We start from the raw sequence: 1,121,498 nt of genomic DNA on the forward strand, positions 1-1,121,498 counted from the left end.
CGATACTAAAATGGCTATGCCTGCTTGCTTCTTGTGACCATTTGCTTGGAATATTTTTTCCAACCTTTTACCTTGAGGTAATGCCTATCATTATGGGTAAGATGTGTTTCTTGAATGCAGAAGAATGTTGGCTCTTGTTTATACACCCATTCGGTTAGTCTGTGTCTTTGTATTGGAGAATTGAGACCATTGATGTTGAGAAATATTAATGACCAGTGACTGTTAAGAGTCTTAATTTTGATGTTATTTCCAGTCAAGCGTTTGTATAGTTGTGTTTTTGCCATGGGATAGTTATCTATTTCCTGAGTAGTTTTGGTTGTAGCTTGACCCTTTGGGATGGAGTTTTCCTTCTAGTACCCTCTGTAAAGCTGGATTTGTGGATAGGTACTGTTTGAATTTGTTTTTGTTGTGGAATATTTTGTTTTCTCCATCAATGATTATTGATAGTTTTGCTGGGTAAAGTAGTCTGGCCAGGCATCTGTGGTCTCTTAGGGTTTGCAGGATCTCTGTCCAGGCCCTTCTGGCTTTTATGGTCTCTGCTGAGAAGTCAGGTGTAATTCTGATAGGTTTGCCATTAAATGTTATTTGGCCCTTTTCCCTTGCAGCTTTTAATATTTTTTCTTTGTTCTGTATGTTTTGTGTTTTGATTATTATGTGACAGGCAGTTTTTCTTTTCTGGTCAATTCTATTTGGTGTTCTGTAGGCCTCTTGTATGTTTATAGGCATCTCTTTCTTTAGATCGGGGAAATTTTATTCTATGATTTTGTTGAGAATAGTTTCTGGGCCTTCGAGTCTGATATCTTCTCTTTCTTCAAAGCCTATTATCCTCAGATTTCTTCTTTTTATGGTGTCCTTAATTTCTTGGATGTTTTGTGTCAGGATTTTTCCAGATTTGGCATTTTCTTTAATGGTTGCTTCAAGATCTGTGATCGTATCTTCTAGACCTGAGATTCGTTCTTCCATCTCTTGGATTCTGTTAGAAAAGCTCACCTCTGTGTTGCTTGCCTTCTTCTCTGAGGTCTCACGTTCTCGTTTTTCTTCTGTCTGTGTGTTTATCATTGACTCCATTTTCATTTTCAGATCTTGAATTGATTTTTTGATTTCTTTCATCTGATTGTTTTTATATTCCTGAGTTTCTTTGATTGCCTCTTTATAGGTCTTCAGAGTTTGAACTGTTTTATTTATTTCTTTCATCTGGTTGTTTACATTTTCCTGCAATTTTTCCAGTTCCACTCTATGTGCTTCTTTTATGTCTCTCACCTGTTTGTCTGCGTCTTCCTGCATTTGATTATGAATTTTATTTGTTTCTTCCATTACCATCCTCATTACTAAGGATTTGAGGTCATTTTTTCTTGTATTTCCATTGTATTTGAGTCTCTGGGTTGTTTTCTTTGGGATAGCTGGAAACTGGAGACGCCATGTTGTTTTGGTTTTTTTTTGCGTATGCTTTTTCGCTGTCCTTTAGACATCTTGCCGTCTTTGTTTTTGTTGGGTAGCTTCCAGAGTTGGATGGAGGGAGTCTGATGATAGATTCACTTGTTTTCTCATGATTTCCCTAGGCTGGGTGCTCTAATGCTTCACTGGTGTGGATGTTAGGAGGTTAGCCCTGTTGTTTTGGACTCTCACAGCCAGTGATCCTCAGCTCTCCTGTGCTGTGGGTCCTGCAATTGTTCTGGGTCTCTGAATGAGCGTTGGGTCAGGCCAAGGTATCCACAGCCTTCTGTGTCCCCTGCCAAGTCCAGCCAGGAACACTGGGCCCGAACCATGGGCCGAACTCAGCTAGATTCTCAGGGCCTGAACCATCTGCCAAGCTCAGCTAGGGATTCTGGGCCCAGAATGCACACAGGGTCCAGCCAGAATTTTTGGGCTGGGACTGCGCACCAAGCTTAGCTAGAGACTTTTGGCCCAAAGTGCATGCTGTGGTCAGTTATTGACTCAGGGCCTGAACTGTCCATCAAGCTCAGCCTGGAATTCTGGATTCAAACTGCACACTGTGTCCAACCAGAGTCTTAGAGCCAGTGGAACTGAGTTCTCCGCCCAGCCTGCGTCACAGCAGGAGAACTGCGGCTGCGCTGAGCCAGTGCCGCTGGTGGAACCGAGCACTCCACCCAGCCTGCGTCACAGCAGAAGAACTGCAGCTGTGCTGAGCCAGTGCCACTAGTGGAACCAAGCGCTCCGCCCAGACTGCATCACCACAGGGGAGCTGCTGCTGAGCTGAGGTGGTTCCTAGGGTAGAACTGAGTGCTCCGCCCAGCCTGGGCCACAGCAGGGGAGCTGTGGGTGTGCTGAGTCAGTGCCCTGGGCAGAATTGCTTGCTGAACTGAGCCAGCGTGTCCACGGCACTGCGCACTGAGCTGTACCCAGGACTCTGGGGCCTAACTGTCTGCCGAGTCCAGTCTGAGTCCCAAGGCACCACGCGACCCACATCCTGCCCAGAGTCCCCTCTCCCGCAGCAACTCCCTCTGGCCACCACACCAATCACCTCCACCGGAAGGCTCTGAGCTGCAAACCTCAGCCACCGCTGCTGGTGCCGCTGGTGCCTCTGCTGCCTCTGCCACTGCTGCTCCGATCCGAGAAAATCCCAACTCCTCCCGTGTGCAGGTGCACGCAGGTCCTCCGCACTCTGGTCCCTCCGAACCGTGGAGCACTCCTGCTGCCGTGGTGTGGGGACCCCGGTGTTCCTGGCTCAGAAATCTGTGCAATTCCCTGAATTGTTCACTGGAGCCTCCAAACACAGTCCACACTGCTTGTCGCCATCTTGGATCCCCGCCAGTTTATATTCTTAATAACAAGGTTTGAACACTTCAATTTCCTATACCCTCTCCTACACTTGGAATGGTTAGTCTGGTTAACTTTATATATCCTAACTGATATGACATTGTCTCATATTATGGTTTTGATTTATATTTCCCTAATGACTTACAGTATTGAAAATCTTTTTATGTTTTTTAAAAATATTTTTTTATTATGTTTCTTTTTAACATATATATTTATATTATTACACATGAGTAAAATAAACTGCATACAGGAAGAACCATGAGACAATCAGGAATTATATAAATGTTGCATTCATAGTGATTTGGACATTTGTATTTGGCAAACTTGAAGTAAACTTCTTTCCTATCTTGTTGGGTCTAAATTTCTGAATGGAGATTACTATCTATCCTATCTCAACTCTATTAACTTAAAACATCTATCTTGATCTAAAAACATCTTAACTCCTAACCTACTAAGCTTAATTGAAAGACTAAAGTATCTGGTCTTCAAACACATCAGAGATTTGAGAAGGGATAAAACTTAAACACCTGAGTGAGCCTGGAGTGTGGGTTAGCAGCTTCCAAAACGAAAAAATGACCGAGACAGTTTACTGCCTGAACAGTCACCCGTTGGTGGTTCAGTGGTAGAATTCTTTTTATGTTTTTTATGTCCTATGTGCTTCCCCCCATGTGTGGGTGTGTTTGTGTGGTATGTATTGTACAAAATCTAGGTCCACATGTGAGGGAAAACAGGCAATGTTTTTGTCCGAGGGTTGATATTACTGTGATAAAACACCATGACCAAAAGCAGTTTGAAGAAAAAGGGTTTTATTTGGCTTACATACCTTGGAACATGGCCCATTAAGGAAAATCAGGACAGGAACTCAAACAGGGAGAGAACTTGGAGGCAGAAGTTGAGGAGCACCCCCCTATTGGCTTCTTTAGCTTGCTTTTTTTTTTAAACCCAGAGCAACATTCCTAGCTGTGACTCCACCCACAATGAGAAAGGGCTGGGCTTTCCCACATCAATCACAAGCAAGTAGGGGAGGAGGGCTTCCCATTTCTAAGGACTAGGGGAGGGGGATGGAGGTAAGAGGGATGAAGTGTAGGACTGGGAAGAGACAGAGACCAGGGAGAGGTCTACTATCAGGATGTAAAGTGAATACATCTTAAAAAATAAATTTAATTAAAAAATTACAAAAAAAAAAAAAAGAAAAGAAAAAGAAAACACCATATAGACCTGCCTACAGCCCATCTTCTGTAAGCATTTCTTTTGTTAAAAATTAATTTATTCACTTTATATCTTGATTGTAGCCTCCCTCCTTCCTGTCCTTCTGGTCCCACTCTTCCTACCTCTTAACCCATTCCTCCTCCCTTATTCCTCAGAAAAAGGAGCCTCACCCACAACCCACCTGAGCTCACCAAGTCACATCAGGACTTATCACATCCTCTTCCCCTGTGGCCTGGCAAGGCAACTCCACCAGGGGGAAGGGATGAAAAAACAGGCAACAAAGTCCATGTCAGAGACAGCCCCCACTCTCCTTACTAGGGGACTCACATGAAGCCTGAAAGATGCTCTACCATACAACAAGAACACTTGATCAACTATATTCATAGCGGCTTTATTTTTGATAGCCAGAATCTGGAAGCAACCTAGATATCCCTCAACCAAAGAATGAATAAAGAAACTGTGGTACATTTACGCAATGGAATACTACACAGCTTTTAAAAAGAAAGAAATCATGAAATTTGCAGGCAAATGGATGGAACTAGAAAAGATCATCTTGAGTGAGGTAACACAGATCCAGTTTTGAGAGTGATGTATTTTTACTGTTTCTTATGGCTGAGTATATTACTTACTTTTCTTTTTCTTTTTTTTAATTGTTTTTTTATTAATTTATTCATATTACATCTCGATTGTTAGCCCTTCCCCTGTTTCCTCCCATTCTTCCCTCCCTCCCATTTCTCCCCTTCTCCCCTCCCCTATGTCCATGACCGAGGGAGACCTCCTCCCCCTATACATGCTCTCAGAATATCAAGTCTCTTCTTGGTAACTAGCTATCCTTCCTCTGAGTGCCACCAGGTCTCCCCATCCGGGGGACATGGTCAGAAAAGGGGCACCAGAGTTCGTGTGAGAGTCAGATCTCACTCTCCACTCAATGGTGGAGAGTATCATGTTCGTCGGCTAGGTCTTGGTAGGGGTTCGAAGCTTACTGCCTATATTCTCCTTGGCTGGTACCTTAGTTTGAGGAGGACCCCAGGATCCAGATCTGCCTGTCATAAAGTTCTTCTTGTAGGTTTCCAGGACCCTGTGGGTCCTACTATTTCCTCTTTCTTCCATGCTACTCTTGCCTAAAGTCTCAATCGGATATCCTCTCCTCTGACCCACTTTCTTGGTAAATTACTTACTTTTCTATTGCTTCAATAGAACACATGACCAAAGGAACTTATAAAGTATACAATTAGGCTTATGGTTTTAGAGGTAGATTCTATGATGGCAGAGCAAAGGCTGAGAGCTCACAGTTTGATCTGACAGTAGGGAAAAGAGAAAGAGCAGCTAGAATAGTGTGATTATTCCAATAAGGCCACACGGCATAATCCTTCATAAACAGTTCCACCAACTAGGGACTAATTATCCAAACATATGAGCCTATGGAGCTCATTCTCATTTAAACATATAATAACCATGTGGATGACACTGCCAAGTTCACCTGACAACTTAGGGTGACCTCTGCCCTTTGGAATCATGTTTGCAGCAGCTTTGTTTTTTTTTTTTTTTTTTCCCATTATAGGAACATAAAATTCCTTAGGCCTTTTCCTTTCACAAATTGGAATCCCAGCTGAGTAGGGTTTTGCTTTTTGTCTCCTCAATTGTTCTTTTTGTTCTTTTCCCTGCATAGGAAGGATCACTAACAACAACGTAACAAAGTCACCATTAGCTTGTCTTGAAGTCTCTTCCACCAAAGAGATTACTTCCATTCTTTATTTGATTCATTACTTCATAAAGAGAGTCCATCACTTCTCAATGTAGCAGAAGACAGCCACATTCTTTGCCAAGATATCACAAGAATGGCCTCTAGCCTGGCTGCTGATATTAATCCACCCTAAAACCTTATGATTTGGGCCTCGATAGTCCACATAGCTTTTATCATTACTATCTTCTAAGCTTGTGCTAGGATGCTCAGAAAGCCCCACTTATAGCACTCAACTGTTTATCTAGTCCAAAGTACTAATACTTTTACAGTCCCCCCCCCACCAAAGCCAAAAAATCATCACTATCAGGTCTGTCACAGCAAGAGCCCACTTCCTGATGCCAACTTCTGCCTTAGTTACTATTCTACTGATATAACAAAACATATGACCAAAGCAACTTATAAAAGAAAGTGTGTAATTGAGATTACAGTTTCAGAGGGTTAGTCCACAGTGGCAGAACAAAGGCATGGTGTCAGGAAGGGTTGAAAGCTTATATCTTGTTCTAAGAGCAGGAGGCAGAGAACACTGGCAATGGTGTAACTCTTTTGAAGCCTCAAAACCCACCCATACTGAGACATCCCCAGTAAAGTCACACCTCTTAGTCCTCCCCAACTAGCTCCATGAGCTGGGGTTGAATTATTCACACGTATGAGTCTATGCAAGACATTTTCATCTATCCCAGAATGCTGAGTAAAACTCTTCTGTGTGTTTGTAGTGCATTTCTTTTATTCGTCACCTTCCCACAGATACCTAGGCTTGTTCCATAACAGAGCAGCATCTTTTCATGTTCTCACCTTAACCAGGATATATACAATTAATAACATTTACCCTTTCAAATGCAGAGATGAGCTTGAAAAAAATGGACACCTTCAAGATTGCTAATGGAATTGTAAACTGGCACAGCCACTTTAGAATTCCCTTCAGTGCCTCAAACAGTAAACACAGAGTCACCATAGACTGATCAACTCCACTCCTACATAAGCTTTGGAGGCATGGGAACTGAGATCCTTATCCATTTTTAATTGTGCTGTCTTTTCATTAGTGATTTTAAAGGGGCTTTAAAAAATATTCTAGATGAGTTCCTTATTACTATTTGCTTTGTAAGTATTTTCTTTTAAAAATTATTATTATTTTTTCAAATTATTTATTTATGTATTTTACATACATGAGTACTTTGTCTTCATGAATACCATTACAGATGCTTGGGAGCCATCATGTGGTTGCTGGGAACTGAACTCAGGACCTCTGGGAAAGCAGCTAGTGCTCTTAACCACTGAGCCATCTCTCCAGGCCTAAAATTTATTATTTTAGTATTTTCTGTATGAGTGTCTTACCTGTATGAATGTTTGTGTACTACATGCATGCAGGGCCAGAGAAGACCAGAAGAAGCCGTCTGATCCCCTGGAACTTTAGTTACAGATGATTGTGAGCTGCCATGTCAATGCTGGGAATCAAACTTGCCTCCTCCTGAAGAGCAGCCAGTGCTTTTTACCACTGACCATCCACCCAGGCCCTCATTCATTTTCTTAGTGACACTACTTGAAGTATGAAAGTTATTAATTTGATGAAAGAACAGTTTTTTTTGTTGTTGCTAATGTGTTGTGTCAGGTGTAACAGCCACAAAGGTTTGCATGTATTTTCTTCTAAAAGTTTAATAGTTCATCTTAGTTCTGAATTAATTTCTATGTGGTGTGAGGGAAGATTTAATTCTGTTAATTTGGGCATTGAGTTCCAATTGACACAGAACCATTTGGCTGAAATATAGTCCTTCCCCATCTCAATGTCCTTGCCAGCTCTCACTGGCCTATGGATGTTTTACTGTAGTGGTTCTTAATTCAAAATGCCCCTTAAACAGCCCTGATAGAATCTTTGCTTCCTTCTGAGACTTCCATGGCTAGGCATGCATGATCTGCATGTCTCTTAATGTTCTTATTTTACAAGCTCTCACAGAACATGCCACGACGCCCTGAACACTCAATGGCTTTTCAGCCTGAAGCTCCAGAGTTCTTTCACATCCTCCCTCAAGCAGGTCAAGCCTCTCACAGTAATACCCTATGACCTGAGACCAGTAAATCAAACACCATGACCAAAAGCAACTTGGGGAAGAAAGGGTTTATTTCAGCTTACAACTCTCAGGTCACATACCCCGTCACTGAGGAAAATCAGGATCGGTGCTCAAATAGGAAGGGGACGTGGAGGCAGGAGCTGATGTTGAGTTATGGAGGAGTGTTGCTTATTGGCTTGCTCAGCTTTATTTCTTGTTGCATCTAGGACCAAGAGCCCAGGGTGGCACCACACACAATGGGCTGGGCTACAGCACATCAGTCACTGAATAAGAAAATGCTTATGCAATCACCTGCAGAGGAATATCCCACTTCTAAGGCTGAACTAAAGCTGTTATTAATTTTGCAGCCTAGAATATCTGGTGAAAATGGGTGTAAAAGTATAAAGGCTTTATAGAAAATGGTAGGAGTAATTTTTTTCCCTGACTGAAATTGTGAAGTGAATGACCAGCGCTATTGAGAGATGCAAGGCTAAGATATGAGCTTAGCAAAGGAGGTACAGGATGTCCAGTGGACATTTCTAACAGGGAGGATTCAGAGCATCATCCATGAAGAACAGTCATCCCCTACAGTCTGTTCTCCTCACTGTGCTTAGCATTTCCTAGCTTGACACTTGTTTCCATCTAGTTTTGGCTTCTCTGGTTGACGAAGGCTGTATCACTCGATGAGCCATGACAAATTCATTCAGATCAAAGACATTCCATTCTTTCCAGCATTTGAGTTTCAAACACCTGCGGGGACATTTCAGGATACATCTTGATGTATTTGCCTAAATCATGGTGGTGGGACCACGATGGACTGTTGATTTGTTTGTTAGGATGTGGAGTTGTGTTAGACTGACTTTGGGAGTGGACAGGCAGAATGTCAGAAGGATAGAAGGAACGAGGCAACTGAAATAAAAACAAAATGAAAGTTAAAATGGGAGGTGTCTGTCTCACGTACTTTCTTCTGGGGGAGATGATCACTCTGCTTTGAGGATCAGAGGATTCCTGATGAGGCTACTGTCTGCCCCACACAGAAAGCCTTAAAACTGCACATTTTAAACACAAACCACAAATTTCTAAGCATTAATACCACATATGGAACTAGATGCATCCAACATCATGTACTGAAGGGCATCTATATTGTCCATTGCCATTACTAGAACAAAATATTAGAGGCAGAGTTTCCTTATAAATAAAAAGGGTTTGTTTTGGCTCCCTGTTCTGGAGATGCAAGAGAGGAGTCAAATCTGTGATACTCTTCTCTCTGCCAGACCTCGCAGGTGACAGAGAGTGTGATAGGCTCTTACGTAGCAAAGGGCAGGGAGTGTAGGAATCTTCTGTTCTCATCTCTTTCTATTACAAAGCTACTAGAATTTAAACACAAGGATGCCACCCCAATGACTTTATTTAATCCTCACCGGTCCTCAGGTTTTACCTCTAAATAGTGTCACCCAACCACATTTTCTTCTTTTTAACACCTCAAAGGGGAACTAAAATTTAACTCCTGGAGCTTTGGAGATCCATTCACTAGCATTTAGACTACAGAAACATATGCTTTTCCATCTAGGCAGGATCAAAAGTTCAAGACCATTGGCCACCTGCATCAATCCTATACAGCGTGAGGTAGGGGTACTCTGGCAGGTGCTGGTTCCTGTGAGCTACACATTGTGGCATGGAAGTGATGTGATCACCAGATGGCGCTGTTGATACAGAAAAGCTAGTATCTGGTTTCAAATGGACTAGGTTCTGGCTAGTTTAGGAGCTTCGTCCTAAGCGAGGATCCCAGTGAACCCCATTGCTTCTATTTGTATATCCTCTTGAAGCCTTCCCCGACAATTTAACCCCATGAGAGTGAATTTTCCCTTAAAACATTTCCATTCTGAAGGCAGACCCTAGAACAAACAGCACAAAACATAATTTACACATACAGGTCAAGTTTAAGTCCCAACATGTTATATTTGACATTTACTCTAAATTGTTTACTGTTGTGCAACATCAAGGCACCTAAGTTTTTTAATACACAAATTATTTGCCCACCGTGAAGACAGAATTTTCCCAGATTATGACAGATGTGCCGTGTGCAGATCTAGACCAAAGATCTAGACATCCCTCTCGCACATGTCCTCTTGGGCAGAACTCAGCATCCTGTGAGCGTCTGCCGAGTAAATAACAAGGAAATTTATTTGAAAATAATTCTCTTGTATAATACAATTTTACCATTTCTTCAAGACAGGAGCAAAGTTGCAGATGGAGCTGGACGTGGAGCATCTTTAACATTTCTCAGAACTGAATGTTATTTTGGTTTTATAATGGTTGCTGCTGATTTTGACCCTCAAACACAGCTCTCACCTCAAAGTGAATAAGAGATAGTTTATTCTGGAGCCAAATTTGAATGACTATGACTTGGAAATGTAAAGCCAGATTACTGCAGGTCTTATGTCCCCCCATTTCCTGAAGCTATATAGTGGCAGAATAATGGAAGCCAGAAATCAAGCACTTACAAATTAAACTGATGGGAAGGAACATCAGAGAGGTGGGTTACAGCCAGGCATGTGAGCCCCAGATGCTATCTGGTGGCAATCTCAGTCCTTTGATTAGCAGACAACAGGATTTTATCAAGTTAGTACACGCCAGAGGTTTTAATTTATTTATCAGATGTTAGTTCAGACATAGACGTGGGCAAGGGATGACTTCTTAGGGGGCTAAAGATAGCCTGAGGGAAATTGTAATTTGGCTCCAGACCTCATACATTCCAAACTCTCCAGTCACTGACATTTTAATTAGTCCTTGTTAACACTGCTTCATTTTGGGGGTTTTCCTTCACGCCAAGCACAGCAATTGTCATAATATATTGTATGAAATTGCAAGTTTGTTAGGATCAGTTTAGAAATTGTTTGAAATCCCATCCTAATCCCAAGTCAAAATTCATTTAATATTTTTTCATATGAAATTTAAGCCAGCAACTCAAATAGCATTCTTAAAAAAGATTCCAAACTTTCTAACACCGTGTAACCTAAAGTTTACCAATAAGCTATGTGCTAAGGAATGACAGGAGGAAAAAGTGATTAAAGTCTTTGTTTTCTGCAGTTAAGCCATTGGGTTCCTGTAAGAACAGAAGGGTTTATATGCACAGTGAGAACACTGAGCTGAAGTGCTGAAGGTAGCATTGTTGGTGCTGTGTGGCGCATGGTGTGTGTGTGTGTGTGTGTGTGTGTGTGTGTGTGTAGAACCAAGGATGTAGTGAATGATGATACAACATGGGCAAGCACTGTCAGAAATACCCAGGATTCATTGTAAGTTTGATTTTGAGTTAGTGTTTGGTTGATGGGCAATAACCAATTTTTTCTCAATTCTACATTCAGTTACACAACCCATATGAAGCCCTGGCTCACAGCATTTGCTGTCCATATGATCATAAGCAAGCACACCCAGCAGATGAGGAAAGCTAGGAGATGGGCACCTCCTAAATCTTACAACATAGGGAGAAGTTGATTGGACTGGTGGAGTGGGAGTGGAGGAGAAGTTTTGGAAAGCTATGATGCTTTGAGGAGTGAGTGCCAGGCCATTTGGCCGCAGTCAAAGTCCTCTTTGTAGTAGTGAAGTGCTACAGGACATACACAGACCATGGACTACCCATCCCTTGCACATGGCTTCTGTTCACTTGCAGTCTGTGGTGAGGTTGAGGGGGACTTAGCTGCCTCAGGACGAAGGTGGTCTCTGAAGAGCCCCCCCTTACTAACGGCAGGCACGGTGCTCATGCGTGTAGACTTGACGTTCACGCTCAGGACTCCCTATACTCAATTGGGCTAGCTCTACCTTGTGGTGGAGGTGATGTGGTGAGACATATGGGCATCATTCAAGCTTTAGGAAGGGAAAAGTTGGGGAAAGTGAGCAGTAGTTTATGTTGGTGAGCAAATACTGAAGTTCTGAGGCAAGAGGAAGGCCCTGAGTACAGAAATGCTCTCCAAAACCAGACTCTAGTTTGTCAAGAAAGCTTGGAGTTCAAAAACATCTTAAGGAGGTGTGGGGCCCTGTATACTCATAGAGATCTTCTAGCTAGAGACAGCAGCTTTCCGTCTTGCATGCTGGCGGGTAGACTACTGAAAGGCTGCACTAAAGAAGCCTCTGCATTAATGGAACAGTCTTGTGTGAGGCCTGTGATGAATGAGTGTAGAGGATGGAGTAAGGATCTACATTTTCCAATTCCCAGGCAGGACTTTGGGACAGGTTATGTGTCCACCCCAAACCCATGAGTATGAGCTTCTCCCCTAGAGGAGTTTATACTCTTCAAAGTTCTGGAGCATGCAGGGATCTCTGAGGTAGTTAGGCCACAGCATCTGAGCATCTGTAATTGGTGAAGGAAGGAGGGGTTTCCCAAGTTGATTGTACCTGGCCAGGTGTTTGCATGGATCCAAGCTCAAGGTGTGTGGCCTGAGATCCAGTGCACTCTGCCTTTTCTTTTTTTTAATATAGTTTATTAATTTATTCATATTACATCTTAATTGTTATCCCATCCCTTGTATCCTCCCATTCCTCCCTGCCTTCCATTTCCCTTTACTCCCCTCCCCTATGACTATGACTGAGGGGAACCTCCTCCCCCTGTATATGCTCATAGGGTATCAAGTCTCTTCGTGGTGGCCTGCTATCCTTCCTCTAAGTGCCACCAGGCCTCCTCATCCAGGGAACATGGTCAAATATGGGGCACCAGAGTATATGTGAAAGTCAGACCCCACTCTCCACTCAACTGTGGGGAATGTCCTGTCCATTGGCTAGATCTGGGTAGGGGTTTGAAGTTTACTGCACGTATTGTCCTTTGCTGGTGCCATAGTTTGAGCAGGACCCCTGGGCTCAGATCTGCCCATCATAATGTTCTTCTTGTAGGTTTCTAGGACCCTCTGGATCCTTCTATTTCCCCATTCTCCCATGCTCTCTCACCTAGAGTCCCAATAGGATGTCCTCCCCTCTGTCCCACTTTCTTGGTAAGTGAAGACTTTCATGGGACATGCCCCTTGGGCTAGTGTCCAGATATAAATGAGTATATACCATTTGAGTCTTTCTGCTTCTGGGTTAACTCACTCATTATGGTCATTTCTAGCTCAATCCATTTGTCCACAAATTTCGGGAATTCCTTGTTTTTAATAGCTGAGTAGTATTCCATAGTGTAAATGTACCACAGTTTCTTTATCCATTCTTCTACTGATGGACACTTAGGCTGTTTCCATGTTCTGGCTATTATGAATAAGGCAGCTATGAATATGGCTGAGCAAATGTTCTTGTGATCACCATCTTGAATGCCTTAATAAGTGTAACCTTGAACTTGTGTCCAATAACTAAGCATCAGATCTAGATTTTTAGCATACCTCATCATAGATGATCTATTTTTTGGAAGTGTTACCCATAACAGGTTGAGAAAATAGGCTTAAATAAACAGAAAAGCCCTGATTTGATTATCTTTGCCCCAATTGAAACATAGCATGTTGATCCAGTCATAGGCCATGCACATTTGGTGAATTCTGGAGCCCCGTGCCTGTGGTGAGTGTACACACCTCACAAGTGTCACCATGCCTTAAAGTAAGACAATATTAAATATCAACAAACACAATGAAAGATTGAGAAATAGACTACAGAAGATGGTGGGGTAGGGAAGATTAACCTCAGTCATTGAGAAAATGCCTCCATCAGATTGCCTGTCAGCATGTCTACAGGGCATTTTTTTTTTTTTTTTTACTGATGATTGATCTTGGAGGGTACACCCAGGGGGCAGTGTCACCCCTGGGTTGATGGTCCTGAGTGTTTTGAGAAAGCAAGAGGAAAAAGCGATGCAGAGAAAGCCAGTAAGCAGAGTTCCTTGGCTGGCCTCGACCTCACTTCCTACCTCCAGGTTCCTGAGTCACTAAGTCATGTAGTGTGACCTAACAGTTGCAAATTGAAATAAATCCCTTTCCCCCCAAGTTGCTTTGGGTCATGGTGTGGGCCATGCACAGCAATGGAAACTTTGAGACAGGTTCCTAGGATCTATGTCAGGCAGAATACAGCTGCTTGTAACTCCAATTCCAGAAAACCCAAAGTCTCTAGCCTCTGTGGACACCTGCACTCATATGCATGCATGCGTGCGCGCGCGCACACACACACACACACACACACACACACACACACATACACACACATACACACACACACACCTACCTTGGAATAAATCTTAAAACTAAAGAAAAGGAAAGTAATTGGAAGTCCTCATCCCTGTTCTCAATACTCCACCCACACATTTAGCTTGGTCAGGCTACAGAAGCATGAAAGAACAGCTCAGGAAGCCAAGCACACGCAGGCTGAGACGGCGCAGCAAAGAACTGGTACAAACATTAACACTGGCTTCTCCTGAGAAACTAAGAAAAGGTAGAAGCCTAGTGATCAGTCTCTGTTATGGATCCTGCAGTTTCTGTATTGCTAGAATAAAACATGGTCCAGCTTGTACTTCTGCCTTGTTAAGGTTTCTATTGCTGCGAAGAGACACTAGGACCACAGCAACTCTTAATAAAATAAAAAATTTAAATAATTGGGGTGCCACACAAAGAATACTACTTTGTGTACCCTAAGTCAGATTCCTACAGCCAATAAAGACTGCTGAACTTGTGTGGGAAGAGATAAAGCTTGGAGTTTATGAAAATGAGACTATCGAAGATGATTTTTTTTTTTTCTTTCTCACACCCATCACATTTTAGCAAGGTGCCTTTTAGAGCCGAGTTAGGGATCTTCAGACCTCCACTCCATGAATGCTTGACATCAACACAACCTCCTTGGACCCTCCTGGTTGGACCCTGAAGAAGGAAACCAAAGGGAGAGTGTTTGGTTCAGGCATCAGTAGTAGGCACATACTGTTCACACCCTCCTGTCTTCTCCTCCTTGGCTGTTGGGGTATGTGTCATAGTTCTGGTTCAAGAGATTGAAGAGAGACTCTCAGGAATAGAAAACATCATAGAAGAAATTGATATATCAGGCAAAGAAAAAATACATAACACATAGAAGTAACAGGGGGACTATTTGTGGTGAGGAAGAGAACTAAAGAGAGGAGATATTGAGAGAGGATCATTGGGGAAATAATGTAAAAAATCCAGTTTTAAAAAAAGACTTAGTCTATCTATCTATCTATCTATCTATCTATCTATCTATCTATCATCTATCATTTATCAGTAATTAATTAACCATCTACCCAACAGGGCCGGTATTGTTGCTCACATCTGCAAAGCCAGTACTCAGGATTTCAGTGGGAGGATCAAGAATTTAAGACTGGCTTGGATAATATAGTAAATATGAAGCCAATTTGACTGACATAATGACTTTGATGCCAGCCTGGAATACAGAGACTCTTTGGTGGTTTGAATGAGAATGGCCCCTATAGGGTGACAAATTTAAATATTTGATTCTTAGTTACTGGAATTGTTTAGGAAGGATTAGAAGGTGAAGTTTTGTTGGAGAAGGTGTGGCCTTGACAGAGGAGGTGTGGCCTTGTTTGAGGCAGTGTGTGACTGGGGGTGCGCTTTGAGGTTTCAAAGTCCTACTACAGAGCAGAGCCAGCAGAGGTGAGCTGCACACTGGTCTTGATCCCCGTCATCCTGCATCTTGAGAAGGCCTTGGGGGGGCATAGAGCCTTCTTTGCCTATTCCCTACCTGCCTGATCCACCTGGAACACAGAGGTCTGCAGGACCGCCAGGAACATTCAGGTACACCTGAGGCACAGCTACCAGAGGTGAGCAGTGGGCTGTTCCCCTGACCTCCATTGTTAGGGCCAAGGCTTTGCCTGCATTCCTGAGTCCTGCATCAGGAACATTTAGCCAATACCAAGGACAGCCAGATGGCTGAAGCCAGTGTAAGAACAGAAGCAAGAAGATCCAGGGCAGTAAGGCACCATTAGAGCTCAAACTATCCTACTACAACAAGCCCTGGATATCCTAACGCAGCCAAAGCACAAGATGATGACCTTAACTGTAACCTTAGAAAGATGATAGAAGCCTTTAAAGAGGAAATGACTAAAACCCCTTAAAGAAATACAGGAAAATATATTCAAACAGGTAGAGGTCTTTAAAGAGGAAATGAATAAATTCCTTAAAGAAATACAGGAAAACACAGGTGATATGGATGCACTTTTAAGTGGATATTAGCCATATATTACAGGATAACTATACTACAAGTCCAAATGGCTCAAAGACCTCAACATAAAAACAGAAACGCTAAATCTATTATAAGGGAAAGTGAGAAACAGCCTTGAATTCATTGGCATAGGAGACCACTTCCTGAACAGAACACCAATAGTGCATGTTCTAAGACTAACAATAAATAGGACCTCATGAAACTGAACTGCTTCTGTAAGGCAAAGGACACTATTAACAGAACAAAACAACAGGCTACAGATTGGGAAAAGATATTCACCATCCCTACATCTGACAAAAGGCTAATATCCAAAATATATAAAGAACTCAAGAAATTAAATACCAGCAAACCAAATAATCCAACTTAAAAAATGGTGTACAGTCTGGTGCCTCACATTTGACCATGTCCCCTGGAGGGGGAGAGCTGGTGGCACTCAGAGGAAGGACAGCAAGTAGCCAAGAAGAGACTTGATACCCTATGAGAATATATAGGGGGACGTAATCCCCCTCAGGAACAGTCATAGGGGAGGGGAATAATGGGAAAATGGGGGGGGGGAGGAATGGAAGGATACAAGGGATGGGATAAACATTGAGATGTAACAAGAATAAATTAATAAAAAAAATGGTGTACAGGGCTAAACAAAAATTTATCAACAGAGGAATCCCAAATGGTTGAGAAACACTTAAAGAAATACTCAATGTTAGAATGGCTAAGATCAAAAATGCAAGTGACAGCACATGCTGGGGAGGATGTGGAGAAAGAGGGACATTCCTCTATTGCTGGTTGGAGTTCAAACTTTTACCACCACTTTGGAAATCAATCTGGAAGTTTCTTAGAAAACTGGGAATGTATTTTTCTCAAGAACCAAGTATACCACTTCTGGACATATACTCAAAAATTGTTCCACCATACCACAAAGACAATTGCTCAATTATGTTCATATCAGCTTTATTTGTAATACTCAGAAACTGGAAATAACCTAGATGTCCCTCAACTGAAGAGTGGACAAAGAAAATGTGGTACATTTACATAATGGAATACTACTCAGCTACAAAGTCACCATGCAATTTGTGGGCAAATGGGTGGAATTAGAAAAGATCATCCTGAGTGAAGTAATCCAGACCCAGAAAGACACACATGGTATGTTCTCACTTATAAGTGAGTATTATCCATAAAGTACAGGATAGCCATGATACAATCCACAGACTTAAAGAAGCCAAGGAGGACCAAGGGAGGATGCCTGAATCTCACTCAGAAGAGGAAATAAAATAGACATCCCAAGTAGATGCAGGGAGGGAACTGGGTGGGATAGGGGTTTGGAAGGGTATTGGGGGGGGTGGTGAAAGAGGAATGGGAGAGAGAATAGAAATTGGTAGGAGGACATTTTCTGGGATAGGGGTGGCTCCTTGGAGTCTATGGGGAAGACCCTATCTGGGATTCCTAGCACCTGGGGATGTGGAGTCTGAAGTAGTCATCTCTTGTAGCATGATGGGAGTTCCAATAGATGGGGGACATCAATCCACCCATAAAACCTCAACCAAATTTTTTAATTTTTACTTTTGCCTATAAGAAGTGTATGGATTAAGATGGAGCAGAGATTGAGGGAATGGCAAATCAATGACTGGTCCAAGTTGAGACTCATTCCATGGGAGAGAGTCGATCCCTGTCACTATTAGTGATACTCTGCCAAGCTTGCAGACTGGAGCCTAGCACAACTGTATTCTGGGAGGTGTTATCCAGCAGTGGATAGAAACAGATACAGAAACCCATGCCAAACCATAGGCTGAGTTCTGGGAGTTTTGTGGAAGAGTGGGGGTAAAGAGAGGGAGGCAGAGGGATCAAGGACTCAACAAGAAAACCTACAGAGTAAACTAACCTAGGCGCATGGGGGCTCACAGAAACTGGATCACCAACCAAAGCGCATGTATAGACTGGACCTGGACCTCCTATACATATGTAGCAGATGTGCAGCATGGTCACCATATTGTTCCCCTAACAGTAGAAGTAGGGCCTGTCTCTGACTCTGCTGCCTGCCTCTGGATCTCCTTCTCCTAGCTTGGCTGCCTTGTCAGGCCTCAGTGGGAGAGGATGTATTTACTCTGGCAGAGACTTGAAGTGCCAGTGTGGGTTGGTACCTCTTGGGGGCATGAGGGTAGGACTGGGAGGAGAGGGGGAGGTAGCTGGGATTAGGCTGTAAAGTGCTTAAATAAATAAATAAAACAAATAAATATATTCCTGCTATTCCAAGTTAGCTCTCTCTGTCTCTGTCTCTGTCTCTGTCTCTCTGTCTCTCTGTCTCTCTGTCTCTGTCTCTCTCTGTCTCTGTCTCTCTCATTCAGTGTTGTGGATGAAGAAAATAAAACAGCAACACAAGCTGGATCGGATGCTTTGACATGCTGGTGTGTTTAACAAGCTCAAGGATTTGCATGATGCCAAAGCAAGATGAACAAGGATACATGACCCAGGGCATGACATCAGAAGGGAAACAGCATTGACAAGCTCTAGGTCTTGAACAGAGTAGACAAGAACAAATTAAAAACAAATGTTTTTAATTGAAATGAAATTACACCACTTTTCCCCAGTCTCTCCCAGTTTGCTCCTTCAGCCCCTACTCCTTTCAAATTGATAGCCTATTTTCTTGAGTATTGTTCTACACACACACACACACACACACACACACACACACACACACACACACACACACTCACACAGAACACACACACTCACACAGAACACACATATACACACTCATACACACACAGAACACATACACACTCACACAGAACACACACACACTCATACACACTCACACACACAGAACAGAGTTTGCTGAGTGTATTTTTGTTGTTTGTGTATGTGTGGTTTCAGGGCATCTTCATACATGTGTGTCATTATACTTTGTTCCCTCAAAAATTTCCCCTCTCCAATGCTTCGTCCTCTCTGTAGCTGACTTCTCATCTCCCTCTTCTTACTCCCCACTTCTGCTTTTTTATCCCATGTATTCTGTTACACTCTGATTTGTGTTTTGTATTTTAAAGATAAAAATTTTAAAAATCTCCTAGGAGTCTACCATTCAAAATAACTATTATGAACATTTTTTTTCTCATTGCTGGCCTTCTGACATTTTGTTTCATATATAAGTGAACATAAACACTGTGATTTACACATTTTAACACATAGGATGGGGCACTTAACTCGGTGGTAGAGGATTTGCCTAGTGAACAAAAGGACCTGGCTTTGGTCCTCAGCTCCCGGAATCCCTGGAAAAGCATTACCCAAAATCCAAGGTATCAAGTTCTAATTTTATATTATAAAGTTGACATTACATCATCCATGAGTTTCTTCATAGAATATGTCATTTTAAAGCAATATCATTAAAAAAAAACATTAACTTTCTTAGAAGTCACAATTTTCATGGTTATACTTTAATGGTCTCTATATGACCATGACATATTTTATTTAATAAGTGTCCTGTCCTAACAGTCAGGTAAAAAAAAAAGTTCATTTTCTTGCCAGCCATCTCTGAAATACTAGTAGAATAAAGTTGAAAACATTTTCAAGGTAAATATGATATATTCAGCTATCAAAAATTTGCTGATTACAATTGAATTTATTTTTTCTTAGTGATTATGTGGTGCCACTGGAAGTGGGTTAGCTTTACTGAAAAAGATTTGATTAAAGCATGAAATTAAATACAATTGACTCTTGTTGTTCCTTGTTGGGAACTTTCTTTTTATACAAACATTACTTAAAGGCAAGGAACTTTTTTTATACAGACATTACTAAAAGGCTATTTGTATTTTTACGTATAGTGTGTGCATGCAAATGGTATTTGTCTATAATCAAAATGTAAGATTCCCATATTTTAGTTCCCCCCCCAAATATTTTCTAAAAATCCAGCCTATGAGACAAATTCTAAAGAACTGCCCCTTTCTCCTGATTAAGCTGTGGAGCAAACAGAATATGTTAACATGTTCACAGTGGCTAAAACTGTAGGACCCAGAGGCTTGCACACTGCCACAGCTCTCTAGTACTTGTTAAGAGCTCACTGAAGGCCAGGCTCTTCTTTATAAAGTTGTTTTAATTCTCACTGTAGTTCCCCAATTTAGGTGCTATTTCTTTCATTTCCCATCAGCCAAAGATGCTGAATCAATTCTCCAGGGCACATGGAGCATAAGTGCACCTGCAGAGTGTGTGGGGTTTTTTATTATACAATACTGATTTCTGATGACCAAGACTGCTACTCAAGTGCCTTTGGGGACTTTATAAATGGGTATTCAATGGCAAAGAACACGTACACATAGATCAGGTGTGACAACCGTGTGTCCAGCCTTATTCTGTGGTGGCTGTGGGCTATGCCATGTTTTGTGGTTGCACACTTAAAGTTCTGAACAGCACGTTTCCCCAGACACACAGAACATGTACAAAAGACTCCCCAAAAAGTGCTACAATATAGCATATATAAACTTTCAGATATGGCCATGTTCTACAGACAAAACTAAACTTTGGAGCTGAGAACTATGATAATAGTCTATTGAGGTAAAAAATGTAAAAGAATTAATAATTGGAAAGAATTAATAGGGAGGGAGGGAGGAATGGGAGGATACAAGGGATGGGATAACAATTGAGATGTATGAATAAATTAATAAAAAATATATATAAAAGAAAAGAATTAATAATTAATCAAGAATTAATAATTGAAAATAATGATTTTGTTATTATTTTTCATCCTTACTGCTTTAACTTGATTCTTGACTCAATTTAAATGTCTGTGTGATCACTCATATGTGTTTGTGTCTGTGATATATTTGTGCATACATATGGACACTGGAGGACACCTTGGATACTTAGTATTTCTCAATCATGTCACCATTTCCTTTTCTTTTTTGGGCAGGGTGCCTCATTAGCCTGGAGCTGATCAATTAGGTTAGGTTGGCTGGCTAGCTACAAGCCCTAGAGATCTGTCTATCTCATGTCCGAGTGATGGGATCACAGGTGCACACAGCTTTTAGAATGTGGGTTTGGGGGATCAGGCCGCTCTTGGCATTTGTTCTTTATTTTTATTTTTAAATTTTTAAATTTAATTTTATTAATTTATTCTTATTACATCTCAATGGTTATCCCATCCCTTGTATCCTCCCATTCCTCCCTCCCTCCCTCCCATTTTCCCCTTACTCCCCTCCCCTATGACTGTGACTGAGGGGACTTCCTCCTCCTTTATATGCTCATAGGGTATCAAGTCTCTTCTTGGTAGCCTGCTATCCTTCCTCTGAGTGCCCAAGGGGCATGTCCCATGAAAACTTCACTTACCAGGAAACTGGGACAGAAGGGAAGACATCCTGTTGGGACTTTAGATGAGAGAAGCATGGGAAAATAGCAAAGTAGAAGGATCCAGAGGTCCTAGAAACCTACAAGTAGAACATTATAATAGGCAGATTTGGGCCCAGGGGTCAAACTAAGGCACCAGCCAAGGACAATACAGGTGGTAAACTTTAAACCCCTACCCAGATCTAGCCAATGGACAGGACATTCTCCACAGTTGAGTGGAGAGTGGAGTATGACTTTCACATGTACTCTGGTGCCTCATATTTGACCACGTTCCCTGGATGGGGAGACCTGGTGGCATTTGTTCTTTAGACATGACCTTAACTTACTCTCAGCTATGGAGGAGCATGAGAACTTTGGGTGCTGCGGTACAGAGCAGGAAAGTCGGTATGAGAGTAAAGCTTGTTTTTGTTTCCTTTCAGCCCTGATGTTTAGGTGGCACTACCTTGTGGTGTTGTAGCCATTTTGGGCTAATATCCATGTATAAGTACATATACACCATGTATGTCTTTCTGGGCCTGGGTTACCTCACTCAGGATGATCTTTTCTAATTCCACCCATTTGCCTGCAAACTTCATGCTTTCTTTGTTTTCAATAGCTGAGTAGTGTTCCATTGTGTAAAAGTACCACAATTTCTGTATCTGTTCTTCAGCTGAGGGACATCTAGATTGCTTCCAGATTCTGACTATTATGAAAAGTCTGCTATGAACGTAGTTGAGCAAATATCCTTTTTGTATGGTGGAACATCTTTCAGATATATGCCCAGGAGAGGTAAAGCTATTCCCAATTTTCTGAGAAAGCACCAGATTGATTTCCAAAGTGGTTCCAGCAATGGAGGAGTGTTCACTTTTCTTCAATTCCTCACCAGCATGTGCTGTCACTTGAGGGTTTTTATATTTTTTTATTATGTTTCTTTTTAACATACACATTTATATTATTACACATGAGTAAAATAAACTACATACAACAGGAAGAACCACAAGACAATCAGGAGTTATATAAATGTTACATTCATAGTGATTTGGCAAACTTGAAGTAAACATCTTTCCTATCTTGTTGGGTCTAAATTTCTGAATGGAGATTAACATCTATCATATCTCATCTCTATTAACTTAAAACATCTATCTTGATCTAAAAACATCTTAACCCCTAACCTACTAAGCTTAACTGAAAGACTAATGGGTTTATCTAATATCTTCAAACCCATTAGATATCTTCAAACCCATTAGATATTTGAGAAGGGATAAACTTAAATACCGGAGTGGACCCAGAGTGCAGGTTAGCAGCTGCCAAAATGAAAAAATGACCGAGACAGTTTACTGCCTGAACAGTCACCCAACACTCTCTATAAGGTTGGAGCATCACCTTCAGCCTTCTGGCCCAATATATCTGATGGGCATATTTTCAAGGCAGGAGCTATTGAGGACTTACTTGCCCTGTCTTGGCAGAGTTTGGCTATCGACACTGCTTGCATCCAAGCTTGCCCCCTTTTTAGGCAGAATTCTGTCTGTTGCAGAAATGAGGACATTTTGCCCAATGGCTAGTTTGCCACATTTGCAGCCAACTCCATAAGGAGATTCTTTGATGCTCATCATCTTCTTCTTTGAGGCAGGATGGGTACTGCCAGGAGTTTATTGTATTGTTGTTAAAGAGTCCTTAGAATAATAAAACATCTTTAAATGCCATATTCTGTGGGTCTCTGGGTTTTTGAAGACCTTACTTAACTATTTTACCTCACATACCTACAGAATAATATCTATCTATTAGACCTAGACTATATATTCTTGTGATAAAATTAGACTAGTTTTTGACATGAGCATGATTTGCATCAACATACAAAATTCAATATCATTGAGATAAAAATAGCCTTATTTGTGAGTAACAATTAGGGAGTTGAGGTGAGGAGTAAATTCAATAAACTTTTTGTTCTATCCTCTCTCTATATTTCTATATTTCCCTTTCTTTCTTTTCAGCTCTTATCTTCTTACCTTCAAAAGAAAGATAAAAGCTGTACTATAGAGCAACAGTAATAAAAAATAGCATGGTACTGGCATGGAAATAGGCTGGCTGACCATGGAATCAAATAGAAGACCCAGAAGTAAAAGCACACGTCTGTGGGCATTTGATTTTTGACAAAGAAGCCAAATCCATACAATGGAAAAAAGATAGCATCTTCAACAAATGGTGCTGGTCTAACTGGATGTCTAAATGTAGAAAAACGCAAATAGACCCATATTTATCACCATGCACAAAAATAAAGTCCAAATGGATTAAAGACCTCAACTTAAAACAGGACACCCTAAATATGTTAGAAGAAAAGGTGGGGAAGAGCTTTGAACTCATTGGCACAGGAGACAACTTCCTGAACAGAACATCAACAGCCCAGGCTCTAAAGTCAACAATTAATAAATGAGATTTCATGCAACTGAAAAGCTTCTGTAAGCCAAAGTAAACAGTCAACAGAACAAATCGGCATTCTACAGACTGGGAAAAGGTCTTCATCAACTCTACTTCTGACGAAGGGCTAATATCTAAAATATATAAAGAAATCAAGAAATTAAACACCACAAAGTCACTTGAGTTTTTTATCTTAGCCATTCTGGTAGGTGTAAGATGGAATCTCAGAGTCGTTTTGATTTGCATTTCCTTGATGACTAAGAACATTAAGCATTTCTCTACATGTTTCTCAGCCATCAGTATTCTTCTGTTGAGACCTCTCTGTACCTCATTTTTAAACTGCATTATTTGGTTTGGTGGAGTTTCCATGTCATATAGATTTTCAAAATTTGTGGCATATAGTCTTTTGAAGTAAGTCCTAATGATTATTTGGATTTCCTCTGTATTTGTCATTATGTCTCTTTTTTCACTTCTGATTTTGTTGATTTGGATACACTCCCTTTGCTTTTTAGGTAATTTGGATAAGCATTTGTCTATCTGGTGGACTTTCTCAAAGAACCAGCTATTGGTTTCATTGATTCTTTGAATTGTTTTCTTTCTTCCTAATTTATTGATTTCAGCCCTGAGTTTGTCTATTCCCAGTTGTCTTCTCGTCTTTGTTGTGTCTGCTTCTTTTTTTCCCAGGGCTTTCTGTTGTTCCATTAAGTTGCTTGTATGAGGTGTCTCCAATTTCTTTATGAAGGCACTTAGTGTTATGAATTTTCCTCTTATCATTGCTTTCATTGTGTCTCAAAGGTTTACAGATGTGTGCCTTCATTTTCACTGAATTCTAGGAAATCTTTAATTTCTTTCTTTATTCCATACCTGACTCGGTTGTCACTGAGTAGAACCTGTTCAGTTTCCATGTGGGCGTAGGCTTTTTGTTATTTTTATTTTTGTTGAAGTTCAGCTTTAGTCCATGGTGGTCAGATAAGATGTAGGGGATTATTTCAATTTTCATATATCTGTTTCGGCTTGCTTTGTGACCAATTATATGGTTAATTTTGGAGAAGGTTCTGTGAGGTGCTGAGAAGAAGGTATATTCTTTTGTGTTTGGGTAAAAAGTTCTGTGGATGTTTGTTAGATCCACTTTATTCATGACCTCTATTCGCTTCATTATTTCTCTATCTAGTTTCTGCCTCAATGATCTGTCCATTGGTGACAGTGGAGTATTGAAGTCTCCCACCAGTAATGTCTTGTGATTTAAGCTTTAAAAATGTTTCTTTAATGAATGCGTGTGCCCTTGTATTTGGGGCATAGATATTCAGGATTGTGATGTCCTCTTGCTGGATATTTCCTTTGATGAGAACGAAGTGGCCTTCTCCATCTTTCTTGATTAATTCTAGTTGAAAGTCTATTTTATTGGATATTAGAATGGCTACTCCAGCTTGCTTCTTGCATTTGTTTGCTTGGAAACTCTTTTTCTAGCCCTTTACTATCAGGCTAATGTCTATCTTTGTTGCTGAGGTGTGATTCTTGAATGCAGCAGAATGTTGGATCTTGTTTCTGTTGTCATTCTGTTAGTCTGTGTCTTTTTATTGGGGAGTTGAGGGCATTGATGCTGAGAGATATTAGTGACCAATGATTGTTAGTTCTTTTTATTGTGGAGTTGGTTGTGGCAGTGTATGACTGTGGCTATTTTCTTTTGGTTTTGCTCTTGTGAAATTATCCATATCCTGTATTTTCTTGGTGTGGTTGATCTCATTGGGTTGGATTTTTCCTCCTAGTATTTTCTGTGGGGGCTGAGTTGGTGCATAGATATTGTTTGAATTTGGTTTTGTTATGGAATATCTTGTTTTCTTCATCTATGGTGATTGAAAGTTTTGTTGCATATAATAGTCCTGGTTGGCATCTGTGGTCTCTTGGTGTCCGCATGACATCTGCCCTAGCCCTTCTGGCTTTTATTGTCTCTGTTGAGAAGTCAGGTGTGATTCTGATGGAACTGCCTATTTTTGTTACTTAGCTTTTTTTCCCTTGCTGCTTTTAATATTGTTTCTTTGTTCTGTCGATTTAGTGTTTGGTTATTATGTGGTGGGAGAAATTTATTTTCTGGTCTAGTTTTGGCCTCTTGTCTGTTCAAAGGCATCTATTTCTTTAGGTTGGGGAAAGTTTCTTCTATGATTTTCTTGAAAACGTTTTCTGGTCCTTGGAACCTGGCATCTTCTTTTTCATGTATTCCTATAATTCTGAGGTTATGCCTTTTCATGGGGTTCTTTATTTCTTGGATGTTTTGTGTCATGGATTTTTCTGTTTTAATATTTTCTTTGAGAGATGTATTGATTTCTTTTGTATCTTTAGCACCTGGGATTCTCTCCTCCATTTCTTGAATCCTGTTGGTGATACTTACCTCTATCTTTCCTGATCTCTTCTCTAAGTTGTCCATTTTCAGGCTTTTCTTGGCTTGTGCTTTCTTAATTAATTCTAATTCCATTTTCATATCTTGAAGAGCTTTAATCATTTCATTTGTCTGTTTGATTGTGGTTTTCTGCTTGTCCTCAGTGGCCTTTATTTGTTCGTTTGTATTTTGCTGTATTTCTTGAAAGAATCTATTCATTTCCTCTTTATATTTCTCAAAAAACTGCACAATCATAACTTTAAGGTCATTTCCCTGAGATTCAGGTGCATTAGAGTTTCATTGTTTAGGATTTTTAGTGGAGTCATGCTGTTCTGGTTTTTGTGGATTGTGCTCTTACCCTTTCCTTTAGCCATCTGCTGAGGGGGCTCAGGTTTTCTAAGCTGGCAGTTGAGGAGTCAACCCCTTCAGAAGACAGCTCCTTGTTTTGTTTGGTTAGAAGATACTGTCCTCCTGGGACTTAGACTCATCTGAGCTCTGCCACCTAGCATCTGGGGTTCAGCAGGATTCCTCTGAGTACTTGGTCTTCTCAGAGGGATCAACAGCAAAGTAGAACAGTGGCCTAGAGGCCCGAACACTGTATCTGGGATCCAGATGCTATTCTAGAGGGTCCCAGGTTTCACTTGCCTCTACTTACTCCAGTGTTAGGAAGAGTGCAGGGTACTTGGAGCTTGTGACTCCTGAACACAGGGTATATCCAGCTACAATGTGGGTGGGGGTCTGGTACTCCTGGGTTGTTCCCTTCAGACTGTTTTGCAGCCTCTGATTCTCTGCTCCATAGCTCCGTAGACACTGGGCACCGCCATCTTGGAATCACCCATTACTTTCCTTTTAAATGGCAACTGGTGAGTTCATGATTTTCTTTTGTTTGAGGGACACTTGGCTTAGAGTATATGGCTGTGGTCTTGCCTCTGTTAGAGGAATGCAGAACAGTGAGGTGAAGAGCACCTCAACTGTGGAATGGAAGTTCCCCCAATGAGGAGGCAGGGTAGAAAGGAGGACACAAGCTTGTAGCACAGGACACTGCTGTCCTTGTTTGGGTACTTTAGTTGTAAAACTCTTCACATTTAACAGATGTGAGCTCTGGTTCACTGGCCTCAGTTTCCTTCTCATTTCAAGGGAATCTCATGCAATTCTATTGTGGATACAGACCAAGCCTGGAGATCCAACCTGTACCCATGCCCTGCTTCAGATCTTGTTTCTAGATCTGAAGTTTAGAGCAGTATGTGACTCTTGACCCAGCATATCTTCTCACCCAAGTGTAGATCATTTAACCCAGTTTATCAAAGGTAGTGCCAGGGAGTTAGATATCCAAATACATCTGAAAAGGGAACCCAACAATTGCATTGAGGCCACATCCGCAGGGCTTTGCTCATCTATTAAATAGTAATCTAACCCTGTGATGATCTCAATTAATTGGATGTTTTCCCCAGTTCCCTTTAATTCCCTTTAATCTGAGCTCAGCACTATGAGCCCATGAGCAATTTTAAAACTAGCACAACCTCTGTTCTTCCTCCTTTGAGTCTTGTAGTTCACAGCCAAGGCTTATAGTAGAGCAAGGCTGTAGAACCAGAGTGACCTGGGGGACAATCTTGAATCAGCCACTCATTAGGTGCAACCTTGGACAGTTTACTTGTTCTTCGAGCTACAAGTCATAGACAACTCATTAGGGTGTCAATGTAGGAGAGAGAGAGAGAGAGAGAGAGAGAGAGAGAGAGAGAGAGAGAGAGAGAGAGAGAGAGAGAGAGAGAGAGAGGTGGAGGGGGGAATTTAATGAAGTCAGTAAGTCATGAAAGGTCAGGGCCTAGCAGAGAAAGGATGACCACACGATGACTTTCCAAGTAGATTTTTATTTGAAGGAAAGGAGGTCAAGCCCAGTTTCTGAATTTCTATGGTTGTTCCTAGAGATTTATTACCGTCTTTATTTAGAGGCAATTTTGTGCAGTCCTAATACTGTTAGCCTTTCCCATGTCCCCAATGGGATGACAAAGGCCAGTTATGGAAATAGTTTGAGCTAATGAGCTAGAGCAAGGCTCTAAACTGAGGATTTCCTAATCTATTCCCAATTCATCTTTACCAGTTTTGGGCTAAGAGGATGAGATGAGTTTGAGTAATTAGACTCTCTAGAGCATCCTGCTTTCCCTAGCAGGTTAAATAAAGTCATCCTCTGAGCCTTTTAACAACAAAGGAGAGAGAAAAAAGAAAGCCTGGAAGGAGATAACCTCATTTTTCCTGGGTTAAAAAGTAAGAAAAATTGTTTTCTTTCTCTTATTCCTTTTCCAGTTTTTTTTAAAGTTCTTTAATATTCATACATGTGTATTCTGTGTTTGAATCAAATCCATCTCTATTGCATCCAATTCCTCGTGTGTCCCTTACTATGTCTCCCTCCAAACTTCATGTGTGTTCCCTCTTACTCAGGTATGCATTCTTTCTTTCTCTCTTTAGATATCTATTGAGTTCATTTAGTGCGGCCTTTATGTGCATGGGTATAGACCACCTACTGGAGTATGGGTAGCCTCTCACAGCCTGAATCTTTGAAGAATGTTGCCTCTCCCAGGAGCTATAAGTTCCCATTAGCTTATCAGACAGAGATGGCACTTCATGGACACATCCTGTTGGGATTTTAGCTGGAGTGATCTTGTGTTGGACTCATGAATGCAGTCCCAGTCACTAGAGAGTTCATGTGTGCCAGTGCACTTTCAAGTCTGGCAAATAATGTTTTGCTATAGATATATACCCCTTTTGGTTCTTATAACCTTTCTGATTACTCCTTCATATTGATTTCTGAGTCTTTTTTATTTTTTATTAATTTATTCTTGTTACATCTCAATGGTTATTCCATCCCTTGTATCCTTCCATTCTTCCCTCTCTCCCATTTTCCCCTTATTCCCCTCCCCTATGACTGTTCCTGAGGGGTATTTCCTCCCCCTGTATATGCTCATAGGGTATCAAGTCTCTTCTTGGTAACCTGCTATCCTTCCTCTGAGTGCCACCAGGTCTCCCCCTCTAGGGGACATTGTCAAATATGAGGCACCAGAGTATGTGTGAAAGTCATACCCCACTCTCCACTCAACTGTGGAGAATGTTCTGTCCACTGGCTAGATCTAGGTAGGGGTTTAAAGTTTACCACCTGTATTGTCCTTGGCTGGTGCCTTAGTTTGAGCGGGAACCCTGGGCCCAAATCTGCCTATCATAATGTTCTACTTGTAGGTTTCTAGGACCCTCTGGATCCTTCTACTTTACTATTTTCCCATGCTTCTCCATCTAGAGTCCCAATAGGATGTCCTCCCCCCTGTCCCACTTTCTTGGTAAGTGAAGGCTTTCGTGGGACATGCCCCTTGGGCTAGTATGCAGATATAAGTGAGTATATACCATTTGATTCTTTCTGCTTCTGGGTTAACTCACTAATTATGATCATTTCTATTTCAATCCATTTGTCCACAGATTTCGGGAATTCCTTGTTTTTAATAGCTGAGTAGTATTCCATAGTGTATATGTACCACAGTTTCTTTTTTTTTTCCCGTTGCTTTTCTTTCTTTCTTTTTTTTTTTTTATTAATTTATTCTTGTTACATCTCAATGTTTATCCCATCCCTTGTATCCTCCCATTCCTCCCCCCCATTTTCCCATTATTCCCCTCCCCTATGACTGTTCCTGAGGGGGATTATGTCCCCCTATATATTCTCATAGGGTATCAAGTCTCTTCTTGGCTACTTGCTGTCCTTCCTCTGAGTGCCACCAGGTCTCCCCCTCCAGGGGACATGGTCAAATGTGAGGCACCAGAGTACGTGAGACAGTCGTATCACACTCTCCACTCAACTGTGGAGAATATTCTGACCATTGGCTAGATCTGGGAAGGGGTTTAAAGTTTACCTCCTGTATTGTCCTTGGCTGGTGCCTTAGTTTGAGCGGGACCCCTGGGCCCAAATCTGCCTATCATATTGTTCTACTTGTAGATTTCTAGGACCCTCTGTATCCTTTTATTTTGCTGTTCTCCCATGCGTCTCTCATTTAGAGTCCCAATAGGATGCCTTCCCCTCTGTCCCAGTTTCCTGGTAAGTGAAGGCTTTTGTGGGACATGCCCCTTGGCCTAGTATGCAGATATAAGTGAGTATATACCATTTGATTCTTTCTGCTTCTGGGTTAACTCACTCATTATGATCATTTCTAGCTCAATCTATTTATCCACAAATTTCGGGAATTCCTTGTTTTTAATAGCTGAGTAGTATTCCATAGTGTATATGTACCACAGTTTCTTTATCCACTCTTCTACTGAGGGACACTTAGGCTGTTTCCATGTTCTGGCTATTATGAATAAGGCTGCTATGAACATGGTTGAGCAAATTTTCTTGTTGGTACCACAGTTTCTTTATCCATTCTTCTACTGAGGGACACTTAGGCCGTTTCCATGTTCTGGCTATTATGAATAAGGCTGCTATGAACATGGTTGAGCAAATTTTTTTTTTAATTTATTCTTGTTACATCTCAATGTTTATCCCATCCCTTGTATCCTCCCATTCCCCCCCCCCCCATTTTCCCATTATTCCCCTCCCCTATGACTGTTCCTGAGGGGGATTACGTCCCCCTATATATTCTCATAGGGTATCAAGTCTCTTCTTGGCTACTTGCTGTCCTTCCTCTGAGTGAGACCAGGTCTCCCCCTCCAAGGGACATGGTCAAATGTGAGGCACCAGAGTACGTGAGACAGTCGTATCACACTCTCCACTCAACTGTGGAGAATATTCTGACCATTGGCTAGATCTGGGAAGGGGCTTAAAGTTTACCTCCTGTATTGTCCTTGGCTGGTGCCTTAGTTTGAGCGGGACCCCTGGGCCCAAATCTGCCTATCATATTGTTCTACTTGTAGATTTCTAGGACCCTCTGTATCCTTTTATTTTGCTGTTCTCCCATGCGTCTCTCATTTAGAGTCCCAATAGGATGCCTTCCCCTCTGTCCCAGTTTCCTGGTAAGTGAAGGCTTTTGTGGGACATGCCCCTTGGGCTAGTATGCAGATATAAGTGAGTATATACCATTTGATTCTTTGTGCTTCTGGGTTAACTCACTCATTATGATTATTTCTAGCTCAATCCATTTATCCACAAATTTCGGGAATTCCTTGTTTTTAATAGCTGAGTAGTATTCCATAGTGTATATGTACCACAGTTTCTTTATCCACTCTTCTACTGATGGACACTTAGGCTGTTTCCATGTTCTGGCTATTATGAATAAGGCTGCTATGAACATGGTTGAGCAAATTTTCTTGTTGGTACCACAGTTTCTTTATCCATTCTTCTACTGAGGGACATTTAGGCCGTTTCCATTTTCTGGCTATTATGAATAAGGCTGCTATGAACATGGTTGAGCAAATTTTCTTGTTGTGTGCTGGAGCATCTTCTGGGTATATTCCAAGGAGTGGAATAGCTGGGTCTTGAGGAAGCCCTATTCCCAGTTTTCTGAGATAGCACCAGATAGATTTCCAAAGTGGTTGTAATAGTTTGCATTCCCACCAGCAATGAAGGAGTGTTCCTCTCTCCCTGCATTTTCGCCAGCATGTGGTGTCGCTTGAATTTTTGATCTTAGCCATTCTGATGGGTGTAAGATGGAATCTCAGAGTTGTTTTGATTTGCATTTCCCTGATGACTAAGGAGGTTGAGCATTTCTTTAAGTGTTTTTCAGCCATTTGATATTCCTCTGTTGAGAATTCTCTGTTTAGTTCCAAGCCCCATTTCTCAATTGGTTTGTTTGGTTTGGTGGTGTTTAATTTCTTGAGTTCTTTATATATTTTGGATATTAGACCTTTGTCAGATGTGGGGTTGGTGAAGATCTTTTCCCAGTCTGTAGGCTGTTGCTTTGTTCTCTTGACAGTGTCTCCTGCCTTACAGAAGCTTCTCAGCCTCATGAAGTCCCATTTATTAATTGTTGACCTTAAGGCCTGGGCTGTTGGTGTTCTGTTCAGGAAGTTGTCTCCTGTGCCAATATGTTCCAGGCTCTTCCCCACTTTTTCTTCGAAGTGACTTAGTGTCTCTGGTTTTATGTTGAGGTCTTTGATCCACTTGGATTCGAGTTTTGTGCAAGGTGACAAATATGGGTCCAGTTGCATTTTTTTTTTTTACACAAAGACCTCCAGTTAGACCCAGCACCACTTGTTGAAGATGCTATTCTTTTTCCATTGAATGTATTTGGCTTCTTTGTAAAAAATCAAGTGACCATATGTGTGTGGATTGATATCTGGGTCTTCGATTCGATTCCACTGATCAACCAGCCTGTTGCTGTGCCAGTACCATGCTGTCTTAATTACTATTGCTTTATAGTACAGTTTGAGATCAGGTATGGAGATTCCTCCGGAGCACCTTTTATTGTACAAGATTGTTTTAGCTATTCTGGGTTTTTTGTTTTTCCATATGAAATTCATAATTGAACTTTCAATGTCTTTAAAAAATTGTGTATGTATTTTGATAAGGATTGCATTGAATCTGTAGATTGCTTTTGGTAGGATGGCTATTTTTACTATGTTCATTCTCCTGATCAATGAGCAAGGAAGATCATTCCATCTTCTCATGTCATCTTCAATCTCTTTCTTCAGATGATCTGAGTCTTGATTGTGTAACATAGATGTCTCATTTATTGCTGAGAATTCTACAGTCTCTTATTCCTACATGCTGTCTACTTGTGTATCTCTGTGTTAATTACCATCTATAGCAAAAAGAAACTTCTATGATGAGGGCTGAAAGATACTCTAATCTATGGGTATATTGATACGACTTGCTTGGTGTAGTGGCACACATCTTTAATCTCCCAGCATGTGGGAGGCAGAAGTGGGAAGAACTCTGAGAGTTCAAGGTCAGACTGGTCTACATAGTGAGCTCCAGTCCAGAGCTACACAGTGAGCCCCCTCCTAATTTCACAGAATATAAGAACTTATGGCACAGTTTTATTACTATGTCCATTTTGCAGAATAATAAGAGTAGTTTCTATCTTAGGGCCTATGACCTAGCCAGTCATAAGGCTTTTGGCTCACTTAATGGTACTGGGCCGAGGTTCTATCTCATGGAGCTGGGTTTAAATACAACCAGAAAGTGATTGGTTACTCCTTTAATATTCATGACACTACTACCCTAGTGAGCACATCTTGCCAGTCCAGTCTTCACTGTGTTTTGCATCTGGAAAGACGGGTGTTTTTTTTCCCCCAGTAGTGTGCTGGCACCATTGTTATCAGTAGATAAAAGGCATCATAAACTTTCTGAAGTAATAAATTAGAAAATTAAGTTAAATGCTGTAATATCTCTAAATAACGAGAGTACTGATACAAAGAAATACAAGCAAAGAGTACAGTTCTCAAGGTTTTTCCAAGGTTGAACATACTTGATAACAACTTATGCACAATTGAAAGCAAGCACTGAGGTGTTTTGTTGTAGAGCACATGGCATAACCATATAGCGGGTGCTTTGTGGAAAATGGCTAATGTATATATTATGTATTGTCTCAGAAGATCTCAGAATTTTTTGCTTCATTAATTTTCCTCAGTATGAAAGGGCATAACTATTTTCACAGCTTAGATTCTTCTAGACTATGACACTATTCAATCTGTTAGCTTCCAAAATTTATTGTGATCCTGTTATGTGCTAGGTATGTAATAGTGACCACGAGAGCCATGGCTTTACCCTCATGGATCTCACAATGTAGTGGAGGAAAGAAAAGGTTTTAACAAATGAATTAAGAAAGGAATGTATGCATGTATTGTGTGTGCAAACGAAGTGAAGTCATGAGACAGCAACAATCCTCACATGTGATTTGAGGGGAAGAATTAATAGTAACTGGGCAGGTGGGGGTAAAGATGGAGCTAGGAGATGGAGGATGGGTGCGGTCCATCAGAAAGAATAATATACATAAAGAACCCAAAAGAGGCAGAGAACTTGGCTTGTTTGGGGGAGAGGGAGGAGGTTAGTCTGGGCATAACATAATGAATGGAGTGGGGGTAGTAGGATGAAATCATACAGGAGGTAGCGGGCAGGAACTGTGGAGACCTGGAGGTGGAGGCTGCAATCGTGAGTTTGAATTTAGTCTGAGAACAGTTGGGAGACATTGGAATATTTGAAGAGAGGTAAGTACACAGATTTGTGTTCAGAGATATATCTGGCTTTATATAGAGAGTGGATTAGATGGAGGATACAACTGGAAGCAAAAGATTAAAGGCTATTGAACTAGAACCCCCTAAAACAGCAAGGCTTGCCATCAGAGTGGTTACAAGGTGGTACAAGGTGGGGAGAACACAAAATCTCAGCACTAAGTGAGCATCCTGTGTGTAGAAATTGAATAGTTCCAATCCTACAAATGTGCCTAAGACACACGGCTGCACATGTGCACCAATACATGGGCCAGAGACTGTTCATAACAGTCTTTCTTCATAGGAACTCTGCCATAGTTAGAGTTTCAGTTGGTGTGATAAACGCCATGGCCAAAAGCAAATTGGGGAGGAAAGGGTTTGTTTATTTCAGCCTAGAACTTTGAGGTCACATTCCGTCATTCACGGAAGTCGGGACAGAAACTCAAAAAAGGCAGGAACCTGGAGGCAGGAGATGATGCAGGGGCCATAGAGAAATACTGCATACTGGTTTGCTCTTTATGGCTTACTCAGCCTGGTTTGTTTCTAAGAGGACCCAAGATCCTTTGCTGATCAACAATGAGCTGGGGCCTCTGACATTAATCACTAACTACGAAAATGCCTATAGCCTTATCTTTGTTTGGGGTGTGGGCATGCAATGTTTATTCCTTTTTTTGTTTTTTGTTTTGTTTTGTTTTTCGTACAGCCTGATATTATGGAGGCATTTTCTCAATTGAGAGTCCCTCTTCCAAAACTTGTGCCATTCCAGTGTGGGTCAAGTTGACATAAAACTAGTGAACCCAAGCTCCAATCTGAAACAAGCAAAATAACAATTGAGTGAAGAAATCAATGGTGGTATATTCATTCACTCAAGGGAGAGCAATCCCAGACAGGAATGAACTATTTCTAAAACATGATTGTGTCTCACAGACATAGTTTTGAGTGACAGAGGTAGGCTCAAAAGAAGAAACATTGCATGATTCCACTTAGATTATTTCAAAACAGAGAAAATGAATGCATGGTGGTAGAAAGCCAACTAGTGTTAGCCTTGGAGTGATGTTGAGGCAGGGGCCATGAGGGCCTCCTGACCTGGGTGGTGGTTAAACCGGAGCTGAGTGTGGTTTGCAGTGTGAAAATTAATTGATTTGTGTACTTAGGATTTGGAGACTTCTACATATATCTGTTATGCTTCAACAAGCAGTTTCTTTGAAAAAGACAAAACAAAACAAAGAGGAAGAGACTGGCAGTAGCCCATAGAGAAATACATTTGTCTTGGGCAAAGATGATAGTAGTGGGAGCAGCCAGAACTTGCCAGCAGCCATATCTGTGAGCTCTCTATATAAGACTCAGTCAGCCATGCATGGAAAATATCTTTTAAAAAATTGCATTACTTATTATTGAATGTGTGCGGACTTTTTCCTCATTATTCTCCACATAATATATTATTTGCATGGTATTTACATTGCCTTAGCTTTTTTTTTCCCAGCACCTGGTCTTTAACTCCGAACTTCACACCCTCAAGGAAGCTGCTCTTTCAGCAAGGTATATTCCAGCCTCTTTTTCACATACTATGTAACCCAGGCATATCTTAATCTTGTGGTTCTTCTGGCTCACTTTCTCCAGGAGCTGGGATAGGAGGCCTGTGTCACCAGGTGCTACAAGTAATCTAGAGCTGATTTAAAGCACCGAGTGGATAGGCATATGTAGGTTATATGTAAATGCCTATATGGCATGCTATTCAAGGGGCTTGGATAGCTATAGGTTTTCTTTTCCTGGTACCAATCTTCCTCCAGAGGGAAGGCTGACTGAGGTATGTGCGTGTATGTCTTGTGAGTGGGTGAGGTTAGGTAAGTGGGAATGAAGATGACTCCTAGGTACTTTCCCCATAGCATTAGTGTACATTCGTGAGGTATGTAAGTTTCTAAGAGACCTTCCTAGTGTATGGGGCATCGTCTATGTTTGTACTAGATCTTTGTCGCCCAATTGACACCATCACTTGAGTAAGGGTCTCTTTCTTTTCTCTGTATCCTAAACTTCATAGCAGCAGGGCACATCAGCTATTGCATCTGTCTTAGGTGAACTCTTCAGTGCCTTTTACCTATGCCTGCGCATCCCATGGTTTTGTGCCAGTGTGCAGCAACATTCACCCAGTCACTCTCTGTGTTCCACTTCAGTGTCTCTTCGCTCTCCACTTCCTCTTAAATGCACTCTGCTCAAGGTTTCAAGGTTTTGTCTATTGTTTCTTTCAGCAACTATACTTGTTATAGTACCAAATGACCTGACCATTGCTAAATGCAGTAGGCAATTATTAGTTTCCTTGCTAGTTGACCTGCCATATGTGTTCAGTATGATTGACCCTCTTCCCTTCCCCCTTCCTCATTTGGCCTCTTGGTTCCTCACTGACTGCTTACAGTCTTTTTTTTTTCTTCTTATCACATCATTTTTCTTCTCCAGATCTAGTAGTCATGAGCATATGTCTTAGAGCCACAGGTTCTCAAGCTGTGGGTTGTGACCCCATTTGGGATCACATATTAGCTATCTTGCATATCAAACGTTTACATCATGATTCATAACAGTAGCAAAATTACGGTTATGAAAAAGCAACAAATAATTTTATGGTTGTGTGTGTGGGGGGGTGTCACCCCAACATGAGAAACTATTAATGGGTTGTTGTATTAGGAAGGTTGGGAACCACTGCTGTGGAGTTTAGTCTGGCTTTGTTTGCTTGTTTGGGGATATGCATGTGTGCAGCTATGTGCATACATGGGGGGCGAGTGCACATGTACCTTTGTGCACATATATGTGAGGGCAAAAAGTTGATATCAGGAGTCTCCTCCTAGTACTCTCCACTTAAACACTGTTTTGGTGACAGAGGGACCATGCAGTCCCTCTGACTGATTGATTGGCCAGCAAGCTCCAGGGGACCCATTAGCCTTTGTTCCCACAGTGTTAGGGCTACAAATGTTTGCCATCATGTTCAGCTTTGTATAGGGGTACTGAGGGTTGGACTCAGGCTCTCACACTTGCGCAGCAGGTTCTTTAGCAGTGAAGCCATCACCCTAGTCCCTAGACCTTGGTCCTTTGTTCTGTCTCTGCATAGTTCCATTGGTCATTTCACTTTGTATCATGACTTAAAAAAAATCTATGCTCAGGTGCCAGTGACTCCACACTTATACCTCTAGCCCAGAGTTCTCTTCTTTAGCACAGTTTCAGACTTGTATATGAAGCTCCTTTTTAAACATTGGATGATGTCTGGTTATGAATGTCTAAAAGACAGTTTCCCTTGACCCTGTAACAGGCAGAACATTTGTTTCTCGTTCCCAGAGCCTGGTTACTCTGGTTTTCTTCAGCTCAGTTTTGGTAACTCCATTCTTCTACTTTCTCAGGCCAAAAATGTTGAAGTCATCCTTGATTTCTCTTTTCTCTCTTAACCATTGCTGACTTATCAGTGCTGCCTCTTCCCTTCAGTTACAATTGAAGGGCCATAGCACCCCAAATGTGCCTGATATCATCAATTACAATGACAGTGTAACTACCTCCCTTTACCGTCACTCTTCTCTGATCTCATATGACTTAAGGTAGTCATTTTCAAAATTATCAAATCTTAGCCAAGCAACCTAGGTCACATCTGCTCCCTGGGCTCCGAATCCTTCATTGTTTCCCCTTTCCACCTGGAATGAAGACAAAGTTTGCACAGTTGTATACTCTGTCTCCTCCCGGGTTGCCTCCAGCTAGAGCATCTGGGTTGTCAACTTGGATTGAATGCACCCAGGAAACTGGTAGTCATACTACTGGGTATTTCTGGAGATAACTGGCATGAGTGGGAAATGGGGGAACACATGACTTGTATGTGGGCAGCCCAAATACAGCAGAAAGCAGGAGGGGGGGGGCGAGCTTGCTTGCCTCTTCTTGGACAACTATGATTTTATTTTCTTTTTTATATTATCACCATTGGCCATGAAGATCATACTCCAGATTCTTCAGGTTTTATTTTATTTTATTTTTAAATATATTTTATTAATTCATTCATATTACATCTCAATTGCTATCCCATCCTTTGTATCCTCCCATTCCTCCCTCCCTCCCATTCTCCCCTTACTCCCCTCCCCTATGACTGTGACTGAGGGGGACCTCCTTCTTCAGGTTTTAAGTGTGGACTTGAATAGCCTGCTCTCTAGGAGTCTTCTGGATTACCAGTCTTGGAGTGGAGATAGATCATTTATTTTCATTCTGAAGCTTCCAGATTCTTGCACTGAGCAGTCACTCACTTCCCTGAATGTCCAGTTCTATTGTGGAATATCAGCCTCTACTAATGGAAGCCAAAATAGTACATTTCCTTTCTACAAATTTATATGTGGGTATATAAATGTATTCTGTTGGTTCTATTTGTCTGGGGAACCCTAATATAATTTTTTAGGTCTTGAATTAAAACCAGTGGGTTAAACACTACAAGGTAGGTCAGTGGCTACTTCTACAGATATTTACTGAGGCCTATGATATGTGACAAATTAGACTAAGAGTGCCTGTCTAACATAAAAAAGTAAAGAAACTATATGGTTGGTAGAATAAAACAAATGTGGAAGATGCTTGGGGGGGGTGCATTGGTGGTTTTCAATAGGGTGACCTTGTTAGAAGGTGACACTTGAGTGAAGGCTTGGGGGAGAGGAAGTCAGCACTGCAGGAAGTGATGGAAATTGGCTTTGCAGGCACAGGCCATGCTGGGAAGTGAGCAATGTCAGTGGTGTGCAGATGACACAGGAAGAAGTTTAAGAGTAGATGGTGTCCCCATAGCCAGGCATGGTGGTGTGGTCACAGTAAGTGAAAGAAAGACCAAGACAGCATACTCTCTGGGCAGCCATGAAAAGCTGTGCTTCCTTGTTCTTGACAAGAAGGCATCGTGGCTACTTGCGTTGAGGGCATGCTCCTGTCTTAGAGCTCAGAGAACTCCTGTGTCTCAGCGCTCTGCACAGTTCCCTGGTAAGAAACTGCACGTATTGATTTAGTTCAACATTTATTAAGCTGACTGAGTCGTAGAATCCTATCCTGTTGTTTGTTTTCAGTAGAATGTCTAGTCAACTCCCCAAGAGCCATAAACTTATAAATGCTTCTGCAGACAGCCTAGAAGTAACCAACTTGGGAAGAATTAATGGGGTTCTTACTGGGAACAAAGTGCTACAAGGAACCGGAAACCTTGTTGGGAGGGGACCGGAAGTCCGGATTCTGGATACTGATAGAGGGAAGAGGAGCTGGATCTAGGCTCAAGTATCTGTTAAGGTGTTTCTTCTGTGTTCCTCATGTGTGTCAGGTCACGTGGCAAGCTCTTTCTGTGAAAGAGCAGAGTGAGCAGTGTTGGCTTTGCTGCTCTAGGCTACTGAGTGGGAGAAGCTGTGCTTCAACACAGCTTTATAGACACTGAAATGTGAATGTTGTTAATTTTCACAATGTTACCCTTTTTTCAATTTGTTTTCTGACCATTAGAAATGTTAAAAAAATTTTTTTAAGCTTTCCTACTACACACAAGCTGGTGGCGAGGCAAATTGGCTCACTGGACAGGGATATGTGCTAATTCTTATGTTACGCTCAGCTCCCAGTGGAGCTCACAGCCTGCTCTAGGGCAGGTGCCTGGAGTGCTGCAGTGTGTTCAGCCAGAACTCACTCTGGGTGCTTTGGGAGCCATGGGACATTGTGCTGAGACAAGGATGTGGGTAGGCTATGAGGGAGAGGTGACATAAAGGCCCCTTGCTCAAACTTTCTTTGTCTTCAGGGTCTGCTTAGGTGCTGTGTCTCCTGATGTGGCATCTCTTTACAAGGGTCTGAATTCTGACCCCCAGCATCTCCTTCCAAGGATTTGAACTCTGACCCCCAGCATCTCTTTCCAAGGGTCTGAACTCTGACCCCAATGCTTACCTCAATCTCTTGTACTGTTCTTCTATCTCCCTATTTGGTCTTGTGGTTGTTGTTTGTTTGTTTACTTTGGTTTTTTTCTTTTTCTTTTTTTATATTAATTTATTCATATTACATCTCAATTGTTATCCCATCCCTTGTATCCTCCTTTTCCTCCCTCCCTCCCTCTTTCACTCTATTCCTCTCCCCTATAGAGAGGACCTCCTCCCCCTCTATATGATCATAGGGTATCAAGTCCCTTCTTGATAGCCTGCTATCCTTCCTTGTTTTTAATCACCATTGTCCTGTGTTTACTTTGGGGCTTTTTTTTTTTTTTTTTTTTTTGATTGGCAGCCTGTTACTGAGGCCTTCCAGAGGCAGAGCATGTGCTGGTCTGGTCTTTCCTTCCCGAATGCTCCAAACCCCTCTCACCTGATGTGGGTGGTAAGTGAGTGTTTTTCTAATTCTGACACTTACTATGAGAGCTTCTTGTACTAGTGTCTTGGAACTAGTTCAACCAGGCTGGGGTAGCTATATCTCTACCCAGCTGTGAGGTTAGTGATGGTTTGGATGGTAGCTTGAAAGTCTCTTTATTAGAGAACACTCACCTTAGAACTTCTTTCTTACCCTTTTGGAGTCCGTACCTAGAACAGTCTTTGTGAGAAGCAAGAGAGTGCACTAGCCAGTCAGCAGCACTCCTCCATGGTCCCTGCATCCGGTTCTGCCTTAAGTTCCTGCCCTGACTTCCCTTAGTGATGGAGTGTGACTGAGAGTTGTAAGCTAAAACACTTTCCTCCTCAAGTTGCTTTAGTCACAGTGTTTATCACAGCAACGGAAAGAAGACTAAGACAGTAGACAATTCAGTTTACCCCTTCTGAGGCATGGGGCCGATAATAAGGCATTCCACTATAGAAAGTAAGGATTAAGTTAGTAAATGCACAGGAAAGCATCTGCCTTTAATGAGCATTCAGTGAATTTGGCTATTATCACTAATATGTCTTTCTTCCTTTCCTTCATATTTTCAGGCGCATGTCATACAATACACAATACATTTTTCACAATATGTTTAATATAGACACAAAAATATAAATGGAGGCCAAGTAGGGAGCAGCCCTTGTGGGCTACCGTGAAGGTATTTTAACAGCTGTTGGGATTTTAAATGGGCCTTGTAGAGTTAGTAGCATATGGGTAGATGGGGCGGTACTTCAGCAAGCATTCATAGAAAGAACTTTGTTCTCTGAAAGTTAGACCATTTGCTAAATATGGAAACTGAATGCTAAACGTAATTAGTGTTAAGCTGATCCCCTCTCGAGTTAGTAACAGGCTTGCTATCAAAATTCCATTTCTCTCCTTCCTAGTACCTGCTGAAGTGTTACTAAGTGTTTTTGCTTTAGGGCTTTAATAGATTTTAATTATTGAAAGGAGCACTTGAAGAGAAAGCAGGGAGAAGTAAAAAAATACCCTGTAACTCTCAGGTGTCTGCTTTATGCTTCCTGGAGAGATCAACACCTTCTGACGACATTCTGACAGCAATGAGGGATGGTTTAGTACTGTGACCTCTTGGTTCTCATCCCCACCCAGTGTCACTTTTTAAAAAAAATCTGTGAGTCATTGGAAAGTCCCTGTATTGTATCTTATCAAATCAAGGAAAACGCTGCATGACTCTGCCCTGTAATTTTGTTAAAACAATGTATGAGTATTTGTTTTATCCATCTATTTTTTAAAATAAGGATCTGCATAGTGATTGAAATTGACATAATTTTCTTTGAACTTTTTATTCTTCTGTCACTGATAATCATTCCTTGGCTGACAGGAGCTGGGAGTTCCTAGAGAAGAGGAATCAAAATTGGTCTGGGAGATGTATGTAACCACTTCTTGTCTCCTCACTCTAAAACATGACCCTCTGGGGCAAGGCATGGTTGATTTTCCTTTATCCATATTTAGGGTGACATAAAATCTCTACAAAATGATGAGAAAGTAGTTTTGTCTTAGTTACTTTTCTAATGCTATAAAGTGGCCCCGTGACCAAAATCTCTACAAAATGGTAAGAAAATAGTTTTGTCTTAGTTACTTTTCTAGTCCTGTAAAGTGACACCAACTTATGAAGAAAGGCATTTAATTGGGGCCTTGCTTGCTGTTTCAGAGGGTGAGTCCATGATGGTGGGGAACAAGGCAACAGGCAGACAGACAGGACACTGGAACAGTAGCTCAGAGATTACAGTTGATTCACAGTCAGGAAGGAGGGAGGGAGAGAGGGAGAGAGGGAGAGAAGGAGGGAGGGAGAGAGGGAGAGAGGGAGGAAGGAGAGAAGCCCTAAGCAAGTACTCACTGGCTCTTTTGCTGTCCACTATTTTACTATCTTAGGCTTCCAGGACCAGGTCTTTATTTTAAAGTCCTTTCCTGTGGGCTTTCCTAAGGAATTGAAGTCTTTTTTGTTTAATAAAGAAAGTGCTGACAGTTATTTAAGTTTACTTGCCAATATGAAACTTTTTTTTTTTTTTTTTTTTGAGATAGGGTTGCTCTGTGTAGCCTTGGCTGTCCTGGATTTGTTCTGTAGACCAGGCTGGCCTCAAACTCACAGCAATCTGCCTGCCTCTGCCTCCTGAATGCTGGGATTAAAGGTGTGTGTCACCTTGCCTGGCTTAATATGAAACTTTTATCTTTGATGAAATTTAAAATCTAACACTTCACCAGTAAATTAGTTATCTTAATTAGCCACAGAATAATTTTCAGCTTACATTGTTTATGTTTAAAATGTTGATGAAGTTCGGATTTAAAAAAAAAAGAGACTAGGGCCTTATACCTCTAATCCACTCTCAACTCTTGGACTCCAGTGAGCCCCCTTACCCAGCTTCCAGAATAGGTGGGACAAGACAACAGACACCCACTATCACATGCAGTTTAGATTTTTTTTTTTAAATTTATGAGTCTCAAGCCAAGGCTGCTCTTCAATGGCTCATGTAGCTGAGGGCTGGGATTACAGGTGTGTGCCATTACGTGCAGCAGTTTATGCAATGGTGCATGTTGAACTCAGAGTCTCTCATTAACTCCCCAAGTGCTGGATTATAGGCACCTGGCCACACATTTAGTTTGATAGAAGCCTCTAGGCTCCTTTGAGCTTGCCTATTTGGTATTCCACATAACTGGGAGACCCTACATGGAGAGTTTAAGGCACATTTCTCCACTGAGACCACCTCTTCAAACAAGGCTATACCTTATTATCTTTCCTTATAACTCTCCAACTGGGAACCAAACATTCAAATATATAAACCTTTAGGGTCCACTGTCATTTTACACCAGCACACTTTTTTTTGTTTGTTTTTGTTGTTGTTTTTTTCAAGATGGGGTTTCTCTGGGTAGCCATGGCTGTCCTGGACTCACATTGTAGACCAGACTGGACTCGAACTCATGAAGACCCTCCTGCTTCTGCCTCTCCGAGTGCTGGGATTAAAGGCGTATGCCCGGCTAACCCCCACACGTTTTGATTCATGTAAAATTGGTGTATTATATACTAACACCAGAAATGCGTCTATAGTCACTTCGGAATTCCTATCTTAACTTTTTTGACTGCACACCTAGAGAGGCCATTGTGGGGAAGAAGAGCATGAGCTCAGTCTGCTGAAGGCCATGTTCAGTTCCTGCTGCTGCTGACATCATGGCCTTGGTCAGAAGCTTGGCCATGTTACTTATCCTCTTTAAGATAGTTTGTCCACTTAAAAAACAGCAATCCTTATGTCCACTCACCAAGTTGTGGCAAACAAAGGAGTTTCTACGACAGAGCTTATGAAGAGTACATTTCTCTTGTCCTCTAGTCCGGTGCCCTTGGCATGTAGGGATCCTTCACATGGGCCTATTTCAGAACTCTGGAGGGTTCCCTTGACTTTCCCAGCCTGTTCCCTTTTCAGGGATGGCTTGTCCACCACCCACTTGGCAACAGTCTTCTTACATATTATGCAGGCAGACAAAAGTCTGTAGCACCAAGGGGACAGATGCTACTGTTTTGGGCACACTGGGTGTAAAGGCAAAGGAAGTATAGAAGGGCAGCTATGAGGGAGCCAGGAAAGCCCAGGAAGAAAGAAAGTCTGGCAGAGAGACGAGTCAGCTCTGCTAGCCACCCACTAAGGACCACCGTGGGTAGTGCTCTGACCCTCCCCTGTTTCTTTTCTTTGCCACAGAGACTGGCACTGGGAAGGCAGAGGAGCGGAACATCCAGATAGAAACTACCGAGGAACAGGTGGCTGCAGGAGAGCACGGTAAGTAAACCATGTTTCCAAATTCTCTAGCTGGTCCTCCTAACTCTGGACTTGCTCCAGCCCTATAAAGCGAGGAAAACTAGAGACACGGTGTGCTGGTGCCAACTTCAGGCACTGCAGAGCAAAGACTGGAGTCCTTGTTACAGAACCTTAGTCTCCAGTCCTTGGTGCCGGCCAAGCAGGGCCCTAGGATGTTCCTGCCATTGAATAATTCCTATGATCTTGGGCGCGGGCAGTGTTGCTCTCCTTGCAGGCTTTTGGGCCACACAGGTTACCTCACCAAGGGGCTCTTTGAGGTCTCTTTTTGTGGGACGATATCTATACATAGTGGGACATGCCAATGCCCTTATGGCCATTTGCATCCTGATTTCTTGGCTGTATTCATTTTGAACTTCCTTTATCTTCTGCCAGATGAAGGAGAGACGTTTCTCTTCTGCTGAGAAGTGACAATCAGGCCTCCTGTTGTGTGTCACTTTCCACTTGCTCTCTGTCCGTGATGTGACCTTCTGTGTGTTTCTGCTGCTTTTCTGGGAAGTCACTGTTGTGGGTTGTGCATTCTGGTATCTTGCTATGATGTGCCTGCCACTTACCACCCACCTCAGTGGTACCGATGTAAGCTCAGCTGTGTGTACTCTGGTCAGTGAGCTACAAGTGGGTGGGAGATTAGAGGGAAGAGCCTGTGTTTTCCAGAGTGAAGTTCTTGATGCTGTAGGCAGATATGACTCAAGAAATGTTTCTAGGAGTAAGCTTGTCAGTCCATCTAGAGCAACAGATAGAAAGGACTTGGTTCCCTGATAAGCACACTATGCACAAAACAGTCATAGCGGTGACACCTCAATTCTGTTGAATGCTGTTATTGACTATGTTAAGTGGTTGTAATCATTAGGGTTATCTATTTCTCCTTCTGACCCTATTTTTTTCCCTGTAAAACTTTCTACCCTTATAAGCCCCTCTGTCAAATGAGTTACATAAAAGTTTACTGCAATGGACGTTATGTGAAAGCAGCATAGCTGTGTTTGGCATAGTTAGAGCTGATTTTTATTGAGTGGTTACTAGATACCAAACATCCTAAACACCGTTCACATTGAATTCATTTAGTGCTCACAACAACCACATGATGGGTTCCCATGAGGAAACAAGCAGAGCCAAATGTCATGATTTAGCAGGATGCTTGAAGAGCGTTTGCTATCTTTTGATGGCATTCATGTATGAATGGGATGAAAATGACATGAGCTTGGAAAGTGGGGATATGAAAAAAAGAACAACAGCTTTCTCTTGCTTCTTAGCACTTTTATCTGCATTGGAGAAAAATGTAAATGTTATCTCTGTGTCCGGAAACAGCCTGCAGGATGGACTGGCAGCAGGCCTGGCTCCAGCCACATGCTGTGCTCCCCTTTGTCTTATCAGAACCCTATTATCTCTTTGGTTGTAGGCTAGCCCATCAAGATTGTGAGCTGCTATCAAAACCAAGGAAGAGTGCCTCCCTGTGGTTCTAAATCTGCCTGAGTCAGGAGGTTGACTTAAGGCTTTCACTCTCGTACTCTGGGTACCCTTGCTCTTTTCTCTCTTTCTTCCATAGTAGTTCTTCTAGCCAGCTATATTTCTATCCCATTTCCTTAGAAGAAACCCTTTTGAGAGGCCTGGGAGCTCCAGATGGTTCCCAGGGAAGGCTTTTGGGTGAGGCATCTCCCAAAGCTTTAGATCTTCTCATTTCTGTTTGATGCTGATAGTGGCCATTGCCAGGGTTCTATATCAGGCTGGAGATGTGCCCAAGTCCATCTGATGTGTTTTTTTTTTTTTTTCCTTTTAGGTGTTTTTTCATATACCTTTATATTATTACACACACATATATAATAAACTACATACAACAAGAAGAACCACAAGACAATCAGGAATTACATAAACATTACATTCATAGTGTTTTAGGTATTTGAATTTGGCAACCTTGAAGAAAACATCTTTCTTATCTTGGTGAGTCTAAACTTCTGAGCATAAATCAATATCTATCATATCTCATCTTTATTAACTTAAAACATTTATCTACACCTAAAAAAATCTTAACCCCTAAACAACTAAACTTAATTGTAAGACTAAATTATCTGGTCTTCCACCCCATCTGAGACTTGAGAAGGAATAAAATTAATTACCTGAGGAAACAGGAAGTGCAGCTTAACAGCTTCCAAAGTGAAAAAAAAAAATGACAGAGACAGTTTGCTGCCTGAACAGTCACCCCAAACTCTGTAAACCCTGGAACATCATCTTCAGCCTTCTGGCCCAGTATGTCTGAGAGACATAGTTGTTGATGTGCTTGAGAAGACGAGTAGCTGAGAGGCTTGGGGATGCCTCAGGCCTCCTTCCTCCAGGGGAATAAAGGCAGCAACTTTCAGAGACATAGTTCTATCTTTTAGGTAGGAGTGGATGGGAAAGGAATGAGAGGTAGCTTCTGCTCTCTAACTGAAACCCATCTCGTCCTGCCATCCTCTTGTCTTATCTCTCTTGCCTTTATTTAAAAAAAGAGGAGGTTGAAAAAAGTAAGAGTGTGTGGAAGGGCTTTTGGATGAGGGTGTTTGAAACCTTAGCTCTCTCAGAAGGCAGAAACTGAGAACACAGCGATGGAGACAGGAAGGATGTGGCCCTGGCTGCATGTAGGACTTACTGACACTTTTGAGAAGCTGGCCTGGGGTTCCTTGTGTGTGATGTGGGAATGTTGTGAGGACAAAATGAGCTTCCATAGGGAGAGGGGTCTGGCAGAGCGGCCATTGAAGAGAGTTCAGGCTTTACTTCTGAAACAGTCATATTTGAGCCTGCTGAAATAAAATGGGAACAGACCAACCGGGAAAACCACAATGGGTGTGTTTGACTGTGGTTTACATAAAAAAAGAGGCTTTAACTCAAAGATGCAGGATTAGTTATCCACTTATTTATTTATTTATTTATTTATCTATTTATTTTTTATGCATAGGTTGGATGAAGCAAAGGAAATCACATAGAAATATGACTGGGCCTATAATTTAACAGTAGACTGAGGGAATAGACTCTGCTTAAACTTTATTTAGATGCTTTGAGGTCTTTCTGTGTAGGGAGCCTCCCTCTTTCCTTCCTCCCCTCCTTCCCTCCCTCCCACATTCATCCCTTCCCTCCCACCTTCCTTCTTTCCTTCCTTCCTTCCTTCCTTCCTGGTACAGGCAGGATTGCTCTGTATTCAGGGTCATATAGCACTATCAGATAAGGAAGTCAGAATTGTTGGTCAACTCCTGGACAGAAAACCCAGAGAAAGTTAAGGGACCGATTCTTAGGTTGTAGTAGTGGGCCTGGGGAAATGGGCTCCTGGCTTGTAAGGTCAATTCTGAGGAAGAGGAATCCTAGTTCCTGTGACTTGATCAAAGGACAATGCACAGTGAGAGTTATGGGACCGGGAGGCATGGAACTGCCTTTTGTACCTTTACTCAAAAAGAACACATGGAGAAAGAAACCAGGAAGAAGATGGAAACTGCTTCAGTCAAGGGCACCAATTTCTAAGTGCCAAACGGGAACCATAGTACAGACCTCAACAGGCTGCAGTTGACGCTGAAGAAAACCTCAGAAAGAACTTATTCTTCTTACTCCACTTCATTCGCTCATTGAGTTAATGCCCTTTGACCCTTTTCTGCTTTGCATTCTTTCCAAAATGCGTCTTACATTTCTGTACGCAGCACAACTCTATTTATGTGGGATTTGCTCGAGTGGCTGAGTGTTTGAATCAGCCCTGTAAGCACATGCAAATTGAGTGTTTTGAGTCAGTTCTACAAGTGTGTGCCCAGTGCTGCCTGTATGTGAAGGATGCTCTGGAGGATGGCCCTGAAACCACAAGGAAGACAAAGGGAACCAACTCACTTTCCACAGTCACAAGTTGTTTCTCCCGGCTTGAGAGGCATCCTGAGAGAAAGTTGGTTCCCGAGTGTGCGCGGAGGCACTTACTGCTGTGGGAGAAGTACATTCTGGTAACTTACATACCTGACAAATGCATCTCAGCACTAAACTGTTGAGACTCCCACCTGCTGCCAATTGTAACTACCTTCTTCTTCTTCTTCTTCTTTTTTTTTTCTCATGATAATACACTCTCAAATTCCTGGCAAAGCTTTTGGGCAGAAGTGTAATCAACATCTGGAGAAATTTGCTTGTGATCCTGAGACTTCAGTCATCGTGTCAGCTGAGAGACTGCAATTTCCCCACACAGTAAGGATTTGTAATTCATGATCATAATGTAGAGCTTCAATCACACAAGTCTGTAATCTGTTTCTTTTAGTGCCAGCTTACCTTGTATGGTGAATATGCACACCTAATACTTAGTAATTACTGACACGCTGTGTCACGTGGTGTTGATGTGGCAGCACAACATTGTCATTAGGTAGTGATATAATGCAGAAGAATCAAGTCCCCCCCCCGGCCCCCGCCTGAAAACAGGAGCCTGAAGTGTCTAGATGACAAATGTGCTAATCATGGACAGCTGTATCCTGAGGCACAGGGCATCGTTAGAGCACATGGCAGACTCGGGACACTGACATGCTCATTTCTGTATGTCTTCCTTGGTTTCTTTTTCATGATGCTGGGGACTCAACCTGAGGTCTTGTAAATGTTAGGCAAGCATTTCACCACGGAGTTACATTTGTAACCCTTAAATACCTCTCTAAGGCAAATGAAAGTAGAGTCAGGGAAATTCTCTGGTGCTAAAGTTTAAATGGAGAAGGGGATGGGAAGACAAAAGGAAGAAGGAGGTTTGGGGTGGGTAACCAAAATTAAGAACATAAAAAGAAGACATATAATGCTAATGCCCTATAAGCTAATTAAAAATAATATTTATGGCCAGGGAGATTGTTTAGCAGATAACACTTGCCACACAGATATGTGCAGGCAGGCCTGACAACCTGAGTTCAGTTCCAAGATCCCATGGTGGAGGAGAGAACTGAGTCCTTACAGCTTTCCTCTCAGCTGTGACTCTGACCTTCTATTTATTTATATATAAATAATCATACACTTTATTTACCTATAAATAAAATAAAGTATTGAAAAGAATGTGATATAAAATAGTGTACATGGTCAAATGAAAATGTTGGTATCAGAGATGAGATACCTCCCTCCCTATGACTTATTGGCTAGAAAGACCATTGCTATTGGTTTTGGCTGCCCACTATGACTAGATGGTAAGACCCTATTGTAGAAGACACTATATAAATTGGTTGCAGGACCTAGAGAAATCAAGCCAGAGATGAACCATAAGCTCCCTCCCTCCTGGCTACCATACACAGTGGCAGAGCATCTATGCAGACTGTAGGGATAGAAATGCCATCAATAAACTTATGTATCGGTGAGTCCTGAATGCCAAGCAAGATGGTGCAACAGTGGCATAAATGTTATGGGTCCCATAACACTCTCCAACTGAATTTGAGGCCTGCTTCAGAGGAAAGTATTCATGCCTAGCACTTCAAAGAAACCTGCCCAGAAGTTCATGCTGGGGAGGTTGGAGATTCTAGGATGAAGCTTCCCACTTAATTTTCTGTTTTGACATTGTTTCAAAAATGCCTTCTAAACATTTATGTTTATACCCGTAGACAAATGCTTCCCCCAGCGCTGATCAGAGAAGGCTCTTTTTTCAATGAATAAAAGTGAATGCAGAGAACGCAAGCTCAAGGGGCTGACATAGTGATGTGGTGTGCTCAGCCCTTCTAAGGCTTAGGGAACATTGTGGAAGAGAGGATGGAGATGATAAAAAAAGGCGCATGGAAGTGTGAAGGGCTGAGAAGTCCTGTGTTCTAGACCTCAGACACTTACAGCAAACGCAGTTGCTTTTACTGGGAGTGCACATGACTGAGCCTGTGAAAAGTCAATCATGGCGCAGGAGGAAGGGCTAAGTGATGGATGCCAGACAGGTATAGTTATGGTCATTAATTGTATACCCACTGGTAAGCCCACCATGTAAATAGCCCTAGATTAACTCATAATGCAAGGCAAAAAGGTGTGGTCATGGGAAAGGGACTTGTAGAGAGGAGTGAGAATTGATAGGGGAGGAAGGGAGAAAGGAGAAGGTATAGAGTAAGAGTGATCAGAATATATCAGATAATACATTGTAGATCAATGTATACAATTGTGAAAGCATAAACTTCGTTTAAAGAAAAGCAGCAGAGGTAATTTGGGTCTCTGTGACTGAGTTGATAGCCAGCTTTCAAGATGTTCCCTTGAGCATGGGAGAGCACATGTGCTAGTTATTTTCTTGTCACTGTGACCAAGTACTCCACTGGAGCAACTTCAGGGAGGAAGGGCTTATTTTGACTCAGGGTTTTAGGGGCATTTCATTCATCACTGTAGCAGGAGTGTGTGGTTGAGGCTCATCATGACAAGTGCAGAAGCAGAGAAAGCAGGCTGGAATCAGAGGTGAGTCTACCCTTCAAAGGCTCCCAGTGGAACCAGGGGGGCTGGTTAGGTGTCACCTCCAAAACAGAGCCAGACGCTGGGAACCAGTTGATCAAAGAACAGAACAGGAACCTGTGAGGACATTTGAGACTCAAGCCAAAAGAACACATCAAAGAAATCAAACTGTAGCTAATGTTTCTGTATTGGAAGCCACAAGAGCACAGCCTGTTTATGTTTATAGGAATTAGGACAAGCTTGACCTCTCTAGCTCTCAGGATCCAAGTTAGCTACAGTTCCAGCACCAGACTGTAGCTACTAAGGCCACCTTGATTTCATTGCTTCCCCCTTCCCTCAAGCCCCCTTTCCTTTTTAAAGTTTGCAATTTAAATACTTTTAAAGCACTAAGCAGGTAAACAACACACACACACACACACACACACACACACACACACACACACACACACACACACACCCTGCTGCCCATCTGCCACATTTGATCCAGGGGAGACTGGACTTTAGCCACTGACAAAGTTTCTTTCCTTGGCTTACTTTTCCACTTACCAGGTGACTTTGTCTCACCTTCCTATTTTCCTTAAATGCATTTTTAAAATAGTTGAAATTACTGTAACTTATTTCATAGTTTGTTCTTTTTTCTTCACATTTTGTTCTGACATTTTCTTGCAAATACCAGCATTCCTATTATTGCCATCATCATCAGAAACCACACCCAATGTAGCAAAGTGTGCTGGTAATTAAGGAACACATTTGCTATCTGGATTGAGATGAATCACTAACTTGGAAGAAAGTTCTAGATCAATTTAGATGCCTGTGAGCAGCCTATACAGGAAAATGTATCTATTAGAAGATGTTCTGGTAAACACCAGGGTCTGGTGTCAGCAATCCCCCTTTGGGCTGCCTGTTCACCTTTACCCTTTGGTTTCCAGACTCCCTGATGCCCTTGATAATTCTGTTGCCAAGGTTGCCACTGAAGTGAGTTCCTTTCTCTAGAGATTTCAGCACCACACTGGGAAAATCTCACTGCAAAATCATCTTTCTTTGTAAGTGGAGGCTTGAAATGAGATCCAGGTGTTGTTAAGCCCAGAGCCTGGAACAAGTGGCCTGACAAAGGCTGGACATCTGAGAAACTGAGCTCCCTCCCCTGGGTCCAAATGCAAATATTTACAGCTTTATTGACTCTGTCTTCCACCTGGGACCATGCCGGTTGCAACCTTGGATGCTCTGTGCTCCTGTCCCTTGATCTCCAGATTTTTGACAAGCATCTTTGGAGAATTTTCCTGGCATACTAAAGGTTAAATACTGGACCTCTCTCTGCCATTTTCTTTGCCTTTTCACATCCTGGCACTTTTGTACTTCTCTCTCTATATATATATGTTTTCTAGTTACAAAAAGGAAAACTGCATGTCATAAGATGATGCAATATACAGTCACATAATCAATTACATTTTTGGCTTTTCTTCTAAGGTCAAGGCTAGAATGCAGCATTAAAGTTCTGTATGTGATTCACCAATAATAGGACATATATAAAAGATTTCTCCTTTTTTTTTTTAACAAGAAAAAGCTGGTCTCAATTTATATTAAGGTATGGGGTCAGGTGCTTTGGTTCTGGAAGCCTGGACCTAAAACTCAAAGTTTAAACTCTGGTTAGATTATTATCTTAGCCCTTAGATGAAGAGCCGCCTCTCCACCTGGTAAGTTAAAAGTCAAATTCAGTCAACAGGGAGGGAGGGATAGGGTTTCAAAGGATGTGTTTACAAAACCTTTTCCCCCAACCTTAATTTCCCAGAATAGCTTGTGGTTTCATGGGGGTGGTCTGACTAATTTCTGGTTATGGGAATGTGGCGGTAGGAGGCATGATTCTAAAATCCTTCCACATGTGCCTCACTTCTTTTGGCTTCCTTCTTCTACCTATCTAGCTGTGGTGATCCAGGGAGGCATTCCCAGGCTCTCTTAAACACCTACTATAGAGGTTAACTGAGTACACTAACAAATGGGTTGAAACGGGAGGTCCTCAATAGATGCTAGGACTTTTTCTTCTGATTCCCAGTAAGCACACAGTGTCTGACTCCCCTCCAGGAGGTTGACAATGGGAAGAGTTCACAGGGTTTGCCTAAGCTAAGGCCTTCAATATGCCAGGAATCAGGTGGGGGAAGCCCAGTGCATTAGACATTAGATGGGGTGGAAGTGTCATGTACTCATAGCAGTAGTTGTGCCTTCCCTGGCTTCCAACTACTTTCATGATATCTTCTATTTGCTACTTAAAGCATCTTCTGTCCCTCACTCCTCAGAGAAAGCCTGTGTTGCAAATGTTCCCTGGTTTTCCCTAAGAAAAGGGGCATTTTCTGTGTCCTAAAATTTTTCTCTGAATGATGAAGTCATTCATGTATTTTAGCGAGAGAAGGGGCATTACCAAATTTTCCCATTTAAAAGATCTCCCTGGCTTTTGGGGTGGTTAATGACTTGGAGTAGGAAGGGCAACTAGCTGGGTAGATGGAAGGTATTGTCACACTTTCTGTAGGAGACAGTAGTATCCTGGACCTAGGAAAGATGACAGGGAGGGCACAGAGTGATGCCAGGTCAGGTGCCCTGAGTCTGAGGTTCTGACTGGATTTCCTGGATGTTCTGTGAGAATGATGTCCGATGTGGACAGCAGGGTGGATGGGAGTGGCACTGTCAGAGCTCACAATGTGGCTTTGATGCTGTTCTGAGAGTGTTATGGACAGGACCCCAGAGCTGGATTATTAGTAAGAGCCACTGTGTGCAACCCTTACTTGGGAGTCCAGTCACCACCAAGCTAGAGTTTGTGCCAAAGTGGGGATGCTTCCCCAACCAAGAAGGGCCCCTTTTCTATCTGTCACAGAGGTGCCAGGCTGGCTTAGCAGAGACATTTGCTGTGCTGAGTTTGGCTCAAAGAATGCCCTGGAACTTCAGTCAGGTAGGTGAGAGATTCTCTTTCTTTGGGGACAGCTTGAAAAAGGGAGGTAAAGGCAGGGCTGGCGTGAGAACGTATATGAAAGCTTTCTCCTCTATTCTGTATTCCAAACGAATGGGAAGATAGAGGGTTCTAGCTGCAGGAGTGGGCTCAAGGTATCTGCTGCTCAGGAAGGTGGTCTAGGCTGAAGAAAGGTGTGTGGAAGTCTGCAGAGGGCACTGATCGGCCTGAACAGAATGGAAGATATTGGTTCCATGCTGAACACCAATAAAAAGGGAATTGGCTGTGCAGTAGAAGGAAAGCCAGGAACAAGCTGAGCTCTGGACATCCAGGGCACATGTTCCAAATGCGGTGTAGTGCTTAGTCTTTTTCTAGATATATGAAAATTCAAAGCTAGTGAGCACCCCAGACACAGCAGTGCATATATGTGAAGCCCAGCAATTAGGAAGGTAGGGCAGGATTGTCATGAGTTCAAAATGAGCTTGGTCTTTCTTTTCTTTTTTTTAACTGTTAGTCTTAAGCTTGCAATCTTTTTCTTTTTGCCCAAGCTTCTGAAGGCTGGGATTACAGGTATACACTGCTACTTCCAGCTTTTGGATTTTAGCCGTATAGTACAGGATAACCACACTACAACCCAAAGAAGATAAGTAACAAGGGGAGGAGGCTTAAATCTCACTCAGAAGGGGAAACAGAATAGGCAGAGGTAGTGGTTTGAAGAGAGGCAACAGGGTTGGTAGGAGAGGAAACACAGGGAGGAATAAGGATGGAGATCAAACCTGGGCGTGGGAGGACAGAAGGAAGAAACTGTGGGAGGGGGCATCTCTGTGACAAGCTGGAGACCTAAGTCAGAATAGGCTTCTGGAAGAATGGATATGAGGGGGTGACCTTAGCTGAGACTCCTAGTAGCAGAGGCCACGGAGTTCTTGATATATTTTAAGGTGCCAAACCCTTAAAAATTATAATAGCCACCTTTAGTGTGCAGCCTTTGGCTTTTAGATGTTTACCTGATGTTTATCTACGTATAGCTCTAGCTCTAGGGAGAGAAGAGCACTGCATTTGCTTGGTTACCCTGGCGTGGTTTTGTTGCTGTAAAGCATTTATTTCTTGAGGAAGCATTTACGAGAGAGCAAGCACAAGCTATGCTTCTTCTGTTTTCAGACCTGAACTCATTCTTTCCTGGTTTATGTAACACTAGCATTGAGCTCCGTCTGGTTAAGTTGGTGTGAGAGCCTTGCACAGAGAAGGCTGCTTTAGGATTGAGACAATGAATTTAGTAATTCTGTAGGTGTGTTATCTCTAAAACCAGGGAAAGAGAGAGAGAGAGGGAACAATTCTGGGGAGAAAGAGTTTTTAAACAGTTCTATTTGTTCGGGTAAGTTATTTTTTACCACACTTAGGGGATAGATAAATGATCACATTGTTATTATTTTTGATAGATTATATTTCAAGGAGATTTTCTGTTAAATGTGACTAAATATAATTTTAATTTCACTCACTCAGGGAAAATTTTCCATCACATTAGGCTCTTTTGTTTCTAGATAATTTACTATGGGAGATGTTAACTCGAGCATCCAGGCTCCTCACTTCAGGAATTTCCCTGGCACAAAAGTAGACAAATGTTCCACTTAAAAGTTCTGCGTGTGGAAAATGAGAATGATTAGAAACTTTAAGTGGTTTCTATGTAAAATGCACACACATAAACATATACAATATAAAATGTTACGTATAAAATCCTCTTATAAAATTAGTGGCTGCAGTAATAAGCATACATGTTGTTGCCACGCAGAAGAATGTTTGTCAGTGTTTTCATGGCCTTGGCTGTGTGCCCATGATGCCCTAGGTCTGAAGGGCTTCCTCATTTGGTCCTGACTGCAAGATCTGGGAGTTCTGAACATCTTAGAGTCATTTTGCTTGTGGTGGAGCTAGATCCTACCCTCAGGTCACTCTGTGAGGTTCCCCCCCCAACCAATTTATGTCTTCCAGACTTAAGTGTTACACAGGAAGGAGTGTAGCTTGAATGCTCGAATGAACCAGCATGGCTTGGATACGTGCCTGGGTCTGGTGAAGTGATGGGCAATTCTATGAAAAACGAAGTTTGTGTTGCCCCCAGACTATCCTAGTGAGTGCAGAGCCTCTAGGACTTCACTAAGAGAACTTGCCACTCAAGTCCCAGCTATGCTGAGAAATAACAAACTGATTTCTTTAAAAGTACATGGTGAATCAAGAAAGACTAAATTTCTGAGGAGTAATTAACCTGGGCTCAAGGGATTTATTGGGTCCCCAATCTACAGTCTTCTGAAGTCAACTGAAACTACCTAGCAACACTATTGCTGGACTCTTAATGTTGGTGAGAATTTTTTAATTGTGATAAAATTCCTGCTCAGCAAATGAAGCTGACTTAATCTTACTTTTGTGACAGTTTGAGTGTGAGAGAGGGTCCCTCTGTGGCATTCAGCTCTGGTATCTGCGCCATCTCCAGCATGTGTTTGGCTAAGCGTGATCACTTTAGACATTTGGAAAAGCCAAGGACACATAGTGTGTAGTCATAAAGTGAACCTTCTGGGTCCCAAGTCTGCACACTTCTCAAGCCCTCTTGTACGCGGATTTCCTCATCTGTCAGTAGAGCCTTAGCTATAGGATCCCTGAGATCTCCTCACCTTCACACGTCCCTGGAGTCCAACACACGTCCCTGGACACTTGACAAACTCAAATCTGAAGGAGCCAGGACAGCGGCTGGCTGGGGGTTGTTTAAATTAGGTTGCAAATTGCTTTGTCTTAGGGCTTTCCTGTAGAAATGCTCACCCACAAATGAGTTGCTTTGGTAATTATCTTCTGCCCAGGGACTGCTGAGAAGTACTAGGATTAGGGCTTGGGACTAGTTCTGGGATCCGCGGTGGGAGGAAGTGGGCGTGGCAATTGCGCTACTTCCTTGTTTGGAGTAAACTTGGGCGTCTGAAGGCTGAGGTGTTGGCTTGTCCATCTCTTGATGTGATTTGGGGGAGCTATCCACATTGTCAGAGAAAACACACTGAGAAGAAGCACGACTCCAATCCCCGTCATTCCCTCGGGGTCCCCCAACCTCCCCCAGCCTCCAGAGAGCAGAGCGCGAAGGGGCGCGGCAGCCCGGACCAGCCCACAGCTACACGCAGACTCGCCAGTGCCCTGCCGTCGCAGCTGCAGCCTGCTTGAGATGGGGCAGTGGCGGAGGCACAGGGACTCCACTAGGAACCTGGCTTACTAGTTCCCAGGTCTGGGTGCCTGCAACTGCGGTGAGCAGCTCATAACCAGCGCGGGTCTACGGTGACAGTGCAGCGGAGGGAGGCTGGGTGCAGGCTCAAGCCGGGACCCGGGACACACGAGCCATGACGGACGCCAGCCACAAGAAGGAGGGCTTCAAGAAATGTAGAAGCGCCACTTTCAGCATCGATGGGTACAGCTTCACCATCGGTGAGAACTTTGCTCCCGGGGCCATTTCTGGAGTCCTAGCACACCCTCCGGTGGTGGCGGACTCTAAGCGCGGAGGGGGAGGACGAGAGAATCTGGGTTGGAGGGTGCTGGCTGGAGGAAACCCCTGGGAACCGTGAGCTGCAAGGGAAGCCCAGATCAGGGTATCCTTGCTACTCTATCGTCCTAGCTGGCATCTCGCTGGAGCTGGTTTTCAATTGCGCTGATTTCCTCCCTGATTTTGTTATCAAGGTCTAGAAGAGGATGGATAGAGACGGATGGAGACAGATAGAGACGGATAAGAACAGGGAGGAAGAGGCGTTAGAAAGGACTGAAGGAAGTGGACAGACACAGAGATTCAGGCACATACTACAAGTCAGAAGTTCAGAGACGGAGATAGAAGACAAAAGCTGAGAGGAGAGGAGAGAACGTTAGGGTAGGGCCAGGTCTATTTAGAGTCCTGAGGCTGGTTTGCAGGCTGCCAGGCAGGGAGGGATGCTATATCTTGTGGACTGGAATGTTTCAGAAAAAAACTTGGAGTGTCCCAGAGCTGTGTGTTGGGGACTCCCTGTGATTTCTGTTTTTCTCCACCTCTAAACTGTTCACCAAGAGAGAAGGAACAGAAGGGCCTGTTACTGACCACAGAGTTCACTCATTAGAGGCCAGCATTTGAAGAGATCGGTCCTCCGTCATTTTACTATGAGTTTCTGCTGTTTGGAAACGACTTGTCAAAGCCTGGCATCTTCGTCCTCTTGGGAGCTGGGCCCAGCCGGGAGATGAAGATAGACATGGGGCAGCTTTGTTTAGGAATGCCAGCTTTGGCTAGCAGCAGGCCTGAAGCAGGTACACAGGTTCTCTTCCCAAGTTTTATTTGAGGAGCCCTCGTGAACATAGCCCCCCACAGTGTCCTTGAAAATGGGGCGGGGGGTGGGGGGGAGTCTATGCTATTTTGCTTTTGGCTCCGCCTGTTTGTAGGTATAGCAGGAAAGTGCTGAGACTCTAGTCTCTGGATTACTTGTGCTCCCAATGAAGTGGTCCAGGGTTTGTGGAAGAGCGAAAATATGTACTCTTTCCTGGATACACTGTATCACACCTGTCAGCCACTTTCCCCAGGTTGTTCTTGCAGCTGAGAATGGCATTTCCTCAAGTGGGCATGGGGAAATCATGCCTGACCTCCATTAGTTTGCTTCTCTTGTTGCCTCTTCTACTCTCCGTCCTGACAGAAAGACAGCCTTACTACAGCCCCAAGAGCTCTCCCCCAGAGTTGGCCAGCCCAGAGTCAGCGGGTGGGGAGACCTCCCTGCACTGTAAATTCTGAGGACACTACTTATTTACTCTTCACTCTCTTGAGGCGATAGTCTGTGCTCAGGGACGGTTCTTAGAAATGAACTAAAAGCTCTCAAGGTCAAAATTGTCTCATTTAAAGGTCATGTAAATTTCACTTGTCTTGACTCTCGTAGCAAAACTTTCAAAAGTAAGCTTTGAATTTTCCCAGCAGCCCTTATCTTCCAAAAAAGTGTGCCTTCCTAAGATGTAGGATCTTGGTATAATCCTCTACCTTTCCTTCCCAGTACTAGAGATGGCCTGCAGAGCCCTGTAGTCTAGTGGTCAGGAGGTCCCCAAAATGAACTGGCCTCTGAGATGAGAGCTGCAGGCTTTGTTCATATTGCTGGACTTTCCAACCTTCTCATCTTTTCCTCTGTCATCCTCCCCTATCCACAAATGTTTATTGAATTTTACTGTATTAAATGATATGATTTAGCACAGTGTCTGCCACATGACAAAAATTCAATAAATGGTAATTGTTGCACTCATTCAAGACATTAAACTAATTTATGAGGGGTTTACGAAGACATATCAGCTTAGGACCTAGATTCAGGGATCTTGCGTACTTGGACTTATATGGTATGTACACAAAGCATGTTATAAAGTAAAAACTAGTAAGTGTGATAAAAAACCTTTTAGATTTTAGGCTAATATGGACATTTTAGAAAGTAAAGATATTCAGAAAGGATAAAAGAAATTCTATTTTATCATTTGCTACAAATGTTAATATTCCTTGTTTATATTTTCCAATATTTTTTACATAGATAATACATTTTAACATTTGGATTTTCATATTTAATAATGTCTCATTAGTTTTGCTACCTGCTCTATGGCAAGTATTCCCTTAACCAATCTCCTATTGTGGTCTACTTAAGCTCTCACTTTTCACCATTATGAGCAATGACAAAAGCAAAACCGTTGAGGATATCTAGGAATACTCTCCCCTATTACAAGGTGAGTATGCAAAATACTGAAGGAATAAATAGATAATCTCATCTGCCATGTGAATGCTAATGATTGCACGTCCATTTTGGCTTAGGAGTACTTTTTAACGTTAAGCTTCTAGAAGCGCAATTGCTTGGTTCAAACGTATGCATATTTTTAGGGACTTTAAAATGTTTTGCTCAACCCCTGTCTGGAAAGAGTCACCATGTATGCTCCCACCATTAGTGTACGGAAGTCCTCACATGCTGTCATGAATGCTGGACACCATAGCTTAAAGAAGGTTTTAAGTCTAAGAGGTGGAACGTGGCATGTCAATTCAACAAGTTTTTCTATTTTGTAAAATTGCTTTCTCATTTTCCTCTCCTGTTTTCCCTTGAGGAAGCCATCACTTATTATTTCTCAAAAATCATTACTTTATGTAGAATATGTTAATTATATATACTCTATTATGTGTTAATAATGTTGATACACCACATGCTAATCACATAACTGTATAATTGATATGAGCTAATATATATTATAGCCACACACACATATATACATATGTTTGTATATATTATGTATGTGTGCATTTTTACATATGTTTGAAAGCCTTTCAAGTACATTTTGTCAGATATGTTACATGTATTTTTTTTTTCCAAGCAAGACTCTTTTCCTTGCAGCTTCAGTGTACAGCAGTCAGGCCCAATGCTGAAGATGCTGCTGATTCAGTCTGTACGTCAGCAGGACAGACCAGGGCACACCCTGTCCCCTTACCATGTAGGAGAGAATCCTGGGGCCGTCCCGATGGACTCAGATCGCTGCTTTTCTTAGGCATCTGACCTTCTGACATGAGAACCACTGATTCCTCTAGTCTATTAATTTGTAAAAAAAAAAAAAAAAAAACCAAACTAAATGGTTCAAAAGGGTTTTGCTAAAGTAGTTCATAAGACCCCCAAAGAATTTAGAGGTTATTCTAGGGAAATCTATGGTGATAAGGGAATTTTGGGGCCATTGTAGATGAGAGACATGAGCCGCCCCCCCCCCCCCGTGACAATGTTGGGAACACCCTCTGCTCCCGGAAGATCCCTGCCCTCTCTTTGGGGAAGACATTCTTCCCTTCTGGTTCTCACTGGGCCTATGACTCTCTCAAGACAGAAATACGCCAGGGGAACCTGGACAGACATAGTGCTTTTAAAAGCGGGACTGGCTGGGGACAGAATCAATGGATAGTCTCCTGGTTAGATTTTTGTCAACTGGATACAAGCTAGAGTTATCTGAGAAGAGGTAATCCACTATTGAGAAACTGTAGGCCAATTTGTAAGGGGCATTTTCTTATTGGTTATTTATGTGGGAGGTCTAGCCTGGTAGGGGTGCTGCTACCCCTGGGCAGACAGTGCTGAGTGGTATAAAGAAGCCAGTAATCAATGTCCCTCCATGGTTTCTGCTTTGGTTCCTGTCTCTTGGTTCCTGCTGCATTTCAATTCATAGTCCTGAGTGATGGACTGTTACTTGGAAGTCTAAGATGAAGCACCCACTCTCAGTTGCTTTTGGTTATGGTGTTTCATCCCAGCAATAGGAACCCTAAGATCATGAAGAGAGGCCAAAGGAGGTGAATATTCAGTGGTAATGGGTAGTCAAGCACAGTAAAAACTGGTCTTAAACACCGATAGTATCCCATGGAGCAAGCTCTGGAGGGCTGGATTGCTAGAGCCCCCGAGCTACCCTCTGCTCAGGCTGCAGATGCACTTGGGAACTGATTTCAAGCCTGACTGGAGTCACAACAGCTGTGGGTGTGGTCAGGGCTCTCCCAGTGCTACTTCATTTGACACATCTCTCATTTTCTCACAACTTTGAAGGGTAGACATTCTGAGATGAGGTGGCTTTCTAGAAGTCACGTTGGAAGGAACAAGGTTGAGTTGAAGCTACTCCTTCTCCCACGAGGCTCTCCTCCACACACCACACTGCCTCCCACAGTGGATATGATTTCTGCTTGGCCTTGAGGCTCGCCTATCATTGTAATGAAGAGAGAGCTGGAGGGTGTTGTTAGGTCTGCTGAGCCAACTCAGGCTCCAGTAAAACTTGAACAAGCCAGGGGCTTAGGTAGTATAATCCTTTATTCTCTAGAAGAAGATCTTATAAAACAACCTGCTTGCCATTTGGTTTCTAGTCTGTTCCTTCCCCCTGTCTGCCCTCTCCCCCACCCCCCACCGTCAGAGAAAATGCCTCTGTGTTCTCTTCTATGATGTGCTCTGTCATGGCATGGGTGTGTGGTCCAGAGGTCTGGACAAGTCAGCAAGTGGCTTCTGTGGAAACCACCACCAACCCTCCTTCCACCTGAGGGCCCCAATTGGGCCTGTGACTGAAGCCAGTGGTGGACATGATTAGCTTTAATTGGGGGCCATGTGCAGAAGTCACTCGTGGTTGGCTCTGGTGCGGCACTCAGGAATGAGCGTGTGAATGTGAAAAGAACGGGAACGTGTGCCGTGGAGCAGGATCTTATTATTTGGGCAGGTTTTTCTCATCTTCTGTTGTGCAGGTCTCTTTTGTTGCTGGTGTTAAGTGGGTTTATCATTACTCTCTCCAGCAATGCAAACAGACCCTTCCTCCTGGGAAAGAGCGTAGTCTACAAAAACACAGAGGCAGCTTTCGTTGTTGTTAAGCCATCCTGTGTGGCCCACTTGGTCCCTACCCACAGCTCACTCTTCACCTGAGAAAGGGGTGGCTTCTCCTAGAGTGTCAGAAGAAACTGGCTGAAGAGTAGGTAGCAAGCTGTGACGTTGGACGATAGGCAGAAAAAAAAAAACTGCTTCCATCAAAGATAGTGGTGTGAAAATTATAGCTATATATTGAGGGGTGTTTCCTATAGCAACTGCTGCTGGATGCCCGCCCCTTTGTTTCCTTTCCGTGAATCATTCCTCAGGAAAAGCAGAGTCCTTAGATAGCAATCCGTGGCCCAAGAAGCAGGACATGAGGGACCCTGTCCCGCCTTCATATTGTGGGGCCTGTGAGGCAGAGCTGAGTGGGAGAAGTCTGCTGGTAGATTCCCCTTCCAAGAGGGATGAAGTGCAGAAGGATATCGGGGTGATGGGATGTGTCTGTAAACACTGCGAGTGGGGATTGCATGCCCGCCCGCATAGGTGGAGAAGCCCCTCAGCCTTGTAGAGTGCATGCGGCTCAGGTCTCTCTCAGCCCAGATTGATCTCTGTGCTCTCTCTGCCTTGTCTGCTTTCTAACTGCTTGTGTGTATGTCTCTGTTTACACCATCCCGGGACTTTTGGTCTGGCCTTATAAGCATGGCTTGGGGAAAGGCCCTAGGAAAGATATAATGCAAAGTACAGAATCTTTTTTTTTTTTTTTTTTTTTTTGTCCACAGGATATATATTTTACGTTCCCTAAGGGAAGCCTGAACTTGGGGCTACTCCCAGATCTTATGTATACCATTTTCCTTAAACATTTTTGCTTTGGTCTGTTGATGTCTAGTTCCTTGAGTTCTTTATATATTTTGGATATTAGACCTCTGTCAGATATGGAGTTGGTAAAAGTCTTTTCCCATTCTGTGGGCTGCCATTTTGTCCTATTGACAGTGTTCTCTGTTTTACAGAAGCTTTTCAGTTTCACGCACTGCCTTGTCCAGCCTTGATGTAATGGTATGTGCCTACTCTTACTGTAGCTTGTTATGTCGTGTTTGGTTGATGTCCCTGGGACGCCTGCTCTTTTCTGAGGGTCGGTCTTGGGGAGAGTGGAGTTGGGCGGGAGAAGCTGGAGGAAGGGAGGGGAAATTTCATTTAGAATGTGATACATGAGAGAAGAATATTTTAAAAAACTACAAAAAATTCTTTTAGATTTTGCGATTATAATTTAAATTTCCCCTTCCCTATCCTCCCTCTAAACCCTCCCATATACCTCTCCTTGGTCTTTTTCAAATTCATGTTTTCCTTTTCTCATTAATTGTGTGTGTGTGTGTGTGTTTGTGTGTGTGCATACATGCGTTCTGAAATGAATAAATACAGTCTGCTCAGTCTGTGTAATGTCACTTGTTTGTATGCTTTCAGGGCTGACCATTTGGTACTGGGTAAGCAGTTGGTGTGCTCTTCCCCAGGGAAGACTATTTCTCCTGCTCTCAGCATTCCTCAGGTGCCTGTAGCTCTTTGTGTAGGGTTGAGGCCTCCTCAGCTTTCTCCCATCCACTTCTGTATGTCTATTGGTGTCCTTTGTCAGATAGGGTGCCATCAATGTTTCTTCTAGCAGTTTCAGTGTTTCATGTTTAGGTCTTTGGTCCATTTGAGGTTAGTTTTTGTACAAGATGTGTCACAGACCACTAGTTCAGTCGACGACAGGCCCTTGGGATCGGGAATTTTTGGAGCGTCGGTGAACAGAAATAAGGTGAAGGGACACACAAACAAGTTTTTATCTGAGTGTCACTTCGCCTTATTTCTGTTCACCGACGCTCCAAGAGTCCCCGACTCCAAGGACCTATCCCCAACTGAGCTAGTGGTCCATGACAAAGATAATAGATACAGGTCTAAATATATTCTTCTACATGTCAGATATCCATTTTCCCCCAGCACCATTTGTTGAAGATGCTGCCTTTTCCTCAGTGTATGCTTTTTTTGGCATCGTTGTCAAACATTAAATGACTAAAGTTACATGTTTAGATCTTCAATTTTGTTCCATTGGTCTGCATGTCTGTTTTGTGTTTGTAACATTCTGTTTTTATTACTAGGGCTCTGTGGTATATCTAGAAAACTGGATGGTATTTCCCTCCAACGGTTCTGTTTTTGCTTTGGCTATCTGGGGTCTTTTGTGCTTCCAAATAAATTTTAGGATAGGTTTTCCCCCCTATTTCCATGAGGGAGAGGGATTTTGGTTGACATTATACTTAATCTTTTAAGAACTTTTTGTAGGATGGCCATTTTCATAACATTAATTCTACCAATCCATGGGCATGAGATGGCTTTCCATTTTTTGGTATATTTATCTCTTTCTTTGGAGGGTCAGCATTTTCACTGTAGTGGCCTTTTGCTTCCTTCATTTTTTTTTGTCTTGTCTTTTTTTTAATTTTTAAAAAATATATTTTACTAATTTATTCATATTACATCCCATCCCTCGTATCCTCCCATTCCTCCCTCCTTCCCATTTTCCCCTTACTCTCTTCCCCTATGACTGTGACTGAGGGAGACCTCTTCCCCCTGTATATGCTCATATGGTTCATTCTTAGATATTTTATTTTCACTGTGACCACTGTGAAGGGGATTGCATCCCATCCTCCTTCTCTGTGTGTTTGTTGTTAGCATATAAAAGAGGAACTCATATTTGCAACTTGATTCTGTATGTTTCTAGAAGTTTTCTTTTTTCGAGGGTGCCGATCTCTAATGTATAGTGTCATGTCATCTACAAAAAGGGACAGTTTGATTCCCTCTTTCTTCATCTGTATTCCTTTTATTTTCCCTCTCTTGCCTCATTGCTCTAGCTAGTACTCTGAGCACAGTATTGAAAAGGAGTTGGATAGTGGACATCTCTGTCTCATGCCTGACTTCATTAGAATGGATTTAATCTTTTTTCCATTTACGATGATGTTTAGTGCAGGCTTATCATGTATAGCTCCCTATTTGACACAGGAGGAAACCAAAGCTCAGAAAGGCGAAGAGACATGCCTAGAGCTTTACTTCTTAGCTGAAGGTTTTGCCTCCTCTGAGGCTCCGAATCAGACAGAAGCCAGCCTGTCCACTCCCTCTCACCTCACAGACAGAGGTGATCCTGCGAGGAAGCAAACAGTTTCTTGCTGGCCCAGGGTGATTCATGGGTCATCTTGGAGTAAGCTACCACCATGAGGCCAGAGGGACAGACAGGCCCACATGGAGGAAGAAAAGTTCTCTTAAAAATAGAAAAATGTCCAAGAAGTGTTATTGTTCATACTGACGGCCAGGACGGACAGTCACATCTGGTCCTGGCTCTGAGGGATCATCTAGATTGGCTTAATTGAGGTGGGAAGACCCACGCTGAATGTGGCCAGTGCCAAATCCTGGGCTGGGCTCTCACAGTGAATAAAACAGAGAATGCAAGTAGAGCAGAGAATTCACCCCTCTCTGCTTCCTGCCTGCACCAGCCGCCATTTTTTCTGCCATGATAGAGTGCATCCTGAAACTATGAACCAAAGCAAGCCTTTCTTCCCCTTAGAGCCCTGTGTCAGGCATTTTGTTATAGCAATGAGGAAAAGTAACTAAAACACTGAGAGAGGAAATTAGAGCTGGAGAGGCATCGGAGGAGGGTGGGACTACTTTATTTATTTATTTTTTTAAGATGGAAGGCCTTTTATTATTATTTTAATCTGTGCACCACATTTATATAGTGCCTGTGGAAGCCAGAAGAGGGCGTTAGATCCCTTGAAATTGGAGTTACAGACTGTTTTTGAGCCTCCATGTGAGTGCTGGGAATCCAACTTGGGTCCTCCTGAAGAGTAGTTGGTGCCCTTAACTGATGAACCATCTTTCCAGTCCCAGAAAAAACAGCCTCTTAAGTTAAATAAAACATCTTAATTTCTTTCATTCAAGCTTATTCAGACAGAATAAGCTCTGGAGGCCTCAATATTATACACATTGTAAGTCAGCAGAATTTTCCATTGTTGAGGATTAAACACAGGGTCTTGTATAAGACACGTGGATATGATGCCATTAAGATATATCCTCAGCCCCCAACTACTTCTTAATCATAATAACAAAATGATTACAGTCAGTTCTGAGTCCTCTTTGATAAGAAACTCATATAAACTGTGTCTTGAAAAGGCGCCTTGGTACTGATATTGACATTTTCCCCCAAAGGCATTCATCTTGGTGCCCAGGGGTGTTGATGCTCTCTCCCCCTGTTCTCAGCATACTGGTTTTCTGAAGGGCCTCCAAGAACTCCCATCGCCTCAACCAGTTAACCACTTGGAAGACATGTCACTGTGATAGTTTTGCAAAGTGAGACCTTAATTGCCAGGCCAGAAGTGGTGAGCTTGCCTATGCTGGGATGCCAGGTGGAGAAGGAAGTGACTTTGAAGACTTGAGCTCTAGATGTAGTCCTGGCACCTTTTGCTCTGTGGCCTCAGGGCCATCATTAGTAATGGGAATAACGGCCACTTTCCTCTTTTGTGGTTGGGAGAATACTGCAAGGCTAGCAATGAGGGAACCATGCATAGTACGAACGCCTGGCTATGGAAGCAGTTGGTTCCGATGACGGACAAACTCTGAAATCAGGAAGCAGGAAAGATTCTGAGACCCACGAGTGTTTCCTTCCCCAGATGGAGCTTCCCCCAGTTGCCTTGCAAGCCCCCAAAGTAGCCACTTATGTCAAGTGCTGGTAAGACTTTAAGGCAGATTTCCACCCAGGCCAGGGAGCAGGAGGCCTGGCTCTCCCCAGGCAAATGCTTCCAGCTGGTTCTGGGTAATTGGTGCCAGCTGCTTTGGGGAGAACTCCTTGGCACTTCCTGGGCTTTTGGCAGGTGGGCTCTGGATTGGAGCCTGAGCTTGGCTGGAGAGCCAGTGCTTCCCCGAGGGGGCCCAGGTGGCTTGGAGGCAGAACTGCTGGGAGATGGGTTTCACTTGGTGAAGGGCAGTAGCTGTTGGATGAAGGCCCGGACCACTCAAGGCTCTGTACAATAGAATCGGGCCACACATGCTGTTGCTGAGGCTGCCGGAGAGCCAATTATGTTGCGTCTCCGACTCCTGTTTTTGCCTCTCTCACTGGAGGTGCTTGACACATGGCAGAGTGACTCAGGAAGGATTCCAGAGATGTATTCAAGAAAGAGACAGAGTGATTTTTTATTCTGGACTAGTGACCACAGCACAGGAGAGGGCTGTTTAGAGGTGCTGCAATTTAGTTCCTCAAGCTGAAAGTAGACAGCTGGAGGGCTGACCCCTGCAAGGTGACACTAGGAAGTAGGGGCTCAGTGCAGCTCAGCTCCTCCTTCCCACCTTATATTCTCACTTGGTAGGCTGCATCAGCCTGCTGAGTTGTGTCTCTTGCTATTCAGATGTCTTGGCCATTAGAGATCATTTGAAAAATTACCGTATCACAGATGGCAGAAAAATATTATTCCTTCTACATTTTTAGACAAACTCAAAGTTGAATTGCTCAGCTTTTACAGTCAACACTTAATGAAAGTCAGGGTTTTTGTTTGTTTGTTTTAAATTTCTGGGTCTTGTTTCCTAATCTTGTCAAGACGGAACGATACTGTCTACACACGCTATGATATACCCCCCAGTAAGGGGACCACTGCAAGTGCTGATGAGAGCCTGGTTCCTTTCTTTCCCCTCTTCTCTCTTTATTTCATTGCAGATCTGGAGGCATTTCTGTGGGCTTAGGTGTTTGCCCTGCCATCGCCGAATGCAGGACCCTCTAGCCCTTTGAAGCTTTTGCTCTCTGTGTTGCCCCTGGAGAAATCTAGCATTATCTTGCTTGCACTTTGACCCAGACAACCCAAATTAAAGTGCAGGTTTTTGGCAGTGGTGGGAGAGGGAATGGATTTCTATTTTAAAGTCATTAGGTTAGAATTGCCCAGAGAGCCCCACTGTGTCTAATGACTCATGATTTTTTAACAGCTGGAAACTACTTTATATTTAAAACTTTTTATCAAGCCAGTCAGTATCGAAGGGATTCCAGAAGCCGGTGGGATACAGAGCCTGTGGTGTTCTGAGCTGACGCATGTGCTCCTAGTTATCTGCAGGGCCCTAGAGAAACCCAACTTTCTAACATGGCCATTTTCTTCCTTTCTCATTTATGAGGCCAACTGTTTGAGACCGTGAAAAAATTTGAAAGATACACCTTTTTGTCCAGCAGTGTAAGACCATAAGCTTGGACTTGGCGACTATTCTGAGAAGCCCATTTTGGGGTGACTGTGCAGTTTTTATACAAGATTCCATCCCATGAGGGCCTGCAAAAATCACAGTTAGTTCCATTTTAAAGGTGCATGTGTGCTGGCTGTGTAAGGAAACCTATGTCGTTGTTGCCTCCTGAAGTAGGTGGCTCAGATTCCTCCCCGGGAGGAGAATGCTTAGGGAGATGCCAAATGAATCTTGTCCTCACAGTTCTGAAAGTTAGGCCATTTGAACCAGAGACCCTGTAGCCACCCTAGCTTTCTTTTTCTGTGTCTTCGCCTCCACCTCATCGAGTTACACTCAAGTGCTGTAGAGTTTCTGATCTGTCAGTCTCAAAAATTCTAGTGGCTTTCCCCTTTTTTTTGCCAAAGGAATCAAGACTACTTTCCCAGGTAGAGTTTCCAAGATCCTTCCATGTGCCTGGGTGTACACTTTTAACTGCCCCTCCCTGGCCATGGTAATCACTCACTGAGCCAGTCTTTATGGAGTGCCTCCCATATTCTAGCTACCCTGGTGGGTGTCAGGGATATAATGTGATTTAAAAAGGCCAAGGTAGGTGCCATGGATACAGCGTGATAAAAGGCAACCCCACCTTGGCATCTACTGTCCAGTGTGGTCCATAGGTGTTAGTGTTTCAACTGCAGCTGTTGCATGATGGAGAGGTCTGGGTCTATGTGGGGTATAGCAGTGTGTGATGAACACATCTGTGGGTCTCAGTGGAATAACAGCCTGTGCAGAGACCCTGGAGCTGGAGGGTGGGGACCATCTGTTGGGTTGGAAGCAGACACAGGAATCAGGAAGAGGTTGGAGAGGTGAGCGAGGTCTAACTAAAGGCTTCATTGGCAAATACCTTTTCAAGAGCAGTGAAGGTCAATAAATCGTTTTAAGGGGAAGTGATGTGTTGTGTTTATAAACATGTACTTTCTCCATGCTCCGTAGAGTACCAGTGGGTGTTTGATTCTGTTGAATGGTCTTTCTATTACCTAACAGCCAGCTCCTTCCATGTATTAAGCCTTCCTCCTTCATACCTGGGCTTTCCTGTATGCCTCTGAAAATTAATTCCCTCCTTGGAACAATGATGAAGTCTTCTAGGTTCCCAGCTCAGTAGGTTGTCCATTTTACTAACTACTTAATTCATATATTAAAGAAACAAAATAAAGATAGCATTATTAATTTGATTTGCTGTAAAATGATCCATATTAATTTTAGGAGCTCAGGAAAAAAATCCCAATTATCCAGAGATAACCTTTACTAATATCCTATCCTAGATCCCATGATCATGGGACTGATCCAGTGGGCACAGTTATTTCCAGTTTGGGACTATTATGAACAATATTGATATACACATTTATGTATAAGACCTTGTGTGGACACCTGTGTCTAGTTCTTGGGTGAGTCTCTAGAATTTCTGGTTTGTACAGTAAATTCATATGTAACATTTGGGCAGCTGCCAAAGTGACTGTATCATTGTGCAACCCTGCCAGCAATACCAGGGTTCTTTCACTGAGTTTTATAGAACTGTGAACCAGCTACATCTCAAGAGCTGACAGGGTCGGGGATGCGGGGTAGCAGCTCTTAGCTCCATGTTATGGTTGGACAACAGGGCACATTGTTCTTTCAGGAAGATCTTGGGGAGCGATTTTGATGTAGAGTCTTGTTTAGGAATCACTGAGCTAAGGAGGGTGGGAATAGGTTGGACAAGAAGAAAATTCGGGAACACTCTGGGCTTGGAAGGAATACACTATGAACAGTATAGTATGTTCGCATCATAATAGCAGTGTGGAGAGAGGAGACACATACACATGGGGATGAGAGAAAGGAAGAGAGAGTGTGTCAGAGAGAGAATGAACATACGAAATATAAAAAAATATTAGTTCTACAAGAGTTTCAAGTTTTTTATGTGCTTGGATTATATTTACCCCAGTTTCTCCAACTCTCCCTCAATCCACCTCCCCTTCTATAATTATCCAACTTGGTGTCCTTTAAAAAATTTTAATGCCCTTCAAGTCTCATTTATGTTACCTGAATATTCTTGGATGGATGCCCTTCCACTGCAACATGGTTAGCATACCAGGGGCGACACTCTTAGAGGAAGCCACCTCCCCCTCTTCTAGCAATTAACATTGCCTTTTGCTCCAGTGCTAGTCTGAGACTGTGTGCCCAAATCCCCTTTTCTTGTTGGGATTTGGTTTATCCTAGACTTGTATATGTTTTGTCACATGAAGTCACATGTACAGCTGCCCTCTTGTGTTCAGATATTGGTTCTTTCTCTTTCTGCTTCCTGTCTGCAATGATCCCTGAGCCCTGAGAGGGGGACTGTGGTATATATGTTTACTTTAAGGATGAGCATTGTACAGTCTCTTATCTTCTGCACTTTGGCTAGTTTTGGGTCTCTGTGTTAGTCACTGTCTATGCAAATACATAAGGGCTGAGAACTGCATCAATTTATGGGTCTAATGATAAGTGATTAGGATTTGGTTTAATGTTATGTCCATTTAGCAGCACAATAGTAATAGTTTCTCTTGTAGGGCCTATGTCCCTTTTAGGCACAGGTTCTTGGCCTAATAATTGGTGACAGAGATTCATCTTGTGGAGCAGGCTGTAAGTCCAATCAGAAAATGGTTGGTTATCCCTGATGTTTGCGTCACTATTCCAGTAGTGCCCATGGCTTGCCACATCAGTTGTTGTAGCTTGAAGGGCTCACAGGTGAGCTAGACTATCGATTGTTTTTCTCCCCTGGTAGCTTCATAGCACCTTCCAGTACTGTGAAAGCTACCCAGTGGGGATGAAGCCTCCAGGTCAGCATCACTTTGATTTCTCTATGTTCTTTGGCTTGAGTATGCAATATCTTCAGAAATAGGGTCTTAGCATTATGTTCTGAGGACAAGCAGTGCAGTGGCAATAGCCTGCAATATTTAGGGAGTCTGTGGGACCTTACTGATGACAATGAGGTCACCCATTCCTGGCACTGGGGTTTTTATTTGCAGGAACATTTTGAGAGTTAAAATTTCAAAAAGGACCAAATAATTCACTGTCATATCCACTTAATTCTTCCATAAAGGGTTTTACTGAGAGCTTTTTGTTTGAGTCCTAGGCACAGGTTTTCCACAAACCCTTGGCTCATTATTATTTTTAGTTTTCAGGCATGGGAGCTGAGGCTCATGAGATTCAGTAATAGGGCTGGGACTTGAAACCCTTTCTGTCTCTTCACCTCCCCCGTAACAGTTTGCCCGTCTCTATGCAGGGCTCTCTGCTGGAGCTTTGTGACTAGGGTCTTGGGATTTTGCACTCCTTGTAGGAGAATTCATTATAAATTCCGATATTGCAGCCGACTCTGTTGTGTTGTACAGTCATTGTCATTTGTCCCTCTCTCCAGTATGTTAGAGGCATATTCATTTTTCTTTAATGGAAACACTATCTAAATGTGCTGTTGACACGCAATGTAAGATGTCTATTTAAGTACCTTGAGGCTTTAGTGTATTGTGGCTTCAGTAAGTATCTGCTGCCTCTTGCCTCCTGGTCTCTGTTGACTAAGGATGTATTTACTGATGGCTAGAACTTGACCTCTCTTCCTGTCAGTCTGAGCTTTAGAGAGTGCAAGGTTGGGGGCTCCTTTGAATTGGGCCTGGGATTTCCATACAGTGCTGTTTTCAGGGCTGGATGTGTGATGAGGGGAAACTTGTGGTAATTACTGAGCAGATGCCCTTAATGAGGTCTCTGCTGGATTTCCAGCTGGCATCAAGAGCTCTGCATTGGGACAGGAATACCGAAGTCACTGGATGATTCTGTGACGTCACATCCTTCCCTGTTGTCATAGCAGCTATAATCATTCTACTGAAAGAGTCCCACAGGGTTCTGGCAAGCCACATCTTTTTTCCACTAATGGGAACCACGGTGCTTCCTCCCACAGTGAGGAGAGAGTTAGCATGCCAGAGCTCTTTAAAAGAAGGAGAAGCTTAATTTCAGTGTATCATTACGTCTACTCTCATTGTTTTAACAATGATTATGCTGCTGTTCTTGATTACAGAAAAAAAAATTATAAAGATTGGCAGGCAAGATGAACAATCCTACAACATCAAAATGTGAACATTTTGTTAAACATCTTGAGCAAAAACGTTTTTAATGAACATGTACATTTATCATTATTTTTTCAAATGTGCTATCATTACTGTGTTATTGTTTACTTTTCTCCTCACAAACAATGTGTAATCAGTATTTTTTAAAATATCAATGTCCTGAGAGTTGCTAAGGCATGATGGTTCACTTAGATTCTGTACCTGGGTGTTTAAATCTTTTTGGCTTTCCAAGAGTCACCAACAGTGTCATTGAACATACCACAGTCTCATGGTTTCCACATCTTTATAACATCTTTTTTCCTCCAGATAAATTCCCAGAAATAATGCTGTTGGGTGGTAGGAGTTGAATCCATGCTATTGAGTTATATTATAAGGGTATATTTTCTTTGAATTACCCATTTTATGCTATTTTCCTCTCCAGTGTTGTACCAGTTTGTAATTCCCTACAGAAGTCATGTTTTTCTATTTATGTTATGAATGCTGGCTTTTAACATTTTTCTAAAAAAAGATCTATCTATCTGTCTGTCTGTCTATTTATCTTTCTATTTTATGTGGATAGGTGTTTTACCTGTCTCTATGTCTCTGTGAGGCTATCAGATCCCCTGGAACTGGAACAGAGAGTTGTGAGCTGTCATGTGGGTGATGAGAATTGAACCCCAGTCCTCCGGGAGAGCAGCAGCCACTGCTCCTAACTGCTGAGCCATCTCTCTAGCCTGGCTTTCAATTTTTCTTTAATTTATTTTAAATTTATTATTCACTTTACACTTCAATTGTAGCCCCCTCCCTCCTCTCCTCCTGGTTCCTTCCCCCCATCCTCTCCCTCTTCCCCCGTCCCTTGTCCTTAGAAAAGGGGAGCCCTCCCCACCAGCCCACTCTACCACATCAAGTCGCATCAGGAATGAGCTCATCCTCATCTGCTGAGGCCAGGCAAGGCAGCCCAGTTAGGGTGAAGTGATTGAAAGCAGGCAACAGAGTCCATGCTGTAGACAGCATCCACTCAACTTACTAGGGGACCCACATGAACATCAAACTGCCTATCAGTTACATATATGTAGGAGGCCTAGGTCCAGTCCATGCATACACTTTGGTTGGTGCTTCTGTCTTGGTAAGCCCCCATGTGTCTAGGTTAGTTGACTCCGTTGGTCTTCTTGCAGCATTCTTGTCCCCTCTGGGTCCATCTATCCTTCCCCTCAACTCTTCCACAGGCCTCCTTGAGCTCCTTCTAATGCTTGACTATGAGTCTCAGCATCTGACTCAATCAGCTGCTGGGTGGGGCCTCTCAGAGGACTGTTAAGTTAGTCTCCTGTCTGTAAACATAGCAGAATATCCATTAATGGTGTCAGGGATTGGCTCTGTTCCATTGGGTGGGTCACAGGTTGGGCCAGGCATTTACTGGACATTCCCTTGGCCTTTATCTTTATATCTGCACATCTTTGTTTTTTAACTTGAATTTTATTTTATTTATTATTCATTTTAAAACCCAGCCATCCTCTCTCCTGCCAGCCCCCACCATCCCTCCATGTTTCCCCTATTCACCCTCCCCTACTCTTCAGAGAAGGAGAGTCCCCCTAACACATATCAAGTCTCATCAATGCTAAGTGTATCCTCTTCCCTTGTGGCCTTGTGAGGTAGCCGCATCAGGGAAAGTGATTGAAAAGCAGGCAGCAGAGTCCATGTCATAGTCAGCCCCTGTTCCCCTTACTAGGGGGACCCATATGAGGGCTGAGCTGCCCATCAGTTACGTCTGTGTCGGGAGTGGAGGTCCTTGGTTGGAGCTTTAGTCTCTACAGGCCCCGCTGGGCCCTCGTTAGTTGGCTCTGTTGGTCTTTTTGTGGAGCTCCTGTCCCTTTTGAGTCTTTCTATCCTTCACTCCAACTCTCCCACAAGACTCCCTGCTGTCCACTCAATATTGGCTGTGGGTCTCTGCATGTGTTTCCATCAGCTGCTGGGTGGAGTCTCTCAGAGAACAGCTATGCTAGTCTCCCATCTGCAAATATAGCAGAGTATCATCATTAGTAGTGTCAGCGGTTGGCTGTCTCTCATGGGGTGGGTCTCAGGTTGGGCCCGGCATTGATTGGATGTTTTCTCAATCTCTACTCTAACTCAAGACCCAGCTGTACCACTCCGGTCATATACACATAAGATGCTCCATCATACAACAAAGACATTTGTTCAATGTTCATAGCAGCTTTAACTGTAATACCCAGAAACTGGAAACAACCCAGATGCCCCTTAATCAAAAAATGGACAAAGAAATTGTGGTACATTTACACAATGGTGTACTGCTCTGCTATTTAAGACAAGGAAGTTATGAAGTTTGCAGGCAAACGGACAGAACTAGAAAATATCATCCTGAGTGAAGTAACCCAGACCCAGAAAGATCTCATGTATAAGAGGATTTAAACATATAATACAGGATAACTATACTACAATTTACAGACCCAAAGAAGATAAGTAACAAGGAGGACCAAAGAGAGGATGCTTAAGTCTCACTCAGAAGGAGAAATAGAATAGACAGCACATGTGGTTAAAGAGAGGGAACAGGGTAAGAGCAGGAGCACCCCAAGAAACAAGGGTCAATATCAGCTCTGGGAAGAGCATGGGGCGGGAGGACAAAGGGCTTGCAGAGAGAAAGGAAACTTTAGGTAGGGCTTCTTGGTGACAAGCTGGAGACCTAAGACAGGGTAGGCTCCTGGAAAGATATGAAGGTGACTTTAACTGAGACTCCTACTAGCAGAGGTCATGGAGACTGAAGGAGCCACTCTGTAACTAGACAGGACTCCTAATGGAAAAAGGGGAATACCAATCCCCAGCCCACCCACAAAACTTCAACCCAAAACTTACCCTGCTTACAAGATGTGCAGGGATAAAAATTTCTGCACTTCTCGTAGGTACGGTAGAGTTTGGTTTGAAGCTTTTGTAGGTGCATTGGTGTTCCTCTCCCACCACTGTAGGTCCTGCCTGGCTAGAGTGTGACCTCTTCAGCCGTGATGCTCTCCACTGCCAGGAGCCTCAGCTAGAGAGATCCCCTTATCCTCCCTGTTGTGAGGTTTCAGCTTATGTCAGAGATGCCCCTGCCTTTGGTTTCTCTTTTCTTTCCAGGCACTCAAATCTCCCCTTCCCACTCTCTCTACATCTGATCCTAACCCTGGTCAGGTCATTTCCTTCCCCTCATCCTCTGCTATCCAGTTCCTTCTCTACTTCCTCTTCCACTGTCTGTTCTATTTCCCTATCTGAGTGAGATTCAAGAAAGTCCTGCCTTGGGCCCTCCTTGTTATGTAGCTTCTTTGGGTCTATGATTTGTAGTACTGTTATCCTGTAATATATGGATAATATCTGCTTATAAGTCAACACATATCATGTGTGTCTTTCTGGGTCTGGGTTATCTCACTCACGATTCTTTCTAGTTCCACCATTTGCCTGCCAATGGCATGATTTCCTTGTTTTTAATAGCTGAGTAATATTCCATTGTGTAAATGTACCACAGTTTCTTTATCCATTCTTCAGTAGAGGGGCATATAGGTTGTTTATAGATTCTGGTTATTATTGATAAGGCCACTACGAACATACTTGAGTGAATATCCTTGTTGTATGGTGGAGCATCTTTCAGGTATATGCGCAGGAATAGAATAGCTGGGTCTTGAGGTAGCAATATTCTCAATTTTCTGAGAAAGTTTCAGATTGATTTCCCAAGTGGTTGTACATATTTGCATTCCCACCAGCAATGGAGGAGTGTTTCCCTTTCTCCACATCCTCTCCAGGATGTGCTGTTACTTGGGATTTTGATTTTAGCCATTGTGACAGGTGAAAGATGCAATCTCAGAGTTCTTTTGATTTGCATTTCCCTGATGACTAATGACATTGTTTCTTTAAGTGCTTCTCAGTCATTTGAGATTCCTCAATTGAGAATTCTCTGTTTAGCTCTGTACCCCATTTTAAGATTTGATTATTTGGTTTGTTAGTGTTTAATTTCTTGAGTAATATATATATTAGCCCTTTGTTGGATGTTGAGTTGGTGAAGATCTTTTCCTAACCTGTATACTGTCGTTTTCTTCTATTGACAGTGTCCTTTGCCTTATAGAAGCTTTTCAGTTTCATGAGGTCCCATTTATTAATTGTTCATCTTAGAGCCTGAGGCTGTTGGTATTTTGTTCTGGAAGTTGTCTCCTATGACAGTGAGTTCAAGGTTGGTTCCTACTTTCCTTTCTAATAGATTTAGTGTATCTGGTTTTATGTTGAGGCTGTTGATCTACTTCAACTTGTTTCATTCAGCATGGTTAATATGGATCTATTTGCATTTTTAGACATTTAGCCATTAAGTTAGACCAGCACCATTTGTTGAAGAGGCTCTGGAAGAGCAGGCACTGCTCCTAACTGCTGAGCCATCTCTCTAGTCTGGATTTCAACTTTTTAAAAGTTAACAGCTAAGTAGTTAATCCTGTGACTTCAACCCATCTCTCCAATGTTTCAATTGATATTTGTACTTCTTTTATAAATAGTACATTTCTGTTTATTTAGCTTTTCATTTTATTAATGTTTTTATTTACTAACTGAGAATTTTATACAATGTATTTTGATCATTTTCATCCCCTTCCCTCAACTCTTCCCAGATCTTCTCCCATCTTTCTACTTACTCAACTTAATATTCTCTCTTTAAAAGCAAATGCAACAACCAAACACACACACACACACACACACACACACACACACAAAAAAAAAAAAAAACAAAAAAACAAAACCAAACCCATCCCCAAAACACAGAGTCCAATTTGTGTAGTCCACCTACTCCTGGGCATAAGGGAGGCCTGCCCTGGAGTGTGTTGATATACACAATGACATTTTATTGAAGAAAACTGATTTCCCTTTTCCAGCAGGTATCTGTTGTGACTCCTTCTTGGCCTGGAGTGAACTCTGTGTTTTGTCCTCCATCCTGAGATTTTTTTTTCTGGCTTGATCTTGTGCAGGTTTGTGCATGCTGTCACAGGCTCTGTGAGTCAATTTGTGTGTCTGTCCTCTTGTATATGGCAAATGCTGTTTCTTTGAAGTTACAATCTTTTCTCTTCCTCCTCTGCATCAATCCCTGAGCCTAGAAGGGATAAATTAGTTTCTTTAATGTATATTTTTAATAGTTCTTTGAAAAATTTCTACATGTTTTGGTCATTTTTACCCCTCCCTGACTTCCTCCCAGACCTCTCTCTCTTCCCTGCTCACCCTGCTTTGTGTCATTTAAATTTTTATTTTAAAATGTCATCAAGTATAATTGTGCTTGGTTGTGTGGCTTCCCACTGGGGAGTGGCTGACTTTTACCAGGGACTATACTCTCAGAGCAACGCCCCCCCCCCCTTCTCTCTCCCCCAGTGCTATCACTTACAAATAGCCCTGTGGCTAGAAGATGAGATTTCATGCCCATTTCCCCTCTCCATGCTGGGATAGGACTGGCTTGGACTTGCACAGGTGTTGTGCATGCTGTCACAAGCACTGTGAGCTCACCACATGCAGTGGTCCTGGTCTCTCCAGAAGGCACTGTTTCCTTGGAGTAACCTACCACCTCTGGCTCTTAGCATCTTTCTACACCATCTTCTCCAGTGATCTCTGAGCTTTAGGAGGAGTTGGTGTGGTGGATATATTCCTCATATGCTGAGCTTTCTGTAGCCTTTTGTTCTCTGCGTGTTGGCCAGATGTAGGTCTCTCTGTAGAAGCCTCTCTGATGAGCCTTGAGATCCACTAATTTATGGGTAAAATGATGAATCATTAGGAGTTGGTTACTTGATAGTAAGCAAATAGTGCTCTGTTAATTTTGTGAAGTTGAACCTGTTTCCCCACGTGTCAGTTTATCTTTTGGGTTTCTTTTAGAAATGGTACATGTCTTTCCTTTTTACTTTAGTTCTTTGCTTCTATTAAGACAGGATTTTACTGTTAGCCCCAGGTGTCCTCAGCCTCATAAAGTCATGCCTTAGTGTCCTGAATGCCAGGACTGTAGGCGCGGACTACCGTAACTAACATAAACAGTATGATTTTGCTTGTAGCAGTTTTTCAATTTAGGGTGTCTTTTTCCTATTTACATAAACATCTTCGTGTGTGTGTGTGTGTGTGTGTGTGTGTGTGTGTGTGAGAGAGAGGGGGGGGTGGATAGGGTCTGATTCTAGAGCCCAGGTTGGCATTGAATTTTAGCTGAGTATCACCATGCCAGGTTATAGTATGACTTTTATGTATTAGGAATATTAAACTTTAGTGATAGTTACTGCAGATAATTGTTATAATCTGTTTCTTTTCTTTTTTTCTTTTTAAAATATATTAATTTATTTATATTACATTTCAATTGTTATCCCATCCCTTGTATCCTCCCTTGTTATAGTTTGTAAGAGTGCCATTTAGCTTTGTTTTACATTCAGATGTTCAGGTTTAGTTATTTTTAAAATTTATGATATTTGCTTAGATACCTACATTGACAAGATGATGAAAGGATGCATCATTGGGTGGGGAGATGGCTAAGTTAAAAAAAAAGGTAATTCATGCAAGCATGAGAACTTGACCTTGTATCCCCAGTGTCCACATAAAAGCTGGACATCTAGAGTGAGTATAAATCAAGTGCTGAGATGAGGTCAGAAACAAGCAAGTCCCTGGAGCGTGTTAGTCTATTCCTATGTGCTGGGGTCAGTGGAAGACCATGTCTCACAAATTAACGTCACAATGATATAGGATGATGCCTGGTGTTAGTGTGTGGCTTCCACATACATGTGCACATGCGTGCACACTTACAAACACATGTACACACATTTTATACACACAAAAATAAATATAAAAATACACATTAGCATTTTTCGAGTGCTTGAATTTTTATGTTTTAATCTTTGAGATAAATTTAGCTTGTAATGAGTTAGAGATTTAATTTGTTCACCCCAATTGTTTTTGTGTGTGCACTGCTTTGAAGCACTGACATAATAATAAATTTGCACTCATACACACAGACTCAGAATGCCTGTCCTATTCATGGGTATGTAGGTCTTTTCTTATGCTATTGTGTATGATGCTACAGGAGGAAGAACAAGAAAGGGGAGGGATGAGAGGACTGGTAGAAGCAATCACATATATGACATAGTTGACAGACATTAACTTAGTGAAACTCAGCACTGTGTATGATGTATATATGCCAATAAAAATTCATCTAACCCCAAAGAGCAAGAGTTTGCATCTTTCTAGTTTCTTTAATTCTTTTTTTTTTTTGTAAATAACCTAGGGGTAGTAAAAAAAATTCTATTTCAAACCTTTTAAACTTAAATCATAATGATTTAGATTCTAATTTAAACATATTCTAATTTAGACCAATTACACAGAGTGGTAGGTCATATAGCGCTGCTATTCACGTCTCTCTCTGCTGTGCTGACTGTTTGAGCTGGTGGAAATGACTTGCTCATTAGAGATTTCTGTTGTAGTTTTTCTAAAAATTTCTCCTTGTATTTCAGTATTAGCTTTATGTATAGTTGGGGACACTGTAAGTTACTTTGTTAGAATTCACAGAAACTATATATTTATTATTAATTTTACTTTTTCACTATAAAGTGATTCGCTGGGTAGCTACCACTAAATTGTATTTACTATTTATTTCTAAAATAGACCCATTATTAAACAAAACTAAATAGACTCATTACCAAAACATTAAAATCTCCACAGTTTTGGCAAGCACTCCTTTTCTTTTGGACACCCAGTTCCAGTAGGTGTGTACATATGAATACACACACTCTCTGTGTGGGAGGCAGTATCTGTGCAACCTGCTGTGTAAGCAACATTTGTTTCCCACTAAAATGTGATAGTCACTTTCTTTTTTTTTCTTTTTGTCACAAGACATCAGCAGCCATTTTAAACGAACTTCTTGGATGGAAATATTTAGTTTCTTTATCAGACTAAGAACTTATGTTTCTTCTTTTATTGTTCTAGTCCTGTTTGTTTTAGAAACACTTAATTTTTAAAAATTAATTTAAAATGTTAATTAAAGTATAATGAGATCACTTTACTCTTTCCGTTTCCTTCCCCCAGTTTTCCCCATGTTCTTTGACTCTAACCCTATATTCCTTCTACTTCCTCTAGAATTGATTGTCCCTTTTCTTTATTATTGTTACATATGTATATATTTATACTTACAAATATACTGATACAACCTACTAAGTCTGTTCAGCATTGTTTGTGTATATCATTTCTCGGCTGACCACTTTGTATTTGATAATAATTAGGGGGCTCATCTTTGAGAGAGACTAATTCTCCCTAAGCCATCATTAGTTGCCTGTAGTTCTTTGTCTAGGGGAGGAACTACATGAGATTTCCGTGTTTCTCATTAGTGTGTCCATTGAATGTCATTGTTCAGGGCTTGTTTAGACAGCTGTGTTGTTGAACTATCATGGATGAAGTTTTCCTGCAGAGAAAACCCCCACAGCAGACTTGCTGAGCCAATGGCGTTTACAGTTTTTTCCTCCCTCTCTCTTATGATGTTTCCTGAGCCTTAGGGAGGGAGTTGTATTTCAGATGTATCCACTGAGGCTGGGCTCCCTAAGATCATTGGACTTCTGCATCATTGCCAGTTGTGTTTTTCTGTAATGAGCTCCATTTGTTGCAAAGAGAAGCATCTTTGAACTGGGATAGAGCTATATTTTATCTATGGGTATAATGCTGTTTCATCCACCATAGTCGAGTTGGCCTTACCTGGAGAAGCAGGACTGATTCAACATATTAAATCATTAGGTATAATAAATTATACAAATGCATGTAAAGACAAAAAATCACATGACCATTTCTAAAGATGTGGGGAAAACCGTTGACAAATTCAGTATGCCTTTTAGAGAGGGTAGATGTGGAGCAAACATTCCTCAATGTATAATAAAGACTACATACAACAAACACACAGTCCACATAGCTTTAATGGAGAAAAACCTGAAGCAATCTCATTAAAATCAGGAATGAGACAGGGCTGTCTACTAAACTAACTCCCCTTTGTTATAGTGCTGGAAACAATAGCCAGAGAAATAAGGCAAGATATGAAAACTAAAGGGGATACAAACAGGAAAAAGAAGACGTCATTTGTGGATGATTTGACAGTATACACAAGAAAACCCCCCAATTTTAATGGAAAACTTCTAGAAGCAATCAACAGTTTCAGCAAAGTTGCAGGATATAGAATCATCTTACAAAAGTCAATAGCTTTCCGTACCCTGTCTTAGTCAGTGTTCTACGGCTGGGAAGAGACATCATGACCACTGCAACTATTATGAAAGAAAATATTTAACTGAGAGCTGCCTTACCGTTTCAGAGATTTAGTTTATTATCATCAGGCGGGAAGCATGGCAACATGCAGGCAGATAGAGAATCGGAGAAGTAGCCGCAAGCTTTAGCTCCAGATCTGCAGGCAACAGAAAGAGATAACCACTAGGCCTGGCTTGGGCTTTTGAAAAAAGTCTGTCCCAGGATGTGAGGAACACACTCCAGGGGCCTTTTATAAATTTACAGAGTTGTACAGTGTTAACACTCCCCAATTTTAGATAATCCCAACACTCCAGAAGAACCTTCATGTTTGTTGCCATTGAATTTAATTTTAAACCTTTCTGCTAATTGTCCATCTAAATGACATTAACAACAATTAACAGTAAACTACAGTGACACCACCAAGACAGCCACACCTATTCCAACAAGGCACACCTCCAAATCTTTCTCAAGTAGTGCTACTCTCTGATGATGTAAGTGTTCAAATACATGAACCAGGGCGGGGGGCATTCTTATTCAAACCACCGCAGACACCAAGAGCAAACATTTTATAAAGAGATCACAGACACAGTCCCATTTACAATAATATCAAAGAAAATAAAATATCTAGAAATAAACTTAACCAAGTAGGTAAAATACCTCTACAATGGAAACTTGAAATCTCTGAAGAAAAGGATTGAGGGAGACATTAGAAAAAACAAAACAAAACAAAACAAAAAACCTCCCATGTTCATGGTTTTGAAAGAATAAATATTGTGGAAGTGATTATTTTACCAAAAGTAATTTATAGATTTAGTACAATCCCCCCAAACCCCAAAACATAATTCATAGAAATTTAAAAAAATTCTTACCCTATAAGATACAGGTATATGAAAGGACTTCTGAATAGGACTACATTTGCCCAGAAATTGAAAGCAACAATGGGCAAATGGGACCTCATGACACTAAACATCATCCATACAGCTAAGGTAACAAAAAATGAAGAAGGAACCCACAGAGTGGCAGAGAGTCTTTTCCAACTGTACATCTGACAGGATTGATAGCAAGAAGATACAAAAAATCTCAAAACAGTTAAGAAAGCAAATGACCAAGTTAAAAAAAAATGGCCTATAAAGAGGGTTCACAAAAGATGAAATACAAATGTTAAACAATATCTCAGAAAGTATCATCTTTAGTAAATTAGGGTGGAGCTTTTGATAGTTGGACTGTATTTGGTTACCTCTTATCTTTTTTAGTGCTTGCAAGACGTTTATTCTCTGATTGTCACTTTTCATTAAAATGTTCCTTAATTAGCTTTTCCAGTTGTCATTGTCAGAATCAGGTGTGAAAACCATTCTGCTCACTCCTACTTGTTATCTTTAGTATTAAGCTGTTTAAAGTGGCTACTCTACCATTCTACAGCCATGCTAGCATGTTTGACTTTGTTGTTTTTTTATATGGTTTTGTTATTTATGAACACTTTGTCTGAGGGATAGTTTATCACAAAACTAAGCCATGTGAAGAACCTACTCCATTGCCTTTGAATAAATTTACAGGGTGGAATAGTGTTAACACTCCCCAATTTTAGATGTTCCCAACACTCCAGAAGAACCTTCATGTTTGTTGCCATTAAATCTAATTTTAAATCTAACTTTCTGTTAAATTGTCCACTTAAACTACATTGACAATAATTACATTTATTATTTAAACTACACTTACTTATGAATATTATTTGTTTTGGTTTGAAACAGGGTCTCGCTCTATAGCCCTCTGGCCTGGAACTCACGATGTATTGACTTGTAGCCATCCTCCTGCTGCAGCCTTCTGAGCACTGAGATTACAGATGTAAGCCACTATGCCCAGCACATTAATTTTATTTATTACTGATAATTACTTTTATGCCTCTCTGGTACTCTTTTCTCATTCCCTATGCCCGTGGTTCTGGGTAAAACTGAGCCCAGGGTTAGGCAAGCATTGGTATTGTACCCGATAGGGAATTACCCTGCCAATGAGCTGTATCCATAGCCCTCCTTCTTTTAGATTTTATTTTGCGATAGAGTCTTAGTAAGTTGTCCAGGCTGATCTTTCTTTTACCTCCCTGGTTCTGAAAGCCTGTTGAATTTGAGGAAAGGGTTTTAGAACCCCAATCTATAGCCAGTCATCACAACAGATAAAAATAATGTGGGACTTGTAATTTTCAGTGTTGGAGACTGAGTCCTTAACCCATGGCATAGGAAGATAGTGTCAGAACTAACCTGCATTAGAGGTCAACCAGTTGATGTCCACTTCTGTGAATTGCTGATTTGCTGCCTGGTAGGGAAGTCTCATAGTTTTTTTTTTTTTTTTTTTTTTTTTTTTTTTTTTTTAAGTCTCATACTTTATAAAGTTACATAAATCTTTTGTGTTTGTGTGGTGAAAGCAGAGGAAAAAATGGCTCATTTTCCCCCCAACACAATTGGCTTCAAACTTTGGTAAGATTTATTGAGGAAGTACAAAGTATGAGCTATGGAGAGAAAGGCTCTGGCTATGACAGTGATGTGTGACAAAAAAAATCCTTGGGAGATGTTACACCCATCTAATCACTCTAGATGGGGAACACATGACAGATTAAAGTATGGATACTACCAAAGTCCAACTTGGGAAACCAATGAATGTTCCTTGGGTTACTTACAGGAGTCAAAATGACTCAAAGACAGTGGCATCACCAGAGACCACCTCAGCATGAGTGACAGTTCACTAATGCTGGGAAGCTGGCACATACTGGGCAGTCTGCAGGCAGCCCAAAGGATTGGAGAGTGTCTTTTCCAAATGACTTTGGTTCAAATCTCTTCCAAGTAGCACCGCTGGTTTCTGCTTCTTTCGGGCAGAGTCTCAGAGTCTTCTTTGCAGCTTGGCCTTTGAGTCATTTTTGTAGCTTCTCTTGTCTGAGTCCTCTTTGTGGCTTGGCTTGTCCAAGAGGGACTCCCAACCTTTAGTTCTTACTCTGACAGGGAGGCACCTAGTGAATCTGGTTAATTTTAGGAACTTTCTGAAGCTATTTTGAGTTGTTTCCTTTCCCAATTAAGGAGCTTCCTACAGGATGGAACTTGGCCTATGTGGAAGGGAATATTTCATTTGCTACTGTAGTGTGCTTAAGTGGAAGCACCTTTGAACTTGGAGACAAGGTTCTGTTTTTTATTTCTGTATGTGCACCTCCAAATGCATGACACAAACAACAGTCTCCCACTTGGGAGCTGAATTCTTTATCCATAAAAGGAAGGAATGTGACTTGAGTATTAATTTGTAAATGGTTCCATAGAACATTAGGGCCTCATCAAGATGACGTAAAGAATTACGAAAATGTGCGGCCATGAGATGGCTCAGAGGGTAAGGACACTTGCTGCCTAGGCTGATGATCTGTTGATCAATCCCTAGGACTCATGGTGGAAGAAAGGAAGCGACTTCTGCAAATTGCTCTTTGACTTTCACACATGCACCATGGCACGTGCCCCCTTAAATAAAAGTAACTAAAACATTAAAAGCCATTGAGATGTAAACATAAGATATAAAATATATTGTAAATTTTAAAACACTATGATATGTGTATATTTGCTCGTGTCTAGACCTTTTTTTTTTTTTTAACATTGGCAATTGCAAACACCAATTTATATTTCAAGATAAGTTGTAGTTGATGTTGGAATAATCCTGCTATTATTTCAATTTGTTGCTTTTGCTTCTTGAGGCGTGGTTTTGCTGTGTAGCTCAGGCTGGCCTCAGCTTTGTGATTCTCATGCTTCGGCTTCCTTTGTCCTGAGCTGATAGATATGAGCCACTGTGCCCTGCTATTATTTCCATTTTTGAAAAGTATTCTGAGATCACAGAGGGAGCAGCAATGCTGATTTTCTATTTATAAATTCCCTCTTCTTAGAATCACTAATTAGCACTTTCTCAATCATGTATAACCAGCACAGGACCAGGATACAGTGGCCACATTTTTCTTGTAAGATACACTATTATCTTTACCCATAACTGAAAATTTTATGCTCAGTAGCGGAGTTTCTAACTCACTTTACTTTATAATAAATATGAAAGATTTCACTTTAAAAATAAACTATGCTAATATATTCATTTTAGGGTTCTGTGTAAAATTTCACTTGGATAAAATGTTCCATAGCTGAAAACGTGTGTAGCATTGTAGGTGTTGCTGAGGCGGCTAGTCCTTGAAGTCCCCTGAGACTTCACTTACAGCAGCATGCCTTCCTGCTGCTCTGAGCTGTGCATCCAGTTCTGTTCAGTGACTCAACTGTCTTCTGTAATGAGAGTGGCACTCGCACTGTGGAAATAAGGCAGAAACAGGCATGAGATGGGGACACTGGGCATTGGTGACTTTAGACTTGAGACATTTTACTTTTGACTTCTCTGAACTAGGCTGACACCACAGATATAGTATCAATGCAATTGATCTTGTTAATGAATCGGTTGGCTTCTTGCTTACTGTAGATGCAGTTCTAGTAGCCCCTAAGTATCCATGGGAACCATGTTCCTAGTGTACGCCTGGAACTGAAGATGGTTCCCGCATATCCACTTTGACAGTTTCCATGCTCAGCTGTACTAATGGTTGAGCCCTGAAGTGGCTGTCATCATACTAACAAAGCGATGCATGTGTGCTGGGTAGGTTTATGTCAACTTGACATGAGCTGAGGTCATCTAAGAGGACGAAATGTCAATTAAGACTATTCGTCCGTAAGATTGGACTGTAGGCCAGCCTGTAGGGCGTTTTCTTAATTAGTGATTGTTGTGGGAGGGACAGCCCATTGTGGGTGGTGCATGAACTCACATGCCCAGTGTATCTTTTTCACAGAGCCATGTTTAATGTTATCTGACAGTAGCCTTCAGTTCTCAGCTTTTGTTCTATAGTTCCCCCACTTAATGTTGGCAAAATGGTTACCTCAGTGGTTACTCTTATGAATTTCATTGTCTAAAGCTGAATCACATGTATACTTCTAGGCCAATTAGTAGAAAGGGATATCTTTTTTTATTGGTTGATACATTTGTGTGCGTGCCTGTATGTACATGTATATGCATGTACACATACATGTATGTAGAATAGAGGCCAGAGGCTGATGCCAGGTGTTTTCCTTTCTCATTTGCACCTTGTGTTTTGAGCCAAGATCTCTCCATCTCTCATTGAGTCTGGAGCTCACCAGTTGATTGGCTGTGGAAGTCTGGGATTCACCTGTCTCCTTCCCAGCATGCTAGGGTTAGAGGTCAGGCTTCTACATGGGTACTGTGGATTCAGACTCAGGACTTCATGTTTGCATGGTATGTACTTTATCAACTGACTTGGTTTTTCTGCCCCAGCTGGCATACCTGTATTGCTTGGTTGATTGAGTTTAGTCAACATACAAAGTAATAGGTTTTATTATCACAGTTTCATATGCATATACCATTGTAATTTGCTCATATTTACCATTCTCTGAAACCATTTCTTATCTGTACTGTTACACAGGACTCTCCCTTTCCTAAAGAGTGCCTGCTGTCCTTTCATATCACATCTATGTGTGCATTGGATGATATCTTCATTTCCTCATGTAATCCTCTTCTGCTCCCCCTTTCCCCCATAGTCCCTATTCTACTTTGTTAGAGTGTGCAGTATCACACCATATTATATAGGACCACACTGTATACAAATATGAATAATTTGATTTCCTTCTTTCCTACTTGCATGCCCTTCATTTCTTCCTCCTGCCTTATGGCCAAGGCTAAGACTTTAAACACTATACAAAGAAGAGGAGACATTTTTGATTCAAAATAAATGCCTCCAACTTGGTATAATGTTAGTTAGCGTTTATTGTGTTAATGTATATTTCTTCTGCTCCTAGTATTGTCAAGACCATAAAGAGATACTAATTTTGTCAGAGGGCTTTCTTCATCTATTAAGCTGATCATGTAATTCTGTCCCTGAATCTATTTCTGTCATGTGGTGTTTCATTAATTGATTTATGTTGACCTGTCTCGACGTCTCTGGAGTAAAAACAGTCCTAAAACAAAAGTTTTTAAAAAATTCTGTTGTGTATATACCATGTGTATCTTTCTGGGTCTGGGTTAACGTACTCAGGATTATCATTTCTAGTCCCATCCATTTGCCTGCAAATTTCAAGATTTCTTTGTTTTTATTAGCTGAGTAGTATTCCATAGTGTAAATGTACCGTAGTTTCTTTATCCATTCTTCAACTGAGGGACATCACTTATAATTGGATACTAGGCCAACATAGATGTCCTCTGAGAGTCTTCATTCAGTGGGGGATAGGGACAGATGCTGTGACTTGCTATTGGTACTCCAGGTGAGAGAGGTATGGGAGAATGGGGAGATAGAAGGACACAGAAGGTCCTGGAACCCTACAAGAAGACCATCAAGACTGGCAGATCTGTACCCAAAGGGGCCTGCACAAACTGCTGTACCAACCAAGGACAATGCGTGCAGTAAGCCTAGACCCCTAATCAGATCCCTTCGCTTCTATCTTCTCATTCCCACCTTCCCTCCCTCTTCTACCTGATTCCCCTCCCCTAGACCTCTGATGGGGGGAGACCTTCTCCCCCACCATCTGACCACAGCCTATCAGGTCTCATAAGGATAGCCTGCATCCCCTTCCTCTGTGTGCCTACAGGGCTTCCCCACCAAGGGGTAAGTGATCAAATAATGGGCAGTTCCTGCTCTCCCACCCAATAGTGGAGAATGAGCTGTCAATTGGTTACATCTGAACAAGAGGTTCAGATGCTTTGTCCTTGGTTGGTGCATCAGTTTGTGAAGGTCCCCCTGGATTCAGATCTTCCATTAGCCTGCTTTTTTATACCACTTAGGACCACTTGCCCAGGCGTGGCACACCCACTATGGGCTGAGCTCTCTCACATCAATTATTAGTCAAGAAAATGCCCTACAGGCTTGCACACAGGCCGATCTGGTGGCAGGCATCTTCTCTATGAAGTTCCCTCTTCCCCAGTGACCGGGCATTGTATCATGCTGACAAAACCCTAGCCAGCAGTTAACCTTAGGTGTTCTAGCTGTTCCTGAATGTTTATTACCCCACCTCCAGCCAGCACTTAGGACTGTCTCATGCATGAGATTGTGAGAGGCAGGGGAGAAGAGAGGGGATAACAATGACTAGTTCAGTGCTGTTCATTAAGGAGAAACATCCATTATTCTAACAGATTTCAAACTTCTCCTTCCAAGGAAAGGCTGAAATTCCAACTCTAAGAATTTATTTTAAAAACAACCTAATGAATTTCACTATGAGCAGTTTCTCCTCATTTCTTTTTTGATCTTCTCTGTGGGAGCTCAATACCTGATTTCTGCGTTTTGATGATCCAGTCAAAATATTTACTGTGCTGCCTCAAATCATTTCTCTGGAACAAAGCAAAGAAGAAATAAATATAAAAGCTCAACTTTTTCATTTTGTTTTTGTTTTGAGACAGTTTTACCGTATAGCCAATGCTCTGCTGGAATTTGGTAACTAGGCCAGGCAGTCCTCAAACTTAGTGTCTGTCTGTCTTAGTACCTGGAGTGCTGGGATTATAGGCGTGCATTGTGTCCGATAAGACACAATTTTTTTTCTGCACTGCAACATTATTCATGTCTCCTACATACTTTGCATGTGCTTTTGTTTTTTTCTGTCACCACAGCGAAAGGCATACAATGTCTCCATTTCTAGGAAAGTTACTGAGGCTATGCCCAATGTTCTCAGTGAATGGCAGAGCCAGCATTTAAAAGCAGGGTTGTTTCCAAACCAACTCCAGCCCTGTCCTTGCAATTGCAGGCCTAGGTAAGAAAGACATATTCCCAGTTTCTCCTCCTCCTCCTCCTCTTCCTCTTCCTCCTCCTTCTTTTTTCTTTTTTAACAGTGGGTTAGGAAGACTAAACTGAGTTAAATAGCTGACTCAGGCCTAGCACAAAGAAGGGACCTTCACAGTTTTAAATGTGGGCCTGGTGAGCCTTACATGGTTAGGAGACAAGCCGCTGAGGGGCCTGTCATCTTATTGGCCAGTTTAGAAGCACTTCCAGTCTGACATCTCCTTTCCTGAAGGTCATATGCCACTATCTTCATGCCACCGGCAAGCCATCCTGGGCCTCAGTTTGCAGTTGTCTAGAAGAGGAAAAAAAATTTCAATGCCTAAAAGTGATCAAAAGAACTGGGCAGTGGTGGCGCATGCCTTTAATCCCAGCACTTGGGAGGCAGAGGCAGGCCGATCTCTGTGAGTTCGAGGCCAGTCTGGTCTACAAAGAGAGTCCAGGACAGTCAATGCTACACAGAGAAACCCTGTCTTGAAAAAACAAAAAACAAACAAACAAAAAGCGTGATCAAAAGAAAGAATGTGCAAGAAGTGCCACGGGCTTGGTGTCTTGCCACTCGTGAGAGCCCATGCCCACCTCTCATAGCACGGATTTTAATCTCTTCACAGCCAAGATGGATTCTTTTCACTTGCTAAGCTTGTGCTTTGTTGCTTATTCTCAATACCCATCACTTTGCCAGGGCTTTTGCTCTGTTGCTCACAGCTGCTTTTCCAGGCAGGGGACTGCGCCTGGCTTGTGGCAGGCTCTCAGACATTCTTTGCAAAGTGTTTAATTTGTTTTCCTCTAGTCCTCTTTTCTTGTCTCCCTTAGTATTTGTACATGAGTATTATGTGTGTGCATGCTGCATGAGTGTGTACAGTCTGTGTGTAGGGTGTGTGTGTAATCTGTGAGTATACCCGTGCCATAGCATACACGTGGAGGGCATGGGACAACCTCAGGTATTGGTGATGGAGTCTCTTAATTGCTGCTGGATGCTGTGTACTCCAACCTAGCTGGTGCGCAAGCTTCTGAGGATACTCCTGCCCATCTCCCTGTAAGAGCACTGGACATGTATCACGTACAGGTTTATATGGGCTCTAGGGATTCAAATTCAGGTCTTTGTGATTATGTGGCAAATACTTTACTCACTAAGCCATCTCTCCAGCCCTAAAGTCTCTCTTTTGTTTCTATTAATGGTATCTCTTGCTCAGTCTTTCTTCACCCGAGGCAGACACTTGGTTCTCCCCTTGGACTGTTATCTCCTTCATACTTTCAAACCCATACCTCTCTCCCTCTGTCTCCATAGCTGCTCTCTACTTGTTTATTAGCAAGGTACAGCTCTTTCCTCTCTGTTTGTTTGTCTCCCACTAACTTGACTATTCATTTTCCCCAGTGCTGGATTGAGCTTAATTTTTCTGAAGCAAACATGAAAAGACACTTTGGGTAATATTGGTTAATGGAAAAAGACGTGGGGGTTAGATTTTTATTGAGGTATGATTTGGGGGGCTGTAATAAGAGTCTTATGGTTATGTCTTTAACTATTGGAGGTAAGTACTGCAGCTCTATTAGCAAAACACTGCCAGTAATTTGAATTGAAATACTATGTACCTATGCTCCATTTTATTGCTTTGTGTGCCTTCTCTTCCAACACCATCCACCCCATGTTGGAAGAGAGGTCTCCTAGAGGTTCCTACAAACTTACTAGGAATTTGTGACACTGCCTTCTCTAATTGCCCTATTGGAAGTGATGTCTTTCTCCTGTGAATACTTTTTATGCCATTTGCTCTTCATTTCTGACAGCTACCAGTCTGAATTCATTTCAGGTATTTTTCCCCCTCCCCTCTTTTATGCTTAGGATTTGTTAAGTTGCATGTGACAAAGAAGCAATTCAGCTGATGCAGCATAAAATCTAATGTTGAGAGTCACAAAACAGAAAACCCAAAGGGTAGCCTTGATGTGGCCACAGCTGGACTCAGTGATCCAGATATATCCTCAGGTTGCCGAGTCCTCCCTACAGCCCCTGTCTCTTGGCTCTATTTCACTTGTCTTGGTTGTACTCTTAGGTAAATCCTGTCTATGTGTTGGCTTCTGCTACACTGTCCTTAAGAGAAATAAAAAGAGCTCACTTATTCCTGCATAAAGTCCTGGACCAAGTCTTGTTGGCCTGGCCTGGATTGATTATGTGCTTGATGTCGAGTCACACACCCTGGTTGGGGGCCGTTGGATGCATTGACGAGCCAAGTTGAAGGTAGATGTCTACACCCGGAGCTGAAGGACGGAGCCAGCTTCACTCAGACCTCAGCAGCTATAGCATTAGATGAATTCATTTATTTTTATTTTTATTTTTTGCCGGCAAGCCTTGTTTCATGAATGGTTTACTCTTTTTTTCTTTGCCAACAGTCTTAAGCCCACAGCTAGTGTTAATTTTACATATCTGAGTGGGATCCACTCTACACAGGACCACTGCCCTTGCTTCTCTGCACAACCACTCCTGATTCCAAGGGAACTGTAAATTGGTTTAAAGAATAATGGAAACATTGTAGTGTGAAACTGTGGGAACACGAGCATCTGTTGGGCACTTTGGAAAAGCAAGGCGGGGAGGGGGCGGGGAGGGGGCGGGGAGTGTGGAAGGAGCCGAAGGAGAACATTTGCTGTTGCCACAACTTGGCTGCTTGATGGCCCTGGAATGTGGGTGTCAGAACACGGAGACTCAACTTCAAGATGGTGGCCACTCTAACCACTGAATCTATTTGGGTAGTTGCCAGGCCTTCCCCTGCCATTCTTTGAGCACTGCTCACAGGCTGTACTGCACCAAAGTTCTGTGAGCAGATACTTGCATGAAGTATCTGAGCTCAGTGGGCATTCAGGGTGCTCAGTGCACTTAACAAGTTGAATGCACATTGGGGAGAATCACAAACTCCCCAACTGGAGTAAAGGGTTTTTGAGTCAGGTGGAACTAGGTTCAAATCTCAGTGTAGTGAGACTCGGTGTAGTGAGTGTGACTGGATTTCCATTTAGGGAATCGCTCTGAGCCTCAGAGTATTAATCTGTTGAAGTCAATGAAAACTCTTACCTTATGGATGCTAATTGGGGCACTATATGTAAAGGGTATGCATATAGTAAAACATGATAAAGTATGGCATTTTCTACCTTTTGATAAGCACTGATCATGTCTCCTTGCATGGCTGCTGTACAGAAACTAAGGGCTGTTTATCTAACAATTCTCAATTTTGGGATATAGATGTGCTGTAGGAGGGCAACCATCATGGTAAGCATGGGATCAGGCAAGAATCACCTGTGGCTACAAAGACTAGCCTGTGTGGGATTTCGATCAAGAGTGGAATATTTGTGTGGTCCTACTGTGTCAGGCATCTTGCAGAGGAAGAAACGAAGTGACAGGGATATCGAAGAATGGTTCAGCAGCCTCGTGATCACAAGATAAAATGGTAATAATATACAGTAGACATATGGGCATTGTGTGTGTGTGTGTAGATGGGAGACTTTGAGAAGGAAACAACAGTGTCCATCCAGGCCACTGGCCGAGGACACAAAGCCCTAGCCTAGCCACAAGGATGTACCAGACACCCACATAATGAGGAATGTCCATATTTATAGGTATTTGCATTTACATGTATGTGAAATGTGTTGGGGGCTGAATATAGAACAGAAAAAACATCATAAAGAGATGAGGGAAGGTTTTGAAAATGTTCCAGTTCTATACCTGCCTGACCCTTAAATGCAATGCCACAGCTCAGACTGGCCAAGTGTGAATGTGGATGGTAGGTTAGATATAGACACCTTTTCAGTGTGGATAGCTAGCTGTTCTGTGATTGACTCATTTCTTAGGAAGTAGACCCATAGGCATCTAGGGTTATGTGAATAACTAAGTATAAAAAAGTTAATGAGTAATAAATATAATTGAAAATTTGTTATATGCAAAAAGCTGTAATATGCATAATTTACTTTAAAATGGTTCAGTAAAATTTATACAGAAATATATATCTAAATATAAATATATATAGATACACACATGTGTGCACATGTACAAACACACACACATACACACACACACACACAGTAGGGTAGGAAGAGAGGTGGAAAGAGGATGGATGGGGGATGGAGGTAGAGAGGTGGAAGAGAAAGGGATGCAGGAGAAGAGTGAAACAAAGTGTTAAATGAATCTGGGTAATATAAATATGAATTTCTCTATATTATTTTTATGGCTTTAAAAATAAATTTGAAAATCTTTGCAAAAAGTTAAATACCATATCAATTCTGGGGACCTCTTGTTACCAGAGTGTTAAGGTGGTGATAAACAGGTGTGTGGTAACAAAGTTTCGGGGAGAGTCTCCAGCCTCAGGTGTATTATCTTTAACAGGTCTTGTGAGGTAGCCAAGGCTGGTGTGATTTCATGAATGCAGCAGTCTTGTCCTCAAGTTTCTAAAAATCAATTTAAGCCTTATTCTAAATTCCTGTCCTGATGATTGGCAGCAAATTCAAAGAGGTGCCTCTTTTCCCATGCTATCAACCACTGCAGTACAAGGTGGGTGAAAGAGGCAAGGTGTGTGGCACACAGAACCTGGAGTTGCTTGCTCCCTGGGGCTCTAGTTAAAGTCTCTGTTTCTTTCCCATATTAAGTACTCAGGGACTCTGTGTGCCATACAGTCTGATACCAGGGACTTCTTGAAGCCACCTGTGAATACATAGCTATCTAACATCGTATGCTCATGAGCTATTTAAGGTACCTCATGCCCACCTCTCCTTCGCCAACCCAACCTTCATCAGCATAGTTTTTCAGAGTATAAGATATTTCAAATGATCAGAGGGGACACAGACTCTTTTCATCTGGTTTCTTGTTTAGAACTGAGTAAAATGGGGAAGTAGGAGCCAAATAAAACAAAATACAAATTAATGTCAAGAATTAATCTGACACTTTTCATGTTCCATTTATAGTTCAATTTAGAATGTAAAATCTCATTTGCATCCAGAGTGGGTGTCCCTGTTAGCTATTTCCTCACTAAACAGTAGTTGTCATATCTAGAAATCCCCAAACAGCCCCAGGTGAGTCATGCATCTCAGGGTTGGCACAAAACATTTGTGACTATCTTGCTTTCTCCAGTGGAAGGCTCAAGATAACATTAAGACAGCAGTGCTTCTAAATTGTTCCACTTAAAAGACAATACTTTAAACCTGTTGGCGTGGTAAAAGGAAACCTACACAGATATATAACACTGAGTTGACTCTGTCCAGGGAATCAATACTCTCTCAAAGTTTCTTGTCAGGGGGATGTCAGTCTAGTTGTTTTGACTGCCATCACTCCAACTGGAATGCTGACAGACATGTGGGAGAAGTGAGTGGAAAATCTGAGTTAATGCTATCCCTTACCTCTTACCCCTCACCAAAGAGGCCAACAGTGAGTGACTTTGAGCATCTTGAAGTCTCTGAGGTGTGAGGAAGATGTCGAGAGAGAGCTCACCTAAGGCTGCTGTTTATGACCTGGCCATTGTCATAGGAAACAAAGACCTGAGTGAATCCTGTGGAAGGAGAAAAAGTCATGATTCTGAGCTCTGCATACTGCATATGGCATGTGCATTGTCTGCCTCTTTGCCACAGTGCAGAAAATAGATGATTATATGGGGAAACTGAGATCCTCAGAGGTCTCCCAAGACCACAGGGCAGTGAGCAGCGGAGTCAGGTTTCCTCATTCACGGTGTTGTTTCTCTGCTTCCAGCTGGTTTCGGCTCTGCTGCTATTCTTTTCTTCCCTGCCACCCTCCGCAAGTTTGGCCTCTTATTTTCACAGAATTGGAACTTGAATCCTAAATACCCAACTCCTCTTTGGTGAGACAATTGGTCAGTCTCAGACACAGGCACATCGTGATTCTGCTAATTGGTTTTGATACAGTCCTCAAAGCTTGGCAGCACTTCTTGGGAGAATAGCCCGGTAGCCAGGTGGAAAGGAGAATGCCTGGGCACCTATCCATGGCTGGGCAGAGGAAAACACACTACAGATTTGTTGTGTGCTGATCTAATGACACACCAGAGGCGTGATCATACACAACTGGGAGCTGGGGGCTTTGATGCAGAAGAAGCTGGCCAGGACGGTGCTCTCTTCCTAGGGCTCAACTGGGTCTATTTTGGTGGTTGTATGACATCATTGTGTAATGCTGTGATGCTGTTTGTTCAAGTGCTTTCCACGGGACTGGGAGCTGAGGACAAATAAAGGCTTCCCTAAGAAGCCTTCCCTTTAGCTTTTTAAACTGAGGCAATGAACACACCATGAGATCTTCTATGAGACCAGCCATGAGTCTGGTAAACCTCTTTATCCTGGAGCTTAGAGGCCTCAAAGGTTTGGGCATTTGCTTGGGGATCCCAGCTGGCAGGAGATGGAGCTGACATTGAAATTGGTCGGACAATGACATCAAGTTAGTGTCTTTCCTAAGACTTGCACCACAAGCCCTGCGTCTCAGTGCTGCCAGCACATGGGTAAGATTTAACAAAGTATTGACAAGGGAGAGACAGAAAGATAGGGAGGGCAGAGAGGATCCTGAGATTGGGTGGCAGTATGGTCCCCATCGAGCTCCAATTGACCCCCTCTTTCTCCCTGGCCAGAGTACTGGAAAAGAGTGTCAAAACTTGGCTTTTGAGGCTGGGGCTATGGTTCAGTTGGTAGAGCGTTTGCCTCACACAGCTGTGGGTTTGATTCCCATTATAACGTAGCAGGTAATGTGGTGTATAATGTAATTCTAATAATTGGGAGGTGCAGGTAGGAGGATCAGGAGTTCAAGGCTACCCTCCACTTTCTACCATGTGCATTACTTACTGAAGTCCAGACCATGAAGGGAGACAGTGGAGGTGTAGTGGGGCATCGACTAAGGGCGCCTCTCCTGCCTGGTGCAGGGCAGATAAAAGACACTTTCCTCAGTGCTCCTCACTCCGTGGAGATGTGAGTCAAATTTTAAGACTAAGTCTTGAGAGGGTAAATGATTGGGGTCTAGCAGGACTGGAAGAGCTTTGACTTGTAAAAGATTCTTCGATGGAATGCTACTCTTGAGTGAAGCATACTTGCTTGAGTGAAAAAAAAAATCATAGAAGGCTGTAAACTTGTTCAAAATAGTTTCAGGAAATTGGTGGCTGTCGGATTTCCTGAGCTCCCACATATAAGCTGGTTCTCGAATCAAACCAGGTTCATGCACTGCCCTGGCTTAGGAAAAAAAACCAAACAAACCATATGATTCCTTAGGGATCTGACAGTCTTGAACTTTCCTGGCTGGCACAGGCTTTGCTGGGCATGCATTCAGCTTGTTAATTGAGAATTCACCAGGGGTGTACCCTTTCCCTTGTCCCTCTGCACACCAGCCGGCCCCAGGCTATGCTGCGTGCAGAGGCCCCCGCCCCCCACCCCCGCTCTCATGGGCAAGGAAAGAAACATATGGAAAATACTCTGGTGTGTGAATCATTATAAGACTCCATGGTTCTGATGGTGCAGCTTAATGGGAGACAACATTATCAGGTCCAGGCGGGTCTGTTTCATCTCAGCTCCGAGTGCCTAGGATAGCCTTGGCCTTGTGTTAGGATATGGCTTAATCTTGAGAAGTGGGTTTTGTCTTCATTAAATACACACATGGGCTCTAAGAGATTAGGAGACTTGTCCACGTTCCCCCAACTGATGGGAGGCAGAACCCGAATTCGAATCCAGTTATCTGAAATGGAAGCCATTGTTCTTTCTAGAGACTTGCTTGGCCGACACACCGAGGCACGGGGACATTTTGTCCTCATCTTTGGGCTATTGCTTCATTCATGTGCTACCCCTGAAACTCCACACAGGGCTCAATAGTTCTGAGCTTGCGGGTTTTTTTTTTTTTTTTGACTCACTGGAGATTATCCAGCTTTCCCAAGCACGTGGATGGGATGGACAGTGTGTAGCCTGCTGGACCCATGTCCTTGGCTGCAGCGAGAGCTTCCTGGAAGGCTGCTCTCTGCCTCTCTTTTGTAGTCATTGTCAAGTAATAATGAGGATATTTGTGTCTGCTTCCAGAGATCTAACTGTGGGTGCATAGAGTCAGAGAACAGCAGGCAGAGCCTGGCTGAAGTCTGGTGGGCTCGGAACAGCCCCTTCAGTTGGGCTTCCAGCATCACCCAGAACCTGTGCTGGGTTTCAGCCTCCTAGCAGGGTATGATCTTGGATAACTCTGCCTTCCTGCTGCCTAACCACAGCAGTCACCACTCTTTAACTGTTTGACACTAAAAGCAGTAAGAATTACAATAATAGTAAGTACCCATGGCAGGATCACAGGTACCCCGTTAAGCCTTTTACAAATATTCATTTTCATTTTCACAACACTTTACAGACAAAGAAGCCACATGGTTTTCCCCTTGTCACACAGGAAGTGGAGAGCTGGGACTTGAACTTATGGAGTTAGTATCTGGGAAAAGTCAGTCCTCCCTGAGTCCTCACACTCCTCTGTGCATATGTCTAGTCCTGGCATTGATTTGACCAGACTCAACCAGCCACAGTAGTTTTGGGGCAATATCCAAAAGGTTATCTTTTCTTATTCGTATTCACTCTTCCTTTTCTGTCATTCTGTAACTTATCCAAAACCTTTTATTTACTTTTTCATCTCCCTTTATCTTTGCTTATTTCTTATGTTGGCATATAGTAGCTGGTTGGCACATAGTGGGCGCTTGTCTGTGAGCTCATGAGGTCGGGGACTGTGTGTGTCTCTCAAGCACAGCATCCAGGCAATGCTGATGCACACACTACACTGTACACATTTGTGGGGTCAAAACACGAGTGCAGAGATGGACCCATGCATTTCATCCCTGTGTCTTAGCAATCAACCTCTAAACGACTTTTCCGAAGGGAGCTCAGGGCTGGCTGCCTTAAGAACACAGGACAGCAAGAAGTTGAAGACGCAAGTGGCATTATATGTTGATTTACAGTTAACAGAACATTTTTAACTTTTAATTTTGTCTCTGCCTGTGAGAACTGTATGGGTGTGTGCACATGTGAGTGCAGGTACCCACAGAGAGTAGAGCAGCTACCCACAGAGGCATTGGATCTCCTGGACCTGGAGTTACAGGTGGTTTTAAGTAGCCTGGCATGGGTTCTGCCACCTAAACTCAGGTCTTCTCTAAGAACAGCATGTGCTTTAATCTGCTGAGTGCCTCTCCAGCCCTGTTACAGAACATGTTTATATACTTTGCTGTAGCTGATCCTCATGATGGCGTGCTATAGGCATGCAGATGAATGCTCCATTTTATAGAAGAGGAGAAAACTGATGTGAAGAGGGGAAATAATTTGCCCAAGATCACTTTTCTCTGCACCTGATAGTCTTCTCATTGCCCTACAGGACTTGGGGGCTCATCAGGGTGAGGGGTAAGATGAACCACAGAGTAGGCTGTAGCTAGGAGTGCTTAGGTGAGCAAGAGAGGCCCTGGGTGGGCCTGGCAGAGAAAAGCAGCTGCTGGTAGCAGGGAATCAGGCTTCTTGGTGAATTGTTGATATCAATCCCCAAGATTGTGCATTGGCAGAGGAACAGTGGGTGTGGATGCTCAAGATTTTGCTGCTGGACAGAAGGCACAGGTGGCTCTTCTGGGCTTCCACCGCCAGCACCTGATAGGACAGCCAGACTTGAGATGCTGCAGGGATGCCCATTATCTCAGTGCAAAGGAAATGGACTATTGTCAGCTTTTGGAGGACCTCATCAAACGACCTGCCCGTTTCTTACACTCACATCAGCAGAATCTTCTGGGGAACATCTGCTTGTGATAGTCCGTGTGTGCAGGCCCTGCAAACCCTGCCTTGTGAGGTGGTAAAACACTATGAAACCAGTGGAGGGGATTCTTATGACATGCCTTTTGATTTCCATCTCATCCCTTTTCCTGTGGCTTCACTCTGGGTCAGGCTTTTCCCACCTCCTGTGCCCTGCAGGGTTTCTCTAACCTTGGCTCTCTGACCCACCCACACAGTCACCACAGCGCCCAACCCACAACAGAAGTGGTTATGTGTAAACAGGCTGTGCCTCCCTTTTTCACCCGTGAGGAATTTGTCACCCAGCCCCTCCCATCTCTGAACCAGCCTTACCCAGTCCTGAGCATGCATGCCTAATTCTGCACAGGACAGGAGGGGCTCACCGCCTCTTCTCCTGCTTCCCTGCTTTTGTTCTGTTTATGGTCCTTTCTCCTCTTCCTCTTCAAGGCCCTTCTCCAACAAACAGTTGTCAGTGAGTGTTTCTAAGCCCAGTGCTTCCTTGCAAACAGCACTGATGTCTTTTTCTGTTCTGTGTTTGATGCTGTTGCCAGTGCGGTGCTTGGAACAGTCGATGTCAACTACCAGCTAGTGTCTGACTCCCAGGCTGTTCTCAGGGACTGGCGTGGAGTCTTTTCAGCTCAGTTCCTGGTGCACAGGACAAAGTTGTGTCTCTGTCTTATAAAAGTTTTGTGACTAAATGATAGTGGCACTGGAGACCAGCAGGACAGAGGCGCAGATCCCCTCAGGCACAGCTTCTCTTTTGTTCCTCAGAACAAGTAGCTTCAACAAGTGCAGAGGTTAGAATTCTGATCTGTTTTTAAATAAACTAATGGTGTGTGTGTTGGAGGGGGGCTTTGGGTGTGGGTGGTGTAATCCTTTCTGCAGGGCCCCTGGTTTCTACTGTGTTACTGTTCCCCAGTAACAGTTGTAGATTCTGTTGATCAAATGCCTCTTTTAAAAAAGATATTTTTTACTTATTATAATTTATTCACATTACATCCTGGTTGTTATTCCCTTGCTCTTATCTTCCATGTACCACCCCTCTCTCTTCTGCTCTATTCCCCTCCCCTGGACCTCTGATGGCCCCTCCCCCACTATCTGGCCACAGCCTATTAGGTTTCATCAGGATAGCCTACATCCCTTTCCTCTGTGTGCCCAGAAGGCCATCTTACCAAGGGGCAGTGACCAAATCGTGGGCACCAGAGGGCATACCAGAGGTTCAGCAGCAGTGCTCCCCACCCCCTACCCACGTAGAGAACCAGCTGTCCATTGCCTACATCTGAACAGGACATCTTGGGTCTCTGCATCCATTGTCCTTGGCTGGTGCGTCAGCTTTTGCAGCCCCTGCCTTTGTCCAGATCCACAGGCCTTGATGATCTCCCTGTGCAGCTCCTGCTCCCTCCTAGACCTTCCATCCCCCCACTTTTCCCTACAACTCTAAGTGCTCTGCCCAGAATCCAGCTTTAAATCCCAGTATCTGTACGGGTCCCCTGCTGGGTGGAGTCTCTCAGGGGACATCTATTTGGGCTGAGGATATACCATGCATGTCTTTCTGGGTCTGGGTTACCTTACTTCAGAGTGCGGCGGGGGGGGGGGGGGGGGGGTATGGTAGTGGCTACAGGGAGGGAAGAAAGTGACATGACTCTTTTTCAGTTAGAAACATATTAAAAATAAAAGTGAAATTTACTTTTAGAAGACAAGGAAGCCAGGCCAAGGGCCTTCCAGGAACCCAGCAGAGGGCTTAGCAGTAGCAAGTGGTAGCCCAAGGCTACTCCATGGGCTGGCTGCTTCAGCCTCACCTGAAGCTTAGAGAAAATGCAAATTCTCAGGGCCAGTCACATCAAATGAAGAAGTGAAAAATAGACTCCCCGGGAGGACTCAGGAAAGACCCTGAGTCTAGCCCAATTGTATTCAGCCTGCGGTCGTTGTGCCTCTTGATGCACTGCTGTCTCACTGAAGCCAAGGAGGGAAGTGGGGCAGGACGTCTCTGGCTCAGGTGGTTTATCCTAGTGTCTCCCATCCCAGTGGCCTTGACCCTGTGCACTCATTAATGCTCTTAACAGCTTGCAAGGTGACATCAGCCACTATACTCTGGTGTTTGAGCTAACCTCTGGGATTTTTTTTATCAATGGGTTTCAGAGCCCTTTGGGAAATATTTGGCAGTGGGGAGGGATAGATGCTTTAGGTGGCTGCTTTTGGAAGATTCTTAAGAACAACAATAACAAAAGCAATGTTTCTGAGGTCATTTCCTAAATCAGACACAATAGTGTCCGTTTTAATTTCTGGGGATACACTAGCTCTCTGTGGTGAGCGAGCTTGTGGCAAGCCTGGGGCTTTGTTGGAAAGGACAGCTCTTCTGCAGAGGCCTTTCCTTCTCTTACCTGCATACTGAGTGTGCGCGTGAGTCTGTGCTTTCACACAGTCATGCACCACACACCCATACCCTCCACACTCGCTCTAGATAGACTCCAAATGGGATATTTTCTAATAAGTAGAGAAAATATTTTTCTGCGCTATCTGCCTAGAAAACAATACTGGTTTGTTTGTTTCTGTTTCCAATGAAGGACGCTGTTGAGTTTTCTGGCTACATTTTAAAGTTGGAATGAATGGAGGATGGTCCCCCCCCTTTTCTTTCAGGAAGTGTGGAAGAGTGTGCTGTCCCCTGTCCCTGTCCCTGTCCCTGCTTGCTCCTTTCCTTCCTCTGCAGTCTGTAGTATCTACACATCGCATTGCTCCTTCTCCCTAGCATGGAGTTCTTAGGCTGCTCTGCTTGGCACATGTTTCCCTCTGATGCTCATACCAAGACACCTTCTCTGACCTCTGTCCCCATCACCCAGGGTGGACCCTGCTGGGCTGTCCTCTGTGAGTCCATGCACTACCACAGGAGGCTGCCTATGCCTCCCATGCCTGGGACTCCTGTGCTTGCCTGATGCTCGACACATTGCCTGTGTCTCAGAAATGTTTGTGTGATCTAAACTGAAACTATTTTTTAAAAATACTTCAGTACTCATGTAACCAAGAGCAGATATTATTGGCTCCATCCTGTAGATGAGGATATAGGGCTCAGAGTCAATGTGGCAGGCACACGAGTGAGTGAGACTGGCTACGGGATTTGTTTTTCCGTCTGGAGAAGCATAAGCCACTGTTCCTTCTCCTCAGCTAGGTTGTCTTCATCCTTTCCAGAACTGTTGTCTTCTCCTCAGCCACATAAACTTGATTGTCTGTCTTCAGGGCTCCTTAGAAAGGCATCAGTTTAAGAGAAACAAGGAAATGGCACAGAGAGCAACCATTAAGTAGACTCACTTTCTGACTCAGGTTTTATTTGCTGTAAGGCATCTGCATCGAGTAGGACAGCTGGTTCTCTGGAAGGCATCTGCACCGAGTAGGACAGTTAGTTCTCTGGAAGGCCTACAAAACTGATGGGTCTTCCTCAGGGGTTTCAATGAAGGCCACTCTGGCTGTAAATAGCATAGAAAGGCTGTTTATAAAAGCAGAAAAAAAGCATCTTAGTACAGAGACCAAGAGGGAGACCTTTAGTGCTATGTTTAAGTAAGGTCTCAAAATACTTAGATTTTTCTAGTCTTCTGGAAATACAAATTTCTTCTGGAGCTTGTCTTAATATCTCCCTGAGTAAATGAGTGCTGGTGCCCAGCCCATAGGCTGTTGCATATATTAATTTCACTCTCTCCAAGATACATCATCTCTCACCAATATACCTGTGATAGTCCCAACTTCTCCCACCTCCCCAGAGCCATTTTCCATGCAAAATTTGTTCCTGAAATGCTGAATGACCATCGATAGCTTGGACTCCACTGTGCTATGGAAGGCGTAATGCGAAGAGCTGGAGGAGACACAGAGTGGAGCCAGCTATTCAGAAATGTAACTAGCAGACTGATACTCTGTTAACATACATAAAGTTTATTTATCCGCTTATCTGTTTAGATTCATATACATATTCTCCTATTTTTAGTAACTTGGCAGTTGTGGGTCTTTATATTAATTATGGTCTAGTTCTTATCCAGTGTTGTATCATACTGCCCCAAACACTGCAGGCTGTTGCCACTACTCTACCACCCTATTGTCGAAGACACTATATTTTTGAGTCATAGAACGTGGTGAAATCAAGCTGTTATCCACCTGGCACTATCATTGTCCCAAGAACGTATGGATAGGAAGGTTATAGGCCTTAGGGGAGAGCCTGCTATTGTATGCTGTTAAATGAACACAGTACTAAACCAAATCCTAATGACATCCTGTTGTATCCACAGATCAGTGCATCTCTCAGCCCCCATCTGAGAAGCTTCTGTCTGTTAAAATTAATGGTAAAAAGCATAACCTGCACTTAATATGATGTTTAATTTAAATCTCCTCATAAGTTCTTCTATTATACTTTATAAGTGCTTTATTTATATTCTTACTCTGTTTATAATTTTAAAACCAGACAATAGTTGGTCCCTGGGTTCAATCAATAACACTGAAAAAAAAAAAAAAAAAAAAACCAACCTGTTGAGCTGCTGTATGTACAATACCAAATGGCAGATCTCTAGAACTTATTTTTCTTGCTGGAATGAAATTCAGAAATTAAGATACCTTGTATTCGAAAAGCATATTTTTCTGGTGCTAGAGAGAGATGCCAGCAGTTAAGAGCACCGTTGCTGTTCCAGAGAACTTAGGTTTGATTCCTAGCACTCACATGGCAGCTCACAACAGTATATACCTCCAATTCTAGGGGATCTGATGTCTTCTTTGGGTTTATGTGTATAGCAGATACAGAGGTGGTACACAAATATACGTGTAGGCAAAACACCCATACATATAAAACAAACAATCAAACAAAGAAACATACAAGAAACAACAGGACAAGAGTTGACTAAGAGAAGGCAAGTCACGAAAGAGGGGATATAAGTGACCTGCGCAATATACAATTAGATCATCACTCCCTGAAAACCCAGGGTCGTCCCAAACTCAGCTTCATAGGGACTTTCAAGCCAGTGTGGGCTACAGGAAACGCTGTCTAAAAAACACAAATAAAACCCCACACCCAAATGAACCGTACAACCAACAACAATCAACCAAACACCCTAGACTTTGCCTGAAACATTCATAACCATTATGCGTCCTGACTCCAAAGGGACGGGAACAGTGGTATTCTCTCTGGTGGCACCTCATCAGTTGTTCTGCCTTTACATCATGGTGTAGTCAGCCAACACAATCTCTACTACAAGGGCTGCACATCGGCTGAGTTGGAGTGAAGGTCATGATGAAGGATATAGCTGGTGACATGCCTAGCTCAGTGCCAAGAACAACCTTTGTAAGCAGTCATAAGGAATTTGGGCTTTGTTTTACTAATAAGGAATATCCACCGAGGTAGCAGGCAGTCAGGGTGAAAACAGTGGGAAAAAAAGGAGTTTTCATAGACTGGTGGTCAGTGTGCTTTTAACTTTCCACTGAGATAGGCATTGTGTGGGTGCAAGGGTGCAGGGGTAGAGATGGTAGCTGAGCAGACATGGAATCTTGGGGCAGGGTTCAGTTAGGAGAGTGCTCCAGGCATTTGGAAGAGATACACAGTAGCCAGGATGGACACTAGAATTTCCCTTATAGTGGATGGAGTCAAAAGGGTCGCGGGTGGCCTAGATGTCAAATCGGCAGGGCTTCATGATGGGTTAGGTAAGGGAGGTGAGACAAAGGAGTGAAGGATGGTGGGTGCCCAGGTGTCTGGCTAAGGAAATGGAGTAGATTAATGGTGTCTCTTATTTTGATCTAAAATTATAGCCTGTTTATTCCATATTGAAAAAGGTCAGTCCAGCCTTTTCAGGGGGCTTCTTGTTTCTAGAAACAAATGCCTATAATACAGCAAAGTTTTCTGGCAAAATGTCACAACAAATTCTTGAGCTGAGTAAGAAACACCTGAGACAATGTAACAAATGCGAGAGGTGGCATGACGACAAACTTTTGAGGAAATTGGGAGATTCCTGAGGAGGTGTAACTGAACAGCAGAGACAGCAACGTGTAGAGAGACAAGGTGTGTTTTGACTCAGCCTTAGAGTCTTCGGTTCATACCTGGTGGCCCCTCAGCTTTAGGCCTGTGGTGTTATTTAATTTTAGGAGTGCATGAGGGAAGGAAGTGGCTCATTTCATGGTTGGGAAACAAAGAAAGAGTGAAATGCTAGGGTCTCACTGTCTTCTTCAAGATCGTCTCTGTTGGGGCTGATCCACTATGTATTCATATGTTAATTGCTTGACCCCCAAGATCTTTACAGATTACTAGTAAATTCTCATGTATCCAAAACCATGTGTGTAAACTTTGCCTCCCAAATTATCCCTGATTGGCTAAATAGTGTTGCCTGAAGCCTGGAATGAGCAGAAGATAGGTAGGTGGAGCCAAGGATTCACGAGTCTGGGAGGCGAGGAGGAAAGAGGAAGAAGGAAGCATGTCACCATGGGTTAGTGTGAACTAGAAACATGTGGTCAGGAGGAGCTTTCTCTGCAGACTGCCATGGTGGAGAGGAGGAGCACAAATGGAAAACATATGCAAGTGTTTATGGGGGTTTTGGCTGGGAAGTAGACACAATAGCTTAGACAGTTAATATCTGCCCAGCCCAGTGATTTAAAGCTTATCAAAAATCTAACAGATTTCTGTGTTGCCACTCCACAAGACCAGCTCCAAGTAAAGGAAGAGGAGAGAAGAGAGGTGGATCTGCAGTAGGGAGAATCGAGCAGCAGGCGAACGTTGGTTGAACAACTAGCTAGAGGAACCAGTTGTTGAGGAGAGGTTGAGGAATGGAGGAAAAAGAAATACTCAAAGACTCAGGCATATGCGGTGCAAGCTGAAGATCTTAAAGTCCAGGAGAACTTTTCTTCTGGCTTTCTGTTTGTGTGTGTCTCACTTACTGTCTGTCTCGTTGCTCGGTGTCACCTATCTTCTGTCTCTCTTCTTGCTTGCTGTTCCCCATGTCACTCTAGCTTACTCTCTCATGTCTGTTACTTGTATGCCTGCTCTCCTTGGGCCTAACCCCAGTATTTTATTGAAATGAAGTTCAATTTTTTTCATTACAGATTACATCATGATTTTTTCATCTTTTATAATCACTAGGGAAATAAAAAAATCAACAGAGTAACAGGGAAATACAAAAATTTCTGTAACCTACAACAAAACAATCAACAAAAATCAATCAATTTTCAAGCAATAGTCAGCATAACCTGATCATTTTTTTAAAAACAATACATGGCAAAGTTTAATCATGAGTTTCCCTGGGATAAAGCCAATGTGTTTACAAGATTGTCATAGCAACGTAGCCTGAACTAAATGTTCTCTAATAAAGAAAAAATTGGACTTACTCTCAGTCCCAAACCAATAGGTGTGCTAACCAGGTGTAGGCTAACAGCCAAGGGATCCTCTATTGTAAAGTATCTGTAAATCATGACATTCCAAGCCCACTTTCTATTGCTCTCAAAGCATATTCTAAAAAAAAAAAAAAAAAAAAAAAACAAAAACAAAAAACCATTTCTACAGATAACAGTATTTACCCAGGTACTGCTATGTCCAGCTCCTAACTTTTTTTTTTTTTTACGAAGTTTCTGCTTGGGTGCTCACAGTCAGAGCCAAAAACTCTATCATTGTCTTAAGCCTTTGGCCAGATGCTCTCTTTCAACATTCTCTGTGGAAAAAAAGATTTCCCTGTATGATTTTCCTTAGGGCTGAAAAATAAAGAGAAAAAACAGTTTTAGGAGAAATAGCATTTTTCTAAACATTACACCTGAACCATACATAACATTTTGGGGCAGTGGTGATCAGCTGGAGATCTTTGGAACTTTGTCAAGTAAAGCCTCTGCAACTTATACTCATGTCTGTGACACTGTGTCCTTTATTTATATAATAGCAGGATAAGGAATAAGTTCTACCTCAATAATTATATGAGTCAATATTTAATATTAATAATTATACAACACATCTCTTTGAATACCTTCCTCTGTGCTCTGCCATCTCCCAGTAGCACTTTCCTGAAGTTCAAATATTTACCATATGGACCTTTGAGAGATGTTTAAGATCTGAGCCATAACACCAGCTTCAATGGTACAAAGTAGAAAGTAGGGTGAGAAAAGGAATAAGGGGCTTAGTCCTAGGCTGCCCAATTTAGGCCTAGATATGGTCAGCTATATGTGGGGAAGGTTGGAAGCCTACCCAGGTGTGAGAGGCGGGGTTCAGAGGCTGGAGAACAAACAGGCTGAGAATTCACTGCCATGGTTTAAAGAACTCTCTCTCTCTCTCCCTCCCTCTCTCTCTCTCTCTCTCTCTCCCTCTCCCTCTCCCTCTCCCTCTCCCTCTCCCTGTAATCTGTTATCTTCATCTTCTTTATCTGCATCATGCTTCACTAAAGCTCTTGACTTAATCCAGCTTGATTTGTACTCACGTCGCCATCTGGCACTGGGTCATGTGCTTTTCAGTCAATGAGTGGGGGTGGGGGAGGGGAATGAGTCTATTCAGAAACGTGAACCTGTGACTGGATGCCTTCATGGCATGCTATAGCGAGAGCTGCACGTTTGCCCAGCCTTTGGGTTCGTTTAGGTAAAAGGCTTTGGGGGATTAAATAGAAAACAGGAGAGTATCCCACAATTTCAGGGGCTTTGCTCTGTCCCTAATCATTAAAATCAACCCAAAGCATCTGAGCATGCTTATAGAGGACCCGTGGGCATGCTTCTTAGCTGTCGGTAAGAGGATGTGGCTATGGCATTATCAGTGACCAACACTGGGTGTATTTATAGCCTCACAGCACTGGGCTGACAGCAGGATGGTTAGGAGAATGTGTACTACACTAGACATTAGAGTAGACCCTAGGCTTTCTCAAAGTGTGGTCTGAGGACTCTCAGTTGTATCAGACTCACCTGGGAAGGGAGGGTGATTTTGATTTACTATCAGCTCAGGAGATTCCACTTTTAACAGCATCTCTTCATGTCATTCTGGCACATATCTCATTGTTCCCCAAAGGCCATCAATTTAATTAAGACTGATCTCTGGCTTCAGCTCAGACAGTTGGCCTACTGGTCCTGGGTGGCTAAGTCTTCATTAGAGTGCGGGGCTGAACTTATTGGGCTGCGCTGGGACAATACTATATGTCTGTTTGACTCACAGACCTTTACCATATTTTCCCGTTTTCTTTGTTTTGTTGAGACAAAGTTTCTCCATGTGTAGCTTTGGCTGTCCTAGAACTCATTCTGTAGACCAGGCTGGCCTTGAACTCACAGAGATCTACCTACCTCTGCCTCCTGAGTGCTGGGATGAAAGGCATGAGCTCTCACTGCTCCTTTTTACTTAAAAAAAAAATCCCCCATTTCCTATCTTGTGCATAATTTAGATGTCTGAAGATTTATATCAAGCATTTAAATCCTTTATTAAATGCTCTGCTATAAGCATTATCTTTCATATACCTTAAGATTGTATAAGTGATGCCAAGGTACCCTTTTCTTACACTTGAGTTAAAGGATTTTCAAAGACAACTCTGAAACACATGCCTTTAAAGCTATCTTTAGAAGCTCATCCTCACCCCCACAGAAGGTGTGACTCCACTATACTTAAGACATGATGATTGACTTATTTTTGTGCCTTGGGTTTTTTTTTAATCTTCAAAATCGAAGTAATGACAATTTATGGGCTGTTGGGTAGATACATGAGCTCACAGTTGTAAAAAGAAGTTTAAATGGAAAGAGTTTGAGGTTAGGCTAAAGTAGAAGCGGCAACGATAGTGATTTCTGTGGTAGGATGTGCCTTCTGGGTCAATATCCAGAAACTGGTCACGGATGTCTCGTGTCCTCCTGCCATAGCCACAGACAACCAACATCTTTAGCCAGTCTGGTGTTTAAGAAGGTGTCTCTTTTCCTCATTGTCATATCCCACCATTGAGGAGATGCCCCTAGTTTTAGTACAGAAACTCTCCATATGCCTTTGCTGTCCATTTCTCTCTTCTTGAGTTTCTAGAATTTTGTCTGCAGTTCTTTCATGCTGTGACCATCTTTTAAAATCTGCATTCTCCTTAGATTTAAAGGATGCCAATCTCCTTATGTTCTCTGAGCCCAGGGCATTAATTCAGGATCTCCTGTGTGAGTGGCCAGGCATACATGCCCGCTCCAGACACATACTGAACCCTATTATTAAGGATTATATTCATGTCCATGACAGTGATTGCCAGAGTGTCCCTTCCAGCACAGTGCTTCTTAGTTGAGTGAGAAGGCATCTCTTGTCACACATGCTCTCAAATCCTGCACTATCAGATTTGTTTATACCTGAGTACCATGAGTTTTAGTCAGATATGGCACCTTTTCCCGTGGACTACCTTGTGTTGCTGTCCCACAGGACACTTGTTGAGCAGTGGTGTCTCGGTAGAAGAATTCATAGGTTAGGGGGAAAGAATACATACTCGCAGACATGGTGAGCAAAATGCTTTCTATTTGCACACCTACCATTGGGACAAAATGTTGCTTCAGTGCAGGACCAGCCAGGACAAAATGGCTGGTTCTGGAATCCATGTTTTCATGTGTGATTCCTGCTGCAAGATTCTTTGTTCTGCAGAAAGTTTTGGGGCCTAGTCAAGATTTTGCCCTTTGTCGTCTTGTCATCTTGTACCTTCTGTTGTCTCAGGCTCAACAGTGTATTCCCAGTGGCTTGTATGCTCCTGGCTGGAGCCTCATGGGGCCATTTCCCATGGCTCCCTATCTCTTTGAGTACAACACTTGCTTGTTCATACAGTCATTCATTGCACATGCTGTGTGTGAGGGTACTGCCTTCGTACCTGAGTTTTTGGGCCGTTCTCTCCTACATTTTCATCACCTGTCAGAATTTAGAAGGAGCTTGCTGACAGCAGAGGCAGGTTTGACTTTCTTTGTGTCTCATAGTAGCTTCTGTAAAAATGGTCTCCTTGGAAACCCCCTTACACATAAATCTTCTTAAAAAGCTTTTGAGACTGAGACGAGCTTCATTCTTCCTACAGCCAGTTCAGAAACTGTCGTGCGTATGAGTCCTTCCTGAGCAGGAATGCTAATAGTCTCCTCTTTCTCTCTGGTCTGTATGACCCAGATTTCACTTATCATTTGTAGAAGACAAGTTGTGTTAGTCAGCTTTCTATTACTGCAGTCAGTAACTGAGATAACTATAAGGAGAAAGGGTTTTCTTTTGGAGGGGAGGGGGAGTCCTATTGTTAGAGGGTCTACTCCACAATCAAGTAAACAAGTTGCTTTTGGGATTCTGCTTTGGGATGTGTGGGGAAGCAAATCCACTGTTTTCATGGTTCACTCCAAAAGTGAGAACTGGTCACAAGGGCCCTGGAGATAAATCTACTACATCTGTGTAACTCCTGCATATATGGCTCAGGGAACATGACATAAGAGTGTCTGAACAACTGTAAAAGAAAGCATACCAGGAAGTCTGCCTTAAAACAATCTCTCCTATCAATGGACATACCAGTGTGGAAAGGGAAAATTGTCATGAGATACCATTCCTAGACACTAAACTACCAGCAAGTAATGATTGCTGGGAAAAGAGAATCAGCTTCTTCCAGGGATGAGCTTCCTGACTGGTTGTCCACTGCAGAACGGTCAACCTTGAAACCTTATACACAAATGACAAAAATGAACTCAGCAGTTTGTATTCATGTATGTTTGTGTGTTCATGCATACATGTACAGATATAAATAAGTAACAATAATAATTCAAGGAAAAGAGGCTATCAGTTTGAGAGTTAATTGGGGCCTGTGAAGAGTTGGAAGAAGGGGAGCTGGGAAGGACTGGAAGGAGAAAAGGGAAGAGGAAAATGATATAATTCTACTTTAGTTAAAATGCATAAAATTAAAGTGAATTAAAAAGTGAAATCAAAGACTGTATCAGGGCCCCACAGTCTTCTTAAGGCATACCTCCACTGACTTAAAGATATCCCCTGGGTCTCATCCCTCACTGGGAATCAAACCTTCACCAGGTGGACCATTAAAGGTCTAAACTCAAGCTACAATTAAAGATGATAAAGCTAGCACCAATTGCATACTAAGAGCTCAATGGGCTGCTTTGCACAGTGACTCAAATTTAGATATTTTCGTATTTTCCCATTTACAGGTAGTGAAAATGGGGAAAGGATTTTTCCTAGGGAGAAGCAGATTTAAACGTAGGCTTTATCTGATTTACCTGTGTCAAACAGATTCTTCTAGGGTCCTGCCTAGCCATGTTACAGAAGATGTTCTCTGTGATGGAGAGAGAGAGCCTTACACTCACATGACTGATATGCAGTGTGAACCATTCTTAGTCCAGCCAGGTGCAGTCCCCTGGGTTGAGGAATTTGTGATTCACTGGAAACTATAGGTGATTTTTAGCTATTGTCATTGATTTCCCCTTCTGATCTTGAATGAATCAAAGGATGAATTTGAGTATTTTCCTTTCTCTCTGCCTTACAAACTGTATGTGCCAAAGCAGGAAGATGGTCGTTATTTGTGTGTGGAACTACCTCACAGGTATTTATTTGTGAAAATCTCTTTGTTTCAGAAGCATTTTCTGAAAAAAATAAACTACTTATCTGTTCCTAGTGAAAGATGGTGCAATGCCTGTGTGGTTCAAGCAAGCCACACCCTCCTGCCTCCTAACTGTTGGGGTTCCCTGTCTTAATATGCCTATGAGAACATCTCTGCCTGTAGTCTACTAGAAGTAACACCTTTTCAGATATCCAAGTGTCTAAGTTTTCTAGTCCCATGACAGGACATTATGACTAATACAACTTATGAAAGAAAGCATTTAACTTATATATATATATTAATATATTTTATTAATTTATTCATATTACATCTCAGTTGTTATCCCATCCCTTGTATCCTCCCATTCCTCCCGCCCTCCCATTTTCCCCTTACTCCCTTCCCCTGTGACTGTGACTGAGGGGCACCTCTTCCCCCTGTATATGCTCATTGGGGATCAAGTCTCTTCTTGGTAGCCTGCTATCCTTCCTCTGAGTGCCACCAGGCCTCCCCATCCAGGGGACGTGGTCAAATATGGGGCACCAAGTGTGCAATTTTAGTTTGGGCCTTAGTTTGTCCACAGCTGACAACTGTCTCGTGTGGGGTATAGTCTTTGCCAGCTGGAGTTAGTCAAATTCTGAGGAGTCTGACTGTTATAAGAAAAGAGAGTCTAGAGAGAGAGAGAAGGTGGTGGTTTGGAGGATACTGACTGAGGACTTGCTGCTGTGTTTGCTGTTGGTAGCTGAAATTGGCATCACCCCCCCAAAAGAACCTGACAACTCTACCCAGCCTGAAGAAGTAAAGAGGTCTATGTCCCCTGTTTTCCTCATTCTAACCTTTCTCTCCTACCAAGAGTTGGGGGTTTGGAAGGGATATAAAGGTGTTTAAGAACCCTAAACAAAGTAGGGTTGAGAAAAATCTAAGCCTACAGTGAGGAAAGAAGAAGAAGGAGAAGGAGGGAGGGAGGAAGTGAGGGAGGGAGGGAGAGAGAGAAAACTGAACTAACATGGAATTTTGAAATTTCAAAGCTTACTTCTAGTGACATATCTCCTCCAACAATGCCACACCTTCTAATCCTTCCCAAATAGTTCCATCAACTGAGAACCAAGTTTTCAAACATATAAGCCTATGGGGGAATCATTCTCATTCAAACAATCAAACGTTAAAGGGCAAAATCTATCAATCTCCATCTTTTGGACACTCATGTGTATATAGCATTTGTATCTTTGACTCTGTCTTGCTCAACCTTTCTCTTCTGCTACAAACCTTCTTCTGGCCTCATTAGGCAAACATCTCTGGTCCTCAGTTCTTTCTCTGAATGACCATCTTTTTGCTCCAATTAAACTTGGCTATCTCCCTCAACATTGTTTTAAATCCCAAGTTTCTTCTGAGACTCAAAGAAATCTGTGTGAAATAAAAAAGCAAATTATCTACTTTTAACATATAGTGGTATATGCCTTAGGGTTACTATTGCTATGATGAAACACCATGACCAAAAGCAAGTTGGAGGGGAAAGCATTTGTTTAGCTTACTCTTCCACACTGTAGTCAATCACATGAAGAAGTCAGGACTGGAACTCAAGCAGGGCAGGAACCTGGAGGCAAGAGCTGATGCAAAGCTTATAGATGGGTGCTGCTCACTGACTTTATCCCCATGGCTTGTTCTGCCTGCTTTCTTATAGAATCTAGGCCCAGAGATGGTACCGCCCACTATGGACTGGGCTCTTCTCTATCAATCACTAATTAAGAAAATGCCTTACAGCCAGACCTTATAGAGGCATTTTCTCAATTGAGGTTTCCTCCTTTCAGATAACTTTTGCTTATGTCAAGTTAACATAAGACCAGCCAGTACACTGTAGAATATGTTTCACCATCTCCAAAGGGAGGAATTGGGGGGCACAGTGAAGAAACACTGGACCAAAGAAAGGCCAAAATCCAGCAGGGGAAACTCCACATCCTGTATGTTTATGTCCAATCTCAAAGGACCTAGTTGGCTCTTCAGATCTCCCACTTGTTCCACCGTTGTTGACTGCAACGCAGTTCTCTGTAAGGTTCCACTCCATGTGTGGAGCTCTCATTAGCAGACATCCCATGGCTCTGGCATCTCTGAAATTTTGGGGTCTCCAGTGCAATCCAGGCTTCGCTTTCACAGCACTATGCCATGGTTTCCCCTGGCCTCCCTGCAGGAACTCCCCTGCCTTACTCCTGGGCTCAGCAGTTTTCCATGTCTACAGAGGAAGATCCTTTACTCTTGTGTCCACCTTGACCCTAAAGCCAGAACCACATGGCCAAAGTACCAAGGTCAGCCTGCTGGTCTGACACCTGGTTCCCTCCTTGAATTACATTGCACATGATTTCCTATGTTGTTGTCCTTAGGAACAGCCAATTCCTTAGGCCTTTTCACAAGTTACAGGACTGCATGGGTGAGGTCTGGCTCTAAGGGCACCATCTCCTTTATTGCATTTTGTATCAGGCCTTTTCTTTCTTCCTTCCTTCCTTCCTTCCTTCCTTCCTTCCTTCCATTTCTTGTTTTCTTTCTTCTTTCTTTCTTTTTTTTCTTTTTCTTTTTTTTTTTTTGAGACAGAGTTTCCCTGCGTAGCCTTGGCTGTCCTCGAACTCACTCTGTAGACCATGCTGGCCTTGAACTCAGAGACCCGCCAGCCTCTGCCTCTTGAGTTCTAGGACTAAAGACGTGCAACCACTGCCCACGAAAGATAGGGAGCCATGTATTTATTGCTTTCTCTTTCTTTCTCTTTTTTATATTTAAGAGTCTTTTGTTAGTTGTTTGTGTTTGTTTGTTTGTTTGAGACAGGGTTTCCCTGTGTAACCCTGGTTGTCATGGGAACTTACTCTGTGGACCAAGCTGGCCTCAAACTCAGAGATTCACCTGCTTCGGCCTCCCGAGGGCTGGGATCAAAGGTGTGTGCCACCTTGCCTGGCGGCATCAGGCCTTTCTTTAAATTTCTCATCTCATTGAGCACAGGACTTGGCTTCACTACCACATTACCTGGTGCTCTTTTTCTCCTCAAGTTGTACGTTTTGTATTTCTTTTTGCCCTGTTTTCTCAGTTTCACTGTAGAGCTGCATAAACAGTTACTAATAACCACATTACACAGTTAATATGCAGCTGTCTTGAAATCACCTCTGCCAGTGAGACTAGTTAAAAAACTCTTTAATTTAACTTCTGGCAGACTTTAGGACAATGGCAGAAGGCAGCTACCTTATTTGCAAAAATATTACAAGAATGGCCCCTAGGCCAGTTGCTAATATTCTTCCCCTCTGAAACCTCTTGACCTGGGCCTCCATAGTCCATGTTTCTCACAGCATGGCTGTCTTCCAAGTTCCTGCTAAAATGGCCTGTTAAGCCCTGTTTATAGCATTCAACTGCTTTCATAATCCAAAGTTTCAAAGTCCACATTCCTCCCGTAAGCAACATGGTCAGGCTTGTCACAGAAATACCCCAGTCCCTGGTACCAACTTCTGTCTTAGTTACTGTTCTATTGCTGTGAAGGGACACCATGACCAAGGCAACTTCTAAAAGACAGCATTTAATTGGGGGTTTGCTTACTGTTTCAGAGGGCGAGTCCATGGCCAGCATGGCGACAGTAAGCAGGCATCACCTCAAGCAGTAGATGAGAGCCGACATCTAATTCGTAGGCAGCAGGAGGAGAGAAAGAGAGACTGGTCCTTGTGTGGGGTTTTGGGACCTCCAAGCCTATCCTCAGTGACGTACCTCCTCCAACAAGGCCACATCTCCTAATCCTCCCCCAAACAGCTATATCGACTGGGGACCAAGCATCCAAACATATGAGCCCATGGGTGCCATGCTTATTCAAACTACCATAGCCATCCAGAAAGATCCTTTTGTAATATGTCAGATCTCTGCTCGGTCTCCTCTGCAGGCTTCTATGGTCACCTACTCATGTAATGGGGTGCATTAAACGTGTTTGTTTTCTGTCACACAGCTCTTGCTTTTACTTTTGTCTTGCAGTCCTAGAGATTGACGCTATTAGCTAAGCACTTGGCCCCTGAACTACATTCTCAGCCTGTGAATTGTCTATGAATTTGCTGCCCGAAACACAGGAAGCTGTTGGTATTAAAAGAATGAAGTCATGTACACTCTATACCTAACCTGCCTAGCCACTAATTTTTCATATTCCAGTTTTAAAAACCGATGTAACACCTTTCAGACTCACAAAGAACCACCAGTGATAAAATGAACATTCACATGCCCACCATCCAGTTATTGGGATAAAAATGTAGCTTTATCTGGAGGGGCCAGTTTATACAGCTAGAAGAAAAATTATCAACACAAAATAAATTTAAAAAGACTTTCAAATTAGGCGGCTACACAAGCAAACAAATAAGAGAATTTAACCCCTCTCACTCACACGACATGCTGACCTATGATCCTCTTCCACACGGTGGTGTTTGAGGAAGCCTGGAGACTCTAAGCATCACTGTCAGATGCTGACAGAGTGATTCCAGTTTCTCAAGCTCGGTACCTACAAAGGACACTTCTGCATGGCTTTTCTTGGCAGAAGCAAACCACACGTACTGACCTAGCTTCAAGGGGTAGGGAAATACAATTCTCCCATTTCCTGGGGCGGGGTGAGTGGCACAAGCCTGTGTGACTGCTATGTACCCTCACAGCTGTGAATGCAGGCAAGTGCTCAGTGGTCCCTGCCCAGCCCAGTTCTTTTTACTGTCATCATGACAATTCCACTATACTTAATTTGCTGGTGTTTTCCTGTAGTTCTCCTTTGCCATTTCTCTGATTATTAGTGACGCCAAACATCTTATTACTAATTTCGCGGGCTGTGTTATCTGAGGTTTACATTAGGATTTACAGTGGGTTTCTTTGCACTGAGTCCTTTTTGCACTTTGGGCATTGCCTGCTCTGTGCTTCATGTGGTGCTTTGTTATGTTTCAAAAGATTTTTAACTACTTTGTTGCCTTCCAGTGGTTTTGTTGGTGGCTTTTCTTGTTTCTTGCTTAAGAAGTCCTGTCCTATCCTGAGGAAACAGCAATTTTGACTTCCAGGACTTACTTTCTCACCGTTTGTCTTTATTCCTCCTTAAATCGCAAGCTGTGAATTAGTCTTATTTCCCCTAAATGCAGATAATGAACAGTTTCAGCACCCAGTGATTTTTTCATGTCTTTTCTGTTGTGTATCACACATTCCAGGGTGCCTTATTCCTTTAGCCCGCATGTCTATTCCTGGGCCAGCAAAAACATCATCTTAATGGTTTTATAATTAAATACTAGTATCAGATGGAATCAGTGTGCTTCATCCTACCGCTGTTCTTCAAGATGGCTTTGTCTATTTTGGGACCATTGTTCTAACTCTCAGATTCTTTCAAAACAGGCTCATCAAGTGCTATGAAAACTTTCATTGGAATTTTGATTTGTTTTTTCAACAACATTTGTATGTCACTTATGATGTTCCAGACACTGTTTTGAGCCTTTAAGAACTCTTATTTGGTTGCAAGCTACCATTGTTTATTGAGGACTGCTATCTGTAGGCTCTTGTCTTCCAGGGTAGGAACATGGTCCACAGTAAGTCCTATTCCGTATCTCTAAAGAAGATCCTACAATTTTTTTTCATGCTTGCCTTGATGATGCCTTAACTAGGTTTATTCCTTGGAACCCTGAGGCTTTCTTATTGGTTGGGAAATGTACACATTCTAATTGAATATTGCAAGCAGGCATGGGTATTTCCTTTCTTGAACTTTGTATTAACTCCAATGACTTTATTGTGGATTATTTTGGGTTTCTTAGGGGAAGAGCCCTCACCTCCCCCCCTCCTCCCCCAGTCAGGGATGCTGTTTCACTATAAGTGATGCTGGCAAGCTTCTTGTTTTGTTCTGCTTTGACTTGAAGGGCGTTTTTTTTTTTTTCCAGGTTTGCTCCAGGTGTCCAGTAGAATTTTTCTTATCAGGCTGAGGAAAGAGCCATCTGTCCCGAGTCTCTTAAGACATCTTCATGTTTCCTTTCAGCTTTATTTCCTAAGTTAGCATAGAGTATGTGCCTCATAGTTCTGTGTGTCTCTGTTCGTGTTGAGATGCATTTATGTTCCATGCCAGGCTTGGGTACAGAGTGTGTCCCTCCGAGACGCCTTTGCAGTGTCCACAATCAGCCCCTCTGTACCTAACCTTGGACGGCATTAATTTGTTTTCTGACAGTGTTAACTTTGTTTTTAATTTTCTAAGGAATGCTGTGTGAATGCTCTCATGTAGTTTTTGAAGCCTTTTGAAACCAGCTTAGAAACCAGCAAAACAAAAACAAACAAAAAACCCCTTCTGTGTAATACCTGTGAATTCAGTCCCATTGTATGCCTCAGCTTGCTGTTTTGTAGCTTTGAGTCGTATTCCATTGTACAGATACAGGGGCTGTTCTTGTTTTGTTTTGTCTTTCATTCACCCACTGAAGGGAATTTAGATTTTCCCCAGTTTTTGGTTATTGTGAATAGAGGTGCTGTAAACATTTTGCACACTCCTGTGTGAACAAACATTCCATTTCCTTCAGAAAGATTTTTGTGGTGCAGGAGTGTTTTACTGCATAAGAAATGGCTAAACTTTTACAGAGTGGCTGTCCCCTTTTCTATTCTTAGTAGTGGACTGCGAAGTGCGGGTGTTCCCATTTGCACCAGTGTTTGGCGGTTCCCATTTTTAAACCTCTTTATGTCCCTGGGGAGGCACACAGTAGATTCATCTCACAGCAGTGTTTACCTGCAGTTCCTTAGTGGCTAACGATGCATATAGCTTTGATGTTCTCATTTTCACTATTGTACTATCTCCTAGCAAAGTGTGTAAGTCTTTTGCTGCTCTTTAAATTGTGTTGTTTTCTTGTTTCTGAGTTTTGAGAAGTAAAGATGACTGTGCTCCGAATACTACTACTTTGTAAGATGTGCCATTAGCAAAGCTTTCCTTTCCAGCCTTTAACATGTCTTTTCTTTCTCTGAACCAGTGTCTCCCACAGAGAGGTATCCAGGACTTAGAGAAAGTCCAATGGTAATATGTCTACAGATACCAAAGAATTGAGCCTTTTAATACTTGAACATATTTAAGCAGTCTTTAACATTTACATAGATTTTATAAATCTATAGATGTTTAGATCTATGATATATTTTAAATTTACTTGTTTTAAAAATATCTGATGTATAAATCTATAATATTTTTTCTGTATATGGCTGTTCTACAGTTCTCATACTTTTTATTGAGTATCTTTTTCCTCATTGAATGCCGTTTTCTGTTTTCTCTTTTATTGTTTTTGTGGTAGTATGGCAGTAGTGTGTGGGATGTGGGGTGTGTGTGTGTGTGTGTGTGTGTGTGTGTGTGTGTGTTGAGGAGAACATCCAACATTGTAGATCAGGTAGACGTTGAACTCTTGCTCTTCTCTGTACTTTCCAGCCTCCAGAGTATCTGGGATTACAGGCATACTCTGTTGAAATGAGTTTTAACTTGTTAAGGATCAATTGGGCCATATTTGTGTGGTTCTTTTTCTAGCCCCTGTGATCAGATCTCTGGTTTTTCTTTTTTAAAGATTTTATTTATTTATTATTATGTATACAGTGCTCTGCCTGCATGTACATCTACAGGCCAGATGAGGGCATCAGATTACATTATAGATGGTTGTGAGCTGCCATGTGGTTGCTGGGAATTGAACTCAGGACCTCCAGAAGAGCAGCCAGTGCACTTAACCTCTGAGCCATCTCTCCAGCTCCTCTGTTTTTGCTTTTGTTTTTTATGATAGCACACTGTTGATTATGGTGTCTTAACTCTAAAACACAGCCATATAATTCCTTCTGCTGCCACCTTCTTCTATGTGGCTTTGGGTGTTCTGGTTTGTTCATTTCTCTATGGATTTTTAAATTGGCTTGCATCTGTTTACTGACACTGGTCTTGGGATTCAGCTTGATTTGTGTTACATCTGTAGGTCAGTCTGCAGAGGCTAGGTGTCTTTATGGAGTTTGGCAACTCTTTTGTTGATTGTGTGTTCTTATGTCAGTGTTTTCTTTTCAGCACTCAAACTTCACATGCTTTGGTGGGTGTGTAACAGTATTTAATTTAGAAAAGGACTGTTATGAGCACCATTGGTTTGGTAATTTGTGTTCCAGTGATTCATTGTTAGTATTTAGAAAATGATTGATTTTGTGTTTTTAGGTTCTATACTTTTGCTAACCTTGCTTATTATTTCCAGGAAGATTAAAATAAATTTTTGAGATTTTCTGCCTCAACCATTGTGTTGTCTATGAATAGGGACAATTTTAGTGTATTCTTTCTAAGACAGCCACTATCTTCCTTTCCTCTTCCCTCCCACCTCTCTTTTCCCCCCTCCTCCCTACTTTTTTCCTGCCTTATTATATTGACTAAAACTTTTTTAAAAGTATCAATTCTGCTTTTAAAGATATATATATATATATATATATATGCATATGTGTGTACTAGTTCTATGGAACCTAGAAAAGGGTTTCAGATCCCCTGGAATGGATGTTAGGTGGTTGTGAGCTTTCTAACTTTGTTGCTGGCTTTCACTTTGGGTCTTTTATGAGAGGGTAAGCACCTTTAACCATTGAGACATTTCTACTGCCCAGGATGAGACTTTTACCATGATGTGTATAGGAATGAGTGGGAATTTTTTATTTTATTTCCAGTTTTAGGGATAAAGGTTCAGTGTCAGGCTTGTTAAGGTTTCTTTTAGTTGTGGACATTTGTTGATGCCTTGGGTTAGTTAGAGGATGTATCTTTTCATTTCCAGTTTGGAAATGTTGGAGACCAGAGCATTGGATCTTCTCAAGCTGGGGATTGAATCCTGGTGTCTGGAGTGTCCTTAATCACTGAGTCATCTTTCTGGTGCCCCGCCCCCATGCCTTTAAATTATCTTTAAGTGTGTGTGTGTGTGTGTGTGTGTGTGTGTGTGTGTGTGTGTGTGAGAGAGAGAGAGAGAGAGAGAGAGAGAGAGAGAGAGAGAGAGAGAGAGAGTATTCTGTTGTGTTCACATGTTGACACAGTTGCTGTATTTATTTATTTATTTAAATAGTGTGATATTTTGCCTAGTCCCATCTTGTTATGAGGGTTTGTTGTAACTTTTTATGTCATGTTCAGTTGATATCCCTGGGAGACCTGGTCTTTTCTGAAGGGAAATAGAGGAGCAGTGGATCCAAGGGAGAGGGGGAGGTGAAGGGGACAGAGTCTGAAGGAGTGGAGTGAGGGGAAACTGTGGTCTGAATGTATTGAAAACAAAACAAAATATTGAAAAAAGAATATAACTTTTCACCCAAATGTAATAAATGTCTTTGTATCTGTGTTTATGAGGAATATTGGTACATAGTTTCTCTTTCTCACTCTGATTTCGTGACTTGTGAGTATCACTGGGAAATTTGTTTTTTCCTTCTGTGTTTTACAGAGGTGTATGTGCAATTGATATTTGTTTTTCATTATGACTGATTTCTAGAATTCTCCAGTGAGGCCTTTTTGGTCTTGAAGTGTTCATTTTATAAGTTTTTATCCAAAAATTCAACTTCCTTAATAGCCATGGGACAATTTAGGTTATATATTGCACTGTGGGTTAGTTGTGGTGATTCAAAGTTTGTGAGTCAGTCCATTTTATCAAGATGTCAAGATTGATTTGTGTAAAACTGTTCACAGTAGTAGCTTATTATCTTGAATGTGTGCAGGGTCTGTGTTGATAGCCCCTTGTTTTATTCCTGGTATTGGGAGTTATGTCGCCTACCTTATTTGTCCCATCACCACAAGCTTTTAGTGTACATTTATTAGCTTTGTTGATCTTTTTAATAATCCAATTTTAGTTTAATTGATTTTCTCTTATATTTCTGTCTGTGATTCTATTGGCTTTTTGCTCTCTATCTCTCCTTTTTTCTCCACATTTGGCTTTAATTTGTTTCTCACTTTCCTAGCTTATTAAGCTTATATTGATAATTGGAGGGCCTCTTGATTCCTTACCTCACATTGCCAGTCCCTGTCCTTTTCCCAAATATTCCTGCATATATTCCATTACTTTCCCCATAAATTTCCCCTCCCATTAGGCCTTTCCCTTCGCTTTCATTGTACCCTTTCTGCTTTCTTCTTTCAGGTCACAGCCCACCCCTATACACACACATTCTAAATTCCATATATGATAGAAACATAATATTTGTCCCTTTGTGTCTGGTTTATTTAGCATAACATACCAATCTCCAGGTCCCTCCGTTTCCCTTCAAAAGTCATAATCTCATTCTTCTTTGCAGCTGACTACAAGTCTATTTGATGTTTTTTCTTATCTCTTTGTCATGTGTGTATTGACAACCATCTGTGCATATTCCATAGTTTGGCTATTGTAGACAGAGCTGCAGTGAACCTAGTATGCAGGCATCTCTGATCTGGCTTAGAATCCTTTGGCTGGAGACCAGGAGAAGTTTCCCTGGATGGTACAGCATCCTGCTTCTGTTATTCTGAGGCCCCTCCATGATGATCTCCATAGTAGCTGCATCAGGTTGCCCTCCCACCATCAGTGAATAAAGGCTCTTCCTTCTCTCATGCTAGAAAATGTTGCCATTTGAAAAACAACTTTTATTTACTTTTATAATATTTTAATCAATATTATTTTTTTTTATAGTTAAGATTTAATGTGTCATTTTTCATTCTTGTGTTGTCCTTTCCAGTTTTGTGGAATGGTTCTGTTATAGTCTGGTTTGTATGTATTGATTGATTTGTTCCTTGAATGCCTGACGGAAGTTAGGTATAATACTATAGCATTACATGCTTTCCTCTGTTTTTTGTGTGCTTGTCTGTATCATTGTTTTGCTATAAGGTCCATTAGATATTGTTTCTATTATCTTTTTTGTGGTTTTGCTTATTTTAAAAATTTATTTATTTATGTATTTATTTATTGAATTTACATCCCAACTGTAGTCTTTTCTTCTCCTCCTAGTCCCACCCTCCCTCCTCTTGCCCCATACCCTCTCTCCTCCCCCTCATAAAAAGGGATGCCCACCACAACCTATCCCTTCCAGCACATCAAGTCGTATCAGGATTGAGTGCATCCTTCTCCATGGTGACCTGGCGAGTTAGCACTGCCAGGGAGAAGTGATCAAAAAGCAGGCAACAGAGTCCATGACATAGCTAGCTATAGCTCTCCTAACTAGGGCATGCATATGAAAATCAAGCTGCCCATTGGGTATATATGTGTAGGGGGCCTAGGTCCAGTTTGTGCATGGTCATTGGTTGTTGCTTCAGTATCTGCAAGTTCCCATGGACCCAGGTTAGTTGGCTCTGTTGGTCTTCTTGTAGATCATATGTCACCTCTGTGTCCTTTTTTATTGTTTCCCCTAACTCTTCCACAAGGTTCCCTGTGCTCTGCCCAGGGTTTGGCTATGAGTCTATTTTGATCCCTCGTTGAGTGGAGCCTCTCAGAGGATAGATATGTTAGGCTCCCATCTGCAAATATAGCAGAGCATTGTTAACAGTGTCAGGGATTGGCTCTCCCTCATGGTGTGACCAGGGATCCTTTGGACCTTCCCTTAATCTCTGTTGTATCTTTATCCCTGCACATCTTGCAGGCAGTCTAAGTTTTGGGTTAACGTTTTTGAGGGTGGGTTGGTACTCCTTTCCCTCCACTAGGCGTCCTGTCTAGTTAGAGGGTGGACCCTTCAGTCTCCATGTTCCCCTCTACTAAGGGTCTCGGCTAGAGTCACCTTCATATCCTCCCAGGAGCCTATCCTGTCAGAGTCTCCAGCTTGTCTCAGAGATGCACCCACCCATGGTTTCTCTTCTCTCTGCAAGCCTTTTGTCCTCTTACTCACCCCTCTCTTCACTTCTGGTCCACACCCTCATTCCCCTCAGCATTCACTCCCTTTCCTAGTCTGTTCCCTTTCTTCAAACGCTTCCTTTGTCTATTCTGTTTAACCTTCTCAGTCAGACTCAAACATCTTCACTTGAGCCCTCCTTGTCACTTAGCTTCTTTGGTTCTGTGAATTGTAGTATGGTTATCATGTGCTATATGGCTAATATCTGCTTATAACTGAGTACATACCATGTGTGTCTTTCTGGGTTTGGGTTACCTTACTTAGGATGATCTTTTCTAGTTCCATCCATTTGCCTGCAACTTTAATGGTTTCCTTTTTAATAGCTGGGTAACATCTCATTGTGTATATGTACCACAGTTTCTTTATCTGTTCTTTTGTTGAGGGACTTCTAGTTTTTTTCCCAGTTTCCAGCTGTTATGAATAAAGCTGCTATGAACATAGTTGAACAAATGTCCTGGTTGTGTGGTAGAACACTTTCAGGAATATGCCATGAATGGTATAGCTGTGTCCTGAGATAGAGAAAGCACTAGATTGATTTCAAAAGTGGTTGCACAAGATTGCATTCCCATCAGCAATGGAGGAGTGTTCCCCTTTCTCCACATCCTTGCCAACATGTGCTGTCACTTGAGTTTTTAATCTTAGCATTCTGACCGAGGTAAGATGGAATCTCAGAGTTGGTTCTATTTGCATTTCCCTGATGACTAAGAACATGGAGCTTTTCTTTAAGTACTTCTCAGCCACTAGATATTCCTATGTTGAGAATTCTCTGTTTAGTTCTGTACCCTATTCTTAAACTGGATTATTTGATTTGTTGGTGTTTAATTTCTTGAATGCTTTATATATTTTGGACATTAACCCTTTGTGAGATGTAGGGCCGGTGATAATCTTTTCCTAATTTGTAGGCTGCCACTTTGTTCTGTTGATAATGTCCATTGATCAACCAGCTTATTGCTGTACCAGTACCATGCTGTTTTAATCACTGTTGCTCTGTAGTACAGCTTGAGATCAGGTATGACAATTCCTCCAGAGGATCTTTTATTGTACAAAATTGTTTTAGATATTCTGAGCTTTTTTGTTTTTCCAAATGAAGTTGAGAATTGATCTTTTGATGTCTTTTAAAAATTATGTAGGCATTTTGATGGGGATTGCATTGAATCTGTAAATTGCTTTTGGTAAGATGGCCATTTTTACTATGTTAATTCTTCCGATCCATGAACAAGGGAGATCATTCCATCTTCTGATGTCATCTTCAATCTCCTTCTTTAGAGATTTGAAGTTTTTTTTTTCAAGCAAGTCCTCCACTTGCTTGGTTAGAGTTACTCCTAGATATTTTATATTGTTTGTGGCTATCGAGAAGGGCGTAGTTTCCCTAATTTCTTCCTCTGTATGGTTGTCATTTGTATATAAGAAGGCTACTGATTTTTTGAGTTAATTTTGTATTCAGCCATTTTGCTGAAGGTGTTTATCAGGTGTAGGAGTTCTCTGGTGGAACTTTTGGGGTCACTTATATACACTATCATATCATCTGCAAATAGGGATAATGTGACTTCTTCCTTTCCCATTTGGATCCCCTTGATCTCCTTTTGTTGTCTTATTGCTCTGGCTAGAATTTCAAGAACTATATTGAAGAGATATGGAGAAAGTGGGCAGCCTTGCCTGGTCTCTGATTTTAAAGGAATTTCCTTGAGTATTTCTCCATTTAATTTGATGTTGGCTATTGGTTTGCTGTATATAGCCTTTACTATGTTTAGGTATGTGCCTTGTATCCCTCCCTGATCTCTCCAAAACATTAAACATGAATGGATGTAAGATCTTGTCAAATGCTTTTTCTACATCTAAGGAGATGATCATGTGGTTTTTTATTTTTAGTTTGTTTATATATTGGATTATATGGGTGGATTTCTGTATATTAAACCATCCCTGTATGCCTGGAATGAAGCCTACCTGGTCATGATGAATGATATCTTTGATATGTTCTTGTATTTGATTTGTGAGTATTTTATTGAGTATTTTTGTGTCAATGTTCATCAGAGAAATTGGTCTGAAATTCTCTTTCTTCGTTGTGTTTTGTGAGGTTTAGGCATCAACGTGACTGTGGCCTCATAGAATGAATTTTGGTAATGTTCTATCCATTTCTATCTTTTGCAGTAGCTTGAAGAGTATCAGTATTACCTCCTCTTTGAGGGTCTGGTAGAATTCTGCACTGAAACCATCTGGCCCTGGGCTTTTCTTTTCATTGGGAGACTATTAATGACTGCTTGTATTTTTGTAGGAGAAATAGGACTATTTAATTTGTTTATCTGATCTTGATTCAATTTTGGCAAGTAGAATCAATCAAGAAAATTATCCATTTCCCTTAGATTTTCAAATTTGTAGCATATATGCCTTTGAAGTAGTATCTTATGATTCTTTGTATTTCTTCAGTATCTGTTGTAATGTCTCCCTTTTCCTTTCCGATTTTGTTAATTTGGATAGTGTCTCTCTGCTTTTTAGTTAATTTGGCTAATGGTTTATCTATCTTATTGATTTTCTCAAAGAACCAGATCCTGATTTTGTTGATTCTTTGACTTGTTCTCTTTGTTTCTAATTTATTGATTTTTAGCCCTGAGTTTGATTTTTTCCAGACGTCTACTCCTCTTGGGTGTTTCTGCTTCTTTTTTTCCTAGGGCTTCCAGATGTGTCATTAAGTTGCTTATGTGGGGTGTTTCCAATTTCTTTATAAAGTCACTTAGTGCTATGAATTTTCCTCTTAGCACTACTTTCAATGTGTCCCACAAATTTCAGTATGTTGTTCTTTCATTTTCATTGAATTTCAGGAAGTCCTTAGTTTCGTTCTTTATTTCTTCCCTGACTCAGTTTCTGTGTTTAGTTTCTGTGTATGTGTAGGCTTTTTGTTATTTCTGTTGTTGCTGAAGTCCAGCTTTAGACCATGGTGATCTGATAGGATACAAAATATTATACCAATCTTCTTGAATCTGTTGAGGCTTGCTTTGTCACCTACTATGTGATCAATTTTGGAGAAGGTTCCATAGGGTACTAAGAAGAAGGTATAATCCTTTGTATTTGGTGAAACATTCTGTAGATATCTGTTTGATCCATTTGATTCATGACATTGGTCAGTGTCATTATCTCTCAGTTTAGTTTCTGTTTCAATGACCTATCCTTTGGTGAAAGTGAAGTGTTGAAGTCTCCTACTATTAATGTGTGGGGATCGATGTGTTGTTTAAGCTTTGTTAAAAGTTCTTTTAAAAAAATTTAAAAATTAATTTATTCAGATTACATCTCAATTTTTATCCCCTTGCTTGTCTCTTCCCGTTCCTCCCTCCCTCCCTCCCTCTTTCACTTTATTCCCATGCCCTAGTTCTGTGACAGAATGGGACCTCCTCCCCCATCATAAGGTCACAGCCTATCAAGTCTCATCTTGGTAGCCTTCCTATTCTTTCTCTCAGTGTTACCAGGCCACTCCACCAAGGGGAACCCAAATGGGAAAGGAGGAAGTCACATTATCCCTATTTGCAGATGATATGATAGTGTACATAAGTGACCCCAAAAGTTCCACCAGAGAACTCCTAAAGCTGATAAACACCTTCAGCAACATGGCTGAATACAAAATTAACTCAAAAAATCAGTAGCCTTTCTATATACAAATGACAATCATGCAGAGGAAGAAATTAGGGAAACTACACCCTTCTTGATAGCCACAAACAATATAAAATATCTAGGAGTAACTCTAACCAGACATGAATTCTAACCAAGCAAGTGGTCTTTGAGAGTGGACAGTTGGTGAGTGATTATTGGTTAAGTGCCCTTTCTTGTGGGGAACAGGGAATTCTTCCCTGGAACAGGCAGGTGACCTGGTTTCCACTACAGGAGACTTTGCCCTACTCTGTAGGCTACCCACTGGGTCAGCAGAGGTAGGTTTCTGTCTGGTTCCCTTGAAATCGCACTACTGAGGCAGTTCAGTCCCACTGAGTAGTGGCTGCTGTTTAGTTTTCTGTCTTGACGCCTCAGGGTTGTCCAGCCTCTCCCAAGAGCGTGGGAGACCCTGCTGGGCTGTGGAGCCTCTCTAGGCCCTGTTTTATCTGCCCAATTGTGCAGGCATGGACTGCTGTGGCCGGTAGTTAGGCTCCTGCCCCGACCCATTTAGATAGGGCAACTTTGGCAGTTCAGTTCTGTTGCGTTGGGGTTGCTGTTTAGGTTTAGGTAGTGACCCCTCAGGGTTGTCCAGCCTGTCCCAAGAGCATGGGAGACCCTGCCAGGCCATGTAGGCTAGCTAGGCCAGGTTTTATCTGCTCAATTGTGCAGGCACGGACCACTATGGCCGCTAGTTTGGTTCCTGCCCGGAGCCATTTAGATAGCACAACTTTGGCGGTTCAGTCTTATTGCGTTGGGGCCACTGTTTAGCTTACTGTCCTGACACCTCAGGGTTGCCCAGCCTCTCCCAAAAGTGTGGGAGACCCTGCTGGGTCATGTAGCCTGCCTAGGCTGGGTTTTATCTGTCCAGTTGTGCAGGCACGGACCGCTGTGGCCGGTGGCTAGGTTCCTGTCTGGTCGTGTTCAGACCACGCCGCTATGGATGGGTAACGTGTTCACAGCTGCCTGGGTTTTCTGTGGACTGGTTGCTCTTGGTGTTGGCTCTCGTAGCTGTGCCTCGAGTGAAACTAAATGTTCCTGCGGTCTGGAAGGCCTCTGCTGGCTCTGCTGGGTATGCCCCTCTGGTGGCTCTGGTGGCTTTAGTGCCTCTGGGGGCTGTACCCCAGGTAGACCGGGAGATCAGGAATGGACAGAGTGGGATCTATGCTGAAGTTTACTCAGTCCCCCCACAGGCCTCCTCAGAGTAGTGGACTATGGGGGTTAGAGTCCATGTAGAGCTTGCCTCTGCTGCCTCTATTTATCTTTTTTTTTTTTTTTTAGTGTTTTTTAAAATTAAAAAAATTATTGGGGTGTGTGTGTGTTTCTGTGTGGGTGGTGGTAGTGGCGTGTGTCATGGCATAAGTATGTAACTTGGAGGACCACTTTGTAAGTTGATCCTTTTCTTCAACTGCTACCTAAGTTTTGGGATCAAACTCAGCTCACCTGGTTTTTATAGCAAATGCCTTTACCAACTGACCCTAGCTGGCCCTACTAGAATTGTATTGATGTTACATTCTCCCCCCACATTTTTGACTTGAGTGATATTACCTATAGATTACTATAATCACATTGTTACTATATGCAAAGATTCTTGTATGTGTGTGTGTATGTTTGTGTGTGTTTACATATTCCATTTTAAGTTCTTTGTCACCTTGCATTGGTGAACTCTTGCAGATGTTCTGATCACCTTTCCTGCTAGTTCCCCCTGACCTTAAAAAAGCTTGGGCTTCAGAAAACTGTCAGCCGAGGGACATTATTCATGGGGACCTTTTATTTCTGCTTCTACACACGGTTGAAAATGGTGCTATCTATTGTGTGATTCTGGATCCAGTAGAACATCTGCGATGTCTTTTCTGTTCTGGAGACTATTTTGAGTGATAATGGCTTCTATGTTAGGACCAAAATGTTGCAAGCCCATCTTACTCACTTGCAAAATGAGGTAAAAGTTATTATAAAATCATGAAAAGATTAAGTTTAGTGAGCTTCTCTTTTAAGTAATCTCCCTTACATTCCTCCACATGCTGGCTTTAAGGGTTGTTACTTCGTGCCTGTGCAGTGTAAGCTGATCTCCTCATTTCATGAGATGATGTTGACTCCTAGTGTGAAGGAGCACTGGCTCGGAAGACAGCCCCACAGTGATCTCTGAGCCTTAGATGGCTTTTCCAAGAGTTCCCAGAAAGATCTTTCCGTCATTAATTCCCAGCTGAGCTGTGTGCTGTGGAGCTGTGAGAGCTTGGTCTTCGGGGTTTGTTTCTTGCCTGATTCCTCACGAACTGTGTGCATGGTCCCAGTCAAGCCCTTGGGCAGGAAGTAGTTGGATGGAATTCTTGCATGGCTGGTGATGTCTCAAATGTCTACTCACACATACTGTCAGACTAAGAAAGACCACCTGAGGGATTCAGAGGAAGTCACTGACTTCTTGAGACTAAGGGGTCTCTGTGACTTTAAAGTCTTAAGGGTCTCACTTGGGCATGCTTAAGTCTCACTATCTAGAAAGGAAGTTGGACCTTGCAAGGCCCAGAAGGGGTGGTCCAACGAACATCAGGTCAGGAGCACGGCTGATGGACAGCCTCAGAAAATCAACACATTTTAGTTGGCATCTTCCATGAAATAGTGAATGAAGTGTTTAGATTTCCTCCCTGTATTCTCTCCCTTGGCTCCTGTAACCTGCCTTGAGCCTAGACAGAGCTGAGGTACCTCTGGCAGGCAGTTGCCATTCCCAGGGAGGCTTGTGCAGTCTGAATCTTCTCAAAGGTGGGCACTGATTGTCTTGAGCAACCAGGGGAGAGTTTGAAGCTCCCTTGTAGCAACGGGTTTCCTCCTAGGACCTGAGTAGCTGACTAAGTAATGCTTCTCACTATGGGAAATTCTTCTGGGTATTTCTAACTCTCTTTTCCTGCAAGCTTCCCTCACCTTCATAAAAGCTTGGGCTTCAAGAAGTTGTCAGTTGAGGGACATTGTTTCTAGGGACTCTTCTTTCACTACCCCCACTCACAACTCAAAAGGGGCTGTCCTGGAGAATAAGCTCAGATAATCTTCAATAGCTCTGTGTGTCTTTTACTGTGTTTTGGACAAACTAGCCTGCAATCACACAGGAAGCAAGCCTCTACTGCTCCATGAGGGCTGTTTTCTGAAATACTCCTGGTTTCTTGGCCTTGTAGTCTTCCAGTGTAAAGAGGAGGTTGGAAGGGGTGAGTGCCAACACTCATTCCAGTAGGAATAGCCCTTAGTTCTGTGCTTCTGTCTTTCTTGACTGAACTGTGAAGAATTTGATCTGGAAAGGCTTGGAGTTTGTCTAGGAGCTAAGATCTGCTTGAAGGAGTAAGGACTTTAGAGTCGGACTTGATGGGGTCAAATCAATCTGCTTAAGAAGGTTCTCTATGGCCTATGTAAAAGTAGAGGCTCTTCTGAATCCCCTTTCTACTGGTAAGTTTTAATAACTAGTACATAACCTTTGGCTAGTATGATGTTGCCTTTGCTGGGAACAGCCTGCTTAGTTGTACATGATAGTAGCCTGCAACCCTCAGGAAGTTGCTTGACCTCTTTATATTTTAGTTCCATGTACTTATCTGCAAAATGGATAACAATGCCTGTCTCATTGGGTGGTGCAGGGTGTGGATGAGAGTGAAGATTTGAGGATGGCATAGGGCTCAGAAAGTTGTAACCCTAAAAATGGGCACTTCTATTCTTAATTTTTTTCCTACAAGTTCTCTATTTGGGATGTAGGCTCAGGGCAAGCCCCAGATCATGGCTGAGTGTTTCTGTGGTGGGCTTGTAGCTTGGCAGCCCATCCTACAACTTTCCTCCTCATCTTCTGCTAACCTGGGGGTTCATTCCAAGCTGCCATGGAATGTGGCCTCCGCTTGTCCTTCAAAGTTTAAGGGAGAGCTTTAGGGACATAGACAATCATTTGTGGCTCAGAGGCATCATAGTTGCTAGGCAGTAGGAAGGCCCAGGAGTGTCGGAACCAGAAAGGAAGATTGGCACAGTGGAGTGAAAATCTTCTTTGAAACAGTTGACCTGAGTAACCTTCCACATGGGTCCCTGGGGTGTCCATTCTTAACCCTGTTACACCCAGAGTCAGAACCAAAGTACTTAGTCATTCTCAGGCCTGGATTTGAGGAGGATGTGGAGGTTATTTTCGTCCCTGGTGAGGGTCCATAGACTTTCTAGACATCAGTACTGGGTGAACCTGACTCCTCTGGAAGAACAGCTAGTTCTCTTCACCACTGAGCCATCTCTCCAGACTATAGAACAAAGTTTTGTGTAGTCACGCTGGGGAAGAGATTTGAGAGCTGCTTATCTATAAGGTTTTGTCTTAGTGTCCATCTGAAGCTGCTTTGAGCACATCACAAGGGCTGCATTCAACTGGGTATAAGAGGCTGGACAGGGCAGGAGGACCTGGTTCCTAAGTGGCTCACTCTCATAGATGGCCACCTTTTGGTAGGAGGTCTCAGTTCCTTACCCAGCAGAGAGTTCACAGGGCTGTCCTAGCAGTTGCTATGGTGATTTTTGGCATTGCTTCCTGGAGTTTGAGAGCAAGTGATCAGAAAGAGTGGGGTGGGGGCTGGGGGGAAAGGGGCGAGGTGGGACCAGTAATGGTTCATAATGAGCTTTGGGAGTTGTGCATCAGTTGTTTCCCATTGTTTGGTTAGTCATGCAGCACCACAGGTTTTGGGAAAGGGATTTTCCAAACTGTGAGTACCACTGGGTCATGCTTATTGGGGCCGATCTTGGAGGTGAATGTCTCATGTTTTTAGCAGCGTATAGTCTTGCTTAAAGTATCTGTTCAGTAACAAATACAGTTATTTATAGTGTCTTTGTATGGTTTTCTTATATGCTAGTTTTGTGCTAGGAGCTAGAAATGTGGGTATTATGAAGACAGACACATTCCTGTTTTTGCAGAGTCTATAGTCCATTAGGCAGCTATGCATTAAACAGCCTACCCCACATGTCGTTATCTTTACAGTTTTTATGGGCACCATTAAAGGGATGGAAGAAGAAGTGGGAACAATGAGAACATGTAAGGAGGGACAAGGCATAGTTTGGGTGTAGCTTCCATCAGATGTTCGTTCATCTGGCCACCCTACCACTTCTCCAATCTGATGAGCACAATTTTGACCATTGTGTTGGTTAGTTTTAAATGTCAACTTGTCGTAACCTAGAATCAGTGGAAGTAAGAAGAGAGTCTTAGTTGAGGAATTGCCTAGATCAGCCTGGCCTCTGGGCATATCTGTGGGGGATTATCCTATTTGTTAATTAATAGGGAAGACCCAGCCTATCATGGGCTGCACCATTCTGTAGGTAGAAGGTGTTGAACTATGTAGGACAGGAGAAAGCTAGAAGCAGGAAGCCATTAGGTGTCATGGGTGCGTTTGTTTTTTTCTGCTCCCTACTGTATATTTGATGCTTAAGTTCCTCACTTGGCTTCCCTGCCATATTGAATTACAACTGGGCACTGTAAACCAATAAACCTTTCTTCCCTAAGTTGCTCCTGGTCAGGATATTTTATTGAAGCAACAGAGCTGAAATTAGAATGGCCATCTTATCCTTCACTCATATGCTCTCCTCAGACTGTGAACTCCTCTGGAGAGAGGCCTCGGAGTGAGTTGAATGGCTGTGCGATCTGCCGCTGGTGGAGGCCTGCTTTCCTCAGGAATGCTTGGGAAGAGAGAGGGGGCACACATAGAGGAGGCCTAGTGTAATGGGCAGTGGGGCAGAGGGGTTTCAATGTCTGCCTGAGCCTGTTCCTAGTGCCCTTGGCCCACTGTGGATGGGTTTGCAAAGCAGCACTGGAAGAAACCCCACCCCCAACCCTTGGTCAAAAGCCATGGTCTGGAATAGCCTCAGCCATAACTCTGTGTGAGAGACTGGAGGTCCTTGGCCTGGGCTCGGCCATGGTTGTAACAGTGAAGATGATAGTATTTGTCACCTTGGCTTCTACTGGCTGTCATTCATCCTTCATGTGTGTTATCTTCCCTCCCTCCATGGCATTCTCCTCAGACCTTTCATACTGGCCATTCCCTCAGCTTTTTTTCCTTTCACAAAGGCATACTAATGATAGAATTTGAAAAAGAATGAAGTTGGGGCCAGGGAGATGGATTCCTCATTGGCTAAGGCACATGCCCTGAAAGTGTTAGGACTGGATTTTGGATGTCCAGAAGCTGTGTGAATGCCAGGTGGCTGTGACAGCCTACCTGTAGTTTCAGGCTGGGAAGGAGGACGTGAAAGACACCCAGACGAAGCTGGTGAACCAGAGTAGACACATCAGCAACCTCTGGTTTGATTGAGAGACCCTGACTTGATGCCTACAGTGGAAGAGTGGTAGAGGAGGATTCCTATCATCAACGGTGGGTCTCCATGATCACTCATATGCCCACACCACACATACACATATGAAAATGAAAGGAAAATGTCATAAAGAGCAAAGTTAATCTCAATGTTTTGATTAGAGCAGCAGTTCTCAACCTCTGTGCTGCCATCCCTTTGCGGGGTCAAATGACGCCTTCACAGGGGACTGCCTAAAAGCATCACAAGACATAGATATGTGCATTACAGTTGACAACAGTAGCAAAATTGTAGTTATGAAGAAGCAATACAATAATTTTATGGTAGGGGGCTCACTGTGACATGCGTCACAGCATTAGGACCTTGAGAGTCTCTGGAAGGCTCTGGTAATCCCTGTGTCCATGCTGCCTTCCATGTTTCCTTAGCCTTTTTTGTTGTTGTTGTTGTTCTAAGTTGATCCTTCTAACATAAAATTAAAGGTGCTGGCCATGCACATCGTCTTTGTCTTATTACACAGACCAGCCTATGTGTGGATCACAAAGCTCTCCGGCTTAGTTAGGGTTTTTAATGCTGTAATAAAACACAAGCAAAAGTAACCTGGGGAGGAAAGCATTTCTTTCACCTTACAATTCTTTATCACAGTCTGCCACTGATCAAAGTTAGGGTAGAAACTCAAACATGGCATGAACCTGGAGGCAGGAGAAGATGCAGAGGCCACAGAAGAGTCCTACTTACTGGTTTGTTCTTTGTGGTTTTCCTCAGCCCGCTTTCTCATACCATCCAGGACCACCAGCGCAGGAGTGATACTACCATCTGTGGGATGAAACTATCTATATTAACCATCAATTAAAAACTATACCATTGGCATGTCCACAAACCAGTCTGGTGCACATTTTCTCAACTGGGCTTCCTTCTTCCAAAGTGATACTAGTCTGTGTCAAATTGACATGTAAATTATCCAGCCAACCTTCCATTTTCCCTTTTGTGAATAATAGCACAAAAGGAACAGGATTTGACTTCCTGGGTCCTGGATGCACCTGGAACTAGAATTGAGGCTACCTGGTACCCACTGCAGTGCGTGATCACTGAGGTTTTCATGTCATATGTGCCATATGAGAGTGCTATGAATGGGTTCTTACTTTCATGAAATATATCTAACACCCATCTTTCCCCAAATGTCTCATCAAAATGAATGTTGTAGTAATGCCAAGAGTTCCCATGGTTTTTCCACATGTGTTGCACCTCCTTGATAGGAAAGGATTATGATTTAATTTTATATGCAAAGCAGGAGACCCATAGAGGCCTAGCAATTCAGTAGAGGAATCAGGACTCTAGTTGGGCTATCCGACTCTGAAGTTTATAGTCTTTCCACTCCTGTGATGGAAAACGGCTTCAGAAGATAGGAGTACAATAAACAAGGGATTCTTTCTTCTGGTGCAACCACACTTGTTAGCTGGAGAAGTGGAAGATGGCAGGAAGGTGAAAGGAAGGGAATGAACAAGGCAAGGTGGCTGCTCTGCATGTTTCAGGGAAGAACAGCTCAGGACCACAGGCATGTGGTAAGGAGGTCAAAGACTCAGGGACAAGGCTGGGAGGCGGGGTGAGGTCTCCTTAAGCAGGGATTTGGCTTGCCCATAAAATAGGCTATGGGGAGCCTACAGCCCAAGGATAGGACGTGATGGAGGACTGCAAACTCAGATGCAGCTCTCAGGCAGTAGCACAATTTAGGCAGCAGGTGGCGTAAAGGTTGTTGGGTGGACAGGGCTTTGTGCCAAGCACTACTGCTAATGCTTGCAATGTAGAGAGTAAGCCTGCAGGAAGCTGCCTCCTGGGAGCATATGTGCTCAGGCTGCATGGTTGGGATAGAAATATACAAATGTAGATAAACAAAGAGGCTAGTTCTAGACACCGGTGGTGGCTGAGAGAGAGGGTGGGCAGAGAAGTCCCTCCGGATGGAGGCTGTTTGAGTTGAGTCCCAGAAAGTGAGAGGGAGGCATTTGTTCAAGACACAAGCCGGATGAAACAGCATGGCGGAGACATAGAGCCAGACTTTGTATTAAACTGTCTCCATTGCAATCCAGCTCAGCTACTTGTCAGTTCTGTGGCTATGAGCAGGTCATTTGTCACTCTGTTCCTCAGTTATCTCATGTGAAATCTTGCAGTGTTAACAGCCATACTCTCAGGGTTGTTGGTAAGAGTTTTGGACTTAGCATATGCTTAGACTGATGCCTGGCACAGGGAAGGGCGGATATGAGAGGCCAGTGCTCCTGAAACACTTTACACCAGTGATGTAGGAAATAATGGGGCTGCATTTGGCAAATGTGGGAGATGGAATGTTGACCAGTAGTATGTCTAGGACCAAGAAAAGTAATGAATGGATGGATGGAGGAGTGTTACTGAGCAGAAAGGGGTCCAGAGACAGTGCCCACCTAGAGAGAAGAGTTAGAGACCTGCACCAGGGGGACATGTGTTCCATGTAACCTCTTAGCTGGAACTCTTGCAGTTGGGCCAGGAGACAAGCCAGGAAAACAGCTGGGAGTTAGAGTCTACTTAACAAATGAAGCCAGTAGGATTTATGGTAGAGCATAGGTGTGAGGAAAGAAAGGAAGAGAGAATAACATCCTCATGGATCCAATCAGCTCTTCTAAGCAGGAATGGGAGGAGAAGATGGGGCTATTTATTAAGATTGAAAACCTGGGGGATAGCAGGTTTGTTGGAGAAGTGGCCTGCTTCTTTTCAGAACCCTAATGCCTGTTCCTGGGATCTTTAGAGGGAGGTGGAATGGAGCAGGGGTGAATAGGGATTCATGACACTCTGGGGAAGAATTTCCAAGCAAATTCATATCCTTTATTTCTAAATGATCCACCTACCAAACCAAATACCTGCTTCTAGTTTGTGACCCCTGGATGCTCCCTTATCTTCTATCTGCCCTGAAGATAAAGTACCAAGCTGAGAGTCAGCCTTAAACTGTCCCCCAGGATAGCTGTGACTTGTGGACAGAGAAGGAAAGCCCCAGCAGAGTGGAACATCTCTGTCCAGGGTTCAGAGTCTTTATGTCTGGGCCTGGCTTTCTTTTCCTGTTCAGCAGCCCTTTGCCTGGTGACTCATGTATGTCAGTCATGCACTAGACTGGAGGGAGAGTCTGAAAAGATGGCTCTGCCAAAGAAGACTCTGTCTAGTGGGCATCTGAGTTCCTGCCCAAGGGCGTGATGATCTGTGCCCAGCTTAATTTGTTTAATGCAGTTTGACCTGTTCATCCCACAGCCACTTGCTGTGGTGATTTATGACTCTGGACATAACAGTGCTGGCAGTGCATGCCTGGGCTGATGTCTGGGAGATGTGTGTGTGTGTGTATGTGTGTGTGTGTGTGTGTGTGTGTGTGTGTGTGTGTGTGTGTGTGTGTGTGCTCACATGTACTAGCTCTCACAAATTAAGATTCAGCAAGGAGCTGGGATCAAAATGGAGCCACATATGCATAGTCCTGGCTTATGAAATTGAGTTCTAGTCTCAGACTTGAAGGTCTCTTCAGATGCACATGAAACTTTGCATCTTGCAGGTCACCTACTTCGGCAGGCAGTGATCTTGCAGCCTAGCTCTTTTCTTTCATATGTGTGGAGTGGGAGAATCGCACTGTCCAGCTCATCCTCTACTTCAGGGGATTTTTTTCCCTGCTCACACACAGCAGTATCTATGCTTAAGTGGGTCTGATTGTGCTGATCAGGGTTCTTTTCTCATGAAATTGCTGGGATGGACAGCTGTTTACAGAGCAGCAGCCACACAGATTAAGTATCGCTTTTCTCAATTAATCAGAAAAGCATGCCCTTTCTTCCTTCTATGACTTTTTAAGACATGCTTCCCTTAGGATTTTGGGCTTTGCTCTCTCTAAAGCTCCCTCCCCATCATGTGGCTGCTTGTCCATCTTGCAGCTGCCCTCCATGCTGCCTTAGCTCAAACGGCCTGCTTTTCTCTTTCTTTTCTCCATCTTCCTCCTCTGCACAGATGCTGAAATTTTTTTTTTTTTTTTTTTTTTGCCTTGCCACTCTAGGACTTTTCTTTTTAAACTCTAATAAAATTGCTCCATTACCTTCAAAAATTGCTGAAGTAAACCAACAGGGTTGAATATTGAATTCTACAGCATGCATTTCCAAAGTCATCCAGGGCTTTCCAGTGAGCTCTTTGGATGTGCACTTGGTTTTTCCTTTTCAAAGTTGGTTATGTCCTTCAGCTCCTTAGGACTCAGTGTGAGTCCTAGGGCATGACACAGGAGGAGGTCATTAGAAGTGAAGACTCTCACACCCAGACCCAGGTAGACTGAACATGACCTGCATCTTAAAAAGTTCCACAGGTGGTCCTTTGTTCGGCCAAGCCTGCCTGTTTTAGTGGCTTATTGACATACGATGTAGAAGACGCTCCCATAGAGTGCATTGTTCCTAAGAAGCCTACAGAAAAAGACTGACTGGTTACTGTGGAACTTGGTGTAGCCTAATATAAAGATCCTGGTGGAGAAATCAGTGGCATTTAGCAATACATTGCATGGGCTTATTAAAAACAAAACATTCTGTTACCAGTGACTTGGGGGACTTGACTTTCATTGGGAAAGAAGTGGCATATTTTTGTCTTTATGAGAGATAGCCGAGTTTGCCTGTTGGAAATGAAACAGCTCAGGGCCTTGAGTCTATGACAGTTTTCCTCCAGTCTGGGAAGGGCTGTCAGAAGGAAAGAGGGTCAGAGACTGGCTGAAGGACAGAACGAAGCCTCCGTGAACGTGCCATCACAGAGGAGATGGGCTTCCTGAGGTGAGGATGGCTATTTTATGGGATAGGGGGGCAACGGTGGGGAGGGGCTTAAAGGCAGCTCAGGAGAAGCTGCAGGCCCAGTTGTCTGAGATCTTACAGGGAATCCAAGCGTGTGATTCTTAGGCGAGCCAACCCGCTGGTCATGTGGTTTGTAATGAAGCCCACGGCAGACAGAGGAGAGGACAGGTATTTGTAGAGCCAGACTCCAGTCGCATCCTGCCGGTTCACTAGTCCTGTCAGGCCAAACCATCTAGCTCTTCCTCAACTGAAAACAGGAATACTCAAAAAATACTGTGAAAATTAAGTAGAAATTATGGGGGGGTGGGTAAAGCTGCTGCCAGTGCTTTGGCATAGAATATCAAATTAACAAATGTCAGTGTCTCTCCTTGTCTTCTTTAGATTTTGTTTGTTTGTTTGTTTTTTCTTTCTTTTTTTGTCTAGGTGGAGTATAGTGAGCTATCAATTTGAATAGCCAGATTGGAATGTGCCTTTCGCTGGTGCTACAGACAATAGAGGAGAGGGTCAGTCTGCAGCCTGTTTCTCTTCTGCGTGCAGCCTTCCCTAGGGCTCTTGTTTATCTTGCTTTCTTTATGTTGTTAGTCCCAGACAGTGAACCTAAGACTTCGTGCATGTTAGGCAAGCACTCCACCACTGAGTTATACTTTCAAGATCTTGTCCCCTCAATCAAACAAATTATTTTGAGAACAAGGACAGAGTGTCATCAAGTTATCCCCTCTGACCTAGAACTTACTTTGTAGCCCTGGCTGACCTTGAACTTGTGATCCTCTTAACTCAGCTTCCCAAGCTACTGGGATTACAGGTCTGTGCTACCAGAACAGGGTCCTATCTTTCCTTCTTGAAGGCAGAGAGGTTATGTGGAAAGACATGACATGAAATATGACTCCAGACTATTTCGGATGGAGGTTGTGTTGCACAGCTGTATGGTCTTGGAAAAACTACCCACCCCTCTGAGGAATGGTAGTCCTATTTAATGTGGGGTCAGGGACCCTGGACAGGGGTGTACACATTTATCTGGAGTTTGCCAGTCATTCAATGCTTGATAAATATTTTTGAAGTGATGTGTGGATCCTTTGGGCACTTATGGATATTCAAGGATGTTTATGTCTTTGTATCTTTCTGTGTTCTTAGGCTTTTCCAAGTACTCTTGGCTTCAGACACACTCTGCATGGTGCACTGTGGGAGTCTGACCACTGATCATTAAATAAATATTGTTCACAGGCCTTAGGCACTGAGTAGAATAGCATATTTTTTGTTTGATTTTTAAAAATCGTTTATTTTTCTTATTAAGCAGAGAACCCATGCTTATGTGGGTCCTGGGTTAAAATGGAAGGAGAAAGACAACAAGACACAATACACAACACATTCTGAAGGTAACCAGTGCTTTGGGAAGGAATAAAGCTAGGAAGGTGGGAGGGGCAAGCAAAGGGAGCTGTTCTGGAAGTGTCTCCTGGGAGAGCACCATCTAAGCCAGGCAGTGAGCAGTGATTCTGAAGGAATCTCTCCCAGCATTGCCATCCTGTTTCCTGATGCTGTTTGGGTCTTTGCAAGTTTAAGGTAGGCGAAATCAAGCTCCTGTAGGCAGTTCTGAGCTTCCTCTTAGTTGGTACATAGGGACGGTGCCTGGACTTTCATTCTATACTCTCTTCGCAAGAGAGGATGCCTGATATTTCACCAAGAGTCTTCCCAAGGGAGTTCACCTGGAGAGGATCCCCCTGATCCAGAGCTTGGGGCAAACAGCAGGCCTAGGTAGATTCCCCATACAGGAAGCCAGGCTCTACCTTAGGCTGCCCTTGCTGCCAGCATGCCAGCTGCGTTTACACTTACTCAGGTGTCAGGGCTTTCAAAACAAGGCTTTCAATGTTTTGGGTTCTAGTTTTGGTTACAAAGCAGCATGCACCTGCCTGGTTTACAGCCACAATGGTTAGATCTTCCCGAGCTTTCCTTCTACTCCCTGCTGCCCTGCTGAATGGCCTGGATTGTTTGTGGCTTGGCTGAGACATCGAAATTCCTTTCGGTGTTTGGAGTCAGGATGCTTTTTGCTCTGAGTTAATTTTCCCATCGTCTCACTAACCTTGGTCTCCATGGGAAGTCCTTACTTTGAAATATGTTTATAGGCAATTTTACTGATTTATTTGGTTTAGGGGAAACACGCTGCAAACACACCAAAGATGAAGGTGACCATAACTTTAGAATGCTGCCTTTGAGATATTAGTATGTCCAATTGCTGTCTAATGTAATTGTTTAAAACCTGGAGTCCTAGCCCCATTTCATGGGACTCTCAGTGGATCTGGGATGCAACCAAGATCGGTGTGACTATAACTGTACCGACACAGATGGAGAGACCTACCCGATTGGCCCGCCTGTCAAGGGTGTTGCTTTTCTCTAAGATCCAAGTTCTGTGGCCAGCTCCCAGGCAAGGCCCAGGACCCATGATGTGCTCAGTGACTGCGCAGCATTGTGAGACAAATCCTCTCTTCACTAGTCCTACAATGTGAGACGGTTCTCCTATGAGGAGATGCTAGCTGACTCTCACGGTCAAGTCTGCAGCCACAGAGGCTGAATTTTACCTAAGTAGAGGCATGTCCGCCTGATGATGTAATGTCAGAGCAGTACCATTTTAGAAGAGCAGAGTGCGGCACTAGAGTTCTGAAGACGCTGACACATGCTTTGTAAATTTTACCTTAATAAGGATGTAGAAGTGATGAGTCCTCTCCCTACAAAGCACTGTTTCATTGGCCTAAGATGTTGTCTGGACACAAGGAATTTGCCAAGTTCCCCAAGTGATTCTAATAGTCTCCCAGGGAGCAGTTCACTAATGTTGAGTGAGGAGAAGTGAGCCACATTTCTTGAGTCTTACAGGGAGTGCTCTTAGATTACAGGAGGCAAGTATAATATATGATCAGAGGGTGGTCACAGATTCAGATCTAAAATACATTATATGTATATATACTATACATATGTATATATGCATATGTACATATATGTCTGTCCACAATCATAATATGCAAAAACAACAGCCAACTCTTCTGTATCCCTTTGATAAAATATTTTTACTGATAATATACATGACACATGCTTACCTAAATTATTGCCCTAATGCAGAAATATTGAAAAAAGTAACAAATCTGAATTATTGCCCTTATTCAGAAACATAAAAAGGTAACAAATTTTCTCAAATGTGCTATAAAGAATTCCTATACCTGGAAATATGTATTTTGTATTTGTCTCTCTGTGCTTATATACACATGTGTATTAGGCAGTTCAACATTGACAGAAACCATCACATATATACATAACTAGAATCTGTGTGTTTTGTGTTAACAGTTTAGCATGGATCTGTTCCACACATCTGCATTCATCTGTACATACTTTGCCAAATTCAAGCTCTAGTTAACTTGATAAGTGGAATAATATTAAATCTTGGTGTGTATGCACATGCGTGTGTGTAGTGTTTATATATGTGTGTGTATTCATGTGGGATGTATATTTGTGTCATGTGTGTACATATGTGTACGTATTTGTGTGGTATGTTGTGGTTTGTGTGTGTGTAGTGTGTGTATAGGTGTATATATGTGTGTGATATGTTTAGTATGTATGATTTGTGTGTGTCAGTGTATTGTGTGTGTGGTATGTGTATATGTGTGTATGTATGTGTATGTGGTATGCATGTGTAAGTGGTGTGTGTGTGTGTGTGTGTGGATTAGTTGTCTATATGTGTGTGATTTATATGTGGTTTGTGTATGGTGTGTGTATGCCTGTGGTTTGTGTATGTAGTTTGTGTGTATGTGTGGTGTGTGCATATGCATGTGGTGTGTGTATATGTTTGATGTGTGTGTGTGTATGTGTTTGGTTTATTTTTGCATGTGTGTAGTGTGTATGTATATGTGATATGTGTGGGGTATGTTTGTGGTTTGTGTGTGTATGTGTGTATATTGTGTGTGGTTTGTGTATATGTGGTAAGTGTGTGGTTTGTGTGTGTGATATGTGTGTATTGTGTGTGGTGTGTGTATGTATTATGTGCCTGTACTGAATATATGTGTTTGGTGTGGTGTGGTGTAGTGTATTTATTGTGTATGTGTGCTTGTGTATATGTGATGTATGTTAATGTATTATGTGTGCATTTATTGTGTGTGTGGTATATGTGTACGTGGTGTGTGTATATATGGTATGTGTGTGAATATGTTTGTGTATGTGTGTGTGGTGTGTGTGGTGTGTGTATGTTGTATATGTGTGCGACATGTGTGTGGTCTTGAAATAGAAGGGCTTAGTTAAGCTGGTATGATCACCCTTTATAGTACTTCTCTCTGTTGCACTATTCCACTCTTTACGCCCTTGACGAGGTCCTGTTGACACTAATCTCTGCACCATAAAGGCAGCAAGTAAAGTGCAGTAACAGCAAGAGAAGAGCCGTGTCTCAGCCAGGAAGCAGAGCCGTCCATTGTTGGGGCTGTGGGCGCATTTCTGTTGGGGGGTTTGGAATCTTGTATCCTCCAAGAAGCTAGTAGCATGTTTTTATATTCGAAATCTCATACATTTTTATCAGTGCTGGCAACTACTTATTTACAACAAGCATGTGGGCCCAAAGGAATCAGACTTTCTTATAGACTGTCTGGAACTCAGGCCGAGATGACTGGTCTAGATGCCATCTGTGGCATTTTGCATTATCTCGTCTACTTTAGTTATGGAAACATCAGCTGAAAATATTATTCAGAGGGTCAGCCATTGGCCCAAAATATGGAAATATGAAAGTTAAAAGTTAATCTTCTTGCATTTGGTGGGGGCAGGTTACAACTTGTGGCAGCTGTTCTGGCCACCTGGGAATTTCTCAAGAATATGGTTTCTTGGATACACACCATACCCACTGTACTTAAACTCTGCATTTGCAATCTGCATTTCAGCAAACCTTCCAGGCAGTTCTCATGTGTGCTGAAGTTGGAGAGCTGGCCCTGGAAGGAGAATGAGAGGAAACACAGGCAGACAATTATGGGATGAAAATGAAGTGCAGAGCTACACCTCAGTCTGAAGGACAAACAGGAGTCAGAGTCGATGTGGGGAAGACCTAGGCAGGGTGTCAGAGAGAGAGCGTGTGAAAGGTGTGATACGGAAAGATGCTGCAGGAACTGCGAACACTGTAGTTTGGAAATATACTGCAATAACCACCATGGCTAAGGCTTTGCGGCACTACTGGGGAGGGTGAGACCTTCCAGGTGGACCCTACCGGCCAGCCTTTGTCTTTGAGGCATGATCTTCAAGGGATTGTAGGTTCTGGGCCCCTTTCACATCCTCCCTTGTTTCTTGGTAATGAGGTGACTTATCTGAGCTTTACCAAGACCTCCGACCAATACCGTGTGCTACTATAGGCCTAAAAGCAACCGGTCCACTGGCTGGCTGTCTGGCATCTCAAGAATGGACAAAGCAGACCTTTACTCTTTGTAAATGAATCACCGCAGGCAGTTTTTATAGTGATAGCAAGCTGACTAACCCTGCAGTGGAAGATTATGTGCCATGGTTCTGATTCCAGGCTGGGTGAGTTGGATCGTATGTTGTAAAGCCATCACTGGAAACTGTTCACCAGGGGAGCATGGTGTCTGCATAGCATGGAGGACAGTCACTCTGGGCTGCCGCACTATTTCTGGGTAGAAGCTACTCTCCTGGTACCTGGATGGCCTAGATTTTGATGCCCGCCTCACCTGGTATAACTTGATTCTGGGTCAACAATCCCCATCCTTGGCTAGGGTAGCTAGGAGGGGAGTCCCAAGGCTTGGTCTAAAATAGCAACCCTGGGAAAATGCCCTCCCAAGGCTGAGCAGTTAGGTGGCTGCTTCTGTTCAAGGCTGTTGCAGCGGTCTTTGTAATCCTGCTTTAAATGTGGCCCATCAGTTTCTGCAGTAAAGATTTGGCGGGTCGGGCTGGGGGTGGAAAAACCTCATTCTATTTTTCCAGTGTCTAAAGAGGAAACAATTTCACCTTGAGAGCTGCAGAAGCACAGGACACTAGCTAACCCGTCCTTCCTTCTGCCTCCAGCCTTTCTTCTTTTTGATACAACATAAATTTTCTCCTAGAAAGCTCTACAGAATTGGCTACATTTCCCAAGGGCTCACAAAACCAATGCTCTTACTGTCCATCTCCAATTGGGATCAAGTAAAGGGGCTGAAATGCGGCAGGAGGCCTTGAGCCAATGAGCTGTAGCTCTGCCCTGCTGCAGGCCAGCTCTGCTTGGAGGAGTGAATGGGAGTACAAACTATTTATGTTCAGTAGTGGTTTTACCAGAAGCTTTAGGTGACAAAAGAACTATAGCGTGCTAAGAGAGCCCCTGGGCCCTTTTCTGAGGTGAGAATATTTTCCCTTTACAACGTCCTTTGTAAGAATGTAGTGATTCAGTTTCTATTTTTGAAATGCTGTGATATGTGTGCAATAGCACCGCCCCCTGCTGGACATTTTGTATAATGTTGCAAAAGTGGAGACACCATGGGATAACCCCAAAGACAGGAACAGAGAGACTAAGATTGAATGTGTGAATCCTGTGAACTTTAAATTGTTTACTTTCGTACGAGTCCTAGGTGTAACTCCTTTCACCATTTGCAAAATAACGCTCTAAGCTAAGGAAGCTGATATTCCGATGTCCTGCTATGTCAGCTTCATATGCAGCAATGATTACAACAGTAATCTTCCAGGCTGCCTGCTGTTGGTGTTTTCTCATTCGCTGGACCAGGTGTGCCATTCAAACAGATCACAAATATTTATGTCTGTCACTTATGGATATACAAAACAACACATACCAATCTTAATGGGAATAAAAAGGATATTTAGGTTCAGCAATGGTTGGAAGATGGTTCAGTGTGTAAAAGTATCTGTAGTGCAACCAAGTATGAGGACCTGAGATCGAATCCCCAGAACCGACACAAAAGCTAGATGCATAGCAGGAGGCGCCATAATCCCAGTGTGTCTATGAGGAGCTGGAAAACAGACCAAGGAGAGTCCCAGGAACACGGGGCCAGCTATCTTGGAATACATAGTGGGAAAACTACAGAGACCCTGTCTCAAACATGGTGGAAGGCGAGGAATGCTACCTGAGGTTGTCCTCTGACCCCCACATGTGTGCTGTGGCATGTGTGCAACCACATTCACACACACAAACTCTATGTGTGTACACACTTAGGCACACACTGTAACATGTGCACACACACATTTTTTAAAGGCAAAAAGGCAAGCAAAACTTGTGTTTCTACAGGATAATATGACCTTAATTTGGTCTGGAGTGATAGGGATAGAAATTGTAGACTTAGGGACTGTGTACTTCCATGTACTGGATTATAAACTTTGAAGAGGAGGTGGAGGAAATATACCCTCTGGGGCTCTCTGTCCCAGGTTTTCTAGAGACATTTTCTGGACAGCTTCTCCAAGCCTCCCTTTGTGGACTCTCCTAATTGTTAACATCTGAATTTAATGTTGGCTTAACAATGCCCAATTTTGCCATCATCTTCTGAGGGGCCCACCTTGGCTCTGCTCCTTCACATCTGAGAACACACTCTGTCTTAGCAGCTTGGTGTGGGTCAATGTGCTGGAGGACAGCTCTTTAAAGGAAACATGGACACAAGGATGGCCGGTGTCGTGGGAATCTGTGAGGTGTAACCTGGTTAGCCTCCCTAACCTGCTAGGTTGAGATTGTACTAGCTCTTGGCAGCTTTCTTCAGATATGTTAATGAAGGTGACTGAGGCATCAGCCTCACATAAGTGTTGGTAAAACCTGGGAAACCTAGAAAAGGAAGGCTGCTTTTTCCCATGCAAGACTCAAATACAGCTGATTGTTAGTGTTCAGAAGGTCAGTGGTAACATGGACATATTCTACTCTGCAGCATGTGTTGTGCCTTATTCTTTTTAAAAATTACATCTTAAAAAATAAATTTGCATACAATATATTTTGATCATATTTTGCCCTCTACCATGTCTTCCCAACCATCTACACTCACTTTCATATTCTCTCTCTCTCTCTCTCTCTCTCTGTCTCTCTGTCTCTTTCTCTGTCTCTGTATTTCTCTGTCTCTGTATTTCTCTGTCTGTCTGTCTGTCTGTCTGTCTGTCTGTCTGTCTCTCTCTCTCTCACACACACACACACACACACAGAGAGACAGACATACACACACACCCTAAACCTAAAGGACAAAAAAATCAAATCAAACCAAACCAAACAAACAAACCAAACACAAAAGCCAGAGTCTGTTTTGTTTCACTTACCTATTGAGCACGAGGCCTACCATGCCTGGAGTAGGATTTATACGGCCAGTGCTCTTCATTATGGAATGCTTCCTGTCCTGACAGTACCACTTGTAAATAGCTTCTTGGTTAGGGGTGGGCCTTTGTTTCTACTTTCCTTTCTCTGGGCTGGGTTTTTGTCTGGAATCGTGCAGCCCAACTGCACTGTCACAGTCTCTGTGTGTTCATATGTGCAGTAGCACTGTAATGTCTAAAAGATGATGTTTCCTTGGTGTCATCTGCCACGTCTGGCTCTTACAATCTTTCTGTCTTTGCTTTTGTGGGTCTCCTCTTTCCTGGGGGGCTGTTGGTTACCAGCTCACGAAGGCAGGAAGAGCAGAAGGTGAAAGTCATGAGCACGATAGAGAATGACCACTCTGGATACCACTTCAGGGAGCTAGTTCAATTTTATTCAGGTAGAACAAAGGCTTTAAAGTCCTTGGGGGAGTACGTAGGGGCCTTCCAGGATAGGTGTACATAATTAGTTGAGACTAGGCACTTCAAAGATGCTTGATTTGCGTTAGGCAGCATGCTTCTATCATATGAATGGAAACTGTACCAAATTATCCTATAGGCTCAGAGAGGGGAGAGGTAGCAGGGAGCAGCGTCAAAGGCCACATATCAAATGTGGTTAGGGGCATCTATGTCTAAAGACACTCTCCAGATGAGGTCAGGTGAGAGTAGGAGGCCCTGCTGGGGAAAGAGGGTCCTCTATCTAATACTGAGCTCAGAATGGCTATCCGGACTGGGAGGACTGCAACCTCAAACATCATGGTCCTTCCAACAGCTTCCACATAAATCCTTTGAGGGAGAGGTTCAATGAAGACATCTCATTTAGGGCTGAGTGCTCCAGGTCTCTCACCCTCTGCACATTGTCCTGTCCTGGGTTTCTTTGTTCGTGACCACTACTGCAAGCTTCTCTGATGAAGGTTGAGTGGTGCACTGATCTATGTTTATAACATATGCCATTAAGAGTAATTTTATTGTGTTCATTTAGTAGAATACTGTAGTAGTTTTTCCTCTAGGGCCCATGACCTATCTAGTCTCCATCTCTTGGCTTTGTGTGTCATATGTGGATGATATTTCATGGAGTAGGCCTTAAGACATCTTTGTTATTCCACTAACGTTTCTACCCCTATCGTATCAAGGTATTTTTCAGGCAGGTTGCTGTTGTAGGTTATGGGGTTTGTATCTAGGTAATATTAAAGATTACTTTTCTCTCCCAGTAGTGTGCAGAGTGCCTTCAAGCACCAGGATTGCTAGTCAGTACAGGGACAGCTTCTACTTGGGCACCAGCTAGATTTCTCCATGTTGAATGACATAGGAGAGTGGTGTCTTCAGAGCTTTGCCTTCAGGTTGTGGAGGGTAACCAATGAACAGCGCTGGCAATAAGCTTGTGATTTTTTTCCTGAGGGGGAGGGATACGTATGTGTCCCCACTGATAGGTCTTGTTCTTAACTGTGTTCTCTATTTTTCCCCCGCAGTTGCAAATGAAGCAGGAGATAAGAACGCCAGACCACTTGCCCGCTTCTCTCGTGAGTAAATCTTGTTTCACTCCCCCTGGGCCCCCTTAGAAAATGCTCATTAGAGGCCTTTGCTCATGTGTTTCAGCACTATGACCCCGTTAGGCGTTATTCAAACAGTGATGTAGAATGTCTCCTGCTGGTTAATACTGTACTGCAGCCCCATCTCATGGAAGCTTCTTGGGCCATGGGCTTTTCCCCCCTGGGAACCGTGGCCTGCAGTCTGTGCTCTGTGGATTTGTTTTTGAAGCTTCCAGAATAGGACAATGAGTAGAGTAAGTGTCACTTTTGCTTTTGAGAAGTGGAGAGCCTCTAGGCTCCCACTCCAAACCTCCTGAACCAAGGCCTATATTTTAAAAAAAAACAACAAAACTCCCAGTTGATTCTTGTTCACAGTACACTTTGAGAGGCATTCTGAGAGGAGTATCCTTAGAGTACACTGCAGGGAGGGAGGGGTTTAGTGGTGCTGAGGAGAGGAAGCTTGTAGTTACTAGGCCTGTTCACGTATAAAGCATCTGTGCAACCTGCTGTGGATTTGTGCACTTACACCACTGTCTTTGTGACACTTTGCAGCTCAGATGGTTTGATGGCTTTCCTTGGGCTCAGGAATATTCCCAAGGCTGTAGTCAGGCTGTTATTTCCCACCAAATTTGTCCAGATCGTGATCTTTGTAAGAAAGTAGCCATCAAAACAGGCTTCAGTGCCATGTTATCAGTAAATCTCATAGCAGGTGTGTGAATGGGTACCAGTGAAGGCAGTGGGGATGCTGGAGCCAGAACATGGGTGCGTAGAGATGCTCTGCAAACCTGCATTGCTTCAAGCTGAGAAATGGTTGCCTCTTAAATAAAATTAGGTGGGGCTCCCTTTTCTCCAACACTATTATCTCCTTACTTGCTTTTTCTTAATTTTATTTATGCTTTTCTGGGATCTGGATTTCCAATCTGAAAAAAGGAAAGTGATAACTTTTACCAAAATGTTGGCATCACATTCCATCATTGCTTTACCCTATGTGGGGTTGACAAGATCTGAATGTGACATGACCAGCGTAATCATAACACACTAAGTTAAAAATACGATTTTTCTATTTATAGGGATTCCTCTAAACTCTGCCTTCTCACTTTTTTTTTAGAACGTTTCAAATTTTAGGGTTGATTTCCCAGAGATGTTTTTTATAGAACTGTAATGATGCCTGCTAATGACAGAGCACTAAGTGCTCGCATTGCAGACGCTGCAATGAACACTCACTTCTCACAGGCCCTATTTTTCACTGTCCTCCTACCTGGAATCATTATTTCCAAAATAAGCATTTCAGTGAGGATGATGGATATGCCTTTATTTTTATTTTATTTTTCATCCCTTGAACAATGGTCAGGAAGATGGATAATCTGAATTGGTAACTTGACTATGCCACATGCAGGATTGATTCATGGGAGTTTCTGACACTTGTCACTGGTGTGGAAAGAATAGGGATTCCTTGAAGCATGTGGCCAGGAGACCTGGAGCAGTATGTCCCTTTATGTATAGAAAGGGTGATTTCTCTCATGGATAACTTCTACAACTTCTAAGTTATGTGACTGGCTTGAAAGGATGACATGTCACATGACAGCTTATTAGCTGGAGATAAATTAGGACACCAGGGGGAAAATCTATACAGGAAAAATGGTTTGCAGCAATCTTGTGAGTTGAGGCCAACTCGGAGAAGAAAAGGAAAGTGTCTTGACAGAGTACAGTATCCTGGGAGAAAGTCAGAGGGCACATTAGGTGCTGCCTCTTTTTTGTAACAAGTACTAGAGAGAGGAAAAATCAGGTGGCATTTAGGAATGGAAGAATATGCTTATGGAGACACTGTTGAATTGCCACTCTTCCTGTGCCACCCTGGAAGAGCGGTAGGATGAAGCCATCAGTGTGGGAGGCTGGGGAGAAGCCTGGATGGAATTCCGGGGATGGGAAGATAAAGGGCTGCACTTCTCTCCAACGTTTCTCTAACCAGACAGAGCTAGATGGAAAGCTCAGGTAGGGTATTTTAGCCAATGGAATGGCCAATGGAAGCTTTTGCTATGAGGCCTGGACATAGCTAGAAGGGCAGAGAAGGACCAGGGCAAGGAATGGGTCCTGGGAGACCTAAGATCCTATCTGCCCCTTCATTTTCAGCCCTAGCTTTGGCTTTTGATCAACCTGACCTCAATCAGAGTGTCTACCTAGTGACTGTGGTTTATTATAAAGAGTAGGGCTGAGGTCATAGTTTGAGAATTGCACCTGCCATGAGAGTAGCCATGCTGAAGATGGAGCCCTAGTGCCATTATCCTGGCCCTTCTCTCTTGAGTATGTGGGAACAGAAGCATTATATATAGGGAAAAGTGGTTTCTTTTTTTTTTTTCTTCTTTTTATTAATTTATTTTTGTTACATCTCAATGGTTATCCCATCCCTTGTATCCTCCCATTCTTCCCTCCCTGCCATTTTCCCCTTATTCCCCTCCCCTATGACTGTTCCTGAGGGGGATTACCTCCCCCTGAATATGCTCATCGGGTATCAAGTCTCTTCTTGGCAACCTGCTGTCCTTCCTCTGAGTGCCACCAGGTCTCCCCCTCCAGGGTACATGGTCAAATGTGAGGCACACGAGTATGTGAGAAAGTCATATCCCACTCTCCACTCAACTGTGGAGAATGTTCTGACCATTGGCTAGATCTGGGTAGGGGCTTAAAGTTTACCGCCTGTATTGTCCTTGGCTGGTGCCTTAGTTTGAGTGGGACCCCTGGGCCCAAATCTGCCTATTATAATGTTCTACTTGTAGGTTTCTAGGACCCTCTGGATCCTTCTACTTTGCTATTCTCCCATGCTTCTCTCATTTAGAGTCCCAGTAGGAGGTCCTCCCCTCTGTCCCAGTTTCCTGGTAAGTGAAGGCTTTCATGGGACATGCCCCTTGGGCTAGTATGCAGATATAAGTGAGTATATACCATTTGAGTCTTTCTGCTTCTGGGTTAACTCACTCATTATGGTCATTTCTAGCTCAATCCATTTATCCACAAATTTCGGAAATTCCTTGTTTTTAATAGCTGAGTAGTAGTCCATAGTGTATATGTACCACAGTTTCTTTATCCACTCTTCTACTGATGGACACTGAGGCTGTTTCCATGTTCTGGCTATTATGAATAAGGCTGCTATGAACATGGTTGAGCAAATTTTCTTGTTGTATGCTGGAACATCTTCTGGGTATATTCCAAGGAGTGGAATAGCTGGGTCTTGAGGAAGCCCTATTCCCATTTTTCTGAGATAGCACCAGATAGATTTCCAAAGTGGCTGTACTAGTTTGCATTCCCACCAGCAATGAAGGAGTGTTCCTCTCTCCCCACATCCTCACCAGCATGTGGTGTCACTTGAATTTTTGATCTTAGCCATTCTGATGGGTGTAAGATGGAATCTCAGAGTTGTTTTGATTTGCATTTCCCTGATGACTAAGGAGATTGAGCATTTCTTTAAGTGTTTCTCAGCCATTTGATATTCCTCTGTTGAGAATTCTCTGTTTAGTTCCAAGCCCCATTTCTCAATTGGGGTATTTTTGGTTTGGTGATGTTTAATTTCTTGAGTTCTTTATATATTTTGGATATTGGACCTTTGTCAGATATAGGGTTGGTGAAATCTAGAAAAGTGGTTTCTAATCCTAAAAAATAAACGCTTCCTGTGTCAGGGAATAATGGCCACATGTAATGTTCAGGCACAGCCACAGAGTGGCAGACCATGCTCAGACTGCAATATGCTCCAGCACTCCATGAGCCCCAAGAGGCTGCAAGCTGCCTTGGACTAGTACTGTGAAGGAGATTCGGGAAAACTCAAGAGACATGCAGAGGGCACAGTGGTCCCAAAGTTTACACAGCCAGACAATGTTATTCTGAAGTTTTTGTTGCTTCCCTAGAGGATGGAAGAATGGTTTCCCCCTGAAATGAACAATCATTGGAAGAAAACAGTGACTTTTTTAGACCTGAGAGACGGCTTGGTTAAGAAAGCTCTGGTTGCCCTTTCAGAGGACCTGTGTTCATTCCTAGAACCCACATAGTGACTCAGAGCTGTTTTTAACTCCAGTTCCAGGGGACCCTATGCCATCTTCTGGCTACACACAGGCATACATGTAGGCGAAACACTTTTACACATAAAATAAAAATTAAAGAAAATAGTGGTTTCAGAAGCAGTGGGAGAAATTAACGTTAATTAGTAATCCCTTTAGATTTAGTGCATCTTATTTGGGAGAGAAAAACATAAAGGCTGATAGAGATAGATCTTCTGTTGATGAGCTAGCGTAATTAGGAGAGATGGCTGAGACATTAGAGGCAGCACTGAGGCTCTTTGCCCTGAAGGAACATCTTCTTCCCTGGCTGCAGTGTTCACTGGGAGTGAGCATGGGGGCAGGGTTGAGACAGAGACCACGTTGGTGCCTTCTATATGCTGATGCTCCAATTGTGACAGAGAATGCTTGGGTACAGAGAAGTTTTCTAGATTGTCACTATTATGAAGGGCTGTCACAAAACCGGGAGCTTGGGTTTGGAAGGGATAGATTCCTGAGCCAGGATGATGAGAACATGATACTGAGAAGGAAGGACTGAGACCTGGGCTGCAGCTAGAGGCCAGGCTGTCAGAATTCTGAGGGCTGTGAGTTCTGGAAGAGACTAACCCAAGGAAAGTGGCATCATCTGCATGCAAGGCTTTATGCAGGCTGAAGTAACAGACTCATAGAAACAGAGAGAAGGTGGCTGCTAGGAAATAGGGTGAGGAGGCAATGGGAAGTATAAAGTTCCAATTATGAAAGGTGAGCAAAGCTTTGGGATACCGTGTTCACAACATAGTAGCAGTGTGCACTTAAAGCATACTAAAGAATAGCGTATGCTACATTTTCAAGCCACAAATCCCAAGAAATCAACAAAGCCAAAAAATAAAAAACAAACAAAAGCCCAGATGGACATGAGACCACAAGAACATGCTTATGCCCCAAATGCCAAAATTTACAGTTTAGACCAATGCATTCTCTTATATTGATTATTCCCTAATAAAGCTCAAAAACAGGTATGGTGGATTGGGGCGGGGGGAGAGCTGGATTTGATATATTTTGATTTCTTATATACATTCTAAGGTATTTTTAAACACTTCTGCTTCTGTGTTGCACTCTAGGCTCCCCCTCCTCAACACTCTTCAGGATCTGAACTTCTGCTTCCCACCACCCAATGGTGGCTCTAGAATGTCTACAGGGGTGGGACATGGAAGCTCCATGGTTCTGATATGGAATCTCAGGAACTTTCTAGAAATGCAGCTTCTGGGACTTCATTCTACATTTGCTGACTCAGAGACCCCTGGGGTGGGTTCTGATAATCTGTGGTTTAGCAAATTTTACCACAGCAGAGCTCAGCAGCCAGTGCTGTCACTGCTAGGACTACGTACTGGTAGAGTTGGAGACACACCCAGGATGCCAAGCAGAGTAGGCTATTTATGTAGTTTACATATTACAGCTCATCACAGAGTACAGGAACCCACATAGGAATCTGCCTACATGTAATACAGAACAAGTCAGTTGTCTTCACCAAGAGCAGGATGCTCCTATCCCCACTACTTTAGTGGTACCGGAGTGCTTCAAGGCTCACAGAGACTACATGAAGGTTTAAAGGTCTCCATTTGCCAACGCTTGGAGCTGGTGGTGCTCCTAGCTGCTCCTGGCCCTTTCCTCAACAACATGGCTGCTATCAGAGCTGCTGGCTGCCCCTGTTATCTCACCAAAAGCCCTAGCTTCTCTTCTTCTACAGCAGTGGAACGGTATTAGTCAAAGCAGCATTTCGTACAAGATTATTAAAGATTAAAGGATGATTGAGACAGAGCAGCAATACACACTAATGTTTGTATGTAGGCAATTTAGAACCGTAGAACCACAGAGCTATTTTTAAAAGTTCATTTGGCTGCTCTACTATCTGGCACACTTTAAAGTGCCACTTTACCTAGGCACCTCCTGGGCCCACCAGCTATTGATTTCTTCTTATTCTCTTCTGTGTTTTGCCATTTATTTCCACTTCTTGTTAGTAAGCCCCGCCCCACCCCAGCCTCCATGCAGGGCACCTTTCTCCGCTTCTGTGTCGCCTTGGTGTCTGCAGACCCCCTTGCCTTTTTCATCTCAACTTTTGCTTTTTCCAACTTCCATTCCGCCTAAATGCAGCCCCGTTTCTGCCCCCACACCACGGTATATAGGAGCAGTGTTTGCTACTAGATACACATGTGAAACTTGTGTAATTAAAAAAAAAAAAAAGTAAGTCAGGCTAGGTCATGATGACTCATGCCTTTAATCTCAGCACTTTGGAGACGGAGGAAGACAGGTTTCTCAGTTCGAGGCCAGCCTGCTTTGTAGAGCTAGTACCAGGACAGCCAGGACTACACAAAGAAATCCTGTCTCAAAAAAAAAAAAAAAAAAAAAAAAAAAAAATTAGGTTAGAACTTTCGAGTGTGCCTTGTGACTTCAGAGAGGGCAAGAAAGACATGATGTGACTATTTCACTCCTAGTTTGTCTTCTTCTACCCTCTTAGTGTGTAAAAAACTTAGGATAATGTTTTAAGTTCCAGCAAAAGATAGAAATTGAAAAGTCCTACATTTTTCACATGCATGAAGAAATACTGAATAAAATATTAAAAAGTACTTTATACTGAACAGAAAGAGCTTCATGAGTTCTAGGAACAAATGAAGAATTTAATATCAGTATAGATTACTGAGTCCACATCTTTCCCATAGCCGCTGGCATCATGGTTTATAATGCCCATGTTTTGAGAAACTTTGGATTACTGTTCTGAAACCTCCTAGATTGACTTTTAAAACATGGCAGGTTTTGTTTTCCGGAAGTGTTTGCATCTTTCTTATCCTAAATATTCTTGTTAGAGTGTGCGACAACAAACCCCACACTGAGATGTAAGCCTGCATCTTCACCCTTTAAATCTGGTGACCTGTAAATACAGCAGAAACAATATGATGCGCCTTGGAAAGCCATGTCAGCAAAGACAATGTGGCTTCTCCCTGCTATAGGCTGGAATGTGCTTATGGCACCATCACCATGCTGTCAGGAGTGGGAAAGGGAAAGCCTAGTGAGATAGAAAATGTTTGAGAAAATAACCAGTCTATTCTAGTCAAATCACACACACACACACACACACACACACACACACACACACACACACACACACATTTCTCATCCCAACTCATGCCAAAAACTGCTGAATGGAAAGCTTAGGTGCTCAGCCTCTTGTAGCGGTGGGTAGTAACATCCTTGCAAGGGTGGCCTCAGAATAAATCAAGTGGAAAGCTATGCTTTTCTTTGCATTCCAGTTTTATTGGACAGGAGCCAAGCATTCCTCTGCCTTTCTGTTAGGTGCCACCAGATGGTCCTGGTGAAGAGCTATCACAACATTGCCCGGCAGCCATGGTGTCATTTCTTTTCAATGTGTCAGTAGAGAACACAAATGGAATAAGGAATCTTACTTTTCCTTTTCTTTTTTGGCTGTCAATGGAACAGTGGCATCCCAGTGGGTACCTTGAACTTTGCAGTGATGAAGCACTATCCCGTCTTTCTCTACTTGTGTGTCAGAGAGTAAGGCCAATGAAATCCATGCCAGGACACATTTAATCAATCTTTAAAATTCAAGAAGAATCTTGAAAGTGGCCAGAGAAAACAGACAACTAACTGGTAGAAGGAAGCAGCTTGAATTATGGCAGATTTCTTACCAGAAACACAATATTTTCAAGTGTGAAAAAAGCTGCTAATGTAGAAATCTGCAACCAGCAGGATGTTCCCCAGGAAAGAAGGAACAACCTACATATTTTAAGATAAAGAAAAAAAAAATAGGATGAAGGAAGGCTAAAGGTAGTTCCTAAACAAAAGAAAAGTTAAATAAAGAGCCATGCAACATCAGGAGGGGAAGAGAAGCAAATGCCAAGTAAAAGGAAATAAAGGTTCATCTCAGAGTTTTCTAAATTTCTTGTGGCATTTGAAGAAAAATCACAAATTGCCTGATGTGTCTCTAAGTATATGTAAAGCAAATATAATAATCATTATGGATATTATTATATATACAATTATATTTTAAATTGAGAAAATAAAGGCATGTAAGTGGATATAAAGGTTCTATACTTGAATTAGCAAAACAGTCACTCTAGAAGTGTGTTTATTATTACATTATATATCCAATGTATAATGCAATATCCAGTGCATCTACTTAGAAAACTATACACAAAGATACCCTTTTTATAAAATGGAATTGTAAAAATATTCAAAGTCACAGAAGGACTATAAGGATGAAAAACCCCAAATGAAACAAATGTAAATCCCTGGTAATAAATAACTACCTTACATGCAGACTGATCTAAGTTTAGCAATTAATGGACAAATTTTCATAATAGATTACAAAACATGACCAACTATGTATTGCCTATAAGAAACAAGTATAGCCATTTAAGCAAGTTGAAAGTCAAAGAATGATCTCCATACTCGATCTCAAGCTGCACTATAGAGCAACAGTAATTAAAACAGCATGATACTGGCACAGCAATAGGCTGGTGGATCAATGGAATTGAACTGAAGACCCAGAGATGAATCCACACACATTTGGTCACTTGATTTTTGACAAAGAAGCCAAATCTATTCAATGGAAAAAGAATAGCATCTTCAACAAATGGTGTTGGTCTAATTGGATGTCTACATGTAGAAAAATGCATCTAGACCCCTATTTGTCACCATGTACAAAACTCAAGTCCAAGTGGATTAAAGACCTCAACATAAAACCAGAGACATTAAATTGGTTAGAGGAAAAAGTGGGGAAGATCCTGGCACACATTGGCACAGGAGACAACTTCCTGAACAGAACACCAACATCCCAGGCCTTAATGTCAACAATTAATAAATGGGACCTCATGAGGCTGAGAAGCTTCTGTAAGGCAGGAGACACTGTCAGTAGAACAAAGATCTTCACCAACCCTTCATCTGACAAAGGTCTAATATCCAAAATATATAAAGAACTCAAGAAATTAAACACCACCAAACCAAATAACCCAATTGAGAAATGGGGCTCAGAATTAAACAGACAGTTCTCAACAGAGAAATATCATATGGCTGAGAAACACTTAAAGAAATGCTCGTCTTCGTTAGTCATCAGAGAAATGCAAATCAAAACGACATTGAGAGTCCATCTTACACCCATCAGAATGGCTAAGATAAAGAACTCAAGTGATACCACATGTTGGCGAGGATGTGGAGAGAGAGGAACACTCCTTCATTGCTGGTGGGAATGCAAACTAGTACAACCACTTTGGAAATCTATCTGGCACTTTCTCAGAGAAATGGGAATAGGGCTTCCTCAAGACTCAGCTATTCCACTCCTTGGAATATACCCAGAAAATACTCTACCACACAACAGGGACATATGCTCAACCATATTCATAGCTGCCTTATTCATAATAACCAGAACATGAAAACAGCCTAAGTGTCCCTCAGTAGTGTGGTACATTTACACTATGGAATACTATTCAGCTATTAAAAACAAGGAATTCCCAAAATTTGTGGACAAATGGATTGAACTAGAAATTATCATAATGAGTGAGTTCACCCAGAAGCAAAAATAGACAAATGGTATATACTCACTTATATTGAGACACTAGCCCAAAGGGTATGTCCCATGAAAGACTTTACTTACCAGGAAAGTGGGTCAGAGGGGAGGACATCCTATTGGGATTCTAGGTGAGAGAAGCATGGGAGAATAGGGAAATAGAAGGATCCAGAGGGTCCTCGAAACCTACAAGAAGAACATTATGACGGGCGGATCTGGGTCCTGCGGTCCTTCCTGCTCAAACTATGGCACCAGCCAAGAAAAATATAGGCAGTAAACTTTGAACCCCTACCCAGACCTAGCCAATGGACAGGACATTCTCCACAGTTGAGTGGTGAGTGAGGTCTGACTTTCATACAAGCTCTGGGGTCTCATTTCTGACCATGTCCCCTTGATGGGGAGGCCTGGTGGCTCTCAGAGGAAGGATAACAGGTCACCAAGAAGAGACTCGATACCCTATGAGCATATATAGGGGGAGGAGGTCCCCGTCAGTCACAGACATAGGGGAGGGGAGTAGGAGGAAGCGGGAGGGAGGGAGAAATGGGAGGATACAAGGGATGGGATAACAATTTAGATGTAATATGAAAAAATTAATTAAAAAAAAAGGGTGTCAAAGAATGGAAAAAAAGAGACCCATATTAGCATTAATTACAGGAAATTCTAACATTTCATCAAATCAAGGAGAGATTAGAAAACATGCAAGCAAGAGTCAGAGAGGACCATCGTGTCATGGTAGTGGTCATTCTACCAAGAAGACACCAATCTCATTTGCCTATGAACCAGTGAGTAAGAGGTAAAATATGTGAAACAGAACCTGGCACAGCTAAAATGAGAAACAGATAGCTAGCTATGCAATTATAGTTGGAGACTTTAACACACCAACTTCAACTGTACATAGAACATACAGAAGGATGGTAATAGAACTCAGTACCACCAACAGTCAGCAAGATTTAATTGTTATATTAATAGTTCATTCAGTAACTGCAAAACACATATTTCCTCCCAAAGTATACAGAGAATACCTCCCAGGATAGTTTCACCCTAGGTCATGAAACAATCATAAGAAATTTAAAAGGATAGAAATTATTCAGGATGTGATCTCTAACTGTAATGGAACTGGTAGGAGACATCTAAGAGGCCAACCTGTAGTACCATACTTCCATTACAAAGATTAAGTCTCAAGAGGAATAAAATTATGCTGTATTGAGTTGGGATAAAAATGCAGTTTATTAAAGTTTGTGGTACTCAAAAGTAACACTTTGGTCAAACAAAGTTAAGAGGGAAGCTTGTTGAACCTGAATGTATGCATTTATTTATTTATTTTTTTAAAGCCCAAAGTCAATCTTAAGAACTTTGAAAATTAATCTTATTCCTTCTCAAGTCTCTAATGGGATTGAATACCAGATAGTTTAGTTTTACAATTAAGCTTAGTTGTTTTGGGGTTAAGATGTTTTTAGGTCTAGGTAGATGGTTTAAATTGATAATGATGAGAAATGATAGATGTTGATCTACATTCAGAATTTTAGACTCACCAAGATAGAAAAATGGTTTCTACAAGGTTGCCAAATACAAATAGCCAAAATGCTATGAATGTAACATTAATATAATTCCAGATTGTTTCATGGTTCTTCTTGCTTTATGTAGTTTATGTTATATATGTGTAATAATATAAATGTATATGTGAAAAATAAAAATATTATTTAAAAAATGTTCAGAAGAAGCGATAGGAGATCTGCACTGATTTCAAACGAAGGAAGAGATCCATTCACTCCCACCCTCAATAGTTTTTCAAAGTTTACACTTGACTCTTTTAGAAGAATGAACTTTTTGATTTAGGGGATATATATGACTTGTCCATTATAGATTCTTGTGTCGTGTCTTTTTTTTTTTTTTTAAATGAAATTTCTATGGAGTATCTACTGTGTGCCAAAGATTTTGACTGGCTCCTTCACGTGGCAAAAGGAAGACAGAGGTGCTAATCCTGGTTCCTGACATGACACACATTAAGTCTTGGTCAAGCTTGAGTTGAAACCCAATTGTCAGAGGTACACCACCCAGTATTGGCTCAGTTGTGAACAGCTTCCCGGCTATCTCATGGAACTGAGGGCTCTGTTGGAATTTTTATATTTGCAGGCATAGTTCTTGGTGTCCTTGAAGGAAGAACAATCTGTCTTCCAAGTCAACAAATCTTGTGAAATTCACTTTTCTAATCTGATAGAGCAGGTAGGAAGGAAGACCAAGGGGTGAGCTGATTGCGTCAGAAACTGGAGGCACAGCCAGTATAATGGAAGCTGCTGGGCAGTAAGACAAGTCTGATGAGATGCTCAGACAAGGTTTTCATGTGGCACCTGCAGTCTGAGATACAGGAAGTTTGGAAACAGATAAAAACGTAACCTTGGGCACAGATGTGTAAAGATGAGTAAGTCACAGTTTTTCCTTAAGTAGCTTATTTTCAGCATATGGCCTACTCTATTATCTGCTATCAGCAATGTATAATTTGGGCCAAAGGGGGCGGGGAAAGTTGTTCTCTGTTTTATTGTGTTCCCAAGTAATGAGTTTCTAACACTTTTGCTTTTGAGATAAAAACATATGCCATTTAAAGTCTAGGGTTAGCATGTCATATTCTTCCAAATACTCATAGCACTGTTGTATGTACCATATCTCTGAATTCATTCCCACTAAGTTTTAAAAATGAACTTAAAAATTAGCCCTGAAACTCCCCAAAGGAATAGTAGAAAAATTTACAAATGAGTCATCCAGCAGATGGTGAGACTTAGATATTTGCATGCGTTGCAGACATTAACATGTTTCAAGGTAGTTATGCATTAAATTTTTTTCCCAGTAAATGTTGGGGGTGGGGTGTCAGTGTCTGAATTAATGAAAATACATGTGAAAATATAAATTGTGGAAAACTTTTAAAAGTGCTGACAAGTAACTCTCAACTATTCATCTAATCAATACACTCAAATAATACTCTACTAGTAACAGATGTCTGAGAAGTAGACTTTTGGAATGCTATTGGAAACAATGGCCCTTTAGTCTTGTCTGTGTCACTACTGTGTTGAACTCATTCTTTTTATATGGATAAAGAACAATCAGGAATTTTCCTCCTAGAATTGATGATCTCATTGGATAATGACCTGCTGGATCACACTAGTTTTCGAATAGATTTTGAAGACAGTGTGGGAGCTCTGCATGTTAGGAACGGCCACGAAGCTGTGCTTTGAACCTCTTCATCTGTGCTCTGCCTGCTCACTCTTTCACTCTTACTCATGGCTCTTTCTGTTGATTTTCTCCAGCAGCTTAAGAAGCGATTAGAACCCAGAACAGTTTTGTCTTGTGGAAAATAACTTCTGTAGTACGAAAGGGTGTAGGATGATTGTGATAAATTCAAAATGAAACAAAAAATATAAAGAAATATGGGAGTTAGATGGCATCCTAAAGACCATGAGGGAAAAGATAGACATGAATAAATGGTTTTTATAGAAGTTCCAAAGGAAATATGTAGATATTATTTGTTCTGTTTGTTAGAAGCAGGAAGACCTGGCTAGGAGCAAAAGTCTTTAAAGAAGATAAGCAGATGTATTTTAAACATGATACAAACAAAACAATACGGGGAAAACAAATGCCCAGTGTAGGGATTGAAGTCCACATTGACTACGGAATGACTCTAAGAAGATGAACTGGAAGGCAGAGTCTCAGTTTGAGGAAAAAACAATGGATCAAAAATGTCATGAAAAGAAAGATGGAGACCATTGAAAAAGAACTAATGCAAATAAATGAATCATAGGTAAAGAAATTGACTACAAAGGAAAACCCCACAAGAGCCAGCTCCTGTCTTCTCTCTTCAGTAAACAGTACACAAATATAAGAACTTAATTAAAATTTAATAAATTTGTGGTTAAGTTATTATTTACGTATATTTCATTAGCTACGTCATTCTTGGAAGGAATTACTCAAGGATATGCTTAGCAAATCAAAACATATATCAAAATAAGTTCTAAAGGCTGTAATTTTCTGTAAATTATGGCTATTTAGAGTATGAAATTTGGCTAGTTTAAGAAATATTTTGTAGATTTAAAATAATATAAAATATTAATATTTAAAAATTTATGAGTATATGTTAGCATGATAAATTATAGATTATTGTCTTTAAGAATGTGTACCATTAAAATTAGTTTCATTTGCCTTTAATAGATGTAGCTTCTAGAAAATTTCAAACTGCACATGTAGTTTTCCTCTGTTCTATTGTACAGTATTGCTCTAGAGCATGAACCATGATGCTAAAGAGTCACTGAGCACCAAAACCAGATAGACTGGCATAATGGAAGATGTAGTTCTTAGCAGCAAAACATCTCAGTGTTCAGATGACTCAGCAATGAAAATCTAGAAGTTCATACAATAACAGTGAACACAGAAGGGAGAGACAGGAGGTAATTCCAGTATTTCGTGTCAAGAGGTATCCGTGGGTATTAGTAAGTTACTGGTGCTGATGTAGAGATGAAAAAAATAGAATATCTGGGTAGGGGTGATCTAGCCAATGGACAGGACTTTCCCCACAGTTGAGTGGAGAGTGGGGTCTGACTTTCACACGAACTCTGGTGCCTCACATTTGACCATGTTCCCTGGAGGGGGAGGCCTGGTGGCACTCAGAGGAAGGATAGCAGACTACCAAGAAGAGACTTGATACCCTATGAGCATAAAAGAAAAGAAAAGAAACATTTGACATTTTTTTTTTTCAAACTGAAACAATTTCTAAGGGCTGGGAAAATGGTTTAGTGGGTAAAGGAGCTTGCCACCAAGCCTGAGTATTTGAGTTCAAGCCCCAGGACCCACCTAGTGGAAGAAAGGAATGAATTTCCACAAGCTGTCTTCTGATTCCACACATACATCCCTCCAGTCTAATATATATATATAATATAAAAACAGGCAGCTTTTGAATAGATAGGAAAAAGAAATTCCCATTAATGTCTTCTTAGACAGTAGACTCAGTGTGAAATTAACATGCCTACGTGGTGGCATACAGCCATGTTCTTGAATTAAAAATTAATGCAGATCTGACTCTCACACAAACTCTGGTGCCCCTTTTCTGACCATGTCCCCCAGATGGGGAGACCTGGTGACACTCAGAGGAAGGATAGCTAGTTACCAAGAAGAGACTTGATATTCTGAGAGCATATATAGGGGGAGGAGGTCTCCCTCAGTTACAGACATAGGGGAGGGGAGAAGGGGAGAAATGGGAGGGAGGGAAGAATGGGAGGAAACAGGGGAAGGGCTAACAATCGAGATGTAATATGAATAAATTAATAAAAAAATTAATGCAAAAATAGAAAGGGAACCTCCTGAAAGGAAGAAATTCAAACACCAACTCAGCAAACAAAAACAAATAAATGAGAAAAGTAGCAGAGTTTATCAATTCCGGAGTGAGCTCATTAAAAAGGCAGAGACTCACCAGTTCTCCAGAGAACTGTTGTCCATGGACAGTGTTGTGATGATGGAATGCTGCTTGTTGGGCCTCTCCTACACACTACCTCTAGTCTCATGGAGGCTGGACTAGTTTATCTTCCAAATAACAAATGCTGGTGAGGATGTTCCTAGTTGGAATGTACAGTGGCTCAGCAGTGCATAACAGTTTTCTTTAGTCCATATCCTCAAGAGAATTTGCGATTTGTTTTCTTAGTGAGATATTTTGCCAAGGTAAGATGGCCCCTCACTGTAGCTTTAATTTTTACTTCTCTCATGGCCAGTGAGGTTGAACATCTCATATGTTTATTGGTGGTTCCTTTTGAGAACTGTCAGTTTTCTTAGTCTATTCTTTGATTGGGTACTTGAGTTCTTGATCTTTAGTTTTTTAAAGTACAATTTGAAATATTAATCATCTGAAAGATGTATATAGTTCATAAAAGTTTTTTACTGTTCAATAGTCTGTCTCTTCACTCATTTAATAGCTTGCTTTGCATATAGACACTTTTAAATTTTGTGAGATCTCCCTTGTCATGTGTTGGCATAGTGCTTGCCTATATCTGTACCTTAAAGTTTTCCCCTACTGTTTCCTCTAGTGATTTCAGAGTTTTAGGACTTTTCCATTTGGTGAGAGTGAGGGAATCTACTTTCATTCTTCTACATATGGCTGTAGAGTCATAGTGACTAAGACTGTAGTGTATTGTCATAAAAACAAACCTATAGACTTCTGATCAGAAATAAATGTATACACAGCTGCCCATTTAAACTTTTCTTTTAATTTTGAGATTATAACATAATTACATATTTCCCCTTTCTCTTTCCTCCCTTCAAGCCCTCCCATATATGCTTCCTTGCTCTCTTTCAACTTCATGCTCTCACTTTTGGTTAATGTGTGTTATAAACGTATCTGTATATGTGTATACACACACATTCCTAAACATAACCTACTCAGTCTGTATGTTACTTGTATGTAGTTTTCCAGGGCTGATCATGTGGCATTTGGTAGCTAGTAGGTATGTTGTTGTCTGGGGAAGACTGTTCCTCCCACTCTCAGCATTACTTAGTTGCCAGTAGTTCTTTATATAAGGTTGAGGCCTCATCGTCCTATTGGAGAGATATTATGGGCATAGCTTCTGACATAGTAGGAGACACAGTCTGACAACAAAGTTCTGATCCTTTGGCTCTTACAATCTTGGTGCCCCATCTCCATCAATATCCTTGGAGGCTTAGGCGAGGAAGGTGTTTTGTAGATACATTTGTTGATACTGGGCCTCACAACTCTGCGTTTTGATTGGTATCATTTTTTTTTTTTTTTTGGAATGGCCTTTCCATTACAAAGAAAAATTTCCTCGATGAGAAGTTTAGACTACACTTATCTGTGGGTATAAGGACAAATACTTAGAGTTTAGTTAGGTTTTATGCTGGTGTAGTAAGCTGGTGGCTGTAGGTTCTCCTCCAAGACGCAAAATTTTATTAGCACTGGGTAGTTAACCAAGTTTTTAATACCAGGCACACTTTCCCTTATGTAGAGTGGATCCAATTGGAGAGCAGTTGGTTAGCATTAAGGCATGCACACCCTGAGGGTGGTCTTGCCATGCTAGTTGTTGTGGTTTATAGGTACCATAACTAGGTAGGACATTGGTTGCTCCCCTCCTTTAGAGGCTTGCCTCATGCCTTTTGGCTTTATGAAAACTAGTCTTCAGGGAGGACGCATTCAGGCCAGGTCTAGTTCAGAGTCCTCTGAATCCTGTGTCTGAAGAGCATGATATCTTCTAGCTGCCTAAATTTTTGACAAAAGTGTCAGAAACATACCTCAGTAAATGGCGGCTTCCTTAAAACATAATGTTGGAGACACTGGATAGATCTCTCATTCTGCCAAAATCTGTTCCAAATGCTCCAAAGGCTTTGATGTGCACCTTAAAGTTTGAAATTAACAGAGAAAATATTTTAAAAAGACCAAACATAAATAAATAAAACTTCAAGATATAGAGCTAGGCAGGGACTTTCTGAAAAAAGATGCTAATATCACAGGAAGTGATTCCAGGAATTGAAAAATGGAATGAAATGAGATGAAAATGATTTTATATAGCAAAGAAAACAACTGCTAACAGGAACAAGCTACAAAATGGGGAAAAATTTGCCCACCATATGGCAGACAGTGGGTTAATATCTAGCATACATGAATAACTTCCTAAATTAAATCCTAGAAAAAATATCTTCCAGTAAATAAATGGAATATTGAGTTGGACAGACAGTTTTGAGAAGCAAAGATACAATTGCCAACAAACACCTGAAAAAATGTTCAACATCCCTAGCTATGAAGGAGACCCAGTAAAACTGCTTTGGGATCCCACATCACCTCCATCAGAATGGTTTTATCAGGAAAACAAGTGACAGCAGATGCCAGTGAGAATGTGGGGAAAGAGGAGCCCATATATACATGGGAGGAAAATGAACTTTTGCAGTCATTATAGAAAATAATATAGATGTTACTTAAAAGATGAAAAGTAACCTTACACACGACCCTGTTATACAAGTCCTGTCTGGAGTTCTACAGGACTACAGACTGCCCCAGAGCCATTTCTTTTTAGGTTTTACTTTTTAAAGGGTGTCATATATAAGTGCTGTGCTTACGTCGTTCCCAATCCTTCCTCTCCCCTCCCCAGTTAAAGCCCCTGCACCTATTTTCCCAATTCCCTCTTTTACAGCACCTGTGTCTTCTACAGCAGTATTTGTACATCTGTGCTGATTGTTGCAGGATTCACTAGGAGCTGAAAAACAGAACCGCCTTAGATGTCTATCAATAGCTAAATGGTAACGTGAGATGCATATACCCACTAGGACTTTATGCAAATATAAAGAAAAATGAAATCTTCACATTTTCAAAAAATGGATGAAAGCAAAAGTCATTATAATAAACAAAAATAATTCAGACCCAAAGACAAATGCCACATGTTTCTTTTATATGTAGAGCCTTGGTTTTTAGTGTCTCTGTGCATATGTGTTTGGGGGGGGGGCATAAAACTAGAAAGAAGACCATAGGAGGGGATGAAGAGATCTTAAGGGAGAGAGATGCCCAGTGAGGGTGATGGAATACAGGACTATATGAGTGATAGAGCAGTAGAGGGAAGAGGGTTAGGGAGCAAGAGGGAGGCAGGGCACAGGGAGGCCAGTGGGAAGGAGGACAAATGAGAATGAAGTATGCAGATGCCATAATGAAGCTCCTTTCTTTGTACACTTATTTAAATTGATTTTAAAAACAAAGCTCAAGAGGGGATTTGCTGGGGAGCTATCACAGGTGTTACAGACTTCTGGGCAGAGCTGTAGGAGTTTGGTAGAGTCCAGGGTCTGGCACTTTCAGATGCCTCCTTTTTTCCTGCTCTCTATACTATCCCTTCAGTTTTAGTCCATAAAACCCCAGAGAAGAACTTCATCCCAGAGGGAGGATGGGTACAAAGTCATGCACTTTAGGAATCACCAAGGTATTTTTTCATTTTCTTTCTGGAGCATTAAATTTGCTCCCTACTGTGTGCTTTGCAAGACTCTAAGTTCTCAGCCTCTGTCAGCAGGGATTTGATTCATTGTTACTCAGAACCAAGTTGATCTGTCCCTTGTCAGAATTAAATAGAATTGCCATATTACCTTGGGCTCCTCCTGTGGACAGTGTTTTAGGCTGTCTCTGCTAGGCACTCTCAAAAAGTGAACCTGTGGTTACTCCTAATTTACACTCCCCTCATTGGCTTGTGCCCTGTCTTTTCCTAGTCCCCAGACTCGCCTTGCATGACTCCTCCTCCCTGTAGTTGTGCTCCCTCCCCTATCGCTACAAACTGCTTCCTCAAGGCCTTAGACAGGAATCTCCTCTGTGAATCTTGTTCTCTTTGTAAAAGAAATTCTGAAGCCTAGACCATTCTTCTTGGTCTACATAACGTGTCTGTGTTTGCTCTTCTGTGAGAGTGTAAACACTGGGCTATACCTCAGAGAACCCGGGTGAAGAAAGTGAGAATTCTGAGTTAAAATGATCAGGATTTTTTCCTCACTCTGAGATCCAGGTTATCCAATCTCTTGGAGACTTAATGTGCTAATGTTCACCAGAGTTTTGAGGAAGCATTGGCTCTGTGGTCACTCAGGCTGTCCCCACCGGGTGTCATAGCACTTCACAGCATATTGAATGCTGGATAGTGTCCCATTGGAATCTGACTGCTTCTTCTCTGGCTGTGCTTAAGGCTACTGATAACCGCTAATGGGGTTTATGAATTGAGTAGATTTACAGGTAGTCTGGAAGGGCTATGTGATACATGAAAAGTTGTCACTGTGAAGTAAGGGGAAGAATTATGGCCGAGGAGAGAACAGGGGTGGGTGGACACTGAACTGGGAAGAAGCCGGAGGAGCAGGCATCTGGGTTTGGAGGCAGGAGGAGCAGATGCAGTGCAGTGGGCAGTGTGGAGCTGCTTGCCTCCTGCACCTGAGCCACACTATTTTTGGTATCCTGAAGGGCTTAGTTTACCTGTGATTTCCCTCATGGGGCTTTTGATGTTGTTGGAAAAGACCCACGTGATTTAATTTCCACATTTTTGTCTCTATTTAGTCAGAAAGCTCTATTTCATGCTTTAAAAATCAGCTTAAAATAATTTGGAGTGGGGGAAGTTTTAGTTTTCATTTTTGTCGGAGAAGAGTTTCCAGCCAGTGCCCCTGGAGACTATGCTGCCTGCATCCATGCCAGAGGAGCAGAGGAACAGTTCGCTTTCACTGTCTCAGAGTTGTCCAAAGTGTTCCCACCACATTGAGCTGAAATGAAGCAGTGCGGACAACCACTGCACTCCTTCTAGGGAAGACCAGGATAACGGAGGATGCTGACTATATTCTAGGATGCAAAACTGCGCACCGCAGTGTACTGGACTTGGCTTTTGCTTCTGCCAGGCCCTGTTTTGAACCTCTGCTGCTACTTTTCTTTCAGTTTTCCTCTGGGGACTTTTGACCCATGGAGGATTTATCCCATGTCCAATGCATGGACAGACCCACAGAAGCTAAGGAGTTACCTAAGTGTCTCCCCTGCCCACAGGCAACGGCAGCTTGGACATAGTTGCTGCTTCTCCCATTTCTCAAGAGAGCTAACTCAGAAAATTAACAACAGCTCCTTTGAAGATCTTTCTAGAATCTAGCCCTACTTGTGCTATTTTTGGTACATGCAATTGTATTATTGTTTTACTTAAGAGGTCAGCAGAGAGTGGGAGGAAGGACTGAGGGATCCAGAGTGGTCAACGACACCACTAGAAGACGTACAGAGGAAACTAACCTGGCTCATGGGGACTACAGAGACTGAAGTACCAACCAAAGAGCTTGTGTGGGCTGCACCTAGGCCCCCTACACATATGTAGCAGATGTGCAGCTGGGTCCTCAGGTGGGTTCCCTAGGAATGGGAGTAGGGACTGCCTCTGACTCTGTTGCCTGCCTTTCCCCTAGCTGGGCTGCCTTGTCTAGCCTTAGTGGGAGAGGAAGGGCTTAGTCCTGCTGAGATTTGGTGTGCCAAGGTGGGTTGGTACCCCTCTCTGAGGAGAAAGAGAGCAGGGGGAATAGAGAGAGGGGTGTGGAAGGTGGGACTGAGAGGAGAGAAGGGAGGGGTCTTCCATCAGGCAGTAAAGTGATTATATATATATATATATATATATATATATATATATATATATATATATATATCACAATATAAATAATAAAAAATAAAAGTTATGTGTACAGATACTCAAGAAGAGAGGAGGGTACCTCATACTTTAGGGCACATAGGGAGTACTGGGATTGGTCATGTGGCAGAGGAAGGTGCACATCTATGGACAAAGCCTCCTTGTGGCTTTCCTGGGAAGGGAGGAGAGACGGGATAAACAGGATCAGGCTGGCCTGCCTGAAATGGGCTCTGAAACACAGAGGTGCTCCTAGTTGCTCAGTATCTGGCTAGATAAAAATTACCCCAATTGTGTGAGACTAAGATGGGAGTGGAACATCTATATTTCTTGGCTTATACCTGAAAAGTACACCTCAGCTAGGAGGATCTCTCCTCAAGGTTAGGTGACAACTGTGGCAGGAGACTAAGATAGGGCAACTCAGGGACATTGCTGAGTTGTCTGGAAGAGACATGACCAATACATGAATATAGGGCAGATATTAAAATACTGCCATAACGATGGCAACTCCCTGTGGCATCTGTGTCTTCCTCGTTCCACGATGTACTCTCACTGCCTTCTGCTGCTTCTTGGGATCCAAACTGCTCCTGCCCCACCCCTTTCCAAAAGGAACCTGGACCTAAGTTACATATCGGAAGCAATTCAAGATTTGGATGCTGTCCCAAAGCCCTATTTATAACCTATAGCTCTTCTGGTCCCATGGAAATTGTCCCACTGGCATATGTGAGTGGACTCAAAAGAGGACCCTTATTTCTTTGTATAAGGTAGGATTCTGGCTTGAGTCCAAGTACATCTGGCCATCCCAGGACCTCATCTTACTGTGGTTCCTGAGATGTACTTTGCCATCCCTGGTCCCTTTCTTACTGTATTTCTTGTGATGTACTAGGCTGTCTTCCCTGATTCACCTTTGATATGTTGCCTATGATACATGTTTTACTTAAACAAAAAAATTAAACTAATTTTGCTCAAATTTTAGTTTTGAGTTTTTCCTTTATGAATAATAGTTCATCTTTTACTAATTAAAATTAGTCACCAAGCATGTTCTAAATTTCTACTGAATATGATCATGTGTTCATACTGAAAGAGCCATATGCCTCATTTCTTCCTTCACCATATTTTCTTGTGTGGTTTTCCTTGTGAAATAAAAGCCCTGATTTCCAGCATCGTCATTGCAATTGCTAATTTTCTGTAACCTACATGTGATGTAATTTAGGATTACTGTCTCACGACTACTACCAAATCTAAGAGTTCTTTCCAGTGTGTGTGTGTGTGTGTGTGTGTGGCGCATGTATCCTTAGAATTGATTTCGGGGGGCTGGTGGAGTAACTTAGTAGTAGGCTTCTTGTCTAGATTGTGTAAGATCCTGGGTTCAGTTTCTAGGCCACCAAGACTATAAAATTTCTCTAAGGATGCATAGTTCCATAATTGTCAGAAGATAGTAGTTCATGCTTATGTTCAATTATAGGTATCATTAATTTCACATATAGCTATTCATGTTTCTATTTGTATGCAATTTTAAATTTTTGTTTATTTCAAATATTAAAACGTTTTAAAGATTTATTTATTTATTTATTATGTATACAGTGTTCTGCCTGCATGTACACCTTCAGGCCAGAAGAGGGCATCACATTACATCACATTATAGATAGCTGTGAACCACCATGTGGTCGCTGGGGATTGAACTTGGGACCTTTGGAAGAGCAGGCGGTGCTCTTACCCACTGAGCCATCTCTCCAGCCCTCAAATATGAAAACATTTACACAGCTCAACAGCATAAGATATTTACAGCTGCAAATTCATTACCTCATATCTAGCCTAATCTTCCTAGTCCTAGTCCATCCAGTATAGTCATTTTCATAGTTTTTGGTCCTTTTTTGGGGGAGGGGGTTTGTAAAATATTTCTTTTTGTTTCTTACTGAAGAGAGAATAAAATATAATTTTTATGCATATTGCCCCAACTTAAATATATCTTGAAATTCATTTCTTATCAGCATGTAGAGTTATATTTTGGACTATTGTTCAGCAGCATAGACAGCTAGTGTATGAACGTACTGCAGGTAATGTGGCTGGTAGGTGGTGTTAGCCTAAAGATAGCAGAATTCCTCAAGATAGGGCAGCAAATTTTAGCCATGCATAGCATAGCACCTTTGGAGTTGCTAAAGGATAATTTCTTCAAAAGCACACAAATGTAAAGTAAACATATGTCGGTGAGTTTATTTAATTGTTAAAGAAACCAGGAAAATATTAGAACTATTTGGAAGATGTGATGCTTCATCTTGATTGCCAACTTGATAGAACTGATAGATGCCTGGGGCGTGAGTGAGCTGTACTTCTGGGTGTGCCTGTGGGATGATTTCAGAAACAAATAATCATAGGGATTTGAGGAAATGGATCTTCTGATAGATAATATGGTGACATTATTGGACATATGAAAGAAAGTAAGCCCTTGTGGAGGAATTTGTAACTAGGGGTATATAACTGGGAGTTACATCTTGCCCTGGTCTCTTCCCATATCTCATTTTCTCCTTTTCATGTCTGCAATGATTTAAGTTCTCTTTCCGTGTTTTCTCTGTTGTGATGGATGAGCCCTACAAAACTATGAGCCAAAACAGATCTTTTGTGCCTTAAGTTCTTCATGTCAGATGTTCTGTCACAGTGATGAGGTGGGTACCCAGCATAGAGAAGAATCCTAAGGCAGGCAGATAGTTAAGGCCAGCAGGAAAGCAGGAATGAATTTGCTTAATAGACATTAAACTGTCAAGACTTGTCAGTATCTGCAAGGAAGTAATTAGTTGTATTTCATTTGACAAGGTTCTTTTTCTGTAGGCAAAAATCATGTTACCCATCTGTTTTCTTTAGTCTCAGGGGTGTAAAATAGGTTCAAGATAATGAAAGTGGTAATATCGTGTGTTGGGTGAGCTCCACAGTATACCCACGGAACATTACTAATTTTAAAGACTAACTAACGGTTTTCTTTGACAGTGTTTGTGAGGGATAGAAATGAAGAGTGGGAGAAACTACCCAGCTCACTTCCTCCTAGACTGGCTGAAGTCGGAGCCAGTTGTAGCTGCCTTGTGTTTTCTACATTTTCACGTGCTCTTGAAGGCGAGGAAAAGCATGAGGTTTTCTGCTTGTTCTGAAACACTCATCACAGAACTCTGACATGTTTCAGCACTCTGGCAAAGTACTAGGGGACATGGGCACAGATCTCTCTGCCTAGGTACAAGTACAGGTCCCTCTTCTGTCAATCTTTACTAAGTCAGTGGCCATCTTCTAGGTATCAGCAGATTCCTAAGCCTACTCATTTTGTGTGGCCTGCTATTCAATGGAAACAGGCTGTTGTTAGTCTTTTGACTTCTGAAAGAAATTAAGAGAGAAACTTAAAACAGTCTTTCAGTTTCCATTTCCTACCAGCTTCCTGGAGTTCCCTGGAGACTGGCAGTGTAGCTGAGATCTTACAGGTAAATCTTCATGGATGGAACCCAAGTTCTACTTAACTGTAGCTTGTGTCAAGTGGAATAATGGCTAGGATACCTCAGAATTGGCTTTGATGATCCCTTGAAGGGTTTCTTTGTTATTTCGCTTTCTAATTTTTGTTTGAATTCAGTAGAAAGGTCATTTTTTATTTTTTACTTATTTTTTACTACCTGATACTGTGAACATTTTAATGACAGCCATCTTGGAAGTGTTTACTGAGAAGATATTCCACTTTTACTCCAGTGTGCATGCGCAAGCTGTCTAAGTGTCTTGGAAGACAACTCCTCAGAGCACTCCTTCACTGTGGTCCCACTGTGCTCTACCACAGACTTGTTGGATGGCACTGCTATCTGCCTGGCTGTCCAGAAAGAAACCCCTTTCTGTCTTGAACTTCCTTTCTTCTTTGTCGTATGTGCCTAATCAACTATCACTTCCTTTGGCTTCTACTTTATTCGTTTGTTTTCCCAAACTACCCTGGCAAGACGTCGGCTTTTGTCCTAATGCTTATCACCTCATGCTCCCAAGATGGCTGCTGCAGCTCAAATACTATTTTCAGCTTTCAGCAAGAAGAAGAAAGGAAGAGGGGGAAAAGGAGGAAAGATGAAGTTTACAGGGAAGAAAGTGTTCTCCTATTAAGTATTTGCAAGTTTTGTTTCCAATCATATTTAATTTATATTTAAATCATATTTAATCACGTTTCCAGTCATATTTAATTGAGGCCGAATTACAACACAAAGCTACCTACTGCACCAATGTTTTTTTTCTTTTTCTTTTTCTTTCTTTTTTTTTTTTTTTTAAAGAGGAAGGCAGGTGAGCTGGGAGTTGCTGACGAGAGTTAAGTGATTTCTAGTTATTGCTCTTTCTGTATCGGCCTTTAAATTTGTCATTGTGCCTTTATCTGGTGGTACAGGTTCTGTAGGCATCTCCAAAACTGCTTTTTCTCTTGGGACCCATACAGATGCACCAGAATGATAGAGAGCTATTGTGAATCTGCTGATGGTTGCAAATGAATTTGTATTTCATTACTTTGTTTACACTTAAGAATTAGTCACCTATGTATATTAAGATTTGCTATTTCGGTTGCAAATAGCATGCTCACTTTGTGGGTGTTCATGGGGACCTTCCTCTATGTAGGCTCAATTTTCTTAACCAATATATTTTATTAACAACTTAGTGACCGAGCATACGTCCCTTATAACCCAACTAACCAAAACAATAGGAAATGAGGATTAATGGACACAATAACAAAACCTTAAGGATATCAGTTCCAAGGAATGATTCTCCATGCGTGAACCACAGGATTTCTTCTGCTGGAACATCGGGTAACCAGAACCCAGAGCCTCAGCAGGAGCCAGAGCCCCGAAGCCTTCCCTTGAGTGGTTTTCTCTAGGAGCGTCTTGAAGTGCAGTGATGAACAGTCAAATCTATCCCAAGTCTCCAAAAAGCCCTGCCTCCAGTTCTGGGCTCATTTATATATGTGCTCCCAGAGTCTGTTCATGGGATCTTTTCAGCTGGCAACAATTAAGCTCTTGCATGAGGTGGTTGCTCTTCTAGTGAATTAACATCACCTGTTCTCTCTCACGAGACCGTTCTGATCCCTCACTTGGGATCCTAAAAAACAGGTTTATCTCTCCTTCATCTCTAGCCCTGCTCTGCAGTGTACTAGTCTCCCTGAAAAACAGATAAGATACTACAACTGTGCATAAACACCCTTTACTCTTAATTAATTAATTAATTAATTAATTAATTATTTTGGCAATTATCATTTTATTCAAGCAACTTTACAAATGACCCAGGAAGTGTTTGGATTTTATTCTAGACAGCACCGCTGCCTCTGCTCCAGCCTCAGTGGGTGGCTCCATTGTGCCTTTGAGCGGCTCCACGTGTTTTGTTGGCTGCTGCACTGCTCTGGCCTTAGATTCATCTCCTAGGTCACATTTCTTTGTTGCCTTTCCAGGGCCCTGAGGCTGAGTAGGTGAGCATTCCTTGGATTCCTTTCAACCTTGTTTGCTCCCTAGCTATGGTGTTGTGCTATTTATTGTTAGTGGTTGGGTCTACAAAGACACACCAGTAAATTTAAAAGAAGACTGCTCAGAGCTATAAGTAGGATCCATTGAAGATTTCCAGTACTTCCTTTCACATCCCTAACTCCTCATTCATCTCTCCATGCTAGGGTCTGGAATGGGACCTGGCACACTGATGAAATCCAATGCATGCTTATCGAATAAGAAAATAAAGGAATGGAGAAAATGCCCAGGAAGTTGATTGGAAGACCTTTATGTAGCAGCTGCTATTCTTGTTCTTTCTCCTGGAACCAGAACTTCATTAACATATAATTAACATAGAACCAGTCTTCATTAATAAAACCAGATCATATTAAGCTATATGGTTAGGGCTTCAAAACTGTCCTGCATTTCAGGGGCTTGTGAGTCTGTTTCCTGTTCCTAATGTGTTCTTGACTGATGTAAAAGAGGTTTGGATGGACACCCCAAGTCATCATCATGGATGGCAATGGCCATTAATAGAACTGTTTGCTGCCACTGATGCCCTTGACAAAGGTTCAAGAAGCCTTACAAGGTACTTTCCGTCAGATAGGTGGTACTCTTCTCCCCTTCACGACAGAGCCATCCTTTTGGCGTAGCAAGCCAGTACTTGTTCTGTGATAGGCTGCAGGCGCTGGTCACAGTCTTCAGGAAGTTGACTATCCCTACGTACATACAGGCCTACTCTCTACCTTTCTGTCCCAGCATGAGCATAGCTGGTGAGTCTCAGACTCCTCCCTGTACATTACTCACACTCTGTCAAGAGGCTTTGTTGAGTTCGAGTGGCATTCCCTCGGCCTGGGTGGAGTGCTGAAAGCCAAGCTTCCTCAGATGAATGCAATTCCACAGAAGCGAGGCTGGGCCATCTCACAGTGTCTTGGTGCAGATATAAAAGTCTTCCTTCTGGGAAGAACACAACCAGTGTAGGCAATGGTCATTGTGTAAGCACCTGCTCTCAGATAAAATAATTGGGGAAAGCCTACATTTCCTCAAAGATTTTTCTCATGAAGTTATTTATTGATTTGTTATTTTAATTAGCCTTTAATTAGCCTTAAATTTTCATGATTTTCATGAAGATTACAAAATAATATAAGAAGACTGCATAGAACCCACACCTAGTTTCTTCTGTTACTATCCTCATACATTACTATGATATATATTTATTAAAAATAACTTAATCCCAGGACTTGGGAGGCAGAGGCAGGCGTATCTCTGAGTTCAAGGCCAGCTTGGTCTATAGAATGAGTTCTAAGACAGCTAAGGCTACACAGAGAAACCCTCTCTCAAAAAACCAAGAAAAAAGAAATCAATATTGACATGTTGTTATAGACTGCAGTCCAAATAGTGTTCAGGTTATTTTTCTTTCGCATGGTAATATATGTTAAGTGCCAAGATCTCATTAGGGACACAGCAATACATGTTGCATTTTAGTGATGTCTGTTAGGCTCCTCCTGGCAATGGTAGTTCCTCTGGCTTTCTATGCTATACAACTACGATAGTTTTAAAGAGTATTTGTCAGGTATTTTCTAAAAGGATCCTCAACTCAGGTGGCTGATATTTACCTCATGACTAGACTCTGTGTTTCAGCCATTTCATTTATTTAGGTTTTCAGACTCATGAAGCCAACAGATTAGGAGAGAACTGACATTATATAGACGATGGCCGTTATGCCCATGCACCCTAGCATGGCTATGTGGGAAAGCAGTGGGTCAGGGGGCGGATGCAGAAGAAGGGGGTGCTGTGAGTAGGAGTCATGATCTGGGTTTCTATGGGAAGAACAGATCGGATCAGGGAAGGAGTCACAGGATTGGACAGACTGATTTTGTGGTCTCCGGAGCAGAAGGTTGCTTACATTTAACTCCAAGTGACCTGTGCCCTGAGTGATTAGAGGGCTGGAGTTATCAGAGCAGTGAATAGAGATCACAAACATAAAAGGCCAATAAAGAGGAACTCAGGTACCCCTGGTGCGAGCGGATGTTAAAGCACAGCAGATCAAGGAAAAGTGAAGAATCTGGCTGTGCTGGGCATGTACACACAGGCAGATGTCAAAGCCCAGAGTTTCCAGAAGCTGCACCCATGCTTAATAGACAAGATTCCATGTTGTTATGGAACTGCTAGACGAGGTAGGAGAGCATTTTGTCACATTGTAGCAGGCCTGTGTTCTGTTAGTGTATTAGTTGGAAAGCATTAATAATAAACTAAGAGTCTTGGTAACCTGCTGTCCTTCCTCTGAGTGCCACCAGGTCTCCCCCTCCAGGGGACATGGTCAAATATGAGGCACCAGAGTACGTGTGAAAGTCATACCCCACTCTCCACTCAACTGTGGAGAATGTTCTGCCCATTGGCTAGATCTGGGTAGGGGTTTAAAGTTTACCGCCTGTATTGTCCTTGGCTGGTGCCTTAGTTTGAGCGGGACCCCTGGGCCCAAATCTGCCTATCATAATGTTCTACTTGTAGGTTTCTAGGACCCTCTGGATCCTTCTACTTTGCTATTCTCCCATGCTTCTCTTATCTAGAGTCCCAATAGGATGTCCTCCCCTCTGTAGAGACTTGATACCCTATGAGCATATACAGGGGGAGGAAATCCCCCTCAGGAACAGTCATAGGGGAGGGGAATAAGGGGAAAATGGGAGGGAGGGAAGAATGGGAGGATACAAGGGATAGGATAAGCATTGAGATGTAACAAGAATAAATTAATAAAAAAATTAAAAAAAATGAAAAAACAATGGAAGAAAAAAAATAAACTAAGAGTCACCAATAATGTGTCAGTGTTGCATTATTGAAAAGGAATCATTGAGCACTTCTACTTGGTGTAATGTAACCAAGAGTGAATGAATCCAGATTTGACTTTCCTTCTTCCCTCTGTATGTGTTCCCTGTCTGTTGTGTAAGTCTGAATCTATGCCTTCTTGAACGCTGTCATGTGGATCTATCTGTCCCTGGCTCTGTGTCTTTGTGCGCATGAGCATGCCTATGTGTGTGTCTGTAACAAAGGGCGTTGCTCTCTCGTTAATAGAACAGTACAGAAAGTATCATATTAGGGAAGGCATAAGGAATAGTTTACAGAATTTTACAAGAGATTAAGTCACTGATTCTAACTTAACCCAACAGACCCAGATACCGGACAGGATTATAATTATCATTGTTTATTGAGCATTATTTTATATTAATTTTATAAGGTTTATTTTATTTTATTTTCTGTTTTCAGCAAATGATTATCATGACACACATACACACATGAATCACTCTCTGAGACAGGGGCATGAGAGAGTACCTAGCTTAAGATCACAGCAATGCTTTAGTTTAGGTTCTAAAACTTGATTACATGGGAAATCCAAGGCAAGTACTGTTGGTTGTTATATTTGTCTCTCAAAGGCAGGTTAAACAACAGGCTGAGTACCGAGTAAGTTAGTCTTAAGTGACCTCAGGGTATGTTATTAATTCTGTCGTTACGGTCCAGTCTCTTTGAATGTAAGAAATATTTTTATCACAATGTTACACATTAGTATGCTGATGTTGACTTTCATCTTTTGGCTAATTCAACTCTACATTTGTAGCATCATCTTCACCTGATGTTTACCCTTTACTCTTAATTCATATGTCTGGTGTTTGCAGACTAGACTTTCAATCAATAAATATGCAAAATAGCCTTTCTCAAATATTGATATTGAGGAAGAATAGTACATTTTGATAGTGACTTATAGTTCCTAGAGGTGGGTATCTCTTTAGAATGATGTGTCAAAACCTGGTCTCAGGCAAGCTGAACTCAGGGAAGACCCGTGTCTCAAAATCCCTCTGTCTCCACCATGGCATTACTATTACTAAACACACATCTTCATGGATACACTTAGTCCTATCCAACACGTCAAGCTGATCCCTCTGCACTGAAACAGGATGTCCACAATGATCTGTATGTCTAGTCCTAGCCTGTCTTCTGCATGTAAATAAAAAGACATTTGATTTATCCACCAATGACCTGCTGAGTATCTTATGGAGCCCTGTGATGTAGGTGGTGATGAGCAATGTCTAAATCTTCTGCTCTTCCTTTGCATATCCTGAGTGGAGGTGAAGATCACACATTTCTCTTTCATCCTTAGGCTCTAAGTCACAGAACTGTCTGTGGAACTCCCTCATTGATGGGCTCACCGGGAATGTCAAGGAGAAGCCACGGCCAACAATTGTCCAGGACACCCGACCCCCAGAAGAAATTCTGGCAGATGAATTGCCACAGCTGGATAGCCCAGAAGCTTTGGTGAAGACATCCTTCAGGTTTGGTGGATGAGAATCCAGTTTTTCCTCCTTAATGATTTTAAGAGCTGTCTCAGTCCACTTGGATGCCCACTCAGGGAGCAACAAGTGACTTTTTTGTACTGTATGAATTAACATTGATGAAGTATTGTTGTGATTAATGCTAGCTGGACTTCTAGGTAGATTCCCCAAATGTAGTGACTATTTGTGGTTCATTTCTGCTGGTAGTTAATTGGTATTGTCATCTCAGTGCAGAGGCTCAGGTCTCAGTGATGTTGGCAGCCTGAATTGGGCTAATGACAGTTTTGCTTCAAAGGACAATGATGCATCTGGATAAATGCACAGAGATAAAGCATGTGGTGGAATTCATTCAGCTCTGTGTCTTTGCTGTCTCTTGCTCAGGGGAGGTCTCTACTTGTGAGAGACATAAGCACTATGGCTGAGGTAAATGAACTATGATCTTGTGTTGTTCCCCAGGTGGCTGGATGCTCTGCGCCTTGCCCTTAGACTGGCATCTCCCTGGAAAGGCCGCTTTCATTTTCTTTCAACTGTATCCACCATTTTCATTACAACTCTACCTCTTATCTTCTCATTCATTGTAACAAAAGTTAATCTGGGTATGAATGTGTTATGAAAAAGGGATTTAATTTTTATGAATTGTCCTTGAAACATCCAGTGCTATTTGTGTCAGAAATTGAGATTTCATAATTCTTTCAACTTCCTGTCCTCCCCTGCTTTCTTTCTATCACAGTAATTTTACTGGTTCTACTTTTCTTGTCAGTATAAATTTTCCTTTTCTACAAATAACTAGTGGAACATGTAAACTTAACTACAGGAGACCCTTAGACTTCATAAAATGTTTTTTAAATGAGTTGTCTTTTGCATAGAGGTAATGTGTGTAAAGGCTTAGTTAAAGCCATTTCATTGTGTGCAGGTTCTTAGGTAGATTGAATTATAGATGAGTCTGAACAGAGGTGTGAATAGGGGTTTTGTTTGGATGTCTTAATGCAACATAATGGCTACATTGGGGAGACAAGAACTGCAGGCAAATGATTTTCTTATTCCCATAAAGGGTTTGCATCCTGAGGTTTTGGATGAAGGAGAAGCTCTCTCTGTGAACCTGAATTTCTCTGCAAATGATGGCAGTAAAGCATGGATGTTGATTGGTTTTCTTAGTTATGCAACCTTGCCCTGGAGACTGTCTGCTCATATGCAATGTATCCATAACCACTTCCTCCATCTCAAAACATGCTCATTGCCTTCTTTTATTACTGGGTGAAGGGTTACTCTCACAGAAGGACCATCTCTGCATCCATCTTCATCACCATTACTCATTCTTCTTGTAGTGCCTTAAGCTTTTAAATAGAAAGTATAGATTGGTTGGTGGCTCTTCACTTGATGCACTAGTTGTAGTGCATGCCAATGTCTTCAGTCCTGAAAGAGATTAATGATAAATTATTAAGGTTGGGACTGCTTTGTGATACTTTGTGAAACTTAGCCCAGGAGCAAGGCAATAGAGGACACAAATACCCCACCTCTGTATGAGTGGAGGCTAGAATCTATTGGCATTAGCCAATTATTTTTTGGTCCTCTGTGTGTTATTCTACACCATTCTTCCATTTAACATTAACATTGTAAATGGAACATATTACTTTCTACAGCTTTACTTGTGAGTATTAGGATCAGGGGTGTGTGTGTGTCTGTGTGTGTGTGTGTGTGTGTTTATGTGTGTGTATTGGCATATAAATTGTCAAGCATACTCAAAATACTTGGTTTATTATCAATTAGTAATTAAGCAGTATCAGCTTATCCTTTCAATAATGCCACTTTAAAAAAACACACATTTTGAATTTCAAATGAAAGAAGAAACTATAGATGAATTTTATATAATTAAAAATAGGAATATTTGTCCTGTGGAAACCTGAGAGTTGTTGACTTGCAATGTCTATGACCTACGGGAAAATCTGCCTTATGCTCACATAGTGTTAAGCTTCAGGGAAATCACATACAGTTGGGAGTTCTCACCTGAGGTCCTGGAGGGTCTTACTTGCTGAGAAGGATGAAGTGATGCCCAGGAACTGTCAACACCCACCCTTTCAGGAAATCTGCAGTGTTGATACTTTTGAGTGCTGCAGGGTGAGTGATAACTTTGATTGCTCCATTCTTCCTCTCCTTTTGGAATCCAGAGCCATGAAATAATGTTACCAGCTCTTACTACCAAACAAGATCCGAACTGCAATGGTAATACGCCTAAAGTGCCAAGTCCTCAGGAAGTCCTGGGGCTCTTTGGCTCCTCACAGATGCCCCGTGCTTGCTGACAGTTTCAGTATCAGCTCTAAACCTGCTGTCTTCCATCACCCACCAGAAAGAGGAGGTGCTATGTTATGAATAACCTCACGGACTTACTAGGTGACACCACCAAACCCACATATCCTCCTCACAGTGTTTGTTGTCCCTTGCAACCCATCCTCATTTGGCAATACAGACATTTTCTTAGCCATCTTCAATAAAGTGGACGCTCAAAGGGAAGCTGCTTAATTCCACCATCCCCTAAGCTTTTCTAGCTCTTTCCAAGTGGGTAGAAGCAAATATACACAGGCTACCTCCAGGACAAAGAATGAGAACTGGCTTGACAGTTGTGTAATGTGTTCATTCAAATAAGTCTTCTTAGACCAAAGGAACAGAGTACCACAAAGTAAAATTCGATTTTCCATTCCTAAAGTTAGGAAGAGTTCATATGCTTATGAATAGCAGAAAATTTTCAGAAATGTTTAAAGAGTTTGTATGTTTTCATCTTCTCCAAGCTTGCTGTTACCATAGCAAATATGCACATACTGTCAGGTGTGACCCTGATGTGGAAGAAACTTAAAATATAGAGGTGATGTCATAGAGGATTTCCTAGGAGATTTACTTGGAAGACATTAAGTCATACCAAGTAGGATTTGTAAAGAAGCACTGCCTCCAAAATACCCCAAAGATAATGAATCCGCTAACCAGGCCTGTTAGAGATAAGCAATATGTAGTCTGCTGGGATGTAAATGTGCATCAGGATTGACCAGCCATTATGGTCCACTCTTCTAACAGAAGCAGACACCGTGACTTAGAACCAGCCATTCAACCCAGTTCTCTATCTGAAAACATGCTTGCAATGAGCAGCTCAAGGAGACAGTGCAGGGTGATGACCATCATTAATTCTGGCCTGCTATAAAGCCCTTGATGTTTTTCTTAAGAAAAGCATGATTCTGCCAAATGGGCAAGATGACCCTGGGTAACAACTATTTTGAAAAAAAATATAACAGCACTGACACACATGAAAGCATTTTGGCAATACCTTTGCTGTGTACATTTTGTATCTGCCTAAGTGGCCAGGTGTGAATATGTGGCATCATAAGCCTAAGGTATATATTAGTTAGTGAGACCTTTGAAAGTTTCTGTTTGAATCTGACTCCCTTTGGGCATTAGCCAGAGCCAGATGGTGCTATTCTGGAAGAGCTTTTTCTTTGTTTTTCCTGTGTGGAGTAAATCCTTACTAGGGAGGGAACATATTTCTGCTTTAAACTTACAACCAACCCAAAAGATGCTGCCTATTTGTGGTGGTTTGAAGGAATATGGTACCAATGGGCTCATTTCATTGAACACTTGGTTCTCAGTTGGTGGAACTGTTTGGAAAATATTAGGGGGTGTGACCTTGTTGGAGGTTGTGTGTCACTGGGGGTGGTTTTTGAGGTTTTAAAAGACTTATGCTATTCCTGGGGTCTCACTCTGTCTCATGGTTGGGAATTGAGATCTGGGCTCTCAGCTCTTCCGTCTCTCCACCATCATGGACTCTAGCCCTCTGAAACCATAAGCCAAACTAAATGCTGTCTTTTATAAGTTGCCTTGGACATGATCTTTTATCATAGCTATAGAAAAGTTACAATGACACTGCAGAGAAGAAGAAACTCTCTCAGAAAGATAGACTCTTTGATTTGAACTGAATTCAAAAATAAACTGGTAGAAATGCTTATTTGGTAGTTGCTGTCACTAATGGCAGTAGCCAGAGGGAAGCTAGGATCCCACTTCAGATCAGGTACTGTTGATTATAAGTCCTTGGAGTTCACCTTAAATAACCAGATCATTGAAAGCATGCTCATGCATACAGTCCAGCCCCAAGACAAGTTCCTGGATTTACCACCTCAAACTTGTCCTGCAAAGAGCCTAGGACTGCCACTGAAGGTTATCATAATTTATATCAGTTAGTGGTAATGACAGAATGTGTCACTGAAAGTGAAACATTGACATTCAGACTGAGAAATTAAGGTTTTGGAAAATGATTGGATAACCCTCCCTCCTAGGCTGTACACTGCTATCTGAGGTATGTAAATACCATCTCAGGTCGAAGCACATCTGGTACCTTTGTCTTCTCCTTCTCTGCTGGATGAAGGACAGATGCTCACTGTTCTGCAGCAGACATTTCAGTGTCATCTTGTGAAGAAAGTGCTAGGGCTTGAAGGGAACCCGTGTTTTTTCTTGTCCAAACCCAGGTCCCAGCTGTCTCTGGGAAGTGCCAAGGTTTAACTCTTACTTGTATTGAGGGTTAGAGTTATCATCATCTCAGAATGGACGCTTCCAGGTACCCAGTTAGACAGGTTCAGTGTTTGGTGTATCTATATCCAATTTTAGTTCTGACAATCCACTGGCAGATTGCATTCAGAAAGCACAGTTCTTATTTCCGCTCAATAGTTCCTAGACTCCTTGCATGTCTCTTAATGTACAACATACATGTTACTAGACAAAAGGTGAAGCTGTGGTTTCAGCTTTACATGACTGTGGGACTGAAAGTTCCGTGAGCATTTAATAGAAGAACTCTGCTTTCAAAACCCATGGCTCTTGGAAAGAAGAAAGTAAGACCAAGAAAGGAAATACTCCCTGGAGACCCTACCTGAGATCCTCTTCTTCTTGTTTCTCATGGCCTCTCTCTGAGTCTGATGCTTTGCCCTAGTTGTTCTTAAAGAATGGAGAGCAGATAGAACCCGGTGCTAATGGGCTCGGTCTAGGCAGATTGGGTATGAATAAACTTTTAAGTACCGCCATCTGAGGACCCAAAAGAAAAGGAAACTTTCCCCATGAGAGCCTGATTTGTCACTTGCCTGCTGCTAGGCCCTCAAGAATTAACAAAGTGAGTCTTGTTATCCAAACTGCACATGTCAACTAGTTGAGAGAGTGAACCACATGTCCAAAGTTATCAGCAGGTGGCAGAGCTAAAGAATTGAAATAATACCCCCTGGCCCCAGCCAAGAAACCTCTACCATTTCTGGCCACCACCATGTCACCATGACATTCATGTCCCTGGAACTGTTAGGAATTAAGAAAAGGGGATTGGTGCTACTAGTCTGAGTGTGATCTTTGAAAATATACTTTGATATCCCAAATTTCTTGTAATGCAGGCCATACCCTGCTCTTTGGCATCAAGTGTGTTTTTAGTTTAGATTTATGCTTTCAAACCACCTTCTTTTGGATAAAAGCTGTTTCAGGCACTGCCCCTCAAACTTTGTGTCTGAAGGGTTCTTTCAGGAGTTTTGTTAAATGAAGACTTTGACTTAGCTTGTGAGGCTGTGTTCCCAACAATCTCCAGAAGATGGCGTGGTCTGAGGACAGTCTTTTCAGCGGTAAAGGCTGGAACATCACAAACACGAATTTGTGAAGTGTGGCTTGTAACCTATGTGCAGTCCTTTTTATCCTGTTTCCTCATTTTCTAAATGGAAACACAAGCTCCGGAGATTACTGTTAAGATTAAGTAGGTAGAAGAGGCCACCAAGTCCTTCTTTTCCCAGAGTTCCAACACAGTTTTTAAGGTTACATTGACCCTTTATAAGCAAGCTCTTTCTTCTAATCCTGCGTCCTAGGGATAGAGCCCTGTGGATACTATATGAATAAGGCTGGACACAGACCCAACTTTTTGGGCAGTAGTGGAAGGCCTGAAGCCATCCCGTGTGCCAGTCATTTCAGATACTTACCTTGAGCTGTATGACTCCTAGTGTTGGTTGCCAGGTTTAGATGGCTTTGCTTTTGGAATCGTCACACTCACTCCCCAGAGTCACCATGGGCTTGTTGAGCTTCTCCCACTCAGAATAGATGTATTTGGGTTCTGGCATTTATTTCCTAGATTCTACACATAGTTTATTAAGAATGTATCCCCAAGAGCAGAGACCCATAGAGCCAACACTTCAGTTTGGGAGGAGCTTACAGCCTTGTCAGATGCCATTGGATGGATTGTGTTTTCCGTCCTGAATTAAATCACTGAACCCCTTGTTTTGGCATTTGGCAGTCATTTTTCCACTAGGGACTCCTGCCAAGAACTCATTTTCTGACTTGATTACTTTCAGGAAATGTGCAATGTGGTTGATGGGGGGCATGGCATGTGGCTGAGTCCCTGGGGCTTCCAACCCCACCCCTGGGTGAGTCATGAGTTAGTGTGCCCAGTTAGTTCACGGGAAGTCTGGCTGCACAGATTTCTCTTATCAACATGTGTTAGCTACCTATAGGGACTCTCAGGGACATTTACTTCCTGATTTAGTGTGGCTGTCAAAGAATTTCTATGTTTATGGTCCTCTGTAAGCAGAAGAGTCGTCTTCAAGTTTTCTAAGAGAGAATATGAAGGAATGAATTTGAGGATTTTAAAACATTTTTATGCATCTATAAATTTTTTAGGTCAGTATGCAAATGGGCTTCATTATGTCTTCTTTGCATATATATACATATATCTGTACATATATGCATATATGTCATTATATTTTATTATCCTACAACTGTCCTCCCTTCCTCTAGCTAATTCCCGTTCTTCCACCAACTAATTTATCCTTCTTCTTTCAATTCATGTATTCCATCACCCTCTCTGTGTCTCACTTCCTTTAAGACCCAACTTTTTACTTTTGTGAACTGCACATGCACACACACATATATAAATATGTACATATGTATACACACATTTGTGCATGCACAAATTTTAATCTAGACTCCCTATGGGAGAGTCTTCTAAAGGCCCGAGAAGTGTTTATAGGGATGCTAGTTTCCTGGGAAGGTATTATTTAGGTCTCTTTTTCTAAGGAGATCTTTAGAGGCTGATTTTCCAGTTGAAAGTTGGAAAAGTGTGGGTATAGCAATCACTGCTCTCCTTGCATTCTTTGTGGTCCTTGCACTTAGAGTTTTGGGAAGAAGGATCTTGTCTATTATGGCCATGGAATTTAGCTGTCACATCTCTCGGCACAGGAACATGCTTAGCCTGTGACTCTGTTGTTCTGTGGTGAGCGATTGGCTTCATGATAGCTAAGGCTGCTGTTGCAAGGTTATTGGCGCATGGCAGCAATACAGACCTTCTGATGAAGTTTTAGCTTAAGGCCCCCCATGTAGGCTTCAGGAGGCCCCTCTAGTATCGCCCAGCAGTTTGTCCTATCCATTCATCCTTCCTTCCCTCCTTTGCCAGGAGTCAAGTCCACTTCCCAATTTCTTCCAGGCTCCTTTCACATTTTCCTCTCCTGATACATTTCTTCTATGTTTAATCCTCACTTTACAAAGGATCCAGCCATGCTGTGATCCTCTGCTGGACCACTCTGCATCTTATAGCTCAGTGTCTTGGGCCCAGCCACAAAGCTATGGTCATAGGAATGCTGGGCCAGGCTGTGTATTTACTTTTATAATTTATATGAGATGCTGTTGCTTCTCATTGGCTTTAGTATTATTATCAGACTGAAACCTTCTTCAGTTTCTTATACTTCTATTCCCCACAGGAGACTTTTGAAGCATTGGATTAAAACAAAACAAAAAGAATTTAAAATTATACTGAAAGAATGGCTTCTACCATTACCCAACGGAAAGATATTAAATAGCATATACAACCCTGGATTCTGGATGACTCCTGACCCCAGCCAGGGGACCTGTTTCTGAGAGTCACTTCCCTTGAGGTGTGTGCTCTTTTTTAAATTAGGGCAAATTCTCTTTGAGCTGCAGAAACCGAGCTAACTCATGGGGTAGCCCTCTCTTTTTTTGGGGGGGGTTACCTTCCTGCCCTACTGTAAGAAGGATTGTATAATTTTAGGCTCTGGGAGTATAAATACATTGCCTCCTTCACATCTGGGGACTTCCTGGTACAGAGAGAGGACAGTGGCACGAACACTGTTGGAAATTTCCTACGGACTGTGGAAGCCTCCAACACAGAGGTGCTTCTTAACACTCAACTTGCCAAGACTCATCCTAGATTCCTTTCTTTGTGTCATTTATTAGAGATAGATCATTTATTATTGCTTGTTGGATATAGAGGATAGGAGTTACTTTGCAGAAGTTATACTTTATAGATTGATATCAAAGTGTGAGAGAGACCTGTGTAGCAAGGTTACAGCTTTGTTAGCACCCTAGAATGTGCATAAAATGTTGCTTTCAAGGTTTCTTTTTAATTGGCCTGGCCTTCCCCTAGACGCTTTACTTTACTGGGTGCAATGGGGGGCATTTGAAGCCTCTGTGAGCTTCACATTTGTGTAGCGTTTTTACCCCAGATGATTTAGTTCCCCTACTTCCGTTCTCCTCCCCTCCCTTTACTTTGAGAATAGGTGTTGCTAAGTCTGTCTTGGGACTCACTATGTTGGCCTCAAGTTTCTGACCTCTGGCCTTAGGTTTCTGAGTGCTGGGACTATAGGTGTGCACCATCACATCTGCTTAACATTAGATCCCTCAAGTAAAATGCTCAAGTGATTTGGACTCGACTAGAAGGTCTGTTTGTGATTACCCTATGCTTCTAGACCAAGTGGTCCAGTCTCCTGCCCTGGCTACAGTTATTCCTATGCCAGCCGCCCTGCTGACTGCCCACTCAGGAGCCTAGGTGATATCATTGGCTGATGACATCAGACAATTCTGGGACCTGGTCAAACTACAGCAAGCCTAAGGGACAACCTGAGAAAGCTAAATCCTGCCCCTGTGGCTCACTTACCAGCTGCTGCTTTTTTTGGGGGTGGGGTGGGGTGGTGTAGGGCCTCCAGCTTGGGGCAGGTATCTCTCCAGAGAAGATAAGAAGACCTCACCCATAATATTCTTTGGTTAGGTTTCCCATCTCCCTGTGGGCCTTCAGACAAAAAGTGTGGTTCTGGCTTTACACTTCCCCCATGTGATTACCTTTCCCTTTCCAGCACCAGGCCTGGGGCTAAGTCACACTGGTGGGAAAACCAACAGATTGGCCTGATGATTTGGGACCCTGCCCCTGGAAACATCTCAAAAATACCATATGCTAGTGCTAGGAGCTTTCTGCATTATTTTTATTTTTTATTTTTTGTGATAAAATTAAGTTTCTCTTTCTTTCCTTTCTTTCTTCCTTCTTTCCTTACTCCCTCTCCCTCCTTCCCTCCTTCTCTCTCTTTCTTTCTTTTTTGAGATAAGGTTTTTCTGTGTAACAGAGAAACTAGGTTGGCTTTGAACTCACAGAGATCTACCTTCCTGTGCCTCCCGAGTGCTGGGGTTAAAGGTATGCACCACCATGCCAGGCAAAATTAAAGTTTCTTTCCTTTTTGGAGGGGTTTAGTTTTTCAAGATAGGGTCTCTCTGTGTTAGCCTTGGCTGTCCTGGACTCACTTTTGTAGACCAGGCTGGCTTCAAACTCACAGTGATCCTCCTTTCTCTGCCTTCTTAGTGCTGGGATTTAAGGGATGCGCCACCACGCCTGGCCCAAGTTTCTTAATTAAGAAAATAAACCCCTTTAAATCGCTGTCCTGTGATACTGAAAATGTTGGCATCACTTTACTGGCTATGGAATTCCATCTTCTGCATCAGGAGATCTAGCCATGTTATTAACCTTATAATAATGTGACCAAATGCCTCATGTAGTAGAAATGCTGGTTCCTACAGCATATGGCAAGCTATTTAACTAGCTAGAACAAAGAAGCAGGTCCTCTCTTAGGGTCTTTCTGCATCAATTGTGCCTTTCCCCATTCATATGCTCAGGGCCTTCTCTACAGCGGCATCCGGTATAGGAGCCACACACAGTGAACTGGACCATTGTTGTTACGTGCTCACTCTCCCAGCCTCATGGAGAACAGGCTGGATTGCCCTTAGTAAATCCATGAATGAGTCCGCTCTGGACTGGACTGTCATAGAGAGCAGAGAAAGACAAATTAGTATGGAACAGAATCAGGAGACAGGAAAGAGATATAGGCTGAAGGAGCTGTTTGACTTGTGTCTAAGGTGGGGAAAAGGGAGGCCTGTAAAATCTAGAGACAGCCAAAGGGAAAGTAAAGTAACTGAGGGTAGCAGGGCCTTGTGCAACCAGGGAAGGTGTGTAGAAGCAGGGGAAGCCAGAGTGAAGTCTTGAGTCAATGTACATTGCTGACACAGGCAAAGCCACATCAAGGGCTCCCATGTCCTCAGCCACATGGTTTGAGTGGGAACAAGTGACCGGTATTTACAAACACTAGCAACTGTAGCTCCCTCCTCCCAGATGTGTGTAGCATGAGTCCGCTCCTACCAAGAACAGCTAACCCTGCTCAGTGCTAAGTAGTTCATAATACCATGACCAGGCTCCAGTTTGTTGTGTTAGCTTGTGTGGCTCCATCAGAGTAGTCCTAGCCATCCCAATTCTGGCTTTTCTGTGTCCATGTGTCTGTTGTTTCTTCAGTGTCAATAGCCCCTTTTTCATCCCCTTACCACCCTGGTCAGGGTCTTAGAGCCAAGCTTTGAGGGACTGACATAGCAATGGACTTCCAGCTTTATTCCTTGGGCAGAAAATTTTGTTGTTCTTTGAGATCACTGGAGACACAGAAGGGAGACTGATTTTTTTCCCTAGGCTACAGATTTAAGAGTTAAATTTATCCTGTACATGTAGCCTCAAAATAAAGGCTTCCTAGGGAGCAATGGAGCTGCAGAATAGTTCAAGTCTGGTCACTTGTGTCTACTGTGGCACCTACAGGAGATGCAGAGGTGGATCTAGGTAGAATACAGTGGTATCTCTTCATCAACTGGAGCAGAGCTCATAGTTAGAATTTCTCCTAAACACAGTTCTAGTTAAGACTGACTAGACCTCCCTGTCACTTAGCCTGCTATGGTTCCCTGCATATTAATTGCTGTTAAGTGTGACAGGAAGTGGACTTGCAGGCCAGAATAGTCATCAGGCTTCTGGAACGCTGAATTTGGAGAGCACTTCTGCTTGCTGCAGCGCTGCAGACACCTATGTCCATTTAGAAGCACTGACAACCTAGGCTCCAGTAGTAAGGATCAAGTACTTGGAGGCAGACCATACATAAACATCTCCAAAGAATGAGTTGTGTACTTCCCAAAGGCACAGTGACTAAGGTATGACTCGGACAGCCACGTTGGCCTAGGGAACCTTGCAAGACCATAAGTGTAGATTAGCTCATTGTTCTCATTTAATGAAAAATGGCTCAGGCTTTGAATAAGAACAGTATGTGTGGGTTGTGAATTATAATTGTTTGATTATGTATTAAAATATAGAATTTGTTTTTTAGAAAATTTTGCACATGCGTACAACACAGACTGACTATTCTCAACCCCACCTCCCTACCACCTCCTTTGCTCCCTTCCCCTCTCATGGTTATTAGTATTCCTTTTGTTTTATGTTTCACTGAGCTTGACCTGAGCCTTCTGCTATATGACTATGGGTTTGGACTATTTGTTGGAGCCGTGTGAGCTTGGCAATGAGTACACACTAATGAGTACATACTTCCTGAAGCCCTCTTCTGTAATGTTGCTGAGCCTTAGAGAGGGCTGTATACATGCGTTGTACAGGGCTGAGCCCACAATCACTACTTGTTCTCTGCATCTTTTTTTTTTTTTTTTTTTTTTTTTTTTTTTCCATTTTTTTTTTTTTATTAATTTATTCTTGTTACATCTCAATGTTTATCCCATCCCTTGTATCCTCCCATTCCTCCCCCCCCATTTCCCCATTATTCCCCTCCCCTATGACTGTTCCTGAGGGGGATTACGTCCCCCTATATATTCTCATAGGGTATCAAGTCTCTTCTTGGCTACTTGCTGTCCTTCCTCTGAGTGCCACCAGGTCTCCCCCTCCAGGGGACATGGTCAAATGTGAGGCACCAGAGTATGTGAGAAAGTCGTATCACACTCTCCACTCAACTGTGGAGAATATTCTGACCATTGGCTAGATCTGGGAAGGGGTTTAAAGTTTACCTCCTGTATTGTCCTTGGCTGGTGCCTTAGTTTGAGCGGGACCCCTGGGCCCAAATCTGCCTATCATATTGTTCTACTTGTAGATTTCTAGGACCCTCTGGATCCTTTTATTTTGCTGTTCTCCCATGCGTCTCTCATTTAGAGTCCCAATAGGATGCCTTCCCCTCTGTCCCAGTTTCCTGGTAAGTGAAGGCTTTCGTGGGACATGCCCCTTGGGCTAGTATGCAGATATAAGTGAGTATATACCATTTGATTCTTTCTGCTTCTGGGTTAACTCACTCATTATGATCATTTCTAGCTCAATCCATTTATCCACAAATTTCGGGAATTCCTTGTTTTTAATAGCTGAGTAGTATTCCATAGTGTATATGTACCACAGTTTCTTTATCCACTCTTCTACTGAGGGACACTTAGGCTGTTTCCATGTTCTGGCTATTATGAATAAGGCTGCTATGAACATGGTTGAGCAAATTTTCTTGTTGTGTGCTGGAGCATCTTCTGGGTATATTCCAAGGAGTGGAATAGCTGGGTCTTGAGGAAGCCCTATTCCCATTTTTCTGAGATAGCACCAGATAGATTTCCAAAGTGGCTGTACTAGTTTGCATTCCCACCAGCAATGAAGGAGTGTTCCTCTCTCCCCACATCCTCGCCAGCATGTGGTGTCGCTTGAATTTTTGATCTTAGCCATTCTGATGGGTGTAAGATGGAATCTCAGAGTTGTTTTGATTTGCATTTCCCTGATGACTAAGGAGGTTGAGCATTTCTTTAAGTGTTTCTCAGCCATTTGATACTCCTCTGTTGAGAATTCTCTGTTTAGTTCCAAGCCCCATTTCTCAATTGGGTTATTCGGTTTGGTGGTGCTTAATTTCTTGAGTTCTTTATATATTTTGGATATTAGACCTTTGTCAGATGTAGGGTTGGTGAAGATTTTTTCCCAGTCTGTAGGCTGTCGCTTTGTTCTCTTGACAGTGTCTCCTGCCTTACAGAAGCTTCTCAGCCTCATGAGGTCCCATTTATTAATGGTTGACATTAAGGCCTGGGCCGTTGGTGTTCTGTTCAGGAAGTTGTCTCCTGTGCCAATATGTTCCAGGCTCTTTCCCACTTTTTCTTCTAAGTGAGTTAGTGTCTCTGGTTTTATGTTGAGGTCTTTAATCCACTTGGATTTGAGTTTTGTGCAAGGTGACAAATATGGGTCCAGTTTCATTTTTTTACACATAGACCTCCAGTTAGACCAGCACCATTTGTTGAAGATGCTATCCTTTTTCCATTGAATGGATTTGGCTTCTTTGTCAAAAATCAAGTGACCATATGTGTGTGGATTCATATCTGGGTCTTCGATTCGATTCCACTGATCAACCAGCCTGTTGCTGTGCCAGTACCATGCTGTTTTAAGTACTATTGCTTTATAGTACAGTTTGAGATCAGGTATGGAGATTCCTCCGGAGCATCTTTTATTGTACAAGATTGTTTTAGCTATTCTGGGTTTTTTGTTTTTCCATATGAAGTTCAGAATTGAACTTTCAATGTCTTTAAAAAATTGTGTAGTTATTTTGATAGGGATTGCATTGAATCTATAGATTGCTTTTGTTAGGATGGCCATTTTTACTATGTTAATTCTCCCGATCCATGAGCAAGGAAGATCACGCCATCTTCTCAGGTCATCTTCAATCTCTTTCTTCAGAGTTTTGAAATTTTTTTCATACAAGTCCTTCACTTGCTTAGTTAGGGTAACTCCTAGATATTTTATATTGCTTGTGGCTAATGTGAAGGGTGTGGTTTTCCTAATTTCTTCCTCTGCAAGCTTGTCATTTGTGTATAGGAAGGCTACAGACTTTTTTGAGTTAATTTTGTATCCAGCCAATTTGCTGAAGGTGTTTATCAGCTTTAGGAGTTCTCTGGTGGAGTTTTGAGGGTCACTTATGTACACTATCATATCATCTGCAAAGAGGGATAATTTGACTTCCTCCTTTCCCATTTGGATCCCCTTGATCTCCTTTTGTTGTCTTATTGCTCTGGCTAGAACTTCGAGTACTATATTGAAGAGATATGGAGAGAGTGGGCAGCCTTGCCTTGTTCCCGATTTGAGAGGAATTTCCTTGAGTATCTCACCATTTACTTTGATTTTGGCTATTGGCTTGCTGTATATAGCCTTTATTATGTTGAGGAAAGTGCCTTGTATCCCCGATCTCTCTAAAACTTTAAACATGAATGGGTGTTGAATTTATCAAATGCTTTCTCTGCATCCAAGGAGATAATCATGTGGTTTTTTATTTTCAGTTTGTTTATATGATGGATTACATTGATGGATTTCCGTATATTAAACCATCCCTGCATGCCTGGAATGAAGCCTACTTGGTCATGATGAATGATATCTTTGATGTGCTCCTGTATTCGTTTTGCAAGTATTTTATTTAGTATTTTTGCATCTATGTTCATAAGAGAAATTGGTCTGAAATTCTCTTTCTTTGTTGAGTCTTTGTGAGGTTTAGGTATCAATGAGACTATGGCCTCATAGAATGAATTTGGTAATTTTCCATCCATTTCTATCTTTTGGAGTAGCTTGAAGAGTATCGGTATTAGCTCGCCCTTAAAGGTCTGGTAGAATTCTGCACTGAAACCATCTGGCCCTGGGCTTTTTTTGGTTGGGAGACCATCGATGATTGCTTCTATTTCTGTCGGGGAAATGGGACTATTTAACTTGTTTATCTGTTCTTCACTCAACTTTGGCAAGTGAACTTGATCAAGAAAATCGTCCATTTCCCTTAGATTTTCAAATTTTGTGGCGTATATGCCTTCAAAGTAGGATCTTATGATTCTTTGAATTTCTTCAGTGTCTGTTGTTATGTCTCCCTTTTCATTTCTGATTTTGTTGATTTCAATACTGTCTCTCTGCCTTTTAGTTAGTTTGGCTAATGGTCTGTCTATCTTGTTGATTTTCTCAAAGAACCAGCTTTTGGTTTTGTTGATTCTTTGGACTGTTTTCTTAGTTTCTAATTTGTTAATTTCAGCCCTGAGTTTGATAATTTCCAGGCGTCTACTCCTCTTGGGTGTTTCTGCTTCTTTTTTTTCTAGGGCTTCCAGTTGTGTTGTTAAGATGCTTATGTGCGATGTTTCCAATTTCTTTTTAAAGGCACTTAGTGCTATGAATTTTCCTCTTAGCACTGCTTTCAATGTATCCCACAAATTTGGGTATGTTGTTTCTTCATTTTCATTGAATTTCAGAAACTCCTTGATTTCTTTCTTTATTTCTTCCCTGACCCAGGTGTCATTTAGCAGAGAGTTGTTTAGTTTCCACAAACGTGTAGGCTTTTTGTTATTTCTGTTGTTGTTGAATTGCAGCCTAAGAGCATGGTGATCTGATAGGATACAAGGTATTATTTCAATCCTCTTGTATCTGTTGAGGCTTGCTTTGTGACCTACGATGTGATCAATTTTGGAGAAGGTTCCATGGGGTGCAGAGAAGAAGGTGTATTCTTTCTTGTTTGGGTGAAAGGTTCTATAGATATCTGTTAGATCCATTTGACCCATGGCATTGGTTAATGATGTTATTTCTCGGCTTAGTTTCTGTTTCAATGACTTATCCTTCAGTGAGAGTGGGGTGTTGAAGTCTCCCACTATTATTGTGTGGGGATCGATGTGTGGTTTAAGCTTTTTTAGGAGATCTTTTACATATGTGGGTGCCCTTGTATTGGGAGCATAGATGTTCAGAATTGTGATGTCATCTTGGTTGACTTTACCTTTGATAAGTATGAAGTGTCCTTCCTCATCCCTTTTGATTAATTTTGGTTGAAAGTCTATTTTGTTCGATACTAAAATGGCTACCCCTGCTTGCTTCTTGTGACCATTTGCTTGGAATATTTTTTTCCAACCTTTTACCCTGAGGTAATGCCTTTCATTATGGGTGAGATGTGTTTCTTGGATGCAGAAGAATGTTGGGTCTTGTTTATGTACCCATTCGGTTAGTCTGTGTCTTTTTATTGGAGAATTGAGGCCATTGATGTTGAGAGATATTAATGACCAGTGACTGTTAAGAGTCTTAATTTTGATGTTGTTTCCAGTCGAGCGTTTGTGTAGTTGTGTTTTTGCCATGGGATAGTTATCTATTTCCTGGGTAGTTTTGGTTGTAGCTTGACCCTTTGGGATGGAGTTTTCCTTCTAGTACCTTCTGTAAAGCTGGGTTTGTGGATAGGTACTGTTTGAATTTGTTTTTGTCATGGAATATTTTGTTTTCTCCATCAATGGTTATTGATAATTTTGCTGGGTAAAGTAGTCTGGCCTGGCATCTGTGTTCTCTTAGGGTTTGCAGGATCTCTGTCCAGGACCTTCTGGCTTTTATGGTCTCTGCTGAGAAGTCAGGTGTAATTCTGATAGGTTTACCATTAAATGTTATTTGGCCCTTTTCCCTTGCAGCTTTTAATATTTTTTCTTTGTTCTGCATGTTTTGTGTTTTGATTATTATGTGTCGGGCAGTTTTTCTTTTCTGGTCAATTCTATTTGGTGTTCTGTAGGCCTCTTGTATGTTTATAGGCATCTCTTTCTTTAGATTGGGGAAATTTTCTTCTATGATTTTGTTGAGAATAGTTTCTGGGCCCTGGAGTCTGATGTCTTCTCTTTCTTCAATGCCTATTATCCGCAAATTTCTTCTTTTCATGGTGTCCTTAATTTCTTGGATGTTTTGTGTCAGGAGTTTTCCAGATTTGGCATTTTCTTTAATGGTTGATTCAATATCTGTGATTGTATCTTCTAGCCCTGAGATTCGTTCTTCCATCTCTTGGATTCTGTTAGAAAAGCTCACCTCTGTGTTGCTCGCCTTCTTCTCTGAGGTCTCACGTTCTCGTTTTTCTTCTGTCTGTGTGTTTATCATTGAATCCATTTTCATTTTCAGATCTTGAACTGATTTTTTGATTTCTTTCATCTGATTTTTTGTATATTCCTGAGTTTCTTCCATTGCCTCTTTATAGGTCTTCAGAGCTTGAACCGTTTTAGCTATTTCTTTCATCTGGTTGTTTGCATTTTCCTGCAATTTTTCCAGTTCCACTCTATGTGCTTCTTTTATGTCTCTCACCTGTTTGTCTGCGTCTTCCTGCATTTGATTACGAATTTTATTTGTTTCCTCCATTATCATCCTCATTACTAAGGATTTGAGGTCATTTTCTTGTATTTCCGTTGTATTTGAGTTCTCTGGGTGGTTTTCTTTGGGATAGCTGGAAACTGGAGACGCCATGTTGTTTTGGGGTTTTTTGCGTATGCTTTTTCGTTGTCCTTTAGACATCTTGCCGTCTTTGTTTTTGTTGGGTAGCTTCCAGAGTTGAATGGAGGGTGTCTGATGATAGATTCACTTGTTTTCTTACGATTTCCCTAGGCTGCGAGCTCAAAGCTTCACTGGTGTGGATGTTAGGAGGTTAGCCCTGTTGTTCTGGTCTCTCACAGCCAGTGATCCTCAGTCCCTCTCTGCTGTGGATCCTGCAATTGTTCTGGGTCTCTGAATGAGCGTTGGGTCAGGCCAAGGTATCCACAGCCTTCTGTGTTCCCTGCCAAGTCCAGCCAGGAGCACTGGGACCGAACCACGGGCAGAACTCAGCTAGATTCTCAGGGCCAGAACCGTCTGCCAAGCTCAGCTAGGGATTTTGGGCCCAAAATGCACACAGGGCCCAGCCAGAATTTTTGGGCTGGGACTACGCACCAAGCTCCACTAGGGCCTTTTGGCCCAAAGTGCGTGCTGTGGTCAGTTATTGACTCAGGGCCCGAACTGACCACCAATCTCAGCCAGGAATTCTGGATTCAAACTGTACACTGTGTCCAACCAGAGTCTTAGAGCTGGTGGAACCGAGAGCTCTGTCCAGCCTGTGCCGCAGCAGGAGAACTGCGGCTGCTCTGAGTTAGCGCCAGTAGTGGAACAAGTGCTCCACCCGGACTGTGTCACCGCAGGGGAGCTGCCGCTGAGCTGAGGTGGTGCCTAGGATGGAACCGAGCACGTCACCAAGCCTGCGCCACAGCAGGAGAACTGCGGCTGCTCTGAGTTAGCGCCAGTGGTGGGACAAGTGCTCCGCCCAGACTGTGTCCCCGCAGGGGAGCTGCCGCTGAGCTGAGGTGGTGCCTAGGATGGAACCGAGCACGTCACCAAGCCTGCGCCACAGCAGGAGAACTGCGGCTGCTCTGAGTTAGCGCCAGTGGTGGGACAAGTGCTCCGCCCAGACTGTGTCCCCGCAGGGGAGCTGCCGCTGAGCTGAGGTGGTGCCTAGGATGGAACCGAGCACGTCACCAAGCCTGCGCCACAGCAGGAGAACTGCGGCTGCTCTGAGTTAGCGCCTGTGGTGAAACCAAGTGCTCCGCCCAGACTGTGTCACCGCAGGGGAGCTGCCGCTGAGCTGAGGTAGTGCCTAGTGTGGAGCAGCGTGCTCAACTAAGCCTGCGCCACAGCAGGGGAGCTATGGCCACGCTGAGTTAGTGCCTCAGGCAGAATTGTTTGCTGGGCCGGGCCAATACCCGGGACTCTGGGGCCGAACTGTCCGCCGAGTCCAATCTGGGTCCAAAGGCTCCACGCGACCCAAATCCTGCCCCGAGTCCCCTCTCCCGCAGCAATTCCCACCAGCCACACCAATCGCCTCCACCGGAAGGCTATGAGCTGCAAACCTCAGCCGCCGCTGCTGGTGCCGCTGGTGCTGCCGCCTCTACCGCTGCCGCTCCGATCAGAGAAAAACCACGCTTCTCCCGTGTGCAGGGGCACGCAGGTCCTCCGCACCCTGGTCCCTCCGAACCGTGGAGCACTCCCGCTGCCGTGATGTTCGGACCTCGGTGTTCCTGGCTCAGAAATCTGTGCAATTCCCTGAATTGTTCACTGGAGCCTCCAAACGCGGTCCACACTGCTCGCCGCCATCTTGGATCCTGTTCTCTGCATCTTATAGACATGAATTGCTTCCTTCACCACCATTCTTTGTAGGTCAAGGCTTCTCTGACTAGCACTTGGAGCAGCTTTTGTCTATGAGCATAAACACAGATATTATAAGGCAGTTTGTGGCTTTGTTGATTTAGGTTAACATCAGTAATAAGCTCTCTGCGTGGGTCAACAACCTCTCCATTCTTGAGCTGTTGCTCTGGCTCACATCACCAGGCGTGGGTCATCCCTTTCCCTACTCCCCCCATACCTCTCAGATCCAATCAGGGAGCAATTGGTTACTTCTACCACAGTCAAGCCACTATTGTGCAGATGGTCATATATTGCGTGGAAGGTTGGAATTCCCATTTACCGAGTGCACTGCTTGAATGGAGACTACTGATAATGTCTTTTCTGCTTAAGCAGCTCATTCAGCTTTCTCTGGTCCTTTGACTGCTGGCCAGCTTGGATGGAGTTTCCAGCTCAGTGTCAGGCTGTTTTCTCTATAGCTTACAGCCAAGGTGTGTGGTGTCTTCCGCAATATGATCTCACTCTCTAGCAACGGTGAGTGGCCAAGAGCATTGACAGGAGCTTGCATTATGTGTGCCCCAGTCTGGGTTGTGTTCCCTGGTTTGCTGTGTCTCCAAGGGCAGTATAAAACCTAGTGATAAAATTTAACTCTGGGTCAACCTGTATATAAGAAATGCTCTGTATAGAAGAAATATGTTTGCTTTTCCAAAATATATTTTGGCAATATTTGAAATTCTATAAACACTGCAAGACTAATGGAATCAACTGCTGTCTCTGTTCCAGTTGGAGCTGCCTTTTATAATTTGGCATTAGTTTTAGATCCATCATAATCTGTTCATCTGTCTCTTCCTGAACCACTTGACCTCAATGTGTAGACAGGATGATTTTTCAGTTTCAACTTCTCTTCGGAAACAGGTCTAGCATGTTAGAGGAAATTGCATAACCAGGAACCTCAATATTGATGCAGTCTTAGTTCTTCATATACAAGCAATGTTTAGCTCACCAAATGCCCCAGTAATATCTTCTAAATCAATCTTGCTTTCCTTTGATCCAGGCTTCCTTCTGGGTGTATCCATTACATTAGCTGTGCCACTTTAGAACCCTTCAATCCTTTAAAGAGTTGTCTATCTTTTCTTTGTGTCTCATGACACTGACATTATAATAATTTATTTATTTATCTTATTTTACTTATGTGTGTGTCTGTATATGAGAATGTGCGAATGATTACAGATGTTTGTGAACCACATGATGTGGGTGCTGGTAACTGAATTTAGGTCCTCTGGAAAGAGCAGCCATCACTGCATCCCTGAGACACTGACATTTTAGGCACCCTAGCTATATGTTTCTTGTCCAGAATGTTCCTCATCTGGAATATTTCTCTAGTTGGGTCTGTCTGGCCATGGTCATCCTGTCCTTCAGGAATACTGCATATGTGATGCCATGTTTTATTATTGTTTGTCCTTGTTACTCATGACACTGACTTCAATTGCTTGAGTCAGCATCTTCACCATTTGTTCATTATCTTCTCACATTTACAACTAAATCATCTTTGAGGAAGTATTTTGAGACTCCAACACTTTTTCTCAATAAAATTATACAAGGGTTGAAGTATTAGCTGATGTGTCCTATTGGAATCAATGTCAATGTCTGTTCAGTATTTATCAAAGGATGTTTGGCTGTGTAAAAGAGGTTTTTATTTCCTCCTCCTCATTTTAGTATCGGCATAGACTGGCCTTTTCTTTTCTCATTGTTTTGTATATTTATCCTTCCTGGAGTCCCGGTGGCTATTTATAAAGTCTGTAAAGACTTAGCAGAGGGAGGCAAGTGTCGTTCATAAGTGTGGGTACCACGTGTAGCTTTGGTGAGTGTGGGTATTATACTGATTGATTAAGTTTGGCTTTTCAAGGGTGTGTGTGTGTGTGTGTGTGTGTGTGTGTGTGTGTGTGTGTGTGTGAGAGAGAGAGAGAGAGAGAGAGAGAGAGAGAGAGAGAGAGAGAGAGACCCTCAGTGTCAGCAGGTGATATACATTGCTAACACTGGGAACCATACCCTTCACATCACCAGCAGTCACCAGTGAATGTAATTTTGTCTTTCCTCTCTTAGAAACCTTGCCTTTGACTATACCTTGTGGTGTCTGTCTGTTCACACTCATTATCTTCCTTCTGTTCCAGGGGTTCTTAACCCAGGGGGTGCAACCAACTCATGAGCAATTCAACTAGCACCCCTGTTGGAACCCAGCCTGTGTGTATTACAAGAGTTTTTGGGTCCAGCTGCTCTGTGGCAGGACTGAGGCCTGTACCAGCTTCTCGTTTGGCCATCTCTGGCTTTCCTTTCTCCTGCATCCACATCACCATGTTGCCCTCTGCTATTACTAGGCGCCATTCTTTAAAAGGCCACATAAGCTTTTCCTAATCATGATCACCAGGTACAGTCCCTGCTGCCCGCTCCTCACAGGGCATAGTATATCTGGGGCAGGTGTCTGGGGTTTTCAAAAGGTCACGTAACAACTTTCCCACCTCTTGAGATGCCATATGTCCATACTGTTTTAGATATCTGAAGTGTTACCAAATGTCCCTTATGTCATTTTTCTCCAAAAGCCAATTCAACAGAATGTGGGCAAATCACGTTTTCTTTTGGGAATGTGCTATGCGGATGCTTTCAAAAGCCTGTGAGGCACTTGCTATTTTTACTTACAATTTAATGGCTGCCATATCTTGTCATGCTGTGGGTCAGCTGACTGGAGGCATTGGTTTACAAGTCCTTTTGTTTATCTTTTTCAAAATGTTATTTGGTTATAAAGCAATATTCTCACCTCTGTAGAACACTTGGTAAATGGAGAAAGACCTCTGCTGTCATTCTGGCTCCATTCCTGAAGCCTATGCCTATTCCTGTAATTATGCTATGAAGACATTGGATCCAATTATTTTTACTGAAGATTTTATCTTAAGTATTTTTCCATATTGCCACATTGTGTGTGTATGTGACTTTATTTTCTCCCATCAGAGTTGTTGGACATTTAGTTTGTTCTGAGTTTTTCATGCGTATCCATTATGTTATGACAAAAGTCTCTGTGTGTATAGTTAATTTAACACAGCATCCTAAGGGTAGATAATAGAAACTTTGGGTCGAGAGGCACCTGCCTTCTAGAAAACACTGTTACAGAAAAGAACAGTGACTCATAAACAACCATAGTTTTTTCTTTTTTTAAATTAATTTATTCATATTACATCTTGATTGTTAGCCCTTCCCTTGTTTCCTCCTATTCCTCCCTCCCTCCCACTTACCCCCTTCTCCCCTCCCCTATGTCTGTGATTGAGGGAGACCTCCTCCCCCTATATATGCTCTTAGAGTATCGAGTCTCTTCTTGGTAACTTGCTATCCTTCCTCTGAGTGCCGCCAGGCTTCCCCATTCAGGGGACGTGGTCAGAAAAGGGGCACCAGAGTTCGTGTGAGAGTCAGAGCTCACTCTCCACTCACCGGTAGAGAATATCCTGTTCGTCGGCTAGGTCTTGGTAGGGGTTCAAAGTTTACTGCCTATATTCTCCTTGGCTGGTGCCTTAGTTTGAGGAGGACCCTAGGACCCAGATCCGCCTGTCATAAAGTTCTTCTTGTAGGTTTCCAGGACCCTGTGGATCCTAGTATTTCCCTATTCTTCCATGCTACTCTCACCTAAAGTCTCAATAAGATGTCCTCTCCTCTGATCCACTTTTCTGGTAAGTAAAGTTTTTCATGGGACACATCCCTTGGACTAGTGTCTTGATATAAGTGAGTATATACCGTTTGTCTCTTTTTGCTTCTGGGTGAACTCACTCATTATGGTAATTTCTAGATCAATCCATTTGTCCACAAATTTTGGGAATTCCTTCTTTTTAATAGCTGAGTAGTATTCCATAGTGTAAATGTACCACAGTTTCTTAGTCCATTCTTCTACTGAGGGACACTTAGGCTGCTTCCATGTTCTGGCTATTATGTATAAAGCAGCTATGAACATGGTTGAGCATATGTCCCTGTGATGTGGTAGGGCATTTTCTGGGTATATTCCAAGGAGTGGGATAGCTGGGTCTTGAGGAAGCCCAAAATGTCAGAGGGAAGCCCCTCCCAGAGGTGTCTGAGTTGTACTCCTTGGGTTTTGAATGTTAGGGCTTATCACTTGCTGCTGGCACAAACTATTTTTTTATTTTTATTTTTTATAAGTGGCTGGTTCATTAAACAGGCAGTGCCTATACTGGTCTTGTGTGTGCCTTTTGTGTAACTGACATCCTACTTGATGTAGGGGCATGAATACTTTTTGATTTGTTCCTGTTAGGCATTAGTCTCCCAGGCTGGCCTCGAACTCCATATCCTCCCTGCCTCTGCCTCCTTCAGCAAATCCTACCAGCCTGGGCCAGGCGTGGTGGCGCATGCCTTTAATCCTAGCACTCAGGAGGCAGAGGCAGGTGGATCGCTGTGAGTTCGAGGCCAGCCTGGTCTACAGAAAATGAGTCCAGGACAGCCAAGACTGTTACTCAGAGAAACCCTGTCTCGAAAAAAAAAAAAAAAAGAATCAGTGTCATTCCTCTTTTGCATTCCAGGAGAACAAGGCCTAGAAGGATGACATGACCTGCACAAGGCTACCCAGTTACGAAGCTGCAGAAGCTGGGTATGGTGGTGCACACATTTAGTCTCAGCACTTGGGAGGGAGAGGCAGACTTCTGTGAGGTCCATCTTGGAGGCCAGGTAGAGTTACACAATGAGACTCTGTCTCACAATTAATTAATTAAGTAAGTGAATGAATGAACAGAGAGCTTGAAGAAAAATAGGGTGAAATCTCCATCAAACTTTTGTCATTTCTGCTACAACCCATTGCCTACTAGGAAACAGACCAAGAATGAGGACCCTGTTATATGTGACCAAGCACACAGCTTAGTTGCTCCAAGTGTCACTTACTGTGTAAGCTAGATGACAAACCAGTTCTTACACTGAAGACCTGGTTGTCTTTCATGCTTCAGGTGGTCAGAAGCCTACAGTTTTATCCAGCTTCTGCTATGTTTTTGTTGTATAAATTCAGGCAATTCAGTCTTGATGTTAATTTTGAACGGGGCAGTAATACTTCAGAATTATTGTGAAAATAAAATGAAAGGAGATAGAAGAAAGTGCTATTAAATGGATGGTACTAATGTGAAGTTATTAGAAATAGTATAATACTTCGGTTATAGTTATAATGATATATTCACTGATAATACCCACAGAACCAGAACCAAAATGATCAATAATTGTTATCATAAATTATTTTGAAATATATTTTAATGTATAATTAATAAACAGATGCAAAGAAGCAGTTCTTTGACTTAGGTATAGAAACTACTTAGGTAGAGTACTCATCGCTGCGTCTCTCGTTTTCTTTTGGGTGTGTACAGGCAAGGTAAACAGTGAGCAGTTGGGGGCTGAGAATGGATGTTTTGGAAAATGTTGGCTAAACCTAAGCATCAGTGTTGTTCTTTGCTCAGTAAGCAGTTACCGCCCATGCGGTGCCTCTGTAATTACTTCCTCTAGATCTATTCTCTCCAGTGAGCTGTTTCACATAGGTCCTTGGCATCCTCAACTTTTCTCCTGTCATAGCCTTTTCACTGACCTTTCTGCCTTCAGAATGCCCTTGTCCAGTCCAACTACACGTCATTATCATGAATTATCTTTATTAAAACACAAAACAAAACAAAAACAGATTCTCCTATTTAAAATATGTCAGTGGCTCCCCATCGCCTGTAACATCTGTTACCAACAGAGGCATTGAGAAGCAGTGTGGAATTGAAATAATTTGTTGTGCCTAATAATTAGAGAACAGAAGTCTGTGAATAATTTATTCTCTTTTTGTTTTACTCCTTAAAACCCAATTAGAGCGATGTTCACTGTGCTCATTGCTCTCTAATGTGGGAGGTAAGGATAGACAGTGGTGAATAACACTGGATATGCCCATTCACACTGTCATTTTTCATTTATAGTGTAGAGAAAACACTTGAAAACAGGGAGCCAGAAGAGTGAAGTCCATGCTTTTTGGAGCATTATTTAAAGGAATTAAGGATCTAGTACCTAGATTTTTTTTTCTCCATCATTATAGTCTATCCTTCTGCTCTCCTAATCCCACCCCATGCATTTCCCATGACATTTATTTCCTACTTAGAATTTGTCCTTCCTTTGTATGCTAACAACAGCCTGGCTTTTGCTTGGAAAAGTGTGGTTCACTTCCTTCCAGCCCAAACAGTGATGTTGGCCATAGCCCCACCCCTTGGGCTGAGTCCTCCATTCTTTGATGGGCCAGTAAAAGTATGGAATTCTGCCAGCCATGGTGGCTGGTTGCAGATGGGCAGACACTTCCAGCTGGGCCAATCAGAAGCATCCTGTGGTTTTAAGGGAGTTACTAAGCAAGATGTGCTGTGTTTCCAGTAAGGTTGCCAAGTGTGTAGGATGTACACCTGGTCTTTTTTGGAGCTCTGATACATACTGGGAAAAGCCTACCAAGTTGAAGCTAACGCAGAAGTGGGGAGTGCTGGTAGACAAAGTCTTGAAGCCATCATTTAAATTCTTGCATTTGCTTGAAGCTGCAAGTTGATTTTATGAGACAGTGCAATATTTATGTTCCATGTATTTGTGACTATAATAATATTCTCTATAGGGAACTCCTTGTAGAGACTGGGTTGTCCTTGACTCACAGAGATGGGCCTGTCTCTAGGACTAAAAGTGTGTACCATCATGGCCAGCTACTTTCTTATTTAGGTGTATATATCTAACATGCGGCATGGTTTTTGTGACAGACAATAAATATTCATTGCCTCAGTTTGGCAGGAATAGGGAAGTGATAAAGGAAGGAAAGAGACTAAGAAAGAAATGAAAAAAATGGTTTTGTTTTGCTCTTTAAATGTCTCATAAGCTTGGATAGTGGATAAAGGAACATGGGACCAACTCACTGAATAATATATTAAACCTATTTAATATTTTTCTGGGAACTATTTATGCTCTAAAGCTACTACATATATGGTAGTCCTTAGAAAAAATTTCGCATAGCACGTGAGAATGGTATAAAGAAGCCTCAAGCTATGATTGCTCCTGAGTCACACCTGCCATCGTCAGTGACACTGCACCTCTCAGAGTAGACAATATGCAGCCCTATAGCATGTTGCACGTTGCTACTCTGCCTGCCATTCCCTAGGTCGGGATGTCTGCTAGACTGACATCGATCTTCTAGGGTTCCGACACTCATCCTTCCTATTGGGTTAGAATGATTCTGAAGTTCAGCTCTGATTTGTCACCCTTGCTGCAAAGCATAGGAACCCAAGCTATGCATGTATATAATACATTTTTATTACTGTCACACCGCATTCTTTTTGTTTCTCCTTTCATTTATCTACTCCCCATCTTTTGCTTATGTCCTGTGGGTACACAACTGAAGACAGCACCTTACCATCTCCTTGAGTCTGTCAGGATACAACTGTGGACAATGGCTCCCTGTCTTTCAGAGTCCGCCAGTAGCCAGCAGTTCAGAAATAAATAAGGTACCATGAGCCCTTCTCCCATTCATGACTGACTAGACAGGGCCAGTTGTGTGTAGTAGCCTGTGTAAGTAGCCATAGTTGCTGTGAATTTGTGACTGCTGTGTCTGTCACATCTAGAGCATAGGGTTTCTCAAGCCCTTTATCTTATCTCCCTGGTCTTATATCCCTTTCTATCTCCACTTCTACAGTGTTTCCCCATCTTCACAGTAAGCGGTATAAATAAGACAATTAGGGCAGCCATGCACCACAGCATTTGCCAGTATTCACAAAGAGAGGATTCCAAATTGGGGCTGAAAGTAGCCTTTGTGTATGAGCATAAAAGGCAGTTTGAAGTTATACCTTCCAAGGTATGTCTTTAAGAGAGCTACATGTGAGATCCTGCCTGAAATAAAAACAGAAGTAGAGGAGGAATCTGTTTGGAATAGTCTTCTACACTGTAAGACACAGAATGGTGAGGTTTATGACTTTGAGTTATAGGAATAGAAAGAGAAGAGGTATTCTGCCCAGGTAAGAAAGAAAGGTACTAGATATCTTTTCTGGATTTGGGACAATAAATAAAAAGTTTCTGGGTTGAGAGCCAGAGATGGAGTCTCATATCTTGAGAGATGCCGAGGTAGCTAAGAGAGCTTGTTAACCTTCCAGAACCTGTGCTGGTTCCCACTACCACCCATGTTGGGCAGCTTATAACCATTTGTAAGTCTAGCTCCAGGAGTTCTGAGATCTTCTTCTGGATTCTGAGGGCATCTGGACAGACAGACAGACAGACAGACAGACAGACACACACACACACAAATAGAAATAAAATAAGTCTTTAACACCATCTTCCTGAAGAATCCTCTCCACTCTAGCCTGGACACCCTCTATTTTCAGTACTTGTATTTGTTCTTTTTTTTTTTTTTTTTTTTTTTTTTAAACCAAATTTTTCTGTTTATTCCATGGTTCAGGTGCGCTTTTTTTTTTTATTAATTTATTCTTGTTACATCTCAATGTTTATCCCATCCCTTGTATCCTCCCTCTACCCCCCCCCCCATTTTCCCATTATTCCCTTCCCCTATGACTGTTCCTGAGGGGGATTACCTCCCCCTATATATTCTCATAGGGTATCAAGTCTCTTCTTGGCTACCTGCTGTCCTTCCTCTGAGTGCCACCAGGTCTCCCCCTCCAGGGGACATGGTCAAATGTGAGGCACCATAGTACGTGAGAAAGTCATATCACACTCTCCACTCAACTGTGGAGAATATTCTGACCATTGGCTAGATCTGGGAAGGGGTTTAAAGTTTACCTCCTGTATTGTCCTTGGCTGGTGCCTTAGTTTGAGAGGGACCCCTGGGCCCAAATCTGCCTATCATATTGTTCTACTTGTAGGTTTCTAGGACCCTCTGTATCCTTTTATTTTGCTATTCTCCCATGCGTCTCTCATTTAGAGTCCCAATAGGATGCCTTCCCCTCTGTCCCAGTTTCCTGGTAAGTGAAGGCTTTCGTGGGACATGCCCCTTGGGCTAGTATGCAGATATAAGTGAGTATATACCATTTGATTCTTTCTGCTTCTGGGTTAACTCACTCATTATGATCATTTCTAGCTCAATCCATTTATCCACAAATTTCGGGAATTCCTTGTTTTTAATAGCTGAGTAGTATTCCATAGTGTATATGTTGTATTTGTTCTTAAAGGAGTGTTTCAGGTTCTAATCCTGCTGCTGACCACATCTAGATAATTCTCTTAGGGAGATGTTTATACTGGGAACATTCACTGCTCTTCTGTGAAGGTATAAAATCTGCCATTTGAGACCACATTCTAAATGTTAACCTCTCTCTGAGGCTGTTAAAGTTATTTTTATAACATTGCGTTTATTTCTCAACTTCTCTCCTAGCCCAGTCATCACACAAATAATTGAGACTCTTTTATATTTGTTTAATAATAATATTCACAAAACAATAACTGAACAGTTATGTTCTATGCTTAACCCTCTAAACTAACCTGGTTTCTTCCTGGCATGCATACCAGAGATACTTGTACTTTGTATCTTTCCCTGTTCCAGCTCATTCCTGATGTCTCTTGGTCCTCTCCTGTGGCTCAATCCTCTACTTCCTTCTCTCTCTCTCTCTCTCTCTCTCTCTCTCTCTCTCTCTCTCTCTCTTTGAGACAGGGTTTCTCTGTGTAGCCTTGGCTGTCCTAGACTAACTTTGTAGACCAGGTTGGCCTCGAACTCATAGCGATCCACCTGCCTCTGCCTCTGGAGTGCTGGGATTAAAGACATGTGCCACCACACCCAGCCCCTACTTTCCTTCCCTAACTCCTCTTTCCCTGGCTGGCAGGAAGTCCAGCCTTATTCTCTCTCCTGCTCAGCAATTGGCTGTAAGCTGCTTTATTGGCATATCAGAAGACAATTGGGGAATAATGTTTATACAACATTAAGACAGGAGAGTCTCAGAACAGAGATTGCAACCAGATATGGGGGCAGGGATTCAGAAGTCAGCATTTGATTTACACAATAAATTTATGCCTACAGCTGTCAGACTGTCAGTTAAACTCACCTTACAGCTCTCACTATAGCCCAAGAATGTGTTGAGCATATGACCAAGTATCTATCTATCTATCTATCTATCTATCTATCTATCTATCTATCTATCTATCTATAATCTATATCTATCTATCTATCTATAATCTATATCTATATATAATCTATATCTATATCTATCTATAATCTATATCTATCTATCTATAATCTATATCTATCTATCTATAATCTATATATCTATCTATCTATGTATCTATGTATCTATGTATCTATGTATCTATGTATCTATCTATCTATCTATAATCTGTATCTATCTATAATCTATATCTATATCTATCTATAATCTATATCTATCTATCTATAATCTATATCTATATCTATCTATCTATAATCTATATTTATCTATCTATAATCTATATCTATCTATCTATAATCTATATCTATATCTATCTATCTATAATCTATATCTATCTATCTATAATCTATATCTATATCTATCTATCTATGTATCTATGTATCTATCTATATCTTCCTCCTACATCATCACCACCACCATCATTATCATCACCATCATCATAAATCTATTCACCGTCTTTATCTTTACCCCTATTCCATATTATGATAAGATAATTGATATAAAATAGCTGTCAAAATCCACTGAATTAACACTTAACTTTATTTCTTACTTGATTACCATCCACGTGGCTTGTGCTCCTTTTCTCTGTGATTACTTGTTAGCAGGGACTCAAGAATCTGAGTGTCTTTTGAAATTGGCTTTGCCTCCTCGGATGCTTTAGCTGCCCCTTGAGAGCAGGAGAAGAGAGATGATAGAAGGCATGAAGTGATTTAGAGACAAGACCAAGAAAAAGTGTGTATTTGTTCTACATGTTCACATGTCAGTGGTCAGATTGAGTCATAAGGTGCCAGTTTAGGACCAGGGATAGGTGGAAAATTCAGTTTTCTGGTGGGCCCTGGGTGAGGAAATCTCATTGATGAGTACCTGGCTTCAGCTTTCACTTGCTTATTGAAGAATTTTGATGAGTTATTTCTGAAGTTCTGATCAAAGTACTCAGGTAGCTTGAAATTGCTACCCTAAGAACCTGTTCAAGGAGCACTGAGCTAACTGTCATTTTCCATTTTAATGTGGCTTAGTTGCTCTTAAGAAAGGACAAACTTCCTGAGTGCCTTTGACCGTAAGTCTACCTCTGTGCTTTCTTATCATCTTCTTCTTCCCCCTGGCCCTGCAATTCCCTTGTCTCTTCTTCTAAGTTTCCCTTTCATCTATTTTTCTGTCCCTTTTGTCTTCTCTTAACTTAGCTTTCATTTGCACCTGAATCCCAACCAGAGAAAACATAAGTATAGAGAATCAGGGATGGAGATTTGAGTGGTCACAGACTGGCAGAAAGGTCTATTTAGGAGCCCTCGCCCCACTTACTTCTTCTTGCCTGTGTATGGTAATGAGCATGTTAAATATTTAATTTTGGATTTACAGAAATGTTGAGGCCATTATGTAGTCTTCACATTCCCTTCATCTAACACTTTATATATAAGATTAACCTCGTGGAATGAGGGGCTATCTCTAGTACTCAATAGTAATTGGAATACCTTATTATTTCTCTTTCCTGCTTTGATGATCCCACTTAGATGCCTCCCATTTCTGAAGTTCTTAAATGGTCTTGAGGTTAAAATGGCACATAAATTCTGAACTTTAAACTATCTCCTTGGCATCAAAATGAATGCCCTGTGAATTTTTATTATATGAGTAGAGAGGGAATTGATCATGAAGATCAAGATACAGCAAGCAATTTGACCACTGTCAAAAAGTAGCACAGGTTAAAGTTGCTGAAAATAGTAGAACAACCCAGAGGAGCTGGGTTGGCTCCTCTGGCCATTAGTTATGAGTCTGTACTGTGAGGGGGAAGTGGGGAGATGCCTGAGCAGGTGAAGATGTGCGTGTTCTGCATTGTTTAGATAGGAAGAGACCTGGAAGGTCTGGCTTTTTTCCTGTAGTGGTCCAAGCCTACCTTTCCCAGCTAACTTAGTATATTGGGCAGGCCAGAAGGAGGCCTGGTATGATGGGGAAGGAGTTTCAGGCTTCCTGCTAAAGTCTGCTTTCTTGTCTATCAGATGAAGTGTGAAGGGAATTCTTTCAAAATAAAAGTTGCCATGAGTCATGGCTTTAATTGTTTTCCATTTATAGCCATGTTGGGTGAGATCATCTAGGAAGATCACTTTATTCTCCAGATGATGTGAAACAAGCTGCTGAGTGCAGGAAACAGGCTACCTTCCAACTCATCTACCAGTCATATGCTCACTGAGCCAGATAGAGTCAGAGGCTGGAAGATGCCATAGAAGTTTTGGGATTTGCCATCGGGCACATAGGAGTTTAGTTCTTAATAACTACTTAGTGTCCAAATAGCCTTTCTCCTCCTTTAAATGAAAATAATTTTCTTACTACTTATACATATTTAGTAGACAACATTTTAAAGGTAACTTCTATGATGTATTTTACTTCCTCCGATTACAGTTTTTCTTGTTATACCTACATTTGCAGAAAATTCCATGAAGAAACCATCATAGCAGTAGCATCTCATCAGTCCTTCCACATTCCATAATTTGTCACTTGAGATCAAAATGAAGAATCATACTAGCCTTTTCCTCTGCTTTGATTTTCATTTATTTTCTTATTCAGCCAACATAAGGTAAGCACCTAGTGTGTGCTGAACATGGCAGTAAGAATGTGCAAGTACCTAGTGTATGCTACACATGGTTGCAAGGATGGGAATTCAATGCTTCTTTGGTACCTTTCTTTGTGCAGTGTTGGAGAGGAAACTCTAGGATCTGTCAAGTGACCTCTTCAACGTCATTATGTCTTGAGCTCACAAGATTTATTCACAGTGGTTGCTACAAAGAGTAAATGAGACAATTCCTGTTAAATGCATGCTTGACACCTAACAGATAGTGGTCACATTGGAATGCTTTTAGTGCAAATAACATAAAACCTGACCCCACTGGCCAAAAGAATAAAAAGAATATTTATACCACCTAACATAAACATAAGAATAATAAGATGCCTCCAGAGTTGGTTGGTTCAGAGGCTCAATACTGATGGGAAAATCCCAGGTTCTTTCCAGCTTTTTGCTCTACCATCTTCAGCAGGATAAGTCAATATTTAAAGTAGCTCTCCTCAGTCACGGTATGACATCACTCTTATAGATGACAAGCTCTAGAGGAAAGTGGTCTATTTCCTCTAGTGTCTTATGTGTGAGAAAACCATTTTCAAAGCAGTCGCACCTCATTTCTCCTTCCACATCTGGCTAGTCATCATGTTTCTGTACTTAATAGTTGAGCTCATTATGCCATACCAGACCATGGGCTGCCATTGGTGGTTTAGACCAAGAAGGATACCCTTCTGAAGCAATGGTCATTTATCTGAACAATAATCTGGACTCTGCTGAAGTAGAAACATCTAAGCAAGCTAAGTCTTTTTTGCATATTCAGTGCACAAGGTTTCTAAGGAAATTAATGAGCCTGGCCCTTGGCCTGATGGATTAAAATCTAGCTACTTCTTCCTTGTTTGGGTCATTCTTTAACACCGTAGACTTAGAATTTGAAGGTCTCACTGTCGCATTAGTAAGGAATGATAGATGGCTCCTTGTTGAATTTCCATCAGGATATAGATACTTCTCCCTAAAGGAAGGCTGAATGGCTTCTTGTGAAACAACTCTGGTTCGTCACTTAACATTGAAACTCTCTGAAATAAAGAACAATTCAAACTCAGTTCCCCAGCTGTATATCTCATATGCCATATTTCCATAATGGCTATGCTCCCACTAACAGGGAATTAGAGCTCCTCTCCAGCATTTGTTGTTTTCTTTTCTTGATGATAGCCATTCCGAATGGAGTGAGATGGAATCTCAAAGTAGTTTTGATGTTCATTTCCCTGATGGCTAAGTTGAACACTTTAGAAAGTACTTACAGACCATTTCAACAAATGCTGTAATACATATTCTTCTTTGCTCACTGAAAACTTGTCGAATGAGTGAAGTCATTGCTGTGAAACTATTTGGAACACAATGTCTATGCTCTAGAGGCAGGGTGAGAAGAAACTGAGGTACGGCAGTGAGAAGCAAGAGACAAAGGAAGGACGATGGACTCAAACCCAAGGAAACTTGATGAGCTGGGGTAGGTGGCTCGGCAAGGATCCTCTCTTCTGAGGAACAGGGGAGGAGGGAAGGGATGGTGAGACTGGGAGGAGAGGAGGGAGGGGTCTCTAAAGGGAATAAATAAATTAATTTAAAAAAAAGAGACAAGACAGGCTGAGTAGCACAGCTTATGAGTGAAACTATCAGATCAGCTTGAAATCCATGTAAATGAGTTAGTCTAAGGCAAAGAGTGAATGAATTAGGATGAATTGGCCCTCACTGACTTTAAGGAAAGAACTCGGTCTCCTGAAAGATTTGTTAATGAGAACTCATGGCTCACCATTGTTGTTCAAACATTTATTTCTTATCAGTGCTTGAGGCTTTAATTTTCTAACTCTGATATCCATCTTTCCTTTCATCCTTCCATGTATGCAAATGAGAAAGAAATCACTAGGAAAAGCTTACCACCTACTGGATCTTGAGCCAGGTATTCAAAAGTATATCTCCTAGGCCCTGGCAAGATGACTCAGAGGGTAACATTGTGCATTAGCAGGCCCGATGCCCTGAGTTTAATCCAATCTCTGTAGTAGATAGAAGGAGAGAACCAACTCCTTTGATCTACACACACAAACATACACACACATACACACACACACACACACACACACACACACACACACACACACAGGGAAGAGAGAGAGAGGGGGGGGGAGGGAGAGAGGGAGGGAGAACAAATGCTTTGCAGAGTACCGGGGTTTAGTTCCCAGCACACACATCAGGCAGCTCACAACTACCTGTAACTTTAGTTTCCTAAGGATCACCTTTTGATCTCTACTCAAATAATACATGCATACATATATATTAAAAACTCTAATAAATCTTTTAAAAATACTCTTGCATATTTGGATAACAAAATTGTTCATTTAGCAAAACTATCTGTTTAGCATTCAGTGCCACGTAGAAGATAAATGTGTTGGGAGATGGAATGTGACATGTGTTCTCACCATCAGAGTGAACATAAAAGTTTCAGGAGCACTTTGAAAGAATATTGAGTTGCAACATTTGAAGGACAATTGGGCCTCCACAGGTACTAAGGGAAAGGCTCACACACACTGCACTGATCCGCATAGAGGAACCTTCAAGAAGGAAAATCCTAGAACCCTGTGGGACTGTGGTAGTTTTGATTTACATGGATTTATTCTGACCTTCTCAAGTTGAAGAGAGTTCAAACTATAAAACAGTTGCTAAATGTCCAACCAAAGCTAGCAACAATAGTATACTTATTATAATTATCATTTCAATGGGAGCTGAAGGAAGACAGCTGAGGAGATGCCCTTATGCTTATTGTCACCACTTCCCCTGTGGGCCATTAAAGGCTGAGAAGCTATCATTTTGTGGGTTACAGCCTCTCTCCTTTTTTCTTCAAGATAATATGCATGATAATGCCATTTAAGTTTTATATTATCTCCTATACCAGAAGTGGATGGAGAAAAGAAAGAAGCACAAAGAAAGAACCTATTTCTTGCTGTCTGGATTTTTGAAGGGTGCTATGAGACCAGAGGGCATTTGATGGGGACCATAGGAAGCTAGGAAAGTAAAAGGCTGTTGAAATTATTCTGAAGTTGAGAAACAAGAGAGAAATTCATGAAGTCAAAATTGCTACACCAGCTCCTAGTCAAATCCTCTGGCTTAGAATCCTAGCACCTCAGTCTGGAGTGTCCTAGAGACCCTCCACCCTTAAATACAGACTATTGTAATTGCTCTTGGTTGTCTACTGGGGCTCAATGGCAAGACTCTGTTGCTGATTCTGACACAATGATCGTAGAGTGTGGAGTAATCAAATTGGTTTTGGCTGGACATTTCCTGCTGGCCAGTGTCACAAGACTAAAAGAGGTTATGCAGGATGCTGGAGGAAGAAGACTTATCCAGTTGTGAACCCTGTGATCTACAATAATAGTGTCATAAGTGTTATGGGGGCAACCATATCCTTTCTGATTAAATTTAAGACCTGGTTCACAGGAGGAAATGCATGCTTGGTAAAGCTGGCCAAGAACCCGTTGTTGGAGAGCTCACAGGCTTGAGGGATTTATCTAGTACTATTGTTTAAGTAGGTGGAAACAATATCAAATATCTTTCTAAATTTGCATTTTTCTACTGGTAGATTAGTGCAGCTCAGATCTTGATGGAGTTATTTTTCTATGCAATGGATGGTTATTAATTCTCCAAGTTCAGAGAATAAGTGTTTGTGGAATGCTCATACACAAATGGGGCATTTTAATATTACCTTCTCTATCCCACCAAGGCTCAGGGGTCTTTGCAGAAGGGGTGGGGGTGTAGAAGACTATAACAGCCAAACGTCAGGGAGGACCAGAGGCAAAGTATCTTCTGGACATGACAGGGCCGCTACTGTCATGAAGTCATAGCAGCTGTGGTTTCCTGCATAAGATCAAGACAATTGATAGTGTATCATGGAGGGAGAAGAGATTATAATTCCCAATCCCTAGCTGAGGAGCTGCTGGCAGTTGATGGCATTTGGGGGAAGGAAAGTCTTTTCTTCAAGGGTGTATTTCCCATGAGGTTGACTGCTGTGTCCAGTAGGTGGCCTTACACCTATGAGTCTATGGGCAGCACAAACTGGACTTGGTGGAGGTTTTGGGATTCACAAGTCCTTTCAGAACTTTCTTGTACTCAGGAGGCATAGTTCCCATCAATCAAAGCATGGGCAAACGGAAAATTTACAACAACACCCATTCCATTCTTATGAATTTTTCACAAGAACAGTTTTCTCAATCATTTTTGGGCAAGTATGGTTCTGATTTTGCATCTAATAATATCACCCACAAGTGGTAGGTCCAAGGTCTTGGGGAATATTATCAGCAGGGCACTAAGCTAATACTTACTTCTTAATTGTTTGATGTTTTTATATTTTGAATTGCCTAATGAATGGATGCTTTCAGTATTAGGAAAATTTACTAGATTTGTTTGTGTTCAGTTCTGGCTGTTAAGGAAACTGTGACATTTCCCATGAAACTGTTTCTTTTCTGGGCCCGCTCTGTTGGTTGAAGTAGAAGCCTAAGGTAAGGCAAACTTGGCACTGTACTTAGGACATTGGCTTAATGTGGGGATTTTCAATGTCGCTGTATGTTTCCAACTGGCAGTTTGGACTTTGTAACTGGAGTGTTTTCAGCCTCCCAGTTTTGCTTCCAGTTTTTTGAGACTCCCTTGAGTTTTTGTTTTTGTAGAGTTGGAATTTCAATATAAACAGATGTCCAGAGATATCTATAGTTGCTGGGAAAGGCAGGGATTAGTGGTGAGAGGAGAAAGCACAAAATAAAATGTCACTTCAGTCTCCATTGAGGCTGGTACCTTATTCTCCACAGGATTCTCATGCACATGGTCTGACTTGGCATTTAGAACCCACACATCCTGGAAGAGACCGTCTAAAAAGAGTTTTGGGTAGATAAGTAGGCCATATTGCTGTATTATTTCAAAGGGGTCATTGACCTAAACACCAAGTACTTACTGGACAGTAGAAGAATAAGCTGGCTTTGTGTCCATAGCTGCCACTATCCATCTATTTGCTCACAAATGCTCTGATTAAGAACTGGTTCTTTTTGTCTACCAGACTTTGCTTGTCTACATTGTCATGTTGACACTGTCTTTGGGGAGACTTACAGAATCCCCCTCTACTGACAGAATGCTATGCCATGTAACCTCTACTTTCTCCTCCCTGCCTTTTATTTCTGAAAGCGCTCCTGTGACTTTTAAGCATCTGGACATGAAACTGTTGCAGAAACCTCTTGTTGCCACACTATCCATTCTGTTTTTCTTCTGGATAACCTCTCCTAAAGCATGATCCTACTACTGCACATGGCTACAGGCATGACGACCAGCTCCAGTGATGCAGAGCCATGCTCATTTCTCTTGAGAAGGAAAGGAGAGAAGAGATCACCCAGCCATTTCTCCATGCCCAAAAGTCTGGTTCATCCAATAATTTATTTAGTCATTAAGGGAACGTGAATAGTAGATTCTGGACACTCTTAATATCAGCTGTGTTTAGAAATATACCTCTAGCTAGATTGATCGAGATAATAAATAAGACAAATTTTCAGAATTAGGAATGAAAGGGGACATCACATGAATATGCACATATGTGTGTACTAACACATTTGTTAGTTGTTACAATAAAGTTGAAATACTTGAAGATCTAAGAATGCGAGAGAGTGGTTCTCTGGTGTTAAAAAGCCTAAGTCCCAGTTATGACTCTGATAACAATTTTTAGCAAGTCTCTCAACTTCTGTTGAGCTCATCTTTATTGTCTGGAAAGTAACAGACTTCGGGTCATAGACTTTAAGGCCTCAAAGGAATCATGGGCAAGAAGTTACCGTGGGGATATGCAATTCTAGTCACATCCGAGGTAGTCTTGATTTCATCATTAGTAATGGCAGAGTTTGGCCGAAGACCATGAAAACCTAGGTTCCCAAGCGGTGTAAGATCCCACATCTTTCTCTTGATCTTTAAAACAAAAGCTCTCTGATGGGTTGGAGAGAAAGAAAAGTTGGTGATGCCAAGGGAGATGGAAATGTATAGGACCTTCCTCATAGATGGGAATTTGAAGATATGAAGTAGGAGATTTTATTTCTGGCTTTTGCAGAAAGCCCACCTAGAGGAGCCAAGAAGAAAAGATTTTTCCTTTAAGAGTTGAACAGACCTTGAAATAAAACTGATCATCCCTATGTAGTACAGGAGGGCCCAGTGAGACGACAGGGTTAACATTTTGTTGAAATGCCTAGTTTACTTCCAAGAAATATGCTATAGCTTGCTGATGCCTGAACCTGTCCAGAGATCTAACTGAAGGTGGAGGAAGTCATGACTATCTGGTTATAAGGAGCACCAGCCCTCCACTAAACAAGTGTGGAGGAGCCCACTCCTAAAGTGGCTACATGGGACAAAAGTCACCCAATGTAGAATATAGCCTTTAAAAAGTTTCATATTAACTTCCCCTGCCCTGGCTTCTCACTGTGTAGCTACCTGTCTCCTCAACTTCCCTTGCAGTTTGGCTTCTGCGTTTGCAACAGCTCACTCCAGGTGGTAGAATCAAGAGATGCAAGTACGCATAGCACAAACATTCTGGCACTTCCTCTTTGCTACTTTACATATGCATATAAGAATCAACAGCTCCCCCTCCCCCCCATCTGAGGAGGCCATTAAGGTGTTTACTAGGCAGAACTCTGACAATCCCCACCTGCCTTGTGGTTACTGTGCATCTGTTTTGGCTGCTCCTGTTCATTGCCCTGAGAAGAGCAGGAGGATGCTTATGGGATTTGCTGAGCACAGTTAGGAGGTCAGGAGCAGCCTTTGACAATGACGTAGGCTTAGCTCTGTGCTGGGGATGAAAAGCCATAAAAATGTTCTACAAACTGAATAGCATCTGAGCTTCTCGTTTGCATACATGGGTGCAGAGTGTTGCCTAGAGTGATGCTGATCAAAACATCGACTGGCATTCCACGCACCCTTGGCTATGGTTAAGTATGAGTTCAAACCTCAACTCCTGCTTTTTTTTCTTGGTCTAGGTTTTTCCTTGATTGGCTGAATCTCCTAATTTGTTATTCATCTCTTTTAATTTTTTCCTTTTTTTATTAATTTAATTTTTTTACATATACATTTATAGTATTACACATATATACAATAAACTACCTACAATAAGAAGAATCATGAAACAATCAGCAATTATATAATTGTTACATTCTTAGTGTTTTGGCTATTTGTATTTGACAGCCTTGAAGAAAACATCTTTCCTATCTTGGTGAGTCTCAAATTCTGCATGTAAATCAATATCTATCATATCTCATTATTATCAACTTAAAACATCTATCTAGACCTAAAAACATCTTAACCTCTAAACAACCAAGTTTAATTGTAAAACTAAACTATTTGGTCTTCAACTCCATCAGAGACTTGAGAAGGAATAAAATTAATTCCCTGAGTATACAGTAGGTGCAGGTTAGCAGCTTCCCAAGTGAGAAGATTACAGAGACAGTTTGCTACCTCAGCAGTCACCCAAAACTCTCTATAGAATTCTGTTCTCCAGGGATTTTTCTTATGCATACCAGTTCATTCCTACCACCTAGATGCCTTAGTCATGCATAGCCTTGCAGGCTTGGCTTCTGTTAAGCTGCATCTTTCTATTTCCCTCCCTCCTTTTCTTCCTTTCTTCCCTTTTGGATGTATCCCAGGTTGATTTTAAAGCCTCTGCATGGTCCAGGCAAGCCTTAAAATTGCCATCCTCCTGCCACAGCCTTCCCAGTGCTTGGATTATAGACCCTGGCCACTACACCCATATGGGAGGCATGGTTCTTGCAGTTGTTTTCTTTAGGTCCTTCTCGTGGAGACTTTTGTCATTTCTTTCTTCAGAGAGCTGCGATAAGCACGAGGCTCAAAGGTCAGCATCCTGGAGACAATTGATCAAGTTTACACTTATGTTTGTATCTGTTCATAGTTCAATTAGAATGTTATTGACCAACCATTTTTTTCGTATCTGTTCATAGTTCAATTAGAATGTTATTGACCAACCATTTTTTTCTCATTTGGAATATTCAGCTTCATGCTTAGAAATTAGAAGGCAAAGTCAGCTCAGCTCAGCTTTGCAAATCTTGTTTCTTCAAAGATAACCACTGACCAGTTGAATTTATGAATATGCACACAAAAATTGTAAAATCACCACTAAAGTAAATATAGCAGGATTGAGAACAAGTACAATGATAGAAATGGGAGTTACTAAATAAGTTAATTAAAAAAGGTCTTTTTTCAGGGATCTCTTATCAAGGTAAAACTAGATGGGCAAATGAGGGAGAATTTTTGTTTTGGGGAAAATGTATTATAAAAATTGTAATAATTGAAACAGTGTACATACTCATGCATAGACAGGTAAAGGATAAACAAAGCCAAGTGAAAAGCCCAGAAATTGACTAAGTATTTATTTATTTATTTATTTATTTATTTATTTGGTTTTTTGAGACAGGGTTTCTCCGTGTAGCCTTGGCCATCCTGGACTCACTTTGTAGACCAGGCTGGCCTCGAACTCACAGCGATCCACTTGCCTCTGCCTCCCGAGTGCTGGGATTAAAGGCATGCGCCACCACGCCCAGCTTGACTAAGTATTTATAACAGCATTATTTGTAATAAATATTAGCTCTTTATAGAGAAAGGGTAGATAATTCAGGAAAATATTTTAGGACTGTAGACAAAATGTCTGTAAAAATGAGATTGGACTGTTTATTGGATCACATAGGAAACTTCAGAAGAAAAAAAAAAAACTAAGAAGGATGAATAACAGGAGAAGGAAAACACACCAAGGAAGAATAAGGAGCAACACATCATTTCGGAGCTGAAAACTGCTGGCTGGTGGTGCCGCTCCCACCATCTCCAGGAAAGCCTGCAGATGCTCAGGGGACCCTATAGTGCAGAGATGTCCGCCAGATTCCCAGTGAGTTAGAAAGGCTAGATTTCTAAGTACCCTCCAATTTTGAAGTGGAATTATGGTTTCACAATCAAAGGAGAACATCACAACCTCTTCTGAGCTAAAGTAATAGTGTAAGAAGCTCTCACTTATGGAAGATACCACCGTTAAGGCTTGGAACACATTAATGGAAAATCACTTTCGTTTGTTTTTCCACCCATCTTGTCCTATAGTGTGGGCAGTTAGGTACGCTGTTGGAGTTTATGCTCACTTTTGTTTTGCCTATCCTTTCTCTGACCTTTTAAGCCAGTGTGACATACCCTGTCCTTTTGCTGGCTAATAATGTAGGTGTGCACATCACCTTTGTCCTCAAGGTGTCTTTCCTGTCATTTTTGTTGTTGCTGTTTCTTTAGCTATGAACTTTCCCCCAAGATTCAGCTGCAGCTTCAGTTTCTGCAAGAGTTTTTGACTTGTGATGTTGCCAGCTTCCCCCATCTCTGTGGATCCAGAAGAACGCAAATGCCAGTCATGCATTCCGAATCAAGTTAATTGGTTGAGATCAAGCTATTCTTGCCTGCCTCCTACTTTGTCCCCGTTTTCGGCATAATTTCCTACGGCAACACAGGGGTTCCACAAATGTAATAAAATCAATTAAACATGCACACAGGCACTTAGAAGGCGGTGCTGTTCTTTAGCAGGTTTTGAAATACGAATTCATACTTACAGGCTTCAGTGTCTTAGGTACATATGGTTGTTCTCACCTCATGTTTTCCCCTCTACTCCAAGCTGGAAAATCTGGAGATGGTGGGACAGTGATGACGTATGCTTCTTACCATATTCTGATTGACTTCATTTTTTTCTGTCCTTATGGGCTTTTGAGAAAATTTTCTCTTTGAAACTAATTCAGAGATGTCCTTGAATTTTCTTGCCAGTGTTAGGGAGAGCAGTATCTTGAAGGATGGGCACAGCTCATCACCCCTCAGGAGTCCTGTCATTCAGTCTCCTTACATCCCCTTCTCTCTGCTGTGGTGGGTATGAAACAGCTCCCCATGGAAATTAATTTCTGTCAGCCCTCTGCCTTCTCTTGGATGCTACAAAAGCTCTTTTCTATATTGAGTCTACAAGATATTTTATTTGTAACCAATATGTAGTTGTGCTTGGTACTACTTTGTAGTTTCTGTAGTTACTCTGGGGAGCTCATGATTTCTACTTTCTTTAAAGTCATCTTCTAATGAGCTCTTGTTACATCACCACTTGCTTCTGAGAGCTGAGCTGTTCAGAAACTTCCACAGTCTCAGGGGTTTAACTACATGTCTCTAAAAGGTACTTGGTTTGGTGACGTTTTAAAGGGCGATGATTTATTGATCCCAACCACAATGGTTTGTCCTCCACTTTAAATTAGGTGGAGGTAGAGGGTAAGGAGATAAAGAAGCAAGGAGTAAAAGGGCTATGGGAGAATAGTTGTGGGCAAAGGTGGAGCTATAGTTTCTCTCCCTTTATCCAGTGAAGAGAACCATCCATTGTTCCTTAGTCATCATCATCTTATCATGAGAGACAACAGGGCTTCCTGGTGGGAATAATACTAATAGCATGCATTTTTAGATATGCTAGGTACAGTTTTAGGCACACTCTCTCTTTTATATATATCTGAGATAGTCATATACATTCTCATCTATGTGTAGCCGTGTGTGTGCATCTAGTACACACAGTGTTCACATACAATACATGTTTATATGACTTAGCTGAAAAAATTAAAGATGGCTACATTTCGGTCTATCACCTTTGAATTGTGATCATGGGTAATTTTTCTAAACTTCTGTTTCTTCATCTACAACCCTTTTCTGAATGGTGGGAATAGAGTTTGCTACGTGCTGGCACCTGGTAGCTGTTTGACTTTAGCTTTGATTCAGAATCCCCAGTGATTCAGTTTGACCTGGGCATGGATGTACCATCTCAGTTCACATACATGTCTGCATGGTCTCTTTAAGATGTTCTCAGTTTGTGTGTGACTGACACCTGTGTCTGTCCTTTGAACGCAATGTTCTCATGATTCTGTGTGCCTCTGTCTCTGTTTTATGCAAGTTCTAATGTGTAAATGTAAAGTCCTGCAGAGGGTGCTCACCTATTCTCTGTTACTCTCTTTCATAGGATCAATTGTTGGCCAGAAAGAGTTAAAGAGAAAGGAATGTGCTTTGCTTTGTTGAACATGTCAGTGACTTCTCAAGAGAGTGGAGAAGAGTATACACCTACATCCCAGCCATAGTGGCTCTGGATGCATTGTTTAAGGAAGGCAAATTCAAGTCCATATATGAATATCTGAGTGTATGCATGTGTATAGGATCACAGTGAAAGTCATTTGCACAATTGATGAATCAATACCAAAATACCAAGAAATATTTCTATAGCATAAAATGTCTAAAGAGACATCTCGGAGGCTCTCCTTCCAAAGAGAAGAAAAGACAAGCCCTCTTTGATTTTAGCACCCTGATGGCCTGGATAAATACTGCACAGTGCCGTCTGCATGCCTGACACATGGACTTCCTTTAGAGCACAGCTTTGCCTTTCAGAGATATTTGACTCTGTCAAGAGACTTTAGAATCATCTCCAATGGGGAATTACCTCTGACACCTATTGAGTAGAGGCCAGGGGTGATGCTAAAAATCTTTCAATGAACAGGACAGCTCTCACCATTCAGTTATCTAGTTCTAAATGTCAACAGGAATTGAGAAATCCCAATTTAGAACTTATAGGTGTAAATAGGTGCTTTAAAACATTAAAAAATTATAGACCGTGTTTTGTAGTCTTTCCCCATTCTCTGATTAACACCTGTCCCTTCATATAATTCCACCCTGCTCAAATCAAGCTTGTGTGTTACCTCTTTGGTCACATATATTTAAGTAAGATTTGCTCTGTTTTGTTTTTGCGACAGGGTTTCTCTGTGTATATCCCTGCCTGTCCTGGACTCACTTTGTAGACCAGACTGGCCTAGAATTCACCCGGATCTACCTGCCTCTGCCTGCTGAGTGCTGGGATTAAAGGGATGGGCTACCATGCCCGGCAAGTAATATATATATATATATATATATATTTTTTTTTTTGTAATATATTTTTTAAAGGTATGTTTCTATTTCTCCCTTTCTTTTTCTGCCACAAACAAGTTTGTAAGGAGATGCTTGATACATAAATATTTGTGTGTTCCCCTAGTTTTGCACCTCACTGACTCACAGTGCCCAAGTGTCAGAGCAGAGGAGTGAGGAACAAAGGACACCTATCTGTGGCCAATCATTTGCATGTTTCTTTGCCCAAGGATCCTTATTTACCTCAGATCACGGAGTTAAGGCCAGATGAATCAGAATATACATGTGCCAGGGCTAAGGCTGGGCTGAAAGGAAGGCCTGAGCTGAGCTTGCCAGCATACTGCATTGAACAGCTCAGATGTCATTTATCTGGCACCCTTTGCAGGCCAAGCTCAGTCCTGTGGACCAGAACAGAGGAAGCCCAGGCTGATGTCTGACAGTGAAAGATGACAGAGTTTCTCACTGAACTAGAAGCTTATCACTTTGGTTGGTTGGCCATTGTCTGCCTCTGCGCCCAGCCACCTTTGCCATCCCTTCCTCAGTGCTGGCATGATACCTGCCTGGGGTTTATATGTGTGCCTATCTTTCTGGCCCCGTTGCCACTGTTTTCGATTTCTGGCTGGTGTCACTTATTTCTCTTCCTTCCCTCTTTTCCTGCCTCCCTTTCTCCTTTCCTCCCCAAGCTATGTCTTCTTTTCTTTGAGATAAGATCTCATATAGGCCCAGCCAGCCTCAAACTTGCTATGTGGCTGAGGATAGCAGCGAACTTCTTGTCTTTCCCTCCTGAGTGCTGGGATTACAGATGTGCTGCACAGGGCATGTATGTGTTCTGCTCTTGGAAGCCTAGTCTTTGTTCATGCCGTGCAAACACTCAATGGACTGAGCCTCAGCCCCCTTACCCCCACCATCCCCCGCGCCCCCGAACTGCCCTCTCCATTCATGTTTGTCTTCTCGGGTGTTAGTTGGACACTTTCTGTGATTTCATTTTCTCCCTTGTTTTAGTATAACCACTGTACTTCTTGCCTGGCCTGGGCGTAGCTTCCAACACTACAAAATACATTTTTTAATGTTGGCCTTGAGTTTGCAGTGTACATTTCCAACTAGTCCAAGCTCCCCTTTAAAATGATACTATACTTCTTCATGGGTTCCGCAGACACCTTGCCCTAGCTCTGCCCTTTTGTATCTGTCCTACATTGCTGCCATCCATTTCCCTTACCGACAAGCTGCAGTCACCATGTATAGGATCACTGTTGTCATTAGAAACAATTTCACCTGTTAGATCAATTAAGAATATGAATGGAGTTGCTGCTCCAGCTATATTTATACCTTTCTAGCATTCCTCCATCTTCTTAGGCAGGTCTGAACATTTGAGTTTCTGGACTACATTATTTGTTTCTAGAGACTATTTAAAATTTTTCCTGTAGGGCAGGTCTACGGTGACTTGCATTATACTTGAAGAATTCTCATTCCCGTTTGTGTTTAGACAGTTAATTTTTCTGGCTGTTGAGTTCTAGGTTACTGCTTTCCCACTTTCTTTTTCACTGAGTGCTTTAAATATTTCCCTCCACCCTCTTCTTGCTTCTATGAGGCAAAGAGAACCAATGCAGCATTTATTCCCATTCCAAGTTTTCCTCTTTGCCTTGGATCTTGAGCACTCTGACCATGACGTGCCCAGGTATGGGATTTTACAGTCATCTTGCTTCATGTTCTGAGCTTTCCACCTCTGAAGTTTGATGTCTATCATGAATTTTGGATAACTCTCAGCTACTATTAATGCAAATATAACATTGCTTTCTCCCCTTCTTCCCCCTCCCCCTCTTCCACTTTTTCTGACAGCAGCATAACATGCACCCCATATCCTCTGTAATTGCCCCACAATTCTGTCCTATCCTCTTCATTCCTTTTTGGTCTTTATTTTACATTTTAGAGAATCTCTACTAACAGATGACTATTCAGGCTCAACAAGTCTTTTCTTGGCTTTTCCTGTCTACCAACAAGAATTTTCCTTCCTTCAGGTACTTTTGACTTTTAGCATTTCCTTTTGATTCTTTCTCTGAGTTTCAATTATCATTTAATATTACATATTTTATATTAAGAACACAATATATTATATTAGACTTATATACTAAAAACACTAAGCTCAAAACACTGGTATTGGATATTTTAATCCCTCATATGTTATTTATAAGACCTCTGATTTATCTGAGTCTGGCTCTATGTTACGTGTTCCTGCAGGCTGCAATCTTCACCTTTTCGTATGACTTTTAATTGTTTTCTTGAGAGCAATGAATGATGTACCAGGTAAAAGAACAGTGATATATTTTAGTTCTTATGGATGACTGGATGTGATCATTGTGGCTGTGGTTTTGTGGTTAAATTTTCTCTAATGCTTTTGTTTTTGTTTCTCAGATTGTTCTTGGGTTTTCTGGGGCCACTTATTAAATGGGTTTGAGACCTGTGGTTCTTTTAGATTTGATTCCCTGCTCTTATATAGGAGTCTTATTAACCAAGTAGCAAGGTATGCAAGGGATAGAGTGTTTTACATTTTTGTTTCCTAGAAATTCTCTTTCCTGTCTTTCCTTTCCTTTCTCTCATCCTTCCTCTCTTCCCCAGCTGTCCCCTGACTGCCTCCCACATTTAAGAGAACACCAAAATTTCAATTGTCTGTTCTGAACACTAAAGGAGAGGGAACGATGGGGGGATGCTGGCTGACTGGGAGCTTTGGTGTCCAGATTCTGTACCCCTAACCCAAAAATCTGAACTAAGAAATGCTCCAAAATCTGAAACTGTTGAACACAGATCTTATTTGTATAGAGGAAGTCCTGCATATGGATTCATGTGGCAGGTCATGGACAAAATGCAGGCACACTAAAAATATTGTATAAAGCTATCTAGAGGCCATGCGTATAAGCTGTATGTGAAACATAAATAAAATTGATGTTTTGACTTCTGTCTTGTCCTTAATATGTATTGTTGTATAAATACTCATATTCCAAAATATACTAAAAATCCCCACACAATCACAACACTTTTTGGTCCTATTCATGTCAGGTTTGTTTGGGGCAGAATTACTGATAGTAACATATTCTGTTGTTTCTCCTGGGCAAGTTTTGAATTCTCAGAGAAAAATCTTTCAGTGGTCTCTACTGCACTGTTTTGGGAATTCAGGGTCAGCTACTGCTCATGTCTGCTCCCCAGCTTCGGAAGGCGGCTCGGCTAGTGCACCTTTATCCACCCGAATTGCCATTGATGTCTTACGCCTTAAGAAAAATGAGATTAATTATGCCCACCTTTCTTAGAATTTTGGGAGCAAGAATAGTGTGTGGGTTTGGGTAGAGTTGCCTTTTCTGTCTGTATCTGGTCATGTCTGGACCAAGGCAGCCACGGGGATGTCTGAGTGGGTGCTGAGAGCTTTGGCACTATAGAGGCTGCTGAAGTTTAGGTTATTCTTATTTATTTTTCTTCAAAATAATACATGCTTAGAATCGTTCTCATTTTCCTAATGGTGTATATCTTTTGTTGACATCTTGTTATGGTGAAAATCAGTGGACTAAGGCATAACTCCTTCATCATGCTGGTCCCCTTAGCAGTATTCAGTGTTTCTATTACCTCAACATATTACCTAGGAGGTAGGAAAATCAACTCAAGGTTATGTTGAGTTAAACCCCAGGTGTTACTGTATACTCTATAGCTACCTAAGAAAAAGAATATGTTTTTTAAAAAGCTTTAAAGTATGTGTCATTAGTGTGTGTGTATGTGATGTATGTGTGTATGGGAGGGGTGCACATGCTGTGGCACACATGATGTGGTGTACGGGTGGAAGTCAGAGGACAACTTTGCTAAGTCGATTAGCTCCTTCCAGCTTTGCACATATTCTGGGATTCAACCGGATTGCCCAGCAAGCACCTTTACTTATCTACTGAGCTATCTTATGGGCCCCAAATAGACTTCTTGAAGTCTTTTTTGGATGGAAATGTCTTAATTCTACCCACATCCATGTTTTTAAATTTTAAATTTTAAATTTTCACTAGGCACAGAATTTTAGATTGAGAAAGGTTATTTCCTTTCCAAAACAATAGGTGTCTGTTTTATTGTCTCCAAGGTTTGGGTACAATGGAGAAAGGGTGCTTTCTGATTCCTGTTCTTTGAAAATTGAAACCTTTAGGTTTTCTTTGGCAAAAAGTTAAGTGTATTTTCTTTTACTCCAGTGCTCTGGACTTGTATGATGTTCCTGAAGGGTGGCCTAGTCTTAATTAAGCTAGGCATACTGAAGACTCTTTTTTTTGAGATTCAAGCCTAGTTCTAGGACATGTGACTCTATCCAGTTCCTCTGACAATTTCTTCCTTCCACATTAGCTTGGGATTGCTTCTCAGCCAGATGTTGATGCCTGGGTTCATTTGTACTATTTCCCATGCTTGGTTTTGTTTTCCTTTATGTTAGATTTTAATATAGTCATTATGTGAATCCTTTCCATTTTGTTTGCTATGCCTTTAATTTTTACAGCTCACTTTTTCTTTTATTTAAAATGTCTTTCTTCTGCTTCTTGTCTGAAATATTTTCACTTATCTGTGTAGATGTTATTGTTTTTCTGTAAAGGCTTTTCCCCCCTCTTTCTTCCATTATATTGATATTTTTTTTCCTCCCCAAGTTCTGTTTCTGACACATTGAATACTCTTCCTAGCACATGACACACACAGTCCATTCATGTTTAAGGGCACCACAAACTAATTTCAAGTGCTTTTTTTCGTGGATGGGGCCTGTCAGCTTTGGGGCTTTCTTGTGTAAGATAGATAAGCAACATTTTTAGCTGCTTTCTTTTTGGAGAATCACATAATGTTTTGGCATCTTCACTGATGTTCCTCAGTTTCTCATGGAGGAGTCTTCAGGTCTCCTTTCTGCCAGAATAGAGGGCGATGTTCTTTGTGTCTGCCAGCACCATGGGAGCCGCAAGCAGGCTGAGACCCAGCCCTCAGCTCATGCTCACCTTCGTCTCCACTGGCCTTGACTCCTTCAGTCTTGAGTCTACCTGGGACCGCACAGTGTGGATCAACCTCCTCCCTCTCTGGTGAGGTATAAGCATTTAGACTGCTGCATTCGCTTTGCCAGCAGGAGTTCTAAGTTTACTTGCGGCTTCTTTCCCCTTTCTGCTTCCAAGAACCTGGTGGAAACACCCACTTTTTTGATGTCCTCACATTCTTTCATCCATTTTTATTCTTGAGGGCTTTTAGGTGAGAAAGATTAAGTGAAATGACCCTGAATTGACTTGATTATTTTTAACCAGCATCCTGGGGACCTCTGCTTTCAGCCCAAAGCAATTCTTTCTCTCTTGGCACCTGGCTAGATAGGTCCCTCCTCCCTTTATTGGACAGGACGTGGTTTTATCTGCCCTGTTGTAGCTTCTCAGTTTTCAGTGGGAACCTTCCACCCTGACTTCTTTGATTATTGAAAGCAACTTGCAGAGGCCTGGGGAGAGCAGAGAGGTCTGTGTTCGCATGGAGTGCATTTGCTAGTAATGAACCAGATTCTCTGTGGCCTGCCCCAGCAGTGCCCCTGCCTGCAATTTCCAGGAGACAGGACCAGAAAAACAAAGGCCAAGCAGCAATCATGTCAAAAATCACCTTGGCCCCTCTGCCTTCCCTCTGTAGCATACCACAGTGTAGAAGCAGTCGTCACTCCAGACCCCTCAGGAATGGGTCGTGTATCTTGTGGACAATTGTCTCTTCCTAGATGGGCACTAAACTGAGAAAGGAATTGACATTTAATGAGGTAGGCCTCATGCCAAGAGCTTTCCATGAGTTTGGTAACCTTATTCTTGTAACAACTCTTTGAGGACAGTGTTAATAATCTCATGGCCAAGGAGATGGCTGAAAAGTGGCAGAATCAGAAACTGTACCCAAGGGTGTCTACCCTCGAAATGAGTAGGTCTTCACTGGACTACTCTAGGTTAGGAGGAACTATGTACAGGAAGTGGAGGAAGCTTCCAGTAAGTGAGGTCCTGAATGGAGTGTTGTTGACATAGTCAAGATCATGTTAATGACCCTGTAGCCTTGGGTTTGGAAAGATGGGATAGCCTTCCTCTCGGAATAGAGTGTGAGTGTTGACAGCATGTGCAGAAAATCCACCACAGCTTTCTCCTCTTAGCTATTTATAGCCTGAATACTGCTCCACCATAGAGACTGCCCCTACCAAGATCGGCTAAACCAATGTCCTTGATTCAGCTCTATGCCATAACCTCTGCCTCCTTGCTTATCTGTATGTAATAACCATGACTCCTTGTTTAGCTGTATGCCAAACAATTTAATCTATATAAACATGCTGAGCTTCTGAAGTTCTGTATTTTCACTAGTTGAGAGCATAGACCACATGACCCTGGCTTTCTTTTTATCCATGAGTCTGTCTGTAGGTACCTCTGTCTGGTCTGTCTATCCTATCTTAATCCCTTAGCTGCCCCCAGTCAGGTCCCAGATGTGATGAACATGACCCTTCTGTTTCTAGGAAACCTAAAAGCTCCCATGTTGTGTTGAATGTATCCAGCAGGGGAGCGTACTCACTCAGTGTGACGTACTGAATATGTGACGAAGAAGGATTATCCTTTCCTACCTACTTTTAGATCTTCAACCATACCCTGTCTCATAGATAGCTACTTTAAAATCCAGAAATCTGAGTACTTAATCAACTTTCCATTTCCTGTGGCCAAGCGCTATATCTTGAGTTTCTAATAATGGCCAAATTAAATTTTCATCATGTGTATGAGCCCATTGTGGGAAAAGAAACCTTGCTGGCTAATATTACGTCTGTACTGAGAAGTAGGTTTGTGATAACTCCTGAAAGAATGTTTCATCAAGAAGGAAGAAACAACTTAATGTAAGTGGTTAGAGGGCAAAAATAATTCATCTGGATGTCTTGCTTTAGCACCTGGTCTTACTAGACTGGTCTGAGGGTGAGGCATGGCATCAGCTATGACTAAAACACTCAGGTGGTTCCATCCTCTGTGCCATGTGGGCTTTCGCTAGTGAGAATAAAGCAATGGTGATTCAGAGCAGTCCTATCTTAGGAGTATGTTTGCTCAATTCTTTCTTTTCCTCCAGCACATTTGTTAAAGTGCTGGGAAGAATGCAAGATTGTCACATCTGGCTTTGAGTAAGGAATGGAGGTTGGGACAGCAAATGGGAGGTGCAGAAGATCAAGTATGTGTGTGTGCTTTCTGTCTGGTATTTGAGACTTTTCTTTCTTACACTGGTAAGGAGGTGATTACAGATGATGGGTCTGTGCAGGCAAAGGGGAAGGCGTTATGGGTTACTAATAGGCCTGTGCTGAGTAAAGGAGGAAGGGTTGCACTGACCCCACAGGGAGTTATGTATTACCTTAGCCAAGGCTGGAGTACTCATGTGACTTTCTAAAACATTTAGTAAAATACTGTCTTTACTTTTTTCTGAATGCGGCCGAGATTAGCACCTCAAAGCCTATGGTGTGGGTCTGTACTTTAAGGCAAGGGAGATTAATAAACCACTATGCAGCGGCGGCTTAAATTATGGCACTGGGTGATGAATGGCAGCAGCCAGGACAATGGATTTATTTTCCTGCCAAACACAGCAGAACTTCTAGCACTTATTTCTTCAAACGAGACTTTTTTTTTCTTTAGGAATGACATGGAGAACACCCTGAGGTTCGACGGAATGAAGAACAAGTTGACTCACTCCCCTCAGTCCTTCCCTGACTGCCTCTTTCCTTTAAATTTATAGAGATGGCTGAGGAGCTTCTGTAATAATAGGCACCGGAGGAGGGACAGGGCTGAAAGGAATGTGTTCTGTTGAGAGTTGCTTGCTGAGCAGACAGCACACCACAAAGGCCAAATCAAACCAAACACACTCTCTCAATGTAAGCATAATTGATGTCATTGATAGTGAGATGTCATAAAGGGGATGCAACATGTAAAATGACAGCTTTCCTGTCAGTGTTGGTGGTTGTGATGCAGAGCAGGGGAAGAAAGGTCAAGGTCAGAAAAGACCTCCCTTCTCCCCCAGAGGTAGCGGTTGAGCTGCATTATAGGAAGTGTCAGAGTGGACCAAGGCAGTATATACCCATGTCTGGAAGGTGTCGGGGAAGGGGGGCTAGTGGCTCTAGCCTGCTGAAACAACGTGGAAAACACAGTAAGCAGTTTTGTCCTTGAGGAAAGAGGAATGCATGCACCTCTAGAACGTAAGTGGGCTTACAGGGCTGTTTGCTGCACAAGGCGACAGACAAGCTCTAGCAGGCTCAAGGGAAAATCAGTTAATTTAGTATTTATTTGACTGTACTATACAAGAACTTACACAAAAAATTACAAAATATTTGAATTAAAAAGACTTGAACTAACACTCGATATAACACTATTATTTAAAATGACATGTATAGAGTGGAGTGAGACTCAGTGAACACACTGCTATGTGAAAGAGCATAGCTAGGTAGAAGAAATGTTTAGAATGGCTGTCAAATTTCCTCCTTCAGTCCAGAGTTCATTATCTGAAGATAATATTTCTTCTCTCAAGTACTTTCTTCTGTTCAACCCAAATTATTCTGTGTATATTTTTTTCCTTTAACTTCTAGAGAGTCAAACTTCCCTTTCCTTTCTCTTCCTTTCTTCCTTCCTTCCTTCTTTTCTTCCTTACTCTTTCCTTTCTCTTTCTTTCTCTCTTTTTTATTTTGGCTTATCTTATTCAATACATTTTACTTGATTTTCTTTTCTGTTTCTATAACCTGTTTATATAACTCTTGTCCAGTCTCTGTACCATCAAGAATGGGCCCTGTTGCTAGAGGAAATTTTTCAGTAATGGACTGCTTCCCGCAACATTTTTAAAATTATTTCATTCATTTGTTTTTACTGTGAAAAAAATACACTTGGCACAAAGTCCCTGCCTCTGGGACTTCAAGTTCACTAACATTGCAAGGAGTGGCATGGGGTAAAACCATTTGGGCCAATTATCGCTGGACTGTCTTGACCCATCATTCACTCAAGTAATGACATGGAGACCTTCTATTAATTATGAAAGCTTGGCCTTAGTGTAGGCTTGTTCCCAACTAGGTCTTATAACTTAAATGAACCCTTTATCCTAATCTACATGGTTTGCTACCTTTCCTCAGTACCAGCACCTCTGTGCCTGACTGGTAACTCTCCAGTGCCTGATTCTTTCCCAGAGTTCTCTGCTGGAAGGCCTGTCTACTCTCTCCTGCCTTTGCTATAGGCCTTTCAGCTCTTTAATCAACAAAAATCAGAGGATGATGGAGAACAATGTTTACAAAATACTGAAGCAGGTGATGCTTCATAAAAACAACAATACCGAAGTCCGACCTGTTCTCACATCTCTGAGTACAGTAATCAACAAACTTTTCCGCAGTGGATAAAAAGATCACCCCAACATCAGGGAATGGGCAGCATCTCGCTTGTCATCTTCAATGCCTATCTAACATTTGAAATGATATAGTTAAGTTGATTTATAAGAAGAGCCACATAAATCCGGTCCTCTATTATCCACGTTGCTTTCTGACGCATTTCAAAGAACACTGCAGAACCCACTGTCCTCACTTGCATGCTCCACTGTGTCTATTTTGTTCTGAGTTTAACGTGTTTGTAACAGGATGAAGATGTTTTTAATTTCCACAATAAGGCACTGACTTGAATCAGAAAGTTTAGAGCTAAGTAGAGAGAAAAATAAGACAATCCTTGGGAATTATTGATGTCTTTTTGAAGGCCTGCCTGATAGGTATAAGCCTGGACTCACCCTATGAAGTCCTTACAGATGCATTAACAACAACCCCAATGAAACAAACTCCACTTCAGCTCAGTCTCTCCACTTTAACAAAGAAGAAAAGGGAGGAGCTGGGCGCTGGTGGATCAGGATTAGTGCCCTCAGTTTCTGTGCACATATCTTCCTAACCATCCTTTGATACCTAAAATATATGGTGTGGCTTAAGATACAGGAGAAAAAATAATTCCCTGCATTGACGTTGTTCTCTCACTGTTTGAAATTGAGATTCTGAATTGTTTTAGGCTATGGTGCCTTCAGAAATCTTTCAGAGGTTGTTCCCAGTGCTTTGTTACGTTCACACTTAGTTTTGTGATCCCACTCGGTGTTGGTTTCTGAAGGACAAGTTTAACCTACTTCCTGTCTCCAAGCAGTTTATTCACAGTCTATAAATACAGATTGTCTTCTAAAGAAACAGCGGCTCCCATTATCTGTAGGGACTCCAAGGCTGTCAGGGGATATTTAAAGCCTCAGATAACACCAAACTCCGTCTCTATTGTATTTCTCTCCCAGTATGTACATACCTGTGATAAAGTTTAACTTGGAAACTAGATACAGCAAGAGGTTAAAAATAACAATTTGTTTAAATATTTTTCCAGAGCTTGTACATTCAAGACAAGTGTTCTGTCACTGAGCTACACCCTCAACTTAATAATTTAACACAAGCAGTTAAAAATAATATAGAACAAGTAGTAAAAAATATATGAACTCTTTTAAAAATTATCTTCCTGTACTATGCATAGTCGCGTGCAGGTTGCGGGTATGTGTTGAAAAAGAGAAGATGCGTGACTCAGAAGGCTGGAGTTGGATAGTGTGAGCCTTGGTCATACTATTCCAAATGGGATACAATTTAAAACTTAGGGATTATTTCTGGAACTCTCCATTGGATAATTTAATAACACATGATGAGCAGGTAATCATGTACAAAATGAAAATGGGGATAAACGGGATCTGCTGTAAGGCCAATAAGTTAATAGAGATGCAGCTTTTAGCTGGAAAAGGTTTCTTGGCAGCAAGGTGAAGCATTCCAAAGAGGGGTAACTGTAGGTCAGGGCTGTGTTCTAGTAAGGAAGCCCCGAAACAAGGTGGCAAAGAGTTCTACAGGGCCTTAGGATATGTAGGAGTGGTAGAAATGAGAACAGGCTGGAGATAAAGTGGACTCCAGACAAAGATGACCTTGGTGCTATGCTGTCACTGGGATTTCACACTCCAAGGAATAGGGATTCTTTGAAAAAAGAAAGACGTAGTCTCCTTATTGAATTTGCACTGTGGAAAGAACCTATAGAGATGTCTATTCTAGGGCCAGGTGCAGAAACAAATTGATGAATAATCCATAGGGCTTGGGGTTATTCAGTTGAGCTATTCAGTTGGCAGTCACTTGACCACAACTAGTCTGTTTTAAGTTGTTCTGAAGTAATACACATGAACTCAATTAGCGAAAGAAGTTATATCAGGTTGGTGGTTTGGAGCCGGCTATGATTACACTATTTGCACTACAGCAACCAACTAATACTGAAAGTCAAGTCTGCCCAGGCCTCAGCCCAGAGTCAGTTGTTAACCATTTACTAGCACAGGACTTCATTGGAACGCTTGGCTGAACATAAAAGGGAGACAGGGAGGCTCCAGAGTGATAGTAACTCCTTCTACACAACTGTGGATGTGTGACCCAGGATTGAGAGAATCAAGCAGGTTGTGTTGTCCTGTCTGCCCAGCGTATGACAAAGAGAACAGAGGGGCCTTGATACGGCATGGACTTACCATATCACTGGTGTTCTAGAGCATACAAGCTGATCCAAGGGCCCCTTGTTCCCAGAACAGTTGAGCTGGCTACTGCAAGTCCATGGTCAACCTTGTTATTTTCTACTCTCAGTTTCTGTGATCAAGTCACAGGATGATAGCTTCTGCGTTCCCCTTACGGTGCCACGCCCCAGGTTTCCAATAGCACGCTTGAATGAAGAGTCCTTTGCTATGTAGTAGAGTTCATGTGAAGAGCCCAGCTGTGGCACAAAGTAGACATCTGTATCTGTGGAATGAATGAGGGAGCAGTCTTAAGCCATGGTGGAGCCCAGATTTGAAGAAGTAAAACACAACCTTTAACAGCTGAATCTGATCCTTCATTACCAAACCCCTTCTGTGAGATCCCAGGCCAGACTCCTGGGCTGGAGTAAATTCCACAGAAGCGTAAATTATGATCAGAGCAAGAGAGTCTGTTGCCTCACAGCTGACAAGCTGCTAGGAGGGAGCAGTTGGAGGATCGTGGTGTGGGAAGTGGGGGTTGATTCCTTGCGGCAGATTTTTTCCCCAGGGATTCAGATCTTGGAATTTTAGAACATGGGCAGCGTGAGTGGAGTGGAAAGCAGCACACTCTTCTGAAAGGCGAGCACCCTGGGTACTTAGTCTACATCATCTTCTGGGAACCTTTCAAGCGATTGCATTTTTTTCTACATGTATACTTCAAGTGTTAAGAGGCAGCGAGGTGACTATCTTGCCCTTGTTTCCTAAGACTCCTATGAGTTTAAAAACTAAGGTCCCGAGAACCACTCAGAGCTGGAGGCAGGGACAGTTGGCATCTTAGAGGCAGCTGGCAGAAAGCTGGAGTTTGAAGTCAGATATCTGCTCTGACTAGTCTCTTTGAGGAAAGTGCTTAGCTTTCTAATCATTACAGAGAAAAACAATGCTGGTTTCCCAGGAAGGTGTATAGATTATGCAAGATTATGCTTTCAAAAGTCTTCAGTTTAGTGCCTTGTACATAGTACACGTGTTACAAAATCTTTCTTTGTAGAAATATGTTTTCTATCATCTTTGGATTTTCATTTTAGTATTTCTAAAAGCAAGGTAAACAAGAGACCTACCATCTGCAAAGCCTCACAGATTCTGCTTTCACCCCACAGGATGTCTCCCTGGCCAAACAGGGAGTTCTGGCAGGGACCCTGTAGTTGTACTTGACTAGGCTCAGAACTGATGGGTTGCATTCGTGTGTGGCAGCCTAGGTTATCCAGAAATGCTGGCCTTGTTAGTGACTGGAGAAGGGACAGCCCTGGCTTCTGGCACTTGTCATCTGGAATGAAATATCTCTCTGCTGTGCCTGGCTTTAGAAAGTTGTGCAGGAGCCACAGTGTATGGCAGCAAGGAGGGCGATTCCAGATAACCTGCCAGGCAGACAAGCAGGAGAGAAGCCTGTGCAGTGTAGAAGGCAGCAAGGTTGGGTAGCATCACAAAGGCATCACTTCCCAAAGCTTGCTTTACATAAGTGAAGTCAAGTGAAGAATATGGGCTTTTAAAGGAGCCCCCTTACTTCTCACAGCTGTCCAGAGTAAGCATCAAATGTTTGTCTCAGTAAAAGAGGAAGCCTGGAAACTATACATCATGCTGTTTCTCTTCCATTGACTCAGGACCTTGCAAGTGAAAGAGCAGCTTTCAGGCTCGCCTTCTCAGAAGACGGGGTGAGCCAAAATGGACTCTGGGGTTGTTCTTTGGGCTCTTTTCTCTTCTCTTCTCATACATATATGGCTACACTGCTGCTCATCTCCATGTCTACTACCTCAGATGAGCCTCCACTGCCTTTGAGAGGCTGCATGATGTCTCTGTCCCATCTGTTCACTTCTGCCCTGTGCCTCTGCCATGGTCCATCCCCAATAAACAATGCAAACAAACTTGTCTTTTTAAATTATGATTTACCATTTTGTTTTTTAGTGTTTCACACATGTGTAGTGGATGTAAACATGTTTTTGTTTTGATCCCAAGTGTGGCATGTGGAAATGCCTCATGTGAGGGTATGTGATGTTTGTCAGCTTGAATGGGAACTGCCTTGTGCAGGGGCATGCTTTTGCCAGTTGAAAAACATCCTGTATGGACTATACGAAGGTATAAATAGCCCAGAAGCCAAAGAGAGATTGATTTTGCATTGCTTCGTATCCCTTGGCTTCTTTGCTTTGCATCGCTTTTCTTCAAGACAGTCCTAGAGAGAAAAGCTCCAGAGAGGTTTCAGGTTCCTGCTGCTGCAGTTGCTGTCACTTTTGCTTGATTGCTGGTTTGCTGTTTACGGGGTTTGTTGGAATCCTACATGCAAAGAGTAGAATTGCCCTAAGTAACTGAGTCTAAAATGGTCTACCTCCCATTTCCCTATTAACCTCCTTCTCTCCTACCTAGGGTCAGTGGAAGGGAGGTAGATATATTAAGGGACCCCCAAATAAAGTAGGTTTAAAAAGATCAAACCTTCACACATGTGTATTGCATTTTCATTCCTCCCTCTCCCTCTTTCAACCTGCCCCCATACTCCCTTCAAATTCCTTCTTCTTCTTCTTCTTCTTCTTCTTCTTCTTCTTCTTCTTCTATTACTACTACTACTTCTACCACCACTGCTACTACAAATATATATATATATACACAACCTACTGAGTCCATTCAGTAGTTCTCAAGTGTGTTTAGGGTTGACAATTTGGAATTGGATAACCTATTGGGGTGTTTCCTTGGAGGCAAATTGATTCTTTTTCTCTCAGAAGTCATTGATTGCTGGTAGCTCTCAAAATGTTCTTAATCAAATCCAAGTAGCAGTCCTTACCCTGCTCTGCCTTGGATCTTGCAAAGAGTTCCATTCTGAGTGACAGCTGAAGGCTTTTCAATGACTGACACAAGATCCTGGTCCTTCTCCATCTTATTTCTCAGTTCTATTTCCTGTAGGCGTCACTTGTTCATCCAGCCCCAGCTTTATTTGTCACAGTTCCCCGAACTGCTGCACAACCCAGTTCTTCCTTACATAGCATGCTCTTCTGCTTGCTCTCTCATTTCCACCAAGTCTTTGTTCACACCTCCCCTTTCCGTTGAGGCCAATCCCATGTGCCCATTCTGTTGGAAGCCCCTTTGCACACTTTTGTTCCCTGATTCACTTTGTCCTTTGCCCACAGCTCTGGGTACCAACATAGCATAAAATTTGTTTTGTCTGTATTTTTGTTCTCAGAGCATCTGATCAACTATTAATCAAAGCACACTGAGTTTAAATCCCAGTTCTCCTGTTAGCCACCCACAGCTTCCTCATCTGTAAATAACAGTATATTTCCTAGTGAGTATTCAATAAGAAGGTGCTAGGAAAGGCACTGGGACTAGAGGTGAAGATCACAGTAGGTGTTGCCACACAGTTTTAAAGAGGATTGAATGTCTTCAGAACGTGGTGCCCTGAACTGGATATCCAGGTGAAGGCTGAAATTAGATCCCTATCTCTTACCCTGTATTATAAGTAATGCAGAATGAATCAAACACCTTAATGCTAGGCATACAACTCGGAAACTACTATAAAAGAAACATGTCAAGATAATAGAACATATTTCCCAAGTTAGAACCCAGTAGCCCAGGAAACAAAAGCAAGAACTGATAAAAGGATCATACCAAGTTAAAACACTTCTCTAGAGTGAAGGGAACGCTGGCATGAAGACACAGACCATAGAGTAGGAGAGAATCTGTGCCACCTGTTTGTCTCAGACAGGATTAACACCTAGACTTCACAAAGAATTAAAAAAAAAAAAAAGCCTTCACAAGTAACCAACCAACCAACCAAACAACAACAACAAAAAATGGATAAACGATCTGAACAGACACTCCTCCAAAGAAATAATACAAATGCCCAATAGTATGTGGAAAAATGCTCAATATTTTTAACCATCAGGAAAAGGCCAAACAAAACTACATTCTATCTCAGCCGGAATAGCTACTATTTAAAAAAAAATCCATTAAATACAAGTAAGGCTGTGGGACTCTTATACACTATTGTTTTATTACAGCAACTATAGAAAGCAGTATGGGCATTCCTCAGAAATCTAACATTAGAACTACCATATGATCTACCATCCTAGGTATGTAGCTAAAGGAAATGAAAGCAGAACATAGAAGAAGGTGAGCAACAGCTTTTGTTTGGTGTTGGCGCTGCGCCTTCTCAGCCTCTGGGTGGTGAGAAGAAAGCCTGGACTTGTCAAGGTCATTACTATACGGATCTCTGGAATAAAATCTTGTCACCGTGTGAATAAAACCATCTCTGAGATGGCTAAAATGAGAGGACAAGAAGTACAGACACAGTTGTAAGGAACACTTCATTAATCTGCAGGAAGCCTGGATCACGGAGGCTAAAGCCCTTGGGAACTCAGTGTGTTCTGTGCCCCGACTTGGGCAGCCTGTGAACAGGGCTGCCCCAGTGGGAGATAACTTGCTGTTGTTGTGGTTAACGCTGTTAAGACTAAGGCTGCATGCTGTTTTCGGCTCTGTAGCTTTCAATCCCGCTCTCCTCGTCTGCCTTCATTTCCACGCGACATTCTAGGAACATGCTTTCCTGAATCTCTTGTGAGCATCCAGAGATAAAACATAGATGGATCGATTGGGAAGAGTTGAAAAGACAATATCAAGAAACCATTTTGTTCTGCCTTATAGACGCCAGCAGAACCTCTCTGTATAATGTGCGGTCCCTGGCCTTTCAGGAGAGGAAGAATGATGCTTTGAGGCAGTAGTAAGGAAATGAACTGTGGTGATAGAGAATGTCTATGGTAGGTGATGGACAGAGCTTTTTAAAAACCCAGGTCCCCTAGCTCTGCTCTGAGGGTTTCTCTCAGGGTCGCAATGCATATGTATTTTTTGCATTACTGGAAACTGTGCGGAGGAGAGTGTTACTTCCCTATGGATGTTGCGCAGCCTACATCCCCTGGGTCCCTTGCTCCATCACAGCTGCTCTGTGGAGTTCTGAGTCCCAGGGCCTATTTCAAGAGCCTCAGCCAAATGACTGAAATGGTCCCCACAGCAGGAACTGCAGCTGCCTTTTAATTTCAGCATTGTCGCTGCCCACAGCTGGAGCCTTGGGCTAGTGGTTGTACTGAGTCCCTTCACTCTTGTTCATGAAGCTGTTTAAAAGCAGCCTGCAGTGGTCAGTAATTACAAAGCCAGAGCTTTATGGATTGAGAACTTGGGTGTTCAGACCAGCTAGTGAACTTACACCCCAAATGCCTGCTTCTAAGAGGTGCCAGTGTTCTGTATGTCAATAGCAGCCTTTGGTTGATAGCCAGTTCCACCACTGTGTCTGTGACCTTGAACTTGCTTCAGAAAGTTCAGTGTGAGAACTTTGTAGACAATCTGCTTGCAGAAAGAGCAGTGCATACAATGCATCTGATATAAAAACTGGCTTCGTGACTATTACCTTGGTTCTCACTGTTGACACTTGTGTTTGTCATAGCATTTATGCTTGAGGACAGGACAGAGATGGAGAGGTGCCTTCTGGAGGCTGTCCAGGGCTAACCTGCCCTTTCAGTAACAGTAGAGGCTCTGTCCACATATGGCCTTTTGGAGCTATATTTTGACAACTGCCTAGTTCCTAAGATAGCAGAAAAATATGACAGCCATGGGTTCCAATGAATTATTGATATTGGCGATTTTCCTTTAGCTGCATTGCTCAGTCTTTGTCTACTGGGAACAGGAAAGGTATTCTCTGTCGTCTGTGTCCCCTGGCAGCAAGCCAACCTGTGATCCAGCTTTTCTTGAAATGTGACAAGATGAGTCAGATTTGGTCATCCCCCTGGGCTGCTTCCTCCCAGCCTGTCCTGGCACCTCTTGCTTCTTTTCTGCAGCATTTCACGGGTGATTAGAGATGGGTGAGTGCACTCTCCTGGAGTGAGGTCAGAGCTGGTGGTACCAAGAGGGATTTTCCTCCACTGTGCAAACACCTGGCTACATCACAGAGTCACCCGGAGTGCTAGCAATTGCAGGTGCTGCCAAGCAAGCACCCTCTGACAGGATATTGATTTGGTGCCATGATTAGAGGCAGCTGGGACAAATGAGGTCTCCTTGCTGCTCAGGGGTTCCAGCTGCCATGGCATATGTACCCTGCTGATTAGAAAACCTGGCCTCAAGTGTTTGCAAAGAATGCCAAGCAAGGGGCCTCAGCCAGCAGGTCTGTGTTTCTGGAAGTGTAAAATGATGTGGTGTAAGGCACTGCCCAGAGGCCCAGAATCAGGCATTTAGAGGTACTTTGAGGAGCAAGCTTTGACAAGCTCTCAGATATAAGCATCTGTCTGATTGGTTTAAGAGAGACACCCAGTCATTTCCTGACATCTTTGTGCTGTAAAATATTTCACAGCTTTTTACAGAGCAAGTTTTTTTCCTCCCATTTTTTTCTTTATGTTCTAAGCAGTTTATGAAGATGCGTTTACAGGTACAGCACCAAGACCTAGCTAGTAACATGGAAGGAAGGCTCATAGTGACATGGTAATCAAATGTACAAAGAGGCTCAGTGATGTTGTCTCCTGTATTTCGACATAGTGCTTTTCTAGTTTATTGGGAAGGTTGTTTCTGAAAGCCAAGGTTATCAAGCGTAGCTCGTAAGTCATGACCGACACTTTGTCACTGACTCTCTATGGAGTTTGATCTCCACTGTAACTGGTGCCTGGGCTTTAGAATAATTTTATATCCTATAAGTTCCTCTCTGACTCGCTACTTGTTGACTGAGGCAGATCAACTTGCAACCAATGATCAGAAAATGCATCCTAAGTCCAAAGCAATAGCAGCAGCCTTAGGGTATCACGTAGAATCCATCTGGCAGGATGGCTGGTTTCTGATGGGTTGAGTTACATATGGAGTAGGAATGCATGGGAAATATTTAACTATTTGGAAAGAACCCTTACGGCAGATGAGGCTGACTTCCACATAGTTTGCAGAGGGCTCTTCTGCTATGTTATTTGAATAGGTGATATATGAGGACTCTTTTTCACAAAGGTTCTTTGTGCCTGGGTAGGGGAGAGCACTTGCTAACTGAAAGCTTTCCTGTGATTTAGAGGCTCTCTTTGCTTTGTCCAATGAGAGCAGGACGCTTTCTGGCATGGTCTTCATTGACTCAATATGAGCTTCTTTTAAGTACTCAGCACTCACTCCCTTTAGTGCTTCGGTTGGAATCCCTAACTGCCTCCTAAATCTCATTGTAGAGACGCTATTTCTCCGTAACATCCAGCTGAGATGGCAGAAAGCTATATAGTTGTATGCAAGAGGTCCCTGGTCTCAAGCTGGCATTGGTGGTATGAACAGCTTCAGAGCCTTTAGCTGAGATTCATTTTGCATGCAAATTACTTTGAATTGTCCCTAGAACTTTCCATTTTTCTCCACAAATCAAGTCCTAGTCCCTGTTTAGTGCATCAACTTCATTTCTCAGAAGAAACAGCCACAAATAAAAACATTAACAGTCTATGTGTGATGAGGATTGTAGACATTTAAGGTGTCTTGTGGGTTTATTATTATTATTATTATTATTATTATTATTATTATTATTATTATTATTATTAATATTATTATTATTAAAAAGGGTCTGCTAAAACCCTGCTAAAAAGGGTCCGCATGCATGTGGAAGAGATTAATGACATCAAATTCCTTTATCCTGAGTCTTAAAATCCTTTCAGTTTTGAGACCCTTGAAGCTTAGTTTAGACCACTGACAGGTGCCTAAGGACAGTTTTCAAAAAGGAACTGCCAGGAGCAGTACTATTTCCCATTTCGGTGTGCTGAGTCACATGATGGATAACATTCAATTTACTTGGAGGACTTAAGGACTGATCATCTTCTGGCCAGTAGCTGAAAATTAACTCTTTATTCTCCAAAAGATGACTCTGGGCAGCAGCCACTCATTATCTTTCCCTGCGCCGTCCCACAGCAACTCTAGGGCCAATGTAAGATTCAGTATTATTGATCTTATGCCTCTCATGGGCCAACCTCAATGGTAAATGAAACCTTGGGCCTCACGAGAAATGAATTTCCCAGTCGTTTTCTCAGAAGTCCTTGGAGGAGCAGTGATGGACAGGGTACTCATGACCGCTACTCTTAGGAGACCTCTGGTCAATAGATCCTTAAGCCAGCTCTCAAGCCTCTTCTCTGTCTCCACTTGCTGGCTATTTGCAACAGCCTTGTATACAGGTCCTGAGTTCATCAAGTTCCTTCATGCCTCAGGATCCTTGGGCATGTTCTTTCTTTTCTTTCTTTCTTTCTTTTTTTCCAGAGATTTTACTCCTACTTGTTATTCTGCCAATTCCTCCTCCAAGTTTTTTTTTCTTTTTTTAGATGTTATCCACTCATGGAGGCCATGCTTGACACCCATGTAGATCAAAGAGGGCTGCAAAATTAGTAACTCTTCCTTCATATTCATCCATCAAGAAGTGGAGTATATTTCTCCTCCAGCCATTCAGAGCAGGCTTCCTGATTGCTTCAGCTAACCAAATGCAGCAGAAAGGATGCTATGCCATTTTTGAGCCTAGACTTGAAGAGGCCTGGCAGCATCTGCCTCCTCCTTGCAATCAAGCTGCAAGGTGAGGAAGTCTAAGCTAGCCACGTCCTTACATCACACAGGGGGACTATGCCAGGAAAAAGGAAGAAAGGAAGGGGGAGGGGAGGAAAGAGGATGGGTGGAGAGACGAAGAGAGGGGAGTGGAGGAGAGGAGAGGGCAAGAGAGGGCTTCTAGCTATCCCCACCAAGGCACCAGGTATGACAGTGAAAGTCAATTGGATTTTGTAGCCACTAAACCATATTGGATATTGTGCTTTAAGACACTTTTTTTTTTTACTCATTATACAGCAAAATCATATCTTAAATACCTCTTTAGTCATATACAAGTCACATTGCCATTATTCTTTGTATTATGTTGTTTCTTTTTGGTTGTTTTGGTTGTTTCTTTTCTTTTTGAGACAGTGTCTCCTTGTGTAGTCCTGGCTGGTCCGAAACCCACTATGTAGGCCCAACTTGCCTCAAACTCTCAGAGTTGCACAATGCCTGACATTCTTTATTTTATCAGTTATTACCTTTACAATGATATATTTGTTGTTTTTTGGTGTGCCTTTGGCTATTGCATTGCTCATATTATAAAAATATCTATTGAGTTAATGCGTGAATTTAAAAGATGTCATTTTCTTCTTCTTTTTTATAGGGCATTTACCCTAGGTATATAGATAAGGACATATAAATCTTTACCTCTAGTAGACTTCCAAAAATGGTGAAAAACCTTTTTTATTTTTTAATCTAATTTGTCTACAGTACATACCTGCTCAATTAATTCTAACAATTGCTCAATGGCAAGAGCAAAGAAACTTCCATATTTAACATGGCAGTCCAGGCTGCCCGCAGCCCTGACTCACTTGTGAACACCATAGAAGGTTCTTTGTTCCTGTAAGTCATGAGCATCCCACTTCACTGAAACTTCTCCCTTCTAGTTTACTTATTTCCCAAGAGACTTCTGGAAGCCATTGCTAATGTCCTATATGTTCAGTGGGTATTCCTTATTTTTTCTTACCTAAGAGCATGCCAATTAACCCAAGTGGATGTTAAGCCATTCTTGACACTAGAAGATAGGATTGGAACATGACTTTCCATCCCAACTTCACGACCCACTCTCTTGTGCAGGTGCATCACTTGAGGGATGCGGATTTCTTCCTAGTAGAACCAGGGACTCAGGGAAAAGGATGACAAGATCTCTGCCGGCGGCTCCAAGACTTTCCATATTCAAACTTGCTTTACAGCTGTACAAAGTGCAACTGGCTGATTTATGTATGTTTGGACCAGAATTCGGCTGACTGTAGTAGCATCAGCACTTTTGCATGAACAAAAATTTCAATTTCATTAGTGCAGCCAAGCTAATTCTGCTGGCTTAGCAGTGTATTTCAAGAGGCAGAGTGGCCACAGGGCACCATCCCACTGCCTGCCAGTAGCTGGCGGATCATAGGCTGGTGTGAGAGAAGCCCTGGCCTCAGCCAGGGCAGGGGTAGGGGATGATGTCTCAGCCATTACACTTTAAAACAAGGATGATGAGAGTCATAAATGACACATTCAGTGTTGAGGAGCCAATGTTCCATGGCAGTAGCTTGATAGTGCATTATCAAGAGACCAGATGCCAGCTTTATCTTACCATCTCAATAACAAAGGGTTCTCAGATTTTTCTGCATTGTGTACATTCTGCATAGTGTCCCAGTCTCCTTCCCTGGCATTCTGTCATATGGATAAAAGGGAAGGGGATATTTATTTACAAGAGTCTTGTTGTTCAAGACATTGGTAAGACATTATTTTTACTCCCTATGACTGTCCTTCACAGGAGTAGTGACACGGTGACACAAATCTGACTGCAAATAATAAATGTTAAAAAAAAAAAAGAAGGAAGGGGCTATAATATGGCTTATGCAACTTCAAAGTCCACTGGTATTTCTGGATTTAGGTATAACAGGACTAAGAGCTCAAAATACTTTCTTTTCTGTTTCTCTAATGTTGATGACATTAAAAAAAAAAAAATAGTCTTTCTACCTGGTGGAACCTGTAATGGTAAAGCTAAGACAGCCTCAAGCATACATTGTGTCTCGAAGAAAAGAGACCTGAACCTTACTTTTTCTTCAAGTAACCACATCAAACCTGCCCCCATAAGGAGACAATTGGTCTACGTAGGTCGTGTGCTACCCCTGGCTAAGTGCTATGTTCAGAGGAATGGAATTATAGCATAAGTAGCCACAAATATGGTTCTTAGGGTCCTGTCCAGCACAGTGAGTTCAGACGTGGCACTTCGTGCAGCTGTTTTGACCTTTAATTTAAAAAAGCCTGACCATCCGTCACTTCTTTTGTTAAGGACAGGAGGTACAAATTAGTATATGCTTTACTCTTGTAAGTTACTTTCATGACTCAGGAAGGCTAAGCTGACGAACCTGGGGCTTTCCAGTTAGGGAAAGTGAACACTGGACAGGAACCCAGACCTCACTCGCTCAGCCTGGCTAAAGCCAGAGAAGAAGATTTTGTCTTAGCAGCACAGTGATATAGTGATGTGCCTGTGCAGCCTGCTCGGGGACTTGATCTTCCGTCAGAGAGGGATGATCTTGTCACAGCAAGGAAAATGTGTGGGTCACATACTATGCTTCACCCTGTCACTTCTTTTGTTAAGGACAAGGAGAGAGAAAAAAGTGGACAGATTTTGCCCTTGTAAGTTACTAATGTTACTCGAGAAGTAGCATGGTGTTATTTGAATGTGGGCTTAGCATGATTTTGTATGTGTGTGTGTGCACATGCATGCATGTATGTATAAGCAGGAGGTTGACATTGGTTTGTTATGCAGTTGCTTCTCCACCTTAATCTTGAGGTGGGTCTTTCCCCCCATACCAGATTGGGATTATAGACACATATTGCTGCCCCTGTGTTTTCTTTCTTTTAAACATGGATTTTGGGCATTTGGAGGTGGCACTCCATGCTTATGTAGGAAGCCCTTTACCTATTGATCCATCACCTCAGTGCCAACCCTGTCTCCTTGACCCTGTCTCTGGGCCACTCTCCAGGTGTGTTTTCAGGGCTGCATTTTGGAGGAGAGCTAGGTTGGGGAACTGCCTCTCATTTTTGTAGGGATAACAGTTCCTCTGTCCCAGGGACGTCTGTGTGGCAGAGATTGCATAGGCCCAGCCAGGAGGAAACCTCTGGAATGTGGCTCACATCTGGTGCAGGTAGAAAGGAGAGCTGTTGTTATGCCTGCTATCTCTTCCAACATCCCATTTTCAGAATCTCCCTGACACTTTTGGTGAAGTTACTGGCAAACTGTGAAAATGGGTCAAGGACACAGGCTGGGTTCAGGAGGTCTAAGCAAGCAGACACAATATTGTTTCTTCTTCTTCTTCTTCTTCTTCTTCTTCTTCTTCTTCTTCTTCTTCTTCTTCTTCTTCTTCTTCTTCTTTATTTTATTATTTATTATATTTTCATTTATTTTTGAGATTGTAATTCAATTACATAATCTCTTCCTTCCTTTTCCTCCCTCCACACTCTCTTTGGATTTTTTTAGAGTTCATGTCCTCTTTCTTCATTAATTGCTATTGTATATGAATATATATTCCTAACTACAGGCTGCTTAGTCCACATAATACTACTTGTGGGTATGTATTCAGGGGTGACCATTCGCTGAGGATCTTGTTTCTATCTCATAGCCAGAATCCTCTTAACAGAGGCTGTGGTTGCTGCTCACTCTGAGGCTGCTGCACACCCTGTGGGGTTCCCAGAGAACTGAGCTCAGCTTAGGATGCCTGATACACTTCCTGGCTAGCAGGCACTCTCTACATGTGACATGACACTTTTTCTGGGAACCACCTTTGGTTGCTCAGGTCCTCAAGAAAAAACTTAAGCTTCTAGGCTGCAAGGGGCTGACAGACCCTTCTAATATTTCATGCTGTTTCAGTAATCACATGTGTAGCTGTTCATACCTCATTTCTTGATGTGTTCACTTTATGGAGTCATTTGCCTTCAACCACTTTGCATGAAAACAACTTTTATTCATCCACATTCAAGATCTAGTTCAAATGTCACCTGTACCATGTAGCTCTCTATTCACCCCACAGTGCTAGAGAACCCTCTCACCTGTGCTACCACAGAAGCCCCATGCTCTCTGCTGCATATATATCTCAGATTTTCTTCATCTGTTCCTCTACTTATGGACACCTAGGTGGGTCCTATACTTGGCTCTTATGGATAGCACTACAGTAAAAAGATGTACAAATATCTATGCGACGTGCTGACTTGATGCTTCTAAGTCCTTCAGTAACTGTTTTCGAGGGACCTCTATACTGATTTCCCAAGTGAATGCATATTAGAGTTCTTTGTTCTCTTCTTCCTTGATACCCTTTGGTTTTATTTATTTTCTTGATGACTGCCATTCTGGCAGTGAGGAGATAGAGTCTCAGTGTAGTTTTATTTTTCTATAGAAGTATGTTTTAGCGAGCATGTGAGCCAGCCTGTGATATGCTTAGCAGATAATAGTTCTTAATAACTGATAGGTGCCATGTCCATGCTTATTAAATCACAGAGAGGAAAGAGATTGGCCGAAGGGGGCATTCCAAATGCCTACAAAAGCTTGGTTTTCCACCTGTCAAATATTCATAGAACTTCTCTTTGAACTCTGTTTGGGACAAAAAAATGTTTGGTAGCTTTCTAATATTTTATGATACTGCATGCTGTTAGCACAAATACCTGCTAGTACTTAGGCTGGGTTTCTGTATGAGAACTGGGGGGATGTTTTACCCCGTCGGCTCGCTGCATGTATGTAGCTATGCGTGCGTAGGATGTACATTCACATATATTTGTACATGGATGACTGTGTGAGTGTATTTAGTAATATTTGCCTATGTGAGACTTTTCTGCAGTCCAACTAAAAAGCTGAGTTAGGAATCCACAGCAGAAATTAACCTCCAATGTAAAGTTGTGAGCAGAATTATGGCTCCCAAACCTTTGTTTCTGGGTCAGTCTGCATCTATTTGCTTCCTCCCAAATAGAGCTCCACTAGAAATCGTGATTGACAGCAGTGCTGCAGCTATCCAGCCTTTTGTGCCAGCCAAACAGAAAAGAACAAAGCAACAGAAAAACATGAACTTGTCAAGCAAAACAGATTTCCTACTGTGGGTTAGAAAAGACTTGAACAGGATAAAGTAGGAACGAACTCCTGAGCCTCTCTATGGTGTTTTGGCTTCAGTTTTCACATCTGCATGTGGTTTGCCAGGTAAGGAGCTGGAAAAGAGGCAGAGTGGATGGAATCCTTGAGAACCAAGGACTCCTCATCCCCCAGGTACAAAAGTGGCTCCATCTTCACGATTTGAAGTTACAGAATATATTGGAGTCTCCTATAAGACAGATGTTATTTGAAATACTCTATTGGTTAAAAAAAAAAAACTTTGAAGATGAAATTGTCTTTCAGGAAATTTCCAGTGTTAAAAAAATCACCATTAGCCTAAAATAAGGCAAAGGTATGTATTTTATCAACTGTCTAATATAAATGTAGTTTTAAAAATATCTAGTATAACACGAAATCTTGTCTTGGAAGAATTTTAGTAAGCTTTTCTTATCTTTTCTCTCATCTGCTAGATTGTAATGAAAGCATGTTTGTTTTCACTCTAAAATTGGCTTTCTTTGACCTAATCAAATCCTGTAATATCTGCCTTCCTTTTTCAAATCTCTCTACATGACTTCAAAGAATTGCACAGGTGGAAGGGATATAGGAAATATTTTTGCCGAAGTTTCTCACTTTGAGCGTGTAGAACATACGATCTTGTGTTGGGGGCACGTATGTGAGGATGGGATGACGACCCTCGGCCCCGACTCTGGTTGTTTCGAATTTGGTTCTCTTTCTAGCAGGCAATGCACGTCCTGCTGCTTCCGTTTTCTCTTAATGGGGTGATAATACGGGGCCCACAGACGTGTGTGAGCAGAGGCTGTTAGCACAGTGTTTGGACCAGGGGAGGTTTCCTGTACTTGGCCCAGTGCTTGCTATTGATATGATTACGACATATCTGAAGGCGGACAGTAGGCCACTCAAGAAACACAACCTGCTAATGGAAACACCATATTTGAGAACTACACTTCTGTCTTCTAGCCCCCAAGCAAGTTGCTAAAATAGTTCTTTTTTTGGCATATTACTTCCCAAGTCACTGTTATCAGCTGGGTGAATTTGAATAAGTAACTATTATTCAGGAAAAAATGGCCTCCACATTAATACATAGCAGCAGTTTAATGTCTTCTCTGCCTAGTAATAATGCACTAACTCAGTGAAGATGCACTTCCTGAACACCTTTAAGGATGGACTAATGGAATGATTTGTGAATCTGTGACAGGTGAGGGGGACATTTTTGTGATCTATCTTTGCTGGAGTACATGGCCAATTCCTGGAAAGTGATTGCTAATTGCCAAATGGATGAACCGGTAGGAGGTAGATACCATCATCTTCATTCCTTTGCCAAAGTCACATGAACGGAGCTTTACTTGAGCAATGAAAAATTGTCCTCACCTTTAAGTTGATCCCTTACTCTAGGTGCTTTCCTGGTCCCATTCTGCTGGGCAATTATGTTATTGACATTGTTCATGACCAAGGGGACCATCTAGCAGCATGGGGCAGCTGTGTGGAGCTGACAGACTGCCAAAGTCAACAGCTGCCTAGCCAGCGCCCAACAGAGACGCCTAGGAGGCGTGTGGCATTATTTGAAGAAACTCTTTTGTTGTAATATTTGTGTTTTTGAGGGGGGGAAGGGGACAGAGGGGGAGGGAGGGAGGGGGGAGGGGAGCAAAGAGGAAGGGAATGAAAATGTGAATATGAATCAATCGCATTAGTAAGAAAACACCAGGGCTTTGTTCGGGGAAGCTCTAGACTTCGCTTCATTGGGGCGCGGAGCCCCGTTCTTTATGCAGTGAGGCCAGGAAGCCATCATTGCAGGGCATAGGGCTGGGTGGCCAAGGGCTGCCTGCGGGGGGGGGGGGGGCAGGTGTGGAGCTTCTGCCCTGCTGACAGTGTTGTCCCCTCCCTCCGCAACACGGCTGGCAGCCCTGTCACTAGCTCCAAGCTGACAGAAGACTTTTTTACTTGTCAGTTCTTGCTTCTCAGCAGGGCTGCTGGTAAGTGAGGGACACCAAGGCGGGGCAGGCGGGGCACAGGGCGGAGCCAGGCAGGGGTCTGAGCACCCCGCGGCCCACCCCACAGCTCAGGCTCATCCTACTCCACCCAGCGCCTCACTTTCTCTCTCCTCGGTACCTCCCGGTTCGCTCTTTGCCTCCAAATCCTCCAGGGGCCGCCGGTAGCTTCCGTGGCTTTGTTTAAAGGGAAAAAGAACCTGAACAGACCCGAGGTGCTTTCTCCCGGACAGACTCACAATCCTTATTTCTGTCCCCGCCGGTACCCGGTATCATGGCTGTTTTCTGCCGCTGCCTCCAGTGCGCACCTGGGGCGGGAGTTGCTTGTGATCGTAGCCGGCTCTAAGCCATCTAGGGGGAACGCTGCCGGGGAAGTGACAAAGTGACTGAAAGACTCGCTGGGCTGGACCCAGAGAGGAGAAGAGGCTGGGAAGGGACCACACACACTCTCTCCACCTCACCTCCAGTGAGAACCTGCAGCTATGGAGTCTCCAACCAAGGAAATTGAGGAATTCGAGAGCAACTCTCTGAAACACCTGCAACCTGAGCAGATCGAGAAAATCTGGCTTCGTCTCCGCGGGCTGTAAGTAACCCTACCGATTCCCTTTGCTCCCTTTCCCTCTCTCATCCCTATTTTCCTGCCCATCCACATTTGCCACTTCTTAGCCCTCGCCTGCCCTTTGAACCCAGCTGTAGCAGTCCCACAACTATCTCTGTAAATTACAGTCAGGGCTCCTGCCTTCTATACAGAAAGGCAGAAAGGGTGGCTTTTCCTGTCCAGATCCTTTGTAGTTTCCAAGTCCTGTTGTTTTGGAAAGGGGCTGGACATACCCTCAAGAATAGTACAAGTAGCAAGTAGATGTTTCTAGTTCGTTTGCCCAAGGAGAAAAGTTTCGCGAGCGACTTTTAATTAGAAATCTTCTTTGTAAACTGCTTGCAAACATGTTGGTGAGTCATCCAGGCTTCAGATTCAACATACACTCTTCTTGATAATACTCCTTGCCCTCTCTCTAGCTCAGTCCAGGTTCTGATATTTTCTTAGGACTCTTCCGGGCAGAATATGTTTATGGAGAAGAGTGGGCTGTTTTGGAGAAAGTGCACATCAAATGCACATGAGAACAGCACAAAGGAGTGTTTATTCGTAATCCAGTGGTCAAGATTCTACTTGAGTTAATACAGAGAGAGTTCTGAACTTCAGGCACTTTGCTGCATTCTTTCTGGTTTAGTTGCTGAGGACAGAGGTGACTTCAGAGAAGATTTTCCTTTTTTAAACATTCATAAACGATGAGTGAGGCTAGCTGCTTCAGCCTGAAGCCGCAGTGATCCGCTCCTCAGCTGACACACAGCTCCCATTGATGCCGTTCACAGCAGATAGGCGCTTATTGTATTGGATAGCTGACATAAGTGATCTGCTATAATTTAAAAAACCCTCCTGCAGGTTTTCTGAACTTATGAGGACAGTGAGAGAGAACAGCTCCTTGCTATGTGACTGCCATCATTGCTTTTGAAAGTGTGCACACAGTCAAGAGGCAAACCCAGATAAATCAAGAAGTTCATCTTAGGAGAGACCGCACATCTTGGCCGGATATTTGGAATTACCAGGGGGAAGACAATAAAGTTATGTTCATTTCTTTAAAGGGTCCCTATTCAAGGGTATGTTTTATTAAAAGTGTTTCACCTAGAGTGGAAGCAAGCCCATTGCCATTGATTTTGTAGGACACCATGCCAAGGAACTTGCTTTTTGACCTGTATAGCTGATATGAGTGGAGACTGTAAGCTTACTTGGAAAGCTGGGTACTGGCTGGCAGGCTCTTTTGACAGCTTATTTGGAAGCTCCTTTCAGAGACATAATTTATAGGAAGCTCATGTTCAGTGTCCTGAGTGATGAGCTCGTCACACTGTGCCATACACAGAATGTTTGTCGTGTCCACAAAACCTAAGGCTGAGGTGTGCACAGTGAAAACAGAGTTAGGCTGCTGTTCTTGCCTTCCTGTGGCCACATGCTCAGAACTCTTTCTCTAAACACATTATGAACTAAAGCCATTCCACAAAGCTACTGAGACTTAGAGGCAGCTTTTGTCTAGACCAGCGTAGCTTAGGTGGGAACTTGTGTGGGAAGCACTTAGTTTTACACTACACTGTCTTGTAGCTTTCTCAGTTTTCTATCTGAGAGCTTTCACTCCTCAAAGTGTGGCAGTGTGATATGTGATAGAGCCCAAGTTGATTTTCTAGCCTTTTGCATCTGGCCAAACTGTGGGGTGCCTGTGAAGGTGTGAATTGGTGTGTCACCCAGTGTGCCTTGTCTAATTTTATTTCCCACCTTTTCCGAGGAGACCCTTTTGCTCAACTCTGAACTCATTAGTTTCACTTTATAATTTAAAAGGTATTTATTACTATAATGTAACTTTTTTTTTTTTTTTTTTTACCATTCATTCACTACCATTCCTCCTAGCACATTTACTTATTTGTGTATCTATTTATTTATTTAAACAAAGAAGCAGTTCTGGAAGAGTTTCTAAGATGCTGGCAATCTAAGCGTAAACTCATTTCTATGATTTGGGATAATACCTTACAATCTATGCCATGGAAATCCCTGAGAGACTTGGGTGTGTGTATTTGCCCACACAGCAGACTGTTAACAAGAGAAAGGAAGCTGGTTTTTTTTTTTCACAACACTTTAGAAAGAGCCAGTAGCCAGAGTTGGATTTTCACACCAATTTATTACCATGACACTCTCACAGACAGGGCTTTATAAGTGACCACAGGTGGTCAGAGATTTAGCTCCACTGCACTGAGAGCAATGTGAGTTCTGGATTACGGTAGTGCTCTCTTATTTCCATGATACTTTTTCTCCTTTTTGATTTTTGGGTGAGATTTTTAAAAAAATCTCCTTCATTAGGGTATAAGACCCACCAGGATAGACATTGAGTATGTTTTGTCCTTGCTGTGCCTCCAGTATACATAGAAATGTTCAATCCATAGATGACTAAAAGCAGAAAGACTGCAACATGAACTTTTTAATATGCAAAATTAAGGCAAATATGCACTTGATCCACTCTTCAACCTACTGTCTTTTAAGCTAGTTGGAAACAGGCTTAATGAGCATCGTTGTCTAAACTTAGTAAAAAATCTATAAGATGTGCAAAGCTGTGATTAAAAGGGGAATCCGATACTTGTGTTTTCTGAGGTTCTCTCTTTCTGTCCCCTTATATCACTCTCTTCTTTATTGCTGAGGAAGGGGTCTTTATTAACAACAAAAAAGTTGCTGAGTCTGCTATCTTCAAAGAAGCCACAATGTAGGAAACCCAGAGGACAATCCACTCTCCATGTCAACTCCACCAGCCCCTCTGATACTTCTCTCTATGCCTTATTTCCATTTGAATAGTGTTTATTCATTTCATATGTTTATTGTCCATCTCTCAATCTAGAATATAAGTTATACAGAGGAGGGTTTTCCTTTGGTCCATTGTGCTGCTTGGCTTGTCCTGGTAGATGGTAAATTATTCAAACTTTCATCAAAGCTAGAATAATTTTGTGTGTTTCCCAAGGAAAGAATTAGATAAAACTCTTAGTCTACATTATAATACTGCCAATACACACACAGTTCCTGGGACATTAGAAACTCCTTTAAATATCATTTACTCTAGCTGTGATTATAAACAGTGGAAACATTTACTACTATGACTGACTCTGTCCCTAGGGAGAAGGAATGCGTGGAAATACAGAGGTCCACAGTGATTTAAGTTCCTTAGCTTCCTTCTGCAATCTTATCACCTCTTACACAAAGGCTCCCAGCTCTCAAAGCCAGAACGAACAAACACTGCACACCTGAGTTTCCATAAGACAATCTGGCTGCTGGTTGGTGTCAGCCTATTCATCTGAGAGGAGCCTCACTTTCACTTTCCCATAAACTCCATTTGCACCCAAGGTTGTTGGCTCATGTAGGAGTACATATGGAATTTTACTGCAACACTCCAAGACACCTTGTTGGCAACAGCTCTGCTGTCAGGAAGTGCAGGGTATCTTTTGCCCTGATGATATGAGAGACCTCGTGGCAGCTTGAGTTTGAGCAAGTGAGTCATGACCATTGCCTTGGGTCTGGATCAAGAATTTTTCTGTTGCCAAATGGCTACACAATGACAATAAGGTGTCTCTGTGCTTCACTTTGCTTTTACTGAATGTAAGAGGACACATCTCACTTATTCTTTGGCATTTGCTCTTATAATTACAATGTTTTAACCTCTCTTTCATTCATCTTGCTCAACCACTAGGCAGGATAATACATTTTGTTGGTATGCAGTATCCTTTATTGTATTTCTTGCATTGCTTAAAGGAACTTATGGATATAAAGTCAAGTAAATGGCTTCTACCTTAGTAGACTAGGACAACTATTGCTTTTGTCTCTCCAGAACATTTGTCTACCCCTTTCCTATGGTAACAAGCACTGCTTCCCACTCTGCCTCCTGACCCCCGTCACAGGGTCCAGATCCTGTAGCATGAGTTGTAAATCTTAGGCTCTCATGTCCCAAGGTCACTGGGTCTCAATAAGCATGGATCTCAAACAGGGACATGGAGTTCCTTGCAGATTTTCTGTAGTGGCCCTGAAAGGTTGATACTGTCCCCTTCAGGACTTTCCCAGTGGACTACCATGATTCACTTCCTGCTATCTTAGTGAGGAGAATTTTCTTATGTGATAAAACAATGAACTAACCTTTGGGAAGAAGCAGGAATGGAAAGGTAGGGTGAGGAAACCCTGGGTCTGTTGTTGTAGCTGTTTTTCTGATGCTGTTGACTGTCCGAGCTGGATGGAACAGTTAAGTTCTATTTTGCTGAGGTTGCTTTGAGGTTGCCTTTTCTAAAACATTCTTCACTGAAACCTCATAGATACCTGGTAGAAGGGGAGCAAGCCTTGGGCAAAGATAGCTAGGTATTAGGCTTATTTTCTTTGTACTCATCTGATTTTCTAAACAGTATAATTAGTGTTTAGTAACGGGAAACTGCTGAGCTAACATTTGCAAAGTATCTGTTATGTGCCAGCCTATTTGCCATGCTCTGGTATGCATAAGTAGATAAAATTCTTATCTGGCCTTAACAAGTCATGGAGAGACTGGCACCAATACCCAGAGCAATGAATGTAACTACAATGGGATACATGGAGAGTAACCTCTGCTGTGGAGGCCCGGGAAGATCTTTGAGATCAGGAAGGCCTTTAAAAACACAAGGAAAACTCCTCTCATTGATGTCAGCCTTCTGACAATGATTTGGGGAAGCCTTTTGCAAAATGTGGGGCAAATAAGAAACCATGACTTCAGCCTGGAATAAGATTGCCCTGACTTTTGAATTGTTTCCACGGGACTCTGGCAAAGCTACATACATTAGTTAGAGATGCAGTGTGAAATCTAGTAAGATTCCCTTTGCTTATTGCTGAGTGACAACTGTCAAAGAACTGGTCACTGCTGCACCTCCTTGATGCCATTAACATGGAGCTATTGGACAGAAAGCTCCCAGGTCACTGTAGAAAAGACAAGCTAACTTCTTCTACATATTGATCCTTAAAAGCCTTATTGTTTCCTTTAAAAGGTGGGCTGCAAAAAAAAAAAAAAAAAAAAAAAAGGTGGGCTGCATCCTCTTGTGGCTCATGGTGTAGTGAGCGATTGAGAGAATTCAAGAATGCCACGCTTATTGGGCACACTGAGGAGAAGTGAGAGATGGTGCTGGGGAAGGAGGCATAGAGTAGGGAGCAATGTGGAACTTAAAACATTACTTTTATTAAACATGATTATGGTTTAAAGAAGTGAATATTTGAATACGTTGCATTACTTATACCGTATACAGAAATCCTTTTTTGTTTGTTTTGAAATGATTTTACATTTTGTCTCTTCAGTTATAATGAAGTGTTGATGCATTTGAAGCTTCTGAATTTCAGGTTGATAGCTCTGAGTGAAGTATAAGACAGAGCTTAGAGGTGAGCTTGGAGGCCAGGAGGGTAGTTGGTATCAATGCCTACACTGAGGTACATGTTGGGAACTGGGACTGGCGGACCTTTGATTTAGAGCAGAGACAGAGAAGGAGGAATTACCTCCCGAGCCTGTGCTGGCTTGGGTGTGTTAGGGAATTTGGTGCCAATGCCTTGGGATACACTTAGCTAAGAATGCTTCCTTTGAACGGTGACCTCTTAAATGTCCCAGTAGCCTTTGGAGCCACGACCTGGAATAGATATGAAGAGAGCTGTGAGTCCTGACAGTCTTGGCTCTGAGTCAAAGCCACTAAAGTAAGGGACCCAGGGAAGAGAGCCCTGACCCAACTATCATCAAAGAATCTATGCTGGGATTATTTGAAAATGTGTTGTTTATTGTTTCCAGACCATGCATTCATTGTATGATGGGTCCTCCACGTATCCTACTTAACTAAAAATGTGAGGTAGATCAGCACATTTTTACTGGGTCTATCCTCTGCGCCAGTCTGGGAGGGCGATGAGGATATCACAAAGCTTAAGAGTCTGGCTAGGGTGATCAGAAAGGATTAAAAAAATTAAAGGTCTCATAGAGCATAGGCTGGTCTGCAACTTGATATATAGTTGGGACTAGCTTTGAACTCCTGATCCTTCTGTTTCAGCCTTCAAAGTGCTGGGATTATAGGTTTCAGATACCTTGTCTAAGTCACAGAAAGTTCTTATATATGCAAAATGTTAAAAACAACACCCCAGAAGAAAAGACAATAGCTATATGTTAAGTGAATGGTAATGATACCAAAGTCAGGTTCAGAGCAGGCTTTCTCTTGCAGTAGAGTAAGGACATGGACGTGAAGCCTTCCTGTATAACAGAGGAGAAAAAAGGGAGGATTAAGTGTGAGGCTAGTCTCACATTTAAGAATGCGTTTTCTTCACTGGAATATTAATGCTATTTAATAGTACATCATTGCTTCTTATCATGTGTTGTTTGTGCTGACTTATTTGCTAATTATAGCCCAATATTTGGCAGCTGTGAGCATATTATTTTGACCAGTACTTGCACATGACTCTGTCAGTTGGGAAGCAGCCTTAAGCAGAGAGATTTCCGTATTCCAGTTCTAGTTTTCCATCTTCATATTTTGTATTTTTTTTGTGTGTGTGTGTGTGTGTGTGTATGTGTGTATAAAATGGTCTTTTTGTTGTTGTTTCTCTATATGGAAGGAGAAGGCATCTCAGACCTCCATTATGGCTTTTTGAGAACTCACTACGATAGATCATTGATCAACGTGAGGCATTTGACATAGTCTGTGACAACTTTGTAGGTGGCCACCGCCATTTGACATTAGTAATAAAAGGTGAATTCTGAAACAAAGGGGACACTATTTTTTGGAGAAATAAGAGTTAATCTATGTAAGAAATTGATACTCTTCAGGCTGTTTTTGGAGAGTGTCCTTTATTTAAAGTTTTCTTGGCAGCTGTGATTAAACAACACTAATGACCCGTAATGAGCACAATGTGACGTTTTCCCATATAGTGAAATTATGAAAAAGCCTGAGAGTAATTCAGGCAAGACATGAAAGGAAAAGTCATAGATAATGGGGTCCATTCATCTATCTGTGGAGGATGCAGCAGTCACTCACTCACTTAGAAAACACTTTCTCATCACTGTGTGCCTAGTAACAGAGAACTGCTGGGAAATGCGACAGAGGCTTTCCCCCTGAGCTGGTGTCCAGTCTAAAGATAGAGAGAAATGTTAGCAGGACTTCCAGAAATAGCTATTTACACTGACGAGTGTCAGAAAGAAAGAAAGAAAGAAAGAAAGAAAGAAAGAAAGAAAGAAAGAAAGGATGCTATGAAAATGGTTAAGAGGATCTAACCGAGCTCCAAGATCAGAGAAGATGTCCATGAAGAACTGAAATTCAACCTGAGATACAAACAAGCAGACAGTCGTTGAGTAAAAGTGTCAGGGAAGAGTGTGTGAAGGAATTCAAGGCCAGTTTCTCAGAAACTGACACTTCTGAGAAAAGGAAGCATGAGACAAAGTGCTACAGCACAGAGGCATGGAAGACTGCAGGAAGCCACACACTGGAAATGCCAGATCCAGTACCATCATCATCACCTTCCAGTGTTAGCGTAGGAAGCCCTTGTCTGCACAGACTTGGATATGGGAGTAAAAATGAAGGTGGGGTTTTTAATCTTGATCTTTATGTGCTTTTCACTAGAGAAGACTCTCAGAGAACTTGTTCAAGTTTGCAGGCTTGGTTGTGAGTGGACTCACCCATGCACAATGGGAAACACAGGTGACGAGGTCACATTTAGATATACTGAATATGAGGCAATTCAAAGACATCCCTGGGGGGAGCTACAGTAGGAGCATGCAGATTAAGACAAAGAACTAGACTGGTTATACAATGAACAATCCCACAAGCTGAGAAGGAACAACGTGATGTGTCTGCATGATGCTCAGTGAATATTCCTGTAGACGTTACAAGAAGACAGAGTGAGCTGAAAAATCAATGGTTTAGCTCTTCTAACATAGGAGACAGGGAGCTAGGGATTGTACATAATGACTCATTGACATTTCCTTGTCCAAAATAATGTGGAAACCCAGGTAGTAATCACACCACATGGTCTTATTTGAAACTCTTGTACTGACTACTTGGTATAATGCTCATCCAGACATAGCTTTGCAATGGAGACAGAATCATGGAGGAAGGCAGGTTCCTTTCTAGTATTTTAAGATAAGAGGGGGGCTTTGACCCATGAACTGAAAAGACCTTATCAGGGTCCTTTTGGGAAGTACAGGGCAAGACCCAGGCTACTGAGACCTGAAACCCAGGGCCCAGCATACTGTGAAGAGCCTGGTGGTTTATAAGCCCACTGGAGTCTTAGTAATCTAATTTATCTAGATTTCAGTCTACCCAAACTCCTAAATAACTAGCACGAGTCCTACATTCTGAAGATGAGCCGAGTCAGTACCACTGTGGGAGATTAATCTTTAAAAGCTACTACTTCCAGATGTGTCTTAAGAGAGGGTTGCATCTAGACTAATCCCCTAACACCTTTTATCTTTACTTTTCTGACTCTTTTTTTTTTTTTTGTTACTGATTTTTGTTTGTTTGTTTTTATTTATAGGAAGAAACAACCAAAAGTTGATAGTAAATTTTAAAATTCATTCTTTGATGATTTATGGTTTTAAATGCAGGTTAACATGTATTTTCTGAATAGATTCTGCTAATGGAGGTAGCTTGTATGAATCAATCCAACTCCTCCATTCTTCTCAATTATCTATGTACTTAACATTTTCATAAAGGATGATTTCTGCCTCACTGATTTCACATTTGAGTCTGACCAGCTTTTCCACACCAAATATGGATTCATCTCGAGTTATGGTTCAGTAATTCAGAACTGTTTACGTGAGAATTGATCTATGAGCAATACCCCTGCATCTGTCTCTAAAGGTCTGGATGATGTCATCCAACTCACTCCATCTCTCTGCCTATGTCATCAGGATGACTCTGACGGCTTCTGTAATGCCTGCAGCTGAAGCCCAATGAAGGAGCTTTTGTTCAGTAATGTATACAGTCCTGAATGATTGCTGTGATAGACCCTGGCTGCTAACTGTGAGGGCTATATACTCCTTCATTACCAGGGTCTTGTGTCCAAAAATCGTTTATCAAATATTGATTGTCAGTAACATTATTTAGGCCCATCAACCTGTCTGTAAAACCACTGTATGAAATGAGCTGTTTTAAGTGGCAAAACTTTCAAACCACCACTTGGCATGGTGTCAGTGGAGTCAGGACCCAAGATTATTGGTCCAGGGCTTTCCTAATTTCCCTGTGTAGGAGAGTTTGGATGGGTTGAAGGAATCCATCTGCTAGTTCCCTATGTTTGAGATAGTCACTTCATTCTGCCATTTTTAAACCCGAGACTTACAGAATTGTGTCCAGAGAGATGCAAATATATTAGCGGAAGTTGGAAGGCCCTCTGCTTCCAAGAAACTATGGGATTGACTGGAATTTACTCAGAACTGGATATGATCCAAGAGCAGGTTTTAAAAGAGACAGTGTGAAGGGGAAGGAGACAGGTGTCCCAGTGGGTGGGCAAGAAAGTGTCAGGGAAATTAGTCTGTGACTAAAGTCAGAATATACAGCCTTTATTGTGGCAAAAATCTACAAGAGAAAAAAAAACAGTAGATGTTGGAGGCACAAGCTCCTGATGATTTAATAAAACCAAATCCACCCCTCCCTCATTAGGGGCATGTCTGTGAAGACTGAGAATTTGTCTTAATCCCTTGGATTGATCTCCACTTTGGCAGGACCATGAAGGATATTAAACACTTTCCAGCCTTTCCCATGGACAGTTATTTAAGTAGGAGCCAGGTTTTCAGGGAGGAGGTCACTGAAGTTCCTCGATTTCCTTCCTCATGACTCTGCTGCGTGCACGACGCAGCAAGTGGTTGTAAATGTATGCTAGAGATATGATTCATTTATGAAAAAGCCACACTACCAGAATTCTGCAAATGTGACATTTACTTTCTATATCCTCAGTCAAAAACCCTGCCGTTCTCATCCTTGTCTCACTCATTAGCTCTCTGCCTAGACTTAAGAAACGGGATTTTAGCTGTAGTTTTTAGCTCACTCTGTTGAAAAGCCTTGTTCCTAAACAAGGGAAGATCTCAGCTTTCTAGAAGAGGGGTCTCATTTGAGGACTCCTCGTAGCTCAAGAGCTAGAGGTTTTGACCCCCAGGATCAGGAGAGAAGCAGGCGTGAATAATGGATTATGTTGGATTTCTGCTTCTGTCCAGCTGTCTGCAGACAGATGAGGGTCTGTTGGGGGTGAACAATAGAGAGATCAGCTTGTGTGTGCAGTAGGAGAGGCAACAGGGCCACAGCGGAGTCACCTCCTGGGTGGCCGTTTAACTTGGAATATATTAGCCTCTCCTCAAATGTTATCCATTATCTACGGTCTGGCTAGTACTAGCCAGGGGATCTGCTCCCAGGATCAGTAGGTGACTGATGGATTGTCTTATGTGCAGTCCCATTTAACATAAGCCTCCTTCCTGTTCATCTCTTTAACCATCCTCAACCTCAAGCCACAAAGGCAAAGACTCCCTTCATTTGAATTTGGTCTCATTTGGCCAATCATATTAGAATATTACATATGAGAGAGATATCTGTCTTGAATAGACAGTGTCTTTTTTTTTTTTTTTTTTTTTTTAAAGTGAGCGGTTAGAGGGCATGAGCTATAAGAACATTTTTTCCTCCTATAGAAAACTCACCAGAAATCTGTCCTAGGAAACAACAAAGACCAACTAACAATCGGCCTACACCAGGCTAAAATGAATCTACATCATTTCACTATTTCTCATCTGTTCTGCCTTAGGTCTTTGGGCACATGGGATCTCATTTTGTAGCTCCTCAGCTGAGATATGTTTTAGTAAGGACGGGAGAAGTGGCTCAGTAAGAGGAAGTGCTGACTGCTAAGCATGATGACCAGAGTTTGGTCCCTGAGACTCTCATGGTAGGAGGAGAGAACAGATTCTTCCCAGTTTGCCTCTGACTCCCACACGTGTACGGCTGCATGGGTATATTTCACATACAGGTGTGAACAAATAAGTAAAGGTAATACAAATTAAAAAGAGACATTTGCACTGGTAAAGAAAGAGATTCTCAAGTGTGAGAAAACATGATTCACTCGTGTCCTCACCAGCATTTTGTTATTCAACATGTGGAAAAGTCAGACGACAACGGGTATATGTAGTTGTAAAAACCTAATGAGTGCATTTCTGGAAATGAATTATTGAAAGAGAACTGCACACAGGCTCCCCATTATCAGAAACCCAGAGAGTGTTTGTACAAATGGTTCAAGAAAGCAGCAGAAGGCTCTGGGCATATCCATTTCTCTATAGTCTGTACCAGGCCTTCCAATGCAAAACGAAACCCGAGGATCAGATGGCCACTCTGGCCTTGGCTCATTTCACAGCCATTTGTGGCCCTCTGTCTCAGTTCACTTTCCCACAGTGGCACACACGGGATCCAGCATGTGAGATCGTGGAGTTAGTTATAAAAGCGCTTTGTTTTTCTCCAAATCTAACTCTCCACCTCTTTGAAGGAGCCAAGGGCTGAGAGTTAAATTTACATCTGTCTGTCTGCAGTGCTGTGGACTCCAAGATGAGTGACTCGAGTCAATCTCCCAGAAAACCCAGGGTACCAAAGGCAGAATTTGACTTCTTAGTATGTTTGTGGCTAAGTACTCAATTTCTCTGCCCCCAGCACTACTGTGCCCAAATGGGTGATGGCTTGTGGTCAACCTAGAGTGAAGCCTGACCATTTCAGTTTTTCAAATTCAGCTTGTTGGAATATTAAGCTTGCGTACAAACTTCCTTATTGAGGTAGCCATATGGCTTCTGCTTAGATCCACACTTCAGAAGAGGGCAAGGTGCCACCAGGCCTTCTGTAATTTAACAGCAGCGTCTAGTCATTCTCAAATATCCAAGATGTTAGAAAAGTATCCCCAAATTGTATCAAAATCATTTTAGAACTTCTTTTCTCCTTGTCAGAGCTGTGGTTTTTTGCTGTTTGGACATTTGTCTCTACTGGGCCCCAGAAAGTTCAGTTCTTACTCTGACCAAAGGGACTTCATAGGCCTGCTCAGTTTCATCATCTACTTCCTTGATTGTGGCCAGGAGAGGGAAAATGAGGCTCAGGATCTAGCAGGCCCTGCTATGTGGCATAGCCATGAAGAGCTCTGGGGATCCTATTGAACTATTGAGATCAGTGCTCTTTGCTCTTTGATGGTGTTCTGGTCTTACGATCCACTCCCATGCAGTTGGATATGAATTAACTGAAGCCTTCAAGATGAAGATTTGAGGCCAGCTTTTTCTGTTTTATATACTGGCATTGATTTACACACATACACACACACACACACACACACACACACACACACCACCACCACCACCACCACCACCACCACCACCACCATCACCATTTGAAAATATAAGCCACAGTTTCGTTGAGATGTAACTTAAGCAAACACTAAATTTTGGTGAAAATCAGTGTTCTTTCAGTTTGTGTAAGAGGTAAAAGCATGTTTATTAATCATTTTTGTAGTACATGGTAATTGTGCACTGAGTGAAAGCTTCCTGAGAACACTCACAGTTACTGTGTACGTAAAATGCTAAGCTCAGTGTCCACGGAACTATTGATAATTGGAATGTTTGGTAAAACTATCTTTGCATATTGGAAAGGTCTAGTTTTTCTTTCTTTTTCCTACCTCTGAGCAGTGGCCTGACTTTGAGATCAAAAGAGCAGTGTGCAGCTCTGCTGGGCTAGTGAGCACATTGCCGGAGCTTTCAGCATGGTGGAAAACCAGGCAGGCTTTTTGTTCCGAGAGGAACTGAGATTAATATCTGCTTTCTTTGTGGGCCTGGCTAGTATTTCAAAATGAGAACTAAGAATTCAGCTTTTCCACTCCAGAAAAGCAATTTTCAGATTTTTTTTCCCTTGAAATCTTTAATCACTGAAGAACCACCCCCCAGAACAAAACTTGAAAACACATTACATCATAATTCTGTTATGATTTTTGCAACATTATTGCTATTACTATAGTAGCGAACCCTTTCTTGAGCATTTACTGGGTGCACAGCTCTGTGCCTACTGCTTAACGGGGCTTATTGCATTGAACTTGCTGCCACACAGCAAATTAAACAGTATTAATTTTACCTAGACTTTTCAGAAGAGAAAGAAACTGGTAGTTGGGAAATGATATAAACTGTTGAACACCTTGAGTTCACAAAAGGATTTGAGCACAGAGGAGTGGCTATAAGCATTACCTTTAGTGCCTCTTAAAGAACACGAAGCTGCATGCTAACAAATAAAGCTAACCTGTGTGCAGGCGCTCATGCATGTTTGCCTTTCTGCCAAATGTACATACCTCTGTGTGTGTGTGTGTGTGTGTGTGTGTGTGTGTGTGTGTGTGTGGTGTTGGGAGGTGTGGACAGTGAAGCCTATTCCAGGGTCAGAGTTTGCATAACAACACTCTTGAGACTTTAATGAAGTTGAGTTCTTTCCCAGCTTGGCCCCATGAAGATGGCCTGCTGCCTCTTGGGCTCTGCACCTCCCACACTGCTGTCAGCTAATACAGATGCCAGAGCAAAGGGCATCTCCCCCTCAACATCACCTCAGTCTAGCTATAGCTATGAGAAGTGTGGGATTCAGCTGTATTGCTACAAGTTTCCACAACTCATGTGTTTAAAGTAAACTCAACAAACCGCAGCAATTGCACTCTTACAAGCGGTGAGTCAGGGTTGAATTCTGCTGAAGTTCTTCAAAAACAAAAGGCCGGGGAGAACCTGGATTTCTTTCCCAGCTCATTTCCTGCAGTTGAATGGAAGTGCCCAGTGTGTTTTACTGCTCTTGGGCTTGTTTGCTGCTGGCACTCAAGCTTCCTGCTGGAATCTTTTAACCTTTTTGCATATTTCTCAACACTCTTTGAAAAGCATCAGAATTTTATGCTGTGTATCAGGCTCCTTAAATCTCCATAGCCTTAGAACTAGTTATTTAACCCAGTTATTTAGTAACTTAATTACTTAACTAGTTGTTTAATTTTTTGAGCCTCACATCAATGAAGTATGGAGTGGGTTCAAGCTCTCTAGGGTTTGTAGAATGTCTGAATGAGTGACTTGCAGTTCCAGGAATGGAACTGGGAATGGGGCTCAACCAATTGTTAGCTAGCTCCCCACACCCCCTCCTTATTTTCCCCTTACATGTAAGATATCATGGCTACAGTAGTTGTCCTTACCTGCCCTAGTAAATCCTCACTAGATGGAAACAGTAAAATGAAGGCATTTTTATTTCTTGCTAGATGCACTCATTTTACCAAAACATTGTGGACAGTTGCCATGTCAGGCAAGGGAAGGATGCTGACAGACAGCGAACAGATTCCTGCCATCATTGTATTACATCAGGACCCATGGAGTCTTAAGGAACTGTATTAGGAGCATGGACCACCATGTATGCAGTTGGAGGCTTATCCAGGTTGGGAGGCTGTGAGGTATCACCTATGAGGAGGTGATTCCTCACCTGAGACCTGAAGGATACGCAGGAGTCAGTGTCTGAGTACCAGCTGTGCTGTCAAGATGACCTGAGTATTGGCCTTTGAGTGTTTTCCATGGACTTGAAAGGTGTTTCTGTGTGCGTACATACGTGTGTGTGTGTGTGTGTGTGTGTGTGTGTGTGTGTGTGTAGAACTGTGTCTCCCTCTCTTTAGGTCTAACAAATGCAAAAGCCGCATTTGGACACATGGATAACAGCTGCAAAGAATCACTGCTTGGCCAGTGGATATTTGTAATCTGCTGGCCCTGTGTCAGTTGATGGGTAAGCTTTTGGGATAGACGCAGAGGTCCATGTGACAAAGTTTCTAATCTCACAAGCTCAAAAACAGTGGCAGAGGAAACTAAACACTTAGAGTACCCAGTACAAGGCAGGAGCACTTCCTGGGGGATTAAATACCTGATCTCCAGGCGAGATTATTATCCTTTTCATTTACATGGACACTAAAATGTGATTGACACCAGAGTGGAATCCAGGGCCTCCTAGCCAGTGAGGTTATTCAATTAGATTTAAGCCCCTCAAACTATGTCTTACAGTTGCTATTATAAATTATCACTTTAGATGCACGTTATTTTCTTTCTAGACAAAATGCTCTAAAAAGTTATGGGGGATTAACAAGACACAAGTGGCTACTATGAGTAGGTGCTGAAAGCAAAGCTCTTCTGCCCTTTCCCCATGGTCCTCTCACCTCTTCCTGCCTTGCCTTTGTACAGCTCTTGGAAAACACACGGTACCGTGAAAGCCAGTAGCACAGGCTGCCTTCTTCAGATTTCACAGGACACCCTCTGCTGATGTTAGTTTCTGATGGCTTAGTTGGGATTCTAAGAAGAGACCAAGAATGCCCATCTTATTATTTCCCTTCAGGTGGCTTTTCTGCTGTACCTTAGTTTCTCCATGGACCTGAGTGTCTTCTTGTGTTTTAAATGCTGACTTGTAAACACCAAGACATTATTTGCGTGAGATTTGCCTTGATTTCAGGAAGTATCTAAATAGACAAGACAGCACAGGAAAACTTAGGGATGTCATGAGGAGACAGATCTTCCTTTCATGGGTTTGCCGTTCCTTAAGCTCTCTAGGCTGAAAAATCTTCCCAAACTCTGTTGAGGTTCTTAGGAGCTGACACAAAATGGACACAATCATGAATAACACTGGGATATTGGGTCAGCATATTTTCAAGGCCATTTTCCTCTCGAGTGTCACTATGACTTAGGTGAAATGGTCAAAACAGATATCACTTCTCTATTTGATGGATCAGGAGTCCCAAGGCACATGAGATTTGTTTAAGGCTAGCTGATAGGAAGTAGCAGAGATACATTGTACCTGGGCCTCTTCTGTTTCCCAGGAAAGACCTTAACCAAACCTTTAACAAGCATAGACACTGCCTCCATCATTTGTTTCTAGACTTCCTGTCTCATTTTCCATTTCATGCTTCTTTGAAAATCTCTTTCTGACCTCATGGCTCAGCTGTGTACCATATTCACATTTTAAAATGGACCGTATAGTAGGTCTTCTCAGTCTTGGGGTGAAGTTCAGTAGTAGAACTATGCTAATATACTTGAGGGTCCTATGTGTGATTTCCAACATGCACACACACACACATGTACACCCACGCTCCCCCCACTGAAGGACTCTTACCTGCTTCATGATGAGGATGATAATAACAATTGTAAAATACAAATAACTAATAATCACTGGCCATTAAGTAACCAGACAAGAGACCTTTGATAAATTTCTACTCACTGTGTTCCAACCCCTTGGATCTTGTAAGTGTAAAGGCTAAGGCTTGAGCCTGGGTATTATTATCTTTGAGTCAGACCTTGATCAGGATCTCACACTGCCTTCAAAAGGAAGAAGGGAGGCACATGGGAGCAGAAGCATTGAGCTCCTGGAATTCTGCTTTTTGCTATGATGCCTATATGTGTTTCTGCCTGTCCAAAATATGACAACAATCACAGGTTGGCAATGGCCTCTGAAACCACAACATAGAAGGAGACCCTAGGATTGCGGACACACATACCTGTCCCTGCTAAAGTAATCCCTTCCTCCATTGCCTGTCAAAGGCTCTTTCTGACATGTGTTTATGCTTCTTTTCCTACAGGAGGAAATATAAGAAAACGTCCCAGAGGTAAGCTCACCTTTCTGGGAGAGGGGAAACCTTTGGACTGCGCTTGGCTGAGTTGTGACTCAGCTCTTCCCAGGTCTGGCTTGGGGTGCACTGGAATTGTAATAAGCAGTCTCCGAGTCCTCTTGAGTGAGTTGCAAGTGCCTGCTTTATCGCCCAATCGTTGCTGCAGGTCTCAATTGAAATTAATTGTACGTTGTGCTATAGCTCAATGTGTAGACGGCTCCTGAGTACATCCTGTGGGTTCACTGCTGTGTTGTCTGGTGATTTTCGCCACAATTTTGACCAAGGAGGGACAGGACTGAGAGGGCAGGTAGGAGGTGATGGTTCCCTGGTGAGGAGCACAGAAATTTTAAATCCACTTTGGCTTCTTGTTTGCCCAAGTCACTGAGGAAAAGCTCCATAGGAGCAGAGTCCCTCAGAGCAGTGGCAGCCTTTTTATTTGGCTGTAGGAAGAGTAATTTGAAGAAGAATCTATCATATTCCTGAAGTACCCATGTGTGCACATGGGCCTGGCCTGGCTCTGCGCTGTGCCCTGCAGGTCCTTTGGTGGCGAACCCTGATGCTATTTAGTGCATACTGGTCCTGTATGTACATATATCACTCCAACCGGCATCCTTTGCATTACGGTTCCGGTATGACTCATCAGTCTGTGAACGTAGCCCAGCTCTCGCAGGCATATATGATGGCATCTTCCACTGAAATGCCCTTCAGCAGATGGTACTTCCTAGTACAGAGGGGCAGGGATATTTGTGCATGTACCCATGTCATGAACTCAGGGAAAGTGGGTGGAACCTTTAAATAATGGGATAATAAAGTGAACTTAAGAAATGTTATGTGCGCCGTGGTTGAATTGATTCATTGATTCACATTTTCTATGTGTATTTATAGTATACAATATGATGTTTTGATAAATGAATGCATGGCAAAACAATTACTATAGTCAAGAAAGTTAGCATATCCTTTACATCAATAATGCTTTCTTCATTGGTTCATTTTGTTTTGTTGAGACAAGATCTCATTCTGTATCGTAAGCTGAGCTGGAATTCACTCTGTGTTGGGCGTTACCTTTAAACTAATGACAGTCCTCTGCTTCAGCTTTGTGGGTGCTGGAATTACAGATATGAGGTACCATGCCTGATTGGGTCATCTAGCGTAGATTTTGTGTTTTGTTTTCATAAACCTACTGGACTTCTTTGTTCCCTGGAAACATATCCAACATTCTTCCTAAGTCTCTAAACTTTGTCAGGGGCTGTCCAGTTGTAGTTCTAAAAGTGACTATAGCTACTTGTGGGTGGGTCAGTGGTTTCTTAGGAAGAGCTTTGGTGATTCTTGTGTTTATCTAAGGTGTATCTAAGAGAACAGGCCTTGTGTGTCAGGAAGCCTTTCTAGACTGGTGCTGCACAAAATGGGTTAACTTCAAAGTTACCTAAGAAACCAATGAGGAGAGTGGATAGATACTGTGTATAGTGACTTTGACTGTGCTGGGGGTACATGCTGACACTTTCCTCTATGTCTTGGTTTATGTTAGTCCATCTTTTTGCACTAAACCTTGGTCTCTCAGAGTCAGTACTTTGATTTCTGCCTTCTTTGTGTCATGTAGCTGCTTCTCCTTCACCCCCTTTCTCCTTAGTTAATGGTGAATGTCTAGTATATTAGTTTGCCATATAGTTTTCATCTGCCATATGCCCCAAATACCGTAGTCTCCCAGCAAATGTTGATTGGCTAACTCTCCTTACAGACTAAACCTTTGGTGATGGCACTAGGAAGAAGAGTTCCATGGTATCCTATGCAATTTAACTCTGAGTTGATTAAAATAGACACAAATATTTTTTTCAAAATATATAGGCTTGCTGTTTTATATGCTAAATGATGTAATGGGATCTTTGCAGGCTTTTTCCAGGAAAGGTGAATTAGTTCTGGAAGGGCAAAGCTTGGAGTGTCATAGTGTAATGGAAGTTAGTACAAAAGTGCTCACATTTACAACAAAAACACTTTGTACAAATAATGTTATCAGCAACTCCTGTCTTAGAGACCTTCATTAAGGAGACTCATTAGGGATATAATTAACACAAGGGCCAAAATATCCTGAGTTCGAAAAGTACATTCCAAAGAAACAGACATGCATGGGCCTCTCGTTTGCTAAGTGTTTAAAGTCCACAATTCAGCCTAGAAAACTAGTATTGGTTATCCATCCTCTCTTTAACATTGGCATATCATCTTCAGACTTCTGGACCAGTATATCTGGCAGACGTAATTGTGAAGTTACCATGTTATGGCAGAGCTGTGAACTGTCTCTGTTATCTCTTAGTTTTGGAAGGTGCTTGCCTGAATTTCCTACTTAATAATTTTATTCCTTCTCAAGTCTCTGATAGGGCTGAAGACCAGATAGTGATAGTCTCACAGTTAGGCTTAAGTTGTTCAGAATTTAAGAGAATGTTTTAAAGTCTAGAAAGATTTTTTAAAAATTAAAAAGTGCAAGATATGATACAGAATGACTTAAGTATGCACCTGATGCACCAACCAAGGACCATGAATGGTGAGGACCGAGACCCCATGCTCAGATGTAGTCAGTAGACAGCATAGTCTCCTTGAGGGTCTCATCATATGGGTAGTAGGGACTACATCTGACATGGACTCTGGTGCCCATTTGTTGGTCACCTCCTTGTAGTGGGGCGGCCTTGCCCAGCCACAGAGGAAGAGGATGCAGGCAGTCCAGATGAGATCTGATGAGCTGAGGTGAGAAGATAGGGGAGGAGTTTCCCCATTTCTGAGGACTGGGGGTGGGTGTATGAGGAAGGGTGGGTGAGACGTGAAGGAGAAAAGGGAGGAGGCTACAATCTGGATGTAAAATGAACAAATTTTTTTTTTTTTAATTTAAAAGAAGAAGAAAAAAGGAAAAAAATTAGATAGGATAGATAGCATTTTCTTCAAGATTGCCAAAAACAAGTGATCTAAATGTTTTAAATGTAATTTTTACATATGCCTTTTCTGATTGTTTCATAACTGTTCGTATTATATGTAGTTTATTATAAATAAATAAAGTCCTTATGCATTTGGCAAAAAAAGAAATCTAGGGTTGGCTTTTCCTGATATTTGAGCTCAGTATTATAGATTTAAATAGATTATATATAAGTAAGAATCATGAGTACAAAAAAAAATTTCCAATAGTTTTCAACAAAACAGTTTTAGGTAGCCACTTATTATCAACTTTTCTAATCAGTTATCATTTAGTAGAAATTCCTGTGTTCTGTGGTTTCCAAGTAAAGTCTGTGGTCGAAAGACATTTATATGCAATTGGACTATATGAGATACTGAGAGTAAAGCTAGCTACAATTTGAAGGCCTCTTGGAGGATGCTACCCTGTTATAAATGTTATCAGCTTACACAATCGATTACACATTTCTGTCATGGTTAGGCTGGTTTGGTTCATGTAGTAATTACATGAGAACCATTGGGCAGAATAAAGTTAATCATTCATGTTAGAGGGTGCCATAGTCTTTAGTAGTAAAATGTGATTATATTTTAGTCAAAGGTATGAGACATTTCAGCATCACTTATATTGCATTTTAAAGGGAGGCAGGCAGGTGGGTGGGAGTCTTATGAAAGAGCTGTTCAAACCTATCAATGTTCAAATCACTATGGTGGTTATTTATGAAAGTATTTTTTGCATATATGATGTGAATGCTGTTATATTTCCAATTGTGTTATAGAAGTAAAGATTGCCTTTACCAGCTTTATTGATGCTGAAGTGCAAATTACTAAAAGATCAATTTGAACCCTTCTACTTTTAGTAATTTTCATATTAAATAGATTGATGTTCTCCTGATGTATTATAAATAACAAACTGTTCTTAGCACCATGACTTAAAACAGCCATTTCATTTCACTCATGATTTTATGGGTTAGGAAAGTCAGGTAGGACTTGGCTGGATGCTTTGGATGTGACCTAACTGGTGTCAGCAGCAGTGTTGCTGGTTGTGGAGAGTCTGCTTTGAAGAGCTTTCCTTCATTCATGGCAGGGACCATAGTGCTTCTTCCCTCTGTGCTTGCCTGTCCAGCGTCCCTCCTATCTCCCCATGTAAGACTTTATCCCCCAAATGTTTCCATGTAGCTTCCCTGTTGCATGATTGTTTCGGGGAAGTTACACTCCTTATGTAGCTTCTGCAGCTGAGTGGCCTAAGTGGCAGCAATGGAAGCTGCTTGACTCTCTGTTGTGGCTCGGGTTGAGAAACTAGCACAGAGCCGCTTCTGCTGTGTCCTGCTGTTTAGTCTACCAGTACACCTACATGCTTAATAATTTGGAGCCTTCATAAACTGTGCAGCTGACGTTCAGCCTTTTTCAAAATGGCTTTGCCTGAGACTTTTCCAGAAGCTCTGGATCACCTTCATAGATGAATGGTAGGTACTTAAGTGTATTGTTCCACTAGTTACACACTTTTCTGCTTGACAGTGTGTTTGCCAGCAAGGTTCCTTGAAGGGGGGTGCAAGTAGCTGTGAGTTCTTTTTCATGTTATGGACAAGCTTATTATTGTGACAGTGGCTTGTTGTATTCTAAGTGTAGTTATTTATCCTAAACTTTATTAATTCATTTATTTGTGTGTATATGTATGGGGATATACATGGCATGATGCTCATGTGGAGTTCATTAGACAAATACTAAGAGTTTATTTTCTTCCTTTATGTATATCTTGGATATTGACCTTGGATTGTCTGGGACTCTTATCCACTGAGCTGTCTTGCCAGTCCTGGTCCCTCATCTTCACGGCATTTTTAACTAAATAAAATTGGTGGTTTAGTGTCAGAAAACCAAATGGTATGCATGATTTTTAAGTATTCCTTTGTGGAGGTTTGATTTGGACATCCATGAAAAGATACCCAACATAAATAAATAATCATTTTTGTTAGAATTTTCTTGCTGTTTCATTTCACTTACACATTCATTTACTGGCCTTACCTATTTTAAAGAAGAATCCGTACACCTGCTTTCAAATAATCATCACCACTCTCCAGCTCAACAGTGGGAGTTATCATTCTTGAAGTAATTCATAAAGTGTAAGGCAGATCTTAGTTCAAGGGATGTCTCCAGTGTCATTTTTAGCATCAGTAGAAAGATACTCATCTCTTCCAGGGCCAGACTCCTAATAGAAGATATGGTGTTAGAAGTGTTCCATATGGGTTATCAAGGCATGATAAGTCAGCAGAAAGCATCTTTCTATGCAGAAAGCCTCATTGGACTAGATTTTAACTTACATCCACTAAGGGGACCCCCTCCTCACTTCCCCCTCCTCTTGCTGTTGGAATGAGGCTTACCCAGGAAGCTTAGCTGGAGAGGACCATAGAGTACACCTGCTTCCAGGTAAAATTCTCACCAAGTTGTTCTCAATACAAAATCTTGCTCAAGTCATCAGGCCAAGACATTTGGGTCTTTGAGGCAACATGCCAGATCATATAGAAGATAACCACAGAGACCTAGCATAATCTTGTACTCCAGGGCTACTCTTTTAAAATGGGATTTATATCCAAGATGATATAACAAGTTGAATCCATGTTTGATATAGTGATACATATTTAAACAGTTACATTTAGATAAAATTATTAGTGAAATTAAAATTTTCTAGACATTTTCAACAAGAACATTTTTAATAGTCAGTTTAATCTGATGTTTTTTGATGGGTATCATCTGCTGGTAAGGAGTTCTATGTAAGAAGTGCTTCCAAAACCATGTGTGCATGCACATGCATGGCTCACACCTTTTCCTTTTTTTTTAATATTATGGGATATTATCTAACCTGTGATTATTCAGAATGTTAAAAGGAGAAGCATGAGTAAAACCCAAGTGGCCTCAGCATCTGTATGGCAAATCTTTATGTCTACACTGTGACTGCTCAGACATTGGCTGAGAGGTATTAGATTTATTGTTTTCAGCCTTGCTAGAAAGCCTGTAACATTTAGCAGGATAGTTTTCATTGTTTGTTATTAATTGTATCTCTACTTAGTTTAGATAGAAGTTCTGCTTCTGACAATATCTGATTTATAAGTCAGAATAATTAATGATCTAGTAACTTTATATTTTTGACAATCATATTAGATTGATAGTCACATATATTGTCATTTATAAAAATCTAAATATAAATCTGAAAAATTGTTATATTAAATATAAAAGATAAAAAATATTTCTGCTGACTTACTAAAAACTGAAAATAAAATGAGAAGTAAAAATGACTTTGTGAACAGGTCATGCTTTATAGATGAGACAGGTAAGCAAAATAATTACTATAGACTATGGCAGGTCTAAGGATTGAAGGGCATCAGAATAGCTGGGCCTTATGATGTCGGGATTTGTGATGTCATATACTTCTCTCACGAATCACAAACGATACACATGGGGCTTCAAAGTGTAGGCATAGTGAATTCTAGTTGAATAGTTCAGAATCTTTTCTTGCTTCTTTCTCTTTTCAGTTAATTTTTAAATGTATGATTACCAGATTCTTTTGATTTTTCTCAAAGAGGCAAATGGCTCAAAAATATTCTGGATACAAGAATGCTTTGGCTGCTGCAGGCAGCTGTATAGGTATTGTAGTGAGTAACAATGTCTCTCCCTTAAGGGGGGCCACTGTCTGCTGCTGCAGGGCTAATCAAGGAGTCATCCAATCCAAATGTCATGCATTTTTCTCTTCATGGACTTCAATGAAACTCAGTAATTACTTAGTTCAGTAAGTGGTTACATACAGGAAATGATGCCATTAGTCAGGTCTGCCCATTTCTGACTCCATGAATCCACTTCTTCATGAGTTATCTACTAATCTGCCATGTTTTCTCCTAGTAATAGAGTGTCAAGTTTGAGGAATGGGCTTGGGGTGTCTTGCAATCTTCAGGAAGGATCCCTGCTAAGCAGTTGTATCTGAGTGTTAATGAGTATACCTCAACTCTGCCTCTCTTATCCTTCCACAGGTGTAATTATGGCCCTTCAGTAAACATTGAAGTTCTTTTTATATCTTAAAAAAGATTGGTGGACTTTTGTATTATGTCTTTGCAAATAAACACGTCAGTGAGACAAAATAAATACTTTTGGGAAAGGTAGCAGAGATGACGTAGGATTTATCAAGGCACATTTTTCTATACATATGCATAATTAATCTTGCCTTCTGTAGTCTAGTTTACATTCCAAGATTGGCAACAGAATTGAGGTGATTTTACAGCAAGTAGAGACTGGTCAACATAGATCATAGAGGTGTGTGTGTGTGTGTTTCTGATTCCAGTACAAACTAGGGATGCACATGATACTTCACCTGCAGAGAAAACCCTCTGATGTACTTAGCATAGGAAAAACATGCTCAAGATTTGTGATTTTGGGTGAAACACAATGAAAGGGAGAGAGCAGGAAGATGGGGACAGCTTTGCTCACAATTCTGAGTAGCAGGCCACCACCACTGACTCAGTAGACCCTCTAAAGTATCAGTCTGTGTATGGACTCAGAGAAGCTTGTTAACAGGAGATGGGAACTAGGCAGGGCCAGAGAGAATTGTGGGCTGTAGTAGCTGGATCAAGTCTTGGTGATGTGTCTAGCTACCAGTAACAGGAAGGACCTTGGCACTGAGCTGCCATTTTCTTACATAAGAACCACTGGGCACAATACAGTGTTCTTATGAATGGTAATTGCTAGCTTTCTTGTGCTTATCTATGATCAAAACTTCAAGAGTCTTTTGCTATGTTCTTGCATGTTTCTTCAGCATTATCACAGTGTTCTTCCTTTTCACCTGACTTTGTAACAGGCTGTGTGCCTTTACATCCTGTGGGCTGGTCTTTATTTCCACAGTCCAGACTCCTTGTCCTTCACTCAAAGTCTCCCTAATCACTCCTTTCTTTTGGTGCCTTCATTGTCTGAGCTCTGCATACCCATGTCTGACTGTTTCCTATACAGTTTCTCTGGTTGTGTTTTAAAACAACAAACATATATATGTATGCACACAATAGCAATTAGTAAAAAAAAAAAGATAATGAATTTGAAGAAGATTGGGAAAGGGTGTATGGGAGGGCTTGGAGGGAGGAAAGGGAAGGGAGAAATATAATTAAATTATAATCTCAACCAAGCAAACAAAGTGTTCGTGGCATCCTATGGGCTCCTCAGGAACCCTCTTCTTTCCTAGGACTTGGACTCCCTACGTTTACCTTTGCTTCAGTTTTCTCGACTTGCCCTCCAGGTCACCCAAGTCCCAGTTCAGACGAACAGCTTTCTATCCTATCTGCTTGTTTCCTTTGATTTTCTTTATTCATACCCTTTCTATAACTTTTATTCATTTATATTAATTGTACAAAACAATGTTTTTTACTGTGATATTTTCATGCCTACATACCTATCGTCATTTCTTGTCCTTGTTCCCCGTCCCCAATAACACCAGTTAGTTTCTTGTTTTTAAAAAATATGTAAGAGAAATGTAAAGTATTTGTCTTCCTTTTTCTAGAGTTTTGAATCTTAAAAACTTAGCTTCTTAGACCATATTTTTCTTCAAGACTCAATTTAAAAGCACAGTCTTTCAACTAGAGTCTTCTTAGATATTTCCACTTAAAATATTGCCTGCTCTCCTAGTTCTTGATGATTGAATCCTGTGTACAAGAGTTGGATGTTTGTTGTTCTTGGAACAATTGGAAGATTTAAATTTTTTAAGCGAACAATGTACTCCACTGAAATATGTTGGGCATGGCAGGTATTATATTTAAAAATCATTAGATTGTTATTTATTTATTTGTTGCTGGTTTCTGGGGTGGTGGTTGAGAGTGTGTATATGACATAGAGACACGGAGAGAGAGGGAAGAGAAGAGAGAGAACGTATATATATAAAAGCATGCACATTTGTGTGCAATGGTGTTCATGTGAAAGTCCAAGGACAGCTTGGAGCAGTTGAATCTTTCCTTCCACTATGCTGATCCTGGAGATTGAACTCAGGTCATGAGGCTTGTCAGCTAGTGCCTTGACCTGCTAAGCAATCCTACTGGCCCTGGTGTTATTTCTTAAATATTAACATGCACATATTTAATCATGGGTCAGAATGATGCCAATGATTCTGTGTATAAGAAAGCTCAGGTTGACAAATGACTCATGCTTGCAAATGGGTTTGCATTTCACTACAAAATTCTATATCCAGATTCCCATTTGGCACTCACACTGGCCAGTGTGGTGGCCTGTGAGGTCAGCAAGACAGATGGTATGCATGGCAAGAATGTGAAAGTGTATCCTTGCTTGGATTGTTCCCTTTGCTTTCATCATTCAGTTTCTCCATTGTGGGGCTGAGGCTTTGGGTGGAAATGCAGAATGTCTTTTTTCTACCTCAGTGTTTCGAGCTTTCAAGCTGGGACATGTTCAGGGCAGGCAGTTAATTGTCTTATGTATTTCAAGAGGATTCTTTCAAATCTTGGAACATGTGACTGTTCAACTTCTGTGATGCTTGGCTCTTCTGTGATGTTTTACATGGTGAGTTTGAGAATCATTTTCTGAAATGTACATCTCTAAGATTCTCAGAAGCTCCAAAGATGGAAGATCACGGCATTTTTCAAGTTATGCCCAGAGTTTAAATTGCTGAAGGAAGCCTGCCTGTATATTCATCCTAATCTCAGTGTCTGGAATATGAAAAGGTGGAATCAACTAGTTCTTCAATGATGAGCTGTGATGTGGAAGCCTAAGCCAACGAACCCTTCCAAGTTCTTTTTGGCTATGGTGTTTCATCACAGCAATGACCCTAACTAGGATACTGTTTTTTCCTTTCCCAAACGAGGCATGTTAAGTCTACAGAAAGTTCAAAGGTCAGAAGGATGTTCCTTTGAGATCCCATCTCTCTCCCCTGCCTATTGTTCTTTTCCTTTTTAAAGAACGGGGTCTCAAGTAGCCCAGGTTGGCCTCAAATTTTCTTATGTAGATGAAAATTTCTTCTCCTCTTGCACCCACCTCTTCAGTAGTGGGATTACAAACATAAACTACCATGCCTCATTGGTATGGCACCTGGGTTGAATGCAGGGCCTCTGGCGTTCTGCTGAGTTATACCCATGCCCCCTTTGGCATTCCTTTAAAGCAACATTTTATGTTTGAAATGTTTTTGTATCTGTTCTTAACATAAAAGCTGAAGCGCCCAGGAAAGTTTAATGATTGCCCCTTTTAAGAGCTATATTTACACAATGGGATCCAAGTGAAGGAAACACCCCTCCCCCACCCACCTCTTCTTAAATTTTACAAATCATCTATTTTTTTTTTTTTTGCTTAAGATCTTCATGTAGTTTGAAGCCATATGATCAGTCATCTGTAAATCCATAACTCTTTGTTCCTAGTAATAGATACAGAGAAAAGGAAATTCATGCTGCATTTTCTATCCTGTTTGAGGTATTACCTCCTTTTCAACATTCATGAGATCATTGCCCCATCCTCCTCACTGCAGGTGGAATTCAGACCATTTATTCCTTTAATTTTTGGATGCCAAGGAAAGGGACTTATAATGAAGAATTCCAAACAAGCTGGATGGAGTTAAGTAAGTAGAGATATGGCAAAGGCATTTCTGCAGCATTTCTCAGAAAAAGAGCTAGTGAGGTAAAATTTGGGGTTAATGTTCAGGATGTGGGAGTTTTGGATACTTGGGCTGAAACTCAAGTCTTGGAAGTAGCCCTGTGTGATGCTCAGGGATGTGTATGGTTCCCTTTAACTACTGGGATTGCTTTCTTCTCTCTCATCTGCAAACGGATTTGCTTTCTATAGTTCTTAGGAGCCCAGAATGAAATAGAAATAGCATATATAAGTCACACTGGAATAAATACATCGATAGTGGTTAGTCCTGACTGCTTAGGCCATCCCTCAGAATGGGCAGAAGGATTCACAAGCCCCTGAGCCATGCTGTGTTTGGTCTCAGATCACCCAAGAGAGCTGGCTTTGAACTTTAGTGGTTCTGTCAGAGGAAGGGCTTAGTCTCATTTACTAAATTGGAAAATTGGTCTCAATGAATTGCTCATGGTACATGGAATAGGACTAAAGGGAAGACAAGGAGGGAGCACGAGAGCAAGTTACAAGGGGCCTAAAGTAGGACAGAAAGTTTTCCAGGGCCTCGCTGGTATGGTTATGGGATATCTCCACAGGGGAAGGCACTTGCAGCCACGTTTTCTGATGCATTTCTATTTTTGAAGTAGAAATTCTGTCCTTGAACTTCTCACAGTGTAAACAGCATTGTATTTCTTTTTTAAAATGTATTTTATTAATTTATTCATATTATATCTCACTTGTTATCCCATCTCTTGTATCCTCCCATTGCTCCCTCTCTCCCATTTTTCCCTTATCCCCCTCCCATATGACTGTGACTGAGGAGGACTTCCTCCCCCTGTATATGCTCATAGGGTATCAAGTCTCTTCTTGGTAGCCTGCTATCCTTCCTCTGAGTGCCACCAGGCCTTCCCATCCAGGGGACGTGGTCAAATATGGGGCACCAGAGTTCATGTGAAAGTGAGACCCCACTCTCCACTCAACCGTGAAGAACATCTTATCCATTGGCTAGGTCTGGGTAGGGGTTCAAAGTTTAGTGCATGTATTGTCCTTGACTGGTGCCTTAGTTCAGTATTGTATTTCATTGGTTCATGTATGCATTCTAGAGTCAGGATGCCCAGCTTCTAGACCTATGTGTCTTGAAGCACAAGGCTTTTATGAACCTTTATGAATTACTTACTTTCTTTAAGCCAGGAAATTTTGACTGGTGGAGCAAGTCATCCCAAACAACATTTGGCAAGGTGTAAAGACATTTCTAGTTGTGACTTATCTTTAAACTTCACTTATTATTGTTGTGTGTATGTGGGCACCTGCACCATGACACACATGTGCAGGTCAGAGAGCAAAAAGGCACTTCAGCTGTTGCTTCTGGCATCTAGGGTACTGATACTCTGGCTGAAAAGGGAATAGAGAATTTTCTAAAACATTCGTAGTGCTGAGGTTGAAAATCTTGGTTAAGGCTCACTTTGGGACTGGGATGGCTCACTGGGTAAAGCACTTACCATGCCAATATAAGGAGCAGAGACCAGCTACCCAGTACTCAGAAAAATGCTAGTGTGGTGGCTCACCAGTAACCCCAGTAACAGTGGAGGTAAATACAAAGTATCCCCAAAGCAAACTGGCTGGCTATGCTAGCTGAATCATGGAGCCCCAGGTTTAAGTAGTAGACCCTATTTTAATATGTAGGGTGGAGAACAATGGAAGAAGACACCCAATGTCAACCTCTGGCTTCCACATATACAAGCACACATTGTATACATATGGCACACACACACACACACACACACACACACACACACACACTTCAACATACAGGCTTATGAGAAATGAAGCTTCACTTTAATAACTTGAAAATTGAATGATAATAAGTCATGGGGGGTATATGTTACTGTCCCAATTACTTGGGAAGCATAGGGAGAATTATTGAAGCCTGGGAATTAAGGCCAGCCTGAGCAATATATCAAGACGTTGTCTCAAAACAGCAATAGCCACAACATTGGAAAAAGAAACAAGGTAGGGAGGGGAGAGAAGGAATATGTGTGAGAGACAAGGAGAGAAAAAGGAAGTGGGAGGGGAGGAGAGACAGAGGGAGGGAGGGAGGGAGAGAGAGAGAGAGAGAGAGAAAGAGAGAGAGAGAGAGAGAGAGAGAGAAAGAGAGAGAGAGAGAGAGAGAGGACAGACAGACAGACAGACAGACAGGCAGAGACAGAGAGACAGAGACAGTGAGAGACAGAGACATAGAGAGTATAGAGTATAGTATTTACCTTACAAAATTATGAGTTTAAATGGATAAAGGTAAAAAATAAGTGTTCCTTCATGACTTAATAAATGCATAGTATTTTAGCTATTATTAATTGTTCAGTTTTAGCTTATAATTTTCCCAGTATATCACATTGATAGAGTGTATTTCATACTGCATGTAGCTGAATATAAAGTTTTCAAGGTTTGGTAAGTACACTTAAATTTCACAAGAAAAAAACATTTTAAGTGCTTTTATAATGCATGAAAGGGGATTTTTCAAGTAATTTGAAGGATACTGTTGTTTGCTTTATGTACATTCAGCATACTCTATCCTGAAAAAAAGTCAGAAATCTTGAGTTCCATATGCTTTCTGATTGTTCCCCCAAAGCATAAAATTATGGATCTTAACATAAACAGTTGGTATTATTGCATATTCACCAAGGAGGCAATAAAACAAAGCATCCTATACAGGATGGGCTGCAGAAAGGAAATTACCAGAATACTTCCCGCAGAAATTAGTAGCTGCAAAGCAAGCCAAAATGAGTGCATTCCTCCCTAGTATACCCAGACTAAAAAATTATCCATTGAACTCAGTGCCTGTCCAGTAGCAGGATGGGTCCTTTGGAAAGCAGGGCTAACAAGGGAGTCCTGCAAGTTGTTCTTGACTCTGAGATCTATGATCATTATGTTCTGCAACTAGGGGACTCCCCATGATCCTCTCTGTTGCTTTGTTGCCTCTCTAAATGCAAATGGAAGTCTTGTGGATTGACTATTATAGTCATCCCCTTCCTCTGCAGGATGCATTATCATCAGATTGTTACCAAGGGCTCTGTAGATTAGCATGGCAACTAAAGAGCTTAAGGGAACTCAGTGATGGTGACTGCAGTATGCACTATGAGATCCTCTCCTCCACCTTTTAGGCTGGATCCATAGTAGTCCCAGATCTGTGGTACCTAGGGTTTCATGACTACTAGCGTACCATGTGGTTAGTGACAGCCTTTCTTCAATAGTTAGTGATGTTTGCTCATAGCCCATTATTAAGAAAGGGGTGAGGGAGAAGGAGGGAGAAAACTAACCTTTTTGGAAAAGTGGACAGTGCCCAACTGATGGGTAAACAGAAGCCTCATTTCTTTAGGAGACAACTGCTCCTCTTTGGAAATAGAGGATGCTTATGGCTATATAATAGCAATGCTGCTAACGGAGGAATGGTGGCATGGAGGCCCATGAACACAGCTCTCCATTAAAATGGTTTTGTGTCCAACAGGGTATGCTAACTCCACGCTTTCACCTGTTTGTTTTGCATCTGCCTCCTCTGCTGATTTTACCACATCAAGGAATGTGCTCTTGGAGTGGGATTTTTGGGACTTCAGGATGAGGTCTGATGAAAGCATTGTGAAGCTTAAATTGCTCCACATTTTGCACCATTGTTTTGAATAAAGAGAAATTTTCCTCACATTAGTCTCTTGTGTGGAGAGTGAGTTCTGTTTAAAAGATACTTGTGGCTTTAGTTGATGAGAAGGTTGATTTCCCATCCTGGGTGTCAGTGGTTTGCTTGCGACATTGGCTTCTGTGCAGCACTGGAGCAGCAAAAAATAAAGGATTTCCATAGTAGCATTCATAGCGAGGATTAGGAGGTCAGAGATATAAACTGAAATCCAAGCCTCTTTGTTCTTTAACCAAATTCTTCAAATAGTTAAGTTCATAATATTCTCAGTGGAGCGACTGTTCATAGTATCCAGTGCATGGGCTGAAAAATAAACAGACAATGTGTGTGTGTGTGGTGTGTGGCCAATTCTAGGCATATAGATATAGTAAGGGCTTCAGAAATATTACCTGCCAATTCACTGCACTGCCTCCCAATAACTGTTAGCAGCCATAGCATTGCCACCCTCCATCATAAGTCTGCAAGATCTTGCAAACGTTCTTCAAAACTTGGTTCGTTGGGGACTCCTTTGCTTGTGCAGTCCCTCAGAGTCTCACCTGTTAGGACTCATTGGAACAGTGCCAAGCAATTACTGTGCCAGGGTGGTAAAAACTGCTCTCTCATGCTTCCCACCAATACCCCAGGGATTGGGAAACACAGTACAGCCCTGCAGAAAGGTGACCCCAAATCTTATCCTTTGGATTGGAAATCGCAGTTGACGTTTCTTCATTGACACTCTTCTGGTCTCTGTATTCCTCCTCTTGTAGGACTGGTGCTGTTTGGGTTTGATTGTAACTGAACAGGCTCAGCCGAGACATACATCTGTGACCTGTAGGATGGAAGTCAGTCAGCAGGTTTCACATTAACAGTGCTTCTGAGAAGTCAGATACAGAGAGCATTTGAAGTACTGTGCTTATGTTTAAAAATGAACTTGACCAAGAATACAGCATATTTTATTTATTGATGTAAAGTTTGACTTGTCTGACTACTCCCAGATTCTTATTTCTCTACACAGGGCTGACTGTAACCCTGTGTGGACATGTACCCAGAGACACTGGACAATCAACCTCGTAAAGAGCAAGGGGTAGTTTTTTTTCTTTATTTCAAAATGCATGCATTTTTATAAAGTCTATTCGAATATTGTCATGCACAACTTGACAGAGGATATGTGTTCTGAAATTGTTAATTGATTTGTCATTGTACAAACATCACAGAGTGCCCTTAATCTAAGATGAATGTAGCCTCACCGGGTGACCTGATTCTGGGGGGGGGGGCCCATCTTACACATGACTAAATCACTGTCATGTGATGAATGAAGCATGTAATGATGCTGCAATGAAGAGATGATGTTGGCTTGGGAGCAAAGAGGAGGGGGAAAGAGAAGGAAGGAGGAAGAGGGGAAAGGAATGGATGGAGAGAGAGAGAGAGAGAGAGAGAGAGAGAGAGAGAGAGAGAGAGAGAGAGAGAGAGAGAGAGAGGGAGGAAAAGAGGGAGAGGGAAAGAGAGGGAGACAGATACACTCATACACAGGTGGATTATTTAATTTCACTGTAGGTTCTTCAATAGATATCAAAGCCGTAACTTTGCTTAACTTGGGGGTGGGAGTGAGGGGCTAGCAAAAGCTTTTCCAAGAGAATATCTGATACTCAAGGAGAAACAATAAAATCAGCTAGTGGGCCATGAGGTGGCTCAGTGGGTAAAGGCATTTCCCACCGCCTCAGTTCTATCTCCAGGACCCACAGAATGGAAGGAGAGATTTGACTCTTTCAAATTGTCTTCTGCCATGGCAAACATGTGCCCTCTGCCCTACAGATAAAAATATGTAAGCAAATATGTATAAGAATATCAGCCATATGTGAAACCATGGTATAAGAATTTTATCTAGAAGAAATAATATAGGTAATTGATACTTTAGTTATATATTTTTAAATTAATCATTTTAAATAGTTTAAGATTTATAGGGTAAAAAGCCAATGCAGTACCTTTATAATATATTTTTATATTTTAAACTTATTTTTTGAAAATTTCATATGAGCATTGTATTTAATTGAATGGTGCTTACCTTCATAGAAACAGGAACTACTAATTTAATGGAGGAGGCTTTGGAGGATTGGGGTAAATGCAAGGCCCAGGTTCATGTTAGAGCAAGGACATGTGCTATTAGTAGGGAAGATGAAAGGTTCTGGCGAAAATGGAAAGCAGATAGTTCATTGCCTGGGTGTAGGAGATGGGATCATGGAGAAGACTGTAATGGAAGGATCTTTCTTATACCACCTAAGTGCTAATATGGATCTCCATATGCACATGTTATGAAGATTAATGAAGCATGTGTGCAAGTACAACCTGCTGAGTCCATTTAATGCTGTGTGTGTATGTATGTTATTAAGTCTGTCCACTTGGCAACGGAAACCTATTGGGGTTCTATCCCTGGGGAAGGCTAGTTCTCTCTCTTTATCTCTCAGTAGTCACTGATTACCTCTATGTCTTCATCTTAGTGGACCCTTGTGAGATTTCTGCCATTTGTGTCAGCTTATCAATAGATCTTATTTAGACAAGTATGTTATTGAGATTTAATGGGTACAGGTTCTCTGTCATATGCAGAAGTCACTATCAGCAGACATTTTGGTCCACTGGCTCTTAGAATCTCTTTGCCTTCTCTACTGTGGTGTTTCTTGAGTTTTAATTGTTGGCCTGAATTCCTCTGTCATGTAGAGTAGATACTACCTGTGTTTTCATCAGCCAGTTTCAGTGTTTAATACTTTACTATAGGCCTATTTGAAGTAAATCTTGTGTAAGGTGAGAGATACAAATCTAATTTCTTTCTTCTACATGTGGACATCCAGTTTCCCCAGAACCATTTGTTGAAGAGGATATCTTTTCTCTGTCTTTTTTTTAAAAGCAGCGTTATCAAATATCAAATGGCTATACTTATGTGCATTTATGTCTGAGTGTTTTATTTTGATCCATTCATCTACATGTCTGTTTTTGTGCCAGTACTATGCTATCTTTATTACTACAGCTTTTCTATTTCTGTGACGAATGCTGTGGGGATTCTGACCTGACTGGCACTGCATTGAGTCTGTAAGTTGCTTTTGGTAAAACAGTAATTTTCACAATATTGATTTCACCAACCTTTATGCATGGGAGATCTTTCCATATTCTTGGGTCTTCCTCCATCTCTTTAGAGATTTAAAGTTTCCATAATTAAAATCTTTCACTACATGGTTAGGTATTATGGGGAGGTATGTTCCCTCTACTTCCTTGGGGACTTTTATCACGAAGTCTTGTTGAATCTTGTCAAAAGTCATTTCTGCATCTAGTCATATGATTTAGTCATATGATTTTGTCTTTAAATCCATTTATATAATTTATTAGATGCTTTGACTTATGTATGTTGAACCATCTCCACATCTCCAGGATTTAGTAACTTTATTGCTGTGAATGACCTTTTTGATATGTGTGTATTCAGCTTGTGTGTATTTTATTGAGGATTTTTGCATCTACATTCATCAAAGATATTGGCTTGCATCATTCTTTTTCTGTTGTGTGTTCACGTCATTTTGGTAGTAGAGTAATATTGACTCAATGGAAGTAGCTTAAAAGTGTTCCTTCTGTTCTTCTTTGTTGAATAAATGAAGGAGTATTGCTTATAGATCTTCTCCGCAGTTTTTATAGAATTCTGCTGTGACTCTCTCTGGAATGGGTCCTTTTCAGTCAAGAGGATTTTATTAAGGTTTGACTTTCTCATTTATTATGGGTTTGCTTAAATTGTTGTTCTATTCTTAGTTTGACCATGAGGGTTGTTTATTTGGTGGTTTATTAATTTATTTCAGATTTTCTAATTTAATGGAGTAGACTTGTCTTTTTTAAAGTATTCCCTTGTAATTTTCTGAATTTCTTTGGTGTTTGTTTCCTTGTTCATCTCAGATTCTGATAATTTGGGTCATCTCCTTCTTTATTTTTGTTAAGTGGCCCAAATGTCTGCTCATCCTGTTTATCTTCTCAAAGAATTAGCAATTAGATTCATGACTCTTCATGCTGTTTTATTGACTCTAATTACTTCCTGCTCTAATTTTTATTATTTATTGATTTGTGTTTGGTTTGTTCTTGCTTTTCTAAGTTCTTATCATTTATTTGTGCTCTTTCTCACTTTTAAATGCATGCTGTAAGAGTTCTACATTGCCCTCTCAGGACTGCTTTCAATGTGTCCCAGGGGCTTTGTTGCATTATCATTTTCATTTAATTCTAGGAATTGAATTTTATATTTCCTATTTGATCCTTTCATCATTCAGTAATGTCTTGTTTAGTATCTATGAGCTTTAATAATTACTAGGGATTTATTTTCTGTTGATTTTAAGCTTTATTGCATTGTGTTCAGATAGAATATATATACGTATTTCAATTTTTTCTGAATTTGATAAGATTATTTTGTGTCATAGGATATGGTCCCCTTTAAAGAAGCAAAAATATGGGTTGCTGAGTAGCATGTACATTCTTTGGAGCTTGGGTGAAATATTCTGTAGATATGCTTAAGACCATTCAATGTGTGGGGTATTTAATCTTCATGTTTCTCTATTTATCTTTTGTTCAGTTTATCTGTCTATTGGGAAAAGTGAAGTACTGAACCCACCTACTATTACTGAGTTCGAGTTACATCTTTACCATCCAGTAGTATGCTTTTTATGAGTTTGTTTGTGCTAGAATTTGGTGCATATATGTTTAGGAATATAATGCCTTCTTAGTTAATTGTTGCCATGATATAAATGAGATGTCATTTAAAAAAATCTATTCTGATTAGTTTTAGTCTCTTTAATCTATTATTGGATATTAGGACAGAGATATGTGCTTCCTTCCTGGTCCAGTTTACTTAGAATACTTTTTGTAGAAATATGTCTTTCCCATATTGTACCCTCCAAATTAGGGCAAATTTTATTTTGTGTCTTGTTGAAGATCTAGTCTATGGTCTGACTTTAGGCTCTTCTTCCTAATCTATACATATAAATCAATCATTTGGTTCCACAGTTTCTGTATATTTTTTATCCTGCATTCAAAAAACATCACATTCTTTGCTTGTGTTGTCTTTATCTTCAAGTCCTTATATACTGTCTTCTGCTTGAGCTATTCAACATATAAGGCTTTCCACTGAGTTTGTGTTGTTGATTTTCTTTTGGCTTGATTTGTATTCAATGTTTCTTTATCTTTACTGAATTGTTTTCAAATTCTGAGTCATTTACTTCAGCCATATGTTTTTTATATTTTGGGACATCATACAGGCATCTGCTATGATCTTTAATTTTATTGAGATTTTGTTGTTGTTGTTTGCAATGTCTCCTTTGACCTCTTGAATTTTTGGATAGCATTTATGGTTGCCCTTTTAATTCTGTGTCCTAGGTTTATTTGAGTCATTCTTTCCTACGCGCATTTCTATAGGACTAGTGGGTTTAAGAAGGGACACACTGCATTGGCCTTTGATATTGTTTGTATTTTTTGCAATGTGACCTGGGCATTTGGACTTTGTTCTTTGGGCATATGACATATGTGAGATTCTAGCCTGCCTTAGCTCCAGCTTGTCATGACAGGGACTAGATTAGGCACAGCCAGTGCAGGAGCTGCTGACTTGGGCTAGACCTGAGAGTGTGAAGATAATATGAGGAGAGTGAGCAACAGAGGAGCTCACCAGGCAAACCCAAATACATGAGCTGTGTTCAGAACTAGTGCCTGGAACATGAAGATGGCACCAGGTGGGTGAGGGAAGTCACATCTGGGTAGTTGGTTTTTAACACTGATTTTATTAACTGAGGCCCAGTCCTTGATCCAGCTTCAATAAGGTTTATTACATTAAGCTAAAGAAGAGTTGCTTGATAGTGACTTCGTGTCCTTGTTTGTTACTCATGGGTTCACTGTCTCAGGTATCTTGTAGAGAAGTAGATTATCACTCTTCTAAGAACTGCAAGCAAACTAAAGAGGACAACTGATGAAGACCTTTGTCTATGGGAGGGCAGACTCTGGCCACTTGAGCTGTGTGGCCCACTAGTCTGTCAAAATGGCCCATCCCCGGACCTAGAATCTTTACCAAATAGGTATAGTAAAAAAAAATGCATTGCCTGTTTCTTCCATGAAGGAATGCTGATGGATGAGATGGCATCCCCCAACCCCCATTGCCCACCCCCACCCTCCACCCCGCTTCTATTTTCTTAAGCACTTTTTGTAAGGTTGGTATTATTTCTGTCATGTGTCTGAGACAATTCCTTATGGAAACCATTTAAGCTCAGATTTCCTTGTGGGAAAAGAGAGGTCAAACTGTTTTCAAGTGATTTCTCAATTATCAGAAAGGTCTATGAAAAGGTCTTGAACCTCTCCTCCCACAACCTGGCCCAGATTCCTGACTAGTTGAGTATGAAATGGGACTGAAGGATTGGAATTCCAGAAAATTCCCAGGTGTTGCCTCTTGGTGGTGCATCTAAGCTATGAAGTTCACTGGGAAAATGTGCCTGCCATCTTCTTAATGTTTGGCAGATCAGTAACGGCATCCTTTCACCCTGGCATTGATAATTTATGCTCTTGTTATTCTTAATTTTGCCTTGCTCTTCGCTCACTGCTTTTTGTATTGTTTTATAAAAACTGGCTTTTTGTCATTGCTAACTTTTTATTCTTTCATTGCTTTCTGCTTTTATATTTATAATTTCTACTTACTTTTGGCTTAATTTAATTTTTTTCTCACTTCCTAAGATGAAATGTAGAATACTGGTTTCAAACCTTGCCCTTTTTATGATACAAGAGTCTAAGCTTTAGGGGCCCTCAGGTGCTCTATTCCTCTATACTTCCCTGGCTCTACCTCGCGTCCTACAGTCATTATCCTGGTCAGGTCGGACCTTGTTTGTTTGTTGTCTTTCCAGTCATCTCATCTGCTCCTATGTAGAGGAGACTAGAAGGAGGAACTTCATAGAAGGAAATCATAGCCCTTGAGGTAATGGAAGCCGGTGAATGAGGATGACCTGGTGGTCTTTGGTAGACTTGTCTCAAGTTACAGCCACACTTCTGTCATCTTCTAAGAGCTTCAAGGTTAAAGGGAGTCGAGATGGCACAAGACTTAACAGCTGGCATCATAAAGTAAACCAGCCTAGTTCCCACTGCTGTCTGCCCATCTTCCTTTGTCCTGAATCACATGTGTGCTCTCAGATAGCTCCTCTAACACCGTTAATAGGAAGAAAAGTCATTCTAAAAACCATAAGAAGGAAAGGTTTACATTCAAAAATTCATCTCCAGATCAAATGTTTTTGGGGAAATGTTGTCGTAGGGAGCAGTGAGAAGGCTGGCCCCACTTGTGAGCTGGTTGAATTCCCTCTGGGCTGGTCCCTGTTTCTTAGGGGGCCAGGCTGCCTTTCAGGCCCAGTACCACAGAGGCCATCGCCACCTTGTACAAGCTTTCACAACTGACCAGCTTCATGCAGCCGAGGCATGGGGTTGTGTTTTCTTCTTCCAGCACAGCAGCAACCACTCCTGCCACAGGCGAGAGCTGTGACACACCCAAACACCCAGATTCCTTACTTCTAGGACTTGCAAGATGAAAATTCTTAAATATGTGGATTAAAAAAATTCTTTGTTATTGTTGTTACCAAATTTTGGTTGGGGCTTTTGGCAGCTCATTTAAAGGGAGATGAATTATAATAGTTACTCCTTAGAGAAAATGGAGAGTTTCCTGGAAAATTTATTTTAGGAATCTGTTAATTTGCAAGTTATACATAACAAACATTTGGAACAAATTTTGGTTTAAAAAATATATACCACTAATATTGATTGTTTCGCAAAACAAGCAAAATAATTAAATAAACTAGCCTGATGAGAAACCAAACTTTGCTTTGAAATATTAGTGACCATAGCAGTGACAATCATAGCAGCTGGTAACCATTCTGGCTTTGGCACTGCCTAAATGACTTGTTTGCTTATCTCATTTGATTTTTTCTACCACCTCTAATATGTATATTATTAATATTATTCTCATGTTACAGCTAAGAACTCCTGAGTCTTAGAAAAGATTGGGTAGTTTTTTAGTGTCAGGTAACAATGGGGACTGCTTCACTTGAGGCTGGTTTACTTTATGATGTCAGCTATTGATTCTTATGACATCCTGACTCCCTTTAACCTTGAGGATATTAAGAGAAGATGAGAAGAGAAGATGGCTGTGACTTGATGTTTACACTGAAGTTCATCTGTGTGAATTATACCCATGTTTATGAGAGTAATTTGGACAACTGCTTAAGCCCTGTGTCTTTCTTTTGTGTTGTAATTTACTTTATATATATACTTTACATCTCAATCATAGCTCCTCCATCCTCTCCATCTAGTCATATTCTCCTTCCCTTTTTCCCATATACCCTCCCCCTCCCCCTCAGAAAAAGGGAGCCCTGCTCCAGACCTGCTCATCACAGAACATCAAGTCACATCAGGACTGAGCTCATCCTCTACCATAGTGGGTAGCCTGGAAAGGGAGCCCTACCAGGAGGAAGCGATCAAAAAGCATGCAAGAAAGTCCTTGTCAGAGACAGCCCCTGCTCCCCTTACTAGCAGATCCACATGAAGACTAAGCTGCCCATTGGGTACATCTGTGTAGGGGGCCTAGATCCAGTCCATGTTGGTGTTTCAGTCTCCAAGAGCCCCCCTGGGCCCAGGTTAGTTGGCTTTGTTGGTATTCTTGTGGAGCTCCTGTCACCTCCAAGTCCTTATCTTTCCTCCCACTCTTTCACAAGGCTCTTTGTGCTCTGCCTAATGTTCATCCGTGAGTCTTAGACCACACATGTCAGGGGCATGCTTTTTGTGATAATTAGAATCTTAGTGAAAACAGTGTCAAGGAGAAGGTTGTCCAATTGCTCAACCAGTTTTTTGATGCTAAGCAGATACCTTATATCAGATTTGCATTTATATTGAGGCAGATGTGCATGCTGATAGAAAACAGATGTTCTTCCTCATTATGGCTTCTGGTTGAGTCATAACTGGGTATGAGGCCAAGGGGAGGAAGAAGGGTATCCAGACACTCCAGCCTCTTCTGCTGGGTCACAAGGAGACTTGAGTTCTTTCTCTACCTCTCATTTCTTCTAGAAACCCATAGACAATCTGTACTTTCTAGCTCTCTCTTGTGATATCTAGCATTCGCTTTCTAGTGAAGGGGTGTGTCTTAAGTAAACTTTACTTATGGCTGGGGGAAAATATCTGACCAAAGAAACTTAAGTAAGAAAGTTTATTTTGGCTGACAGTTTCAAGGTGATATGTTTTGTCGTGTTGGGGAAGGTATGGACATGACCAGAGGAATGTGAAACAGAGAGTAACATTGCATAAACAGGAAAGAGAGAGAGGGAGGGAGGGAGAGAGTGATAGATAGATAGATAGATAGATAGATAGATAGACAGACAGATATAGAGAGAGACAGAGTCAGAGACAGAGACAGACAGAGACACAGAGAGTGGCACACACACACGCACACACACACACACACACACACACACACACACACACACACACACACACACACACACACACGACAATAAAACTTTGGTGAATCAATACTCATCCTACCAGCAGTAACCAAGTCTACTATTTCCTATTCTATGGTATTTTTTAGACATAGAAATGTTGGCTCTAACCTAGTAACCTGAGTTTATTATCTTCTAGTAGGAACAGCCCATAATTTAAAAATAGTGATCGATAGTGATATATGGTATTGCGTATTGGAACATACAGTGCATCCTTTTGTGGGTTAAGTCCAGCTGAGATATATGTTGGTACATATAAATGCACCAACAAAGCCAAATGCCATAGTTAACCTTTTAGTGCTAATGCATACCCTTCTGGGGGTTTTTGGTTTTCTTCTAATTTGAATTAGAAGAAAGTCATTTGAATGACTTGAGTAGTCTATGTGTCCTATCAAAAGGAGTTTCCCACAGGGAAGAGAACCTGGTGTGGTTTCAAGGTGATGGTTAAGGACTTCTGTCTTTGCCTATTATGCGGGTTAGTCAGATCGCTCTGTGGGGAATTTTCTTACTTGCTAATTGATATAGGGAGGCATGGTCCACTGTGAGTGGTGTCACCCTCCTGAGGAGGCTGGTGTGGACTGTGTGGGAAAGGTAGCTGAGCAAGCCAGTAACCAGCTGTTCTTTATTGTCTTTCCTTCAGCTCCTCCTACAAGTTCCTGCCCTGACTTTCCTTGGTGGTGGGCTGTGATGTGAAAATGTAAGATGGATAAATCCCCTTTTTCCCAAAGTTGTTTTTGGTCCGTGTTATGATAGTATCAGAAAGCAAACTAGGACAGCGGTTTCAATGCTGCAGGGTGGAAACAGAGTCAAGAAAGCTAACTGTGGTGCTGTAAGCCATGCATTCTAATTAGCTCTTAATAACATGCCTTCTTTGGAGCTTTATACCAGGTAACAATAATAATGGAAAACAAGGATTTGTATTTTCCCTTATCCAAATTACCTACTGGATGGAGAACACGTCTTCCTTAATAACAAAGGGAACAGGGCTTGCATGGTGCAAGAGTGGCCAGAGTCATATTTCTTATGCATTCTTCACCCTGCCTTCCAGACTAAGTTCATTAAAGCTATTGAATGGGCTCCAGGGTGAGGAAGATTAAGCTGTAATTGACTATATTTCATGGGTCACTTCCCCCTTTTCTGTAGGCTTATTCATTGTGTGGGAGACACAAAGGCAGTAAATTCAGCACAGAGAATCTCGCATCCTAGCACAGCTCTGGGAGCCAATGTTTAATCCTTTGATCAACACATGGGTTTGCTATTCCTTCCCATTTCTCCCTGCCTGGGAATTCAGTACTTTGTTCACGCTGAGGAAGTTTTGGTGCTAGCTGACTTCACTGGAAGATGTGTTTTGAGGAGTTGCCATATCAATCACTGTGTTCAGAACAGAGTTTGTGCTTTGCAGTTCATGGAGTCTTTCCCCCATCTACAGCTCTCTGCTGTGTTGCTCCTGGGACTTTTATAAACAGCACTTCTCAGGTTTGAAATGGGTGTCCTGACCCACTAAGCTTGCGGTGTGGGTTTCTGCACTTCAAAAAAATGGTGCAGATGCCCTTGGTCCTTGGCTGGTGTTTGGGTAGAGACTACTCCCCAACCTAGTGAGTTTGTTTGCAGGTGTGAAGAGGTCCTTGTCTGTTTGTTTAAGGATACCTGGTATGTGACTATGAATGCTAGAGTTTATCTGCATGGAGGATTCAGAAATCATGGTTCCTTCTAGGACAACATTTCTGAACTGTGGGTTGCAACCACTTTGCAGGGTCACGTATCAGATACCCTGCATATCAAAATTGCAGTTATGAAGTGACAATGGACTGATTTTATGGTTGGGGTCACCATTCATATTTTATCTTATATCTTAGGTGTCTGTATTTGGAGTATATATGTCACTGTTGCCTGTCGATGGCCTTTTCCACACACCCACCCCAGTAGAGAACAGCTTCACTGGGAACTTGATTATTTTTGTCTTTTTTCTTTTTTTTTTTTTAATTGAAAAATAAAATCATTCATATTACATCTCAATTGTTATCCCATCCCGTGCATCCTCCCATTCCTCCCTCCCTCTTGCTTTTACCCCATTCCCTTTCCCTATGACTGTGGGAACTTGATTCTTGCCTTGAAATTGTGAGCAGTCAGGAATGGCCAAGGACAGAGAGTTATGGAAACACTCAGAGTGGGAGGGATTCTTGATAGGAGTACATCTTCTAACCAGAAACATAAAACAAAACAAAACCACCAAACTTATGCTTTGTTCCTATTGTTTGGGAGCATGTCCTGCAGGTGATGGAAAATGCCTTTGTCTTTCCTTTAGTCTGTGAGGTCTACCTGAAAATACCCTGGATGTGCTCTGTTCTTTGTAGCTGCTGATGGGCTTCTCTAACTTGTTGCAGGATTCTGGGTTTCTGTCATAGGTGGGCATATAGCTCATACCAGCACTATCACAGTATGTCTTAAAGTTTTGACTTTCTGGTAGCTGTTTGGTGTGGAAACAGTCTTGGTTACCATCTTGTTCATCCTTAGGTGAAACAATTTGCTCAAATAGTGAAAGGGATTTCTCAAGGTTAGAAGGCAAAGGACCCAGTCTGCAGAAGTGTAGGACACAGAGAACCTATTTCTCTACTTGAAATTCCTCCACCCAGCAGTACTGACCCGCAGGACTAACCACTGCCCAGTGTTTCTCATAATATCCTAATGGGCATTTTTGTTCTTAAACTTCCTGTTCTTCTCCTTTTTGCAGTACAAGTGCCTTGGACCTTGTGACAGAGGCCCATGGATATGCATTCCCCTGGAGATTGAAGTGTGTCCTTGTCTATTTCATAGGCCCTGATAATATGTTGATTCTGTATTTTCACCAAGGCTCTAGTTCATGTCAACTTTCTCCTGGAAGCCAGGATTCCAGGCTGAGAGTAATAGCACTACATTTCTAGTTTGGTTCATAAATAGACTGTGCAACATGGCTATAATATGTATGCCTTTTTGCCTCAGTTCCCTACATGGAGAAAAAGGGACTGGCCCTGATATTTTTGTGACTTCACAATATTTGAATTCCACATTGATCAGTCTCTTGTCTTTTCAGAATGTTTACTCTTTAGACAGTAGAAAAGGTGTCTGTTAGACAAAAAGCTCAGATGGAAGCGGTGTCATTACTCAATGTGCAGCTTTAAACATGATGTTAATCTCCATAAACCTTTATAGAGAAAGATGAGATTGTGAAATGGCTAAAATGTACAGTAAAACTATCTAACATATATTCAGAATATTTTCAAATGACAGGGATGACCCATGGTACCTAAAGAATATGACTCCCTAGACAAAGCCTGCACAGTAGCATAGATGATATAGATATCAGAAATATCATGAGATTCCACCCCTATAATGTAGAGAGGAAAAACTAGTTTCTCCCAGGGATAAACCCCTAACTGGCTATCACTACAAAGTGGTCAGTCTTTAAATTATATCTATGTAAACAATGCTAAACAAACGCAGAAGGTTTATCTATATATTTATTCATTTCTCTCTCCCACCTCTCTGAGTGAAAAAGACCATCTATTTCAGAGGCTGTCATGGGAGAGGCTGGAGGGAAAAAAGGAAAGAGAGATCTAATGTAATGGTGTTTTAATTGAAATAAAAAGATACATTTCAAAAGAAAGGAAAACTATTCTTCCATGCCAATATAAAGTAAATGAATGTATTTAAAAGCTAGTTCATTATTTCTGAGGGGGCTGATACTTAGCCAGTTGTAGTAGCCCAAAGTGTAGCAAAATTTGTACATTAAGAATGTGCACAGGGAAATGCTGTTGACTGAATCTCCCTCAGGGAGATTGGCTTGCATGTCTGTGGATAAGAATTACTGTGCATTGCCATCAATAGCTGCAGGATACAGTGCTGTAAAATGACCCACAAGCTATGTGGGATGTATTTTTTGTACAAGAGAACCTATGTGAAATTTCTCTTAGTTACCTTTTAAGATTTTTGTAAATGCGGCACACCTGTAATGCTAGCACTCTGGGAGGCAGAGGCAGGTGGATCCCTGTGAATTCGAGGCCAGCCTGGTCTACAAAGAGAGTCTAGGACAGCCAAGGCTACAAACAGAAACCCTGTCTCAAAAAACCCAAAGAAAAGATTTTGTTTGGTTTAAGTGTATATCATGACTCAAGATTGTCTGCACAAAATACATCTTATGGCCAACTCCAACAGCAGTGGGTGGGTAATAAATAATCCCGTGGAAGGAACAGGACAAGGGTACCCACGTCAGCCAATGACAACAGCATATACCACATCTTGCACGTATTTTTGTACATTTAAAATCAGTACTATTATGTTATGACATTGGCCATAGGAAGAAGGGAGGCTTCAGATAATAACTATAGCTTTTTATCAATGTTACCATACGTATTTCTTCTTTTTGTCTTTATTTCATGATATTACCAAGATCTGATTTGTGTGTAGCATAATGGAGGAAAGATCCTTTCGTTTTTATATATCATGGCTGGAGCGGGGGTCCTGTGTCAAAAGACAGATCAACAAGAGAAAACTGTACTGATTTACTTGGTATTTTTTTTTCTATACCACAAGAGCTTTCATGAGAAAATGAAGAGCTGAAAGAATGGTTTTGCATAACTGCCTTGAGGTTGACAAGGGAGGGAAGTTGACGAGCCCCAGCAGCATAAAGAGCTGAATAGTGTAACAAACTGGGGACCAGGCCATGTCTTGAGATTTTTTTCCCTCAGCCTCTACATATCTCAGGATAAGACCTCACCTTTTTTTCCAGTTGGGTAGAAGGCATCTTTCACATCAGGTGTCTCAGCCCGCCTTCTGGGCAGGCACAAAGCCCTTTCTATATCTTGGGAAGCTCAGAAATTTACTTCTGTACATGCCCAAGACAAGAATCATTGCCCCAAGTCTCTGCTATCTGTGCCTCCTGACTTTTCTTCCTCAAAGCCACTGTTAACTACTGAGATTTTCCTGGCTCTGTAGTTTTGCTTCTTTTAGAATGCTGTACAGTTGAAGTCTTAGAGTTCTGATGTTCAAATTGACTTTTTTTTTTTTTTTTTTTACTCTTTTCTTAGATGCTGCATCATATTACATTGTCTGGATGATTATAATTTAATTATTTACCTACTTCAGGACATCTTTAAATAAGATGTAGGGCTTGAGAGATGGCTCAACAATTAAGAACACTTGTTGCTTTTACAGAGGACTTGGGCTTGACTCCCAGCAGCCACATGGGGACTTACAACCACTTGTAACTCCAGTTCCAGGGCATCCACCGTCTCACTGTCTCCTGCTAACCTCTGTGGGCACTGTGTGCACGTGCTACAGAGCGTCACATAGATGCCAAACAACCGTACACAAAACATGGCTGGGTGGGCCATTATATGCCCTAAGGGCATTATATGCAGAGGTTTCCAGGAAACTGAGAGGTTTTTTTTTTAGTGTTAAATACTCAAAATATGAGTGCTGTTAGAATACCACAGCATTGCATTGCAGCCCCGTGCCTGATGTGCACGTGGGCTCCATGATTCTGAGAGCTCTATGGTTATGCGTAGGCTCGCGGCGGAAGTAGCTAGACGAGAGCGCTGGCTTTTGTTTAATCTGTACTGTCTGGTAGTGGCTGAAGGCTGAGGAAAAATGAAAGACAAAGTACGTGAGGGAAACATTTTTGTCTTTTGTTTTCTGTTACTTTTGTTTTAATGTTCTTGAGTTTCAGGCTCCTTTTACAAAAAATTCTCTCTTTCTCTCCATCTCCCTTCACTGCTCCCTACTACTTCCCTTCCCTGCTTTTGTACACATACGCATTAGAAATTGTATATAATGATATATATGTATTTCCCTAATTTGCATAATTGCCGTACACAGTTGATTTTCAAGCCCCCAATATATAAAGATATATTGAAAGCTTAAGACAATTTTATGAATTGTTACCCAAACCAGGTGTTCACTGACTTTATTTACCATAAAATGATACACTCCCCCCTCCTCCTTTTGCCTCTTTTCTTCAGAAAATGTTTAATTTGGTCCTTATTCTGCAATCAGTTTTATCGTAAATGATGGCTCTGCATCTCAGGACAGAGACACCTCATAGGTCATGAAGCTCGTTGGTGATGCACTTTGAGGTGTGTTGCCTTTAAATGACGATGCGCAGGGAAGTTCTGTGCATTGCATTGTGTAGCTTCCCGAGAGGTTTCAGCCGACATGACTACATGCAGTCTCAAAGCCAGTAGATTGGCATTGGTAAAATTAAAAGATCTGATACATATTGCCCTGGTTATTCACATACTCACTGGAGCGTGTGTCACTCTGGGGAGTTTTGTCGCATGTGTGTAGCGTTGAATAAGCAAAGCCACAGTCCAGAAACTCTATGACAGCGTCACCTGACAACTCACTCACTTACAGCCACATCCATGCTCTCCGCTCATCCTTAATCTCTGGAAACCACTTTTTTTCTTCATTTCTGCCTTAAAATTCATTCATGTTACATAGATAAAGTCATACTATATGTTTTTTTCAACCATTTTATACAAGTTTTTGATAGCTCCAAGTTTTTGTGCTTGCTGACACTTTGCTTACTGTATGTCACTGAGCAATAGTCCATGGTACTGCCACATTATCTTGTTTAATCATTCATTCATTAAAGGACATTTGGATTGCTTTCAGTTTGAAATCAATCACAGACAAGACTGCTAAGAATATTTGTACACAAACTACTGTGTGAAGAAAAAATGATTCCATTCTTCTGGTATAGCTCTTGACACTCATTTGTGCTTATGCATGAGAAGAATCCATCCGTTGTAGAAGTCAGACAGCTATAGAGAGGAAACAGAATGTGATGCAGGTAGCTGAGGTATTTTACACCTAGGATAATCTCATACAAGACAGGTCACAGGAGGCCTCAGCTGCAAGCTGTATGTCAAGGCTTTCACCTCTTCCCCTGCCTGTTGTATTGACTATATGTCTGTCTGTTCCAGAGTTGATATCTTTGCCAGATTCCATTGTGTGACAGTGGGTCTTCTTTTCTCACCTCTTTGCTTAGCCAATGGGCTGGCCAGTCTCTGATGCTAAATTCATTAAGAGGTGCATATTACTACTTTCTTGTTTATTATTCAGTAGTAATCCATGGAACAAATAAGAAAAATAAGTATCGGGGTAGTGCTGGTTTTATTTGCTTTTAAATGCTAAACATATCAGAAATAGAAAGAAAGGCAAAGAAAACAAAAATCACATCAATTACTTTATTATTAGTTTATTCCGACTACATCTAAATTGTTATCCCTGTGCTTGTCTCACATCAATTATTTTTTGGTAATAGGAAAACAAAACAATTTATATCATGCAGACAGCAGTGTCTGTCAACACAACTTGGAAGACTATTTTTGTAGGCTTGAAGAGTCCTAGATCAGAAGCAAAAATGGAACCTTTACAGTCTGTAGCCATTAAGGTAGACAGTGTTTATATGGCCCTGTCTTGAGAATGAAGGATAGCTCATCTCCCTTTAAAATTTCAATATATATGGGATATATTGCTATCCCACATCCTCTGAGATGAAAACAAAGTGATATGCAAATGTTAAAAGAAGCTAAAAATTTACATTGATTTTACTTTTCAAATCCATCTATTTTTGAAAGGAGAAGACTTTGTCCATGAGACTGTATGCAAAGATAGAGGTGTGATTCACACTAACATGGGATGGGGAGGCACTATTTAGGACCATCTTTTCACCTTTAAGGGGCCAGGCCTCTGCTAATCCATTTTTTTTCCATCTTTGTTCTCATTCGTTTACTTTTTGAAGTAAAATTCTAGATAGTTACTAATAATCCTACTGGAGTCTGGGTCTTATAGAAGCCTTATCCCACATCTTATTTTTCTCTTAGTCCACTTTGTTCCCACATCCACTACCTCCTCATGAACTCACATTTCTCTCTCAGGATTGTCTGCCTGAAATCTACCTAGCTTCAGAGATCACCTCAATTAGCATCTCCTCACTGATAGGCTCCTGTCATCTCCTAGATGGAAATTACATAGCTGTATTTTGGTTGCCCAAGACATGGGGTCTGTATCCATTTGATATATTTGATGGTGAGTTACAGTGTTGTCTTTGCTACTCCAGGGCTGACTTCTTGAACCCAGATTCATGATTGGTTCTTAGCAATATTTGTTCTTGCACCTTCCCTTTCTTCTTCCTCCTTTGCAATCTATCATCAACTTTTTCTTCTTTCTCCCCATCTTTACCCGTGCCCTTCTTGGTTCCTGCCTTGCACCAAACACTGCAACAAGAGGTTCAGATAAGAGGAAGTAAGCACATATTAGCCCTAGGAAATATTTGATCTAATGTTTAAGTTATGTGTCAGGAATTAGAAGATCTTCCAGACCATTAGATTGGGAAATGAAAGACATTTCCAGAAATTATATTGAGTATTCATCTTCAGACATTTTAAAGGGAGATGAACTATCCTTCATTCTCAAGACAGGGCCATATAAACACTGTCTACCTTGATGGTTACAGACTGTAAAAGTTCCATTTTTGCTTCTGATCTAGGACTCTTCAAGCCTACAAAAATGGTCTTCCAAGTTGTGCTGACAGACACTGCTGTCTGCTTGATATAAACTGAGAACAGTGAGATGGGCTCAGATTCAATTATATATCCAAGTAATTAATGATTGGTGCATACAGTGCTTTAGCCAAGAATGTGTCTCCAACACTAAATCTGTTAGAAGAAAAAGTAGGGAAGAGCCTGGGACTCATTAGCACAGGAGACAACTTCCTGAACAGAACTCCAACTGCCCAGGCCTTAAGGTCAACAATTAATAAATGGCACCTCATAAGGCTGAGAAGCTTCTATAAGGCAGGAGACACTGTCAACAGAACAAAGCAACAGCCTACAGACTGTGAAAAGATCTTCACCAACTCTACATCTGACAAAGGTCTAATATTCAAAATATATAAAGACCTCAAGAAATTAAACACCATTAAACCAAATATCCCAATTAAGAAATGGGGCTTATAATTAAACAGAATTCTCATGAGGAATATAGAATGGCTGAGAAACACTTAAATAAGTGCTCAACTTCCTTTGTCATCAGAGAAATGCAAATAAAAACGACTCCGAGATTCCATCTTCTACCCATCAAAATGGCCAAGATAAAAAAACTCAAGTGACAGCACCTGCTGGTGGGAATGCAAAGTTGTACAACCATTTTTGAAATCTATTTGGTACTTTCTCAGAAAACTGGGACTAGGGCTTCCTCAAGATCCAGGTATTCTACTCCTTGGAATATACCCAGAAGATGCTCCAGCACACAACAAGTACATATGCTCAACCATGTTCATAGCAGCCTTTTTCATAATAGCCAGAACTTGGAAAGAACCTAAATGTCCCTCAGTCAAAGAATGGATAAAGAAACTGTGGTACATTTACACTATGGAATACTACTCAGCTATTTAAAACAAGGAAATCCTGAAATTTGTGGGCAAATGGATAGATCTAGAAATGATCATACTGAGTGAGTTAACCCAGACTCAAAGACTCACATGGTATATACTCACTTATAATTGAACACTAGCCTAAAAGGGATATCCTATGAAAGTCTTCACTTACTAGGAGATTGGGAAAGATGCAAGGACTTCCTGTTGGGACTCTAGATTAGAAAAGTACTGGACAATGGGGAAATAGAAGGACCCAGAGGTTCTATAAACCTACAAAAAGAATATCATGACAGATGGATCTGGACCCAGGAGTTCCTGCTCAAACTACTGCACCAACCAAGGACAATACATGCAGTAAATATTGAAGTCCTACTCAGATCTAGCCAATGGACAGGCTATTATCCACAGTTGTGTGGAGTGGGGACTGACTCTGACGTGAACCCTGGTGCCCCATATTTGACCACTTTCCCTTGGTAAGGAGGCGTGGTGGCACTCAGAGAAAGAATAGGTAGGCTGCCAAGATGAGACTTGATAGGCTGTGACCATATGGAAAGGGAGGAGGTCCCCTTTGGTAATAGTCATGGAGGAGGGGAATAAGGTGAAAGAGGGAGGGAGGGAGGGAGGACTGGGAGGAGACAAGCAAGGGGATAACAATTGAGATGTAATATGAATAAATAAATAAATAAAGAATGTGTCTCCAAGTATAAAAATATACTCTAAGAAGAGAGCAGATATAAAGAATAAGCTCTGGTTCGCAGCTCACTTGCCTGGGCCATAACTAAACTGATGTCTTGGCACATAGCAGAGGGACATGATAAAGTGACACATCTGATAAATACACTCTTAATTCATCTCTGTTCAGAAAAAGTTCTTGTGGAGATAGTCCATGAAGCTGGGAACCTCCACTAAGTGTAGTTTGTTTAGAGAAGAGTTAGGCAGATGTGAGTTTTCCTTAAAAGCTGTCAAAGCCCTGGGAAGCTTAGTGACCTGGGTCTTAGTGCAATATTCAGCTTGAGAGAGTATATTTCTTCTACCCAGAAAAATCTATGGGAAATGTTCTTTATAACATAATGGAAGAAAGCATTTAGAACTGTGAATGTGTGACTGTCACGAGAGGGTAGGAAACCTTGGGAGCCAAACATCCTTAGCAACAAGATTCCTTGGGGCATGTAAAACTGCAAGGCTAGCCCCAGAGAAACTGCAGGCTGGGACAGGAGAGCAAGGTGTGACTTACAGCACTCTCCTGCTCTCCCGCAGTCTCCCTCCTTCACGCTATTTCTGCAGCAGAGTGCTTGGAAGCAAGGAGACACACTGCAACCCTATCAAGAGTTTTGCCAGACTGAGATCGGAAGGGCTCTGCGGGGCAAGGCAAGCGTGGATTCTGTGTTCCTGACAATTGCAGTGAAAACAACAAACAACTGCTGTAGGATCTGTGTGTCATCCGGAAGCTTCGGATTTCATCCCCAGAGTAAAATTTAGATTTGTGTGAAATTAGTCTGACACACAGAACTCTTTGGGGCCTTGTGTTGAGTACAGTTTATTGCTGTGCAGTTTCCAGGACTTGAGGCTCTTGTGTGCCCTTCAGAAACATAACCAAAAATTTACCCTAAGCATTTTTATCTTGTAAAACAAGTATCTGTGCTTTTTACTTTCTTGATTTTTAAAGCATCTCTACTCTTCTGTGTTTTGGTTCAATGGGATTTGGTTAAGTGTCCAATTTTGAGGAAAGGACATAAAACTTTTAGGCATTTTGGAAGGTTTTGCATTTCATAAGAATTCCAATAGTTCCTGCCCTGCGAACAAGCCTGGCAGAGATATTAGGCCAGAAAGCTGAAGATGAGGCTTCAACGTTATAAAGTGTACTGGGGGACTGGTCATGCAGTAAACTGTCTTAAGTCAATTTGTACATTGTGGAAGCTGCTAACCCACACTGCTGGTTCACTCAGGAATTTAAGTTTTATTCCTTCTCAAGTCTCTGAGGAGCATTGAAGACAAGATAATATAGTTTTACAACCAAGTTTAGTTGGTTAGGGGACAAGATTGTTTTAGATCAAGATAAAGAAGTTAAGCTATTAGAGTTGAGATAGGATAAATATTGAATCTCATTCAGAATTTTAGACCCAACAAGACAGGAAAAACACTTACTTCAAACGAGACGAATGCAGATGGCCAAGTCACTATGAATGTAACATGTATAGAACTCATTATTCTCATGATTGTCACATGGTTCTCCCTGCTGTATGCAGTTTGTTTTATACATGTGCAATGAAATAAAGTATAAAAAATATAAAAGTAGGAGAACAATAAATAAATAAATATTTAGCTTCCATTCCATGGCTCTCAAAACATTAATACTATATGTAAACCGGACTACTAAAATAACAGTAGTTTAATCTGAGAGCAAGAAGTCAACTAAAACCAATAAAATTTCATGTGTCATTTGGGGGGAATGTTTGTAATAGTTTACATTCTGGGCATCAAATTTATATTTTTCACTCTCATGGATGAGTTATGAAATTATTGTTCTATAATATAGTATTGATTTTTTAAAAAAATTACTATTCATTAGATGAATTCAGAATTCTTAAAAGATTTATATATTTTATTTATTGCATATGAGTGCTTTATCTGCAGAAGAGGGCATCAGACTTCATCATAGATGGTTGTGAGCCACCATGTGGTTGCTGGGAACTGAACTCAGGACCTCTGGAAGAGCAGGCGGCGCTCTTAACCACTGAGCCATCTCTCCAGCCCCCTGAATTCAGAATTTTTACATTTAACTTATCTCTATTTTTGTCTACATATAAAATATAATGAGTAAGAACTCAGAATATTGCTATATGTATATTGTTGCTTATTTCAGGTATAATTAAACTCAGAAAGCATGAATATATGAATGGATATATCGCAGCATAAGCAGCATGTGCACAGTTAAGGTTCTAAACAGATAAGCAGACTTTGTTTCTCTGTCGTTGAATCTGGGCAATGTGTGAAAGGGAGACATATTTGAATCCTGATGCCTGGAATTCTAGCATCCTGGAGTACTGAGGCAGGAGGATTGTTGTTAGTTTGAGACCAGCCTCCATAATGAGTTCTAGATCAGCTTGTGTGCACAATGTTGACTCTGTCACTCCCCAATCCCCAAAAATGTATGTGATAGGAATGAATGGGCACCTTATGATGTCATGGTTAAAATGAAGGCCTCTAATGTATTTATAAAGGCATAACTGTAAATGACAAGTCTTACAAGTGATTGCTGACAATTAAACCATACTTGTGAACTTGAAAACAGTGCTACTTCAGAAGTCACTCTGCATGGGCGATATTTTGCATCAGATTGTAGCGGAAACCTTTTGTTTTTATCAACTATGACATTTCAGCATTTTCAAGTTACTTTCACACTTCATGTTTACCATTTTCTGTATGTCATTTTCCCTAATTTTACTTTTTAATATGGGAATATAAGAACTATGGATCTTACTGTTTTGCCGATTATTGCAGAGCTTTAGCATGTTTTTGGGGTGTGGCTTCCATCCCCCCACATATGATGAGGGTGCTGCTAGGCTGGTTCTTCCGTGCACTGAGTATGGCCCACCTACATCATCTACTGGAGGAAGAGAAATCAGCACTTCCTTGTATCCTTTGGTCAGAGTCTAAACTAAATTTCACATAAAATACAACTTTACTGGGGCCCCTAACATGGCTCAGTGGGCAAAGACACTTGCAGCCAAGCCTGATGATCTGGGGTTGATCCCTGAAACCCACCAATTCCTGCGATTGTGCTCTGGCTTCTGCATGTTATAGTGAGTGGTATACACACTCAAAGAAATTTTTAAAATTTAGACCTTTACACTGAAAGAATTCATGTATATCTGTATATTTTTCTTCTTCTTTTTTTAAAATCTGTATATTTTTCAAAGCTGGTGTCTTAAACAGTGTTCTATTACTGTGAAGAGACTCCATGACCACAGCAACTATTATAAAATAAACAGTTTAATTGGGGCTGGCTTATAGGCTCTTTAGCCCATTATCATTATGGCAGGAAACATAGCAGCATGAAGGAGCCAAGAGTACTACATGCAGACCCTCAGGCAGCAGGCAGAGAGTAAGAAGCTGCTGGGCTTGGCTTGGGCTTCTGAAACCCTAAAGCCCACCCTCAGTGACACACTTCCTCTTACAAGGCCACACTTACTCCAAGAGTGACATTCCCTAATTATTCAAATATATAATTCAGTGGGCACCATTTTTATTCAAACCAGACTATCTGAAACTGTGATTTTTTTTGGGGGGGGGGTGGAAATTTTTTGTAGCATGTAAGGAGCAGGATTTCCCAAGATTGCATAACTGTGAAAACACATTGAGTTTGTAGCTGGGGTGGGGGTGGGAGGTGGCTGAAACACTGAAAGAGTGAATAACACTCAGCTTTGTTTTTTCTTTTATTTATTTCTCTTTTACTGGGGAGACAAGTTGTTGTTTTTTAGCTGTGTTTTTATGGAGACAGGGTCTCTTGTAATTTATCACATAGATGAAGCTGACTTTGAACTCTTGACCCTCTATCTCCCTCTCCCCCTTTCTGGGTGCTTGTAATACAAGCATGCGCTACGATACTGGGCAGACTCAGCTTTCTAGATCCTAAAACTATGAGTTGTGTATTTGGCTTAAATTATTTGTCTAGGAAGTGGGTTCGAATGCTTAATTAGTTGTCTTATTAGTAACAACAATAATTTGCTGGGTCTAGGTTTCAGACTAAATTAATTATCATTAATACCACATGATATGAATGATCTGAGCTACCATTTACAGTTGGAAAACTGAGACTCAGGGATATCCTGCTTAACACCACAAAACTAGGAAAAGGCAGAGCCAGGATTTGACACTGGTCCATCTGGGCATGAGATGCATAGTTTCAGGCAGTGTTACTGTAGAAGTTCACACATATACTTCCAGCACTCAGGAGGTAGAGGCTGGGAGGATAATTACAAGTTCGAATCCAGTCTGGTCTACATAGTGAGTTCCATATTAGCTCAGACTACATAATGTGACCTTATCTTAAACAGCAAAATCCAAGGCACCCCATCAGAAAATTAAATCAGTTGTGTTGAGTGTAAACACATTGAACATGATGTACAATATGATCTGACATATACATACATGAAAATCATTAATGTATCCATCACCTCCAAAGCCTGTTGCCTGCACTTCCTCCCACCCCATGTGTATTTGTGTACATCCATGTACATGCTCACTTCACAGGGTGAGTCATTGAGTATCCTGTTCTTTCACTCTGTGTTGTACACCCTTGGGACAGAGTGTCTCACTAAGTCTAGGCTTATGGCCAGTAAGGCCCCCTGATCTTCCTGTCTCTGTCCTGTGCTGTGGTCACAGGCATGTGCCTAGCCAATTTATCTCTTCTGTGAGTGCTGGGTACTTATGTGTGTGGAGGTTGGTGCTCTTACCCACTCAGCATCTCCCTAACCCCCACTGGCCATTTTAGTGAGACGCCTTTCTTATACACCTGTTCCAGGCACACAGCTATGTACTTTCTAGACTATTTGCACTTTACAGATTTTCACACAAATAGATTCACACAGCATGTGCTTGCTGCCTTAACTCAGTTAGGGTAACTGTTCCAGAAGTCATCCATGGTGTTACATGAATCAATGGTTCACTTCTTATAGTATGGAATACTTTTCTATCCCATGGACTATATATCTTAATTAATTTACTGTTGGTGGACATTTGGGTTGTTTTTACTTTGGTACTGTAATAAATAAAATTACTTAAAAATCATATGTAAATCTTTGTTTGAATATAAACGTTCATGTCTACAAAGTAAACTCCTAAAAGTAGAATGGACAGATCCTATAGTAACTGCAGGTTTGTTTAAAATTTTAATAAACTCCTAGGCTCAGTGATAGAGCACTTCCTGAGCATGCCTTAAGGTCTTGGTTCAATACCCAGCAAGGTCAAATAAACAAATGAACAAACAACCCAAGTTAAACACACAACCCACTGTGGAGCTTCTCTCCCCTAAATGCTGTTCTGTGTCCTTGCAAGCTATAGCTGTTCCAGGTCGCTGTCAGTGGTTGACATGGGCAGAGTTTTCCATCTTAGCCATTCTAATCAGTAACCTGGGATATCTGACTGTATGTGACTTTGATTTGTGTTTCTATGACATCTAATAATGTCGTCCTTCATGTGTACCTTTGCTGTTGAGAAAATGTCCTTGAGTATTGAGTGTTTGAGATATGAATGAGTGTTTGCGATATGAATGTTTGTGATATGCATCTTCCGTCAGACATGTGATTTAAAAATAGTTTAATACAGTCTGTCTGTAGATTGTTTTAAATTTTCTCTTTTTATTTGTGAAGTGCTCAGGTCAAACTCAGGCCCTTCCGTGCTGTAGGCCCACACTCTGCCACTAAGCCACTGCCTCTCCAGCATCCTTTTATTTTCTTGCCAGTATCTCTTGAAGAGCTGAAGTTGCTAGTTGTGGTGGTCCAATCCATAAACCTTGAAAAAAAAAAAAAAAAAGGATTGAACTCTTTGTGCCTGTTTTGAGTTTTATCACATAAACAAGGTATTGCTGTCCAACTCATACCTCAGATTGTAACATTATTTAGAGACAGTGTCTTCATAGATTTAATGAAGGTAATCAGGTCATCAGGGTGTCCCTAAACCAGTACAACTTGGTGTCATTCTAAAAAGGGGAAAGGTGGACAATGGCATATACAGAAAATGATGCAAAGATTTGGGGTGGGAGGAGAGGAATTGGCTATGTCCCAACCCAGCAGAGAGGCCTGTAATAGACCTGGCTGCTACATCCTTCACAAAGAAGCAACCTATGAACACCTTGGTTTCTCATTTCTTACATCAAGAAACGAGAGAATTAATTTCCCTTGTATCTTAAGGAGTCAATACGTTGTGATAGGCAACAAGCAGGAATAGATAGTTTGGGACATAGGTCAGGTCTACAGTCCATTAAGTTGACATTCATGTTAATGGGATATACTATCAGAAACACAGTTTTTACATACAGAGATCAGTAGTCTCAACCCCTTAGTTGAGAGAGAACACTGAACCTTAATTACAGACTACCAGGTAGCCATCTGACCCCATTTGCTGAAAAGACTATTCTTTCCAGTAATCTATACCATGTTAAAAATACTATTCTGGGCATGTTTATTTGTTTACAACTCTGTTCTGGTCCAGTGCCATTCGTATTCTTAACACAAACATTAAACTACCATATTTGAATAGCCTCCTAAGTTGTCTTGAAATGTAGTTGTGGAGTTTCACACTTGCCTTTATCCTTCTGGTCAGTTACATTTCCATATGAATACTAGAGTTGGTTTGTTTCTGATTTTATGCAGTAGGATTGTATTGAACCCATAGATAAATTTTAGGAAACATCATTACTATAAGATCACATTTTTTTGATCCATAAATACTGTATATCTACTCTGATTTCTCTTAGCAGAATTTTATAATAAATAAATCTGGGCAAACTTTTGTTATATTTCCTACTTAACATTTTATATTTTGATGTTATAAAATGGGATTTCTTTTTACATTGGAAGATTTTCTAGAACTTTTGGTGAAACTTACCAATTTATTTCCTTGCTTTCCCAATCTGGTGTAATTATTAAAGTAATTGTTATTTTAAATTCTTCTTAACAACTTTCTAGATTTTAAATGTGTCTTCTTTTCTTTTTAAGTTTTAATTTAAAATATTAGATCTTTGAGAATTGTGTACAATAGGTTTTGATCATTTTCACACCTCCCCTCAGATCTTTCCAAATATGCTCCTACTAGCCCATTCAACTTTATGTCCTTCCCCCTCTTTTTCTTTTCTTTCTTTCTTTCTTTTTTTTCTTTTAACGCTTGGCGAGTATGGTTTGTGCCACCCATATACTCTTGGATGTGTGGCCTTTCACTGGAGCTTAGTCGATCTACCAGGGGCCACATCTTTAAAGAAAACTGATATCCGTTCTTTCAGAAGCTATCAAGCACCAATAGTTCTCTGTTGGGGGTGGGAGTTCATGACCACCTCCCTATCCATGCTAGCATTTGATCTTTCTTGTACACTGCTTATGAACTTGCTGTGTCAACTGCTGTGAGTTCATACGTGTGGCTGCCCTTTTCTGTATAGAACACAATTTTCTCATAGTCATCTACCACCTATTACTCTTATGTTATTTCTGTTTCTCCTCTACACAGATCCTTGAGTCTTGAGATGAGAAAATAGGACATAGATGTCCTGTTTAGGGTTGAACATTACATAGTCTCTTATTCTTTGCACCTTGACCAGTTGTGGTCCTCTGTGTTAATTACCATCTAGTCCAAATAGATATGTCTCTGATGAATGTTGAGAGATATTTAATCTTTGGTTATAATGATAAAGTCTTTAGGCATTAGTGTAATTCCATATCTATTTAGGTGCATAAATAGTAGTAGGTTCTCCCCTATGTCCCATGACCTGTCTAGCCATACATTCTCATCATGACAATGGTATGAGGGATGGCTTTCATCTTGTGTAATGGGACTTAAATCCAATTAGAATGTGTTTAATTGCACTCATGATGTCCATGCCACCATTGTACCAGTGAGAATGTCTTGCTAGGACAGTCATGACTGTAGCTCTCAGGGTTCACAGTTGCGGAAGACTGATAATTACTTTTCTGGTAATGTGAATACTGTCTAGCATTAACTACCCAGCAGGCGAGGACCACTTTGATTTTTCTGTGTTCTAACATGTGAAAGAGTATGTGGTATCTTAAACAATAGACTCTTACTGTCAAGTTCTGAGGGAAAACAGGGGCACTGTCAATAGTCCATAATGCACTGGAGTCTATGGCTCCTCTCTGCCCAACACATCCAAAAAACTCAGTGGAGTTTGCTTTGTACAATGTGACAGATAATCTAGTTTTCAGTAGAAGAGTGGATAAAGAAACTGTGGTACATATACACTATGGAATACTACTCAGCTATTAAAAACAAGGAATTCCAGAAATTTGTGGATAAATGGATTGAGCTAGAAATGATCATAATGAGTGAGTTAACCCAGAAGCAGAAAGAATCAAATGGTATATACTCACTTATATCTGCATACTAGCCCAAGGGGCATGTCCCATGAAAGCCTTCACTTACCAGGAAACTGGGACAGAGGGGAGGACATCCTATTGGGACTCTAAATGAGAGACGCATGGGAGAATAGCAAAATAAAAGGATCCAGAGGGTCCTAGAAATCTACAAGTAGAACAATATGATAGGCAGATTTGGGCCCAGGGGTCCCGCTCAAACTAAGGCACCAGCCAAGGACAATACAGGAGGTAAACTTTAAACCCCTTCCCAGATCTAGCCAATGGTCAGAATATTCTCCACAGTTGAGTGGAGAGTGTGATATGACTTTCTCACGTACTCTGGTGCCTCACATTTGACCATGTCCCCTGGAGGGGGAAGTCTGGTGGCACTCAGAGGAAGGACAGCAGGTAGCCAAGAAGAGACTTGATACCCTATGAGAATATACTGGGGGAGGTAATCCCCCTCAGGAACAGTCATAGGGGAGGGGAATAATGGGAAAATCGGGGGGGGGGGAGGAATGGGAGGATACAAGGGATGGGATAAACATTGAGATGTAACAAGAATAAATTAATAAAAAAAAAAAAGGAATTCCAGAAATTTGTGAACAAATGGATGGAACTAAAAATGATCATATTGAGTGAGTTAACCCAGAAGCAGAAAGACTCACATGGTGTATACTCACTTATATCTGGATACTAGTCCAAGGGGCATGTCCCATGAAAGTTTTCACTTACCAGGAGATTGGGATAGATGTGAGGACATCCTACTAGGACTCTGGGGAACAGAAATATAGGAGATGGGGAAATAGAAGGATCCCAAGGGTCATAGAAACCTAAAAGAGGAACATTGTGAGGGGTGGATCAGTTCTCAGGGGTGTCTGTTCAAACTATTGCACTAACCAAGGACAATACAAGTAGTAAACATCAAACTCCTACTCTGATCTAGCCAATGGACAGGGCATTATCCACAGTTGTGTGAAGAGTGGGGACTGACTCTGACATGAACTCTGGTGCCCCATATTTGACCACCTCCCCTTGGTGGGGAGGCCTGGTGGCACTCAGGTAAGATCCAGTCTTGGTGTCCAGTTCTTTTGTTCTGAAAATAGTTTCTCACAAGCAATATAGAGTTCTAACATTGTGATGGTATGAGGTGTGCAGGGTGTACAGAGCAATTAAGGTTGATTCTCTGTTCATTGTACGAGCAGAAGTAAAACATCTGCAAAACTTCCTTCATGCCATACTAAGAATGGCCTCTAATTATAAGTCACAGAGAATCTGTGACCAACATGAAGCCTTCTATGCATAAACCTCCATATTACATCCAGTTTCAGAGCTATTCCTATGTAGTGGGATTAGCATCTTTTTTCAACCTTGTCAGCTACAGTCTAGTGAGTTAAGTTAGTTAGTTAAGGAGCTTAGAAAAAATTTCTCTGGTAGTATGCACTGGTTCTGGGTCTCACTGTCAGACATGACAATTTGAAGGTCCTAGCCTAGCAAAGATCTAGTGAATTCGAAAGAGAAAGAGTAGCCTGAGTCTTGTAGAGACCACAAAGGAGAGGACTGCTGGGAGGTAGTGGCACCTAGGAAGCATCTTTGAAGCTTTGGGGTGATTTAAATGGAGGGGTGAGGAGAGCTCAGGTAGTCTTTCTGAGCAGACTGGAGGGTCCCAGATGGTGAATTATCTGGGGTCTGGTGAGTCGCAAAGGAAAGAGATGATGGTAGTAGACAGAAATGGAATTTATTTTAATGTGATGATTTCATATCCTTTATGCATGCCAACTGAATTGATTAGTTCTAGTAGCTTTTTGTGCCATCAGTGTTTCTCTATAAAAGAACACATTGACTGTAAATAAAGCACAGACTTAGTTCCTCCTGTTCAATATGTATGCTTTTTTGTTTCTTTGTGTTGCTTTCATGCACTGCATGCAACCTTCAGAATAATGTGCATCATTCTTCATACTTAAGAATAGATTCCTTGTCTTATTATGGAATTTGAGAACAAAGTAGTTAATCTTAGAGTGATAAGTCTGATGCTAGCACGTATTTATATCAGGAACAGAGAAATACATTTTAGCTTGAGCATAGCCTCTCTGCTTCTGTTCAGCTTGGTTGCTATAGAACACAAGCAAACACCTTTCTTGATTGTTACTTACGTGTATTTTATAGTAGAAGATTTTACTGGTGTTCATGTTTGTTTTCTCTTTATGTTATTTTCTTTTCTTTTTTTTCTATTTAATTTTTTACTATTAAATATTTTTACATATATATTTATTTTATTACACATATATACAATAAACTATCTATAACAAGAAGAACCATCAAACAATCAGGAATTATACAAATGTTACATTCTTAGTGTTTTGGCTATTTGGTTTTTTTCCATTTTATTATTTTATTCATATTACATCTCGATTGTTAGCCCTTCCCGTGTTTCCTCCCATTCTTCCCTCCCTCCCACTTCACCCCTTCTCCCCTCCCCTATGTCTGTGATTGAGGGGACCTCCTCCCCCTATATATGCTATTAGAATATCGAGTCTCTTCTTGGTAACTTGCTATCCTTCCTCTGAGTGCCGCCAGGCCTCCCCATCCAGGGGACGTGGTCAGAAAAGGGGCACCAGAGTTCATGTGAGAGTCAGATCTCACTCTCCACTCAACAGTGGAGAATATCATGATCATCGGCTAGGTCTTGGTAGGGGTTTACTGCCTATATTCTCCTTGGCTGGTGCCTTAGTTTGAGGAGGACCCCAGGACCCAGATCTGCCTGTCATAAAGTTCTTCTTGTAGGTTTCCAGGACCCTGTGGGTCCTACTATTTCCTTATTCTTCCATGTTACTCTCGCCTAAAGTCTCATAGTATGTCCTCTCCTCTGACCCACTTTCTTGGTAAGGAAAGATTTTCATGGTACATATCCCTTGGACTAGTGTTTTGATATAAGTGAGTATATACCATTTGTCTCTTTTTGCTTCTGGGTGAACTCACTCATTATAATAATTTCTAGATCAATCCATTTGTCCACAAATTTTGAGAATTCCTTGTTTTTAATAGCTGAGTAGTATTCCATCATGTAAATGTACCACAGTTTCTTAGTCCATTCTTCTACTGAGGGACACTTAGGCTGTTTCCATGTTCTGGCTATTATGTATAAAGCAGCTATGAACATGGTTGAGCATATGTCCCTATTGTGTGGTAGGGCATTTTCTGGGTATACTCCAAGGAGTGGGATAGCTGGGTCTTGAGGAAGCCCTATTCCCATTTATCCGAGAAAGCGCCAGATAGCTTTCCAAAGTGGTTGTACACAAAACTCAAGTCCAAGTGGATTAAAGACCTCAACTTAAAACCAGAGACATTAATTCAGTTAGAGGAAACAGTGAGGAAGAGCCTGGGGCACATAGGCACAGGAAACAACTTCCTGAACAGTACACCAACAGCCCAGGCCTTAATGTCAACAATTAATAAATGGGACCTCATGAGGCTGAGAAGCTTCTGTAAGGCAGGAGACACTGTCAGTAGAACTAAGCAACAGCCTACACACTGGGAAAAGATCTTCTCCAACCCTTCATCTGACAAAGGTTTAATATCGAAAATATATAAAGAACTCAAGAAATTAAACACCACAAAACCAAACAACCCATTTGCGAAATGGGGCTTGGAACTTAACAGAGAATTCTCAGCAAAGGAATATCAAATGGCCGAGAAACACTTAAAGAAATGCTCGTCTTCGTTAGTCATCAGAGAAATGCAAATCAAAACGACACTGAGATTCCATCTTACACCTATCAGAATGGCTAAGATCAAAAACTCAAATGACAGCACGTGTTGGCGAGGATGTGGAGAGAGAGGAACACTCCTTCATTGCTGGTGGGAATGCAAACTGTTTTGGCTATTTGTATTTGGTAGCCTTGAGGAAAACATCTTTCCTATCTTGGTGCATCTAAAATTCTGAATGGAAATCAATATCTGTCATATCTTGTCATTATCAATTTAAAACATATATCTAGACCTAAAAATATCTTATCCCCTACAAAACTAAGTTTAATCGTAAAACTAAACTATCTGGTCTTCAACTCCATCAGAGACTTGAGAAGGAAGGTAGCAAACTGTCTCTGTCATCTTCTCATTTAGGAAGCTGTCAATGTTCTTTTTTTATAAGGATTCTTTCCTGGAAATATTAACTACCTTAGTCCCTTGAAATGTGCAGCTATATTCTCACTAGAAATCACTGGTCTCTGTCATTGTAACCCCTTTGTGAATGAACCAAACCCTAGGATGTTTCTTCAGGCAGTAAGTTGTGGCAGCCACAGTGCTTCCCTTGTTTGTCTCATGTGTCTCAGACACATAGTTCATCATTTCCTTTTAGTGGCCTAATGCTCAGTGTTCTGAAAAACCATCCTTTTATGTATTTGATATTTTTTATTTTGTTTTATTTTGAGTTTTTTGTTTGTTTGTTTGTTACAGTTTTTGAGACAGGGTTTCTCTGTGTGGCATTGGCTGTCCTGGATTCATCTTGTAGGCCAGCTTAGCCTCCAACTTACAGAGATTCACCTGCCTCTGCCTCTCAAGTAGTCAGATTACAGGTGTGCACCACGACTACTAGATTTTGGTATGTTGTATGTTATTTCTAATGTGGTAAACTCTGCGAGTATTTTCCATTCAGATCAGAAATGGAGTAAGTCATATTATTCCCAATAACCCTCTATTAAACAATACCTAGATTAAGAGTATATTCATCGTTGCCTAGCTTGAAGGGATTCTTAAAGCTATCAAAACACTTTTGGGCTTTTCATTTAATGTCTCTGTATACATACATACATGCATATGTATATATTTTATGTGAAATAACTTATGTAATGCCATTAATACTTTGCAGTGATTTAACATCTAGTTGACACAGCTACATAACTACGGTGTTCTGTTGGGTAACTATCATGTACATATGAATTCTCAGGGTCAGACCTCCTGTTGTTCTTAAAGCCCAGGCTAAAATTGATGGTCTATGGTATTTTGATACTTTAATTGCAGATATTTCTCAGTTACTAATCCATTAACAAATTTCCAGCATTTATTTTGAAAGTTTCTCTGAAACCTTTTATTATATATTTCTCTATTATGTATTTTTTATCTTTATTATTTTATTTTATTTTATCTTTATTTATTATGTTACTTCTTGTGGCATTCTTTTCAAAGAGAAAAATCTTTAAAAAAACAATTAAATCTGCTCTTTCAGCAAATAAATATTTCTGAGTGTCTGCTCTGGACCGTATACTATTTTAGATACTATCTTTGCCCTATCCCTTCCTAAGCCCTGTCATCCCCTGGCCCTCTAGATCTCAGTAAAGTTAATTAGATGAATTTAATGACAAACTGTTGTTTGTGACACTTAGAATTCTTTCTTTACTAGTTTAGTCCTTCTGCATGTGTTAAGATAGGATCAAACCTGCCATCGTTACATTTGTATTGCTGCAATTAAAGCATTATAACCAATGCAAGTTATAAAAGAAAGACTTGCTTTGGCCTATAGTTTTAGGAGATTAGAGTCTATAATAACAAAGATAAGAAATAGTGAGAGCTCACATCTTGATTCACAACCATGAGACAGAAAGAAAGCACCGAGAATCACATTAGTATTTTGAAACCTCAAAGCTCCACCCCGGTAACACACCTGATGCAACAAGGTCATACTTCACACTTCTTAAACAGTTCCATCAACTGGGCACCACGTAGGAGCCTACAGGAGGCATTATTCACACCACTACATCCGCTCCCTGGCCCCCACAGGCTTATGTCCATATCATAGTGTGAAATGCATTTAATCCAACTTCAAAAGTCTACACAGTCTTCCCTAGCGTCTGCACAGTTTAAAATTCCAAAGACTCTTCTGAGAATCAAGGCAATCACTTAATTGTAACTTCCTGTAAAATGAAAAAAGCAGATTCCATACTTCCAATATTCATTGGCACAGAATATTCATTCGTGTTCCAAAAGGGAGGAATAGAGGAATACTGAGAAAATGCTGGACCAAAGCAAGACTGAAAGCCATCATGGCAAAGTAAAATCCTGTAGTTCCAAGTCTGATGTCAAAGGCATAGACGGCTTCACCCTCCCAACTTTGCTGCTTGTAACATACTTCTTTGTCTTGGGCTGTTTCTACTCCCTGTTTTCAACTCTTTTTGGAAAATGTCTGATACCTATAGCATCTCCAACATTTCAGGGTCTCCAACATAATTCACACATCACTTTCATGATTTTACACAATGGTCCTTCAAAGCCTCTATGCAGAGACTCCCCTGCTACATGTATGACAGCAGTGACTCTCCTTAAGCATGAGGAAGATTCTACTACCCCTTTACTTGTGTACCTTTCACTAAAGGATAAAGACAGAAGCTCATGGACAATACTGCCAAGCATGGCTGCCTGCTTGAGATGGACTTTTGCCTTCTACACTTGCTTTCTACGCTTTCCTTTGTTATTGTTTTTTAAGAACGAAAAATTCCTCAGGACTTTCTTCTTTACAAGTTGGAAGCTTGGCTGGGTTGGGTCTTGTACTGAGGTCACTTCTTCTTTTGATCCATTTCAGACCAGGCCTTTCTTTAATCTTCTCTTATCTTTCAACACATCTTGCCCCATATAAATTTACTTTTGTTCTTCTTTAAACTGTACATTTTGCATGTCTTCTTGTCCCACTTCCTCTTTTTCATTGCAGAGCTACATAACAATGATTACTAAGAATCACATGACAGAATCAATTTTGGGGTGTATTGAAATTTATGAGATACCCTATAGTGGGACCATTCTCATGTAAGTGGCCACAAAACCTAAGATAAGACACACACACACAAAAATGAACCAAGGATCATCATAGAAAGAAAGCAGGAAGGGGAGAAAGGACACTCTTCCACAAACACTGATTGCCTGACAATAAGGTCTTGGGAATTTTGTTTTACTAAAACATTATAGCTGGAGGTGGTAAAGTAAATGTGACTGGTGCTGGCCTGCTCTGCTTGGGGCTTCTGTACATGCATTTCTCCTCCTCTGTCATCTTTGTTGGCCATAAATTGACCCTCTCAGCATCAATTATGTTCCCTTTCTAGGCTTAGCATACTTTTTATAGACTTTTATTTCCTGTTGTACCTGTGAATAGGAGGACATTAGTCCAACATTACACTTTTATCATCTTAAAGAAGATGCCACAATCTATTTTGTACTACTACTTACAACTGTAAGTGACAGGTCTGGCAGAGGGACCCTGCCTAGACACAGAGATTTTGGCCCAGGACTACTGGTACTGTGTGAAGAATCTGGGATCCAAGCCATGGCTTATATCCTATGTACACACCAATACTATAGAAACAGATCTCTCCTTTCACTCTGCATTGTGCAGGGAGAGAGGGTATTGTGTTTTAGGATGAATTGAGTCTATTCTTTCCAAGTAGTTGGCCAGTGAAGATCACATTAATTTTTCTACAGAGTGTTGTTCCCATAAAGTGAAGCTGCTTCCCACAATAAGGAAGGGACTATTAACATTTGAAAGAAATATCTTAAAATAAAAACAGGTGCTGAGGAGTTGGTTAAGTTGGTCAAGTGCTCGCTGCATGTCCTGGCTAGTTTTTACGTGGCACAAGCTAGAATTATCTGAAAGGAGGGACCCTCAACTGAGAAAATGCCTCCATAAGATTGGACTGTAGGCAAGACTGTGCAGCATTTTCTTAAGTAGTCATCAATGTGGGAGGGACCAGCCCATTTTGAGTGGTGTCATCTATGGTCTAGTGACCATGAATTATATAAGAATGCAAGGCAAGCAAGTAATAGGGAACAAGCCAGTAAGCAGCACTTTTCCATGATGTCCACATCACCTCCTGTCTCCAGGTTCCTGTCCTGTTTAGGTTCCTGTCATGCATACCTTCAATGATGGTTTACAATGTAGAAGCGTAAGTCAAAAAATCCTTTCCTCCCCAAGTTGTTTTTGGTCATGGTGTTTCATACTAAGACACAGCACAAAAATGAACACCCACACTTGGTCCCTAGCACTCACATTAAACAAATAAAAAAACAATCCCCCCAAAAACATGTATGATATTGTGTGCTGTAACCAGAGGGCTGGAGATGTAGAGGCAGGAAGATTCTTCTTGTTGGCTCTGTAGCCTATTTTAACCAATGAGCTCCAGGCCAACCAATTAGACACCCAAGTGAATAAATACAAACCAAATAGATGACTCTTGAAGAATGACACCCGAGGTTGACCTTTGTTCTTCTAGTATATAGCAGTATGCACACAAAATCATATACAAATGCGTAGCTTAAAGCAGTCTCTATTGTGATGAAAAGAATCTGATTTATATCTGGTTAGAACATTTCAGTATGTTTGTAGTTACCAATTTGTATTATGAGGAAAGAGCTAATCAAATTCAGGTACTGAACTGGTTGAAGACTTTTTAGAATGACCATATTAAAAATGCCAAATCTGTAATCTCCTGAGCTCTGGTTTTACACTTAGTGGTGCCATGTCTGTACCTGTCAGACACATAGCCACTTTGGTGACTGGAGATACCCCTTATTTCACACACGCAAGAGGGGAGGAGAGAGAGTGAAATTCCACATTGAAGCCCACTAACTTAAATATGCTTAGTGTCTTGGACTCCTGACATGTCTGTTCATTAGTATAGGTTAAATAATACAATAAAAGAAGGAATTTGTGACACTTGATTAAAAAAATAGGACAAAGCAGGACAATGATGACAACTCATGAGCCATGGACTTTGATGAATAGCTCTCATTCTTGGTCCTAAGCTCAAATGTTTTAGATGTGCCCTGAATCCTGTAAAGTATTATGGACCAGCAATTATTGGTCACAATAATGGGTTGAAGGATATTGACTTTGGGCCAAAGAAGTGGAGTGTTATACATTTTAATGCTCTAGTGGAGCTGGAAACATGGTATGTTTCAAATAAGTGTTGACTAATGAAATCAAGAGACCTTACCTCTCTCTTAATGAGAAACCCAGAATTGTTCACTTCATATTATTGAGAATTACCCTCTCTTTAATATTAAAGGAGAATCAAGAGACCTTACCTCTCTCTCTCTTAATGAGGAACCTAGAATTGTTTTCTTCATGTATTGAGAATTACCTTCTGTTTATTATTAAAGAATTGACTTACTGTACATATTTAGATCCTTTCTGTTGTGTTTACTATAGAATGCCCACCTAGCATTAGGATAAGAAATAAGAAGATCATTTATTAATCAATTAACTAATAAATTCTTAAGAATCAAGAAGCAATTTGACGTATGCTCAGCTGAGTGTACATAGGGCCAGTATCTTACCTTACTTTCTTCTGTTCCTGCTTGGCCTAGTGCCTCCTATTGGCAGATTGACTTGCTGTAGTGAGGCCCCACATGACACAGTTTTATATTCAGCAGTAATAAAAAAAAGTCCTTCTTGTTCTAGCATGCATGGAAGGGGACAGTGCTTGATCTTCACGCTGATCAGGTCTGTGTGAGGCAGTCCTCTTGAAGATGGAAGTGTGGTCTTCCCCAGGCAAGTGATCTGAGAATGAGATGAGAGTTCCATTCCCTAAAATGGGGCGTGGCTATGGTAAAGACTCCTCAGCTGTCTTTGGAGTTCATACTTTCACATGTAAATTTTAGAACCAAACTATTTACCTTTAGTGAGATTTTGATCATTCTAAACACTACTCTTTAAAGAAAATATTTATTTTTGTGTATGAGTATTTGGTCTGTATATATATTGTTATACCACATGAATTTGCAGAAGACAAAATATAGCCTTCAATCTCCATGGATTTTTATAGAGATGTTATGGGAGTGCTAAGAATCAAACCCAGCCCCTTTTAGGGGAGCAGCCAGTGCTCTTAACCACTAACTCATATTTGTAGCCCCTAAACTATTCAAAAAATCTTTTAGTGCTAATTTATTTTCAGGTATAATTGATTTTTTTATTTGGGAGTGTGTATGTGTGTGTGTGTGTGTGTGTGTGTGTGTGTGTGTGTGTGATAGGTAGGGGTCTTGTGCTTGTTGTAATGAGTATGTGGAGATGAGAGAACATCACTGTAAAGTTGTTTCTCTCCTTGCTTCTTTACATAGTTTCTATGGATCAAACTCAGGTACCCAGGCTTGCATAGCAAGCACTTTACATGATAAATCAGTTCACCAGCCTTTAGTTTTAGATATTTCAAGAGGAAGCTGGCATTCATTGGTAGCTGAACAGCTGGAATTTTGCCTCCAAATGTCTGAACTACAGTCAGGCATTTGACCTGCTCTTTCAGAGGATCTGAGTTCTTTCAGATGCATGGAGCTGAGTTCAAGTTCCTATGGCCAATCCTGACTTTCTGGCAAACTGATTGATTTGGTATTCACAGCATTCCACATAATCACAGCTGTACTCAATTCTCTGTAATTGGCTGGAGTCTTAAAAGCACATGCTGCTTTTGCTGAGGAACCAAGTTTGGTTCCCAAAATTTAATGTTTGGCAGTTCATTACTACCTGTAATTTTATAGCCCCAGAGGGATGTGTTGTCCATGGCCTCTGATGGCATATGAACTCATATGCACACACACACACACACACACACACACACACACACACACACACCCCTCACAGTTTTAGAAATAATGTGTTTTTAATGTTTAAAAATTCAATGTAGAGGGCCATCTTTGCATAGATACCCCTTTCTAATCTCATTGGCTTCAGAAAGATCTTTCTGATTCTTTGAAATAGTATACCATCTGAAACTGGCTTGCTTTTTAAATCCTGTTCCTTTCACTAACCCTTCACCAATAATAAATCCAGTAAGAGCAGCATTTTCTTTTTTTCTGTCCTGTTTTCTTTAGTAGCAATAGAACACATGCATAGTAGACAGTAGGCATTTAATATACAGCTTTTACACATGAATGAATGAATGAATGAATGGTTGGACTAATGACTTCTAGAACCATTTTGCTCCTGCCTCTGCAGGCACAAACTATACTTTGTAAATGAAGTTGGATTCAGGCACTAGAATAGATGAATCTAGCCATTGGCTATGCTTTAATGAATGGGCCATGCAATGCAATGGAGTTATTAACTCCCAAAGTTTGTACTTTATTCAAAAGACATATTACTAGCTTTAGGCAAGACACAAGTCTGGCTGCTGTGATGAATGAGACTTACATTTAAAGACAATAATCTTTGTACTGTAGAGTGGTTTTATCTCAAACCACACAAGTGTGATTACACTGTACAGAAATGGAATGGGGTCTGTTACTCACTCTCAGAACTCAGAACCTCACTCTCTTCCAAACAGACACATCAAAGCTACTGCACCATCTATGGAATTTGCCACAGTGCCTGCAATTGAGTTTCCATTGCCAGCTTCCCTCTGTATTCTTGCCCTACAGTAATATTTTAGAAGAATAACCCAGTCTGGTGATTGCACTTGCTAATGGGATCTTCATCCCCCATTCCAGGGAGACCTGTTGACTGGGTCTGAATAAATCTGTGGCAGGCTGGGTACCATGACAGATTGAATTCATCTGGATGACTGTGCAGGCTCAAACTTTTCAGAAATGAAGTGGAATGAATATCAAGAAAAGCTAGAGGGCTGATAGTTTTGCACATTAGCAGACCTCCAAGCATGCATTAGCTTTATTTATAGATATTGCTTTTATGGAGAACTATCTAAAAAGATATCAACAAAATGAAAAGAAACTGAATTTCAGTTTTCAGAATGTTGCCTACAGTTACTACTCTGTGGGTCTAAATGGTTTAAAATTTGTCATTCCACTTTGATATTTTTAACAATCACACACAAGCACTTTCCAAATACTTAGGAACTGAGGATACAAAATTGTATAAAACAACCTCTGTTTTGGTTTCAGGAATCTCTCACTTAGAAGGAAGATAGACAGATTTACACACAGCTAAGTTTACAGGAGGTAAACTTTAAACCCCTTCCCAGATCTAGCCAATGGTCAGAATATTCTCCACAGTTGAGTGGAGAGTGTGATATGACTTTCTCACGTACTCTGGTGCCTCACATTTGACCATGTCCCCTGGAGGGGGAGACCTGGTGGCACTCAGAGGAAGGACAGCAAGTAGCCAAGAAGAGACTTGATACCCTATGAGAATATACAGGGGGACGTAATCCCCCTCAGGAACAGTCATAGGGGAGGGGAATAATGGGAAAATGGGGGGGGGAGGAGGAGGAATGGGAGAAGAAAAAAAATGATACATGGTACAGTAGGAGTGTGTGCAAACTATCTTTAAGAGGCAGCAAATCATTCCTATGGTGTGTGTGTGTGTGTGTGTGTGTGTGTGTGTGTGTGTGTGTGCATGCGTGCGTGCGTACGGTTATGTTCTGTGACTTATCTCTAAGAATTATGCAAACACCAGACATACAAGTAATAGTCACTGAGCCAACTCCTGTCTATGCTGATACTATAATAATTACTTTGCATTCCTTTGACCTTTGAAGTAGACCTCTTGGGTAAACATCTGGGCTATCCTGTTTTCACAAGTAAGGAAACTAAGGCCCTAGAAGAACAATAATTGGGCCAAAATCATGTGGTGGAGCCTATAGTCAGCTACAGGACTCATTTTCAGCCCTCGGCTGTCTAGCACCTCCAAGCCTCCTGTTTCCATGCTGGCTAGTTGAGTTCACTGTGCATGTTGAGGAGTGGTTCTTTCCTAAAGGCCTCTTCCTGTTTGGAATGTATGGATGCAAGTGTGTGTCTGTAGGATGACTTCACTAGTCTCATGATGGAATGATGCATACAATGAGTGGTGTTCTACTTGAATATTCTCACATCTCAGCCTATTTCTACCCCTGCCAGCCCCTGTGAATACCCTTCCTTCGCTACAAATCCTATTCCCATATTCATGTCTTTTATTTTATGATCCACTGAATTTAACCAGCCCTCTGGTTTATAGATGAGGGAATGGAGGGAAGATCAGAAGGCTAACATGCTTGCCATGGTAAGTAATACCAGTGTGTAGACAATGGACAACAATGGCTCCCTCTGTCCCAAAGCCTGTCAGTAGCTTAGTAGCTCAGCACTAAGGGGTAGGTCATGAAACCCTCACCAGTCCACAATAGTCTGCTGAAATTTGACAGAAATTTTACTTCTTAGTCATCGCTATCACAGTTTCCCCTGAATTCTCAGAACTACTGTTTGGCAGTGAATCAGACCAACTGTGTTTTATGAACCTATGATACTGAGAACACCTAGCCTGTGAGCAGTGGGGAGTTGGATTTCATTTGATCTCCATTATTATTATTATTATTATTATTATTATTATTATTATTATTATTATTATTTTGCTTTTGACCAATTGCATGACCCCATTGATCCTCAATTTTGTCGTCTACATGCCAGAGCAGCCATATTCTAAACTAAAATTCCTCTACAAGAGGTAATGGTTCTTTTGTTACCTCCCTACAGGCAAGGGTATTTATTTCTAGTTCGTTTGGTCACTGCTATAATGATCTATGTGCAAGGCATTGTGTGTGCTGTCTAGTTTGAGCAGCCATATTGGAGTCATAGATGGGCATGAACACCCTTAATACACAGTAGAAATATAGATTATAATATCTGTGTTATATATAAATATAGTTGACAAGCAGATCACTATGAACTGAGAATTACTTTTACTTAATAACCAATTTCTTCCAGCTTGTGTAAAGATAAGTGTGTCAAGTAAAAGGTTAGTCTTTCTATTGTAGATTTATGCATCCTACATTCCAAAGGAAAATAAAAATTACTGTACCAATTCTTTTGTATCCACCAAGACTTTTTAGCTATTGGCAATATTTTCGTTTCTGTTATGTTCTCAGTTGTACTTGTGTTATCTCTTAGAGTTCTGACTTTGAATCTATGTCTATGCTTTTCTCATTTGTCTAGCTCTCCCTAATCTTCCTTCCTGCAAAGAAGAATATCAATTTAAAACTCATCATTTATATAAAAAATTAGTGTACTTTCTTAAAGAATCATTGTAAGCCCTTTATGGCTATATAATGCTACTTTCAAAGCGATACTTACTAAACTAAAATCCTGGGGCCAGATACTAGATACTAGGATTTATTGCCCCAAAGTCCCTCAAAGTAATACAAGCTCTTGATGTTCCTCTTGGAATTAGTTCCTCTTGGAATTAATTCCTCTTAGGAATTAAACCCTAATGCTGAAGCCATCACACATTTTAGTTGCAAGGCAGGAGTCAAGCTGGAGCTGATTTTGGAAATTTCTTTTGTTGAGTAACTTTCAAAGTGGCAGAAGGTACTATGCAGGATGGTGGAAGAGTGAAAGCATCAGTGCTCCTACTCATCCATGAACCTTACCATCCACAATACTAATCTGCCAGCCAAGATGTGTCTACCTATGCAATAGTGGTGTGACTGCTATAGGGCTAACCAAATACTCTCTAACTGAATCCCGTTTCTGCTCCACAAGGAGAGGTAGTCTATGGCTGAGACTTCAAACCCAGTCGATAACTCCTGCCTGATAAAGTCATAGGCCCTAGGGAGGAACTTACAACATTAAAAAAAGCCCAACTCAGTTAATATAGTGTCAAACTGCCTTCTAAGTATCTATATTGTATTTGCATACAAAAGCTACTATCAACCCCAATTATAGAAACCTCTCTTTGTAGTAAAGGGTAGTAAATACAGAGTTTCATGGTTACCCAAGATGCTGAGAGTAATCACTAATTGAGGGATCAGTCCTAAACAAGAAGATATTTATAGCTCCCTGTCTCAGGCTCAGGGAACTTTATAGAAGAGGAGGCAGAAGGACCATTAAAGCCAAAAGGTAGATAGAAGGACTATAAAACTCCCTCTAGACATGACACAGCCATGACAGTCATTGCTCACAGCAGTTGTTCTTGTGTGCACTGGGCATGCGCAAGACTGGCCCTGTCAACAGTTAGTCATGGATTGGGGAGAGTATCATGGGTCCCTTCCCCTCACTACTGAGCAATTAAGCTACTGACAGACTTTGGGAGAGTAGGGGCCATTGTTATCTGTTGTATACACACTGGTACTACTGACTGTGGCAAGCATGTTATCCTTCTGATCTTCCTTTCTTTCCTCATCTATAAACCAGTTGGGTGGTTAAATACAGTGAGTGGGTCACGAAACAAAACCCATGAATATGAGAATGAGATTTGTAGAGAAGGGAGGCAATTAACAGGGACTGGGAGGAGATAAGATAGGATGTGCTGTGAGAATAATCAGTGTTTCTTGTTTATGTGACTGACTTGCAAAAGAAAAATTTAATTTAAAAAATCATGGTATGATTTGTGTATAAAGTAAAAAAACATACAATAACTAGGTGGGCAAGGTGCTTCAGAAAATGGCTGTGGTTCTCATGTTGCATCCTGATTAATTTTTTAAAGTAAAACATCAATAATGAAATCATAATTTTTTCCAAACAGTTATGCAGATTTCTTTCCTTGGAGACAAGCCTAATATACAATAGAGAGTTTCTAGATCAATTTGAATAGAATGTTTTTGTCTCATCCTTTTATGTGCATACACAGTGGGAGGAGTCCTAGGATCTCCTGACCTATGGCTTGGCTATCACATAATTGTCATTGAAAGTTCTTCCACCCAGAAGACATTTTCCTCCTTGCTTCTACAACCTCCCTGTGGTGATAGATTTTTCTGAAAATATATCTTGCCTTCAAAGAGACTGAACTCTAGCTGTACTTGAAGTCATCTGAGATCACGTACAGCTGTATACTTAACCTGGTATCCAATTGTGTATCTACCTGTTTAACATGCCTTTAAGAGAACAATGTAACTAACCCTACTATGCCTTAAATTTCCCAATGGACTTGGTTTCTACAACCTAAGCTAAATGCATTGCTTTAAACTTAAGTTATGTGCTCTTCCATGTCGCTGACCCAGAATAACGTACACGTGTATGTGTGCACATTGTGGCAATTGTTTGCTAAAAACAGCCCACAGCTGGTAAGCAAGCTTAAACAGCATCTACATGTTTGAAGCAACATGTTTATGCAGGTTGGTAATATCTGCTTATGATACTTTGATTGCTGTTCTGTTCAGTAAAGTAATTGCTTTTCTTGCAAACTACTCTAAAGCTCTCTGTAAAGGAATGCTTGCTCCTTACTCATACTGTGTTTCCTATGCTTTTCAGTAAACACAGAGAAAAGCCTTTTGTTAAAGGCAGGTGCAATACACAGATAATACACAGGCAATACAGACAGGCTACATGCCACAGACTACAGACTACAGGCAGGGGGAAGGAACAGGGAGAGAAGTAGAAAATTCAAATTTGGGGCTTGTTCTGTGTCTAACGACTCCCCAGAAGGACTTCTGTTTTCACTCCTTGGTGTGAAATAGACTCATTTTGATGCTCACATTGAAGTTCCTTCAAGACATTAGTGTGAGAAATGTTTATTGAATTATTGATACATAGATCCTTAAATCTGTCTCTTAAATTTGTTTTAGAACAATCTTTAAAAAAATGTTTGCTGATTTTGTACATCCATGGCTGTGACACAGATGTGACACTGGAATGAGGCACGGGAAGGGCAAGAAAACCATTTCCTCACATGTGGGGCAGAAAGCCTTCCTAGGACCCATGACAGTTTTCAATATGAAATCTCATGTTGCCATCTTCAATCTGTCAGCTTGTATTCCGCACTCAATGAATGCACTGGGTTGTACATGTGTTTGTGTGTAGGGATTGCAAGTGTGTTTGTGGGCGGGGTGTGTAAGCAGAGGCAGATGGCTGTGAAGCCTGGCACAGAGTGGGGCCTTCCTGTTGAACATATGTCCCATTCAGGATAATGCAGGCTGCTCAGGGTAGCTATGTTATGGTAGATTGAGCCATGCACAGGTAGAATTAACCAACCAGAAACCACAAGAAAATATAAGGACATGTGTTTGGACTAAATGGTGCTGAAACTTCAGGATGGGCACTTTCTGCCTGTTTTGTTTTAAAGTATAGTTCTGTATTTTTGGTTGTGTAATGTTCTGAAACTTTAAAAAAATTTCATTAACCTCTTATGGAAGATAGTTAGGTAATATCTGTTATGTAGCTAGAAAAGATAAGTGGCACATAGGGGAATTTGTAGACTTACTCAGGACCATAAGCATAATTGGGGGATGGAACACTGTGGCAGTGGTCTTATAACCACTTCCTGCCTCTTTGTGTTGGGTGCTTGAGTGTGGAGCACTGGCTATTGTTTTGGTGACACTGAGGAAACAACAGGATAGATTTGTGTCCAAATTTCAATATTGATTCAGCCACATTATAAATCCATGAGTATTAATGATTTATTAGATCTTCTACATGAGGAAATTGAAAAGCATACTGATAACAGGGTAGTGTGACTTATGAATGTATACAGAGTCTAAAAGGGTAACTGTACACATGGTCGGTTCTCCATCCCTCTCTTCCCATCCCATACCCTTCCTCCTATATTCATTCCCTTCCTTTATTCCTTATTTCAATTTATTTTTATAAAAATCTATTTAAATGTGCAACAGACTATAAGACAACACTATATTCCATATCCAGCTACAGGTGGCAAAAGCTATGATGGTGGAGAATCCAGATGTTTAAACAAGAATGGGAGGCAGGGTCACCATCATTACAGGCATAAAGAACAAGTTACTTTTTGACCTATTTCTTTTTTTTTTTCCTCTTTGTTCTTTCTTTTTAATTTTATTAATTTATTCATATTACATCTCGATTGTTAGCCCTTCGCCTGTTTCGTCCCATTCTTCCGTCCCTCCCACTTCCCCCTTCTCCCCTCCCCTATGTCTGTGATTGAGAGAGACCTCCTCCCCCTATATATGCTCTTAGAATATCGAGTCTCTTCTGGGTAACTTGCTATCCTTCCTCTGAGTGCCGCCAGGCCTCCCCATCCAGGGGATGTTGACCTATTTGTTAATTGTATGTGTGGCCAGGAGCTCTTTCTTACTCAGCTTTCTGTTTTAGCTCTCCAGTTTCTTCTGCTCTTCTTTTTATCTGTTTCGAATGCTTGCATTCCTCTTCCATCACCTTTGCGCTTTCTACTCCTTTTCTAGACTCTTCTTTGTTTATATTTTTGGTTGTGAGCCTAGCCTTTAATGGCCAAGCCATCTCTCCAGCCCCTCTTCTTTGTTTATAAAATATACTTTAGTACAGGGTTTTCTTTCTTTTTGTGAGGAAAGAAGTAGAGAAACACTGAAAGATATGCTAAGCTCATGTAGTAGCTTCTGCCTTCTTGTCCAAATAAGTTCTTTCCAAAATTGTTTGGCAATTTTCTCAAGGGTACCATGTGTGTATGTCTGATGGAAGCAGACATAGTTTTCCTAGCTGAATCTACCATGATGTAGGGAACATCCTGGCACCATGACTAGTACCTGGTCCTCTTAAGAAATGTTGCTTCTCGTGCTTAACCTGTACTCCTGCTATGCTTCCTTGGAGTCTTTAAGCTGAAGACACCAGTGTCCTATTCACATATGACAAGCTTTCCTTCTTCCTCCGCTGCATGTACTGGTGCTGGGAAGAGCCTTGAGAAAAACAGTCCTATGACCTCTGTCAGCTGCTCCTTTTCTTTGGGCCTCAAGGCTTGTGTAAGACACCACTAGAGAGCATGGTGTCTTCTTCATCCTCATCCTCATCCTCAGGGCCTTAAAAAAAAAAACAATATTGATGAGCTCAGAGAAACAGGTGTTTACTGATTGCCTCTTCTGCCAGTACACACTATCCTCCACAGGTCTGCAGTGAACTAAGAACCATATAATACATCACTATCTATAACAGCGAGAAGCCCGTGCATGTTGGAGAACCTTTTTGACCCATAATGTGGAAGACTGGGGCAAAATTATGGCCTAGAATTTGTAGGCTGTAACAGAGGGGAGTGAAGCAGACTCAACAGGATGGCACTTGCAAAATAAAGTACAACAATCTTTTGCTGAGTTCTTTCTATATATCATGTCATGTACTTATCAACTTTGTACTTATGTGAAATCACTGATCTATAACTCTGTACATACTCATGAGTGCACACTATTTAATTTCATTTTCCATACGATATTGTTGCTCCCAACACACTGACAGTCCAAGATGGTTGCCTTCATTACTTTCTATTGCTGTGACAAAACACCATGACCAAGGGATCTTACAAAGGAAAGCTTTTAATGTTGGGGATCACAGTTTCTGAGAGGCAGAGTCCATATCCATCATGGCAGAGGGCATGGCAACATGCATGCAGGCATGGCGCTGGAGCAGTAATTGAGAGTTGACATTTTGTTCATAAGCACAACACAGAGACAGAGAAGGTTAACTGGGAATGCTGTGGACTGTCAAATCCTCAAAGGCCACCCCAGTGGCACACTGCCTCCAATAAGACCACACCTCCTAATTCTTCTCAAACAGTTCCATTAATATGGTGACCCAGCCTTCAAACACAATGAGCCAAAGGGGCTATTCTCATTCAACCACCATAAAGAGTCATCAGTGCAGAAATAAAAGGGAAGAATGGAAAGGAGACATGGTCTTCTGAGTATCTGCTCTGTACCAAGTATGGTGCAGGGCACCACACAGGTTCTTTTGTTTGATTTTACAGTGCCCCTATGCTTTTCCCTTTGGTAAATAAGGCCATGGTGACAACAGAACTAGTGGCTGAGTTTGAGTTGCTCATACTTTCCTCTTGGAGAGGTGCTATGTGGTGACAAGCTGCTGTGATGCAGTGAGCTTTTGAGAACAGTCTGAGACTCAGCAATATTACCAGGTCTATAAGCAAATACCTGTCACATTCAAATCAAATGGATTACAAATAAGCAGTGAGCAATAAATATATCCAAATGCACATGTTATAAATGTTGCAACTTTGAAGTAGGGCATTTATATACTTAAAGTAATTTATTAAAATTCTTCCATCCAGACCTGTAAGCATTACTTAGAGAGAGTGAGAGTGATGAGGAGTAGAGAGCCTGTGTAGCTGTTTGGAGGGGGTTTTGAGGCGATGGTTACCTAACAACTATGCTCCTGGGTGTGAAAAGAGAGCTGTGTAGTCTTGGTTTAAGTAGATGTCATAGTAAGATGCAGTGATGTGTTAGATTTTAAACACAGTTTTTAATTTAAATCCCTTTCCCCACATCTTGCTGCACAGTGTGAATCTCCAGCAGAGGGTCGTTGAATTTTGCAATTGAATAATGTTCTAGAGTCACACTCACCAATGCACATAATCTCTCCTGATGAGGAGCAGAACGCAATTCAAATCTGTATTCGGTCAGTCATGGGAAACATCTCTCTGATGCTGGCCACTACGACTGGTATTATTTCTATGTTTCTCAAAGTTAGTTCACCATCAGGAACATTTCTTCATCTGCATAAGTCCAACTCAGAATAAAGGCTCCATGTAGTCCTTCATTTTGGAAAGTCTTGACTGGCCACTTTCCAATTAACCCATCAGCCTTCTCTGCTCCTTTGATCTACCCCAGTGTCTGCCCTGAGGCCATCCTGGCCTGTGATAGCTTGTTGTCCCTCAACTTCCCACATCAGTTCAAGATGTATGACAGCAACCTCCCACCCCCCTCCCCGGCCCCCACAAAAGAAACAGTCTAGACAGGAAGCCATTGAAGAGAACTCTTAAAAACTGTGATATGAATGCTGAAGTGTAGCTCTTTACAGCTTATGGCTTCCGGAGGGAGTGGGATGGGGAGAGGTGGGGGTGGGGAAGGACTCAGTTTTCTTTAAGGGGCTGGCCACGGGGAGTTTGACCACACTTCCATGAGTATATGGGCAAGACAAATTGGATGTGGTGTATGTTTTTCTTTTTTCTTCTTTTTTCTTTTTTTTCATGGGGCGGGGAGGGATAATGGTGGGGGTAGGTCAACCTGGGAGAACTGGGGACTGGGAAGTGAGTGTGATCAGGGTGCATTATGTGAAATTCCCAAATAACCAAGAAAAACATGTTGGGGCAAAAAAATGTCAAACACCTTTTGTTTCAGAGGGGCTGCTTCAAATGCAGCCCTTCCCTCCAAGCAGCCAGTGGCCAGCACTTACTAAATAATCAAGCCAGGGAGCAATTAAATCATTCCTGGGTCTTCCCTGCAGGGGAAGGAAATGTAACAAGACAGACAACTGGATGTGCTGGCTGAGTCTGTGATCCTTCCATGCAGGGCCCGCCAGAACAAGGCTGCGATACACACAGGCTGGTTTCTAAGGTCATTTGTACCATAGAAAGCAAGAGTCCAGTGGCCGCTTTGAGGAGCCACATCCTGGGGCCTCATTAAAATGGAAAGAGAACAAGGAAGAGATTGAATTCTTCCTGAGAGAACAATGATAGTATCATGAAGAATTTAGAAAGTGAATATAATTAAAATTCAATGTATGAAATTCGTAGAGTAAAAAAAAAAAATTTTCCCTAAAGTGGTTCCAAAATTGCTTTGACCAAAGGTGAAGTATCTAAAAAAAAGGGGGGGGGGAGGGGCAAGAAGAAGACAGATATTCAGATACAAGTCTCAGGTTAGTACATTAATGTCAGTTTTTGACACACATGGAGGTACTGTATCAAACCTGACCTGCCTGGTGGGTCGAGGGGGCCTCCCTCATGGCCAAATGGAGAAGATGCTTTATTATCAGCGTTGGCAGGATGATATGAATCGTGGATCTGAGGGACCAGAATTTGGATGTAGCTGGGATCTGTTAGATTCCTACCCCAACCTGACAGGAAGTAGAGTCACCAGAGCTTGAGATGGGTCTTTGCCTCAGGAGAGGACCCTTCCACCTGCCACTGTTATCTCATTTACAGGGCTGGGGCTGGGCAATTCCTGCTACCCCAATGCCCATCTCTTCCCAGTCTGGACTTCTCTGATCTACAACAGAAACTTGACAGGAAGCCAGAGAGTTAAAATGAGGGACAGCCTTGGAGTTAACTGGGGACCAAGGGAGAGTGAATGAAGGAGCTAAAATGTCAGAGTCTCCATCACAGATGTCTAGCCTTCTTCTGCTGCAAGTTCCCACATACCTGATGACATCAGAGTCCTGGGAAAGGGAGTTCCGGAGTTGGCTCCAGTCACGGGGATTTTATTACTGATAATGCCAGAAATAACTGCATTTAAGCTACTTTCCTACCTCTGGGGCCACTGCACCATTCTCCAGGAAAATAAAAATACAATGTTGAAATAAGTTGGTTTTACTGGAATGGATGCTTAAGTATTTAAGACTCTGCCTCCTCATTTCAACCAGGTGCTTGGTTGAGATGGAACTGAAGAGAAGTTGCAGCTGGAGACCTCTTCCTGGTTCCCAAGTTCATGCATTTTTTTTCATTTTAGGTCTGGATGCTTTCTTTTAGTCCACTTTAGACATTCCAGATCTCCGTGGTAGCTTACAGTTCTCCTGGGGAGGGGGCCTTTGGGAAGATTTGACACAGACACTTGCTGTCTGAGGCTGAGGCAAGATGAATTCAGTGAGGTGGACCTCCATTCTGCCCCCATTCCTAATCTCCATTGGAAATAAATGCTTTATGGTGCACGTCCCATGTGTATCTCTGTTTACTTTCCCCAAGTTCCTCCAAAATCCTTGGCTTACTAAGAACTGGCTGTTTATTTAGCAGGGGATTTCCTAATAAGCAATTGAAGTCTCCACTTTAAAACCCAACAACCTGCATTCCGCTAAATGAACAAGCATATGCTTGAATAAATAAGTAAAGGCAATACTGGTGACATCATCCTAGTCCACACGAGTGTGCTCTGCTGCACAGAGCTGTTTTAGGCAGTCAGTCAACAGCTGACACAGTTATGACTCATTGCTTTGATTTCATGAGTGTTGTCATTAAAGGCAGGTTAGGGGTTGGTCTTGGGTTGGAATATGTTTTTCTATTTTACTTTTTAAATCTACTTTGAAAAATGGGAGCTTATACAATACGATAGTCAATTTTTACCTAAAAAAATCCTCTACACCCTGGCTCCACATTGTGCGCTTTCACACTTGTGGAGGCCAGAAATTTGAAATCCAAATGCCATGCTGCCTCTGCCAGTTCTAGTCAAGAATCCTTCCTTCCCTAGTCTAGTCCCCGGTAGCCCTGAATGAGCCTTGGTTTCCCTGGCTGGTTGCTGCATCACTTTAGTTTCTTCCCTCTCCGTCGTGTGGATCCTTTTTTTGAGGAACGGGGGGAGTTACTATCCATTAATAATATGGATATAAATTCTTGGATTAGGGTATACTATAGTCCAATATGATCACACCTTGGGCTTTAAGTAGCTATATAAAAGGAAATTTTATTCCCAAGTAAGATCATTGTAGTTGGTAAAAATAATGGTCTACCTACACCCCCAATTTTGTCTACAGAAAACATGATGTAATTTATTTCTCCAAGAACAATGGCAGGATACACTTAGGTTGTGTTAAAGCACCATGTTTGCGGTAATTTTCTATAGCACCAAAAAACTAATACAGCCTCACTTTAGGCTTCTAGGTAGTCACAGAGTAGGGAGGGGAAGCTTTCATCAGACACTGTGTACACACTGTGAGGGGAGCTCAGCAGTGTTATTCCTCCTATTATGTAAAGGAGGGGCAAAGTTCTAAGGGAGGGCAGAGCAGGGCTGAAATAACCTTCTTTTTTTTTATTCAAGTTCAATATTTTCTAAGTTTTAGTTGGAAATAATTAAAGCTCTGGAAAACTAATTTTTCTGAGCACAAGCAATTACAAATTTATCAGATTGCATAAAAAGCCTTGCTGTGAAAAATGTGACCAGGAACTATTTGTCACACAACTCTGAACACAAGACATTGAAAAAACCCACCCTGGAAGAAGGAAGGACCTGTGGAGCCGTGGTTATCAAGCTAGTGTTATGGTGCTGACTGACAGCATCACTCATGCCCCTAGGCCAATAAGTCTGTCCTCAGAAGGGAGAGTCCCATCAACTCATGAGTCAGTGGCATCTACTGACTGCAGTTTCCTAGACACCAGTCAAAGCATTAGCTATGACTGACACTGTGAACTTCCCTCTGTGGTGTTTGAAGGAAAGTTCATCCTTCCTTGATAGTATCTGAGGTCTGAGCTGGGAAAGAGAAGTTGAGAGAGCTTTTGTTCTCTAGCATGAAGACTTTGCAGACTTCCTGGATTTCTGAACTGGGACTTCCATATTAATAATTTGTTGGTTTACTAGGATTTCTTAAGGAGGAAAAATAAGTTATATTTCCACATGTCCAAACCATGTATGTTCACTTTAATTTAGTCATCAGAGTTTTTGTGAATGGAGGTAACAGAGGATCTGTAAATAATCAATTATTGAAGAGATTACCCAGAGGTGACCTTCCTAAATAATTAGTGACAAATCTTCTAAGTAGGGTTGTTTGCCATATTCGCAGTCCAGTGCTACAGGGAGGGAAGATTTGGGTTGTTCATAAATGTTTAAGAACTCCAAGGCAGCAGTATACTAGTAATAAAAAGATGTATTTATTTTAAATGCTACATATAGGTTGCATGTGGATTATGTGTCCATGGGAGCAATGCCTATATAGGCCATAAGAAGGCATTTGGGTACCTCATGTTGTGAGCTGCCTCATGGTTCTGAGAAATGGCCTTAACTCTACTGTAAAGGTAGTATTTACTTAACTGCTGAGACTTCTCTCCAACCCTCACATACTAGTATTAAGTGCAAACACTCTTTGAGAACAGGCTGTTGGATCCAGCTCTTGAATCAGTCCTGATTCCAATGTGATGATTCATGAGGAAATAGGAAAGGGGGAGGGAAAACCAGAGATGCTTCTGGTTGTTTGCAAAGAAGAAATAAGAGGAGGAAAGGGCCAGAAACAAAAGCAGGGAATGAGACAGCAAAAGAGGAAGTTTAGTGAGAATTTTGATTTCTTAAACACACACACACACACACAGAAATATTGTGGAAATATGTTTTCATTTCAATCCCAGGTGTGGGGCTAAGATGCGGCTTCACCGCAGGTGACTGTGATTTGCCTCATGCTCTAGCATGGGCATGGTTTTACCAGCTACAGGTAGTTTCTGCGAGTGTGTGACATTTGGAATGCTGGGAACTTTCCAGAGGATATATAATTGCTAGGTCCTTGAGAGGCGAGATTCTGTTGTTCACTAGTCAGTGGTTGTATGCTGTTGGTTGCTGCTTGTCAAGTAGTCATTTGTAACTAAACAAGAAGAAATTAGACATCCTGACAGAGAAGATCAAACTTGCCCCAAGGAGCTTGACACCCCTAATCAGCAGGAAGTAGTCTAACGATAAACGTCACCCCCTTTCTACTCCTACCAAGTCTCAGGGTGTTAATCTGGGTAGAGAAGGGTCGAAGAGAGAGTAAAGTACCCACAAAGTAGCACACACGGCTATAGGGAGGAAGGAAGATGAGGAAAGGATGGAGTGCAAGAGGGAAGGAGAGGACTAGTCATGGGGTGTGGCTCAGCACCTCTTGCTTCCATGACACTGTTTGTCCTCTCTTCTCTGGGGTGTCCTCACAAGCCCAGCCTCCTGCCTGAAAGGTCATGTGGTGGTCCTTTGTGCATCCCCAGGCTGAATGTGGACCCTGAGGCACTCTTGAAACATTGCAAATCACTCAGGAATTGCATATGGGTTCTTCAGTGAGGCCTGTGCTTAGGTAGATATCTTTTGCTCCATTGTCTCATTCTCCCACTGTGTCCTGTTTCATGTATTTCCTCCTAGAAGGTGATGTATATGTTTATAGACATAATTTAAAAATTCATAAATGTAAAATTAAATCTTACTTTTGTGCCCATTTGATACCACTATTGGAAATTTCCACACTTAACCTCATGTGACAAGTCACAATAAAAGAACACTAAAAATGTAGTACAAAATTGCCTTCAAGAAATATGCTTCAGATATAGATGACTTTTATGTTTAGAATTGAGAGGAATTACAAAGATATCTCCTTATGTCTGTGTGAATATAAAATTTTAAAAATCTGAAATTGGAAATTCTTTCGGGCCCAAGCATTTAAAATAAGGGATGCCCAACCTGTTTTTCTCCAACTTGAACAAGTTTCCGTAGGAGGTCACTCTTTTGCTTCCTTAGTAACAGAGTTTGCTTCTGGTAGTTTACCTCTCCTACTTCTACTTACTTTCTGGGAACACATCAGATTGATTGTATGGCCTTGTCTTTCCATTGCTCAGTCTCTAGTGCCAAATACTGTTCTAGTACAAGGTGGGCCTTGGGTTAAACATCTGCCTAAGGCATGATGGGGAGGTGTTAAAATGTTATTGTTGAATTACTTATGTACACTAGGATTTGAGGTGCTTCATACTTCAGCATCTCTTATCTAGGGCACCCTGTCAGGGGTCTCATTGAGAATCATTCCCAGGTATCTTAGGGCCCGCTGGAGGAGATTTTCAGCCTCCAGGTAATTTTGAGGATATTCGATAATGGAAGCCAGAGCTCCACTCAGCACTTTAATGGAACATCTGGTGAGCCAGTGACAGTCACACTGTGCAGCTGCTATCCTAGGTAGCATAATAGGTGAGTTTCAAGGCACTAACAAAGCGATCGTACATTTGAGTAGCTGTTCAAGGTAGAGGCCCAGAACAAAAGCTTGCATGTGAAATGTGCTCTGAAAATGTTCTGTTGAATCCTTTCTGTGTGATATAGAATTTTAAAAAATCCTGTTAACTTTTAGTCAATAAAACTTTATAAATGTCTTTGATGGTATTAAAAGACTGTATATCTATACACAAACGCATATACACAAGTGCAGATGAACACTCCCTAATATCTCCTGGGTGATACATGATGACAATATAGCCATACATAATGTTACCTAGCTAAACTAGCCAGCAGCCAGGGCTGTCTAGAAAAAGTATCTTAACAAGGTGCTTTCAAAGCTGGAGCAATGGTAAAATGGCTTTGTTTCAGACAGCAGGGTGAGCTGTAAATTGTGGTTTCAAAGTTGTTCTTTCTTTATTTATTTATTTATTTTTACTTTTTTGGGTTTTCAAGACAGGGTTCTTCTGCTACCCAGAGCCCTGGCTGTCCTGGACTCTCTTTGTAAACCAGGCTGTCCCTTTTAATGACTAAAAATATCATGGTTTGAATCCGGGGAGACTTGTTTTGAACTCACGTTCTGTTGAAATATTTTGGTGAAAAAAAAAGTAATTTGATTTGAACTTTTATTAGTAAAAGCTTTTATAATTCAAAAATACAAAACAAACTAAAAACAAGTGATATATGTTATCCAGTTTTATTTATTGTTTTATGTACCAACTGAAATTCTATGATTATGAAATCTGTATGTTCATATGTGTAGTGTAAATGTAAGTTTTCTCTATTTCTTTTTTGAGTCTGGCGCTCTCTCTGTAACCCAGGATGGCCCAGGACTTGGTACATGGCTCAGGATGGCCTTGAAATAAATTCTCTAGCCTCCGCTTCCTCAGTCCTGGTATCACAGGGGTGTTGCTCATGCCTGTCTCCGTTTGAGATTTTAAATCATTTCCCATGCTTTCTATCACTGAACAACTTTTTTTATTAGAAGTTATTATGTAAGGATAAAGCCTTATGCAGTTACAAAACTAATGTAATGTTCAGTGGGGTTGTGTGTGTATTGTTTCTCCGAAGGTGACACAGATGACAGTTACTTGGAAAGAGGGACCCTCCATTGAGGCATTGCCTCCATCAGAATGCCCCATGGTCCTGTCTTGATTGATAACTGGTGTAAAAAGGGGATCTGCCCATTGCAGGTGGGCTCTCCCGATGCAGGCTGGCCTGGGCTGTGTAAGAAAGCCAACTGAGCAAGCTATGGGAAGGGAACTGGTAAGAGGCATTTTTTCCATGACTTCTGCTTCCATCTCTGCCTTGAGTTCCTGCCTTGGCGTCCATTGACAATGTAACCCATAAACCAAATACCATTGCACACCCATTGGCTTTGGTCAGAGTTGTATCACAATAGAGAAGAAACTAGGATAGTATGTATGTGGCTGTGTATTCACATGCGTGTGGAAGTGGGAGGTCAGCTTCAGGTGTTACTTCTTAGGAGCCAGCCAGCAACCGTGGTTTTGGAAAAAGGGCCAGACTGCCTGGTCATTGAGCCTAGGTCCACCTGTCTCCTTTCCCAGAGCTGGAGTTTCACTCTTAGGGCCCCACATCTGACTTGTTTTTTCCTTTTAAACACAAGCAGTATGGCTCAAACTCAGATTCTTGTGCTTACACGCTGTGCAGCTTACCAGCTAGGCGCTCCCCGAAGCCTCCAGTGCTTCCGAAACTTCAACAAAACAGAAAAGACTGACAGCTAATGCTCTTGGCTTAGGATGATGACTCAGTGGTAGAGCTTGGGCTTAGCATGTATGAGACTGTGGGTTCAGTCTCTAGCACTGAAGAAATATTTAAAGTCCCCCAAATCAATATGGCTTTCTGAAGTTATTTGTATCCCACTTCCTGAAACCTATGAATGTTAACCCTGTCCCCAACCCTCTTCCCCCTCCTTGCCATGTAACCCAAAGAACCTTTCATCTTAAAATCTTGGAGCTTGAGAGGTGGGATGGCAATTCTGGATCACCTGTAAGTGCCTGGTATAAGCTCAAGGGCTTTTATAAGATGGTTATAGAAGCATGAAGGATACAAGAAATTAGAGATGTTCTGATTCATAGTTGACTGCACCGTGCAAAACGCTCTAAACCAAAGAATGAAGACAGACAGTAATAAATGGGTAAAGTTAATCAGGAAGCAACTGAGTGCAAGCCTAACTGGTTTTAATCAGGAGTCAAAACCTATTTGCAAATCATGTTCTAGAGTTCTAACACCAAGGTTTCATGAAATGAAATGGAGGAAAAACTTAGTAATCTTGCTACTCAGGATTTGTTGGGGCCCTTGGAAATTCAAACACCTGGAGGTAGCAGGCAGATTCAAAGTACATGTGTGAGTATTAGTCACCATAACTATATTAATAGGTAGAAATTAAATCAGAATTTAAATTATCTGCACAAGCTAAGTCTTTAAGGTCTGTGTTTCCTCAAATTAAATGATTTATTAAAATTAGTTACTTTCTATATTACTCATCCTGGGTACATGAGACTCGCCTTTTTCCTATGACTCACCTAGAACTTAATAGTGAATTAGACCTGTCTAGCCCTGGGGAACTAGCATAATATGACAGAAATGGCTAGAAGCAGGTAATCACTTACTGACTGTAGGGCTCTTGGGCAACAAAACAGAGGAGAGCTGAGAGTGATGGTGCCTTCTTTCCGAGCAGGAGTGAAGAAGGTGATGTCTGTTAGGGAGCTCCATGCTGGCTAGTTTTATATCAACTTGACACAAGCTAGAGTCATCTGAAAGGAGGGAACCTCAATTGAGAAAATGTTTCCATAAGATCCAGATGCAAGACATTTTCATAATTGGTTGATTGATGGAAGAGGACCCAGCACATTGTGGGTGGTGCAATGCCTGAGCTGGTACTCCTAGCTTCTATAAGAAAGCAGGCTGAGCAAGCCATGAGGACCAAGCTTACAAGCAGCATCTCTCCACAGCCTCTACATCAGCTCCTGCCTCCAGTTTCCTGCCCTGCTTGAGTTCCTGTCCTAATCTCCTTTAATAATAAACAGTAATATGAAAGTGTAAGCCAAGTGAACCATTTTCTCCTAAACTTGTTTTTCTGGTCATGGTGTTTTTGCCCAGCAATAGAAACTGTAACTAAGACAAGGTCCTTGCTGGAACACTGACTTAGCCTCCATCTCACTATGTGATGCTCATATCCCTCCCTTCACAGTCAGGCTCAGATGAGTGTTGGTCACCTGTCTTGAGGTAGGTACTGGCATCCATGACCCTTAACCAGGCAGCACTGAGTGTGTTCTGCTTCTGCTTGTCTGTGGCTCATGCTTAGGATAACAATGTTCTTGTCTCTGTTTTCAAGTCTCAGAGCAAGGCCTGTGAATATTTTGACATACTTTTATGAAAATAACACATTATATCAAGATTATAAACATGGGGACTGTCAGTGTAATACTTATACTTCTGGACTTTAGTGTCAGTCTAAGTCTATCTGGCTCTGCTGTTTAATGGTGGAGTGACCATGGCCATATACTTTACTGTCCTGGTTGGCTGCTGCTTCAAGAGCGGCATAGTGATGCTTTCTGTCTTATATGGTGGAGGAGTGAAAGAATGAATATATGAAAAGCACTAGAGCAGCACCTAGCACAAAGTATAAAACAGCTCTATATAGAATTACTTAATCCTAATGCCTCTGTTCCATTTTAGAAATGTAAACTATATTGGGAGTCTACTGTGGGTAGCTGGTTGTAACATCTGTCTTTTTAATGCCCCCCCCAAAAGAATGCTGAAAAGTTAATCCTCAGTGTAACAACAGCATTGGGAATTGGGGCCTAAGTACTGATATTTAGATCCTTAGGGGTCCACCCCCCATTAGTGGATTTTTGATGATTTAAAAAGGTATTTATTATTATTATTATTATTATTATTATTATTATTATTATTATTATTATTATTATTATTAAAAATAGATTCTTTTTTTGTGTGTGTTGCCAATGTTTTTTTTGTTTTGTTTTTTTGTTTTTTGTTTTTTGTTTTTTGTTTTTTGTTTTTTATTAATTTATTCTAGTTACATCTCAATGTTTATCCCATCCCTTGTATCCTCCCATTCCTCCCCCCACCATTTTCTCATTATTCCCCTCCCCTATGACTGTTCCTGAGGGGGATTACCTCCCCCTATATATTCTCATAGGGTATCAAGTCTCTTCTTGGCTACCTGCTGTCCTTCCTCTGAGTGCCACCAGGTCTCCCCCTCCAGGGGACATGGTCAAATGTGAGGCACCATAGTACATGAGAAAGTCATATCCCACTCTCCACTCAACTGTGGAGAATATTCTGACCATTGGCTAGATCTGGGAAGGGGTTTAAAGTTTACTTCCTGTATTGTCCTTGGCTGGTGCCTTAGTTTGAGCGGGACCCCTGGGCCCAAATCTGCCTATCATATTGTTCTACTTGTAGATTTCTAGGACCCTCTGTATCCTTTTATTTTGCTATTCTCCCATGCATCTCTCATTTAGAGTCCCAATAGGATGCCTTCCCCTCTGTCCCAGTTTCCTGGTAAGTGAAGGTTTTCGTGGGACATGCCCCTTGGGCTAGTATGCAGATATAAGTGAGTATATACCATTTGAGTCTTTCTGCTTCTGGGTTAACTCACTAGTTCAATCCATTTATCCACAAATTTCGGGAATTCCTTGTTTTTAATAGCTGAGTAGTATTCCATAGTGTATATGTACCACAGTTTCTTTATCCATTCTTCTACTGAGGGACACTTAGGTTGTTTCCATGTTCTGGCTATTATGAATAAGGCTGCTATGAACATGGTTGAGCAAATTTTCTTGTTGTGTGCTGGAGCATCTTCTGGGTATATTCCAAGGAGTGGAATAGCTGGGTCTTGAGGAAGCCCTATTCCCGTTTTTCTGAGATAGCACCAGATAGATTTCCAAAGTGGCTGTACTAGTTTGCATTCCCACCAGCAATGAAGGAGTGTTCCTCTCTCCCCACATCCTCGCCAGCATGTGGTGTCAGTTGAGTTTTTGATCTTAGCCATTCTGATGGGTGTAAGATGGAATCTCAGAGTTGTTTTGATTTGCATAAAAATAGATTCTTATACCATATGTCCCAATCACATTTTCCCCGCCCTTTACTTCTCACAACTCTCTCCTACCACCCCTCTCCCCTGGATCTACTCCCCCTGTGTCTCCCTTCTAAAAGGAACCAACAGACAACAACCAAAGATGACAAAATCAAACACAATAAGACAAGGCAAAAGCCTTTACACCAAAGCTGGGCAAGGTAACCCAATAGAAGGAAAAGAGTACGACAGACAGGCAAAAGAGTCAGAGACATAGTTACTCCCACAATTAGGAGTCACACAAAGACACCACGCTAATAGCCACACCATAGTCTCAGGACCTGGTGCAGACCCCTGAAGGCTCTGTGTTTGCCTCTTTATTCTCTGTGAGCCCATATTTAGAAGGCCATGTTCTGGTGTCTTCCATCCTCTCTCATTCCTGCAGTCTTTCCACCCCCTTCCCCATGGGATTTCCCAAGCTCCAAGGGAAGAGACAACAGAGACCTCCAATTTACATTCTCTCTCTGCATAACTATGGCTATGGATCTCTGTATCCATTTCCACCTGCTGCCTGAAGAAGCCTGTCTAATGATGACTGCACAAGGCACCAGTCTATGAGTATAGCAGAATATCATTATGAATCACTGATATTTATAGGCCAGTATTGTTTGGCTCTACCATAGGTCATTGGGAAATCCAGTATAGTTCTTGGAAATCCAAGCAGTGTAGGGCGTGGGTTTCCTCCTGTGATGTAGGCCATAAGTTAGATCAGACATTACTTGGTAACTCCTACAAGTTCTGCACCATGATTGCCCTAGTACATCTTGCAGGCAGGACAGACTGTAGGTCAAAGGTTTTATGGCTGGGTTGATATCCACAGTTTTCTTTGGGTAGCCTACAGAGTACCTTCTAGCACCAAAGAGATTAGAATGCAGGGGTGAAGGCTTCCTGCAGGCACTAGCCTGCAATGAACTGTGTGGATGCTGTCTTCAGCAATGGGTCCATGGCTGTCAGTTTGAAGAGAGCAACTCTACCCTAGCATCATCCTGGGTTGTTTTGGGATCTCCCGCTTTGGCCAACAACTTAATTGAATAAAACCCCCGTTCTACCACTGGGAGCCTTGCCTGGCTATAAAAGTTGGCCAGTTCAGACTCTGTATCGCCCATTACTAGGAGTCCCCACTAGAATCATCCTTATTGATCCCTAGTGACTCCCCATTCCAACCATCTCTCCCCACATTCTCCCTCCATCTCTCCCCACATTCTCCCTCCATCTCATCTTTCCCTAGCCTGATCCCTCCCACTCCCATCTACCTGCCCCAAGTCCACTCACCGTCTATTCTGTTTTCCCTTCCCAGGGAGATCTACGTGTTTCCTCTAGAGCCCTCTTCTTTACCTAACCTCTCTGGACCTGTGGACTGTGGCTTGATTACCATATACTTAACTGCTAATGTCCACTTATAAGTAAATACATACCATATTTGTCTTTCTGGGTCTGGGTTACCTCACTCAGGATTGATTTCTTCTCGTTGGATGCATTTGCCTGTAAATTTTGTGATGTCATTTTAAAAAAGCAACTCAGTTAATGTACTACATTAAAAAATCTATTGTTTAGTTAAGGGACATCTAGGTTGTTTCTAGTTTCTGGCTATTACTAATAACACTGCAATGGATATAGTTGAGCAGTGGACCTCCAGCAGTTATTTTATTGTTCAGAAGTGCTTAAGCTATCCTGGTCTTTTGTTTTTCTATATGAAGATGAAAATTGTTCATTTAATGCCTGTAAAGAATTATGTTGGAAATTTGATGGGAATTGAATTGAAGCTGTAGGGTGCTTTTGGTAAGATGTCCATATACTATGTTAATCCTACCTATTTATGAGAATAGGAACTTTTTTCATCTTCTGATATTTTTTTCAATTTCCTTTTTTCAAAGGCTGCACATTTTTATCATACAAGTCTCTAACTTGCTTGGTTAGAGTTACCTGCAAGATATTTTATATAATTTAAGGCGATTGTGAAAGATATTTTCTTGATTTTTTTCTCAGTCTGTTTGCCATTTGTGTATAGGAAGGGTATTGATTTTGTGTGGGGGGCTGTTAATCTATATTCAAGCACTTTGCTGGAAGTGTTTATCAGCCATAGGAATTCTTGGTGGGATTTTTAGGGTCACTTATGTATACTATCACATCATTTGCAAATAATGATACTTTGATTTCTTCCTTTCCAATCTGTATCTCCTTAATCTCCTTCAGTTATCTTATTGCTCTAGCTAAAACTCCAAGTACTATCCTGAATATATATGGAAAGAGTGGACAGCCTTGTCTTGTTCTCCAGTTTAGTGGAATTGCTTTTGAGTTTCTCTCTATTTAATTTGATTTTGGCTACAGACTTGCCTTTATTATGTTTGGGTATGTCCTTTGTATCCCTAATATCTCCAGGACTTTTTATCATGAAAGAGTGTTGGATATTGTCAAAGGCCTTTTCTGCATCTAATGAGATAATCATGTGTTTTTTTTTTTCTTCTTTCAGTTTATTTATATGGTGGGTCACATTTACCGATTTTCATATATTGAATCATGAATACATCTCTGGGATGAAGCTTAGTTGATCATGGTGGATGATGTTTTTAATATGCTTTTTGATTGAGTTTGAATATGTGGTCACTTTTGGAGAAAGTTCCATGAGGTGTTGAGAGAGGATATATTCTTTTGTGTTTGGGTGAAATGTTCTGTAAATATGTTTTACATCCATTCATCTATTATATCTAGCATTTATTTGTTTAGTTGTTGTTTGGATGACCTGTCCATTGGTGAGAGTGGGGTATTGAAGTATTCCACTATCAATGTGTGAGGATCAATATGTGATTTATGCTGTAGTCATGTTCTTTGTTTTTGTTTTTATTTTTTTAAATAAAAATTGGTTCCCTTGTGTTTGGGGCATAGATGTGAAGAACTGAAATGTCATCTTGGTGGATGTTTCTTTTGACGAGTATGTAGTGTATTTCTCCATGCCTTTTAATTAGTTTTGGTTTGAAGCCTAATTTGTTAGATATTAAAATGGCTATACCAGCTTGCTTGTTAGATCCATTTGCTTGAGATATCTTTTCCCAAACTTTTTACCCTAATATAGTGTCTATGGATGTAACAGAAGGACAGATTTTTTAGTCTGTGACCATTAAAATTGAGAGATATCAATGAACAATGCATATTGATTCCTGGTTTGTTGTTGTTGGTGGTGGTGATGATGGCGGTGTGTGCTTCCCTTCTTTTGGTTTTTCTAGTGTCAAATTATTTATTTCCTGTTTCCTTGGGTGTGGTTTGATCCTTAGATTGCGTTTTCCTTGCAGCATCTTCTATAGGGCTGGTTTGTAGATAGATATTGTTTAAATTTGACTTTGTCATAGAATATCTTATTTTCTTCATCTATGGTGATTGAAATTTTTACAGGATATAGTAGTCTGGAGTCAGAAGAACATCTGTCCCGGTCCTTCTGGCTTTTGGAGTATCCACTGAGAAGTCAGGTGCAATTCTAATAGGTCTGTCTTTATATGTTACTTCACTTTCTTTTCCTCGTAGCTTTAAATATTCTTTCTTTCTTCTGTATATTTAGTGCTTTGATTATTATGCATGGAGGGCACTTTATACTCTGATACAGTATACTTGGTGTTCTGTATTAATCTTGTACCTTTATAGGCATCTCCTTCTTTAGGTTAGGAAAATTTTCTTCTATGATTTTGTTGAAAATATTTTCTGAGCCTTGAGTTGGGAATTCTTTTTTCTCTATTCCTATTTTCTCAGGTTTGGTCTTTTCATAGTGTTCTACATTTCCTGGATGTATTTTTTCAGAATTTTTTTAGATTTAACATTTTCTTTAACTGATGTGTATCTATTTTTTTCTATTGTATTTTCAATGCCTGAGATTCTCTCTTTCATCTCTTGAATTCTGTTGGTGAAGCTTGCATCTGTAGTTCTTTTTCAAATTCCTAAGTTTTTCACTTCCAGAATTTCCATAGTTTGTGGTTTCTTTATTGATTCTGCTCTCATTTTCAGGTCTTGAACAGTTTGATTAATTTCCTTCACCTGTTTGTTATTTGCTGGCTTTCCTTAAGGGGTTTATTAATTTCCTCCAATTGTTCATTTGTATTTTCCTGGCTTTCCTGGAGGGGTTTATTCATTTCCTCTTTAAGAACCTCTATCATCTTCATATAATTGATTTTAAGATCTTATACAGGTGTTTTTGTTTTGCTTTGTTTTGTTTTAAAGTTGTCTCTCACGACTGTGGGGAGATTGAGGAAGCTACTAGAATCGTTCTTTTGGGGGACTAGTGTCCTGGCCTAGTCTACTGGCAGAGGGGAGCAGAAGTTCAACATGCATTTTAAACATTACAGTGGGGAATGGAGAACCAAAGAATTTGGAACTTTGAAGGGCGATGCAAATTTCCAAAAGTGTTGTGCAGATAATGTTTTCTAACTGAAGGTTCTTCTTCCCAGATGACTCAAAGTGTGTCAAGCTGACTAAATACTAGCCAATATGCTAACTTGTGACTATGCCCTCCTCACAGACAGAAAGTTCTTCCTCTTTGCAAAGCAAATTGAAAGTTTGAAAGATACCAGGCCTCTAGAAGCTGAGGATGCAACTTCTGATGGTTGAGCTTTGTCTTGGTCTTTCCTGCTGAGGAAAATGCATTCAGGGAAGAGTCATCTTCCCTGTTTGTATAAGTGGGAAGGAGGATATGGTCCTTGGTGCTGTTCTTCAAGTGTCAGGCTAGTCTGACTTCATCTTACTTTGAGAGTCCTCTTGTGACTGCTTCTTGTATAGTTTCCAATTGTTCTTAATAGAAAGGAACACAAAAGAAAGTCTATGTAGCTTTAAACTCTAAAATTTACATTTTTGGAGAAATTCAATGACACAGTTTCGTGCTGAAGTGGATCTATGAAGTAGTGTGGTGATGCTTATTGATTGATATTGTTTATAGGTGCTGGAGCAGAGAGAGAAGCTCACCAAGAAGCTAAGGTGTCATTTTCTGAAGGAACAGAGGGGTTCAGCCTTCTTGGAAAAGACTGTCCCTAGGTTTGTTCACTCCAGTTACTTTATGTGATAATCACATAAGGTTTATTGGGACTGAGGAAGTTTAAACTACAAAAATTATCTTGCCTTTGCTGCCCAAGATGACAGACAAGCTTCACAGCTCAGTCCCTCTCTACCACGGCTAGCCATAATCAAAAGTAAGAACTCCAAGTTTGCCAGGAGTATTTTAGGACCAAGAGTTGTGCAGCTGCAAGCTCTTACCTAGCACCAAGTGCAGACTTTGCAGGGAGGCAACATATCTTCAAGGTTCAAAGAGCCTCATAACAATTTCTCAGACTCTACTGATTAACCCAAACATTGCAAAGGCTTTGCTGAAACATTTCAGTTGAAAACAGACACAAAGGCTTTACTGTACATATCACTACATATGTACATATGTACATAGTACATATCCTGCTCTCTTTTAGAGCAAATTTGTTAGAGATAACTATTATGCTGGAGATTATGGAGTTGTAAGGTAAATATGGCCTTTTGTCTATGTAGTTGTCTAGTAGTTTATGCAAATAAATCAGCAAACATTTCAAAGCCAGAGTTATCACAATAAAGAGAATTATAAAAGTCACAAGAGCAAGAAACTTAACAAAATGATTCATATCAAAATGAAGCTACAACATCTGCAAGATGATCTATAATATCCATCTCTCCTACATCAAGCAGCTTCTTTGAAAACGTTTCTGTAATTTCTTGCTGCAGACCATAAATCATTTGAGAAGAATTAGGATGACCCACCAAATGCATTTTAACCTTACCCAATCATATTTGCTGTCATCAAATCTTAAAGGCATACTACAATAAGAAGTAATATTCCAACCACATTTCAATTCTATTTGTTCTCTCAATAATTCTAATTGATCTCCAATGAGTATTACTGCTTATCTCAATTCAGTTATGTCATTGACTATTTCCCTATTTACCTTATTTTGTTGACTCTAAAGTTCATGAAAATGCATATGCCAGTCTTTAACAAATTCAACAGTTTCAACAGTTTCAACAGTTCAACAGAGTAACTCCAGCTGTGATAGCAATAACAGTTAATGTGATGATTCCCAGAACCACAGCAATTATCAGTCCCACCATCCATTGAGTTCTTCTTAATATTTTTCCAGCAAGCTTCTGCAGTAGCCACATCACAGGTGAATCTCACTATATCCTCATTGGTATCCAGACTTGCTCTGAGACTATATAAACTTTTAAAAGTGACATTAAGGAGACATTAGCATTGACATAGATGAAGAGTACAGCATGGACATGTGATGCTGTAATTATTACGGGGCCATTGTACAAGTCCTTTCAGTAACAAGTGCTAATCACAGTACACTTCTGTGTCAAAGAGGAGGCCTTAAGGACCCAGTGATTAGGAAGGACTTTTGTTTAGTCGTATGCATCCAAGAGAGTTAGCAGGGTTTTAAAACTAGGACTTAGATATAATGACACACAGTATAGAGGTTCTTCATACTGATCCCAGCCCAGTGATTTCACTTGGAATTTTTGCCTCATTTTGAAGTAGAGCATTTAAAGTGTGTTAGTTGCTTACAACTGCCATGAACAGAATATCATCGACTAGAGGCTTACATAGCAGCTATTCATCCTCTAACAATTACAGAAGTCCAAGGGGCTATCAGGCTTGGTCTCTTCTGGAGTCTCTCTCCTTGGCTTGTGGGTGTCTGTGCTCTTGCTTTCATGGTCTTCCCTCTATAAACTCAAGCTTCTGGTGTCTGAAATGATTCTGGTCATATTGAGCTAACCTATTCCTTATTCTAACAGCTTGGTTTGAGTTAATAATATCTTTAAAAGGCAGTCACATTCTGAACTACAAAGTATGGAGCTTTGACCTAGGCATTCAGTAAGGAAGGCAGAATACATCCCATAATAGAGATATACGTATTACCTTTCAACAAATCCTGACTTGTGGGACATCACTATCACTACTGAATGGATGCTATGTAAACATAACTGGTTGTATGATTTCATCACCTTTTGATTTTCTTCACCATGAAGTGAATCCACCCAACCTCACTTTGGTCTTCTTCATTATATTTTTTGCCTCTATATCCTCTACCAGCCTGGAGAGGCAGAAGTATGTGGTCCAGACTCTGCTCAGGAGTGTGTCCTGACACGGGTCCTTTGTGGGCCTGGGTTTTTATATGTAGAGAAGAAGAAAATAGAATGTTATGTCTTGTACTTATTTTTTTAAAATACAAATAAGTCCATAATTTCATTGGCTTGCCTTTGCTGGATTTTTGTTTTTCTCCTTACATTTTAGTTTGGTACCATTATTTAACCTAATGATTCTATCCAAATTCAAGGATTTTTTGTGAAAATCATATGGAATTGCTAACAGAGACATCTGAAATCTCTATGGTAGCATGCAGACAAGGGCACAGTATGCTATGTTGTTCATAGTGATGATAGTGAACACTTACTGGGGTTTCCAAGTATTGTTCGTTCAGTGGTAGATGTCTGCAATGGATCTGGCAAATGGCAAACATGAAGAACCAACAGGAAACTGATGTAAAACTGAGGAAGAACAAGCCAGAGACGAATCTTATTACCTTGGTGCCAGTAGCAAGAGTGATATGTGGACCTCCAACTTGGCTTCTTAGGCTACTTGTAGACTTACCTAGTGTACGAATGATGCCTATAATATTTGGTATCGAGTAACGAGAGAGTTTTTTTTTTCACGTGGGAAGTGAACACCCATGGTGATTCATTTCTCCATTGGAGTAGTTGAATTGTTCATCTGTGAAATATTTATTTTGAGCCTCCTGTTTTAGATAAGAACCAGGTAACTAGACAGGAGCTGACATCTGGGGAGGCAATGCTAAGTACAGAAGGAAATGTCACAGCTCTGAGAAACACAGAGTGTGCATTGGAAGAAGACTGGATGACAACACCATGGGCCTGTGACTACTTCTTTAGGGACCTATGTTATGACATAGGTTCTTATGGAAACTTCTCTTTAATGGGCAGCACTTACTGTACAGTATTCTTGCATCTGGGATAAAACTCGACAACTATGTGGGTGTACAGTGCAGGGCTCAGGGCAGGAAGTGGGTAGGAGTTGGATATCCAGCTTATGCTACAGCTGGGAATTAAGAGGGGCAGAACATAATTATTGAAAATGGCAGCTGCCAGGCTCTCCGAATGCAAGCTCTGTGCCGTTGTCAGCCTGAGGCTTCTTGATGATGAGAAGTTGTAGAGATGACTGTTTTATGGCTCCATTCCAAAATGGGGAGTTTGCAATGACTGACTAGAAAATGGGGTCACTTATGGAACTGTCTTAAATTATAGAAATTGCCTACACAGTCATGGAGAGCTATTGTGGCACATTACTCTGAATGTTCCATCAAAGGCATCTAAGCTTTAAAGGGCAAGCCTGTGCACCAAAACAAAAGCTATAAAAAGAGAAATCTGTGGAAAGGGAGAAATGGAATCTCTGAGTAAACAAGAATTTGGGAGTTTAAAAATCATACAGCACACCCATTTTGGATGATGTTTTCAGTTGCTCAAGCTTGTTGGATACAAATAAATGTCCATATAATTACTCTTTAGCTTAGTAATTGCATGCTTATTCATGCCCCACGGATTGATTAGTAAGTATACCTGGAATTCCTAGGGAAAAATGAGACTGACTCAAGTGGCTTCTGTCAGACCTAACTGAACATGGTGGAGCATGATGGTCTGTGGAATGGCTCTGCTGGTATTCTCATTATGGTTGTTTGCAAAGGTTGGGAGTTGGTAATAAGCAGATTCGGGAAAATTGAGAAAAACTGAGCTATTGCACTTTAGGGGAGTTCTCTAAAGAGTGCTATGGTATTCTTTCACTCTCCCCAGAGTAATTCAGACAGACATTTCTCAGAAAGAAAAGTTGAGTTGTACTTGGTGCTACTTATAAGATATGGCCAGAATTTCTATCATTACTAGCTCCTGGGTTTCTTTGCTATTTATTAATTAAATGAAAATATAGGAAAGAAGTTAGGGCAAAGTAAAATGTTATTTATAATGAGCACAGACCCCTCTAGCAGAAGAGCCTCAAAACTGAGACCACTGACTCCAAGGCATATGGGTTTTTATTTGGTATTAGGTACCTTTTTAATGACGGTCCTCTTTTTTTATGTTGTCCCTAAGGGGCTTACCCCTCTGGCACAAGGACGGTGTCTCTTGTCTCAGCTCATATGTGGCATGATGATAGGGTCTTCCACATTGGAGGACAAGTACAGAAATGACTTTCGGTTAGTTAAGGGTTTTTGTTGTTGTTGTTGTTATGTTTGTTTTCTTTTTTTAATGTATCAGAGTGGACCCCCACCTCATTTTTTGATGGCATAACAACTGGGAAAGAGAAATTGTATCAGAAAAGTGGAAATGGAAACTCAGTACTCATCCCATCGAGGGGCAGTTACCTCTCTGGATACTTAGGGATGAGAAGGGGAATCTTCAAAAGGGCTCCTAGTCATGTGGTGGAGAGGGGTGGAGGGGGAGGCAGAACCATGGGACCCTGATAGAAGTTAGGGTTCTGTGTGAAGGGCCATCTGCATCTTCACATTCTGTTCTGTTGGATACAGACTTCATAAGAAGTTTAGGAAGCATGGACCCCAAACTAGCAGGGCAGAACAGTTAGCTCAGATCTCTATAAGGGGAGAAAGTCTTGTAGACAGTAGAGATGCTAGGCCTATATGTATTGAAGTGGCCTGAGAAGTGGCCATGAAATTACTTATCTGAGATAGATTGTTCTCTGAACAATAGTCTTAGACCCTCAACTGGCTTTCAGAAGTACCTTTGAGTCCCACGATCTTTTTTGGGCTTAAGGCTGGCATGCTGCATCTAGAATTCTAATCCTATTACCCAGATTTGAAAGGAATCCCAGGGCATGAAAGAGAGGAGATTATCAAAACAACTCAGAGATTCCATCTTACACCCATCAGAATGGCTAAGATCAAAAATTCAAGTGACACCACATGCTGGCGAGGATGTGGGGAGAGAGGAACACTCCTTCATTGCTGGTGGGAATGCAAACTAGTACAGCCACTTTGGAAATCTATCTGGTGCTATCTCAGAAAAATGGGAATAGAGCTGCCTCAAGACCCAGCTATTCCACTCCTTGGAATATACCCAGAAGATGCTCCAGCACACAACAAGAAAATTTGCTCAACCATGTTCATAGCAGCCTTATTCATAATAGCCAGAACATGGAAACAACCTAAGTGTCCCTCAGTGGAAGAATGGATAAAGAAACTGTGGTACACATACACTATGAAATACTACTCAGCTATTAAAAACAAGGAATTCCTGAAATTTGTGGATAAATGGATTGAGCTAGAAATGATCATAATGAGTGAGTTAACCCAGAAGCAGAAAGACTCAAAAGGTATATACTCACTTATATCTGCATACTAGCCCAAGGGGCATGCCCCATGAAAGCCTTCACTTACCAGGAAACTGGGACAGAGGGGAGGACATCCTATTGGAACTCTAGATGAGAGAAGCATGGGAGAATAGCAAAGTAGAAGGATCCAGAGGGTTCTGGAAACCTACAAGTAGAACATTATGATAGGCAGATTTGGGCCCAGGGGTCCCGCTCAAACTAAGGCACCAGACAAGGACAATACAGGCAGTAAACTTTAAGTCCCTACCCAGATCTAGCCAATGGTCAGAATATTCTACACAGTTGAGTGGAGAGTGGGATATGACTTTCTCATGTACTCTGGTGCCTCACATTTGACCATGTCCCCTGGAGGGGGAGACCTGGTGGCACTCAGAGGAAGGACAACAGGTTACCAAGAAGAGACTTGATACCCTATGAGCATATACAGGGGGAGGTAATCCCCCTCAGGAACAGTCATAGGGGAGGGGAATAATGGGAAAATGGGAGGGAGGGAAGAATGTGAGGATACAAGGGATGGGATAACCATTGAGATGTAACAAAAATAAATTAATAAAAAAATAAATTAAAAAAAAGAAAGAAAGAGGGGAGATTAGGCAACTCTCTAGGGCAGTGTTTCTCAACCTTCCTGATGCTGTGAACCTTTAATGAGGTCCTTATGAATTTTGCTACTGTTATGAATCATAATGTAAATGCTGTGTTTTCTAATGGCCTTTAGGGGTACACAAGCCACAGGTTGAGAAACACTGCTCTAGAGGGATCTTTTCCGAACTCGTTCTGATAGGATCTATTGGAACTTAACTGGCTGGTTATATGGGTAAGCAAAAGATTGGCTCACGAAGAATGATGTTTCCATATTAAGAGATTATTTTTCTTTGATTATTCCTTCCATGAATGTGGAAAATTTTTTCTCCTTTTTTTTTTTTTAATCAAATTTGATTGGTGATCAGGTATTCAGGGCTCGTGTGAGCGCACGAAGAACGAGGCTTCCTAACAGCATGTCTTACAGCTGTTAGGACCTGCTTGATCTTGCGCAGGAAGCATGAAAATCCCATTCTTTTTAGTCCCTTGTTATTTAAAGCAGAAAATGGGAAATAGTAGTTTATCTCACCCTCACTTTATGGGCCTCTCCCGGGTCTACTTTTTCAAAATGCAGAACACTATAATTCTTTTGTGAGAAACATGAAGTCCAAATCAATTTAGAAATATTTTGTCTCTGAATTAGAAGACTTCAAATTTAAGATCAGGGTTATTTGATTGGTCAATAAATAGGCAGCATCTTTTCAAATGTTTTTCTATTACTATGGTAAAGTCTATGATCAAAAGGAACTTGGGGAGAAAAAAGTTCATTTTATTTTATGGCTTACATAAAATAAGGAAAAATCAAGGTAAGAACACAAGGAAGGAATCTAGAGGCAAGAAAAGATGAAGAGGCCATGGAGGAATAGTGCTTACGAGCTTGCTTTGCTCACCCTTTCCTGATTTCTCTTACACTGCCCAAGACTGCCTGCCCAGGGATGCCACCACTCAGAATGGGCTGGTCCCTCTAATATCAATCCTTAATTAAGAAAAAATTTCCTAGGCAGTATAGCCTGTTAATGCACATGACACTTGTTGTCAAACAACTGTAAAATACCCTTAATAACTTTCAAAAAGCAAGTGTTATTCTGAGGCTCAAATAAGACAGTATCTGTAGAATGCTGAATGGGGTGTTTGGTGTTTGACAATTGATCAACAACTCTTGACAGTTACTATGCTTTTCTGATTGTCCTTGTATGCCAAGGATTAATAAAAATTATTTTTCTCATGAGTATTTTTTCTCTTTGTTTTCAATTTTTTTCTAGAATATTGTTTGTCTATTAAGAAATTATAAAACATTGCTTTTAGAAAAAGGGAGAACACAAGAGGTACCATGATCTGGGCAGTGTTTAAACAGGTAAGAGAATTGACAGGCTGCTCTCTGCTCCCAGGGAAGACAGAGCTGTCTTTTCAGGGGCCTGTGTTATGTTGGTGCCCTGATAGTGCCCTGTTTCTTATTATTCATGTGGATCTCTCCTCTAGCCAGCCTTGACATTTATGTGTCAGATCCTACTGCAGAAACCACAGTGTAGTCTAGGATTGTGACCCGTGGATGTGGGGAAGCGAGATCACGTGGTTCAGACCAAAACAAGGAGAGCCCAAGGGCGTCTGACCCCCTATGCTGTTGGCCACCATATCAGAGTTTGCTACCCTGATGGGGTTTACTGAAATAACTGCTTTCTTCTTCCTTCTGAAGAAGGCTTCCTTAGTGATTCTCAGGAGTTTATTCACACGATGCTGTTTCAGTTCCAATTCTGTACCTCCTCTGCTCTAGCCCCTGAGGTTGCAATAAATACAGAAGTGAGTCACTGTGGGTAGAAAATATGGCCCCTGTGCCCATCCTCTCTGTCTCCGGTAGTCTTTAGGTTCTGTATTCTATCGACAGTCTGACATGTATTGAACTAGAAATCTTTGGTTTTCAACTGCTACAAACTGCACTCACCGACTTATTTCTCAGAACAGCCTCTCTGGGGTTGTCACTTAGCAGGCAAGGTGAACTTGCTTTAAAAGGTGTTTACGCTCAGATGCTGCAGAGGTGTCAATTTTAGAAGTAGTAACACTTTGGCATATTATCTAGGCTCTTCTGGCTCGATTCCAGGAGGAGTCCTCAGAAATCAGTGGGGGGAAAATGTGCCCTTGTTTTATGTTATTTTATAGGAGAGATGTTGAAAAGTGTCTTGGCTGTTGAGGACCTGGAGTCTGGCGTCTGCATATGAAGTTGTGGGCATTGTAAGCAGACAGGCAGTGGACCATCAATTTTTTGATGTTTACTCTAGATCTCACAGAGACTGCTAACTGTAAATTGGTCTCTGAGTTTGAACTTCGAACTCTGGTTTGAAGATCATGTTAGCGAGCTGAGGGCAAGGCTTGGTTTGTAAACAGCTCCTTCCATTTACATTAGCTGCTCATCAGTGATGGCCTAGATAAAGAAAATGCTTCTGGGAATGTGTTCTTGGTAATGTTCTTGGATGGGGTTGTGAAAGTAATATGCATTTTTATATATAGTCATGTGGGCGTATACATTATAAAATACTTATGTTTAGATATGTGTTAAGGGCTTGGTTGCCTGCTTTTCAAACTGTTTAAAGGTAGTATAATTATAAAGAGGTGGGATTAGCAGGAGGAAGCTAGGTCACTGGTGGTATGCTCTTAGAAAAGATATCATCCCTCCTTTCCAGCCCCTCCCTCCCAACATCGCTGTATCAATCTGACAATCAGGAGAAATGCTGGCCAAACCCAACATGATCACTTAGTCTTTAAATGGCAACTTGTTAGAAATGACAAAGTGTGTCACATCCTGGTTGCTTCTGCATGGCTTGCTGAAGATGTTATTTTCTATGTTCCCCTCTTACCCCCCATCCTCTCACATAGCAACCAAGGCCACTTCTACAAGAAAATTGTAGAAAACACACCTTTGCTAAGCTACCCAGCATGTTCAGTGCAGTGTGCAAACTGTGCCAATGTGTTTCCTTTCAACACGTGGCAGCATTAAAAAAGGAAAAGGACGAATTCGCTTGTCATCACTTACATGGAACAATTTCAGCCTGCCAGTGACAGCACAGTTCCTAGGCCGAGTCACTTTCTGTTGTCCCTAGCTCTGAGGGAGAATACAGCTATATTAGTCAGATTTCCATCACTGTGTCAAAATACTTGAGAAAATCAACTTAAAAGGAAGAAAGGTTTATTTTGACGCAGAGTTTCAGATATTTTAGCTGATGGCTGGCTGGCCGTGTTGCTTTGTGCCTGTGTAAATACAAGTCACATCATCATGGAAATGCTTGGCAAGGAGAGTGCGGAGGAGTTGCAATGTGTTTCCTAAGGGCACACCGCCCGTGATGTAGCTTCCTTCTATGACTCCGTCTCCTTGTGATTTTACTCCCCCCCAGTGTGAGAGGCAAACAACCAAGCCTTTAACCTGAGTACATTGTATATTATGTCATCTGCAGTTGCTTCTAAAACATTTTGGGCCAGGGATAGAGGTGTGGGGGGCAAAGAAGCAGGAGGATCATAAGGTCAAGGTCAACCTGAGATACAGAGCAAGTTAGAGACCAGGCTGATCTACATGCAACTCTGTCTCAAACAACAACAACGACGACAACAAAAGTGAAGGAAGAAACTGACCCTTGCAAAGTTGGCTCTGGCAAGAAATTCAAACTCGAATGACAAAATGGAAAGAGGTGGGGTCACAGCAAAGGCTTACAGTTTTGCCTGGTAGCTATAAGCTGCCTAATGCCCCAGCAGGCAGGCAGGCAGGACCAATGCAAACACTAGCACCTGATCATTCAGTTTGACCAGTGCCATTCACACATTAATTCTGAATGTCTTTGTAAAGAATTAAGTAGGCTTCTTAAGACCAGTGCTTGTTCTTAAGGAGAAAAATGAATTCTACATACTTGGACATGTCAGTTTATAAGATTGTAGCTGAGAACAGCACAAATAAAAATGGTTCCCACTTTTCATCTGCGCAGATTTTGTCAAGTTGACATTCAATTTTATGCTTACAAATATTTTTGAAATATTCCTATTTTCATTTAATTCTTTGAGAATTTTCTCCCAGCTCCTGCCAGTTCTACCACCATTTCCTTCGAATAGACTTAAAAAAAAAAGTCCATCAAGTCCGATTTGTGCTGCCTATATACTCTTGGGTGTATGGCCATCTATGGGGGTGTGATCAACCTACAAGGGGGTCACATCCTTAAAGAAAACTGACTCACCTGCTCTCAGCAGCTAGCAATTGCCAATAGCTCCTCAGTTATGGGTGAAATTGTGTGATTTTGAATAAGAATGCCCCCCACAGGCTCATATATTTGACTACTTGGTACCCAGTTGGTAGACTGTTTAGGAAGGATTAGAAGGTATGGCCTTGTTGGAGGAGATACATCACTGGGGTGGGCTTTGAGGTTTCAAAAGTCTATGGGATTACCAATTAGCTTCTCTCTCTCTCTCTCTCTCTCTCTCTCTCTCTCTCTCTCTCTCTCTCTCTGTCATGTTGGTGCTTCAAAATGTAAACACAGCTACTGTTCCAGTGCCATGCCTTCTTGTTTGCTGTCATATTCCCTGCTATGGTCTCATAGTCCCTATGAGTGCACAGCTGCCCTGCTGTGTCCAGAAGGCACTGTTCACTTGTCATCCATTGCTCTTACAATCTATTTCCTCTTCTGTGATGGCCCCTGAACTTTGGGAGAAGGGGTGTGATAGATGTCCCCTTTAGAGCTAAGCACTCTGCAGTCTCTTATTCTCTGTACTTTTATTGGCGGTGGTCTGTGCTAACTGTTGTCTACTGCATAGAAGCTTCTCTGATGTGGGTTGGGAGATAGAATAATCTATGGATATAATAATAAATCATTAGGAATTCATTTAATACTATGTCCCTTTAGCAGAGTAATGTTAGAAGGTTAGTAGGTTCTGCCCTGTGGCCTGTCAACTGTTTAGCCACATGTTCTTATCACCAATAACCGTTCCAAGTAGAGATCTCATCTTGTGGAGAAAGCTGCCTTAAACGCTATCAGAAAGTGATTGATTACTCCCACAATGCCGAAGTCCTTACTGTATCCGTGGGCAAACATTGGTAGGTTGGTCATTATTGGGGTTTACAGGGTCCACAACTAGGTAAAACTGATTATTATTTTCTCTTCTGTTAGTGGGCATAGCACTTTCCAGGACTATGAAAGCTAACAAACAGGGATGAAGCTTCCAGGTCAATATCAGCTTTATTTAGTTATGCTCCATGACTCAAGTGTGTGGTGTCTTCAGCAATAGGGTTTTACTGTCAAGTTCTAGAGGTCAGAGAAGAGCATTGGTAAGAGGTTTTAATGTATGGGGGTCTATGTTATCTTCCTGGCCTACAACTCTAAAAAAGAAATAAAGCTAGATATCATCATCAAAAGAAACTAAACAAGGAATTAGATAGTACACTATTTAATGATAGTTTGGCCTTGAAAGAAAAGTGAAAAAATTTAAAAAATGAATGAGTACAAGTAGAACATTATGATGGGCAGATCTGGACCCAGGGGTCCCGCTCAAACTAAGGCACCAGCCAAGGACAATACATGCAGAACCCTACCCAGATCTAGCCAATGGACAGAACATTCTCCACAGTTGAGTGGAGAGTGGGGACTGACTTTCACACGAACTCTGGTGTCCCATATTTGACCATGTCTCCTGGATGGGGAGGCCTGGTGGCACTCAGAGAAAGGATAGCAGGTTGCCAAGAAGAGACTTGATACCCTATGAGCATATACAGGAGGAGGAGGTCCCCTTCAGTCACAGTCATAGGGGAGTAGAGTAAGGGGAAAATGGGAGGGAGGGAGGAATGGGAGGATACAAGAGATGGGATAACAATTGAGATGTAATATGAATAAATTAATAAAATATACTTTTAAAAAAGAAAAGCAAAAAAAAAAAAAAAAAAAAGTGAATGAAAACAAAAATACAACATGCCAAAATCTACAGGACACAATGAAAGTGTCCCTAAGAGGAAGTTTATAGCAGTATGCGCTTATATAAAAACTTTTGATGGATCACAAATCAAGAACTTAATCATATACCCAAAAGTTTTAGAAAAATTAATATCCTAAACAAGTAGATTGGAAGATATAATAAAAAACAGGGCTGAAATGAATGAAATTAGAAACAATAAGAAATTAATATAAGCAATCAGTGAAACAAAGAGTTGCTTCTAAATCATGGGAAAGAAGACACCTTTGGGGACTGAGACAGTGACACCTATTTAAGTGGAAGAGGTGATTAAGACAGAGATAAGACACTCTATATGTAAAATTAAAAATAAATGTGATGTCTCGCTGAACTGGCCATCTCAAGTAGTTGAGCCTCTGCTCCGAAGACATTCCCAGCAAAATGACGTATATGGTTCCAGAGTGAACGAAGTCGATGCAGTAGATATCTATGGAGAAAGAAGATAACTTCCTCTTGCCTTTGACTGAAAGTAGAGAGGATGTGTAAAATTTATGTTAAGGGTGTGACTCTACTAAGACTGTGGTCCAGCATCATAGAGCAGGAGGAGGGAGATCATAGAGCGGGAGGAGGGAGATCATAGAGCGGGAGGAGGGAGATCATAGAGCGGGAGGAGGGAGATCATAGAGCGGGAGGAGGGAGATAAAGCCCAGACATGGGTCAACAGGATTGGGCTACCTCAGCTACGGTCAATAAAGGACACATTTCCTAGAGATGTGGTGAAGGCAGTACTAAAAGTTACCACAATTCTAAACATTTTCGATGGGAAAATATCCTCCATTTCAGAAAAAAAATGTTTAAGGTCTAAACAAATAAAATGGTTACTGTGTCATTAAAAAAAAAAAAAGGTTGCTTCTTTGAAAAGATTAACTATATTGACAACCTTTTATCCAAATTAACTGAAAATGAGAGGGCCCAAATTAATAAATTATAGATGAAATGGGAGATATTACCACACACTCTGAGGAAATTCAGAAAATAATAAAGATATACTTTGAATATTCATATTCCATAAACAGAAAATATTAAAAATGGATGTATTTCTATGTCGATATAAACTACCAGAATTAAATGAAGATACAGTAAATAAACAGAAATAATATCCAAAAGATAGATGCAATAATTAAAAATCCTTCAACTAAAACAAAAACCAAAAAGCAAGAGATAGATTCATGCCAGAGTTCTACCAGACCTTTAAAGAACATTATTCCTCCTCAAATTATTCAGTATAATTGAAACACTTTTACACTGATAGATAGGATAAAGTGTACATGTTTTGATTTGATAATTGATTCTAATATCTTTAGAAAGTGTGAGTTACGTTTTAGTTTGCATTTTTAATCTGTTTTTAAAATTTAATTTATTCCCTTTGGTTACTGCCAGAGTCGTGGAAAAGAATGTTACATAGAAGAGTCATCAAAGAACAAACTAAGGTCATGCACAAGTTGGCATTATGATGAAGGCGAGTGTGGTACTCACTAGTTACAAAAAGCCCAGTCTATCTTCCTGGCATCACTTCCCATAACTTGTCTCTATCTGGTGAGAGGATCACCTAGCACATTGTTCATGAAAGGATCGTCCATACCCACTCCCAGAAGTTAGCTTTGAACCAGATTCTAAATGTATAACAACATAAAACTGTATAAATATATATAAATATGTAAATATTTCTTTTTTGAAACTGATTTCTGAAATTGAACTCATCACCCTCATCTAGAACTGTGGATTAAAATACAGGTACAAGCTATTCTAACAAACTAACGTGAGGTCAAGTTTTTTTTTTTTTTTTTATCCCAAATTTTTGTCTCTAAAGCTATGAAGCCCATAAATGGGCTTCTTGGCTTGTTTGCCTATGATATTTGTGTATATAAGTTCCAGTATTTTTTCTAAACCAGAATCAACTTACTTGTGGTAGAAAAAAAGAAATAGATCAGCAAGAAGATTCTTGCCCTATGACTATATCCTGTCTGAACAGATACTCCAAAGAAAGAAACTCGGACACTTGATGGAAACATATTAAATGCAGGAAAAGAATGCCCAGAGCTCCCTGCAGCAGCCCTTTGACATTATCACTGTTGTGAATTCCTTAGGGCCCAGTGTTGAAGTAAACTCAGGGCTGCATGCCTCAGTGCTCTTAAGTAAGTCATTCAGCCTTCAAGGAAGACTGTGCAGATGGTGGTGGAGAAGAGCAGACATTGAACTTCTGACACCAGAGAAGTAACCTCAAACTGGCTAGAGGGACACTTGTGACCCCCACATGGTAAATTACTATGATACTAAAGTGATTGGGGTGAGTCATGAAAGTCTCCCTAGCCCTCAATTTCTTTCTCTCAAATGAGACATTTGAGCAAGATCCCATCTGGTCCCAGTAATGCCCTTTAGGTGACCTTTAGTCAGTTGGACATTGGGCTGCAGTGGTGCAGTTATATCTTGGGAGTTGGGGATTCTTGTTTTAAGATGGCTAATTGGTATCCTTCATATTGTCCCACTGAAGTTCAGTCACAAGGAAAATGTGTGCCTTTGAAACTTCCCTCTGGAATTTGCCTCCTTGAGGTCAAACTTTCTTATGTATTAGACTGACTCATGGTGGGATTTTCATGTTTTGTTTCAATTAGCAGGTGAGCTGCTTAGCAGTGAGGGAATGCCTCCCATTCCGTATCCCTGTTTATCAGGAGCGTCTAATGAAACAGACATCAGCTTGATGAATCAATCATATGTGACAAACTGGATGACCTACAAAATTATACATAACATAAAAAATCCAAATAGGTAGGAAGGATTGCCAAGGCAAGCTGCCTCATGCTTGATCAACTACAGCTGCTTCCACATAAGGTTTCATCTGCTTGTGGGACAAGGTTCAGTTGATGAGGAGGTCCTTTAGTTTAGGTCCCTTTCTACCAAATCATCACTGGGTCTGCTCGGTAGAAATTCAAACTGTGATGAGACCCCACCTGAGACCCAAAATGAAATCTCAAGGTGGAGTTACATGTATCACTGTTCTTTTACACACAGAGAAACTGAGGCTTGATGATGGTCAGTAACTTGGCCAAGATGATGAAGAACTAGCATTCAGATTTGTTTATACAATAGTCCTCAAGTCTGCTCTAATCTCTTCCATAAAAAGTCAAGACTTAGATTCTAAGCCCAATTGTGACATATTGGAGAAAACAGCAGGTGGATAATTAGTAGAGCAAGCCAGAGGCCAGATTCTTATTCTTCATAGTATATAAAATACAGGACTAGCTCAGGGAATCAACTTGTTATTAATAAAGAGAGTCACTAAGAGATATCTAAATTAAAAGCTGAAAAACAAACCAAAAATCAAAAACACCAAACCAATGAAACTGGATTAGTTAGAGAGAGGTTAGCTACCATGGTGGAGATCCACTCCCTTCTCTCATAGGAAAGTGAGTGTAAGGTCCTCTGTGAAAGCTATTCTTGACGGACCGTAGAGTCATCTAGGAGACACGAGTAAGCCCACAAGGGCACTTTTAGGGAGGTTGAACAGGGATGGAATGACTCACCATGAATATGGGCTGCACCATTCCATGGGCGGAGGTCTGGGGCTGAATACAAGGGAAGGATGGAGCTGAGCACCAGCCTTCATCAGAAGCTTCCTGACTGATGAAGTAGGTAAAACTACACTACTGGAAGTAGAGACTGGCATTTAACTCTGCTATGCACTAAGTGTACAATTGTGGGAGTATGATTAGCTTCCCTGATCTCAAGTCTCCCATCAGTAAATCCATGGGTTTGCATGAAATGATGAAACCACACAGCCAAAGGGCCAGCATGCTGCTAGCATTCATGAGCTTGTGGCCATTATTTTATTTTAATGTTCCAAGTTGTTTCTGATTCCATAACAGGTGGAGCAAGTGAGGCTGTAAATTGGTTTTCCTTTGTGGTAGATCAGGGAAAGGACGAATGGGAGTTGACAATGAGACCTCCTTCCCATGACACAGAGCAAATGGGAGGAGCATCCAGTGACTGGGGTAGTCCAGATCCCTCACACAGAGGCCTGAGGCTGAGATGGCTCAAAGAGGAAGAGGAGACTTAGTTTGGGAAAAGTCAAGTAAGATTAAAGACTTCTGCTATGAAAAAGGCCTATGAGAGACTGATGAGCAAAGGAAAACCCTGAGAACACAAAGTTAGCAGCCACAACAATGTGGCTTTATTGGTTCTGTTCAGGTACGGACCCCTCAGGGGAACAGATCCTGACGTCCTGTGGTTTGCTCTGGGAGTGTGTTCGACACTGCACCAACTACACAGGCAGGTTCAAATCTTTAAATGGGAGGTTTAATTATTTTAAACTTGTAAAACAATAGCATGAGTCCTTGACCAGAGTGTGGTGGAGCACACCTTTAATCCCAGCACTCGGGAGGCAGAGACAGGCAAATCTCTGTAAGTTTGAGGCTAGCTGGGTCTTGAAAAAAACAAAAACAAGCAAACAAACAAACAAACAAAATAGTCAAAATAAGGTAAATTAAGTAGTGAAAGAGCATTCTCTGCTCAAGGAGGCAGAGGCAGGCAGGTCGCTGTGAGTTTAAGACCAGCCTGGTCTAAGTGAGTCCAGGACAGCCAAAGCTAACACAGAGAGACTCTGTTCCAAAAAAGCAAAAACAAACAAACAAACAAACAAAAACCAAAACAAAACAAAGTGTTGGACTGGCAGTCTATCAACCTTGAAATATTTATTCAGTAAATAATCCTTCAAAGTAAAGGTGGGGCTGGGAAGTTGCCTAAGGGTGGACTGTCTAGCGTTCAGTCAACTGGGTTTGACTCTCAGCATTACTGAAAAAGAAAATAAATAAAAATATTTGAAAGTAGAAAAATTGAGGCTTCTTTAGACAGACAGAGCCAACAGCCCCTCCTTTCAATGAAAAGGACACAGGTTGGAGACAAGTGACACTAAGGAAGCATTTCAAATAAGAAATATATGAGCACAAAATAAAATATTTTCCTCATTCTCAGTTGATGAAAAAGATAACTTTAATGTATTAATAAACTCATCCATGTATTGAATTATTCTAACAGAAGTATAAATGAAAAGAATAGCCACAATAGTGCAGGGCTGGCAAAGGCTGATGGGAATGTTCTACTTGGTTGTGAGGTAGCACAGTCCTTATGTTATTTGGTAATGGAAAGCAATTAAATTGACTAAATATATAAGGAGGCCTAAAGTGTTACCAAACACAGTTTACATAAAAGTGAAGATGAGTAAAAGTATATAAACCCCTAGTAGAACAAGAAAGAAAACCAAAAGAATAAAAAAGGAAGTAATTGTTTTTTGTAAGTTTTTCCATAAATCTAAAACTATTTTAAAACAAACTTATTTAATAATGTTGCAGAGTTGTATATTGTTAAGTGCATGATGGTGATTATTAAATTTTGTTGGCTGGTAATTATTGATTGATACTAGAGTATTATGATATCTACATTTCATTTTCTATATTAAAATACAGCTTTTAATAATATTTAAAACATGGTAGAAATTTACAATCTTGAAACTGCTTAACCACATGCAGCATGAAAGTAGAGGCACTAATATTTTAAAGTTTGGAGAAATAGACAGTGTTTTTAAGAATTCTTTCATGTTGTAAGAGCAAAAATTGACCGCAGGCCTATATTTAATCTGGTGACTACTGGATACAAGAATGTCCTACAGACTCATGTTGACGGACACAGAATGTCCAATAGGTTCATGTCGAGCTGTGTTTTGTGTCAGAGAAGCACGAGGGGCTGCAGAGGCTAGCCCAGCACTGGATGCAACTCTGGGACTTCACTTATTGAGCCCCTTCCTGCCACCAGCCTTGGAGCGCTAGTCTGTTGGTGGTGTCTGAGTAGAACTGCAGGAGGTAAATTTGAGACATTTCCTGGCTATTTGAAGAAGAGTCCAGAGTGGTTGGTCATGTCTGTCCTGTGTTCAAGTGTGGGAACACAGAAGTATACACACGGGCATGTTTTACCTTCATGCCAGAGGATTTGTCAGCATGACAGTAATGGGGAAAGAAAACTAGGGGAAAAGAGTCTGTTGAGGAAAGCCTCCAAGGAATCTGAAAGGGATTAAGCTGTAATGTGAGGTGCTGGGAGGGTTTGGCCTCAGTATAGTTTTCTTAAAGATCTACCTTTTGTTATCTATATATGTGTGCAGGGAGGTACAGATGTGTGTTTGGGTAGCCACAAGGCCAACAGCATTGTATCCTCTGGGACTGGTGTTATATGAAGTTGTGAGCTATCCAAAGGGTGTTGGAAACTGAACTCAGGTACCATGGAAGAATCCACTGCACTCCTAACTGTTAATCTGTCTTCCCAACGAGTTGATTTTAGCTGAGAAGTGTCCATTGGTCTGAGCCCATTGGGTGGAGATTCTGCTAATAGTGGCATGGGCAGCAACAGCTGGGATGGCAGATGACCACAGTGTGATAGGAGAGTTTTCCCTCATTTTCTTTCCCATTATTGTCATGCTGAAGAATTCTCTGGTGTGAAGGTTAACATGCCCATATGTGTAATTGTGCATTACCATACTTGGGCACAAGACAGACATGGCCAACCACTGTTTTAAATAACCAGGACAATGTCTCAAATCTACTTCCTCCAGGTTGCATTTAGCCACCACCAAAACACTATTCCCCCACCAGTCTTTCCAGCGTGATCACTTGTGAACTTCACAATCTACACAAATCTTTTGTATAAAAAATCACAAATGTGGACTTTGTCCTATGTAATGTGTTCTTGCTTAGGTTTTTTTCTTAATCTCCTCAACCATAGCTTTAAGAAATGCTATCTGTTCCTCCAGAAGATCTTTTATTATACAGGATTGTTACTCAGGAAATTAATTTTATTCCTTCTCAAATCTCTGATGGGGTTGAAGACCAGCTAGTTTAATTTTTACAATTATGCTTAGTTATTTAGGAGTTAAGATGTTTTTAGGCCTAGAGAGATGTTTTAAGATGAGATATTATAGATATTAATTTACATTCAGAATTTTAGACTCACTAAGACAGGAATGATGTTTTCTTCAAGGTTGCCAAATACAAATAGCCAAAACACTATGAATGTAACATTTACATAATTCCTGATTGTTTCATAGTTCTTCTTACTGTATGTAGTTTAATATATATCTTAATATGTATATTAAGATATATTAAAATGTGTGTGTAATAATATAAATGTATATTATAAATAAATTTAAAAAAGAAATGGTATCTTAGACATTTCACTGTGGTTTTTCTGAGCTTCATTTCTTTCTTTCAACAATATCCTTGAATTGGTTTTGATCACCATATCTGCATTCTGACCCTGAGCTAGAGAGCTGCATAGCTTCCTACCCCTTGAATGGAAATCCTTACTCACACTCCTATGGGAAGGAGGCCCTGAGTGTACAGATGCTCCCAAGGAAAGAGTGAAGTGCCGTGGAAGTATTTGTCATTACTTAAAAATTACCTTTCTAGTTCCTGTTGATTGTGACCTGCCAGGTGAGCTTGCTTCTAGCTTGAGCTGTAAATGGCCGCTTCAGTTTGGGAGAACATGAAGACCGGTTTCTTTGGGTTTATTGCCTAGGAAACACAAAATAAGTTTGCTTATCTGTTGCATAAAGATTCCAAGGAAATGAAACGTCAATACAACTTCTATCTGGTCTAGACTTTGCATGGCAACAGTCTCCTGTAGGGACTCCTGGACTTCCAATGGCTAGAAGGGTGCTGAGCAGTGACTGAATGGCAAAGTCAAATCTGTGTTCTGAACCTCACAGCAAGACCTCATAGGTCTTGTTAAGGTTTGGAGATATGTCATGACAGATGGCTGCAACATTTATAGTTCTTAACCTGGAGCTTAATGGTTTCTAGATGGTGAGAGGACGTGTGTGTGTGTGTGTGTGTGTGTGTGTGTGTGTGTGTGTGTGTGTGTGTGTGTGCTGTAGATAGTGGTGTTATGACTAGGGAATACTCCAAGCTTAGGGAATTTTCATACAGCTTTTACTCTGCGGCTGTGTCTGAAAAATTTCCAAGCCACAGACATTTGCTCTTCACCCCATGGCCATTTCTATTTTAAGTGCTATTGAAACCTTGCTGCTATAATTGCCCATGAGCTACTTTTTGTAAAACCAGCATCTTGAAAATTGGAATAAGTTGTTGCAGCAGAGAAAGTTTCCATCACAGGGGAAGGCAGCCTCTTCTCAATGAGATTTAAATGAGCACCATTTGCTGTCTTGTTGAGGCATGCCCTGAGGATAGCAGTTGTCTATCAAAACAGATTTTATTCCAGGTGAAACTTTACTTCTTTGTCGCTGCTGTATCTCAAAATGAGCTGCCCCAGGAAGAATAAACTCCAGTTTCTACCTCACATTCATCTGATGTTTCAATTAGCCCTTACGTGTGCAGCGTCATTCACTGCCTATGAGAAGAGGGCAATACACATCTATTTTAAGACCCTATGGATCTGTTTCCTCTGGCAATTGAAATGGCTTGCACAATATCATCCCAGGCTTGTAAGTTATTGAGGATAGTGAATTTAGAACTGCTGAGGAAAGTGCTCAGGGAATACAGGTACCAGTGTGATGACCTGAATTTGATCCCCAGGACCCACATAGCAGGATGAAAGAACTCAGCCCATAAACAAACTGTCCTGTAACTGCCACATGCTCTGTAGCTCAGGTACATGCGTATGAATGTGCACAGACATACATACACAAACAAAAAACAAATACAGTGTAGTAATAATGTTTAAAAAAAGAAATATACACCTCCAGGAGCAACTGCAAAGTAGCATGAGAAAACTGGAAATGGGGAAAAAAAAACTATTTCAAGGACATAAGCTTGTAACACCCAAATGGACATTTTGACTGGAGACCTTAGGGGTGACAAATGATTCAAGCAAGTATTTTTTTTTTCATTTAAAAAACCTTTTTTCTTTTTCAAGCAGACTTCCTGATGTCTGTAAAATTCTTTGTCAGAAAGGGGATTTCTACGGACTTAGGGAGTTTGCCTTGTTCTAGAAAGGAGAGTGGGATGTTTGCTTCATACTTTACAATTTTTTAGATTTAGTTCTTTTTATAGGTATGAATGTTTTACCTGTGTGTATGTATGTGTATCACTTGTGAGCCTGATGCCTGAGGATATCAGAAGAGGGCATCAGATTCCCTGAAAGTGGAGTTGTGGATGGCTGTAGCACCATGTAGGTGCTACAAAACCTTCCTGGGCACTCTGCAAGAGCAACAAGTGCTCGTAACTACTGAGCCATGTTTAACCACCTTCTTTAGAGGTGAATACAAAAAGAAAACTCTTTACTCCACTTACTGGGTTCCCAAAAGTAGATAGCTGGTCTTCAGTGTTGCTTAAATATTTACTCACCATTTGTATGTGTTTGTATCATTTGTATGAAAAACCCATGCTCTTTACCATACAATTTAGTAAAATTAGTTATAATGAAATTTTAAAGCACTTCCCCATAGCATCTTTGAGTAATTTGAAACTCTGAGTGATTCATATAGTCATTTTATGAGATCACAAATGACCTCTTGAGGAGGTCATGGATGTGCCTCTGTCACAGGGTTAAAGAACAGTAGAGGAAAAAACTTAAGAACCAGATCCTCAACACTTTATCCTAACATTCTTTCCCCGAAATTTCCAAAAGGCTGAAACTGAGAGCCACTAAGAGGAGGGGAACATGAAAGTGTGACGAAGAACTTGCCATTTCTACATTAGTGAACACATACACACACACACAATTATACTGTATCTCCTCCCTGGATCCATCAAAGATGATCTATTCCTATAAATGCACTGATTCTGTTCTTAGAGAAGAGACTACAATGGATTGTGAATGCAGGAGAATATTCGAGCAGGGGAGGGGCCTCCTAGACCCGACGCAGAGACGCCTGTAGCTTCAACAAAACGACATCTTTCATCTTCTCATTTAACTTCTGTGGGTTTTAGAACTTTCAATTTTTCTCTGTCTTTTGCAGATAGATTGGCACTTTAAAGGAAGAGTGGCCTTGACCCTGGGTTGAGACAGTGATGGCAATGCAGTCCTCTCTGTTCTCTGAGACCAAGTAGCTTGTTGGCTCGACCTCCGCTTATCTGCCATCACTGTTCTTCAGTGTTATGCTCCTTGTGTTCAGAGCATCATCACAGGACATCTTAGAATCTTTACCCTAAAGCGTCCAAAGGACAGAAGCCTAGTGCTGTGGATCATTGACAGTGTAGGTAGGAGGGTGCTTAGAGTTTGAAATACCATTTCTGGTTTAAAATATCCTGTGTGTCACTTATTATCTGATATGTTCACGAATGAGATTTAGCTAGAATGTGTTTTCTAGCTGAGATTTACAATGACTGTGTGTAGAGGTGTGAGTTGGAAGAGGTATTCATGGTCTGATTTTACTGGGAGATGGAGTGAACAAGGCAAAGGAACCTTGAGAAAGAGAAAGGAAATGACCTGATGGGTCTATGTGGCTAAAGGATGAAGACCTAGCCAGAGTGTCCTAGGTGAAGCTCAGGACTCACCTACACACAGAGTAGGTGTCATACACCTGTCCATCAGCAGAACCTGGCCAGAGTGAGTGCTCAGTACATGAAGACCAGGCCAGGGTGGAAGGTATGTGTAGTGTCTGATTTCTGTGCAGACAACTGGTTACGACTTTGTTGTAGTCTAAGTGAGAACAGCCTTACAGTCCCTCTACATAATGACTCAGGAGTTCAGGGGGGCTCCAGACTTCTTGCCCTGGAATGTCTCCAGACCTATTCATCCTCCTGCCTTCAGGCTGATAGAGTTGTTTTTAATACCAGTGTGATTGGATTAAGAAATGCCTGGAATATCAATAAAGCATGTCTGTGGATGTATTTGTGAGACCATTCTCAGTGACAATTATATTATGAGAAATGTGGATTAATAAGTTCATTAATCCTTTGATTATTCATACTATGATGACACCAATGGGAAATGTGAAAAGGGGGAAGCAGAAATTTTGGAGAAGTAAGTGTCTTTGGTGCTACGTCTTGTGCTGGCTCTTCCTATAGCCCTTTCTCTGCTTCCTGATGGCTGTGATGTAAACTGCTTGCATTGTCACATTCTCTTTTGTAATGGGCTGAATTCCACCCAAATTTGTGAGATAAAGTATTTTTTTTCCAGTTACTTGAGTCACAACAATGAAAAGCTGAGTAAAATAGGCTCTCTAGACATTAGATCTTTCACACACCTCTCAGGGCATCTGCCTTGACACCAATTTTCCCCCTTTAAAAAAATTCATATATTTATTTTTATTTCATGTACCTTGGTGGTTTGCCTGTATATATGTCTATGTGAGGGTGTCTAATCCCCTGGAATTGAAGTTATAGACAGTTGTGAGCTGTCATGAGGGTTCTGGGAATTGAACCCGAGTCCTCTGAAAGAGGAGCCAGTGCTCTTAACCACTGAGCCATCTCTTCATTCCTCTGACACATATTTTCTCCCACCCTCAAAGAGGGTAATGGTTCACCAACTCTGCATTGTAGGGGAGAACTGGAGAATCATTCAGTGCAAAGGCTAAGTTGTTCCTCTCATGTGCCCTCTCAGTTATGTAAATTCTTCCATCCCTATACCTGCTATAGCAGCTGCTATAGATTTGACTAGATGTGGATTAAAAACTTTTTAAAAATTCCACTGTGCTGAACATATTCAGATATTTTTCATGCCATTTGTTTCTTGATTTTATAGCATTTGGGTGGTATAAGTAATCTAGAGATGATTTAAAGTATATGGAGGATACCACTCCCCCATTCTCTCCTCCCCCCACTCCTTAGAGAATGCAGAGATCCCTCACATGTACCAACCCACCCTGGCACATTAAGTCACTGCAGAACTAAGCACATCCTCTCCCATTGAGGCCAGGCAAAGCAGCCCAGTTAGGGAAAATGGATACAAAGGGAGGCATCAAAGTCAGATAGGGCTCTTGCTCCAGTTGTTGGGGGATCCACATGAAGACCAAGCTGAGCATCTGCTAAATATGTGCAAGGGGCCCAGGACCAGTCCATACATGCCCTCTGGTTCATGGTTCAGGCTCTGTGAGCCCCCATGGGCCGAGATTAGCTGACTCCTTTGGCTCTCTCAACCACTCCCCCAACTCTTCCATAGGATTCCACAATCTCTAATATTTGCCTGTGGGTCTCTGCATCTGTTTCCATCAACTGCTAGGTAAAGCATCTCAGCTAGGTAAAGCTTCTGTCTATAAGCATAGCAGAGTAACATTAATAGTATCAAGGATTACCTTGGTCCCATGGGATGGGTCTCAAGTAGAGTCAGTCTTTGACTGTCTTCTCAATCTTTGCTCTGTCTTTGTGCCTGCACCTCTTGTAGACAGAACAAATTTTGGATTGAAGGTTTTGTATGTGGATTGGTGTCCATAACCTGCCATTGGAAATCCTATCTGGCTATAGGAGGTGGCCATTTCAGGCTTTGGAGGGTATATTTAAGTTACCTAAAACACTACACTATTGTATATATGGGGCATATACTTGTATGTGTGTGTGTGTGTGTGTGTGCGCGTGCACGCGTGTGTGTGCGTGTGTGTGCGTGTATGTGTATGCCTATGTCTTTGTAGGCCAAAGGTTGGCACTGGATGTCTTTCTCAACTGCTCTCAATCTTATTTTTTTTAAAACAGAGTCTCTTACTGAACTTGGAGGTCACTGATTCTGTCAATCTTGCAAACTGATTAGTGTAGCCAGCGTTTTGGGCAACTTTATTGAGTTATTTTTCCTAACTCCCTATACCACCTCATCCCTTCCAACTCCCCAACAAGTTGTAGGAGAGAAAGAAAGATAGAGAGGAAAGGGGGTGTTGATCTCTTTAGACTACTTCCTGCTGATTAAGGGTATCTAGTTCCTTGGAGCAAGTCCAATCTTCACCATCAGGATATCTCCACCCATCAACCAGCAATCCAGAAAACAGCAAATAGCAACCCAGCAAAAGCAGAAGCAGGAACAAACAGCATCAGGAGCAGTAGCAAGGGGAGCAGCAGCCACCTCTTCAGAGCGCCCGTAGCTCCTCTCGGGGCTCTGGCATTTATGTACTTTCTGAAGAGTCCCCAGAATTCCAAACATAAACTATCCTCAGTTGGCAAAATTGCACCACTGCTAGAGCATAAGATCAATCATAGTTAGCTGGTGTGGTCAATCTAAAGCAGCCAGACATCCCATACCTGGAATTAAAACAAAAATATATTCACATAACAGTTCTGTACTTTTAAAGAAACCAAAAATTCTCACAAAAACTCCCAATCTTATTTTTTGAAACAGAGTCTCTCACTGAACCTGGAGGTCACTGATTCTGTCAGATTGGCTGGTTGGCCGGTGAGCTCCAGGGATCTTTTCATCTCTAACCTCTGGTGCTAGGGTTTTAAACATGCACTGCCACGTCCCAGCATTTATGTGCTGGGGACCTGAACTCTGGGTTCTTGTGCAGCAAGCAATTGAGGCATCTCCCCACCCCCACTGTATTACATTTTATAAAAGCATTGCGCATACTAGGATTTGGATATCTGGAAGTGGCTGAAGGACCAATCACTTCAACACCACAGGATGGCTATACTGTGTCTGCTTCCACATCAGGCAGTGACTCTACTATTTTATGAGCATTATATTAGAAGAAGAAACACAGCATATGATCTGTATGCTTCCAGGCCCATGTAGCTGACATTATAGTGAGAGTTAGAGACAGAGACTTACAGAAATGAACACATTTAGATGAAACTATTCTAAAACTACTTTCCTTTTTACAACAAAAAGGCCACAAAGAAATAATTTGGAATTATATGAATTTCCAAATATTGTTGGAAACCAAAAATTCTAGCTACTTATGAGTCAATTTTAACAGGTCTTAGATGCCCATTGATTTTTTTGAGGAGGCATATTGGATAGGCCCTGTTCAGTCAAAATATATCCATCTTTCTAAATCACATTCTTGTAAAAAATTTTAAGTTGCTCATTAGTCCTCTTGTATGTGTTAGTTTCTGCCTGTATAGCTTGACATGGGCTGACATGAGCCAGAGTGCTCAATCGGGAGATCTTAGTCTGTGTGGTTAGACACTAAAAGAGGCTTATTTTTGGTCTTGGGAGGCTTGTTTTAAATGACTATATAACCCCATTCAAACATGGGGGAAAAGAACTTTGAGGCAAAAAGATAAACTTTCCATCTTGCTTTATTTAGAAATAGAGGGCCTTAATTTTAATTACTTTTACAAACAAAGTTTTTTAGAGGAAAATCTTGAAGGTGTCTGTTTCATGTCTGCAACTTCTTTAATTAGCACATGCTAAATAAAATTTAATTTTCCTTAGGAGAGTGGCCCCAGGTGGTCCACTCATTGTCGAATGGATGGTCCCATACTCATATTTATGTGATCAATACAAATTGGACTCCATGAATTATTTAGAAAAATATATACTAAATTAGGAGGGGAGCGAGGGAGAGTGGATCAGGGAAAGGTTAGCAGGAATCGGGTATGGACATGATCAAATATATTGTGTGCATGTATGAAATCTAAAATAATAACTTATTTTAAAAATTGAGCTCCTTAATGATTAGCATCACTAGTGTTGGTAAATAGTAGTGAGGCTAGATGATTTTTTAGACAAATTTAAGGGCTATATATGATCTTGGGCGTCTTTCAGTCAGCTTTTAATGTATTGTTCCCTTTTTATTCCAAGATGATTAACTGGTTTTCATTCATTTTCACTCATGGAACACATATTTACAGTGTTCCTGCTGTGTGCCTGTGCTATTTGTATCCTAACATTAGCTCTTCTGCCCTTACAATTTATCTCTAATCCAGATAAATAGTCATTTTACTTCTATGCAAGGGTGTGTTAATAAGTTCCATATATTTTTTCACTTGAAAAGAGGCATGTGTTCTAATGTTTACTTATCGAATATGATCACTGTAAAACAGGTAATGTGTAATGTTCAGTGCCACACAGGCAGGGACATGCTTCACTGTTAAATAGAAGTCCACCCTAGTTCTCCTTGCGCCACATTCTGTGTAACAAGAATTGGGAAAGTTGCCATGCCTGACAGAATGTCTATTGCATGACAGTGGCCTCTCTCCTCAAGGAGGAAACAGGGAGCAATGAGGCTTCAGCACAGAGGATCTCACAGTTCTCTTCTCTGTCCTCCCTAGCATCTTATTTGTGTCTATCTTAACCTATGCCTCTTAACCAATTCATCCTATTTATTTAACTGGATTTAAATCCTAACTGCATTCAACCATCTCTACAGCAACGGTTGAGTCTTAATTATCATCATATCTGTCCCCACGGCCTGCCACTGAGTGGGTGCTGGAGAATAAAGAAATAAACAGAAGTGCCTGGATCTTCAGAAGAAGTCTCTGACCTCGGTTTTCCCATTTTCTTTTATCCTAAAAGCTGATTTATAGGTTTTTCTTTCAGAAGTATGAATTTGAGTGTAAAAAGCAAGAACTGGAAGAAAATGAATCAGTGAAAGAAATATCATAATGGAGCAAAGTTCAGCCTGGGGCAAGGGCAGAGCTAAAATGACTAACTTGACTTGTTAAGGAATGGCCCTCAGTCTATGGCTGTCAGCCAAATAGTGATTAAAAGCACCACTTTTGATTAAACTAGGAACTTTTGGGTCAATATGTAAAACTACTCTCTGCTTCCCATCAACACAGGATGTTGGGTTTTCAGTATTTAGTATCTAGATTTTCTAGAATCTGTGGACCTACGTGTGGATGGCAGCTCCACCCATAATCTCCAATTGAACAAGGAAATGAGGTCTTGTTGCTTTGGTTATAAGGGTAGATTATTCTGTGATGGGGTAAGTGTGTTTACCTGACTTATTCATACTTTTATACATATTCTGGTTTTAAAATGCAGAAAAAACTATTAGAGATACAGGAGAAGAAATGGAAGGAAAAGGGAGAGGAGGGGAGGAGGAGGAAGAGAAGTATAGTGACAAAGAAAGAGGTTACATGTGCTCATACATAGCACAGTAATACAAGTCAGATAACTTCAGTCACCTAAACTCTAAATTTAGACAAGGTCACATGTTTTTCTGTATAAATGAGACTGACTTCAATTAAAAATCATGGTAATGCAAAGTTCTAATTATGTTTTCAAGAAGTGAGCAGTCTTTTAAACTTCAGCATCAAGTACTATCCCATTAGAAGGAAATTTCCATCTAAATATCAAATTTCAGTGCTAAACCTAGGAACTGGGACCACCCTGCAAAAGAAGCCTATAACAGATGTTTGGTGTTATGGAAGAGAACAGCATCCCAAGGATGTTTACTTTATGATGCTCTTATTCCATGTTATGCCTTTCCCAACAATACTGTAAACAAATAATGGTATAGAAAGAAACAAAGAGCTGTTCTGGGAAGGGTAAGCACCAGGATCCGTGTCTCTGCTAAGTGACACTATGTCCTTACATTGTCCAGTCATTACAATATAAAGGTACCATTAAATGCAGGTTTCTCCAACTTAGGAATAACTCTTCAGGGCTGGAGAAATAGCTCAGTAGTTAAGACGACTTTTTTTTTCTTGCATAGGACCTAGGTTTGAATCCTAGAATCCATATGGTGGCTTACAACTTTCATAACTCCACGTCCAGGGACTACAATGCCCTGTCCTGACATCTGAGAGAACCAGGGATGCATGCAGTGCACAGATGACCTACGAGCAAAAGACCCATGCATATAATATATTTTTATATAATATAATTTTATATAATAATATTTTATTATTATAAAATAATATAATAAGTAAATAAATATCAGTTCTTCATTTGTTTTTGGTGTGCATCTCTTCTGTGAGAAGAAGGCCGACTCCAACAGCGATTCAGTGTTTTGTCAACATGTCTTCTCGAATCCAGCGTTTATGCTCTGGACTTCCACTTTAGGTCACCAACATCTTTACTGTTAAGAATAGCAGATATGATGCCATAGTTAACATAAGTCTTAAAATGTGTCTAACGGGCAATCTTTCTCCTTGTGACAAGCTCTGCTTCACATGTGTCCCCACAATGTCAATTTTCTTCATGTGGCACACTGTGCTGTAGCATGTGTCCAAGAGCAACATTTTTCTCTATATGACATGTTGTACCTTCAAGTGTGTCTCCACAGAGGAAATTTTCTCCATGTAACATGCTTTGCATTGAAACTACTTTGTGCTTCTGGTACAACTTCTTTGATGCATAAAACACCTCTAATTTTTTTCTGCCAGAAAATCTAATGTGCTCACTTCTGTTTCTGTTTTAAATGTGGTAGTTGAAAATATTATATTGATATGTTTCCCTATTCTATTTAAAACAGACAGAAGGGCCTAGTAAACTAGCTGAATGTTTATTTCCTCATGTGGTTATAAGGTGGTTGGTTTTGTATCCACTGTAAGGTAAGCATTTAGAGAAGACTCATTCTAAAAACATTTGTGGTTGTGCTTCAATTTGCTTAGTTTTCCCAATAGCGCCATATGTGGGTTTGAACATGAACATTATAATCCATCACAGACTAGTCAATAGCTTACTCAAGGAAAAAAAATCCTGTGAGCACAAACAATTGAAACACACACAAATGATTACGCTCGTGTGCATAGGCATGTTTGCAGAGTTTTCTGTTTGTCTACTTTGAGTATAAAGCTTGGTATTCAGTTTACAGATGACAGTGGGTAATGGCAGGATATGTGTGTGCTACTTTGTCCCACTTTGGGAAGAAAAGAGGCCTTGTCCAGCAGTGAGCTGGGGTGTGCGGGAAGAGAGAGAGGCATCATACTGACAGGTCTAGTTGTGAATGTATAGTCATGGAGGTTTGGAGTTATGCTGACAGACTGCTTGCATGTTTGCTGATGTCTAATTATTTTATTAGTACTAATTTTCTTTGAAAATGTATGTGCCTCAGGTTAAAAATGGTTGATTACTGGGTCGAAATTATGACATCTCCACATGGTTCTTTGAAGTCATTCTTTTTTTTCTAGTGAAAATTATCTTCTCTAGAAAAATGGTGTTGGTGCCTTAAATAATTTCTTTCTAATTAAAATAAGAAATGAACATGGTGAAAGACTGCAGGCATGGTGATGAAGACTAAACTGCCTTCTATCCCACTGTTCGTTCATCAGTTGTTTCTTGTGTATTATACTAATTTTTCCATGGAATTATGTGTGTATACAAATATAAACAATTTTAATAACACAAATGCAAGACATTATACACATGGGAATCTTTGTATATTTTTGGAGTGTTTTCCAAGCATCCAGTAGAAAATTTTCTCTTTCTCTTTTTTGACTCAATGGAATTTTATTGTATAAATGAACCAGTCCCTTAACTAGTACATCACACTTGAAGTAATAAATACTTATTGACTTAATATACTATATATTTCCCTCTCTAAAGGGCAAGGGCTTCTGACTGAAGATAACAGACATATTCAAGAGAAAAGGAAGTGTTACAGTAAATTGTATCCACTTGGCCTATAAAGCAAGTAACTGACACAGGGAGACTAAAACGTACTTTAAAGCTGCCAGCACTTCCCTGGGCAGAGTCTAAACTGACTCTAATCTACTCATAAACTAAACAAACTACTCTAAACCTTATAACATACATATATTCCAAGCACTTGCCACTATGACCCTTGGGCTGGTCCTCGTCAAGTCCCCATTCTCCTCCTCCAACCTTTCAAAAACCCTCCTCCCTCCTCCAGTCATCCAACTTTCTCCTCTCCTCCAGGAAGTCCTGCCTTCTACTTTCTATCCTTCTGCCCAGCTGACTGGCTAGACAGCGCTTTATTGATGGTTGATACATTCAATCAGCATTCCTTCACAATGAAGCTAATAATAAGTATAATTAAATGAGTTTCTAGAAACCCTTTTGATTTGAAATCTGCTCTGATTTAAAGAAAATTAGCCTTGGTCTCAGAAATAATGAAATACAAGATCTATGCAAGGCTCACACATATATGCACATACATGTGCGAACATGTACACACATAGGTATGAATATATGCACACAAGCACACACATGCACGTGCGCGCACACACACACACACACACACACACACACACACACACACACCGGGAGATGTTGCGCCTAGATGTTTCTAGCTGATAGGGTAAACTTTCTACCACATCATTTCTGTAAGTCTGGAATATTGAGCCTTAATTTGTAAATTTCCCATTTGTATTTGGATTAAACTCCTGTCTCTCTTCTTGACTCTAATTTTGTGTGAATAAAGAAGCATGCCTGAAACCTGGCCACTGCAGCTCGTTTGGGCCTAACTGAACCCCTCACTGTCCTCCTTCAAATGTCCCAAAGGTTGCCTGGGTCCTTGATGCACCAACTCCTATCACATTAATTTCTGCCTTATCTAACATAATTTGCACTGGGGTAAGGTATATACCACCTAAACTAGAAATGAAATTCAAATAAATGTTACTTCCAAGGGTGCCTATTGGTGCATGAAGAACTTCTTGAAGCTTCAAGCTTTTCTCAATCACTATTGGTGATGTGGTGTTTGAAATTCATACTCTGGTGTCCTAAAATTATTTTGAGAATGGGGCCCTACGGTCTCTCTAAGGCTACCGTGTGTAGTGCAGTGCTCGAGACACTCAGCAGAGAGAGCACAGTCCCCTGTCATGCTCCTGAACAGGTGGCATCAGAGTAAAACAATGTCTTCCCTCGGAGCTCTTCTGTGGAACTCCAGGGCTCCCAGCAGCTGTTGATTTGTGGAGGAATGTCACCAACAGGAAATGCCCTTCATGTAAGCAGGTGCCTGATGCTCTCATGGAGCTACTGACCAAAATGTCCTGAAGTGATTCAAGGCAAGGGTTAGATTAGTGCCAGATATTATGCCTGTGGGCAGCAAGCAAGATCCTAAGGCTGCCCTAGCTGGAGTCACTGCTGATTTCCCAGGAGGTTGGGACTGGCTCATCCCTCACCAGACTCTCCCACTCATCTTTGCTACGGATAAACTCAGCAACTTTTACACTTCCCCCACCTGGTTTCCCATCCTTCTCATATCTTCTTTTCTTATCCTCTTCCTTTTTATCTGTCTTTCTCTGATTCAGGTACTCTGGTATGTAAACAGATTGTGCTAGCCAAGATGGTAGAAACCTTCACATCTGTAGTTTAAAACTCACTCAGGTCTCTATTGTTAACAAAGCTGAATCACTTAGTAGTGAGTTGGGCAATACATAATGGGAAAGAGTCCACAAAGTTGGCATTGTTTTGTCCACTACTAGAAGATGTATTGGTCTAACAGGTGAACATGGCTGTACTTTGCTGAGACCAAATCCCATTTATTAATTCTCTATAGATTTCAAATGTTTCATCACCTAACCTTGCAAGTATACTGTAGAACAGATAAATATATTGACATGAAATAGTTTTATTATTCATAAACACAAAATTGCACTGACATTACATAATACTGTGATTAAATGGGGTATGGATGCTACCAATCTGAAACATTGAGTCTCCATGCAGGTGAGACCTTAGGATTCCCAGGAGGACTTTCAGGATGCAGGAGCCTTGGGTACCATTTATCCTCACCCTCAACACCACTCTCTAGATTACAGTCTGTGGAGTCTAGTGGGGGCTGCCACATTCTTTAGTTGTCTTCCAAGTGATTCTTTCCAGAGCTGTAAAGTGCTGTGCCTAAAGCATGCTATGGGCCCAAGGTTAGGAAAAACTCAATTCAAAATCAAATGGGTAGTGATTCTGAGTATGTGGACCCAGAGGAAGAGGATACAGACAGTCCAGAGGAAATTTGATAGCCTGAGGTCAGAAGTCAGAGAAGGAAGGCTCTCCATTTCTGAGAACTATGGGAGGGGGAGGGATGATGGAGGGGGGATCGGGAGGTGACCCAGAGGTGCTCTCTGACTTAAAACCTGTGTTTTTTGGAGGTTCCCCACAGCCTCAGCAGTAATCTGCTCTGTGTCCTCTGCCTCTCTCTTCCCCAGTTCCCCAGCATGCGCCATTCCTCTGTGCTAACCCTTTGATTCCAGAATGCAAGCTTCTAAGCTGATGAAAATGTTTCTAAGATGACAGAAACATAGAGACTTCCAATTTTGGGGTAGATCCCTTCCCTAATAGTCTTCTAGGTTGAGTTGTTCTCTCAAAGACTTTTATAACAAGGATTGTTTTCTTAGAAGGGCATATTCTCTAAGCAGGCTACCAAGATGAGACTTGATAGCCTATGACCATATAGTGGAGCAGGAGGTCCCCCTTGGTCACAGACCTAGGGGAGGGGAATAGGGTGAAAGAGGGAGGGAGGGAGGAACAGGAGGATACAAGTGATGGGATAACAACTGAGTTGTAATCTGAGTAAATTAATTAAATAAAAAAACTTATGTAAAAAAAAGAAAAACATATTCTCAACTTTATACTCTTATTCTGAGGGTTAAGGTCCTTTTCTTCACTTTAATTTTATAAACCATCCTGTACTATTATCTTGAAGGTTGACATCCTTTTTTGTTCACTATAAACCTCTGAGTAATTTCATTTGCCTCTTCAACTATTTCTCTAAGCAAAGCTGTCAGGTATAAAATTGTAAAAATGTTCCAGAAATAGGATGTAATTCATGCATTTTTGTCCTCCCAGATTGCTGTGCTATGCCCTCTTTCATTTCCAAAACCCATATACAATTTGGTTAATTGTAAGAGAAAGATGCCAAGGAAGTTTTATAAATTCTTGGTGTAGATTGAAGTTTTCAGAACACATTTTAGTCTTGAAATGTGCTACGTAAAGGAAATATGCATATGCACTCAGGCACCCATGAATGCATGCACATGCACACACATACATATAGAGGCACGCGTGTGCACACACACACACACACACACACACTGAAACATACACACTCGCACGCACACACATGCACACATATACATGCATGCATACACACACACTGAAACATACATACTCGCATGCACACACATGCACACGCACACACACACACTCACACACACTGAAACATACACACTCGCATGCACACACATGCACATGGATGCACACACATACATGCATGCATACGCGTGCGTGCACACACACACACACACACACACACACACACACACACACACTCTTTCAGAAAACCTAGGAAGTTGTACCTTCAAAGCTGACATTTCTACAGTATAAATTCAGAATTAAAACTCCTCAAAAACTGTGTCACTATGCAAATGGTGGGGGCAAACTATTAACTTGTAAGCAAAATCTGAGATATTTTATATTTTCATGGTTCAATTCTGTTGGCGCCTCCAGAGCATTTCCTCAAGATGCCATAAATAATCTGAAGGAATTTAGAAGGAGCCAAGGAGATCAAAATAAGAATGTATTTTTCATGATTTATTTTGATTTTGTTAATTCCTTCACTTTACATTACCTGTAGCCCCTTCCCTACTTATCTCCCGATCTCCCCTCTCTCATTCCTCCTGCACCCCGTAGTCCTCAGAAACTTGGGGCCCTTCATCCCTGACATCTGACCTCAGCCTATCAAGTCTCATCTGGGCTGTCTATATCTCTTCCTCTGTGGCCTGACAAGGCCTACCTGGCAGGGGGATGTGATCCAGGAGTGGGCACCAGAGTCCATGTCAGAAATAGTCCCTACTCCCCATATTATGGGACCCACAAGGAGACTGAGCTGCCTATCTACTACATCTGAGTAGAGGGTCTGGGTCCTCATCATGTATGGTCCTTGATTGGTGCATCAGTCTCTGCAGCATCCTCTTCTGCCACCCAGATTTGTTGGCTCCATTAATCTCCTTGTGGAGCTCCTGTTCCCTTCAGGTCCTTCAATGCTCCCAACTCTTCCAAAAGACTCCCTGTGCTCTCCCCCTAAGTTTGGTGTGAGTCTCAGCATCTGTTTTTTTTTTTTTTAATTAATTTTTTCTTGTTACATCTCAATGGTTATCCCATCCCTTGTGTCCTCCCATTCTTCCCTCCCTCCCCTTTTCCCCTTATTCCCTTCCCCTATGACTGTTCCTGAGGGGGATACCTCCCCCTGTATATTCTCATAGGGTATCAAGTCTCTTCTCGGTAACCTGCTGTCTTTCCTCTGAGTGCCACCAGGTCTCCCCCTCCAGGGGACATGGTCAAATGTGAGGCACCAGAGTACGTGAGAAAGTCATATCCCACTCTCCACTCAACTGTGGAGAATGTTCTGGCCATTGGCTAGATCTGGGTATGGGTTTAAAGTTTACTACCTGTATTGTCCTTGGCTGGTGACTTAGTTTGAGCGGGACCCCTGGGCCCAAATCTGTCTATCATAATGTTCTACTTGTAGGTTTCCAGGACCCTCTGGATCCTTCTACTTTGCCATTCTCCCATGCTTCTCTCAACTAGAGTCCCAATAGGATGTCCTCCCCTCTGTCCCAGTTTCCTGGTAAGTGAAGGCTTTCCTGAGACATGCCCCTTGGGCTACTATGCAGATATAAGTGAGTATATACCATTTAAGTCTTTCTGCTTCTGGGTTAACTCACTCATTATGATCATTTCTAGCTCAATCCATTTATCCACAAATTTCGGGAATTCCTTGTTTTTAATAGCTGAGTAGTATTTCATAGTGTATGTGTACCACAGTTTCTTTATCCACTCTTCTACTGAGGGACACTTAGGCTGTTTCCATGATCTGGCTATTATGAATAAGGCTGCTATGAACATGGTTGAGCAAATTTTCTTGTGTGCTGGAGCATCTTCTGGGTATATTCCAAGGAGTGGAATAGCTGGGTCTTGAGGAAGCCCTATTCCCATTTTTCTGAGATAGCACCAGATAGATTTCCAAAGTGGCTGTACTAGTTTGCATTCCCACCAGCAATGAAGGAGTGTTCCTCTCTCCCTACATCCTCGCCAGCATGTGGTGTCACTTGAGTTTTTGTTCTTAGCCCTTCTGATGGGTGTAAGATGGAATCTCAGAGTTGTTTTGATTTGCATTTCCCTGATGACTAAGGAGGTTGAGCATTTCTTTAACTGTTTCTCAGCCATTTGATATTCCTCTGTTGAGAATTCTCTGTTTAGTTCCAAGCCTCATTTTACAATTGGGTTATTTGGTTTGGTGGTGTTTAGCTTCTTGAGTTCTTTATATATTTTGGATATTAGACCTTTGTCAGATGTAGGGTTGGTGAAGATCTTTTCCCAGTCTGTAGGCTGTCGCTTTGTTCTCTTGACAGTGTCTCATGCCTTACAGAAGGTTCTCAACCTCATGAGGTCCCATTTATTAATTGTTGACATTAAGGCGTGGGCCGTTGGTGTTCTGTTCAGGAAGTTGTCTCCTGTGCCAATATGTTCCAGGCTCTTTCCCACTTTTTCTTCTAAGTGGCTTAGTGTCTCTGGTTTTATGTTGAGGTCTTTAATCCACTTGGATTTGAGTTTTGTGCAAGGTGACAAATATGGGTCCAGTTTCATTTTTTTACACATAGACCTCCAGTTAGACCAGCACCATTTGTTGAAGATGCTATCCTTTTTCCATTGAATGGATTTGGCTTCTTTGTTGAAAATCAAGTGACCATATGTGTGTGGATTCATAACTGGGTCTTCGATTCGATTCCACTGATCAACCAGCCTATTGCTGTGCCACTACCATGCTGTTTTAATTACTATTGCTTTATAGAACAGTTTGAGATCAGGTATGGAGATGCCTCCGGAGCACCTTTTATTGTACAAGATTGTTTTAGCTATTCTGGTTTTTTTGTTTTTCCATATGAAGTTCAGAATTGAACTTTCAATGTCTTTAAAAAATTGTGTAGGTATTTTGATAGGGATTGCATTGAATCTGTAGATTGCTTTAGGTAGGATGGCCATTTTTACTATGTTAATTCTCCTGATCCATGAGCAAGGAAGATCATTCCATCTTCTCAGGTCCTCTTCAATCTCTTTCTTCAGAGTTTTGAAATTTTTTTCAAACAAGTCCTTCACTTGCTTACTTAGAGTGACTCCTAGATATTTTATATTGCTTGTGGCTAATGTGAAGGGTGTGGCTTTCCTAATTTCTTCCTCTGCAAGCTTGTCATTTGTGTATAGGAAGGCTACAGACTTTTTTGAGTTAATTTTGTATCCAGCCAATTTGCTGAAGGTGTTTATCAGCTTTAGGAGTTCTCTGGTGGAATTTTGAGGGTCACTTATGTACACTATCATATCATCTGCAAACAGGGATAATTTGACTTCCTCCTTTCCCATTTCGATACCCTTGATCTCCTTTTGTTGTCTTATTGCTCTGGCTGGAACTTCGAGTACTATATTGAAGAGATATGGAGAGAGTGGGCAGCCTTGCTTTGTTCCTGATTTTAGAGGAATTTCCTTGAGTATCTCACCATTTACTTTGATTTTGGCTATTGGCTTGTTGTATATAGCCTTTATTATGTTGAGGAAAGTGCCTTGTATCCCTGATCTCTCTAAAACTTTAAACATGAATGAGTGTTGGATTTTATCAAATGCTTTCTCTGCATCTAAAGAGATGATCATGTGGGTTTTTATTTTCAGTTTGTTTATGTGGTGGATTACATTGATGGATTTCTGTATATTAAACCATCCCTGCATGCCTGGAATGAAGCCTACTTGGTCATGATGAATGATATCTTTGATGTGTTCTTGTATTCATTTTGCAAGTATTTTATTTAGTAATTTTGCATCGATGTTCATAAGAGAAATTGGTCTGAAATTCTCTTTCTTTGTTGAGTCTTTGTGAGGTTTAGGTATCAATGAGACTATGGCCTCATAGAATGAATTTGGTAATATTCCATCGATTCCTATCTTTTGGAGTAGCTTGAAGAGTATCAGTATTAGCTCGCCCTTGAAGGTCTGGTAGAATTCTGCACTGAAACCATCTGGCCCTAGTCTTTTTTTGGTTGGGAGATTATCAATGATTGCTTCTATTTCTGTAGGGGAAATGGGACTATTTAGCTTATTTATCTGTTCTTCGTTCAACTTTGGCAAGTGAACTTGTTCAAGAAAATCGTCCATTTCCTTTAGATTTTCAAATTTTGTGGCGTATATGCATTCAAAGTAGGATCTTATGATTCTTTGTATTTCTTCAGTGTCTGTTGTTATGTCTCCCTTTTCATTTCTGATTTTGTTGATTTCAATACTGTCTCTCTACCTTTTAGTAAGTTTGGCTAACGGTCTGTCTATCTTGTTGATTTTCTCAAAGAACCTTGTCTTGGTTTGGTTGATTCTTTGGACTGTTTTCTTAGTTTCTAATTTGTTAATTTCAGCCCTGAGTTTGATTATTTCCAGACATCTACTCCTCTTGGGTGTTTCTGCCTCTTTTTTTCCTAAGGCTTCTAGTTGTGTTGTTAAGATGCTTATGTGCGATGTTTCCAATTTCTTTTTAAAGGCACTTAGTGATATGAATTTTCCTCTTAGCACTGCTTTCAATGTATCCCACAAATTTGGGTACGTTGTTCCTTCATTTTCATTGAATTTCAGAAACTCCTTGATTTCTTTCTTTATTTCTTCCCTGACCCAGGTGTCATTTAGCAGTTGTTTATTTCCACATACGTGTAGGCTTTTTGTTATTTCTGTTGTTGTTGAATTGCAGCCTAAGAGCATGGTGCTCTGATAGGATACAAGGTATTATTTCAATCCTCTTGTATCTATTGAGGCTTGCTTTGTGATCTACGATGTGATCAATTTTGGAGGAAGTTCCATGGGGTGCAGAGAAGAAGGTATCTTCTTTCTTGTTTGGGTGAAAGGTTCTATAGATATCTGTTAGATCCATTTGACCCATGGCATTGGTTAATGATGTTATTTCTCGGCTTAGTTTCTGTTTCCATGACTTATCCTTCAGTGAGAGTAGGGTGTTGAAGTCTCTCACTATTATTGTGTGGGGATCGATGTGTGGTTTAAGCTTTTTTAGCAGATCTTTTACAAATGTGGGTGCCCTTGTATTGGGAGCATAGATGTTCAGAATTGTGATGTCATCTTGGTTGACTTTACCTTTGATGAGTATGAAGTGTCCTTCCTCATCCCTTTTGATTAACTTTGGTTGAAAGTCTATTTTGTTCGATACTAAAATGGCTACGCCTGCTTGCTTCTTGTGACCATTTGCTTGGAATATATTTTTCCAACCTTTTACCCTGAGGTAATGCCTGTCATTATGGGTGAGATGTGTTTCTTGAATGCAGAAGAATGTTGGGTCTTGTTTATGCACCCATTCAGTTAGTCTGTGTCTTTTTATTGGAGAATTGAGACCATTGATGTTGAAAGATATTAATGACCAGTGACTGTTAAGAGTCCTAATTTTGATTTTGTTTCCAGTCAAGAATTTGTGTAGATGTGTTTTTGCCATGGGATGTTTATGTATTTCCTGAGCCGTTTTGGTTGTAGCTTGACCCTTTGGGGTGGAGTTTTCATTCTAGTACCTTCTGTAAAGCTGGATTTGTTGATAGGTACTGTTTGAATTTGTTTTTGTCATGGAATATTTTGTTTTCTCCATCAATGGTTATTGATAGTTTCTCTGGGTAAAGTAGTCTGGCCTGGCATCTGTGGTCTCTTAGGGTTTGCATGATCTCTGTCCAGACCCTTCTGGCTTTTATGGTCTCTGCTGAGAAGTCGGGTGTAATTCTGATAGGTTTGCCATTAAATGTTATTTAGCCCTTTTCCCTTTCAGCTTTCAATATTTTTTATTTGTTCTTTATGTTTTGTGTTTTGATTATTATGTGATGGACAGTTTTTCTTTTCTGGTCTTTTTTTTTTTTTTTTTTTTTTTTGGTGTTCTGTAGGCCTCTTGTATGTTTATAGGCATCTCTTTCTTTAGATTGGGGAAATTTTCTTCTATGATTTTTGTTGAGAATAGTTTCTGGGCCTTGGAGTCTGATATCTTCTCTCTTCAATGCCTATTATCCTCAAATTTCTTCCTTTCATGGTGTCCTTAATTTCTTGGATATGTTGTGTCAAGAGTTTTCCAGATATGGCATTTTCTTTAATGGTTGCTTCAAGATCTGTAATTGTATCTTCTATGCCTGAGATTCGTCTTTCCAGCTCTTGGATTCTGTTAGAAAAGCTCACCTCTGTGTTGCTCGCCTTCTTCTCTGAGTTCTCACGTTCTCGTTTTTCTTCTGTCTGTGTGTTTATCATTGAATTCATTTTCATATTCAGATCTTGAGCTGACTTTTTTATTTCTTTCAACTGATTGTTTGTATATTCCCGAGTTTCTTCCATTGCCTCTTTATAGGTCTTCATAGATTCATAGCTTTATTTATTTCTTTCATCTGGTTGTTTGCATTTTCTTGCAATTTTTCGAGTTCCACTCTATGTGATTCTTTTATGTCTCTCACCTGTTTGTCTGTGTCTTCATGCATTTGATTACGAATTTTATTTGTTTCCTCCATTACCATCCTCATTACTAAGGATTTGATGTCTTTTTCTTGTATTTCTGTTGTATTTGAGTTCTCTGGGTTGTTTTCTTTGGGGTAGCTGGAAACTGGAGATGCCATGTTGTTTTGGATTTTTTTTGCTTATGGTTTTTTGCTGTCCTTTAGACATCTTGCCGTCTTTGTTTTTGTTGGGTAGCTTCCAGAGTTGTCTGGAGGGAGTCTGATGATAGAGTCACCAGTTTTCTCAAGGTTTCCTTAGGCCGGGAGCTCTAATGCTTCACTGGTGTGGATGTTAGGAGGTTAGCCCTGTTGTTTTGGATTCTCATAGCCAGTGATCCTCAGCTCTTCTGTGCTGTGGGTCCTGCAATCGTTCTGGGTCTCTGAATGAGTGTTGGGTCAGGGCAAGGTATCCACAGCATTCTGTGTCCCCTGCCAAGTCCAGCCAGGAACACTGGGCCTGAACCACGGGCCGAACTTAGCCAGATTCTCAGGGCCTGAACCATCTGCCGAGCTCAGCTAGGGATTCTCTGCCCAAAAATGCACACAGGGTCCAGTCAGAATTTTTGGACTGGGACTATGGACCAAGCTCAGCTAGGGGCTTTTGCTCCAAAGTGCGTGCTGTGGTCAGTTATTGACTCAGGGCCCGAACTGTCTGCCAATCTCAGACAGGAATTCTGGATTCAAACTGCACACTGTGTCCAACCAGAGTCTTAAAGCCAGTGGAACTGAGCGCTCCACCCAGCCTGCGTCACAGCAAGAGTACTGAGGCTGTGGTGAGCTAGGGCTTCTGGTGGAACTGAGTGCTCAACCCAGCCTGCGTCACAGCAGGAGAACTGCGGCTGCGCTGAACCAGCGCCGGTGGTGGAATCGAGTGCTCAGCCCAGACTGCGTCACTGCAGGGGAGCTGCCGCTGAGCTGTGGTGGTGCCTAAGGTGGAAGTGAGCGCTCTGTCAAGCCTGGGCCACAGCAGGGGAGCTGTGGCCACTCTGAGTTAGTGCCTCGGGCAGAATTGCTTGCTAGGCTGGGCCAGAACCCGGCACTCTGGGGCCAAACTGTCCGCCGAGTCCAGTCTGGGTCCCAAGGCACCACGCGACCCAAATCCTGCCCAGAGTCCCCTCTTCCACAGCAACTTTCACCGGCCACCATACCAGTCGCCTCCACTGAAAGGCTCTGAGCTGCAAACCTCAGCCACTGCCACAGGTGCCGCTGGTGCCGCTGGTGCTGCTGCCTCTGCCAATGCTGCTCCGATCCGAGAAAATGCACTCTCCTCCCATGTGCAGGGGCACGCAAGTCCTCCGCACCCTGGTCCCTCTGAACCGTGGAGCACTCCCGCTGCCGTAGTGTGGGGACCTCGGTGTTCCTGGCTCAGAAATCTGTGCAATTCCCCAAATTGTTCACTGGAGCCTCCAAACATGGTCCACACTGCTGGCCGCCATCTTGGATCTCCCAATTGCTTTTTAAAAATCTTAATTTTTTTTTTATCTATGTTGCTTGGGGATTTTGGGTTGTCTTGTTATTCAAAGCTTTATAAGGTATATTATTAAATTGAAGATTTGAGTTTTCTCTGGTTTTTGTTTGTTTTATGTAAGCACTTGGAGCTATAACCTTTCTCTTAGGATTGCCTTCATTGTAGCCATAGATTTTGGTTTGGTTGTATTTTCATTCCATTCAATTAAAAAATTATTTATTTTTCTTTTGGTTTCTGCAATAACTCATTCATAATTCAATAATGTGCTTTAAATTTTTATGACTGTGTGTATTTTCTGTTGTTTCTTTTGCAGTTGATGTCTAGCTATGCCATTGTGGTCAGAGAAAACACAAGGAGTTATTTCAGTTTCACTATGTTTTTTGAGATTTGTTTTATATAACAGCATGTGTCTGGTTTAGGGAAAGTTCCATGGATTTTTGAGACTATTGATATTTTTTTGATGATCTTTATTCAATCCCTTTCATACTCCTTACTCCACATTTGCTCCAGGCAGCAACCCCACTGTGGTTATTTTAAGCAGAGAATAAATTGATAGATTGGGTTAAGTGTTCACAAACTAACCCTGAGTTGGAAGGGTGGGAAGACTCGGATCTCAGCTCAATTGCCAACAATGGCTCCACAGATCAGACTAGACCACTGGCCATCGAGGTAACATCTCTTTTTGCCATGTTCCTGGTAAAGAGTTTGAGTACCACAATCACGATTTGTACTTTTAGGATTATATTGTGGAAGCTATGGTCTAGAGATGAGGAAACTGCTATGAGATCTTGTCTCCAAGAATGTCTCCTACATTCATGTCAAACCCCATGCCTGAACAGTAGATGTAAACTCAGTTTTGAACTCCAGTCTCATACTAGCTTAGTTTATTTGTATCTTTGCTAACTGTCATCATTATTATTTGCTTATTACCTGGTCCTAAGAAGAGAGAGATGGGAAATGAGAAGAGTGATGCCATTCTGGTGTATGTCATCTGTACCCCAGCTAGATGTTAGCTGTCTTAGCTCAAACAGATTTGAGTGGAATAGGAGTAAGCCTGTATTGTGCTCCTTTCCAAAACCTTTCTATTTGGCAATAGTGTATTGTCGAAGAAAATGCATAAGGACAATAGGGGAGAGAACATGACAGGAGGAAAGAAATGTCAACATTAATTAGAAGCCTAAGTGACATGGACTGGTGTTGATCAACCTGACTGACTCCTCAGGGTAGAGAAAAGAGCCTTGGTTGCTGGAGGTATGAAAAATGAACAGACTGGTTCAGGTAGAGTTAGGTTGCTGTATACCTACTTCAAGAAGAAGAACTGTTTTCCAACACAGTTTTTATCTGTCTCTCTCTCTTGTCTCCCTTTCCCTCCTCTCTCTCCCCATCTCTCCTCTCTCTCTGTTCCTCCTTCCCTTTTCTTTCCTGACTTTTCATGTAATCCACAACAAGATGAATGAGATATCATATGGGTGTTCATGGGCCTACAGAACTAGCCTCTGATACATACAAATAAAAACACACACACACACACACATACACACACATACACACACAGGCTGTATGTATCACCTGGGCTGGCAGTTAGTTGCAAATTTTGTTTAATATGAGGTACTCCATTTCCAAACCTTTGAAATTGGATTGAAAAGAACCTGTGCACAGGTTGCCCTGACATCTTTCATTTGAGCTCAGCACAGGAAACTGCAAATGAGGTAGGGGTTTCTGTAAAATATTTAATATCTGTCATTGAAATAGAAAATAAGCTTGCTGAAAAATCCGTAGCTACTCATAGATCTGTTTGATACAATAAGTCAATAGATAAATTTACATTTTAATTAAGGAGGCCTAATTACCTTGCCTTCTTATAGATCCTCTGTGACTTACTATTGGATATGCTAAATGTCATTGACAGTATTAGATCAATGCGGCTATGCACGACATTCAACACTACATTATTTCTGTAGGTTTTAAGTCAGACCATGATTTGAATTTGAGGTATTTACTGTTTCACTATTTCCAGAGCGCAGGTGTAGGTATTTTTTTAAATTTTTTATTAATTTATTCTTGTTACATCTCAGTGGTTATCCCATCCCTTGTATCCTCCCATTCTTCCCTCCTTCCCATTTTCCTCTTATTCCCCTCCCCTATGACTGTTCCTGAGGGGGATTATGTCACCCTGTATATGCTCATAGGGTACCAAGTCTCTTCTTGGTAACCTGCTGTCCTTCCTCTGAGTGCCACCAGGTCTCCCCCTCCAGGGGTGTAGGTATTTTTAAGAGCTTACTTGATAAGACTTCATGACTGTAGGGGAGTGTTCTACTGAAGAGTAGTTACTAAGAACAAAGCAGGAGAAAGGCAGTGTGGATCAAGATTGATAGCTTGTTGGGTCTTTAATATAAGCTCAATAGAGTAATTAGGGGGAGGAAAGGCAATATTGTCCAATCTTTTTTATTTTTTTCCATGTCTTGATTTTTTATTCATTATGTAAAATTATTCCAACCTAGTTTTAATTAAATGTTATTACCATATTTTAGACCACAAGACACACTTTTCCCCCCAAAAGTGGGGGGAAATTAGGGTGCACCTTATGGTCTGATTGCTGTTTTTACTATTTTTCTTGTTTTACTGCTCTAAAAACTGGGTGTGTCTTATGGTCAGGTGCGTCTTATAGTCTGAAAAATATGGTAAGCCATTAATAAACCATTTCTCCAGAAGGCACAGTCACAGCATTTTCAGAAAGCCTTAAAACTGGTTCTCCAAGGCTGGTGTCTGCAGCAAGTGTCAGTGCTAGGGGGTTACAGGTCTGACTCATTCATACTTAGGCTCATGTTAATTTGCTTTAAAGAGCAAAACTCATGTGATGGCTGCATTGGTGAAGAGTCACTGAATTCTAAAAGGAGCTCCCAACCCTTGAAATGCAATCAACAGCTACTAAGATCTAAGTTTTTTCCCCTCAAAACTCACCCTCTGGGAATTTGGAGCACATCATCAAACACATCGTCAAATAGAGAGTTCTCTCTGTCACAGTGGGCTGTCTTCATAGCTTGCTATATTTGATATGAAAGCTTTGTCAGGTCAGAACTGGAATCACTTGCGTCTTTCTACCTGTGGCTGGAGTGATGCCTTTCCTGTCATGTTCGACTGTCTCACTTTCAAGGGCTTCAATTCCTGTGTCATTCTCCACACCCCACCACGCCCCTCTCCTCCCTACCCAAGAGGATGTAGAGAACCTTACATTAGCACAGGAATTGGCAGCAATTCACAGTGCATAGCCCTTTCTACCTCAAATCTGCAAACTAACTCTACAATCAAATGCTGGTGAGGAGCAGGCCAGAAAGGGGTGGGAATTGGTGGGGCTGGACCCCAAATTGCTTCCAAAAGTGATGTGCTCCAGAAGTATTGCAATTCAGTCCAAGGCACTCTTTTGATCATGTGTAAGTCTCTTGCATGTAAGCTGCACATGGCAGTGGGATTTGTCTGATTTACTGTGGTTTTGTTGTATCCCAAACAGAGTCAGGCACAGGGATGACTGAAAATATAGGAACAGACAAACAGTGCCAAGGCTCCCATAACCTCCTTGTGCCTACTCAGAGGTTAATCTACTTAATACAAGCTTAATTCAGAGTAAATACATTGGTTTTTCAACTCAGAAAAGCAAAAATAGAAAAAAAATAGGCCATAATACCTACATTGTGGGTTGATAAGTGTTTTTGAATTCCTTACTTTTACTGACTTTAAAAGCAGTCACTTTGATTTGTGAGACCTTACTTTCTACCCATGTGTAACAGTCCCTGTAATATTTCCAGCTGCCTTTCAGAAGTACCCTACAGTTCAATTTTTGCTTGCTCATCTTGGCTTGAGACATATTCTTCATCCTCAGAGATCCTAAAGCTTGCTTACTGGAGGACGGTTACAGTACTGGTGGTCTTAACCCAGCTAAGGATATCTTCTATGAAATACTGACACCTTTCCATCTGAGAAATGGCAGGGAAGATGCTCTATAGACTTTTCTTTCCCTCCTCCCCATAGCCAGATCATGGGAGCCTCATTCAGGAAACTGTTTCCGTTTGTCAGAAGGGGAAACAAGTTCCCGTATCCCTGAAGACATGGAGAAGAATTAGAGCATGCTGGCCTTCCCAAGTCCTTCCAGTTTGTGACCATTTGCTTCTATTTTTGTTTGTCCTAGTCACCTTTCTGCTCTTCCGTCCAACTCTCATTACACCCTAGCAGAATGCATACAGGTCTATCTGTTTCTTTTCGTCTTCATTTCTAAAGTCTCCTGTGCTATTACTCCTATAAATCTGTAGGCTTTTTCTTGCTGGCCTGTATGTTGTTAAGGAGCATCAGCCATGAATCTAAGATTCAAGGAAAATGTTATCAGTATCTGTTGAGGAAAATAAATATAACATTTACAAAACATGTGTTATCTACTAGCCATCGTCTGAATCTTACCTATATGTATGTATCTTCGCAGCACCCTTTGGACCCAAATGCCCTCACCCCTAAATGGATTCAATAGAGTAAAAAGCATGTAGATACCAGTCTAGGCCTAAACCAAATATTGGGCAGATTTCCACAGCGAGGTAATTGGTGGTCCAAAGCCAGTGCTTTAGAAAGTCATAGCAGATATATTATGAGGTCTACTGGCATGACTGCATGCTGGGAGCTAAACCTCAAGTGTTGGCACACTGAAAACAAAGCCAAGCCTGGCTCCTGGGGAGCCCAGTATGGACTTTTCTTGCTGAAGTTAGACATGGAAGTACCACACTCATTCTGTGAGGAGGAATCAAGGTAAAGTTTAGGCCCAGAGGCCACAGGTTGGAGTCTAATATATCAGTAATGGTGACTTGTAATTAGATGTTTAGAGAGCCTTAAATACTATCTTGGGTAGCAAATAGGTTGGCTCCAGAGAATGGAACAGTTGCATATCTCTTTATTAACCATTATCGAATAGAGTAAGAAGCTTCTATGCCCAAGGTTGAGATCAGCACAAATTCAGGAGTAAAAACATGGATATCATCAACACCAAAAGGTTTCCCCATCAGGCTTGTGATTTCCCTAGACACAGTTTTAATCATGTTTACAGTGCAGGGCATGACATCCCTCCTGTGCAGCAGGCCTCAAGTCCAATCAAGAGAACAGTAGGTTACTCCCATAAACAGTCTAGCTACTATTGCACCAGTTGCCACAGCTTGCCTGGTTGGTATTGTGGCATGTGTGGTTCAGCTCTGGATAAGACTTTTCTACTAAACAGTGAGTGAGGGAGGGGTTTACAATGAGTTGCCTTGCTTTATCTTTCAATGCTACAGGGCCTGTAATAGGTTCAAATCATAAAATGGACACAAACACCTTCCTATCAAGTTTTGCTAGTCCTGATGATGCTTGTTGACTTTTCTCAGCGATAGACGGATAGACCGTTCCGCTCTATCTGTGGAGGCCTGCATGGGAAGGAGCCTCCGCAGGATTGCTGCCCATGAAGGCTATATTTCCTTGTATGCTATCTTAGATGACCCCTATTTTTTTTTTAAATTATATTGTTTGCTTTTTGAACAAGAAAATTTTTCTTCTACCTGAAAGCTCAGAATCTGCTATTCTGTACAATGTCTTCTAATTCTGTGTATGCGCACGTTCATTCGTGTACACACACACACACACACACACACACACACACACACACACACACACAGAGCTTCTTCTAAGATCTATTCTTTACTCACAGTTAGTCCTTTCACTTTTGTTCTGCCTTGCGTCATAGTTATTTATACCCCAACAGCATATACCCAGCACAGTGGGTGTCTTCACACCTTTACACACATATACAGCCACTCAGGGTTTAAAAGCACCAGAAGAAGGCTTACACACTTTGTCTAATTATTTTAAAACCAGAAGGCCATATACTTTTAATTTTACTTTAAAATATTTCATGATGTATATTCATTGTATGTGGTACTGTTGGATAAGAATTTTTTTTATAAAAGTACATGTTGTTTATTGAACATACACTCCCCTCACCTCTTACCTCTTTTCTCACCCTTCCCCTCTATCAGTCTCCTATGTTCCCCTAGACAGTTTTAGTTCTATCATGTCATATAAACATATGTGATTTTAATTTTTCTGTATCAAATATAGGCCTAAAATGAGGGGAAAAACATAAATTTGTCTTCATTCATTAATATAATTACCTTGTTGCATGCATTTTCATGCAAATGGCATAACTTCCAAAAACTGTATTGTGTATGTACACTATGTTTATTTCAAATATTCATCTGTGCATTGGTTGTGCCTTCTGATACTATCAGAGCTAGTCCTCAGGACAGAGGCTTGCAGAACAATGCTACCTTCATTTCTCCAAGTCCAGAAACCAAAGTGAGCAGTGTCTTTAGCAAAAGGGTCTTACCTCCAAGTCCTGGGAGGCAACGGCGGGCAATGGCAAGAGCCTATTTTTTCATTAGTGACTTCAATGTTTCAGGTTTTAAATTAAGATCTTTGATTGGTTTGCAATTCATGTTGTTGTTCAAAGTCAAGAGATGGTGATCTACTCATTCTTCTACACGTGCGTACTCAATTTTGACAGCACCAATTCTTGAATACACTTTTTTCCAATGTGTCAAAATTTAAGAAAAATTTCCATGTCCCATTTTATCATTCAACAGTACACTATTAATCTCTATGAGTTTGTATATTTTCTGTAATATCTCTTACTATGGATTTCTAGTTTTATTTCCATTGTATGTCAGAAATTATTTTGTTCCATGGAATGCTGAGAAGAATATTCTTGTGTGTATGTAGGAATGTTCCATAGATGACTAGTAGCCCTGTTTGGTTTGTGATGTCATTTAACTTAGATTATTGCTTTTTTTTTTTATCAGCATATCATGTGTGTTGGTGATAGAGGGGTATTGAAGTCACTGTCATTGTATTGGAGTTCATCTGTATTTTGTTGGATAATATTTGTTTTATGAAATTGAATGTGCCCATATATTTGATACATATGTGTTTAAAATTGTAATATCTTTTTGATGCATTATTTCCTTACTCAATATGAAATGACCTTTATCCTTTTTAAAAAACTTTTGTTTGAAGCCTGTTTTTCTTGGATGTTAGAACAGCAACACTTTCTTGCTTCCTGGTTCAATTTGCTTGGAATATCCTTTTCACTTTGTGTTTGCATCTTTGATGGTAAAGTGCCTTTCTTTGAGGCACCAATTTCAGATATTGTGTTTTAAAAATTCATTTTTCACTTTTAATCTAGATCATTATTATTCAGCTATTATTGAAAGATATGTATTAATTTCTGTCAGTTTGTTGATTTTGTAGTGTTCAGTCTTTTCTGGTTCTTTTTGTGTTCAACAATTCTTCTAGCATGGTTTATTTTTCCCTGCATGAGGGTGTCCTTCTCTTGAATATAAAGGATTCTTCATTTTTCTCTATACAACTGGCTTAGTAGTCATGAATCCCTTTTTTCTGTTTTTATTGTAGAAAGTGTGTCTTCTCCCTTAATTATGAGAAAAGTTTTCCTGCATACACTAAAGTGATATTTGTCCTTTAGTGTTTGCAATACTTCATCAAGATCTCCTGGCTCTAGGTTTCTGTTGAGAACCCTGCTGTTCTTCTGATGGGCCTGTCTTTATAAGTAATGTAGTGATTCTCCTTGTATTTTCAATACACTGTCTTTGTTCTGTATGTTTAGTGTTTTGACTATAATGTGTCATCAAGAAGTTATTTTCTCTTCCTGCTTAGTATTCTACAAGCATCCTATGCCTGCCTGAGTTTCTCTCTAGATTTAACAACTTTTTGCTATGATTTTATTGAAACTGTTTTCTATGCTGTTCCATAAAATTCTTCTTTTCTTCTCATGATTCATCTTTTTTTAATGATTTATTTTATTAATTTATTCATATTACATCTCAATTGTTATCCCCTCCATTGTATCCTCCCATATTACCCTCCCTTCCATTTTTCCCTTATTCCCCTCCCCTATGACTGTGACTGAGGGGGACCTCTTCCCCCTGTATAATCTCATAGGGTATCAAGTCTCTTCTTAGTAGCATGCTACCCTTCCTCTAAGCGCCACCATGCCTCCCCACAGAGGATGTGGTCAAATATGGGGCACCAGAGTTCGTGTGAAAGTCAGTCCTTACTCTCCACTCAACTGTGGAGAATGTCCTGTCCATGGGCTAGATCTGGGTAGAGGTTCGAAGTTTACTGCATGTATTGTCCTTAGCTGGTGCCATAGTTTGAACAGGACCCCTGGGCCGAGATCTGCCCATCATAATGTTCTTCTTATAAGTTTCTAGGACCCTCTGGATCCTTCTATTTCCCCATTCTCCCTTGCTTCTCTCACCTAGAGTCCCAATAGGAAGTCTTCCCCTCCGTCCCTGTTTCCTGGTAAGTGAAGGCTTTTGTGGGACATGCCCCTTGAGCTAGTGTCCAGATATGAGTGAGTATAAACCATCTGACTCTTTCTGCTTCTGGGTTAACTCACTCATTATGATCATTTCCAGTTCAACCCATTTGTCCACAAATTTCAGGAATTTCTTGTTTTTAATAGCTGAGTAGTATTCCATAATGTAAATGTACCACAGTTTCTCTATCCATTCTTCTACTGAGGGACACTTAGGCTGTTTCCATGTTCTGGCTATTATGAATAAGGCTGCTATGAACATGGTTTAGCAAATTTTCTTGTTGTGTGCTGGATCTTCCTCTGGGTATATCCCAAAGAGTGGAATTGCTGGGTCTTGAGGAAGCCTTATTTCCAGTTTTCTGAGATAGTGCAAGGTAGATTTCCAAAGTGGCTGTACTAGTTTGCATTTCCACCAGCAAGAAGGAGTGTTCCTCTCTCTCCATATCCTTGCCAGCATGTGGTGTTTCTTGAGTTTTTGATCTTAGCCCTTCTGATGGGTGTAAGATGGAATCTCAGAGTTGTTTTGATTTGCATTTTACTGAAGACTAAGGACTTTGAGCATTTCTTTAAGTGTTTCTCAGCCATTCGATATTCCTCTGTTGAGAATTCTCTCTTTAGTTCTGAGCCCCATTTCCCAATTGGGTTATTTGGTTCGGTGGTGTTTAATTTCTTGAGTTCTTTATATATTTTGTATATTAGACCTTTGTCAGATGTAGGGTCCATGATTCATCTTTTTCATGGTGTTTTATGAATAGTTAATACTCTATTTATATTTATTAGTTCATCTTTGCCCTTACACATTGTATTCTGTCCTATTCTAACTTATTCTGTTAGTGAGGTTTTCCCTGCTTGCCTTATTGAAATTTTCATTTACACTAATTTGGTTTCAATTTTTCCTCAGTACTTATATCTCTTCCATGCATTCACTTTTCCTGCATTGTAATTTACTGTTTTGACTTTCTTATTTCAACCACTTATGTTCTCTTGGAATTTATTTAGAAATATATTTTTGTCCTGTTTCATTTCTTTAAACATGCTTATAAAGATTCTTTTTATTTCTTTGTCTGGGATTTTATTTAATTTAGTGTTATTACAAGCCATTATTATAAGAATAACAATTTTGGGAAGAATCCTGTTGCTTTTTTATGATCTGTGTACATATTTTATTATTATTATTTGTATTACTTTTATTTTTTTTACATATACACTTATATTATTACATATATATGTATATACATGTATACACACATACACACACAGTAAACTACCGACAGCAAGAAGAACCATGACACAATCAAGAGTTATATAATTTATATTTATTGTGTTTTGGCTATTTGTGTTGGCAACTTCATAGAAAACATATTTCCTATCTTGGTGCATCTAAAATTCTGAATGTAAATCAATATCTATCATATCTCATCTTTATCAACTTAAAACATCTATCTAGACCTAAAAACATCTTAATGCCTAAACAACTAAGGTTAATTGTAAAACTAAACTGTCTGGTTTTCAACCTCTTCAGAGACTTGAGAAGCAATAAAATTAATTTCCTGAATAAACAGCCAGTGCAGATTAACAGCTTCCAAAGGGGGGAAAATGGCAGAGACAGTCTGGTGCCTAAACAGTCACCCAAAGCTCTCTATAACATTGAAGCATCATCTTCAGCCTTCTGGCCTAACATGTCTGACAGACATATTTGGGAGGCAAAATATTGAGGACTTGCTTACCTTGTCTTGGCAGAGTTTGGCCTATGACTCTACCTGTATCGAAGCTTACCTATTTATAGTTAAAATTCTGTCTATAGCCAAAACCAGGACATTTTCCCCAGTGGTTGGTTTGCCACATTTGAAGCCATCTCCATAAGGAGGTTCTTTGATATTCATCATTTTCTTTGAGGTAGGCTGAATGTTGCCAAAAGTTAACCTGTCTTATTGTCAAAGAATCCTTAAAACAATAAAAACATCTTTACGTGCCATATGCTGTAGAACTCTGAGGTTTTTGAAGACCTTATCTACTTGTTTTACTTTATCTATCTATAGAATTATATCTATCTGTTACAACTAAGATGTATATATATTCCTCTGAAAAAATAGCCTAGTAATTTACCTGACTATGATTTAATCAACTAACAATTAACTTGTATAACTTACTTATCCTAAATAGCCTATAATAGCACTTTCAAGGTATTTGAGATAAATCTTGTATTCTACTTGAGTTGTATGGATAACAATACTTCATATTGGAGTAGAAATTATATAATGTGTGTGTGAAGAAAAATCTAAAATTTGAATTCTATACCAGTGTATCAAAATTAAACTTATTTTGCATCACTATACAAAATCCTGTAGCAAGGAATTAAAAATAACCTTATTTATGAGTAACAATTAAAGCCTTAAGTTGAGTAGACTCAATATTATCTATATTTTGACCTATCATCGCTATATATTACTATATTCCCTGTTCTTTCTTTTCAACCCCTATCTCAAAACCTAAGAAAGAAAGATAAAGAAAAAGAGAGAAGTCCCTGAGTCCTACCTCATTTTCTTTCTGAACAAGACCAATAGTTAACTTAAAACCAACCCCCAATGAAAATAAACATTTATAATCCAAGAAAACAACCAAAAACTTACCCACCCAGTTAAGGGAACTGGGACATCATAATGTGTCTGGTTTTATGTTGAGGTCTTTAATCCATTTGGACTTTAGTTTTTTGCAGAGTGATAAATATAGATCTATTTGCATTTTTCTATATGAAGCCATCTAGTTATACCAGCACCATTTGTTAAAGATGCTATCTTTTTTCTATTGTATGGATTTGGCTTCTTTGTCAAAACTCGTGTCCATAGGTGTCTGGGTTTATTTCTGGGTCTTCAGTTTGATTCCACTGATCAACCATCCTATTCCTGTGCCAGTACCATGCCAATTTTATTACTGTTGCTCTATAGTACAGCTTGAGATCTGGCATGGAGATTCTTCCAGAAGATCTTTTATTGTACAGGAGTGTTTTAACTATTCTGGGTTTTTTGGTTTTCTATATGAAGTTGAGAATTGATCTTTCAAGGTCATAAATAATTGTGTAGGTATTTTGATGGGAATTGAGCATGTAGATTGCTGTTGGTAATGTGGCCTTTTTTTTACTGTGCTGATTCTCCCAATGCATGAGCATGGGAGATCTTTCCATCTTATGAAGTCTTCTTCAATTTATTTCTTCAGAGATCTGAAAGTTTTTTCATACAGGTCTTTCATTGCTTTGTTAGAGTTATACCAAGATTATTTTATATATGTGTATATATGTATATGTGTGTGTATCTATATCTATCTATCTATCTATATCTATCTATCTATCTATCTATCTATCTATCTATCTTTCTATCTATTACTGTGGTGAAGAGTGTAGTTTCCCTAACTTCTTTCTCAGCCTGTTTTTAATTTGTATGCAGAAGGGCTACTGATTTTTTAGTTGATTTTGTATCCAGCCACTTTGTTGAAGGTGTTTATCAGCTATAGGAGTTCCTTAATAGAAATTTGTATACTACATATTCACTTATGTATATGATCATAGCATCCTCTAATAGTGATAGTTTGACCTCTTCATTTCTAATTTGTATCCCTTTCATCTCCTTTAGTTGTCTTATTGCTCTGATAGGACTTCAAGCACTATATTGAAGAGATATGGAGAGAGTGAACAGTCTTGTCTTGACCCTGATTTCAGTGGGATTGATTTAATTTTCTTACAATTTAGTTTGATGTTGGCTATAGGTATATTGTCTTTACCATGTTTAGGCATGTGTCTTGTATCCCTTCTCTCTCCAGGACTTTTAACATGAATGGGTGTTGGATTTTGTCAAATGCTTTTTCAGCATCTAAAGAGATGATCATGTGGGTGTTTTCTTTTAGTTTGTTTATATGATGTATATTGATGTATTTCCATATATTAAACTACTCCTGCATGCCTGGGATGAAGCCTACTTGATCATGGTGAATGATATTTTTGATGTGTTCTTGGGTTCGGTTTGCCATTATTTTATTGAATATATTTGCATCAATGTTCATAAGAGAAATTGTTCTGAAATTATCTTTTTTTGTTGTTGTCTTTCTGTGGTTTAAGTACCAAGGTGACTGGTCTCATAGAATGAGTTTTGCAATGTTCCTTCTGCTTCTATTTTGCAGAATAGTTTGAAGAGAATTGGTATTAGCTCTTCCCTGAAAGTCTGGTAGAATTCTGTGGTGAACCCATTTGGCCCTGGGTTTTTGTTTGTTTGTTTGTTTGTTTTTTGTTTTGTTTTTTGGTTGAGAGACTTTGGATGACTGCTTCTATTTCCTTAGGAGATATAGGACTATTCAATTTCTTTACCTGACTTGATTCAATTTTGGTAGTCTGTAGCTACCAAGAAAATTGTCCATTTCATTTAGGTTTTCAAATTTTGTGGCATATAGGCTTTTGGAGTAAGACCTAATCATTCTTTGGATTTCTTTGGTGTTTATCATTCTGTCTTCCTTCTCATTTCTGATTTTGTTGATTTAAGTTCTCTCTCCCCCCCCCCCCCCCCCCCCCCCCCCCCCCCCCCCCCCCCCGTCTCTCTCCCTCTCTGTTTTTTAATCAGTTTGGCTAAAGATATGTCTGTCTTGTTGATTTTCTCAAAGAACTAGCTCTTGGTTTTGTTGATTCTTTGAATTGGTCTTCTTGGTTTTAATTTATTGATTTCAGCCCTGAGTTTGATGATTTATAGCCTTCTACTCCTCATGGATGTGTCTGTGTCTTTTTGTTCTAGAGCTTTCAGGTGTGCAAGTATGGGATCTCTCCGATTTCTTTATAAATGCACTTAGTGCTATGAACTTTCCCTTTAGGACTGTGTTCCATAAGTTTGGGTAGGTTGAGCTTTCAGTTTCATTGAATTCTAGGAAGTTTTTAATTTCTCTTTTTACTTCATCCCTTACCCAGAGGTCATTGAGTAGGGAGTTGTTCATTCCATGGGTTTTTAGGCATTCTGTTGTTTCTGTTGTTGTTTAGTTCCAACTTTAATCCATGGTGGTCTGATAAGATGCGAAGGATTATTTCTATTTTCTTGAATTTGTTGAGGTTTGCTTTGTGATCAAGTATATGGTCAATTTTGGAGAAGGTTCTAAGAGGTGCTGAGAAGATGGTGGCTTCTTTTGTGTTTGGATGAAATGTTCTGTAGCTATCAGTTAGACCATTTTCTTCCTTATGTCTATCAGTTTCATTGTTTCTCCATTTAGTTTCTGTCCTGATGATAGGTCTATTTGGGCAAGTGGGGTATTGAAATCTCCACTATTCATGGATAGGGGTTGATGTGTTATATAAGCTTTAATAATGTTTCTTTTAAAATGTGAGTGCTCCTGCATTTGGGGCATAGATGTTCAGAATTGAGACACCATCTTGTGTATTTACCTTTGATGAGTATGAAGTGGCCTTCCTCATCTCTTTAGATCAGTTTTGGTTGAAAGTCTATTTTATTAGATACTAGAATGGCTACTCCAGCTTGCTTCTTAGGTTTGTTTGCTTGGAATATAGTTTTGCAGCCGCTTACTCTGAGGTATTGTTTACATTTATTGCTGAGGTATGTTTCTTGTATACAGCAGCATGATGGGTCCTGTGTGCATACACTCTGTCAGCCTGTGTCTTTTTACTGGGGAGTTGAAGCCATTGATGTTGAGAGATATTAATGACAAGTGGTTGTTAGTTCCTTTTATTTTGATGTTGGTGATGGTAGTGTGTGTGTGTGGGGGGGGGGTGTTTCCTTTCTTTTGGATTTGTGGATGTGAGGTTATTTATTTCCTGTGTTTTCCTGGGTATAATTAGCCTCCTTTAAGTCCTCCATCATTTTCCTTACATCGGATTTAAAGTTTTCTTCTTGTGTTTCATGAGTGTTCCTATCTCCAGGCCTTGCTGTGGTAGGATCACTGTTTTCTGGTGGTGCTACATGGTTCTGAGGTTTTTGTTTTTGTTTTTGTTTTTTTTTTATTAATTTATTCTTGTTACATCTCAATGTTTATCCCATCCCTTGTATCCTCCCATTCCTCCCTCCCCCCCCCATTTTCCCATTATTCCCCTCCCCTATGACTGTTCCTGAGGGGGATTACCTCCCCCTGTATATTCTCATCGGGTATCAAGTCTCTTCTTGGCAACCTGCTGTCCTTCCTCTGAGTGCCACCAGGTCTCCCCCTCCAGGGGACATGGTCAAATGTGAGGCACCAGAGTACGTGAGAAAGTCATATCCCACTCTCCACTCAACTGTGGAGAACGTTCTGACCATTGGCTAGATCTGGGAAGGGGTTTAAAGTTTACCTCCTGTATTGTCCTTGGCTGCTGCCTTAGTTTGAGCGGAACCCCTGGGCCCAAATCTGCCTATCATATTGTTCTACTTGTAGATTTCTAGGACCCTCTGTATCCTTTTATTTTGCTATTCTCCCATGCATCTCTCATTTAGAGTCCCAATAGGATGCCCTCCCCTCTGTCCCAGTTTCCTGGTAAGTGAAGGCTTTCGTGGAACATGCCCCTTGGGCTAGTATGCAGATATAAGTGAGTATATACCATTTGATTCTTTCTGCTTCTGGGTTAACTCACTCATTATGATTATTTCTAGCTCAATCCATTTATCCACAAATTTTGGGAATTCCTTGTTTTTAATAGCTGAGTAGTATTCCATAGTGTATATGTACCACAGTTTCTTTATCCACTCTTCTACTGAGGGACACTTAGGCTGTTTCCATGTTCTGGCTATTATGAATAAGGCTGCTATGAACATGGTTGAGCAAATTTTCTTGTTGTGTGCTGGAGCATCTTCTGGGTATATTCCAAGGAGTGGAATAGCTGGGTCTTGAGGAAGCCCTATTCCCATTTTTCTGAGATAGCACCAGATAGATTTCCAAAGTGGCTGTACTAGTTTGCATTCCCACCAGCAATGAAGGAGTGTTCCTCTCTCCCCACATCCTCGCCAGCATGTGGTGTCGCTTGAATTTTTGATCTTAGCCCTTCTGATGGGTGTAAGATGGAATCTCAGAGTTGTTTTGATTTGCATTTCCCTGATGACTAAGGAGGTTGAGCATTTCTTTAAGTGTTTCTCAGCCATTTGATACTCCTCTGTTGAGAATTCTCTGTTTAGTTCCAAGCCTCATTTCACAATTGGGTTATTTGGTTTGGTGGTGTTTAGCTTCTTGAGTTCTTTATATATTTTGGATATTAGACCTTTGTCAGATGTAGGGTTGGTGAAGATTTTTTCCCAGTCTGTAGGCTGTCGCTTTGTTCTCTTGACAGTGTCTCCTGCCTTACAGAAGCTTCTCAGCCTCATGAGGTCCCATTTATTAATGGTTGACATTAAGGCCTGGGCCGTTGGTGTTCTGTTCAGGAAGTTGTCTCCTGTGCCAATATGTTCCAGGCTCTTTCCCACTTTTTTCTCTAAGTGGCTTAGTGTCTCTGGTTTTATGTTGAGGTCTTTAATCCACTTGGATTTGAGTTTTGTGCAAGGTGACAAATATGGGTCCAGTTGCATTTTTTTACACATAGACCTCCAGTTAGACCAGCACCATTTGTTGAAGATGCTATCCTTTTTCCATTGAATGGATTTGGCTTCTTTGTCATAAATCAAGTGACCATGTGTGTGTGGATTATGGTTCTGAGTTTTGTTGCTTGTCTTCTTGCACTAGCCTCTAGGCATCTGGTTTTCTCTGGTGTTAGCCGACCTAGAGGTTCCTCCAGTGGGTTCACGACCTGTGTTCCACATTAGCCAGTCAGGTTGGGAGCAAGCCATGAATGCTCCAAGCGAAAGGTTGTCTACTAGGGCTCCCTAGAGGCCTCCTCAGGATGGTGGACAGTGAGTGTTGGAACCTGAACCCGGCTGAGCTCTGCTGGTTTCTCTGTTTCTATTTCAGTTAAGGTCAGGTAGGAGAGGAGCAGGCTGATAGAGTTCCAAGCCCAAAGCTTCTCAGGTGCCCTACAGTCCTTTTCAAGATGGCAAGATTTAACATCAGGACTTGGAGATCTGGGTTTAGGTAGTTGGCTAGGTTTTTAAAAATCACATCTATTCATTCATTCAATGTCTGATTTACAGTTTTCAAGAGGGATGATGTTAGAGTAATTTTGATGTGTGTGACTTTTTTCTCAGCTAGACTGGTTTTGAGGGTCCTAGGCTTACTCACCATTACTTCACCAAGAATAGAATACTGCAAATATTGTCAGTATCTGTGGTAATGCCCATTATGAAAATAAAATAACAATTGAATAAAAAGATAACACCTTATACATCAATCATCTTAGGAAGTGTAGAAACACTGATGATATTATTTGCACCAAATGGAAATGGGGGATAGCAAGCAGAGTGATTTTAAAAAATTCTAGTAGTTGATGTTGAGTCACTAGGGAAAAGCAGGGGAGGAAAAATATATATAATAACATTATGAACAATGATTCGTTAATATTAAGGAAAAATTAAGGACAGGGCAGGAAGATCTTTCACTTTTGGCTAAAGGTAAAATGAAGAAAGATAAAGAAGGGCAATGAGATAATTTAAAAACTTCCATCTCACATGATACTGAATACAGAGACTGCACGGCCAGGTCATCCTGTGGGTTCTTTGTTTTGAAAACCTATCAAAAGAAAATGTAAAATTAAAAGAAAGGGGAATGTAGATGTGCGGGTGAAGATTAGAATGGGGAAGAGTTGGTTTGCTAAATCAGTACTGGATATTGAACAGAAGAGGAATCAGTGTTGAGGGGAGAGAGATGGGTAGGTTACAGAATCTGAACAGAGTCTGCCAGCTTTGTTTGCTTGTTCCTGTCTCAATTCTCTTAACATTCCTTCCAGAGAAAGACAAGACTGAAGGTCATATAAGTTTAAGATGAAAATGAACATTTTGTATCTTGTCTATATAATATTCATCGTCATGACAGACATAACTAAAGATGACTGATCATTTTATTAAATAAACATTCTGTGTTCCCTTTGATTAACGGTATAAATGTAATTATTGAGCATCCTGTGGGCAGCTGTAAAAACTCCAGATTGTATTAATGAACGAGTCTGACCAAGTGTTTTCCTGTTTGATTCAGGCTGCTATCTGTGGGAAAATATCACTATGAAATAATTTCCCCATTTTAAGCACATACCTTTGATCTTTATACGCACATACACACACACACACACACACACACACACACACATACACACACAACTGGCCTGGAAATTTTAGGGCCTGTTATACTGTGCTTGAAGGTTTACATGCTATACATTTAGTACAAATGCGACAATTGATCCAGGGATCTGACCTTGTAATATTCAAGTCCAATGTATAAGTCCCTGGATTTCCACAATATGAAGAATTGAATCTTTATTGATTTCATTAAATTTCTCTATTGGTTGCACTAATTTACTGTCATTAGTGTATATTCATTTTTAAAACAATTATTTTTTAATTGTATATAAAATATGGTGTCTTTTGACTCTGTGAATTAGTTGAAATACATTACAATTTATTGAAAAGTTTTGGTCACTGTATTAAAAAACTTTTCCTATTTTATTTTAATTTTTTCTTAGTTTATCTTTATGAGGGCTTTCCATCCCTCACCTCCTCCCAGATCTTCACCATCTCCCCACTCTTTTAGCTTCATGCTTTCTCTCTTTCTCTTTACAAAACCAACAGGTGACAAACAAACAAGCAAAACAAAACAAAGCAAACTTCAGACCCAGATTAAAACAAAAACAAACAAGTACAAGAAGCACAGATAATTTCATCTTTTTTAAATGATTTCTCACTAGAGTGTCCCACCCATGGATCTTTTAAAGAGATACTTCACATCTAAACAGTAACTGTCTATTTTCAGTTGTCAACCTGTTCAGCCTTGCCCTTGGCTCAGGCTGGCTGTGGACAGGGCAGATGCCTCTCTGCTGCGATGTCTCAGGGCTTGGTGTCTGACAGCAGACACACTTCAGCATCATGTTCGTTGCCTCTCTTTTGATAATTGCTAAGACATGGCACAAGCCTAGACATCCATCAACAGATGAATGGATAAAGAAATTGTGGTACATTTAAAAATGGATTGTTATCCAGCTGTTAAGAAAAGAGAAAATTTATGGAAATAGAAAGTATTATATTAAGAGAGGTGACCCAGTCTCAGAACGACAAAACTTACATGTTCTTTCTTATGTATTAATCCCAAATCCTAATGCTTGTATGCATGTATGTATGTGTGTGTATGTATGTATGTATGTATGTATGTATGTACGTAAATATTTTTAACCATAGGTATATCAATGAAACTAGAGGGGACCATGGAAGGAACAAGAGGTACTGAAGAAGTGGAGGGGGAATGGCAAAAGGTCACACCTGACATGAAAATAGAAAGGGGAATTCTGGAGGTGGGGAGATACTAGGGAGGAGAGGAGAATGAGGAAGAAAGGAGGGCAAACCAACAGAAGGTCTGAGAAAATGTTATAATGAAACCCACTTCTTTGTAAGTTAAGAAAGAAAATTTAAGGCTATGCTGTTAGCTCTTATTTGGAGGGTTTCTTTAATTAATAAACTAATTATAATGTTAGTATAAAAAAATTAAAATAAGTACAAAAGCAGAAACTCGTTTGGGATTATCTTATGCATTGCTTTTCTTTTGAAATGATAGCTTCACAGCTGTTCATACTATGCTTTCAGTTGAAGAGATGACTCGGTTGGTAAAGCTCTGGCCTTGCAAGTCAAGGGCATGAGGTTGATCGCAGAACCCGAGTAATACTAGCAAGAATAGTGTATGCATCTGTAATCCATCAACAGACAGGCAGAGACAGATAGGTCTCAGGGTCCCTTTGGCCACCCAGCTTAATGCAGCTGTCATGTTCCAGACTAGTGAGATTCTGTGCCTCAAAATAATAAAATGTATAAGGGCACCTGAGTTTGTCTTCTGACCTAGGTGCATATGTTCACACATATACATACTTTCCCATACAAACATGTGTCCACCATTTTCATTGATCTGATGATTACTGAACTCTTCCTATCACACATCACATACCCAATTTATCATGTTCAAGGAAGCTATTCTGCCCATCTTTGAGCCCAGAATTTCCTAGGTTCACTGTATGCTGTGCTTACAACTATTTCTTCTGCTGTGATATTAGCTCTTCTCAGGGTCTTCCTTACTTTGCGAGTTCTGAAGCCTTTCTTACGTTCCCTTGGTCGATGTGCATTGGTTTTTCAATATGTTTGCAGAAAAATATTCAGGATAACCTTTTGAATGTCTACATGATGTGCAGTTATATTCTCTTTCCATTCTTGATATTGGTTATTTGTGTCCCCCCGGCCTATTTTGTCTTGTTCAGGTGAAGATAGCTTTTGGCTTTATCTGTTCATGTGTTAGTCTCTTTTGCTTTTAGTTTTTTATGCTAATCTGCTCCATTTCATGAGATAGACAATGATTTCATTCACTTTCAGAGGTTATCCTCTTCAAATATTCTCATTCAGGTTTACACATCTCCTTCTAAATGCTGTGTTGCCCGCATATCACAAGTTTTGATACGTCATATTTTCATTTTTACCTATTAAAGTTATTTCTGATGTAAGGTTTTATCACGCATTTATTAGAAATATATTCCTGAATTTCAAAACATTAGAATATGTCTAGTCATTATAACAGGCAGATCTGGGTCCTGGGGTCCTCCTCAAACTAAGGCACCAGCCAAGGAGAATATAGGCATTAAACTTTGAACCCCTACCAGGACCTAGCCAACGAACATGATACTTTCCACCGTTGAGTGGAGAGTGAGATCTGACTCTCACATGAACTCTGGTGCCCATTTTCTGACCACATGCCCTGGATGGGGTGGCCTGGCGGCACTCAGAGGAAGGATAGCAAGTTACCAAGAAGAGACCCGATATTCTAATAGCATATATAGGGGGAGGAGGTCTCCCTCAATCACAGACATAGGGGAGGGGAGAAGGGGGGAAGTGGGAGGGAGGGAAGAATGGGAGGAAACAGGGGAAGGGCTAACAATCTAGATGTAATATGAATAAATTAATAAAATTTTTAAAAAACTGCATTTGGGTCTTGGAAAAATGTATCACAATTTTTTTCTATCTGTGGCATGGTAATGGTCAATTCTGAGGTTATATTTTACACAGGCTTGGGAAAAAGGCATGTTTCACTGAAGGAGGTTTCAGTTTTGTAAAGACATTGGAAAGCTCCTGTAAATTGGTGATTTTTTCTAATTGATAAATTGTATAGAAATATATAAAAAACAGCAATGAATGCTTTTTTTAGCTGATAGGCACACAGGAGTCCAGCAACTTGTTGAACAGTGTGTCTTTGTTTTGCTGGTGAATGAAAGCATAAGAGGCACAGAGCTACTCTTGCTAGTCATTGCTTTTATTGATGCTGAATTTGATTTGTTTGGAACCTGGTGATCATTGATTGTTCAACTCCCTTCCCCCAAATAAACTCCCTCCTAGAAACCCTAAGAAGTCACTATCACAGTGACTCAAGTGTCATCACCTTTGAGAAAATATTTGTACTATAGTCTTGAGGGTACCCCGCCCCAATACTGATTATAGTGAAAACATATTCTAAAGCTATCCCTTGAAATCCATAGGTATTGGTTCCAAAAAATCCCCTCCTCACTGCAAATACCCAAGTCTGTGGATGTTCAAATCCTTTTGATAAATGGTGTAAAATTTGTCTATAACCTCTGAGCATCTTTTACATAAGAAATAGTCTCTGTATTAAGTATAATGTCTATTAAAATGCAAATGAAATAGAATAGCTGCATGGTTATTTCTTTAAGAAACAACAAGGAAATGGTCTGTGCACATTTAGTACAGGCGCATGCATTTTTCTGAATGTTTTCTACCCATACACGCAGAACCAGCTGCACACTAGACATTGTGCCCTTCCAGGCCAACGCTAGTTAAGCTGATCATCATGAATCATCAGATTTCTCGTGCTGTCCTGCTTCTCCTTGAATAAATATCCACAGGTTCCCCAATGCTGCCAGAGGAAGCTGAAGGGTAGGTAGTTAGCTGGTCACGTTGAGCCCACTGTTGTCAGATTCCTGACTTCTGAAGTTTTCATTTCTTGGTGTGACCCTGAGTTCCAGCTTCCCATGAAATTCCATAAACAAGTGGCCTTTTCAGGCTGCTCTCCCAGGCTAGAGTCTGCCATCTTTCCATCCCATCTTGTGCCCCTGGTTGGCCTCTTGGGACCTAGGACCTGCAGGGCCGCTTTGACTGTGGCTTTCTCTGGGGAAGCTGCTGCTGGATGGAGATTGCTCTACTCTCTTGCTTTCTTGGTTCATCATATCTCTGCTAACATGTTTACAGGACTGCCTTGTAGGAGCCAGTAACCTCCCTGGTGTTCATGCTTGCATGGAGATCCATTTCCCTTCTATATTGATGGAGCCTATCACTGTGTCTGCACCAAGAAGGCACTCTGAATAATTCTTATTGTTGAATCAATGTTTCAAGTGCACCCATCCCAATCAGTTCCTAATAATTGTAGAAACAAGCAAATCACTAGAAAAAAAAAGTCTAGTTATTATCATAAAGATGGCTTTAAAATATAAGTCCTGAAGTTACTGTGTGGTACCTTTTTAAGAGGAGCCGTTTTATTTTTTCATAACATTTAGGTAAGTGACAGGGAATGAGATCAAGTGGAGAGAGCAGGGTGTGAGATGCAGATACACAGAGGTGATGGACTGGGACCGGACTGGTTTTGCACAAGGGAGAAGGTAGGGCTCAGGGTTTATCAGTGCATGTAGGGGAAGTGCTGTAAGAGATCAAATTCCCTTTCACACTCAGCAAAGCTAAACCAGTCTGAGACAGTAGTGATTATGAACCATTTTTAAAACTATTTATCCATCCTTGAGGGGGATTAACATTGGTCGGAAGACAGATATGAGAGGTTTTTTTTTAATTTTTGTTTGTACTTTTTTTGCGATGATCTCTATCCCCCTCCCCCCTCCCCTGTGTGTATGAACTTTCTCTCTTTTCAACTATCTTTTCACTTCTAAAAGAAAACATTCAGACTTTTCTTCAGTTTTCCCCTTCTATATCTTTTTTTTTTATTTTGGGGTACAAGATTTTTACTTGCCTTCATCAATTCTTACGTGTCTGAAGCATATTAATTGTCCTTTCATATAAAAAGATGTTTCTGTTCTAAAAGCAACAAAACAACAACAACAACAACACTCCTCAGCTTGTGTGTTTTGAATTATTAATTCCAGAGAGTTTTAGTGAGGTTTATGAGTCAAAATAGGAAATAATGTTCAACTCTTTCTGATGCAACTTTTAGTTATTATTTGTTTATTTACTGATTTATTTATTCACTTTCCATCCCAGTCATAGGCCCTTCCTCCTCTCCTCCCATTCTCATCCTGCCTCTCCCATTCCTCATCCCCTGTTCCTCAGAAAAGGGGATCCCCTCCCTACCCACCCACCCCTGCTCCAGTGAAACTTTTAAATTGTTTGTCAACCTGAAGTTCTCAGTCTCTAGTCCCTCACGGGCAATAACTAGTTTCAGGTTGGTTCTGTCTTAGATGGGTGAGTAAATATTTTGTTGACAGTCCCAATGGAGACTTTGATTATTGTATGAAATTTAAATTGTTTCTTAACATCTACAGCATTATAAAGTTAGGAAATAAAAGAAGCACTGACCATGTGTTCTCCTAGGGTTTATACTAACAGTGCCCCTACTGAGTACTGTAAGAGCAGCTGTTCTGTATGGAGACCAGTTTTCAAATAAGGCCCAAACCTAAAGCCAGATTCCAAGACAAGCACACCCCTATACATCTGAACCCTCCTTTAACTTTAGACATCACACAAACTGGCTCACGTCAGGGGACTCTGGTACTGCACTTTGCTCTGTACTTGACTGTGTAGAGAGCTGAGCCGCTGCTGCACGTCATCAAATTCTTTGCCAGAAAGCAGCTCATAGCCAGCAGAGGGTTTGTGTAAAGAAATAGACAACCGGTATGAAAATGCAGTGGCTCATCCTCAGCGACTTGATGCACACCCTCACAGAGGCATTGTGCCAAGGCTTGAAAACACAAACTCTTCCTAAAATGGTGTTGCACACTTATCCTGGAACTCTTACTGGCAGCCACAATGACAGAAATGGATGGAGTGCTGGAAACTATGAATGCTGACAGACTATTTTTATTGTTGTATATTTCCTTTGTCCTCCTTCCCTCTCTCCTTTAATTTTCCCTTCTCCTGCTTCTCTTTCCCTCCCTTCTCTTCTTACTTCATGAATTTGTTTTGGGTGCTCTTGAAAGAAAATCCCATTAAATACTGTGCCTAGAAGTTCTCTTGAGTACTAGTAAAAAAGTTGGATATCCTTTTCTTTCTTTTATTTTAACACCTGAAGAGACATTGTACTTTTGTCCCTTGGGAGTTATATAAGAAGAAAAAATAAGTAATGAAAAGAATATTACTTTTCCATCACTTCAAAATATGCCTCTAACCCACTTGCAATCAATACCTGCTCCAACCTTCAGTTATTTCCAGTCTCCAAGATTTTGCTTCTGTGAATCTTTCAATATAATCTGAATAGTGTACATATAGTTTTACATCTCAAATATTTTATATGAAATAATATGTTGTCTTACTTGTGCTTTTTTTGTTCCTACTTATTCCTTTTTTTTTTTTAATGGATCAGTTTTTAACAAACAACTCTGCAAAAAAGGAGGCAGCATAAAGTAAAGGCAAAAAGGATTAGCATACTGATTTGGCACAAGACAATAGCTTTTTTTCTTTTCTTTCTTTTTTCCTCCCTGCCTCACTTGGGATTTCTCCTTTTTAAATTAATTTATTTTTATACAATATATTTGAATAGTTGTATTTTTTTAATCTCCTGACTACTTCCAGATTCTTCCTTCCTTCTATTTTCACCCAATTTTATGTTTTTTCTCTATCTTTAAAGCAAAAACAAAAGATAAAATTAACAAAACAAAATATTAGAAGATAAAAGTAAAAAAGAAGCAAAAACGCTCTTTCGTACACACAGAAGGGAGAGACACAGAGAGAGAGACAGAGAAAAATAGAGACAAGACAGACAGACAGACACACACACACACACACACACACACACACACAAGAGAGAGAGAGAGAGAGAGAGAGAGAGAGAGAGAGAGAGAGAGAGAGAGAGAGAGAGATGATGTTGATGAGAGAGTTCATTTCATGTTAACCAACTATTCTTAGGCATGGGGCCTGCCCTTGAATTATGGTTAATATACCCAGTGAGATTCAATTTAGGAAACTTGTTTTCCCTTTGTATCATGTATCAGTTACAAATAACTTTTCAGTTAGGTTTAGGACCCTGTGTCCACTTCATTGTTTTAGTCCTGGGACCTCATCTGGCTTGAGCCTATGCAAACCTTATGTGTGCTGCCACAGTCTTTACGAGTTCATATGTGCATCAGTCTTGTATCTAGTGGACTCTGTTTCCTTGGAGCTGTCCATCAACTCTGGCTCTAATAATCTTTCTGCCTTCTCTTCTGCATAGGTCCCTAAGCCGGGTTGGGTAGTAATAAAGGCATCTCATTTAGGACTGAGTGCTCCAAAGTCTCTCACTTTTTGCACATTGTCAAGTTGTGAGTATTTGTGTTAGCCCCCGATCTATTGCAAGAGGGAAGCAAGGGCTGAGGGTCTTGACAACTTTAGTGGTGTACATTATGTGTTCCATCTCATGCAGTGGACCTTAAATCCAGTAACAAAGTGGTTGGTTTCTCCTGTAACATTTGTGCCATTATTGCACCAATCTATCTTGCAGGCAGGTTGCTGTTTTAGGTCTATGGATTTGTAGATTTGTGATATTGATGATTGCCTTTCTCCCCCTATGTTGTGCACAGCACTGCTTCCATATATATGGAAACCTCTACAGAAGTATGCTTTCATAAGGCCTTTAGTCATGAAAGTTATCCTTCCTGTATTCCCTCTACTTTTCACTTCCATTCTTCCATTTAACCCTCCTAGTCTAGTTTCCCCTTTATCTTTCAATTAACACTACAGTCTATTTCCCCCCTTCATTGGGACATACCATACTCTCCATTGGTCCTTTACTATGTACCTAACCTCTGTGGTTATTTGCACTGTAGCACTCATATTAAAAGCTTAAAATCCATCGCAGAGAAAACAGACAACATTTACCATTTAGGGCCTGGGTTACCTCACTCAGGATTTTTTTTCCTAGCTCATCCATTTACTTATGATTTTCATTTTCTTAACAGCACAGCAAGATTTCATTGTATAAATGTAGCACCTTTTTCATTATCCACTCACCAGGAGGTATACTGGATATCCATCTTTCTTAAAATGTAGGCTGTTACTTAAAGTGAGACCTGGCCTTTCGCTTCTTTCTGGAATAAATTTGCATGAAAAAAAGTTCAGATACACTTTAGTAGGAAAACATAGGAAACTACCCAAACCTTTCTGCCCCAATTAATTGCCTCTAAGTCTACCACAAATACTTTAAATTGGGGTATAAGGGCTTTCAACTACGTTTGAGACAGACAATGATTAAATAGATTCAGATCTAGGGCAATGCTATGATTCTCAGCAGCTTTTAAAACTTTTGACACTAGTGGTACTAGTTGTTTAGCAGCTGAGAAGCTACTTTGAAGCTATTCTGCTTAAGAAAGTGTTAATGGCTTCCTCAGTTTGGTAGCACATTTCAAGTGAGGATATGGAGCTACAGGGAGATGGGCTGAGGGGCCAATGGGTCAGCAGCCTCAGCACATGGTGCCACTGCTTAACACTGAGAGTCAGGTTGCCTGACCCACTTGAGTCTCTCTACCCCGGGCATTGGATCAAATGGGAGCTGGCCATTCAGAAAGTTGCTAACCATTTCGTTAACAAGCAAAACAAAAACCTTTTTTTTTTTTTTTTCCTGTTGTCATGTTTTGTTTCTTTTGAATTTCCTTTTTTCTCAACATGGTTACTGTTTTTTTTTTTTTTTTTTTTTTAAATCAGGTCTACTCCATAAACCTATGCTTTGCTTTCCTGAACTTTATTGAGTGCGTAGCAGATGTTCCTTTGGCAATTTTCTTGGCTCTGGCAGTGAGCTCCTTCTCTGCGTTTGGCTTGCTATCGACAGAGCTTCACTGTTGACTCTTCCCTCGGATAGTCTTGTGTTGCTTCTCATCTTTAAATCCAGAGAGGGAAATGTCAGCTGGATGGGTGTTTTCAAACCAGTGGGTCCTGCCAGCTCCCCCATGTTCTGTGCCAGGATGCGTCTTCAGCCTAGCTCAGAAGCTAGGGAATTAGGAGAGATAAGAATATTAGTACCATTTCAAGTTCTAGAGGTACATTGTGTGTGAATTCTTCTCTGGGTTTAATGACGTTATTGGTCCTCTGCATTGCTGTCTGCTGACTGTGGCACTAAGCTTGGGGCTTCCTATGTAGATGCCTCCTGGGGGGAGATTCTGAATCAGATGAAGTGTGACTTCAGCTGGGGCCTGCTTCCCCTGCTGGGGCAACCAGAGGCTCTTTACTGCTTGATTCTCCTGACACTGTGCTTTGTTGGAAACAAGAGTAATTAAAAATAATGGAATAACCCACAATTTCTCTGACATAGTCATTACAGTCGGCCTCTGGTTCTTTATCTCACAAGGGTTGCAGAGGTCTCTAATGGACATGGATGCTTGCTTCCCACTGCTGGCTGTCATGTTGCATTGTCCCTGTGTTTGGAGCATCTATCTCATTGGTCACTTCTTATAAGCCGTCTGCTTGGTAAAGTTTGTAGATGAATCTAGGCTCTACATCCACGAGCCGTTTAACCGAAGATCACGTGCACGCTGTATTTGCAGAGCACTTTGCAGAATGTGCCTTAAAGCTGCTGGTTTCTCTTTTCTGGAAGGTATATGAATTACCGCCCTTTCCACTTGTCCACACATCTGCACGCAATCCTTCTGCACAAGCCTATGGTTGTCTTTAATTAAACCACAGTGTCCTCAAAAACGTGTATGCCACTGTTAAATGGCTTTCTGGTGTGGCACAGGGTAGAAGCCTAAGGCCAGCTTGAATTCTGCTACTTTTTATCATTTGTTTCTCTTTTAAATTTTTGAAAAAAAATTTCATGTGCATTGGTGTTTCACCTGCATGTACGTCTGTGTGAGGGTGTCTGATCCCCTACAAGCAGAGTTACAGACAGTTGTGAGCCACTGTGTAGGTGCTAAGAACTGAATCCAGGTCCTCTGGAAGAGCAGAGATTGCTCCTAATGACTGAGCCATCGCTACAGCTCTACAACTTTGCTACTTTTAAAAATATATTTTCTTTCCTTAAACCTCCCTAAGTTTTGCTTTTTCTATTATTTGGAATAAAAGTTATAGTGGTGTATGTTGGGTTTTTTCCATTTCATTATTTGGTCTGGTTTTACTTGATCTGCTCTCACTTGCTTATCTGAGTTTTCTTTAGCCTACATACGTTTTTAATTTGATTAAAGCTGCTTTTATTTAATCCCCTGGAAACTGTTACTAGATGGTGGTACCTTCTGGTTTTATTTTATTAGTCATTGTTCCCCTCATTTTTCCCCTATTTTTATCCTTTGCTCTTGGGTTTTAAGGATTAAGATAGGTCCTGACAAAGTAATCATGCTAAATTCCCAGTAGAATATTTACTCTCCAAGAAAAGGCACAATATTTTTATTTTTGTTTTTGAATACAGACTTTCTCTGTGTAGCCTTGGCTGTCCAGGACTCACTTTGTATACTAGGCTGGCCTCAAACTCACAGTGATTCATCTGCCTCTGCCTCCCGAGTGCTGGGATTAAAGGCATGCACCACCACCGTCTGACTGCAAAATATTTTTAAAGTTTGAATTTTTTCTCAATTTACTTTATTTTATTAATTTTAAATTTTAATTTATTATAATTTATTCAGATTATATCCCAAATGCTATTTCCTTACTGGTATCTTCCCCTTTCCTAGACCTCTGACAGAAGATGACCATCTCCCCTACCATATGACCCCAGCCTATCAGGTGTCATCTGGATAACCCACCTCCCCCTCTTCTGTGTGCCTGTTGGGCCTTCCTACCAAGGGGATACTTAGAAATCAAGTGAGGCAGATTGCATAAACCCACATACATACAACGGAGATGTGACAGAGATCTTAGTGTTCTGTCAAGACATTTCTTGTCTGGTTGCCTGTGAGGGTCAGGACCTTTGACAAACAGTAATGAGAATAATTATATCAATAGCATCTTACAGAATTAGCAAGAATTTCAGAGTCTATTATCAGACATTAGATCTTTATATCAACTTCCAGGCTTTGTCACATGGTACTCTGTTGTACAATCCTCAGAGAAGTTACCTAGCTTACCTGATATGCAACAGCGGATGCTTGGCAAAGCAAAACTCAAATCCATGGTTGAATTCCAGGTCTGACTGTCTTTTCTAGTACCATTGTCTGTCGAACAACCCGAAGAGGTGCTTGTCCTCTGAAGAGGTGCATCCCCAGTTGTTCTCTGATCACCTGCAGGCCTATCATTGCCATCATGCACATGGTCCTCCTCTGCTCTGGTGATTTCTATGTAAGGGGGACATGCTTCTTTATTTCTTTTGGATGATCTGAAATCCAGTTTACCACCATTCCTCATTTTTGACAGCTACATTAATACTCTTCTTCTTGGATGCGTTCTTCCTGTCTACTAAATTAATTTATTTGCATCCAAGTTTTTCATGGCCTTCTGTGGCTATAGTGGAACTCTATGCCTTCCCACAAGTCTTGAGATGCCTGTAGGCTGTGGGGCTATGGTCCTCTGTGGTCACTGCTGAACAAAGTGCTTTCAACAGAGAGAGAGTCTTGGGCGTGTCTGGTGGTGTTTGGTGCTGGTCAGTCTTTCCTATATCCAATTAGGGACTAAAAGAGTCATGTCTTAGAAAAAGAAAATTGTTAGTAATATAAAACCTTTATAACAATGAGTACTATAAAATTTTTTGGTATGGTCAGGGAGCTGCTGGAGAACATTTTTCTTCTTGTTTTATTATTTCATAAATTGCTACTTTAGCACTGTAACTTTTTTCCTCTCAAATATACTGTAGTAAAAAAAAAAAAAAAACAATGTTCAAAACTATAAAGCATGTGTCATCATAGTTTTGGAAGTAGTCTTTGATTCCTTTATTCTGATGATGTCATCTTGTGCCCTGTAGGTTACGGTCCTTGGTCAAGCAATTAGAGCGAGGGGAGGCCTCTGTGGTAGATCTTAAGAAGAATCTGGAATATGCAGCCACAGTGCTTGAATCTGTCTATATTGATGAAACAAGGTAAGTAAGAAAAGAGATTAAGAATGTAATGATAAAATTTCCTGTCAAACAGTCCCATCCCTGTGTCCTGCCTGTAACTCCACTGCCCCCTTTGTAGGAGGTCTGGGCTATGGTTCACACTGACTCTGAAACATTTGTTTCTACAAATAAATTGGAAAGACCTGAAATGATGCTCCCTCAACTATGAAATGACAAAGAGAACTTGCTGCATAGATGACAAAATGATTTAAGAGCAGAAAAGGCAATTATTAAGAGCCTGGCATGTCTTTCCCCCCAGTTTTAAAGGCCCACTATGATGACTACAGACTCATCAAGTCAGTCAAAAATTTGTGTTTGAATGCATCTGTCTACAACTGGAGGTTCCTGAAGTGATGGAGTCCCCAGCGTTCCTGCTTCAGCAAATAGTCCCATTTGAAGCATACAAGTACTAGAGCGATTGTAGGCACTGACATTTATGAAACAAATAGAACCACTTTCCTTTTGGAAACCACTGAGATGTCAACTGTGAAAGTCTCTAGTCAGACAGGCTCCTCAGGATTTGTGAAGTCTTGCTTCACCAAACTCAAATCTGAAAGGATTTCATTACGGTCTATGAGTTGTTGGGCTTATTTTTTTAACGATGCAATTCATTACAAATTTCAGGAACTTGATACCATAGTCTTTTCCCTTTTACCCACATGAATATACCTAAACAAACAGCAATGATAAAAGCACCTTTGTATCGATGTCCACTCTAACTGCTTATTTTGAGTAGGACTTAAATAGACGATATGCATGTTTTCCTTGGTCTTATTATGACTACTGTTGTTCTTCTTCAGTCTCTGACATGTGAATAAGTTAGGCAAATATGACAAGCACATTTAGAGATGACTTAAGTCACTGTGCTCGAATGAAGAGCTGCATTGTTCTGGGAAGTTTCCTTGAATTTAGAAGTTCCAGTTTCTATTATATCCTATTGAGTTAAAAGGGCATCATTTGGTATGATTTAAAGTAATTGCTTCGAAATACTTGGTTGTTGTGATTTGTGCAATATTTGTCACCTTTTGGAATTTCTCACAAGACTGTCACTGATTCATTCTTACCTTCTTACACTTGTGTCTTTGGAGATCAGGAGAGATCTAATTTAGTCAAAGAAGACATATCAGTGTGATCTCTCTCTCTCTCTCTCTCTCTCTCTCTCTCTCTCTCTCTCTCTCTCTGTGTGTGTGTGTGTGTGTGTGTGTGTGTGTGTGTGTGGTTTTATATCATGTTTTTTGTACCTGTGTTTCAGGTGGGTAGAGAAATAGAGAAGTCTTTATTGAAGTTCAGTCTCCATGCCCTGGTTGTGTGTTTTATTTCCAGGCGACTTCTGGACACAGAGGACGAGCTTAGTGACATTCAGTCAGATGCTGTGCCTTCTGAGGTCCGAGACTGGCTGGCCTCCACCTTCACAAGGCAGATGGGCATGATGCTTAGGAGGAGCGATGAGAAGCCCAGGTTCAAGAGCATCGTCCATGCAGTGCAAGCTGGGATATTTGTGGAGAGGTAAAGGTGAAACTCATTGTTATGCAAGGACCAAAACAAGAATACTAGGTCTTAGGACTGTAAATCTTCCTTTAATGTAATTTTGATAAGTTATTATAAACACTCAAATTTCTGAGTAGAAACGTGTATTTAAATCTCTATAACATCATTAGGACAAGTTTTTCCCTTTGCTCAAAATTCTCATCTTAAGAGGATATAGATTAAGTTCAGCCTTGTTTTAGAGTCAGAAGTCATCTGATCCATACTGTTTGAATACATGGACAGCATCGGAACAGACAATAATGCTGTGAGGTGGCTGACCCAGGGAAGACAGTTTAATTAAGGGCTCTGAGTTCTGGGTGACATAGTTTACTAGCTTTTTGATGCTGAATTGTTCCCTACAGGGAGCTGAATTATTTCTTCTACTATTCCCTATTACATAGTTACACATGTTAGATATCTCATAGTGATGATTTTGAGATTTATTTGGGACACTACTTGTTTGCTTTAGAAGTTCTGGAAAAGTAACATATCTGATGGGTTGTCCACACAGATCCTTTGGTCATCATCAAGTACAGTACTGTACACTACCTACCCCTGCCTTTCTACAGCCAGCGCTGCCAGAGCACATCATCCTTTTAATAATGCAGTGTCCAATATGGGACACATCATCCTAATTTAATTCTGTTTCCAGTGGCTCATGTGTTTGAGGTTGCCTTAATTTCTTTTGAATTCATCACCAAGGATGCTTAAGTAACTTTGGAATTTAAATTTTCTTGGTACACCACATGCCCTGAGTGTTTATCACTTGTCATTATGTGTGCAGATCTCTCAAGTGCTGTCTATTCTAAGCTGTCACATTTTGTTTCTCTTCCAATTTTGCCAGAATGTATAGACGGACATCAAACATGGTTGGGTTGAGCTATCCACCAGCTGTTATTGATGCATTAAAGGTAAGAATGATGAGAAGGCTTCCAGTGTAAGTGGATATGAATGCAGAGTGAAGTCACATCTGTCCTTAGAAAGCAATGGTGTTTCATTTCTGTACTTTCCTGTGATTCTTACCTTAATCTGTCATTACTGTTTTCTTATCTGTTCTAATAGTAGTACTGAGTTCTCAGTGTTTAACTTCCAATTTTTTTCCTTTTAAATTAAACTCTCTGTGGAGGTTGAATTTACACAATGATCTGCAATGATGAGATTCATGTAGCAGTAGCCAGAGGAGATAAGGTGCATTACAGAAATGGTATTTAATTTAGGGATGAAATGTGGTGGCTGTAGTTATGTCAGTACTCAATTGCCTGCTCCAAGTCCATTTGGTAAGATTAAAAAAAAACAAGACCCAGAAAATTTTAAGAAAAATAAAATCAGAGTTAATCAGGGATTATACATGAGGCTTGAGCACAGTGTTCTCAGCACATGGTGGGTGCATTTTCAGTGACATTTTATGACATAATCCATCTGCTCCAGAAGCCTTGTTGCCTTCCGATATATATCCCACTGTTTCCCCAAGACCTGCACTGAGCCAAGCCTTCATGGGAAGTCACCCAAATATGGTTTTGGATTAGACAGGCTGAACTCTACATGGTAACCCCTCAACCAGGCAAACTGAAAATGTTGACTTCTCTAGGCCCAACAGAGACGTGTCAGATTCAGGGTTCTGATGTTCCCAGTGCACTTTGGTTCCAGGGTGGGGTTGGCAAGGGCCTACTGTCTTGGGACGGTTGATGTTATATGCTGTCTACACTTAGCACCCATCTCTTTGTGCAATGACACTGAGGAATTCTGATTTCTAGTGTTGTCTTTCTTTGAATGTCCACCAAGTATAATCTGATGATGTTTTCGGAAGACAAATTGCTCATTCATGGAAGTAGGTGTGGTGAGTGCTTCTTATAAGCTTCATAGAAGAAGCAAGTCCCATGGGGGTCATTCTCATTATATATTCATGATTTCCCCCCTTGTTCAGAATCATTCTCTGTGTTTATAGGATTCACATTTCTCTTTTTACTGTCTATATTTCTTTCATCTACACTTATATTAAGAGCAGGAAGGATACTGTAAGGACCGCCCACTCTCCCATGCTAATGGCCAATCCATCGGTGTGGTTTACAGTGATGATTCCCAACTCATCAGCAGAACCACTTCATGCGACTTGTTTCCTAATACCCACAATGAAATTGCATTGATTTTCATAATTGAACTGAAGCATTCAGTGTCAATCTTAGGACCATTAGAAGCCTATTTAAACCTTTATTTCTGTCTCTGCCATAAACACAAACACAGGGGGAATCACTCATAGTGGGCCTTTGATGAGAGTTTATCTTCCAAATTAGAGTCTCTTTTCTATGACTAACTAAAGAATAAAAAGTGGAACAACCTGCTATGTAGACAAACAGCTATTTGACACTTAAGGAAAAGAAATTCTCAGAAGTACATGTGATCTTTCTGAAAGAAAGACGCTTGGACTAGTCAGAGCAGGGATCAGCTAGCTCCAAGTGTCTGTCCTTCATTTGTCTGCTAATGTGTGCATTAAGACCAAAGCTTTTGCCTTTGATCCCATTCCTGTTGGTAAGGAATTTACACATCATTTCTACAGTGTACTATCTTTCCAATTCTTGCCTTTTATTGCTAGAGGACAAAAATGAGTTGGAGAAAACAGAGATGGAGTCTTGTTCATTGAGCTGCTGGGGTTTATGTGAAAGTCACTACCGGTTTCTTCTAGTTCAGAAAAAAAAAACCTCAAAGACTGAGAGAATTCGGTTCAGTACAATAACTGTTGTGTTATGTCATGTTAACTCTTGCAGTTAATGGAAGAACATGGCATAAAATGGCATTGAAGTAAGAGAAAAATTAACAACTACTTGTTCTAAATTTTAATTAGGTTACATGTCAGTCTTGGTACTTTCTCCATTTGAAACATATTACCTTCTAATTTCATTTTATTTCTAGCCTTTGGAGTAGGGTTCTACAGGTGCAGAAGTTATATGTTCTTTAGAAGAACAGCTGTCCTGTGACCTAGGAAGAAGTACCTTGGATATATTTAAAACAGGAGGAAGTGGTCAGTTCCCAGCTTCCTTTAGGCTGTGCTAACTGGGGCATTCTCCATCTTTCTTGAATGGAATTGTCCATGGGCAAAATTTAGTAAAAGAGAAGGCATGTTAAAGCACTTAACTTGGGTGCTCATTAAAATTCAATTTCCAGGCTCAGAATCCTTCAGAGGCTTACAACAGTCTCAATTAGTATTTTTGGCAAGTCCCTAAGTGGCTTGGAAGAAGAATAAAATTCAAGAATAACAGTTAAGAAATCCTTGAAGGCCCAGAGAGAACACCCACTCCTCTACCCATTTCCTGGAGCTGTTAGTGTCCTTCTCCTCAGGACTGGATCAGACAATGGCTGTGAGTCACAGGAATACAATTATAAATTTCATGATATCTATGCCTTGGGTCCTCATATCCTAGGGGATGAACTCTAAGAGTGACAGAGTGGATCCATTGAGTTCACAGGTGTCACCCATAGACAGGGAGGTCACATGAGAGGTTGCCAGTGAGATTATTAAAAAGTCCTGATACCATGTGACATTGTACCCTTTGTGTCTCCCAAGCTGTATTGGTGACACTACACTCTTCATATCACAGCTTTAGTTATTCTAATGGAAAGGTAATTATCAGAAAAGGAAGTGAATTTACCAGTAAATTTAAATACACACAATCCAACTGAAATCCTTTTGCATTTTTAACCTTTATATGATTGCTTTTATATAGTTTGGCTTTTATGAGAGAATCCTCATTGGTCTTGAGCTGAACATGATGGCTGGAATGGTTAGTGTGACAGGAACACAAGAATGGGATGGCAAGGCCATTTTAGGATGCCCTGAGCTTTTCATGCAGATAGTTTCTGATGTCTGAAGTACTATCCAACCCCAACCCTTCAGTCTATATGATCTTTCATGAGTCCTCATTATCAAGAGAAAACCAGTATACATCCTACAGAAGAAATACCCATGGTGTGTGTCCCGGACCTGCGGGTTCAGTTATTCGTGGAGTGGCGAGGCGGGTCGTGACCTGTGAATAAAGAATTGGGCGAGAGAGAGACAGGGGCCCAGGGAAACGTTGCTTGTCAAGGGCCGTTTATTGTAAGGGGGTATCCAAATTTAAAGTAAGCTTCTGGGAGGGCGGGGGGTAGGAAGGAATGCAGTGGAAAGTTACAAAATCTTCTGGGCCAGGCCCAAGGGCAGCAGGTGTGGAGTGGGGTGATTATTCAGAAGTTGCGATACACCGAATGTTCTCTTTCTCAAGGTCAGGCTGGATCTTTTGTGGTTGCCAGGCAGAATAATTATCTCAAGTATGCAGACAGCTATGGCTTTCAGCCAGCAGGGCTTCTCAGCCACTGGGGCAGGTCAGGCAAGGTCCTATGGCTCCTGACAGGTGTGATGAAGAAACCAAATGCCTGCTGATTTAACTATAAGTTAAGCACACGTTTGTTTATCATGTCTACAAGTGGCTGGTGTTGCTGTGTCAAAAGCACACAAAATAATGTTTACATGTATTGTGGAGCCAGTATTTATGAACAAATAGGAACCTCATGATGGCATGTAAAGTGTGTGTCCAGTCCAGCTTTTACATTTACTTCTTTCACCAAAGTGTAAAGTGTTATACCAATTGGAGAAATATGTCACCAGAACTGTGGCTCTGGAGAAATGAATGCTTTTCTCTTTGGTTTCAGCTTGCCAATTATAATTTAAGTGACATTCCATGTTTTTTGTGTGCATTATCATGCATGTTTCTGAACACTTTTACATGATTCAACTGTGTCAGCTCTAGGCTCAGATGACATCATTACGTAGTATGTTAGGGGGTTGGAGAGCATTTAGATGAGAGATGTGCCCCAGCTGGTTTGAACTCAGAGTGGTAGCTGATGGACTTAAAGGAAGGGGCCTGAGAGGAGGCATCAGTGTGGAAATCATATGTGTCCTCATCCCACTTGTATCCCAAGCTTGTGCTTCTAATAGACCTTTGAGGAATTAGGTAGCTATCCATTTTCTCATCTGTAAAAGGTAACAAGTAATATCACCTAAGAATTGTTTCATAAATTATATTTTTACTAGTCATAATGTCTGTCAATATTTCTGCTAGATAATAAAGGTATTTGATATTCTTAACAGTAAATGTTCCTATATGACCACACTAGAAAGCAACTGAGAGTGCTTTCGAGTCTTGAGCTATCTAATAGCAAGTGTGGACTACAGAAAGACTGCAACATGGATAGATTAGTGGTTCCATAGGTGACGTGAACTAATAATGTTTTCTTCCTGCTCTGTCCTACAGGATGTGGACAAGTGGTCCTTCGATGTCTTTTCCCTCAATGAAGCCAGTGGAGATCATGCATTGAAATTTATTTTCTATGAATTACTCACACGCTATGACCTGATCAGCCGTTTTAAGGTCAGTGCCTCACTAAAAAGAGAAAATGTACACATTTGTCCATCCTTATGTGACTTCTGTATCAAGACCAGGAATCCTTTTAAGTAGATAAGATACTGTGGACATTTGGTGGGGCTGTAGTTTCTTGCCACTGAAGGTCTCTTTTCTTCACAATCTGGCTGGTGGATCTTGCTGGGAGGCACAGACTGGGGAGTGGGTATGAAGACTTGTCTTCTTAGCCATCAGTAGCCGAGTCTCACCTAGGTGCCTAATAATCTCATTTCATCACCATTCTGTGCACCACTGACTGCTCTTAGCTGAGAGGTAGCAATGGAGACAGCGTAAGCTCAGAAGCTTCCATAAACCTACTCCTACCCCATGCCTCATTCATTCACACAAAACTCCCACTTATCATCCATGACAGATTATTGGTGTTCCCCAGCTGCCCATGCTTCATATTAACTATTTGCTTTAAATAAAGTGACTGAAACATCTCCGGGGTCAGACCCTAAGCCACCACACTGCACAGCCTCTTAAGATCACCCAATGATATATATTATTGGTGACTTGCAGTTCAGAATGCTTTCTTCTGCTGGTGAAGTGTTACAAATGTTTAAAGATTCCATAAACCATTAAAAAAGTGTTATTTGTAAGTTCCTCAACATTTTTGGTGGTCCTGAATAGCATGTCTTCCCTCTTGAGATTGGAGAAAAAGAATAAAAATAGATACATGACAAATAAATGGAAGAACTTTAGTAGTCATCCATAATAGGGTTGCCTACCTGCACATCAAAAACAAACAAACAAACAAACAAACAAAAAAACCCCACTGATTTAAGTTAAAAAAAAAAAAAGTCTTTGAGATGAATCCACATAGTTCTTTGGTTACAGAATCGAAGAGCAAATAACAATTTGTAAGACTGACTGTTGTTCTACCAGGGACCTGGTGTTAGGCCTTCAAAGTACCTGACAGTTTCACCAGGAAATGCTATTAACTATGAAAATTGTAGCTTCCTCATGCCATCTACAACAGCTCCCAAAATGAGCAAGGCAGGGACCTTAGAGTTTCTCCTAAGGTAATTCTGTTCTTACTGTTCTCTTTCAGATCCCCATTTCTGCACTTGTCTCATTTGTGGAGGCCCTGGAAGTGGGGTACAGCAAGCACAAAAATCCTTACCATAACCTGATGCATGCCGCCGACGTCACCCAGACTGTACATTACCTCCTCTATAAGACAGGAGTAGCAGTAAGTACAGATAGGGAATCTCATTTGTATTGGAGGGTATTCCAGCTGCTATGAGGCCTGGGGTGATTGCATTGCCTTCTGACCTCCCGATGTCCAAACATCCCCTGATCACTATGGAGAGCACTGCGGTGTTCTGATGTGCCCTTCTGATTACTATGGAGAGCGTTGGAGTTCTCTGAAGGATGCTCTGATCACTATGGTGATCTTCTGTATTCTGTGAGATGTACTTCCTCCTCCTGAGCCCAATGAAATAGATAATGACAAATTAAAGAAGAATTATTAGAGTTAGGTATATATTTCTACATCTTGACCCATGGCAACTTTTAATTAACAATGATATTTACTTATTCTGAAATTATATTCAGTAGATTTGTCAACCATCAGTCCAACTGATATTTGCCTTAGACTGCTAGATCTTTTTCAGAAGCATTTTAGTTATTCGCATCTTATGCATCTTTTAAAAGTTAAGGATCAATCTTTACTTCCCACCATTTGAAATACCATTATTTTGGTTCTGCCTTTCAGTTCTTTAGATAGTTTTAGATGTTTTTTCCGTAATCCATTTTATTAGCTGACTTGTTCAAGTTGATTGTCTGTGCCTTTGACCTCTTAAATTTTTATTATGTCTGTTTGTTATTTGTTGTAAGTGGGTATGGACAGCTTTTCATGTGCTACACTACACCGGTGGGAAAACAATTTGTAGGCGTCAGTTCACTCCTTCTGCCTTGCCAAGGCCAGAGGTTGAACTTAGCTTTTAAGGCTCATCAGGTAGCACCTTTGTCCACTGTGTCATCCCACCAGCCCCCTTTGCATTCTTTACCTCCATATAAACCACTAATTTTAATATACATAAATGCTGGTGAAAAAAAGAAAAGCCCAAAACAAATTAACAAATAAAATGGCTTCCCATGCCTTTCTACATTGAGATTACCTTCAGAACACCTATTCAGTTTTTGTTTTCACTTCTATTTGAATTTGTAGTGTGCTGGATGGATCCCCATGCTATATGTTTTTGTTTCTGCAGTTTGCTCTGGGGCATCTTTTTCCTCTTGAAGTGCCCTCTGCCTCAGGAACAGTTTGTTCCTTCTTAGTGTCTCATGGGTTAATTTAATCATGAATGCTATATGTTTGGCACACATCTTCTTGGCCTGGGTATATTCAGAAACTAGGCAATCTGCATTTAATCACCAAAGCTCACATATGCTCTTTGCACATACAGAAAAAAAATTGATCACTGCTTATAGGTCAGTGACCGCAAGTCCAGCCCACTTGTCTGAACTTGAGTGCGACTTTTGACTTCACCAGTATGCAATTCTTGAACTATTCTATAGATGGACACTGGGTAATTTTCTATGGTTCTCAAGGAATACAACAAGCTATTTTAGAAGATTGAAACATTAGGAGAGTTTGGAAATATTGAAACCAGTGCTTAGAAAAAACTAAGAAAATCAATTGCAGGAATGGCCCACACAACTCCTGTAGAATGACGCCTTTCTGATGCTGGTAGCATTTTGGATATACACACATTTGGTTGCCTGGGATGGTTTGTGAGTTTTTAAAGTGAAAGCAAAGATTTGAACCGCTGGATTTGCATACTTTTTTGGGTCAAGAAAGGGGCAATCCATTTTCGCAGGTCTCTTCAGGACACTTACAGAAAGAGCAAGATAGAAATTGTTTGGGCATGGCAATAAGCCACAACCTAGGGCACAATTGTCTTTTCTGTTGAGAAGCTTAGTCTAGTAACTCATTGAGTTAAACTAGGAATACAGTGGGAGGAGTGAGATATACTAGATATAAATCCCTGATTAATTATTATTAGATACTATGACCTGGAATAGAACACTAATCTCTGTGCCCAGATTTCCTTTCTTCTGAAACGTAAGTAACAAAAAATCCTTGGAGATGGCTAAGAATAACATATAAAAAATATTGAGTATTTTCCTTCCCTCAACTTAGAAAGTATTAATACTAGATTATTATAGAATTTCCCAGTCAGGAGTGGTGGTGCATACCTGTAATCCTGGCATTTGGGGAGGCAGAGGCAGGCAGATCTTTGTGAGTTCAAGGCCAGCCTCATTTACAGAGGGAGCCTAGGATAGCCAAGGCTACACAGAGAAACCTTGTCTTGAAAAACAGACAAAACAACAATAACAACAACAAAGAATTTCTCCCAGACCCATTATCACATTTTATTTATTTTATTAAAAGCCTCATTTTAGAAAAATACTATTTAAGAAGCCATTTCAAAACCAGAGGAACATTACCAAGAGAACTTGTGTGATATGATAAAAGAGTTTCTACCCAGACCAGCAGTCATAGTCAAGGATGAGAACATGGAGGAAAACAGAACTGTTCACATCAAAACAGACTCATGAAGCCATGGCCTGATGCAGAAGACACACCTGTGAGGGAACAGATTGATGCATAAGTGTCCACACTAAGACCTTTGATGATGCGGCTGGATGCAGAAGAGTCTACACTAACACAAGCTCATGATGACATAGACTGACACATTAAGATGACTACTTAACATTTTTTCTACAGATCCCATGGGATGTAATATGCAATTTAAAAAAATTAATATGTTCACTTTACAGCCCAATTATTACTCCTCCCTCCTCTCCTCTTAGTTTCCCCTGCCCATCCTCTTCCTCCATCCCCCTCCTATTCCCTCAGAAAAGGGGAGCCCCACAACCCACACAGCACGTCAAGTCACATCAAGACTGAACTCATCCTCATCCACTGAGGCCAGGCAAGGCATCCCTACCAGGAGGAACTGATGGAAAGCAGGCAACTTGAAAATGATGTCTGATAGAGGGGCAGACAAAGTGACACACAGAAAAAGATTTGACAGAATGAGTCAGAGATAGGATACAACCAACTCTCATGAGAACAGGACAAGAAGGAGATGCTGCTTAAGTGCAGTGCAGTGAGAGAGAAGAGAGGTTTTTGTTTTGTTTTGTTTTGTTTTTGTTTTTGTTTTTAATAAATGAGGCAGTGTACAGGTGGCAAAGGGGGACAAGTTAGATACAGGTGATGATAGAATGAGCCAGAGAATGAAAAGATGCCAAAATATTAGAACACATTTCCAAAATTAGTTTGAGGCCAGGCAGAGTAATTCAGTGATAACTCAAGAGAAGCTAGTCAGCTTGGAGAGCAGTTTGGACCAGAACAGCTGAGTTAAAACAGCCAGCAAGAGTTAAAAAAGAGCTATAAAGGCATGGGAACTGCTCCCATCTCACCCCCTCATCTGAGGAAATGTAAAAAAAAATTTACAAGTGCAAATTGGCTTCTTAAATGTCTATACAAATACACCTTGGCATGCACAATAGAGTACAGTTTCCACTAACTCAGTCCTCAGCCTGGAGAAACTGAACCTACCTCTACAAAAGTTTCTGTGGTATTTAAGTTGGCCCTAGCAAAGTAATACAGTGACACAGCCGAGCTGACCCCAGGTATGACTTCTTCTTTTTTAATTTTATGTGTATGAATGTTTGACTGCATGTATGTATACACACCAAGTGTATGCCTGGTGCCCATGCATGTCTATTCAGATTCCTTCTTCTGAATAACAAAGAGTAACAAAGAACTGTGAACTGAGAACAGAGTCCAGGTCCTTTGCAAAAGTAGCAAGTACTCTTTAAAAAATTAGCCAATTTCTCTAGTCTCCCGGGCATAACTTGTATGATATTTAGCTATAATTCTGCAATATCTTTGGTGAAAGAGAACTCCTCATACCTCATAATCCTCATGGGTGTGTACTTGACTGTAATGTAGTGCAGACGAAGCAGAGGTAGAGCAGTGCTCTGAGCTCATCTATTCAGCATATCTTTAGTACCTATTGTGCACAGTATCCTGTGGGATATGAACATGAACTGAACAGCTCTATCAGCTCTAAAGGAAGACTCTGAAGCATTTATGCTAATGCAAGTTAATGCTAATGTCAATGGTATAAGAAACAAATGATATAATGTGCTCATTTATTTGCAGTGTATGCATGTATGCACAAGTGTGTGTGCTCAGGTACATGTAGGTGTATAAACAGTTGGAAGACAGAAGACAACCTCAGGTGCGCTTCATTAGGTCCCATCTACCTTGTCTATGAGATAGAATGAATCTCTTACTGTGTGTGTGTGTGTGTGTGTGTATGTGTGTTCTGTATGTATAAGTGTGTATATGTGTGTGTGTCTGTATGTGTCTGTATGTATATGTGTATGTCTGTGTGATATGTCTCTGTGTGTGTGTGTCTATGTATGTCTGTGTGTGTACATGACATGTTTTTCAACTACCTTTTGTGGTGATTTGTGAATCAAAATGTAGCAGTAGAAACTGCCATTCACACAGCAAAACAACTTACTTAAGAGTAATTACACTGCAGGAGTGGAAATTGACCCATGACCGTTTCCTTCAGATTCCCTCTGTTGTATACAATTCCCCTCACCCACTCATACACCTAAGCACACAGCTTGCTTTTCTGAGCCACACATGCCACAGTCCAAATATGCCATTTCCAGGTGTCAAGGCAGCTCTCTCAGTGAATTGGCTGTGACACACCAATTTGGAAGACATGAAAACATCACATTCAGATAACCCTGGAACAAAATGCCCATGGAAGTAGATTTTTGGTTGCTTATATTTTGACATAAAACCTCTGCATTCACAGTAATTAAGTTGCAAAGAGGTGGAAATCTGAGCCATATTAAAACATGAATCCCAAACCCAATATTCCTCAAAGTGGCTTATTCTACCTTCTATATCTTTACTTTTACCAAAGATGCCATCTGACACCACCCAGGGAGCATTTAGCTACTGGCTCAGTTTTTGGAGCCCATGAATAATCTGTTATTTTCCTGACTCTAGCTTCTTTTTGTTTTTATGTTGTGAATATATTTTTCTCTAGCATCTTTTTATCCATACCTACCATACCGTCAGTGCTAAGTCCTATGGCTTTACCTCTATGTCATTTATGCATGCTGTAAGAACTTTTCATCCCCCGCTCTATTGAGAAAAATAGTCTTCCTAGAGTGCTGGGATGGCTGTGCTAGTCTCTGGGATGTAAACACCACTGCCTGATGAGTTGGTTTACATTCCTCACTAATTCCAGCTTTCATTTATTTTCTTTTTTCTTTTTACTTTAGATAATTTATTCAGATTACATCCCAATGGTTATCCCCTCACTTGTATCTTCCCATTCCCCCCGCCCTCCCTCTTTCACCCTATTCCCCTTCCCAAGGCCTGTGACAGAAGGGGACCTCCTCTCCTACCATATGATCACAGTCTATCAGGTCTCATCCAGATAGCCTGCTTCCCCTTCCTCTGAGTACCACCAGGCCTCTCCACCAAGAGAAAGTGGTCAAATAGGGGGCACCAGAATTCATGTCAGAATCAGTCCCTGCTTTCCACACAGCTTTGAAGAATGCACTGTCCATTGGTTAGATCTGAATAGGGACTCTAGGTTTACTGAATGTGTTGTCCTTGGTTAGTACAACAAGTTTGTGCAGGTCCCCCTGGGTCCAGATCCACCAGCATTGATGGTCTTCTTGTAGGGTTCCAGGACCCATATTCCCATACTTCCCTCACTTGGAGTCCCAGTAGGAAGCCCCAGCATCTGTCCCAATCCCCTGCTAAGTGAAGACTCTCAGAGGACATCCATGTTGGGCTAGTGCCCAATTATGAGTATATACCATGTGTATTTTTGTGGGTCTGGGGTAACTCACTCAGGATGATCATTTCTAGTTCTATCCACATGCCTTCAAATTTCAAGATATTCTTGTTTTTAGTAGCTGAGTACAAATGTACCACAGCTTCTTTATCCATTCTTCGACTGAGGGACATCTAGGTTGTTTCCAGATTCTGGCTATTATGAATAAGGCTGCTATGAACATGGTTGAGGAAATGTCCTTGCTGTGTGATGGAGCATCTTCTGGGTATATTCCTAGGAGTGGAATAGCTGGATCTTGAGTTATCCCTATTCCCAATTTTCTAAGAAAGCACCAGATTGATTTCCAAAGTGGTTGTGGTTGACAAGTTTGCACTCCCACCAACAATGAAGGAGTGTTCCTCTCTCTCCACATCCTCGCCAGCGTGTGCGGACACTTGAATTTTTGATCTTAGCCGTTCTGATGGGTGTAAGATGGAATCTCAGAGTCGTTTTGAATTGCATTTCTTTGATGACTAAGGATGCTAAGCATTTCTTCAAGCATTTCTCAGCTATTTGATATTCTTCTGTAGAGAATTCTCTGTTTAGCTCTGAACTCCATTTCTTTTTTAAAAAAATATATATATATATTTTTTTATTAATTTATTCTTGTTACATCTCAATGGTTATCCCATCCCTTGTGTCCCATTCTTCCCTCCGTCCCCTTTTCCCCTTATTCCCCTCCCCTATGACTGTTCCTGAGGGGGATTACCTCCTCCTGTATATACTCATAGGGTATCAAGTCTCTTCTTGGTAACCTGCTGTCCTTCCTCTGAGTGCCACCAGGTCTCCCCCTCCAGGGGACATGGTCAAATGTGAGGCACCAGAGTACGTGAGAAAATCATATCCCACTCTCCACTCAACTGTGGAGAATGTTCTGACCATTGGCTAGATTTGGGAAGGGGTTTAAAGTTTACCTCCTGTATTGTCCTTGGCTGGTGCCTTAGTTTGAGCGGGACCCCTGGGCCCAAATCTGCCTATCATAATGTTCTACTTGTAGGTTTCTAGGACCCTCTGGATCCTTCTACTTTGCTATTCTCTCATGCTTCTCTCATCTAGAGTCCTTACAAGGTGAACTCCATTTCTTTTTTTTTTTCCTTTTTTTATTATTAATTTATTCAAATTACATCTCAGTTGTTAGCCCATCCCTTGTATTCTCCCATTCCTCCCTCCCTCCTGCTTCTGACCCCATTCCTCTCCCCTATGTCTGTGACTGAGGGAGACCTCCTCCCCCTGTATATGCTCATAGGGTATCGAGTCTCTTCTTGATGACCTATTATCCTTTCTCTGAGTGCCACCACACATCTCCATCCAAGGGACATGGTCAAATATGGGGCACCAGAGTTTGTGTGAAAGTCAGATCTCCTTCTCCACTTAATGGTGGAGAATGTCCTGTCCATCGGCTAGTCTGGGTAGGGGATCGAAGTTTACTGCCTATATTTTCCTTGACTGGTGTCATAGTTTGAGGAGGACCCCAGGGCTCAGACCCGCCTGTAGTTTTCCAGGACCTTCTGGATCCTTCTATTTCCTTATTCTCCCAGGCTTCTCACACCTAAAGTCTCAATAGGATGTCCTCCTCTCTGACCCACTTTCCTGGTGAGTAAAGTTTTCCATGGGAATGTACCCCTTGGACTAGTGTCTCGATGTAAGTGAGTATATACCATTTAACTCTTTTTGCTTCTGGGTGAACTCACTCATTATGATAATTTCTAGTTCAATCCATTTGTCCACAAATTTCGGAAATTCCTTGTTTTTAATAGCTGAGTAGTATTCCATAGTGTAAATGTACCACAGTTTCTTTATCCATTCATCTACTGAGGGACACTTAGGCTGTTTCCATGTTCTGGCTATTATGAATAAGGCAGCTATGTCCCTGTTGTGTGTTAGTGCATCTTCTGGGTATATTCCAAGGAGTGGAATAGCTGGGTCTTGAGGAAGCCCTATTCCCAGTTTTCTGAGAAAGTGCCAGATAGATTTCCAAAGTGGTTGTACTAGTTTGCATTCCCACCAGCAATGAAGGAGTGTTCCTCTCTCCCCACATCCTCGCCAGCATGTGGTGTCACTTGAATTTTTGATCTTAGCCATTTTGATGGGTGTAAGAAGGAATCCCAGTGTTGTTTTGATTTGCATTTCTCTGATGACTAATGAGGTCAAGCATTTCTTTAAGTGTTTCTCAGCCATTTGATATTCCTCTGATGAGAATTCTCTGTTTAGTTCTGAGCCCCATTTCTCAATTGGGTTATTTGGTTTGGTGGTGCTTAATTTCTTGAGTTCTTTTGGATATTAGACCTTTGTCAGATGAAGGGTTGGTGAAGATCATTTCCCAGTCTGTAGGCTGTCACTTTGTTCTCTTGACAGGGTCACCTGCCTTACAGAAGCTTCTCAGCCTCATGAGGTCCCATTTATTAATTGTTGACGTTAAGGCCTGGGCTGTTGGTTTTCTGTTCAGGAAGTTGTCTCCTGTACCTATGTGTTCCAGAGTCTTCCCCACTTTTTCCTCTAACTGGATTAATGTCTCTGTTTTTAGGTTGAGGTCTTTAATCCACTTGGACTTGTGTTTTGTGCATGGTGACAAATAGGGGTCTAATTGCATTTTTCTACATGTAGACATCTAGTTAGACCAGCACCATTTGTTGAAGATGCTGTCGTGTTTCTATTCAATGGATTTGGCTTCTTTGTCAAAAATCAAGTGACCAAATGTGTGTGGATTCATCTCTGGGTCTTCAGTTCGATTCCATTGATCCACTAGCCTATTGCTGTGCCAGTACCATGCTGTTTTAATTACTGTTGCTCTATAGTACAGCTTGAGATCAGGTATGGAGATTCCTCCCGAGGATCTTTTATTGTATAGGATCGTTTTTGCTATTCTGGGCTTTTTGTTTCTCCATATGAAGTTGAGAATTGTTCTTTCAATATCTTCAAAATATTTTGTAGGGATTCTGATAGGGATTGCATTGAATCTGTAAATTGCTTTTGGTAAGATGGCCATTTTTACTATGTTAATTCTCCCGATCCACGAACAAGGTAGATCCCACCATCTTCTGATGTCATTTTCAAACTCTTTCTTCAGAGATTTAAAGTTTTTTTTCAAATCAGTCTTTCACTTGCTTGGTTAGGGTTATTCCTAGATATTTTATATTGCTTGTGGCTATCGTGAAGGGAGTAATTTTCCTAATTTCTTCCTCTGTATGTTTGTCATTTGTATATAGGAAAGCTACTGACTTTTTTGAGTTAATTTTGTATCCAGCCAATTTGCTGAAGGTGTTTATCAACTGTAGGAGTTCTCTGGTGGAATTTTGGGGATCACTTATATACACTATCATATCATCTGCAAATAGGGATAATTTGACTTCTTCCTTTCTCATTTGGATCCCCTTGATCTCCTTTTGCTGTCTTATTGCTCTGGCTAGAACTTCAAGAACTATATTGAAGAGATATGGGGACAGAGGGCAGCCTTGTCTGGTCCCCGATTTTAGAGGGATTTCCTTGAGTATCTGTCCATTTAATTTAATGTTGGCTATTGGTTTGCTGTATATAGCCTTTATTATGTTTAGATAAGTGTCTTGTATTCCCAATCTCTCCAGAATTTTAAACATAAATGTGTGTTGGATTTTGTCAAATGCTTTTTATGCATCTAAAGAGATGATCATGTGGTTTTTCTCTTTCAATTTGTTTATATGGTGGATTATATAGATGGGTTTCCATATGTTAAACCATCCCTGCATGCCTGGAATGAAGCCTACCTGGTCATGGTGAATGATGTCTTTGATATGTTGTTGTATTCGCTTTGCAAGTATTTTGTTGAGTATTTTTGCATCAATGTTCATAAGAGAAATTGGTCTGAAATTCTCTTTTTTTGTTGAGTCTTTGTGGGGTTTAGGTATCAATGTGACTGTGGCCTCATAGAATGATTTTGGTAATATTCCATCCATTTCTATCTTTTGGGATAGCTTGAATAGTATCAGTATTAGCTGCACGTTGAAGGACTGGTAGAATTCTGCCCTGAAACCATCTGGCCCTGGGCTTTTCTTGGTTGGGAGACTATCAATGGTTATTTCTATTTCTATAGGCGAAATAGGGCTATTTAATTTGTTTATCTGGTCTTGATTCGATTTCGGCAATTGGAATCAGTTGAGGAAATTGTCCATTTCACTTAGATTTTCAAATTTTGTGGCATAAATGCCTTTAAAGTAGGTTCTTATGATTCTTTGTATTTCTTCGGTGTCTGTCGTTATGTCTCCCTTTTCATTTCTGATTTTGTTTAATTGGATAATGTTTCTCTGTCTTTTAGTTAGATTGGCTAACGGTTTGTCTATCTTGTTAATTTTCTCAAAGAACCAGCTCTTGATTTTGTTGATTCTTTGGATTGTTCTCTTTGTTTCTAATTTATTGATTTCAACCCTGAGTTTGATTATTTCTAGGCGTCTACTCCTCTTGGTGTTTCTGCTTCTTTTTTTTCTAAAGCTTCCAGATGTGTTGTTGTTTATGTGGGATGTTTCCATTTTCTTTTTAAAGGCACTTAGTGCTATGAATTTTCCTCTTAGCACTGCTTTCAATGTGTCCCACAAATTTGGGTATGTTGTTCCATCGTTTTCATTGAATTTCAATCTTCTTGTATCTGTTGAGGTTTGCTTCATCACCAACTATGTGATCAATTTTAGAGAACGTGAACTCCATTTCTTAATTGGGTTATTTGGTTTGATGGTGTTTAATTTCTTGAGTTTTTTATATATGTTGGATATTAGCCCCTTTTCAGTTATAGGGTTGGTGACTATCTTTTCCCAGTCTGCAGGCTGTCACTTTGCTCTGTTAACAATGTCTCCTGCCTTATAGAAGCTTCACACCCTCATGAGGTCCCATTTCTTAATTGTTGACCTTAGAGCCTGGGCCATTGGTGTTCTGTTTAGGAAGTTGTCTCCTATGCCAATGAGTTCAAGGTTCTTCCCCACTTTTTCTCCTAACAGATTTAGCGGGAAATATCTCCCATGTTTGTGGGTTGGGAGAATTACATAGTTAAAATAACCATCTTACCAAAAGCGATTTATAGATTCAATGCAATCCTTATCAAAATACCTACATAATTTTTTAAAGATCTTGAAAGGTCAATTCACAACTTCATATGGAAAACCCAAAAAACCAGAATAGCTAAAACAATCCTCTGCATGAATTTCCATCCTGGATCTAAAGCTGTACTATAGATCAACAGTAATTAAAAGAGCGTGGTACTGGCACAGCAATAGGTGGGTTGATCAATGAATCAAATGGAAGATCCAGAAATAAATCCACACCCATATGTATACTTGATTTTTGACACATAAGCCAAATCTATACAATGGAAAAAGGATCGCATCTTCAACAAATGGTGCTGGTTTAACTGGATATCTACATGTAGAAAAATGCAAGAAGGTCCATATTTATCACCATGAGCAAAACTCAAGTCCAAGTGGGTTAAAGACCTCAACCTAAAACCAGAGGCACGAATCTGTTAAAAGAAAAAGTGGAGAAGAGCTTTGAACTCATTCTGGCTTTTGATACCTGATGTTTCTGAGGACCCAGTCTGCCCTGATTCCACTCAGTTCGGGGACTCACTTCATTGCTCAAGATTAACAGGAACTTCTGAAAATGCCCTCCTCCACTTCATGCTCTTCCCATCACCAAGGCTCTTTTTTGTTACCTCTATTCTCTGAAATTGTCTTATATCCTTTTTCTTTCCCTCCTTGGATATCATTTTTTTCTTCTTATCCCCAAGCCAATATGCATGCTGATCATTGATTTTTAAAATGAGTTTCAAAGCATAGTTTGTATTTTGCTGTGTGCCTGTTTGATGCCTTGCTGTTTGGATTTATTAAAAGATAAGTGATAATTAAGAGTAGCTGTTAGTATGTCTGGGTGGGAAGGAAGTGCATCTGATATTTGTAATGTGGTAACTATTTCTTTTCAGGCTTTCTGCTGCCTGGAGTACTGATGTTCTGTGACTTGGGTTTGTTTAGACGCCATGCTAATTTCCATGCCCCGTCTTATCTTTAAACATGCCATTGACTTTGTATGAGACTAGAAAAAGAGTTGTATGCAGGGAATGTCTCAAAAGCAGATAAATGACAATAGAGTGTTAGGGGAGAAACGGTCTCAATATAGTAAGCTATACAGGGGCAATCCTGTAACTCTAGCACTCAGGAAGCTAAGGGTTCTGTGCGTTCTGTGAGTTCAGTGCCAGACTGGACCACATAGTGATTTTAAGCTAGCCTGGCCTATGGTGTGAGACTCTTTATTAAGAAAAAAGAAAGGAAAATTAAATCAAGAAGAGATGTGGTATAATGTTATACACATAAATAGATAAGTTAGTATAAAAATAAATGAATACAAAATATGAGTGAAGGAAATTTAACCTAAAGATTATAAGTGATAATCTGAAGGCATATTGTATGGCTTGTGACATGACCAACTGTAGGACTTTGGGTAGATCTTGAGTTTCCACTCTCCTCATTTTGTCAGTATGTAAAGAGCAGACATCAACTGCACAGCTAGTTCCTTCATGGAGATGGGAAAGATACACGAGTTTCTACATTTAAAAAGAGGGCATGAGGCCTGAAAGATGACTGAGTGGCTAAGAGCATGGGCTGCTCGTCCAGAGGACCCAGGATGGATTTCCAGCACCTGTATGATGGCTTGTAATCTCAGAAACCAGTTTCAGCAGTTCTGATGGCCTCTTCCGACTTCTATGGACAGTATGTACGTGCAGTGCAAGACATTCATGCAGGCAGAACACCTGTGTACATATAGCAAATAATTTTTTTAAAGATAAGGATATAAAAGCACGATAGAGACAAGGTAGAAAGAGTTAGGGGGATTGCAGGAAAGTAGTGGTAGATTCATGTAATCAAAATATGTTGTATACATGTGTGAAATTCTCAAAGAATAAACATAGTATTTAAATCACCAAGGATAAGTCCTGCTGCACCTGGATATTTCCTACAGTGAGGAGGTGACAAAGGCAGCTTCAGATTTCCTGCAAACTTTTCTCATCTATAACTTTTTTTATTGCATTTACTTACTTATTTATATGGGCAGGGCATTTGCCAATGTGTGTGCACATGTGAAAGTCAGAGGATAACTCTCTTTTGTGGGTCTCAGATATTGATATCTGGTCCTCAGGCTTGGCTGTGGCCGCTTTCACCCAATGGGCCACTCCCCAGCCCACCGGGTGGTATCGGTGGAGGGATGTCTGATTTCAACAATTTTTCTCTTAGTCTTTTTATGTTCTTTTTTTTTTTTTTTTTTTTTCCTTTCGATTCCTTGAAGTTTAGTTTGTCATTTTCAGGGACATGTTTCCTCTAACAAGGCCTCTCCTCCCAAATCTCCCCTACAGTGCCACCAACTGGAGACAAGAGTAAAAATCAAACCACCACAGGAAACAAACTGAATAGAAACTATAAACTTCTACAGCTCCCTGCGGATTCACAGTTGTCAGAGGTGTTTTGACAGCCATGGTGTCAGTGACTGTACAATACATTCAACTTAGTTCTACAGAAACACCAACTTCTTATGTCATTGTTCATAATTAATTGGTTTATGTCATGCCTGAATAAGAAGTTACAATCACTGAAACGAATCTAAAGATGGCTTGAGTAATCATGCTGAGTTTGGTAACCAGTGACAAAACTGAGCAGAGAGTGCAAGTGGGTGTCCTATGAGACCTGAGGTTATTCAGTGAGTGCTGGGATGCAAGCAAGGGGCACACAGAGGTGGGAAGCATCTACAAGCCGTGAAATCCACTCAGTGGGATCCAGTTAAGGAAACTTCCTATGACAGAGGGTCCTGAATCCCCTGTGTGCATCAGCATTACCTAGAAGATGTGATAGCATATAAACTGATAGGCCATAACCTATAGATTCTGATGCACGGGGATTGAGTAGGACCAGACAATTTGTTTACATTTGTAGAAGCTTCTCGGTGTTGCTGACTCTGCTGCCTTTGGGTGAACTATACAAACTATTGAACCAGGGGTATGAATACAACCACACCCTCCAAACATTGGTTTACATAAGGAAGAAACCATCTTCTTCCTGTACATGTGTCTCCGCACCTGGTAGTAGACATTCCTCTTATAGGCAGACCTTAGTTGCTATTATGTTAAAATATCAATGGTGTCTGTATGCAGAGGATATTGTGTTGACTTTTTCTCAGTGGATGGTGGCGTAGGAAGAGGAAAGGAAAGAGAAATAAGAATTTTATTTTAGCGTTGGAGGGATATTTGGTGAGGGCTTTAAAAGTTCCACATGTCGACTGTCACTGCCTTTCTGGAAACTCAGATCCAAGAAATAGTTCTGTCAACCTCATATGTTACATTCAAATCACAGGATCACAGTCTCCTCAATGAGGAAAAGCCCCCACAACTTCTACATGTTACAAAACTTGTTAGCAAACAGCTGCAGGGTAGAAGGCAGCAGTGTGGGTGTGTTGTCAGCGTGCTAAAACTGGCTGATGAAGACAGATGAGCTGATTTGTGTGAATCTCCCTTTCAGAACTGGCTGACAGAGCTGGAGATCTTTGCAATAATCTTCTCGGCTGCCATCCACGACTATGAACATACTGGAACTACCAACAATTTCCACATTCAGACTCGGTGAGGGGGCTAGAATGTTTGTAGAACATGCTGTAGGGGGCAGGGATATAATTTTAGATGTCAGTGAGGTATGTACTTGTCATTTTCCTTTTATACGGTTGCTCTATTTTAAATTTTGAAAAGATTAATATACAAGCAAGATGCAAGCCTGGGCGTCTTCATTGAACACACAACCCTTTAATGGGCACCTGCTGCTATTTCTCATATTTTATTCAGATAAAGTGGATCCTCCTTTCTTAACTATTGTAATGTTTAGTCATTATTTATGTATGTTCTATGCTTAGTCTACCTCATTCTAATGGGTGTGGTACAGGCTGCATAGAGCCCCAGATGTCATGTAACTGACATCACTACCATTAAGTACAGATAATCTTTGGAGGGCTGCTGTTATGCTAACAATATTGGTGCTTTCTGCTCCTCTAGTCTCAGCTCCTGGTGAGATACTCTTTTCTATGCTCTCATTTCTTTCCTTCACCATGGCAAGCAGAAGCAAAGTCTTTTCTGTGCTATGTTCAGAAGAGGAGTAAAAGCAAAGAACTTAAGCTATCCTCTTTAATCCTCACTCCTTCTCCCCAGGTAGAGTGCTCTGGGCTGCTGGAAACATATTTTTGCCATCTGTTTCAAGGTCTTTAAATATAGGCAGATCACCAGAAGACTGGGTAAAAGCTTTGCTTGGAGGGCAGAGATTGCAATGACTCACACCTTCCTAAGGAAGAGGGCTGGGCAGGGTAACTGTCTGCAGCTTGCTTGGAGACCAAGAACAAATCCAGTCAACCTACTGGAAAGCCTACAAATCATAGGAGGAAAACAGAAGCTTAGTGCCATAATACACATCTATCAAAATCTAACTTTGGAATGAAATTCAAACATTGACACATTGGCCCTCAGCAAAGCTTTGCCCAGTTTACCTGAGCACATGACCACAGTTTAGAAAACTGTGTGGCCAGATGCCTTTGTTCCTTGATAGACAAAATGTTAAGCCTAGGACTTTTAAGGTATATTAGACTCATCCCACAGGTGGATCAACAGTAGGTAGTTATATTCAGGAATCTCAGTCCCACTGTCAGGACTATCTCTTCCGTTAAAGACCTGTCACTTGGTTGTTCTGGGACTCTAAGAAGATACTTCCTGTCTATAAGTATGGTACCATAGCTGAGAAACAAATGAGCTCTGCTAATCCAAGCTTTCATTAAACTGGAGATATTAAAATGATGTCCAATCCTGGATTAGTAGCACTCAACTACAGAGTAGTCTTTGAGGATATATAAAACTTACGCTTTTTGGTTTCAGCTATCCATATGTGACATGTCTATGGAAATGCTATTTCGGATCAAGGTGCACAGGCAGCTTGCAGATAGTAGCCACCAGGTGACGTGTACTTAGAGAATTACAGCTAAAATAATGACCAGGGTATTCATTGAATTAAATAAAAACTTTTAAATTAAGGCTATTCTAGAAATTCTAAGGAAGCTTAACACACTGACATTTTTAAAAGTCATTTTTGCCACTGGTGCAGGTAATTGAGGTCTGCCTATAAAGCAGGTTTCAGCATGCTCTGGCTGGATGTTATACTTGTTCCAGCCACATAGTGATAGTAAAGTTTCTTACTTGTATCTACTTATAATATGTGACGAGAGTTTGAGCTGCTGGTGGCACAAATGCATGGGGACAAGATTATTTCTAAACACGGGAAGGAGTGACAACACAGCATGACTTGTCAAAAACAAAACAAAACAAAACAAAGGCTGGCTCTCAGCTATATCCCAACCTGAAGGAGTTTTTGTGTCTCTCTCTGTTCAGGTCAGATCCAGCTATTCTGTACAATGACAGGTCTGTCCTGGAGAATCACCACTTGAGTGCAGCCTATCGCCTTCTGCAGGAAGATGAGGAGATGAATATTCTGGTCAACCTCTCAAAGGATGACTGGAGGTAATATGAAGTGACAGCTTTGGTATCCACAGAGGGGAAGTATGGACAGATAGAGTGTGCTGCTACTGACGGAAGACACCCTGACTAAACATTATACTGCTCTCTCATTTAAAGTGCCCCAAACTTGCTAACTTGGCTTTTAACATATTTTTAAAGAGTAGATGTGATCTCTCTTCCCTGTCTCACAAACAAACAAATGTAAATTTTATGATATTTTTCTACATATATGTATTATATCAGAGACCCTTGATAACTATGAAGAATTTATCCTGAGACTTCAAGGTTAATTTGGCATTCAAAAATAGATTATAATAATTCTCCATTTTAAAAACAAATAGCAAGCAAAGAAAGCCAAATGTTGTTGGTACATACCTGTAATTCCAGTACACTGGACACTGAGGCAGGAGGATCCTGAGTTGAAATTCAGCAGTCTGACCTGAATTTCAGGTCAGACAGAGCCATATAGTGAGACATCCATTATAAAAAAAACACAAACAAACAAAGAAAAGCAAAATAAGAACAAAACACAAAGAGTGTGGTCATTTCACAAGCTATATCCAAAAACACTTGACAAAAGTCATTAATTATCAAATACAAACTCTCTTCAAATGAGAAACAAATGGGAGCATAGCACATTTCCAGCTAGATACACGGCAGCTGTCTGAAGCCACAGCTAGCATCAGCCTTCATGGTGAGATGCTGAACACTTCCTTCTGAAAGCTGGGAACAAGATAAGGATGACGAATCTTATATTAAACAATATCAAAGATTTCTTTCATCAATGAGATCTGATTGCACATAGAGTCTTAAGACTGTTATGACAGCTACTAAAACTGTTAATGAAATATATGAAGCTACTAAATACAAAGTTGGTGTAAAAATAATAGGCTAGTAGCTATCCATTAGGAAGTTACATTTAAAATTCTTGCACAGGGCAAGAGGTAAAGGACTAGATTTATTGAAATCAGTGTGAAAGTTTCTAAGAAAATTAAAAAGAGAAAAATTAAAAAAGTGACTCAGCTGTGCCACTCCTGGATCCACTCTTAAAGACACACATGAGGATGGGATCCAAGATGGCGGCGAGAAGTGTGGACCCTGTGTGGAGGCTCCAGTGAACAATTCAGGCAATTGAACAGATGTCTGAGCCAGGAACACTGAGGTCCCCACACCACGGCAGCGGGAGTGCTCCACGGTTCAGAGGGACCAGGGTGCGGAGGACCTGCGTGCCCCTGCACACGGGAGGAGCGTGGATTTTCTCGGATCGGAGCAGCAACGGCAGAGGCAACAGCACCAGCGGCACCAGCGGCACCAGCGGCGGTGGCTGAGGTTTGCAGCTGATAGCCTTCCAGTGGAGGCGATTGGTGTGGTGGCCAGTGGGAGTTGCTGTGGGAGAGGGGACTCTGGGCAGGATTTGGGTCGCGTGGTGCCTTGGGACTCAGACTGGACTCGGCGGACAGTTCGGCCCCAGAGTCCCGGGTTCTGGCTCATCTCAGCAAGCAATTCTACCCCTGGCACTAACTCAGCGCGGCCACAGCTCTCCTGCTGTGGCGCAGACTTGGCGGAGCGCTCAGTTCCACCATAGGCACCACCACACCTCAGCAGCAGAAACCTTGGTTCCACCAGCAGCACTGGCTCAGTGCAGCCGCAGTTCTCCTACTGTGACGCAGGCTGGGCAGAGCGCTCAGCTCCACTGGAGGCCCTAGCTCAGCGCAGCCACAATTCTCTTGCTGTGACACAGACTGATTGGAGCACGCAGTTCCTTCTGAAGCCCTAGCTCAGCGCAGCCGCAGTTCTCTTGCTATGACTCAGGCTGGGCGGAGCTCTCAGTTTCACCAGCTCTAAGACTCTGGTTGGACATGGTGTGCAGTTTGAATCCAGAATTCCTGGCCGAGATTGGTGGACAGTTCAGGCCCTGAGTCAATAACTGACCACAGCATGCACTTTGGGCCAAAAGCCCCTAGGTGAGCTTGGTGCGTAGTCCCAAGCCAAAAATACTGGCTGGACCCTGTGTGCATTTTTGGGCCCAGAATCCCTAGCTGAGCTCAGCAGACAGGTCAGGCCATGAGAATCTAGCTGAGTTCGGCCCGTGGTTTGGGCCCAGTGTTCCCGGCTGGACTTGGCAGGGGACACAGAAGGCTGTGGATACCTTGTTCTGACCCAACACGCATTCAGAGACCCGGAACAATTGCAGGACCCACAGCACAGGGGAGCTGAGGATCACTGGCTTTGAGAGTCCAAAACAACAGGGCTAACCTCCTAACATCCACACCAGTGAAGCATTAGAGCTCCCAGCTCAGAGAAATCTTGAGAAAACAAGTGAATCTATCATCAGACTCCCTCCATCCAACTCTGGAAGCTACCCAACAAAAACAAAGACGGCAAGATGTCTAAAGGACAGCAAAAAAGTATACGCAAAAAACCCCAAAACAACATGGTGTCTCCAATTTCCAGCTATCCCAAAGAAAACAACCCAGAGAACTCAAATACAACGGAAATACAAGAAAATGACCTCAAATCCTTAGTAATGAGGATGGTAATCGAGGAAACAAATAAAATTCGTAATCAAATGTAGGAAGACACGGCCAAACAGGTGAGAGACATAAAAGAAGCACATAGAGTGGAACTGGAAAAGTTGCAGGAAAATGTAAACAACCAGATGAAAGAAGTAAATAAAATGGTTCAAGCTCTGGAGACCTATAAAGAGGCAATGGAAGACATTCAAGAATATACAAACAATCAGATGAAAGAAATCAAAAACTAGTTCAAGATCTGAAAATGAAAATGGAGTAAATGATAAACACACAGACAGAAGAAAAATGAGAATGTGAGAACTCCGAGAAGAAGGCGAGCAACACAGAGGTGAGCTTTTCTAACAGAATCCAAGAGCTGGAAGAACGAATTTCAGGTCTAGAAGATACAATCACAGCTCTTGAAGCAACCATGAAAGAAAATGCCAAATTGGGAAAATTCCTGACACAAAACATCCAAGAGATTAAGGACACCAGGAAAAGAAGAAATCTGAGGATAACAGGCATTGAAGAAAGAGAAGATATCAGACTCCAGGGCCCAGAAACTATTCTCAACAAAATCATAGAAGAAAATTTTGACAATCAGGAAAAAGAGATGCCTATAAACATACAAGAGGACTACAGAACACCAAATAGAATTGACCAGAAAAGAAAAACTGCCCGTCACATAATAATCAAAACACAAAACATACAGAACAAAGAAAAAATATTAAAAGCTGCAAGGGAAAGGGGCCAAATAACATTTAATGGCAAACCTATCAGAATTACACCCGACTTCAGCAGAGACCATAAAAGCCAGAAGGACCTGGACAGAGATCATGCAAACCCTAAGAGACCAGAGATGCCAGGCCAGACTACTTTACCCAGCGAAACTATCAATAACCATTGATGGAGAAAACAAAATATTCCATGACAAAAACAAATTCAAACAGTACCTATCCACAAATCCAGCTTTACAGAAGGAAACTAGAAGGAAAACTCCATCCCAAAGGGTCAAGCTACAACCAAAACTACCCAGGAAATAGATAACTATCCCATGGCAAAAACACAACTACACAAATGCTCGACTGGAAACAACATCTAAATTAAGACTCGTAACAGTCAAGGGCCATTAATATCTCTTAACATCAATGGCCTCAATTCTCCAATAACAAGACACAGACTAACTGAATGGGTGTATAAACAAGACCCAACATTCTTCTGCATTCAAGAAACACATCTCACCCATAATGATAGGCATTACCTCAAGGTAAAAGGTTGGAAAAAATATTCCAAGCAAATGGTCACAAGAAGCAAGCAGGCGTAGCCATTTTAGTATCGAACAAAATAGACTTTCAACCAAAGTTAATCAAAAGGGATGAGGAAGGACACTTCATACTCATCAAAGGTAAAGTCAACCAAGATGACATCACAATTCTGAACATCTATGCTCCCAATACAAGGGCACCCACATTTGTAAAAGATCTGCTAAAAAAGCTTAAACCACACATCGATCCCCACACAATAATAGTGAGAGACTTCAACACCCCACTCTCACTGAAGGATAAGTCATTGAAACAGAAACTAAGCCGAGAAATAACATCATTAACCAATTCCATCGGTCAAATGGACCTAACAGATATCTATAGAACCTTTCACCCAAACAAGAAAGAATATACCTTCTTCTCTGCACCCCATGGAACCTTCTCCAAAATTGATCACATCGTAGGTCACAAAGCAAGCCTCAATAGATACAAGAGGATTGAAATAATACCTTGTATCCTATCAGATTACCATGGTCTTAGGCTACAATTCAACAACAACAGAAATAACAAAAAGCCTACACGTACGAGGAAACTAAACAACTCTCTGCTAAATGACACCTGGGTCAGGGAAGAAATAAAGAAAGAAATCAAGGAGTTTCTGAAATTCAATAAAAATGAAGGAACAACATACCCAAATTCGTCGGATACATAGAAAGCAGTGCTAAGAGGAAAATTCATAGCACTAAGTGCCTTTAAAAAGAAATTGGAAACATCGCACATAAGCATCTTAACAACACAACTGGAAGCCCTAGAAAAAAAAGATGCAGAAACACCCAAGAGGGGTAGACGTCTGGAAATAATCAAACTCAGGGCTTAAATTAACAAATTAGAAACTAAGAAAACAGTCCAAAGAATCAACTAACCCAAATGCTGGTGCTTTGAGAAAATCAACAAGATAGACAGACCGTTAGCCAACCTAACTAAAAGGCAGAGAAACAGTATTGAAATCCACAAAATCAGAAATGAAAAGGGAGACATAACAACAGACACTGAAGAAATACAAAGAATCATAAGATCCTACTTTGAAGGCATATATGCCACAAAATTTGAAAATCTAAGGGAAATGGACGATTTTCTTGATCAATTTCACTTGCCAAAGTTGAGTGAAGAACAGATAAACAAGCTAAATAGTCCTATTTCCCCTACAGAAATAGAAGCAATCATCGAGAGTCTCCCAACCAAAAAAAGCCCAGGTCCAGATGGTTTCAGTGCAGAATTATACCAGACCTTCAAGGGCGAGCTAATCCCAATACTATTCAAGCTACTCCAAAAGATAGAAATGGATGGAAAATTACCAAATTCATTCTATGAGGCCATAGTCTCATTGATACCTAAACCTCACAAGGACCCAACAAAGCAAGAGAATTTCAGACCAATTTCTCTTATGAACATCGATGCAAAAATACTAAATAAAATACATGCAAAACGAATACAAGAACACATCAAAGATATCATTCCAGGCTTCATTCCAGGCATGCTGGGATGGTTTAATATACAGAAATCTATCAATGTAATCCACCATATAAACAAACTGAAAATAAAAACCTACATGATCATCTCTTTGGATACAGAGAAAGCATTTGATAAAATCCAACACCCATTCATGTTTAAAGTTTTACAGAGATTGGGTATACAAGGCACTTTCCTCAACATAATAAAGGCTATATACAGCAAGCCAATAGCCAAAATCAAAGTAAATGGTGAGATACTCAAGGAAATTCCTCTAAAATCGGGAACGAGGCAAGGCTGTCCACTCTCTCCATATCTCTTCAATATAGTACTCGAAGTTCTAGCCAGAGCAATAAAACAACAAAAGGAGATCAAGGGTATTGAAATGGGAAAGGACGAAGTCAAATTATCTCTGTTTGCAGATGATATGATAGTGTACATAAGTGACCCTCAAAATTCCACCAGAGAACTCCTAAAGCTGATAAACACCTTCAGCAAATTGCCTGGATACAAAATTAACTCAAAAAAGTCTGTAGCCTTCCTATACACAAATGACAAGCTTGCAGAGGAAGAAATTAGGGAAACCACACCCTTCACATTAGCCACAAGCAATATAAAATATCTAGGAGTTACTCTAACTAAGCAAGTGAAGGACTTGTTTGAAAAAAATTTCAAAACTCTGAAGGAAGAGATTGAAGATGACCTGAGAATATGGAATGATCTTCCTTGCTCATGGATCGGGAGAATTAACATAGTAAAAATGGCCATCCTACCAAAAGCAATCTACAGATTCAATGCAATCCCTATCAAAATACCTCCACAATTATTTAAGACATTGAAAGTTCAATTCTGAACTTCATATGGAAAAACAAAAAACCCAGAATAGCTAAAACAATCTTGTACAATAAAAGGTGCTCTGGAGGAATCTCCATACCTGATCTCAAACTGTACTATAAAGCAATAGTACTTAAAACAGCATGGTACTGGCACAGCAACAGGCTGGTTGATGAGTGGAATCGAATCAAAGACCCAGATATGAATCCACACAGATATGGTCACTTGATTTTTGATAAAGAAGCCAAATCCATTCAATGGAAAAAGGATAGCATCTTCAACAAATGGTGCTGGTCTAACTTGAGGTCTATGTGTAAAAAAATGAATCTGGACCCATATTTGTCACCTTGCACAAAACTCAAATCCAAGAGGATTTAACACCTCAACATAAAACCAGAGACCCTAAGTCACTTAGAGGAAAAAGTGGGGAAGAGCCTGGAGCATATTGGCACAGGAGACAACTTCCTGAACAGAACACCAACGGCCCAGGCCTTAATGTCAACCATTAATAAATGGGACCTCATGAGGCTGAAAAGCAGGAGACACTGTCCAGAGAACACAGTGACAGCCTACAGACTGGGAAAAGATCTTTACCAGATCTACATCTGACAAAGGTCTAATATTCACAATATATAAAAAACTCAAGAAATTAAACACCACCAAACCAAATAACCCAATTGAGAAATGGTGTTTGGAACTAAACAGAGAATTCTCAACAGAGGAATATCAAATGGCTGAGAAACACTTAAAGAAATGCTCAACCTCCTTAGTCATCAGGGAAATGCAAATCAAAACAACTCTGAGAATCCATCTTACTCCCATCAGAATGGCTAAGATCAAAAATTCAAGTGACACCACATGCTGGCGAGGATGTGGGGAGAGAGCAACACTCCTTCATTGCTGGTGGGAATGCAAACTAGTACAGCCACTTTGGAAATCTATCTGGTGCTATCTCAGAAAAATGGGAATAGGGCTTCCTCAAGACCCAGCTATTCCACTCCTTGGAATATACCCAGAAGACACTCAAGCACACAACAAGAAAATTTGCTCAACCATGTTCATAGCAGCCTTATTCATAATAGCCAGAACATGGAAACAACCTAAGTGTCCCTCAGTAGAAGAATGGATAAAGAAACTGTGGTACATATACACTATGGAATACTACTCAGCTATTAAAAACAAGGAAATCCCGAAAATGGATTGAGCTAGAAATGATCATAATGAGTGAGTTAACCCAGAAGCAGAAAGACTCAAATGGTATATACTCACTTATATCTGCATACTAGCCCAAGGGGCATGTCCCATCAAATCCTTCACTTACCAGGAAACTGGGACAGAGGGGAGGATATCCTATTGGGACTCTAGATGAGAGAAGCATGGGAGAATAGCAAAGTAGAAAGATCCACAGGGTCCTAGAAACCTACAAGTAGAACATTATGATAGGCAGATTTGGGCCCAGGGGTCCCGCTCAAACTAAGGCATCAGCCAAGGACAATACAGGCGGTAAACTTTAAACCCCTACCTAGATCTAGCCAATGGTCCGAACATTCTCCACAGTTGAGTGGAGAGTGGGATATGACTTTCTCACGTACTCTGGTGCCTCACATTTGACTATGTCCCCTGGAGGGGGAGACCTGGTGGCACTCAGAGGAAGGACAGCAGGTTACCAAGAAGAGACTTGATATCCTATGAGCATATACAGGGGGAGATAATACCCCACAGGAATAGTCATAGGGGAGGGGAATAAGGGGAAAATGGGAGGGAGGGAAGAATGGGAGGATACAAGGGATGGGGTAACCATTGAGATGTAACAAGAATAAATTAATAAAAAATTAAAAATAAAGTAAAAAAAAAACGTATTAAAGCTGCATATCCAGGGTATATACCTTAAGATTATATTGTTAACTCTAATCTAAAGATTTATAATTTGCTTATTAGATGCGACGTTTAAAATGTAAGTTCAAACGCTCATTTAGAAGATACTCATAAGTTAAAAAATATTAATTTCAGAGATGTTCAACTGAATTGTTTATACTGTTTAAATTTTGGGTTTTGTCTTCTAAATTTATGGTTATTATGTTGTATCTTCACTCAAAAAAGTAAATTGCTGCCTTAGTTAAAAAAAAAAAAAAAAAAGCTGACAAAAGACAAGGAAAAAATCCCTAGAACTTCAACACTCAACCAAAACTGTGAAATTAAATAGTCATACTGCAAAGGGCGAGGCAGGTTTTTATACAGATAAATGCTCGGAAGCCTAACACAGTGGCCGTTCTGCTTTTAGATATCTGCTCTAAAGCAATGAAGCCATGTCCATATAGAGAACTCTGCTCAAATACTTTGAGAAGATTTGTTGTAGTCACTCTAAATTAGTGTAGAATAGACCAGATATATATCAGCTGGTCAGTGGATGTTTATATGAGAAGCAAACACTTTAATTCAGATTGCAGCATTACTATAACTTTCCCTCTAGGTTAATTTTCCAAATGACATATCTGTCCTATTCTTTTGCAAAGTTTTCTTTTATTGTAAATTCTGTGCATGTATGCGTGTCTGTGTGTGAGTATGGACACATGACTGCAAGTACTCAAGGAAGTGATTTACCAGATGTGGCTGCTTAGAATCGAAGTCAGGGCTCCTCCAAGAGTATTGATGCTCTTAATCATGTAGCAAGCTCTCTATCTCCTGCCATCAGATTCCTAATAAATTGTTCTTTAGTCATTAGCCTTCATTTATATCCTTCATTTACATGCCAATGTCATAAAAATTGCCCTGAAAAAACTGACATTCTTTTGAAAAATATGAAACAATTAACTCATTTTGAAAAATGTGGAAAAAAACAAAACCCCAACAACAACAACAACTTGGATTTTCTTTTTCTTTGCTTTCATGCCTTTCTCTCTGGTATCTGCAAAAGGGAGTTTCGAACATTGGTAATTGAGATGGTAATGGCCACAGATATGTCCTGTCACTTCCAGCAGATCAAAGCCATGAAGACAGCTCTGCAGCAGCCAGAAGCGTGAGTAGCCTGTGACGTCAGGTTCTCATAGTTGAACTGAAATTTGCATGTTTTTCTCATTGAAAATGCAATTCCTTCAGGACAATGGTTAGGTTATCTCAAAGAATAGTGATGTCCGAAGCAAAGGTCTTGAACATCATAGAGCGTCTCACAGTTGGTTAGGGGCTTATTGGAGTTGGAGTAAATGCAAGACATGCTGCCACTCTGACCCAGTTAGATGATCAAAGATAATCTAGTAATGACCTTAGTAGAAGTAACTTTGGAAAGAGTGTATTGTCTACTCTTCTGTTGTGCAGAAATACAGCCATTCAATAAATTGGCTAGATGAAAATACCTTATTCAGCAAATGCTGAAATGCTCCTTCACCAACGTGGTGGCCGTACTCAGAGGAAAATCATGATTTTTTTCAATCCAGTGCCAATTGGGTTTGATGTGGGCAAGCAGAGATGACTTTAATGATGTTTAACTTCCAGTGTTTGAGGTGTGTGGTCACCATGTGCTTGCATGTTGTTGGGTTTGCAGAATTGAGAAGCCTAAAGCCTTATCCCTGATGCTGCACACAGCAGACATCAGCCATCCTGCAAAAGCATGGGACCTGCACCACCGCTGGACCATGTCTCTCCTGGAGGAGTTCTTCAGACAGGTACCTTGCCTTCTGATGCTCATCAGGGCTGGCACTGGAGACTCTAGGAATCAGATATTTCAGCACCTCTCTGGTAAAGACCATTGAAGACATAGTTATTTTCTTCTTTGGAGAGAGGGGCTTCTCAGAGTTGTTTTATTCCTATATATGTAATGCTTGAACTTCAAGTGCATTTACCCTTCATTCCTGAGCCATGTTATCTCTAAGAATAGATGGTTTTTAATGAGTTTGCATTGCTTTAAGACAAATACAAATATGTGCATGTAACATAATAAAGGAAAGAAAACAAATGCACATCACTGAGACAGAGACCTTCAGGGTTAGGCTTAGTTCGCCTGTCTGACACAGATGCTGGCCTCCCCTTGGGAAGAGCAGCTGCATAGACACCTGCTTTGAGACATAGACCTCTGAGGGTCAGTCTGTGAAATGTAGATTACATACCTAAGTAATTTTTACTTCATGTTAGTAAATGTCCTCAGCTAATTCTTGTTCATTCAAAAAGGTAAGTGCACAATCTGGGCTTTGACAACTCTAACCTCTACAAAACAGCACTTACTGTCACATCTCACCGTTAACTGACTAGGAATAGGGTTTTTTTTTTTCCCTGAGCCTTACTTCCTTTTCTGATGCTATAATACCACACCTAAGACAAGCTAATTTATATAACCTAGAAATTTATTTAGATTATGGCTTTAGAACCTAGGACTTCATTAGCTTGGCATCGGCATCTGGCAAGGGCCCCTTTTTGCATCTTGGCGGGGCAGGGCACCACAGGACAAGTGTGCTAGCTCTGGTCTCTGCTTTAAAGTTGCTGACATTTTCACTAATGTAATCATGAGTAACCCACTCATGATCTTATCTAATCCGTATTACTTCTAAGTACTATCAGCATATGAATTTGAGGATTAAGTCTCCACAATGTTAGTTGTGGAACACACTCTCACTCTGGTTGTTTTGGACATAAAATTATCCTGACAGTCTTACTTTTATACTTCTTGTTTGAATGCGGAAATAATTGCACATGAATTTATGTGTGTATTATTTTTCTTTTTGAAATTATACACACTGTCTGGTAGTAAGTGGGACAGTTACAAAAGCCCCAAACTGTCCACTGGAGGTTTCATTCCAACTGCCTTGCAGCCTGGGACTAATCAAATCCCCCTTCAAATTCCCTTCTCTTTTATGTTGTCTGATTTTTTTTTGAAGGAACAGAAAAGATTTGCGGTAAGTTTGGATGAATATTCTTAAGAACCTTTCAACATCAGATAGCCTGTGTTCTCTTCGATGTATCCATAGGCGCCAGTCCACATATGCACATCCACCTTTACGCTAAGCTCATAAGGCCTGCCTCACTTGGGAAGGCTCCTTTGCACACTCACTGGGTGGTCTCCAGAGTAATTCCCAGGTTCCATGATGAGTGGAGTGCAGTGAGGAGTGGTCATGGGAAGGAGAGCTCCAGTGACACAGCTGTGACCCTGCTGTGTGTACAAGGACAACCAACTGAAAATTCATCAATGATGTACTTTAAACAAGTAGAACCATGAAGGACCATGACACATTCAGGAATTATATATATGTTACATTCTTAGTGTTTTGGCTACTTATATTTTGCACCCTTGAAGAAAACATCTTCCCTATCTTGGTGCCTCTAAAATTCTAAATATAAATGAATATCTATCATATCTCATCATTATCAACTTAAAACATCTATCTAGACCTAAAAACATCTTTACCCCTAAACAACTAAGCTTAACTGTAAAACTAAACTATCTGGTCTTCAACCCTATCAGAGACTTGAGAAGGAATAAAATGAAATACCTGAGTATACAGGGGGTACAGGTGTTCCTAACAACAGTGTGAGACTGTTCTCTAAGTACTCATCCCTCCTCTCTCCTATGCTCCCTTTGATGTAGTTTTGTAAAGATATCTCTGTCATGCTGGAAATTTTCAGTTTGTGGCCAATGGGCAGGCAGATCATGCCTCCCTCACACAAGTTTGGTACATTGAAGTGGCTCCTTTTGTTCTTTCTTTCTTTTCTTTTTTTTCCCCCCCTATTGTGAGTGGAGTGTTAACTCACTGGACTGGACCTGGTTTTAGTAAATACAAATTCAGTAAAGTATTTATATTGACTTAACTCAGATACCAAAGCCTATCAGGTAACCCATGAAGGAGGAACGCTCCCTGGATCTTCATGATAGTTTTAAAATTGGACCCCTCACCTGGGAACCCCTAATGGTACCAGAGAGCCTTTAAAAATTCACATTCAGAAAGTTGGGCTATATTTCAAACTAACAGCATGGCCCTTGCAGCTTTGGTCCAGGTTTTTTTGTGCTTCTGAAAGAAGGAGTTCCATCTTCTGCTTCATAACCATGCTTTATGAAATCACTGGCACAGCCACGGGGTGCTTTTAGATGAAACACCGACATTGAAGAAGTGTGTTTGCTTGGTAAATTCGTTTTGTTCTCAAAAGCTTTGAGGTGTGTTTCCTTTGTCCTGATGTGTATTTCTACATTTTTGGCAACATCTCCCCCAATTATTTTCATTTATTCTGTGTCTGTGGGTATTTCCTCGTTTGTTTTATTTCGTATATATTGTTGAATTTCTCCCCTACAAAATTGTGTTGTTATTTTAGCATTTTTTTTCTTTAGTGATACCTTAGTAATTGTTTTCATCTTTACTCATTTCATTTACTTTTATTTTTCTACCTCTCTGAGTTTGATACTCACATCGTTTGCTTTGGTTTTCACTTGCTTAGAAAACAGAAACTGACAAGGGTTTGTTTATTCCTGGGACACTTGCTGCTTCTGACACAGTGTGCTCCAAATCAGTCTTTAGAAACTAATCTTTCAAATTGGTTTTGATTTTTTTATTTTTATTTTTTTTGCTTGTTATTATTACAAATTGGTTTTTATAACAAATAATTTGTTATCATTTAGAGCTTAAATTAAGTTTATGTAGCATCTCTGTGAATGTCTGTGGAAATTTTTTTTGCATCATTCAGCATACAGTCAAAAGAATGTCTTGTTTTTATTTGATAGTTAATGTCCTGCTACTGTGACAAAACACCCAAGGACGTGAACTTAAAAGACAGGTTTATGTGGGTGCATAGCTGCAGAGGCTTCAGGACTTTATTAGCTGGCTCCACTGTATTTAGGCCTCTCTCAAAGCAGAAACACCATGGTAGACTGTTAGGGCAAAAAAACAAAAACAAAAAGCATAAGACAAAAATACTGCTCCCATATTGGCAACCAGGAAGCCAAGAGATCCAGTGAAGAAAGTTCTGAAAACAAGAGGTATGCCCTTTAAAGATGAACCCCCTAGTGACCCACTTCCTCCAAGCCCATTCAGCTATGAACTCATCCATTGCACCACCTAGGGACCAAGGCCTCAACACATTTTCTGTTCAATCATATTAATATGCCCTTTTCATATATATATATATATATATAATTTAAAAATATGTGTGCTGTCATAGGCTGACAGGAGTTTCTGTCATTTTTTTCTTTCTATAGACTAGAGACTTTTGCTCCATAAATGCTGACTTCGTGTCTTGTGATTCTTGGCTTTTTGCAGGTGTTGTGCTCTAAAAGTGTGTGACACTCCAGATCAATATGAAGCCTCCTCTTAACAATCTACCTCATGCTCTTGCCGGAACCCTTATCTGACTCCTTGGTGACATTAGTTAGAAATAAACATTCAGGTGTTGAGATAGTCTTGGCTTCAAGCTATTAAAGTTTTTTTGAGTGCAACTAATTTATTGGTAATGTTTATTACAATTAGAGTGCGCCAGCTGGAGCAGAGTCACTCCATGTTTCTCAAAGCTTGACTTCTAATGTGGCTACCTGTATGGCAACAGTAATTATTTCTAATGCGGCTACCTGTATGGCAACAGTAATTATTTCTGTAGTTCTTTTTATTTGTTTACATATACTTTTGTCATTTTGCCTCATGATGAACCCTTTAAATTGGAACTAGCATCTCACATTTAACAGATGGAAACTTGTGAAATTGCAAAGGACAATGACTTTCCTATGGCCATATACACGCCCCCGCCCCCCCCCAGAAACAAGGCAGCATTCAAGTACAGACCAATACTCACTATCCTGAGTGAGATTCTTCCTACAAAAAAAGGAAGAGTACAATCCACTGATGGGCCTGAGATGTGGTCTTCTCCTTGCTCCAGACATGACAGAAAGATCAAACTTCTGCTTCACGTTTTTATAAGCCACCCCCATCAGTTGTTAGACATCCCATAGTGCTTGTATCAGAGTGGCACTTTTTGGTGCCATGAAGCATGTTTTGGCCAAACAATGATGCTGTATTGTTGTCTAATAACTGCTTCTTTTTAGTCCACTTTTTACCACAGACCAAGCATTAGGACTTGAAACACAGAAGCACTTAATTCCCATTGTGTGTGCCTTTAGGTGATATTAGGGGACAAAGCCACATTGGTGAGTTTGAATTTTCCTTTCAGACACTGCTCACCCCTGAGGATTCTGTGGCTAGGAGAAGGGCACAGGTGGCCATAGGAAAACTGTGGGGGAACACAGCCACTCTGACTGTGATGTCGGCTCCCAGCCACAGGTCACATGGACTGCTGCCCGGTTTTCCATGGGGAACCTATTGCTGCCCAGTGAAGCTTTCTTTGGGACAGCATGGGACTTTGCATTCAGAGGGAGTGATTGCTTTCCGGAAGCTACCACTTCTTGGTGACTTTTATTTAGGCCCACCAGGGCTGATTACACAATGTAATTGTAATAATTAAAATAAGGATAAGTGGCCTAAGTGGTAGCTGAGGTTCCTAAATAAACTCTAAGCAGCTCAGCCCACTGTTCTTTTCCTTATCGTGACCTTCTGTTTTTCTAGGGTGACAGAGAAGCAGAGCTGGGGCTGCCATTTTCTCCTCTGTGTGACAGAAAATCAACCATGGTTGCTCAGTCACAAGTGGGTACGTACTTGCCAGCTGCTTTGAAGAGTTATCAGATGTTCTCTGTGGTGTGCAGGGCCACTGGGCTTGGGGGTCCCAGTGGGGGCTCTGCCTCTGGCAGAGTGGAGTTCTGTGCTTTTTCTCTGGACTGTGGCTGGTTCTGGGGGAGATTACACAGAGACACTCTGGGGTCCATGGCATTCCTGACAAAATGAAAGGGGATTTCAACCTCTCAAGAAAATGTCTGTGCATACCACTGTTAGGCAGTCCATTTTTGCTTCAGCCCCCATCACGCTTCAGGACTAGAAGTCATCTCACCATCTCCCTCTCTGGATGCTGCTTCTGCCCACATTCAGGATTATCCTCCTTCCTAGTGGATGGCCTTCAAATTGTTTTGGTTTGCTCACTCCTTTTATTCCATACCCAAAAAGAGGGAGGAAGAGAGAGAGAGAGAGAGAGAGAGAGAAAAGACGAAGAAGAAGAAGAAGAAGAAGAAGAAGAACAACAACAACAACAAGAAAGGAGGGGAGGAGGAGGGAAGGGAGAGAGGAAAGGAGGGAGGAGGCAGAGAGAGAGAGAGAATCACCATAATACATTCATTACTAAAACCCTCAGTTGTGGGAGAGGAAAGTGTCGCATATAAAGTAAACATCATGAGTGAACTCTACTTTAAAAGAGTCTATCATCACTAAAAAAAAAAAAAAAAAAGTCAATTTGGTAAGGAGTTACTGCCTTTTCTACTTGTACATTTTGAGAGCGCAGATAAGGTCTTATGCAATCTAGGCTAGGCACAAATTGGCCATTTAGCTCACATTAACTTTGAGCCCAGGGTGGCTGTGAACTGATTGTGTGGCTAAGGATCTTCGCCTCCTTACATTCCTGCCTTTGGCTCCCAGGTGATGAGACTGAAAATGTCTCCCACCATGCCTGGCCTCTGCTTGAGCTATATGTGATCATTCATTGTTTTATTTGTTTCATCATGGTGTGCCTTGCGTTCCTGTTGGGCACTGGGCACTAATAGGAGTTATAGTAGACGCTATAAAATAAAACAATAGCAACAGCAACAAAAACCTGTAATCATACATGGTACTTCATATATTAACCAGTATTAAACAGTGGGCAAGATGCTGGGGAAACAAAATGTGTTAGAGCATTATGGGTGTTAGGTTGGATTCTTAACATTTTATGATGGAATACAAAGACAGTTTGAGCAATTAGACCCAGGTGGTCCACACAAACTTATTAAGGGATCGTATTTGAGTTATATATGAGGAAGTATTCAGCAATATCTGGCCAGGTTGTGAGAGATCATGGTACATGTTAGCAGTGGCTTCGTGGTGGATAGAAGGACACTATAGATGGGAGCTAGAGAAAGCAGAGAGAGTAAAGCTGCTTAATATGATCTGTGAATTCTCAATAGCTCCAGTACGGCTGTAACAGTGGGTAGGAAATAGGATACAGAGAGAGGGACACTATAGAGAGAATCAGGCGGTGATTTTACATTGTACCAAGAATAGCACATGCTTATCCTTTCTGTAAGAAATGGGGCATACCCAAAGAATTCTCTGTATCATCGAATACTGCAGTTTGAGCTCACACTTAAATTGCAGTGAACAGCAAAACAGATTTTGTTGCCAGTGTTTCTGTATTGGCTGGGCTGTTCTTATTTTGTGGGCTATACTAGAGGCTGTTTAGCATCCTCCTCTGTTGAGTATAAGCACCAGTATCACTGTCCCCTTGTAGCTGTGCAAACTAGAGTCATCCTCACCTTTCCAGATACCCACCCAGAGGAGTGGGCAGTGTCTCCCCTGGTTAGCATTTAATTCCCTTACATGTGTCTATGGATGAGTTACTGCAGTCCCCGTTAATGCCACTGTGTGTATTATTTTTAGTCAAGGTGTCACAAGTACTCATCTAGTTTGCTTTTGCTATATCCTCAGTATGGCCATCTTAAAAATTATCATTTCCTTAATGTCTCTAAGCCAGTTTCTAGCCACTTTCTTCTAATACTTCCCACCTGGTTCTGCCTCCTGTATCTTTAATCAGCAGCTTGTAGCCTGTCCTCTGTCTTCTCACATTTCTTCTGTTTTGTGAGGAATCTCTCTCTGCCTCCTGTGCAGCACCCAGTTTAAAACAGCACCGAGACTCAGTTTCTTACCTTCTGTTTGAGCAAAATTCTCCCATCTCAGTCTTTTCTCCTCACTGCCTTTTCATGCCTCTTGCTGCATGGACTGTAGCAGACAAAATTTTAATATGTCACCAGAAAGCTGCTTGGACTTCAGGCCAGGCCACTACTCCTGACTCTAAAGCCCAGAAGCTTCCTTCCCTGAGCTATGAATAACTGGCCTCTCCAAACCTTTTTTTTCCCCAAGCCCAAAGCATTCTCTACACGTAGTCCTTGCTCAGACACCTCCCGCACACTTTGCCACCTCTGGAACTCCCTCTAACTAGGGTAATTAGCCACTTCTTTCTCTCCACCCATCCTTCAGAGCGCAGCTCAAACATCACAGTTTCCACACAACTGTTCACTGGCCTCTATAGGAGCAAATGTCTCCTCTCTGTTCTCTTCAATTTCTTTCTTAGCAGCCTTCATCTGGGCTTCTCCTTTGGCCCAGCAGAAACTCTAGGGGTCATTTTTGTGCCCATTAAGTCTTACCTATAAATTCCTCGAGGGCTGCTGGATTGTGTTATTCATTGTCAGCCCTTTACAAAACACATCACAGTGCTTATTACATAGCAGGTGTTAAATTGTACTTTTAAGCATTTGATTGAATCACCTATTGAAAAGTCCTAAGGAAATTATATAGGGGAATTGAAACTGACTCATGACATTCAATATGAATGAGACCAAGTTGCTCTTGGTTGATTGGAGCTCATATGTGGATGTGGTATTTTCTTTGGTTGGTTGGGTTTTCTTTTTTGTTTGTTTGTTTTAAGGAAAGACTAATTGGTTTTTAGTGGAAAACCTGGCTTGGTCCCTACTACTATACTGTTATCTGAGTGACTTCTGCTTCTTTGTAGGTTTTATTGACTTCATTGTGGAGCCCACCTTCACTGTGCTCACGGATATGACTGAAAAGATTGTGAGTCCATTAATTGATGAAAGTTCCCAGCCTGGTGGCACAGGCCAGAGGCGCTCAAGGTCAGTGGGAAAGTTTGGGAGCTGGTTGTGAATGGAAATCTCTTAGTGGGACATGCATGGTATCAGGATGCTTCTTATAGGAGACAGGATTTGGAATAATGCTATGTGCTCTCATGACTGGCCCATAACAGATGGTCCAAGGCCAGAGTGGGATGCGCCCACTCTCTGTGCTTCCAGCAGCACTGACCACTGAACTTCCCATGCTGTGCACAGACAGCCCTTGTTCCTGATTCTTCCAACATTCATGCTTTTGATCAGAGATCTTACAAGAAATGGGGCTAACTGTTTAAGTTCAGGAAGAAAGCAGAGTGCAGATCTTTAAAATATATAGATATAGATAGATGATAGACAGATGATTGATAGATAGATAGATAGATAGATAGATAGATAGATAGATGTAACAAATTGCCTCAAATGTAAGTGTTTTCCAGTGCCATGGGTCACAGCATAAAGCATGAGGACATTAGAGAAGAACAGGAAGAGGTCATGCTATACAGCCAGTGTTTTGGCTTAAAATCCAAACTCCACTGCTTATTAACCTGTGTAGCCTCTGACAAGTCAGCTCAGTGCCCTAGTTTCATTCACTGTGGCTGTAATAAAACACTGACAATAGCAACTATAAAGGAGAGTTTATTCCATTTATAATTCCCGATTATGGTCTTGCGTTGTAGGAAACTCAAGGCAGGAACTTGAAGCTGCTAGTCACATCCACACTCAAGAGCAAAGAGACTCAATGCATGTATATTTATACCCACTTCCACTTTTCCTCTTTTATACAGTCCAGGACCTAAGACCATGGAGGTCCCCAAATGTGCTCCACCTTTCCACATCAATTAATGTAGTCGAGGTAATCTCTCACATACATGCCCACAGATAAGCAAATTCATGAGCTTGACCTAGGTAATTTCTCATTGAGATTCTTTTCCCAGGTGATTTTAGATGAAAAATTAAACTAATTAAGGATGCTTAAGATGAATGAACCTATATTGAAGATGGTAAAAATGAGGACTGAAGCCCCTGGTAATTCCACATACCTTTTTAGCATTTTGGGGACTGCCTAAAATGAACTTGTGATTCTCCATTATCACTCAGTAGATCTGAATCATGACAGTAACTGGTATAGCTACTGAGGAACATACACTACTTCATCAAAAGAATGCTACCTTCTGATATATGCAACATTTCCCCTGTTTAAAGCACAAAGTATAACTCATTTAAAATTAGATCTTTGGTATGGTTTGGTCATCCACCAATCCTAAGAAGCATACGGGAATTGCTAATTTTATGGAGCTTAAGGAACTGAGATTAGAGGAATTTTAAAGTCCAGTAAAATGGCTTAATAGGTAAAGGTACTTGTCATCAGGCCTCATGATCCAAGTTTGATTCCCAGGACCCACCTGATCAAAGAAGAAAACACTTCCTGGATATTGTCCTCTGACTTCCACATGTGTGCGCTCAAGTGAGATAGATAGATAGATAGATAGATAGATAGATAGACAGAAAGAAAGATAGGTAGATGGATAAATAGATAGAAAGATAGACAGATAGATAGATAGATAGATAGATAGATAGATAGATAGATGTAATGTCATAATATTACAGGGATCTTGAGTCCAGGAGGAGGGTAGAGCAGGAGAAAAAGGATCAGTTAAGCTTGGAGAAGTGATAAGTGTGACAGCAGGTAGATGTATCCTGAAGCAAATAAAACTCCAAAAGTTTATATTTGTTTATTTCAAAGAACAGAACAAATAAATGCTGGGGGATCCTAGTTAATAAGACAAGAGAATGCCCAGTCAGCACAAAAGGAAGGAAGTAACGGTATTGCAAATGAACATGCAGTGTTGAAATTTTTTTCCTCCTATAGCTTAAAATTTTCATACCTGTCTTAACATATGAAGCAGAATCTCCACAAATCCCATGGCTGAGGAGTTCCATGATGACAGGAAATACTACGCAGCCTTCTGTGGCCTTTCTCGCTGCTCGCACGCAGCAGACCCTGATGCTAACTCTCTTCTTTGGTATCGGTCCTTTTAGTCTGAACAGCATCAACTCGTCGGATGCAAAGCGATCGGGCGTCAAGAGTTCTGGCTCCGAAGGAAGCGCTCCCATCAACAACTCTGTCATTCCTGTCGACTATAAGAGCTTTAAAGCCACTTGGACCGAGGTGGTGCACATCAATCGGGAGCGGTGGCGAGCCAAGGTGCCCAAAGGTAATGTGCTCTTCGGGTAGAATCTTCTAAAATTATTCAGTGTTCACTTGTGAAGCAAGTGGCTGCCTTCTGTGATTTGCTCCAGGGACTGGGGTGCTGAATTCTGGGTACTCCTATGTGATAATTCTCATTCTCTTGAACACTGGGTACATGGCTCAATGTGGCTAACCTCCGAGCCAATCCTCCCTGTGCCTCTGTGAAACACAGCTAAACCTCTTTTCCCACTGTGGAGTTCTACAGGGGCTAGAGTTAATACTTCCTGGTCTCTGCTGGAATACCTTGTTTTACATTTCATGTCAAGGGCCACAACCATAATGCCTTTCTGCCCTCATTTACCTTGGTAGAGGCCTGACAACAGGAACTGCCTATTGCGTTAGGATATGAGAAACTTCAGTCTCCTCCCAGGAGCTTCCTGACATATTCATGGCTTTCCTCCACTTATTGCTCCAACCATGGAACTGATGTGTTTGTTGTTGTTGTGTTGAGGGTGGTTTGTTTTTGGAGAGATGATAATAACTTGTAAGTAAACTAAAATTTCCTGAAGCAAGTCTCATCAAAATTCAGACCAAAAAAAAAAAAAAAAAAAGCTGTGCCTACTGTGCTATTTTGCACAGAAAATAGAAAATATCTGTGCTTTGGGCCTAATTCATATATTCACATTTTTGTTTTCATTACTGAGCACAATTGACACATATGAAACAATCACACTGTTTAGGTGAAGAGGTACATGCACCCTAGGGACATGGGCCTCGGATGAACAATGTGAGTCTGTGATACCAGATCTCAGGGACGGTCAATGACATGAGTGGCTCTTTAGCAGTGGGGCTGATTGCAGTGGGATTTGCAAAAGTGAACCTTCAATAGCAGGCAGTGTCTGCTGGCATCTGCTGTGTACCACCCATTTTCTACATTCCACGCCCAGTGCCAAAGGATGTCATCAATATCCCCATCTTCCACCTATAGGGAGGGGCTCTTATGTTAGAGTTTGATACAGTGGATGAGCAAGAATTCAATCAAGACCCTGTACTTATTATCACTGTCCCTGATCCCCAAGCCCTCAGAACAGCCAAAGTTCTTGAGACTTTGTCCTCAAAGGATACCTGTGCTATTACTTTGCCTCAGCCAGCACATGTGGAAAGAAAATGTGATGGTCGATGTTTTGGGATATTTTCTGTTGCTATAACTAAATATTTGATACTCATTAATTTACAAAGAATCAAGAGAATGCTGCTGGTATGTAGTCTTCTTGCTCTGTGGCAAAAGGCATCAAGTGAAGAGCCAGAGCCAGTGTCACACTTGAATCTCTAGTCCCATATCCCCACAAACATCATTGTGGCCCCACCCTCCAGACCTGGCCTAGTCCTCATTACATGCCAAAGATCCATCTTCTAAACAACATTTAAATTCAGGGATTGAGATTTCAATGTGTGAAAGCTAGGGGACAACTGTAAGTCCTAGCATTAGAGCTGAGGGTTCTGCAGTCCCCATACTGGGTGGAGAGAAGCCTCCAGCAGCTGGGTTATTTCAAAGACCAGACACTGACTTGCCATCAAAACCCTGCAAAACCAAACCAAACCAAAACAACAACAACAACAAAAAACCACTGTAGGTAAGGCAAGAGGGTTAGATTTATGGTGCTCTTGGGGTATAATTGGAACATTATCATTTGGGGACAGATGTTGTACCCTGAGCTATGGAAGGACCCAACACCTGTTCTCTATTTTAATTGTAAGCACTCAGGGTCTATTTAAATGCTTCAAGCATTTCAATTCTCCGTGTTGGCAGGCTACTGCACCAGTGGAAGAATACTCTCTCACGATCATTACACTTGAACATCCAATTTCTGACAACACACATTTTAAAGAGGTCATTCAAAATCATTTGTTTGCAATTATCTTGGTTACTGAAATTACCTTCTGAACTAATCACCTGGGGAAACATTAGATGGCTTCTTTTCCAAAGAATAACCGGTCCTTTCAAAAGGACAGATAAATGCCTTGTCACTTTAATATACACTGGCTTTGCAGGTAGAGATACGAAAGTATTTTAAGCAACATGGAAGAACTTGTTCCTCACCCTGAGTGGGAAGATATCCAGTAGGTAGAATTTGAAGGGTACTGGTACTTGCCTGAGGATGTTAGAAATAGGAAGAGGAGTGGTGGAGAAGGTAGCCTATATGGGAACACACTTATAAGGAAGCCTTCATCATGGTATATATTTGTAATTCCAGTGATGGGGGAGCACAGACTGCTTCTAGCCTAGGCCACATAAAGAAATGACTATGTCAGTGACAGACACTGTCTTGGGGAAGGGGTAGGTAGTACTTGAAATTACACACATATACAAACACACATAGATACATACACACATATAAAAGGAAGAAGATAACGTATGCAAGAAAACAAAAGGAACAAGCCCCAGTCCCCCTAGGTTATAGACTTTTAGTGGCACATAGTTTAGCTGTGGGGGCCACATTTAGGTAGCAGGAAGTGGAGAACTGAATCCCAACTTGCACAGTTTCATTCTGGAAGGTTCTTTGACATTCTGGACATAGTCATGTACATGTACATTTCAGAGTTAGCGCCAAGAACTGAAGAACATACAGGAAGCACTAGGAGCAAAGCTGGCCCAGTTTGTGCTTGGTAAGAGGGAGCTGCTATTTAAAAAAAATTTTATTATAATTTATTCATATTACATCCCTATTGTTATCTCCTCGCTCTTATCCTCCAGTTCCCACCCTCCCTCCCTCTTCTGCCCCATCCCCCCAGACCTCCAATGGGGGGGCTTCTCCGCTACCATTTGATCACAGTATATCAGGTCCCATCATGGTAGCCTGCATCCCATTCTTCCATGTGTTCCCAAGGCCGCCCCAGCAAGGGGTAGGTTTCAAATTGCAGGCATGAGAATTTATGTCAGAGGCAGTCCCCTCTCTCTCACCTCCCCATACTCATGGAGCATGAGTTCTCCATCAGCTACATCTGAACAGGGGGTCTAGATACTTTGCATTAATTGTCCTTGGTTGGTGCATCAGTTTATGCAGACCACCTGGGTCCAGATCCACTAGCCTTGGTGGTCTCCCGGTGGAGCTCCTGACCCCTCCATATCTTCCCCCCTCCACCCCATGAGCTCACTCACACTCTTCCATACAACTCTCAGCTCTCTTCCCAAGGTCTGGCTGCAAGTCCTAGTATCATTCCTGAACCCCTGCTAGGTGGAGTTTCTCAGAGGACTTCTGTATTGGTCTAATATCCACTTGTAGAGCCTCTACCCTGCATGTCTTTCTGGATCTGGTTACCTCACTCAGGATGGTCTTTTCTAGTTCCATCCATTTGCCTACAAATTTCAAGATTTCCTTGTTTTTGATAGCCGAATAGTGTTCCAATGTGTAAATACACCACAGTTTCTTTATCCATTCTTCAGTTGAGGGGCATCAGGGTTGTTTCCAGATTCTGGCTATTATGAATAAAGGTTCCATGAACATAGTTGAGCTTATGTCCTTGTATGGTGGAGCATCTTTTGGGTGTATGTCCAGGAGTGGTATCACTGGGTCCTGAGGTAGTACTATTCAAATTTTTCTGAGAAAGCACCAGACTAATTTCTAAAGTGCTTGTACAAGTTTACATTCCTACTAGCAATAGAAGAGAGTTCTCCTTTCTCCACATCCTCGCCAACATGTGCTATCACTTGAGTTTTTGATTTTAGCCATTCTGATAGGTGTAAGAATCTTGGTGTCTTTTTGACTTGCATTTTGCTGATGATATTGAGTATTGTTTTAAGTGTTTCTCAGCCATTTGATATTCATCTGTTGAGAATTCTCTGTTTAGCTCTGTACCCCATTTTTAATTGGATTATTTGGTTTGGTGGTGTTTAATTTCTTGAGTTCCTTATAAAGTTTGGATATTAGACCTTTGTCAGATGCAGGGATGATGAAGATCTTTTCCCAGTCTATAGGCTATCATTTTGTTCTGTTGACAGTGTCCTTTGTGTTACAGAAGCTTTTCAGTTTCATGAGGTCTCATTTATTAATTGTTGACCTTAGAGCCTAGGCTATTACAGTTCTGTCTAGGAAGCTATCTTCTGTGCCAATAATTTCAAGGCTCTTTCCCACTTTTTCTTCTAACAGATTTAGTGTGCCTGGTTTTATGTTGAGGTCTTTAATCTACTTGGACTTAAGTTTTATGCAAGGTGAAAAATATAGATCTATTTGCATTTTTCTACATGTAGACATCCAGTTAGTCCAGAACCATTTGCTAAAGATGCTATCTTTTTTCCATTGTATAGATTTGGCTTCTTTGTAAAAAATCAAGTGTCCAGAGGTACGTGGGTTTATTTCTGGATCTTCAGTTTGATTCTATTGATCAACTAGCCTATTTCTGTGACAGTACCATGCCATTTTTATTACTGTTACTCTATAGTACAGCTTGAGATAATGGATGGAGATTCCTCCAGAAGATCTTTTATTGCACAGGATTGTTTTAGCTATTCTGGGTTTTTTGTTTTTCCATATGAAGTTAAAATTCATATGGTCTGTAAAGAATTGTGTAGGTATTTTGGTAGGGATTGCATTGAATCTGTTGTTGCTTTTGGCAAGATGGCCATTTTTATTATGTTGGTTTTCCTCATCCATGAGCATGGGAGATCTTTTCATCTTCTGACATCTTCTTCAGTTCCTTTCTTTAGAGACTTGAATATTTTTCATATAGGTCTTTCACTTGCTTGGTTAGACTTATACCAAGATATTTTGTTTTTGTGGCTATTGTAAAGGGTGTAGTTTCTCTAATTTCTTTCTCAGTCTGTTTGTGATGGGTATACAGGAGGGCTACTGATTTTTTAGTTGATTTTGTATCCAGCCACGTTGCTGAAGGTGTTTATCAGTTGTAGGAGTTCCTTGGTAGAATTTTTGTGGTCACTTATATATACTATCATGTCATCTGCGAATAGTGATAGTTTGACTTCTTCCTTTCCAATTTATATTCCCTAGAGCTCCTTTACTTGTCTTATTGCTCTAGCTAGGACTTCAAGGACTATATTGAAGAGATATGAAGAGGGTGGGTAGCCTTGTCTTATCCCTGATTTATGTTTCTCTCCATTTAGTTTGTTTTGGCTATAGGGTAACTGTATATTGCCTTATTGTGTTTAAATGTGTGCCTTGTAGCCCTAATCTCTCCACGACTTTTCGCATATGTGGGTGTTGGGTTTTGTCAAATGCTTTTTAAGCATTTAGGTGGCTGTTATTCAAATAGATTAGAGAGGAAGTTTGGACCTGTGTAACAGGATTAAAACACTGGCTATGACAGTGTCCACTCAACTCAGCTCACAATTTTAGTGTCAAATTATGCTGTTTGTGGACTGACTGATATGAAGGGGAAATTTGATTTGCACTTATAGTCAATTTGAATAAATGATCTCAAATTGTTTTTCTCATTGGTTTTTTTTTGTTGTTGTTGTTGAATTCCAAAGGACTCGTATAGAATTATGGTATTAGTCGGAGTCTTTTCTACTACCTGCTTTAGATCCTAAATAATTGACATGGAGACCTATTAGAGTTATTCAACAAGCTTTAAGCATTATAACTGGGCATATATTTATCTATTCTAACCCAAATATGCTAGTCTGCCTACTTATCAGCCACATGCTCCTTTCCCTGACATCTAGTCATGCCTTAGCCTTCTGCTATAACTCTCTGGTCTTATTATGAACTCTGTAGGTGTACTTTTTATCTACTTTATTTGGATTATATTATACCTCTGCCTCTCTCCCAACCCCCCATCCCTAGATAAGACAGAAAGGTTAGAAGGGAAGGGGAGGTAGACCTCTTTAGTTTTAGTGCCCTGGGGCAATTCAAATATTTGTAGCCAGGATATCCAGCAGTCCAGCTAAGCAGAAAACAGCAAAGAGGACAAACCAGCAGCCCTTTTCCTCCTCCAACCATCTGAAATGTTCTCTCTTGGACTGTTCCTTTTTGAAGCATTCCTTTTTTTTCTCTTTAGGTTCTGGTATTTTCCCTCTCAGAGTACTCCAACTGGAAAAGACCAAGCCCCTCTCTGAGCTATTCAAGGATATTATCAGCTATCTACAAACTAAAGGCAACCCTATATCTCACACTTTGGATTAAAACAAAAACATTTTACATTACATAACTGTGTTTTTAAAGAAAGCAAAACTTTCACTATAGAATTCCTCCTGGTGCTCCTTCTGGCCACTTATCATGGCATAGTCTCATGGAGACTTCTACTACCTTGTGGTCTCTACTTGAGACCCCTCAACTGGGAAAGGAAGTCCAATATCCTTGTCCTCTCTCACCAAGCTATAGGCTGCTCAGCTGCTGCTGCTGCCTCCTCCTCCTCTTCCTCCTCCTCCTCCTCCTCCTCCTCCTCCTCCTCCTCCTCCTCCTCCTCTCTTCTTCTTCTTCTTCTTCTTCTTCTTCTTCTTCTTCTTCTTCTTCTTCTTCTTCTTCTTCTGCTGCTGCTGCTGCTGCTGCTGCTGCTGCTGACAGGGTTTCTCTGTGTACCCTTGGCTATCTTGGACTCATTCTGCAGACCCAGCTGGGCTCACACTCACAGAGATCTAGCTACTTTTCACTCCCTGAGTGCTGGGATTACAGGAATGTACTATTGTGCCCACTTTTCAGCTTTCTATTAGCCAAAAAGAAATAAATGAGGAACAATGTTTACACAACATTGCTTAATAATCATGACAATGTCCATGTCCAGACTGCAGCCAGATCTCAAAGCACAGAAATCAACATTTGTATACACAGTGCACCAGAAGAATCCCCATCAGACTAACTTTGAGGCAAGTTGCCTTCCATGGGCATTTGAACACACATTTTAAGGAAATGGGATATAGTTTAGGTTATGTTATCCAACCTGAATTGCAAAGTTGTTTAGACCAGCTTTCACACTTGTTAGGAAAGAGTTGATCAGTATTTTGAATTGTTTTCTGGGTCACACAATAAGTTATCTCTGCCAGTGAAATGAGCCAATTCAAGCCAAACTGGTGTATATAAATGTAAGTTTATTGGGGGCAGCTCCTGGTTGGGTTCACTGGTCCCAAGGAATGGGGCTAGGGAAGTTGCTATGCAGAGGGAGAAGGAAAAGCAGGGGGAGAGATACAGAAAGAAAATACACATGCAGAGAGAAGGAGAGAGAAAAGAGGGGGCCTGAATTATATAGGGAAGAGCTTTTGGGGGAGGGGAATCCTAGGCCCTGGGCTGGAGAGTTCAGGGCAGAGGGCAAGGGGTATGCTAGCCACACCCTGTTACAGGTAGGGATTGAGGGATGCTGGGACAACCTAGGGGCCAGGTTCATTTTGGCTAAATGAGCACCTTGTCCCATTTAACCTGCTTGTCCCAGGTCTGAATCCAAGCATCAAAACCATTTCTACCCTAAAATTTCTGGGTATAAAAATTTATTAATTTCTACCCATAATTTAATACAGTTTACACATTCATTTCCTAGTAATGGAATAATATGCTTAGATCACAAAAGCTGAACTATTTAAAACATACTTGTAGAAGAACATAAAATCATTCTGCCATATTCAAATGTCAGTAACTTGCTGATACTCTGAACCAACCCAGTTTTCCTCAGGTGTGTATAGACATAGTAAACTTTCCTCCACAAATCAGTTTTATAGTGTAATGCCACCTACATTGTACATTTTTCTGTTTTTTTATTTTTTTATTTTTTCCTACCTTGGACTTTTTGTCCTGATGCTGAATATTCTGATGTAATACTGTCTGGAATACAATCATTGAGCTATATGTTCATTGCTGAGGGTTAGGGTTCCAGGTCATGGCTGCATATAATATTGTTATAAATGTAAAAGTTCAAATAACTGCATGAGATTCTTCTGTCCATAGAGATAAGAATTCTAAAATCTTTTCATACCAAATTCTACTTTGGTCTTAAAAAAAAAAAAAATTTCCCCCCTCAGATACAAGAACAATAAAACTACCTATTTTTCTCTACTATCATTTCTCATTAGGATATCCACATTCTTATTGCTGACTTGTAATAAATTTTATATATTAAGAATAATATTGTTGCTAAAATATCCTGCAGTGTCTGCCCAGCCCATTTATCCTATGCCATTGACTTTAGTGAGTCTCTAGTTATACTACCTATGTCTACTCTCCCACAAACTTGCTTTAAGTTTCTTTACTGGACAGTGAATCCTGGTAAACATGATAACATATTACATATGATATATAGTGAAAATATCTGCACTTGTTGAGAAAATATTTTTTTGCTTGCTTATCAGTACTTGGCTTTTGCTGAATACTAGGAAGTTCCCAGACTAGTGATTAGAAGAACCATGTTGACTTAACTTTGCACATTAAAAAAAATTAGATTTCTCTTTGTACACAAGTGTTTTGCCTATGAATATGTGATCATGTGCATGCCTGATGCCCTCAACAATCAGAAGAGAAAGCCAGGTCTCCTTGAACTGGAGTTAGGGGTGGGTTGCAGATTAACACATTCTCCTGTGTGAGAGCAGCAAGTACTTTTAACCACTGATCCAACTGTCAAGCCCAGCACATTATTTTTAAATAATTGCCTCAAATTATATCCTTAACATTTAGTTCTATTTTAACAATAACCTTTGCACTTTTGTTATGTATCGCTAACATATTTTCTTCAGTTTTGATTTTTTAAATTCACTTTACATGCCAATCATAGTTCTTTCTCTCCTCTCCTCCGAGTCTCACCCTTCCTCCCTCCCTCTTGTCTCTAGGCTCCCTCCCTACTCCTCAGAAAAAGGAAGCTGCCCCCATCCCTGTCCCCTGGCCACCAACCCACCTGAGCACACCAAGTCTCATCAGGACTGAGCACATCCTCTTCTTCTGTGGCCTGGAAGCCTTGTCGGGAGGAAGTGATCAAAAACCAGGCAACAGAGTCCATGTCAGAGAGAACCCCTGCTCCCCTTAGTAGGGGACCCACATGAAGCCTGAGCTGCCCATCTGCTACATACATGTAGGGGGCCTAGGTCCATCCAGTCCATGCATGGCCATTGGTTGGTGCTTCAATTTCCTCTCCCTTAGGTCCAGGCTATCTGGCTCTATTGGTCTTCTTTTGGAACTCCTGTTTCCTCCATTCTATCCTTCCCCCAATCCCCCCCCCACTTCCACAAGTCTTTCTGCATTCCACCCAGTGTTTGGCTGTGAGTCTTAGCATCTCTTTCAATCTAATGCTGGGTGGACCCTCTCAGGGGACAGCTATGTTAGGCTCCTGTCTTCAAGCTTAGCAGAGTATCTATCAGGTGTTGGCTTTTTCCCATAGTGTGAGTCTCAGGTTGGGGAGGCATTGGTTGGGCATTCCATTGGTTAATCTCTCTATTTTTATCACTGCACATCTTATAGGCCGGATACATTTTGGGTTGAAGTTTTGTGGGGTGGGCTAGTGTTCTCCCTCCATTAAGAGTCCTGATTAAGAATCCTGTCCAGTTAGAGGGTGGCCTCTTCAGTCCTCATGATGACTGCTACTAGGATTCTCAGCTAGAGACACCCCTATATCTTCTCAGGATCCTATACTGTCATAGCTCTCCAGCTTGTCACAAAGATGCTCCCACCCACAGTTTCTCTTCTCCCTGCAAGCCCTCTGTCCTTCCACCCAACTCTTACCGGGTCTGATGTCAACCCTCATTTCCCTTCTCATTCCCTACTCTGTTCCCTTTCTTCAACCACTTCCACTGTCTACAGTATTTCTCCTTCTGAATGAAATTTAAGAATCCTCCCTTGGGTCCTCTTTGTTACTTATCTTCTTTGGGTCTCTGAATTGAAGCATGGTTATTCTATGCTATATGCATGCATGTCATTTTGGGTTTGAGTTACCTCAATCAGGATGATTTTTTTCTAGTTCCATCCATTTGCCTGCATATTCCAAGATGTCTTTGTTTTTAATAGCTGAGCAGTACTCCATTGTGTAAATGTGCCCCAGTTTCTTTATCCATTCTTCAGTTGAGGGACATCTGGGTGGTTTCCAGTTTTTGGCTATTAAAAATAAAGCTGCCGTGAACATAGTTGAGCAATCCTAAACTTCACATGGAAAAACAGAAAATCCAGAATAGCTAAAACAATTCTCTACAATAAAAGAACTTCTGGAAGTATCTCCATTCCTAATTTCAAGCTGCACTACAGAGAAATAGTAATAAAAACTGAATGGTACTGGCATAGAAATAAACTAGTTGATCAATGGAGTCAAATTGAAGAAATAAACCCACACATCCACAGACACTTGATTTCTGACAAAAATACCAAAACAATACAATAAAAAAAGAAAGCATCTTCAACAAATACTGCTGGTCTAACTGGATGTCTACATGTAGAAAATGCAAATAGATCCATATTAATCACTCTTCACAAAACTTAAATCCAAGTGGATCAAAGACCTCACTATGAACACGGAAACACTAAATCTGTTAGAACAGAAAGTGGAGATCGGCCTTGAACTCATTGGCACAGGAGACAACTTCTGAACAGTTTTGGATTTTTAATACTGATTAAAATTTTCTATCAGCTAGTGTATGAAGAAAGCTGCTATACGACCACATTCTGAACTCTTAGAAGGAATACCCTTAGTACCCTGCCTGCTTCTGTATGGAGTGCTATTGAGAGATTATATGTATGCTTATATTGGCCAATTAGATTCCTATCTCTTATCTAATGTTCATATTCCCATCCTCTCTCCCCCATCTCTTTCTCTCCTGTTTAGTTCAGCAGTTCAGAGTAGATCAACGGATAAGTAGCCAGTGGCATTTCCACTAAGGAATTTATAGGATTGTCACTTATATGGGCAAATTGAACAGACTCAAGTGCATTTCTAAAGTCTGTCCATACATCCTGTGTGAGCAGCCCCAGCTGTTATACAGGAAGCCCCAGATCTTAAAGATTCCAAGGGCTCTGCTGCACTCAAACTCTTGAGTTGATTTCCATTCATTTTCTTATTGGGTTACATCAACACAAATACGTTGAAAGAGGAGCAAAAGAAAACAAACCGTAAAGTTTGCAGCCCTGGAATGATGCCAGGGAGTATAGACCTAAGACTTGATAAATGACTTCTCCTTGTGCATGCCATCACTGGAACATGCATGTCTGTGTAGATTATCAGTGTCTCACTGATTTCCTCTCACTGTAGATGAAAGTATTTACAGCAATAAATTCCCCCTAAGAATAGAAAGAAGTCTTCTTGTGGAGAGCAAGAAACCAACCTTGTTTAGATGTAATTTTAGTCTTGTATGTGTTTGCTATTGTCTCTCTTCAATACTCTCTCTTTGTGTACTATGGATGATGATACTTGCACAAGCCAGAGGCAGAATGTGATGGGACAACCCAAAAAGAATTGTTGGATCATGGCTAGAATTTACTAGAAGGTTGTTGCAAAGAAGGGAGTCATACTGTGGGACAGGATTATATCTGATTTGTTCACAATGTATTAAGAGCTGCCCTTTGCTAATTTAAAATAACTTTCCCATGTCAGCTTCACTTGAGCAAAAACAGATTTCCTTTCCAAATGCTTCCTCACTTCTTCTCAGTTGCTTTTCTACATCCCATGTGGAAAATTGGTCTGACTCAGTTGTCAAATGAGTTTTTCTTTCTAAGGTAATGTTTTATGATCTTCCATAGTAAACTACAATTTAACAGCTTCAGATTTTATTTAGATGATTCTCAGTTTGGAGATATTTTGAGTGTTGTAAGTTTGCCATGCATTCAGTAATGATTCCGTGAAGGTGGCCATAGCTAATCTCCTTTGATTGTGCATTCTAAATATGAATGACTTTGCCTTTCTTTGCTTCTTTTTCTCTCTGTACAATAAAACAGTCATTTTTTGTAAAATGCAGCAAAATAAATTATAATAAGATAAAATAAAAGCAATCACATTGTGTTTGGACAATACAAAGAAACAGAAGAGGAGCCCAAGTGAAGGTACAAGCATCAGAGACCTATTCATTCTCAAACTCAGGAATCCCTTAAAATAATAAACTGGAAGCCATAGACACAAGGGACCTGGAGCCAACCAGTGCAGGGAAAGTGCTTGCTGCCTCAATCTCTATGAGTTCATATGAGTTTTGCTCATGTTGGATTAGAGAACCTTGTTTCCTTGGTGTCCTCCATGCCCTCTGGCTCTTAAAACTCTTTCTGCCTCCTCTTCAGCTGGATCTCCTGAGCCCTGATGGAGATATCTAATGTAGGACTTTGTGTTCTAAGATGTCTCATTCTCTGCATAATGTCTGGCTGTGGATATCTATTGTTCCATTCTGCTACTGGAGGAGACTTCCCTGATGATGTCTGGGCAAGGCACTAGTACAGCATGGGTACACAAAAGATCATCTTTTAAACTATATCATAAATTAAGGAAGCGAAGGACCAGAGAGTCTGCATACGTTGGTCTCCTATCAGTCTAAGGTGCTGGGTTACTTGGTATCTCATGTAAATTGTATGCATGAACGATATTTCATGGCTTCATCAAACCCTTTGGGAGCACATTATGTGTGCAATATGCTTTGCCAAGCAGTGGTGAGGTTGATGGTTGTTTCCATCCTCAAAGCACCATTGGGGGCCAGTTCAACATCCAGAAACACAATAAACAGTTCTTCTCAAAGCATTCACACTGTCTAGTTTCTTTGATAAATGTTGAAATTTCTACAGAGGATTTCCTGGTCTGCTTCTCATCACTCAGGATATGGCCTTCTCCACTCCTCTGTCTAAAGTCACCTCCTGCCCTGTGCTGACTGTGTTCCATCGTGTCCTGTCACTTTGTATTCAATTCCTGCAAAATACTTTCAACACTCAAAATTATCTGAGCCATTTATTTACTTAATTATTATCTACATGTTTTTGTCATGCTTGTTGTCATATCCCCAGCATCAAGTTTAGGGCTTGTCTTTAGTTTTGGGAGGCTTAGCTTACCTCTTCCTAGTTTTAACTTTATAAACTCTGGCTTGAGTTTATATTCTTCTAATGATGTCTATTTTCCCTGACATTTTGTTCCCTAGTCAATTGTCCATGCCTTATTTTTTGTCTCTCCAGCACGATTATGACGTGACCATAAAATAGAGTGCAAAGCAGTCTTGAGGGTGAATAGAAACAACATTTGAAAACTGCTGAGTATAGTATCTAGCATGAGGACACACTCACTAAAACTTATCATCAGTGGGAACAGCAGTTTGCATGCAATACCTTGTATTGGCATTATTATGTACTCCAGTCCCCTCATCTAACCCAATACTTTTAGAAGTGATCTATATTATTGATATCCTAATACACAGGTAAGTCTGACTCGAATTAACCAAGAAAATATCCAATGCTCTCACCCTTGTGTCCTTTCAGTGGACTTGCTCCCATGAACATCATTGTTGTTGATTATTTTTCCCAAGAGGCAGTTTTCCTAACAGTAGACCTCTCTTTCTCTGTCCTCTGCCTTCTCTCATTGCTGTGGATGCAGAAGAGAAAGCCAAGAAGGAGGCTGAAGAGAAAGCTCGCCTGGCTGCTGAGGAAAAGCAGAAGGAAATGGAAGCCAAAGGCCAAGCTGAAGAAGGGACAACCACCAAAGCTGAGAAAAAGACATCCGGAGAAGCAAAGAGTCAAGTCAATGCTACACGAACCAAAGGTGACAACCCTCGTGGGAAGAACCACAAAGCTGACAAGGCGGGAGAAAAGCAGCAGAATGGTGAGTAGGGGCTCCCAGGGAAAAGCTTTTTTTGGGGTGATAATGATATGACAAACAGGAATTGGTGTCACTTTCCCTTTGCTGGGAACAAGTAATAATCAAGGAGAGAGTGTTGGCTTTTGAACACCCCCATTCCCTTGCTTATTATCTGCCATGCCCAGTGCCACTAGGAGGAGGTGGAGACAGAGGGATGCCGACCTGCCTGCTGTCCAGAAGACAGGGATGGTACACACTTTCTGGAATGGGTCAGATGGTCAATTTTTGGATGCCACAGCCCATGTGGAATATGAAAGTTTAAAGTTCATAAGAGGGAGATAGACTGTGGAAAACTTCCAGGGACTAATTTAACCACAGGACTCGAGATGCCCTGTCTATCACTAACACTCTTAAATGTTGGATTCTTCCATAGGAACCCAAAGGAACTCTTTTTGCTTCAATGGTGATTCGGAGGATAATAATCATGCTCTCCCGCTAAACCAATCCTGAACAGGCCCTAAACATCCCTTCTTCATCCTTCCAGCCAATCCGTTCATCCTATTTCAGAATTAAGAGTAAAAGCAAACCTTACAAATTTGCTGATTTCTAATTTAATTAGTTTAGCTTAATTAGTTTAGTCACATTAAAGGTATATACTCTATAGAATATATCATAACCCAAAATAGCCTCAGATTATCCTAGTATTACCGTGTCTTTCTGGATCTATAAGCAAAAGGCCTTTGAAGTGAAAATGGCAAAAGAGCCTGCAATCTAAAGTGTGTCACCAGAAGCCCTCAGGTAGTGTGAGGAGAGCTGGGCCTTTGAAATTGGAGCAATGCATGCAGCCTGTTATTGCTTCCCTGGAACCAAAAAATATGTCTGGGGTCAAACCAGAGTCATGTCTAGAACATGTGTTGGTGGCAGTCCACTCTGTGTGGCCTGGGTGGACTGGATAGCCTTTGCCCTTATGGCTACAGTGGTGCCAAGGGATGCTTTAATGTGAGTTGGTAAGTTGCTGACTTGAAGGAGGAGTCTGTGGTGCATTCCTCCACTCTCCACTGGGGTTCCTTCACACTGCAATTGTTACAAGATTTCACTGCAGAGCTGTATGCTGTGATGTGCACTTAGTACACTGCAGCACACACAGGCAAAGGATAAAGTTCTTTACTCGTGCATACCCTGCTGCCTCTTCCCATTGCATTTATTAGTAGGATCTTCTTGCTTCTGTAACTACACATTATTTGAGTTGTAAGGTATTCTTGGCTGCATGCGGGCTGAAAAGAAAGGGCGCATTAGTAAAACTAGTAAGAGAAATTCAGAGACCTCAAAATAAGGCTGGTGTAGAGAATCCATCCTTTTCAGTGCTTCTCCTATTACAAAGCAGATCAGCACAGATGACTACCCCAACACGAGCTTGCTTGTTGTTCTGAAGGCGGCCACATAGGCAACATTTGTAAGCTCTCTCTCTCTCTGCTGCCCACATTCAACTGTATTGTTACAAAAGAAAACTGCCACAGACAATACGAAGATATGAGTATGTCGTGTGCCTTGGTGCCAGCAAAATGTCACTGGCTCTAACAGGTGGCTGCCCAAATTGGCCCCAAACTTGTTAACCCATTGTTTTAGGAATTCAGTTGTGTTTAAATGTTCAATTTGGTTCTTGATTCATATAGTGGTAAAGCTATTTCCTTAATAAGAGATTTTTTTACTTGTATAGATTATCAGAAGATCACGTGCATTATTCTTCAGTTATAAACACTCTGCCTATTACATAACAGCCATGTTTTAATGCATTTCTAAAATGCTCATAAATGCCCCCCTCCTTAGATATTCGTAAAATCATCTTTTCTCTCATTTCCTCATCGTTGAGTTGTATATATTCTTTACATATGTTTGCTCACATGTGTGAGAATAGTATTTGTAACTTTGGAAATGGTTTATTTTGATAACCTCATTTATTAGGATAGTTCTTTGTCAGGATGGTGAGCAATGCCTTTGAGCAGTATGCCACATGTTCTGTTTAGCACTTACATGGCTCAAGTGCATCTGCCCACTGGCCTGTATGCAAAGTAGATGCAATTATCCCCATCCTGCAGATAGAAAACTAAACCATGGCAATGAATTAGTAGACCTTACCTGTATTCCAGGTTTCCCTCACTTCACAGATTAACAATAAAACTGAATGGATATTTTCATTTTAATTTCTGGGTGTAATCCAATTTTCAGAACCTATCATATGGTGACAAAAGATACTAAAACTAGGGTGCATGGTCCCTCAAGCCTCTGTGCTGCACTGTGTCTCATCCTGGCAGGTTTTACGTTTTCTCCTTCCCCAGCTGTACGCATTCAGTGTGCCATGCTTATTGCTTTCAGGTGACTTGAAAGAGGGTAAAAATAAGGCCGACAAGAAGGATCACTCCAACACCGGAAATGAGTCAAAGAAAACAGATGGTAAGAGCGTCATTCTCATCACGATTTCTATAGAGTGTTTCACTACTGCGAACTTGTCAGCACTGTGCCAGGAGGGAAGTGATTCTGTTCATTGTGTCTTACATTCTACCCCAATGAGAACTCATGCATTTAAAGAGGACTATCATCTCTCCATAGAAAGTCACAAATTCCCCACTGTGTCTTTTGCTCTCTAGCATACTTTCTCATCATGAATATTTTCTGTATGCCTCCTTTTCCTGCCTGACAGTCTTTATTGCAAAGTTCATATAAACTTGTTTCTAGACCTGATGATTGTCGTTCAGTAGAGGGATACACATTGCTAATATATGAACTTAGAACTATTATTGATTGTGCAACCTAAATAGGATATGTTTAATGTTTTCAGTTTTCACATTTTTTATCTAGAGTAACTTATTACTTTTGGTGAGAAATAAACATGAAAATGCGTTCAGTGTTGGTGTAGGAATCAAAATACAGTTTCTTAGACTCCAGTTTTCACTATCAAGAACAAGTACTGAAGACAGTGACAATACAAGATCAAATAGAATAAGCCTGCAGTGACGAGAATAGGTCTGCAGTGCAATGTACATCATGCATCAGTTTGCACTGTAGACCCACTTCATGAAGGAATGGGCCCTCAGCTGTCGTGAATGAGCCTTCAGCTGTAGAAATAGGCCTACAGTATAATGAGCCTGTAGTGTCACGAATGGCCCTGTTATGTGAGGTGTTTCATTGATACAGCTTTAACTTTACATAAACAACTTTCCACTCATTCAGATTTCAGAGTTACAATTATATTACCTTTCCCATTTGGATCTACTAGGTGTGGACATCTACCTTCACCTGTGATACAAACTTAATTGTTGCACTTGTAATCCAGTCTCCATCCTGGGCATCCTGTCATATATGGACATGATATTCAGATAAAGAGAGCTTCTGTGAAGTGGCTTTTGTGAAGGGTGTCATATTTTCTTTACGTTTTATCTCCCCGATGACATCTTATTTGATATAAGCTGAGGAATAGTTTCCATAGAATGCCTAATCAAATTGAGAAATAAAAAAAGTGAGTGAAATAACTTAAATACTTATTAAAAGGAGTTAGGAATGGTGCTGATCAAAACACTTTGTACTTTGTGTACTTATATAAAATTCTCAAACAGTAAATAGAAATACTTGAAAAAGAAGTCCAAGGATATCCCTGGACTACATAAGACATGGTCTCAAAAAATAAATGGAGGCTCGAGTGATGGTTAAGCAGTTAATACCACTTTGCTCTTGCAGAGGGTTTGATTTCCAGCACACACATGTTGGCTCACAATTCCAGTTCTGTGGATAAGACACTTTCTTCTGGCATCTCCAGGCACTGCATGCATATGGCATAGACATATATATGCAGGTAAAATAACCATACACATAATATAATAAGAATAAAGGTTGAGGGAGTCTATCAACCACTCTTGCTGTAGCCACAATGACATCTGTCTTTACTTTCATATGTGAAACTGGGTTTTAAGCTGCTCCTTTTAAAAACAATCAGAAAATTAATTCCAAGTGTCTTATTATATAATAACAGGTAGCTCACACCTGTAATTCCTCACCAACTTGCTCATGCAACCAGAAACCACTTGCTTAGTGAGTGAGCCTTCCTTGAATAATTGTGACTAAGAATTGATTTATGCACAAATAAAATGCAATTCAAAGTGGTGAGTTCGCAGCTTTACTCTCTACAAGAAAGATTGCTCAAATCCCAGAGGCTCTTTGTAAGTTGTCTTTAGACCAAATCAAGCAGACTACCCCAGAAATTATTCTGTGGAAGAATAGTGTCTTCTGTAAACTCAACACTCAGACACCTGCCCAGACATGCAATTAAGTGACCATGCTTTCCACCTGAGTCCCTATAGCACAAAGGACTAGAATCAAATCAAGATCCTAATTTTCAATATGGAAACTTGAACTTCATAGATATCGTCATCGTCGTCATCGTCATCATCATCATCACCACCACCACTGAGGATCAAACCCTGTGTGTTCTAGTCAATCACCATTTAGCTTTGCTTAAATAACTGGCATGATGCCATTGTAAGTGAATTGAGGGTTAAATGTGGCCATCTCCCTAAAGCCTTATTTGAACTGTGCTCCTAACCTGAATTATTCCCAAGCACTTGAAAGAATTATATTGATTGGCACAGTGATTAATTTGATCTGATGTCCCAGTGAACTGGCTGCAGTAAATGATGACAAATCCTGTCTTCTGTCCCTGACATCAAACTGTAACACCAACCTGCAAGTGACTCAGGGGGGACTGAGTAGGCCCAATGGCTTGTATGCTTGCTTATAGGAAAACAGGCTGAGTAACTGTGCTTCATGTCATTGCTCCCCATTCGGAATTAGCAAGACTGAGAACATTAAGTTTTGGAGACTTGGATGCTATTTTCATTTAAAATCCTTACCAGGGATAAAGCCAATTCTTGGTAGGATGTGATGGCAAAGAATTTGGTAATTTTCACTTATGTTTTCCTTTTTGTCACTAAAGCTCTAAATTTAGGAAATCAACTGAAAGGAAATAGATTTACTGTCTATTTAACTTAGTTTGACTTAAATATGGAAATAACATTAGAAATATTTCTTATTTTAGTGGATCTTATTGTATTTGATAACCATGGGGAGTTGATTGAACTTCTTAGTGACCTTCCTTCCATCCTCACTCCTGAGGACCACTGGTGGCTATAAAAGGGAATGTCCTGGTATCTGTCTATGCCATTGGGATGCACCTGATAGGAAGAGTGAGGCTGTGCCATCTGTGTATCTAGTGTCTTGACTATGAGCCTCCTCTGTAGCATACTGCTGGTCTCCTTTTCAGACAGATGTGTTCCTATCTTATTCTTTTAGTCATTCATGATTTATTTCCTGGTTCTTAATCCCGATGAAGCTTCACTATCTTTAAAGCAGATTTTCTCAGACATTTTGGTTCTCACGAGGCTTTCTTGACCATATTGTCACAAACTTGGTACCCCTTAAGTGTGTCTTCAGCTCATATGACATGTAAAATATGCCAAAGTGACAAAAGTTTGGGATCTCTTGCTTTTGCCTGACTGAGTTGCCTGACCTCTTCTCCCACACCCAAGGTGGTGCTGCTGCAGCAGGGACCTGGCATCCTTTCTAATTACTTTAAAATTAGCAAATTAGCCATTACTAATTCCAGTGCTCGGCTTATTTTCAGAACTCTGTACTACTGCACATTCCACAAAGATAAACACTCTGAGGTTATTTTCCAGAAGTAGCTAAACCAATCTTTTTTTTTTTCTTTTTTTTTTTTTTTTTTTTTTTTTTTTTTTTTTGAACAAGAAGGAAGCATACATCCTCTTCAGATGGTGACACTATTTCGTACTCTTAAGATATATCTTGCTAGATCTTTCTATATAATGAGAAAAAAAGTAGACTTATTTCTTTAATAAATGAATTTCCATTAGCATGAGAAACCAGCATCCTTGTGGGTTGAGAGACCAAACATCTGGAGTGCTCAGGGTCCCAGTTGAGATAAATCATCATGACAACACATGTTCTGATTAATATCCTACTCAGCCATTTGTCCATGAAAGCTCATTTGACCTAGTTAAGCAGACAGTAAGGGAAAGCTGTGCTTCAGCATAAAGAAGCATGAAATACTTGTTTTTTAAAGCATTTTATACTCTTGATTTCTCAAGTACTTCAGCTAATGTCTAAACACACTCCAACGTCCCTGTCAGTGAGGGGAGGGGAGAACTGCAGTGTTATCTCAGGTGCTTGGTGTGCATCAGGACAATGCTTCACTAATGAGACGCCGCTGCGCCACGCTGCCTAAGCGTTTTTGTTTGTATACCTCGCTGCTACTTTCTAATTAATTTTTGTATCCATTATGTACATTGACCAAGCAGTAAGAGTTGCTGTGAGCTCAGTGATTCACAAATCTGCTTTCGTTGGCTTGAGGTTGGCTTTTGGGAAATTCATGAGTCAATACGTATGTGGGTGAGAAGTGGTCAGGTGGAGACTGAAAAACCTCTTAGCTTATTTTAGTGATGAGATCCCTTTTAGGGCCAGAGGAACATGGGGCCTGCACTTACCCATGGCCTTAGCATTGATGAATCCTGGTGAATCAGACCCATGGGCAGTTTTAGAGCTAACAACCACCACAAATCAATGCAGTGTGAATATAATTTTAGATTGAGTAAATGGTGGATTATGCAACAGAAGGTGGCATGTGAAACAAATTTTCCCCTGTAGAATTTGTGCTTTGGAAGTTTGCAACCAGAGTGCATATGTACTATATGACATGCATATGTGCATATAATGTATATGTACATTGTATGATGGAACATTAGTAGAGTTAAAAATTTAACTTGTGTTGTAGGAAGGAAAATATCCAGTACCTGTTCATGCTTTGGTCCCAGCTGATTAGAACTCAGTTTCTTATCAAATAGTTAAAATATGAAATAGAAGCCTATAGCATATTCTTTGCTAAATACAAAATTAATCTTTTCAAACAACTTTACCTTATAATCATTGTCATATAAACTTTCATTGTCTCGTTTCTGTCTTCTTGACAGTTCGTTATGCTCTTGATATATCAAGAATATTGTACTTGTTAAGGGGCCTAGGTTGAGAGAAAACATTTAAAAATGTTTCCTTTTTACAGTTTTAATTTAAATGTAATTATACTACCCCCTTTACTTTCCTCTTTGCAGCCCATCTCATGTCACCTGCCTTTGACTCCTCCCATGCCTCCCCACTCCACTCTTAAATTGATAGTCTCCTTTAATTTTATTATTAATTTTACATTTATGGTGTGTGTGCGTGTGTGTGTGTATGTGTGTGTGTGTGTGTGTACAAATATGTAAATACAGCCTGCTGGATACATTTTTGTTGTTCTTATTACATGGTTTCAGGGCTGAAAACATTGTCTTGAATAACCACTCCTAGAACTCACGTATGGGAAAGACCAACTTTCTACTTCTCAGTAGTCTTTACTTGTCTGGATGTCTTCGTCTAGGGTGAGGCCCCATGAAATTCTCCCCTTTCTGTGTTGATGTAGCTATGGATATTATCATTATTCGGGCTGATTTATCTACCCATTTCTAACAGAGGCAATCACACTGAAGACATCCTAGAATTCTGACCTTTCTAACCTTTTCTTTATCGTGATTTTTCCTGAGCTACAGACAGATACAGCAGCTGTGCTGTAGACATATCTACTGGGGCTAGGCATTTTCTTTGATGAGAGGAAATAACCACACTTATCTGTGTGCATAAAAATAGGACTTAGGATGTAGTCAAGGAATTAAGCTATTGTAGCAAGTGGCAATCATACACTTTCTTTTAAAATCCATGATCTAACTAGCCCTGCGTAGATAGCTAGGTTTCTATGAACAGGCATGCTTTTCCTCATGTTAAGTACGTCTCAAGTCCACTTTACCAATTGTTGGCTACCATAATCATGTGAGTGTCACTATTGTGCCTTTATGACTACCTTGCCATCATGGTTATAGTTGTGGTTCATATGTGCCACAAGTTGGGTTGGACTGATTGATTGCTTCTCTTCCTTGGCAGTTTCCTGGTAGTTTCTGGCATTATGGAAGCTAGACTGTAGGAAGTATACCTTCAGGTTAGATCCAGCTTGAAAATCAAAGTCCCCTGTCCTAAGTGCGTGACCTCTTTAGAAACAGGCATGTATATTCAACCCTGATAGGCATGTAAGGGCAACAACAATAATCTTTATTGTTTTGGAAGTCAGCTGGACTACCCTGAACTAGCCACATGAGAAGAAGTTCCTGTGGCTGGTATTGAAGTGTTGCTTAGTCTATGGTTCCTACAGGAGCATTGGTAGCCCAAGTGGTATTACTCTGTATGTGTGTGTGTGTAGTACAAAATAATTCCTTGAGGCTTTATCAAACAAACTTGATGCTATTTGTTCCTCCTTCTTTTGTACAGACCTTACTCCTAGTTAGGACCTCCTCCATCTCCCTTTTAATACCACCCATATCCTGCTATTCCCCTCTCAAGCACCCCTATGGTCCCTTTACACTTTCCTTGCTTCTATGATAACTCCATATTATATACTCATATCTGAAGATTTGGAACTATGAGCCACAGATAAGAAAGAACATGCAATATTTGTCTTTCTGGATCTGAATTACCTCAGTAAATATAAAAATCACTAGGTCCATCCATTTACCCTCAAATTTCATGACTTCATTATTTTTTACAGCTGAATAGCATTCCATCAGTGTATAGATGCTGCATTTTAATTATACACTCATTTGTTGAGGGACAATTAGGTTGTTTCCATTTCCTGGCTATTGTAAACAAGATGCCTATGAACATTGCTGAGCACGTATCTGCGGAGTAAGATGTTGACTCATTTGGGCATCTGCCAAAGACTCATCTAGCTGGATCATACCATAGTTTTATTTTTTTAGTTTTTTTTTTAAATCATTCTCCATATTGATTTCCAGAGTGGCTTCACCAATTTACATTCTGACAAATGTGAATGAGCATGCCCTTTTCCCCAGGGCCTCACTCACATTTGGTGTCAGTGGTTTGGTGATCTCAGCCATTCTGACTGGGGTGAGATGAAATCTCAGAGTTGTTTTAATCTGCATTTCCCTAATTTTTAAGTATAATGAACGCTTTTTGAGGTATTTCATACACATTTTTCTTCCTTCTATTGAGAACATTCTGTGTAGATCCCCAATCCTTTTCTTAATTGGATCATTTATTTCCTGGACTCTTTGTTTTTTGAGGTCTTAATATATTCTGGGTATTAATCCTTTGTTGGATATGTAGATGATAAAAATGCCTTCCATTCTGTGGGGTTCTTCTTCATTTGAATGATTGTTTCTTTAGTATAGAAGTCTTTTAGTTTTAAGGGGTCCTCTTTGTAATTGTTGGCCTCAATTTCTGAGCAAATGGAGTCCTAGTCAGCCTATGTTGTCTTCTACTGGTTTTAGCATTTCAGGTTTCAGATTGAGGTGTTTGACCCACATAGGGCTAATTTTTGTGCCTAATTCATTCTTCTGCATGTGGGCATGCAACTATCCTGTCACCATTTGTTGAAGATGCTTTTTATCAGTATCAGATGACTGTAGTTTCATACACTCATGTTTGGGTTTTCTATTTTGTTCTAGTGGGTGACATGTCTGTTTTGTGTTTTTATTACTATCGCTCTATAATATGTCTTGAAGTTTATCCCAAGATATTTTATTTTCTTTGATGCTAGCTGAAGTTGTTGATTGTTTCTAGAAGTTTCCTGGTAGAATTTCTTGGATATGTTGTACATGATATCATGTCATCTGCAAATAAGTAAAAATTAATTTCTTTTCCTATCTACATCCCTTAATTTCCTTCTATTGTCATATTGCTCTGGCTCGTGTTTCCAGTGCTATATTGAAAAGAAGTGAGGATAGTGACTAGCCTTATCCTATTCCTGATTTTAATGGGATTGCTTCAAGTTTTTCTCCTCTTAGGATGATTTTGTCAGTGTATCTGTCATATATAGCCTTTATTATGTTGAGTTATGTTCTGTCCAGGCCTACTTTATATAGAGCTTTTATCATGAGAGCATGTTGGACTTTGTCAATGGCTTTTCTGCATCTATTGAGGTGATCATGTGATTTTTATTTATAAGTCCATTTATGTAGTTATCATCATATTTTATATAAATCACATATGGTTATATATTTACATAGCCATTATTATGTTTTTTGGCTTACATGTATTGAACCATCCTTGCATTTCTGGCATAAAGTTTCCTTTCCCACAGTGGATGATCTTCTTGATATGTGCCTGTATTCCGTTTGCAAGTATTTTATTGAGGATTTTGCAGCTCAGCTAATCAGGCATATTAGTCTGTAGCGGTTGTTTGTTTGCATTTCTTTATCCTGTTTGTTTGTTGTGTCTTTACCATTTGGGTATTAAAACAATTCTGGCTTCATAGGATGAGTGCTTCTTCTGCTTCCAGTTTTGAATAATTTAAGAAATATCCACTGTAGTTCTCTGAACGTCTGGTATAACTCTGCCGTGAATTCATCTGCATATGAGTCTTTTAGCTGGAAGGCTTTTATTACCAATGTCATCCTTGGCGATGAAACTGTTCAGATTGTTGTTATCTTCTCAGATAAACTTTGGTAGCTTGAAAAAAAAATCAAGAAATTAATGAATTTCTTTTAAATTTTCTGAATTTTTCAGAGTGCAGGTTTTAAAAGTATGCCCTTATAGTGTTCCTTCTTTGGTGGCTGTTGTAGTGTTTTCCTGTTCCGTTTTGCTTCTGTTGACTTGGATACTCTCTTTCTTTTGCTTAGCTGAGCCAAAAGTTTTTTGGTCTTACCTTCTCAAAGAACCATTTCATACATTCAATGATTCTTTGCTTTGTGTTCTTTGTTTCTGTTTCATTGATTTTTGCTTTGGTTTTTATTATTTCTTGCCATCTACTATTTAGACTTGGCTTGTTCTTGTTTTTTCAAATTCTTGTGGTAAATAATTTGTTTGTGCTCTTTCTGATTTTTTAATGTAGGCATTTAGAGTTATGAGATTCACTCTTAGGAGTGTTTTTAATGTATCCCTAAGGTTTTGTGTTTTCATTTTCATTTAATTCCAAGAATATTTTAATTTTTTCTTTGACATATTCATCACTCAGTAACAAGTTGTTTAATCCTAGTGACTTTATATACTTGTTAGAGTTTGACTGCTGTTAATTTTAAGTTTTATTGCACAGTGATTGTCTAGAATACATGGAATTCTTCCAATTTTTCTGTGTTTATTAAGTATTGTTTTGTGTCCCCAAATGTGGTCAGTTTTAGAAAAGCTTCCATTTGCTGCTGAATAGGATGTATACTCTTTAGTTTGGGGGTAGAATATTCTGTAGATGTCTTTTAAGTCCATTTGTGTAAAATATTATGTAATTGTGAGGTTTCTCTGTTTATTTTTGTCCAGATGACTGATCTATTGGAGAAAGTGGGGTGTTGAAGTCATCTAATATTGTATTTTTGTTGTGTCTTTGTTTCCATTAGTATCCTTTTTATGAAATTGAATGTGCCACAGTTTGATGGATATGTTTGTTTGTAATTTTGATTTAATTAGTCTTTTCACAAGAATGAAATGCCCTTTTTTGTCTCATCTGATTAGTTTTAGTTTGAACTCTATTCTGTCAGATCTTAGGATGGCAATGCTTGCTTGCTTTCTAATCTCATTTGTTTGAAATACTTTATTTTATCCTTTCACTTTAAGGGCATGCCTATTCTTATTGCTACAATGGATTCTTACAGACAACAGAAAGATGGATTTTATTTCTTAATTCATTCAGTTACTCTTGATTAGAGAATTCAGGCTGTTAATATTAAAACTTTATTGAAAGTATGTGTTGATGTGAGGTTTTGTTTTGTTTTGTTTTACTTGAGTTCTTGGTCATGCTTTGTATTTCATTAATTATAGTGTCTTTAGTTTGTTTCTGTTGTAGAGTCTGTTGGATACACACTTTCCTCTCTTTAGTTCAAAGTATTACGTACAGTATTCTATTTAGTATTTTCTTGTGGTTGGCTATTATTTCCCTTAGGCTGTGGAAATTTTTTATTTCTTCTTCAACTGTGATGATAGTTTTTCTGGATATTGTAGTCTACATTGGCAGCCAAAGTGTTTTAGAACATGGAGTGCTTTGCTGCAGGATCTTCTGGCTTTCAAAGTTTCCACTGAGAAACCAGCTATGATTTTGATAGATTTTCCTATAGATATAACTTCTGCTTTTTCTTGTGCAGCACCCAACACATTTCTTCTGGATATTTAGTACTGTAACTATGATATTAAATTAAACCTTGGAGAGTTCCTTTTCTGGTGTTGCTGGATGGGGTTCTGTGTGCTTCTTGTGTCTATACTGATATATATTTCTTTAGTCTTGTAAAAGTTTTCTTCTATGATCTTGTTCAAGATCTTATCCATGACATTGTCTTTGATTCTTCTCCCTCATTTATGACTATAATATGAAGATTTGGTCTTAGTGTTCCACATTTTCTGCATGTTCCTTTCCTGATCTTTCTTTTCAAATGTTATTTACTATTCACCTGTTTGTTCTAAATCTTCTGCTCTATTTTTGAGTCCTGCCTAACTCATTCTACTTGTCAGTCTTTTCCCCTGAGAGTTCTTGTTTGGATACTGAGTTTTTCAATTTTGTCTTCATTTTACCTTGTGTTCCTTCAATCTTTCTATCTCTTTATTTAATTTTGTTTTCAAGTCTTTGAGTATCTTTATAAGTTCATTTAGATGTGTATTTATATTTTTGGATATTACTTGGGTGTTTATTTTTATCTTCTTGTAGTTCAATAAAATATTTATGCATGTCTTTAAATTCTTTTAATTCTACTATAATACTTATGTTTGTCCTTTTAAAATCTGTTCTGGGCCTCATCTAGGTAGTTCTCATTAGAGCATATATCTATATGACTACTGTGTTTGATGAGAGGCATGCCACTATGGCAATTAATGTTGTTTTTATGATTTGGCCTGGGTATTTGTATTTCTTTCTTTGCTTGTGTCTGGTGTGAGACTCTGTCCTGTCTTATATTGAGCCAGTGCAGAAGCTATGTGATTTTAGTTAAGCCAGGTAAAGCTGGTGAATAATCTGTTTGATTGGACCAGTAAAAGATAGCTCCTAAACCTCAGGACTGGGGTTTGGCATATGGGTTAGAGATGGCATCAGGCACAGGGAAGGATTAGAGAGGAAAGGAGTGTCTCAACAGTCAAAGGTGGCTTGCAAACAAAGCAGGTTCAAAGGACATAGATCTGGAGCTAGGCCTGTGGATATAGAGATGGCAAGCGGAGTAAAGGATGGGTAATAAAAGAGGTGACTTACCAGGCAAAGATGGTCCATGAACTAAGAGGGTTCCTACAGAGTGAATCTGGATCTAGGCTTCTAGGTCTGCAGGTGCCACTAGACAGTAGTGGAAAGATGAAATTTTTTTATGGAAAAAGTGATTTTCTTTTCCTTTTTTAAAAACTAAATTTGGTGTCCAGAACATATAAAAAGAAAATACTAATAACAAAATACATATTTATTTGTTTTTCCCATAGAAAAATTATATTTTGTCATATTATGTACAAACAATTATCCGTTTTTATCTTTTTCTATCATTTACTGACCCATCTATCCATTTATCTGACAAGTTCTGCTAAGATATATGATCAACACATTTTTTAAAAGTTTGGACAGTGCTGTGACATTGATAGTATGTACAGTTGAATTAACTTAGAATTATTCTTCTACAACCTTAGCTTTTATTGGGGATACAAGAGAAAATGTACACATTGAAAATAACCCACGTCCCCTGGATGGGGAGACCTGGTGGCACTCAGAGGAAGGATAGCAGGCTACCAAGAAGAGACTTGATACCCTATGAGCATATACAGGGGGAGGAAGTCCCCTTCAGTCACAGTCATAGCAGAGGGGAGTAAGGGGAAAATGGGAGGGAGGGAGGAATGGGAGGATACAAGGGATGGGATAATCATTGAGATGTAATAAGAATAAATTAATAAAATAAAATTTAAAAAAAAAAAAAAAAAAAAAAAAAAAAAAAAAAAGTTGCAATAGCCCTAGACTAGAATGGTGAAATCTACATCTGGATAGAGTCCAGTAAATATTTCTAAAATATTGGTTTTCTTATTATTTTATTATTACTAAAATATAACACAAATGCTTACTCCTATCCCAGAATAGTTCTATTCGACAACTAACATTAGGTTTTGTTTTACTGTTTATCCTCTACATTTTTTTTTTCTGTTTAATATTTTGAAGATCTTTCAGTCACTTGCTACATGGCTTTGAAATTTTTGTTTAATCCAATGTGGAGGCAGCCATGGTATTTTTCCATTTGAAAATATGAACTTTCGCACTGCTTTGTCCTCATTGACTCAGTTTACTTCTTTGAGTCTGAGAAGTAGTAGAACCAGGCTATTAAAAAACAAAACAAACAAACAAACAAACAAACAAACAAAAACCCCACAAAAATGCCAAAGAAATATGTTTGCAATGAATTATGTTAACAGTGTTTTGTTTAAGGCCAGGGCCAGATTCTTATAATAGATGCATGTTTGAGGCCATGCCGATGACCTGGGAATAAACAATGTGAATAATAAACACATTTAAAAATATATAAATGCAGGGGGTTTTTTGAAGCAGCGCAGGAAGGGAGGGGAAGGGAGAGCTTCTACTAGGGGTGGGGGAAGGGAAAAAGAGAGGGCAGGGAGGTAGGAAAAGGCCAAGGGGCAAGGGACAGGGCAGTGGAACCAAAATGTCTGGTTTATATAGTGAGTCTCTGGGAGAGGGGAAGTCCAGCCCCTAGTTAGAGGTCAGGGAGTGCCAGCCACAACCTACAGCAGGACCTAACATCTCAGTCTTTTCTTGATAATAAATGGATAATGGAAGAAGAAATCTGGTCTTTAACTGCTTCCAGCTGACATAGGGGCATTGATTGGGGGTGGGGGTGGGGCAGAAGGATGGAATGTTGTCCAAATTGAGGAAGAACAGGCTGTTGTATTTGCTGTTTAGGATCTGTGAGACCATCTGTGGCTAAGAAACTGCAAGTTAAGCTGATGCAGTCTGTGAGGTTTAGGCAGGAGCACCTGTGTTCCAGATGCAGCACCTGGCATGATGCTGGAACATATATATGTTAGAGGCAGAAGATAAAGTTAAGGAGTTTATGTAGAGAAAGTAGCTTACATTGAAACTTTTAGGCCCACAGTCTTGGTAGTTGGGTGAGAGGAATCCCAAAATTGGGAAATGGAGGAGGGATCACACCCTTGAAATAGGAAATAACTTCCCTGGAGTGTGACCTGTGGATTTGAGTGGATTTCCTGAAGTTTACAAGAATCTTTTTAAGTATATAAAAAGAGATGAATTGGCAATTATTCAGGTGGCCTTCCCAGTAGCTCCTGTAGTGTCAGTGGCTTCATTCTGAGCACATGTCCTAAGGCAACATCACAGCATCAATCTGTGCCCAGCAAATCTGAGAGCCAAGTGCAATGTTGCAGCAGGTGAAGAGGAAGGTGGGAGAGAAGCTGTCCTCGCATGGTCCTGAGTCTCCAGACTGGGTACTCAACTTCTCCTGGGTTTAAGGATGATGGGATCACAGCAGGTGGAAAATGATGAGTTAAAGGAAGTGGCCCCACAAGTTCAGCCTGCCAGGTTGTGTGGGGCTCAACTTCCCCCAAGTCATGGGTACCAGATGATTAATTAAATAATCAGGATGAGCTAATGGCAATGAAGCTACAATATATAAGTGGAAGTTTATTGGAAGAAATATGAGAGGGGGAGGAGAAGGGGCCATCAAGAGCTAGGGGTGAGGGAAAGGAAGGAGAGAGGGCAGGGAGGTAGGAAAGGGCAAGGGGCAAGGGGCAAGGGGCAAGGGGCAAGGGGCAAGGCGACAAACACATTTCTATAGCTATATCACATCCACTTGAATCTTTAGCATTTCTTAAAAAGTACAATGTTCAACCCAAATGGCTGTAAGAACCTTACTTAGCATCTCTTGCCTACAGGATGCAGAGGAAGCCGCCCTGTTTTAAACCTACCCCTCACTTCTGGAAAAATTTACTGCTATATCATTATCCACCACCATACAGCAAATATACTTACATGAATTCTTGAGCCACATGTCTGTGCTTCACGATTCAAAGCTAACCAAGCTTTTCCCCGTGAGGTGTAAGAAATATTTTCTTTAATCATCCCAAGATGGGTCTAGTTTCCATTTTAGTTCATGAATTATTCCTTTTAAAGCAAGTGAATTTAACGTTGGTTTTTTTTTTTGTGTGTGTGTGTGTGTCCTTCAAAGGGTTGATCATGGATTTAGCATCAATGAAATTTAAAGCAATTAGTGTAACTACTATTCAGTACAACAACTTCTCTTATAAAAATGTGTCTTCAGGGTCTTCATTTTCACAAACTCTATGATCTTACTGATGTTTTCTCAATTCCAGTTTAATTTGGAAACAAATACATAAATCTGAAATGTGTAAGCACACACAGGGAGGAGAGTGAGGAAGGGCTCCCTTGTGATTGACAAATCAGGGCCAAGGTGCCTGTTTGGCTGATGTCCTCTCCATGAGATAAACTGCACAGACAGCCATCCATTTGAGACTTCTTTATATGGAATACAAAATGTCACTATATCACATCATGATTTTTACATCATGCAGCAAAGAGCAAAAGAGTGGGTAGACATAGATGATTTTTCTCCTCTCAAAGAGTCAAGTTGGTGAAAGAACGTCGTCCTCTGAGTAGCAATAAAAGTGGTCAGCTTAGGGTACAGCACTTTAAACAGAAGTTACTCTAAGCAAACATGTGCTTGAGGCCAGGATGCTAGCCAGGGGTCTGTAACCTCTTCGCCTTCTGCTGTCGATCTCATATAATGATGACAGATTTATACATAGCTCAAACATACTAATTTTATTTATGTGTGCCCTCCCCCCGACAACCTTGGCCCAAGAGTGTTGGACGTTGTAGGCGCAAAGCCTGAGGAGACACTCATTCCTTTGTCTCACACTTAAGCAATGGGTTGAAAGGTGGGAAGATCTTCTAGAGGCTTTTGACTTCCTCTAAGACCCTGAATGGACCTCTTTCCATCTCTGGAACAAGTCTGCACAGCAGGCCACTGGTAACCCAGGCTACTTGGAACAGCAGGGAGCAGTCACAGTCCTTGTTGGCCAAGCAGGGCCTGCTAGGTTTAGTGACAGTGCTTTTGAGCAAACTGTCCTCAGCTTCCTTCCAACCAATGTGTCTTATTTTTTAAAAATCAAGTTCAACCTTATGTCATCCATCAAAATAAAATTCGATTTTGTAGGAGAGGACCCAGCAGAATCTGTAAATGTGATGAGTGCTATTCAGACCATCTACAAGAAGTCTCATTATATGTGACCTTAAACTATTAATGACAGGGCCTGAGAGAAGAGAGATCCAGGTTTCATTTCCCCTTGTGGACCATAATGCCTAAGCTGTGGAAAAATTCTAAGCCTCAGTGTTAGCTCTTGTCGTGTCTCCATCCCTTACTGACTGCCATGTCTTCAGTGCTACCAAGGAGGAGAGGGACTGGCCCAAGGTTTTGTTTTGCTTTTCCTTCTGTTATTTCTCCCAAATGGGTGCAGTCACTAATGGAGGGTAAATGTAGCAAACATCAAGGCCTGAATAAAGAGGAACAGCAGGAGGTCTGGATCAATGGTCCCTGGAAAACTGGGAACTGGCTGTGACATAATTATAAAGATCAGAGGGGCTGTCCCATCATCCAACTAGTTTTCTGCCTAATTTCAGCTAAGTCTTATTTAGGAAAGGCTCTTTAAATTTGAAGGGGAAGTTTTCCTTGTCCTGAGATTACTTCTAAGCTTTCTATAGAGGAGGCACTTACCCTTTCTGGAGCCCAGAACCCTACCAAGTCATTCCTTTGGGGCTCTGGATAGAAGGGAACTTTTTACACAAGGAAAGATGAGTTGCTGGTACACCAGTGCCTACCAGTAGTGAAGGGGGGGTGCTGTGGCTTTAAATTCCTCCCAGGACCCTTGAGCTTCCATGGGATAGAGTACCGCAGATGAAAACAATCCCAGTATTGTGTATTTTCACTAATTTAATTGTGTTTCCATCTTTGTTTTTTCTCCTGAGCTCTTAGTCTGGATCCACTTGCATGATGATCTGGGCTGGGGGATTTCTTTTTTGGAATGTCTTTGGGAAGCTTTTTTAAATGGGGAGAAGATTCTGAGAAGTGATAAGGGACCCAAAGTTTTCTTTGCATGAAAACAAGAGAAATCTGACTTTCTTCTGACCCCACTGACCATTGAAATACATTAGCCAGACTATAAGCCACTGTCCTCCCCATTACAAAATAAGGTAGCTTATTAACCACAGTGCTGGAACAGAATGCCTAGGGATCCAGTTTAAGCAGCCCTTATTTTTGTAAGTGTGTATAGGGGATTAAGGTTTTCCTCTGAGATTTTCCCTGTGAATAGAATGAATCTTGTTTTGGAGAGAGGTGCTCACCTATCTCCCAACTGGTTTTCTGCCATTACTAGTCTGAAATGTTCCCTGGATCTCCGTGACTTTTTACCCCCAGATTTTCTTCTCCTGAGGCCTAAGGGTGGAGGGGGAGGGAAGGCAGCATTGACAGTTTTCTTTTTCTTTTTCTTTCTTTCAGATCCAGAAGAGTAGAAAAGACCTCACGTAGACTGAGGCTGCCAGTGTGTCTCCCGCCATTTTAGCTGAGCTTCTCCATTCTCCTTCTTCCACAAAGACTCATATCTGGGGAAGGCGCACAGCTTTCAAAACCAAGTCCCACACTTGATCTTCTCTCATACTGTCTCCTTCCAGGGGCTTTTGGGAGTTGGCTTGTGGTCTTAGAATTCTGGGGGACTTACTTTTTTTTTCCTCCTGAAAACACAAAAAGCATTTGGTTTGCTGTGTTTTGTTGGTTTTCATTTTGTTTTTGCGACGACCCCACCCCGGGAGAAATCAAACATGAAAAGCCATTTTACACTCCATTACTAATAATTTGGCTTTCTGGACCTGGTGAAAAACTGACATTCTGGATGTGCTGAATAAGGCAAGGAAAAGTCCCCCACACAGTGACCAGCCGTTTTGTTTTGTTAGTGCTGTTAACTTAGAATGTTGCTTTTCACACTGGCTCCTGATGGTGAATATAGCCAGGCTGGCCTTCATCACAACTAAAGTGAAATGCCAATCTCTGGTCCCTTTTTCAGTTGAGAACATGCATTTTTCTCCAGTTTACTAAGACTTAAAATTTGTTCTTGTACTTTTTTTTTTTTTTTTTTTTTTTTGCATTTGTATAATATGAAATTGTCTGTTTTTTTCAAAAGGGAGATTATTCTATAGGAATCTGTATTTGATGCTTAATTTATTATCTGTAAACTCATGAATATGAACTTGAATGTGTTAGCTGATGACCATACTGCCAGGTGGGTTTCTCAGTGTTTTCATTGGGTAGGACCTATCACTAAAAGGTCACTGAAGTTTTGACCTCTGCCTGCTCTTCTTCTTTTGGATATCTGTAAGTTGATTTTTACTAGTTTAAAAACTTTTTAGAAAGGGAAGTGATAGGGGACCCAGAATCTGAGATATGATTTGGGTAATGCCTTTCTCATTTTAGTGAGATTTTAACACCACAATGTAGTTGATTAATAGCACAAGTAGAAAATAAGGATAAGAGATATGGTAGGGAAAGGGGATAAAAATTCTGATGCCAAACAGAGACTGGGGTCCAGTGGAATGCCAGGAAAGTGTGACTTTTTTCCCTCCTTGTAGTTTGATTTGGATATATTTTTATCATGTAGTTTTAGGCCACTTCTGAACGCAAAGCATGTCATATAGGATTAACGCCAGGAAGAAAATGAACTAAGTAGTGGGTTTAGAGTAATTCCACAGATTTCATTTCTCCATTGAAAACATAAAGACATATTTTAGAGTATCTGTATTGCTAAACTAAGTTATTGGTACTTCTTTAGAGGTTAAAGAAGACTGTGTGTGGTCCTTATGACCTGTTGGCTCACAGAAACAGGCTTCAGCAGGAAGAGGTGAAGAAGGTCGTTTCCTAGAACACAATACCTGGTGTTTACACAACTGTTCTCTGTGGGTTGTACATTTGGCCTCATCACAACACTGATGCCTTTTATTGCTCTGCTTGCTTTCCTAACTAAATTTTGAGATTTCATATTTAAATGACTTTGGGAGTATAGAGGGCCAAATGTATGATTCAAACAAGCCGTGTAATATCTAATTGTAAAACGAGCAACTTGACGTCAGTGAGACAGTCAGAAAGAGTGAGGATGCTGGGGTACTGAGGAGGGTGGCTGCTCCGGAAGGGTAAGAATGGCCAAGAATTAGTGAGGCTGGGTGTTAGTGTTCAAGAAGCATTGTCAGTCAGGGGCTGGTGAGGATAGGTGTTGGGGACCGATATGGATGGGGAGAAACTGGTGAGGTTGGTGCTATTGTAAGAAGGCAGCAGCCGAATATCATGGGATATGGTTGTGCTGTATATGAATAGGGATCTCAAGTACCCAGGGTTTATGTAAATTGTCTCCTAAGTTTTACACAGCGGCGTCTAATTCAGTTGCTTACATTGGACCAGTCAGACAAAATGTGCTCATGAGCTGCACGCCACCAGGAGGGATCAGTGGCTTGCAAACTGTGTTCTTAAAGGTAGAATGATTCTGTGTGGTAGTTACATGCAATCAAGTGTGTGCCAGTTTACGTCTTTGAAACGTGAGCCTTTTACCTCACATCTATTCTGTAGTTTTGTATGTGAAGCATTTGGGCAATTGATACAGCATGCCTACGGCTTCATTTTATAATCTAACAAATAACACTAAACAATATTTGATAAAGAAATAGGAATATAGCCATTTTCTGGGGTCAATGAAGATGGAAATTATTTAAATTTGCTGTTAGCCATTAATTAGTTGAAAAGGAATAGGAGGAGAGCTTCACACATCCCACTTTGCCCAGAACACACAGGAGGAACAAAAGCTCTTCTCAGTTAGCCCCAGTTTTTGATTTCTCAAGTGTTAAGGCACATTGAATAAAAATGCAGAGCCATTTGTTTAAAAACATACAAAACACATCACCATGCTCCGAACTGTTCCTAGACCTGATAACGCATTAAAATAACATTTCCAGGTCAGTGTTCATAGGAAGAAACAATATTTCCAAAGATGTAGCATGTTTTCATTGCACTTTACTTTTCTTGAAACAGCTTCTTCCAAGCTAAGCATCAACATCCAAACAGCACTGGCCCACTGCCCCTGTCACTCATCCTCCTCTGGCTCATGTACACAGCATAGCCTTATACACTAAGGTTACAATGAGAAATTGTGGACACAGCAGTGGCCTCATGCTCATTAATATTATAATAAATAATAAACTTTTCATGTTCCTGGGCATAACCTGATAACTGGAGGCAATCCTTGAGTTGCATCTTCATATCACCAAACAAGCCTATATCCGAGTCATGCCATTATGATCTGACCTTGGGCCAGAGGGACTGATCCTTACAGTGTTCTGTATTTTATTTATTTGTAGCTGCCTTTCCTTGTCTGTGAGTCCTAATAGCTATAGAAGCAACTAAAAGATGCATTTCTGAACCATTAATGCATTTTCCCCCACTGGCAGTTTTATTCTTGGAGCTCTTAAAAGCCATTGAAGACATCTGAAAGGATTCTACATACTAATACCCTTAACCATTAAAGTCGTGCTAAACACCAAAGCCAAAGGCAATCTAGTGTTACAGATTCATCTCATTTGCAGAAGCTCAAACATTATATTTTCCACTTCTAGCCATGCCTTTAGAAAGTGTAACCACGAGAAGGAAAGGGTACTGTTATCATACAATGTGAGAGAAAACAGGGGGCTTGAACTCTCTCTTCTCTGGTAGATCACTTTTTCCTTGGATAGATTTATGAATGTGTAGGTACATGGATAGATAGGTAATATATATTTTCTTTTGGTTTTCTTAATGTCTGAGTAGAGATTTTGATAATGAGGAACATTTTGTAATATTCTCTCTTTGAGTGTAGGGGAAACAAATAATAAAAAGCAGAAACTCCTTTCTCATAATGAGAAAGAGAAGATTCAAGGATTGGAAGTCTGTGTGTAGCCTAATTTTCCAAACAAAGGAGATTATAGCAGTACTTTTGTTCATATTCAGACACTTCCTTCTAATCCTGAGATGCCTCCACACACTGCAGAAATCAACTCTAGTCTGTCACAGTGCCTGGCACCCAGCCAACACTCAAAAAGGATGGGCAACTGTCATGTGGCAACACTCTGTCCGCTTTCAATGCGAACAAAGTTCAGATTTTCTTTATAACATATGCAGCATCTTTTCTCTCCACACTGCAGCATTCATGAGACTGGAATCCTAGGTAAAGGCAGACATACTCTAATTACACCAATAGTTTATTATAAGAGAGGAGAAACATCAGGCTAATTGGGGAAATTGTTAGAGCTAAAAAAGAAGTACATGAAAGGATATGAAAGCATTTTCTTTGGCCTTTAAATTTGAGAAAGAACAGAAGCAAAAAGAAATCAATGAAATGAAGTTCTTCAGAGAATGATGAGCCAAGAGGGAAGATGGAACAGACCTGCATAAGACATTTATGACTGTGCTGAGAATCCAAGTTGAAACGTGTACTTTCTTGGAACAAATAGGGAATACTATGCATGTGGCACCATTGCATGGTCTGCTCTCCTAGTGTGGTGGGCACAGTGCCGAGCAGCAGCGAAGCTGAGCGTTACAGAACATAATGTTTAAATAATGATGCTATATTGGTTCTTATTCCTGAGCAAATGGCAAATTATACTTGTAATCCATCAACAGCAATCCGTGATTAAAGGCCTCATTATCCCCAAGAAAGAGAGCATAATGGGAAACCAGTAATGAACAGCAACACTGTTCCTGTCAAACCAGGAGCCTCGTTACCCTATGTCCAAGCAGAGACACTTGTAGGCACAGAGATGGCAATGGAGTCAGGATATAGCCAGACCCATGGACAGATTGTACTGGATTATTTAACAACTGTGAATCTAGTGAGTTTAGAAAACATGGGAGAGTCTCATTGGACATTTGTATGGGGGAGGTGCTCCCCCAGGGTCTGGAATGAGCAAGAACAGCTTCCTTTAAGACTTGTTTCCTGAGGCAGTGGGAGACTGAGAGGTTCATGGTCAGCTTTAAAGACTAAGTCCTATTTATCTTATGTCACACCTGTTTCCCAGATCAACTTAAGATATTGGGACCCATATTAGAGGTAAATTAGCACGTATTCTGACTTTTGTCCAAGCAGAAGTAGGTTACCACTGGCAGAGGTAGGTAGGCTTCCCTGATACACGTGTTTCCAAACCAAGTGGCCATCACAAGCAGTGGGAATGGTGGGACATTTCAGCTCACCTGGGGCACATTTGCCCAGATTCTCCCAGCGATTCCTCTACTTCCTCGGTGATTGTTGACTATAACAGCCCACAGTCAATGTGTCAGTGGGGCATCTTTTCAGGAGTGGCCAGCCTCAGCCATTGCCTCTGAGGCTCCCATATGTTTTCAATCTCCATGGGAACTGATGTCTACACTGGCAAAAGCACTCACAGATGAGCTCACTGGAGCTCTGTGACTGGAATGGTTTTTAAACACATTCTCGGGAGGCATACTTCTGCTTAGATGTGCTCCCCTTATGCGCTCTGTACTAGGGAGGGGCCTTATATACTGCTACATTGTCTTCTAATAGGTACATGTGTGATATGTGTGATGATATAAAAATAATCACACACACACACACACACACACACACACACAAACACACACACACATATATATCTTTACAGTGAAAACCTACAGCCATACATATCATCCAGTGATGGAGTCTAGAAACAGATTGTAGAGAATTCCTTTCCTTTTTTCCTCCTTGCTTTGATGCTATTTTATACAGTTTTATATGCTGTAAGATTTTAAAATATTTTTGCTAATTTCATTTGTAGACATTGGCTAGGATTTGATCAGCTCTTGTGTTCCCTGAGCAGCAATGCCCCATGCTTCATGCCTTCCCTTTGTGCTTCCTTTCTTGTCTCACCTTTTCTGGCATTTCAAAAGCCTCTTCAGTGCTTTCTGCTCAGATAAGCCATTCTACCTGCAATATCATTTGAGTACACAGAAACACAAAGTAATGGAGGAGGGGGGCGGGGCACATTTTCCAATGTAATCCAAATGAGAAAGTGTTAAATGTCTAAAGCAAAGTGGGGGTATATGGGGAGGAAGGGATAGCTTGGTGACGAGAAGCAAGGAAAAGGAAATCTGGGAGAAGATTATTCAAAACAAGGTAAACTATTTGCGGGCCAATATAATGTTTTGTCTTCCTTGACTGGAGGACATCTTTTTTTTTTTCTGTCACACGGTTTTCCTCCTCTGGGTGTCACGTTCTCACTGTGAGTCTGTAGACTCCCTTATTCCTTACAGGGAGCTGCCCTGGCCCTGGAAGTATGGGAAGAGAAGGTGGACACCCTTCCTAAGCCTTAGATTTTGCTACCAGTCTGATTCAGACAGCTAGGCTTGTGGCAAGTGTTCGAAACGGGATCAAGAACACTTAGCAGAACTCTGAAGAAGGAAGGCAGCCAGTGTTCCAGACTTTCCCCCAGAGTACACCACATATCTAGTTGGGGGAATTAAGAAACTTATGGTTGTGTACTGCAGATGCCTTTCCAAAAGGGAAGATAGAGGATGGATTACTTGTCTTTACTCGGTGGCGCGTTATCACACACTTCCCTGCTGTCAGTGAATCTCAGGCAGACAAAAGGCAGGTTTCAGCTTGCATTTATACATCACGGAGCGAGGGACTGGCCACCTGTTCTAAGGAAGATGTTCTGTCACCTATGGTGCTGATGCTTCGTGCTAAAAGTTGTTCATCTACTGTAACATCTCACCTCCAAACGCAAAATTGAAGCATGGGATTCATGTAAAACAGAGAGTACCAAACTTCTGTTTAAAAAAGTACAAATCTGCCTATTGTATATCTTTATTGCACAAAAGAGCCTGATAATCCTTCATGTATAATTCCCCTAGCATCTAGTAATAAATAATTGTATGTTCCACTAATTGTCAAATAAAAACATCAGTTAACCTCTTAATTGAAATTTGAAAAAGTGAAAAGGCTGCTTTTTTTTTTTTTTCCTTGTAACTGTTGATTGCTGTGGTGTGCAGTCTATGCCAAATTTCGGGCTACCAGAACCCACTCTACCCTCCGTCATTTGCATACACCTGAATCCCGGGTGCCGCTCAAGCCACAACTACTTCTTCTACACATTTGCATATTCACAGAGCGTGGCTGACATGACTGTGCGGTCTGGGTGCAGGGGGCGGGGCAGGGTGAAGCATGGCTGACATGACTGTGCGGTCTGGGTGCAGGGGGTGGGGCAGGGTGAAGCATGGCTGACATGACTGTGCAGTCTGTGTGGAGGTGGTGGGGCAGGGTGAAGCATGGCTGACATGACTGTGCGGTCTGGGTGCAGGGGGCGGGGCAGGGTGAAGCATGGCTGACATGACTGTGCGGTCTGTGTGGAGGTGGTGGGGCAGGGTGAAGCATGGCTGACATGACTGTGCGGTCTGTGTGGAGGTGGTGGGGCAGGGTGAAGCATGGCTGACATGACTGTGCGATCTGTGTGGAGGTGGTGGGACAGGGTGAAACATGGCTGACATGACTGTGCGGTCTGTGTGGAGGTGGTGGGGCAGGGTGAAGCATGGCTGACATGACTGTGCGGTCTGTGTGGAGGTGGTGGGGCAGGGTGAAGCATGGCTGACATGACTGTGCAGTCTGGGTGCAGGGGGCGGGGCAGGGTGAAGGCTGTGTTAAACGGGTTATCAGAAGCTAGAGTTGCCATCCTGGAGTTAGGCTTCCACTTCAGTTTTCACCGAGTGCAGTGATATTGTATTTCTGAACGCCGACTCTCAAATTCTACACTTTTTTCTTTTGTCGTTCTTGGAAATGTTTTCCTGCCCTTCAGAATGGACTAATACTAGTCTATACGTTATCCGTGTCTATGAGGACAGAAAGCATTTACCACCATAAGATCTGTACCCAGCTGCTAACTTCACAGCAGCCACTAAGAGGCACCCCCTTCTGGTGATGGGCTCCACCACACAATCACTACTCAGTGTGGCTCCTTGCACAGTAACTCTGCTGGATTCCTACGCACCTTGTGAATTACAGCCTTTAGCAATATATTTCTTCCCTGTGGGATCTGGTTTCTTTATAATAAAACTGCTGGTATCAGACCATCAGTAAAGACTTAAAGTCACTTGTACTACCCCACCCTACAGTTGATGACTGTCAGCATTTCACTGTGTTTCCTTAAGGTCTTTGACTGTGCGTGTTTACACCATTAAGGCCATACAGTATACTTATTATTATGACCTATTCACATAGTATTGGAATGTAGGCATTTTTCTGTTTTTTAAACTTCTTCCTTATGGTAATTTTAGTGCTAGCATAATCTTTCATCTTGTGGCTCTAGTGCAATTTACTGTACCACCTCTTTGCTATTGGTCAATGAAATTATATGTTTTTATCTTAGCATTTGTATTTTTAATAACTAAGATGAGTCTGTTTGTATATTAAATTTTGTCACATTTTGGAATATAGCCACTGGACAAGTTGCTAGATGTTCATTTATAGGGTCAAAAGTTACAAATATTATGGGAGTGTTCAACTTCAGAGCACATTCAAATGTTAAAAGAGCTACATTTCAGTAGCATTAAATACTGATGTGTGAAGAGATCTTATTTTTGATACTTTGTGAAGAGCAGACAAATCTTTCTAGAGCAAACACAGAGCTGATGACTCCCCAACTAGAAGGAGACCTGATGCCCTTCCTTTTATGATATTAAAATGACACAAGTGGTCATTTGTTCTGAGACATCAGCCTACTACCATAGGCCAAATGGAACACAAAGATGTAGGCAGACATACTTAGCTGCATGGACCAGAAAGTCATGACTGTCATAGGGGCAGGCTTTTATAACATGCTAAAATAAATTGAGTTAAACTGCCTACTATGTCAACATCCTTCCACACTATGGCCTTTCTATACCCATGCTGCCCTGCGGGATCTGGTTGTATTTATAATAATACTGCTATTGTCAGACTGTTCATAATGATGCTATTTGGACTCACAGGGAACTTAAATCATGCTTTGCTCAGCAGGCTTGTGCTCGTGCTACCCACTTTTGAAGAAGGGAAATGAATTTTTCAAGTAAAGTCACAAATCACTGGGGTTCCTCACTAACCTAAGGCTGTCCTGTCTTAGGTGTGTGTTCACTTTGTGAGGGGCATCGTTGGCTGTCATTTCATCTCTGTCCCATTTTCAGTGCCCTGAATCATTGGATTCATTGCGTTTCAGCTGAATGAACCAAGGACATTAATTTGAAATATCTGAGAGCTATTTGTTTGTCCAAAGACACCAGTCACATAAGCTGCCCTTGTGACATTTCTGCCCTGAGTTGATTGATTAGGTTGTTTACTCCCTAAACATTCACTGTAGATCAAGGGCAGTTTAAAAAATTCTTGGCCTCAAAGTTCTCCTTTCTCAAAGATGACATATTTCCATCTCTGTATGTGTATTGCATTGTTAGCACACACACACACACACACACACACACACTTCCTGTAGAATAAAAATCAAACAGTAACAAACATCCTATACACCACAAAGTTTACAAAGCATTCTTATGTGAGTATACTTACTTGACCCTCAAAATTATGTCCTGAAATTGATATTTTTGAAGCTTAATAGTTGAAAAAAATGAAATAAAGTTTGTGTCAATGTACTTCCTTATTCTTTAGCATACCTTCCCTACTTAGAAAATATTTGAATTCTAAAGTTTCATAAGTTGAATACACTCTTTAAATTAAAAAAGCAGAATAAAGGCTGTGGAGATGACACAAATGGTAAAGCATTCACCTTGAGAACATGATGACATGAATTTGATTTCCAGAACCCATGTTAAAGAAAAGCTGGGTGGGATGCTGCATGCTTGTGGTTCCAGCACTTGAAAGTGAAGATAGGTGGTTCTCTGGGGCTTGTTGACTAGCCAGCCTAGTCTGCTGTCTTAGTCTTCTACAGGGATGAAGAGACACCATGACCAAGGAAACTTTTTATAAAAGACAGCATTTAATTTGGGTTGCAGAGAATAGTGGAGCTCATGATCATCATGGCAGGAAGCAGACAGGTGTGGCACTGGAGCAATGGCAGAGAGCTTTATGTCCTGATACACAGACAACAGGCAGAGAGAGGGGAGAGGCAGGAGGAGCAAAGACAGAGATAGATAAATAGATATCAAGATCAGGTCTATAGAGAAATAGATATCAAGATTAGGTCTATCCTAGACTTTTGAAACCTCAAATTCCACCCCCAGTGACACACTTCCTGTAACAACGCCTCACCTACTCCAACAAAGCCACAGCTTGGATTCCTTCCCAGTTTCCCTAACCAGGGGACTGAGCATTCAAACGTATGAGACTATGGAGGCTGCTGTCATTCCAACCATCATACCTACTCAATGAATTTCAGACCACTTGAGATTCTCTGTTCTAAAACCAAGGTGGACCCAGTGACTGTGGAATAACCCCCAAGGTGCTTCTCTGGTCTACACACTTATATGTGTGCATGCGCACATACATGCACACACTAATGTTCACACACATATAGAAAGAAAGAGAGGGGTAGAAGGAGGGAAAAAAGAAAAAAGAAAAAGTACAATAAAAGTGGAGGCAGAAAGTAAAACTAATAGCCCAGGACTTTGTCTTTATGTGGAAATGCAGGGCAAGGAGCCTCCCCAGTTCCCAATAATAACTTGTAAACTGGATCTGAGTTTTCTAGAAAGATGTATATATATATGAGCAGAAATTATTTAACAGCCCAAACATCTGTGAGGCCAAAGCACACTGGTGGTTCAGAAGAAAGATGGTTCCTCTTGACAGCTCAAATTCGTGTCTTCCCTGAGTTTTCACACTCAAAGTGTCAGGCTAAGCACATCCCACAGATAATGCCTACAAATAGCAATGTGATCCCCAGTCTCACCAAGATTGAAGAACACTGACAGAGTAAATATGGAGTCCCTGATGGAGCTCCAACAGGGCATCAAACATTCAAATATATCAACTAATGGGGTCATTCTCATTCAAAGTGCAACAATTTATTCCCTGGCTCCCATAGGATTGTAGCCATATCATAAAGCAAAATGCAGTTGGTCCAACTGCAAAATTCCTCAGTCTTTCACAGTCTCAAGACTGTTTGAAAGTCTAAAATCACAAATCAAAGGGCTTAGCTTTTTCCACTCCGCCCAGCTCTGCTGACTGCAACACAATTCTCTTCCTTGAAGCCATCAGCAGACATCTCATAGCTGTGGCATCTCCAACATCTTGTGTTCTCCATCACAATCAAGGCTTCACTTTCACAGCTTCGGGCCACGGCCTTTCCAGGGTTCCATGCAAGAGACTCCCTGCCACAAGCCCGGCCTCTGTCAGTGGCTTTCCTTAACTGCAGAGGAAGAGTCTACCACCTCTTTACTCTGGTTTCAATGATTCTACACTCTCACTCACATGGCTGCAATCTTCCAAGTTCTGCTTGCTTAGGGTGGAACTTAGCCCCCTCCATGTGTTTGCATAATCTTTGATTTGTAGATTTGTTGTTTCATAAGCTTTCCTTTCATTCTTAGGTTCTTGTTATAAGTTGGAAGCTTAGCAGAGTGCAGTCTTGGCCTGAGGGCACCTCTTCCTTTAATACATTTTTGCATCAGACTTTCTTTAAACTTTCCATCTCTTTGAGCACAAAACTTATCTCCAACATTAAATTTCCTGATGATCTTTTTCTCTTCAAACTTTGCATTTTGTATTTTCTTTTGGCCTGCTTTCTCTAATAAACAGGTGGCACAGTAGATACTAGGCTATCTTTCAATCTCCTCTGTTAGGGGGATTAGTTTAGACTCCAGCAGACTTTTAGATGCTCCTATCTGACACTTCTTGAGCTGGACCTCCACTGTCCACATTGCGCTCGACACGACTGCCTTCTGAGCTCCTACATGGATGGCCCATCAAGCCTGCTTATAGCATTCAATTGTTTTCAAGTCCAAAGTTCCAACATCTTACACATTTCAAAAACTAATGTGGTCATTTCTGTTGGATCCTTGGCATCACTTTCCTCTCCCTGCTGTGCAAGTCCAGTTATTTTCACTGTGGATGTGAGGGTGTCTGCTGAGCCATGGTCCCAGGGTTTTCTGCCCTAGGGCAAGGATTACATAGCATGGTTGGCCATGCTCAGAAATATTTGCTACTTGGAAAAATCTGCTGATGACTTTTGTGGGAAAGAGATAGCTTCTGAGGGCCACGATAGAAGGCAAAGCCATCTAGTGGGAAGGTACCTGGACAGTAGGCTGAACGAGTTTGCAGGTTTTGGTTCCTCCAGCTGCTGGCAGAGTAGGCAGTATGAGGCAGAGTCTGAAGAGAAGTGAGATGCTCTGGACTGGGAGAAATGAAGCACAGCCTGGGGCTGTCCAACCACACCATAGAATGAGGGAGAGAATACCCATCATATGCTACCAAATAAAACCACCAGTTTACCACGAATAGGTTAACATCATTTTGAATTGGGGGATAAAGGGAATTCCACAGACATCTGAAATAAAACAGGTTATTGTCCAAAGTATTGTTTCCCTGTCACAACCTGATTGTAAGACCCTATTGCTAAAGACACCACATACTTATTTCACAGAACATGAATAAATTGAGCTGTTACTGAACTAGAACTTTCACCACTACTGACTGCCATTCATAGTGATGCAAGGTGCTGCACATGCTGCTGGAAGAGAAAAGTAATTATTAATCTCACCCACGTATCTCACCCTGCAAGCTACTACAGTGACTTGCCAGTGTTACAGGGATCCCAGCAGCGATGACCACAACTGGAAGTGTTTATTCTAAGCAGTTGGGACTATATTTAGGTATTCAGAACCTGTTCCCCGCCCCCCCCCCCACGTCTTTAGAATAATGAGCTTTTAAATGTCAAATCATGTCTTTGCATCTTATTCGGAAGCTGTAGGGAGCATCTTTTTGCAAACAAGAAGATTAACAGAAGCTGACATAAGTGGTCCTCTGGAGGAAGAGGTTTGTAGAAGCAAGCATTTTAATAGAAGCTAAGTTAGCCGGGACATCTTCATTGTAGGTTATTAGAATAGATACGAGTAATTTTCCATAAAATTTTTCATCAAGGAAGTCAAATTCTCTTTCATTTCAGTTAAGCCTGAAATGGCCTCAGCAAGAATGAAAGATGAAGGATGCTATGCATTGTCTTGTCCTGTAATGCGTGCAAGAGATGGCCACTGATGCCATAGTGGCATGAGCGTTATGGGAATAACCAGCCAGTTCTTTAAAATTGAATTTAAGGCCCACTCTATCAGGTGGGACAAATATTTTTTTCTTTAAACATTTTATTTGAATAAATCAACCTAAATGAATATATATAAACAAGTTATGCATTTCTTTTTTTAAATATATTTTATTAATTTATTCTTATTACATCTCAATGGTAACCCATCCCTTGTATCTTCCCATTCCTCCCTCTCTCCCATTTTCCCCTTACTCCCCTCCCCTATGACAGGACATTCTCCACAGTTTAGTGGAGAGTGAGGTCTGACTTTCACATGAACTCTGGTGCCCCATATTTGACCATGTCCCCTGGATGAAGAGACCTGGTGGCACTCAGAGAAAGGTTAGCAGGTTACCAAGAAGAGACTTGATACCCTATGAGCATATACAGGGGGAAGAAGTCCCCCTTAGTCACAGGTGGAACAAATATTTGACATTGTTAATAAAGCCCAAAACTTGAAACTAGATAGGTCATGAACCCTAGGGAAAAACTAACTATTGTCATTCTATTAGTGAACATAGCAATAACATGACCATTAAAGATATAGTTCTGTATCCGTAGATCAGTGTATTACTCAGTCCTCATCAGAGAAGCATCTCCTCACAGTAGATAGCAATTAACACAGAGATTAAGGTCAGCATGAGTTACATAGTGAAACATTGTATTGTTCAACCAATAAGAATTCTCTTTGCATTTTTACCAGCTCAGTGAAGGGGTCATCATACGGGTTCCTGCTGGATTATGGCTTTCATGCCTTTCTCCTCAATATGGATTGCAAAATAAATTAACAAAACATCTAAGCACATAATATTCAAAACTATATAATATATGTCTACATATATGTCTATATCACTTGCTATATTTTATATATGTGTGTATGGATATGTGTATGTACATGTGTAAAATTATGCATATAAAAATGTGTTCCTTTACTTAATACTTCTGTCTCCCTTTGTTTTGCCTCTTTAGTCTTCTTCTTCTTCTTCTTCTCCCCCCTCCTCCTCCCCCTCTTCTTCTTCTTCTCCTTCTCCTTATCCTGAAGGCTGCCTCTTCACTTATTCACGATGTATTCAACCATTTATATTAATAAAGATGATGACCTTTCTAGTGAGAGTCATTCACCATCTTCTGGAAGCTCCACATCCCCATTAACAAAATCAGTGCTGTTCTTCAGTTTCTGAGTGCTCTAACATACCTTGGCTTGCCAAAACACTTGGATACAATTGTTACTTCACTCATTTCCCAGGTGAAGATATGAGACTCAGACAGATCCCATTCATGGTTTAAGGTCAAATCACAGGGAAAGGTGGTAGCTAAAACAAACGAAAAACTCCCGATTCCTCAGTTCTAAATACCAAACTTTCCATTTCCCAGCTGGTGATTCCCACCCCACATACATATTATAACTATGTGAGGCTTCAAAATGTCATAGACTTCACTCTAGAAAAATTGGCATTTCTGGAAACTGTACAATTAGAAATATTCCCTACTAATACTGAAGTGGCCAGCTCAAGAGCATTGGTTCCCAACATGCCAAGCTACTATCCAGAGGTACTGAGTGAGTATAATCCCTCAAAGGCACAAGCTGAACTTCTGCCTTCTCTGCAGCATAGACAACACAGCTGTGACCTTGACCAGCCATCCTATACATGTTATTTTCAGACCTAGACTTCTGTGCTAGATGAACATTTGCCACTACAAGCCAACCCACATTTTTACTTTCCTTATCTTCTTTCTCCTATTCATAGGTACAAAGAAGCGTTCACATGACTCACCAGCTCCAAGCACTAGTTCGACGAGTCGTCTTACCTTGCCAGGTAAGTAAATGACATGGTCCTATTATCTCAATGGCCACAGATAGCACAATCCACTAGTGTTTCAAGAGTTGGGAGCCGCAGCTGTAGAATACCCTCTGCCCAAGTCCACCTTATCAGTGAGATTTGTGTCTGTTGCCTTCACTTGTGAGTTTGTTCCAGACATGGCCGTGCTGTTTCCCAGACAAGGATAATTGCTTTTACTCATCAATGGGCAGAATGAAATTGTGCTCTTTCTTTGGAAAGCTGTGAAGTATCTGCTTCTGAGAGATAGATAGTACCAGGAAAATGAATGGGCAGAAAAAGACAGAGATGGATAGAGATATAGAGAGATAGATGATAGATTAGATAGATAGATAGATAGATAGATAGATAGATAGATAGATACTCAGTTCAAACCCCAGCATTATCATGTTAACTTTGCAACCTCATCTGTGTCCCTTGATCTTGGAACTTTTCTCATCTGCCTCATCTCTCTAAGGATTAGAAATGACATCTCTAACCTTAGTACCCTCTGATACAGTGTCATAGCTAATGGAGAGCATAGTTAAGGTCTACTGTTGTAGATATAGAGATGTATACAGTCCTGATCCTTTTTAGCATTTCCTAGGAAAACATTCACCTATGATAATCACCTGTAGGTGCAAGGGACGAATAGAACCTGTCACTCTCCCTGAGCCATGTACAGCCCCACACTCCCGATTTCAATTTGTTTTGAGGAAGTGAAGTTATAAAAGGTAAACATGGTCAGTGTGAACTTTTTTTGTAATAATAGGAAAGACTATAGGAAAGAAAAATGGTGGTTTTGTTCATGTTATGCATTAACTAAGATCCTCTCTCCTTCAAGGTATTATTTCACATCTTTTCTTGAATCCAACTTGTATCTTACATAGAATTTTGTTTCACCCTTTTCAATATTTACTGTTATATTAGAGGATTTTTCTACATGTTATTAAATTACCCAATATCTTGGCTAACAGGTATATGATTATGTCACTTTGCTGACATGTGTAATTACATGACATTTATGTAGTTTGCATTTTATTATTACAATCATGTTACATTTTTGTCCATAAATATTTGGAGTATAAGCATGGAGTGGGTGACATTCGTGGGTTAGAAATCCTAGTTTAAGGATGTGCAGATACTTAGGTTCTTGTCGAGATTCCTTTTAATTTATTAATGTGCACATTTCATGAACATTTTGCCAATGCTGAATATTACGTTTCATAGTTTACTACTTTGATGGAAAAATTGGCATCTCATACATATTTTTCTTTGCCTATATCTTCTTATAAGTATCTGTTCACTAATGTGAAATTATTTTCTAGATTTCTGCTTTGGGGAATTGCTATATTTCATCCATTGTGAGAAGTATATTGGCTTATATTTTAATCCCTCTGACATCAGTCTGCTCTGTAATTCATGCTGTGTGATAATTTAATTAACATGTGTTCTTGCTTGTGGGTAGAATAATAGCTCATTTCACAATTAGTGGTGTTTTAGATAGATGAAACATAATCTACTTTGACCTGCTATTCACTTTATGTCCCATAGCTCCTTGCATGGGCCTGACCTATGGATTCAGCCACTGTGTGCTGAGGAGCCTTGAGTTTTCTTGCTTCTGTGACTGTATGAAACTAATTTCTCTTAGCTCCTTTCTCATTGCAGCTTTCTCCAAACCATCTGTGTAGAATTAATATCACAGAGCAGTGACTATTCTTAAAGTGCTTTTTACCTGTTGATAGTTACCTGTTTCTATAAGGAAGCCCATCTTACTCCTTTATGAGCCCAGACAGCCAGGGGGATAGGCAGATGCCCATCAGTATCCACAAAGTTTCTGCGAGTGAGTGAGTACCCTCAGAATGAGTTTGTGATTGCTTAGAGAGGAGCCATCATCAGTGCCTAGAAGCTATCTTATCACGTCCCTGCTGTGGTTACTGTGCGCATCAGAATTCTGAGCATCAGGAGGAAGCTAGCTTCCCACCAGCAATGCCAGTGGAAAGCAACTATGTCTCCTCCTTGAAAAGTTATCACATTCTTGAGACAAGGGGACTTCAGAGGCCATTCAGGCCATCTTGAAGAATATGCAGACCTAGTGTGGTCTCACATACTGTGCTGAACACCAAGGTAGCTTGTTAGGATTACATGGCCTGTGAATCACCATGATGTCAGCTTTGTCTTTCATCCGAGTCTAAACTGTCCCAAAGTCTTAATGTCTAAGTTATGACCATCTCCAAAGCCTATGGAGTAGAGTAGGTGCTTCCCGAAATGCATGGCATGATTGCTGGCACTTGCCTGGCACCTGCCTCCACCTTGCTAATTATAATTGTCAGCTCTCTCCCACCCCTTCCTGCATCAAGAACTGTGCATGTTTCCTCCTTCTTATTTAGGTGGCTTTTTAGCTCCCTACTCAGGTCTGGTGAGTGTCTTCTCAAGTTCCACTTTAAAGGAGCTTTGGATGGTACCACAGCTGTATTGTAGAAAATTCCTAGCTATCATCAACAAACAGCAGCTTTAAAAAGCATTGATAGTGTAGCCAGGTGAATGGGCCTAGGTAAAGATCTTAAGAGCTGGGCATTAATACCATCTTTATGGCTGGGTTTAGCATGATCACATCAATCAGCTGCAGGCCATTTGGCTCAGTCATTTCAGACATTACATGGTGAAATTCCTTTTGTGAATTCTGGCCAGGATAACCTGAGATGTTCATTCCTTGACACATTCTCCCATACTCCAAACACCTGCAGATATGAACAAACAGCTCTGGGAACCAGAAAAAAAAAAGGACTCACACAGGGTGCCTGAAACCACAGGTCTGATGTTGTGGGACAGCTGTGCTCCACAGACCAGGCAGAGTCCATCAAGAAGGTCCAAAAGGGGACTAAACAAACTTCTGAGATGCAGGAATCCAGGAAGGGACTTAGTCAAAATATAGGACAGGGACAAGAATGGTAAAATCCCTGCTGCTGGCCTCTTTTAGAGCTCCATTCTGAGCTACTGAGATGGAACAATAGACAGTCAAGTGCCTTCTTACCAGGCAAGGCCAACATTGGAAGTGAATCTGCAATCCTTCAAATATAACTGAGGCCTGAAGCAAAGAATCATCATAAGCTTTGTTCTGACAAAAATGTTTAAGGGCTCAAATGGAAAGAACTACAAACCCTAGCCAGGATGCAGAGCTGCCATAGGAGGCAGAAGAAGAGGAAGGAAGTTCAGAACACAGGAATTCCAGAGATAACATAAGAAGTGACAGGTAAATTGGGTCTCATCAAAATAACCAACCACATTACCAACCAACATTCCCAACTGTGTGAAAAGACACATCATGCAATGTGAGAAATTATTGGCAAATAATGCATTTGATAAGGGGTTAACTTCTAAAATCCAGAATGAACTTCAGAATGAACTTCAACAGTAAAAGCCAAAGAGCCAAGCTCAAAATGGATCAAGGAAAAAAAATAGGAAGTTTTTCACAGATCTACAAATAACCAATGAATGTATAAGTAGATGATTAATCACTACCATTAGTCAGAGAAATACAAATCAAACTTAGTGGTATCTGACTTCAAATGTACTAGATGGTAGAAAAAAGATGAATGATAGCATTTAAATGAAGATAAGGAGAACCTGGAATCCTTAAGCAGGGCCAGCAGGAACAGACACCAACAAAGCCATTTGGGTATATCCAGGTATCCTGATGCATGCTGGTTAGCATCTATGGGGCAGAGAAAGGGGAATCAGGTGTTAGACAACAACCCAGATTCCATAGCAAGTTCCAGACCAGCTTAGGCTACATAGGAAAACCTTGTCTCAAACCCACAAACAAAACAAAGCCAAAGTAAAACCTTATATGTCATCCAATGGCTCAAGAATCCTAGATTCATAAGCAAGAGAAACATTTGTTGCCACGTGTTCACAGTAACATTTCCCATAATAGTCTAAATGTGGAAAACACATTTCCAAAAACTAAAGAATACATCATCAAAATGCCACATCCATTCCAAATGAATGAAGTACTGATGCATTCTGAAGATCCATGAGAACATTTCCCTCAGTAAAAGAAGACAGATACAAAAAGCTATGTGTCAGTGATTCTGTTTGTATAAAATATTTAGAGAGACTTGAGTTGAGTAGTGATGGCAGATACTGAGGAGAAAGGAACACAGAGTAAAATTTAAAGGGCATGTTTGTCTTTTGTTTTTATTTTTGTTCTCCCATGCTTCACTCACCTAAAGTCCCAATAGTATATTTTGTTTTTTGAGATGATTAAACTCTCAAGTATTAGATGATGGGCTGAGCATGGTGGTGCACATCTGTAAAATGCCAACATTCTTAAAGACAGAGGTAGGCAGATCTCTGTGAAGTGGAGACCAGTGTGATCTACAAAGTGAGTCCAGGACAGCCAAGACTACACATAGCAACCCTGTCTCAAAAACAAACAAACAAACAAAAAAACAAAAACAAAACAATAACCAAAAATAGATGATGGTAATGATTATATAACTCTGTGTGTGAAAAACCACAAGAGGTGCATATCTAAAGGGTGCATTCTATGGTAAATACTTTACCATTTGATTAAAAATAAATGCATGGAAGATAGAAGAAGGCCTGCACATGCATCAGGACAGACAGGCGGATGGGAAAGCAACATTCAACAGACCTGAATTCAAACAGACCTAAAACAACAGCAACAGCAAACAAATGCATACTTAAAGGCTTTATAGGGGAGTTTCCAAAACGATGTCAAGGATGAGAAAACCTTAAATGCTACCAGCAGGTGGTTATGTTCATTGAAGCTACAAGTCCCACCTGACAACTACCTGGCAGCAAATAGTCACTGGCCACAGCAGCTTTCAGAAGGCGATGGAGATATGCTTTCCACATGCAAGGGAAACAAGCAATGAGAAAGCAAAAATAACTCCATTATTAGTAACGAGTGAAAGAGAGGAAAAGAATCTTTACTCTACATTTGGTGTGAACAAGTACAGAATGTGCTGCTCTTACATCATTGCTGAGTGTTCAGGGGCACATATCAGAAAGAAGAAAGGAAGGAAGGGAGCAAAGAACGACCAGAACTCCACAAATCTCTACACATGTAGATAAGTGTGAGTAACCATAGAAATACTGTGGTAAGACAGGAAAAAGAAACTCTGCAAGAAGCCATTGCAGCATGAAATTGGGAGTGCTAAGTACTTTGTTTTCTTTGGGAAGAATTAAGTAAGTTTGTGACTTTCTAACATAAAAGATCATAAGTAAAGTAATTGAAATATAACCTACAATATTTTTATGAACTGAACTTTTGCCTTCTGCCCCACTCTTATGTGTTGGAGCCTAATCTACAATATGATAGTTCAAAGTGTTAGGTCACAAGGGTGGAACCCACATGGTTTGGATAGGAACTTTGAAACAGTCAAATGAAAATGTAATACAAAGTTGTAGTCCAAACTTAAGGCAGAGGGCCTTTACCTGGACCAAATGATGCTGGAACTCATACCTTACAATTCAGGGCATATAATCATGAGAAATAAGTTTCTGGTCTTGATAAGCACCCTAGCAGTCACTGTGGCACAACAGCCACACAAATGAAAATCTGAACAAGTAAGAAGCAATAGACAGAGGATCCAAGATGGCAGCAAGCAGTGTGGACTGTGTTTGGAAGCTCCAGTGAACAATTCAGGGAATTACACAGATTTCTGATCCAGGAACACCAAGGTCCCCACACCACGGCAGCAGGAGTGCTCCATGGTTCAGAGGGGCAAGGGTGCAGAGGACCTGTGTGCCCCTGCACACGGGAGGAGGGCTGATTTTCTCGGATCAGAGCAGCAGTGGCAGAGGCAGCAGCAGCAGCAGCAGCAGCGGCACCAGCAGCACCAGCAGCAGCAGCGGCGGTGGCTGAGGTTTGCAGCTCAGAGCCTTCCGGTGGAGGCGATTGGTGTGGTGGCCGGTGGGAGTTGCTGCAGGAGAGGGGACTCTGGACAGATTTCGGTCTCGTGGTGCCTTGAGACCCAAACTGGTCTCAGCAGAGAGTTCAGCCCCAGAGTCCCAGGCTCAGCTCAGTGCGCAGTGCCATGGAGATGCTAGCTCAGCTCAGAAAGCAATTCTGCCCGAGGCACTAGCTCAGCTCAGCCACAGCTCCCCTACTGTGAGGCAGGCTAGACAGAGTGCTCAGTTCCACCCTAGGCACCAGCTGAGCTCAGCCACAGCTTCCCTGCTGTGACACAGGCTGGGCGGAGCGTTCAGTTCCACCGGAGGCGCTAGCTCAGCTCAGTGGGCAGTTCTGGGGCACTGACGCAGGCTGAGGTCAGCACGCAGATTCAGCCCAAAGGCCCTAGCTGGACTTGCAGGGCAGATTGGGCCCAGAGACTCTAGCTGAGCAGTGTGCACCGGCTCGGCGGCCCTAAGACTCAGGCTGGACTATCTACGCAGTTTAGGCCTGGAGTCCCAGGCTGAACACAGCGCGCAGTGTGAGTCCAAAGTCCCTGGCTGAGCTTGGTGCACAATTCCGCCCCGGAAACTCAGGTGGAGCTTGGCGTGCAGTTTGGGGCCTGAGTCCCTAAGTGTGCTTGGAAGACAGATTGGGTCCAGAGACTCTAGCTGAGATTTAGGCACAGTCCCAGCTCTAAGACTCTGGTTGGAAACAGTGTGCAGTTTGAATCCAGAATTCCTGGATGAGCATGGCGGACGGTTCAGGCCCTGAGTAAATAACTGACCACAGCACGCACTTTGTGCCAAAATTCCCAAGCTGAGCTCGGTGCGCAGTCCCAGCCTAAAATTTCTGGCTGGACTCTGTGTGCATTTTGGGCCCAGAATCCCTAGCTGAGCTCGGCAGACAGTTCAGGCCCTGAGAATGTAGCTGAACTCGGTGCGTGGTTTGGGCCTAGTGTCCCTGACTGGACTCGGCAGGAGACCCAGAGGGCTGTGAATACCTTGGCCTGACCCAGTGCTCATACAGAGACCCAGAATGATTGCAGTACCCACAGAACCGGGGAGCTGAGAATCACTGCCTGTGAGAGTCCAAAACAACAGGGCTAACCTCCTGCTATCCACACCAGTGAAGCATCAGAGCTTCCAGCCTATAGAAATCGTGAGAAAACAAGAGAAGATATCAGACTTCAAGACCCAAAAACTATTCTCAAGAAAATCATAGAAGAAAATTTCCCCAATCTAAAGAGATGCCTATAAACATACAAGAGACCTACAGAACACCAAATAGAATTGACCAGAAAGAAAAACTGCCCATCACATAATAATCAACACAAAACATACAGAACAAAGAAAAAATATTAAAAGCTGCAAGGGAAAAGGGCCAAATAACATTTAATGGCAAACCTATCAGAATTACACCTGACTTCTCAGCAGAGACAATAAAAGCCAGAAGGGCCTAGACAGAGATCCTGCAACCCTAAGAGACCACAGATGCCAGGCCAGACTACTTTACCTAGCAAAACTATCAATAAACATTGATGGAGAAAACAAAATATCCCATGACAAAAAAAAATTCAAACAGTACCTATCCACAAATCCAGCTTTATAGAAGGTACTAGAAGGAAAACTCTATCACAAAGGGTCAAGCTACAACCAAAACTACTCAGGAAATGGATAACTATCCCATGTCAAAAACACAACTACACAAATGCTCAACTGGAAACAACATCAAAATTAAGACTCTTAAGAGTCACTGGTCATTAATTTCTCTCAACATCAATGGCCTCAATTCTCCAATAAAAAGACACAGACTAACTGAATGGGTACATAAACAAGATCCAACATTCTTCTGCATTCAAGAAACACATCTCACCCATAATGAAAGGCATTACCTCAGGGTAAAAGGTTGGAAAAAAATATTCCAAGCAAATGGCCACAAGAAGCAAGCAGGCGTAGCCATTTTAATATCGAACAAAATAGACTTTCAACCAAAATTAATCAAAAGAAATGAAGAAGGACACTTCATACTCATCAAAGGTAAAGTCAACCAAGATGACATCACAATTCTGAACATCTACGCTCACAATACAAGGGCAGCCGCATTTGTAAAAGATCTGCTAAAAAAGCTTAAACCACACATCGATTCCCACACAATAATAGTGGGAGACTTCAACACCCCACTCTCACTGAAGGATAAGTCATTGAAACAGAAACTAAGCCGAGAAATAATATCATTAACCAACACCATGGGTCAAATGGATCTAACAGATATCTATAGAACCTTTCACCCAAACAAGAAAGAATATACCTTCTTCTCTGCACCCCATGGAACCTTCTCCAAAACTGATTACATCGTAGGCCACAAAACAGCCCTCAACAGATGCAGGAGGATTGAAATAATACCTTGTATCCTATCAGATCACCACGGTCTTAGGCTGCAATTCAACAACAACAGGAAAAACAAAAAGCCTACACGTACCTGGAAACTAAACAACTCTCTGCTAAATGACGCCTGGGTCAGGGAAGAAATAAAGAAATCAAGGAGTTTCAGAAATTCAATTAAAATGAACAAACAACATACCCAAATTTGTGGGTTACCTAGAAAGCAGTGCTAAGAGGAAAATTCATAGCACTAAGCGCCTTTAAAAAGAAATTGGAAACATCGCATATAAGCATCTTAAAGACACAACTGGAAGGCCTAGAAAAAAAAGAAGCAGAAACACCCAAAAGGAGTAGATGTTTGGAAATAATCAAACTCAGGGCTGAATTTAACAAATTAGAAACTAAGAAAACAGTCCAAAGTATCAACAAAACCAAGAGCTGGTTCTTTGAGAAAATCAAGAAGATAGACAGACCGTTAACCAAACTAACTAAAAGGCAGAGAGACAGTATTGAAATCAACAAAATCAGAAATGAAAAGGGAGACATAACAACAGACACTGAAGAAATACAAAGACTCATAAGATCCTACTTTGAAGGCATATATGCCACAAAATTTGAAAATCTAAGGGAAATGGACAATTGTCTTGATCAAGTTCACTTGCCAAAGTTGAGTGAAGAACAGATAAACAAGCTAAATAGTCCCATTTCCCCTTCAGAAATAGAAGCAATCATTGATAGTCTCCCAACCAAACAAAGTCCAGGGATGGATGGAACATTACCAAATTCATTCTATGAGGCCATAGTCACATTGATACCTAAACCTCACGAAGACTCAACAAAGAAAGAGAATTTCAGAACAATTTCTCTTATGAACATCGTTGCAAAAATACTAAATAAAATACTTGCAAAACGAATACAAAAACACATCAAAGATATCATTCATCATGACCAAGTAGGCTTCGCTCCAGGCATGCAGGGATGGTTTAATATACGGAATTCAATCAATGTAATCCACCATATAAACAAACTGAAAATAAAAAAACCACATGATCATCCATTTAGATGCAGAGAAAGCATTTGATAAAATCCAACACCCATTCATGTTTAAAGTTTTAGAGAGATCGGGGATACAAGACACTTTCCTCAACATAAAAAAGGCTATATACAGCAAGCCAATAGCCAAAATCAAAGTAAATGGTGAGATACTCAAGGAAATTCCTCTAAAATTGGAAACAAGGCAAGGCTGCCCACTCTCTCCATATCTCTTCAATACAGTACTCGAAGTTCTAGCCAGAGCAATAAGACAACAAAAGGAGATCAAGGGTATCCAAAAGGGAAAGGAGGAAGTCAAATTATCGTTATTTGCAGATGATATGCTAGTGTACATAAGTGACCCTCAAAATTCCACCAGAGAACTCCTAAAGCTGATAAACACCTTCAACAAATTGGCTGGATACAAAATTAACTCAAAAAAGTCTATAGCCTTTCTATACACAAATGACAAGCTTGCAGAGGAAGAAATTAGGAAAGCCACACCCTTCACATTAGCCACAAGCAATATAAAATATTTGAGAGTTACTCTAAGTAAGCAAGTGAAGGACTTGTTTGAAAAAAATTTCAAAACTCTGAAGGAAGAGATTGAAGATGACATGAGAAGATGGAATGATCTTCCTTGCTCATGGATCTGGAGAATTAACATAGTAAAAATGGCCATCCTACCAAAAGCAATCTACAGATTCAATGCAATCCCTATCAAAATACCTACACAATTTTTTAAAGACATTGAAAGTTCAATTCTGAACTTCATATGGAAAACAAAAAAAACAGAATAGCTAAAACAATCTTGTACAATAAAAGGTGCTTTGGAGGAATCTCCATACCTGATCTCAAACTGTACTATAAAGCAATAGTAATTAAAACAGCATGGACTGGCACAGCAACAGGCTGGTTGATCAGTGGAATCGAATCGAAGACCCAGATATGAATCCATACACATATGGTCACTTGATTTTTGACAAAGAAGCCAAATCCATTCAGTGGAAAAAGGATAGCATCTTCAACAAATGGTGCTGGTCTAACTGGGTGTCTATGTGTAAAAAAATGCAACTGGACCCATATTTGTCACCTTGCACAAAACTCAAATCCAAGTGGATTAAAGACCTCAACATAAAACCAGAGACACTAAGTCACTTAGAGGAAAAAGTGGGGAAGAGCCTGGAACATATTGGCACAGGAGACAACTTCCTAAACAGAACACCAACGGCCCAGGCCTTAATGTCAACCATTAATAAATGGCGCCTCATGAGGCTGAGAAGCTTCTATAAGGCAGGAGACACTGTCAACAGAACAAAGCGACAGCCTACAGACTGGGAAAAGATCTTCACCAATCCTACATCTGACAAAGGTCTAATATCCAAAATATATAAAGAACTCAAGAAATTAAACACCACAAAACCAAACAACCCAATTGAGAAATGGGGCTCAGAACTAAACAGAGAATTCTCAACAGAGGAATATCAAATGGCTGAAAAACACTTAAAGAAATGCTCATCCTCGCTAGTCATCAGGGAAATGCAAATCAAAACAACTCTGAGAATCCATCTTACTCCCATCAGAATGGCTAAGATCAAAAATTCAAGTGACACCACATGCTGGTGAGGATGTGGGGAGAGAGGAACACTCCTTCATTGCTGGTGGGAATGCAAACTAGTACAGCCACTTTGGAAATCTATCTGGTGTTATCTCAGAAAACTGGGAATAGGGCTTCCTCAAGACCCAGCTATTCCACTCCTTGGAATATATCCAGAAGACACTCAAGCACACAACAAGAAAATTTGCTCAACCATGTTCATAGCAGCCTTATTCATAATAGCCAGACACGGAAACAGCCTAAGTGTCCCTCAGTAGAAGAATGGATAAAGAAACTGTGGTACATATACACTATGGAGTACTACTCAGCTATTAAAAACAAGGAATTCCCGAAATTTGTGGATAAATGGAATGAGCTAGAAATGATCATAATGAGTGAATTACCCCAGAAGCAGAAAGACTCAAATGGTATATACTCACTTATATCTGCATACTAGCCCAAGGGGCATGTCCCACGGAAGCCTTCACTTACCAGGAAACTGGGACAGAGGGAAGGATATCGTATTGGGACTCTAGATGAGAGAAGCATGGGAGAATAGCAAAGTAGAAAGATCCAGAGGGTCCTAGAAACCTACAAGTAGAACATTATGAAAGACAGATTTGGGTCCAGGGGTCCCGCTCAAACTAAGGCACCAGCCAAGGACAATACAGGCGGTAAACTTTAAACCCCTACCTAGATCTAGCCAATGGTCAGAACATTCTCCACAGTTGAGTGGAGAGTGGGATATGACTTTCTCACGTACTCTGGTGCCTCACATTTGACCATGTCCCCTGGAGGGGGAGACCTGGTGGTACTCAGAGGAAGGACAGCAGGTTACCAAGAAGAGACTTGATACCCTATGAGCATATATAGGGGGAGGTAATCCCCCTCAGGAACAGTCATAGGGGAGGGGAATAAGAGGAAAATGGGAGGGAGGGAAGAATGGGAGGATACAAGGGATGGGCTAACCATTGAGATGTAACAAGAATAAATTAATAAAAAAAACTAAAAAAAAAAAAAAAAGAAAGAAAAAGAAGCAGTAGACAGAGAAAAGAAACAGCCAAGAATGGAGAATGGCAGTGGCAACACAGGTCGGAGTGTCAAAACAACCTGCAAGTGTAAACAGGTAGCCATCCTATCGTTGATTAATCGCCTTCTGTTCAAGCCTGCTTTTCAAATACAGAGCAGTCTGATTGGATGGGAAAACAAATCTGGCTCCATTCTGCATTTACATTTGTATATTAGCACATGGTAGTACTACAGTCACATTATATGCATATATGGCAAAGAAGGCCCCATCCAAATACAAAGATGGTTCTTTGGAGACCATGTGTATAGAACTCTACTGCACATGTGTGCCACATGGTATATGATCATCTTCCGGTTGTAGTTATTTTCTATTCTTATTGTTACAAGACTTTTTATAGGCAGTGTGTCACATGACATTGATAAAGAAAAGCAACTCACTAAAAGTTATATAACACCCAGGAGGATTTGTCTTATTTTAAAACATGCATAAATATTAACTATTTTATGACTATAAATGTGATATTGTACACATACGCACAGGAATAAGCAAATTCTAGGTGATGGCTTTGGAGAGATAAAGGGAAGTAATGGAGATGAAATACTAAATTCTACCTGAATTTAATCTCTTGCATGGATGACAGGCATGTGGAGAGGGTGGAGGCCAAAGGTTGATGTTGGATGTCTCCCTCTATCTCTTTCAATCTTCTTTGTTGAGATAGGGTTTCTCACGGAGCCTGGACCTTACTCACTAAGCTAGGATGGCCTAGACATCCCTCTGGAGTCCTCCCTAACACTAGGGTTACAGGAATGTATCACCACATCTGGCGCTTTACACTGATGCTAGTGACTGAACTCAGGTCCTCAGGCTTGTGCAGCCAGCGACTTACCCACTGAGCATGGCCCTAGCTCCTATTTAATCTCCCTCTTCCTCTCCCTCTCCTTCCCCCCTCCCCCCTCTCTGTATCTGTCTATCTGTCTGTCTGTCTGCCTCTCCTTGGTTTTTTGAGACAGGGTTTCTCTGTGTAGCCTTGGCTATCCTGGACTCCTTTTGTAGACCAGGCTGGCCTTAAATTCACAGAGATCTGCCTGCCTCTGACTCCCTGAGCACTGGGATTAAAGGCATGTTCCTCCATGCCTGGTTCTAGTTAATCTCTTTAAACATATTTAAAACATTGATTTCATTAAGCTATATGGAGAGTATAGGTACTTGTTTTGTTAGTATTTATACATTTTCATACACTTAAAAATAATTTTACATAAAGCTATGGCTGTTTGCAAAACAACTATGTTTGCTTTCACTCATGCTTCTAGCTTAGCATGAACTTTGAGAACGTTGGCGTTTTCTCTCTTTATCCTATGGACGTGGTTGGGCTATGAGGGGCTGAGTCTTTTAGGAGTTCTGGAAGTGACTTGTCAGAAGCCTGAAATGATCTTTTCATTCAAATACTGAACAGTTCTGAAGTTCACCCTTCAGCTTCAACACAAGAGAACTGCTTGGGGTCATCATCTGGAACCTTTGCACATCTAAACCAGACTGGCACATCCAGACATTTTTTTTCTCCTAGAGCCTATTTTACTTCTTGCACAATGGGAATTTTGAACTTCATGGAGTTTGGGGGTGAGGGACATTCATGATGGAGAACTGGGGAACTGTTATCTCTTGCCTGAAGAATGGCTCAGAGTTTTGCCACCACTACCAGCCTTAATTGTTACTCATCCAATGCAGTGAGCTCTGAGCAGCTGCCCAGGGTGCTTCCTGGAGCGATCTTAGAGAACAGGTACGGGACCTAGCTGTTGCTGATGCAGATATAGCTGACCGCTCCTTGCACACACTGCAGCATGCATAGTAGTCTCGCAGTAGATGTGGCTCTGCTTATTAACGCTGCTGCCTGCTGTAGAAAGAGTTTCTTCATTGAAGGCTGTACAGCTCCAAATAACATTGTTTTGTGTCCTGTTGCAGGAGACTACGGATAAAACATCCATGCAGAAGCATCCTTGGAAGAGACCTGACAATCTCCAAGGTCTGAAGAGATTATGGAAAGCTTATATTTCTTTCCCCACCCCAAACAAAATCTACATGTATTGTAAGTTATTGAGTTGATCTCCCTAATGCAGGTTTTAAAAAACAGGCTCTTTTATATGTATTTCAAACTTACAGACATCAGGGACAGGACTAATTTAATAACATATATTAAATCCTGATAATTCTCTGAGGATATTGGTAGTAGCATCTTCTTTCACAGATCAGGAAACTCTAGCATGAATGCCTGAATAGCTTGCCCAAAGTCATTATGGGCAAGTAGCAAGCCCGTTTCCATTACTGGGGGATTTGTGGCCAGCGATGGCTGAGGGTAACTATTCTGCTCTTGGAGCCACCATTGCACACACATGTCTTCTGCCTGGAAATTTAGATCATGTTCCCTCTTGTAGCTTTAGGCCCATAGCTCTGGAGTGAAGGCTTTGATCAAATGAATCCCCAAGGCTGTTGGCTATGTAGCTGACTGTCACCTTGAGTTCCCCATGAGTTGATAGTTGTTACTCACTTAATCTGAACCAAGGCTTACATTTTATGCCTTTCGGCGGCACTCAAGAGATATATAACTGAAGTATTTCCATTTACAAGCCTCTGAAATGGTTTAGAATGGGTAAGAGAGTATACAGTTAATTGATTAGCTTTACATTTCCAGTATAAACAATCAAGTAGGCAAAATCTACATACTGATGAGAAAACTTGAGTAAAAGACTTCAAACAACTCCATTTGTCACAGTGTGGAAACTGGACTTTGTGTGTGCCAGGACAAACACAATGAGTACAAAAAAAATGAAATAAAAAATGATCAACTTTTTGCGGAAGTTTTTTTTTTACCTTAAAAAAAACATAGCACAGGGTGTTTGAAGGTCTCCGTTGCTTGAATACTGAAAGAGTTGACTTTCCAGCCTATGTAGTTGCTCCTTCCCCTTCACCAGTTTGGCAATGGTGGAAGGAACTTTGCCTCAGTGCCTTTCCATGTTATTGTGAGACCTTCCGACAGAAGCTGTGGTTGCAGAATCTGTGTAAAACAAAGGTTTGCTGCAGCCCTAAACTTGAAGCTGGTAAGGGATGGATTCACTGGCATCCATCTTAAGCTAACATATGCAGTAACTGTAGGTATGAAGACCTTGCAGAAGGGAGAAATGCTGGTTTTGTTGACACTGACACCATTGCCAGCTAGTGTAGATTTGAAGTGAGTCATTTTTTTTTTTAAAGACAACACTTATGAAAAGTATTGAGTGTGATGAATAGTAATTTGTTCAATCATTTAAACATTTCTCAGCACCAGCTGTTATCAATACTATGTTACACCAGGAAATACAAATGTGTGCACACATTATCTCTGGCCCCAGATGTTGATGTGTAGGACTGATGTGGTTATGGAATAAATAAGTCCCTACAACAAACAAACAAACAAACAAACAATGAAAACATCCGCAGAGAGTGATGCAAGCAATCCTATGCCTCAGTATAAGGAACGCAGAGTCCAGTAATCAGAATGGGTTCTGCCACTTTCATAATCTCCCCCACGTTCTATTCATTACTTCTAGATTAAAAATCAGGGACAAAGCTCCATCTCTTCATTGGTTGTCTGAGCCATTCGTCCCATCAGGATCTGTAGCACATTTTGTGTTCCTCAGTAGGTCCAGCTCAGAGTCACAGAGTGAACTTCCATCCTTTTACTCGCTTAGTTCTAAATGTGGGCTAGGAATTTTGCTTTGCTTAGAAGAATATTTAGTTTCTGCAAAGTGATTTCCCTGAGAAGCCAATTGGTATGTTCTCTGGAAAACACACACACACACACACACACACACACACACACACTACATTACAGAATCTCCTCACTGTGTGGTGAGATCATTCAGTTGCAAATCATGTATAGGGAATTTGATGATTCTCAATATTATTATAAGAAAATCAAGAGAGAAGACTTTGTGATGAAGCATCTTGGCTTTTCATGCTCATTTATCATGTAATAATTATCACCAAGTTCCTTCTGCACACTCACTGCAAAGAACTACCTATGTGTTCTCCCTTATATACTCTCTTAAAGTTTTTACAACAGCCATGCAAAGAAGTTACTCTTTTCCCTACATCATAGAATGGATGGAAGGAAACAAAACCCTGAGTGAAGGAAACCCTTAGTGTCTCAGAGAGAGTAGTAATTATTCCAGCTCTGTGTCCCTCCAAACCTGTGCTTTTCCCATAATGCCACTCACTGCTTCCAAGAGGAGAATTTTGTGGGGATTTTCCTGCCATCATTCTTAGCACAAAACCTATATCATGTAAGTGCTGGTGAACAGGGACAAGAACAGGTCTGCATGCATGAAGCAGAGCCAGTCTTTTGCACCCCAATGATCTCTCTTACCCTAAATACTGACATGCATCACTTCACAATAAGGATTCATTCCCAGGGATATGTCATAAAGTGATCTCATTGTGTGAACACTGTATAGTGTACTTACATAAACTTCAGTGGTACAGCCAACTACTACACACCTGGGCTTCGTGATGTATTCCGTCTACATGTGGTCCATTATTAAATAAAGCTTCACTGTATGATTCATGACTGTATGTAGATGACCCTTTTTCTTTCAAAATGAATTCATCCCATCTCTGGTTATTGCCCTTGGCTCACCATGAGAATCTCCTGTATCTTCTCACAGTGCAAGCTTTCCATCTTAGCCTCACAGAGCTTTTTGGTTTTCTGAGAAGAAAAAACAAACCAATAGACCAAGTGGCTTCTCATTTTTTTTTTAGGTAGTTCTTTAGAAAGTCAGAATCTTTTAAAATATAAATAATGGAGTTAGTCCTTTTAGTGTTTAATATGAAATATACCTTGAAGAGTTTACAAAATAGTGTCACATTGGACAACACTTTATATAAAGTATGTGGATTAAGAGTAATTTTCTGGTTGGATCAATGCTGCAAAATTCTGTCTACAAAAGGACTCCTATCAGCAAATGCTTTCACGTCTTGGGATGTATGTGAATTCCCAACTTGGAAAAGGACACTGCTACTGAATATTCCTGGCAATTCCAGCTCTTCATCTCCGGGAAGGCAGAGAAACCGACAGGGAAGGAGCACTCCTTGTGCACCAGTGCTGGCTGCTTTAGGATGTGTGGTTCTCCTCATTCTCATTATTGACTTCTGAAGTGAGTGCCAATTTATCTCCTTGGCTGAGATGAGAAAGTGAAACCCAGCAGTCATGTCACATGACGACAGAGCCAAAGCTGAATCTGGCCGCCTCGTACAGATGGTAGAGCTGCAAATGGAATCGTGGCAGTGAAAATCAGGAAGAACCCTGGAGAGGTTAAGATAGTAGGGCTCAAACTCCAGGACTGCGGTGGTGCAAAGACAGTGGAGGCTCAGTTTTGCCCCACACTTCTGCTCTATGGGCTTGACCTAAACTTGAACACCAGGAGGTTTAGAAGCTCTTCATGTAGCCTTCATTGGCAGACAGGGCTGAAAACCAATAAGGACAGTTTTACTTAAGGTCTCAAGCTTGTCTGGATTGGTGACTTGTTTCTACTGGCCTAAACTTTGGAACATCTGCCCCCATTCTAGCCTGTGCAAGTGAGGCACCAGACAAAAACAGTATTACTTCAGGGGCCTTCCGAGGATCTTTCCAAAGCTGCTCTTTGATCTATATACACGGATGACTTTTGTTTTCAGGAAGCATTATTATAGCCATGCATGGGGTTGTGCAGAACTCAGCATATGCCATAGGTATTACATAGGTTCAAACAGTGATACTTAAATCAAGTAGTTTGAACTTGACCTTTAAGCCGTGTATGGCCGTTATTAAAGCTAAATTTGGGGCTAAGACAATTTTCCATGTATGAAGAAGGATCTGAAGGCGGTTTGGATGAGAATCAAGGCTCCAGACTTCCTTCATCATAGCTGTGAAGAAAATCCATTAGGCCTCAGTCTCTCCACCAGGTAAAGGAGTGGTACTGGTGCTTTCTTATTGGCAGGTGTGACTTGAGTCACGGATTAAGCTAATTCACATTAAATTCTCAGCATGGCACCTAGTACAGTTAGTAGGCATTATGTGCCAGTTCTAATCATATCTGAATCCAACAGCTGTATCAGCTTGATGTGTGAACAAACCTAAATCGGTTTTCTGGAGAAAATAATATGTGCACTAGTTTATGAGAGGACAAGAGAGAGAGAGGAAGGGAGGGAGGGAGGGAGGGAGGGAGGGAGGGAGGGAGGGAGGGAGGGAGCAAAAATAAAATATGATGGTAGCAGAAGAGAAGAAAGCCATAGGTATTATTTGTGAAAGAGGAATTGTAGTGTTTATGAAAATAATGAGGGCTAAATAAGAGCTGAGGCTCCTGAAAGAACATTGTTTTATTAAAAGATTATGTATAATTATAAAATAAGGGATGGTGGGTAATGATATGTAGTTTTTGTCTTGACCTTGTCTTATGTGTTCAAAAGTGATCCCCACGTTGACACTGTGTGCAGGAGGGTAAACCTTGATCAAAATCATCATCAGCTGATCAATGTTTTCCTGCAAGTCATTTGCCTTAAGAGAAGAAAGAACCCTCTGACCTCTGACTTTGTTTACTGGTGGAAGAAGCGTTAAGCACACTGATGATGCAGAAGGTTAACCACACTGATCATGCCCATGGGGAATGGGGTTCTGTTCCCTATTTGTTTCTTCTCTATCCAGAGAAGGAGGCTGTGCTCTTGGTTCAGCTGTAGGGAATGGACAGTTAATGAAAGGAGGAGGGTCAGACCTCAGACTCCAGGAACATGTCAGTGATGAATAAAAATACTCCCTCAGGAGATACCTAGCACCCCAGATGATAGGTCCACACCAGACTCACGATGGTGCCCCTGTGCCCGCCCTGCTCTTTCGTCTTGTCATCAAATCTTGATCCCTGCCTAGGAGAAAATCAAGAAGTGTATACCACCAGCACTGAGCCCACTCCCCGCTCCCCATATTGAGTGGAGGGACAGCAGGCATACATGTATATTTCATAGCTTGGTGGGGAGCTGATCTCTATCAGTAGGTTCAAGCTATTTGCAGCCAGTCTAGTTGCAAGCAGAGTTTTAGTTCTGACAATGAGAATTCCAGCGAATGGTAACTGTTCCTCCATGCTGAGAAGTGGGAAATTCAATAATGCTTGGGCTGAGTGCCTGCTGAGTTGTGAAAATAGGACAAATGTGAAGAGGGGCTGTGACTCAGAAGACATAAATCACTGAGCCCAAGCCTGAGCTTTCGCTCCGAGTCTCTCAGCCCTCCCCTCTCCATCCTCCAGGATCATGGGAGTGGTTTTATGCTTGTTCTGGATGTGTTGGGAATGGGAATGGTGGTGGCTTACCCCAAACCATGGGATTAAGTGCTCTGAGAGCTTAAAAATGACCGTTCTAATTAGGAGAGAGCCAATGGCTGACAGCCTTCGCTGTGTGAAGATAATGCCAAGGCAGTTTTGGCCTAGGTATTAAGAAGCCAGGAGCAGTGGGGTTAACACAGGATTCTTCTTGTATGTGGCTCACGTGTTTCCGGGCAGACCCAGAATGACTGCCGACCAGGACAAGGATATCTGTTCTTATCAGGTACATCAGCAGCATCCATGGGTAATACAAATCTCAGACTTCAAAAAGTATGCTGAACAAGACTTTCTGGGGGTCAAGTGGGAGAATCCCAGGGGACATTAGGTTATTGAATTTTCTCTCAGGTGCATTCTTGTAGAGTTGATAGCTGATTCCACAGGAGAAATGCTTAGTTATGTTTCTTTCGTAAAATTACATCACTGAAAGCGAATTACATAGAAACATTAGAATATGACATCAGTCAATTAAAACAAATATGCATGCTACAAGACATAACCACTGTCGTGAGCTAATATTTGTTCTTTAGATTTTCCTCTGAACATGGTAATATGCTTTGTAGTAATAAGATTAAATTAGGGGCTGGAGAATTAGCTCAGAGATTAAGAACAGTGGATGCTCTTTCAGAGGACCCAAGTTCAAGCCGGAGGACCCACATGACAACTCACAACTGCCTGAATTTGTACATTAGAAAATCTGATGACCTCTTTTGGCCTCCAAGAGCACCAGGCACATATGTGTTACACAGACAGACAGACATGCAGGCAAGAAGGCATACACATGACAAAAATATAGTATGTTTCAATTAGCTTAAGGGTTTGGAGAGATGGTTCAGTGGTTAAAAGCACTCTCTGCTCTTCCAGAGGTCCTGAGTTCAATTCCCAGCAACCACATGGGGACTCACATCCATCTATACTGGGATCTGATGTCCTCTCCAGCATACACATGTACATGCAGATAGAGCACTTGTATACATAAAAAATAAATAGATCTTAAAAACATTAGCTCATATGCAGAGTTAGTTTTCATTATATTATCACACAAACCATTATTTTTACTAATAAACACTTCCATCTTTCTAAGGTGTCACAGTAGTGTTTTATTAAATAAAATATGAACATTTATTTAAATGTATTTCTCTTTGGTGTGTGTGTGTGTGTGTGTGTGTGTGTGTGTGTGTGTGTGTGTGTGTGTGTGTAATGTGTACATGCCATGGCACAGGTATGGAGGTCAGAGGATAACTTATAGAAGTTTCTTTCTCCCACTATGTGGGTTCCTGGGATTAAATTCAGGTCATCAGGCTTGGTACCTTAGCAATCTTGCTGGCCTTAAACATGATAATTTGATATAGTGTATTTCATGATACACTTGTGTCTCACTGTGTGTGAGTATACGAGATGTATGTGGAGGTGAGGGGAGTACCTGCCACACAGACATTTGTGGAGGCCAGAGACTGATGTTGAGATGTCTTCCTCGACTTCTTCACATTACTTTTTGAGGCAGGGTCTCTCAGTGAACCCAGAGTATGCCATTTCTTCTAGACTGAATACCCATGGAGACCCTGGAATTGCCTTGCCTCTGGCCTGATAGCACTGGGGCTATAGACATGAGTGTTACCGTGCCAGGCTTCCCTGTGAGTACCAGAGATCTGTACTCCATCCTAATACTTACAGAGCTTTGGTTGCTGAGCAACCTGCTCATCCCTGCACATCACCCTTCTGCCTCCTCACAAAAGACAGGCATGTACCCACTGTTGGAAAATATATGCTCAGTAGGTGTTTCAAAGAACTGCCTTGGGTGTTTAACAGAAGTGTCCCTCAGCTTTAAGCCCTCCCAGCTCTCTTACTTAGGTACCATTTCCCTTTGCTCTTTAGGAGAGAGTGGAGTGGCCTGCAGTGAGAGCTGGCACCAACACTGCTCCTCCCCACTTTTCGCCTAAGTATCATGTTTATTTTGTTCTTACTGACAACATAATATATCTGCCTATGTTCATTAACTAAAAAATTTCAGGAGAACCAAGAAGGAGTCATGGGAGGCTAGAGCAGAGGGGAGGAGAGAGGTAATCAACCCTTTCCTTTTTCCTCCTCGCAGAACTGCAGGTTAAGTGATGTACTCCATCTTCATCCAAGTCCATTCACGTCTCTCTGCTTGTCACTGTCTGCCCTTTTTATTTCTATTCTAGGATCACCCAGGGTAACACATTCCATGATGTCATCATACCTCCTTAGGCTCCTCTTGGCTCTGAAGTCTCTCAGGCTTCTTTCCTTTACTAGTCAGATATTTTGTGGCTGCCTACCAGTTGTGATTATCTGTGGTTTTCTCACTATAACAATGGGATTACATAAATCCTATTTTTATCATAAAATATAAACTTCCATGGCATAAGATCAAGGATGTGCTCTGTTGACAGGATGTATGTCATATTGGTTTCCAGATGAGTCATATTGGTCATATTTCTTCACTGTGACTGTTCTTTTATCTCTTCTTAGACAATGCAGATGCCACCATGTTAGCCCCCACTAACATCTCCTCCTCCTCCTCCTCGAGGGCAGTGGATCTGTATAAATAGTTTGGCAATTGCCTACCAGATTTATCTGATTTCTCACAAAGTTCTGTGTAGCGCATTATTGCATATCTGTCTTTTATTCATTGTGTGCTGTTTGACTCCTTATTTTGATTTGTTTCTCAAAATGACTTTCATTTAGAGTCATTTGTCATTTTCTTCTTGTTGTTCTCACTCTCTTTCTCTCTCTCTCCCCTGCACTTTTGAATTTTCTGTTTTTATAATGGTCTCTAAGTCTGCCTTGTGGACACTGTGCTAAGGTCTAGAATAAGCTATTGCTATTGGAAGTGCCTGTTTCCCTTATTAGAGACTGGTATTTGAAAGAACACTCTACATGTAAGGTAGGTTCTCTGCTGCTGCAGCTTCAAAGCCTGAAATTTTTCCAGAACTGATAAAGAAATGTTATGCGTGTGTACTAAGCCATGTGTAAGTGTTCCTATCTATAAACATCTTTATATGTAGCTATCAATATTGCTATCAAGGCAGTGAATTTATAGCCATGTCACCAAGTCTAATCAATTACCAGTGCGTCATCACAGCCTCCTCCTTTTGCTTAGCTGCGAACATCTTTTCAGATAGATTTCACCGTCTGCTTAGCTTTTATATAAGTTTTCAATTTCAGAGACATGTAGAATAGTGCTTGAATTCTTAATGTGCAACTTTATAAACCAGAATACAGAGCTTGGATGTAGCTCCTTGGGTCTTTCTGGTCTTTTAGAGCCTGCTTGTCTGTGCAGTTACTTAGGTGGCCCCCTAGCTTCCTATCCCCTGTAGGCTCACTGTTACTTATATTAGCAGGGCTGTTAGCACTGTTTTTGCACTACATTCTGGGATTCCCCATAACTTCTATAGCTTTTTTAAATTGCATGATTTAGGGATCCCTCCCATTAAAGGAGCATTGACAAATAGTGTCAGAATCTACTTGTATTGCATAAAGTGGTTTCACTGCCCTGGAATTCCTGCTGCTCACCTTCCTTCATCTTCCTTCACTTTAATTCAGTCACAGCCAATGATCATTTCACTGTCTCTATAGTTTTGTGGGGTTTTTCTTTCAAGTTTATCCTATAACTAAAATTATAAGGCGTGGCTGCCTTTGCAGACTGATTTCTTTCGCTTAGCAATGTGTATTTCAGATGAGTTCACATCTGCATATAGTTTGATCACTCATTTATTTTTATCCTTAAGATGCCATTATGTATGCATAATATCATTTATTTACTTGTTATCCCACTAAAAGTCATCTGGGCTGTTTACAACTGAGGGATATGTGTCTCTAGGTTTTTCAAGTAGTTGAGTACACATAAGAGTATAATTATTGCATTTGTGGTAAAGACTGTGTCCAGCTTCCTGGAATGGCTCATCTGTCTTTCAAGGGCGCTGTAGCGTGTTTCACTCCCATCAACAGGAAGTAGCATTTGGAGAGTTTGGACTTCAGCTGTATAAAGAATGTGGTAGAACACTTGTTTATTTGCAGTTCTTCACTGTTAACATTTTGTTCTGTGCTTATCTGATATGTGCATTTTCTGTAGAAAGGAGCGCCTTTGTCCATTTTTGAATTGGATTGTTTCCTCCTGTTAAATTTTAAGAGTTCTTTGTACATTTTGGATATTTAGACCTTTATAAATAGTTTGCACATATGTTTTCAGTGATGTGAGTTTAATTCGTTCTTTGGGAGTAAATGCCACTTTTCTAGGCCCCAAAGCTTGCACACAATGCTAAATATCGTGAGCAATAGATGTATCACTGCTCACCATGGTCTCTTTGCTTCCACTTGTGATCCCAGCATCTCTGCCCCCATTCATTCCCAAGAGAACTTTCCATACTGGGCCACCACTGCCCATCTCTAGCAGTTTCTTGTCTTTGTTGAGTTTTAAGTAAATGACTAAGTTAACATTGGGTTTATTCAATCGGCTTAGAAATCCAAGCCTGTTTGGAGGAGATATACAAGTCAACAGGGAAGGCAGCCACAATGTTTCTGTCAAGTCGAGGCTCTTTGAAGCTAATGGTTGTCTGTCTTTCTTTCCATGGTCTTCAGTCATCAAGCCTCCTTTGCGTCACTTTAAACGCCCTGCTTATGCATCTAGCTCCTATGCGCCTTCAGTTCCAAAGAAAACTGATGATCATCCTGCAAGGTACAAGATGCTGGATCAGCGGATCAAAATGAAAAAGATCCAGAACATCTCTCATCACTGGAACAAAAAATAGGGTAGGTATAAGAACAGAGGGAGCAAAGGAGGGTCTGCTTTCCTGCCTTCCTTCCTGCCTGCTTCTCAGGAGCTACTAGATATACCAGGAAATGACTTGGAAGTCATGCACCTGCCACTATTGTGGCCTACCCTGAAAGGCAAAGTGAAAGCAGCTTGAGATCCCCCCTTGGTTATTCTCTTATAGATGCTCCAGTCACTGGATTTGAGGTCAATCCAGACTCCAGAAAGAATCTAGTAAAGGGTAGATTTATTTGATTTTACTATGTAAGCTTTTAACAGTCTTAAGTTACACTCAAATTTAAAATGATATATCTTGTCCTGAGAAGTAAAATTCTTCCCACTGCCATGCTTTTCATACACAAGAGATGTCTTACCCCTGTAAGAACACTGCTTCAGTGACTATCAGGAGTAAGAAAGGAAGGCGCTTCTAAAAATAACTATTTCAATTACAATGATGTTATTTTGTAAAATTAAAACATAATTACATCATGTTCCCATTTATTTTCCTTCCTTCGAAACCGCTGTGTACACAAACACCCTTGTTCTCTCTCAAAATCATGGCCTCTTTGTTTTCTGTTGTTGATTTTATATGTAATATATTATATATTCCTAAATATAAAAATACAATCTGCTCATCCCTATATTACTTGTATGTATATGCTTTCAGGGCAGACTATTTGGTATTGTGTAATCAATTGGTACGCTTTTCCCTGGGGCAAAACCTATTTTCTCCCATTCTCAGCATTTCTTAATTGCTTATAGTTTTTTGTCTAGGGTTGCAACCCTGTGAAATTTCCCTGTTCCACATTAACATATCTGTTCATGTTGCCTAATTTTAAGCACACTGATTTAATACTTACTCAAAATTCAAACAAATGTGAGTCTTTCAGAGCAAAGACATTCAAAACAAACGTTGTGCCTCTGAGTATAGCAATCTTAGAGGAAATATGACTGATGGATTGTTACAGAACTCAGGCTTAACAAAATAGAACAGAGAGAGAGAGAGAGAGAGAGAGAGAGAGAGAGAGAGAGAGAGAGAGAGAGAGAGAGAGTCAGTCTGAGAGACTGATTTCTGATCCACATCTCATTCCTAGCAACTTCAATGCACTTTGGAGGATTTGCGAGTTTTTTAAGTCTACATTTGGCTCAATCAATTTTAAACCTCTCCTTCTATCAGAGTAGCCAATGATCGGTGAAGTGCCTGTGGCCTCAAGATTCCAGGCTCCAGTTCTACCATGAGGGAATATGATGGAACTGAGGAAGAAGGCTATAAAATGATGAATTTTATTTTAATTCCTCATTTTCAACTTTGTCTCCCCACTCCTAGAGATACCTTTAAATTAAATTTTAGCTCCTCTGGTTCACAGCCTGCCCACCCAAAAGCTTTTGGGAGTTCCCACTTGCTCTCCTTGTTATTGGTGAGACAGAAGTCTTTCTAAGCCACATCTTGCTAGCGTGCCACTGTTAACTTTTCTGTAACTTTCCCAAGAATTTTTACTTTGAGACTAAAATCATAGAAATGCAAGGGAAGCCCCGTGCCTAGATATAGCTTTGGAACCCTTCGGAGTGACCCTCAGAAAATTCAGGTTTGGAGCGAGGGAAGTTGAGGCTTGGTTCAGATCCTCACACTTGTGGTGTGACGCTTTAAAGCTTTAATTAAAGCAGCACAGTGGTTTGTTTAACCTACTCTTCTTTTGTGAAGGACACTGGGTTTTGGGATGCTATTGCCACACCTAGTGAGTAATAATAGGTACAAAGAAGCATGTGTCTAAAACTTCATATTTACAAAAGCAAGGAGCCTTTTGCGGTAGCCACAGACTCCTAATGTGATTGCGGAGGGTTCAGTTCATTTCCATAAACCACAATTACCCAAGAAACAAGCCCCAGAGGCACAGTGCTGTTGGACAGCTCATATATAGCATAGTTTATTCAGGTAATTGTTATACAAACAAGAAATCACTGTGACTTTTTACTATGGAAGACAATTACAATTCTTAGTCCCCCTGCCCAGTATTTGAGTAAGAAAAACTATCTGCAGGCTGGAATGTACCTTCATCTGTATTAGTTTTTTAACTCACAGCTAATGCCTGCTTGTTGCTATGCAGGGGCTTTAATGCTGTAGCCACTGACAAGGTTTAGAGACATTCCTCAAACCTTTCAGCCTTAGCTCTCAGGCTGTTCTTTCAGAGTTGTTTTGGGGGTTAAGGATGTTTGTTCCCTCTGTGTTCTTTCACCCTTTGCTAACCGTTTAGCTCAGAAACTGTACGCATGTGGAGAGTCCGCATTGTTTATAAATGCCTGCCTTGTTTTGCACGCAGAAGTGAAGATTATATTCGTACAGTAAATAAAGAATGTGCTTTGAATGGACTTTCTTGCATATGCGTCATTCTTTCCTTCTTGGAATTCTGGGTTTTAATCGAAAAATGTCTTCCCCACTCCACCCCACCCTACCCCCAGTTTGACAATTTTCAGAATTGCTTCTTTTGCTAAGGTGAACAGTGGGACTCGCCCTTTTCAGTTTATGACCTGTGTGTGCAGATGGTTGCATGTTTATAATCTTTTTGTGCGGACCCAATAAGCTAATTTGCTAGCACCAGTATCCTGCCACTGGGAAATACTCAGCAGGTGAACACCCCTGCTACCAACATCTTTGTCATTCCAGGGCAAGGTGCCTAGCTAGTGGTTAAGAACTGGGGCTTTAGAGCTAGAAAAACTCATTATTAAATCTTGGATCTGCCTTTGGTTTCCTCTGTAACTGAGTTACACAATCGCTCTCAACTTCTGTTTCATTTACCGTAAAGTGATGATAATAATAATATCTCAACCAGCATAGTGTGCGGTTGGCCAGAGAGAATAACCTGCAATTGTTTGGTATTGTTGCTTGTGGAGAGAGGAAACCCAACCTGAAAAAGAAGTTGGAACTTTATTTAGAGAGCAGTGGTTCTCTGACATGACACAGGCGATCATCATCGTCTTCCATTACAGGGAGTGGATGCCCATGTGGCTATTTGCACATCACCCTGTATTAAAGGCTTTAATGCATTCCTCCATATCGTAGAAACACAATATCCTCACCTAACACTCCTTTGTTATGTGTCTCCCACAATTTAGAGTTCTCGATCCTCCAACTTTTACAGTTGTATGTTACCATCACATCCTACTTCCTGTGACATCCCTGACCACCTTCCTGCGTCACATCTTCTGCAGTGTCTGCCCTTCCCTCCATTCAACCCCAGCATTTGCTTTGCTTCTCCTAGATTGCTTTGCTTCTCCAAGGCTCCCCACATGTCTACTGCACAGAACTTGTCCTGGAGGCTCAGCATGATTCAGACAACAAAAAAGACAGTCCCCCTTTGTGTAAGATGTCTTACTGACTTTGAATCCTTTACGGACAGATTTTCCTCTACCTTCTTGGATGTCTACTGTCACCTGTCTCCTACAACACTGAGCCTGAAATTCTCATGAAATGTGTATAGTGACCCATTTTTCATCCATCACATGACACAGGTTCTAAGTACTCTGAAAGCATACAAACATACTCTAGAAAACAATTGATATGATTTCATGTCTCATTTCTGAAAGAACAAAGAATTCACAGAATCTTCATAAGGGCAGTTTTCCCTTTACTGTGTTCCAAGTCTTAGGTAAGACTAGTCCCTATAACAAAACAACAGAATAATTACCTCTCTCTCTCTCTTTTCGATTTCCAGCCTCTGACCATCATAAACTATAGGAGTTCTAATTGCTTCTCTTCCACCTGGTTATTATAGCAGCATATATAAAGACAGCCATGCACAGGTACGAGGCGAACGGTGATCTTCACTTCTTCCTCCCATAACTGCCTAAACCCTATCGTGTATGTGCCTCCGAGCACTCTAGCATTCCTACCTTTGTGGTTTTCAATCTCTTCATGGGATAAGATATGGTTGAGTAGTTGATAACTTCTAATTTTGAGTCTAAGGTTTCCATCTACAGCCTTATTCCTCTAAGGCAAATGGCAGGTCATTTATTTTTCTCCAAGTCTGCAACTTGTTTCCCATTGGATGCCAGCTTCACTTGATCTATTATCTTCTGAACCCATACCTTGGTTTATAGGAAATCTGTTGAAAGTTAGGAGGAAGTATATTCTAGAACTAGAGTTTGGGAATTCATGAAAGAATAGTTATATGCTTCCTTGTGTGGTGTTGGGTATACACCCCAGGGACCACTGCAAAACCAGTTGAAGCAAGAGACAGCCATTTTATGGCAGAGATAAAGTCAGATGGTCGGAAGAAGCACTCTTTTCAAGACTGACATAAAGGACTGATAAGTACTAATCATACATTCATTTTAATCAAAGCATATGAAAAGCTGCTTTTGAGGAATAACAAGGGAGGGTAACTATGGCATCCTACTTTGACCTGCACACTCATACGTATTCTCAGCTGGAATTTTCTGTGACTTCTTTATGGCTTGCTTGTTATATACCTGGATAAGATGTTCAGCTAATCTTGACGCACAGAAACATCTCATCTAAAAATCAGTTGTTGCCTTTTTAGGTGCATCTTTCATGGCACACTGGTTAAAAGATACAAACCATTAAGACATAAAAAAAAAAAAAAAAAGAATGTGATCAAAGTGGTTGAGATTAGAATTCTAGAACTCTAGCACAATAGATTTTAAATTTATTTACTGTTTTTAATTATCTACCAGAATCCAGGGTCTTTAGCGTATACTAATATATTTAATTCCCATGAGTAAGTCTGTCTAGGAAGATTTACCACTCATTGCTGATTAACTAGTAAATTGAGACTCCAAAATTTTTGTAGCAGGCTAAAGTGGAGTGGAGTGCCTGGCTCAGTGGTAAAGAATGTGCCTGGGATGCATATGGTTCCCAGTTTGATTCTCCTTATTGTGAAACAAAGACATCTATATGTATATGCAGATATTTTGCAGATAAAAGTGAATGACTAGGTCAAATGAGGATCTTCCCACTGACTGGTCCATAGCATCATGTTGTTCCACGGAGTCTTCATCTTGTCCCTCTGCCTGTATCTCGAATCTGCTATAGTTCAGCCATACTCAAGTCATGATAGCACGGAACTCAGGACATGTTTTTTTTTTCCCTGATACAATAGATTGCTAATTTTGCTCACTCTTTTATTCAGATTGTCCTCTTAATTAAAGCTGTGCTGGACACTTAGCCTTCTGTATATGTGGTTTCTCCTTACATGGATTCAAGCAGCTATAGTGTGAAAACATTCAGGAAAAAATGTGCCCATTTTAAATATTTCTTGTTTTTTTTTTTTATTTTAATCTCTACACAATACAGTATAATGTATTTTTCCATTAGATATTTTAAGTAATCTTCAGATAATTTATATTATATGAGAGGATTGTATAAGCTACATGCAAATGCTGTACCATTTTCTATGGGACTCACAGATCCTGGTGTCTGTGGCACCAAGAAACCAGTGCCTTGTGGATCCAGAGGGGAAAGCCTTGTGATTGTGCTAATGTTACCATTCATAAATTGTGCCTATGTTTCCATACACCATTATTCTCTATGTGCGTCTTACTCTCCTCTCATCAGCTAACCCACATGAATGACTCTTTTCTCAGTGTTCTCAACACAGTCAGCGTGGAGGAAACCCTCCTTGTGGATTCTGTCTTCCCATCCTGGATAGATGACTCCATAGCATCTTCTCCAGCATCTCACACCTGCCGTGTTTCTCCGTTAGCCAATCTTTGCTGTTGAGTCATTCTCCCCTACCTGCTTCCAAAATATCCTTTCATTTAATTTTCACATAGAATTAGTGAGAAAACCAACCCAACTTTTGAATAAACACCCTTCCATAGCATCCGATGTCTTTATGGACAACTTCCCGATTGTCTTGGAGCTTGTCCTAAGGTTGTCCGCCCGATGTGCACTCAGAGAGCCCTCACTCTTAATTTTCTGTGTAGAACACACACTTCTCTCTTCTTCCTTCTCTATGTTGTTACCATGACTCTGCCTACTTCTTTCAAGTTTCTTTTCACAAATTGTATCCTTTCTTAGAATCTTAATTATCCTTGATTCCCAAGCCAGCCCTTCCCCTGACTTTTGCATTTCTCTATCTGCATTCCCAATGACTGGTTTGACTTCTTCATCTTAGCACTTTAGAAGTCATAGGAGCCTCATTCCTAGATGCACCTGCAAGTCCCACGCTGTCCTCTGCCTGGTGTCTGGATGCTGCCATTGTCCTTGCTAGCTATACACAAAATCATGTATCATATGTTTTTTAGCTTTCACATTTGTCATTGTTCATGACTCAGCTCTCTAGAATTATTTTACAATCTCTAGGTTCCTTCCTTAGAATTTAAAACATTCTGTTGTAAGAGATGACACTCCTTCCCATATCAAGTCCTTCTAAGAAGCAGAAAATTCATTTTCCAATGACTGACGGTGAAAGCTTCATTTGAAGAAACAAGTTTGCCATCTGCCGCCTCATCCAATGTGCTCCTCCTAGGTTGATATGTAGCACCTACCCACAAGTTCACAAGTTCTGAGGGAGGTCTGGGTAATGTTGATGCCTCGGATAGACTCTCACTGACCTCCTACTCCTTTACCATAGCCAGCATAAAGAAAGTAAAAGTGGAAACATTTGAATTCAGATACAAAAGGCTCCGAAAGCATGCATCTCTGTGAATGAATATGTCTGTGGAGAATATATTAGTGTTCCTGCCCAGGAGGGCAGAGTTCTTTGTGGCAACGCCTATTACTTTCTGTATATTTTTTACTGCTCAACCTTCACACAGGGAAATTTCTTGATTGAACCAGAGCCATCTTGTTTCTGTTTACATGAACGTTTGTCAGAAACGTTTTCTCTTTTCTGCTTGCTCTAAGCTGAATTTGTTCTCCAAAGTGCAAAGGAAAATTCATCTTGACTGTGAGGTTCTTATTTCCTCACTTGAAGATGATGTTTTTCTCTTATTTGTGTTTAAGTCTTCGTGAATCTATTGCTTCTCTTTAAGTGACAGATTTTTGGTTTTCTTTTTAGCCAGCTAGCTGATTTGTTTTTCAGATAATGTATCTCTATTTATTTCAGGGTTGCCTGGACTTAAGATCTTTCTACCTTACCCTCCTGAGCACCAGGAGTACACAATGGTTCTCAACTTTCTTAAGGCTATGACCCTTTAATACAGAATCTCATGTTGTGGTGAACTCCAGCCAGAAAATTATTTCATTGCTACTTCATAACTGTAATTTTGCCACTGTTATGAATCATAATTGAAGTATATGATATGTAGGATATCTGATATGTGACCTCCAAAGAGGTCATGACACACAGGTTAAGACCCACTGAGGTACAGTGTTAGCATGGTGTCAGTGGATTACACAGATCTTAATTCTTTCCTCTTTTATAATTTCTTTGGTCATGGTGGGACAGTGTGGAAGCAAGAAGGAGAAACAGTGGCTGGAATAGAAGCTGAGCAATCACATCCTGAACTGCAAGCCCCAACCAGAGAAAGCAGATTGGGAATGTCACAGGGCTGTGAAAATCATTTTTAAAAATTTTATTTTATTATAATTTATCCAGATTACATCCAGAATGTTATCCCCTTGATTGTATCCTTCTATTCCCACTCTCCTCACTCCCTCCCTCTTCTGCCCTATTCTCCTCCCCTAGACCTCGAACAGTAGGGGACCACCTCTCCCATCATATGACCACAGCCTGTCAGATCTCATCAGGACAGTCTGCTTCCCCTCCTCTGTGTGTCCACCAAGCCTCTCTACCAAGGGGAAGTGATCAAGTCAGAAGCACCAGGGTTCATGTCAGAGGTAGTCACTGCTCCCCACACAACCATGGAGAACGAGTTATCCATTGGCTATATCTGATCAGGATATCTGAGTTCACTGCATGCATTATCCTTGGTGGTTGCAACACTTTATATAGTCCCCACTGCTTCTTCCTATTGGGCTACTGAACCCTCTGGGTCCCTCCATCCCCCTATTCTTCCATACTATTATCAGCACTCCACCCAGAGTCCAGCTGGTAGTCCCAGCATCTGTCCCAATGCCCCACTGAGAGGAGATTCTCAGAGGGCATCGATGCTGGGCTAATATCCACTTATAGGTGAATTATACCCTGTGTATCTTTCTGGGTCTGGGTTACCTCACTCAGGATGATCATTTGGGCTGTAAAATCTTAAACCCCGCCTTGTATGGCATGCTCCAGCAGCTCAGTAGCCCCTGAACCTACCAAAACAGTGCTACCAACTGGAGACTAAGTATGTGAGCACCCGAACCTATGGGGGGATATTCTAATTCAGACTGCCACAGAGGTCTTCCCACTCGGCCATTTGGTCCAGTGCACTACAGTTTTCATTCTGTTAAAAACAACCAGTGTCCAAGAATGGGCAGGGTACTGTCTTTTTCTTAATAATCTGCTCTTTTGGCTAGGTTACTTTCATTATGCTAAAAATGTTTTTTAAATGCTTTTTTGTTCCATATTCCTCTGCTTTCTTTTAACATTAAAAAGTCCCCCAGGAAAACAGGGTGTCCTAGTCCTTAGGAGTAGAAGATTTATATAGGTGTCTACCTCAGGATGGCCATGTGTGGAGGAATTGCAGTTATCTAGAGTGTCAGAGTGTGATCTTGTTTCCTGAAATCCAGGTGATTCTATGGTACATAGGCAGCTGTTTAACATCAGTAGCCTCTGGGCTGTCAAAAAGCCAAAAAAAAAAAAAAAAAAAAAAAAAAAAAACTGGATGTCACTAGTGGGATTCATGCATACTTTTCTCATTTTTAGAAGTGAGGTTCAAGGACTTGCACAATTAACCTGGCTTATTTACATGGACAGGATTCAATTATACAGGATTAAGCTAACTAGCCACTTCTTAGGTATTACTGCCACCTGGTGTCTTTCAGAGGAATGGGTTCCAGGTGAGCTTAGCAAATAGTACAAATGCTGTGTGTGGGTTTGTGCCACTAAAGTGTGTGTGTGTGTGTGTGTGTGCGTGTGCGTGTGCGTGTGCGTGTGCGTGTGCGTGTGTGTGTGTGTGTGTGTGTGTGTGTGTGTGTGTGTGTATATACCCAAAACAAGAGGCTTGGGGCTTTTTTTGGGGGACTTGGTTTTTGGTTGTTCATCCCTGCATTTCGAGACGCTCCCAGAGAGAACCACTCCAGGGAAAGCTTCAAGGCTTTGGAGTCTAGGTGAGGCTTCAAATTCCAGGTGCTCCAGGTTCCAGCAGCAACTTTAGTGGAACTGATGGTCTGCTTAAATCCTGCTGACTACGCCAGGACAATTGTTCCTAGGAACTGACACCCAGGTTTCATTTTTGTTTTCCTTAATCTCCTTTTCCTCTTATTTAGGCTAGTCAGGTTGTAAGGGAGGTAGGCTCATTTAATAAGTTTATAATTTATTATAAATGTAATTGTTAAGGTAAATGAGCCTACAGAGTTCCAACACTATTTCTGGGGTGGGAGTTGTTTCATTTTGTCTCTGGATTTGAGACAGAGTTTTTACTCTGTAGTCCAGGCTGGCCTCAATCTCTTGGTCCTCTTTGTGTGGCCTCCTAGTTGGTGGGATGCCAGAACCTGGACCACTACACACACACAGTCATCATTTCTAAAGGCCTTTGCCCATCCTTTGTTTTTCTAGAAAAGCTGTAAGACATTCTACTTCCGACTTGTTTTTCATCCAACTGAAATGGAGTGACAGCTCTATTTAGCAAGAAGTGAAACTGGCCCTAACCAAAGTCTGAAGGGCCACACAGGATGACAAACCTGGAATTAGGAGTCTGGCTTGTTGCATGAAATGGAACATTGAGACAGAAAGAGCCTGGATCCCTGCATCCAACACCTGGGTCTTTACTGCTGATCTCTTGGGTCTCACTGTTGTGTGACAGGGAAATAAACTCCTGTTTTATGAAGTTTCTGTCAATTTACTTTCTATTTTGAGCTTGGAAGTCACCTCCTAAGTAAGTAGATGATGCTGGAGTCTCAAGGAGATGTTTGCACACCAGGTTTGCACTTCTGCTAAAGTGTGTGTGTGTGTGTGTGTGTGTGTGTGTGTGTTCCTGTGTGTGTGTGTTGCCTTCCAGTTAGCTGTTTGATACTGATGTGATTTACTACAACAACTGACTCCAGTTGATGGGCGTAGTATCATGAAAAGAGGACCCTCCTCTTCTTAGTGCAGATCTGCGGTCCCAGGGCTCTGGAGGAGACCAGGGCACATTCTAAGGAGAAGAAAAAGCACAAGAAAAGAGAATATGTTTGGTAACCCCAAAAAGGTTTACAATGTGCTGGGGTGAAGAGGCTGGCATGAGATGAGAGGCAAAGGCAAAAGTAGATATCTTTTATAACGCTGTATTGGAGAGTGTGGAATTAATATTAAAAGTAATTAAGGTACTTCACCCCCAAGCTTGACAAACTGAGTTCAATCCCATGGCAAAAGAAAAGAAATGACACCCAAGTTTTCCTCTGTCTTTCTGAGTATGCATATGTAAGGCTCTCTCTCTCACAGCCTAAGCCTGGGAACGTGACCCAGGCAAGCTGGGGAAAGTGACCCAGAAAGAATTGAAGACCAGTTTCAGTTTCTAAGATCAAGGTGGCCAACCAAGATAAACAATTTCAACTAAGATAAACAATTTTCAGAAAAGTACCATCTGAAAATTTTCTGAAAACTCCCCAACACCCCTTCCTGCCAAAAATAGCCCCCAAGACCAACGACCTCTGCAATAGCCAATAACATTTAGACAAGCACCCTTAGCGACCACCAGAGCCAATCCTAACATAGGGCACGCAGCCCCTCCTAACCTTTGTGGTTTTAGCCTTTAAGGGTGGCCTGTAACAGTGACTCCCTCCCGAGTGAGTGCTGAGGCCCCCTGACCCGCGTCAGCAATAAACCTTGTGCTTTTACATCAACACTGTGGTCCTTGAGTGGTCTCTCGTGATGACCCCCTACCTGAGTGGACTCTAGGGTCCAACACATACAAATAATAAACAAACAAGTAAATCAATGTAATTGAAAAGAAAGTGGGAAAATGACCTTGGGAAGGCATAGTCTTCTTGATTCATGTTAGAAACTGGTTAGGATCAGCCAAGCCCAGGGCCTCTGAGGTTTCCTGAGTGAACAGATATCCTAAGGAATGTTAGTTCTTTATTATTTTCTTAGCATATCTAAGAAATATGCTGCCTTTGTGTGTAGTGCATACACAGGCCTGGCCATTTATTTTCATATATTCTTTTTTTTTTTTTTTTTGGTAGCACTAGCCTTACTGTCTCTCATTCCATATTAAATTTTCTGACTGCCCTCTATGCTGTGAATGCCACAGTGAACAAACATTCCTTCCTAAGGAACGGCCATCTTCTGTGTAGAGAGTTTCCGAACAAAGCTCACCTGGCAGACCACATGAAGAAGGCTTGGGAGAACAGGAAGACCTGCTAACCAACTGTGGCTCGCCTCTTACAGGAAGAGAATCAGGAATGGGCATCAGCTTCCTTCTCTTAGGTCTTGGCTGCCATTTCCCACCTTCATGCCACTCACCCCAAGTACACCAAATTTCCTTGCCATCACTCACTGAACTCACTTAACTCCTGTTTGTCTGGTGATCTAGGTGTCTGGGCAGGTGAAAGGCAGGCTGGCATAAAACCAGCTACAGAACCTGACTAGAGGTATCCAAAAGATGGCAAAAATGAGTAAGTGTAGTTGAAAAGATACTGACAATTAGGGCTTCCAATTCCCATAAGTGGCCTCAGGTAACCTATAAAGATGGATCACTACACTCTTCACCCAGGAAACTCTACATCATGCAAATTAGGAGGTTCAAATCTTCAAGGTCTCTTAAGATCGCCTGTGAAACTTTCCATCGAGGGTATGCATGTCTGAAAAGCCACTAACGTCTAAACAACTAGAGTCTATATGAGCCATGAGTGCCCTTCCAAGGATATAATGATAGAGTCAGTAAGTACACCCAGGCCAAACAGTGGGGCCAGACACAGGATTAGTAGCACCAGCATTGCATTTTTGCAGCACATGCTTAAAAAATGCAGAGTAATGCTGCACTTAAGGGCTTAGACATAGACTCTTTTGGTTATTGAACATATCCAAGTGAGCAATGCTCCTAAGATGCTCCTATGAATTTGCAGAACTCATGGATGGGTTAACCTGGATACATTGAGATGATTTTTACTGGAAAGAAACAAACTATTCCAAATCCAGGAGAAGAGGTTGTACAGAATAAAAAGATATCCAAGAAGAAACTGAGGAAACAAAAATGTATGACATAGGAATAAATTCGGCATAAAATAAATGCACATAAAAGTAAAAAATAATAATACAGATAGAAAGCAAATCTGTTCAAACTGCAAGCATATCATGTAAGGAAAGGAAGAAACAAGAATGCAAAAGATATTTATTATGGAAGCAAAGGAATGACAACAAATCTGAAGAATGACTAAATGTATGAATTTAATTTTGTGTCAAGAAAGTTAAAACTTAGAGTTTAAGAATGTAAAGTTAAAATGTAACAAAGGATTGATGATTTAAGACATTCTATGAAATCTAGAGTTATAAAATTCAGAAGACAGTGAGTTTTGTTTACCAAGAGCTGATATAAATGTTTCAAATTTCCAAGAAATTATACCCAGGAAAAACAAAGTATAAGCACAAAAGGAGATAAAAAGTCACAGTGCCACAGAATCTGAAATTAAAAAACCTTAAATTGTAGAATCTAGCAGATTATCACTAATTATGAAGAAATGGGTTGTCTTATTTACTGTTCTGACTACTACACTCAGAAGAGACACCATGACCAAGGCAAAACTCATATAAAAGAAAGCATTTAATTGGGGACTTGCTTATAGATTTAGAGGCTCAGTCCGTAATTATCATGTCCAGAAGCAGACAGCCATGGTGCTAGAACAGTAGTTGAGAGCTTTACATCCTGACACACAGACAGCAGGCAGAGAGAGAGACTCAGCTTGGATTGGGCTTTTGGAACCTCAAAGTCTACCACAAATGACACATCTACTCTAACAAGGTCACACCTCTAAATCCCTCCCAAACCGGTTCACCAACTGTATGCTAAGAATTCAAATATTTGGATCTATGGGGCAGGGGAACTACCATACGAATGTAAATAGAACAATGGACACACTTGGGTGTTTCAAAACCCACTTGTTGTTTTGTTTTGTTTTGTTTTTTTTGTCTGTTTTGGTTTTGTGACAGGGTCTCTCACCAGCTTGTAGTTGATCAAAAGGGTAGACATTGGGATCATTGAGCCCCGGGAACTGCCATTTTTTTAACCTGCCCCCTACTTTCCTAGTGTCTGAATACCAGCCTGACTGGCCAATGGGGATGATAACAATAAACACTGGGCTTCGGCAAGCACCTCCCAAAATTTCTAGTTAATTGAGTCCCAGAACAAGGAATTGGATGAGGCACATGGATAGTAGCAAGGAAAGCAAAAGAAGTCATGAAGGAACAATACACTCCCAAGGGGGGAAAAAAGTGGACCATAGCAGGGAATGAGTTTAAAAGCTCAAGGGGAGGTGGTGCCCAAAGGATGAGACTTTCAGGTTCTTCACGTAGTTTGGGCCTCTGGCGCACTTGCGTAGTTTGCTCTTTCTTGCTCATGCTCATACACGTGGGTCTTAGGGGTGGGGTTTGAAACCTTTCTTTTTGCCAATATGTTCCCTCTCATGCCAATCCTGCAGCCTTTGCATAAGACCTTCTAGATGTTATTCTCTGCCCTGTTGACCTGCCCAGTACCCCTCTCAGAGCCATCATCTCAGAAAGTAAGGGGGTAGCTGAGTTTGAGTCTCTATAACCTGCCATTTTAAAATCACTTCCTGCTACTGGGGTTCCTGCCAGAGAGGAACCACAAAATTCTCCCTATTCTGTCTAGTAGATAGAAAGGACTTGGATCCCTTGTAGCATGACCTGCTCAAATCCACGTGTTACCTTTGGTCTGAAATTGCTACATCCTAGAAGATATACACTATATAAAGAAGTTAAAAACACAAGGCCCGGCTGTCTCCTCCAGTAAACCAAAATGTCAAAAGGAAAGGTGACTAAAGGGAAGAAAGTAGCCCTGGCTCCCACCATTGTGACGAAAAAGCAGGCAAAGAGGTAGTGAATCCTCTGTTTGAGAAAAGGCCTAAGGACTTCTACAATGGGTAGGACATTCAGCCCCAAAAAGATCTCACTTGATTCCTCAAATTGTCCTGTTGCATCAGACTACAGACTACAAGTGGATCAAAGTACCTCCTGCCATTAACCAGTTCCCTTAGGCCTTGGGCCAGCAAACAGCTATACAGCTGCTTGACCTTGCCCACAAGTACAGGCCGGAGATAAAGCAAGAGAAGCAAGGCTGCTGGCCCACACTGAGAAGAAAGCTGCTGGCAAAGGGGACATTCCAACTAAGAGACTACCTGACATTCAAGCAGGGGTCAATACAGTCACCACCTTGGTGGAGGACAAGAAGGCTTAGCTGGTGGTGATTGCCCATAACGTAAAGCTCACTGAGCTGGTAGTCTTTCTGCCTGCCTGTGTTGTAAGACAGGTTCTCCTACTACATCATCAAGGGAAAGGCCAGGCTGCAGTAGCTGGTCCACAGGAGATGCTCACCACTGTTGGCTTTCTACAGGTTAACTCAGAAGACATGGATGTTCTGGCTAAGCTGATGGAAGATAACAGAACCAATTTTAGTGACATGATGAGTTCTACTACCACTGGGAAGACAACGTCGTGGGTTCTAAGTTTGTGGCTCACATTGCCAACCTAAATGGTGTAAAACTCAAGAAACATGCACTAAACTGGGTTAAATGTGTACTGCTAAGTTTTCTGTATATAAATATAGTTAGAAACTTATCTTTTTTATAAAGATCCAAAGATCCAAAGAAAAATAATGGGAATCCGCCAATGAATGGCCAATGAATGGCCCACAAAGGTCAAGAACAAGAAAGAGAATTCGTAAGCCCTTTCATTGTTCATTGGTATAAGCAGCATGTCTTACGTTGTTAAGGATATGAAGACTCAAAAGAAGAGAGTTCTGTTTTAGAGAAGTTCTTGAATTCTAGTAATCTTGTTGGGATAAACTTTTAATCCACTTGGAGAGGACATCAGCAAACATCAGACAACATTTACATCCTTGACAAGTCTCATCTAGCAGCATTGCTTTAGCTGCTGTAGTTTATATGTATCCTAGATAATTACATGCAACAAGGTTTAGCTGCAGAAATAAACCATGTGCCTAGGAATGCTCCCTAACTCGTAAATGAATAGCTTTGTGGCTATTTTTAGGGCAATTAAACAAGGCTAGGTATGACAACAATAATTCCTTTGGTTTGGGAGCATTCCCTCCCACACTTGGATATAAGGTTGTTTAAAATGGGGTCCTAGGCTATTGATTAACAGAGAATAATGCTCTAATATTGGGGAGAAAACTAACATTTTTCATGCCACATCAAGACTTACCTGTGAAGGGAGGATGGAGTGTCAACCCTGTTGATGACTGCTTGTAATTAAATACTGAAGCTGCCCAAAGTTCCACAGTCAAGTCCCCCCCACTCCATGTAAGTGACTGCAGAACCTCAGGTAAGTCTTGATGTGGCATGTAGAATGTTAGTTTTCCCCCAATATTGGTTTCCATCTCTGCAGAGGGGCAAAACTTCATTTCTTAAGACTCCATGGGAAGAAGTTCTTTTCCTATGTCCTTGTGTTCCACAGGTAGAACCCTCTCTTTTGAACTCTCTTTCACAAGCTTGGGGGTTCTCTAAGGTATAAGTTATTATCTGCGTAGGAAAATACATTATTCCCATGGCTAACACTATAAATTAGGTTTATTCTTGTACCTACAATGACTGATTTGGGGACCTTTGAACCATGTAATTTTATTTTTGTTGTTGAGACCCCCAAATGCTAATTTAAAATTACCTTGGGGTACCTGGAGTCCCCTCAAAGTTTGTACTTCCAAGCTAGGGTGCTTAATGGGATCAAAGTATAATATTTAAACCTCAAAGACACAGCATCTAAATTGATGATTGCTAAGGCTTATGTTGATGACAAAAAGATGAGGAAAGGTAAAAAAGTGATGTTTGGTAGGCACAGTTAAAATAATACCTTTCCCTGATGAAGAAATGGTAGGAAGACCTGAAACTTTACCTGATAAGCCATCATGTTGGCCTGATAGTGGGGTTTTGGGTTTTAATTTGTAAAAATATTCTTTTGGTGAAAATATTCTTTTTCATAAAATATATTCTGATTATTATTTCCCTTAACCAACTCCTCCCAGGCCCTCCCAACCTTCCATCCCATTCAAATCTACACTCATTCTTTCTCTCTTGATAGAAAACAAATAGGCATCTAAAATTGAGTAATAAAACAAAACTGGACAGATGGCACAGGAGATGACAAACAGAAGAAAAGGAGCCAAAGAAAAAGCATAAGAAACACATATGTAGCATTACACATGTTTGCATACAACCATAAAAAACACTGCAAGCCATACTACATATGCAAAATACCTGTAATGCCAAAAAACAAAAACAAAAACAAACAAAAACCAAAAAAACCCAAAAACAAACAAACAAACAAACAAAAACCTCTGACAAAAGATAATGAAGAAGTAGTGAATCTTCAAAAATTCATTTGAGTTAGTTTTGTGATGGCTAGCTGCTACCAGACATGGGGCTTGCCCTCAAGAGTGCTTTATATAATCAGTGAGACTCTGTTGGAGAAGGATTTTTTTTTATTTGAAAGAAGTTATCATTGGCAGTAGCTTCTAAGTTATGAATTGTGTTCACTTCTCCTCTCATAACTGGGACCCCATCTAGCCTAGATGTGTTCAAGACCTGTGAATGATGCCTTAGTCTTGTGCTCAGAAGCCTTTGTTTTCTTGCTATCTTCCAGCCTCTTGCTTGGTTGTTCCTACAAGATTTGTGCCACTATTGCACTAGCACATCTTGCAGGTAGAAGAGTTTGTAGCTGTGTTGGTATTTACCTTTCTCCTTTGGTAGCATACAGAATGCCTTCCACTAGCATGAATACTACTTAGTATGGATGAAGTCTCTAGGTAGGCACCAGCTCAGCTTCTCCATGTTTAATGAGTTCTGTAGGTGTTATCTTCAGCAATAGGTCCTTGCCATCACTGTGTGGAAAGCAATAGCCTGGGTTATTTGGAAATTCCAAAGGGGCCCCTTTGGTCAACGACTCAATGAGATATAACTTATTCCTGGAAACGAAGGGTTCGTTTGGTGATGAAAGATGTCCAGTTGAGGCTCTATCTCATTGTTATTTGAAGAGTCCATTTAGGTTTCCTTCATATATGTACATATTTCAGGAAGCTTCTGCTGTATTAGGTTTACATACAACCCCTCAAAAATGACCCTTAGTTTTAACTGTCCCGTCCTGTATCAGCCCTCACACCTTGTTCTCTTCCTGCTCTATGTTTGATCCTCCCACTCTTGTTCCCCTCCTTTGTACAACCATTATTACCCCATCCTAAGGAAATCCATCCTTCCCCACTAGTCCCTTAGTCTATACCTAACCTTTAGTTATACAGATTGTGCTCTGCTTTTTGAAGACTTAACAGTGAACATCCACATATTAGTAAATACATACCATACTTTTTGGTGGAGGGTTCTAGATTATTTCAGTCAGGATGATTTTGTCTGGTTCCATTCATTTACCTGTGAATTTCATGTTTACACTGCCACAAGCCTCTCTACCACCAGCTTCTATTTATGTGTCCTTTCTAGGGTGCTGTAACCTCAAACAGTGAGCTGTTATTCTGATAGGGTCTGTGCTCTAGGTGCATGTGATCAGAGGATTTCAGACAAGTGGTTAATATGCATGACTTCTGTCTTTTTTCCCAGGCCTTCTGTTTCTCCTCATAGATACTACATACAACAAGCAGGACCAAGTACGTATCTTTCCATACTTTGTCCAAATCTGCATCATCTAGTCTATATTGATGCCAGGTGATGGTGTCACTTTAAAATATTAGCCACTCCAGCCCCCATTTAGAATCAAACCTTTTCCAGTTCTTGGGGATGCACTGAAATTCCCAATGATTGAGACAAGGGATGAAAGGGCTCTGAATTGAGGAATTGAGGGAGGAGCTTCTCTTATCCATGGCAAACTCCTCAAGAAGACTTTTAGAGTTTGAACATATCTTAATTCCATCAAGCCATCACCTGTCCAGGGTTAGCCTGAGCACCTAGGAGGGATAGAAACACTGCTTTGAACTTCCAACCGTTCTAGTCTTCTTTCCTGACCTGGGCTCTGATTCTTACTTGTGTTGTCTCTCCTGGAACCACATCTGGAAATATTAGGGTATAGACCCTGCTGTAGCGATATCTTTAAGGTACTTAATCTGAGTAGAATAAGCATCTCCCATCTACAAAGATCCAGGTTGATAGCTTTGTTGGCAAAAATGCTGGCTGTGCTAGTGAATCTGGTCTTTCACTCCCCACCCACAAATTGCATCCAGGTTCAAAGTACAAGTGGTCAGAATGTTTTTTTCTGTTTTTAAAAAACCCTTTTGTTGAAGAGAGTGTCTTATTACCCACGAATCTCAATCAATACCCTCAGGGATGAGACTGTACACAGAAATGGACATGTGGTCAAGACAGATGTGACAACTGAAAGCACACAGCCACACAGACTGATGGGGAAGCCGTAGAGCAAGGTGAAGAAGGAGGCCACTGTTAACCCCATTCTTGCCTGGGTTTCAGTCTCATCCTGTGGGTAGTCTCATAAGGCTGAAACCCTGTCCTTCACCCAGAATGAGATTTCAGCAAGTAATTCCCATTTCTTTAGGGTTCATTGTTTCAACAGTCTGCTAGAGTGAGAGACACAGTGTTTCTTTAGAATAGCTTCATTTCTGTCAGGCCTGTATTTTAAGGTTTGTGGAAGATATGCACACACTGTTGGTATTATGCTACTAAATTTGCTTGTTTCTAAGATACCTTAGAGCAACAGTTCTCAGCCTATAGGTCACAATTCCTTTGGGGATAGAATGACCTTTTCACAGGGGTCACCTAAGACCATTGGAAAACACAGATATTTACATTATGATTCATTACAGTGGCAAAATTACAGTTCTGAAGTAGCAACAAAAATAATTTTGTGTTTGAGGGTCACCACAACATGATGATCTGCATTAAAGAGCCACAACATTAGGAAGGTTGAGAACCATCTCCTACACCCATCCACCCCACTCATGCTCAACTGTTTCAACTGTTGTGGCTCTTCTTACTGCCTTTGCCTATGCTATGTGCTGTGCTTGATCAGAGTCAGTTGGTGAGACAGCATTGGCTTTGGAATGGGCCAGGAACCCAGTACATTTTACAGCCCTGAGGCTATCCAAAGTGGGATGAGCTTGTTAGAATTTAAGTTCTAGATTGAGAAATGCAGTCCCTGCCAGTCAAGGCCATAAGCTATCAGTGCTCAGTAAAATAAGGTAGATGCTGTAATAGGATGGTTTGGGGATACTATTCTGTGAATATGCTTTCAGGTGCCTCTAGAGAGACTCCTACTACTGTCCTGAGCTCCCTAGTACACTAGACTAGGTCCACAATTCTCCAGCTCATGACTTGGCTGGACTATGTTACTTTGGATGAGTGAATCCTTCCTGTGATTGTTTTGATGGAGCAATTACATCCAATAATAAATAGCAGGAATGATTACATTATAAAATGTACATAAAGTTAATAACAAGTGCAGTGGGGTTGAGTAACCATGGATTGAAACCAGGAGCCAAAACAAGTGTTGGCTTCTCTGAGTTGCTTATGGCAGGTCCTTTCTTCCAGTGACTGAAGGTATTCACAGGAGTAGAGCCTGTGTACAGTTGTGTGACATGGGGAAGGGTAGGATGGAAACTTAGTTTTCTTTCAAGAATACAGGTATAGTTCCAGAGCTTCCAGTGAGATCTCCACAGGATAGGACTTGGGACATCTATGCACTAAGTTCCCACCACTTCCAGAAGTAAGATGTTTTTCACTGGTCTACACAAATCAGGGAGGCAAACTGGTGCCTGGGGACACTTCTATTTGAAACATATCTTTCTGAGTTGAAGCTCTTGCTCTTCCTTGCCAACTTGACACCTCCCTAAGCAACTGAAGGTATTGCTGCCTTTCCCCACTGTGGAATCTTTTTAGTTTTACTTTTGTTAGTGTTTTACTAAATTTACCAGGCTGCCCTCAAATGTCTGATCTTCTTCTCTTGCCTACTTCGTTCTGGAATTACAGGTATGCACCATCACTCCCTGTGGTCTCTTTTCAAGGTATATTGTGCTGTAGAAATGAGTTCTCCGAGAAACCTCCCCCTCCCCGCCCCCGGCCTCATTGTTTTCAACCAGGGCCTGCTTTTGGGGAGACCCTGCATATCCAGCTTGCCTCACCCCTCCGTCATATACTCCTCTTCTTGATTTCTTGGTGGCTTTCTTGGCAGAATGACTGGAAGGAGGTGTGACAAGATACCCTTCTCTCTTAGTTAGGGTTTCATTGCTGTGAAGAAACACCATGGCCATGGTGACTCTTACAAAGGAAAACATTTCCTTGTGGCTGGCTTATAGTATCAGAGGTCTAGTCTATTATCATCATGGCAGGAAGCATGGCAGTGTGCAGGCAGACACGGTGTTGGAAGAGCCAAGAGTCGTACATTGTGATCTGCAGGCAGAAGAAGGGGGCTATAATTCCACACTGAGAGGAGCTTGAGCATAGAAAACATCAAAGCCCACCCCCATGGTGACACACTTCCTCCAACAGGGGCCACACCTACTCCAATAAAGACACACCTCCTAAAAGTGCCACTCCCCAAGGGTCAAGCATTGAATCACATATGGGGGCCAAGTGACAGAGATCAGGAAGTACTGTAGAGACATGAGGAGGAAGGGTCCAGCCCAATCAGGGAGGAGACACATTACTACTGCATGTTTTCCGAGATTTTCAGGCTTCGTATGACCACATTTCCCCAGGTGACATCCTTCAGCAAAGCTGAAATCTTCCATTCACTGTGTCCTATTAAGTGATAGTCAAAATCATAATACTCTAGAATGGTCATTTGAGAGAAATAGTTTCAATTTGGGTTTAGACTCATTTTCCCACAGTGCCTCTGCAGAGAGCTGAGGATTCCAATGTAGACTCTGGAGATTCTATTACTTTGAGAGGTCAGTTCAAACTATTGAAAAGCTGAATTTCTGATTTGAGCTTTTGAATGTAATGATTCTGTTGGATAAGAACAAAAAGACATTAAACTGGGTTAATGGTGCTGGTTTCATTCATTTTCCCTGCAGCTATGGTTAAAATCCAGAGAGATGTTCTAATGATCATCTAGCTTGTAATTAGAACGTTGACTGAATTAAGCGGCCAATTTTTAAAATGCCCAGAGCTCCAATTGGTCTGGCCCTGACCTCTAGGTCGATTCATAACACTCTCCCATTTGACCACACTCCATTTTTATTCACAGAGCCTCTTCCCTAAAGCAACTCTTATAATTTGTAATGTCACCTTGGATGTCTCTCTCTCTCTCTCTCTCTCTCTCTCTCTCTCTCTCTCTCTCTCACACACACACACACACACACACACACACACACACACACACACACACACTCCATGAAATTTTATCTGGGAATTATAAAAGGCAAAATAGACTTTAACATTGCCTGGGGGTTGCAGTACTCTGAAATTACAAATTACAAATCAGTTTATCAAACATTGATCAAAGGCACTAGCAGGAGGTTATAAGTGTAATGTGATAATATATCCAGCAGGTGGCATTGCTGTGTAGAAAGAAAAGCTATGCATTGACAAAGTTCATAATAGAATGGATGCTGGCTTGGGGTATTCCACAGAAGGCAGCCCTTCCAGTCTCTAGGCACCATCCTAGGAATGTATGTAAAGATTCAATAGGATGGGAAGAATGTGTTCTAGCTTGTAGAATCTACAGTTAAAGAATAGTGAATCCTTATCTGTCAGGCAGGGTACTGTCTCACTAATCTTAAAAAAGAACTGAAAAATTAACCTCATAACCAGTTCTTTTTAAAATTAATTTATTTAAATATTCACTTTACATTTTGGTCATAGTCCCCTCCCTCCTGTCCTGCCAGTCCTAGCCTCCCCTCCCCTTCCTACTCCCTACATCCTCCCCCTTCCTCCCCTATCCACCTAACCCCAGCTCATCAAGTCATATCAGGATTGAGTTCATCTTCTTCCCCTGTGGCTTGATCTGGTAAGGCAGTTCTGTCAGGAGGAAGTGACCAAAAAGGAGGCAACAGAGTCCGTGTCAGTGGTAGCCCTTTCTCCCTTACTAGAGGACCCACATGAGGGAGCTAGCTGCCCGTTGGCTACATCTATGTAGAAGACCTAGGACCAGGCCATGCATGGTCCTTAGTTGGTGCTTCAGACTCCACACACCCCTCTGGGCCCTGGTTAGTTGGCTTTGTTGGGCTTCTTGTGGTGCTCTTGTCATTTCTCAGTCCGTTTATCCTGCCCTCCCCCTTTTTCCACTAGACTCCCTACACTTTGCCTAATGTGAGTCTCAGCATCGGTTTCAAACCACTGCTGGGTGAAGCCTCTCAGAGGACAACTCTGATAGGCTCCTGTCTGCAAGAATCTGAGTTGCAGAAGGCCAGTTACTGCCGAGAAACCCAATGGCTGACTCCAGAACACTTATGTTGATGTTTCCTAGATTTGAGGGGACTTCCTGGGAACTGGGGATGCACAGTTCTAGCCACCCCCCCCACCTCCATGGCCATCTCCCTAGTCCAGGAGTTGCTCATGTTGTCCAGGGCTTGCAGCTCTGCCTTATATTCTCTGCCTACTAGAGCACTAGCTGCAGTTCCAGGGTGCCTCCACATTTAAAAAGGAAACTAATTCCTCAAAGAAATACAGGAAAATATAATCAAACAAATAGAGGCCATGAAATACATAGAGAGAAATACAATCAACAGGTGGAGAAAATGAAAAAAGAAGATCAAGATCTGAAATTGGAAACAAAATCAACAAAGAAAACACAAACCAAGAAGATCCTGGATATGGAAAACAGAGAATAGAACAGGAAACACAGAGGTAAGCATCACTAACAGAATACAAGAGATGGAGGAGAGAATCTCAGGCACAGAAGATGCAATTGAGGAAATCAATATACCTGTCAAAGAAAATATTAAATTTTAAAAAGTCCTAACACAAAACATCCAGAAATCAAAGACACCATGAAAAGACAAAACCTAAGAAAAATAGAAATAGAAGAAAAAAGAATATTCCAGGCTCCAAGGACCACAAAATATTTTCAAGAAAGTCATAGAAGAAACTTTCCCTAACCTAAATACAGAGGTGCCTTTAAACATAGAGAGGCTTACAGAACACCAAACAGACTAGACCACAACCACTTTTTTATATGTAGACCTTTCGTGCTTGCCATCATAATGACAAAGGAACTCTAAAGGCAAGCCTAGAAACAGTTTAATTTAATAGTAGAATCAAAATAGTTTTCTCACAATAAACACTGAACACACAGGAAGCTTTTTACTGTATTGGGTAAAAGAAGCAAGAAGGAGGAGTCATTTCCAAAACAAGAATGGGAACTCTACCCAGGTAGATACACATGTTCATATAAATCACTTTAAGGCTAGGCTCCCTGAGCATGCTCAGTTTAAGGTTCTAATGAAAAAGAATGATGACAGATACACTACAAAAGATACTTAGCTCAAAAATCAGAGTCCATGTACAGATGGCTAAAATGGTGGGTGGGGCACACACAGGCATGATGAACTTGCATCATAACAAAGTAAAGGAAAAACAACTTGAGAGGTGCATCAACAGAAGTGCTAACCCTGAAGTCATCCACCACACACAATCAATGGCTGAAAAGTGGCTCTGTGTAAGACCTGGAAGAAACAGAGTTTGCTTGGCTTTGTTGTTAATGTTCATCTCTAATGACTGTCTGTACAATGTCATTTCTCTAGCCATCCTGATCAATCAAAGATGCAGAAGAAAATAAAAGAAATTACCTGACCCAAAGCATAGAAACAGGAAGGAAGAGGGAAATTGACCGTTTATACTCAGAGGCATTCTACTTTGTAAGCATTGCCTCACTTTCTATTCTCCAACACTCTGACTAGATGGCAAATGCCACTATCCATTCTGGCAAGTAAAAGAAAGTATGATTGAGAGTTCATGACCATACTGACCCCCAGGTAGGTAGTCACAGGTGGACTTTGAGCTCTGACTCCAGCATATACCCTGTGGCAAATATAAGGCTTGAGAGACTGGCATATATTGTCCTACATATGTCCTACATACATAAGGTGAGGTGCTTTTCAGTGTTAGGTGTTGTGCTGGCTAGTTTCATGTCACACTGACTGATGGTAGAGTCATTTGAAAGACTGGAACCCCAATTGAGAAAATGCCTCCATAAGATTGGGCAATAGAAAAGCCTGTGCATTTTCTTAATTAGCGATTGATGTGGGAGGGCCCAAGCCCATTGTGGGTGGTGCCACCCCTGGGCTGGTTGTCTTGTGTTCTATAAGAAAGCAAACTGCCAAGGGGAGCAACCCAGTAAGCAACACCCTTCCATGGCCTCTGCATCAGTCTCTGCCTCCAGGTTCCTGACCTGTTTTAGTTCCTGTCCTGACTTCTTTATATGATGGACATGTGGATATGCAAGCCCAGTAAACCCTTTCCTCCTCATCATGTTTTTGGTCATGGTGTTTCATCACATCAATAGTAGGCTAATTAGGAAAGTTGTATAGAAATTACGAGTCACTCCAGGGCTCTTCGGAAAATGAAATGCTGACTTGGCTAAGGCAGGGAATTCTGCATCTCCAGTGATCTCATGTTTTATAGCAAGGGTGCTGTTTGGAGGTCCTTCCTTTGAGAAACAAGGCTTCCATCTTCAGAGGTCCCTATATCTTTTCATTGTCTCATATTTCCAAGCCAAAGCAACTCACATTCTATTTTTTAAGTAGTTAGTTCTAAACCACTTGTTTTTAATGTCCTGGCTTAAACACTTAGCAGTCATCTGGAAAAAAAAACTTTGAGTATGTAACATATATACACATATGGAGAGAACAAATAAAGTTTTGTTTTCTCCTTAGCTTCAGCAATTACTTTCTAATGGGATATAGGGCCCACAAGGCCCTACTTCTTAAGACTTGAGTCATCAGAAGAAATTTTGTGCTTGTTAGAAATGAGAAATTTCTACAACAAGGAGTTCACATCTAGTGTATCTCCTAGAAAACTGCTGCAGAATTACAACATACGTGTGGTACTCCATGGCTCCTTGCTACTGGGCAAGGTAGAAAGATTGGGAAAAGTTCAATAGAATGTGGGAAAGAAAGAGGCCCTTCACCCACTAGGGCCCAATTTAAGTCTCTTGCTGAATCAAGACTTTTGACATAGCTGATGAGAAACTTCTCTAAACAAAAAAAAGTACAGAAATTATACTTCCTTCCTGAAACCCACAAACAAGCTATTATGATGGCCAGTGAACAATGCTCTGGATAAGATCATGTTTCTTACACACTGTGTGGTGCCAGTACAACGCAATCAATTCAATCCTTACGTTTTAACCTATTTTTGCCTCAGTTACATTTTTTTTCTGACTACCAGTTCCCCAAAATCACTTTATGATTTCATTTAAAGGAAGGCCTCATCCCAACAAAGAAACATGTAAATCAACACATTTTTCCATAGTTACAGACTATCTCCTTTAAATGAGGAACTTTCCACAAGCCCACAACCACTCTTATACCTGCTGAGTTGTTCAGAATGCAAGCTGCTCTGTGGCTGATTCTCATGTCTCTTTTCCTGGTAAGTGAGCTCACTAACTTTGCTTCACTCTGACTTGTCCCGAATCCCTGCTGTGACTGAGTAGAAGGCTCTGCGGCTCTGAAGGGACTCTCGAGCTGCATAGATGGCACTGTGGGGCTCTGCTCTTGCTGCTGGTGGGTGACAGTGGCCAGCTTGGTACTATGACTTATATTGAAAGGACCACAACAAGGACCCGTAGAGAGCGCTTTGATAGGAGCCACGAGACTCTCACTGTATGCCTAGTCGGCTTCAGAAGATGATCAGAATTCTGAGACCTTTTTTCTGACCCAAGAGGGATCCCCTTAAACTAGCTTTCAGGACCATTCTGATATAATTTCTGTGACTAACCTTCTGAAAACTTGCATCAGCCTTTCATGAGAGAAAGCTGTTAGAGGCAGGTAGCGTATCTCCTCATTTGCAGTCAGAGCCCACCATGACTTCCTCAGGAGTCACTCAGGAAAGAGCTATACAAAAAATGCCTTTGAAATTAGCTGCACACTAATTCCCAGTGGTGGAGGATTTCTATTGCTTCTATAATATCAAAAAATATTTCTATGCATTAAAGATACATTTTAATAGCCAAGGTTTTAATGGTTAAAAAAAAAAAAAAGAAAGAAATTAGGGTACAAGTGGACTACTCTAAATTTCAGAAAGGTAGGACTATAAATGGTAATTCATGGGGACTCACAAGCAAAACTCTAGGTTCCAATTATAGAGTAGTGCATCTTTTGTCTGCAAACTTGAGCAAGGCACTTGATCCCCCATGCCTCTGCCTCATCTGTCCAACATGGATCTTGTAATGTCTGTTCTTTCTCAATGAAGAGAATAAAAAAGATACTGAGTGTGAACATGACCTTGGAATTATCTCCATTACCTCCTTCAAAGTCTTCTCATTGTCCCTTCCACATAGAATTGAAGAGCTGCACAGCATGTTCTGTAAACCCATAATCAATGAATGCCTCTCCGTCCAAATCCACTGCTTTGGTCACGGGGCTCAGATGTGGTACAGATAATTGGAAAGGAGCCATTAGGAGAGAACAAGGAGACATGCAATCTCCATGCCTTTGAGAGCTAACAAATTAGACACCATAAGTCAGTTTATCTCATAAATATGTATGTGTCCTTTGGGAAAGAACCACTCACGCCAATCCAAGAATAAAAGAAAGTGGATAATGGTGGGAGAGCTCCTACTTTCCTTGTCTTGAGATAACCTTACAGACTACGTTACCTTTACAAGTGAAGGTTCTAAGGTTAGATCCTGGGATTTTCCCCCAAGATAGTACAGCACGTGTAACCCCATCTTAGTGCTGGATGGATCTCTTTTCTATTTCTCTAACTCGGCAGCTATCCTTCAGTTAGATGAGGAGCCCCAGGGCTTTGTCAACCCCCTTTTTTTCTAAGAATAGGATCCAAGAACATCTGCCCGTGAATCCCCAAGGGTTTTTTTAAAATTGATTTTAGCCATGTTAACTGTCAAACATGAAACAGAACAAACAGAAGTTGTGGGGATGAAAAACTCTTAAGTCTTGTCAATGTGTAGTTAGTGTCCTCCAGGGAAACAGAACCATTAGCAGACACACTTACACACACCCTGACACACAAACACACAGAGCCAGACAAGAGGTGGAGAGAAAGGTTTATTTTTACGCATTTTCTGCTGACTGAAACCTCACTGTCTTTCTTCTATCTGGTGTCTTACAGTGGGTGTCTAGGGCTCCTGTGGCTGGTGGACTTTCAACTCTCTATTCCTATAGACCCAGCTCCTGCAGACTCCTGACAGTTTATTTTTTTCTTTATGTCCCCACCTGTCTCCCCCATGCTTAGATCACAGCCTACCCAACCCATTTGCCTTGAGTTTCTGAAACACACATCACATGGACTCATTACTATCTCATAGTGCAGAAGGCCTCAACTTTACGACCTGTCACATTTACCCAGTGTCCTCAGTTCACCCAGTAAAAAAACATTTCTATGGACGAAGACAATAGAACAAAGAGAATCTTAGTAATTTGCCACACAGTGGGAAAAGCTAGTGAAGGTCTGGGCTTTTTTTTTTTTTTTTTTTTTTTTTTTTTTTTTTTAAATTTAAGATTTTGTTATTTCTAATTATGTGCCTGTGTGGGATTTTGTGCATTTGGGTACAGTGGGTGTCTGCTCTCCTGGAGCTGGAGTTGCAGATGGTTGTGGGCTGCTTAGTGTGGGTGCTGGGAACTGAACCCTGGTCTCTGCAAGAGCAGCTTGCACTCTTACCCACTGAGCCCTCTCTCCAGCTTCCACATTTTTGTGGTGGAGGAGTGTCGTTCTTTATACCTTACTAGTCTCACTTTAAAGTCCCAAGATACATATCCTTTCTAGATACATATTTGTGTTCTCAAATTGTGTTATCATGTGTTTTTAATAACAGCTCCTAAATAAACTTTAGAACAGTTGGCATCCCTGAATGGGCTCAATCACAGCAAAACTGTCTTCCTTGTAGCCATGGATCTCAGATTAAAGGAGGAAGATCTCCTATGACCCTTTATCCCAAGCAGTCTTTGCACACCTTATCCTGTTTTCCCAAGTGCATTGAGCTTTCAGGGTGGAACCAGTCACCATTCCAGATGAAAATCTTTTAGGTCCCATCCTTTCCATTTCTGGTGCTCTTGGGGCAAACCTAAGGGTGGGTTTGCCTCTATTGTTGAATTTAATATGTTAGAAGGCAGTGTTTGATGTGCTAAAAATGGAAAATATCATTGCTTTTTTTCCTGGACCCTTAATAAGTGCCTCCTCTATACAGGCTTATGGTGTATTGGGGGATTATTTTTATGGAATTTGATTTTGTTGCCAGGGCAAAGTCTTTGATGAAAATCAGAGAAATCTACCCAGTCTGAGCCACCGCCATACCACATCCAGACCCATAGCTCTCTGGGGAGCCATTTCCCAGGAGAACCCAAGCAGAAGACTACTTCAACCAATGGGATAAAGAACATGACCATACTGATAAGCTCTGATGGCCTGTTTCAGGCCTCCTTCATGTTATCCATGTTGGAAACTTGACCTTACTTTTACAGGCAGTCTTTACAATAGCCTAGCGAAGTCTATCTTGAACATTTACACATTTTTTTCCTAGAAAGAAAACAAGACTTCTAAGAGGTCCAGATGCATGTCGAAGGTCAAATCTAAGTCAGCAGCCAGAAGCCTGAGGTAATACCAGTGTGAACTGACCACAAAGTTCACATTATAAGATCCATCCTTGAAGGGCGGGTCTCCAAAGCATGCAAAGGCACCACTTACCCCATACTTTTACTCAGCTGTCCTTCAGTCTGAAAGGACTGTCTTTTTTTTCCTACACCTCATTCACTTGAATTGTTGAAGCCAAGCTCACTCCCCACCTCACTCATGGAGACCTTCCTGGTAGCACTTAACTCCAATCTCTCTTCTAGGTTTTAGAACTAACATTGATTTTTAGCAGTAGACATGGCTTGTCACCAGTGTATTCATGATGGCCTCCACAAAGATGAGTTCAAGGCAGGCTGGAACTGTGTCTTATTTCACTTCTGAATAACGTGTGATTGAGAAATAATTCATACATACTCAAGTGATAAAAGAATAAACACAGGTGACTTCGTATAAGAATGTCAGATGGAAGCACTGGTTATAAGGACTACAAATGTCTATTTGTTATTTAAAGTTATGTTTTCAAGACTCTTATATGTTCTTTGAAAGTATTTGAAATAGCTAAACTTAAAAAAAAAAAAAGAAAAGAAAAAAAAAAAAACAGTGAAAAACAGCCGGATAGGAAATGGCACTGTCATTGCATTGTGGATGAGGTGGACCAGGCATGACTCTCATTAGTCAATGGGAGAAGCAGAGTAGCAACCTTCCTAGAGGACTCCTGGTTATCTTCACAGAGATAAAATGCTAGCTTGTTTTTCTCCCCAGAGAAGAGATAACACTCCCCACACACCCCAGACCACAGACTCTGGAATTACTTCACAAGCCATATGGGAATCTAAAACCCTTAGAAATAATTCTTAGACACCACTGCCTGAGAGGTTATAGTGCCATGTGGTTCCAGAGAAGCTAGCATGACTGAGGATTGCTCATGGACCTTACCATTGTGTGATGGGGCATCAGCAGAAATCAACACAATATGGAACATTTTATTTACTTGCTTATACGCCTGTACCTTTCTCTGTAGCCTCAAAACCACAGAGCAGAGCTGCACCCAGAATCAAGGGGCTGGTGCCTTGAGTCTATTATTAGACAGTTATAGTCTTGGAGATGCCATTTTCCATCTTTGTTTCTCATTCTTCTTTGGTAAAAGGAAGAGAAAGACAAATATGTATGAAGGGCCTTGAAAACATTCACAGAGGGCTGGAGAGATGCTCACTTGTTAGCAGTACTTGTTGCTCTTGCAGAAGACTGATATTCTGTTCCCAGCAGCCACATGATGGTTCACAACCATCTGTACCTCCAGGCCCGGAGGATCTGACACCCTCTTTGGACCTCTAAGAGCATTGTACACACATGTGCACATACACACATGCAGGCAAAACACTCATACATAAATAAATAAATCTTTAAACAAAATCACATGATTTGTATTGGTTGTTCCACTTGAATCAATTTTATCCAAGAAAATAACTAGAAATATCTAATTGAGTAAGAAGATCGCACATCATCATATTACTTACAAGCTGTAAGTAAGGGAAGAACTAAGTCTTAGGTCTCGGTGAACTATTCATTGAATGAAATATACGGTAGTTGTTATATCACAAAGTAGAAGTAAGAAGTGTGTGGGAGAGCACAAGTGTTTGTAGTAGGCCCATGCCTTGCAGCAGCAGGTGCCAGAAACTTCCTGTCAGTTGACAACATTAGAGGTTTATTTCTTACTGCAGAGAGAATGAGAGCACACCACAGGGAACTGTGTGGGGTCGCAGCAAGGAGAAGGTAGAAAAGACTTAAAGATTTGGGTTTGTGATGAACGACTTGAAGAGGGCTTCCACCAGCAGGCATTGCTCTAAATTGGGCTTTGATGGCAATTTGTACATGACATCTCAATATATTCTGTCTAGGACTATACTAGGGACTATGGGAGGAGAGGAAGGCAACAGAAGAAAGCAAACCAACTGATCAATAACCAAGAAGCAACAGCCAACCAACTAACAGAAAAGTATCAGACTCGAAAGCTTAAAAAGCTAAGGGATGAGCAGAGCCTGCCTTTACAATAAGGCCAATAAATATCCCAAGAATATAGGCAGCAAGAAGCTGAACTAGAATCTAACACCTTGATAAAAATACAGCAGAGCTGCCATATAGCTCCCTCCAGACAGACAGGTGAGTAGGTATAAAAAGGCCAAGGGAGAATTAGAGGCTAAAGGTCAGACTGAGGCATTCTCCAAAAGCACAAGGCAGCATGACTATAAGGAAAACATACTACACACTAACAGATGTGTAGCAGTGAAAATCACCAATAACTTTGTAACCAGAGACCAAGAGCGAGAGGAGATAAGAGCTTAAAAACAATGAGAGTGCACACTTTTCTGGTTTGTAAGAACTTCCAGTTTATTCTTACATTCCTTGGACTGCCTCACCCCAACTGTTTTGTGTGCTCTGTCATGTTAGCTCATTTTGGTCTTCTCTCTGAAGTCCCCTCTTTCACAGGGCCTCAATACCTGCTCTCTCTACCACCTGGAACTTCCCTCCCTTTATTTCTCTTCCTTTACCTCAGGAACTCTTGAGCTCTCCATTAGAATATTACTCCTTTGAGCAAGGCTTTCCATATTACCCCTCTTCCCCAGATAGGTCTGATCCTTCTTCTTCTTCTTCTTCTTCTTCTTCTTCTTCTTCTTCTTCTTCTTCTTCTTCTTCTTTTTTCTTCTTTCTTCTTCTTCTTCTTCTTCCTCCTCCTCCTCCTCCTCCTCCTCCTCCTCTTCTTCTTCTTCTTCTTCCTCTTCTTCTTCTTCTTCTTCTTTTTTTTTGTTGTTGTTTTGTTTGATCCTTCTTTTATGAGTCCTCATAACCTTCATGTAGCCAGCATAACTGCATTTCAACACACTGAATTATTTTCTGCCCGATATCTGGCCAGTTAGAAGACTAGAAACTCTGCAGGCAAGGTGTTGGTCTACCTGGTCTACTCTGTAATGCTTTGTCTGGCTTCTATCCATTTTGGTGCTCAATAAATATTTGCTGATTAGATGTGGCTAACAAGACTTAGCAGTAGAATCTAGTACCCTGAGTACAGGATCGTCATCTGTGCAGTCAGATGGATTAGACCATAGTTTCAAAGCTGACATTTTGAGCAGGAAGTGAGAAGCCCACAGTAGCTAGGTAGGAAGTGGGCAGGAGTGCTGCAAGGAAACAGGATATTAAGGGTTCTGGCATTGTAACTAGTTATATTTGAAAGGAATGAGAAAGGAAAAGAAAAAGAGAGAAGAGACGCAGGTACAGAAGTGACCCACCCCAGGAAGCTCTTATGAGAGAAAGACACAGCATTTGAGGGACTTTGGTGCAACCATTACCTGAGTTTGATTTGCAAAGTGTAAGCCAAGACCTTTTCTCTTTGCTAGGACTCTCCTTCCTCCCTCCTCCCTGGGGTGACCCTGTGATGGTGAAACATTATCCCACTGCTGAAATCACCTGCTACCAAGCAGGTAACGAGGAAGCATAATTTTGCATCTCCTTTTTATGACTTAACTTTCATGACTTAACTCTACAAATGATTGAGGACCTAGCTCACCCAAGACCAGGGGCACCTCCAGTAGAGCCTTGCCAGCCACTGCCATTACTCCCACCTAACTCCATTATCCTTTCATCTCTTGTGTCTTCTAATGGCATTTCAGAACATGCCTATGACATGTGGATGTTAAAATGCCTTCCAACTTGAAGTCCCTTGTCTTTAAATTCTCACTCAGACCTACTGCTTCAATACTTGATTCTGTGTCCAGCCACAGAATTTCAAGTTAGGTCCTAAGTCTGTATTGTACAGTACGGTAATCACTTCTCACATGAGGTGACTTAAACTAACATTGACTATAACTAAATTCTGAGTTTTCGGTTTTACTAGCGTATAGTATTGGACAGCACTGAGTAGAAGATTTTTGTCCTTACAGAGAGTCTTAGGGATCACTATTGTTTCAAATATGTATCTGCTATGTTAAGTATTCCAATAATAGAAACAATGTTAAGAGTAAACCATCTTTGGGAAGTACACGCAACCTCTGCTGACCTCTTCCTCTGTCCCTATGTATCAGAGTTGAATTTGAGATGAAAAAGACCCAGATTATTCTCTATGCTAACCTCTGTGTTCTTTACATTGATATCGAGAAACTCCTGGGAGGGGTGTTACATGCATCCTCTGCTCTACACAGATAGTCATGCCTTGAGAATTTACTGAAAGGGCTCATGCCCTTAAATCTCTGAGGTAAATCAAACACATGCCTTTTTCTTTAAAATAATCTAGGGATGATAGCAACTTCATTTTTGGGTTTGGTGAAATCCAGCATTAGTTCTTTGCAACTCCTGTCATCTGAGGCAACTCCTCAAGGTAATAAAAGGTATAAATATTTTTATTTTGGCAAATGCATATTGCTTCCTCACCAACTATCTAAATGCAGAAAAAGTAAAAGCATCCTCTCTGTTTCGGGTCGTTGGAGCAAAACTCTAGGAGGGGATTTATGGCTACACAGTTACAAATTATGAATGTGCATTCGTTCAACAACTACACCCCGTTGATTTGCTAGTTAGTTTTTTTATTGCTGGCTTTTTGCGCTGCTCTACAGGAGACTGGCTGCAGATTTGGCTGCTACTCAGAGTGAGGAGTCACCAGGGATGCTGTTCCTATTCAGAAATGCACATGGTAGATCAAAGACAAAGATCGCAAACTTGCATATTAAAACCCATACATTACCCACACAATGAAAACCTGCATCCCACTCCACTTGGGAGGCTTGGGGCTGAGTGTGAGCTGAGGATGCTCAGGTTGGAGGCAGTGAAGGAAAGAACAGAGCTGCCTAATTACCCAGCGTGGTGCTTTGCGGTCCCCTCTGAAGAGTGCTAAGGATTTCCTCAAAGGCCACCAAATGAAGTATGTATGGAGGGAACCAAATAGAGGGCAGGCTTGGGACTGTTCCCATTTCTCCAACTTGGTACCTTGGTTTTTATATACTCCACATGTTAGACTTCTAAATGTGATTTCTTTTGAACAAAAGAATCCCGCCCCCCCCCCCAACAACACTCGACAATGGGCAAAGAACTTGGCTATGGGGCAGAAGTTAGCGCTGTGGAATGGGGTTGGCTATGCTGTGGCACTTGCTTGCTTTCTGGGTAGAATTTTAGAGCAATGGAGCTGGGCAGAGTTGTATGACTTCTAATTTTATTTGATGTGAGATTATTTTTGCTTATCCCGGGTGTCCAGAAACAGCTAGTAGCTGCAGAGTGTCGTCGCACACAACACTGCTTCCTTCAGGTGCCTTTCTGGGTCTATGCTCTGAGTTCCCTTCCTCTTGATCCCAGCATAGGTTGAAAGACAGTTGGTACAAAGGGCAGGCATTCCTCCTCATTTTACGTGCCTCCTGCAGCTAGGTCATGTGAATGATGGCCCATCTGTCCCAGCCTCCGGTATGCTGCTAGTGCTTTTAGCCCCACAAAGAGTCTACCAACAGCCTAGAACCTTCTTTTCCTTAAGCCGTGCCTGAATCATTACATCAGACTCCAAGATGAACATGGTGGGAGTTTCCCTGATGTTTTATCCCAAGAGACCCAGAATTCTCTCTGCACCTTGTTTTCTGCCCTCGGGTCCTTGTGTGTAGCAAAGGAGGGCCCAGAAACTGTGGTCTGCTGCCCTTGGACACTGTGACCCTTAACCTCCCTGTCCGTTTACTGGTGAGCTTATTCTTCTATCTTCATTGATTAAGTCTTCCTTCCAGCTTCCTTCCTGTGCCATTCTTCCACACACTGGCAACGGCTCTAGATACACACCTATGTAGTTGCAAGTCAGTCTGTGGATTAACATTCTAAGATTGTGGGTCCACTACACCATGTCTACAACTGTGCAGTTCAAGGACTGCTTTGGGACCACCACCACTGGGTGAACATGTTCAGTCTAGGACTAGAACCATACGAGTCAGTGTCTGAAACCTAGGTTAGCAACCCAGTTTGTAATTCAAAACAAAGTAAATTGAACAAAGAAACACACACACACACACACACACACACACACACACACACACACACGATGATGATGAGTCTACGTGCTAATGCAATGATAACATAATGTGAATGATACGCAGTTCTCACGTATGACTTTAATGGAAAGTGTTGCTATGGTTTAAACGTGAAATTTCCTCCAGGACCCCGTGTACTTAAGTGTTTGGTCTCCAGCTGGTGGTGCTGTTTCAGGATGCTTAGGAACATGTAAGAGGTGAGGCGTAGTTGCATAAAATAGATCACTGGATTAGGTATGAAAGCCTATCCTTAAAGGCTGCACCTGGTCTGTCCCTCTCAAGCTGCCTTCTTCCTACCCACTATGAAGAGAAGAATCTCCTCAACCATTCACTCTTGCTGCCTTGATGTCTAACAGTATGGGGTCAAATCTTTCTGTTTTGCATTTTGCCTCTAATTCTCATTAGAAACTTGGCTTAAGACACCAATAAACTTTTGGGCTAAGTCCCTTGAAACACAAGTTGCTCTTCTTTTAAGTTGTGTTCTCAGGCAGTTGGGTCATAGCTATGCAGAAGCAACCCAAATAACATTAGTATCAAAGAACAGCATTGTTGTTGTGATTAAACCTGACTATGGGGCTTGTAAACCCTTTGTACACTGGTTTATAGGAAGAATTTGAGACAGTTGGAGGCAGAAGTAGAAAAATCCCAAAATACTGTAAAAAGAACACCTTGATGGACAATTTTGGTGGACTCTCAGAAGAGTAGATAGAGAAGGCCAGTCCCCTGAGGCTCAGGTAGATATGAGAACTCTATTGAGAATTAAAACAATGACCTTAGTATTATAATATCTCTCAGAACTTGTTTATAGTTGGTTCTTGCCCGGATATTTTATGTGATTCTGAATTTAGATTTGATATGCTAATTAACATGATGGAAGAAATATCACAGAAGCCAGCATTCATGCTGAGGTGTGGTTGTTACTGGCTATTTTTAGCAACATTTATACTGATATTTTGGATCAAAACAGCCGAGCAGATAAACTTGGGGGAAAAAAAGTGTAGCCTGATCAGAAAATCCTGTATACAGATGCAGCTAAGGGATTGTTTCTGAAAAGGCAAGCACCATTAAAGAAAAACCAACTGCTTTGGATTAGGACAATGGGAAACATGACTCCAAGGTATTTTATGATGCATTGGCCAAACTCCACCCACTGAGGGCTCAAGGGTATGAAAATGTAGACCTAAAACACAGTGCCCTGCAGCAATGATTTCATTTGACTCCTTGGGAATTCTTATAACTTTACTTGTACTCTTATGCATTCAAATTTCAGGACATAAAAGGTATATTTGTACTTTTATCCATTGCAGATGCAGAATTATTCTGCTTGCCCTCCAAACTACCTAAGGGAAGAAAGACTTATTTAAGGTCACAATAGTCAATGAGTTCAATCCTTAATGCACTGGTTCTGGGCCCCATGGTGAAGCCAATCATCATGGCTGTGGAAACAGGTGCGGCGGGGGGGGGGGGGGGGGGCTGTTTACCTCATGTCCAGAACCAGAGAAAGGGGCAAGCAAGAAGATGCCAGAGACAGAAACAGTTCCCAAGGGCATGGCCAATATTGATATTCTTTCTCCAGCCAAGGCCTCATCTTTTAAGGTTTCTAGAACCTTCCAAAAAATAGTGCCACTTACTGGAGACCCAGCATTCAACATAGTAGTAATGGGGGCATTTTATATCCAACCACAATAGAGAGCTACTGCTTCCGTGCTTTCTGGTGCACAGAAAGACACCCTCAGCCTCCATTGTCCCTTGTATCACACTTCCAAGGAAGAGTCTCAGATTTCCACAGTACGAACACATGAATAACATTGAGCTTGCTCAGGAACCTGCACTCTCACTGGTGCTCCCTTGACTCTCAGTTCCCTGGCTTTTATTTGACTTTTTACAAATTGCTTTTAAGACAAGGACTCAGAGAATTGTGTCTTTCCTGAGAGGAACTATGGTGTGTGCAATTTGACTGCTACATATTGAGGTACATAGTGTTTCCCTTTATCTCTAACATACAATTATGGGCACAGGAGGACCTATAGTTTAGTTTTTCCTTTTCCGTTTCCTTCTCCTCCTCTCCATCCTCCTCCTTTCCCTCCCTCTCCTCCTTTCCCTCCTCCTTCTTTGCCAGCTCACAAGGCAGATCTTTAGCATGAAAAGGAAGAGACACATTAAGATGAACAAACTTGCCTTTCATTTTCTGCACTTTTTCTCCTGTGAGTTCTTTTGGAGAATCTTACCTTACTGGAAAGATCTACAACTTTAGGTTCCCAAAACTAGAGACTTGGGAAATCACTGAAATTAATTTTTTTGTACACTTGTGGATACTAGGCAGAAAAGGGTCTCAACAAGTTTCTCTCTGCCACAAGCTACAGGGTGAAACTGTTTGGAAAGTTCTCCCTTGGGCCTGGAGCTAAAAATGTTTCTAAACGCCTAGTGACATGGCTCAGTGGGTAAAGATGTTTGTTGTCAGGCTTGATGACCTGAGTTTAGTCCCAGGGACCTACATGTTAAAAGAAGAGAACAGACTCTTGCTTCAGGCAAGTTCTTTGACTACACACACACACACACACACACAGAGAAGATTTGCAATTGAAAACTAACTGCTGTTTACATGGAACCTATACTGCACTGACTGTAGACAGACAGCATTGCCCTGGGCATGGAGAATGAGGTATGGACAGTGGACCAATTCCTTTCTGGACCAGTTGCAGTTCTGAGACATGATAACAGCTCCTGATATGCAGGCTGGGATTTGACATTGAGGATAGGAAAGTCTTTTGTTGTTTTTCCTGGAAGTGTTGCCTGGTTGACTCTTCCCCCTCCTCCTACACCTTCCTGCGTGTAGAATTAGATTTAAGTGTCTTGGAAATTTTCTCATCTTAAGAAACAGCTATTCTTTTTCTTTTGAGAGAGGTAAGTTGGCACCTTCGATCTTCCAGGGCAGAGCTGGTTTCCAGCAGCGCATACGTTCTCTGAATGCTATGAAAGGCTATCTTGATTTAAAGAAAGACCCCAGCTGGTGCTTGTAAAGAGAACTAACTCTCCTGTTGGGTGCTTCCTTTTCTCAGTGAAGTTGGGTCCAGTGAAGATGCATTCAGAAAGAAGACCTCAGCACAGTCTTCTTGCTTGATATTGGGGTTCAGACTTGTGTTCAGAACATCTATGAAGGTGACAGATTGGAGGAAATCCCAGGGGTCTGCAAGCCCAAGCCTATGCCTCCACTCACTGCTCTGATACCCCTGTGAGCATCACTTCCATACTCACAAATCAAAGTGACAATACACTCACATTGAAAGAAAAGCCTCTTACCTGGTAAGAATAATTCCTTTACTAACTTAATTTCACAATCACTTGCTAACTTTGGCTCCTCTTCTTCAAAGAGGGTAACTTGGATACCACAGGCTGGGGAAGAAAAACTGACCCAATTGTAGTTAAAAGAAAACCCTACTCTCTTTCTTTAACATGTTGTCCCACCTTGCAGCACCTCTTGTGACCCTCCAAGTAATACTGAGGCTTTAGAAACCAGCTATGTCATTCTCCTACATAGCTGGTTTCTAAAGCCTAGCCAATGGACAGGACATTCTCCACAGTTGAGTGGAGAGTGGGGTCTGACTTTCACAGGAACTCTAGTGCCCCGTATTTGACCATGTCCTCTGGATAGGGAGACCTGGTAGCACTCAGAGGAAGAATGGCAGACTACCAAGAAGATACTTGATACCCTATGAGCATATACAGGGGGAGGAAGTCCCCATCAGTCACAGTAATAGGGGAGTGGAGTAAGGGGAAAGTGGGAGGGAGGGAGGGATGGGAGGATACAAGAGATGGTATAACCATTGAGGTGTAATATGAATAAATCAATAAAATTAAAAAAAAAGAAACCACCTATGTGACCTCAGCCATCAACTATTATAAGCTGTCTGGTCCTGGGCAGTTCATTTGAAGGAGAGCTGACTCCCATGTGTGGTAGGTGTCTCTGTGGGAAGAATTGTAAGCTTTGTCACAGGTGAAAGCAGTCTTGGTGGGCTTTGCACTTGGACACACCACGAATACTCTTTGAGATTAACCTTAAGATAGACTGGGTGGAGCCATCCTGGGCCTGGAATTCAGGAAGTGGACCTGGGGACTCCACCTGGACTATTGTGTTTCCAATCGACCATCAATGGGAGAGAGAGACACGATCCCTTGCACGTGATATACAGGCAGGCTGAGAGGACAGAGAGAGCAGCAGGTTCAGACCGGGCTTGAGTGCATGTGGATCTGGAAGAGGATCAGCAAACAGGCCAGACCAGTGCGCAGGCCAGACACCATGGGACCTGTCCTGTGGAGCGGATACCAGAAGGTTCATGCTTTTTTCCCCTTTATTAACCTCTTTTCCCTCTTGTGTAAGCTAGTTGGGTTGTATAATAAAGTTTAATTGTTAAGAAACAGACTCAACATGTCTCCTTATCTCAATGAGTTCTGGTTCAGTGAAGATGCCTCAGAATTAATGCCTGGCCAACTGCTCCTTCAATTTGAGCATGCTTTCTGAATAGTGCTTGAGACACATTTGCTATCAGCACCATCATTTGATTGGAGGGAATGCACAGTATACAGAGAACTATTCACAAGCATACCCACAGGTTTAATCACTATATGTCGAATCTACTAGCTGCATGGGAAAGGCATGCATGGGACAAAGGCATGTCTGAGGTTTGGCTTCAACCAACACTACTGCAGTTGGCTGTACTTTATCTGGATTTGCTTGTTCCCACAGAGGCTGTATCTCTGACACAAGGCTCAGCTTCCAACAAAGAAAGCAGATGTTTCAATGGAGGCTGCACATGTGACCGCCTGTCCCCACTTGAGATCTTTCCTATACTCCAAATCAGTTCTTCATAACTGCTCGCTGCTCAACACAAAGGCATCTGGGATTTGCCCACAGAAAGGCACTGTCCCTGCTCAAATCCTCCCTACAGTAAAGACTCTAGCTTACAGAACCCCCTGTCTCCAGGCTGATCCTCAAGCTACAAAGAAGGTTAAAAGAAGGACCATTATCCTTTCAAGGATGTACTCAGTCTCACACAGTTTGGACTTGAATACAAGCCCCATGCTTGTGGAACAGCCAGTTTATTTCCACCAGAAATGATGGGTGCCTTTCCAAGTCTCTAGGAGTTATTAAGCACACTGTGCAGGCATGGCTTCTGGTGTACGATGTTTACACAGAAAACTTAATAAGGCAAGGGTGCGTCTGTGTTTTCTCTGTGGGAAACCTTCTGCAAATCATTCTGTTGTCGGTGCACAAATGCTACTGTTCACTCACCTTTGATTGCTCTGGACTGCTTATAAAATTTGATAGTGGTCTTTTTCATCATTTATGCTTCAATGGTCAATCTAGTCACACTCCTATGTTCCTTCCCCTAAACTGGGATTGCTTGGATCAAGAAGACAAGAAACCCTGGGGGATATGTTGTATATGTTTATTACCAGGGTATGAAACTCCCAGAAAACATTGGGGCGTGAAGCCAATGGGTCAATAGCAAGGCTGGGCTGCATCTCCAAATGGAGAGTGTGCATCCTTTCTACTACAGAACTCAGTAGTCATAGGGTTGACATGGCTTAGTTAGAGGCCAGCATGTCCAGACTGTCAGCTCTCCAGACATTCTCCCAGGTGAAAATAAGATCTTGAATTGCATACCAATTTTCTGAATTTGATTCTTAAGCATTAATAGTTAATTTGAGGATTTAAAAAACATCTTTCCATGCCAAACAAAAATATGAGAAAACAAAAGCCAAACTGTGCAAGGGTTGTGGCTTCTTGTTTTCCACCTTTGTTTTTTTTTTTTTTTTTTTTTTTTTTTTAATAATTCTAAGTAAGTGGGGTGTTAGGAGAAATTTTCAGGGCACGGAGAAGTGTGCAGAAGTTTCTTTATTTCTGACGTGAATTGCATCTTTTACATGTTCATAAAGGGAACAAAAAGATGGAAAGGCTAACAGCGGGATCTCAATTATGTACAGAACTGTCCCATACTCCCTGTCTTGGTCTGAACACTAGATTCTCTGCTTTTCCCCTTCTTAAGACTCCCTACCTTTGTCCTGTCTGCTGCCTGGTGGGTGAAGTCCATATGCAAAACCCCCAACAGGCACTCAGAGATTGCCAGCTGCATAGGAGCAAAAAGCACACCCATGCACACTAGACAACACCACCTTCTATACAAGAAAGTGGATTGGAGTCTAGATAAGTGAGATGTTGAAAATATCAGGACAGCCTTCAACTAGCCTTAAATTTTTAAAAATAAATTTCTCACAATCATTGCTGTCTATTTACATGCCATTAGGGATGACTCACTTATGTCACAAGTCACAAATGTCCAGACAACCAATACAGTTAAGAACTCTCATTTTCAACAATAAAATATAAGACCTTCTACATAGACCAGCCCTCTCTGTTTCTGATACCATCTACTATTGCACGGTGGGATAGCTGCCTCTTCTTGAACCTTTGTAGCATCTTTGATGAGGGTCTTCAGAGGGTGGCCAGAGCTGGACTCTCAAGGTAAGAAGGAAGAAATAAAAAACCATTTTGTTAGAACACTTTATGAGTTACAGATCCAATGTTCTCACCAGTCTAACTGGCAGAAGTGACCCTGCTGGCCACCCTGCGTGACTGGTGTCTGAATCAGACTCATCCCAGCCTCTAAGACAAAAGGAAAGCTCCTCCTTGTTCTTTGCTTGTAGACACTGAGTACTGAGCTCTCATGTATCTTTTTTTTTTTTTTTTTTTTTTTTTTTTTTTTTTTTTTTTGGACAAAAATCACTTTCCTTTTCACTGCACAGAAAAACGAAAGATTGAGAAGTGGGGCTGAAAAGCAACTTAAGAGGAAAGACAAGGAGGTGACCGGCAATCTGACTAGTAGGTCTCCTGGGAAGGAGGAGTCTAGCTCTTAGAGTCAGACTAGGACACAATGAGAACAGAGACAAATCTATTTTTTCCCTCTAGGTCACCATAGGGGACCAATCTAACCTATTTACACACAATCTCGGGGGAGCCATCTTTAAATAGCTATCTTGTCACCATCCATTTCTTCTTCTTCCATAATCACTCTGGGGCTCTCATCTCCAAGCAGAGTCAAACCTGAAAAAACAAAATGTAGACCTGCAATTACAAACATCCAGTTGAAGTATCAGGCATCCCCAGAGCCCCAATACTGCTCTCAAAAGCACAGTGAACCAGAAATGCTTCCATGTGGGGAGGAGAACCAAGTGGCCTTATTTGGCCTTTGCAGAGGTAGTCACGAGGAAACCAGGGGAGCCAGAGGACTAAGCAAGAGAACACCTTCACCCCTGTCTTACAATATGGTAGAATAGAAGGCACAGGGACCTAAGAGGACAACTGTTGGGGACTTCAGTTCAGCCACTCAAAAAATAAGATGTCAACCCTCAAATAAAGCACCAGAGAGAATGTTGTACTCCAAATGTCTGCTCCGCAGTGTCAGCCCTTGAATAACAGGGTCCACACACTTCAGAGCAAAGGGAAGATACTAGAGTAAAGTGCATTTTCACTTTGTATGGCCACACTTTAAAGCAATTCTTTATTTAAAAACAGAAGTAAAATATCACCATTTTTATAAAGTGTGGAGATGTTAGAAGAATTCTCATTTAGGCAAATTATGAAGTTGGTCTTTACTGGCCTGTGAAATGCAGCAGATTTTGTTTTATTTGTTTGGTTATTTATTTATGTATTTGAGTATCATTTTTCAGAGCCAGTCAGTTCAGAAAAGGCCAGCAAAGGAGACTTCGGTGGTTCTGCCCATTCGTGAAAGCAGGACCACTTTAATAAATGACAAATGAACCCGGGTCAAGAGTAATCTGGTCATTTTCTTTTCGTCCCCAGCTGCTGCCACCACCACGTTTCCCCACCACAGTCTTGTCCTGCCTCCACCATTTCTCTCATTACAGAATTTCCGGTCCATGCAGCACTTCCTAAAGATCTGAGCTTGGGGACTGGAAGCTGTGCTCCACATAGGGCCTTTCTACAGCACTGGCCTCTATTCCACAGCAACAAATTAATGAAAACTATGTGTGGATCTCAATGACTATTCATATGATTCAATCTCTAGCTTGTTTATATTTTTAACCAATTAGCTAGTGTTTATTGGAGGAGAAAAACAATTTCAAGTCTGGCTAAAGCTAAGGCTTTCACATAAATCACTTATAAAACACAGTTGGAGGTATTTTCTCTTGTAACAGCTGCATAGAGTTCCATTTTTATTTAGAATTAAAGCTAGTATGCCGGAAGCATGTAGAATTGGCTATGCTGATGGGCCGAACTTTCCATCTTTCCTTCTTCGATATTTTATTACAGTAAGTGAAATTTGGGGTAATTTAGGATTGACAAAAATCTTTAAATTCCTATGTTCATCAACTTTCTAATTATTCTGGGCACCCTTAAAATATAGTCCTTGAAAATCTGTGCCAGAGGGTAGGGAGGAGGCCCTGGGACGATGAGAATAACAGGAGTATGTTAAATCATAAAGACGAGCCCTTCTTGAAGTGGAGCAACCTGTCCACAGGGGCACAGAGCTTAATTTCATGTGTAACATGAGCTGGCATTTTATATCAGCACTGTGAAACATTGATTGCGATATTGTTAAAGGAAAAGATATGGGATAGATTTTGTTTAGGCACTTAACAAGACTCCCAGTTGCTGCTGATGTCAGAGGTGGTGGAGTTGTTAGGATGCAGGCCTGTAAGCATGAAGTGAGATCACTGCTCACTGGGAACATGTCTTTGGAGGACGTTAGCATCCCATCTCCATCCTATATTTCTGTTTTCTTTCCAAGCCGTTCCATTGCAAAGGGCTTTGCTCCACCATGCGCCTCACTGTGCGATGTTCTGTCTGCCATTGGCTCAAAGGCAACAAAGCCAAACAACTATGGACTAAAGCTCTGAAAATCTGAGTGAAACAAAAACTTTTCTCTCCGCAAGTAGGTTTTCCCCAGTGTTTGGTCACAGTGTCAGAAAGATGCCTTGTTCAGAAGCTCAGCATAATCTTGATTTTCGGGGTACCCTGTTCAGAGACCCTTCTGCTACCCCCACCACTTCTCTTGTCCTTACCACTCTGAGAATTTGAGGACAATCTGGTTTAAGAGACAGTGATGTGACATGCCTTCCTCCTGATCTCTGTTCTCTTGAGGGGTGTCCCTGAAGGGAGGAAGACTCTTCTGCCAGAGTTCCTCCCTTGGTCATCAAGCCCCACTGAGGAGCTGACATAATCCACATGAGTCTTAGCTTACCTGGTTGGAAAACAATAACTTGCATTTCCTCAAGGGCCCAATGCTGCAAGAGAGACTTGGGCCTTTGATTCTTTTATCCTTTTAATGTTTCCTGCGTATGTACACATGCATGTGAGTCTACATGCTTACAGATACTTATGTGCCTGTGTGCATAGAGGCAAGAGCTTAATATCAAGTATCTGTAATCACTCTCTGCTTTTTATACCAAGGCAAGGTGGCTCGCTCAACCTGAAGCTCTACAATTCAGACTGGCTGCCCATCAGGCCTGCCTTTGACATCCCTCACCTCAACTTCCTGAGCCCCAAGGGTACAGGCTCCATGTCCACACCCAGATTAAAAAAAAAAAGCTTAGGTCTGTAGATCTAAACTCAAGCCTCCACTTTATCCACTGAGCATCTCCCAAATCCAGGCCATCCTTCCTTAATAATCTCACAAAAAATCTCTATAGAACCTCCGCTAAAATCATGCTTTGCACCATAGGAGTCCTTGAGCGGCAATCCCACACTTCCACTATCTAGCAAAAGACTCAGGCACCATAAAGAGCTAGCAAATGCCAGTTCCTCTTTTTCTGTATAGAGCACAGTTTCGAGTTTAGGGGCCCTGGTTGGCTGTAAGGTGTTAGTGTGTTGGACCAAGAAATCTTCACGTTGGGCCAAGGTTTGTAGTCCTGGGTCTTTATCGGGTGCTCATAATTGCTGATTGCAAGCAAGATCCCACCTAGGCATCATCCAAACTCAGCTATCTTCATTAAGTAGATGTTTCTCAAACCTTGAGGAGCCCTGACAAGGGTGCCACCTGTCCTTCTAAGCCAAACTAAGGGTTTATTTTCTGCCAACAGAACAGACATGTCCCATTTTCAGAGGAGGTCCTATTATCTTCCTATTAGTGTGCTGTCTTGGTTTCTGACTCCCAAATGTCCTGCTGATGTTCAGTATTTCCTGCAGCATTGTTCTTATTTCGTGTGGTTCTTTTACCACCAGGGTAGACTAAGTATTTCTTTCTCTCTTAAGCAGTTAGTGGTACCTGTTTCTGACCAATCACAACCAACACTCCCTGCCATGCAGTTTTCAAGATGGATCGCTGGCAACTGTGGGCCAAGTTTGAACAAAGCCTGTGCCTGGCAGGGAAGCCTTAGAGGACTCCCCGTGGAGGGTCCATTCAGGCAGTTGGACTTGTCAAGTAAGCTCATTAACCTAAGGGAGTGAGATGGTTAGCTCGAGATTTAGAAGGGAGGGTGAATCCTTGTCCAGTTTCCCCTTGCCAAGGGTTAATGAGAGATGTCTCTATGGTGTGTTTGTCTGTGAGTTCCTCCCAACACCCTTATTAGAACCAGCAGGAGTCTTTCTGAATGCCTGCCAAAGGCTCTGTCCTTTTCAGCTTAACTAGCGTTGTGGTTTCTGCCAATTCTTTACACACTAAAAGACTCCAAAAATACAGCACCTCAGCTAACACAGTAAGGGCAACTGGGACCCTGCCGCGATGTCTGCCACGGGACAGACTTCACTGGCTCAAGGAATTTCACTAAGTCTGTAGAGTCATAGTCTAACTGTGAGGCCACTTGCTTCATTCCCCACTCACTCCTAAACGGTGTGTGTGAGCTTTCCGGGGACAAGGACAATACCCCATTGCATCCCTTTTGTGTGTGTGTCATCTGACATGTCTTAAGATACCTATCTATATCTGTGCGGCCAGCTTCTCTCTCTTCCTCCACCTCTGTCTCACGGCTTGAAAATCAGTCCAGAAAATTTGCAAAGTCATCGATCAGACACAGGAAGCACGATCCGGGTGAAGCGGGGAAGCAGGAAATTCACCTCTTCTCAAGGTCCCACTGACATTTCTGTTTCACTGGCTCAGTGAATTTGACCAGGTCTGCTGAAGCAGGAGTTATTTCTGAGCCTCCTCCACCCCCCAAGTCAGCCCCCCGGGGAACTGCCAATGGAAAAAAAAAACCTGGAGGGCAGCAGTAAGTATACTACTCTCTTGGGCATGCGAGTACAGTGCAGCCTGCTGGAGCAGGTCTCAGGCCGTGCCCCCCACACCTCCAGATGGTAAGGCTCCAATCTGCTCCTGCCCATCCTGTGAATGTTCTATGCCGGCTTTTTTTTTTTTTTTTTTTTTTTTTACCTGCGACAAAGGGAGGCACATGCAGGGCAGGTGTGTCTTTTCTCCTTGGCCTTTTCTGTTCCGTGTCGGCGTTATGAAGAGCTGGGCCTGTTTTGCCCTTTGGAACTCTCTCTTGAACGTCATATCTTTTAATCAAGTGTTCCGAAATCACACCTGCATGGTTAGAGGAGCACAAACAATAACAGGGCCAGGAAATCAAGTGTGCAGACCCTGACGCTGACGCTGAAGGCTTGTGCATAGGTGCCTGCTGAGCTAGAACCTGGAGAAGTCAAACCATGTAGCTTTTGGAATATTACTTCAAATAGAAAAGAAGAAGAAAAGGTTCCCTGTACATAGATGAGAATAGTTTGGTTATTAGCTGTCTTTGATGCCCGGTTTCATTATACCTGAGGAACTTGATATTGCTGCCACTATCACCTAGCTTAGGAGAAAGAGGCAGAGAAATACCTCTGATTTTTCATAGCCAAAGCAAAGAGGGGGGGACATATTTCTGTCCTGCAAGCTCCGAGTCGGACACATTCATTCCGATTCCTTAATTATTTGTTCACCTTCAATTGCTTTCACCTGTCTGCCTCCTCTGTCGTGGTGGCGGGGGTAGGGGGGAAGGGCTGGGTGGTGGTGATGTTCACCATCATTTCATATTTTCTTAATAACCCCCTTTATGAACGGCTCCATAACTACTCCTTGGACTCATCTCCCACTGTATTGATGTAAGACCTTCCATTACAATGTTGCCACCTGCTGCCGATTTCACCCAGATGCGTGCTGTTTGTTTAGGGCCCCTCACAAATGTGTTGTGAGTAGAAAGGACGTGAAAGAAGTGGCCAGACATAAAAGAGATGGGGAGGGAGGCAATAAAGTCTATCACAAGACTTCTTCTTGTCAAAGGTGCAGGAGAGGTGATAGTGGTTGCTTTTTCTCTGAGCCTGGGGCTCCATTGCTATCCCAGCTTCCTCCTAAGTCAGGTGACACCTGGGACTGAGGGAGACCCATCTCACGTGGCATTCCCCATCTAAGCGCCATCCTGATGCCACCCATGCCTGCTGGACGTAGATGCTCATGGCAACTTAGGAAGCTTGTGGGGACTTAATTCTCTCCATGTTGATGATGTCAGATCTCACGATCCCAAGTCCCGGAATTTCCAAAGCTCAGGACACCTCCTTGTGACCAACCTCGACTGCTACTGAGAGAAAACTTCTACATGGTATCCCACATATGCTCCTAGACTATGCCAATTGTATTTTAGGATTTAACCTAAAGGTTTAAAGAAAAAATTTTGGAGATTGGTGCAACCTGTCACTTGTCCTTGCAGCTGTGCAGAGCGGCGTGTCTTGACCCTTACCTGGTATGAAAGGTGGGATGTGCAGTGCCGGTGTGTCTTTCCTTCTGGGTTTCTTCTGGTCTGACTCAACATTCGGAGTGGGCTGTGCGTTCTTCCCCTTCCTTGGCTTCTTTTTGAGCTCACAGTCGTTAATGAACTGGTCTGAAAGCTCATCTAGTTTCAAGGAGGAAAAGGAGTAACATGAGTGAGTCTCGAGTGAAAACTGGTTGCTTTTTAACCACACTTGATGTTAGGGACAGAGGTCAGTTGGCCTGAAAAAGAAAAGTGTTTATTTTCAATCTCATCAGTGGAAGACTTGGATACACTTGTATGTATTTGTATATAAAATAGAAAATCAGAACTTAAAAAAAAAAAAAAGCTTAAAAACTGTTCAACATGTATTTTTGTTTTGTTTTATGTGTGCCGGTATTTTGCCTGTGTGTATACCTGTGCCTGCACCACCTGCAAAGGCCAGAAGAGGGCATCAGGATCCCTTAGGACTGAAGTTACAGATGGTTGTGAACTGGTATGCATTGGCTGGAACCAGTGCACTTAACCACGGAGCCATCTCTCCAGCCCCCTAGCAAAACTTTAAATGTAGAGAAATCAGGAAAGTTAGCAAGGCAAATGAAAAAATGTGACCAGGCTTGAATTACATTTCTGTAAGAACACTGTTCACTGTTCACTGTCTAGCCTCTTGCTCAAGAAGCACTTTCCTTAAAGGTCCACAAGCCACCAAAGGCAACAGATGTTCCCAGACCCTGGAACTTTTCACTAGGGTGTACAGTGAATCTCTTACTTGCCTTACCTCTGTGAGCTGCCTGGTCCTCTTGAAAGGCACTGCTAAGGCTTCAGCATCTACCTCTCCTCTGCCCTGTGTTTTTGCAAGTCTCCTCTTTCTGATGTTGTTTTCTGTCTGATCACTTTCTTTTTTACGCCCCCCCCCCCCCCCCCGCATGCATCAGAGGTTCTCACAAGTGATGCATCAGGACCAATCACTTGCCTCCTGAAAGTTTTTGCTGCCTGTTAATCCCAGGGATCTTTGTCTGCTTGGCTCTCATTTGCCATTTCTCTGCCATTTTTTTTTTTTTTTTTTTTAGCCCTGATCTACTGTCTGAGACAATTATCCTTCTATAGTCTCCAGCTCCTTCAAAGTCATCAAGGAGATAAAGATCATACACTGCTTTTTGGAATTTTGTTCTTAATTGAGTCTCTCCTCAACAAATATGCATTAAGTGGGAGATGAACTAATCTGAGTTCACATCCTTAGTCTCTCATTTATTGATTCTGAGAACTTGGGACTTAATTTCTCCATGTGTTGATATTATCACTATTGGTTAAATGGAAATGACTTTAAATCAGTGTCCATGTGTTTTATATGTCTGATATATGTCACCTGCTCAGTATCTCACCCACTATGCCATTGCTGGGCCCGAGCTTCCAGGAGCTCTGCAGGAAGCCCCAGCACTGGTAGTCTTTGTTAACCCAGTCCTGACTCTCCTTTCTCCTTTTCTGAATTATTAGTAGTGTTTTTACTTGTTGTCTGTTGGAAATCTCCTTCATAGTCCACATGTGTAAGGAAGTCCCACTAGAAATAATTAGTAACCACATATTATTATGCAAGTATCATAAGCCATCGCCATATAAAAATACTACAGTAATCATATGTTATGATTCTCTTTGGTGACCCTGAAAAGTAAGCTTTTCCTTTAAATGCAAGACATTGATAATGCCACTTGATAGCCTCATTCTCATCAAGGCTTATTGCCTTTGTATTGAGGACACTGGGCTGTGTGAAGTTCACCTACATAAGAAAAGGAGGTGTGTGTGGAGATTTTACTGATTATACTGCACATGTGGGCTATCTCAGCTTCTCAACGCCTATGTTTTGCCAGTAGTTCAATACTCATTCCATCCCTGAACAAATTTCATTTAATCCCCACACCAAACCTGCCGTTATTCTATTCATCCCCTGTTTGCAGATGTAGGCAAGTTATTGGTAAGGATCAAGCTAGGTCTTAGAGCTACCTTTCAGCTATGCACCCAACCTGGCTGACACTGTAATTCCTCAAAGTTGGTACCACATAATACTGTATCCCCCTTCCCTATGCTTGGCCCACTATAGGTATTGATTGAATGATGTTGCTTACGATGGATGCTGCACAGCTGTGGGGTCCCTGAAGGCATGGCTTGTATATGAATCTATTAGAGGTGGCTACCATCCCAATCTAAGGTGGTACCTAGTGTGGAGAGCAAGACATTTGTTTCAATTTTTACTTTCATTTTAATTGTGATTTTTCCAATTTTTTTTTTTTGAGGAATCTTGAACATAAAATATCTTGAAGGCAATTGAGGAGAGGGGAGATGAGACAAGTCATAACCAGACGAGGCATTAACAAAGGCTATGAATATGCAAAAGGCCCATCCATCAAAAGTCTGAGTGTCTCATTTTTAGAAATGGGTAGAGGCAGAAATGTTTCTGATGTTTTCATTACAAAGGTTATGCAAAAAGTCAGTTCTGGAAAGGAAACAGATTGACAATAAAGCAGAAAAGGGCTATTTAAAATTCTGTCTTGATAGGCAAAGAGAGATATTTGAAATATTTTATTGGTGCTGCACATGGGGTTTAAGTGTGCTGGAAAATACTGAAAACAAGCTATATTGCCACATTCCATTTATTGCCTCAGAAATGCTGTGCCTGGGACTCTGTCAGATCCAAAACCCAGGACAATGCCTCTCTGCCTCTCTGCCTCTCTAATTCAAATGGACTTCTCTGCACTACTTCAGCTAATATTTACATGGCAGACCCCACAGACCCGTGGCATTTGCCTGTCCATCTGGTGTAGACTATCACCAGAAGGCATGGGCTATCGGGTTGCAGTGGGCCTTCTGACTTGCCTGGAGCAGTGCAGGCAGAGAAGCCTCCTGTGGCTTACAGGACAGACATTCCCAAGGGAACAGTTACCTGCATGACTGCAGTGAGGATCCAGCTTGCCCAGTATGTCTTCGGAAAGCTCCAGAGGCTGTACTGGCTCAGTGGTCATCATCTCAGTGGACATTGTCAGCTGGGAGGTGGGGCGTGGAGGGTGTGGGGAAGGGTGGGGAAAGGGGGAGAGAGAGAGAGACAGACAGACAGACAGACATAGACAGAGAGAGTCTTTTCTAGCACTATAGAAGTTAAAAACAGTATCTGAGTATATTAGCATGTCATCCCTTCATTCATTCACTCATTTAGTTAATAAATATATTGAATACCAAGTGATTATTATTGTAGGTTCCAACACAATCCTACTTTTCATGTCTTCTTATAGTTAACTGCTAAATTTGAAATTTAAGCCAAAATCAAACAAAACACACACACACACACACACACACACACACACACACACACACACACACACAGTTGTCTCTCTCCCTATTATAAAGTGCTGTATATCAAATATTCATTATTTGACTACTTAAGAGTTTCAGAATCTGATCAAGTTTGAATTAGAAATGAGCTGGCTAAGAGTTAAAGGCAACATCATGTGCATTTTCTGTGCTGAATTCTGTAGAGCATGACTATATCTACATAACAGATGAGGGATGGGAGCACACACGCTCACTTAACTTGTTTAGTCGTCATCACACATCTTAGTTAAGTTTAGATCAAAATCTTGTCCTGGTGAACTCTAGGTACTTTAGTCTCCCCAAAACAAAGCAAATTCTCTGAAATCAGAGGTACCTAAGGCTCCTGGGTCCTCACAACTGTTACTCACAAAGGAATGCAGCTGCCTCCTCCTGCATTCTGTGAGGGCAGCAGGTACCCAAAGAGGGACAGCTTGATTTCTGAATATTTCTATTCTCTTACTAAAATCAAGTTTCTTCCTGTCCCCAGAGTCCTCTATCTCCAGGATCACAAATCCATGAGTTTTCACACTGATTAGTTATAGCCTTGCCTAGAAGTAGAATTCTGCATGGCGGACACATGTCAAGCCTGTGCGAGAAATGTGTTAGCTGAGGTTTCAAGAAAGTTTTCATGAGAGCCTGTTCCCTTCTGGTAATTTACTGCTGGTTGTCTGTAATAGCAAGGGTAGGTAGGGTGGGGAGAAATGAGTAAGGTTAACATGATCAAGATGATCCTCTTTTCCTGAGAGTCTGGGTCCTAGAACAGGCAGAGGAACCACAGACCATCCACCATGATAGCCTGGGAGCTCAGAATGAGCCTTCAAAGCCTTTGAAGACTAAGTCGCTATTCCCTGGGAAGGCAGAAGGATTCTCCCTCCATGAGCTGAGGTCATTGCGGAGCAGATGGGCCATTAGCTCATCACTCGAGCCTGGCTTTTAGTGTCATTCTTAACAGACACGACTGTGTGAGTGACTTCAGCAGAAATCAATTCAGACCAGTGTTCTTAATGTCTGGGTAGAGAGTGCCAACTCCGTGGAACCATAAGGAAGTGTGTTAGAACCTTCCAGAGGCTTTCCCCTTGTGCTAGTATTTTTGAAAAGGAGAATGTCACCAAGGAAGAGTGGGGCTCTGTGCTAAGGAATCCAGGAAATGTGACAGACTCAATATGGTCGTATTTAACAAAACTTCCTCCTCTCTGCATGTCACAGGCATGCTGAAAATCACTCCATGGTGACTTCCAATAAGTATCCACTTTCAAAATAAACTGAAGTTTAAGGAGTTTAAACTGACCTACCACAAGTCACATGCTCACAGCCAGGTCATTGCAGAGGTTCGGCCCTTATTGTCCACTTGCCAGATTGCTATGCGATGCTACCCTTCTCCTCTGCAACCTAAAGCAAATTGCTCTTTGTATTGGCTTCCCATCTCCTGTGAGTCAAACAGACTTGAAGTGATAACACCTTCCCCATAGAGTTTCTGTGAAGAGGAAGTTGGATTGCTTCATGTCGAACACACGAAGCAGCTGTTCCGCAGCTAGAATGTCTATGACCATTGATGGGACCTGCTGGATCATTAAGAAATCCCAAGGAACAATAGAAACTTCACTTTTATGTAGATGCTGAGCTGGGGAGAACCTGCCTTTATCTGCGATAAGCAGTGTCATCCACTGTGGATCACAACAGGACCACAGCTGCTGAAGAAAACAGGGATCAGCTCGGAAAGGCAGAATCCCCTGGACAGGCCCTGGCAGTCAATGCCTTATGCAGAACCCGATGAGGGCTCCTCTCCAACATAACTCATATTGCTTTGTCTGTAGAGGAAGCAAGTCTATTTTAAACCACTGTGATTGAACTGTTTTGGGCTAGAATACCGTTTAGTGGGAGGGGCTGGGAGACAATTTTCAGATCTGGGATCTTATTATAACGCTATCAAAGATGCTTCACAGAGGCATGTTTTGACCAGGGGATTATGCAGCACTTTCATCTTGGATGATGTCACTATGGCTGTCCTGTCCTGAAATCCTCAAAGAAGACAAGAACAAGAATTATGACAGAGGGCTTGCATTCCTGGCTGTCTCACTCCTCCCTGCCTGTTGAGGGTTAATGTGAGATGACCGCAGCCTTGCCCTGCTCTTCCCTCCCATCCTCAGAGGAAAGGCAGCTCCCAACATGGTAAGTTGAGGGTCTGTCTCGTTCCTGCTCCCACTCTACCCATGAATCCCCTTTAGCTGTGTCTGTGTCCCAGGCAGTTATCATGGAGGACCCTGCAATTGTCATGATGCCCAGGGAAGGTTTCGACAGCTCCCTTAGCTGCTTTCTGTAATTTGGGGCGTTTCCGGGGGAACCAGTTATTTTTTTCCAAACCTAAATAATTGGTCCCCTGGGTGCCTGGATTCCAACTCCAACATTAAGGCCTTCTGAGGCACTTGTTCGTGGAGGCTTCACACCAGGGTTTTTACCTTTAGCGAGCGGTGTGTGAACCCTTTGTCATGTCCTCACCTCATACTTCCTCAGCAGGGCTCTGAGTTCTTACTTCCCTTCGGTGCTGGGTTTCCAAATCAGTCCACCCACCCTCACCTGAAGCCAAATGTGCTGTGGGGATCAGACATCTTCATTATGGAAGACTCCTAGAGGGGCCCTGGGGAGCCCCAGTAATATCATGCATTATTTCTTATAGACAAATGCGAGTATTCGCTCTGGATGGTACAGGGACAGACTATGGAGACGCATAGCCTTTCAGGGCAGGTTTTGCTACTCGGAGTGTATAGTGAGCTACACAACAGCAGCACTGTCCTTTGTCCTTTCTGCTTTTTGGTGTTCAGATGTCTCTGAGAATAAAAGGCTCATTATCTGAAGTATTTTCTTGGTGGCTATTTGAGAGATTGTGGGTGACCCATGGAAAGCATGTACTAGACCAACAGTTTTAACTTTAGGATCTTGAGGAAATTACCAGGACCCCATATGTTAAAATCTTACAACTTCCTTACTAACTCTTTTCATAAGGAACCCAGTCTTTCTTTTCACTGGATTAATTCCTAATGCAAATACCACTAGGAGTGGAGATCCATGAGCTTTTACCTTACTACACAGCCAGCACTGATGACAGCTGTCACCTTGTCTTTTGAGACTAGAAACAGAAGTCCCAGGAGCTGGGCACTCAGGAAAGTATCTCTTTACATTGCAGAAGTGCCAGGGGCACAGCTATGAAAACTCACACACGTTTTGCTGAGGCTGGTCTCCACACACCCAGGCTGCCTTCAAGGGAACAGCTATGTTGCCTCTGCAGCTCAATTTGAGATCACAAGCTGGCCAGCCCAGGCACTTTGTTCTCTGAAGAGTTTAAGGATATACATTTTAACCCATGGACAGGAAATTGCCCCAAAGGTGACACATTATGAGACAGGTCCAGGCAGAAGCAGTCTGGGCTACTTTCCTTACTCTATATCTGGGCATTGAAGGAAAGGTTAGCTTCACTTGATTGTAGCCAAAAAGCCAAGAAGTGAGAGAGACGTGTCTGTAACTAGGTGTGCCAGAGGCTCTTCCTTAAGGATGTGAAGAGGACCAGCACCTACCAGAAGCCAGACACACACTGACCCTTCTGTGGATGGATGCCTTCTTTGCTCACTTAGTCCTTGTAAGTATAATACCTATATTTAAATTAATCTGAAATGGCATACCAATTTCATCCTAGCCCAGGCCTTTTCTAAAGCTGCTAATAAGAGTAGCATACCCAAAGACACAAACTAAAAGGAGAACACCCATTCCCGGGCCTCAGGACCAAGAGAAGTGAGTCTCAGGAGTGTGTGGGCACTGTGTTAGCCATATAATATCCTAAAGGACATTCCCAAACCATTAGGTCTAGCTTTACTTGATGCAATAAGAGCTTTGGAAAAAAAAATATATCCACAGCCCAGCGTAAGTCTGGTGAGCCTTCCCTCTGGCTTTGCTCAGATCATATCCTTTGCCAACCTCTTTCCAACTGATGGATGAACCCAAGACCCAGAGCACCACGTACGCAAACAGCATTTCTTCACTCAGAAGACCTAACCCTGCATGCGGTCTTCCTCAAGGGCTGCCTGTGTCCTGAAGATGTGAGGATGACCTCAGACAGAGACAGGCACACTTTGCAGATGGCCAGGGCCTCACACCAGTACGAAGACCCACCAAATGCAGCTGCAACCTTCACAGTTGTGTTTGGGAGTGTCACAGCACTCAGGAACCCCACCCCCCACCCCCAGGCAATTGCTGGGACAATTGTGACTTTGTCTGTTGCAAGGAGTCTTAGCATAGCCTTGCTCCCACAAAGAGCATTCAGTGCAATAATCACACTTTACTTTGTCACACCAAACATGAGGAAGCAGTAAGTTACTGGAAGCTTGTTCCCCCCCCCCACCCCCCCATCACCAAAGTTCCTGGGGTAAAAATCCCAAGCACTTACCAATCAGTGTAGGTGCTGATCTGAGAAGGCGGAGGCTAGAGGCAGTTCTTCTCGCGCTGGGCTGGGGCTCTACTCCTCAGCTACACTGGCTGCCGCTGCCCTGCTCCAGCTCCTCTTATCTAGGGACCAGCTGCTGTGGTTGCCATGGGGATGTTCTGTTTCTCAGGCACCAGGGCAAGGGGGATGGAGAGGGAATGAGAACTAACTTGGTCACTCCTGCTCTCTGCAGCAATAATTGTATTATTACACACAACAGCACATGGAGTCTATGTTGAGTTCTTATCATAACTGTCAGGGAAATCTACACAAACCAACTCCCCCTTCAAATTCTACTAAAAATCCAGTGGCAGATTTAAAAACTCTTTTCTTCCAGGGGTGGGGTCTCCCACTCAGCATCAGATATATGGAAACTGATGAACAAAGCTTAAGCAGCTTGTCACCGAGGTGCCACAGCAAATTTCAACACTCAAGTTGGTGTTAGTTAACTCAGAGCGTAGTGTCATGATGAGGAAAGAAATAATGGTGGTGCCACTCACTAACATTTACAGATGGTTAACCCTCTCCAGAGCCAGGCACTTCTCTAAATCCCTTTAGCCCTAACAACCATAGAGGGAGCAGCTGCAGCAATCCCCATCTTAACAGGAGAGTGAAGCTGAGAGGCAGATCATCACCACATGTGTCTCAAAGGTTTACAGTTTCATCCAGGAGGACATGGAATCTCCTAGAACTCAGGGCATCATCATCCTTGCAAGACCAACATTAAAATGGTTTTATTCTTATCAACCAGGAAAGGGAGGGTTCGAATCCAGCCACTGATGCTGAGTCCCTGCTCCCGGCCACTCCGTCCCACTCCTTATCAAAGAGCATTGAGCAGCACAAAACAAAGAAAAGCAGCTCTGCCCATGCTGCTTTGAGGACAAGAAAATGGTATTCTTTCAAAGAAATCAAACAAGATGTTCCAAAGACAAAAAAAAAAAAAAAAAAAAAAAAAAAAGGCATATGTATACCACCAAAGGCTTCGTTCCAAGTAAGCCAGTAAGTCACACTGGCCTGTGGAGTCTGGGCCAGCTGATGCCCTTTGCTAGTATCAACCAAACCAAACCACCACTACCCCCACCAACAACTTCCTGTAGAAAGATGGAGGCCTTTAATGCTAGCACTTGGGAGGCAGAGGCAGGCGGATCTCTATGAATTCGAGGCCAGCCTGGTCTATAGAGTGAGTCCAGCATAGCCAGTACTACAAAGTGAAACCCTGTCTCTAAAACCAAACCAAAATAAAACAAAACACTCAACAACAACAAAACAAACCAACCAACCCAAAAATAACTAACCAAAGAAACAAACAAAAAATGATGGAGCTGCCAAAGGCTGGCTTGGGAAGGAAGGTCTGCATGCAGATGGGGAGTGACCGGAAGCAGCTCCCTACTTCCAGCTGCCTGTCACCTCACCAATAGCCTTGCTGGCCACTCTGTTAGCAGTGTCTGCATTCCAAACATGAGTGGAAGGGATACACTTTCTTCCAAGATGCTTAAGATTTCATTTCAAATGTCTTTTTGAGATAACTGTAAACTAGCATACAACTTTAAGATATAATTCAGAAGGAGCCCCTATAATCCACAGATGCTCTTCTGTCAGTGGAAGCACCTTGACAGATTAGTACAGTATCAGAGATACCACATGGTACTGATGTCATCATACTTGGATCATTTCTGACATCATGTGGCTCCCTCACTAGGCGTGTCTACACACCCCTCACTCACCCATTCCCTTACTCCCAACCTGTTCTGTATTTCTGTTACTTCGTCATTTCAACAATGTAATAAGCATGGAGTCGTGCAAGAAAAGGTTTTAGACTGGCATTTCTCTTTCAGAATATTCTATGGAGACGCATCCCTGACCAAGCCAGTAATTCCTTCCTTCTTATTATGGAGTAATATTCTGTGGTACCAATGTGTGTAACCATTCACACATGAAGCACACCTGGGCTGTCCCCAATGTTTGGCTATTACAAATAAAGCTGCTCTGAACATTTGTGTAGAGGCTTTTGTGTGAACAAAAATCTCTTGTTTCTCTTGGATAAGTGCCCAGAAGTACAATTTCTGGCAATCAAATGTTTAATGTTATGATACCATACAGCAGCTGTACAGTCTCTCTTCCCCACTAGTGGAGGGTGAACACTCTGGTCTCTTTTCTTCTGTAGTTGTTTTGTATTGGCACAATTTTCCTAAACACCCTTCTCATTATGTAGTGATAGCTCATTGTGATTTAAATTTACATCACCTAAAACGATCGTGATATTAAACGTTTTTCATGTGTTCATTTGTCATGTATATATTTTCCTTGTGAAGGGTCTCTGCATCTTCACCCGTTTTCCAATTAAATGTTTTTAATTGTTGAATTTTCAAAATTCTTTACATATTCTAGATACTAGTCCGTAATTAGAAATTTAGTTTGCAAATATTTACTCATAATTTATGCCAATTTTAAAACTTCGTAGTACACTCTTCCACAAAGATAAGAATCTTAAATTTTATAGTCAAATTTATCACTAAATTAAAGGCATAGGTAACTGAGATACTTCTGAGACTACTTTATTGTAAGGGATTCCAGCTTGTGGAACTTTATAAACCTCTTAGTCATTTAATTTCCCACAATTCAAAGGGATTGTCTTCAAAGCATATATATGTGTACATCTCTTTGCATAGGCACATGTACTCCCAAGTTCAGGTTGTTGCTGCTGTGGACTCTCCCATACCCCCCCACACACATTCAACATACCCTCCAATTGATCATGTCCCTCCCCCATTCTCAAGACAGATGAAAACTGCAACTGAGATGGCAGATGGTAATGCAGATGAATGCCTTGGAGAGCTTTAAATAACAATCACACGCCGTGCAATGGTGAAATCACTGACCCATGGCCTGACCACTCCAGTGTAAGTGCAGGAGGCTACTGTGTCTGCAAACTGGTGTGTAGTATGCAAATGCCTCTGATGGATGCCTGGGTCATCTGCCTTCCTTCTTGATGGATGCCCAGAGCTAACTATCTTTAGATGAATGCATTTTCATTTTTTTGTCACAAATATTGAACAAGACTGATCTCTGAAATACACAATTCTAAACTATTTATTTCATGTAATATCCCATGAAGCTCTTAAAATATTTGCTGTTCAAAATAAATCTACAAAAGTTTCTATGTGGATGGGTGGAGTGTGCATGTTTGTGTGCGAGAGAGACGGAGAGAGAGAGAGGGAGAGAGATCCCAGAAATCTTGGCAACTCTTTGCTTGTCTACATCAGCCTCCAAGAGAGGGATTATCTGCCTCAGATGGATACCTTCTGGTAAACAGCTGTCTGTGCTTTTGCCTTGGGCATAGCTTTGAACACATTTGTTCTCCTGATAATGGTGGGGGAAGCATTTTAGATAAGAAAAAGAAATTCTGTTATCTAACAAATTCTTTGCAGTAAAACCATACAACATACTTAATCTTTAAATGTCTTTCATTTCAATTGGGGCTGTTGTGTAGAACTAATGGAGATGGAGCCTTTTTAAAATTAATTTATTCTTGTTACATCTCAATGGTTATCCCATCCCTTGTATCCTCCCATTCTTCCCTCCCTCCCATTTTCCCATTATTCCCCTCCCCTATGACTGTAACTGAGGGGGACCTCCTCCCCCTGTATATGCTCATAGGGTATCAAGTCTCTTCTTGGTAGCCTTTTATCCTTCCTCTGAGTGCCATCAGGTCTCCCCATCCAGGGGACATGGTCAAATATGGGGCACCAGAGTTCCTGTGAAAGTCAGACTTTTGTGTACACTAAATTCCCTTTACTGGTGATGTTCTGTAATGCTGATGCAGTAGAGCCCAGCATCCAAACAAGGATACTGATGTGAGTCCACCTACCTGCTCGTCTCGATTTCCCTGATTGTCTTTTGCAAGTGTGTATGTCGTACTTTTACCAGCCAGGTAGGTTTATGTATGGGCTCTGCACAGTGCAGGTACTGATAACTCCCAGTCCTTCTTGCTAGTCGTTTAGGGGTGCATCTTCTCTATCTTCCCCTGCCCTCATGGCAGTCTGTGCAATTACTAATCTGTTCTGTTGGTGTAATTACATCATTTCACCAAATGTTCCCTAACCTGTCAATGTTTAATGTGGTTCTCACCCCATCGCCTCTCTATATTTTGGTTAGTACTCATCACAACCCCAGTGCATGTTCTCTCATCATGTTGCAAGTGTAAATCCTGATTTTCTGAGACATAGGTCCTGGCTAAGATGCATAGCTAATAAGAGCAAGGGGGTGACTAGAAGCCAGGTACCTGTTCTGCAGAGTCCATGCTGTCCTTTGTCTCACTCTGTGATGAGAGTGACACTTTCTGCATGTCACACACTTGTGATCTCCTCGTGCTTTAGCTCTTCCACCCCTCACATTGTTGAAAAGATTCTGACCCATCATTGGTTCACTCACAAAGCATTTTCTCAGAGCTGCACATCCGGCTTCTGTATAAAAGAGCGATCGCCACTCAGGAGAGCGGCAGCTCCACCTCAGTCACTAATCCGAAGGTTTGCTCAAGTACCAATTCTGTCACAGCTTCCCATATATGCAACCAATATTTGTACCAAAGATGTGAGATGCACTAACAGTGTACTGACTGATACCACTCCCGGCTGGGAGTGAGTGTCCTGATCACTGCTAACCTCTACAAGACCGGGAAGAGTCAGCCTGTGGAGAATGAATTTTTGCTTACTTCTATTTCAATGAGCTATTTTGATCCCCGAAATGTAAGCTGTCCAAATTTTGAGAAAGCTTCACTACAGAGATAAGGCAGCAAGGGGAACAACCCCAAACCCCACTGAATTGCCCAAACTCTCCAAATGTTCTGCAGACATTCTTATAAGGCTGTCTTGTTGGAGGAAACCAGAGAGGGGATTGATGTCAGCTAGCAGATGGTGAGAGTGGCTTCTGTGGCCCTCTGAATGCAGAGAGAATGAGTACATATATTCTCCCAGAGGGCACATAGGATTTTAAGGTATGTACAATGTACTTGAAAGCTTTTTGTGTTCACAGAGAAGTACTTAGAAATGTGGGGTTATTGTTCTTGAATTGTGCTACAAAATATTAATAATTAAGTTCATTAACCCTCCAGGAACATAAGGAAAAGTGTTTAGTAAGAGTTTTTACAACATGGAAAAAAATCTTTTTAAATTTTCAGATTTTTGCCTCTTTGGTTTCAACTGTATGAAAAATAACACCCAATTTGGGGATGTGTGAAAGCAAAATTTAAGGCCAGCATGTATTTGCAATGGCAGCTATAATTTCTGCACTTGTTTTTAAGAAGAGTATGTGCCTCATTTCCTCATACTCAGAAAGCCCAGGGAACCTCTCTTGCATTTGCTGGTGAGGAGGTCAGTGGCCCAGGTGTTGCCAAAGGTCTGTGTTCAGAGTATTAGTCTGCCTGCTGGCCAGGCAGTGACAGCTCTGGAGTGTCACAATGTGCAGTCCATGAGCTTTGGTCTGGAGGGGTTGGGGAAGTTGTCCAAGCTTTATTAGAAAGGAACCACATGCCTTCTCATCCAATTGTGGGTTCTTTGGGGCTTGGGTTAATGGTACAGAGAAAATGAAGCATAACTCATCTCTGCCCGTGTGTTCAGACAGACTTTTCCTAGGTTCTCCCTGCATGCAGGAAATTGCAATGACACCAATTGTTGGCAAGTGAAGTTTTGGTCATTTACATAAATAGCCAGGCACCCCTGGACTGGTCCTATCTTATCCACCTGGTCGGCCACTGCTTTCTGAGCAGTTTCCACTCCAGTCTACGTACACATTTCTGCCTCATACATATGATACATCTGGAGAGACAGCAGAAAGCTTGGGGTCACAGAAAATTGTAAATAAATCCCACCTCTTCAATTCACACCATGTTGATCATAGGTAATTTAAAATTTGAAATCTTTTTCCACCTAGAAAGGGAGTATAGTCATACATGCATACAGAGATGTGCTGAGTGCTAAATGAGATGATACTATCAAAGTTTCAGATACAACATTTGATCCATCATAGGCAACCAAAAATACTTTCTGTAGCCTTTGAACGTTTTCAAGCCTACTTTATTTGGGGTTCTTTAATGCTTATACCTCCCTTCAACCCACCTACCCTAGATAGGAGAAAATAGAGGTTAATAGGAATAGGAGAAGTAAACTTTCTTAGACTCAGTTCCTTGGAGTGATTCTACTCTTCATTGTCAGGATTCCAGCAGACCCATTAACCAGCAAACCAGTAATTCAACAAAAGTGATGTCAACCACCGCAGCTGGAATCTAGAACCCTGGAGCATTCTCTGGACCATCTCTCTCTAGGAATGTCTTGAAGCAGATCAATGAACAGCCAAATGGTGGTAAGCATTATCAAAACCAAAAAAGGCAAGCCTCTGGTTTTGGGCACTGAGAAGATATACATATACATACATACATATACATATATACATACATATATGTGTTATATATATATATATATATATATATATATATGTATATATATATATATATATATATATATATATATATATATATTCTCTCAGAGTCTGTACTAAGATGTTTATCAGTTAGCAAAGACTATGCTCCCACAACAGGCAGTTCCTCTTCTAGTGGACAAACAGCACATGTCCTCTTACAAGTCTGCTTCCACCAGAGAAATACTGCACACCCTCACACAAGTCTGTTTCACATGCCAAACTTGGGATCAAACAAAAAATCATGTTTACATCCACTACAACTTTCTTTTCCTTAATCTACTCATTTATTCTAGTACTCTCATTAATAATAAAAAAATCTAACAATCAGGTTCAATTTTGTTCTAATGAGAATCTTCTAGATCAGCTTAGACAACTCTAAGCTTAGATACTCATTTGAGCTTTGAAAACCATTTACAAGATCTGCTTGCAAATGATTATAACTTCGTGACTGTTCACTCAGTTCAATCAAATAAAGAAAGAAAGGAGGCTTCTGCTATTTTTTATAATGTAGAAAATGCAAGCTTTGAGAAAGTAGTTTTTTGAACTACCGTAGAGATGAGCCAAAGAAGTCTAGTGATCTAAGTTTAATAAACTAATGTCTGTTAGGAGAGAAGGGGCTTATGGCTGCCTTCATCAGTAGCAGAGGGAGAAGGAACAATCTGTTGTAAATGGAAAGAGAACCTTCGGTGACAGGGTAAGAGCTGGACAGATAGATGAGAACTCTGAGGATTCATGGCCAAAAAGAATCCTACCTCTTCCCCAAGCATATTCGCTAAGTGAAAGGAGCACTACAGACAAGGCAAAAGTACACGGGTTTACTGCACCTTCCATCAAGTAAATGAGTGGCCCACGGGAGATTGCCTTGAGGGCAGGGCAGTCAAGGGAAATGCAGAAGAAACAGAAAACTACTTACTGCTGCTTAGTTTTAACCAGTGGAAATTACATCTAGTGTATAATAATAAAAGCAAAAAAATAAAGTTGTCCACCAGAAGCACTAGAAGAAAACACAGGTGAAATATAAGGATACAAATTTCATATTTTTAAGTATAAAAAACAATAGAGCAGACACCATGAAAACATAATATTTATATAAAATTTACATAAGCACATCAAACAAATTCAGATTATTTGCAATATATATGACAAAGACAGAATGTCTTTAGTCTAGAGAGACTTCTTACAAACTGAAGAGATAGGGAAGTAATCTGCCCCCTAAAAAGACTGAATGTACAAATAAAAAGATCATGTTAGAGTTCTAGCCACCCTTCTCTTGAAAGATTACACGCATCATCCTCCAAAAAATCAGGACCTGGTGACTGACAGATTCCATCCCTTTCTTTTTGCCTCAATTTCGACTCAACCTCTCCCCAAATGCCAAGTAGTTTTATAAACTGCTTGCATAGGATGCCCAGCTTTTTTCAGCCTGACTTTATTTTCCTGCTGGCAATTTCGAATCAGGCCACACTAGTAGTCCTTCTCTTCCTTTTAATTTCATTATAACATTCTGCAAACCATATCCTGCCTTTAAGTCTGAAATGCATGTGATGACAGCTGCCTTCCCGAAGCATTGTTTCTGCTTCCTATCATGTGAGTAAATCTTATTTACTCCATCCACATGAGAACAGAGACTATCCTGAGAGCCTGAGCATAGTGTAGAAGACAGCTTCCCATGGTATGCTTCCCTGTGTTCCTTTGATGTGAGGAGGGATGGGTGGGTAAAGAACAGCAAGTGGCTGACCTGGTGGGTATTGGGGGCAGCCAGCACAGCACATGGTGCCCAGGGGCAATGTAACAGAAGTGGTATGAGCCATTGTGTCATATCCTCTTTTAGTCAGGACTTGGGGTTAAAGTTCAGTGGTTGCCTGTATGTTATCTAAAAACATACTTGACTGTTTAAAATTCTAAGATAAGAGATAGCTGTTAGTGGGATTAGGAAACAACAGGGTTTACAAAGATATATGTAGGAACATAAAGAAGAGAATATGGAAGAAAAGTGAACTGGGCAGGAACAGCTGAGGACTGACATGGCTCAGCTTTATAGGGAATTAGGTGTGTAGTCTCTGAATGTTTGACACTGGTTGAGAAAAAGACAAGGTGTCAAGTCACTTCTATTCTCAAGGTTGATCGCCTTCTAACATCTGTGTCAGCTGAAGAGCTACCCAGGAACCTGTCACAAGTGGGAGGAGGGCTAGAAGACTCCGAAATCATAGTGGGACATGCTAGGGTTGCACACAGGTGCATTCTTGCTTTACGAACCTCCATTAGGTAAGGTGATGGACTACAGACTGGGGGCCAAGGAAAATAAGCGAAATTTGTTCTTCTTTATTTTTAATTATATCTGATAATCAAGAATGGCTGTAGGCAGCAATTCAGCCCTGGGGAAAGTGTCCACTAGAAATGGTGCCAAATAGCAGCCCTCAAATCCCATTATGTGAGTAACCGTCTAATAAAGCCTGTCTATTCTTTGCCACCCACATCATTTTGCACAAAGAAATGGCCCCTTGGGCAAAATGAGGAGTTTGAAAAAAAGCTGTTTTCCTACAGATACATGCTCTATTGTTTTCTCTGAGTACAGCTCTGATGAGGGCAGATCACGATGTGGGAAAGTCATTCTTTGTTGTCAGTTAGGGACTGAATGGATAGTGTTGCCGTAGGCACTCAAAGTGGCCTGCATTTTACTCTGGCTGTGGTTTTTGAAATTAAAAGTGGATTCAAGTAGTAAGCTGGGGCAATACAACCTTTATACAACCTAATTACATAAGAGTAGTTTGAAGGTTTTGTTATTGATAAACTATTCTCTTGTAGCCAATGGAGGTTAACAGATAATTTGGGCAGAGGGGTTTTCTGGTAGTGCTTCTGAGCTGTTTTGTTCAGTACACAGTAACCTTCTCTTTTATTCATAAATAAAACATGAATGGGAAATAAAAGGGTGAAAGAAGAGGGGCGGGAAGGAAAGGGGAGGGGAGGAAAGGGAAGGAAAGGAAAATTAGAAAGTGACATAAAATTTGCTGTTGTGGCAACTATTTCAGAAGTTCCTACTGATTGCTCATTGTTTCCTGTCCTATGCTTCTAGTCAAATACCCACAAGGTAGCCAGACTAACCTCTTAAAATGCATCACACCATGTTACCATCCTATTTCAAATTCCCTAGTGGCTCTTATTGCCTTCAAAATAAAACTCAAACTTCATAGGACTTAGTAGACCACTACAGGTTTGGATGTCGCTAAAAGCTATGTGGTACAGGCTTGGTCATTAGTCTCTGGCATTTTGGGCAGTAAGTAAAACCTTTAAAGGAGGAGTACGTAGCAGGAGAAAGTTTGGCCATTGTGAGGGGCCTTTTATTTCCCATTCATGTTTTCTTTATAAATAAAAGAGAAGGTTACTCTGTAGTGAGCAGAACAGCTCACAAATTCTCCCAGATAACTTTCTGACCAAATTTTCTCTTAACCTTCATTGGCTACAAAAGAATAGCTCATCAATTACAAAACTTTCAAACTACTTTTGTGTAGTTAGGTTGTATAAAGGTTGTATTGCTCCAACTTAATTTAGAATCCACTTTTTATTTCAAAGTGGAGTGCAGAGTAAAATGCAGGCCATTTTAAGTCCAGAAAAAACAAATCCTTAAAGGGCTGTTAGGACTGTCGACCCTTGCTTTGTCTTCCAACTCTCTAGCAGCTGCCAGGTGAACACTTTTCCTTAGACTTCTGCCATGTTATGTTGGCCCAAAAGAGACCAAAAAGCAATTGGGCCAATCATTCATGGGCAAAACCCTATGCAACCATAAGGCAAACTGAACCATGATCCAAACTAAACCCTTTTCTCCCCTTAAGTTGTTTGTCTTGTGACTATGACAGAGGAGAGCTAGTTCACAAACCTAGTTTGCTTTAGCCCCTACGCCCTGCTCTTTCCTCAACCAGCTTCAGTTTGGGTGACTTTCGCATTTCTCCAACAGATCAACACTTCACTGCCAGTCCAGGTGCATCTCTTTATCCCACGCTATCTGGAAACATTCTACACTCAGATGTCACATTCTTGTCCTTTAAATATATATATATATTGGTACCTGAGCTTATTCCTGGAACCAGCTTTCACATGAGACTCCTGCTCCTGAAGCACTGTCCCTAATGCACGTAGTCAGCAGATGTCTTCACCGTCTTCCTTTCTTTTGTCCCTACTAGAACATGGCTCTTTCTTTTCTACCTTTTCCAGTGAGTGTAGTCTTATTCCAACTCTGGCATTCATACCTAGTGTCCTATAGCCTGCCACTTGATTTTTGCAGTATCAGTGTCTGCGTGCTGCTCTCTGTGTACTTTGTCTTATAATCATTTCTTCATTCCATGTTGCAGGTCTGGAATCAATGTCAAACTAATCTATTCTCTCCTGTTCCACGCCATGGCTCTGGATACTTGGTCATACATGCTTTGGCTAACGGATAGACGAGGACAGATTCTGAGGAATAGGACCCAGTAAGTCAGGTTTCAAATGTAGACTCTGTGAAGGGTGAAGATAGATTGAACGCCTGAGTCTCTCCTTTGAATCCTTCCTATCCTGATACTCTGTTTGCTCACTTTCTTTTCTTTTCTTTTCTTTCTTTTTTCTTACTACTGCTCTAGCTCTTAACCTTACCTTTCTAATAGGCCTTGAACTAAGACTGAGTATCCAACTTTATCCTTCTTTCTCCAGATTATCTTGGCTTTTCTAGTTCATTTATTTTCCCATGTAAACTTTAGAATATGATGATCAATTTCTTTAAAAACTCTGCTGGGAGATATTTTAGTTTACCAATATATGTGAACTCTTCCAACTTATAAACATGTTACCTACCTATCTATTTCAGTTTAATACTCTTATTCATCAATACTTTGGTAGTTTTCATTCAATGGATAGTTAAAATCTAGTGCTCAAATAGATGGCCCTGGTTAAATTAAACAAATAACAAAGCCAAAACAAGAGTCATGAATTTGGATCAGAACATGTGGCAATGGGGGTAGGTATTGCCATGGATGTGAGGAAGGGAAGAGTGTGAGGAGAGAGTAATAAGAATACATTGTTTATATGTGTGAAATTGTGCAATAACAAAATTAATCAACAAAAACCCACCCAAAGTGCCAGAGAACAGGTGAAGCCTCTAGCAGAGATCGCTCTACTTGTTGTAATCCACTTACCTGATGTCCTTAAACACATTTGCTGAATGCATTTATTTAAGACTTTCTTTAAAGCAATCTGAAGCCCTGTTCCTCAGCTAACATACTCTCATTTGAATATTCCTTATTCACTTAAAAAACACATATTTTACAGATTTTAGTAAGAAAACATTTGTATATTTTCTCAAACGTATATATATTTCATTTATTTTCTGTAATTTACTTAGGACTTTATTTTTCTAATTACTCACTGCAATAAACAAAACTATAACTTTTGTCACTGAGCCAGTGTTATGCTGTCTTGCTACACTCACTGTGTCATAGGCCTTTGGAATTTTCTAGTTAGACAATAGTCTCATCTCCAAATAAATTTTTAGCTTTTGAAAGCATATATGCTTTTCATTCACCTTTCCTGCATCTTTGCTCTATTTAAACCATCCAGTAAAATTCTGCTTAGGAGTGGTGAGAGTGGTCATCCATGCCTTACTCCTAATATTTGAAAGCAGCCAGTAATCTTCCCATCATTGGTTATTATAACTGTTGCCTTTTATCGATGCCTTTCACCATTTTTGTGAAGTTCCCTTTAATTTCTATTTATGTAGGGACCATGAAATTATGAATTCTATCAAATGTTTCTTATGAACATGCAATGATAACTAGAAGTATATTTCTTGTAGTTTACTAACAATGAAGTGTATTAAGTCATTCTGAATAGCCTATATAAGCTGTCAATATGTGTCCCAATGTATTATAATTTGCTATTCATTTCTATGAAAATATAAATCTATTGACCAGTCATTTGAAGACACTTAAGTAGATCGATGTACTTGACTTATGGTTTTAAAAGGCCATTATGGCTATTGAGTAACCAGCAGATAAATGAAGGGATAAATTAAATATTCTAGGATAGCCCATTATGAACATGATTGTCTGGACAGATGAAGTAGATTAAGTGATTCAACATATAGAATACAAAATGTCCCTTCTAACCTATCTCGGGGATACTCTCTTGATCTAAAAAGACTCAATTAATCTCTTTGAAAGGAAATTTTCCTGAGAGAGGCAATTCCTGTTGGATGAGGTCCCACGTTGTTGGCAAGAGCTTAGCAAACACCTTTCCTTCAAGCGGTCTCAGACATGGTAATCCAGGAGGAGTCAGGCACTGTATCTTAATTGATGTCATGATAAACAGTTGCATCTGCTTTCCAGGAGAGCCAGGCACAAGACTCCGTGTCCCATACTTATGGCAACTGGAACATCATTTTCTATTATGTTCTATTTAGTTCTGACAGACACATGATTAATTAGCACAATCAGCATCTCTCCTTGAAAATGGCCATGGATCAGTGTGTCTCCCTTCCTCATCTAATTGAATCAAGGCTTGCACACCTGTTTCCACTTCCTTTAAACAAATACCTGCCCACTAACCAACACAAAGCAATATTAAATCTCAATGAGCCTTATGCATAAGTACATTGTTCAACCTGACCTAATCAAGGCTGAAAGGTAGGAAAGCATGGAGTTCAAAGAAGACCATCAGCTAACCCTCACCTACATTGTCTGTAGCTTTGTCCCAATTCGTGCTTCATGACAGAGCAGGTCATGGCTAGCTGCATTCCAGAGTGATTCAGAGTTTGCCTGGTTTTCCCTGTGTGTGACATTACCAATTCCTCAAACACATAAGCTTTTGTTTCTCATCGTTATAATGGGGTGAGGATAGTTACTTCAAGTGCTTATTTCTTATGTGTGAATCATACCCAAAAAGAGTTTAGTACAATATTGAGCCTGGTGGTTCTCAACCTATGGGTCATGGCCCCTTTGGCAGAGCTCTGTTTCCAAAACCATTTACATTATGATTCATAATGGTAGCAAAATTACAGTTATGAAGTAGCAACAAAAAATTTTCTGGTTGGAGACCACCACAATAAAGAGTTGTAGCATTCGAAAGGGTGAGAAACACTGATTTATCTCCTGGCAAACAAGCATTAGGATAAAGTTTAGCTATAATAAGAGAGTATTAAGAACAATTATAGAGGTGGTTTTAATTAACTTTATAAGGAGTGTGCTGGTTGTATTTATTTATTTATTTATTTATTTATTTATTTATTTATTTATTTTTTTTTTTTTTTTTTTGTCAACTTGATCTAAGCTAGCATCATGTAGGAAGACCAACTGAGAAAAGTCCTCCATTAGGAGTCCGGATGTGATGGGGTCTGGGGAAAGAACAGTGTGCTGTCTGGCTGCCTCTGATTCTTACTGATGAGTGTGTCTCTGTCGCTGCTGCTGCTGCTGCTGCCTTCCTTCACTGACACCAGACTCTACCTCACTCTGTTGCAAAGTGGACTGAAGACCATGACTATTCAGGGAACTTCCAGGCTGTCAGCATCAGTTGGGACAATTTAGCTTTGTGAACTGTCAAGCTACCAGATCCTTATCCTCTCCACTGTGTAGATAGACACTGTTTGACCAACCAGCCATTATAGAAAATCCCATTTCACACACTACACATAGGCACATGTATATGCTTGCACACTCACACACAACCACAATTTTTTATTGTCACTTTTCCTTCAGAGAACACTGCCTAATGGTGTAAACAGAAAAATCTGTAAGAAAAAAATTCCCACCTCAATTGGAGATTAAAAATCTAAAAATGGAAACTTTATGTCTACCAGCTCTCACCAGGCATGTCCCAGCAGTTGAAGTGTCATTCCCATATACTGATGATGGCAGCAGAGGGGGAAGTGAGGTCAGAGGTGACAGCCATGGAGGCAGACAGCACCAGTCTCTTGTACTGTGAGGTGCATATACAGGGCAGGAGTGACTTTGGGAAGGCTGAGAATGTGGAGTTTAGTGGAGAAACACATTCTGAAGGTGGATCACAACCAGAGTCAAAGACTAAGTGGGCCAATTCTATTAAACCAAACGATCTCAAAAGACTGGAAATCTATCCAGCTACCCAGGGCTAATGACATGATGGATCTTGGAAAAAACCTCCAACCACCACTTTATTAAACCAACACAATCCCTACCTACAGTCTAAGGGTTTTTGATTATACCTACAAGTAAGTGTATTCCTCACTCCAATCGAGGAGAGTTCTCTTTGCAACAGACAAACATCATTAAAGAAAACAAGAACCAATCAAAATACAAAGCTGTGGAGCTCAGTCTTAGTGGATACAGCTACAGAACAACCTCTGTACCCAAGGCTCCAGGATTATTGCAAAAGGCAGAAGGCAGGTGGGAGGGCTGCTGCAAGAACCAGAAGATCAAGGAGCTTCCTGTAAGATTGTGTCTCCTGGTAATGACAGAAGAGTTATTCATAAAGTATCACCAACATGACTGCCTAAACATGAACTGAACAGGGAGAGCACCAAAAGTATACAAAAGTAGACAGTAGAAAACACAGGAGGTTTCAACTCTACACAAAACTACAGGCAACTATGGAATGCGGAGATTGGGAGAAATAGTCTTCCCCAGGGAAAAGCACAACTATTAGTCATCCAAAACCAATTGGTCAGCCATCAAAACTTACATATTGGTAACATCATACAGATGGAGCAAGCTATATATGTACTAAGAAATATATATGTACACTCATACATACATATATGCATATAACAACAGTTATTGAAAAATAGGCCATGAATTTTAAAGAAAACAAAGAGGTATTCCTAAACAAGACCTGAAAATTACACCAGTTGATATGTCAAATGGGCTAAACAAATCTCATGGGTCCCACACCTAAAAGATAAATACAGCCAATTAATGACTACTGAGAAATAGAGAATCAGTCTCCCACAGGGATGCCCTCCCTAATTGCTTAGTTATCCAATACCAAGTGGTCAGCCTGAAACACGTATACATATATGCATCATTAAACTATCCCATCAGATTAGATTTATGTATTTATTCACAAATGATAGCTAAAGAAAAAGAGTACATGAATTTGAGGGAGGGGCATAGGAGAGGTTAGAGAAAAGAGGGGAGGACACTGATTGTGTTTTAATTAAAAATAAAATAAAAATTTCTTTTATCTTTTTAAATATTACTACTTCTATTTTTTAATTTATTCAGATTGTATCTAAATTGTTATCCCCTCACTGTATCTTCCCATTCCCTCCCCCCCACCTCCCTCTTTCATCCTATTCCTCCCCTTTAGGCCTGTGATGGAAAAGAACCTCCTCCTCCACCATATGATCACAGCCTGTCAGGTCTCATCCGGATAGCCTATTTACCCTCCCTCTAAGTGCCACTAGGCTTTCCAACCAAGGGGAAGTGGTCAATAGGGGGCACCAGAGTTTATGTCAGAGTCAGTCTCTGCTCTCCACACACACATCTGTGGAGAACGCACTGTCCATTGGCTAGATCTGAATAGACTGTCTAGGTTTACTAAGATTAATATAAGTACATCACCTCTCCATTCCCTTTCTTGCCTACAAATTATCTAATATACCCCTCCTTGCTTTCTTTAAAATTCATGGCCTGTTTTTCAATAATTGTTATTATATGAATATATAACAACCAGCATAATCCCTAGCAACGCCTGACAATCCATGTCAGAGAGAGCACTGTTCCCCTTACTAGAGTACCCATATGAAGCCTGAGCTTCCCATTGGCTACATCTTTTTAGAGGGCTTAGGTCCAGTCCATGCATGGTCCTTGGTTGAAGTAGTCTCAGCAGGACCCTCTGTGCTCTGTTGGTCTTCTTGTGTAGGCCCTGTCACCTCCAGGTCCTTTTCTCCTTTCCTCCACTTTTCCACCAGACTCCCAGTGCATTTCCCACTGTTTGCTGGGAGTCCCAGAATCTGTTTCAAGGTGCTGCTGAGTGAAGCCTCTCAGAGCACAACTCTGCCAGGCTCCTATTTGCAAGCATGGCAGAGTATCATTACTAATATCAGGGGTTGTTTCTCTCTCATGGGATGGGTCTTAGGTTAGGTCAGGGATTGGTTGGATGTTGCCTCAGTCTCTATTCTATCTGCTCTAACTTTATCCATCTTGTAGGCAGGATAAATTTTGAGTCCAAGTTTTTGTGGATGTGTTGGCGTTCCCCTCTCTCTACTGGGACACTTGTCTACTTAGAGGGTGTCCTCTTATTCTCTATGGCCTGTTAATGTTATTTTTTAGAAAACTGTTCATTTCTCTTAGTTTATTTCTTAACATGGCTATTAGAGAAATAATTTAGACTTTTTTATATTTGTTTATAAAGCTTTACAATACAATCTTGAGCAGTTTAAGTCTGTTCTTAACCCTCTATGTTATCCTAACTACATCTTTGCCAAAATCCCCAAGTTACTTGCTTTTTAGTTCTTTCTTTGCTCCAGCTGAATCTTCTTAATCTCTCCTGCACCTCTGCCTGTGGCTGAATCCCCTACTCACTCTTCTAACTACCCCCATCCCACCTCTCCCCATTCCCCCACCCCCCTACTGCCTGTCAGGAAGTCCAACCCTATTCTATGCCCTGCTCTGAGATTGGCTGTAAGCTGTTTAATTGGCATATCGCTACAAAGGGGAACCAGAGTTTATACAGCACTGAGACAAGACATACTCAGAACATATATTATATTATATTATATTATATTATATTATATTATATTATATATATGAAGATATGCTATATTTAGTGAAATTATCAGAATATTTCTATATGTCTACATATAATTCTAAGATAACAACATACACAATTCTTATGTGTATATATTATATAAATGTGTGACACTTATATACAGAATGTAGACATATTACAAAACATATAAAAAAATTCCCAGTACTAAATAACAAAAGGGCAAATAAACTTAAAAATAGGCAAGAAACTTGAAACTCTTATAAAAAGTTCATACCAATAGATAATCATCAGCAAAGGAAAAGTTCTTCAAACTGTGATACATCAGTATAATAAAATTCTAGATGCAGTATTTTATAGGACTATGTAGAACATATATGCATATAAGGTATGTAGACTGTACTCATATGTCATCATGTCATCTACAAATCCAATGTTAATTCTTCTAATTAATCTTGAATTTATTTATTTATTTTCCTTGCCAAATTGTCCTAGAAATAGAAATGGAGAGAGCGGGTATCTTGTGTTACTTATCTTTGAAAGTAAGCATATACTGTTTTAACATTAAGTACAATGTATACTATATTCTTTTTATAGACTCCCTTTATCAGGCAAATGTCAATTCTATTTGTAATGTTTGAATGTTTCCCATCATTAAAGATCATTATACTTTGTCTAGTACTTTCTTCATATTGTTTGAGGTTGACATGAATGTGAATTTGTCTTTCATTTATCATATATATGATATATATATATAATATATTACACTGAGTAATTTTCTGAAGAAAACCTATCATATGATTGTACAGTATAATCTAGTATACATACACTTTTGTATTCGTGTGGATCAGTTAGTGTGCATATTTTGTTACTGTCTTTTCATCTGCATGCACAGACCTCTAGTGACACCTTTGTCCAGCTTTTGCATCAAATATTGGTTTAGGGAGAATCAGAAAATGTTTGATAATGAATGACTCCAAATGCCCATACAGCAAAAGCTTGTTCTCAGTGTGGTACTTTGGAGATGTGGCAGAAATATTAAAGTGGGAGAAATTCATGGTCATTGGACAATGGCCCTGAAGGAGAAAATAGGACAGCATTAGTCGTTTTTTCTATTTCCATTAACAAAACGCATGACAAAAGAAAATTAGGGAATGAAAAGTTCATTTGGTTCACAGCTTAAGAGGATAAGATATCATAAAGATATTATGGAGACAGAAATTGGATACAGCTAGTCATCTTGCATCCACAACTAGGAAACAGATAAATTGCTGGTGCTTGACTTGTGTTCTCCTTTTCATTCAGTCTCAGATTCAGCCCATGGGAGGGGACACCTGTATTTGCAGTGGGTCTGTCTTCCTCGGGCAATGCTTCTTGGAAACAACGTCATAGACATACCCAGAGGTCTGCTTCCATATCAATTTTAAGGCTATTCCACTAGACAGTAGAGATTGCCCATTGCAAGAACCTGGGCCAGGCCTTTCTTTACACTGCTTCTTGATCATGAGATAAACAGTTTGCTTCCCCACATGAGCACTATTTCCTCTCCACAGCCTCAAAGCAATAGGACTTCCACATTTGTGAGACAAAATAAAGTCTTTTCTATGTAGGTTGATTATCTCAGGGTTTTGCTACAGCCACCATGGATGCTTTCTCTCCTTGTGTTTTGTTGAAGAATTATGAACAAATCAATAAAGTTATTAATGTTTTAGTCTTAATATCAAATAATTATTGATCCTTTAAACATTTGGTAGCATTTATCATCAAAGTCAATAGTCATGACCTTTCTTTTGTGAAATGTTTTAAGTTACCAGTTAATTACCAAGAAGTGTCTGTCATAGATCAATTCTAGTTTCCCCAAGAATACTTTTTAGTGGCTTTCATCTTTATAGGAATTCAAACATCTCTCTTAAGCATTCATTAGTTGCCTGTAGTTCCTTTTGTAGGGTTGAGGCATTCTAGGGTTTTTCCCTTATCCACATTAGCATGTCTATTATTGTCCTTGTTTAGCTGATGTTGGTGAGACTTTATGATGTACCTTGAGATATTACTAGAAGACACAGTCTTAGGGCAAACCTATTATTCTCTGGCTTTTACTGTCTTTCCACCACCCCTTTCACAATATTCCCCAAGTCTTAGGTGCAGAGCTTGTTTTGTACATGTATCCACTGGGACTGGGCTCTGTAAGTCTGCAGTTTTTTTGGTTAGGGTTTCCTATAATGGTCTCTGTTGCAAAGATAAGTTTCCTCAATGAAAGGTAAAGACTACACTTATCTCTGGGTGTAAGGACAAATATTCCAGTATAGTGAGGGATTATGTTGACTTATAGCTTCTTCTTCAAGATCCACAATTTAACCAGTTCTAGGTAGTGGCTAGTTTTCCTGTAGTAGGCTCAGAAAGTCTTAAGCTTAATTCGAAAGCTGTTGGTAGTCACCAAGGTATTCATGCCACTAGTGCACCCTTAGGGTTTTCAAGTGTTATGTCGGTTGCTATTGTGATTGATAGACATCATAGCTGGGTAGGACTGTTAGTAGTTTCCCTCCTTTGAAGTCTTGCATGCTGTCTTCTGGTATGATTGACATAAGTCCTCAGGGAGGAGGCATTTAGGTCAGTTCTAATTCAGGGGCCTCTGGGTCTTGTCTAAAGTACTTGGTGTTTTCAGCATTATGGACTTCTACCTCCAGGAAACAACTGGGGCAATAGTAATAGCCTATATATTTTGGAAGTCTCTTGGAAATTTCTGACCAACAACTCAAATGAAGGCTTCTCATGCTGGGCAGGCTTTGGTTCTTAGAAGGAGCATTGCCAGGCTAGACCAGAAAATGTTATTTAAACAGTATCTATTTTTTAAACACAAACTTATGTATATTGGAGAGTTTTAAAGTAAATAGTTAGTAATAAGATTCCTTATGGCTTTTTTGGGCTCCACATTATTACTGTACTTTCTACTTTTATTCCTCTGTATTCATCTACCTCCTCTTCCTTATTATAGTCCACCTTTCCCCAGATTAGATCACTTAGTATAAGCATTTGTTCCTATAACCCTAAAACCTTGCTTTTGGCTATGTCTCCTAAATTAGGATGTGATATATTTTACTTTTAACTCATATTAAGTATATTTTAAGTTACTTTAAAAATATTTGGCGTATATTCACATACTCATACGATGTGTTTAGAGCAAATACACACCCCACTTCCTCCTCTCAATTTTTCCCCTAATACCTCCCTTAACACCATTCTTTCTCTACTTTGTGTGCTCTTTTTATTTATTTACTTTTTATTTTTTAAATTAAATTATTCAGATTACATCTCAATTGTTATACCCTCACTTTTATCCTCCAGTTCCTCCCTTTCTCCATCTTTCACCCTATTCCCCTCCCCTAAGTCTGTGACAGAATTGGATGTCCTCCCCTACCATATGGTCATAGTCTATCAAGTCTCATCTTGGTAGCCTGCTTATCCTTTCTCTGAGTGCCACCAGGCCTCCCCACCAAGGAGAATTTGTCATATATGAGGCACCAGAGTTCATGCCAGAGTCAGTCCTCACTCTCCACACAACACTCTCCATGCAATGTCCTGTGCATTGGCTAGATCTGAGTAGAGGTTCAATGTTTACTGCATGTATTGTCCTTGGTTGGTGAAGTAATTTGACCTAACCCTCATTGGTTCAGATCTGCCCATGATGATCTTCTTGTGGGTTTCTAGGACCATCTATATCCTTCTATTTCTCCATTCTCCCATATTTCTGTCACCTAGAGTCCCAATAGGAAGTTCCTGCATCTATCCCAATCTCCTGGTAAATGAAGGCATTCATGGGACATCCTTCTTTGGCTAGTGTCAAATGATGAATGAATATATACCATGTGTATCTTTCTGTTTCTGGGTTAACTCATTCAGTATGATCCTTTCTAGGCCCATCCATTTGTATGCAAGTTTCATTATTTCCTTGTTTCTAATAGCTGAGTAGTATTCCATAGTGTAAATGTACCACAGTTTCTCTATCCATTCTTCTACTGAGGGATATTTAGATTGTTTCCAGATTCTGGCTATTATGAATAAGGCTGCTATGAACATGGTTGAGCATATGTCCTTGTTGTGTGGTGGAGCATCTTCTGGGTATATTCCAAGGAGTGAAATACCTGGGTCTTGACTTAGCCCTATTCCCAGTTTTCTGAGAAAGCACCAGCTCGATTTCCAAAGTGGTTGTACAAGTTTGCATTCCTACCAGCAATGAAAGAGTGTTCCTCTCTCTCCACATCTTCACCAGCATGTGCTGTCGCTTGACTTTTTGATCTTAGCCTTTCTGATGGGTATAAGATGGAATCTCAGAGTCATTTTGATTTGCATTTCTCTGATGACTAAAGACACAGCATTTAAGTGTTTCTCAGCCATTTGATATTCCTCTGTTAAGAATTCTCTGTTTAACTTTGAGCCCCATTTATTAATTGGGTTATTTGGTATGGTGGTGTTTAATTTCTTGAGTTCTTTATATATTTTGGATATTAGACCTTTGTCAGATGAAGGGTTGGTGAAGATGTTTTCCCAGTCTATAGGCTGTTGCTTTGTTCTCTTGACAGTGTCACCTGCCTTACAGAAGCTTCTCAGCCTCATGAGGTCCCATTTATTAATTGTTGACCTGAGCCTGGGCTGTTGGAGTTTTGTTCAGGAAGTTGTCTCCTGTGCCAATGAGTTCCAAGCTCTTCCCTACTTTTTCCTGTTACAGATTCAGTGTCTCTGGTTTTATGTTGAGGTCTTTAATCCACTTGGACTTTTTTGTTCATGGTGATAAATGTGGGTCTACTTGCATTTTTCTACATGTAGACATCCAGATATACCAGCACCATTTGTTGAAGGTTCTATCCTTTTTCCATTGAATAGATTTGGTTTCTTTGTCAAAAATCAAGTGTCTATATGTGTGTGGATTTATTTCTGGGTCTTCAATTTGATTCCACTGATTAACCGTCCTATTTCTATGCCATACCATGCTGTTTTCATTACTGTTGCTCTACAGTACAGCTTGAGGTCAGATATGGAGATTCCTCCAGAAGATCCTTTATTGTAGAGAATTGTTTTGGCTATCTGGGTTTTTTGTTTTTCCATATGAAGTTGAGAATTGATCTTTCAATGTCTTTAAAGAATTGTATAATTATTTTGATAGGGATTGCATTGAATCTGTAAATTGTTTTTGGTAAAATGGCAATTTTTACCATGCTAATTCTCCTGATCCATGAACAAGGGAGATCTTTCCATCTTTGCTTTGTTTCTACTCTTCCTACTTTTCCTTGTCCCTAACTATAATCTTCATTCAGCTTCCAGGATGGCAGACTTGAGAACAGAGGGTTTGGGTGTAGAGATTTTGATGGTAACACTGGGATCTCTCACCTTTGCTCTCTGTGCACCCTACATAATCCCTTGTATTAGGGTTCAGGCTGAATTCCAGCAACAACCATGGGAAGAGACTGTAGTAGGACATCCTGGATATGTGACACAGAGGAAACAGATATATGTGGCTTTCATTTATTAATTCTACCAGAGTACCTGAGCCTCATAATCTTCAGGGGCAACACCAGCTGAAAATGTGGTTCAAAGTCTTGAGTCCTATCTCTTGGTGAGTGTAGAGGCCAAAGAACTAGACACAAGCTGTGCATACCTAGAAGGGCAGGAGGACCTAATGCTGTCCAGGAACTGAGGCATACAAGTTTGATGCTAAGGAATCTCATAAGGCAGAAATCCAGACCAGAGCAGTGAGTTCTGGCTCTTCTCATCACTTTGTTCTACATTCTCTGACATTGAGAGGTGGGGCTGTTACAGTGACAAATCTCTCTCTCTCTCTCTCTCTCTCTCTCTCTCTCTCTCTCTCTCTGTGTGTGTGTGTGTGTGTGTGTGTGTGTGTGTGTGTGTTTAAGTGTCTAGTTTGTTGAAAAGGATTCAGAAAAGGCCAGGCATGCTGCCACATGCCTATGATCCTAGCACTCAGGGAGGCAGAGGCAAGTGAATCCCTGAGTTTGAGGCCACCTGGTCTGTCTACAAAACAAGCCCGAGACAGCCAAAGCTACACAGAGAAATCCTGTCTTGGAAAGAAAAAAAAAAAAAAAAAAAAAAAAAAAAAAGATGAAAACAAACAAACAAAAGAATGTGAAAGAATGTAGAACTTTAGGCTGGGAATATGCAGAGCTTAATGACTATTCTAGTGGGATCTTAGAAAAAAGCAATGTTCAAGGAAATGCAGACACCAGAGGGCCAGCTCACGAGGCGTTAGAGGAGAATGTGGAAAATTCAAGACAAGAGAATTTGAGCTCTGTGGTGTAGTTATTACTGATTACTTTTCTGTGGGCCTACAGTGATTTCCCCAAGTCTTGTGGGCTCAACTGAGTATTTGCCTATATCATATTGGCTTGTATGAATATCTGTGGGAGACTGTCTTTACTATAAATTGATATAACAGGATCCAACCTACTGGAAATCGCACCATTCCTAAGTAAATGATCCTGGGATGTATAAGAGAGCCAGCTATGTGTGAGCCAGCAATTAGGGTTCTCCAAGGAGTTATGCTTCAAGTTCATGTCTGAGTGCCTGCTCTGACTTTCTTATTGACAGACTGTGACCTGGAGCCAATAATACCCTTTCTTCCCATAAATTGCTTTTGACTAAGATGGTTTTATTTAGTACTATTGTTGTTGTTGTTTTTCAAGACAGACTTTCTCTGTGTAGCTTTGGCTCTCCTGGGTACTCTTTGTAGATTAGGCTAGTCTCAAACTCACAGAGATCATCAATCTGTCCCTGGATCCCCAAGGGCTGGGATTATAGGTATGCACCACCACACTTGGCTAGATTAGAGTGTTTAATCATAGAAAAAGAAAGGGAACTTATGGAAGCATTCCCAAAAGTTGTCTTTGGCCAGACTGTTTTGTCAAAACAACACAATGGGAATTAACACAGAAATTAGTACCAGAAAAATAGGTTGTTGTAATGGATCTGAGTATAGTGTTTTGGGAGGGATGATGGGAAATATTAGAAATGGCAAGTAGAAAAGGCTGTCCTTGCTATGTGCATCTCTACAATTATTTTCTTTAACTTGGTGAAATAAGTTCTCTCTGAATAATAAGAACAAGATTGAGTGGAGAAATGCTCAGAGACTACTCTTCCAGAGGACCCATGTTTGATTTCCAGCACCCACATGATAGCTTACAGCCATCTGTAACTCCATTTCTAGGATATCTGGCATCTTCCTCTGTCCTGTACGGACACCAGACACACATGTGGTGCGCAGTCATACATTCAGTCATACCCATGCACACCCATGCACACAAAATAAAATAAAAATTAAATAAAAGAAGAATAAGAAAGCCTGAGCTGTTTGTATTTGGCAGCCTTGAAGGAAACGTCTCTCCTATCTTGGTGAGTCTAATATTCTAAATGTAAATCAATATCTATATTGCATCTTTATCAACTTAAAACATCTATCTAGACTTAAAACTATCTTATACCCTAAACAACCAAGCTTAATTATAAGATGTAGGTTGCCAAATATAAATAGCCAAAACAGTATGAATGAAACATTTATATAATTCCTGATTGTTTCGTGGCTCTTCTTGATGTATGTAGTTTATTTATTTATGTATAATAATATAAAAGTATATGCCTTTAAAAAAATATATATATATACTCTAGTATATTCACATGACTTTAACATGACTCTGAAAATTGACTGCTAATATTTTGTTAAATGGATGTATAGTTGAACTGTTTTCAAAATAAAATAAATAAATAAAACAAAGAGCTGCCATATCAAAGAAGAAGGAGGAGGAGGAGGAAGCTGTTACATTGCCAGGTTTAGGGAAGAGGCTTACCTTTATGAATGAATTTGGCTTTGTTTCTGATTGACATTCAGGTTAAAAGTACGAATAGGCAGGTTTTCATTTTTTCCCTTTGAATCTTATCCCCAATGGACTGTCTTATTATCTGAAAGACTACACCCTCATATTTGAGACTGCCTATAGTAAATGAGCAGGAGGATTTGAGAGCAGTTAGATCGTGGCAAAATAGAAATAGAGTACAGTTCATGAAAGTTCAGAGCAGTTATGTAGGAGAATAGCAAGAACCCATTGCCCCAGCTTGATTGTGCCTTTGTATTAGACAACATTTGGGTTGGCTTCCTGTCCTGCCACATACACCATTGCTTGTTTCTTTCATTGACCTCTTGAAACACTGAGATAGGGTTCCACACTTTAAATCCAATCCATACCAGTGTTAGGCCCTATAGAATAGGCAGTATCAGCTTATTCCTTCAGCAATACCAGCAGGAATTGGGACTTTCTGGATGAAGGAACAAGCACTTACCCAGCATCCATCACCTTCCAGTGTCAGGACATGGGTTCATATCTAGTGAATTACCTTGGTTGGGAGGAGGAGATAGGTTATAGCTGCCATCACTCTCCTAGCAGTCCCCAATCCAAGGGATTTGATTCTGAGTTTTCCATTTCCTTCATAAGAGTAGACATCTAAGAAGGTTAATTAATGATGGAAGAAATGATGAAAGAGTAGAAGTTGATAAGAACATGCTAGTAATATGGGTGAATTTTGTGATTCAGTGATTCTCATGAGACTTGTATCTTTAAAATCAAAGAGCCATTGGGTAACATTCTTTATTGACACCACAATAGATCAACACTATATTGGATTCTTATATGATATACATTCTGTCTTTGGGTATCTATTCACAACTACCATAGGCCTGTTGTGTAGTTGCTGAAGAAGTATCAGACTTAGCTTTAACTGTCCTCTTGACACAACCTAGAGTTATCTGAGAGAAAAACCCATGATTCTCTTTACCCCTTCATACCACTCTGTGCTGTTCCTATAGCCTCTTCCTAATATACTGGTATCTATTTGGTGTTCCAAACGAAACATACATATCTAAAAGTTTAAAGCTAACCTGCACATTTAAAGAAAATATATATTGTCTTTCTGGGTCTTGGTTATCTTAAATAGAATGATTGTTTCTAGATCCACTCATTTACCTATGAGTTTTATAACTTTTACTTTCTTAACAGGTGAAAAATGTTCCTTTGTGTAGATATACTAGGGTTTCATTATGCATGCATCACTTAATAGACATCTATGCTATTTCTACTTCCTAGCTATTGTGAATAAAACAGCAATGAGCACAGATGAGAAAAATATAACCCTATAGTAGAATTTAGAATCCCTGGGGTATATTCTTTAAGAATAATACAGCTGGATCTATGGTAAATATATTTTAATTTTTTTGAGGACTATTCACATTGATTTCCAGAGTAGCTGCACCAGTTTTCACTCCCACCAGCAGTGAATAAATGTTCCTCTATCCACACATCCACACCAAAACTTGCTATCATTTTATTTTAATCCTGTAAACTCTGATTGAGGTAAGATGAAATCTTGAATTAGTTTCAATTCACATTTCCATGATCTCTAAGCATGTTGACCCTATGGAATGTTAAGCCCTAAATGGGTCATCTATATTATACCTTCTCTCCTAAAGCTTGGAGATAAAAGTGGAAAAGAGAGTAAGAAGTTTATAAAAGCTAGAAGTGTGGATGGCGATAAAGATATAATTTTTTTCCAGACACAATGGACGCTCGCACTATGAAGTCAGAACAATTGTGACATCTCAACAAAGACAAACTCCCCAAAAGGAGAGGAGAGGTGGATATAATGTCCCCCTGACTTGGTGAGTGATTATTGACAATTAAAAACTGCTGGGGAAGGTAAGTTGATTTTTTTAAAAGGTGATGGCCACTCATAGGTCAACAACTAGAAGGCTACATACCCAAGAGCATACAGGTAGCACATGTTAAGCTGAATGGTTTAAAAGAAAAAGAAAAAAGAAAAAGAAAAGTACAAAAGGGTACTTGTATAGGGAAGATAAATGGATATAAAAGGAATTAAGAGAGTAAATATGATCAAAATACATATATGATGTTCTCAAAAGCTAATAAAGTTTTTAAAACCCCCATTTGGCCTGAAAATATGAATAAATAAAAATAAAGGTACTCTGCTATCTGAGCTCCAGTGTATAATCCAATCACACTTGCTCTCCATCCCCAAGAGTGTGGTTCATGGAAGCTCAGGGGCTCCCAGGGTCCATTTCCAGCATTCAGCAGCTTTTTGAATGGCATCTTGCTACTGTTTAAGCAGAAAGCTGAGCAGGGATGGATTCTCAGTGTCTTTCCCTCTTCAGCTGCTGCTGTGTACAACTGTTGCCTTCTATTTCCCTCCCCTTCCCTGTTGCCTCCTCCCCCCATTGCTCTTCCTTCTCTCTGGGAGCAATGTACTTCCTAGATAAGCCAATCTTTCTGGGAGAGACTCTGGGCCATTTCCTCATTCTACTTTGTAAGCTTTCTGATTTTACTTTTCTGGAAATTTGAGCACTGACAGTCCTTTCTCCAGTTCATTCCTCAGAGATTCTAGCAGAGTCTACCCACCTTTTATCTGCCATCTTCCCAAATCCAGTGTTTGAGGTTTTAATAAAGGAGTGTATGTAGCTATCCTGTGATTCTGTTACACTGTTATTAGCCACTAAGCCATTATTAGAAATGCTGGGAATGCAAAGACGAGTGACAGAGTAAGAGAAGCCTCCAACATTGCTGTTTCACTTGTTTTCCTGGTGACTGAACAGGGCAAGGACTGTAATGCAAGAGCATCGCTGAGTGTCAGCAGTGCTGGATGGCCTTACATTCTCAAAGGACCAAGAAGAGAAATCCCTTCAGTGTCATGGTCTGAAATAATGTTTGCTGTGGTCCAGTATTTACTAGTTTGTTACAGATTCAGATATGGAACATCCCATACAAAACCTATGTCTTGCCAACATTTTAAAAGTAGACCATTTTAAAAGGAGAGAAATTAAATATCAAAGTGGCTTTAATTTACATTTCCATGATGGCTAAGGATGATGAACATCTTTTAAATATTACTGAGCCACTCATCTTTCTTCTTCTGTTCAGCCTCCACAGCCTTCTTTTTAATTGGGTTTAAAATTTTCTGGCAGTTAGTTTTTAAGTTCTTTGTATATTCTAGAACCAAGCTGCCATCAGATGATTAGCTGGAACAAATGTTCCCTTTCTGTAGACTGCCTCTCAGTTGATTAGCAGTTTTCTTTGCAATAAGAAGCTTTTTAATTTTATGAAGATCCATTTAAGGTTGGCATCATTTCCTGGGTAACCAGATTGCTATCCAGAAAGTCTTCACTTACAGCCTTAAGCGTACCTCCCACTTCTTCTTCCAGAAACTTCAGAGTCTCAGGTCTAACTCTGAAATCTTAGCTCCTTGGAACTGTTTGTGTTCATGGTGAGAGAGAAGAAATGATTTTCATCTTATTATGGCCAGGTATCCCAACACCATTTGTTAAAAAAGCTGTTTTTCTTCATTGTATGCTTTTGGCATTTTTGTTTAAAAAAATAAGGTGGCTGTAGGAACATAAGCTTATATCTAAGATCTTGATTCAATTCTATTGATCAACGTGTCTTTTTGTGTATGTGTGTCAGTAGCATGCCATTTTTACTACTATGGCTTCATAGTATACCTTGAAATCAGGAATCATGATACATCTAGGAGTGTTTTTTTTATTGTTTATGACTGTCTTGGCTATCCAGATGTTTTGTGCTGCCACATGAATTTTAAGGTTTGTTTTCAACTTCTGTGGAGAGTTGCATTGAGATTTTGATTGGAGTTATACTGACTCTATATATTGTCTTTTATATGGTAGCCATTTTCACAATATTAATCTTACTAATCTAAGTGTGGGAGGTCTCACCATCTTTTGATAGTTTCTTAATTTATTCCTTCAATATTTTCTTTTTTAACTTTTTCATTAATTTATTTGTATTACATCTCAATTGTTATCCCATCCCTTGTATCCTTCCATTCCTCCCTCCCTCCTGCTTTCACCCTATTCCCCTCCCCTATATCTGTAACTGCGGGGGGACCTCCTCCTCCTCTCTATGATAATAAGGTGTCAAGTCTCTTCTTGATAGCCTGTTATCCTTCCTCTGAGTGCCACTGTCCTCCCCATCAAAGGGACATGGTCAAATATTTTCAATTATTCATTGTATAAGTCTCATTTATTTGGATAGGTTTATTTAAAGGTATTTATTTTGTGTGTGGCTATTGTGAATGTAATTGTTTCCATTATTTCTTTGAAGACCCCCCACAAACAATACTTGTATCTTGCATTGCTTTTGATTGCCCACCAAAGTTTGATGGTAAGACCCTACTTCAACTTCCTATACCAAGGCTGGGTGATATTGATGGGAGGTTTCCCCTGTTCTGAAGAGAAATGGAGGAGGAGTGGATAAGGGTGGGGGAAGGTGATGGTGGAAGGTCTGGAAGGACAGAAAGGAGGGGAAACTGCAGTCAGGATGTAAAGCAAATAAATAAATTAATTAAAAAATATTGACTAGATTAAAATAACACCTTACTGCTGAAGATACCATATGCATTTGTCACAGGGCATGGAGAAATCAAATTTGTACTTACCAGGAAGCTTCCTCCTGGTGGCTAGCTTTCATAGTTTTGGAAGATGATATGCAGGGTGCTAAAGGAAGAAGGCATCAATAGTCTTAGCCAGAAGTGAACTCTGTGTCCTACACTAATGACCAGTGTGGTGAGATGTGCCCATGGATTATGGGAGTAACTAATTGCTTACGGATTAGATTTAAGACCTGCTGCACAATAGGAAACATATATCTGGTACAGTAAAACTGTCCAATAACTCCATGGTTTGGAGTTCACAAGCCCTAGGGTTTAATGTACTACTATTGTTCTCCTAAGTAGACACAATATCAAAGTGGTCTCTAAAATTGAATTTCTCTAAACACAGATTACTACAACTTTCACACATCATCAGAGAAGTTTTCTTCTATAGTAGGTGATGGTTGCGACAAGAACTCACAACCAGGCAATGTGCAGAGAACACCATCAGTGGATTGCTCAGCCTAAAGGGTCGATCTATATTAAACCCCACTCAAGACTCAAGGGCCATCATAAAAGATAGTATGAAGAGATTACAAGAGCCATATACCAGGAATGACTAGGGTGAAACAGGACAGACTTGTTTTCTGGATGTGACAGAACAACTGCATTCATGAACTCAAAGCAAGTATGATTGCCTGCACAGGATAAAGTCCCTCAACCTCCTACCACAAGGAATAAGGAGTCCTAAGGCTATACCACTAACGGAAGAACTGTGGATAGCTGATGGCACTTGGAGAGGGAGAGTCAGTTTTCATTAAGGGTATGCATGGCCTCTAGCATAGAAACCAAATGGTTTCATACCAAGGAGTACATGGGTAGCAAATATTGTACAGGATGAGTTTATCTGAAAGCAAAACAAAATTAAGAAGCAATGTTGGGGCGATGGCTAAAAAAGTGGTAGTGGATCTTGGAGGAGCTGAAGTGGGATAAATATGATTCAAATACATTATATGAACTTTTCAAAGAATTAGTAAAGATCTTTAGTTTAAAAATTAGAATATTAGATAGGCTGATTTTGAGTTAAGGAAGGATAGAGTCCATGTTTTAGATTCTGTTCACATTGTCCAATTTTCAAAAAAGGAAATTTGGGGGATCCAGGATGTTGGTGCCAGCCACACACTATGTTGATCGGCACAGCAGCAGTGACTGCACAGTGACTAAAGGGCCAAACTGAGAACTACAAAACACTAGTGCTGGTATTTACAGGGTGAAGGAGGTCCACATTATGTGGAACACAGCTGGGTCCAGCTTCAGGCCACCTGACTAATCCACAGAAAATTCCCTGGGTCCCTGAAGTCATGCACAAAGAAATTGGAAACAGCTCATACAAGTAACCTAATGCCATACCTGAAGGCCCTAGGGAAAAAAATCAGACATACCCAAGAGGAGTAGATGGCTGGAAATAATCAAACTCAAGATTAAAATTAATAAAGTAGAAACAAAGAGAATAATTCAAAGAATCAATAAATCAAGAGCTGGTTCTTCAAGAAAATCAACAAGGTAGCCAAACTAACTAAAAGGTAGAGAGACACTGTCCAAATCAACAAAATAAAAAATGAAAAGGGAGACCTCACAAAAGACCCTGAGGAAATCTGACAAAGGGTTAATATCCAAAATACATAGAGACCTCAAGACACTAAACACCACCAAACCCAATTATTATTTAATTAAAAATGGGACAGAGCTAAACATCCTTAGTCATCAGGGAAATGCAAATCAAATTGACTCTGAGATTCCATCTTACGTCTATCAGAATGGCTAAGATAAAAAACTCAAGCAAGCATGTACTGGTGGAGGTGTGGAGAAAATGGAACTCTTCTCCTTTGCTGGTGGGATTCAGACTTATACAACCACTTTGGAAGTCAATCTGGATCTTTCTCAGAAAATTGAGTATAGTGCTACATCAAGACCCAGCTATACAACTCCTGGACATATACCCAAAAGATGTTCTACCATACAGCAAGAACATTTACTTAGCAATGTTCATAATAGCCTTATTTGTAATAGCCAGAAATTGGAAACAACCCAAACCCATCTTGTTATCCAAACAAGATGGACAAAGAAAACTCTGGTATGTTTACACAATGGAATACTATTCAGCTATTAAAAACAAGGAAATCTTGAAAGTTGCAAGAAACAATCATCCTGAGTGAGGTAACCCAGACTCCGAAAGACATGGATGGTACATACTCACCTATAAGTGGATATTTCCCCAACATAAATGTCCTCTGAGAGGCTCATCCCAGCAGGGGATCAGAACAGATTCTGGGACTACCAGCTGCACTCTGGGCTGAGCGCACTGAGAGTGGTATGGAAGAGTAGGGGGATAGAAGGACCCAGAGGGGTCAGAAACCCCACAGGAAGACTATCAATACTTGTGGATCTGGACCCAGGGGACCTGCACCACCTGACACACTAACCAAGGACAATGAATGTAGAGAACCTAGACGCCCCCCCCCATTCATATACAGCCAATGGACAACTCATTCTCAATGGTGGTGGGGAGCAGGGACTGCCTCTGACATAAACTCTGGTCCCTGTGATTTAATCACTCCTTTAGCAGGGAGGCCTTGTGCACACAAAGAAAGGGATACATGCTGTCTGGATGAGACCTCATAGGCTCTGGTCAGAAGGTGGGAGAGGTGCCCCCCCACAGAGGTCTATGGGGGGGGAATAGGGTGGAAGAGGGATGGAGGGTGGGAATGGGAAGATAAGAGTGAGGGGATAACAACCAGGATATAATATGAATAAATTACAATAAATAAATTTTAAGAAAGGAAATTTGACATCATTTTGAATAATCTGTCATCCTTGTAATTACAGCTGTTACATGTTGCTCAAATTCAAATTTGAAATTAGATATACAATCCGCCATCCCAGGGGAAAACAGCCTGGAAATATTCCCTCCCAAGAAGAAAGAACTTTGAGTCTTTGACCTCTTTATAAGTGCCCTATTTTATTTCACAGAAGCCAATTACTTCAGCAAAGATTCAGTAATTCCAGAACAAATTCTGTAATTAGAATTTCTCCCCAGTTTTTAGTGATAGCAAAATTATTTTCTCCTGAAGAAAAGCTAAGGTTCGGCTCTACAGAAAAAGAAATGAAAATATCTGTTGAATACGCAAAATCTTAGAGGACATGTTTCTGAAGAATATTTTCATGAGTTTCTGTACATGAACTGATGTGGTCTATGCTTGTGCTATGGATCAGAACAAACTTCAAGGTTGTTTTCTTTGTCTCCAGTATGCAACTTGTGTCTTCACCCGTGCATAACAAAACCAAAGAAAATATGTGACTTGAATTCCAAGTGTTATTTTTGAAATTAGCCTCTCTTATGGAAGCTTTTGGCTTTCAGTACTGAAATCTGGAGGGATTACAATCTACTCATGAACAAGCGTGATGTGGAAGAGCATGATGCGGAAGATGCCAAGCCATTCCCTGGCAAGCGCCTCATTTGAAGTCTGAGTTTACTCTTTCCCTCTTTTTGATTTAAACAAAATTACTTCAGCTTCATACAAACGACTGTTTCTGCTACCCACTTCCTGAAGGCATCAATTACAGCAATTGTTTTCTCTATTTTTATCAATTCTAATTTTAAATAAATAGTCTAAAATTTTCTCAAGAGTCAACTTAGATAAGATCAAACTCTAAGAGAAAACAAGGAAATGGAACGTGGCATCATTCAGGAAACTCAAAAGTGGTTCTTGTCGTTATCGTGACAGACTGACAGCAGTTGTGAGCTAAAATCGCTAAGACACTAGGCACAAAGGATGCATTGGTACAAAAGGATACCAATGTAGTGCAAAACACTTAACAGTAAAGCAGCAGAACCCATCTGATTAGAGAAGTCAAATGTGGTCAGGATGTAAAGTTTTTCAAGCATTTCTAAGCAGAGAGGTTTTTACCTGAAGCAAGACTTCTGCCAAACCCAATGCAGAATGCATACAGAAACAGGGTTACTCTGTTGGCATTGGGCCCACTAGTGAGCACCACATAAGCCCCAAGACTTAACAGCATCTTAAAAATTGTTCTAGAAAATCAGTGAGTGTCACCTTACTATTTTACTAGCTTCTAAATCTCAGATACTTTAGTCTTTCTTAGTGTGGGAGCATATATCAAGTACTTAGTGCAGTACACAGCTAAGGGTAAGATGGCCAACTGATGACACCTACTCCTCTTACTTTCATCGTATGGTAATGGCAAACACTGTATTTACTTACTGAACCTTGACAACATTCCAGGCTTCAGTTAAAGGGCTGAATAATCGTCATCATTATGGGTGATGACCTTGGGACCCAGAGAGGTTAGTTTATTAAATACAAATAATTGGTTGTAAAATTAGGCCATACCTTGAATTTATTGCCAGAGTTCAATTAATTCTTATCAACAAACACAGACTCAGCATACCTTTTTATAAGTCAATCTCTTGATCTTTGATCTCTTTCTCACTATCTGAGGTTTCCAGAAAAACAGACCCAACTGGAGAGAAGACAGACCTTTATCACATGAACCAAGAAAGCCAATGATTACGATCAATCTGAATCCCAAGGCCTGAGAACTGGGAATTCCATCCAGGTGATATTTGGCAAACAGAAAACCAATCACTGAAGACAGCCAATGTCCAGGGTGGGACATGGGAGCCTTTCTATGTTGTGCTTCCTTTTAAGGTCCTCATTGGAGAGTTGGGATCTGGTCTTGCGGGATTCCATTTGGCATTCTTCATTCACACAGTGGGTCTCCGTCTTCTCCTTCACAGCTGAAATTATCTGCCTGATGGTTGAAACACACACACACAAATCTATTTTAAGTCAAAGCTCAGCTCCTCCTATGGCCTAAAGTGGAGCTGCTTCTGCGGTGAGGACATCCTCTTCCCTGTGTCTTGAGAGTATTACACTATTCTGCTCATCTATTCCTGAAGTATTTGTTAACATGGTCCCTGGTTAAGCTGCTTTGCTCACAGAATCCTTAGCAGAACGAAGGTAATAGTGGTAGGTAATGATGCTTTTTGCATCAATAATAGTAGACATATATGGAGCATTTACTCTGTGAGGGATAATGTATTGAACACTGCAACCAATTTACTACATTTACTCTGTAGTTCAGAGGATCAGCATTTCAGATTGACATAAGAACAAAGTAGAACATGAGACCATAAAGCAGGTGGTTGCAAGGGTTAGTAGTCAGTCCAGTGAGGAATCAGGCAGGAATCCTATGCCCAAATGCTGCAGGCAAATGCAGTCAAGACTGAGCCAAGAAAAATGTTAAAAGTATAGAAGGGGAAGACATTTGGGAATATACAAATGCAATTAGGAGTCAGTTTGGGCCTGGAAGCTGTGGAATAATGTGAGAACAGGAGGAGGGATGTGGTCCAGGAAAGTAGAAAGCAGAGGGCATGGTGATTCCAGGAGTAGAAGCATTTGGGGAACAGACTGCTCTGGGAATGTAGTCTTGAGATGACTCTCTTAGTTCTCTGATATAGTACTTCTTAGGTTCTCCCTGTGAGTCAGGGAAACATGATCTTATTAGTGCTTGGAAAAGACAACTTGTCAGCTGCCAAGGCAGCTCAGAGAGGAAAGCTAAAGGCATGTCAGAGGCTCATGCATTGTGCTGTCATGAGGTATAGGGAACCCTGGAAGCCACACCATGACAGAACACAGCAGAGATGCAGTGACTGACTCTGAGGTGTCAATGAGCGGTGCAATGAGACCAGGCAGATGGGTGCTTCTGAGTGTGTGTGGCTAGAGGTCAGAAGGCTAGGGGTTTGGGAGGGGGTGATGCTGGGGCCATCTTATGCATATGAATTCTGCAGAAAGTGTGTGAATGGAGATGCCCACATTCTGGGGAGGTACGGTAGGGAGACAGTGGCTGATCTCTGGGAAGCAGAGCCTCATGGAAGTCATAGCCACCAAATCAGGAAGATAAGGAACAAACAGGCTAAGTGACAAGTCTTGGTAGTAGATAGTTTCCAAAGGAATACTGTCTTAGTGTCCTAGCTAGGAAGTATCATCTGCCAACCCATGTTGTCATACAAATAAGGAACGTCCCTCAAGCAGGTCCCAGGATGCTGTTTCTGACTATTTTAATTTTTTATTCCTCATTCTAGAGAGACATCCTTTGGCCTTTGTATCCACCTCCATGCATTTCCCCTGCAGAATGGGCCATGCTGTTTCCATAGCTGGATGGAATCAACTGGACAATGTTTGCCTTTGACATGAGGTTCATCAGCAAGGAATAGACTTGTAACCAGCAGCTTTGCCTCTCTATGGGCTCCATGATGGCATCTTTCTGTTATTATTAAAGGTAGATTGGACCCCATGAAAACCATGTTAACACTTATGGAGGCTTTCTGTTGAACTTGAAAGAATCTATGCTCTCAGATGCCTGACCATGGCCTGATGGGAGTCAGGGCTCTTATTCAGATGCCCTCTACCCCTTTAACTCACTTCAGTTGGCAAAATGGCTTGTTTCAACAGCCGGCTTTGTGCACCCTCTGCTCTTCTACTCTGAAGACTCTTGTACCTGAGTTCCCTAGAGCTTTCCTCTTCTTACGTTCAGGTCCTTCCTAATGCACCCCCACCTCGGTGAGGTCCCCGGGGGCACTTTCCTCTTTATGCCTCACAGAGCCTCCTCCACTAACTGCCTGTATGGAAATGGCATTTGCTTGTTGTTGTTGTTGTTGTTTTCTTACTTTATCCAACCCTTGATGCATAGACATCAGTAATATCATATCTCCAAGGATGCCTTCCAGATGCCTGATCAGGCTCAGATGATTACCTTCCATAAAATAAGGTCACATTGTCTTTTTCTTTATTTTAATTGTAAATACATGTGGGTTTATATTTGTCATTGTCCATTAGGACACATGTTCTATCAAGGTAGAGGTCATAAGCTACTCAGTGACTATAATATACCACAGTCAGGTACATACCAGGTGATTTCTTATTATGTAATCAATAAATATTAAAATATTTGGAGTTCAATCATAGAGTAGATAGGTACATAGTATTTGGATTCCCTTGTTACCACTGTTCTGGGACCTTCCATTTTGTACAGAAGTCATCAAACCCTTCTTGTCTAACACAGATTTCTCTCCAATATAACTTGATGAAGGACCTGGACATGATTCTGTCATAGCTGGTGTCTATAGGGACATTCCACCTTTGGCCCCAAGGTCGGAGAGACCAAGAGAAACTAGCTGAGTCTCCCTGGACCAGGGAGTCTGCTGCTCACAGCTAGCAGGAAGAAGAGGCTCAGGAACCACTGTGTGGGTTTGAACACATGATCTCTGGCCATGTTTTCCTTCTGTCCAGTTGCATTGTTGCAGATTTGCATAGTGTTCAGGTAGCTCTTCTGAGAGAAGGTCTAGCTGCTGAAGGAAAACACAAAATTGAGTGTGTAAGGATTAGGATGATAAGATAGGGAGCCATGATGTCATGCTACACTGGTCAGCTAGACACAAGCTAGAGCCATCTGGGAAGAGGGTCCTCAGATGAGAAAATGCCTCCATCAGATTGCCTGTATATCTTTCTTTCTTAATAATGAATGTGGGATGCCCCAGTCCACTGTGGATGGTGTCACCCTGAGTAGGTGGTCCTGAGTTGTATAAGCGATCAGGCTTAGCAAGCATTGGAGATCAAGGAGGTAAGCAGAATTCCTCCGTAGCTTCTAGGTTCCTGACTTAAGATACTGCTTTGATTTCCCCTGATGGTCAACTGTAATTTGTAAGCCAAATAAACCCTCTGGTCTCCAATTTGCTTTCAGCCATGGTGTTTTATCATAGCGATAGAGAGTAACTAGGACACATGAAGAGAAATGTGTAGGTCCAGGGATCTGAGCTGCTATTTCCATAAAGGCAGAAAACCAGATACTACCGAGAACACCCAAATCACTCACCAAAACAATGTACGTTTGCCAAGCCATTTTACCAAAGACAATAGATTAACTTAAGGGCCATAAGCTTACACTTACCATTCATTCTTAACCCTAAACAATATCCCCCCATGAATCTATCTTAGAAGTTTTTTCAGAGAAAAAACTTTTAAATTATGTACATATCTGTTTGTAGTGGTCCAGGGTATCCAGTAAAGGGCACTGGATCCCCTAGACCTGGAGTTACAGGGGATTGTGGAGCTCTCAGTCATAGATGCTGTGCATCTAAGTTCTGTAAGAGAAGCTCAAACTCCTGATCATTCCTTAGGCCTGGTCTGTCACCTTTGACTTTGTTGTGAGCTGCTGGCTTTGAGCAATGCTAAAAAGTAGAATCGGTTATTCACAACTTTTTAGAGCTGTAACTTTGGAACCACACCATTCCTATGTGTATCTACTAAAAGCAAACCTAAATGTGACTCTCACATGTGAGCGTGTCTTACTCTTTCCTTTTTCACATGTCCCTCTTTTAACCCCTATGGGGTTGCTAGAAAGGCATTTATGAGGTATAAAGGCTCTGTAGTGGGTATGTTGAACTAGTAGCAGAGTATAGTAGATACCTAGCTTATAGTGGCTGAAAAGGCAAGCTCCACTACGTTGGAATTTTTGTTCTGACACAGAAAATGAGTAATTAGTACTTCTCTTCCATCCAAATGACAGGAGAAAGCTTGGAGTCGCTGCAAACCTAAGCCAACCACCCCGTGACAGCTGTGTGGGGGCATGAGCAGACCAAGGCCAATCTCCAGGTGTGACCACAAGACATGTAATGCTAGAGTCTGAGATGATCACACCCACCCCACTGCCTTCTTACTTAAAGCAGCTCTCCTATGAGTAGTCGGCTGGGTACATTCAGACTTTGCATCAACTCTCTACTACACTCTTACCAGTAAGATCCCTTCTTTGATTTGCCTAGCTCGGTCTCCTAACTGAAATGCCAGCTCTGCCACTTGCTGCCTCAGGGCCTCCCGTAAAGTCCTCAGGTGCTCAGCCTCTTCCCTGCAGGAAGACAACAGAAAAGCAAATTTCAAAATTACCACTGAGTTCAGCCTTCCATATCCCACGTACAAAGTGAGGCCTGCTGTTGGCATTTCTTCTCTTAATTTTACGTGTAGTGTGTGTGTGTGAGTGTGTGTGTGTGTGTGTGTGTGTGTGTGTGTGTGTGTGTGTGTGTGTGTGTGTGTAGAGCAGAAGGAAACTTGCAAGCAGTTCTCTAGACAAAACTCAGGTTGTTGGGCTGGGCACAAGTGCCTTTATCTACTCTTAAGCTATCTCTCCAGCTCCTGAGATTGCTTAAAAGAGGCTTTGCCCTTCCTTATTTGATTCAGTTGCGGAGGTAGGTCTGTTACTAGAACATCTCCTCCCCTCCCATGCTGTGTGCCCTTGGCAGGGTTAGGGATCTATGGATATGGACTTTGGGAAGCGCACTGCCATTGGGCTGCATCCCCTCCCCCCCCACACTCTTCAAAGAGAAATCTTACTGCACCACAATTCATGTATCAGGTTTATCTATTTCAAAGTTCAATACACTCATTGTAAAGAAGTTACCACATTGGGTTAGGATGGCCACTACGCAGTTCCAGAACATGTCATCTCCGAAATAAGAAAACACAACACTACTCAGAGAGAACTTTACTACTGAAATGTATCCCTGTGTCAATAGACAATAGGTGACACATTCATTTTGGTGGTATTTTCACCCCTTGTGACAACAATGCACATTTCTAAACATCAATAATGCCCCCACACACAGTGTTTACTTCTGCATGAGTCCCATCCCCATCAATTAAATAAAACCTGCTGTCCTTTCCAGCATTCCCATTGGATTGCCTCTCTTCTGACCTTCTCAAATAGCCTCAATTTTCAGTAATGAGGGTACCCATTCAGGGATGGCTCTCCCGGCTTCACACTGAGAAAGCAAAACTAAGACCATGAAAGCAAAGAAGAGCTGCCTGATTTCTTATTACTCCTGCTCCACCATGCTCATCTGGCCTGCCTGGCCTGATCACCTTCCCTTGCTCCAGGTGTGGGGTCTGGTACTTACTTTTATGCTTGCCTTAGATAATTACCTTTCCTCTTCTGACATGTCCCTGGGAAAGAGTGCCTGCTGTCCCGTGTAGTGCTGCTCGATTTCCTCTAAGTGCTCCCGGAAACTCTGGCACACCATCTTCATGGTTTCCATTTCATAGACTGTGCACTGACAAAAACAAGAAAAACTTGAGAATGGTGACATTTCTGTTAGTATGGCTGGAGGGGTCTGCCTTCCTTCCCAATTTGAATTCACTGTTTGCAAAGAAGCTGAACTGCTAATATATTTTGAAGAGACCAGGGAGGCCCCTCCCATAGCTTTGGAAGAAATTAGAGATTGTGTTTTCCTAAGACACAAGAGAACAGTTGCTGAATGGTGCTTGGGTGAGAATTAATCATGTCTATGGGCATCCAAGCTAGTGCTAGACAATACATAGATTCAAGAAGGTGGACAGAGGAGAACAGAAAGAGAAACAGAGAACAAACTTACACTTGGAAAAATGGAGTCTCCTTTAATCTTGTTCAATGTTGGTACCCACTACCTCATCACTCCCAGTGTCAAGAATGTTGAACACATCTACTCACATGTATTTGTTCAAAAAAATCTGCTTAGAATGCTTTTTACTGGTGGACTCTTGATTAGTCACATCCTTTGAAGAGGGAAATCTGGAGGATCCATTCTACCTGTCTAACAACCACAACTGAGAGAAATGTTAGGTGTCCATGCTCTCTAGGAGCTAGAATCAAGACTTTAGCTCTACTTGCCCCTACACCCCCTCAGGCTTAAACCCTTCATGTCTCTTTCTGTGCTTGACTTAATATTTTTGCAACATCCACAAGCTATTAAATTCTCTACAGCTAATAACTCTGACCTGTAATGAGTTAACCACTCTGGCATAGCATTTGGCCATGCCCCTAACATGACCACTCCCTTTTATTTAATTAAAGTGTGTGCTTAAGAAAGCTCAGTGATGTCAGAAGCCACACACACACACACACACACACACACACACACACACACGCACACACAAGCACACACACTCACGCACTCATGCACATGTGCACATGTCTGTTGTCTTTATTTGCATGTGTTTAGGAATAACCACTTGATGTCGTGGTCTTGTACTTGGAAAAACAACAGGTTCTCACTCTCATGAAGCACTCATTGCTTGTTGTTTTTCATCTAGGGGTAAGGCCTTGTTTACTTTTTTCTGTACATGCTAACATGAAAACTACTGTAGTCTTTGTAGGTCTTGTGCAGTTGGCCAGGTTGCTGAGAACTAACGAATGGACCATCCCTGTCATGTCCACATTGCCATACAACCGACACTTCAGTCTTTGGCTCTTATAATCTTCCCACCCTCTCTTCTGGGATGTTCCCTGAGCCTTAGATGTAGGGGTTGTGTTGTGGGTGTCCTCTTTGGGGTGGGGTACCATAAGGATCACTTATTCTCTGTGTTTTAACCAGCTGTGGTTCTTCCTAATAGAATTCCATCTGTTACAAAAGGAAGCTTCTTTCTGATGCTGAGCACTGCACCAAGTAAGCGCCACCAGGGATGCAGGCACAGTGGCACAGACTCTAGTCTTCCTTTTTAAGGGTTCACAGTTGTGAACAAGTGTGTTGTACAATCTAGAAGTGTCTTTCTTAAGGACTTGAGAGCTGCTCCAGTGAATTGAACTCTGCTAGAAGTCTCTGTGGAAGGATGGGATTGCATGGGCTTTGGAAAAGTAATTTAAGTGAAGCTCATTTGACTTCCAGGCCACAGAATCCACCACCCTCTCTGCCTCTGTTCTGGGAAAGTCCAAGGTTTAAAAAAAAATCTTTATCCTCAAAACCACATGGCCAAGATCATGGCAGCTTGGTGATTATTGTTTTCCCTAGAAGTGTTTAAATACAGTCAGCTCACAAACACATCTGGCCTTTTGCTATTTTCTTTTTTGCTAGCTCAACTGAGCTCTGGCTCTCCCCCCTCTCTCTCTGTCTCTTTGATGTGTCCACATCACTCCTGCACAGATCAAAATGAAGTCCAGTTCTTTCCTTCACCATCAGTAGTTACCAAATCAAATCTGTTTTCACCACTTTAATTGATGTGCTCTGTGTATCATTGAACCACCGAGCCCAGTAAATCTGTGGGGCACTGTGCTGATTTGCTGATGCTGTATCTGCTCTCCTCTTGTTTTGCAGCCTGTACTGGATGATTCTTTGTGTCCATATATGACCCAGGGCCCCAGGGCCCCAGGGCCACGAACCATTTGACTTTAAGTGGTATTAATGTTGGTGGACATCTAGCTACCTCTATCAGGTCCTTTCAGATCACTAGAAGCTGCTGGGTCCTGCTCACCCTCCTTCTGTCCTTTCCTCTCTTAAAAATATTTTTATTTCTTTTTACATATATATTTATATTATTACACATATACAAAATAAACTATATATAGCAAGAAAAACCATGAAATAATCAGGAATTATATTAATGTTACATCCATACTTTCCTTTCCTCTTAACACAAGAAGTAGGAATTTTATTCTAAGACTGATACTTTGTTATGAAAACTACATAATTTTGTTTTGAGTCATTTTATACTGAAGTATGTATTTAGCTTTAAAATGAGTGAACCTGAACCAGATTGGGGAAGTCTTTGACACATGCTGATGTTGGCAAGAGTGCTTAAAATATTACCAAATACTACTCATAAAAATGCAAAGGATCTCAGAGTCCATGTAAGCATCTTTTGTAGATAAGTATGTAGACACAAATTCTTTAATGGCTACATTTGTAGTGGAAAACGTGATTAGACAGCATGAGCAGGTACCTGTTCCTCAAGAGGAAACTGCTTCAGTGTTTCAAGCCAATTCAGGTATCTACTTTCGAAGTTCAGGAGGCAGCAAGGCCAGGCCATGGAAGCATAGTGCTCAAGCTGGCCTTGGCATCAAGCCTCAGCTGGATGTTTGGGGAAAACCTTTTGAGATTGGATGATAAGGAGTGTGGAGCTTAGATTTGGTGATTGCATAGGGAGTCTTGTGGAAAAGTTGGGGGAAGGTTAAAAGGACCACCAGAGCAAACTAACCAGGAGGGCTTGAGGAGACTGGCCATGCATAGACTGGACCTAGCCCTCCTACACAAATATAGTCAATGGGCAACTCAGTCTTCATGTGAGTCTCCTATTAAGGGGAGCGGGGTCTGTCTGTGACATGGACTCTGTTGCCTGCTTTTTGATCACATCCCCCTGGCTGGGCTGCCTTGCCAGGCCAAAGGAGAAGACGTGCTCAGTCCTGATATGACTTGATGTGCTGGGGTACCTTTGTTGGGGGGCCTCCCCTTTAGTGAGGAGTGGGAAAGGGGAGATAGAAGAAAGGGAGGGAGGATGGGGTGGGGGGGGAGAGGTAGGGGAGTTACAATCCAGATTTAAAATGAATAAATAAATATTAAAAAAAAAACTGTATGGCTGTGAAAAATTCTGAAGTGCTGCCATCTCCTTGTCATGCAGAAGTACACAATTTCACTGAAGAAAAAGCAAAAACATATCAGGCTAAAGGAAACCCAAGCAAGGGAAATAATGGGTGAGGGATGGGGTGGAGATGGGCTGAAGTGTTATCTCTCTCTGTCTCTGTCTGTCTCTGTCTCTGTCTCTGTCTCTGTCTCTGTCTCTCTCTCTCTCTCTCTCTCTCTCTCTCTCTCTCTCTCTCTCTTTCTCTCTCTCTTTTCTATGTAAAGTTTGGATCAAACGCATAAAATCCAAGTTCTGCTCTACTGGCACAATCCATTCATGCAAACTTCAACAGTCAGACTGGCAATATAGAAACAAAACAAAACTACGGCACGAGTTTTCACTTTCTAATAGACTTTTTCAAAGTTTGCACAATTTCTTTAAAAAAAACCCTAAATCCATAAGTATTATAGAAGAGTATTTTTAATGTGTTGAAATCTTATTTCTAATGCATCTTATTCTGGAAATATGTTTGGTTTTGACTTATCATATTTTAATTAAACTACTCCTGAGAATTCATATGTAAAAGGTTAATTATACGAACAAATCTGTTTTCCATTGACAAATTACTGCTACCTGACATACACATAACAATCTATAATCACATCCACAAACTAGTTCTTCCAGGTAAGCGAGAAGAACACAAAACTAACTGTGTTTCTCCATTGTGTCACACATCATGAGGTAAAAGACAATAATGGAGGGGGGATGCTTTTTCTTTCTTTTTTAAACTTATTAGTTATTCATTTATATTACTACACACATATACAATAAACTACCTATAGCAAGAAGAACTATGACATAATCAGGAATTATATAAATGGGACATTCTTAGTGTTTTGGCTATTTGTATTTGACAGCCTTGAAGAAAACATCTTTCCTATCTTGGTGCTTCTAAAATTCTGAATGTAAACCAATCTCCACCACATCTTGTCATTATCAACTTAAAACATCTATCTAGACCTAAAAACATATAACACCTAAACAACTAAGCTTCATTGTAAAACTAAGCTACCTGATCTTCAGCCCCAACAGACACTTGAGAAGGAATAAACTTGATTACTTGAGTATGCCGGGAGTGCAGGTTAGTAGCTTTCCAAATGAGAAGATGACAGCGACAATTTCCTACCTGAACAGTCACCCGGAACTCTCTATAATGCTGGAGCATCATCTTCAGCCTTCTGGCCCAATATATCTGACAGACATATTTTTGAGGCATGAACTATTGAGGACTTGCTTGCCCTGCTTTTTCAAGTCAAGATTTTATATAAAATTGCTCTTACTAACCCTAGCTATGCCATAGCATTTAACTAAAGCCACATTTCCTGCAGGACCTTTAAAAAAATGTTTTACAGACCCAGCCAGGCTCATTGACAGCACCTGTCACTTTACTTATCCAGTCTTCAAGTTTCTCAGAAGAGAAAGCGATCCCATACATGTATGTGCAGGTGTGTGTGTGTGAGTCTGCAAACAAACACACATATGTAAGTGTATATAACCACATGTGTTTGCTATTCCCATTGAATGTGTACTTCTGAATCCTTAAATTTAAAGGAAGAAAAATACATGACTATCTAGTAAAATTCTGTAAAGTATCCATTTCAGCCAAATCAATTACTTTTGCCTTTTATGTATAACTACAAATTGTTTTTTTGTTGTGATGGTTATGTGTATTCATGGTCATGTACGTGCAGGCGTGTGTGTGTGTGTGTGTGTGTGTGTGTGTGTGTGTGTGTGTGTGTATGTGTGTGTAGCAAAATTCACACTCAATCAGTGGATGCTAATTTGACACCCACAAACCAGTCTGAGGATGGTGATTATGCACAAAGGGTCTCAAAACCTTTCCATGTTGCAGTGCCAAATGAAGCAGAACATCTATTTCCAGACGCCAAATTATTCCACACATCTAGAACTGCCTAAGTCTAAGGTACTGTTTTGACAGAAATAGGAGAAGGAAGACTCCTGGTCCATATTCAAGGAAACTCCTGGTGCTGGTACAGACTCAGTCTCTATCCCTGTCATAAGCAGTGTCCTTAACTTTGAACCAGTTTTGGGTCCCTGAACCTGAGTTTATCTAGGTGTCGTTAAGTTGACGGTGATTCTCAAACTCAATTTGATGCAATCACCTTCTCCTAGCTTCCCAGTCTACTGATACATGTTTATTATGTTTCTTCTTAACACCACAAAAATTATTTACATTATATTAATTGGAAATCCTATTCAAACAATGAGATCATAGAAATAAATATTCCTAATTCTGCAATGAAAGATTGGTTCAGGTATGGGGACACATTTTCTTAATGTCATAACTCAGCAGATTAAAATAGGAGAATCATTACAAGTTCAAGGTCAGTCTGGACTACATAGCAAGTGCTAGGGGTTGTCATACAAACTAAACGGTCAAGTAAATGTTTAGTCTTCAAGGTCTGTGGCTTTCGATCTTGGCAGCACTGACATTTTAGACCAAATAATTGTCTGTGGTGGGGATGCCCTCTGCATGTATGGCAGCATGGTCAACAGCATCTCTGTTCTGTACTCATTTGCTGCCAATCATACCCACTGTTCTTTCAGCTGTGACAAGTAATGATGTCTCTAAAGACTAGAAATGTCACCTGATGTAGGGCGAGAGTAGGAAATGATCCACAGGAGAAGAACAACTCCTCAGAGTACTTATATCCCCTCAATAAATGAGTATGTGGTGATTTTTCTATTCTCCTAGGTATTATTTTATTTACTTTGATACTGGAGATTGAGGTCCAGAGGCATTCTACCACTGAGCAGTATCCCCAGGTCCATTCTTCAGGCTATTTTGACCCCAGGATCTCAGCTATGCATCAGCCTTTGCCCTTTTCTTCCACTAAAACAGATACCCAGGTTTGATTACAAAGCCTAGATGAGTCTTTCAATGGGCAGTACAACCTTTATTCCGGCTCATTCTTAAATATTCTAAATGCCTGGTGTCTTGCCATCTGAAAACCAGTTTCTCGGTTTATTTTAGGCTTATGTAGAATTCTATATGTGAAAAGTTCTTATGATAATAATTTACTGATCTTTCACATAATCACTTTTTTTTCAAGTTAAATTTTATTATTCAGATTACATCACGATTTATCATCCACTCATTTTTATCTTCCTGTTCCCCCTCCCTGTCTCCCTCCTTCACTCTATTCCCCTCTTCTAGACCTGTGACAGAAGGAGACCTCCTCCCCCACCATATGATCCCAGCCTATCAGGTCTCATCTGGATAGCCTGTTTCCCCTTCCTCTGAGTGCCACCAGGCCTCCCCACCATGGGAAAGTGATCAAATATGGGGCACCAGAGTTCATTTCATAATCAGTCTCCACTCTCCACACAACTGTGGAGAATGCACTGTGCATTGCCTACATATGAATATGGGGTCTAGGTTTACAGCATGCATTGTCCTTGGTTGGCACAGCAGTTTGTGCTGGCCTCTGTGGGTCCAGATCTGCCAGCCTTGATGGTCTTCTTGTAGGGTTCCTGGACCCTCTGGGTCCCTTTATCTCTCCATTCTCCTATACCACTCTCTCCTGGGGTTCCAATAACAAGTCCCAGCATCTGTCTCAATGCCTTGCTGAGCGAAGACTCTCAGAGGACAACCATGTTGAGCTAGTATCCAAGTATGAGCATATACCACGTGTCTCTTTCTGGGTCTGACTTAGCTCACTCAGGATGATCATTTCTACTTCCATCTGACAAAGGGCTAATATCCAAAATACATAAAGAACTCAAGAAATTGAACACCACCAAACCAAATAACCCAATTAAGAAATGGGATTCAGAGCTAAACAGAGAATTCTCAGCAGAGGGCTATTGAATGACTGAGAAACCCTTAAAAAAATGCTCAACATCCTTAGTCATGACACAAATGCAAATCAAAATGAGTCTGAGGTTCTATCTTACACCCATCAGAATGGCTAAGATAAAAAACTCAAGTGGGGCTGGAGAGATGGCTCAGTGGTTAAGAGTACCGCCTGCTTTTCCAAAGGTCCTGAGTTCAATTCCCAGCAACCACATAGTTGCTCATAACCATTTATAGTATAATTTGATGCCCTCTTCTAGCCTGCAGACAGAACACTGTATACATAATAATAAATAAATCTTTAAAAAAAAAAACTCAAGTGACATTGTCCCACACAGGACTACTATTAAGACTGGAATTTTGCAATATTTGGAAAATACAACACAAATGATATCCCTGGCTTATTAAATAATTTCCCCCATTTTGGCCCCTTCAAAGGTATTATTTATCCTAAATCAGCCTGAAAAACCTTTAGAGAATGACGTCCCATTTCCACCAAGGGGAGGTTGGATAGTTTCTGTTTGTTCTCTTGGTCTACAGATGCTTATTTTCATTGGGAGTTGGTTATAAATTATTATTGGTCTTTTACAGAGAGGAAACTAGGTTTGACTCAGGGACGTCTCTCTTTTCCTTTATTTTTATTTTATTTTATTTTTGTAGGTAAGGAGATAGAAGTTGAAAAGAAAGAAAGGGAGATATACAAATATAAAAGGGAGATAGAACAAAAGGTAGATTATTGAATCTACTCCTCATTTCAAGGCCTTAATTGTTACTCACAAATAAGGTTATTCTTAAATTCAATGGTATTACATTTTGTATATTGATGTAAATCATGATCATGTGAAAAACTAGTTTAATTTTATGACAAGAATATATATTCTAGGTCTAATAGATAGAGATGATTCTATAGATATATAAGGAAAAATAGTTAAATAAGGTCTTCAAAAGCCTCAGAGACCTGCAGAATATGGCTTTTAAAGATGTTTCTATTATTCTAAAGATTCTTTGACAACAAGACAAATTAACTCCAATACCCAGCCTGCCTTAAAGAAGATGATGAACATCAAAGACCCTCCTTATGGAGTTGGTGTCAAATGTGGCAAACAAGCCACTGGGCAAAATGTCCTCATTTCTGCCACAACAGAATTCTGCCTAAAAATAGGCAAATTTAGATGCAGGCAGAGTTGATGACTGAACTCTGCCAAGACAGGGTAACTAAGTTCTCAATAGTTCCTGCCTCACATCTATGTCTGACAGATATATTGAACTAGAAGGCTGAAGATGAGGCTCCAGCATCATAGAGAGTGTTGGGTGACTGTTCAGGCAGGAAACTGTCTCTGTCATTTTTTCATTTTGGAAGCTGCTAACCTGCGTTCTGGTTCACTCAGATATTTAAGTTTTATTCCTTTTCAAATCTCTGATGGGGTTGAAGACCAGATAGTTTAGTCTTTCAATTAAGCTTAGTAGGTTAGGCGTTAAAATCAAGATAGATGTTATAACTTAAGAGAGATTAGATATGATAGATATTGATCTTCATTCAGAAATTTAGACCTAACTAGACAGGAAAGATGTTTACCTCAAGTTTACCAAATACAAATAGCCAAATCACTATGATTGTAACATTTATATGATTTCCGATTGTCTCCTGGTTCTTCCTGCTGCATGTAGTTTATTTTATTCATGTATAATGATATAAATGTATATATTAAAAAAGAAACAATAAAAAAACTCAAGTGACAGCTCAGGCTGGCAAGGATGTGGAGAAAGGGGAACACTCCTTCATTGCTGGTGGAAGTGCAAACTTGTACAATTGCTTTGGAATCAGTCTGGTACTTTCTCAGAAAATTGGGAATAGAGATACCTCAAGAACCAGCTATTCCACTCCTTGCAAAATACCTGAAAGATGCTCCACCATACAACAATGACATTTGCTCAACTATGTTCTTAGGAGCCTTATTTGTAATAGCCAGAATCTGGAAACAACTTAGATGTCCCTCAGTCAAAGAATGGATAAAGAAACTTGGTACATTTATACAATTAAAAGCAAGAAAATCCTGAAATTTATATACATAATCATTCTTATACAGATTTAGATACTTTAAAATTTGACACATCTTTGTCCAAGAATTTGAGTTGAGACTCACTACTTCATTGTTGGGAATTTCAGGAATATTGCCTGAACTCTCTCTCAGTTCAGTTTATTTGTTTACAAAGGAGAGAAACACAATGAGAGTTATGGCACATAAGAAACTGAAGATTAGATTGTACAATGTAAATTAAATGATGATATTAGACATCCAGTACATTTCTGTGTGTTTAATTAAAGGATAGAAGGGAATCCATTGAGCACTGGATCAGAGTCTTCAATAATTCGGTTCCTCTGTACTGTCTATGAACAGCTTTAATATTGTATCATCATGACATAATATGATTTTCTTTTTTTTTCAAGTTGTATCAGTTTCTATGCAGATGAATTCATTCTTTCTATGAATGTTAACATATTTCATATGCACATAATACATTTTGTTGTCCATTCTTATGTTGATGGACATATAGGTTAGATCATTATGAATAATGTTGCAATAAAAAATATTGTATCATCAATGTCCTTTACTCTTTGTATGTAGAATTGCAGATGTGATAGTCTCAAAAGTTTACTTGATAGTTAGCCTAAAAGCCCTAGATTATTCCCATCCTAAAGCATTAAAAATGAGCATTAGAAGGATTCATTATAGATGAGTTGATTAATCGAGGGTTAAAGTAGGTTGGCATCGCTCAGCTTTCCATAGCCCCAGGACTCACTTGTAAACCAGTTGCCAAAGGTTGACCAGAAGTCTCTTTAAATGATATCAGAGGTTCAAGTAATACAGCAATAATAAAAGAGTAATACAAATTGATGATTAGAGCCACATCTCATCAATTACTATTAACTTCATCTTTCTTGGTGTTAAATATTGTGATGAGTCTCTATGTTGAGTGCTTTACAGACTGTTTCATCCCCCAACAATTTTATGATATGGACTTAATCAATTTCCTAAATATGCATATATGTATGTATGGGTGTATGAAACCCAAGGCCTTAAGCAAGTACTTAGCCACATAGCTACAGGCACAGTCCCTATCCCATTGTTATACATAATAGTCCTACAGACACTAAGTGACTCAGGCAAGATTATACAGCCTACTGAATTTAAAACCCAGAATTTCTCAGCTATACTCATGTGCAGCTGAGACAGGTCCACTAATATTGTAACATATGAATTTATTTCATAAACTATAAAACACTCAACAAACATGACTCACAATTGAAAACAAGAGGAACGCTCTGAGTTTTTCTTGTCATAAAGGACGATGAAGACCCTCTCTGTGGTGTTAGTGGTGTGGTTGGTGCATTTGCCTTCCCAGTTTTGTAGAGGAAATACTCACAGAACACAGGTCCCTCACAGTAGTGTCCTGAAGTACTTTCAATGTCTTCATGAACTGGGCTTCTGGATCCTCTGCATACGAACACAGGAAATGCCTGCAAGTAGAGCATTCTGGGCCAGGGCTTTGCCTCCTCCCCTGGCAATTGGAACAGTGATTACAACAGACACAACAGTGGGCAGGTATGATGTGGCAGATGCCTGTTGGGGAGGTGCTAGGAAAATCTGCATCCAAAGAAATGGATTTGGTGAGGGGCCAGGGTGCATGAATTAAAGCATTATCAGAGGGCCTTGACTTGCACTCACACACACAAGTCTGAACAGCAACATCATTGACCTGCCTTGCTTGTGTCTGCAGTCTCAGGTCTGTGGTATTAAGAGGGTCACATGGAGTGCACTCAAAAGCTGTTCCTTTATTACAGGTCTCCATGTCTGCAACACTCTGAGCATCTGACACCAGATTGGAGGACATCTGGGTTGTCACAGACCAAGAGCTGGCAGCATTTGAGTCAGTGGGAACGTCTCCAGGTGGCTGATCAAGGTGGAGAATTGACTTCTCAGAGTTTTGAACAAGGTCACCTTTATAGGGCATGGCTCGTGTGTGCTGGTGAGAATGCTGTGCTGGCCTCTCTTGTACCAGTGAGCTTTGGTGAGTGTCAGGGCAGACATTGCTGCTGCCCTCTGTTCCTGTGATCTCAGAGTCCACATGATAGAAATTGTCTGGAGTCTGATCAATCCTGAATAACCTTGGTGACGCAAAGCAGTGCCTTTGTATCAGCATTTTCCCATTCCCCTGGTGCCTCAGAGAGCTGTTTTCCTTTTCTGTGACATAAGTCACCATAGCCCCCATTGTGTTTTTGTACGTAGAAGTAACAGCTCCAACAACACTCCCTGGGTGTTCTTCGACCACGATGGCCTTGGTGAGGCTGGTGTCTGGGTTGACTATCTCTGGTGGTCCTTCCATGGCTTTGGGTTGGAGCTCTTCCTCCACCACAGATGCTGAGATCTTTCCTCCTGAGACACTCCTTTCTTGGTTTAACAAAGATGGGGTCACCAAGCTCTTGGATTTATAGTCATGTAACTCTTCCTGAGAGTCTTGCCATGATGCTGGGCTATGATTCTGGTCCCTTGGTTTTCTACCTCTACATTCAGTGGGACTCTGGCTGCCTGTCACCTGCAGGAGAAAACAACATTGTAAATGAATCAGGAAGTTAGAGCAGACCAGTGACACAGAAGTCCTGAGCACAGGCTATAAACTTGGAATTATATCAGATTATTACTTCACCTAGCACCTCTTCCCTATGTTGTTCAGCCCATTATTTAGAAAAATGGAAACAAAAGAGAAAAGAAAGGAAAGGTGAACCTCCTGACTCTTGGTCTACTGTGACTCTATTCTTTGCCCACTGAGTGTGTGTGTGTGTGTGTGTGTGTGTGTGTGTGTGTGTGTGTGTGTGTATGGTGTGGGCTTCAAAACTTCCTTTTGTAGTGGGCATTTTAGATTGGCCCTTCCAAGTTCCCCAGGATGGAGTGTACAGTTGGAGGTGGTTGGTAGGACTGAAGAGTATGAAGTAAGCAGGCAGGGCCCATTCCAGCCCTTTCTACCTGGAGGGCGTGGGGCTCAGGCAGCTCTTCCAAAAAGCCACTGCTGTCAGACTGACAGCTGTTTGTTCTGTCCACTCGGGTGCCTGCGAGAAGAAAAGAGACCGGAGGTTAGAGAAGTGAAATCATTCTCCCCAAAAGACCAAGAACAAACCCTCTTTATGCCTAGAACATTAGAAACATCCCATGGTCTGACCATGAATGACCCAATGGGGGTACTTCCAAAGACATCTTTTCTCAAGTGTCGAAGAGCATATGTACCTAAATATCACACTAACAAAGCAACAATACCTTCTTATGTGATATGTTTGCACATATATATTCTTTTTCCTCTGCCTAAGTTTTAGGTATGAACTCTCTCCTAGCTTTTCTAGGACTCTAATTCTAAGACTGCAAAGCCATGCTCATGCCTAGACTATGACGTTTGTTACTGTGAAACACTGAACAGTGCAGAAAAATAATGCTGTGTGCACAGCTAGCATTTGCAGATATCATATGTATATGTTGTGTTGTGTCGGGCTATGTGGGGGTTGAAAGAACAGGTGCCAGATAACCAGTATCTAAAGATTAAACTATGGCGTTTTATCTAGAGGCAGGATTTCACGTACTCCAGGCTGGCTTCCAATGCACTATGTAGCCAAAGACATCATCCTGCCTCTACCCCCCAAAAGCTTGGACAACACGTTTATAACACCACACTCAGTTTTGTGCAGTGTTGTGGATTAAATCCAGGGCTTCATGCATGCTAGGTAAACACTCTGTTAAGTGAGTTTCACTCCAGCCCAGATTACTGGACTCTCATTTTTCTCCAGTAAGATTTACTTATATCAGAAGGCCTTGTCTTCTCTGGCAATAAAAGACAAAGTGTGAGTCTGGAAGCTGGTCAAAAAGGATGATTATGGATAGATATGATGCTTAGATATCTGGCATCTACATGAGGAATATGTAATTTTCTATTGCTTAGACAGCTAACTGCTAAAGAAATACTCAAATCTCTGAGCTGCTGCTTATTTTTCCAGATCCAGGCTTGAGGATGCCTTCTCCTGATACTGCTGTCTTCAGCCAGTCTTAACTGTCATATGTCTGAGAAAGCAGAAACGTTCTCTAAGGTGGTCCAGCCGGCCCACACCCAGCTCATTTGTCCTGAGATCAAAGCAAGAAGAAAGATAGATGGCCCTCCTACAACTAGGAACTTCAACCCTCATATTCTTTATTTTGGACTCAAGACACTTAAGAATTAGAAATCAAGAGGCAAAAACATTTAACAGCTGAACCTGGATGAGGCTCAGGACTTCGGGAAAATGATGATGTAACAGTTTCTCAGATAAAAACATTACTTCTTGTTGTGTTGTTAAGGGTAAAATATGAAATTGTCACCCCAGATCAACCTGTTTAAGCTGGAGTAATACAGATGAGAATTTCTCTACCTCCTGAAACAATCAAATACTGGACAAAGCACATGAAAATGGCTTTTGTTTCTGTTTTAAGGCATCAGGTAGCAGTTCATGAGGGCAACCACTGAGAGGCAAGCTCAGTGATGTGATCCCCATGACTATCCACTGAGAGGCACAGAAACAGAAAGTCGTGGCAAGTCTGGCAAGACATCTTTAATAAAGGAAACTGAGCTAAGGCTCCAGCAAGGCTGAGCCATCTAGAGTCGCAGGACAACGTGAGAAAAAAAGAAAGCCCCATAGAGAAAGAGGTCTTGGCTACCTCTTGAGCTAAGATCTGAAGGAACTGAAAGAAAAAAGAGCTCAACATCCACCCATGAGCAAGAATAGGATATGTTTCCACCTGCGGTATTGGAATACTCCATAATTCACATAGCACAGTTCGGGTCTTGACTCAAGAGGGGAGGAATAAGTAGCATGAGACTAAACATTGTTCTGGCTCCTCAGACTGCCTTAAAAATAAGACTCAAAGGAAGGGACTCTGGCCAGCTTGAATGTGGCAACCATGGCTCTGGCAGCCTTGCCCTTGTCCCCATTTTCTTTGCCTTGCTAAAACACATTAGATTACATTTGAAAGTCAGTCACCAACATCTATTTCCTTATTTGGCCACTTCCTCCTCCTGAGGCTGACTGTCAAGACCCAGCTCTCAATGTACGGAAGCCCAGCAACCAAAATCCCCCTTTCATTCATTCAACTAACACACACAATCAAAATATACCACCGCATCCTAGCCCATTTATGACAGACCTCCCTTTTTCTCTCTTCATTTTTTTTGAATATTAACTTTTATTGTTTTCCAGAGACAAAAAGAAAACCACAGTAGATTGTAAGAAACCAGTAACTATCATTCATCTTCAGTCTCAAAATTATATTTCATAGCAAGAGAATGGGCTTTATTAAATACAACCAGTTCTCCTATTCTCATAGGAAGTATCTTTGCAAAACACAAATCTGCACACATCATTTCTGTTATGTGCATATTTTATAGGCTCCTCATCTTCTATAGCATAGTAATCTTTTTTATTAAATTTTATTAATTTATTCATATTACATCTCGATTGTTAGCCCTTCCCCTGTTTCCTCCCATTCTTCCCTCCCTCCCACTTCCGCCCTTCTCCCCTCCCCTATGTCTGTGATTGAGGGAGACCTCCTCCCCCTATATATGCCTTAGAATATCGAATCTTTTCTAAGAAACTGTGGTACATTTACACTATGGAATACTACTCAGCTATTAAAAACAAAAAAATCCCGAAATTTGTGAACAAATGGATTGATCTAGAAATTATCATAATGAATGAGTTCACCCAGAAGCAAAAAGAGACAAACGGTATATGCTCACTTATATCAAAACACTAGTCCAAGGAATACGTACCATGAAAAACTTTACTTACCAAAAAAGTGGGTCAGAAGAGAGGACATCCTATTGTGACTCTAGGCGAGAGTATCATGGAAGAATGGGGAAATAGTAGGACCCACAGGGTCCTGGAAACCTACAATAAGAACTTTATAACAGGCAGATCTGGGTCCTGGGGTCCTCCTTAAACTAAGGCACCAGCCAAGGAGAATATAGGCAGTAAGCTTCGAACCCCTACCAGTACCTAGCCGACGAACATGATATTCTCCACCGTTGAGTGGAGAGTGAGATCTGACTCTCACAGGAACTCTGGTGCCCCTTTTCTGACCACGTCCCCTGGATGGGAAGGCCTGGCAGCACTCAAAGGAAGGATAGCAAGTTACCAAGAAGAGACTCGATATTTTTCTCTCTTCTTAAAGGTTATACCTGCAAGGTCATTTGCTGTTGTTTTTCTGCCTGAGTCAGAAAGCAGCCGCTTTAACTTTTCTTCTTTGCTTAATAAAGGATGTCTCTGTGAAAACAAGTGTTTGGATGTACTTTGTGCCAAAAGGAAGCCCCTGATATGCAGGGTCTCCTAAAATCAAAATCATCATCAGTGTTTCTGAGTAACTCAACTCTGTCCCAGAAGTAAACTCAAGAATAGCTTTTTAGGAATTCAGCAATACTTGCCATATGCAAAACCAAATCTACACTGTCTAGCATCAATTACAGTTAGATGTGTGCCCACCCCTTCATTGGATAGTTCCGAACCTGTGGCCACACAGACAGCTCTTATGAAGCTCAGTGGGTCAGGTACACAACAACAACAACTAGACAGGAATGTGGGAAAATTATGTATAGGACTGAGGATGCGAGGGAGATAAGAGCTGTCTGGGAGGAGTAATCAAAATGCAATATATATATATATATATATGTATGAAATTGTCGATGAAGAGGTATAATTAACTATAAAAGAAGTAGGTAAATGTGGCTTAAACAGGGAGGGGAAAAAACAACAAATGGAAATAAAGAATTGATGCTGATGTTAGAATGATCAGACAAGGATATTAAAACACTGATGACTATGTGCCATATGGCCAAACCTAAGAATATGATGAAATGTGTTAAATGCAGACATTGAAGGTGTGTGTATGTGTGTGTGTGTGTGTGTGTGTGTGTGTGTGTGTGTGTGTTGTGTGTTTAAAGATCTGAATCAAACTAAAGATGAAAACTATACTGTTTATGACAGTTTATAATGGATATGATTAAATGCAACCTAAAGACCATGTAATAAAAACAACTAGTGAAAAGAAGCCATGAGTATAGAAACGATTCCCAAATAAAATATCCCAGATGGAAAACAAGATTTTTAAGTGGCAAAAATCACACCAGTGCACCGTGGGACCTCTCTGCAAGGCTGGATGTATTAATAACTAGAAAATGCCAAAGAGCACGTAGAACGCTTGAAATATTTGACAGAAGAAAACCCCTAGCATGCAGAACATGAGGAAAGCTGTGCCAAGGCACATCAGAAATATCTTATTTAACATCAACAATGAAGAAGAAAAGCCTTAAAATCAACCTCAGGAGGGAGGCATATTACATACATAACAAAAATAAGAACAGAATGAGAATTAGTTTTGGAAGTAATCCAGGGAAAAGATAAGTGAATGAGTCCTTCTGAGGACAGATCCTGAAGAGCCTGCAAGGAAGCATCAACCATTTAAAAAGAAATAACTCCTTTCAAAAGATAATTGAAGACTGGGGGCAACCCTAGTGGTTGAGAAGTTGTCCAGCATTGTCAAAGCCCTGGCTTTAATCTCCTGTAATCGGTGGGGAGTGGAAGGGACTGACTGTGTAAGCAAGAATGGTAATAATGTAGCATGGGGCTCATTACAAAAGCCTATGAGTCTATGCAAATAAGTACTATTATAACATGGAGCAAGTTATATCGAAGGACCTGATCAAACAAATGCCTTTAACTATTACACTCAAGTTTCATAGACCATTTAATGACAGTAATAGAACATTTACTTGTTAACTATCAATGGGAATAATTAATATTTATTGTGTATTCTTGGAAATTTATTTTATAATACCTAATTTGTGCAACATATGTAAGACTTGGCTGATCTTGTTATAATCAAATTCAACCAGTATTAAAATTTGTCAGCTGAACTCAGGCAACATGAAAGGAGAGTGGAGGTGACTCTCAGTGTTAAAGGTGTTAGTGAAGGGGAGATTGAGAACAGAAGATGGTAAGGAGTGAGTTAACCAGGGCCATGTAAAGATACTTAATGAGCATCCACTAGTTTGCAAGCTAATCCAGACATGTAATATAAAGAAAAAGAAAAATAGTTGGAACAGAAGTACCTTTCTGTGTCAAAATGCTGCTCCAAGAAGACATTAGTTCTTAAATGAAAATTTCAGTGCTGGGCACAGGATACCTCTGGCAAGAGGCTCCAGAGTTACCCAAAACAGTGAGGACTATTGCTATTGGTTGCCCACTACAGCTATATGCTAAATCACTATTGATAACGACACCACTCTTTTTGAGAGCAGGACATATAGAAATCAGTTTGTGCCAACCAGAAAACTCTCTCCCTGATGGCTTGCTGACAAAATGGCAGAAGGTGCAAAGAACAAAAAATGAAGGTACAGTGAAAGAGAAAGAGCATTAGTGCTTTACCCAGACGTGGACCCAACATGCTTTAATACTGACTTGTCTGGCTGAAGGTGCCCTTTAGAACAATAGTGGTGTGATGATTGGTAAACCACCTCGTTCTGACAAATCTGAGGCCTACTCCACAGGAAGGATTTCATGTCTGGTACTATAAACATGGTCAAAGCCTATGACTAGTGGAGTCATAGTGCCCTAGAGGGGAAACTTAATAGTGTTGTTTGGCTAAATGGTCATGTAGTCAAATTGTTTTCTTAAGATTTAACATTTATTTCCACAGATTTGTCTTGTGTGAGTAACAGCTGATGCAGAGACACCTAATTGGTCCAGGTGTCAACATCCAACTGTTGAGCTGTGGATGAATTATCTATATTAACTTCTTCTTCTATCCCCCCCAACCCCTACCTCCACAGTAGCAAAGGGTCAGGGAACATCACAGAAGAAGGAACAAAATGAATGTAAGACCTGGTAAGATCTGGAGGAGGTGTGAAGTGTTAATTTCTGGGCACGATATTGTTATCACACACATTATCACAGCAATGGTTACCTGCACAAGATTCAGCCAGAAAAAAAAATCTCCACATGGCTGGGAGAAGAGCTACCCAACAGCTGCTGGCTGCTGGGAAGGAGACTCGCTCTCCTTTGTGGTACAGCCTATAGGTAGGATGCCTGTGTCCTCCTGGATAGTCCACATTCATCTGCGTATAGGCAGCACTAGTTGGGCTCCAGGAATTTCTAGCAACAATGACAAAAGGAGGGCAAAGAAGGAGATGGTTTGGTGGTGTTTAATTTCTTGAGTTCTTTATCTATTTTGGGTATTAGACCTTTGTCAGATGTAGGGTTGGTGAAGGTCTTTTCCCAGTCTGTAGGCTGTCGCTTTGTTCTGTTAACAGTGTCTCCTGCCTTACAGAAGATTCTCAGCCTCATGAGGTCCCATTTGTTAATTATTGACCTTAAGGCCTGAGCTGTTGGTGTTCTGTTCAGGAAGTTGTCTCCTGTGTCAATGTGTTCCAGGCTCTTCCCCTCTTTTTCCTCTAACCAATTTAATGTCTCTGGTTTTATGTTGAGGTCTTTAATCCACTAGGACTTGAGTTTTGTGGACAAATGGATTGAACTAGAAATGATCATGAGTGAGTTCACCCAGAAGCAGAAAGAGTCAAATGGTATATACTTATTTATATCTGGACACTAGCTCAAGGGGCATGTCCCATGAAAGTTTTCACTTACCAGGAAAGTGGGTCAGAGGGGAGGACAACTTATTGGGACTCTAGGTGAGAGAAGCATGGGAGAATGGAGAAATAGAAGGATCCAGAGGGTCCTAGAAACCTACAAAAAGAACATTATAATGGGCAGATCTGGGCCCAGGGGCCCTGCTCAAACTATGGCACCAGGCAAGGACAATATGTGCAGTAAACTTTGAAGCCCTACCCAGATCTAGCCAATGGACAGGACATTCTCCACAGTTGAGTGGAGAGTGGGGACTGACTTTCACAGGAACTCTGGTGCCCCATATTTGATCACATCCCCTGGATGGGGAGGCCTGATGGCACTCAGAGGAAGGATACCAGACTACCAAGAAGAGACTTGATACTCTATGAGCATATACAGGGGGAGGAGGTCCCCCTCATTCACAGTCATAAGGGAGGGGAGTAGGGGGAAAGCGAGAGGGAGGGAGGAATGGGAGGATACAAGGGATGGGATAACAATTTAGATGTAATAAAAATAAATTAATAAAATATTAAAAAAAGAAAAACAAAAAAAAAGGAGATGGGGTGGATACTATGGAGCTTTGAAGGGAGGTAGAGGTGAATGAATAGGATCAAAATACATTGTATATATCTATGAAATTTCAAAGAATAGATAAAAAACATTTTTAAAACTTTTAGTCCCTTTGAAGTTAGGGAGGAAATCACCTATTTTGTAATTGATGTAAATTATGTGATCATTGTTATAGTAACATTTTGAAGGCTTCATGTGGATTTTCTGATATTTTTCATACAATGCCCTGACTATGTTACATAGGGCCCATCTCTTCAATAGCTGAGTAAGCAGGTCATCCTTGTACACTTTCTACATGAACTTCCTATTCCAAGATACCCTATGTGCTTTAAGGCAACTGACAGTCTGCTTTACCCTGGGAGCCGCTGACAGTAGGTACTCAGTAAGTAGGATTGACTTCAACATCTCCATCATCATCCTGACTATGGCATTAAGAGCAGAAAGTCCCCAGTAAGAGGCCTCAAGACCTGAGGGAGGGTAGGCAAGACAGGGTGACGAACCACTTGCTTCAGTGAAGCGTCTGAGCCACCATCCATGAATGACTCCCAGCACCCCATGGTTACTCACCTTTTCAGAAAACCTCTACATGACTCATGTTCTGGAGCAGCAGCCACACATGTGATATGTGATGGCTAATGCTATTATCTATTATCCTTGCCATGCGCAGAGGAAGCAGTGTATTCTTCTACTTAGCCAGCATCTGCCCATATGCTCATTAGTCTCCAACAACCTTGTCCGAATGGAAATGCTTTCTTCCCTGAGATCCGTGGGTGATGGGTTCCAAGGAACTACATCCCTCAGAATATCAAAATCTCCAGATACTCAAATCCCTTACACAAAATGACACAATATTTGCATGTGACATATACACACCTTTTTGCCTCTTGAATCATCTTAGATTATTTACAATACTTAACATAATTTAAATGGTGTATAAAAGCTATTGTACTATATAGCTTAAGGAACAGTGAAGGGAAAAGACTACATATTCCATATATACAATATGTTTCTTATAGTTTCAGTCCAAGGTTTGCAGATAGATGCAGCTCTTGTGGGTATGGGGACTCACTGTAAACAGCCATAAGCGTTAGCGGTCTCTACACCATAGGAGTCATTTGTACTAAAGGGTGTGTATTTGTGGTATTAACAGTTACCTTTCATTAACTTCACTTGTGTCAACCACACACAATTGTCTCACTTAAGTGATATCTTTAGACCTTAATTAAACTTAACCAAAGACCAAACTGAGATTTCACTTCTGTGGCAAGACTGAGCACCACAGCTGGGCATGACTCTCTCAAGAAGAGAGGATTTTCAACTTTTGTTTGCTTTAGAAGTCAAATGTGTGTTTCCTGAACCATTCTGAGAGGTTTAAGGAAAATGTGGATCAATTTACAGATGGGCTAATTTCTTTGGGAACCTAAGATCTTTACCCCTCATAAAGTGGTTTCAGTGACTGTCAACAGCTAGGTGCTGGATCTTCTCCTTCTAAATTTCCTTAGGGCTGTAGGAGTTAAACAGAAGCAAAGGATGAGAAATCACCGGTGTGGGCTGGCTATGATGGATAATTAAGCAAACAGACAAATACAAATGAGCATCATTTGTCACTGCCACACCCTCAAGTTAACAAGCAGGAGGGGCTTGACTTCCGGAATAAGAACATGGCATTTGAAGAATAGCGGAAGCGGTACTCACACATCTGGTCACCCACCCAGTCCCTGAAGCCCACTGGACCATGCCTAGGAGAACTAGAGCAGATGCTTACTGCCAGTGGGCCTTCCCTGGCCATTTTCTCCTGAGGAACCATAGCTCTGGCTCACCCTGCTAAGTGGAGGCCATGTTTTTCCACCTTGCTTCCTGAAGTTATTGGTTTTTTTTTGTGGGGGAGGAGGGTTTTGCTTGCTTGTTTGTTTAGAAGGTCTTAACACTGAAACTTTTGCTCTCATAGGTCTCTGTTCTAAACCAATTAGATAAATGAAATCTTTTATCACCAAAAACTCTCTTCTAGATTTCTTTTTACCCTCACCAACTCCTGGTTCACCAACTCTCTTTATTCCGTGACTCAGAGAGGCTGAAGTCTCAATAAATTTCACTGACATCCCATTAGAACACCCAACTGACTCATCTGGAAGGTTTATAGCCACATCTACCAGCTTCAGGTCCTGTCTCTCCTCCACAGGAGCTGTTATTCTGTTACTTTGGGCTTGTGGTGAGGTTAATGCTTGATATTATAGGTATGACTCTATAAATGTATAAATACCTTGTCTAAGTAGAGGTTAAGTTCTTCCCAAGGGGCGTTGTTGATTATAATTCAGCCTCTATTGGTATCACTGCTTACACCATTCATGACTGTGATGGCCAGCATTAACAGTCACTAGAAATAAACTTCTGCAGTGCACTGTTGTGCTTCTCGGAGTAGGTTTTACCCTTTCAGCAGGGTGAGCCCTGCCTGCAGTTGGGACTGCTGTGTTGTTGTCAACACTACTCTCTGCCTTAGGCACTTTGTCAAATTAACCACCAGATGGCAGCATTACATCAATCACGGAGGAGCCTGGACCCTCCAACTGAAGGAGCCGCCTTTCTGGACTGGGCTAACCTAACAGTAAAAGCTCCTGAGTTGCAGAAAAAACAGTCTGAGTTCAGGGAGTCTCAGGAAACAAAAAGGGAGTAAGGAGTTGAAATGTAAATTGCGAGGAGATGAAAAGAAATGGGGTATGAGGTATGCCAGGACAGGGAATTTGCAGAAATCATACCGAGTAAGAAACAAGGTCCAGCCTTAGACTTTGGGATTAAATCATCCACACCAATAGATTCTGCGTTACCTATTTAATCGCCAAGTATCTATTGCACTCATTCATTGTGCCAGGGTGGAAAAATTCCATGACAGCTCAGCAGCGAAGCTGAATTACTGATCTTAGAACTGGTATGGACTCACAGATGAAGCAAAGGCACATGGCCCCAGGAGGGGGTAGGAAGCTGAGATGAGCAGGGGCTGCTTTGCCCAATTGGAAGCAGAAAAGATGACTTGGACTGCAGTGGTTATCACAAAGGCACTTTTAAAAAATGTAATTTCAAATGTGTCAGAGCTGCCTTCAGGTCCCAATATAAGAAGTCAAAATGGAATTACCTACCATTCAATGCTGCAATGCCTTCTAGAGCCTTCCTTATAGCTATCATCGAGCTATGTTGCACATTCTGCTGACATATGTGGCAGAAAATATACAACTTTTAGAAGATGCTTCTGTTATAGAGAGCCAGATCTCTAGTACTTCCTATAATCTGGTCACACAGACCATATCTAACTTTTTTTTTTTTTTTCTGAAGACAGGTCTCTGGCTTTATACGCACTTCTCCTTACCTGTAGAACCTCTTACACCCACCATCACAGGACAGGGTTCCCAGGTCATTTGATCTTCATACTTTTGAACAAGCTCTTGCCCAATTACTCTAAGACCAAGTTCTCGAATCTGGTTTCAGGAACTGACATGCTGCTGGCCAGCATGGGTCAGAGAAGAGTGGCTTTCTGTTCCCTCTGTAGAGTTCAGTTTCACACACACACAGGCTACAGTTAATGCAGGTCAGTCAGAAATGTGTTTCCAGCATTGGGAGATTCTGATATCTGTTCTTGTTTTGAAACCTAAATGAATGATGCAGTTTGCCTCCTTGAGAGATTTATTTTGCCTCCTGTGAGATCAGGGCTCTTTCTGACCTCCATTAAGAAGTCGGTGCCACTTCTGGATTTCCCAAACATTCCTGTAGTGAGTTAAGTCCTTGCTGGTATAGGGAAAAGAACAGGATGCAGAGGCAGAGCCACAGATGTTCCTGTGCGACTCCTTCCCCATCCCTAAGAAACATGCACTGACTGGGTCCCCTCGGGTCTCATTCTGCCCTAGATACCGTACACCATCATCAAAGATGCCTGTCCTCCATCATCAAAGATGCCTGTCCTCCATCATCAAAGATGCCTGTCCTCCATCATCAAAGATGCCTGTCCTCCATCATCAAAGATGCCTGTCCTCCTGAGCTCACGTCTGCCTTGGGTCTGACCCTAAGCAGAACTAAGAAAAGAAGGCATGTTAATGGGTTTGGGAAAACCTAGCTGAGATGAGTTAGTGCTACCATCCATGCCAGAAGCTCTGGGTAGTGCAATTTTCCTTAAAGAAGGTTTCTACAGCACACCTGAGAGCATCCAGGGACACTCAGAGGATGCTTTGCAAGTTTGTGATGCCTTAGACTTTCCCTTTCCTCTTCTTTAGTATTGTTTCAGACTTAGCCATTTCTCCTTCATTTTTAGGCCAGAATAGCAACATTTCTTAGTCGCTGGAGAAAAAAAAAAAACACTTCTCTAAAATGAACTTACAAGGCTTGATACCACTAATTATTTCACTATTATAAAAATAATACAACAGTGGTGAAGACACCTCAGAAAACGGAAAAGAAAACCTTACAAAATCTGTGGGAAGACAAAATATTTCTATGTACTCTAGCCCAGTGTGTTTTCATTGAGCACCTGTGCACATGTGTGTGTTATGAAGCAATAATACCCACTTTGTAGCCTCCTCCTTTTCAAACAATATATTGTGAATTTTAATGGACAATTCCAAAAATGTGTGTGTGTGTGTGCATGTGTAAGCACTTACATTTTCTCTGAATAACACACACTCTCTCTTTTTATGTTCTTCACAAGCTTGGAAAGACAACCTTTAATTTCTTAAAAGTTTAATACTTTGAGATTTTTCTTGATTTAATGACATTTAAAATTTTTTACTATTTAGCCCAACTACAAACCCAATAAGCTACAATAGTGGCTTGCCTTCAAGAAATACCCACTGGTGCAATAGCAGCACAGATGCTCTGGGACTAACCAACAATGTTTTTAAATTTTTATTTTATTAATATGTACAGATTACAACTCAATTGTTATCCCATCACTTGTATCCTCCCATTCCTCCCTCCTTCCAGCTTTTACCCTATTCCCCTAGGTCTATGCCTGAGGGGGACCTACTCCCCCACTATATGGTCATAGGCTATCAAGTCTCATCTTGGTAGCCTGCTTATTCTTTCTTTGAGTGCCACCAGGCCTCCCCACCAAGAGGAGGTGGTCAAATATGGGGCACCAGAGTTCATGTCAGAGTCAGTCCCCATTCTCCGCCTAACTGTGGAGAATGTCCTGTCCATTGGGTAGAACAGAGAAGGCGTTCGATGTTTACTACTTCTATTGTCCTTGTTTTTTTTTATTAGATTTAGACACATTCCGTTAGATGGATCCTACATCAGATGTTGTTAAGGAGGCCATGAACCTGATAATAGATGATAGGCTATGAGCACTAGGGAAAAAACTATTATTTTGCTCAATAAACATAGCAATAAAGTAAACCCTAATGACATATTGTTAAACTCATAGATCAGTGCAATGCATCTATCATCAGAGAAGCTTTTCTTGCACTACATAGTAACTAATGCCCACAGGTGAACAATGTGCAGTGAGTGAGAGACCTTGAAATGTCCATCTTTAAACTGCACATTTGTATCAAACTGCAGCACCCAAGGCTCAGGGATTGATGTGAAAGAGGAAGCAGAAGGATTGTAAGAGCCATGATTGGTGAGGCTCGATGACCCCAAGAAAGCAGCATTTTCTAGACACAGTGTGGTGGGTACACATATAAACTCATCAAGACTGTGACAGCATGCACAAGACCCGTGCAAACTCAAGCCAGACAAAATTCCAGCACTGAGAAAGAGAAGTGGACGCAAAGTCCTACTTCTAATCAAGAAACTATTTGCATAGTGGCTGCTGGGAGAGCAAAAGCCAGTTTTCTTAAATGGAGTAACATGGAATATATTAACTGCACTTCAGGAGAAAGAAAGAGAGAGAGAGACAGACAGACAGACAGAGACACACAGAGAGAGAATATGAAACTAGGAAGAGTTAGGGGAAAAGAAAGAATATGATCAAACTATATTGTATAAAGAACTATAAAAAATTTACTACTAAAAGCTGTTAAAACATCTTCCAACATTACATGTTAAATGTTCATTTTTTAAAGCCCATGCTCACTAAGAATGGAACTAAAGTATCTGACTCTCATCTTAAGTTTGACCTCATTTAATAAATTTCTGTACATATTTTTAAGTACAGTATTTAACTGTCTCATTTTATTTGAATTGTCATATTCTTGCCCATTCACCTTGCTTTTTATTTTTCTTTGCTTCTTTAAGTATACATCATTTTTAATGAACCTTAAATCATTTCTTCATCAGGTTTATTTATTCCTTCTGCCACTGTTGTTTTGAGGTGCAGTTTGTCCTGTTGCTTTTTTATTTTATGTTATATGCTCTTAAGACTTTGGTAGGCATAGAATGAGTATGCCACATCGAATAAGAATCTAACCCTTTGTTCTAAAGAATCAGCATAATGTCTATGGCAATCCCACCCTCAATGCATCCATTTTTTTTTCTGAAAATAAGCATTTCTCATAGCTAAGGACAACCTTTGGGTTGAGCTGGAACTCAGTGTGGGAGTCTGTGTCAGCTCAGCCTTGCTGTTTACTCTCACATACCTACGAGACGCAGAGCACAGGTCTTACTTCATGTCAAGCTATTTTTGTATTAAGAATGCTGACTATACTTCCATCTTGAAGTAGGGCTGATTTAGCTTACATTTATTTATTGTGTGTGCAAGTGGATGGGCCACGGTGTATGAGCAGAAAGTAGGGGGCATCAGTTCTTTTCGGACCATGTGGGCTCTGAGAAAGAAACTGAGTAAAGCAAGTTTGGCTTCAAGTGCCTTTCTTTATTGAGCCATCTTGCTGGCCTACTACAATGGCATTTGAGCTGTAGCACAAACAGCTTTCCTGGAGACTTAAAAGAAGTTTAAGAGAGAGATGAGTACTTGCTATACTGTCTGACACTCCATATTTGGATATATTATTCTTTTTTCAATGTTTGCTCTTTTGCCAAGTGTAGTATATTGTAGTTGATTGCTTTTTTTATTCTACTAATTTGAAAGACCTAGCATGTTCTTAATTTTAATTACTGGTACTATAAAATTCAAATATATTTCAGATACAATTATTGATTTTTGAACACCAAACAATTGAAAGTATTGACTCTGCTGACAATTTTTGCTCAGCTATTCAGCTTTCTATGGTGTGCTCTGCGATTTTGGACATAGTCATTGATAATTTTGGTGTTTTCTCTTTGGAGAACATCCATGGCCACCAGTATAATGTTAGCAGAGCTGAAAATCTTTGAATGCTGCCTTGCCATCCTCCCACCCAGGCTGCCCTCTTTTAGTGGGCCTTGCACATTTCTTTTTAGAAACCATGGGTGCCCTACCAGCCAAGCTTTTGTACATGTGAACAATTGCACCATATGCCAACCTGGAAGTCTTCTTGGGTCATAAAATGTCCACTTTAACACACAACTAAGACATCTTTGCATATATTCTGTCCCCTGGGGTAAGGATTTGCTGTTAGGTGACTGAGCAAGCAAAACCTAATCCATTGAGGCCATGAGTTAAACCATTCTATTTTTAAAAATATATTTATTTTTATTTTATGTGCATTGGTATTTTGCCTGCATGTATGTCTGTGTGAGGTGTCAGATATTGGAGTTATAGACAGTAGTGAGCTGCCACATGGGTGCTGGGAATTGAACCTGGGTCCTTTGGAAGAGCAGTCAGCGTTCTTAACCATGGAACCATCTCTTCAGCCCTGAACCATTCTATTCTTAAACACTTACTATATATTGCTTTCTCTAGAACCTTTTCATGTTATTTTCTTTCAGGAATATCATTTCTCTTTAAAAACCTGTTAAAAAGGACTATTCAAAGTAATTCATGCCAGGGAGTGATGAAGTAATGTGCATTCATGCTCTCCCTTCCCCTATAAGATATGCCTTTGCTCAGAGAGAGGTCAAGATGGCAGCAGGGCTGGAGTTTAATGGCATGGAATAATCCAGAAACAGTTGGCCACACATGACCTTGAAATAAAGCAAGTTGAAATTTTAGTCTAGATAAATATTCTGAAAATAGAACAGTATGAATTTATTCTTCAAATAGTACCCTCTTTGTCTACATAGACAGTATTTTTACTAGCCATTCCTGAGATAAAAACAAAGAGAGCAGATGCATTTTTAGAAGAAAGTCTGATTCATTGTCCTGGAGGAATGTGATGTAATGATAAATTTTAATTTAGAGCTGGGTTTATTCCATATTTCAAAACAGAGGAATAGGAGTTTCTAGGACTAAATGAATAGAGAATTAAAATTCCAAATAGCTTGATACTGTGAAATTTTAATGTTTCTCTTATCTTACATAATATCATTAGTTGGAATTTTAATTTCTATGTTGACGTGCCTACTATAGTTCCACTGGTAAAGTCCATATTTTTCATTATGAAGCAGAGTAGAAGATATTGTTGTTCAAGTTATCTGGTTGACAGATAAGTTAGTGAATTATTCAAATAGTAAGAATTACTCCCTTTATATGGCACTCCAGTTCATCAAAAGCAGAAATGCAAGATAGAAAGGGGGAGAAAAATAGTTGTAAGTCTAAAGAACCTAAGTTTTCTTCAACTTGAAGGCTGTGGTTCTGCTGCCTCTTTGGCATGCAAGGGCCATGGGTTTGATTCCCAGAACTACATAAATGAATAAATAAATATATATCAAGTATATGATCTCTTCTCTCTGTATTCTAAAGGACAGCTATGAACTCATGGCTGAGTGGGAGGCAGGGCTTCTTAGAGAGACCAGCTGTGTTTCAGTTTCTATACTCACTCTTCTGTGTCCATGTCACCATCCGTTCCTGTAGTTTTCTGGTTTGGCTCATGTGGTAGGCTTTACCTGGTGTTCAGTAAATGGAAGATGCTTATAGGATAGGAGACTGAAAGATAGGAGGAAGAGCCTAGACTGTATGTTTACTGCCTTCTCCTCTTTCAGGATGTCTTTGGAAAACAGCTGTGTATTCATGAAAAGAGCTCCAGTGGGTCTTTCATCAAAGGTCCTTCATAGGCTCCCTCTGGTCTTGCAGATATAAGGGTGGTAATGCCCTTGTGATCTCAGAAGCCTTCAGGAACTTTCTTGGTAGTTCCCTGAATCACTTTAGCCTTTCAAAACTTCTTTATCTGATGTTCTTTGAATACTTTTCTTGACTGACTGCTATGTCAAGAAAAGCAACTAGAAAATCTAGAAATTATGAAATAGTCTATATTTATACATTAATTCAAACTAATTTCATGTTCAATAAAAAGAAGGTTTGAGATTTTAGGGACCTCCTCACAGAGGCTTAGAGAAAAGATGGACAGAGGACTGGGGCATCTTACTCACTGTCTTAGTTAGGTTCTTATAACTGTGAAGAGACACTATGACCAACTCTTATAAAGGAAAATTTTTAATTGGGGCTGGCTTACAGTTCTAGGTTTAGTTTATTATCATCATCATGGCAGGGAGCATGGTGGTGGCATACAGGCAGACATGGTCCTGGAGAGTATCTGAGCAGTCTACCTCTAGATCCACAAGCAGCAGGAAAAGAATGAGACAAACCAGGCCTGGCATGAGCATCTGAGATTTCAAATCCCACCCTTAGTGACACACTTTCTCCAAAGATGCCACACCTATGCCAGCAAGGCCACACCTCCCAATGTTGGTAGTCTCTATGAGGTCATAGAGCCATTTTCATTCACACCACCATACTCACCTATTTCTATTTTGATACTTCTCCAAAGGATATATTTCACATTACATTTTCTTACACCACTGACGTTTCTAGTCACCTTTAGCTCAGATAAAACGTGTTTGTAAATCATTGGTTATTTATAGCACAAGCACGCACCACTTGTAGACTGGATACTCTGCAGGAACTGAGTGGACAGTGGAGCAAGATGAAAGATGACAGTGCAACCGTTGTCAAGCTCACCCAGCATGGGAGCTACAGGTATAGGATAAGATAGACAGCAATGTTTTAGACTCTCCAAGATAGCAAAGGTGTTTTCTTGAAGGTTACCAAATACAAATAGACAAAACACTATGAATGTAACATTAATATAATTCCTGATTGTTTCATGGTTCTTCTTGCTGTATGTACTTTATTTTATATGTGTGTAATAATATAAATGTATAATGTAAAAAAAGAAAAACATTTAAAAAAGATAGGCAGCAATGAGAACTTCTGTGAATGCTCCTTTATTGTGATTTTTATAGTGATGAAGAAGACCTGCAGAATACTGTGTCCAGCATATATATTTTAGAGACATAATTCACAAGGAACTATACAGCTCCTAAGTGTTGAATTTAAGATCACTTAGTATAAATATGGATGGACAGCCTTGCTTCATTGGTTCATCCCATAAGCATGCACCAACTGTGTTTATTATGCTTCCACAATGCGCTGTACCAGAATATCCAATGTGGTGGAAGGCTGTGTTTCTGCTTTCTATGTGTTTCCAGACTAGTCCTCCAAAATGAACTTCAAGGATGCTTATTACTTAGTATCCTGGTTGGCTTTTTGTCAACATGACAGAAAATACTGCCAAATGGAAAAAGGAACCTTAGTTGAGAAAATGTCTCATTAGCCTGTGGGGCATTTTCTTGATTGACGATTGATGTGGAATAGTCCAGCCCACTGTAGGTGGTGCAATCCCTGGGCAGGAAGACCTGGGTATTATAAGAAAGCAGATTAAGGAAGCCATGAGAAGCAAGCCAGTAAGCACCATTACTCTACACTCTGTACATCAGTTCCTGCCTCCAGGTTCCTGCCTTAAACTCCTGCACTGATTTCTCTAGGTGATAAGGGAGCAACCTAACAATTGTAAGATGAAATAAACCCTTTCCTCCCTAAGTTACTTAATAGAGTTTTATTGCAGCAGTAGAAACTCTGAGTAAGACACCAAGTAAAACTAGTGTGAGACTCTTAACCTGAACCCCCAGCTCCTTATAGCTGGCTTGCACAGAAATGGAGAAATTGTCTGTATTCCCAAGGGTGAGAGTGTTCAGAAGAGCAAACATGAAGAATTGCTATAGAAAAATAGCAGGGTAAGCTTTTGCCTTCCCTTCCCTACTGTGACACCCATAGTATCAAGAGAAACACAATTTAAAAGGGACAGTCATCAGCCTGGGACCGGGAAAGCCTGAAAAAAATGTATTGCATAACTCTGCTAGTAGGGGCAGCCCAGCTAGAACAATGTACCCTGTACTCTAAACTTCAAGCTCATGGCAGCTACTGGTGCAAAAAGGCAGCCTTCAGATAAGCATGAAAGTAGCTTCATAAAGCCCATCAGATTGTGCTGGCGGATGCTCTGATGCTCTTTTCTGGACTTTGCACTTACAACTAGAAGAAGTGAGCACTGTAGCAGATTTTGAGACTGAATTCCTTTTTACTTCTTGGCAGAACATGTTTTTTCCAAGTTTACAACCCACTTGAACTTCTGTCTGTTCTTTGATTTTTAGAATCAAGTTGGTTTCCTTATAACATTGAAAAAAAAATCATAGGCTTCAACCTAATTTTAAGAGCGAGTCTTACCAAAGTTTACTGCAGATTTTCATCATTATTAGCGTATACTATAGCTGGATCTTAAATGTAGTCTTTAATTTCAGGTGAGATTCTGGAAAGGTCTTAGCGGCTGTATTGACTCATTAAAGCCTGCAGATGACTGACATGTGGAACTTGGTAAACCCCGATACTGAGCTCAGTAAACACTTAAAGACTGGTAGAATGTGACACTTCTGCCTTCCTTGTGTGCCTCCTCTACCTTAAGCTTTTGGTTAGATTCCCCAAGGATTCTCTCAGGCTTGTAAAATCATGTAATAGGTATTCATCTCCCATGGGTATCCCACCTTTTCCAAGACTGAAAATATCAAGCAAGTAAGACGTTATCAAGATTTACAGGGACACTATAATCTGTAGATGGCAACTGACAGTTTGTACCGTGTTGCTCTTCATCTCCAGAGGTGCTACCTACAAGTCCTGCCCTCCATTTCCCAGGTCAGGTAGATCCTTCTAGGCAGATCACGCCTTGATGAAAGGGCAACCACAGTATGTGAGTATGCTTGGGAACCACAGGCCTGAAAGGTAAATGCGTCGTGAAGCCGATCGTGCTCTGGAATACAGCACTCCCCATAGCAGCTCAATTTCTTAGTGGCTTACACTGAATGGAGATCTTTCCAAGCATCAGGGAACAAAGGCAATGTCTTGACACCCCGATGACTGTGAAAAGAACCAAGGTATTGATCCAACCAACCTCAGTTTGGCCATTCCTACCTCTGGCCATCTTCCTGATTTTTCTTTGATTTAAAGCCAAAGCTTGTATCCGTTCCCCTCAAGAAAGGTTGCTAGACTAAATCCTCCCACCTTTCCATCTCATCATACTGAAAATTAAGTTTCGGTCTTCCTCCATTATTTTTTCTTTGATTTCTGGATTGACTGACAGGCCCTGATGTGTTGGGCTCTTAGGCTGCTGCCCTATGATTCCAGTACAAGAGAACATTCCTTTTATAAAATAACGTTATGAAAAAAAATGTTTAAAGACATTTTAAGAAGAGCTCACTTTAATTTTTAACTTAAAAAAAAAAAAGAAATATGCTTTACCCATGAACCTACTCGATGCTCACTTCTGAGTATTTGACACACTTATACACATCCCAGCACAGAGGTCATCACACTGATCAGAAAGAAAAAATGCTGTGGTGTCCTGGATTTGCCAGCCAGCCAGAGTCACAGATCATTTATACAACAAACTAAGCCTGGGTTATGATTATTGCTTAGCACCTGCATTGCAACCCCACTGCAGAGGGGATTTGAAGGGATCTACTTTAGGTCTTTGGCTAAACAACTTTTTCAGCAAGTCCGGCTTCTCTAAATAGAAGGGGCCATTGAAAGCATTTGTATTAGACATGACTCAGCAAAGAGTCTCATCCAAAGATGTGTGGAACTTGGGTGTTAAAAGTTGGCCATACCCAGATGTCCAGATTGCTCCCCAACCCCACTGCAAATAATGCTGCTGGTCCTTTCGGGGTCCCATTTAAGGGATCCATGCGCATAGTGTGGAAATGATTAGTGTCATTGGTGTCTAACATGTAGGACCCAGGTTTGTCATGGATCAGTTATGAAATGTAGATATGGAAAAACTCATTCATATCAATCACCTTCTCTGTTAAGTCCATCACTACAACTAGACCTACTGAGGTCATAGAATCTCCCTTCTCTAGGTGGAGTGATCAGAGGATGTCCTTCCCTAGGTGGAGTGAGCACAGGCTGTTCTCCCTAAAAGATGCCAAGTCTTTAAGAACTAAGTTAATTGATGAACAGATTTCTTGGGGGAAGTCACCTACTACATGTAGGTCTCTCTGTAGGAGGCTCCCCACAGCTGTTAATGGCCTCACCACGTTACCAAGGAGCAGTTTCTTAAGAAGAAACAATAGTAACTTCGGATGTAACAAGAAGATTTGAGGAAGACACAACATAAGAGCTAGACTGGAATAGGACCAAGACACCCACACTGTTCTACAGCCATCATTACAATCAGTCTTCTTACATATGTAGTACTTGTGTACAAAAGGCAGCCAGGAGAGGTCTAGGGCCTGGTAGGTGTTTGAGAGACAATCGATTTTTAGGTTGCCAGTACATAAATTCTAGAACCACTTTTGTCTTAGTGAATTGACTGTATTCCTCATTGACACGTGTCTAATTCACAGGCTGATTTCTGCTTGGAGGACAAAGAAGATCACAAAACCAGTCCTTAAAGCTATTCACTAGGTCATCATGGCAATCTTCCTCTGGCTGTCTAAGGTACTAGGGAGTCAGCAAGATAATGAAACATTTGGCCCTTTGTGGCTGACATAGGATTCTGCTGAGTGAGTTACTTCTTTCTCCTTGTATTGTATTTCCTACTCCCTCATTCTTCTTCCTGGTGGGACTTAATAACTCATTCTGAGATCTATCTCTATCTGAGATTTATTTTGGGAACACAATCTATGGTACAGGTACTTTATAACTTAATGATAGAATCTACGTGCTTACAAATACAATTATTAAAAATAGTGGATTCTAACATGTAAATACTGGCCTCTTAGGGATAACCTAAATTAATAATAGTTCACATTAAGAAAACAAGGAAAGCCATAATTAGAACCATGACTGAATTAAGATAATGTTAGCATTATATTAATAAGAAAATGGTAACTCCTCTAAACTAAAAAAATGACAATAATTTGTGTTTGTAAGTAAAGTAGGATTCTCACAATATTATCACAGATTGTGCAGTAACCAGGGACTTACCAGAAAACCAAGACTTTTCTGTAAAGCCTAACATACTGCTTCTACTGCCCATATCTGGTTAGCAATTGGTACTAACAACAGATTTTGTTCTATGAAAGTATATATAATTGCACATACTTTGCCTTTAGGAATTAAGGATTTCCATTTTTAAATGACTTGTGATTTCACTTTGCTTAAGACATTGCTAAGGAGTGTACAGTAATAATCACTGAAGATGGTATCATACCTTGTCCAGTAAAATCGTATAGGAAAGTTTACACATGAATTTCAAGACAAATAATCAATACAGTGGTTCCTGCTTATCCATAGTTTTGTTTTTGTACTTTCGATTCTCATAGTCAATTTTACATCTGAAAATACAATGAAGTACTAAAAGATAATTTGAAGGCTAGGAACTAGACAGAAAGAATTGGGGGCATATTCTTTTTTTTTATTTTTTTTATTAATTTATTCTTGTTACATCTCAATGTTTATCCCATCCCTTGTATCCTCCCATTCCTCCCCCCCCCCCATTTTCCCATTATTCCCCTCCCCTATGACTGTTCTTGAGGGCATATTCTTGTAAATGTAAATACTATATTGTTGTAGTATATTACTTTTATTTTCAAATATTGTCTAATTTACATAATAAGATTTATCATGAGTGTACACACATGGTGGTTTGAATGAGAACTGTCCCCCATAAAATCATGCATTTGAAAACCTGGCCGTTGCTTGATGCTATCATTTGTGGAGGTTATGGAACATTTAGGAGGCGGAGTGTTACTGGAGGAAGTACATCCTATGTGGGTGGCTTTGAGAATACACAGCCTGTCTCAACTTTCAGGTGACACTATTTAATTTCTATATATGGCTGGAGATAAAAAAAAAAAAAAAACCTCTTACTCTCCTGCTCTAGCAACCTGCTGCCATGCCTTCCCTGCCATTATAGATGCCCCTTTTACAACTGTTCCTTCTGGGCATGATGTTTAATCGCAGCAGCAGCAGCAGAAGGGTAACTACTATAGTATGTAAAAGAAAGGAGGCCTCTGTGAGATGTGTTCATGTCTCCCACAGATGAGAGGGTGATATTGTTGGACTGATAACAACAGCTGTTGTGCTGCTCACAACTGCTGTCCATGATAGTCTGCATACACTGCAATCTTGACAGTGTAAGGCTGGATGGATTTTACCATGCTTATCATGAAAATGGGAGTGCGGAGGTTTGTGTGCTTCTGGGATACCTCAATCATACCTACATCCAGGTTCTGATTCCATGCCTTTTCCACCAAAACATGCATATCAGCTTCTTTGACAGTTTCGGTGACAAAATACTTAACAAGGGCAACTGGAGAAACTAACAGGTGACCACGATGGTTTGAGAGTCAATCTGTTGTGACATAAGTCTTGACTGCAGGAGTATGAAGTAGTTGGTCACCTCGTGCTTACAGTCAGGAGATAGAAAGTGATGACTGCTGATGGTCATTTCACTTTGTATTTTTTTTTCTTCAGTCTGGGACTGAATTTCTCCAAAGAGGCAGCTCACTCACAGTTGCAAGAGGGTCTTGAGTCCTTAATTAATGAAATCTCTTTCAGACATAGAGAGAGGGTGATCTCCTAGGTGACCAGAGATGCTGTCAAGTTGACTGTGTTAACCAACACAGTATGTATATCAAACTTTTGGTACTGAGAAGTAGGCCAGGCCTGTATCTATGTCCAAAGAAGAAATGATGACACATTATCTGTGTGTCTAGGGAACTTATCTCACATTATTTCTCTCAGAAAAAAATTCTGATTGTGGTAATTTCCAGATTTTTTCTGACCACTGCATACTGCTTTAATTTATCTGAACTAATTTCTCCTCTCAAGTTGACAGCACAGAACTATTAGAAAGCACTGTTCTTTTTGTCTGTTGGCTGATAGTGGCAGAAAGCATTGGGAGTGGGCCTGGTGATGGTGTGCAGTTTTCTTCTTTGATGCTATCCCAGCAAATAAGGAAATCAATTCAGAGGACTGAGGGATGTGAATACATAACAGAGCCCCCAAAACATGAGTCTTCTCAATCTTTGTTTCTAAAGTAGGTAAATTCAGATGACAGGGCCTCTCAGCACTCCTGCCTCACAGGATGGTTCTGAACCACCTGTGCCATCATCACTTCCTATGCCAGAGCCCTGAGTTTCTGTTGTCATTGTCATTTTATTTTATAGCCTTTAAAACCGTATGTAAGTATCTTAATTAACTTCATAGATTTATTGTGTATCAGGAACTGTCCCAGGTATACATTATTGAACAAAATGAGTGTATTCATGAAGTTCATACACCTATGAAGTGTTTGTCTTTTTGTGGAGGCCTAAGTTGTCATCTTCTTAGTTCTGGAATCCCATTAGTGCTCAATAAATATTTGTTAAACTACTAGGATGAACATGTGTGAAACCTGGAATTAAGTTACCTTTTAAAAATGAGCTATAGGGCTAGGAAAGTCATGGATCAGGGAGGAGAGCCTAGAACCTCAGGTCTATTAAACTAGTATTTCTAATTATACTTTAAAGACTTCTCATCATACAGACAAGTGTAGTTTATACCTGTCACCAAGCAAATTTCTCTTGGCCACAAACAGAGTTGTTGATCCAGGTCTCACTGGATACATCCACAAAACCATTCCCACACTTAAGGCTCAGAGAACATTGCAGAACAGGGAGTGAAAAAGTTGAAAGAATGAGAGGATCAGGGAGCTTGCTATGAAGTTTGGTCTTCTAGTAGTGTCAGAAGCTATGCCCCTAAGGTCTCATCAGCATTACCTGGGCAAGAAAAACAGCAGCCATGCTAATATGGATGTTGGAAAAACCTAAGAGGTCTCAACCCTACACAACTAAAGAATGATCAGAGTGGTGAAAGTAGTCTTCCCCTGCAGTAGCTGTCCTATACTAAATGGTCAGATCTGAAAACATACATACATGTGAATAATACAGACTGAATATGTTATATTTAGGTCATATGTGTGTGTGTGTGTGTGTGTCTACATGCAACAATAGTTAATGAAAAGCAGAGTCCATGTCTTTGAAAGAGAACAAGAAGGAACATATGAGAGTGTTTGCAAGAGGGAAAAGGACAGTAGAAATTATATAATTATATTATAATCTCAAAATTAAAGGAAAAATAAGATATGGAGCTAAAATGAATATCACCTCACTTTTATGCCCATGAACCTACATTAAGCAACGTTAACTCATTCCAGCCTTTGAAGCATAATTTTATTGGGAAGCACTCAGAAAGCACTCATGGATTCCTTCTTCATTTCCCTCTCTCTCTCTCTCTCTCTCTCTCTCTCTCTCTCTCTCTCTCTCTCTCTGTATATAAGATGATATCAGATCTTATATAGATATTTTAAACATTAGATGGCTTAGATTAAATGACAATCTTGTATTTCATTTTCCCTGAGATCAAGGACAACAGTAGGTAACACAGTGAGGAAATCTCCAAATGCTCATGCTGTATCTATCAGCTGCTTGTTCTATGGAAAGTCCCATAAGTCCTTCAAGCCAAAGTTCAGCATCAGAAAATGTATGTGATTCTGACTTTGCTATTTGTGAGACGTGACTTGAAGGTAAAAGATAAGACATTGGTACTAGAAAACTAAGCCTTATATGAGTTTCCAAAGTAGTACAAATGCCACTCGCTGCATTATACTGTGAGCCAAGAAAAGCAAGTTCCAATTGAGGTCTGCACTGCAGAGATGCCTTTCAAACCAGAAAGGCAGAGTACTGTTGAGTATACAGCATAAATATAAACATAATCACAGGATCTGGCTTTAGAGTGAAACACAACAGACTGCTGATCATATGGGGATTTAAAGGAAAGGTGGCCTTAAACAAGAATATCTTTCCTTCTGGTGTATCTTGCCACCAGATATTCTACAAGTAGAAAACTTCAAATCCATAATCCAGTAACATTCAGGTAATTATAATAAACATACACCCTGACTGAAACACAATTAGATAAATTACTTTATAATAAAATGAACATAGAGTAGAGTGAACATACATGTATTCATAGCTGTTCTCATGCCTAGGAAAATTTTAAAAGATCTCAGTCACTCACCTTCACATAACTAAGATACTGAAAAACAGAAAGTTGAGGCAAGAGATACATCTTCAGTAGTTGGGTGGTTAATAAGTGCTCTAGACAGATGGTGCTACACCAAAGGGTAGTAAATGATCTATTATTGATCACTAGTTAATCATTAGACAATGAAGTGGAACTTCAGTGGCTACACATGGCAGAGAACATGGAATTGAGGGATTATTGCTGAAAAGTTAGAGCAAATAAACAGGAAACAGCCACCATATTCTCGATGGAATTGCTTGAGTGCTAGAGTTTTCATGTTATTTAAAATTCCCAGTGTGTCCCAATTAGAAGGCACAAAAGGAAAAGCATGGTTACTGTGCAGCAAAACAAAACAGAATAGACTAAGAAAATCAGCCAATTAAAATTCTCCATGAGGAATGCAGACAGTGCACTCACAAGACAAAAAAATAAATAAACAAAAAACCAAAACAACAACAACAACAACAAAACCAATAAAAATAAATCAACAGTTTATATATATGTGCATATACATATTTGTGGCATATATTATATATTTGATATATTCTATATATGTTTCATATATGTGAGTTAATGGAGTAGCATATAAAGATCTAATGCAGTGTGAACATTAGTATAAAATACATAATAATAGACAAACAAAATCTTAATGGTTTAGAGCATGATAACTAAAATGGAAAATTCAGTAGCGGACCCTGTGCACTAGACGTGAGCTAAGAAGTGAAAGAATCGGAAACTTTGTAGATAAATTGACTGTAATTATTCACTGTCAACACAGATAGGAAAATCAACAGAGTCCTAGGAATTGGCAGGATAGCATCAAGTGTGCCAACACACAAAGTAGACCTCAAGAAAGAAAGTAAGAGGAATCCATTAAGAAATGAATTGATAAAATCTTCTATTTTGATGAGAAAGAGTAGAAACTTTCAAAATGTAATAAATTCTAAGTGGGGTAAACTGAAAAGGGGGGGCCATCGTTAGAGATGTGATAATGAAACCACTCAAAAACATTATAAGAATCTTGAAACTAGTAAGGCCTAAACGATTGAGCATGTACAAGAGACACTCAGTAAGTTCAGGAACTGTGCTCTTATCAGAACCTATAGGATCAGAAGGTGTTAGCATATTTTCAAAGTGGTAAAAAAACAAACAATGCCAATCAAAAGATGAAAGATTTTTTATTCTATGAAGCGCTTTTTCAAAATAAAACACTATTTAAGACATTTCTAGGGCTGAAGAGATGGCTCAGCAGTTAAAAGCACTGACTGTTCTACACAGAGAACTGGGTTCAATTCCCAGAACCCACATGCAGTTCCCAAGTGTCTGTAACTCCAGTTCAGGGGACCCAACGCTTTCACACATACATACATGCATGTAAAATAAAAATAAATAAATAAATTTTAAAGACATTTGCATACAAACAAAACTAACAGAATTCATCATCAGCAAAGAAATTTTGTAAGAGAAATTATGAGAGTCCAATATGGGAGCAAGGCTTTTACAATCTTTTAAATTTTTTATCTTAGTCTTGTCTTTATTATTTTAAGCTGAGGCACTGAAGTGAACAAGACAAACACTAAGAGTAAAGGCTTAAGTTTTTAAATAATGCAAAGTTTGTTTTCTAACCATTTCAGAATTAAGAGAATTAGATCCTTAGTAGGCAGGCGAACAGAGAAAAGACGTTAAAGGTAAAGGTATATCTTGCTTAAATTGCTAAGGCCGCTCACTTCCTGTTTCTTCTCTTTCTCCAGGATAAAGATTAAGCTTCCTCTAACTGCCCTGCTATTGGAGACTGTTCAGTGGCTGTGACTTTCAAACATTTTATCTGGGTTGTCCAACTTTTTAATATTCCAAGTCTGCCAATTTTGAGAGAGAAAGGGAATTCACTTAAACTCCAAACATAAAAGTTGTAGTTATGTCAGGCAAACTCAGATTCCATTTTTAAACCCCCTGCCACTAGTCTGTTTCTTTGTGTGATTTGGTGTGTGTGTGTGTGTGTGTGTGTGTGTGTGTGTGTGCGCGTGTGTTTCTGCTTTCATAAAATTTGACAAAATACTGAGACCTAGCTTTTTCTGCCTTCTTATTCTTTAAGTGAGTGGAGAGAAAGAATTCATTCCTACAGCCCTAAAGTAGACCATCATGATGGGTAGAAGAATGAAACTGGAATCCATGGAAAAGGAAAGTATAGAAATTCACTGATGTGTAGAATTCATTAAAGTATATTCTAAAGTAAGGAATGGACTAATTGGAAAGTATAACTAAAGACCTTTGAAAATGCCAACTGGAAGCATATTACTGTAGAAACTTCCTCGATTATATGCACACACAAATAAAAAAGAGATTAAAATAGAGTTATCCTCTAATAAGAAGACAAATACTCCCCCACTTGACACCATAAGCTATCAAATAAGAAGCCTCCATCAGTTATGCATACTTTTTTTAAAGTTGTTGGTCAGTGTGATCCCATTAACCCCCAAACATTACAGGGTACTGTCCTTGTTCTTAATCATCTTATAGAATTTGATGTTAAGATGCTATTGCTGAAGAGCCACATATGTGGGTCATAAAAATAGAGAGTTCAAGCTCATGCAGAGTAGAAGCCTCATTTCTATTGGCAATCTTTTATAGTGAGAAAAGGTTCTATGCATTTCCATGGTAGAAAAGTCACTGAAAATTTACATATTTGTGAAACTTGTGAACTACAATAATGACTTTCTGGCAAGATATGTCTAATGGTGCAATAGTGGCATGAATGTTATGCAAATAACCACAAACTTTCTTTTTGAAAGTAAAACCTCTGCAAGATGTAACTTTTGCTCAGTTCCATTAACTTTGAAAAAAAAAAAACATGTCTAGATAGATTATTGGTCCTGGAGAAAACTTGCTACTATTACTTTGCTATGTGGACACAGTAATAAAATGCCCCCTAAGTCCTTATCTTTATATTCATGGTTATTAATACAGAGACACATAACTGGTCAGTGTGCAAAGAATAAGAGTCATTGGGGGACTCAACCCTAATTGGGACATCTGTATCATAAGCTCTTATCCCCAAGCTCAGGGATCACCAAAGAAGAGGAATCAGAAAGACTGTAAGACCTAAAAGAAGTAGATTTTTGTAGTGAAACAGTATTGGTTAGGCATGACCATGAAGTTTCACACATGAATTCACAGTGGCTGATACTACATGCTTAGACAGTATTTAAGTAAGATCAAGCCAGACAGAATCTAAGTCTGGATGGAAGAGGGACTCATTAAGTTCTACTTCTGTCTTTGAGCTACCAGAAACTTATGGATGCTAAAAGAGGAAGAATCAGTGATGGTGAACCTTGAAAGGGTTTTGAAAGGCTACCTAGGCCCATAGATATCCCCATGCCTATGCACACATAGGTACCATTAAATGGACTCAGTGGGAATTAAAAATAAAAAGAGCAGGATTCCAAGATGGTGGCACCAAACATGTACTGTATCTGATCTACAGGGAGGAGATTAGGGACCCTACTGGGATCCACAGACTGCAAGAACTGGAGATCACTAGGTGAGAGGGGTCCACACAGTGCAGACCACAGGTGGGTCTGGCCTCCAGTCATCCAGTGGCCCATGGAGGATGGGAGCCGTGTCCCCAAAGTCTGGACTGGAACCCACGTGCGAACTCTGAATTGTAGCCTTGCTCTACAGCACAAACTTGGTATATCTGACTGAACTCCAGGTAGTGAAGCACCAGAACTCCAGGCCTGGGGAAATTTTATGGAAATGGGTAGATCTGTATGCAGAACCCCCACACCTACCCTGCACCAGTCCACAGAAAGCCCAGTTGCCACATGGAGGCCCAGGAAGCTGTGGACACATTATCTAGCCACAGTGACGCTGTCTGAATGGGATCTGGCAGGAACCTAACTACTGGCTCCAGCATACTGTCCCTGCACAATTGGTCAGAACTGACCCAGCCTAGCCAGGCTCCACAGCCTAGCAGGGCCTCCTATGCTCTCAGGAGAGGCTGGGCAGGACTGAGGGAATAGGGCACAAATCTAGCCATGCAACAACAATAAGAAGGCAGTAGCTGCTCTCTCCCTAGCAGGCAGAACCTAGGCCCTACTGCATGGATGGATCAGACACAAACCCAAACAACTACTAGAACCCAGCAGGGGTTCAGGCACTCTAGGGTGATCTGAACATAGGAACCAAAGCCCCAAGGCCTGAGGGCAGGATATTCAAAGCCCAGCCAAAGACAGGATATCCGGCTCTACATACACTAACTTAAACTGATTCTGGGGATAGAGAGTACCAGCACCTACCCATGCTGACCAGTGGGGAGCCCAGGGTGTGCATCAAAGTCTCCTGGAGCTGAAACCAAGTCACTTGCCTCTTCCACTGAAGAGTTTCCTGATGCCCAAGGCAAGGGCCCTCAACCTATAATCACTAACCAAATATCTGCTTTCAACAACCAGTGAAGAACACCAGAATCTACCTCCTAACATCAGAGACAGCAAGATGACTAAAGATGAGCATAAAAACATAAACAACAAAACCCAAAACAACATGGCATCTCTAGATCCCAGCTATACCAAAGAAAACAACCCTGAGAACTCAAACACAATTGAAATACAAGAAAATGATCTCAAATCCTTAGTAATGAAGATGATAATGGAGGAAATGAATAAAATCCATAAACAAATGCAGGAAGATGCAGCCAAACAGGCTAAAGACATGAAAGAGGCCTATAGAGAGGCATTGGAAGAAATTCAAGAAAATACAAACAACCAGATGAAGGAAATCAATAAAGCAGTTCAAGATCCGAAGATGAAAATAGAAACAGTGATAAAGGCACAAACAAGAAAAATGGGAGCAAGAGAACTTAGAAAAGAAAGCAAGAAATGCAGAGGTGAGCTTCTCTAACAGAATCCAAGAGATGGAGGAATGAATCTTGACACTAGAAGAAACAATCATAGAACTTGAAGCAACCATCAAAGAAAAAGCTAAATTTGAAAAATTCCTGGCACAAAACAGCCAAGAAATCAAGGACACCATGAAAAGATGAAACCTGAGGATAATAGGCATTGAGGAAAGAGAAGATGCCCAACACCAAGGCTAAGAAAATATTTGCAATAAAGTCATAGAAGAAGATTTCCCCAATTTAAAGGAGATGCATATAAACATACAAGAGGCCTACAGAACACCAAATAGAATAGACCAGAAAAGAAAATCTTCCCACAAGATAATAATCAAAACACTAAATATACAGAAGAAAGAAAAAATATTAAAAGCAGCAAGGGAAACGGGAGAAGTAACATATAATGGCAAACCTATCAGAATTACACCTGACTTCTCAGCAGAGACCATAAAAGCCAGAAAGCCTGGACAGAGGTCCTGAAAACCCTAAGAGATGACTACAAATGCCAGGCCAGACTGATTCTGATAATTTCATTAAATATAATATATGTACATATATATTTCTTTATATGTACATGTAATTCTGGTCATCCTGTTAAAAACCATTTAAATACAATGTATTTGATAAAATTACAGGATATAAAATATTATAAAAATTCAATTTCATTTTTGTATATAACATGAGCAGTTTCAAGGCAATGTTAAGAAAATAATTCCATTTTTATAACAACAAAAATAACAAAATACTTCAGAATAAATTTAACCAAAGAGCTACAAGGCTTCAAAACAGGAAGCTTCAGCACATTGTTAGAGTTAAAGATGGCCATATAAATAAAAATATATCCATATTATGACATAAAATAGTGTTATTAGTAATAGTCTCTAGCTTAATTTTAAAATAAAGTTAAGCCAATTTCCATCAAAATACCAGCTACTCTTTTGTGCAGAAGTAGAACAAAACTGACTTCAAATTTCTCTTTGAAATCGAAGATCAAGACTAGCTGAGACAACACTGAATAAGAATGAGGGTAGAAATCCTACATTTCTTTGTCTAAAACCCACTGCAAAGCTACAGTAAAGAAGACAAATTGGAGTGGCTTGACAGCCATATAACCATACACTTACAGTTTACTTAACAGACAAAAAAGGTAATTTAATTAGAAAGAGTAGAAATATTGAGAAATGCTGCTTGTGGCAGCCAGACAACCACAATTAGAAGAATAAAATTGAGCCTTCTAACTTATACCAACCACAAGAATTAACTTGAATGGATATGGGTAATTTTCTAATGTCTAATTTCTTGTACTACAAAGCTACTACAGGATTGTAGAGTAGGCAAATAACAGTACATTCTACTTTATAATGATGTCTTAGTTTTGAAGCCAAGAAAATAATTGAAAAAAGAAACACAGACATATAAAACTTTACAATTGAAAACTGAAATTCTGATAGGATTATCAACAATACAAGCTGACAATCCACCAAATGGATGACAATATTCAAAAAGCATATGTTAAATATTCAATAAGGGACTAACACCACACTATAACATACATATGCTCATATACCACACAATAACAGAAAATAAAATGACAGGCACTTATAAACACTAACAATAATTAAGAAAACTGGAACTTTTCTTCTCTGTTGGTGAGATTAGGAAATATTTTATATGCTTTTAGAACTACTTTGACAAGTGCTCATGATGCTAAACAGCAAACCATCACATGCCCTGAAAACTCCATTCCTAGGTATACGCTCAAGAAAAACACAAGTCTATGTCTATATAAAACCTTAAACATGAATATTAACAGCAGCATTCATAATAGCCCCCATTCAGAAGCTGTCAGTGATGGTTAATCTTAATTATCAAATTGATTGGATAAAGAAACTCCTTGATGATTAGTAAAGCTCATTCTAAGCTTGTCTACAAGGACACTTCAGACATAATTAGACCTTGAGGGCACCTAACGGTTTGACTACTGATGAGTTAACATTTGACTGTACTATTGAGAGTTGATGGACTGTGGATGGAGGCATGGCTCAGGTGTCCTGCCGTGACTCATACATACTTCCTGTATGTATGACCTGAACTTCTTTGCTGTAGCCTACCCACAGCATAATGGACTGGAACCACTGAAACTCTGGGCAAATCCTTGATCCTTCTTCCAGTAAGTTGTGGCTGATTCCATGGCTACAAAACTTACTAGTATGTCAACTTTTAACATCTACTATCTGACTATAATTAAGAAAATTGTAACTACCCACAAGATAGGCTGAGATTTGGAGACAGCAAGGGATCTGTTTTTGATACAGGATAAAGCACAGATGAATCTCAACACTAGGATAAAGGAATGGAGTCACTCAGAAAAGATCTCATTTTCTATTACTCCATTTACGAAATATTCATAAGCACTGTGGAGAAACAATATTGATAGTCATGGTCTGGGATGAGTGGATATCAGAAATGAAAAAGATGACTAATGATGGCTCTGAGATTCAATTATTGGGTGATGAAAATAATCTAAAATTAATAGTGACAGTTAGGCACATGAAGGGTAAGTTTATGGCATATAAATTATATCTCAATGCAGTTGCTATAAAACCAATGAATTAAGAATGAAAACAAGCACATAAGGGTATGAGATACTACCTTCTTTTAAGAGCTAGAAAATATATAAAAATGTTAGCTTACTTCCTACAGGAAACAGAATCATAAAGCAACAAAATCAAGAACTAGCCCCATGGTTCTCATCAGAACCACCAATTGGCATAGGAAGCCTTGTTAGCAATGACTTCCATAACTTCAGGTAAAGGAAGGCATGAGCAAAAGTCCACTCACTAAGAGCCATTTAGGGAGCAGTTAGATCATAGATTTTCTTCCTGCAAGTTTATTCATTGGATCTGAGAAAAGTACAGGATTCAGTGAACTTAACCTGGTGTTGTGCCCACTGTACTGCAAACATGCACACACTGAGTTCCAAAGCCAACATCTCTAAGCTGTCTTGACTAGCTTCCCAGATCACTAGATGACTGAATATAACTCTAGATAGGAGATTAGAACATTCTCTGAGGAATATAAGTTGTTCAAGATAAATGATCTAAATATATCACACAGGGGTTCATTCAATGTTATATTCTAAGCCAACCTGGGTTAAAATGAAGTGCAACAAACTCTTCACATATTCAGTGTATATATATATATATATATATATATATATATATATATATATATATATATATATATATATATATACATATATATATATATCCATATGCATATTCAGAATTATTAAAGAGAGCTTTATTCTTTCATTCTTAGCCATGAAGATCTAACCATGGATCTAGATCACCAGGCATCTAAGGCAACTTGCAACATAGAAGATAAAGACCACAATAAGCAGATAGAAAAAGAAATGATTAGGAAAAGACAAAAACTATGCCAGAAGAAGAAAGTTTAAAAGCATACACCAAGTCATGCACATGGATATACATAAACTTTAACAGGTAATTTGAATGAAAAGAGAGGAAACTAAGATACTATGGGAGAAAAGCATCCTGAGAACACAAACTTCATAGAAATTAAATGCCTGCAAATGGAAATGAGTTCATGTTGGTCAGCAGTCGCTGTGGCAAAGAAACAGAAAACCTACACTTGATACCCTATGAGCATATACAGGGGGAGGAAATCCCCCTCAGGAACAGTCATAGGGGAAGGGAATAAGGGGAAAATGGGAGGGAGGGAAGAATGAGAGGATACAAGGGATGGGACAACCATTGAGATGTAACAAGAATAAATTAATAAAAAATTAAAAAAAAAAAAGAATCCACTTACAAGCAGAAAAGGTTTATTTTGGTTAATGGTTTCAGTTGGTGCTTACTTTCCTCTGACACTACATCATGGTAGGTGTACATAATAGAGGGGGGATATCTTTTCATGCAAATAAGAGAACATTGGAGAACCACTTCCCCAGTGCCAAGATTTAATAGGCTTATTTCTAGAAGAAAGTGGAAATTAATACTAGATTACTGATGAATACTCTAGAAACAAAGGCCATGCATTTGTGATTGAAATCAACCCTACATGTACCCAGTCCAGTGGATGAAAAAAGGCCCATTGTGAAACTTTAGAGCAGTAGATGTAAGAAAACTGACATTAGAATTCTCAACGACTGAGAACTGGAGTGAGAGGACCATGGAACAACATCTTCAGAATGCTGGATGAATCTCTGGCAACCCATAATCCATGCTGAGCCAGCATGCCAACTAAGTGCAAGAAACAGTTACCCAAGTCTCAAAAATCTTTCATTTCTGTGTAGTTCTTAGGAAACTACTAGGTACAGGTCTCCATCAACATGAGAAATGCATCAATTGAGATGGAAATGTTGGGAACTAGAAAGATGGTTCAGTCAGTGAAGCACTTGCCATATAACTATGAGCGTTTCCACATGGAGTGGATTCCCAGAAGCCATGGAAAAAGCCAGGTGGAATCCCAACACTGGGAAATAGAGATAGGATCGTCATGGCTTGCTATCCAGTAAGTCTAACCAAATCAGTAAATTTCAGGTTCATTGAGAGACCCTGTCTTAATAAGGTAGAGCATGATTGAGGAAGATACTCAGTATTAACCTCTAGCCTCTGTGTTTGCATGCATATCCATCTGTGCACAGATGCACACAAACGCACACACACACACACAGGCACTCATATATGAAAAAGGAACATATAAACACACATATATACATATATAAAAAACAAATGCATACATACACACTTAAACATATAGATGCTGATTTACAAACAAAATAAGCATGTATACACCACACACATGTATGTACACATAAGCATGGTTATACATACAAACACACAAGAAAAGTTCTAAGGAATATAAGCTCCCAGCTGAATTCACTTCCAAGGAATCTCCAACTGGGTGAAGCTAAGAAATTCTAAAATGACAGAGGAAATGAAAGTAACTTGTGGGCAGTAGAAAATATAGGACAAAACATTGTTATGGAATTCTGCATCTTTCAACTCTAATGAATTTGTTGGACTATAGTTTCTTTAAATAAATGAAGACAATATCCAAAGAAAGATGAAAACACAAACTGTAGGAGAGAAAGAATCTAACCTAAAAGTAGTGCAAAGGGGATATAAGGATGAGAGCATCATTGCAGGCTTTGTGTTTGCCATTCAGCAATGAAACAAAACAGAAATAAATGATCAAAGATGAATAAGCTGAGATTAAACCAAAACTACAAGTTTGTTAGCTTATCTGCCATGTAAACATTTACCTTCTGAAAAATATATTGAGAATATATTAGAAGGTTAAAAAATTTACTTTCTTCCTTTCTTTCATCTTCACTGCATTTATAAAACATTAAGTTTTAACTTTGTTTGGGTTTTTCTACAGAAAGAATACAGCCTCTGAGAAATCTTTGTTGGGCCTATTTATTCATTGAACACACAATTACTGAGCTTCTAGACAGTGTCCAATTGCACATAATGTGGGATTTCCTGGATACTACATGGCAAGATCTTTGGACATCTACAAATACATATCTTTTTCTATTTTATAGTTAATAAAGTTCAAATATTAGGTTGTAAGTAGTAATATTCTCAGGTGCAGGAATTTATACAATCAAATATAACAATAATTATAATGGAAAACGTGAAATGCTCTAAAGACTAATTCCACACATGTTTAATGTTAATGAAAGTAGAAAATCTATATTTCATAAAAAAATTTAAATCCAACTAATTAGTGTATCTATCTGTGACCAAGGTTACACCTGTGAGATAGTCATGCAAGAGGGCAAACTGTAGATGTTGAAGGAAATAGACGATGTCAGCCATTGTCACTGAGGTCTGTGTGGGCACCAAAAGATGACTGAGTTGGCAACAGGAGAAACCAATCAAGCTCTCAGCTGCATTGGCTGAGAGCCTTTCCAACTCCCCCTCCTCTACAAAAAGACCAAGCCTTATCCCGGGCTTCAGCTTTTCCGGAGAAGAAATGTCAACTCTACTGAAGGCCAGCAGCCAGAATAAACTCACTTATAGAAGGCAGAATCCCACTATCTAAAGTTTTTCCTGTCATTACTTCTTATGACATTGGGGTGTCTTATTAGGCATCTGCTATCAGAGCCTCATGTCATAAGAAAGGGTGATGTTTGCTATACGGGCAAAACCCGGGGCTGCCATCCCACCTGAAAGGATGGTGGAAACCTGTGATGCCCTTTGTTCTCCTTAAAGCCCTTGATCTTCACATTAACTTCATGCTATCTGGGACTTCCAGGCAACCACATGCTAAATAATCAGCATAGATTTGCTGACACATTGCTTACTTAGTCATTGTTGGTGCCAACTCTGTCTTATTTACTTTCTCTTTAGAGGCTTCTATGAATCAGGCAGACCTGGGTCACAACCCTCTTTCCTTCCAAAATGATTTCTATAAACTCAAAAAGTGTGGAAGAGGTTTATTCTCTAAATCCCTTCCAAGACAATCCCCAGCTGAAATGAAAACTTTCAGCTTCTGACTCGACATGGGCTACTTTGTGAAGAATTCAGGGCCGTATCTCTCGTCCAGCATCCAGCTTAGCTGTGAGGGGTGTGGCCAAGTATGCTTGCCTTCCCTTTCATGCCTAGCAGCACCAGCTCCTGATGTGGTGTAGAGTCTTTATTACTATTACAGTTAGTGTTGTGCGTGTGATATAATATGCAAGTCATGCAAGATTACTTGGTATTAACTCAATTTAGCCCCCAGTTAGATAATATATTTTGGGTTTTTTTTTTTTCTCTCTTGGAGTAGAGCATATAGGTATCTGTATTTATGTGTACCTACCCATCCCTAGACACATGTATATAATTACAAATAATAAAATAAATCAGTTTTTAAAACGCTGTTGAGCATTCTGTGTACTTCAGTAATGTGCTTTGGCTTTCATATTGCTTCTGTAGTATTTTCTCTACTTAGCTATAAGTCCAGTTTCATCTACATTTTTATTTTAGGGTATTATTTGAATAATCTAGTAGAGGAACACTAGGTTTTGCTTTGTTTCTGTTTGTTTTTTGTTGGTTTTTCTTTCCCTTTTATTTGTTTGCTTTTGCCTAGGGAAATAGGTAAGTTCTGACAAGAATGTCACTTTGTGATGAGACAAGTCAATGAATTATAGCTCCTCTGCTCATTAGCTGGGTGACACTGATCCAGCTCTCTAACCTGCTGAGCTTTGGTGCCCTCCTGTAAAACAGAATGAACTCTGTTTACTCTCATGATAATTTTGAGGGTGAGTTAAAAATGTAGTTGGGGCCATAGCTCAGTGGCGGAGCTCATGCCGAGCATGCGTTGAGTCCTATGTTCAGTTCCTAGTTCTCTCAAAGGAATAGGTAAGTAGAAGGCAGTATAGTCTAGAAGTTGTACTGACCATACTTTGGTGCTGGTAAGTTGGCTTGCCAGGCACAGTGCTTGCTGCTAATGCATGAGAACATGACTTGGAGACCCCAGTGTCCACACAAAAGCTGAGGTTTGCATCTGTAACCCAATTGCTAGTGGAATAGGCCTTATCCTAAAGAGTGGGCTTAGCCAAAGTGATGATCTGAGGCCCAAGTTCAATGAGAGACCTTGCTTCAAAAGCAGGGTGAGGAGCAATAAAGAAAGATACCTGTGGATACCTGTGTCTCACAAGTACATGGATGAGTGGGCACAGGCACATACACACACACACACACACACACACACACACACACACACACACACACACAGAAAGAGAGAGAGAGAGAGAGACAGAGACAGAGAGAGAGAGACAGAGAGAGAGAGAGAGAGAGAGAGAGAGAGAGAGAGAGAGAGAGAGAGAGAGAGAGAGAGAGCGCTTTGCATACTGCCTGGTACACAGAATGCTCAATGGCGTTTTTAAAAATGATTTATTTTATCATTTGTAATTATATATGTGTGTCTAGGGATGGGTAGGTACATATAAATACAGATACTTATAGAGGTCTGAGATGCCAGGGCCCCCAGTAGCCAGTTTTAGTAGTTGGATCCACCTGACATGGGAATTGAACTTGGAAAAGAAATATGTGCTCTCAACCATTGAGGCGTCTCTTCAGGCCTTAATAGTGTTTCTTTTCCCTCCATTTCCTATGACCTCCATGTTAACCCCTTGTAGATGGAACACCATCCCTTAGCTGAGAGAGAGAGAGCTAATACGATATATGCTAAGTGTTCTTAAAGATGTAATGATACAGTTAGGAGCACATGCTTTGAGCACAGCTCATATCAGAGGCAAAATGAGTTAAGATTTCCATGAAGGAACATATGCATGTTTTGGGGATCCCTAAAGGAAAAGCATCCCTGGGGAAGAGAGTTTGTGTCAGAGATGGTAGAAGAGACAATAGCTAAGAGAGACCTTTGGAAAAGCAGATCAGAAAGGGATCCCATGAAAAGGGAACAGCGCAGCCTGAGAGACACAACAGTGGGGCATGAGGAAGGTGGTACTTAATAAGCTCAAAAGCCCGGGAGGCCAGGTGGAAAGAGGTGCTACAGGGTATGCTGAGATCAGAATAGAAAGGATCTTGAACTCGGCCCTAAGGAAGTTCACATTCATTATATAGACGGCTTAGACACATTCATCATCATTAGGGCAGGAAATGCCTCCAGAACAAGAGTGGGGTATTGCATCTACCGAGCTCAGCACCAGGCAATTGCCCCTTTCACTCCATGATGGGTACCACTCATGCTATCTGAACACATTCAGTCAATTAAGAATCCTGACTGCCGGCTGCAAAATATCCCCGTCATGCCAAAATGTCTGTGGAGTGGGTGGGGAGGGGGAAGAAGGTGTGATAATTAAAAGAATTGTTACTTGCAATGTCACAGGAGCCGATGTGTTAACTCCACATGCTGGGAAGCTAGAATGCTCCCAGCTGCCATGGGGAGGGAGGATTTTGATCCCTGGCACCACTCATTGGGACAAGATGAATCACAAATGTGTTAATAGTGAGGTTCCATGTCATAACGTGCCAGATGGAGGTGGTTACATCTCTGATTGATTGCCTCCTGGCCAAGACAGGGGTTTTCCAGAAGGCGAATGTCTCCAAATTGGCATCCAAGCTCTAGGGATCAGCAGGTCTTTATTATGGTCAACAAGGACCTGACATTCTCTACTTTATGAAGTGTGGCTGCCCCCAAGACATGGGCAGCCAGAACCAGTAGCTGGGTAAAGAAAGATGTGTTGAAGGTGTGATTGACAACAGAAACAGCTTTGGGCTGGGCAGTGCTTGTATAGTTCAGCATGGTTGTTAGCCAATCTGGATGCATTGGAAATGAGAGGATGTGGATGGGGGTGGGGTGGGAAGAGGCAGTACAAGTCCTGCTTATGAACAAAATAAATTAGAGCAAGAGGGGAGAGGGAGGAGGGAGGAAAGGAAGGAGGGAGAGAGAGAGAGAGAGAGAGAGAGAGAGAGAGAGAGAGAGAGAGAGAGAGAGAGAGAGAGAGAGAAATGCTTCCAAGTCTCAGACCCCCAAATCCCCACTGCAGATGAGCATGGATGCCAGGCAGAGATCACAGGGCAGAAACAGAGCAAAGCACAACTAGATGTCCTTCCTGTCTGTTCCTGTAAGCTCACTTCGACCGTGACCACCCAGCCCTTTGTTTTGCTGCTCTCTCTCCACCCCGCCCCCTGCAAGCTTCCTTCTCTAAACAGCCAACTCCAAGGGCAATAACTGTGGCATCCTACTGGGAAGGAAGGCAGCCTCTCACAGTCTCTGGAGCAGGCGCTGGGTCCTAATACAGGACAGAGAATAAAGCTTCATTACAGAACAATGGAGTTAGCTGCCAGAGCCTACAGATTTGAATAAACAACAAATAAGCAACATCTGCTCCAGCATATGTGTATGGTAAAAAAAAAAAGTCACAAAATAAAAGAATTTGTAAATGCCAAAAGCAACACTAAACTGCCAGGGCTACTGTAGAGTGAATTTTTAATTGCACATGCAAAGAGGCAGGCTGTGGGTATTAGTCTCACATATGTCTTCTTGCTGCCAACCTGGGAGTATAGATGAATTTAATTAAATAAGGATTATCCCTTCTCCCCAGTACAATTACTTATTTATAACAATGATAAAATTGCCTAATAAAATTGTAATATTTTTTAAAACAAGGCTAGAAAATACTCAGCTCTCTGTAAAAGTTGTTCAGGGCTATTTGGGCTCCAGTATGTCTTTAAAATTAAGTCTATGCCTACTGCCAAGGAATGGAGGGGGTGGGGCACGGGAAGAAAGAAAAAGAGAAGGGAAAAAATAGAAGGAAAAGAAAACCACCACCACCAAAATGCAGGAGGAGCCTCATCATAAGGCTCGTAACATTTAAATAGACAGAAACCACATTATGGAGAAATACAAAGATGACACAGGATGACATGGGAATTGGCCTCCACGGGGTGTGCAGAAAATTAAGCAATTGGACTTGAATTGAGTCCAGACAAGTGAGCGGAGGGACTGGACCCCAGAGACCTGCTCTCCATTAGTCTACTGGTCCTAATGTGTCTGCTGAATAGGCAGTTCCTGGAGATCAGTTCCCTTCATTTTGGGAAGATGTGCTGTCTCAGGAACACTGTTTCCCTACAAGCACAGCGTCTCTCAAATCAACCAAACAGCAAAAGACAGGAGCACCCTACTCCTCTCCTCAGGGACAACAGAGTATGTCTGTACCTCACAAATGCACATGACCAGGGAGGCCATTGTTGCTCTGGGTCTAAAGCTGCCATGGGCAAAGTGGCTCATGTACAGGATGCTATGGAAGAAACATCTGGGTTCTGAGGCTTGGGATCTTAGTTTATTTTTTTAGTTTATTTTGTATTTTAATAGCTTTCCTGCACCAGGATTTCAAGTGGGTGCTGAGTGCACCATGGGTAAGTCCACAAGGCAACAGAATTTAACACAGCCTGGGCCTTTACAGTGCATGGCTATGGTGTTGGTACCAATTCCACTTTACTTTACTCCCCCTGCCATAAGGAAGTGATGAGTGAAGGCACTGCGGAGAATGCAGCTTAATGCCTGTAATGTGGCACAGAAGATGTGATTGTGCAAAAAACAATACACAAGAAGCATATTTACTAAGACTTTCAAATTCATACCTAGCTCTTTTCTAGTCACTAGCACCTTTCTTTATATGGTTTCTGTGGATATTCACAAATTCTTTGAGAGTAGGTCAGATCGGCCTTCCTCTCACTTGAATATAAGGAACATGAGCTTCCATGAACTGTGACATCTGCCAGGGAATCCTGGGACAAATCTCCACAGGTACTGAGGGTGATCACATTGAAATCCAAGAACTAACTAAAATACTAATACTTTGAGACTATCCATTGCCTTATGCATATAATACACTGCCCCAAAGTTGAAGCACACTAGTGAGTCACAATGGGAACGTCTAGGCTAGGGATGTAGCTCTGTGTTAGATCCAGGCATGGAGCCTTGGGTACCAACCAGTACTACAGGTGAACAAACATAGCAGCACTAGGACTCACTCTTCCACCTAAGATGACATGACCAGTGTGGGAGGCAGTCTGCAAGAGTCAGGCACGGGGGCTCACCCTTGAAGGGAGCAATTTAGCAAAGGAAAGAGAAATAGAAGCAAATTAGTCCCTCCAGGTGACACCTATAGCAGTGCCATTTGCTCAGAGGGAAAGAAGGAGGAGAAGAGCCCAGGGATCTGAATGTGTAAGAAATGAGAATGGTGGATTCCAATTAGTGCCTCAGCACCTTTGAAATAGCATGCGAAGACAGAAGGGAGAGAGGCAGGAACAGATTAAGGAAGAGCAAACAAAATCTAGTGCTGAGTGGGAACTGAGGAGAAGGCCAGCCCAGAGGCAAGATATAAAAGAAATGTGTTCAAGGCAGACAGGTGGTGAGGCATGCCTGCCTTTAATCCCAGCACTTGGGAGGCAGAGGCAGAGGGTAGGCAGAACTTTGTGAGTTTGATGCCAGCCTGGTCTACAAAGTGAGTGCCAAGACAGTCAAGGCTGGAAACCCTGTCTCACAAAACAGAAAGAAATAAAGAAAGAAAAGAAAGAAAGAAAGAAAGAAAGAAAGAAAGAAAGAAAGAAAGAAATTCAAACCCTGAAGCAAAAGCACTACTAAAAAGAAATAAATTATTTTTCACAAATATACTTATTTTAAACAGCGTTTATAGATGATTTTTGTTGAGTAAATGATTGGAATTTTTTTAGACTAATTGGAAGATACAGACAAGTAAAAGAAAAGCCAGATGCTGTTCTGCCATCAAAGGTCACCATTAACAGCACTGTGTTTATCAATCTGCCTGCCTGTCTGTCTATCTATCCATCTATCTACTTTATATCTGTTTAACTATGCATATTTGTAGATTTATCCATTTACTTACCCACCTATGTACCCATCAATCATTTATTTGTTTGAGGAAGGAAAAGGTTTAAATATGTATTGAAAATTAAACCCATCCATTACACACTACAAAAGAAAGAAAAAAACTTATATCTGAAGCCAATCAACATCAGACAGGCAGCAGACTATTAACTGTAGTTTATCTCCCATTCAGTTTTTATGTGTTAAATAGATTATAGATCCCATTTATCTATATGATCTGTATATGTAACTCTGGCTGGCCTGGAACTCCATGCACCCATGCTGACCTCAGGCTCACAGAGATTCACCTGTACCTTTGTCCTGAATGCTAAGATTCAAGGCAGTAGCACCACACTCAGCTATAGATGTATTTTAATCTATACGTGCATTTTTATGCAAAGGATTAAGATAGCTTTCTGTAGGAAGTCTTCTGAAATCTTTGATTTTGTTAATATTTTTGTGAAATATTTGAAAAATTTTCAGATTTTAATGCATTGAAAGAACAGAAAAGAACACAATAGTTGATTCTTATAAACACACAAAAACTCTATCAAAATTTAACATTTGTAATTGCTACTTTGTGTTTCTTTTAAAATTGCTGGGGATCAAATCCTAGGCATTGTGCACACTAGGGACAGCTTTACCACTGAGCTGCCATGCCTTTGAAAAGGAAAATGGCAGGTATAGGAACCCTGGATTAACTCTGTGGTCTCGCTTCCACCACCTTTGCCTTTCTGCAAAGGTTAAGCAGGGTCCTACGTGGCTGTTCATGTTTCCCTTGCATATGTTTGTGGTTTTACTTTGTACATATTTAGCACAAACAAATATGGCTAAGGTTAATTTATATTGTATATGCACATGCACACATTTTATTTGTGACATTTACCTATATTCAAAGGTAGCTTGTTTAATATCATTGCTGTGTAAGATTTTACTGTACAAGTAATTACAATACTGACTTTCCTAGTCTACATATTATGTTGTTAATTTTTACTACATATCCCATGGAATGGAAATATTGTTAACACAGTACCAATAATTTAACATTTATAACATGTAAAATAAAATTGCATATACATTTATGCAAGGCATATACTTTATAGATATCAAAGTGATAAAATATATAACATGCATATACTTTCGTAGAATAAACTCCATAGCAGTAATCTCTGGTTTTAATTACACTAGTGGTCTTTTATAATTTAAATAGATTTTTCACATTGTATTATTTCCTTTCTATGTCAATGTTTGTTTCTTCTCCACCTTTACACAGTTACATCTTCTTATTACATGCTTGTAAAAATTTTATATTTTTTTCTGTTAAGAATTTAGTGCTTGAGCTTTACTTAACAAAAAAAATTGCCTCTGCTTTGTATACTACCAATTTCATTTCATCATTTTTTAGTATTTCTTTGCCTCTTTGTATGTGGTATCCTATGGTGCTTATGTATGGAGACCAGAGGACAACTTAGAGGAAAATGGTTCTCTCCTTCCATCACCTGTGGCTGGGTATCAAACTCAGGTTGTCAGGCTTGGCTACCAGCACCGTTACCCTTGCAGGCCTTTCATTTATCTTTAATGTCCAACTTCTCCATTGAGAGTTTGCATCACTTCCTGTTGAGTTTTATTAAATTTGTTCACCGTTTTGTGGAAACTGCTTCTCAGTCAACCAACCTGAGCATTCCATCTGGTTTTTGTTTGTGTGCTTGCATACTTCATTTTGTTTTGTATTAATATCTTTCTTTCACTTTTTCTTCCAACTTTCCATATCAAATTGTTCAATTTCAGCAATTATTTCAGCTTGTTACGATCCCGGGTTTGTCTCTCTGCTTGTCTGTTAGTCAGTTTGTATTTAGCTGTCCATGGAAACACCACACACTGCAGGGATACTAGCTTAGTGGATGACATTACATTTTATCTATGCCAATTGTTACCAAATATTAGAGGCCATCAATTTTAAGCCACACAGCATGGAATGAAAAGGCCTCTGTCAAACTAAGGCCAACCAACTGTAAGGCATACCTCAACTGCAGAGATGAACTCTGGGGAGATATGGTCAACCCTTTTCTTGCTCAATAATTGTTTTTCTATAAAGAATCACACACAATCCTTTCTACACTCTTTTGGTACTCCTCCATGGAAGCTACCTCCTAACTGTAGAGAGTCATTTCAAAGGCAGACAGGCAGCACTTAAGGATATACACGCCAGAACAGCAAGCTCCCAGTGATCAGCAATGGCATCTCCACACCCACGGCCCTCTATCTCTCTCACACTTTCTGTAACTTCTTCCTCATTTATAACCATAGTGAGCCAAAAGCTCCAGAGCTGGGTATCTGGTTCTTGTCTGTGATTTCTTTAGAAAAGCTGTATGTCGCATCTGTCTCCTCTTCTTGTCTATAATGTATCTATCTATCTATCTATCTATCTATCTATCTATCCATCTATCTATCTATGCACCATCTATTTACCTGCTATGTAATGACTTTCTATCTGATATACATTTTCACAACTTTGGCCAAACAGAAATAGGAAAAGTCTAATTCTATCTGTTAAGTCCACTTAGTATATTCTAGATGCATCTAACTAGTGTTTTCTTTATTACACAATTTCCTTGTCTTTTCTGAGAATTTAGATAATTTTTACATACACCATCTACTTTTCAGTAATGTCTCTAAGGTAGTTACTTTGTCATTAAATGCTTTCATTGTGTGAGTTTTTTAAAAAGTAGATCCCATTTTCTCTTAATATTTTTATTTACTTCTATATTTATGTCCTTAATTTTTCAGTCTATTTAAATTTGCTATTGTGCCACTTCATTTATCAATATGAATCCATTTATTGGCTTTCATATCCTCTTTGCTATAAATTACATGTATTACACCAGCAGAGGTGTGCCATCCATCTTTGAAGCACTTCTTTGAGCACTGCTGACAGAAAGTATGCCTGTGGTGAGATATTTTAGTTAGTGTGGTCTGACGATGTCTTTATCATCTTCTAAGGAACTTTGCTGCAAGCAGATTCTGGCTCCCAAGTATTGTCACTCCTGATGAGAAGTTCCTTGTCTTTCAAATCTTTGCCCTTCTGCTCAGTTTCTGTGTCTGTCTAAACATGCTTTCTTCCAATTGCTCTTTTTGACTTTGACCATAACACTGTGGGATGTAGTATTCTGTGCAATTATCCTGTTGGCATTTGCTAAGCTTTTTGTATTTATATTTGCATGTGCACATTTATGAGTAAGTTAGAGAAAATTAAAATTTCAAAACATTTTCCTGCACAGTTCTCCTTGACCAATTCCTGCTCCTTCTGCAATCACACATATATTTGGTCTTCAATGTTGTTCTATAGGTTCCTATATCTCAGATACATTTTCACATGGTTTTTAAATTTGTTTACCCTTCTTATAATATTGAATATTTTCTATTGATAGGTAGGTCTGTAGTATATAACACATATATGTTAAAGTTCACCAAATCTTTTCTTTTTTCTTTTTATCATTTCCAATTTGGTGTTTAAAACCTTTAAGAGGATAAAGTTTGGTTATGTATAGCAGACTGGCCTCTAATCTGTGCTGTTCCTGGACCATTTTTGGATGCTGGAGCTGTAGGCTTGTTCAACCTGCTCAGTTTGCTGTTAAGCTCATCCACTGGAGTGATAATTATAAAATGTATATATCACTTATTTAACTTTTTCTGTATCATAATTTCTATTTTGCCTTTGAGATTTGCAATAATTTTACTTATTGTGAGCATATTTTCTTTTACAATACTTAGCATGATGATATTGGTGATCCCAATCTTATGGTTTTTCTCAATTACTTGGGGAGCTGGAGAGATGGTTCAGCAGTTAAGAGCACTGACTGCTCTTTCAGAGGTCCTGAGTTCAATTCCCAGCTACTACATGGTGGCTTACAGCCATCTGTAATGTGACCTGATGCATACTATATACATAATAAATAAATCTTTTAAAAAATTACTTGGTTTTGTTGTTGTTGTTTGTTTTGTTGGTGAGCACTGATTATATTTCCTGTTTCTTCATATGTTTAATAAAGCTTACTGTACCTAGACATTGAGAGTAGTTACTGTCTCATGATGCAAGGAACCTTTACGGGACAGCTGCCTGTTATCCTAAACAGAATTTTTCACTTCTTCCAGCCTTTGCTGTTTCTTGGTCTTTCTGCTGCATGTTTAGATGAAGTTCTGAACAGCACTGTGGGCAGATTTCGTACCTAGAATTTAGGGATTTCCTAGCCATCTCCTTCTGGGATTCATGCCTTCTTTCTTTTTTGAATCCTCTGTCTATTCCAGATTTTGTCTTCTGATTTTTTTTTGTTGTTGTTGTTGGCTTGCAACACAACTTTCTGCTAGAGTTTTGGAAGGGAGCCAGATGAGGCCACCTCAGGCAGGAGAAAGCTTTTTCTTTGAATAATCTCCCCAGGTGCCATTCTTTTCTCTCAAGCACGGAAACTCTCAACTATATTCCTGCTGCCATTCTATTTTCCATTTCTTTAGGTAGAACTTTTAAAAACACTGTGCTTGGCATTTGCTCTTATTTATGGGAAAGCTGTCTGTCATCAGAAACAGCATCAGACTTTGCATGCTAGATCTGAGTGGAACCTTAGCTCTGAAGGATTGTCCTCCCAAGGCATAGGGTTTTTTCATCCATCTCACTGGTAGTGAGCTCCTCCAGTGATTTCTGAATATGCCTTTGTAGTCAATCTTCTAATGGCAGACATTTTTTGCTACATAAACAGATTTTGAAGTGCTAAGTCATGTGGCAACTTTTCCGTGTTATTTTTCTAAATTGTCAAGAAATGCATGTCCTTGTCAGTCTAGCAGTTACTTTCAATTCATTAGGAAACAACACCATTGGTGTATTGTGCCTTTTTTTTTTTTTTTTTTAAAGAGGCCCATTTTCTTTAATCCCTTGATGGGTTCTTCTTTTAGAATCATTCCCATAACTTTGGTCATGTTCTTTCTCTCATTCAGACCCTACACACTCTCCATGCCTTCTGAAATACAGCAATTGTACCTTCCCCATTTTAAATACCATGCATATGTATTTCCTTCCTTATATCACTTTGTCATTCCAGTGTTAACTTTTGAGAAGTTAAGCAAGGATTCTATACTTATAGTTTTGGTCTCCATCTCCTATAAGAAGTCATTTTGTTCAAATTCAATGAATAACTATGAAATACTTATAAATTTTGCTAACATTCAGAATTTTATGTAGGAGGAGAGGCAACTGAGCTATAATGACATTTATGAGATTATTACGTGCTCTCAGTTTTTTGTGTGTAACACATGACTTAAACAATTGCTTCCCATGGTTCTGTAGGCTGACTTACTTGGCTGTATGGTTGCCACTGGATTCCAGGCTGGATTCAGCTTAAACGTGGACTAGGCCAGGTATCAAGGATGGCTCCCTCACAGGGGAGTTCATCTGGGAATCCCTACCCAAGATGCCCACGTGAGACATCTCCATGCAGCATGAGACTGGGTTCTTAGAAGATGTGCTCAGAAAGAGGATATCCCAAGATCCAGGAAGCAGCCAAGGGATCAAGAATCAACATCTAGTGCCTACAACTATCCAGCCATAGTCGGCTGGCATAGAAGAAACTCAGAAACTCACGTGTGCTCATCTTTTAGATGAAATAACCTTTAGAATTTCACATTTAAAAAATTGAATGCATGTCTGTGCTTCAGAGTGACACTAGATAATTTTCTTCCTTCATCAACTCAATTACCTTGACTCTTTGATCTCAGTCCTATTTTTATTCAGTTGTTTTGAGACAGCATATCCCAGACTGGCCTCACTCAGACTTGCCATTCTCCTGCCTCAGCCTCCTGTGTTGGGATTATAGACATGTGCTACCATACTTTGGCAACAGCACTATTTTTTTAAAGGAAAAAAAATGGGAGAGGATGGAAATCCAATCTGTCCAGATTTTTCTTATTAGGCAAACTACCACTTTTCTCAGTTTAGTCTCCTAATTTGCCTGACTTCCCACATAATCTTTTTAGAATAATTGGGATGGCTTATGTGATATCAGTAGACCTTCTAATTGAATGTCAAGGAAGGCAGTTTCTATTGACAAGGGGACCTCCAGCTTCATTGAGAAGCATTCAATTAGATGGAAAACAGATGCTTATTTTTGTCTTATAAACCTCAATGCAGGTTATGTGGTAATTACTTGAAGAGCAGGATAACAATTTATGTAATCAGCAGGACCCTATAATTACTAATGCATAATTTCTAAACAGCATTTAGCAAAATGAGACCCATACATACACTTTGTAATGGAAAAGATGTGTTTGACACCACACTAAATTAAATTTAAAATTTGCATATTTTCTTCCAGGAAACACACTAGCTTCATCTGCTCTATTTTGCTTGACTAATCTCTGCCTGCTTCCAGCTTCACTGAAGGACCATGGCAGCTGTGAGAGCTGTGACTTCGGGGATGAGAAGCAGGAACAAAGCAGGATTTACTCTGTATTCTAGAATGTCAAGCATCATCCCAAGAGGAGACCAGGAAAGCTGCACCCTGGCAGTTTCTGTCCACCATGAGCCTGACACAAGGTCACACAAAATTTACAATGCAAATAGTAGTAGGAAAGTTAAAAATTATTTGCACTTACTTCTTCATTATTTATGGAAAAACTGAGGCCTGGAAAATGGCACGACTTGTGCAACAGTGAGCACCAGGCAGTAGGAAGGAGAAAGAACCCGCTCAGTCTCAGCTGTTAAATCCATTCTCCCTCCCATAGCTCATACAGATACTGCTACACACAAATACAAGCCACACACAACATACACAGAAAGAGTGAACATATTCCTGGAAAGTATTCTAAAATTTACATGTATATTTACATTGCAATGCAGACGATACAGAAATATATAGGAATTCATGGAGATAATGAATCTTCATGTATTTTAACTAAGCTAGGCATCAGCTATTTCATTCTCATTCTGAACAAAATCATTGATGAAGTAATATCCATTGTTTAATTCTTACCTGCAATTCCTGATGTCAGGTTAAGAGGGTTGCCACTTTCTTCTTCAAAGCTCTGGACCTAAGGCATCAAAATATACAACAATGTCACTAGAAATATTCTCATGGCACATTTACTTTAATCAATAAGCAATGAGTGTCCATGGATAACTACATGAATTACTGCACTCCAGTAGATAAGAGGCTCTTGGTAAGAGGTGCCATGGGATGTCTACAAGTAAGACACAAAGAATTAAAAGCGTTCAGCAGATGAAGGACAACTTCTGGGCAAAGGCATTTGAACTCCTTTTGCCCCTGAAGAATGTTAAATATATGTGAGGAAGGTAGGTAATTTTGGCTTGATAATCCAATGCACAGTAATTCAGGTAGCACAGCTGCTACATAGTTCTTAGATACAAAACCCAAAAATTTATTTCTAAACTAAAAGAGTGGAGTTTATCTTTGAAATATTTTGCAAAGTAGTAGATAGCAGTCTATACATGATGACAAAGCTATTGCTAAAACAAGTCAGTAAATAGCACCTTTAGATAATTGCACAGCTTGCTGTAGAAGTGTGTAATGCAGAAAATGCTTTTTAAGGTGAAAATAGTTACTATTGACATTTTGGAATGTTTCTTTGTAGGATTTAGGTTTTGTACACTTTTTCTGGATATAGTTATGAAGCCAAAAGTTCTCACTCAAGAATTTGGAAGGAGCAGTATCTTATAATCTATATTGATAGCTGATTAGATGTGCAACCCAGCATTCCTTTTGTTGGTTTTTGGTAGCTCAAATCAATGTGCTTCATCGCATTTTTAAATGTAATGACAAAGCTCTCTTCTCGTATCATTATCACAAAGAAAAATCCACTTAGTACAATGCAAAGCACATTTTTTTCAATTAGAAAAAATAATGAAAGAAAGAGCACAACAATTGAAAATAAATGCCAGGTATATCTTGGACTTTCTAACTGATCCAAAAGTTGTTAGTTTTAAAACTCAGTAAGAATTAAAAAAAGAAATGGTCTATATCCAATAAAGATGCCAATTGACAATGATACTGTTGGCCTCACACATGTTGTCTGCAATATGTGGTCCATTCATAAAGGAAGGAAGAATACAGATTATATCACAAACATAAAAAAGCATCCATCATGTAGCATAGCTGTGTAAATTTCACAAGTATTAAATGCATTTAATATTCCTGGTAACTTAGATAGAAAGAAACTGACTCAATTAGACTTAGTAACATTAAACACAGGTTATGTTTCCCTTTGCATTAGAAATCTATATATAATTTTTGTTGGAATTATAGCTTTGATATTCATGCCAAATACTGCCAAAAGCATCATTCAGTAGGTCTGAGAGAAGTGTGATAGGTTGGCTACAAGGGAAAACTTAACCAGTCATGGTTAAAACTCTACTGGCCAGATATTTATGCATATTGGCATAAATTCCCCCAAAATATGCCATTTCATGCATACATTTATTTCTTATAATTAAGTTTTCAGATTTTTCCACTCAAAATAGACATTAACTTGACACTGGCTACTGTTTAATATGCAGCCTCCCTAAGCTGCATTTTCTCATTCTATGGCACTAGGTGAAATAACAGGTATAAAGAAGCTCATGACCCTGCTTTCCGTTATGAATACAGACATAGGCGGAAATACATATATATGTATATATTTTTATCAACTAAATACAAACGGAGATGTCAGAATAACAGTGTAAATTGGTATGAGTGAGAGAAAGTAAGAATGAAGAGTTAGAGAAAGCAGGTGAGATAGGGCAGCGGTACATGAATATCAGTAGACCCTAAAGCAAACAAACAAAGGAAACTAGCTCCCCATATATAAAGCCCACATTGAACTCTCAGAGTCTTGTTAAGGATATTGCACGACATATTTTGGTAAGCATTTCCAAACAATTTCTTTGGTCTTTATGCTGTCAAGACCTCAGCACAGCAGAGGCAACTGATACACACATCTCTTTGACAGGATCTCCATGCTGGGACTCTGAGACCACAGAGGGGAACTGTGTGGGCAACTATCACCGAGTGGGAGTAATTGAACTAACCCCTTAAAGAAGGTGAATGATGCACAGAAAGTAGATAAAAATCACATTGAGATACTTAATAAAACGTTGAGTGAAATCAAAGGCATAAATTACTCACATTCAGTTGTGAGGGAGGATAAAAAGCTGGGTAGGTGTGGTGTTTGATTGAGAATGACCCCATAGGCATGTTTGTTTGTATGTTTGGTTCCTAGTTGTAGGAGCTCTTTGGGAGAGGATTAGGAGTTTTGTGGCTTTGTTAAAGGAGGTGTGTGACTGGAGGCAGGCTTTATTCAAGAGTCTATGCCATTCCCAATTAGCTCTCTCTGCACAGTGCTTGTGGGTCAGGATGTAAGCTCTCATCCCTGCTTGCCTGCTGCCATTCTCCATGATGACTATGGCTTTACCCTCTGAAACTGTAAGCCTCTAAATAATGTGAAATGTGTTCTTCTATAATTGCTGTGGTCATGGTATCTTGACACAGCAATAGAAAAGTAACTAAGACAACAGGGGAAAGTTGGTGTCATACAAATTTAGTTCTGTCTGAAGCATTTACGATGAGTTTAAGTGTCTCAGACTAAACCAAATTTGGAACCTGCGGTGGATTGAATAGGTATAGCCCCAATAGATTCATGTGTTTGAATGCTTAGCCGTAGGCTGTGGCATGAATAGGAGGTATGGACTTATTGGAGGAGGTGTGGCCTTGTTAAAGATGTGTGTTCCTGTGGAGGCAGAGCTTTGAGGTCATATATGCTTAAGCCATACCCAGTAGGACAGTCTTCTACTGCTGTCTGCAAATGAAGAGGTAGACTTCTTGGCTTCTCCAGCACCATGTCTGACTGCACGCTACTTCCTGCCCTGATGATAATGGATGGTCATGGACTAAACCTCTGAATCTGTAAGCTATCCCCAATTAAACATTTTCCTTTATAAGAGATGCCTTGGTCATAGTATCTCTTCACAGCAATAAAACTCTAAGACAGAGACATAAGGTAAAATGCTAAAGGTTGGGAGATCAAGTGGATCAGAAGAGGCAGAAAGGCAAAAAGATGTGGTGGCATGGGCCGTTTTCAGCAGGAAGGCGAGTAGTAGATACAACACTCACCTCTTCCATTTCAAAGGAGTCTGGTCCTTTACTCACAATGTGAGACAAGTTCTTGAGTTTGTCCATGTGAATCCATTTCTCCTTCCAATTTCTCCTCTTAACTGACCCCTCATACACACAGATATGAGGAGACTGCTTGGCCAGTGTGCATGAGCAAGGCCACTGCTTTTCCGGAAGAACTTGTAGAGGAAGACAAGGTGGCAAGTCATTGCAGGCTTGGGCAGAATCATATTCTGTTGAAGGAGGCATTTGGCTTCCATCACAGCTAATGGAAGCCACCTTTCGCTCTACTCTATGATGCCATGGCTTGGTTGGCAGAGTTGAAATCCCATGTTCTTTATTGAATGATTCTGACGGCTCTGGGTTACCATCCCTCCTGCTGCACTGTCTTGAAGCTCTCCTTAAAAGGCGACTCATTCTTCTCCGATGGTCTTTAGCTCCACTTGATGAGGGGCTTTGCATGTCTGGTCTTTCAGCTTTATCTTCATCCTGGCTCTGTAGGATATGAACACCGTTCAGCAAAGACGAGAAGGTGTTGGTCACGTGATCCAGGATTTCCAACTGTTGGAACCGGCCTGAAGAATAGAGAAACATGGAAGTTTTATGGTAGTGTTTCCCCCCATAAAACTATCTTGGATGCAGTAAATAATATAATAAGAACTAAACAAAGAAGGACGAAAGGATAGCTAAGCAGTTATTTGCAGTCGATTCAGTTGATTTTAGTTTGATACTTGGAGTCCACATAGTAAAAGGAGAAAACCGATTCTCACAAGTTGTCGTCTGGCCTCCCCATGTGTGTCATGGTATACAGGCATGTACAGGCACATACAGTAAGCAAATTAAAATATAAGAAGAAAAACACACTTGAAGAATGGATAATATTCTTTCCCAAGATGAGAAAGACTTTAATATGTTAAAATCAAGTTTTTCCCAGCCATGCCACTCTCTCTGAAGATGAGACCCCTATCTAACAAGAAATAACTGTATCACAAGGATACACATAACTATGGGTTTGTATATCCATAGTTATTATATGCTAAGTCATTTAAGACCCAAAAGATGTGCAAATCTCTATGTTTATGTGTAGAAAAACAAATGTCAAAAGATAAGTTCTGGGGATGAGGATGTAGCTTAGGGGCAGAATGATGTCCTAACAACAAAGACCTAGTGTCCATCCATATTATTGCAAAAGATAAAACACATCCTAAAGCAATAACCCAGGCTTTTAATATAAAACTGTCCATGTCTGCTTCCCACAGCTTCACACAGTAGCTGTCTCGTCATCATGCCCATCATCTTCATCACCCAAGTGTGGAATGGCATGTGGAATCAGGGGGCCTGGTTCCAAACTCCAGGTTAGCCATCACTGGAAGGCTAAGTCCACGGGGCATGAGTTAATACACACACAGTGTTTAGCTTTATGCAAAATACAGTACATCTTACTTTTTAACCTTCGCAGTTGTGGCTATCTATATATTTCTCATAGCTGTGTTGAACATCAAAGGAAGCATGTAAATAGGCAATATTACACATAGATTGGATATTTACATTATTATAGGGGATTATATTGTTTTTATTCTTTCAGGAAACAAACAGTAATGAATGAGAAATCCTAATTGCTTTCTAAATCAAGCATTTTTTCAATTTAATAGTCTTTCTTCATAATATAGGAGCAATATTTAAATAATCTGGCAATATATGAAAGTACTGGTTTAATTAGAATTAGAGAGAAAGCTCATGAAGTAAGAGAAAATTTAGGCACACAATGTTAGTTTGTAGAACATGGTGAGATTTTTCTTTTAGTATATTATAATAAGCCAAGGTGAGGGAAAAACAAGAAATTGTATTTATGGAGTATACCTTCATAAAACCCCTAATGATGGCACAAAGATAATATGACCCAACAATGATAAGAGCCCACATAGTTGCGAAAAGACACTCCATTAGTCATATCTTCTTACTGCTATGATCAAGTACTTGGAAGAAAAACTTGCAGGAAAAAGAGGAAAGGTGATGTTTTCAGAGGGCTCAGTTGATCATAGTGAGGAGGGTGTGGCAGGGTATGACACCCTACCTCATCATAGCCAATAAAAGTAAGAGACAGAAAATGTATACGTGAGCTAATAGGCTTTCTTTTTCTATATTTTGTTCATTAATTTAGTTCTTTGACTGTTCCGTACACATATTTAATGTATTCTGGTTACTTTCTCCCCTGTATTTTGGTTACTCCCCCCCTTACCCTCTTTTATCGATTTCCTGTTCCTATTAACTATCCCTTGGCTCCTATCTATGAGTCCATTTTGCAGATTTATAATCCTTGGTTTCCTTAGGCTAATCAGCGATATCTGTGCAAGCATTAGAATAGAACCTGGAGGAGTCACCAGTGGGTATTCAACTGAAGGCAATGACTTCCTCTCTGCCTGAATATATCAGTAGCAAATACTTCAAATGATGAGTGAGGTCCTTTGAGTCCCTCCTTTATTCATACCGTGCTGCTGAGGGGCCCACTTTTATGCAGACCCAGTGAGGGCAGGCATCTTTAGCAGCTGTGTGTTCAAGGTTTCAATGACCTTGTATTGCCCAAACAATAGCATTTTGCATACCCCCCCCCCTATTTCCCAGCCTTTACAATCTTTCTAAACCCTCTTGGGTAATGTTCCACGAGCCTTAAAGGGAATGCTGTAAGAGTTTTATTCAGGGCTGAGCACTTATTCTCAGCTTCGTGTGCATCCAAGAGTCTTTCCTACATTCACTACTATTTTCTGGAATGCAAGGTTTCTCTGCTTAAGACTGAGAGTAACATTCCTCTATGAATATAAACACAAAAATCTAGAATTCCTTTTGTTCTCAATATTCTACTTAAACTCTCTGTATTAGATTAAGCCGTGGGATGTGCTATTCAATTTGCCATAGTCTCACCACCACTTCCTCTCTGGAAGCATACATACACACTCAGAGGTTTGCTTTGCTGATTTCTTGTTTCTCAATATAGCCAAATTAAGAGTCAAAGTTAAGCATCCCAAATCTCATCCCCTGTTAACTTGTTACCCAAACACTACCCATTAAATCACAGCATTCCATGCCTGGCCTTCAAAAGACTCATGGATGATTCATGTAAAAATGCATCGGTCTAGCCGGGCGTGGTGGCGCACGCCTTTAATCCCAGCACTCGGGAGGCAGAGGCAGGCGGATCGCTGTGAGTTCGAGGCCAGCCTGGTCTACAAAGTGAGTCCAGGATGGCCAAGGCTACACAGAGAAACCCTGTCTCGAAAAACCAAAAAAAAAAAAAAAAAAAAAAAAAAAAAAAAAAAAATGCATCGGTCCATCTCCAATAGTTCCTATACTCTTAGCAGTGTCAACAGCTCAAAAGTGTGAGTTCAAACTCTCCTCTAGAGTGAGACTGTAAAATAAGATCTAGGTCCTATACTTCTGAAATATAATGGTGAAAGTAAAGTTGTTTTTCAACCCTGACCACTGGGTACCTTCCGAGATGGCCTCAGGGCTGTTCTATACTTTCCAAGAAAAGGCACACCCTCATACCTGTCCTGAACATCTGACAGCACATGATGTCCCAAGCTCAGCCTGTCCCGAACACCTGACAACACATGATGCCCCAAGCTGAGCTCTTGCCCCCTCGGGGATAAAATAACTAGCAAACAATCATTTTAAAGGGCATTCTTAAAACCAATCAGGGTTCAATAACTCTACTTAAGCACCAATTTTGCTTCTGTAAGGGTATAAAAACGCAAGCTTTGCTTATTTGGGGTTTCCAGCTCAATAGAGCTTGGAGCTCCGTCATGACAAATCAATAAAGCATCCCTTGCTGTTTGCAACGTACCAGGCTCTCATGTCTCATTGGGCTCTGGGAAATAGGATCTAGGCAGGAAGTAGGACCTAGCCTCCAGGTCTTACATTTTGGAGGTCCCAGGGAGATAAGAGCCTACCTGAGAACCGAGGCTCTAGCTGGGGAAAGGTAAGATGGCCGGCCACCACTTGTATGTCTCCTTGTGTCTCATGTCGATCATCTGTCTCTTGATTTCATTTTGGTTAAACCGGTCCATGCAGGGGATGGTGTACCCCCTACTGGGGAGATGGGGAGACATCTTTTTCTCGAGGGTTCGGGTAGTGAACGGTATACCCACTGGAGCAATCCAGTCTCCCAATTTGGCCGCTGTAAAGAGGATTTGGTTTCGGTTTCGGGTGCCTCTGTTTTTGTGCCTGTCTATGCGTTTTTGTGTTTGTCTACTTGTTTGTGTCAGAAACGTGGGACAGAAGGAATCTACCCCCTTATTGATAATAAATCAGCGAGCTGAACATATTTGTGTGTCCAACGACTGTTGTATATACGTAGTGTTAATAAGACTGACAGAAGGACGAGACAGACAACCTCAAGCTTAGGAGACAAAGCGGGTTACTCCCTGCAGTCTGATTTTGTCGGTTTGTGCTGTTTCCTTTTTGTCTTTGTGTGACTCTTATGACTAAGAATCTTTTGTAGGAATTCCAGACCAGGTCTGGTTTTCTGATTTAGGCAGAGCCCTGTTATGGGATAAGGCTGCTTGGAGTTTGGTTTCTGGCAGAACCAAGGGTGCTGACTCTCAGGACAGTGGCAGTTCTGAATTTTAGTCCTTTTCTCTCACCGTACTGGTACATTTGTTTTGTCTTTCTGTTTGCTTACAACATTTGGTTTGTGTTCCTGTTTTCCTGTAACTGTCTCAGTTCTAGAAACGGGCCAGGTCTCAAGCATGGCAGCAGTAAAGAGGCTTGTCCCAAGCATGAAAAGCCCTCTGAGGACCCCTGAGGCTATTAGATGCTTGTTGGCTCAAAATACCTGAGCCCTCAGCTAGCAGAGGGACACCCTGACCCCCACCTAGTGGAAACAGGATTGCTAAGGTCTGCCTACTTCCTCCTTGCCTTTTAAAATGTCCCACCACTTGTGCTGAACAAGCACCAAGAAGACACTGGAACTGCAGGGTACTTGGGGTGGCTGCTGTTTGGCCTTGGTGAAGGCTTTTTCTGGCTTGCAGTTTGGTCTCAAGCCTGGCCCTCCAAATGTGGTTTGTCTGGCTATCTTAAAACGTATTAATGTATGTAGCCACTATATGTTTGATTTTAAATGTATAAATTTATTATGTTCTGCTCACCTTGCTTATAAATTACTGGTTATTGAAGATGGTTAACAAAAAATTCTCTAACATCGGCAAGAAAAGGTTAAACTCAAACTTTTAAGTGAGAGGTGGAGCCATTCTAAGCAGCAAATGGCATAAGCCAACAGGTCTCTAGAGGTACTTTTAAATTGAGGTTATTGTGTAATTATTGTGCTGTTTTAAAACTAGACTTTTAAAAAATAAGATTTAAAACAAAGTTTCTACAATAAGATATTAAAGCTGCATATGCAGGCTATATAGCTTTAGATTTGTAATTTGCTTATTGGATGTGATGCTTGGAATTTAAGTTCAAATGCTTGTTTAGAACATATACGTGTGTATATGTGTTTGTAACACAGATGTTTTTAAATAACAACTATGTGAATCTCTGGCCTTTCATGTGATTCCACGCTCTTGAGGAAGCCACATGGTACATGGCAATAATTTTAGAGCCTTTTGGTCCTAATGAACTCTCTGCTTGTTATGAAGGTCAGTTCAGGTTAACAGACTGCTGTATTGCAGACTTTGGAAATAGGTAATTCTAAAAGATACTTTTAAGTTAAGAAACATTAATTTTAGAGCTGTTCAACTGAGTTATTTACACTGTTAAAATTTGGGTTTTGTCTTCTAAATTTATGGTTATTATGTTCTACCTTCACGAAAAAGGTAAAAGTCGCTGCCTTAGGAATATATTTGTCTTTATTTTCTGAATATGGCTATGTTTTTAATTGCCCAGCAGAGCCTCCAACACCATGTGGCTGGCCACCATGTTGATTCAGTGATAAAATGGGTAGAATCCAGGGCTATGGAGGAGTGGGAGCCTCATTTGCATCCATTCCCCTCCCATGGTATGTCCCAGGTAGCAAAGTAGTTGCTCAGGCAGTGTTTTAGGGAGTGACCAGTTGAGGCAGTTCCCACTGAACAGGAAAACTACTTTGCAAGGACCAGGTTTGTGGTAGGAGGACATACACATGCTTAACTGTTGGTTTGGAGGCTCCCCTGACACCCCCTCCCTGATAAAGAGTTCTGGTTATTCAGAGCTCTAGGCTAGACCTGGCTAACAGAAGACAAGGTAGGAACCATTGTATGAGCTTTGTACAGATTTGTACATTTGTGTAATAGGCTTTTTCTGCTTTAAGTGTAGCTTTTTACCTGTAAGCTTTATTACAAGGGGAGCTAATGAACTGGGAAGAAAACTTTCCATGTGTGCAGTATGTCTTTCAGAAAGTCTCCTGGGGTCCTAACCATGTAATGCTGAGACTAGGGATGGAGCCCAAGTACCAGGAAAGACTTGAGTCAGAACAATTGGAGCATTAGAGAAAGGCTTCCCAATCCTTCTGAGCAGGCTGCCCTGGTGCTCTTTTAGTAGCAACTCTTCCTAGGAATGTTTTCATGTGGAATGGGTGGGGCCATGGCCTCACCACCATCTTGTCTAAGGGCAGTCACATGGCTTGGATTCATGCTGTAGCCTCTCTGTCATCTTGGCTAAGGGTAGTCACAAGACTGGCAGCCAGTTTGACTGTGGGCGACTCAAGCCTCTCTATTGAAGGCTGACAACCACATTCACTTGCCTTGCTCAGAACCAAGAGCAACCTCTGTCCTTTAAGCTAGCTTTTGCCATTCAGTCTTAATGATAAAAGGTGATAGAATCAGCAAGATTGCCAGTCCATCAATGAACTGTATCTATGATTAAAAGTTTGCTTTGATATTAGTTCAGAAATATATTTAACATTGTACTAATAACTGATGAAGTTTGTGGTCAGCTATATCAGTGAATCAGTTGCCTGATAGTTAATGAAACAATTCCAAGAGAATGATGCCTCATTCCCTAGGTGGGGTAGATGGTTTTTGGTTGTTCAAATCTTTGTGTATTGATAAAAATTAAGGTTATATTTTGATTATAACATACTATGTATAAATTCTATTAAAGTATTGTGCCTATGTAAGTCTTAAAATCATATGTGTAGTTCCATTCCTTTTAAAAAGTTACTATCACAAACTGTTTAGGATAATTAAAGCTTATAGTTTTGTTAGGTATTAGTTCAGTTAATCACAGGTATTTTCTAGAATAATAAGCCAATATATAGCTAAAAACAAGGAATTCAGATATACTAAAATTAGACAGATGTGGTCCTTTAGCATTTATCTACAGATTATAGATAACATTCTGTTTTATGTTTGTAAGATGTAGTTTAGAGGAGATAGCTAAAGACAGACAAGGATGGAGCACAGAGATGCTGGCCCTCAAGCTTATCAGAGATCTGCTGAATATGGCATTAAATACATTTAAACTAATTATGACAGAGAATCCTACTTCCTAACAGTAATCCTCAAGGCCTCTGAGAATATTAGGCATGGCAAATGACTCCAACTCTGGATTGTGGTTTCTAACCACTGGGAAAAACTGCCTCAACACTTCAACTGCTGCTAGGCCCAGCATGTACTGTGGACAAACTGGACACCTGGAGAGTCATTGTCTCACATTGCTGAACACGAGGTGAGGTCAATCTCTTCTGTGTTCTCTTTCCACAAAAAACAGCCTCTCATCTTCTGTGCCTCTATGCCTGATGGCCAGACTGTCTCTGCCCATGGTGCCATGTTACTACAGGAGATGACTGGGACTATTGCTTAGGTGCCAGCATATAGCTAGTCACCTCTGTCATTTTGACTGGTACATAATATTGTCTAGGTTCCAGCTTATCCTTCTCAGGTCTCTGGTTGCATTGATAGCTAAGCTAAGGATAGATTGACAGCTAGAGGACAATTAGATCCACTGTTAGTACAACAGTCAGTTCATTAACTGGTCAAAACTGCTAGGTACTAGGTCTCTTCTCTTATTTAAGAAGACAAACAGGCTTGCCTCGCTCACGGGCTTCATGTTAAATGAAAAAACAGTTTTTAGTGTAACTCAACTGCCTGCGTCTTAGTGAATAACTGGATAAAAAAGGTGTGGTTTATATCAGGTATGAGGATCTGAATGTTTAAGTTGGACAAGTAAAGCATTTGACAGTTTGAGAAAGCATATCAAGGTTGCTACATGCAAGATAAGAATGTCAATAAGAAAGCATTTCAAGTGGAAATACAAGTGTTTGAGAGTCTGAGAAAGTGTTTATTATTTCAGGGTCTAAGAAAATGTTTAAATGTTGGTAAGGGCAAGTTATAAAAGTTAAAGGATGTTAAGAAAAGTTTTAAGGTATATAAGTAAAAGTTATAGGTATAAAATGAGATCAGTAAGCTGATGGCGTACTGGTTGCTTATTAACTGGTCCCAAGCTCAAGATTCAATTTCCCTTTGGTTGTATTCTGAATATAGACTTTGGGACACTTCTCATCATGCTAAAAATGAGTCTGTCCAATCTGTATATCAAGAATTCTGTACTGAGAAAAGAATGTTCATACTTTTACTGGGTTTCAAAGGCATATGCCTACTCTACATGTCATATAGACATGATGTTAACTTCTGTCCCTTGTCTGAATTTGTCTCAGCAGATTTTTACCTGGCTAACAGACTCCATTCACAGCTGCTGAGATCTGGACCTGCAGCTGTGCAGTCCCACAGAGATGACTACTCCCTATTTCTTCAACTGGATCAGCTAAACAGATGCTTTTGATGAGTGCTCCATTAGCCTTTGATTAGCTTTTCAGCCTTTCTGGGCCCTGATAACAGTGCCCCTAATGTCAGAAGGAAGAAGTTACAGAAGACAATGACATGGCCTGTTTTCCCACTTTATAGGCTGAAATGCTAAGTCAAGAGCAACTCTCTGGCACGAGGCACAAATGGTTACAAAAATTAGACTCTTAGTTCTTTTTAAACCAGTCATACCAATCATGCTTTGTGTCCTACCTAGTCATGCTTAGTGTCCTACCTTATCCCAAACAAAGATTGGGTGCCAGCCAGCTAATAGTCATGAGGACAAAGTACCTGCTCCCTTGCTATTCTTTATTGGGGAACATATAAATATGGTCCAGATCATGATGCTTAGACAACAGTACTCAAAGCTCAGTGATGGAGCGGCCCTCCCAGAACATGAATTGTGATGGTCTCAGTCTTTTAAGATTAAAAGACTAACATAAGAGACGGGAGAATGAAAATGTAGAAAAGTTTTTTTTCAACCCTGGACACTTGGTACCTTCCGAGATGGCCTTGGGGCTGTTGTATACTTTCTGAAAAAAACCACACCCTCATACCTGTCCTGAACACCTGACAGCACATGATGTTCCAAGCTGAGCTCTTGCCCCCTCAGGGATAAAATAACTAATAACCAGTCATTTTAAAGGGAATTCTTAAGAACCAATCAGGGTCAAACAACTCGACTTAACTGCCAATTCTGCTTCTGCAAGGGTATAAAAGACCCAAGCTTTGCTTATTTGTGGTCTCCAGCTCAATAGAGCTTAGTAGACCTCATCATGACGGATCAATAAAGCATCCCTTGCTGTTTGCATCGAACTGGACTCTCGTGTCTCACTGGGCCCTGGGAAAGGACCTAGGCGGGAAGCAGGACCTAGCCTCTAGGTCTTACAATGGGCTACAGTAAATATCTCCCCTTCTAAAGGAGAGATGGAATCAAAGAAGAAAGGGATGGGCTCAAATGAAGACTGAAACCCAACAGGAGAAGCATTAAATCCTGTGTCTCCATGCCACCATCCAGGGCACAGATTGGCATTATGTGAAGTCTAGTGGGCTGATAAACCTGGCTGCTTTGGCCTTGTTATTTTCAGCCAATGTAGCCTCTCTCTTGCTCTACTCACAGGCTGTGGCTCTCTATGGCAGATGCTCCATGTTGTGGGAATCTCTAACTTCCAAGGCTCTCTATTGTATCATTGGCTTCCCTCTCACAGCTCCGTGCATTATCCTCTCAGTAGCCACCTGTAGGGAACACTACACTACAAATTGCCTGACATCCCAGGCTTTACTTTGAAATATGGGCGAAAGTATCCATAATCCTTTCATTTCTTCTACATCCTGCATGCTTGCAAACCAGCATCACAAGCTGGATGTGGTTATGTATGGCTTTAATTACAGCACTTAAGAGACAGAGACAGGCAGATCTCTGCATTTGCGGCTCGTCTGGTATACATAATGAGTTCCAAGGCAGTTAGAACTACATGGTGAGATACTGTCTCAAAAAATGAAGCAAACAAACAAACAAAAAGCATCACATTGATGAAGACAATGTCTATCACTAGCCCAAAGAGCAGCCAGACTCTTTTGAGCCATGATGGAAACAACTTGTGAGTGCTCAGATGACTTTCCTAGGGAGCCTTGTGTGAACAGGGTACCCCCAAACTCTCCACCAAATCTTTAAAATGAATCCAAACATTCCCATTGAGCCTGTGATTAATGAGATCTCAACCAATTCTTTTATATTTTTGCATGTGTATGTATGTGGTGTGTGTAAATGTTTGTTTGCATTTTCTCACGTGTGTGGGTGTATATGTGTATGCAGGTGCTCATGGGTTTATACGTATGTGGCAGCTCATTGTTGATGCAGGGTTTCTTTTTCAATCACATTCTCTCCCTATTATACTGATGTAGGATTTTTCTGCTGAACTTGGAACTGTTTTGGCTTGTTTGATACTGGGTTTTTTTTTTTGTTTGTTTTTTGTTTTTTTGTTTTTTTGTTTTTTTTGTTCGCTTTGTTTTTCAAGACAGTATCTCACTATATATTTTTACTGTCCTGGAACTCACTGTATATATACCAGACTGGCCTCAAAACTACCAAGCTTGCTCTAGGACATGCCATTCTCTTGTGTCTTCTTGACATTTACATGGGATCTATGATCTAAACTCTGTCCCTCTTGCTTACATGACAAGCACTTTCACAACTAAAGGATCTCCCCAGATCTCACCCAGATTTTTTCCCATGGGTTTGGGGATCCAATCTTCAATTCACAAACTTTCCTAATACATGTTTTATCCACTGAGCATCTCCTCAGCTGTGGGCCAAATTTTTGAGATGTCTTCAATATGTTTTTTTCCTATTATTTGATGCAAAGTACTTGGTTTCTTCTAATGGCCTCAGTTGTCTCAGCAGTCCTGATCTCCACTCCAGATTTCTGTGGTTTTCTGGGCAAACTAACTTCCAAATTTTCCCACTAACATTTTGCTTAGTTTTCATTATAAATTTTGCTAGAAACAATTAGCAATAACCATACTTCAGCATGATACTTGCCTGCTCTAAACCTTCCTCTACTATTCTAACTAGTCCATAATTGTTAAGTTCATTCTCTCTTCAAGTCTCTGGAACATACAAAGTTTTGGCATAATATCACAAGAATGGCCTCCAGTCTGTCCCTAGATCTCAGAGGGGAGCACCTCTTAGCCCCCACAAGCTTCATCTTCACTGTCTGCTTTCTATCAGTACTTTCGTCTTTTGAGCTCCCCCTAGAAGCACCCATTAAATGCTGCTAATAGCAACCTTTTGGGGTTTTTCCCATTTGTTTATCTTCCCCCACTTTATCTCACAAACCATCTCCAAAGTCTTCTGAGCAATATTGTCAAATAGAGCCACACCAGAGACTCGACTCCTCTAGTCCCAATTTTAGGCATTGTTCAGGCATCTTTTAAAACTAAGATTAAATACCTCAGAGGAAAAATGTATGGGAGTTACCTTTGCTGTTCATGCTTTTAGCCCACCATGGCCAAGGGGCATATGGTCAAGCAGAAGAGCTCAGCTCAGTGCACAGGACAGGGGTGCCTGTGTTGCCCTCAATACCATGTTTGGCTCCTTCTGTGGAATGGGACTGCCCATATTCCAAGCAGACCTTTTTCCCATCATTAATCCTCTCTATTCTCCAATAGCACCCTGAAGATGTGCTTTAATAATCTAGTAAAAATTAACAACAAAAATGAAAATAAACCATCACAGATGCTGTCTGGTCCTGTCTGGACCCCCACAGCAATCTATTCCACCTTCTCTGAGCACATCTGTGATCACCTGCTTCTTTCATCTGAAAGAAGAAACTATCAGCTAATCATTCTTCTGCTTCAAAAGAACTGGTGGGTGTTTCACAGAGGACAATGAAATCATTTCAAGACCTTTAGAGCAACCCTTGAGTTTTGGATATTTCCAGATAAATCTAATTACCTTCTTACCCTATGTTTAACGTCTATGAACACTCATCTCTTTCATGAATGAGGAGACACAATTACTTTTATGATTACCTTCGATCCACCTCATAGCAAATTTTGTACTTAGACTAAGACAAAACCTACCAATTGAATTGGTTCAGTCAACTCAGGAACAACTGTCTTGAGCATAGTTGAGCATCTTAGGTTGGCCTGTGGGCAGACTGAACAACTGACATTTATCCCCAAGTTTGAACCTTCGGTATTACCTTTGAATGAGGCCTTCTTTTCATTTCTTCCTTGTGCAGCCAACTGACTTAGTTCTTGCTTATTTTACATTTGACCTTCTTAGCCTTACTGAAGTGAACCTGTTCTTATTTGTGTTAGGCAGAAGAAATAAAAGTGAGGCAGCCACTCCAGGAACAAAGACCCACTCCTGGCTTCTCTAGAACCAATGTATCGATTTCATTTATAAAATGCATATCTCATAAGCAGCTCAAACACCATAGAGATAAATACCATTAAGTTTTGATATTTTCTAGAAACAGAAAATTTGATCATGGAACTTCCATTTCTAGGAGGAGAAAACATACTAACTCCTAGAAGTAAAAAGAGTCCACCAAATAACCTCAGAAGGACATATTCTTGAAAAAACCTCACTGCTGAGATTTTGAGAACCATTTCATACACACACACACACACACACATCACACACACACACACACACACACACACACAGAGAGAGAGAGAGAGAGAGAGAGAGAGAGAGAGAGAGAGAGAGAGAGAGAGAGAGAGAGAGAGAGAGAGAGAAAGAGAGAGAGCGAACTGAGAAATCCAAGAGAAGTCTCTTTCAGTTAATTATGTGAGAAAATACTTTGTCTTCATTGATTTAACTTTTGGTAAACTTAAAAGAACTTATTTCTGAATCAGAAGTTTGTCATTTTGTACTATCTAGATTTCCTCAAACTCTGTGTTATGTAATCCTTGGAAGTGTCCCTTGCTGATCTAAGAGGGCTTCCACATTTAAATGAATTGGAAAATGTTTGCTATCTTCCCTCTAGGAGCCCAAGAACTGTCAATCAATCCTGTGGCAAATAAACTGTTTAACCACTGGTTTCTTTCTCCCAATCTATTTGCTCCTGTGCATCTTTTCTCCAAGAGGATCCGCTGAGATACCTTAAGGAGAGGCATTCCTCCTACTGACCACAAGCTGGGGAGCATGGCAAGTTCACACCACCTATAAGGGCTGAGCACAGTTAATCCACCTGCATCCCAAGGCAGAGACAGTGGCATTCTGAGCAGCCTCTAGTGGAGAAGAAGGTTTCACTTAATGTTTCATGATGAGTAGTCTGTCTTCAAGGATGTGGCTCAAGTAGACATTTGGAGTGCCCAAGAGAGTGTTCCATCTTTGGTATTACATGGGATTGCAAATTCCATTGTCTTGGAGTTAGGAAGTCATGCGACTTGCTTTGGCCCATGACAAGTAAGAAGACCTATGATGAGAGTATGCTTTCCCAGTCCCATTTTTTCTCTGTCATTACAACTGGTTATACTCCAGACTGTAGCAGGGACAGGGCAATTCCTTCAGTGACATTGTGGGGCAAATCAGCCTTGCTTCTAAATATACATAGCATACCATGGCAGACATAAAGAGGGATCACAAAGTCAATCTTTTCTGTTTCAAGCCACTTGGGGGTTTGAATGGTACCACACACAAGCAATAGTCTTTCCTGCCCGGTACTGAGGCCCTCCCCAGGAGATGGTGCCACGTGCTGAGTTGCAATGCCACAGGCTCATTCTTACCATACAAGTCAGGATTCTCAAAGTCCATCCGCTGCTTCTGTGCTTCAAGAAAAACATGGATGTTAATTCCTTTGGCTGCTGAGCTGCAACCAAGGAACCTGGCTGGAATTTGCGTGCAGATGTCTGGCTCATCAGCACCAAACCCCAGATCCAAGAGAATCTCCACTGGATCTTCTTCCCAAAATTTCAGCCATTCAGGAATGCTGTGATAAAAATAAGAATACCTTTATCTATAACAGTCCATTTAACCATCATTCATTTTTTTCCCTCTACTCACCCAGTCTTTCAGAATTTGAGTGGAAGAAGAACTTGCACAGACAAACAGATGGTGAGTTCGCTAGAACTCTCACACAGCTCACTTAAAAGATAGTCAGTCACCCTACCCAGGGATGCCTGCCTATGCTTTACAAACAAAACCACGAGTTTAACCATCTGGCTTTCCTTTCCCACTGGGCAGGAAATCGGACAGGGCAGAAGGACTGGGGGACAGACATCATAGACAGTGCACTGACAATTACTTTGAAACAATAACTGATGGCGACTGAGGAAATAGGAAACAACAGCAGGCTGGGAATGGAGACTCAAAGGAAAATATTTTTAAAGCATCAGTCTAGGGCATCCTTAGCCACACAAATCTGCCAAGGATATTGCTGAATGCACATTTATAGGATCAGTATTTCCAAATAATGCTTTCAAGACCATAGGTGGGATTGGAATATGTTCTGGGTTTTGTTGTTTGTTTATATTTTGTCTTGAGTTGGCTGAGAAACAAGAATTCCCTTTGTCAAATCCTTCTACTCTGTGTTGGCACAGAAACTAAGAATCAATTATCTAGAAATGTTATCTATACTAACTCACGTCTCACTGAGAAAATTCTGGCGTTTGAATTTTCAAATGTCATGGACTCTGTGGGAACTGAAATTTCTCATAAGGTTTCAGCAGGTTTTCTTGTGTCTTCCATAAGGTTCCTGTTTGCCTTTACTTTCCACTCTGCTCTCATGAGCTTATTGGAGACTCTTTAGATAATTTTCTTTCCAGAGCTACAGTCTCATTAGTCTCATGGGAAAACCCCATTTCTTGATGCCACCAGTATCATGTTCATGATTTCTAATGTCACTTACAGATTTGGTGATTTGCCTTCTGACCCAATCAAAGAGGAAAAGGAAGGCTAGGAACCCTCAGTGAGGGATCTAAATGGCTTGGCTGAGATACCTTAATCATTAAAGTGATTTGGAAAGCTGCAGTGACAATCAGTTGATTGTATGCCATGGACAAATTGATATAAAGAGGGTTCCAATGTGAAATTAGTTTGGAAAGAATCCTAAATTTCACATGAAAATGTAATTCATTATCTGTTGACCCCACTGTATAAATCTTTATTCAATCCATTTTTACTAATCTGTATTGAACATCTGTAGTATTCTAAGCTCCTGGGGCTAGGTACTTAATGACACAAGTTAACAACCACTGTCTCTGACTTCCAAAGGGTTCAGTGTCATGGCCACTAATGTGAATATTGATTGGCTCGTCATTAAACATATTATCAAATAATCACAAAAATGTATTAACTTGCAATATATTTATTGAACAAGAAGTAAACAAAATGAACTCATCTTTTTAAAAGCAAATTATTATGTGTCAGTCTTTGTACTGAGCCCTTACCTCATTCTACCAAGTCCATGGGTCTCTTCCCAGATCTTTTTCTAGGTAAGGATAGACAAACTTTGTAAATTTTACTTGCTACTATTGTCAATAACAATGTGGTATCTGTTTCTTTTTTGTAGTCTGTAGTTTTGCCTTCAAGTATGACCCAGTGATAGTTCTGATAGGTAGAGCTGCAGTCTGTACACATCCTACTTGTTTTGTCAATGAATGAAATTCCAGAAACTGCATGGTTTGGCCATTTGTTGACTATTTCCTAGTAATAGTTAACCTCCTTCCCAATTTCACTGCCTCCTTTAATATGCTCTTGAAAATTGGGTTTGGAAATCATTTGATCTCCCTCTCATCCATTAATTCAACAAGTATTTCTCAAGTACCTATGTATAATTTCACAAAACCAGTTTTTGAGCTGAATCATCTATCTGGATGAAAGTGCCAGGAAGTCACATACCTTTGGGGGAGACCTGTGGTGGAATAGCAAGAGTTGAAACTCGTCCCTCTGGACAGAGTAGGAGTCTCTGAGAAGTGGTGCAGAGATCTAGAATGCAAGAAGATGAAGATGAGGATGAGTCAAGTTGATAATGATTTCCCTTTGTGTTTCCTCCTGTTTCTCATAACCCCACAGTGGCCACACCTTGGGAGGAGGCAGTGTGTACAGCACAGAGACACTCTTCCTTTCCAAGCATTGTTGTAGAAGGTGTGAGAATTTAAATGTTAGGTGCCTGCGAGTGCTTATTATAAAGGTGACAGCATGTCTCACTCCTGACAGATGGCAAATCATTGGGGGACCTTTCGGGAACACAGCTTTACTAGGCTCCAACTTGGGGGAAGAAGTTGGTATTATGTGATGAAATATGTACAGCAAATAACCATTGGAAGTACTCCACGTACTCTCTCACAATGAAGAAGGATTTCATAGTTCATGGCTAACAGTCTCTAACCTGTGTCCCCAGAGCTCCTGTGGCTAACCATATGCAAGTCTAATGAATTCCCTTACTACCTCAGACAACAAGAATCCCCATATCTAGTATGCATGTATTGCAATGCATTTTAAAGCACTTCAAAAGAAAATTGAACTGTATTATAATATAATTCTGTTTTGTATAGCTCAGGTATATCATGGATCATAGTAGACAGTTGGCATACAATTAAAATTTATCAAACAACACTCTGCAGATGTCAATATTCCCAAGGAGACGAAGTTACTTAACTTGAGTTGTTAAATTTGTTTTAGTCCTGTCCATACCACGTGAGAACATCTGGACCCTGCATCTCTGTTTAATGTTTCTTTTCATTAAAGATGAGAAATAACATGTTTCTGAATAATAGGAGTTCTACTTTTAAATGACCATAGATCTTGAGGGAAGGGGAAAATATATATCCTCTAATTTATTGCCTTATGTAGTGGTTAGGGTTTTTTTTTTTAACTTGCCACACAAACTAAAGACCTCTACTGGGGATTTGCCTCCATTTGAATGGCCTGTGGGAATACGTATAGGGCATTTTCTTGATTACTCATGGAGGGAGGAAATCCCAGTCTACTGCATCCAGGCAGGTGAACCTGGAGCAAGCTGTATTCCTATGTGATCTCTGTTTCAGTGCCTGCTCCATCCTGCTGCCTTGAGTTCCTGCTTTTCCTAAGGGAAGGACTGTAACTTGTAAGCCAGATAAACCCTTTCCTCCTTTAAGTTACTTTTGATCAGTGTTTTATCACACCATCAGAGAGGCAAGCTATCACACCTCATCTCTTTTTTTTTTATTTTAGTTTTCTTTTTAAATTTGAGGGTTACATCCATTTTGCACTATTCAATAGAACAACACAGAAGCTGCTCCAGCCTTAGATCTAGAAAAATCCATGAACATTGTTGTTTTGGTCCAGCTGTGGAGGCAGGAGTGTATCGATGAATCCATTTCCCAACATTGTCTTTGAACTCCCTAGGAGATTTTTTTTGGGTGTCTTATAATCATGTGATTGTTTAAGATCAAAGCTACCATCGCCTAAGGGAGGAAGAATTGTGGACTGTGTGCACCTTGGCATTACATTTTTAATTTTTTGGAATGTTCTGAAATTACAAGGATGATCCAAGAACAAGAAGTAGTTCCTGGCCTCACAGAACTCAGTCAGTCCCAACATCTTTAAACTAGTCTGTGCCTTAGAGTCCTCTGAAGGATTTGCAAAACACAGTTCTGAATTTCACCTGAGATGTTCAATTCATTATGGCCGAGCTGGGCTTTTAGACTAAGGGTCCAGCTCATGCAGCTGTGCTGAGGAGCACACTCTGAAATCTACTCTCTTCTTAGTTAGAGACACCCTGCCTTCCCAGCAATATCTAAACACTCAGTAAACAGTATGATGAGCAACATCCCTTTCCAGACAAAACCATGAGTCAACCAATACATTGCAGTAGGATGCATTTATATAAATATTATAATTAAGTTTCATATCAGGTCAGCATTTGTTGATTTAATCCTCTTTGCTTTGTGATACTTAAGGAAACCTCTAATCCTGACAATGCTTGAAAAAAAAAAATGCCCTAATCATAGTGGCTAAGATGACATTTCATGAGCTCCCAAGATCTATAGACTTATTATGAAGAAATCACTAACACTGTTTTGACTTCATTTATCAATGAGGTAGCTGTCAAACTTCAGAGGGCAGTGACTGATTCTGCTACCTACCTCATGTAGTCTTTCACAGTCATTTGAACCATTCCTTGTTCATGCAAAGAAGCTGCAATTACAAGAAAAAAAAAAAAAGATAGGGCTATATGTGGTTGTCATTTCTGTCTGGAGAGGGCTTCTCACCTCCAGGTGAGCCTTTATGATTCCTATCCAGGAGTATTACCTGCCACGGTAGCTCCGCACTGTACAAGATATAGTGCAACAGATGCTGAGTGGTAGGGGAGGAGGGGAACACATAGTGTGGGGAGCTGGGAAGTGGGGTCAGCAGCCAACAGGAAACTTAGCAAAGATTTCCAGGAGGAGATGACATTTGGACTTTGAAGTGTAGTTAGAATTTTCTGGATAAAGGGGTGACACTGTTAGAGACAAAATGTAATCTGCAACAAGTGCAACACATCATTTTGGGCCTATTCCCAAGCGATCACCAAGGGTGTTTTTTGACGATTGTAGATAGAAGGGCAAGGCCAAGGGCAGGCTACCATGCATGCATGTGTCAAGCTCTACCATTCCTTTGTATCATGCAATCCTTTACATAGCCTTCTAGTTTAGGTCCCATTCTTATTTTTCAACAGAATTCATAGGAACTGTCATGATTCTATGACCACATAGCAAAGTTAAGGAATTTATTACTATTGGTTATGGCAATAACATCACTTATTTTGTACTAACTTTGGGTGAAGTACTGTGCTAAACTTGCCACTTAAACAATCTTAATCAAATTTTTTAGATTTACTTATTTTATTCTATGTGTCTGTTCGCCTCCATATAGGTATATACAATGCATTTGAGGATTCTAATAGAGAGCATCAGATGTCCTGGAACTAGAGTTAAGGATGGTTTTAAGCCACCATGTGGGTGCTGGAATCTAAACCAGGATCATTGGCAAAACCACAGCAAGTGTTCCTAATTGCTAAGTTATATATCTAGCCCCTATACAATCTTCTAAGTTCTCACAATCAGTCCTTAAAATAGGGCTTTTTGTTTTACACTTAAGGGAAGGAAAAAAAAAAAAAAGGGAGACAGCATGGTTACATAAACTTCTCGTGGCAGGTAAAATGCCATAGCTTATTTTGTTTTGCTGCTGTTGTTTTCTCTCTTTTCCAAACACCACACTGCCAGCAGAATGTCCCACAGTGTATTGAAAGCCAAAAGAGGAATTTACATTTATGTATCAGGATATGAAAATCCAGTATTTTGAGCAAAACATTGTACATGATAAAGATGGTGCTGAGGGTCCAGTTGCCTAGAGGATGCAGGAAGAATGGTGCTGGGGGATAAACAGTTCTTGGACATCCAGGGGACTCTCAGGTGTCACTGCAGTATTCAGACTGTGTCACAACATGACATGTCAACAATATCTGCATGGAAGATCATGGCAAATGTATCAGAATGACCACCAGACTTCTCACATCTCTTATACCATGTGACATGTACAATGAATTTAGCTGTTACCACCTGTACTGTGTAAAAGATAAGGCTTTCCTCTACAAGAAAAAAAAAAAAAGGTTTGAATGAGAAAACTCCGCTGAGGGAAGAACAGGGAAGGCAGTTGGATGCAATAAAAGGCTTTAGTCTGGAGGCAGGATTACTGTTTAGGTAGTCACTCACTGAATGACTTCAAGGTTTCTAGGAACTTGACTGTGGATTTCAGTGTTGGAGTGTTCAGCTAGAAATCTCACATGGTACTGTTACTGCTGCTGTTTTTGTAAGATAAGGTCTCTCTATATACTCCTAGCTGGACTTGATGTAAAATTTCTCCCACTTCAGGCTCTCAAGTGCTTGGAATATAGATACATAGCATCATACCAGGCCAAGAAATATACATCTTTTAGAGAAGATTTTAAAGGCTTAGCTATCCCTCTAAGAAATCTAGAAAGATAAATACTGCAAGTATATAATTGATATGTGAGTAAATTGATGGTTTTGTTTCTGGGTGTGTTTGTTTATGACAGGGTCTCATTATGTAGCACTGGCTATCCCTGGGACTTACTATGTAGACTGGGGTAGCCTCAAACTCATAGAAACCCATCCACCTCTCCCTCCCAAGTCCTAGAATTAAATGTATATGCCACTATGAGTAGCTTAAACAGAGGATTTAAGTAAATCAGTCATGTAGAACTGTACTTTAAAGAGTCGTGAGAGTGAAAAAGTATAGACTATACAGCAAAGAAAGTGGGACGCTCACTGGAATAATCCATTGAGAAATATAATCCATTTGAAAGGATGCGGCACAACCTGAAGCTGGGTATAGGCCCCTTTCTAATTATCCCAACCCTATTCTTAAAGCGGTCATCACTAAGCAATCACATTCAGGTTTCACTGAGCCTAGATAGGTTTTCTATGTCTCCATCTGACAGATTTTCACATGAGGTGAAGGACATTTGTTGTAAAGCTAGTAATTAGTTTTGGTTTTTGTTTTTTAATTAACAGTAGTTTGGGGGGAATGTATATACTGTTGGGAAATCAATAACTGCACTAAAATTCATCAATACTCTACAGAATATCCTAGGGGATGTGATCTTACATTTAGCTGTTTTTGCGTTAAAACACCACTATGAGCCAGAGGTCATAAACAATAGCCTACTCAGTACTGACCCCTCACCTGGACATGCATTGTTATTCTGTAGCTGCACACTTGCTCACCAAAACCAATTCTGTCTTGAAGCATCTCAAGAACACAAAATCACAGACAATTGAGTGACGTCACGAGAGAAATCTGATTTACCACCTTATTAATCTCATCATAAAAGTAAGCACAGTACAAATTTTAGGCAATTGCATGAAGACAATGCCATGATGAATTAAGCAGCAAGTTGCCAAATGGAAATAAAAACATTCTGTTTAACATTTTAAGTAAACTCCCCTCCTGTTTTCCTCTTCTCTTTCCATCAGGACGGTCTCTATTTTTATTTTGTGATCCACCAAGTGAGTGCATGGTGGGCTAGCTCATCAGGAGAATTCTGGTTTTGTTTTTGTTTTGTTTTGCTTTGCTTTTTAGAAATTTTAATTTATTATAATTTATTCAGATTACATCCCGATTGTTATCCCTTGCTTGTATCTTCTCTTTCCCTCCCTCCCTCCCTCCCTCCCTCCCTCCCTTCCTCCCTCCCTCTCTGTACCAGTCTTCCAGTGGAAGAACTCTGTGGTTCTGGGACATTTAGCTGCATACTTTGCCCTGTGACTGTTCCTCTGCTGCCTTAGTCTTGTTGTCTGTTGTGGGTTTCCTCAAAAATGTGAATGAATGTATATATCCAGGCAGGGGTCTGGCACTATGGCACAGTGAACTGCTCAAACTGTCAGAGAGGAAATAATCCATTTTCTGATGCTGATGAGAAGAACTAGCTTAGCTTTGCTACACTAAAAAAAAAAACCATAACCCTGCAGAAAATCCAGTCACCCAGAAACCTCTAGTCACTGGACTCTGGATCCTCTTGCCCTAGACGTCTTCATGAGATTTCAGTAACCACATACAACAGAAAGTAGCCCTCTCCTTGACACTGTAGTGAGGAACAAACTGGTTGCCAGGAAACAAAGGGCAGCATTCAGGGGGGGAAACAAATTCCTGAAGGTAGCATGTGTTCTATGGAATGTGATATGGGCCGAGCTTGCTCCCAGTGGAGGGCCCCGTGGTCTCTTGGGACACATGGAAACTGCCTACCACTGGTACCAGCTGAAGGAAGAGCCACATCCTTCGAGGCTTAACATCATCGACAGTTAGAAGGGTGCCCCTACCTTAGCTCAATTGCATCATCATTGATACACACGTGCAGTTATTGAATGCTTTGCTAGACATCTGATACTTTTCTCAATAGTTTTGGAAAAGACACCACAATCTTGCCCAGACCATGTATTCAGGCACACAGCACTCTCTTCTGCCAAACTGAGAGTCTGAAGAAAATCCAGCCCAAGACACCCAATGAGACTTTTAAAAATAAGCCTGATTTAAAAAAAAAAAAAATAGCAAGACTTTTAAAAATAAGCTTGATTTAAAAAAAAATAGCTTAAATAATTATTACAAGTAAGTGTCCATCAGTAGAAGAGTGGATAAAGAAACTGTGGTACATATACACTACGGAATACTACTCAGCTATTAAAAACAAGGAATTCCCGAAATTTGTGGACAAATGGATTGAACTAGAAATGATCATAATGAGTGAGTTAACCCAGAAGCAGAAAGACTCAAATGGTATATACTCACTTACAACTGGACACTAGCCCAAGGGGCAGGTCCCATCAAAATCTGCACCTACCAGGAAAGTGGGATAGAGGTGAGAACATCCTATTGAGACTCTAGGTGAGAAAAATATAGGGGATAGGGAAGTAAGTGGATCCAGGGGGTCCTAGAAACCTACAAGAGGAACATTATGATGGGTGGATCTGAGCCCAGGGGTTCTGCTTGATCAAAGGCACCAACCAAGGACAAAACATGCAACCATCATCAAACCCTTACTCAGATCTAACCAAGGGACAGAACATTCTCCACAGATAAGTGGAGACTGGGGACTGACTTTCACAGGATCTCTGGTGCCCTATATTTGGCCATGTCCCTTTGTTGGGGAGGCCCAATGGCACTCGGAGGAAGGATAGCAGACTACCAAAGAAGAGACTTGATACCCTAGCACCATATTCAGGGGGAGGAGGGGCCCCTTGGTCACAGTCATAGGGAAGGGGGATTGGGGTGAAAGTGGGAGGGAGGGAGGAATGGGAGGATGTATGGGGTGGGATAGAAAATGAGATGTAATATGAATTATTTTATCTTTCAATAAAAATGTGTTAAAAAAATAATTATTACAAGTATTAGGCTCACTCACTGAGTTCTAGTCCATATTCCTCATCCCCCCTCAGTCCGAGGAGATCAAATGCTGTTTTCATAGTGCTTCTGTGTATTGCTGTCTTCAATCTGCAGAAACCAGGGCTGGCCTTCTAACACATGGACACACTTGTCGAGAGTCTTGCTGAGGGCAGTGTGAAACTATCACTTGTTTGTTTGTTTGTTTGTTTTTGTTTTGTTTTGTTTTGTTTCTTGTTTTTATCCCCATTTTCTGACTTGTAAGATAAACTTCCCAGAGGCCGAGGCTGGGCTTGTGAAGGTCAAGGCTTCTCTAGCCCATTTCCAAGATGAGCCTGAAGAAGAAGGACAAGCTGGTGGCCCACAATGTGCCAGTACACACATGGATCGGAACTCCAAGACTTTCCATAAAACTTGGAAGAGACTGCTGAAGCAGCCCAGGTGTCTTTGGGGTAGCAATCTGTTGACGGCAGCCTACGTTCCAATTTTCTAGTCTCTATGCTGCCTGCTTCATTAGTGATTATCTTCCCAGCTTCTCAAAGCATTTGTTACCTCCCATCAGAGCAAGAATCTAAAGCCAGGGGAACAGGACAACAGGAGGGAAAACCTTCCCCAATCACCCCTGATCACTGGAAATGTCTGTAGGCATCAGGCTTAAGCCTGGCTGTGCAGAAGGTAGAACGCACTGACATACCTGCATCTATGAGGCAATGCCATGCCCTGCTAGCTGAATACCTTCAGTGCCACGCTCCATCCTGTTTAGCATTGATGCTTTCTCTACCATTTTCCCTCTCCAGGATCAGGCCTTTGATTTCTAATACTGGCTGAGAGCGTTTTGAGAAGCTAAAGCAAGGGTGAGCAAATTCCTGCTACCCACAAATTCTCTAAGGACTGGTTCCAGGGTGGGGAGGGGGAAATAAAGTGAGAACAAAAGTCCCTGCTCTGTTGATTCCATTCCCTTCCGTGGTTAAAATTCTCACTCTGCTTTCTTCTAGATATAATCTCTAGCCATCCTCCCTACTGTTAGGTGGACTTGTGCCATCTGAAGCAGCAGATACCGCACTTAACTCTGCACGATGTATTACTGGAGAAGATGCAGTCAGATATGCAGAAGGCACTAATTAGCACCTTTGTTGGCTTAGAACACATTTTTTATTTTGGTTTTCCTAAGCATTTCTGACTGATTCATGGAAGACATTTGGTTCTTTGGAATATCGTCCAATAGACTAATCAAATTACAGTTTGTGCAGTGCTCTAAAATAATAGCATTCTGCAGCTTTCTGAAAATTTAACTCCTGCCTGACCAGGACACTTTTAGAGCTAATCTGCAGCAGGGTGTTCCTCTATATGGAAAATGATTAGCCCATATTCTTATCCAAAACAGACTCTTACATATTGGCTAATACTGGCATTCAGAATCATAAAGCTGCTTGGAATTGCTTTTTGTTTGTTTGTTTGGTTTGTTTTTTGTCCTTGCCCTATGTCCATTCACTTTCTGAGTGGCGCTGCCTTCCTCCCCACTCCAGCGTTGGCGTTTATGAAATCCCTTGCCATCTAAAGCCTGAGTCTGTAATGGTTTTTGCTCACTATGCAACAGCTTCTCCCATAGCCAAGAAAGCACCAGGACATCTGTTTGCTAGTTGTAGTAAAAAGTAGAGATGCTCATCAAAATGTGTTCATGACTCTTATCTAAGCAAAGACATAACATTAAAATCTTACTGATGCCAGACCTCAGTTACAGTTACCCATGCACTTGAAATCAGACCTTAGACAACACTTTGATGCCACATTCATCCTGAGACTGTGTTTGATTCCTCCTTTCTGGAACTTCAGAGATTTATCATTTGAGTATATCTTATTTTAAAACAATGTCTGTGTCCCTCACTGCACATTTCTTTAGAATGACCTCTTTCCATGTGCTGTCCTGCATACATTTAGATTTCTTTCATTTCTTTGTCTTTGTCCGAACTCTTATTACTTCCATCACATTAAACGTTCTTGCTTTGCCTCATTGTTTTCTCAGTTCTTCATTGATTAGGTCTAGTCTTCTGAGAAAACTTTTTATCCTGATAACATCATCCTTGCATTCTATTCAGACCCTTTTGATTAGTTTTGGGCCACTGGCTTTAGAGATGATCCATACTGTGGTTAGGATTCCACTTTTTAAAGAAGGAGTATCAGATCTTGAACAGTCTGAGGCAGTATCAGCCAAGGGCCAGTGGTGGGACCAAGGAGAAATGTAACTGTTGTTTACAAGACAGACTGTATCTTCCTACAGAAGAGAATATAGAACTTAGGAAGGCCATAGAGAATGACAAGAGGCCGTCTGAACAAGACTTTAACTTAGGAGACATTGGATGAAAATAGAATAAGAAGGAGAAAGAGCTAAAACTATAGAGCTGCATTGTGGGGTTAGCCTAAACTATGCTCAAATTGCCATGATCTAGAAAGAGTGGGATTCTTGAAAGCAAGAGTCTGCACATGTCTGTACCTCTCCAGAGCAGCTTCCAGTCACAACCCCTTTCACATAGTATGGTGGTTTGAATAAGAGTGGCCCCCACAGGCTCATATATTTGTGTGCTTAGTCAACAGAAAGTGGCACTATTTTAAAGGATTAGAAGGAGGTGTGGCCTAGTTGGAGGAAGTATATTACTGGGGACAAGCTTTATGGTTTCAAAAGTCCCTGCCCAGCCCAGTCTCCTCCTCTCCCCTCTCTCTCAAGATTAGGATGTATTAGAACTCTCAGCTGCTTCTCCAGCACAATACCTGCCTACCACCATGATCCTGCCATGAAGATAATGGACTAACCTCTAAAACTCTATGCAAGCTCCAATCAGTGTTATCTTTTCTAAGAGTTGGCTTGGTCATAATGCCTCTTCTCAGCAATAGAACAATGACCAAAGCACCTGGGTATATAAAATAGGCACACATATAAAATAGTTATATGTAATATAATTTTATAACTAAAAAGAGAAGTATGCCAGGTAGTGGTGGCACATGCTTTTAATCTCAGGACTCAGGAGGCAGAGGCAGGAAGATCTATGTGAGATTTAGGCCAGCCGGGGCTATAGAAATAGTGAGTGCAGTGAGTGCTACACAAAGAAATCTTATCTTGAAAACTAAAACTAAAATAAAATTTGCATACTAATGAGATTTGAGCGGTTCATTTAGTTTTATGTATAGAACTAAACTTCTTCTGAATATGTGCTACAGTGTGGAATTACAGAGCATTCAGTGTTTTTTGGACCTAAATGATACTCTGATTTAATAATCACTGATGCTGAGAACATTTTTGCATAAATACATAGTACAAAATGGCAGAAGCATGTTAGGGCCATTTCAGAAATTGTTAGAAATTCTGTTGTATTTTCAAGCCAAAATTCACTGAATGATTTTTATGAGACTCAAGTCAACAAGTTAAAGATCCGTTCTTTTTTCTTTTCTTTTTCAAAATGATTTATTTAGTTTTATTTTATGTACATTTGTGTTTTGACTGCATGTATGTCTGTGTGAGGGGGTCCAATCCCCTGGAACAGGAGTTATAGACAGTTCTGAGCTGCCATGTGGATGCTAGAAATTGAACCCAGATCCTCTGGAAGAGCAGTCAGTGTAATAAACCACTGAGCCACCTCTCCAGCTCCCACCCTTTTTTTCATACAACTTTTTGTTTTGTTTTTAAACAAGGTTTCTCTGTGTAGCCTTGGCTGTCCTGGACTCACTTTGTAGAGTAGACTGGCCTCAAATTCACAGAGATCCACCTGCCTCTGCCTTCCTGAGCCCTGGGATTACAGGCATGTGCAACCACGCTTGGCTTTTAATAAAACTACTTATCAGAATATTTAATTTCATGTTTTTAAAATAATTTTAGTTTTGAATTTTTTATTTTTAATTTATTTACTTTACATCCAGATTGTAGCCCCATCCCTTGTCTCCTTCAGGTCCCCCACCCTCCCTCCTTTATCCCCACTCCCTTATCCTCTAGAGCTCAGAAAGGGGGAGCCCTCCTACCCCTAGCCTATCAGTTCTCATCTGGACTGCCTGTATCCACTTTCTCTGTTGCATGACATGGCTGCTCTGTCAGGAGGAAGTGATCAACAAGTGGGCACCAGAGTCCATGTCAGAGGTAGCCCTTACTTCCCATATTATGGGACCCACAAGGCGACTATGATACCTATTTGAGCAGGGGATCTAGGTCCTCACCATGTATGGTCCTTGGTTGGTGCATCAGTCTCTGTAGCATCTCCCTACCCCTGGCCCAGATTTATTGGCTCCATTGGTCTCCTTGTGGAGCTCCTGTCCCCTCCAGGTCTTTCTATCCCCCAACTCTTCCATAAGACTCCCTGAGTTCCACCCCAAAGTTTGACTATGAATCTTAGCATCTGCTTCAATCCCCCACTTGGTGGAGTCTTTCAGTGGATCTCTATGCTAGGCTCCCGTCCTGTTCCTTCTCTTTAACCACTTACGTGCGGTGTCTATTCTATTTGTCCTCCTTAATGTGAATTAAGCATCCTCCCTAGGGTCCTCCTTGATATGTAGCTTCTTTAGGTCTGTGTATTATAGTGTGGTCATCCTGTATTATGTGGCTAATATCTGCTTATAAACGATATACAATGCATAAACATCAGTTCTTAAGATCAAATGTTCTAACAGAACACACCTAAAGATACACTATCTCACACTTACACACTGAGGATTGATGGTAGGAAGATGTTGAAAGTTTTGCATTCCAAGTTAGTTTGTAGATGCTCTTCTATTTTTAAATGCCTTCCTGAAGACCACGGAGCTGCCAAGTAGAAGCTGTGCCCCTGTGACCTCAGAGGCACACAGAGACCCTGCTTCCATCCTGCCTGTGCCTTTGTGGTTCACCAACTTGGCTCTGATGAGTCCAGGCCACAAATTGTATTTTCCAGGAAGTGAAATGTTAAAATACAGTGTGACCAAAGGAAGGAACAGTGCTGGCCTCTCAGTATGACATGGGTAAGAGTCAAAGACAGATCTATGCTAGGAAATATACCTATGCTTTTGTCACTTCCTTGAATAGAGAGGTCGCCATATTCAACTTATTAGAAACAAATGTTCAGAAATTTTGACATCATGGAGGCCTTCTGCTAAAAATAAAATGAAATGTGGTCAAACTGCTTTCTAAAACCCCATGTTTCTATCCATAGATTAATGGTTTCCTTATCTGTCAACAGAAAAACATCTAGTTATAACCTACAACATTAAATACAGAACCATATAACTAATCAGTGTGCAGAGTAAAGGATGATTAATGCTTATCCCACACTGAGTCATACACAGCTCTCTCTGAGGCTCAAGGTCTATCTAGGAAGAAGAGTGGAAAGAATGGAAGGACCAGTGCATGACTAGGTGTGTTGTCAAAAGACTAATGTGGAGCAATACAGCCTTGCATTCAACGAAGCCACTGCAGGTATAGAAACTTACACAGGAGTGGGCCTGTGGTTATTTTTACCATGGGAGAGGGAAGGGTTCATAAACTCCACCTCCCCGAGTGATTACTGACAGCCAATGGTGGTCAGGAAAGGGTATCACGTCCTCCGTCATGTACCTTCTGATTGAGTGTATGATTCAGTATTTACTTTTCACCCATGCTCATTGGAGCAACCCTAACTAAATTCAGAAGAACACTAATATGACAGGAAATTAGGAGGGGACCTTCTGAGAAGAAGGGTGAAATGATGAAGGAGATGAGCGGAAATGACAAGAGGGCATGAGGGTGATGACTAGATTTCATTCGATATGTGATGACGCTGTCAGAGAACAAGAAATAAACTTAAAATGTAGAGCAACTGAGTGAAGGAGGAAATTTCAATGATAATTTTTAAAGACTTATTTATTTAATTTGCTGCATATGAATGCTTTATCAGCAGAAGAGGGTACCAGATTACATTACAGGTGGTTGTGAGCCACCATGTGGTTGTTGGGAATTGAACTCGGGACCTCTGGAAGAGCAGGTGGTGCTCTTAACCACTGAGCCATCTCTCCAGCCCTCAATGATATTTTTAATGTAAAGGTTTTAAAGCAAAATGTCCCAATGTATGCTGGCAAGCAGTAGTCCCTCTTAATTGAAGATGGTGGTGGAGGATGTGCAGTAACGAAGAGCAGCAAGTCAGTTACTATACAAGTAATACTTTTCTCTCTAAACACTATACTCCTGGTCTAAGTCATATTTAGATATATCCTTTAGGTATTTAATCAATTCTAGAAACTTACTTATTTTAACACCTATGATCAACATGTCTTGGAGTTGATGCCAATTTTCATTTTTAATCACCAGATTTCATCTGATCCACCTGAAGGGTGTTTATATAAAAAGCATATTTTACAGTGGAGCAATCTCAGATCCCACGAAGTCTGCTATTTTCATTTAATAAGGATGGAATCCATGAGGCCTGCACTCATTACTTTAATAATGCTAGTATCAAATCCCAGTGAAGTGGTATGATACATTTTCTGTCTCAGAATTATTTTGCTGTTTGCTTTAGGATTTAGTCATTTGTTCATCTCTAGAATAAATATATCATTAGATAAAAGATAGAAATATAATTTTGATACCAAAAGACAAGGGAGAAAATAGGTTTAGAAAGACTATAGTATATTATGAATAGTTAAACAATTTTGTTTACACATTTACATCCTTGCAAATGTCTGCACAGACCCAGAGAGTTTCCTGCTACAGACTGAGTGTTTGATGGCAGCAAAACCCCCGGTTTCAGCCTATCACCCGCTGCTGGGGACATGGCTGTACTTTCTGAGGCCTGGTCTTATAGAATCAAGTGAGGTGATAGACCTAATTCTGAGAGCCTCCTCTAAGTCTTCTTGTGGGAAGTCTATTCTCACGGGTGTTTTTCACATGAGCATGGATTCAGCTCCACAAAGCACAGCTGCTCTGGGTTTTCTTGCCTTACCGGAATGGTTGATGGCTTGCTGGAAGTTTTCACTTACAGAGACGCTAGAAAAGAAGCAAAAGTACTTTGAGCCCAACAGCGAATGGAAAGAGTGAATGTAAAGAAATTATTACCAAGTTGCTTTTGTGATTAAACTGATTTTACTGAGAGAACTTTTAAAAGTGAATGCACAGTCGGATGCAAATAACATTCTTTTTTTTTTTTTTTTTTTTTTTTTTTTTTTTCACTTTTAAGTTGACCTATAGCTCTTGCAGTAATGAGTAATCCTTTAAGTACCCAGTTAATATGAAAACCTGTACTTCTTCCATCCTGGTGATCCGTGGCTGGGAGCCCATCCCAGGGATGGTTAACCCACATTATTTTCATGGAGCTTTGCAAAAGAAATGTATAAGGTGCACAGACATGCAAAAATAAAGTAAAACACCACTTACAAGAATCCGGAGTCCAGCCACTGCTGGATACTTTCCTGTTTAGAATTTTCTATAAAGAAAAAAAAAAACAGATTTGTTAGTCAAGGCACAACCAGCTACGATGACCCACTCTATCATCAGCCATGCTCAGCAGCTCTGTTTTCTACATACTTAGTCACATGCTCATGTAAGCATATTTATTTTCCCCCTGGAGGTACAACCTCCTGTTTTCCATAATCAGCGGCTTCCAAGAATGGATGTAAACCTGCCAAAAGACTATAAGGTAAGAAAAAAAGGAACACAATGTTAAGGACTAGCGAAATGAATCAATGAAGGGTGAGAGATGCTAGGATGATTGTGGAACTGCCTAGTGTGAGGACAATGGCTAAAAAAGTGCATGCGACTTTTGTTTCTCTCTTGTTGGTTCTGTATCACCATGGAACCTCTCCTTATTAAATCCCAACATTTACCTAAGGCAGCTAGCCAGCAATGTTTATTTGCAAGGAGTTCTCTGCCAGGTTAGAAACCAGATTTGCATTCATTCCAGGGACAAATTGCCACAGAGTCCCAGGATTTCCAAAGGCAGCCTGTGTTTAAAAAGGCACCAGACTTTTAAGGTGGATCTTTAACACGGCCTCAATAAATAGGTAATGGAAAAGTAAAGGAGACAAAGGGAGTGGTCCCTGACAGACATTTACTCTAGTTCCTGTTAGCTGCTACCTCATACCTTGGGCTCAGTCTGACTTTATCCATAATTGTCACATAAGCTATCAGGTAAACCAAGACAGCCAGCACACCTCTGAGATGCTGGGTAGTCTTCATTTGTGGTACCATGGGTGAACAGAGCAAGGATATTTTTCTTCTTTATTACTTTTTTATGTTATTCAAACAATCCTCAGTGCCTCCTGCAAGACGCCCAAGAAACTCTAAATAAAACGGTGTTCTGAAACAAGGCTCATTGGGAGCTGGGGAGATGGCTTATGGGTTAAGAGCTTGTATTAGTATAAAGAACTACGTTTGGATCTCCAGAACCCACCAAAGAGCAGGGCATGTTTGCATTAGGAGGACCCAGATCCCTTGAGCTCACTGACAGCCAGTTTACCTGAATCACACTGCTCCAGGTTCAGTGAGCCTGCCCTCCATCTCTCTGGCTTTCTCACACACATACACACAAAGATGAGGATGGAGGAGGAGGAGGAAGAAGAGGAAGAGGAGGGGGGAGAGAAGCAAGAAGAAGAAGAAGAAGAGCAGGACCAAGAAGATCACAGGAGCAAAGGAAGGAGGATGCAGAGGAGGAGGGAGGAGAAGCTTTATGGCTCCGGTTTGAATTCATCTTCACAGTCTTGGAATGGAAAGGAGGTCCTCACGAGGTCAGGGGTCAGATATGTCTGTTTCATAGAATTGCCTGGAATCATGCCAGATACATTTGTTTGTTTGCTTCTTTCTTACTTTGTTTCTTTCTTTCTTTCTCCCTCCCTCCCTCCCTCCTTCCCTCTCTCCCTCCCTCTCCCCCCTCTCTCTCCCTCCCTCCCTCTCCCCCTCTCTCTTTCTTTTTTTCTTTTGTTTTTTTTTTTTTTGAGACAGGGTTTCTCTGTGTAGCCTTGGCTTGCCTGGACCTCGCTCTGTAGACTTGACTGGCCTGGAGCTCAGAAATCCTCCTGCCTCTGCCTCCCAAGTGCCAAGTGCTGGGGTTAAAAGTAGGCAGCACCACTTCCCAGGACCACTTGTTTCTTTAATATCAAATTCAAGCTCTTAGAAGTCACTTGGCCCCAACCAAAAGCCTCACATCCTTCACCACCCACAGAACGGCATTTTCTAGCTGCCTACAAGGCCCCTTACCTTGCATGTGCATAGTGACCATTGGGTTTTCCTCCTCAGAGCCAGGAAGAAGATGTCCATCCAGTGGTGTCCATGCCTTCTTGGTATGCCTTAGGACATCTCTTTTGCTCTTTTCCAGGCCTACTCTGGGGGTGTCAGGTCCTTGAAAATTTTCCATCATCATGAGGGTGATTCTGCAAGCTGACTAAAACCACATGGGCAGACAAATCAGGGACAATGAGCTCAGAGCTGAGGATTGGCCCAGCTAGGGGTCAGACTCTTAGGAGCAATTGAGCCATCCAGAGACACTGTCTCCCTGAGTCATTGGCTCACCTACCCAAGCATAATTCCTGCTGGTTTTGCTGAAGAGTTTCCTTACTGTGGACAGACAGACCAGGGGTTAACTTGGCATTGCCAGACACAAGGCCATGTCCACACTGATTGATTCAATGATGCATTCTGAGATGTGGATACAGGACAGAGAACTTGAGCACCATTCTTACTTATGCCATGCTAGTCTTTGAACTCTGAGCACATAATACATGTAAAATCAATGTGAAAACTAAGACAGCAAAGTTCAGGTTCAAAACCGCCCTTTCTGCCTAAATTATTTTCATGACATATGTTTCAGTTAGCATTAGTTAAGCCTTCAAGTGCAGAGACATGGCTGAGGAGCCAGGCTTCTGCAGCATTCCTAGCATTCTGGTATTGGTGCATGATCACTAATCTCATGACAATGAAGCTGCCCTTTGCAATGTGCGTCTGAAAAAGACAAACTATTCAGACTGACTGAAAATATCTGGTTATTCACTTTTACATTCCTGAAAGCACTCCAGATGTAACTGTCAATAACTCTGCCCTTGTATCCTTTATGTATTTAAGTTGTGCCGTTTGTGTGAAAGAGTTTGCTAGCATGGCTGTAAATGTACTCTAAAAATGGTCGATAGTCATGATAACTATCAATTTTACATTCTAAATGCAAAAGCCAAGAAATTTCAAATAGTTAAAAAGAAGGACAAAAAGGTAGACATTTTATTCAAGAATATTAATTTCTGGGTATCCCATGTAACAATTTTTACAAAAAAAAAAATGGCAATAATTCAAGGCCCAAATCATACAGCTCAGATTATATTTCAAACTCAATGTAGTTGTATGTTATACTAGAATTCATAACATTAGAAAAATTAACTCCTATGATCTGCATTAAAAGTGTAGTTATTTAATTTTGCATAGGTTTTGACTCTTCCAGAGTTAAAAAGAAAAAGTTGTCTTGGGCAGCACCTTGCATCCTGTGAGTATGAGGGAGAATCTAAGCATCAGCTTTGAAGAGGCAAAATTGCACAAGAAACAAAATTCCAAAACTCTGTTCAAGGATATCTGAAGCTGCGACACCCATTGGAGAATCAGAAAGCTTTAACAACAGAAAGATGTGTCACAGAACAACAGGTCCCCTCAAATCATGTGATCCCTTTCCTAGTCTTGGCTGGGGGAGTGTTCCCATATGCTGGAGATTTTACACAGAGGTGCAAGAGTGACCAAGCAGCTGACTGTGCTCTGAGCAGAGATGTCATACGCCTTTTATAAATCACCAGACGAATTGCTTCATTTTAGATAGACATCTCATTTTAGTTTTATGTCACAAGCTTCCGGTCTATAACAGTAAATTCTACCTCTGCGCCTAGCTTCCCTCAACTGTTGAAGATTGGTTCTCTTGCAGAGTGATTGTACTTCCTACAAATTAGTGGGAAAGTCTATGAAAAAAGTGGAAAGTTTACCAGGGGTAGGGGTTAGTGGCTTGTTGGTAAAGGGAGTCCCTTATTCACTCTGCCTTAGTGGGAGCCTTCCAGTTAATAAAGAAGCCTGCCTCTGGAGACAAATCCCTGCAGCTTGAATGGCCATCTTTGAAATCTATTCACTTAAAGCTCCCCTTTCAAAAAGGACATAAACCAATTGGATGATAGCCTTGAATTGTCCCATAGTAGCCAGGGCAAGAGTTGTGTTGCATGAACCCTGCTGCCTCCTCCAGGGAACCCCTCTCTTTTCAGGACCCTTTGAAAGCCAGTGCTATCCAGTTTCATTTGACCCTAGGAGGACGCCTAAGCCTGGATTATGTTGTCCCCAGAACCTGAAACACTCAGTCAGTCCTTTCTCTCCAACATCCGTCTATTTTGATGGCCATGTGCCATTGATCCTTGTGTGCATATCACATTTAATTTTTAAAGGTGCAAACCTATATGTACCAAATCTTCACCTTGTACAAGCAGAAACCTAATGTGTTGAAAGGGAATACTCAAACCAAAATGTTACCAAATTTTCAGAATATTGAAGACAATCCAGAGGAGAAAACATTGGTTCCACACCATGATTCTGTTTGAGTTTTCTTTAGTTTGAACATTAACCCAGCTGTTCTCTTTCACTTAGTCCTATAGCAGGGTCAGGAAATGTGAAACTCCAATGCAGTGACAGTCATCACAGGCTTTGCCAAGAGGGCTGTACCACACATCGGGCTCCAGAGCCGAACATGGCCAAGTGATCCTGGGAAAGGAAACTCCGGGTGGGGTTGGTCAGCATTCTTGTTCCCTGTTTTGTTTGTTTAATTTCTGTTGCATTTATTTCCTTATTTTCTTGTGTTTGCACAACCCATGGAAAAGCTACAAAGTGTAGAAATCTGTTCTGTGGAACAACCACCATCTGAGTTCTGAGGGTTGAACTCAAGACATTGGTCTTGGGAACAAGTTGCCGTTACCCACTGAGCTACCTGTCTCACCCAACCCCATTCTTGTCCTGACGTGGTTAAAAGAGCAGATCTGACAGGGCAGATAGCCCTAACTTTGATCTCAGTTCTGCTGCCTTCTGACCTTCGAAGGAATGCTCAAACTTTTCTTATACTGCCTTTGAGCACTCTTGGAATAGTTGTAAAGTAACGACTTTCTATGGAAAAGTTCATGGGAAAGCTATTCAAAACAACCACTGCTTACATTTCCTAGCTGCTCCTTCTTGTCTCTTTTCTTTTTTCTCTCTCATTGCTATCCTGTCACGAACCGCCAAGTGAAGGGATCAAATCACCAATTGTTCTAGTTTTGGTGATGTGCTGGCTCATTTTATGTCAACTTGACACGGGTTAGAATCATTTGGAAAATGGAAAACACAGCTGAGAAAATGTTCCCATCAAATTGGCCTATGAAAAAAAACCTGTGGGACTTTTTTAAAATTAGTGATTAATGAGGGAGGGACCACCCTTTTATGGGTATCATCCCTGGGCTGGTGGTCCAGGCTTCTACAAGAAGGCAGGCTGAACAATCCACGGTGAACAATCCAGTAAGTAGCACTCCTCTATGGTCTCTGCATCAACCCTTGTCTCCAGGTTCCTGCTTTGATTTTCTGTCATGATGAACCATGATGTGGAAGTAAGTAATCTCTTTCCTCCCCAAGCTGTTTTTGGTTATGTTTTGGTTATGTATGGTTATATTGAAACCCTAACAAAGATAATTTTCTTTGCTGTGATAACATATCAACTTAGGGGAAGAAAGGGCTTTTATTTATCTTAGAATTCTAGAATCTAGTTCATCATTGGGGGGCGGGGTGGGAGCATGTATAAAACCCATAGTCAAGATCAGGGAGAAACAAATACTTAGATGCTCCTTGCTTACAACCAGATTTCTTCTCTCCTATATAACTCCAACCCAAACTCTGCCTAGGACATCACAACCCAGGATGAGATGGTCCCTTATATATCATTAAAAATAAAGAGATTCACCCTCAGAACATGCTCACAGACCAATCTTATAAAGAGTGAGGCGCTTTTCCCAGGTGCTCTCGGTTGTATAAAGTTGACAGTTAAGACAGTAAAGACTAGCCAATTATACCAATAAATACAAGAGGTTTTCTAGTAGAAACAGTTTTGAAACTCTTTGTCAATCATCTATGTTTTCTTTAAATAACTCAATACAGAGAGCAGAAATCTTTGGAAAAGTGAGAATACAGTGCTTCTACAACTGTGGAAATGTAGAGTCCCTGGGGCATGTGAGAGGCTTTCAGCAGGGTCTTGACATTTCTTCAAATGTGTGCCTGATCTCATGGATTCAGGCTACCAGAGCTAGCCTGGGTCAAGCCTTTTCAATGAGTCCTGTGGCCAAGAAGGTAACTTTGAAAAGGGTGAATAAAACTGACATAGTCTGGGTCCATAGAGATCTCTTAAACCGCCTCCTTGAATCTCATCTCATCCTTGTTATCAGAGCTGTTCTGGGGCCATTCGTAAGATCTAAGACATCCCCTATACTGGCCTCCCTCTCCTCCACCATCTTCATACACTGACCCCACCCCACCCCCAGCTACCCTTGAGCATCCCCAGTGCTCTGGTAGGACCTGCCTATTTCCAGCTCTGGCACTGCTCACAGAAGTAGTCTATAAAAGAAATGTCTAGTCTCATGTTATTTCACTTCACTACCAAAGCTGAGACTCCAGCCAACCTTGAGAAACTGACACTTTAGGAAAAGAGGAGAGTGAGCATCACCTCACTGTGCCCTTGAGTCTCATCCATGTGAGTGATGTTGATGATCTGGTCTAATCTTCTACTCTTTCTAGACTCTCCTAATTCCCAGGACTTACATACTACCAACCACTGGCGCCTGTATCCTTGTCTTATCACCAAATATCCTCTTATCCTCACTATCTAGTTGAAACCCAGGTTTGTTTTCCTTTGCCAGCCTCATAAACCAGGACCATCTGTCCTTCCTATTATACAATGTGAACTATATATTTGGTGATGCTATGCATTTATTTTGTGCTCTTCTTGCTGCTTTGTCCTATTTCTCTCTCTACATATGTCATTATACTATGAAGTCATAAATATGCATTGCATTCACACTCACTGATAATAATAGAATGGCTTTCCTGTCATCTTTCTGGACTATATTATATTATCAATGTAGATTACCCTCTAATACTAGGTCCCTTGGTCCATTATGTTTTCACTTTCAGTAATCTTTCATTCCATTCAGTTCCTACAGTCATAGTTTATTCATTAGAAAATGGCCTCTCAAATTTCAGTTCAAGCATCTGTTATTGCTGCTAGTCTATTCAGAATTCTTAGAACACCATCTTTGTCCTTTTGAGGTCATTTGGCCTTCACTATCCAAATTAAAACACATTATAATATGACATATCTTAAAATAATCCTCTGTCTACCCTCTCAAATCTGCGACCTTGGTTTTATAGACAAGTGACGCTAACTCCCAAAGTCAAATTTCCAAAACTGGTTCAACCTCTGAACTTTAGACCATGGTGTTCCCATTTACTTGACTTTTCCACATGAATATTTGCACAAACTTAGTACGTGCAACACTGGAGGCTTCATTGCTTCCTTGGTTTCATCTTACCCCCAAATGTATCTCCCCCTCACTGCATCTCAACAAACTGCATCCCATTAGCACACCAGCTCAGTCAAGAATCTACAAGCCTTCCTTGATTCCCATATTCCTTCCATATCTCAAATTTAATCCTAAAATAGAACATTACCATATAGTTCAAAACATCCAATTCTACTGCTGTCAAGCTAACTATAAACCAAACTTGCAGTCTCTCCTAGGTCTAGTAAGAGGCTCCTGTTTACACAACATCTACACCTTCCATATGGAACTGAGTAAATCAGTAGTGCTTCATTCTCTGCGCTTATTACTTTAGAATCTCTGGAAAATGTAGAACCAAACCTTAAATTCAGTTTTAAATAATTACACCTCCATATTCCCATCCTACTTAGTGTAAACCACTTTTTCTTAAGTTTGTTTCCATCATCCTAGATATAAATTTTGAGTGTTCTATATAGCTCATTCTTCAGGGTCCACTTCTCTCTTCTGTCTACAGCCACTTCCTATATGAATATGTCTATATCTGTTTCACTGTACCCCATAACTTACTGTAAATTTATATTTTAAGATATTGGCTTTGTAACTCTGTGTTTATTTGTCAATTTAACCACCCTGCTTCTTAACTACCTTAACCATCCTGGGAGTTTCTTCAAGATAGATATCTTATTTATCTTACCATATTGGCACAGGTAAATACTCAAGGTATGTTTACTGAATGAGTGTCAAAGTAAACAAATACCAGAAACAACTGAGCTATGTCAATGCAAAGCTGACTGAATTAGGGAAGGCTAGAGAAGATGCTGCTACTACATATTTGTCAGGAATGTTTCACAGCATCAAGGAGTGATGCATAGTAGATATGAAAATAGTAGATAGAAAAGTGATGCAATTAAACATACATGCAAACACATAAAGTCAATATTCCTATAATAATAAGTACTAACTAAAATGTGATGTAAAACTATCTGAATACTTTCTTTTCAATTCTCTTAATAGCATCTCAACAGGTATGAAAGATGAAATGAAAGATTTAATCCATTACCAGGGAAACAAAAAGCATGTAGTTTCCAGCTTAATTAATCAACAAATACTGTCAATTGGCTGTATAACACTAGACATGTAGTTTCAAGTTTTCCTGGAATGTAACTTCTTTTCACATAATAGGAAGGAATTTGAATGAGATGAGATAATTTTGTAATTTCAGTCTTCTATTTTCATCCTCCAAACAGGCTATTTAATATGTGGCTAGTGGTGCTCACACTTAAAATATTTTAAAATTATATTCAACAAAAAACTACATGAGCAGGAATAGTAAGCCATTGTTTCTCCTACTCCTAAATTTGGAAAATTAAAAGCCCAAGCAACAAAGTCAAGTCAGGAATGCCCTTCTGCTCTTAATTCTTATCCAAGTATTGAAGTCCCACAAACACTTGTAAAGATTTCCAAATGATTCAAGAAAGTAGAGTCAGATCCTGGGGAAGAGCGTGTTCTATCAGCACTCTTCTGGGAGGAACAGGCAGTCTGTGATGAGTTGTTCTGTAGGTGGCTTCCTCCCACCACAAAACATGTGAAGGTTGCTCACTCTTGTCATTTAGGAGCAAGCTGAATTTCAACACAAGGCATTTGTGCCCCAGCTGGAACCTAACGTCAGACTTTCTGAACTTGGAGTTAACATCTTTTGCTGGTGAAAATAAGCACCAGATTATTAGCTGAAAGACAACATACACTGCTCCCTGGAGATCTGCAATAGCTTCAAGACTGATGACATCACCCCTACTGACACAGTCATTTTTCTGGTCACTTCCCAGCTTTCAAGATTAAAAAACAATTTATCAATGATTTCTTTTATTTTTCCCTTGGTTGCCCCTGTTGTCTTTTCCACATTAGCTTTGTTTCCTCCTTCCAAGCAGGAAACAAAGATGAGGGAACACCACTGATGCTCACATAGCTCATCTCCTATTCCCCCATGTATACAACCTAAGTTTCTTCAAGGGCTTCAGACTCTGAAAATAGAGAACTAAGATTCACTGATGTGTTCATCTCTCTAATCATTCTGGCTACAGGTACTGCTGCATGTAGTACCCTTCTCTTCCTTCCACATTGCCTCATTGTCCTAAAAGAGAACTTGTCTTGAGCACTCTCTCCTCTGATGTTTTCACAACTTGTACAAAGCATTAACTGAAGACAAAAGCCATTCAACTTTTTTTGGGTCCATAGAACATAGTCCAGGATACATGTGATTGTATGTAATTAGCAATAACTGCTTAATAAATGAAATGATGATTGTGTCTGACCTTGAATTCTGTATTGTTTATAAGTGGATATTATGACTTATTCATCTTTATAATGTCTACCATATCAGAGATCATATCCTATACCAGAAGTTATTTATAAAGTACATTGTAAAAGTAAGCCATTATAAGTAAATGAGTTCAATAATGACATTTACCAATTTAATTCAATTAAATACCTGGGTGTCTACTGTGTACAAGAAAAATTTTAAGATGCTTAGAGCTGATTATGAGAAATTATACCAATTAACTCTATGAGAGATGCAGGGGGATGCACATCCTAACAGAAGCACAAAACCATTTTTCAAAGGTTATATGAGAATTTTTTCTTTTTTCTTTTTTTTTTTAGTACATTGGATTCTTAAAAAGGAGACATTTTGATTCTGGCCCTTGGAGATGGAGAGACAAGAGAAAAACTTTCCAGGCACATGCATTGAAATATTTATCGACCACAGAATATATGCACTGTTAAAACGTGGCCTTGTGACAAACAGATGCTCTTAAGTGTTAAAGAAACAAAAAAGATGCCATCTTATCTAATGATTTTGTGCTTGAACCTTCAGTTTGGCTCTATCACATGCCCCTCCCATGTATCCTTCCTGTTTTCTTTAAAATATGATGGTCAGCTAGGAGTTTCCAACCTAACATACAATCTCCACCAAAAAAAAAAACCAAACAAGTAGCAGTATATTTGGTGTGAAACTTCTAGTTGCCTCACTAAGATTAGGAATGAGGTACATATGACTCTTCAATCATCCTAGTCCAGAGCTGTGTTGGAAGTCAAATAGGTGGTTAAGACAAAACAGAGTTCAGAAGCAGTTACTACAGTGGGTGATCTTGAAGGAGGATGGTGCATTACAATGGGAAAAGATAGCCTTTTCAACAAAAGGCACTAAATAATAAGAGCCCATGTGCAAAACAATGAATCTGGACATAGCTTTGACCAAGCAGAAAAAAAAGAAGTCAACATGAATCACAAAGGCAAGACCCACCAATATGACATGTCAGTTCTGAACAACTATACCCCAAATGTAAGCACCTGCACATTCATAAAAGAAACAGTACTAAAGCTTAAATCACACAATGAATCCCACACCATAATGGCAAGAGATTTCAATACCTGACTCTACTCAATAGATAAACAAAACAGAAACTGAACAGAGAAATTATGAACCTAACTGACATTATGAATCAAATGAACCTAATAGATATCTACAGAATATTTCACCCAAACAAAAAAAAGTATACCTTCTTCCCAGCACCTCATGAACCCTTCTCCAAAACTGAGCATATACTCATTTACAATGCAAGCCACAACAGATACATGGAGATTGAAATAACCTCTTGTATTTTATCAGACTACCATGGATTAAAGCTAGAACTCAACAACAACAGAAACAACAGAGAGCCTACAAACTCATAGAAACTGAGTAACTCCCTAGTCAATGACCACTGGATCAGAGATGAAATAAAGAAAAAATTAAAGACTTCCTAGAATTCAATGGAAATGAAGACTCCTTTTTATCTTTATTTCCATTTTGAAAGCTTCTAGCCTGCAATTCTGGTTTACTCAGGTAGTTAAGTTTTGGGGTTAAGATGTTTTTAGGTCTAGACAGATGTTTTAAGTTGATAGATACTGATTTACATTCAAAATTTTAGACTCACCAAGGTAGGAAAGGTGTTTTCTTCAAGACTGCCAAATACAAATAGCCAAAACACTATGAATGTAACATTAATATAATTTCTGATTATTTCATGGTTCTTCTTGCTATATATAGTTTATTTTGTTTATGTGTAATAATATAAATATATATGTTAAAGAGAAATATAATAGAAAGTTTTTAAAAAAGAAAATGAAAGCACAATATACTTATATTTATGGGACATAATGAAAGCAGTGCTAAGAGAAAAGTTCATGGCATGAACCGCCTTCATAAAGAAACTGGAGAGGTCCCATACCAGCAACTTAGCAGTATACCTGAAAACTCTAGAACAAAGAGAATCAAACATGTCAAAGAGAAGTAGATAACAGGAAATAAACACAGGACTGAAATCAACAAATTAGAAACAAAGAGAACAATAAAAAGAATCAATGAAACAAAGAGCTGGTTCTTTGAAAAAACTAACACGATAGACAAACCCTTATCCTTATCCAAACTAAAAGGTAGAGAGACAACATCCAAATTAACAACACTAAAATGAAAAATGGGACATAACAACATACACAGTGGAAATCCAAAGCATCATTAGGTCTTACTTCAAATGCCTGTATTTCACAAAATTGGAAAATCTGTAGGTAATGGATAATTTTTTTGATAGATTTCATTTACCAAAGTTAAATCAAGATCAGATTAACAAACTAAATAATCCTATATCCCTCAAGGAAATAGGAGCAATCATTAAAAGCCCAGGGCCAGATGGTTTCAGTGCAGACTTCTACCAGACTTTCAAAGAAGAGCTAATACCAATACTCTGAAAACTATTCCACAAAATAGAAACTGAAAGAATGTTGCCAAACTCGTTATATAAAGCTACAGTCACCTTGACACCTAAACCATACAAATACTCCATCAAGAAAGAAAATTTTCAGCCCAATTTCCCTCATAAACATTGATGCAAAAATATACAAATCTATCAATGTAATCCACCATGTAAACAAACTGAAAGAAAAAAATCAATCATCTTATTAGATGTATGAGAAGCCTTTAACAAAATCAAACACCTTTTCATGATAAAAGTCTCGGAGAGATCAGAGATGGAAGGCTAACACCTAAACATAATAAAGGCATATACAGCAAGGTGTTGGTCAACATCAAATTAAAGGTAGAGAAACTTAAATCAATTCCACTAAAATCAGGGACAAGACAAGACTGTCCACTCTTTCCATATCTATTCAACATAGTACTTGAAGTCCTCACTTGAGCAATTAGACAACTAAAGGAGATCAAGCGGATGCACATTGGAGAGGAAGAATTCACAAATGATATGATAGTATGCTCAAGTGACCCCAAAAATTCTACTAGAGAACTCCTACAACTGATAAACAACTTTAGCAAAGTGGCTGAATATAAAATTGACTCAAAAAAATCAGTAGCCCTTTTTTACACAAACAGGCTGAGAAAGAAATTAGGGAAACAACATCCTTCACAATAGCTACAAATAATATAAATTATCCTGGTGTAACTCTAACCAAGCAAGCAAAAGACCTGTAAGACAAAAACTTCAAGTCTCTGAAGAAAGAAATTGAAGAACATACCAGAAGATGGAAAGATGCCCCATGCACATGGATTGGTAGAATTAACATAGTAAAAATGGCTATCTTACCAAAACCAATGTACAGATTCAATGCAATTCCCATCAAAATTCCAACACAGTTCTTTACAGATCTTGAAATAACAATTCTTAACTTCATATGGAAAAATAAAAAACCTAGGATAGTGAAAAATCCTGTCTAATAAAAGATTTTCTGGAGGTATCACCAACCTTGATTTCAAGTTGCACTACAGAGCAATAGTAATAAAAACTTCATGGTCCTTGCATAAAAATAGACTGGTTGCTCAATGGAATCAAATCAAAGACCCAGAAATAAACTCACACACCTATGGACACTTGATTTTTGACAAAGAAACCAAAACCATACAAAGGAGCCAAAAGAATACAATGGAAAAAAAACAAAGTACCTTCAACAAATGGTGCTGGTCTAACTGAATGTCTACACATAGAAGAATGACAATAGATCCATATTTATCAACATGTATAAAACTCAAGTCCAAGTGGATCAAAGACTTCAATACAAAACCAGATACATTTGACCATGTCCCCTGCCTGGGAAAGCCTGGAGGCCCTCAGAGGAAGGATAGCAGGCTACCAAGAAGAGACTTGATACCCTATGAGCATATACAGGGGGAGGAGGTCCCCCTCTCTCACAGTCATAAGAGAGGGGAGTAAGGGGAAAATGGGAGGAATGGGAGGATACAAGGGATGGGATAACAATTTAGATGTAATATGAATAAATTAATAAAATATATTTTTTTAAAAAGATACATATATTGAGAAGAACTTAGAAAACACAAAAAATAAAGTTTAAAGTACACTAAAAAAAACCAGATACACTAAATGTAATAGCAGAGAAAATGAGAAAGATCCTTGAACTCATTGGTACAGGAGATAATTTCCTGAACAGAAAACTAACAATTCAGGTACTAAGACCAATATTTAATAAATGGGACCTCATGAAATCAACTTTTGTAAAGCAAAGGAAACTGTCAATAGAACAAAATGGCAGCTTACAGATTGGGAAAATACCTTCACCAACCCTACATTGACAAAAGGCTAATATCCAAAATATATAAAGAACTCAAAAAATTAAATACCACCAAACCAAATAATCCAATTTTAAAATGGGGTAAAGAACTAAACAGAATTCTCAACAGAGGAATCTCAAGTGGTCAAGAGGCACTTAAAAAAAATGCTCAACATCCTTAGTCATCAGGGAAATGCTAATCAAAATGACTCTGAGATTCTGTCTTACATCTATAAAAATGACTAAGGTCAAAAACTCAAGTGACAGCACATGGTGGTAAGGATGTGGAGAAAAGAAACATTCCTCCATTGCTGATGAAGTGCAACTCATACAACCACTTTGGAAATCAATTTGGAGCTTTCTCAGAAAATAGGGTACTCTACCTCAAGACCCAGGTATACCAAACCCAGACATACACCCAAAAAATGATCCACCATACAACAAGGGCATTTTCTCAACTATGGTCACAGTAGCATTATTCACAATACCCAGAAACTGGAAACAACACATATGTCCGTCAACCAAAGAGTAGATAAATAAAATGTACATTCATACAATGGCATACTACTCAGCTATTAAAAACAAGGAAATCATGACATTTGCAGGCAAATGGGTGGAACTAGAAAAGATCATCCTGAGTGAGGTAACCCAGATCTAGAAAGATAGACATGGTATGTACTCACTTATAACATTATTTGTATAACAGGATAAACATACTATAATTCACAGACCCAAAAAAGATAAGTAACAAGAAGGACCCAAGGGAGGATACTTACTATCACTCAGAAGTGGGAACGGAACAGACAGCAGAGGTGGTTGAGGAGAGGGAAGAGGGTTTATACGCAAAACATGGTTTCCTTCATGTCATCCCCCAGGTACAAGGGGAAGATCTTTACATCTTTACCTTTACATCTTATATTTACATCTTATCTTTAATAAGATACTCCTGCTGGTAGACTTTAGAAGTGTTGTTCAATCCCAGTTTAAGTATTTCGTTTTTAGTTTGCGAAGTTTGAAAACTGTCATAAGATAATGTTGATTTGTGTCAAATTATTTTTTTCTACCATATCACTCTTTTATGTGGCTAGTATAGTAAGTTGCATTCACTGATTTTCTGAATGTTATATGGATTTTTCAAACCTGAAACAAAATCAATTAGGCCATAATGTAGTGTCAGTATATGTATTCACTGAACTGATTTTGCTCATATTTTGATTGGGTTTTTAATTTCCTTGTTAACAAAGGTGATTGGGCAGACTTTCTTTATTATAAAATTACTGCTAAGTTCCAATAACAAGACACATTAGCTGCATACATTGTTTGGGAAATGTCTCGTTTTTTTCTTTCTAGATGGGATTAGAAGTGTGGACTAATTCCTTAAATGCATGGAAGGTTTGTAATTACAAGTTCTTTATTTTTACTTAGTTGTTTCTGAAACAATATCTCCCTACTGGCCCAGTCTGACTTCAAATTCTTAATTTTTCTGCCTCTGCCTCCCAAATCCTGGGATTACCAGAATGGGCCTCCATGTTTGTCTAGATTCCATTCATTATGTAATACAGTTCAGATTTTCTATCAGAGCACCAGTTTACAGAAGTCAGGTTTTCTAAGGCTTTCCTTTGTTTTTATGTAACTTTTCAAATGTATGGCAGAAGTTCTTCATATTACCATACCAATTTCTCATTGTGAGAATCACTGGTGATATTAAATGTCTTATTATGAATCTTGGAATTTGATAATAATTTCTGTTTTTATACGGAAAAGAGTAGTTAGTCAGAGTATGTTTAGAAATTAGCTACTTAAAAACTTTAAGGTTAACTATTGGAAACAAAATAAAGATATAGTTGCTTATTTCATCCACTTGAAAAATAACTAAAATGATGAAATATCAAAAATGAAAAACAACCATCAGTGTACAGTAGAGTCAAGAAAGGCATAGCTCAAGGGACAGAAAATACAAACTGAGGTCATGTAGACCTTATATGTCTGTGAAAATAGTATAAATTTGTTACATTTACATAAGAAATGACAGACAAACTTTGATGAAACATGCTTAAAATATGGCTGTGGCACTTAGACGAGAAAGATTTATGAAAAAAAAAAAAAAAAAAAAAAAACAATGGAGGAAGACTAAAATGAAGAAAGATATGCCCCCAGAGAAATACGTTTTAAAAACAGCTATATCAATATTAATTTAAAACAAAATTGAACTCCAGGTAAAAGGTATTAACTTGATAGATATGCACATCACCTTGTAAGATACAATTATGGGTTGCTTGGCAACAAGACAGCATCCTTAGAAAGCTTCATTGGGTGGCTTTTGTCTAGGTGTGAACAACATAGGGAGTGCATATGCAAACTATAACAGCCATGACATCAGCACTATGTTGTTTTGCAGGTCACTGGCATACATTCTCTCCATTAGGCTACCATGTCATCATGTAGCACATGACTGTATTCATATTCTAGACAGAGAGATTACACATGTTTGTACCTCATATATAACTTCTGAAAACAAAAAGCAAAACAGAAGAGGTGATTGAAGCAGAAATTGGGACTGCAAATCATATTGAAACCTTTTAATACAACCTTCTCAGATCTGACAGATTAAATAGAAAAACAGGTAACTGCAAATAATATATTTAATAAACATACTTAACAGTTTTGGGAGAAATATAGCTCAACATCTACTTGTAATCAAAGCATCACACTGGAACACAAAGTTCCCTTTTGAGGATCTTAGTCTTGTAGATAAAAGAAATTAAAAACACACTCAGGGTTTTGAAAAATAACTCAGTTGCATGCCTTGAAAGGAGAAGGCAAGGAGTTTAATCCCAGAAAATTATATTAAAAAAAAAAAAAAGCTAGGTGACATGGTCTAAACGCTTGTACTCCCCCCAGCCCTGGAGAGGTAGAAACAGGCAGATCTCTATGATTGACTAACCTACCAGCCTCACCTCCTTCATGAATTCTCATGCAGTGAGAGACTCTATGTCACAAAGAAGGTGGGAAGAACCTAAAGACCAGCAGCTGAGGTTGTCCTCTGGTATATACACAACGTGTGCATCTACCAGCACACACATGTGCATCTACACACACATGACTGCACATGCATACACACACACACACACACACACACACACACACACATAATAAGTGAAAACTAAAAGGAAACTCAGGGACAATTTTATTCGAGTTTAAGAGAAAAAGTCCAATCCACGTAGGGCAGAGAAGGAGACCTCAGTGGATTCTGGGAGGAAATGAAAAACAGAAGGGAGAGGAGGCCATGATTTTGAGAGTCAGTGGTCAAGAGAGCCAGTCAGCTTAGCCCTTTGATTCCCTTCTCCCTGTGTAGCCTTCCTGATCAAGAGAACGTACATTAATACTTCCCCTTGGCATATTATAAGTAATCAATTATTTGTCAGTCCAGAATTAATCTTAAAACCATGAGGAAGAAATATGAGGTTAATGTTAAAAATGAACTATGCAGTAGCTTATCTTGGAACAAGGAGATAGTCACTCGGAAGGGAATAATTATTAAAATCCCTACCTCACACAGTTGATCAAAATAAATTCCAGGTGAGATGATAAGGTAAGAGGTGGTGAACAGACAGATGAACACAACCACGAGAAACACAAGAATATGTTTATATAACTTAGGGTAGAAAAGCCCTGCTTAATCAAAATAAAAATGAAAAACTATTTAGAGCAAAAGATTGTTAAATTTGGCCATATCAAAATATAAATGTTTCTGAATAGAACAAGATGCTGTATGTGACAAGAAAAGCATCAACAAAGACGTTGCATAAAATATGAAAATAATCAACCAGAGAAGAGGCAAATGGGACAATTGGGGACACAAAAATCAAGAAGTGCTGCCAGTCTCTGCTCTGTGGGTGTTTTCTATGTCAGTTAAAAGGTCAGCTGCCTCAGATTCCCAGGGGTTTGGATCTGCAGCAGTCTCTGGTTAGAATAAAAGCTCCATGGAAAGGCACTACCCCACACTGCTATATAGTTTTAAGTCACCTTGACACAAACTCAAGTCATCTGAGCAGAGAAAACGGTAATTATGAAAATGCTTCCATAAGATCTGCCTGTAGGTAAGCCTTTCAGGCATTTGGTTAACTAGTGATTGATGTGGTAAGGCCCAGCCCATATGGATGGGGACATCCCTGGGCTGGTGGTCCTGAGGTCTGTGAGAAAGAGAGGCTGCGCAAGCCATGAGGAACAAGCCAGTAAGCAATACCCTTCCGTGGCCTCTGCATCAGCTCCTTCCATCTTTGAGCTCTTGTCCTACCTTTCTTCGGTGATGAACAATGTGATGGAGAAGCTTAAGCCAAATAATCATTTGCTTCCTTAACTTGGATTTGGTTATGGTGTTTCATCACAGCAATAGACTAAGACAGAGTCTATGACTGGGGAGAGTCCAGGAGAGCCAGTCAGTATCCCTATGCTTGGGCATGCAGAATCTGTTGGAAGACTCTTGATAGGGTTAATTAGATAAGAGAACACATCCCAAGCTTTCCAAGGTACACTTTGAGAAAGGCACAGAAGACATACACAGCCACACAGAGGTAGGATAATAGCTCTGCTAATGAATACGTGATGCTCCAGACTGGCAATGAAATATGACAAAGCACGTAAGTACCTCAGGTCCAGGATTGGGTGAAAGAAGATTCAGATCCTCTTCCCCAACCATCTAAAGCCAGTCGCAGCCAAAACCTGTACTAACAGCGAATCCTTAAGAGAAGAAGCAACCAATGCAAGAGGCAGGGTAAATTGGACTATCAGAGACTACAATAATTATGATAAATGTATCCACGTTTCTCTTTTTACTCATGTTTTCTTTAAAGAAAAGAATTCATAACCTGCATGGGAAAGCCTAATGGATAATACCCACAAAGCATAGTCCTAAAGTCTCCTCTCTCACTCCCTCTCCCTCCCCTCCTCTCCCTCCCCTCTTGTGTCTCCCCTTCCTCTCTCCCTACTCTCTTTCCCCTCTCCTTTCCTTCTCTTGCCTCCAACTCCATCTCTTCATATTTTCACCATCCCTAGCTCTCTTTCTCCCTCTCTCCCGATTCAGCAGTTGTGTGGACTGTAACTTCCAGACATACTTCTTGAATGTCTCCTAATGTCAAGTCCCAGAGAAGTTGGAGCATCCTTGGGAGACATTTAGGAAGTACTCTGCTTTGTCAAGCAAAATGCTAATTTTCTGTGTATTATTTTCTTCTTTCTAAATATGTATCAACTTGTTTGAGCTACTTTCATAACACACAAGGGAGAACCTCTAGGATTCCCCCCAGTGTGCCTAAACCATATTCTGGTATTTCGGCTAATGTTTCTTAGTGTTTTGTATGTGCAAACCTTATCTGTGCCCCACTCCCTTGGAGTCTTTTACAGGAGATTGTTCTGAGGGTGACTAGTCACCCTGGGCAGCCAAGTGATTAGTACAGGGCATGGCTCTCCGCCGGTACTCTAGCAGGTGCATGTGTTTCTCGGGAGGATCACAGTCATTTCCAACTTCTAGTCTGGGAACCTCTACAATGAAAATGTTCACATCAACATAGTGAGGCAAGAAGCACACCACTCTGAACTGTTGGGATTGCATTGATGTGCACTTCCCACCACAATGTTTGAATTGCAATGTGAACTGCTTTCTTGAACGTGAAACTACGGCAATGATAAATGGATGAATTTTGAGTGGGATGTTACAGCAAAAAAAAGTTGTAATCGGAAGTTTATGTCCATTTATTCTCTGAAAGCCTTCTTCAATTCTTATTCTTTAATCAAGTCTCAGCAATTAAACATAACAGAGTGGCCAGTCACTTTTAAATTTCAGGTAGAATTCACCACCACCAGCCATACAAGTTATAGAATTAGTGTGGCCAATGAATTATTTGGGGAATACTTCAAAAAATCAAGCAAAGAATCAAATAAAGGTTGTGAATCTAAGAGTCAAATGTAACCAGCTCCCTTTCATTTTATCTGGCAAAGCTGCCCTGAGGGAGCATTCTTTGATCTGTGAAGATTTTTTACTTCCATTGTACTCATGCACACATGCACACACATGTAAGGACTGGCACACACACACACACACACACACACACACACACATTTCACATGGTTCTAGTACATATAACTCACTCATCATGTTTAGTGAATCCAGTGATAGATTGAAAATGAAAGTAATTGATGAAAAAAAAAGACAAAAAGATCCCAATAAGCAAGGAAGAACTATCACAGGAAGACAGCACCATTTGTACATCACTCTTTTGAATACATTGCTAGAAACTATATTGGATCCCTAAGGGATACAACTTAACAAATTTGAGCCTGGAGCATCCAACCTTTCCATGTCAACAATGGCCATCCAGGTGGTGGCACAGGAAAGCATCCAGGCCTGAATCCCTCACAGTGGGTGTCACTTTACCTACTGAGAAGGCTTTCTTCCTGGGATTCACCCAGTCACACAGCTGCAGGTAAGGGAACTGGGAACCAGCTGGAGCTGCCCTCTCATTCCAACAGAGAGGAAATGACAGCAGAGCTTTAACCCCTCACACAGGCTAGGACAAAACAGACTGTAAGACTTACTGTAGCAGAGTAAAGAGTCTCAGCAGAGAAGTAGGCTTGGAGCTTGATGGCGTTGTTCTGAGGATGTGGAGCTCTTTGTACTTTCTGTGTTCTGTCTCACCATTGCTAAGATGGAAAAAATTCTAGTGACCAAAGTGACCCAGGTTTCTATCGGCTCCTATTTAAAACTAATCACTATGGAAGCCAAGAATGATCTGCTTGCCAAAAGCCACTGTCAAGTTCAAGGTGAAAACCCATAATGATTCATTTTCTCTCCCTTCATCTCTATAAGAAAAATAAAAGTAGCATGAAACATAAATGACAGGAGTCATTTGTCACAAATCGTGGGCTTTGAGGAAGAGTGTGCAGAATGATTCAATGGCTCTGTTGTCTTTTTACGTCTATGGAATGGCTTGTTTCTTCAATGCCCTTTGACCTGCTGGCGGTGGCACCAGGCCTGAATGCAATACTAGACTGCACTTTGCTGAGAAAGGCAAGCAACGTGTCTTCATTTGGTTACCATGGTTATGGTACTGCCTGTTACCAATCTAGTGATTTGCATTGCAAACCATCACTGGAAATAAGGACAGTGGGACTTGGTATTCAGGCCTGAGAGGCTCAGTTCACAGGAACATGGATTGGAAACTTCTAAGGGAAATTAGGGCTCCTGGTGTCTGTAGGACTTCAGTGTGTGGGATATCCTTAAATAAGTTGAAGGGTTCATTGTCTAAACGAAGAGTTTAAAAAGTAGATCTAAAATGATAATGTAGTTGCTTAGAGTGGGAGGACTCTGTCCAATTGGAAGTTTGCATGAAACAGGCTAGAAATTCCATTTTCTACATTTGATTCTGAGTAAGAACAGGAGTCTGTCACCAAGGAGGTGGCAGGAAGGGTAAGAGCTAAAATCAGAGGATTTCTAGTTTCTAGAAGCTCAGGGCAAAGTGGGAAAAGGCAAGCCTGGCAGTCATTCCTATAATTACATTACACTACACTACATTACATTACATTACATTTCTACATTTCCACTAAGTAAATTATTCTCATTATTTTGATTCCTTGGGAGTCACTTAATAGTTCTATACTAAGATAGGAAGGTTGAGGAAACAACACCCCCAAAAGCTCAGAAATTTGACAGTGTTACAAAACAATATTTGGGAATGCTTCAGTCAGTCTAAGTAAGGCATGTGGACCCTGACAGAGGGCTTCTCTGGTACCATGGTCCCACCATTCACAAATTGTCCCTGGAACCAGGGTAAAAGGAGAATCAGTATTAATGGAACCTAAGTCACTGAGTTCACCAGCACCATATAGTTGTCTTGGATAGATTTAGAATAAGCATGAACGCTAAGCATGAGCCTCTCTCCTCTCCACAGAGAGCAGAAGGAAGAGGGTGAGTAGAGAGAGGCACAGTCTGTGCACAAGTCTAGATGCAAGTGGGAGAATGGTCCAGCTGAACACTTGAAAGACTCAGTAATATGGGAAGTGGCACATCTAGTAACATCATTGCAGAAGAAAACAGTAGTTAGAACGCATGCCAGTAAGAGCTTGGACTTCATTTGGAGGGCAGTTGGAACTGACATGATCATATTTTTATTCTAAAAGTGTTTTATTTCTTCCATATGGAGAATGGAGGGGTTGGAATCAACAAGACTGAAGACGGGAAGCTGAGGAGCAGGGAAAATATACCAATGGCAGATCAGCCACAGGTAAAAACAACGAAGTGAGTTATTTTAGCTTTAGGTGGAAAGAAAAGTCAGTAGATCTTATTTTGACCCATTAGGAAAGGAGAAGCAACATTACATTACATTCCAGAATGTTCTGTTCTCAGAAACTGTTCTCAGGTTTCCAGCCTGAGTAAATGTCTGTATTCACCTCCCAGAGAATGAAGAGGGAGTAAGGTTATAGAAAGATCTGGAGAGTTTTGTCATGAACATGTAAAGCTTGGGTTTCTCCTCAAAGTATCAAGGAGTAACGAAAGTGAGACAGTCTAGATATGGGTGTCCGAAGTTAAGTTATAGAACTTGAGTTGACCTGTATGCTCAGCCACAAAACAGCTCATAAATAGAGCCATGGGAATAAACGAGTTCACTTTACAAAGAAGTTTGGAAAGAATATTGTAGTCTAGGACAGACAAAGGAGGGAAGGTTAGAATATCAAAGTGGGACTGTAAGCCATGGACATCTGAGACTTCTCATCTACAGCAAAACCCAAACTGTTAGCATCCATTTGCCGATAATTCTAGAATGGACACAGTTCTGTTGCTGAGCTCTCTAGCTAATGCATTCAAACTGTCAAAGGAGAAATATTCAGTTCTGGAATAGCAAAAGAGCTGTCTTGAACAAAGATCACTGAGAGTGTTGGTTCAAAAGTCCTTAGACCCCAAACTCTAGTGTGCACAGAAAGTGCTAATTACTCATAGCCTGGGATGAGATTAACAGGCTGAATTGGTCAGGTCTGTAAATGTATCCTAGCTAGCGCTGCAGCATTTCAAAACCCTTGTGTCTATCTGTGTACCTTTTCTCCTGGTTAGGTTTTGACTGTGCTTGACACTGTCATTTTATGTCCACACCCTTCCCTCACAAGACACAGTTACATAATATCATGAATATGCTGTAGAGCTGCACTACTGGTCCCGCTGTCACCTGGGGAAAACTTTCTACTGAGGTAATTAGGATGGTGATGGGGGCTGAGCAGTTGTTGGTGCTCAAGGCATATCCTGGACTGAGAGGGAAGTTCATTTCCCTATTATCTTCATTGGATGCAAATTCTGTATAAGGACACATTAAAGTGATTCTTTTTTCACAAAGTAATAGTGTAAAAACAGCTTCAAAATAACTCCTATTACCATTTCAATGGAAAATACAGCAATGAGATGATAGTTATGACCCTCATTTATTAATCATTGTGCCAAGACCCACACTGGAAACTTGTCATTATTTTATTTGATTCTACAAAAAAAATCTAGGTGAAAGTTGTTGCATCATTTTATAGATGAGAAAACTGATAACCACATATATTAAGCAGTTTATCCCCAGCATCCTATGAGTTGTGACCAAGCCCATATGATCATGAGCTGTTTTGGTTTGCTTCCTGTTGATATGATAAACACTGTAACCAAAAGGACAGCTCAGGAAGGAAAGGGTCGTTTTGGCTTACACTTCTATTCCATACTCTATCACTGAGGGACATCAAGGCAGGAACTCAAAGAAAGAATCCGGAGGGAAAGCAGCAGCCACAGAGGAATGCCAGCTACCATCTCTCTCCTTCTTACCTTGCTCAGATTGCTTTCCTGTAGCACCAATGACTTACCTGCATGTTCTGGCGCAGCCCACAGTAGGCTGGGCCCTTCTACATCAATCATTAATCAAGAAAATGCCCCTCTGACATGCCCATAGGCAAATCTGATTGAGATAATTCCACTATTGAGTTCCCCTCTTCCCGGTTGACTCTGTTGTGTGTCATGTTGACCAAAAAAAACTACCCAGCATATAAACATAGTCTACTGGACACAAAAATTCATGTTCAGAGCTAAGAAAAATTAGAATATGCCAATAGCTGTAATGCACAAAACTATATTATTTAATAGATATGGAGAACATTCCATTTTGGGGTTAAATTAAAACAGGAAGATTTATCCCTGTAGTTCTCTTCTACATTTGCTGAGATGGTCTAAGTAGGGGCTGGAGCTTCACATAAATCAATAGGTTAAAAGAATGCATTTGTTCCCTCCATACACAGGCAAGATGACTAAAACTCAAAATGTGTTGAATAGTACCAATGAGCCAGAAACATACTTGACAATACAATCTCCGCGGACAGTACAGTTAAACAATGATTGGAAGTGATTTATTAGTTAGCAAGCCATGCAAATAAAAGAAAGGCAATTCCCTTCTAACTAATCTTTAGAAGATAATATGGTAAATCTAGTTGCTAAGTGCCCATCATGAGACTGACTGGTCCAAATCAGCTATGTGTTCCACTAGATGGACTTTAAGATGGTGCTTCATTTTAGAAAGACACTTAACAAGGCTGTATATTGTTCTCCTTGGATTTTGATTTGACACTTCATGCCTGCTCAATAAATATTTTGTATTTATTCTCATCACATTAAGCTCTGTTAGTCAATTCTTTTTTTTTTTTTTTTTTTTTTTATTGTAAATCAAATGTTGCCTCCAGCAGAATAGGGGCATAGATTCCTCATTCTTTATTTGACTGTCCCAGAGGACTTGCTACATTGTTCCTGCTATTAGACCATTGAGCCTCAACCAAAACTGGGTTTCACCTAAGAGGACTTTTGCCAGTGGCTGGAGAACATTTTGATTGTCACAATGAGAAGAGTGATATTATTGGTGTTTAGAGGACAAAGAAAGTCAGTACGGTTTACATAGACCTTTTGTCCTGAACATCAAACACACTAGGTTGAGCAGTGCTGAACAGAAAGCACAGGCAGAGATTTAGTGGCAGTCTAGACAGCAAGACAGACAGCTCAGGCCTTAGAGCCATGGAGATTAGTTCCAGATCGGGCTCTGTCTAGCTCTGAGAGCTTAAGCAAGTCTCTGCATGAGTACTTAGGTTCCCACTACAGAATAATTTTAAAGATCAAAGCAATAACACATGAGGGATTGCTTATAAACTTGATACATTTGTTTTCTGTGGTGTTAAACATATAATGGCAATGGCAGTAATAATTATACAATGAGCACGGATACATAATCCTGGAGCTTGGTGAGGAACCTGGCTTTCAAATCTGAACCTGAATATTATTCACTTTTATTTCATTCCTGCACAATTTCTCAAGTGCTATCTTTAGGCTAGGATTCTTCAAGGAGCTATGGGTATGAAAATAATAGATTTTTTATGCATTAAGACTCTTCTTGAAGATGGAGATAAAGTCATAAACAAATAGTCATAACAGTATGTAAAGGAAGCTAACAGGAGCTAGGTGAATAAAATGTTTTCAAAGCAAGTCAGTTCAAGACATATAAAAAATTTATGGGATGCATTACAACCAGCAACAAAAATCATTCCCTTTTCTACCTTGCTATATTGATTCCCAAAGGGAAAAATGTACATTCTTATGACTTCAATTAACTGCTCTGCAAAATAGATGAAAGGCAGTAAGAAAATTTCAATTGCTTTTTAACAATGAATTTGTTAAATCTTACCTTATAGTAAGAGAACAAAACAAACAGCATTTTAATCTACAATCAGGGAATACAACCACTAGTCACAACTTAAAGTATGTTAATGTGCATATATTGTTTGTCACAGTAAATAAGGTATAAAATGTCTCTGAGTGTAAATGAGTGTTTTAGGGAGTGTTTTCTAGAACATTTTAGGTGCCTGGACAATATATTCATTTACTTTGCTCATAGGAAACAATTGCTCAATAAATGTATGATAGATGGGATTAAGTTGAGTTCACACAGCTCTCTAGGAAGTAGGCAATGATTCTGCTCTCCTTACTATCAAACCATCATGTTTAATTGGAAGAGTCACTACCAAAAACCCAGGGATAGTTCACACGAACAGAGCAAGTACATACAACTTCCAACACATTGTCTTGGGTATGCAGCAATATCGGGGTCACTGAATAGCTAATTCCTTACTAGAATACTTCCTGTACTGTCTCTTATATTATTTCTCCATGAGTTCCCTGAGCTAGAATGTACTCAGAACTGCTAAATCCAAGTTCTTTGCCATTTTAACCCAAAAGGCATCTCTTTGGTTCAAGAAGAACTGATAGCCTTACAAATAACACCTTTCCAACAAACCCCATATCATTAGTAAGAAAAGGCCAAACAAGAGAGCATGTGGAAGGCTAAGGCAGAAGAATTCTAAATTTGAGGTTAGCTTAAAATATATACTCTATCTGTGATAGCTATCCTTAATTGTCATCTTAACAGACATGGGAAGAGGGAACGTCAATTGAGGAATTGACTCCATCTGATTGAGAAATGGGGATGTCTGTGGAGGCATCTTCTTGATTGTTAATTGATCTGGGGAGATCAGGTCAACTCACTGAGTTCAACACTGTCCCTAGACTGATGGGCTTGGGCTATATAAGAAAAGAAGCTGATTAGTTACAGAGATGATTCAGCGGCTAAGAGCACTTGTTGCTCTTGCAGAGAACTCAGGACTAGCTCCCAGTATCCACTTGATAGTGTGCAATTGTCTGTAACTCCTTACAGTAGACCCAGTACACTTACCTAGACTCCACAGGCACCAGGAATGCATGTGATACATTTACATACATGTAGCCAAAACACTCATATACATAAAATGAAAAACTAAGTTTTTAAAACAAAGCCAATCAAGCAAGCTATAGGAAGCAAGCCAGAAAGCTGCACTCCCTCAAGACTTCTACCTCAGTTCCAGACACAGGCTCCTGCTTTGAGTTCTTTGTGTGACTTCACTAAATTATGGATTGTGACCTGGATATGTAAGATTAATTAAATCTGTTTTTCCTCAAGTTGCCTTTGGTCATGGTCTTTATCAGAGCAACATAAAAGCAAACTAGAACACTATCCAAAAATAATTCATAAACAACTAAGTAAATAAATAAGACTTCTGAAATCCAAATGAGTGGATTTTCCAGATAAACTCTAAATGTGAACCTCTCTGAAAGCACTGAAGTTCCCTTATGGCCATTCAATCTCTTTGTGTGCCTTGATTGTAATAGCTAGCTTTTTAGGGGAACCAGCTGGGCATTTGTTTATGTAGCATCTCTCTGAATAAGAGGCCATGGATTAATCCTGTTTACTTTCTTGTTCAGTTAGTTTTTTTATAGCACCCAGAGCTACCAGCCCAAGGACGGTACCACCCAGAGTGAACCCAGCCTTCCCACACCAGTCATAAGATAAAAAAATGCACCAGAAGCTTGTCCACAAGTACACATCTTCCAAGGAAAACCTATGCCTACCTGTCATTTCACGTTTGAAGCTGGTTCATACATTATAGTTATAGATAAAATTAGCTTCGTGAGCTAGTTATATATAAAATAAGAAATCTGAACTCCTGGCATTTCCAACATTCCTTATAGATGTAAGATTAAAGAGTCTGCTTGCATTGATGAATTGGGAAATTTTCACAAATGGGAACCTCAGGGAGATTCTGTGCCTTGTCCAACTTCTTGGACAACTTCCTGGACAGTAATGAAAGTTTCAGATTTGGAAAATATGTGCTGTGTGGGAATTGGTTTAGAAAGCCTTTTCCATAGTTCTAAATAATTGATTATATACAGTTAAATTTGTCCTTGCAGGTTTACAAAGGCTTAAACAAATAAGAACAGCTCAAATATTGATTAAATCCAAGCATATTTACTCCTTTTACCCTGGTGAAATTGTTCTGTCATTTTCTACACTGTGTAGAAAGTGCCCTATTTACATGTACCAATTGCTGACTGTATGTAATTGTAGCATCTTACCTTTTTCTGTGGATCCTGAGATTAAGGTAGTATAACAGGAGAGCTCAATTTTGACCCATGCACCTCAAGCCCAATCTAATGACCTGATTCTTCTTCTTCTTTTTAATTTAAGAAATTTATTAAGATTACATCTCAATTGTTGTCCCCTCAGTTGTATCTTTCCATTCCCCCCTCTCTCCCTCTTTCATCCTATTCCCCTCCCCTAGACCTGTGACAGAAGGGGACCTCCTTCTCCACCATATGATCATATCCTATCAGGTCTCCTCCAGGTAGCCTGCTTACCCTTTCTCTGAGTGCCACTAGGCCTCCCACCAAGGGGAAGTGGTCAAATAGGGGGCAACAGAGTTCATGTCAGAGTCAGTCCCTGCTCTCTGCACAACTATGGTGAATGTGCTGTCCATTGGCTAGATCTGAATAGGGGTTCTAGGTTTACTGCATGCATTGTCCTTGGTTGGTACAGTAGTTTGAACGGACCCCCTGGGTCCAGATGCACCAGCATTGACGGTCTTCTTGTAGGTTTCTAGAACCCTCTGGATCCTTCTATTTCCCCACTCTCCCATACCCTTCTCACCTGAAGTCTCAATAGGAAGTCCCAGTACCTATCACAAGCTCCTGCTAAATGAAGACTTTTAGAGGACATCCCTGTTGGGCTAGTGTCCAATTATAAGTAAGTATGTACCATGTGTATCTTTCTGCATCTGGGTTAACTCACTCAGGATGACCATTTCTAGTTCCATTCATTTGCCTGTAAAATTCAAGATTTCCTTGTTTTTAATATCTGAGTAGTATTCCATAGTGTAAATATACCATAGTTTCTTTATTCATTCATCAACTGAGGGACATCTAGATTGTTTCCAAATTCTGGCTATTATGAATAAGGCTGCTCAACAGAACAAAGCAACAGCCTACAGACTGGGAAAAAATCTTCACCAACCCTACATCTGACAAAGGACTAATATCCAAAATAATATAAAGAGCTCATGAAATTAAACACCACCAAACCAAATAATCCAATTATTAAATGGGGCTCAGAATGGAACAGAGAATTCTCAACAGAGGAATATTGAATGGCTGAGAAACACTTAAAGAAACACTCAATGTCCTTAGTCATTAGAAAAATGGAGATCGAAACGACTCTGAGATTCCATCTTACACCCAACAAAATGGCTAAGATCAAAAACTCAAGTGACAGCACATGCTGGTGAGGATGTAGAGAAAGGGGAACACTTCTTCATTGCTGGTGGGAGTACAAACTTGTACAGCCCCTTTGGACATCAGTCTGGCACTTTCTCAGAAAACTGGCAATAGGGCTTCCTCAAGACCAAGCTATTCCACTCCTTGGAATATACCCCGAAGATGCTCCAGCACACAACAAGGGCATATGCTCAACTTGATTCTTCTATCATTCACTTAACTCACACATTCCTATCTGTTGTGGATGTTCTATGCTTGCAACTTCAAATTCACTTAAAAGTTTATTTTAGTTTGTATTCACTTGCTGTTGCTTTGATAAGAAATTAGAATAACTTTAATTGCTTGAGACAACATGAATTTCACAGTTACAGAAGTCAAAACAAATTAATATAATGAGCCAAATCAAGGCCTCAGTATGGCACTGTGGTAGTTTGAATAAGAAGGGCCCCAATTTGCTCATATATTGGAATGCTTAGTCACTAGGGAGTGGAAGCCTTTGATAGAATTAGAAAGAATTAGAAGGGCTGAGAGGTGTGGCCTTGTTGGATGAAATAAATCACTTGGAGTGGGCTTTGATGTTTTGAATCTCTCTCTCTCTCTCTCTCTCTCTCTCTCTCTCTCTCTCTCTCTCTCTCTCAGATGTAGCTATCAATCAGCTACTGCTCCAGCACCTGCCTGCATACCACCACGCTTTCTGCCGTGATGATATTGGACTACACCTTTGAAACTGTAAACCAGGCTCCAGTTAAATGCTTTCCTTTATAAAAGTTGCCACAGTTATAGTGTCTTTTCATATCCGTAGAGCACTGACTAATCTAGGCCTTTAAAGAAATACAAGAAGATACAGGCAAACAGATTGAGGCCTTGGGAGAGGAAATTAATAAATTACTCAAAGAAATACAGGAAAGTACAAACCAGCAGTGAAGGAATTGAACAATTCATTTAAACAAATGCAGGAAATTACAAACAAAATGGTTAAAGGAATCAGTAAAAAAAAAAAAAAAGTTCAAGATCTGAATATGGAAACAGAAACAATAAAGAAAGGAGAGACTGAGGATATCCTGGAGATAGAGAACACAGGGAAGAGAAAAGGAACTACAGAGATAAGTATCACCAACAGAATATAAGAGAAGGAAAGAATGAAACTCAGGTGTAGAAAATACAATGAAAGAAATCAATGCATCTATCAAAAAAAATTAAATCTAAAAAAATTTCCTGACAAAAAACATCCAAGAAATAAAAGACATCATGAAAAGATGAGACTTGAGAATAGTAGGAATAGAAGAAAGACATGCATCCCAGCTCCAAGGGCCAGAAAATATTTTCAACAAAATCATAGCAGAAAATTTCTCCAATCTAAATGAAGAGATGCCTAAAAGCATACAAGGCATATAGAACACCAAAGAGATTAGACCAGAAAAGAAAATCCTCCCACCACATAATAATCAAAACACTAAATGTACAGAACAAAGAAAAATATAACAAGCTGAAAGGGAAAAAAGGCCAAGTCACATATAATGGCAAATGTATGAGTAACACCTGGCATCTCACCAGAGACCATAAAAGCCAAAAGGGCCTGGACAGGTAGCTTGCAAGTCCTAAATGACCACAGATGCCAATCCAGACTACTGCACTCAGCAAAACTTTCAATCACCCTAGATGGAGAAACAAGATATTCCACGACAGAACCAAATGTAAACAATATTTATGTACAAACCTAGCCCTACAGAAGATACCAAAAGGAAAGCTCCTATCTGAGAAGGATAAGTACACCCCAAAAAAACACAGGTTATAAATAACTTCACTACAGAAAAACTAAAAGAAGGCAAGCACACTACAACAACCAACATCAAAAGAAAAAGGAACTCACAGCCACTGGTCATTATCTTTCAACATCAATGGACTCAACACTCCAATAAAAAGACAGACTCACAGAATGGATGCATAAACATGACCCATTATTCTGCTGCATACAAGAAACACACCTCAGCCACAAAGATAGACAATTACCTCAGAATAAAGGGCTGGAAAAAGGTTTTCCAAGAAAATGACCCAAGGAGCAAGCTACAGTAGCCAATCTAATACTTAATATTTTCAACCAAAATTAGAAGGACCTGAGGAAGGACACTGTATACTCACCAAAGAAAATTCCAGCAAGATAACATCTCAATTCTGAACATCTATGCCTCAAATACAAGGACATCCACATTTGTAAAGAAACATTAATCAGGTTAAACCACACACCAATCCCCAACAATAATAGTGGGAGACTTTAAAACCCCGCTCTCACCAAAGGACAGGTCAGCAAAAGACGCTAAAAAGAAGAAGAATGACAGTAACGGATGTCATGAACCAAATGGACCTAACAGACATCTACAGCACTTTTCACCCAAGCACAAAAGAATATACCTTCCTCTCAGAACTTCATGAAACCTTCTCCAAAATTGACCATATAGCCCGTCACAAAGCCAGCATCAACAGATACAAGAAAATTGAAATAATCCTTGTATCTTATCAGATCATCACAGACTAAAACTATACCTCAACAACAACAGACATAAAAAGAAACCTATGCATTTGTGGAAACTGAAGAACTCTGTACTCAGTGACAACTGGGTCAAGGAAGAAATAAAGAAATTCAATGAAAATGAAGGCACAATATACCCAACTTATGGTACATAATGAAAGCAGTGCTAAGAGGAAAGGTCAAAGCACTAAGTACCTTCAAAACAAATTGGAAACATCTCATATAGGCAACTTAATGGCACATCTAGCAGCCCTAGAAAAGAAAGAAGCAGACATACCAATGAGGAGTAAACACCTGGAAATAATCAAACTCAGGGCTGAAATCAATAAATTAAAAAGGATGAGAACATTTTCAGCAAAGTGGCTGGATACAAACTTAACTTAAAAAAATCAATAGGTCTCCTTTTACAAATGATAAGTGTGCTGAGAAAGAATTAGGGAAAGAATACCCTTCATAATAGACACATACACACACACACACACACACACACACACACACACACACACACACACACACACACTAAACAGCAAAATCAACAACAACAACAACAAAAAACCAAACCCATAAAGTATCCTGGTGTAACTCTAACCTAACAAGTAAAATACTTGTATGAAAAAAATTTCAAGTCTCTGAATAAAGAAATTAAAGGAGATATCAGATGGAAAGATGCCCCATTCTCAAGGATCAGTAGCATTAACATAGTAAAAATGACCATCTTCCCCCATCTTCCACCTATCAGCATGACTAAGATCAAAACTCAAGTGACAGCACATGCTGGTGAGGGTATAGAGAAAAGGGAACACTCCTCCATTTCTAGTGAGAGTGAAAACATCTACAACTATTTTGTAAATCAAGATTTTACTTTCCCAGACCCAGATATACCATTCCTAGACATACCTGAAAAAGCTCTACCATACAATAAGGACATTTGTTCAACTATGACCGTAGTGATGTTATTTGTAATAGCAAGAAACTGGAAACAACCTATACGTCCCTCAACTGAAGAATGAATAAAGAAATTGTGGTACATCTACAAATGGAATACTATCCATTTATTAAAAATAATGACAGCAGGAGATGTGCAGGCAAATGGATGGAGCTGGTGAAGATCATCCTGGGTGAGGTAAATCAGACCCAGAAAGACATGTATGGTATATACTCACTTATAAATGGAAGACAGGATAACAATTATATAATCAACAGCTCTAAAAAAAGCTAAGTAACAAGGAGGACCCTAGGGATAATGTTTACTTCCCATTCAGAAGAATAGACACTGGAAGCTGTTGAAGAGAGGGAAGAGGATGGGACCCTACCATAGAGGTCCTCTGAAAGAGGCAGGGGATTGAAGCAGATGCTGAGATTCATAGCCAAACTTTGTGCAGAGTATAAAGAGTCTTCTGGAAGAGTGGGTGGATAGAAGGACCTGGAGAGGACAGGAGCTCCACAAGAAGACCAACAGAGCCAACAAATTTGGGCCCAGTGGGGCCTGTAGATACCGATGCACAAACCAAGGATTATGCATGGAGAAGACCTAGGCCCTCAGCTCAGATTAGCTGGTCTCCATGTGGGTCCCCTAGTAACAGGAGCAAGGTCTGTCTCTGCCATGGACTCTGTTGCCTGCTCTTTTATCACTTCCCCACTTAGTGCTTTAAGTATAATAAGATAAGAGAGGTTCTCTTCTGGTCTGTCTGCTTAAGGTCCTAAATGCTTCTGTATCTGGGTTGGTGTATCTTTTCCTGACTCTGGGACATTTTCTGCAATGAATGTTTTAGATATGTTTCTATGCCTTTAGGACTAAGTGTCTCTCCTCCAATGCCTGTTATCCACAGACTTGGTCTTTCTAAAGTGTTGTGTCTATGCTGGATACAGCATATTAGTATTGTTTTATCTCTGCCCTTGATTGTTCTAATTCCTCTACCTTGTCTTCAAGTTCAATCCTTTCTTCCCTTGGTCTAGTCTTTTATAAGAACTTTCCATCAAGATTTTTATTGATTCTATATTTTTCATGTATAGGATTTCAGTTTTTTCAGTATTCACATCTCTTTATTGAATTGCTTTTATATCTTACGTAGTCTTATTTGTTTCACCAATCTGCTTGTATTAAAAATAATGAGCTTAAATTATTTCTTTGATTTATTTGAACATATATAAAAATCATTTGTTTGAGTTCTCTGTCTGGGTATTTAGTTACTGTTTTATTGTGGTAAAGATACTCCATGACCACAGCAACTTATAAAAGGAAGCATTTAATTGGAGGCTTGCTTACAGCTTCAGAGAGTTAATACATTATTAGCATGATAAGAAACAGGGCGTCGGGCAGGAAGGCATGAGGCTGGAGCAGTAGCCAAGAGCTTACATTCCAATCCACAAGCAGGATGCAGAGAGAGACCAGGATTGGGCCTGTTGTGAACTTTGAAAGCTCAAAACTCATTCCCAGTAACACACCTCTAGAAACAAAGCCCCATCTACTCCAACAGGGCTACACCTCCTAATTGTTCCTACACTGTTCACCAACTGGCAAACAAACATTCACATATATGAGCCTGTGGGACCCATTTCCATTCAAACCACCACACTGAGATTGTACCTATGTTAAAATTACTAGATGCCAGTACTGTAAGATTAGTATTTATTGGAGGAGTTAAAGTTGCCTTGGGTTTTGGTTTTTCTTGTGTTATTGCATTGCAGTTAATTCCACTGGTATTACTTTTCTTTTCTTTCTTTCTTTCTTTTTTTTTTTTTTTTTTTTTTTTTGGCTTGGTTTATTATACATGAGAAGCATGTGGGCCTTGAATGTAGCAGAGCTGAGTGTGTCATTCAGAAAACAGTTCCTCAGCCCAGGAGCTCAGATGCCTGGAATAAATGTTCATCAAAAGAGGCTTATCTATAACTGTTGAGATAATATGGAGATTTATGCTGTGCATCTATTTATGAGATCTGTTATGTTTATTGATTTATATCTGTTGGCCACCCTTGAATCCTTGGAGTGAAACCAAGTTGATCATGGTGCATAATCTCCATAATGTGCTTTTAAAATTCTATGTTCAAGTATATTTTGAGCATTTACATGAAATTCCATATTTTAATGATCATAATAGTCCATTACCTGAACATTATATTGGGCATTCAGGCACACACACACACACACACACACACACACACACACACACACACAGAGAGAGAGAGAGAGAGAGAGAGAGAGAGAGAGAGAGAGAGAGAGAGAGAGAGAGAGAGAGAGAGAGGTGGGGGGACAGGGGGAGGGAGCAGAGAGACTCTGGATGGTTTCAAATTTAAAGTGTTCTCAGAGAAGAGAATTGTTATACATTCAGAATTCTTTGAAAAGGCTATATCTGATTGACCATTTACAAAGTGTATTCAACTGATATGATATTACTTGTTTTCTTATGTAGTTTTCTAAGTCTATGAAATTCAGATAATGGCTCAGATCTCATAGTCATCTCAGGGGTGCTAGCCTATAAAGAGGCAGAAGGTGCTGGGCAGTGGTGGCCCACACCTTTAATCCCAGCACTTGGGAGGCAGAGGCGGGCAGATCGTTGTGAGTTCGAGGCAAGCCTGATCTACAGAGTTAGTCCAGGACAGCCAAGGCTACACAGAGAAACCCTGTTTCGAAACCCCCCCCCAAAAAAAAGGAGACCGAAGGTATAGCTGAGTCAGAGATGGTATGGTTTGAAAGAAAAACAACTTTTTCCAACAGACAAAGGTTGTAGAAGATGGAGCCAAGGTTTAAGGTTTGAGTCTAAGTCTGTCTCACTGAACTTTACGTATTTGAGGGAAATAACAAAGTCTGCGTGAACATAAAAGCCTTAAGTTCTCAGACAACCATGATTAGAGGCTTGCATGTCCATTTACACATGAAAATGACAAAATAGTGACTTGTGTAAAATGTGTCTAGCACCAAAGGAACCTCATTTAGAGGTACCTATGAAACTAGAAGCATCTATTTTGCTAAATGATAAGACATGAGCATGTGGTGGTCTCTTAGTCAGGGTTACTATTACACTCTGTGGAAGTGTATTGAAAGCAGCAAGACATACCAAGCCACATATAAAAGCATTCCCAGCAAAGTAACAGCAGATTCTTCAACTAATTTTGCATAAGGAACGATGTGAGGAGGGATTATGTGTAAGATAAGAACAAAAAATTAGAGAACAGGTGCCAAATACCACCCAGAGTGAAGCGAGCCCATGCAGAATATAGATTTAAATATGTGCTCACGTGTGTATTTGTGTGCAATGAAGGAAGGGAGGAACAAAATAGCTAATACTGGGAGTAAAGAAAAATATCACATTTTCTTTCATATGCAAAATTTAGATTCTACTATATGTTGATATATAACGTGTGACATGAAATTAGAAGGAACTATTTGGTATGAAAGAAAAATGATTCGAGGTGGTGTAAGAAGGACAAGAGGGTTAATCGAGACATGGAATGTGCAAAATACAATGATACTTATGTAAAAAAAACAACAACAAGGAAACCCATTATTTTTGCATTCTTGATTTGAAAATTAATAACTGACAAGTGTGTAGCTTAGAAGGAAGGTGTTATCTCTAAGCTCCCAGCCCCTGCATCTTACCCAGTTACTGGTCCCTGATTCTCTGGAAAATGTCCAGGTTGCCTTATGTTGCCTACTGTTCTTCACAGTACTCTTCTCCCTCCTCTTAGTAGTATACTTTAATTTATAAACGGTCAATGTTAATTAAGAATCTATCAGCAAATGTCTGTTGATAGTTATCTGAAAGTGCATAGCCCCTCAATTAGCACAATGACGTCATCCACTCATACCAGGAAATGGGTCAACTCACACCTCCCCTTCGCTCCTGGTGGTACTTGGCGCCTGCTCCTTAGTTCCTTGTTCTCTTTTTCTCAAGCACCTTCCCTCCTCACATTGTTCCTTATGTAACAAGTAGATGGGGATTGCTCAGAGAGAGCTTGTAAAATGGAAAAGGGTAGATAAAGGTGAGGGAATAGGTTATATCCCTGCTTTCTCGGCTGTGAGAGCTGAGAAAAAAGGTCGTCATCAAACGCTGCAGTCACACACAGTCCTGCTGGTGCTTTCATTTTACCACTTCCTGTATGATGAGGCACACAGATGCATACTTTTAGTGACCTTATAGTAGGCGACTACATTACCTCCTGGAAAGGAGAGAGTTTCCTTCACTGCATTTATTACTTTGTTTAATTGAGCATCAATAAAAGGGAATAAAAGGCAGCCTGACAATGATTCTCTCAAAAAACAAAACAAAACAAAACAAAAACTTTTCTTTAAATTGCCTACCCTGTTTTTCATGCCTGAGTGAGAGGAGTTGGGAGATGGCTGCTTTACAGTCATTATTTAGCTGAACAAATTCCATCAAGAGTATATAATTAGCAAATCATTTCCCTCTGACTTGGCTGTTCTCTGTAATGGCAACTAAAGCTGGTCTGAGCCTCTAATCCAAACCAGAAGTGTGAAAGAACTGTTACTGATTTTTAAACTATCTACCAAAATGCAATTACTCTCAGCACACACATACACACACACACACACACACACACACACACACTATGTTATACTACTGTTTGTTGGAACATTCAATTTTATTAATGTTTAACAGGTGTTTCATTAATCAGCAATCTATACCTGTTAAAGATAAAGTATCAAAATATTTTTAAAATTGTTATAGAATGGTATGTTCACACATAAACATCACCAGTTGGAAGTTAGAAATTTAACTTTCATGTGCTGTGTGTCTGTCTGTCTGTCTGTCTGTCTTTTTGCTTGCCTGCCTGTCTGTCTCTCCTGTCTTTCTCTCCTCTGACATTTCCTCTATTCTTTCCCTGGAAATAGCTAGCATTTGAGTCTACACCATTCACCTGTGGATTTGTAGCCACTACAATTCTAATTAGTGTTTCTCCCAGTGAACTTTTCAACACCTTCAGCACCCACAGCATTGATGTCCTGTTTGTTTTTAGCGACTGTTTTTATAAATTTCACCTACATTCCTTGTGAGCCTGTTATTCGGGTTACAGTCTCAAGAGTCTCCACAGTAGATGGAGGGCAACAAGGGAACTCTGTCTTTCCTTTCAGGCATGAAGGGCATTCACACACAAAGTGTGGCTCACACACAACATAGGCAAACAGTCTTACCTTTCCAGACAGAAGAGAGTTCTGGGGACAACCAATATTCATTCTCCAAAGACACTGCTCACCAGGCCCCCCAGATCTGCTCACCAGCCTCCAAAGCTGCTCACCAACCCCCACAGCTATTCACCGGTCCCCAACAACTGCTCACCAGAGTCACCACCCCAAAGATGCTCACCAGAGCCCCCTTCTTTCTCCCAGCGTCATCCACCTGACACAAGCTCCACTTCTAAACTGTCTGAAAGTCATAGTCCAGGAAGCAGTATAGCATTTGACTAATCCTGCATGCTATTTTCATACTCCACGCCCATTTGTTCTAAGAAAAAAAAAAACTTGCTTTTCTGAGCCAAAGGAGACACTAAAAAGAGGGGACCCAAACAACACAGCTCCCTCAGAAGTGAATCTGACAGAAGTTGGTTCTTGGCATCCATGTACCCTGAAGATCCCCTGAGCTCCACTTCATGTTGGACACAAGGCTGGGAAAAGGGACTGTGAAGATGAGGAAGTCACTCTTCTTCTGCAAGGAGCCTGGAGTTCGGGCCATTGGGAATGCAGATCAGCTGTGAGATCTCACTAAGGAATTCGGAGGCCCAGAATCAGAGAGGACAAATTTGTTCGAGAGAGGGGTCTTTCTGGATGACATGCATCCATGCTTTCCTGATGAGCGGACTTGGGAGAGTTAAACTTGGCTTGGACTCCTTGGAGAATGTGAGGAAGAGAGCACCATCCATGACACTAGAATAGGACTGTGCCTTTGGGGAAAAGCCAAAGAGTCTTTGTGGTGAGAAGAAAGTATATGAGAGTGAAGTGGAGAAGGGAAGCCAGAGAAGCAGGGAACATGTTGTCTATGACCCAGAAATCCCACTTAGGTATTCGGGTAGGATAATGGCTCTACATCTTATTTTAGATTACGTTTTTAATGTATGGGTAGGTATGTATCTGTGTATTTTTATGCCATTTGTGTGCATGTACTCATGGAGACCAGATGAGGACATGTATTTTCTGAAGCCAGAGTTACAGGTGATTGGGGCCACCCAAGGTGGGTTCCTTGGTCCCTCGGAAGGGTGGCAAGCTCTCAACCACTGAGCTGTGTCTCCAGCCCCATGAGTGCCTGAAGTTAGTAATGTTACATGTAGTTATGAAAATAAAGTTTCTAATGGAATAGCTCAGTGTGTTTCGGTTATTCTTTCTGTTCAAATGGACAGGAGGTCTGGTTGACCAAATAACCTAGCTGGGGTGACATCACTGATTAGCAGCTGCCAAAAAAATAGAAGAATCACTGTCCATTAGATACCAAAACTATCCTTGGCATATGGGAGTATTCTTTTGCCAGTTCAGAAGGTTTTCAAGACTTTCCAGTTGTTTGGTCTGTCAGCAGCAGGAACACCATCCAGTGAAAGGCCAAGGCCTCTGAGAGACACACAAGGTCTGTTGGGAAGGACTCAAACTTAGGGATCTCCTACAAGAAGTTTCCCATGGAGGGCTAGAGATATGGCTTGGTGGTTAAGAGCACTCACCACTCTTCTGGAGGACTAGGTCCAATTCCCAGCACCCACAGAGTAGTATACAACCATCTAGTCCATAATGCCAATTCTGGGACATCTAGAATGCTCTTCTGGCCTCTTGGGCACCAACCATGCATGTAGCACTTATGCACATGCAGGTAAAACACTCATACACACATAATACAATAAATAAAACTTTTAAAATTCATATGCATTTGGAGTACTTTCACACGTTCGTGTATCGGGAGGTCTCCTGACAGATTGAATTTGTCCAGTGTGATAACTACCACGCGGCTTCAATGTTAACACAAACAAATAATCAGAATAAACCCCATTCCTCCATGTGACCTAGCAAACATATGGTCTTGTGGTTGAAACTTGGCAAGTTAATTGTCATAAGAACCCTGAAAGGAAGGTGGAATGAATTGGTAATTTTATCCCTAGGTCAGACCTCTGCCCTTGCTATTTCCCTGTTCCCACAGATGGGCAAATGCTTGAAAATCAAGTACATGCTTCTGTTTACATTTCTTCCCCCTGTGAAATCATAGCAATGACTGCAATGTGTGCCTTTCTGTTGGCTTTGCAGCCTCAGGCAGCAGTTCCCTCTTTGTTTTATTTTGTTTGTAAGGACTTTCTTGGATACCTAAGGTAGGAAAGCTGTTTTGTTTTGTTTCCTCACCTGTGTTCAACATGTGAGGACCTTATAAGACTCAAAAAGCTAGCATGCTTTGCCAAAAGCCACAAGGCAGCACCTCCAGCTTCTGCTTCATGCCCAAGCTTGGGTGTCCCTTACAAGGTTGCAGATCCTCCAGAGTGATTCCTCACAGGAACTGTCTATTGCCAATTTTCTAAACTTTGGGACAACCCCTTTTCATATGCCCTATGTGCCTTGTCTTCTCAGTCTCTGCCAGTGGTAAAGGCATGATCTTTAAAACTAGCTTGTTCCCCTCCACCTCAAACTTGACTTTTCTTGATATAGAAAAATAAAAGAAAACAAAACAATACTTGTTTTTGTAGTCTTGTCTCTTTTCTCTGTTTAGATCCACATTTTTTTCTGCTGGCAACCTGCAGTTTAATTTCACTTTTAGATGATCAATCTGTCCTTAGTCTGGCAATATTTCTTTTTTGAATCATTCATATAAAGATCATAGACTTCTGCCAGGGTGGGTAGTGTATACATTTAGTGCCAACATTTGGGAGGCAGAGGCAGGAAGATTTCTGTGAGTTCAAGGCCAGCCGGGTCTACATAGCAAGCTCTAATCCAGCCAAGTATCACATCTCGAAAGAATGACTTCATGATATCATGCTTAGTATCTGAGCTTTCCAGCTACCTATGGAAGAGGTAGAACTGCTTAATAATAAAGGTACAGATCCAACTAGTCCAAAGAACGTAGTCAAGATACAGAAGGAGCCATTCCATTTTGCACCTGTAAAAGTGTAGCTAGACTCTAACTGTTCCTGGTTATTTCTTGTTGAACCAGAGCCAATAAGGAGAAAATGTGGACTGCTCAAGATCAAGGAGCACGAGAGTCAGAAAAAAAAACCTCCTCAGATATGGCACATACTAGACAGAGAGCATAAAAATCTGAACACTGATCAAGAGAAAACCAAGCACTTATTTAATATCACAATGCAGGGTGTCCCATCTAAAATCAAGATGATTCCTGAGCAATGTGGGGTCCATCTTGGTGGTGTATATGAAATATGATGTTGTAGGAAGCAGAAGACATTCGAACAAAAAGGTGATTTTTTTGTTTTTTTGTTTTAGAAATAATAGCTGATGTGGGCAGAAGTGTATAGTTCAAAATCTTAACCAGCCCTTTCAATTCATAAATAACCATTCAAGACAAAAATCAAACAAGGTAAGAGAGCAGCGAACAGCAGAGCAAACACAAAATAGCTGTACATGGAACACAACCCCCATTGTCCTCCATCCCAAGGAGGCCTGTGTCTGGCCTGAGCAACATTCAGCTTAGAGCACTCTCCACTGCTGACTCCATCTACCTAACCCACCTGGGACACAGACAGCAGAGAGCCAGCAGAGCCTACAGAGGTGAGCTGTTTGAGGGACCCAACCTCCAGTATTAATCATCCTGAGGAGCTCTGTGTCTAGCCTGAGAAATATTTAACATAGAGTGCTCTCTGCTACTGATTCCATCTGCCTGGCCCACCTGGGACAGAGACAGCAGAGACCCAACAGAGGCAGCAGAGATTCACTTGGGACACAGACAGCAGAGAGCCAGCAGAGACAGATGAAATGAGCTGTACTCAGGATCCAACCCTCATTGTCCTTCATCTGGAGGAGGCCTATGTTGGGCCGAGCAACATTCAGTTTACAACACTATGTGCTCTTAACTCCTGCTCTGCCAGACTTACCTGGGATAAGTCCAGTAGAGGGACTACCATGCCTGCTAACACCAGAGACAACCAGATGGCTAAGGGTCAGTATAGGAACACAAGTAACAAACCCCAGGGCAGTATGACACTATTTGAAACTAGCTATCATACCACAGCAAGCCCCAAAGATACTATCACACCTGAAGCACAAGAAAACAAGCATAAATCCGAAATTATGAAAACGATAGAATCCTTGAATGAGGAAAATGAATCTCTCAAATAAATACAGGAAAATAAATTCAAACAGATGAAAAGAATTGAGTAAATCACTTAAATAAATGCAGGAAAATACAATGAAATGGAAGAAGGAAGTGAATAAAACTGTATAAGACCTAAAAATGGGAATAGAAGCAATAAAGAAGACAGAATCTGAGGCAATCCTGGAGATGGAAAACCCAGGGAAGAGAACAGGAACTGCAGACATAAGCATCACCAACAAAATACAAAAGACGGAAGAGAGAATTTCAGGTGTTGAAGATATGATTGAAGAAATTGATACATCAGTCAAAGAAAATGTTAAATCTAAAAAGTCCTGACACAAAAGATCCAAGAAATCTGGGACACTATGAAAAGACCAAACCTAAGAATAATAGGAATAGAAGAAGGAAAAGATTGCCAGCTCTAAAGCCCAGAAAATATTTTCAAGAAAATGATAGAAGAAAACTTTCCCATGTTAAAGTAAGAGACTTCTTAAACATTCAATAAGCTTATAGAATACCAAAAAAATTAGGCAAGAAGAGAAAATTCTTCTGCCAATCAAAACACTAAATCTACAGAACAAAGAAAGAATTTTAAAAGCTGCAAGGGAAAAAGTCCATGTAACATATAAAGGCAGACCCATCAGAATCACACCTGACTACTCAACAGAGACTATGAAAGCCAGAAGGGCCTGGGAAGATGTCATGCAGACCTTAAGAGACTGTAGATGTCATCCCAGACTACTATACTTAGCAAAATTTTCAGTCACCATAGGTGGAGAAAACAAGATATTCCATGACAAAACCAAGTGTAAACAGTACATAGCCACAAATCTAGCCTTACAAAAGATACTAAAAGGAAAACTCCAACCCTATGAAGCTAACTACAGCCAGGAAACACAGGAAATAAATAACCCCATATTCATCCACAAATCCAAAACAAAAGAATCACACATCACACACTCTCTTTCCCTCTCTCTCTCTTATTACCAACATCTAAATAACAGGAACTAACAAATACGGGTCTTTAAAATTGCTCAGCATCAATGGCCTCAATTCCCCAATAAAAAGATACAGGCTAACAGAATGGATGTGAAAACAAAACCCAACATTCTACTGCATATAATAAACACACCTCAACAATAAAGATAGATTACCTCTGAGTAAGGGCTAGAAAAAGATTTTCCAAGCAAACAGACCCAAGAGACAAGCAGCCATTCTAGTATTGAGTAAAATAGACTTTCAACTAAAATTAATCAAAAGAGATGTGGAAGGACACTTCATACTTATCAAAGAAAAAATCCACCAAAATGATGTTTCAATTCTGAATATCTATGCCACAAATGCAAGGACACCCACATTTGTAAAAGAGGCTTTACTAGAGCTCAAATCACACCTTGAACCTCACATATTAATAGTGGAAGACTTTAACACCCACTTTCATCAATGGAGACAGTTTCATCAAAACAGAAACTAAACAGAGAAATAAGGAAACTAACAGATATCATGAAGCAAATGGACCTAATAGATATCTACAAAACATTTACCCAAACACAAAAGAACATACCTTATTCTCATCACCTCATAGAACTTTCTCCAAAATCAACCACATACTTGGTCACAATGCAAGCCTCAACAGAGACAAGAAGATTGAAATAACTTAACCCTTTGTCTCTTTTCAGACCACCATGATTAAAGCTAGAAACCAACAACAACAGGAAACCTACAAACTCATGGAAACAGAACAACTCTCTACTCAATGTACACTAGGTCAGGGATGAAATGAAGACCCCACAAATTCTGAAAGAGAACTCCTAGATAAGCACTTTCATCAGAGTGGCTGGATACAAGATTAATTGTTTAAAAAAATCAGTAGCCCTTCTATATACAAACAACAAATATTCTGAGAAATAAATAAGTGAAACTACACCCTGTACAACAGCCAAAAATAATATAAAGTATGTTCATGTAAATTAACCAAGCAAGTCAAAGACCTGTATGACAATAAATAAAGTCTCTGCAGAAAGAAATTGAAGAAGATATCAGAAGATGGAAAGATGTCCCATGCTCATGGATTGGTAGTATCAACATAGTAAAAATGGCCTTCTTACAAAAAACAATTTTCAGATTCAATGAACTCCCCATCAAAATATCAACACAATTTTTTACAGTTCTTGAAAGACAAATTCTAAGCTTTATATGGAAAAACAAAATACACAGAATAACTAAAACAATCCTGTATAATAAAATATCTTCTGGAGGTATCTTCATCCCTGATTTGATGTTATACTACAGAGAAATAGTAATAAATGTAGTACTTGCATAGTAACAGACTGGTTGATCAATGGAATCAAATCAAAGATTCAAAAACAAACCCCCACACCTAGGAACAGTTGATGTTTGACAAAGGAGCCAAAACCATACAATGTAAAAAGAAGGCAACTTCAACAAATGGTGCTGGTCTAATTGGATGCCTAAAAATAGATCCATACTTATCACCTGGCATAAAACTCAAGTCAAGTGGATCAAAAACCTCAACATAATAACAGGGAAGAGCCTTAAACTCACTGGCACAGGAAACAACTTCCTGAACAGAACACCAACAGCTCCAGCTGTAAGATCAACAAGTAATAAATGGGACCTCTTGAAACTGAAAAGATTCTGTAAGGCAAAGGACATTGTTAATAAAAACAAAATGGCAGCCTACAGATTGGGAAAAGATCTTCATCAATCCTACAGTCAACAAAGGGATAATATCAAAAATATATAAAGAACTTAAAACATTAAATACCAACAAACAATATAGTCCAATTAAAAGATGGGATACAGATCTGGATAGAGAATTCTCAACAGACTAAACCTGAATGACTGAGAAGCACATAAAGAAGTGCTCAAAGTTCTTAGTCATCAGGGAAATGCAAATAAAAATGACTCTGAGATTCTGTCTTACACCTGTTAGAATGGCTAAGATCAAAAACTCAAGTGACAGCACATGCTGGCAAGGATGTGGAGAAAACAGAATACCCCTCCATTGCTGGAGGGAGTGCAAACTGGTACAAACCACTTTGGAAATCAATCTTGAACTTTCTTAGAAAATTTGGAATAGTGCTACCTCAAGACTCAACTATACCACTTCTGGGCTTATACCCAAAAGATATTCCACCATACAACAAAGACATTTGCACAACAATGTTCATAGCAGCTTTATTCATAATACCTTGAATCTGGAAACAAACTAGATGTTCCTCACCTGAATAATGGATAAAGAAACTGGTATGTTTACACAATGGAATACTACTCAGCTATTAAAAACAAAGAAATCATGAAACCTGCAGGCAAATGGGTGGATCTAGAAAATATCATCCTGAGTGAGGTAACCCAGACCCAGAAAGACACACATGGCATGTATGCACTTACAAGTGGACTTTAGCCATATGGTACATGATAAACATTCCACAATGTACAGACCCAAAGAAGATAAGTAACAAGACTGTTCCAAGAGAGAATGCTCAAATATCATTTAGAAGGGGAAATAGAAAAGACAGAGATACTTGTAGAAGATAGGGAACAAGGTAGAAGAGGGAGTGCAGAGGACTTTGAGGGTAGAGATCAGACGTAGGGAGAGAAAAATTAGGGCAACAGAAGGCCTGCAGAGAAAAGAGAAAGTGTGGGCAGAGCATCTCTGTGACAAGTTGGAGGCAAGTCAGTGTGAGCTCCTGGGAGAATATGAGGTGGACTCTGGCAGAGATTCTTGGCAGCAGAGACAGACCATAGTGTCTGAAGGACATCCTCTAACTAGATGAGGCCCCTCGTAGAGGGAGAGGAACACCAACCCACTAACAAAAACTTTGACCCAAAATTTACCCTGTTTACAAGATATGCAGTGATAAGGATGGAGCAGATAGAGCAAAGATTGAGGTAATGTCCAACCAATGTCTGACCCAACCCAAGACCCACCCTATGGGAGAGAGCCAACCCCTGACACTATTAATGATACTCTGCTTTGCTTGCTGACAGGAACCTAGCAGAGCTGTCCTCTGAAAGGCTCCACCCAGCAGCAGTTCAAAACAGATATTGGGACTCACAGACAAAATTCTGGCCAATGCATAGGGAATCTTATGGAAAAGTGGGAAGAAGGAGAAAATAACCTGGAGGTGACAAGAGATCCACAAGAAGACCATCAGAACCAACAAGCCAGGGTCCAGAGGGGCTTCCTGAGATGGAAGTAACAACTAAGGACCATGCATGGACTAGACCTAGGCCCCTACGCAGATGTAGCAAATGGACACTTGAAGCTTCACGTGGGTCCTCTAGTAAGGAGAGCAGGGGCTGCCTATGGCATGGACTTTCTTCACAGCTTTTTGATAACTCTCCTCTGGTGGGCCTGCCTTTCCAGGCCACAAGGGAAGAGGATACATACAGTGCTGATGTGACTTGATGAGCTGCGGTAGATGGGAAGGGATATTCTGAGGAATAGGGCAGGGGAGAGCGGGGAAGGGTGAGACTGGGAGGAAAGGAGGGATGGGGTTGTGACCAAGATGTAAATGGAAAAGAAAAATGAGCAAACAATGGAAAGAAAGCATGGAGAGGGACGGTGGTAGGTTAATGGAAAGGAGGGGAACAAAACTAGCAGAGTTGAGTTTAATAAAAACCAAGGCTTCACAGGTCACACATCACCATATCCATCCCCAACTGTCACTGGCACCATACAAGCACACTGTACCTTCCAGATATATTGTAATAATCAGATTTCCCCCAGATTGTCTGTTCTGTCTGGCCTCATGAGTTTACTTCACTGATTCTTCTGTTTGACAGGTTCCAGTTTAGTCTGTGTATTTGAACGTTTTCTGCTGCCCTAAGAAAATGTCCACTGTGGACACTTTGTAAAAAGAATAGTTATTTAGCCCACAGTTTTAAGGACCAGAAGCCCAAAGTGTGGTGCTGTATCTCATGAGGTCTCTCCTGAATAGATCGCCTTCTGTTGTATGAGTCACAGATTGGGAGCATGGGAGAGGCAACTCTGGATAGCAAGGCAAGGAGTATAGAAATGACTGGGCTTGTTGTTTCCTAACAACATTTTCTCAAGAACAAACTCAGGGTGCTCCAGAAGAGCTGTCCTAATCTCTTTCAAAGACAGCGTTCCCAGTGACCTAAAGACTTTCTGCTAGGCTCCATCTCTTAAAGGCTCCACAGCCTCCTAATAGGACCGCAAGGTCACTACGCTCTCAACACCTGCAGTGTTGGGCTTCCAATACCTTTTATAGATCTCCCCTTCATCCTGTGCTCACCTACTTTACATCTCCCCCAGCATTTAGATTAAAGCACATAGCAATCACATTGCATAGATGATCCTGTTTTACAGGCAAGGACCAAAGACATGGAGTGGTGAAGTAACATTAGCACTCAGAGAAAGTACTGGATCCAAACTCTGGTAACTAAATCCAGTTTAACACCTTAACTTCTACTGTGTGTCCACAAGGCAGTGCTAATTCCCCTACCTTGTTCATTGCTGTGCCTTGCATATATTCCATAATATCATGTACTACATCTATAAGGAGTGGAGGAAACCTCGGGTGAACGTGCTAGTATCAGAGGGAGCCCTGAATGACAGAGTATTGTTTGACATGGGCATGGCTATACTAAGATCAGTGCCCCAGACCTATGGAACCTTGACAAAGCCTTCCCTTTGGGGTGAGGCTCAAGGTCCAAAGTTCCTATGGTCATACTATGAACGACAATAGCATACACAGGTTTGAGGCTTTATGAGTGACTGACCAATGTGTGCAAGAACTAGCATATGCAGCCTCGTCTTCCCAGATGTTTACAGCCTGAGGCTGCTCACCTACAGAGAGCACCTACCAAGAGTAGCTGATTCCTCCTTCTGTGGGGCTTGTTGCTGCAGTCAGTTTCACTCCATCAGAGTGCACATGGCCCACCTGACGTCAGCTTTTCTGCATGTATGTCTTCACCCTTGGCTGCTTCTGAGTAAGTTTACAGGACTATAATGGACACAGCACACTAATCAATAGTAAATATTTGCTTCCATGGTTTTCTTATTGGCTAAAATTAAATGTTTTAAGCACAAAAGGAAATGATTTTTCTTTATTTACAAACTTAATTCTTAACTGCAGGAGGTACCCCCTCGCATGCCAGATCTCAATTCGTAATGTGACCACTGTCTTAAAATCCACGCCAAAAATTTTGCATTATCCTTGACTTATGCCTTCTTCAACCCCATAGCTCATGTTGATCTGACATGTCACATGCCCTTTTCAAGTGCCCTAAAAGGCTTGTCCTCCCATGCATCACAACCTCAAGGTACTGATTCTTCTTTGCAAGGAGAACTTTGTCTCATTTCTTTGCCTATATGGCTCCTATATCCTTTAAGATCAAAGCCATTCAGCTGACTCTGTTCTTTACAAAATCGAAGAATATTTAACTGGGCTCCTGTAATACACACTCGCCTACAATCTCATTATGAGCACTACTTTTTCACAACTGATACTTTAAAAAACCTGTATAAGAGTGCCCGAAAAATACCCCTATAGCCATATTTCAGAATCATGCTAACATGATGAATTTCATAGGCCAGAGAGCCAAGAACTAGTAAGAATAATTTACTTTATGACATGTTATACCTCTGATCAAGATGGTGTTACAAATGTGCATAGCACCCTGGAACCTTTTTTTTTTCTAACTGAAAGAGTCACTGTGTTTGGAAGTTTCAGCAAGTCTCAAAAACTGGAAGTCACACCATTGCCAACACGCCTATAGCCAGACACCCATTTGCTTTCTCTCTGGTGGTGGACTAGAGGGCACTCACACTTATCTGTGATTCTGGTGGGTTCCTACAGTCCCTTGTATTTTCCAAATCAAACCTTTGTTGATTTTTTTTTTGCAGGTATAAATATGTTCTAATATACCACACATATGCCACTATATTCTACAGGAGCTGTCACTGAACTGAGGTCTTTAATTCAGATTTTGTCAGAATCAGTTTTACTGGATGGCTTGTGCTTTAGGGTTTTATATAAAAAAAATGCTTCCTTACCCCAGTGATTTTTAAAAACCTTATATTCTACTTTATGTATCATGGCTTTACCTTTCTATCTAGTTCCTGCATGCCAGGCTCACACTTACCTTTTGTGTATACCAAAAGCCAGTTTTCTGAATGGCACAAACCACATGAACTAGCACTCCATTTACTCCATTTATTTCTGTATAGGACATTTCTCTAACATGCCAGACCCTTTATGCTGCTGGGTGTGTTTGATTTGCTCTCTGCTTCAAACTACCACCTCACTGTTTTGAGTTATTGAAGTCCAAAAGCAAATCTTTTTAGCCAAATGGCAAACCCTTGTCTTTTTCCTCAGAATTACTGTTTTAGTTACTTTTCTGCCTCTGTGACAAAACACTATAACCACGGCAATTTGTAGAAGGAAGGGTTTATTTGGGTTACAGTTGCAGAGGGATAAGAATTTATCATGACATCAGATCATGGCAACAGCGAGCGAGCATGGCAGGAGAAATAGGTGAGAGCTCACATCTTAAAGTACAAGCAAGAGTCAGAGAGGGGTGAGCTGGGAATGGCACAAGGCTTTAAAACCTCAAGGCCCACCCCTAATGATGTATTTCCTCCAGCAAGGCTGTGTCTCCTGAACTTACCCAAATAGCATCACCAACTGGGGACCAATTATTCAAATACCAGGGCTATGAGGAACATTCTCATTCAAACCACTACATTTGCCTTAAATGTTACTGTAGGCTCAGTGTTGAGGATGACTTTGCTGAAAGTCTAACTGAAATGTATCATCCATGCTGGCTTTTAATGAATGTTGGATTTAACTTATAAATATTTTTCAGCTTTTTCATCAATAACTGTAGTATATATCCTCATTTTCTCTAATTCGTGAGTTCTCTAGCACAGTTAATAGTTCATTTGGTGAATGTCTTGTGCTGCTAATCTTAACTTTCAGAGTGGACAGGATAAATGGTAGCCTTCCCAGAGGAATGTGGCAAACAGGAAGTACATGGAAACTCCCTTCCTGACCAAGCCTAACCCCTCAATTTTGTCTCTGGTCTTTTGAATGTCCAGAAGCGCCATGTGTTTGTGTGTTTTATATCTGTTGGTAGGGTCTGTTTTGTCTTTTTTCACCGTCAGCAGTATTTCTAGGATGGGGTCATGAAAGAGAGGACATGTTAGTGAGATTTCACTGTTCTGACTCATAGCTTTCAGGGTTCCGGGCCATGAGCAGGTGCATCAGCACCTTTAACTCAGGGTGGGTGCCATGTGTTAGTGGAGGAAAATGTGTGAAGGAACACACCTTTCAACCTCAAGGCAAAGAATTGAAAGACGAGGGGAAAGACTATGGTTCCGTGGTTCTCTGTAAGGGCATGACTCAGGTGGCCTGATGACTGCGCCCTAGTCACACATCTACGATTTTGATGTCCCCTCATAGCACATCTCCCTGAGGCCTGAGCTGCAAATGCACTGGCCTGGGGGGACACCTCAGATCTCAACTACAGCAAGACCCAAAGAACATATTAGTTTTCTATCGTGTATACTTTATGACAGTTTATTATCACTATAAATTAGGCACGATAGCTCACACTCGTAAGCCCAGAACTTGGGAAGATGAGGCAGGGTCCACATGAGTACAAGGCCACCTAGGCTGCTTAGTGAGTTCCAGGGCTATAGCATGAGATCCAATCTCAACAAAGCAAAAAAAAAAAAAAAAAAAAAAAGAATAAAATCAAATAAAAATTAATTACTACATAAAAGCACTTGGAGACTAATATGTCAAAAGTAAGTGGATGCCATTAATATATGTCATTATATTCACTGATAACCTTTAGTTTTATTAACAGTTTATATTTGACACGAATTACATCTCTTTTACAATTGCATCTCCGTGCTGAGCAAAGATTCACAAAATATATTCATTCCATGTGGACTTGCCCTCCAGAGAAGACACAATGTCATGTTTCGGTATGCCCCAATGAAGGATATTTTTCTAAACCACCTGAGACAGAGAGGGTAATTGTGAAGGCTCAGGAAAAAAAAAATGGATTTTAAATGTTTTTAAAGTTTCTGCCAACAGCTCTGTTCTGATTTTGTGGACAGAACTGAAGACTACGAATGTCATTCTCATGGAGTTATAGAGTAAGGCCTCAGGAGCTCAAGGTGACATGGAGGTTGAGGCCAGATAGCACTCTGCAGTATGTGCATAAGAGCACTGTGCTGGAAGTCAGGAGCTGGCAGCTAGTGAGCCACCAGGAAACCTTTACTTTAAAAAAAAAAATGTTATTGATTCAGGGATTGGAGAAGCCATTGAGTTGCTTTGTGGAATTGGCCAACTGTCCTATGCTCCAAGCCTCAGTTTCCTTATGAGCCAGTGAGGAAGTAATGCCATGCTACCACATGGAGTGGTTTATCATGCAAAAGGGAGTGGCTGCTTGCTTTTTGTCAATCAGTATGAATGTATTATATAGGTGCCTGAGCATCTCTGTTAGAGGGATTTTCCTCTGGAAAGGAGAGTATATTGTATAATAGTCCAGGGCATCTAAGGAAATCTTTTAATCCTAATTGTAGCCATTGCTACTTAATATAAAACGTGATAGGGCTGTTATTTTTCAAATACTAATAATACTAGTGGACCCAAGTTCATTAGTTAATTTTTTCTTCAGAGCTCAAAAAAAGTGCTGCAACCATTAGAATCTCTACCCTTTGTGTCCCAAAGCCCAGCAAAGGTAATTCTGCTTACCTTGAGGACAGAAGTGAATTAATCACTTCAGTTACAAAAATAATTTCCTTCTTACAAAGCTAAGTAGCCAGTGGCTTAGGTCACTGGCCAACTATTATGGTGAAAGAAGGCACAGGTGAAACTTGGCTGTAATGCTCCACCACACACAGGTAGGGGCCAGCCTGAGCCAGTGACAGCACACAGTTTTTACTTGAGAAAGACAACAAAACAAGCATGAACCTTGACCACATTTAAGATGACAGTCACCCAGGTCTTTCATCTTCACAGGATGTCCCTGGGGACATGTGGGTAGAGCAGCAGTATGGTGAACAAACTTCCCACCTCCTTTTCCTTGTTCCCACCAATCCGCATGAACCCTCCACCTTTGCAGCAGGTTAGTGGGGCTATATAAGCTGTAGTGACAACTTGGGGACAACAGAACACTCTGAAAAGACAGGAAGTAACAGGGAACATTCCCTTTTTTTCCACAAAATATTTTGAGACATTACAGAATTCCTTCCTCCATCTTAAGGCCTATCAACCGTACTTGCCTTATTTAAGTACAGCTGAAAGTAACAGATGCAGTGCGGACAGAACAAAGCCTTTCTGACTCTCCACCCTAGGAAACATAATCCATAATATCTCTCTGACTTCACCCCTTGAATTCTTTCCATAGAGACAGTCACAAACATATCAATTCTCCCAGCCTTTGTAACACTCTTGTCAAAGGCAAGTGCTCCATAGTAAGGCATAGTAAGGCAGGGAGAAAATACAGGTCTTAATCGGTTTTAAAGCTAACAAATGTCTCTGGGGTCATAGACTAGCTCTACAAGTGCTGTCCCACACATAATAAGACCCAAAGCTTCCCTTCGTCTCACTCCCTGCAAACGAGACCACAATGACCCGATGTCTTCTATTAAAAATCAAGAGAAAAACGATGCCTGTCAGTTGGTCATGGTAACAGGTACCTGTAATCTCAAAGCCATTGTGATTCTGGGGTTGAGCCAAGTAAAGGAGATGCCATACAGGTGTATAACCTCACCACAGGCAATCCTGCCATGCGGGACCTGGGTATAAAGCAGAGTCAAAAACTGTAATTTCTAGAGGCTGTACAAGAGCAGTTCTCAAAGTGTGGGTCGTGACTCCTTAGGGGCTTACAGATCACATATTTACATTATTATTCATACCAGCAGCAAAATTACAGTTATGGAGTAGCACCAAAAATAATTTTATGACTAGGGGTCACCACAGCATGAGGAACTCATGAGGGTCTAAGGATTAGGAAGGTTGAGAACCACTGTTCTGTGTTATTTAGGATACTGATTCTTCAACTTAAGAGAAAACCTGTAAGTACCTGGTATGACTTTGGTAAGAACAGGCCAAGCAAGAGAGCTGTGGAGACATAGTGCCCACATGTGACCTATCCACAGAGTTTCCTATATGTTGGGAAGAGTGGGGTGTATATGGGATAGCTGGCAATTGAGTGCAAGCATACCTGTGGCTTTTCTGGTTCACTCAACTCTCTACAGGGAACTTTCTGAATGTCCCAAGTCAGATTTCACTGAGGCTTCCACAGTATTTTACCTTGCCTACAAAAGTCATTGGATGTGAAGGGTGAGGCACCACCCAGCGACAAAAGATAAATCGCCAATGTGAAATTATCTTCAACGCCTACCTACTTATGAGATTAAAGCTGCTGTGCACTTGAAAAGTAGGCCACCTGAACTGCTGGCCGATGGGCTAGGAAGCAGATGGTCCCCTGATCTTTCTTCAGGCTTGAGAGCTGCTCTCACAGCTCAGAGCTCAGGCGTAAGTGTACTTGCTACATGTGTTTTATTATAGAGGATCCAAGTCAAAAAGCAGACACATGGGGGACATGTCTCGGACAAGTTATATCAGGAGGGAAACGGAGCTCCTCCCCCTCTCTAGCACCTACTCACCATTCAAAAACCCTCTGAACGCTGTCACTTATGGACTTGGTGCAAGCCTTGTTACTTTTGCAGGAGAGACTGGAGCGATGATCACTGGTGATTGAATCAGTCTCATCCTTCTTCCCTCAGCAGAGCTGAGCAGGGACAGACTGAAGCAAGCACTGGCCCTCTCATCATGAGGCCGCTTCCCAGAGAGAGCCAGGCAGCCATGTCCTTTAGAGTCAGGGCATCAGCAGGAATTCAGGTGTGGCTGGAGGGGGCTCATTAGGAACAACAAAGTGTCTTTTCAATGCAGCCCTTGCAAAACTTCAAAGATTTTAGAAGCTCTGTTAGGGAATATAGATTAAGACCAAGCATGTAGTCTTTATGACACTCCAATAACTGCAATAATTATAAATGTGGCTAAATAATAAATTACATTTTTGGTATAGACCTCCAGTTCCCATATAACGAATGTACATGAAACAAATGTGTGTGCACATGAGTGCACATGCACACACACACACACACACACACACACACACACACACACACACACACGTTCAAAGGATTGTTGAAGTGGCCAACCATATATTTTAATATTACAGTCCCTTCCTTCTTTGTGTGACCTTGTTTCTTCTTTTGCCAAATGGAAAGCGCATTCATGTAATTTCATTATGAATGGTATATATTGTCTTATTGTATCTTGTGTTTATCAGAAAATATGTTTCTATTGCTTTCCTCTGATCTTCAAACACTAAGCTCTGAAACTTTATTGAGAAAGAAAGAACATTAAACTTTTTTGTCTGCTGGCATTTGGGGTAATAAAGAAGTTAAATTGTTGTTTGTTTGTAGAAAGTCTATTTTTCTTATTTGGTGTTTAACTGATTTTTATCTTTATCAAACTTGCTTGTTTTAATCCAAATGTCTTCTTTGAGTTTGCATGGAGTATCCAAAGTGTGTTCTTTCAGAAAAATTCTGACTTTAGTAGCTTTTCCATCTTCCCTAAGGCTTCACATAGAAGCAAGAAGTATTAATGAGAGCTGTGCAATTGGCCCTTAGCTTTTTATTATTTTTATTTTCCTTGTTTTTTTTCTTATTTCACACTTTCTTTGCTTTCTGAAAAAAAAATTCCCCCTTACTTTGGATACTATCTATCTATCTATCTATCTATCTATCTATCTAGCTAGCTATCTATCATCTATGTATCTGTTTTAAGGAAGAGAGTATCTTGTAATATATGCCCTGATACTCCAGCTTCACAGTCTATCTGTCCATTCTTCCACAGTGTTCCCTGAGCCTTAGGTGTGGGGGTTCTTTTCTAAATGTACTGGCTGGGGGTGGTCACCTCAATGATCAGCTGATCTCTGACGTGTAACCAGTTATGGATTCTGTAATGGTCTCTGTCTGCTAGAAAAAGAAATGTCTAATATGAGAGGTGGGAACTACATTCATCTTTGGGTATGAAGGCGAGTACGTGGAATGCAGCTAATGATTACACTGCTTTGGGGAAGTGGTGACATCAGATTCTCCTCTTGGGCCCATAGGTTGTTGGCTAAATTAACAGTGTGAGGCATGAAACCTCTCCTATTGGGCAGATTTTTAAGTGCGGTAAGTGACTGTTGGTTAGGCCCAGAATAGAAGTGCAGTTATTGCACCTTTAGAGATATCTTGCCAAGCAAGTCATTGTAATGGTTTATAGGCATCACTGCTGGATAGAACTGTAGGCTGCTTTCTCCCTTAGCAGCTTTTACATTGCACTTTCCTATATCATGAGAGCCAGTCCTCAGAAAGGGGTCTTCCCAGACAGATCCAGATTGTCTCTTTAAGTCCTGATTCAAGAGTGTGTGGCATCTTTTGGCCTTCCTTTATTTTTTCTGGAAGGTACTAAGGGCAAGGGCAAGAGCCTATATTGTTGGGGTGACCTGTTGAACTTCCTTGACCAATAACTTGAAAGGCAGTTTCCCATGCCCAACACTAGAGTTTTTGTTAGATTAGCCTATGATTTGGGGAGGTCATCATGCCCAAATGCCCATACTTTAATAGATATAATGTAATTTTAACATAAATAATTTTCTATGGCTTTTTCAAGCATCCTATTGTTATTTCTCCCTCACCCTTCCTTTCCTCCTCTGTGTTGCCTTTCCTCCCCACCTCCCCTAGTAAGTCTACCCTGCCTGTTTCCCCATTTTACCCTTCACAGCAAATGTGTTTTATTATTCTTCTCTCTGTTGTTCCAATAACCCCATGTCCTGCCATGCTCCACGCCTACTTTCCTGGCTTCTGCAGTTATTCCAGGTTACATACTCACATCTAAGGATTGCAAGCTATTATCCACAGACAGGACAGAACATGGAACATCTGTCTTTCTGGGTCTATGGTATTTTACTCGGTATATACTCTACTTCCATCCATTTACCTGAAACTTCATGATCTTACTTTTCTTTACAGTAAATAGTATTCCATTGTGTATGGGAACCACATTTTTATTACAGGTTCATCATTTGAAGGACGTGTAGGTTGTCTCCATTTCCTGGTTATTGTGACTAGAGCAGACAGACAACATGTGTGACTGTGCTTTAAACTATGCCTAGCTTTGCATTCACTTTCTCTGAGCTTGTCAATAGTAGTATGTGCATTGTTGTGTTGTAAGGAGTGAGTGAGAAAAATTCCACTCAAGTATCTAGCAGAATGTCTTCTTTTTTTCTCCTGAAGTCTCATTATATTTTTCAGATATGTTCTTATTTTTAATTGGTTTGATAATTGTATGTTTTTATGGAATACAGTGTGACATTCAACATATGTATAAGTTGTGTGATAATAGGCAGATCTGTCTTCAATTGCTTGTCATTTTTGTGTTGAGAGCATTCAAACTCCTCTCTACTAGCTATATTGAAATAATCTATTAATGGTTGCTAATTGTGGTTATCTTCCTGTGATATAGAATATTAGAAGTTATTCCCTCTAGCCAATCACACCCCAGTGTCCATGAAATCTCATTTTTATCCTTCTCACTCTAACCTTGTTCAATAATTTAATTTTGCTCTCTACTTTTATGGGTCCAACTTCTAAGCTAAGCCTCATTTCTGGTCAAATAGTTTTATACATGGTAAGTTTGACTGACCTTATCCAATGCCCAAATCCCCACTAAAGGCTAGTATTTAGGAAAAAAATCTTCCACACTCCTCCAGGCTTCTGAAAAGTTGATAGTATGGCCAAACATTTCATTTGCAGAGTATTTGTGTTAAGTGTCAAAGATAAAGTGAAGATGGTCTAGGGAACAGAAACAGCACTTTGGGTCACTTGGAGTCAGCTTCTCATGTTAACAATGCAAGTCAACAAGGCCCCAAGGAAAATACTAGCTGAGAGCTACTGTGTGCAAGGACCAACATAGAGGACCAACTTGGATTCCTACTTGGACTTGCTGGTTGGAGCATAATGTGACCACCCCTCTGTTATGCTCATGGACTTTTGCATTGAAGGTGTACGTTCTAGAGTGCCCTCCATCCAAGTAATAAAGCCAAATGACTTTCAAAGACCGTGCTGGGTCAGCATGCATATTCTGAGATTTCTTTCACAAAACTCCTGAGAAAGAATTCCAGTGTGCCCTGTCTCCGATACTGTATCCAGAAGCATGGTGTTTGACATTCTGAATGAGTGAAGCTGAAGGACTCTGGAAGAACATTCTCTGTGATGGTTGCTCTTTCTTCCTCCCCTCCTCTCTTCTCCAAGAGTCACAGAAACCATAGTACTTCTTCCCAAAGCCAGAGGCAAACCCTTAGTAGGCCACTCTTGACCCGTGTCCTCTGAATATCCTTATGCGTCAGGCATTCTGCCTCATAGCCATTGGAAACAAAAATCACACAGAGGTTCAGGAAAGAATCTGAGCAAAGGAGCGCTTCAAAATTCCCGTTGTCGTTGTCATTATATATACAATACAACACTAGGTTGTACCCTTTGTGCACAGTGACAGTTCTTTGTAGTTATCCACTCCTTCACCGGAAAGCATAAAATATTTTTCTCTGGTCTCTGGTTCTTAATTTTTGAAGGCTGCTGTGTCTGAAAGAGCCTTGGGTAGATAAATCCACTATGCTTTCCTGCTGCTAATCTGTCTTTTGCTACTGGGGTGCCAGCCACAGAGACAATGTCACTTTTACTCTCTGCTACAAGCCTAATAATAAAAATACAGAAGAATTCAATACTGGGGAAAACCTCCCTGTCCTGTTTATCTGTACAAGGATTCAGAAAACTGTTGTGTGACGTTGACACTTCATGCAACATCCTAGAGCGTCAGCAGTCTTCTCCAGAAAGCGAGTTAACAATGTTTTACTCATTTATGAAGAGTGAATGATGGCGTCATCTAAAACAACATCTTCAGCATTGGAAACATCTGATTTTAAATGTGTAGTTGTGCATACTATTATACACACAGCGACCATTAAAGTGTTTGCTGAGCTATTACCCTCACTGAGAAGTTTAAGCAAGTTGAAATTAGATGATATTGCAATCATGTGAAGACCAGTCTTCATCATCAATGATTGAATTTGGATCACATGATACATATTTCATTTTTCATTACAACAGATCCCAGTTTGGGAGGTTTTGGTGGTGGCAGTGAGTCGAGTTCTCTTAACATTGCCATTTTTGCCTTATAAGTGAAACTTCCATTAATCCCAATAGCCTTGATCTGGATTAAAATCAAACCCAGCATCTTCCCCACCATCCTTTTCTAAACAATAATTCATTGCTGAAACAAATTGTCTGCCACTCTGTTAGTATGGTCTCACTAGAGCCCTCTGCCCTTCTTTTGTTTCAAATAGAGCTGATGCCACAATTTGTGATTTGATTAACTGCAATGTCCACTCAGCTGCTTGATTAACTGCAGAGTCCACTTGCCCTCCTGAATAGCAAGGACTTCCCATTAGCCACAGGATGCAGCCAGGCTGTTTATGCGCACGTCAGCGGTGAGCCCTGATTCCCTTGGGAGTGAGGAAGCTGTTACTACAGTGGAGCAGGAACAGCAAAAGAAAAGCCATCCTTCCTTTGTTACATGCCAGGTCCCATGGCCACACCTAAACAGGCCACAGGTTCTCCATTCCCACCTTGGAGAGAGAACTGAAAAGTCACAAGAGAAATGGATAGGTTTGCTCAACATCTGAGATAATTTTCCTGTTCTATTGGAAGAGGCAGACAGAAGGCTCCCTCCCCTCATTTTATTGGTCATGAAAGGAACTACTTGGGTTGGCTGAATTAAATTATGGGGAATTTGGCAGTTTTACTGCCATCATCATAAGTCACACTCAAGGGCTCAAACTCATGTTCTAGCTTTCCTCTTTTGTACCATTGTGACAAATTAGCTATTCTCCTTGAGGGATGGAATCCGTTCTTCTTCTCAGGCTTGCAATGAAGAATGAGCTATGGAGATCTGTGTAAAGTGTATCACACAACACCTCACACACAATGAAAGGCTTGGAGATGCTCATGCTGAATTCTCACAAGAAGTTTAAGTTGAAACTGGGGTCTCTTGTCCTGTTACCTCCATACACCACTTCTTTCTCCCGCAAAGCCGCAGTGACACTTGTGAAAGGCTATGGGCGTAATGGACCCTGAACAAGACAGAGAAAACTCAAGGTTGCTGTGAAGAACCACATAGGGTGTGGGTCCCTTCCCATAGCTGCCTGAGATCAAGGCAGAGTTGCATGCTGCTGATTAACAACCCTGGTTGTCTCGGAGTTGTAGTCTCTGCCTTTTTGTAAAGAGGATGGAAAAAGGATGGCTACATGAATGTGGATGTAAGCGGGCAATGGAGATCACAACCAGCATTTGTTGAGTGCCTAGTATGTGGCAAATATTGATAGGCACTGTGACATTTGACTCATCTACTGACTCTGGAAGATATGTGTTAATTCCGTTTCAGAGAAGAAAAAATGATTTTTAGAGCGAGTGACTTGTCTATAACTGAAAGTGAGTGTCTTTCAGGGTTAAGCTTTAAAGTGAAGCCTAAAATCTAAGTCTTTGGGACTTGACAAACAGACCCACCAACAGATGCTGCAGAGTCGATGCCAATTGTCAGGCAAGACTCTCCAGGCTCACAATCAGACATAGCCCTCATGAGAAAGTCTTGTCTAAATGTTTCACTCTTTTCAGTGACATTGACACAGGAGACAGATCCTTAGGGACAGGCACTGAGACCAGGCTTGGTTTTGCATACTAGGCACCCAGCTAATCTCACTGGTCTCGGTTCCTTATCCAAGACACTAGAAATGAAACTGCTCGCACGGAACGTGTCAGCACAGAGCACCGCACGGGCACTTTCAACACAGGTACTCTGCATTCAGGATAAGCCAGTATTGCTGTCTGCGCCATGACTCCAAGAATGGGAGGGCAATAATGTACATGCAACAATGAGGGATCCTCTTCTGCCAATCCAACGAGGAGTGTTAGACATGGTAGAGGCGCTGGAGAGATGGCTCAGTGTGGATAAGCACTTGTGGCTCTCACAGAGGTCTAGATTTCTGTTCCAAGCACCCACGATGGCAAGCAGCTCACAACCACTTGAAACTACAGCTCCAGGATATGCCTTCTTCTGGCTTCCATTCACACACACACTACACACACACACACACACACACAGCCCTCTGAGTATGCGAAAGAATCCCTACAGCCTGGGCTCCTTATTGTGGATGACCTAGCCAGATGCAGAGCATAAAGAACAATGAGAGAATGACCCCTGGGGAGATTCCATTTGTGAAGGTGACTCACAGGCCTGAGGACACAGCAAGAGTGGGCTGTCGGAGTTGCCAAAATGAAAAATATTAGTGGTGATTTAGCCAAGGGTCAACAGCAAAGGCTTTTTCTGCCAAATAATTAGAGCTCAAGTATTCGCTGGACAGCATGCTTAATCTTGTTATTTATTTATTTATTTATTTTTTTGCTCACTCTGACATCATCTGATAGTCAGCAAATATTCAACAAACTTCTTTATGTTTCAGGCTATGGATTATGGAAGTAACCAGTGAGGTGTCTGGCCTCATATGATGTGCCTTCCAGTAGGGGAAGCAAACAGGTAACTAATAAAGTAAATGGCAATATGATTTTGGCTGGGATAAATGGTACACATTCTAAACTCAGCACTTGGAAAGCTGAGGTAGGAGGACGGCTGAAATGCATAGCCACGATACGTTTCAAATGACAAAAAAAAAAAAAAAAAAAAAAAAAAAAAAAAAATTTAGGAAGAAAATAAAAGGTGATTGAGTCATAGCCTACAAAGGGTTGTTAAGAAGAGTCATCCAAGAACATGAGTGGCATGTCATAAGGGAACCAGCCAGGAGGCCTGGTTTCCCCATCTGTGTTCACCCATGATCAACCCATCTTCTCCTCTCAGTCTACAAAGAATATAATTCAGATTCACATCCCAACCAGTTCCTAATAGGATTTCGCCAGTAGAGTCAATGGTTCTGGCAGTGACAACCTGACCTCTCCTCCTCCCCTACTTGTGACCTTTGCACAGGTCGTGACCCTCCACTACTAACAGCTAAGCAAAGTAGCCTCCTGAGGAGAAAATCTCTTCTGTTATTCCACCTTAAAAATGTCCTTTGGGCCCTGGCATTGATGGCCTATGCCTTTAATCTCAGCACTTGGGAGGCAGAGGCAGGTGGACCTTTGTTAGTTCAAGGCCAGTCTGATCTACAGAGTGAGTTCCAGCTCAGCCAGGGCTACACAGAGAAACCCTGTCTCAAAACATCAAAAAGTAAAATAAAATTTAAAGAATATCCATTGGTGTTGATTTAGCTAAGGGTTTTGGGGAGGCTGGGATGAATATGCTCAGAAGTCTTTCTATCTTTCATTTTAACCTTTAGAGCATGTGCTTTGACCTTGTACTGACTGTACCCATATATATCTGCCATGGTTTCTTCTTGAACTGTGACCTTAAACTAACCATGGTTGGGAATGTAGGTACTGCTAAAATGTTTTTTTATATGAGCATCTATAGGCTCATCCAAATCCACATGCTGCCCAACTTTTGGAGTCAGTCTAGTCCCACCAACTGCAAGGAGGAGTCATTCTAGTCCTACCTACTGCAAGGAAGAAATCTTTGTCCGTTCTTTTTTACCTCCTGTCATACTTACCAGCTCTGAACTCCCAGAAAGAGAAGCGTTCATTGTGGTCACTCACACTATGATGTATGCTCCCATGAGGCAGAGATAGGGTGGCCCTCCATGACCCCAGCTCTCCCTGGGCTTCAGGAAATAGAGCTGCCCCATCCCTCACCTTGGCCTGTGTCCATAGAGGTAGCAAGAGCTTCTGGCTATTTCTGCTCTCTAGGTCTCTCGCCTTTCTTGCGTGTTCTCTGGTCCTACCCATGTATCTGCCCGCACACCTTCATTAGACTCCACTTCTCAGGGGAGAGGGTGACTAAGACAGGGTCTCTCTGTGTAATAGCCCTGGCTGTCCTGGAACTCACCCTGTAGACCAGGCTGGTCTCCGAATCACAGAGATGTGCCTTCCTCTGCCTCCTGAGTGCTGGGATTAAAGGTGTGCACCACCATGCCCAGCTTTTTCTCTTTTTTACTAGAACCTTGACATATACCCTCTTGGTATTCAAGGATAAGGTATTCCAGGCAAAGAGAAGATTATGATTTTTGTGGACAAACCTAAGAGAATGATAATTTTCTTCTTATGAGACTGTTTCATAAGAGAGGAAGCATTTTTCACACGTGTGATCTCATTGAAACCTTGTGAGGGTAGAGAGTTTGGAGAGATTTAATTCTCACTTAATAAGCAAGGTGCCCCGGGCTGAGAAGTAAAAGGATTTACCGAGGAGGAAGCGAGGTGGATGATATTGGAGCTTCCTATAAAGCAGGCCTCTGGTTCCTGGTCCAGGCTTCCTCCCTCCTGACATCCAGCAGGCAGGGAATAAGGAGAATGAAAGGGTATTGGCCATGACCACCTCCAACAGTCGCTCACAGATTCTGTCAGCTGCAAATCTCTAACTAGAACCTTCAGCTCGATCAAAGATGTGCAAACCCTCAAAATTACAGAAATGCCTTTCAAGATCATATAAGGGCAGGCCAGTTACCAAATCTTATGATGGGGGGTGGCGACCAACCCTCACCACTCGACCCTTGTTTCTGAGCACATGCACATGTTTGTGTTTCACTCAAAACATTTTTCTTGATATGTGTCCATTATCAGAATTTATGTGTTTGTTTGTTTATTTACTCATTTTCTTGACATGGGGCTTCACTGTGTAGCCCAGGCTTGCCTAGAACACACTATTTAATTAGGGCTAGCCTTAGTTGTCTGGCAATCCTTCTGAAATGCTGCAGTTACCGATGTAAACCACCGTGCCTGGTTTGCTCTTATTTAAATGGAAACGGAGAAACAAGATATTTATAAGACTGATATCACTTGATAAATGCAGAAAAAGTTTTGACATTTTGTATAGCCACTATATAGTAATTACATTTTGAAGAATTTTGTCTTCGTATAAATTGTTTCCCCAGGCTGGAGGACACCCTGGCAGTTACAAAGCTGCTTTCAGGAGCAGTGTACGCTAGGCGGATGGAGGGTTAACAAGAGAACTTATTCCTAGAAGTGGAGTGAGCAGCAGGAAAGCTCACTATCCAGCAGTAGATCATCCCTTCTGGTGCTCTCACCAGCCACCTCCTCATTAACTAATCATTTTCAGTTTAAAATACCTGCATGCACCTCTACGATGCTCCAATAGCCAGTCCTCAGGGAGTTACAAGCCAGATTGAACATCTGGATTTTACAGCAAATCCTAAAGGTCACCAGATTTGGAATGATGGAAATGGATGGATAGATGGGGACAGGATAACACGCAGCCAGCGAGACAAACTGCTCCTGCTGGCCAGGCTGCCTCTGAGAGCTCCGGCGCATCAGACCACATGGAAATCTGCTAAAAGATGAATTGTTACGCGACTCTGGAAAAAGTCAATGTTTCCATTTCTTTCTCTCCCATTTGGCATTTTGGAGCCTGCTGTTAGGATTCACACCGAGTTTTGGCTTGGTTTCTAGGGACTTTTCTCCCTCCTCTGCTACTGTTGAGCTTAAAGAAAAATAGCACGGAGAAACTGTAAGAAGAAAGCAAATCATACTCCAGATGGTCTAAAGAACTCCAAACTGACCAGAGCCCAGAGAAAGGTCTTCTCTTTATAAACTGTAGATCATCTTGAAAGCAGCTACTGATAATTGACCCCATGTGCCTAAGCACACGCCCTAATGTGTAATTGAGGGTATCCTGCAGGCTCGCATGAAGCCCTGTTACACGAATCTTATCTCAGAGGCATCATGGAATCTCGTCTATAATCTCTTAGTTCTGCCATTGCTCAAAGAAGTAAGATGCTCAGAATCAGTTGCCTGGTAGTAGGAAGCTTCGGAAAAACCTGCTTGGAGAAAGTGGAATGTCCCTCCCTGTACTTAATATGCTGTGGTTCCCAGAAGGACTTCCTGCTGGTGGATCTCAGTTGTCAGCTTGGCACACCTGGGAGGAAGGAAGCTCAGCAGAGGACCTGCCTCCATCAGATGGACCTGCTGGCATGCTGGCGGGGCATTTTCATGATTGGCAGTTGTTACAGGGATCTCTAGTCCACCGTAGATAGCGCCATTCCTTAGGCAGGTGGTCCGGGGCTTTTGTAAGATAGTTCAATGTGAGCCTACAAGCAAGCTTGTGCTCCCCCATTCCTCCACGGCCTGTGCTTCAGTTCCTGCCTCATCTTCCCTTACTGATTAACCGGGTATCGTGTAAGTAGAAAGAAAGCCTCTTCTCCCTTAAGTTTCTTTTGGTCAATGTTTTATCACAGAAACAAAGTAGAACCCAGTGGAAGTCTGGGGCTCTGGAAAAATTAATCCAGGATATCCCTGGAAATGATGAGGAACCTAGAAAGCTACATTTGTAGTGCAGTTTAACCAAAACAAAAAGTGGGTTTATTAGAACACTGCGGTGCAAGACACAGAATGAGGGAATGAATAGAGTGGAATGGTTAGGGACCGTGGCTCTAATCCTGCCACACAGTGGAATGGTTAGGGACTGTGGCTCAAATCCTGCCACCATCTCTCATCTACCTGTCTTCTCTACTTCATTCTCTCAGAGAATACATATTTTCTCCTCCAGGTAGAGAGTGTGTCCACAGGCAATTAAACAAGAGTCCAGTCATCAAGGGAACATAGCCTCTCCTACTGACTCCAGTTAGAATATTCTGCAGGAATGTAACCTCATGAGTTCATCCTGGGGGCTAGATATTTCCTGGACTGATGAATTAATCTATCTGATTATAATGACTGCCCAGCCTGGATTCCCCAGGATCTAGAGGTTGGGGTATACTAAAGTAAAAAACCAATGTAAAGAGAATCTGTAGAAAAGGACAACAGAGAAAACACATGAAAAGAGTCTGGTGCTGTTAAATGTCACACTAGTAGAGTGGCCTGTGTGCTCACAACCATGTCTTCAACAGCATTCCAGTCAAGGATAGGTTGTGTGTTTTCAAGCTGGAAAAGGACTTCTCATTGCACATAAAGTAGGGCATAATAACTGTTCTATACCATGTAGTGTGGTCAACCGCCTCACCAGCTCTGCCCTGTGGGTCACTTTCGTGTAGCACACCATGGCAGACCATCTTCCTCCTCAGGCTTTAATGCCACTCATTCATTCTGCCTAAGGTTCTTTCTCCCTTGCCATCTGCACGTGTTGACATCCTTCAGTGCTCTGTCCCTAGAAAGGCTTCTCTGAACATCCTGTGTTTGCAAGCCTCAAGGTTTTATGCTAGCTTACCAATTTATGATTGACATATTTGTCTACTTACTTTATTGTTTCTTCTGGTCTTCATGATCTCAGGTACCATGTCAGACTCACTCATTATTATTCTAGTGTCTGTGAATGTGCCCTCCTCAAGGAAGGGACTCAGTGAGTATTGGGGGAAGTAATGGCTACATTGATGGCTACATTGTCCATATGAGTGCAGCAGCAAATGAGGGACATGAGAAAAGATGAAAACCTGAAAGAGTAGGGGGTGAGTTACAGAGGTGATTCAAAAGCACCTACTAAAGAACCCATGCAGAGATTCTGCAATCCCAAAAGCAGGGGGCACTGTGTTCATAGACTACAATGCCCCAGGCTTGGCATTAGTATTGTCTAGCCCACATCTCCCATAATACACAGCAACTCAGAAGTAAGTGATGGGTCCTAGAAAACCACAGAGCTCTGGGCTGCTTTGAACCTGAGACCAGTGCCTCCTAGGCAATCTGTAACAAAGGAACATTTTCCTAAAGTTACTTAGGATCCATTATTCACCAAAATTCAAATAACATACAATTTCAAAATGTATTACTAGGAAAAGAAAATGAAGAAGAATACAAGAGTGGAGGAAGGCAGAATGATGCCCTGATAAAAACAGGAAAGGTAGGAAAGGTAGTGTATTTCTTTTCTTATAATTTTGTAGTTTGTACATCTTGACTTTTAAGGTATTATTTTCTTGATTCCTAAGGGTGTGTGTGGGGGCGGGGACTCCATGGTGAATTATTTACTTAGAACTCCCCAGATTCAGTCCCAGGCATGGCTATAAGATTTACTATTACATATGGAGAAAGGTAGGCTGAAATGTGAATTTTTCAAACTCATTAAATAAATATATGAAGCATCAACACAGCCTTAGGCCCAATCCATTCCCATTTCTGCTGTAGCATATTGTATCCCATGGACAACCATTCGTATATTTCTTCAATCACTCACTAAACACACTATCCAAGTGTCAAGAGTGATGGATCAGACTGACACACTAAAAAACCAAATGACAGGCTACCTACAAAGTTAAGCTGACAATTTTGGATTCTGTCTGAAACTATTAAAATATTCTGGAAGTCATAAGGTCAAGTTTAAAGTTTAGAAAGCTCACTCTGAGCATGATTGGGCTGGGCATAGATTGGATCAGGCAGAGGAACTATGGCAGGATGAGTGATCCTGGTAAAGTAGAAAAAGTAAAGCCAAGATGCTAGGGCATTGGATAGGATTCCTCAGGAGAATGAGTTGTCCCTGAGGCAGCCAAACCATGTCTAGCCACGTTCATTGGGGTGAGGGAAGGAAACCACAGGCCCGCTGGGAAGCCAGGCTATGACCATGTGTATGGGGGTGGAGAGAGACAGAGGAAAACTCAGAAATGAGAATCTGCTGTGAGGAAAACGGGTACAAGGAAACATGGAAATGCAAGAAGCTGGTATAGGAGAGAGCAGAAGGCAGGCGGCATCTGTGAGCTCAAGGACAGGAGGAAGGAGGAAGGCAGAGTAGGCGGCAACAGCAGTCAGGTTCTCAACAGCACTAAAATTGTTCTGCCACTTGGCAGGAGTCAGTTCAGATGCCTCGGATCCAAGCGCCTTGTCCTTTTACTCATTCAGATAACTGTCAATTGGTGAGACTCATGGACCAAAGGATCCTGGACAAATATCCTTCCTATCCTTGGTGGTGACTGAAGCCCTCAGTGTGTTGTTTATAGAGGTAATGACTAAGGCAATGAGTTACTCCTGCCAAAGTGGACTGTAAGACATTTGGTGTGTCTGATTGAAAGTTTATGGTGCACAGTTTAAGTATCCAAATCTCTCTTAGAAAATACTAACTTAGAGTCTAAATGACTAGATGATGAGTTTTATCATTCCAATCTCAAGCACCATTGTGCCACTCAGTTTACTACTGACCACTTTTGTAGTGAAAAAAAAAAAAGAAAGAAAGAAAGAAAAGCCTTCATATTGTAGAAAACTTTGCAGTTTTCTGAGCATTCCACCAATATTATTCATTTGGGTCCTTCAATAAGTCTTTAAAAACAGAATATGCAAGAGGTTGTCATTCTACATTTTGCAGAAGTGAACTTGAGGTTCAGAGAGCTACAGAAATTTAATTTACCTGCATCCCGTGATCAGCTGCAGAGCTAAAGCCAGCTCTCTCAAACAGGCCTGTTCTTTCTAAAAGATCCTGTACCCATGCCCTCTTCCCCCAGACAACTAGTGCGTGTAGTTTTCTGGAATCACAATGTGCTGTCCATGTCATTATCCTCTCCTGAAGACTGGCTGGAAGACCTTCCACAGAACACAGCTGCAAAACCACCACGTTGGGGCCCCGATTTGACTTAACATCCTTAGATCTGTGAGCATCTCTTAGCTGAGAGAGAGAGAGAGAGTGGCAGTTGCCCCTATCAAAATCAAAGACTGCTACATTGTTATTGTCAAAGAGAACGCAGAGTGCTGAAGGCTGGAACAGAAGGCGGAGAATGTGATCAGTAAGTGAGAAAAGCACTGAGAGTCGGGATTCCTAAGATCCTCTGTGAGAAGTAGAACCCATCAGAGCGCACAAGTTGGAAGAAGGAATAAGTACACACTTTGAACCTGGACCTTAGGGTGTGCCTTCTGGAAGGCAGGGGAGAGCTGAGCATCGATCCCACCCCGCTGTGTGCCAGGGACTATGCCTGAACTTGTAGAGGAGTTTTTAGTCAACAAGTACTTTTCCAGCCCTCACTGTGCACTGAGCACAGTTATACCTATTAGAGTAGAAAGATACACACCACACTGGCCCGAGATTTATCCCCTTCCCTTCGGGCTGTTTATAGTGGGAAGTGAGATCTTGGGATGAGACCAAAATGAGTGGCCACAGGTCTCTGGATGCTCCACACTTCTTAGGAAGGTTCTGTTTTACACTCTTGTTCCTGTTTGCCTCACAAATATGCAGACAACAAGAGCCCGGATGCACTCCCTCGCCCCTCTCTCTCCCAGAACCCGTTTTCTCTTCAACTCAACATAGGCCCTCTTCTCTACAGCACACTGAATTTTTGGTGACCATGGATGTGCGTCAAAGCTTTTTCTTGGTACCCCTCCTCCAGCACCTACCAGTTGATAGGTAATCTCACAGTCAGAATCTGTGTATCCGTGCTTTGTGTATAAAATGCAAAGACACTCTTCTCATAAAGTAAGCTTGCCTGTAGCCAGGAAGGGCAATAAGCAATTAAGTACACGATACTATGTCATCCCATCCTCCCAACCTTGTCCTAATTGTCCAGGCTTGAACCCCTGCAGGTGACAGATGTCTTTCATTTCCATCTATAATATGCTGGACCCAAAAGCAAGAATCTTGTCCCTGTACATATCATTGCCAAAGGGCTGGATTCTTGTCAGGAATATTTTGGGAACCCTAAGCCAAAGGTCTGTTAATTTATAATGTTCCAACAAAATTGACTATGCTAGGGTCCCAGGGAGAGTTGTGCATCACTTCCTGTTAAGAACCATTTTATTTATTTAGTTGTTTATGTGGCAATACTAGGGTTCAAACCTTACCTATTTAATTATTTGACAATACAAGGATCAAACGTGCCTGGGCTGCTAGGCAAATGCTCTAGCACTGCACTACACCCTCTGGGCACCATATTCATAGATTTCTTCGAGTCAAGATGGCAACTGTACTCAGAACAAGGAATCAAACAAGGAAGCTACGACTCCTGTCAGTGAAGATTTTACACGGCCAACAGAAGAGAGGGATCTGTGGATTCGGTTGTTCACGCTTCATATTTTAAACTCTGGTCTCTGTCTGGTGCTCTCCACTGCAATCATTTCTACTGCTCTCTACAGAGGTTGGACAATCCCCCATTCTTTGGCCCAGCCTAGGTCTTCTCCACTGAGCTCTGTCACTACACATTCTTCTCAGCCACTTCTCAGGTATTTCTACACATATTCCATGGACCCAGAAAGTTCCCTTTATCTCCATTTTCAAACTTCACTTATATAATCACCATCTGTCTGGCTGAACAGGCTAAAAATCAAGAATCAATCACTTCCAATCTTTCCCTCACCCGTTCTTCCTTCAACCAATCTGTCACGAAGGCCTGCCAAGTCTTGAGTCTCACATTTCTGGCCCCACAGCTCCCTCCCTCTGGCCCCTCTGCCTGAGATTCAGCCCTAGCCCCTCCAGCTCATATTCACAATTTCCTTACTGACATTAAAGAGAAAAGATTGTGGGCACACGCTGAAGTCGGTACAAAAGCTTCGGGGCGGGGCATCGCATGATCTGTAGGCATGCGCTGCCACGGCGTGGAGAAGATGCTTGCTGTCTGAACGCAGCTAGGACAATGGAGAATGATAGTCGAGGAATAGAGTAGGAGCTCAGTGGAAGGAAAACTACCATGTGGAGGGTGACCTTGGATAAAGGGGGTTGATGGGACATCTGTGAACAATAGGCCAGGGACGTAAGTGATTGAAGGTGGTAGGTGAGAATTTTGATCAGATACCAAGGACGCTTGAGCACCATGGTGAGCATAACCATCTGGATTTATACTTAAAAACTGGACCAAATGAACATCCAGTGGATCAAAGAAAGAATCCACTCCCATCACTCCTCAGCATTTGTCCAAACACACATCACCATGATCTCCCTGTAGTAGACATGTTTGCAGGAAAAGGGCTAAGCAACCAAGCCCAGAAACCATACCCTTTCACGTCTGTGCCTGGAAAGGACTGATATTTGGTCCCTAATGCCCTTTCCAATCTTCTAAAAACTTGCTATTTGGACCTAAGCCTGCACATCCTTCCTGAAATGTAACCGCTGATCAGCCCTAGGCACAGTCCACTCCCAAGTCCAGCTGCCCTCACAGAAGTGCTCTTCCTGACTCCCTTTCCTGGGCAGAGTCTGATTCTGAAAGCAAATCCACATTTATCTTCATTGCTGACTATTTCCTATTGAATTCACAGGTCTCTGTAGCTCTATGGCCAGGAGGTTGAACCATGGCAACAATATTAATAATAATAGCAATGAATGATCATGTTTCCTATCATAGCACTCACTGTGGTGTTAGTACCTTATTTGCTGAGCTGTGTTTATTTTCAAATCATTTTCACAAGGATCCTGTAAAACAATAACTTTCCTGCTTCCCGTATGTTAAAACGGAGTATGTATCATCAAATAAGCACATATCACAGAGCTAGTAGGTGGCAAGACTGAATCTCCAACTTCAGACCAGAAGCCTTGATCTTCCTCCAGCAAGGAGCTTTACCACATCACACAGGGGCACTGTGAAAACTTGGACCATGGGAACTGATGGGGAGACATGGTGGGTTAGAGTAAGAAAAGTAAATGGCTAAAGCCAACAGGCCAAGCGCTGTGATGTACCTTAAGAGGAAGCATTGGGTGGTGTCTGAGTGCTCACGGAGTGGAGGGGATGTTGTAGACAGAGTGGACAGACAACTCTGGCATGATGCAACACATTCAGGAGGAGCTAGGCAGTCAGCCATGGCTGAAGAATGACAGAGTGAGTTTCTCCAAGAAGTCTTTCTTGGAGGTTTAGCAAAACAAGATCATTAATTGGCCTTGTTGTCAGGCCTGCCACATGGCTTTCGAGGGCCTGACTTTCAGTCCTTAGCAGAGGACAGAAAGAGGGAGAAAACAGGATGAGAAACCATCTAACAAAGCAAGAAAGAATTCTCTTTCGAGTTTCCTAATAAAACTGTAACAATTCTAACTACCTGAATCTTCTCTCCATCCCTGTTGCCTGGGCTAATAAGAAAAGCTTCATGCTGAGGGAGTGGAGGTGTGAATTTCACTGCTCTCTGGACAGTGGCAGCAGTAGGAAGGGAGGCATTACTGTGAAGTTCCGAAACTCACGCTACTTTGAAATTATCACGTAAGAATTGTCACAGGGGGAATCCAGTAAGACTGCAATTTCTCCTTGTTTTACACTGCAGGACTGAGAAGGGAGTTGAAGGAGATTAATTGCATTCGCTGCTAATCAATGCAAAGACATATTTTTCTGTTCCTCCATCTCATAATTTTTATTTCATCTAGTTTGGGCTTTTTTAGGGTTGCCAGATGTCCCAGTTTCAGTGGGACAATCCTGCGTTTTGAAGGTATGTCCCATCTGCTCTTGAAAATATTTCTGTTCACTGCTCTCTTGTCGACTGTGGGGTTTTTAGAGCTGCCAGCCAGAGGAGAGCTGCTGGAGAGGAGATGATAAATTATTGTAACACGATAAAAAAAATCACTCCCATCCACCACTACCTCACCTCCGCGATGCTTCAAATTAATTGCGCAGGAATGTTTATCATGAAAGGTGAGTCACCAGGCCTCCATCTGGGGATGGGAAGGTCTTTCCGCCCTGGCTTTGAGAAGATGCAGGGTGGGTAGGAAGAAATCTATAGGATTCCTGGACTGGCTACATGAACACCTGCCTCTGCCATTTTCCTGGAGAGTGACGTAGGGCTGTTTACTTACAAGAAAACGTAGGGGAAAATATTGAGCACCTACTGTCTACTCCATGCTATGCTCGGCAATTTGAATAAAATGTCTATTTAATCTCTACAGCAAATTGGGTGACGTAGATTTATATCCCCACCATACAGATAAGAACCATGACACTCCGAGCCTGCGTGTCCAAACTCCTGATACAAACTCTGCTGCAGAGGCTCACCTTCATCGGCCAGGCAGACAGCATCTCTGCCTTGAGATTTGCAGAACAGAAATTGATGAGTGGCCTTTCTATGGTCTCGTCCAGCCTCCTGTGATACCAGAAAAATCTTCCGGTGAAGGCTTTGGCTGTGGGAAGCTTTGAATGGACAAGACATGCCGAGAAAACCTCCTAAGCCTGGGTCCTTTGTACTGTTTCACATGGCTGTAAGATGGACATCGAGGCTGACACTGCTGGGTAATAGCATTGTGACTTTTGGTCATTGGTCCAAATTGTCAGCATCAGTCATATTGTGACACCCCTTGTTTCTTGTAAAGGAGCCATTGAGAGTGCGGCTTTGGTTCACTGTTTTCTGAGGAGGGGCCACTGGGTCCATTATTCACAACCTCTGGAACCTGCTAAGTGAGTTTATCATCATTACTTGAACAGAACAGGTCCCTGACAGTAGAGGCCAAGCAGGGCAGACACTGATGGCTGCTGCTGTCCCAGATAATGAGAGATCTACAGAGTGAGCTCTATGCCAAGAGGAAGAGGAGAATGTTCCGGAATCCTGCATAAATGGTATTGAGTGAGCTCATTGGCATGCACTGACTTCCATCATACGGACAGCTTCGTGTTGTTTTGTTTTCCACGCCTCTGACTTCTTCTTCTTCTTCTTCTTCTTTTTAATTGTCATGCCTTAATAGGGAGACTCAACAAAAAGAGAGCAGATCTCCACTGCGGGCCTTTGTTAGCATCTCCAAGTGACAAATGTGCAAGTGGGTGAAAGATCCTAAAATACAGCTCTCACGTCAGCTGCCATCACTTTGGACTCCCTCCTGGCAGCGACCGCGCACAGCCTCCTCACTCTGTTGTTTTGCTCTTGCCCTTCTCCAAGCCGTTTCTTGCAGTAATGATGAAAATTCTTTCTTCGAGTTCGGCTCCCTGTATTCACAGCCTTGCTGGCTTCCCTCTGCTTCTTATGGTGAGCTAGGCGTTTGCATTGTGTAAACTCTGGAGGCACTGGAGGGCTCAATACACCCTTGCACTTTCAGAGGGGGTGTGTATTCACACTTGTACCTCCCCATCAAATCCTCAGAGGCTTCACAATAACAAAGTGGTTAGGTACCTTTTCTCAGTTGCTTCAGAGCTGAACAGAGCCGCCCGGCTGCGCGCCAGAACCATTACCGATGTTTTACTGGTGAGACTTAACTCTACCCCTAACTCCCAGTGTTACTGCAGGCAAACGGGTGGCTTCAATTCCTCTGTATTCTCAGCTGTGAAATGGGCCCCTCTGCCTTTCCCACTGGCCCTGCAGAGAGCCCTTTCCTTGAAGTTGGCGCATTGAGCACAAGGACTTTCCTATTGGTTCTCTATACTCGGGGCTCGGCTGGCCTGGGACAAGGCCACACGGTGGTTTTTCCCACTGTACGATCACTTTGGGATCACTTGCCAATGTCCCCTCTAGAAATGAATTCCTAGGGAGATGTGCCTATGGCTGAATCATTTGTCAATGGTGCGTCAAAGTGAGAATGAATGAAAAAGGAACTCATAAAGTTGTTGATGGGAAAAAGTTTGTCTAAATTCCCACCCACCCTGCCGCCTACTCCAGAGAGAAGGGGGAAAAAATGAGTGCAGCAATGGTGGCACTGACAGTGACATGAGCGAGTGTGTGTCGGGGGTGGAGTGGGGGCTGTGCCCTGACTGCTGGAACAGCTTTTAGGATGCTAAGGAGTGTAGTGAGCAGCTTTTTAAGATAAGCCCCTAACACCACCCTCAGAGATACTAAGTCCCACTGGGAAGTAGCACTCCCAAACCACATCTTAAGACTCTCACAGATGATCTTCACGGGGCTAGGTTTGATCAAAGTAGATGGTGACCCTGACATTAGGATTGACAGCAACTGTGTACACTTCTGGCTATCAGAAACGGGTCTCTCGGGCCGGTCTGAAAATTAAAGGCGTTGAGTTCCTTGATTGTCCTCTGGGTGGCGCTGTGTAGATGCGTCAGCTCAACTAAGGGCTTCCCTCCCCCATGGCCACCATGCTCTTGTAACCTCATTTCTAACAGTGGCCCCAGGTGGGGATTCGGCTGAAAGCCAAGGTTGCCAACGCCAGGGATTTATATGAGGCAATGTCTGGCGAGTACAAGGTCTCAGTCTAAGTCTCTGCTCACTCTAACTGGGGTGCTTTTGCACCTCACACAAAACAATATGAGAATGGCTAGGTGTTCAGCGGCTGCATTATTAGTTTTCAGACTGTCGTTTGTAACTACAGAAGTAATGCATGTTTTTGTGGATGATTTCAAAAAAAGCATATAAACAAAAATAATTTTTAAAAGTCAACTAAAATCACACCACCCACGGCTAACCACTGTTAACATTTAGTGTGTTTCCTTAAATGGATACTGTTTGGTAACCTGCTTTTTCTACCTTAACAATATAACAAGAATATTTTCCAGGGCAGGAACCACATTAAAAATCATTCTTTAAAGATGCATAGTATTATAGTATTTCATCTACAGATGGACCATGGTTTATTTAACCAATTCCATATTGTGAGACATTAAAATTTTTCTCCCTGCTCAGATGCAGTAGATAGACAGCACAGTCTCTTTGTGGGTCCCATAATATGAGGAGTAGGGACTACTTCTGACATGGACTTGGGTCCCCACAGCCGGATCACTTCCCCTAGGCAGGGTGGCCTTGCCAGGCTGCAGAGGAAAAGGATACAGACAGTACAGATGAGACATGATAGGCTGAGGTCAGATGTGAGGGGAGAAGGGCTCCCCTTTCTGAGGACTAGGGGAGGGAAGGAATGGGTGTGAGAGAGAGAAGGTGGGATGGGGAGGTGACAGTGATGAGGGAGGGGGCTACAATTGGAGTGTAGCGTGAACAAATTAAAATTAAAAATTAAAAACATTTTTCCTTCCATTCTTCCCTCCCCATCTCCCTTTCTCCCTCAAGTGCCCTTGCCTTTTGTAGTCAGCTCTTCTGTAAGCTCTCTTAGAGTTACACAGTTGCTCTTTGTGCACTTGTCTGGGAGCGCCCTGTAATACAAATTCCTAGAAGAGGATGAAGGGTCATCTATAGCACTGAGGGCTTTGACTCTTACTGCTTTGTAGAGTTTTCCCATTGCATTCCCACCACCAGGGAATAAGAGACCTGAGGGACCTCCTGGAAGGAAGTCTGTGAAGTTGTCTGAGAGTTTTTCCCTGCTTATTATGGGCCACAGTCCTAGGCTGGAAAAGCCTACGTACCCAGTCTCCTGAAGAAGGTAAAGTATCCTAGTTGTGGAAATCTTCCCAGAAGGGTCCCGAGTCTGCCTTATTTAACAGGGGAGTCTGCAAGCCTGCTTGTTTCTTCTGCTTTTGCTTTGTGGGATTAAAAGATTTAAAATACTGACCTTACGTGGGCCTTACTTCTATAGGAGATATGGGAGGTTGGTGTTAACCTCGAGGAAGAGGCTACTGTAAATGCAGTTGCCTCTATTTTGGACATTGATGGGGACTGTCCTTTTCCCACTATTTTCACGTCCCTAGGGTCTGGACAGTAGGAGACATCAGGAGTTTATGCTTTTCTCAGGGATTTTGTTTATTAATCTTTGGCCTCTGAGAGGAGCATTATCCAAACAACCAGTAAAGGGGCTTTTAATCAGAGACTTATAAAATCAGATTGCATGATAATGGGTTAAGAGCTCTCTGCAGCTGAATCTTCAGTTGACCTAACTATAATCATTGTATTTCTCAGAAACGCCTATATAAAATATTAGAATCTGCTCCATTTCAACAACAGGAGGGGAAGCTAAGGCTGACCCTAACCAAAGCTGAAGTTCTGGACAGCAGTGTGGTTAGGGAAGGGATAACACGAGGCACCAGATAAGGCTAGAAAGCAATAGAAATGACTCAGCCAGAGACATAAAATAAAGTGAGCCAGAAAAATTGCCAGTGGTCCAAGTGTGAGGTAGGATCCACTAGTTCAAAAGCAAGGGCAGGAGGCTTGAGCGGCACAGGGGAGCTTTTTGCTTAGAGTTTATTTTCATCAGCTTTCAGGGGCACAAGGTTTAGAAGACTCACACAGAGCTTTCACACAAACTCAGACAAAACACCTACGAGAACAAGTTCCCCCAGGTTAGAAAGCAGTCAAGTGGCAGAAACTGGCTTTGATTGGCAACTGGCATGCCAAGCAGAATGGCGTTGTTTCGGAGTTGAGCAAAACCTGAAACAAGAAAGATAGGTTGCTGGCCAAGAAAGGAGTCCAGGTTAGACCAGACACTGCTCCCATTTCTGTACCAATATTTGAACAGTGTGGAAAAGAGCAACGTGTGGATAGGAAGCAAAGTGGTAAGAGGGGTTGGAGAGGGAAAATGATGAGGAGCTAAGGACAAAACAGCCCTCTTAACCCCAGTGAGCTATTTCACCTAGCTGGCCTTACCCCCTCAAGTACACTAGCTGTGGACCAAGCCATCAACACAGAATCAGTGGGGGACATTATATAGTCAAAATTATAACATGGCTTTAGCCTACTATTGGTAGAATTGCAGTTCTCTGAGGTTTTTTTTTTTTTAATTTCTTGTTTTCACTCTCATTTCCTTCATGATTTTTTTTTTCCTATTAAATTGTATCCTTTTATAACAATGGTAGATGTCAATCTGTTATCTAGTTGATTAAAGTAGCAGACACATGGTGAGTAACATTTGCAGAAACACAATGATTATAGTTAGGTCAACTGAAGATTCAGCTGCAGAGAGCTCTTAACCCATTGTCATGCAATCTGATTTTATAACTCTCTGATTAAAAGCCCCTTTACTGGTTGTTTGGATAATGCTCCTCTCAGAGGCCAAAGATTAATAGACAAAATCCTAGTCGCTGATGTGACATGCTTTCCTGTGTGAGTTGTTGGTCATAGACACCTAAAACGTAACAAGCTATTGTCAATGTTCTTGATTGCCCATCAGAATAACACTATAGGACCCTGCTGTTGAAGATCCACCACACACTTGGGTTGCAAGATGTAAATAAATCAAGTTGAATCTGATTATAAGTTTCTCCCTGTTGCTTAGCTTTTATAGTACCTGAAGGTGCAAGCTGCTGGAACAAAGAATTATTGGCTACCACCATAATAGCCATGCTTGGCAAGATATGCCCACAAGTACAATACTGGTATCTTTATTGTGAGAGTAACCAATCACTCTTTATCAAATTAGAGGCTTACTCCACAGCAGATAATGCTTGTCTCATTCTGTAAATCTCATTAAGAACCCATGGCTGGGGAGGCCGTAGAGACTCTAGGCTATGGTTACTACTGTTGTCTCCTACATAGGCATGGTCTCAAACTGCCTCGTAAATTCTCTTTACATCCAGAGGTTAGTGTTGCTCTCAGCCTTCATCAGAGCAGCTTCTCTGTATAGTAAGCAAGGGTCAATACAGAGAATCACAACTGCTCTAACTGCAGAGAGTGACTGTGGAGTGCATTCAAAGATATGGAGCTGGGCAATAGAACAACTACACAATAAAGCATGTTTTAAATGTAGCAGAAAAGATGAGGTATGGCCAGGAGCTATGGCTCACCTCTATAAGCACAGTGCTTGGGAAGCTGAGGCAGGAGTATCATCACAAGTTGAAAGCCAGACTATGTTTCATAGTGCATTCCAGGCCAGCCTGGCTACAGTATACAACCATGTCCCAAACAAAATTTAAAAAATAAAACCAAAAATGGAAACAATAAAGAAGGAAGGAAGAAAAAAATAAAAAGAGGGAGGGAAGAAGGGAGGAAGGGAAAAAGGGAGGACAGGAAGAAGGAAGGAAGGAAGGGGTAAAGAAAAAAGAGGAGTCTGACCATATTAAGTTAATTTAAGGTTTAGAATTTTGTTTTATCTCTCCCCTACCTCTGATATAAGACCTAAAACAGATAGTTTTGGAGGCTCTGTTTTCTCAATTTGTGGCAATATAATGTCTCCTCCTATTCAATACAATTAATAGAGAGTCCACTGCATCATGGGAGCTTACATGTGGTCTCTTCTCTACACTCCACTCAGATCACTACAGGTAAGGGCCTCCTGGAGAAGGTTCTCTCCTCACTGCCTCAGATGCACAAAATAAGACTTCTTCTTGTCTCTGTCTTCTACCCTGCCCTCCTGGGGTTGGTGTGGAGTGCAGGATCCCTGAAAAGTTCACTGTGAACTAGTTTCCCCTTACAGTTGAAGCTTCAGCTTTCCTTTTGTCGTCTCTATGCAGGATCTGCAGAGTCATTGGCAGGGTCCAGTGCAAACCAAAACCCAGGATCCTTGGTAAAAAAAATTACTAAGCATTCTTAAATAGCAATAACCACACATTCAACTAAGCATCTGACCCTTCCAAAGAAGGAATCCATGTCATTGCACCCCACCACCCATTAAGAAGATCTAACCTGTAACTTACCTGTAACTTTGATAAGCTTATATTTTAATCTTTAGATTATAGCTTTGTGCTTCCAATTCTTTTGAAAGTATAAAATTTATTCCTTAGATTTTTCTTATACTTTTGTACCAATTTGTATTCATTCAACAGCCATGGAAAAATGACTCCCACACACTTATACCTAAGTTAAGTGTTGGACATTCAAAAAAAAGTCAAGGATAAATGTCTACTTTAGGACTCTGAAATTGTTCTCCAGAGAACTTGAACTCCAACCTTTGAACTAAAGCCCTCAAAGAAATAACCATATCAATTGTTTGCTCTCTGATCCCCAGTCACAGTATGCTGTGAAGCATAAATGCATTTGTGATACAAAGTAAATTATACCAACTGAGATATCAGTGTTTATTAGCTAGAGTCACAAAATTTAAGACCAAAGTTATGAACCCTAAGACAGACACAAGTTGATAATCCCTTTGCCTTTTGAGGTACAGTATTTAAAGTTATTTTTAGTTGAACTGCCTTCCTTTAATTTCTCACATAGGTACATTAACATAAATGCATAAACACCCAAGCATCACAGTGTAGGGTTAGGAGAGAGAGAAATGTGTTTGGTGTAATATTTTTACAAGAAAGGTCTAAATACACTATGCAAGTAGATTTAGTAAATAAATTTTAGCTTGTTTAGATGGAATAACCTTGTGCAAGTAAAGGAAGAGAGATACAGGCTTCTTTTAATTTTAGGATAAGCAAGGTATTGTTGAGAGTGATTTCAACAAACAACAGAAGAGTTTGTAGACTATAATACCAGTGGTTTCTTAAGGTTTATATATTTTTATTTTGTTGCATGGGTAGTTTTGCCTGTATATGTGTCTGTGCCACAAACATACACTGTCCAAGGAGGCCAGAAGATGGTGTCAGATCCTCTGTAACTGGAATTGCACAGTTGTTAGCTGTCATGTGAGTGCGGGGAATCAAACCCTGATCTGCTTGCAAAGATAACAATTGTTCTTTATTACTGGGCTGCCTCTCTAGTCCCTGACAATGAAGTGTTTGGAATAATACTCAAACATAACTGACCTGTAAACATATCTGTTGCTATAACTGGGACCAATAAAACCATCAAATAACTTGTGGAAGACTATGAAGCAGGACCATCTACAATCTCTATAATCAAGAGCACTAAGCCTCATGCCTCTCCCCTCAGCTTCAATGAAGTTTTCCTTTGTTGAACTTACAACAGTTTTCACTCTAAGTACATGAAGGCAGAGCATTCTCTTTATTCCTGAAAGGAAAACTTGACCCAACAACTCTTATCTTGGAGAGGACTTTGCACTGGAAACTCCTTACTCTTTCTCTGTACCTTGTGGAAACCACTTACATGCACTGTGTTCTTGTTAAGTCCTCAAAAGCCTTTACAAAAGGAAAAATAAGAATCACCTATATGACATACAACCTGATTCCCTCTTTTCCTTTCCTGCCTCTTGGCTTCTTCAATGTTCATGAATGCTGGGATCTGTGGTACAATAATACACGACCCTGCAGCTAAGGGGACAGCCACTCAGACAGCAGTAGTCATTCCTGTGGTCTTCCAGCATGCCTTCCCCATCATCACTCCAGATCCCGGACTGGTGTAACAACTTCACAGTCTCTATCCAGGCCTCTGGCAGAAAGAAAAGGAAGTCAGTCAAGTCCCACACAACTCTATTACCTCCACTCGTGCAACGCAGATACCACTGTTGTCCAGTATTCTTTGGCCACAGCAAATGTCATGATCACACATGAGTGGAAGAGGAGTGGTAACTTGGTAAGCAACAATACAGAGAATGGAATGAAATACACAGTCAGCAGGCCACACTGAGAGCAAACTTGAGATCTGACTCCTGGACCTGCCAAGGAAAGTGGCCAAGAAAGCCAATGAAGGGCCTCCACCTATCAAGTCATGCTCTGTTACTCTTGCCCCTTATCGATGCTCTTTGTGATGAATGCCCATAGGTGAGCTTTTACGGCCACAAATGGAAAAGACAGAACACTATGTTAAAGAAGCAATGTAGTTGAAATCAAGAGACCTAAAGTAAAAAAAGAAAAAAAACCTATGTTTACAAACTCATTGTTTTACTCAGTGGAATAATGCTGCCCGAGAGCTAATTTGAGACACATGATGTAACAAAATTTTCAAGGTCACCTTAGAATATAGAACCAAAAATGAATAAAGTAATCTTAATAGCTTTTCTTTTTCAGTTTTGTTTAACTTGATGCATCCAAAAATATTATTTCACCAAGTGATCAATATAAAATTATTGTTGAAATACTCCCATTAAAATTATTTCCAAGTCCTAAAAATCTGACTTTCATCTTGTACTTATGACAACCTAAATTCAGATGCTAAATTTTCCTCAGAAATAATTGATCTGTATTTAGATTTACATTTTAAAAAGTAGGTTAACATAGCAAAACCGCACTAGATGCACTCACAGTTTTTCAGCAAATGAATCAAATATCCATTTTTAAATTTAAATTAACTTAGATAAAATAAAATTTAGAGTTCACTTTTTTAGTTACTTTCATCACATTCCCAGTTCTCCATATCCACTGTGGTTAGTCCCTGTCATGTTGCTCTACCAGACTGTACAGTGCAGATTTAGAATGTGACCTTGGAGATTTCCATCTCCACCCTAAAAATCAAGTTTTCTATGTAGATGATATAACAATTGAGACAATTTATCTCTCTGTTATTTGGAGGTTGCTTTTTTAAAGTAGAATAAATGCCAGAGCTACAGAGTGTGCCATATCTCCTCTTCACACTATTTTAATATATTTTATTAATTTATTCATATTACATCTCAATTATTATCCCATCCCTTGTATCCTCCCATTCTTCTCTCCCTCCCATTTTCCATTTACTCCCCTCCTCTATGACTGTAAATGAGAGGGACCTCCTCCCCCTGTATATGCTCATAGGGTATCAAATCTCTTCTTGGTAGCCTGCTATCCTTCCTCTTAGTGCCACTCGGCCTCCCCATCCAGGGGACATGGTCAAATATGGGGCACCAGAGTTCGCGTGAAAGTCAGTCCCTACTCTCCACTCAACTGTGAAGAATGTCCTGCCCATTGGCTAGTTCTGGGTAGGGGTTTGAAATTTACTGCACATATTGTCCTTGGCTGGTGTCATTGGTTTCTTTAACAGTATGCCTCAGAGATCTCTGCAACTGTTGTAAAACTGAGTAAGATCAACCAGGACACCATGCGAGTTGTTTTAGAAATAATTGCAAAATTAATCTGAAGTGGCCTTACTACATTCTCCAAATGCCCTTTTTCTGCTACTTTTGTATACTTAAACATTAGATTTTGGACACGCGCAAGGCAGCCATCCCTGAATAATAAGGGAAGCCTGTGGATATACCACAGCCCATTGCCAACTGCTTCCCTCTGTTATTTTTCATCATTTTTCATCTGTTCTGGGAGTGTCCTGTCTTTACCACATGAGTTTGCTTTCCACTTCATCTGTCCATCTGAAAGAATTAAATATAATTTCTAATTTTCTATATGACTGTAAGAAGCCAAGAAGCTGTGAAACCAAGCACAGAGTTTCACATCTCCTTGGTTTTAGATAACTGTATAGCAGGCAGTATAAGAAGCCTAGTATGTAAATATCAAACATTTTTATATGAATAACCTTATTTGAACATTCAGCATTCTTGTTGGCGTGAATGAGAAAAGGGGGGGGAGGGAGTTTAAAATCGTATAGCCAGTAAGTAGAAACATCTGGATTATAAGCACAGCCTTCTACATATTTGCCCAGTGCTCTAATACACCACCTGTCTCTGCCATGCCAAGCATCTCCTGGGATATCAGCAACTCAGGCTACTATATTCTAATGACGTTATTCACTATTCACAGAAATCAGACTACACGCAGGTACTTTCAGCATTCCCCTACCAAATTCTAAACTCAAAACCGAGGACAAATAAAAGCGATGCCATAACTACTAATGCATCAGTCCTCATGGCTGATGTCACTGTTTCCAAGGCCTTGTTGTCTGGGGGCAAAGCAATGGTGACCATTTTTAAATTTGAATTCCAAACAGGAAGACGTTCTCCTATGCCAAAGGATCCTGTGCCCACAAGAAAAAGATGAGGATGAGACAGGTACAGGCGAACAATTAGGGGCAAGTGGCCCTCCCTTCGTATAACACAGGAGTAGCATGAGATGAGCTTCAGCTGAGGTCTTGGAGCAAGCCTACCAGTAGTGATCTCTGACTCTGCCCAACTGTCAGCTTAACTAAAATACAGGACACAGCAAAGAAGAAAGAAAGAAAGAAAGAAAGAAAGAAAGAAAGAAAGAAAGAAAGAAAGAAAGAAAGAAAGAAAGAAAGAAATCAACATCAGTGACGTCACATCACTAGGGCCTCAGAACACTGAGATCAATAGGAAAAGAGCTGCAGTTTCTCCCAGACTCAACCTTATTAATGATAACTGACTCCAAACAAGGATAGGTTAGCATGGAAAAGCACAATAAATGACAGTGCTAATCTTAACAACAGTATTAAGCATGAAGAGGAGAAGACCACGCTGTTCTTTTCTGGACTAACTTGTGCTTACTGAGATGGGACAGGCTTTGGGGAGCATCTTCAGAAGGTCATCATGGCTGTTCCAGTCTTGGCCCTGAGACCTGGACTGACTTACTCCTCCTGAGAGCTGCCTGGTTTTTCTGTGCAGAGTTCCTTCCTAGCACCTAGAGAAGGAAGTTGTGCAGGAATTTAGAAGTATGGAGAATCCAGAGGAAGGGAGCACAGCTTTATTCTGTGCCACAGACTGTTTCTGGCAGTAGGCCACAGTTACCAGCTCTCACCAGCACCTGCTCAAGGAGCTCTGTCCAGAGCCCTTCACCTAGGCAGAACCAGAGTGCCTGGATTTTAACAAAGAAATGGGTCTGGGAGCCAGCGAAGCAGGAAGAAAAAGGGGGGTTGCTAAAAATAGGAAGAAAGAAAATCTGAGAGAGAGTAAGTCACACCTTACAGGACAGTTGTAGACTGCTCTAAGGGAAAGTGGTAATTAGATTTAAGGGTGGAGTTTTAGTAGCTCCCGAGTTTTCTAGAGCTTTCCAAAAAATCACTCCCCACTTCTAACGTTGCCCAACATGTAATTTATAACAAAGATGAAGAGTTAGAGAATTCTTATCAGTACACCAAGTTGGAGATTGATGAGGGGCATTGTCTATGTCTCAGAGGTAGGAGGTCTAGGAATGTAAAGCCGTCCATCATTTCAGCCCTACATAAGCACAGTTTAATCACAGTCATTGGCATCCTGATGGAGTGTCTTCAGGAGTACACTGTCTGGCCCTCAGTGGGTGTACCTTACTTATTGTCTTGAACAAGATGTCTTTTGGGAAACCCATGCTGTCTCAGTGGGCTGTGAGGTCCTCATCTGTAGATTCTGAAGCTTGCCCCCTTTCCTGACAGCGAAAGCAGATTAGCTCTCAGGAGCAAAGGCTCTTTCCTACCCTAGCTGTCTCTCCCCATGGCATCATCCTTCTGCTTTCTATCCAGGCCAAGACATCTTCACGGTTCAGATACAACACCCAAGGCAATTCCAATATCCAGATAAGCTGTCTCCCTTCTGGCCTGTCCTCTGAGTGGATGGTGTCCCAAGTGATGGGACATCTGGAAAAGCTTCCAAAGAGCAGATTATAGAATGTGGGTAGCTGAGTCCCACATTACCCAGTCATAGCCAGCATTAGGAGAAGCCTCCTGTGTGCATTCCCAAGACAGCATCCATAGATTTCTAGATCTGCCTTCCTTTTCTTAAAAACACCCAGGAGTCCAGATAAAATGACATATACCTTTAGTAACAGAATTTGGGAGACAGAGACAAGCAGAGTTCTATGAATTCCATTCCAGGCTAGCCAGAACTACATAGTAGAACTCTGTCTCCAAAAATAGGGTGGGAGGCTGGAGAGATGGCTCAGCCACTAAAAGCATTTACTGCTCTTACAGATGCCCCTGGTTCAGTACCTAGCACTCAGATGCCAGCTCACTATCTGTAATTATCTGTAACTCTATGTGACTCCAGTTCCAGGGAATCTGATGCCTTTTCTAATCATCATGGGCTGTTACATACATGTGGTACACACATATACACTAAGGCACATACATACAAAGACAAAGTAAATAAATAAACTAAATTTAAAGGCAAAACCACTGAGAAAAAGGGAGAGAGGCTGTGTCTTTCAGGTTCTGGACAACAGTCTTTATGTTCATTGGAGCAACCTCCGGTGGTGATAATTTCATATGTTGGGCAAATCAGTGATGTTTGTTTGAATAAAGGACTGCATAGCACAAAGCAAACCTCAGAAGTACTGAGATCTACTTCAACATTTACAGCCTTGGTAAGAGGTAGTGTGAAGCATGTCTCTCATTTTTTGTGTCCTGAAGTTGGGCAACTGGGTAAACTGATTCCTAGAGAAAGAACATGACACATCAGAGCATGCTTTTCTTTTTTATTCTGTATAAAGCCAAGCACACCAAGCACAGCAAACCACCAAACCATGCAGTACCCCCACCCCATCCTTTGTCACCACTGAGCCAGAGAATAGACAGATACAGATAGTTCTCACATCCTCCAAAGACCTAAACCTCCTATCTTAGAGCTCCTCTTCTCCCTAGCTAAAGCCACGTTGAAAACACATTGGCTCCAATTTCCTCTGCTCTTCACTGCTTCTGCCAACTTCTATCCAACCATGGTGCTTCCCCTGTATGGCCCCAAATTATATGCTGTGCATCTCCTATTTCTGGGAAATGGTGAATATAAAAGTCTTAACTTTGTGGCAGTCACCTTATGGCTGGGCACTCTATTATACCTGATTGGAATAAATTCTGAGTATCCTTGAACAAAAATGCAGTTAAGGACATCAGTGAGCTATGTCCTATGTTTAGTAAGTAGGATCTGGCATTAGTAGGAATAACAATTTGTTTAGGGGATGAGAGCAGCTTGCCAGAAACCTTGAACAGCCATGCAGCTGAAGTATTGCTGAGCAACTTCCCATAGCAGGGAACACAGGCAGTACAGAGCAGTGTTGTTTCAGAATTAGAGCACGCCCTGTCCTAAGCACAGAGCAGGTTTAAATGGGACAGGTAGAAAGAGGTAGGCATCCTGGAGCTAGTTAATATAGGCTAGTTTCCTTTATCCTATCTCTTAGCCATGGTTGGGAGGCTGATGAGAGAATATAGTCATGTCTGGGGCAGCAAGAACAAATGGAGGTGTGAATGATGCTTCCACTGAAATCAGATTGATGGGGCAAAGAAAGTAATGCACAGCAGAAGACATGCTTATGGATCGGGAAAAATCAAAGGCTGTGGTACTGCACTTCTGTTCCTCCTCCTCTCTAATGTGATTTTTCATCACAGTTAGAGGCTATGGGTGGACAGGGAAGATGGCTCAGTATTCTGGACACGTGCTGTTTGGATGCACACCGTTATCTACCAATGAACTAAGTTAAAAACATCAACTAATTAAAGCTTGAAGTTCCAAACCTATGATCAACTTCTCAGCTCTGATAAATTGTAAATTCCCCAGTGTTGTCAACATCTTACACAAGTCCACTCCGAGCCTGGAAAAGCATTGAGAAAACACTGATGAAAGTTGTAGGGGTTGAGCTGTCTGTCTTATGGTCCCCATGACATAGGTGATAATGGCAAAAGGACAGAAGAAGGTAAATAGGCTTCTAACTGATGTTCAATTGATTTCCTCTCTGCCAGAGCACAGCTGTGCTTCTGTTCTGCATTCAAACTATAACTCACCTTACCGCTATCTTCTTGCTCTGCTCAGTGAGGCCATGACCCTAAGGACAGTGGAGGGGAAGCATGGCCCAAGTTGAGGTGTCTTATGACTACCCAACCCCTCACCAATAGACTATTTCCCATTTCTTTGTGGCTTTGTGGGGGGAGGGGCTGCAAAGTGTCGTTTAAGTGTCTCAGCCTTGCTACTGTTGGCATTTTAAATTGGCTATTTTTTACCACAGCAAGATTTTGTCTATTGCAGATGTTAACTGTATCCTTGACGTTGACATGCTACATGTCAGCAGCACCTCCTGTCTCACTAGTTGTGACAATCAAAACTGTTGCCAGACATTGCCAGATGTCTCCTGTAGGCAACTCCCATGCCCATGTTCAGAGCCTTTCTCTGGCTCACACAGAAGCAAGGCTGAGAAACACCCATGCTTGAGGATAGAGGAGGATCAGGCAGGAGCCACAGAAACTGGCCATGGTAATAAGGCCAACAGCTCTGGGGAACCATGGCTGTCAGGTACCAGTCCAGCTGTGTAGCCATCAGAGTAGTCTCAGATTACAGATTGCCTGCACACTCTCCCACTCTCATAGAGAGAAATAGCTCTTATTGTCCTTTTCCTGGTTTAGGCCACCTCTGCCAGAGGCATGATGAAACCTGGCCCTTCTCTGCTTGCTTCTCTTGTTTGTTCTTAAAAGGTTAGCTTGGGGGCTATTCCTCCATGGAGCCTTCTGTGGACGTGGATCGTAAGAACTTGCACATGCACGCAGAGAGAGAGAGAGAGAGAGAGAGAGAGAGAGAGAGAGAGAGAGAGAGGAAGAAGAAAAAGAAGAAGAAGGAGAAGAATGAGAAGAAGAAGAAGCCCCCATTTGTAAGTTGCTATGGTTGTCACAGACTACATCTTTCATAGCATCACGTGATTGGCTAGTGAGATTTTTGGTTTGTTTTTATGTATCTACAAGTAGTGGTGTCATTGAACAAAAATATCTGTTTTGGCCCTATGCCCCTGTCAATTCCCCTCACCCCCCCCATACAAACACAGACCAGGGCCTGCCATAGTGAATGTAAGATGTTACCAAAAGGTAAAAGAGATCTGATAAAAATGACTTCTTCGAGACTCCTGACCACATCAAGACTGTCCACAACCTACAGTCAATCAGAAAGGTTAGAGGTCAAAGCAGATCTGCAATCTATTACCGAGCAATGTAAATGAAAGACTCTCACAAACAAGAAACTATATTGGCAATAATGCAAAGAGCTTGCCCCGTGTAGGAAGGCCTCTGTCCAAAACGCCAGCCTGAAGCCCTTTTTATTCTGAGATGCGTTGAGAGCTCTTGTCTCCAACCTGGCACCGACGTAGTTAAAGCCTCGCCATTTGCTGTGTGAGGCTGATTCTGCTGACTTTATTTCAAGCAATCAGAAATATCTAATTTGCATTCACATTCACATCAGTGGCCCATATGTTAGCCCTGTTTAAAAGCTATAGGCTTGCATTCATTATGAAAGACTTGGCTCCCCTCCTTATCTCTTCACTTTAAAATTACTGAGACACTGTCGCTACAAAGGGTTATATTTAGCAAAGGCCCAGCGTCTCCCAGTGCGTATGTGTCTCTGCCTGTGTCTGTGTCTGAGAAGGATCTGATATTTGCATCTCTCTCTCCAAAATATCATATAACTTTCAAAACTGGGAAAGGAAGAACCCTCGCTTTCCCCACCCCTTTCCCATGTGACAGCTCTGCCTCCTACCTAAGGCATCATTAAGATAACACATCAAAATATTTCCATGTACATGACTGCAGACCACACCCTAAGCCTCTGATAAGCCGGTCCCTTTGGAGAGTCTGTACTTCTTGAGAAGGTCCCAGCCAGGGTGGCCTCCCACGGTTTGTCACAGCTCAGTGAGATTGGGAAGCCCTTGTTGGTGCTTTATTCTCTCATTCCTCTTACTGAACTCCTCCTATGTGATGAGCACTCAGCTAGGCTGGTAATACAGCTTTCTGCTGTCAGGGAGCAAGGGCAGCAGGAGGTGAGCACCTGAACAATAGCCACCCCCCGGGGAAAATGCCCCACACTCACTGAGATGCACAAAAGGCTGGGACAAAGCCAGGGTTGGCCTCTTCCTGGAAGATCAGAGTAGCAGGCAGGCCTTCCAGGACAAGACAGGGCACTAGGTAAAAGCTGTGCACATTGGGCCTTTGTATTCTAGAAGGACTTCCGGGACCAAAAGATAAAGGAGAGAATAGAAGGAAGCAGGGTGTATAAGCAAAGGGCAGCTTTGTCCCACTCCAAGGCAGATGGGTCCCTGTGGGCACACCCTCCCCCCATCCTTGACAGCAGAGCTAAAAGATGCAAATGGCTGTGGTATGTACAACCCCCAACAACAGAGCCTTTGTTCTCTAGAAAGATGTAGAAGAAACTGTTAAACAGGGTGACTCTACAAAAAGAAGAGACAGTGACAAGCCATCAGAAGCCTGTATCCTTTTATCCTGCTTGGATTTTTTCTTCTTCTTCTTTTGATACATAGGCACTGGTATTTAGAAGGGAAAAATGGGAAGGTATTTTTAATTGATAAATTCTGGGAAGCATTCCATTGAAAAGATTTTTATCCTTAGAGAAGCTAATTACAGAAGATGAATCATGACAGAAAGTTTAACAGATTAGACAAAGTGAAAGATGCAATAACGTGTATGTTGAATATCTTAAATCTTCTTTCCCATGCCATTGGACCGAGAGAGTGAACTCAGAAAAACTCAGAAGACCCTGAAGCTGCAGGAGCAGCCTCCAATAAGGTCACAGAACCTCTTGTCCCAGTGCAGTGATGGAGGGCATCTTTGCTCCCTGAAGGACACCCTTGTTTCATGGAGAGTATTCTCGTTCCAAGACCAACAAGTGGAAACTTGCCCTTCCACCACTGTGTTAGAAACACAGTGCAAGCCTCGGGGTATGGTCAGGGATGGAGCACTTGCCCAAGTGAACCAGCCTTGGGTTAGATCATCTACAGAGCAGAGAAAAAGAGAAAAGGAGAGAGAAAACAGGAAAGTAGAGGTGGGAGAGGGAAAGAAAGGAAAAATGAGGAGAAGGAAGGAGAGAGGCCTCACTTTTACAGGAGTGTGAGCCTAAATTTAGAGAGTAATGAAAACAAGGCATTTCAAGAGCCTGGGGTCCTGGTCCAGTGTGACAGTAGTGGAAAATGATGGCCCTTGTCCAGGAAAAATCTATACAATGGTCCTGAAACACACACCCCACACCCATACACACCCCCCACACACGGAAGCGGGTGCTCTGTAAGGAGTCAACTGCATGAATCAAGTCCCAGGGTTTGATTAGCCTTTTGGTAATCACAAAGTTTTTTTTGTGAACGTTTGAACAGTTCATCTTTCCTCTTGAGTAAGAGGAAAGAATGCAGGTGATTGCATGATCTGTCATCATCCCTCTTGAAGACAATCCCACTTGTCCTGCATCATTCCTTTTCTTTTTTTTTAAATTAATTTATTCATATTACATCTCGATTGTTAGTCCTTCCCCTGTTTCCTCCCATTCCTCCCTCCCTCCCACTTCCCCCTTCTCCCCTCCCCTATGTTTGTGATTGAGGGAGACCTCCTCCCCTATATATGCTCTTAGAATATCAAGTCTCTTTTTGGTAACTTGCTATCCTTCCTCTGAGTGCCTCCAGGCCTCCCCGTCCAGGAGATGTAGTCAGAAAAGGGGCACCAGAGTTCGTGTGAGAGTCAGATCTCACTCTCCACTCAATGGTGAAGAAAATCATGTTCATCGGCTAGGTCTTGGTAGGGGTTCGAAGTTTAATGCCCATATTCTCCTTGGCCGGTGCCTTAGTTTGAGGAGGACCCCAGGACCTAGATCTGCCTGTCATAAAGTTCTTGTAGGTTTCCAGGACCCTGTGGATCCTACTATTTCCTTATTCTTCCATGTTACATGAGACTTCCTATAGTCTCAATAGGATGTCCTCTCCTCTGACCCACTTTCTTGGTAAGTAAAGTTTTTCATGGGACAAACAGAAATCTACTTTACTTATCATTCCTTTTCTTTGCCACTGCATCCAGAAGCCCAGTTGCTTGAAGCAATCTTAGAGGCCGTGAGTCAAGGATGGCAAAATCACAGCACCCTTGCATTTCCAAGGCTCTGTTTATGCCGTTTAACAGAAGCTGGTAGTTTAAGCTGCACTGGTAGGAAGGAGGTACTGAGAGAAATGACGGTGAAGATCATACTTGGGAAGAGGAGAAGGGAGTAGGACAGACTGCCAGCCAAGAGAAGAGAAACCTTGGGTATGAGCATCTTCCAGGAGGATACAAGGGTGACTCTACCTGAGACTCCTAGTTAACACAGGTCATGGAGACTGACGAGGACATCTGCTAACTACACAGGACTCCTAGTGGAGGGAGGGGAACACTAACCCAACTACAAAGACTTGGATCCAAAGTTTACTCTGCCTACAAGATTGGCAGGGATAAAGATAGAGCAGAGACCGAAGGAATGTCCAACCAATGCCTTGCCCAACCTGCACTGAGAAGGCCCACAAGGTTGAATAAAGGATTGAGCTAAGGAAATGCCTTGTATATCAGGTCTACATGACAATAGGCCAGCATGACTTGTTTCATAATGATGCTATGTCTCAATTAAACACATTAGGCTCTCCATGCCCCTGAATTCCATAGATTTGGATAACTTCATTATTAAAACTGTTTGTAAGAGACTTTGTTTGTATTGAATATATACAGGCTTTTTGCCTTGTTATTATTTCATAACCAACCATGGTTTGTTACTTACATAGTTTGTATTGAAAAAAATATTAAAAATAATCTTAGAGATTATTTAAAACACAGAAGAGACTATGTGTAGATTATATGCAAATACTATGTCAGCATGTGGTTTCTGGGTATCTTATGAAGTGCTTATCTAAGAAAGATTGTACTTTCTTTTAAAATATGAGTAAAATCACAAAGCAAGTTGCCACTCAGAAGGGCAGTTTCCTGTTACGCCCTAGTTTCCTGTTACGCCCTACAGGTGACTCGGCAGAGATAAGGCTAAGGCAATATCAAAAGCAAAGAATAAAGCAACTGCCCACAGAAATCAGGAGTAAAAGAGGGAACGTGAGGGCAACCTTGAAGCTTCTAGGAAGGTGAGCCTAGTCTACGGGCCACTTTCCAATTCCCACGTCCAGCCCCAGGAGTTCTGGCTGTACTTTGGTTTCTGTCCTCTGATTTCAGCAAATATCCTTTGTGTGACTTTATAATAAATGTCTGCATTTTGAAGCAGACTTGAGAGATTCTATGTGTTCTAGTTGCCAACAAACTTCCATGTGAAAGTTAGTGATGGGCATGGCTCTTTCTCACTAAATTACTAGCTATTTAAGTAAAAACCCAAGCCACTTTCCCCCCATTTCTAAGGTATTTCAGACATATAGAAAATTAAATACATTGTGACCCAACACTCAGTTACAATTATTGTTAAGTTAAATAGTTTTGCCTTAGTGATGTCTTAATATTTTTAAAAGAAACAAGACACATCAGTACAGTTGAACCTCTCAGCTACTCATCCTTAGTCCTGATCCTCAACTGCCTGTAAAAAGACTTTGTTTGTATTTTTGGATTTGGCATCTATTGTTCACAAGTGAAATGGCTTTATTTTGCATCATTTAAACTTTGTAAAAGTAGAATCATCCTGAAACTGTGTTTTTATTATATTTTTGGAATTTGGTGAATATATGAAACATTCAGTGATATTACATGATTAAATTATAGTGTGACTTTCTTCCTCTTTATCATTGGTTCCTTCTCAGAATTTGTGCTGTTATTGTCAATGCTTTAATGTATATTCTTGGACAAATCTTTCTATAAGGATATTAATCCTTTCCCCCTGGAACAGTTGCTTAATGGTAGATGTTAATTCATCTCATCAGTGAGCATATATCTCCAGTGGGACCTTTCATGTTCTCCACAGATTTCCATCATTTTCCATAGAGTTTTTCACGTGATATGACACATGGATGGCTGCTGAAAACCACTTATCTCTGCTTTTTTGCATGGAGTTCCTTTGTATTAGACAACAGAATCCTCGAGGTTAATTGCTCAGCCTTCCCTATCTAAGACTAACCCAAATATCCTTAAGTTAAAATGCCTTTGGTAGTTCTGAAGGCAAAAGGAACAGATTTGGCTTTAATCTATAATGGTTGCTTGGCTGCATGGAGTACCTGTGTGTAGGAGATGCTGTACAGGACAGGAAGGACACTTACTGGCTTTAGCTGCAACACAAGTGGAATATAGTATGTAAGGAATAGCTTCATACTCAACGTATTTTGAAGATGGATATGATGAGATTGGCTTTTTGTCTGTTGAGTGTGGAGTGTAAGATATTGACAGAAGCCACTGATAGACACCAAGGCTTACATCCTAAGTGATGAGAAAGGTGGCCTCATCGTTTATTAGAATCACACACGGTATAAAGAAAACTGATGCGGAGGGAATTCAGGAATGATGTATTTGACATATGTTTGAGGTATACTGTGCGCATCTAGCTAAATAGGTCAACCAGAAAATTGGGGTAGGGGTCCACAGTTTTAAAAGATGAACTCCAGATTGAAATAAAATTGGATATTCAAAAATGTGATTTGTTGAAATCAACAATGTTGGAGCATATCAGTTGATACATGAGTGTAGACAGATTAGAAGAGGGAAACTGGGCAGTTCATCATTGGGAAGCTAAAGAGATGAAGGGGAACAAATTAGTTAGGACACTAGCCATGCAGCTGAGAGGGAGAGAGAGATGTGTAAAAGAGCTCAGTGACTGATGGGGTCGAGTTGCCTGAAGTAAGGGGACATCTCCAATTCAAAGAGGACCAGCTTACTTAACTCTTCGTGCCAATGATTTGCATTTCCAGTGTGTCATTAAAAGATTTGTCTACAGAAAGCTTTTATCATAGTGTACGACACTATTTGTAAGCTATTAGTAAACAATATCAACAACATTTCTGACCTCACACCATGCCACTCAAGCCACACAGGATGCACGATTAGCTGGCAGTTTTAAACATGATGTTTTATGACTCTCCAACGTTAACCTTGCTTTTGTCTATAATCTGAACAACACACAGTCTTTTCTACCTGGTTAAAATAAAAAACAAATCACCATTTGGTCTTAAATGTCACCTCTGTGAGTCTAATAATCAAATCTTCCAGCCACAGCTAGTTTCTTCTTCTGTTTGTTCCTATGATACCTTGCATGTACTGCAATAGTAGAGCTTATTATGTGGCATATATTGTTTTTATTAAATTTACTTATTTATTCACTTTACATCCCTACTGTAGCCCCATCCCTCCTTTCCTCCAAGTCCCACCCTCCAATCCTCTTTTCCCTTGCCCCCCTTTCCTTGTCATCTCAAAAGGGAGCCCTTCCCACACCTGTACCAACGCACCCGGCACATCAAGCAAAATCAGGACTAAGTGCATCTATCCTATTTCACTGAGGCCAGACAAGACAGCCTAGGTAGGGAAAAGTGATCCAAAAACAGGCAACAGAGTCCATGTTAGAGACCAGCCCTGTTCTACTTGCTAGGGGACTCACATGAATGTCACACACCCATCAGTTACATATGTGTCAGTGTCAGGGGTCTAGGTACAGTCCATGCCTGCTCTTTGGTTGGTGCTTCAGTCTCTGTGAGCCCCCATGGGCCTAGGGCAGTTGACTATGTTGGTCCTCTTGTGGAGTTCTTATGCCTTCCCAGTCCTTCTATCCTTGCTCTCCATCTTCCACAAGACTCCTTGCATTCCACATGATGTTTGGCTGTGGGTTACAGCATCTGTTTTAATCTGCTGCTGCCCTTCAGAGAACAGTTATGCTAGGCTCCTGTCAGCAAACATAGCAGAGTATTATTAATATTGTCAGGGCTTGGCTCACTCCTATGGGGTTTGTTTCAGATTGAAGCTGTCACTAGCTGGCTATTGCCTCAATCTCTACTCCATCTTTATCTCTGCCCTCCACCTTTATCTTGTAGGCAGGGTAAATTTTGGATTGAAGGCTTTTGTGGGTAGCTTGTTATATCCCCTGCCCTCCACTGGAAGGCCTACCTGAGCAGGAGGTGGGAACTTTAGTCTCCATGTCTTCACTGAAAGAGATAGCATGAATTTGTGGCCATTTTTAATCACATGCTCTCCAAGAGCAAAGAAGTGCTTTGTCCCTGGCCCTGGATTATCAAGTTTCTCCTGGTGTGCCCTCAGCACCATGGTTTGGGCCAGTGCTTTGATGGACTTTACTCACATTTCCTTCATAATTCTGGTTTCTATTTGTGTCTTTAGACCTAAGCTTCTGATGCATGCATTGCAACTGCAAAGCTCTTAATAGCCAAGATGGTGAGCTGCTCTGGCTATACCACTCCTGGCCATATAACCAAAAGGTGCTCTACCACACAACAAGGACATTTGCTCAACTATGTTCATAGCAGCCTATTCATAATAGCCAAAATCAGGAAACAACCTAGATGTCCCTCAGTCGAAGAATGGATAAAGAAACTGTGGTGCATTTACACAATGGAATACTACTCAGCTTTTAAAAACAAGGAAATCTTGAAACTTACAGGCAAATGGATAGAACTAGAAATGATCATCCTTAGTGTGGTAACACTGACACAGAAAGACATGCATGATATATACTCACTTGTAAGTGGATGTTAGCCCAACTTACATGTCCTCTGAGAGACTCCACCCAGTGGGGGATCAGGACAGATGCTAGGACTCCCTGCTGGACTCCACATGGAGCTATGAAAGTGATATGGAAGAATGGGGGGATGGAGGGACCCAGAGAGTTCAGGAGCCCACAGGAGACAATCAATGCTGGTGGATCTGGACCCGGGGGGGGGGGGGGGGCTTGCACAAACTGTTGCACCAACCAAGGACAATACATGCAGTAAACCTAGACTCCCTGTTCGGATATCATCAATGGACAGCTCATTCTCCATGGTTGTAGGGAGAGTGGAGACTGCCTCTGACATGAACTCTGATGTCCCAGATTTGATCACTCCTCCATTGGGGGAAGGCCCAGTGGCACACAGAAGAAGGGGAAGCAGGCTATGTGGATGAGACCTGATAGGCTGTGACCATATGATGGGAAAGAAGGGCTCCTTCTGTCAGAGGTCTAGGGGAGGGGAATAGGGTAGCAGAGGGTGGGAGGGTAGGAATGGGAAGATACAAGTGACAGGATAACAATTGGGATGCAATCTGAATAAATTACCTTAAAAATAGACTTATCATCTGTAAGATGACTTCATCTATCTACAGATTACAAAGTATTATTTATATGTTTAGTCAACTCTGTCTTCTATCTTGTATCCTTTTCACACTTCCTCTTTCAGGTGAATAGGGAAAAACATGTTCCAAAAACAAGATAAACAAGATATGTTGAGGTGCTGAACTACATGGGATATACACCCTTGGCAGATATCTCATGGTCCTGGCCTCCTTAATATCCTAAGGTCTCCACTATAGAATCAGCTTCAACTCTGACACATCATGAAGTAGCCTACTCAGGCATATTTGCAATGTCTCTAACCATGTCACACAGTGCCTGGCCTCAGCTGTCTTCTTGCTCTATTTCACTGTAGACCTGAATCAGGGGAATTATTGAAAACCATGCCACAGATTCAATATTATGCTGTCTTGAAATATTCTCTGCCAAAAAATTTAGCCCATTTTAAATTTAGACTCAGGTAAGTTCTTAGGACAAGGACATAATGCAGCCAGATTCTGTGCCACACTATCATAGGAATGGCTGCTAGACCACTCACTAATATTGTTCCCACCTAAACCCTCTTCAGTTTGTCCTTCATAGTCCACATTGCTCTTTTCCAGGCTTCTACTGGAGTGGCCCTTTAAACTTTGTTTACAGTATTCAACCACGGTCTTTGTCCACAGTTCCAAATTCTTCTATATTCCTCTAAAAACAACAGGGTAATGTCCTTCACAGCAACACTCAACTCCTGTTACTAATGTCTGCATTAGTCACTTTTCTGTTGCCATGATAAAACACTATGACCAAGGCAACTAATAGAAGGAAAGGTTCATTTGGCTTAGGGATCAAGAGAGGTAAGAGTCCATCCTGAAAGCAGGCAGGCACATCAGCTGAAGCAGGAAGCTGAGACCTTACAGCCTGAACAAGCATGAAATAGAGAGAGAGAGAGAGATAGAGAGAGACAGACAGACAGACAGACACAGAGACAGACAGAGACAGAGAGAAGTAAGGTAAGGTTATATAATCCCCAAACTCTCCCCTCAACCCCCCATGATGTACTTCCTTCATCAAGCAAGTCTCCTAAACCTTCCCAGACAGCACTGCCAACTGAGAACCCAGAGTTCAAATACCCAAGGCTTTGAGGAGTCATGTCTCCCTGAAACCACTGTAGCCCCAGTGTGCTGACCTTCAGGACACACTTTTCTATTGTGCCAGTGCAAAGTATCAGATTGCTCTTTAGTAATGCTGATCTCTTTAACACTTATAGCTGTTTTATTGTCTGCACTTCCTTGGTCCAAAACTGTAAGCTTGTCCACATACCTTCCTTCCAACAAACAGATTAGTCCATTATCTTCAGACTCAACTCCACTCATGTTCCCAATCTACAGACAGAATGAAAATCAGACTCTTAGCCAAAACGTGCACAAATGACCCTAGCCGAACTCCTGGGACAGGTCTCATTCCCCTCTGAACCCTCATGAGCCAGACTCCATTGTGTGCGTTCTTCAGGCATTCCTGCCCTCCATGTTTCTCTTAGAAAGGCCCATTAAGCACCACTCACAACACGGAACAGGCCCTTCAACCCCAAATTCCAAATTCCTCTTCCACATTCCTCTCTCCAAATTGTTTACAGGGCCTAAAAGTCACATGTTCACCTTTCCCACAGCAACAGCCCCTCTTTTGCTTTAGTTGTGTTTCCTGTTGCTATGATGAACTATTTGAAAAAAAAAAAAAAAAGAAAGAAAGAAAGAAACTTAAGGAGGAAAGAGTTTATTTGGTTCACACTTCCAGATTATAGTCCATCACTGCATGCAAGTCAAGGTGGCAGGAACCTGAGATCACAAGTCACGTTGCATCCATAGTCAAGAGCCGAGAGCAATAGATTAGTCTGCACACACTAGTGTTGCCTCGCTTTCTCCCCTTTGTTTCATACAGGAATCTCTATTCAGGGGATGAGTCCAAACATAGTAATCAAGAAAATCCTTCTCAGACATTCTCAGACCCCCCTTTCCACATGATTCTAGACTGGGTCAAGTGGACATCTAGAACTAACCACCAGAGATCTACAGTCCTGGAAAATACTGTTCAGAACAGTGCTAAAAAGTTATGGAATTATAAGAAGAATTAAGATCATAAACAAAGTGATTTAAAATAGGCAAGTGTATTGAGGAAGAAAGTAGACAAGGAATTGTCTGGAGGCTGGGGTACACTAAAGAAATTGTAGATGAGGGAGGAGAGAAGTGGAGAATGGTAATGGAGGTTTTGTTTCATGAAAAGAAATACTCTAAAATTGATTTTGCTGATTGCTGTGAAACTCTGTGAACATTTAGGGCCCTAGAGTTGAATTTTTAATATAATACAGTAGGTCAGCTCTATCATATCTCAAGAAAGCTGTTTTCAATTTTTATTATTGTGTGAAAATTTCAAATATGCATAAGTATGTGTCTTGATACAAATTCGTATCCCATTTCCTCTCACCTTTCAATTCTAATACTCACCATTATTTTATTTGTTTCAAATGTTCTTCTTCTTTTTTTAAACTACTGAGTTCACTTAAATGCTGCTGACATATTCACAGGTGTGCATACTGGATCTACAGTGATCACATTGGCTATCTACTGGACTGTGGTACCCTCTCTGAGGCCACATCCTTGAAGGAAACTGACTCGCCCTCTCCAAGCAGTCATCACTTAACAGGAGCTCCTGAGGCAGGAGTGGGGCTTCATGAATCCTGTCTGCATCTATCTATGCTGAGATTTTCTTCTGGCTTAGTCTTGCATAGATCTTATACATGAAGTCTTAACTTGCGAGATATATGTAACTTCCTTGTCGTGTGTGGAAAACACTGTTTCAATATAGTCATCCATCACCTCTGGCTCTTAACAATCTTTCTGCACCCTCTTCCACAATAAACCCTGAGCCTTGGGAGAAGTGGTTTGGAAATAGATGTCCCATTTAGGAACAATAACTCCGCCAGGCGTGGTGGCGCACACCTTTAATCCCAGCACTCGGGAGGCAGAGGCAGGCGGATCGCTGTGAGTTCGAGGCCAGCCTGGTCTACAAAGTGAGTCCAGGATGGCCAAGGCTACACAGAGAAACCCTGTCTCGAAAAACCAAAAAAAAAAAAAAAAAATTAATGATAACTCCACAATTTCTAATTCTGTGCATGCTCACCAGCTTTAGGTCTCTGTGTTTAATTCTATTTCAAAAATAAGCCTCTGTAGTGAGGTTGAGGGATGCACTAATATAAGGTTATAAATATAAATACTTATGTGACAGTTTAGTACTACCTCTCTTTAGCAGAAGAGAGTACTCGGTTCTCCCCTAGGGCCTACTCATCCACGGGACCTCAGCCCTATTGGTAGTTCCAGGCATGAGTTCCATTTTGTAGAGAAGTCCTTACGTCATTTTTTAAAAAGTTAACTATTTGCATAACATTAGTGGCACAAATGCTTCAGTAGGTGTGTCTTGCCAGGACAGCCATTATGGTAGTTCACAGGGTTCACAGCTGGATAAGGCTACTGATTGTTTAACTCTTCCAGTAGTATGCATAGCTCCTCCCACCTCCATGAAAGCTCACCAAAAGGGATGGAGCCACTGGTTTGGTACCAGCTTGATCTCTCCATGTTCTATGACTCAAGTTTGGGGTATCCCAAACTGTCAAATTCTGGTGGGCAAGCAAGGGAAAGGGTAACAGCCCAATGCTTGGCAGATGGGGGCATTTATGGTACACCACTGAACAACAAGGTAAACTCAAGTAACCTACATCTGGCACTGGGATTTTTATATGGAAGCTTATCTAGGAGAAGCATTGTCCTCATGTCACAGGATAACTCCATTTAAATTCTTTTTATACATATATATATATATATATATATGTATTTATGAAGATTCTATAGTAGGAGATTTCCATATACTATTTTAAAAAACCTTTAGTGATAGTTATCCTTCTCCTTATGCCTTCCTCTACACTGCCTTCCCATCCCCCACCCCATTTAACCCTTCTTACTCCATTATCCTCCACTGACATTATGTCATCTGAATACTATCTTCCTTTCCTTGAAAGTCCTCCCCCCAGAGACCCTTGACTTGTATGGGTACTCCAATTTAAACACATAGATCCGAATATTCTAATCTGACATCCACATATGAGAGAGAACATGTTCTGTATGTCTTTCTGGGTCCTTGTCATCTCACTCAGAATGACTATTTCCAGTTCCATCTATTTATCTGAAATTTTCATTTAATGTTTTTCTTTGAAGCTGAATTATGTTATGTTCTTTGAATATGCCATATTTTCATAATCTATTTATCAGATGATGGACATTGACGCTGTTTCAATTTCCTAGGCATGTAAATAGTACAGCAATTAACATGGTTGAGCAAGTGTCTCTGTATAGAATTTAGAGTCTCTGGGTATATAATCAGAAGTTGTATAAGTGGAGCATACAGTAGAACTAATCCTACTTTTTTGAGGAATCACCACACTGATTTCCATAGTGAATGCCTCAATTTGCACTCTTACTGACAGTGAAAAGGTATTCCTTTTTATCTTACAACCATGAGGTAGCATTTTTTTGTCATTAAAAACAAAACAAAACAAAACCTTAGCCATTCAGAGCCACAGAGGTCACAGGCACTTGAGGCAGAATGGCATATAGCTATCTAGGGGGAAGGGCTGGAATTTAGGTAAAAGTCCAATGACCATGCTTGTACCTCTTTAGATGAAGGCATGGCAGCAGTCTATCACCCCACCTGATGATCATTTACAAATGGGCACAGCTGAACTCACTAAGATGGCAACTGTTTGGATTGGAGGACAGTGCTGTACAGCAGCACGCAGGTATTAACTATTTCTTCTCTGTCTGTGTCTGTGTCTGTCTGTCTGTCTGTCTGTCTGTCTGTCTCTCTCTCTCTCTCTCTCCTCTCTTCTCTCTCTCTCTCTCTCTCTCCTCTCCTCTCTCCTCTCTCTCTCTCTCTCTCTCTCTCTCTCTCTCTCTCTCTCTCTCTCTCATTTCATGACAGGCCTTTTCTGTGTAGCATTGGCTGCCCTGGAACTCACTCTGTTGATCAGGCTGGCCTTGAACTAAGAGATCCACCTGACTCTGTCTCCCAAGTGCTAGATTGAAGGCGTGTGCTACCACCACCTAGCTTATGGCATTTTTCTAACAAAGCTTTAGTAACGTTTCATCCTTCTTACATCTCATCCATTTCCCTGCACCATTGCCTTCCCTTGTAACTCCTCCATGGCTTCCTTTCCGCTTCACATCCTTTCCAAGTTCTTTGATCCTATTCCTTCCTTTTAATCTCTTATCCTAGTTTTTTAAGTGTTAGCCACATTTGTACCCATTTATGTACATTTATGTTGACACTATAAGCTAGGATCTATTCATACTCGAGAAGGAACATATGATTTTGTTTTTCTGATTTTGGGTCATCTTGCTTAACATACTTTCCAGATCTATAAATTTTCCTTCAGATATCATAACTTCATTTTTCTTTACAAATGAACTAAAACTGCATTGTGTATATCACACTTTCATTTTCCATTTATCTGTTGATGGGCATCTAATTTATTTCCACTTTTTATATATTGTGAATAGAGCAGAAATAAGCTTCTCTCTTTGTCGCCCCCCCCATGTGTGTGTGTATATGTGTGTGTGTGTGTGTGTGTGTGTGTGTGTGTGTGTGTGTGTGTGGTGTTTATAGAAACAGTATCTTGGAGGGTGCCTGAGACAGGGACAATGGCTTCACTTCTCAATTAGGTTAGAATGTTTAAATGAGTCAAAATATGGAGGCCACGCCAAGCACCGAGCTGAACTGGATGGGTGGTGCAGGGAGCACATGGGAAGCCATGAGCAGACTCTGAGCAGAGCACTAAGAGGTGAAACCTGGTTAATGTGGTTGGTTTCTGCCTTTATTTCTTTCTGGCAGCTACAGGGAGAAGTGTCCCAAGTCCTTGAGGGAACAGCTTGGTTATCAAGGCTTATGTGAGATGACAGGAAGAGTCATTGTAGCAGACAGATGTGTCACAGCTAAAATAAACCATCACGAGACAGCAGACTTGGTGCCAGAACTGGAGGAAGTTTTATGAGCCAGACAAAGGTTATTGGATGAGAAATATGATCAGAGTCTAAGCCATGAAAGTCAAGATAGGGAGATAGAGGGAGATAGAGAGAGAGAGAGAGAGAGAGAGAGAGAGAGAAAGAGAGACTTGAGAGACTCTTAAAATTAGATGAGACATGATGAAGGTTGGCCAGGGAGATGAAGGAGAATAACTTTAAAAGAAAGACCAAAGGTATTAGCATTAAGATAGTGGTTAGTCTCTGAGGTTGATGTGAGGATTTTATATACAGCAGATTTAAAATAGGTAGTTAGAAGGAGAGGGACAGGGAGAAGGAGATGGAGGGACTTGGCCTTAGCCTCTCACTATACAGTGATGAAACCAGAGATGGAAGGGCACAGAAGTCACATGTTATCACATGCCTATAAGCACAACACTGGGTAAGGGATGAAGAATTGTTCTAAGTTTGAGGCCATCCTGGTTTACGTAGTGAGTTCTAGACCGGCCTGGGCTACACAGGTAGCTTGTCTCCACAAACAAAGAAACAAAGAAACAAATAAGCAAGCAAACAAAAACAGAACAGAAAGAAGAAACAAACTCTTAGAGTTGTAGAATGTTTGGGGATAGAGGGGCTAATTCTCAGCATCTCACCTTTATCTACAGAGGCAGAGATCCAACCAGCACTTTAAGTAATGACCAAGACTGTGACATATACAATAAGGGGAAGGTAATTTCCACTGATTATTACTAGACAAAGCAAGGATAAACTCATCAGGTTGGTTGATGTTTTCTATCCTCTGTCCTGATTTACCAACTCTGCTTTATTTGTCTACCAACACAAATCACTTTCTGACCCAACAATTTGAGTTTGCAAGCATGACCAGTTTGACCTCTTCATACAATGAGTCAAAAGAAATGGTCCTTTGAATGTTTACCTACAATTTCAGCCCCCACCAGACTCAGCCTCCCTACTCCTCAATCTAGCTGGGCTCTAGGATATGCAGAAGCATGACCACATCCCCTGGATGGGAAGACCTGGTGGCACTCAGAGGAAAGATAGCAGGCAACCAAGAAGAGACTTGATACCCTATGAGCACATACAGGGGGAGGAGGTCTCCCTCAGTCACAGTCATAGGAGAGGGGAGTAAGGGGAAAATGGAAGGGAGGGAGGAATGGGAGGATACAAGGGATGGGATAACAATTGAGATGTAATATGAATATATTAATAAAATATATTTTTAAAGAAAGAATTCATATAGTATCCCTAGGGTAGGCAGTAGCGGGTCATTGACTCCAGTGTCACAAAGGCTGTTACCAAAAACACCCATGCAAGTTTCTACTGTCCCCTAGTGGATGTTATTCACTACTTCATCCCATGAAGTTTCACCCCTTAAGATCAGTTACTCATTTAGAGAGTTAGATGGGATGTTCCAGGCCTTGGGTTCAAGGAAATCCCAACACACACACATGCACAATTAGCAGAGTCAGCTTATCACTTAAGATTATTACAGCCCTTTACCTGTGTAAATTGACTTTTGGCACTGACATTATAGTTATTTTATTATATACAACACACACACACACACACACACACACACACACACACACAGAGGAAATAAGGAAATATAACTTTTCCCTGAAAGGTGCATGGCTATCAAGATAGTAAACCTGCACACTGGAAACACACACATTTTATAAAAGCTTAACGGTGGCACTTGACTCTCAGGTACCCTCTGCCCTTTCTTTGTCTCTACCTCTAACAAGTTGTTCTTCCTGTCCTCCTTTCCACTTTTTCCATTACTGCTCATCTGTCTTTTAGTATAAAAACAAGCTTGTAAGCCCTTGGATCCTTTCAATACTTTCTTCCCTTTAAGTCCATGTTAAGAGAAAATGTGATAGATAAATATTGCTCCTTTAGCTTGTTTTCCCGTGATAAAATTACACAAAGGTGTTTTTAACAGTCCACTGTTATGAGCTGCATGAAGCATCTACTTTAAAGACATAGTCCTGAACTCACTGAAGGCCAGGAATAAAAGATACCCTCTCTCAACTTGGTCCTAAAATTCCCCCACCTTCCTCCAAGGAACACTTGATTATATTAGTGTACTTCTGACTGTGGTTCTTGGTTCGTTGTATAATATGAAATCAGATTATTATTTCACATTAAAAATTTTTAAGAATTAAAATTTGATAGGGCAAAGTATAGTAGAGTCTAGTGGCTAGTCTTATGTTAACTTGACACACAAACTAGAGTTATCTGAAAGGAGGGGACTGTAATTGAAAAAAATGCCTTCATAGGTCTGGCTGTAAGGCGCTTTTTAAAATTAGTGATTGATAGGGGAGGGACCAGCCCATTGTGGGTGGTGCCACTCCTGGGCTGGTAGTTAGTCCTGGCCACTCAGTAAACAGAGCAGGCTGAGCAAGCCAGTAAGCAACACCCTTCCATGGCCTCTGCATCAGCTCCTACCTCCAGCTTCCTGCCTTGTTTGAGTACCTTGTCCTGACTTCCCTCCATGAACATCAACATGGAAGTGTAAGCCAAGTAAGCCCTTTCCTCTCCAGCTTGCTTTTCGATCAGCAGCAATAGAAACCCCAACTAAGACAATTAGATATGGAAATGAAGGCTATATTATTCATTTTCTCAATTAGAACATTACATAATCTCTTAGTGAGTGTGCAAGCACCTCAGTTGGGTTTGTGTGGGGGTTGAAAGGGTTTGCTTCAGCTTGGCAGAGCAGCCTAAGTGGGCAGAACTGGGAAATGATGCTGGCTTGCCCTTAGTGAACTCTGCACAAAAGGAGTGGCCAGGACTCTGGAGGAGCTTCACATTCACAAATATCCTCCTGCTAGGTTTTGAGAGAACATTACTTGGAGTCTCTCACTGGCAAATGCTGTCCTTTGAACCCCAAGGCCTTTCTCCTTTAAATCCCACTCCATTAAAATTGCTAAAGCTAGGGAGGTGGTTCTATTGGTAACGTGCTTGCCTGGCAAGCATCAGGGCCCGAATCTGGAGCCCCTGATCCTGTGTAAATGACAGATGTGGTAGTACAGCTCTCCCAGCCTACAGAGTAAAGCTCTATACCATAGAGACCCTATCTGAAACAAAAAGTGAAAGGGACGAGGACACAGAAACCTGAAGTTCCTCTCTCACCTCCACATGTATCCTACATATGCGCACATGTACACCACAGCATGAATACATACAGAAACACACATGAAGAGAAACAAGACAGAGTTGTTAAATCAGAATTCACCATTCCTCCCTACAAAAGCAACTAAGGCTCAGCCATCATTTAAACTCTCCAACTATACCATATATTTATTAGCCCTCGATGTTGATTACCTGCCTACCTTATCCTACCTTATTCAGGATTGTGAGCTCTGGTTTCTCTGATGGTAGGTATGTATACTTACGAATTGAGACGGGGGGGGGGGGGGACCCATCCCTGCCCTCAGCGCTTCTCAAGCTTTAATGGGGAAGTGGCTGTGACGTGATTCTGTGCCTGCAGATCTCGATGAGGCCACAGAATCTGTCTCTCATGCACGCAGGCAAAGCTGATGCCACTGGTCTCTGGACTATGCTTCCAGTAGTAAAGGCTTAGTGTCCTTGAAATAAAACACATTGGTCCACCATTGGAATCAACCGCCCCCCCCAAGCCCCCACCCCGCCCCACCGACATCTTTCTTCTGTTATGCACAAAAGCACCACATCTCTTATCTTACTACAGCTTTGATTCCTACCAAGAACTAATCCCTTGGTGTTATTGTGCTGAGCTGCGATGGGCATCACCCTTATCCTGAGTTACCTTCATCGAGACTGCTATGCTCCTGGCACTGAGGCACAGAGAGCCTCCTATTATTGAAGTTTGAAGACGGGAAGCCCCACCTTCCCCTTCCTGCTCTCTAGGGACAGTAGCTGGGGAAAGGCCAGGTTTGCCATGTCACATTTATAATTGCTGTTCCAATTAGTTTTCGTTGGTCAGGGTAGCTTGTTAGGCTCTCTGTCATGTCATTGTTTACAATATGACTCGCCCCGCCCCACATATGCATTTTTAACATCTCTGAATACTGGGTGTCTTCCAAACATTGTAGGCCAGGTGGCCTGCTGCTTAAAATGGCTGTGATTTTCTGTGCATTAGAAAGCTTGCTCTAGCTGGTGACATACTGAATAACTTTAATTTTAAGTTTTAGAAGCTTTAGTCTACAAAGCACTCAAAGACCATTCAGGGCAGGAATATGAGTCCTGGCAGTGGCCTGGATATATCCAGGTGACATCTGATAAAAATCAAGAAAGTGCCTGTGTGAGAACTTGCAGACTGAATGTCAGCCGTTTGGAAAGAAAACACCAGAGTGGGGAACAGAACACTGTTTCTCAGCAATGCCAGCAGCATTCTTCGTAGTCAGACGAGGATGCTGGCAGAAGCACACAGACAATGAAAACATTGGTCCAAACTCAGGCAAGAGAAAAGATTCTGGTCATGTTTGCAATTTTTTCCCCTTTGGTGCAGGCCTAAAAGGGTACATGATTAGTGAATGCTAATGTTTTCATTAAGTTTACAATATATAGGAAATAAAATCCACATTGGGTGAGGATTTTATGATAGTTCACTGAGCAATTTTGTTTTTCCTACTGGCACAGAAAGTAAGGTTTATCTTATGCGCGATAGTCCCTGAAGTGAGAAGAGCAGGGAGTGATATCCGAAAGCCAGCTTCTTCTCTTGACACTTGCCCAGGTCAAGTCTATAAAAGAATCCAGGACTGTCCTTCATATTTCCAACTCCACATCTGCGTGATTTGCAAATGTCAAGTCATTAGCGGCGAACACTCAGTCTTTCTTTGAGCCCTGCACGGTGTCTGAATATGCAACGACACACATCTAGCTATTGTGTTCTGAGTGAAGGAATGAATGGACACCACTCTGGTCTTCTGTGCACACAAAACGACATGATCATTGCTTTCACTCAGCTGAGGAACAAGGTGCACCTTTGTTCCACAGTAAATAAAATGTGGTCAACGTGTATATCAAGAGTCAAATAGGTTCATCTCTCCTGAGGGGGGCCCTTGCTTGATGCAATCTGAATAGTGAGGATGGAGAAGGAAAGACAGACACCCTCCGTCCAGTCCATCCAAATAGGATGAGCATAACAAAAGCAAGAGAATGTGACTGTGGAGCAATGCTGTCTCCACAAAGAAGAGGCCATTTTTTTGCTTTAAATTGTTCATGGAATCACTAAATATGACAGGCGGCACAATCCTGGCTCTAGATAGATTCAAACAAGTACCCAAGATACTCTCTGAGTCTTTCAGGAACCTCATCTGTGATGGAAATATGCTACTGTGGCCCAAGGCAATGTCACCACTCATGGGAAGTAAAGCGCAAGGCGTGTAGGTCAGGGGACTTCAGCACGCAGAACACCCACGGGCGTAAGAGGTTTCTTCAAACAGAAGCACAAGGGTAACTGTGAGTGAGAGTATGCAAATTACCTTGAAAACGAGATGAGAAGGTCTTTGAGAACTACGAGAAGCCCTTGATAAACCCATAGCTCTGATGCCTCATTTACATGGCAATTAATTAGCTAGCCCTTCTAAGAAAGTGAAAAAAAAAAATGTAGTGGTGCTTAGGCCCCAAATCTGTAAGAGTGAGTGGATGGATGGACCAGCATTGTACAAAGACAAGGTTGGCCTCAATTTTTAGAAGAAGAAAAATCCCTTCTCTGGGGAAGCAGAAAGCATGCGATGGGCATGTCTAACTCAAGGGTGACTGTGAGCAGGCCTAGGCCTCCCACGGAAAACAGTGTGCTACCCAGCCACTGGGTCAGATTTGAAAACTTGCTGTCTGGTGCTGGAGCAGGGGTGCCCAAGTGCCACTGGGCATCAATGATGTGAGGCTCAGCTGCTGATAAGGGTAAGGGAAGGAGAAAACAAGGGGAAGAGGAGGAAGAACAAGGGAAGAGGGGTTCTCTGGTCTCCAGGAGGAAATACCCAAAGAGGCTACGTGACTCAGTAGCAATGTGGGCTCACCCAGAAACCATTGTCCCTCTGACTCAGAAGTAACAGAGCCATGAGCAGAGAGCCTCAGGACAGAGTCTGGCAGCAGCCAGTACATTCTCAGTTGTTTGAATCACTAAACAAAATGATCAGAATCACAACCCATGCCTTCCGTCTGCTCCAGCTATATAAAGGCAATGGACTAGCCCATTCACATCGTCGAGTATTATTGTCTTCATATTTAAGACGCCTGAGCAGATTATACAATGATACAGATCACCTTGTTACGTGTTGTTCCTGCTCTCAAGGATGTTAGTTGTAGTCAATCAAAAAACATTATAAGGGCTTGGATATAATATGCTAATAGATCAATTGAGTGGTATATACAAGGCCCTCCATTCGATTCCCATAATCACAGACATGTGCATGTATACACATTAACACACAGACACACACAGACACACACCCACACAATTCACACACTTCAAAGGAAGGAATAAATTTCTATACATGCACTACTACGTTTCTGTACATGCATGTATATGTACCCCAAGGAAGCACAGGTAGCTTATGTCCTGCGTGTATGAGTAGCTGGGTAGCCTTTGGAGGTCTATACAAAATGAAGTACTGGCTTCCTGGAGAAAGTAGCAGCCAAGAGATTCGTTGAAAAATGAGTAAGTGGGAAGGGAAAGTAGGAAGAAGAGTAAGGGTGTGACAGAAAGGCAAGTTTTTTTTTTCTTCTGTGTAATAGACTGTTACAAGCCTTCTGTATGATAAATCACTTAATTCACTCAAGCCCTAAGTAGTTACAGTTAGACTCACTTTATAAAATGAAAAAATTCTGGGTTAACTCACTCATTATGATCATTTCTAGCTTGGGAATTCCTTGTTTTTAATAGCTGAGTAGTATTCCATAGTGTATATGTACCACAGTTTCTTTATCCATTCTTCTACTGAGGGACACTTAGGCTGTTTCCATGTTCTGGCTATTATGAATAAGGCTGCTATGAACATGGTTGAGCAAATTTTCTTGTTGTGTGCTGGAGCATCTTGTGGGTATATTCCAAGGAGTGGAATAGTTGGGTCTTCCGGAAGCTCTATTCCCATTTTTCTGAGATAGCAGATTTCCAAAGTGGCTGTACTAGTTTGCATTCCCACCAGCAATGAAGGAGTGTTCCTCTCTCCCCACATCCTCACCAGCATGTGGTGTCACTTGAATTTTTGATCTTAGCCATTCTGATGGGTGTAAGATGGAATCTCAGTGTTGTTTTGATTTGCATTTCCCTGATGACTAAGGAGGTTGAGCATTTCTTTAAGTGTTTTCCAGCCATTTGATATTCCTCTGTTGAGAATTCTGTTTAATCTCAAGCCCCATTTCTCAATTGGGTTATTTGGTTTGGTGGTGTTTAATTTCTTGAGTTCTTTATATATTTTGGATATTAAACCTTTGTCAGATGTAGGGTTGGTGAAGATCTTTTCCCAGTCTGTAGTGAGTTAACTCAGAAGCAGAAAGACTCAAATGGTATATACTCACTTATATCTGCATACTAGCCCAAGGGGCATGTCCCACGAAAGCCTTCACTTACCAGGAAACTAGGACAGAGAGGAGGACATCCTATTGGGACTCTAGATGAGAAAAGCATGGGAGAATAGCAAAGTAGAAGGATCCAGAGGGTCCTAGAAACCTACAAGTAGAACATTATGAAAGGCAGATTTGGGCCCAGGGGTCCCACTCAAACTAAGGCACCAGCCAAGGACAATACAGGCAGTAAACTTTAAACCCCTACCCAGATCTAGCCAATGGTCAGAACATTCTTCACAGTTGAGTGGAGAGTGGGGTATGACTTTCACATGTACTCTGGTGCCTCATATTTGACCATGTCCCCTGGAGGGGGAGACATGGTGGCACTCAGAGGAAGGATAGCAGGCTACCAAGAAGAGACTTGATACCCTATGAGCATATACAGGGGGAGGAAATCCCCCTCAGGAACAGTCATAGGGGAGGGGAATAAGGGGAAAATGGGAGGGAGGGAAGAATGGGAGGATACAAGGGATGGGATAACCATTGAGCTGTAACAAGAATAAATTAATTAAAATTAAAAAAATAAAATAAAATAAAAAATAAATAAATAAAATGAAGAAATTAAGGATCAGAAATATTACTAACATGCCTGAAATCACATAACAGTAAATGTTAGAGTAACACCATGAACACTGGCTGGCTGAGCTCGGGCCTTCAGTGTGCAGCAGGAAGCTGCTGGGTGGCCCGAAAGAACAGGCAGAGGGTAAGGACTTGAAAGAGGACAGAAGGTTGCCTGGAGAATAAGTGACATGGTGATGTCACTAATCTACTGGACAAAGGTAGTGGCCATCTCTGCTCGAGACTTTCATTGCATGAGTGGATGAAAGGATGAAATGAAGGAGGGAGGCTTCATATGAACGTTGCTCATTCTGATGTCTTAGTTAGGGTTCCTTATTGCTGTGGTCAGATACCATGACCAACATCGAGTTGCTGAGGAGAGGGTTTATTTCATCCTGCAGCTTGTGGTCTGTCATCCATGAAGTCACAATAGGCATCAAGGCAAGAACATGGAGGCAGTAACTGATACAGAGGCCGTAGAAGAATGTTGCTTGCCAGCTTGCTCATCACAGCTTGCTCAGCCTAATTTCTTATATCAACCAGGGCTGCCCACCCACAGGTGGCACTACCCCCTCTGGCATGGGCATAGGCACATCAATAATCAATCAAGAAAGTGTGCCACAGGCTTGCCATAGGACAATCTGGTTGTGCATCTTCTCAGCTGAGGTCTCCCTTCCAAAATACTCTAGCTTGTGCCAATTTAGTAATAAAAATTAGTCAGTTCATCTGCATACTTTATTTTTGCACACTAAAGCCGCTTTTATGTTTTAATCCAATCCAATCTTTGATTTTTACAAGTAAATACCACAAATTCCCATTTCACTTCCTCTCTCTCTCTCTCTCTCTCTCTCTCTCTCTCTCTCTCTCTCTCTGTGTGTGTGTGTGTGTGTGTGTATGTGTGTGTGTGTCTCTCTCTGTCTCTCTCTCTCTGTCTCTGTCTCTCTGTCTCTCCCTCCTTCCTTCTCTCTCTCTCTCTCTTTCTCACTCTCTCTCTCTGCTCACACTCTTACAGGAAGGGAATCTTTTTAATGTGTACAGAACTTGAGGTCACTGTCATCTTTTCAACACTTTACTCAGCTGACACATGAGGAAATGGAAGCGGGTGTCACATGATACAGGGGACTCATTAGGACAAATGAAGGGGATCACAGGTGGTCTACTTCTCTAGAGACTGGGGCAGTGGGATACACATCACAGACAGAAGAGGCCTAGCTAGCAGCTCTGTTCTTCTCCACTCCCCTGTGAGAAGAAGCACTTCTTGTTCACCCTTTCATTTCTACAACAGCAAAATGAGACCCAAGGGCTTGGATAAGGGAGAGATTTCAATTCAGTTTAAGAAACATTTTAATGTTATTTTCCTAGAGAGGAAATGCCATTTAGAGGAAAGTGAAGAAAGAAAAATATTAATCACAACTATATAACCCAAAGGGAATGATGCCAAGTATTTCCACTTATTTCTTTCTGGCATTTTCAATGAGTATGTATGATTAAATATTTGAAATCATACTGCATATAAAGTTTTGCATGTAATTTTAAACCTAACACTACATTGTCTTAGAAACATTTTTCTGCTCATTAAAGTCTCTTCATAACATAATTTAATGATTACTAATATTCAATTGTATAGCTGCTTCATTATTTAAATAATTCCATATTTTGGGGCATTTGTGTTGTACATAATCTTTGTCTGTTATAAATTTATACTTCAATGAAATCGCTTATCATGAATCTTGATTGCACAAGTTTTAGAGCTTTATAGACTAGATTTCTAGAAGTCAAACTACTTAATAAAAAGTGTGATTATTATTAAGGCATTGTGGGATACTGTCAGCTTCCTTCCTAAATGTACAGAATCTCTGCACTCTCACTGTCTTCTCACTCCCCAGACTCATAGCACTGCTGTGTGTGAGTTGCTAGTGTAAGACACCTGTAACAGTCACACCTGCAACAGCCATATTGACAGAAGAAATCTCTGATTACCTCACAGAGCCTAATATGGGGTCTCATGTGTGTACACAAGTCAGATAGGGATGTTGTTGACGTGCAGATCCTTATTCAGTGAGCCCAGACAGGAGCTTGAAATTCTGTCTACTAACACGGCCCTAGCTGCTGATGCTGCTACTGCTGCTAACTGGTCATGGTGTTGGTGGTGGTCCATGGAGTATTATTTGAGCTTTGAGGCTCTGATGGGACTCTTCTTCACACGCACAGACTAAAACATGCCATTTTATCACACACTTCTTTTGTTTCTCCTTTATATTAAAATTGAGGTGTTATATCAATTTTGAAGTTATATTTTATTCTTTATAGATTCTATTTTACAACAATAGTATTGTAACATTGTATGTTATATGTATGTAATGTTGTAACAAAAATGTATAGTCTCAGTGTGTGAAACATTATGGAGTTTAGAACAGTTGGTTTAAACTGATCATAACTACTCTGTGTTCTTTAGTGATAGGAAGAGGAAACGAGCCTCTACCTGGAAGGGTCCTGGAAAGATAGACTCACTCATTTTAAACCAAAACGAAAAAAGGCCACAGAAAGCATTTTGTTGATTTTGGAGGGAAAAACATGTTGCTTTCCTTTTCATAAGAATAGATTATAGGGAACTGGAGAAATGGCTCAGAGGTTAAAAGTGCTTGATACTTTCCCAGAAGTCCTGAGTTCAGTTCCTAGCACCCACATCAGGCAGATTACAATCTGCCTATAACTCTGCTCCAAGAGATCTAAAACCATCTTGCATCTTCCACAGGAACCTACATGTATGCAAGACACACACACACACACACACACACACACACACACACACACACACACACACACACACCAATAATGTTTCCAAAGAGTGAGTGGTAGGACTCATCCTCTTACCTCCCTCTGGACACCAGGAAATGAAGATCTAAAATTTGAAGCTGGAGGCGGGCATAGGACTGTCTCACTACCAGATGAAAAATGAAGCTGTCTGTCGTAAATTCTAGGCCGAGAGAGACAGGAGAGGAAACAACTGGAGTCCTGGCCTCTGGGTGTTCCACCCTTTCCCTACCTACTTTGTGTTATATTTGAGTTAATAGTATGTCTTAGTTGGGTTTCTGTTGCTGTGATAAAAACACCATGATCAAAAGCAACTTAGTGCAAAGAGGCTTCGAGTCCATCATCAAAGGAAGGAACTCAAAAAGCCAGGAACTCAAGGCAGGAATTGAAACCATGGAGGACTGCTGCTTCCTGGCTTGCTCAGCCTGCTTTCTTACAGAATTCAGCACTGCCAGCTCAGGGATGTCACTACCCACAATACATTGGACCCTAGATCAAGTATTAATCAAGAAAATGCAGCGCAGGGTTACCCATGGGCCAATTTGGTGGGAGCATTTTATCCAATAATGTTGCTTCTTCCAAAGTGACTCTTGTTTATGTCAAGTTGCCTGGACACAATTGTCTTATTGTTTAAACCATTTGAAGATGGTGTGTGTGTGTGTGTGTGTGTGTGTGTGTGTGTGTGTAAAAAGAGAGAGAGAGAGAGAGAGAGAGAGGAGAGAGAGAGAGAGAGAGAGAGAGAGAGAGAGAGAGAGAGAGAGAGAGAGAGAGAGAAACAGACAACATTACTCTTCATAGGTGAAAATTGAGAGACAACAGCACAGAGGTAGCTTTTTATAGTAAATGCACTGAACTTATTGAATTTATCCCGGAGAGAGAGAGCCCATGAGAGAAAGGAGGAAACTGAAAGTCAAACCTGAAGAACCACGCACTTAAGAGTGATTATGACAGGAAAGAGTGGCGAGCAGCAAGCAAGAGACCAGCTGATTCTTGCTACTGATGACAAAAGAAGCTTCGCAGGAGCCTGTGCCCCTGCCCTCACTCCTGCCAGCACGGTGCAGCATTTTCTTCCCTTTCCCCCTCACTACTGTTTATAATGCTTCCCCAGACTCCAAACTTGCCAGAGCTCTCATGAACAGGAATTGTTTTCATGCAAAAATCAATTAATATGCATGAAATGGATTTAGTGTTTGAATTGTATCCCCCTAAAACACATTTTAGAATTCACAAAGCAGTATGAATACAAATTCTTGTTTCTCTCAAGTGGGGAAATTCCCTTCTTAAAAAAAAAAAAAGGAAAAGGAAAAGGAAAATACACATGGAGGACACACTCAGAATTCACTAAATATGCGGGTGAAGTTTTTTCTTTTTTCTTTTTGTTTTTCAGGTTACAGGACCAGGACACGAAAGGTGGTGCAGCATGTGAGCTGGAAGTATTTTCTGTATATCTCTCTTAAAGCTGGAGTGTCCAAGTGTGATGGATGGGCAAAGGGGGCAGCAATTTAATTTCTAGGGAGAATTCCCAAGGCAAAGACTCAAGATACATTGATCTGGTTTATTCTGAACAGAAATGATCTAACAGTCATTGAAATTAAAACAAATAAATAAAAGACACTTTCACAAAATATCCTTGTTTTTGACACATCCTGTGGTAAATAAGTGTGTGTTAAAGGGTTACTCTCTAGTCTGCGGCACCACTGAGAAGTAGTGAGATCTAAGGAATAGGAGCAAGTGGGAAGTTTTCCAGTCAATTGGGTAATTCCTTTGAAGGGGATGTTCTAGCCTCTCCATTCCCTCTTTCTTCCTTTTGCTTCCAGTGGCCATGAGGCAAGCAGCCTTGTCTAGCACCCATCTACCATGATGTGTGTCCCCAAAAGCAATGGTGCCAACTGACCTCTGACTATAACATCCAAAACCCTTGTAAGTTAGTAAGTTCAGCCATAATGGCACAGCTTACACTGGTCACTCTTTCAGTCAGCCTTATTACTTTTTATCTGGATCATCTCTCCTTTCCTCTTCTCGCATTATCCCTGGGAAACCTAGAGTCATTGTGGACTGAAGTGTGGTAACCTCAGCCAGCCATTGTCTCATTTCCCTTCTTTGTTACCCAAAGTGCATTGCATTAACTTCCTATACTCTACCAAAAGTGTTATATATTTGGTACAGTGTCCCAATATACCAAATAGAGTTTCCTACAGGCCTACTGTACTGTACACACATAAACACCATGATGTCTAGTCAGCAGTCCACTCTATAAAACAGCTAGATGCATTCACACCACACTCGACCTGCTTCTCTTCTTACATTTGGTCTTGTTTTCTCGCCATGGTGTGTTCCTTGATGAGTTGTGGGCTCCAGGAGAAGCTGGCCAGCAGTCATGTTTACTTGCTCCATTTGTTACCGCTTTCAATAACAATTTTGAAAAACATAAAAGTTCATTGTGACCAGGATGCTAATTTCTGCTGAAAACTCAAAAGCCCTGTCACTTGCCCACAATGGAAGATACTCAGTGGTCAGCCGATCTCCTCCCTCCCTCCTATCACCATGGTCACCAGTCATGTTCCCACCATGCATAGGACTTAGTCGTCATTATGCTCAGCTGATTCGGTAGGTTAATGCTTTTTTCTGTACCCAGAGGAAAGAATGGCAAACCACAGATGGTAGTTTTGAGGAAAAACCACCACACTTGGGCCTTTTTCTCTGTGAAAGTAGAACCCCTTCCTATATGTGTTACAGCAAATGGGGTACATGTTGGAGTTTGTATCTCTGTACACAAGGCGTTGACTTGCAGGCCTGTGTTGTTCACTATTCCAAGGAAAGCCAGACAGCCCAGCCAAGGTACTGTTGGCTCAAATACCAGATGGTCAAGCCATCTGCAAATACTGAGTCATGAACTCAAAGGATACTATTTTTGATGACCTATTCTCTGCCTCAGAGACAGGGCTTCAATGCAAAACTTCCCTTCCAATTGACTTGTAGTTTGAATTCCAGTAGCTTAGAAATATGAGTTTATTCTGTTGTGTGATAACAATGGATTTCTTTTTAATTACAACAGATCTAAACCTTAGTTTGCAATCTGAAGTGATACTTTCAAAATTTGGAAAAAAAAGTTGTGAAATTGAAAAATAAAATATGGTAAACATATTTGTCTTTAATTTCATTGTCATCTACTGACTTCTGTTTAGAGGGAGAGTATGAACGTAATTGTAATGTTTCATTAGGAATTTTAGTAGCAATTCTTCTCCTCAAACTTATTCATTTGAATTAAGATTATGGCGAGCACTCCACGTCTTAATGGTGGGATGTGGCAGTTATCTCTCTAAAAGAATGATCTCACTCAGGCACACATTCCCATTACGGATCTGTTTGCATGTTGGCTTTATTCTGTGCTTTCCCAGCTCTCAAATCTCTTTTAGTGGAAGGAGGGGCATCTATTATATGATGTATAGACTGCAAATTCCTTCTAAATGGAGAAGAAAGAATGGGAGGGAAGGAAGGAGTAAGAAACGAAAACAGAAATGTGAGTTTTTATGAAATATAAGAATTCTGTTACATGTGGTCATGTTACTAACTTAATTTTTAATCCATTTAACTGTGTGAAGTAAATGTTGCCTTGGCTGTTTTTTTTTTAATGAAGAAAAGCTTTGCCCTTTACCACAGTTCATATTTAGAAGATCTGAGATTCAATTCCTGAGTCATATGGATCTCAAGATCTCAATCTTCCACTTCATAGAAAAGAAATATCAATAGAAAAAAAATGAAATTTGTCTTCCAGGGCAGTGTACTTGGGCATGAAAAATGACAAAGAAACAGAGGTGCCGAGTAGGGCAGTAACAGATTCAATTTATAATTAATCTTTTTCTACAACACACACATCTATTTTATTTAGAATATTAACTCTTTCATTTGTATTTATATCTGAAAACAGAGCCCAGTCTTCAAAGGCCTGGAGCAGAACTCCTTTTAAAAACAATGATCCTGAGAGCTCTGCCAGACTTTGCTCCTAGAAGAAGGGACCAAGATACCACCAGAGACCACGGGGTGGGATTTGCCTTAAAATGGATCAAAGGGGCTATGTCTGTCTCTCCACTCTAAAGCAGCATCTCCCAGCCTTGCCTGCAGTGTGGGATCCCCTGGGAAGCCTTAGAAACTCTTAGGTCTCTGGTCATGGACTTGTGATTGAATTGTGGAATGCTTTTGTTATTCTGCGTTTCAAAAGCTGCCCATGTCATTTCAATGTATTGCCCAGGTTGAGACCTGCAGTTGGGGGAGGGGGGAGAAGGAAACATTCTCACTTCCTGGAGTCCCTCCCCCCTTAGCTAGAAGAGTTTGTTCCGCATAGGCAAGGGCTAAGAGTGGACCAGGCCAAGGGATAGTTTTGTTCTTTCTTTCTAGTATACCACAATACACATAAGATCTGTGCATTTCTTTTTACACTTAGCTTTTATGCTAACATCAGACTTCCAGGGTAGTTGAGACTGGAGTGCAAATACTTCCCATCTTGGGTGCAGGCTTTACCGGGGAGCTGGCTGGAGGCTGGAGGCTCTGCTTCTGTCAGCCCTGACCAACCTGATGACTGAGAAGCTGCTCTTGAAGGAGTGCCTACATGATTTGGATGCATGGTGACACATACTGATGTGTGAAAACCATTATTACACAGGAATAATAGGCATCCTGTGCTTTACTAATAGATGACAACATTGGTAATATAACATATTTGCTTCAAGATCAGAACCTATATTTAAATATTAAGACAAATGATGTGTGCTACAATTGGATATTGGGTGAAGGAACAGAGGCAGCACACAGAGCCATCACCAAAGCACACAGAACCTCTCAGACAAACAACTAGGCACTGATTTATATCAACATTTCCTGCACTGTAAGAAGGAACATAGCAACAATTCATCTTGCCTTCAGGGAGGATCTGTTCTCACAGGATTCATGAGGGGCACTGAGTGACCAGACCAAAAGTATCTTCAATGAGCACCAAGCCTGAAGTCAAAGTAGTCTGCAGGAACCACATGGACAGGCCACCTACAGTCATTGACCCCTTAGTCATGATATGCATAAGAAGTACAAGACTCTCAACACCAAAAGACTCTTCTGAGGGCTAAATATAGACAGTCGTAGGTTGGGAAAAGAGGAAATTCATGGAGAAAATTTTGATTGAAAGTCACTCAAAGCCTTGTCTCCATACCTAATTCACAGCTTCCTGATGCTAAAAGCGAAGGGTTTGGCTCTCACCCAATCAAATAAAGGTTAAAATTCTGCACTGGTTAAGAGATAGACACAGGAACAATGGAGAGATGATTCGGTGCTTAAGAGCACTAACTGCTCTTGCAGAGGACCTGGGTTCGATCCCCTACACCCACAGGGTGGCTCACAACCATCTGTAACTGTAATTCCAGGGGATCCAAAGTCTTGTTTTGGACTCTGTGGGCAACGCACCAAAATGGTGCATATACATACATGCAATCAAAACATACAAGCACAGAAAACAAAAATAAAATTAAATCTTTAAAAAAATGGAATGGTACACTGGTCAATTGAAGATATCAGGACTTGAAATTGAGTGTTGGACAGTACGGAGCAGTAAAGGCATTAACATTCATTTCCATAATGACACTATGATGTGCAAAAATTCACTTCACACATTAAAGCAAGTAAATTAAGACCTTACTTTATAATTAAACATCACAAATAGAGACAATTCAACCTCCACTTGATAGACAAATTGATATTTTAAAACATACAAGTATCATATTAAAGTTACAAAGTATTATATATAAATTTATATATATGTACATGCAGATACACACATATGTGAGAGAGAAATGAGAGAAAATGGACTTGATCACATTCTACTCTATCAACTAGAGAATTCTCACACACTCATGTTGGATGAAATTGAAGGACACAATACAATAGCCTTTATATTCACTTTACACAGCAAAATTGTATCTCACAGGCAGATACGGAGGTATGTAATGTAGAAACCTGGGTAAGAAAGCCAACAGGCTCTCAGGAATTCTAGGAAGATGGAGAAGAGAGAAAGAGGAGAGAAGCAGGCTAATGTGGGCTTTGGCTGGAGGCATGCTTCTTTTGTTTGTAATCTTAAGTAAAGACCATGAAAGTTCAACATCTGTTAAATCTGGATGACGTATACGTAACAATGTTTTTTTTTGTTTGTTTGTACTTTTAAAAAATATATTTTATTAATTTATTCATATTACATCTAAATTGTTATTCCATCCCTTGTATCCTCTCATCCCTCCCTCCCTCCCATTTTCCCCTTACTCCCCTCCCCTATGACTGTGACTGAGGGGCACCTCCTCCCCTGTACTTTTGAATACCTGAAAATTTTCTTAGTATTTGAAAAGGAACTTCTCCATGGGCTTCATATTCTTCTCTTTCTGTTTAGCTTTGAGATGGACTGGCCTCAAATATGTCATCTTCCTGCATAAGTGAGAGTGCTGGGGTCACAGTGCACAGTGCCACACTCGACCTGGGGTCCATACTCTCCCGAGCTCAACAGCTCCATCAGGTCTACCAAACCATGTCCAAGGACAAGGAAGGTGGATATGATACCTCCACACCAGGCTCCAGAGACATATGCCACACAGTGTCCCACATGTCCATCTGTACTGTCTTTTTTTTAGAGGCGTGGAATATCTGGAACTCAGGCTCTGATATTGCATCTATGTTACCACCTGGCCAGAACCATTACAACACAGTTCATTTCCTTTGAGCACACACATACTGCAGAGGAAGGGCAGGTGCCAGGGTCCCATACAGAGCACCTATAGCTGTTCAGCGGTCTGCACACATGTATAGATCTTCTTCCTAGCACATATCTCCAAGACCAAAATACCCCCAAGATATGTCCTGGGGCAGAGAACAGAGATCCGAGTTTGTGTGTCTATGCATTATCCTAGACTAGGTCCAATGGGTGAGTGGTGCTGTGGGGAAGGCAGGAAAGGCCATGCGGCCACACCTGGAAGAATAAGAGATCTTTGGGAGGCTGAGGAGGACTTTGTGGTGATATAGAGAAGACAACGCAGCTGAGGGTGAGGTCTGCAGAGGTGGAAGAATAACCTGCCTTGGTCAGGCGCAGTCTGGAAGACTGTAAACTTGGGATGTGGGGATCAGGGAGACTTTAACCCAGATTGAAAACAAATGAAAGCTACTGCCTTGGGGACAGACAACTCTTGTGACAAGATGCTAATGTAACAGACTGCCATTCCCAGGGTCCAGGGTGACTGGCTGTGGGAATAAAGAATCTCAAATGAAGAGACAAGTCAGAGAGGAAAGTGGAGTTAGTTTCTTAAGGCTCAGGGCAATGGCTGGAGAAGCCTCAGTCCCAGTCCATTTGTTTGCAAGAAGATGCCGTGAAACGTGGCACTTGATGATGATATCCCTGGAAATCTTCAGAATAGTTGTCTGTTGGTGTCGATTACCTTGAGGTGAAGGGACTGCCACTGTTAGAGGACTAGTCTTTAAATAATGTTCATGTGTAAGTTCGGAGCTGAGCAGAAATCTGACCCACAATTTAAGCCTATGGTGTAGCCAGATGCAAGGTGAAAGCAGAGAGACTTGGCCTCTGTCTTCCTTTTAGTGACCCACTGGTTGTCGGCAAACACCACTGAAGAGTAGGCACTCACAGCAGATGCAGGCTCTAAGTCCCCTTCCAACAGGAACTAGTAGGCTGTTGATCAGTTCACATCAGTAACGTGTATGAAGGAAGGCTGCTGATATGGCTGCACCCTAACGAGGGTTGCAAGACAGAAAAATATCAGCATGTGAAAATGGGATTAGATCATAATTGCAATCCAAACACTGGAAAGCATTTGAATAATAGTATTAGATCTCCCCATGAGCACATGGTTTATCTAGTCCCAGGTTCTTGGCCACCCAAGCAGTGTTATAAAATGACTCTTAACGATATACTCCTATGTCCACAGTTCAGACCCTCCCTCAGCCATTATCAGAGATTCTGCTGCACTTGTTGACCAGTGCCTCACTCAGCTATCATCACAGAAGCATCTTCTTGCAGTAGATGGGAGGCAACACAGAGAGTCGCAAGTGGACAGTCTGTCCAGTGACAGACTGTGGAGCACGCAGTCTTAAATGGGATGTCTCCATCAACCCTATTCCCTCAGGGTTCACGGACATATGCAGAAGAGGAGGCATAAAGATTGTAGGAGCTAGACATTATGGATGATGCCAAAGAAAATAGGACACAGACACAACAGGACAGACAAATACAAACTCACGAAGAACCTGGCAGCACGCACTTTGCAGGGCAGTTCCCAGAACTCAGGCAAAGATTTACATTTCCAATTTAATCATAAATAATGACACAAAGGAAACAAATGACAAACTACACACACGAATGTGTAGATAAAGGATCTGTCCTAGGTTGGAGTGTTATCTCCAGGAGCCGCTATGAGTGCCTCTGTGAATTCAGCTATCTGGACAGTCTCCAGTCCTTGTACTTGGAGTTTTGTGGTGACTTCATGACATATGTGTAATCAATTCTATCTTTAGCAGCTGATGATGAAATTAACCTGGGAAGAGGAAGCTGTGCCCTGCTCCCAGAGCTTGAAAGTCCACATCGTCTAAGCCTGTCAGTTTTCTAATAGCCATCCCTTATCCTCCTTGTGCTACCTAAAGGTCCCCAGCCACCAGGTACTTATCTGCCCATATGAAGATACTTGCCATGTTAAAGAGTTCAAGGGCATTGTGCATCGTCTGCCAGGAAACAGGAGGAAGACTGAATTATTCGCTTTGCAACATCATGCATCCCAATGTAACATTAAGATTATACCATTTTCTAAGCACACTGCCTTGGGTAAGCCATTTGACGTTTGTATACCTCATTTCCTTCCCTGGGAAATAGAAAAAAAAAAAAAAAAAAAGCAATAGCCTTGCCTCCTGGGGCTGTTGTGAGGACAGTTAGTATCTATTTTAAAAAAAAGTGTATAGTACAGTGCTAAAAACACTACCATTCAGTCACCACGGCCACCACAATCACTGAGACTTTCACTGCAAATGAAGCCACTAATGCATCTCAGCTTTGCACTCCTGGGTACCAGGGGTGGGAATTTATGCCCTGGGAAAGGGGATGAATAATAGCAGAAAGAAGTTTCCCTGACCCTGGACAGAGGGCTGCAGTCCAGGGAAAAGCTCCAAGCCTTAGTGGGAACCTGGCAAATTGGGCCCGAAAGATGCTACATCTCCCCTCCAGAGGAGGAGCATGGGAAAGGGTTACTGGGCATGGGTGCCCAGTTATGTACCCTTTCATGGTACATAACAGTTGTGTAGGTTACAACACCAACGACAATCATCAGCAGATCTTGATCTCTCTGGCTTTTCCCCTAATTTCTGGTTTTGACATGAAATGAGATAAGCTTTGTCCCAGAGCTGAAGGCTCAGTTGTAGACTAAATTCTATGGTTCCTGAAAAGTAACATTGCATAAAAGCACATGTCCTGGCACTAGACAGATGGAGAAGGGGAGAGCCTACCACTCACCACTTCCTAGAGCGAATGACTTTTTAAGTTGTGAGAATTATTTGCAATCACTGGCTTAGTATTCAGCATATGGGAATGATCATAAATGCTAGCCATTATCACTATTATTATTAAGATGGCCTGCTGCTGCGGTGGCGGCTGCTGTAGCTGCTGCTGAAGATGTTGGTGGCAACGAGGTTGGACAAGATGCTGATCCTGACGATGGAGGCTAGGGGAAGGGGACAGGGAAGGGGACAGCAGCAGCCCCAGTTTTAGAGGTAAAGGTTTCATAGATTTTTTTAAAATCAAGTAAAATGAATCCCCAAAGGGAGGAGTCTACTTACCTTGAAATAGGACACAGCTAGTTCATTTTGCACAAACCTCTCCCAGGCACACACATCCTCTAACTCTAAATTAGTTTATGGGGTCCATTTCTTTCCATGACGGTTTTAAAATCCTGCCTCGCTGAAATAGGAGAAAAGGGCACAGTCAGACCAAGCCCTCAGGTAATAGCATGAAATGCAAAGGTAAAAGTTTAAGTGAAAGAGCTGAGGGCTGAGGGTGAGGGGCTCCAGCGGCACACCTAGAGCAGGGCATGCGGCCTTTGACACGTTATCAAAGCTAACTGTTTCCTCTCTAGAACCCGACTTATTCTTTACTATTTTTATTGTGGTGCGGCTTTAAAAAAAATTGCCAATTAAGTTAAACTAAACTGTCGCACAATGAGCTCCTATAATTACCAGCAATGGTTTATGATGGGTTCGAGCAAACAGAGGGTTTGATTTTTTTTTTTCTGCCAGAGCTGTAGTTTCTTTTTGTAGAAACAATTATCATGGCAGTGCTTCCCAGCAAAGGGAAAGTATAGCCTGGAGCCACTGCATATTTCATTTTCAGTTGAGCAGTTTTAGAGTTCTTGCTTTTCCTGGTGACTGTTCAGTGGGAGGAAGAGGCAACCAAAGGCTCTGGGCAAAGAGTGGTTCTCACAAAGCAGGCACCAGCAGCTGGATAAAAGAGCATTGCTCTGTGTCGGTAGCCCCAGCTTCTGACCGGGCTGTGCACATGTGTCCCCAGGATAAAGGAGTGACAGCGTTGGGATCTCATGTTTCAGCTGCACTCAGGCACACTCTGTGGCAACAGATGTCGTGGTGGAAGGATGCAAATCAAAAGTTCGAGTTAGTCATATTGTCAGTACCTGGCAATCTGCCCGCTCCATTGCTCCGGCAGTGTGTCTGCTCCATCATCTCCTGGTTAAGGGAATGATGTAAGTCTTGATTATTTCATGTATCCAATGGAATTATTGGAAGCATTTCCGTTGAAGACTTGTTCTACAGATTAGATAAACTAATGGTTTTACTCACCTACTCAACAAATATTTATTGAGAAGTCAGCTATCCAGGACTATCCAGGCGTAGGAATGCTACAGTGGTAGAAACAAACAGCATTATCCTGTAACTTAGGCGCTCAGAGGGAAACTCACTAGCGCAGTGTCATGTGTTAGCAAGCACACCATACAGGTGAACTACAGTTTTAATGAATTAGTCTATTGCTCCATGTGTTTGGGGTTTCATTGTTGTTAGCTATTTCATTTTATACTCTCTATACTATGATGCTGCATTATTCCAACTTCACATATGGGAAAATGGAAGTTTGGAGACCTCCCGCCATCTACATAAGCCCATTGGTTGGTATGTTAGAGCCTCATTTCCTTTATCCTGTGTTATTTCTTTGTTTATTTGAGCCAGTTCTCTTACTGGCTCTGACCCTCGTGTGTGGCCTTGGATGCCCTCCCACGTGTGCTCTCCCTGCCTTCCGAGCACGGAGACTGCAGGTGTCTAGACTACACCCAGCTGAGTACTGTGTCCCACCTGTCCTCAGAGCACAGGGTCTTTCCAGCCAGAGCAGGACTACAAGCCTCTAGCTCTATCCATGGTTTATTCTTCTTACCTCTGGTTTGATCCATTACTATGTAGCAAATAATCTGATGTAGAACTTTCACTGTAACAGTTCCAGGTAGCTGAATGTATGGAGAAATGCTCCTTTCTCCTTGGGTGTCAGGACAGAAAAGTGGGGACAAAGGATAAAAATGGAATTCACTTTGTCCTTATGGTTTCAACAGTTAAAGTAAGCTGGCTTCAGCATGAATGGCAGTGTAAGCTATCCATATGAGATGGCAAATTTCTTGTTTTTGGAATGTGCAATATGAGCTGAACATGGTTTGAAGATGTTGCCCAGGGGACTCGGATGTTTCTTAAGAGACATGGTCTGAACTCCCTGCTTTGCAAATCTAACCAACTTTATGAATCCTACAAAGAGCTTGATATAAGTACAGACTCCCTAGGCTTCCTCACAGAGATTTGGATTATCTGGACCACTTGTCTGAAATAGCTATTTGGGAGTTAGATAAGTTAATAACCTACCTACTCATTTAACAAATATTTATTGAGCGGTGGCTTAGGGAATTGCAGGTTTCCGGAGGAGAAAATGAACTTTCATACTGTGGACTCCCAGAGTTAGGACCCATCCTACTTTTGCTGTCCTCAATTCTAGAAAAGAGCATCCTGTACAAAGCTGATTATCAATAGGCATTTCTTAAGAAAATGAATGTATTATGGCCCTTACTTCATCAAGAGGCTGGTCCACAATCATGTCTTTGAACATGGATTCTCACTCTTCTTTCAGGCTTAAAGCAACAAAGACAGAATTTCTAAATGAGGGGCCTCTAGCAATCAGTATTTCTTTAGCAGCTATCTCCTATAGGAGACTCAGATGACAGGTATGTCAGAGACATGCTGATGTGGGCTAGCTGTTTCTGATGGTTAGGCCTAAGACTCTTCTGGAATTCAGGTCCCATGTCATTCCTGAACCTTTATGCCACCTGGAGACAGGAACAGGGTGACAGTGTTGAGACCAGGGAGCACGTGAACTTTAATCACCTGCCCTTCTGCCTTCTCTTCTGTGCCAAGGAGAATTTCTAAAATGGTGTCTTAAATTTGCATTTTAAGGAGAACAGAAAACTCTAAGAATGCACCTTTTAAATTTTTATTTATTTTTCTTTTTTGGCTTGCTAAAATGAAAACCTGCATTTTCTTCTTCTCCTACTCATTAGAATCTCAGCATTCCACCAAGACACTCTCCAAAAAAGGAAAAGCAAATGAGCAGGGCTGTTTCTGAGACGATGAAATACTTTACAATTAAATAAGGCACGGCCGGGCCCAGGCTGATCGCTGGTGATGAGCGGCTTTCCACGAGGCTGCAAATGAATTCAGCTCGGGACAGCGTTCCAAATGGCTCCTACACGCTTCCCCTTTATTATTTTTATTTGGTTATGTGCTGACTCTCATCCAGAATTGCACTTAATGCCCTAGTCTAAAGTTGTTGAAACGGCCCCCCATGGCACAGTGTGACAGTGAAAGGATATTGCCTTTGGAAGCTGCTAATGGTCCATGAAAGGGAAACAGCAGCAAACAGGAAAGCCATGCTCCAAAATAATGTCAGATCAAAATGCCCACATTTCCACTCTCCAGCCCGTTTATTGGGAAAGAGGCACAATCCCGGGGGGTTACAAGCGGCTCCAAAATTAGCCAAGGTAGAAAAGAGTCCACACATAAATACTTCAGATATCACCAAATTTGTGGATGTATTTATCAGCATTTCTTAATTAAAAGTCAGAATTCACACTGTACACCTAGTTGACCCTTAGGGGCAGAAGAGAAAGATCTCTGGAGCTGCCACGGCAAAAAGGAGGTCAGATGTAGTCATGGTCACTAAGTCTGCATGAGAATTTACGTATACTGACTTATACTGGGAGGTTGAGCTCTTATCTCGTGTAACAGTGTCTGGTTCAATCGGAGCCTATTGGCAACAGAGCAGAGAGACACATGGTAGGAACACACTTCAAAGCACCCCGCTGTGGGACCCCCAGAAGTGCTCAAGAGCCAGGTAGACCCCAGAAACAAGGTTTTCACAGTGCTAGCTAGGAAGGTGGGGGCATAGTATGAATACTGAAGCATTGTGGGTAAGTGGTAGATGAGATGAGACAGCTCTGAGAAGGGTAGTGTGGAGGAAGTATGGTTGGGTAAAGCCAAGAGTGGGAAGAGAGCAACAAGAAGACTCGGATGGCTAGTCAGCACCAGTGACTAAAAGCTCTTTAGTACTGACTAGGCCCAGTACTCACTCCTCTTAGAACTGAAGGATTATTCATCTCTGTATGCCTCAGGTGTTAATGAGAAAAAGAAGTGCATCTTTCAATCCTGTTGCACGTGCCTCCCATCTGTACTCTCCAAAGAGAGAAGATGATCCCAACGGAAGCAACTTCTTACACTCAGAACCAATGAGTATCCTCAGCCTCGAAATGTAGTCACGAGGCAAGCAAGTCTGCCCATACGCAGACACTAACAGTGTGATGTGTAGCACAGCCTGCTGTTTCAATGTCTTCTTTCATCAGCTAGCATCAGCCACATTAGGAAGTAGGCATCTCTTTCCTTCTATGTATATGCTGAAGAAGCAGCTAGCTGCAGAGAAGTTGTATGCACAGGGCGCATGGCATCTACTCACCTCTGAGGCTCGGCATCCTTTATTCTTAACCACCTGTGCTTAGCCAGAAGAGTAGAGGAATGGCTGGCGAGATAGTGAGGGCACGTTCTCATCTGCTAAGCTGAACTATTGCATATTTATGTTAATCAAAGAAGCTCGTGCATTCAGATCTCTTCCTGAGCCCTCCTCCCCGCACCCTAGCCCCGTACGTGGTAGATTATTTAGCCATTCATATCAATAAGACATATGCTCATTTGATAAGGGTTATAAAGGCTTTACAGCAGCATCTCTTCAAAATGTCATGATTTAATAAAGATCAGATAAATACAGAGATCAGATATGACTCGATTTTAGTTCTCTTAGTTTTAACAGTCACTGGGTCAAATCAATTGCCTTCCACATCTAAATCCAAACTCTATGCCTTCTGCCTCAGCCGAGAAGCCAGAAACATCTACAAACCAAGCTTCAGGCATAACCCACCTGTGCACCTTACAACTCACCAAGGCACAACAGGAAACTAGTAATGTCAGCACTCAAGTCCTTCCCATGTGACAGGCAGTGTGATAAATGCTTCATCACAGCTCATCTTTGTAGTGTGACTGTTATACAATGAGGCCTTGGCCAGCACATCACATCACAGCTACAAAATGTGAAAACAGCATTTAGACTCAGGCTTCTTGACCCCCACACTGGCGACTTAGCTCTGCATAGGCCTCAAGAACCATCTAGCCCAATCAGAACAAACAGAAACCCCAACTGTCAGCTGTTAGTATCTATACAGAAATGGATAAACAGTGGCATGATTAGCAATCTATTAGAATTGCTACTGTGTGATTCTGATGAGTTGAGGACAGAGCAGAGACACAAGGTTAGCAGAAGCTTGGTGTTTCAGGGACTATTTATAATAAGGGAGAAAATGCAGAGTGCATCCATCTGCCGGGTTTTATTATAAATGCTTTACAGCTATCAGCTCCCTTAATCCTTGCAACAACTCTATGAGGGCAATGCTCGGGTTCCTAGCACATGAAGATGAGGCCACAAAGGTGAATGACTCACTCAAAGTCACATGGCGAATAAGCAGCAAAACTAAGGCATCCTTTCCAAGTCACCGGCCTGCTTTTAACCCCAGCCCTGTGCAGCTTTCACTTCTCGACTCTGCTTAAGTTGGCGAGTGTTCTGAGATACCTGACCTCAAGCCTGTTTCTAATAACCTAATGGTGATGCCCTAGGCACCGTGTAAGGAAGAAAAGCCACAGAAACACCTGCAAATGCTCCTGGGATAAAGTAGAGAGTGAAAAAAAAACCACAGAATATGAATGATGCTGGGGTGGATAAGGATAGGAGGCAGACGTCCAGGGACTTAGGATCTGAGGTGGCCAGGACTGTCTTTTCCTTACTAAGACCACAGCTTCCTACCTTTCTCCCATAACACAGTGTCCCCTGGACCAAACCTTCCCCTGGTGTCATATCTTTTCAAGTCTACCCTCAATTAAAATTGGCAGGGAGTGGATGTGACACTACACAAAACACTACATTTCAGAGGGCTGGGGAGATGTTTCTATAAGTAAAATATTTACCTCGCAGACATGGCAAGCTAATTTTGACTTCCAGAGCCCACATGAGAACAGACGGGAATGGCGGCACAGTTGAAACAGCAGGGTATCAGTGCCGAGGAGATAGAAATGGGTAGATTCCTGGGGCCTAGGCTCCAGCCGAGCCTATTCAGCAAGTTTCAGGCCAGTGAGATATTCTGTCATAAATAAATAAAAAAACAAACAAACAAGGGTAAATGTTGCCTGAGAAATGACACCTAAGTTGTCCTTTAGTCCCAACATGCACATGTACACACATGTACATGCGCCAACACAAGAATACAATACGTGGCCAAATTCAGCCAAGGTCTTCGCCATGGTGTAACCAATTTCTGTCATTTCCCCAGTTTCCAGCAACACTGTTCGTTTCCACATGGCACTTTCTCAAAACATCTGACTTTCTACCACATACCTTTCTGTTTGTGACTGCCATGTGATGATCTCTAAGAAGTGGGGCTTTCTCTGTTGTCAGCCCTCATCGGACTCTTCACTAACGTGCATGTCCCTACCTCTTTTATTGACCTTCAGGACACGTGTACCTCAAGAACTCCATCCTCTGCTCATCCACTAGCTCCAGAGTCGCTTGAGTATTCCTTGGAATTACTACATCAGTATCCATGTCTAAGTATCCAAACTTGCTGCATGATGTAATGAAAAGCCATAGACTGATGACGTGTTACCTCTCTGTACTGGAAAGATCAAGGCCATTGTACAGGCTGATTCATTTTCTAGTTAGGACACTGTTCCTGCCTTGCAGAGAGCCACGTTCCTGTTGTGTTCTTCTTTGGCCCTTTCCCTCCCTTAATTTCTCTCCTCCCTTCTCTCTCTCCGTATAAGGCCAAGTCTATCAAATTAAAGCCCCACCCTTTTTACCTCATTAAGTCTTAATTACTTCTTAAAGACCTGATTTCCTAATAGTGTCCTATTGGGGATTAGGACTCCCTCATATGAATTTGTGAGGTGACAATTCAATCCAGAGTGCTCAGTTTGGCTACCCTTTGGGAAAGCCTTTTAAATTGCCTACACCACATGATGCCTAAAAACTTAGCTCCTCATGTAACTCCAACTTGGCAGGTCTCAACCTTGAATATTATTTTATTTATCCCCATGGAACAATAACAAAAGCAATAGTATTTAGAAAGAAAGTATTATTATAAGAGACATCTATATTTCTTGTGCAGTTATTTCCCCACAAAAATCAATTCAAGGCAAATTTATATTCTATACTTAAGAAAGAGAGTATAAATAATGCATATTTTCATTCCACCAACTCCATGTCTTCCCTATACTGGCATACCTGAAAAAATGTAGTTTATATGTTCTAAATTATAGCTCCATAGTTCATTACCATGTTGTTGGTATTTCATTCCAAGGTAAAGGAATTATGTTCAAGTAAGTATGTTCCATTTTGCTGCTCAAAACACTTACTGTTTTAAATTTAATTGCTATAAGCTTTATTATTATGTGCCCCTGCCACATTTTATTTGTGTAGCACATTTGTACACTAGGAAACCTTCTAGAATCACGCACTCTTCGACAGCTTGGGACACACTCAGGCTACGGCCTGTTCAGTACTCTCAACCTTTCCATACCAGTCTCCTGGAAAGATTCGAGTCAGCAAAATTTTCTTTCTAGCACATTTTTAACATTCTGGTTTCATGGTCTCTTTAATGGGCTGGGCTGCAGGGTAGAAAATTAAGCAGATCTTTTTAAACTAACAGCTCTGTTGCTTTTTGGTGGGGAAAAAAAAGAAAAGAAAAACTCCGTGTATTCTAGTTATACTGTGAGGCTGCTCCCCGCATCACGGCCAGCTGCAGATTCGCCACCTAGATCACGAAAGATCTCTAGGGGAGAAGCCTTGGGAAGCCCAGGCTGCAAACTGCAAAAACGCTTTCTTTATCCACAATGCTCTGTGAAGTATAGGTTGTGGTTTTAGTTACAGACTCCATCTAAGAAATCCGTTTGTGCGAAACTTTTCTCACAATCACGCATTCACTGAAAAGAAGAGGTAGCATGCTTCAAAGAATGTGAAAATTAAAAAAAAAAAAAAAAAAGACTCAAATATCACCTACTGCTCCTAAGAAATGATTCATAACCATCTATGTTTCAAACAACTCCAAGTACATCGTGTGGGCGTGTTGGAGAAGCAAACGGGATATTTCTGTGCCTCTTTGGAGACCGGCAAGGCCACTGAACTCCCCGAGATGCTCAAAGATGGATACAGGAAACACCTACAGGCAACACTGATCAAGGATTCCCACCTGTTATGGATGATCCTCCAATCACCTCTGGCTCACTTAGAGTCTGTCCAACTTACTGCTGGGTAAACATGAATGAGAGGAAGTAAGGACAGACCCACTGTAGTGCAGTGTGAAGGGGACATCTGAAAGGCTAGAGAGGGACACGGTGAAGCCTGTGGCCTAGAATTTAGGATACATCTCACTGAGTAACTAGAGGCAGATAACCACACCGCACTGGCACAGTGGACATGCCCTCCTTCGTGCTTGATTCCCCACGGCATGAGAAAGAACAAAATTTTCTGCTTGGAATTCCATGACTAGATCTTCAGATCAAATGAGCTACCTTCTAAGTGCCGAAGCAGCCTTTGTTCTTGCTAAGTTTCAGTTTTATTTGTAAGGAACAAGAGCCCACAAGTAATGTGAATATAAATGCAAACCTTTGAAAAATATGGGGGGTGGGCGGGCTCAAAGCACTGTAATAATTCCATTTTCTTAATCCAAAAAAGAAAATGACTGTAATTAGGCTGAGATGTCTGCCAAGTTTCAGCCTGAAGGGACTATTTTGGCCAAGATACAAGCCCCAGAGAATAGCTTCTAATGGACGCATCAAATCACACTTAACTATGGCGGAGCAAGTAGCTATTTTGTAATGTAATCAGTCAATAATCATGCCTTGTGTTTGCATTTTAATTAAAATAAATAATACGCCCTTGCTTTTACACCCTATCACCCTCTCCCACACATTATTATTATATATGACCAGTTGATTAGCACAAAAGCATCAATAAAATGCAAAATCAGACATGAAACCTCAGCCTTCTTATGCCCCTACTCACGAGATTTCTTTAACAGACCAGAATAAAAAGCACAGACAAGCCTCAAGAATGAGACAGTGTGAGTGTTTTCAAGTCTATGTCTATCGACTGTGAACCTCAAATTTCACTAGGGATACAGAGAATTTCATTATTGGGGAACCTGAGTATGGTTTAATTAATTATGGCTACAAAGCACTAACTGGAACCTTGATGATTTGAGAGAATGGATTTACCTCCCAGTGAGCCTAACCTCTGCTCAGGGAAAAGCTGCTGTACAGGGAAAATAAAAATGATTATTACGTGAAGTTACTCAGTGCATGCAGAAACAGCCCTTGTGCTTTGGAGTTTACCTTCCTTCTGACTGAGACAACTACACAACTGGGAAGCCAGCTTCTGCTCCACGCCCAGAAGCTTAGCTGAAATGTTCTTGTATCTTGTTCTGCTGGCTACTTTCCTGTCAGCTTGATACAAGCTAGAGTCTTTGTGGAAGACTTCAATTAAGAAAGTGTCTCTCTCTAAGTGTTTCTCAGCCATTTGTATTCCTCTGTTGAGAATTATTTGGTTTGTTGGTGTTTACTTTCTTGAGTTCTTTATATATTTTGGATGTTAACCCTTTGTCAGGTGTAGGGCTGGTGAAAATCTTTCCCCAGTCTGTAGGCTGTCGCTTTGTCCCACTGACAGTGTCCTTTGCCTTAAAAAAGCTTTTCAGTTTCATAACTTCCCATTCAGTAATTGTTGATATTTATAGCCTGAGCTGTTGGTGTTCTGTTCAGGAAGTTGTCTCCTGTGCAAATGAGTTCTAGACTCTTCCCCCACTTTTCCTTCTAACAAATTTTGTGTGTCTGGTTTTATGTTGAGGTCTTTAATCCACTTGGACTTCAGTTTTGTGCAGGCTAATAAACATGGATCTACTTGCATTTTTCTACATGTAGACATCTAGTTAGACCAGCATCATTTGTTTAAGATACTATCTTTTTTCCATTGTATGGTTTTGTCTTCTTTGTAAAAACTCAAGTGTCCATAGGTGTGTGGCTTTATTTCTGAGTCTTCTATTTGATTCCATTGATCAATCAGCCTATTTCTATGCCAGTACCATGTTGTCTTTATTATTGTGTCCTTAGTCATAAAGGAAATGCAAATCAAAATTAATTTGAGATTCCATCTACACCCATCAGAATGACTAAGATCATAAACTTAAGTGACAGCACATGCTGGCAAGGATATGGAGAAAGGGGAACACTCCTCCATTGATAGTGGGAGTGCAATGTTGTACAACCACTTTGGATATAAATCTGGACCATTCTAAGAAAAAATTGAGACTAATTCTGCCTCAAGACCCAGCTATACCACTTCTGTCCTAAAACCTGAAAGGTGCTCCACCATACCACAAGGACATTTGCTCCACTATATTCATAGCAGCCTTATTAGTAATAGCTAGAATCTGGAAACAACGTAGATGTTCCTCAACCAAAGAATGGATAAAGAAACTGTGGCACATTTACACAATGGAATACTACTCAGCTATTAAAAACAAGGAAATTTTGACATTTGCAGGCAAACAGATGGAACTAGAACTGATCATCCTGAGTGATATAACTCAGACCCAGAAAGACACACATGATCTATACTCAAATGTAAGTGGATATCAGCCCAGCTCAGATGGTCTCTGAGAGACTCCACCCAGCAGGGAATCAGAACAGATGCTGGACTCCCTGCTGGACTCTGGGTGGAGACTTGAGAGTGTTATGGAAAAATGGGAGGATGGAAGGACCCAAGGGGTTCAGAAGCTCCACAAGAGACCATCAAGGCTGGTGGATCTGGACCCAGGGGGGCCTGCAAAAACTGCTGCACCAACCAAGGATGTGGAAAGCAGAGGACCTCATCTTCCTGATCAGATGTAGCCAATAGGCAGCTCATTTTCCACAGTTGTGGGGAGAGAGGGGCTGCCTCAGACACGAACTCTGGTGCCCCTGATTTGATCACTTCCTCTTTGTGGGGAGGCGCACTGTCTGGATGAGACCTGATATACTATGGCCACATGGTGGGGGAGGAGGTCACCTTCTGTCAGAGGTCTAGGGAAGGGGAATAGGGAGGAAGAGAGAAGGAGGGTGGGAAAGGGAAGATACAAGTGAGTAAAGGTCAGTACAGAGAAACTGTCTTAAAAAAAAAAAAGAAAGAAAGAAAGAAAGAAAGAAAGAAAGAAAAAGAAAAAAGAAAGAAAATAAAAAGGAAAAAAGAAAGAAAGAAAAGAAAAAAGTCTTCCTCAAGATTGTCCTTCATGGGGGCAAGCGTGTGGTGTATTTTCTTTCTAGTTTTTAAATTTTATTTTATTAATTTATTCATATTACATCTCAATGGTTATCCTCTCCCTTGTATCCTCCCATTCCTCCCTCCCTCCCATTTTCCCCTTACTCCCCTCCCCTATGACTGTGACTGAGGGGGACTTCCTCTCCCTGTATATGCTCATAGGGTATCAAGTCTCATCTTGGTAGCCTGCTATCCTTCCTCTGAGTGCCACCATGTCTCCCCCTCCAGGGGACATGGTCAAATATGAGGCACCAGAGTACGTGTGAAAGTCAGACCCCACTCTCCACTCAACTGTGGAGAATGTCCTGTCCATTGGCTAGATCTCGGTTTGAAGTTTACAACCTGTATTGTCCTTGGCTGGTGCCATAGTTTGAGAGGGACCCCTTGAACAGAACACCTACAGCCCAGGCCTTAAGGTCAACAATTAATAAATGGGACCTCATGAGGCTGAGAAGCTTCTGTAAGGCAGGAGACACTGTCAAGAAAACAAAGCAACAACCTATAGACTGGGAAAAGATCTTCACCAACCCTACATCTGACAAAGGTCTAATATCCAAAATATATATAGAACTCAAGAAATTAAACACCACCAAACCAAATAACCCAATTGAGAATGGGACTTGGAACTAAACAGAGAATTCTCAACAGAGGAATATCAAATGGCTGAGAAACACTTAAAGAAATGCTCAACCTCCTTAGTCATCAGGGAAATGCAAATCAAAACAACTCTGAGATTCCATCTTACACCAATCAGAATGGCTAAGATCAAAAATTCAAGCAACACCACATGCGGGCGAGGATGTGGGGAGAGGAACACTCCTTCATTGCTGGTGGGAATGCAAACTAGTACAACCACTTTGGAAATCTATCTGGTGCTATCTCAGAAAACTGAGAATAGGGCTTCCTCAAGACCCAGCTATTCCACTCCTTGGAATATACCCAGAAGATGCTCCAGCACACAACAAGAAAATTTGCTCAACCATGTTCATGCAGCCTTATTCATAATAGCCAGAACATGGAAACAGCCTAAGTGTCCCTCAATAGAAGAGTGGATAAAGAAACTGTGGTACATTTACACTATGGAATACTACTCAGCTATTAAAAACAAGGAATTCCTGAAATTTGTGGACAAATGGATTGAACTAGAAATGATCATAATGAGTGAGTTAACCCAGAAGCAGAAAGAGTCAAATGGTATATACTCACTTATATCTGCATACTAGCCCAAGGGGCATGTCCCATGAAAGTCTTCACTAACCAGGAAACTGGGACAGAGGGGAGGACATCCTATTGGGACTCTAGATGAGAGAAGCATGGGAGAATGGCAAAGTTGAAGGATCCTATAAGAAGAACATTATCTTTCTTTTCTTTAAGTTTATTTATTCATCCATTTGCTTTACTTCCCTATCGAGAGCCCCTCCTACCTCTCCTCCCATTCCCAGCCTCCTCTTTCTCCTATTCCTACTCCTCTACTCCATAGAAAAGGGGAGCCTTGCCTCCCCCCACTCCGCCACCAACCTATCTTGGCATGTCGTCTCATCAGGACTGAGTATACCCTCTTCCCCTGCAGCCTGGCAAGGTTACCCCTTGATTGATGGTTGAAGTTGGAGGGCCTACACTGGGAGTAGTGCCATCTCTGGGATCATGATGCTGGGTACTATAAATAGAGAAAGGGGAGTGGGAAGAGGGGGGAGGGGTGGGACAGGGAGGAGATACAGAGGTGGGGAGATACAATCGGGGTGTAAAGTGGATAAATAAATAAATTTTAAAAAGAAAGAAACAAAGAAAGCAGAATGAGCAAGCCGTAAGAAGCAAACCAATAAGCATCCTTTTATGGCCTCTGCATCCCTTCCCATTTCCAGGTTCTTGCCTTGAGTTCCTGCGCTGAGTTCTATCAATGTTGGACTACAAGTTGTAAGATGAATTAAACTCTTTGGTCCTCAAGTTGCTTTTGGTCATGGTGTTTAATCACAGTAATAGAGAAGTACCTGAGACTTTTGGTATCTGGGGATAACCGGAAAGCGCCATGAACAAGATTATAGTCAAAATATTTATCATCCGAATAAACCTACCAGGGCTTATACTGGCCATGAACAACTCTTTGTATCATTGTGGGGAATACAGGCTGAACTGTAGACTGGCTTATACAGAACGTGAATGTGGCTGGAGGGAATCTACCCAGGGGTCAATGGTAATTTGTCAAACTGAGGTGATGAGGGAAGAATAAAAGCTGTATTATGTCAATCCCCAATCCTCTATCTCTTAGCTCAGAAATAGAGTGCTGAGCAGAGCAAATATGGCAACAACGATCTTCTGTACTTCTTGATTATTGTTTAAGGAGACTAGAAGATGACCACCCCATCTATCTTTTAGCCTTCCTATGTCTACATAGGAACTGAAAGTTCTAGAAAGCTTCAAGACAGAAATAGGAGCAAAGGGAGTGCTGACAGTGGTACAGTGTATCTTGGGAATGTTCCCCTAAGCAAATTCTCCAGTCAGAAATATCAACATCAAGAGGGATAGGAACAACATAGGAGAGCAGTTATCCAATGCCTTATTTTATGGAAGTTTATCTTACTAGTGAAATAGATAGAACAAAGACCTCAGTAGCAAATAGAAACACTGGAGGAAATCCTGAGAAGAGGGGAAGGTGGAGTAAGAATTGGGTAGCATCATGCCTTCAAACTGGCACGTGGGATAAAAATGTGATTACCTCATGGGACCGGGCAACTTTCTCATCCTTATTGCTGAGAATCATTGGTTTGGAAGAGATATGCTCTGCACAATGAAAACACACAACAAAGGGCTTTAGAGTCAATTGTGACGGTTCACATCTAACCCGGGCACTAGGGAGTGGGAGACAAAGCAGGGATTGCCATAGTTTGAGGCCAGCATAGGCTACATAGTGATTTCCAAGATGACCTGAGCTACAGAGTTAAACATTGTCTCAAAAAAAAAAAAAAAAAAAAAAAAAAAAAAAAAAAAAGAGAGAGAGAGAGAAAGAAAGAAAAGCAGGTGCAAGAGTGTGTTTACTATCAAGGCTCTATCTTAAAAATTTTCCTGAAATTGGCATCAAGGAGAGTGAAAGAAGATAAAGTCCTTGTGGATATAAGAATACGGGTCCCCACAAAGGTGAAACACTAAAAAGAAGGAACTAGAAAATGTAGAAATGTGCAAGAATGGTAAGAGTGGCAAGGGAATTAAGTACTCTCTAATCCCCACTTTACCTAATTTACACTTAAATTGGTATTAAATATACATATATAGTTTAGGTGAAATGTCCTTATCAAGACTGAAAAGTGCTCCCTGAAAGAGCCAAAGACCACCTAAAAAACCTTTTGGACAACTGTGGCCAACAGCTCTAAAAAAAAAAAAACCAAGAACCAAAGACAGAACCTTTGAAGTGGTCCATGAGAAACCCTCTTTCAAGCTGTTCATCAGAAATGCTCAGGAGACTCTCAAAACATTATAGGCTACTGATACTGTTTCTGGATGCCCCCTCACCCATGCCCAGAAGTGAAAGGTACGTATCTATTGCTGAAGACACCACACACTTCAGAAACAGGATCCAGAGGACCCTGAGCTGCCCTGAATACATTTTCCATAAGAATCAGCTTTTGTTGCTTCCAAAGGAAAGAAGCAAGCAACAAACAGTAATACCCAACCAGCTATGATGCCTATGAGCCACCACAAGCAAGGCATGATAACCCCAAGTGTACAGTAGTGACCCACATACTTATCAATAACCAATAGCTCTCTAACTGGACTTCAGATCTTCTCAGCAAGAGAGAAATCATGTCAGGTGCTGGAAACCTAGCCAACTATCCTAGGTTAGTAAATACACAGATTTTGGAGGAGAACATATAGCTAACACTTTGCTAAACTAGTATAATCACTAACTACATTATAAATATTTGTTCTTATACCCACAGATAAACATAGTCTACCCTTCATCAAGGAAACATCTTTTTACATCAGACAGAGACCACTAGAGAAAATGCAACAATCAAAATTCAATGTCATAGAGGCCAGACCCAAAGAATATATCTACAGCAAACCACACGTAAGGCTTGGGGAATGATGATTGACATGAGTAAAAAGACTTTGAGAGCTAAAGAAACAGGGATTTGGTTGTGAGACTAGGTATTTTAGAAATGTCAGGAGCTACGTCCACGCAGTCTAACCCACATAGCTGCCTAAGCATGATCTGAACAAGGATGGCACCAATAGATATGCTAACATGAAAAGGAGAAAGACCTCGAGGCCTCAACCTAGATAACTACAGGTGAGTAAGAAATGCTGAGCATGGAAAAAATAGTTTCCCTCGGGGAAGAGCACATCAAATGGTTATCCAATACCAAATAATCTGTCTTGAAGATATATATACAAATAACACACAATTAAATAAAAAGAGGCCATGAATTTGAGAGGGAGTGAGGGGGAAATCCATGGGAGAGTTTGGAAGGAGGAAAGGATGGGAGTCGGGGATGATATAATTATAATCTCAAAAATTCTTTAAAAATTCAATTTAAGCAGAAAATTATAACAGTAGAATGTTCACAGCTTCCATTTATTTACCAAGAACTGCTCATTTGCAAAGTGCAACTTTATTTAGCAGTTCCATGAGGTAAACAGCAGGCTGTCTGGTCCGTGAAAGGGGGCACTATGCTTCCTCACCAGGAAGTAGTTTATTGTGCCAAAATGAAGGCTCAGAAAAGCGCTTTCCAAAGGCCAATAGGAGTACAGTGTGTCTGAGGCTTTTCTACTTTGTTTGCTTCTTCTATGCAGTACATGGTGCCATACATTTTTATTGGACCTTTTAAACTCTAGGAAGCAATATGAAGGATGAATGGAACTGGAAGGTGGTGGGAAGGGATGGGACAGCAGGAGAGATGCAGTGAGTCCACATGTACACACAGGACATTGAGTACTGTGTGTATCTGTTTCCTGGTTTTCTTTTCCTTAGCTCTTGGGAACACCACCACAGAACCCTACTTACATAAAAGGAAATGAAGGTGCAGAATACTTAAGAAATTTACCAAGGATCATGTAGGTAGCAATGAATAAAGCTGGAGTTTGCAGTCACTGAAGCCATTAGGTCTCAGGTTTCTCTATGAACCCACAGGAATGATGGGAAAGAGCAAGGATGGGGAAAATGTTGGGGAGAGTAAAGCCAATGTGTATATACTTTAGCATTCCTAAAGGTCCAACACATGTGGAAGATACTCCATATTGGCCAGGTTAATAAAGGCTTTAATGTCCAAAATGTGAACACACGTGATGTTTTAAACAACACCAGCTATCCTGTGACATTTCTAAGGAGATATGAACAAAAGTGTATTTAGTCTAGATAGGACACCGACAAAAGACAAAACCAACTATTCCATCAAAGTCTAAGTTAACCAGTATGCTGGTTAATCTTTCATCCTCTAGGAAGAGGTAACCTCAGTTGAGAAAATGCCTCCATAAGATTTGCCTGTGTTGCTGTATATGAAGTGTTCGTTTGATTAATAGATGAGGGAGAGCCAAGGCCATTTTGGGTGGTTCCACCTCTGGGCAGGTGTTCTTAAGTTGTATAAAAATAACCAAGCTGAATGAACCATGAGAGCAAGTCAGTAAGAAGCACTGTTCCACGGTCCTGCCTCCAGCACTGTCAACAGGTTGTGGGGCCCTTAGGGAGTATGGTCTATGCAATTAACTTAGGTGTTTACAGGTGTGTCCTGGAAAAAAACACTACTCTTCTCCCTCTCTCCCTCTCCCTCCCTCCATCCTTTCCTTCCTTCCTCCCACTCCCTCACTCTCATGTCCTCCCTCTTCTCAGCTAACCATGATAATTGCACGTTTCTTCTGTCAGATCCTTCAGCCATGATGCTCTACCTCCTCTCAGGCCCTAAAGCAACACAACCAAGCTACCACAGACTGTATCCCCTGAATCACCAAACTAAAAGCAAGATTGCCTCCTTCTACGTTAACTTTCTGAGGCAGCCACACTGACAGACAGCTTTCTGACACCGTGATTAATCACGAATCTTAAAAGTATTGGCCATTGCACTTGGAGGTATCTAGTCAGCTGATGGAATGAAAAGCCTCTTTGTTCAAGCGACATTATGTGCTTCCCGACACAGACTGTTGAATTCAATTTCTCGCCAATGAAGGTGGTAAAGGTGTTTTAACAGGGCAGCCAGTGAAGCAAAAGGGAGGATAGTATCATTTGGAACATCTGACTGGAAGACAATGATGCTATCAGACCCCCAAAGAGAAACATATAAGGCAGAACCATTAACACACACGCGTGCTTGGCAAACCCCTTCCAGGGTTACCAGCATCTTATATATAGTCTTGATAGGCTAAGGGCAGAGCTCAGTTGTAGTGCATTGGCCTAGTTAACATGAGGCCAGGGTTCAACCCACTGCAAGCAGAAAAACTAAGAAATAAAATTGAGTGTGGTGATGGGTGCACAATTCGCAACTTGTTAAAGAACAAAAACAAACAAAAAGCCTGATACTCAGGGTACAGAACACCAGAGCTCAAAATCTTTAACATTCATACAGATCAGCAAGGTCCTTCTCTGGCCTTCTCATGGACATGTCCACGTACATACTTCCATATATCCACATGCATTTAACACAAACACACACACCCCACATATATGCACATATGTGTAAATATATAAACTTGCATGCACCACACAGGCAGCACATACATCCCTAGCATACACACAAATATGGCATGCATCACATATACACACAAACATGCGTGCATCACACATGTACATACCATACACCAAAAATAAAAAAATAAAAAAGAATAAATTGATATGTATCAACCTACCATGGGATTCTGTCCTTTCTATCCTGATACATTTAGAACTTATCCCTCAATGTACAGTGAGATTCTGTTCTTTCTATCCTGGAAATTTGAAAATATCACATGCCAAACATACATTTAATAATGTAACCATATAATCACCTCTGTTAGTAGCACTGCAAAGTGTCTGTGGCTTCTTACATGACAGTGTAGCTGGCTGGCACCTGAACTGTGTACTGCAGATCAGCATAAGAAGAAGATACTGTTGTATATTGCTAACTTGGAAAAATGTCAAATGTAAAGCTTCGCATTGCCTGATTATGTATTGCTTTTATAGCATTGTAAAGAAGCTATAGGATGGTCTGTACATTAAAAAAGGACAATAAGTGAAAATTATAGATATGCAAACATTAGAAAAATGGGCTCTACGTTTTGGTGGTAATTACATGTGTCCTCAGTCACTCACTCTTCTTTATTGCGAAGCTTTGATACTCCCCTTGAGGCTATGTGTGACCATGGGACTAGATTCTGCCAAATGAGACAGATAGGAGCAGAAGTGAGGAGGAAGGCTCTCACCAGGGCAGCGGCAGGTTGTCACTATTTGACCTCCTTCCTATGTCCTGCCAGGTGGATGTGGCAGCTGGGATCTGGAGCCTTCATGAATGTCAAGCTGGCTCATTAATAAAGTATAAAAAAAAATCAATATTAAAGCATGACTTTAAAGTTTTTACAAAACTAAAAGGAAAACGTTCTTGCCCAAATGTATATTAAAGGCCCAGGTAACATGTAGACAACGGGAAGGATTGTACCATAATCAAAAAATTGTTCAGTCAGAGATTTAGTATTGAATCACCTTCTTGCATATAGTCCATGGCAGTAACAAATAAATATGAAAGAAAACATAATCTACTTGGAAAAACAGTGGGAAACTACATTCTTGTTTTAAAAGAGAGCAGGAGACAGGGAGAGAGGCCTGGCCATCAAGCCCGAGGACTGAGCCCAGGTTGTAGGGGGCAAGATTAACTTCCACAAGTTGTCCTCTGACCTCCACACACTCACTGTGACATGGGCACACCCTCCCACCCCTACACAAAATAAATAAATGTGTTTATCTTTTACTGCCACTATTTGTCCACCTTTCTAGCTGATCCAAAGAATCACCACTGGCCAGGTGTGGTGGTGCATAACTGCGATCCCAGTGCTGGGGGAGGCAGAGGCAGGTTGATAGCTTGGAGTTCGGGGCCAGCCTGGTCTACAAAGCAAGTCCAGGACTGCCAAGGCTATGCAGAGAAACCCTGACTTTAATAAAACAGGATAAGAATCACCACTGGAGTGTACCATCAAGGAATTGTGGGCTTAGGCAAGTCCTGTTTAGTAGCCAATAGAGCATGAACAGTTCGCTGTTATGGGTAGAATGAAAACCATCCAGGAGTGCTGGAGTCTGTGCCTTTGTTGACACTCTCGCAACCAGCTTTCCCCCCTAATTACGTCTTGAAGAAAACAGGAAAGTAGGGAGAATGGGGAGGAGAGCATCTAAGAGTGTCATGTACTGGCAAAAATCAGTGCACTTTCTAATAATGAAGCTCAGAAGCTGTCCACAACAAAGAGTGTCAAAGTATTAGCTTATAATTGCATCGTCACTGAGAAAATAAAAGTCAGTTAACAACCTTGATGTCTGCTCTTTCTAATTAAAGGCTTATACACAGCATTGAACTGACTTAAATGTGAGGTTTCACTCGGTAACTGGGCTAACCAATTCCTTCACAATTTCTCCTGCGTGTTTGTCAGCTAAGTTGGTTGTCTGATAAAGGGAAATTTGCCATTAAAGACTGTTACATGGGGCATCACCCTTCTGACTTCCAAATTGCATAGCATAAATTTGATCCATAATCCCTAAATGCCTATAAATTAATAAGGAAATGGACAAGTATTCCTAGTTCTCAGAATAGAGGGATAGGAATGGAATGTCCTTGCTCCTCAGCAACTCAGAGTTACTGCATGTTCTATTTCACATAGCACTCCTAAGTGCCGAGGCACACACTCATTGTCAGATGGGTGACCTTTAGCGGTTATGCACATAAGGTCACATTAAGCACAGGAAAGCGGGCACGTGGCAGAGAAGATTGGAACCCTATCCTCACTGAACTTCCAACCTTCCTCCCAGCTCCGGCTCAGTCTCCCTTGGAAGTGCCCTCTGTTTTCTTAATAAACATTCTCTGAATCTGCTACCATCCATGGACCCCTGTTTAAACGGTTTTTGTTGTTTGTTTGTTTTTGTTTTTGTTTGTTTGTTTTTTGGTTTGGGGTCTTTTTCTGTGTCAGGACAAAAGAACTCAGAAATTCCTATGAGTGCCCACCAGACTCCAACATCCACCAATAACAGCTGTGAAGCCACCAGCTAGGAGTTAAGACTTATGTTTTTAATCTCTTACAACTTTCTGCTTATTCAAGGGGCTCCTGGGAGGAGTCCAGAATGCTTTCCTTCTATTCCGTACTTAATGAGTGCTCCCCTCTGAACAGCTAATGTATTTCTTCCTTCCTTCTCATCCTCCTTTCACTGTCCTTGGGGCATGTAAAGACAGCTGGCCAAGGTACACTGAGATGACTAGCAGGTGCATGCAGGGGAGCAGGAAGGGTGATGGTGGGGACCTGATGGCATTGGGCTAGATCCACACTCCGCACATCCCACACCATGGCTTATTGCACCACAGGCTAGGTGGGTTAGGAGTGCACCCTTTCCCCTACCACGTAGCCATGGTGGTGTGGCTCAGGCCAAATGCATAAAACCCTTGGAGTTACAGTTACAGAGGCTGGGGTTGCTCCAAGCAAAACCTCACTATCATGGGCAGTCATCTGGATTTTGGGATTATTCTACCCTGGAAGATTGTGTTGTTCTTGGATCCAAGTTTAAGACAGTGACCTACCTCTGTGTTATTACCCACTCACAGGGTTAAGCAGATGACTCAAAGAGAAAGAGATGGATATATGATAAAACCAGCATTACCAGGCTTTCGGCCTGCCACTGTATGGTCCCAAGGGAAGATAAAAATGCTTTCAAATACAGGAATGTCTGTGTGTCTGTCACAATATGAGTTAAATCTATGACAAATTGTTTTGTCAAAATTTGGTGGTGACAATCACAAAATAGAAATGTCTCAAGTATTCCAATTCATAACATGCTTTGCCTGTGTTTCAAATATGGATATGTTTTTAGTGGAGTGGAATGTAATTGTTCTTTTAAAGAAATTCTTGCTAAAGACAAAACAAAAATCATGAAATAAAATATACAAAATGGAATATTACTCAGCTATTTAAAAACAAGGAAATCGTGAAATTTGCAGGCAAATTGGATGAAACTAGAAACGATCATCCTGAGTGAGGTAACCCAGACCCAGAAAGACACACGTGCTATGGTCACTTATAAGTGGATTTTAGTCATATAATACAGGATAAACATACTACAATGCACAGATCCAAAGAAGATAAGGAGCAAGGAGGACTCAAGGTGGTCCTTAAATCTCACCCAGAAAAGGAAATAGAATAAACACAGAAGTGGCTAAAGAAAGGGAACAGGGTAAGAGAGGGAGCACAGAGAGAAATGAGGGTGGAGATCAAATCTGGAGAAAGTGAGGCAGGCCAGAGGGCTTGCAGAGAGAAGAGAAACCTTGAGTAAAGGCTTCTCTGTGGCAAGCTGAAGGCCTACTACAGGGTAGGCTCCTGAGAGGATATGAGGCTGACTCTAGCTGAGAGTCCTAGTAGTGGGGTACTTGTGGAGACTGAAGAGGCCCCCCTCTCACAAGGCACAATCCTAGTGGAGGGAGGGCAATACCAACCCACCCACAAAAACTTTGACCCAAAACTTACCCTGCCTACAAGATATATGGGGCCAAAAACAAAGCATAGATTGAGGAAATGTCCAACCAATGCCTGGCCCAACCTGAGATTCACCCCATAGGAGATAGCCAACCCCTGACTAACGATACTCTGCTATGTCTGCAGACTAGAGTCTAGCATAGCTCTCCTCTGAGTGGCTCCATACAGAAGCTGATGGGAACAGATGCAGAGACCCACAGCCAAACATTGGATGGAGCACAGAGTCTTGTGGAAGAGTAAAGGGAAGGATAGAAAGACTCAGAAGAGAAAGGAGCTCCACAAGAATACCACCAGAGCCAACTAACCAGAGAAGGCTGGTGAGGGTGGGCTGTGAAGACTAAACCTACAACTAAGGACCATGCATGGGCTGAACCTAGCTAGGCCCCTTACAGAGATGTAAAGATGGGCAGCTTGGTCCTCATATGAGTCCCCTATTAAGGGGAATGGGGGCTGACTCGGACACGGACTCTGTTGCTTGCTTTTTGATCACTTTCTCCTGGCAGGGCTGCCTAGCCATGCTACAAAGGAAGAGAATGCTGGTGCAGTCCTGATGAGACTTGATATGCTGAAGGGGTGCGCTCCCTTTCTCTGAGGAGTGTGGGATACGGCAAACAAGGAGAGAGGGTGAGCCCAGGAAGAGTGAAGGGAGGGAGCTATGGCTGTGGTGTAAAATGAATAGCTAATAAAATATTTAAAATTAAGTTGTTATCATGAATTATGGTTTTGGTGAGGAAAATTAAAGAATAAATAGAAATGCTTTCAGGTGAGAGGAGCATTTTAAATGTGGATATTGTCATAATAGGAAGAATTATTCTAAAATTTAGATGCAAGAAAATACCAACACCTTTAAGCATATTGTACAGGTTGATGCGAAAGAAACTAATTTAGACTGTGTATTTTGAATAATTATCACCAGGCTCAAATACATCTTCATTAATTGAAATAAGAATCATTACAATCCAGACATTTTGCCCACAAGAAATAAGTCAGTTAATTTCTAGCATAAAACTCCATATTTTTTCAATTCAACAAACTCTTGAAAAGTATCTTCTATATCCTGAATGTTGTGCAAGTGTTTTTCCTGTAAAGAACTGTCAGAATGTAAAGAAGCACTAGTTGGGGTTGGTGAGGAGGCAGGTGGAGTGGCAAGGCTTTGAGCTAATGTTTGAAGCATTGGGTACGGGATATGCCTTAGGGCATTATTAATGTGAAGTGGAACCTGTTGGCCAATTCTGGCAGCGGGCACCACAGCTTCCAGTGCATGTTATAGCCTTGCTGAACCCCTGTCTCAGATTATAAAGGCTTCGCTGAGATTCAGAAAGCTGTAGTAGACCATATAGGCGGCAGAGCCCCACACCAGTATGAGGTTAGTTAGGAAGTCCTTTGGAGCGCCACAGATCACGACTGAATTAGTCATTGATGTTGTCCTGTATAACCCACCTTCCATTACTCGTCACAAAAGAGTCAAGAGACAGTTTGTCATTGCTTAGACCAAAAGAAGACCACAGTTTTAATTGTTTTCATATATATTTATATTATTATACATATATAAAATAAACTACATAGAGCAAGAAGAACCACAAAGCAGTCAGAAATTATATTAATGTTACATTCATAGTGTTTTGGCTATTCGTATTTGGCAACCTTGAAGAAAACATTTTCTTGTCTTGGTGAGTCTAAAATTCTGAATGTAAATCAATATCCATCTTATCTCATCTCTGTCAACTTAAAACATCTATTTAGACCTAAAAACATCTTAACCCTTAAACAACTAACCTTAATTGTAAAACTGAGACTTGAGGAGGAATAAAATTAATTACCTGAGTAAACAGGAAGTGCGGGTTAGCAGCTTCTAAATTGAAAAAAGAATGACAGGGGCAGTCTGCTGCCTGAACAGTCACCCATGACTCTCTATACTGTTGGAGCATCATCTTCAGCCTTCTGGTCCAGTATATCTGACAGACATATTTGTGAGGCAGGAACTATTGAGTACTTGCTTACCCTATCTTTTATTTTATTTTATTTTATTTTATTAATTTATTCATATTACATCTCAGTGGTTATCCCCTCCCTTGTATCCTCCCTTTCCTCCCTCCCTCCCATTTTCCCCTTACTCCCCTCCCCTATGACTGTGACTGAGGGGGATTTCTTCCCCCTGTATATGCTCATAGGGTATCAAGTCTCTTCTTGGTAGCCTGCTACCCTTCCTCTGAGTGCCACCAGGTCACCCCATTCAGGGGACGTGGTCAAATATGAGGCACCAGAGTACATGTGAAAGTCAGACCCCACTCTCCACTCAACTGTGGAGAATGTCCTGTCCATTGGCTAGATCTGGGTAGGGGTTTGAAGTTTATGACCTGTATTGTCCTTAGCTGGTACCATAGTTTGAGCGGGACCCCTGGGCCCAAATTTGCCTATCATAATTTTCTTCTTGTAGGCTTCTAGGATCCTCTGGATCCTTCAACTTTGCCATTCTCCCATGCTTCTCTCATCTAGAGTCCCAATAGAATGTCCTCCCCAAACATTGTGGACAAATGGATTGAACTAGAAATGATCATAATGAGTGAGTTAACCCAGAAGCAGAAAGAGTTAAATGGTATGTACGCACTTATATCTGCATACTAGCCCAAGGGACATGTCCCATGAAAGTCTTCGCTTACCCTATCTTAGCAGAGTTTGGCCATTGACTCTACCTGCATCCAAGCTTGCCTATTTTTAGGCAGAATTCTGTCTGTAATCAAAATGAGGACATTTTCCCAGTGGCTGGTTTGCCACATTTAAAATTATCTCCATAAGGAGGTTCTTTGGTGTTTATCATCTTCTTTGACTTAGGCTGAGTATTGCCAGGAGTTACCCTGTCTTATTGTTAAGGAATCCTTAAAACAATAAAAACATCTTTAAATACCATATTCTGTAGGACTCTGATGTTTTGAAGACCTTATCCAACTATTTTACCTATCTGTCTGTAAAATCATACCTATCTGTACTCCTAGGATGTATATTCTTGTGATATAAATAGATCAGTAATTGACATGACCATGATTTGATCAACTGACAATTAACTTATCTAACTGAGCAGCTGGTAATAGCACTTTCAATGTATTGGAAGTAAAGCTTGTATTCTACTTGAGTGGTATGGGTATAATTCCTCATATTAGAGTGGAAAAAATATATAATGTGTGTGAAGAATAATCTTAAATTTGAATTCTATATCAATGTATCAAAATTAAACTTATTTTGCATCAATACGTAAATTTCTGTACCGATGAACATAACCTTCTGAGCACAGTTAAGGCCTAAAGTTGAGGTATTGACTCAATTATCTACTTTTTGTCCTATTATCCCTATATCTTTCTATATTCTCCCTTCTTTCTTTTCAGTCTCTATCTCCAAACCTAAGAAAGAAAGATAAAGAAAAAGAGAAACATCCCTGAACCCAACCTTGTTTTCTCTCTGGATAAGACCAATAGTAACTTATAACCAATTCCCAAAGAAAATAAAAATATATAGCCCCCCTAAGGGAAATGGAACTTCATTCTCTTAAGGTTTTTTCCAGCTGATTTGGGATGAATAATACCTTTGTATGGGGCCCAAACAAAATTAGGAAAAGGGTTAAACCAGCTAGGAATAGCATTTGTGGTTCAGTTTCTAAATGTTGAGAAATTCCAAGCTTAATAGAAGTCCTGTCTGAAATGCTGGACCAATTGCAGATGAAAGCTTCATTTGAAGCTCTCTTAGGAGCTGTCCTGTTCTGATGGAGAACAGCAACTGAAGCACTTGGGGCAGGAACATGAAGGATGCTGGATGTCAGTGTCCAGCATGCTGAGAGAAATGAATCCTGTCAGGTCAGATCCAGCTTGAAAGTCTGATTCTTTTGTTCTGAAAACATATAATTTTTACATGCATTATACAGTCCTAAACATGATAAGTGTATGAGGTATGCAGGGTGCATATAACAATTAAGGCTATTCTCTGCTCTTCGCATGAGTAGAAGGCATCTGTAAATCTTCATTCATGCCATACAAAGAATGGCATCTAATCCTAAATCAGAGGGATTCTGTAACCAATAATAAGCATTGTCTATGCATAGACACCTATGTCTCAGCCAGTCTCAGGGCTATGCCCATGTAGTAGGATTAGCAATATGCTACCTGTTCGTTGTGCAGTTTTAATTCTTTACATCCCAGTTGTAGTCCCCTCCCTCATAACCTCCTGATCTCACCCTCCCTCCCTCCTCTTCTCTCCATCCTTCCCCTAACCTTCAGAAAGGAGAACCTTCCTCCCCTAATATCTGACCTCAGCTCAAGTCTGTGGCTTGGCCAGGCTGCCCAGCCAGGGGAAGTGATCCACACTGGGGGACCAGAGGCCATGTCAGAAGTAGTTCCTACTCACCATATTGTGGGGCCCACAAGGAGACTGTGCTGTCTAGGTTCTCGCCATGCATGATCCCTACTTGGTGCATAATCCTCTGCAGCAACCCCCTCCTCCTCCCAGTCTTTAGAACCGTATATTTTATTTATTCTAATGTATTCACATTACCTCCTGATTGTTATCCCCCTTCCCCTTATTTTCCCATTGTCACCCTCCCTCCCTTTTCTGCTTATTCTCCTCCCCTAGACCTCTGGAAACAGGCTATTACTTCTCATCAGGATAGTTTGCATCTCCTTTCACTGTGTGTCCACTAGGCCATCTTGCCAAGGGACAGTGACCAAGTAGTGGGCACCAGAGTGCATGTCAAAGATTCATCAGTAGTCCCACCCCATCCTGCTTCTCCTGACATGGAAAATCAGAAGTTCACTGTCTACATATGAAAAAGAAGTCTTGGTTCTCTGCATGTATTGTCCTTGACTAGTAACTCAGTTTATGCAGACCACCCTGTGCCCAAATCTGCAGGAGTTGATGGGCTCCCTGTGGGGCTCCTGCTCCCTCCAGGGCATTCCACCTGCCACCCCTGCCACTCTTCCTTACAACTCTCAGCATTCTGCCCAGAGTCCAGCTTCTAGACCTAGTATCTGTCCCTTTCGATCCCCCACTGGGTGGAGTCTTTCAGAGGTCATCCATATTGGACTAATATCCACTTATAAATGAGTATATACCATATTTGTCTTTCTGGGTCTGGGTTACCTCACTTAAGATGATCATTTCTAGTTCCAACCATTTGCCTGCAAATTGCAAGATTTCCTTGTTTTTAATAGCTGAATCGTATTCCATTGTGTAAATGTACCACAGTTTCTTTATCCATTCTTCTGTTGAGGGACATCTAGGTTGTTTCCAGATTCTGACTAATACTAATAAATCTTCAATGAACATAGTTGAGCAAATGTCCTTGTTGTATGGTGGAGCATCTTTCAGATATATGCCAAGGAGTGTTATGGCAGGGTCTTGAGGTAGAATTATTCCCAATTTCCTGAGAAAGCACCAGATTGATTTCCAAAGTGGTTGTACAAGATTTCTTTAAGTTTATTGTCAGTCAGCTGATGAGATCCCTACCCACAGAAGTCTTTTGTCTTTTCATTTGATGTCAAATGCTGAATATTCATGCTGGGTTCTTCGACAACTTTGCTGTATTTGTAGTAAGGTGAGTTTGATGATTGCTCTCACGTAGTCACTGTCAGTTTCTGATCGTCACCACTATGTTCCTCATCTTTCAGGTTCTCGTCTACTTTGCAACAGTTTCTGACACATCACTGCACCGGGTGCCCGTTGGCATTTGGGCCAGATGTGTTGCTAAAGTTGAAAGTTGTCTCCACTGCTTTACAAACCATTTTGAATTTTTAAATTTGCTTTTTGTCGAACATCATTCCCATAGTATAAAATGAACACAAGATGAGCAATGACTAATAAATCATTAGCAAAAACTGAAGTGAGAAATTCATCTTAAGATGATGTATAATATAACCATATTTATTAAGAATAAATTTCCATATCAGAAATCAAAATCCATCAATGAAGAAACTGCAATTACTTTTGCACCAATTCATTAGAGGGTCTGAGTAGGTAAAATCAACGACAAGATATAAAGACGGCACATATGTGATTAAATTTACTAAAATTAAGATGTATATACTTCATAGCATCTTACATTTCTACATACTTATTTCAACAGCCAATCTGCCCCAAACATTATGGGTGAACTGCAGAATGAGACAATGGGCCAAAGGCATTCCAAGGTAATTTCTAAATTTAGCTTTTGGGTTTCTCAAAAAACAGAGACAGTCCAAATGGCCCAGACAAATTATTATAGACACAGAACAAAGCAGTTGATAAACTCACCGCTGGGAGTAACATGTTTCTTCGGCAGATGAGACTTGAGATAACTCAGGGTAAAAAAAAGAGGACTCTCAAGGGACAGTGTTTGCCATAGCTATGGAAAGCCAAGGCACGGGGTACATAAATGTCCTCAGTGGCTTCTAAGGAAGTCTCTTCTCTCTCTGCAAAGAGGTAAACAAAAGGAACAGTGCCTCATTTTCCAAAAGAGGATGGGGGTGCTCTCAGATCCATTGATGGCTTATACTAAAGGCGGAGGCTGCCCAAGATTTCCTGACAAAAGACCAGCTCAAAGGATTACATTGAGCTGCCTCGAAATAATTCTTGATGTGAAGTCCTTACCTAAATTTAAGAGACATCCATAGACTTCTTCTCCAGCTACATTCTGCACCATGCAAAGACCTAGGACTCTCTGACTTTAACATGGCAGAAGACACCTGCCCCCTGCCGCTCCTTAATCTAATCAAAGGATAGACACAGTCTAAAGACCTATTTATAATTAGATTTTTCTCCTTCTTCTTTGCCAAAAGATAAAAGTATCTTCTGATGTTTTCTGACCCTCCTCCTTCTCAGAGTAGACAGAGTTCTACTCACACAGACTAATAACAAAATCTGAGAACATGATTCTCTAGAATAAGTCTTTTATTGTCTGTATTAGTTGGGGTTCTCTGGAGAAAGAGAAGCAATGAAAAATTCATGTATATATGAAGTTCTTAAGTCTTCTTTAAAACGATAAAAGCAGCAAAAGTACACCTGGAAGCTGAGAACCCAGTGGCAACCTGGTCTCTAAGGCTAGGTGCTTCATCAGTCAGGGTAGTCCCAAGATGGCTGACTCTCACTAGAGCTCTCACCTGGTAGCTGCTCAGTCCACAATACTTGGTGCCTCAACAGTTCCATTCTGGCACCAGAAGCCTGGAAGTTTCCTGGAGAGTAATGGGTCCCTTGTCCATGAGGAAAGGCCAGAAATGCAGGTTCTGTCTGATATCAGTGAAAGAATGAGAAGCAACAATGTATACGTTAACTCAATGGCAAGAGGGACACTCAAGCCAGCAGAAGACAAGATGATCTTCCTTCTGCCAAACCCCCTTTGTGTGTGCTGATCCGGAAGGTGCTGCCCACGATCAGGGTGGGTCTACCCACATCAACCAAAGCCCTCAGGACTCTCTAGAGGTGATGCTTTCTACTGGAAATCGAATTAAAACCAGCCATAAAAGAGTTCAATGGGGGTGGGGGCTGGAGAAATGGCTCAGAGGTTAAGAATACTGGCTGTTCTTCCACAGGTCCTGAGTTCAAGTCTTAGCAACCACGTGGTGACTCACAACCATCTATAATGAAATCTGGTGTGCTCTTATGGCCTGCAGACACACATGCAGGCAGAACATTGTATACATAATAAATAAATAAATAAATAAATAATCGTTTAAAAAACAGTTTGATAACCATAACCTCAAGAGCATTATAAAGACATGGTCACTTAATACCTGCAAACCTTAAACATCTCCTCAAACAAGAAGAAAAGATGCCTTGAAGGTACTAACACAAAGAGGTTCCCATAACATGTAAAAGGAGCTGCATACCCAGACATAGGACCACAGCTGACCGGTGGGAGAATCCCACAGTTTTCAGTGGAAGCTGGAGACATAAGAAAAACACTGGACTCACCCAGAGTAAGGCACCCAGACATAAGAAGGCCTTCAAAAAGTGATGGGAGGCTGTTGTATTTGTGGGGAGAAGGCCAGAGCTGACTCAGGATAAAGTGTCCAAGAATGAAAAGCTACAACAGATGAAGTAGAGGTGGAGGTAAGGCCAGTGTGGGTGACCCTTACAGAGTGACTCTTATTGAAGACAGTGACTGACTTTCAGAGGAAGACTATGGCTAGGGCCTGGAACCCTGACTACCAGCCCTACAGAAGAAAATGATGCCTCAACCCTGGTAGGACTTAAGGTAACTTAGTGAACATTGTAAACAACTTCACTGAAAGAAGAAAAGTGAATTGATTTTGAAAGGAAGGAAGGAAGGGGAAGCTGAACCAACAAACTGGCTGCAGATGCACAATCCACAATGCAGAAACAAAACACACACACACACAAACACTCATGCATACATCCACATAAACATATGTGTACGTGGGTGTGGGTGTACATGTAAAGGCAAAAAACTGCTTCTCCAAAAAAAATTTATACCTCCAAAAATTTGCTCTAATAGTGATAGTCCTTGACTTGGATTAACTTCCAAATACAGAATTCAAAATAATTATAACACATTCAGACAACTCAAATAAAGCACAAGCTACTTCAAGAGAACAGAGATGGACATGAATGAAATAAAGAATGGATGTCAAGATATGACAACAGATCCAGCTGAGAGATAGAAAAGCTAAAGAAAAGCCAAAATAAGATGATTCAGAAATGAAAACTGCAAAGAGCAGGGCTAAAAGCCGAGTGGAAAGCCTCACCAACAGAAGGCAGCATGGCAGCCTGTGGGCATCAGGCTGCAGGACATGGAGGCAAGAGGAAGAATCAGATCACCAGTAAAAGTCGATGAAAAAACATTTTTCTTACTGCCTCCAAGAAATATACATCATCACCAAAGACAGGCAAACGGAGCTAAAGAAGTAGGCATAGATGTTCTCATTTCTGATAAAAAACAAAAAACAAAAAAACCAGAGTTCAAATCAAAACTCTACACAAATACATTGAGAACTAAGTAAATTTAAGTTCTGAAGTTAACATAGGTGCCTTCAGATTATGTTGCAAGTCAAAAATGGAAGTTTCCTGCCAATTATTTCCTTCTGTGTTCATTATATTAGTTTCCTTTCCTGTTGCTGTGATGAAATATTTTGATCAAAGTGACTTAGAGTAGAAATAGTGCATTTTCGTTCATGATTCAAGACACAGTGAATCATTGCTGGAAAGTCAGGTAGCAGGACCTTTGAGAAGCCTGGCAGCAGCTGCCAATCAGAGGGCAAGAACAAGAAGTGCTCTGCATGTAGACTGGGATTCCTGTGCTGAGAATTTGTTGGCCCACAGTTAAAATGAGTCTTTCTACAGTAATTAATGTAATCAAGACAGTCTCCCACGGACATGCCTATAGGTCAACCCAACCTAGAACACCTTTCATTGAGAATCCCTTCCTAAGTGCCTCCAGGTTCTGTTGACAATTAACAAAAATCATCACGTGAATTTACTTATGTTTGAAAAAATTTTAAAAAGTTAAAGTGTTCACATTTTTGAGAGTCCACATTTTATATAAGTTTGGATAAAACTTTTCAGCATCCTCTTTTAAAAACCTTGTCAAAAGAAATGCTTTTAGGGGTCACTTTACTAATCCTTAAAGGATCCATTTAGAGGGTTTTACCAATCTAACCATAATCATGCAAAACACAGGTGCACCCAGCTTCATACAATAAATATCACTGAAGTAAGGACACAAATTAATTGTAACACAGTGACAGTGGGTGACGGTCAATACACCGTCACAACAGGACATAGGTAATTCAGACAAAAAATAAATTGAGAAACATTGAAGTTAAATACATCATAAATCAAATGGACCTAATAGACATCTATAGAGCATTTGATGCCAACGCTAGAGAACTACTAAAGTTAACAGACAAATTAACTCCAGGAGCCTGTGAGCTCTCTCTGAAGTTGATCACAGACAAAGACACAAAGTAAGTCTCATCCAAAGTTGGACAATTGAAGTAACATCCTCTATTAGATTTGAGCCATACTGGAATAAAGCTAGACAAAAAAAAAAAAAAAAAAAAAATGTCCTAGAACTGAATTAAAATGAAACATAAAATTCTATAAGACACTATGCAGTCAGTCCTAAGAGTAAAATTAATAACACTATTGCTAATATGTATATATAAAAAATGTAAGTGAGAACTCAAATAAAAACAATGTTCTACCTTAACGCCTTAAGAAAAATAACCTCAAAATGGTCAACTATGTTATGATGGAATCTGCTATCTTTATTTTGCTAATTAGTCATGACACCAAACTGACTTCTAAGCTTTTATGCTATAATCATGGATCTGAGCTGCTTTTAACCTTGGTCAAGAGAAGTTTCTTTGGCATTGAACAGTGGTCAATGCATAGGCCCATTGCCCTCTCATATTGATGAGAATTAAATGACTCTGAGTGTTCAGCCCTAAATGGGACATGAATATCAACACCCACTAAAGCTCAGGGATCATCACAGAAGACGGAGTAGACAGAACATAGGAGGCTGAAGGTTGGCAGAATGCAGGGAAATGCTGCCTTTTGAACATGGCGTGACTGTTCACTCATTATCTCTCAGTGGCTGTGGTTACCTTCACAAGACCTGCACAATACCAAGGCAGCGTGGATGGTGTTGGGGATTACGACTCTCCCCATTTCTAGTTGAGGATCAATTTACAGTTGCTGAGGGATGGAGAGCCCCTGTTCTCTGGTGTGTGGCCACTGATAGATTGTGCATGCTTCAGTGGGTGGCCCCACATCCATGTGCACACCAGCAGTACTAGTTGGACTCGTTGGGTTACACATTATCTTTAACAAGAAATGAAGTTGGAGGAAGATGTTAGAGAAGAAATAGGAGGTGTGGTTATGAATTTCAAAAGAATAAATAAAATATTATTTAATAAAATAAAAAGTATGCTTTAATTTTAAAAATACAAATATAAGCCATATGTATGTGTGTAGGCACATGTATATGTACATGTATGTATCAGTAGTTGAAACCTTACTTTACATTTTAGTTTCATTAACTATGTTTTGTTGTTGGTTTTTTTTTGTTTTTGTTTTGTGTTTTTTTGGCACTGCTAATGTAATGCATACTCAATGATTACAACCCTACACTATTCTTGTTTTAATTTATTCCACCATTATTTTACCTCCTAAAGTAAATTCTTTTTTTTTTTTTTTTTTTTTTTTTTTTTTTTTTTTTTTTGCAGAGGAATGAAGAGATCGTAAGGGTGGTTGGGGTAGACCTGGGAGGACAAGAGAGTGCGATTTGATGCAATTGGGAAATTCCCAATCAATAAAAATATTATATATTAAGAAAGTAAGGCAAATACAAGGTAAAACTTCAAAGAACACAAAAATCTAAAATAGGTGGAATAGGTTTTGTGAAACCTGTCTATTTAGAATTCCACTGAATTATTTACCACTGTTAATAATTACTATGTTAATATTTTATTTTAAAATTGTTGGAAGTTTCAAATGTCTCATAAGAGAATGATAGGCGCTGATGATGATAAATTACTTTGCTTGACTTAATCTCTGCGTGTTCTATACATATTATCAAAACTTTACATTGTCTTCATTAACCTACATAATTAATTATTCTTTAATAAAAATATTAACATATAAAATAAATGTAGATGGTAGTAAGAATATAAACGTGAGAGATAGAACTCTGCTCTACCACTCAGACCTTAGGGGAATGCTAAGAAGGCACTGAGCCACTCTTGCCCGAGGTTCCTAACCTGCCAAATATCTGCAACCACTTTTTATCTCATATAATTGCTATTGACAAGGTAGCATGCGCAGTAGCTAGAACAGTGGCCAGCTAATTTTGGACAGTAATTGTTCTATTATTTTTATGTGGATTATCAGATTTCAGCTTCACGATAGCCCTTAAATATTGCCATGGATGTTTTTCTATTCACTGATGACAGAGGTGCCTCTAAAGGAACAAGGACAGTACATCAATCCATATGAGCTGCAAGAGCCAGATACAACTATGAAATTCCTGCTTGGATTATGGTCCAGAAAGCTGCATAAGATACCTGACAAAGTTTATTTTGTAATTCTGCAGCAGCCTAGGCCTGCAAATGCTAGAGTGTACAAGGATAACATATAAGAGTAAAGGAAGATGCTCCCAAAAGCCATAAGGTTGTGATCAATCCCAGTGTTGGAATACATTATTGCCCTAGGAGATCTTGGCCAGGGAAGTACTAGGGGCCCCTAGAATGATAAAGGCTATTGACATGGCTGCTAGGAACATTTCAAATGGGATGATAAGACCATATTGTTGACTATGACCTATGTTTTGGTTACAGGATTTGGGGAAATAAAACTAAGGTTAGCCAAAGTATTCCTTCCCTGTTCATTGGTTCTTGTCGTGCTGGGAGGAGCTACAAAGATTGGTAGAAAAAAACAAGACCCAAGGTCCTACTCAGCTGTGGCTTCTGCATGCTACATGTTAGAAGTACCAGGCAAGATATGAGTGGTTATGGATAGAACTAGCTTTCTGGTTGGACTTCAGGCTGCTCTAAAGGGGAAAACTCACATCTGGTATTGGGAACTTAGGGGGAAAACCTGCTGACTGAGGATGTCATATGTTCAGTAGAGAGGCGCATGCTGCTGTTCAAGTAAATGGATGTTATGTGCACACCAAAATGCCTTCTAAGCATTCACTCTTAGCTCATAGGACTACAGTTCACTCTTGTTGTCAGCCTCAACCTGTTATTTAAAAAAAAAGGGGGGGGGGTGATATAGTAAGGACTCCCAAGAGCCAGAGAAGGTCCTGATATTAAAAACCTGTTGTTTGTGATGAAATGTGATGCTTAATCACATCTGTATCTCTCCTTCCAGGGCTCAGAGAACTGTGGACAAGAGACCAAGAAAAATGTAAGAACCAGAGTACGGAGTGGAATGTTGTATGCCATTTTCATCGAAATGGAAAACACTCCCTCCAGGAAGGAGCAAAGGCTCACATGTCTGGGAGAAAAAAACCTGAACCATTCTGGATGGCTGCCCACCCACAACACTGTAAACAGAAGTAATGGGTGGGGAGGTGACTCAGACTAGCTGACCTGCTGAGACCAGACATAGCCAGGCAATTGAGCTGCCTGAGAGCTGTGCAGAGAGCCCCAGAGATGCAGCTTTGAGAAGCTGGGGTGAACTTTTTGGTGATACAGCTAATTTGGAGTCATCCCTAGTTCTTGTAAGTAACACTTCACCCACAGTTCTCTTAGTAGCCCCAATATAACACATTGGCTCCCCCAAGGTGGACTGTGTTGCAGCTATTACTTTGTTCTTTTATAGATTTCCTTCATATTGTGAGTCACCTCCTCCTCCCTCTCTCCCTCTCTCTCTGTCTCTCTCTCTCTGTGTCTCTGTCTGTCTCTCTCTGTGTTTCTGTCTCTCTCTCTCTGTGTCTCTCTGTGTCTCTGTGTCTCTGTCTCTGTCTGTCTCTGTCTCTGTCTCTGTCTCTGTCTCTCTCTCTCTCTCTCTCTCTCTCTCTCTCTCTCTCTCTCTCTCTCTCTTTCTCTCTTGTGTTGCACCTTTGAGGAGGTACACAAAGTTACTGTTTACTGTTTGAGACAGGTAAATAATGAGAAACATCTAAGACAAACACTTTAAGACAGAACAAAGCAACAGTCAGTGAAGACTTGAAGACTTATAAGAGTCTAGAGGGAAGAAGATGAGAAAGTACATCTGTATAGCAAAGGAAGTGAGGAAACATCAGGAATTATTGACTCTGCTCACAGTGACCAAATGGATGCAAACAACAATTCTTCTTGGAAGCCTCTATCTGAATGCTTGCCCAAGACAAAAAACGTTGCAGCTTTTCTTTCTGCAGCCTCACACCCAGAGTGTCTTTGCTTGGTGTTTTGTTTTGTTTTAAACTGAGGTTGTCTATGTGCCCATTTGTTTGTCCTACTATCCCTTGAGGCTCCTTGAGGCTTAAGGTGTCTTGTGATCTCTGTGCCCCAGTGTCTGGTATGTACCAAGAATTAAGTGTTTGGCAGATTAATCAATTAATTAGCATGTTTGGAGCATTCCAAGGGGAGCTTGGAAGAGCCCGGTCTGCTCTTACATTGGCTAGAATTTGGTATAAATTCGTTAACTTTCTCAATTCCTACGTTGAAGAATTTTGGAATAGAGAAGGATTCTAATGGATGCAATGATTAGTTCTGTATCTTGTCCTGGGCTTTTGTGAATTAATTTGGGAAGCAGCACAATGCCCCATTTACTTTCATTTTTCTTTTCAAGGGAGGCAGAGAAACACCATGCATACAAAAAGCTGCATTAGGCTGAACATAGCTTCAAGTGGTTGAAGTTACAATCCATCCTGTGTGCAGTAGCCTTGTCATTCTTCACTTGCTTCATCCCAATGATTAGTTACTTCATACCTCGCCTTTTCTTCTTACCTGTCTTGACACATTTGAACTCTGCAAAATTCTTCTCTGTACGGGAATTAGTGTGAAATTTATTGCCTTATTCTTTCCGTGTATTAACAGGGATGTGCTTTACAAATACGACTGCAGAGCAAATTTATTATTTACATCATCCCGAGCCCTCGCCTTCACAACTGCTTAATATGGAGGAGGTGTTTAGCTTTCCGACGGAGTCCAGCTGCCTCACTGGAATCAAACTTGTAATTGCCTCTTTGGGACTTAAAGCCATTATAGTTGTGCTTTTATGTTCTCGTGTTGTGCTTGAATCACTTTTTCAGGTCTGTGAAGTACAGCTGGCACAATAAAAGTTTGATCAATGCATAACCAATGCTGTGTATTTCTTCCAGAAAAATAAAGCCCAGGTGGAAATGTTCACCTAGGAAAATGGTCTTTGTCAGCTACTTATTCTCAGAATTTAAATGGGCTTTGTTTAATCTTGAGGTAAGGATGGACTTGGGTTTCTGTGCCCGAGTTCACTGCTTTAACAACGTCATACATTGAACGGTGCATTACAGGGGCTAGAGTTTACAAAGAATTTTCTCACCAAAGAGACCACTCTTTTGGCTTTAGAAATAATGTCCATTTATACTGATAAAACATATATAGTTAGTTTGCCCTAAAGTCTCAACAACTGAGGCCAGGGAGATGGGATAGTTTTCATTTTTAGAGGGCATTTTAAACCAGCGTGTATGTGTGTGTGTGTGTGTGTGTGTGTGTGTGTGTGTGTGTGTGTGTGTGTGTGTGTGTCTGTGTGTCTGTGTGTCTGTGTTATGTATATGTGTGATGGGAGAGAGACAGATAAGCCACAGCACACATAGGGAGGGCAGGGAACAACTTTCTGGAGTCAGTTATCTCTTCCACATTTATCAGATATCAAGCTCAAGCCACCAAGCTTGCAGAGCAAGCACATTTACCCACTGAGCAATATAACTGGCCCAGTACTGCTAAACCTGAGAATCTAAATTTCTTTAGAGACTAAAATACTGAGGCTGACCAATTCCACCGAAAGTTAACACTGTGACTTGAAGATGCTCTGATGACCTCCCCTTTCTGTGTACCCCTGTGTACCCAGGATTCACTGGGGACAGATGCTCACCATTAACACTAAGTTTTTTGTCCCCATTCATCAAATTAACTACCATTTGAGGAAAATCTAAAGATAAGTCTGTGGTTCTCCCATCAAGAAGTTCATATGCACGCATGGCACATAACTCATGGTAGCTCAGCTGATGACTTTGTGCTTAACAGTGCTTCAGAAGTGACACACATCCTATAGAAATCTTAGCTTTTGTTTTTGTACTTTTGGCTCTTTCTGTGCTCCTGATACTCAGTATGCTCCTATCCCCAGCCCCTGGCCATCACAGACAGCAAGGAGCAGTTACAGATACCCTGTGCTGCTGGGCTCTGCTGGTCAGTAGCCTAGATGGGTCATGGCATTCTCAGTTTACGATATCCCTGATTACAATGGAGATGTGGCTCTGTGTAAGTTAAAGGACATCAGTGCTTAAGGGACAGTGCATCAGGGACAGCTCTGGCTGTGCTGCCACAACTACAAGCAGGAAGCACCTGTAATGGGGTACACCTGCTTCTGTTCCCTCTGCCTTTCCTGCCTGCTTGTTTCCTTCCCTTCAAGGAACAGGTGTTCACACGGTTTCTTGTCTTGTTTAATTTTCTTCTTAGGAAAAAAATTACATTAACCCAGGTAGGTTAACACATCCCTATTGTCTTTGCACTTAGGAAGCTTAGACAGGTGGATCTCAACTTCGAGGCCAGACTAAGCAATGTAATGAAAAATCTGTCTCAAAAGAAAAAAGTTTTGATGTCATTTATTAACTAGTCTGACTAAAAACACTCTTATATTTTCACTGAAATAGTAAGTCTAGAATTTGTCATTATAGAATCGGTTGTCTTTTATCAGTAGATTATTAAACTCATTTAATCAGGAGTCCAAGGAAGTAGGAGGCAGGAAGAGTTTTCACCGCATTTAGACAGCCTAAGTTAGTTGTCTGCTGTGCCTCTTCCAAGCCCTGTACCTGCTAGGAAATATTGTGTATAGAATCCTAAACATGACTTATAGGCTCCCCTCTCCCTGGTATCTTCACAGTACCTCTGACATTAGGGACAATTGGAACCAGGCAATCCTCGTGGAAGGCAGATAATCAGCTTGTCACCTGGGTTCTGATGGAACTGCTCCTTGTCATGGCACACCTGGCCAAAAATTTTAACAAAAGAAACTTGTCAGAATAGAAGCCAATGAGAAAAGAAGCAACAACAAATGCCAAGAAATATGTAGGCGTAAAGGAGCATTTAAAGACACTGATGGTGGCAATGTAAATCGGTCCAACCGGAACTACTATATAATCCACTTCTGGGCATATACTTACAAAACTCTACAGCAACATACGCAGAAGATATCTGCTCATTTATGCTTATTAGAATATTATGCACAACAGCCAAGTTACAAGAACAGTCTACATATCCATCAATAGGGAAAGGAATATGAAATCGTGGTGTATACCCAATATAGTTTTAAAGATTTCCTTTATTTTAAATTATGTACCTGTTGGGAGAGGGGAGTATTTGTACTGTGAGTATAGGTGCCTACTGAGGCCCAGAACACAGCGTTGGGTTTCCTGGAACTTGATCTACAAGTGATTGTAGGCTGCCAGACATGGGTTCTGGGAAGTGAACACAGGTATTTTGCAAGAGCAGCATGTGCTCTTAACTGCTGAGCCATCTCTCCAGCCCTGCAATGATGTTTTATTCATCCTAAATAGTTAGATCACTGCCCCTTGGTGGGGTGACCTGTGGGCACACAGAAGAAGGGGAAGCAGGCTATCTGGATGAGACTTGATAGGCTGTGGCCATGTGGTGGAAGAGGAGGTCCCTGTCTGTCAGAGGTCTAGCAGAAGGAAATAGGGTGGAAGAGGGAGGGAGGGAGGGTGGGAACAAGAAGAGAGAGGGGATAACAATTGGGATGTAACCTGAATAAATAAAAAAGTTTTAAAAAGAAAAAACAAGAACAGAAAATAATGAAGTCTCATTGTTTGCTGGGAAAATGAATAGTAGTAGAGATCTTCATAGTAAATGAGTTTGAAGCAGGAAAATATCACATTTTGTTTTATTTCTACAACACACACATATATGTTTATTTATATGTATGTGTATATACAGACAGATAGTATGACATTAGAAGAGTGGGGAGATAGAAGGGGAAGTAAAAGGAGAACACTGGAGGGGTTGAACAAAGTCAAAGTACATGATACATGGTATACTGAAAGAAATTTTATGTGCAATCCAACACTGCATACGAAGAGTACAGACCAGTTGGAAAGTTCAACAGATAGTCAGGAAAGCATAAAAAGAATTAATTCATGAATGACGTGTTTGTGCCTGAACAAATAAGAGCTCGTATTCTCCCTCAGTGAACTCTGCTTTCATGGGTTGGGAGCTCCACCTGCAGAAAGCCACTTAAGCAACACACCTGCATCTATGTCCTCAGCCTTGAGCCATCGCAATACAATGAAAGTCAGACCTGCAGCTGGTAGCACAATATACAAAACACAATACAAATGATCTTTAATTTCCACTCAGTGTGTTCAATCGGTGTACTGGGTCAGCACTCTTGCTACTCATGAAGCGGAAATGGGTGTGGTAGGGTGACCAGGAGAAGACACTTCTGATGATAGGGGGATTGTTTACAACTAAGGCTGCACCAGGGTGCTTCAAACAGGGCTGCTGTCACACAAGCATGTAGGGGCTGAGTGATAAAGCAGAAAAAAAAACAAAAAAAAAAACACTTGCCAGGGCTCTCAAGCTCTCATGCTAAGGAAAAAAAAACAGCATGGAATTGTTGAAGCATTTTAATTCTGAAAGGATTCCTTTCAGAGAAGGACTGGGAAGTTGAGACTAGAAGGCAAAGCATGGTAGAATCAGAGAGGTGGCCACAGTGCCAGAGGTGCTGGCCACAATTTAGAGGAAACCAAGAGTGACTTGAACTTGCCATAAGGTAGAGGGAAGGACACATGTGTGCCCTGTGTTCCTTTTATTGGCATTGCTTTTTAATAAGAGCACTTGCCTTTTGACACAAGCTCCAAATGTGAGTGTGAAAAGGAGGGAGTAGCAAATGGTAACCGGATTGTGGCAGTTCTCTGGAAAAATGTCAGCAGTCACCTGACTCCACATGTCTCAGATATCCTGCAGCATGGATAATCTTGAGAACAAAGAGTATGACACGCAGAGGACACTGCAGCTCCAAGGTAAGCAGCTGAAGCTTGCTCACAGGAGGATGCTCAGCCTATGCTCTGGCCAGAGCCCCAGAACTTCCCTCTGCTGTTTGCTCATGGCCACTTCACCTGTAGGAAGAAAGCTCTCGTGACAGGAGTGTTTATTTCCTGCCCATTCAACACAGATTTTTTGTTTAGATTGAAGACAAATTTTCTCATGGGTGTTGGTGTTGATTCTATTTAGAGGTTTTGTGGGAACAGGGGCAGTACTAGTCCCAGTCCCACCCAGTAGGGGACTTGGGTGCCCTTTAAGGTAGCATTTCTGTTAGTGCCCAGTGTCCTGGGTTCTGCAAAGACAAATTCTATGAAGAAGGTTCACTCTCGCACAGAGACTCCGCTGAGGATGGCCTTGGCATTGGGCGGATTTGCTGGATCAGTCCCGAGGATTTATTGTTGGGAGGGTTTTCTTTTCTCCCATCTCTTCCTCCCACCAAGGAGATATCTCCAATGGAAGGAGATGGTCTTTGATAGTGGACACTTAGAAATAGTTACTTGCTCCCTCCCCTCTAAAAAGATATTGAGTGCATTACATCAGTCTACAACCAGCACTGTTACATTAAATGTCCTCAGCCTGGGCAGAAAGATAAGAGAGCCTTTCTTTACATCATCTGCATAGACCTCACTGGGAGGTCACTTAGGTTGCATAGGCTGTAGACTGTGTTACAGCCTGTAAGGTTGTTCTAGTTAGATATGTTCTGTTTTGTGGCAGTATACCAATATAGCCACCACCATTCACTCTTGGTACGGTCCTCACTAGGTTACATGAGCTGTTCATTGTCAACTGAAGACTAATATACACTCTGATCAGTATCAGGTAGGCCAGGCTGAGCTATGATGCCCAATATTGAGCTTTAGTAAATGCATTTTAAACTAAATATAGTCTCAATTTACCACAGGCTTAGCAAGGACCACCTTGGAAGTGGAGGGGCATCTGAACAAGCACTTGGGTTTCTACTTGCTCATTGGCTACTTTCTTATTTCATCTACAACCCATCTGAGTTCAGACCCACACACCTTATGCGTGCACCACATGTGTCCATGTTCTGTCTCAGGTTCCACACTTGTTTGGCCCCCACTCTGGTGAGATGGGAGTCAGAGGGTGTATGGCCCGGTTTCTGGAGTTGCCCTGGCCTCTGCTGAGAAGATCTTGCTCACCCTGCTTGCTGTACCCCTGTACTGGTTTCTCTGCCCTCCATGTCACCCTCATCTGGTATCCACATTTTCAAGTAATCCAGTGTACCCAAGTCTTTGTCCCAGGCTCTGAGTTTAAAGGCTATCAGCTAAAGCATTAGCTATGTTTTCTGTACTGTAGGTCTTCGGCAAATGACAGCACTCAACTCTTTCCTCCAACTGAAAAAAAAAAAAAAAAAAAAAAAAGAATAAAACCAAGACTTCCAAGCAACTTGCTCCAAACGATGCAGTCTAAGACAAAAGTATCAGGTCAGGCTTCTTTTAGGTGTTTTTGTTTGATTGTTTGTTTGTTGTTGTGGTTTTGTTTTGTTTTATCTCAAAAACTGACTTTTGCTCTATCCTCAGAAAACCAATGAGGCCCCCTAGTGGCAAAAATAGAATGGGCATACTGGAAGGGAAGAGAAGGATCTTCCCACCAGGGAACAGGGTGCAAAGGCCAAGTCAACTAGTGGACCTTGCAGAAGCTTGGGCACATGTTGACAGTTGCCACACAGAGCCTCACAAAGGATGGCCTCCAAGCTAAGGTGGCAGCATCATATTGTCATATTTCTCCTTGTAGATAAAAGACAAAATTGGTTCCTGTATTTCAGCGTGGTGTATTTCTCTGAACCTCAAGGTTTCCTTCAGTGATTTGGGCAATTTCCAGCCTATCACACATCAACAGATTGCTTTGTTTACTTCTAAAGTTAAGGGAATAGATCCATGTCTGTGAGATAATGTGTTAGTAAGGGGGTAGGGAACAGGGCTAAAGATCTTTAGCTGAAGATGATGCTTCCCTTGTCCTCTCACTGTGGTCAGAATAGGTTCCACAAGAAACCGGAGCAAGTACAGACCTTGTTCCAGTTCTTTTCAGAATTGCTTGCAGCTCACCTCCAATTGCAATGTATGTGATGTGCTTCTGAGAGATGTCAGCCCCCTTGAAGTCAATCACACACCCTGAAGGTGGAACCCAAATCCTATCACAAGGTTTCTGTACCATCCATGCCTTCTGGACAATTGTGTCCCCTCTGCTTCCAAGAAGTTATTGTTCTGGTCAGGCTGGATCAAAAGCCACAGGAGACTGTACAGTATTGAGAAAGCAGATGGACCAGATGGTGATACAGTCGCTGAGCACAAGCCCAAGAGGAGCCAATGGGTGCTGGACTAGCATGCACAGACTGGGGAAAGAAAGGGGCAGGGTTGCTTTTTTTCCTCTCAGCTGGCAGAGCGTCCTGCTCTTCTTTACCTGCTCCGTCCATGACTTACATGTCAGGAGTCCAGGACGCCCCATGAGCTGGGCAACCCCAGCTGTGCCTCTTCCCCCAGGACTGCCTACTTACAAGAAAGACTGCTTACAGACAGATAACTTGGAAGAAGCATAAAACAAAATAAGCTAAGTCCAAAGGGCAGATATGAAACAGATTTTTTTGCAAGCCTCCAACTGTGGTGGATATTATAAGCAGGACAGATTTCATATGGAAGACACTGGCGAGGAATAAACATAACACCCAAAGCAAGCACTTTGAAGGATTTGCTACTTTGAACATAAGCACTTAAAAAAAATCACATTCTTATCAAATAATGAGCATCCAAATCTCTGTTCTAAAATGGCAAGGGTAGATCAGGCCTAGGTGTGGGCTACCTGTATTTGCAAGAACGACTTCCAAAATCCCACTTCAGTTTGCTATGGAAGCACGTGCCGCCCTGGCTCTCTAATCTATGTCGAAAGCTCAAAGGTTAAAGAGACTTGGTTGAATTTGTCTTAAGATATACCCTTTGTTCTGATTCGATCATTTATTTGAATTTAATATTTTAAAGGACACTTCAAACAGACTTCACAAAGCACTGCTACCATCCGGGCCACATTTATTATTTAATATTTAACTGGGGAGATTTGTCAAAACCCTTAAGAATTAGTGGTTGCAAACTTGTGGAGTTAAAAGGCTTGTGAAAGAAGCCATTTGTTAACCATGGGGAAGCTATGTCCCTGCAAGCTGGGCCACTACCATAATGTGATTATGCATTTGGGGATCTAGTAACACGGTGAGCCCAGTTACCCAGAAAGAGCAGGCAGTGTAATTGCCTTTAAATAAATATTCTAATGTGCTTAACTTCTGAACTGTACAGCTCAGCTTGGACCTACAGAAGAGAGGCAACTGTGAGAGCAAAGCAAACGATTATTCCAGGCTGACACAACTGTCCCCAGAAAGTCCCAGGCGTGAAAGCAAGCAGCAACCGCTGTGCTACCTGAAACGTCCTGGACCTGCGAGGACACCAATTTGGGCTCTGTGATTCATGGATGTTGTCTGTATTTTTCTGGTGTTGAATGTAAAGAAACAAATGAACTCCCCTAGTCTTCTGCAAGGTGCCCATCCATCACCATGCACTCAGCAAGGCAACCTGTTGAGTTAGGTGTGAATTTTTATGGCTTTTGGTACCCAATATGGTGGTGCAACCATGCTGATCCAGTGCCTACTTCAAATTCTCATGAAAATAAGCAGATGAAGATCTTTCAAGAACGGCGTGGGTGCTATGATGATAATACACCATTCGTCAGATTAATGAATGGGTGCTCTTGCTAAAATGTTGTGTGACAGCCTTTCTGTGGAGACACAACATACATGTCTCCTCTCCCCAGAATGGGAGTCCAAGACAGACCAAAGTAAGGAAAGTACCAATGTTCAATTACATGTACCAATAAGGTTCTTTATATTAGGGTTACAAACAGAAACATCTATGAGGAGCTACAAGGAACATGGATAACTCAAAAGCAGCTGCATCACCAAGAACCCCACTCTACATGGGGGATGACTCCCCAAACTCTGTACCCCCGGAGTTCTCTTATGTAGCATGCAAATAGCCACACTGTCTGAATTTCTCTGTCTACAGTTTGGCTGGTCAGTCTCCATGCTCAGCCACTTTTGATTACATTATAAACTGTTGCTAGGGGTCCTCAAGCACCTATTCTCTACACCTGATCTTTTGTTTACTTCTGAGGTTCCTGAGCTTCCCTTTTCTTAATAGCCAATGTTCCAATTTAGGGGAAATGTTGCAATTCTTATGAATATGACCTGCAATAAATGCCCAGGAAAACAAAACAAACAATGGACTGACATAACATTCTACATAGAGGACAAGCCACCGACAGAGCTGCACAAACACTGCCCAAGTCCGACTGCAAGAGAAAAGGCGGGGAGCTATAGGCTGAGTCACTGGAGCGAGCCTGACGTTCAGAGTGACCAGAGGACTACCGCTACTAGACCAGGCTCGTTCCTCAGCTCTTGCTCTTGGTCAGTTAGCAAAGCAGAGCCAATCTGGTGGGATTCCAGGTGATACCACAAGGGATCAGAATGGCCCAGGAGTGGGGCACGTTTCTGTCCATAGATAATCTAGAGGTGTATGCATGAATGAGCATAGCAGCCTTCAATGAGGTGAAAAGTGCCACGTGACCCAGAGGAAAGCCTCAGCAGCTAGTGCCGCTGCCGCTCAGAAAGTCACTCTGGATCCACTCCCAAGGCTCTCTCCTCAAGTTTTGGGACCTTAATCTGCCTACAATAAAAACAGGAGAGGTTTTGTTGTTGGTGGTGATTTGTTTGTTTGTTTGGTGGAGAGGGTGTTCTGGGTATAACACGTCTGTGAACAGAAATCTATAAGGTTGCTGATGACGTCCTCAGAATCACTTAAACTAAAAGAGCCTCTAGCATAAAGCTCTCTTTACACCCTTAGAGGAGTATACAGCCTTCACACATGAAAAGATCACTGGACCAAAAGAAAGAAGTGTCAAATTCCCAAAACATGACAAGAAAGTTAAAGCTTGTACACTCAGGGGTTAGACTGTAAATTCCATGGATTTCATAGTTAGTCACAACTCTGTGAGAGACAAGTCCCCTTTCCAGAAAAGAATGCTTTCAGGTGAAAATGGGGTTTTTGCTTGGTTGTGGTATTTTGTGGGGGGTGTTGTTTGTCATTTGTTGTTTGGAGACAGGGTCTCTCTATGTAGTCCTGATTGTCTCAAAACCCACTATATAAACCAGGTTGGCCTCAAACCTCTGCCTCTGCCTCCTGAGTTCTAGGTCAGCATGTGCAACCAGACTCCCCTTCTGTTTTGTTTTAGAACACAGTAACATTAAGGGCATTTTTTTGTGCATTTTTGACAACTTCAGACATAAGTATTCTATCTACGTTACCTCTATTCCTCTCTTCTCCAATTTCCTTTCCTCCCCAATTCATGACATATATGTGTATATACATATGTACCATATATATGCATATACTTATGTATATATATGTGAGCACATGCCTTGTATATACAACCTACTGAGTCCACTTAGGATTATTCATACATACATAGGTCCAGAGCTGATCGCTCGGGATTGGACAAACTATACAGGAGCTCAGCCCTGGAAGAGACTGGTTCTCTCCCTCTCAGAAGCCATTGAGCACTTGCAGCTCTTTTCCTAGGATTGAGACCTTGTGGAATTTTATCTGTCCGTATCAACATATCAACTGGTGTTGTCATTGTTCTGGTCTGGTCTTGTTCAGGCAATCATACTGTTGAGATTTTGTGGGTGCATTTTTCTTGACCTGTCTAAGGGACACCATTTAATGTCATCTCTAGCTGTATTCTAAATATTTATCCTGATATCCCCAGGTAAGTGTATCTCTCAGGCCTCATCAAAGATGCTTTTTTTTGCAACAAGCAGAGACTATCACAGAAATCTATTATCCAAGGCCAGACCAACCAACCTGTGTTCTATACTATGTGGTCCTCTCTTACCTTCAAAACATCAGCACTGGTATTTCAGAGGCCACCAAATGAAGAGAATGGAATGTCATTCCACAGCAGGCAGCATGTCTGGGTCCTAAGTCCTATGGGTTGGTCAGGGCACAGCTTGCCTCCTGAGGAGAATGTTTCTCACTCAGTAGCAGCTAGAGTGCTTTAGGGGTGAGACTTGTGGCCTGGGCACAAAGTTGGGTTCCCAGCCTCTCTGGAGAAGTGATAAGTGAGTTCTTATACCAGGTGTCACAGTTAGACCTATTTAGAATGAGATGGCAAGTCTTGGAAACTCAGGCATTCCAAAGGCCTGCAATAATTTCACAGCGTTATAGTTCTCTGGTCCATCTGCCATGCAAGGCAGGCAGCAGAGGTGGGTGAATGCCAAAGGCAGATCCTGTGAGACACATACTTGGTGGGTACTTCAGTAGGGGTCAGCACTGAGATATCAGCAGTGGTTGGGCAGACTTCAGCAACTGCGAAAGCAGCTCTGCGTGGTCACCAGGCATCCAGCAGTGGTTCCCCGAAATAAATGGAATCTCAGACAGTCATGGTGGAGTGAGAAAACAAGCCAAACTTTACTTGTGAATCAGAGATTTATAAGGCCTGGGCAGTAGAGGGGCAGGTCATGAGGGTGACTGTGTCTGATTTGTTAGGGGTAAGAGAGGGTGCCAGGATACTTCATCTACAGTACTAGATTATCTTATGTGTGAGGAGATGAGTCCTAGGTACAGTTAAGGGCTATTTGCTGAATGGTAGGATCTCAGCATGGAATGGGGGTACTTCCGGTAATTCCCTGTGCTTGTTAAAGTTTCTTATAAGGAAAGGGTTGGGCCTGTATTTTTTTTCTTTAGGACCACATGATGCTCTTTACAAAATCTAGGATTAGTGGATCAGGAAGAATAAGGACCCCGCTAAGAAAGTGAGTCCGTTCTTTTCACAGACTGAACATGAAAAGACTATCCATAGAAGTCAGACTTTGGCATTATTCAGCAGAGTACCACAAAGTGACCCTAGCAGCCCAATCCTAACTGAACTATGTCACTAGGAGTAAAGTTTAAGGTTTTAAAAGACCACTCCATTCCACATTCCATGTTTCTCTCTCTCTCTCTCTCTCTCTCTCTCTCTCTCTCTCTCTCTCTCTCTCTCTCTCTCTCTCTCTCTCTCTCTGCCTCCTGCTTATGGAGCAGATGTAAGCTCTGAGACATTGCTCCAGTCCATGTCTGTCTGCCTGCTGTCATGTTCCCCACCATTAAGGTCATTGGCTCACCTTCTCAAACTATAAGGCCCTATTAAATGCTTTCTTGGTCCTGGTGTTTTGTCATGGTGATAGAAAAATCACTAAGGCAATACATCTGTAAAATACCCATAACATCTAAAGCTGAGGTCTATGGAATATGAGGAGGCAGAAAGATTGTAAAGCTTAACAAACAGAAATGAAATAGATGATTTAAATAAACCCATATCCAAGATGGCAGCACCTATCACACACTATGTCTGATTAGCAAGACAGCAGTGACTGCATAGCGACTGAAGGACCAAACTGTGGCCTCCAAAACACCAGTGCTGATGTTTTGAAGGTGAGAGAGGACCACATCGTATAGAACACAGGTTGGTTGGTCTGGCCTTGGATAACCCAGCTAATCCACAGAAAACTCCCTGGGTCTCTGGAGGCATGCACTTGATCTCCAGCACCTAGCTACAGTATTGCATGGAGCTCACTACATGCTGTGTCTCAGACTGAACTATGGGCTACAAGACACCAGTGGCTGAGTCTCCCTTCCAAAAGAAGACACCACATTGTGCAACACAGGTAGATCTGACCTCAGCACCAGGCTGGTCCATAGCAGTGATCTTCTGGTCTCCAAAGGCACCAGGTCTCAGTCTATAGTCATTCACCTATGAGCTTCTCTCAATAGTCAGTGAAGGGCACCAGAAACTAACACACAATGTTAGAGAAAGCCAGATGGATAAAGACCAGCATAAAAACACAACAAAATCCAAAGCAGTATGGCATCTCCAGAACCCAGTTATCCCAAAGCAATCAGCCCTGGACACTCTAAAACAACTGAAACATGCAAAGCAAACAGACATAAGAAGCAAGCTTGAGTATCCATTCTATTATCTAATAAAATAGACTTTCACCCAAAATTCATCAAAAGAAATGAGAAAGGACACTTCATACTCATCAAAGGAACATTCAACCAAGATAACATTGCAATTCTGAATATTTATGCCCCCAAATACAAGGGCACCAATGTTTGTGAAAGAAGCATTATTAATGCTTAAACCACACATCAGTCCCTGCACATTAATAGTGGGAGACTTCAACACCTCCTCTCAGCAAAAGATAGGTCAATGAAACAGAAACCAAACCAAAAAATAGTGACACTAATAGTTGTTATAAGTCAAATGAACCTAACAGATATCTAAAGAACTTTTCGTCCAAACATAAAAGATTGTGCCTTCTTTTCTGCACCTCTTGGAACCTTCTCCAAAATTAAGCAGATAATAGGTCACAAAGCAAGAAGATTGGAATAATATCTTGTATCCTATCAGATGACCATGGTCTAAAGCTGGACCTCAACACCATCAGAAATAACAAAAAGCCTACACACACATAGAAACTGAACAACTCTCTACTTAATGACAACTGGGTCAGGGAAGAGGTAAAGAAAGAAATTAGTAACTTCCTAAAATTCAATGAAAATGAAGGTACAACATACCCAAACTTATGGGACACAAATGAAAGCAGTGCTAACAGGAAAGTTCATAGCACAAAGTGCATTCATAAAAAGACTGGAAATATCTCAAAGAAGCAACATAACAGTACACCTAAAATCCCTAGGGAAAGAAAGAAACAGACACATCCAAGATGAGTAGACATTTGGAAATCATTAAACTTGGGGCTGAAATCAATATGTTAGAAGCAGAACAATTCCAGGAATCAACAAAACCAAGAGTTGGTCCTTTGAGAAAATCAACTAGATAGTCAAACACTTAGCCAAACTAACTAAAAGGCAGAAAGACAGTATCCAAATGAACAAAATCAGAAATGAAAAAGGAGACATAACAACAAAAGTGATATCCACTAAATCATTAGATTACTACAAAAGCCTATATGCCGCAAAATTTGAAAATCTAAATGAAATGGGCAATTTTCTTGATAGATTCCACTTAGCAAAGTTGAATCAAGATCAGGTAAGAAATTAAATATTCCTATAGTCCGTATGGAAATAGAATCAGTCATCAAAAGTCTCCCAAGCAAAAAAAAGCCCAAGGCCATATGGTTTCAGCATAACATTATACCAGACCTTCAAAAAAGAGCCAATATCAATATTCTTCAAAGTATTCCACAAGGGGAGTTCCAAGATGGTGGAGCCTATCACCCACTGTATCTGATCTACCACATGAAGACCAGGGACCTGATGGGGAGCCACAGACTGCAAGAACTGAAGAACACTAGGTTAATGAGGGCCCACACAGTGTAGATCACAGGCAGGCTTGGCCCTGGGTCAAACAATAGCTCATGGAGGACCTGAACCCACTCTCCAGTCTTTGAAATGGAAGTCACCTGCAGACTGCAGCTAGCCTCTATAGCCCAGGCACAGTGTGTGTGACAGTGGAACACTGGAGCTCCTTGCCTGGGGAAGTCTCAGGGAAACAAGTGAATCTGTCCTCAGACACCGCCCACCTGCCCCATCCCAGTCCATGAGGAGCCCCGGAGGCCTTGGCAAAGCCCACAGTGCCCAGCAAGAACATGCACAGTCTGTCTGGGCCCAGCCAGAGTCAGGCAGCCAGCCTCGGCAGACTGAGCCTGCAAAATTGGGCTGATAGAACCTGGCCAGAACATTCCCCATGGGCTATCAGGAGCTCCCACACTCATGGGAGAAGCTGGACTGCTCTGAGGGTCTGGAAGGGGGTCTGAATTGCGGCCACAGTTCAGTGGGACTGAACCGCCAAAGGTGTGCAATCTAGACTGGTCCGCTATCTAGACTTATCCTATCTGGGCAGGAACCTGACTGTGAGCCATAGCAGTCCAGCCCTGGACAATTGGGCAGTTAAAACCTGGCCTGGCCAGTCCCCAAGGCCCAGTAGGTTCTCCCACACACTTGGGAGAGGCTGGACTGCCCTGAGGGGTCAAGACAGAAAATTAAACAGCGGACTCCAACACAGCTGGTCTGAATCCCCTCAGTAGAGTGAAGGAGATCAGGCAGAAGCCTACCTCTGCTGACCCTGTAGAACAAAGTCTCCTAGAGCAGAAACCAGGTCACCTGCCAGTTCCAGAGAAGAACTGCTGATCCCCACAGGCAAGGGCACATGACCTATAATCACTCACCAACTATTCACTTTCAATGACCAGTGAAGGACACCAGAAGCTACCACCAAACATCAGAGATAGCAAGATGACTAAAGGGCAGCATGAGAACACAAACAACAAAAACCAAAACAACTCGGCATCCCCAGATCCCAGCTATCCCAAAGAAAGCAACCTTGAGAACTCAAACACAATTGCAATACAAGAAAATGGCCTCAAGTCCTTAGTAATGAAAATGATAATGGAGGAAATGAATAAAATCCACAATCAACAGAACACTGGGAATAGAGCTTCCTCAAGACCCAGCTATTCCACTCCTTGAAATATATCCAGAAAATGTTCCACCACACAATAAGGGCACATGCTCAACCATGTTCATAGCACCTTTATTCATAATAGTCAGAACCTGGAAACAGCCTAAATGTCCCTCAGTTGAAGAATGAATAAAGAAACTGTGGTACATTTACATTTGGGCAGAACATTCTCCACAGTTGAGTGGAGAGTGGGGTATGACTTTTACATGTACTCTGGTGCCTCATATTTGACCATGTCCCCTAGAGGGGGAGACCTGGTGGCACTCAGAGGAAGGATAGCAGGTTACCAAGAAGAGACTTGATACCCTATGAGCATATACAGCGGGAGGAAATCCCCCTCAGGAACAGTCATAGAGGAGGGGAATAAGGGGAAAATGGGAGGGAGGGAAGGATGGGAGGATACAAGGGATGCGATAACCATTGAGATGTAACAAGAATAAATTAATTAAAAAATTTTTAAAAGAAATACCATTCAACTATTAAAACCAAGAAATCCCAAAATTTGTGGACAAATGGATAGATCTAGAAATGATCACACTGAGTGAGTTAATCCAGAAGCAGAAAAACTCACATGGTATATACTCACTTATAATTTGGACACTAGCCCAAAAGGCATGTCCCATAAAAGTCTTCAATTACCAGGAGATTGGGATAGATGTGAGAACATCCCAGTGGGACTCTAGGTAAGAAAAAACATAGGAGATGAGGAAATAGAAGGACCCAGAGGGTTCTAGAAACCTACAAGAAGAACATTATGACAGGTGGATTGGGGACCGGGGTGGGGGGGCGTCTGCTCAAATTATTGTACTAACCAAGGACAATACAAGTAGTGCCCCATATTTGACCACCTGCCCTAGGTCGGAAAGCCTGGTAGCACTCAAAGAAAGAATAAGCAGGCTACCAAAATGAGACTTGATAGCCTATGATCATATAGTTGGGGCAGAGATCCCTCTCGGTCATAGACCTAGGGTAGGAGAATAGGGTGGAAATGGGAGAGAAGGAGAAATGGGAGGATACAAGTGATGGGATAACAATTGCATTGTAATCTGAATAAATTAATTTTAAAAAGTATTCCACCAAACAGAAACAGAAGGAACATTACCAAACTCATTCTATGAGGCCATAGTCACCTGATACCTAAACCTCACAAAGACGCAAAAAAGAAAAAGAATTTCAGACCAATTTCACTTATGAACATTGATGCAAAAATACTCAATAAAGTACTTGCTACCTGAACCCAAGAACACATCAAAAACATCATTCAACATAACCAAGTAGGCTTCATCCCAGTCATGGAAGGGTGGTTCAATATATGAAAATTCATCAATGTAATCAACCACATAAACAAACTGAAAGAAAAAACACATGATCATCTCCTTAGATTTTGAAAAAGCATTTGACAAAATTGAACATCTGTTAATGTTTAAAGTCTTAGAGTGATGAGGGATAAAAGGCATATACCTAAACATAATGTTGTTATACATAGCAAGCCAATAGCCAACATCAAATTAAATGGAGAAAACTCAAAGCAATTCCACTAAAATCAGGGACTAGAAAAGGCTGCCCTCTCTCTACATATCTCTTCAATATAGTACTTAAAGTTCTAACTAGAGCAATAAGACAATAAAATGACATCAAAGGATCCACATCAGAAAGAAGTCAAAGTATCACTATTTACAGATGATATGACAGTATACATAAGTGACCCCACAAAATTCCACCAGAGAACTTCTACAGCTGATAAACACCTTCAACAAAATGTCTGTATACAAGATTAATTTTTAAAAAATACAAATGTTAAACAGGCTGAAAAAAATTAGAGAAACTACACCCATCACAATGCCCACAAATAATATAAAGTATCTTGGCGTGACTCTAAACCAAGCAAGTAAAAGACTTGTATGAACAAAACTTCAAGTCTCTGAAGAAAGAAATCTAAGAAGATATCAGAAAATGGAAAGATCTCATATGCTCATGCATTGGGAGGCTCAGCATAGTAAAAATGCCATCATACAAAAAGCAATCTATAACTTCAGTGTTATCCCTAACAACACACCTACACAATTCTTTATAGACCTTGAAAGATCAATTCTCAACTTCATATGGAACAATGAAAAACCCAGTATAGGAAAACAATCAAGGACAATAAAAGATCTTCCAGAGGAATCTCCATCCCTGATCTCAAGCTGTAGTATAGAGCAACAGTAATAAAAATGGTATTGTATTGACATAGAAATAGGCTGGTTGATCAATGGAATCAAATAGAAGACCCAGAAATAAACCCACACTTATGGACGCTTGTTTTTTGACAAAGAAACAAAAACCATACAATGGAAAAAAGATAGCATCTTTAACAAATGGTGCTGTTCTAACGGATGTCTACATGTAGAAAAATGCAAATAGATCCATATTTATCACCCTACATAAAAACTAAAGTCCAAGTTGATTAAAGACCTCAACAAAAAACCAGACATATCAAATCTGTTAGAAGAAAAAGTGGGCAAGAGCCTTGAGCTCATTTGTGCAAGAGACAATTTCCTGAACAGAACACCTACTGCTCAGGCTCTAAGCTCAATAATTACTAAATGGGACCTCATGAAACTGAAAGGCTTCTGTAAAGCAAATGACACTGTCAACAGAACAAAAGGGCAGCCTACAGACTGGGAAAAGATCTTTATCAACTCTACATTCAACAGAGGGCTAATTCCAAAACATATAAAGAACTCAAGAAATTAAACACCATTAAATCAAATAATCCAACTAAAATATGAGGTACAGAGCTAAACAGAGAATTATAAATGGAGATATACCAAATGGCCAAAAAGCACTTAAAGAAATGGTAAATGTCCTTAGTTATCAGGGAAATGCAAATCAATCTGAGATTCCACCTTATACCCATCAGGATGGCTAAAAGCAAAAACTCAAGTGACAGCACATATTGGTGAGCATGTGGAGAAAGGGGAACACTCCTCCATTGCTGGTGGGAGTGCAAACTTGTACAACCACTTTGGAAATCAATCTAGTGCTTTCTCGGAAAACAGGGAAGAGCTCTACCTCAGACCCAGCTATACCACTCTTGGGCCTATACTTGAAAGATGCTCCATCATACAACAAGGACACTTGCTCAACTATGTTCATAGGAGTTTTATTTGTAATATCCCCAATCTGGAAACATCCTAGGTATCCCTCAACAGAAAAATTAATACAGATTTTATAGTAGATTTACACAGTGAAATACTGCTCAGCTATTAAAAACTTGAAAATTTCAGGCAAATGGATGGAACTAGAAAAGATCATCCTGAGTGAGGTAATCCATACCCAACAAGACATGCATGGTATATACTCAGTTATAAGTGGATATTAGCCCAACATAGATGTCATCTAAGAGACTCCACCAGGTGGGGAGATCAGAGCCGATGCTGGGACTCACAGCTAGACTCTGGGCAGAGTACTGAAAATATTATGAAAGAGTAGGAGGATGGAAAGATCCGGAGGGGTCAGGAGCTCCACAAGGAGACCATCAAGTCCTGTGGATCTGGACCCAGGGGCCCGCACAAACTGATGCACCAAGCTAGGACAACACATGCAGAGGACCTAGACATTCTGGTCAGATGTATTTGATGGACAGCTCGTTCTCCACAATTGAGGGGATGGTTAGCAGGAACTGCCTCTGACATGAACTCTGGTGCCTGTGATTTGATAACTTTCCCTTGGTGGGGTGGCCTTTCTGGCACAAAGAAGAAGGGAAAGCAGGCTATTCTGATGAGACCTGAGAGGCTGTGGTCAGATGGTGGGAGAGGACCTCCCTAACATGCCCCCATCAGAGGAATAGAGGAGGAGTAGGGCAGGAGAGATAGGGAGAGTGGGAAAGGGAAAATAACCATTGGAAGTAATGTGAATAAATTATAATGAATAAATAAATAAAATAGAACCACATTTATTCAATGAGATATAACCAATAATTTAAAATCTTCCAAGTAAAAAATACCAGGAACAGGACTAACAATACTCTTCAATTATTCAGTAAAATAGAAAATGAAGAAATGTTACCAATTTCTTTTTATAAAGTCAATATCACCCAGACACCAAATTCATATAAAAACCTACCAAATAGAAAATGACAGAACAACATCTCTAATGAATATAAGCATATATTTATCAATAAAATTAGTACAAACAGAATTCAAGAACATTTCATAAAGATTACCAATGAAGATCAAGTGGATTTCATCTTAGAGATTCATGGGTGGTTCTGTCTGTATACATAAATTAATAAATATTATCCACCACCACCAAAAAAAAAAAAAAAAAAAAAAAAAAAAAAAAAAAGCTAAAGGGCAGAAGCCCAAAATAGGTCTTTGACAAAAATCCAACGTCCTTTCATGAATACACAGGGAAACAGGGCATGTCTCAAAATACTAAAAGTAACATACAGCAAGCCATAGCCAATATCTTGATAAATGGAGAAAATCTTAGGAAACTTTTCATGAAAATCAGGAACAGGACAAGGGTGTTCTCTACCACCAAAAGTCTTAGCTAAAGCAATAAGACAAGTGAAGGAATGAAGGGGATTCAAATAGAAGAGGAATGAGTAAAAAAAAAAAATCTCACCTGCAGATTATATAATTCTATCTATATAAGACCCCAAAGACTCCGCCAGAAAATTCCTACAGCTGCTAAACACAGTCAGCAAAGCAGCAAGATATAAAACTGACACACACACACACAAGTCAGTAACCTTCCTATATACAAATGGCAACCAGATACAGAAAGAAATCAGGAAATCAAATAGCCTCAAAAGATCTCAAAATAAATCTAACCAAGGAAGTTAGTGATGACTTTAAGACAGTGAAAAAAGTTGAAAAATATTCAAGATGGTAAAAAGACCACCACATACTAATGTACGACTAATATTGTGAAAGTGGCCGTCCTACCAAAACAGTCTACTTATTCAATTCCATCTTTATCAAAATTCCAATGCAGTTCTTTACAGAATTGAAGAAAAATCTTGCATTTCATATGCAAACACAAATAATCAATTATAGTCAAAACAGTCATGAATAATAAAAAAGTCTTCTGGAGCTATCATTGTTGCAGATTGCAATTTATACTGCAAAAATATAATAATAATAAAAATAATATACTAGTGTAGAAACAGACTCACAGATCAATGAAGTAGAAGTGAGGATTCACACACATACTCACGTTTCTACAGCCACCTAATTTTCCAAAAAGAAGTAAAAAATAAGCATTGGAGAAAAGATAGTATCTTCAACAAATGGTGCTGGTCACACCAGATAACTAGTTGTGATAGAATGAAGCTGGATCCTTATCTCTCACCCTGCACAAAACTCAGCTCCACATGCATCAAGAACCTCAACATCACCAGATACCCTGCAACTCAATAGAGAAAAAACTAGACAATATTCTTGAACTCATTGACACAGGAAAGGACTTACTGAACAGTACATTGAAGTGCAGGCATTAAGATCAACAACAAGTAAATTGGAAACTAAAAAGCTCATGAAACAAACAAACAAAAACAACTTCTGTATATCATAGTTCAAGTGAAAAAGTAGCTTGCTAAATGGAATAAAAATAATCTTTATCACATATAGATCTGACAAGGGTTAATATCTAGATTGTATGAAGAACTAAAACAGTGAAATTTAAACCCAAAGAAAACAAATAATCCAAATTAAAATGGGGTAAGGAATCAGAGAGTTCTCAAAAGAATAAATACAAATAGCTAAGAAACATTTTGGGACAACTAACAGTTCCAGGCTTCCTGGAAAAAACTGTATATAAATCTACTATGCAGAAGCTTCCTAATATAAATGCACATATATGAAAGGAACTTAAGTGGAGTCACCATATAATGGGGGAGAGAATACCCCAAGTAGACATCTTATGCCAACAAATCAAACCCCCAAAGCCAGAAATGTTTCACATCTTGTTGATCCATTAGTCAAAGAGGTCCTAATTTTTAGCCCAAACATCAGCCATTTCTGAAATTATTGTTTACATAATCTGATATCAAAGCCCTGTAAGTGAAGGCATAATGTACTTATTTCATTGAACACAGAGAAGTCTAGCTGGTGCCCATTAGACGCTTTGTTCATATTGAGTGGAATTCATGGTGATGGGAGGTACTTTCTATGATACCAGTGAAGAAAATTAATCTTCAATATCACAAACTACAAACCCTACAACATACAACAGAGAGCTTCCTGCAACACATGATCATGTAATAGTGGCACAAATGTTGTGGGAGTAACCTACTATTTGTTCGTTGGATTGAAGGCCTGTTCCATGAGACAGAATCCATAACAGACAGTGTTAAAGTGGCCAAGAACAGGAGAAGACATACACCTAAAGGGAAACCTACTTCTACTACGCTGTTGAAGGAACACAGTAATAAAATGACTCCTAATGACAAAAATGCATCAGGGCATTGCTCAACCCTCATCAGAAAGTTGTCTTTTTTCAGTAGATGTAAATTAAGATGAGATCCATAACTAGGTAATGTGGAGAGAGTGGGAGATCTTGGAGTACTCCATCTGAGATAAGATATCTCCATCAAACCCATCCCCTCAAGACTCAAGAATCTATGCAGAAGAGGAGACAGAAAGACTGTAAGAGCCAGAGGTGGTATATGACTCCAAGAAAATAGTGTCTCCTAGACACAACACAACTGATACAGATATTAACCTGCAGAGACTGTAGCCGCACACACAAAACTTGCACAGATCCTAACAAAACACATGTCAGTACTGAGATAGGGAGTAGACACCAACTCCTAACTTATCTAAGAAACTACTTGCAATTGATACCTTCTGGGAAAGGAAAAATCACTTTTTAAACAGTGGAATGTCAGTGGCTAGCTATAGCAATCACTCTCCAGAGCTGACCCAGAGTAGTTGACCAACCCAAAATGGACTCCATGTTTCTGTGTGTGTTTGTATATGAGAACTTGTAATTTTGCTTTGTTTTGGTATATTTTGTCTTACTGGTTTCCCCCCCCCCCCCACTTGGACTGCTTTGATTTGATTTTCTATTTTTTTTTTTTTTTTTTTGCTTTTGTAGTGTGAAAATTTTTTGAAAGAGAGAGAAAGAATATGAATTGGGTGGTAGGAGGTGGGAAGGATCTGGGAGGAGTTGATGGTGGGAAGAGAATGTGATCAAATATATTGAATGAAAAATGTAATTTTTTTATAATGTTCACCACTCTTAACCATGAGGGAAATAAATGAAAATTAAAACTACTTTGGGATTTCATCTCACCCTAGTCACATGGCTAAGACCAAAATAACAAATAACAAATTGTGTGGATGTGGGGAAAGGGGGACATCGCTGGTGGGAATACAAACCGGTATAGTCACTATGAAAATCAATGTACCGATTCCTCAAAAAACTATATACATCTACCAGCTGTACCATGATTCAGCTATAGCACTCTTGGGCATATTCCCAAAATATACTATACCTTACTCTATAGGTAGGTAATCATCTATGCAAATAAAAAGCTCCATGCAATACTTCCAATGCTTTTGTTTACTCTACAGACATTTATGATAAGACCCTATTGTTGTAGATACCACATATCTGGGTCACAGACCAGGGAGAAATCAAGCTGATACTTACCTGAAATTTTCATTGTTAATAGATAGCTTTTACAGTGATGGAAGGTACTGTGCATGCTACTGGAGGAGGAACGTAATCATTAGTGTTACCAAACTATGAACTCTGCCAGTTACAGTAAGATCTAGGCTGACAATCCTGAGATAAACATCACGGGAGTAACCAGCCACTTTCCAATTAGATGTCTCATACCACAAACTGAACCTCATACCTGGCCCCATTGTAGAGTTAGTCAACCTGTAGCTAGACAGGCCCAACCCTTTGAGAAGATCCCATTACTATTATTTCACTAAATGAACATAATGTTAAACCAAATCCTCCTGACTTTTTGTTACACATACACATCAATGCATCGCTCGGTCCTCATCTAAGAATCTTCTATTTGCAATAGCTGCTGCTTAGCACATGGCCAGGGTTCAGAACATGAGACTGTAAAATGCTCAACCCTAACTGGAACATCTATGTCACACTCTCTTTCCCAAAGCCTAAAGATCACTGCAGAAGGGAGGAAACTGTTGTAAGAGCAAAAGGTGGTGAATGGACGCAAGGAAACTATCTCCTTTGGACACAGCATGGCAGATGTACATATGAACACACAGAGACTGTGACAGCACAGGACAAGCCCTGTGAAAGGTCAAGCAAGACCAAATCCCAGCATGCAGAGAAGTGGATAGGCCCTCCCACCCCTCCACAAAGACCTATTTGTAATTGGTAGCTTCTGGAAGAGGGAGAATCAAGTTTCGTTATGGGTGTTGCTCCTGGTGAGTTAATCACATGCCAATCAAGGGCCACACTTCAAAGAATATAAGGGCAACACAAACTGGATTTAATTGGTGAAAAAAAAAAAAAAAAAAGAGAACACAAAGTTTAGTGGGTAGGTAAAGGATTGATCTCATAGGATCATAGTTGGGGAGGTGAATGTAATGAAAATAACTGTAAAAAATTCTGGGAAAAATGAATAATTAATAACAGCAATTTCATCCTTGACCTCTTCTTGTCTTTCTTGGTTACCATAAGAGAAACTGTCCTTGCCTGCCACATGCTTCTGCCAGTAAGAATTGTGCCACAACATGACCAAAGCAGCCAGGCTGAGAACCCATAGAATGGTGGCCCTGAAAACGCAAGCCAGAGTAAGCTTTCCCTTCCTCTAAGCTGATTCTCTCAGGTATTCTCCCCCACCCCCCACCCCGCAGTGACTGAGAGCTGATTAACACAATTGTCATATCTTTGAATTATAAGATTAAGGGTAATTTTCCCTTTTAAGTTTTACTAATGCATAATTGGTATATTGAAATGCACAAATTTGATGAGCATGGGGATTTTGTTTTCTGCATGCTAAAAATTAATATAAATTGAATGACTCATACGAACCCATATCTTAATTTGCTTTCCCTGTAAAGTCAACACTTTTCTTATGTCCAGATCATTTGCAGGAGACACCACATCTTAGGATTAGTCACTTGGTCATTTTTAGATGAATAATCAGCCTTGTTAGTGTCACCTTTATCTACTTGATTGTCAAGGAAGGTGAGGCAAAACCAAAAGCGAAGGTCAGCAGTGTCCTAGGTGAACCAGAGAGCAGGAAAAATAATCCATTGCAAGCATCTTCTATGCAAACATGAGTGAAATGCAAAACAGCTGGGAGAGAGCAGACTGGAGCATTTCTCTGGGAAAAGACACTGACAGAAAACACTGATGTTTAACACACACTGTTGAGATTCTGCCATATCTGAACGAAACCATTAGCTTCTGGTTTAGGTTGAATTTAGAAGGTTCCTTTTCTCAGGGTTTACTTCCAGCATCTGCATCACTGCCCACTTGGATTGGCCTGCGTGAACAGAGGCATTCAAACTCCTGTGCTCTCACATCAAATAATATCAGCCTAACTCTCCCTCTGGTCTCCACAGGACATAGCCATATACCTAGTACTGTGGACAGACAGGAAATCTCCCATGCACATGAAGCTACAGAGGGGCCTCAGGGACTGTCCCCAAAGTATTCATGGGCAAGAAACTGAAGAATTCTGATGAAGAAATGTTAGTTTTCTATCACAAGGTGTGACAGTCCTGAAAGGTGCTCATTTTATCTCAAACAATATAATTTTTAAATCATATTCGTTGAGATATAAAATGTAAACCGTGTATGGTACCATCATCCTGGTGCTTAACAGTTTAAAACAGGAGAATGGTGAGGTTAAAGCCAGGTTCAGCTACACAGTGACATAGTGAGACCCTGTCACAAAAGGCAGTCTGGGAATGTAGCCTAGTGGTAGAACGCTTGCCTGGAAGTGCTTAACCCCTTCGTTTTTAATCCCCAGTGTGAGTCTGTGCACGTGAGCATGAACACAGACACACACAAAGGAGTCAAATATTAATGAGTAAGGAATATGGTAATAAGATGACTAGCTGCCAGATAGGCCAGTGGCATCTGAAACTTGGGAGAAAGACTGAACACAGAAAAAGGTGTGAGGAGAAATGGGGAATATGGAACAAGAATCTTGGAGTCCGATCCTACATCAATGGGCCAGGGGAAGGCAAGAGGGAGCTTTGTGGCTCAGTTAGGGAGTTTAGAATAATCCAGAGGGAACGAGTATGTCATCCGCCAGGCCGAACAAACACAGGCATGGGGCTTTGAAACCATGTCGATCCCTGGCGTGGCTTATGCCTTCAGCTTTTGTGCCTCAGGATCCAACCAGCCACAGCCCAGGGTCCTGTGGTCCGTTCCCATGGTGTCCCCTTATTCCTGTCACGTACGTTTCTCATCATGCACATATGATGGTTTCCAGGGAGAATGGACTTAATGTTTAGTTCTTACTGTTAACTGTAATTTTTGAATCAGAGGTTGGCAAATCTCAGTGGCCCACCAAAAGCCTCTGAGAAATGCTAAAATAAGCCAAAAAACAAGCAAACAAACAAACAAAAAAACTTGGTCCTTGAGTCAGCTGTGGTGGTGCTAGGAAGACAAAGTAATGTCTCCTAAACCATCATGAACTCCTAGTTGGACAGACCTCTGCAACAAAAGACAGGTAGAAAAGAGGGGGGAAAATGGAATGCACTTCATATGCATCTGTAGCAATGGACAGCAGGAAGGAACGTAGTATCAGGCTCTCAAAGGTGGAGCACTGCAGCAAGGCACAGATATGTGCACACTCCAAAAGAACACCAGGAACTTGAAGGTGCCCCTGTGTCACCTGGGGGTGGGGTGGGTCCTCTGTGACAGAGTATGTCCTGCCTTTAAGTGAGGAGAGAAAGCTAGAGAAAACGCTCCCTCTGTTTCCGCCTCTTAATTGTTCACAAATAATTGGGTGGCCAATTCTGCTTCCTACAATAAGAAAAGCCCATGGGATAACAAATACACACAGCATCTCTTCCAAGGTCTTACACAACGAGATTTGCTGTCACCTTCAAAACAATCTCAGCGGGCAGAGAGATGGAAAGAATAAGAATGATACTGCAACCCGCAGCACAGGACAATACTCCGGACTCTTGTCAACTCTCTCACCATTATCCTCTAAGGAAGAGAGCATGGCCCACCCCTCTCTCTAGATAAGTGCTCACCAGGAAAAGAGAGCTAGGGAACTGCAGACTAGGAACACTGCCTACCAGGCATATGGATTGGTACCTCCTCTCCCAGGGGTGTTTCTCAGAGGCTCAAAAGGTAAAGCATGTGCCATTCAGTGCAGCGCACTGTTTCTAGATACCTATTCTTACAGGTTTGCCTCCCCGGAGGCAGAATGCTCTAAGTAGCAGTGTGTGAGCTCCAGGGTTATTTGTAAAACTGGACATAGCAACCTACATGGTAACCATTTGGGGGCTTGATCCAAGTGAGCTGCCACGGTCCATGCACATATGCAATGGAAAACAGGAAGGCATAACAACTCCACAGTAGCTCTGCCCTGAGTGACGAGGTTAAAGTCAGAACAACAGCGTGACGTGCTATACTTGTGGTCACGGTGGGTAAAGTGGGGTCATAAATCATCTGTCAGCACTTGTGTCCTATATTTCAACTTTTGAGAAAAAAAAAAGGTGAGAACTTCTAATGCTTTAGTATACATTAATTTATACATAGAATCAGTTTCGTTATTTTCATACATTTACATATTATATTTTGCATTTACATATTATATTTTGATCACATTTACCCTTCATTGCCATCTCTTCTCTACTATCATTGATCTCCTTAAACTTTTTATATATAAATAAGCGAAATACCTAATTGCCGGTGGAGAACACATGGATGGAGATGGGCATTGAGCTTGAGTTGAACCCCATGCCCAACACTCTCTTGGCACGTTCCTAACTCCTGGTTTTGCAGCAGAAACATCCAATATCACAGAACCAGGAAGTTGACAAGCTAGGGTTTGAAAGCGGAGCGTCCAACCCTAATTACATCAGTTTTTTTTTTTTTTTTCCTTCTTTTGAGAAGATGGGTTGAAATGAGGTATTGCTATGTAGCCCAGGCTGGCCTCAGGTTCACAATCTTCCTGCATGTGCCTCTCAAGTGATGGGATAGCAGGCACATGCCATCCTGCTATTTTATTCCTCATTCATCAACTCTTAGGCACACTGGAAAGGAAAACGCATGGCTAATTAAAATGGAATTTCTTATTGAGAAGGAAAAAAAGGGGGCAAGAAACACATGACAATTTACTAAGAATTGCCGTTCTCTCTGCTCCTAACCTTGGCACCTATCCCATCAGGAAGGTAGTATTGTTGCACGTGAGTGTCAGTGAGTGTCACTGATGGATACTGCCATTCATTCATTCAGCAAGCACTCACTGGTGATCCACCTGGGGGAGGAAATGGGAGCCAGAGATAAAGCAGACATAGCCTTTTGCCTTTAGGATTCAGTCTAGTGGGAGAGACTGTGTCTTCTATGTTACTCTATGCCCCACGAGAGGAGCTGAAAACGCAAACGAATCTCCAATAAAATACCTGATATTAGCAAGTCTGTGCGTGTGTCACTCCTAGCCATCGTGGAAGTTGTCTCCTGTTTCCACAGCTTTCCTTGCCTCTAGCCTCTGTGACCCCTCACTCCCCAGCAGTCCTTCAGCGTGTCCTCAAGCCTGATGACAAAAGCGTACACAGGCAAGGAGATAAGCTGAGCTTAACACAATAATAACAAAACCTCAAAAACATTTATTTCCAATCTACAGTGTTTCAGCAAAGAGAGGTGGTTCCTCTCTCCATTCCCATTTTATTCAGAAGTGATTTTTGCTGCAAAGTGGGTGAACTGCCGAGCTCCATGTCACAGCCTGCAGCACAGCAAACTGGCTCTTTCTGAAGCTCATAATGTGATAATTAAACTGCTAACAGACACCTTAGTGATGGCATTTGCTGAAGACGTGAAAGCCCTCTCACAATGGCACCTTTCTGTAGGGGACTCCTCAGTGGAGGTAGAGTGAGCAGCTCATGGTTTATTTTTACATATACATATATATATTTCTTCCATGAGTACATTAAATTTTTATGTGGAGTGAAATGGGACAGGACTTGTTTCCCTTCCACTGCACAATGATTTATTACCCAAAAAAGACCGCAGAACTAATTAGCAGAGTAATTAATTAATATAAATTTGCATATTTGCATTTGCAATTAGTGCAGCCGACTGATTAGTCTGAAAATGAGAAGTTTGACTCATTAGATGTTAGTGTCTGCTGGACCAGAAAGCGGCTGCCAGATGAGGCGGAAAAGGGTGGAATAAGCATGTGTGTTTCTTTTGTTAGAAGAATGGAGAATATGCTCAAATATCTGGGGCCAGACATCAGAGTTTGCAATTTAAAAAAATAATAAATTATTTGCTTCCATTTCTGCTACTCAATGTTCCTTGCTCTTTTGCCTACAGCAAGCTATTCCTGCCAACCCTGGAAGCCACTGGACCCCTGAGAATGGCTTTTCCTTGTCCGTCAAAGCAGAGGGGTCTCTGTTGTTTGTGAGTGAGTAGAAAGTCTGTCCCATTTTGATGTCCCTGGAATTTGACTTTTGCACTCAATTCAGTAGTTCTGTCAAAACAGTTCTCCAGTGTTGATGAGGACCCTCAGGGGACTTAGAAAGTAGACTACCTTCCCTTCCGGGCTTCTGATGGCTGCCTCTTTGTCCCTCCAGCTGATGACTGACTCAAATCTCTCACCTCTGATAGACTGACTAAATCCATGTCTGCAGAATGACACAGGGAGAATAATCCAGAAATATAACACATTGATAGCCAGACACACAGACATCAAATAACAGCCATTAAACAGCCACAGTAAAAGAATGGATTTGCTCCAAAATGTTCAGGGAGGCTGGGAAACAATGGGAAAATCGATTTAGGATGTACACTTAGGTAGAAGGGAGGCTGGTCTACTATGAATGCCTTTTAAAAAAATAATACTGGCCATTTTTACATTTAAATTCCTATTAAAACTAACTTCATTTGTTCATTTTGCATTTTCCCAAATTGAAATTAAACATGTATACATTTCTTGAAAGTTGCATTTAAAAAAAAATATCTGGTAAGAGAAAAAATTTGAGCTGAATCATCTTAACTCAATGTTATAGGTTATATGCAGATGGAAAAAAATGCCTGGTGCTTCTTAATCTATAAAATCACTTTCAATACCTTTCAGTTAGCTATGTTGTGGACCAACTCTTGCCCTTAGGATCTGGGGAGATTTTAGAGATAAAATAAACATGAGCTGCTCTTGTACTGTATTTTTAAGCTCAAATAACATCAAATGGCACTCACCATCCCTTGCCTCTACTCCAAGCCTGGGGCCCTGCACTGCACATTTGAGAAAGGATCAATTTCAGACTGGTGAGCTGTATTTTAAGTATGTCTAAACCAGTCATGTCTTGGAAGCCTGAGAGGTGACCAGACCTTTAAGAGAACAGAGCACAATGGGCACTCTTTAGGCTACTGAGGGAGCTGCCCTCGGAAGGATAAGGGTGCCCATTGTGAGTCCCCTGTGCTCTCGTGAGAGCCAGTTCTTATGCATGAGCCCAATATCCCCATTGCTCTCTGGCTTTCCGCTTTGTGAAGTGACTGCTCACCTCACACACATCTCATCATTGTCATCTGCCTTGAAGGGATGCAATCCAGAGGAAGGAGACTCTCCTGAGAACCAGCACCATGCTGTTTATACCAAGTCAACATCTTTCCTTTATAAAGTTGGCTTGCTTCTTGTATTTCACCTTGGTAATGCAGAACTGTCTAACTCACATACTTAGCTGTCCTCCAAACCTTGATGTGACTTTACCTCTTGACTTGGACTACACAGCAACAAATTCCTTGTTCCATCATTTATCCATCAAAGCAGGTAAGAATATAATTTCTTTAGACCCTCACCTCATTTCTTAGACTGAGAACTTCTTTTGAACACAGCTAACTCCTAGTTTTACATCATTGTATTCCCAAATCTAGCATACTATCCAGTACATATTAGAAAATGAATAATCCATGCTCAATCCTTGCGTGGAAGAGTGGACGAAGAGATTTATATATTACCTAAAGATCTGCCTACAAGAAAAGGAAAAACAGCTCTTGGGAAATTCAAGGAAATGTCACTCAAAGTGTCACTGAATAGAAGAAAAGTTGAAATAATCCATGCATGGGATGTCCATCCTTGGAATCTGCATCCCGTTTGTTTGTCTGAGGTTTTTACCTCTTCAGGTGCTTTTCTTTAAAATGGGTATCTGCAATAGGTACTAAAATATGAATTCCTTATCATTTTATAAAAATCAACTGCTTACCTACACCCACAGGTTAAAAAGTAAGATCTAGGCAAATAGCCATGACTCACCGTTACCCTTTAGTAGTTCTGAGAGGTCTGGAGCTGGCAAATGGGACTGGGAATAACTGTGAAAACCGAAAAACATAGAGGCAAGCATAAAGGCTTAGCATGGCACTTGAAGCCCCTCAGAAGAAAGGCCTGTATATTTTGATTGGTTACTAAGTAGCAGGTTTTTTTTTTTTTCTTTACTGTTTCTTCCACCACTTTCCTTGTAGAGCAAATATTTTTCTATGCCCAAGGCTAAGACTAGCCATTCTGTATTAGAGGGGGCAGTTGGTCAGAGTGAGCTCTTGTTTGATGAGGCTACTTGGAGCCATAACTACATGCAACACCAGTAGCTGCTGTGGGTATTAAAGTTTCCATGTTTCTCTAAAAAGTATTTAGAGAAAATACCATGTAATAAACTTCTTTTTCATCCTGGAGTTTTTGCACTGAAACTGCATTGGTAGTCACTCAGGCATTATATATCTGTTGGTTTGTCTGTTTGTTTTAAATTTATTCTCCACTTACCTCTAAGAGTATTTGAGGTAGCATTGAGTTGAGCATTTCTTATACGCTTTGTAAAGCAATTCACGATCTAAAAAGATTCCTTGTTTCTTAACTGTGCCATAATACACATGACAAAATATATTTTTATATTTGTTTCCTATAAACTGCGTGCTTTATCTGGAACTGTAGTGTAGATATATTGAGAGGAAACCAGCCACGATAATGGGTGGCAGTACCTTCTGTCTTCATCGCCGGAATAGAGGAAAATAAAGTCATATTCCTGAAAACGTATCACAAGAATAGCTATAATTGTCCATTCCATATTTGCTTGTTGAAAAAAGGAAAGACTGATTTTTATATTTGTCTGAAAACACAAATTAGGATTTGCTCACTCGTCTAGTCATCCATTGCCAAGGGAAACTTGAGGAAGTGAGGTTCCTTTGTTTGAGGGCTTGGCTCTTGCTTCTACTTCAGTCAAGCAATGACCAGAAATAGAAGAGGTTTAATTGGGGAGGTTGGTGTGTCTATTTAGAAAGTTGGAAACCCAATGGGACGCATAGCTCTGCTAATAGCACAAACTTTTTTAGTGGCCTGGTAACTTAAACACTGATTTTTTTAAAAAGTATCATTCCAGATCACTAGTCCATTAGGTGAATTATACAGTTTGGCTATTTCAGTAAAGCATGCTCCAGCCTTTTAGTATCATTTGAAGACGGAGGCTAGGATGCCTTGTCTGGCTGAAGACTTGAAGGCCTGCCTGGCCTCTGTGGTTTCTGCTTCCCTGGAACACTCTGTGGCAGCCAATCCTTCTGAGCACAGACTTTTCTCATTTCAAGTAGTGTTGTGTGAATCCATCCCCTCTCGATCTTTCACAAACTATAAGGTTTAATAGCGATTAACACTAGACCACAGCACTTTCAAATTAACGATAGCCCTGCCAGTTCTAATTGGTATTCTAATTAGCCTAACCGATTCAACTAATTAAGAACATTAAACTTTTTAACAAAGGCTATCTTGCTTTGTGTGTTGTAAAATGGAATTTAGAGGGGGAGGAGGAAAGGGGTGAAGAGGATGGGGGAGGAATGAGCACTAGCTTGGATTTCCAGGACATTCTCAGGAGAGGCAGTTGGGAGCCAATGAGAAGCTTCCTCCCTCCTGGATCTGGGTAGGGGGTGGCCAGTGCCTGGGTTTTGCTAGGTGAAGGGTCCCTGCAGCCTTTACTTTCCAGCAGGGCAGAATCAAGTTAATGTAGTGATGCTCCTCTTGGTCTCTGTGCCTGCTGAGACTTCTGAGATGTGGCCTTAAGGGACAAACCTAGGCTATTGGTTCACCATAAAGAGAAATTATGAACCATACAGCTTTATACAAAGTATGACCTTTATCATAATGAAGAGGATTGGATGCGACTAACTCTGCAATTACAAAATGTGTTCAATTGAAGATCATCTGGTTTTGAGAGAGCTCTGTACTTTGGTAGACTTGCCAATGAACCCCAAATGGCTAACCTGGGTTTCCAGTGAACCCCCAAAATATGTCCCCTTTTGATTCCTTTCCTCTTTCCTTCAGTACCTGCTCTTATCCATTGAGTCTCGGGTCTCTTCAAATTATATGTTAATTGTGGCTCCTTTACCCACTTTCTGGTGGAATTCCTTGGGCTCAAGCTACCAGGGTCAAAATGTCAGGAGGCACTCATGCCCAATGCTACACATAGACTCTGGACATGAGGCTTCAAAATATGGCAGGGAGGGCAAGGGAGGCTGACAGTGCACTGTCACCTTGAAGCTGCTCACACGATGCTCAAGTGAGAGCTTCCGGTTTCATCTATAGGAAAGGTGTCTCTGAAGCCTAGAGGACACAAGATCACAGAGAGGAATCCAAGTTCTCCCCAGTTTGTCACCTCTAACCTTCCCTCTATGCCCCATCTTGCTGTCTACTCTTTAGCAACCCACTGTAAATATGTGTGGGTTTGTCTTCCTTTGGCTTTTTGTTTCTGAAGACCCCTATACTACATTAGACATAGATGCATTTCTACGCTTTGGTCTTACTAAACTATGTTTTTGATTTGGCTAGCTTGTGTTCCTTTTGGTTTTGTTAGAGGAGTCTCGGCAGCTGATGAGACAAGTCTCCCTCCTCTTTCCAATGCACAGAACTTGTATAGCCCTGAGATGAAGGCTTCCTTCAACTGGAACCTCTGGACCACCCACACATGCTGGTCTTGCCTTCATCATAATCACTCAGAAGAACCCATGATGGTCCTAAGTACTTGGGTCCCATCAAAACCTGTTTCCCACACAGCAGTGGCAACATAACACCTGCTCACACCCTCCAGCTACTTGCTTACCATGAGGTCAGCATATTTGAAATCTTCAGTAGTGCTGACCAGGCTTTACAGAATATACAGCTTTGTGCCTCTCACAGTTCCTCTTGGTCCCCTTTCTTCTCTTGGTCACCATGCTCCACCCTTGAAGCTTCCAGAGTGAACTGAGGAGAGCCAGGATGCCCTCCCAGACACAGGACCAAGGCAGGTTTATTGCTCATAGAGAACCTAAAACTCTTGAAGACATGGCAGCTTTTTCAATGAACATCCACTAACAATTCTAAACTGTGGCAGTGATCAGAATATTCCTGGCCCCAGCGAATAGTATAGTGGTGGGTGGTGATATTGTAAAATATATTCTCTTTTGCACCTCTTTTTTTTCCATACATTTCCTGAAACTATTGGAATTTCCAAGAAAGATGACTAGGTACTTGCAGCAGGTAAGAACCAAGGCAGTATTAGAGGTCCGGGACTCTCGGGCTGACTCCCAGCATCTAGAAGGGAAGAGAGGCTTAAGGTTGACTTGATCACTAATGCCCAATGTCTTAGTCAGTCATTCCTGCATAATGAAGTTTTCATAAAAACCAAAAGGACTGGCTGAAAGGTTCTTCCAGAACACCGAGCACAGACAAAGGTTTCAAAGGGCAGTATACATTTGCTAGGTCTTTTTGGCAAGCGCCCTCAGATGATGAGCCATCTCTTCATCTCCTAATGGAAAAGTCAGTGGGTTTTTTAAAAACAGCTTAACATCTGTGGTCTATTTTTGTAGTTAAACTTTATAAACTGAAAACATTATTTGAATATTTCTGGTGAAAATTCATACAGATACATGCCATAATGCTAAATACATTGCAAATTTTGAGGGCTGCACACAAATAATGCAAAATGCCTAGTAAGCGATATGTTATAATAATAATTTGTCATTGTAGAGCAAGTCAAATATTATTAAAATTGAATTCACCTATTTTGGTTTTGGTTTTTTAAGTGTGACAGATTTTTATGTTATACATATGATTCAAGTTATATATCTGTAAGGAAAAGTGTATTCTAAATTTTAAACTTGCCTGCACAAATTTCTGCTCAGAGCAAAAATTCACTCTTGGTTTTGTGTGTACAGAACTGACAATGATATCTTTTAAAGTGGCTAAAGGTATCAAAAGAAAGACTATATTTCATGATTTTGAACATTAAAACTCAAAGTTTAATTCTAATAAATTTCCATGGCATATTAATTTCCTAGTTAGGGTTACTACTGCTGTGATGAAACACCAAGACAAAAAACAACTTGGAGAGGAAAATTATTTTTCTTCCACTCCCACATCACTGAAGGAAGTCAGAGTGGGAACTCAAGCAGGGCAGGATCATGGGGGCAGAAGCTGATCTGGCCGCCATGGAAGAGTGCTGCTTACTGCATTGTTCCTCATGGTTTGCTCAATATTGTTCCTTATAGAACCCAGGACCATCAGCCCAGGGATGGGAGCACTCACAATTAGCTTCTTCCTCCTACATCAACCACTAATTAAGAAAATGCCCAGCAGGCTTGCCTATAGCCCAGTCTCATGGAGGCATTTTTCTCATTGAGAAATTGAGATGACTCTAGCTTGTGTCAAGTTGACATAAAAAGTAGCCAGCAAAACTAAATCATATATTATTTAAGATTGTCTTTACATTGGTATAGCAACAGAAACATTATATGGGCGAAGCTTTAAAACAGATTTTCTATGTCTTTATAAGTAGAAAGTTTACTCTCCCTTGTCTTAAAGAACTCATGAATGTAATATGCATGTATATGTTTTTAAGTATGTGCTGTCGATTTCCTTTTCCTATACATTCTTTGTTTTAAAAAAATATTTTTTCTCAGGGGACTTTTCTGTCTGTTTTTTGTTTGGTTTGTTTGTTTTTTTGTTTGTTTGTTTGTTTGTTTGTTTTTCAGAGCAAAGGACTGAACTTGTGCTTTCTAGGCAAATACTTTACATCTGAGCTAAATACCCAACCCCTAAACAGTAGTTTTATATAAGAGAGATGGGTAGCCATTAAAATTTTCCCAGGACTGTCAAGTTGGTTCAACAGGTAAAGCTGCTTGTTAATAAGCCTTATAACCAGAAAATGATAAACGCAAGATCCACATGGTGGAAGGAGAGGGTAAACTCCCAAAAGTTACCCTCTGACGTCCACATATATGCTGTGATATGTGGGTACCTACACACCCACATGCATGTGCATTTGCACCCACACACACACTCACACACACTTTTTGCAAACAAATAGGGGCTGGCAAGATGATTCACTAGATAAAGGCATTTGCTGCCAAGACTAGCAACCTGAATTTGATCTCTATAACTCACATAGCAGGAGAGAACTGACTTATGATATACTCAGATACATACACACACACAGACACCCCATTGCTGAGTCCACTTGTTTTCCCTCGTCTATATATGTGTCCAGGGCTGATAGGTTTGGATAACTTATCAGGAGACTCATCCATGGAGAAGGTAGATTCTCCCTGACTAAGCCCTTAATTTACCTGTGGCCCTTCATCTATGGGTAGGGCCTTGAGATAGTTTCCCCCCACCTCGGTGGCATGTCAACTGATGTTATCATTGTTCAGGTTTGGATCAGGTGACCATATTTTTCAGATTTCATGTGCATAGATTCTCTGTCATATATAGAAGATATTATCTCACAGCAGATTCCCTGGTCCTCTGGCTTTTTGAATCTTCCACCACACCACACCCCACCCACCTCACTGATGTTCCCTGAGTCTTAGGTATAGTTGCATTGTGGATATATCAGTTAAGGTTGGGCACCTGATGGTTGGCCATTCTCTGCATTTTGACCAATTGTGGATTTCTGTAACAATCTCATTCTGCTGCACAAAGCAGATTTCGTTGATGAGGGGTGAGAGTTATACTTACCTGTGGGTATAAAAACCAATATCTATAACACAGAAGTTACACTTGTTTAGGAAACTGGCAGCAACAAATTCTCCTCTGGTACATGACCTTACTAGTTTTGGGGAGCTGACCAAGTTTACGGTGTCTGGTATAAATTCTATCCTATTGGTAAGGCCTTAAGTCTAATTAGACACCTATTGGTTACCCCAAGATACAAATGCCACTGTTGCACAGCTGGGGATATTTTGTCATGTTAATCATCTGGGGAATTGGTAGACTTTACAGCTGGGTAAGATTGTTGATAGCTTTTCTCTCTTGGCACTTTGCATAATACCTTCCTATTTGTACTAGTCCTGTGAGCACTAGTCCTTGGGGAGGAGGCTTCCAGAACTATTTCTTCAAGTGCTTTGTGATGTAGTTTTAGGATATTTTGTCATTTTCTTAAACCCTGGCCAACAACTTAAATGGTGTCCTATGCCTGACAATGATAACTGTGTTAAGTAGTTTATGGTTGTTGGCAGGAACATTATTACCTCTTGTGGTGTGTGTGTGTGTGTGTATGTGTGTGTGCCTTCAATATATATATAATCTTTATGTATAAAGATTAAAAATGTTTCAGATAAATAAATAAAATGGCATCAATTACCTTATGATTGTTGTGACATTAGAGTATGGACATGGACAGCAAATAGGCACAAATTAAGAACCTTTCCTCTTGCAACCCAGGCAAATCCAGGCCTACTGGGGATTTCACACAACACAGCAGAGAAGGAAAGGGGAGCAGAGATGGAGGAGGGAGCACAGCAGGAATACAGGCTCCCCAGTTCCTCTGTGTCTTTAGCCTGCCTTGAGGATTATATCAGGCCACTTTTACAATGAAATGTTGCTTGTCCTTGCCTCCAGACCCAAAGTTGTTGTGTACAATTCTCTTGGGGACTTTTATTGATTAAGTGTCAGAAGCGTAGGTCGGAACTTTCCTTTTAAATAAATATTTTGATCCCATTAACTAGAAGCTCATATAGATTTCCTTTGGTCATGTCCATTGGAAACTTGTCCTGCTCTGTGCTTTGGCTCTCATACATAATAGTCTTTTCAGTCAGCTGCCCTAGAGAGAGACTGAGTGGCCCCAGCTCAGGTCATGCTTCCAGATCAGCAAGAACCACAGAAAACAAGCACCTTTGCTGGCTGACTTGCAGGGTGTTTACATGGATTCAGTGATGATCCCTAAATCATTCATTTCTCCATCAAAGGCACAGAGTTTGCTGACTGGTCAAGTGAGGGCTTAGTCTAACCTGTCATCTGGGTGGCCTTTGCTCTGTCCAAGGCCTGGAGATCAGAAGCATGTAGGGTAAGATTGCAAGAGGCCCATCTGCAAAAGAAAAGAGTATTTTCCAAAATATTCTTGGCACACAGAAACAGATGGTCACTACAAGTAAGGAAAAAAATCAAAACAATATGCCAACTGCGGTCTAGAAGCTTAAGAAAATAGCTAAAGCTGTGATTTGCTAAATAAGACGAGCCTTCTCAGAAGCCATGATTAAAATGGGGTATGGTTGCACATGTGTGTAATCCCAGCACTTAGCTGAGGTAAGGGGATTACGATGAGCTCAAAGAAAATATGGGCTACCATGTCTCAAACACGCTACACACAGACACACAGATACACACACACACAGAGTATGATTAATGAGTCAACTTCTAATATCAAAACAACAAAATTTATTAAACACATGAATTATCAGAGAAAATATGTTTGTCCATGTACTTCGTAAAATGTTTTGAAGAATCTCTTTCTTGGACTGGGTTAGCTGTTAAGAGCTCTCGCTGCTCCTCCAGAGGATCTGAGTTCAGTTCCCAGATCCATGCAAAATAATTCACAACTGCTTATAATTCTAGTTGCAGAGAAATGGGAAAGAAACCTTTAAAAAAAAAAAACCTCCTCTCCTTGAGACAAAGAAAAGCATAGGTATACTTTTAAATAAAAGGGTGTATCATCTTACATTTCTATTTGAATTCTTCTTAAATAATATTTCTAGATTTTCTGGCAGCCATTTCCAACAAGTCCTATTTATTAGTGTGTAGATAATTACATAGTTTATGGATGTATTTATGTATTTATTGGCACATATGTATGTGTGTGTATATATATACATACACACACACACACACACACACACACACACACACACACACACACATATATATATATATATATATATATATATATATATATATATATATATATATATATATATATATATATATATATACTGAGTTATGCCCATAAAGAAAATATCTGTTTTTTTCGTTTTTGGAGACAGGTTTTCTCTGTGTATCCTTGGCTGTCCTGGAACTCACTTTGTAGACCAGGCTGGCCTTGAACTCATGGAAATCCATCTGCCTCTGCCTCCCTGAGTGCTGGGATTACAGGCATGTGCCACTGCACCCAGCTTTGGAAATATCTTCTTTTTTAAAATATATAGTTCTTAAAGTCAGTAATAACAGTAAAAATTGTCATCTGCCATTGGGCCAGGACGTAAAAGAGGTGAGTGGAGCATCACACAACATTTGCAAAATGTAAAGGGTACCTATTATGGATGTCTGTGTCCTCTCAAAGAGCCTGTGCTGAGGCTCCACCCTTTTCCAAATGCTTGATGAAAATGGTGCCTCTAGTGAGTGATTGAGAATAGATGAAGTAATAATCTTAGGACCTTCTTGGCAGCCTTATAGGAGGTTAACTCTCTGCTCTCTTCTTGCTTGTCTCTTCTCTCTTCTTTCTCCTCTGCTTCTCTACCTGCACAGGATGAGATGAAAAGCCCTGTGAGGATGCAGGGAGAAGGCACATAGATATATGCCCATCAGGGAGAAGAAGAGGCTTCGCTGGGATAAGTTCTGCCTGTACCTGACCTTTGACTTTCCAGTCTAGAGATTATGAGAAATAAATTTCTTTTTTACTGCACCCATTGTGTGGTATTGCTAGGATTGATAAGAAACACAAAAACAAGACAAAAAAATCAAAATTAAGCAAATATCCATGAAAGATACATAAAAATTTCCCTGTGACATCTGGGTCTGACCCAATGACCTCTTATGGCCTCTTGGTTTATAGTAATCCCCATGAACAGCCTTGACGCTTCCTCTAGGGATTTCCAAGTGAAGACTCTCTGGCTTCTCAGCCCTGAGGACAGCACCGCAGTAGTGCAGGCTGCTAGTGTATGTCATCTGTGCATTGGAATGGCCTCTTGAGCTTGAATTAATGCTCTGCTCTGGCCATTGTGAACGTTTTAATCCCTGTGAACAAGAGGTAATGCATCTTTATTTGTTCTGGGCTTGTATTTACGTAGCTGACCCTGACCTGCATGGAATAGAAAAGTGATTTCCTGTAAGGGAATCTGACACTGAGAATTCCAGCCCTGGCTAAGCTGACCCCAGTTAGAGAGCTGATGGTGAGTATGCTGAGATAAACGGGAAGGGTGGAAAGCCTCGTGTATAAACACAGAAGAGAAGAAAGTAAAAGAAACCATGAGGTGGAGTCAAAATGCTCATTACATTTATCATTAAAAAAAAAAAAAAAAAAAAAAAAACCAGAGTGATTGATGGTGGCCATGAGGTGTTCCATCAAAACTTCCTGTCCCATCGGAAACTCAGAAGTAGCTTCTAACGTCCGTAGCTCTGGAGAATCATGAAGCACCAGCAAATGGAGGAATCCAAGAGAGTGGGCATTGGACACACCTGCCCACACGTTTCATTGACAATTGCAGAGCATTCTTTGGGGACACTCTACTGATGCACAGAAGCTTCATTAGAAAGTGTATCTTATGCTGAACAGCAGTCTGGGTTCCATGAATAACAGAAGCATGGTGTTGCCAGGCAAAGATGCTGAGTCAAAATGGGATTTCAGGTAAGTAACATATACTTTTACTATAGGCTTGCACCATGTAGGAACAATTCTGAACTTCAAATCTAGCTTGGTGCTCTGCATTTTCATTTGCTGAGTCTGTCTGTGTTAACTGCTTATCCATCCTGCCATCATCTCTGACCATGTGCATCCAAAATTGGAGTGAGGGCAATAGAGGAAGCTAGATTTGGAGAAGAAAGGTATGTCTGAAATTAAGTCCAAGTTTCTCAGGGGCTAGTGTGATTCTCAACTACATATAGTTTAAATGTGCTGCTGACCACACCCTATCTCCAGGGACAGGTGACAACCCACACTTGTCCAACAGGAACAGTACATGCCCAGGTTCTCCTTCCAACCTTTTCTTTAAATGAGCATAGCCCAGCCTAAATTATACTTTTTTTTTTTTTTTGGTTTTTTGAGACAGGGTCTTTCTGTGTTAGCCTTGGCTGTTCTGGACTCCCTTTGTAGACCAGGCTGGCCTCGAATTCAGCGATCCATTTGCCTCTGCCTCCCGAGTGCTGGGATTAAAGGCGTGTGCCACCACGCCCGGCCTGAATTATAGTTTTACGTCAACAAAAACATAAAATATAATTATTATTTTTTATTTAAGAAGGGGCTCATGAAAGCAATGTATAAGGTCCACATAAGTTCTAATTGTGGACTCCCTAGGGAATTCAGCTTTACAAGAAATATCCTTCAGTTTATTTAGCTTTCACTCTTTATGTATTTGTATCTCAAGTTTACATAGAAAAATAAGAGCTAGTCTCTAGTCTCCAGGGAAAGTTACAAGTGACACACCCGAGGCTATATAGGAACCCTTTAGCATATTCTTTTCTGTCTGCCTGTCCTAGTGTGGAGAAAACGGTGCTGCAATGTTTATCAGTCAGAACTTCCCCTGGGCTGCTGGGTGCTTTCACTAACATCAGCTCCACAAATGCCTAGGGACACTTTAGACACGTTGGCACATTACCATTCTGCTGTATTGGAAACATGTCTGTGAGAGCTGAGTCGTGTGACACAAGCCTGGAGTCCCAGATGCTCAAAAGGCTGAGGTAGGGTGGGACCATCCCAAGTTCAAGGCTTGTCTGGATTAGAGAAAGAGGGAGTCCATGGCTTGCTTGGGAAGTTTAGCGAGACCCTGTCTCAAAATAAAAAAATAAAACTAGGGTTGAGGTACACCATGGTGCATGGGAGACTATTTGCCATGCTCAACACTCCAGCAGCACAAGGAGAAATATAAAGAAAATAAATATGTCTGCATGAATCTAAATGCCCCACAGCCCACAGAGTGCTGAAGGGATCAAGTTCTATTTATTGGCCATCCCAGACATGCCATCAGTCCAGCTGGATCGTAACATTCTTTGCAAATGATCTTCGAATGTGTGACACTCATTTTTCTATTTCACCTCACTTACTGAGCTTTTCAACAGCCTCTCAGCATGTATTGTTTGTGGGAGAGATGTCTGGAAGGAGACTAGTCGAGAAGGAGGCAGGTGGAAAACAGGACTATTATTAACATCATTTGCCTCTCGTTCTATTATGCCATTAAATAGATGTGCCTCTGAGCACCTCAGTTACCAACATGGTGAGGATTGGGGGGTGGGGTAGGCGTGAGGGACAGCATTCTCCTCCGCCCACTATGTCTACCTCCAAACAGAGAGCAACCAAAGAAGAGCAATTTTCATTTGCAACATACCAAACTCACATTTCACCAGTAACAGAGAAGCCAGCCTGGGGAGTGTTTAAACTTTGAGTTGAAAAGATAATGATGCATTTCTTCCAGAAACCAACACTGGCTAATAAGAGAATCTGAAGCCATGTGTCAGTCACTATCTTAGACTGGATCTTCTACCAGTACTGGTGGCCAAATGAGACACAAACTGCTCAGTGAAAAGTTGCTCCAGCTTTTTAAGGAAATAATTAGTAATGGAGTAGAATTTTTAGATTGACAAAAAACAAAACAAAACAACAACAACATAAAACAGGGCTGGGTTCAAATTTCCTAAGCCAAGTGGGTAGAATCATGGGTCTTTACTGTGATTAGCTATAACTCTTGTTTTCCACAGTAGCATTTATAGTTGAAAGAATTACATAATCTACAGTCTAATTTAATGGGATGTAGGACATGAAGCTCTTTGTCACTGACTTATCTCATTGCTCAGTCTCAGTGTTAATGAAGCAAATATCACAGCTTTGATTGACAGATGGGCCTCATTGCTCTAAGGTAGTCTGCAGCCAAATACGCTGTAACTATAACTGGTCAACTTGAATCTACTATTAATATATATTGAATCCCTAGGATGCAATTTCATGTGTTGTGTGATGTACTCACAACAAAACAAAGTGAAACAACCAAACAGAAATCCAGGACAGTAGGGGTGACAGATGCATTCACAAACAGTTACTACAAAGCAAATTATGCTAAACACAATAATAGAAGCATAAAGGAAAGAGGGAAATCAGAAGAGGAAGATTAATTCCAACCCACAAGGATGTGAATGGATCACTTCAAATTTATCACCACCCCAGGAACAACAACTTGCCACATATGTTATAATAACAGTGGGTTAGTGTTGCTATTTTAAAACACAAATGAAGAATATATTGGAATTAGATGAGATTTGCTAACAAAACAGAGCAAACCAACCAGCAGTTCAAAATAGTAAAAGATAAATAATGATTTGGGCTTTTACATGTTACAGTGGTAGGCACATTAAGAACTCTGGGCCTGGTGGTAGGCCATTGTGGGTATAGCCCTCACCTCACATGAGATGAAGGCTCACGTGAGCCTTCTGGATCCTGAGCTACTTCTTTAGATAACAAGTCGCTGTGAGAGGAAGCCTGCATCTTGAGTTTTGCTCTTGGCTTCCCATCTGTCATTATGATCTCTCCCTCTCACATGTATTCTTGCCGTTGTGATGCCACCCACCATAAGGGCCTGGCCAGGGCTAGTGCTATGCATCTGAAAGAGTGCACTAAATTCACCTCTTTTATTTTTAAGCACCCAGCTTGAGTTCCTTGTTATTTCAATGGGATTGAAGAGAAAGAAAGAGATAAATGAACAACTCAAGCTCCACTCCTCTCAGCAGCCAGGCTTTGGTGTCTTGATAATTGTCACCACTGCTGGATGATTTCATGTCCCAACCCCTGTGCACACAAATGTAAAAGACAACACGTAGCACTATATGTGCTAATAGGGGCATTCTTCATGGACTTTGCACATAGATTCAAGGTTAAGTTTTTCTATTTTATCTAATGTGCTGTGGTTTGGTGTGGATTGGACTGGGAGAACACCTTTCTGGGTAGCTCATACTAGCCATGAACAATTCGGCCCCAGTTCCCAAGTGCGCCATCATGTCAAGCTTACTTATTTCATTATTACCTTGGTAAAGTGCCATAGTCAGGAAAACGGAATTTGTATGCAGAGATATCTATGTCTAACCTATGGCTTTCTCATTTCAAACCTGAGCATCACTGATCAAATGCAGTAGGTCTCTGAACCCTAGTTTCATTCCCTTTCCGTATGAGGGGAGTCACACGGCCCATGTGATGGGATGAACTTGTGCTTGTGGCACACTCATTCTGACACTGGGCACATTGCTTGTGACTCTGTTATCATCGTGTTACCATCACCCACCAGTTATATACGACTTCCCCATGTCAATTCAGACCTATTCTGTTAATAAATTCTCTTGATTTTTTTTTTCACTCAAATGCCTTGTGTCTCCACTTTTCTTTGTCTCCGAGGCCTGAATTAGGCCATAGTCCTCCTTGTTTTGCTGTCCCTTCTTTATAAATTCTGTAGGTAAAGAAAATAATCACTAACCTATCTTACGTTCAGGAAAGAGGCTCGATAACAAGAACAGGGAAAAGCACACCACTGGGTTCAGTAAACCTTCTGTGACGTAGGCACCATAGTAAGGAAATGAAACAGTTATGCCTGAGCATTTTCTGTAGTAGGCTTCGTGAGTTATTGGGGTTATGGAGAGGTATAAGAGGTATAAGGGGGTAAAGTGAGACACAGTGGTGAAAATAAATGTCAAATTGCGCTATGCCTTCTAATGACTTCCCTTAGATTGCATTTTGAAAGCATCACTGTGACCTACAAAGTCTTTTATGATCAGAGCCCAGCTCATGTTATACAGATGCTGGTGTTCCTAGAAGACCAGCAGAATACATAGGCGCTGTCCTCTGTTCTGTCCTTCCTCCGGGCTACAGGAAGGATGCCGACAGCACTACAGATCGTTCAACTGATCGGATCTTCCCTAAATGTGCTGTACACTCCGGTGAGGAAATTCCATGCGTGTTTACCAGCTGTCCAGTGGGGAAATGTCATGCATCTCTGTTATCTGTCTCTCTATGGAGACTACCAGCTCCCTAGCAACACAGCCTGGACCTTGCTATGTGCCTCTGAATGCTCGTCACTAATGCATAATTGCAACCCATGGCTTTACTCGGTGCATGTTGACTACATTCCACAAATAGACTCCTAGCTGTAGACTAGTTTGGATCTTCTTCATGACACTTGCCACTTCTTTTTTTTTTATGTTTTATTATTTATTTTTTTTTACACTTTTTAAAATTATTTCATTCATTTTAAATCTCAATAGTTATCCAATCCCTGGTATCCTCCCATTCCTCCCTCCCTCTCATTTTCCCCTTACTCCTCTCCCCTATGATTGTGACTGAGGGGGACCTCCTCCCCCTGTATATGCTCATAGGGTATCAAGTGTCTTCTTGGTAACCTGCTGTCCTTCCTCTGAGTGCCACCAGGTCTCCCCATCCAGGGTATGTGGTCAAAAATGGGGCACCAGAGTTTGTGTGAAAGTCATACCCCACTCTCCACTCAGCTGGGGAGAATGTCCTATTTGTTGGCTAGATCTGGGTCAGGGTTCAATGTTTACAGCACATATTGTCCTTGGCTGGTGCCATAGTTTGTGCAGGACCCCTGGGCCCAGATCTGCCCATCATAATGTTCTTCTTGTAGGTTTCTAAGACCCTCTGGATCCTTCTATTTCCCCATTCTCCCATGCTTCACTCGTCTAGAGTCCCAATAGGATGTCCTCCCCGCTGTCCCACTTTCCTGATAAGTGAAGACTTTCATGGGACATGTACCTTGGGCTAGTGTCCAGATATAAGTGAGTATATACTATTTGACTCTGCTTCTGGGTTAATTCCCTCATTATGATCATTTCTAGTTCAATCCATTTGCCCACAAATTTTGGAAATTCCTTGTTTTTAATAGCTGAGTAGTATTCCATAGTGTAAATGTACCACAGTTTCTTTATCCATTCTTCTACTGAGCGACACTTAGGCTATTTCCATGTTCTGGCTATTATGAATAAGGCCGCTATGAACATGGTAGAGCATACGTCCCTGCTGTGTGCTGGGGCTTCTTCCGGGTATATTCCAAGGAGTGGAATAGCTGGCTCTTAGGAAGCCCTATTCCCAGTTTTCTGAGATAGTGCCAGATAGATTTCCAAAGTGGTTGTACTAGTTTGCATTCCCACCAACAATGAAAGAGTGTTCCTCTTTCTCCACATCCTCATCAGCATGTGGTGTCACTTGAATTTTTGATCTTAGCCATTCTGATGGGTGCAAGATGGAATCTCAGAGTCATTTTGATTTGTATTTTTCTGATGACTAAAGATGTTGAGCATTTCTTTAAGTGTTTCTCAGCCATTTGATATTCCTCTGTTAGTCTAATTGGATGTTACATGTAGAAAAATGCAACTGGACCCATATTTGTCACCATGCACAAAACTCAAGTCCAAGTGGATTAAAGACCTCAACATAAAACCAGAGACACTAAATCCGTTAGAAGAAAAAGTGGGGAAGAGCCTGGAACACATTGGCACAGGAGACAACTTCCTGAACAGAACACCAACAGCCTAGGCCTTAAGGTCAACAATTAATAAATGGAACCTCATGAGGCTGAGAATCTTCTGTAAGGCAGGAGACACTGTCAACAGAATGAAGCGACAGCCTACAGTTGGGAAAAGATCTTCACCAACCCTACATCTAAGAAAGGTCTAATATCCAGAATATATAAAGAACACAAGAAATTAAACACCACCAAACCAAATAACCCAATTGAGAAATGGGGCTCAGAACTAAACAGAGACTTCACTTACCACGTCTTAACCCCTATGGGACTCATTCCCCCATCAGTCACTGATGATGAAAATGCCCCCACGGAGTTTCCTACAGACCAGTCTGATGCGGACATTTTCTCAGTTAAGGTTCTCTCTTCTAAGATGACTTGAGCTTGTGCCAAGTTGAGTAGAAACTAGTCAACACAGGGGAGTCACTGGAGGGTTGAGTACAGACACAGTTTGGTGTCTGTGTACACTGGGTACCTCTGGGACTGGGATGAACACCGACTATGGGCTGTCAGAGAGACAGTTCAGGGAAGATGCCTTGGGAAAGAGGCAAGAATTACTCCAAAAATAGTTATTTTCTAAGTATTTATAGAGGAGGTAAAGCATTGAGTGAACAAATGTATGGTACATAACTACTAGAGAGCAGGGCTAAGAGTGGCTACAAGGTTTGTGATTTGCAGCAGTCGCCCTCGTAGAATGAGATGTGGGAAAAATGCATCTGTGCTCATGTATGCACAGTCACACTCCACTGCAGGAAGCATCAGGGAGGGCCCTCTTGCACATCATCCAGGCATCCCTATTTGAGGCAGCCCTGTACTCCCTCTACTGTCTCAGTCAATCTTGACAGAAGATGTGATGATCAGAAGTATGGTTAGAAAGGACATGGCATCAACTAGTTGCCCATCAGCAGATGAATACATATAAAAATGTGATAATGCAGCCGGGCAGTGGTGGCGCACACCTTTAATCCCAGCACTCGGGAGGCAGAGGCAGGCGGATTGCTGTGAGTTCGAGGCCAGCCTGGTCTACAAAGCAAGTTCAGTACAGCCAAGGCTACACAGAGAAACCCTGTCTCGAAAATCCTATAAAAAATAAAAAATAAAAATGTGATAATGCACACAATGGAACTTTTATTCAGCAGAATCTCCAGGAATATCAGTAGTTTTAAAAGCTTAAAATAAATGGAAGTAACCCAAACTCAGACAGATTTAAAAAAAACACATGTTCTTGCTTGTATGTGTATGTTAGCCTGCAATGTACACACACACACACACACACACACACACACACACAGAGAGAGAGAGAGAGAGAGAGAGAGAGAGAGAGAGAGAGATACATTAAGTAACCATTACATTACATACGCTGAAATATAACAAAAAATACCTAGTTCAGTGTCACTGAAAAGCACAAATCAGACTTAACAAAGGAGTTTATTAATTTTTAAAGTCAAAGGAAATTAGACGTTTTCTTGTCGTAACATCAAAATGTTAACAAAGCATTGATTCTTTCCTTCAGGCTGGATTAAAACCAATCAGCCAACTCAGGCCGATTTTCTTATATTCATAGAAGCTTCTGGTCCATAGATAGGAAAGGACCCTAATGCATCTATTTGATGAATAAATGAAGAACTTGCTCTGTAGGGGAAATGATTAAGTGCACTTCCGGAAGGAAGAGCACAGCACTGCTGTGCACAGAGCTGGTAGCAGAAGACTGACAGGTGTAGGCTGGTGTGAGACTAGTAGGCTGCGTGCCCTGCAGTCCAGTCTTCACCACGGGGAGTTTAAAGGCCTGATCATGAAGTAATCTTTATGAGGGTGTGAACAACACATTGCCACACCTATGTTCAGTTTATTTTAAACCCTTAAAAGGATCAGGAGGAGCGAGGATGCTGACTTGCTTCATCGTTGAAATGACTTTCCTTAATCTCAGGACTATTTTCCAAAACTATGTCAGGCCCATGGGAGTCAAAGAGTTAAAGCTCAGTGAGCCTACACTGAGCTTGCTCACAGGACCCCTAAGACTGACTTCCTGATGTGCTTGCCTAATAGCCAGAAAGAAAAACAAAACAAAACAATCCAAAGAAAAAGAAAAAAGAAAAAAAAAAAAAAAACCAAGCTCCTAGGAATCTCCCACATCCACAAAAGGAGCACTGTGTTCTGAGGTTTTGCTGCTACAGATTCTGCCGTGTTGCTCTTTGCCATGGAAGCACTGAAAACAACAGCACCTGAGCCTTCATTTTTGCATTTTTGAACTTGGGGCCCTCATCCTCGTGTAAAAAAAAAAAAAATCTAAGTCTGCAGCTAATTTCTGTAATCGATATGTAAGCACCTAGTCACTGAAAGCAAGAAATGCTAAACTGACAGGCTCTGGCACTTCAAAAACACTGTACAATTTTATGAGCACAGAAACAACAGCAGAACTGCCAACAACAGTATCATAGCAGTTAAATTAGAACGGAGTCAGCTTAGAGAGGGAAAGTTCGGTTTGAAGGGAAAACCGTGGAGTGAGAGGAAACATGCTAGAAGGGGACAATGTCCTGGCCAAGGCTCTGAGCGTCTGTGAGGAACTCTGGCTGGAGCCTTGGTGCTAATACGCTTTCTTAGCAGAGGTTAGAAGAGCCACTCTGGAGAGAGATACAGATACCGCAGACATTTGCATACCTGGAACTACTCTAGGAAATGCTTGACGACGGTTCTCGAAAAGTTATCGTATAAACAACACCAAATTCTTGCAAAATCTTCACCTGACAATTATTAATCCTCACCCCACCTTTTTTTTCATTTTAACAATAAAGAAAACCTGCATGTTTAAAATAATAATAGGCAACCACAATACTTGAATCCTCTTTGTCCTCCAGCCCCACCACACTACCAAAGGGTTTTTTTTTCTTTCATGTTACCAGCAGGAATAGAACAGCCGCCAATGTCACATTAATCTTTTCTCTTTTTTAAATGCCCACGTAAAGATAAAATATAAGATGAGGCTTTCCCATGTGCTCCATTGGTGATCACTTGCTACAGACACATCAAATCATCCTGTTCCTGGCTTTCGACTTCTGTGTCTGTGACGCATATAATACAGTGTAGCTCCTGGGGACTTAGATCAGGTACAACATGGGAGATTCAAGGCAGCTCTGCCTACTTTGTAGCTCAGGACTCTGATGTTTTCCCTCCTTCACAGTTAGAAATTAAATGACACAGGAGGACAACTAACTTCTTCATCTGGCCTTTCTATTGAAGTTCTTTGTGTTGATACAAAATTACATTTAGATTTTGAACCAAAAGCTACGTGAAATATATTTAACACTGGTAAAGATATATTCAGGTGCAAATTCTAAAATGACTGATGTGGCAAGTTTTACCAGCCCCACCTGCTTTAACCTATAAATTAATAGGTTTACTATTGTTTCAAACTTACACTTTTTTTACTCCCTCTGTAAAAGAGACAAACTACGCACTTTTAACCTAACCTCTTTCTTTTTTTGTCAACCCTCCATCTTTTCTAAAAACCATTCAGGAAATGTCAGTCAAACTTTTTAGAGGAGGAAGAAATGAGTCTGGGGGGCAGGGGGGTGCAACAGGAGCACAATCGAACCTGGGTAAGGCCCTCGGTGCCAATTTGGATGCAAAGTGTATGAAAGCGGCAGAATTCTAAACCGTTCAAAGGTGGGATTTAAAAGGGAAGTGCTAACACAGACTCAATGGTGCCAGACTGCCAGGGATTACACTAAGACCAAAAGCATGCTCTTTCACTTTAGAGCTGGAGATTACGCAGCTGTCAAACAATAAGGCTTGTGTTTATTTGTTTATTTATTTTTTAATTTTTTTCAAAAGTTCGTTCTCTTTCTTGCCTTTCACAGACCTTCCTAAAATCATCTGTCATTCAGGAAGGAGGCATCTCAGAGGAGGAGAGAAAGGAGGAGGACAGCAGGACTGGCCTCCAGCTTTGCATCCTGTTTTGTTAGAGGTAGAGCTTTGCCAGATCTGCTTAGCTGCTTCTTGTCCAGCTTCGTTAAAAAGGCATCAGGAAGGGGGAATGAGGGAAAAGGAGAAATGTACCTGATAAGGAAAAAAACAGGACACTGATATTAAAACACTAAGAAATTTAAGTGAATGCGGGTCTGGAGGAAACAAAGTTGCAAGGATGAAATCGGTAGGACAGAGGAAAAAAATATTGAAAGGTTCAAAAAGTAAGAAAGCTAAGCCTTTAATTAGAAAGGAAATGTTCTACAGCATGTCAAGGAGAGAAAAAGCTGCAAATGCAAGTGATGGTTTTTCTGTTTATTGTGTCTGAAGGGAGAAGGCAAAAGCAGACTAACACAGGGAGGTCGGGGAGTTACTGAATGGAGCTTGAGGCTCAGCGGTAGGCACAAACATGTAGCTTCCAATCTAACCAAAGACTTACTGTAGCTCAGCAATTGGTCTGGGTCGGGTTCTGCCTGCATATATTCTCCCTGAAAAGTTGCGGAAAAGACAGCAGCAAGTGTAAGGGAGCATTTGAAGACATCTTTCACAGACCCCAGATGGAGAAACTGATCTTTTATTCTGAAATCCTGAGAAGCAAAGAAATCTGGAGTAGAAGAACCACACAGACACACACCCGTAAGTGACACGCCTTAAAGCAGAACAGGGAAACAAGGAGGCCTTTGCTGACCCATTTGTCGACCTTAATCTTGGTTTCACTCAGCACCCAAGCCCGGCTTCTAGCTCCTATACAAGGCTCTCCTTCCCTGGTACCCAGATGCACTGAAGAGGAGCTGGTGATCTTTACAAAACAACAACCCCCACAAACAACAGAGACCTCTCACACAAACACAAAAGCCCACCTTGCAAACGAATGGAATATTAATAACTGCCTCACAGTTACCCCACCGGCAGGGCGGAAACCCATCACTAACACAGCTCTTTCTACAGCTTGCCAGTGAGACCCGAGCAGCTACAAGAGAAACGCACCTACTGTATGTGAAAGGCTGGTGCAGATTTTTTTTTTCCTCCCTATCAGTCTAACCTCCTGTGTTGATGCATGAATGCTGGTACCCACTTACAGGGATGCCAGATGATCAGTGCAGAATGAAGGTCCCAAGAGAGGATCACATGGCTCTCTCTGCCCTGTGACGTCACTAGCAGATGGCATGGGTACCAGCTCTGGCAGTTGGCATCAATGTCACTTTTTAGAGATCAATGAGATAGTGCAGATACACACAGATCTAGAGGCTCCAGGAGACGATGCGACACTCAGCCTGAAAAGATTTGGAAGATCCAAAATGAAAACTGATTATTGAATGAAATTAAAACCTAAGGTAATATAAATAAAGATATACTCAATTGATGCTGGGTTTTGCATGCAAGTATTTAAAGATACAGTATCACTGTCTTAGAGTATTTCTATGTTCTTTGCCATCTATAAGTTCTTATCATATTTCATTCTTAAGATATAATTATCACATACTTTCACTGCTATTATGTAACACTGTAAATGTGTGGATAGTGTGTGTGTGTGTGTGTGTGTGTGTGTGTGTGTGTGTGTGTGTGTAGTGAGGGACTGGAGATTGTTAAATTAAAAATCTCTGTTTTAATATGCCTATTTGGTTGAAGACTAGATGAAAATATTTGCTGTTTTACCCAACAAAACCCAAAAATACATTTTAAACACAAATTATTTTCCTCTTTCATTTGGGATTCTGAACACACGTGCACAATTGCAGGCAGAATTCTTGGACCGTTCCTGTCCGATATTAGCTAGAGGGAGACTTCCGTGGCTCTTAGAACAAAAACACTAGGAGCGGAACAGCAGTAAACAGACAATTACATTGGGGGAATTCCTACGTGTTAAAGCGGTGGCAACATTTGCTTTGATTAAAAAAATGCCAGTAATGTTGGTGGTTTTTTTCCATCTGTTTATAGTTTTATTTTTAAATTAGCCTAATCCCCTTTTCCTTGAGGGTGGGAAAACAACACTCTTTAACATAGTTCTTTACTCATAAGGAAAAATCAATTTTAAATTTGATCTGATTCATCTTTTCTTTAAATTTGTGTGTTCTGCAGCCACCTATATAAATTCTCAGTTTGAGGTTAACAAATGATAAAGTTGGGGATTAATTTTTTTTCTAAAAAAAAAAAAAAAAAATCCTCCAAATTTGTCAGCTTAAAGGAGAAAGAGTACTTTTCGTTAAAGAAAAAAAAAAAAAAAAGATGGTTTCTCTTCTATTTTGTTCTCAGGGGAATTAGAATTAATGAAAGTCTGCATTATTATATCATGCTTTTATTTGCTTTAACTCCACTCCATATGTGCTAAAAATCCAGTTTAAAATCCAAGAGAAATAGGAAATGTGATGGTCTCTAATAAGTATTGCCTTTTATATTTTCTTTTGATAATTATAAATTGTCTGTATAGATTGATGCTGATGTATAGATCAATGTCTTTATGACTGTTAATCTGCACAAGCTCAATTTTTTAAATTTAATGTAAATATGAATCCTGGACTCAGTCTTTTTCATGTGCTCTCAGAGTCTATGATTGAGTCATCAAATATATTTGAAGTATATTAACTCTAAAAATGAAAACACTTTTTAAATATTGTACTGGCATTTTTTTCCAGGTAATTTAAGGTTAAAGAACCATGTTAACACTGCCGTTTGACGAGTCTGTTGTAATGCCTGAATCCCAGATGTGCAGAAAGTTTGCTAGACAATGTGAGGACCAGAAACAAATTAAGAAACCAGAGAGCTTTCCAAAACAAGTTGTCCTTCGAGGAAAGAGCATCAAAAGGGCTCCTGGAGAAGAAACAGAGAAAGAGGAGGAGGAGGAAGACAGAGAAGAAGAAGATGAAAATGGCTTGCCCAGAAGGAGGGGTCTCAGGAAAAAAAAGACCACCAAACTACGATTGGAAAGGGTCAAGTTCAGGAGACAGGAAGCCAACGCGCGTGAGAGGAACCGGATGCACGGCCTCAATGACGCTCTGGACAATTTGAGAAAAGTGGTCCCCTGTTACTCTAAAACCCAAAAACTATCCAAAATAGAAACTTTACGGCTGGCCAAAAATTACATCTGGGCACTTTCTGAAATTCTGAGGATTGGCAAGAGACCAGATCTGCTCACGTTCGTCCAAAACTTATGCAAAGGTCTTTCCCAGCCAACTACAAACTTGGTGGCAGGCTGCTTACAGCTCAACGCCAGGAGTTTCCTGGTGGGTCAGGGTGGGGAGGCTGCACACCACACACGGTCACCCTACTCCACCTTCTTCCCGCCCTACCACAGCCCTGAGCTGGCCACTCCCCCAGGGCATGGGACTCTTGATAATTCCAAGTCCATGAAACCCTACAATTACTGCAGTGCATATGAATCCTTCTATGAAAGTACTTCCCCCGAGTGTGCCAGCCCTCAGTTTGAAGGTCCCTTAAGTCCTCCCCCAATTAACTATAATGGGATATTTTCCCTGAAGCAAGAAGAAACCTTGGACTATGGCAAAAATTACAATTATGGCATGCATTACTGTGCAGTGCCACCCAGGGGTCCCCTTGGGCAGGGTGCCATGTTCAGGTTGCCCACCGACAGCCACTTCCCTTACGACTTACATCTGCGCAGCCAATCTCTCACTATGCAAGATGAATTAAATGCAGTTTTTCATAATTAATGAGGAAAATGAAAATAAACAGTGGTCATTCACCTCCCACCCTAATTAAGACAAAGCAGATGCTTGCGGGCTGAGTAATTGGCACAACTCTATCTAAGGTGTTTGCTAGTTTCTGAAGTGTGTTTCAATGATTGTGAAATTTTTCTATGTCATAATAAATCTCTTTTCGTACGAGAACTCCTTTTCCTTCCCTTTTGTCTGTATCACGCTGTCTCTCTCTCTCTCTCTCTCTCTCTCTCTCTCTCTCTCTCTCTCTCTCTTTCTCGGCAGGATTTCTCTTTCTTGCTTTAGTTTCTTTTAAATTCACTTAATTTGTTTGAACAAGGTGTCTAAGTATTGCTGAATAAAGACATGCACACAGCGTATCTCAATGTCTATTTAAGTTGTACAGTAATTATGAAGATGCATGTTATAAAAATCAGATGAGTAAAAATGTGTTTATAATTACTAGGACTCATATATGTATCTCTGAAAATTTAATTTTTAAAATATCAAGAGCTAACCATGAAATTTTTTTAAAAAATGCATTTGAGGATGTACAACAATATTAAAAGCTATGCAATTTTCTGTTTATTAAAGACAAAACTAAATGTATTCAGTTGGTAGCAACTATTCCTCTTGAAGCATTTACAGAGGAGGAAACACAGTATTTGGGGGAGGTTATCAGTATTATAATTTGGGGACAATTAATTCAGTGAAGAAAAAAAATATTAGCACTTGTTTTGTATTGTTCAGGATTTTTCTGTACAGGTTTGTTACAGTGTATAATTGTGTTTTCCACCTTGCAGTTTAAAAGCAATTAAACATAGATATTTCCACTTACAAAGGATATCTATTAGCATGGTATTTTTGCATGATACTTATTATTTCCTGGCACACAGCTATTTTCAATCTCCAATGCTCCCTCCTCCCCATATCAGAAATATTTCTGGTCTAAATGGTAAGGGCTCAAACAAATTTCTTTAAAACACAAAACAGATCTCCAAAGCGTTTTCCAGAATTTTCTTTTGAAATGTATCTTAAACGAGAGAAAAAAAAAAAAAAAAAAAAAGGCACCCTGTCAAGGTTAAACACCCCGGGGAAACAATGGTAAATCCTGCTAACCTTCAACTCCAGCCTAAATTCAGTGGCAGTTTTCCAGCAGACCCCAGAGCCCGTGTTAAGAACGGAAGCTTTTTTTCTGGTCCTGTTAAACGCCTGGACGATTAGAATCTAAATTTTGTGTGATTAAAAGTTTCCTAACAAAACCGCAAGCAGAAGAACTTAGTTTAATATGCCTGGAGAGCTAGCTTCTTAAAACAGGGCTGAGCCGCTCCTGAAGTAAAAAACAAGGAGGTGGTAACCTCGTCTTAGATGCCTTCTGGGACAGGTCTGCTTCCCAGGAAGCGGGAAATAAACATCTGCGGGACCTGGGGAGGACACAACTGCTGCAGCGCAGTACCCCCGCGCGGACACCACAAGAGCCAACTCAGGCCCAGCTAACGCAGGTGACCTCCTGCTGCCTAGGTGGCCTCCAGGGCTCAGGCTGCCTTGCCTGAGTTCCGCCCGCAGTGGGCGCCCTGCAGCCTGGGGCACGCACCCATCTAGTGGGCACCGCAGGCTGGCCAGTGGACTCCTCCTGTACCCCATCCAGATGACGAAGTGGGAAAGGGGTGCATCTCCACCTGGTAGTCTGCCGCAAGAGGGACATGAGCTGCCAGGTGCTGCCCAGAGCTGACCTTGTCCTACTCCTACCCGGCAGCTGGCAGGATTCAAAGTGTGCAGACTACAGGTTAGCACCCCAATCTCCAGAAGACCTCCTAGCCCTGTCCCTGGCACCCCCTCCCCCTGCTAGAAGCAGGGATCCTTTGGTAAGTGCAGCCGCTGCAGCCTGCAAGGAGGAAAGAGGCTGAGCAGCTGCTGGCGGGGACTCGCGGGTGATGAACGGCCCCTCCAAGCCGATGTGTGAGCACCTGTTCACTCCATTCCCAAGGGGCAGGGGGAAAGAAAGCCGAGGTAAAAGAGGGATAGTGCCCTGCTGGAGTGGAGAGAAGTTTGCCCAAGGTAGAGAGCCTTCTGTCTGCTCTGGCTGCCTGGGCACGGGGAAGACTTGTGCCCACTTCCTCCCATATGCATACAAAACCTGCTCTCCCTGGGACTGGGTCTAGCTGTACTGGACTCTTTTATTCCCCAGGGCAAAGGGGGCTTCAGACATTAGGAACCCGGTCTCTGCTCACTGCATCTAAGTAAACAACAAAAAAGTGAGACAGCGTCTGGAAATGGAATATCTGCCTCACCCTCCAATATCATTTCTTTTCTGACACATTAGATGTGGTCTCTGGTCTCGTATCCTTTGCTGGAGGGTACCCAGTGGCCTGACCGGAAGAGCACTGCGCTTGCTCAGAGTCTTCTTGGCTCAGACAAGCATGTAAACCCCACACTCTTTCCAAGGTCACAGATTCTTGTTGGAAGCAGAGACTGCAACAGGAGATAGGTCTTCCGTCTCCCTTCTGGCATGTGTGAGAGGGAAGAAGAGAAGCAGCTGGCGGAATGAGGAAGAATCCGGTGCTCTGGGCAAGCTTATCTCAGAGCTAACTCACAAGTAACTGTCTCACAAGTAACTCCAGCTAGCAAGCGGGGATTTCATAAACAGACCCCAGAGAACGGGAGGCATCTTCTAGAACCTTGACAAGCCTGTCCTGTGGGTGCATGCTCCCTGTGTCCCTGATAAACATAACCAATCTGTGGTGCGATGTATGGCCAGGACGGGTTAAAAGGATCCCATGCTTAGTAAACACTTAGATGCCTCTTCTGAACCCGGCACTAGAACCAGTCTCCGTCATTACGTGCTGCCCTGGGCCCTAAGTCAGTTTTCTTCATCAGTTCAGAGTGCTGAGAAATCCTGCAAGTTGATTGCGAGGGATGGTATGCACAGCAAAACAGCTTTGAAAGGGGCCCGCTTCAGTGAAAAGGAGAGGACAGCGGGCTCTAAAGGGTGTACAGTTCAGGAGTCAGGAAGCCTGGCTTAAGCTAGGTTTGAATGGTATCCTTGCTCTTTGCCTGAGGTGCTGTGTCCTGCCACCACCCAACAGAAAAGATGCCCCTTCCTTCTGAGCTCTTCATAGCTGCTGTCTTCCAAACAGACTAGACAACTTTTCTTCGTGGCTGGATCTAGCCAGTGCTTCCTCGTTACAATTAGGAAAGAAAGAAAATGGCTAAAGGATACACATCCAAATGGTCACACTCTCCCATTTTATAAATATTTATGAAAGTCTCAGGTTAAAATAAAAAACAAAACAACAACAACAGCAACAAAAAGTCTATTTGGATCTTGTCTGTTAGACTTAACATAAAATAGGAGATATTTATTCTTTTTTGCAGAGTATATTTCTACCTGAAGGAAAATAAGGTCCTGTCAGTAAGATGGAAGAACATAAGGCTGGAGAGGCACCTAGCCATGCCTTTACCTCTGATATGGACCTAGTGAATTCCATGCTCCCCTCTCTGGGACCTCATACTGCCACCCACCTCGAAAATCACCTTTCTGTTTTGACCTTCTTGGACCACATGTATTTCTGTTACCACATGGGCTCACAGGATCTCCCAGCTTGTGGGTCCTAAGTAAGTGTCATCTTTAAATACATGACCCAGAGCCTCTTATGCATTTTTCAAGTTGTGAAGGGAAAAATGTGCCAACTGCCGTGCATCTTGCTCTCTCACTGAGCATGTTGACACTTCCTCTAGTAAAATATCGTGGGGTTGATTTGATGTCTATCAACCTACCTGGAACCGACACCACCTCTGGGCAGTGGTGCCTTCCCATGAACCTGCTTTCTCTGTCTCTTTTATTGCCTGTCCCTGAACTTTATTTAAGGAAGTAGATATTCTTACTTTGGAGAACAGGTAGTGTTCAGGCTCCAACAACTAGGTTTTTAATTTTTATTTATTTATTTATTTATTTGGTTGGTTGGCTGGTTTTGCTTTAACCATCACCCTTCTAAATCTAAGATGCTCAGCCTCCAAAGGAGGCTGGGATAGAAAAGGCTCAAAGCTATAGCCTACTGCACTGCTCAGTACCACAGCTAGATTCTTCACAGGCCTACTCTCAGTTGGCCTCATTGCGCCTGACACTTTCCCTGAGCACAGGGTATCCTCTCCCCCCCCAGAGAAACTCAATTCACAGAAAAGTTCATTTTTTCCCCTATGAACAGTGAACTATATATGAAAGAAATAATAGTGAATATTTTTTTTCTTATTTCCTTCTCTTTCTGGTCTTCCCTTGATCTCAGGACCCAGGCTTATCTCACCTGGAACAATGTACTGGTCTCCAAGTTAGTTACCCTGCTCCATTCTTTTTTCCTCCTCTGCTTCCCAAGTGGAAATTTGGTGCCAAATTAACTTTCCTAAAATTCCCCAATACACCAAACTCCTGTAGCAACACCTCTCATGGCCTCAAATTCGTTTTCTTTCTTTCATTCAGTCTATATCTTCCACGTTAAAAACTGAAAACATCTGAGCATCCACAGTTTAGAGTTAATAAAGCATTTTCATACGCTCGTTTTGTTCTAAGAGCATCACGATGAGGTGATGATGACTTCCATGTTATTAGAAACTGAGGACCAGAAACTTTGTGCCACTTTCCCACAGGTACAGAGCAGAGCAAAAGGTCTGGGTTTATTTTCACCTTCCCTCACATCACCATCAGTACAGAAGGTGTAAGGATTTATCCTCGGAAACAAGCAAGCAGGCAGTTCTGCTGCAGGCACCGGCTGAGTGTCCCTTAACCACATTTGGTTCTGACACTAAGATAGCTGTAGACTCTGCAACTGCAGGCACAGTTCCCAGGGCTGCTTGCCTTCCCTGATGCCAGTCACAGTCTGAGCTTATTCCACTGGTGTTCTGACCAGTCATCTCTAGAACAAGAAGCTATCCTCCATCTCAGATAACCTGGTAGAGCAAAAGTTTAGAGGACTTATGGAAATGCCTGTGTTCACTGGTTCACTATGACATATTGCAAATAACACAGGTGAAGATGGGAAAGAGCATGGAGCTGACAGATCTCCTCGGAAAAGCACTGCCCCTGCCTCAGGCTACTTGATGCATCACAGGCATGTGACAGCATGCCCAGCATACTCTTTGTTAAAGCAACAAGGCACTTTATTGAGACAGTATCTTAGGAGCCTGGTATACGCACCAATTTTTCCTAAGCATGACGAAAGTGCTGCAGACCTCCAGGAGCCAATATGCCCAAGACTTGCCTCTGCCTTTGTAAAGAACGCGGCTCTGGTTTGAGCCTCCTTGTCACATCTGTCTGTCCGTCTAACTCTAGCTGTTGGAGAACCTCTCCCTTTTCTTCTCCAAGCTCTCAAAAGTCACATGTGCTTCCCAGGGCATTTTCCACAAAGAACCGCACACCTTCTTCTGGCTGAAATGGCATCTTGTTTTTCATGACACACAGCCGAATCAGTAGGCTCAACTGCCCAAGTCATATATTTCAAATCTTATCTGGATCATGAGCTGCTTTTGAACATACAAATCAAATCTGCCTGCATTGTTCAGTCCTAAGGAGCAGGGTCAATGCTTGCTCCCCTCTGTATCTCTACCCAGCACTATAAAACTCCTGACTGACTGTGATTGGGGATGCAAACTCTTGTTCTATTGTGGGATAATGCAAAGAATTGCCAACCTTTCACCTTCAGTAAAACTTCACACAGAACAAACACAATAAGGTCCAGATTCTCCATCTTTGAAATAAGAATATTGACACACATGCCTCCAGGATTTTGTAAAGATTAAATGATATCATTGATGAACATTCATCAGCTGGTGTCCTGGTTCAATAATGCAAGCCATTGAGAAAAGTGGCTACAGCTTTCATTGCGCTAGAACAAGACATTTCTGTTAGATGTGGACTCTGTAAATAAATTTTTCAAAATGCAGGTTTGTCCTGGGGTAGCAGGATGTAAAAAAAATGTAGTCCAGTGGATAATAATGGTATATTTTAATATCACAAATATATATGGGAATAATGACAGCTCATTTGAAAGCTGTGTGTGAGGGAAGACTGACAGACAGCAAGAGAGCAGAGAGCTGATGCTCTGTAGCTCCTGTAGCCTTCTTCCAAGCTGTGCCTTCAATTAGACACTTCAGAAAGGTAGGATTACTTGCATTGTCTCCTAATGCTGTGCAGTAAGAACCTGTCACATGCTGTGTCCAGGGACTTCATTTCTGTTTTCTTTCTAGAGTTTGGATCAGTCAGTGCTGTGTTTGAGAAAGTCCAACACCCTTAACCCGAAGCACGAGGAATAGGGAAAACTAGTTTAGTTTGGAGACTTTTACTGATGCTTGTGGGAAACTGATCCAAAATTGGATTCCCCAGGTTGCCCAAGATTTCTGAGCAGCATGTTCACTTGGGGATCTGTTCCTAGAATACCAGTTCTCAGGGTCCACCTCACACACAGAATCATTGTCTTAATTACACAGCCCATGCATGTGCATGGAGGGCCAGTACCACAGACATTTCATCACCAAAGGTGTTAACCAGCATCCTTTACTGCAGTAAATGCATGAGATAAAAATAAATGTTATTTTGGCTCACAGCTTTGAAGCTTTTAGCCAATCTCCAATTGGTCCTGCTGCTTTGGCCTGTGGTGATAGAAGTATATCCCTGTTCATTTTATATTCAGAAATGAAAAAGAAAAAGAGGAAGAGACTGGGACCCACAATCCTATTCAAGGGCAAGTCACCCCCTTATGACCTAAAATCTCCCAGTATTAATCAATCTTTTAAAGTTCCCACCACTTTCTAAGTATTATGGATTAGGGATCATGTCTTTTACATACAGGTTTATGGGGAACATTCTAGATGCAGCTACAGTACTAAGCAATGGACACAGTCATGGGGTGACCGGAGGTGAAGTCCAGGACAGTGGAAGAAGATCCGCAGCACCTTATCCCAATTTATAAGGAATCTGACTTGAAAACGAGGAGATCCGGTTACCTACTGATACCTGTGACGAGAAGGAAGTCCCCACATGGCACCCCGGTACCTGTGACGAGAAGGAAGTCCCCACATGGCACCCCGGTACCTGTGACGAGAAGGAAGTCCCCACATGGCACTCCGGTCTTTGTAGATCATCAGTGCTCAAGGAGTACACAAAGTGTTGGACAGTGACGCCCCATGGGTGCTCTTTCTAGCCTTTGAGCAGTTGGTGATATAGACAAAGCATGGAGGCAGATGCTGCAGGCTCCAGATCTGTCACTACAGAGCCATGATCCTCAGCCATATTGCCCTTTTTTCGGTTCAATTTTGAAATATGTACATTATAAACTTCAACTTCTGAAAAAAACACCTATGACTTCTTTAACATCTGAGGAAGTAAATTAGTCATGAGGCTCTTTTATGTTTTATGTTTATCTCACAACTTGAGAAACCAGGAGGTTCGTGGTAGATCATGAGCTGGCACCATAACTCCTCATCTGAGAGGGAGAAATGTGGGCATATGCGTTTGGGTGCATTCAGTGTAGCCCCCTTCCTGTAAATGCTTTACAGGCAAGACCACAGGCTAGCAATAAGGACTGCACACTTGTCACCATGAAAATAATTTGCCTTTGGGAGTGTCACCATACTCTCCTAGCCTTAGAAAACAGGATTTACATCATTGAACTTTTATAATTCTAATCTCTTGTGTATCTATAAAACGCATAAGTATATATAACTCCAGTCCTTGTATCCTAATGTCATATTGAAAATAATCTAGCACAGTGGTTCTCAGCCTTCCTAATGCAATTCTTCCTGTTGCGGTGACCCCCTAACCATAAAATTGTTTTTGTCGCTACTTCATAACTGTAATTTTGCTACTATTAAAAAATCTTAGTATAAATATGTTTGGAGATAGAGGTACCTTAAGTGACATTAGAGTTTAAATATACCATGTCCTCCACAGAGCTCACATTGAAAATGGTGGAGGTGATGGGAGGGGGTGCCTTTAAAAGGGAGTAATGAGTCTCTGATAGAAGAAGTGCTATGAAGCCAGGTGTGTAACTCATGTTTGTCCTTTCTGATATGTCCCCTCACCCTTTCCATCATGTTGCTCTACAGCATAAGAGGCCCTTTCCAGCTGCAGTTGCCAAGTCTTGGGCTTCCAGTGGCCAAATCTATGAGCTAAAAATATTTCTCTTCTTTATAAATTACCCAGTCTTGAATATCCTGTACGAAATCTATAATATGGATTAAGACAAGGGACAACACCGATGAAGCCACCTAATCTCAAGCATTCAGCCTTTTAAACTGTGAACCAATGACTCGTTTATTTGTTTTGGTGTGTGTGTGTGTGTGTGTGTGTGTGTGTGTGTGTGTGTGTGTGTAGACAAGGTCTTACATAACCCAGGCTGGAATTCAATATTATAGATGAGTCTGGCTTTAGGTTTCTGGTACTTCTGTCTCTACTTTCCAAGTGCCAGGGTTGCAGGCAAGGCCACTACACTTTGCTGGCTTCTTTTCTTTTCTATATATGCAGACTGCATCAGGTGTTTTATTATATTTAATATAAAGCAGACTGGTACATAGAGCCTCCTTTAAAAACTTATTAAGTGTGAAATACTTTAATCATCTGGGAAGTCTTTGATTTCTATATATTGAAAATAATTAGTATATTTCAAAGTCATATGTAAACACTATATTATTTGTTAAGTCCAATTTTTTTCACCACTTTGCCCTGTTTTCAGAGATCTCTTTTGGCATGCAGACTAACAAGATGGAATATTTGTTACTTGACTTACGGCCACCCTTTCCACCCCAAATGGCAGTAGCAAGGCCGCTTCTCAGAAAGACATATGAACACTGAGTAGTTGCAGAAACTAATGAGGACCCTCAGCACTGTCACATGGCATCTCTTGTAACCTTGACCTGCCCTCAACAATGAGGAAAAACAAGCTTGATGTAAAATGTTCATTTTGCAGTCAAAAACTGAGTCTCAGAGAAGTAATTTGCCCAAACTCTGAGTCCATGGAAGGCTGAGCTGTGCTCCACACTCAGATACTGACAGCAAAGCTTCATAGCGAGGCTGGATGCGCTGTTCGTCTGTCTCTAATTCCACAGTAGAATATCGGAGGCAGCCTTCTTACAAAGAAAAGAAGTTCTTTAGATCACCATCTTGGAGACTGAGATCCAATTTTACTCAGCCTTAGCAATGTCAGACAGCATTGTTGGAGGGAGGGCGTTGACAGTAAGGGACAATCACATGGCAAAAGAGGAAACCAGGAAGACTAGGAGAGCACGGTCTATAATGACATTAGTTAAATGCTTCCAACAGACCAAAAGGGCTCTCACTAGGATCCACCTCTTACGTTCCCACTTCTCACCCCACACATGGGTGAGGACCAAGCTCCCAGCACAGGAAGCTTGGAGAGACAGGCCATATCCATATTTGACAGCACGTGTTAGCACTTTGCATGTGTGTCCTCATTTGGGGGTATACAGTCATTGTCTCCACCAGGAGGAAACTGGGACACAGAAAGTAGGTCAGAGGCCACAGTAGTAGAGTGAAAGCTGTTTCCAAGTGCTGCCTGCAGACCTCATGCATCACTCCAGGCTGAAGTGCCTCACTTAACAGGGCCAATCACAATATTCTAGGCTTCCACTGGCATTAAAGCACAATTAGCTTCCACCTACCAGGGGAGAGGAAATGGCAAGTTACATAATAAAGACAAATCACCTATAAAATAAAGGCAAAAAAATTTCTTTAAGCAGGTCTATTCCCACCTGGCCATTGTACGGTGGGGACCGCCTCTGAGAAGGCACATCCATTGTTTTCAACTGTCTAATCCAAAGAATTTCCTCTCTAAAAATGTAGTATTGGGGAAACTAATAAACGAACCCTTAAGCTTTCAAAATGATAGTCTAGAATTACCTAAAAGTCTACAAATTTGTTCCTAAATGTATTTAAATCTTACCAGTGAACATGATGCTGGTTATTAAAAAGTAATTCTGAGAAATTAACTCACAGCTACAAAATTAATGTAATTTATTTATTACTTGCAGCCACAAATCAAGATGCTGTTAACACTGCTATACACAATTTAATATGCACAGTAAGTTCCATATGGCTTCAATTTCTGGTTTCCGGTCACTCCTTCAGCTCATTTGCAGAATGGCCAGCACATCTAGTCAGAGTTTGATCTAAGCAGAATAGGGAGAATTTTCTGAACTGTGGAGATAAAGGTTTGTTTGACATATTTTTACCATGATGAGCAAGCAGATGCTGTAAATCTACAGGCTTAGAGATTAACTGATCAGGAAACCCGCAAGCACCCCGCCTCCAACACGTACCAAGACTCCATTGTGTGTCCTTGTTTTCTGTCACCTTCCTTTTCTCACTGTGTTCCCTTGATGGAGTGAAGAAGGAATAGAACACATGTACACAGACACACAGACATATAGACACACACAAGCTCACACCACACATACATACACACACACTTACATACACATACATGACATGTACACACACCTGCATACCCATACGGGCATGTACATGCATCACATGCATACACAGAGATACCACACGCATACACCATATGCATAAGGAACTGAGATTGCAGGGATGTCAACCTTTCCCCTGGTTTGCGGCAAACCGTGATTTTTTTTTTCTTCTGATGAATTTTTTATTTAATTAACGTATTCAGATTACATCTTAATTGTTATCCCATCCCTTGTATCCTCCCTTTCCTCCCTCCCTCCCATTTTCCCCCCTATTCCCCTGCCCTAGGTCTGTGCCTGAGGGGGACCTCCTCCCCCAATAAATGGTCATAGGCTATCAAGTCTCATCTTGGTAGCCTGATTATTCTTTCTCTGAGTACCACCAGGCCTCCCCATCAAGGGGGAGTGGTCAAATATGGGGCACCAGAGTCCATGTCAGAGTCAGTCCCCACTCTCCACACAACTTGGATATTAGACCTTTGTCAGATGTAGGGTTGGTGAAGATCTTTCCCCCATCTGTGGACTGTCACTTTGTTCTGTTGACAGTGTCTTCTGCCTTACAGAAGCTTCTCAGCCTCATAAGGTCCAATTTATTGATTCAAACCGTGGTTTTTACCAGAGAAGGACATGAGGGAGTGGTCTCAATGGGCCAGTAAGATACACATGTCTGTAAAGGTGGTCTGAGTTTTTATCCTGGGACACAAAATATAGCACCACTTTTAAAAAACTCTACAAAGATATGTAAAGAAATTAATGGTTAGAGAGTAGTGGGTAAAAGAATGCAGCCTATATGAAGGAGTTTACTTGGCTATGTTATGATAAAGGTATCTTTGCTTAAAGTCACAAAGAGGTTTCTGTCAGTGCTGGGCATGGCACCCTGCCCATGCTAGGCAAGTACTCTTCACTGAGCTGTAGGCCCCAAGCTGGAGCAATACCTTCAAGTGTCATTTTATGTAAACCATCTCAGTAACTTTTTGACATATTGTGGTAATAAGTGTAATTGTCTGCTCAGATGTGGGGACACAGAGAAATTAGGTGGTTTATAAGCATGCACTGTTAGCAAGTGGCAGGTTTGAAATTATAGTCAGACTTTTTATTACTAAATATAGCCACTTTGTTGTAATGGACTCACAGATAAAAACATCACACCACTAGATTAAGATTGTCACTCACACAAGCACTGTCCAGCCCCAGACTCTGAATCTCAGTGACAGTTGAAATGTTCATTGTGAAGCTCAGGGGCTTCGCTTAGGATTTTACACTCTCAATCTCACTTACAATTATAGTTCTATACCCTTATACACCACCCAAAAAAAAAACAGATATAAAAACCATGGCACAGTTGAAACTAGAAAAAAAACGGGCTTGTATCCTCTTTCATAACTCGTGTGTCCTTTATCCTGTATTCTGTCCTCCCTCATCAACCTTCTTGGCCTCCTTTCTACATGTCATGTACAGCCAAACCCTTCACCAGGTAGTCTCACAGACCTTCCCAAGAGTTACTCAGAATGTCTAGGTTAACAGGTAATGGTTGTACAGCTTAACGAAACCACCACTAACAAAAGCGGAACTAACTCGGAGCCAAATACTTGCTTCTTATCTGTTAGCGTTCTGCAGAAGTGCTCCTGATAGTGTGTTTGCATAAAGCCTTATGACTATTCATTGTCTCTTAGCATTCTGCAGAAGTACTGCTCCGACAACAGAATCCGAGCAATGGTTTTCAGATGTGGGGCATTACCCACAGGGCAAGCAAAATGAACTTCAGGTATGTCTGACCTCTGAGCCATTCCCTCTGTCTCTTCGTTGCTTCAAGTGGGGCCTCAAGGGTTTACTGACATTAACTACACCTCCTTCCCTTTGCAACATGGGATCAAATAAGATGAGCCAGGACAGATCTGATCTCAGCAACAGGGGACAGTAGAAAACAAACCACCTGATGCTTTAAAAAGCAGTGTCTTCAGCGAATGCTGTTCATAGATGAGGGCAGGTTGTGAGACGTGAGATGAAATTGCACCTCGCACGGTGACACTTTCCTGTCATCCTGCAACTTGGAGAGCTGAAGCAGGAGGATTGTAAGTTTAGCTTTCAGAACAAGACCCTGTCTCAAACCAATAGCAATACAGACTGGCTTGTGCCAGCCCTTCTAAAAGTAACCTAAATGCCGAGAGTTTATAAAGATAGAAGCACGGCTACCTCACACTGAGTATATTCTATCCTTGACTTTTATTTGTAGTCTGTTTATCTTTATTTCACACAAATGCTTATTATACCTCAATATTGTGCAGTTAAAACAAAGACTGGGGGACATAACCAGCCTACCTAAGCAGGCAGGAGATGTCCTGAAAAGTCACATGTGCCACCTACTTCCTGACCCCCAGCTCTCTATTAAAACAAATTATCATTCTTCCAGGAACCTCCTGAGGGAAGAAAATGAAGTCAGAGCCCTGGGGACACCAGCGGAGAACAGACAGCCAGAGATTGAGCTTGTCCCTGGAGAAATATTGACAGCTTGTCATTGACCTTGCAAGACCGACTTGGAGCTGGGACAGTGGTGGGCAGGGACCACACCTCTGCTGCGCTCTTTGGTTAGGCACATCTCTTAGCTTCTATTTAAAGCTCACTTTTATATCAGGCTGCAAGATAGACTTATGAGGTCCACTGGATCTCTGTGGATCTCATCCCAAGGTCTCCACATCAAACAAATCTCCCTTTTCTGATTTTCACTATTAAAAATATCACAGGTTCATGTCTAGTTTGGTTATTTTAATGAAGTGTTGCCTTTCTTACATCATCATAGTTTCTTTCTAATTTTAAGTATCAGCTAGATTTCACTGAACATTTTACTACAAACCTGAGTACATTGATGTTTGTCAGTGTTGTAAATATCCCTTTGGAGACAGAGCCAGGGTATGGATAAAAGTCATGCCTGGTAACAGGTCTGAGTCACTATCATGTTTGTGTGGTATATTATAGGAGCTGGGAATAAACTGTAGAAGAGATGAAAGAGGAGCAAATATCTGGATCCCCTCTACAAATATGTCTCTAGCATGAACAAGTGCCCCACATCTTGATTTGCTAGGTGCTTACTCTGTGTTTACTTACTCTACAACCCTTTCAAGTCCCAGAATGATCCATGTGAAGGCATGTGTTTTCTATTAGACTGTTAGTCCTAGTCCTTGTAGTAGACACGAGAATATTCTTAGCATAGCAGGTGCTCAGTGAGTGCTGAGCCAAATCTACTCATGTACCCAGAATGTGCCATGTCTTTACCAATCTTCCTGTCACAGAAGATAAGGGTGAGTTTTCATTGGGTTCTGTATCAGTTTCAAATACCAATGTCTTATTTGTTTCCTGAACGCCGAGCACTTGAGGCACCATGCGGAGCCTAACATGCAGTGTGGGAGAGCACTGCATGGCATGAATAATGTAGCTGTATTTCAAATATATCATTTTCTCCAGGAGACTTCAGAAGGAAATGAGGTCACTTTTCATGTATTTTATTACATTAAAGATATATTTAATAAATTTATAAAATCCTCTATTTAAGAAATCAATGAAGGTAAAGCTCGACCAGAGGCCAGGTGTTAAACTCAGTGACTGTTGACATGACTAGTGAGGACTCTCCAGCTACTTATGGATGGAAGGAAAACTGAGCTTGGAAGGGCAGATGACTATACAGGGGATTAAGGAGGGAGGGGCAACCATAGTTACCAGAGAACCACACCCCAAAGTCCTGGTGAAGCTCCCGTCTCCCCTCCCAGTCATCCTAGGCAACGTGTAGCCAGAAAGCCACATGAATCAGAGCTGAGCAGAGTGTCAAGCCCAGGCCTTCTCATGCTGAAACAAGGGCCTGCACGGCTGGCTATAGAGAGCTGAGCAATGCGCACAGGCAACAAGACACCCAAGACAGCGCCATTCATCATCTGCAAGAATGGCTGCTCTGAGTTTTCCTAAAACTCTGATATTCAGTTGAGTTTTTGTTTTTGTTTTTTTGGGGTTTGTTTGTTTGTTTGTTTGAAGACAAGGTTTCTCTGTGTATCCTTGACTGTCCTGGACTCATTCTGTAGACCAGGCTGGCCTCAAACGCATAGCGATCTGCCTGCCTCTGCCTCCCGAGGGCTGGGATTAAGGGCGTGTGCCACCACCGCCTGGCGGTTGGGTCGACTTCTTGGAATTTAAAAATGTGGACTTTCTGTCCATTGGCTAGATCTGGGTAGGGGTTCGAAGTTTACTACAAGTATTGTCCTTGGCTGGTGCCATAGTTTGAGCAGGACCCCTGAGCCCAGATCTGCCTATCGTAATGTTCTACTTGTAAGTTTCTAGGACCCTCTGGATCCTTCTATTTCCCCACGCTCCCTTGCTTATCTCACCTAGAGTCCCAATAGGAAGTCTTCCCCTCTGTCCCACCTTCCTAGTAAGTGAAGACTTTCATGGGACATGCCCCTTGGGCTAGTGTCCAGATATAAGTGAACATATACCATTTGACTCTTTCTGCTTCTAGGTTAACTCACTCATTATTATTATTTCTAGTTCAGTCCATTTGTCCACGATGGGGAGGCCTGGCAGCACTCAGAAGGAGGATAGCAGGCTAGCAATAAGAGACTTGATACCCTATGAGCATATACAGGGGGAGGAGTTCCCCCTCAGTCACAGACATAGGGGAGGGGAGTAAGGGGAAAATGGGAGGAAGGGAGGAATAGGAGGATACAAGGGATGGGATAACAATTGAGATGTAATATGAATAAATTAATAAAATATATTTTAAAATATGGGCTTTCAGATATTTTGGCCCAGGATTCTGCAGGTCACAGTACTTGTACTAAATTAAGAGGATGATTGGCTGCAGTCATGGACAACAGCGATGGATACTAAGGTGTCATATTCTGTATGTGCCCCACTAGCTTCTCTTTGAGTGTAATAGGACACAGGTGGTGGCAACACCCTTTGCTCCATCCTACTGCTCCTCTCCTCCCAGGTACATTAGTTTCCTCTCCCAGGAATGGTCTCTGTTCACTGGAGTCTAACATTCTAACATTTGACTCTGCACTCATGGGCATTTTGGGTGCTTGCCCTGATTGTCTGGTGGCAACTTTGCTCTGAGATCTTTACTGAGCAGCAAGACTGCAGCAAGTGGTAAATTCTGGGGTTTTGTCCACCCACTGTGCACTGACTATTGCTTGCAGTCCATGTAGTTACCTGCCCAAGCCTCTTCCTGTCTGTCCTACTGACTCATCTTACTAAAGTGATTATAACATGCCCACGTACTTTCTGACCAATAGGCGCGAGGACTTAGGAATCCTGGATACTATGGCCAATGTCCCTTCAGCTCTCTTCGCTGAACATTTTTGATCTTTTAAGAGCCTGACTAAGAAAACGTAGCTAGGGGATACATTTAGTTTGCATTAACTCTGATGTGTTCGTGTGGGTGCCTGTCATTCATTGCTATGGTTGCTCTACAGCCCATCCTTTCTGCATGTTATACAATACAGATAATGGTGTTTAGATTTTCAATTCGGCATTCCTGGAAATCTTCTTCTGCACATTCTGTTGAGTAACGATGTAAAGCCATAGCACAAGAGGTCAGGTCACACCAGGAATGTGCCCTACAGCATCTGATATGTGTGGTGCTGGAAGAAAGCCAAGAAGCCACCAGCTTGCCAGTGGAAAATCCTTCCAAAGATCCCTTGTGTCATTGTAAGTGACACTTTTGTCCCATCCGTGCCTCAATGCAGCATCCATTTTCACCCTGTGATGATATATCACAGTCAATAAAGCTAAAAGAAAAAATTTATTTCAATTGCCATTTGCAAAGATATTTTCAAATTGGCAATAAACAAATGTAAAATTGTCAAATTTGATTTGAACATATGTGAACAATATATTCTTTGTTAATTATTAAATTTATTTGTACACACACAGAAAATGCAGATAAAAATTATGAGCCATTAAATAAAAGCAGTATTTTGATCAACTAAGGTAGAAGAAAAACGTACTTCTTTTTCTGTTAAAGCGAATGATGCATGATTCATCAAAACAGACTTGAAGATGTATCTTAACATCATCCACCATTTATTAAATATTATATATACACATTTCTGACTTCATAAAATGTGTAGTATTTTCTAGCTCTTAATGCATCTGTAATGTACTGGGTTTCCTTTTCTGCCCTAAATATATGCTCACTTTGGGTATGATTGTACAGTTTTTATTTTATTTTTATTTTTTTTGGAATAATAGCACAGGCTTCAGAGTCCACAAACCCAGGGCTGCATCTAGATACAGGTTGAAATAGTTGCTCAGCTCAAAGGCATGGGGTCCCAAGCCTTGGATGTGAGTTAAGGTCCAAGCAGGTATAGACACGCCAGACTTGAAAAGGATAGAGGAAGATATTGTTAAAGCTGGAACAGAAAACATTGAATAAAAGCCGATGTATTCAAACTAAGAAAAGTCAGCAGGCAACAGGCATCACAGACTAAAAGTAAATGAGCAACATATCTCTAAGAGACTTGTGGAGTTTCTTCCCAAGTTGAATAAGTTCAATGCATATTTGGGTATACATATCCTTCAACTCATGATAAAGATGAAATTTATTTGCTATTTTGACCAACTCTGCATTTTTGCTTGGCAACAGTTAGCTCCTAAAATTCTGAATAGAGTTACATTTTTATTTACTTAAAATCCTCCCATTCCTCCCCCCCCCATTTTCCCATTATTCCCCTCCCCTATGACTGTTCCTGAGGGGGATTACGTCCCCCTATATATTCTCATAGGGTATCAAGTCTCTTCTTGGCTACTTGCTGTCCTTCCTCTGAGTGCCACCAGGTCTCCCCCTCCAGGGGACATGGTCAAATGTGAGGCACCAGAGTATGTGAGAAAGTCATATCACACTCTCCACTCAACTGTGGAGAATATTCTGACCATTGGCTAGATCTGGGAAGGGGTTTAAAGTTTACCTCCTGTATTGTCCTTGGCTGGTGCCTTAGTTTGAGCGGGACCCCTGGGCCCAAATCTGCCTATCATATTGTTCTACTTGTAGATTTCTAGGACCCTCTGGATCCTTTTATTTTGCTGTTCTCCCATGCGTCTCTCATTTAGAGTCCCAATAGGATGCCTTCCCCTCTGTCCCAGTTTCCTGGTAAGTGAAGGCTTTCGTGGGACATGCCCCTTGGGCTAGTATGCAGATATAAGTGAGTATATACCATTTGATTCTTTCTGCTTCTGGGTTAACTCACTCATTATGATCATTTCTAGCTCAATCCATTTATCCACAAATTTCGGGAATTCCTTGTTTTTAATAGCTGAGTAGTATTCCATAGTATATATGTACCACAGTTTCTTTATCCACTCTTCTACTGAGGGACACAAGATTGGGACCAAATGGTGGGAAATTTTGTTTTGTAGAATTATGTTTGAATGTGCTTTGTTTATTGCCAAAGTTAGTTGTTATAAGTAATGCAATCTAATACTTTATACAAAGCTATATAACAGGGGTACAGTTTATTTTGGAAAAAATACTGAACCAAGATTTGGCTTGTCTAGTACTATGCAGTATATACACAAAACACACACACACAACATAATTTATGTATATAATGTGTATACATATGTAATTCTATGTGTGCTTGTGGACAATTGAAATGAGATGAATCTGCATCAATGTGTAATGAAAATAAAAAATATGCATCAAAAAAAAAAAATTTTTTAGAGACAAGATCTCACTATGTAGACCAGGCTGGCCTGGAAATCATAGAGCTCTGCCAGTCTCTGCCTCCTGACTGCTGAGATTAAAGGGGTGCACTGCTATGCCTGACATGGTTGTATCTTTGAAGCAAGGATGATAAAAACATAGACTAAGATGCACGCTAAGTGGATGAAACCTCAACCCCTTGACACAGCAACTCTGTGACTTATTCTCTCTGGCCCTTAGTTTCCTCACATTTATGTAACCCAAAGTAGCTGCCTCTGTCTCATTAGAGTCATATGAGGGACTAAATGAGCTAATAACCAGAAATCCTGACAGTAACACCTGGGCCAGAATCAGGGCTGGAGTCATGTTACTTGTCACCGTTAATCAAACACCTTCTCTGCAGACTATGATAAAACGAAGTTGGATCAAGCCAAGATGAGTTCCTATAAACCCTGAGTCAGATGGGAACCAAATAGATTTGGCTGAACAAATTACTTTGTCTCTAGCCTGGTCACACTGTGGCTGAGACACTGACAATTCACACAGTGTTACATTGATGGGAGATCATAGTAAGCAGGATATCAAATTAGCGATGAGTGTAGCAAAGATTGGCCTCATCTGCAAGCCTCTAGGATCTCTCTGCCTTGCCACACTGACCAATTTAAAGCATGTGTTTATTCTCTCAGTCAGATCTTAGAATTGGAGAGTTAAACTGAACTTCTTCCATTCATCTGACAAAACATTAAGAACGAACTACAAAAACAGAGTAACTCTCCAAGTGGTTAATTGTCATGGCAATCAAACTGAAATAGACTGATCACAGCAGAGACTTTCAGTTCCATAGCTGATTATTTACAGTAATAGTTTAGAATTTCCTGTCCTAACAGAATTCTGTTGAAGATTAGAATCTTTTCTCTTCATCTTTACTATACAGTGTTTCACTTAAAAACTAGCCTGGAGAGACTGTCTCCCAGAACAATAGCAATCAGTAGACACGCTAATGTGCAAGTGGAAAGTCATCATAGGGTCTCCCAGAACCGCGGGCAACAATGACTAAAGGAGAATTAACCTCTTGTAGAGATGAGCCCCTAGCTTGGACCTGCCACGACCATGCTTTAGAAGGGGACACAGGATTGCTGCATTGCTCAAGATGCTAAGCTGATTTCAGCCTTACAGTCGATGACCATGTAGATAATAATGTGCTTATGACACTAGGTTTCTTTAAAAAAAAATAATAAATAAAAATGAAGGAAGAAAAGAAAGGAAGGTAGGAAGAAGACTATTAGCACCATAAGGCATCATAGATTAGTAAAATACAAGAAATAAAAAAATAAAAGTCACTGTCTAAAAGTTTTTAAAAATTTAAGAGAGAAATAAGAATTAGGTCTTTCTGGTGTGTCTCAAACCCTATAATAAGCTTACATAAACTAGAATTTTCTTTGGTTTCAAGTTAGAAAGTGTGGAACGGCAAGCAGGTCAGTGTTAGTTTTCTGATCACAAACTCCTAGTATTTCAAATGATTAATACTGTTTCATCAACCATATACTCTCAGACCACTGAACTGAAAATGTTTTCTGTGCTACATAGTTCAACTCTATTTTAGCTAAGTTACATTCATAAATGTACTCTAAATAAAGGCTACAGAGACACTTCTGGGTTGAAGTTGCTGAGATTGTGTTGTCAGCGCTCTCTTCCTATATCTCATGAACATTTGTGGAGAGGACAGAAGATGAAACTCATAACCACAGAAGAAATGTGGGAACTGTAACAGATGAGAACAGAGAAAGTTCTTACATCTGTGACAGAAAGAAAAAAACCTACAATGTTAAATTACAGCTCTCCCAAGGGAGAGGCTGCCATCTCCCATGAGGACCTATCCAACCCGAAAGCAGAGGTCCAACCAGAGCTAGCAACAAAGGCCAGTTACGTAATGAACTAAATAAGCAAAAAATAAGTTATGGTAGTTCTATCACCCCTGTGCCCCAGGAGCTGGGGTACATAAAGTAAAGCAATTTTACAGCTCTATCCCCAGAGAGAGGCTTAGCAAACAGAAAGGGGAAGTAGAAGCATGCATTCACCTCTGGTCACCAAGAAATTGGTCTTTGTAGGCAGGAGAAAGTCACCTTAGTCTTGAAAAGAAATTGTGGCCTCCAGTCTCACCCCCCCCCCCACTTTTCCTCCTCCTAGACACTAGGAGCAAGGCAGATCAAGAGTCCCAGGGCAGCCAGGAAATTTCACTCTTCTTTACAGTATTGCGTACATACAGTACTCAACTCTAGAGGCCCCCTAGAAAGAACTACCAATTATGCCAGAAAAACCTCTGCACAAAAGAGACACAATATCCAGAAATCACAGAGTTAACAGTGGAGACAAAAGATGACTTTCCATACATTATTCACTAAGCCGTCTGAGCAGCTATGACATTTCGTGAATATAAAAAGAAGGAGCAGGCAACCTTAAAATCAAAACAAGTGGTGAGAGTGTTGGCAAAGACACCTAGAAGAGCAGACAAAAAGACCAATGGGCAATCTGGAGTTCACAAGGCTCATTCTAAACAGCAAGCCAGACCCTCAGAGACCGTCCATGGCACCAGACACCTTCACTTATCAAGAACCGAGGTGCGGAGAATGCAGCATGTGCTCTGAGTAAGGGGTCATTTAGTCTGGCAGCGCTGGTGATTACAAGCAGGAAGGCCGGTGGAAGGACCCTGCAGGAGCATGGACTAGGGGATCCCCAGAGAGGAAGCGAGGCTGTCTGGGACTGGTAAGAAGTCGCTAAGTAGGCATGCAGATACAGCAGGGAAGCAGGTACAAGGCAGCTGACTGTCAAGCCTCAGCTGCCTTTATCTTCCTCTCACTCTGATGAGCTAATCCCAGGAGAATGTCCAAATGCAACAGCAAACATCTGGCTGGATATTCTAAGTGTGGGAGCAAAGCTTTTTCCAGCAGCTGCCTTTTCTCTGCAGGTAAGGGGTAAGGATCCCAGAGAGCTACCGGCCCCCACGCACAGGAGTGAGCAGCTCAAGCTGGGTGCTCTCACCTGCCTTCTCAAGCAGTCCCAACTCCATAGGAGCCCTCTTCCAAGAACAAGCATCACAGCCAAAGACAGACTTTAAAGAAGCCTGAGTGTTTTGTTTGTTTTGTTGACGTTTAATGCTTATATGCATCCTTGAAGGAGATTTATTCTGGCACACCTGCTAGAGCTGGGTAGTCAACACCAGTGACACTTGCACTATGGCATCGGTGAACACAGTACCAGGACTGCCTTGGAAAGTGTTTAACAGCTGGCTATTTGGAGGCAGGAGAAGCCTCGATTATTACAAAACCCACCATGGCCAGTTCAATGGAATGCCATTATGACACATAGTAATCTGAAGGTCCCATGAACAAACAGCAACACATCCCTGCCGTGTTGGCATCTGTCTTTCCAAGACAGGCCCTGTCTGCTACCTGCTCTGAACACTCAAAAAGAAAACATAGACACCTAAAAATCATTTATCCCAGATTCGCTTGAAAATTTGCCAACTTCTTGTCAGCATGCTTGGAAGTTCCCTTGCTCAGTGCCTTCTACCTGGCAGTGGAATGCAATCGATTGAACAGCTACTTAGGTGAGAACGCACATAAATGTCTAAGAGAGTGATCTATAAAAAAAACTCAATTCAGAAACCCATTTAAAATGGCACAAACCAGGCGGGGGGCGGGGGGAGGAATCCCCCTCTGCTTCTAAAAAGCTGGAGACAAATCTGGACTCCATTCCACGGTTTTCCCAGAGCTAGGAAGGAAGGAGCTAGTTCATAAATTCCATCAGGAGCTTGGGGATTTTTGATGTAATGAGTTTTACAGTTTCAGAGGAGACTGCTTTGCTAATAATTATGTAACAGTAATTAAATCTGAAAAAGGCTGTACTCTAACTATGTTGATTTATTGCAGCCCCTACAAAGCACTCCTCGAGCGTGCGTTGGAGTGTGTGCTGCCTCCCTCCAGTTTTCTTTAAATTCGCACAGAGCCCTGGGTCACAGATGGTCTGGGATGCTATATTTTCCCCCATTAAATTCCTAATAATCTTTTTCTGAGGCTGAGTCATGGAAGCCTGGGGAGTTCTCATTTTAATTAGAAGGTTTAAGGAGCTAACTCTGTTTGAAATTTTCTCCTAGGAGGGATGGGTGCAGGTGAGACCATTGAGAAGAATGACACAGGACTAGGGCCAGGACCACATTTCCATATTAGATTGCAGCTCGTTTAGGCCCACTCCTGCTTCTGCAGTTGATGATGCATTGTCTGAATCTGAGGAATCAACTTTGGAAACCAGGACTTACTGGGAGATTATTCCTTGGAGGGAGACATAATTTTTACTTAGTTCCCATCCCTGGTTTGCATATAGAGCAACCATTCAGAAATGTGAATTACTATTCATTATCCCAAAAGGACTTTAAGTCATATTGATCTGAGCTATTGAAAGCCGGAAACTGATTTCCAAGACCAGTTATTCCATAATAATTTAACTTTTTGCTTCATCGGACTTAATATTGAATCCTCCCAAGTTTTAAGACAACCCAGTGTAATTCAGATTGATCTTTTGGGTTTGGTTTCACTAGCAGAAAGGCATGGAGTATATATGAGCAGGACAGGACGAGAGGCTGAGAATAATCCCTGTAGTTTGCTGAGGTTTTGAGAACAAGATTCTAGATGAGAGATAAGATCATCTCCTAGAATTCACCACTGGGTTTGAACACTTGTAGAAAATATGGTACGTAAGTGGACTGTGAGGTGCTAGGCCAATTTCCCTTGGTATCATGTACAAAGAAAAACAAAACAGGTGGCTGGCTCTCCCTGTCACAGAGCTGGGTCCTCCGGCTTTGTATAAATAATGAGCATTTCGTGTTTTGAATGTGGTGCAATCCAGACAAGTTGGAATGAACCTGCCACCACCTCAGTTGCCCCCTGTAGCTTTAACCCAGCAGTGGCTCAGAGCTGGCAGCAGCCGCGCACTTCATCAAACTAAAGCCAAGTAGGAGCCCAGCGAGCAAATGAACAGCTTAAAAACCAGGTTCTCTAGACATAGAAGAGTGGAGTCTCAGCTCATTAGCAAAAAGAATCCCCCATCACAGGCAAACGAAGCTCTGCTTTCCGCCCATTCTATTGAGTTCTCTGGCCTCTTCAGGCTCAGCTAATTGAGACATTGCAAGTTGAAGGAAATATCCTACCAAGGTAAAAAATGATCCTCTGTCTTTATCCTCAGTTTCCTTTTTTTTTTCCATAGTAACTATCTTCTGTATCTAGGACATGTTTGTGCCTTTATAGCCAAGATTGAAAATATTTTATAAACATAAATGCTTATAGTTTATACTCTCTGTCTGTGAAGTATGACGTTTTCAATATATGTTTTCCAATGCTGCATTAATGTGTAGCCTGTATTATGTACAAGAAAATTTAAATTGACAAAGGAAATAGGAGTTCTCATACTCCATTCTGGCTTGTATCAGAAGGTACGAAAAAGTAAAGCCATGAGCAGCTTAAGAATGTTTTGCTGGAAAAAATGTATTTTAAAGGCATTTAAGGATTTTCAATCTGTAAGAATAAATTTACTCTCAGATACCTCTAGCCCAAGCTGATGTTTCTAGAATATGCTGGCTATAGCCATATGTTTAGCAATTGCATTTGTGAAATGTGTGGACAAGTGGCTGAGGGCTGCCAGACGGCCTCTCTTAAGCACGCCTGCCTCCGTGATGGGTGCAGAGAATCTGCAAGAATAAAGGAACCAACAGCCGCCCTCCCCACTCTGTTGCATGGGAAATCCAACCAAGTTTTCAGCTAAAGAGCAGAGTTTACAAAGTGGGGATCTTTGCACACTTCATTCACAAAATAGCCGGGCAGGAAAGTCAGATGTGAATCAAACAGCCAAATAAAAAATGTATATAGATCCACAGAACCAGGGGCAAAGGCAATTCATATATGTACATATACATTTTTAATTAAAGACAAAAGAAACCTAACAGAGTTAAGGGAATATTCAACGAAGGAAGGTAAGGGCAGTAAACCTGTGCCCAAGTTCTTGAAGAGTTAAACAAGCAAAGACTCTGACTTCTGATTAATGGCCAGGGACGTCCCAAGCTGCTCTGCCACCTCAGCAGTGCACGGCTGGTACAGCGGGGTAATATCTGATAACTAATCTTTGACACAAGAATTAAGTCATTTTGCAAGAAAGCAGATCATTAGAAGGCAAATTGAATTATAAGTAATACTATCTCTGTGGAGGATTGTAAATTAATTGGTTTTTAACAATAACATTTCTGTATTTTATTAAAGCAGCATAAGAATTGGGTGAAGAAACGAATGTAGCAGATAAACAGGCCAGGTGCTGGTGATGTAAATGAAACCGATGACAGATGGCGAGGAGCACGCTCGCTCACTGTGTGTGTATAATGGATAGAGATAATCAAATTCCTTTGTGAATTGGCGACTTTCTTTACATCAAGAACTTTAGCATGGGTTCATTTATGCTTCTTCCCACCTCCTGGCCCTCCACATGCACATGTGTGCGAACACACACACACACACACACACACACACACACACACACACACACACACACACACACACCTCGTTGTGGGCACATAATCCTAATTATAACCTATGCTAGTATCAGAAAGATGGGCTATAAGTCTATTTACATAACACTGCACACAAATATCATTCCACCAAATCAACCTGTATACACCAAACAACAGATTTCTCTGGGAAGAGCACCTCACCAAGGAAGCAAACAACCTGTTTACGTTAAAGACAGTCAGACGTTCCTTCACTAGGAGAAGTGGGGCTTAGCCTGAGAGGCCAGTTTCCAGGGAGGGGATCCGTCAGCTTCATTTTGTGAATTTGCTAACAGTGTCTTTAAAGAGCAGTAAGCACTCTGGTTCCTTTCTCTGTCACCTCCAAATACCCAGCATTAAACCTCAGTACTCACGACGAACCTGATCCGAATCCCGAGTGAGTCATAGGTCTCAGGGGATCTGACTCTTCTGCTTTCCGTTCTTGTGCCAAGGGCACTGCTTTAGCCTTCTGCCTTCAGATGCAGGGAAAATGGCACTCAACTAGCTTGAGAACACAAACTCACTTTCCACATGGAACAACCAAAAGAATCCCTGGGGTCCTAACCTATGTCCATAGAACTCATGAGACTTGGAATATGTTCAAACCTGTACTTCCAGCCCCGGACATCACTTCAGCTTTCCTAGCATCTCACTAACACTCCCACAGACCTTCCCACATGGGTGTGTACATGGCCTTTCAACATTGTAGGGCACAGTATGTCACTCTCAGCTCTTATGTCCAGTGCTCACATGGAAAGTGTCCCTTCTCTGGCCCACCGCTCACCAGCAGTTCTCAACTCATTCTTGCTTATTAGCTCTTTTTTTTTTTTTTTACTTCATATTTAGACAAATGTATAACCTGTAACCCTCTCCCAAACCAATAGCATTTCTGGGTCTCATGCTGGCATGATGCTAGAACCCCTCACTGGACTGTGTGGTTCCTCAGGTCTTGTCTCCTGTGTCCGCAGTTCCCTCACTTCGTATCCGCCTTCACACTGTTTCCAGGGCTTTCTTAACTCAGTTCATAGCTGACTACACTCGACTTTCCTTAGGTTCTTTTGGTAGCAGAGAATCCACGGGCTCAGTCCTAAGGTTTGCACAGAGCTGAGCTTGCCCAAAGTTAGTCCTCCGTGACCCGTGCACACACAGTTAACATCATTTCAGCTCCAGGACTTCTAAGCAGACTGACTTTTTAGTTTCAGTGTCTTAAACACTTCACCTTTTTGCTAATGGTATGAAGGATAAGCAAGCTCCATTCTGTGTGGAGATCTCAGTGACCATGTCGATCCTTTCAGCATTGTTGCAAGCCTACTGTGTGGTCCCATGGTTTCCCTGGCCAGTGCGTACTCAGGTTGCTTCACATGTGATGACCCAGCTACATGTGGATTGAGTCCATTTCATATGAAGACTGCATTGTGCACATATGTGTATGTGTGCATCCTAATTGGCACACACCAATGGTGCACATGACCCCGGCTGCCTACTTTTTCACTGCAAAGCAGGCCTTAAGCTGAAGAGCTACCATTCTTCCTCTTTAGGAACACCTCGTAATTGAGAGTGTCTGCTCTCTTTGAGTACACTTTTGACTGGGGGCCTTCTCTTAGGTAAGCCCTCCCCCTCTTACTACCTTGTAGCCCTGAGATCCTCACCTATGGATCAGCTCATTCATTGTTCTTTCATGGACTTCTCAATTAATCTAGCCTCATGGCAATAAGCCACAAAGTGAGTATCTGGTTCATATACGTTTACTGATGTGTTGTTTATGGGAAAATATATTTCTTTGTGCTTTTTATAAAACACCGTGAATCTACTATATTACTTCACATTACAACTTATTTGCTCTTGCATCTGTATAAATACACACATACATATATAGGTAGATAGAGGTAAAGATATACCTACCAGCACCTGCATGCACCAGGCTCCAAATCTGACTCTGAGAAACGAAATGGTATTTGCCTGGCAGGCCTCTGGCAGGTCTGCTACTGCTAATTTCGTGTCAATTTCTCCAGAGGGAATAGTGTGCTTTGGGGCTGTTTCTGATTTCCTATTAGATGGCATTTAAGGAAGTATATTATATCCTGAACCTAAAAGGATCAGCTCTTTAATAAACTAAATTGACCTTTCTGTTTTTTACCCCATGGGGATTGGGGTCTTCCTCCTTGCTTTGAAGCCCCCATTTCTTACCAGACAACAAACTGATTTTGTGTCTGTTTTGTTTGGCTTTTTCACATGACAACCACATATACAGCTGAGTGTAATGACCAAAAGTCACACTCCTGGGCCACTGGGTATGGCCAGATGAGACCATAGATACAATTTGTTGAATTAGTGAGTTGACTCTTGTTCTGCCTGCTGTGTGCTCGTGGCAAGGCATGAGGTCACCAGAGTTCCAGGCAATGGTGACCCACCTACTAACTGCCCAGTCCTGAAACCACACCAAGGCCTTCAATTCTCATATTCCTAGTTAGGAACTATACAGTTTGCAGTGTAAGGTTTTTTTTTTTTTAATTGACAAAGCCATAAGCTACAAGTAATCAGCTCTCAGGAAACTTTATGTCTAGTATCCACCCAGAGTTCTGAACTGATCGGGTGCATGCTTCTAAGAATTGACAGACTTGTAACCCATAGGTACATTGTTAGGGCTATGTCTTCAGCATGGACAAGTGTCAAGCGTATTCTAAATGGAAGCTGAGTTAGTAAATAGTGCTTGTCTGGGCTGTGTGTGAGCCTGGGAAGCACAGGCTTATTTCCACTCTTCTCTACGTAAATCACCTTTCTTGCTATAAGGCAGAGCCCAGAGTTAGATGTGTGTCAGCAGCAAGGCTCAGGCTTAGCACCTTGAGTTGTTCTTGAAGATTAAGTTTACTTGCAGCCCTTAGCTTTCCTCCCTCACCAGCAATTTTGGCCCTTCTTTTGCCCAGGAGGGATTCTATGATAGAGTTCCAAAGCCTCGCCTTGCTAGGGCATGTGTAAGCAGCTGCTGCTCCCCCCTGTTCAATACTGGCTGCAGCTGCCACAGGGCCCCAGAAGGACATTCGAATGGAGTGTGCTCCCGTAATTGCCTTGGCCCCCTGATTGAATTTATGCTCTATTTTAAAGTAACATTTTGTTGCATTTGCGTTACCGAAATTACCAGGTTACAGTAGACTATAATCTCAAATCAATGTCCCCCCAAAGAAAACAGGCACGAACTTTATCACCAACAGCAAATTCAATTTTCACGTTACCTACTGACAAAGGAGTTTGTGCCAGCAGCACTTGCACATTCCTGGAAAGTTCACCAAACAGGAAGAAGCAAGAAATCTTTCCTTTTAATGCCTTTTACTTTTGTTTTCTATTTAACCACTGCTCTTCACCTGTAAGTAAAAACCAATCTTAACATATTTTGTTATCTTGGGGGAAAAATCATATGAGATGAGTACATAAAATGTATTCCCAGCTGGATGCCCGTATGGTACTGGTAGAAATGAAGAGGGTTCTAAGAAATGTTACCTGTCAGTTCCTCAAATAGTTAAGCAAAACTCCTCTTCAACTCACCAATTCCACTATTAGATATAGCTTCTCCCAAATTATTGAAAAGAGGCCCAGGAAAATGCCTAGAACAGGTTCACAGCAGTACTATTCTGAATTACTGAAGAGTATTGGTGAGACAGTTTATCTCTCAACAGATAAGTAATGTGGTAATGCATAGAATGGAATATTACTCAGCCTTGCCGCAGCATGCATGGATTTTGGAAACATGCAGAGTGAGATGCATCGGACACAAAGGACAGACACCGTATGTCTCTACTTCATAAGAGTATACAGATTTGTGGGGACAAGAAAAATAGAGGTCTCTAGGCTTAGGAGAGAGTAGTGAGCCATTATTACTGTTTGTTTGTTCAGAGTTTCTAAGATGATTAAAAAGTTCTAGAAATGTAAAGTGGTGATACATGGCCATTTAATGTAAATATGCTGCTATGACACCATAATCCCAGGCCTGGCAACAGTTAATGTGGTGACTCAGAGCTGTAGCTCTTGTCACAGGAAAAAAAAAACAAACAAACAAACAAAAAAACCATTCCCAAACAATATAGATGTAAGGGTTGTGGCATCCACTGGAACATGAACAAATTTAAGTATAGGATTCAGGACAATAAGGAATTTGTCTAAAATTTTCTGAAATCGTTGAGATGATGAAATGAAGTGTTTCACTCTACAAGAGAGAAGCCTGAGAAATACTTAAACTGTATCTCTTACATAAAGGTAAAGGTGGGAAAGGAAAAAAAATTTTTGATTTCTTCCTTTTAATAGGAGAGCTCAGATCACAGATTCTTGCCCTCTTGTCCTCTCTGCGAGTTCTGGTGAGACATCTTTGGGGCTTCCATCTGACTTCTATCAGTGACCACACAGGGATTCATTTGACGTGAAGATGTGTTCAGAATGACTTAATCTCTGGCGTTTGGGAGCAGAATTGGAACTCTATTTGTTTTTATAAGGTTCAGAGGCCTAAGTCCATCATGCTCATGGTGGGTAGCATGGCAGGACACAGGAAACAGTGTGCTTGAGCAGGAGCTACATCTGGATAGGCAACCATCAGGAAAAGTGAGCCACTGGGTCTGGCTTGGACTTCTGAAACCTCATAGCCCACCCCCCACTCACGCACTTTCTCCAGCAAGGACTCACATCTTAATCCTTTCCAATAATTCCACTCCCCATAAGCCTATAAAGGCCTGTGGTGGCTTGAATAGGTGTGGCCCCATATAAACTCATGTGTCTGAATGCTTGGCCCATAGGGAGTGGCACTATTAGGAGGTGTGGCCTTGTTGGAGGAGGTGTGTCCCTGTACGGGCAGGCTTTGAGGTCTTCTATGCTCAAGCTGTGCCCAGAGTGGTACACAGTCCCCTTTTGCTCCCTGCCGATCAAGATGTGCAACTCTCAGCTCCTTCTCCAGCACCATATCTGTGTGGAAGACGCCATGCTTCCCACAAAGGTGACAATGAACCAAACCTCTGAAATTGTATGCCAGCTCCAATTAAATGCTTTGAAATTTTTAAATTTATTATAATTTATTTAGATTACATGCCGATTGTTATCCACTTGCTTGTATCTTCCCATTCCCACCCTCCCTCCCTCTTCCACCCTATTCCCCTCCCATTAGACCTCTGACAGAATTGTAACTCTTAAGGAATCTTGGAATCACCACAGGGTCATGGTGACAGTCCCCTGGCTGGAACACTGCCGTTCTGCAGGGCAGGCTCCTGCCATTTGCTTTGGGTTGAATCTTTTTACAGGCATAGTTACAGTCCAAATTTGGTTCTCTTGAGGTCTCTAACTTCGATTTATAGAACCATGGTCTTCAAACTGCTCCTACCAGATGCCTCAGAGAGCTAGTAAAACCGGACCCTGCTGAACCCTTCCTCAGTGGTGATTGAGAAGCTTGAGATGGGATTACAGAGACAGCCATTCTAACCAGCTTCTAGGCAGCTGCTGGCAATGTTGACCCAGAGACCATGACCACTACCCTATACACAAACCCACGAAAGGAGGTGGACAGACTGAGGCTGAAGACACGATGGACATCTTTTTACACTTCAGGGATTTATACAGGTGCCTTCATACTGCCCATTGCTTTCGATGCTGTCTCCAGCCAGGATTTCCATTTGTGTGTGTTTCTCAGAAATTTTTACACCATTTTTCTGAATCCTATATCCTAAGAAAAGTCAGTGTGAGAATTAGAAAATAAGAGAAGAAATATTAATGTTAGTACCTATAAATAGTTCTTAAAGAACAAAGCTCAACAACAAAATTAGAGTTGGTGCCAAGTTGGAGCAAACTCCTGACATCAGGTACATACAAGGCCACAGAGGAAGACCTGGGAATCAGAGCTGAGGACCTGGATTCACTTCAGGGACCTGGCCAGCAGCCTCCCAGAGAGAAGCCTCTGTCAATGTCCACGTTCCTATGTGCTCTGGAGAGTGCAGACTCCAGTGAGTTGTTCCCTAAGATAAAGTGCATCCCAGGGCTTTCTGCACAGGTCTGGGGATTGCTGGGGCAGTGAGAGAATGAAGAAAAGGCAACCACATAGAAAAGCTGAGGTTGGGTGGGTTGGACTCTCTGATGGAGAAACCATGGTACCCCTAGAAGCTCTGCATATTATATGCAATTGGAGGGGGAAGCAGGGATATTGCACACAGCTGAACAGGAGGCAGGTTTACCTAATCACAGTAGGCACAGACTCTGTAGGAGAGCAACCTTCTTAAGCATCTAGGGGAAGAAAGTTACAGTGGGCGTTTTCTGCACACACTGTCAGCCTCTGCACATGAGGAAGACTTTGCCATCCCTCTGAGTCTCACCCCAGGGAGGAATACTTTGCCACTTCTATGGATCTGAGGCATTGCGGCCCTTGACATGGCCATACCATATCAAACAATACACATTCACTGAGGATTCACTTCATACACTAATGAGCCCACACATAGCCCAGACATAGTGTGCTTCCTGTAAGTCCTCCAGCTGCTCTCTGGAGATAGCATACATTTTCAATGCAAAGTAAATCCTTAACGGGCAATGCCCACATGTGATAGCATGAGAAACTGCTACCTTATTGGGAGACCTGAAATTTAAGTATGGTTTTTTGTTGGTTGAATATTGATTTCTATAGGCGGTAGTTTTTGTAAGCACTGCTCAATTTAAAGCATTTTCTTTTCTTTAAGCCTGAAGTTTACCTATCCGAATAATGGAATGTGAAGATTGCTGGAAGGTTGTTTAAATAATCGTAGTTTTTGAAACATCTAAGAATTCCAGGGAGTATCAATCTATTATTATCCTGGAATCTCAAAGAAGACCATCCCTGCCAGAATTTAAAAATATGGAAAAACTTGATTTTTTTTTTACCCACACTGTATGGTATATTTCATAAATGTATCATTGATGCTTTTAAAAAAAACACATTTTCTCTTCTCTACAATGTAATATTCTAATATGCAGCAGTTGAAATGCTCAGATACATCTCTGGGATTAAAAAAAAGAACTTTTGCTTTAAATTGACTGTTTTAATTTACATCACTTTTTCTGATGAGTGTTCTTGTTGCCTTTGTGCAAAAGAAGATTTTTCTAGGAAACACAGCATTTCAATACCATAACAAATTTACCTCTGAAGTGACTGTCCAAATTATTTTTTCCTGCACCCATTATGTAAAAGGCTCGGATCTTCATGGTTTTGGACACTGGAGCCTTTCAGCATGTCATCTTCATTGATTCAATCAAGCTGGTGATGGTGTCTCACTTTGAAGCTCATTTCCCCAGTTACTAACAAAACCAAGAATCTTTTCATGTCCTTGCTCATCATTTCTCCCTTTGTCATTATTTTCCCTGTTGTCATAAAAATTTTAAAATATGTTTCCATTTTGGGTCAGTTATCAGAGCGTGCACACACACACATACACACACACACACACACACACATTCTACTTTGTAAAGAAACTTTGATACATGCCTTTAACTTTATAATTTATTTTTTCGTGTTGTAGTGAGGAATGTAGAGGCCTGGGGAGAGATTTGGTGAATAAAGTGGGCGCTGTGTACGCGAAGAACCTGAGTTTGGATTCCTAGCACCCACATAAGAGCCAGCTGTGGTGGCTCATGCCTGCGACCCCACTGCTGAGGGGCAGAGATAGGAAAAGCCCAAGGTCTTACAGGCCAGCTAGTTAGCAGAAATAGTAAACTCTAGGGTGAGCAAAACCATGATTCAAACAATACAGTGAAGAAGCAATTGAGGAATTGTATCCCAGTGCCAACTTCCGGCCCCTACATGTACCTACACAGACAAAGACTTCTGTGTACAAACATGTGTGTGTGTGTGTGTGTGTGTGTGTGTGTGTGTGTGTGTGTGTGTGAGCAAATGAAATCATTTTACATTCATTTAAGTCCTATGTTTTTCTTCATGTTAAAAAAAAAAACTTTTCCTAACTAGAGATTTAAAAAGAGATTTCAACTTAGATGTTTTCTTGTAAGGTCTTATTGTACACACACACACACACACACACACACACACACACACACACACACACACATATAAGTTTAGTGATGGTCTTTGTACATGGTATGCAGTAGGATTTATCTTCATTTGTCTCCATATGGAAATATAATCCTACTTCAGTGAGTAGTCTTCACCCCAAAAGTTTCAAACACACCTCTCCTACATATCAAACGTCCATGTGCAGCCTCCTACCTGCCTCTGGGTCCTATCTTAGGTCCTCATTTTGTCCAGCTGATCAGTTTGCCCATTTCTTTTTATATTCCTGTGCTTAATATATTTGTTTTATATATATTAGCCTGGCTTTGAAATTACCATGGTCTTTGAAAGACCCTGAACAAAAGGACCCAGCTGAGCAATTGATCTACATCCCAACACCATGGAAGCAGTGACAGAACAAGCACTTATTGTTATAAGCTCTGTGTGGACAGAGGAACGATTTGTAAGGCAAAACATGAGTACTACAGATAATATAACTTCAAACTGCATTTCAGAGATATTTTGAAATATCACAGGTCAGTCACTGCCTTCACTGACAAGTTAGCTAAGTCCTCCCGTAGCTCAGGAGTAAACCTCTTCTGTAGGAAATCTCCATCTGGTGATGAGAGATGTTCAATCATTAAATAATTAAATTATTTATTCTTGTGCGAGATGGTCAATAAAGATTAGGAAGTGCTGACCTATGATTACACAAGAAAACACATCTATTAACTAGTCATTCGATCAATAAGCCTCCCTAAGACACCTACAATTTGAGTAGTAATGTTTTAGATGATGGAGTGGAAATAGCATGATTAAAAGCTAGCCACTGCTGCATGTTGAAGGAGAGTGTTCCCTGAGATGACACCAGGCAGGTTGGAAGTTGTTTCATTCTTTAGACCATCTGGATCACTCCCTCAGAAACTCCAAATGGACAACACAGCTTCTTGAATTCAGTTAGCTTACTTCCAGAAATCCATTTATGCAATAGGAAGACTGCAATTAAACACTCACATCTGGCAGGGCCTGTGGAAGGTGGGGGCAGGGGTATTAACACAGATGTAGGGGAATCCATCTTCCATCTTCCTTTAAAAGATCCATGAAGAACCAGCAGGGTGGCTCAGCTGGCTCAGGAACTTGCCACGCAAGCCTGGGGACCTGAGCTTGATGCCCACAGGTCTCCTGGCAGAAGAAGGGGGCTGACTCCGCCAAGTCATCTCCTGACCTCCTGTCAGTGTTCTCAGCAAACTGGTACACAGATGCCTGCACTCACATAATCACCATACATACATATAATAATGAAAATGAAATAGGGCTGAAGTGATGGCTCAGAGATTAGCAGCACTGGCTGCTCCTTCACAGGACCCTTCAAGGTTCATCTTCCATCTACTGGTGACCCTCTAGCCAGTTCCAGTTACAGGGGATTTGAAGCCTTCTCTGGTCCCCGTGGGCACAGCACACACTGGTGCACAGACACACAGGCAGGCAAAACATTCATGCGCACAAAATAAATTAATAAATCTTTATTAAAAAGGAAGTCTTTCATGGACACCAGGCACCCATGTGGCACGCATGCAGGCAAACCACTCATAAACAGCAAATAAAAATAAATAAATATTTTAATTAAATAAGTACCCACGAAGACACACAAGTAAGAGAATATTTGCAAGAGTGCCTAACTTATTGAGCACCTACTGTGTCCCCGGCACACAGTAGGTGCTCTGTATTGAACAGAACAGTGGAATAAACTTGGCATGGTCCTGTCCACACTAAGTTTACCTTGTGGTAAAAACTGCTCAGTCAATTACAGGTGTTCAAAATGGCATAAGCTTTGCGGACAGGGAGAACAGAGCACTCCTGAGGTTGGAGTTGCACTTATGCTGAGTCCTGAAGCTAGTAGGGCCATTACCAATCACCTTGAGATGAAGAACCTGGCCTAAAAGAACAAAGAGCAGCCTGTGAGACAAGAATGTTTGGAAAATGGAGAGGAGGCTGCCTAAGAGAGTGGGCCGGGACCTGCAGCCAGTAGTCTTGTGTTGGCCTGAGGTGCAGTGGTGAGCCCCTATTGGGATGCAAGCAGAGCAGGACTGACCTGACTAGTGGGATGATCCCTCAGGTCAGCTCTGCAGCCATTGCAGCCAACCCAAATGTTACCCCTGGCTCTCAGTGTCACACATATCTTGGGTCTGCTCACTTTCTGCCCCACTCCTTGCTCTTTGCTTTTACATTCCATGCGTTTACAGAACTCATCTTCCAGCGTGCTGCTTCGATTTTCTGAAGCACCCAATTTCCCAGCCGCATTACAGTTTACAGCCTCGCAATGGAGCCTTTCAACTCAAAACTGCATTTTCTTCACGTCTGTTTTGCATTGTCTCATGGTCGTGAGATATCTTTTATCTTTTCTAAACAACTTCATTGTTTTCTTTCTTTATTTCCAGATATGTTCACATTTGATAAAACGGAAGGTCTATATCAACAAAGGAAGGAAAGAAAAATCTAGCTTTATTGCGTGCTTCAAATACAACCCACTTGAGCATATGTGGCTAGGCCCTCTTCTAGTCTACTTTCTCTTACTTAAAACACACCACGAAGCCTTCTAAATGAATGTTCGGGTTCAACATCTTTTATTTTGTATTTTATTCATTTTTAGAGCTTCATACAGGAATATCATATTCACATAATTCCCCCAGTCCCTCCAAGTCCTCCCACGTGTCCCTGTTCACTCTTAGATTCATGGACTTTTTTTCTTTACTATTGTGCCACACACCACATGCACACACACACACGAATAAATATATAGTTACAACTGTCTGAGTCCATTTAGTATTGCTTGTATGTCTATGGAGATAGAGATTGGACCACATATCAGCAGACTCATCCTTGAAGCAGACCGGCTCTCCCTCCCTCACTAATGCTTTAAGTGTAGGTGTGGACTTTCTGTGACCTCCCCCACCCGCACTCGCATGTCAATTACTGCTGTCATTTCTCAGGTCTTGCTTAGGCAACAATATTTTTGAGATTTTCTAGGTACAGCTGGCTATGTGTGGGACACTCTGTCCCCTTGGAAGTGTCCTTCATTGCTACCTGCGCTTGGCATTGTGGCACAATTCCAAAAGGGTGATGATTGACCTTTCTTTTAAAATTTTTGTTTCAGTGGTATTTCATTCAATGGTTACATTTTTCCTTTCTTATGAAGGAGGTGAGGATATACTGATAAACATGTGGAGCTTAGAAAACGACAGCCTGCGGGAATCGGTTCCCTCCACCGTGTGGATTCTCATGACAGACTTCAGCTCACTGGTCTTAGCAGCGAGCCCTTTTACCCATCGAGCCACCTTGCCAGACCTAAAAGTTTATTTTAAGTGATTTTCTTATAAAATATTTTAATTTCACATCAACCGGGTAATCTAGCTGAACACCAAAGCACCCATCGCTTGAGTGTGAAATTCTAGGCCTTTTGCTATATTTGCTTCAGATCTCTTAAAAGAAGAGATCTCTTATCAAAATTCCTCCAGAATACTTTCAGATTGCCACTCAATAGTTGTATGGCTTTGTGCAACACAGGCTGGTGACTGGATGGACATCCATAAGACATGACGCATGACTCAGCGTATACAATACCATGTTCACAGAAGCAACTAGAGAATGGGCATATCCTTCCTCTTAGACATTTAGCTTTTCTTTGTCTTGGGAAGCTTCAGGTTCCTCTCCACATCCTCTTTGGAGTATAGCTGAAAGCCCAGTCACCTCACTGTGTGCACCACACTAGGCTCGCTCCACTTCTCCTCACTCATCCTCACCCGTTCCGTTTCATCATGTACATCCGTCAGTAACCACCAGTCTTGTCTTCGCTTCTGCAAGATCAGCTTGTATGCTTCCATAGGCATCCATATGAATAAGAACATGTAGTGCTTGTTGTTTCAGGATCACCTTACCTTGCATCACATGACATTCTCCAGTCGCATCGTTGATGCCACAGGAACAGGTTTTCATTCTTTTTGAAAGCAAAACTCCATTGCCTACGTGAGCATTGTTTTCTTTGTTCATTCCCCTATCAGCGGGCACCTCAGCTAATTCCATGGCTTTGTCTGGGAGCTTGCTGGGTCCTTCCTTCCTTCAGGATTCTTGATTCAACATCTGAGATGGAACCCAGAGATATGCTTGCCTATCTGAAGCCTGGATGATGCTGATGGTTCTCTGGGAACCAGACTTTGAGGACCAGTAGACATAGACACTTCTCTTTCAGAGCATCTGGAGCTGTAACCATCTTCATCCCCCTTCAGGTCTTCTACCCTTTACTCCTTCCTGCCAATAGCATATGCCTAGTATTAACTGTTTTGTTTTATAAAATGGACAGGCCTCAAGATTTGATAACAGAGCATTGTCACTGCCCTCAGAAGCCACTTTAAAACCCATTGTAGTGGAGCCTCATTTACACATGCCGTAGACACTGATAAGAATCCGTAGAGCATCTTTATACAGTGATGTGCTTACTTACATGAACTGACTTCCCCATCGACACAGCCATTAACTTGTGGTGCTCAAGTTACACTCTCAAGTAGCCCAACTGCCCTGTGAGGCACATTTGCTATCTTCACTCCAGATCTGAGTCCAGCAGCCTATGTTTTCAATCCAACCCACACTGTAGAAGGGGTTTAAGCCACCTCCTATGAATATATTCTCCAGACTGTTTTTACTGACACATTTCTCTTGATATCTCCACACTGTTATCATTTTACTCATTTAAAATGAAATTTTGGCCCTTCCCTTGACTTAAAAAAGAGATATTACGAACCAAGTTTTCAAAGGCCACCTATATTAGTTACTTAAGCATAGCAAAGACAAAAATGTATTCAATGTAACGAACCTTATAAGAAAAAAGATTTGCTCATTGCAGAAGTTTCGTGTTCCCAGGCAGAGAACCATGGCAACAGAGTGAGGTAAGAACTTCACTCAATGACGATGGACAAGAATCAAAGAGAAGCAGTCATAGCAAGGAACCAGGACAAAATTTAAATCCCACAGAAATGCCCCCAGTGGGCTACTTTCTCTAGACCAGTCCCACTTCCACAGTTCTACCAAATGCACCAACTGTGCACTCACATTGGAGTCCATCAGTGCTTAAATCTCTAGTAGTTTGTCCAAATCACTAGTCTCTCATGGGCACAGGTGGGCACTGTTAACCTCCAAGGTTTTTTCCTGTTCTTTTTCTTCTCTATTTCTTCCTTTCTTTCTTCATTTGAAGGTATGTGTTTTCCCCTCTTTCCCACAGTTCTTGGGGAATCTCATACAATGTATTTGATTATATGGGCCCTCTCCCTCCATCCTCCCGGGTCCGCCTCTCAGCATCTAACTCACCCATTTTTGTGTCCTCTTTTCTTTCCCCTAAGCACATTAAGTACAGTTTGTGCTGCCCATCTACTCAAGGATGTGTGGCATTTATTTATTTATTCATGAATCCATTTATTCATTCATTAACTTTATATCCTGGTTGTAGCCCCATCCCTCCTCACTCCCAGTCCCACCCTTCCTTCCTCCCTCTCCCCATCCCTACCTTCCCATCCACCCCAGCTCATCAAGTCACATCAGGACTGAATGCATCCTCTTCCTCTCTGGCCTGGCAAGGGAGTCCCACCAGGCAGAAATGATCAAAATGCTGTCAGCAGAGTCCATGTCAGAGACAGCCCCTGGTCCACCTCCTGGAGCCTGAGCTGCTCTTTGTAGGAGGCCTAGGTCCAGTCCATTCATGGTCCTTGGTTGGTGTTTCAGTCTCAGCACGCCTTTCTGGGCCCCAGTTAATTAGCTCTGTTGGCCTTCTTGTGGAGCTCCTGTCATCTCTAGGTTCTTTTCTCTTTCCCCCAACTTGCCCTAAGACACCTTAAGTATTGCTCACTGTTTGGCTGTGAGTCTCAGTATCTGTTTCAAACAACTGTTGGGTAGAGCCTCTTAGATGACAATTCTCTCAGCAAGCTTAACAGAGTACCATTAATAATGTCAGAAGTTGGTTCTCTCCCATTGGGTGGGTCTTGGGTTTGATCCTGCATTAGTTGGACCATTCCCTCAATATCTGCTCTATCTTTATCCCTGCACATCATGTAGACAGAATAAATTTGGAGTCGAAGTTTTTTGTGGGTAGGTTGGTGTTCCCCTCTCTCTCTACTAGGAAACTTGTCTAATTAGAGGGTGCCCTTTTCAGTCTCTATGGCCCCTGCTACTAGGAACCTCAGCTAGAGTCCCTTTAATATTGTCCCAGGAGTCTATCCTGATTTAGGTCTCCAACTCATCACAGAGATGGCTCTGCCCAGAGTTTCTCTTTTCTCCACTCTCCTGAGGTCTAATCTCCGCCCTCATATCTCTCTGTGCTCCCTCCCCTACCTTGTTCCCTCTCTTCAACCACTGCCTCTGTTTATTCTATTTCCTCTTCTAAGTGAGATTTAAGATTCCTTCCTTGGATCCTCCTTGTTACTTATCTTCTTTGGGTCTGTGTATTATAACATGGCTATCCTGTACTATATGGCTAAAATCTACTTATAAGTGAACACATACCATGTGTGTCTTTATAAGTCTGGGATACTTTACTGAGCGTGATCTTTTCTACTTCCATCCATTCGCCTGCAAATTTCATGGTTTTTAAATAACGGTGTACTATTCCATTGTGTAAATGTACCAGTTTCTGCATCCATTCTTCAGTTAAGGGACATCAAGGTTGTTTCCAGATTCTGGCTATTAGAATAAAGCTGCAATAAATATATATAGTTGAGCAAATATCCTTGTTGTGTGGTGGAGCATCTTTTGGGCATAGGCCCGGGAGTGGTATAGCTGGGTCTTAAGGTAGCACTAGTACCAGTTTTCTGAGAAAGCACCAGATTGACTTCCATAGTGGTTGTACAAGTTTGCATTCCCACCAGCAATGGAGGAGTCTTCTCCTTTCTCCACATCCTTGCCAGCATGTGCTGTCACTTGAGATTTTAATCTTAGCCATTCTCTGGGGTGTAAGATGGAATCTCAGACTCAGTTTGATTTGCATTTCCATGATGACTAAGAACATTCAGCATTTCTTTAAGTGCTTCTCAGCCACTCAAGATTCCTCTGTTGAGGATTCTCTATTTAGCTCCGTGCCTATCTTAATCCAATCAAACTGACAAGACAAACCAGAGACTGCCTTCTTCTCTTCTTCACAATTTCTCATGTAGATCGGCACAGCCACCATGATAGAAAGCATAGCCAGTTACAAACTAAAAGCTGTCCATCTTTCTTCCTCTACTCAGGAGGACTGACTTGTTTCCCTAAGTTTCCATTAAAAATAAAGTGCTGGAAAAGGAGAGCAATAGGCCCATGCTAAGGCAAGTGACAACCCTGAATGGCTGGGTGGCATTCAGACCAGAAAGTACAGGCATGGGAGGTCAAGTTGGCGGGGGGGGGGGGGGGGGGGCTATCTTCAATGCCTCCTGCACTCAAGTAATTGGAGATATTGAAGTCCACAATGGAGCAGATAGATACTTTCATCAGAAAATAGTAAGATGGGTAGGAATAAACTAAAAACAAAAACAAAAAAACTAAAGTCAATCTAAGATGTATTGAGCAAGAATACAGATGCCACAGTTTAGTCATGTCAAGTAGACATCCCCAAATTTCTGCATAAATGACAACAAACCAGAAGAGTGTTGGACTAAATACAAAATGAATGGTGAGGTATATTCACAAAATGAAACAGTAATTTTATCTTCTAATTCTGTGACTGACAATTGGCCATATAATATATGAAAAGTAGGGCACTTTAAGACATTCAAAGACCAGACTGGAAGTGTATCACTTGCATCTATTTCCTGAAAAAATAAAATAAAATAAAATAAAATCACTAGGGAAAATTTTTTAATCAAGCATTCAAGTGACAACAATTATACACAATGAAAGATAATGAATATAGAACTGATGAGATAAAAAATAAGAGACGTAGACAATGAAGCTAGCAAACTATTATTAAGGTAAACAACTATTGTAAGTGTTGTGAAATTTAATGATGTCAATTGAGATGGCTTTTCTTGGCTGTCAACTAGACTACATCTGGCGGCGCTCTTAACCACTGAGCCATCTCTCCAGCCTAGACTACATCTGGAATTAACTAAAATCCAAGCCTCTGCCTACACCTGTGAGGGATTCTTTCTTTAGTGAATCATTAGAAGTGGGAAGATCCAAATCCAGAGGTGGGAAGATCCACTGTTAACCTGGGCCATACCTTCTGCTGGCAGCCTATGTAAAGGACATGGAAGAAGAAAGCTTGCTCTTTCTGCCTGCTTGCCTTCACTCTGCTTACAAGGACATTCCTTCACTGGCATTGGAGCCTGAAACTTCTTCGGGATTCTGGCATACACTGAAAATGGCCTGAGGCTTCCAGCCTCGTGAACTGAACAACTACTGAATTCTGAAACTTTCTGTGGAAAACCACCATTGTTGGACTAGCTGGACCACATCCTGTAAGCTACTCTAATAATTAAATTGTATCTGCTTTGTTCCTCTTGAGAACTCTGACTGGAATAGCAATAATCCAGAAAGCAGCAAGAAAACGAAGAGGTAAGTTGTATTCATTTAAGTTTGTTTTTGCTGCTACACCAGAATTCCTGATACTGGATCTCTACAAGGAAAGACATCTATCTGTTCCAAGTGTCTCAACGCCCCAAAGCCCAAAACTGGGTGTATGCATATGATCAGTTTCTGATAAAAAAAAAATAGCAGGTGTAGCTTCAGTTCACAGAAGAAAGTGAAGGACAGGTAGGCCTGTAGGGGAATAAAATAAAGGAGTCAAAGGCCAAGACAGCTGGCCCATGGGAAATTTACCATCTTCAGGAATAGACACCTTCCATCAGAACACACCTCCCAACACTGCTGCCTTGGAGATCATACTCCAGGGGATACGTTCAGACACAACAGCACTGAAACTGCAAGTTCAGATTCTGAAAATCACTGGAAAGAGTATAGGTTGCATGTGTGTATGTGTGTGCAGGTATGTGTGTGGTGTATGTATGCCAGTGGGTATGTATGTGAACCAGAAGAGGAGGTGCAGTGTATTCCTCTAGTGCCTTATGCCTTATTTTCTCAATACAATCAATCTCTCTCTCTCTCTCTCTCTCTCTCTCTCTCTCTCTCTTACAGTTTCAGCCATGCTGATTGGCCACTGAGTTCCTTGGGTCATCCTATCTCTGGCCCCAGGGCTGGGGTGATAGGGAAACACAGCTTTGCCCAGATGCTTTAAGTGGGTTTTGGGGACTTAACCCAGCCCCTCATCCTTGCAGAGCAAGTGCTCTTATCCACTGAGCCATCTTTCATGTTTATTATTTTTAGTTTTTGAAGAAATATTTATTATTTTGGAAAAGCATTATTAAGTTCTGATTATTCAAATGCACAGTTAAATTATGATGTGTTTGCCATAAAATTAATTTGTCCAGCTAGCCCTGCTACCATAGTTCACTCTTATATTTTAAAACTAATGAAACCAGTCAGTCAACTAAGTCAGGGTGAGCAAAACAGAATTATACTCCTGTGTTTACTTCAAATTTTGATATATAGTTTACTAAGGGTTTTTGCATTAGTTTTAATTAGTTTTTACTTGGCCAATATTTTGAAAAAATTTACTCAAGACTCTAACAAAACAGATCTACCACACATTTTCATTGATATATAAGATGGGGGAACTCTGGCTGGCAAAACACATTTGAAAACCAACAAAAGGAAAGCAGAGGAAATGTAAGTGCAAAAAAACCCAAAAAGGAATGTCTCCAATGGTCAAATAGCTTTTACTATTTTTGCACTTATTAATATCCTTTCAAATCTCTATTCTATATCAAAGAAATAAAGGGATGGATATTGCAAAGAAATCCATAGACGAACAATAGCCAAAAGACAAGGAAACTTAAGGGCATCCCCGGTTTGCATCTGTCAAAATAAAAGCAGCTCTTCTGACCTCTGAAGGCCCTGGGCAATTTCCCAGAAATAATTAACTTTTGAGTTTCTGTCCATGCCTAATGATGCCCAGGTAGAATATTGCCCTCTCCAGGGCCCTCTAGCACAACCTTCTTCACCCAGCGATGTAGCTAGGGCCTCTTTTTTTCATTTATTTATTTATTTATTTATTTATTTATTTATTTATTTACTTTACATCCTGATCATAGGAATTTTCCCGCCTTCCTCTCCTCCCAGTCCTCCCTCCTTCCTCTGCCTATACCCTGCTCCCTTTTTTCTCAGAGAAAGGGAGACCTCCCAGGGGTATCAAGCTAGATTGGACCCATGTTCTTCCTGAAACTGTACAAGGATGTCCAGTTACAGGAAAGGGACCCAAAGGCAGTCAACAAAGTCAGAGGCAGCCTCTGCTCCTGCTTAGAGATCCCATATGAGGACCAAGCTGTGCATCTGTTACATATGAGTGATGGGTGTCCAGAAACAATCTCTTCCCATGAAACATGTAAACACTCCACAGAAGGAGTAGGGTGGGGAAGCGTAGTCTCAGGAGTGCCCACCTTCACTTTCACGTTGTCCGGAGAGGTTCCTCCTTTTCTGCTACCCTTGTAACTTCCTGCATCTCAACTCACATGATTGTTTCCACCATTCATCTACCAAATCATAATAGCAATGGCATCCAAGTGTGGCCTCTAATAGTATACATGTACCCATCAGAGGATGCTGCCATGCTCCACTTTTAACACCTGAAGTCTTGCTTCCAGAAAGCTACAGTGGTTCTAAGGTCTGAAGCCAGGCATGCTGTCTTAATAATGGAGATTCTGTAACTCAATTAACCAGGGAGAAAAGCAATAAAGGAGAGGCAGCTGTCTGGCAAGCCTGAGCATCCTGCCTTAGTATGCCTCCAGGAATGAAAGCGGGAAGGGAAGGTAGCAAGGTTTGACTATTTTCTGCTTCTCATCTGTCTATCATCCATTTTATTTTCATATAAACTATCTAAATAGCTGATAGCATCAGACTTCATTGCCCTACCCCCACGCTGAGTTCTTCAGAAAAATTTCATGCCACAGTAGAATCCTATTTTACCCAGGGTTGGTTTCCAAAACCAGCATTTGGAGTGACAATTGCATATAGGTAAATTTATCCTTGTAAAATATAAACCACCCTGAAGAATAACATACAGACATAATGTCTTAACAAGAAACTGGACAGCTACTCTTTTTCTGTAGTAGTTAAAATACTTCTTGCCTTGAGTACTATTGAAGGATTTAATTTGGATGTGAGAACACCACCACATGAGTGAATATATATATGCATGTTATAATGTTATATATATTATACACATGTATATATGAGATATATATGGTGGAGGAGAGAGAGAGAGACAGGGAGAGAGAGAGAGAGAGAGACGTGTGCAGCATTGAATTAAAGTTAAATTTTACATGGCAACTGAGCATCTGATATGGTTCCACAATATTTCTTTTTATGAATATTTTCTTTTTCTTATTAGATCCATTCCCAATAGTTTATGGTTTCTGAGCCATTGTGAAGGAGTTGTTATTTGTTTTTCATTTCAATTTTTAGTAGTTATTGCTAGCAGATGGTAAAACTATTGATTCGGAAGAGCGTTGTGGTACTCCAACAGTTTAATAAATTCTGCTAGCTTTATTAATAACTCTGAAACAGACACTTGCTCGTTGTGTTTTATAGGTATGTGATGGCAAGCAGCAGCCGCCCATCCAAGGCCCTCTCCTGTCCCACCAGCGACATTGCCAGTTTCCTTTTTCTTGCTGTGTGCCATTTGCTTGAAACTTCTCAGTGTTTCAAAGCAAGGGTGACAATTGTTGTCTCGTTGTTCTTGAAGTAACAGAAGTTGCCTTAACCAGCCTCCCACTGTCAGAACTATCCCTCTTAGTTCTGAGTAAGCTGTCTTCACGGTCCTCAAGTACTCCCCTTCCATGCCACCTCATCATGCAAGTCCAGTGCTCATCTGAAATCGTGGGTGGCTGCTTCCTGTTTATAACACACACAGAGACTGCTAGGCAGTGTGTTCCAAGAGCCCTGGCTAAGTGGAGCTTGTCGTCATTCTCTTGTCATCTCAGAGAGCACACTCGGGTTATCTTTAATAGTAAGCGCTTGTTCTAGAGATGCCCTAGACTATAAAGCAGCACTGGCCTCGCCAGTTATGCCATGTTCTTACCAGACTGAGAGGAGAAGCTAATGTCTAACAGATCTGCAAGTACAATTTGAGTCTCTAGGGGGTGTAGAGTTATCTTAATTTCTTTCAAATTGCTGGTCATGTATCTTCCTAAAACAAGATCCGAAGGAGTAAATTTAAACTATTCAGTACTTAGCAGAATTACACTGCAAACCAACAGAGCTGATCGACCTCTTTTCACCAAGGTCAAATGCTTACATGGTGTTTTTTTTTTTGCAGGTAATGCTTGGATCTCTGAGCCAATTTGTTCTAAGTACATCCAACAAAAGTTTTGCTGGGCAAAAGTAACACAGAACAGTAACCTTTTTTGAGTAATTGCTTTCCTTTTTTGTTTCAATATTGAACATATCTCTGATATTACACTGATCCTGAAAAAAAGCATTAATACAGTTAGGCTCAAAATGAACATGGAGTCCTTAGTAGGCGCCAGCAACTGGAATATGACTCATGGGACAGTGAAAGACCTATTCGAACATGATGAAGGCACATTTTTCTGCTGTAAAATAAAGCAGAGGGATCATAAGATCTACTGCAGGAGGTTAATTTATGCTATTTGGTGTAAGGAACAGTTTATTTTCTGGCAACCATGTGCGGGTCTATTCCAACCACCATTCAAAACCTTTGAAGGGTTTTTGTGTCCAATGCATTATATGATTTATATTAGTAAATCTAAATCATAAAACTTGAATCAAAAGTGATCCCAGGCTTCTGGTGTTCCCTCCTCTTTGGCCAGGGAGGAAATAATAATTTTTCAAACTGCCATACAGGTTGCATTTATCCTCTCCTGGACTGGCCAGAGCTCCTAGTCACCCATCTGGACACAGGACAGGGTTCTGGCTTCTCCCTGTTGATCATGGCACAACGTGACTTCTCCAGGGCATCTTTCAAGCAGGCTTTTAATTAATAAATTATTAAGAGAAACTGTAGCTTCTATAATAAGAGGAGCCTTTCCTGGGCTTGGACTGGTGAGGTGCTATTCTGGCTATGTTCTACGAAGGGAAAATAGATGCAGGGGATAAAAATCAAAAATGAAAGTGGGGGGTCACTGGTCCACATCTGTAGCTGAAACTTAAGAACCTAAAGATGTAGTCAGTGTGGCACGTGTGGAGGGAGGGTCCGGGAGGCATGACCTGGCAGGGGAGGTATATTCTTAGAGTACAAGGCTGCTCTCCTTCAGTTCTTTAACCTGAAAGTCGCAGCCTCCGGGGCTTTGTGCACGGGCTTTTTTTTTTTTTTCCTCCAATGAACTGCATAGGGTTGGTGGGCTTCAAGCTCTTGTCAGTTCACAGACAATGGGAATACTGGTTTGCAGGTTGAGCTCTCTTATGGCCACTTCTGGGAGACCTCTAAATGACCAGTTCTCAACCTGTGGGTCACGGCCCCACTGGCAAACCTCTGTCTCCAAAATTTTTACATTGTGATCTATAACAGTCACAAAAGTACAGCCATGGAATAGGAGCAAAATACTTTTGAGGTTGTGAGTCACCACACCGTGGGAACTGTGTTAAAGGGCCACAGCAGCATCAGGAAGGCTGAGGACCACTGCTCTAGATGTTTGACAGGGCTTGTAAGGCTGGTGCTATGAGTTGCAATCAGAGCTCATTTTCTTTCCTTATCTGGGGGTCGACTTCCCCACTCCAGAAGGGCAACACTCTGAGAGTAGTGCCCTTCAGACTCTGAGAGGACAGTAGCAGACTGTCAGTGAGATCTGCATACCTGCAATCCTTTACTGATATTTCTCAAGATGGGGTGATCAGACTCCATAGAAGTGTGCTGTGGGGGTGGGGTTCATAAGTATGCCTCCAGATCTTGGCAGCATGTTCCATCTGAAGCCAGTCTGACAGACATCCTCATAGTGCTGTTCATTGCGATGCAAGGTCTTCGACTTCGACAATGACAGCCAGGCATGCTCAATCGCATCCAGCACTGCCCAGAAGATCTGATGTCAAACTGATAACCGGCGTCTCCCAATGCTTGCACAGTGCTTTGCCTCCTCATGGTATGCAGAATCAGGTCGTCATGGTTGCCGTGGCAAAAGCAGTTCACCAAGTGCCAGTCCCTATCACTTAGCTGGATCAGCAATAGCTTATAGGTAGTCACTGCAGCAGGCTGAGGATGTGACAGTGACTCTGTTTGAACAATTTTTTTAAGTGTGCATGCTAAACTCGGGACTTCATGTAAAGGTAAGCGTTCTTGTCAATGGGTCATACTGAATCTCATGTCTACATGGATACTTAAGTTAAGATATTAATAGACTATATTTTTAAAAAGAAAATACTATATTTTCAGCAACTCACTGAGAATGTGAAAATGCTTATGGTTCTCATAATAATAAATACAATGTTTGTAATAAGCTTTATCAAACCTTTAAAACATGAAAATATATTGACATTTACCACAAATATTGTATTCATATATTTGGACAATTACCTTCTTGATATTTCATTTCTAAAATAATTCCAACTTAATTGAATTTAAATAGATGCATGCATATTTAAACTATACTCACTTTAAGGGAAATATCCCAGTTGCTATAGCTAGTCTTTTCTCCCCTAGCACCCTGTGCCTACCGCCTTTGTATTGTGTATTTGCTGTGTTATTTTTAAGAAGATGTCAATGGAATCCATTACAGTAAACAACAAAATGTTTAGCCTCTGCCCCAAAATTAATCACGTGCTTGTCACAGCATAAACATTCTTCAAGTTTTAAAATTATACTGCTTAAGAATTTCTCAGCCTCATTCTTGCTCTCTCTGCACCTCTGAGTGGTTTACGCCTCCCTGTTATCAATCCTAAGAAAAGCTAGACCCCAGCATGGCAAGTTGCTGTGGACTCTGCGCCTTCAAGCCAATTGGTAGCTGGCACTGGGTACTTTGTGGGTTCTTTTCTCTCTTCTGACCTTTTCCACCCCTTTCCTTCTCCCCCTATAGCCCCCTAACACTCAATAGGAGATTTTGAAAAAAGAATAGAGGAGGGGCTTCGTTATCATTAGACTACTTCCTGCTGATTAGGGAGGTCCAGTTCCTTAGGGAAAGTTTGATCTTCACTGTTAGGATATATAATTTTTTTCTTTTTGCTTCTTTGCACACAACTACTTGACAAACTGCAACCAACAACATCCAACCACCAACAAGCCACACCTCTCAGGGCTCTAGCACTTATATATCCTCTGAACAGCCCCCAACATTCCAAATGTCACACACTTGGCAGAAACTATCTACTCCTGGCAAAACCATGTCCCTGACAGAGCACGAGGCAAGTCATAGTCAGCTGCTGCAAAAGAGGCCCATATTCCCACACCTGGGATTAAAACAAAAACATATTCCCATAACATTTTTGTGTTTTGTTTTTTTAAAGAAACCAAGTTTCTCACTACACCAATCTTTTACATGTAGTATGCCAGGGGAACCACAGCAATTGGCCACCAATTAACAGCCACCAAGAGGCTTTGGGATGCAATCTGACACCAGCCATGAAAACACTTTGCAGAGCACCAGAGCACACTCACTGAAAGCAAGAGAAAACTGCCAAATCCAGGAGCACATGGCTTCCTTGCCTAGGAAATCCATCCTTCCTTTCTCCATTGCAAATTACCATCACACCAGCCTTTTCTCAAACATTTCCTAAGGTCAAGAGAGAATGGTGTGTTTCTCTGTCATTGATGACGAAGTCATTAGTGGCATGCTGCCTTTGTCTGCTTTAATACGGTGGTCATGAGTCGAGATTCTAGAGCAATGATGTTAGCTGTGCCTACAGTGCTGAGTAACAGAGAAATCTGGTCACTGTTCTGAGCCAGAAGCATGGTTTAAAGGATGAATGCATTCAGTAGTCTTCTTAGTCAAGGTGTCCTTTCCCAAATCTTCACTAAAATCATCGTTTACTGTCTTCTACCTCTGCCAATTAACATATTTCCATCTCCCACCAATGTGCTTATTACCCAGTAATAGTCACTACAATATCTAGGCTTCATTGTATTAGACTTCGGAGGCATTCTCTGTGTATACACATATAGAATGTCAACGCTGCTTTCATCTTAATTGCCAGAGTGAGCGCGGTGAGGCATACTCACCCTTCCTCTTCAATATGTTATGTGTGTCTACTGAGTGACTAAGCAAAAGGTCAGTGAAATTGATTTTATTATCTTCCAATGGGTGATCTGGGTGTATTAAATGAATATTAACAGAATATTAAGTATAACGGGCAGACTCAGAATAGATTTGCATTTCTAAGTCTAGTTCTGATGTTGAAATTTGTTCATAATCTTTAGTATGTCCTGATGGATTTTTAACCCAATAAAACTGCAGGAAAAAGTCATTTGTTATTTAATTTCTGTGCTCTCTATTACAAGCTTATAGCTTCAGATTAATATAGTTTCCAGTAACATACTCTAAGAGCATTTAGATTTCCATGTAGTTGGAAGAAAAGAAACCAGATTTTATTATTTACAGTGCACACGTGCACACACGTGCATACACACACACACACACACACACACACATACACACTCCCCATCAACTAAGTAATCTTCTGAGATGTATTAATCAGTGATTCTAGACACTAGAAACAGACAGAACAGGACAGTGCTCATGGGAGGGAAAAGAGCTCAAATGAAGTGAGCTATGCAATCATACCAGCTGACTTCCCAGAGTTGCCAAGCCAGGGTTCACTAAACGGAAGCTGTGAGGAACCAGGATCTATATTTGTTGTAGGCCTGTCATTGGTAGTCAGGAAGAAGCAGGTCACTGGTGTTCCCAAGGCAAAGTACTGAAAGAAGAACACGGTGGGGGAGGGAAGACATTGTGAAAAACTGCAGAAATTTTTCTTCAACTCTTAAGCGGCATGATTATTAGCATGAAGAAACGGCCCATGGTTGTGGACAGTCTGAGCAGGCATGTCCAACTTGTGACTGTTGGGCCTCATGCATTCCAGGATATCTATGAGTGCAGCCCAACACATTTACAGATCACAGTGTCGTGTCTTGAAATCAAAAGGTTTAATCTCTTGGGTTAAAGAATTTGGATCCTAGCTCTACTGTCTCCTTGCTGGGTGATTTCTGAAGAAACCCTAATTTCTCTGATTCTTAATACATCCACCAAACAAATCTACAATACTTCAGACACCAGAGAGGTTTGTGAAAATTTTTAAAGTATGTTAAATGTACAGCACCAGGCTTAGTCCATGATAGCATCTCAGTTTAAAGGAGTGTCCCATACAAGGGGACACAAGAGACGTTGGATATGGGGAGGTAGAGCTGGAGTGGTGTAGATGGAGTGCCCATATATAAAGTGCCACATACAAAACATGAACATACTTTAAGGATTTAAATAATTTGTACCCCCCTCCACCAGCCAGAAGGAAAAACCATGTAAGTAGTGAGGCATTGCATGAAGAAGCAGAAAGGACATAGACTCGGTAGTGAAAGGAAAAGATTTGTAGGGTGAATACTGCTCAATCCCTGCCTAGAAAAGCTCAAGAAGTTTCAGAGTCATTTAATTGCATCCCAGAAGACTACTAAAGGGTATTTATGGAACCTCAATGTACACCATGATCTTTCAAACTTGACAAGATCTGGGGGCATGACTGTTAGAGAGTTTCTAGATGGAGTTAACTGGAGAACCATTGCATGCTCTAGTGTCCTGGACTGAATAGAAAGAAGGAACCAAGGTGAACAGCAGCATCAACCTTTCTTTGCTTTCGGACTACAGACACAGTGTGAGAGATACCTCACACTTGTGCCTCCATGTTTTCCCTGGCATGATGGGCTGTGTTCTCAAACCACAAAACCAGGGCAAGCTCTCCCTCTTTTAAGATGTTTTCTGTTTAGTATGAGGTCACAGGAGTGAGAAAAGTAACTAAGACAGCCAGGAAACTAAAAATCACATCATCTGGCATCCAGTAAAACAAAAAAACAAAAAACAAAAAATAAGACAGAACACTAGTCCACTAGTCATCCAAAGAAGTGGGAAGGCATGGTCTATAACAAGGAACAAATTAACCAATAAAAACAGATGAAACAGATGCCAAAGTGACACCGATGGCTGGAGCAGGAACTACCACAATCATATTCCATAAGCATATTAAGTAGAGACATGCACGATGCTAAGACCCAAGCAGAACTTCCAGAGAATGAAAACTGCAATGTCTGTGAGGACAGATACATAGCATGACATCACCAGCAGTTCAGATAATAGTAAAAGAAAAGAATGGTGAATACGAAGCTCGGGGAAAAGAAGTCACCAAAAGGGAGACACAGAGAAGATGAGTAAAATAAATAGTGAGTAAGGACAACTGCAAACAGCCTGTAAAAGAAGTGACTCACCTGGTGTGTGTTCTACAAGATAGATAGATAGATAGACAGACAGACAGACAGACAGATAGATATATAGACAGATAAACATCAACAAACGGAAATCTCAAAGCATCCAGCAGAAATTGGCTGGGGAGCCCCGCTGAGGCAGCCAGCTGGAGTTCAAAAGTGAGCCTGCTCTTCTTAGATGAGCTTCCCATTACTGAACTTCCAGCTTCTCTCTTTTACTGAAGACACTTTGTATCATGGGATAGCAGTAGTAACATCTGTCGGGCATGGATCGCTGTCCAGCTGTTCTCAAGGACATGATGTCTTTACTTTTCAGCTGCTCTCCTATTCTCCTCCCTGTCAGAGTCAGAGGGTCAGCCCAACCCCAGACAAGGGGTCTCCGAGGACAGTTTGAGACAAACACGCTTGGCTCTGAAATGGGAGAGACACTTCCTCTTCCAGAGCCAGCTTTTCAATGAGTCCAAACAGGCCTTTGGCCAGATGGAAAATTATTTTTAAAAATATCTGTTAGAAATCTGACACTATCCATAGGAATAAAGACCAGTGGATATGCAAATGCATAGTCAAATTTGAAAGATTTTTTTTATCTTGAAAATAAGGCAAAATAAAAATTCTCTAGTATGTAATCCCTAAACTTTTTATCTTTAAAAAAACGAACTGAATTTGTCTAAAACAAAATCAATATATGCAAGTATTTATAACAAACACAGAGGGAAAATACACAACAAAGACAGTACACAGGGCAAAATAGAAAGATACACACTACTGCCAAGTCCATATTCTCTGCACAAAGTGGTAAGATAGAATTCAAAGGTAGAATGTGAGTCACACAACACACACTGAAACTGCAAATGTGTAATAACAAACAAGCCAATAAACGAGTTAAAATGTAGCCATAGAAAATCAGTAACCCAAAAGAGGCAAGGGAGGGTGGCAACAGGCAACAAAGGGACACCTATTGTCCAAGAATAACTGAAATACTGAGCTGTGGTCGGAGGGGGTCTGTCATGTACTCTCTGTAGTCCCAAACACTGCAGATGGCCAACCCTAGGAGCTAGTTTCCCAGGGCTGAAGCTGAGAAAGGGCTGCTGCTGCTGCTGCTGCTGCTGCTGCTGATACTGATACTGATACTGATGCTGATGCTGATGCTGTTTGATTGAATATGTTTTCCCCTTCAAAAGCCATGAAAGGAAAAAAAGCTGGAGGAAGAATTAAAGTCTTAGGGTTCTCTAAAGGAAGCTTGTGTTACTTTTATAAGCTTAAAGACAAAGCACGCCATAACCATCTTGCAAAAGGAAAGAATAGTTTTCCATACCATTAGATAAGGGCACAGGTTCAGAGACACGGTTCCTGAAACTAGTGAGTGCCACTTGTCAACAGTAAGTTACCAGCTGCTTCTGCATGGGCTAACCCCCACCGCCATACCTGGGAACCGGAAGTCAGAAGTGTCTGATTCCAAACTCTATTGTGTGTATTTGTGTCTGAATTACTAACTCAAAAACAGTAATTCCACTTGTGTGTTTTTCAACTTAGAGAATAAAAGATAATGTAACATTGGCCACGGAATTTTGTTATATCGTTTTTCAATCAGATTGCCAGATGTGACGTTAACTTGGTTGAACAGAAAACCAGCACATCTTACTTCTAATATATATGAAAGGCAAAATGGCAACCGTAAAAATTCTTCAAGTTCTTTCAGACGTCACCTTGGGAAAGAAGAGAGTCTTAATCAGTTGAACTTTAAAACATCGAAGATCTCTGAACAATAAAAACAAATACTGATTTGGCGCCAAGACGTTCTTACCCTAGTCAGCCTGGTAAAACGCTATTATGAGCGCACTGTTGATGCTTTTATGCCATACTGAATAATGTGTTGTCAGTTGCTAACCCTGATCGCAGAACAATTTGTTATTCCTCCCAACATACTTGAAACCGATACTAACACTGTTGCTGTTAATAAAAGCAAAGAAATCTAGTTTTGAGACACCCGAGGAATCAAACTGACAATCCTGGTAGGTTCCAAGTGGAAGCTGACCAGATGAGGTACGTGGGCCAGCAAGCGGGCTGTCTTACATTTGAACTTCCTTAGTTGCTGAATTCTCTAGTCAAAGAAGTCTGGGCTAATGGAAAGACAAAGCAAAAGCGGTGTTTGTTTTCGTTTTCTGAGAGCCCGGTGCCTGGAGAACAGACACAATGCCGCTATGCCTTCTGAAAACCTGAAGCTACAGGATGATTTTCAAAATTAAGGGCAGCTCACAGCTGAAAATTATACTTTTGGGCAAGGGGCCAATTCGGGATGCGTTTCACTCTGGTTTGGAACCCTGCCAAAGTCCCTGGGTCCCATTTGTTCAGTTTTATAGCAGCAAACAAAAAGGAAACAGGAGAGGCAGGAGCGAGCTCAAGAGCGGCTGTGCGGAAGTCAGCATTTAAGGTCTTGCTAAGAAGCGTGTTAACATGGAGAGCTTCGCCTGGAGAGCACGCGGCACTGGGCACTCACAGGAACCTTGCACAATCACAGAATGCACCCGTGTGAAATGCAATACTCCAGAGCCAGGCTGCCCTGCCGAGCCCAGGAACCCCAGCCAAGAAGCACATTGGTTTTGTCTTTCCCAGGAAAACCAAGGTTCCTTAAAACAGCCTCGCAAGGTGACAAGACCCATTTCGAAAATAAATGCAGGGTAAAATTTCCCTTGGTTCCCATATGAAAATGCTTGTTTTCACCTACCAGTCGCATAACGGCTAAAAAGCAAGGTAATTGGATTTGGCAGTTTTCACTAATAAAATCACCTAAATAACTGCATTACTACTACTACTTTTTTTTCCAAGCAGAAAAAATATATATTGGCCCAATTTCTCATTATAAACTGTATCTGGGGAAACAAATTAAACTTACCATATTCTTCAACTTAAAAAAGCTATTCTTTTTTTTAAATGCCATTGCTTTGAAGAGAATTGACTGTAGAAATATGAACAATGAGAATATAGTTCTGTACTGGCCACAGCTAGCATTCTAGAATATTAATATCCCACTTTTTATATATAATGTTTCAGATATGAATATTTGCAAAAAATACATTATGTATTTGTTCTGTTTTCTATACAAAGGCTATACTGTTATGGATGTAACAGTATAAACCTGAAAGGATTGGTATGTTCTCTTTATGCTTCTGAGTTGTGTTTTTCTCTATTACCCCTGTATTACATGCAGCTTTCCAGGGGTCTGTTGTTCCAGAGTAGGCAAAGAAAGAGCACACTTCAGGGCACACCAGAAATTTCAGAGATACAAAGATAATCTCAAGAGATACAGGCAGAAGAATAGAGAATTCAAGGTCATTCATAGCTACATAGCTAATTAGATATTAGCTAGGGCTATGTGAGACCCTGTCACTAAACAACAAATATAGGGGCTGGAGAGATGTCCTGGTGATTAAGAGCACTTGCTGCTCTTTCAGATGACCTGAGATTGCTTCCAAGCAACCAAACAGTAACTCAGATCCTTCTGTATCTCCAGCTCCAGGGAATACAATACCCTCCGACCTCTGTGGGCACCAGGCAGGTATGTGGGGCACGTACATGCATTCAGGCAAAACACATATACACATAAAGATAAAATAAATAAATATTTAAAATATAAACTAAAAAGTAACAACAACAAACAAAAATCCTGAGAATCCCTGTTTGAATAGATTGTAAGTGAAATATAATATCATTATCTTGAGCAATTTCTTTCTCTGGGATCTAGACATGAGTCTTTGTGTGTGTGTGTGTGTGTGTGTGTGTGTGTGTGTGTGTGTGTGTGTGTGTGTGAATGTACCGGAGTAGGCCAGCAGAGGGTGTCGGTTCATCTTGGCTGGACTTACAGGTGGTTGTAAGCCAATACACGTGGGTGATGGGAATCAAACTTGGATCCTCTGTAAGCAAGACACACTATTAACTTCTATGCTGTCTCTCCTGACAAGATTTTTGGTGGACGGGGTAGGGGGTGGTCAAGACAGGGTTTCTCTGTGTAGCCTTGGTTGCCCTGGACTCACTTTGTAGGCCAGGCTGGCCTGGAACTCATAGAGATTCACCTGCCTCTGCCTTCCCACGTGCTGGGATTAACAGGTATGTTGCATGGTGCTTGGCTCCAGACAAGATTCCTTATGTAGGAAATCCAAATCCAATTGATCTCCTGGTGTACAGCCCAGTCAGTTAAGAATCCCCATCTCTGTAGTAAGCCCTTTCCCCTGCACTGACACTGCAGAGCCACCCACTGGGCAACTGTTGTAAAGGATCTCTTTGTTTTATTTAGGGTATCTATTGATGTGATGAAACACTATGACCAAAAAGCAAGTTGGGGGGGAAAGGGTTTAACGAGCTTACACTTCCACACTGTAGTCAATCACTGAAGACGGACAGTGCAGGAATGCAATGGAGCAGAAACCTAGAAGCAGAAGCTGATGCAAAGGCCACAGAAGGTCTGTCCTTACTGGCTCACTTATCATGGCTTGCTCAGCCTGTTTTCTTATAGAACCCAGAACCACTAGCCCAGAGATGGCATTACCCACAATGGGCTGGGACTTCCCCTATAATCACTAATTTAAAAATTCCCTGCAGGCTTAGCTACCATGGGATCTTAGGGAAGTATTTTCTTGAGGTTCCCTCCTCTCTGATGACCTTAGCTTGGGTCACGTTAACATGATCCTTTCTGAACATAAATTAAGTTTTAAAATTTTATGAAGACCCCAGAAATGTGACTGATCATTTGATACTGTAAACTTTCGATTATTCCCACCTACCTCTCACTCAAAAGAAAAAAAAAAAAAAAAAAAAAGAAAAAAGAAAAGACAAGAAAAAGAAAGAAAGAAAAAAGGAAGTATTTGTTTGGAATCATTTTTACTGTAATTTGAGAAAAATGTTCATTTTCAAAAGTATTACTGTTATAATTCTGAGAAGGCCTTTCAATTTGTTGGAGATATAGACTCAGTTTGCTGTTCCCAGCCCAATTCAGTGTAAGTAGTAGATAGCTCCAGTTAGCACTGTCCTTAGGCAACTGCCCCCAACTCTTTTAAGCATGAATATTTTCCAGTGAATATTCTACTGAACACTGTTAGTATAAAGGTAAATTTAATCTCTAACTTGTTATATTATTTAATGAATCAGTTCATTTTCACATACCTTTAAAAGCTAAAGAGATAAATATGTTTAACCTAACTTACAGATGTATGGCTAACCTAATTTAAATAATTTGCAATACATGTATCAAAAATTACATGGGACTCTATTGACATATATATATCTATATGATTTTTATGTTCTAATATATTCATTAAATTTTTAAATAAGACTAAGCATGATGCGTGTTTTGGTCAATGTTCTACTACTGTGAAAAGATACCACGGCCATTGCAACTCCTACAAAGAAAAGCATTTAATGGGGGCTGGCTTAGAGTTCCAGAGGTTTAGTCTATTGTCATCACAGCAGGAAGTATGGTGACATGAAGTAGGACATGGTTCTGGGGAAGTTGCTGAGAGTTCTACATCTGGAACTACAGCTAGCATAAAGAGAACAGTGGGCCTGTCTATCTTGAGCTGCTGAAAACCCCAAAGCTCATACTAAGTGACACACTTCTTCCAATAAGGCCATACCTAGTCCGAAAAGACTACACCTCCTAATCCATCTCAAGTAGTGCCATTCTCTGATAACTAAACATTGAAATATATGAGCCTATGGGGGTCATTTTTAGTCAACCACTACAATGTGTTATACAATAAATGAGTATATTCATTCAATGTAGTCTTATTAGTTCCCCACAAAAAGTCTATGGTTGCTCTGCTTGCCCTTGATATTATTTTACTTATATAAATTTCTTATGCATTGCATTAGCAATACTTCAAGAAGGTAGTCACTGACAGTAACAAAGAATGTGTCTTATCTTTATTTCAATAAGAATGGCTCCATGCTCTTCAATACGTTGCCTCTGAATCTGTTTTGCTCCTCAGGTGAAAACATTTCCCATTCCTCCTAATTTTTTAGGGTAATATTTCAATCAGAGCTAGATGCTAAACATCATCCTCTGCCTCTGTGACACCTCCAGTGTGACACTTTCACGCTGCCTCCTGTCTTCGGCGCTGAGCGAGTGAGTTAATAGATACTTAACACTCATGCGTGCCAGCTATGCTGTGGGATCATTTTGATAGACAGTTCTATTCAGTTTGGAAATATTTTACTGCCAACCATTTGAACTGATGTTCTTTCTTAAGTGTAGTCATTTTCCAGCTTTCAACTTTAAACTGTTACTCCCGGGGTTTTATATTAATGTGGCACATCTTTATGAGCACAGAATAGAGAGTTTCACATCCTTTCACGGGGCCTGGATAAGATGAAGAATGTGGGAGCAGCATTCTTCAAAGGCTGTGCGCATTCTCTGTGCTGCGAGATCCTGAGCACCATGCCCTCCCCTCAGCACCCATCAGCTGCCTTTATCATTGTGTTCCACTCTTCTCTTGGTGTCCTTCCCCCTCTTCCTCTTTGTCAAATTTAAACTCTGCCATACACTGCTTTTGCAATTGTTTTTAGCTTTCAAAGAGGCTACTTCACGATTTCAGTCTTTGTCATTTCCAGTCAGCTTTTTGTTAGCTTTAGTACCTTCATTAAGTCTATCCTCTGAGGTTATTTTTTATTTTCCGCTGTCAAAGGTGCCTAAGTTACGACCTAAGTTGTTTGCCATCTGACCCGTGCTTACTGTATTCAGTGGCTTCTGGGTACCACATATGAGATCTTGAGGCAAGTACCTGCTCCTGGCCTCCATGTGGCTGCAAATGTCTGTTTCACCCCTGTTTTCAGCTGATTGTGACTTAGATAATTGGAGAGGTGTGGGAAATAGTTGTTTTTTTCACATCTTTGTTGACTGAAACATAGTTCTTTCATTTGTGCTGGTTCCACACCTGGCTTGCAGTTCTCCTTGGAAGGTATCCCACAACTCTGGCATCCCCAACATCTTACGGGTCTCCAAAATAAACCAGGCTTCACCTGCACCACTGCACACAGTGGCCTCAGCAGACCTCTTGGGGACACCCTGACACATGCCTGACATCAGTGGCTTTCCTTAGCCTCAGAGGGAGAGTCCATCTTTTTTGTATCTTTGACTCAAAAGCCAGAACCATGTGGCCAAAGCTGCCAAATTCTGGTGCTTAGTGGGATTAGATTAGCTACTTTGTTCAATTACATTTGCATCAGCATTCTGTTGTTAATGGTTTCCTCCACCCCTTAAGCTTTTCTTTAATTCCTTTTCACAAGTTGTAAACTTAGCTGGATGGGGTCTTGCCCTGATGTCACCACTAACATTATTCCATTTAGTATCTGGCTTTTTTTTTCTTTGAACTTTTTATCTCCTTGAGCATCGGACTTTATTCCATTATACTTTCTAGTGTGCTTTTTCTCCTCAAATTGTACGTTCTATACTTTTCTTTGTCTAGCTTGGTCCTTTTCATTAAAAATCTGCATAATTGATCACTAATAACCACATAACAGAGTCAATAGTAGGCTATCTTGAAGTCTCCTCCACCAAGGCCATTAATCTACAACTCTTCAATTTAGCCTCAGGCAGATTTTTACAAAAGCAAAAAGCAGCCATATTCTTTGCACAAATTTTACAAGAATGAGTTCTAGGCCACTTACCAATATTCTTCCCCTCTGAAACAACTTGAGCTGGACTGTCATAATTTACACTGCTCTCAGCACCACAGTCTTCCATGCTTCTACTAGTAAGGCCCATTAGGTCCCACTTAAAGTGTTCAACCACTTTTGTAGTCCAAAGTCCCAAAGTCTCCATATTCTTCCCACAAGCAACACGGTCAGTCCTGTCACAGCAATACCTCGCTCCCTGGTGCCAATTTCTGTTTAGTCACTGTTCTATTGCTGTGAAGAGACACCATGACTTATAAAAGAAAGTGTTTAATTGGAGTCTGCTTACAGTTTCAAAGGTTAATCCATATCATTATAGCAGGAAGCATGACACCATAGATCACAGACATGATGCTTGAAAAGTAGCTGAGAGTTCTACAACCTGATTTGTAGGCAGAGAAAAATAGAATGTGTCTAGCATAGGCTATTGAAACCTCAAAGCTCAGGCCCAGTGACACACTTCCTCCATTATGGCCTACCTACTCCAAAAAGGCCATACCTCCTAATCTTTCTCAAGTTGTGCCACTCTGTGGTAACTAAGTACTAGAATATATCAGTCTATAGGGGTCATCCTTATTCAAACCACCACAATCAACCTAGCTATCAGTGACTGTAGTAACCTCAGGTCTATTCATTCAAGATAGCTGTGTAGCCCGACCCAAAAATTAAACCGTAGTTGTAAGTGGCCAACAAGTTGCCTGTTGCTGTTATATGGCATAGCCTTCTCCGATGGGCACTACATGTATAGCATCTTCTGAGCCAAAGAAAGCTTCTTCTCTTTGAAAGACTGGGATCACTCTGAGTAGCCGGCAGCTATCAGGGCCTATAGAACACTACTCCAGGTGATAATCTGGGCTATATCCAGCTTCCTTCAGTCTTCACTGACACCAGTCAACAAACATCACTGGGAACTCAGGCATGTAGAAGGTCTACTTGGGTTGGTCCCTCATTCCAACCCAAGTGAATTTTACAGTGACCTTCATATTAAATTAAACTCCACAAACTAAACTTTAGTTGCCCTTTCTAAAGTAATTTTTTTTCTACAAAAAGCTTTAAATCTGCAATCAAATCACTGACACAATGAATAAGTGAAACGGAAGTGTAAAATTAGAATTATAGAAGAAAAGGGCTTCAGATAAACTGGTACTTGCATGACAGTGTGTAAAGTCACATACATTTAATTAAGCTAATTCTAATATACCTGGGGGGGGGGGTAGGAAACAGGGCAAGGTTTGCTTATTGAAAGGTGGGCAGCATGCCAAGCTTTTGTAAGGAGAGCAGATCAGTGAGGGTAAAGCATTCCATATACCTGAGTTAGAATACAGTCAAGAAGGGAGGAAAGCCCTAGCTTGAATTGTTTATTTATGGAGTGGAAAATATTTAGGATGGGAAAGTTCTTCTGGGTTGCCAGACTGAACTTGTTGAATCCCCACGAAAAGCCATAAGCATACAACCATCTACAATTCACTACAAAAAGTTCTCATTTTTATTTATATATATATAATTTATAGGGAAGCCAAATTTTACTCCCATCTTTCTTTGTGCTTCTTGTAGTACAAGAACTGAAGCAGGGAATTAGAAAATATTTGCATTAGTCACAGATAAGCATTAAAAAAATATATATATGGAACTCTGATCACAGAAGACCATTATGTGCCTGCGCAAACTACAGTGAAAATTGTTATAAAGCCACCACACATGGCTTGTCCCTGGTGTGTGCACACCCATGGTGTACTTTGTTTTGATGAAGCTGATCCAGCCCAAATGCTGTCAGAAGGTAATTTAAGGGCATTTTATGTGAAATGTGTATTGTTTTGAACAACATAGAAATTAGAAACACTCTATGAAATTAATATGAAAGAGTAGAATAGGACTGGGGTGTAGCTCATCAACAGAGTGCTTGCTTAGTAGGTGCAAGGCACTGGGTTCAACCACTAGTGTAATAAAATAAAAGGAAAATAAACCCCACTAAAATACTGCAAAGGACTGAGAAAAATATCAGATAGAATAACAACCATCAACAGAATACACAGAAAAATGAAACAAGATACCTATGTTCAACTTCAAGGCCATTTATTTATCCAACAACTCTGCCAGGCAGAGTTCTGGGATCTGGTGATATGAATCCATTCACGTCCTGAGAAGCTGAGGAGGAAGAGAAAATAATGGAGTCCTAGAAGGTATTGGAAGGAGATAAGTTCTGTGGAAAAGAGAGAAGGAGAGGTGGCTGGAGAGGAATGTGATTTGTCCTCAGCCTCCAGCACTGCCCTTGGCATCCAGAAAGATCTACCTACCTTTGGGGCCATGAAGGGCCACAGTTCCTGTGTCAGCACATCAAGCACAAATTGGTTCCCTATGCTCTGTCTCAGTGAGCACCACTGGGTGCCAATGAAGGCAAAATAATCCTAACTTGAGATTGAATTCAAATTGTTTTTGTATCAGTTTGCTGAAAACTCTGGCTTTGTCTTTCTGCCATTCTTTCACTCATTCCAATACCTATACTCGTGAATAACCCTATTTACCCTGCTTTTAAGAGCTTTGGTTCGGGATCAGAAAGGGCAAAAAATGGTTCAGACTGGTACCAGCTGAATTTCTACCCCTTGGTCATGGTGATTGGTTCACATATGTCTAGAGGAAATGCAGTGTAGTGACACTGTGTATGTTCAGTGAAGCTGGGTCTGTGTGGACTGCATACCAGTGAGTCAGCAAGTCCCCTTTCCTTCTGAAATAGGTTGTCCACTTGCTTGTTTAGTAGGCACTTAGGAAACATCTTAAGAACAGGGGAGATGGGTGTTAAGTGTTGGACACTGGCTTAGAGACTTGGAGAAAGGACTCACTGAGAAAATCCCTAAACCAGTAAGGCAAAGAGCCACCCTAGGTAGAAATAGCAAACAAAGCAACAGCACTGTGAATTGGGATGGGTGCTTCAGGTGTTCAAGTGGAAAGCAAGGGAGGGAACCGATGTGGACAAGCAGAAAGGAAAGAAACATTTTCTTTAAGTCTGACTTTCCCAACAAGTGAAATTCATACAAAAACCAGACAAAACTGAGCCATACTCAACACAAATCAATGTTAGGACCATATTTGGTGACAGCTTCATGAGTGAATCCCACAGAAATACCAGTCACTTGGCTGTGCCCACAAGGCCAGAGGACTCTGCTGAGGCTACTTTGACAGCACTGTCTGTCTGCTTGGTCACTGTGAGGTCTTCTACCTGCTTGTCCTTCTGCCGCCAATTGCAATTCAAAGTTTTCCATGATCTTGTTTACTTATCCTTTTGCTTTCTGGGACTAATATGCTCATAAGGGGTTTGCAAGGTCCTGCTTGGAACAGTCTGAGGGGAAATGTGTACACAAAGAAGCTGCTGAGTGTACTGGTGGGTTCTGATGGGAGGAAGAAAATGCAATCACAGAAGAAAATACCCAGTTTCACATCATGTCTTTTGTCCTTAAAGGCAGTGTATGAAGTGATCAGCCTTGAGGCATTCCTGCTGAGTCCTGCAAGCATACCAAACATACCAGAGCAAGACACAGGATAATCCTCCCTCTCAGAACCAGCTACAGCCCACTCCATGGTTTTAGCAAATAGTCACATCTGGTTGCTTGATTGGTTACTGTTCCTTTTTTTTTTTTTTTTTAACTTGTGAATTTTGCGGATAGCTATGGGGAAATTAAGTCAATAAAATGGCTTCTTTAAAAAATAGTGGGACAGAGATGCAGAACCAACTTTGGCATACATTGAAAAATGTGGTATACATACACAACACAATATTATTCATCCATGAACATAAATTAAATTCTGAGGTTTTCAGAACTATAGACAAACCTAGAAGACATTGTGTTAAGTGAAATAAGTCAGGCAGAGAAAGACAAATATTATATGTTCTCACTTCTATGTGAAAGCCAAGAAGGTGATAACAGAAAAGGTGAGGAGGATACTGCTTACCAAATCAATGAGAAGATGCTAGAGAGAAAACCTGGAAAGAAAACAGTTATGAGGTACAGGGTATAATAGACTAAGAGAAATAACTTCTAACATTCTATTGCACATAGAGTAAGTACTACCAACAGCATTGGTTGTATATTTCCAAAGCAACTAGCAGGCAGGGTTTTGAATACTACCAATGCAAAGCTATAAAGACCGAGGTGAAGACTGTCTACCAATTACCCTGATGTAATCACTGGAACTTGTATACATGCAGTGAGGAGTCAGCATGGACCCTTACATATGTTCAGCTATTATGTGTAAAATAAAACTAAATTACTTTAAATGGTGAAGATATCACGTAAGAGTCAGAAGTTGAGTATATTCTTCTGAACACCAGAACATTAACTTTAATTGTCAAATATAGTAGACTAATTCTAGGTACTAGTCTTTCAGTAAATGTGTACCCCAATAGCATTGAATTGTATTTTTGGAAGACTGAGTTACACAAAGTCCAATGGCCCATATTCAGTGGTTGAAGCTGTAATTCCTCCCCAGATCCATGCACACACCCCCAGAGAATTCAGAAAGGGATGCTGTTTCAGCATGCTCTTAAATGCTGCACCAGAATTTCAAGTACAATCTACAGGAGAACTAAAAGTAAAGTGAGCCAGTGAGGAAAGAAAGAGGTAATTCCGTGCCTATTCAGAGGCTTCATGACTCAGAATATAAAAATTCACAAAATCTAGACAATTATTAGACGACAAAACCTAGAGCTAGCAAATAAACAAAGTCCCAGAGCATGAGATCACTACACAGGACAGTTGTGTTTTCATACAACAGCAACAAACAATCTGTAAAGGAAATTAAGACAGAAATTTTATTTGTAGTAAGTCACTGGAGAAGTAAAACATGTAGGAAGAAATAGAAATAAAGAAGTGAAGACCCTATCCCCAAAAGCTATTTAGTGCTGCAGGAAGAATTTAAATATCCAAATAAGTGTGTCATCCTATACCATCAATAAAAGATTTAACAAGGGCAGGATGCCAGTAACATCTGAAGCAACCTATGAATTGGTTGCTCCAAATCCCTATCAGAATGACAACAATTTCTTCCCCAAAATTGAAAATCTTATCCTCATATTCATATGGAATTGGAAAGGCTCTGGAATAGTGAAAACAAGCTGACAAGAGAAGAATAAAATTGGAATAGGCACATGCCCTGACTTCTAAACTCATCACAAAGCTATAGTGACTGACACATGTGGACCAATGCAATGGAATATAGAAGCCAAAAGTGAACTTTAACACATGTCAAATTGATTTTTACAGAAGTACCAAGATCACTTATTAGCTAAAAGGCACCTTTACCATGGTATAAAACCAGAAAGTCTGGATATCCACGTGCAAAATGTAGAGCTGTATGTACATTCACCACATCTCAAGACTACCTTGGGCTCACAAAATGGTTATGTGGGCAAAGATGACTGCTGCCCAAGTCGAGTGACCCGTTTCATGCCTTCACTCCCCCCCCCCCCAAAACTTACATAAAGATGGAAATAAAGAACTTCTTCCATAGAGGAGACCTTTGGGCTTTGGTAAGCATCATGATACACCTGCCTACAACACTTTAAGAATTTAGAAATTCTTCTAAACATATAAATGATTGAAAATGAGTAGCTGAAACTATGAAACACCAAAAAGAAAACATTAATAACAATGTCACACACTTGACACAAAAACACAGAGTCAAAGAAAATGTAAATAATTTAAGCTTCATCAAAATTAAAGGATAATCAAATATATTCAAGCATACTAGCAAAATCAAAACATAAAAACTACAATGTATTCAATCAGAGAAAAATTGCAAAACACATATCTAACAAGAGATTTATTTATATGTAGAATAGATAAGGAATGCTATAACACAGTAATAGCAAATAACAGCCCAGACATTTACATAAACATTTAACCCAAAGAAAGTATAAAAACCAAAGAAAAGATGTCTCATGTCACTCATCATTAGAGAAATGTCAATCAAAGTACTATGAGATAGACCTTACTACTTACAAGAACAGCTACAGTTTTGTTCTGTGATGGGTTTTGTTTGTTTAAAGTTGTACAGGTTAGTTTTTTGTCAACTTGACACAAGCTAACAGCCATTTAGGAAGAAGGAGCATCAATTAGGAACACACCTCAATCAGATTGGCCTGTAGGCAAGTCTGTGGGGCATTTTCTTCATTAATGATTAATGTGGGAGGAGCCAGGCCACTGCAGGCAGTGCTACTCTTGGGCAGGCAGTCCTGGGTTATATAAGAAGCAGGCTGAGTGAGTCACGAGAAGGGAGCAAGTGAACAGCATTCCTCTATGGTCTCTGATTCTGTTCCTATCTCCAGGTTCCTGTCCTGAATTCCTGCCATGACTTCCTTCAGTAAGAGACTATTATTGGGGTATGTGAGTCAAATAAGCCCTTTCTTTCCCAAAGTTCTTTTGGTTTTTCTATCTCAGCATAGACAGCAAATGAGGATAAGGTAGAGGACAATTATTAACAAGAATGTGAGAAAATTATAATCCTAATTATTGCTGGCAGGAATGCAACATGATACAGCTGTTGTGGAGAAAAGCATTTGGCACTTTCCTAACTAGTTAAGCAATTCTGGGCAAGGAAGATGTCATAGCAAGGAAAGATGCTTTCCACCAAGTCTAATAACCTGAGTTCTATTCCTGTTTCTTTCTGTAGTTAGTTAGTTATTATAATTTATTCATCTTACATCCTGACTCTTATCCCCTTCCTTGTATCTTCCCATTCCCACCCTTCCTCCATCTTTTACCCTATTCCCCTCCCTAGACCTCTGACAGGGAGGCCGCCCTTCCCCACTGTCTGACCACAGTCCATCAGGCCTCATCTGTATAGCCTGTGTCCCTTCCTCTATGTGCCCACAGAGCCTCCTTGCTATAAGGAAGTGACCAAATCTCAGGCAACAAAATTCATGTCAGAGGCAGTTCCTGCTCCCCTTAAAACCTTAGAGAATGAGCTGCCCATTGGCTAGATCTGAACAGCGGTGTAGGTTCCCTGCAAGCATTGTCCTTGGTTGGTGATTCGGTGAGAGCAGGCTACCCTGGGTACAGATCCATGGGCCTTGATGGTTTCCCTGGAGAGCTCCTGAACCATCTAGGTCCTTCCATCCTCCCCCTCCATACCACTCTCAGCACTCTGCCAGAGTCCAGCTTGGAGTGCCAGCATCTGTCCCAATCCCCCACTGGGTGGAGCCTCTCAGAAGACATCTAGATTGAGCTAATATCCTCTTATAAGTGAGTATATAACAAGCATGTCTTTCTGGGTCTGGGTTACCTCACTCAGGATGATCTTTTCTAGTTTCATTCATTTCCCTGCAAATTTCAAGATTTCATGTTTTCAATAGCTGAGTAGTGTTGCATTGTGCAAATATGCCACAGTTTCTTTATCCATTCTTTAGTTAAGAGTCATCTAGATTGCTTCCAGATTCTGGCTATTATTAATAAGGTTGCTATGAACATAGTTGAGCAAATGTCCTTGTTGTATGGTAGAGTATCTTTCAGGTATATGTGCTCAGGAGTGGAATGGCTGGGTCTTTTGCCAGCACTATTCCCAATTTTGTGAGAAAGCACCAGATTGATTTCTGAGTTTGCACTCCTACCAGCAGTGGAGGAGTGTTCCCTTTTGCCCACATTCTCATCATCATGTGCTGTCACTTGAATTTTTCATCTCAGCCATTCCAATGGATGTAAGATGGAATCCTAGAGTGGTTTTAATTTGCATGTCCCTGATGACTAGGGAACTTGAGCATGTAAGTGTTTTTTTGTTTGTTTGTTTGTTTGTTTGTTGTTGTTGTTTTGTTTTTGTTTTTGTTTTTGTTTTTTTTTTGGCCATTTAAAGTTCTTCTGTTGTGAATTCTCTATTTAGCTCTGTACCCCATTTTTAATTGGATAATTTGGATTGGTGGTGTTTAATTTCTGTCTTCTTTATATATTTTGGATATTAGCCCTTTGTCAGATGTAGGGTTGGTGAAGATCTTTTCCCAGTCTGTAGGTTGTTGTTTTGTTCTGTTGACAGTGTGACTCTTTCAAAGAAGGACAGCTGTAATTCCACTGATGAGAATCTGGAACAGATGATGGAAGGATCTACATGATGACTACGCTATGCCGTGAGTGCGCTGGCATTAGGAACCACATTCTAACACCTGCCTAGCACCACAAATGCTGTGCTGTGTGCGGTTATAATTTTTAACCACAGTAAACCCTTCGAAATTTGTTCCTTTTCTTAAAGGCCTTTAAAGAAACATTAACAAAGATGAAATGTTAAGATACAGCTCTTCTTTTGCAGGGAACTAAGTGGATTCACTACAGCATGCCCTGGGAAATGTTGATCATCTGCGACAAATCCCTAGAGCGATGTGCTAACTTGGAACTTGGATCGTAAGAAAGGTGTTCAATCTCTCACACAAAAACAGTAACACTAATTGAAACTATAATAAGAGGCAAACTTTAGCAACCAAATTGACAAATACCAAAAGGAAAAGAATACACTGTGTTGTCAGGCTGTGGGCATAGGCATGTTCATGTGCAATATTTGGAATGTAAACTGGTAAACATTTCAAGAAAGACAATATGGCAATATGCATCCAAATGCAAGTGCATATTCTCTTTGGTTTTTTAATTGCTTCTTCTTTTTTTTTTAAGAGCCTCGTGTATAAAAGGCTGGCCTCAAATTTGCTATGTATAGAGATGACCTCAACTACCTCCAGAGTGCTGTGGTTTCAGGTATATGCAACCACTTCCTGGTTTTGTGGTGCTGAGGCCTGAGCGCGGGACTTCCTGAATCCTGCATTCTCAGTCACCTGAGCCATATCCGCAGCTCCATGCATCCTATTCAAGCAGTATGATCCCAGGGACTTCAAGATCTTAAGTTCTTGCAGATGGGGAAATAATATGCATATAAAGTTATTCTCTACTTATTGTTTTACAATAAAAGTATTGAAAACAACCTAAGTATCTGTAAGTATGCATAATTTTTTTGAATATTTATACAACGATACATTATGCCACATAGAAAAATAGAAAAATGCAATCCATTGCTGGCAGTTGGGTTCTGTTTCTGTAAGACCTTCTGTGCTATTAAGAACTGCAGTAACTGGGTTTAGGGGGAAAACAGTTAAAGACAACAGGAGGCACGAGCGAAGATTGATGGAAAAGGAAGGGAGAGAACAGGTGATTCTAGTCAGTTGCAATTTTGCAAGAGGTGTGGGAAGGAAGCAGAGGAGAGGAGCCGAAGGGCTGAGAGGCTGGAGCTGGGGATACCTCTAGGAGGCTCCAGAGGTAACCAGGAGAACAGTGAAATCCAATATGGATCTCTTGCTTTCATTTCACATTGTACTTCATTACTTGAAGGTGCTAAATTGTGCAGATCACTTAGTTATGGAACATATTAAGAGTAAAACTGGCTTACACTAACACACACACACACATACACACACACATACACATGCATAAGCGTACACACATAATTATTGTTCAAAAAAGATAATGGTTGAAAGTTTTCCAAGATCTACAAAAAGTATTAAATCTCTATAAATTTGAGCCAGGATAAACAGAAGTCATTCTAAGTAAAACTATGATGGCAATAAGATGGTTAAACTCAACACAAAAATAAAAATCTTTAAAAACAGTCTTAGAAAATGAATGTATCACCCGCAAAAGAAAAAAATGAAAAGATTGGTAGGTGACTTTTGGAAAGAACCGTGGGTGATAGAAGACAATATTGAATAAAGATAATTACCCATCTAGAATTCTTTGCTTAGAAAAATATATTTTTAATTGATGCCAAATAAATATATTCAAAAACAACCTTTCAAACTTGAAAAAGAGATTTTCTCCAGAATTTCCAGATGAAAAAAAATGGCAATCAAATTTCATTACCTAGAGAAGATATAATATCAGACAGGGAAAAATGTAGGGAGACAAAGAGAAATGGGATGACAAAGTATGGCTGCGGCTGAGTCAAGACTGCACTATACTACAGTGCCCAGGATTTGAAATGCAGGACAGAGATATCAGAAAGGTTTGGGATAGGGAAATTGTTGTGTCTATGTCCTCTAAAGTTCCAATTTTGTCTGACAACTGGTGAAAATTTGTTTATTATTAATAAATACAGATAATGTTTAGCCATCTCTAGGATGATAACCAAAATATGAGCAAACAAGCAAGCTAATGGAAAGAAAATTAACAATCACTTCAAAATCAAAGAACAGACAACCGAAGAGAAAGTCTATCAGAAAGTTTTACATTGTGAGTATTAATGATTACATGTTTATATAATCAAGTATTCTAATTAAGGCAGAGATGTTAGCACTAGATAATAAAGATGAAACCTGACTATATGATGCATAAGAGAAATACGCTAAAAATGCAAATGGTAGAAAGTTTGAAGGGAAAAGGGTGAAAATGGCACAGCATAACATAACCCTGAACAACATAAACCCTGGCACGGCTACGCTGAAGCATGATAAGCAGTGCTCAAGGCCAGACAAGAAAGACAAGAAAAAACACATCAGATTGCAAAGCATTTTAATAACAAAGTATAAAAGTTATAATAAGATAAACCTCAGATATCCATGAGAGAAAAAGCAGTAGCATAAAAGAAGAAAGAGGTCACCACTTCTGGATTTTTGGATGGGGATGCTTAACATACCTCTCTAAAGAACTGGACAGAAAGACAAACTGAAAAACAAAACAAAAGAAAAAACACAGGGCATAAAGAACTTCAACTATTGGTCAAATTAACTTCAATTGCGCATATAAGTAAAAAATATATTATTTTTGAGTCATGTTTGGAAAAAAATCTATACAATTTAAAATATGATCCACCACAATACATCACACTATGTTCTATGACTACAATACAATTAAACTAATAATGAATCAAAAAAGATACTTGTAATATTAAAAAATTTTAGTCTATGTAAGCAGGGTCAATTAAGAAATCACAATAGAACCTTAAAAATACTTTAGACTGAAATGATAATGAAATATATAAAATGTTATGGAATGCAACTATGGTCACAATTCAGAAAATTCAATGCCTTAAATGTACATTTTGGAAAAAATTTTTAATTCTTAAAGTTAATAATTTGGCTGCTGACCTCAAGAAACTTAGAATAACAGGGTCAAGTGGAAAGTAGAAAGCAGCAAATAGGGACCTGCTAATTAAACAGGAGGGACAGGAGGAAAATCAAAAAGACAAAATCTAATAAAATTGTTGAGTTCCTTGTGACATTGGTTATTACAAAAAAGATAGACAAAGAGTGGATAAAAATGACCAAAACTAGAAATAAAAAAAAAACTGACATTGTCGATCCAGTGGTCCTTAATACATAATTAGGAGGTATTAACTGAGTACCAATTTATTTGAAGATGTCAATGTCAATGAAATGAAAAATTGCTTGAAATGTTTTAGTAAAACGAAATTTACTAAAATTGACAAAAGAAGAAATGGGAAATTATGTGTGATAAATATACATATATGACAAATAATTTTCTTACTAAAAATATTCATATTAATGAAGAAGTCTTGGTAAATTTCTACCAAGTGCTTAAGGAAGAAATAGTATTAGTGCATTATAAACAAGTTCAGAAACACTGCAATAAGTGCCCCACTATGCCCCAGAAATATAGGATCCAAAACTATAACATAATATAGATTACCAATTGAATCCAGCATCCAAGAGAATTTTATTGTAAGAAAGTTTAATGTGAATATTCTAATGTCTTCCAAAGGTCTATGTATCAAAAGATTGCTCCCCAGGGTGATGTTTCTGGGACCTATGGAGCCAAGTCTTGGTAAGACAAGCAAGCCAGTGGTATGCAGGTCTGCTTGGGAAGAGCAAACCGCAGAGCTCAAAAGATCTTTCTCAGCACTTGACAAGGATAGTGACTGAGCTGTGACAATGAAGGAATCAGGAACTTCACTGGGGTCTCCCAGACAGAATCCCACAGAAGTCAAATAGAAGGACACGAATATGGAAGCCCACGCTAATGTAACTGCACAAATGGCTTCTCTGAAATTTGACAGTGATGGCAAAAATGCTGAAAGACACTGTGAAAGGGACACGGTCCATGCAATCAGGCAGGACAGGAGTAGCTGGGTGGGGACAACAGAGTTTTCCTGTTTGATATCAAAGCTTGGAGAGAAGTGAATAGATGGAGAAGCTGATAAAATGACAGGAAAGCAGACACGGAAGGTGCCTGTCAGGACAACTGTGAAAAGAGCAAAGTGAATACAATGGGGTGGATTCCTTGTACAAAGGTTTCCCTTCGCCTTTTCTTTGTAATTTAACAGTGAAAGGTTCCTCCTACTGTCAAACAATATGCACCGATAGTTACTTGGACTTCATTGCCCCATTGTGTGTGTGTGTGTGTGTGTGTGTGTGTGTGTGTGTGTGTGTTTTTAACAAGAATAAATCTTTATTTTAGAAAAGGATCAAGTAACATGTTGCTTGTGGCCTAGTTTGGATATATCTAAGCCTTTTGGCACAACTAAATTTAGATTGAGTTGGTCAAAAAGGGAAACATCTGGGTTTTGGTTCTGAAGTAGTTTTGGGGAGCCATCCGAATGTAGTTGAAGTGTGATGGTTAACAATGTGAGCTTAAAGGTCGACAGACAGAAAGTGGGTGTGTTACCCAGGAATTCACAAGCTATTGGGGTTTTTGTTTTGTTTTGTTTTGTTTGTTGTTGTTTTGTTTTGTTTTTTAGCTGCTGGTCTTCTACCACAAATATTTGTCTTTTGTGGCTTTCTTTTAAACTTTGTTGAGCCACTAAAAGAAATCTGCTCAAGAGATGGTTCAGGTGCTTATCACACAAGTGTAAAGACCTGGGTTTGAGCCCCAGTACCCATGTAAAAAGCCAATAACGGCTCACATGTGCAATCCCAGGACATGGCAGAGACAAGAGGATGCCTGGAGCTTGACAACCCACCAGCCTACACAGAAAGCTCCAAATCAACTGGAGTCTTCTCTCTCTCTCTCTCTCTCTCTCTCTCTCTCTCTCTCTCTCTCTCTCTCTCTCTCTCTCACACACACACACACACACACACACACACACACACACACACACACACACATACACACGAGATGAGAGGAAGGGAGAGAGAAAGAGAGAAAAGAGGACGCCTGAACAATACACCATGGTGATGAAGCTTGAAGCTCTGAGTTAATGTGAACTCCTTTTTCTTCCTATGAGAGGTCACTAAATTTAGGGCAACTTCAAATTTTCTTCTCACATTGTTGATAGATTTAAATAATTACAACCATTATGATGCTATCATATGATCTAGCAACGCAATTTTTGGCTGTATAGTCAAATGAAATGAATTAGTATAAGCAAGAAATGCCTGTGCGTTCATCACAGCATCACTCACAAACGCTAAGTTACAGAATCAACCTAAGTGGTCACCAGTGGTTGCACAGATTAAAAAAAAAAATTATAGAATTGTTGTATGTAGCAAAGCATTACTCAGCCTTAAATAAGAAAGAAATCCTGTCACTTGCAGTAATGCAGATGGACCCAGAGGGCTTGTAAAATAACCCGTGCCCAGAAAAACAAATCTCAAATATATGTGAAGAAAGAGTAACTGAGTGCTGCCTGAAATGGAAAACTGAGGGAAATGGAGAGAAGCCAAGCCTTCAGCTTTAAGAAGAAACATTCCAGATAGTCATGGGCAACAGGATGACCATGGTCAATAACAATGTGCTGCACATGAAATTGGCCATATAGATTCTAACTATTCTACACACACACACACACACACACACACACACACACACACACACACACACACACCAAAGTAACTGTGTGGCATCTCACCGTGTACTTTGTATTTCAACATCTCTTTGCATACATTTAATACATATACAATTACTGACAATAGTTCCTCAGCAAATCCCATTTTGAAATGATCAAATTGTTTTCTTTACTGTATAAGTTTTTAAAGAAATTTAAAATAAAGTATATGGTAAAAATATATACCATTACTCCACCTGCACAGTATTTGAATGCCCGCAAGTTGACTTTGCAGAAGTGGAAGGCAGTTCTCACATCTACTTAGGTTTCACAAATAACATTAGACAGTGTTAAAACTGTGCTCAAGACCAGGAAGCTGGGAAGCTAACAGCTTGCTGGCTTATGGGGAAATTAACATAACGCTTCCACAGTTGGAATTCAAAATGGAGGGAGCTTTCTCCTTTAGCTCAGGAACACCACAGCGGTGAGTTGAGAGGACAGGGTAAAGAGCCAAGGCTTCACAGCAGGAGATATCCAATGAGCTATCACAAAGAGGAGAGCTTAGGACAGGTTCTGCATGGTAGACTGTTTGCCCTGACACCCAAAGGGTCTCTGGAGATGACAGTGAGCCCAAGGGACATGGTGATGACCAAAGGAAGGTACTAGGCTCTGATGTTTCACCGTGGCTCTTTGATGACCACCCATTTTTCTGACATTCTAACAACAGCAGCTGAGAAGATCACAGGATACTCAAAGACAATGACACCCTTATCAACTACAACTACTAGTACAGGACCTAGAAAACAGTACTCCAAAGGGTGGGTAATCTGACACGCCAAGCTGGAGAAGTCAAAATTAAGGCCCCTCTGCTGTCTTCCTGCCTTCTTGTCACCAGATTGTCTTTGCTCCTCTCTCTCCTCTGAAGTATAAGGAAGACTCTGAAGTCCTTTCGTTTACCTGGAGGCTAGCTCAGCCTCCACAGAACACGATTGTTGTCAGTCTTATTGAAAGGTCTTTTCCCCAAGTCATATCAAAAAAAGGAGAATGCAAGTCTACCACCCAGGGGCTTTGAAGTTATTGCCGATCCCTAAGCTTGCTCATTTTTTCCCCTAATCATCTACTAGCCTTGTAACACTGTCTATGCCCTTGCCCTCATAGAAGTCTTCCCAGCATGAAGAGAGTCTGCAGGCTTAACATGTGTGTGTGTGTGTGTGTGTGTGTGTGTGTGTGTGTGTGTGTGTGTGTGTGTGTGTACGTACATGAATCTGGAAGCCTCTCCTCCTGCTAATCTACTTGTTCATTTGCTTCCCCAGACTGAATTACTGAACCTTCAGAGAAAGGGTCTAAACTTCTTGGCAGATGCCAAGACGTCACCTTCTTCCCCTGCTGATTAACATGAGCTTGCAGCTTCTCAAATGGGTGCAGAACCTCAGCTGTAGAGGCCCCAAAAAAACTTCACAGTGCCCGCAGACATCACCAATGCCTGCAGACATCATCTTAGGGTACACATACCAGCATCCAAATGCATCCAAACAGAGGGAGGCTGCGAGGCAGTGAACACCTCTGGGTGAGAGAAGTCAGCTTGACCTTAGGACTTTGCTAGTAGCTGAGCAGTGTTATTCTTTCCCTGGTAGCTTTAACTGATCTGTCTGTAAATAATCATCATTTAGCTTTTACGTCTACAGTCACCATACTTAAACACTGTGTGTCATCAGGGAGGTTTTGTGGGTGTCTTAAATTATATTCATGGTCTTATGCAATTATTCTTTGATTTTTTTCCATTTTTTTTCTACCCCATAAATATCAGAGTTGGAAACTGAAATCAATTTACATGAACCTAGCCCATATACTGATGGTTTATACCACATTTACATGAACCTGGCCCACATTTTGATGGTTTATACCTCATTCTATTTAGACCTTTCCTTTGTGATCCTCAATTCTTTTCAATTGAGTGTGTTCCTGTGAATGTGACATTTCATAAATGAAACTGTAACACTGTTTGGAACCTGACTATAGTCAAGAAAACACTATTTCCACAAGCTAAAATAATTGAAATGCTACAACTGAAAGCTCAAACTAAAATGTATCTCTCTGTAAATATATTGTATATATGTAAACGCCTATCCTTCTTAAATATTTTGTTTAATATTTATTCATGGATATAATAAATTTTCATCAAATCTATTCTTCATTCCCATTCAACTACTTCACCACTTCCCCTTCCAAATTCACATTTTCTCTTATGTAAATGTATATTTTAAAGTGTGGTTCTCGCTTAATCTCTCACTTACATCTTGCCATTACAGATGTAATAGCAGTGATACTCTCCACCTTTACCAGCAAACTACTATTGTTCTTGCCATATATTTCTTCTGTTTCTAAGAGAAAAACAACCCACAATCAATAACCTCCAACAACACCACCACGCCACTAACCACCACCACCACCACCACCACCACCACCACCACCACCACCACAGCCCAAGCTGGCCAAGAACTTAAAGTTTTCCCTTCCTTCTTTTCTCTCTCCTTCCCTCCCCTGCCTCTCCTTTTCCCTACTCTTCCTTCCTCCTCCTCCCTTTTATCCACCTCCTGCTTATCTTCCTCCTGACACCTTTTCTGCCCTTGTGCTGGCATTCCAGTCCTGAGCCACAGCACTCAAGAGTTTCCATCTTTCCTTGTCTTAATACTGCCACAGCCATGTACCACAGACCTGGAGAATTAAAGAGGAAAAGACTGATAATAACATTTTTCTTGGGAAAATTTTCCCATTTCTTTCTGTGATAATAAATTGTGATTATCAAATGAGGAAGAAAAAGGAGAACAAGAAGAAATCCAGCTGAGCAGTGGCATTCCTCTTTGTCTGCTAACAGACCACAGCCACAGACCAAGAGCCTCCTCCCTTCATGCCTTCCATGCCTGCACTCCTCTGAACCATGAGCCAAAAATCAGCCCTTTCTCCCACAAAGTTGCTTTTGTCAGGTGTTCGGTTGGAACAACAAGAACAATAAAAAACCATTCTATACATAACAATTGTACCTGAGAACTTTGGCTAGTGCTATTGTTGTACTGATTTTTGGCCAATTGAAAGGCATGGCATACGTTCCAAATGATGGCCCCATTCATGTTATACATGTATTTATTCCTCAAGATTCTAATTGAACTGGGCACAAGTCCACGTGACACACTCCACAGGATAGTGCAGCTTTTTACCTGAGAGCCTGGGGCTGTCCACTCAATACTGAGCTCTCTAGTTTATACAGTATACTGACAGCCCCAGGTTTCTGATTCTGCCTAAGTGGAGAGCATAGAATTGATTGTGTGCTCACCAAGCTTGGTACCTCACCTGTGATGTACTCTAGTGAGATACTCCTGAAGAACAAATGCTTGTGTCTCCTGATCCTTTGACATATTCCCCAAAACAGAATAGTACCTGCCTCATATAGGCAGTATAAAATTCCTACATAGCAGTCACTAAAACATGTGCTGAGGAAGGAAGGACCACTTGAGGAAGTGAGGGACCGTTAGGGCTCCCTAGTCATTTTCTAGGCCTTTTTCTATGCCACCCGGACAGTCCTCACAGAAATTCATTCTTCCTACCCTTCCTTCTATAGCCTTCCCTCTTTTATAAAGTGTTACCTGTAACAAACTTCCCCATCTATAGCTGGGGAGTGGGTCTCTTTTTAGCCAGAACCATCAATTGTTAAAGAAAACCATCCTCAGCACAGTGTGGTGGTGCATGCCTGTAATCCCAGCACTCAGGGAGGCAGAGGCAGATTTCTGTGTGTTTAAGGCCAGTCTTGTCTACAAAGCAAGTTCAGGACAGCCAAGACTACACAGAGAAACCTGGTCTGGAAAAACCAAAAGGAAAAAAAAAGCCTTCCTTGGTGGAATTAGTTTTCAAAGCATCTGGAAATTCAGTGCCTCCCATGGAACCACGTCTGATCCAAAAGAAGTGTGGTCCCTACCCTGACATCATGGAGGACCAGATCTCAGAACAGCCTCATCTCCTTGGTCTTTTGGCAGATACATAGTTCTATGCATTCTTCAATTTCAGTGATGCAGGAATGTAACACACTAGCACCTTCTGCCTCATCCTATAAGGCTCAAGTCTGTTGGGGCATGGTCTGATGTATTTTGATGCTAACTAGTGCTTACTGTCTCTGTGACCAACTTTTTGCTTAATAAAAAGCCACCCCACCTGGGCAGAGAAAAGGAGATAGGTGGGGCTAGGAGAGAGAGGAATTCTGGAAAGAAAAAAGACCCCCACCAGGAGAAAGGAGAGAGACCTGAAGCGAAGAGAGGAAGGCCTCCATGGGTTAGCTGGAGGAGAAGCACATGGCCGGTGTGGATGGAGAATCCAGCCCAGAAGAAGAACATTAGCGAGTATTTGGGATTATGGATGGGAGGTAACTTGATAGAAATTATTAGAAGCAGGTGGCATGGGATTGAGGCAGGGATCTCATGCCTGCCACACTATGGGAGGTAGTTTAGAGGATTGATATCCGCCCTGCCCCAGGTGAACCAAGGCTATTTCAAAATATAACAAGCGTCTGTGTCTTAATTGATTGCTAGCCAGGCCTACAGGTAATACAGATGAATTTTAAAAACAATACAAGTCCTTCAGGTGCATCTCAGGGTGCTCTGCTACAAAGACAGAGACTCCCCTCTTCCCAGTGTCAGTGACACTGAACTCTAACAACTATTTCCAAAATTCTACCACCTGGACCCCTCAGCCTTTTCTCCATATTAGCTCTAAGGTGTCACTACAAGTGTTCAGATGCTTCATACAAGTCCTGACTATTGGGACATGCCTATACTAAAAAGTGTATTCATGAACTGTCTGAAGTTCAAACTCAGGGGGTGGGGGAGGGGCACGCACCATTTTCCCTGGCAGTATTACATACAACTGCTGTAGCTGTTATATTGACATAAAGGCTATCGCCAGCTTTCATTTTTACCTGTTAAAGGACACAACGGTGGATGCATTTACCACTACGATAATACCAAAACTACCCCTGCAGTGTACCAAGCCACACACGCTCACCCTGTATTATACGTTTCATTTGTATCATCTTTGCTGTTTACTCTTACTCTAGATGCAAGCATTTTACCCAGGACATCTCTTCATTTTTACACCTTTATTTACAAAAAGAATTTACAAACATACATTATTTTTCTGAGGTTCGAATCTTTAGAAAACTTTTTAGACAGTAGAAGCTGGAGTTAAGAATACTATTATTTCCCTGGCATTCCAGAGGCAGAGGCAGACAGGCCTCTGTGAATGGAAGACCAGCTTGGTCGGCATAGTAAGTTCCAAGCAAGCCAAGGCTACATAGTGAGATCCTGACTTAAAATAAAATAAAATCATCATCATCATCATCATCATCATCATCATCATCATCTTAGAAAAAGCATCTTACTCATGAAAAGTTACTTGCTTGGGTATTTAGAAGAGGCCAAAGCCTATGATTTCTTGCTGACGTCTTGGCCTGGTTAACCAGCATTCCTTAAAGACCTTCTGTGTATAGATCACTGACACTCCAAGATACGCATGAGATAAGACCTCTTAAGCCAGAGATCAGCTTTCAGTGGTACCTCCCCCAGGGCTGCATTAAAACAATGCTGAAGATGTACAGCTGTGGGTACCACGAAGAGCTTAGTAACAGAGTACAAGAAGAGAATCTGACCTTTTTTGGCACGAGGCCTCATACCACAGGAGGGGAACCCTTGTGCATTGTTGTCAAGGAGGAAAGAAAGCTCTAAATCGACCATCAAGATGGTAGAAGAGCTTAATCTTCTCCACCACATAGTTTTCCATTGAGGAATCTATAGATGCCATCGGCCAGGACGCTAGCAGCTTGTCATTCACTGAGATGATATTTTTTTAAGACACCCAGATGGTGTTTTGTCATCTCATAGACCCCTGCACCCCCGTCCCTATCTACAGAGAGGGCGACTCTTCAGAAAACACCTGGGCAAGACTTAGGCTGTAGGCTACCAGCATAGTAGTCTCCATAAATAAAGCACTATGGGCCAGGGAGAAGATAGAAATAGAAGCAGTAAAAACCAGGGCTAGAGTCTTCCATGCAGTCCATCTGTTTCATATGCTAGCAAGCCGGCAGTGGACGTAGGAGTGGATCCCATTTCTGTCTGAGAGAGCAGAAGTAGACAGGAAATGTGTGAGCTGATGGGCTCACCAACCTACCCGCCATCTGTGTCTCCAGCCAAGAGACTCAGCCACTATGCCAGTGGTCAGAGCAGAGGGGCTGCGCAGCCTCCCACCTGCTTCCATTTGAGGATGGAGCAACCCCAAAAGAAAAAGAACTACAGGAAAGGGGACCTTCCGGGAGAGTTGGGAGGAAAAGAAAAACAGAAAGAAACTTGTAGAAATCTTTCTTAAAGAAGTAAAAGAAAATCATTTACTCGGTTTGTATTGCCATAGATAGAGAGGTAGAATAGAAAAAGGTGAAGACGTGAAGGAAGAAAGAAAATTAATTGATAGAAAAACACAGAGATAAACTGAAAAGCAAAGTGATGAACTAACATGGTCGACCAATCAAAAAAAAATCTAATGGATCAAAACTCAGTTTGTTCTATAGACAGTGTAGATATTACAGGAAGGGGATGATCTGAAAGATGATGTTTAATAGGGCAGGAAAGAATGCTTCCAAATTAGCAAGATGGATGGACAGATGGGTGTGTGGGGAGTGCCAAGTCTGGGCCTGAAATGCCTCTGAAGTTCACAAGTTAGAGGCTTTGTCATCATCCTATGGTGCTTGGGGTGTTGGAGTCTAGTAAAACAAGTTATGCCATTGGAGGACCTTAAAAAAGATACCTGGACCCCAATCCCTTCCTCCTTCTCTCTTTGCTTCACAAATACAACAGCAGCATGCACTGGCCTCCTTTACCTGACATGTTCATCACAGTCTATTATGCTATGACAGGCACAAAGCCACATCCCAAGACACCATGGATCAAAACCTTTGAAACCTGAGCCAAAACAAACATTTCCCCTTTTAAGTTCATCAGCTCAACTAGCTATGTTGTCATGGTAACAGACAGCATACATACATACATACATACATACATACATACATACATACATACAAGACAGACAGACAGCAAAACAATGGACAAAGGTCTTACAAAACAAATTCACAGAAAATGAAACTCATGTAACTACAATGTAAGTACATAGAGTCTCCTGAGCTGCAGAGAATGAGGGCAAGGCTGGCATTACAAATGCCTCTGTTGGCTGCAATCTGGCAGTGAGTAAAGCATGGGAGCATCTTTTGACTCGTGCACATCAGAAGCAAAGCAGAAGGAAGGGAGTAAGAAGCTCAGACAGGAGCACAGGAAAGAATAAAGGGTCTGAGAAGGAGTGATGGTTGATATGAAAGAATACAAACCAATAAATCTTTACAAACCCAAAAATCCAAACAATTTTGTTGTCCTTAAACTTTTCCACCATTTTCATTTTTAGCAATCAGTGTTTGATATATATTGTATATGATTTTATAAAGCATCATGCAAAAATATCAGGAGGGAAATTATTTTTAACCATCCACAATCCTATCTTCAGAAGTTTACACCTACACCTCACATTGATATATTCTTTTGGAACACTTTCTATGCACAAATATTTTTTTCAAACCATTATGTGTTTTTTTAATATTTCATCGGTTTAAAGGATAGGTTAGAATTACATTAATTGGGTGTACCACAATAATTTCTAGTTTGTTTCCATTGTGGAAAAACATGTATTAGACCCACATTTTGAAATTACAAATAAATAATTTTATATAATTTCATTAACACTTTTAATGGCATTTTAACTATGCACTCATAAGTCTAGAATGATTATGTTTAAACATTGCTAATCCTTCTTATTCCTTATTACCCCAATGCTCTTATGAACAAGTACACAGATCATAATGTCCTTGTATTGCATAAAATCTCCATAGACCATCACCAACCTTTTATTTATATTTTAGTTTATTTTTTTTTATTTAAGTTATTCACTTTACATCCAGATTGTAGCCCCTCCCTCTTCTCCTCTCAGTCCCACGCTCTCTCTCCCATCCCCCCTTCCCCTCTCCCCTTGTCCTCAGAAAAGGGAAGGCCTACTTCCCTAACCTCTGATCTCGGCCTATCAAGTCTCATGTGCCCTACCTGTGTCTTCTTCCTTTGTGGCCTGGCAAGGCCTCCCTGCCAGGAGGAGATGATTAGCGAGTGGACATCAGAGTCCATGTCAGAGATATCCCTTACTTCCCCCATATTATGGGACCCACAAGGAGACTGAGCTGCCTATCTACTACATCTGAGCAGAGGGTCTAGGTCCTCGCCATGCATGGTCCTTGGTTTGTGCATCAGTCTCTGCAGCACCCCCTCCTAAACCAACCCAGATTTGGTGGCTTCGTTGTTCTCCTAGTAGAGCTCCTGTGCCCTCCCCTCCAGGTCCTTCTATACCCCAACTCCTCCATAAGACTCCCTGCACTCCACCCCAAAGTTTGGCTGTGAGTCTCAGCACCTGCTTCCATCCCCCGCTGGGTGGAGTCTTTCAGAGGACCTCTATGGTAGGCTCCCTTCCAGTTCCTTCTCTCCAGTGTTTCCAGTGTCTATTCTATTTTCCTTTCTGAATGGGAATTAAGCATCCTGCCTAGGTTCCTCCTTGTTATTTAGCTTCTTTAGGTCTATGGATTGTAGTGTGGGTATCCTGTGTTATATGGCTAATATCCACTTATAAGTAAGTATATATGATTCATGTCTTTCTGGGTCTGGGTTACCTCACTGAGGATTATCTTTTCTAGTTCTATCCATTTGCCTGAAATTTTCAAATTTCCCTTGTTTTTAAAACTGAGTAGTATTGCATTGTGTAAATGTACCGCAGTTTCTTTATCCATTCTTCAGTTGAGGGACATCTAGGTTGTTTCCAGATTCCGGCTATTACGAATAAAGCTCTTATGAACATAGTTGAGCAAATGTCCTTGTTGTATGGTGGAGCATCTTTCCAGTGTATGACCAGGAGTGGTATAGCTGGGTCATGAGGTAGCACTATTCCCAATGTTTCTGAAAAAGAGCTAGATTGATTTCCAAAGTGGTTGTACAAAGTTTGCACTCCCACCAGTGATGGAGGAGTGTGCCCCTTTCTCCACATCCTTGCCAACGTGTGCAGTCACTTGAATTTTTGATCTTAACCATTCTGACAGGTGTAGGATGGAATCTAAGAGTTGTTTTGATTTGTGTTTCGCTGATATCTAAGGACATTGAACATTTCTTTAAGTGTTTCTCGGCCATTCAATATTCCTCTGTTGCGAATTCTCTGTTTAGCTCTGTACTCCATTTTTTAATTGGATTATTTGCCAACCATTTATTTTTATGTTTAAATGTAGATCATATAAAAAGTAAAATATTATTAAATCATTCAGGTTTGCCTTTTAGCTAAAGTTTTTAAGCTTTACATCGGTAAGACATCTATACTCTGTGTTTAAGCACCGTCTTTTCACCAGGCTGGGACCAACCACCCATCATCATCATCCACTCACCTCACCCTCATACCCCTACACCCTCATACTCCTACCTTTTTTTTTTTCAATGTGCTGTGGCAACTACCATCCTGCTAGGCAATTATCATACCTTCTAGGAGAGGGAGAGTTAGTGGTATGTGGCCCCTGATAGATGGAACATACTCCAATGGATAGCCACACCCCAGAGTATATAGCCAGCACTGGTTGGACTGGGTGAGTAAAAAACAAAACAAAACAACTGAGGACATAAATTTGCATGGGGATGGAATGATGGATGGGGCTGGGAAGGGGTGAATATAGTCAAAATACAATGTATGGAATTCTCAGAGAGGTAATAAAAATTCACATTTTTAAAATGTTTTAAAATCACAGTGCGTTTTCTCTTAGTCCTATGTTTTATCGCTTTTACATTTAACTCATTAATCTTGAAATTATGCATAGCCCAAGCACTGGAAGCAAAATTTAAAGCTTAGATATTGTTCTGTAGTTCCTGCTGCTTCGCCCATTCTTGGATTTCTGTGTGAGTGCACTCTTATTTTTTACACCAGTTGTAGATAGTAACGCCTCCTGATAGTTGGATGCCTTCTGGTAACTGATAGGCTCTTCATGCATATGCTATGTGCAGGGACTGGTTCCAGGACCCCTTGTGGATACTCAGACCTGTGATACGCAAGTGAAAAATGGTACGCTAGTTACATATGATCTGACCACACTGTTGGATCCTTTGAATCACTTCTAGATAACTTATAATAACTGCCAAACTGTGAGAGGAGACTTGTTTATGTCCAGAATAGTGGCAGGTTTTTCAAATTTTTGAACTACAGTTGCTTGAATCTCTGGGTGCGGTACCCCTGGATACTGAAGAGCTGCCGTGTACTGTGATTTTCAGAACTATATTATTAATACATTTTAAAAACTGAACTGTTAGCTTCCTCTAATTGCCCTCTATTTTTATTTTCGTTGTCACTTTATCTGTCAGTGAACTCCAAAAACGCTTTGTCAAGTTCAAAATTGGGTTTTATAGTATTGTTTCATTTAAATACTATATTGCTACAGCCTGCTAGTGATGATGTCACTCAGAAGCATGGTATATCGTTTATGCGTCTTTTGTAGGGTGATTTTTAAATTTTGATTTAATTCACACCTGTTTTTATGTAGCTTTTTCCTAAGTTGTTTACCCACTCTTTATCATATTTTCCAAGTTTTTCTGCTACTCTTTACTCATGATTTGTAATCATTTGCAACAACTTACTTTTTTAGAGTTACATTTTTTGTTATTTAACAGGTTTGTATAGGTGATTTTCTTGTTTTTCTAAGAGTTGATTAATAATATTTATAAAATACAGGATTTTTTTTAACTTTCATACTTTAAAAAAATTTTTTTTACTTCGTGCTTAAGTTTTACAAAATAATGTAAAGAATTGTGCAAACAAATGCATTCCTTTTCCCCGTTAACTTAAAGTCTATAGGATGAGGATTCCGAATTGTTTTTGTTGTAGGGCTCTGCTAACAGAGAGCTTGATAAAGGTCCTCCAGTGGCATCCCTGATGCACAGGTGTACAGTGAATAGTAAAACACAGCTAAGGGAACGGGAGGAGAGAGAGTGAATCAGACATGAGAGGAGGGAGCTGCCAGCAATGGCTTTTGAGAAGTAATGCTATGTGATCTGACTCCCAAAGGGGATAATAACTTGGCAATCTGATTACCAATAGAGCTGGCTACTTCAGGCAGAGGAGAGTGAGCAAAAGGAAATGCAGACCACACTAGCTGACAACATGAGTTCAACATCTGGAACCTCCACATTGGAAGGAGAGAACAAACTCTTTCAAGTTGTCCTCTGATTGCCAGGGAGGCTCAGGAGAATGTGTACATCCTCTGATTGCCAGGGAGGTTCAGGATCATGTGCACACATGTGCGCGCACGCACACACACACACGCGCACACGCACATGCACACACACACACACTGCATAGATAGATAGATAGATAGACAGACAGACAGACAGAGACAGACAGACAGACAGATAGACAGACAGAGAGATAATGGCTTTCTGTGTCTTACAACAGGAAACACATAATAACCAAATTACACTTAAGACAGAGAAGTTCAATACATTTCTCACTTCAGGATATGTTTGATTTTGCTGTCCTGGGGTGTGACTGTCATACCTACCCCCTCTTTATTACCAGGGTCTCACTTCCATTTACTCCTCTCGCTTTATCCTGTGTGCATTCTTTTTATCTTTTTAGTTCTTTTTATCACTAGGTTGCATTTCTTGAAGATAATATGCTTTCATCTTTCACACAACATATTCCAGGTCAGGTGGGGCCCAAGAAATTTTTTCATGTACATTATTCTTATGGGAACAATAATAAAATTGATATTAATGAATCAAATATAGCTCTCACCTTGGCACAGCATGAAGAGGGAGTCACCCAGGAGCCTGTGTCCACTGACTGGCAGATCCAGCATTGAAACAACGTCTCACTGACCTCATGTCTACACTATTCCACTCCCCACTGTATACCAGCTAGGACTCCAGGAAGGCTCATTAAATTCATCAGCCTTTTATACCTGAAATTCTACTGCTGACAAGACTGATATAATTCATAACAACAACAATACTAAACACTGATGGCCTAACATTGTTTGATCTAAATCAGAGAAAAGTGATTTCATCTGTATAAGAGACATGTCCATCAGGGCTCTCTCAGGTTGAAGGAGACCAGCACCCACAATTCCTCTGCTGAGCAAGATTTCTTGTGAAACTCCATAGAGGAATTGAAGAGTGCAGAAAATGGGCCCAGTAGCTTCACATCAAGACTCAAGAGAGTGTATAGACTTCTAAGATGGCTCCTTCCTTCCTCCTCTTCATCTCTGGCAAGCAACCCCTGATCACCCTTCAAGGCCCACCCCTGGGGCCACAGCTCTGTGGCTGCAGCTGCAACTGCCCCGCATCTACCCATCACACTCTCTCACCTCTGCTCCTAGCCACCAATCTCTGATTGCTGTGGATTTGGCTCACCTACTGCTCTTGCTAAGCTACTTGAACACTGGAGTGGATTGTGTTTTCTTCCTCCTGTGAAAAAGACTCAAGCACTCCCATTTGACAGAGGTGTTTGTAGGTCACCTGGGAAATTCATGACCAGACTAGATGGTAGGGCATAGCCTGGGCACTAACCCAGGTATCATCTGGTCTAGATGTCTTGCTACAGAGTTAACATAGCACTCCACTCTGCACAGGGGAATATCATGTTCTGGGATGTTCGTAGACTAAAGAAACCAAAAGAAAGAGCCAGAGGAAGTAGATGCTAGCAGTGAAACAGTATTTTCTGAACATGACAGTCATCATGCATGCGACCTTTATGAGACCAAGCTAATCAAAATCCCAGCACGGATGGAGAAAGGCTCATGTATATATCCATTTATGAATAGTGATCCCCCCACCACATCCAACACACACATTCTTTCTGTCATTAGAACTACTCCACACTATAGAGGAGGGTTGGTTAACCGATCAGCAAACGGAGGGTCAGCACAGCTGGAGGTGAAGAGAGAACTGTCATAGTGCTGTCACTGCTTCTCCACGTCCCTTTGCTGTTCCACTTCAGTCCACAAAGGCAGTGTGTCTGTCTGCATCTCCTGCATCTTTCTGTTGAAAGATTTCCCTGACAGCTGAGGTCAATTTTATTCATAGCCTCAACAAACAAATGAGTGCTCGTCCCACCACAGCTGGGGCTTACCCCAAAGGCATGACTGGAAGGCACATGCACCAGCCACCCCATTCCATGGTTTCCTGGCCCAGATGCCCACAGTGGCAACTTGTTTTTCTGTCTTATTTCCCCTCTTCCTTGCTACAACTTTCTGGGGTCACTTCCCAATAAACCACTTGCACCAGAATCCTGTAGTGGAGGCTGCCTTCCAGAAGAATCCGAATGAAGACACTAAATATTACTACTCTGTTGCCATTTTCTAGGCTATAGAGGTGTTTATTGTTGAGGTTTGGTTATATAGAGGAGTTTATATACTTAGGTGACCACTCCTAGTCCTCTTTGCCTAGGTATGAATAAAAACCAAGGAAATTCTCGGTAATCCTAGATGCAAAATCATGCTACTTACATGTTTCCCACCAGCATTCATGGATGTATATACCTGTCCCTCCCCGAAAACTCTGCATTAAGCATTCTTGAATCAAGGGAGGATGTGGGGGAACAGTTTAAGAGCACTCCAAATCACCAAAACCAAAGTGGTGCCAATTACATGGAGGTTTAATTTCCTATAAGAGAAAGTGAGTCTGTACCCGTCGTGCACAACAGACGTGCTGACGTTAGAGGTAAGAAGGCCTGAGAGCTCAAGTGACCACGAGGCTCAAGAGAGTGGCAAACAGTTGTCACTCAACACCCACTAATGTTTTTTAGCTGTGCCTCGCACAAAGCGCTCACATTTTGCCAAAAGTCCTGCAGTGTTCCATGGGATGTGAAGAAAATTATCGTGTTCATTAAACCAAGTATCACTAAGTGCAGTGCTCAACCCTTAAGCACATGGAGGTATGCTAAGGTCTCTAGTGGCATTTGCTAGCCGAATGTCTTGCTAATTTCTGAAACAGGCTCTCAAGCATGGCATCACTAATGGAAAAATGTAAGCACAAACAATACTTGCATGGTCTGCCAGCACCCGGGACCGGAGCATCACTTTGAATGTGAACGCTGAGTTATACCTGAAACATCCCAATGCTGCCACATGGAGACGTGGGTTGTAATGATGTGTGAAAACATTTTGTAAACCATAAAGAATCATGTAAGTTGATTAACCCAGAATTCATCCATCACACATCATCATGACAGTTAAATCCATAAAATTTTTACATTGATGTGCTAGAATCATTTTAATGCGGACTATGAGCAGGGGCTTCTCATCACTCAATCCCAGCCCTAAAACTACAAGCACAGGACCAAATAATCCACAACTGTTTGCCTTATGAATATATAAGCAGACAACTACACAACCCAGTGTCGGCGATCAAATTCTCCAAAATGTGCCCTGTCCATCTACACTGAGTTAGCTGCCCATGCTATACACTACCTGGACTGTTTAGACCTTTGGCCAGAGGTGGTCATCCCTTACTTACTCAGTTGCTCCTCCCTCTTACCAAATATCAAGTCATTGAGAAGCAGAGACTACTTCTGTAACTCATATGCCATTATCTCTACAAGAGGCAGGACAGTACCTGGCATCGAGCAAGTCCTTGAGAAATCCGGAGTAAGTGGATGGATGGATGGATAGATGGATGGATGGATGGATGGATGAGAATGCAGAACCCTGGAGCTCTCCTGACATTATCTATTTTTTTTTCAGAAGAGTGCCTTAAACTTGGGTAACAGAAGGGTAACTGTCAGACAAATCTTAACCCATGACCCATTCAATGTTTCAAGGCCATGCCCAAGCACACTTGAGCTCCCTGACAACTGACTCAGCAAGAAATGGGATCCATCATACAGTGATCTTGGCCTTTTTCCTACATATTGACCTTTTTAAGACCAAGCCCACAAGTAGAACAAACTTACCCTAATGATATGCTTCTGCTGAAGATCAAAAATATATCAGCCCCAGGATTATAAGGCCCTCTGTGTCTGCACTTCCAATAATCCCTTTGGAAACTATGAAGAGAAACAGAATCGGGAAGGTACTGTGGGGCATCTTTCTCATACCTTTCCTTAGATGGAAAGCTGCCACAGAGCCACAGAGATGGGCTCAGAGGACAGGAGGAGAATCAAAAAAGCAGAGTTTACTTCACATGAAGCATGCAAGCATGTGTCAGGGTGAGGTGACCCTAAGCTACCATATTTGAATGTACTGACCTTCCCCAGATGGCCAAGTTGACAAACTCACTAATAAGTCATTTATTCATGGCTCAAGATTTTTTTAAAACCCTAAGAGAAGTAGGGCTGCACCTTCTTCTGAGGAAACATGGGAACAGGAGCAAGTTCCTTGGCTAACAAATGTTTCCTTGTAGTAAGACCAGATAATGATCCTGTTGTTAAACTCTGAACTTCTGTCTCTTCTTTGAGAGGTCTTTAAGAGGTGACTAGAACAGAAAAGGGAGAGACAAACTAACCCTTAGTAATTTCTATTATGCCAAGGGCCCAGAGATGCATTCATTTGCTGTTGCTGTTAGCTTAAAAGTATGGCATAATAAATGTTTATTATCAGGCTTATAATTATTACAATGGTATTATTTAACCCATTTTCTCAATCAATAAATACACAGATACATGAAATATTTTAGAAAAGCCTTATCAACTGGGCATGGCAGATATTAATTTCTAAGCCACTATATTGTATCCTCCATCCCATGCCATCTGCCTCTAATAATCTGTTTGGGCTACCTCCCATCTGTAATCCCAAAATACTCGCTAAGGTTGTTCATCTGGGCCATTTCTTTCATGTGGAACTTCACAATTCCTTCTCTAGGCCCACGTGGCTCTTTTCTATTCCATGGTGATCTTCCTCCAGTCCCTTCTGCTTCTTCCTCCCAAGATCCTCTCTGTCTCAAAAGCCCATAAGCCTTTGCCATGCCTACCTTCCTCCAGCCCCACCCAGGTAGCAGCTTTCTTTATTAGACAAACTGGGAGGCAAGGTTAAACAGCAATGCTTGGTGTGTGAAAGTTTACTTATAAACAGGAAGAATCTGGAGAGCAAGCAATTAATAATTACAAAGCACCAGCCCATACTCGAACAATTCCATTTTTATATCTAAATAAAAAGGCCATTTTTTTTACCAAGTAGATGTTCATGTGTCACAACTTAGATTTCAGTTTGATTGTCATGTTCATAAATCCCAAAATAAATTGCCTTTGTCAATAAAAAGGCCATTTTTAACGTAATATGCAGTAAGAACAATTTGAAATAATTATAAAACCAATAGGCAAGATTTACGTACATAATGTCTAGTTAAAAGGTATTTGATAACCTTGAAGAAATATTATCCTATCTGGTGAGTAGATAGATAGATAGATAGATAGATAGATAGATAGATAGATAGATAGATAGGTAGATAGATGGATAGATATAGATACAGATATATGTTTATATATATATACAATTTCTATCATATCTCGTATCTAACAGCCTAAAAATATCTATCTAGACCTTCAAACAGCTTTTTAAAAATTTCTAAACAATTAATCTTAATTGTAAAACTATAGTAATCTAGTCTTCAATCCCATCAGAAGCTTGAGAAGGTGAGAAGGAATAGAATTAATTGCCTGAGTAAACAGGAAGTGGAGGTTAGGAACTTCCAAAATGACAGAGACAGGTTGCTGTCTGAACAGCCACCCAAAACTCTGTATAATGCTGAAGCACCAATTTGCTTTGTACAGCAACTCTATTTCTGAGTGGAAAGCTGAAAACCAGAGAGGACAAGACAATGAACAGTGAAACCGTAGTCCTTCTCCGGCCTCTAGGACAATCCTTTGGTAGAAGATGGAAGTGACCAGAAAGTCGTGTTTGTCCCCAGCTCAGTGGCATCTGCTGTGCTCAGTACTAGCTCTGAATCTTGGCTTTCAGCTCCATGCACTTGGTACTATATCGTCAAGTGCCCCCTTAAAAGGCAGGCACAGGTAGAGCTGGCATAAAGAGTGGAGTGGGAAGATTAATTAAGGAACGGCTTACATTATGAAAAGACTCACAACAGGGTTCCTTTAAGTAATCAGCCCTCCTAGTGCTTTTATTATGTAGGTTGATTTACCGAAAACAGTAAGTTTACAAAATAAAATAAAATAAACTTTCCAGGACTAGATTTTTTACATAAAGAAAAGCATCTATCGCAATCTTCTGACCTCAGGTTGGTCCAAGGAAGGTCAGCTGGATACAATCCCAGCAGCTCCGCTTCCAGTACACAGTAGCAGCACAGAGCAGGAGGACTAGAGAGCCTAGCCAATAGGACATCAGGAAGAAAGTCTACCTGGAAGAGAAACTCTGGGATCTGCTTCTCTCTCTCTCTCTCTCTCTCTCTCTCTCTCTCTCTCTCTCTCTCTCTCTCTCTCTCTCCTCTCTCCGCTCTCGCTCCTCTCTCCTCCTCTCCTCTCTCCCTCCCTCCTCTCTCTCTCTCTCTCTCTCTCTCTCTCTGTCTCTCGGATTAAAGGTGTTCATCTGCATCTTTCGGCCCATGATGGAGCTGCAGGTCCCTTCCTGTTCCCCCAAAGCTCAGGGCTCTCCTTCTTGCCAAGAACAGTCAGGTTTCCTGCTGTATCTGACATCTGCTCTTCATCTGCACCCTAGGAAACGGGCTGCCTGAAGATCTCTCTTACCCTGGCATTTTCTCCCAATTCTCCCTCTTCTCCTATGCTCCCTAAACTCGGGTGTGATTGATCCTAACATTCCTAAACCTCTAAACCATGACATCATGGTATCTCAATGAAATGTATTATGTGGATTATAATTCTGAATTTAATTAATCATAATTCCAGAAGACTTAATAATTTAATAGAACACAATTATAACTCTACACATGTATACTTGTTTGGGACAGAGAGCATGCGCCCCCTCAATACAGGGACTCACTCTGATTCATCTCTGGGCTTCCATTGGCCAGCACAGTGCCTGACAATACCAGGGGTCAACTGTTCCAATTTCATAACAAAGGAGAAGAATGCAATATTTGAAATGTTATTTGTTCATTGTTAAGACCTAAACTAATGTGCCAGTCACATCAGAAACAGAGTTTTAACACAGCAAGATCATCTAAATGGTCTATTTCTAATTTGTTTCCCACCTTGCCTCCTAAAATACCATTGTAAAATTATTTTGTGAGTGAAATCAGTAAAAGAATTATTTTACATTTCCTTAGATAATGTTACCACTGTTAAGGAAGTCAGGCCAAAGCCTCCATCCTTGGATGGGATTCCAGCAGACAACCGTTTATAATTCTAATCCGCATTCCCTTTTATCTTCAATTACAAGAAGAAAGAAAGACTGAGGTGAAAAGTTAAAGGGGAATCATATTGCTGTTCTTCAGTCTCTCCCCGACTCCCCACCCCCTGCCCCAGTGCTTTTCTCCTTAATGCGTGCAATTGGTAATTAAATATATTTCTGCTGGTCTTGTGGCCATATGCCTACAATATGTAAAAATACATTTGTGCTTTTCCCCCTCCATTCCTTTTGTTCCCATTGCTGACTGCTGTCAGAGAGAGAACAGTCCAGATTCCCGTGTGCTGGTATCCATGGGCTCCGACTTGCCAAGCTGCCAGTCTGGGCCGTCACACCTTACTGCCTTTAAAGATTGCCCTGCAGAGATAGAGGGAAATGGCAATTTTTACATGATGCAGTCTGGCGACCCAAGAGATTTGAAGTCAGAACTGGTGCCAAGATTTACCCAGGAGAGCAAGCAGAGGCAGAGAGAGAGAGAGAGAGAGAGAGAGAGAGAGAGAGAGAGAGAGAGAACCTGGACCAAAAAGAAAAGAAAGGAGAGATAGGGAGGGCTGGGGGATGGGAAGCCATGGTGAATCTCTAGGGGTCCTCTCCAAAGGCCTAAGCAAAGGGCTCCTGAGTGGGCAAAGGCTAGGATTCTACGACTATGTGGGTCCTAAAGAAAGTCAAAGGGAAGAGGTCGGCTTTTTTGCATGCCCTAAATTGTAGTAGATTGCAGAATGTAAATGAGACAATTATTACACCAACGCTCATCAAGCTGGGCTGGAAAGACTTCAATAGCCTGATGAATATGCATGCAAATTTGTTAATTAAGTTAATTATTCTGCTGAAAATTCATTTGTCTTCCAAGGACATTTTCCCCATGATTTTAACATGCTAGCGCCATTAGTCATGCTCCGTGCTATTCCACGTTACTTTTGTCCACTTCCTTCCCCCGCCTTTTTTTTTTTTTTTTTTTTTTTACAAAAATATTTTAAAGTTTTAGAAAAACACTCGATTGGTTCTTTTAATTGACCCCTGCCATGTTGGAAGATGCCTAGAGCCAGCTCGGTAGGCATTCTCAGAAACACGTTTCAATTAAATATTTCCTTGATATATAAAATGTCTGCAAAATGTCACATTGGTGGGGAGGAGAAGGGCTCTATCTGGGATCATTAAAGCTGGAATGTGAACGCGCTCTGTGGTGACTGTACGAGGTAATCTGTGCCTGCTGTGGGCGACTTCCCCACTCTGAATGCTGTTTGACGCAGGGATCTACCTTGCTGTGGGAGGATGGAAATTCTAGGCTCCCCACTCCTCCTGCCGCAAGGCGGAAACCCAGTGAACATGTGTATTCAAACAAGGACCAGTACTATGGTACTTTTCTGTCACCCATGAGGGCCCAAACCTGTTACCATGGCAACAAGGGGAAATGGTGGGTTTAAAATCACATCTAAATGGCAAATTGAGATATTTGAAAGAAAACGGTCGGTTTTAATTTTGTTAGCCAAAAAAAAAAAGGGGGGGGTGTATTTTTTTTTATGAACATCCTTTTGCTGGAGGAAGCAAGTTTATTTAATGGAGACCTTCACTGTGGGCCTCAAAATTGTAATCAGTTGTAGATTGGGTGAATTCGGCCAAATGCTTGATCTTAAGGATCCTAGACGTAGGTGATGCATCCTGTTCAAACCTCTCAAGAACAAGTTACAGTCACCAATGCAGTGTCAATTTAGATGCAACAGTGCAGCAGGCCTGATACAGATAAATGTTTTAGTGATAAAGCATATTTGAATCAATACTATTCCACAAATGCAGCGGATTGCCTGTGTGTGCTGGACAATCACTGTCAGAAAGACTAGCCTCGGTCAAGGGGGCATCACGTAATGCTTAAACGTCGCTCTTCTGCCCTGTGTTCTTCCTAGAAAGGTGTATTTACATTCTCCCAAACTTCATTCAGAAAGAAACTCTTTCATGTGATTTCGGCTGCAAAGCTTCATCTCCCAGTTAAGGCAGACGACACTCTTAGAGCCATCTAAAGAAAAGAGGATAAAATAATGGAAGTAACAAAATTTAACCGAAAGAATAGAAGAAAAATTAATTGGCATGCCACCTCTTTGGAGCCAAAGTATCTGTTTTATACAGTATGAGTGGCACTCCGTGTCACATAGATTGTAAACCAATTAAGATGATATTTTAAACCCTGCGATTTCTATAATTCCATCTGTTTTAGGTTTAATTAGCAAAGTTACAAAAGCCAAATATATTTGAATATTTTGAAAGCAGGCTGAATGGCAAAAAAAAAAAAATTTGAAAAGTTCCCATAAATATTTAACTACACAATCATGTACATTTCATGAGAATGTACTTTCCGTGTGCTCTGAGACGATATATGTGGATTTTTCTATATTTTACCAACAAGAAGCCATATCCAAGAGAAATTATGATCAAATGTTGCTAGGCTGTTAACTAATTCAGTTGTTTTTATGATTTTTTTAAAATTAAATTTCCATAGATTCCTTCTGATAAAACTCATACTTGTCATCTAAGTTTGATCACCGCCCCTGTGGAGTGGCAACTGCCTAGAGTTAAGTGCTGTGCCACTCCCTCCTCAAAAGATTGTCTCTGGCTTAGAGAAGCTTGGCAGACTGCAGGAAGGAAGGCACACCAGGGTAGCATCTTCAGTCTCCCAATAACCCAGGTTCAAAAAACAAAAGCGCATGGTGATGTAGCGTCTCTAAAATCTAAAAGGATAAACGCAAAGAATTCAATTCCTTCCACCATTATTGAAGAAAAACCTTAACGCTGAATTTCTCCAAGCCTGGTCCGACATGAACTCTCACTGTGTTCCTTGATTTGGTTGCTGTGCTGAGCAGCTGTGCATTATTCTGGGCCTCATATGGCCCCAGCCACCGATGACTGACAGAACGACGGTGACAGTGTGACACATGATATGATATCTACTCTACTCAGAACCCCGCCATCCCATGGTGGTGGCTCGGTGGGAGACCAGGTCCTCCCTTTCTGCATTGCTGACATATAGCAAGGAGTAATTAATTTTCTGAAAGCTTGTCTTCCTCATTACCAGAACTACAATGAGTCCAATTTATCCTACCCTATTCTACCTAAACACACGACTTTTGTCTCCATTTGCATCAAACACAATCAATTAAGAAAATTGGATATTAAAAGAAACGATGTGAAAAACCCATGTGCAGCATCCATGTCACTCTGGAAAACCAGCATTTAGTAGGAGTCTACTGGGTGGCACATTCTATGTACTCATCTCTTTCAGGCTTGCCTCAACCATCCGAGAAAGATGTAGTCATCCCTCCTTTGACAAGAGAAGAAAAGAAAACCCAAGGACAAAAAAACAGTGCTCAAGTAATAAAAAAGGACAGAAATAACCAACAAGCAAGCAGCAGGAGAGGACCAAGATCCAGAAAGCACATCCAGGGCTTTCACTCTACTCCAGAGTTCACAGTTCTAAGCTACCTGGATGCCCTTACCATTTTTTTTTTAAACACTCAGCTCATGATGCTGCAGAGCACTGATTGCTCTTTTAGAGGACCTGGGTTCAATTCCCAGGACCCACAGGGTGATTCACAACCAGTTCCAGAGGATTCAACACTCTCTTCTGGCCTTCACAGGCACCAGTCATACATGTGATATACAGACATCCATGCAGACAATATAATAATAATAATAATAATAATAATAATAATAATAATAATAATAATAATAGTAATAGTAATAATAACAATAAAATAATAATTTATCATTTTAAAAACTCGTACCTTATAAGACCATGGTACAACCAATTCTTCTGGGTTTTATTAGACAGCCGGGTCCCATTGTGGCTCTCATAACCACAAATGTTCAATTCCTTTATAGAATGTGGTAGAGTCCTTGCGTGTTTCTAATCACCTCAGCCTTGCTTATGGTGCCTAAAACAATGTGAGCACTATGTAAATCATGTCTACCCTACACTATACACAGTGTTTGGTTAACGATGACAAGAAAACAAGTCTGTGTAGGTTCAATATAGATGATTTCTCTTTCAAATATTTCCAATCTGTGATTGTTTGAATCCAGGGATGTAGACGCCAGCTATGGAAAGGTTGCTGTATAAAAGGGTCTATTGTACTTACAAAATGCCACCTGGCCTTGTGGTCGTTTTATTGTATTATATTAATCTTTACTCTCTGAAGGGTTTATTATCTTTGAAAATAGCTGTCTACTTTTGTGTATTATGACTTTAAACAAAATATAATGAATTATCCTAAGAAGAAGGTTAAATAGATTTTGTTTGTAAATAGTCCCAGGAGGCACCTGTTCCTGCTTGGTTCACCTGCACTCTCCTTTCCCTCCACCTCAGCTTCTTCCTCAATTGCCAAGAGGCTGTCACCTGAGGGCAGGGCTACACTGAGCCCAGCAGAAGGCTGCACACCAAGAGAAGAGTTCATTTTCCTGTAAAGTAAGGAAGGGTCCATGTTGCAGTTCTTGCTACCATGACAACTGAGACCTTTCTGGATAAAACATAACAATGGGGAGGGAAGCCTGAGGGAGGAAAGGAAAAGGGAAGGAACAAGAAGCGATGCCAGAGTACGAGAGCATCAGAAAGTTGGTTTGAACTCAAATAGTCTGGGACTTCTTAATAACACCACCCCCTCTCTGGTTAGAATTTGGACAAGTATGCTAATCAACACAGACTTTATACAATAACAAAGGAAGAAATATTATGCACCCATGTATTGTTCTTAATTCTGTACTGCTTTTTATTCAGTTTTCCCAAGGTGGAGGTGGATCAACATCTCCAGAGATCCCTGTGTTGCCGATCTGAAAAGAGGGCTGTAACACGGCTGCTTTCTGCTTCCCTGTTTCTAACTATGTGTCATTTAGTATTGATCTGTTTCCTTAATGCTTAAATACTCAGATGAATCAGTCATCCCTATAACAATGTATCAATTTATAATTGCGTTCCAGAGTTGAGTTTATATGCTAACAGATTGGCCAGGAGACAAAACTGAGTCTTTTTATAGTCCCTGCCTGTGCAGTCACACTTCGACTATGACATTTGGAAAGGATCGTTGTGGACTGATTGCTAGCCAGATAATTCAAACCAAAAAATCCATTTTGTACCCTCAACTCCTTAATTTGCCTGTCTATAAGAAAAAAAAATAAATTCAATTTTTTAAAAAGTGTTTATATTTCAGAAATTCTAAAAGGGATATGGAAAACTTTCATGCCTTGGAAATTAGTTTTTTAATTTGTCAAACACATTTGAACATTACTTTATAATAATTATAGAATCTAATTGTGTCACCATGGGACTGAATTACAGAATAGAAATAGAATCATGTCTCAGAGCTTGGAGCTAAGGTTATAGGTCACACATGTTCAAGGCTTCCTTCTGATATTTACTTGTTAGCATTTGTTGTAACCTTGGGCATATTCCTTCCACATTTGGTGCCTCTGTTTTGTCATGCCCCAAGTAAGCATAACAGTGTCTACCTCACAAAACTGATTATTAAATAAGTTAGTCATTAAAGAGTGTCTAAAGCTAATGTGGCTCAGGCACGAGAGCCAGAAGGAAGTATTACATGGTTTTACTAGAGTTTTCATTTACCAGTAGAATAGCCAGTTATAGAGAGCTTTCTGCTTGGCATGTGAAAACTCTTGGTTAAAACTTTACGTATGTATGTATGTATGTATGTATGTATGTATGTATGTGTGTGTATGTATATATATGCATGCATGTACATATGTGACCAAATCCAGCATTCAAGAAGCAAAGGTAAGATGATCACATGTGATTGAGGTTAGCCTAGGTTTTATCATGAGATCCTGTCTCAAAAAACAAGGGCAGAGGCTGTAGCTCAGTGATAGAGTCCTTACTCCTGTTGTACAGGAATATCCTCCAAGCCAAACAGCCCCATCTTCAGGAGCTGAGCTGGGTCTGCTAACCAAAGATCCACAGTTGGGCTTCATGATTGCTGACCTGCTTTCTTGGAAGTAGGGATCTGGGAGAGTCAGAGGACCCTCACTTAATAGCCAACACCCCCATCTCTACAAGTTATATGAAATTCTTCCCTAATTGCATGTGGCCTCAGGGACTTTAGGAAGGGCTAGGATATGTAGAAAAGAATTAGAGGAGGCTCCACCTACACTGCTTGGGGATGCCATCATCCATGCTGGATGCAGAACTTCCAGGGTATAAGGTCACTCACACTCCAGCCTTGTAACTGCTCAGTCTTCACTGAGTAAGGAAGCCTGATAGCTCATTGATTCCATAGAGTGAACTTTTATGGGGTCACATCTTAGTTTGTCATTAGGCCCTTAGGAGGAAGGTAGACACTGATTGCATCTCTTCCCAAAAAAGAATTCCAGCAACACCTCCCCAGGCTTGTATGTTGAAGTTCCTAGCAACTCATAAGGTGACAGAGGGTCTTTATAGATATAATTTAGTTAGCATGAGGTTTTTAATGCTTAGTATGCTTGTATGTAAGAGGAAACCTAGACCCAGAATCAGATAGAAGGAAGTTTTGTGAAGATGGACATCTACAAGCCAAGGAGAGGTACTGAGAAGAAATCGACACTGCTAACAGATTCACCTTGGAGAATAAATGTCTCAACATTTACTCAATCATCCATTCTGTCTGTCTGTCTGTCAGTCTGTCTCTGTGTATCTATGTGTGTGTGTGTGTGTGTGTGTGTGTGTGCCATTGTGTATGTACATAGACCAAAGGACAACTTGTAGAAGTAGATTCTCTCTTTCTACTGAGTGAGATTTGAGGATAGAACTCACAGATAGAAAGCACATGCATCCTCTGAGCCTTCAATATAGATGGGGGGGGGGTGTGTAGTCAGAACACTGGGTTGCTTTCATAGTGGGAAAAACATGTGAAGCATAGAGATGCAGAAAACACAGTGGTTAAAGCTTTAATTAGAATATGGAGAGAAAGGACAAAACATACATAATAAGGAGAGATAGTAGATTTGCATGTTTGATATAGATGAGCTTTTTATCCAAATATTTAAATATTTTTGATTGTTGGGTATTAACAAATGTAGGTTTGTAAATCAGATACAAACTACTTGCCTAGAGGTATGCACTACCTTGACATCAGCTACCAAGGATACTTGTTTATATTTGCTTGGGCATTCTTAGTTTCAGAAAGGTCAAGATAGCAATTTGGATCTTGGTCAAGCTAAGAGAGTAATTAAACCACCAAGAGAAATAATAGAAAAACAGAGAAGACTGGACAAAAAAGACGTAGGGGACATTTAGGAAAGAAAATCACTAAAAAGAATGTGGTATATTCCTTGGAGATGGAAGAGGGTAGTTGGTGCTTATGAATAAATATCTTCTAGCCCCCTGTATGCCTCTAGAGGCTGGAAGGAAAATCTCCAGGTGGGCCCATTTAAATTTGTGGCAAGTTCAGCAGAGTAAAGTGCCCCCAGATTACAGCAGAAAATAGACCCACCCTTTTTTTTACTTGCATTCTCAGACAAGGAAATAGAAATCTCCATTTCTTCTTAACTATAATAGATCTAAATGAAAGTATCCACAGTCAACGAACCTAGTTTCTACCCATTATCACCACATGTCCTACTTCCCTTCTCAGTGGCCATGATAAAAAACATTGACCAAAAAGCAACCTGGGGAGGGGAGGGTTTATTTCATCTCATACTTCCAGGTATCAGTTCATCATGAGGGAAGTAGGGTCAAGAATTGAAGGCAGGAGCCTGGAGGCAGGAGTTGAAGCAGAGAACAGAGCCGAACCCTACTAGCTGGTTAGCTTGATGCTCACCTTTCTTATCATACCTCCCAGGACCACTTGCCCAGGGGTGGCACCACCATCAGGCAACTCACAGATAAACTTTCCATTGGAGGGTGTAGATTTTCATAAAATTTAAATGCACAAAATATGTAAATGCAGTCTCCTGGTGTTGGTGCTGGGAGTCATCCAGTCTAACCCCCTTCTCCCATGAAGAAGCAAGATTTAAGTTCAGGAGTTCAGTGGTGGTTACATTATTCAACGTTCCTTGAGTTTTTACATTTTCATGTCACCTTTGCTTATACAATGACTCCTCCTCCTACACACTACTTGGTTTCCTCTCTCAGCACAAGGCTTCCCTGTGGCACATGGGTTTGTGCACCCTCTGTTGTCCGTGCATGCATTGACTATATTGTGCCCAGCTGACCTGCTGAAGGGAGAGTAAGTCTGTCCCCAGCCACCACCAGAAGTCCACAGGTGCGGCTCCTCCAAGGGCAAACCATTCAGAGTGGAGAAGAACTCCGAATATGACTTTCTTGGTTTGGAATACTACACTTGTCCTTTTCAGCTTCAAAGAAATAATATTTTTTATCCAAGTGGATTTATGAACAATTGTAAACATTTTACAGCACTGAGATTCTGGGCATGTTTAACTACTATAAAATAAAAGCATTTGTACTGAATACCAATTAGTTTTAAATTAACTTACAGATCCAAGAGAGTTCAACTTCTATTTTGAAGATCATAGTGACAACATTTATTTTACATTTACAAGATGTAAATATAGTAAAATGGGGACGGGGATGGGACAAACGAATATGTCAATTATTTCACAGTTACTAGCTCCCCCGTAAGTGTACCTATGACTTACTTATTTAACAAAAATAAATAAATAAATAAAAATGACTAAAAACTTAAAATCCTAATTATAATATTTTGTTGTTAGCTATAATCCTTATGTGTTTTATTTCATAATGAATATCAAACTTTAACAAGAAAGCAGTCTAAATTCACAAATTCTAAGCTTTGCAAATAAGCTTTAAAAGACAAACTTTCATTTTGAATTTTAACTAAATAACTTCAGACAGAGAAACTTCTACCACCACTAAAGGTCATTCCACAGAAGCTCCCAGGATCTTCCTGTGTTATCTATTATGTGATGTCCGGAAATAGTTAATGAACTGCTATGCTAAACTAGAAGCTTAATAAATATCTTATTGATTATAGGTCTTTTGGTGCTAATATGTATCAAAAATTTGTCAAGAGTTACTTCATTGACATTTTAAATAATTATTTAAAACAAATAGAGAAAATGAACATACATTCCATATATTGCAGCTGAAGAAATTTTGTCAGTATTTCTCTTTGTGAACAGAAAACCAGTGACCAAAATTTTTATTTTAGCTTTTTCTTTCTTTTTTTCTTTCTTTCTTTTTATAGTTTTATTGTTTTATTTTATTTTTAAATTAATTTATTCAGATTACATCTTAATTGTTATCCCCTTACTTGTATTCTACTGTTCCTCTCTCCCTCCCTCTTTCACCCTATTCCCTTCCCCTAGAGCTGTGGCAGAAGGGGACCTTTTCCCCTACCATATGATCATAGCCTATCAAGTCTCATCTTGGTAGCCTGCTTATCCTTTCTCTGAGTGCCACCAGGCCTCCCCACCAAGGGGAAGCGGTCAAATATGGGGCACCAGAGTTCATGCCAGAGTCAGTTCCCACTCTCCACATAACTGTGGAGAATGTCCTGTCCATTGGCTAGATCTGAGTAGGGGTTCAATGTTTACTGCATGTTTTATCCTTGATTGGTGCATTAGTTTGAGCAGACCCCCTTGGGTCCAGATCAGCCCATCATGATGTTCTTCTTGTAGGTTTCTAAGACCCTCTGCATCCTTCTATTTACCTATTCTCCCATACTTCTCTCACCCAGAGTCCCAATAGGAGGTCTCCGCATGTATCCAAATCTCCTGGTAAGTGAAGACTTTCATGGGACACCATGTAAATATTTCTGAGTCTGGGTTAACTCACTCAGTATGATTTCTAGTTACATCCATCTGCCTGAAAATTTCAGGATTTCCTTATTTTTAATAGCTGAGTAGTATTCCATAGTGTAAATGTACCACAGTTTCTTTATTCCTTCTTCAACTGAGGGACATTTAGGTTGTTTCCAGGCCCTGGCTATTATAAATAAGGCTGCTATGAACATGGTTGAGCATATGTCTTTGTTGTGTGGTCTGGAAATAACCAAACTCAGGGCTGGAATCAGTAAATTAGAAACAAAGAGAACAATTCAAAGAGTCAACAAAACCAGGAGCTAGTTCTTTGAGAAAATCAACAAGATAAACAAACCGTTAGTCCAACTAACTAAAAGACAGAGAGACACAATCCAAATCAACAAAATCAGTAATCAAAAATGAGATATTTTGGCTTTTTCATCAACTCTTTCCTAAGCTTGGACACAAGGACTTCTGTGTGTCACCTCCCAGACCAGATTTTGAGATATACTCTTTGTAACAGTTCAAAACCAGTAGCACATGGAGTGAGACAGAGTTCTACACAAACCACCAGGAATCTACCCAGTAAAATCTATGCCAGTAAAAACTCTAAATCGTGCCACCAAGAGCATCAAGGCCCCAGGCACATTTGCCTGAGCTCAATTACAAAACCACAAGCTTCCACTAAAGGAATCCTTAAAAGTTAGCTCTTTACCCATCCCATGTGAGTAAAGGTAATTTCCTCAGTGATTACTGTAGACTTCTTCCAGAAAACAAAACAAAACAAAACAAAACAACGATAACATAGACTGTTGAACTCAACATTATAACCATGATAATATGTTCCATTCCAGCACTACTTCCCATATTAAGCACTTCTGAGTATTTTTATCAGTGAATTATTTGCCAGAATAATGTAGCCTAAATGGAATTTGCATGAAATTATGTTGTTTTTCTCAAGTTGTGTACTGACTCCTTAGTGTAGTTAATATAAACTTTACTCTTTAAAAAAAATTTTTTTTCAAACTTGGGAATGTCCTACAAGCACTGCTGATTCAAAGGTAAGAGTAGTGGGTATTTAATTATAAGGATCCAGGAGATTAGCATGTACCTGTTCTACAAAGTAGGATTATTTCGGTTGGATTTATGTCAACCTCATTGGCACTGCAAGAAGAAAATGGTGGAAAGGTTGTCGGACCTGCCATTTGCACTGGGGTAGAGGACAGATAATTGGGCTGCTCAGGTCTGTACTGTATTAAAGAATTGTCTGCCAGAAACTGTGTTGGCTGCCACAACCTGTCCCAATCAAGCATAACTGCAGATTTCAGAGAAGTGACACGGATCAAAACAAAAGCCCACATTTCATTTAGGTTCAAACGAAGAGCCAATGCTAATATTGACTATGTGTTTGATTACCAAGTGATAGTTGAATTTTCCACTTTACAAACCATCCTTTGTGAAAAAATAGAAAAGAAATCCTGGATTCTTTGAAAATATGACTAGATTTTATTTAAGTTTAAGAAAAAAATGGTGATGCTGAAGGAAGGACTGCCTCTTTGATGGTAATCTCAGTTCAGAAGGGCTATGGGGAGAACAATGACACAAAACAACAAACAGACACAAAACCCATCTTGAAAATTTCTGCCATCCATAATTGATCAACATTTCCTGAAGACACACATGTTTTCTTTCATAGTTGGTTTAAATGGCTCAAAAACAGCAGGACAATGGCCAGACTCCCTTGTTAAAGGAAACAATTACTCGGTAGTATAGGTTATTTTAATGGACATATCACTTTAAACAAAGCCATCACATCTGTTCCACCTTCTAATTACAAATGCAACAGGATACAATTCACCAATGCATCATAAAAAAAAATAAAATAAAATAAAATGTAAGTGATTTAAATGCATGTGTATGTTCCTCAGTAGAAGCAGCATGCAATCTGCTGTGTTAAGTACATGTTCTGGGCACAAATCAGCTGCTAAACCTGCTCCCAGCTGAAACGTGATTTCTCCTCCTTGGGTATGGTGTTACTGTATGCGCACCATGGCTCTGTCACCGTGTGTGTGTGTGTGTGTGTGTGTGTGTGTGTGTGTGTGTGTGTGTGTGTGTGTGTGTATGACAGAAGCAGCAAACATTACCAGACATGCCCTTTCTGGACACTGATGTTCTGTGATCAACATGATGGGCAACACACCGTCACGGTGGATATTGAATACTACTAATGTGTGTGTGGGTGGGTGGGTGTGTGTGTGTGTGTGTTGCATGTTTACCGATTAGTTGCTGTGGCTTGAGTGTGACATTTCACCCATGTGCTCTATTTGAACACTAGACTCAAGATAGTGACCATGATTTGGGCAATTGTAGAACATTTGGGAGGAAGAGCATCACCAGAGAAAATGGGTCCCTGGGGGTGAGCCTTGAGGTTTTATTATTTTTAAAATATTTTATTAATTTATTCATATTACATCTCAATTGTCATCCCATCCCCCCAGCTTTCCCCCTATTCCCTTCCCCTATGACTGTGGCTGAGGGGGACCTCCTCCCCCTGTATATGCTCATACGGTATCAAGTCTCTTCTTGGTAGCCTACTATCCTTCCTATGAGTGCCACCAGGCCTCGCTAGTGTCCCTCAGTAGAAGAATGGATAAAAAACCTGTGGTACATTTACACTATGGAATACTACTCAGCTTTTAAAAACAAGGAATTTCTGAAATTTGTGAACAAATGGATTGAACTAGAAATGATCATAATGAGTGAGTTCACCCAGAAGCAGAAAGAGTCAAATAGTATATACTCACTTATATCTGCACACTACCCCAAGGGGCATGTCCCATGAAAGTCTTCAGTTACTAGGAAAGTGGGTCAGAGGGGAGGACATCCTATTGGGAATTTAGGTGAGAAAAGCATGGGACAATGAGGAAATAGAAGGATCCAGAGGGTCCTAGAAACATACAAGAAGAACATTATGACGGGCGGATCTGGGCCCAGGGGTCCTGCTCAAACTATGGCACCAGCCAAGGACAATACGTGCAGTAAACTTCGAACCTCTACCCAGATCTAGCCAATAGACAGGACATTCTCCACAGTTGAGTGGAGAATGGGGACTGACTTTCACATGAACTCTGGAGCCTTGAGGTTTTAAAACCTGGCACCTCTTTATGTCCCTCTTTGGTATGCCAAGATGTGAGAAGGTCTGAGTCACACCCTGCTACTACCACAGAGTTGTTGCAGCCAAGGCTTCCTCCTGTGGTGGATGAGATCCTCAGACTGTCAGACATTTGGTCACAACAGCAAGAAAAGGAATTGATATACTTGTGTGTATGGATGAGCCCTTGCTGATACATAAGATACCATTTTGCCTCAGAACAAGGAGAGAACCTGATAAATATTTTCACAGTGCTACCCTGGATTTCTTTGGTCCAAGAAGTGACTAGGTACTACCTGATGCTCTCGAATGATTTAATTTCAATTTTAGTAATAAATGGAAGAATAGGCGTGAGTTTATGTCATATCCCCGCAAAAAGAGATTAAATTGTTTTTTTCTAAAATTAATGCAATTTAAGGAAATCATTTGAATGAGGAACAATTTCTGGACCTCTGAGTGGGGCAGGGAAGTAAGAATTTGACTAAAAATGAAGAATTTGGGGATAAAACCCCAGAGCTGGTGAGGCAGGGTGAAACAGCACAATCAGCGTGTCAAGATGGCGGCCAGTTTTGAACGCTTTCCCCAAATGGATTCACCTGAGATCTTTTATATGCATTTTATGAGAATTGAAAGTGTTGGAAGGCTATGGCTAGAGCTTAAGCTTCCCCTAGTCAGATCTGGCCATGTCAAAACCAGATGCTATGTTCAATCCTCAGGAAAGTCCTAGTGCCAACAGTAAAACCTGGGAAACCCTCTTAGAGAACAAATGAACCTGCAAAGACGAGCCTGGAATTGACCAGCTCTGACAAAATCCTGCCACTTTAAGTGAAATAATAGGGCAAATGTAAACAAGATTTTTCAATCTGAGAAGAACTTTCCCATCTTGTTTATTATAACTAATTCTCAGGCAAACTCTATTAGCATCGCCCTCCTAGGTTTGAGAGAGGATAAAATTAAATAACACATAAAGTATTTAGAGTGGTGCTGGGCAAGCATTACCCTTTAATGTTTTCAAAACCTCATCAGCTGCTTACCTTCCTTATCTAATATTAATTTAAAATTTTAGCCCATACTTATATATGTTAAAAAATAAAATCAAATGACAGCATTATATACAGCCAAAGCTTCAAATTCACTACTCATGTAACACACGCACACACACACACACACACACACACACACACACGCACGCACGCACAAGTTGGCCTCTGTATGTGGGCTCAGCATTTGTCAACAGGATTGCAGAGCTAGAAATCCACTGGGCACACACGCTGACTTGATTTCTTTTCATTATTACTTAGCACTGCGGTGCAACAACTACTTGCATTATACTAGGTATTACATGTCGTCTGACTATGGATTAAAACCTACAAAGCATGTTATTTGCAGATGCTTTGCTTCTTCATTCATTTATTCACTTGTTTATTTTGATTTTTTGAGACAGGGTCTCTAGCCTCAAACTTGCTGTGTAGCCAGGTGGCCCTGATGCGTGATGCTCTTCCTCCTCTCCCCAGGTACGGGGATTCTGAGAGTGCAGCCCCAGAACTGGAGCCATTATGAACTTTTAAATGAAAGTTTTGAACATGCAGACAATTTTGGATCCACAGAGCTTCTAAGACTAAGTCCTAGATGACTAAGATAGAAAGGTAACAGACACCAAAATTGATTAAAAAAAAACAAAAAAAAAAACAAAAAAAAAACCAAAAAAAAAAAAAAAAAACAACCCTTCCTGAACTTATTTTCTACTGAAAACACAAGAAAATTAAGCTTAAGCATGTGGGATATAGAGCCAGCCAGTATGGACTTCAAGGTTCACTGGCCTTTCTGTGTGTGTGTGTGTGGAGGGGGCTGGATTTAAATCATCCCTGCCTCTGTCTCCTCATCTACTGCCTGGAATAATAGCCAATACAATTTCAGAGACTTGGTGGTGGCAACTGGCAGAGAAACAATGTGAACTGTGCTGCCTAAATCACTGTAAGTGCTCGGTAAAGGGAGGTCGGTCTCCTTAGAGCACCCATCCTGCCATCAAATTCTGTCGCTTCCTGTCAAATCTTTTAAAGTGGGTCCTGTCATTTCCTTGGGTAAGAAGGAAGTCCTGATGGGATTTGACAAAGGAAGGACCCTGAAGAAAATCATTTCTCCTTTACATATAAATCCGACTTCCTTTGATATCAACATGAAATATCTCCATGCGCATAGAAATGAGGAAGACCGGATGCTCTGTGCATCTATTTGGCTTCAAACTTCCAAAGCAAAACTCCAAAGCAATCTGTTGTAGCGTGTGGCCCTCACAGCCCCCTGACTGGTTTCACTAAATGGCAGCAGCTAGAAGCTCATCTTCAAATTGCAGCTTCCCTTCATCTCCCTGACAGTAAAAGACATGCATCCCTTGGGTGTTTGCCTTCTTAGCATCTCCAGTCTCGCTAGGCATCCTAATGTCAAAACATTGAACCTCTGGTGTCCTGGCAGGTCTCCCATCTATGAATTCCACAAGCCTGAATCCACATGCCACTGTCATCCTAGAATCTTACTTGGTGATGTGCCTCCACTCCAAGCCATTGCCCTGAGATGCAGGAATAGGCCCTTAGTTCATTTACCCTCCAGATATACTCTGATTTCTCACTCTTCTGTATACACAGCATGAGTCTAACCTCTGGGAATTCTTGCTTTCTTGGCTTCTGGCTGCAGTTAACCAAAGAAAAGCACCCAAACCGTGACTGAAAAGAAAAGTGTGTGAGAAGAGATAGACACCTTGTTCATTCTTCCTAGAGCTTGACTTACAAATGGCTACACTCCCCTACACAAAGCCATAGGTCCTACCCCCTTTTTGAGTGAAGTACTTGTTAGTTCTCTCTTCTGTCAATGGTTCGGGGCTTGTTTTGTTCTAGCATGGAGGTGGTGTGTGCATGCTTGGTAGATGCCACAGGCAGTTTTGCCCTTATTGCCCACAATCCCTTTACATGTGATTACCCACCATGTTGCAATGCAACCGAGGGACCCTCACCAGAGGCCCAACACACAGGGTAATACAATTTCTTACTTCTATTTGTCAAAACGGTAGGCTAATGAACTGCTTTTCTTCTGATTTATTTCAGGCTTGTAGTAATGCCAGCTAGATGGAGACATCTGGTTCTTGCTGGGAATTTAACTGATACAGAGCAGTTCTAGAAAACAGACCATAGTAACAGGATTCTGGGTGGGGCTATTCATACAGTCCATTAAAAAATATAAGCAAAGCCCCTAGCCCAAAAAAATAAGACTGCAATTCATGGCCTGTGCTAGCAAGATGAGGCTTCAGATTGTGTGTATCCCCTAGCCTCTCCCTTAGGAAGCCGCGAATGAACTATCACAGGAGCTTTAATTTCCATTTCCCTGATTACTAAAGATGTGGGACACATTTTTAGATACTTCTTAACCATCTCACACAGCAGGAGGGTATAAAAATGTATTCTATTGAGTCCATGACTCTGGTGGGACACAGTAGGGGTGATTACCATTTAGTAACAAGTAAGTGGTAAAATCAGGAAATCACCCTACTATGTTTTGCCAGAACCATGACATCACTAGAATACAAACAAAATATGGCTCCCTTGTATTGATTTTTGGAAATTTTACTAGTTGATAAACCCTAAAGTTATTGAGCCCAAGTATTAGATGAGGTGGTTAAGAACTAGTGATAGCTAATCCCAAAACCAGCACCAACCTCTGAGAAAATTTATCTAATTTACCTGGGTCTAGTGTCCTCACTTACCAGTTTGGGGCCCAAGGAAAGTATTTCTTTTACTTATCATCTGGCATCTAATAAGGGCACAATGAAAAGTATATCATTATCAATTTATTGTATTTTCATATTATATTTTTAAAACAACATTTATATACTTACCATGATTAATGAGATACTTTAAGATGTATGTGCTACACAGTGGCTAAATGAGTTAACACAGCAATGATCTCATGTTAATTGTATTGCCATTATTATTATTATTATTATTATTATTATTATTATTATTATTATCATTATCATTATCATTATTACAGCTTTTGCTGTTTTTGCTCAAAGTGTAATAGAAATTATTGACTAAAGACATTGGTCAGATTCCTGTCCCTGTAGCAAGGACTTACAATAAGTCAACTTAAAAGGAGGAAAGAGAAGCTAGAGAACTGGCTCTTCAGGCAGAGACATTTACCTCCTAGTCAAATGACTTAGTTTAATCCCCAGGGCCTACGTGGTAGAAGGCAAGAATCAATTCCTGCAAGTTGTCCTCTGATCCCCACAACCACACACACAACCACACACACAACAAATAAATAAATAAATAAATAAATAAATAAATAAATGTAACAAACAAAACAATTAAGGGTAAAAGTTTGTTTGGGCTTATGGTTCTAGATGTTTCAGGCACATATAAGTTAGCTCCCTCAGTTGGAGAGTGGCAAGGCAGAATGCCAGGATAGGGAGGAGAGATGAAACAAAGCGGCTCACCTCATGGTGGCCAACAAACAAAGGAAAAAGAGACATGGGCAAGGATCCCAGTGTCCCCATCAAGGGTTCTCCAATGACTTAACTTCCTTCCACTAGGCATTGCCTCCCAGAGGTTCCATCCTTTCCCAGCAGCACCATAGGCTGACAAAGCTTTCATCACATGATCTTTGGGGAACTTTTGAGTTGCAAATTATAAGTATTTCAGAATGCTATGTCACTTTCTTTCAGGACACAGTGCAGAAGTTAGTGTAGGAACTTGAGGCCAACTTACGTCTCTAACTTGCCCTGGTGGTATTGTATCACTTCTGATCTTCACAAAGAAAGGATAGGGGGATATGGCTGCTAAGGTCCTTGACATAACTGGCCTTGTTTACCTATAGAAAGCAACTCCAAGGTGGCCCTAACCTCTATACCTTGTCATTAGGAAAAAGGAATCAATGTGGAAATAGCATGACTCAAACATGAGATTGTTTTCTTAAGATATAACATCAACTATAACATAAAGTTAACTATTTAAAGTGTATAGATCTGTGGCACAATGCCATTAACCAATGCCTTTGTCTAGTTGTAAGAAATTTTTGCAACCTTAGTAGAAAGCCCAGTACCCTGTAGAGCAGTTGCTTCCCAGTCCCCTCTCCCGTTGGCCCTCAGCAGACTCCAGCCTACTTTCTGTTCCTGCAGACATTTCATATAAATGGAATCATATATTAGGTACCATTTTGTGTCAGGACTGTTTCTTTTTTATGTTTTCAAAGTCTATGTATCAGTTGTAGCATACATTGGTATTATCTTTCTTCTTGTGGCTGTATGCTGCTCCATTGTGTGTGTGTGTGTGTCCCATGCTCCCCACTGTCGAGTGTTTGATCATTCCAGCCCCTTCTGAAACATCCATTATCATTACTGGTTTTCAACACTTTTCTCCTTTTTAAATTTCAACTGGACCCTTTTATTTTTAACATGGACCCTCTTGGTTTTAATAAAAGATACCATTTACCTTGAAAAGACCCATATTGCAAGGAAGTCCCAGGGGCATGAGGCATTGTTTTCTATAGCTCAGATACCATTCTCTTCTCTCAATGACAGCTTGTCTCTTTACACAAGTACACAAGTGGCCTTGGCATACAAGAGAATAACTGACTTCATAGTCTGCAAGTAACTCGGCTTGTACATACACACAAATAGGTATGTCCCAAGGAAGGAGGAGGACGAGGAAAGGTGGGGAGGATTAGAGGGAAAAGGGAGGAGGAGAAGAGGATTGGCTCCTTGAAACATTGAGAGAACAGTGTTGTCTGCCATCTCAAGAAAGAAAACTGCCCTGGCCAACAAGATGGTAGAAGAAATCCATCTTTGTATCCCTGGCCTCCTCTCTAGAGCAAGTAACCGTAAAAAAAAATTCTGCCTCATCTACCTCACCATTCCACATGGTCACTTATCCCTGTCAACACAAAGCGGTGTCATGAGGGCCATTGCTGCCCCAACTGGACAGTAACTCCAGTGAAGAGTGTGAAGAGTGTGAAGAGTGTGGCTCCAAACCAAAATGAGTGACTGGCCAACTTAGCTCTCTGGCTTGGAAGTGAGCTAAGGCCATGACCTTTCAGGATGGACTAGTCATTATCTGGCTCAGGTGTACCCACATTTCCTGTGTGATGATTTCTCCTCCCATTTCAGTTCTGCTGCTGTGCATGATGAATCCTGTCCTCAGATCTGCATCACCCCAAAAGCTGTGACTGTACCCCACTACAAGGATATAGATCTGGCAATGATTCAGTTCATTTGATCTATATAGCTGGTGGAAACAGATAATTTAAGTTCCAAATTTTTCCATTAATCAAAATAGTCTGATGACAGACGCATCTGCTTTTACTTTGGATTGTGTAGACACAGTCTAATTGTGCATTTCCTAAAAACAAAACTGTATCATCTGGAACACTCGCAGAGCTCTTCCTGACCACATTTCTTTCTCAGCCATTGACTAAACAGATAACTCAGTAATTAAAATTCATAATCAACACATGGTGAGTAGTTTTCCTCTTTCTTCTCCTTTTACAATCCTTTCCTCTAACTTCTGGGTGATTTGCCAACTGTTCAGCTCCTCAGGAGTAAATACTCGAGGCTGTGTATGCCTGTAGTCCTCACCTTGGCCCTCTTTCTTAACGCTTTCTTCCTTCTTGTAAGCTCAGCAGTGAACCAGTGACCTTGGGAGAAATGCTGGCGGTTCTGAGTCCATCACAAAGGCCAACTGGAGAACGATGTACTCCTCTTTGACCAAGCCCACCCCGTTTTGCAAGGCTGTGAGTCCTAGACAGGACTATCAGGCTAGGGCTTGTGAATATAATTTGGCTAAGGAAACCATGTGTTGAGATGGGCTGGGAGCTGGTAGGCAGCTGAGGTCATGGTTGGGATAAGTAAGAGGGACCTTTGTAAATGTTTGCCTGAAATCGTAGAGTGAATCTAATCAGTGAGGAAGGCCCACAAATTTGATCATGATTTAGGTTCACTGACTGTTGACTAAGATGAGTCATAATCAGCTTTAGAGAGTGGTGAAACTAAACAGAAATCAAGATTATTGCTCATGTCCTGGGCTGGGAATGCAATATCCCAGACCCAGAACCTCAAATGTTTTTGAACACTTGCCCTGCGGCAACCACGAAATTTTCTCTTTGGCACTTAGGGACCCCTCCCCATCCCCAAGCACAGTTCCCCTTTGTTCCACATAGTGTGTCATTATCCTTCCCTGAGATGGACCTTTGGAGCCTTGGGAGTGAGCAGCCAGTGCCCCACACTGTGTTGCCCTCTAGGCTCTTTCAGACCACAGGGACACTTCAGTGCGGAGAGGCCGGGCTTCTTGGTTTTTTTGTTGTTGTTGTTGTTTTTGTTCTGTTTTGTTTTCTTTTTTTTTTTTTTTTTTTTTTTCTGTTTTGTTTTCTTTTTTTTTTTTTTTTTTTTATTAATTTATTCTTGTTACATCTCAATGGTTATCCCATCCCTTGTATCCTCCCATTCCTCCCTCCCTCCCATTTTCCCCTTACTCCCCTCCCCTAAGACTGTGCCTGAGGGGGACTTCCTCCCCCTTTATATGCTCATAGATTATCAATGGACAGGACATTCTCCACAGTTGAGTGGAGAGTGGGGTATGACATTTACACATACTCTGGTGCCTCATATTTGACCATGTCCCCTGGAGGGGGAGACCTGGTGGCACTCAGAGGAAGGATAGCAGGCTACCCGGCTTCTTGTTCTTTAAGGTTTAAAAACACGGAGATTCCAAGCCGTTGCATCAGCCAGTTACAATGCCACTTTTAACTGGTTTGTGCTCTTCTCCAGGACTCACCTTCATCATCAGAGCAAATAAATAAAGACACTCTTGACAGCTCCAGAAATCCGTGAAGCTGGGGTGGTATTTTTAACACAGCCATTTTAAACAGTGTCTGTGCTGAAGTACTTTTGCTTTGGCTGTTGGTGCAGGTGAAAAGCTGAGAACAGCTGAGCTCCGGAGCCGACATGTGTGGCCCAGGGTGGGCCCTGGAATTTTCAAAGGGTAACGTTTTCACACATGGAAAAACACACCAGTGTTTTTAGTATTCATGGCTCAGTATAGCTCTCTCATGAGCGTTTCATAGACAAACAAGAGGCATCTAACAATGGAAATCCTATCACCATATCTGTTTCACCCTTCCTCCCATCTGGAAAATGCACACACACACCTGGGAAGTTCACTTTCTTGAATCTCTAAAAAAACTTTTAGCATTGTTGAGAGAATCTTTTCCTTAGCGTACTCATGCAAGTGTTCCGAGGGTGCCCCTCACTCTGAGGGAAACAAGGTCCCTGACTCTGTATCCTACAATTCTTGGCTCCATCCAAAACAAGTCCAGGAAGCGAGACAATTTTCTGAAGTTGCAAGATAAAGAGAACTGACCAACCAGAATGCAGAAGGGCCTGAGCCAGCTCCAGCGGGCTATACAGAGCCCTGCACGGGAGCCTCAGATGGCTCAGGCCAGCCCTTCCTGGAAACCAAAGACACAGCTTGTTCCCTCAGTAGAGGGTCCCAGAGTCGTCATTCCTCCAGGACCATCACAGGTCCACATCCCCATTTGACCCTTTCTTTAGATTTCCCAAACCCCAGCCTCCCAACAACTCTCACAGGCTATGCCAGCATCTCATGACGATGTGTTGAAGCGTACTCCATTGGGGAAAATGAGTCATTCTAAGCAGAAGCCACTTGAGTTCCTAGGCCTTTTACCTGTCCTAAGGCAGAGCCTCACTAAAGAGCACAATCAAATTCAAAAGAAATCCAGACTCTAGGAACTAAGAAAAATAGACTCGTCTCACTGCACACACTTTCACAAAACCGAGATGTCCCCCCACCACACACACACACACACACACACACACACACACGCACACACATTTTCTGCTCTTTGTTTTTCCATGTTTCTTCTGTTCACCCCTTCTTCCTCTATAAAGTGAAGCCACAAATTCTGATTGTGCCTTAAGTAACATATTTTTGTGAATTATTGGGTTTGCATAACTATATCTGTTTTTTTTTTCCCTCAGGATGATTTGTCATTGTTTAATTGACACACACACACACACAATCACTAAAACTAAATCTCAATACTCTCTAAGCTTCTCACTAGTGCATACTGCGTCAGTAACTTCTCTTCTTGCGTTTCCAATTGCCTTTGCACAATGGGTGGGCTCAGCGACAGTGCTGAGAAAGGCAGAAGAATGGGGTCATGGCCCTCTTAGTTTTCCTAAAGCCCATATGGTTACAATGGGCTATTTACATAGAACAAAAGCCATAATCTTCGCAAAGGAGCCCTCTCTATAAAAAAGGTCTGATCATTGATTCCCCCACTTGCTTCTTCCAACCAACCAGTAACAGAGTTGCTAACACCCTAGAGTACTGAGTGCCCTTTAAAAATGTCCTATATCCTGCTCCATCCTTGTGAATGATTCCATGTAAAAATCCTTCAAACCACCCAGCTTTGAGATGCCCAGGCAGGATAGAATTTCAACACTTCACAGTGGAGAGGAGACGACACAGGTGTGGCAGCTACCTACTTGCCTTTGAATCCCATCTCTGGGCTCACTGGACTCCTGCTAGGGGCACATTCAGCATATTCACCCATATTCAGCAGCAGCAGCTTGCTGACACTTCCTTGGGCTGTGACCTTCTGTGAGGATGGGAGGGGTTGTGAGCCTGAAGCCCTTGCTGTGTAGTGCGTGCTGTGGAACCAGCTGCTGGCTGCTCCCAGGAGAACTCAGGGGTCATAGTTTCAGCTGCTGCACTGGCTGCTCCTCTAGCCCACCCAGTCCTCCATGAGAGAAGTTAAAATGGCAGAGATGTGCAAGGAAGGAAACAAGAGCCATAGGCTTAAAAGCATGAGGGCCTCTGACAATGTTTTCTATCCTCACACCTCTCTATCTCTAGCCTTTCTTGGCATTCCAGAATGATCAGACCCTGGGCATTTAAGAAATTAAAGGGAGACACTAAAAAGTATGGATTCCAATGGTAGTGACACTGGGAACACATCCTATCCCCTCCCCAACCTATTTGCTGATATGATGAGAAATTATGTCTGGAAATATTCATAAAGCTTTAAATGAGCGGGACGGACAGAATAAGATTCTGAAAGTACATATAGTGCTGACCTATCTCGCCATCAATCTACTGAGGAAATGCACGTTGTACAAGAGGACTTTACCCTACAAACAACCAAGCACCTAATGTGTGTCCCCAAGAAAGAGCTAAGTGTAGACCTACAGTGTAGAGTGCAAAGGAAGTCCGGAGCCAGTGTGTAATGTCTGTCATGTCCACAGCTATGTCATTGACCAAGGCCTCAGATCCATGGGGACTCAGCAAAGCCCTCCTCTGGTACTCATGTTTACAAAGGACTGGCCAGTGTGTACAAAACCCATCGACTGCAGCTTCCTCCTCCTGATGAATGCAACCTGAGACTGTAGAGACCTCCTACGGGATCAGCCAACTACTTCCCCCATGCTGTACGTATAATCGCACACTGCCAGTTATTAAGGCAGTTGCTGCCACTCCATCTGAATGTGCAGACCCACCTGACTCAGCTTTTCTGTGTATGTATTTGTTGTCATTTCTTCAATAATCAGTACCTTGTCATGCTGGACATAACCTAAAGAAAGAAAGCACTTATTGGAGATTTAAAGACTTAAATCTCAATATAAATTGTTGGTCATCACGTAACACAGAATAGTACTCCTGTGGAGCGAGGAAGGGAGAAAGATGCATACACGTGTGCATTTGTGTGAGGGGTACACGGTTATATTCAGGTTTACATGCATATGTGCATGTATACATATAGAGACTACAGGTCAGTCATAAATGTCATTCCTCGGGCACTGTCCACCTTGTTTTTTGAGGCAGTATCTAGCACTAGGGCCTGAAGCTTGCCAACCCAGCGTGGTTGGCTAGCCAGTGAACCGCAGGGATCTACCTGCCTCCCTCTCTCCAGCCCCGAGATTCAGGCACAGCACCACAGCCTTTTTACAGGGGTTATGGAGGATCAAACTCAGGTCCTTGTGATTGGATGACAAGCACTCGCCAAGTTAGCTATCTTCCCACCTATCCTGGTACTTTTCAGAAAAGTCCAAACCAATACACATGCAACTTCGGGCACCTCAGTGGAATTTTCCAAAGAGACAAATTGAGGGCATTTCCAAGGCACCAGAGGTCTTTGTATGGTTATCCCATAAGTCCAAGAATTAGTGTGGATTTGTATTATGACGTGTCAACCAAAACAGATTAAGATAGCAAAACTCCTCAATTTATGTGGCCTACAAAATGTTACTTAACAAAAGGTTGTTTCATACTCCTGCTTGCTTTGTGTTCTCTGTGTCATCTGTAGTATCTGTTCCAGGTCTTCTTGCTCAGGGACTAATCTTCTAGAGCCTCCAAACTCTCTAACCCTGCTGATGGCCAACTGAGTGGAGGGAACTGGGAAGGCAGGGTGCTGAATCCGATTACATTCTCCACTCTGGGAGGAAAAAAATCCCATCACTCCCCACAGCTCTGGCCCAGAGAAGTCACATGGTTGAGTTTGTTTCCAGCATTATTAGACTTTGAAATCTGTTACTGAAATGCTTTATGCTACACCCTTAATGCCTCCAATAGCCTGGGTATGGAAGGCTTGGTCTCCAGCCTGGGGCAATGTTGGAAAGTGATGGAGCCTACAGAATATGAAGTAAGGAAGTTATACCCTAGCGCATGCTGATAAAAAGACTGTTAGCCTCCTTTTCCTGCCTCTTTCACTTCCCATGAGTACCTTCTACCACAATGTGCTTCTTCTGTGTTGAGCTGCCCTCCATGGGCAACAATGGTCCATAGACTGGATCCTCTACAGCTAGGAACCAAATGCTTCTCTCTCTTTTCAGAGTGTATTACTCTCCCATCTCCATGATTCACAAAGATGAGCAGAAATTGCCGAAGAAACCACACAAAAGAAGCATGAGACGGGGCCTTGTGTTGTATAATCTAAATGCTACAAGGTCAAGCAGACACTCCTTGCTTCATCACTTACCAGCTATGTGACTTCAAGCAACTCCTCACCCTTCTGGAAAGCTTGAATAATCGTATCTACTTTAAATAATATCGAGACTATAAACCCAGATGGTCAGGTTAAGACCAGTCCATAGGAACATCTATTAGGAACCATCCCTAATGATAAATTTAGATGCTAAGACATTCCCTTGAAGCAGCAAAATGATGCCTGTAAAAAAATCTCAGAGGACCAAACAATGAAGAAAATGTCACCATTACCTCAGCAAACACTGGATTTTAGATTTCATTAATTTGTATAACTGCATTGAATGCTACGTAGTGCACCCTCTGCTTAAACTACCTTGTTGGTAGACGGGGAAAACTCCCTATGTTTAGTTTTCTCAACCCATTCAGACACAGAGGAGCCAGCCAACACACTTGCTTTGCATTGGCCTGACCTGTGTTTACAAGGTTCTCTGCTGGCCATTCCACCTCGTTCTCATCCCAGGCCTGTGCCACCAGCTTAAACAAACATGTTCATCTGCTCACAAGAAACACACTCAGGTCTTTGTCTCTTCCAGGCAAAGAAATAAAACAAACAAGTAAACAGAAAAGGTTGATGTGATAAAAATGGAGCCAACCACAATTCTTGGCTAAGGCACACCAAACCAGCTAAACTAATTTTAAAAATCAAAGCCAATTCAATGGGATGAATGCACAATTTACTGGGTACTAATCCAATTGAGTGGGCTCATATCTGTTCAAATAAAAGCAACTATATAGGAGTTATCACTCTAAGCTCATGGTGAGTCAGGCACTTCGCTGAGGGCTTTTTGTGGATGCTCTTGTATTGTCACTACAACCCAAGCATGCAACACTGGTCTGTCCACAGTTCTTTGACAGCACCAGGAATGCTGAGAGATTAGGGGCTATTCTCAGCACTCACCCCTGGCCTGCATGCATCTGTTGCATTTGAGCCTCAAGAATACCCTGGGAAGCATCCTAATTCTGTCTCCATGTGACACACCTTCAGCTTTGCTAGCACATTGTGTTTGGAGTTTGGGATAGAGGTGTGGGACCTCATAAAATATTTTTTATTTATTTATTACTTTTAATAAACTTTATTATAAAAAAAACTTGGAAATAAGTAAAAAACACCTCATATCAATATTAATCAGACCCAAAGTCTACACAAACTGTATGTTATCTCTCAGATACAGAATCTAGCCGATAATAAACGCTTGTTTTTTTAAACAAAATATTTATGTTTAACGCAGCTGGAAAGAGAAGGTTGAGCTCCCAAGGATGAAAAAGAGAATTTGTGCCTTTCCCTCCATGTTCAAAAATTTGCCTTACTAACCACAGCCAGCACCCACAGAGTGTTCATTGTGTTCTTCTCAGTTCTCAGGTGAGTAAACAGAGCCCAGCCAGGCAGTTAAATCATCTGCCCAGCTGTTGTTAAGTTTGGCCTCCTCCACCTCCTGCCCAAGTACAGATGATCTGCCTCTGGGTTCTATGAGTTTAGCCACTGGCAAGGACTGCAGAGCTTCAGTCTAGCTTCCAGCGTTTTCCTGGTTACATCTGTGCATCACTGCATGAAGTCCACAGTGAGCCGGGACTCTCCCAAGTCAACCTAGCAAGAACCCAACATGGCACCTTGATGTCTAATTCTTCCATGATAGCAGGCCTTTTTTCTCCTCTATTCGGACTCCAAAGCGTCTTTGAAGTAGGCTTTGCCTGTATGCCATCCATTCGGATCCTTCCTCTTGGTAGCTTTCTACCAGTGGACCCTACTTCCTGCTTGGTGTACTTCCCACGTGCTTGGCCAAGCTCTCTACCTGAGTGTAGGGCAGGCAGGGTTACCAAGTCCCCATGTGTGTTGTAAGAGCCCCGAGTAAAATCCCCCTACTGCGATTTAACAAGCGCTTCGGCATAATTCTTCTTTAATGTCATGTTAGGTTGTCTGTGAAGCATCAATTAATTATTAGGTCCATTCAAAGTCCTTAAAGATATTAGTAACTCTTGGTGTTAGTTGTTTGAGAGAACAATTAGAAGCCTGCAATGGAAACAAACCTGAGGAGCGGAGGAAGCAGTTTTGCTAATCAGAGCCTTAGGTCCTTTGTAAGATGAAGGGCTGAGGTAAGGGAACCCAAGCCTCTCCCACCCCCACACTGTCACCTGCTCTTGCCTATGGTAAACAAACACAACAAAGTGAAAACTGTAGTTTAGTAGAAAGCAAAGTCATATAGACTATTTTCTTTTTACTATCAAGGCTAATCTCCATCTGAGTGAAAACTCTGCCTTTCCTGACTTCAGCAAAGCCATCTTCAGAAAGCAGACGCTGGAGCAGCTCAGCTCCTGGCTGCAGCAGTGTCCCGGGCCCCAGCAGCTGCTGGCGCGGCCAGCACGGTTTGGACAATCCCTGGATCAGACTGACCTCTAGGGGCCACGCGGCAACCGGCAGCCAGGGCTCCCGCGCACACAAAAGGAGCCGCTGGAGGCTGGCAGCTGGAGCCCGCCAAAGCACAGCCTAGGAGAGCTCTCAGATGCAGACGCCACAAAGCCAAAACATTAACATTTTGCTTGCTATTTATTCAGCTTCTTTGTCTTTAATTCCCCGTCGCCAAGTAGCCTCCAAATGTGTCTCTTTCGGTATCAAAGCGATCACTTCGGATTAAAGCATTCCTTCTGGAAAGATACCTTAATTAAAATGTGTATGGTGGGGAGGGGTGGGTGGGCAGCAGCATCTTTCTAATTCTCTATGAAAAAAAAAGAAAGAAAAAGAAAACAAAATAAGGAAAAGAAAAAGTGGCCTTGTCACAGTGTGAGGCGAATTATTTTTAAGTTTTCCATGTTTCTGGTAGATATCAACACTGACTGGTGAAGGCAGTAACTGCAGGTTGACATTTGCTAGTACCTACTATGTGCTAACCGCCACCCTCAGTGGGTCCATTTAAGTTTTAACATAAGACTCATACAAGATAGTCTTCCCTCCTGCAATTCTCAAGGCATTTCAAACTCAAAGTAGTATTCCCAACATCTTCACCCAATAACAGCCAACCAGCCACATAGGTAGTCTAGCACCTGGCACACAACGGAGATTCCCAGGACAGAAAGGAAACGGGGTTTCCTGCCAGATGAGGTCATCTCCATGGGCAAACTTTCAACACGGGAATAATAACCACCAAAAAGACTTTGGCTGAGAATGCATGCCCTGCCTACAATGGGAAGAGGGAGGTGCCGTCACAGTAAGGTTGTCAGGAATAAGTACCACATGTTCATCCACCCGGGGAAATCTATATGGGTGAGATGGTGAACTGGCCAGTCCTGCTGATTACAAAGCTGCTGCTGGGTCTCCATGACCCAAGGAAAACCCGTGCGAAGTACTAGAAAAGCCAGCTGGTAGTTTTTGGTCATTCTTATGTGCCAAACATGTATTTTTCCACTTAAGCCTTAACATATTTGTCAGACATTTTTTTCTACTGTGGCTATCCTACCTGAAGACCAGAAAGGAGAAAAGACAGTGTTGCTTACCTCATAGGTCTCAGGCCATCCCAGTGAGGAGGGAGCAACACAGCAGAACTAGTGGTCCCCAGTAACCAGGAAGCAAAGCAGAGAAGCTCACAGTACTGTGCACAGGAAACAGATGAGAGCAAGAAGCAGCCAGGACAAGATGCAGCCCCTAAGGACTGCCCTTCATGCCCTACATCCTCCTACTGGGCCCCATGGCCTGCTTTGCACTGTCTCCTACAGCATTAGTTCAGTCCTAGCCCTCACCATCTAACGGTCTCTAGAAATGTCCTTACAGACACAGCCAGAGATGGAACCTAGTCATCTCTGTAGGTCTCAGTCCGTGAGATGGCAGACAGAACCAACCCTCGCACCCTACAGTGGTCAATCCTGGACCAGTAAATAATTCTACCTTACAGAGAGTGAAGTGAAAGCTCGTAATATCTGAGAAGATACGGACAGACAGAGCAGGACCTTGAACCACCAAGGAACCAACAGGAAAACTTTCACTAATTCCTTCAGTGAGGAACTTATTAATTTTTTTTCAAATAAGAATAAAAAGCCACCTTAGCCATGTGCTGGTACCTCTCATGCCAATATGACAAGATAACAAGGTAATCTTAGAAAGGCTTTATTAATCTATTTTAAGGACCTGTTGATAAGTCACCTAGTGTAGTTTACTAGGTCCTAGAGAGTCAAATGACCTCAGGCTCTGTAGAAAGCACCACCTGTGCTCAGACTGAGTAGGAGGGCTGCCTCTAGCATCTTGGCCCTGCATCTTGAGGGAGAATCTGGGATGGATAGCACTTCCTTCTGCTATCAAGACTTTCAAAGCTACTCAAAATACCTGGTCACTCTTTCGAGAAGGATGCACTCAAGAAACGCAGGGAAAGTTAAAGGAGAAAGGTGAGCTATGGTCTCAGGTGAGGTATACTACCAAAGACAGTGTGAGGGTAATTATAAGCAGGTACCAGCTGCCTGTCAAACACAGGCTGGATAGTGAGACCTTCAGGTCAAAATAAGAAACGTGTGGTGTCAGCAGCGATGTCACCCCTCCCATCAGCAGAGTCGGGGTTACCCTTATCATCTTGGAGGCTCTGGGCAGTTTAATCTCAGAGACCAATAGTCATGACCCCATCTATGGGTGGAGGGGCAGCCCCAGACTTAGATTAGATGTGCCAAGGAGGAACTCAGTCATAAAGTAGGAATGACTGTTGGTCCATAGCCATTATAGATGCCTTGTTCATTTATCCACCTTCTGGCCCAACCCCTGGACTAATGCTGTAGAATGAAGGTCCTTATCCTTTGTGGCTGAGAAATCCAATTAAGGATTCAAACAACCAAATGTTCATTTATAGTGTACGATGGATCCTACAACACTGGAATAGAAAGAAGAAACTGCAAGAAGGACTTAGAGAAAGAAAACCAGCCAATTCCGTTTCTGGAGGTAGAGAGGGAGATAGTCAAGAAAAGCTACAAGGAGAGTGAGATCACATATGTTTTGCACGAGATTACATCACCGGATTGGGATGTAATCATCAGTTCTCAAAATGGGATCAGCATGTGCAAATTACAGCAAGACCGAAACAGAATGGGTAGAATGTTTGACCCTCCACATTGGATGTATATCAGGTGAGTGACAGCTTTGCTTGTCATCCCTTCCAGATGCATGACACCGTCGACCCACCTCACTCATTCTGTCAGTGTTGACTCTTACAAGTGCTTGATCATGGCCAGTGACAGACGAGATGGATGAAAGAAAGACACAAAACCTTCCTTAACTTGTGTACAAGGAATCCAGCTTTGATGATACCGAGATGCAATGGCCACAGTTAAACTGCTTCCTCCTGGTGAACTCTTTAAGCACAGTGGAACCCAAGAAGTATCTGTAGTCAAGCATCTTGGACCATCGTGGTGTTGCTAGATAGAGCAAGGCAGTGATGAGAGCCAGAGTTTCCTGATTTCTCACACTTATCTCCGGTCACCTTGGACAGCCACCTTGCCTGATCCCATCACACTGTTCTTCAGAAAGGGCTCATTGCGTGCTTATTCTCTTTCGCAGTGAAAGGTGTTGTGCTCTCTGCAAGGTTCTATTTTTATTTTAAATGCTCAGCTGGGAATGCTAAACTTCGTCTTGCTAAGTCATTCGTAACTGACACTGAACAAACAGCATATGATGCGAAGTCTATATATTTGTCTCCTGGCTTCAAAGACTTCCACTCCCAAGAGCTTAAACTCTGACACCTTATCCAGCCATGTGGTTGAGATATTGGTGATCTGAGGGCAAAACTTTCCATAACAACATTTAGCGTTAAAATGGCCTCATGTTCACAATTGGGACAGCCCCCTTCTTCCTTCCTTGTTGACTTGCATTTCTGCTGGCCTCACCAGGAATCTTAGTCCTTACAGTAACCTGCCCCCCCCCCCCCAATCAGGGAAGAAGGTATAGACAGTAGAAAACTGACATAGACCCTTTCTAAAACATAGAGTTGATGCACACTCCATCATGGGATCCCTGCATAGCATGTGTTGATCCATTTGCTCTGGGCCAAGTATCAGGAATTCCACAGTAAACACATCAGAGTCCTGGGCCTGAAGGGAGCTGACATCCTGCATGGAAGACAGAAAACAGAGACCAGGACTAGCAGGAGTGCGAAGTGCCAGGCTGTGGCTATGGTCTGGACATGGTTTGAGCATCCTCGAGGGGCCTGTGTCAAAAGTTAATCCGTTATGAAAGTGGAAACTTGATCTTATCCGTGGGGACACTGGATGTGAACAGGATTCTACAACATCAACAGGGAAGTCCATGAGTGAATCGTGGTGGCTTTGGAAAACGAGAGATCAGATCAGGGAGACACGGATATATGTGTACCACTTGTCCCTTGACATCTGATGGCCTGCATCAGAATCCCCACCAGGCTTTGCCTTTCATCATGCAGAATCCTCCTGAAAGCGCTCTTTGTGATGTGTTCTCTGTGCTCCACTGTGGGACCATTGCTCCATTCTCATTTCATGGGGACTGACAGGAAAGAAGAGATGATAACCTGGCATCACCCAAGCTTTGAGTTTCTCATTTTTAATTTTATATAGTAGTAATAATAGAAACACCATGTAATAAATGTGATGACCATGTGCTTTCTTAGCTGTCTCTGTCTCTGCCTGTCTCTGTCTGTCTCTGTCTCTGTGTCTCTCTGTCTCTCTTTGTGTCTCTGTCTCTGTCTGTCTCTCTCTCTGTCTCTCTCTCTCTCTCTCTCTCTCTCTCTCTCTCTCTCTCTCTCTCTCTCTCTCTCTCTCCTCTCTCCCCTAGGCCTATAGTCCTAGGTAACTATGTGGCTGAGGCAGGGGGATCATATTAACTCCTACCAGAGCCACATAATGATCCTGAGGTTAATCTAGGTAACTAACTGAGATCTTGTCTCAAATTTTTAGAAGAAAAGTCTAAAAAGAGGACTAGGAATATAGCTTAGTGGTAGAGTGCTTGCATAGCATATGAAAAGCCCTAGATTTCATGAGTCAATTTCCAATAATGCAAAGAAAATTTTAAATGAAATAAAATAAATACCACATCTGAAAGCAATTCAATATTGATACATGTATATATGTGCATATATACATCTATATATGTATATGTGTGTGTATACACACACATTTTTGGCTGCTTTATCATATTTCATTTGTGTACAAAACATACTTGATCCATCTTGCTCTTGTTGGGTGTTTTAGTAGCTTCTAATTCTTTATTGTCATATACACTGTTCCAACAAAATTCCTAATAAATGTTTCCATTCTGTGCTCAGAGGTTCTATAGGTAAAATATAGTATTAATAATAGAAACATGTAAGAGGAATTGCTAATCATCAGCATATATGCAACTCAGTGTCATGATCACCTCCATATTGCTTTATCTGTCCGTGCATGGCTATGTCACCAATCTAAATGCCTGCTCTCTATTCTCTTCCCAAATAACCTCCCAGGCATTTGTCAGGATTGGTGCAACTATTTGTAACAGGATTTTTATTTGTTTGTTCTGGTCAATTAGATGTCTATACTCTCCCTCTATATCACTAGCCATTTCTTCCCACACTCCTCTCATGGCCTCTCCTCCTTGCTGACCTCCATTGAGGATGCCCCTGAAATAGGCCCCATGGCCTGAAGCCCTTCTTCTCATTATTAATGTGCAGAATCTTAGGTGCACTTATACATCCACCTTTCCTGCCATACTCTTGTTAATATTCTTGAGGACATGTATAGCCTTGACCTTCCCCGTATGTAGCTGCCTGCTAACTCAGTGTGTCCACTAAAAACCTGGCCCCTCACACTTGTGGTACCCACAGTTAAACCCCTGCTTTTCCTCCACAATCTATTCATTGCCTTCATTGCCCTATTCTGTGCCACATTTGCAGGTGTTGATGCTAAAGTCTGAACGTAAGTGATGCCTCTACCCTTCTCACCACACCCAGCATGCCAACAGCGCTACGGGCTCTGTCAAACCATGTCAAGGTGCCCTTTCTCGCTAACCTCACACTCATTTCTCTTCAGAGTTGTAGCAGTCATCTCTGGTGTTCCTTTGCTTCTCCTTGTCATAGTCCAGTCCATTCCCCACACAGCAGGCAGAGCACATCACTAAAATGGACAACGTACCTCTATCCCTCTGATGTTCACCAGTGGTTTCCAGTTTGCTCAGAGAATGAGGTCAAACTCTTGTTCACTCTACAGGGATGAACCGTGGACTGTTTTCAGCCTCACTTCCTACTTTTCCTACTTGCCTTCCTGGCCCTGCCCTTCCAAGACACACTTACCCAACACTCTGTCTAGCAGGAACAGCACTCCACGCAGCGCCTGTGCATCTGCTCTTTCCTCTGATGCTGCACATTCCTAGAATAAAACTGTACCCTCAAAAGATTTTGAGGTGGGCTGGAGAAATGGCTCAGAGGTCAGGAGCACTGACTGCTCTTCCAAAGGTCATGAATTCAATTCCCAGCAACCACATGGTGGCTCACAACCATCTATAATGTGATCTGGTGCCCTCTTCTGACTTACAGACACAATACTGTATACATAATAAATAAATAAATCTTTATTAAAAAGATTTTTGGGTGCTGGAGAAGAGACGACTCAAGAGTTAACATCACTTGCTGCTCTTACAGAGGACCTGAAATTGAAAGAAGTCTAAGCATATAGATAAATTAAAGTAATTGTTAGCATTTGTTCTGTTCCAAGAATCTTCTGGTTCACACTATATAATAGATCTGGGAGAAGTTAACTCGGGGCTAAAGTATTTACTGTTAGTCCTCCCGAATACTTTTCTTTTCTCTTTTGCTATATCTTTTCTATCTTTTCCTATATCTATTTTATATCTTAATCCTCATGCCTCATTTCCAGGAACTGGTCGATTCTGCCAGCTGGCACTGGCAATGAAGTCAGCTGAGGTGCCTGTTAGTAGGTGAATGAAAAGTGCAGTCTATCAAGAACCAAACACTTACTCAGCCATGAAAAAAGTGATCCTATGGTAAAATGTGGAAAATCTATTGTTGATTCTTGCTTGGTTTTCTCTACTTTTGAAGTCTTATCCAAGAAATCTGCTTATCTGTGCCAGTATTCTGATATGTTTTCCCAAATACATGCGACTATAATTGTACTCCATGACATATTATAATTAAAGTTTTAAAAGTACAGGACCAAGAGAACAGATTACACTGGACAAGCAAGACATGTCACATAACATTTAAGTACAAATGTGTTAGGCAAACATCAGATTCCTCAGAAGAAATTCTAAATGCCAAATGGCATTTCTGGGCCTGAAAAATAATAAGTACCATGCAAGGTTATTGTACCCAGCGAGGCTGTCCTTCACAGACAAAGGAGAAGGTAAATCTTTCCAGGATAAAAAATTAAGAGAATTCACCACCACTAACTAGAATTATAAACAATTATTTAGGGAATCCTACACCCAATAAATAATTTATTAAATACCATCATTCAGAATGTGAATAAATTCAACTAGAGCAAGAGCTACACCAATGAGGAAGATAGCATAAGTATTTCCAATACAATAAACCATCAACTTTATAAAACAAAAGGAAGATATATGCAAAAATATTCAAAGCTACTTGGAAAAACTTGGAATAAATATAATAAATTTATATGCCCCAAGCGCTGGAACAGCATCTAATTTTATAAAAATGAAACACTAATGGACATTAAAAAAACAGAAACAAATAAACCAAAAAAAACCCCGAGATTTGGGCCACAATGTGTTAGCAGGTGACTTTAATACCAAAAAATAACGGCATAGAACTAGAATAAAAGTATTAACACAAGCACACAGAAGACTTTAGGAAGACATGTTAGAAGTATACACCAGATAAGGACATGATAAGAGTCTTCACTGATAAAGCTTCAGTTAGTGCTCATGAGAAGACTTGCTGTATATATAAAACACAGGCAGGAAACTCCAAAGTCTACAGCTCAACTTGAAGCTATTATGATAAGGAGGAATATCTTGTCTTATTTTTCTTTTTGCAAGTATCCCCATTGTAATGGAGAGGACAAACAGTGGTCTTCTCAGGGCACTGGTGAAGCCAGGAGATGCTGGCCCTAACCTTCCAGGGCACCCTGATCACCCACCCCTGCTCCAAGCAGCTGTCACTGCTATCTGACTTCTCACATCAGGACCTAGACTCCCCAATCCTGTCCCCAACTGGTTTCTCATAATCTATGTTCTGAGTGCTGGAGGTAGCAATGACTCTCATCACTTGTGTGGCTTTACCATGGCATGTGCAGGCATAAGAGGCAAGGCTGTGGTGCGCATGCCCACCAACGCTCCTTTGCAGGTGAGCATGGACTTGTCAAGTCTTTTTCTGCACATTTTAAAATGACGGCCACATAATACAGTGTGAGGAAGAAAGGACAATCTATGTTCCACAAAATTAGAAAAACTATGGATATGAAGCAATAAAGTCACACATACATAAGCCATATATCATATTAAATCACTGACAAAACCAGGCCATGCTGCCCAACAGCCTGATGCTGAAAGCAGGAACCAGTGCTCATAACAACAAGATACTTGGCGTTGCCAAGGCTGTAGTGGTCAGAAAAGTGAGATTTCAGAAAGTTAATGCAGGTGGAGAAGATACTTAGGCAAAGAGACCCTCCTTCCAAAGTGGGCGTGAGAGCTATGCAAGGAAAATGAAGGCTAAGTCAGCACAGTCTCTCTCTCTCTCTCTCTCTCTCCCTCTCTCTCTCTCTCTCTCTCTCTCTCTCTCTCTCTCTCTCTCTCTGTGTGTGTGTGTGTGTGTGTGTGTGTGTGTGTGTGTGTGTGTGTGTATGTCTCCATGAGCTGAAAGTATTTGCATCCTTCCACACCCAGACCCTCTGCAAGGGAATAAACTGTTAATAAAGAGAAGCTTGTCTATGAGTTTCCTCACACAAGGTCCTGGCATTTTCTGTAGTATGAATAGAGGAGAGGTGATTGCTAAATGCTTGACATAAGACTATTTAACACAACCCAACGCTCCTGCCTCCCAACAACTTCTGCGAAAGGTTTTTCTGCAAAAAGGACTGTCTCATTGTAGTAAAAATGAGCATGTGGCTATTATGCAGGGAGATTTGTATTCTCCTGCGGTGATCTGGCATCAAATGCATTCTCCAAGAGTGGTGAGAGTCTTCGGTTGCTGAGAAACACAGAAGAAGAATTCTTCTGCCTGGAAACCCGGCTGCTTTGATCTATCTGCTTTCCGTTTTGCTGCCCATCTCTCTGCTGGCAAGGGATACTGGGTGATGGTAGGCGAGGACCGCAGGCAGGGAAAATGCAGTGTTGTAGGAAGCAGATGATCACTCCGAGACTTCACTGTTTAATATTGCAAAAGCCTGTGGAGGCGGGAACTTGAGGAAAGCCAGTGGCAAGCTGCGGTCCACATTCAAGGCAGTTCCTGTGCACTTGCCTGCGTTTCTGCGCTTCCTAGCTTCCTTTAGGGAGAAAGAACCATCCTTCCACGCCTCTCCACACAAAGTCTAAAATACCTACCAAAGTTTATTCCCAGTGGGGCAGATCTAGATGGCTCCTACAATCAGAATGAATTGCTTTAATATCTTCAATTACTGGAGTTTTCTGTTCCTTCTGTTCTACTAGCTGAGTTCTGCTTATGAATAAAATTTTGTGTCTGGGGAGTCCCCTTCCCCATCCTTGTACTTTTGCGGGACTCATAATTAAGGATGGAGACGGAGATAGAACAAAACCTAGATAGAAACCACACATTAAACCCTCCTACTTTCAGCAGGGCCTCCCTGTCCATCAGCTGGATAACTTCTGACACCGTCACATGAGATAATGCAGGCAGAAGTAAACATAACCACAGTGCCAGAGTCACTGGCCACTGAAGTTAATACATGCAGCAGCGCACAGTCTACAAGACACAGCATGAGCGTCAGCTCCTTTGCTTCCTTGCCTGTTCTGTGCTTTGGAGAAGTTGCTTTAGCTCTGTGACAGTCGGTCCTGGTTTTGAACTTATTTAGTTTGAGAAGTGCCTGGGACAGGACTAAGGTATACCTAGCTTGTCTGGGGTGTGGGGGGACATCTCCAAGGAGGATTCATTGAGGGGAGACTGGGATCAGCTATAACAAAAGGGTCGGAGCAGAAAGTCAGCCTCTAGGTGCTCTCTCCCCTCTCACTCTCTCTCTCTCTCTCTCTCTCTCTCTCTCTCTCTCTCTCTCTCTCTGTTTCCTCCTTGCCGTGGAGCATGCTGTTCACTCTGCCTGCTCAACCACCGTGGGATACCACCTCTGAAACTGTTAATCAAAAAGTAAGACAAATATGTTTTATAGGGTCAGCACTGCTCAACATTCCTGATGTTGGTCAACACTCTCCATAAAAGTTAGCAATTATTAGCTTTGCTTTAATTAATTTAAACCACTAGCCCTTTACTATTTGGCTATTTCAGCTTTTTTTTTTTTTAAATCATAAATGTTGTTATTCAGAAACACAACTTTAGGAGGAAAACTAAGAATCCTTTCCGAAACAGGTGATTCTGGGCATAGTCTCAAAGTCTCCTAACTCTTAGGGGTTAACACCACAGGAAGACCTGCATTTCCTTACGGAGCCCTTTCTTGTGGGACAGATCTGACCCTTGTGTTGTGAGGAACTCGGCCCTTCATAACCACACTGTTTCTCCTACTTTGCTTTTGAAGTAGCTAGAGCCAGCCTTGTTTTATTTCTACCATAAGAAGTGTGCAGAAGACAGAGATATGGCTTCACTCCTTTCGATGTATCCCCAGCACTGTGCATCTGACTTAGCTCAGGCTTTAAGTATTTGATAACAGTCATAAGATAACACCATGGACTTAGAGCTAATTTGCTCCTATTTCATCACATGTTTCTCAGACCACTTCTCTAAGTGGTCCTTCAGGCCCTAAAGAGATGGTTTGGTGGTTAAGAACACTTCTTTTAGCATACCTGGGTTTGATTCCCAGGAGCACCCATATGGCAGCACACAACAGTTTGTAACTCCAGTCTCCCAGGAGCTGATGCCTTCATTTAGCCCCCATGGGCATCAGGCACACACGTTGGGCACAGACATGCATGCCTCTACAAACATCATGCACATTAGGTCAAATTAAACTACTTTAAGCAGACTTTTAGTTTTAGTGCAATATTTCAGGGTGATTTTCACATACCAAAAAAATAAAAATAAAATCATCATCCACCTTCCATTGTCCCTCTTCATTTTCCCACTCAGCTCATTCAGAAAAATTGAACCAGCTACATGTGTTCCTAGAAGATGCTTAGAGATTCCAAAGTATGGGATATATTTAGTTAGTACATATCCCAGTGTTGTCAGCTGTTGACTAATGATTACATCTCCCTTCAGGGAGAAAACATGCTAGTTCCATCTAAATCTGTCCTGCTACTAATTTTAGCCCACGCCAACCATTAAATCCCTACTTTGTTCCCCACGTTGGATGCTAAGATTCTGCTCTCACGTCCAAGTGACCTACTCTTTCTCCAAAATTAATTTTTTTTAAATAGGGGTTTTTCTTAATTAATACTGCTTCCTGTTCAACTTTTAGAAGTTGCTAATTTCTCTCCTTCCTTTACTAGGTGGATAATAGCTCTCTCTGCCCCTTTCCATCTATATAATTGCAGAAGAGCAGGCCCGGAAATGCCGGAGAAGCCATGCCTTCAGATGTCAATTGCGAGGAAGCATAGGGTAGCTGAAGAAGAAGAGAAAAGAGAACACTTCCTTAAGCAAGGCTTTTCTATAGCATCCTGTGCTTCTACAGACAAGTAAGCTCCAGCGGCGCCTGGAATGTCATCTTATTCCTAGGATACAGCTGACAGGTCTCATTTTAACACAGGCCTTAAAAAGAGCCCAGGGAGTCCGGTACCTCGTATCCCCGTGATGTGACAAGACAGGCAGGGAGTGTGTCCCTAGGAAGACTTTCACATGACAACTGTTTCCAAAGGCAAAGCCTTTTCCCTGAAGGGTAAGACTGACAGTCAATGACTTAGAAATTCTTTTCATCAACAAAATAGATGAAGAAAACTAGGCAAAAAAAATTTCCCTTGTTGATTTCTTTTTTTTCTTTCTTTTTTTCTTTCTTTCTTTTTTTTTTTTTTTAACCTCTTGGACTTGTACTACAATCAAGTTACTAATTCTTTCTGAAGTAAGTTCTGCGTCTTGAGACATGAAGTAAATATCTACAATCATCTCCATGTTCAAACCACCAGCCAATAGGAGATTGGAAGAGAGGCCATCTCAGGATGGGGGCTGAATGAGACAGGGGCATAAGATCTAGACAGTCCAGTCACTCACAAGTGAAGAGCCAAGGGGCACCCAGCAAGAACCAACAGGGCTCCCTCAGCATCGACTCTGAGCCACAGCATGTCCCCCACCCTTTGGGCTGCTCCTGCTTACCTGTTTTCCTAGAAAGCACAGGGAAGTTCGGGTGTCATCCAAGGGACTTTGTGGGAAGACAAGGAAAGTTCTGGTGCTGCTTTTAACTCTTCTTCCCAGAGAGAGTGGAGACACTGAAAGAACAAGAAAGTTTGGGTGTGTGGACAGTGCATGAGTTGGATCAGATATGCAGCTAGATGTTGACATTGCTGGTAACTATGAATGAGTAAATGCAACATTTATCTCGTGAGAGCAGAAAAACCTTTTTGGCAAAACAAACTGCAAGAAAAGAAAGGAAGGCTTAAATTGTACACATGAAAAACTTAACTATATGTGAAATGCTAGCCACAGAGTGTAACAGAAGACATGTCAACACACAGACATGGGTGTGGATTTGTAGCAAGCACTAAGGTTCCTTGGAGCACACATAAAAAGCCTACCCTACAGACTTCACGCAGCTCCAATTCAGATTCAGGACTACAGGTGGCCTCATGTAAGCAAACCCACTGTTTCCAATCACATGAGAAAGCCTTGACTCCATAGGCAGTTAAGAATTCACTCTAGTCTGTGCAATGATAAAGACCTTCCAGAAAGGGGACTGAATGTTGTGCCTGACACTTATCACCTGAAAAATAGAAGTTATAATAATTTCTGATATATGCATGAAGCACATGAGGCACAGGAAAAAAAACAGCAAACAATTGTTATAAAAGAATAAAATAAACTTTTACCTTATACCTTATATATCTCTACAGTGTGTTTTCATGAATATATATGTATATATATATATACATATAGTATTATAATAATTAGGGCAAAGATGATTGCCATATTACATACAAGTGAGCAACTGCATAAAGTGGGCTTTTTGAAAAGAACAAATGCTGAAGCAGCTAGAATGACCCAAATCCAGCTTTGCTCTTGCCCAGACCAAGCAACAAGACAGTAGGACCTATGCGCTCACCCAGTCAGCATCATTAACAGAAATGGAGTCCTGTGTCTGCTGGAACCTAGCACCCTGGCTGACCTACACCCTCTGCACACAGAGCTTATCAAGGCTAGATACTGAGTAGTGTCTCCTGATCCTACCCCAGAAGGGTAAACGTGGGTCCTCCGGAAAGCCAAGCTGAAGGACACCTCTTAAAGTTATTTACTTGAGCGAGGACTGTCTTTTCTTGTAGTAGGTGCGTAAGTGGGCCTGAAGGGGGTGTCTGTGACACAGGGCAAGTAACAGGGCTGCTGAAACCAGCTCCTTAAGGACAACTGGAGCAGAATGCCTCCTGCACAGTCCGCTCCAGCCACACATTCACCTTCTCCCAAACACCATGTTTGGCAGTGAAAAGAGGAGGGCTTAGGTTCCCTCAGGTGGACCTCAAGCCTTCTCTCTACTGCTGGCTTATGTGAGGTTATCTGCTTGGGAGTGTGCTTGACTCCCTTGTCTCTACCTAATCAACTCTACCAGCGGTGATCCTGAATTGGTCATGGTGGCACAAGTTGTTAACTGAAGACGCTGAGGGAGGAGGTATCACTGCAACTTTGAAGTTAGCTTGGTCCACATACTGTGTTCAAGGTTAGCCTGGGATGCATAGAAATACATCATAGAATACATAGAAACAATCAACCAATACATTTTAAAAAACAAATAAATTTGTGACGCCTTACAAATATCGTATAAAAATTATGATGAATAAATAATAAAATGTCCTAACCTGGGAATGTAGAGATGGCTCAGTCATTAAGAGCACTTGCTTGACCTAGCTTATGTTCCTAAGACCCATAAAGACTTCCTCATTATGTCTCCACTTCCATGACATCTAAAACTGTCTTCTGACCTGCGTGGGAACCAGGCCCATGATACATGTGCATACAGGCTAGCAAGCATCTGTACATATAAAATAAAATTAATAAATACCTTAATCCTATAGAATAATTGTCTTCACACAGTAAGTTATAACTAAATGTTGTCTTTTGTAGGTGTCTACTTGAGAAGCTAAGTACACTGAGTAGTTTTTCCTTAAACTTTACTGTGTGAATTGAGTCTAATGAGGGTAATATGAGCATAATATGGGATGTGGATGTTTTATTGCCTCTAAACAATAAAAACAACTATTTCTCATGTAGTCACCTCTATATGGACCTTAGGCATATTTCTCTTCTCACAAATGAAAGTGATTAAATAAGTGATTTAGCTCTCAAGTGGTTTTAAACAGGGACCAATTTAGTCAAAGTGATGGAATTTAAATGCCATTTCCCTTCACCAGCAAATCCCTTCTAAACAAACAGAGGCCCCAGTACAGAGAAAAGCTGATCCCCATGATGATAGATCAAAGAGGGGATAGGAGCCTTTGCAGATTACACACTATCTTCCCTGTGTATTGCCAAGATTGTATGAATTACAAGCACAAAATGAGTGCAATTTATGCTTTTTGCATGACTTAGGAATGGAGACATACATGTGGACAATTAATAATTTGAAACAAAAGCAAGATGTTAAAAGATGCTCCAACATAGAAAGTTTTAGGTGACTACTCAGGTAGAAAACTGTCTCTGTCATCTTCTCATTTGGAAAGCTACTAACCTGCACTCCCGGCATACTCAGGTAATCAAGTTTATTCCCTCTCAAGTCTCTGATGGAGTTGAAGACCAGGTAGTTTTACAATGAAGCTTAGTTGTTTATGGGATTAAGATGTTTTTAAGTCTAGATAGATGTTTTAAATTGATAATGACAAGATGTGAGGGAGATTGATTTACATTCAGAATTTTAGACTCATCAAGATAAGAAAGATGTTTTCTTCAAGGCTGTCAAATATAAATAGCCAAAACACTAAGAATGTAACATTTATATAATTCCTGATTGTGTCATGGTTCTTCTTGCTATTGTATTGTATATATGTATATATGTGTTGGCTCTGTTTTTTAACAATTAAACTTTATTATACAACCCAACTAGTTTACACAAGAAGGAAAAAAGGTTAAAGGGACAAAAGAGTGGACCTTCCGGTATCCTTTCCACAGACGGGTCTTTAGGTGTCTCTCTGGCCCGAGTGCTGGTCCGGCCTATTCGCTGCTCCACACATGCCCAAGCCCAGGCTGAACCTGTTGTTCTCTCCTCCCCACCTGCCTGAGTCACATGGGAAGGGCAGTCTCCTTCTCCTGTTGAGGGTCAATTAGAAAAACAATAGCCCAGTTGGGGTTCTCAGGTCTGCTTCCTGAATTCTAGGCCCAGGATGGCTCCACTCAGTCTGTCACAAGGTATTCACGGGGTGCCCCAAGGGTAAAGCCCGCCAAGACTGCTTTCACCTGTGACAAAGCTTAATCTTTCCCACATATATGTATACATGTATATATGTATATACATGTATATTGTATATATGTATAATACATATTTATTGTATATATATATATAATAATATAAATATATATGTAAAAAAAAGTGTTTAATTAATAAAAATAAATGTGTGTCCACACAGCACTCTTCATGTTTTCAAATGTGTTTCTGGTATTTGCCTTAGAAACAATACCTGGTGACAGCATGCCAAACTACCTACTTATCCAGACTGCTGCATCTGGCTTCAGGGATACTTGAAACTGTCTTTCTGTCTAAAATCAGTACCCTACTAGGTCCATTTGATGCACTCTTTTCATTGTACACAGTATGAAATTCTCAAAGAGTTAAACAAAATTTAAGTTAGCAGCACCAAGTCAAAGTTGCCTTCGTGCTGCAAGGCAGGAAAAGCAGGAGGCACAAGGGTCACTTGTCCTCTAAGTGGGGAAGATGCAGGAGAATTCACAGAGCAAGACAGCAGGACACGGAAAGCTGCTTGAGGAGATGCCACAATAAAGACAGACATTTCAGATGCCAAAAATGGTCACATTGACGACTTGTAATGCATTCATGCAAAACATTAATAACTGCTATAAACATACAGAGATGCTCAAAAATGCAGGCAAAAAGAAATATAATTTAATTTTAATAACTTTTATCATCTTTTATTTTTTATTTTAGTTTATTCATATTAAATCCTAATTATTATTCCCTAGCTCTTATCTTCCAGTCCCCCCCCCCCCCTTCTCTCTTCCTCCCTACTCCCCTCCGCTAGACCTCTGATGGGGGAGGCATCACCAAGGGGCAGGGATCAAATCGCTGGCACCAGAGTTCATGTCAGAGGCACTCCCCTCTCCCCTCCATCCCCATATACATGGACATGAGCTGTCCATCCGCTACATCTAAACAGAGGCTCCAGGTACTTTGCATGCATTGGTTAGTGAACCAGTAAATTTAAGATTTACAAATTTGTTCAAGGTGGAATAAGAGAGACAAAAGTGATGCTTTTTTTTATAAACAAAGTAACTCAAAACATTAATGTAAAAAGTAGGACAGAGTTTTAAAAGCACAACCCTGCAGCCACTTGATAATAAATGATTCACAAAACAGTCATTGGTGAGTGTTATACCCTCCAAAGGAAGCAGTACCGGGGAGGGGGGGAGGAATACATCCTCTTCTCTCACCTGTGACTCATTACAAGAAGGGAAAGCATTTTTACAGTGTGGGACACGGGGCCCCCTTCCCTAAGGCTCACAAATCACACTAGCAGTCCTGGCCATGAGGCGATCCTGCAACCTCTATGACAGTACACATCAGTGCTTCTAATTGTTCTCTGTATTAATGACTGGCACCTTCTTGTCCTTGTGTATAGCTTTAGCATGGAGCCTATCTAACGGGAAAGAGAGCCAGCACACCACCTTGTCCATAGCTCTTGTTTACATGGTAAGTTGATTAGTTCGGTGTTTATCAGGCCTTTGCATTTCTTTCTTTAAGAACTTTCCATTCAGTTACATGCCCTCCCCCCGCCCACCCCTTTTATGTTAGGCTGTTTGTTTTCTTGGTATTTGCTTTTTAGATTTTTTTTTTTATGTATTTCTAGATTAATCCTTTGTCAGCTATATGGCTAGTAAAGATTATTTTTTCCATTCTGTGGGCTGTCTCATCACTTGATTGACAGTTTTCTTTGCTGTACATAAGCTGTCTACTGTTGTGAGATCCCATGTGTCAATTTTGGTCTTATTTACTATTCAGCAAGTCCTTTCCTGCACCTATAAGTTGAAGCATACTCTCTACTTTTCCCTCTAGTGGTTTCAGGGTCTCAGGTATTAGATCTTTGATCCATTTTCAGTTGAGTTTTGTGCAGGGCCAGAGGTAAGGATCTAGCTTCAGGTTTCTGCATGTTAAAACCTGTTTCCCAGAACCATTTGTGGAAGATGTTGTCTTTACTCCAACATGTATTTTTGACATATTTGTCAAAACCCATGTAGCCATGGATGCATGGGCTTCTATCTAGGCCTTCTGTTCAGAGCCAGCCCGGGGTCATTCAAGGTTAAAAGAGTCTACTGGCTATGGAAAGATACTGATGCCCTGATCCAAAGCTAACTTCCTCCTTTCAGCCCCTGCAGATATTGTTTAGCAGGTTAGCTCCGGACTTTCCGAGAGATAGTTAGCTAAGATAAGATAGAAACTGTTCCGAGATAAACCACAGGATGTTCCTCTGATGGTATTATCTAGAGACATTCTCAGGCCTCTCCTACTGCTTAGTTCTTGCCTCCACCCCATATAAGCTTTTGCTTTTGAGTCAATAAACGGACCTTGATAGGAACGCTACTTGGTCTCTCTTTCTTTCCCATCCCATCCCTCAGGTATGGCTCCCCTCGCGACCCTGTAATTACTGGTCCTGCTAGATGGGACAAGTGGCGCCCAACGTAGCCACAAGGTACGAGCCCTCTACCGCGACAGAGACCCTTCGTGGGCAATAGTTCGAACTGCCGTGGTCAAGTTTCTCGCCGAGGTCAAGCTGAAAGTACCTCCGATTGTCTCCAGTGCGGGCCTGCTGCTCACAGGACCTCACCTCACTTCGGTAAGTGTTCATCTCTGTCAATATGATGGGTAAAAGGCTCTCGAAGGAGGCACAATTTATTCGCCACCTTAAAACTTGTCTCAGGGAAAGAGGAGTTAGAGTTAAGAAAAAAGACCTTGTACGTTTTTTCTTATTTGTTTCCTAAGTCTGTCCCTGGTTTGTCATTGATGGTCCTAATATTAATCCTGACAGTTGGGACCGTGTTCGTTGAGAGTTAGACTCCTATTCTTCCCAACATGGTCCTGAGACGATTCCTCTTCAAACTTTTAATTACTGGACTTTAGTTAAAGATCTTATCTCTTCTGATACCCCTGACATTTCTTCCATGGTTGCTTCAGCTGAGGCCTTTATTCAGCCCTTATCTCGTTCCGCCTCCTTGGCCTCCCTTGGGTCGCACGGCTCCAAGTCGTTACAGTCCCTGAAATCCCCCTGTCCCTCTGTTGTCGTAGACATGGGGGATGACCCTCCCACCTCCAATAAGCCTTTATATCCTTCCCTGTCCAAGTTCTCTCTGGTGGATGATGCCCCCACAGACCAGGGCCCTGCATCCCAGGCTTATCCTGTTGTTAAGACAGTCCCCACCTCGGATGACTTATGCCCCTTTGAGGAAGCTACCTTAGAGGAAGAGGCTGCCAAGTACCATAACCCAGATTGGCCGCCCCTTTCCTGCCCGCCCCCTTATTGGCCCCCTCCTTTTATTGCCCCCACACTTCAGCCTCACCTTCTCGGTAAATCCTCCTTACATTTGGCTAAACGCAACTTAAAACTACAGATTCAAGACCTTAAAGAGGTTCTTACTCTTCAAAAGGAATACTCTGAACTTTCTATGGAGGTCCAATCCCTCCAAGATGCCCTCCGACAAGCTCTTCTACCGCTCACCCTCACAACAGGGGCCACAATTCAATGCCCCAGGGCCCTCTCTAAAAAACGCCCTATGCTAGCGTTTCCTGTGATGACCCAGCTTCAAGCCAATTCCAGAGAGTTTTCCAGCGCTGAGGCCTCTACTAAAGATTCTCTGCCACAGGGTGACGAGACGGCCGATGATTTAGAAGATATTGATGGTCATGGCTCAGATGATGAGGAACAGGGGGCTCTGACCCCTCTGCTTCAGACCCCAATCCAATTTTTAAGCCCCTAAAATTCAAGATCCTAAAGGAACTCCATAGTGCGGTTAAAAACTATGGGCCCACTGCTCCCTTTACTCTTTATCTGCTCGATTCTTTTGCCCCTGAGGGCTACCTTGTCCCAGGAGAATGGCTCAAACTTGGCCAATCGGTCCTCCAGCATGGACAATATATACTCTGGAAAGCTGATTTCATGGACCGCTGTCCAGAAACAGCAAAAAATAATCAAAGAAAGTCCACTTCTTCTTCCTGGACTTTTGATAAATTAACGGGGCATGGCCGCTATTCTTCAGAAACAAAGCAAGCGGCATTGCCTCCCAGGCTTCTTGCCCAAGTTAAAAATGCAGCCTTGGGGGCATGGCGTGCTCAAACGTATTGGTCAGTGCTCCCTCTGGCCCCGTGATCATTGCTAAGGGACAGAGATTGGCCCAAGCCTTGCCATTGCCTTTGTCTCGCCAATTCCCTCATATGTCACGTCTTCGAGGTGCATCCTCCCCTGGGTCCTCAGATGTCTATTGGATACAGGCCATTTCCCAGAGCCGTCCCACCCTCCGGCTACATCTAGATGGGAAACCTTTTGAGGGTATTATAGATACTGAAGCTGATGCTTCGGTCATCTCCGAGGCCCATTGGTCATCTACATGGCCTCTCCAGCCCTCTCTTACCCATCTACAAGGGATAGGCCACTCCAACAATACTCTCCAGAGTTCCAAAATTCTAACTTGGACTGATTCAGAGGGTAACATGGGAACAGTGCAGCCCTATGTTATCAAACATCTCCCCGTTAATCTTTGGAGCAGAGACATCTCTCTCAAATGAAACTTCTGATGTGTAGCCCTAATGAAGTCATAGCCCAACAGATGCTTGCCAATGGGTTCCTGCCGGGTCAAGGCCTGGGAAGGCATGACCCTGGCCCAAGTTTCAGGTCTGGGGCTCTGCATCAGGGGACCCAGGATGCGTTTACCCTCCATTATTTTCCCTTTGTGTAATCAGACCGTTGAGGTCAGTGGCGGCTCCACCTACCTGGTAGCCCCAAATGATACCTATTTGGCATGTTCCACTGGCCTAACCCCGTTTATTGTGGTACAGTCCTTCTTACGCCAATATGATTATTGTGTGCTTGTTCAACTACTCCCCCAATTAACAGTTTATTCTACAGATGAATTTCTCCACTTCTGGACTTCTCTGGGTACACCATCCAGGGTCAAGTGCAAGCCTATTATGGCTGCAACCATCGCCGTCCTGCTGTGGCTTGGAACCATAGGGGCTGGGACAGGCATCTCCTCCCTGGTGCTCTCCAACCAAAGCTACCATCAACTTAGTGCAGCCATAGATCAAGATATTGCTGAAATACAGACTGCTATGGCTGCCTTAAAAGAGTCCCTCTCCTCCCTCATGGAGGTGGCTCTCCAAAACAGGCGTGGCTTGGATTTGCTGTTTTTACAACAGGGAGGATTATGTGCAGCACTCAAAGAAGAATGCTGTTTCTATACCGATAAAACCTGGATCGTAGAAAATAGCATGAGGAAGGTCAGAGAAAGTCCAGAAAATTGCAAACAGGAGTGAGATAGAGCTGAATCCTGGTATAAAAATTGGTTTTCTGCTTCCCCTCTTCTGGCTACCCTCCTCCCTTCACTGCTGGGACCTCTTATAGGGTTCTTGCTACTAATATCTTTTGGACCGTGGCTTTCAGAAAGATTACTGACTTTGTCAAACACCAGATAGACTCTGCCATAAAGGGACCCACCCATGTAGAGGTTCATCACCACAGGCTCGAACAACTCGACCCCGAAGCGGATGACCATGCTGCCCCTGATAATGCGGCTAAAAGTGGCCTTGATTTCAACAAGCTGAGACCTAAGGGCTTGAGTCGATTTTTCACTTGAGAGGGTGAGAGGCTAAGCACTGCAGGGAACCATGCCAGATACTTCGGTAGATTCCTGAGGAGCACGCCTGACTGTATACAGGATGACACGCATAAAGGATGTTACTATCCTTTCCCTGTCCTCCACAAACGCGTCTGGGAGGTTGGGGGCATGTGTGACCTGAAAAACTGGCCACGCATTGACCTCTGAATGCAACGCCCATCTCAAGGGGGGTCAGGCCTCTACTCTCCCCTCTCTTTCTCTCTCTCTCTCTCTCTCTCTCTCTCTCTCTCTCTCTCTCTCTCTCTCTCTCTCTCTCTGCTTCTACTTAATAAAGAAGGGGGAGATATTCGGAGCCAGCCCGTGGTCATTCAAGGTTAAAAGAGTCTTCTGGCTATGGAAAGATACTGATGCCCTGTTCCAAAGCTAACTTCCTCCTTTCAGCCCCTGCAGATGTTGTTTAGCAGGTTAGCTCCGGACTTTCCGAGAGATAGTTAGCTAAGATAAGATAGAAACTGTTCCGAGATAAACCACAGGATGTTCCCCTGATGGTATTATCTAGAGACATTCTTGGGCCCCTCCTACTGCTTAGTTCCTGCCTCCACCCCATATAAGCTTTTGCTTTTGATTCAATAAATGGACCTTGATAGGAACACTACTTGGTCTAGCCTCTTTGTTTCCTGTCCCATCCCTCAGGTATGGCTCCCCTCAAGACCCCATAATTACTGGTCCTGCTGGAAAGGACAGCCTTCCATTCTGTTCCATTAGTCTATATGTCTGTTTTGTCATTACCATGCCATTTCTTTCTTTTTTTTTTAAAGATTTATTTATCTATTATTATTTATACAGTGTTCTGCCTGCATATATACCTGCAGTCCTATTACTATGGTTCTATAGCATAATTTGATGGCAGGTGCGGTGCTATCTTCAACAATGGCTTTTTGTTCAGAGTTGCTTTGACTATCCTTGCTCTTTTGTGTGTATGGGGTTTGGTTTTGTTTTTGGCCATTGGATTTTTCATTTCTGAAGGGAACACTTCACCACAGTAAAAGTTAACTGGCCAGTCAATGTTGCTGTGACTGTTTCAGGCAGCCCAGCCTCTTCTGTGCTAGCCTTTGCTCTTTGCATACCACCATACTCAGGCATTCTCTCCATCTCTCTGGTATTGTATGCAGGAGCCCTTGACTGGTGCCTACAGCTAACACTGATCAGCAGGGTAGAGTCACGCCTCAGGCCACCCTGGATCCTTCTCCTTCTGTACAGAGCTATTCCCACCTGGGCCTACATATGGTTTCTGTAGGTCTTTCTTTTACATAAGTTGGGTCTATTGTATTTTTAACTTAATTATGTTCATCCACTCAATGCAGCATTTGTACCACCATCTTACTTGAAAGTCCTAAATTGTGTGTGTGTGTGTGTGTGTGTGTGTGTGTGTGTGTGTGTGTCTGTCTGTCTGTCTGTCTGTCTGCCTGCCTGCCTGTCTCTCTGTGTGTCTCTGTGGGTGTCACAGGACAACCTTGATGTTGTTCCTCTGGTGCTGTTTTTCAGACTGGATGTCTCATTGTCCTAGAACTTGCCAAATAGGCAAAGTTGGCTGACTAGGAAGCCCTAGGAAGCCACCTGACCTTGCATCTGTGTCATTTGCCTTACGGCCACAGCTACATTCACAGCCCCAAACTTCAGAGTTTGATTAATGGGTCTGTTTGCTTTGATGAGTTGGTGGTAATTTTGAGCAGTTTGAAGTTAGGGGTTGTTCTTCACTTGTCCCACTTTGGTCTTCTCTCTCTTTCCCATCTTTTTGGCAACTTTTCTTGTTTCTTCTCTTAAGCCACTGTTGTTATTTCACAGGTTTGGAACTCTGAACTCCTATTTATGTTTTGATTATGTCTTTCTTTGAACACCATAAATTAGATGATATTATTTAAGGATTTGTCTGGATTTGTTTACCTGCTTATTGTTGTCTTTCCTCCTTGCATATTGGATTAGTAACCTCTCAGAATAATTTTCCTTCTATCTGAAGCCTGAACCAACAACATTTTGAGAAAGGATTTCACTGTGTACTATAGGCTCAAATTCATAACCTTCTAGTCTCGACAAGTCAAGACACTACAGGTATGCTCTAATTTTTTCATTTTTCTTTCTTTCTTTTAGATTGATTAATTGAATGATTAGGTGATTGGGTGATTGATTGATTGATTGATTGAATGTATATATGTATGTACACCACATCCATACCTGGTGCCTACAAAAGGCAAAAAGGGTGCCGAATCCCCTAGCATTGGAGTTAGACAGTTGTGAGTCACTATGTGTGTACTGGGAACGGAACCCGATCTTCTGCAAGAATATCCAATGTTCTTAACCACTGAGCACTCCCTCCCTCCCTCCCCACCTCTCTCTCTCCCTATTTCTCCCCTGTAACTTTTTTTTTACATAAATGGCTCTTGATCGAAAATTACTCCTGCTTTGATTTACTTGAAAACATCTTTTAACACATGACTCCTGGTTTCATATAAGTTACTCTTCTGAATTGATGCATCTATACTAAGTTATACAAAGAATTTAAGATTTGAGTTGCTGCCCTGGTGAAAAGGCAAGGGCAACAACAATGAATCATATTTATAATGATTGTGAGAAAGGATATCATTGTCAAGAAACTCTTTGACCTAGAGAGAGGGAGCAGCATGGAGGAAGCTAGCTCTGTAGTAGTCTAGAAGACAGAAAAGCCATCACAAAGGCCCCAGGGGAGTAGGTGTTAGACACACGGCAAGCATCAACATGGTTGAAGGGAATCATACAAAGATGAACTGTTAGGAGATATGGGAGACGCTGCATGGAACTACCATGAAGGTCCTTAGGAGAGTTTTAAGAAAAAGAGCTATAAATTAAATTGTATCCTGACCAAACTCATATGCCAAATGACTAAAGAGACAGAAGTTGGATGATATAATGATAGGTAAGTGAGATCATAAGAATAAGACCCTAGGGCTGCAAAGATGGCTCATCCATTAAAAGCTAGGCTTACTACCAAAAATATGAGAATGGGACCCTAAGCTTGTGTGACTCTGAAGAGGAGGAAGCACATAGATGTTCATGCACAAAGGAACATACAAATAAATACATCTATGAAGGGATGTCTCAGGAGAAACCAGCAGTGCCAACACCATCTCCTTGGCCTTTCAGCCTCCAAATGTCCACTGATTCAGCCACCCAGGCTGGGACATTTTATTTCAGCCCTAGACAATGAATCAAAGGAATGGCGTAATCAGACTTCCATTGCTCCCTCAGCCTTCATTTCCTTGCAGAGTCTCCTGTAGTTTGGGTTATCTTATTATTATAATTCTGCCAACCTAAACCTCTTGCAAGGATGTTGGGGTCCTTGAAATGGTCAGACATGAACTGGTTCTTTGCTGTCTCCTCTTAGACTAGCATTTAAAACCGCATAAAGTCTCTCCCTGTCTCTGGTATAAGGAGACAAATTCTCTAGTTCTCCGTGTCTGCCTTTTGGCCTTTTTATACCCAGCTGATGCAAAGGCAGCATCATGCAGATGTGCTTGCTCCTTCAGCCCTCTAGGAAAGCAGATGACCCGCCCTCTTTAGCAGGCTTTGCCTATAGGTACACATTTGTTGAAGGTTCTTGGTGCAGAAGGTTATAGCTCTACCAGCCTTTCTGGTTTGTGAAAATCTTCTAAGCTACCTGGTAATGAAGCAGCAGACAAACAACATCTGGGCAGATATTTATCTTGTTACGTTAAACATGCACCTGGCCCCTTAATTATCAACTATAATTGACAACTTTATCATCACAGAGCATTTTTCTGTCCATGCCACAGTGGTGCAAGTAATTAGGTAATAATTAATGATTCTTAAAGCACACTATTTCCTGTGAGTTCAGTTTTCACTGTACATATACTTAAAGAGCAGCACTCTTGCTCACTTTACCCTGCAGATGAAAGTTAGCGCAAATGGAAATTCTTGTGCTTATATGGATGTCTCAGGATGGTCTGTGTTCATTTCCAACTATTTTTCTACTTTTTACCAAGTTTTCCTTTCTTTCAACTTCACCAAATAGTCACTAAGTACTAGAGCTAATCACAGGGAGAAAATATGGGGACATTCACAGTATTGTTTACATCTACATTAGAAATTAAAATGGTGGCTCTCAGCCTGTGGGTCACAATCCCTTTGGAGAATCAAATGACCCTTTCACAAGAGGTCAACTAAGACCATCAGAAAACACAAATGTTTACATTTCTGCTATCCATAACAGTAGTAAAATGACAGTGATGAGGTAGCAACAAAAATAATTTTATGGTTTGGGGGGGGGTCACAACATGAGGAACTGTATTAAAGGGCCACAACATTTTGAGAGTTGAGAACCACTGCAATAAAGGAAATCTTTTAAAATATAAGCAATTAACTTTGGAGACACAGTTAAATGGATTATAATGTCTAGATAGAGCAAAGCATTAATAAAAATTTTAAGCAATAATTTCAAAGGCAATCTAAAAATATGAGCAATGTTTTTATACCACCATGCTTTGGATCTTGGATATTGTCCAAAGCTCCATATACCTGGTCCTCAGAGTGATTTGGTTACCTACCAATATGCTGATATTGGGAATTGTGGGAGGAAACCATAAGAAGCAGGGCTAGACAGAGTCTTTGGGGTCAGTAGGCTGGTACCCTTGCAGTATGGAACCCTATATACTTTCTTATCCATTTTCACTTGCTCATTGGCCCTGAGTGAGTGTTTCTGCTCCACCACAAGCTCTCACCATGATTGCTACCTCAACACAAGTCCAAAGCCATCAAACCAACATCTATAACCTCCAAATGGTGGGCCGGAACGAACCTTCTTTCTTTATAAGCTGATTATCTCAGTCATTTTAGTATAGCAACAAAAAATAATACACAGAATAAAAAAATAAAAGGATGTGACTATGGAATATATAATATTACAAATAAAACTTAAGGAAATAGATAGTTTAGCAAGGCCTCCGTGGGAAAGTCACTTCCCTGAAGGACAGTAAAATACATGTTTGCTTGCTTATTGATTAACCAGTTCATTTTGCAGTCGAACGCAAGGCTTTGTGCATGCCACATAAGCACTCTGACTACCACTGATCTGTGTTTTCTCATAATTTCTTTTAAAAGATATCTCCTCTACCCTTCAAATGGGTAGTATGCACAGAGGACGGCATAGCCAAAGAATGCACAAGGGGAGAGTTAGGTGATCTCGGTCCTCAAGGACCTTACTGCGTTCCTCAGAAGCGCCTTTTGTAGACATTAGTAACTTTTACTTCTGCTTACATATAATTCTAAAAACACTTAAAACACTTGCAAAAATATGCTCACTCATCCTCTTTTCATACAAATTGTATCAACAATGCTACATACAGTTTGACACCTTGCTTTTCTCACTCACAGAAACTCTTGGAATAGTTCCATGTTGCCACACAGAAAGCTACCTAATTATTTTCAGTTGCTATGATGTTTTACTAAATACATTTATTATAACTCATTTAACCGCTTTGTATTCATTGTACATTTAGATTCATTCCGATCTTTTGCCATTTGAAATAATGTCTCACATGATAGCCAGAATGATCCATTTAAAATGCAAATGAGGTCCTACTTCTGGTATGAAGGCAAACCTCCAAAGTCAAGATTCCTATATTCATCCTCCTGTACCTCCCTGTAAGGCAGAGATGAGGATGGCCAATATAAACCCAGGAAACATAAACACTTTGTAGCAATGACAAAAAGAGAAAAACACGTGGGTGTCCATCCAGTTCATATAAAATAAAATCTAGATGAACATACATACCAAGTCCTGGGTCAAATAAATTTGTCTAGGCCAGCAGGTAATGGTGCTTACTGTGCACACCTGAGTAGCCAAGGTCAACCTCAGAGCCCACATAGAGATGGAAGAAGAGAACCAACTCCACCAACGTTGTCCTTTGACCTTCATGTGCACATCGTGGCATATACGTCTATACGTGTCATATGTGCATACATACAGAATAATATTGTTTTAGTTGTTAGTTTTTCAAATTCCCTATTTGTATACAGATTCTTGATTAGTAATTTGTTTGAAACTCTTAAAATGTCCTACACACTTTTAAAGATATATTGTTTTTCAAAAACTTATTGGGAGAAATAGATGTTTCTGCCAACAATGGAATATCTGGTTTCAAATCAACTCCACTGCTAAAAACCAGCTGAAAGTGCTCACAGATGTGTATTTAAAATGTGTGTTTGGAAATTGCAAAAAAAGGCAAACTTGGTCCAAGATCTTGGGAAAAATGACTTTGCTGAGATGAACTTGATCCTAACATTTCACTGCTTTGACAGTGACAAAGTTGATGGTTCCTCAATGATAGCTAAGAACTGGAGATGAGCAAAAATTCTTAAGTTCTTTTTCCCATAAATATTTAAATGCTCCAAAAGAAACAACTGGGGGAGCTATCTTGAAACACCCAGAACCATTCTACTCACCCACCTGCCCACCATCCACCCCATGTACCATGCTGCCCAGGGACAGTGTGGCATTCTACAACTAGGTAGGAACTCCAGAGCTAGTCAGCCCACTCACCTGACAGTCACGCCCCACCTACCTGACTACCCAGCATCCTGGGACCTCAACCCCGAATGCCAGGATCCCCTGGATCTTGTGGTATACTACTTTCCTGACACAGATACAGACCCCTATCCTGGCCCCTTCCACCTGAAGACTATATAGCATCCAGCACCCTATCCACAAAGAGTATCACCATGGGGTCCTACTGTGACCCCGTGCCCTGACACCCATGATACCTGGAGAACTCTCTACACTACTGAAGGTCAGCACTGAGACTCTTTTAAGTGCGCAGAAGGTCTGCTCCTATGTTCTAAAGTAGCACTTCTCCTGAGCTGAGCTGGAGCCATGCCCTCTAATGCTCTCTCAGCACATCAACACTGAGCTGCCCAAGACTACATCCCAAACAACATTGATCTGGTGCACAGCCTGGCAGATCAGGACACCAGCAAAGATCCAGACCGCCAACCAACCTAACTCCAGATGCCCAAGACCCATCGCAAAACTCAAGCGATATGTTTCCTGCAGAAGTTAGTGCCCCATCGTCATGTCCCCCGAGAAAAGCTGCTTAGCTAATGCACAAAACAGTTTTCAAAGTATCAATTATAAAAGCATTCAAGGAACTCAAAAAGGATATGAATATATACCAAATCCACCAAACACAGTTAAGTAAAAACAAGATGTGAGAATAGAATTTAACAAAGAGATAGAATCTCTGAAGAAAAGTTAAACTGAAGTAAAATTCATTAGACAAGTCTGTAAGGCATTTCCTTGATAAGGGATTCAGGCTGGGGGGATGAAGAGATGGCTCTGTGGTTAAGAGCACTTGTGGTTCAGAGCACTTTGATTCCCAGCACCTTCATGGTGGTGCACAACCATCCCAGTGAATCTGGTATCCTCTTCTGACCTCTACAGTCATCAGGCATGCGTGTGTTACAAATACATATATCCAGGCAACACAACCACACACAAAAAAAAATAAATAAATAAATCTTTAAAAATTAAAGCAGGCAGAGTGAGCCATGGAGTCCAGCCTCATAAGTGTCATTCTTCAGTGGTATTGAAGCTTCCTGCCTTGGCTTTCCTTAATGAACCATGACCTGCAATATGTAAACTAAAAGAAACTCTTTCCTTCCCAAGTTGCTTTTGGTCATGATGTTTATCAAAGTAATTAGAAACCTAATTAATATGGAAATCATGGAAGAAAATTTTCCAGATGTAAGTAAAATGTTTATCAAGGGTCAGGAGCATACAGAACACCAAATAGACAGGACCAGTAAAGAAGCTCCCATCACATAAAAACCAAAACACTAAATGTACAGAACAAAAGAGAATCCTCAACAGAGGAATCTCCAATGGCTGGGAAACACTTAATGAAATGTTCAACATCATCCTTAGTCATTAAAGAAATGCAAATCAAAACCACTTTGAGATTCCATCTTATGCCTGCCAACTGGCTAAGATCAAAAACACAAGTGACAGCTCATGCTGGCAAGGATGTGAGCAGAGGAGACTACTTCTCCACTGCTGGTGGGAGTGCAAACTTGTACAGCCGACTTTGAAATCAATATGGTGGTATCTCAGAAAACTGGAAATCAATCTACCTCAAGACTAGCTATACCACTCCTGGGTACATAACTAAATAATGTTTCATCCTACCACAAGGGATACCAACAAAACTGCAAACAGCCTAGATGTCCCTCAACCAAGAGTAGATGGAGAAAATGTGATACATTTACACAATGGAGTATTATTACTCAGCTGTTAAAACAATGGCATCATGACATTTCAGGCAAATGGGTAGAAGTAGAAAAAAATCATCCTGAGTGAGGTAACCCAGACCCAGAGAGACACAGATGGTGAGTACTCACTCATAAGAGGATATTAGCTGTGAAACAAAACACAATCATGCTACGGTCCACAGAACCAGAGAGGCTGAGTAACAAGCATGGTTTAAGGGGGTAAGGCTGCAAGGCTATCCCAGGGAAGGGGAAATAGAGTAGATTTCGCAGGTGGACTTGGAGCAGATGGCACTGGGAACAGGTAACCAGGCAGGGGAGAGAGAAAATACTGAGAGAAATGACTAGAATTGGGGGCGTTGCATTTTAGGGTTAGGTGAAAACCTAATGCAATAAAAACTCCATGGAATCTATGAGAGTGACCCTAGTAAAGACTCCTAGTAATGGGGGGCACAGGGTCAGAACAGGCCATCTTCTGTAGTCAGGCAGGGCCTCAAGTGAAGGGATGGGGACACCAACCTTGCTACAAAACCACTGAACTACAGTTTGTCCTTCCTACAGAGTGAGCTTGTACTGGGCCTAGTAGACCAGAGAGACTTCATCCAGCAGCTAACTGATAGGAGAAGAGGCAGAGCACCACAGCCAAGCATCAGGCAGAGCTCAGGGAGTCCCACTGAGGAGGGGGAGGAAGGAGTGGAAGGACCAGAAGGGTGAGGAACACATTAAGAGAACACAGCCCATAGAGTCAACTGACTCGGACTCATGGGAACTTAAGAGATCAGGAAAGCTGTAGGGGTTCTCTTCATATATGTTATGGCTGAGTAGCTTGGTGTTCTTGTGGAAATCCTAATAGCGGGAGTGTGGCCTGTATCTGACTCTTTTGCCTCCTTGTGAGACCTAGTCCCCCTACTTGGCTGCCTTGCTCAGCCTTGATGTCATGCCACATGCCTGGTCTTATTGTACTTTGTTGTGCCCTGTTTGGTTAATGTCGCTCAAAGTCCTGCTCTGTTCTGTGGGAAGATGGTGGGCTGGGTATTTGGAGGACATGAGGCAGCAGAGGAAGAGGGGACAGGCTGGGAAAGTAGAAGGAGGGGAAATTACAGATGGGATGTAATATATGAGAGAAGAACTTCTGGAGGTATCACATAAGTTGTATTACACATTACAGTAATAGTAAAAAGACAACAAATAAAAACTGACATAAAAACAAACACAAATCGATCAACAAATTCTGATCATCAATGCAACAGAATTGAGGACCCACATATGAGTTTATGTATCTACAAATACCTGATTTTTGACAAGGAGGGCAAAATATACATTGGACTAAAGACAGTATCTTCAGCAAGTGGTGTTGATAAAACTGCACCACTACATGTAGAAGAAGGGAACTAGGTCTTTATCTTGAAAGACAAAGATCTCTCTACACAGAACTCAACTCCAAATGAGTCAAGATCTTCAGTGTAAGACCAGATAGCTGGATCTGTTTTGTTTTTTTTGGTTTTGTTTTTGTTTTTTTTTTAATGCTTACAGTAGTAGAATTGCCTCACTTGCTACACCCTGTCCAAAAGTCTGTGTCTCCATGAGTTTGCTGGCTATTCAGTTGGTTAAATTTTGGTTCATTCCTTCTTTCTTTCTTTCTTTCTTTTTTTCTTTCTTCCTTCCTTCCTTCCTTCCTTCGCTCCCTCTTTTCTTTTCCTTACTTTGCGGTTCTTTTCTTTTCATTTATACAGTATTCTACCTGCATGTGTGCCTGTACACCAGAAGAGGGCACCAGATCTCATTATAGATAGTTGCAAGCCACCATGTGTTTGCTGGATTTTGAACTCAGGACCTTTGGAAGAACTGACAGTGCTCTTAACCTCTGATCCATCTCTCCAGGGCCCAGTTCTGTCTTTGTTTAACATGGACACTTATTTTTAAAAAAATAAGTCAAACTATTAACGATACTCTCCTATGCTTGCAGACAGAAGCCTAGCAAAGTTTCCTCTAAGAAGCTACACCCTGCAGCAGTTCAAAACAGATGCTTAAACTCACAGCCAAATATTGGTTGAATCATAGGGAGTCTTATGGAAAAGTGGGAAGGAAAGGAGAAAAGGACCTAGAGGTCACAGGAGCTCCACAAGAAGACCAACAGAACTAACTAAACAGGGCCCAGAGGGGCTTGTGGAGATTGAAACACCAAGCAAAGACCACACATGGACTGGACCTTGGTCCTCTATGCAGATGTAGGTGATGAGCAGCTCAGACTTCATGTGGGTCCTCTAGTAAGGGGAGCAGGAGCTAACTCTGATGTAGACTCTGTTGCCTGCTTTTTGGTCACTTTCCCCTGTCAGAACTGCCTCCCTAATCCACGGGGAAGAGGACAAACTCAGTCCTGATGCATCTTGATGAGTCGGGTGAGTGGGTATGGGGGGGGGCACTTCCCTTTTCTGAGAAATAGGGGAGGTGGAGGAGGAAGAAGAAAGTTGGGTAGGACTAGGAGGGTAGGAGGGAGGGGGCTACCAAGATGTAAAGTGAATAAATTAATTAATTAAATTTTTTTAAATTAAAAAAATATCCCATGAGCACCTAAATTATAAATGCAATATTTGGCATGTTATCAGGATTTTAGATACTACCATTACTATAATCTTTCATTGGAAACTGAAATAGTATCTGAAGATCTTCCTGAAGTCTAATAAGATCTTTTAAATGATTAAAAAAAAAAAAATAGGTCAAGTTTTCTCATGTTTGAAAACCAAGCAAGACTCATGAGGCTTTGACTTTTCAGAGATTCTACAGGTGTGGTCCCATCTTGAGATTTTTCAGCAACATTAAGCCACATACATAAGAAACATCATGTACCCCAAGAAAGAAATCTTAAGAAAAAATAGTTTTTATCACAAAAGTGTTGAATGAGTCATAAACGTTTTTTAAAATGTCTTTTAGGCATCAAGAGGGGAAGTAGACATTTCCTTCAAAGAAGCCATGAGAAACATAATCCATCTGCGTTGAAAACGGTGGACTACCACAGTGTTACATTAGCAAGCCTGCTCTAGAGTTCTGACCTGGGAAATGTTCCTGAAAACTATAAAAAGACATTTCAGGCAATGGAACCTGAGCAGATCCACCATGAGTGAATTATAAAAGACAGAAAGAAATAATTCCAGATCAGCCAGAAAAAAATGCAGAATGTATTAACAGCCAAAGGACATGTAAGGGTCTATCTAAGTATATTTTCAAAACATACAATCACTGAATACTGGAATTAATAGCTGTTAGATTGAAATGCATGTGAAAAAAATTAGAGTCTTTGTATTGTCCTGACTTTAATTTTCCATTTTAATAAATGATTATTTGTAGATGGCATGATTGTGTAGAGAAAGACATTTTAAGAGTACAGGTAATTTGTAAATTTAGGATGGTTATTCTCTGGAAAACATAATTTTATTTCTTTAGTGAAGTAACAATTGGAATAGAAAAGTATGAAATATAATAAGAATTTCAAAATATTAAAGATATGAATATCAATATTAAATCTAGCAGAAGATGTGTCTACTTAGAAAGCTATAAGACACGATGAAGAAATAGTAAAGGTGAAATCAGTGGATGAATACTATCAGGCTAAAAAAAATTGAAAAGTCGACTGGTAAAAGATTTCAGTAGCTGTTAAGTCAATGGTAATCAAGCTACAAATCATAGAGCCCCAGAGCTCAGGTGTAGAGATAGATTTCCCTCACAAAGAGAAGTAAAATAGATACTGAGTGGATGTAGAGAGCACTAGAACAGAAGGATCAACTGGGGAGGGTGACAAGGGAGGGAATATGGGGAGAGACAGCTACAACTAAAGGCCATTTGAAGGGTAGTGTGGAAACTGAATTCAGTAGAAGCTTCCTAAAATATAGACATACATGAAGGTGACCTAAATGAAATTGCCAAACAATGCGGAAAACAGAGCCCCAACTGAACATCTTGGTCACCAAATGCTTCCGCTACCAGGAATGTATCACATCTAATTGAATTGCTGACCAAAGAGGTCCCATGGGACTCCCAAACAACCCAGGATATTTCCAAGGATATAGGTTGCTCTCCAAAAAAATGATGGCAAGGCCTTATTGTTGGAGACAGCACCTACACAACTCATTGAACACAAAGAAGTTGAGCTGGTGCCTACATGGAACTCTCATCCTTATGCACTAATGTGTCTGGTACATGAGGGTACTTTGCATGCTGCAAAAGGAGAAATATGGACATCAATGCAGCCACAAGCACTTTGATACTGGCTGCAAGATATGCTAGTGCAATGGTGGCACAAAGCTTGTAGGACTAACCAACCAATATCTGATTTGAGTTAAGGCCTACTCCACAAAATGGAACTCATACCAGACACTGTTTGGGTGACCAAGAATCTGAGGCTAAATAGCCCAGGGGGCTAGAGGAAATCCAAATGCCACTGTTCTACTGAAGATCGCAATAAACTGACTTCTGCTGACATTCTGCTACATGCATAGATCAGTGCCTTGCTTAGCCATCATCAGAGAACCGTCCTTTTGCATCAATGGGAATCCACAGCCAGATATTACCCAAAGAGAGTCCCTGAGATACTCAACCCTAAAAGAGATGTTGCCATCAAATCCCTCTCTTTGTGGTTCAGGGAACTCTATGGAAGAGATAACAATAAGAATATAAGAGCCAGAGGGGATGGAGGACACAAAGAAATCAAGGTCCGCTAAACACAGCAGGGCCAATGCACATATGAACTCACAGAGACCGAGGCAGCACGCACAGGGTCTGCACAAGTCTACACTCGATGTGGCTCTTAGAACTAAAAGAAGAAGTGAGCACAAGCCCACATCCCTAACACAGAAGCTATCTCCAATTATCAACCACTTGCACATGGAAATTTAGTTTTCTCTGAGGGAGTCTCACTGAGGAAGCAAACTACTCTTTTTTAAACTTAGTATAAGTTGTTAAGATTACATTTTGATTGTTACCCTCTCGTTTTTATCTTCCCATTCCCACCTGCCCTCCTTCTTCTTCCCTATTCCCCTCCCCTGGACCTCTGACAGAAGAGGATCTCTTCCCTCACCATATGACCACAGCCTATCAGATCTCATCTGGATAGCCTACTTCCCCTTCCTCTGTGGCCCTCCTCACCAAGAGGAAGTAATCAAATTGGGGCACCAGAGTTCATGTCAGAGGCAGTCCATACTCCCCTGACAACTGTGGAAAATGAGCTGTCCATTGGCGAAATCTTTACAGGGATTTAGGTTCACTGCATGCATTGTCCTTGGTTGGTGCAACAGTTTGTGCAGAGCCCCTTGGGTCCAGATCCACCAGCCTTGATGGTCTTCTTATGGGGCTCCTGAACTCTCTGGGTCCTTACATCCCCCCATTTTTCATACCACTCTCAGTGCTCTGCTCACATAGTAAAAATGGCCATCTTACCAAAAGCAATCTATAGATTTAATGCAATCCTCATCGAAATACCTACACAATTCTTTACAGACTTTGAAAGTCAATTCTCAACTTCATATGGAAAAACAAAAAAACCCAGAATAGCTAAAGCAATCCTGTACAATAAAAGATCTGACAGAGGAATCTCCATCCCAGATCTAAAGCTGTACTATAGAGCAACAGTAATAAAAACAGCATGGTATTGGCATAGAAGTAGTCTGGTTGATCAGTGGAATTGAATTAAGACCCAGAAATAAACCCACACACCTATGGTCACTTGATTTTTTGACAAAGAAGCCAAATCCATACAATGGAAAAAAGATAACATTTTCAACAAATGCTGCTGGTCTAACTGGATATAGAAAAATACAAATAAATACATCTTTATCCACTCTGCACAAAATAAAGTTCAAAGCGGCTGCATGCCCATCAATAGACAAGCAACAAAAAAAAAAAGAACAAAAAATGTATTATTTTTATCTTATTTTAGTATTATTTCTTCTAAGTCTTTGTTTTCTAATGAGAGACAGGAAAAGGGTATGTATCTGGATCGGATGGAAGATAGGGAGGACCTAGGAGGAGTAGAGGGAGGAAAAACTGTAATCAGAATATTATGTGGGAAAAAAGTTAAATAAAAGGAAAGAAAAAATTTGAGAGTAAGTGGGGAGTGAGAATCCTTGGAAAAGAAAGAAGTAAAGAGGTATAGAAATGATGTAAATACAATACTCTGGTGTGAAACTGTCAAAAATTAAGGGTGAATGTGTGAAAATAGATTTCAGTTACTCTGAAAATGACTAAAGATTCAGTGTATCTTCAACCAAAATATTGGACACTACTTTGAGAAATTTTTACAAAATGATTCCAAGATTTATGCAAATGAAAATAACCTGGAGCCACTCTAAAAATCATCATTATTGAAAAATTACCATGTCAGATGTAAATACATATAATAAAAATTACAGCAATTTTATAACAACACAGGACAGACAAATAACTAATGCTATAAAACCAAAAGTCCGAAAGTTCTGTATAGAAATGGTAACTATAACAAACCAAAAGCAAGGCCCCAGAAATATGAAGGCCTGGTTGCTGGAGCCTGTGAGTGTGTGCACCTTAGATAGTACATGCGCAGGCATGATTAAAAACACTGAGATGAGCGAGATACCCAGTCTGAGGATCATCCTGGTGAAACAGAGAAAAAGGAAGACTGAAAGACACAGGTCAAAGCAAACAGATTCTCAGCTGGAGGAGAGTAAGTCTAAGGGTACAATGTGACGTGTACAGGTATAAGGTTATATTAATATAACATCCTTGAAAACTTATGGCAGAGTGTATGTTAAGCATTTCTAACATAGAGAAAAAAATGCATCAGCCGTAAATGGAACATAAGTGCCACAGCCATAAATGGAACATCTCCGTCACCCCCTCCAAGGCTCGGAGAACCTGGAGGATAAAGGAAAGAAAGAATGTAAGAAGCAAGTTAGGGAGAACAGCCTGACTTGATGTCCAGAAAACACCAACATTCCAACACAAGACTGTGATCTCTGAGCAGTTAGACAGCAGATCTGAGTAATCATTCACAGAAAGGGATAGTCAACTCTCAATTAATCATATAAAATGTCACTTAACCTGGAGGGTTTCTGTTGATGGGAAAGGGCTTACCTACTGTGCATGAAGCTTAGGGCTTAACCCCAGAACTGAAGAAAACATATCCAATGTCATTATTCAACACAGGATCAACCATCACCATTAAAACTCAAATAAACCTGCCCCTAGAGCCATTGCAAGTGTGGCTGCTGTGACATTTGTGCATCAGTAGGTGACAGATAGGAGAGAGACCTGTGACATCACGGCACATTATGTCAGGAGGCCAGCTCACCACATGACAGCCAGGAAATCAGAGGTCAAGGGCACCCCCACCTCAGGGAATCAAGTTCTCTACTGAGCCATACTTCCCAGTGAGTCTACCCATATCCAGCATGGCAGGCTGAGGAACAGCTCTTAACGTATAGATGGCTTTAGGGGACATTACTCAAAGCACAGCACTGACATGAAGAAAGGGATGACAACATTTTAGTTAGAGTCTTAACATGTGTATCCAATCTATTTGCTTAATGAAATAAATGAATATGATTAATTCCAGTATATTTCAGAATTATCATCACATACCAGTATATTCTCCATAGTGGCCCAGACAAGAACTGATGCAAGCCAGAGACTGAAATGGAGCCATCTCAGCCCCTGATTATAAGGCTCCAAATACTCCACAAATGGCACTCAGTAACCCTTAGCACAATGTCTCCACTGGCCCCTCAGCATTCTGTATTCCATGTTGTCCAGATTGAGTCCTGAGTGGATGTCACATGCTGGAGTCTCCTGTCCTTCTCCCTGTAGTAATATGAATCCCAGGTCCCCAGTAAGCCTTGGTATTTGAGGGCTGGGCAATCTATTATTGCATGCTGAGCATCCTAAGATATGTAACAGGAGCCTTCCCCTCTTTTCGGTAGGTTCTAGGAGAAAACTCCATTCCTAACAAGCCAAATAAATCATCTATGGACATTGGTAAATGTCCCTGTGGGACAAAATTACCACTTGAACACCACAGTTTCTATTTGTCTCACCAATTTTGAGTCATCTGTAAGGGTTCAGGTGGTTGTCACCACGAGATCCCTAGTGTCAAGATGATCAATGCATGTGTAATCAAACTGTGGTCAAACACTGGCAGTGTCATTCAGCAACAGTGGAGAGAAAGAGAAGACTGAGGGAGATAGCATCAGTGACCACAGATAGGCTTGAAGGTGAGAGCTGTATAAAAAAGAAAGACAGATGAATTAAAGGAAGGAAGGAAGGAAGGAAGGAAGGAAAGAAGGAAGGAAAGAAGGAAGGAAGGAAGGAAGGGGAAAAGAAAATAACGTTTTGTGTGTGAGAGTGATGGGGATAATGGGTGTTATAATAAGATTGTCACTAGCCTATGATGAAGAAGAAAAGAATAAAGAAAATGCGTAATTTGGGGTTGGAGAGGAAAAAGACATTTTCTGTTTGAAGTGAAGAAAGATACATGAAGGGCAACCTGCTATGAATATTGAGGAGGGCTGCAGCTAGGGTTGTTAGAGTGAGGGATTGCCCAGTGACACCAAGGCCCTTAAACAGACTCCCTCAAATCCTTGTGACCCCACAAACTCCTTCTCTTCTACTCCTACCATTATAGCCCCACATCGACCGATCTCTCTCTCTCTCTCTCTCTCTCTCTCTCTCTCTCTCTCTCTCTCTCTCCCTCTCTCCCCCCCTCTCTCTCTCTCTGTCTCTCTCTGTCTCTCTCTCCCTCTCTCTCTCTCTCTTCTCTCTCTCTCTCTCTCTCTCTCTCTCTGTCTCTCTCTCCCTCTCTCTCTCCTCTCTCTCTCTCCGTCTCTCTCCTTTTCTCTCTCCCTCTCTCTCTCCCTCTCTCTCTCTCTCTCTCTCTCTCTCTCTCTCTCTCTCTCTCTCTCCTCTCTCTCTCTCTGCCTCTCTCTCTCTGTCTGTCTGTCTGTCCCCCCCCTCACACACACACACACACAGACAGACACAGACATACATACACGTCACACACTTCCTCTAACTCCAATATCATACGAAAGTGCAGCTAAAAGGAATCTAAATTTTAGTGGGATGAAAAGGGGGCTAGAGAAGTGAGCGGGTGGGAATTCCAGGAGAGGCAGCCTTTGGAATATCTCTTTCCATAGGGTCTGTCTGTGCTGGTCAGTGAGCCTTTCAGTGCAGAGTTGGTGCCATCTGGTGGACGACTGTTACAAGTGCAGCATTGCCCTCTGTGAGGACCTGCGGGGCCAAGGGCAGCCTGGGAACGAAGGTGGAATTAGGAAGCAAGAAGGCAGGTGGGCAACTTTATGAGCTCCTTTCCCCAAACTCCAGAGCCCCAGGCCTAGGGCAGAGCAGGACCCACACCAACACTCTGCTCACCCCGACAGCAGTGACCTTCTCGGGAGGCTGGCTTTCTTTGCCTGATCCCTTGTGTCTGGTTGGCGTTGTCCCTTGATGATGTTTTCCTCCCGCTTATTAGCAGACTTTATTACTAGTGCTTGGGTATATGATTTCTTCTTTGAAAATCCAACAGGCTTTTAATTAGATACGCAACAGGAAGAGATATTAAGCTATATTAATGCATCTGAAAGCCCAGCACAGCTAAAAGGAAGATCATCTCATAGATAAAGCACTGTTGAAAATTACGGGAGCCGCTTCCAGCAAGCACTGGAGAATTCCAGGGAGGGTCAATTGTTACTTAACACTTGTAGCAAAGCGCAGCCTGTGATGACACCTCCGCTGCTCAATTTTATGTGAAGCAAACAGCAGAAACGCCGAGTTCCATGTCAGCTCCTAAATCGGCTTCATTTTTAAAGACCCCAATCATGTAACAACAAATTAAATAAAAGACAAGCTCTCCAGTAATTACATCACTACAAAATTGAAAGGAAGGAAGGGTCTCTGGGATACTTTCCTTTGCAAGAAATGTCACAAAAATGCCCATGCTTCAGATACAGTCTTTGCCAAACCCACTAGGGATAGTCTCTCCTTCCACTTAGTCTTTGAATGAGGCTGCCCTTTAACACATTTCTGTTAATTAAATACAGTAGAGGGCATTTTCTGATTGAGCCTGGGCCTCGGGCAGGCTTGGCTTGAAGGTTTCTGTCCTCCTAGATCCCCACAAGGTGCTGAGGAAATGCCCTGGGCTACCCTGGTCCATCAGACACGTGACAGGCACAGCCAAAATTATTAAAGCCATTCATTCACAGGCTCCTTGAAAGCATCTGGCAAAATCCAGACGCATGCCCCTGCTGATCCCAGGCCCAGAAGTCAATCCTGAGGCTAGTGAGCTAAGTAAGTGATGGTGACTTTGTGACCTTGGGTTTTGAAGCGGTTTGCGATAAAGCAACTACCAGCAGATCTTACTATTTCAGGATTTAGAATTCTTATGTATACATAACAAGATATCTAGGCCGTAAGTACTGGAAGATGCTATGTATGTATGCTGTCTAAAGGGAAGCCATTAAGAGTCTTACCCAGTCATGAGCCCTATGAACTACAGTCATCACTAGTACAGCAAGGTATGCCTGGGTTGCAATAGTGGTATGTATCTATAGGGATAACCAAACCCCTTCTGACTGTACTTAAGGCCTGTTTCATAAGTGGGATGCATGTGTGGCAGTATAAAACTGGCCAAGAACCCATAGTTGAAAAGCTCATCAACCCCAGGGCTGCACCTACTACTGTTATTCTGCTATGTGAGCATAGCATTACATCACCCTCTAAATTTATATCTCTCTCCCCATAGATGGTTGCAGAGCTCAGATCTTGTCAGAGAAGTTTCTCTGTGCGTGGACAGTGATTGAATTAGAAATGTACTGCTGATCAAAGTATAGAGAATAAGAGAGCAAATTCCCAGTCTCAAATGCAACAGTGAGATCACACACACACATACACACACACACACACACACACAGGCATATGCACACACACAGACATATGAACAGATGCTCAGGAATCATCATAGAAGAGGGGGCAGAAAGCAGAGTTTAGAGATGACTAGAACAAAACAGTGGCTTTTGGACATGACAGAACTATTCATGAACTCACAACAAATGTAGTTTCCTGCACAGAAGCTGTACAAGATCAAGCCAACAGACAGACATTCCAGCAAGGCAAGGAGACAGACTCATAAGTCCCCACAGGCGCACCTGTTGTTGAGGTACTATTGACAGTTGACGGCTGTTGGGGCAAGGAGAGTCAGCTATCTTTAAGAGCATAGGACCCTGCATAGCAACCAGCCTCCAGTGGGTGGGCCTACACCCATGAATTTATAGGCAGCGCATATTGGAGTTCAAAATAGAAAAAATTTAAAAAGAGGATTATTGACATTAGATTTTAAACTCTATTTCATTTGGACTATTGAAACCTCTACCTCCCTTCCCTTAACCCCTTTAACCCTGAGTATGAGAAAGGACATTAGTAGAGAGACAGGGTGCAGGGCCCCTTTACTTATCCAGCCTGTTTAGGGTTTATGGGTTCCTTTTGGGGGCAATATCAATCTCTGTCAACAACCAATGCAGCAAGCAGCCTCCTCCTAGCTACTGTGTTGAAATGTTTCTCTCCATCCCCAAGCCACTATGCAGTCTCTCATCTCTCCAAGCTGCTACACACCACACAGCACATGAAACACGGCACATTTTCTCTCTCTCTGGGTTCTCATATTTATCTCTCTCAGAGTTGAGACCACACCTCTATCCATGCTGCACGAGGCAGGCCGTTAGCTGGCAAAGACCACATCCCACAGGAGACAATTATTAACTTGGACATACTAAAGCCCAAACTAAAATCCTACACTTGGAATTAAAACAAAAAGAATCTGACCTGATTTTTAAAATGAAGCATGGGATTAAACAGAGTTCTCAAAAGATGAAACTTGAGTGGCTAAGAAACTTTTCTTTTAACACACAGCATCTTTGGCCATTGGGGAAATTCAAATTAAAACTAGTTTGAGATTTATCTTATTCCAGTCAGAATGGCTAAGATTTAGAAACAAAAATGTCAAATCCTAAAATGGATGTGGGGTAATTCCAGGAATACTTACATACTGCTGGGGAGAGTGCAAACTGGTTCAGCCACAATGGAAATCTGTGGGGAGGTTCCTCAAAAAGCTGGAGATAGATCTACCAATTGATCCAGCTACACAAGTCTAGGACATGTGCCCAAAGAACTCCATTTCTTACTATATCCATGTTCATTATTGCTCTGCTCATAATATCCATGAAATGAAAATGGCCTAGATGTCCATCATCAAATAATAAATGGAGAATGAAAATGTGCAACGTTTATGCAATAGAAAAATTATTCTGCTGATTAAAAAATGGAAACATGAAAAAAAAATAAAATAAAAAATTAATTAATTAATTAAAAGGAAATGTAAACATGAAATTCACAGGTAAAGGGTGGAAATGGACTCGGTTATCCTGAGTGAGGTAAGCCAGACCCAGAAAGATAAATGTTGCATGTTTTCTCTCATTTGTACATGGTTAACTTTGAATCTCCAGACATGTATGTTCTGTGTGGAATACCCAAAGTGGTTGGGAAATGAGTAAAAAGCCATGGTGGAGTGACTTTCAAAGGAAGGGAGATAGAGGGCAGAGGTAAAGAGATTAAAGGAGAATAATGGAACCAGGAAGGATTAAATAGAATGGGAAATGAAAGAGCAGGAACTAAGAGACAATACTGGAAGAATACGTAACACAGAAGACCTTTTAAAAAAAAAAGAATATGGAAACCCATTACTGCAGAAGCTTCCTAAAATACATATGTATATGTACACACATATGTGTATACGTATTCAAGTTTCAGTAGATTTACCCTATAGTGGGCAGCAATGCTTCTACTATACACCACAGGCTATCCAATAAAGAGTGCAGTGATAGGAGTGGATTACCCACTAAACTCTACTTCTAAAAGGTTCCTCCACCTCCCACACCTCACACTGGGATCCAAATTTCTTTTGTCTTTTTTTGTTTGTTTGTTTGTTTGCAGTGCTGCAGAGAAAAATGCTCTACAGCGTGCTGTAGAAATTATTAGCACTGTGCTCATCTCTGTAATTTTAAACAACTACAGGGCTCCCCAGCCTTCTGCAGAGTCCAGTTCACTGTGTCTCTGATTCTCCCCATCCACAAACCCTCTCCCACCCACCAGTTCTAGTCTGGGTTCCACATCCAGTGCCTTCTTCCTTCCTAGTCTGGCCATTGTGGCCTGCACTGAAACCAACCTCTAGGCTTCCACAAGGACCTGCCCCACCTGTTACATTCCACAGACCCTTTTGCGGGCATCCAACTCTCCACCCAACCAGATCTCCCACATTCTTCTCCAGGTCCTAACCTGGTACATCTCCCTGATCCTCTCCATCCATGCACCCTCTCCAACCCACTGTATCTTGGCCAGGTCTTACATCCAGGACCCCAGACCAGTCTAGCCATCCCTCTCTGGACTAATTTTTAGGCTTCTGCCAGGATCCACCTGCCTATGCCACAACCCATAGGCCCCCTCCCATGCTATACCAAACCTTCCTACCCAATCGGATCCACTCTCATACTCTAGGCTTGGACCAGGAAGTAAATCCTGTACACCAGCCTACTCCTCTCTATCTACCTGAATTCATTTGACCAAGCTGTTTGCACCCACTAGTCCCACCCATCCCCGACTCCCATGCATATTTCTTCTGCCCTAACCTATACTGTCCATATCTGACTTAAAACTAACAAAAGTAGTCCACGTGCCTAGATCACATCTCAAAAAATACAAATAACATAAAAAAGAATACAAGCCAGTTTCTTCTCTAACCAGTCCTGTAGAAATGTTTGCTAATGATTATTGTCTATGTGAACTCCAGGACTCTGAATTTAAAAGAACAATCATAAACCTCAGCAAATTATTCATGGTATTTAAAGAAGACACAAAGAAACAGGTCAATGGAATTGGGAAAGAACTTAGGGAGAATAAAAGCCTGAGTGGTGGCCAAGAAAACACAAGCATAAGGCTCATGGAAATGATGAAGACAATCAATACAAGGACAGAAGTACTGAAGAGGACCCAAACTGAAATGAAAGATGGAATTGGAAAACCCAGTAACTCAACCAGAGAACTCGAAGAAAAGCCTTATACATAAAAGGAATCAAGCAGAAGATAGAATATCAGGACATGAAGATAAAGTAGCAAAGCCAGACTAAATCAGCAAGGAACAAGAAAAATTTTAATAAGGAAAGGAATGTACAGGAAATGTGAGATACCATTTAAAAACCAAATTTTTAAATCATATGCATAAATGAGGATTAAAAAAAAAAAAAGCTCAAACCAATGGCATAGACCAGATCTTCAACAAAATCACAGAAGAGATCGTCCCCCAAACTAAACAAAGACATAACCATGTAGATACAGAAAGCACAGAACACCAAAAGGGAAAGTCCCTGTGGCAATTTATAGTTAAAATAATAAGCATATATAACAAAGACAGTATTTTGAAAGATGCAAAAGAAAAAACAAAAGCCATATATATATATATAAAGAAAAACCCATCAAAATACCAACTTATTTCTCAGTAGAAACAAAAAATTTAGAAGATCCTGGGTGTCCTGGCTAGTTTTATGTCAACTTGACACACGCTAGAGTCATCTGAGAAGAGAGAATCCCAATTGAGAAAATGACCTCCCCCAAAAGATCAAGTTGTGTCCAAGCTTGTAGTGTATTTTCATAATTAGTAATTGATGGGGCAAGTTACAGCTCATTGTGGGTGGGGCCACCCTTGGGGTGGTAGTCAAGTTCTGTGAAAAGAGCAGGCTGAGCAAAGCTATGGGGAGCCAACCAGTAAGTAGCACCCCTCCATGGCCTCTGCATCAGCTCCTACATCCAGGTTCCTGCCATTTTTAAGTTCCTCTCCTCACTTCCTTCAGTGATAGACTGCAATGTGGAAGTACAAACCAAAATAAACCCTGTCCAACTTGCTATCCATCCTGGTGTTTCATTACAGAAGAAACCCTAGCTAAAACACCTGGAGCAGTGCATTGCAAGTCCCCAAAGACCATAATGGTCAAGCTAGACTAATATCACCAAAAAAATTATCTGCCAAAATAGTAGGAGAAAGAAAAATTTTCTGTGATATAAAGAGCCTTAAAAAGTGCATCACACAAACTGTATCTTTAAAAAAAAATTACAGGAAACAAAATTTAAGGTTGAAGCAAGCAAAGAATGAGCACAGCTGAGTGTGGAAAGATATTTATTAATTATTAAGACACAAAGTACCACTGCGAACACAAACAACAAAAATCAACAACATGATAGTGCCAATTTACATAAAAATTGCAATAATAACCTTAACTATCAATGGCCTCAATTCTTCAATCAAAATATACAAGCTGACTGAATGGATCAAGAAGCAAAATCCACCTATCTGTTGTCTACAAGAAACACATCTTAGCTTTAAAGATAGGCACGTCTTTAGAGTAAATGAGACCAAAAAGCAAGCAGGCATTGCTTATCCTAATATCTGACAAAATAAACTTCAACTAAAACCAGTCAAAAGGAATAATGCATTTAAGAGTTGGTTCTTTGAAGAGATAAGATTGAGCCGGGCGTGGTGGCACACGCCTTTAATCCCAGCACTTGGGAGGCAAAGGCAAGTAGATCACTGTGAGTTCGAGGCCAGCCTGGTCTACAAAGTAAGTCCAGAACAGCCAGGGCTGCATAGAGAAACCCTGTTTCGAAAAACAAACAAACAACAACAAACAACAAAAAAAAGATTGACAGACCTTTGCCCAACTAGCCAAAAGAAAGAGAGCAAGAACCCAAACTAACAAAATCAGAAATAAACAGGAAAACACTATAAGGCCCCAAAGAAATTCAGAATATTATAAGGAAATATTGTAAAAGCCTATACTCCATTAATCTGGAAAACCTAAGAGAAGTGCATGAATTTGTAGATCCAGCTATATCACAAAAATTAAATAAAAAAGAAGACAAACCTAAACACACCCTTAACAACTGAGGAGATTAAAATGGTAACTTAAAAAAAAAAACTGTCAAGCTTTAAAAAAATCCAGGGCAGGATGGATTGACAGCAAAATTCTATTAGATTTTCAAAGAAGGTTCTACACTGTCCCTCCTTAAATGATTTTAAAAATAGAAAGAAAAGGAGCATGCCTAAGCTTCTTCCATGAAGCAGTATCATTCTGATGTCAAAACCAAGTGAAGACATAGCAACAACAAAAAGAAAGCAACAGACCAGTGTCTCTGATGAACACAGATTCAAAAATTCTCAATAGAATAAGTGCAAACAGAAGTACAGACACACATAAAGATATTTTATCCACCATGACCAAGGAGACTTAATTCCTGAAAAGCAGGGATTGCTCAACATATGCAAATCAAAAACTGTAACAAACCACAAAAATGAACTTAGAGACAAAAGTCACATCATCATCATCATCTTAGTCAATGCAGAAAGTCTTTGAAAAAAAATCCAACATGGCTTTTTAAGGGAAAAGACCTTAAAAAAAAAAATAAGGCTAGAGGGAACATGTCTTACCATACTAAAAGCTACATATGACAAACCCACAGCCAACATCATCCTAAATAGAAAAAAGCTAGAAGAAATACCACAGAAGTCAGGAATCATACAGTGTGGATCAGACTATCAGCACCAGTTTTCGATGCTGTGCTCAATGTACAAGCTGGGGCAACAAGGCAAGAGAAGGAAATAAGGGGAACAAGATACCAAAAATCCTACTAGGAAATTTCTAGAAATGATAAATAAATTCAGCAATATGACTGGATGCAAAATCAATTTGCACACATCAATAGTCTTTCTATATGCTAACATATGTACAGACAAAAGATCTTGGGTACTCTCCCACTCACAATAGCCACAAATAAAATAAAATCAAATATTTAAGAATAAACCTAAACAAAGAAGTGAAGGACCTCTACGATGAAACTCCAAACCTCTGGAGAAAGACACCAGAAAATGGAAAGCCAGCCCATGCTCATAGATTGGTAGGACTGACATTACAGAAATGACCATTCTAAACAAAGTCTATTTACAGATTCAGTGTAAATCACTGAATACTAATCAAATCACTAATCAAGTACCAGTCAAAATCACCACCTCATCTTTTACAGAAATACAAATATAAACTATTCTAATATTTATATGGAACCACAAAAGATCTCACTTAGCCAAAACAATCCTGAATGAAACATGGTCATTCCTGGAGGGCTTATCAATACAGATCTAAAGACATATTACAGAACCGTAGTAATAAAAACAGCATGGTCCTGGCACAAAAGAAGACATGTAGACCAATGGAACAAAAGGCCCAAACAGGATCATGTGTAACTTCAGCCACTTACTTTTGACAAGGATGCCAAAAACTTATGCTGGTTGTGGGGCGGGGGAAATCTTCAACAAATGATGCTGGGGAAACTGCATATTCACACAGAGAAGAATGGAATTAGACCCATTCTATCACTTTGCATAAAAATTAACTATGATTGATTCAAATACCTAAATCCAAAAAAAATGAAATACTGAAACTATTAGAAGAAAATATGGGCAGAATTCCACATGATGTAGATGTAGAGGAAAAACTTCATAAATAGAAGTTTATTTGCCTAAGAATTAAGGCCAAATATTGACAGTGGGACTTCATAACAATCAACTGGGTGAAAGAGAAGCCCATATAATGGGACAGATTCTGCCAGCTACACATCTGATAGAGGATTAATCTCCATAATATATAAAGAACTCAAAAATGAAGACATGTTATTTAATGACTCATTTGTACAGTGGGCCAGGAATCTAAACAGAAAATTCTTAAAAGAAGAAAACAAAAGTCTAAGAAATATCTCAAAAATGCTCAACCTCCTTAGTCATTAGGGAAATGCAAATCAAAATACCCATCAGGATGGCTAAGATCAAAAATTCAAATGACACCACATGCTGGCGAGGATGTGGGGAGAGAGGAACACTCCTTCATTGCTGGCAGGAATGCAAACTAGTACAGCCACTTTGGAAATCTATCTGGTGCTATCTCAGAAAAATGGGAATAGGACTTCCTCAAGACCCAGCTATTCCACTCCTTGGAATATACCCAGAAGACACTCCAGCACACAACAAGAAAATTTGCTCAACCATGTTGATAGCAGCCTTATTCATAATAGCCAGAACATGGAAACAGCCTAAGTGTCCCTCAGTAGAAGAATGGATAAAGAAACTGTGGTACATATACACTATGGAGTACTACTCAGCTATTAAAAACAAGGAATTCCCGAAATTTGTGGACAAATGGATTGAATTAGAAATGATCATAATGAGTGAGTTAACCCAGAAGCAGAAAGACTCAAACGGTATATACTCACTTATATCTGCATACTAGCCCAAGGGGCATGTCCCACGAAAGCCTTCACTTACCAGGAAACTGGGACAGAGGGGAAGACATCCTTTTGGGACTCTAGATGAGAGAAGCATGGGAGAATAGCAAAGTAGAAGGATCCAGAGGGTCCTAGAAACCTACAAGTAGAACATTATGAAAGGCAGATTTGGGCCCAGGGGTCCCACTCAAACTAAGGTACCAGCCAAGGACAATACAGGCAGTAAACTTTAAACCCCTACCCAGATCCAGCCAATGGACAGAACATTCTCCACAGTTGAGTGGAGAGTGGGGTATGACTTTCACACGTACTCTGGTGCCTCATATTTGACCATGTCCCCTGGAGGGGGAGACCTGGTGGCACTCAGAGGAAGGATAGCAGGTTACCAAGAAGAGACTTGATACCCTATGAGCATATACAAGGGGAGGTAATCCTTCTCAGGAACAGTCATAGGGGAGGGGAATGATGGGAAAATGAGAGGGAGGGAAGAATGGGAGGATACAAGGGATGGGATAACCATTGAGATGTAACAAGAATAAATTAATAAAAAAATTTTTAAAAATAGGGGAAAATCAAAACAGCTTTAACAAAAATCAACAAAACAACTGACAGCAAATGTTAGTGAGGATGTTGAGAAAAGGAGCCCTTGTTCACTGTTGGTGATGTTGCAAAGTGGTGCAGCCACTTTGAAGGTCAGTGTAGAGAATTCTCAAAAGGCTAAACATCTTTCTACCATAAGATCCATCTATACCATCCCTTGATGCCCAAAGGATTAACCATCCTACTCCATAGATACCTGCTCGTCCATGCTCACTGCTGCTCTATTTAAAATAGCTAGGAAATGGAAACAACATTTAGTTATGAGTAAACAGTGAAAACATGGTACAGACACACTGAAATACAAAGCTGTAAAGAAAAAGAAATCATGAACTTTGCAGGTCAATGAATATAACTAGAAACAATCATACTCGGTGGGGTAACCAAGATCCAGAAAGGCAAATGTCACATGTTCTCTCTCACCTGAAGCTCCTAGCTCCAAAGCTTCATATTTGATTGAGTGTGTGTCCTGGAGTAACTGTAGAATCCAGGAAAATAAAAATAGGGCATATGGAAGAGGGTGAACAATAGAAAAGAGCATAGCAGGGTACATGTGGTCGGATCAGGGAAATGGAGGAAAAGAGACTAATTCGAGAGTAGTGGAGATAAATACAAGAGAGGAAGAGTAACGGAAAAGGTGTCTGAAAAAGTCTTGAGGAATCATATGTTAACCTGTGGTGACTATAGTTGTCAGCTTGCCCACATCTGGAAGAACCAAGACACCTGTGAGGGTTTTTTTCTTATTAAATCATTTGAAGTGGGAAGATCCACCTTAAATACAGATATTTTGAGGCAGGAATATCCACCTTTAATCTGGGCCACACCTTCTGCTGGGATCCTAGTTAAAGGACCTGGAAGAGGAAACGTTTTGCTCTTTGCCTGCTTGCCCTTACTCTTGCTGGCAAGTCCATTCCTTCGCAGAATTAGAGCCCACTTCTTTGGGATTCCAGTACATACTAAAGACTGTCTAAGACCTCCAGTCTTTGTGGCCTGAACAACTACTGAATTCTGGGACTTTCTATTAGTAGACAGCCATTGTTGAACTAGCTGGACCACAGTCTGTAAGCAACTCTATAAATTCCCTTTTTAAATTATATATATATATTCCTTGTATTAGTTCTGTTCCTCTAGAAAACCATGACTAACACTCTGCTGAAAAGAAAATTTAAAATACATATCCTTCTGTCTGTGTATAAACATACACATATAGTTTAAATGAAATTGTCTTATCTGGGTGGACAATGCTCCCCTCCAATAGGCAAAGCCCATCTAACAAAAGCCCCAACACCAGGCACAAGAAGCATTCTTTTGAATGTTGGTCAAGGCTGTCGAAGAGACTGCCAAAATGCTAGTGGCTAATATTATTGCCTTTGGTTCCCCCAGGAAATAGAAGATAAAACAAGATTGCCAAAGACACGGGGCCCAGAGACACCTGACCTGAAATCCTCTTCCCTGAGGACTATCCTTCACCAAACCAGAAGGCAACATGCAAGCTTACCAAGAAAGGAAGCAACCAAAAGTCCTACTTAGCTATGACTCCTGTGAACCACAACAACCAGAAAGCAATAACTTGAGTGGTGCAGTAGTGGCATCTGTACTTTGGTGGTACCCAACAGCTCTCAAGTTGAATTTAAGACCCACTCAACAGGAGGGAAACTATGCCTTTCATACTGGAAACCTAACTTACAGGCTCAAATTTCTTAACCAATATATTTTATTACAGCTTATTAACTGAGCATATGTCACTTATAATCCGACTAACCAAATCAATAGGAAAAGAGATTAAGGAACACAACAACAAAACCGTAAGGATACCAGTTCCGAGGAGCGATTCTCCTGGCATAAACAGCAGGATTTCTTCTGCTGGAACCTGGAGTAACCAGAACCCAGAACCTCAGCAGGAGCCGGAGCCCCGGAGCCCTGGAGCCTTCACTCGAGCAGTTCTCTCTAGGAGTGTCTTGAAGTGGAGCAATGACCAGCCAAAACTATCAGAGGTCTCCAAAAAGCCCCACCTCCAGTTTTCGGTTCATTTATATATCTCCTCTCAGGGTCTGTTCAGAGTTTTCAGCTGGCAACAATCAAGCTCCTGCATTAGGTCGTTTGTCTTCTAGTGGATTAACCTCACCTGTTCTCTCACAAGACTGTTGCGATCCCACACTTGGGATCCTAAAAGTAGGTTTATCTCTCCTTCATCTCCCCCTTTCTATTTAATAAAATAAGCTGTATGCAACAAAATAAGAATTATCCATTAAGTCAACATTTACAAGGACCAGTCCATTTGTAGTTAACTATTTTAAAGAAATTATTCCACTATCCTATGCTACTGATTCTTATCCTAATGTCTAAATTTTTTAACTAAACTTATTTTAGTACTGTGGCTATCTAGTCTTCAACCCTATCAGAGAGTCCAAAAGGAAAAACTATCTAATATGAAGGAAGTGCAGGCAAGCAACTTCCAAAAGTATTGATAGGACAGAGAGCTGACTGTCTAGATATTCACAAGTTCCTCTCCATTGTCGGGGCATCTAGTCTTCAGCCAGCTGGCCCAAGGCATCTGACAGACTGCTTCTGGACTGACACAAGTTTCTCTCCATCGAGGGTGCATCCCACCTTCAGCCAGCCAGATCAAAGCATCTCACAGACTGCTCGGAAGCATGAATCTGGAAGGACTAGCCCACCTGGTCTCTGCAAGGCTGGGCAGCCAATTTCTCAGTATCAGGCTGGATCATAGTGCACGGCTATTCTGTCATCAACAGTAGTCCTTCAGTCCAGTGGCTATCTGCCACTATCATTTCTTGATGTCCACATAATTAGACTGGAAGCGCAGTCAGGAACAGATGTGTCTCTCTGTCATAAAAGCCCTTTATTATTAAATACCATTTTCTGTAGATAACTGAAGTGTTTGAAGACCATCTATCTATTCTATCTATTATCTATCTATTCCTTTGAAACCATATACAAAAACACTAAATAAACCTTCTCCTATAATTAAGTAATTAGTATCTAGTAAGATTTATAAGTGACCAACTACCAATTTCTATCTCCAACCATCCTGAACAAGTTATAACAGTTATTTTTCACCTTTTCAAATAAGTTGTACATGTATAATACATTAAATAAATGTCAAACAAAATGATCTGAAGTTTCTACCAACATACAATACACAATTTAAGTTTCCATTAACATACCATATACAATATATAAAGCAAAAGTTGAAAAAGGAAACCAATCTTACATTTCCATCAATCTACAATACCAATGTGAAATATTTGAATACCAATATAAACTATTTGAGGCTAGTAGATTCAATAATCTACTTCTTATTCTATAAATCTATAACCTCCCTTATCCTACCCTTCTCTAACCAACTATTGGTGGCTAGTGAAGTCATGGATCTTAGAGGACAACCTGCCACCGCCACTTAATTAAATCAGCAACATTCCTAACTATATTCTAAATATTTGTTCTTACACCCACCGATAAATGTAGTCATCACCTCTCATCAAGCAAACTTCTTCAACAGAAGGAGAAGGTTTGAAAATAGTAAGTATAACCATTCCTATTATTGGTTTGGTCTTAGTACAGGATGATCATTCCACAATCTACACACCCAAAGAAGTTAAGAAACAAGAAAGGCTCAAAAGAGGGTGTTTGAATCTCCCTTTGAAGGAAAATAAAATAGACACCATAAGTGGATGACAACAGAGGACCAGGTGGGAAGGGGACCCAGAGTGGGAACCAGGTAGGGGGACAGCATGGGTGGGAGGTAAGAAGGATGGGAGAGAAAGGGAACCAAGGGGAGGTGTAGCTCTGGGACAAATGGAGACCTGAGATGGGGTAGGCTCCTGGAAGAATATGAGGGTAACTCTAGTTGAGTCTCCAAGCAGTATGGGATATGGAGACTGAAGTGGCCACTTCCTACACTCAAGTAGGACTTCCGTGGAGGGAGGAGGACACCAACCCACCCACAAAACCTTTCACCCAAAATTTACCCTGCCAACAAGGTATGTAGGAAAAAAGATGGAACAGAGATTGAGGGAAGGGCCAAACAATGACTGGCCTAACTTGAGGCCCACACCATGGAAGAGAGCCAACCCCTGGCACTATTAACAATATTCTCATGCTTGCAGACAAGAGACTAGTGCGACAGTCCTCTGAGAGGCTCCACTCAGAAGCAGATACGAAAGATGCAGAGACACACAGCCAAACATTAGGCAGACCTCAGGAAATCTTGTGGAAGAGTTGGGGGAAAGATAGAGGAATCTGGAGAAAACAAGAACTCCACAAGAAGATCAACAGATTCAACTAATCAAGGAGCATGTGGGCTCACAGAGACTGAACTGCTGATCAAAGAACATGGACTGACTGGACCTAGGTCCCCTACACATATGTGGCTGATGGGCAACTTGGTCTTCATGAGGGTCCTCTAGTAGAGTCTCTCACATGGACTCTGTTGCCTGCTTTTGTGTCACTTTCCCCTAGCTAGGCTGCCTTGCTGGTCCTCAATTGAAAAGCACGCACTTAACCCTGATGCAACTTAATGTGCTGGGATGGTTTGGGGGCTCCCTTTTTCTGAGGAGGGAAGAGGGGAAAGGGAAAGGAGACGGAAGGGCAAGAGGGGACTGCAATGGGGATGTAAAGTGAATCAATAAACTTTTTAAATAAACATAAAAACAACACATCATTTGAAAGAAAAAAATATAACCAATCAAAATATAGTTGTGATCCAAAGGCCCACGTGGACTACTCAGTCTCAATGGATACATCTACAAAACAGCCTATACCTAAGGATCAGGGAACATTGCCACACAGGAAAATGAGAAATTGTTGGAACCAGAGGATCAGGGAGTTTGCTGTGAGGCTCTATCTCCTAGTAATGACAGATGTTTCACCCACAGCACCAGAGTTCGTGTGAAAGTCAGATCTCATTCTCCACTTAATGGTGGAGAATATCCTGTCCATCGGCTAGGTCTGGGTAGGGGTTTGAAGTTTACTGTCTATATTTTCCTTGGCTGGTGCCATAGTTTGAGCAGGACCCCAGGACCCAGATCCTCCCGTCATAACGTTCTTCTTGTAGGTTTCTAGGACCTTCTGGATCCTTCTACTTCCCCATTCTCCCATGCTTCTCTCACCTAAAGTCTCAATAGGATGTCCTCCCCTCTGACCCACTGTCCTGGTAAATAAAGTTTTCCATGGGACGTACCCCTTGGACTAGTGTCTCGATATAAGTGAGTATATACCATTTGTCTCTTTTTGCTTCTGGGTAAACTCACTCATTATGATCATTTCTAATTCAATCCATTTGTCCACAAATTTCAGGAATTCCTTGTTTTTAGTAGCTGAGTAGTATTCCATAGTGTAAATGTACCACAGTTTCTTTATCCATTCTTCTACTGAGTGACACGTCGGCTGTTTCCATGTTCTGGCTATTATGAATAAGGCAGCTATGAACATGGTTGAGCATATGTCCCTGTTGTGTGGTAGAGCATTTTCTAGGTATATTCCAAGGAGTGGAATAGCTGGGTCTTGAGGAAGCCCTATTTCCATTTTTCTGAGAAAGCACCAGATAGCTTTCCAAAGTGGTTGTACTAGTTTGCATTCCCACCAGCAATGAAGGAGTGTTCCTCTCTCCCCACATCCTCGCCAGCATGTGGTGTCACTTGAGTTTTTGATCTTAGCCATTCTGATGGATGTAAGATGGAATCTCAGTGTCGTTTCTATTTGCATTTCTCTGATGACTAACGAGGACAAGCATTTCTTTAAGTGTTTCTCAGCCATTTGATATTCCTCTGTTGAGAATTCTGTTTAGTTCTGAGCCCCATTTTTCAATTGGGTTATTTGGTTTGGTGGTGTTTAATTTCTTGAGTTCTTTATATATTTTGGATATTAGACCTTTGTCAGATGAAGGGTTGGTGAAGATCTTTTCCCAGTCTGTAGGCTGTTGCTTTGTTCTCTTGACAGTGTCTCCTGCCTTACAGAAGCTTCTCAGCCTCATGAGGTCCCATTTATTAATTGCTGACGTTAAGTCCTGGGCTGTTGGTGTTCTGTTCAGGAAGTTGGCTCCTGTGCCTATGTGTTCCAGGCTCTCCCTCACTTTTTCCTCTTACTGATTTAATGTCTCTGGTTTTAAGTTGAGGTCTTTAATCCACTTGGACTTGAGTTTTGTGCATGGTGACAAATAGGGGTCTAATTGCATTTTTCTACATGTAGACATCCAGTTAGACCAGCATGATTTGTTGAATATGCTATCGTTTTTCCATTGAATAGATTTGGCATTTTTTTGTCAAAAATCAAGTGTCCAAATGTGTGTGGATTCATCTCTGGGTCTCGATTCCATTGATCCACCCGTGTCAAGGCTTTTTAAATTTTATATTTTTAGTTTTTATTTGTATTTTATTTTTCATTTTCCTCTCTTTTTTTCCCAACGTGTCTGTTATGTATATATTATGACTTGGAGATTCTTTGTTTCATAATATTAAGTCATGGAGTTTTCGGTTATTTTTTTTTTAATCTTACTAGTTCTTTGCATATACATCATGGCTTCTGATTTTGAGTTTTCATGTGATTCCTGAGTGTGTGAACATGTGTGTCTCAGCATCCTGGGCTTTTGCTTTGGCTCTTGCTCTTGTTTGATTGTTTAGTCATATTCTGATTTGTTTGGGTTTTATTTATATTATTTTATTTTATTATTATCCCTTATGTGCCTATTGGTTTTCTATTGAGAAACAGAAAAGGTGAGGATACAGATGGGAGGGTGAGTAGGAAGGAACTGGGAGGGGAAAGGGGAGAAGAAGCCATAATCAGAATGTATCATATGAAAAAAACCTTTTTTCAATAAATAAAAAAAAAGATGTACAAATCAAACTTTTTTGTTTGTTTGTTTTTCAAGACAGGGTTTCTTTGTGTAACCTTGGCTGTCCTAGACCCACTTTGTAGACCAGGCTGGCCTCTAACTCACAGCAATCCGCCTGCCTCTGCCTCCTGAATGCTGGGATTAAAGGCATGAGCCACCACACCCAGCCACAAATCAAACTTTTACTGATGATAAACTATAGAAAGATTTTTTTCTAGAGAAAATTTTTTGGCATGCATATAACTTTGTAATTTGTACTTGTCCATTTTTAATTAAGGAGTTGTCTTGGTTGGTTAGTTGATATTGCAGGACATAAAACATCTTCAGTGTCTCCAGAGTTGACTCATATTTTGGTTTTATAATCACCAAGACTCTCATAAATATATAAAATGGCAGAATTATACTGAAATTGCTGAAAACTCTGTCCTAATTCTGAGAAAAAAAAATCACTTAACATTTTTTTTGTGTGTGTGAAACTCAAGTCATCAACTCAAAGAACAACTTGTAAGACTAAATATTTTAACATAATACAATCAAAGATATATTGATTTGATACACACTGAGGAATGGTGGTAGGAGAAGGCTTAGTATTTGTTTTCCGTAATTGAGACATTAAGTTTCTTTAAGGGAAGAAAACTTTGCCAGAGTGTTTCAGCTAGCATCCATTGGTACAGTCTGGACTCACATGAGGACACACAGTGCAAAGCACGCACATGCTCAAAACCAAGGCTGCAATGAATTTGCGTAATGTAACATCAGCAAATACCCTGGCAGCACCTTGGGCTCATCACATGATTGATTTTGAATTGGTTTTTTGGTTGCTGCCTATTCAGAAACCTCTGGCCATTGCCAAATTGCTCATGACCCTCATATTCCGTTCCGAGACCCCATCTGGGTGGCAACCCACAGTTAGGGGCTGTGCTGTAGACAGCCCCTCTGCTCTGGATCCAGAACCAAATGAAATGGTTTTTAATATTATTTGTAAAGCCAGAAGAATGTCCTGAGATCCCAAATACAGGCTTTGGGGCAAGGGGCTAAAAATGTTTATTCAAAGTGAGTATCCACTGCAGAAACCTAACGAATGTTGACACTGACTGAAACTGACCTCGGAGATGAGGAGTGAGAGCCGCAGAACAAGGGAAGAACCACATCACCTAACTCTTCAAGGCCAAGGCTTTAGGGAACAGAAAGGAAGCTGGTGACACTGTGTACAGCCTTCAACCTTCCCTGCAGAGCTTAGCTGAATACATTTTCCTCGTTATTTGCTTTCTTGTGTCTTTTTCTCATCACAGCAGCATTATTGGTGTAACAATATCCAGACATTGGCACATTTGCTTCTGGGACCTGGAGGCCTAAGAGAGCACTTGGTTCAGGAAAGGCATTCTATCAGTGTGTCTGTGGAATAAATGAATACATCTAACACAAAAGAAGAAGTGATTCCAAGTTTGCTAGTGCCATAGTCTAGTTTTTCCACCGTGGAGCAAGTCCCTGAGGGAGGCACTGACGAACAACGGCCAAGAGGGGAGAGGAATGGGCTAGGCACAGGTACGCAAGCCAAACTGGCCTTGTCCTGACCCTTCAGTATAGGCTGACATATACACAGAGCCACAAAAGTTGTCCCTGCCAGGGGCCAGGGTGTGCTGCATGACTCCTACAGCCTGCCATTGGCTGCAAAACGCGTAAATAGAAGGGCTGAGGGAGGGGTGCAGTCCCTACCGGGCACCAGTCAGCAATCTCTGGAGATTAAAAAAAAAAGCCAAAGCTCCTGCAGTTCACACCTGGGAGAGCCAAGCTAGTGAAGGAGCCAGCATCCCCAGCAGCGCCTGCTGGCTTTCTCTGAACACTTCATTCTCTCAGGCTGCGGCCCCTTCTACCCTCCTCTCCCTGCCCCTATAGTCACATGCCCCCAGGGAACTAGCTCCTGCCCTACCAAGTGCCATGGTTGCACAAGTGTGTTGTACAAAATGGTGTATATAGTCTACATATCTCCTCCCACGTGCCTCAAATCATGCCTCCAACCAGTCACGATACTCAGCACAATGAGGGGATTACGCAAGTAACAACCCAGTAGAGCGTTTCCCAGAGTATTTTCCATCCCAGGCTTTCTGCGTTTACCGATAAGGAAGCCACTGATAGGAGGGCCAGCTGAACTCATTCACCTCAACAGAGACAGTAAGCTCCTGGGGAGGGACCCTCACTTCTCTCACCTTAGCTTTCCCCAAAGCCTCAACATGAAGAAGACAAAAGCCAAACCCTCCATGGAAATCTGAGGCATGGCCAGATGGCCGAGGATGTTCATGCTTGCAATTAAGTGTGAAAGTTCTTAGACACAAATTCACGTCCTAAATGGCACCAAAGACATTTTGTACACAGGTGTTTAGTCTCTGAAAATAATGTTTTTGTTTGTTCATACAGAAATACAAATGTGTGTGTATGTGTGTGTGAGAGAGAGAGAGAGAGTCCAGAGCGTAAAGCCCTGCCCGTGCTGTATGGGTCACATTCATTTTACAAGATATTTCTGTGAATGTGTCGGCTACACCAATTGCCAGTGTTCATTACAGCAAACATTTAAGCTTGCTCTTGCATCTTACCATCTCACTACGCAGTCCCTGTGTGGAAAGGGCTGGAAACGCAGCGCTACACCTGTCATCAAGAAATGGCCAGCAGAGGGCAGTGCAGACCGATGAATTGGTCCTCACCCCAACCTCTCCCCCTTTGCCAGGAAGGACTAGAGAAGGAAATCTGCTGGAATGGGAGATGATTACCAGTTCTTGCTTGGATTCTCAAGGTTTTCGCCTCCCTTGCTAGCTTCTTGGGTTAAAGTATTGTGCTCATATGGTTGTATGTTTTAGGCCTCTCTCTGTTCCTCGTGCAAAGGTAACAATCGAATGACAGGATAGGATCCTTCCTCCACAGCATCACCTGCAAAACACACAGACTGGCCTCCCCAGACGTCCTTTTTGGCCAGGAAGCAAGCAGTCTCAGGACTCCTGTCCCCGGGCCAGTCTGTGAGACTCAAGTCTCACGCAGACATCTGCCCAGATTTGAATGTGTGGTTCCCACCAGGGATGGCCCCTATCTGCCCCTGGCGCTCACGCTCAAAGCTGAGGAGGGGAGCATTAGAAGCTCACTATTGCTCGAGTGAACTACAGAGGGAGTGTTCGCTCAAGTGTGTCAAAGACCAAAGACCAGTCTGTCTGGGCCCTGGCCTTTTCTCCACAGCCCCTTGGCTTCAGTAGAAGGCTCCTTTCCAGAAACGTTCTTGGTACCAATCCAAGGAGAAGTTGTCAGAGATACATCCGTGCGGGTTTCATGGGTTGTGGATGAGGGAAGGCTGTTTTGCTTTATAGTTAGGTTATTATGTTCCACTCCCTACCATATACAGGGATAGAGAGCCAGAATTTGTGGGGTATTATGACATGAAGATGCTCTCTGGTATGAAAAAAAAAGACAGTGACATATGTGGGCCAAGATCTATTTCGCAGGACAAATCCCATGACCCTGTGTATGTGAACTTTTAATTGGAGGATTCCGTTCTCATCAGTGTAAAGGCCAGTCAGCCAAAAATGAAATCATTCATTTTAACTAATTGAGAGCTAAATTATATTTCAATTAACTATAAAGACAATGTCATAAAAATTATTCAATAACTGGAAAAGATCATGCTGCGTGAGGTAACCCAGACCCAGAAAGACACGTACCATATACACTCACTCATAATTGGGTGTTAGCCACATAATACAGGATAACTACACTACAAAACAGAGTCAGAAACATCAACGAAGGACCATGTATGATGTGGACTTAGACCCACTGCTCGTGTGTAGTAGCACAGTCTCCTTATGGATCCCATGTGTGGAGAATAGGGACTCCTTCAGGCAAGAGGGTATAGCCATGCTACAGAGGAAGAAGTTACAGGTAATACAGATGAGACTGGATAGGCTGAGGTCAGATTTTATGGGAAGGAGGCTCCCTGTCTGAGTACTGAGGGAGGGAGGGAGAGGACATAAGGGACGGAGGGGGCATTGGGAGGAAATGAGGGAGGCGGCTACAATCAGAATGTAAAGAATTTAAACCGCAGAACAAGCAGGTAATTTATATAGCTAATCCCACTATATGGGAATAGCTCTGTGACTGGCTGAGACATGAATGTCTAGGCATAGACAATGCTTCTTGTTGGCTACAGAACCCCTATGAATAACTATTGGATGTCATTCTTCACATGGCATGAATGAAGATTTACAGAGGCCTTCTTTTCCTGCTCATACAAAGAGCAGAAACCCAGCCTTAATTGTTCTGTGTGTCACGCACACTTTATACACTTGTAATTTTAGGGCTGTATAATGTTTGTGAGAAATTATATGCCTTCAGAACAAAAGAACCAGACACTGACACTGGATCAGACCTGACAGGATGCGTTCCTCACAGCATACGGGACGTTGACATCCTGTTTGGAGAAAGGGGTTGAAAAGAAGAAGGGGGGATATAGAGATATATAGGGAAGATGGAACAAAAACTAGATTAGTGAATCTATTCCTTGACTTAATGCCTCAATTGTCACTCACAAGGTATTTTTAATTCACTGATATAGAATTTTGTATATAGATGCAAATTAAGTTTAATTCTAGATACAGCGGTATAGAATTCAAATATAAGATTATTCTTCACACATATACATTCATATATTTCTACTCTACTGTGAGGTATTGTACCCATATAACTCAATTATAATACAAGGTTCACTTCCAATGCTATGAACGTGCTATCAAGCTGTTTAGGAGAAATAAGTTATACAAATTAAATGTTAATAGATTAAATAATGGTCATGTCATTTGCTAGTCTACTTTTATCACAAGAATATACATCTTAGGTGCAGCAGTTAGATATGATTCTATAGAAAGGTAAGGTAGGATAGGTAGACAAGGTCTTCAAAAACACCAGAGACATGCAGAATATGGCATTCAAACATGTTTTTATTACTTTAAAGTTTCATTCACAATGAGACAGATTAACTCCTGGCAACATCCAGCCTACCTCAAAGAGGTAGAAGCAAGTGTCAAAGAACCTCCTTATGGAGATGGGTTCAAATGTGGCAAACAAGGTCCTTATTTCTACCACAGACAGAATTCTGTCTTTAAAAAAAAAAAAAAAAAAAAAAAAAAAAAAAAGGCAAGCTTGGATCAGGCAGAGTCAATGGCCAAACTCTGCCAAGTCAGGGTAAGCAAGTCCTCAATAGTCCCTGCCTCACAAATATGTCTGTCAGATATATTGGGCCAGAAGAAGATGCTTCAATGTTATAGAGTTTGGGTGACTATTCAAGTAGAAAACTGTCTCTGTCATCTTCTCATTTGGAAAGCTACTGACCTGCACTCCCGACATACTCAGGTAATCAAGTTTTTTCCCTCTCAAGTCTCTGATAGTGTTGAAGACCATGTAGCTTAGTTTTACAATGAAGCTTAGTTGTTTAGGGGTTAAGATGTTTCTAGATCTAGATAGGTGTTTTAAGTTGATAATGAGAGTATGTGATAGAGATTGATTTACATTCAGAAATTTAGACGATGTCTTCTTCAGGGCTGTCAAATACAGTCAAAACACTAAGAAGGTAACATTTATATAATTCCCGATTGTATCATGGTTCTTCTTGCTATAGGTAATTTATTGTATATATGTGCAATATTATAAATGTATATGTAAAAATAATAATAAAAGTGTTCAATAAGAATACACACAATATTATCATTACACTTATGATTGGTGTCAGCATTTATCATAACTAAAGAAATCATTTTGCCTGTTTTGTGTCAAAGAAGAAGCCCTGAATAATTGGCATTTCAGACCCCATAGATCCCGTATCTGCCATGTTCACAGCAGACAAGCACAAGAGCTTTCTAGAAGGCTCAGCGTCATGGAGCTATCTGTGGTGCTGGACAAGATGCTCATGAGGCTCCTGCACAAACTAGCGCTCATGTTATGGACTGTGCCTAGAGATAAGGCCCAGTTTAGCAACCAAGTCATGGCTGTCTCCATCAAATTAGCCTATGGGGCATTTGCTTGATTAATTATTGATATATTGGAGGGCCCAGATCAATGGAGCCATGGAGTCACGTGGTCCTGAGCTGCACAAGAAGCAAGCTGAACAGACTATGAGGAGCGAGCCAATAGACAGTGTTCCTTCACAGTCTCTGCTTTAGTTCCTGCCTCCAGATTCCTGGTTGGTTTCATGCCCTTCCTTCCCTTCAGCCATAACTCTTCCTTATAAGCAGCCCAAGTACCAGGTCAGCCAGTGAAGCTGCAAGCCTTATGTCATCCCGACAGGTAAGTTGTGTCTCTCCGGATGATGTATTGAAGTCCCAACTCTGAGTGTCTATGGATGGAGGCAGATTTGGAAATTGATCTCTGAAGATGAAATGTGTTGAAGTCAGACTGGATTGTGGTGAGCCCTAAATCAAATAGGACTCGTGTCCTTCTAATAAAGTATAGCAGGTACAAAGACAGGGGCATAGAGAAAGTCATGTGATGGTGGAAGAAGATCGCAGTGATGTATCTACAAGCCAAGGAATGCTAAAAGAAAATCACCAGCAGAATAAGAGACTCAGGTGGGGAGGGGAGAGAAAGATAGAAGATTCTCCCCGGAGCCTTCAGGCAGAGCACAACCCCTAAAGCATCTTGGCTTGATGTCTAGACTCAAAACTTGTGAGAGAATAGATGCCAGGTGTCTTACAGCCCCTCCTCAGGCCTGGAGTAATTTATCATGATAACTGTAGGAAGTCATTGCACATTATGGGTGAGCCTCATCCAAACACCAGAGCACTCACTCGTGGTGGCTCTTTACCTGGGATGCTCTTCAAATTAGTATTTTGGGAGACCCCAACACAGTTGCAAGGCTCAGAACATCATAATGCTCAAATCCCTACATCTCCAGATTCCAGGCTACCCACTCTAGAATAACTCCCCAGGCCCAGGATTGCCCTCTCTTTAAATGTATTTTTCTTCATGACATGAACATCCACCAAATATTATATTCTGTTTATTTTTTTGTACTCCTGAGTCCATAGGACATGGCAGCAGGGACCATTCTGAGACACCCACCAGTGCCTGAGAACAGTTCTCATTGCAAGGCACACTCGGGAGTATCCATATGAAGAAGGAATGCTCAACAAATAGCTACTGAATAACAGATGAAAACTACAAGCCCTGTCACTGCTGTGCTGTTTTAAAAAAAAAAATCCTATTCCTAGCATTCTTCTTAATGGAAACTGAAGATTAAATACACCAGTGAAGAAAAATGACCTTATGCCAATGTAAAAAAAGATACAGTTTGCTTCTAGACAAATTATCTGCTAAGAGCTGCTATGGCCTGAGAATGGGTGTGTGGAAGACTGGCTGGTACCCAGCTTCCCAGGGAATTCCTAATCCTGCATCCCAGGCTGGGAAGAAGCTGAGCTCTCATCAGCACAACTGCTCTGTCCGGTCCACAAGGGGGAAACCTAACAAAGGCAGAGGCTGAGAAGCCTTTAGCCTGAGTCCATTTGAGGTGACAATTATGAATTCGTGGCAATTATGATGGTCATTCTCCTCACCAAGGATCACCCTAATTAAAAATTAAGGTGGTTAATGAACACATAATTTCCTACAGCACAAAACCCTCACAAATGCGGGCATTTGAAGAAGCTCACAGAGTGAAGGAAACCTGAGACACTGCAGCTCACATTCATCCATTGGTGAAAGCAAGGCTGCAGAGGGTGGGAACAGTCGGTTCTAACTGAGGGACTTTAGGGCCATTCTGGGGTCCAACGAGGATGCTGTACACCCCCTTGTTTTGTTTCGAATGAAGTGGGATCTACAGATAGACTGTCCATCTCTGCTCTCTCACAGGGATGGGAAGAGTCGGGAGGCCAGGTGACTACCACCAGACTTGCCAGAGAATTGGGGCCTTGAAAGGATGACATAAAGTACCATTTCTATAGTCAGTGTACACTCTTCCTTGCCGGGATAATGGAGGATAAGTTAGCCTGCCTGCTGTGAAGGTTTGAGTAAAAAATGACCCCATGGGCTCATATATTTGAATGCTTCGACACCAAAGAGCGGCACTACTTGAGAAAGAATAAAAAGTGTGGCCTTGTGGGAGGCGATGTGGCCTTGTTGGAGAAAGTGTATAACTGGAGGTGGGATTTAACGTTTTAAAACCCAGGCCAGGCCCAGAGGCTTTCTCTTCCTGCTGCCTGCAGATTCAGATGTAGAACTCTCAGCTCCTTCTCCAGCACCATGTCTGCCTGCGTGCTGCCATGCTTCCCGCCATCATGATAATGGACTAACCCTCTGAAATTTTAAGCCAGTCCCAATTAAATGCTTTCTTTTTATAAGAGTTGCTGTGGTTATAACATCTCTTCACAGCAACAGAATATTGACTAAGACACCTGCTTTGGAATTAGAGGTGTGACCATGTGACAAAACTGGCCAATGGGAAGGATGTGAGAAACCTGCCTTCTCTCTCTTCACAGAGTGTAGTGACATCCAGAGTTCCAGGTACTGTTTTGACTTTGGGACTATGAGATTAGGAGATCACCCCTGGGTTCAGGGGTGGTGGGAGGTTGAAGCCAAAATGCCAGTTCTAGACTCTCTAGCCCAGACTTAATGTGAGGGAAATAAATTCTGTCTCTCCTTTAGGTCACGTTTTCGGTTATAGGTTCTGGATTTGACCCTAATTGTCTCCACTATGGCTCAAAGACTCCAGATGATTCTTGGAATCAGATTCTCAGATCATCTCTGGTGGTCTATAGACTTCAGAGACAGTGACTCAGCCTCAAAAGACATCTCCAAGCCAATTTTTTGGGCCTCCTAAAACAGACAGTGGCCTCATGATGCCAGTGTTTGTTTGCTGTCTACCCCCTAAGAATTGGACCACTGTTCAAGTCCAGGGTTCACAAACCGTGTGTGGTGTCCAACCATGTCCCCTTGGGCAGGACAGGTAGAGTAATGGTTCTTACAGTACCAGCTCCAAGCAGCAGGAGCAGCAGCAGCAAACTGTTGAACCCAACCAAACTCAGCCATTGTGGTGGTCTGAATAGGAATGGCCCTCACACTCATGTATGTGAATGCTTGCTTATAGGGAGCAGCACTATATAGGGGTTGTGGCCTTGTTGGAGGAAGTATGTCACTGTGGAGGTGGGCTTTGAGGTCTTGTACACTCAGGTGACACCCAGTGTGGCACACAGTCTCCTTCCCCTGCATTATGTCTCTTCACAGCAATGAAACCCTAAGACAGCCATGCTGCCTCAGAAACTGTGCAGGTGGTGCCAGCAACATATGGTGGTTCTGGTTCAGCCAAAGCTTGAGAACCCTGGATGCCCGAAGGGAATTGCACTTGTCTTTGCCAAAGAATAAGCAGGAGTTTGTAGGGAAAGTTGGAGTTCAGGGCTGCCTTGGGTCATGGGAAGAAAGAGGCTGGAATAGTCCTCAGTGTTGGAGACAAAGATACTTAATTCCCGTGAACTAAGTGGTTTGATATTTCCATTCGCCAAGAAATTCCACCTTAATATGTAACTCAAGGTTTCCAACTTGTGCCAGACGTGATGGCACACACCTTTTAATCCCAGCACTCGGGAGGCAGAGGCAGGTGGGTCACTGTTAGTTCGAGGCCAGCCTGGTCTTCAAAGCGTTTCCAGGACAGCCAAGGCTACACAGAGAGACCCTATCTCAAAAAACAAAACAAAACAAAAATCAACTTGTGTTGGCTCTTGAGTATGACCTCTATGAATGAAGTATGGAACCTCCATTTGTCCCGGTCAAATGACAGCAGCTCTAGGAAAGTCTTCTGAGGGAGCAGCCAGCGGACTCTGTCTGACCCACTGAGAGATTATCTTTCAGATCGCGGCGTCTGTTAAATGAGTCGTGGGATATAGCCCATCAATCTTCCAAAAGGAGAAAAGGGCAGATGGAGCCTCAAAAAGCAGAGCATGCTAGCTTCCTAGACACTCGGGTAAGAGGCCTCTAGGGTCTATCCAAGCGAAGGCTGACATCTGTTGGCTTTCAATTTATCCCATTGGCATCACTTCGGAGTGGTCAGATGGCTGGAGGTAGCTAGCTCTGTAATGACTATAGGCATCTAGTCCATTGTGGTCAGTACTTCCTATGTTCAGTACTCCTTAATACTTTGGGATGATTTTAAATCTCCAAATTTGTAACCCTGACCTGCTCTCAGATGGATCCAGGAAAGTGCCACACCTATAGGTCCCATCAATGGTATGAGGCTTTGACAAGAAGTGCACAGTCAGAGACCAGATGCTACATGCGGAATGCTTTGCTCGTGAAATGCCTCAAGCTATGGACTCCAGAGGCAGTGACAACTGCAGTGTCAAGATCCCAGCATAACAGACTCATCATTCGGATGGTGCCATCTGCTGTGACAATAGTCTGGTCATCAGTTTTGTGGCATGACATGTAGCTTCGGGTAACTCTTCTTGTTTCTTCACCCTGACACCAATTCTGTGACTCTTTTTCTGACATTCTGTTGCTGGTAATTAAAATATCACTAACATAATAAGAAGGAGAATTATAACCATCAATAGGCCCTTAAGAAAGTGAAAGCTACATAGACTGTTACCTGATGTGGTAGAGGTGGGTGGCTCTGACTCGGCAGGGATGTTGTGGGTGGAACACTGACAGACAAGGGCATACCTGGGCTGGACTAAAACACTCCCTGCAGACAAGCTTTCAGAATATGGGGGTTGCTCCCACCAAACTACATGAAGGTCATGAGACATCAAAGACTTCGGGGTAAGCCACCTCCATTTTCAGACTCCCCAGTGAAACCAGGTCCACACACATCACATGGATGCCCTTTTAAGGCTAGGACTTCCTGTCTTCCCCTCCTCCATTTCAGCTCGCTCAGCCCCAAGGTTGTCACTCTCTTCCAGAAGCCAGAAGGCCATGAGGCCTTGAAGACTACACTACTCTGGGATAATCAGATTGGGGGGAGGAGTCGCCCCCCCCCCATCTTGTCTCTTTTTCTCTGCTCCCCACTTTCAGCAATTTACGGGCACCGAGAAAAAATGATACGACATTTATTGAGTCATCTACAGCAGTTTGACATCCTTAAATCCCAGACAAGGTGTGAGCACAGCGTTAATGGAGGCAGCGGTAGCATTGAGGTCTGTGGGATTTATCTCTATTGTGGGAAATTAAACCCAGACTGGTCCAGCTCCCATGAGTGATTCTGGAGCCATATCTGGAGTACCAAGGGCTGAACCACCCCAGCCCTGACAGATGCAAAGCCTCAGAAGACAAGACAGCAGACGAGACACACGCGGCTGAGTACAGACACACCACAGGGCCTGGAGTTCAGGGAGAGGAGAAAGAGTAGGCATTTGACTGACTTGAGGACTGCCCCATGCCCTCACAGGATTCCTAGGCAGATGACACAGAGGTGCTCACAGCAGTCAGAGTTCTCACCATCCTTACCAAACTGAACAAAGTGATGAAGATAAAGCTGGGATTCAACATCCACCAGAATTCAGTGGCCTCATCCTCACCCTTGGTGCTGGGCGGTTTTACAGAAGAAGTAAAGGTTAACCCAAGAGGGCTCAAAACAGTAGACAAGCTGCAAGAAGGATACCTTTTTCAAGGTCTACACCCTAAGAATGAGCACACAGCTGTGTTGTTTTCAGAGCTTGTAGAGTCACAGGGAGCATTTCATTTCCACCGCATCTCTAGCTAGGACTTGGAGGATGATGTAACCATGGCTACCTTGTTGCGGATTATGGGGTTGAGGGGAAGGAAGTATGGAGTCCCAGAACAGATGAAGAGGGCCATGCTTGCTAACAGGTATACTGCACCTACTCTGTTGCTTCTCCTGCATTGTAACATGGACTCCTGGACTTTCTGCAGGTGCAGCCACTCCTGCCAAAGGGAGTGTATTCCACAGCTGCTTGGTGTGTTACATCCGGCTCACACAAAGGACTGGGCAATACTGGTAGGACCTCCTTTCATTCAAAAACGTGTGAGGCTCATCTGTTTCCTCATGAGCTGGTTTCCAGGCTCCCTGGGCTCAAGTGGAATTTGCAGTGTCATGGCGCTTGCTGTCTTCTCTTTGTAGTGGGTAAAGGGGACTCAAGGAATTCAAAAGAGAGTCTCTCACAGCTTTCCCTCCAAGGCAGAGAGGGTACAGACCAAACAGCAGAGGCCCTGGTGCTAAGTGACAGGCGCAGGGTTATTTCCACCACTGGGCCCTGCCCAAGCCCCCCATCCCTATTCCCCAGGGAAGGGGCCTTGAAAAGGACTCACTGGGGGCTCCTGAGCATGTCAGGGATAACACTGAGAGTGTAGTCAGGACCTAAGCACAGCGGAGGCCGAGGCTCAAAGCTGCTGCAGTTACACATCCCACTGACTTCCTGGCAACCTAAGCCTTCCTGATATGGAACTCCATGTTCTGAGGACTAGACCCTCTCCTGACACCTGCTGCTTACCCTGTAGCTGGACAGTCATGACAGGAAACAATGACAAGACAGGGATGTCCTCATCCCCTAAACTGGGTGGTTCACAAGATTTGGCCTTTAGGGTTCCATAGACCATCACCCCACTTCTCAGAAACAATCCTCCGCAGGCTGGGTGGTCCTCGGATCTGCTATGCTCCTGCCTCAGGATTTCCAAGTCCACGAAGCCCTTTTCACCTACCAGACAGGATTTCTTAATTATCTTCCCTTTTCTGGGCCCAGGCTACATTATTGCAACCCTTGCCTGGGACCCATTCCAAGAGAAGATGGTTGGTGTTTAGACAGACCCCCAGAGGCACACCGGGCTACACACAAATCAGTAGGTCTTATTGCTTTGCACTATAGATGTAAGAGGGTCAAGGGGGAAGGACTTATGCTGTCCCTTCACTTCCTGTAGCCTGATCCTCCTGGGAACATTCAGAATCCTTGGTATATCTTCTCACAAAACTAGCAAAAAAAAAATTAATAAAAAAAAAAATCTTTCAGATAGAAAAACAAAGCAGTGGGAACCTGGAACTCTTAGGAGGGCCCAGGCCCAGGGCTCAGGAAGCAGCAGCGGGGGGCTCAGGAAGCAGCGGGGCCTCAGGGTTGGTTGGTTTTTGCTGTTCTGTAGTGATGCAACTAGAAAGTCACAGTTTCTTCTTCC

The 1,121,498-nt window shown here is 41.2% G+C and overlaps 4 protein-coding genes, 1 long non-coding RNA gene and 1 pseudogene across 8 annotated transcripts; 3 read left to right on the plus strand and 3 right to left on the minus strand.

Moving 5' to 3' along the window:
- Positions 1-56,553: 56,553 nt before the first annotated feature.
- On the plus strand, positions 56,554-532,481 carry Pde1c (phosphodiesterase 1C). 3 transcript variants are annotated; one of them, XM_051152305.1, is made up of 19 exons: positions 56,554-57,055; positions 147,787-147,837; positions 178,191-178,362; positions 416,564-416,677; positions 418,019-418,201; positions 419,067-419,133; positions 423,505-423,621; positions 424,706-424,846; positions 439,067-439,167; positions 440,968-441,096; positions 450,126-450,227; positions 450,750-450,870; positions 455,737-455,818; positions 458,819-458,939; positions 460,974-461,149; positions 474,595-474,819; positions 477,169-477,246; positions 507,964-508,032; positions 531,974-532,481. In XM_051152305.1, the coding sequence occupies exons 1-19, from the start codon at positions 56,971-56,973 to the stop codon at positions 532,141-532,143; spliced, it is 2,304 nt and encodes a 767-aa protein (XP_051008262.1). In that variant the 5' UTR covers positions 56,554-56,970; the 3' UTR covers positions 532,144-532,481. The 3 variants fall into 3 exon arrangements, with proteins under 3 accessions (XP_051008262.1, XP_051008260.1, XP_051008261.1); XM_051152303.1 differs by lacking the exon at positions 531,974-532,481 and having other exon boundaries at positions 507,964-508,239; XM_051152304.1 differs by lacking the exons at positions 507,964-508,032; positions 531,974-532,481 and adding an exon at positions 493,440-494,052.
- Positions 532,482-573,893: 41,412 nt separating this feature from the next.
- Positions 573,894-582,899, minus strand: Ppp1r17 (protein phosphatase 1 regulatory subunit 17). Its single transcript, XM_051152324.1, has 4 exons — positions 582,805-582,899; positions 579,861-580,013; positions 578,519-578,671; positions 573,894-574,233 (listed from the first exon to the last, which is right to left on the minus strand). The coding sequence occupies exons 1-4, from the start codon at positions 582,896-582,898 to the stop codon at positions 574,154-574,156; spliced, it is 480 nt and encodes a 159-aa protein (XP_051008281.1). The 5' UTR covers position 582,899; the 3' UTR covers positions 573,894-574,153.
- A 41,471-nt stretch (positions 582,900-624,370) lies between these two features.
- Positions 624,371-725,516, minus strand: Itprid1 (ITPR interacting domain containing 1). Its single transcript, XM_051151496.1, is given in 13 exon segments — positions 624,371-624,763; positions 626,205-626,316; positions 627,387-627,514; positions 638,077-639,246; positions 639,675-639,757; positions 689,553-689,610; positions 692,688-693,262; positions 706,703-706,905; positions 708,816-708,902; positions 711,044-711,095; positions 722,765-722,808; positions 723,196-723,244; positions 725,014-725,516. Coding segments are annotated over 13 exon segments (3,117 nt in total). The 5' UTR covers positions 725,177-725,516.
- A 202,606-nt stretch (positions 725,517-928,122) lies between these two features.
- LOC127194746 (uncharacterized) lies at positions 928,123-932,349 on the minus strand. Of its 2 annotated transcripts, none has more exons than XR_007831295.1 (3): positions 932,246-932,349; positions 931,698-931,862; positions 928,123-928,542 (listed from the first exon to the last, which is right to left on the minus strand). It is a non-coding gene; the product is annotated as an uncharacterized LOC127194746 (long non-coding RNA). The 2 variants fall into 2 exon arrangements; XR_007831294.1 differs by having other exon boundaries at positions 931,698-931,845; positions 932,246-932,348.
- A 94-nt stretch (positions 932,350-932,443) lies between these two features.
- Neurod6 (neuronal differentiation 6) lies at positions 932,444-935,441 on the plus strand. The gene is made up of 2 exons (XM_051152322.1): positions 932,444-932,592; positions 933,892-935,441. The coding sequence occupies exon 2, from the start codon at positions 933,913-933,915 to the stop codon at positions 934,924-934,926; it is 1,014 nt and encodes a 337-aa protein (XP_051008279.1). The 5' UTR covers positions 932,444-932,592; positions 933,892-933,912; the 3' UTR covers positions 934,927-935,441.
- A 154,284-nt stretch (positions 935,442-1,089,725) lies between these two features.
- Positions 1,089,726-1,089,809, plus strand: LOC127194929 (uncharacterized; annotated as a pseudogene).
- Positions 1,089,810-1,121,498: the final 31,689 nt, after the last annotated feature.

This window comes from Acomys russatus, chromosome 10 (assembly GCF_903995435.1).
Source record: "Acomys russatus chromosome 10, mAcoRus1.1, whole genome shotgun sequence".
NCBI classification, from domain to species: domain Eukaryota; kingdom Metazoa; phylum Chordata; class Mammalia; order Rodentia; family Muridae; genus Acomys; species Acomys russatus.

What these genes read in the sequence shown, in the direction of transcription:
- Pde1c (XM_051152305.1), top strand. Translation starts at nt 56,971, where the DNA reads ATGACGGACGCCAGCCACAAGAAGGAGGGCTTCAAGAAATGTAGAAGC. An exon ending in TGGGTACAGCTTCACCATCG is followed by an intron (nt 57,056 to 147,786) that starts GTGAGAACTTTG and finishes TTTCCCCCGCAG; the next exon opens with TTGCAAATGAAGCAGGAGAT. An exon ending in TCTATAAGACAGGAGTAGCA is followed by an intron (nt 424,847 to 439,066) that starts GTAAGTACAGAT and finishes TCTCCCTTTCAG; the next exon opens with AACTGGCTGACAGAGCTGGA.
- Ppp1r17 (XM_051152324.1), bottom strand. Translation starts at nt 582,898, where the DNA reads ATGTCCACTGAGATGATGACCACTGAGCCAGTACAGCCTCTGGAGCTT. An exon ending in CATCCCACCTTTCATACCAG is followed by an intron (nt 578,672 to 579,860) that starts GTAAGGGTCAAG and finishes CTAACCATGCAG; the next exon opens with GTGTGATTTCGGAACACTTG. An exon ending in TGTGCCTCCCTTTGTCGCAG is followed by an intron (nt 574,234 to 578,518) that starts GTAAAAAAAAAA and finishes TTGTTTTTTCAG; the next exon opens with GTTTGACTCTGCTTGGAGAT.
- Neurod6 (XM_051152322.1), top strand. Translation starts at nt 933,913, where the DNA reads ATGTTAACACTGCCGTTTGACGAGTCTGTTGTAATGCCTGAATCCCAG.